Genomic DNA, 1,030,214 nt, shown 5'->3' on the forward strand with positions numbered 1-1,030,214 from the left:
TAAAAAATATTTTAAACTCAAAAAGATGTGGGGCACCTGGGTGAATCAGTGATTGAGCATCTACTTTTGGATCACGGTATGATTCCAGGGTCCTGGGATAGAGTCCTGCATGGGTCTCCCCACGAGGACCCTGCTTCTCCCTCTGCCTGTATCTCTGCCTCTCTCTCGGTGTCTCTCATGAATGAATAAATAAAATCTTAAAACACACACACACACACACACACCTCAAAAAAGATGTATGCTCCACTGATCCTGTAGAACTCTGGACACTCGAGGCCAACTTTCCTCAACCAGCTCTTGCGTCTAAGAGTTACTCAGCTGGGTGTGGTGACGCCACTGTCCCATAATATAAATGTATTCATGTATCACCACACTGCCTTTGGAGCCTATTTAAGACCACAGTCTAGCCTGTCAGATTATTGGCTTGATTCTCAAGTCTGTGCAGAACTGAAGCATCCAGATAAGGCATTATACAAGAGGGGTACTGACGTGCTTTAGAGCACCTTTAGTATAGATGCTAGTGAATAATGGGCTCTGCTTCCCTAAAATTTGGTTTCCAGCAGTGCCATTTACTTTACGGTAAATGCTACTTCCCCTTCTTTAAAACGGGTATAATGATATTTTCCTAGAGGATTTGTCGTGAAGATTAGAGTTGCATCTGTAAAGCCCTCAGGACACAGCCTGGCTACGCCCAGCACGCATGTGTCCATTAATAAAGACCAATGCTCCACGTACACTCACGGATTTAAATTTAATGCTCTTAAAACGCAAGAAACAAGACTGTCACACTTTCTCAATGGTCCTTGATTTTATTAATTTTTCGAGGTTTTCAGAGCATTTAGAACAAGACAGCTAGGAAGGTAACACGGTCCAAAGAAGAAAAGAAAGGGAGCCCCAAGTCGTTTGTTGGCAAGCTCCAGGTGCGCCTCCTTCGTTCAAAAATTCGAGTATGACTCTCCAGGATCATCCTTTGCGATGACACATATCCTTGAAAACACGGTTTTGTTTTGTTGAGTGAACGAATCTGTACAGAAACTAAGAAACTACAGGTCCAGGCCTGTGCCTGGGCCACCCTGAGATGTGGGTGGACGGCGGATGCTCAGACTCCGACGTCTCCAGAGGGCAGGCAAGCAGGGCCTCGCTGGGTCTTTAGGTCACTCGGACTTGGAAAACCGCGGGGGCGCCCTGAGGCCCAGCTCCAGGCCGCACTCGCCCTGGTCGCCCCCGAGGGCATCCAGGGCATCCAGGGCATCCTGGGCATCCTGGGCATCCTGGGGCAAGGCCGCGCCGCCCGGCGTCCGAGCCCACCGCGCCTCCCCGCGGAGAGCCAGAGGCGTGCTCCTCGCGCCTCCCCGGGGCCTTCAAGGCCTCGGAGTCACCGGGGGCCTGGGCGAGGCCGGCCCCGGCGAGGAGACGAGAGACGGAGCGGGTTCCCGGGGCAGACCCGGCTCCAGCGCCCGGCTCGCGCGCGGCTGCGGAAGCCAGCGGGGCGGGGGGGGGGGGGAGGGGGCGGGGCGTCGGGCGGGGGCGGGGCGTCGGGCGGCCCTGCGGGCGCGGCGCGCGTTTCCGGCGTGCGCGGCGGAGCGCTCGGGCGGGGGACCGCCGGCCCCTAATCGCGCACAATGAGACAGCGCTGAGCGCCGGAAGTGGGGCCGAAGGAAAACACGGAGAGGGAGCCCGGCCGGGACAGGAAGAGGCGGGGGACCGCGGCGGAGGTGGTGAGTGCTCCGGGGCGCCTTCTCCCCGCGTCCCTCCCGGACTCGCCTCCGCGGTGGGCCTCCGGGGGGTTCCCTGGTCTCCGGAGTAGAGGGCGGGCCCGGCCCGGGAGAAGCGTTGGCTCCGTCCCTCGCCGGCCTCCGCGCCCCGGTTGCGCGGACCCGGGAGCCCCCAGGCCGGCGGGCGCTGAGCTCTCGGTTCGAGTCCGCACCTTCACTTTGTGTCGGACCCTGCGGACGCCGGAGAAGGAGGGACTTGGGTGGAGGCGCTCGGGCCCGGCCCCTGGCCGGCCGGGGGGACCCCGGAACCCCATCGAGGACGCAGGTCACTTCCTGCTTCCTGATCCCCGAGGTGGTTTCGTGGCCGGGAGTGCGGGGACGCCGCCGCCTCCTCTGCCTCGGGTCGCGAAGGCTGGAGACTGAGGCAGATCGGGGCTGGGGCGATCAGGCCGGGGTCGGAGAGGGAGAAATGCTGTCCGCGACCAAACCGAACTTGTGTGGGGCTAGAGGATGAGGACGGCGGAGGGTGGCTGGAGTGGTCTCCCGGTGGGAAGCCCAGCCCTTAGCCGAGGGGGGAGCCCTGCTGGGGCGCGGGCCCCTGCCCTGTGGTGGGGCGCGGGCCCCTGCAGCCTGTGCCCTGCAGCCCTGGACGCTGGGGACGGGGCGCCGAGACCCTTCCCTGAAGGACGCAGAAGGGACAGAGAAGTGGGGCGGCGAGGAGATGAGCGACGTTCACAGAAAGTTTCGGTTACTTTGTACAACACGTAAAAGTAATTGCCAACTTTTTTTTTTTTTTTAAGACCGTTTCCGGAGTTTTCTAACACCATAGGCTTGGGATGAGGGTTTTTGGTTTTGTGTTGTGGAGAGGCGCTTTTGATTATAGGTAAAGCCAACCAACTTCATGGGAGTAACATTTTTTAATGCTGCAGTTCTCGAGACTGTAAGGAGCTTCCCTTAGTCACAGATGTAATCGTCATGCTAAGTAGTACGTACTGATTTTCATGGAATATTATAGGACTCGAGCCTCCCAACTTCTAGTATAACGCGCCGATGATTAGAATGGGATGGACATTAGGAAAGGAACAGTTTCCCGTAGGCTTTTGAACATCTACAATAAACGTGTGGTATTTCATGTGCTTGGTACGATATCTTGTTATAGTTTGATGATTTCCCAAAATGCCTTCTTTCAGGTGCAGAGTAAGAAAATTGAAGTCAAAGACCATGGGAGATGCTGCAAAACCTTATTTTGTGAAACGCACTAAAGACCGAGGGAGTATAGATGATGAGGATTTCAGAAGGGGTCACCCCCAACAAGATTATTTAATAATGGATGATTATGCTAAAGGCCATAGCAGTAAAATGGAAAAGGGCCTTCCAAAAAAAAAAATAACACCAGGGAACTATGGGAATACCCCCAGAAAAGGACCATATGCTGTTTCCAGCAATCCCTATGCGTTTAAAAACCCAATTTACAGTCAACCTGCTTGGATGAATGAGAACCACAAAGATCAGAGTAAGAGATGGCTCTCTGATGAACTTGCTGGTAATTCAGACACTTGGAGGGAATTCAAACCTGGACCTAGAATTCCTGTTATAAACCGACCAAGAAAAGACTCCTTTCAAGAAAGTGAGGATGGATATAGGTGGCAAGATGGAAGAGGCTGCAGAACTGTAAGACGGCTATTTCATAAAGACTTGACAAGCCTAGAAACCATGTCAGAAATGGAAGCGGGAAGCCCTGGTAATGTGTTCCAACTTGTCAAGTTACAACCCCAAAGTCGCAATGTCTTTTTCATCCAAATGAGGTTTATTATTTTCAGCATTCCAGTTCTGATCTTTCATAGTTCCTGCTTATTATTTAATGTGAATACTTTAAAAATTGTAATCATGGTATTTGGGCAACTTCAACACATTGTATGTATTGGTCCCTTTAAAAAGTTGCTATGAGGCTCATTTTATGTCAGTAAACGTTTCCCACTGATGCTTTTTACAGAAGAGGGTGATTATATTCCCCATGGGGACTATATCATATTTTCTGAGTGGTATGTTTGTATATTCTAAATTATGTATTGTAATTTTGTATTTGAATGGTGAATGTGTCCATAATATAAATGACAGAATATAAAGCTAAAAAAAATTTATTCAATGTAAATACACAATATAGATTGTATATATTTCCTGTCACAGAGGGTTATATGTCTTTTGGCTGGAGCATGAATCTCCCAGATTTTTTTTTTTTTTTCCTGAAAAGTGAGCATGGTAAAAGGGCTGGGACACATTAAGTTTTGAAAGTCAGAAATACAGATAAAAGTTTTGCCTTTTAGTTTCTGTAGCACCAAAACCCATTTCTAAGTGCCCTCTGTGCTTGATAATAATAGCTCCAAGGTGGTTATACCTTTTTCTAAAAGGTGAATAGATTTTTTTCATGTAGCAATGATTTCTATAAACAGGAAAATTATCTAATGGACAGTAATTACTGAAATGAAATAAACATAAATATGAAGGAAAAAAGTAAAACTAGTCTGAAAATGCAAATTATGCTTGGAAAAATGGGCTTTTAAATATATTGACTGCAAACCTTTTTTAGTGACCATATAGAATGGGTGGCAAATTGGCCATCACTTTAAGGCTTATAGAAGCCCTTTTCTTTTGCATTATCTCACAGTGCACAGTTTACATTTAAGCATGTTATTGGTAAGGCATTTGAACTCGTACCTGAACATTTAGAATACTTAGCAGAGAAAACGGCATTTGTTATCTTTAAGGGGTTTTATGATAGTATTAAATGAGAGAAAAAATGCTGTTTTATATTTTTTAAGATGGGAAAAGCAAGAGAAAATGCCTTGTATCAAATAGCAGAAACAGAATGAGGTGTTAAAAAGGAATTCCAGGAGAGAGAAAATCTTGGCTTCATCAATCTTAAAGCTAGAAAGTGAAGGAATTGTCTGATGTAGTGCTGTTGTGATCAGGGCAGAATCACAGTTTTGCAAAGCAGGCAGCTGTGGCTTGGTGAGGTTAAATTTATTGAGACTTGTTTTTGTGGGGTGGTGGATGAGGAAGTGGAACTGAAATTGAGTGCTATGCTTCTTTGGTCATTAACTCAGCCTCACTGGACCTTGAGTCTGACAGAGGGAACCCAACACATTTTGATAACTTCTCAGCTTTTGATTGATGTTTCTTTTTTTAAAGTTTGTGAATATTTAAATATTTCTATATTACTGTGTCCAGGTAGGACATGAATATCTTAATTCAGTTAACAATAGTCTTTTAAAAGAAAAAGTTGGTCTTGAGTAGCATTATAAAAACAAAGGCTTATAGAATAAAAGTTTGCAACCAGGCAGACATTAATAGGAACTGTTAACAGACCAAAGACTTCTTATGTATGTATTCTTGTTTAGTCTGAAAAGCAGCTTAAAAAGTTGCTTTTAAGTGGTTTTGAAAAGGAAGTACATACATTTTTACTGTCCTTTTAATTGAGGCAATCCAAAAACCCCTCTGTTCTTACTATATGAAAAATAAGTGTGTGCTTTCACAGTTGCTAGATGAAGGACTGTTCAGCTTCTAGCACTTGAAAAAAATCTTCATAAGGGAAATCTTAAACTTTGATATAAAATTACTTACTGTAGATAGAAATTCAATTTGAAATATAAACTTTGCACTGCACTCAGGATCCTGAAAGGATCTCATTAAAGGGACTGAAATTTTCCTTGAATTGGAATTCTGTCTTAATAAGGAAGAGTCTCATTAAATAATGTGAGAAAACATAGTAAAAATTATCTTAGAGTTGCTTTGTTCTTTAATACTTATTTTCTATTTTTCAGTTCTACGTTACCGCCCTGTACTTCATCCCTCAAATATCCTAGATTGCCAGTTTAATGTATTTGGGACAATGCCATTAGTGATCTTAGCTGGAAAATATCCACTCAAATACACATGTCCTTTGTGAATGGAATAATGGGCCATGTGCAAATAAAATATGGGAGACTTGGAATACTGTATATAGAGAATTCATGTTACAAGACACCTGCGATGAGCCAGGTAGTCTTCCTCTATGTAATTGTGGGAACTTTTTAGCAATACCCTGTGTTGTCTTTCAAGATTCCCTTCAATGAGATTATATTTGACTCTCTTTACCATGCAGTCCTATGAAACTCATGGTCCATTCTAGATGTGAATGGATATGCAACAAAGGGGAATTTCAGTAAGTTCTTTCCAGTTCCTATATTGTTAGATAAAAGGCTGAATTTCAGAATTCCGTCCATGTTTTTTTATCTTTATTTCAAAACCCATTACTTTGACTTAGTCATGTGTTTCTGAGCAAGTTCTTTCCCTGGGCCGGCATTTTCCCCATCTGTACGGTGGGAATAATCTGAGCATCTATGAGAGGATCACTATAGGTATTAACCAAGGCAATGCACATAAGGTACTTGGCATTGCACCTGTTGCATAAAAAATATTCAGTAATGACAGCTGCTGTCATTGCCATCACACAGAATTTCTGCAGTCATCCACTTCTCTTTATAAAAACAATAAGGAATGGGGCACCTGGTTGGCTCACTGGAGCGTGTGACTATTGATCTCTGGGGTTGTGAGAGTGAGCCCCGTGTTGTGTGTAGAGATTACTTAAGAATGAAATCTTTAAAAAGAAAAAGGAGTTAATCATGCTCTTTGGAGGGAAACTGAAGTCACTCAGGAAGACGACAGCAGACAGCTATATGAAAAGCTTTTGTGATTAGAGAGCAGTTAAAAAAGGGATTTGGTTCCACATCAGTTATTGTTTTGTGAACTAATATGGACTTTTCAATGGATATTGCACATATTAGTGTAAATCCTAATGATTATTTGCCAAAGTAAGAAACTTGCTATGAACACTGAAATCAGATATAACTATTTAGGGTAGAACTTGTAGAGATATGCAAATTAAATGAACACAGACACACCTCTTAAGTTCAAAGAAGTGCTTATCTCAGAAGTTGATGCCAGTGAAGAGTGCTGTCCTTAAAAGATCGTGATAATTTCATTGGGAATAGGAGAGTGTTAAAAAGCAAATATTAAAGTAGACTGATTTTTCTCTGCAAGGGACTACTTTACCTTTTAGTATTTTATTTGTTTGGTCCATTTTGATTGCTTAAAAAAAAACTATTTGACGTAATACTTTATTTTAATTACCACTTATAGAAGCTGTTTACAGAATTTCATTATATATTCATCTTATGGTACTTTGAGCACAATGCTTACTCCTTTCCCGTTGGAGGTGTTGGCAACAGCTTTTTGCAAATTAGAGATCTTATACCTATCTCCTTTTTCTGGCTTGGAATTTTTTTCAGTCAACTGATTCATTCTAACTGCTGTCCAAGAAATGAGTGAGTTCCACTGAAAACTTGACATGGGAATTGCCTCATGCAGGACTTTTCAGTAGGTTTATGTTTTGAAAGATTAACTTTTGATAAGCCATTTAAATATTATTCAAACCATTTATCACAATTTAATTGGGGAAATGAGATTTATTTTGACCATATGTATTACCGAAGGGGTAATTTTCAGAGCTTGATTGAAGTTATCAAAGCTATTTAAAACAATTTATTTTAATAGCTAGGTCCCACAGACATCTTCAGTTACACAGGTAGAAAAGTTGTAAGTTTAAAAGGGAAGAGATCCGTTTATTAGTTATAAAGATTGGAGAACTAACAGAATTTAATGAATTAGTCTGTACTTGTAGAAAACTTATTTCAACTAATGACCATTTTTCTTTGATATGTGCTTATTGAGCAGACTGTTCAAAGAAACTAAAATGAAAGTAAGGATAAGATGGGAACTAATTGTCCTCAGGAAATAAAATTTTGGCTTAGACTTCTTGTATCGGTGTTGGGGGAGGGGCCCGTTACCTGAAAGCTAAATTTACAACTAAATGATGAATATTCATTCCACATGAGAATGTAGTTGATTTCTTAGTCCTTTGAAGATCATATTGTCCATCTTGCTCTGTTCACTTAAAAAAAATGAAAGCAAATGTGGATAGTTTTCATTAGAATAACAGATATAGGTATACAAGAATATATTAGATACATTAACATAGTATATTATGACATATTAGGCATATTAGAATTACAGGTACACTTGCCTTCAGAGGATAATTTTTACTATTGTTTGAGTATATTCAGGAGTATACTGGGAAGAAATGATAAAATCACATTGTATGGTTGAAGCAAATTCTTTTCCAGTGTTCCCAAAAGAGGATTTCTATGGATTGATGTTTCCAGATTAGGTGGTTAATGAGGATTCACACATTTTATCCATGGAAGAGCTTTCCTTTTGCTGTGTTCAGATGTCATTCAGGTTATCACATTATTTAGTGAATAAATACATATGAATAAAATTGTACGGTCTGATTTTTTGTCAGAGTGGTATTGCTCAATATTGCCCATAATATTTTCCCCCTGACTTAAGAAAACAAGAAGCAGAGGTCCAGACCTCGGAAGCCACGTAGGACTAGAAATGAGGAAAATGAGCAGGACGGAGACTTGGAAGGCCCCGTGATAGACGAGTCTGTGCTTTCAACGAAGGAGCTCCTGGGCTTACAGCAGGCAGAGGAGCGATTAAAAAGAGACTTCATCGACAGGCTAAAAAGGGTAATGTCTTTTATTTGTTACTTAAAACCCTTGTGTTGGTTTAAACTATGCTAGTAATTGGGAACGTGTGCTTTGGTGAATTAGGTACTCTACCACAGATATCTTTTAAGCACCAAGTTAAAAGTGATACTCAGTTTGATTTAATAGAATCACTTCCAAAAAATGACTATTAGGATAGTGGTAAAAAGTGACAATAATATGTTAACAGTTTTTGAAGTGATGGGGAAATAATTTCTGGCTAATATCTGTTTGCCTGTATTTTGGAAGATACACGTATCTCTCTCTAAATCTCTTTAAATTATAGCGACCAAGAAACTACCCTACAGCTAAGTACACCTGCAAACTTTGTGATGTTTTAATTGAATCCATTGCATTTGCCCATAAGCATATCAAAGAGAAGAGACACAAGAAAAACATTAAGGTAAGTTTAATGTTACTCAAACAAATCTGTCAGTTGTTTTTACTTGCCATCTTTACGACTTTCCTTTCTTTAAGGCTATGATATTAATAACTTTAGTACTTATATTACTGAATTTATTTTAGCTAAAATACTTTACATTGGGGGATCCCTGGGTGGCGCAGCGGTTTGGCGCCTGCCTTTGGCCCAGGGCGCGATCCTGGAGACCCGGGATCGAATCCCACATCGGACTCCCGGTGCATGGAGCCTGCTTCTCCCTCTGCCTGTGTCTCTGCCTCTCTCTCTCTCTGTGTGACTATCATAAATAAATAAAAAATAAATAAAAATAAATAAAATACTTTACATTGGCCAGACATGTTTTGCCAGACAGTCTTGTGAATTTCTTTAAGAACAGTACCAGGGTGAATGAAGTCATTGATAGGACCTCGGTATATGCCCTTATGCCAATAATAATAAAGCAAGTGATTTGTCATTGCTGCTTTTAATGTTCTTTCCCTGCATTTTTTCCTTATCCCTGTCTTCTATTATCACTTTATGTGCATAAAGAAGTATATATGTTTGATGATCTGAAGACTAACATAGCTAAAGTGAGAGGGAGAGCTAAGAAAAATATTTCAGAATATTCTACAGGGTGTTGTCTCAGTGAATGGTAGAAGGTAAAAACTGTGTGAGTCATTTTTAATCTCAATATTGATCTTAAAAGGAGAAGCAAGAGGAAGAGTTGCTCACCACGTTACCCCCGCCTACACCCTCCCAGATAAATGCAATTGGTATTGCCATTGACAAAGTGGTACAGGAGTTTGGCTTACACAATGAGAACTTGGAACAGAGACTAGAAATTAAACGTATCATGGAAAATGTGTTCCAACACAAGTTACCAGGTATTTTCTAGATTTGTTTTTCTCTTTAGCTACCTAAAAGTGCCTCATGCATTTTTCTGACCAGTAGTAATTTTCATCGAATAGAAATTGATTTGCCATGTCCTGAAGTTCTTAATTTTTTGTGTGTTTTTGTTTCTTCTGGCTTTCCCCCAAGGTAACAAAGACTTTTACATGCACTGTCATTAAACCTGTCTTCATTATCAATTTCCCTGGACATGTACTTACTATGGGGGCACTGTGGGACCCTTGTCTATCTTCTTGTTTACCTTGCTACCAACTAAATTGACGCAATATTTTAAGTTAAAATAAAAAGTATATTCGAATCATTTCTAGGTTATCTGTCCAAAAAAGGTTCTGTTTAACCACTTTTAAAAGGAATTGTAACACCTAAAATGAGCTCTGAAAACTATTTATAATAGAGTTTGTGTCCTGTTGATTAATTTTCCAAGTTATGTCTGTGGAGCCACAGAAAACTATTTTTTAGGAAGCTCCACAAGTGATTCTAAGCTACAGTTAAGGTTAGAATCACTATTTATTGCCATATCTCCCATAGAACTCTTTGTTCTACTGGAAAAGCATTAATATAGCATGTATTCATATTTGTATACCTTTCATAAAAATAAAAGGCAAGAATCTTTTCATTTCATTTTATCTGTATCTCATCCTTTGTATTGTAGACAAGTTCCCAGAAAGACATTTTTCACATCAGTGATTTTTGCTGTAGATTTCCATTGTAAAATTGAATGTACTTTGTCATGGGAAACTGCTTAAACTCAAAGAAATCACTTGACTTAACAAACCTATAAAATCCCACAAAATCCCCTGACGGGAAGGAGATAATTTTTTGGCATAGTAGTAGGAAAACATTGAGGGGTAAATGCCATAAATAAATGTAGACAGTATACACACACACACGTATGTCTTCCTCTGAAGAATGAATTGCTTATTGCCTAGCATTTTAAGTTATATCAGTGAAATTTTGATTACTTTTCAAAAGTTTCCCTAAGAGTATATATTATGTTAAGGGTTATTTTGTTCATAATCATGCTGAAAAGTAACTTTATGCTGAAGGTCATTTTTATGATTATTTTATTGAAACATGATCTTTATAGTATATTATACCTGTGTATGTTTTCTAAAAGGTGAAATGTTTGTATTAACTCTTTAGTATACGATCAGGTTTATAAATATAAGGTAAAGTTAGGCATCTGTTTTTGACTTTCACATTGTAAAAATCCTTGCAAATAGAATTTTCTGCACAAAATATAAAATAATAAATTAGAATTATTTAAAACTGTGTTTTATAATTGACATGAAACAGTAGTTGTCAAGCTAAACTGCAGATAATACAGCCTTCCCTGTTACAGAGGATAAAATGAAGACAAGAGCAAAAAGTCAACCATTCCTTGTTCATTTGTTTATGCCAGACTTGAATTCTGTCTTACTTTCATGCGTAAATTTAATTGATGGTTCCATTTCTGAAATAGCAGTGTTTTGTTATGGCTTTGGAGAAATTTCATTTTATTTGTGACTTAATTTTTTTTCAGATTGTTCTCTCAGATTATATGGGTCATCCTGTAGCAGATTGGGTTTCAAAAATTCTGATGTAAACATCGACATTCAATTTCCAGCCATTGTAAGTACAAACTGTTGGAATTTTCAGAGCGCTGTCCTTACCTTTGATTTTAGAGCATTTCTTTTAATATTGTACAGATTTCTGTACTTCTTTTACTCTGCAGATCTTTCATACTTACTTCAAATACTGGTATTCTAACTATATGACTCTAATGAGGCTTTTTAGGTTCTGTTAACATGAGAAGATTAAATTATCTTGGTAAAGTCAACTTTCCAGTGTCAGAAAAGGATTTCAGGTTTTAAGCAGTCTGGACATGGAAACATTTGTGACCTGAAAGCTCAACTTGTTCCTAAATTTCCACTTTTATACACCTACTTTGTCAAAATAATTATGCTTTTGAAGAACCACACCTAGCCTGGATTTCTGGTTTAAATGTGATTGAAAAAGATGTGGATGAGTCAGAATTTTGAATTTGGAAGGTACTCTGGGAGATTGTTCAACCACTGGTGGTTTATACCCATTTACCTGGGTTGCTAGTTAAAAATAATAAAGAACATTCCTGGGCATCACCTCCAGGTGTCTGTTGTATAGCCTCTCATTCCTTGCCATCCCTGACTGCTGCAGCTCTGTGGCCAGCTGATCAGTAGAGTTTACACATCTTTTAACCTTAAATTCTGATTAGTAATTTATCAGCACAGCAGTCATTTTGGTGTTGTTATTCACTTGGCAAATACTGAGTCTATGTTGTATGCCAGGCACTATCCTAGATCCCAGAAGACAAAACAGCTAGGATTCCTCCCTCATCTAAATCATACTTAGTGGAAAAGATAAGTAATTACATGTATGTGATTAATTATAATGAGAGCTATGCAGGAAAACAAGGTTCTGTGACAGAAAAGAACAGGGGATGTATAGATCCAGCGGTCATGAAGCGATGACATTGACACTAGGCTCTAAACGATGAAAAGGAGTAGGGAAGTGAAAGGGTGAGTGTTTCAGGCAGAGGGAGCAGTGTTTGCAAACATACAAATCCCCTGTGGAGCTTGGCCTGTTCAAGGAGCTGAATGGATGATTATATAGCCATGATGGAGGGACCAAGAGAAAGAAGCAACATTAAGATTAGGACAGAGGGCCCAACATGCAGGATCTGTGGGCCTTGGGAAAGAGTTTTGCTGTGACCTAAGGGCAGTAGAAAGCCATTGAGGGTTTTAAGGAGGGTCATGACTAGGTCTGATTGATGAGGTTATATGGTTGTAGTTCCTACAGGGAGCAAGGATTGGAGAGAGGCAAGGCTGAAGTGGAGACCAGCAAGCAGTTTGTTGAAGTAGTCTTATAGAATGAGAGGAGACATTAACAGTTTCGCGTCTTGGAGATTTGCAGAGAGGCTGATGATTACCCCAGGAATTCATTAACCAGGAGCTAACTGTGTGACAGGTCTCTTGCCCTCATTTGGCACTCATCTCTGTCTCTGACTGATGTGTGCACATAGCATAATGATTAATTTATTTACTGGGGCGGCAGTGTGCCTTCTAATTTGGAAAGGACTTTGGATAATTTCAAATTACTGTATTATTACTGAATTACTATATTATTCTCTCATTGAAACAACAGTCCTTATGGATTAGTGATATATTTATTGATTTGTTTCCTAGATGTCTCAGCCAGATGTTCTCTTACTTGTTCAAGAATGTTTAAAGAATAGCGGTAAGGCCATATTCTTCCCACGTTTTTCTCTTAATTTTTTCTTTTGTCTATAATTTAGATATCTTAATTTGTCAAATGTTGAAAATAGAATGACATGTGTCTTTTAATTATTTCTGTGGGTAATATCCAAACAGAAACCATTCTGTGGTTTAAATTAATACCTTACAGTCAGTAAAGGGGTGTGACCCAACCCTGATTAATAAATCACCAATTGCTTGCTACTGGTTAGGGTCATCAGTTGTCCAAAGTAATGTTCAGCTTAGGACTCAAAAGACTTTTTATGTTCTCCATACACCTCATTAAACATTCTCATCCCAGGTATTAGTCTTTCACATCCTTCTTGTTTGGGTTGATTCAAATATTTCAAATTCAAATATTTCTTCTTACTTTGGTCAATATGTATTTTAAGCCCAGATATTTTAGTGGCTTTTGTAGCAGTTTTGTTTTTGAATATATCCTATTCACATTTCTAATTACCTTATCTACATAGCACTTAAATATTCTGATTCAATAATGTAGTCATTTCTAATCAAACATGAGTTATCCAAAATAAGGGTTTTAAATTCATGTGGTTACTTGATTATTGTACATAATACTGTTTCCCTTCTCAAGTCGTCTCAGAGTTTTATTTTGTAATCCTCTTTCAAAAAGGCCAGATTAAGTCACAACTTGTGCTTTATCTAGTTCTACTTTTAAACAGAAGTTTAATTAACCTACTTAATATTTTTTCTTCTCTTCTCAGAGTCTTTTATTGATGTTGATGCAGACTTCCATGCTAGGGTGCCAGTGGTGGTGTGCAAAGAAAAGCAAAGGTCTCCGATTCTTTAAGCTGTTTATATATTAAATAGAAACTTGCCAAGGGCACATGTACTTTATATTACATTCCAATGTCCACAATTTCTAGAATAACAAGCTCTTTATGTGGTTAATTTCACAGGTTCACTAGTAGCATTCTCTCTATGCTTTGGGCATTTGATGCAAGAGGAGAAAGTGTTTTATTTTAAAAAGAATCAAATTATTTGAAAGGAAAGAGCAGAGGAAGGAAGCATTTTGACCCATTTCATTCTAGCAAAAAACAACTTTATTGAATGGTTACTTGCTGTAGCCACCTTACTTTGCCATCCTTTTTAGCAGCATTTTTAGCAGTGCTGAATAACAATTAGTGTGACTTCCCCCATGTGTCTCTTCCTCCATCTGGAAGCATTATCATCACCACAGTAAATGGGTGGTTTGTAGGCTGTAATGATTCTTCATTAGGCAGATTCCTCCAACTCTTGGGAAAACACTCTTTTACAAAGATAAATTCTTACTCCCGTTTGATACTTTTTACAGTATTTTCCTAATTTTCATTCCCCCTCCAGAAATAGTTTTAATGTATGAAAATACAGAATTTTAGTTCTGAAAAACAAAGTTTGCTCAGAGAATAGCTACCGTCTTTTTCTTAGTGCAGTGACCTAAATAACCCATAAAGATTTAGTGAGTTTTTAATTTTCATTTTGAAGATACTTACTGTCAGTGCATAGTAGTTATTGTCAGTGTAAAAGGTACCTGATACCTGTCTAATGCTTCTTTTTCTTTTTCTTTTTCATCTTCACCCCTTACCATACCAGTGGTCTTCTTTGTAAAGTGAGTGCAGGAAATGAAAATGCTTGTTTGACGACAAACCATTTAACTGCCCTTGGCAAACTTGAATCAAAGCTGGTTCCTTTGGTGATTGCCTTTAGGTACTGGGCAAAGGTAAGTTTGAGTTCTTTAAGTGCATGAGCACATTCTACATATGCATAAACAATGTGCTCGATCTTTGCATGGTTAATCTTAAACGTTTGGATGCGTATTTATAGGCAGGAAGAGAGTAGGCATCTGAGTATTAGAACAGAAATTTTAATGTCTACAGAAAAGAAAATTTAGCGCTCTATTTCACTGGGACAGTATTGCTAAAAAGATCAAAGTCATTTATAGTGCTTATTAAAAATCAGATTTATGGGTCAAATGTAGGACATGCCCCAAGAATTTACATTCTAACTAGTTTCCCAAGTGCTTGTTAGGCACAGGAAAGTTTGAGATAAAGTTTCTCATACCATTTCCAACCATGTATGCAGAGACTCCAAAAATGGAAGCCAGTCTCTGGTCATGCTTACATTTCTATGTGCTTTAAATATATTTTAGTATTTGTTAGAGTGTTTAGTATTTCCTTAAAACTTAAGGTCCCATCATGATTATAAACTTGAGATTCTGCCTGAGTGCTTTATAGAGAAAAGCTAAAGCTTTACTGATTAAGAAATGGCAGTAACAATATGTGGTTCCTATTGCTCAGGCCTAGGATGAACAAAGGACTGCGCCTCTCTTTACTGAGTGAATTGATAATTACAATATACGGTCCTTTAAAAGTTGCTTCCTGCTTCATCATGAAGTAGGCTATGCTTTTTAAATTGTTATTCCGGTTAGTGCCAATGAGTTTGCCTACATTTTCTCCCCAGTCATGTTTCTGAGCAAAGCATGAATTTTCAAGGCAGTAGGTTCAGATGAGGGGACCATTAAACTGAGCAGAGCCAGTTAGTTTGCACTTGGGATTGAATCATTATTTCTATTTCACTAACAAACGTTTTTAACCAAGTGAGCAGATTTGACGTGGATATCAAAAAAGAAAAGAAAAGAAAAGAAAAGAAAGAAAGAAAAAAGAACAAATACTAGTTTAGTTAACAAGATGAAAACTTTGAAATTGAGGTTGCCACTCAGCATCACAAATATGTGGTTGCTCCAGAAGTTTAAGAAAGTCTTATTTTTGGTCACTGGTGTTTTACATTTTAGACCAAATTGTGTAAATGATAGGTTGGTACAAAATAATACTTACTTTTTTCTCTTATTTGTAGCTTTGCAGTATAGATCACCCTGAAGAAGGAGGCTTGCCACCTTATGTGTTTGCCCTGATGGCCATTTTCTTTCTTCAACAGAGGAAAGAACCCCTTCTGCCTGTTTACCTAGGATCATGGGTATAAAACCTTTTTTGCTTATATATCTGATATTGATTTTATTTCAGGGCCATAATTGTTTATGTGTAATTTCAAAATCTGGAAACCTAATCAGAATGGACATGAATTTATTTATCCTACTAATGTGAATATTCATGCCTCTCACTGCTGAAATATTAGTGTATTTGACTACAAAATGCTGGCATACACTTTTGGGATACTCTAGGGATAGGATTATTTTTCTAAACTGAAAAAGCTCTTAATTTGCAAAATTCCTATGATCCTGAGGGTTTAAAACAAGATGTGAACCTAAATTAAATGTATCCTTTGGTACATGCTTCCTTTTGGTATAACTAATACTTAAATTTACAGATCACCTCCAGATAGACTGCATTGGTTCTGTAACTTCCTGTTTCTAGTCTTTTAGCTCTCTGCATTCTCTATTCCCTGCAAAACCAAAGAAAATAGAAGTATTGAGATTGTTAGTTACACTGTATGATGCAGAATATTGTCATCGCCTCTTGAATATTTTGATGTTTAAGATGATTTAGAATTCAGTAATGTGACCACTATTTTTTTTCTGCATAAATTAAAGTTGGTTTAGTCAAATAGTAGGATTGAGGAAGTCTCCATCTCAAAGTCAAAATGATACTCTTCTCATCCTCTTGGAAACTTCACTTTTAAATCCTAGGTATTTATTTTGATAAAAATCTTATATGAACACTTACTGTATAAGTGTTGGTGAAAAGCTTATTTGGACATATTTGGTAACCTTACCTTTCTTATTACTGTATGTAGAATTCTCATTATTTAAGGAGGAGATGTTCTATAGCAGTAACTCTTAACTAGGGGTACATATCAAAAATATATGACTATAGGAAAAAATTTTTTCTTTGTACTTAGTATATTGAGAATTGATCAAAGACCTTTATCTACTGGGTCCTAGGAACAAAAACTAAAGGAGAATAAGCCCTTTGTGAACTCTGCCCTGGCAGAGGAATCATAGTCCACTGTACATCTCACTGGCCTGAAGGCCACTCTCTTTGTGCTTTTGGTACTGAAATGAAATAATGCAGGGTCCCAGCAGGTGTCTGCTAAACCTCTCCCCTCGCTCTGCTCTCCTCGTGGAGAGAAGAGAGAACAGAGTCAGCCCTTAGCTGATAACCCTTTCCATCAGACCCAAAGGGGAACTTGTGAAGATCTTTAAGGTTTTCCTTTCACTTTAATAAAGACAGGAGTTTAGGATAGAATCAAACCAGTAGACTCCTGCATCCAAGAGGGCCCTTAGACACATTGTATGTGTTCCCATACTCACTGTTGTGTTAGTGAGATCTGCCCTTTCTGAAGTCCTGGTCACCTCTGAGTAGTCACCTGTCACTATGTGAGGATACAGGAAAAGATGTTTCTATTCTGGTGAAGTGATTCTCCTCAGGATTCGCCTAAGAACAGTGATATGAATACCCTATTCTATGGCTGGTGTATTCTAGGCAGTGACACTGGTTATTCTCCAAAGTGACATTGAATTTGCTTTTGATTATACCATTTGTTCATTTAAGATTTAATGACAGAAACAGGTATGTGGTGGCCAAAAATATTCAATTCTGTGATCAAGAAGGTACATTCTACTGCCTTAACCAAAATGATCTAGTTTTTGCTGTTTTAAACTAATCAGGGATCAATGCTAAAATCTTACCAATGCTAGAGGATTCTGCTAGAGTCAGAAATGTAAAGCAAGTGCGGGAAAATAAATTAAATTCAGTACCTTATTGGTGCCAGAAATTTTATATCATTATTTCTATAGAAGACCCATTGAAGAGTTCAAAATTATGTTTATAAAAGTATACAAACTGTTAATTCCTTCAAAAATCTTTAAAGCGCTGGTGTATGTTTTCTCATTGTACTTTGGCAGGAGGGGAATACACAGATGAATAAAACAAAATTCCCAGGCAAGAAGTTTAGGATTTAATGCCTCTGTATCCTACCTAGTCTGTCTCTCCAGAAATTCCTGAGCCATTCTCTCCTAACCTACGCAGACCTATTCCATGTCAGAGGCTTGCCCTCACTGACCTTTTACTCTCATGAATTGTTACCAGACTTTTATTTGACTGAAAGTCAATCATATGAGTTGTGACTGATAAAGAGGTTTAACCCTGTCTTCTCAGCATCTTTTATCCCCTACAACAGTAGTTTACTAGTCTCCTAGTAGTTACTATTTGGAATCTGTATTATTTTGGATTATATAGATTTCTCTTTAGCAGTCATTTACCCATGAGGGACGCCAGGTAATACAGTAGAGAGAAGAGTAATTTAAGGTTTTCTAGCCCTACAGTTCCTCCAGATTTTTTCACTTAAACATATCCTTGTGACCTTCAGCAAGTTATTTATTTTGTCTGCACCTCGGAGTCCTCATCTGGGGAAAATTATGAAATGAGATCATGAATGTAGAGCTCCCGAACCAAGGTAGGAGAACAAATGTAGTTCTTTTCCCCCTTAATAGAGAGTCAAGTTCTACTTTTGATATTGAGGCACGACCTCCTAACCAGGTGATCCATAAACAACATGAAAGCTCTGGAGACTGAACGAGCACAAGCAGACTTTGGAGAGAAGTCCAACTTTGGAGCAAGTGGCCAACAGAGAGCAAGTTTCTGCTCTTCTGTGGTTTTTCCCCTGAAGGCACACCCCTCCGATAGTAAAGCCACCTCTCTCTCTGCCCAGAGGAACTAGGACCACCAGATAAAAGGGTCAAACCCAGGGAGGAAAGATATTGAGAAGTGGAACCCTTAACTCTGTGTGTATACTTAGCACATCTCTAACTCCTGAACCAGTCCAATTGTCATGGAAAAGGCTAGGAGATCATCACTCTGTCTTCACACAAAGAAGAAAAAAACTGAACAAACTGAAAATCAATGACTCTTCTTAGATCCATCAAAGAATTAAGGTCACAGGGAAAGCCACTGCCCCCAAAATTGGAGAGATAAGTGAATACAGCAGATTATAACTTGCTAGAGCAGAAGCCCAGGAACAGAGCCAATACCAGGGTAGGAGGGCTTAGACTGTGGTTCTGGAGACTCAGTCTGGACAAGCCTGCAAGTGAAAAATAGCAGGGGCCCCAGTCTTAGGGAACCTCCCAACAACTTCAAAGGTGCTAGCCCCAGGAAACCCACCCTCTACACCCCTGTGCTTTCAAGCAGGGTGAGAGAAAAAGACACCATTTTGAAGTATGCCCAGGGCATGCTGTTCTCCTAAACAAAAGCGTGCCTTCAAGGGAAACTTTTTTTTTTTTACCAGGGCCTAACTGGCCTGAGGAAAAGAAAAATACCCACTCCATCCCCTTTCCTGAGCCTTCCTGTCTTACCTCAAGTGGGGAGGATGGAAAAGCACTTTGCAAGCTCACAGCTTCATGCTGCAGGCTCACTAAAAGGCTGAGACCTGGTCATAACACTGTAGAGTATTTCCCCTCCCCCCAGAATTTACCACATTTTTAGGGCTCGTGCATAAAATGGGATTACAATGGAAAGACCTGATTTCAGAAGAAATCTCTTGGGAAACCCAAGGACAACAAGTAAAACAAAAACAAGGACATCACAGAAAGTGTTAGCCTCTTAACATCTACCACTACAACAATCCATAAACATGGCCTAACTCCTAGCACAATAAAACCTCACATTAGATGCTTGTCTGTCAGTTCCTTTTACTGAGTACAATACTCAGCTTTCAACAAGAAAATTACAAGTCATACTAAGAGGCAAAAAGAATGTAGCTTGGAGAGATCGAGCAAGCATTGGAATGATCAGACCTGGAAATTAAAACAACTAAGATTAATATGCTAAGGGCTTGAACAGAAAAAAATGGACAACCTGCAAGAACAGATGGGTAATACAAGTTGAGAGATGGAAGCTCCAAGAAAGAATCAAAAGGAAATAGAAATAAAATCTATAATATATATGAAGCATGCCTTTGACAGATTCATCAGTAGACTAGACACAGATGGGGAAAGGATCGTGCTTTCTCCAATAGAAACTTCCCAAACTGAAAAGTATAAAGGGGAGAAAAATGAAAAAAAAATACCTAAGAACTGCAGGACAATTACTAAGGTTTATAATTTATGAATTATGGGAGTATCAGAAGAAGAAAGAGAAAGAAACAGAAGAAATAATCTGGAATAATGACAGAATTTTCCAAAATTAATGACACATCCATAAGACATGTGAAGCAGACTAAAAACAGGCTTAAGGCTAAGGCTTAAAAAAAAAATGAACTGAGTTCAGAATTGCTATCTGGGAGATGAGATAGTGTGCAGCTTGTGTAGCCAAGTTAATTACCTACAAAAGTATCAACATGTTTTGGAATAACATAAAGAATCTAGAATTTTCGCAGTATGGTATCACAGTATGCAGAATGCAGTCTAAAATTACTCAATGTAGGAGGACTGGACCCACTCTCAAGGGAAAAGGGAAAAGAAATCCGGTTGCCAAACCCAAGATGACCTAGATGTGGGAACTCTGAAAGACTTTAAAGCAGTTATTATAAGTATACCCCATGAGATAAAAGAAATATACTTGCAATGAATGAAGAGATAGGAAGTATCAGCTAGAGAAACAGAAAATGTAGAGAAACAAGTGGAAATTTTAGAAGTGAAAAAATGTTATTTTTAAATAAAAAATTTACTGGGTGACATAACAATGGAGGTGACATTGGAGCCAGTGAAGGTGAAAACAGATGAGTAGAAATCTGAAGAAGAAAAAGAAAAATGTTTGAAAAAAATAACAACCTCAGGGACTTAGGTACAATTTCAAAAAAAAAAAAAGAAAGAAAAAATGTAACCTATAGGTAATTTGAGTCCCCGAAGGAGAGGAATAAGAATGGGACAGGAAAAAAAATAAAAAGTCAGAAACTTCCCATATTTGATAAAAGACAAATTTATAGAGTAAGGTGAAGAAACTTCAAACAAGATAAATTCAAAGAGAGGCATGGGGAGCACATGATAGTCAAAACCAAAAATAAAAAGAGCAAAACTTAAAAGCAGCCAGAAAAAACCTTCCATAAATGAACAATGATTTGAATGATGGCAAACTACTCAGCAGAAACCAGTAATTAATCATTTCACACAATGTATATAGATATCAAATCATCAGATTATATACCTTAAATATATATACATATAAAATATAGCAGTTTTTGTGAATTATGTCAACTGACTGAGCCACCCGGTGTCCCAAACCCAAAGAAAGTTCTTAAAGGGAATGATAAAGATAAGGGCAAAATCAACAAAGAGAAGATAGACTAACACAGAGAAAATTAACAAGGCCAACTGTTTGATCAGTAATATTGAAAAATCCCTGATAGATTCATGAGAAGAGAAGAGAGAACACAATATTAGGAATGAAGGAGGGTTATCCAGATCTTACAGACTAAAAGAGTAAGAGAATATTATAAACAACTTTATGTCAATAAATTAGAAAACCTTGATCAAAGAGACCTATACATATAAGAATAAATACAAAAAGAGCATTCAAGAAAAAAAAAAAAATAACCTGAGTGGCCCTTTTTTCACTGAAGAAATTGAGTTTGTAATTAAAGACCTTCCAGTGAAGGAAACACCAGGCCCAAATGGCTTTACTGGTGAATTCTATCAACATTTAAGGAAGAAATAATGCCAACTACATAAGCTCTTTCAGAAAATAGAAGGGAAATAAAAGGCCAGCATTATCCTGATATCAAAACTAGATACAGGCAAAAGAAAGCTATTATATATCAATATCCCTCATGAATGTGGACATTGAAGCCCTTAGCAAAATATTAACTAATCAACTTGGAAGTATACAAAAATAAAGGAAAAAAGCCATGTGATCATCAGTAGATGTAGGAAAAAAACTCACTTGATAAAATTCAACATTCATTTAATGATTTAAAACAAAACAAAACAAAAAATCTGTATAAACTAGGAATAGAAAGGAATTTCTCAATCTGAAAATGCGTGTCTGTGAAAAACGCCTATAGTTAACATCTTCCTTAATGTTGGAATCCGGACATTTTACCCGTACCATTGTGGACAAAAAAGGATGTACCCCCCCCCCCCCCCCCACACACACACACACTATTGCTTTCCAACATTTATAGGAAGTCCTGGTCATTACAATAAGGAAAGAAAAGAAAATGTCATAAAAACCTGAAAGGAAGAAGTAGAAGTTTCTCTATTGTGGGTGACATGATGGTTCATAGAAAATCCTCAGAAAACTATAAAACCACTCCTGGAGCTAACTAGTAAATTCAGTATGAGTGTAGAATATAAAGATTATATACCCCCAATATTATATTTTTATATATTAGCAACATTTAAAAATGGTTTTGAAAATTTCCATTAACAGTGCTGCTTGAAAATGTGTACTAATTAAGAACAAATTTAACAAAAGACGTGCAAGACCTCTAACCTGAAAACTAGAAACTGCTGGGAAAATTAAATAATATAAGTAAATGTAGAGACATACCAAGTCTGTGGGATGAAAGCATTGATATTGTTTTCAACAAAAGTGCCTAAGCATTTCATTGGGGGAATGTCTCTTCAGCAGTTGATTCTGGAAAAACTAGATACAAAGGAAAAAAATGAACCTCAATCCTTTACCTCACAACATACCCCAAAATTAACTCAAAACAGATCAAAGACTTAAATGTAGAAGTTAAAATTATCAAATTTCCAGAAGAAAACAGGAGAAAAATCTTTAAAGCCTGCAGGTAGCCGAAGATTTCTCAGAGCAGTAAAAGCACAAGCCAGCCAGGGAGTGTGGCTCCATGATTATTAGGAAAGGAGCCTTCAAAGCAGAGGGAGTAGCACTCTGGCCAGTAGGATGTATTGAGAAGATGGGACAGAGAAGTGGCAGAGGGCCAGATTACCTAGCTTCTTTCTAAGGCCCGGAAAGGACTTACTCAGAATTTTATCCTGAGTAAGGAGACCATTGTGAGCAGGGGAATGAATTGAATGCTTATGTTTTAGAAGGATTATTCTATGTACTAAACCAAAGAAGTATCCCATTTGATGTGGAGAAATAGGATACCATATCCACACCCCACACCATGATTCATTATGTACATTAACCAGTTTAAAGGCGGTGATCAAATTATTTTAAGATTTGTGTGGAATCAGAAAAGACCCCGAATAGCCAGGGGAATTTTAAAAAAGAAAACCATAGCTGGGGGCATCACAATGCCAGATTTCAGGTTGTACTACAAAGCTGTGGTCATCAAGACAGTGTGGTACTGGCACAAAAGCAGACACATAGATCAATGGAACAGAATAGAGAACCCAGAAGTGGACCGTGAACTTTATGGTCAACTAATATTCGATAAAGGAGGAAAGACTATCCATTGGAAGAAAGACAGCATCTTCAATAAATGGTGCTGGGAAAATTGGACATCCACATGTAGAAGAATGAAACTAGACCACTCTCTTTCACCATACACAAAGATAAACTCAAAATGGATGAAAGATCTAAATGTGAGACAAGATTCCATCAAAATCCTAGAGGAGAACACAGGCAACACGCTTTTTAAACTCAGCCACAGTAACTTCTTGCAAGATACATCCACTAAGGCAAAAGAAACAGAAGCAAAAATGAACTATTGGGACTTCATCAAGATAAGAAGCTTTTGCACAGCAAAGGATACAGTCAACAAAACTAAAAGACAACCTACAGAATGGGAGAAGATATTTGCAAATGACCTATCAGATAAAGGGCTAGTTTCCAAGATCTATAAATAACTTATTAAACTCAACAGCAAAGAAACAAACAATCCAGTCATGAAATGGGCAAAAGACATGAACAGAAATCTCACAGAGGAAGACATAGACATGGCCAACATGCATATGAGAAAATGCTCTGCATCACTTGCCATCAGGGAAATACAAATCAAAACCGCAATGAGATACCACCTCACACCAGTGAGAATGGGGAAAATTAACAAGGCAGGAAGCCACAAATGTTGGAGAGGATGTGGAGAAAAGGGAACCCTCTTGCACTGTTGATGGGAATGTGAACTGGTGCAGCCACTCTGGAAAACTGTGTGGAGGTTCCTCAAAGAGTTAAAAATAGACCTGCCCTACGACCCAGCAATGGCACTGCTGGGGATTTACCCCAAAGATTCAGATGCAATGGAACGCCGGGACACCTGCACCCCGATGTTTCCAGCAGCAATGTCCACAATAGCCAAACTGTGGAAGGAGCCTCGGTGTCCATCGAAAGATGAATGGATAAAGAAGATGTGGTTTATGTATACAATGGAATATTACTCAGCCATTAGAAACGACAAATACCCACCATTTGCATCAATGTGGATGGAACTGGAGGGTATTATGCTGAGTGAAGTAAGTCAATCGGAGAAGGACAAACATTATATGTTCTCATTCATTTGGGGAATATAAATAATAGTGAAACGGAATATAAGGGAAGGGAGAAGAAATGTGTGGGAAATATCAGAAAGGGAGACAACATAAAGACTCCTAACTCTGAGAAACGAACTAGGGGTGGTGGAAGGTGAGGAGGGCGGGCGGTGGGGGTGAATGGGTGACGGGCACTGAGGGGGGCACTTGACGGGATGAGCACTGGGTGTTATTCTGTATGTTAGTAAATTGAACACCAATAAAAAATAAATTTATTATATTAAAAAAAAGGGCGGTGATCAATCCCACTGCACAATAAAGAAACCTGTTCAACTTTGTTTCACATTTCTTAGACCTTTTGAGCCCAGACTGTATTCTAAGTAATTGGCATTTCAACAGTATCAATAGAAAGTTTCTTACATTGAGCATTCACCGTATGCCATATGCCATGTCAGTGGTTTATGTCCGTTGTTTCATGTCACAACTGTCTCCTAAAGGAAGTTCTAGTGTAACCTGTTCTTAGAGAAACCTGAGACCAGGAGAAAGTCTCACTGGAGTTTTACTCCAGAACTGGTGGCTTTGGGCTTAGGCTGTGTTACCTTCTCTTAGACTGTTTACTGAAGAATTATTTCACAGAATTACCATATCTTATGCAAACTAAAACCTTGTTTTTTACTTTAAAAAGTATTTTTAAATGAACAGATATATCAGTCCATGAACAATATACCTTTTTTTGTTTCCAATGATCTATGTTTTCATTTCTTCCAGGATTAATATGCTCTGGTTGATATAAAATCCTTTCTACCTCGTAATAATAGTATTTGTCTTAATTTTTCCTAGATTGAAGGATTCTCATTAAACAAACTAGGGAACTTCAATCTTAAAGACATTCAGAAAGACACTGTGGTCTGGGAATACACTGATAATGCCACCGGGGATGCAGACACAGCAAAAGAAGAGGCACCAAAAGAAGTGCCTGTTAAAAGGGGACAGGTCTGTTCTTGCTCATTTCTAATTTTGGTATTTATATCTGATTTCATTGTTAGTTGTGGTATCTGGTGAGTTAATCAGTCCTCTCATCCATCAACTATCTTTACTCTTTTGTGATGTTTCATTTCCTAGTCTGTTCAGTCCTTCAAATAGACAAGCAATGAGAAAAGGTAAAATTCAGGTTATTGAATCCAAGTTATTTATGTAGTTTCTTCTGTATATAGGGTCCTGTAAAAGATGCTGAGAATTCAAAGATAAATCCCTGTGTATCCTCATTATGTCTTAGATGGTATTATGAGTTTTAAATACAAGAAAATTGAACTCACCTCAAAGTACTAAAATAACAGTGAATAAGTATTCCATATAATGTATTTCAGAGTCCTCATCCATACCATTAGGGGTAGGCAGGGAAGCTTATGCACAAGGAAAGAATTGCCACTGAAATATCAAAAATCTGAGCTGTGTAATTATACTAGAAATGAGAATAGGAACCTGTCCCAGTTTGGTGGATGGTCCCTGACCCCACGACCTTCCCCATAATTCTCTGGGATGAAGTGGCAGCAATACCCACAAAATACTTCTGAGATCAGGATTCTAGTCCTAGCTGTATTCACACAAGTCCTGTCACTCCTCTGGTCTGTGCCTACAATGAGGGGATGGTGGTGAATCATAGATTCTCCAGTTGTGTTTTCAAGAATCCTTGAATGCTGGAGAGAGAAGGGAGGCAGTGCCAGTGCCTGCTGCCACCAGAACACCACCACTTTTTTCTGTTTTCTATTTGGGGTTCTAGTAGTGGAGAAGACTACAGACTTTGGAGCCAGAATATATGAATTCATATCCCAGTTCTCCCACCTCCTGGCTGTGTGTCCTTGGGCAAGTGACTTGATCTTCCTGGGCCCCAGTTTCCTCGCTTAAAAATGGAGATATTGGTACTCTCTCAGGGTCATTGACTTATAGAATGCTTATCTCAGTGCCAACCATATTGTAAACACATTAAATGTTAGTTGCCCTTCTTTTTTTTTTTTTTTAAAGAAAATGTTCTCTACTTTAAAAGAAAAACAGCTTAAGTGTACTATAAGTGTAGATATGTTGATCTCTTAAGTCCCATGTTATTGTATTAAGTTATTTCAGTGAGATGTTTAAAAAGCCCTTAGTGATACTGAGTAAGTCTTATGGATAAGAGGTGAAATTTAATGAGGCTTTCAATTTCTAGGGGTTTTCTTATGTCCTCAACTACAGTGTTTGGGACTTAGACCACTTCCATTTTCAGGCAGTTCTGCTTTGTAAATCTACCTGATGACTTTATCATATTTGACAGGATGTTTGTGGTCAGGATTTAGTGGTTAATAAAATACCATATCACCTGTTTTGAAGCTCAATATAATAAAGTGTGATCGGAAACAGATTTGTATACTTGAGAAGGAAAAGCTGTTGCTGTAAGCCCAAGTAAATATTTGATGTTTACATTTTTGTGCTATTTGGAGAGATTAGTCATGCCACTACTTTAGAAATGAAGACCTAGACAGGGTCGAGATTGGTTGCATGGCGTGGTGACAAGAGCACTGTACTGGGATCGAGAGACGTTGTTCTCATTCTGCCACTGACAAGCAGTGGCACCTTTGACAAGTCATATCAACTTTCTGGGCTTCAGTTTTCTCCTGTAACATATGGGAGTTGAAGGATTACCTCTCAAGAGCATCTTACAGTTGTGACATGTTTCAATGATAAATGGATTTCTTGTACTTAAAAGATTGTATCTAAGTGAAAGAATACACAGAGCAACCAGACCTGCTGGGTGCTTTCCCTTGTTTCTCATTTAATCCTCATAACTATCCTGTGTTATAGGTGGTATCATCCCTACTCTGCAGATAATGATAGCGACCATTTTTTGAACATGTGTGCCAGGCACTGTGCTAAGCTCTTTACAGACATTCTCTCACTCAGTCCTCCCAACAACCCTCTGAGGTGGGTACTGTAATCCCCATTGTTCAGATGAGGAAACTGAGGCTTAGACAATGTAGAGCTTGGCCAGGATTATACGCATCTAATCCATGGCAGAGATGGATTTCAAACCTAATGTCCCATTGCAAAACCAGTTCTCTCAGCCACTGTGCCATCATGCCAACTGAGAGTGAAGAGGCTAAGTCAGAGAGCAGTTAAAAGCTATGAAGTGGCAATCAGTATTTGGACTCTTTTGTTTCTATTCTAGGTCCTATGCACCTTCCAGTATATTCCATCACAGCATGTTCCAGTTTGTCGAGAGTCTGTGAACATAAAGCTGGCATTAATTTCCAATATCAAGAGTTATTTGACTTTGGGGCGCCTGGCTGGCTCAATTTTAACAGCATGAGACTCTTGATCTCAGGTTCATGCATTCAAGCCCCACGTTGGGCATAGAGATTCCTTAAATAAACCTTAAAAAAAAAAGAGAGAGAGTTGACTTTAAAATCAGTTGCCCATGGCAGATTCAGTGAGCTCATGTAGCTTCTCAGAGCAAATGAAAGGAGTGTTTTGCCCTTTGCTCTCCACCTCTGGCTGCTGCACATTTTCGTTTGTATAAAGTATAAAGGTACCCTCTCCGGTGGCAGTGCCAGGGAGAGCTCTGTGCTGAGAGTAGCAAATCCATGCACGGTTCTCTCCACCTGTCCTTAGGGCCTCAAAATGAAGAGTGCCACCTAGTTACCTCAAATTGCCTATCTGCTCCTATGATGATGGTTAGATTTTAACATGCTCTCATCCCAGGAGTGCAGGGTAGAAGTGTCATTTTTCCCACAAACAAAATACAACCTAGATGTGATTTACCTAGATGGATTGTCAAATTCCTGTCTCAGGGGTATTTTGTTAACTGGCTTGAATAATCTCTAGTTTTTCAGATCGTGCTGACATCTGAACTAACATGTATGTTTTCTCTTTTCTCTTAATAGGTGTCATTAATATTTGATCTCAGGCATGTGCCATCAGTACCAGTTGGGCAGCTCTGGGTGGAAATGCTTCGATTCTATGCTTTAGAATTTAATTTAGCTGATTTAGTGATAAGCATTCGTGTCAAAGAATCTGTATCTCGTGAATTGAAGGATTGGCCCAAAAAGCGCATTGCCATTGAAGGTATCTCAAAATGTTTATCTTTAATTCCCTTTCTTTTTAAGGTACCAGTCTAACTGCATGCTTTTTTACTTCTCCTTTCAGCCTCCACGTGTAATGTAGGCCTGACCCCAAAAGTTGAAATAGTTAGAATCTTGCATGTGTTACTGTGGTCATCCCAAGGGACCAAATTTGTTTATCCTGGGCTTTTTAAGCACTACAGTAAAACGTCTTAGTTAAACAGTTAAACAGTGGCTGGCAGAGTCCTTGCTTTCTCTGTAAATTGCTTAACAACTTAAAACGCTTATGTAGTCGTGCCCGCTTGCACCCCGCCCCATGATGTGTGAATCCCCCTTTCCTGTTTATTGTTCTGGTTGCTGGATTTTTAGATTCCGTCCTTTCCTCGCTTATTGCTGTTTAGTTTTACGAAGGTGAGAAAATACTTTTTCTCATGAAAAATAATTCTTTGTTGGATTCCTCTTCATAGAGAGAGGGGCTGGTTATTTTTGGAATATCTATGGTAGCATTTGAAACTGATTCATAAAAACACTTTTTCTAGCGAAGGCTCATTTAACTAAAACCATCGTATGAAACTTGCTGATGTGCCCTGTAGACTACCTTAAGTGGACTAGCTCTTCTCAGCTTTGCAAAGTCAGGAGGTTGAAACCCCTCTAAAAATCTTAATTCTCCTCCTTCAAATAACTTAACCTCCTAAATGGAATTCTTGTATTTTTTGCTTGATTTTTTTCAAGCTTTATATTGCATAAGAGGGTTTTTTTGTTTTTTGTTTTTTGTTTTTTTGCATTTTGCATAAATTCTGTGTGCAGTCATGGGGATCTCACATTTTTAAACCCTCCCCTGCAGTTTCTGTGGCTCAGCTCTTCTGGCCAATTGCCTAACCTGCTGGAGTTCTAGGGGAGGAGAAAAGATTGAGAGAAGTGGTGTCTCCTCCTCGTGCCTCCCTCTCGCCCCTGAATTCAGTCCAGCCAGTTCAGTGATGGGGCTTCCCAGGGCAGAAGAGTGGAGGTAAGCTCTACACACCACAGGGCCTGGCTGAGTGGGGAGGCAGAGCACTCAGCAGAGCCTGGTGGGAAGATCTCACTTCCCCATGGCACAAGAGCCACACTGATGACACCTTTTTTACCTCCACAGTCACAGAACAAAATAGGGAAGGGGTATTGGTTCTGAACTGAATGGGTTCTCTTCATAGAGCAGACGTTTAAGAAAGCATTTCTTTTTGTCCTTAAACTACATCTTTACTTCCCCATCCCCAGTTTTTAAAAAAGCATAAAAGATTCATGCTAAATTTTAGTATTGCTTGTTTGTTGTCTGTTTTGATCTATAGCAGGCTAATTTTTAAAACGTGAAATAGAAATGTATGAAGTGGTGGATTTTTTGTTGTTACAGATCCCTACTCTGTTAAGCGAAATGTGGCAAGGACTCTAAATAATCAACCCGTGTTTGAATATATACTTCATTGTTTAAGGACAACGTATAAGTATTTTGCTCTTCCACACAAAATTACAAAATCCAGCCTTCCAAAGTCTCTGAGTACTGTCACTTGTCTTTCCAAACATTCTAAAGAAGTAGCCAAGCATGACTCGGGTACACAGGCCAAAGATGATAAACTCAAAAGCACAGTTTTGGCTCAAGGGCCAAGTGCTGCCAGTTCAGCTGCAGACAATTGCATGGTACAGCCATGTACTCTTCAAGAGACTGCAGAAAGCTTTGGAAGCCCCCCAACAGAGGAAATAGGAAATGTACATGTCAGTGTCCACCTGGAAAACTCAGACTGTGTCAAGACAGGGGCCAGTTGTGATGAGTATGAGGATGTTAAAGTATACCATCAAGAAACTGGAAGTAAAATTGTGAGAGAGGGTAAGCATCCTTTGACTGCCAGTGATCTGGGTTTAAGGAGTAGCAAACATGGAGAGCTTGCCATCTGTGGCAGCACACAAAAAAATGAGACAGATAGCACTTTGGGTTTAGAAGGCTTCCAAAATCCTACAGCCAAAGAGTGTGATGGATTCACTACTTCAGAGGACAAGGCTGATGTTGATGAAGAAGGCATAGAAGGAGGTACTGATGACCTCGAAGATGCTCTAAGCCACTTCACCCCTTCTAGAGAGGGCCGTACATCAGGAATCCTTCATTCCGATGAAGAGGAGGAGGAAGAGGAAGAGGATGATGAAGAAGAGCCCAGGCTGTCCATTACCCAAAGGGAAGATGAGGATGACTTGGCTAATGAAGATGAATTAGAAAATACATATACAGGATCAGGGGATGAGGATGCCCTGTCTGAGGAAGAGGATGACCTAGGAGAGTCTGCTAAGTATAAAGACTTAAAAGAAAGTGGGAAACCTGCAGATGGGGCTCTACTAATGGAATTTAGCAAAATCAATCTTAAAGAAGAAAGTGCATTTGAGGATAGTTCAACTTCGGATCAGTCTGATTTCTTCTATGAATTCAGCAAACTCACCTTCACGAAAGGCAAGGTAATCAGTGCCCCTCTCAGAACTAAGAGAAGAGACATTAAACAGTTTTAACACCTGTAATTTTTGTGTACTATAACAGAGTTCTCCCCGTCTGGGTGGTGGTAGGGGTTGATCTTCCACTCCAATACAATTGCTCCATCTCCTTCCCTCCTTAGACCTATGCGAATTTGCCTTGAAGAAAGGGAATGCTCTTGGTAGTGGAAATTACTACCTTTTACTCCTGATATCCCATAAGATGTCCTCATCTCAAATAATTTGGAGTGACTGCACATTATTTTTATTCCTTTGGAAAGCAAGAGTAGACTATGGACTTTAAAAAAAAAAAAAAAAAGATTCAGGACCCCTTCATTTGGCACACAGGGTTGTATATTATGTCTTGTTTTGCTTTGACCCTTACTGCAGTCTCCTACGGTCGTGTGCAGTTTATGCAAACGAGAAGGTCATCTCAAGAAAGACTGTCCCGAAGACTTCAAAAGAATTCAGCTGGAACCTCTGCCACCACTGACACCCAAATTTTTAAATATCTTAGATCAAGTTTGCGTCCAATGTTACAGTAAGTTATTAACATTTCATTTGTCAGAATATTGCATTGACATTTGCTCAAGGTCCTCTGTCTGCATCACTGAGCTGTTAGCTCCATCACTGGGACCATGTCTGTTCCATTCTTCCCTGTGTCCACAGAGCTCTGTGTGTGTGTTTCAGCTGAGACAGAGTAAACCATTGTGGAAGGAAAGATAGGGAAGGAAGGAGAATCTTCTAAGTCTAACTGTTGAAGAAACTGTCTAAGTTTCTAAGAAACTTCTAAGTCTAACACCATTCCTAACTGGTGTTCCTTGAATTGTTTTCCTGAGTGCAGTTAATAGTATGTCATGGCAAGAAGTACTCCATAGGTCAAGTAGGGAAGGAGTGTAGCCACTGCTCCCGGCCCAAGAGTGTAGCCGCTACTCCCTGCCCATTATTACCCAAGGGCACGTTAGGGTAATAATGGCCTCTGAGAAATGTTAAGGTAAAGAACTGATGTAACTCTTTATCCCAGCATTTCTAAAATTTAATCATAAAATACTTTAACACTAATGAGTAGCCCCCTAACAGCCCTTTAAGGAATACCAGTGTGGGGAAGCAGTGGTATACAGAGAATTCAAGTTAAAGGAAACGCGTTTAAAGGAGAAGCAGGTAACTCTTTAGATGAGCTTGATGCACCATGGTGCCACCTCCTGAGGCAACTGTGTCAGAAGGCACTTCTTTGTTAACCAGTGATTTAGTCGTTTTTACACCTTTTTGGGAGTTATAAACTATGAAAGGAATCCAGAGTCCCCGAAGAAAACAATATGTTTGTGCATGCTTGCAAACTTTAGTGTTCACACTCTGGGGGAGCTCCCTGAAGGCCACCTTTATAGACCGCTTCGTTTCTGAAATCTAGTAGCAGAATGGCTGTGCAGATTTGTTTCTATTCCAGGAGCAGCTCCTAGGGACAGACTGTCTTCTTTGTTTTATTATTTTTTATTTTTAGGGTGGTATAATACATCATTAACTTTTGGGTTTTTTCCTTTTTAAATTTAAATTTAGTTAATTAACATTTAGTATATTATTAGTTTCAGAGGTAGAGTCAGTGATTCATCAATCTTATATAACACCCAGTGCTCATCACATCATGTGCCCTCCTTAATGCCCATCACCCTGTTACCCCCGTCCCCCCACAGCCCCTCCTCTCCAGCAACGCTGTTAATTTCCTATGGTTAAGGGTGTCTTATGGTTTGCATCCTCTCTGATTTTGTCTTATTTTTCTGTCCCTTCCCCTGTGATCCTGTTTTGTTTCTTAAATTCCACATATGAGTGAGGTCATATGATAATTGTCTTTCTCTGATTGACTTATTTCACTTAGCATAAAACCCTCTAGTTCTATCCACACCAGTACAAATGATTTCATTTTTTGATGGCTGAGTAATATTCCATTGTTATATATATATATATATATATACCACATCTTCTTTATCCATTCATCTGTTGATGGACATCTGGGCTCTTTCCATAGTCTGGCTATTGTGGACATTGCTGCTGTAAACACTGGGGTGCAGGTGTCCCTTCGGATCAATATATTTATATCTTTGGTGTAAATACCTAGTAGTGCAATTGCTGGATCATAGGGTAGCTTTATTTTCAACTTTTTGAAGAACCTCCAAAAACCTCCTGTTTTGCAGGGTAGCTACACCAGCTTGCATTCCCACCAACAGTGTAAAAGAGTGGGGATAGACTCTTTTCAAAGAGAGACATTTTCTATTTTATATTACTAATGCTGTCTACCAGGAAGACACAAAATTTAGAGTTTTCTTTTTAACTTTAATGTTAGATTTTGTTTTATAAAAAAAGGTTTTTTTTCCAGAGAGTGTGAACAATCTTTGTTTCTAAATTTTTTTTATTTTAAACAGAGGATTTTTCTCCAACTATTTCAGAAGATCAAGCTCGTGAACATATTCGGCAAAACCTAGAAAGTTTCATAAGACAGGAGTTTCCAGGTAAATAACTTTTTACCTTTAAGAAAAGAAAGGTAGTATGACCTTCCTTTAGAATGAGTACATGTGTTACAAGCACATTAACTTTGAGAATGAGAAGGTAATTTTGTGGTGATGGTGGGGACAGGGCTTCACTTACTTTGTGATATCCCGAGAATGGTCTTTGGTCTGCCGGATCCTAGTTAACCAACAGAAAAGACAGTAGCAGTGTGGGATTTCTGTTAGCAGACACCACAAGTGAAATTTCATTTCGTGTTTTTATTTTTATTTTTTTTAAGATTTTTGTAGATTTATTTATTCATGGGAGACACAGAGAAAGGCAGAGACACAGGCAGAGGAAGAAGCAGGCTCTCTGCTGGGAGCCTGATGCAGGACTCAATCCCAGGACCCCAGGATCACACCCTGGGCCAAAGGCCAGATGCTCAACCATTGAGCCACCCAGGCTTCCCTCATTTCGTGTTATCTTTAAAGTCAAAGTTCATCTCTAAAAAGTGGATATTTAAAAAGCAATAAAATTACATTATTAAATATATTAATATGATCCACATTTTCCTTGAAATATCCTTGCACATTTAAGAATAAAGTGGCACTTGGTAGTATTTCACATCTTATGCAGATTGAATTTATTTAAAGTAAATTTTGAAAAAAAATAAATTTTGAGAGAAAACAGCTTGTAATAAATGGTTAATAAAAGAAGATAATTATAATGAGATTCATATAGGATAGTTAATAGCTGGGTATATTTGATTCATTGAGAGGGCTATTTTGATCAGAAAATTAAATGTACTCAAGTAATTGATTATTACTTTTCATATATCCTTAACAGGAACTAAATTGAGCTTGTTTGGCTCCTCCAAAAATGGATTTGGGTTCAAACAGAGTGACCTTGACGTCTGTATGACAATTAATGGACTTGAAACTGCAGAGGTACCGTAACCACCTAAAACTTGAATTTGCTGTGGCAGTATGATTTGACAATCTTGACTGACCGTACAGCTTGGTATTTTCCAAATTTATCAGAACGTACCATATGGAGTATGCCATTTGGCATAGTCTCTCTGGTCAAATACTTAAGGTTAGAGGTAAATGCAAGGAGTACTTTCAACCTGTAGTACAGAGTGGATTTGAAAGCAGCCTGTGGGAACACTATAAAGGCAAACCAGCCCTTCTGGTGTCCTACTGGCATGGCCAGTAAGCTGACTTTGATGCACACACCCACATAAGGCTTTTTGAAAAGTGTTTTAAGAGGTGGGCATTGTGGTTCTCTGAGACATTTTTTAGAAGGCCAACAAATGTGGTACAATGATAAGAGGGCTAAACTCACAGTTCAGAGACCTAGATTCAAGACAAACTTGGTTTCATATGTCCCTAAACATGTGGTATTTGGTTGATAATTTATAAAAGGAAAGAGTACCTTCTGTTCCTCTTGCATCCGGAGATTGTGCACATCAGCTTGGATCATGTATGTCAAGTCAGCAGACTATGGCCCATAGGCTAAATCCAGCCTATGTACTGCCTGTTTTGTCAATTCAGGACACAAGTCACATCCTTCATTTGTGAAGTGTTTACAGCTTCTGCTTTCACTCAATAACCACAGAATTGAGTAGTTACAACAGGGTCATGTGGTTTGCAGAGCAGAAAGGTTTGCTAGCCTCTGACAAATAGGAAACATTTACAAAATACACTTCAGGGAAGTATAAAGTCTGAGAAGTGCCAAGAATCCTTTTTTCTTTTTGACAACAGTCCAGATACTGTAGAGCCAAATGAGTGATGTTGTTGTCACTCAAGATCTTTTTAGGTCTGTCCTTATTTTCAAGTCTTTTTCTTTTGAGGATGTATCTGATTTGGGAAAATAGCCAAAAGTTGTCTACCCTGAGTTTGATGAGTAAAGAGGACAAGCAGGAGTGGGTCCAGTATATGGAATTACCTTATTGTATGTCATCAATATCAAATTTTTACATGGCTTATAAACTAGCTTTATGGACATTTCTGAACAAAAGTTTCAAATACATTCTGAGATGTATGTAGCCATCAAAGGGTTTATGTTGTAAAAGGTGAGCCCAGTGTTTTGAAGTGTAATTTTTTTTTTAAACACTCGTATTTGCTGTATGACTTCAATTTGTGCGTTTACACAATCCTCTGGAGAGATCACCTGAGCTTAATCACTGTCCATAGCAGGTCATTAGCTCTTAACAGAAATATAATGAAAGTCCACCCAGAATGAATAATGTGGGGCACAAAAGCTCCCTCTTATTTATTCTGGCACAGAGTGCACTTATGAATAACACAACTACATAAAGAGGAAAAATGGAGGTCCTCATTTGGACAGTGATTCACACTTTTCTGGGGCATCTGATTTCAGCCTCTCTTGTACTTCCAAAAACCATTAGGAAGTAGGGTCTACGGGAGTTTTTATATCCATAGGATATTGCTTATGAATACTGACCAAGGCTTGCCTAAAAGGGAAAAATGTATGAATGAGCTGAAATTAATCGTTATTTCTAAAGGTAATGGATGCAGGTTAGGAACTTGTCTTCCTTTTTTGATTCAGTATATGCAATTTTTGTTGCAGGGGTTGGACTGTGTAAGAACTATTGAAGAATTGGCAAGAGTCCTCAAAAAACATTCAGGTACCTCTGCAAACTTTTTCTAAAAATATTTTTGTCTTTTTTACTAGTGTTTTGCATACTTAGAATTTATTAATACCAATAAAACAGTATAGTGGCTCATCTATAGCACATTTGCAATATTGATGTCTGTAAAAAATTTTGTATGAGGGGGATCCCCGGGTGGCTCAGCGGTTTAGCGCCTGCCTTTGGCCCAGGGCACAATCCTGGAGTCCCGGGATCGAGTCCCACGTCGGGCTCCCGGCATAGAGCCTGCTTCTCCCTCTGCCTGTGTCTCTCTGCCTCTCTCTCTCTCTCTCTCTGTGTCTATCATAAATAAATAAATCTTAAAAAAAATTTTGTATGAATAAGCATGAAGGACTAAAGAATTGGTAATCATTCGAATGCATATTGTTGCCTAGCTTAGTTTTATTTCAAAACAAAGCATATACAAAACAGGCAAGAAATTTTGGAAACCCATTTTGTCATAATGAGACTGTATCAATCAAAGTGTTGTTGACAGGTGTGAAGCATAATGGAAAGCACGGTGGGGTTATGGATTGTATTTGTAGCTATGCTGCTCAACAGTCGTATGTGACACTGAACAAGTCATTTAACTTAATCTCTTTTCCTCTCATCAATAAGTTGAGAAAACTGAACCAGGTCACTTTTTTACAACTATAAAACATATAGATGCTATAAATTGTGCACAGTGCTGACATACCATTAACAACATATTATTTTGCTGTCAGGGACAGCTATGAATGCTGTTAACAGTGAGACTCTTCTTTTAAAATGTGGTTCAAAATTTCTTGAAATTTCTTGCAAATTTCTGTGCTAGGAGCTGGGAATGAAGGTGAGCATGATATGGTTCATGACCCTACAAAACTTAAATGGTTTATGAGACTCTCTCTCTTATTATTCTCTCTCAGAAAGAATAGACGTAAGTTAATGTCACACACACAAACATACACATGGAGTGCTCCCTCTCTCCTTTTTTTGTATTTTTTTTATTTCCAAGCATTTAAATAAAAAGGATAGCACATTACTTAAATAACAAGAAAAAATATTAATTTCAGTTTATTCCCTCTGAAAATTAACATAGAACATCATTTTTTTTTTTAATTTGCATTGAATTTTTTTTTCTTTTTTTTGTCATTGAAATACACATTCCTTTCACTTGGGAATTTTACCTTTAAAGATCATGAGCTTTTTGGGCACCTGGGTGGCCCAGGCAGTTAAGCATTTGCTTTCAGCTCAGGTCATGATCCCTGAGTTTTGGGATTGAGTCCTGCATTGGACTTCCTGCTTGGCTGGGAGTCTGTTTCTCCCTTTGCCCCTCCCCCTGCTCCTGCTCTGTCTCTCTCTCATGCTATCTCTCTCAAATAAATAAATAGAATCTTTAAATAAAGATCATGAGCTTTTTAAATTTTTTTGAAATCATGCAAATAAACTAAATTGCTAAGTTGCCACAATTATTATTTAGTACTGAGCTAGATTTTTTACTTTTTGTTTGAAATAATTTGAAACTTACAGGAAAGCCCCAAAAATTGTATGACAAACTCTGTATATCTTTCATTTGGATCCACTAGCTATTAACATTTTATCACATTCGATTTATTATTCTCTCTCTTATTTGCTCAATTTTTTTCCTGCACCATTTGAGATTAAAAACTAGAGACCTCATGTTCCTTTCCCCTCAATACAAAAGTGTATCTATCCTAAGAATGAGCCATGCTTGTTAAAAACAGGTCATTATTAGACTGAAATGACTTCTACATACAGATAATAGTAATGGAACACAGATTGCATGGAACAAGAATTTAATAATAGCTAGAGGGCTATGACTGAAACCTGACATCTTTAAAAGCAGTCCCCAACTACCTTATTGGGTGCCTACTATGTGTTCAGTACAGTGTTGGGCACTTAGGGATGGTGGAAAAATAAAAAGTCTCTACAAGTCTTTTCCTCAGACAACTTTCAGATTTTATTTTATTTTATTTTATTTTTTAATATTTTATTTATTTATTCATGAGAGACACACAGAGAGAGAGGCAGAGACATAGGCAGAGGGAGAGGCAGGCTCCGTGCAGGGAGCCCGATGTGGGACTCGATCCCTGGTCTCCAGGATCACACCCTGGGCTGAAGGCAGATGTTCAACCGCTGAGCCACCCAGATGTCCTAACTTTCAGATTTTAAAAAAGGAAAGACACCATGTTACATGTTACAGGCCATGTAACAGTGTAAGGTAGTATTCATCTTTCAGAACAAGTCAGAAGCTATTATAAGTATTCAGTAAGCTCTGAAGATAGAGAGATTCTGGTAAAGAGTTGCATAGGGGGCGGCCCGGGTGGCTGAGCAGTTTAGCGCCGCCTTCAGCCCAGGGCCTGATCCTGGAGACCTGAGATCCGGTCCCACGTTGGGCTCCCTGCATGGAGCCTGCTTCTCCCTCCGCTTGGGTCTCTGCGCCTCTCTCTCTCTCTCTTTCTGTGTCTCTCATTAATGGATAAATAAGATCTTTTTTTTAAGAGTTGCATAGGGAAGATTCATGCAGGAGATGGGTTTATACTGATCTCAGGTGATGATGGATATGACTCGAAAGATAGAAGGAGAAGTCTTCCTAAGAGTGCATGCACATGAACATGAGAGTTACTGTAGTATATCTCGTAGGACAGTGGGAAGATCAGTACATTTAGGGAGGAATTTCAGGTGGTTCCTATCACTAGATAAGATAAAGCCTGCAGATATTTGAAAACCAGTGAAGTTTCTTCCAAGAGAGGAGCAACCCAATAAAAATAAAATTTAAGCTTTTTCAGCAGCTAGTAGAGTCTCTCAGGGAAGGTATAACCCAAGTGAATTCAGGGCAAAATTCATTAGTACCTTAACCAGATACTAATGATCCTAAAAGGAAAAGGAGAGGAGAGATTCCCAAGGGGAAATCTCCTAGCTTTGGTATCTACAAGTAAGAAATAAAAGTTCAGACTAATGTTTGGGTACTTGAGAAATGGGAATGTTTGCAGAAGACACCATGTAGAGATGTGTAGTTTACCATGAAGGTATAATCCCCAAGTGTTAAAAGTCCAGCAACCAATTAGAAATATGGAGTTGTCTGTCAGGATTGAAGAACAAAAGGAAAACAGTTTTGCATTGAAATCCTTGGAGAGAGAGAGCAAGAATAAAAAGAATTCTAAGGGATCCTTTGAGAGTAGTTAAGGACTAAGCCTTTAATTTCTGTGGGTAGAAATTAAAGGACATGGAAAAAGCCATTGGAATGACAAGAACTAGGACAATGTGCTGTGAATAAACTGTAGAGGACAGGCAGATAATGGGCAACAGTGTCAAATTCTAGAATGAGAAGGAAATAAAGTGAAAGGCTATCTAATTTAAATACAGTATAGCAAAGTAGTTGGTGGAAGTTCTGGAATCAGATTCCTGGTTTTAATTTTTTTTTTTTTTTTTTAAGATTTTTATCTATTTATTTGAGAGAGAGAGCATGAGTAGGAAGGAGAGGGAGAATCAGGCTGCCTGGGGAGCAGAGGGCCCGACATGGGGCCCTGGCATAATGGCCTGAGCCGAAGGCAGATGCTCAACCAACTGGGTCACCCAGGCACCCCAGTTCTCTGGTTTTAAATCTTGGCTTCCCACTTGTTGGCTGTGTATTCCCAGAAAGACACTCATTTCATCATAAGTGTTCAGTTCCTCATCTACAAAGTAGAATAAGGATCTAGCATATGCCAAGTATTCAGCAAATATGAATTACCTCTCCCCTCCCCCCCGCCCATCCAGTATAAGTTAGACCTCCTCTGTCTCTGCACAGACATTTTTTTTGGAAATTTCTTCTGTTGTCTACATAGTTTTCTCCTGAGTTCTGGATCACTATGTATCTGCCTGCCAGATACTGCTGTTTACCTCTTTGAGAAACTCCAACTCCATCTCAGAATGAACTCCTCTCTCTCTTTACTGCCTTCCTTCTGCCACAACCTCTACTACCTGCCCTTCCTTCTGAATCTAGTTTCTCAGTGGTTGGCATTGACATCCTTTGAATCACCAAAATGGGTGAAGCAGTAACTAATCTGTCCTGGAATGGGTTCAGTAGAGATTTGGAGTCGGTCACACCTACATGCAGATTTCAGCTCTGTGATTTACTAGCTCCATATTCCTAAGCACATTAGTATCTCTGGGTCTCTGTCTTCTATCTTTTGGGTGAGGGTGAACATTTTAGGAGGTAATGTTTGTGAAGGATTCTGGTGCGCGGGAACTGGTAGTTCTTAGTGTTACAATCCTCCTTCTTCTCCCCTATTCCCCCCTACCTCTGCTTCCCATCCCCCTGCCTCCACTTCCCTAGCGCATATAGGTATACATACTCTTAAGCATGTCTTCCTGCTTCTCTGCATCCCTGTGCCACCAAGATAGTTCAGGCCCAGATAGATCATTTTTGGTAATAGTCACACTGCCTCCCAGTGGGTGCCTCCAGTCTGTCCACTGCCAAGGGCATTGTCCAGATAGATGTGGTCAGTGATTCCCCCCAACTTATACAGTTCATTGGTGTCTCTTTGCCTCTAAGGATATATAGAGAGAAGCTCTTCCTGGTTTCTGCCACACCTCCTATCACTCATTATTCCTTTCCCTCAAGTCTACTCTGTAGCCTTCACAATTCCATGGAAGTTCTCAAACATGCCATCATCTGCCCTGTCCATGTGTACTTTCCTGGCCTTTCCTTTCCCTCCCCTCAGCCTCTTCTAACTTTACTGGTCACTCTCCTTCTTCAAAGTCCAGTTCAGGCAATTTCCTCCTCTCCTATTGAAGTTGATTCCTTTCTTTTACTGTCTTAACTTCTGGCTCTGTGATGAGTAGCTTTTGTTTTGAGGATTCAGATGATTACCCCAAAGGCTTTTCTCTGTATTAGATATAGTTGGGTAGAGAGAATAGGAAGGGCCCACATAGCCTAGGCTCTGTAATTGCTTCTTCCGTTCTGGTATTTAGCAGACTGACAGCCCTGTGCACACCCATAATCCAGTGAGTTCCTGGAGGTCAGTGTCTGCCTTGTTCATCCTTGAATTTCAGATATTGATGTGTTTAACTAATATAAACTTTGCCAGAAGAGTCTTTCCAGATATTTAGTAACAGAATTGAGTAGTTGTAGTGATTGCAGTGAAACATGTCAGAGTTAGGTTTATATCATTTTGTGTTAGAACCTTAACATAAGAGTAGCTGATGGCTCCGGCTGCTGTATTTAATGATACTATCTTATTTCCAATCTAGGTCTGCGAAATATCTTGCCTATTACAACAGCAAAGGTGCCAATTGTAAAGTTCTTCCATTTGAGAAGTGGTCTGGAAGTGGACATCAGTTTGTATAACACACTGGTGAGATTTTTCTCTAGGCTTTTTCTTTAGGGCAGTCGAGGGGAACAAATGTCTCTTAATTTACAAAATCTCAAGCAAAATTAAGCCATTTATTTTATCTTACTCATTCTTTTAATCATTATTTAGAAGTGCTTGCTGGGTGCCTGGCAGTGTTCTGAGACTGGGTATATAAAAAAGAGTTGTTAGTATTTATTTAAAATGAGGTCAGAGTGGCAGGTGCTTTTTGTTTGGCTTGAATTTTAATTTTGGAGTGTAGGTCTTTGATCTCACACTTGGATTATTACTTCAGGGCTTTATGGGCTTTCTCTGGACCATAGGTGCATTCAGTTTAAATAATGCCAGGGTGAGGTGGGGGACTTTTAACATCTACTTAGATGGAATTATCTTAATAACCTTATTTCTAGGAATGTTTAGACTAAGGACATATTAACATGCAAGTCACGAGCTCAGATGTCATTCATAATTCTTATTATCTAAGAAGTTAATGAAGCTCAGTTTGGGGGAAAAATATTAATTTTAGTCTAATTGTCTTCAACCTAAAATGAATTACAGTGTAAACCTTTTCAGAATATTCCAGCCTAAAACTTCTTCTTCTTATTGATAATTTGTAGTGTAATTGTCCTCTTAACAGGCTCTCCATAACACAAGGCTCTTATCTGCTTATTCAGCCATTGATCCCAGAGTGAAATACTTATGCTATACCATGAAAGTATTTACAAAGGTAAGTATGCTTCCTGTTGAGATTCATCAGGAAATTTCAGTCTGTCTTCAAATCTAGTTGAAAACATAAGTCTTTATTTTGTAAAGAACCACAGCCATGTTAAATGCTTCCTTTAGCTATTTTGGGAAGCTGGCCATGGAAGGCTAAAATTTTGTCGTCTTAAATTTACCTATGATAATCTGATCTTGCTTGTGGCTGATGGTTGGGATTTTTCTTTTGTTTGATTTCAACGTCCTTTTGTTTGGTCTTATTTGCTTTTGTTGGCATATTTTAGCATTTGAAGATGTAATTTTTATATTAAAGCTCTATAAAAGCACCTTTTTTTTTTAAGATTTTTTTTATTTTATTTATGAAGGGAGTGGGGGTGCAGAGACATAGGCAGAGGGAGAAGCAGGCTCCATGTAGGGAGCCGGATGCAGGACTTGATCCCGGGACTCCAGGATCACGCCCTGGGCTGAAGGCAGGCGCTAAACCACTGAGCCACCCAGGGATCCCCCAAAGCACCTTTTTTTTAGTAATAATAGAATAGCTGCAAATTTACCAGAAAACATTGGTGATCTTCTCTTTGTTCCTTGTTTTCTTTCCCTCTAGATGTGTGATATTGGTGATGCATCTAGAGGCAGCTTATCGTCATATGCATACACGCTTATGGTGCTATATTTTCTCCAGCAGAGGAATCCACCAGTCATTCCTGTCCTTCAAGAGGTATTAGTAAAAGAAATTGTGTTTCTCATCTGTAAAGCTGGGTTGCCTTTGAGCCCTCTTCTTTCTCTAATATTCTGTGGTTCTATAGTTAAATATTTAACTATTTTCCTACAAGTTTTTGTATCAATGCATTAAATTTGTAATCCATACTAATAGTTTAAAAATTAATTTCAGATATACAAAGGTGAAAAGAAACCTGAAATATTTGTTGATGGCTGGAATATTTATTTTTTTGATCAAATAGATGAACTGGTACGTATTTTAAGAGTAAAGATTTTTTTACATCCTTGACTAAAAGTTAGCTGTACTATGCTGTGGTGTAGTGGTCAACAACTATATTATCATTTGTTATATTTATTTATATTATGATAGTAAAAAACTAGCATATACAGATGTCCTTTGAAATTGAAAACATTTTTATTAAGCCAGGTGAGTTTCTAGGGACTGTATCTAGGATTCTTTAATGCCTGTCAATTTCAAATGTTATATAACTTTATTCCAAGTGAATGAATATTTGCAAAGTTTTTAGAGTTTGAAAAAACTTTGAGTTCAAAGATCTATAACCCAGGCATCATCAAGGCTCTTCAAATTTATTTCCAGATTCTTCCACAAACATACATTCTGGGGTTTGACATTTAAAACCCTGAGCTCTCACTATCTCCAACTCACAGGGTAGAGATTAATAAACTCATATAAATGGTATTTTTAAATGTGAAAGAAAAGTTACATAATTATATTTTTATGTATTTAAATTCCAGTTAATTAAAATAAGTCCAAATTTACTCCCTAAGATACAAATGAAGATAGCTATTAACACTTTACTATAGAGCATGATATCTCTTGTTCCCTTCTATTTCTAGCCCACCTATTGGCCAGAATATGGGAAAAATACAGAATCTGTTGGGCAGCTATGGTTGGGACTTCTTCGATTCTACACAGAGGAATTTGATTTTAAAGAACATGTTATTAGCATCAGGAGAAAAAGTCTGCTTACAACTTTTAAGAAACAGTGGACCTCAAAATACATTGTTATTGAAGGTACAAATAAAATGAAACTTAAAATCAAATAGAATTATAGAGTTTGAACTATGAGGGCATTGTTCTTCATCCCTGCAGAGCTCTTGCAGAACAGCAGGGAGCCACTGGTTGGGATGTGCCGCATAGCCATCTTGTTACTGTCCACATCAGGACACTTGTCTGTTTCCAGCATAACAGCATAAAGATTTATTTTTAAATGACCAGTGTCCTCCTGTGGGGCCTCTCCAATTCAAGTCTTTTGGCCAGGGCACATCTTTGACTTTTGTTGAACACATACTGGAGAATAAGTTTGCAATAGAGATAGGCAGCTTCAAAAGACTGGAAGTTGTTTTGTTTTGTTAAGATTTTGTTTATTTAGTCAGGAGAGATGCAGAAGAGAGAAGCAGAGACATAGGCAGAGGGAGAAGCAGGGTCCCTGTGGGAAGCCTGATGCGGAACTCGATCCCAGGACCCCGGGATCACACCCAGAGCTGAAGGCAAATGCTCAACAACTGAGCCACCCAGGTGTTCCAAAGACTGGAACTTTTATCACTTTCTGAATGGAGAGTTTGAAGAGGGGCCACTAAGAATGAATTTTCAGGATCCTTACTTGCTATTTATTCATGAAGAACTTTACCTATAAGTAATTATTTACAATTTTTTACATTTCTTTTGCCCATGCTGAAGCTTTTTCTTCCATTGAATGCAAGGATCCATGGGCCATATATGTTTGTAGTTGATTGTTTATTTTCAATTTGTGGGATTTTAATTTTAGGGACAAAATGGAGTTTAAGTGCTTAAAACTGAACTGAGAAATGGCTTAAAAAGTATTTTATTGACTTTAATCTTTTTATTTTTTAAAAAATATACTAGTTAAATAATGTGTGTTACTTTAGATTATATTTGCATCATTACTTCTGCCTGTTGGCAATATTAAAATACTCTTGAATATTTATACAATTAAATTCAGATCACTAAGGCTTTAGATAGGGTTTTAACTTTTTAGGATCGCATATGTCAAAAACCTATAACTTTGTCTCAAACCTTTCTATTATCATAGTGGGTTCTTAAGGTCTCCAGTTGTCCATATTTTGTTTTTAATTTTTGAAGTCTCTTTATCTTTTACTTCTCATTTTTACATTACTTTAAGATGAACCATTAGTAATAGGCTAAATTAGAAAGAAGACTTTAAACCAGCAATTCTAGAATGGAGGAGTTTCAGAGGTGGTGGCCCCAACAGTGTTTGTCCAGTAGCTAAATATTTGATATCTTTGCTGCATTAAGCAAACAACCAGAATTATTTCCACATATACACACATGAAAGACACCAGAAGAAAGCATAGTCAAACCTACCAGGAAGGTAACCTGATAGCAGTTACTAGTGTAGGGTCAAAACTGAGTGAAGGTTTCTGTAACCTGTTAGTGAGTCTGAATCTCAAATGATATGCCCCAGTTATTGTCCATGAAAAGCATAACAGGCAACCAGAAGGATGCCTCTTTTTACTTCTGTACTTCTTTTGTATGTACTGTATATAAGCAGTCTTCTACTTTCTTAATGATCCCCAAGAAAGGTTTTAAGTTTTTTTTTTCCTTTGCTTTTCTTCAGTGTTTTTAGGCATTATGGGAAATAATTAAATATCTACACATAATATTCAAAGTTTGAATTATTATGTATGTATATTAAATCATGTATAAAATAGTACTTTAATTTAGAAGTAGTACTTTACCTCCATTTATTTCATGAACAAGTTTTATTCATGAAATAAATTTATCTCGAATAATTCTGTGACATCAGCATTTTTTTCATTATTCCTACCACTTTCTGGGTCATCTAATACATAATAATCCAGAACACAACATATATATATATATATATATATATACACACACACACACACACACACACATATATATGTATATACATACTATATACACACACACTTATCTAAGACTTTGAGATGCGGACATTTAATATCATAATGAAGTCCTTTATGAAGCTTTCACTAAAAACAAGTAGGCATTGGCATGCCATTGGGACAGGTGTCTGTGTCTTAATTTGTCTTATAAGTGTGTTTTATGATCTCCAGGATGACTAAAGGGACCCCTTTTTTTTTTTTTTAAGATTTTATTTATTTATTCATGAGAGACACAGGAGAGAGAGAGAGAGAGAGAGAGAGAGGGCGAGACACAGGCAGAGGGAGAAGCAGGCTCCATTCAGGGAGCCTGACATGGGACTGGATCCCCAGTCTCCAGGATCACACCCTGGGCCAAAGGTGGTGCTAAACTGCTGAGCCACCCGGGCTGCCCTAAAGGGACCCTTAAAACACTTTAGTTAACAGGAACATCCAGTGCTAAAATGTTCTAAATCTATTTATGACCTCTTTATGCTTCCCAAACCAGCACCATTAGATAACACTCCACTAATATGTCTTCTCCAAACAATATTTTGTTGTTCAAAATGAAGCAACTGCTCATAATAGGAAGGAGTCTATATGGATTCAAACATAACACACTTTTTTTGATGGACACTTTGAAGAAAACATTTGACTTATATTTAGGAATATATATTACTTAGCTATATTACATATTTGAAACTCATTTTAAAAAAGCAGTCATTTAATATAGTTAACCCTTGAACAACAAAGGTTTGAACTGCACAGGTCCACTTACATGTGAATTTTTTTTTTTATAAATACAACACTGTAAATTTATTTTCTCTTAGTGATTTTCTTAACATTTTCTTTTCTTTAAGCTTACTTTATTGTAAAAAATGCAGTATATAATATATATACAAAATACATATCAACTATGTTATAGGTGAGGCTTCTGGTCAGTAGTATGCTGTTACTAGTTAAGTTTTGGGGAACTCAAAAAGCTATGGATGGATTTTTGACTGTGTGGGGATTTGGTGTTTCTATCCCCCACGTTGTTCAAGGGTCCTGTACTTTTATTAATGATAAAGTATATAACACTTTATTATATACTCAAATGGATGAATAGTGGCATTTCCTATTTCATTATCTTTTTTGTTCTCATTAATTTTCTTGACTTAGATCCCTTTGATTTGAATCATAATCTTGGAGCTGGATTATCAAGGAAAAGTAAGTTGCTTTGTTTATAAATGTTAATGTGATCCCTTTTCCTTTTAATCCATCTAATTGGGCACTTACTCTTTTCTTTCTAGTGACAAATTTTATAATGAAAGCATTTATTAATGGTAGAAGAGTATTTGGTATTCCAGTCAAAGGATTTCCAAAGGACTGCCCCTCAAAAATGGTAAGTGTCCATTAGAAATATCAAATATCCCCCCCAAAAAAAGGAACTTTATTAAACACCTTAATTTGTACATGTTATGTCAATAATAAATACTCTGAAAGTCTGGTGAGTCTAGCCAAATAAATAATCACAATACAGAGTAATTCCTAAAAACCTTTTTTTATATACATCCCAATTCTGAGGCCATTTTTATCAGTAGAAAAGGGAGAAACAGCCAGAAGTGGAGTTTGGGAAAATCAGTCATTTTGGTGCTGCTGCTTTGCCTTCATCACATCATGCATGCAGATGGCATTGCTGCTCTACCAACGTTCAGCTCTGTGCAGCCTCTACCAAATCCAGCTTGCATATAGCCATGGTTCCTCCACCCTCTTCATGTGAAGTCTAGGTTGTTCCCTCTGCTTGCAGAGTAATACATCTCTAAATGGGACTAGGAGAGATACTGCTCTGTGGAAGCAAGCTAACTGGTGTCATATAACCTAATACTCAAAATTTTTATGGAACTGGACTGATTAAAAACAAAACAAAATTGCACTATAAAAATTTCCTTTGGGGCACCTGGGTGGCTCAGTCCGTTAAGCCTCTGCCTTAGGCTCAGGTCATGATCCCAGGGTCCTAGGATCGAGCCCCATTTCTAGCTCCTTGCTCAGCAAGTAGCCTGCTTCTTCCCCCTCTGCCTGCTGCTCCCTCTGCTTGTGTGTTCTTTCTTTCTCTGTAAAATAAATAAATAAAATCTTTAAAAATAGAATGAATAAATAAATAAATGAAAATTCCCTCAGTGAGAGAAAAGGGGGGATTAGGAACTAGAGAGTTTTCTGTTAAAAAATAAAGTTATTTTTTTTCTACATTAAATTTCTTAATAAAGACTTTAAATGAACCTTAAGTGTATGGGGTGTATATTCAGCATTAGATCACATCTGTGCATCTAGTTTTTGCTGAATATGCAGTAGCTATCTTCTACACCAAGGCTTCTGAAACTTGTTCCAGCAAAATCCACCTTGGGGATTTTGTTAAAACGCAAATTCTGATCCAGGAGATCTGGGGTGAGGATAATTTCACTGACAAGGAGGCTTCAGTCCAGACATTATCTTTCCTTTCTTCTGGTATAATTTCTCCAGGAGCCACAACAAACAAAACAACACATAGCTTCTTTCATTTTCTCTGTGTAATCTGTGTAATGCAAATCACATTCCTCAGTTTACTGAGTTTTAGCCTTTTCATGTTATGAGAAAGCAAAGCCTTTATACCTGGCCTCTGCTTCCCCCAAATCCTGGGGAAGCTGACTCAGGGGTATGTGTGATGCTCTTGTGTAGAAGTGTCCTGGAAAAACAGGCTCTCTTTGTGGGTAGGGTTAAACTGTGGTGTGCATGATGACTAGGAATAAACCATCATGAATTTAGGTAAAACTATCCTGAAGTAAACCTCTTAATGGTTTTAGATTTTGGAATTAAACAGTATAATAATCATTATTAAGAAGAAGGTCTCTGATTGATACCTGGTTAGTTTTTGTGTTTTGATCTCACATTAATTGTTCATATTTTTCTATGTTTAAATTGTTCTGCTAGGAGTACTTTTTTGATCCAGAAGTGCTAACTGAAGGAGAGCTGGCCCCAAATGATAGATGTTGCCGAATTTGTGGTAAAATTGGACACTTCATGAAGGACTGTCCTATGAGGAGAAAGTAAGTCAGTGTTCAAAAGGGGTGGTTTTGTTTTTACTTTCTTACTGTACCAGTTTTTAAATGAGGTTCTATTGTAACAAAATAAACTTGTGTTAAATCCAGCAGTTCTCAGATAAATGATTTTTCACAACAAAAATGAAGTGATATGAAACATGCCTTTAAGTGCAGGTGACCAGACATCCCTCGGGTGTACAGCTAAAAGTCTTCCAGCCCTGGTCCCCTTTCCTCATTTTGGTCACTGCCCCACTTGCTACTCTACCATTTGGTCACCATCCTCCAACAGGGATGGAAGAAGAGAAAAGGAAAGTAAAATGGGCTCCTTAAGGACATCACTTCCACCCCCGTATGGAACTGGGCTGTGCCAGACTCATGTACAGCTTATTGCCAGATAGGAAGGAGCCTTCACTTGTATGCAGTTTAACCCTAAATATAGTTGCTGTGGCGACCCACTCACTTTGGTCACCATGCTTTCTTCTGGTGATGTTTTTGGCAGGCAGGGCTGGAGGGGCAGTTTGGGTTGCTTACTTGGGACATAATGTTGTTTTGGATGGTGTGGTGGTCTTAATTGGACAATAATACTCTCATCTTAAAACATGCTCTTAAAATAAGGCACCATCTGGAATTTGAGCCTCTTATTTTTAGTACTTTGGTTTTTTATTCAAGTAATAGTCACCGATCATATAGAGCAAAAAAGAAATGTTTTTAACATTTTAAGAATATAAATCTCCTTATAACCCCTGTTTCCTTGTGAACTGAAAGTTCCATGTTTCAAATTTCTAGTGCCTAGTACAGAATGGGCCACAAAGTTGCAAGAAATCACCCCAAAGATCATTGGAGTTTCATAACATCCATATCATAGTAGGTACTGGACCAAGAAGTTCCACACTGGTTTTGTGGCACTAGAATAGTCGTGAAAATCAAAAAGAAAAACTGTACCATCTCCCTGAGGTTGCTTCTTGAAAGAGGAGGCAGACTTAAGTTTGTTAAATTCTTGTTTTGCCCTCCGATATCTTCTAGCTCTGGTTATCTCCCAAACCTGGAATGCTCTTAATATCTTACCAGGTTTCTGTTTAGATCTTTCCTACCGGTGTTATATCATCTTCTAGAGTGAGGCGACGGCGTGATCAGGAAGATACCCCGAACCAAAGATACCCTGAGAACAAAGAGAAGAGAAGCAAAGAGGACAAAGAAATTCAGAACAAGTACACAGAGAGGGAGGTGTCGACAAAAGAAGATAAGCCCATGCACTGCACACCTCAGAAAGCCAAGCCAGTGAGGGCAGCTGTTGACCTGGGCAGAGAGAAAATTCTCAGGCCACCAATGGAAAAATGGAAGAGACAGGATGACAAAGACTTAAGAGAAAAACGTTGTTTTATTTGTGGAAGAGAAGGGCACATTAAAAAGGAATGCCCACAGTTTAAAGGCTCTCCAGGTATGGATACCGGTCATACCTCGATGTTTGCACTCACATCTCAAGGGAAATCTCTTTTTTAGAGTTTTAGAGTTCTTTACTACTTCAGTTATATTTATTTCTTTAACAAATCCACTTAAAAAGATTTTGAGAAAGTAAACCCACCCCCTTTAATTCAGACCCTCTTATATGTCTTAAACTTACTCCCAGTTCCATTGAGAGGCTCATGGAAGTCATTCGGTTGACTTTTCTAGGATTATCAATGAATGGAAAACCCAGTCATCCCCAGTGCCTATAAAATGTAGCCTAAGTGACCAGAAAACAAGCTGCCACTTGAGCTTCACTACTCAGTTTGTGCACTTTTGAAATTGAAGCACTGACTGGCCATGGGGGAGGCATAACTAAATTATCTCAGGACACAAAGCTTTGTATAGTGAGCCATTTGTACTTTTGTTTAAATATATATATATGCATATGCCTAGAAGAAGGACTAGAAGGAATGGTGTTACACAGTTATGGTGGTTCTAACTGCAGAAGAGAATTACGGAGTACGTCATCCTTTTAATAGTTTCCTGCAGCAAGCATGATTATTCTTACAATGAGGAAAAATACATTATCAGTCTATAGTCGAATATCATCCATACATCTCGTCCCTTTGAGTTGTTGGATCTGCACTGACCCCTTCTATTAAATGGATAAAGTGTCCAGTGCAGGCACCTTTTTAACAGACTGTTAAGAGTGAAGGTACTTTGTGTGTATATAAGAAGTTAGGATTTATAAAGCAGTTTATACACTCTGACTTTATTTCCCAGAACAAACCTGTGAGAGTGGATGGCATTTGATTGGCATAGAAAAGAAACCCAGGGAAGTCATTTTTTTTTTCAGATTAAAGTAGTAACCTCTGCTGTTCCTGTCCTCAACTGTATATGTGTGTGGACGGTGTAAAAGAGTCAGCACTGATGACAATTCCCTTAAAATACTCTACCGTTCATCATTCCTAGAATACTAGTACCTCTCTTCCATTTTATTATATCATAGCAGCAATAGTGTCTCTTTTTTTTAAAAACAAAATTTTTAGAGCACTTCTTTTTTTTTTAAAGGAGCTTTATATGGAATGAACTATATTTTTAAATTATTTAATTATTGGTTTTAAAATAGGACTTCAGTGTTTATGGAAGATACAGCTTGCCCTACTTCTAAGGAACTCAGACAAATTTAAATTCAAACTTTTTTTACCCTGACATGGGACATCTACCAGATCTTCTATGATTATAAGAGGAATATAAATTTAAGAGAAATTAAAATAATAGCTAGAGCCAACATTCATGGGATTGCTTCCTATGATTCAGGCACTATTTTAAGTACTTTACGTGGGCAGTCTCCTCGGATTTTCTCCCCAGCCCCAAGAGATGGTGGTATTGATCACCCCATTTACAGATGAGGAAACTGGAAACAGTATAGATAAGATGTAATGCAGTTTTACCAAAGTTATTTTTGTAGACCCTTCTGAAGAACTGGTGGTCCATGCTTACTGTAGCATGAAGCACATCATCATTGTGCTCCTCTTTGGTACAGTGCAGCAGTGAGGGGAGGCCCCTGTGTGCCCCCAGCTTGGATGGATTTCTTCCTCCTAGCTGGTAGCAAGTTTTAAGTTGTCTGCTAGTGAAGCTCTCAAAATAGAACAGTGCTGGCAGGCTGCAGGGGCAGCAACAAATCAAGAAAAGCCAGGGGTATCCTGGGATTGGAGGAGGTGGTGGGTATTTTCAAGCCTAAGGAAAAGCACTAGAATCTTGGATTCCTCAAAATGCAATATTTACACATTAAACAAGTAGTCACTGTATTCTAAAGGTAAAATAGGAAAGGGGGCAGTTAGAATGTGGTGTGTTTCCTCCAATAACAACTCAAGGAAATCCGTTGCTTCTTCCTATCTAAAAATTATGCTGCCCCATTCCGTTTCTTCAAATATGTGATTATTTTGTCCACCCAACATACTGAGTGGAGCTTCTGTTCTATCCACAGAAAAATTGTTCTGTGAAAGTTTGAAAACAGGGCTACTGCTTTCATTTTAAAGTGAGAAAACAAAAAGTGCTAATTTTTTTCTCAGGTATGTCTAAATCAGATTGTGTATATGGATCCCCTTCTTCACCTAGCCCCTTGAGACCAACTGGCACATTTGCTCAGGTAAACCTGGCTCACACCTGAGTAGGAAGCCCTTGGGTCATCTGTCTGCTCAGCGAAGCCTTCTGAGTGCTAGCAGCTGTGCGCCAGCACCCCTGTGCCCTGGTCGAGGTGCTGGGCCCCCTGGGCAAGATGCTGGGTGCCCGGTCCTGCCCTCCTTCCCGACTAACCTGCCTGGCTCCTTCCTCTGCCCTCACTGCAGCGTGGGGTGAGGCTTGCTATGCTCTGGATGCCAGGGCATGCTTTGAGGATTCCTCAGTCTCTGTCTTGCTTTTCAATTGACTTGCAAAGTTCTGCCTTCCACATGCCTAGTTTTGGCCTTCCTTGGATATGGTAACAGTTTAAGGCTGTTTTTTCAAATGCTATTCCTTTCAATTTTGTAAACTAGTCTATTTCATTTTTTAGGCAGTGCTTTTACATGAAGACAAAAAGAAACAAAAAACAACTATATTTTTGAGTCCCCAGTCAGGTATGTGGGTTTTTAAAAAAACGATGTGTGTTATTTTATTTACTGTATAGTTTACCACATGCCTTTTGAGATGTTTCTTTTGAGTAAGTGGTTTGAACAGGGACCAGAAGTCAGAATCACTCGGGGAACTTTTAAAAATATAGTTACCCTGTCCCCACCTCTACATCCCAAATCAGATTCTTCAGTGGTTAGGCTTGGGCCTGCATATCTTATAAATGTTCGAAGGTAATTCCTCTACCATCCCTGAGTAGGAACCATAGTCTGACTTTTGTTCCTCTTCCACACTTTTTCTTCCTGCTTTGAAATTGCCACTGTCAGTAGTGTATTCTCATGACACTATTTGCCACGTACCAAAGTAAGGAAAGAAATTGTTGGCCCGAACTCCACTCTCTCCCTCAGCTACATCATTTATTCATTCCTTCAACAAAATAATTATTATGCCCCCACCACCCCTGCCCAGCCCCCAAGTACAGGTTATGAGCCTAAACACTGACCATACAACAGTGAACCAGCAAAGCCCCTTCTCTCATTTACTCTACATTCTTGTCACAGAGATATATAAGTATATCCTATGGCAACAAGTGCTGAGAAAAACAAACCAGGAAAACACTGATAGGGTAACATTTATGCAAAGAAATCAAGGAAGGGATGAGTCAGGTAGAGTTAGATCATTACAATAGAATGAAAAACCACTTTTGTCCCCTGGCCTCACTGAGTGGCTTGAGCAGGAAAGAGGGTGGTAGGAGGCAAGGTCAGCGTAGAGGGTCTGGATCCTGAGGTGCCTTGAGCACTGGCGGGGACTGGTGGAGTTGGATTTCTTTCTGTCTGTGAGATGGATAGCTGTTGGAGGGTTTGGAGCAAAGGCAGTATAACCTGAACTCTGTTGCTAAAGCTTCCTTATGGCTGCTATGAGGTGGTGACAGTAGCAACAGACCTGTGAGGAGGCTCCAGCTAGAGTTCAGGGGAAAGCAGTGAGGAACCTGAGGACTGGTTGTGTTCTAGATATTTTGAAGGTGGCGCCAATGTGGTTTGTTGCTGGGTTAGATGATGACATAGGACAAAATATGAACTCAAGATGACACAACAATTTTGGTCTGAGCAACTGGAAGAATAGAAGTGGAATTTCCTGTGTTGATAAAGACTCAGGAAGAGCAGATTTCAGGGAGAAAAGGAGTCCAGTTTTAGCCATTTGGTTTAAGAGACTGCTGGATGTCCAGGTAGACATGCTGGGTAGCCAGTGGGATGTGTAGGCTGAGTGTTTAGAGCAGAGACCCAGGCTGAAGACAGAGATTTGAGTACTTTCAGTGTAAAGATAGTATGTGAAGGCCTGGGGTAGGAGATCACCTAGCAAGTAATGCAGAAACGAACAGAACAGTTAAAGACTCAAACAGAGGGGACAGACCGAATATGGTCAGTGAGGGAGCAGAGCGGCAAGAGAGCTGGCTCCCAGAGTCAAGTGGACAAGGGGCCTCAGAGAAAGGATTTGTGGGAATCACTGCTGCAAAGTCTGGTGCAGTGTAAACTGCACTTGAAGCATTGCATTTGGCAGTGCACAAGTCACTGGTGACTCTGGAAAGAGCCATCCCTCTGGAATGGAGAGGACAAAAACCTGACTGCAGGGGTTTCTGGTGAGAAGTGCTGGAAGAATGGTTGCAGACAGCCGAACCTCAAGCTATCCCCCCACTGGCCTGCAGGCCTGTGAACAGATGCTCAGAGGGAGGCAAAACCGGGAGGCTCTTCCTTTCTCTGGTGCTTCAAGAGTGCTTTCAAGTTGGGAAAGGGAAAGGAAACTTGAGAGGGAAAAGGAAAAACAAAGTAACTTTAACATACAGGTAACTTTAACATACAGAGGAACTTTTTCAGCTTTTTTTTTTTAGTAAGAAGGGATGAAACTCTAAACTCGGTAACAAATATTTTGAGTTCTGGCCTACAAACACCTTTTGTAACTTTGCTTAGTTTCTCTCTCTCTCCCTCTCTCTCTCTCATTCTATTCGATAAAGTAGGTTAAAGAAGGGAAATTATATAACCAAATAGAGCATGTGTAGTCTTTTTGATTGTACAGTTTATGTGAGAAAAGTTTCTGAAATTTTAAGACTTCATTGATACAACCAGACATTTTTTGTATGTAAAACAACCCACAGATTTTATGCTCAGCTTTTACATATTGTATATGTCATTGCTGATGTGAAAACACTGTTTCTAGCTTGGAGAGATGCTATTAGTTAGAATGTCAAGAGACAAAGCTGTCTGTGCCCTCCATTATTGAGAAATAGCACTCCCAGCCCTGTTTGAGATGAACCAGGGCGCTGTGATTGCACCCTGGGTAAGCTCTGAAAGCTCCAGGCAAGGGATGTCTGGTTCCCTCTACTCTGAATGTTGTTAACAAGAGAAAAATAAATGGAATTGTTAAATTATTTAGCTACTAACGTTTCTGTCAGTATGGAAGTAAAGTATCTCAACTATAATACAATAATCTAAATAGAAATAGGCATTTATTTTTATGCTACATGAATTTTAGGGTTTTTGTGTTTTTTTAAATGATTGGAGAAAACATTTAAAGTGGCATCAGATCTTCACAGTTACAATTTAAGATCCATAGGCATTAGTTTGGTATAGAGTGAGGTCATATGACTCGAAAGAGAAAGAACAAGGAATCTTCAGAGAAGTACCACCCTTCCCTAAAAAGGGAATGGTGGGCATAAAGGTAAAGATGCAGGAGGCTTGATGAGAAAATGCAGGAGCAGCTGTTTCCTGGCAAGATTTTGTAATTGTTCCTGGTAGGATGCATGGACGATGTAAAAATGAGAAAATTTCTAGTGGGAAACACCACCCCCTCCCCCAAATCAAACAGAAGTGAAATGGAACTGAGGCCTTGTGAGACAATTTGATGGACAGCAAGATCAACCAAGACAGAGGAGGCCGGCCAAGGCGCTGCCTCTTAAAGCCAAGTATGGGAAATCCACTGCAGAGCTCGAGGTTGCTTCCCATAGATCCTCTGAGAGTTTGAGGATCACAGAGTTACCATATATAAACAAGCCAAAAGAGTGTTGTTTTTACAAGCTTCAGCCTTGAACAGATATTTCCAGAATTTTACACAGAGGAAAAATACTGATCCTTGCTTAGTTGAGATGTTCCTTTTGCCAAGGGTAGGTGGTGAAGAAGAGCATGGCCTCTGCTGTCAGATTGCAGGATAGGATTTCTAGCTTTGTGGTCTTGAAAAACCTGCTTAGTCTCCACTTACTCAGTTTCCTCATCTGTTACAAGGGGATGATAATACCTGACTTGTAGGCATGTTGAGAAATCCATGTAAAAGCACTTAGAACAGCACCTGCGCGTAGCGGCCAACAGAGATTTGTAGGGGTGGTGATTGCATTGATACCCCTGCATGGCGTCCATCGGCATGGCTCCTGCTGAAGGTTTTACACATCTTGAAAGTAGAAGTTTATTATGATTTTATGCTTTTTTTCGTAAGGGGGGGAAGAATACAGATGTTGGGCATCTGAACAAATACCGGGAAATGGCATTATCAATTGACAATAAGGATTTCTGTAATTGTCTTCTGCATAAGAGACTTACATATTTAAAATATCTTAAGCAACTGTAAAACTTAAAACTTGAATTTACTACAGAAGAAGAATTATTACGATAAACATACCTACTTTATACAAGAAAAAAAACATTTTTGGGTGGTTAAAATCTATCTTAAACTCTTCAAGTAAGTATACAACAGCTGTTAAGACTTGTCACATTTATCCACAATAAATTTACCAAAATTGTCTATATTATAAATGTGAACTATGTCTCAACTGTAGGTAGTATTAAATTTCCCCAGACCTCCTCTTTTCCACAGTACTAGGTGACAGACAGGTGGTTTCCTATTGGTAGGATAGCCCCTCTTCTTTCCCATCATCCATATTGACCTCAGGCAAGAGACTAGGTTCTCTGAGCTTCAGGTGGCTCATCTAGAGAAGGGCTGTAGCCCCATTTATGTAATCAAATCTGAGGTTAAAGCACCCAGCCTAAAACAAGCCATGTTCTCTTTCCTTATGCCTCCTGCTCCATCCCTTTCCACTGCGCCACATCTAGTCCTTAGCTACCAAATGAGAGAGTAGTGAATAGAAGAGTCCATGAATTTCCTCGTTCCTCATGGACTCCCCTCCTCCTCATACACACAGCTGGCACAGTGCCCTAGATGTTCAGTGAGTTTTACTGATGAGAGGTGTATTCATTTTGAAAGAATAAAGAAGAATAAGTGGAAGAATGGTGAAGAATAAGAGCTTTCAAGTCAGACATACTTGAGTTTGAAATACAGCCCAACCATCTGCTGGCTTTTCACACTTCTCTGTGCCTCAGTTTCTTTAATAAATTGGGGCTGACACTTCACAGGGCAGTTGTGAGGATTAATTTCCTATCCCTAAAGCTCTTCTCACAGCACCTGGCACATATTATCCCTCAATAAGTTATCACTGCCTTGTTACTGTGTAAACAGTCTCCTGCCTCACTGTTCCTTCCCTCTTCTAACTAACAGAACAAATAGATCATCGAAATTTGTAACAAAACAGGACTATGTGGAGGTTGTAGGACCACAGTGATCAACTAATTTTCATGCATAAGGGAATTACTCTGGTTTACATATAATGATTTATTCAGTATGAGAATCTCAAAAAAAAACCCTGACATTTCTCTATTCCTTAATCCTCCCTCTTTTTGCAAAGAAAAATTACATTTCAAAAAAAACCATATTTGTCTCTTCATTTATTCCATTTTAATCTCATGGTTTGAAATCTTTATGACAGTAAATTTAAAATAACAGAAATAGGGGTGTCTGGCTGGCTCATTTGGTACAACATGCAACTCTTGATCTCAGGGTTGTGAGTGTGAGCCCCACGTGGCTCAGCGGTTTAGCGCCACCTTCGGTCCAGGGCCTGATCCTGGAGACCCAGGATCGAGTCCCATGTCAGACTCCCTGCATGGAGTCTGCCTCTCTCTCTGTCTGTGTCTCTCATGAATAAATAAAATCTTAAAAAAATAAAATCTTTAATGAAATAAAATAACAGAAGTACCTTTGCAAACAATATGGGGAGATCTTATTATCAGTGAGTACAGATCATTCTTATTGATACCCTTCTTGATATTGTATGAATAGTGTATGAATAGTGTATATATACCAGTGTATGAATATACCATTATTTATTAATCATTCCTTATTAATGGACTAGCTTTTTTCAAATAGTTGGTATGTCAGTGTCCTCCAAAACTATTTATGCTTTCATATTCTTTCCCCAAAATGTAGAAAGCCCATATATATCATATATTTTTAAGTTGATCTCTAAATTTTTCATTGAAATTGCAAAACATATAATTCCTAGGTTTTATTTTTTAAAATAAATGTTGACCTTTTTTTAAGATTTTAATTATTTATTCATGAGATACACACAGAGAAAGAGGTAGAGACACAGGCAGAGGGAGAAGCAGGCTCCATGCAAGGAGTCCGATGTGGGACTCAATCCCTGGTCTCCAGGATCACGCCCCAGGCTGAAGGCGGTGCGAAACTGCTGAGCCACTCGGGCTGCCCAAATGTTGACATTTTAAAATAAAACTTATCAATTAGCCTTAAACATATCAGATGAAATTAATATATATCACTGCTTTTTTATCTCTGCCACCCATTCATTTACAGCTCTTTAACAGGCAGAAATTTTATGTCATCTTACTTTCTTCCTTGAACTCCTTTTACTTCCATTAAGATGGTATATTTTTATCATATATATTTAAAGCATTTTAGGGGGGCCTGGCTGGCTCAGGGGATAGAGCATGAAACTCTTGATCTTGGGGTTGTAAGTTCAAGCCCCACTTTGGGCATAAAGATTACTTAAAAATGAAATTTAAAAAAAAGATTCAAGCATTTTATTGATCAGGATATCCTCCTTATCTGCAACAAAAATATTTATATAAATTGGATTTTTTAAAAAGATTTTATTTATTAGAGAGAAAGAGCATAAGCCAGGGGAAGAGGGAGAGGGAGAAGCAGAGTCAGTGCTAAACAGGGAGCCCCATGTAGGGCTTGATCCCAGGACCCCAAGATCATGACCTGAGCCAAAGGCAGATGCTTAACTGACTGAGGCACCCAGGTGCCCCTATAAATTGAATTTCTTAAGCTTTGTATCAGTCTGTAAAAATTTCTTCTGAATTGAGTTTTTGTGTTAGAATATATAATTGATCAAAACAAATGTTATAGTTTTTAAAAATTGCCTTTTTTATGGGTGAAAAAATTTTTATGTTTACATACTAAAAATGACTGCCGTTTAATGAGATAGATGGGATTTTCCCCAGGCATTCATGTATTTTTGGATCAATACTACTTACTACAGGAATTAAACAGTATCCCTTACATTTTTACTCCAAATCTTTTTTGTCTTTATAGTTGGCAAACATCAAGAAAGCCCATTAGTGTTTATGATAGCATATTAAAAATAATAAATATGCTTTCTTTGGGAATGGAAGTTGTATTACAACAGTGTCACTCTCAAAAAAAAAAAAAAAAAAAAAACAACAGTGTCACTCAGTTATTGCCATTCCTTTTTAACTAAGTGACCAAAAATTACATAGTAATGTATCATCAGGAATTTTTTGTCATGATCATCAGCTATCAATGTAATTTTACAAAAGTTAAAAATTTGGAACTTTTATTAGAGGCATTCACATTTACCACAGACACCAGCATTTCATTTGCCTTCCTGTCTGCTCAGGTTTTTTCCCAGAGCCATGTACCACATTAAGATTGAGATGAGTAGGAGACATGCCAAGGAACACTGGCGTGCCTCCTGAGAACCAGCTAACAGCCTTAGCCACAGAGGCATTCTCGGAAAGAACCCAGGTAGACATGAGTCACTGCAGTTAAGTCCCCTTAAAGCTCCCTGCCTGCTCATCTTATTCAGTTGGCTCAGGAATACATGTACCCAAGTTTAAAGAGCACTGTTTATATCAAACACTCCCAGGCATATTTGCCTAGTTACTTCCTCAGGATAAATTCCTAAGCAGTAGAATGATAGCTGAAAAAAGTACACACCTTCTGGCAATGACACCAGTGACGCCAAAATGGATCATTGACCATCCTAGAGAGCCCCTGACTGCCTGTCCCCCAGACCCTCACTTCACGGGAATAGCCTTTTTGTCCATCAGCTTGTATTCTCCATTGAAGTCTCCTGTTTTTCACATGTTTTCATCTGTATTCATGTTCCTGTCATTGTATATTTTAATTAGGTAATTTGTCTTTGTTTATAGCCCTTTCCACATGGAAATCCATTCATGCTTTGTCATATGTGTTCTATCCTTCACCCTGATCACTCCTATTATTCCTTCAGCCTCATTTTTTATTTGATTTGCTCTATAGGAGTTGGTTGCTTGTTGGTTTTAGTAGTTTCATCTAGCCAACTTTTAGGTGATTTCAAGTCAGGCTTATAGAGCTATAAATTTCATGTTCTTCCCCCTCAGATTACATACAAGTTCATCCATGTTTTATTTCTAGTGGTTTTAGTATTTTTACATGCACATTGTTTTTTAAGATTTTATTTATTCAGGAGAGAGATACAGAGAGGCAGAGACACAGGCAGAGGGAAAAGCAGGCTCCCTGCAGGGAGCCCGATGTGGGACTTGATCCCAGGACTCCAGGATCACACCCGGAGCCAAAGGCAGATGCTCAACCCTTGAGCCATCCAGGTGCCCCTACATGCACATTTTTATATGAAATTTCTTCAGGTATGATGAGATTTGTTTTTTGTTGTTGTTTTTTGTTTTTTACATATGGGATGTAGTAATAAGACTATTAGTACTATTCTTAGAAAAAAGTGGTCTCCTAACGTTTTGGGGAAAATATAAAGATACAAATATAACTCATCTCCCAGAGAATTGACCTTATTTTACTTCACATTTTCAATCTTTTTTCAATAAAAGATCATTAAGATGGTCGAAGTACCCTTTGACTACCATCCCAGACCCACTCCATTCTTCATGTCCCCTTCTACCCCAGAGGCATCAGTTATTGAGAGTTCAGATGTTCTCCAAGTTTAAACTTATGTATGTATCCTTTAACATCTATGGCCTTGGTGAATTTTTTAATTTAAATGGTGTATACTGTATAATAATGTTTTGTACTCTCCTTTTCCATATCAATTTAATGAAGTGATTTTGAAATTTATATATATTGCTGTATATAGTGTGAGTTTTATTTTCTTTCCAGTATTCCATGTATGAATATAGGATGTATTATCCATTACCTAGCACATGAGCATTTGGATTGCATTTGGGTTCTTGCCATTATAAACAGTGCTGTAGTGAACATTCTTGTCTGAGTCTCCTTCAGCAAGTATGAGATATTCTGTATAGCTTGTGTATCTAGAGAGCAGACTGTTAAGTCATAGCCTATGTGCATTTTCACCTTAGTTAAATATTATCAGGTTATTAGTTGAAATAATTGCCACTTCCACCAGCAGTGTTTATTTTCACAAATCTAATGGGTGAAAAATATTTTGGTGTTGTTCTAATGTATATTTTCTTGACTGGTGATGCTATTTATGTTTATTAGCCAATTAGAGTTATTCTTCTTAAATTCTCTGTTCCTATCATTGCCCCTTTTTATATGTTTGTTGACCAATTGGAGTTCTGTGAAATCCCTGTTCCTATCGTTTGCCTGTTTTCCTGTTACTTTATTATTTCCTTATTAATTTGTTAAATATTCTTCATTTATTCTGAATACTGCTCCTTTACATACATTCCAGATATCTTCCTCCAATTTATTTTGTTTTTCAACTTGTGTCTGTTGCCACTCCAAAGTTTTAAATTTTGAGATAATCATTGATGGATTTTTCCATAGTTAGTTTTCATGTTCATGTAGCTCAATGATTTTAAGGTCATCTTTAAGAAAATACTCCCTGAGAGATGCCTGGGTAGCTCAATGGTTGAGCATCTGCCTTCAGCTCAGGGTGTGATCCTGGGGTCCCATATCAGGCTCCCCGTGGGGAGTCTGCTTCTCCCTCTGCCTATGTCTCTGCCTCTCTGTGTCTCTCATGAATAAATACATAAAATCTTTATAAAAAAATTCTTCCCTGAGTTTCATAAACATATCCATCTATAATATCTTCTAATAGTTCTAAAATTTTATTTTTTCTGTTTGGATCTTTAACCCATCTGGATTGTGTGTAAAGTATGAGGTATAGTAAGCTAAATTTGTTGTCCCTTGAATGAAAAGTCTATCCTTGACACTTTGGGCAATTCAGAATATCAAGGATTTGTTGTCTATAGACCAGTCAATGCTCTAGAGTTAAATACCACAGGAGAGTGCTTTGCTTCTTGGTGATATCACTCATTTTTCACTGTGAGTTGACTGTCTGGATGCTCTGCTTTGAAAAGTTTGCTTCTGGAGGGCATAAGTTTCAATTTGCATACTTAATATGTTTGCTTTAGTCAATGTAGATAAGCAAAATGAATAAAATAAAATTTATGCTTCATTCTAGAGCATAATTACTATTTAGGTTTGGGAAATAAAGTCTTCCCATGTTTTCACATCAATGTACTAATAACAGCTAACATTTATTGAGTACTTTCCTATGTGCCAGGTACTGTTCAGTTGTTTTACCTGTATCAATTTATTTAATCTTCAGAATAGCTCCAAGGAGGTAGGTATAATGGCCCATTTTTTTTTTAAAGATTTTATTTATTTATTCATGAGAGAGACGGTGGAGGGCACAGGCAGAGGGAGAAGCAGGCTTCATGCAGGGAGCACGACCTGGGACTCAATCCCGGGTCTCCAGGATCACGCCCTGGGCCGAAGGCAGCGCTAAACCGCTGAGCCACCTGGGCTTCCCTAATGGCCGACATTTTGCAGATAAGGAAAATGAGGCACCAAACATTTGATTGATGGGTTTTTTGTTTGGTTTTAATTTTTAGTGGGTTTTGTGTGTGGTCTTTTTTTTTTTAAGTAGGCTCCATGCCTAGTGTGAAGCCCAATGCAGGACTTAACTCACAACCCTGAGATCAAGACCTAAACCAAAATCAAGAGTGAGACACTTAACCAACTGAGCCACCCAGGCATCCCTTTTAGTTTTTTGTTTGTTTGTTTGTTTTAATTTTTATTTATTTATGATAGTCACACAGAGAGAGAGAGAGAGAGGCAGAGACACAGGCAGAGGGAGAAGCAGGCTCCATGCACCGGGAGCCCGACGTGGGATTCGATCCCGGGTCTCCAGGATCGCACCCTGGGCCAAAGGCAGGCGCCAAACCGCTGCGCCACCCAGGGATCCCCTAATTTTTAGTTTTTATGAAAATACTATTCATGTGGTTTTATAACCTTTTGACATTATCATCCGTCTTTGCAAACCTAGTATTCCATTATGTCCATCATATATTCAGTCATATCACAAGTTTTGGACACATAAGTTATTGGCATACTTTTATAAGATTTCTATGATTATTCAGTTAGCAAAATTCCAACTCACCTCTCTTGTCCTTCTGATCTTTCAATTTGGTAATCAAAAGTTGTTTTAATTTGCATTTCTTTGATTACTCACTGATGCTTAATGTTTTTTATATATACTCATATACTTTTTCCCTTTTCCATATATTGCTTTTTATCTCCCCAGCTATATATTAGTGTTCCTCTTTCCCCTGTTGACTTGCTTGAGTACTGAGCATAGCAAGCCTTTCTCATAGGTGAAGGTGGTATGCTTAGGAAACCTCCTGACCCCAAAATTATATAAATATTCGCTACTCCTTATATTCTGATGCTCTTATATTTAATTCGGTAATTCACTTGGAATTGGGATGGAGAGGAAGGATATGTTGTGGGAAAGAAAACTCTCCCCTCCCTCCCAAAATGACTTCTTTGACATGGTACCAGCTATTGAACAATCCATACTTCACCTCATTGGTTAGAAATGCAACGTTTGTTATATACTCCTTTCTTAAATGTAATCACTTAAGAATTTCTGTTTTTCTTGTTTCATTGATCTATTTGCTTACACTCCAGAACAAAACTTATTAACTCTTCTGTAGTATGGTTTTAATTAGTAATCCACATTTCTGTCCTTTACCTGTAAATACAATAAATTTCCTTTTTTTTTCTAAGTTATTGCTAGAATGTCACCACTCACGGGTTCATATCTGCAAAGTAATGATGCAAGATATTTCTTTCTAACCAAAGAATTTGTTGCAATCTGTTCTGTGTGGTTGTAAATGAAGGCACTGATCTATGCAAAGTGGAGGTTTGAAAAGTCCACCTGGCCCTCTGAACCAACATGGAAGTAGTGAACATGCTAGTGTATTAGAATGATGTCACTCTAGCAACTTGCTTGCATTTAGAAAGAATTTTGACTAGGTTTGTGTTTAATAGATCATGTTCCATACATACCTTTTTTATATCTAGCCTGCTTACTCAATTCACAATAAGTGACCAATCCCAGTGGGAAAAGTTTCTGTAAATAATTAATAAGTAGTAATTTTATGGCTTTTTGATAAAGTAAGGCTTGTTTTATTTATGTTGGGTTTTGTTTTTTCCCCCCCTCTAGGTAGCCTTTCCAGTAAATATATGACTCAGGGAAAAGCCTCAGCGAAGAGGACCCAGCAGGAATCATGAGGGAAGGAAAAAATGCAGCACTCTAAATGGCCACTCAGGCATTCCCATTCACTTTGAAATTAGGTTCATTTCACAGGACACAGCAGCTTAGATCAGGCTTCAACTTAACATTTAAGGGAAATGTCAGATTTTTTTAAACTTAATGAAATTGTTAATGAGGAAAAAAATTAATATAGTCTCACCTACCACAAATCCCCATAGATGTAAGATTTTAAGAGAAAGCCATGATGTATTTATTTAAGCCAGGTTTTTTTTTTTTTAAGCCAGATTTAAAAAAAAAAAAATGGGTAACTGTGGGCCAGTATTCAGAGAATACAATTTCATGGTTTTTAATTCTTTCAAAGCACACTAAAAGTGATGTGCTGATAAACCCTGAGTAAATTAACCCCTTTTTTCACCTATAAATCCCTTTTTTGTTTCGAAGAGGGGAAATTATATTTATTGTTGTTTACTGAATCCTTGTGTGAAAGCATATCAAATATGTGTGAACTGCTACTACTGTATTTACGATTTACAAACCTTATTTTATTGGTATTTGTAGAAGTGACAATGAGAACTTGAGTACCTATTTATGCGAGCCTTCTGTGAGTCAGCAGCGCCACTGAGGGGCTCTGGGGTTTTTTCCCTCTCCAATTTTAAGAAAGTTGACATAGAATTACTATGCTCATAAAAATGAAGTAAGGAAAACAAGTAGTCCTGCTTGCTGCTAAAAACATTTTGAAAGGAAAAATGACAAAAGAGAAGTGCTTTTTACTTTTTATGATACTCAGAAATTAGAGTGGAGAACTTTTAAAAATCCCTGAGGATTAAAGAGGCCATCTCCACCAATCAATCACAAGTTTGGTTGGTGTCCTTTTCCGTCTGACTGGAACCCTCCTGGAACTGTTTCTCTAACTCCACAAGCCCTCCAGAAGTAGTATGTGGTCAGAACTATGCCTCGGTTTATTTATCATTTTGAAATAAAATCAAAATTTCAACCTGTAATTTTATCCACATTACTTTCTAGTGAGAGTCCTAAATTTCATAAGGAAACCAGATGGGAGTGAGTACAGATCTGCTCCTCTTTATCTCTTGCTCCCTATACTTGTGCTCAAGCAATCTACTGTTTGTTGACCCCACTGTGTGCCAAGCACTGGGAATGCCCACAGGAGAGGCACAGACTTGGCAGGATGAAGACAGCGAAGGATGGGGAGGGTGTTTGCTGGGCAAGCGTTCACAGTTAGAAGAGACCTTCCTTTCACCCACTTACAGACATGCTCCAGTTAAAGAAGAATCCTATCAAAATTACCTACAGAATTTGGGAAGTTGTGATAGAAGAGATTAGTTCCTTACTCATTTTGAATGAACCCAAAGTCCAGAATTAATCTCCTGAATTATGTACCCTGGGCAGAAGCTTGCTTTTCTGATTTCTCCTGCCTTCAGCATGAAAATGAGCTTGACTTGGCACACAATTCTTGTCACACTTTCTTTGGAAAGCCTATTTATTAATACTGTCTTCTGGCATACTAGTAGAAATCGGAAGCCAGCCTAATTTTTGTTCCTTTGTAGGTTTTATTTTTATGGTTGGGTGCTTCAGTGTTTATTTGTCCCTATAAGTTTTATGTTAGTCACTTTTGTCTAAAACAAAAAGCGAATCCCATGTATCTCCCTAGTCCAGTTTGGTTTTTTTGGTGGTTGGTTTTTTTCAACTTGGGAAGGTATGTTCTTAATTTTTTTTCTCAGAAAACTTTTTTCCTTTTTCAGTATTTCTTTATTATTCTTTTCCTTCATGCCAGGAAAACTTAATCTCTACATGACTGGCCGGATTTGGTGTTCATTCTGCTGTTTGCTCTCACATGAATTTTGTCATTTCACTTCTAATCATCCTCACTTAACTCCGCCACCTTCCCTTTTCCTCTCATTCAAGTTTATTATCTTCCTTTTTATGGAAACCATGAAGAATGTTTAAAAGCTTCCTACATTTTATTCTCATTCCTGTGTTAGATTTCAGTCCCTCACACTGGCCCAATGGGACAGTGACCAGTATTTACCAGGCCTGGAGAATGGATGGCGCCAGTCACAGTCCCTTCCCCAGCTAGGGGACAGGTGCATCTGCTCCATGCTGAGGCCTGCTCCCAGGGCATAGTTATCATTCGAATGCAGCTGGCCTGTCCCTCCACAAATTTCACAAATGCTCCACTAGCATGATTTCCTTTCTTCTTTCTCTCGAGTAAACAAGAAAATGAAATCTATTTTTACAGCCCCAGTCCACACTTTCTAATCCCTTGCTCAGTGGGTACTGTTATCAACAATCTGCACACAGAGATGTTACTAAAATGTTCTGACATCACTTCAGTTTACTTTTCATTTTCAAATGTGTTTCACAAATGATTCTATTTAATATTAAAAAAAAAAAAGTTTCCTAAGTGGAAAAAAAAAATCCTGGGTAGATAGGTCGATAGAGTTCATAGCAAAAAGAAAAAAAAAAAAAAAAACTGTGGAAAGCAATCAATTCAACAAAGTCCCATAAAACTGTAAAGATGTGCTCAGTATTTTTTTCTTCAAAAGCAGGTATGTTTAGACAACAGACAAGAATTTAGCATGCTTCCCTGGGTGGAATTCTAGACTTAATTAGGGTCTGGGTCTGCTGGTTTTCCAGCTGAGAGTGTGACAATCCCCCCTAACATCATGGCAGTTCAATTTCCTTGCCTATAAAAATAGAAGTCACACCTGCCCTTTCACAGAGAAGTGAGGCCTTAATAGGAAAAACACTTTTTGAAATGTCTAAAACTCTTGAAACTAAGGCCCAAAGTGCACCATTGAACATTTTCCCATATAAAGTTTTTAACCTATTGGTGGAAATCTAAAAGTGGTTGCCAACTCCATCTATAGTTACCATACCCTCCTCATGACACCCCAGGACAGCTGCTGCCCTGAGATAAGGGAGCCCACATATTTCTTAATATAGTCTTGAAAACCTTCTTTTAATGCCAGTTTATCTGAGGAAGCTGCAGCAGTTCAAATAACATTAGGTATGCCTGACCCCACTAACAAGTAGATTATGTGACTTACCACTCACATGCAAAACAGCCAACCAAGTTAAAAACTGAGTAGTGTGTATTAAATAGATGAAAGATTTAAACATACATGGGGATCCTAAATCCAAATTTAGTACTAGATTTTTAAAATCTTTTTCTAATGCATTATCCTAAAAGGCCGGAGTTTATGCATCATTTTTAAACTAGCCATCCTACTTAAACTAGCTCCTGCCTACTCAGCCTAAAATTGTGAGGCTACTATGAGACCGTGTGCCCAAGGGTGCTTTTGAAACCTATAAAATGCTACACAACTACCTTATGGTATTTCAACAAGAATGATACATGGCATCTTTTTTTTTTTAACATTTTATTAACACATTTTATTTTTTGAAGCAGCTTTTGGTTCACAACAAAACTGAATGGAGAGTGCAGAGTTTGAACATACCCGTCTGCCCCCCGCCCCCTCCCCGGCCCATTTGAGCCCAAATCCTCCACCATCGACAGCCTGCACCAGTGCGGGGTTATTTGTTACAACTGAGGAACCTATGTGGACACAACATTATCACCCAAAGTCCATTGTTTACATTAGGATGCATTCTTGGTCTGATATGTTCTATGGGTTTGGCCAAACGTATAACGGCATGTCTATCCACCATTGTATCAGTTTCACAATAGATGACCTCTTTAAATATCCACGAAAAACTAGCAACGTTTATTGAGTTGCTGGTACACCCTTCCAAGGGCCTTTCATTTCATCTTCACCGCGTCTGTAGGAAGGGCATGAGAAGTAAAACACCTGTGCCAAATCACCCACCCAGCTCGTCAGGTGAAGCCAAGACACTCCCAACATATTCCCATCCCCTAACCTCACGGTGAGGCAAAGAGGACCGTTCTCTTACCGTCATGCAGTCGTATTTCAGTAACGGAGATAGAACTACTTAAGGGGATTTTGAATCATCCAATCCTGTAGGCTTTAGGGGGGTGAAAGCTAAACTGGGCTCTAAAAACACACTTCACTGATTAGTTCTTTCCACGCCGCAACACTGAGCAAGAAGCTCTCCTCCCCAGCACCACCCCCGCCGCACCTCCTTTCCCCCTACAAGCGCCGCCACGAGAAAAGCCCCGCCCTCCTGTTCTCCTCCCGAGTCCTGTCTAGACCTCTCCTCCGTTCCTGGGCTCTCCACTTACCAGGCGTCCTCCGTGTACCTGGTGTCATGCAGAATTAAGAGGCAGAAGCCCTGGCGCGGCCACCAGGCCGGACAAACAACAGGTGTCCGCCACGCTCATTCAGTGGTTCTCGCCTGAGAGCTGCGGAGCGGCCCGATCACACCCTCGGGCTGGGCTGGGTTCCCCGTCCGCGGGCACCTAGAAGCCAAAGTTACAGGAGCACCGTCCTCCAGCAGCCCCTGCAGCACGGCCCTGGAGGAGGGGGTGGCTGGGCCGCTGGCTTCCCGCCTCGGCCGTGATTCTGTGCTCGGAAGCGCAGCCCAGCGGGACCAAAGGGAAGACAAACGCGAGTCCCCAGGCCTCGGAGAGCACGGCTCTCGTGCCCGGCGTCCTGAAGCAGTGACGCCGCACCTTGCCCGGGGGCAGTCACTCCACAGGCCCAAAGCCCACTCCCCCGCCGCGCCGAGGCCGACCCGGCGCAGACCCCTGGCCCGTCGCCCCCGCCCTCCCCGCCCTCCCCGCCCTCCCCGCCCCCCGGCCCGTGCGGCCCCCCGTCACGTGCCCACGGCCCAGGGCCGCGCCCCGCCCTCCGCCTGTCACTCACGCGGCCCGCCCAATGGCGGCGGCGGGGCGGGCCCGCGCGGGGCGGGACTTGCGGCGCCGTGCGCCGGAGCCTGTGGCGTCAATGCGGCCGCCGTGTCCATGGAGAGAGGCTGAGGTGGCCGAGCTCCCGTCCGAGGTACCCGGGCGCCGGGACAGCGACGATGTCGGCTTCGTTAGTCCGGGCCACCGTCCGGGCTGTGAGCAAGAGGAAGCTGCAGCCCACCCGGGCCGCCCTCACCCTGGTGAGTGGCCGGGGCGCGCGGTCGGACGGGTGACATTGGTTCACCTCGGCCCCCGCGAGGAGGTCACGGCGGCAGGGCGCCCGGCCCGCTCCGCGGCCGCCGCCTCGCCGCCCTGCTCTCCTCTCCCCGGCTTGCAGAGGTAAACAAGCCCGGGCGGGGCCGCTCCGCGGGAGCCGGGCGCCCGGGGAACTACGTTTCCCAACAGGCCGCGCGCCGCCGCGTGCGTGGGGTGGGGGGCGCCGCGTGTGCGTGAGTCCCCGGCCGGCGAGGCGGCCGCCGCGAACCCTGGGGCGCCGGCGTTGGGGGCCGGGGTTGGGGGCCGGGCCCCTCCCTCGGGGGGCGCCGGGAGGGCGGGAGCTCGCCGGGGGACGACGGGAGAGCGCAGCTTCCTCAGAGCCCACCCCTCGCGGAGATCAAGGCTGTGGCGCACAAAGGCTTCCTCCCTGGGGTCGGGGAGGGGAGGCGTTTTGAAACCCCCTCTGCCCCTCCGGCGGGCCTCGGCCCTGGGCGGCTCTCACAAAGGACAGAGAAGGATAAAAATCTCTACCCTGAGCGAGCCTTGGACGTTCTCCAGGTGAAAGGTCGAGCGCGCTGGGAGGGCCCGAGTCCGCACCGCAGATGGCATCCCTGGTGCGCCGCGCAGTTGTTTTTCTCTTTTTAACACAAGGAAAGCTCACGTAACGTGAAATTGACCACCTCGAAATGTCCCATTCCGTGGCATTTAAGTACATTCCCAGTGCTGTGCAGCCATCACCTTTATCTAATTTCAAGACATTTCACCCCAAGAAAACTCAGCATCTCTTAGGCAGCTGCTTGTTTTTGCCATCTTGAAAGAGTTGGGATTTCATAGGGAAGCTTATGATTAGTTCAACATTCTCGGTTAAGGAGAAGCCTTTGTGCAAGTATTGAGCACCTAGAGAGTGGGAGAGTACAGTGGATCTCGGATTCAGTGCTGTAGGAAAGCCGTTGTCAGAAAGTTAGTTGTAGCACAATAGAAGGAAGTGGTGATCAGGTGGGAGAATTCGTTTTTATAATGGATCAGTGTTCTCAGCCTGTGCAGAGGTTATCCTCGTTATTCTGAATTACTATTCTCTGTACCACCAAGCCTGCTTTCAAGTCTGGAATACAACATCACACTTGATCTTAGCCAAAAGGCCGAGAAGCGATGGAATACAACATCAGATCTTAGAATTCTCCAAGGTCTTGAAATCACAAGAACTAAAGGGCACGAATCATACTTTGTATCTTGTGGTCTCAGTTAAAAAAAAAAAAAAAAATTCGGAACTGAAAAGAATTCTACCACTGGTGATGGTAGAGCCAGGAAGAGGAGGTACAGAGATACTTTTTTTTTTTGCCTTTGTCCAACATTTAGCATGTCACCTTTTTGTTCAAAATCTCTGAGTCATTCCCTTCCTCTCCATTCCTCGTCATTCAGCTGACATTTAAGACCTGCTGTGTTTCAGGGCAAGAAATAAATGAGTTACAGAGTTCCCACTCTCCAGGGACAGGGATGTGGGCCAGGCGTTTGCCACCCCTAGAATTACTAGGGATAATAACACAGCTCGTATATTCTCAGACCTGCACTCTCTACCCTTGCTCCTGCTTCATGACTGTTGTTACCCTGCTAGTTCTGCTAGCAGGATTGTGTCAGTTCTTTATCCTGTCAATTCTTAGTTCACAAGTGCTCCGTGTTGCCTTTCTGATTAACTTGCCAAAGTCCATTGTCTGAATATAGCCTGTTTAACTGGCTAACTTTAGAAGTTCCTTTCCCCGTAGTCTTAGCTGGTGCCAAGAAAAACGCAAGTCCTTGCTGCTTTTCACCAATGGCCTGCAAGCAGGCTTGCAGTCATTTTAATCCTAGCATATGTTCCCTAGTCTTAGGACACTTTGGCATGCAATGAATTGCTGTCTCTTCTTGGTTTTTGAGTGTTTTTGCAAACATCTTAAATCCCAGCATGTTCTGTTGAGTGCAAAAGCAGGGAGGTGATCAAGGGGCTAATGAGTGAATACAGATGAAGGCAAATGAAACCAGAGAGGATTCAATAAAATGGGTAGGAAGAGATCAGTGTTATCCAGATACATAAACTTCGCATCAGGAATTTGACATGGTGAAAATTCGTCAGTGCTGTACCTGTGGAGCCTACCACAGGTCGTCAACAGGCTAGGAAAAGGAATTGGATGAAATGAAAACATGGTTCCCATGCTGTCAACCCCCACGTATCCACATTAACTGATGTTAATCCAGGAGAGGAGAGGACTGATGGTTTGCTAGAACAGAAGGCTTAGTCTGGTGACAGGCTGCCCTTAACACTTTTATGCAACCAGAGATGGTTCCTTGATTGTTTTAAGACTACCTCAACACATCAAAGTGAGTTCCTTTGGACACCTGCAGAGAACCTCCAAAGATGATGCTGTTCCTACTCTACCCAGGAATTGACAAGTGACATTGAATTTGTAGGAGCCAGAGTAAAATATGTTGAAAGAGTCTGAAGATTTAACACTGCCCTACTGGCAGAGGCTTTTATTTCCATCATTCTACAAATTAGAATTAGTGCAACTGTAATTTAGGATTAGGGACATACCTACAGCTGTGCATAAAGCACAAAGAGAATGATGGTACATAGCATCATCCTTCATGCACAGAGAGAAGCTAATTCATTATGTGTAGTGGATGACTTAGGACTTAACTTTCTAGTGGCACCTGGTTGAGGAGGACTAGGAAATAATACATTATTTGAGCCCCAATAAGGAGCTATTAATTCATTGAGGGAGAAGTACCAGAAGTCCTTAGGAACAATGACCTAGCAGGAATTTGTATATTTAGGCAATTTAGGGGTATTCTCTAGGAAACAATTGGAAATACCCTAAATGTGTAACAGTGAGAGAGGTTAAATAGAGTAGATCCAGTTGGTGAGTACATCCACTTGGTGAACTATTATGTAATCACTGTAAATAATGCTCTTTTTTTAAAGTTAAGGAGTCATAACTCTTCATTCTTCATAACTATCCTGTGCCAATTATGTAATCTTTAATACCTAAATCACAGAATTGTAAGAATTAGATGATGCGTATAAACCATTAAGCAACCTGGGAGGTACTCAGTAAATGGTTAATATATGTTTATTACTATGTATTATGTGGAAAACATGTTAAACTGTTTAAAACATAGGCTACAAAGCATACACAGATTAATAGGAAAAGACAAAAGGAAAAACACCATAATGCTGTCCATTGCTGTTAAAGAATGAGTTAATATATACTGTACTTTGTTCATTGGCTATCTACTATCTTTTAATCATTAAAATGCCACATTTATCATGAAGATTGATTGTAGTTGTTGACACTTGCTTAGTATACATAATTACGGAGTTACTCTGATTTTAATTTTGTTTTCTTGAACAGCAAACTATTAAAATTGTCTTGGGAGTTACTTAAGGATATAGAGTTGAGGATGAAAAGTTTCTACTGGGGATCCCTGGGTGGCTCAGCGGTTTAGCTCCTGCCTTTGGCCCAGGGCACGATCCTGGAGTCCCGGGATCCAGTCCCACGTCGGGCTCTCGGCATGGAGCCTGCTTCTCCCTCTGCCTGTGTCTCTGCCTCTCTCTCTCTCTGTCTATCATAAATAAATAAATAAATCTTTAAAAAAAAAGAAAAGTTTCTACTGTAAAAAGACTAAATCCTTTGCTGTTTTTAAGGGCCTTTGGTCTTGTTCTGTTATATACTTATGTGTAGATTAAAAACCATCATTACATTTTCATTGAGTTTCAGGAATCTTAAGTTTTAACTTAATTGGCCAAATCTCAGGTGAATAAATCATTAGTTACACATAAATTTCTTAGAAAAGTATAGGTGTCCCAGTTGTTTGGGGGGAGTACACGGAAATTGGAAGGCTACCAGGCCTGCAGCATGTTTAGTTGTAATGTTCTCAGGACTCTTTGCCAGATTGAGTGTACTTCAAAGTTGCCAGAGTATGCAAACAGATATAGAGCCCGGTAGGGTCCTCAGCTTCCGCCTGGTCCTGAGATACAGAAAGTACTTTTTGTAGCTAACTTTTTTTTAAGTGCCACGTGTTCCCTTTTAGTCATTTCTGACTTGTTCTGAAAATCAAATTCCTCACTTGGAAAGTTGTAAGATCCATATCTTTCCCCTTAAGTAACTGCTCAACTAGGTTGCCATTATTAATAATACTCCTCTCAATGGAGTATGTTTGGTTTTGACCTGACACAGGAATATTAAGAAAGACTCATTCTAAAAAAAAAAAAAAAAAAAAAAAAAAGACTCATTCTTGTTCCTATCATGACCATTCCCAAGCACACAGGTTGAAGTCAGCCACTTTGGAATTGAATTGGTTTTGTTTACACTGTGTAAGTGTTTCCTACTAAGAGTTGAGAAAAGAGGAAAATACATTATCTTGTAAAATCAAATTAGGTAAGGTAACTGAATAATCAGTTACCTAAGGTAAAAACATATTGGGCTATTGACAGAGAGTAGTGTGTACACCCTGTCCGCCTTGTTTTGGTCATGCAGCAATGAACCCTTCTCACCTTTGACTCCCCAGCATTACATGACAAGTACTTGGAATAAATATTTTCCCATGGCTGTGCCTTTTTTTTTTTTTTTTTTTTTTTTAACTTCTGGGAAATCCTTTGCTCTTTGACGGTAATTAGATTAATTTCTTTGGTACTCATTGTGGGGAAATAAGACCATGAAAATAACAGAAGCTAGTTTTTACTACAGTTGTTTAGAGGGTAAATGAATATTTTTAACCCCCTTTTTTTTGTCAGAAATATTTCTGTAAGTATTTGAGGTTGACATGGCTGTGATCTCAAAAGAAAAAAAAAAAAAAACACCATAATTCTGTTCTTCTCTGTTTCCTTCTTCCTCCCGCAGCATACTGTTCCCTGTTGTCCACTATTGTCACACTGGTTGGCTCCTGTTCTGGTAGAATGAATGGTGGGAAAAGGGCTTTAACCACCTACTGGTGGTGATAATTTTAACCTTTTTCTTTTTAAACATGGATACAAAATATATATGTGCACACTTACTGTATATAAATAATTGAAGTCAGAATTTCACTGAACATACCTCTTTATTAAATGTAATGCATTGTTTTCCCTTCTGGTTTATGTTTTTAAAAAATTCTAGTTTCAACTTTCTAAATTGGTTTCATGGCTTTTCAAATTGACTCCAGATTCTTCTTCAACATCCTCATCTGACCAAGTGCCCACTGGACAGGCCAGAGGAGCACACTTTGGGGCCATTCTCTGTCTGCTCCCTCAGCATAGGCTCGGGTTTGGGCTACAGTTACTTCCAAGCCATAGGTCATGATATCCAGTCTCTGGGATTTCATAAACTAATACAATACCAGTACAAAAACTGGAGAACTGCACAGCAGTACCGGCTAAGAAGCTGAAAACAAAGTAGGAAGGACCTGATCTCTTCACTAATATACTGTCATCATTGTGAAATAGCTGGTTTATATTGAGCTCTTTGTGCCTGGCACTGTTCTAGATGTATGGCACTGTTCTAGATGTACTTCATGAACTCATTGATTTAATCCTCACAAGAATCCTGAGGAGGAGAGTCTGTTCTCTGATTTAAGCCAAGCAACAGGCTTGGACATGGCTAGGAAGTAGGACAGGAATGCCCTGAAACAGACTTTGTCCACAACAGCACCATGAAAAAGCAGATAGGATCCAAGGGAAGAAATTCGATAGATGTTGGAAAATTGCCCTTTTCAAGAAAGTGGGGTCAGTGATGCTGACCCATACACATATAATCTGTTGTGGCATTTTCCCCATTTTGAGGACAAATGGACCGGATTATTAAACAGCAGTGCTCCTAAAAAATGCTTCCCTTCTTGTTTCTGTAGTTGACTAGCTCAGTTCTGTTCATCCCTGAGATGTTGTTTTAAGCCACATTTAGTATCTGTGTGAACATGTGATGGGACTGATACAAGAGGCACCCTCTGGGTTGATACTGGTATGTTGTTTCCTCTATGCATTTGATGGATTTGAAATAGACTTGGGGTAAACAAAACACACACACACACGAAAGAGTTAATAATCCAAAGAAAAAATACCTGAAGATTGGCTTCCCCAGTGATTACTTGATTGATTCATTGGCTGTTGAGCGCCTTGTGTATGTCAGGGATTGTGCTTGTTGCTGAGCACGCAGGAAGGGCATAAAATAGATGCTGCCTAGAAAAATTACATTTGTGATGCAAGTAGAGAGCACCAGAGAACTTAAGGCAGGGAGCTGACCTTGACTAGGGGGAACAAGATTCAAATGTTGCTAGAAAGTATTTTAAAAATGAAAATAGAATACTTTGATTTGAGGAGAGTTCATATGTTTGTGTATAAAAGCTCCAAGATGCTCAGGCAAGAATGGAATATATTTGTCACATGAACTTGCTAAAGATAGACTTTAATAGTCTTAAAAAGATGAGGGAACTATAAGGCTTTAAAGAAAGCAAGTTTCATAGCTAAAAACTTAATAACTTGTTCTCTTTTCAGACCCCTTCAGCAGTAAACAAGATAAAACAGCTACTTAAAGATAAGCCTGAACACGTAAGTAATACTAATCAGATGAATATTCAATAAAAAATTGAAGTTGTATTTTCACAGTGAATTTATCTGATAAACAGTGTGTCTTCATTGGTTAGAGATATTTATTTACTATTTTTAAAGATTGTATTTATTTATTTATTCGAGAGGGGGGGGGGGGGCAGAGACACAGGCAGAGGGAGAAGCAGGCTCCATGCAGGGAGCCTGATGCAGGACTTGATCCCGGGACTCCAGGATCATGCCCTGAGCCAATGTCAGGCACTAAACCACTGAGCCACCCAGGGATCCCCAGATTTTTACTTAAAAAGTAAAATATACTCATGATTTTCGAAATCCAGATAAAATATAATAGGATATTCACTGAAAAAGATGTCATTTTGTGACCACAAGCTCTTATCTTTCATTCTTCTAAGGGGCCACCTCTTAAGTGTCCTTCCTGAGACAATCTGTACATTTTTTTCTGCCTACACCAGGGTTTCTCAGCCTCTGCACTATTGATGTTTTGGGCTGCTAATTCTTTGTTGGAGGTGGATTGCAGAATGTTTAGTTGTATCTCTGGCCTCTGTGCGCACTAGATTCTGGTGCACCAACCCACTCCTTAGTTTTTACAACCAATCATAATTCCCTGAGGGGAACTACTGGCCTACTAGACCATGAGTGTTATGTTTGTATGTGTATCTCTTTTCCTACTTAGAGAAAAGCATTCCATACATGCTGTGGTTATGCTTTGTTTTTTGCCCCTAACGGTATAGCTTCAAGTTCTTTCCATATTATTACAGAAAGACCCACCTTCTTTTTTATGGCTGCATATATTTGTGTATTTTACTGAACAGGTTTTATTTATGTAGCCAGTCCCCCATATTAAAGGTCTTTGGGGTTGTTTACATCCAATGCTGCCACAAATCTCATTCAGCAAATATTTAGTGTCTATAGTGTGCCAGGCCCTTTGTTTTAGAGGACTAAGCCTTAGGCCTGGTCTAGTGCACTATGTAAGCTGGCCTCCTAGACACAGAATTGTTAAATAAGGGTGTGTGTATCGCCTTTACCTTAGTGCATTATTAGTTGCCTGTGGAATATTGTAAATTATATCCAGTACTAAACTCCTGATATTTAGTAATTAGACTAAGGAGTGGCTTCTAGGTTCTGTTGTACAACCTACACTACAATGTAATGTAGTTCTGGCACATTTCTCCTAAGAATTACTAAATGCTAAAATGTATCAATATGCCAACTCTGTTTGGATAAACTAATAAAAAGAGTATATATGTATCGACCAAGTGAAACACTGGTTTAGCTGTGTAGATTTGAGGGATGACAAAGACATGAAAAGGATGAAGCAAACACTTCATTAGGGTGTCATTGATGGCATAAGCAGTCCCTTTTCCAAACCCCAGCTACTAAAGCTGTGTTTTCCAAATTCGGTAAGTATCTGTTTTCATTCCTAGTAGTTGGACTTCCTGCTTTCTTGGGTCTTCTTGTTTACAAAGATAAAAGCTAAGTCAAGTCAATACTTAAGACATGTGCTCTAGAATTTCAGCTAAACAGTTTATTCTTGATCATGCCGAATATGTAACACATATTCTCAGCTTTCTCTGAGAATGAATAAAACCGCAGTTCTGTCTTCTTGTTCAGGACAGAAGAGACTACTGTGAGAATACTTCAGCTCATCAAAATTCCCAGGCTACTTAGCATTCTAACTCCTGCTCTCACCAAATGCCTTTCCACTCCAGGATTGCCTTCCTGAAACAATTCTCTTAAAGAGAATCAGAATCTGCTTGGTGAAATCATACTTTTTATGATTGGGGGCTAATACTTTTACTGTAGTATACTTCAAAAAAGCAGATAGAATCCAAGAGTAGAAGTTCAGTAGATATTGTTAGAAAATCACATTAAGATAGACATTGGTATTTAAAAGTGAAGTTTGGTCATTTTTTAAACTTCTTACATCTGTGTTGGTTGCAGTCTTTTGATTTCTGGTACTCGAGAATGTTTGCACAGTTCTGCGTTAAGATAAGGCCCTGTGTAGAGGCAGTATGATTACCAGGTGACAGCCTATGGACCTCAGTGAACCTAACCATGGGGAAACTTCCTGAGAACATCTCATGCAATGAAGTGGAGCACAGATGTTTTTGAGGAAGTGAGAATTTGTTAAGTAGTCATTTCTGCCACTGGATACTTTTCTTTTTCCTTAAAAAAAAATAATGATTATTCACATTTAGAATTAAAACTCTTCCTTTAAGGGGAGCCTGGCTGGGTCAGTAGGCAGAGCATATAACTCTTGATCTCTGGGTTGTGAGTTCAAGCACCCACATTGGGCAGAACAAACTTTAAACAACAAAAAAAAAAAAAACCCTTCTTCCTTTAAAAATGTTATTCCCAGCCTAAATGGCTATTAGCAAGGGTTAAGTAGTAGATACACATTGGTATAGTGGACTGCTAAGGCATTATATGCAAATGATAATTGTGATAGCTCATCACATGGAAAGATCACGTCTTAAGTGGCAAAAATAAAGCAGAGAATAAGGCTTATTCCTGCTATAATAAAGCCTGTGTTTAGATTATGTGTATGTATGACAAGGACTGGAATTAAAAAGGAAAGAAACATATAAGACGTTTTCTGTGAGAGGACCCTGTGGGAGTTAGCACCATGACTGTATCAAGACTGGCTCGGTTACTTGGCGGCGTCCCAGCCACCAAATGGAGAGCAGCAAGATTACCCCTTCTGTGTCATTCTCTGAGGAAAATGAGTTCTCAAGGAGAAAAATCCAAACCTGTCAAACAGTTTCTTATGAGGCTAAAGTTACCAGAATGTTGTTTTGATGCACCAGAAGATTCTAATTTAGGGAAAGACCCACTGACAAAATTTCCAGATGATATTAATCCTGTTACCAAAGAAAAAAGTAGACCCAGAGGCCCAGAACCTGCCCGATACGGGGATTGGGAATGAAAGGACACCGTATAGATTTTTAAGCCACATATTATTAACTTCATAACATGTTTCATGACAGCTGTCAAATCAAATATCTATATAGGTAAAATTTGGTGGCCTGAAAACAGTTTTGGTTTTTATATCCATCAAAAATTAACAAAAAAAAAAAAAAAAAAACTAAAGACTTCCAAAAGATGTTGTAGCAGCGATGGATATGCATCACTCAGATCTCCTCCTGGAGGAGGAGAGTTGACTGAAAACCCCAGCTGCTGCTCCATGGAATCCACCCCTGTGTTCCTGCTGAGGCTACACTTACTTCTCCCAGGCTGTTCCCAGTCAGTGAGTGAGTGTGATGGAGGACATTAGCCCACCCAGTACTTTCTTCAGACTGTACTGCTGTCTGAGACTCTTCCTACCCAATCCTCCTTTCCTTCTCTCTCTCCTTCATAGGTGTCAAACTCTGCCTACTTTTCCCTTTCATAATTCAAAATGTTTCCCCAGTAAATCTCTTTCACGTTTAATACCATTTTATCATTTGTTCCTCAGAGAACCCAAACCAACATGGATGGTTTTATGAGAACAGCTTATAGAAGAACAACTTATAGATAGGTTTTTAGAAAATGCCACAAAGCTTGTGGCTTTTTCTAGTATAATCATAGTCTAACCATTTAAATTTTACATTGGGGATTTCTGGGAAATTACAGGTTGTACATTATATAGAGGGCTCATACCATGGAACCTTGTACAGATTAGGTGTTTTGGTGGAATTATGTCCAACATTTTTTCTTATTTTGATGTCTGTTGCTGTGACCTACTATTAGTCAAAATGTACTGTACCTATTATTAAACTTGAAGAGCCAGCCTAAAGCCATATTCTGCAAATAGATAACAAATGTTCATTGGATGAATGGTATATATAGTTTAGTGACCAAACTTAGTTACAGTAATTGTTAATGATGTATCGGCAATTTTAATGATAATTTCAGGGCAGGACGGTAATTTTAGAAGTGCAGGATAAGAATGGCAGTGGAGTGTTAACCAATACTGAATGATCACTTAGGAAGGAAAGTTAAAAAAAAAAAAAAAAAAAAAAAAAGGTGGTTGGTAGTGACTGTGGTTTTTTGGCATTTTTCCCCCTCTTTTGTTTTGGGTTTTTTTTTTTCTTTGCATGTAGTTGTTTTTATTCTTTTAGGATCCCTATTAGTGTCGCAGGGATGTTTTTAAATAGTTAAAATTTTAAAATACTTGTTGAACTCCTTTCACTTATACTTCCTAAGGGAACATTTTATAGCTAGAAATCTAATATCTTTAAGCTTATGAAGAAACAAATAATGTCAAATAGCCAGGGTTTTTGTGAATGTTTAATACATACTACGTTAAAACTAAGTTTATATTTACACTGCTTTTTCAGGTAGGTCTCAAAGTTGGTGTCCGAACCAGGGGTTGTAATGGCCTTTCTTATACTCTAGAATATACAAAGACAAAAGGAGATTCTGATGAAGAAGTTGTTCAAGATGGTGAGTTTTAAGCATATATAGTGCTTGCTGTGAGGTAGGATGGTTTGATGGACTTTCATATATTAAGTGATTTATACACAGCAGCTAAGTGGGAACTGTACCATATTGTCCCCCTGATTTGCAGTTGAAAAGACCAAGGCACGGAGAGACAAAATAGCTTGCCTAAGGTCACTCAGCTAGTTCGGTGCCCTAGTGAAAAGTTGAACATAATCAAGTTCACTGCAGAGGCTGTGCTCTTATTATTTGTTTGCTGATTTTAATTACAAAAGATTCTTATTGTGTGCAGAAAGGTTTTAAAATGCTAGAACTTCAGACCATCCATTTTTGTGTGAAGCAGCATTTGACATCTATACCAAATAAGTAATGTCATCTCATGCTTTTTTGAGCAATCTGTATTTTTAATTTTTATTAAAAATGTCAAAAAATAAATAAAAATAAAAATGTCAGTGCTTTAATAATATCTTGCCCCCAACCCCTGCCCTACAATCTGATAAAACCTATTTAAAACAAAATAATACCTCAGCCTTGGGGGAACTTCAGGTGTGCACAGGTTTTATGGTGGTGGCTCTGTATCAGAGCTGTGCTGTTAGCTAGCTTTTATGTTCTTACTATTCATTTCATTAAACTGAAGTTAGTAACCAATAATGACATTTTTGTTAATATTGTTGTTTTTTAAATCACTTACATGAAATACCTTAAATAGTAAATTTTTCACTTTTCAGAATACAAGCTAATAATCATGTATAGTTTATATTTGAGTAATTAGTTTCTTTATAAGGAAGAAAGCTTTCTTAAGCTGATTATATTTGTGAATTTACTAACCTCTGCCTGTATAATTCTAGGGAGTTCCATTATTGCCAGTTTTCTGGCCCATAAGCAGAAGAACAAAACAGCCATGTTGCACTGATTGGCCTTCTGACACCAGCCCAGTATATCACAGTTCTTGTGTGTCTCTAGGCTTGCCAGTGTGTCATGCATATGGCTGTCATTACAGGCTTTTCATGCATTTATTGACTCTGTCTTTACAGAAATCTTACTAAGAACATACACATTTCTGTCATGTTGCAAATTTGAAAATGAGTGAAGTATAGTGAAAAGCAAATTCTAGTTTTGCATAGAATTGTCATGGAATTTGCTTCTATACAACTGTCTAGCCTAATACTGTGTTTGATATAGATTATTTGGTGGAAAAGAAGGGACAGACAGGAAAACTGAGCACTGATCTCTTAAAGGAAATAATGAGACAGATTCAGAAGCTTCCTGTTTGACTTTTGCCAGTGGTTACTATTTAAAAAGTTCACTTGTACTTTGAATCAGCAGGTTCCATAGACCTGCAGGCTTTATGTGACACATGTTTTCTTCTCCCCAAGGAGTCAGAGTGTTCATCGAAAAGAAAGCACAGCTAACACTTTTAGGAACAGAAATGGACTATGTTGAAGATAAATTATCCAGTGAGTTTGTTTTCAATAACCCAAACATCAAAGGAACGTGTGGCTGTGGAGAAAGCTTTAATATTTGACTACTCTGGCTGTAAGCTCCAGGAAAACTCATGGAAGTCCTTGGGCTTACTGAAGAAATCATGTGACTGTCACGTGCTTAAAGTTTATAATGTATGACTGCCTTATGAGGAAAATAAAATGATGCATTTTGAAAGTGAAGCCAGTGTGTTAGATTCCAGAAGAAGCGGTATTTGTATTCATTTTAGTGGGCAGAAAATGAGAATCCATTGCTCTCTTTGGGTCTTTTTCCTGATCTGTAAAGAAAAAAAAAATCCTACCCTGCACTTAATTGTCTTGCATCCTTTCTATTAGAACCAGTTTCATGAAAGCTGCCTTCCTGGAAGGATTTCAGGAAACATATTTTTAATACATGTGCACTCCATAGCTTGCTGTTGAATGGCGTGAATGTGTTTTCCTGTAAAATTCAGAGGCAGAGGATCCTGGCTGCTGGCGTGACATGGAAGTGCACGGGTTTTCTACCCAGCCTTGGCATGGCATTTCTACATCTTTGTTCAAAATTTCATTGTCAGATGCCTCATTTGCTTTACCCTTTAGCAGCACCAGCCTGTAGATGAAAGTATCGAACAAAGATTTCCTTGAACTGCAGTGCAGAACAGTTCTGAGCGATGGCATCAAAAGGTAAGAAATACTTCACCTGCTGTTTTTAATCCATTTCTTTTGCCGCCCAAAATGTCCCCTCAAAGGTGGAATCTCAAGCTGGCTTAGATCCTTTTGGTTGAAAGGTGTCTTAAAAGCCATCCAGCCCACCCCCTCAATTCTATACCTGGGGAAGCAACACCCAAGGAAGCTGAAGGACTTTTGTCCACCTTCATATTGTGGTCTAGGTGTAGCAGCAAAGTTGGGACTACTCTCATCTCCCCTTCCATTAGGGGACATTAGCTCTGCAGTCAGAGGTGGTCGGTGGAGGTTAGTGTGTGGTCTGGCTTCTTTATCTGGTTGGCATTTTGATAAGATTTCTTTGTAATTTGATGAAGATCATATTTAGTTTATTTTGAGTGAGAAGAATCTTCTTTTAAAACTCACTTATTATGTGAATTACCATCTTGTTTCTTTACAACTTTAAAACAGTGGTTTATACTAACAGAGAAGACATTTGTAGCAGCCCAGAAATACTCATTTTGAATATAGTAATTTTGAAGCAGAACGTGAGGATCTTTTCTTAAAATTCCCAATACATGTATACCTTCTGGATTTCAAGTTCAATGACTGAAATTCTTAACATTTTTATCAACAACCTCTCTTTGACAGCATTTTTTTCTGTCATTTAGTTATTGATTTTTCCTGGGTTTGACATAATAAGCATTCTATGAAGTGACACATAAGCTTTTTTGAAAGCTAACTGATTCTCCTGAAGTGAAGTAGCTGTCATATTTATGTTCATCATATTTACTGAAGTACCTAGCACAAAATGCACCAAAACCTAGAGCAGTTGCTGTATGTAAATGCTCCTAAGTTCATATTGTTAATATAATTGTCAATACACTTCTAAATTGTGCAATACTGTATGTATGTAGAGATTGAGTTGTGAATAAAAAATAATGTGGCCTCTTTGTGATCATAAAATTGCCTTTTCTTTATAAGGAAGAACGGTTTGGGAATAGTAGCTATTCAAGTTACTAATGAATGGTGGCTATCTTTCTCTAACCAGTCTTGTCACTAACAGAATTTTCTCTGCCAGATTCTGCTGAGTCTAGTCTTTTTGCTGCTTCGTTCACCATGCAGCTCTTTGACAGAACCATTTTGGATCACTCTTGGCCCCAGAGACCTCAGCATTCCCTTCCTTCTTCAGTCTTCAGCTTTGCTTCTTCCATGTTTCACCCAGATCCCTTCTTTACATTCTCGTGGCACTCTTCCTACCTGAAATGCTGTTTCCAAATCTGTCCTCCAACCTTTATGTTCATCTTCAAAAAGGTTCTTAACAGTTCACCTCAGTCATATTTGCAAGTACCTGCTATCCACTAGCCCTGAGGTTTCACAGGTGACCGGAGACACTACCCAACCTGAGAGATCTTAGAATTGACAAATGAGATGCCAATGAAGAGAACACTGTAAGTGTTGTAATAGGTAAACTTTATTGCATACTTGCTATATGCCAGGAACTGTTCTAATACAGTCTTCACAATAATCCGGTGAAGTATGTCTGACTGCTTTCATTTCATAGATGAACAAAAGGACAACATGAATAAAATAGTTGACCTAAGTAACACAGAAAGTGGCCAGGTCAGAGTGACAGCTCACACCATCTGGCACCAGCCTGTGCTCCTGGCAGTTGGGCCTTGCCACATGTTATAAGAACCAAGATGGAGGCACTTTCTAAGAAGTTACTTTCAGGTTATGGCACCTAGACCAAGTTTTAAAAGCCATAAGAGACTTCGGGAAGAGGGAAGAGAATGGATAAAACTAAAGAGGATTGAGAACCTGCAGGAAGCTAAGCACTCAAGTTAAGCAGGAAGAATGTGAAGGATAGAAGGGGCAAAGGACAGAACTTGAGGCTTTCACTGGCTGCTGCAGGTGCAGGGAGCCCCTCAGTCTTTACCAGGGTACCAGCAAAATACCTACATTCAGACGAGATCGGGCGCATTCAGGGTGGTATGGCCGTAGACTACATTCAGACGTATCAGGCTGGCTGCCTGTGGGAAAGCTGGTGGGAGTGGGGGGCAGGAGGAAGAACTGCAGAACCCCAAGTTGGGCCTGAGGGGGAACATGTGAGGCTTTGGAGGTGCCTTTGGCAACACTCCATTGAACAGACCAACCTCAGCGGGGCCATGGTATTGTGGCCCCTGGCTAACTAACAACATTTGACCAGATTTTGTTTTGTTTTGTTTTTTGTTTTGTTTTGTTTTTTGTCTCTTGCACAATATTGAATGATTTTTGAAGACAGGAGTTTTATCATTTTATTGGTATTCATTCAACACCAGGCATGTTGTAATTATTTTTGACAAAAAGACTCTCCACCAGCCATGTCCTATTCTCTCATTTCAGCCAAGCTCCACTTCAAACCCCAGGTGTCCTATGAGAGGTCACTTGATAAGTGCCCCACATCAGCTGCTGTGGTGGGAGCTTCACACAGAGACAGAGGTGATGGTATTTTAGTTAGAAGAGTGTGCTTAGAAGCTAACATATACCAGGAAGGATTTCAAGAGACAGAGGCTGCAGTGCTGTTCTAGTGTCTCCCTGCTCCTCTGCCTCTGCCCCACAAGAATGATTTTCTCTTTGGGAAAGAGGAAAGTAGGGAGGGGGTTGGAAAAATCTCTGCAAGATCAGACGTCCCTAAGATTTCCAGTCCTTCCTAGGTTTCATTCATCAGGAAATACCTTTAAGAAACAGCCTTTCTTGTCTCGTTTTGATGCCTGAGAGACCAGGAAATGCGAGTCTGTGATGTTAGGCTGTATGGTCATTCCCATGTCATTGAACAGCTGTGAGACCCTTGTAGCCTGCAGAGCTCTTTATAGGTGTCCAGTTTGTGCCTTGGTGCAAATGTGATATGGGGCCCTGAGACCGCATCAACTCGAGGGTGAATACAAACGTAACTGGCCTGATGCGGGGGTTCAGTTCAGCAGTTGGTGAGATGCTAGTGTGCAAAGCTATAAGGTCTGGAGGCAGATGGACCTGGATGTGAGTCATGGGCTCTTTTGTTTTGAAGCCTTGACCTGGCATCAGTTAGGGTCTTTCTCTGAGCCTGTTACCCCTTCTGTAGAACAGTCTCAGAATTTGGGGAAATTTGATGAGCTTACTGCATATAAATTAGCATCCACCTTGGAGGTGACTCTCAGTATGTTGTAGTATTAGTCTCTTTCACCCGTGATTATCAGTCAAAGCAAGAGTTTAGGGAAAGGAGCGTTTCCATACAATTAGGGAATTAAAATCTGGGTAAGATTTACTTATTCTTTTTTTTTTTTTTTTTTTTTTAGATTTACTTATTCTTATGTGACCACAACAACTTATTCGAAAAGAACTACATATATAATCATACAGAGAAATTGTATTCTCTTTGTAGCTGATTGGCTGTTAAGAGAATACCCGTGTCAGGGTGCCTGAGTGGCTTGCTCAGTTAAGGGTCTGCCTTCAACTCAGGTCATGATCTCAGGGTCCTAGGATCAAAACCTGCATCTCGCTCCCTGCTCAGTGGGGAGCCTGCTGCTCCCCCTGTCTGGGTGTGCTCTTCCCACCCTTTAAAAAAAAAAATTCCTCCCCCCCCCCAAAAAAAAATCCCACGTAGACAGATGTGTCTTAGAGGAGAAGTAGCTGAACCCCCACCTTGGGCTGGGGGGAGGAGCCACACCAGGCCTCCGGCAGAGAGCCAGGCTGAGGGCCGACCTCCCATCTCCTTCTGCGATGCAGAGCCCAAGTCAAAGGCTAAGTCACAGTAAGATGGGTGATGTCACGTGCCTCCCTCGCTGCCCACCAAAACATTTAATAAAGACTAGTGCTCATTAATGGCATAGAACAGAACCTTCCCCAAGGCAGGGGCTCTGTACCAGCGGTAGCCCCCAACGTAAAACTCCCCTATATCTTTGATAGGCCATGGATTGCATCATGGATTTACTTCCGTGAATGAGTAATACCTACTGTTCACTATAAAGTACATGTTTAGGGGCACATGGCTGGCTCAGAAGACCATGCAACTCTTGATCAGAGGGTCGTGAGTTCAAGCCCCACATTGGGTGTAGAAATTACTTAAAAAATAAACTTGGTATGTTTTGTTCTCCATGGAGTCCAGGTCTTGAAGCAGTCCTCACACTTCAAATCTTAAATAAATCTGGGTATCTTGTTAATAATGCAGACCTGATGCCAAAGGTCTGGGAGGCCTGGGGTTCTGCACGCTGAGCCCAGAGTCTTCTTGAAGAGACCAAGTTTGACATCTCAAGGAGGAGAAGTCTTACATGGCCCTTCTTTTCTCTGAGCAGCCACATAAGGTGGCGCAGGGTCTTGCCTTTCTCAGGAAATATGTCCTGTAAATCGCACATAACCGAATTTACCATTTAAACCACTTCTAAGGGTGTAGTTCAGTGGCCTAAAGTCTCTTCACGTTGCTGCACAATCGTCACCATCCATCTCTAAAGCTTTTTCAGCTTCCCAAGACAAAACTCTGTACCACTAAATTCCTTCCTCCCCACTGCCAGGCCCTGGTAACCACTGTCCTACTCTGTCTCTGGACTTGTCATTCCAGGCACCTCATAGCCCTGCAGTCCATATAGCATTTGTCCTGCTGTGTCTCGTTAGGGGACACATTTTTAATCTTCATCAGCAGGAGACGAGGCCTAAACAGTGACTACTGTTGCTCTTTAACCCACAATGATGGAGTCCTCAGTTTTTCAGCTATGAAATTGTCCTTTGATGATGTGACTGCTGATGGTTATTTATGAACAATGGAGGGTAGTTTTAAGAATCAAAAGGGGAAAAAGGCATCAAAAGATTGTACTCGACTGACCCAGATGAAATTCTTCATGAGGACCCTGGGGAGAAACATCAGGTAAAATGAAGTTAAAGATATAGCATGACCCTCACTCTTGTCAGTTAACAAAGTCTAATGACATCACTTGGTGCTACAGCAGATCTCTTCCTCCTCATTTTCTTTCCCATTAGCCCCATGCCACTGCGGGCCAGCCCATGTGGGCAGGTGTAGGATGCAGTCTGACTCCTAGTTACTGCCTCAATTTCTCTTCTGCATCCTGTCCATATCTATAAAAGGAAAAACTTGACAATTCAGCTATTTAATGTTTACCTTTTAAAATGTCTGTCCATCCACCTTCCACCCATTACCCTCATGTAGGAAGATAATCCCCTGACCCTTTGTGTCACACAGCTGTGTATGTGACCTTGGGGAGGTCCATATGTCACAATGCATAGGTATTAAGCATTAGCATTGTCAGATGCCAGGCTGGCCCAGGGGTTGCCAGATTAAGGAGACCCAGCTGTGCCCCCAGACCCACAGGTTCATGAACGAGATGGCTCCATAAGCATAAAGCAAGTGGTAGGTGCTGCCACTGACCCACTGCTAGGGCATAATGAGAGAAGAGAAGAGGGGAAATGAAGCCAGCCTGGGTGCCGCCAGGAGAGGAAGGGTGAGGTGGGCTGTGGAGAGAGAGGAGGGGCTGGAGAGTTGAAGTGGTGCCTGGGTTCGTGTCTACAAATCAGGGTTGGGAAACGGACCAAGAAGGTCACAGGAAACCACCTCATCTTCCCTCAGGGTCTCTCATCAGCGGCCTGCCTTCCCCACCATTCCCACCTGCCCTCAGCCCAGAGAGTGTACAGCCTCGGTAGAGGGGACAGTCTGAAAGCAGGAGACCAAAAAGTAGTGGAGAGCTTCCTCTCCCGGTTTCCAGACCCAGCCTGTGTAGACAAGCTGTCTCGGGCCCAAACTGAAGGGTGGGAATAAATGAACTCTTCAAACCGGCTTCCATCCAAAGCTGCCAAGTGTTACTTCGTCCCCCTTACCCAAGCAGTCCTGTCGGTCCTCAAGGCCACTGTCCATCCAACCAATGCCCTGAGCAGGTGTCCTTCCCTGGGACCATCTACAGAGAACAGTGTCGGTGCACGGCTGTTCCTTTGGATGGAATCACACTGTTCAGTCCATCTCAAGTCCTACTGCAGCTGCTCCCCACCTCGGGTCTCTTCCTCCTCCTTCCCTTCCATACATGCTACCTTACATTTCAGGTGATGGGGCACCCACAAGCACACCATGGTGTGGACAGCAGGCAGAGCGAAGCCTGGTGACTCAGCTGGTGCTTCTGGACTGGCCTAGGATCCTGTTCAGTATATTAGCCAGTTCCTGGAGAAGAGGTGGGGAAGTAAGCCCACTGTATGCAGCCACACAGCTTGACTTTCGTATCAAAGGAAGTGGGGCAGAAAAGGTTTAAGGTACGATGGGTGGGCACAGTTGGAATTGGCCATGGGAAACCCCAAGGACATCTGTTCTTTTAGGTTGCTAAGCAGAACAGTACCCCTCTTTGGTTTCTATCTCTGGGAGTCTGGCTCCTTCCTCTTGGGATTCCATCCTATAGGTCAAGCGCTGCTGCCGCCACCAAGCAAACCAGAATCAAGCAGAGATCTTCCCTGGAGTCTACACCAGGTACTTATTCCCATTTCTAAAAATACTGGCATCTTCCACTGTCCTCTCCTGAGGCCCCTGAGCTGACCCCACGTCCCCCACCCTGAGAGCCTGTGACATGGCAAACCGAACTGCTGACATCACCACAAGATGTTCGTTATCACTTTCTACTGGGCTCAGGGAGGATGGGGGCTGGTGCGTTTGGAGAGGCCTCCAAGGAAAGCGCCTCTTTCTACTCAGATCTGTCTTGCTGGTTTGTTTCAGGCTGGCTTTTTATGGGACCACAGGGCTCCAGCTGCTTCGTTAGCAAGTGTTTATGGAGCCCTTCCTTGCTGTCATGATGCCTTGTGCTGTGGAGAACACAAAGATGTCTCCCCCCACCCCCCCCCCAGAGGTGACCTGCAGGAGGAGGGGAGCAGGGAGGAGGAGGATCAGCATAGTAGTAGCAGCTAGTGGTGGTAGCAGGATTAAGCCCGTAGCACTTGTGAGAACACATACATCACGGCCAGGACCAGGCCGCCTTGCAAACACTGCAGGAGTTAGCGTGCTGAATCCTTATGCAGTTCTAGGTAGTTGACATCATACTTATCAGGCCTATTTTACATACGTGTATACTGAATACTGAGGTCATGGCTAGCAAGAAAGGCCTTGATTCTCTTAGCCACTGTTCAGCCAGGGGAGGTAAGACCAGTACAACTCAACAAGGTGGAAAACAATGCCATTGAAGAGATGTGTGCTCTTGGCTACAGACCTTTTCTCTCTCTGAGGTGCTCAATCTGATGGATCCACAGTTCTAATTCTGATTGTGTTACAATCAATAATAGCACATTGTGTTCTTTAATCAATTGTGTTATATGCAATTTATCCAACAACCCTAGCAGAAGATCTAATAATTGAGCACCTACGCTGTGCCAGCCACTATGCTGTGCAAGTAGATCGCATGGGCAGATGGAGTCCAAGGCTGAGGAATCCAGGGAAAGGAACCAGGAAAGCCCAGTAGGCATTTTAGTGAGCAATCATGCAGGAGCTAACAAAGTCCGGATGAATCCTCAGGTCCTTGTGGGATCTCACCTACTTCCCAAGGAGCCCTCTTTTCACTTAGACTAGCATTCCCAAAGCGTGGAATCCCATAACCTCTCCAGGGGGCCACAGGCATCTGGGTGTCAGAGGAAAAAGCAATGACACTGTGGTAGTCCCACATCTTCAATTGGAAATGTAAGATTATAGTAACTTCAAAACCCTATTTTGTTCTCCACAACCATTCCATATATATATATTTTTTACCATTCCATATTTAAATGTTGAGCATTTTCCATAAGGACAGCACCAATCAGATTGTCTTAAGTAACATTCAGTTGACAAGGTACATCCTGGTTAATGAATTTTTCACACAATAGGCTGGCTTATGGGTATCAAATTTGCAATCTTTATTATTGCAATTGGGTTATATTTTACTCCATTTCATTTTTAAAAAAAAGGGATTACCGGCCCCAAAGTATTCACTGAAGCATAAAATAGTGATGGAAACAGTATATATATATATATATATCTCCTACAAATCAGAAAAACCTTTTGAATACCCAAGGTAACTATGAGTCCAGAATGATGTAGAATGTCAGGATTTATTAAACAAATCTGCGGTGTGATTACACAAAGCAGCTGAAAATTACAGCTTCATAGGAGATACTTCTGGGTCTCAGCGTCGTGAGTTCAAGCCCCACAGTGGGTCTAGAGCTTACCTGGAAACTTAAAAGGGGGTGCCACAATGAATATCTGAAAACTGAATTTAACTAGATTGGGCCTTCCACTTGCTCAGGTCTTTGCCAGAAGAAAACCCGGTCAGGTGGTACAACCAAAGCTTTTGAGTTCTTCAATAATAAAAGGTGGTGATGGTACGGTACTTTTCCGGAAGAAGTACAAAAAATTGCTTTCCGGGACAAGATGATTCATGGCTTGAACACAGAGTAAAGACAAAAATGGCCAACCTATTATTCAAAACCTTAACTTAGGGATCCCTGGGTGGCGCAGCGGTTTGGCGCCTGCCTTTGGCCCAGGGCGCGATCCTGGAGACCTGGGATCGAGTCCCACATCAGGCTCCCGGTGCATGGAGCCCGCTTCTCCCTCTGCCTGTGTCTCTGCCTCTCTCTCTCTGTGACTATCATAAAAAAAATTAAAAAAAAAAAAACCTTAACTTATTGAAGCAAAGATAGTAGCCACATGTTACATTACCGTTATAATCCTATCTACAGAGTTACATATGTTCTGTTTTGTGAGAAATAAAATGAGCTAGTGGTCAAATAGTGTCATCAAAGATCTTATTTTTTAGAGATTTTAAAAATTTATTTTACAGTGTGTATATGAACCGGGGGCAGGGGGCAGAAGTAGAGGGAGAGAGAATCTCAAGCAGACTCTGAGCATGGAGCCCAACAGAACTCGAGATCGTGACCTGGGCCACAACCAAAAGTCGGACACTTAATCAACCGCCCCTTTAGAGATTTTTTTAATTTCATTTTTTTTAGTTTATTTACAGAAGTAATCTCCACACCTTATGTGAGGCTGAAACTCACAACCCTGAGATGAAGAGTCTCATGCTCTTCCACCTGAGCCCACCAGGCACCCTATCAAAGATCTTACTGTACAACTATTAATTACATACAATATGACAAAAGCATTTCCAGTTGCAGACATGAGCTGGTCATCAGCTATTGATGTATGTGCTGTGTGTAAACATGAGGCAGAAAACCACAGTGATGCTTTGTTCTGTGTCACTGAACATGCAGTTCACGGAGGGGTGAGTTGTAGATGGAAAAAGATGTCCAGGTGTTCTACCGCAAGAGCAGTGAGAGCAGTGGAGGAGGGCTATTGCTCCAGGAAGAAGGACCTCTCTGCCCACTCATACACCATCTCACTCCCAGGGAGCTACATTTTGAGTATGATGCCATTTGACAGATACCATGAACATGGCACACAGTCGAGTTGTGGTCACTGCATGTCTACCCTGCCCTATAAAGAACTGAGGTCAGAGGGAGACCACTGATGTACGTTAAGATGATGGATTGAAACCTCCGAGTAATTTCATGCCTCGACTTTGGAGCAAAACTATAACACAAGGGTGTTAAAAAGACATCACACAGATGAAATCTGGAGAGATGCTAACATCAGTAACATTTAGGAAGGCAGATGGAGGAGGGGTTACTAATGGTTCAGGAAACTGGAGGAAATGGAAAACTAGATGGCCCTATTATGCCCCCGAATTCTCAAAAGCCTCCTCTGCAAGTGACATTGGCTCTTCCTGGAGCTAAGAGCCATGGGAAAGGTGGACCAAGAAGATGGTTACTGATGGGGATCTCTGGGTGGCTCAGCAGTTTAGCGCCTGCCTTTGGCCCAGGGCGTGATCCTGGAGTTCCAGGATCGAATCCCACATTGGGCTCCCTGCATGGGGCCTGCTTCTCCCTCTGCCTGTCTCTCTGCCTCTCTCTCTGTGTGTGTCTCTCATGAATAAATAAAATATTTTTTAAAAAAAGATGGTTACTGAGCACTGTATGAGAAGGTGGACCCCTGAATGCCCTCCCCCTCTTCATTGCCTCTGCCTATAGCCTAAAGAATTTCTCCAAGGAAAGGCTAACACAGGGCCTGCAGACTGGGAGAGCCAGGCCCAGTAGAGTGCTAGTATTGTACTGGAAAACAACCAACAGTCACCCGAACAAAACATGGGATTTTGCAAACGTATGGTAATCGCCGGACACAAGGATTCCCAGCCCCACTCCTGCTCTGCATTTATCCTGTCACCGGGAGATACTTAACACCCTCCAGACCAGGGCATGGGGAATCTTACCAGCCCAGGAAAGGCCTAAAGATGCTCACATCAGGGGGATCCCTGGGTGGCTCAGCGGTTTAGCATCTGCCTTTGGCCCAGGGTGTGATCCTGGATTTCCAGGATCAAGCCCCACATCGGGCTCCCTGCATGGAGCCTGCTTCTCCCTCTGCCTGTGTCTCTGCCTCTCTCTCTCTCCCTCTCTCTCTCTCTCTGTCTCTCATGAACAAATAAAATGTTAAAAAATAAATAAATAAAGCTCACATCACAAGATCTCCCCTAACTGGTCCACCCAAAACCTACAAGCCCCATTAGTGTGCATAGAGTTTCCTGCCAGCTTTTTTGCACCCCATTTGTATTCATGAGCAGACAACCACAGCTCACCAGACATCTGAAGACTACCCCTATCATGGAAGTTAGGGGCCAAAACAGGAGAGACAGACTATCTTGAGAGAAGACAGCTTCAAAAGACCAACTATAGGGGGCGCCTGCATGGCTCAGTCAGTTGGGAGTCTGATTCTTGATTTTGGCTCAGGTCAAGATCTCAGGGTCCTGGGATCGGTCCTTCATCAGGCTCCATGCTTAGTGCAGAGTCTGCTTCTCCTTCTGCCCCTCCCCCTGCTCATACTTTCTCAAACAAAAATTTTTTTAAAGATTTTATTTACTCATTCATGAGAAAGAGAGAGAGGCAGAGGCAGAGGCAGAGGAAGAAGCAGGCCCCATGCAGGGAGCCTGACATGGGACTCAATCCCAGGACTCCAGGATCACGCCCTGGGCTGAATGTGGCGCTCAACCGCTGAGCCACAGGGGCTGCCCTCAAATAAATAAATCTTTAAAAAAAAAAAAAAAAAAAGACCAACTATGGTGTCTTCAGAGGCATGAAATGTTGCATCATGTAGCAAGAAAGAAGGACATGGAAAGAACACTCCGAACACAAGCAGCTCTTACAAACCCAAGTGCTTGCATAGTCACAAAACAGAAGGGTTGGAAGATAAAGTAGAGAGAGAGGCTCAAAAAGCAGAAGGAAAAGACAACCAGATAAAAAGCCAGAGAGAAAAGATGAACAACGGGTATTTATTGTACCCCAAATGGAACTTCTGTGTTGACCCACTCCTGGAATTTGGAGGTTGGCCATTCATTGTAAACAAACTGCAGAAAACACAAAAATTGAAGTGATGCCCGACCCTTGCTGGCTTCCCGCTCCAGCCCACTCTGTAGTCCTACCTGATGCCCCAACAGGGGTGAACTCCACATTAGCCAAGATACAGTCACAGTGCCACCTCTGACTCCCCCAAAGAGACCTGTGAAACTCGCAGGGACACAGAGGTCAGACAAGGGCCTGGGTGTCCTTGCAGGTTGTTTTCCACTTGCGCCTGCATGGGACTGGGCAACAGCATTTTCTCACTCATAGTTGCCATTCTTTTTAAAAAGGAAATCATTTTCCACCACACAAGATGAAGTTCTGGACAATAGTGGAAATATTCTTACGTGATTGAACTCTATGCTTAGAAATGGTTGTGAAAAAAAAAAAAAAAAGAAATGGTTGTGATGGTAAATTTTATTTGTATTTTGCTGTAAAAATTTTATTTTTTTTTAAGAGGGAAGCAAGCTGCAGGAGAAATCTGTAGGGAGACATACATACATAAGAAAACCAGCAGGGAGAAGAACAAAAGGAAGAGAATGCTAAACACAAAATTCAGGAGGGTGGTTATCTCTGGGTGTGGGAAGGGAAGGAGGTGGCACTGGATGGTACAGACGGCTTCAGGCTGTACCTGGCATTCAATCTCCTAGACTGGGTTTTGGGCACATGAAATTCCATGATCACTCCTTTCCATTTAAAATACGAACATGCTTTCAAGACCCCTGGGTGGTTCAGTCAGCTAAGCTTCCAGTTCTTGATGTCGGCTCAGGTCATGAGCTCAGCATCCTGGGATAGAGCCCCAAGTGGGGAGTCAGCTTGAGATTCTCTTTCTCCCTCTGCCCCTTGCCCTCTCTCTAAAATGAATGAATAAATAAATAAATAAATAAATAAATAAATAAATAAATAAATAAATACTAATTGGCTTTGCCATTATATTTTTTATTGTGTATGTACTCTCTATTAAAGAAAAAGAGCTCCTTAGACTATTTAGGCACTGGCTTTTATTCTATATACTCTGCTCCATGCAGTGCCTGCCTGTGATCACCGCTGAATCAGTGTTATTTTATAAACCAGCGCTGTCAAAAAGAGGAGGATGCAAGTCGGTTACATGATTTTAAATTTTCTAGTAGCCACATTCAAATAAAAGAAGTAGGCAAGAATAATTTTAACATATTTCACTTAACCCAGTGTATCTGAAATAGCATACTTTTGCATATAACCAATATACAAATCCTTATTGAGGTATTTTGATTTTTTTCATACCACAGCACATCTCAATTGACTAGTTACATATCAAGTGCTCAATGGCCACATGTAGCTAGTGGCTACCATACCGGACAGAGCAGACTGAGAAAAACACTACAAACAGTAACTTTAAAAATTTATTTATTTGAGAGAGAGCATGTGCGTGAGTGAGGAGAGGGGCAGAGGGAGAAACAGGCCCCTGCTGAGCAGAGAGCCCGATGTGGGGCCTGATCCCACGACCCCAAGATCATGACCTGAGCTGAAGGCAGACGATTAACCACTGAGCCACCCAGGTCCCAGGTGCTCTCAAACAGTAACTGAACACAACCTGTGCTACCATAATGCATATTATTTAGGGGAATGAACAACAGCTGTTCAACAGCATCATCAAGCTAAACAACATCAACAGCCCCATCCAATTTTTCACAAGCACGGGCCATGAGAAAAGTCTTTAGAGTCACTTGGCCAACACCAACTGTGAAGCCCCCACTAACTGTACCGTATGTCCTGCTTTTCAGAGATGTTAAAGTGTGAGGGGGATACGGTGCAGTAGTTATAATGCAAGGTGTGTGGTGTAAGGACTGGTTATTAGGATGATGTGGGAAGTTGGGGCTGGGTGTGTGGAAGAAACTGATTCCAGAACTTGAATGTTAGATTCAGGGGAAGAACCTTCCTGGAGGTGGTTTGTGACTTTGCCAGGCTGTTGGAGTAAAGTTCAGGGTCAAAGAGAAAGCATGTCCCCATGAGGAAGCCTGAGCGGGCACTCTCAGGAAACTCAGAACACCTAACTGCTCCTGTCACCCTCATTTAACCTGTACACATTTCACCCTGTGAGGTATGTGTGATGGAGAGCTGGTGTTTGCAAATCCAGATCCTCCTTCTGCAAGACCACTTCGTGGCTCCCCTCATAAGTATTTTCTTTGCTGTTTTGTTCTAGTACTAAATTTATACTCTAACAACTAATTCCTTTATTGTCATTATATATGATTTAAGAGGGAGAGAGAAAACTATGCCTAGTTTTTTTATATCAAAAATATTTTTGGGACACCTGGGTGGCTCAGTCGGTTGGGTGTCCGACTGTTGGTTTCCGCTCAGGTCATGATCTCAGGGTCATGCAACAGGCTCTGTGCTGGGGGTGGAACCTGCCTAAGATTCTCCCTCTCCCTCTGCCCACTCCTTGCTCCTGCACACACACACACACACACACACACACTCACTCTCTCTCTCTCATTCCCTCTCCTTAAAAAAAAAAAAAAAGTATTCTTGAGAGTAAGAACCATTTCAAATATTGTTTCCAGTATCCTTAAAAGGACCTATCGTGTGACTAAGTGCATAAGTACCTCCGTAGACACAAGACAAGTGGGGGTTATCTTTCTTTCCCATATGTGCTGCTTTCTCCTCAAAACAGGAAGTCAGCCATGTCCTAACGGAGCTGTTTTGACATTACAAAAGGAAGTTTTTATCGTATAAAAACTTCAAGCAAAATGCACATTATTAATGAAGAGAGCAAATCTCCCTTTCCATCCCCTTCCTATTACCTCTCTTCTTTTGAAACTGGTGTAAGTCCTTCCAGATGATTTGCTATGAATTGAAAACTGTGTTCATATATTCACTTTATATACAAAAAGATTTGTCTGCTACATGAAATACATATATGGCAAAAAAGAGAAATACATATATGGCTTTATTTTTATATATGTGGAATTGTTTTACAATTACCATTAACATTTACAGAACATATTTAACAATATGTTTCTGGACCCAGCAGCCAGGGCACTCCATTAAAATATATGCCAGGGAAAAAAATAAATAATAAAATAAAATAAAATAAAATAAAATAAAATAATAAATAAAATATAAGCCAGGGGACAGCTGGGTGGCTCAGTGGTTGAGCGTCTGCTTTCGGCTCAGGGCATGATCCCAGGTTCTGGGATCAAGTCCCTCATCGAGCTCCCCACACGGAGCCTGCTTCTCCCTCTGCCTGTGTCTCTGCCTCTCTCTATGTCATGAATAAATAAATAAAGTCTTTAAATAAATAAATATGTACATATATCCCAGCGCCTGTCACAGAGCCTGCAGTGGCTTCCCAGGTCCCTAGGAGGAGTGCCAAAGTCCATATCTGCCTGCAAGACCCCAGAGTGTCAGAACCCTCTTCCCCTCTGCCCTCTTCCCCTCACATCCCGTGTTCCATTCCCCTTGAAACCTGCTCTCTCTCCAGTCACCCAAGCACATGGCCCTGGCTGGTCTCTGCCTGGAAGGTACCACCCCCCCCCCCATTATTCTCAGGGCTCATACCTCCTACGAATCTTTGCTCAGATATCACCTTCCCATGAAGTCTACCCTAGCTACCCTATTTAAAGGTACATATGGCCCCCAGCACTCCCAATCTCCCTCGACCCTGCTATAGCTTACTTCCTTTAGAGCACTCTGGCTTTCAAACATCCATTTACTAGATATATGATTTTCTGTGGGCCTCCTCTGCTGGCATGTAGATGTCACAAGAGCAGAAATGTTTGTTCTGCATGTTGGTGTACCCCAGGGTCTAAGCTGGGCCTGGGTAAGAACAGGTGTTCAATGAATTCTTTGTAAATGTTTTAGAAATCTTTCCTTATTGTTTGCACTTCATTTGCCTTTGCATCCCTAAGACCAAGTCCAGTACCCAACAGGTTATGAATGCTATGTGTTGTTGGATCAATGCTGTCTTACAGCCAAAAATTCAGTCCAGAAGGAAGGAAGGATGAAGAAAGGTTGAGAAAGAAAAAGTAGGAAATAGGAAATAGTGGACGCAAGCTTCCAGTGAGCGCCGCCTGGTGGCACAACAGCACAATCAGGCTCCCCGGGCAAAAAAGAACATTTCGTTGTGTGAAAAAGATAAACTAATGCCTTTAATTTTTTTTAAGATTTTATTTATTTTTTAATTAGGGACAATGTGTGTATGTGAGTGGTGGGGGAAGAGGGGCAGAGGGAGAGGGAGAATCTTAAACCGACTCCATGCCCAGCACAGAGCTGGTCACAGGGCTCCATCTCACAACCCTGAGAGATCATGACCTGGGCTGAGATCAAGAGTCCCTCATCTAACCAACTGAGCCACTCAGGAACCCCAGATTTTATTTTTTTTTAAGATTTTATTTATTTATTCATGAGTGATACAGAGAGAGAGAGAGAGAAGCAGAGACACAGGCAGAGGGAGAAGCAGGCTCCATGCAGGGAGCCCGCCATGAGACTCGATCCCGGGTATCCAGGATCACATCCTGGGCTGAAGATGGCATTAAACCGCTGGGCCATGGGGGCTGCCCCAGATTTTATTTTTAAATAATCTCTACACAGGGCTCGAACTTACAACCCTGCAATCAAGAGTGGCATGCTCCACCAACTGAGCCCAGCAGGCGCCCCTTAAGTAAATATCATTAAAGGCACACCTTTGCACAGCCCTTATAAAGGGGTTGCATATGAATTATTTCTGGGTAGTACGTACTTGAGGACAGGGATGGAAAGTACATCCCTGGAGATTTGCTCCAAGTGTTTGTTAGTGACAAGTATGTAAATGCTTCTTTAGACAAAAAACAATAAGAACAACAAAAAATCCGCTGTTTTTCAAGGAAATCCAAGTCCTCAGTGCTCACTACTGAAGAAGATCATAGAAACAAATAATAGAAACAACAGTAATAATCCTTACAAAGGAGTTATTAGGTGGGTATTATTGCTCTTCCTAATTTGGTCCCTCTATTCATACTAAGTAGGGAAACGAATCATATCCCCATGGAAAGATAGCTCTGGCATAGGCTGCGTAGGACAAAAGATGCTACTGTATCAACCATGTCCTGTAGTTTCTGATGCTTTCCCATCTGAGGAGCTGGCCCTGGAGGGACTGGGTTAGCTAATTCCTTGGGATAGTAAACCACCTGTCTGAGTGTGTCTTTCAGATGCAAATCAACTGATCCCAACCTCAACCACCTCCTTAGGAAGCTCGGACTTTGAGCCCCCTACCCACCTGCCCTGTCACCCAGGGCTAGGTGTCAGACCATAGGGGACAGCCGCTAAGGCCCAGAGCCTGCTGAAATTATCCAAACTAGCCATCTCTAAACCTGCTGGGCCTGTGCCACCCAGTTCCCCCCTGCAGAAACCAGCAGAGGCTCTGGCTCACGTTTCCCACCCCCACCTGCCTCCTGATGGATCTGGTCCTTCAGGGTATGGTCCCCCCTGGCATGGGATGCACCCTCTTGGGAATGTAACTGTCTCTTCAATGGCAGCTGTCTCCTGGTCTGTTGGCCTTACTGAGCCTCAGATTTTCTAGTAAAACACAATGCAGTTGACCCTCAAACACCAAGGGTTTAAATTGTATGGGTCCCCCTTATACATAGATTTTTTAATTTTTTAATTTAAATTAGGTAACATAGTGTATTATTAGTTTCAGGGTTAGAATTTAGTGATTCATCAGTTGCATATAACACCCGGTGCTCATTACATCACGTGGCCTCCTTAGTGCCCATCACCCTGTTACCCCATCTCCCCACCCACCTCCCCTCCAGCGACTCTCAGATTGTTCTCTGTAGCTAAGAATCTCTCATGGTTTGTCTCCCTCTCTATTTGCATCTTATTTTACTTTTCCTTCCCTTCCCCTATGTTCATCTGTTTGTTTCTTAGGTTCCACATATGAGAAAATATGGTATATGTCTTTCTTTGACTTATTTCACTCAGCATAATACCCTCTAGTTCCAACTGCATCATTGCAAATGCAGATTTTTAAAATAAATACAGCACTGTAAATGTATTTTTCTCTTATGATTTTCTTCTTTCCAACTTGTATTGCAAGAATATAATCTGTAATACATATGACACACAAAATCTGTGTTAATCAACTGTTGTTGATAAGGATTTTGGTCAACAGTAGGCTCTTAGTAGTTAAGTTTTTCAAGAGTCACATGTTACACATGAATTTTCCACCATGGTCGGCAGCCCTAATCCCTGAGTTGTTCAAGGGTCAACTATATCTTGAAATAAGCCCTCATGGATGGCCCAAGGACCCCTGTCCCCATAGCAGCACAGCCACTGTTGTCTCCCTCCCACAACCAAAGCAGAGCCATACCTGCCACCCTGAAATAAACGGGGCTCCCCCACCTGGAGAAGAATGGAGAGATGCCCCCAGGCAGGCCAGCTCCAAGCAAAACCTAGAGCAAGGAGTCTCAGTTTTCTCATGGCCTCTTCCCCTTCCCCAGACAAGAGGGTCTGTAGTATGGCTGCCGGGGCTGAGGGATCATACATTGAATTATAGGGTTGAAGCAGAAAATTGTAAGAGAACAACCATAATGGCCAGAGGCATACTAGATGAGTTGGTGGACTTTTCATGAGAAATTGTTAGTGAAAGAACAAGATGTAGAATGTGATCTCAGTTCTATAAACAATTAGGACAAATCATTTATATGCATGAGTACGCATATATGTCACTATATGATATATAAACACAGATAAATTTAATTATATAGGTTACCCGATGAAAGAAAGTTAATGAAAGAAGGTTAATGAAAGAAGATAGGGGAAGGTGGAGGAAGCAAAAAGGAAAAGCAAATAAAATGCATGTATGACAAGATCATATTTATGTACAATAGCATAATATATAAAAATATGGGTTCTTGGGGGCACCTGGCTGGCTCAGTGGGCAGAGCATGCAACTCTTGATCTCAGTCGTGAGTTTGAACACCATGGTGGTAGTAGAGTTTACTTAATAATAAATTTTTAAAATATTTTGAAGTTCCTTTTTTTTTTAAGATTTTATTTATTTATTCATGAGAGACACAGAGAGAGAGGCATAGACATAGGCAGAGGGTGTAGGACTTTATCTCAGGACTCCGGGATTACAACCTGAGCCGAAGGCAGACGCTCAACCACTGAGCCACCCAGGTGCCCCTATCCAGAAGTCCTGAAGTAGGACTACTTGGTTTAGTCTCCAATTTACTACTTCTTAGCTCTGTTATGTTGCGCAAAGTGTTCCTCCTCTCTATACCTCAACTTCCTGATCTGCAAAATGGAGATTATAATTGTATTTATGTCTAAGAGCCGTTGAGGGGATTATATGGAATAATGCATTTAAGTTCTTAGAACAATGTGTGGCACACATAGTAAGTGTTCACAAAACACTTAGCTGGATCACAGCCATTACTAAAGATCAGTATCCCCAGTTTGTATGTGCTGGTGCCTCTGTTACCTCTAGGACACATCTCCGGGCTCTGAAATATTCCATCATCCTGTGTGCTGAGCCTGAAAACTGCCCTAAAATTGTAACTAGCCAGGTTCCCTTTTATAGGCACCATACAGACCTCCACCCATCTATTAATATAGTTCCTCTTCAAGCAGATCACAATATAATTGACCAACTTTTGGGGGTCTATCTTTTCATTTGTGTCCTTTCTAAAAACAGCTTTATTAGGGTATAATTTCCTTAGAGTAAAATGTATTCCTTTTAGTACACAAGTCAATGACTTTTAATACATTTACAATGTTGTTCAACCATTACTGGAATCTGATTTTAGAACTTTTCTTTGCATTTATTTACACATACATACATACAAGCCAGGAGCTTCATATTTTCAGGTCCATTTTAAAAACAATGAGATCCTTTGGAATCATCACTTTAGTCTTTTTATCAGAGATTTCCGTTGGTCCTTTTTTTGGTAATCCATTTATGCCTGCACCCTTCTACTTCGCCTTTTGTGGGGTTTGGTTTTGTTTTGAGAGAGAGGGAGAAGGGAGTGCGAACTCGGGGGAGAGGCAGAGGGAGAGCAGGGAGCCAGAGGTGGGGATGTGGGGCTGGATCCCAGGCTCCTTAGATCATGCCCTGAGCAGAAGGCAGATGCTTAGCCTGGCTGAGCCACCCAGGCGCCCCTTTGCCTTTGTTTTTACCACAGGATTCTCCTAGAGCTTTTCTGGGCCACATGCAACTAACAAAGAAGGAAATCAGAGGGTTTATGTAGCTCCAGGAATTTTTTCAATCCAGAGCAGAATCGGAATGAGGATACAAGGAATGCACCTGACCCCGCAGGCTGGAGCTCCCCAAGGGCGAGTGCAGAGCCTGCTCAGGACGCCCAGGCAAGCCAGCTGCACCCCCCCCATGGGGCTTGCTGAGCAGGGCGCCACAGCCCCTAGACCCCCAGGCCACAGTGCACCCCCCGTTGTGAACCCCCGGGGGGGGGAGCACCAGGAGAACTTTTCTGTAGTCCCCATAAGAAACCTGGTGCCCATCTGCATTCCCTCCCAGCTCCCACTTGCAGCCCTAGGTAACCACTGGTCCTTTGCTTGTGAGTTAGAGCCCATCCCTTCCAGCTGTTAGCTGAGCTGTCAGGGAGCTACAAGGAGCTGCCTCCCCGAAGTTCCTGGCCTCACTGCTCTGCCAGACATATGAGCAGTCCCCCATGACGTGCATCTCCCACAGGTAACTCCCTCCAGCCATTTCTTTAGCTTTCCTAATACTGACATTCAAATGTTCTTTTAATTGCAAAAAGAAATGCTTATTGTAAAACGCATAGAAGCACAAAGAATCCTAAGAAAGAACACAAATCACCCCAAATCAATCCTATATATGGATAGAGTTACTGTTAAGATTTTTAAGTGAATGGGGACCTAGGTGGCTTAGTGGATGAGCATCTGCCTTTGGCTCAGGACGTGATCCCAGGGGTCCTGGGATCCAGTCCCACATTGGACTCCCTATAGGAGCCATGGAGAGCCTGGGTGGCTCAGTCTGTGAAGCCTCTGACTCTTGATTTCCACCTGGGGAGTCTGCTCAAGACTCTTTCTCTCTCTTCCTCTGCCCCTCCCACCCTCTGCTCTCTCTCCCTCCCTCTCTCTCTCATATGTACACACACACTCACTCTCACTCTTTCTCTCTAAAATAAATCTTTAAAAAAAATTTTTAAAGATTTTTAGGTGAAGGGATCCCTGGGTGGTGCAGCGGTTTGGTGCCTGCCTTTGGCCCAGGGCGCGATCCTGGAGACCCGGGATCGAATCCCACGTCGGGCTCCCGGTGCATGGAGCCTGCTTCTCCCTCTGCCTGTGTCTCTGCCTCTCTCTCTCTCTCTGTGACTATCATTAAAAAAAAAAAAAAAAAAAAAAGATTTTTAGGTGAACCTAAATGAATGACTTTTTGATGAAATGGGGTCATTTCCTTTATAGAATACTTTTGTATAATAACTTTCCTGTTATTAAATATTTCTGTTCAATGTAATGATTTTCCCAAATCTGTTAGGTTATGAGCTCAGCATTGGACACTCAGATTGTTTCCCATTTGTCTTCTAGTCTGTATAACACTCTATTGAATGTCTTTGGAGATTCATTTCTACACACCTCTCTGTCATCTGTTGCATCACTGCCTGTCATCCAACTGTGAATGCTTTCATTTTGTAATATTCATGAAAGAAAAATTTTCAAATGAGAACAGTAAAAGCTACACTCTAACCCAAATTCCTAGGGACTCCCACTGTTGGGATATATCCTTTGAGATTTTACAATGAGTATTTAAGCTCCTATGAGATATATTTATTAGATAAAAACAAGATCATATTGTACAAATGGTTCTACTATTTCACGCTTTCATTTATTTTTATTATTTTTTAAAAGATTTTATTCATTTATTCATAAGAGAGAGAGGCAGAGACACTGCAGAGGGAGAAGCAGGTTCCATACAAGGAGCCTGACGTGGGACTCAATCTCAGGGCTCCAGGATCATGCCCTGGGCCGAAGGCAGGTGCCAAACCACTGAGCCACCCAGGGATCTCCTCACGTTTTCATTTAATGAGGAAAAACATCTTTAGTAGTTTCAGGTGTACGATATAGGGATGCAGCAATTCTATGTATTACTCAGTGCTCACCATGATAGGTGTACTCTTGATCCCCATCACCTATTTCATCCATTCCCCACCACCTCCCCTCTGGTAACTATCAGTTTGTTCTCTTTAAGAGTCTGTTTCTTGGTTTGTCTCTCTCTCTTTTTTCCCCCTTTGGTCTTTTATTTTGTTTCTTAAATTCCACATGTGAGTGAAATCATATGGTCTTTGTCTTTCTCTGACTCATTTCACTTTGCGTCATACCCTCTAGCTCCATCCATGTCGTTGCAAAAGACAGGATTTCATTCTTTTTTGTGGCTGAATAATATTCCATTGTATATGTACCACATCTTCTTTATCCATCCATCAATTGATGGACACTTGGTCTGCTTCCACCTCTTGGCTATTGTAAATAATTCCACTATCAACCTAGAGGTGCATGTATCCCTTTGAAATAGCGTTTTTGTGTTTTGGGGTCAATACCTAGTAGTGTAATTGATGGATCATAGGGCAGTTCTATTTTTAACTTCATGAAGAACCTCCATTCTGTTTTCCACCATGACCAGACCAGTTTACATTCCCACCAGCGGTGCAAGAGGATTCCTTTTTCTCCACATCCTTGTCACACATTGTTTCCTGTGTTGTTGATTTTGGCCATTCAGACAGGTATGAGGTGATAACTCATTGTAGTTTTGATTTGTATTTCCCTGATGATCAAATCAATGGTGATGAACATCTGGGATCCCTGGGTGGCTCAGCGGGATCCCTCTGCCTGTGTCTCTGCCTGTGTGTGTGTGTGTGTGTGTGTGTGTGTGTGTGTGTGTGATGAATAAATGAATGAAATCTTTTTAAAAATGATGATGAGCATCTTTTTAGGTGTCTGTTGGCTATCTGGACGTCTTCTTTAGAAGACTGTCTTTGCATGTCTTCTGCCCATTCTTAAATTAAATTATTTGTTCATTGGGTGTTGAGTTGCATAAGTTTGTTATATATTCTGGATTCTAATGCCTTATTGGGTATGTCATTTGCAAATATCTTCTCCCATTCCATAGGTTGCCTTTTAGTTTTGTTGATGGTTTCCTTTGCTGTGAATAAGCTTTTGATTTGATGTAGTCCTGGGCTCGCTTTGGCAGCACATAAACGAAAATTGGAATGATTTGATGTAGTCCCACTAGTTTATTCTTGCTTTTGTTTCTCTTGCCTCAGGAGACATATCTAGATAAAAAAAGTTGCTATGGCCAATGTCAGAGAATTTACTGCCTGTGCTTTTTCTCTAGGATATTTATGGTTTCAGTCCATATTTAGGTCTTTAATCTATTTTGAGTTTATTTTTGTGTCTGGTGTAAGAAAGTGGTCGTTTCCTTCCTCTTCACATGATTGTCCAGTTTTCCTTACACCATATATTGAAGAGACTGTCTCCATTGGATATTCTTTCCTGCTTTGTTGAAGATTAATTGACCATATAATTGTACATTTTTCTTGGGTTTTTTTATTCTGTTCTATTTATCTATGTGTCTATTTTTGTGCCAGTACCTTACTGTTTTGATGATCACAGCTTTGTAATACGACTTGAAGTCTGGAACTGTGATGCCTCCAGTTTTGCTTTCTTTTTTCAAGATTGCTTTGGGTATTTGGGGTCTTTTGTGGTTCCATGCAAATTTTATGATTGTTTGTTTGAGTCCTGTGAAGAATCCGGATGGTATTATGATAGGGATTGCATTAAATGTGTAGATTGCTTTGGGTAGTATAAACTTTTTTTTTTAAGGTTTATTTATGTGCATGTGAGAGAGAGCACAAGTAGGGAGAGGGGCAGAAGAAGAAGGAGAGGAGAGAGAATCTCAAGCACTGGAGAGAATCTCAAGCACTGGAGAGAATCAAGAGAGAATCTCATTGAGCACTGGAGCCCGATGTTGGGTGGGCTCAATCCCACCATTGTGAGATCATGACCTGAGCCAAAATCAACAGTCCAATGCTTAACCTACTGAGCCACCCTGGTGCTCCTGAGTAGTGTAGACATTTTAACAATATTTGTTCTTCCAATCCATGAGCATGGAATGTCTTTCTGTTTTTTGTGTGTGTCATTTTCAATTTCTTTCATCAGTGTTTTATAGTCTTCAGGGTACAGGTCTTTCACTTCTTTGGTTAGGTTTATTCCTAAGCATTTTTAAATTTTTGGTGTAATTGTAAATAGGATAGTTTTCTTAATTTCTCTTTCTGCTAGTTCATTATTGGTGTATAGAAATGGAACAAAAAAAAAGAAATGGAACAGATTTCTGTAGATTGATTTTGTATCCTACAACTTTACTGAATTTGTTAATTAGTTCTAGCAGTTTTTTGGTGGAGTCTTTGAGTTTTCTATATATAGTATCATATATTGCAAATAGTGAGTTTTACTTCTTCCTTACCAATTTGGATGCCTTTTATTTCTTTTTGTTATCTGATTACTGTAGCTAGGCCTTCCAGTACTATGTTGAATAAAAGTGGTGAGAGTGGACATCCTTGTCTTGTTCCTGAACTTAGGGGAAAGGCTCTCCATTTTTCCTCACTGAGGATGACATTAGCTGTGGGTTTTTCATATATGGCCTTTATTAATGTTGAGGTACGTTCCCTCTAAACTATTTTGTTAAGGATTTTTATCATGAATGGATGTTGTACTTTGTCAAATGCTTTTTCTGCATCTATTGAAATGATCATTTGGTTCTTATCCTCTTTCTTATTGATGTGATGTATCATGTTGATTGATTTATGAATATTGAAACATCTTTGCAACCAAAAATAAATCTCATTTGATCATGGTGAATGATTTTTTTTAATATGCTGTTGGATTCAGTTTTCTAGTATTTTGTTGAAGATTTTTGCATCTATATTCATCTAAGATATTGGCCTGTAGTTCTCTTTTTGGTGTTTTTTATCTGGTCTTGGTGCTTGGTGTCAGGATAATGCTGGTTTCTTTATTTTCTTTTTTCTTTTTTCTTTTTTCTTTTTTTTTCTGATAATGCTGGTTTCATAGAATGAATTAAGATTTTCTTCTTGGGGCACCTGGGTGGCTCAGTGGTTGAGTGTCTGCCTTTGGCTCAGGTTGTGATCCCGGGGTCCTGGGATAGAGTCCTGCATCGAGCTCCCCAGAGGGAGCTTGCTTCTCCCTCTGTGTATATCTCTGCTTCTCTCTGTGTCTCTCATAAATGAAAAAGTGAAATCTTAAAAAACAACCAGAAAATTTTAAAAAAGATTTCCTTCCTTTTCTATTTCTTTTGGAATAGTTTCAGAAGAGTAGGTATGAACTCTTCTTTAAATTTAGAATTCACCTGTGAAATCATCTGGTCCTTGACTTTTGTTTGTTGGGAGCTTTTTGATTACTCATTCAATTCCATTGCTGGTTATCAATCTGTTCAAGTTTCCTATTTCTTCCTATTTTGGTTTTTGTAGGTCGTATGTTTCTAGGAATTTATCTATTTCTTCTAGGTTGTCCAATTGTTCACATATAGTTTTTCATAATATTCCGTTATAATTGTTTTTCTGTGGTGTCTGTTGTTATTTCTCTGTCAATTGTGATTTTATTTATTTGGATCCTTTCCCTTTTTTGGTGGGGGTCGCCCTTTCTCCTTTTTTTCTTGATAAGTCTGGCCAGAGTTTTATCAGTTTTATTAATTTTTTTCAATGATCCATCTCCTGGTTTCATTGGTCTGTTCTATTGAGTTTTTTGTTTCTATTTCTGCTCTAACCTTTATTTCCTTCCTTCTGCTGGTTTTAGGTTTTGTTTGTTTTGTTCTAGCTTCTTTAAGTGTAAGGTAAGGTTGTTTACTTGAGATTTTTCTTGCTTAAGATAGGCCTCTATTTCTATGTACTTCCCTCTTCCCACTTTTGCTGTATCACAACGGTTTTAAGCCATCGTGTTTTCATTGTCATTTGTTTCCATGTACTTTTTATTTCTTGTTTTATTCCCTGGTTGACCTATTCATTGTTTAGTAGCATGTATTTGTCTATAGCATGTATTTGTGGTCTTCTCAAATTTTTTTCTTGTGGATGACTTTTAATTTTCATAGTGTTGTGGTCAGAAAAGATGCATAGTATGACTTCAATCTTTTTGAATTTGTTGAGGCTTGTTTGTGGCCTAACATTCTGGAGAATGTTCCATGTTCACTTGAAAAGAATGTGTATTCTGCTGTTTTAGGATGGAATATCCTGAATATATCTATTAAGTCCATCTGGTCCAGTGTGTCATTCAAAGCCATTTTTCTTTATTGATTTTCTGTTTGGATGATCTACCCATTGATGTAAGGGGGAATGTTAAAGTCCCCTACTATCATTATATTATTATTAATTAGTTCCTTTACGTTTGTTTCTAATTGTTTTATGTATTTGGGTGCTCCCAAGTTGGATGCATAAATATTTACAATTGTTATATCTTTGTTTTGGAGTGTTCCCTCTATTATTATATAGTGTCTTTCTTTGTCTCTAGTTACAGTCTTTGTTCTAACCTCTAGTTTGTCTGGTATAAGAACTGCTACTCCAGCTTTTTTAAATAGATTTTATTTATTTATTCATGAGAGACACAGAGAGGCAGAGACACAGATAGAGGGAGAAGGCTTCCCTGTGGGAAGCCTGATGTGGGACTCGATCCCAGGAACCCAGGATCACAACCTGAGTCAAAGACAGATGCTCAACCATTGAGCCACCCAGGCATCCCTCCAGCTTTCTTTTGACATCCATCCCCTTACTTTCAAGTCTCTTGTAGGCCGCATATAGATGGGTCTTGTTTTTTTTATCCATTCTGTCACCCTCTTTTGATGAGCATTTATTCCATTTACATTCAAAGTAAGTATTAATAGATATATATTTATTGTCATTTTATTACTTGTTTTGTGGTTTCTGATGATTTTCTCTGATTTTCTTTCTCTCTTTCATGGTGGGCCTGTTTTCTTCAGTGATATATTTGGATTTCTTTCTCTTCATTCTTTGCGTATTTATTTATTTATTTATTTGTTTATTTATTTTTAAAGATTTTATTTATTTATTCATGAGAGACACAGAGAGGGAGGGAGAGAGAGAGGCAGAAACACAGGCAGAGAGAGAAGCAGGCTCCATGCAGGAATCCTGACACGGGACTCAATCCCGGGTTTCCAGGATCAGGCCCCAGGCTGAAGGCAGCGCTAAACCACTGAGCAACCCAGGTTGCCCCATTCTTTGCATATTTATTAGTGGTTTTTGAACTGTGGCTACCATTCAGTTAATATATAACATCTTTTGCATATACTAGTCTATATTAAGTTTATGGTCGCTTAAGTTTTTTTTTTTTTTTTTTTTTTTACGATTTTAGTTATTTATTCATGAGAGACACAAAGAATCAGGCTCCCCACAAGGAGCCTTATGTGAGACTCAATCCCAGGACCCCAGGATCCAGCCCTGAGCCATGGGCAGATGCTTAACCACTGAACCACCCAGGCATCCCATGGTCTCTTAAGTTTGAACCCATTCTTTACTTTTCTCCTCCTGATGCTTTAGTTATATAGTATCATATTTTACATCCTTTTCCTTTATGACTTACTTGACTGATTTTTTTTACAGAATTATTTATTTTTACTGCTTTTATGTTTCCTCCCTTCATACTGTCATTTTTGGTCTTTCCATTCAAAAAGTCCCCTTTAGTCTTTCTTTCTTTCTTTCTTTCTTTCTTTCTTTCTTTCTTTCTTTCTTTCTTTCTTTTTCTTTCTTTCTTCTTTCTTTCTTTTTTTTTTTTGATTTTATTTATTTATTCATGAGAGACAGACAGAGAGAGGCAGAAACATAGGCAGAGGAGAGGAAGAAGCAGACTCCCTGCAGGGATCCTGATGCGGGACTCGATCCCAGGACCTTGGGATCATGACCTGAGCCAAAGGCAGATGCTCAACCACTGAGCCACCCAGATGCCCCCCTTTAGTATTTCTTGAGGGCTGGTTTAGTGGTCATGAACTACTTTAGTTTTTGTTTGTATGAGAAACTCTCTCTCCTTCTATCCTGAATTATAGCCTTGCTAGATAGAGTATTCTCGGCTGCAGGTTTTTCCCTTTCAGTACTTTGAATATATCACACCACTGCTTTGTGGCTTGGAAAGTTTTCCCTGAAAAATCCAGTGATGGCTTTATGAGGGTTCCTTTGTATGTAACTGTCTTCTTTTGTATTGCTGCTTTTAATATTTTTTGTATATCATTTTTTCTTTATTATTTTGCCATCTTAATTATAATATGTCTTGATGTGGGTCTGCTTTTGTTGATTTTCTTGGGGGTTCTCTGTGCCTCCTGGGTTTGGATGTCTGTTTCCTTTCCCAGATTAAGGAAGTTTTCAGATGTTATTTCTTCAAGTAAATTCTCTGCCCCCTTTTCTCTTTTCTTCTTCTACTGGGACTCCAGTAATATAAATGTTATTACATTTGATGGGGTCACTGAGTTTTCTTAGTCTATTTTTGTTTTGCATAATTCTATTTTCTCTCTTTTGTTCAGGTTGTTCAGTTTTCATTACTCTGTCTTCTAGATCATTAATTCATTCCTCCACTTCTTCCAGCCTGTTTCTCATTTTGTTTATTAAGCCCTTTATCTCTGCTATGTTATTCTCTATCTCTGTTAATGGTCTCACTGATGTTCTCCATTCTTTCCTCAAGTCCAGTGAGTGTCTTTATGGATAATTGTTTTAAATTCTCCATCAGGCATGTTACTTACATCTGTTTTGCTTAGATCTCTGGCCATGGCTTTCATCTATTCTTTCATTTAAGACAAATTTCTCTGTCTTCCCATTTTGTCTAAGTCTCTGTGCCTGTTAGGAATGTCAGCCACTTCTCATGTTCCTGAGGGTAACGGCCTTATGAAGACGAGGTCTTGTAGTGCCTGCTGTGTAGTATCTGTTGTTCCCCGGGGGCCAGGTGCTCAGGGAGTGTCTCCAGTGTGTCCTGCATGCACTGTGCTTTTGTATCCTGGCCACTTTATCCTTTATGCCAGTCATTGGCAGAAGCTCTCTTTGCCTGTTGTGGGCAGTGTTTGGTCCCTGGCCCAAATGTGGCATGTTTTAACTAAATGTGCTCTGGCCTGCTTGTGGAATGAGACTTGTTTCCACCATCACTGGAGCCAAGGCCTTGCAAATCACCTGGATGGTGGTACTGTCAAGGTTCAGTCTTCTGCCAGAGGGAGCCCACTGGGTTGGGACTACAGCAAGTATTAATGGAGTGGGGAGCATTCCCAATGTGGGATGGGCAGGGCTTGGTGTAAGCAAGTTAGGTAGTGAGTGTTGGTGCATTGTTGGTTCCTGAGGTGGCTCTGTGTTTATGCTGAGGGCTGGAGATGGGAAATGGTGCTGGCCAGTTCCTTTGTTCCCAGAGGGGTCTCCCTGTGAATGCTGTCTCTCTGGGATAGCTCTGAGATGAGCATGGAACCTCCCCGCTATGTGCCCCATGTGCTTTTCAAATTGCTGTTTCCATGTCGTGTGTTCATGGACTGTTTGCCCTACCTTCTCTCCCAAGAGCAGCCCCAATGTCCTTTGAGCTCTCCCAGAGCCAAGCACACTGACCTTTGAAACTCCAGTCTTTAAGCCCCGTTGGATATAAGAACTCCCGAAATTTAGGCCCTCTTGCTTTCCAAGACAATTGCTATGGAATTTTTTTAGCTCCCCTCTGAGGTCTCCTGTGTGCTGGTCTATCTCTTGAACTCATGAGCTCGGCTCCCCACCACGCAGCCACTGTCACTTGTCTCCCAAGCCTTGTCTTTGCACTTCCTACTTCCTTCCATGTGGCCCCTTCTCTACCTTCAGTGGTGGAGTTCTGTCAGTCTTCTGGTCCATTTCTGGGGTATTTAGGATGATTTGATAGTTATCTAGTTGTATTTGTGGGGATGAGGTGGACCTAGGGTCCTCCCACTCTGCTGCCATATTCCCCTCCAAGGAAAATAATTTTTAAATTACCTTTTTCTTTTTAATGGTTACATGGCATGGTAGTTTAAATGACTTTTAAAAAGTTAATGTCTTACTGATTTAATCCCCTACTTCAGCTTTTTAATATTATGGGCAATTGAAAATGATCATCCTTTGTACAATTTTCTGATTATTCTTTAGCACTATATCCCTAGAAATAGCACTATTAGTTCTAAGAGTCCTCATATTCTAGTGCACATTGCCAGGTTTTTCTCTAAAGTTTGGACTTTCACTTCCTCTAACATTGAATGAGAATGCCAGTTTTTCTCCATCCTCCCAATAAATGGACATTTTCAGTGTATTGATATTTCCCAACCTGATAATTTTTTAATCTCATTTTACATGTATTTGCATGTAATTTCCTGTGACTTGAGCATATCCTTATGTTTACTGGCTTTGTTCATCCTCAATTGTGAGAATTTCCTCTTCAAACCCTTTGAGTATTTTTCTATTATTTCTTTTTCTGATGAGCTGTTCATCTTTTTATTAATGATTTAAAAAAACCTCTTTATACATCAAATATATTTATCAGAATTCGGTTGGGGAGGACAGAACCCCAAATATAAATGATCATAAGCAAAGGGGAAATTTTTGGCAAACATAACTACAATGCAAGAGGTACATGATGGTGCCAGTTTCAGGAGTGATATGTACCAGGAAATCGAAATGCACCAGGACTTTCTCTGCATCTGTCTTCTCCCTGATTTTTTTCTGGATGTTATCTTGATTATAAGCTGTTCTATGAAGAACTTGGTTCATAATTTATACTTGGCCAACAGTTTCTGCAGGAAAAATTTCAAGAAATGCAACTGTAGAATCATAAAAGAACATTTTGAATGTTAACAGACATCGCCAGATTGCCAAGAAGGCCCTATTTCCAAATGTCCTAAAAACTTGCCTCTTTTCCCAGCAGCTCATCAACATGAAATAACTTTAATGTTTTTATCTTTGCCATCCTGGATTCTTAACTGTATTCTTAACCTACCTATGCCTCAGTTTCCCAGTTTGTTAAGATGGGCCTGATAATAGCATCTACTCATTTTTATGAAAATCAAGTTAGTTGATATATAAAAGAACTCAGAGCAGTGTCTGGCACATTATAAACACTATACATGTTTGCTGTTATTGTTTTCCTCAACAAAATCTGGCTCCATCTCCATCGTTCTTATTACTTTTTCAGTCATGATGAACTATTATGGCCTTTCATTTAGCAAAGTTAAAAAATTATACCTTTTAATATTTTTTCTGTTGCGTTCTTTAGTAAGACCAAATATATGTATGTTGGTTCTTTACTGTTTTTTGTAATTATCGTCTTATAGTTTTAATGCCTTTGTTCTTTTCTTCCCATTTTTAAAAAGATTTTATTTATTCATGAGACACACACACACAGAGAGAGAGAGAGAGAGAGAGAGAGAGGCAAAGACATAGGCAGAAGAAGGAGCAGGCTACCTACGGGGAGCCTAATGTGGGACTTGATCCCACAACCCCGGGACCACAACCTGAGCCAAAGGCAGAAGCTCAACCACTGAGCCACACAGGTGCCCTCTTCCAATATTCTATTGTCTTATCTCTTTGACTTCTTTTTCACAGAACCCATGTTTTCCTTTGTTTCAAAGCATGGAGAATTTTTTAAAGCTTTTTTTTATTATTATTAAACTTGTTATTTTCATTCCAGTATAGTTAACGTAGAGTTTTCTATTAGTTTCAGGTATATGATATAGTGATTCAACAATTCTGTACATTACTCAGAGCACGGAAGATTTTGATTATAAAATTACCTTGTTTCCTTGAGTAATTCTTCTATAAGCCAAGCATTTAAAAAATTATTTCTTATGACAAATTGCAAATGAAAGTAGAGAAATGCAAAAAAGTGGAGATAGAATATAACTTTAAAATTGCAAAAAAAGTAGAAAAATATAATGAATTTCAATGAAACTGTTACACAGTGATTATCAACCATAGTTCCTCATATTTTGTCATAGCACATCCTTAACCTAGATTTTGCTTGTTTTATACTTTTTCTCCAATGTGTTTTTCTCCTACTTTGTGACATCTATTTATCATACTGGATCCTTTCCACTATCATTCATCCTTCAATGTTGACAGTTATATCTAAGCCCATTGGTTGCCCAAAAACAGTATGAATGGATTTTTCTTGGCTTTCTTCCACTTTCCCTAGAAACTGTTTTTTCTCCACCTTATGTAAAGTTTTGTTGATATCTTTTTTTTTTTTTTTTAATTAAAGAGAGCACAAGCAGGTGGAGCAGCAAGCAGAGGGCAAGGGAGAGGCAGAAAGCTGGATGTGGGGCTCCATCCCAGGCCCCTGGGATTATGACCTGAGCTGAAGGCAGATGCTTAACTGACTGAGCCACCCAGGCACCTGTGTTGATATCTCTATAAAAAAAAAAAAAAAGTTTATTTATTTAAGTAATCTCCCTGCCCAAAGTGGGTTTGAACACATGACCCAAGATCAAGAGTCACATACTGTTCTGCCTGAGACAGCCAGGGGCCCTGATCTTTACTAATGAAAGTGTGCAGAGACTATAAAGATAAACCTCAGTGGAGTTCTATTAAGTTAAACACAGGTAGCATTCAGATCAAGTAAATAAAACTTTACCAGCTGTGGAATTCTCATGCTCCAGTGCTGACCCCTCCCAAGGTAAGAACTATCCCGGCTCCTAACCTTAAAGATTAAGTTTGCTCATATTTGAGTGTTACATACATTGTAACATAAAGTATAGAATCCTTTTCTGAAGATTGTTCTATTGTATGAAAAAGCACAACATACCCTTTATATTGTGGATGGGCATTGAGTTTGCTTGGAGCTCTCATCCTCTTAGAACCCTCAACTTGTTTTCAGTCTGTTGCTGTTATACAGTGTTGCAGTGAATAATCTCAGTTATGTTTCACTGTTACCTATGCAAACATGTTTTCAAATGTAAGAAAATATAATATTTAGAAGTGGGAGTTCTAGGTTCAGAGAGTATATGCATTTGCAGTTTTGCATAGCGGCCACCTTGCCCTACTGCTGAAAGATTCTTGACCTCTGAAGTCCCTTTCATCTCTTGGCTGCCTAAAGTCCATCGACTGGTAGTTCTCGCAAGAAGCACTCGGGAACAATATTTCCTGAGTTCTGGCAAGATCAAAATTTTTTCTTGAGCTTTTATTCTTTCAAACATAGCTTGGATAAATAGAAAAATTCCGGGCTCAAACTTTGTTTTTCTTTTTTGTCTTTTTGTCTGACTGTTGCCATAGATAAAACTGAGAATTCTTTTTTTCCTGAAATTCAATTACTTTATGAGAATATGTTTTAGTGCTAGCCATTGTAATATTTTAATATGTACATTCAAATATTTAATTCCAGGAAAATCTTCTTGAATTTTAATTTTAGATATTTTTCTATTCCATGATTTGGGGTTTTTTCCTTTGCAGTCACCAGTTAAATATGTTGTATCTCCTTAGTCTTTCATATTTATCATTTTCCTTCCAAACCATCTTTAATAGTTTTATTGATAAACAATTCATATACCATTACATTCTTCCAAAGTGCAGAGTTCAATAATTTTAAGTATATTCAGAGAGTGTGGAACCATCACACAATCAACTTTTGGAACATTTTTATCACTCCTAAAAGAAAGCTCATATTGATTGACAGTCACTCCCCATTCCTGCATGCCCCCCAGCCTTAGGCTACTTTCTGCTAATCTACTACCTGTCTCTATGGATTTGCTTATTTTATACATTTCATGTAAATGCAATCATACAATATGTGGCCTTTTGTGAATTACTTCTTTCACTTAATTTTTCAAAGTTTGTCATCTGGTTGAATGTATCAGAACTTTGTTCCTTTTTATCAATGAATAGTGTTCTATGGTATGGAAGTACCCCATTTTGTTTATCCTTTCATTAGGTGATGGGCATTTGGGTTTATACTTTTTGGCCATTATGAATAATAATGCTGTGAATATTCACAGTAAGCTTTTGTGTGGATTGTGTTTTTATTTCTCTTGGATATATACCTAGGAGTGAAACTACTGGGTCATATGGCTGCTTTATTTAACATTTGGAGGAATTGTCAAACTGTTTTTCAAAATGACGACACCATATTTTATTCCCACCAACAATGTATGATGGTTCCAATTTCTCTAAATCCTTGCCAACACTTATTATTATCTGTGTTTATTATAACCATCCTAGTGAGAGTGAAAGATGTCTTGTTATGGTTTAAATTTGCATTTTCCTGATGGTTCGTGGTGTATCTTTTCATGTGCTTATCAGTCATGTGTATGTCTTCTTTGCAGATCTCTATTCAAATCCCTGGCCCATTTATTTTTATTTTTTTTTAATTTTTATTTATTTATGATAGTCACACACAGAGAGAGAGAGAGAGGCAGAGACATAGGCAGAGGGAGAAGCAGGCTCCATGCACCGGGAGCCCAACGTGGGATTCGATCCCGGGTCTCCAGGATCGTGCCCTGGGCCAAAGGCAGGCGCTAAACTGCTGCGCCACCCAGGGATCCCCCTTGGCCCATTTTTAAATCAAGTTGTCTTTGTATTGTTGAATTGTAAATGTTCTTTGCACACTCTGAACACAAGTCACTTGTCAGATATATGATTTGCAAACATTTTCTCCCACTCTGTGAGTTGTCTTTTCACTTTCTTCAGGGTGTCTTTAGAAGCACAGAAATTTTAATTGATGAAGTTCTGATTTATCTATTTTATTATTCCTTTGCTTGTGCTTTTTGGTGTTTTGTCCAAGAAGCCATTGCCTAACCCAAGGTCATGAAAACTTACTCCCATGTTTTTATAGGAGTTTTATAGTTTTACCACTTAGATTCAGATCTATGATCCATTTTATGTTAATTTTATTGTATGGATTGGGGTAGGAGTCCCACTTCATTCTTCTGCCTGTAGATATCCGGTTGTCCCGGCACTGTTGAAAAGACTATTCTTTCCTCCACTGACTGGTCTTTGCCACTTTGTAAAAACATTGATCGATCATACTGCAGCCTTCTGAAAGAATTTTTAATTTTTTCTATCTTGATTTCTTATTCTACATTTTGCTTTTGTTTGCCACAATAGGTACTAAACATTATACTTCTTTGAATGTAATCTTTAATTCTATTATCTATAAATTTTTATTTAAATTTATATAGAAGAGAAGGAATGTTAGACCAACATCCTGGCTGATTAAATGGGAAACCAAAGTAAGCACAGGTTGCATGGAAACATAGAAGATGGTTTTAGGAAAAAGAAAAAAAAAATGAATTGGCCAGCTGGCTGAAATGGAGAGAACATTGTGGCATTGCAGTGGCACAGAAATATGATTTTTAAATGATGGGAAAATATTCAAAGCAAATTGTGGTTAGTTTGGTAAATCTAATCAGGAAATTTACATTTAATCCTAGCAGTAGCAAGGAATCAAGTTTGGAAAAAAGGGCTAATGAATGGCAGGATAAAGAGGCAATTTAGGATAGATTACAAAAGTAACAACAACAACAACATAAGGACAAGGAAATCAGAAGAACTACAGTACTTCAAATTTGAAGTCAATCAAGTTTCTTTCATTGCAATGAATTTGGATAGAATCGGTAAGATATTTTTTAAGAATCGGTTTTAAAATGAAGGAGTAGTTAAGAGTTGAGATGGAGGAGTGACTGGAAGGATCAGTAGGTTAAGTGTTAGACTCTTGAGTTACAGGGTCTTGAGATCATGCCCCACATGGGGCTTAGCACTAGACATGGAGCCTACTTAAACAAACAAACAAATAAATAAATGAGTTGAGATGGATAAAAATGAGGCCTGTAAAAACTACATTAGAATTAATGATTAGGAAGTCAATATTGCCTCCAAGGCTTCAATTTGGGGGGAGGGGGTGCCTGGCCAACTCAGTAGGAAGAGCATGGGACTCTTGATCTCAGGGTTATGAGTTTGAGCCCCATGTTGGGTGTAGAGATTACAAAAAAAAAAAAAGTTTTTTTTTTAATTCAATTTTGGTTCACCAAGCAGAGAGGAAGCTAAATGTCATTATACTGGAGATTCGGTCATGAGAATGTAAAAATAGCAAGTGCAGAAGGAAAAGAGATAAAGTTTAAGAGTTAGTGGTATGATAGGAGAAAAGAGAAGTTGTGTTTTTCTCCCAAATGAAAAGATTTTACATGTTTTATAAGAAAGGAAGAAGCTGGGCAGCCTGGGTGGCTCAGCAGTTTAGCATTGCCTTCAGCCCAGGGCCTGATCCTGGAGACCTGGGATCAAGTCCCACGTCAGGCTCCCTGTAGGGAGCCTGTTTATCCCTCTGCTTTTCCCTCTGCCTGTGTCTCTGCTTCTCTCTCTCTCTCTCTCTCAAATAAATAAATAAAATCTTTTTTAAAAATTTTAAAAATAAAAAAAAAAAAAGAAAGGAAGAAGCCGTTGGGGAACATGAGATTGAAGGTAAGGGGATGGTGGAGAAGCAAAGAGGAGAAAATTGTTTCCCCAGTGTCAGGGGAAATTTTCAACAAGAGTTAAGAGGAGGCTAGAATATACCATCCTGGGTAGGAGAGAGAGAGTGCTACCATTAGATGAGCAGGGCTCCTCTTCCTTCTGGGTCAGAGGGTAGGGTGAAGAATTGCATATGACTACAACTGGAGAAGAGGATGCCACCCAAGGGAGTCCCTGTTAGATGCCCTGGCTCTTCTCAGGAATACTAGAATTTATTGTGGGAATTTCTAGGAATAACAAAAGATGAATAGAAGTGCTAAAGAGCAGGAGCCTGGGCGGCTCAGTCAGCTAAGTGTCTGCCTTCACCTCAGGTCAGATTCCAGGGTTCTGGGATCAAGTCCCACATCGGGCTCCCTGCTCAGTGTAGAATCTGCCTTTCCCTCTACTCTTCCCCACTGCTCGTGATCTCCCTGCTCAAATAAATAAATTAAAATCTTTAAAAAAAAGTACTGAAGAGCTCCTGCAGGGGCTCCTTCAAGTTGCTATGAATCTATAACAGGCCCATTGGCTATATTTTCATGACTTCTCCAGGAACTTTCTCCATGAAAAGTTGGATTAAGGGGCTAATCTAAGTTTAGTCACTGGCTTGGCTGCAGCCAAGGGTCTTAAGAGAGAAATATGTTAGTGAAGTCAGCATTAGAGGGGATAAAATCATCTTTGGCTAGTGATCTATCATAGAGTTCTGAATCCTGATGCTTCAACAAGACAAAGGTGTCCTCCATAGTAATTCTGCAAAGAGAATCACCAGGAATCTGACCTTCCTTATGTCTGACTCCCCATTGTCAATCTCATTGTAATGAAATGAGTACAAATTCCTCAGCTATTGCTTTGAATATATGTTTATAGGGTTGCAGGATTGGCCACTGAAGTTGGAAATCATTTATCTGCATCAGTAATTCTGATTGAAGTTCAGCATATGTTTGTAGTGGAGGTTAAGTCAAGCCCTCTTTAGGGGGAAGAGAAGGGAGAAAAGTATGTTGTCCACTGGTCATGGGAAAAGGCAGCCCTCTCATGGTGAACGGCACCACTGAAAGGCAGAGGTAATGGCTGTCCAGGAGACAGTGAGAGGTTTGAGATGAAGCAAATTAGAGAAATATTTTCCTTTGAAGGAACTAAAAGGAAAGTACAGTTAAAAAAAAAAAAGAAAAAAAGCAAAGCACAATCAAATCTTATCTTAACTGGTCAACAATAGACATGTATGTGAAGCCACTGTGCAAATGTAGGAAAGGGAGTCATCATGCTGCATTATATTGCTTTTTTTGGGTCATATATATGACATAGTGTACTCACAAGTGACTGTAATATATTTGAATATATATATATATATATATATATATATATATATCCAAGTAATAGGTAGATATCCCAGAATGAATATATATTCAAATATAGTTTATTCCTTCTTCCCAAGCAAATTAGAAAAATCCAGAATGAATATAAATATATTCATATATAAAGAGGAAGAACCTAATTGTTTTACTTCATCCCCAACACCAAAAGAATACTTTTGGTTCATCTCTGATACTCATCTCAGTTACTGCAGCTACCAATCTGGACACAGTGGTACCCAGGAAGACATTTTCCCTCATACATTCCCTTATCTCCAACAGAAGTTTTACTGAAATAAATTAAACCGAGAATGTGAAGTATTGTGGGGTTTATCTGCTATTTATTGCTGTGTAACAGTACACTCAAACCTTAATGTCTTGAAACAACTATAATTCATTGTTTGGCATAATTTTGGAGTTGGCTGGCACAGATGGGTGACAGTTGTTCTCCATTCGGGATCATCTGGAGACACTCATGCAGCTGTTGCCATCTGGAGGCTCCAATGGGGCTGGACAATTCAAGATGGCCTCACGTGTCTAGCAGTTGGTGCTGGCTGGCTCTCAGCTCCACATGGGGTTCCCAGGAGGGTAGCTGGACCTCTTTGCATGGTGGCTTGGGATCCCAAGAGTGAGAAGTGAAGCTTACGATCTAGTCTGTGGCACTCACACAATGTCACTTACACCTCATGCTGTCAGTTAAAGACATAAAGCCAGCCCAGGGTCAGATGTTGGAGCAGATGGGGGCACCTGGGTGGCTCAGTTGGTTGAGCAACTGACTCCTGATTTTTGCTCAGGTCATGATCTCAGGGTTGTGGGATCAAGCCCACCTCAGGCTCTGTGCTCAGTGGTGGGTCTGCTTGAAATTCTCTGTCTCCCTCTCCCTCTGCTCCTTCCTCCACTCAATCTCTCTGTAAATAAATAAATAAAATCTTGAAAAAAAGGTTGGAGCAACTGAACTCCCACTTACTGATGAGACCAATTATAAAGATTCTATGGCCATTTCTAACTCTTCACAAAGGGATTAAACACTGTTCCATCTGTAAAATGCATACTAGCATAGCTTCCCCAAAGCAAATTATTTCAAAAATGTTAATTGTTGTTATTATTTTATTAGCCTTTTCCTCCTGAATATAAAGCACTTTTCCTGGGTAGGGAATAAGTGAGTTTTTCTTTAGATGGAACTGAAAGTTGATCAAAATATGTAAAACAAAAATATTAAACAACTCTTACAGGATTCTTTGAATCTGTGTTAAATGCCTGAGCATATATGTCATGTAAGAATTTGAGGTGTTTCAGAGAAAATATTTGATTAGCATGTGAGTAATTTGATAGACCTAGGATAAAAAGAACACTTAAAATGACATAAAATTTTAAGTGTCCCACTCACAAAGTTCTGGGGACATAAAAAGTATTACCCCCACCCCCACCACCCTGGCTTGTACTTTGCTAGATTGTTGATCTTTCACTTCATCTTCTCTTATATTGCCTTTTCAGGAATTAGAGAATAAAATCTCAGCATAATGTTCCTCAACAGGGACACCAATCCAAATGAAGAGGACGAGGTGGCGGAGTCTCCCAGATGGTCGGTACGTGCTTACAATTCTGTAATACTCTACATGGGAAACTTTACGTTCAAAAATTGTGAAGATTTCAATTACTGAATACCTGGTGACATACCTGGGGATATGTTACACTCTTTTGTCATAGTGAAATGTAGCACTTCCACGAGCAAGTAAGGGCGAGAGCTGTTTTCACGACAATGGCAGTCAATTGAAGAGGCCCTTCACTCACCTTAGCCCAATTCGTATTTCTTGCTCTTGCACCAAATTGCTAGTATTGAAGGGGAACTCTGCATTGAGCTAATGACTCAAATTTGGGCTCTCACTTTGGACTTTCTGACCTTCCAATCGAATGGCCTAAGAAGCTTCTTGGGAAGTTAGTAGGCCAGATGCTCTAGAAAATGAGATTTTATTCTTTCAATACAGGAGTTTAGATAAGGAGCGTACTCTGAGGAAGTATTTCTTGTCTTCTCTGCCAACAACTATTCCCAAACCCTCCACAAATATAATTATTTGTTTTGGTAAAATATCTTAGTGAATAAGGGCTATTATACTTTCCTTTGCACTTCATTCCTGAACATTCTGGACCCTTTGGACACCGGCATGAAACTTTGATATCTACATCATCTGGCTCTCTTTCTTCCTTAACAGAAAAGTAGCCTTACTCAAAACAAGGGTTGCAATCCTCCACAGCTCTTTCTCTCTCCATGGCAGCTCATCATACTTTATATTGGAAAGGTCTTACAGACTTTAGAATCCAAGTCTAATGGGTCCATTTCATGGCTTAAGTGATGCGTCTAAATAATATCCCTTTCTGGGAATGGCTGTGAGATTTGACATTGCCACTACTAACTCTGGTTAGTTAGAGATATCTTCCAAAAATAGGTGCCTCCCTGTTTCATGATTATTTGTTATCCTTTTTGTTCTAGTGTTGTGGGTCTACCAGATAATTACATTTGCATCCAATCTCATGTCTTCTCTTCCTTTATTCCCCCACAGCTGCCAGAATTTTATGCTTTGGTTGAACATTTTCGTAAGAAGAGCAATAAATTGAAACTCCTTAAAACTCACAGGATGTCACTTAGTGAAGCACAGGAAATGCTTAGTCAAAACCTCAGTGCCATGTCATTCTCCAGTGGAACTAATGTGAGGGAAGAAGTGTTCCAGCCGATTTTCATGTGCAAGGTGGTTAGAAAAGAAAAGGAGGAACCAGACTCGATGACTGAAGTCCTGTATCGCAGCTTGTTGACCAGCTCACTGTCTCCAGTGGAGAGACTCTCCAGATCCCAGCAGAGGCTCTTCCAGTGTGGGATTCCTCCTCCTACCCACACTTTTCCTTATGAGATTCTCATTGATCACTCCAAATCTTTGTCACCGGTCCCCATCCCCATAGAGGAGAAGACTCAGAGTGCCAACATATTACACGTGCTGGGCATTTCCAGGATCAGGCCACAAAATTTTATCTTTGGAGACAAAATTGCTAAGTACTTCTTAGTTAATCCAGGTAATCTGAACAGATGAGGCTCTGTAGGAGGAAATTAGTGGAAATCTTCCTGCAAAGTTTACTTGGGTTACAAGAGCCAAAACAGGCAAATAATGTCCCATGGGAATCCTGCCAACCCAGGGCTCATGGCTGATGTGCTTGCTGCCTATAGTGTCCATATGAGGTAGAGAGCAGAGACCTGAACATTCTAGGGGCAAATCTCAGGTCCAGTCTCAAAAAGAAGTTTTATAGATGTGGTACTTAAAGTCACCTTTATAAAATTAGCTAGTTAAACTTGGACTCTAAATCACTCCTAACTATTATGAACTTAGCCAAATATTTACCAAATAATGGCTTATTTTTCTTAAGTATCCTGGCTTTAATACAATGGAGAGGGTTTTATAAAGATATTTTTTCATGATCCTTTACTCTTTCTTTATTGCTACATCTCTATAAACAAGAAGAAGAAACTCCTCCCTTCATTTCTGATTCTTTAATAGGAAGATGTTCCTTAAAACCAAAGACCTAAATCAGAGAAAGTTAAAAATATATAAAATATATGGTAGTGAGTTTCAGTGAGAAAGGAGTGTCTCATAAGATCTTCATTTTCCCTAACTTGAGGGAGGTGATAATTTCTCATTCTACATCGCTGTAAAAAAATAGATGAAGTCAATCATATAAAATATTTGAACCTTCCTGAAGTAGATTCTCAACTCAAGATAAAACCATTTGCACAGAAAATATTTTGACAGCACCATTTTTGTACTAAAAGTAGTGGGAGAGAGAAGAGGAACAAATTCAAAGGAATAGATTGATTACTGTGCTCATATTTGATCCAAGATGCTGGAACAGTCTTTGCTGTAGTTACAGCACTGATGTCTTGACAGAGTCTAATGCAGGCTTCAGATCCCTTTGATAGAGTCATACTTGCTGTGTTCTGGAGCCCAGGCAGAAGTAGAAATCAGAGCAATTGTAGGAATGGCCTAGATAATCCACAGAAGTGCATAAATTAAAATCTGGGACCAGAGAGGAAAAAAACATAGAAAGTATCAGGAATCAGTAAGTACTGCCAAAGAGCTATTGAAAGAATACTGAAGGCTTTGGATGTTTGGTAGGATGTTCATGGTTTTGCCACCCACAGGAGCCAACAGGTCCTTTCTTCCCAATACGTAGCTTGTCTCCTGGCTACCTAACTTCTAGAGGTCTCCCATGTAGGCCTTCCAGACTCCATGTTGGAGTTTCTTCTCTGCCGTCATGACCTCATTTTCTCAGGTCCTATAGGCAGAATCTCAGATACACACCTTGTCTATCAAGGAATATGCATCAAGCCGGGTAGGCATCCATATGAAGAATATTCAGTAACTTCTTAGGTTTAATTGATATTGTAACAATTCATTTTTTACTTTCCTATTTTGTTCAGTATTACTATCATTTTATCAGCCAGCCAACCCCCAAAGTATTCTCGGCCCAGAAGAATTTTAGGACTCTTGGTATACCAAAATATATTATTGAACATATCCTTACTAGCACTGGGGAAGGAAAAAAGTAGGCACTACCATTTTGTTCTTCTGTCATATAGCTCCTCTTGCTCAGGCTAAATCCTTTGGGACCATGTAGATTACGAATGTGTTTGACCAAAACTGACAGAGAAACCAAATAAAGATTATTTTTCTTATATACTTAGAAGTCTGGAGGCAGGCAGACAAGTATTGGAGTAATGCTTTTTGATATTGTTAAGGACCCAGGCTCCACCATCCTTTTGTGTATGGCTTTTGTCTTCATGGCCAAAAGATGTCTCCTTCACCTCCAGGTATTATGGCCACATTCCAGGCAGGAAAGGGGGCTAAGATGAAGGGCCACACTGGCTACTTCTGTCCTCTTTTATTAGGGACACAAAAATTCCTCAGAACACTCCTCCTCCAGTATCTCATTTGTCTCCTCCCTACATCTCACTGGTCGGAATTGTGTCCAGCAGCCATCCCTGACTGTTGGGTGGTGAATAGAGATGTTAGTTCTTCACCCTTTACAGTAGAGGAAAGCAGAAGAGGATTGCAGTGGGTATGCAATGAGCCAGCTTATAGTGTCTACCACAGATCACAACATAAATAATCAAAATCATCAACTCTGTGGTCATATCAAGTACTCCTTTCCTTCCTTCTGTAACCAGTTCTTCCAGTGCCAAGCCTGCCAAGATCTTGTTGAACTCTTTGACATTTGGTAACTTGCCTTAGGGAGACACCATTGAACACCAGTGTTCAACACCAGTAGCATGATCCAGTATCTGTTCCACTAGGGAAGGTATGAACTCAAGGAACAGTCCCTGGCCCCAGTCTCCTACTTTAGGCATGTAGAAAATATATACAGAAACTCAGGCCCTTCTAGTACAAGGACAGAGGCCTGATTGGCAGAGGGGCCATATCTAGACCATCAGTGACCTGCTCAAACATCACCGTACAAGGAGAATGGTAAGAGAGAATTAGATCAGCCTTCCTGTTTGTTTGCTGTATCCACTATTCTCCTTATACTCCTCACATTCATCTCTTTGGCCTTTGGTTTTACACTTTTTTTGTTCTATTTTGTTGTTGTTGTTCTTTTGGGGGGGGGGTTACAATTTATTTAGTCATTAAAGGAACTGAAAGGAAGGGAAAGGGAAATGACTGCTGAGTAAGAGAATATGCAGTGTATCTTGGCCTAACTTTCCATGGTTCATTAGCTTCCTGAAGGGATTATAATTACTAGCGATGCCACAAATTGGTAGCTACTGAAAGAGAAGCTAGCCCCTGCCCTTTTATACCCAGGGCTGACACTAGCAATCTTGGAAAAAATGACAATAGCAACCAATGTAGTTCTGACTAATCTTTGTCCTTGTTTTAAGCCTTCATTAGGATCCTTTTCTCCTCCCTCTTGATCTCAGTACTCTGTAGATCTCTCCATTTGTCCATTATTATTACCCAAACACCAAATGGGAGCCCCTCCACCTGCTATGGCCTCGCAGTGTCCACTCCAGCCCAGTTAGCCAGGCCTACCCAGTTTCCCATTTGGAGGAGAGCTTTAGGCCAGATGAACACCACAGGTGCCCCCTAAAAATGTAAAGCTCCAGAAACAGCTTTCTACCAGAGGGAGAAGAAGATGCAAGTTCATCAAAGGTTCATTCTGTCCATGAAGCATCTCTGAATAACTGAAGGCTAAATAACACCATCATGTAATTCTTTGAAAATATGATTCTTTGCAGAAAAACAATTCATGGATCTAAGGGACCTTGAATGGCGATATTACAAGGGGATAGTGAAATGGAAGCACAGTGCTTTGGATTCATTCATAGACATAAAGCACGATGATGAGAAGAGATTTGTGGAGAGCCGGGAGATGCCTGGTGTCATTTGCCCCCCTATCCTTCATGGGTCTTTAGTCATTTACCCTCAAGTTGATTATCAAAAAAAAATGTAGCTTCTTCTTAAATAAAATATGTAGTTTATTACAATATTTTGGATGTAGATTTTGTTTTTGAGAGCATTGAACTTACACCTGAAAAGTAAAGAAGCAGATGGAATGTAGAAGTTGAGTCTATGCAATATTCATGTAGGGTCCAAAATTAAACCATTAATATGGAGAACAAGATACAGATTGATCTTCTTACATAAGACCAGGTTTGGATCAGTAATATCCATCTGGACAAGGGCTGAGACAAATCTAGATCATGTGAAAAGTAAGTGTACCTATGAAGGAGAACTACTGAGAAAGAATAGCTCTTTAAAACATTTTAAGCACATGAAGAAGTGTATTATCATTTAAAAAGTTGGTAAATTCAACAAATCAAATAACCCCTGAGGATGTAGAGAGCAATCTGAGAACTTAAAAAATAATATGTTAACTGCTTAAAGACACGAGGAAGGAAGTAGCATTTACAAAACAAGAACAGGAAGATTTGGAAAAAAAAAATTGGAAATCTTGAAATTGAAAAATATGATTATTTAAAGTAAAAGAATAATCCTAATAGCCCTCAATAAATTATCTCAGTGGTATACTGGATGTATCTTAAGAGAGAGGATTAATGACTTGAAAGATAGCACAGAGAGAAATTTCTCAATCATGGCACAGTAAGAGGAAAGGAGGAAATTCTGAAAGAAGTTAAGGGTCTCGGAGGGTAGAATGAGGAGTTCAGAAGTATATCCAGTGGAAGTTGCAGAAGAAAATAGAATGAACAGAAAAGAGGTGATGTTTGAAAATGAAAAGACTGATAATTTTCCAGAAATGAAATGAATGAAAACTTGAATGGAGAAACCTCACTGAATGATTAGCAAGAAAAAAAAGAAACAAAAACACTCTACCTAGAAACACCGAGCGTAACCACACAACAGTAAGCAAGAGAGGAAAATACAGCCTACGAAAGAGAGCAGAATGGTTTGGACACACAAACGTGACAGATCGACAGCAGAGCTTGCATTAACAATAGACGTCAGACAGCGATTGTGTTTCAAAATGCTGAAGGAAAACACCTAGAGACCTGAAATTCACCCACCCAACCAGACATCTTGAAAGAGCAGGGTTAAAATAAATACGTTTGAAAAAAATGCAAACGCTGAAATTCTTTACTGCCCATAATCCCTTGCTGAAAAAAGCACTAGCAAAGTATGTTCTCTTTTTTTTTTTTTGTAACTTTTTTTTTTTTTTTAGGATTGTATTTATTTATTCACGAGAGACAGAAAGAGAGAGAGAGAGAGAAAGGAGCAGGCTCCATGCAGGGAGCCCGACGTGGGACTCTATCCCAGGACTCCAGGATCAGGCCCTGGATGGAAGGCGGCAGCTAAACTGGGCTGCCTGCAGAGTATGTACTCTCACATACTCTGAGAGGGAGTGCAAGAAATCATGATCAAATATCAATGCAGATAAATGATTAATAAGAGATGTTTGTGATTGTGTAGCTACTAAAATATATTTCTGGATTCTAGTTCTTGATATTTTATTTAGAAAGTTTGCTTCCAAATGGGGTGCCTGGCTGGCTCAGAGGAGCATGGGACCCTGGATCTCGAGTTTGCAAGCTTGAGCCCCATGTTGGGTGGAGGGATTACTTAAAAAGAAAACCTTCTTTAAAAATTTTAATAAGAAAATCTGCCTCCATTTAAGTTGTTATTCTGTAATTTCCTTTTCTGGCACTATTTTTTTTTAAATCAGATTTTGCCTCCAGCACAGTGGATATCTTCAGCAGGAGATACTATCTAGAGATGGGCCTGAGGGGCAGCTTCTGGGGTGCTCATAATCTATTTTTTCATCTGTACAAATGGTTGAGCATGCAGACATTCCCCCAGCTAGTCACTCACAATTATAAACTTTTCTTCATTCATGTCATAGATTTTTTTTTTTAAGTTTTAAAAGTTGTGTGACCTTCATAAAATGAATTGGGGGGATTTTCATCTTATGTGTGAAGCCATAGCTATTTGTATATTGGAAATATTTATTTCTTTAAATCTAGCTAGAACTCGGCAGCCCTGGTGGCGCAATGGTTTGGTGCCGCCTGCAGCTCGGGGTGTGATCCTGGAGACCTGGGATCGAGTCCCACGTCAGGCTCCCTGTGTGGAGCCTGCTTCTCCCTCTGCCTCTCTCTCTCTCTCTCTGTCTATGAATAAATAAATAAGATCTTAAAAAAAAAAAAGAAATCTTTAAAAAATAAATAAATAAATCTAGCTAGAACTCAACTATAAAATCATCTAGTCCTGACCTCTTTCTTCCCATTTTTACTATGAAAATATTTAAACAGTCTTAAAAATAAAATTGTGTAATGAACCTACATATACTTATACTTAGATTCAACATTTATTATGATTTTCCCACACTTAGTTCATCTATTCCTTTTGTTATTGGGTCTGCTGTGTCAGCTGCAGTATCTTAAAGATTTTATTTTTTTAAGTAGTCTCTGCACTTAACATGGGGCTTGAACTCACAACCTCGAGATCAAGAGTCTCATGCTCCATCAGCTGAACCAGCCAGGTGCCCCTGCTGAAGTATTTTATTTTATTAAAAGATTTATTTAGGGGCACCTGGGTGGTTCAGTCAGTTAAGCATCTGCCTTTGACTAGGGTCATGATCTCAGGGTCCTGGGATGGAGTCCCGTCTCAGGCTCCCTGCTCAGTGGGGAGTGTGCTTCTCCCTGTCTCTCTGTCTCTCCTTCCTGCTTGTGCTTGAGCTCGCTCTCTCTCTCAGAGAGGCGGGGAGGGGCAGAGGGAGAGAGAGAATCCTGAAGTAGACTCCCTTCTGAGCACAGAGCCCAACACAGGCCTCCATCTCAGGACTCTGAAATAACAACCTGAGCCAAAATTAAGAGTTGACCACTTAACCAATTGAGCCATCCAGGTAGCCCTCTGCTGAAGTATTTTAAAGCAATTTCTTGGGCTTCATGTCTAAGATATCATTCTTGTACGCTTTGGTGTGAATCTCAGAAAAATATGGACATTTTCTTTCATAACCATGATGACATTATTATACCAAAAAAAAATCTTTAAGATTTTATTTATTCATGACAGACACACACACACACACACACACACAGAGAGAGAGAGAGAGAGAGAGAGGCAGAGACACAGGCAGAGGGAGAAGTAGCCTCCATGTAGGGAGCCTGACGTGGGACTCGATCCCAGGTCTCCAGGATCACACCCTGGGCTGAAGGCGGTGCTAAACCGCTTGGCCACCGGGGCTGCACTATACCAAGAAAAATTAATAGGAATTCCTTAGTACCATTTATTTATCTATATTAAAAATCCCCTTATTGTCTTAAAACTGCCTTTAAAAAAAAAAGATTTATTTACTCATGAGAGACACAGAGAGAGAGAGAGAGGCAGAGACCTAGGCAGAGGGAGAAGCAGGCTCCATGCAGGGAGCCCGATGTGGGACTCGATCCCAGGACTCCAGGACCATGCCCTGGGCCGAAGGCAGGAGCTAAACCGCTGAGCCACCCAGGGATCCCCTAAAACTGCCTTTTTTAGGAGGATCCAGGCCAGGTCTAAAGATTGCATTTGATTGTTTGGTTTCATAAAGTCTCTTTAAACTAAAGCAATTCCTCTTTTTTTTTTTCATGTAATTGACTTACTGAGGACCTAGGTATATTATGCTGTAGAAGTTCCCATAAACTAGATTTGTATTGTATCCTCATGATGTCATTTTAACTCTTCAATTATTCATATTTCTTGCAAATTGGATGTTTTCTAAAAGTTTTATTAGATTCAGGCTCAACTATTTTTCTTTTCTTTTTTTTTCTTAAGATTTTATTTATTTATTCATAGACACAGAGAGAGAGAGGCAGAGACACAGGCAGAGGGAGAAGCAGGCTCCATGCAGGGAGCCCGATGTGGGACTCAATCCCAGGTCTCCAGGATCACACCCCAGGCTGCAGGCGGTGCCAAACCGCTGCGCCACCGGGGCTGCCCCTCAACTATTTTTCAAAGAATACTTTATTAGGTGATGCTGTGTACATTCAGATGACTTCACAACAAAAGGTAAATAATATCTCTGTTCCTTTTTTAGTGATTATGGGATTGAGTAGTGCATTTAGCTGGTGACCCATCAGCCTTTCACCTAATGGCCTCCCTCTACTGATGATTACCATCAGCATCCTCTATGAAGCTTCCAGTGCTCTCTGCCTCCTGGTAGTTACACCCCATGTAATGTAATTCCCTCCCTTGAGTCTAGGCAAGACTTACAACTTGCTTCTATGAATGGAATGCAGCAGAGATGCTAGGATGTTGCTTCTAGATTAAGTTACAAAAAAAAAAACTAGATTCTATCTAGTAAGTTACAAAAAAAAAAAAAAAATGTGGTTCTATCTTGGAATCTCTCTCTTGCTCTCACTTACTAGCTCTTAGGGAAGCTAGCTGCCATCTTCTGATTTGTCCTGTGGAGAGGTCCATGTGGAAGTAACTGATGTATCTCTGACCAACAGCCAGCGAGCATCTAAGATCCGCTGCCCACAGCCACATGAGTGAGCCTGGAGATGTCCCTGTCAAGCCTTGAAATGCCTGTGGCCCTACTGACCACCTGCAACCTAGTGGGAGACCCAGAGCCAGGGGCGCTCAATTAAGCCAGGCCCAGATTTCTAAACCCCCAGAAATTGTGAAATAATATTTGTTGTAAGCTGCTACATTTTGGGGTAATCTGTTAGGCAGCCATAGGTAACAAATACAGTGATTTTTTTTTTCCTGGATTCATTATTTTCATTATGATCATTGATGATTTTCTTTTTTTTTTTTTTGTTTTCTTTTTTTTAAGATTTATTTATTTGAAAAAAAAAAGATTTATTTATTTGAGTGAGAGAGACAGAGATAACAACAGGATTAGTGAGAGATAGAGAGCACAAGTGGGTCAGAGAGGGAGAAGCAGGCTCCCCAATGAGCGGGGAGCCCCGCTTGGGGCTTGATTCCAGGACCCTGAGATAATAACCTGAGCCGAAGGCAAATGCTTAACTGATTGAGCCAACCAGACGCCCCCACTGATAATTTTTCTAAATCAGCTGTTAATTTCACATTGATTAACTGGGAATAATTTGTAAAGAAAACCTTTCCCTCATGAGGTAGGTCATATTTAACGACACTGAAATACAGTCTGTACAACAAAGGAAGTTTCCCTCTTGAGTTTCCAATGTGTAGATTAAGGCACTGATGTTCTAGTTACTTCCAAGGGTCACCAAAAAAGGTGTTTCTTTCTCTTTTTTTGAATAGCCTGGACTCACTGGTGTTTGTCTTTAATAAGCTTTTTTAAAAAATTATAATATCACACAGAAAATTGCAAGTTTGATGAATTATAGCCAACTGAACATAGCCATGGAACCATCCCCAGGTGATGACATAGAACACTGCCTGCAAGGCCTCTCCTAATCATGACTCCATCCCTCCCCTGCCAAGGAGACCAGTATGTACCTTAGATTCATTTTGTCTATTTTTGCACTGTTTTGTACATGTAGGCACATATTTGAACATGCACACAGCAAATTCTCTTGTATCTGGCTTCTTTCAGCACTGTCTGTAAGATGCATTTTGGTTCTGTATGTAGTTAGTAGTAATTTTCATTGCTGTTCAGTATTTAATCGTATGAATATAGCCTGATTTATTTATGCAATCTGTTGATGAACATTTGGATCATTTGCAGTCTAGGGTTATTACAAATAATGCTTTGCAATACCCGTGGCCATCAAGCAAGATTTGGTTGCTCAAGAAGACTTGCAGGACCCAAACAAAGTCTGAATACAGGTCTCCAGTTTATTGCACGTAAAGGATTTATTATGGCAAAGCATTCATGTAAGAATATGCCCCACAGATGACAGCAAGGGGTCCAGAGGGACCAGACCGAGGCTAGAATTGTCCTGCCTCTCTAAGGGGAAGACACACTCTTTTTTTCCAGTCAGGAACCAGTGTGTGTATGGAACACTTTAGAATCAGGGAGCATGAGCTGGAGTCTCAATTACTTTGTACATTTTGGGGATCAAGGAGGCATATTCCTGCTCCATCACCAGCATCTGCTAGTCTCATCAAGCCAGGTGAGAATCTTCAATGTCGTTTTATCAATAAACCACATTGATAAGGTGGTACAAACCAACCCCCAAACTTCTTACACCTATGGTAACAAAATGACCCTATAAATCAGTAGGTTTCATGCCTTGGCCAGAGGTCATTGTGATGCAGGACCTTTAGCACAACAGCTCAGGCTAATTCAAGGCCTGCTGGAATTAACCCTCCCAGCCCTGTTGTTATGCAGTCATTTTCCTGGCTTTGGATGCAGGTGCACACACTTCTCTTGGGTGGAATTGCTAGATTACTGAGTCTGAAGATATTCAACTTTAGTAGGTAATGCAAAACATTTTCCCAAAATCGGCAGTACCAATATACAGCTGTACCAGCAGAGTATAAGGATTCTCACTGCTCCCTAAAACTATACTGTTGTTCCTTAAAGTTTTAGTCATTCTGGTAGGTGTAGTGATATTTCATTGTATTTTTATTAGAATATCCCTGTTTATGTGTGAGGTGAGCCCCTTTCTGTGTGCTTACTGACCAGTTTTTTGCTCTCATGTTGCCTTTTTCTTTCTAATTGGTTTGTCAGAAATCTTCATTCTGATATGAAATCTTTTGTATATGTATTCCAAGTACCTTCTCCAATTCCCTATATTGCCCTTTAATGTTCTTAACAGTGTCTTTTGAGAAACAAATTCCTAATTCTAATGCACTCTAGTTTATCAGTCTCCTCCTTTGTGGCTAAAGCTTTGAGCATTCTGTTTAAGAATTCTTTACTTATCCCAAGATGGTGAAGCTCTTTACTTGTCAAAGTTTTATTGTTTTATATTTCATATTTAGGTCTACAATCCACCTGGATTGATTTCTTTTTTCTTTTTTAAAGATTTTATTTATTTATTCATGAGAGACACAGAAAGAGAGGCAGAGACATAGGCAGAGGGAGAAGTAGGCTCCTCGCAGGAAGCCCAATGTGGGACTCGATCCTGGCACTGTGGGATCATGCTCTGAGCCAAAGGCAGACGCTTAACCGCTGAGCCACACAGGCGTCCCTGGACTGATTTTCATATACCGTGAGGATAGAGGGCAAGATTGATTATTTCCCCATTCGGGTATCCAAAAAATTTGTGGAATACAGCTCAAAGATGTGCTTACAGGGAAAATTATAGACCTAAATGCATACATTGGAAAAGAAGAAAAGCTAAAAATCAATTATTTAATGTTCATCTTAAGAATTTAGGAAAAGAAAATAGTTTCCAATTTCCAGTGTGACATCATCTTTGAATTCTTTAAGATGACTTAAAATGTATTGTGTTTAAATAGCTAGCATATTTCTTAGTTGCTAAGTATATGGATATTTTCCCTTATCATTTTGTTTTTGATTTCCACTTAATTACACTGTGGTCAGAGAATATATTTTGTGTGAGTTCTGTGTTATGAAGTGTGTTTTAGGAGCCAGCATATATTTAATTTTGGTGAATGTTTCATGTGTACTTGAAAAGAACTTATATCCTTCAATCATTGGGCTTACATTTTTATTTATATCAATTATGTCAAGCTTGTTAGTCATGTCATTCAAATGTTCAGTAGATCTACTGATTTTTGTCAGTTACTGAGAAAAAGCATGTATTAACATCTGCCATGGTGATTCAAGGCGGCTTTGCTTTTATTTTCAGTTCTATAAATTTTTTGTTTCATCTGTAAGACTTACTCAAGGCATGCAATTTAGAAATATTGTGTCTTCTGGATGAACAAAACTTTTATCATTAAGAAGTAATCCTCTATCCTTTTAATGATGCTTATCTTAATATTGGCTTTGTCTGATATTAGTATATCTATACCAGATTTCTGGGTTTTTTTTTTTTTAGAGATTTTATTTAGTTGAGAGAGAGAGTGAGAGAGAGGGAAAGCACAAGTTGGGAAAGAAGCAGAAGGAGAGGGAGAAGCAGACTCCCCACTGAACAGGGAACCCGATTCAGGGCTCAATCCTGGGACTCTGGGATCATCACCTGAACCTAAGGCAGACACTTAACTGACTGAGCCACCCAGGTGCCCTGATATACCAACTTTCTATTAATGTTTAAATGATATATCTTTTCCAATCCTTTTCTTTTTAATCTTTTTGTATTTTCATACCTACGTCTCTTCCAGCATACTGCTGGAATTTTTTTCATCCAGACTGACAAGCTTTGCCCTTTCATAGAAGTATTTATTCCATTCACATTTAATTTAATCATTTGATATATCAATATCTAACATCTCATATTTGCTCTCTGTTTTTCCTACCTGGACTGTATTACTCTTTCTTGACTTTCTTGTCTACTTTTGGGTTGATTGAATACTTTTTATTATTCCTCTCCCCCTCCTCCATTTGCTTCTTAGTTATACATTATCTTCCTATTCTTGTAGTCGATACCCTAGATATTACAACAAACATCCTCAACTTCTTAAAAAACCAATATGTATTAGTTGTTTTACCACATTTCAATAATGCTGTTACCTTAGGACCCTCTAATTCCACTTATGCCCATTCCAGTGTATGTACTATTATTTTCATGTATTTTAATTCTGTATAGAGAGACCCACCCCCTAACATTTGTATTACTCAGAGGAGGAGTACAAATGGAGGCTCATACACAGTATAATATCTGAGTAATTTAAAGTATAAATCAAGTTAACAAATTATTGAATAAAAGATAAACTATTTCCCTATATTTTGCAATAATCCTTCATGACAGATTGGAAGGCCAAATTCAAATTTATAATTTCTAAATGCAAATTTAGAGCTCTTCTATGCTGTAATATTATGACCAGGCAGAGCTAGCCACTGGTTCTTGCTCCAGTCATCCTTCTGCTCTTCTGCCCAACTTTCTAAGATATGCAAAAGATCTGAGCAGACTACTTGCTAAAGATTTTTTTAAAAAGGAAATCTATCAGACGCTATGAGGTTTTGCTAAGATTTAGTTACTACTGCAGGCCTTGTGGTCAAACAACATGGATTGAAATCCTGCTCTTTGACCCAAGGCAAGCCACTTAAGCTCTCTATAACTCAATATCTTCATCTGTGAAATAATTAAACGATGTTCTGAGGCTTAAATGATTTAATGTATGCCAAGTGCTTAGAAGAGTACCTGACCCATTGTAAGCACATAAGAAATGTGAGCTATGCCTTAGTGTGTACCTTCAGCCTGTTACTAATATTAACAGTAGTACAAGTAGTAGTTGTATTGAGAAATCTCCTCTTGGTTTTGGCCTCTCTAATATTTGAGACCAAATTTCAGGGTGATATATAGCAATTGTGCAAGATTAGTTTTCCTTTATTTGGGGTTACCATTATTGCTGGATTTATTTTCACCAATGTTTTTCCTAGTTCCCTAGAGTACTGGTTTTTTTCCTATTCTGTGTTTATGATTTAGGATTGTGTTTGGTTACAAGTAAGAGAATGCCCAGATGCCAGCACCTAAAAGACATAAAATTTTGTTCACTGCATCCAACAAGATGTGCAGAGGTCTGTGGAACTGGGTGGTCCAATAGGTCCATGATATCACCATTAGTCTCACAGACTCCTGCCTTTCTCTTATTTCAATTCTTATTTGTGGTTTTCATTCAAATCATTTCAAGATGACTGCTATACGCATGGCATTGCATTAATATTTCAAGCAGGAAGAATGGAGAAGGATGAAAAGCCACTTTTGACAAAATTCTGTTTTTATTCTGGAAGGGAAGCTCTTTCCATCAGAATTCTAGATACACACTATTAGCAGAACCATGTAATGTGATGACCACTAGATTCAAGGAACTCTGGGGAATTAAGGGTTTTTAAATGGATACAATACAACCCCAAACACACTTGTAGTTAGGGAAGAAATGAGGATGGATGGTAACAGAGTAGGTAGGTACCTGGCAGTGTCAATGATGAGGGGTATAAGTGAAAGTCCACAAAACCCTCATCTTCTGATCCCTTCATACTCAGTGACCTCATCTTATACTTAGTGCCTCTCAGATCCTATCATTGAGCCACACAGCCTTCTTTTGGTTCTTTCAACTACTAAATTTGTTCTTGCCTTGGGACATTAACATTGAACTCTCTCCTGCCTAGAATGTGTGCCTTTGGATCTCACATGGCTGCTTCCTCTTTATCTGTCATATCCCAAATTATAACACTTCCCCTCAGAGCACACTCCCCGCCCATCTGGTTTAAAAAGGCCACCCGGGGCAGCCCAGGTGGGTGGCTCAGCGGTTTGGCGCCGCCTTCAGCCCAGGGCGTGTGATCCTGGAGACCAGGTATCGAGTCCCACGTCGGGCTCCCTGCATGGAGTCTGCTTCTCCCTCTGCCTGTGTCTCTGCCTCTCTCTATCTCTCTGTGTCTCTCATGAGTGAATAAATAAAATATTAAAAAAAATAAAAATAAAAAGGCCACCCCATCCGTCTCTCACACACAACCTTATTTTAATCCTGTGCTTAGTATTTATATGATTGTATAATCATACAACTATATCATTATTAAGATTATATTTTTTTTACTATATAATCATTAAAATTGTATCTGATTTATTTTCTTGTCTACTAATATTGGTCCATCTTTCCCGTTAGGAATCCTGTCCCTCTGTTTCTTGTCATATTTCCAGTACCTAGAACATTTCTTGGCATATGATCAATACTCATGATTATTTGTGGAGTGAGTAAATAAATGAATAAAATAACGCCAGATATCTACTGAATGAATGAGAACATCCCTATGGAACTATACCTCTTCCCTTCACTACACAACACATTTTCTTTCCAAATAATCATTTCCTCAGAAATTTGTGTGAGAAAATAAAATTTCTGCAGCTTTGGGAGTGCCCCCACACAGTTCCCAATATGGCTACTAAACCTATAGTGGCAGGTTCTGTGACACATATGCCAAAGTATTTTCCAAAGTAAAAATTTTAGAATCAATCCCTGAATAATCTGTAGGTTTCACTACTGAAAATTAAGTCCTTAAACTTAATCCTATTTGGGTAGGGAATAGATGAGTTATCTTGGCTCTAGATCTTAAAGATAAAATAATCCCTCTCCCTGGGCTCTCCGTATACTGTCATTGATGCCACTTGAACTTTTCTCACTTGTAATAAATTGCCTCCAAATTTAATGCATCATGAAATTGAGAGCCTGTTGTGTTGGTTTCTAATTTCCCTGTAATTTGTGTCTGTTTCTAGAATGGTAATAAAATCAACCTAAATCATATTTTAAAAAAATAAGATTACGGTCTGCAGAAACACACAGTGTTTCCTTAAAAGAGTAGGTAACATAATCAGGATTTTGAAATCATCAAAATTTAATCATCTGCAAAATTACTGTGGGAAAATTAATGCTTGAATGATACAATCATATGATGAAATAAGCACAATAACTCTCTACTAAAAAAATGATTATTAAGGGGGAAATGGGCCCAGTTAAAAGGGAACTGCTGAGGTCTCTTACCAGGTCCAGAAACAAAATCGATAATTGAATTACTGTCAAGTCTGAAAATAGATGTTGTGATCTTGAGAAAGGGAATTATTTTTTATGTCATTAGAGGCATAGGGTGATAATAAATCAGATATTTTGGTGACACTAATCAAAGCACATTTGGGATACACATGAATAGAAGGAAGAAATGGAGACAACCAAAATCTATCATGCTGAACTAAACCTTAAGCTTTTGAAACATAGAATCACCTGTACTTTGGGGTTTAGATTGAGGATATAATGTTTATCTAGATGCCCCCATCTCACCTCAAATAATACTTAAGCACTTACTTACTGATTGATTTATAGATTTTATTTTTAAGTAATCTCTAAAACCAACATGGGGCTCAAACTCACAACCCCAAAATCAATAGTCCAATGCTCTACCAACTGACCCAGCCAGGTGCCCTCTACTTGGGATTTATTTAGTCCCAGCTGACAACATACCCCCCTTTTTTTTTAAAGTAGGCTCAATGCCCAGCATGGAGCCCAACATAAGGCTTGAACCCATGGCCCTGAGATCAAGACCTGAGCCCAAATTGAGTCAGATGCTTAACGGACTGAGCCACCCAGGTGCCCCAGCATGCCCTTTTTTGATGTCCCTTCATGGTGTCTGAGCTGTAGAGAGGATGATGATTATTTGTTCAGAGTTTTACCCTCTATAAAGCAAAATGTCAATTTCTTATCTCACTTAAGATATGATATTAAGACAATTTTGTTATTTATTCAAACAAATACATCAAGAGATGAACATAGTCTTTTATTCACTTATATTTTCCACTCAGTATAACTAAGAGAGCACCATCACCACCAAATGACTCTCCCCAGAGCCAAAAAAAAAAAAAAAAAAAAAATCTAATCCAAGTTGAATTTTTTATTTCAACGAGCAGAGAAGCATCTGATAGATGGTTTCACTTTACAAAAAAAAAAAAAAAAAAAGAAGAAGAAATTTAAGTCTACAATACCAGATATTCCATTAAAATCAAAAAGTCTATTTTCATTTAAAAATATATAAATATGGTCTAAAGCCCTAGAAGTGGAAGTGTAATTTAACATAGTCTGATGGAGGACAACTTGGTATTTAGTGTAGAAGTTTCTCAGAATGCATGTACCCCAAAGATCTCTCTCCAACAGTAGGAAAATGCACATGTAAGTGCAGGAGTTGGGTGAAATACACATTACCTGGAGAAGTCACAGCTATAAAAAAGAATGTGGGAGATCTCTATGCAGTGATGTGTTGTAATTTCACCCAGATACTATGAACTATGAATTGAAAAGAGCAAAGTGCAAGAATGTATGTGGTAAGCTACGTTCTGTTTAAGGAGGAAAATAAGAAAACACAACAGGGACATGCTTATCTTGAGAAAGGAAAACAGCAGATCAACCTAGAAACGATGAAGCTGATTGCCTTCAAGGGGTGAGGAGGTGCAGGATTTGAGGGAGGAGGAAGAGAATGAGTGACCTTACAGTATAAAAGGGCATATAGTTCTGGCTTTTGGAAGCATCTTGTAAGTAATCATGAGAGCACAAAGGACAAAATGTTTAGTCATCGTCTTAACCCCTGGCTTAGCCTCTGACTATCATGTTTGACAGATGAATAGAATTTGAACTTATACCTCCTGACATCCAACTTGCTGTCCTGACTCTTCAGAACTGGCCCAGATGTGGCCCAACCCTCCCCTCTTAACAGATGAGAAGCCAAAACTCAGCAGGGTGAGCAAAGTCATGTGTCAAAACCAGTACTTCGTATCCAAGTTCTAGCACATTTTTTCCCTGAAACCACAGCTGCCTCTAACTTGAGTTGAACAAAGTGTATTTCATGTACCTCAACACATTTTTACTTATTAAAAATTTCAATCTCTTATTTAACAATAACTGATTGGACATTTTTGTTCTCTACTTCTTTTTCACTTTCCTTCCTTTCTTTTTTCTCTTTCATCCTTATGATCACTTTGACCCCAAAAGGATTTTAGGCTGAAATGCTACTATAAGAGAGGTATTCTACTGGGTGCAGGGGTGAAAAGTGCATCAGGGTGCCTGGGTGGCTCAGGTGGTTAAGTGTCCAACTCTTGATCTCAGTTCAGGTCTTGATCTCAGGGTCATAAGTTTAAGTCCTGCACTGGGCTCCGTGCTGGGTGTGGAAGCCTACTTTAAAAAAAAAAAAAAGTGCACACAGGAGACAGGTTCCCTTCCCTCAGTGGGAGACAGCTGGACACAAACAGGTACAGCCCCGTACAAATGCATTGATGTGGGGCCGGTATAAATGTAATCACTGAAGTCCTCTTGGTTTGAATGGCTCATGAGCAGTTTCCCAGTGGCAGAGATGGTTAAGCCTCATCTCCAAAAAAGTAAATGGGAGCTTTTCAAGTTACTTGGGGCCCCAGGAAGGAGGGTGTCCCCAGTGGAGGCACAGCTGGTGTGACAGAACAGAGGACTCTTTGGACTTAAAAAAATCTTTTCCTAACTTAATCAGTTCACCAGTTTTAATACCACATGTCACATTCTGGTGACTGCTTATGCTTTTTATTGATGCCCTTTCAAAAAGAGCAATTGATTTGGCTCCTTCTACATTGAATCCCCTCGTTTCACAAACTGGCTACAAGGTTTTAAAGACTTAGTGTTCCCAGTGATAACCCACACTCCCACACTGCTGCATCGCTTACTATGCGCTGGGCCCCAAGCCCGGTGTTGCTGCGGAATCACAGTTGAGAACACAGGGGACCCAGGGACTGGTCTGGGAAAGAGGCAGATTTCATCACTCACCCAACAGGAAAAGCCCCTGAGCAGACTAATTTCAGCCGTTGTTGCATTGGTTTGACTACTGCCAATTCCTTGAGGGCAGGAACTATGACAGTGCCTGGAAGTCACTCTTGACACATCCCCCATATCTGTCACCAGGTCCTGTCCATTTTACCCCATATGTGTTTTTCCAATCCATTCATTTCCCTCCATCTTTATCACCACCTCCATATTGTGAACCACCATTATCTTCCCTGTGGATTACCCAACTAGTCTCCTTGCATCATTGCTAATCCCTTTGTAATCCTCTCTAATCTACTGTCCACATGTCAGCCAGAATAATCTTCACAAAATGTAAGCCCAATCGTGTTCAGCTCTCACATTTGCCTGAGATCACTCAGTGCCTTCCAACTGTTCTTGGTACAAAGACATGGTCTATCTCATTGCATCCCCAGTGGGAGCAGAGACCCCAAGTCAAGCCTTGAGGATTCTGTGTCTCTGTTCTCAGCAGCAAGGTGGGGAAGGACAACCATGTCATCTGATGCCTCAAATGCTTAGTCTGCCACGAACTAATTCTTCACATACCATTAATTCTCTTAGCATCTAGAGATCTTTCCATGTTGGCAAACAAGGAGCTATTTCTTTTTTCTTAATGACCACATGATATTTCGTTGGGTTGATGTTTCATAACTTATATACCCAGGCCCGATCCCACTTAAGATGTGTCCAAGGCTATAGGTACACTCTTGTACATATATCTCTGGTTACTATTCTCTTTCAAAATTCTTTTTAGCTCTTCCTACACATTCTTCCTCTTCCTATATTTCCATATAAACTGTCGAATAAGTTTTTGAAGCTCCCAGGATCCCTGGGGTGGTGCAGCGGTTTAGCACCTGCCTTTTGCCCAGGACGCGATCCTGGAGACCAGGGATCAAGTCCCACATCGGGCTCCCTGCATGGAGCCTTCTTCTCCCTCTGCCTGTGTCTCTGCCTCTCTCTCTCTATCATGAATAAATAAAATCTTTTTTAAAAAAAAGTTTTTGAAGCTCCCTAAAAATATTCTCTTAGAATTTTGCTTATAATTGCAATATGTATGTGTATATAAATATATATATTTTGTGTGTGGATATATATACATATATATGTATATGTATGTATATATTCTTTGTATATATATATACACATATATATGTATATATATACACACATATATATGTTGTATGTAAAGAATGAACAATAAGTATATACGATATGATTCTCCACAGTCTGGCACAAGTGATTCTGGGTATTAATTTTGTGCAAGAACCCAAAAAAGAAATAGCAAATTAAAAGCATAGTTCAAACAAGAAAATAAAATAAAATGTAGTTTTATTGAATTGAGAGCCCATTCAATTATTTAATTATTAGAAAAATATCTACTGAGCAACTCCTAGGGGGTGGGCTCTGTCTCTATATTCTGGTGTGTAGACACAGCAACAAACATATAAGGATGCACATAGACACATATGCAAAGAGACTAGATAATGAGAGTTTCTAGTTAAGGGAATAAAGAGCAAGAGATGGGAACTCTGTGCTGCTTTTAATTGGGTGATCAGGGAAGCTGGCCCTAGGAAGACACATTCAAAGTGAGCTCTGAGTCATAAGAAGGTTCCAGTTCTGCAAAAACTCAAGGGGAGAGCATTTCAGGCAGAGGGAACAGTCAGTGCAAAAGGCCCAGGGCAGGCAGGAGATGGGCAGGCTGGAGGAGCCAAGAGAGAACGTGTAGGTGCTGAGGGGAAGGAGGGTGAAGGGGGAGCACGGAGACAGGCAAGCTAAGTGAGGTAAGTCTGAAAACAGAGAAAGACAAATACCATACGATGTCACTTATATGTGGAATTGAGAAACAAACAAAAAACAACAAAGATCAAGCTCAGATACAAAGAGGGAGGCAGTTGCCAGGGGGTAGGGGAAACAGGTGCAGGGAGTCAGAAGACACAAACTTCCAGGTTAAAACAAGTAGGTTCGGGGATGTAATAATTAGTACAGCAAGGGGACTATGGTTAATAATACTCTATTCCAGGTGTGCCTAATTGGCTCAGTCATAGAGTCATAACTCTCCATCTCAGGGTCATGACTTCAAGTCCCATGTTGGCCATGGAGCCTACTTAAAAAAAAATACTGTTTTGCATATTTGGAAGGTGCTAAGAGTGTGGATCTTAAAATTTCTCATCACAGGGGAAAAAACTGTAATTACAAGGTGATGGATGTTAACTAATTGTGATCCTTTCACAGCATGTATACGTGTATATATATCAAATCATCATGCTGTACACCCAAAACTTCTGCAATGTCATATGTCAATTATATTTCAATAAAACTGAGGGGGAGAGGGGGAGAATGAGGACACTGCAGACACTGAGCTTCTTTAGCAGGGCGGCCAGAAGCTGGCGAGCTGGGCCTCTAGGTCTCACTCCCTGGGAGGGACCACATGCACCCTGTGAGTACAGGGGTGCTTCCCAATGTCACCAATCACCTTGTTAGCAGTGAGTTGGACAGTTAGGTAGTCAGGGCCAGAGTCCCCAGCAAGAAGACATGGGGTCAGGACACCTCAAATAAAACAGCACTGACATCCTGTTTTGCAGGTTAGACAGACCATACTAGCAACCTGCTTTGCAGCCTTTGTAGAAATGACTTCTGTAAAATGTCCTAAAATAAAGCAATTAACCACAAAAGTATTTGTCAATATCATGGGCAAAGGGCAGTGAAGACCTAAGCCCCCAGATGTCTGTAAAACAAGACCTAATAGGTAGACAGATACAGGACCAAAGCCCTGATTGGCACAACTCAGCACACCCTGATTGCTTAAGAAAGTTCCACAAAAGGGATCCCTGGGTGGCTCAGCGGTTTGGCGCCTGCCTTTGGCCCAGGGCGCGATCCTGGAGCCCCGGGATCGAGTCCCACATCGGGCTTCCGGTGCATGGAGCCTGCTTCTCCCTCTGCCTGTGTCTCTGCCTCTCTCTCTTTCTCTCTGTGACTATCATAAATAAATAAAAATTAAAAAAAAAAAAAAAAAAAAAAGAAAGTTCCACAAAAGACCCCATAAAAACCCCAAACTTAGAAATTCCTAGGGCATTTCACTCGGGTCCCCCTCCCTCTCCAGGAGCTGTGTACCTGTGCTCAATAAACTCTGCTTTGCTGCCCACTACTGATCTGTGCTTCCTCTTTGTTCTTTAAAGCAGTGTGACCAAGAACCTGGGCACTGAGGGGACACAAATCCTGTAACAACTTTCCTCCTAATGATCACGATTACCCAGGACCTTTCTTCCCAGTTCACCTTTGCAACATTCAGGTTGAACAAAAAGCAAGAGACTGACCAGTGGGCACTCAAACAGGGCACTCCTTTGAGGACTGTGCTAGAAAGATTAAGAAATAAGGTCTCAGGTAGAGAAGAGTAGGTGGTCAAGTTTCTTTCTCTCACCCAGGGATCCCAGAAATGCAGTAACTGCCAGCTGAGGGAACCTATAATGGCTCCAGGCTGAGCTAGGCCTGTTAGGAAATGGAATTTTCACTCCCACTGCCCAGCCTGCTCCTATTCATCCTTCAAAACCCTGCTTACCTCCCTATATGGTTCCCATTGGCCATCTCTCTCCCCAGGCTAACACTGTGTGCCCCCCTTGCCTTATGGCTTTGTACCTCCTCCGACTAGTGTGGGCAGAGTATATTTCCCCACTCCAGGGATGCCGGGCTTGGCTGTGTTGAATTGTTCTGGCCAAAGACATGTGCGTGGAAGCCGTATTATGATGGTTCTAAGCCAAGTACCTTAGAAGTACTGCATGTTTCCACTTGTCTTCTTGCATCCTTGCCATTTGCCACGAGAACATGCCTGGAGCAGCCACTGGTCCAAAGTGGGTGAGACACCGTCGAGCAGACCTGACCCCTCCTGCCTACCAACTTGCAGACTGTGAGTGAAAAAAATAAATATTTGTTATTATAAGCTCTCGATTTTGGGGGTGGATTGTCATGCAAATTGTTGCCTCTGAGAACCCTTCTAGGCCTCCCACCCAACCACACACAGTAGCCCTCCCTCCTCTGAACCACTTTCTCATCTCCCACACACATATGAACACACACTCTTAGCCACTAGATGCAGCGACTGTACACACATCCATCTATTCTGCTAGCCAAGCACCTCTTAGAAGCACAGTGCAACCTGTGGCTTAGTAAACTTGTCTTTTTTCATTCTCTCTTTTTTTAAAGATGTTTTTTTATTTTTTATTTTAGAGAGAGAGAGAGATGAGAGAGAGAGAGCACCCACATGAGTAGAGGAAGGGGCAGAGGGGGAGGGAGAGAGAATCTCAAGCAGGATAAACTTTTCTTGAAATAAAATGAATCAAAAAAACCCCTTGAATCACACATTACATTGCAGCGTTCTCTTCTGAACTCTCTGCCCTCTCTCTTTCTGCCCAAAATCGGATCATAAAATTTCCCTTTGCAACAGTATCCCACTCTCTGTTCTTCTGTACCAGCAAGGGTAAGATGACTCTCTTACCCTTGCACAATTTACTCCTCCTGAAAGTCAAAACCTTTTTCTTTGTCTTGTCACTTCAGCACAATTTATTGCCCTTTGTTAAAATGGTATGAAAGCCCCCAGGCTTCACTACCTTTGAGGGTTTTCACTTCTTTTCTGTGAGGCTTCTCATGTGCTTATGAAATAAACCTTTTCTCCTGTTTATCTATCTTTGTCAGTTTAATTTGCAGGGCTCTGGTGCTCAACCTAAGAGGGAAAGAAAAGGTGTTTTTGTTTTGTTTTGTTTTGTTTTGTTTTGTTTTGTTTTGTTTTTTCCCTCCCCTACAGAATCCAATGCACCTTTAAGAAAAATCTTCTAGGGCAGCCCAGGTGGCTCAGCATTGCTAGCCTTCAGCGCAGGGCCTGATCCTGGAGACCCGGGATCGAGTCCCACATCAGGCTCCCTGCATGGAACCTGCTTCTCCCTCTGCCTGTGTCTCTGTGTCTCTCATTAATAAATAAATAAATCTGAAAAGCAAATCTTCTAAAACTCGCTGCTGATACAATTTGGTGACCATCATTAATTTCACACTATTATTTTGTAATTTCTCTAACCAGTAATTCACAAGCACCTGAAATAACTAAATCATATGAACAGTCGTAGAAAGTGTGATAAAGTAAAACTTACAAGTTTATTACCAGTAGGCAAATTCCAACTAAATAATAACTAAAAGGAAAAAAATGTAAGTTCATTGAGGCTTTGCTTTCAGCCTTATATTGAGGTAGTAATTGCTCTGCTATTTAAAAAAGAAAAAATCCTTTATTTGTGTATGTGTGTGTGTGGGGGGGGGGGGGTTCCACATAATATAAGGGCTTATATTCTTTTCTTTCCCAGGTGTGAGCATCTGAGAAGGGGGAGGACCTCTCCTCCCCCCACATGCAGCATCTGTAGGTCAAGGTAAGGAAATGCTGTTTTTATCCAAACCAGCGGTAAACATAAAGCACCTGTTCACAAACTTCAGCGTCCCAGGATCACTGGGAGGGCTTCTGAAAACACAATCTGCTGGCCCACCCCAGAGGTTCTGACCCAGTAGGACTGGGAGGGGGTCTGTCTACTCGGTTGTGGTGCCGCCGCCACCGCCGGCCCCAGCAGCCAGGGACCACACCTTGAGAACTGCCGGCAGAAGAAAGGATTCTGTGAGGATGAAGTCAGCTCCCCCGGGAGCTCCATGCCAGTCACTGACGCCTCCCAGGGGTCCCCCGCTTCTCCCCTCGTAGAAGCCTCTGGTCCTTTCAGTCCCCCGACGGTTGGCGCCCCGGGAAGGGTGCAGAAAGGAGCACTGCAAGCCAACTGCTCAGAAGCAAGGGCCACCCTTGCACTTTTTCAAGTTCCCTGAGAGCAAAGGCTTGGGAGCAGGCCTGTCTGGAGGTGATCCCCGGCCACAGGGGCGAGGTTGCAGGGAGGGCCAGGGAAGAGGACGCGCCAACCTGAAGCCGTGCTATTCAGGTCCCTCGAGTCTCCTGAGACCTCTAGGAAGCTCCCAGAATTGCCCACCGGAAGGATGGGAGACTGCGCATGACATACCTGCTACACCCACTGGTCGGTTAACTCTCCTCCACTTCCAAGCCAAGCCAGCTCCTGTGGCCTGGGACAAGGGCCTGGGACAGAAGGCAGGTGATTGAGTGGTGATACTGGAGAGACTGAGCTCTGACGACCTGTCCAGCACAGCCACGGGGGAGGTCAGAAATGGACCCATAGGGCACCAAGCGGACGCCGGGGATAGCTGCGCCCTGGCTGGCGGCGGGGAAGACCCGGGTGCAGGCAGGTCCTGCAGGCCCTCCTGGTAAGCCATTAGAAAGAGCTCTGGTTGGGCCCCCAGGTTCATAGCAGCACTGCTTCTAGCAGCCAGGAGGGGGAATCAAGCCCTCTTAGACACAGAGAACAAATTGGTGGTTGCTGGAGGGGAAAAGGGTGATGGGATGGGGGGAAAAAGGTGAGAGGGATTAAGCGGTACAGACTTCCAGTTACAAAATAAATAAGTCATGGATGTAAAAAGTACAAGACAGGGACGCCCGGGGGAGTGGGGGGCAGCGGTTGAGCATCTGCCCCTGACTCAGGGCGTGATCCCGGGGTCTTGGGATGGAGTCCTGCATCTGGCTCCCCACGAGCCTGCTTCTCCCTCTGCCTGTCTCTTTCTCTCTCTGTGTGTGTCTCTCAAGAATAAATAAATAAACTCTTTTTAAAAAAGAAAAAAAAAGTACAAGAGAGGGAATATGGTCAATAATATTATAATAATGTCATATGGTGACTGCATTTAACTGTGATGAGCGCTGCGTAATGTAAAGGATTATTGAGTCCCTGCATTGCGCATCTGAAACTAGTATAACATTGTCTGTCAATTATACTTCAATTAAACCCTGAAAATTATGAATTTAGAATATCACATAATTGCTTATTAGTTTTATTCCATATTACCTTGCAGGGAAAAGTCCCAGGATGGCCATACAACTATAATTCCCATAGTTTTAAAATATTTGTAGCAGTTTTTCCATAATTTCTTTAATCTACTCTCCTTCATGGTTGATGGTAGACTCTGCAAGATGTATGTGTGATGCACAAGAGTGGGAGAATAACACCCACGGGGAGAAGCTTTGACCAGAAAGTGGAGAGCCAGGGGATCTGTGCTTCTCTCCTCTGGATGGGATGTCCCCAGCATCCTTCCTGTGGGGGCTTCTCAGGAGCCAGTCCTGTGAGAATGAGCAACCAGTCGCAGTGCACACTCCAGATGGTCTCCCTGCAGCCCTGCTTACTCTGCTCCACTGTTGTTTCTGGGGATAAACAGGTGCTACATAAACCTTTGCCTCAGGTTCTGCTTTCTGGGAAATCCAAGCTATAATTTACGTCGAAGATGTGCATTCTAAAAAGCAATTCCATTTTATACTGTCATTTACCCAAGAGCCCAATTGTGACCAAAACTTATCTCTGTCAATCAGATAAATGTAAATAATCTCATTAACTTAATTGGCATTTCTTCTGTGATGAAAGAAATTGAGTACATTTTTATGTCTGTTGGCTATGTTTATATCTAATCTTTTATGCTTTTTCCTTCCAAAGTTTTCTTTAAATTCTAATTACTTAACATATAGTGTGATATTATTTGCACAGTAGAATTCAGTGATTCATCACTTACATATAACCCAGTGCTCATCATAACAAGTGCCCTCCTTAATACCCATCACCCAACTAGCCCATCCCCCACCCACCTCCCTACATCAACTCTCAGTTTGTTCTCTATCATTAAGAGTCTCCTATGGTTTGCCTCCCCCTTTCCCTTCTCTTTTTTCCCCCTTCTCATATATTTATCTGTTTTGTTTCCTAAATTCCACATGTGTGAAATTATCTGGTATTTGTCTTTCTCTGACTTATTTTGCTTAGTATAGTACACTCTAGCTCCATTCATGTCAATGCAAATGGAAAGATTTCATTCTTTTTGATGGCTGAGTAATATTCCATTATATATATACATATATATATGCTACATTTTTATTTCTTCATCAATCGATGAACACCTAGGCTTTTTCCATAATTTGACTATTGTTGGTAATGCCACTATTATAAACATTGGGGCACACGTATCCCTTCAAATCTGTATTTTTGTATCCTTTAGATAAATACCTAGTAGTGTGATTGCTGGATTGTAGGGTAGTGCTGTTTTTCACCTTTTGAGTTGCCCATACTATTTTCCAGAGTGGCTGCACGTGTTTGCATTCTCACCAACAGTGTAAGAAGGTTCCCTTCTTCTGTGTCCTTGCCAATACCTGTTGTTTCCTATGTTGTTAATTTCAGTCATTCTAACAGGTGTAAGGTGGTATCTCATTGTGGTTTTGATTGGTAGTTTACTGATGATGAGTGATGTGGAGCATCTTTACGTGTATCTGTTAGCTACCTGGGTGTCTTCTTTGGAAAAATATCTATTCATGTCTTTTGCTCATTTCTCTATCTCTTTTTTGTTTAAGATTTCATTTATTTGAGAGAGAGAGAAGGAGCACAAGTCAGGGGAGGGGCAGAAAGAGGGAGAGAGAAAGCAGACTCCCCACTGAGCAAAGAGCCTGATGCAGGGTTGGATCCCAGGACTCTGAGATCATGACCTGAGCCGAAGTCTGATGCTTAATTGACTCAGCCACCCAGGTACCACCTTCCCATTTCTTAAGTGGATCATTTGTTTTTTGGGTGTTGAGTTTGGTAAACTCTTTATATGTGTTGGATACTAACCCCTAATCAGATATGTCATTTGCAAATATCTTCTCCCATTCTGCAAGCTTTTAGTTTTATTGATTGTTTCCTTTGCTGTGTAGAAGTTTTATATCTTGGTGAAGTCCCAATAGTTCATTTTTGCTTTTGTTTCTCTTGCGTTCATAGATATGTCTAGTAAGAAGTTGCTATGTCTGGGGTCAAAGAGGTCACTGCCTGTGTTGTCTTCTATGATTTTGATGGTTTCCTGTCTCATGTTTAGGTCTTTCATCAATTTTGAATTTATTTTCATGTATGATGTAAGAAAGTGGTCTAGTTTCATTCTTCTGCATGTTGCTGTCCAGTTTTCCCAACACCATTTGCTAAAGAGACTTTTTTTTTCCACTGAATGTCCTTTCCAGCTTTGTCAAATATTATCTGACCATATAGTTGTAGGGTCTATTTCCAGGTTCTCTATCTCTTTCACTGATCTATGTGTCTGGTTTTGTGCCAGTACCATACTGCCTTGATGATCACAGCTTTTTTTTTTTTTTAATTATTTATTTATTTATTTATTTATTTATTTATTTATTTATTTATTTATGATAGTCACACAGAGAGAGAGAGAGAGGCAGAGACACAGGCAGAGGGAGAAGCAGGCTCCATGCACCGGGAGCCTGACGTGGGATTCGATCCCGGGTCTCCAGGATCGCGCCCTGGGCCAAAGGCAGGTGCTAAACCTCTGCACCACCCAGGGATCCCGATGATCACAGCTTTGTAACACAGCTTGAAAATTCAGAATTGTGATGACTTCAGTTTTGCTTTTCTTTTTCAGGGTTGCTTTGGCTTTTGTGATTCCATACAAATTTTAGGATTGTTTATTTCAATTCTGTGAAAAATGCTGGTGGTATTTTGATGGGGATTGAATTAAATATGTAGATTGCTTTAAATAATATAGACATTTTAACAATGTCTGTTCTTCCAGTCCATGAGCATGGAATTTTTTTCCCATTTCCTGTGTCCTCTTCAATTTCATAAGTATTCTATAGTTTTCAGAGTACAGATCTTTTAACCTCTTTGGTTAGGTTTATTCCTAGGTATCTTATTTTTTTTTAGTGGAATTATAACTGGGATTAATTCCTTGATTTCCTTTCCTGCTGCTTCATTATTGATGTGTAAAAATACAACAGATTTCTGTACATTGATTTTATATCCTGCGAGTTTGCTGAATTCATGTATTAGATCTGACAGTTTTTTTTTGTGGAGTCTTTCAGGTTTTTTACATAGAGTATCATGTCATCTGCAAATAGTGAGTTTGACTTCTTCCTTGCCGACGTGAAAGTCTTTCATTTCTTTTTGTTGTCTGATTGCTGAGACTAGGACTTCTGGTACTATGTTAAATAGCAATGATGAGAGTGGACATCCCTGTCATGTTCCTGACCATAGGGGAAAAGCTCTCAGGTTTTCCCCAAAGAGGATGGTATTAGCCATGGGCCTTTCATAGATGGATTTTATGATGTTGAGGTACATTCCCTCTATCTCTGCTTTATTGAGGGTTCATATCAAGAATGGATGCTGTATTTTGTCAAATGCTTTTTCTGCATCTATTGAGAGGCTCATATGGTTTTTATCCTTTCTTTCATTAATATGGTGTCTCACATTGATCAATATGCAGATATTGAACCACCTCTGTTTTTCTGGTCTTTTTGATGTGATGTGGGCCCGGAGTGAATGGTCAAGAAACAATTCTTGAGACATTTTTGGTGCAAAAAGGGGTTTTTATTAAAGCATGGGAACAGGGCTTTGGTCAGAAAATGCTACACTGAGCTTGTGAGGAGCGAATAATTATATATTTTTAAGTTAAGATAGAGAAAAAGGATGTTTCCAAAAGGATTCTCCTATGTTAAAGAAGATGTACAGGAGGTCTGCCTAAAGACTATCATGCTAAGGTTGCTTTTTGCTTCTAGCAAATCATGGACATTAAGGCAGTTGTGAACTCCTTGAGGATCGTCATACTCTGCCGGTCTCAAGTATTTGTCAATGGACTGCAAGTTGTAAGATTTAATTTTATCTACATTTCTTTTGCCTTTGTTCTCATCATCTTGCATGTTTTCCTATGGGACTATTCACCCATTTTTAATAATTTATGAGCACTCTGTGTACATTAGGCTACTGACTGTCATATGTGTTGCAAATATATTTTCTCAGCTTGCATTTTGTCCTCAGCTCTGTAGGGAATTTTAGTTTTCACTTATTAAACTTATTAGTTGGCTTATTTATTTGCCTTAGGCTTAATAACATCTTCCTGTTCAAGATTTCAGGAAACTGTATTTTCTGTTTACTTTTATTCCTTTTTTCTGCTTTTAGTGTTTACACTTGAACCATTGCTATATCTAGGAATTATTGATATGAAGCATTCTATAATTTTATCTAATGAGAGATAAAAAGTCCAAAATGTACTAAAGACAAATCTGCCTCAAGATAACACATAGTTCTGGTTATAAATGAATTTCTGGCCTATAGTAGCAGCAAAATTTAAAAGATCAGGGATCTTTTATCCAGAAATGTATTCAAAAGTAACATATTTTTTAAAAAGTGTAAAGCTACATATGTTAACACTTTAATATGCATTTTATTTATAAAATAGAAAAATAAAAACAAACTGTGTGTAATAATAATTGTATTAGGGCACCTGGATGGCTTAGTTGGTTAAGTATCCAACTCTTGATTTCAGTTTCAAGGTTGTGAGATGGAGCCCCACATCAGGCTCTGTGCTAGGTGTGGAGCTGCTTAAGGTTCTCTCTGCCTCCCTCCTGCCCCCAGCTTGGATGCATGAGCACTTGCTCTCTCCAAAAAATAAATAATAAATAAATAATAATTGTGTTATTTTATTTTTTTTAAGATTTATTTATTTATTTATGATAGACATAGAGAGAGAGAGAGGCAGAGACACAGGAGGAGGGAGAAGCAGGCTCCATGCCGGGAGCCCGACGTGGGATTTGATCCTGGGTCTCCAGGATCACGCCCTGGACCAAAGGCAGGCACTAAACCGCTGAGCCACCCAGGGATCCCCTAATTGTGTTATTTTAACTTGAAATATCTTTCCTCTAAAATTATAATTGTCAAAACTACATAAAAATATGAAAATACATATAATTATAAGGAATTATAATTATTACAAAGAAGATACAATGTTGTATTTCTACAATGATTACAACATATAAAAATAATGTGAAAAAGCAAAAGTGGGCAGTTTTTTTTTCCTGAGAGTCTGCATTTTTTCTGGTGTTGATCTGCATTACTGTTACAATGTTTGATACTTTTTAAAAGTCTTATCATATGTACACATACAATATTATAAATATATGTAAACCAGAATGGATAAGAAAGAATAAAAATGGCAAAAATAATCCGAAGTAGCCACAATGAGATTTTGGCTTAGAAAAAATGACAAATAAGATAGGCTATTTAAGGTAAACGAAGTCATGTTGATTTTAAGAAAAACAAAGAAAAAATACAAAATATATTTTAAATCTCATAAGTGTAGAATCAAACAACAAATTAAGTTGTTGCCTTTAATATTCAATTTGAAAAATGACTGGACAATAAAGATGGAGGAAAAATGTTCTGGAGTTTATGTTGTCCTTAACTGGGAAACTTGGTAGCCAAGCTTCTGATGGTGTTAAAAGATTATAGCTCTTAGGGCTCCTGATGGCTCAATTGTCTGACTCTGGATTTCAGCTCAGGTCATGATCGCAGAGTTGTGGGATTGAGCCCCGTGTAGGTCTTTGTGGTGGGCCTGGGACCTGCTTAGGATTCTTTCTCTCCCTTTCCTTCTCCCTGTGCCTCCCCACCCCCCCACCCCCCCCACCCCCCCCACCCCCCCGTGGGCAGGGACTCTCTCTCTCTCTCTCTCTCTCTCCCCACCCCCTCTAGGGAAAAAAAAAAAAGATCGTAGCTCTATTTTGCCCAATGCAAGCCAACACATTCCCTTATACTTCTCAAAAGAAACTAAATGAGTGTTTGCTTGGTTTGGTTTATAATAGGTTTTATTTTTAAAAGTAGTTTATTATTTACAGAAAAATTAAGTGGAAAGTACAGAGAGTTCCCATAATCCTCCCTCTCCTGGCCCTGCCCCCGGCCCCATTATTACCGTCTTATATAGTGTGCTACGTTTGTTACAACTGATGAGCCACTGTGGCTACATTATTAACTAAAATCCATAGTTAGATTTTAGTTCACTGTCAGTGCCGTATACTCTGTGGATTTTATGTAATGACATCTAACCACCATTAAAGCATCATGCAGAATATTTTCACTGCTCTAAAAACCTCCCTCCCTCCCTTGCTCCCTCCAAGCCCTTAGCAACCACTGATCCTTTATGGTCTCCATAGTTTCGTCTTCTCCAGAATGTCATGTAGCTAGAATCGCACAGTATGTAGCCCCTTCTGAATGGCTTCCGTCACTTAGCAATATGCATCTAAATTTCCTCCATGTCATTTCATGGCTTGATAGTGCATTCCTTTTTACGTTTGAATAATATTTTATTCCATATATCTAGCTATAACACAGCTTATTTGTCCATCCATCCCATTAAAGGAAAGTTTTGATTTTTAAATACAAGTTCAGTTTTAATAGGCTTTAAAAAAAAGATTTTATTTATTCATGAGAGAGAGAGATTGAAAGAGAGGGAGAGTACAGCAGGGGGAAGGGCAGAGGGAGAGGGAGAAGCAGACTCCCCACCAAGCAGGGAGCTCCATGCCAGGCTCCATCCCGGGATGTCGGGATCATGACCTGAGCTGAAGGCAAACACTTAACTGATTGAGCCACCCAGGGGCTGTAAGGGCTGTAAAAAAGGGCAGTAAGCCCTTTTTTTTTTTTTTTTTAAGATTTATTTATTTTAAAGAGACAGAGCAACAGGGAAGAGCAGAAGGAGAGGAACAGAGAAAATCTCAAGCAGACTCCCCGCTGAGTATGGAGCCTGACTCGGGGCTCAATCTCATGACTCTGAGATCATGACCTGAGCCAAAATCAAAAGTTGGATGCTTAACTGACTAAGTCCCCCAGGCACCCCAATTTCAATCAGCTTTAAGTAGCTAATGAGAAGCTTTCAGACATGCTCATTAAATGAAAACCTGGACTGAGGATAAAGGCAAGCAGCATCAAAATGAATTAAAAGTTGAAAGCAGCCTGCTAACCTGGAAGTTCATATTCTGGCTTAAGAAAAAAAGAAACTTCTTATTCTGTTATTCATTCATGCTTTATTATACTGTGAAAATGATCAAATACTTGAAGATGTTGAATGGATTTTTTGTGTGAAGATGCACCAAATCCATTTTAATATTTATAATTAAAGTAATACATTATGAAAAAATTAGAAAATGCAGGTAGCAAAAATAAGAAAATGGCAATGACTTTAACTCTATTCATTATCCTGAGATAATTACCATTTGTATGTCTGCATGGTCTTTCAGATTTTTCCACACACTTGTATACATCTATATGTCACATAAGATTTACTTAAATCGATATACAGTTAGCTTTCATTATTCACAGTAGTCATGTCCTTTAAAGTCACCACAAAAACACTGCTTAAAGAATATTTAACCATTGCCTCTACAGGATACAGGGTTAGGTTCCTAGGAACCTCTGATTGCAACATCTTCATCAACTGATCAATACATGATATTGTTTTATATATGTTTGTGTGTAAAGACCACTTATTTAATATACATTGTTGATTCACTAACAGCAAACTCATGGCTAACAGTGCTAGAGATCTGCCTGAACGAAGCTTGTCTAACATCCACATTTTCTCCGTTAGACACATCACAGCCTTCGTGCATTTAGGAGCATTACACTACTTCAACACTGTATGCAGAGGCCATTTAAACAGTGAAATCACCAACAAAGAACGCAAAAATGTGAAAAACATGGGACCAGATGGGCTGCAAAAAGGACCTGTTTACAGTATGATCTGAAACAAGGCCACTGGGGCTGGTGGCATCAGGCTCCTCCCATTTTCGGCCTCTCTGGGCATGACCACAAATGATTGTGAAATCACCATGAGTATTGATTTGGGGATTTCAAGTTAATTTTGGCAAGAAGGCAGATTCACAAATGTGGAATCTGCAAGTAAGGAGGATTGACTGTATATGTGCCAAGTCGATCATTCTAAAGCTATAGCTGGCATTTCTTTTTCTTAAGGATTTATTTATTTATTTTAGAGAGGGAGAGAGAGGGATCCCTGGGTGGCCCAGTGGTTTGGCGCCTACCTTTGGCCCAGGGAGCGATCCTGGAGACCCTGGATCGAGTCCCACGTGAGGCTCCCAGTGCATGGAGCCTGCTTCTCCCTCTACCTGTGTCTCTGCCTCTCTCTCTCTCACTGTGTGCCTATCATAAAAAAAAAAAAAAAAAAAAAATTTAGAGAGAGAGAGAGAGAGCACACACACACTCAGCACAGGGAGGGGCAGAGGGAAAGAATCTGGAGCAGACTCCCCGCTGAGCACAGAGCCCAGAGTGGGGCTGAGTCCTGGCCCTGAGATCATGACCTGAACCAAAAGCAAGAGTGGACACTTAACCGACTGAACCACCCATGTGCCCCATAGCAGGCACTTTCTTCTTAATATATGAGTTACCATCTTCCACATCACCAAGTGTACTTCTACATGATCATTTGCAGTGGGTTAATAAGTATTTTACTGAATGAATGCAAAGCATTGATTTATTTATTTTAAAAGATTTTATTTATTTATTTATTTATTTATTTATTTATTTATTTATTCATTCATTCATTCATTCATGAGAGACAGAGAGAGGCAGAGACATAGGCAGAAAGAGAAGCAACCTCCATGCAGGGAGCCTGATTTGGGACTTGATCCCAGGACCCTGGGATCACGCCCTTAGCCAAAGGCAGACACTCAACCATTGAGCCACTTAGGTGTCCCCAGAACATTGATTTAGACAATCTGTTTCACTTCCTGTGGCTGCTGTAACAATTTGCCATCACAAGCACCATAGCATAAGATGACAGAAATTTGTTGTCTCATAGTTCTGGGGACCAGAATTCCAAAATCAGTATCACTGGGCTAAAATCACAGTATTGGCAGGGCCATGCTCCTGCCTGGGACTCTAGGGGAAAATCCACTCCTTATTTCTTCCAGCTTCTGGGGGCTGCTGGCATTCCTTGACGTGTGGCCACATCATCCCAGTCTTCAAAGCTGGGATCTCCAAATCTCTCCCTGCTCCATCTTGACATGTCCATCTCTGTGTCAGTTCTCCCTCTTACCTTCCTCTGCGAAGAATACCACTGATTGCATTTAGGGCCCACGCTGATAATGCAGGACCCCAATAGGGAAAACCTCAGGCATAGAAATAGTATGCAAATTACATTTGCCTGCATCAAGCCTAAAAAGCTTTTAGCATGAAGGGAGCTCTGGGTGAGGTGGCTTCCAGGGTCTCCTCCTCAGAGGTAAGCTCAAGGTGGTGGTGGCAAGGGTCAGGAGATCTGGTGTAAAATACCCCACATCAAAAGAAGCCCCAGACCAGAGTGTTTTAAACTCTTATATTTCAAGCAAACCTTGGAACTGTAGCACAATTAATTTATATGGTTGCAAATATTCTCTTAGGGGAACTATGTCACCTAGTTATGACATCTATTTCTGGGTTCATGTTCTTACTATGCCACCAGGACCATATTCTGGTATCAGTCATAGATTATATAATAATCCACAACCACATAATGAGTTTATCATCATTTCATGCAGTTGTTTCTGTATACAAGGCCCGAGGTAGGGACAAGAGTATGGCAAGCCCAGCCAAGGCCAGCCAGTCTCCTGGCATTTCAGGACTCAGGCTGGGGCTACAGAGACAAGGCCTTGGGATGGTAGGAATGGAATGTAGAAGAGCGTAGCTGTGGGGCTGGACTGGAGATTACATTATATATACGACACATTTTATATACATAAAATATATAATAAATTGTAACAAATAATATTATACAATTAACTATTATAAAGATGTAATTCATATACTGATGGGGTTTCAGGACATGCTACCCCAAAATATGACACTTTGGCATTTTGAATATTTCAAAGTGAGAGAATCTGAGAAACAGCAGGTGCAGGAAGGGTTTTGTGGTGTTCCCCTGAAGCAGATCATAGGATCCTTATGTGAGAAGTTCCTTCTCTACTTGGAGAAATGGACCTTATTTCCAAGGATGAGGAAGGAAGAAAGAAATATGAACATTTTTTCAAAGAAGACATGCAAATGACCAGGAGACACAGGGAAAGATCACATGTGTCAACATCACTCATCATCAGGGAAATGCAAATCAAAACCACAGTAATTTATTACCTCCCACCAGTCAGAATGGTTAGTATCAGAAAGACAAGAAATAACAAGTGTTGGTAAAGATGTGGAGAACCTTTGTGTGCTGTTGGTAGGAATGTAAATCGGTGCAATCATTGTGGAAAACAGTATGGATCTTCCTCAAATTTAAAAAATAGAAATGCCATACAATCCAGTAATTCTACTACTGGGTATTTATCTAAAGAAAAAGAAAACACTAATTTGCAAAGATATAGGCACCCCTGTGTTTATTGTAGAACTATTCAAATGATATTTAAGAGTTTTAAATTTATTTTTTTTATCGAAAGAGAGAATGCAAGCTGGGGGAAGAAAGAGGGACAAGCAGACTCTGCTGAGTGCAGAACCTGACGTGGGGCTTGATCTCACAACCTGAGCTGAAATCAAGAGTCTGATGCTTAACTGACTGACCCACCCAGGCACCCCTGCAGGATTATTTAGAGTAGCCAAGCTATGGAAGCAACCCAAGTGCCCAGCAATAGATGAATGGACAAAGAAGAGGTAGTACAAATATACAGTGGAATATTACTTAGCCATAAAAAAGAATGAAATCTTGCCACTTGTGACAACATAAATAGACCTAAAGGGTCTTACCTAAAGCTAAGTGAAATAAGTCAGAGAAACACAAATACCATATGATTTCATGTATATGTGGAACCTAAAAAACAAAACAAATAAACAAACAAAAACAGACTCATAAATACTGAGAACTAACTAGTGGTTGTCAGAGGGAAGAAAAGTGAGTGGGGGGATGAGCAAAAGAGGTGCAGGGCATTAAGAGGTACAAACTCCCAGTTCTAAAATAAGTAAGTGAGGGAGATGAAAAATGCAGCATAGGGAATATATACTCAATAGTATTGTAATAACATTGTGATGGATGGTAACTACCTGTATAGAGGTGAGCATGGCTTAATGTATGTACAGAATTGTTGAATCACTGTTGTACACCTGGAACTAATATAACATTATATATCAACTATACTTCAACGATAAAATTTTAAAAATTTACCTAATCTCTTCTTTTTCCATAATACCCTGAGTCACTCCCTGTAATTGGGACACTATTTGGCTTTCTACCTAAATCTGTATACCCCCAAATCGCAATCCTTTCATCCCAAAAAAAACACTGCATTTTGGTTAGGTTTCTTGTTTTTATTTTTTTAAGATTTTATTTATCTTAATTTTTTATAGAGAAAGCACAAGAGGGGTGGAGGGGCAAGGGTGGAGGAGAGAGAGAGAATCTTAAGCAGGCTCTATGTTCAGTGTGGAGCCCAGTGTAGGGCTTGATCTTATGACTCTGAGATCATAGCCTGAGCTGAAGTCAAAAGTCGGACACTTAACGGACTGAGCCACCCAGGCATGCCAAGATTTTCTTTTTGTGTAATGTCTACATCCAACATTGGGCTCAAATTTACAACCCTGAGATCAAGAGTCACATGCTCTACCAACAGAACCAGCCAGGTACCTCATTAGAATGACAATATACATATAATATTAGATAAATAAGTAGTATAACATCAATGTCCTGTATTGTTATGTATCTTACCCAGATTGTGTGTATGTATCTGTCTCACTTTCTAGTTCTTTCACCAAATCAAAAAAGAGTAACCTTTTAATACCAAAAAATGTAAGAGAGGAATTATTTCAGAAAAAAAGAAGTGTCCATTTAACTCCATGAAAACTCAACCCATGCCTTTTTTTTTTTCCCATTTTGCAGCTGACAGGTAACTCTCCTGTTACCTGATCTCTCCTGGACGGGCTCAGAACCTGCATTGTTCTTTGAGAATCTCTGCTCTTCATTATGGAGAACATAGGATCTGATTTCACCATAAGTGTGGGCCACATAACCAGTAACAGAGAGGTCTATAATAAAACCGTTTTGGGAATTGGTGGAGAGAAAATCTTCCTGGAGATAAGTCATTCATTCATCCATTTACTGAACAATCATGAGTGGAATGCTTATCTGGGTCAGGATCTATGGTCCTTGGTGGGATCACAGAGAAGATAAAAGGGATACATTTTTGCCCTCCAGGAGCTCACATTCTCATTATTTACAATAGAGTGTGATATGTGTACAGGTTTTAGAATAGGTTACCAGGGGCAGCCCCGGTGGCACAGCGGTTTAGCGCTGCCTGAAGCCTGGGGTGTGATCCTGGAGTCCAGGGATCGAGTCCCAAGTCGGGCTTCCTGCGTGGGGCCTGCTTCTCCCTCTGCCTGTGTCTCTGCCTCTCTCTCACTCTTTCTGAATAAATAAATAAATAAATCTTTAAAAAAAAAAAAAAAGAATAGGATACCAGACGGGTCTGACTTAGCTTGGGAGACAGGGAGCTCTGAGACGAGGTGGTGAGGTGGAAGTGAGGGTGAGGGGCAGAGGGGCCATAGGTAGAGCACAGGCAGCCAGAGGAAGCAGCACATGCCTTACAGGCAGGAATACCGATCCCTACTGGGAACTCATAAATATTCTCTAATGGCTACACATGTTCACATTAGTAAGATTTTTGAACAATTTGTTCATTGCATAAGAGAAAAATGAAAAGGAGCTGTGGGTATTCTCCTTGCTGCTCTAAATTTATATTTTTTATTAAATTGCAAATGTCTCAATAAAACAAGCTTTCTAAAAACTAGGCATTATCTCCCACAATCAAGGCAAAATATGCAAAATGATTTGTCTTTAGCATAAAACCAATTTTCTCCCAAATACAAGACACGCTAAACTAAACAAGCTCACACAAAAGAGTCTCAAGAAAATGGGGATTTTTTTTCAGCGTTTGTTTTATAGATGGTGAAGGTTACTCCTGCAAACCAAACATTTTAAATTAGTTTTTACAGAATCTTGTCCCAAGTAACATAGGGTATCTTCAAATAAAGGTTTCTTCCTGAAGAAACCATGGGCAACAAAATTACATATTCATATTCAAGTGAGTCTTGCTGCATAGCAGGAAATCAGACAAACATGCATCTAAATAATTCATGGTTAGGACCTCTTACCAAAGACAGAAGGTGTCGGGATTTCAAGGCAAACCTGATTAGGAATCTGTAGTACCAATTTAATTTGTGTTTTACTCAATAAATGCAAGAAAGTTGTCAAGTGAGCATTTTTTTTTTGAAAGCTGTTGATTTTCAGGAAAGTTTTGAGAATATCCATTTGGACTCAGTCACATCTCTCCTGTGGGGATATGTTTACCATATTCACAAATCCACTCCACGTCTGGGAAGATGCACACACTCGGCTGCTTTTTAAACCAAGCCAAAGCCTGACCCATAGCTTTGACCTCACCCAGGGGCAACATGAGCCCAAGTGGGCTAGAACCAAGGCCCACCATATTCAATCAATATGTGAATCGGGAACTGTTGGGGGACAAGTGACAGATACCCATTTGAACTAGCTCAGATACAGAGAGGATTAAAGGAAAGGATTCACCACCAGACTCTCCGACATCTGAGGGGAAGGACCTAACGAGGCTGGTCGTCCAGGAGTAGAGCCTGTTCATATGGGCCACATGCCCATTTACTTCTTCCACCAGGGATCTGCTACCTTCTCCTGCGGACTTTTTTTTTTTTTTTAATAGCAGCTTTATTACGTTTATTCTTATACCATAGAATCCATCATTGTAGAAGAGAGAATATATTCATTTTTAGTATGTCCAAAGAATTACACAGCCATGACTAGAACATGGCTTTAGAACATCTCATCACTCCAAAAATAACCCATACTCATTAGCAATGACTCCTCATCATGCCTTGTCCCCTCAGCCCCTGGCAACCATGAATCTGAATGTCTCTATGGATTTACCTATTTTGCATATTTCATTTAAATGAAATCATACACTATGTGGGGTTGTTTTATGACTGGTTTATTTCACTTAGAATGTTTTCTTTTTTAAAATAAGGTTTTATTTTTTTAAGTGATCTCTATGCCAATGAGGGGCTAGTACTCACAATGCTGAGATCAAGAATCACATGCTCTACCCACTGAGCCAGCCCCATGCCCCTCACATAGCATGTTTTCAAGGTTCATCTATAGCGTATATCAAGATTTTGTTTCTATCTGTGGCTGAATAATATTCCATTGTGTGAATATGCCATGTGTTGTGTATCCATCCATCAGTGATCGGCATTTGGCTTGTTTCCACTTTTTGGCTATGACAAATGCTGCTGCTGTGAACATTTGTGTCTGAGTTTCTGTGTAAACATGTCTTAATTTCCCTTGAATTTATACCTGGGATATATTGCAGGATCATATACAGTAACTCTATGTTTAGCTTTTTGAGAAACTTCTAGACTCTTTTCCAAAGTGGCTGCACCATATGAGTCCCACCAACAGTGTATGAGGGTTTTTATTTCTCGGTATCCTTGACAATACTTGTTATTGTCTGTCCTTTTTATTTTAGCCATCCCATTGTGGTTTTGATTTGCATTTCCCTAGAGATTAGAGATTTTGATAATCTTTTCATGTATTTATTAGCTATCTGTACATATTCCTTGGAGAAATATATATGCAGATCTTTTGTCCATTTTTAATTGTGTTATTTGACTTTTTATTATTGGGTCATAAAATTTCTTTATATATCCAAGAGACAAGTCCATTATCATATGTGCATGATTTGCAAATATTTTCTCCTACTCCATAGTTTGTCTTTTCATTTCCTTTGAAGCACAAAAAGATATTTCACATTTTTAGGAAGTCCAATCTATTTTTTCCATTTATCACATGTTCTTTTGGTGTCATATCTAAGAAACCATTGCCTATTCCAAGGTCATGAAGACTTATTCTTCTTTTCTTCTATCCTATATTTTTTTTTTCTATCCTATATTTTTAACTCTTTCACATAATTATATGTTTATGGTGCAAAGTAGGGATCCAAATTCATTCTTTTGCATCTAATTGTCTCAGTACCATTTGTTGAAAAAACTATTCTTTCCTATTGAATTGTCTTGACCCTCTTGTAGAAATTAGCTATAGGGCTTCTACTTTTCTTCTTTTAAGATGAGCTCTCCCTGTCTCTCTGCCCCTTTATGATTTCAGCTCATGTTGCACACCATGGGACCACCTGGGTCCTGAAACTGTCTGGCCTTTTAGTGGAAAGGTCCATTATTCTCTAATTCCCTGTTTCTCTCCAATTATAAAAGTGAAATCTGATTGGCCCATCCCACTCTAGGGGTTGGCTTCTTTTTGGCCAGATATCTGATATTGTGCAATCATCTGTGGCTAGGGTGGAGAGCTGGGGCATGTAGCCCATATCTAGGGTGACCAACTCATCCTGGTTTGCCTCGAACTTTTCCGGTTTTAGCACTGAAATACTATTGCCAGCTGTAAAAAATGATCACTGAGGCATTGAAAACATTGGATTGATTAGTTATAACACCTCTTGGACATCACCAATATTCAAAGGGGAATCCCCAGGGAAGGTTCAAGTTGGCATAGAGGAAACAACTAGAAAAGTCACAACTCTGTGAAGATTTGGATATCCCTGGAAGCAAACCCTGAGGTGAGGATCTGAGTGGGAACAATTTAACGAGAGATGATCCCGGGCAACCCTGTAGAGAGTGAGAACCTGACTGGGGGCAGAGAGCCAATAAAAGCTACATCAGTGAGAAATCTGTGAGAAAGAGAAGATCAGATCCTCAGAGGCTTGCAAAGGTTTGGGTCAGAATTCTTTTTTCATATGCGGTCTGACCAATGTCCAATTGTATGTTCAGTCTGTCAGCCCCAAAGTCATATGCCTCTGCCACAGTCCTCTCCAGTCAGAATCCATGTGGTACCTGCTTCCTGTGTCACTGTCTTCTGAATGGACCTCCTGCTCTTGAGTGCAGAGCCCAGATCAGGGGCCTGAGCTTCAGGGGGATGCCTAGCTCTTCCCTAGGGTGGGCACTTGTGGGGGACATGCACACCCACAAGAGGAAGGGGGTTCAAAGATGCTGGACAGTCACACAACATAACCAGTGTCTACCACACAGGTACAGCTAGTGATGAAAGAGTCACAGAACTTTGCAGGTTAGATCTAGAATATTTTGTGAATCAATAGATAAAAAGAGAAATGATTTCTATGTACGTGTTTCTCCAGGGGATGAAACTTAAATGTATTTTTCCAGAGAAAGTACAGAAATTTTTTAAAAACACCAGGAAATCCTCGTGCTCTTTCCACAAAAAAAAAAAAAAAAATGACCATAGTTAATATTTAGACATAGTATGTTTCTTTGGTCCTTTTATGTTTTTTTTTTAAACTGTTGAGATCACAGTGTATACACAATTTCATATTCTGCTTTTTGGTATCACAAGCATTTCATCACATCACTAAAACTCTCTGTAAATATCATTTTATGACATCATCATGTTCCACTGTGTGGCTGTGTACACATAATTTGTGTAGCTATTCCCAGAATGGGCTATTCCAATTGTCTCTCATTTTTGTTGCTATCATGAGCATAAATCCTTGTCTTTATTTCTAAGCATGATGGAGTTTTAGAAGGGAATTACTAAGCATAGGGTGTGATGGCCTTTGCTTTTCTTGACGTGCTTTAATAATCTCTGTACTATCTGCTTTTTCTGTCTGAATGACCCTCACCAGTAGAGAGGGACGGGGTAAGTGAGGACAATATAAAGACATAAACATTCAGGAAGGAAAAGCTTTTTTTTTTTTTTAATTTTTATTTATTTATGATAGTCACAGAGAGAGAGAGAGAGAGAGAGAGAGAGAGGCAGAGACACAGGCAGAGGGAGAAGCAGGCTCCATGCAGGGAGCCTGACGTGGGACTCGATCCCAGGTCTCCAGGATCGCACCCTGGGCCAAAGGCAGGCGCTAAACCACTGCGCCACCCAGGGATCCCAGGAAAAGCTTTTTGAAGAACTGTCCTGAGATGCCTCCTGGCTTGGATTTATTATGAAATGGCTTATCATCTGCTGAGGCACCCTGTGAGTGTACATGAGAGATTTTTGACTAGCTAGTGGTTTGTAAAGAGAGCAGAGAAACTCGTCCTGATTCTGAATAAACGATGACACGTTTTGTGATAAATATAGTGGCAAGCAACATGTAATACTCTCATTTTTAATGGGGGTGAAGAAATTGGATGGGTTACTATCTTTAAAAATGCATATCCCAGGGCACCTGGCTGGCTCTGGTGGAGCATGTGACTCTTGATCTCAAGGTTGTGGGTTCAAACCCCTTGATGGGTGTGGAGATTACTTTAAAAAATGCATCTCCCAAATATCAACACATAGAGTGGAGCTTCACAAACGTTAGTGGCTCATGAGAGCCCCATGAAGGGCTTCTGGAGGCATGGGATTCTGATTTGCATTTCTAATCATTCGCTGATGCAGTTGCTTCTGGGGACCACAGAGGCTTTGTTAAATCTAGTAAAAAGAACTATAAAGAGGGAAATCATGGTACCTTCAAATAATATAATTCAAGAAAAGGAAATCTCTAGGCTCACTTTATGTCCAATCATGGATGATGGCTACTTGTGAAGCAAAATGCTTGAAGCCGAGGCCCAGGGCTCCCCCAAGTCTCCTTTGAAAAAATAAGATGGATAAAGCTGTGCGACTAAAGAGAAGCAAGCCTATGTTTGGGAGCTCTGGGCTTCACCAGGCTCCTCGAGTGAGAAAGCTCTTTTTTTTTTTTTTTTTTCATTTTCTTTTTCAATTTTTTTTCTATTGTGGTAAAGAAACACATAACATAGAACTTAACCATCTTAATTATTTCTCTTTTTTAAAAAAGATTTTATTTACTTATCTGAGTGAGAGATAGCACCTGAGCCACGGGGAGAGGGGCAAAGGGAGAGGGAGAAGAAAGCTTCCTGCTGAGCAGGGAGCCTGACCTGGGGCTCCATCCCAGGACCCTGAGATCATGACCTGTGCCAAAGGCAGATGCTTAACCAACTGAGCCACCCAAGGACCCCCCCCCCCCATCTTAACCATTTCTAAGTGTACAGTCCAGTAAGTGTTAAATATATCACATAATTGTGCAATCCATCTCCACAACATTTTCATCTTGCAAAACTAAACCTCTGTATCACTGAACAACAGCTCCCTGTCAGCCCCTGACGACCACCATTCTACTTCCTACCTCTATGAATTTGCTTACTCTAAGTACCTCCTATAAGTGAAATCATACATGCTCTGTCTTTTGGTAGCTTATTTCACTTAGCATAATGTCCCCAGGTTTCACTGGATTATCACATGTGACAGAACTTCCTTCTTTTTTAAGGCTGAAGAATATCCCATTGTCTGTATATGCTCCATTTTGTTTATCCACTCATCAGTTGAGGGGCAACTGTAAATGAGATTGTTTTCTTAATTCCTTTTTCTGCTACTTTGTTATTAGTATATGGAAATGCAACAAATTTCTGTTTTCTGCAGATTTACTAAATTCATTTACTAGTTCTTATAACTTTTAAGTGAATTCCTTAGGGTTTTCTATATATAATATCATGGCCTCTGTAGTGACAGTTTTCCTTCTTCCTTATCAATTTGGATGTTTTATTTATTTTCCTTGTCTGATTGTTGCAGCTAGCATTTTCAATATTATATTGAATAAAAGTAGTGAGAGTGGACATCTTTGTCTTTTTCCTGATCTTAGAGGAAAAATTCTCAACTTTACACCATTTAGGATGATGTTAACAGTGGGTTTTTCATATATGGCCTTTATTATGTACAAGTATATTCCCTCTAAACCTCTTTTGTTGAGAGTTTTATCATGAACAGATGTTGCAGTTTGTCAAATGCTTTTTCTGTATCTATTGAGATGATAATAACATTGTTTTTATCCTTCCTCTTGTTAATGTGATGATTGACCATTAATTAATTGATTTGGGAATATTGAGTCACCCTAGCATCCTGGGAATAAATCCTACTTGATCATGGTGAATGATCCTTTTAAAGTATAGTTAAATGTGATTTGCTAGTATTTTGTTGGAGATTTTTATATCTATATTCATCAGGGATATTGCCTATAGTTTTTTTCTTTTTTGTAGTATCTTTGTCTGGTTTTGATATCAGGATAATACTGTCCTTGTAGAATGTTGTAGAATGAATTCAGAAGTTTTCCCTCCTTTTCTATTGTTTGGAATAGTTTGATAAGAATAGGAATTAAGTCGCTAATCTTGTTTTAGACTTTTGTTTATTGTGAGTTTTTAAATTATTATTACTAATTCAATTTTATTACTAGTAATCAGATTTTCTATTTCTCCCTCCCTGATTCAGTTTTGGAAGATTTTATGTTCCAAGGAATTTATCCATTTCTTCTAGGTTGTCTAATTTGTTGGCATATAGGTTTTCATGGCCTTCTTTTATAATTCTTTCGATTTCTGTGGTTCAGTTGTTATTCCTCCACTGTCATTTCTGATTTTATTTATTTGGGTTCTCTCTTTTTCTTGATAGGTTTGACTAAAGGTTTATCAATTTTGTTTATTTTTTTTAAATCCGTTTCATCCATCTTTGAGGTTTTGTTTTGTTTTGTCTGTATTTTACTTATTTCTGCTCTAATCTTTATTTATTCCTTTGTTCTACTAACTTTGGGTTGTTTGTTCTTCTACTTCCTTTAGATGTAAGGTTAGATTGTTTATTTAAGGTCGTTATTTTTTTTAATTTCTCAAGTATTGCTACTAACTTCCTGTTAGAACTGCTTTTGCTGCATCCCAAAGGTTTAGGACTGTTGTGCTTTATTTTCATTTGTCTCCATGTATTTTTAAATTTCCTCTTTGATTTCTTCATTGATCCATTAGTTGCCTAGTAGCATATTGTTTAGCTTCCACGTTTGTGGAGTTTTTTTCAGTTTTTTTTTTCTTGTAATTGATTTATTGTTTCATATCATTCTGGTAAGAAATGATGCTTGATATGCTTTCAATCTTTTAATAATTTGTTGAGAGTTGTTTTGTGGCCTAATGTGTTCTATTCTGGAATGTTTCATATGCACTTGAAAAACGTGTATTCTGCTGTTTGGGGATGGAATGTTCTGTATATATCTGTTAGGTTCATCTGGTCTAATGTGTTGTTCAAAGACACTGTTTCCTTATTGGTTTTCTTTCTGTATAATCTATCTGTTTATGTGAGTGGAGTATTAAAGCCCCTTTTATTATTACATTGCTATCTATTTCTCCCTTTATGATTATTAATATTTATTTATTTAGGTGCTCCTATGTTGGGTGCATAGATGTTTACAATAGTTATATAGTTCTGTTGGATTTATTCTTTTATCATTATGTAGTATCCTTCTTTGTCTCTTGCTAGCCTTTGTTTTAAAGTCTATTTTGTCTGATATAAATGTCACTATTTGGCTTTTTTTCTTCTTCTTCTTCCCTTTGCATTAAATATCCTTTTGCATCCCTTCACTTTCAGTCTTATATGTCTTTAGGTCTGAAGTGAATCTGTTGTAAGCAGCATATATATGGCTCATGAATGCAGTCATCCTGTATCTTTTGATTGGAGCATTTAGACCATTTACATTTAAAATAATTATTTCTTTAAGATTTTATTTATTTATTCGTCAGAGACACAGAGAGATAGGCAGAGACACAGGCAGAGGGAGAAGCAGGCTCCATGCAAGAAGCCTGATGTGGGACTCGATTCCGGGACTCCAGAATCATGCCCTGAGCCAAAGGCAGATGCCCAACTGCTGAACCACCCAGGTATCCCTAAAATAATTATTGATAGGTATATACTTTATTGCCATTTGTTAATTATTTTTAGTTGTTTTTGTAGCTCTTCTCTCTTCCTTTCTTCTTCTCTTGCTCTCTTCCCTTGTGGTTTGATGGACTTCTTTAGTAAAGTGCTTAAATTTTTCTCTATTTTTTGTCTATCTATCATAGGATTTTGATTTGTGGTTACTTTTGAGTTAATATATAATATCCTATATGTATAGCAGTCTCTATTAAGTTGATGGTCACTTAAGTTTGAACACATTCTAAAAGCACTAAATTTCTACTTCCCACTCCATGTTTATGTTATACTATGATGTCATATTTTACATTTTTTAAATGTTGTGTATCCCTTGACTAATTTTTGTAGACATAATTGATTTTACTACTTTTGTGTTTTAACTTCCATACTGGGTTAATAAGTGAGTAATTTACTATCTTTATTGTATGTTTGCTTTTACCTTTCTTTTGCTTTTATCCTTTCACAATTTTCCTACTTCTAGTTCTGGTCTTTTCTTTCCAGTTAAAGAATTCCCTTTAACATTTCTTGTAAGGCCAGTTTAATCTTGACGAACTCCTTAATGTTTGTTTTTCTAGGTAACTCTTTATTTCTCTTTCAATTCTGAATGATAGTCTTGCTCAATAGAATATTCTTGACTGCAGGTTTTTTCCTTTCCACACTTCGAATATATCATGCCACTCTCTTCTTGCTTGCAAAGTTCCTGCTGAGAAATAAGCTGATAGCTTTATTGGGTTTTTCCTGTACATAATTGTTTTCTGTTCTCTTGCTGCTTTTAAATTTTCTTTTTAGAATTATTTTGCCATTTTAATTATTATGTGTCTTGATATGGACCGCCTTGGATTGATCTTGTTAGGGGCTGTCTATGCTTCCCTGACCTGGATGTCTATTTCCTTCTCCAGATTAGAGAAGTTTTCAGCTATTATTTCTTCAAGTAAGTTTTCTGCCCCCTTTCCTCTCTCATCTCCTTCTGGGATCCCTGTAATGTGATTATTATTTTGCTTGATGAGGTTCCAGAGTTCCCTTAACCTATTCTCTTTTTAAATTTTTTTTTTTTCCTGTTCAGCTTTGTTGCTTTCTGTTACCCTCCTTCCAGATCATTGCTCTGTTCTTCTGTATCCTCTAGTCTGCTTCCCTCTAGCCTATTCCTTATTTCAGGTATTATACTCTTTGGCTCTGATTGGTTCTTTTTTATATTTTCTCTCTATTGAAGTTGTCCCTGAGTTTATCCACTCTTTTCCCAAATCTGGGGAGTATCTTTATGACCATTACTTTGAACTCTTCTTTATCCATTCCTATGTCTTTTGAATGGAGCATTTAGGCCATTTGTATTTAAAGTAACTATTGATAGGTATGTACCCATTGCCATTTATTATTTGTTTTCTGGATATTTTTATAGTTCTTCTGTTCCCTTCTTCTCTTGCTCTCTTTCTTTGTCATTGATGAGTTTCCACAGCGTTATGTTTGGCTTTATTTCTCTTTGTTTTTTTTTTTTTTTCTCTTTGTTTTTCTTTTATCTATCATAGGTTTGTGTTTGTGTTTACCAGGAGGTACATATATAACATCCTAAGTAAATAGCATTTGATATTAATTTGATGATCTTTTAAGTTCAAACACATTATTTAAAAAAAGACAAGAAACAAAAAGAAAAAAAGCTTTCTTTGTCTTTCCCCTTCTATTCTTTTCTCTTTTACTTCTTTCTCCATGTTTCATGTATATGTTCTCATATTTTACATCTTTTGTTAGTCTGGGAAACTCTTATCTTACCTTCAATTCTGAACAGCTACAACTAGTTATGAAAGGTCTTTTCTGTCAGTCTTTATGTCATTTCCGGAGTCAACTGCATATAGTTATTGCCTCATCAAAAAGGCTTCCCCATTCTTGTGAAGATAGCTTTTACACATGTTCTCTGTACCTTTTCAAAGGCTATAGTCAAACTTGGTGATCTGAATCAACCAACTTTCGGCTCTTGCTATGTCAACAGATGGTTTTTGAAGTTTAGAAAGACATTTTATGGGGAGGCTGGATCTCAGTAAATTAAGCATCTGATTGTTGATCTCAGCTCAGGTTTTGATCTCAGAATTATGAGTTCGAGCCCTGCATGGACCCTACTTAAAAACAACAAAAAAAGACATTTTATCTCTTAACCAAGCCTTTCAACAACCATTGAATGGGTGAGAAACCGGAAGGTAACCCAAGATTTAAGGTCTGAGGAGAACACAGGGTTTATATCTTTAAGCCTGATATTCTTCATCCCCTGGCCCTGGTGGTCAATCTCAGTATCACTAAAAGTGGAACAACTAGACCTTGTGTGTCCCTGACAGAATGCAATATAAAGTGTACAGCACCACCCATGGAACAATCCTTACCTAACTTGAGTGTTGAGCCTGAATCTGAGATTTTAAATATAACTACCAATTGAGAGAAAATAGAGGGGTGGAATAAAAGTTAATGATACCATGAGAAACCAAACAGATCAATTATGGAACATTCTATAAGACATAAGCATGTGCAAAATAGGGAGGGATAGATGCTGTAGATGTAGAACCAAATATTTCATGTGGTCTTTTCCTGAATCTTGACTAAGACAAATTTGTTATAGAAATACCTTTTAATACATCCCTGATTTTTGTATGCAATCAGAATATTTTGACTATGGAATAGATATTATCTGATTTTTTAAAAGTAATCTCTGTACCCAATGTGGGGCTTGAACTCACAACCCTGAGATCAAGAGTCACATGTTGCACCAACTGAGCCACCCAGGCACCCCTAGAATGATATTATCTGAAATCAAAGATTCATCATTGATGATCTTTTGTTAGAAGTAATAATGACATTGTGCTTTTAATAGAAAAATGTTCTCATGTTTTAGAAATACATATTGAAGTACATAGGAGTAAATGACATGCTATCATGGACTTGCTTTAAAATAGTTTTCCAAATTCAATCTAGATATACCAACTTGAAAAAATGTCCAGGATATATTAAGTTGCAAAATGCAAGTTGCAAATCAAAATGCATAACATAATTATATTTCATCAGTATAAATAATTGTGATCAGATGATATGGAAATAAGTACAGAAATGATAAAGTAGAGGTTCCTGACTGGCTCAGTCTGCAGAGCATACAACTCTTAATCTCACGGTTGTGAGCTCAAGCCCCATGTTAGGTGTAGAGATTATTGTTTTTAAAATATTCTATTAAAAAAAAAGAAGTGACAATGTACATGTGGGTAAAATTTAGAAATAAAATGCACAAAATATAAATAATGGCTTTCGTGGGGAAGGTGTTACTTGGAAAGAAAGGGAATTTTGAAATATAACTTTTTATAATTGTTTTGAGTTTTGATATAATAGGTGATATTTAGTTTTTTGTTTTTTGGGGGTTTTGTCAAATAAAAATTAAAAAGGTTAAAATCACAAATTCCAAGTTTAAACTTGTGCTAATTGCATACATAAAAGAATGCATAGAGAATATCTGGAAGAGTCTAAATCAAGAGTTGATGGTGATTACCTCTGAGAACTGGCATTTGGGGAAGTGGACAACTAGAATTTCAAACTATAGATGTCAGTACTGATTGAAACTGTTTTTGTTTTTGTTTTTTTAAGATTTTATTTACTTATTCATGAGAGACACAGAGACACAGGCAGAGGGAGAAGCAAGTTCCGTGCAGGGAGCCGGACGTGAGACTCAATCTGGGGTCTCCAGGGTCACGCCCTGGGCCCAAGGCAGCGCTAAACCACTGAGGCACCCGGGCTGCCCTGATTGAAACTTTTATAACAAGCATTAAGTATATTCACCATTGAAATAAAAAGAGAAAAAATTGGGGTACCTAGGTGGTTCAGTTGGTCAAGCATCTGACTTCTGCTTAGATCATGATCCTGGGGTCCTAGTATCCAGCCCCAAGTCGGGCTCCCCCATCAGTGGGGAGTCTGCTTGTCCCTCTTCCTCTGCCCCTCTGCCCCTCTGCTCATTCTCCCTCTCTCTCACACACAAATAAATTAATTAAATCTTTTTTTAAAACAGAGGATAAAGTTAATACAGAAACTCAAAGCCTGGGAAGGAATTAACTAAACCAAAAATCTTTTTTATATACAACTGATCAGCTTCCTAAGAAATCATATTTTATCAAATATTTGTTTCTTTTAAAAAAGGAGAAGAAACACTAAAATGCCAGCAACTGAATAATGCAAACAAATATGATCACAATCAGCTTTGGGCTTCAAATCCTGAATTTGAGTCCCAGCTTTGTCACTACAGATCAAAGTGTTCATATATCTCAAAGAAAACCTGTTGTGTGTGGTCAAGAGTGCTCTGTCTGTTATATTTAATAAAGCTAGTGCTTAAAGAGATAAGACCCTGATTGTGGTTTATTACAGCGCAGATGGCATGCACATTTGAGACAAATGTCCCCAGGACCTCTGCTTGCCATTTCTGCCTGAGTCAAAATGCTAGCCAGTGACTGTCTCCCTGCATCTGAAGCCAGGTGCAGGGACCACGCTGCCATTTTGACAGACCATCTTGGGCACCTGTTAGCGACAGCACTTGAAAAGATGCCCTGGAGTCTTCAGCAGGAGCTGCACTGTACGCCTTTCTCATGGTTGCTGAGCGTTGTCTCTTCCTCATCCCCCTCCTCCCCTCTGCCCAACCGAGGAAGATGTTTCCTGCTTAAGCCTTCCTTGCTGCTTGCAGGAAGCACTTGCTGAGGTTGCATTTGCCCCAGTATCTGAGATTCCATCCATTTTGCCCAGATGTTCCTTCCGCAGTGCTCTACATGGTTCTTGCTCATGCACCTCCCTGTCTTATTATGATGGGTCTCACCAATCATCGGTCTTGGTTGTTTTCTTCTACATCCAAACACAAGACTGGTCACTTTGTCTGTTGATTTCATGTCTCTTGGCTAGTTCAGCTTTCTTCCTATTTGTTCTTTTTGGAGAGCCCATGCTGTCCCGAGTAACTGTAGAAGCATGCTCTTATGGTAGACATCCATATATTTGATGGCTAGAAATTATACCATACTAATATTTATAAACACTGATTCATGGAGGATGACATATGTTTTGAGGGGAAAACTTCCATCTGTTCATGGACAGATCACATTCATGAGCCCTTTTTTTTCTTGTCATGCCAATGTAAATAAGGTAATTTCCTACCCAAAAGCAGATGCTTCAGACTGAGATATTAACCATTTAATATAATTGATACTGTTTTGTTGTTTTTTGCTTTTTTTTTTTTTTTTTTTTTTTTTGAGAGAAAGAGCGTGGAGTAGGAGAGGGAAAGAGAGAATCCCAAGCAATCTCCATGCTCAGCCTGGAGCCCCATGCTGGGCTCCATCCCACCACCCTGGGATTATGACCTCAGCTGAGATCAAGAGTAGGGCCCTTAACAGATTGAGCCACCCAGGGGGCCCTATATAGCTTCTTTTTTTTTTTTTTAAGATTTTATTTATTTATTTATGAGAGATACAGAGAGAGAGAAGCAGAGACACAGGCAGAGGGAGAAGCAGGCTTCATTCAGGGAGCCTGATGTGGGACTCGATCCCGGGTCTCCAGGATCACGCCCTGGGCCAAAGGCAGGCGCTAAACCGCTGAAACAGCCAGGGATCCCCCCCTATATAGCTTTTTAAAGGCAGTCCTTGTTATGGGCAGCATATGGCTCTGCAGAAGTTATTAGAATGTTAAGTAATTTGGAGGGTGGCCCTGGAGGTAGAAGAAAGGAGAGGGCTTCCTGGGAGGAAGTCAGGGAGCCTACCCAGCACTGCAGCAGCAGGGAAGGGACAAGAAGGGCTGACCCCTGCAAAGAGATGTGCCCAATGGCTTTCCAGAGCTGAGATATCCACTAGCACGTGTGAAGTATTATTTTCCTGTATTTTTAGTTTGTGGCTGGACTTGGTATGATTGACAATCTTGTGTTCTGAGTGTCTTGTAGAAAAAAGAAAAATCAAGGCCCATGCCCATACTTTGGGATGAAGCAAAGTCACAGTATAAATAAGAATTAAATTCACTTGCAAGTGATAGAAATCTGAAAATGAGAAGTTTAAGCAAATAGAAATTATTTTCTCTCTCAAATAAACAAAATCCAAAGGTAACTAGTTCAGCACTGGAAGGGGATGCCATGATCAGCAGGAACCTGGGATCCTTCTACTTTGTTGCTCCATCACCTTGTGGCATTGACTTGTGATCTGAAGTGATTGCCTGAATGCCAGGTATCACGTTCACATGCCAGCTCCCAGGGAGGGAGAAGGAGATAAAGAAAGGTACTCCTCCACCCTCTAAAGACACTCCATTAAGTTCCACATGATCTTTGACTCACCTAGTTGACCAGAACATACTCATGTGACCACACCAAAAGGGACGCTGGGAAACAAAACTTTAATTTAGATGCACATGGATTCAGTTAAAAATCAGAAGTTCCATTAGACAGAAGGAGGGAAGAGTAATACCGGCATGTGATCGGCAAAACGGTGGCCTCCAAAGGTGTTCATGTCCTCATCCCTAGAACCTGGGAATGTCACCTTACACAGGGAGAGGGACTTCACAGATGTCTTTAAGGATCTTGAGACAAGGTGGTTATCCTGGATTATCTGGGCGTGTTCAAAGTCACCATTTGATTCCTTAAAAGCAGAGTCCCTTTCGTGGCCATCATCACAGGGAGCTGCTTCAAGTCCTACAGAAGCAGGACTTGAAGATAGAAGAGGCCATGAGCCAGCCCCTGTGGCTCAGTGGTTTAGCACCGCCTTCAGTCCAGGATGTGATCCTGGAGACCCGGGATCGAGTCCCACGTCGGGCTCCCTGCACGGAGCCTGCTTCTCCCTCTGCCTGTCTCTCTCTCTTTGTCTCTCATGAATAAATAAATAAAATATTTTTTTTAAAAAAGAAGAGGCCATAAGCCAAGGAATGTGGGGGCTTCTAGAAGCTGGAAAGGGCAAAAGAACAGATTTCCTAAAGAGCTTTCAGAAGGTTCCTGCTGGGACCTTGATTTTAGCCTAGTGAAACTCCCATCCGACTTCTGAAACCTACGAAACTGTAAGAAAATAAATTTGTATTGTTTTAAGCCACTAAATTCATGCTAAATTGTTATAGAAGGAATAGGAAACAAAAGGTATCCAGCCAAAAGTCTATGCAGCAACCATGCAGACATCAAAGTGGTCCAGACATGGTTAGAAGTGAGAGACACCCAGCAGGACGTGGCAAGCACCAACCAAGGGAGTCATACACACGCACTCACCCAGGGTCCTTAGCAGTAATCCCTGGGAGGGGGCTGGACTTTCTCCAAACATGCAGGATGAGGCCTATGCTGTTACTAAATATTGGAGGAAATGACTTCCCCTTCTTGGATGATGCAAAGCTAGTAATACTATCCCTCCCAGGCCTCACAAATCTGCGTTCCTGGGAAGAAAACCGTGGCAGGGAATAGACTTTCATGATCTGGAGAGGGTGGTGTTGCGGAAAGTCATCCCTCCATTCATGCAACATATATTCATGGAGTACCTACAGGATGTTTATAAAGTCTGGAAACATAAATCACCATTGGTCATTTACAAATGATGTCTCATTGTGCATATTTGCCTGTATTCCCAGACTCTGTGGACCCCAGCCCTGTGCTCTAGAAACCAGACAGACCTGGGCCTGCTCCTGTGGAACTTATGGTGGACCAGGAGGGCAAAGGACTCCACACGGATGACTCCAGGGAGGGAGGGGTGTTGAGATGGGTCTGTGCTCACCAGTTCACGTTGTGGTCCCATCACTTACCAGTCTGCCCCTGGACAACTTGGCCTCCATGTGCCTGGTTGCAGAAAACAATGGCTAGGTGGTTGCTAGGATTAAATGAGTTCACACATATACAAAGTACTTAGAACAATGCCTAGCACGTAATTGGCGCCCAATACATATGAGCTCCTGCTATCATTGTTACTAGCCTGGACCTCGTTCCCCTATCTTAATAACCTTCCACGCCCCACAGGGTCCATAGATTCAGACGAGAGAACAAATGCAAAAGATACTTATATTTTATTAAAGCACATGAAAAAGTATATAGTGTATTATGGGTTTACTGACTTTTTAAAGTAGATTGTATATATTTATTTATTTGAGAGAGAGAATGAGCATGAGTTGGGGGGGAGGGGAGCATGAGAGGGAGAGGGAGAAGCAGACTCCCTGCCCAACAGGGAGCCCACCCGGGAACCATCTGACAACCCTGAGATCAGGACCTGAGCCAAAATCAGGAGTCAGACATCTAACGGACTGAGCCACCCAGGCTCCCCAGCATAGCTAAGTCTTATGCACATACTGATCACCCGTGTGCAAATATGTCAGTTTTGTGTGAAGGACAAACACTGTGCATAATTCATAATTCTCAGGGCCCTTATCTCTGAAGTGGACATGTGCCTGGAGCCCACAAGTAAAACAAGGCTCTGGGTACTAAGTCAGTGGCCCCTGTTGTCTGATAGCTACTTAATGAGGCGCAACACAAATAAACATAAAAGCTAGACAACATATAAACCTTACCGCCCGGGAAATAAGTCAGGGACCGGACCGCCTGTTGCCCGGGGCTAGAGCTTACAGACGCACACAGCATCGATCCAGACCGTCTCCGGAGAGGCTTGGACAGCCACCCCATCTGGCTCACAGGTTCAACTAGCTTCAGGGTCCCAGTTCCAGCGCGGGCAAGGTGGCGGCCAGACCGGGAGGCTGGGGGCCACTCCGGGGTCCCAGCTGGGTCAGGGTCACAGTAGTCGTCACGGAGGCAGCGAGGGCCCTAAGTGAATGAACAGCCGTCCCTGCGCCCTGCCTGTGCCTGGGGCCCCAGCTGGCTCCTCACAAAGCCGCTGGCCGCCGCCACGGAGCAGAGGTGCCACGGAGCAGAGGTGCCACGGACAGAGGTGCCACGGACAGAGGTGCCACGGAGCAGAGGTGCTGGCCCTGCCTATTCTGCTCGAGCCCCTGCGGCCTCCCCTGCAACGCTGGGGCTGGCTGGACGCGCACTGCGCTGCGCCCTCTGTTTGCATCCGCTGTCTGCAGAGCAGACCACTGCTTTGGGGGCGGGGGCGGGGGCGGGGGGGGGGTGCAGCCTTGGAGACCCGAGCCCTGATCTTCGATCAATTCATAAATCCCTTGGGCCCACCAGTGAACGGTCAGAGAAAGTGGAACAGAAGTGGATAAGCCCAACTGATAGCGAGGCTACCGGGGGTAAGCTGTGTGACCGCAAACCTCGGAGCTGAGTAAACAAAGCAAGAATCGCTTTAAGGCGCGGAGGACAGGTCTACGCAGCCATGGAAAGGAACGAGACAGCCACAGGTGCTGAGAGAGAACAATCTCGGCGCCCACCGGACACTGGCAAAGTACGGAGCGGAGCAGTGTGTGCGTGTGTCCCGGCTGATGGAGACGCGAGGAGGATGGGACTGTGCAGACAAGAAGCCAGGAGCACTGCCAAGAATCCGGCCTCGGGGATCTCCCTTTAATTTTTTTTTTATTTTATTATTTATGATAGTCACACAGTGAGAGAGAGAGAGGCAGAGACACAGGCAGAGGGAGAAGCAGGCTCCATGCACCGGGAGCCCGACGTGGGATTCGATCCCGGGTCTCCAGGATCGCGCCCTGGGCCAAAGGCAGGCGCCAAACCGCTGCGCCACCCAGGGATCCCGGATCTCCCTTTAAGGACAGAAATTTCGAGACTGGGAGTTGGGCGCAGCTTACTCTTCGCTACGTGGTAAATTTACTACTGTGTGAATATATTCCCTTTTGATATCTTTTGAATTTAATTTAAAATTATTTCCAGGGCTTCTGAGTGACTCAGTTGGTCAAGTGTCTGACTCTTGATTTCTGCTCAGGTCATGATCCCAGGGTGGTGAGATCGAGCACCGTGGAGCTCCTTGCTCAGCACAGAGTCTGCTTGAGGATTCTCTCTCCCTCTTCTTCTGCCCCTCCCCCCACTCACTTTCTTTCTCTCTCTCTAAAATAAATAAAATCTTTTTTTAAAATAAAATAATGTCTAAGATACCTATATACAGCTTCTTTATTTGAGGTAAAGAGAAACAAAATTGTGTGTGTGTATTCAATGCAATCCCAACCCAAATCTCAGCATGCTTTATTTTGTAAAAATGGACAAGGTGATTCTAAAATTCAAATGGAAATACAAAAGACTTAGAAGAGCCAAAACAAGTCTGGAAAAGAACAAAGTTGAAGAGTTAACACAACTTGATTTTAAGAATTATTATAAAACTGTGCTGTTCAAAACACCATGGTATTGGTGTCATGGTAGATAGGAGTTCAACAAACAGAATAGCAGGCACGTACATAGAAAACTCTAGAAGGATATATAGGAAACTAATGACAGTGAATATCTTCTTTCAGGCTGGGAGCTGATTGGAGGAAAATCAGGAGGGAGCATTTTTCACTGAATTGTGATTGTATTACCTATTCAAAAAATGAAATTCAATGAGCATTTGTGTCACTTTCTAAAGTTCAGTTTATGCTAAATTTCCAGTTGGGAAATAAATTATCAGGAAGTATTGCATACCTTCCATTTTGTAGGCCAAAGAGAGAGAGAGAGAGAGAGAGAGAGAAATTGTCAAATTGTCCATCAGATCAATTCAAAACAAGGTTTGGATCCTGGGGCTCTTGGACTTTCCAAGACAGTAAGTTATATCTGAGAAGATTGGGGAAGTTTGCACCAGAGAAAAGTCTTCAACCTTTGCCTTGGTCACATCCAATCTTAAAGTCAAGAAACTATCAAGACAAAGTCTGGATTTCTGGTTCCCTCCCCTATATGAGGTCACAATCAACAAGGTTTTTTTTTTGTCTTCCTTTCCTTTTTAAAGTTTTTTTTCTTTTTTTTTTTTTCTTTTTCTTTTTTTAAAGTAATCTTGATGCCCAACATGGGGCTCAAACTCATGACCCTGGGATCGAGTTGTATGTTCTACTGACTGAGCCAAACAGGCACCACTGTCTTCCTTTCTTTCTTTCTTTTTTTTTTCAAAAGCAGCTTTATTGAGATAAAACAGCTTTATTGACAGATAATAAGCTATACACATTTAAGGTGTATAATTTGATCTTTGACACATGTGTTGAGAATTGCAAAAGTCTCAGCACAAAATACTCCGTCCACCACCCCCACACTAAGTGACTCTAGCATGGCACCCAGCAGCCTAAGGTATGTCCCTGGAATGACTAAGTCCTGTGCGGGGAAGCTCAGGCTGTCAAAAAAATTTATTATTTGTTCCAGCCAAGACCTGCTAAGTCCTGACCTCCTTTTTCTTAGAGTATTTACTTTAGAAAACTTGCGATTGTAAATCCTTTCTCCTGTCCTTTTGAAAAAAAAAAATATATGTATATAAAACTTATATATATAAGTTATAAAATATATATATTTATATAAAAACATATATATATATGTATATATATATATATAAGTTTCTACAACTCAAGCATGTCTTCTTCAAGAAGCTGGGAGTCTTTCCTTTGAAATCTGACCATAAGGAAGGATTTGGCCCCCTATCTCCTGTGGGAGGGAAGGAGCCTAACTTGGATGAGCATCAGTTAGCAGACCCAGATGGTCTTCATCACACCCCTGACCATCGTTCAGTGCTTTCCTTTAGCCCACCCCACTGATTAAAAGGCCTCCTACCTTTTGCTTCTGGGGAGTTGAGCTTAGGTCACGCTGAGGTCTTTTCACCACTGCAATAGCACTGAATAACATCTGTCCTATGGCCTTTACTAGTGTCTGGCTTTGTTTCTCTTTGACAGTATACAGCAGTGAAATGATCCTCCCAGTCAAGGTAGAGAACATATCCAACTCCTTCGGGAGTGTCCTTGGGCCCCAAGGAAAGCGTCCCTCCTGAGCCTCCCCACCCACTTCCCATCCCAGGCAACCGCTGCTCTGCCTTCTGCCCATTTAGATTAATTTGCATTTTCTAGACATTCATACATATGAAATCATACAATATTTATTCTTTTTTTATCTGGCTTCCCCACTTAGGAGAATTATTTTGAAATTCATCCATATTGTTGTGTGTGTCACACTTATTGCTAAGTAATATTCTGCATATACATATATCACATTTTATGTCTTTTATCTTTTTAATACTTTTTAATTTATTTATTCATGAGAGACACAGAGATAGGCAGAGACAAAGGCAGAGGAAGAAGCAGACTCCCTGTGGGGACCTTGATGTGAGACTCGATCCCAGGACCCTGGGATCACGACCTGAGCCAAAGGCAGACAGACACTCAACCACTGAGCCACCCAGGTGCCCCTCTATCACATTTTTAAAATCCATTTATTCATTGATGGAGGGAGTTCCTCAATTTTGGTTCTTAGAATGAAGCTGCTATGAACATAGGTGTACAAGTCTTTGTATGGATGAATATTTCCTTTCCCTTTGATTAATTATCTAGAAGTAGAGGAGTGCCTGGCTGGCTCAGTTGGAGGAGCATGTGACTCTTGGTCTCAGGGTCATGAGTTCGAGCCCCACGTTAGCTGTAGAAATTACTTAAATAAATAAACATTACTAAAAATAAAATGGAGCACCTGGGTGGCTCAGTCAGTAGTTATGCGACTGCCTTCAATGCAGGTCATGATCCTGGGGTCCTGGGATCAAACCCCGTGTTGGGCTCCCTGCTCAGCAGGGAGTCTGCTTCTCCCTCTGCCTTTGCCCTTCCCCACCCCCATTCGGGCTCTCTCTCTCTCATTCATGCTGTCTCTCAAATAAAATCTTTTCTAAAAATAAATTAAAATAAATATTTAGGAGCGGAATGGCTGGATCAGATGGTAGATGTGTGTTTAACCTTTGAAGAAATTGCCAAATTTTTGGTTCTAGCAATTTTGTTGTTGTTAGTTTGTTTTTTGCAGATTCCAAAATGATTTGATTTGATTGATGCTCATCTGTGCAAAAATAAGATAGTTTACACGTTCTTTTCCAGTCTGTTCTGCCTTTTCTTTATTTTTCTTGACCGCTGTACCCCTAGTACAGTGTTAAAGAACAGTGGTGAGAGAAAGCATTCCTGTCTTGTTCCTGATCTGAGGGGGAAGTATTCAGTCTTCTACCATGAAGTAGGATGTCAGGAATAGTATGTTTGTTTGTTTGCTTGTTTGTTTTTTAATTAATTAATTAATTTATTTATTTATTTTTTGTAGATGCCCAATGTCAAATTGAGGATGTTCCCTTTTATTATTAGTTTGTGGAAACTTTTTACTAGGAATAAATGTCAGATTTTGTCAAATACTTTTTCTCCATCTTGGGAGATGAGCATATGATTGGTGTGTTTGCTTTCAGTCTTTTAGTTAATACAGTGAATTATAGTAATTGATTATCAAATGTTAAACCAACTCTGCAATCCTGGCATAAACCCCATTAGTCATGTTGTATTATCATTTTAACATATGGTTGGATTTAACTTGCTAAAATTTTGTTAGAGTTTTTGTATCCAGGGGCGTCTGGGTGGCTCAGTTGGTTTAGGGTCTGCCTTTGGCTTAGGTCATGATCCCGGGGTCCTGGGACGGGGCCCCGCATAGGGCTCCCTGCTCAGAGGGGAGTTTGCTTCTCCCTCTCCCTCTGCCCCTCCCTCCCACTTGTGCTCTCTCTCTCTCTCTCTCTCATTTTCAAATAAGTAAATAAAATATTTTTTAAACAGAATTTCTTTATCCATATTCATGACAGATATTAGTGTGTAGTGTTCTTTTCTTGTGATATTTTTGGTTGGTGTCAGTATGAGGATGATGCTGACCTTGTAAAAGGAGTTGGAAATTCTTCCTCTTCTTCAGAATTTTGGGAAGAGTTTGTATAGAATGTTGTTATTTCTTCCTTAAAAGCTTTTTAACATTCCCCAGTAAAGCCCCTGGGGCTTTCGTCTTAGTGCAGCATTGAGGAGGCCATAACAACACAACATAGACTGGAGCCTCCAGTGTGGAGTTCTGGTTAAAAGCATTCTTCTGGGCTGCAGACTGCTGACCTCTCATTTTGTCATCAGCTGGTACAAAAGACAAAGGAGCTTTCTAGGGCCACTTTTATAAGGACATAAATCCAGTCCATGAGGACTCCATCTTCCTGATATAATCACCTTCCAAATGTCCCACCTCCTAATTCCATCCCCTTGGAAGAGGGGTATGTTTCAGACTGTGAATTGGGGGGTGACACATTCAGACTCTAGAAGCTTGGAGTTGTCTTTAAGGGATGGTTTTTAATCAGTAATTCAATTTCTTTAATAAACATAGGGCTACGTAAGTTTTTCGTTGGTGAGCAAGGGTAGTTTATGTCTCTCCAAGGATTTGTCCATTTCATCTAAGTTATTGAATTTATCAGCATTAAGTTGTTTATATAATACTCCCTTACTGTATTTTCAATATCTATAGCCATCACTACCCTCATTTTTTTTTTAAAGATTTATTGATTTATTTGAGAGAGAGAGAGAACACACACACGAGGGAGAATCTTAAAGCAGATTCCCTGCTGAGCGTGAAGCCCAATGTGGGGCTCGATCTCATGATCTGTGATCACGACCTGAACTGAAGCCAAGAGTCAGACACCTAGCCCACTGAGCCCCCAGGGGCCCCTCCCTCATTCTTGATATGAATAGCTGGTGTCTTCTTTCTCTTTCTCTCTTGATCAATCTGGCTAGAGGTATATCAATTTTACGGATCTTCTCAAAGACCAAGATTTGGGTTGCATTTATGTTGTCTATCGTTTTTGTTTTCTGTGTCACTGATTTCCACTTTGATATTTATGTCCTTTCTTCTGCTTCCTTTGGGTTTTAAATTGCTCTCTTTTTTCCAAGTTTCTTAAGGTGGAACCTGAGAGCTTTCTTCTTTTGAGACCTTTCTTCTTTTTTAATATAGGCCTTTAGTACTACAAATTTTCCCCTTTGTAGCCCTGCACAAATTCTGACACGCTTTTATTTTTATTTGTTTCAGAATACTTTCTAATTTCCTGTTTGGTTTCTTCTTTGGTTGGGTTGTTTAAAAGTGTTTTAATATTTAGTTTCTAACTGTTTGGTAATTTTCAATAGATCTTTCTGTTATGGATTTCCTTTTTCTTTCTCTAAGATTTGTTTATTTGTTCGAGAGAGAGAGCATGGAAGGGAGGGGCAGAGGGAGACAATCTCAAGCAGATTCACTGCTGAGCATGAAGCCCAACTCGGGGCTTGATCTCAGGACCCCAATATCATGACCTGAGCCGAAATCAAGCCTTGAACACTCAGTTAAGTGTCTGAGCAACCCAGGCGCCCCTCTGTTATGGATTTCTAATGTGATTCCTTTGTGGTCAGAGAATATATTTTGTATGACTTGAATCTTTTTAAGTTTATTGAGATTTGTTTAATGGTACAGAATGTGACCTATTTTGGTAAATATTCTTGGTGTACTTGAGAGCGTGTGTCTGCTTTTTTTTTTTGGTTCTTTCAGGCAAGAGAGTAAATATGTTCCCTGTTTCTCCATCTTGGCTTAAAGCAGAGCTGCCTACTGAAGGCATAGTCTTGCAAGAGCTAAGAAGCTGTTTGGTGCTCAGGCCCAATTGTAATACCAAGACACAGGATTTGAAATTGAACAAGCATAGCCAACGTGCTGCTTCAGGACAGGTGCCAGAGCTCTGCTCAGTGTCACGCGGGGGGGGGGGGGGGGGGGGCAGTGGGGGAGGGGCAGTACACCATCAACCACCTCAAATAAACACAAATAAACAGCTAAGCGGAAAACAGTGGGCTTGTTGTACAAACACAGGTTAAGACAAATCCCCAGTTGGGGAAATCTGAATTAGGACTGTACAGATGATATTAGGGAAATTATTATTAATTTTGTTAGGTATCTGAGTAAGTAATGGCTATGCAGAACAATGTGGGGTTTTTTTCTTCATATGCATACTCAAGTATCTGAAGTGAATTGGAACTGTAATGTATTTTATTTTGGGTTTGATCTTTTTTTTTTTTAAGTAGGCTCTACACCCTACACTGGGCTTGAACTCAAAACCCCAAGACCAAGAGAGCATGCAAATGACCAAACCAGCCAGGGGCCTCTGTAATTTATTTTTAAATACTTAAGCAAAACACAAAAAGTTCTATTTCCTTTTCTCTTTTTGAAACTAAGTTGTAGTCTCCATCAACAGAGCCCACAAAGATTCAGCACCACAGGAGCTTTGCAGTTGGTTGGAGGCTGGAGGAGGGAAAGCTCATACCCCTCCTTGCAGGGACACACCCCAGTGAAACCGCTTAAAAACATAACATAAAGTTGAACAAAAATCAAAATGGCTGCACTAATGCTTCAGCAAAGCTCAATTTTATTTTTTATTAATTTTTAAAGATTGTATTTATTAAAGAGAGAGCGCAAGCACAAGGAGGGGAAGGGGCATAGGGAGAGGGAGAAGCAGACTCTCCACTGAGCAGGGAGCCTGATGCGGGACTCAATCCCGCAGTCCCCTGCTCAGGTGCTCTCAGGGTTCCGCCATATCAGTATTGTGTCACATTTCATTTCCTCATTCCCAAGGCAGCATTCTTGAAGTACAGAGCAGTGACTTGGGATCTTCATTTAAAACCCAGAATATGGGCACCACTCTACCCATGGAATCAACATTCCTAAACACTGGGCCCCACACTAGCTCCATCAGGGTGACAGGCTCTGTAGCACTTTCCTTCATGTTCTCCAGGGTAGGCAGGCTCACCATGTGCTGAGGATTCAAGGCCGAGCTGCCTGAAAGCTGCCTCTCCACTTAAGGTCTGCTCTAAATTCCTACTGTCAAGACCTCAATCCTTCAGCTGAAGGGATAAAGGATCAAAAACCAGATGCCTTGGGGGGCCTGGCTGGCTCAGTCTGCAAAGCATGTGACTCGATCTCAGGACAGTGAGTTGAAGCCCCACGCAGAGCAGCATAGAGATTACTTAAGAAGAAGAAGCAGAAGAAGAAAGAAGAGGAGGAGGAGGAGGAAAGAGGAAGGAAGGAGGAGCCATTGCAATTGAGCCAGATGCTTTCAAGCTTTTCCCAGAGAGACACTTCCCTGCATTCATCCAACTTCCTATGTCTCTGTCTTAGATCGCTTAATGCAAATACAACTCAAGTCTTCGTCCAGAGAGATAAACAGCAGTACCTTGCTTGGACACTGGTCTGTGTTGGGACCTAGTTGGTGAGAATGTCCGGGTGAGGGGGTGGGGGAAGAGGGAGCATTATCAGTCATTTAGACTTCATTCTGGAAAGCGCAGCTGTGGGCGGGTAAGGAGTCCTGCCAAGCTGCTCACTGGCTGTGTGTACTTAAGCCATCTGAACCTGTTTCCTCTTCTGCAAAACGGGGAAGGTAACACCTGCCCCTCCTCCCTGGCAGGTCCTGTGTCTGCCCCAGAGCTACAGGGAGGGCAAGCTAGTAGTGGAGAGGGACATAGGCAGGGAGCTAGGACGGAGCTCACGGGCAGTCCTGGGCCAGGAGAAACAGCCTGCTTCTCTGTTTGCTCAAGCCTGCACTGTGGTGTTTTGGAAACTGTGATTAACAAACTGTGACTGACTTGGTTGGCTCTTCCTTTTTTTTTTTTTTTTTAAAGTTTTACTTAAGATTATTTAAGTAATCTCTACACCCATTGTGGGGCTAGAACACACAACCCCAAGATCAAGAGTCACAGGCTCTTCCAACTGAGCCAGCCAAGTCCCCTGGTTGGCTCTTCTTTTTAATTATTTGCTTGGAGGTGACTTTTATTCTATGTAAAATTACTTCAACAATTCAGAATAATTGGCTTCTGTGGATCTTTTAAAAAGCATTTAAACATGCAATTTTCCTCTCCTTTCTTTTTCCTTTAACCCCCAGCATCCACTGAATTTTGAGGGAGTTTGAGAACCATGTAGCAAATGCCTTACAGGACCATGGGAAACTTAAGTGCAAATAAGTCTTTAAAAAACTAGGAGCGCCTGGGTGACTCAGCATCTGCCTTTGACTCAGGTCATGATCTCAGGGCCCTGGAATCGAGCCCTGAGTGGGGCTCCCTGCTCAGTGGGGAGCTTACTTCTCCCTCTAACCCCTTCCCTCATCCCAGCACCCCCCACCCTGCCCATGTGCCCTCCCTGCCAAATAAATAAATAAATAAATAAATAAATAAATAAATAAATAAAATCTAAAAGAAAAAAAAACCCAACCCAAGTGGGAAAAAATTCAGAACTATGGTTCTTTCTGGTTGGGCAGGGATTAACTGGAAAGGATTTATGAGAGATTAGATGACGATAATATTCTATATCTTGATCGGGTTTTGTGGTTATGCAGGTAAATGCATTTGTCAAAACCCAGCCATTGTCCAAATGTCCATGTATTTCATTGTATCTAAATATTAAGTACAGCTAAGAAATAATGTACCAAAAAGTAGCTTTTGAAAGATCATTCTCCCTCCATGAAGACACCACCTTTGGCTTATGTGAAAAGAACACCAGGCTACCAAGGTGGTCCAGCCTTGTATTAGAAAGTAGAGCCTGACCTGAATCCATGTTTTCTGGCCACTAAGAGCCTTGGTCAGACAGGTTCCTGCAGGGGTTCCCGAACTTGGAACACCATCAGAATAGGAACTGTGTTCAGTACAGAAAAATGGTTACTAGTTGGGCTTCTGCAGCCTGATCCACCTGCTTTTCTTTCTTTCTTTCTTTCTTTCTTTCTTTCTTTCTTTCTTTCTTTCTTTCTTTCTTTCTTTTTAAGATTTCTTTTTTATTTATTTATTCATGGGAGACAGAGAAAGAGAGGCAGAGACACAGACAGAGGGAGAAGCAGACTCCATGCAGGGAGCCCGATGTGGGACTTGATCCCCTGACCGCGGGATCATGCCCTGAGCTGAAGGCAGATGCTCAAACCCTGAGCCACCCAGGTGTCCCCAGCCTGCTTTTCAACTCCCACCTCCTCCATCACTGCTTACTCTGGAACAAGTCACTTGACTTCCATGCCTATATTCACCTGTAAAATGACAATAAAAATGTATTTTTTCATATATTGCAGGGAGTAATGTAAATAAGAATTTAACACAATGCATAATAGATGGTGATCATTGGAGTTGGTTGGCTATTGTCATGGATATTTATGTTGGTTGGCTTTTATTTTTTATCTTTTTTTTTAAGATTTTAATTTTTTGGGATGCCTGGGTGGCTCAGTAGTTGAACATCTTTTGGCTCAGGTAGTGATCCCAGTGTCCTGGGATTGAGTCCCAGGTTGGGCTCCCTGCAAGGAGCTTGTTTCTTGTCTGCCTGTCTGCCTATGTCTGCCTCTTTCTCTGTGTCTCTCATAAATAAATAAATAAAATATTTTTTAAAAAAAGATTTTAATTTTTTAAGTAATCTCTGCATCCAATGTGGGGCTTGACCTCACAGCCCCCACTACCACCAGATTGAGTGTCACATGCTTACAGACTAAGCCAGCCAGGCACCCCTGTTTGTTTTTTTTATAAGTTCAGAGGTAGAGACTCCATGTTTTAGCATACAGTGAAGAAATATGTCTATTTAATTCTATATTGCCACAACCATTTTTGGAAAGGTGCTCATAAGTAACAAAACAGCCTTTACTTTACAAGCACATTATAAGCTCACTTGTGCTATCCCAAAGTTTGTATGTTGAAGCCCTGACCCCCAGCACCTTAGAATGTGACTGGAATTGGAGGTAGGGCCTTTAAAGAAATGATTACATTAAAATAAGGTCTCTGATTGATGTATTTCACTTGGCATAATATCCTCTAGTTCCATCCATGTCATTGCAAATGGCAGGATTTCATTTTTTGATGGCTGAGTAATATTCCAGTGAGATCTATCATCTATCTATCTATCATCTATCTATCTATCTATCATCTCTCTCTCACATCGTCTTTGTTCAATGAGTCAAGCAGAGAAAGACAATTATGATTTCACACATATGTGGAATTTAAGAAACAAAACAGAATCACAGGGAAGGAAGGAAAAAATAAAACAAGGCTAAATCAGAGAGGGAGACAAATCCTAAAAGACTCTTAACTCTAGGAAACAAACAGGGTCGATGGAGGGGAGATGGGTGGGCAGATGGGTGCCTGGGTAATGGGCATTAAGGAGGGCATGTGATGTGATGAACACTGGGTGTTATATGCAACTGATGAGTCACTGAACTCTATCTCTGAAACTAATAATACACTAGTTAATCAATTAAATTTAAATAAAATAAATTTTTAAAATTAAAGTAAGGTCATTAAGATGGGCCCTAATCCAGTAAGATTGGTGTCCTTATAAGAAGAAAAGATTAGGGCATAGACACACACACAGAGAATAGCACGGGAAGCCACAGAGAGAAAGATAGCCATCTACAAGCCAAGGGGAGAGGCTTCAGGAAAACCCAGCCCTGCTGACACCTTGACCCTGGACTTCCCAAGTCCAAAACTGTGAGAAACATTTAAGCCACCCAGTCTGTAGTACTTTGTCATGACAGCCCTTGCAAACTAGTACAAGCATATATTAATAAGTAATTTATAAAAAGAGAAAGCATGATTAAGCAACATTTTAACTATAGGAGTATGACTTGTCTTTTTTTAAATCTTTGTTTTTTTTTTTTTTTTTTTTTTTTTTTAAGAACACTTTTAGGTTTACAGCAAAACTGAGGGGAAGATACAGAGATTTCCCATCTATTTTATCCACCCCCACCCCTGCCTTCTCATGCATAGCCTCCCCCATTACTTTCCCTCATCAGTGCGATATGATTGTTACAACCTATGAACCTATCCTCATATATCACCAAAAGTCCATAGTTGACCTCCGGGTTCGCTCCAGCTGTGGCATATTGCACAGATTTGAAAAACATGTAACATGAAATGTATCTGTGATTGCAGTCTTTCCACGGCTCCAGAAATCCTCTCTGATCCACGCATTGATCCTGCTCCCACCAAAACCCCTGGTAACCATCATGTCCCCTGTCCTGCCTTTTGCAGAATGTCACGCAGTTGGAGTCATACAGTATGGAGCCTTTTTCAGGTTGGCTTCTTCCACGTAGTAACATACATTTAAAGTTCCTCCGCATCTTTTCATGGCTTGATAGCTCATTACTTTTTAGTCCTGAATAATACTCTACTGTCTGGATGGACTACAGTTATTTATCCATTCACCTGCTGAAGGTCATCTGGGTTGCTTCCAAGTTTGGGCCAGTATGAATATAGTTTCTGTAAACATCTGTGTGCAAGTTTTTGTGTGAAATTAAGTTTTCAGCGTCTTGGAGTAAATACCAAGGGGCACAATTGTTGGAACCCATGATAAGAGTGGATTTAGTTTTCTGGGAAACTGCCAAACTGTCCTCCAGAGTGACCGTAGCATTCTGCTTCCCACCAGCAATAAATGTGAGTTCTTATTGCTCTACATCCTCACCAGTATTTGGTGTTGTCAGTGTTCTGGATAATTTTTCCTGAACTCTAGGCCTGGGAATCTTGGGCAATTCAAAGGCCCATCTTCAGCAAACCCCTCTCAATTCTTCTCTCCTCTCCTTTCTTTGCTATCTGTGCCTCCTTCTGTCCCTTTTCCATTGGTGAACTGTGCTCTATTCTGGTACAGGGAAAGAAAAAAATATATCTTTTTAGAATTATCAAAAGTTGCAGTGCCTTGATATGTATTTCTGTCTCAGGAGGGTTTGTTTAGAAATACATATATGTATTAGGGAGAAGGCCAGGTCAGCAGACATGGAGACAGAGCACTCCTGGTACCTGTCAAGCATCCAGAACAGTTAGGCTTTTCCACGGAGACCACTTGGCGGGGAGGGGGGGGGGGCGGGGACAGGCTACAGCCAGGCTTCCCAAAGTGCCCCAGGGTTAAGCTGGCTTCAGTGCTGCCTTTCTTCCATCATTGATTCAAATTCTCACTCCTCTCTTCTCTGACTGGCGATTTCAAAACTGTGGTCCTGATTTGTCCTTTCTTTCTGAAGTTTGCTCCTCTTGGCCAGCTGGAAAAGCTTCCCTGGCTTATTACCATCGCAAGAGGAACACACTGCTGCAGTCAGCAGGTCAGCAGCCAAGGAGGGGGGTGGTGAACACTGGCACTCCCACACACCCATCTGGGGCCACAGCCACTCCAGGCCTGCTAGGGAAAAATCAGCGTTTCCGAGCTCAGAGACATTAAAAATATAGGAAATATTACCTCCTGGGCAAATTACTGCACACCTCTAGACTTCCTCCCTGTCCTGTGTGTAATATAGGAGTGAGTTTTTCTCTCCCCGAATGCAGAGAAAAATCTCCCGATGGTTCTTTCCAACATAGGAGTGATCCAGTATAGAGGTCAGGGCCTCTTGTTCTACCAAGCACCACCCCTCTAAGGGTCTAGGTCCACTCTGTAGCTCACGAGGCTCACATCCCAGGCTATGGCAAGAGACGGAAGTGGGTTGTTTGGGACTGAGCACAACTGGGCTGTGCTGGGGGCTTCTGGCTGCAGAGGAAGGTGACCCTCAGCCATCTCCCAGAAGCAAGCTGAGTTAAGATGGGTTGGTCACCTGGGCAAGTACAGCAGCCACTCAGATGGGGAGCAGGTGGGCTGTAGGCCTGGGAAAGCACCCCCAGGAGGGTATCAGGAAGAGGCTAATGGCCTCCAGAGGTGAAATCTACCCTCCATTTCTCCCTTAGCACTGGGGCTTTGGATATTCAAAAACCAATCGAACCTTTTTCGTTACTCTGGTTTTCCTGTGCTAGTCCCTGTCTTAGGCAATGAACACAGAGCACCTAGATTAGGAGTCTACAGACTTCTCAGAATAAAAATTTTAAACTCATGAAAAGAAAATAAAGAAACCAATCATACTGAAATACAGTTGTCAATATATATATTTTTAAAATGTGCAATATATGTGTAATATATGCACTTGCATATATTTATATACTTGTAGTATATAAATAAGATCAAGTACCTTGATTTCAATGTGTTGATGTGCATACATGTTCTTTGAACAAATATGTGCTATAAAAACATCTGCATTTTCTATTGGTTGCAAAGTCATAGGTACTTGAATACTATTAATGTTTTTAGGATTGCTCAATTTTCATTTCTAAAACATTGATAGTGAACCCACATGATCAAAACCTTTTTGGGGTTGTCAGTAATTTTTAAATGTGTTTACTTATGGGACACCTGTGTGGCTCAGCCGTTGAGTGTCTGCCTTTGGCTCAGGGCGTGATCCCAGGTCTGGGCATCGAGTCCTGCATTGGACTCCCCATGGGGAGCCTGCTTCTCCCTCTATGTCTCTACTTCTCTCTGTGTGTCTCAGGAATAAATCAATAAAATCTTTAAAATAAGTAAATGTGTTTACTTAAAAATTTGCAGTCCTAAAACCAAAAATTTGATGATCAAAGATCAGGAATGGCAGGGTAGGCAGGAGGCAGAAAGAAATGCTGGAAATAGAAAAGAATAAAAAATATTTAAAAAGAGGATATTGGCCTCGATGATCCTTAAGGTCCCAACATTAGGATTCTCTGACATGGGGGATAAAAGTCTCCTCAAGTCTCAACTCCATGTTTTCCTCTTTCCCTACTGAGTCAAGGCTAGACCACTGAAACCCAGCTTGACCAAAATACTAGGGCTTCACTCGTCATTGATGTAGGTAACCTGCCTTTCCAGGAATGGCAAAGACTGATCGCTGTCCCTAAAGATCTGTCTTCTTCCTTTCCTTTTTAGGAACAGTGCCCACGGTTGTTAGCTGGGCACATGGCAACCCAGTGAACGAGCCTCTGTTTCCCAGCTACCTTGCACCTGGGTGTGGATGGGTGCCTAAGTTCTGGCCAAGGAATGTAATTGGAAATGTCATAGGGAACTTCTAAGAGGTGTCCTTAAAGGGAAGGAGCAGGCACTACTTTTTCTCCTGTCATCTGGGAGGAACGTGGAAGTGACAGCTTCAGCAGAAACACGTGTCTTAGGCCTTGGGAATGAGGGTCCCATCTGGCGGCAGTGGGGCCTGGATCTCTGCTGACTTGGCAGACCTGCCACTTCAGCCCAAGACTGTCCACTTAGAGACTTACTCTGTGAGGGATTCAAACTTGGGGAGTTTAAGCCACTATTATTTAGGTTTATTGTCACTGGCAGCTGAGCCTCATCCTAAAATGATGTGCAAAGAAAAGCTCTCTTCCTGGGTTTGAGGTTTGAGTCCCCTAGAGTGCAACCTGACAGGGAACAAAGATCTTCCCAGGTCCTTCCATCTGGTGATTACCCTTGTACTTCCCCCTGGATCATTAGATTCTCTGTTGAGATCAGTGTTTGTCAACTGCGGAGGGTGGGGTGGGGTGGGGTGGGCACTATTGGCACTGGGGGCAGGAGCATGTTTTGTTTCACAGGATACTTAAATAAATAAAGGTCAACAGTAGAGTCTTCCTCCACCCTCATGAGCCATTGTTAAAAAACAGAAGTCTCTTATACAGCAATATTGTATTATATTCCTCAAACTTGCCAAGAGACCAGAACTTTATTATTTTAACCACTAAAAAGAAATGATAATCATGTAACCAGGTAGGGGTGCTGACATTGCTACAATGGCAGTCATATTACAATATAGTATTGAATTAATATCTTGTACGCCTGAAACCTATACAGTGTTATAGGTCAGTTTAAAAAAAAAGTCTCCTCTCATTTCCAGATGCTCCCTGGGTTCACCATACCCTCAGCTGAGAATCGCTACTCTGGACTCAGGAGACTGACCCTCTGCTGGCTCCCTTTAGAAGTTCTTTCTCCAGGCACCGGGCCAGCTCTGTCCATAGAGGGTGTAACTCCTGACCTCAGGGCTGTGACTTTAAGCCTCACGATGGGTGCAGAGATTACTTAAAAATAAAAAAATCTTGGGGCATCTGGATGGCTCAGTCAGTTAAGCATCTGACTTTGGCTCAGGTCATGACCTCGGGGTCTGAGGGTCAGTGCCCCCATTGGGTTCCCTGCTCTTGGGGAATCTGCTTGTCCCTCTGCCTCTGCCCCTCCCCTGACTCAACATGAGTCCCTCTCTCTCAAATAAATAAATAAATAAATAAATAAATAAATAAATAAATAAAATATTTTAAAAATTAAATAAAAAATAATAAATCTTACGAGGCATCTGGGTGGTTCTGTGGATTGAGCATCTGACTTTTTTTTTTTTTTTTTAAGATTTTCATGAGAGACACAGAGAGAGAGAGGCAGAGACACAGGCAGAGGGAGAAGCAAGCTCTATGTAGAAAGCCTGATGCGGGACTCAATCCCAGGACCCCAGTATCATGCCCTGAGCTAAAGGCGGGCACTTAACTGCTGAGCACCCAGGCGTCCCAAGCATCTAACTCTTGATTTCAGCTCAGGGTCATAGGATTGCCCCATGTTGGGCTCCACACTCAGTGGGAAGTCTGCCTGAGATTCCCTCTTCCCCTCCACTCTCACGCTCAAATAAATACATACGTCTTTAAAAATAAAAACAAAATAAATCTTTAAAAAAAAGTCCTTTCTCATGACCAAGCAAGGGCATGACCCATCCAGTACCCACCAGGTGTGGCCTCACTGTGTCACTCTAGGTGGACACAGTGGTTCTTTACTCAGGTTGTTGGAAGGTCTTGCTGGGTGTGGGGAACTTGCCAGACTCAGCAAGAGAGTAAGTCAGTGGGAACATGAGCTAGGAGAGGGCCAGAGGCACGGGCTCTACCCCACAGCACTTAGGTACATACTTGAATGAAAAAAAAGAATACACGTCAGAACAAAGGACAGAAGCCACCGAAATACAGCTGACATTTCAAACTGTGTTTTCAGGAAATAGCCTCTTTTCCAACATTGGAAAATCAGCTCTAGTGGAAAAGCCATGAGTCAGGGAGCTGATGTTCCTGAGTGTTCAAGTATTCTTAATATCGCTGCCAAGTTAAACTGAATCTGTCATTCTGCAGTCGTAAGTCTCAAGGTCAAAGCACTAACCCACTTCTGAAGCCTTTTCTGAGGAGGCCGAGGGAGCATATTTTGAGAACAAGAGAGATGCAAATGTCACTCAAGCCAACGAATCACCTTTTCTAGAACAACTTCATTTTTGGAACAAAATACAGACACACCTTCCCTACTCACCCTGGGCTAGGTAGGGTAGGATCGTGTAGACACAGAAGCTCATGTCGCCGGGTTGGTCCCTGGATTTCAGGATGTCCTCAGCTTGGCCTTTTTCTCCATCAGCCCAGGGAAGCTGACAGGCCCCTCACGCCCCCACCTTGGCCTCTCCAGCTGGTTCCTTCACGTCCTTTGCCACTGGACCATCCCTGACACACATGACACACCCGCCAGAGACAACTGTGAAAGAAGCTCAGCAAGGCTTTGGTTTTAAAGGCAGTTGTAGAGCTCACGATACACAAAGGCACCCTTTTTACTGCTTTGCTCAGTGGTAGGAGGCCTTTAAAATCTGACAGTACTTCTTTCTCAACCTCAAAACATGTCAAGGTTCACTGTTTTAAAACTCCAGTTAATACAGGACATTGAAGACAGTTGTCTGAATGTCTAAAATTAGAAGTATCTACTTTAGAAAGATTATTCTTACCATATTCTGTACTATAACAACCTGGCTTTTCAATGGTTTCAGATAATCAATTTAAAAAACTTCTTCCAACATAGGATTGCCCTACTTAGCAAAGGACAAAAACCAAAACACCAGGATGCCCAGTTAAATCTGAATTTCAGATAAATAACAATCTTTCTTTCTTTTTCTTTCTTTCTTTCTTTCTTTCTTTCTTTCTTTCTTTCTTTCTTTCTTTCTTTCTTTCTTTCCCTTTCTTTCTTTCTTTCTTTCTTTCTTTCTTTTTCTTTCTTTCTTTCTTTCTTTCTTTCTTTCTTTCTTTCTTTCTTTCTTTCTTTCTTCTTCCTTCCTTCCTTCCTTCCTTCCTTCCTTCCTTCCTTCCTTCCTTTTTCTTTCTTTCTTTCTTTTTTCTTAGTATCTGACCCATGCAATATTTGGAACATATTTACACTAAAAACTTATTTGTTGTTTATCTGAAGCTCACATGTAAGTGACAACCCTATACATAACAAAAGGACTATGAGTCAGAATTCTTTGTGACAGAAATCCAGTGCCAACTGGCTTGAGTAAAATGGGAAATTAATTGGCTAATATAATTGACAATCCAGGCTAGATTTGATTTCAGGTATAGCTGGATCCAGAAGATGAAATGACATCATCAATACTAGGCGTTTCTCTGTCTTTCTCAGCCTGTCACTGAGACCCAAAGCAGCTGTAGGATTATATTCTCCCAGGATGGGCTGCCTTCATGGAAAAAAGAGCCTCTGCTCTCCAGTACCTGCAGTGAAGGTGCCATATGGAGCTTCATTCCACTCATTGGGTCATGTGCCTGTGACCCAATCACTATAGACTCCAGGATGTATTAGTCTCCTGTGGCTGCCACTTGGGAATCATCAAAACTAGATGGCTCAAAGCAGCAAAAGTTTTATTCTCTCATGGTAGTAGGGGTAGGGCTGGGCTGTCTCCAAAGGCTCTAGGAGACAATCTGTGGCTTGCCTCTTCCCGTTCTTCCTCCAGGCCTTCCTTGGCTTGTGGCCCCATCTATATGGGCTCTGCTGCTGTGATCACATGGCATCTCCCCTGTCTGTCTAAAATCCACTCCACCATTCTCTTACAAGGGCCCTTATGATTGCATTTCTGACCCACCTGGGTCGCCCAAAATAAGTGCCTCAAGATCTTTGGTTTAATCACATCTTTTGCCCTATAAGAGTAATGTTCACAGGTTTGGGGATAGGACATGGAAATAGCTTCTTTTTTTTTTCTTTTTAACCATTCAGCTCGCTACAGACATTGAAGATTGAAAAGTCAGGGAGGGATGACTTGAAAACATAGTGATGCTGGTAACTGAAGAAGGGAAAAAAGAATTTTGGGGAGGAAGCAGAAGATGTCTGTGACAAAGACTGTGTATTCTATTCCCTTCCACTGCAATCAGGTATTTAATATTTAGAGCATGTCCACACTGCACTGCGCTCTGTGCCACCCACAGGAGCTCCAATCCAGTCTGAATTGTTCATCCATGCAAGTGTTGGGGAGGATACTGAGCCTCCCCTTCCTTTGGGAACTTTGCACACTTTACTTTGTGGGACAATGTGGTGGGTGCTTTGATGACTGGGGCTTTTGAGCTGAATTATAAGAAGGGAGCTAGGGAGGGAAGCTTCTAGGCAGGATAGCCGAGCAAAGCCGGGCTGTGGGGGGCACTGAGTAGTGACTGGTTGTGGTTTGAGGAAACTTGGACAGATAACCTAGAATGGCAAGGTAAGATTCCATGTCGGCAAGGAAAACCACTAAAAGTTTTGGGAGTGGGGGCGGGGTGATATGACCTGACTGGTATCTGGGGAAGATTATGCTGCTGTATGGAATTTTGTTTAGTCTAAGGTTGACTCATGAACCCTTGGCAACAGGGCTGCACTTCTAGCTTACCCTCCCATCTACGATGGTTCCCCAATACCAGCTAGTCCTCTTGTTGTTCTGTGTCATGCTTTTTGCCTTCTACGTCTGTCATCATGCTGGAGTATTTCTCCTTCATGTTTCTGTCTTTATAAAAATATACACACTTCTGGTTCCCACAGCACACACAGCTTCCTTGGCATCAAGTTTCTGAAATGCAGGGCAGCCAGTGGAAACCAACAGCAGAAAGTAATTTCTGGAAAGCTCTAGAGGGCAGCTTTCTACCAAGTTCTACTGGCACCACAGCAACTTCTCTGCCATTCAGGAAGCCATGGCCATGCTCTGTCCTGTGAGGTCTCGGTCTCCTTCCTTTTGAGTAGGTGGATAGATGGGGAGCTCTTACCTGGATGATCTATCTCTGCCCTAAAGGGTAGTGCCTGCCCCGTATATCTACTATTCTTACATTTTTTTTAGAGTTCTCTTTGCATCTTACCAGCCAGACCCTCATTAGTCCAATACCCTGCTATAATTAGCAATTTTTTAATATTCAACTTTCCCTGTTCAACTTACTGTTTTTTGAACATTGTTTTCCCAGACTGATATGCCATCCTTCTAGACCTGGACTGTCCAGTGTGGCAGCCCCTAGACTCATGTGGCTATTGGGTACCTGAGATGTGGTTGGTGCCACGGAAGAACTGAATTCTTTTTTAAGATTTTATTTATTTATTTTAGAGACATAGAAAGAGGGAGAGAAAGCAAGAGCCCACAAACATGCGAAAGAGGGGATGATGGGGAGAGAGTCTCAAGCAGAACCCACGCTGAGCTCAAGCTCCATGCAGGGCTCAGTCTCAGGACCCTGAGATCATGACCTGAGCTGAAACCAAGAGATGGACCCTTAACTGACTGAGCCACTCAGGATCCCCAAAAACTGGATTTTTAATTTAATTTTATTTAGATTAAAAAACTAAAACAGCGTAAGTTTTTCCATTAAATACTTTATTACATGTAAAATGTCTCATTAGCATTTTATTAATTACGTGTTTATATGATAATACATTGGATATAGTGGGTTAGATAAAATACATTAAAGTTATTTTCACTTGTTATCTTCTTTTTTTAATGCAGCTACCAGGAAATTGAAAATTATACATGTGGCAGGGTACCTGTCAGGCTCAGTCAGAAGGGCATGCAACTCTTGATCTCTGGGTTGTGAGTTCGAACCCCACATTGGATGTAGAGACTACTTAAATAAAAATAATAAAAATAATAAAGCTATATATGTGGCTTAATTCTATTTCTATAGTATAGCCCCACTCTACATCTACTTTCTGTATAGTCTCTCCTGATTTTCCAAGACAGATATGATTTCTCCCTCCCTCTTGCCCTTTGAATTTCTTTGGATATTTGCTAGTTTTTAAAAATTCTTTTTAATTTTAATTTTATTTTTTTATTTTATTCTGTTTTATTGATTTATTGATTGATTGATTGATTGATTGATTTTGCTGGCCAGCATTCTGTCTCTTCTTTTTATAGGGGTCTCAATCTCGTTTGTGGAGGATAATGTCCCAGAACATGTAGCCTTGCTGAGAATTAGTGGCCCCATCCCGGTGCAGAAAACAGCTGGGTGTCCCTGTTAGCCTGGGGAGGATGGGCTCCAAATCAAACACCTCCCATGAGAAGCCCCCTCCGGACACGATGTATCTTGAGCAAGTGTTCCAAGGACATGGGGTCAGTTGGGGTCCCATTTCTTAAAGATGCAGCAGTGCGGCACACCCTTTTTCTGCTGTGTCACTTTTGCAGTGATTTCTGCAGCCTCCAGGGTTTCCAAATTGATTGGAAATTGATCAATATGATTTCATTGATTCTCACCATTGATTCTGTAAGACCCTGACATTGGTCCAATTAATTTCCCTTTTCCAGAAGATTGATAGAGGCTGTTCCTGTTATTTGCAACCAGGAACTCTGGTACTGCACTGATGTATTACATGTAGGTCAGCAAATTCTAGGCCATGGGCACAGTTTTAGAATTAAAGGTAAACTGAAGGGTCAGGTTTTGGGATGCACAGGAACCAGCCCTACAGAATGATGTGCCAAGAAAGATGGGTGCTACCATTGAGATAGGCGCATATCAGTATTTTTCAGTCCTCGGGTCACCACTTTGTTCATTCCAGGAACACAGTAACGGACCAGCTGAGGTTAGGGCCTGTGGTAGGCAGAATGATGCCCGATCCCCCAAAGATGTCCATGTCTTCATCCCTGGAGTCTGTTAATATGACCTTACTTTGCAAAAGGGATTTTACAGATGTGATTAAGTTAAAGGCCTTGAGGTGGAAAGATTATCTTGCATTATTTGGGTGAGACCAGTATAATCATGAGGATCCTAAGAAGTCAGGCAATTTTCCCAACTGGATCTGAGAGATGTGACTATGGAAGTAGGATTAGAAAGATGTTACTAATAGTGAGATTGCTGGTTTTGAAGATGCAGACAGAGGGACCCTAGCCAAGGGATGCAGGGAGGCTTTAGGAGCAATAAAAGGCAAGAAAGGGATCTTCTCCAGAGTCTCCAGAAAGGAATGCAGGCCTGCTGGCACCTTGGTGAAAGTTTTGACCTACAGAGCTGTAAGATCTTAAATTTGTGTTGGTTTAAGTTGAATGATTTGTTAGGGCAGCAAATAGAAAACTATTATAAGGTCCATCCCTTGAGCTGGAGAGGACATTGCTTTGATTAACAATCTACCAAGGCTCTATCCCTTGGAGATGGGGGAGATTCCTGTATGAAAACAGTGTACTACTGTTGCCTACTGGCAAGTGAGGAAAAAGATGCTGCACTTGATCTTACCCCAAAAGCCAAGAAGCGATGGGAGAGGATGTCGAACAGGCAAAACATGGATGCCCACTGCAACAACTACCACAGCCCCTTGCACATTGGTTAACCAAAATCTACCCAATTGAATTTTTAGGGCTGGCAATTGATTAGTTTAAATATTTGGGGTGAGAAGCTCCGGAGAAATTGAAAAGAACTTTATAAAGAATGCAAATCCAATATTTATACGTATATATTGCTGCATCTTTATGATGCCAAATTTTGGGGCGCCTGAGTGGCTCAGTCAGTTGAGTGACCAACTGTTGGTGTTAGCTCAGGTCATGACCAGGTCCTGAGATCTATCCCCCAGTTGGGCTCCATGCTCAGCAGTAAATCTGCTTGAGATTCTCTCTCTCTCCCTCTCCCTTTGCTCCTCCCACCACTCACAGGCACAAGCTCTCTCTCTCTCTTAAATAAATAAATAAATATCTTTTTTTTAATGCCAAATTTCATCATAAGGAATCTCATGAAATTTGAAAAAGACTGCGTCCCCCTCAGCAAAGGTGTACTGATTCAAATAGCTGCCCTAGCACCTAAACATGTGGACCTGTTTCATAAAGTGTTTAAAAAACTTGGGCTGGGTGTGCCGGGGTGACTCAGTCAGTTAAGCATCCAACTCATGATATCTGCTCCGGTCTTGATCTCAGGGTCATGAGTTCAAGTCCCACCATGGTCTCTACACTGGGTGTGAAGCCTACTTAAAAAGAAAAAAAAGAATCATGGGTTTAACTATGGCAAACAGTATAGACGATCCTCCAAAATTAAAAATAAAACTACCATATAATCCAGCAATTCCACTTCTGGGTATTTATTCAAAGGAAATAAAAACATGAAGTCAGAAAGATATATGTACCCCCATATTCACAGCAGCATTATTTACAATAGCCATGATATGGAAACAACTTAAGTGTCCATCAATGGATAAATGGATAAAGATGTGGTACACACACACACACACACACACACACACACTAGAATATTATTTAGCCATAAGAAGACAGGAAATCCTATCATTTGTGACAACATGGATGGGCCTGGAGGGCATGCTGCTAAGTGCTAAGACGAATTCTGCTAAGTCAAACAAAGACGAATACTATACGATTTCACTTATATATGGAATCTTAAAAAAAAAAAAATCATAGTGAAAAAAGATCAGACTTGTGGTCACCAGAGGTGAGTTAGAAAAAAGTCAAAAGGTACAAACTTCCAGTTGTAAGATAAGTATCAAGGGATGTTCAAGGGATGTGCTGTACAGTGTGATGACTCGTGCTAAGGCTGCTGTAAGATATGTAAGAAAGTGGTTAGGAGAGTAAATCATAAGCCTTCTCATCACAAGGAGAAATTTTTTCTTCCTCTTTAACAATCTGTATCTTTAGGAGAAGATGAATGCTAGCTGAACCCACCATCGTAGTCATTTTACAATATATATAATTAAAGCATCATGCTGGACACCTTAAACTCATACAGCAAGATACGTCAGTTATTTCTCAATAAAACTGGGGGGAAAATCACTGGCTTAGTCACTGATTAGTTGTTGATAAACGAGGGATTCAGTGGAACCCTGCTTACAGGCAAATGAGGTAGAAGGTACGGCCCCCCAGCCTAAGAAGGCAAAACATGATGAGGGGAGGCAGAAGGAGCAATTTATTGTACCTATCCAAAAATACTGACTGTGGTCACTTAAGGTCACTGGACGATTAGAAAGAAGTGATACAAGTCATTGGAAAAGCCAGGGCTGACGCCCAACACACCCCCTAGCTCCTGTATTCTTGATCCCGACCGGCAACAGTCTAACAGCAGGTCACAAAAATTATCATTTTGGGCTATAGGAGAATATTACTCTAAATTCAATTAGGAGGTTTTGGCTCATAAAGAATCCTTTTCCTGAATTTAAGGAGACCATGCTCAGGTGCCAGGTCTCCTTTCTCAAGGTGAGTCTTTGTTCTGGTTGAAAACCATTTTGGCTGTGAGCATTCCTAAGGGAGTTTGTGTACTTATTGTTGTTGTTTTGTGATTGGGATTTGGGAAGGGCGAGAAGAGGTTCCTTTCCCAGAGACCAGAGCTAGATAGGTTCAAAAAGACATAAATCTAGAATTATTCCTAGTGCTGGCCATATGTTAGAATTAGCTGGAAAGCTTTATAATAAAAATACCCACGTTTGGGCTTAGAACTCTGGAGGTTGGGACCCTGGCATCCAAACCCTCCAAAAGCTCCCAGATAATTTGGCCAGTGCTGTCAGGGTTCAGAGCCCCCGTTTTAGAATTTTCTAGTAGGGATACGGCGTAGGTCATTAGCTTTGCCGCGTCCTCTCAGGGAGCTGTGGCCTAAGGTGCTATTCAAACCTCAGCGCGCTCGGGGCGCTGTTTAGAATTCAGACTCCCAGGCGACATCCTTAGAGCCTACTAGAAGACCACACTTGGCAGCGTCCAGGAATCTTCATTTTATCCACAAGTAGATCGGAGGGTCACGGTCCGAAAAATTAAACTTTGAGGGGTAACGGTCGTGGGGAGATTAGGAACCGGGTAGGGTTGGTGCAGAAAAAAGATTTGTGAGGACTGACCCCCCCCTAAATTCCTGTTATTCGTTGGCCCTTTACCCTGGGCGGTTTGGGGCCTGGACCACTGAAGGTCTGTGAGTGTGCCGTCTGTGAGTGTGCCAAGGTGGGTGGCGCTGGATATAGTTGGCCCCACATTCCAGAAAGTTCCCTCTGGACGGGGTGGGGGTGAGGCGAGGGGTCGCCCCTCTTCCCCCAGCCCCTTTGCTCCGCGCCGCCGCCCCCCTCCCGGCCCCTTCTTGGGAAGCGCGGGGACGCTCGGCCGCTGCCCGGGAGCCACGTCCCGAGGGGGGCGGGGAGGGGGCCGTGGGGAGGGGGCGCGCGGGGAGGGGGCGCGCGGGGAGGGGAGGGGGCGCGCGGGGAGGGGAGGGCGCCGCGGCGAGGGGGCGCGGGGAGGGGGCGCGCGGGGAGGGGGGCGGCCGAGGAGAAGGCGCGCGGGGAGGGGAGGGGGCGCGCGGGGAGGGGGCGCGCGGGGAGGGTGCCGCGGGGAGGAGGCGCGCGGGGAGGGGGCCGCGGGGAGGGGAGGGGCGCGCGGGGACGGGGCCGCGGGGAGGAGGCGCGCGGGGGGGGCGCGGGGAGGGGGCGCGCGGGGGGGGCCGCGGGGAGGGTGCCGCGGGGAGGGGCGCGAGGGGAAGGGGGCGGCCGGGGGGGGGGGGCGCGCGGGGAGGGGGCCGCGGGGAGGGGAGGGGGCGCGCGGGGAGGGGGCGCGCGGGGAGGGGGCCGCGGGGAGGGAGCGCGCGGGGAGGGGCGCGCGGGGAGGGGGGCGGCCGGGGAGGGGGCGCGCGGGGAGGGTGCCGCGGGGAGGAGGCGCGCGGGGAGGGGGCCGCGGGGAGGGGAGGGGGCGCGCGGGGACGGGGCCGCGGGGGGGGCGCGGGGAGGGAGCGCGCGGGGAGGGGCGCGAGGGGAAGGGGGGCGGCCGGCGGGGGGGCGCGCGGGGAGGGGGCCGCGGGGAGGGGAGGGGGCGCGCGGGGAGGGGGCCTCGGGGAGGGAGCGCGCGGGGAGGGGCGCGCGGGGAGGGGGGCGGCCGGGGAGGGGGCCGCGGGGAGGGGAGGGGGCGCGCGGGGAGGGGGAGCGGCCGAGGAGGGGCTCGCGGGGAGGGGACCGCGGGGAGGGGGGCGGCCGAGGAGGGGGCGCGCGGGGAGGGGGGCGCGCGGGGAGGGGGGCGTGCAGGCGGGCGCGGCCCCGGCCTCGCCTCCCGGCGCTCGCGGCGCCACCTCCTCCCCACGCCGCCGGCGCGGACCGGGGGCGGGGACTCGCGGCTGCGGAGGCCGAGACGCGGCGGTGCTGGGCGCGGCGCGGCGCGGGGCGGACGGGAGCGCGAGGCCGGCGGCGGGCGGCCTGGGAGCGGGTCCTGCGGCGCCGAGCGGCTCGAGCCGCGGCCGGAGGTGAGTGCGCGGCGCCCGGCCGCCTCCCCGCTCCCCCGCCCGCGCCGCCGCGGGTGTCCGGAGCCCGCGAGCCCGAGCCGCCCCGGCGCCGCCTGCCCCCCGGCCCCCGGCCCCCGGCCCCGGCCGCCGCGAGGGCAGCGCGTGTGCTCCGGGCCGGGGCCGCCGGTCGGGGCCGCGCGCGGCCTTGCTGTTCTGTTCTCCGCTGTGGCGCGGCGCCCGGGGTGGAGGCGGGCGGCCCCGAAGCGGCGCTCGTCCCCGGCGCCGGGGGAGGCGCGGCCGCGTGGGCAGGTGACCCGGGCCGCGAGCCGGTGGCGGGGCTGCTCCAGGCTCGCGCCCGAACGAGCGTTTCCAGCCTGGGACTGTGGGCAGCGTCCGCACAACTTTTGCTCCGCTGTAAAAATAGTCTCCTGGGTTTATACACAGTTTGTTTCACACTCCGTGTGCTGTTTGTGATGATTTCTCTTTTTAAGGTAAAGTAAGGCAATGCCTATTTTGATGGATGTTCTTTTTAGTATCATTTAAGGACCGTCGTGCCGGGGATGCCGTGACGTTGCTGGTCACTTTCAGGTATCTCTTCTCGAGATCTGCATGACCAAACTTGTGTGGCTTTCGCGAGTCTGAGATTTCCTTTGTCTGGTTTGGGTTCTCCAAAGCCCTATAGCTCGAAATCCCGCACATTCCTAGGGATGGATTATTAAGATGTCCCACAGTCTGATGAAATACTTAACAGCTTTCGAGTGACTCTCCTTGACTTATGGCCGTCATGTTGACTCAAATTTAGGCAGTTTCAGTATTTCTGTAATTTTTGGAGCATGAGACCAGGGGAGCGGTGGAATCTCTTGGCGGTCTGGCTCCTCCTGCTTACGCTATAGAAGATTAAGGTAAGCTCATGCACTTGGGAAGAATAATTTTATTTGTAAGTACAACCAGCAATATGGTAAGACATGCTGTCCTTAGGCCAGAACTCAATTTTTAAGATATCAGTGGTCAAAAAGACATTGAATCCCTACGATGTTTAAAGAAAACAGTCAGCTCTTCCAGACGTGTTTTGGTTTTTTTTTTTTTTTAAATTTTTATTTATTTATTTATGATAGTCACAGAGAGAGAGAGAGAGAGAGGCAGAGACACAGGCAGAGGGAGAAGCAGGCTCCATGCACCAGGAGCCCGATGTGGGATTTGATCCCGGGTCTCCAGGATCGCGCCCTGGGCCAAAGGCAGGCGCCAAACCGCTGTGCCACCCAGGGATCCCTGTTTTGGTTTTCTGTGCAGAGGTTATCACCCGCCCGCCCCCCCCCCCCATGGGTTTTGTTATAATGTAGGATCAAGAATGAGAGGAAGGAGTGGTTATGGGGACTAAAGGGGATCAGATGTGGACGACATTGCTCTGGGGAGCTAAGGATGCCGTCCCCTTTCTAATTGTTAGCAATGGGCCGGGTTATTGATGAGGGATGAAAAGATTTTTGTATTTATATTATTTTTTGAGGGGTAGGGCAGAAACAGAAGTGAGGATGGTTGAATGTGTCAGGGGCTATCTGTCTTCAGTTGGCTTTTGTGGCCACTTTCCCCCAGCAAGGAGGAAACTGCTGACCTTATTGAAAACCCTGTGAATGTGCAGACAGGCTTTCTGCGTCTGAAGCACAAGGTAGAAGGGCAGAGCCTGGGGAAACTGCCTCTCCAGGGAGGAGGCTTCTAGCCGGCTGTGCTGAGCAGTGTCCTGTGGCTGGTACAGTAGTGGAAAGGAGCTTGGAGGTGGCGTGGCCCCTAGAGAAGGCTAGCCCCAGAGAAGGGAGAGCAGGAGATGACGGATGAGAGGCCCCATGCCCTGGCTTTAATGTAGTTGTATTGCTTTATTACCTTTTATTTTCTTTTGAATGACCTAAGGTGAGAAAGAACATCCATCGTTTGGATAAGAGAAAAACACTTCTTTTTTTATTGTTTAAAAAACAAAAAAGCACTTTTTTTTTTTTTTCAAAAGTAGGAGAAATGGTCTTGATATGCTTTTGTCTTACCTTAGAAAAGCGTGAGTAGTATTTCATTTTCCTGCTCTCCATTTCCTCCTACAAAAAAACATTCTTAGGTTGTGGTCATTTTCTTTTCTCAACTTTTCCAGTTAATGATGACATCACATGAAAGGACTTGGCTTGAAGTTTCAGAAGTCCTTACCAAGTTCCCAGGGAGTCTGCTTTGTTTCGCACAGTGAATTTCCTACCCTTTGGGGGGGGGGGGGAATCATGCCTTCTCTGATTGTTACAATATTTTGATCTTATTTTTGTTTAAAACCCTTCAGGACTGTGTTAATAGCACTTTCCTTAGCTAAGATTTTGAAGATTAATTAGTCCCCAACAGGAGGAAAATGTACGTCAGAGTATGATAATGATTATACTGATACAGATGGTAACTTGCTATGGTTTCCAAACTTTTTTGATCATTCTCATTAATCTAAAAAACAAAAACTTAAAATTAATTCATTGTTATATATCTGCTATCTCAATTACACAGATGTTTAGCACTCCCCTGTGGTTTTGTTATTTATAAGTCAGGTGCACGTGCTATTACTGTCTTGTATCTCAAGGTCCATAATACTTCTTAGAGTTGGATTCATGCTTAGTGGCAGTAGAGGTAAAACCCTATTTCATATACTCCTTGAATTGTGAATATTTTTGGCCTGTTTCTTGCCAGATCTGATTATATCATCATAGGTTTTACTTTGGGACATGGTTCATGCAGAACTGAAGATGTGCCTTCCCAGCAGTGGGCCTGTGTTTGCCCATGCTTATGTTTATTAGAATGACTTTAATTTGTGCTTTTTATATGAATCTTAAAGCTTCTTAGCCTCTGGAAGGTTTAGTCTGGTTATAATTTGTCAGTCCACCTCTCTGTGCACAGTGCCGAGGTCAGAGGAGCTCCTCAGGCACCTCACAGGTTGGGGCCATGTGCCTTTCAACAGAGAGACTTAGCATGCAGGTCAGTTTCTACTTTTATTAGCACTGTTGATATTTAATGGTCGTGTAATAGAATTAGTAAAATGGAAGATGGTATAAGATCCTTAATATTATTAGTCTACATATAATATAGTTTCAAGTTTTTTTTTATGTAATAGTTATATCACTATGTTTCATGGATACAAATTAACATAACTTCTCAGATTTTCTTCTCCAGCCCTGTGGAGCATCTTCCATTACCCTTTGGGATGCATGTGCCCTGTTGGTGGACTCAATTCTTGTAACCTGACAGCCATAGACAAGGGATAAATGAGTGGGAGTGACTGTGTCCTTATAAAACTTTATTTATGGATTCCCACATTTTAATTGCATGTGCTATTCACGTGTCATGAAATATTCTTTTGATTTTTTTAACCATTAAAAACTGAAAAACTAGGCTTATAGGCAGTGTACAGAAACAGGTGGCTGGCAGGATTCAGCCTTTGGGCTACAGTTTGCCAACTCTTGAACTAGAGGAAAATTCGGGAGTTCCTGCCAAAATGTAGTCTTGGCATCCATGTAGGAGGTGGCCTTTCTTCAGAAAATTTCAAGTGCTGGAAAAAGCACAATGGAATTTGGTTCCTCTCATTCATTTTCAGTTGTCCATCTTGCTCTTTGGTATTTTCAGTATGTGATACTAAACATGCAAATGAATTTTTAAAATATGAGAGAGAGAGAGAGAGAGAGAATGAGCAGGGCTGGAGGGCTGGGGGAGGGGCGGAGGGAGTGGGGCAAGCAAGGAACCTGATGTGGAGCTCCATCCAAGGGCCTGGAGATCATGAGCTGAGCCAAAGGCAGCTGCTTAACTGATTGAGCCACCCAGGCACCCTGTCATGCACACGGATTTTAAAAGTTTTTTAAGAAAATTTTTTTGAGGTATAACTGACGTCACGCTAGTTTCAGGAGTACAATGTAGTGATTCAGCAGCCCTAACCCAAGTCAGTATGTATTGCAGAAATGACCACTACAATTAATCCAGTTAATGTCTGTCACCACAGTCACAAAATTCTTTTCTTGTGAGAACTTTTAAGATGTACCCTGGTAGCAACTTTCAAATATGCAGTACGGTATTACTAAGATCACCATAATGTTTAAGTTTTTCCTTTATAAACTGCCAGCTTCCAGAGCTGGGGAAACATGATGTTTGTAATTGGGGGTTGGGGAAGTAAGAAGAAATTCTCTGCACTTCCTGGTAAGCTTTTAGAGCAATTTCAGGAGAATGCTGTGGACCTGGTCATTCAATGCTAATGGCTTAGAGCAGGAGTTGAAAAACTTCTGTAAGGGGCCAGATAATAAGTATTTTAACCGGTTGAGTCCTCATAATAACCCTATGAGTGGATTTGGATCAGCTCATCAACTCTGTCTGGAACCAGAGACAGCTGTGGCCCTCAAGGGAGCTGGGGCGGCTGTGTTCACAAAACAGGGCTGGCATGGCATGCTCACCTCTGCTTGGGGACATTCTTGGGGCAGGGCAGAATGTTTTTAAACCCTCAGAAAATTGTTGGTGACCGAATCCTTCATCTGCCCTGAGCAGGGCGTCTCAGGTCTGTTTGCTCAGTGCAGAGGGACTTCTGGGCTTCCTGCTAAGCCTCCTGCAGAGTCTCCGAGATCCAGGTGAGGCCGTTTTGGAGAAGGAAGAAAGGTGGGGCTCTCTCACGGAGAAGCTGTATGGTTTCCGCGGCGGTCACGTTGGTCTAATGAGCTGTTCTGACTCGATTGCTCTTACATACAGTATCTGCCTATATGATTAAAAACCCCCATGTGGAGGGGCCCCCGGTCCGTAGAGCGTGTGACTCTTGATCTCAGGGTTGTAGGTTCAAGCCCCATGTTGGGTATAGAGATTACTTAAAAATAAATTCTTGGGGCACCTGGGTGGCTGGCTCATTTGGGTAAGCGTCCTGCTCTTGATTTCAGCTCAGGTCATGGTCTCAGGGTGGTGAGATTGAGCCCCACGTCAGGCTCTGCACTGAACGCAGAACCTGCTTAAACTTCTCTAGTTGTCTCCCTCTGCCCATCCTGCCCCTGCTTGAGTGCTCTCTCTTAAATCTTAAAAAAAGAAGAAAAAGACCTATGTGGAAATAAGTAAACAAGAGAAAAAAAAAAGTAAATCAAGGGGCCAGTGTATTTGGCAGGTTGCTCATTTTCAGGTGCTTTTCTTAAGTAATTAGAGGTTTTTCTTCTTTTACAAAAAGATTTTTTTTTTCTAAAGATTTTATTTATTTATTCATGAGAGAGAGAGAGAGAGTGAGGCAGAGACACAGGTAGAGGGAGAAGCGGGCTCCATGCAGGGAGCCTGACGAGGGACTCGATTCCGGGACTCCAGGATCACGCCCTGGGCCAAAAGCAGGTGCTAAACCACTGAGCCACCTGGGGATCCCCTACAAAAAGATCTTTATCTTACATGCAAATAATAATTTTAACCAGTAGGTTGAATTTTTAAAATGAAGCCAGTAGGAAAGAATGTGCAATTTTTTTTTTTTTACATTTCCTATTACCAAGAGACATTTAATGCAGAAACACATCACTTTATTTTTCTCCAGGGAAGCCTGGGGGTTCCACAGAGTTCAGCTGATTTAGGTTAACCATTTTTCAGTGTGTCAGATACAGTCAAATACGAGACAGAACCCATTCTGAAGCCCCAGTTACAGTGAATATTAACATACCTGATGCAATTGTCTCCCACCCCTGCCGTCACCCCCTCGGCCCAGAGAACTAAGGTTGGGGAAGGAGAGTGTTTGAAGTACCTGACACTTGTCAATGATGGCTCCGAGTTACCACCTTAGCCTTCATCATTTCCTACCTGTATCTGGCCTTTTGTTTTCAGCAGCAGAGGTTTCTACAGTCCTGAAAGTCAGTGCCAAAGTGCCCGGCTGCCCTCCCTCGTGCTCACCTCCATAGCCAAGTGGCCCTGTGTCCCTTAGGAGCCCCAGGCTCTCCTGTCTGTGCCCTCTGGGCAGTTGCGTGGCTTCCTGGCCAGCCAGGTGCTGGGTCATAGCAAGGGGCTTCTGAGACCAGGCTCATGTCGGGCTTCCCAGAACCTCTCTTTTTCATAATGGGGTCCTGGTCTGGGGTGTCTGGTGCCGTGGTGGCAGCGGGGAGTCTGCCTTAGGTGATGGCAGTTACTGCTGCTTTATTGACAGCAGAGTCAATAGGACGAATGCATAAAGCTGGTTCCTTATAAAGTAGAATGATGGTGGAAGGAAGACATTCATCACCTTTTCTTTATGAAATGGGGAAATGACTAGATCTAGAAATGATTTCTTATTCATCTTTCCATCTCTAATAGTCAAATTTATTGAGCAATTACTATGTGCCATGTGTGGTTCTAAGCACCTCTCATATCTTAACTCATTACATCCTCACAATAACCTTGTGAGGACAGTGATGCTCAGATAGGTCCTATGGCTCCTAAGAGGTGGAACTGGAGTCTGACACTGGACAATGGGTTCTAGAGTTTATTCTTTTAACACTGTCCTGAGTTGCTTAGTGCTAGCACAGCACCTGTCTCAGGATAGTTGGTCAGTACATTCTAATTGGCTCAAGGAAGAGTTTTGAATGATCATCAGAATACTTACCTTGAAGTGAGAATTGAGATTTTTTATTGTTTTCAGGCTTGTAGTATATCCATCCATTGACTTCTATCTGCTGGAATAAAATAAACACTCTTACATGGACTCCATCTAGAAGTATATTGTTAGGGAATTAAGTGTAGACGAAGATAGGCTTTCAAAGCCCTAGGTAAAAATATATTTTTTAGTAAAGGGTGCTGACAGAACTGGCTAGCCGTCTCTCTTTCTCTCTCTCTCAAACACACACACACACACACACACACACACCAAAACCCAATATTTTTTGGATTTTTTACTCTTTACACCAAAAGGAAACTCCAAGTAGATGGAAGATTTAAATAAATATATGAGGCCATGGGTATGTTGAGAGGAGATATGAGTAAATGTGCTTCTAAACTTAGAGTAGAAATGTCTTTTTAAGTGTAAGCAAAATCGGGATTGCTGGGTGGCTCAGCGGTTTAGCGTCTGCCTTCAGCCCAGGGCATGATCCTGGGGTCCTGGGATCGAGTCCCATGTCAGGCTCCCTGCGTGGAGCCTGCTTCTCCCTCTGCCTGTGTCTCTGCCTCTCTCTTTCTCTGTGTTTCTCATGAGTAAATAAATAAAATCTTAAAAAAAAAAAGTGTAAGCAAAATCCAGACATGATAAAAGATTGACAAGAGTAGGTTGTTTTAAAAACATCACCAACAACCCAAAACTATGGGCAAAAAATTCAAAGAAAAAGTGAAAAAGTCAAAGAACAAATGAAAAATTGAGAACAAAAGATATCCTCGTGAAATACCAAAGATTTAACATACAAAGAGCTCTTACAATTCAACAAGGTGAACACCCAAGTTTGAAAATGGGCAGAAAAGGGATGCCTGGGTGGCTCAGTGGTTGAGTGCCTTTGGCCCAGGGCTTGGTCCCGGTTCCAGGATCAAGTCCCACATCGGACTCCCCATGGGAAGCCTGCTTCTCCCTCTCTCTGTGTCTGCCTCTCTCTTTCTCTCTCTCATGAATAAATAAAATCTTTAAAAAAAAGGGCAGAAAGTATAAAAACACATTTCACTAAAATGAACCAATAGCCAATAAATGAAAAGATGCTCATTTATGCTAAGAAGTATATTTTTTAAAGTAGGCTCTTTGCCCAATGTGGGGCTCAAACCCATGACCCCAAGATCAAGAGTTACATCCTCTATGGATTGGGCCAGCCGGGCACCCCAAGAAATGTATTTTAAAACATCATTACTGATGAGCTTGCCAAACATCAGAAGTTTTATTTTGGTCTTATTGTGTGAGAAAACAGACATTTCTCTCTACTAGTGGGAGAGTAAATTATTGGAACTGCTTTGGAAGCCAATGGAATAAGATCTATCCAAAATTTTTTAGATGACTTGAATTTATGAAAGTTGCAAACATAGTAGATCCCTCACCCACCCATCCCTTTGTTTAGTTGTCACGTCTCTCTGACAGTTTCTCACTCTCCTTGTTTTCCATGATTTTAAATTAACACTTTTTGAATATAGAATGGCCCTCAATATAAGTTCCTCTGAACTTTCCTCCCCAGTGCATCCCGTTGGGTGGTCTGTGATGTCTGTCCCACTAGTAGTTGCATTCACTTTGATCACCTGGCTAAGGCAGTGTCGTCCAGGGTTTTCTACTCTTTGTGCTTTGTAATTTGCTAAATGTTTTGGAGGCAATAAGCTCTATCAGTTTTAAATACCTATGACCCAGCAGGACCACTTCTTGAAATTTTTCTACAGCTGTCTGTGATTTATTCCATCGCTTGCAAAATGGGGGCGATTAGTGCCCCTCAGAACTGCTGAGAGGCTTCAGGGACCGCTGTGTTGGAAACACTTGAGTGCCTCACATGGAGTAAGCTCCTTGCTGGTTCCTCCTCCCTTCCCAAACCCCTGGAAGCCAGAGGTATTTGGAATTCAGAATTTTGTCAGAATTCAGAAGATAATAAGATGGACTCATTATATATTATGTGACAACCCCAGCAGGATCTGTGGAGCACCCTGTACTTGAACACTAATCTTTCTGCAGCAAGACATATGAATATTCACACAAAGGGAGAAAGATAAAGACTTTAAGTAGTTTTGGGTAAGTTCTGATCAGACCTTGATCTGAGTTCAGGTCAGGTTTGGTTGCTATGGGTAAGTTTTTAAAACTACCTTTGGGCTCTTAGAACAATTTGGATTTTAGGATTGTGTGTTGGGGATCGCACACCTGGATAGGGGTTTGCAAACCCAGGTGTGGATGTGAAAGGGTGTTCGTGGCAGCATTGTTGGAAATAAGCCAAAAGGCCCTCTGTAGGAGGTTAAGTAAACCTTGCACACAGTGGTGCCCATTCAGAACTTTGAAAAGAAAAGAGCAAACTAATGTGCAACCAGGAAAAGTGCGATAAGATGTATGACTAAGTGACTCATGACATTACAGAACAGTGTGAATGATCTTGTTTGGATTTAAAAATATGTACGTCGATGCTTGTATAAATGTCAAGAAACATGCAGAATGATATCTAGGAGAGTAGCTGGATATTAGAATCGCCTGGGAGCACTGAAAACTACCAATACCTGGGCCCTTCTCTACCCATTGAATTGCAGGTGAAGGATTGGGCCGTGCCTCGGTTCCAGGTGATGCAGGAGTCCGTGAGGGTTGAGAGCAGCTGGAATAGAAGGATGCTGCCGTTAGAGGGGAGACTTCTCATTTCACACTTGACTGTGTGGTCTTTCTCCCCATTTGTATTTGTAGTTTTATACATATTTTTAAAGTTTAAAAAGAGTAAAAAAGACTTTTGTGAGCAAAATCAGATATGAGGGAGTGGAGACACGTTTTCAGCAGGTATATAGAATTTTCTAGAAGTTTAGTATTTCTGAGCATTACCTTTAATATATATAGTGCTTGCTGATTTCAACTGATATTTGATTTTTAAAGTTTCTTCCCCCTCTTTCATCTGGTGAGGAAGGCACCAGCAGAGGCTGAGGTCAGGTCTTGCTTCAGAATTCTGGTGGTGCTTTATTTCAGGCAATTCCAGAGATTGCTCATTTATCCCCATGTAGCCTCCCGCAGAGGTCTCCTGGTGACACACCTAGATAGGAACACCTTGGGGGGAGAGCTGGCCCTGTCAGCTCTTCCCTATTCTTGCTCGCAGGAATTGAACCTGGAAGCTGAGTCCCTGGGGTCTTCCCTCCCTGTCCCCTCCGGTGCCCCCCCCCACCCCCCGGGGCCACACCTGGCATTGAAGCGTACCTGTTCTCAGAGATGGCCTTTATTGTGCACGCTGCCCTCCCTCTGATCAGGTCCTGTTCTGTCTGGCTCAGCAAAGCCTTTTGGGAAGGTCGGCTTTCCATGCTCGGCGCACAGTGCTGGTACCCGGCCTCCCGGTCTCGGGTTGAAGCCCGAGACAAACCTTGTAAGCTGCGTCTGGGATTCTCTGGACAAGGGGCTGCTCTCTGCAGCTGTGTTGCTGCGGTGGCCGCGCTGCGCGCTGAGAGCAGCAGCCATTCTGAGGAGGCCTGGGCCAGCGCCTCTCCTGCGGGCAGCACCGTGCGTGTGTACAGCGTGTGTGTGTGCGCGTGCGTGTGCGGAGTGGAGGGGTCCACGGTGGGCCGTGACTTAGTGGGCATCTACACTCCCGGGTGCTTTCTGGCTTTGCTCAACAAATGCTTTGACTGGGTGTCATTAGTGATTCTGTCCAGGGGCGAAAACCCCTTCCTTGTTAGGTCTCAAATCAAAAAGAGCTCTTCGGGGAACAGTGAGAAATGGTTTTTCCCCCCTAAGGTGATGTGGAAGCATTTGATATTTGCCGTCTCTGTTCAAACAGGTGATTCACGTCAGCCTGTACTGGAGTGGTAAGTGCTACACTCGCCCTAACGTTTGACAGCGGAGGAAACTGACGCGCATGAGAGATTGTTACCTGCCCGAGGTCTCGGGCCACAGGTGCTGGGGCTGCAGGACACGCTCACTCCTGCGAGCCTGGCCTGGGGGGCTCAGGCTGTGCTACTTACACGGCTCTCTCCCGCGGGATCGTGTGTCCAGGCAAAGTGCCTTCGTGTCGGCTGTGCCGGCGCACGTGGTCTACTCCAGGCCCAGCGCTGCTGTACAGAGGCTCATGGGCTTGTTCTATTTGGCAGATTCTCAACCAGCCTTTGAGATGATGGGACTGGGAAACGGGCGCCGGAGCATGAAGTCGCCACCCCTTGTGCTGGCTGCCCTGGTGGCCTGCATCATCGTCCTGGGCTTCAACTACTGGATCGCCAGCTCGCGGAGTGTGGATCTGCAGGTGTTTTGCTTGTATTTGCATGGGTGTCAAAGTATTTAAAGTTGCCGGGTGCTGGGGTCAAGGGGTTTGCTGTTTGCCACCCCCTGAGGCATTCCGTCCAGCATGCGTGTACTTCCTTTCGTGAGTTTGGGGCTCTAGGTACCCTGCACTCAGCCACGGGCTAGACTCTCCACGCCAGCTCTGCTCTTGGCTGGGAGAGGACCTCTCTGTGATTTGGGATTGCTACCGGAACAGCCGCCTCTGCTTGTCCTGTGAGTGAATGATTTTTAGTCCAGCTGTGGGGGCCGTTTCTGGGAAGACGGCTTGCTTCGGTACACAGACCACAGCCCGTCGGGCCCCCCAGTCCACGCTAGACCTCAAAGAGTGGTATTGGAAATGCATTTGGGTGACAAGTGTGAGAAGTGTGTGCTTAGATGGGCCAGTTGTTAAAATCATCATGTAAGGAAGGGTAACTTTAGCTTTCCCATTATCACTGCCTATCATGGGTCCGGCAGTGCTGAGCAAGGACAGAGACTATGGTCAGGCAGTTCTGACCCCTCCTCTCCATGGGGCCTCCCTCCTGGCCTCCCATATCCCATCTGCAGCCTGCCCAGCCACTTAGCAAAGAATCCTGCTAAATCATCCCCTCCCCCAGCATCTGGTCAGGCACCTACTGCCTCTCCTGTGATGTCTGAGCTCTTCGCCTGCCTTTAGCCAGAAATCCCCCTGCTCTTGAGGTCTCCCCTTGATAGTCTTCCTCCAGTGACCCCTCCCTCTGCCATTGGCTGTAAACTCTTAGCTGTCTTGGCTGTGTTCGGAGTGGGGCCGGTTCTCTCCCCTACTGCATAGACGTGACCCCTATTGCAGGAGTCTTGAAGGAAGTTTTCCTTTCTGTTTTAACAAGTATCCAAATGATTTTTCTTCAACAACACATTGTATACACTATCTTCTGTACACAAACCTTGTAGGTTTGGGACTTCATTTTCCCCATTTCCCAGGTAGGCAGATCGAGACACAGAGAACGTACAAGAGGCCTGAGGATTTGAACCCAGTCTTTCTGAGGGCAGAGCTTGGGCTCTGAGCCATGAAGCCCCATCCCATGTGAGGTCATCTCAGGCTTACTCACCCCGGGGGGTGGTGCTTTCGTGTGAACTCCACGGGAGCCCGTCCTCTGGGCACAGGTGGACATGGTGTCCAGAGCAGGAGAAATGAATCTGTTGCTAGAAGTTCTGTCTGCCAAAGAGTTAAGTGCTTTGTCATCAGCAGGAGGGAAACAGAACTAAATATTTGAGCACCTGGTAAAGCATGAGGCACTTTATGTACTCACGTCATTTCAGCCACCCAGAGCCCCTGGGAGGGCTATGGTGGTATTTCCTTGAAGATTAGCAGTGGTGACAAAGAAGCCCAGACAAGTGACTTCCTCTACTTATAATACTGTGTCTCTGGGAAAAACTGTTGTAGCTTCTACACCATTGACTTCCAAGATGGTTCATAACACACAGAACTCTTTAAAGCACATCTTGGGAGGAAGTAGACTTTATCGTCTAGGAGGAAGGTTTGCAGAGCTTCCATCCGGCTCTGCAGGACCTGCAGAGGTGGTGTCTGGCAGCAGCCTGGGCCTGGTTAGGAAGGGGAGTGGGCTGGGAGCAGGGGTGTGTGGGGTTGGGGAGGGGCCCTGGGGGAGGGACCCGCAGGGCTGAGTGGGAGCACCCCCCCACCCCAGGTACTGTCTCCTGCTGGTGCTGAGCCCTGAACCCCCAAACTGGCTTCTCTGTCCCGGCCTGGTCCCGGGGTCAGCCTGGGTTCGCCCTCACCAGCCGTGTGTGGTGTCCCCCTAGACCAGGATCGTGGAGCTGGAGGGCAGGGTCCGCAGGGCGGCCGCCGAGAGGGGCGCCGTGGAGCTGAAGAAGAACGAGTTCCAGGGGGAGCTGGAAAAGCAGCGGGAGCAGCTCGACCGCATCCAGTCCAGCCACGACTCGCAGCTGGAGAGTGTCAACAAGATCTACCAGGACGAGAAGGCAAGGCCTGTGCCCTAACCCCGTAGCTCCGCTCCGGTGCCAGTCGAGACTCCATTGCACTCCCCTCGCTGGGAAGATGCAGGGCCGTGAGGGGTTCATGCGATAATGTGGTTCTGGCCTCTTCATCAGGCTGTTGCGTGTTAGTTCTCCCCTGGGTTGGACGTTGGGTCCCCGCATTATTTATTTTATGCTTGGCAGTTTGAACCTCTTAATCCCCCCACCTCGTATTTTACCCATCCCCCCCACCTCCAGACAGCTCTCCATCCATGACACATTTTGTTTCTTGTTTTTAGATTCCACATGTAAGTGAAATCACAAGGCATATTTGCCTCACAGATTTATTTCACTTACCGAAATGCTGTCTAGGTCCATCTGTGTTGTCACAAATGGCAAGGTTTCATTCTTTTTCATGACTGAGTAATATTCCCGTGTGTGTGTCTGTGTGTGTACACATGCGCATGTACCACATCTTTATCCATCTATTGGTGGGCGCGTGGGCTGCTTCCTTGTCTTGGCTGTGGTGAGTAATGCTGCAGTGAACATGGGGTACGTATCTCTATTTGAATTAGTGTTTTTTTCAGATAAATACCTAGCAGTAGAATTGCTGGATCATACGGTAGGTCTACTTTTAATTTTTGGAGGAACCTTTTCCTGCTTTCCACAATGGCTGCACCAATATACCTTCCTACCTATGGTGAAGGAGGGTTCCCTTTTGTCCACATCCTCAGCAACACTTGTTATTTCTTGTCTCTTTGATTTTAGCCCTTTTGACAGGTATAAGGTGATAGCTCTTGTGATTTTTCATTTAGAGAATACTCATTTGCTGAGTACTTTATCATATTCACAAATGTGTATTTCTTCTCTGGAAATTGTTCCAGTTTTAATGCTGTAGTAAAGTGCATCCTAATTTTTCTTCACTTTGTGGGTGACGCTATTTATACTCCATAAATCCCCCATAACGGATTTTAGAATAGGACCTAGACATTGCTCATAGCATGTACACAGACATAACTCCTTAAAGCACATTTCTGGGAAAAAGTAGAGTTTATTCTCCAGGAATAGAGTTGGTAGAAATTCCATCTGGGCTTTGGACGTGCAGAGAATGTGTCTGGCACCCGGCCCCTGCCCAGTTAGGAAAGGAGAGTGGGATGGGAACTGGGGAGTGTGGGGTGGGGAGGGGGCCCTGGGAGCAAGGGACCCGCAGGGCTGCCCACAGGGCCTGGGCGGAGATGGGCTCCCGCGCTGGGCAGTGTAGGGTAACAAGCCCATCCAGCCTGGTGGAGCGCTTCCTCTGTTCCTGGCTGTGGCCTGGAACAGGATTTTTACTCGGAACCTCTGGCTTTTCTGTGTTTTTACTTTAAAATTTTTTTCTTTTTGAAATAGTAGTGATAGAAGATAACATGAGTGTGTGGCCGTGAGTCATGTTTGCTTGTTGTGCTTAAGTGTTTTTGTTTTCTTAACTCCATCAGTCTACCAGATGCTTCTGAAATTCCACTGCCCTACGAAACCCAAAATTCTAGGAGTGATAATCTCTCTGTTCTCCCCTAAGCTTCTGGATCATTCTGTGTGTTGCATGAAAGTGTGGGTGTACCTTTTGGGTGGGGAGAAGGAAAAAAGATTGCTGGTTAATTTCAGCTCATGGGCATTCTGCTTTGGTGTAAGTTTGCGCTAGTTTGGCTCCAGACCCCATAAAATGGGCCGCAAACAACTGGGTTTCCTGTACAGGTGGGCAGACTCCTCAGAGAATATGCTGTGCACAGAACCGTTTGTTCTAGAGAATTCCTGGTAATGCGGTCCATGAAGCATCCTCCCACAGGCGAGTCCTTGAGATAGAGATGCTGGTTCACTGGAGTATAATCCGATGTGGAGATAAGAGCTCAAGCTTGGCATTCTTTGAAATATGGTTGACTGGCTGTTCCCTGAAAACCTCTCCCTATATAGGAAGAAACCGTTCTTAATGCTTGTTTTATGGTTTCTTTTCAAACGGGGGCACGATGCAAGGTCTCAGCTCTCCTGCCCCACCCATTCAGGAACTATTTGGGGATCCAGGGGGAGGAAGTCTCTTAGAGTTGCAATAAACAGATACTGAAAATCCAGGAGTCCAGGTAAAGAGGATAAAATATGCATTTGAAAGACAGACAGCCAGTCACTGGGGAAGAATGAGAGTCCCTTTTCATTTGGACTTTTTAACCCTTAGAATATGTGATAGAAAGTTCTTCTAATTTTGGGGTGGGACTGGGGGCGGGGGGCTAGTTTCTTAGCTTCAGGAAGATTTCTGCTATAGCTTGGTGTAGTGGTAAAAGGCACGGGGTGTCCAGTCAGGCAGAGCTAGGTTCAGATCTTGTTTTCCTTAGCTCCATGATTTTAGGCAAGTCACTTAAATTTCTTGGTCTGTTTTCTCAGCTCTTGAGTGAGAATAACAGTAGACTCCCCCTTGCAGTGTGAGGATTCAGTGAGATAATATTTATAGAGGGCTTCACACAATGCTTGGCATGGACTAGACACTCAAAAAACTGGTAGCTAGTGTCATTATAACTAGTCCTAGTAATTGTGGTACCAGTAAATGGCATAGAAATGGAGTAAACCACAGCATCTGTAGTGGTAATACTCTTCTTTTTGGTATGGGGTTTTTTTTTTTTTTTTTTTTTTTAAATTCCAAATCGAAAGCATGGAACAAAATTGCCCTACCTTTAGGAAAGAATTAAGAAGATGCTGGGTGTCCGTTAGAACCAAGAGTAAACAGTGTGGCTGAGCCACAGCAAGCAACCGTGACAGCCACCACAGCCGCGAGGAGAGCTCATGTCCCTGCGTCTCTCTTCAGCCAGACGCCAAGCTAAATGTCCACAGGGATCATTTCCTGTATTTGTCTCAACAACCCCGTGAGACTGGTGCGTAGGCTGAGTGTGGAGTCATTCCCCAGGATGAGGCCCAGATCCCTGCAGCCTGCAGGAGTGCCGCCCTCCGCTCTGTGCAGACGCAGGCCACGGTGAGGGGGTGTGCTCCAGAACCCTCCCTCCCTGCGTAACACTGGGGCTGTGCCAGGGGCCCCAGGTAACCAGGCCGGCCCAAGTCCCTAGTTGCTGAAGCCAGGTGATGAGATGCTGTGTTTATCTGCATGCTTCAGAAGACCAAGGGATTCCAGCTAGCTCTCTTTGAGCCCCAATTCCAAATTCCCAGGCAAAAAACCCCACCCGAATCTTTCAGTGTGGCTAGGCGGTTCTCAGAGAGGGAGGGTTGGCTGTTACATCAGGACGTTCATTCTCTCTCAGGTTAGCACTGGTAGTATGAATTGGAATCAGGCTCTTTTTCAGAATGTTAAAGAATCGTCTGATGGTCTGATGGAGCTTCTTGGCCATGAGATGACGGGGTGTCAGCATCTGGGGGGTGCGGTTTGCAAGTGTCACATGACTTAGAGATTTCTGACCTCCTGGAGTCTCCCCCACCCCCCCTTGGATGGCCACTGTTCTCTGCACAGTATTGTGGCCATCAGGTGGCACCTGGATAGGAGCTTGAAGGCCAGACCCCTCAGGAAAAATGTGGTCATGAAATCAGTGCTTCGGGACAGCTCGGTGTGATAGAATTCCCGAGGAGGGAAACAGCCATTCGTGGTGTTCTGCTGAACCACGTCCCCTGGCTCTGTATGGCTGTCGGACACCTGAAATGTGGCTGCTGGGCCTGAGGAACTGAATTGTGAACTTTGTTTAGTTTTGACTACATTTGGGTAGCCACGTTGGGCAGCACGGGTTTGAATGCTAAGGCAGAGAACTCTGGGGACAGGCTGGGCATGGCTGCTGATGGACTGTCCTGCTTGCCGGAGAGCACAGGGCCGAGCCGGGGCCTCCTTTGGGCTCTGGTATCTTTTCCCTTTTGCTGTTTGGTCCAGAATCGGGCTGTGAACGGTGTGTCGGGCACCTTGTAACGGGGGGCTGTGCTCCCTGGGAAAGCCTCTGTTCCTCGGTTGTGTTCAGTGATGTGGGCTTATCAGTCCAGCTTATTAAGTTGGCGTTTATGAACTTAGTTTTGTTAGGAAAGTTGTTTGAGAGAACTCAGGCCCTGCCAGGCAGCACGTCGCAATCGCCTGGGCACTTACGCAAATACAAATATTATTTTTTACTTGTAAAGATTTTATTTATTCATGAGAGACACACACACACACAGGCAGAGGGAGAAGCAGGCTCCATGCCAGGAGCCTGACGCGGGACTCGATCCTGGAACTCCGGGATCATGCCCTGAGCCAAAGGCAGGCGCTGAACCGCTGAGCCACCCAGGGATCCCACTGGGGATTTTAAATATACACTGGATCAGACTTTCTGGGTGTTGGGCCTTGGAGAATATTTAATTTTTCTTAAAAGATGATACACATAACATGTGCAGATGTACAATTTTTCCTACATGCCCAGATCTTTTCAACACAGATAGCTCATCCAGACACTGATGAGGAAATATTGGATGTTTTGCAGTATTACACTTTTGTTTTTTTATTTTTATATTTTTAAAGCTTTTATTTATTTATGAGAGACACAGTCAGAGGGAGAAGCAGGCAAAGAGCCTGATGCGGGACTCGATCCCTGGACTCTGGGATCACGACCTGAGCCAAAGACCGATGCTCAACCCCTGAGCCACCCAGGCACCCCAGTATTGTACTTTTAAAAATAAAATAGTCTTATCCGGATTTTCATTTTATTGACCCTTTCTCAATGAAATGATTTTAAAGTGGAGGGCATTATGATTAAGAGAGAATTCTCTGAAGGTAATCTGGCAGTGCTCTTACAAAGTAATTGACATTGATACTGTTTTTTTCTAAGCTATTTCTTACATCTTTACCCACGTTTACTGGAATCCCTGAAAATTTTTAGAAGATGTGCCAAGTTGCAAACCTCCTGCTCACCACTTTTTTCCCCCAACATTGCCAACTCCTGCCGACTTGGAATATGGGTGTGCCTGCAGGTCCTCAGCACTGAGACTGGCTTCTCAGGCGCCCCTTCAGATGTCCCCCAGAGTGGGCAGGCAGGTGTGAAACGTCACATGAGGTCTCGCCAGCTGGCTTTGCTTTGGTGCTGGAATGATCCCTGGAGCAGTTTTAGTATGAAAGAGCAGGACATGCAGAGAGGTCAGAGGAATGATAAGCTAATATCTCTCCCAGAAATTATTTAAAACAAAAACCATTATCAAGTTGAGGTTCTCTTTGTTCCCCTTCTCTGTTCCTTCCTCCTTTCCCTCCTGCCCAAAGATGGTTACTATTATGAATTTTTTAAAATTGTGATTTCGGCATAGTCGAGTGTTCTGCCAGCTTCAGGTGGACAATATGGTGATTCAGCGCTGCCATCCATCACCTGGTGCTCCTAACGACACCTGCCCTTCTTTGTCCCCAGCACCCGTTTCACCCATCCAGTCACTATTATGATGTTTGGTGGTTTTAGAGTTCATATTTCTGAACTTCTGCAGGTGTCCACTGTCTGGAGCATTGACATGTCAGTTGGCTTCTGTTTTGGTAATATGAACCAAATCCCACTGATTTTTTTTTTATGTGAACCAAAGCCTCAGATTTTTATGTGATAAACACTTCATATGAGACTTTAGCTGCTCCTTGAAGATGGACCTGTTGTTTTCATTTCCCTTCTTTTCTACTTCCCCTTCTGTTGCAGAAAGAGGTGTGGTTAAGATGATTTGACTGCATAATTGCAGCTCTGCAGGTTTCTGCATACTTCATCCTTCTAGGACTTCTGTCACTTGGTGGGAGCACTGGTATGGTCGCTTCCTGAGCTGTAGATGAGAAGGGATGTTCAGTTTTCTGAAACAAACAAAATGATTGTGTACAGCAGCCTTCAGTAACTTTCAAAACAGTTATCTTTTAAATTATTGAAATACTGTTATTGTTAGTTTTGAAAATACCAAAAAAAAAAATTTTAATCCCCTGTAATTCCATCCCTCCAGGGTTAACCACTGAGAACCCCTCACACCCTTTTTAAAACATTCAGATGATAGCTAAGCATTTATAAATCATCGTTATACTCAAGCTTTTATAAACGTACATGTGCTGTGAAGATGCTAGAACATAAGGGGGGCCTTTTAAATGAGAAACACTTTGGAACACATCTGGTTTTTGCACATCATTAAAAACCCAGAAACACCTGACTTAATATGTATGGTTATCTTAGGGGCACGGAGGGGCCAACTTCCAGGCAAGGATATAGTTCATAAGTGTTTGCTAAAGGGAACTTTTGCAGGTTACCTTGATGCCTCATTGGCACAGGTGCCTGTGTTTTGAACATGAAGATACACGCGTCATTTAGGGGAACGGGGTTATATAGACATGTGGTGGTCTGCTTATTTGCTGTATCACAAGTTACTCCAAAACATAGTGGTTTAAAGCCATGATGGCATTTATTTTGCGCACACACATCTGCAGTTGGGAGGGCTTAGTAGATACTGGTCTGTTCCATGTTCTATCTGGGTGCCAGAAGGCTCACCGTCACCTGCAGCTTCCCTCACTCAGGTGCTGGTGTCAGTGACCCCAGACCTCAGTGGGGTCGAGGCCCCCAGCACATAGGGTGGCTTTCCCGCCACGGCTTGCTGGGCCTCCTTGAAGCTTGCAGGCTGGAAGGTTCCTGAGGCGCCATCCCCACAGGAGGGAGGGAGTGCCCCTGTGGGAGGCTGTTACCTTTTGTAGGCATTTCCCAGGGCTGGCCTGTAACAAAGTACCACAAACCAGGTGGCTTAAAACAACAAAAGTTTATTCTTTCGTGGTTCTGGAGGCTAGAAGTTCCAGATCAAGGTGTCAGCCAGGGCTGTGCTCCCCAGAAGGCTCCGGGGGAGGCTCCTTCTAGAACCGGCTCTGGCCTCTGCTGTTTGCCTGCAGTCTCTGACCTGGTCTGCATAGGTCCTAGAAGTCTCGCTCCAGTCCCGGCCATCTCCCTGTGTGTCTGCCCCTCTACCCCGTAGTCCTACTGGCTTCCAGCCCACCCTCATGACTTCATGTCGCCTGGATTGTATCCGCATAGACCCTGTCTCTGAATAAGGTGCTTCTTAGATTCTGGGAAGACATGAAGTTTGGGGGCACACTGTCCAACTCACTAGGCCTTTCACTGAGTGGGTCACTTCTTCAGCATTCCTAGGAGCAGGTTACTGAGGCCAGCCCAAACTGAAAAGGGTGGGAGTTAGGCTTCACCAGTGGGAGCGGTGGCAGAGACTTGGGAGTCATGTTTTTAAGCCATCACATTTGTGGTGAAATTCTTTCTTTTTTTTTTTTTTTTAAGATTTTATTTGAAAGGTTGCATAAGCAGGGAGAGGAGTAGAATGAGGAGGAGAAGCAGGCTCCTCACCGAGCAAGGATCCCAACGTGAGGCTCGAGGCTCGGCTCGAGGCTCGATCCAAGGACCCTGGGTTCATGACCTCAATTGAAAGCAGACACCCAGGCGCCTCCCCCTTTTTTCCAAGTAAATATTTGTTTACATATCAAACTAGTCTTTAAAGGGCCTAAGTAAGAACAGATCCCCAGATTTTAGGTAGTTTTTGCCAAAAGCGAATGGAGAATTGCTTGTAAAGGTCTGCTTCTCTCCTGAAGCTGGCACAGAGTGCTTGAATTCAGTCTTTCATTTTGTTGTCAGAAGGCTGATTAATATTTTCAGGTCTGAAGACTTACCAGGGTCTCTGGTGCCCTCCCAGCCTCCAGGTGGCCCTAAAGGTGTGTGCAGGCAGGTTATGCTTATCTCTGAAGTGCTTGGAGGAGGAGCCTGAGAGACCCCAGTGACTCAGAGGCTCAGGGCTGTGATCACGGAGCTTCCTGCTATTGTGTTGGCTTTCTGGCTCTGTAGAATTAGTCAGAAATAGTCTCCTTCTCTGTATTTGTGTTTGTGACCTTCGTGCCAGGCTGCTTTCTTGCAGCCATTCATCCCCCCTAGAGCTTTGGACTTTTCACTTATTTGTTAAGTATGTAAATTAATGCTGCAGCAAGGCTGGAGAAAGGCTTGGGTCACAGTCGTTTATAAGGGGAAGGAGCTGATTGAGGAAAAGCCAGAGGGTTAGAGCCAGGCTGCAGGCTAGGAGACCAGATGTTGGCCAAGTGTTAACTGTTTGGAGTCCAGAAAGAGAAAAGCTTATAGGGAGGGGCAGCTAGGAAGGCGGAGGGGGAAGGGGCCTGCCTCACCTCTGCCTCCCACCTCTGTGACCCGGGCTCTCCACAGTAGTGGGGGCACGAGGTGGGGGCCATGTGTGGTCTGAACATCCCCCGCCCCCCGCCTTGCTGCTGTAAGGGGTCACTGAGCAGAGCAGACCTTTCCGTGGCCCCTGGGCAGTGAAAGCCAGAGGGCCAACCTGGTTTGGCTCGTGAGTGCTGGGTTTGAACCGGGGGGGGGGGGGGGGGGGGGGGGTAAGGGCCGCTCCCCGCAACTGTAGCTGCATTTGGCTCTGAAAGTAACTTTGTAAAGAGGAAGTGGCCATCCTTAAGAAGTCTGGTCATCTATCCTGCCCTAGAGTCTTCAGAGTGCTTTCACCCTAGCACCTCTCACTTCTGGAGGTGCCTGAGGGAGGCTGGCTGGTTAGTGCTGAGTGGGGGTGTAGACCAGTCCCCAGCCCACCCCGCCCCGGTCCCCCTGGCCCCACCGAAACATCTCCTGTGGCATTCAGAGTGTTCTGGCTTCATTGGAGAGCTTGGGGATTACCTTCTGGGGAGGTGGTTTTCCTGGGGGCCAGAGCTGACTTGTGCAGGTCAAAACAGTTTCTTTGATTTTTTTTTTTTTTAATCACCTCTTATCACTGTGATTGATTGAAGCCCAGAAGGGTTCTACAAGAGCTTTTCTGTTTTTAATCCCACTGATTTTCCAGACAGAAGTCTCCAGTATTTCCCCTGCTGGGTGCTGGGAGTGTGCTGGGGATGGGCCGGGCTGTGTCCCGCGTCCCCAGGGTGCCCTGAGTGGTGGAGAAAGGCGAGTCAACGGGTCTGTCGGGGCCAGGGGCAGACAGAGAAACCATTCCAGCTGTGTGAAGCAGCAAGGGCTTAGTGCAGGGATGTGGGTGCCTGCAGAAAGGTGAGAAGGGTCTGGAGAGCATCTCGTCCACAGGTGGCTCCCAGATGGCTGGAGGCTGCACCTGCGACCTGCATCTGGCCCCTCTGTACCCTGACCCCCTAACCGCTCAGTCTTTCAGTGTCAAGTGAGTGCATCTGATGGGAATCTAGATCCCACAGGCAGTAGGTATGCAAGATGTTCAGGGTAGCGCAGGAGCACTTGTGTCCCACAGACGGGGGCGGGGTTGGGGGCAGCCAGTCTGCCTCCAGCACCAGGCTGGGGCAGGTGTTCCTGTGCTGCCTCACCTGGGAGCGCCCCGAGACTGTGTCCGCCCGCCCCCCATGGCTGAGCGTGGGGAGTGGGCAGATTGTGCCCTGAGAGCAGACACAGCCCTTCAGGAAGGGTCTTCTAGCCACTCAGGAGTTTGGACTGAGTTTGGGGATGGGAGCGCTTAGGCTGTGGATGGAACCGAGCTGGCCAGGCCCTATCTGGGGCTTTGAAGGGCAGGCCCCGGTCTGGGGGGCAGTCTGGGGGGCATGCTAGGGAGGGAGTGGGCAGAGAGGAGGCGGGGTGGAGGCGGGAGGAGCTTGAGCCCGTGGAGTGAGCAGGCATGAGTGTCAGGAGGTGGGGCTGCAGGCATGACAGGCGCTGGGATGTGGCTTCACAGGGGTGGGAATGCGCAGAGGGCAGCTCCTCTGAGGTCTGGGTCCCTGAGGAAACAGGGTCTGTCAGGTTGGGAATTCTCTAGTCTGCTGACTACATCCTTCTGGCAGCTTCGCCATTGAACACAAGTTGCTTATGTGTGGGGAGCAACGGACCCCCTTTCCTGCACCGCCCCCCGCCCCACCCATGGGAAGGGGCCTGGGACCGACCCCCCCAGGTGTGATGGGGCGCGGGGCGGGGGTGGGTGGGTGGGGGCACTGGCAAGGCTGCTGGCAGGGCGGGGGCGGAGCAGGTGCATTGCTGTCTTGCCTAACTGGGAGGAGTGGCAGGTGCTTCTGGGGCTGCTTTTGTCTGATCTGGAGACGCCAACCCCCCCCCCACATCTGAACTTCCTCACCCCGCAGGACCAGCGTCTGCTGTGAAACTCGTACAGAACATCTGATCTACCTTGTCATTGATTTCCTCAGAGGGCTGAAGGAGGGGGGTTGGGGGCGGCGAACTGGGATTATTCTGAGTTATGTGATCTGATAGGCATCGGTTTTGTTTCCTTTTTCTTTTTTTTTTTGAACACTAAGAGATAATTTTATTTTATTTATTTATTTTTGTATATATATTTTTATTGGAGTTTGATTTGCCAACATATAGCATAACACCCAGCACTCATCCCGTCAAGTGCCCTCCATCACCCAGTCACCCCACCCCCCCGCCCACCTCCCTTTCCACTACTCCTTGTTCATTTTCCAGTTAGGAGTCTCTTGTGTTGTTTCCTCTTTCATCTTAGTATCCGTGCCCCCCACCCCCACCCCCAACCCCGTTTGCAGAGCTGTAGTCTTAACCACAGGTGCGGGTGGAGAAATTGTTCAAATCCTCATGTGGAAAGAGAAGACCTAATGCCCACAGTAGGCCCCCTGTGAAGAGGCCACCCTCGGTCCAGAGCTCCTTCCTCTGGGGCCTCATGCTTGTCCCCATGATGGAAGGCACCCCTCACGGACCTTGCTCTGCAGAGCTGTGGGTGCTGGCGACCTGCCCAGGCCACCCAACCTGAGCCCCCGGTCCCTCCAGCCATTGCAGGTGCTGCTTTCCCAGCCCTCCGGGGCCGGGGATGTTCCACCCTTCTGACATCTGGTGGGACCTTCTGGTGGGAGCTGTTGGGGTGCGGAGAGTAGCTATGCCCTGTGCGTAACGGGGTGGTGTCCTGGGTGGTTGGGTTTCTCTTTTCTAAGCTTCACCTAGAGGTTTGTTTACCCACCCCCCCCCCGCCCGCCCCTTACTACTCTGTGGCTTGAGCCCGTGGTCCCGTGTCCACAGCGCAGCCCCACCTTCCTGCCCACCCATAGCCCCTGTGGCCCCTCCGACCCGCCGCCCTCCTGCTCACTCTGCTGGCTGTGACCCCGGAGCATGCACTCTTGCCCCCTGCTCTCCTGTTCACTCCCAGCCCACTGCTGCGCTCTGGCCTCCATGTTCTCACACGCTCACTTGTCCACTGACCCACCTATCTCATGCTCTTTGTGGGGTTTGGCTATTGTTTTCATTGTGGTAAAAGGTGCATCATATAAAATGACCGTTTAAACCATATCTGAATGCACGGTTCAGTGGCATTAATTATGCTCACATTGCTGTGCACCTGCCATACCCTCCAGAGCTTTTCCGCCTTCCCCAGGGAAGCACCAGCCCCATTCCCTCTTCCCCCAGGTCCTGGCAACCACGGTGTCTCCTCCTATCTCCGAATCCGACTACCCTCCATGTCTCACATCAGTGGGATCTTGTGGTATGTGTCCTTTTGTGTCAGCTTCCTTTCACCCGGCAGAACGTCTTCCACACGCCAGCATCCTTGCACTGATGCTCTGTCCGTCTCCGTCTCCTCCTGCACGTGCACATACTCACTCCTGTGCCCTGCTGTGTGCTGGAGCTTTGAGGAGCTAGGCTGCAGGTTCCCACGCTTCCTGGAGTCCTGGGTCTCCAGCTCCCTGAGGAGACCTTGCATTTAGTGCCTAGGCCCAGCCTCTCTGGAGACCTTCTCTGCTGCGCCAGAGTGGCATGGACCTGGAGTCCCCCTGCACACCCCTCTGTTTGCCTTTTGGGGAGGTGAGCTGGGGGCAGTAGTGTGGGTGGCCCACCTTTGTGCCTCCAGGCCGAGGCTCGTGCTGGACCCCTGATACACATGCTGGGCAGGTTTGCTGAGTTCTGGAATCCTTCACCTGGGCCCTTGGCCTGAGGACAGCCGTGTCTCCTGGGCTTATTTTGGTGGTGGTGTGAGTGTGTAATCTTAGCACAACACCATAAATAAATAACTCCTTGGCACTTCTTTGCCAGCTGACTCTTCCCTCCCTTCCTATTCCTCAGGGTCTGTGCTGTCCCACGAGCAGGTGGCTAGTTGAACATTGACAATGTCCCATTTGAGATGTGCTGTAAAAATGTAAAAATATGCTAGATTTCGAAGGCTTGGTATGGAAAAAAAATACCCTCATTCATACTGTTCTGTGTTGATTACATTCTGAAATGATAATTTGGGTGTGCCAGATTAAATAAGGTATTTAATTTCACCTGTTTCTTTTTGTTAATTGGAACAAAAATCACAGGACCTATAAGCATTACCACTTTAGCCATTTTAAAGTGTATCATTTGGTAGGTTTGGTGGGTTTGGTATGTTCATGTTACGGTGCAGCCACCAGCACCGTGTCATCCAGAACATTTTCATCGCCCCCAAGAGAAATCCCACATGCATTAACCAGACAGTCCCCAGGTCTCCTTACCCCAGACCCCACCTCCCACTAATGTACTTGGGGGCTCTCCAGATTTCCCTGCTCTGGGCATTTCCTCTCTGTGGATCCTACATTTTGTGGCTTTTGTGTCTGGCTGTGTTTGTGTGTGTGTGTGTTTGTGTTTGTGTCTGGCTTCTTGCACTCAACCTAGTGTTTTCAGGCCTCACGGCACGTGTCAAAACTTCATTCTTTTTTATAGCTGCATAATACTCCACGCCGTGGCTATACCACATTTTGTCTATCGGGTTCCTCACTTGATAGATGTTTGAGGTGTTTCCACCTTTTGGCTGCTATGAATAATTCTGCTGTGAACGTCTGGGGACACATGTCGTACAGACACGTACTTGTGATTCTCTTGGGTATACCTAAGAAGAGGAGGGCTGGGTCGTGTGACAGCCGTTCAACTTCTTGGGAAACTGCCGAGCCTCTTTCTACAGCGACTGTGCCATCTCCCATTCTCCTCAGCCGTGTTTGAGGGTTCCAGTGTCTCTGCACTTTCTCCCATACTTGTCCATATTTATTTTCCTTTTTGCTGTTTATTCATTTTTAGCTTGAAGCCGTGCCAGTGTGTGTGACACGGTGCCCTCTCATCGGGGCGCGTGTTGCAGTGGCGACTGGCGACGGTGAGCGTCTCTCTGGTGCTGACTGGCCATTTGTGTATCATCTTTGGGGAAATGTTTGTGCTGATCCTCTACCCAATCTGTTTCTCTCCACTTTAATATGACTACTAGAAATTGTTAAGGGTCTGCCCGGGACTGACACTACCTTTCCCTTGGGTAGTGCTGCTCTGGGAGACTTTGAAATCGGTGAGGGGGATGGGAAGACTAATGAGTAGTTCATATTCTGCCTTCATTGTCGGCGTCCTTCACGGTCACCAGGACTGCTCTGTCTCCGAGGTCTCTCCCCGACACACTCACAGGAGTGTCCTTCCTTACACAGAGCTTCTCCAGGCCCCGCGGGGGACGGGGCTTAGTCTGACGGGCCTCTAAGTCAGGCTTACATGAGGGGGGTCTTGCCTTCAAAGCAGGTTATTTCAGTGAGCGAACCACGCAGAGCAGTGCCAGTGCGTGGGCCTTTTCTCCTCTGTCATGTGGTCTGCGCCGCACCTCCAGTGAGCTTTCCAGAAGGTCAGATTTTGAAAAGTTAGTCATTTACATCTTCTGGCGCTTTTAGAGCGGTCGGATTTATTGTCAAATTACTGTATTGAAAATTTACTACAACATGTTGAGCTGCTTTATCCAGGAGTCTGATACGGAAGTTGTTTGATCAAATATACGCGTGTCTCAGAATAGAACAGTGATAATAGATGTGTCCGTGGGTGGTTCATCCCGAGGTCTTCCGAGCCCAGTTTCAGTTACGTGCTGGTGGCAGTGACTGCCGCTGGGTGTCCCCGGGGGCCATCCACACGCGATGCCCTCCACTTCTCCCAGAGTCGCTCTGCACCAAAATGTGGAAAAACAGCGGGGTTGTTTAGAGTAGAATATAGAATTCATTTAAAAATAATACAGTTTAATGCAGATTTTTTTAATTGAATCTCCAAAAAGCTAGAAGCATTTTCATTATTCCCTGAAGATGATTTAACAAGATTTTCAATAAATATAAAACTCCATATAAAATATCCTGATGGCGTTCCAGGATCCTTTTCTCATTGACTTGGGTGCAATCTGTACTTTTCCATGCATAAATAAATAGATGGGGGAAGATAACTAAAATATCTTTAGAAGAATGGAGTTACATGGGAGACAGACATTTCTTTGGATACTTCCTCGACCCTCAGATAGTTGCAGACTCCGGGGTGGATTTCTTGGAGTGGGGCCAAGGGGAACACGTGGAGAAGGAACACGTGGGATATATCCTGGGGTGCCTGGGGACTCAGTTGGCTGAGCATCCAACTCCTGGTCACAGTTCAGGTCATGACCTCAGGATCGTGAGATTGAGCCCCGTATCAGGCTCTATGCTGGACATGAAGCCTGCTTGAGTTTCTTTCCCTCTACCCACTCCCCCACCCCTGCTCATGTGCAATTTCTCTTAAAAGAATACATGAGTGGAAGTGGAACCAGGCAGTAATTCTACTGGCCTCGCTCAGTGCACTCAAGGTACATCCGTGTTGTAACAGCACGTCGCCGTCACTTGTTTTAAAGGCCGCATGAGGGCAACCCCCGGTGGCTCAGCGGTTTAGCGCCGCCTTCCGCTTGGGGTGTGATCCTGGAGACCCGGGATCGAGTCCCACGTCGGGCTCCCTGCGTGGAGCCTGCTTCTCCCTCTGCCTGTGTCTCTGCCTCTCTCTCTCTGTCTCTCATGAATAAATAAATAAAATCTTAAAAAAAAAAAAAAAAGGCCACGTGATGTTCCGTTGAGGGGCACTGCCACAGCTTCCATCCCGGGCACCTGTTGAGGATGGGTTGCTCCTAGCGCCCAGCTGTCCTGAGCACAGGTGCAGATCTCTCTCCAAGATTCTACTCCGGGTCTTTTTGGCTCTAGATGGAACAGTGGGCATCCTGCCGTCCCTGAGCGGTGCTGGTCGCATCCGCGCCGTGCGGGGGCCCCGTCACTTAGGCTTCCCTTCTGTCCTCCACCCCCTAGGCCATCGACTAACACTCCCCTTGGTAATCTGTCCCTGAGACCCGTCACTGTGATTTACTTCCTCTTGTGCCAGGAAATGTTCCATGTCCTCAGATCTCCCAAAATAAACATGGTTTGTTTGGCCAGGTTTCATTTCTGGGAGCACACCCCTGTACTCCAGAAAACTCTGTCTGAGCCAAAGAGAAAGGAAGGTCTGGGCAGAGGCCTGGGAGGAAGTGAGAGGCATGGACACGGGCGGTGGCGCGGTTGTCACTACCCATCGTTAAGTGGGAACTGGGCAGAGGCGTGTCTCCGAGTTGCAGGCAGCGTGTCCAGGGTGTGGTGTTTGCAGGCTTTGTTGGTCATTACACAGTAGGAAATGTTCACGGCTCGGTGTGTGAACAAAGCAGCGCCTGCCTGTGTGAGGCGCTCAGATGTTTGGTATTCTAGTCACCTCTTCGTCGGATGTTTGCTTTTGGCACAGGGTCCAGCCCCCTAGCCTGGGCGCCTGCTGGGGGCTCAGAGCCCAATCTACCCGGATCAGACCTGCTGGGCTCAGGTTCAGGCTTTGTCTGTTTGCTGTGGAGAAAGCCTCATGGCCTTGAGTCTTTTCACCAGTCTGTGCCTCAGTTTCCTGTCCTGTAAAATGGGCTCATGTGCGGCCCACCTCTTAGAACCCGGTCTGAGGAGGGAGCCGACTGCAGAGGCCTGAGGGTCCCCTGGCCGGTGTGGGCATTTGTCACGTACACTTCACACCTTCTTTCCTTACTTTTCCCTTAGTTTTCACTGTTCTCCTGAGTCCTGTGTTGTCTCTTCCTCCTCCTCTGTTTTTGGTCTCCCCTGCTTGGTGTCACATCATGTGAACCCCTCCCCTGCCCTCCTGGGAAAATCCCCAGTTGCTGCTGCAGCTTTCGTGGAAGAAAGCACATCCTGGGGCCCAAACAGAGGCAGGATCCACTTAGCCCTTGCGGGTTACAGGCTGTCATTGGGAAAGCAAAGCTCTGACCCCGTGAGTTCCTTTCCGGCTGCAGCAGCATCTGCAACCCGTCGCTTCCCTGCCACAGACGCTGAGGCAAGGGGGGGGGTGGGGGAGGAGTGTTACTCCCTTTCCCCAGTTGGAACATCTTATCAAGACTCTTCGAAGTTGTTAGGTTGCCAGCATGTTTCATTTTGTGTTTATCTTCCTTGCAGGCAGTTTTAGTGAATAATATCACCACAGGTGAGAGGCTCATCAGAACCCTGCAAGGTGAGTTCTCATCCCCTCCTTGACAGCAGATGTTAGGCCTTTTAGGAAAGGGTCACCTTTCCTCTTGTCCTCTCTAGGGGTTCTTGTTCTAATCTAATGATGAGTAGGATCCTGAGTTACTGAGTAATCTTTACTGTATTTGTTTTGCCAAACTACAATTCCTTAAAGAGCTTTTTCCTTTTAAAAATGTTGCTGAAGACATTGTAAGGTACAGAATTCAGGTTCTCTTGTTTTCATAGGCTAAGAAGTATACAGAACAAATCACCTTATATATAGAACTGTAAAATATATGTGGTATATATAGGATGTTTTTAATTGAGTCACCTTGAATTTAGGTTTCCTTTATGAAAATTGTAAAAACTATCCAGCCCCAATCTAATTCCATTCTTTGCTGCCCTGCTTCAGTTGGCAGCCAGAGCTGGGTTTCCATCGGGCCTTGCAAAGCAGCAGTGGTCCAGAGGGCAGGACCAGGTCGGGGGCGGGGGTCAGCAGGCCCTGTGCTGCTCAGGGCCTGTGGGAAGGAGTGCTGCATCCCATGAGGCCGGTAGGAAACTTGCACTGGCTCCGGAGCCTCCCTCCTGCCTCTGGGACAGGAAGGTCTGTCTACAGCCACACTATCCAGAGTGGTGGCCACGAGCCGTGTGACCAGTGAACACTTGAAATGTGGCTATTGGGATGAAACTGGGTTTTAAATTTTTATGTCATTTTCAGTGATTTAGGATTGAGACTCCACTCTGTTATTGGTAGTGTCAAGTATCTACAACTTGAGTATATCCATCTACTTTTTAACTGTACATTTGATGAAACCTAAATTCAGATAAAGAATTCCTAGTGCAGACTTAACGTCTGGATTGAGATGTGCTCTGATTGTACGCACCAGATTTCAAAGACATAGTAGGAAAGAGAGAGTATAAAATATCTAATTCATAATTCTTTATGTTCATTATGTGTTGGCCTGATAATATCGTATAGCTGTTGGGCTAAATCAGATGTATTATTAAAATTAATAATACACCTGGTTTCGTTCTTGAAAATGTAGTTGCTAGAAAAATTACCTACGTGGCTTGCATTGTATTTGGACGGTGCTGGTCTAGATTCTCATTCTAAATCTGGCTCTAAGAATATGAGTAGGGGGATTTAGGGTCCTACAGAGTTAGGTGGGTCACTATTGCTGAGGCTCTGCAGAGCTCCCCTTTCCTTTGTGGCCTTGTGAGACTCATCTACATTGTGTCTACATTGTGAGTGTCAGTACTTCATCCCTTCTATTGCCAACTGTATTCCAGACCCATACTTGGTTTGATTATGGCGCTTTTTTTTTCTTTTAAAGATTTTATTTATTTATTTGAGAGCGAGTATGTGAGCTAGAGAGAAAGCACAAGCGGAGCAGGAGGGAGAGGGATGAGGGATAAGCAGGCCTCCCCTACCCCCTTCTGAGCAGGGAGCCTGATGCGGGGCTCCATCCCAGGACCCTGGGATCATGACCTGAGCTGAAGGCAAACACTTAACCCACTGAGCCACCCAGGCACCCTGGGACTTTAAGTGAGGTTTATTGAGGTGTAAGTTATACCTAATAAAGTGTGCCCTTTGTAGAGTTCTGTGTGTTTCAGCAAATGCACAGTCCCCTAGATGCCCACGTCATGACCAGACCCTGTCCCTCTAGGAAGTACCCCCCCCTCTCCAGCCTTTTGTCGCAGGTCCCCTGCCTTAGCCTCCAGCACCCACTGAGTGGTTCTGCATCCCTACAGTTTTAACCTTTTGAGTATATTCTAGAAATGCATGTGAGATGGAGCCGTGTTGCTGTGTGTTTTGGCATTTCATTGAGTCCTTCATTTTTATTTCATTTTATTTTCCCCCCAAGAGCCCTGTAGGCTTAGAGTTATGAGGGCAGACCTTGGGGTGCATGTTGAGAGCTGTGTCCCGGGCCCTGGTTGTGGCCTTCTGGCCCCTCTGCTGTCATCTCTTGGCAGCTTTTCTTTCCACCCAGCCTGACCCTTTGTCAGCAGCTGCTTTTTTCTGCAAGGCTTTTAGGACCTCAGAGGTCAGGGCAGCAGGACTGGGCTGATGAATCTCCTCCAGGGAAAACTGCTGTTTCCCAGCCTGGGGAATGGGGATTATTTAAGTGAGCACATCTGGGAATGCCTGGCATGGGTGGATGGGTGGTAGGAGGCGGCTGGCAGGTAGCCTGGTGGCCAGGGGTCTGCATGAGTGGCTGCTGCCCTGAGCAGGTGTGGAAATTGAATTGGTGTTTCACAAGCTGAAGGATAAGTCTGCTGAGGACCAGGGGACATGGTGGCTTGTGTGTCACCTTGTGGAACAGCTCGGGGTTCAAGATGTGTAAGAAACAGGTAATCAGAACCTTCTAAATCATTTTAAGGGTCAGAGGTCAAAAACGTGATTTAAGTGAGAGGTTTAGAGAAGAGTCAGGGTGCATATTCTGGTCAGATTGCTGATTTCCAGGGCTTCCCCTGCCCCAATTGTAGAATATTCTCATCCTTCTCTCCTTCCCTCCTTACTCGCCGGTGTGCCATTGCCCACTGTGTTCTGATGTGTCTGCTGTTGTCATGATGGCTATGCCCGCGACTTGCGTGATTCTGGGTCCTCCTCTTGGCTCAGACCAGTTAAAGGCCCTGCAGAAGAATTACGGCAAGCTGCAGCAGGATGTGTTCCAGTTCCAGAGGAACCAGACCAACCTGGAGCGGAAGTTCTCCTACGACCTGTAAGTGTGTCTTGGCCACCAGTGCACACCCCTCAGGGGCTGCTGTGTTCCAAGCCGTGGGAGCAGGCTGGTGGGGATGCGCTGTGCCCACCCCTCCCATCCTGGCATGTACAGGCTCTGCAGGAGGTGCAGTCTATCTAGGGGATGTGTCCTTTAGAAAAGTACACTTTATCATGTAAGTGTGAGCAGTGCCTCAGAAAGCCATGGAAAAGGACTAGCCAGTGGCTCATAATCCAGAATACACAGGAGGGTGGTGCTCTTCCCAGTAAATGACTTATCAACATCCTTTGTAAAGTTACCTTAAGTTTTAAAATGCAGGTGTGCTGGTTAAGTCAATAATCGAAAGCCTTTCCTAAAATGTCTCCTTGAAGTGCAACAGACCTGCCCCAAGTCCAGCTCCTGGACTGAAGGGCATTTTGGCATCATATCAGTGATTTATCTCTAGATGTTGGCACGTAGACACTGTTTCTTTGAGGCTTTTAGTGTCTTTCCAAATTTCTACAGTGAGAATGGAATGCTTTTATTTTTCAGCTTTATTGAAGTGTGATTGGTAAATCATTATATATGTTTAAGGTATAAAACACGAAGTTTTGATATGCATCTCCATTGTGGGATGACATCCCTGATCAAGCTAATTAACCATAATCTTTTTGCATGTGTGGTGAGAACACCTACAATCTCCCCTTCTAGCTCGGTCCCACATACAGAACGTTATTAGTAATTGAAGTCACCACGCCATTTGCTCCATCCTCAGCTAACAGTATGATTGTGTTCTTAGTGGATGACCCTACACATTTACTTTTGGGAATATTTTTATGACCAAAACAATAAACTCAAAAAGTTAGGTAAACCTAACTTTTTGGTAAGATAGTAAAAACTTTTAGGTAAGATAGTAAAAACCAACTTTTTTTTTTGAAGATTTTATTTACCTATTCATGAGAGACACAGAGAAAGAGAGAGGCAGAGTCACAGGCAGAGGGAGAAGCAGGCTCCATGAAAGAAGCCCAATGCAGGACTCTGTCCCAGGTCTCCAGGATCACATCCTGGGCTGAAGGTGGCACTAAACCGCTGGGCCACCGGGGCTGCCTGTAAAAACCAATTTAGAGAGTGGTGTAACTCGGGCACAGGGAGTCTGGGATTCAAAGGCAACCAGCCACCTATGAGCCCAGTCCTCCTTTCCATCTGCTGACTTCTTCCTCATCCGTGTCCAGGGTCGTACAAATTTTTCACATAATTGCCATCACTGGTAACATTTTTAAATCATTTTCCCCCACTTCCGTTATGTACGTAAAAGTCCATACTGTTCCAGAATGTTGTATCGTTAAAAATGGCTGGTTAATACTATGGAGGCACCACATTTAATTCATGATTTCCCTGTTTGGATATTGAGGTTACTTCTAAGTTTCAATTATTATAATTAGGCTGCTGTTAATTGTATGACTTTATGATTACTTTGGATTATTTTCTTCTAAAAAGGACTTAGGTTTAGTGTCATAAATCACCACGTTGCCTTCTACCTAAGTTTCCTCACCCCGCTGCCCTCCTTGGGATTCTGACGTCCTTCCAGAAAATTGTCTCTCTGTGACATCTTCCTGAACACTTTAAAAACAAATGCTACTAAAAACCAGGAAGCCCCAAATATATAAATATGCAGAGCACATGAACTAACAGTACGAGGGAAACATAATTAGAAAGTATGTATATGGAACCTTATTCAGCTCGGCCAGTGGTTCTCAATTTTGGGTGGTGATTTTGCTCCCAGGAGACCTTGGCTGCTGCTACCATCCTCCAGCGAGCAGGGCAGGCCCCATAATACAGCTGTATCTGCTCAAAGGCCAGTTGTGTTCAGTCGAGAACCCCTGAGCTAGGCTAGTAACCAGCGAGATGCATTCAGACAAAAATGAAGACCGCCTCAATCTCATTATCATTCTCCTTAGAAGATACTGTCACACTCATTTCCTTCCCATTCATTGAAATAGGATAAGCCATTAAGACCTCACTTGATAATGTTGCCCCAGAGATGATGACCTAGCTGGAAATCAACAGTCGGCCAGGCCCACTGATGGGAGAGCCGCTCTGCTCTCCGTGTTGGAGTGGACAGTGAACAGGATGGCCAGCTGTGCTGGACTCACTCTTCTCTTAGGAAGTTGATGGCTAGATTGAAACAACTTCCGGCTGACATCTGTACTGAAGTAATCCTGCCCAAAGTCTTGCATGTCTCCTGGGGATGAGGTTCATGAGATGTTGGAAGCTGGAAAGAGCTATTCTTACTTTGATTATAGACCCTTTTTGAGAATCTGACAAAAGATATGGACCCCTTGTTAGCAATATCTGCAGAATTGTGCATTCACATTGTGGGGAAAAGCATCTAAGGCATGTCCACACGTCCTCTGTTAAAGCACCCTGGCAGTCTAAACCTTTTATAGAAGGCAGCGCTGGGAGTGAAAGAGCTGACAGCAAGGCTAGGTTTCCTGATGCACAAGTTGGTGTTCGTTCTTCCTTATCAGCATCCTCACTTCTCACTCCGGCACCTGTGGCAGACAGCACTAAGCCACCACTCTAGCCCTGCCTTGCAGGCTTTCTCCAAAGCACTTAGGATTAGTTTCTCACCTGAACTGCTTGTCATCTCCATGCCATGAGAAAATAGTTTGCAAAAACTATTCCTGGAATAGAACACTCCTCTGATGATTAGCATCCTGGATGATTGGGTCACCCGCCTTCATAGATCCCTGTATGGCATACATTCCATTTATAGTATTCCAGCCATCAATTGCACCAGTTAGAATAACTCTGGCGCCTGTGTCCTGTGAGTGTCTATGCTTGAACTGAATGGTTACCATGTGCATGTAAACAGAAGCCCACCTGTGGCTCTTCAAGAAATCACACTGTCACTGTCCACATGATCTGTGTCCTGGAATTTGAGCTTCATTTTGAGGTGATTTCCGTACTGCTGTGGAGCTGGAATGTGGAAAGCTGTCCTTCACCCACAAGCCTGGGAAAGAGAGGCTCTTTGTACTTGATTTTGGCAGGGCTGAGAGCAGGTGAAAACAGTATACCTTACCTATTCGTAGGTTTGTGCAGGGTCAGGAATGGCTGTGCACCTGCCCATTTGCTAGTCCCGAGCTTCTGCAATACTGTCTGCTCACAGTTGGGCATGTCTGGTACTGTCAGGATATCCGCGTCTCTCATTTTCTCCTGTGGTTTAAGCTACTGTGTACGTGTCTACCCCCTGCGACTTGCATGTTCTTGACAGTTTTATTTAAATTAATTTTTTTTTGGTAAGTCTTCTCTTGATCTGAAAGCTGTCCAGGGTCTGAAGTCTGTCTGTTACTCTTTCTACAGTACCTGATGCCCTTCTCTGGGTGTGGTTCATTGAGACCCACTGAGTCCTTTGAACTGGAGGGCACATTATAGGAGTTACGGGCAGCAGGCACTCAGACCTGGTTCTGAAGGGCCTGTGACTCTGGGGAGGCAGCTGTGCTGTGGAGAGAGCCCCGTGCAAAGCCAGGAAACCCCAAGTCTGGCTTCCGGTTTCAGCCTGTCTCTCTCTCTGACCCGGGTCAGTGTTACACATACAGATCACCTCCAGCTTCATTATTTGCACAAGTGAGTGATTCTCCCAATTATTTTACAACCCTGACACACAAGATTTTAAGACTTTAAAATAAATTCTAGGCTGAAAGCTACGATGATGTCCCAGAATATCTTCGCTAAATGGGGGGCCCAGGCCTGATTAGATTCTCTGCTCCAGCAAAGGTTCTCTTAGACCAGCTGGGAGTCCTCCAGTTCATTTTTATTTTAGTTTTTTAAAATAAATCTTAAATTTTGGAAGAGTTTTAGGTTTACAAGAGTTCCTGTATACACGTTGATGTGTATTTACCTCACAGGTAATTCACTGATGTAGATACATCATTATTAACTAAGGTTCATGTTTTATCCATGTTTCCTCAGTTTTCCCTTAATGTCCTTTTTCTCTGCCAGGATCCCACATTACATCTGTTCATCAAGTTTTCTTAGAGTCCTCTTGGTTAAGACAGTTTCTCGGGCTTATTTTTTATGATCTTGATAGTTTCAAGGAGTATTGGTCAGGTGTTTTGTAGAATGGTTTCCAGTTGGGATTTATTGGGTGTTTTTTTCATGATTAAACTGGGGCAACACATTTCTGGGAGGAAGGCCACAGAGGTAAAGTGCAACTCTCATTACTTTGTGCCAAGGGTACATACTCTCTGAATGGGCGCTGTGGGTGTTAATCGTGATCGCCTTACTGAGGTAGGGTTTGTCCAGTTTTGTCACCATGAAGTTACTCTGTCATTTGTCCTCCATGCTGCAGTCTTAGGGAGGAAGTCCGTGTGTACAGCCTGCACCCAGAGACTGGGGAGTTGTGCTCCAATCCTGTAAGGGCAGAGTATCTGTATACACTGCTTGGAATTTCCCTGCACAGGAGAGCTGGGTCTTTGTACCTCTCTGTTTATATCAGTAGGGATTTAGGAATATTTATTCTATGCTTTGGGTTATAATCCAGTACTATTTAATTTTTTTTTTTGCTCCCGTTGCTCCAGCTTCTGTCCTATCCCCAGCTTTGTGCCCCCGCCCCCTTTTGAGCACTTTGTTATACATTCTGGCACTGGAAGATGCTCCAGGCTCTTCTGCATGTGCTCTTCCAATCCTAGGATCACCCAACCAACCATTTCTCTAAGGAGCTCTTTTTTAGATCTGGGTACTAGGTGTGTTTGTTGCTGCTGGGGTGTGGTGGTTTCTAGGTCTCGTCAGCTACAGAGGAAAGAGCCCTGTGTGTGCTAACCCGTGTGATATACAGACATTGATGACTATTTCTGTGTGTTTTCAGCTGTATTCGTACTAAACCAAGTGTAAGTTCATACTGGTGTCTCCAGTTCTAGTCGAAGTTAACATAACAGCATATACTTGCAGATGTTCTCAACTTGGGACAGTAGCAACTATTGATATTTTGTGGCTCAAAATATCTTTGAAACTGCTTGTGGCAAAGACTGGCCATTGCTTATCCAGATCCATCATTTTCTCCCCCCGTGTAATTCCTGCCTTTCCAACCCCTCCTAGCAGTTAATTATGGCCCAGTGACCAAGTTCTGGCCAGTGGGGAAAGGCAGTGGTAGTGCAGGACTGTAGGAAGGCTTCTGAAAGTGAAGACTGTTCACTGTACCCACTCTCCTTTACCTTTCCTCCTTGTTCTTTCCTGCTGCCTGGACTCACATAAGATGGCTGGACCACTGTAGCCATCTTGGATCATGAAGCTGGAAACCAGTGCTAGGATCATGAAACAGAAAGAAAACCTGTATCCCTGATGATTCAGAGCTGCTGCTGGATTGCCTACATCAGACGTTGATTTGTGGAAGAAGCAGACCGTTATCATTTGACCTTTGTTTTACCCAGCCAAACCTTATGCTAACTTACCATTTTTTGAAAGTGCCTTCAGCTACTACTTCTTAAACAGTCATTTTCATGAATCTTTTATTACCCAAAAAAAGACTTCTTAGGGAAGGTCATTTAAAATGGAATCCTAAAGAGTAGGAGGTAGAGAAGGGAGACTAGCACTTGTGAAAGAGAAACTCGGGGAGCTCAGAGTGGTCTGGTTGAGGCAGACTATCCTGAGGTCATGGAGGTGAGCGAACAAGAGCTGTATCTTGGGCATGGTTGTAAAGGTGATTGGTTATGTTGGCCCCACTGGGAACATCATCCTCTCCTTCCCAGATTCTGATGACATGGATGTTAGATATCTATCACAGTCATGGAGAATCCCCCAAGTGGGTTTGTTTTCTTTTTTTCCCCCAGTCTGTTTTCTCTGTTATTTTGATTGGGTAATGTTTGTGGTTCTGTTTTCTGGTTCAGAGTCTCGCCTCCCTTCTCTATTTGCACTCGTTCCTTAAGTTCTTTAATTTTGGTTATTGCATTTGTCAGTTTGAAAATTTACCCGTGGTTCTTCATGTTTTGTTTCTTTGCTGAGACATTTGTTTTAAGTGTGTTTGAATTGCTCACGGAAACATTTTTATGGTGGCTGTTTTGAAATGTTTTACCTTCTCTGTCATGTCGGTGTTGGAATTTACTGATGGTTTCTTTCCACTCAGTTTGAGATCTTCCCAGTGCTTGAGGTGACAGGTGATTTTCAGTTGAAACCTCTGGTTGGTGGTACAGGCTTATCTTCCTGTCAGGTGGGGGTGGAAACACAGGCTCCCCATGTGTTCTTGTGTCACACTGTGGTGGTCTATAGATCCCGGGCCCCTGGCCTCTTCAGATGATACCCACAAGTTCCAGGTGTTCTCATGGCACCTGTACTCTGTACCTGAACCCCTCGGGGTTGGTAATTCTCTAGGATGACTCACAGAACTCAGGGAAGTGCTATACTCACGACTACAGTTTTATTATAAAGGATGTATCTTGGTAGAGACTTGGTTTTAGGTCAGTTGTAGTTGACACAGCTCCTTTCCTGATGGAGTTGGGGTGCCACCTTTCTAGTACATTGATCTGTTCACCAACTGGGAAGCTTGCCAAGCCTCATCACCCAGAGGTTTTATCTGAGGTTTTATTACATAGGCACAATTGATTAAATCATTAGCCACATGATTGAACTCTATCTACTCTTCCCCTCCCCTGGAGGGTGGTGGTGGAGCTGAAAGTTCCAATCCTGTAATCATATGGGTTTGGTTCCTCTGGCCACCAGCCCCCATCCTAAGGCTTGGTGAGGCAGCGAGTAAACTCAGGTGTGGTCCCCAGGGCCTCCTTCCACTAACAGAAGACCCTCCCATTGCTCAGGAAATTCCAAGGACTTTAGGAGCTCTGTGCTAATTGCTGGGGACAAGAGCAAATGTGTGTGTGTGTGTGTGTGTGTGTGTATTATACTACAGGTTGTATTTTTAAAAATTATTTTTTCTAACCAATATTAAATTTACCTGTTTTAGAACAGTGTGGCAGTGTGGCATATTTGTAGTAAGTTTCAGTCAACTTTAGTTTTCTTGCCATTGAATAACTGAAACACATATTTTGCCCTACCTTAGGTGTCCATTTGAAATAAAGAGCTGGAACCAGGAAAAAGATGAGCTGTGTCTCATATTGACACAGTGGATTCCACAGTTACAGCAGGAAACACTTGCTATAGAAACGCATCCCTAAATATTTGTGTTTTCTTTTGCTTTCTTTCACCATAGGAGCCAGTGCATCAATCAGATGAAAGAGGTGAAGGAGCAGTGCGAGGAGCGAATAGAAGAAGTCACTAAAAAGGGAAACGAAGCTATTGCTTCCAGAAACCTAAGTGAAAAAAAGGACCAAAGCCAGCAGGTAATTCTGGGTTTTTGCTACCCAGGGTTCGAGAAGGCATCCCTCCTCTCTCTTCAGGCACTCTGTTCCCTTATCTGCTGATTTCCCTATCTCTGCTCTTGCTTATGGGTTTGGTTCCCTGAGACACAGCAGCCAGCCCAGGGGTGTTGCAGCTCTGACAGGGCCCTGTCCTTGAGTTCAGGGCTTTACCAGGGTTACTTCCTTTAAAGTCTGCAGCCACCCTGGGAGAGTATCACTGCTATTTTGAAGACCCTGACACCCATAAGGCCCCCGCCACCAGCTGGTCAGTGGTGGGGCTGATGAGCACCCACACTGGCAGAGTGTGTGACGCTTGGCCCATGAAGCTGCTGCTCAAAGCCTTCAGGAAATCTATGTGTTGGTTTTAAATATAGCAGTTTTATTGAGAGATAATTCACAGACCATACAGTTCGCCCATATAACAGTTACAATTCATTGGTTTTTAGTATATTCGCAAAGTTATGCTGCCATCATTACAATTTTAGAACATTTTCATTTCCCAAATAAACCCCATAACCGTTAGCTCTCCCATTCACTCCTAGAAAACCATTAATCTACTTTCTGTCTCTATAGATTTGCTTTGTCTGGACATTTCATATTAGTAGAATCATATACTATGTGGCCTTTTATGTCTGGATCCTTTTACTTAGTGTAATGCTTTCAGGGCTCATCCATGTGTTTGTATGTATAATTACTTCTTTCTTCTTTGTGGCTGGATAATGTGTGGATAGGCCACATTTTGTTGATTCATTTGTCAATTGATAGGTATTTGGGTTATTTCTAGTTTTAGGCTTATTATTATTATTTTAAAGGTTTTATTTATTTATTCATGAGAGACACAGAGAGAGAGAGAAGTAGAGACACAGGCAGAGGGAGAAGCAGGCTCCATGCCTGATGTGGGACTTGATCCCAGGTCTCTAGGATCAGGCCCTGGGCTGAAGGCGGCACTAAACTGCTGAGCCACTGGGGCTACCCTTAGGCTTATTATTAGTAATGCTGCTATGAACATTCATGTAGACATTTTTGTAGGGATGTAAGTTTTCATTTCTCTTAGGTATATACCTAAGAGTGGAATTGCTGGGCTCTATAGTAGCTCGATGTTTTATGAGAAACTGCCAGACCATTTTCAAAAAAGTGACCACACTCTTAGATTTTCGCCAGCAGTTTGAGGGTTCCAGTTTTTCCATGTCCTTGCCAACTCCTGTTATTATCTTTTTTCATTATAGCCATCCTCATGGATGTGGAGTCCTATCTCATTGTGGCTTGGATTTTCATTTCCATAATACTAATGTTGAGCATCTTTCCTGTGCTTTCTTGGCCATTTGTATATCTTTTCTGGAAAAACGTCTATTCAAATTCTTTGTCCACTTTTAAATTGGGTTATTTTATAATTGAGTTAGAGTTCTTTATATATTCATATGTATATGTAAAGTTAATAGATACATGATTTCTACATATTTTTTTCCCATTCTCTGAGTTGTTTTTTTACTTTCTTCATGGTGTTCATTGAAACATAGAAGTTTTTAATTTTGATGAAGTCCAGTTTGTTATTCTGTTATTTGTTCCTTTGGTATCATAATTTAAAACACTTTGCTTACTCCAAGGTTATGAAGATTTATATTTTCTTCTAAGAGTTTTCTATTTCTTAGCTCTTACAGTTAGTCCTATGATCCATTTTGAGTTCATTTTTTATATCTGGTGTGAAGTAAGTGTCCAAATTCATTCTTTTGCATGTGTATATCATCTCTTGGCACCTTTTTTTGAAAACAAAACGAAACAACGATTCTTTCTTCCACTGAATTATTTTGGCACCTATGTCAAAAATCAGTTTATTGTAAATATGAGGGTTTATGTGTGGACTCTCAGTTCTGTTCCATTGGTCTGTGTGTCCCTTATGTCACTACCATACATACAGCCTTGATTACTGTACCTGTAGCTTTGTAGTGAGCTTTGAATTCAGGGAGTGTAAATCCTCCAACATTGTTTTTTTGTTTGAAATTTAAGATTTATTTATCTTAGAGCATGCATGTGGGAGGGGCAGAGGGAGAGAGAATCTCAAGTAGGTTGCCCACTGAGCACAGAGCCAGAGGCAGGGCCATCTCCTGACCCTGAGATCATGACCTGAGCTGAAACCAGGAGGTAGACACTTAACTGACTAAGCCACCCAGGCATCTCTTCCCTTCTGTTCTTAATTGATGAGTGTTTTTATCAAGAGGTGTTGGATTTTTTTAAATTCTTTCTTTTTCTCCATCTACTGAGATGATCATGTAGTTTTTGTCCTATGCTATTTATACAGTATTACACTAACTGATTTTTGGATGTTTCACTTTGCATACATGGGATTTAGCCCACTTGGTCATGGCATAAAATACTTTTATATGTTGCTAGATTTGTTTTGCTATTATTTTGTTGGGGATTTTGGTGTCTATATTCATAACAGATACAGTCTGTAGTTTTCTTATAGTGTCTTTGGCTTTGATATCAGGTAATATTGGGCTCATACATAGAATGAGGCATAATCTTTTCTCGTTCTTTGGGAAAAGTTTGTGAATATCTGGTATTGATTCTTTAAATGTTTGGTGGGATTCATTAGTGAAGACATCTGGGCTTAGGCTTTTCTTTGGGGGAAGTTTTAAAATTAATAATTCAGTCTGTCTATTCACATTTTCTATTTTTTTAAAAAATTATTTATTTGAGATAGTGGAGGGGAGGGGCAGAGGGAGAGAATCTCCAAGTACATTCCTGGCTGAGCACAGAGCCCAATTCAGGGCTTGATCTCCTGGCCCATGAGATAATGACCTGAACTGAAACCAAGCATCAGACACAACCAACTAAGCCACCTAGGTGCCCCTCAGATTTTCTATTTCTTGAGTCAGTTTGGGTAATTTGTATTGTTCTGGGAACTTGCCCAGTGTCCTCTAGGTTATCAAAGTTGACATACAGTTATTCAGGGTATTTTTTATTTTATTTTATTTATTTGATAGAGGGAATGAGAGAAAGCAAAAGCAGAGGGAGCAGCAGGAGAGGGAGAAGCAGGCTTCCCAGTGAGCAGGAAGCCAGAAGAGGGATTGATCTTGTGACCCTGGGATCATGGGTCAAAGCAGATGCTTAACCAACTGAGCCACCCAGGTGCCCAGGTGGTATTTCTCTTTAATAGTTTTGTTTGTGTAAGGTCAGTGGTGGTCTGTTATTTTAGTAAGTTGATTTTTCTCTTTTTCTTGGTAATGGTTTGTCTTTTTAAGCTAGGTAATGGTTTGTCAATTTTGTTCAACTTTTCCAAGAACTCACTTTGATTTCATTGGTGTTTGCTGTTTTCTACTCTGTAGAAAACAGAATTAATTCCTGCTCCAGCATTTATTATGTCCTTTGCTTTAGGTTTAGTTTGCTCTTCTTTTTCCAGTATCTTAAGGTGGAAGATTGGTTACTGAATTGAGATCTTTCTATTTTCCTTAATACAGACCTGCAGATTTCCCACTAAGCGCTGCTCTAGCAGCCTCCCATAAGTTTGGTATGTTGTGTATTTGTTTCAGTTTTTCTCAGGATACTGTTATTTGCCTTGTGTGTTCTTTGACCCACTGGTTTATTAAGAGTGTGTTGCCTAATTTCCACGTTTGTGAATTTCTCAAATTTTATTGTCACTGATAACTTCATTCCATTGTGATTGACATCATACAAAGTATGTTCAATTCTTTCAGATTTTTTGGAGCTTGTTTCATTGCCTAGCATCTGTCCTGGAGGATGTTCTATGTGGATTTGAAGATTGTATTTTGCTCTTGTTGGGTTCACTGTTCCATAGAAGTAGTCTAGTCTGGTTGGTTTAGTGTTCAGGTCTTCCTTGTCCTTGTTGATCAGACAGTGGAAGCCTACTTGTTAATCAATTACTGAAAGTACTTTCTGAGAGATCTTAACCTTAGCACTTTGGATTTATGCCAGGTGGTCGGGCACAATTGGAGCATATCATGGCATTTCTCTGTGTTTGGGTGTTTTGTCAGAAGGACATCCATTGCATTGCTTCGGTTTACTGTGAGGTTTAAAGTCACAGAGCCCCTAGCTGTCGTGTGCTCCTGTTTTAGCTCCGAGCCCCCAGTGAGCCTCAGCCCAGGCCACAGGAAGCAGACCTGCCCCAGGCAGAGGTACCACAAGTGAAAGGAAATGTGCCCAGCGATGGGGAGCCCCAGACACCAGCCCCCAGTTTGGAGGTGGCTTTGGAGTTGAAGAGACAAGGTGAGAAAGGTAAGTGAAGCCTGGTAATTACACATTTAAGCCCTTGAAGACAAAGCTCATTCAAATAAATACATAGTGGCAGTTCGTGTCCAACATATGTGTATACAGCCTCATGCAAGAGTGTCCCTGCAGATGGCAGTTGGTGACTTGGGTTTGGGCTGCAGGAAGCAGGTCTCTCTGAGTACCTGGAATTGAGGCCCCAGGGCTTTTCCTTGTCTTACTGACATCTCATCCTTGTAAACCCAGTACCTTGTTCTTTGACAGCTGTGTAAAGAAAGATCCAGGCTATTCCATGTTGAGGACATCATTAGAAATGTGGGATTATGGGGATGTGGCTGAGACCTGAGCAGCTGTCATGGGAAGGGGTGGTGGTGGTGGTGGCTGCTGTGTCCCTGTGGAGTGACTCCTTGGTGGACTGGCATGCCCTGCTCCCAGGTACTTGTCTCAGAGTACCTGGTTAGATGATGGTTAAATTGATGATGGTTAGATGACTTCAGCTTGTAGTTTGTTGCTGTAATCAAGATAACTTGTCCAGGTTTTTTTCCTAAATTACTTCTGTCTTCTTCATGGCTCTGAAGATGAGCTGCAGGTAGAGAGAAGCCTGTAGTCTTTGCAGACTCATAGAATAAGTTTCGTAGTTGCTCCTCCATCCACAGCCCTTGGGAAGGTTCTGGGAGTTGAGTGGTAAGAGGGTTTTTGTTTTACATAAACTAAATGCCAGTGGTGTGTTCTCTGCACAGGGGAAACCAACGAGATTCAGGTCACCAGTGAGGAGGAGCCTCAGAGGGACAGCCTGGGGCTGCCCCCAGAGCCAGGCCGAGAGCAGGCTGTAGAGGAAGACAGACCTGTGGGTGGAAGAGGCATTGGAGAAGCTGGAGCAGTTGGCCAGACCCCACGGGTGCCAGCAGTGATACTGGCCAGCCAAGAAAATCAGGACACAGAGGACCTTGAGCGGGACCAGCTTGTCATCCCTGATGGGCAAGAGGAGGAAGAGCAGGATGTTGATGAGGAAGGTAGGTTAGCTGCTCCATGGGCTTCCGCTGACTCTGCCACTCTTCTCCCGATACTAGGAAATCCCATGAAGGGCCCAGTTTGCCATTTGGTGGTGGTGGTTTGTTGAATATCTGTTACTGAGTAGGAGGCAGGAGGGAAGAGCAGTGTGCTCACCAGCAGTTGGAGGTGTCAGAAATAATATTCACAGCAACTTGGTGGTTGGGTGGTGGGGCTTCAAGGTGGAAGGCCTTGAAGTGGGTGCTTAGCATCAAGTGAATGTAGCCCCTGCACTGGACCATGTGGCTTGCCTGTGTGTCTACATCCTTATATGGATGGTGTCACGACCAGTGCCCAGTGAAGGGAGGGATGGATGGATGATTGGGTAGATGGAGTTTCATGCATATTTGAGCATGGCAGAGAAGTGACATGTGAATCCTACCTTGCTGGTTTGGTGGACTTTTCTTTAAAGATACAGGAAAGTGGGGACACCAACATCAACACAATATTCGGGGATGTATCTGGGTCCCTAAAGGATGTGGAAGACTTTATTCCTAGCCAAGCCAGGAACGCTTAGGAAGGGAAGAAGATACCTGTGCTTTGGGACGAGCCATTAACAAGAGGGGGGAATGTACTTATTTGTGGAAATTACCCTGATTCCATATAGATCTCATTTGCACTCAAGCTTCTCTTCCTGAAGAATGTGTTCTTACAAGGTTCCATTTAAAGAATTAAAGAAAAAGAAAAGGCCAACTCAGGTGGCAGATCCAGTGGCGTGCAGGTTTTAGATTGGCCACAAAGGGTAACATCTGAATATTGGTTTGAGATCCCGCAGGATACACACCAACCTGGTGCAGCTGTAGTGACAGGATTTGCAGAATGAAGTGGCAGGGCACAGGGGCATGTGCTTTGCTTCCCTTCAGGCAGTGAGTGCAGAGAGGTGTAACTAGAGCCAAATCAAATCTCCCAGACATGCTTTTTAGAAAAAGATTTTTTTTAAAGATTTTATTTATTTATTCATGAAAGACACAGAGAGAGGCAGAGACATAGGCAGAGGGAGAAGCAGGGAGCCCGATGTGGGACTCGATTCCAGGTCCCCAGGATCACAACCTGAGCTGAAGGCAGATGCTCAACCACTGAGCCACCCAGGCATCCCAAGATTTTATCTATCTATATGAAACCGTATGTCTCTTGAATGCCTTTTGTCCTGATCTTCTTTTCTGCAGGGCTGAATGTGGTGGTGAATGATCTGATTCTGTAGGGATGATGGAAAATCCATTGGTACCCAGTAGCCGCTCTATTTCTTTCCATCAGAGCCACAAACCAACCATTCTGAGGAGGTGCCATCATTAACTAGAAACCTGTTGTTTCCAGCAGTAGTGGCACCTCCTTTTAACCTGGAGTTGGTCTCTTTTTAAAAACCCAGGAATTGGGTTTATTATTTTTTTAATATTTTATTTATTCATGAGAGATGCAGAGACACAGGCAGAGGGAGAAGCAGGCTCTCTGCGGGGAGCCCGATGCGGGACTCGATCCCAGAACACCAGGATCACAACCTGAGCTGAAGGCAGACGCTCAACCACTGAGCCACCCAGGTTCCCCGGAATTTGGGTTTAATTAGCTCATTTCCCGTTTCAGCCCAGAATACAGCCCTGTATTGAGGGCCATGGTTTCTATGGACTCAGAGTTGAAGTGGGGGGCAGACATAAGTGGAGAACTCACACCTGCTGTTCATTCTGGCAGCAGGCACACCAGTTCCTGCGGTTCCCCGAGATGCTGCAGGAGACCTGATTGTTAAGCCATGACTGGAAAAACCCCAGTTCCTGGGTTCTTTAACTCCTGTGGCCTCAAGAGAGTAATGTGGGCTGTGTTCTCTGTGTTCATTTTACAGGGAGACACCAACAAAAGCTGGGGGGAGAGGAGGACTACAACATGGATGAAAATGAGGCAGAATCGGAGACGGACAAGCAGGCAGCCCTTGCAGGGAACGACAGAAACCTCAATGGTAAGAGGTGTGCCGCAGGTGATGGGCTTGCCTTACTTTACACTTTGTGGTCTTTTGTTCACTTTAGCTAAATACTGAATCCCAACACTAACATTGTAAGTCATCCACCATTGGAGGGCATGTCCCCCATCCTGACCTTTCTCAGCAGCATTTTCTTGCTTTTCTTTATGGGCTTTTCACTCAGGTGGGCATCCCTGGACCCCAGAATTTAGTTTTGCCCATTTTCTTAAAACTGACTGCTCTTTAAGCTTCTCTTAATCAGCAGGTTCTCCTTCCATTCCTTTTCTCCATTACCCTGGAGTTTCCCACCATCTGTAGAGTGCTGCTTGTATATTTATACTGCTGTTTAGTATATTCTTCTTTCCCGTCTACTTCCCCCATATTGGCAGCCGATATCCAGATGCTTGGTAAGACAGCTTTGGGCTCAGGCCCTTGGTAAAGTGGGAGGTGGTGGTGTGTTCTTTCACCAGGAGGCAAGGAATGCCTTTCTTTTTGTGATATAAGTACCAATTGATGTTCAGTGCCTTTGTTATTCATTGGTGGTATTCTAGTTCAGCCTTTTGTATTCTGTTATTGAGATATTTTTTATAAATAGGCAAGTCAGTGGTTTTATCACATAACACAGGATAAAAATGCTTGATTCTCTTTACCCATCTTCATAATAACAGATTATTTCCCGGTCATTCTCTGAAGGTAGTATATAAAGTATAAACTCAGTGGATTTAAACTTATTTGATGGGTTTCACTCGATTGTACTTATTATCCTTTTTTGGAGTTCAAGTTATCCCATCTTCTTCAGCCAGTGGAGCCTTCCCCACTTTAATCTGAACCTTCAGTTCCTTTTCTCCTGGCCCTGTCCTCAGCCACGGCTCTTCTCCCTACTCAGCTGTTTTCCTTTGTTTTGTTCGGTGGGTCTGTCTGGGAAGGAGCTTCAGAAAGGAGCCTTGGTAGATGAGTTTCAGAAGTTCCTAGGGCTCAGCCTCCCGTGGCCCCTCAGTCCTTACCATAGCCACTTTGCACTCTGCAGTTTGTTCACTGGCCCAGGTACTTTCTGGTGTAAACCCACTGGCTGTTTGGAGTTTTTCTGTTCTAATCTTAGGCCCATTGGGTGCTCCATTGCTCCTGTTCTTTCTATATGCTGCTAGCATACAGGCACTGTCCATCGTTTTTGTGTCTGCTTCTGTTTCAGGGTCTGCAGGATTCCTTGTCATCTACTCTTGTGAAATGTCTCTGATATTTTTCAATGTAGTTGCCTTATGAAGGGACCCTGAAATTAAAAAACTATGCCACTGCTGCCACCACTTTTCCAGGACCATCAGGTTTTTATGATTTACATTTAGATATCTGATTCACCTGATTAATTTCAAATGTATTCAGGTAGTGTGGCACAAGGTTGGGTCCAATTTTCTTTTTCCTAAGGGCTGTCCAATTGCCCCAACACCAGCTCAGGGCCTCTGATTTGAGGTGCTACCGAATAGATTTCCGTACATACCTAGGTCTACTTTTGGTTTCCCTGCTGACTCACGCTGTACCACACTGTTCTAAGTATAACAGCTTTCCCTCACTGCTCTTTTTTCAATATCTGACAAGGCTACTCCTTCTGGATGATCTTGGCCAAGATCTGTTTGAATAATGCTTCTTCCCAATTTGATTCCTTCTTTAACTCAGATCAGAAATGTTAGATCTTACCATTCTCTTCAGGTCTCTTACCCTCTTTTTTATATTATTCATTTCTGCCTCCCTGATCTGCATTCAGAATGATTTCCTCAGACATAGCTTGTAGTTCACCAATTTTTCCTTTAGCTATGCCTTATCTGTTCTTTAATTCATGGTTTTAGTTTTTTCATTTCTAAACTTTGTACTTATTCTTTGCTCTTTGTTTACAAACATCTTTGAGTTCATTAACTGTATCAGACTTTTGCTTCTTTAAGTGTATCAGGCATTATTCCATGTCTTCCAATTCCAGTGCCTGGAAACCTTGGGGTATTTCATCAGATTGCCCTTAGGATACCTTCTTTCCTTGTGTTTTGTGCTTTTTAACTGTCTCCTAGAAGCCCCTAGGGGCATCAGAGTAGTACTGCACTAGAGAGATCCTTTGCTTCAGTCAGCCTCTCAAGGGCACTCACTACAACATCACCACCTCTTTAAGAACGTAAATTCTTTTTTCTTTTTTTTTTAATCACACAGGAAATGTGAGTTCAAACTGTATACTTGCACCTCCTCCCCAGTCTAACCACTAGGTGTTCATGCTGTCCCATCTTCCCTGCAGACTTTCCATTACCATTCATTCAGCTTTATATAGGAATCCCCTTCTGGACTTACCACCCAGAATGAAGCCTTGTCTTTAGCTTCTGTCCCTCTGCATCTTTGGAAGCTGTGAAAGAAGCTGTCTTTCTTGAAGAAGTGTCTTCAGGCTTCAGAAGTCCTTAGGGCAGAACTAGCCTTGATGCTTACTACCTTCAGGAGTTGGGACCTTTTACTTCACATTTGGTCGCTCAGATTCCTTCTTTTATTGCCATTATAAACAGTGCATTTTAATGTCTTTAAAATATTTTTTTTCAATTTGAAAATAGATTTTAATTTAAAATAAATAATTTCCATATAACCTTTACCCAAGTTCCCCAGGTTAACATCTTATGTAACCTTTGTCCAATTATTGAAATGAAGACATTACTACTGATAAATGCTATTATTCAAATTTAGTGAATTGTCCAACTAATATCCCTTTTCTGGTTCAAGATCTAGTCATCCAGGATTATACACTGCATTTATTGTCACACTTCCCTAGGGTCCTTTAACCTGAGATGTTGATGGTTCTTGAAATGTTCTGGCCGGTTATTTGGTAAAGTCCCTTAACTTGGGTTTGATTCAACAATGCATTCTTTATTTATTATTTAATGCATTCTTTAAAATCTTTTCAAAAAAATATCTTTTCATATTTTATCTAGCATGTCCGTTATTACAGTTGGCAGAGTTGAGGTTTCTAGAAATGGGAGTTTTTTGTTTTTTTTTTAAACATTTATTTGAGAGAGACCAAGTAAGCACAAGTGGGGAGGAGAGGGAGAAGCAAGCTCCCCACCAAGCAGGGAACACAATATGGGGCTCAATCACAGGGCCCTGGGATCATGACCTGAGCAGAAGGCAGACGCTTAACCAACTGAGCCACCCAAGTGCATCTAGAAATGAATTCTAATTTGTTTTTAAAATTATTTTCTTAGAAGGACACCTGAGTGGTCCAGTGGTTAAGTGTCTGCCTTTGGCTCAGGTTGTGATCCTGGGGTCTTGGGATCGAGTCCTGTGTTGGGCTCCCCACAGGGAGCCTGCTTCTCCCTCTTCTTCTCTGCCTCTCTGTCTCTCATGAATGAATAAATAAAATCTTTTAAAAATTTTTTCTTAGACTATTTATGTGATTTTTAAAATGCAAACCATGAACATATTAGCAAGTCAGTATTTTAAACAAATACAAAGTTTCTTACTCTGTTCTGTATCGATTCCAAATACCTGTGTACCTCAGTCCTTGACTATTTGCTGGTGTGGTTACTGTCCTACATATTTTGCCATCCTTTCAAATCAGTCTAGTGTCCTAAATGTTTGGCTTGCAGTGAAGCTCTAGGATCTTTCATCCCCTACATACAGGGGCCCCATGAATTTGACCTTGTTTGTATAAGGCTTCAACAAAGTGAGGACACAGAAAAGAAAAATGCTCTTTCAGCTCATTTAAGAGTTTTAAGTCAAAGAACTGCCATCACCATCATTTTAAGATTATATCATTAGATCATTAAAATAGTTTAAGGCCCTGCTTGCTCCAGGGAAATTAGAAGAAAAAGGCATTAGTTCCAACTTTATTAGAGAACCTTAAAAGACAATTATTAATTTAAGGCAGTCATTTAATTCATTTAATAAAATCATTAACCACTTAATGTGTTCTAGTTGTAAATCAGCGTGGTGGTTCTAGGTTTTGTGAGGTCTTTCTATGTCCTTTCTTTGTCAAAGGAGAGTAAGGATGATGGGAGCCACATAGACTTCAGCTCTATAAAGGAGCAGCTTTGTAGTAAGAGGTGACTGAAGCTGCAAGTAGTTCTTAGGGCACTGTGATGCCTGCTAGAGATATACCACCAGAGGTGCAATGCAGCACAGCAGAGTTGTGGTTGTAGAGGACATTGGGCATTATTCAATATTTTAAATAGGAAGTTTTTTCAATGTTTAGCTTTATTTTGTAGCACCATGTTGGTCATACATGTTGTCTCTTCAGTACCTATCCTTGATTAGGAAAGCAAATCCCCATTATGTTGCTGTGGAAGATAACTCTCCTCTTGAGGACTCTCCACACTTCAGTCAAATAGAACCTTCATGGCTGGTTTCCCTGAATGTTTTAATGTTTGATTATGGTTTTTTTTTTTTTTCTTAGTTCTTAATGCTGAAAATCAGAAAGGAGACATAATAAATTTACTTGCTCAGCGTGAAAAGAGGAATCACACACTCTGAATGAACTGGGATCATATACTGGTCAGGATCGAACAGAGATCACTACAAAAAATTTACGAAGGGTTGAATACTGTGAAATGTACTAAGTAAAATATACACCTTAAAGATTATTGTGGAGTTTTAATATGTACTGTATGTAGGAAAATGATTATCTTGTAGATGGTTTTTTTGGGGGTATTTTCAAAGTGTTTATGCTAAGGTGTCAAAATTTGTCAGCTAATAGGTATGAGATCAACACCGAAAATAGAACCCAAGTTTCTCCTTCAAATATGGTGACAGTGGCGCTTTTTAAGAAATTCTGGAATGTAACTTTAAAAAAAAAAAAAAAAAAAAGCCTGTAGGAAGAGGCTGCCTTCAAGACACCAAGAGACCCACCACACCTGAGAACTCTTCTCTGGTTCCTTTGGTGTCCCTCTTCACGTGCTGAGTGCCCGGTCCCAGCCCGATATTCTGTTCTCCAAAGTCAGTGCCGAAAGATTTACTAGCTTATGCTCTCAGTTCTGGTTTGGACAGTCAGTGGCCTGGAGCACAAAACTGTTAATACAGACATCACTAATAACAGTTTTAAACAAGTCTATATACAGAGGCATTTTTTGTATTTTAAACTACTTGTATAACCTTTGTCATTAATGTACAGAAATGCTTCTAAGTGACTTGTAATTTGAACATTTGTGACATTTTTACTTTGCTTGGTATGTATGGGCAAAGCAAAATATTCTGCAGTAAGACCATTTACCAAGAAGACACATGAGTAGATTAGACTTTTTACACAACCGGGGCCAAAGCAGAGCTGATCCTGGGGCCCATAGCAGAGCAGGGAGGGAAATAACAGCACTGTGGGGGCATGTTTGCTGTGGACAGAATGCCCACTTCACCATTACAGGAAGAGGAGAGAAAGATGATATTAAGGGGTATAGACAGTGTTAAATGGGGAAAGTTTAGAAAAGCAACAGTTTTCACATAGTCTGTACATTTGGCTTGTGATGACTATCAAAAGTGATTTAAAAATCAAAAGTTAATCTGAAAAAGACTAATCACAATTCACATTGATTTGCTTCAGTATTTCCAGTAAACTCTTGCCACTTACCAGTGACAGGCAAAGTCACAGTAGTGACTCTTAGGCCTTCTTCAGGGTAAGTGGGTGGTGATGCTTATTAAATACAAGTCTCGGGATTTGAGATGCAGGGGCCTCACATCACCTAGTATAACCCTTCACCTTTAGAGAGGAAATGGGGGCCCAGAGAAGTTAGAGCTACACAGGCCAGACACCTGGCAAGCCTTACCTGGTCTGGACTCATGGTGCCCCTGTCTGGCACTAAAGGCAAGACCTGGTTTGCATTCAGGTTAAGATCTCCAATGTGAATGTTCCTCACGTAGGTTATCTTTTTACTTAATTACTAAGATTAAACTTTTCCACCTGGAAAAGACAACTAAAGAAGGGTGTTAAAAATAGCTTTGTGAGATTTTTATATGTCTTTGTCCGACTTCCCTTTGTGTCTTAGCCTTAAGGGTTGATAGTCTCTCTTGCTTTTTCAATAAAGTGTCCATTCATTTCATGTTTAATCAGTGTGCATAGAGTTCTGAAAAACATGTTTAACTGCTTTATTTTCCCCTTTACTGCCTTATTGGATCCCTGAAGAATCAGCTTGTAATTGTGGATTAAGAATGGTGGTTTTGGGGGGGGAAAAAAAAAGGTGGTTTGCCTTAAGCCTTTTGTGGACTGATGGGATGTCATTGTAAATAATAACCACCTTTTTTCCATCTTTATGTACAGAGGCACCAGAGGCCATTTGTTCAGGAGGTGTGTACTGTGTGTGATTTCTCCAGTCATGCTTTTTTACCACTGGCTTTCCTTGGTATCACATAGTCTCTTATTCATTCCAAGGCAACAATTTATACAGGTGTCAGTTTTTGTTTTTTTTTTTTTTTTTAAAGCAAAACAAAAACCTGTGTAATACGTAAGTAGATAGCAAACCCCCCACTTTGGTCTTTTGGTTTCATCCAGAATTAATCAGCAGCTATTCCAATCTTTAATAGGTGGAACTATTTATTTCACACCTTCCTTGGGACTCTCCAAGGAAGAGAGTGTGGAGACAGGAGTGTGATAATTCAGATTCCCTGCACAAGACTCAGATTTCTTGAGTAATGTAAGCACTGCACATACTTCATGTATTTCTGTGTGATGAAATTTGAGAAATAAACCAATACCTGTTAAGTCAGTGTGTGGTCATTAAATAACTAGATCGGTAACTGTCATGATTGTTTTAATTGGTAAGTAACTGGTTTTCCATTCTTAGTGGAACCTGGAGTAGTAGAAGACACGTGTGAATTCAGGGTCCTTTAAGGTCCAAGGGGATTGGTCTACTCCCACTAAGAGATTATTAATTATAAATAATTGGTAGTTAATAGGATACTCTACAACTTCTAATCCTTGTCTCTGAATTTTCCAAAAAATACAAAAAGATTCCATTAAACGTAGGCGATGTTTTTTTCCCCCGTATCATTAGCTTAGACTTTGAAAATGTCTTATTAGTGTCAGAGCTGGAGAAATAGCTTGTGTATTTAAATGTTTATGTGTGTACTATTTCTCCACACAGAGAGCAATACTTTCTTAAAGTGTACAAAACACTGTCCCTTAAAAACTGCCTTATAAAATTCTGATGATGCATACATTGAAGAATTACTCAAAGTTGCTATCATCACATGCACTTTTTTAAAAGCTAAAATAAAATGCTTCCAGCCTTGTTGGTGTGCCTATGAAACACATCTTTGGGAAAGTTAAAGGACTTGAAGTATTATCTTCTTTAAATTATGCATAAACTTCACATGAGTTTTATAAACCAAGGCCCTAACCAATTGAGACAAATGCTTATTTTCTATCCTTAGTCCTTAGAATAAAATGATACAATATAACACAAAATAAAACTCCACAGCAGCATGAGACAGGAATTAGAATAAGCAGCAAAGGATAGGGTAGGGCCTCTGGCACCGGGCACTTAAATCCAACTGTACCTTTAAGTCTGTTTTCGAAGCTAGCAGATACTGGAAAGAACCCCAGTGAAAACATTTCAAGGGTTAAATTGAGTATGTAGTAGTAAACAAAAAGGAGTATGCCATATTGAAACCTTACCCTAAAAATTAATTTACACATTCTTACCTCTTAAATAATGTCAGTAGCAAACATTATGCATAATGTTTTAAAAGTGCCAAAAGGAACAGTTAAAGGATGTTAAAAAAAAAAAATACTTCTATATCCTTATAGGTATATAATTTAAGACATCATGACACAAAATCACAATCCCCATGTAATTTAGTCTCCCTAGGTAGGTTAGAGGTTCCCCCACCCTGCATATTTCCCTTTTAAATGTATTCTGCCAAAACCCCATTCACATGTTTGATCAATCCCTTGTTTTGAAACTTCTTTTGAATATTGTTTGAACTAGTCAAGAGTAAACACCTTCAATTCCTAACATGCATCAACAAAGTGCTGTTGTTTTTCATTTCCAGTAGTGCATTTTTTTTTGTCAAGAAATTTATTAACCTTTACAAACACTATTTTCACTCATTCATTAAAAAATGATTTATGATTAAATCTGTAATAAAACCATGTAACGTTCATCACCGCATTCAGTAAGCCCCGTTTCATCCATGGAACATAAACCACTTTAAAACAGCAGTTTTCATTCACATCGTATAAGGCTGTCAAATTAAAAGTATTTCTTATAATAGGCTGTTATCCAAGAAATCCATTTCACTTCATGTTATGTGCTGAGATTGACGGATGGATCCCCTTAGAATCTGAAGGTATATTCTGCCCCTTGGTGGTCCCCATTCAGTGTCTCTCAAACAAGTTTCACAACAGGAAAGTATTTGTGAGCAGAGAAATCAAATTCAGGAGGAACCTGTAAAGAAAGACAGGAAGAAAATGAATGTATTTACCAATATTGACAGCTCAGTATTTTAGAGTTTCTCACAATTTTAGAGGTAAAGCAGCAGGAAGAGAGGAAAACCTGGTTCAATGACAAAGAAGTCAAGGTACTAACTAACCTGGAGGGAAAACGATCTGCTTATCTCTGAGTTTAAGAAAAAACAGTTAACAAAGGCAAATAGACTTAAAAGATAGGGAAGGGTCATGAGTCAGCACACTTTTTAGTTCCTGGGTCACAAACAGTACTAAGCAAAGAAAATGATCTAGTAAAGCAAAGCAGAAGATAAGGAAGGCAGATAACAAGCAGCAACGGGAGTCAACAGAGGTACACACAGCGCAAATGTTCAGCAGTGCACATGTAGACCTAATAGCACTGCCGATACACCAGCCAGGTAAGCTTAAAGAATTTACCATCCCTTGAGCCATTAAACAGTCTTTAATTACTGAAGCATTCACTTTTCTACAGGCAGATAACTTTTTAATATCTCTCCCATAATAAATTTGTTTTCACACATTCTGTTTTACTTCAAGTCATTCACAGTAATTTATACAATGGAGGGAGGGGAATGGAAGGGCAGACTTCAGATATTTTAAGTCAATAAAATCTCTAAGTTTCAAAGCAAAATGGCAAGCTCTAGTTATTTCCTGCCACTGAGCCTCTTTTAAAGGGATGATTTTTGAAAGTTTTACCTTTTTGTAATATTTATGCATCTTATTTTTTTAAAAAGTTCTGCAATAACTTAACACCCAATTATTTTCCCCACAATGCACTTACCTTAGATTCCTTTTTGTGTCCTCCTGCTAATAACTTCATGACCACAAAGTTGGGTTTGGCAACCTTTAAAATTCTATTCACCTAAACAATGAGCAACATTAAGCTATCAAAACAAAATTCAGAGTCAAAATATCTTTATATTATTGATAGTTATAGGAACTTTGCACAAGGTAAATGTTGATATTTTATTAAATAAAATAAAGGCAATGTAATAACAGGAACAGATATACTTTTTCGTTACCACAGAGCTCTATTTCAGTTCAGCTGTGCTGCCCTGGAGGGGCCCCTGGGTCATCAGGTTGCAGAGGTAGCAGCGGAGCACTTGGGGCACAGACTATGTAGCTGGAGTGTTTGCAAACCCCACCTCTGCCAGGCACTAGCTTTCATAGCTAGGGGCAAGTTCTTCAGCCTCTCTGTTTCTCAGTTTCTTCATCTCTAAGCATGGGACAATGATTTGACTACCTGCCCCCTGCCATAGACCTTCTGGGAGGATTACTATATGAGCTACATACTATACTACAAGCTGAGAACCACACCTGGCAGACAAGAAGTGTCCTGTGTTTACTGTCACTCCTGACTACCCCCAAGCCTGAAAGGTTTCACATGAACACATGAACAGCAGAGGACTGGAATGCTACATTCCTCCCAAGAGGGAGTGATGTGCAACTTGAAGAAAGAAGTTCCCATTGCTCCTTGTTGCTAGCTGACCTCTCTGTAGAAACACCTCATCACAAGTTTGGAACGGCTTCTCCTCAGCCCCAGATAACACATCCACCCATCCAGACAACAGCTCCATCTGGGCCTCCCAACCAGCATGTCCCAACCTGAGCTCCTGACATCTCAGCCCTGTCTCCCACCTGTTCCTGCTCCACCTGCCCTTCCACTGGCTCTATCCACCTGGGGGCTCAGGTCCAAACCCTGAAGTCCTCCTTGACTCCTCTTCCTCACTCATATCCAGTCCATCTTGCTTTGGATCACCTCCACGGTCCACACCATCTCTCACCAGATACTGCTGTGGCCCCTACTGGCTCCCCAGCTCCCACCTTTGCTCCTACCACAGTCTGTTTTCAGCACAGGGGAGCCAGAGTGAACCTTTAAAACAAAAATCCAATCTCGTCACTCTGCTCAAAACTTTCCAACAGCTCACCCCTTGCTCATCCCACTCCAGCCACACCAGTCCACGGCCTTGGGGCCTTCACATGTGCAGATCCCTCTGCCCACTGGACTCCATCCCCAGTGGCCATGTGACTTGCTTTTTCACCTTCTCAGGAGATTTGCTCACAGGTCACTTTAATTTAAAAATGCATAATCCTTCCTACCTCCCTACTCATAGTGTTTGCTAATCCCAACCCCAGCTTAATTTTTCTTTGTAGTCCTTATGATCTTCTAATATACTACATAATTTATTTACTGTCTGCAACATACGACCTTCCACTGCCATCAGGAGGGCCAAGATTGGTCTAGTGTTTTGCACTAATTTTTCCCACAAGGCTGGGGACATAGTAGGCACTCAACAAATATTTACTGAGTAAACGAATTAAGGTACTTTCCTCTAATTTTTACATTCCTTGTATTTTTTTAATTACATGATTAAATAGGACAAAAGTCATCTCCTATCCCTGTTTCCCAAGGCACCAGCTCCCCTCCCAAGAAGCAAACAGTATTATCGATTCTCACACAATTCCTACATCTCTTTCTGGAGATGTACTCCTGTAATATCTCTGCACACATACAGACTTCCTGGGCCCCTTTTAATTGAAATGGCAGCACAGTTTTGTACTCTGCTCTTTAAACCTCTTATATTCTGAAGAACATTCCATTACAGTATATAATGACCTTCTGTATCCTTTTCAAGACCTCAAGTATTACAGTATATGGTATATCATCATTCATTTGACAGTCTCTGTTGAGGGACAGTGAAGTTTCCTTACTTTTTTGCTAGGAGAATCCTGCTGCAATGATGACTCCTGTGTATTAGCCACTTGCTTGCCTCACTGCCCACACATGCACATATATGTGTTACATAAATCCCAAACAGCAGAACTGCTTGGTCTATTTTAACAGGTAACTGCTATTAACTTCCCTTTCACAGGAATTGTATGAAGATATACCCCCTAAACAGTCAGTGTTACAGGCAAAGCATTCTCATTTGCAGAATACATGCATGTAAATATAATTAGGCATACAGCAAAAAGAGACTGCAATTTAGTATTCTGTAGATTCAAAGATCTGTAGAATAATATCTCAAAATAAAGTCTTTGAACAGTAGGCTCTATTTTAAATGGTCAGGTGGAATAAGGTTTTTACTTCCTGTGATAACTGACCAGATCATTTTTCGTATTTTTAAGATTCAGCATAATAAAACTATATGTTAAAATAAAAAAATATTTTAAGTGCTACCATTTTTGAACTATGGATCACTCTGGATCCTATTTCTGTTCTTCCTACTCACTTTATGGTTCTATGACTTAATTTCTCTTTGCACTGATTTCTAAATTTACAGAGAAGCTATTTGCTTTCATCGGAAAATTTTAAGTCTTATGGTTGGGTTAGCAAAGCCACTTAAAATCCTTGCCAGAAACATGACAGGCTTCACTATTAGTACTGTAAGGTTCATTTTTATAAACTGTCATTCAGTACTAAGATACGTATTTCCTGCCAAGCTTTTCCTTTAAAATTATTGTGACTATAGTCTTACCTCATGGTCTGGGTTTGGGATATTTTCCAGGATCATTTTTGCCTGTTGAAAGTGCTTACTAGCTGCCACATACAGTTCTGGAGACTGAGGAGGAGGGCTGTATTTATTGAGGTCAGACATTTCCTAAAAGGGGAGAAATACAATATTATCCAAAACATGTTTCATATGAAAAACTCTAAAATGCCTTTTGTAATTAAAGAATTCTGCCCTAACTCATGATTCATATATATAGACAACATATAGACACTAAAGCAAACACCCAGCATAGGTCCCTATTTTTCCCCTATGTAAATATTCAATTCCCAACCTTTGTATGTTACCTCTTGTTATCCTCATACTTTTAAAATAACTCAATGTGATGAGTATATCCAAAAAGAGCCAAATAATTTTCATACTAATTAAAACTGATCTTTTATCATCTTGTCACTGGTCCAGTAATAGTCTGATTTGGCTATTTTAATGAAACAGCTAGGTACAAACAGCGTATCTCTAAGAAAGTCTAAGACTGAATAAGTATTCTGCAGTTGTTTTCATGAGCAGAGTCACCTTGAACTGCAGATAGTGCACTGGGGGTGGGGTCATTACACTGTTGAATGGAGCAAATCTGTGCTCATATCGAACTTGTTCACTATCCAGCTCAAACTTGGGTTTTCGTACTTTGCCATCCATGTCAAATGCTACCATGGTCTAAAGGAAAAAAAAATGAAAGAAGAGATGGTATCAATATGAAAAAATGAACTTCTCATTAATACAGGACAGAAAATAAGAAACATATATTTACATGGACTTAAAATTTTAAGGTTCAGAAATCAGAAATAGGAAGAGAAAAACTGGCTTACTATTCATTTTTCTGTTACGTGCCATATTCATATAAAAAATTTTCAAGTTCCAGTGTTTAATATATTAGTTTTCCCCAGTGAAATTATACCACATGCATATTATTCTGACTCATGCTCTTACAATAGCTTTGAGACCTTCAAGTAAAAGCTTCTAAAGAAAATAGTCATATATAGTAAGAAAAGCATAGATCCTGTTTCTCAAACAGAAGTCCATGTTGTTTTATATATTTTAATATAGGTTGTCTCACATAATTTCTTGAATTGCCAGGTACAACTGAAGAGTTAGCACTTGCTACCTCCTGAAAATGTCCGCTTTTGCTTCAGCCAATCATTGTGGAGCTTATCCCTTTTCTAATATGCTCCTAAAGAAATACAAACCCCATCTCTTCCAAGAAACCTTTTCTGATCATGAATCAGAAATAAACTCTGCTTTCTCTTATTATGTCACACAGGTCACCTGACCCATCATTACCTAAACACTCGAAACCAGGATAACATCTCATTAGACTCGGTATCCTTAAATGTACTCAGTTGAAGATATCTGACACATGGCATGGGTGTTAAATCAACATTTATCTACAAATACTTGCTAAACAAATTAATGAAGAGTAGACTTGGAAGAAAGGTAATTCTTAAACAGATGGTTAGTAAACACAAAAGTGAAATTAGAATTTGGGAAGCACAGAAAAGAGTCCATTTTAATTAAACTATATAACAGCAATGTAGTTAAAAAGCAAAAAGAACTTCATTTGTGACAACTTACTTTAAACATTCCAGCACACATGTTCTGATATGCCTGGCTCATTGTGATCTCTCGGCTCAATGGGCGAACTGTAATTAAAAAGAAAATCACCCATACCCTTTTCTACCTCCTCTTGTATTACTGCAGGAGAAAACCTAATTAAAAAAAAAAAATCTTCCATCTTTACTAAAATTAAAAATTCAAAGTTATTCCTACAGTTTAAATTTTAAGGCCCAAATTTAAAATAATATAAGTGAAATGAAAAGTTTTTTAAAAAGCTATGTCCACTAAATAATACCATAAAATTCTAGTATGAAGTAATTTTAACTTCTTTTGAATTCACCATAGAGATTTAATTTCTGAAATAGGATACCCATCAATATAGTCATTTAAAAACCCACTCAAACTGTTGAAATCCTAATGAAATACAAAGTAATATTTTGTAACCTTTGTACCAATATCCATACCCTTCCACTAGTGAAACATTTCTTTCTCCTCTCAGCCTTGGGTGTTGCACCCAGGCCTCTGTGATCATCTCTCTGTGCCATTATAGTGGTCAGCCTTCTGTCAAAACATCAAGGGTCTCCTGCTGCCTTGTCCTTAATTTACCCTGCTCACACACTCCAGGTGGCTGCTACTTCTTGTCCTAAGGTCCTCTAACACAGAGAATAGCATAGAAATAAAAGCCAGGGAAGGCACCAGAGGCTGGCGTCACGAACACTGGGACTCAGTTTCTCCCTTATATTTTCTGAAGAAAAGATGGGCAAGAACTGAGATGTAATGACTGATTCACCTATAAGGCATAGGTAGCTCTCCATCTATTTGTACAAATTTTTTTTTAAATTTTTATTTATTTTGAGAGAGAGAGAACATATGAAACGGGCAGAGGGAGAGGGAGAAGCAGACTTCCCTGAGCAGGGAGCCCAACATGGGGCTCAATCCCAGGACCCTGGGATCATGACCTGAGCCCTCAGGTGTAAAAGATACACCTGAGGATAAATATCAGTCCTTTTCGTTGCAGCAAAACAAAAGCTCCACACGGCCTAAATCAAGGACCTGTCCTTAACCTACTGAGCCACATGGCACCCCTATTTGTAGAAATAAAAATATATTCCAATGCTAGTTATTCTTGAATTTAAAAACAATCCACAGTACCTTTCTTCTTTTTCTTTGTTTTTTTACTGCTCCGGCCTTTCTGCTGCTCTTCCATGATCCTTTCCTCTGCCATCTGAGAGCCATCAGCACGACTTAATGTCGACATTAACCACGCGTAAAGGAATTCTGATAGATACCTTCAAGGGTACCAAATATTAAGTTAATGGAAGATGTCTACATGAAATAACTTTATCACCATAGGTACTGGTATTAATAAAGACATATTTTTAATACTGCTTTAAAAGTTAAAAAAAAACCCAGATTATCTAATTAGATAACTGATTAGATCTTACAAGAAACTGGCTTTACAAATGCTTTTCCTTTCTTATAGCCTTATAATGTTGCTGGACAATGCTGGAAAATGCTTAATTTCCTACATGCATTTTACAACTTTTCAAAAGACTTCTTAATTACATTTATATATATAAATCAAATGAATGCCCATTAAACTGTTTTTTTTTCCCCCTTTTTATTTTATCAGGACACACTTCACCTCAGCCTGTTAGTAAGTCAGTATTTTATTCTCCCGTTAACTGCAAAATAAAGCAAATTAATTTAGGAAAAAAAAGTAAAGTTGTAGGCACTATCCCAAAGCATTCTAAAAAATTAAGGACATTTAGGCTTATAATTATTTGAGTTTATTCAGCAAATGAAATGCAAAACAGATTATTCCAGCTGATACTAAATTTTCAGAAGTTTAACCAACATTACATTCTTCTATGCCCAAAGTGGTTCAAATCTAGGATATGAATATATATACTTTATAATATAATCCATAATAAAATTAAGGACCAGTACTATATTAAGCTAAAATCAAAGATTTAGAAGAAATCTTATTATGATCAAGGATGAGCATGTGATGCCTATTTCCAAAATTCTCCCAAAAATTGTAAAGCAGGTTACAATACTAAAATATAAAATAAATAAAATAAAATAAAAAAAATAAAATAAAATATAAAATAAATAAATAATAAAGGAAAATAGTAACTTGCCAAAAGATACACCTGAGGATAAATATCAGTCCTTTTTGTTGCAGCAAAACAAAAGTTCCACACAGCCTAAATCAAAGCTGTACTGGCAAAAAACAAAACAAAAACTCCCAAATGCCTGGAATGGCTTAGGTGCTGTTGTTTTATTTTTTATTTATTTATTTTTAAAGATTTTATGTATTTATTCATGAGACACAGAGAGAGAGGCAGAGACATAGGCAGAGGGAGAAGCAGGCTCCCCGTGGGGACCCTGATGCAGAACTCGATCCCAGGACCGGATCCGAAAGCAGATGCTCAACCACTGAGCCACCCAGGCGTCGCCAAGTGCCGTGTTTTAAAGTGAAACTAAGTACTATACTTCCTGGCAACTAAGGCAAACTGGGAAATGTATTATTATTTCATAAAAAATAGTGCATATAGTTTCAAATGAAGAGAAAAGAATTCCTGACAATGAATTTAAGAAAAGCATTTAGAATATCCTTTTACAGTATACAAGTGAATTTTCCCCCCATCATACTACAAGATCTCAGGGTCTGGATTTTAACTCAATGTGAGGATTTCTACAGGGAATTAATGTTGCTGCCTTCTACCTTCTAAACATCAAAAATAAGGACAGATGAGTGAAGGATATAGTTGGCAGAAGTTAGGCTTTTCTTATCAATTATCAGGCATCTCAGTGAGCTTTTATTAAATGCATTATCAAAAATCAATGCACAATTTTATCTAAGGAGGGTCAGAGTACCAATATTCTAGACCAGTAATTCTCAAACTGTGATCTCTGGACAAGCAGCAACACAAGAACTAGTTTGAAATGCAAGCGATTGGGTCCTATCTCAGACTTATTAAACGAGGAACTCAAGGGACCAAGCCCAGCAAGTGACCAGGATGCACTCTAAAGAATCAGTGTTTTCTACTATTGATTCTTAAAGGGCCACATGCTTTAGGAATGATTATATTCAACAGGCTTATCTTGTTTAAATTCTGAAGCCTAATCAAGAATTTTGATATTGAGAAGCAATTAAAACATGAAAGTAGACCACAGGGGTATTTATAGGCAAAACTAAAATTCTTTCGTTAAATGGAAATGAATCTGCTCAAACATGCAGATACATTTCTAATGGAGTGTTTACGTATCATTTATTTGCTGAATTAAGAGCCCCATTCCTTGTGCCAAAAAGCATATAAAATTTTTATTTTGAGGAATCAAGAGCACAAAAGCTTCCTGTTAGCTGCCTCAAACTTCAGAGAAAGAAACTGAGCATGTTCTCCTACAAAATGTCTGGTTTGACTACTGTGTCTACTGTGAATTAATAACAAAACATATGCCAAACAGCTATCTATTGGTAAGAATTGTTATCTACATAATATTGTAGAGTATATCAAACAATATTATTCTATTACTTAAATTCATGTTCAAATTCAAGTTTCACAGCCAAGAGTTACATATGAGGAGCCCAAGCAGCCATGATAACAAAATCATGTCAGTGTGGAAGAGAATTACTCTCCTTCATAGTGGTGACACCAAGGAATATATAATATCTTAATTTACTGTGTTAAATAATCCAAACAGGAGTTAAAAAGATGAACTATAATATTGAGATCTAATGTACTAAGCTGTTTGTCATGAGCAACTGGTTATTCTTATTTTAATAAATTACCACCATACTTGGCCAGACTAAGAAAAAGATCCAATAGCTCTTAATTTATTTTCTTTCTATGGCAGCTTTCCGATGCCTAAGTATTTCTAAACATCCTCTTACTAGATTTCTTCATTTCATCTTCAAGTGAAAGTGAAGAACTATTGGTTGAGGATGGTGATCTCTTACAATTCCTTCAAAGCTCCTAAAATAAATCCCCAGGGTGGCAGTTTCCACCAGTTATGCCCCCAGTGATAATCTTAGCCACGATTTCTTCTCAGAGGAAAGATCTGGCTCAGATTTTGAACTCTAATTCAGTTAAGTACACTCCATAGCTAGCACCTAGTGTCACTGATTCAGGACCAAATGTATCTTAAGTTTTCTCTCTAGAAACAGACAAAAGCTCTTCAACTAATCCATTTACTTTGCAGCCACTTTCATTAATCTTTAAAAATTCAATGGCTGGAAAAAGCGTATTTGTATGATGTTATGGCACTTAAAGATGTTCAAGACGATCTGGCTCTAGTTTTTAAATAGATATTTTTCAACTGTCCCACAAGTAAAGTTAAAATACATTAAGTGAAAAAGTATTCTGAAATTATATTCTGTTCTAAAGATGCTCTCTCAGATCTTATCTACTCTACCCACTGCTAATTTTAACTCACGTTGTACTCTTACCAATATATGTAGTAGTACTCATGCATGCTGTAGAGTTCCAATTCAAAGCCACTCAGAAGATACTGGATCATAATTCGAAGGTTATGATAAAGGACCCAGGTACCTAAACAGGCCAAATGTTGCCTCTGAGGTTCCTGTTTCAACAGCATAGTGTGAAGGGCTGCATCAACCTTCTCTGCCTATTAGAATAAAATGTCATAACATTGACATTTTTTTCAAGGTAATGAGAGAATTTAAAAAAAAAAAAAACAGCTGAAAATAGCATTTAAGCAGAAAATGTAAAGCTTGTCACCTAAAGAAGTCATACTTTCAAAACATTTTTGGTTAGGTTTAAAGTTCTCATTTCATGATGGGTAACGTTTATGTAACACTCCTTAAACTAAAAAGACATTTTATAAAACAAAAATACAAAATATTGACTTCAGGTCTTTAGTTATGTTATCAATACTGCTGCTTACAAATTAAGATTTTTATTAGAATGTGAACTTGCTGTAAAACTATAGCTCTGCCCATATTTTATAATTCATTTTGATTATCAAAGACATAATTTATTTCTGTTTGGATTATTGTTCTCTTTTTGTAAACTCTTTCTTTGATAAGTGAAACTATTAAAGTTAAAAATAAATTCATCACACTGAAAAATTAGTCAAAATATCATCTAAAGAATTGTTTTAAAAAATCTGATCAAGATATAAGAATATCTTAATTTTTAGAAGGGAAGGAAACTTATTGGCTCTTACCTCATCCTGCAAGGTAGCAAATTCCTCAAGAATATGCCCAAGCTTATCTCTCTGTCGAGCCCTATTATGTCCATGGATCTGAATAAGACTACAGAAGGGCTGCAATACACATACAATTTGTTAACAGTCAGTGTAAAATTACTTGACACTAAAGAATATTAACATTCCAAGTTTTCAAAATCTAGTTTAAGGGGGAAAAATATTGTGGATGTAAGAATAAGGACTATGCATATTTCTTACATAGGTATTTCTTTTAAAGGAAACTCAACATGAGAATTTATCAGTAGCCAAAAGAAAGTGGCTGTTACATATGAAACTTGTTTTCAAATGGCAAAAATATCTTACTTCAATCTTTAGATATTCCCACAATTTCAAGAGAATAGTTTCTTTTCTGCTTATCTCAAGCTATTAGCCAATGTTCAAAGGTGACACTTCTATGCCGCTTACATTCACCAGAATAATTACAAGGCTTAAATAACAGCTAATACGATTGACCCATGAATAACACAAGGGATAGAGGTACCTATACCCCAAATAGTCAAAACTTCATGTATAACTTTTCATTCTCCAAAAACTATTAATAGCCTATTGCTGACTGGAAGCCTTACTGATAATATACATAATTAACTCCTATTTTGTATGTTGTATGTTTTATATACTTACAATAAATAAAATAGAGAAAAGAAAATATTAAGAAAATGTTAAGAAAGAGAAAATACATTTATAGTACAGCATTATATCTAAGAAAAACTGTGTATAAGTGGACCTATACAGTTTAAACATCATTCTTTAGAAACTGCAAGGTTTCTATTCAACATCATAAAATATTGTAATACTTCATTAATCAGACAATACACAATGAATGGTAGGATGCTCTGATTTAAGAAATATGAATTAGAAGAATAATTTTAAATTTACAGTTTGACAGATATTATCTCACTTGATCAATACCCTCTAAGAAGTAACGGTGCAGTATTAACACCTCATTTTTCAAAGACTGAGAAGTTTATAGAAACTATAAGTGATCTGCCTGACAATCATAAAATATTAATGATAAATTTGGAATCTGGCCCTTTAGTTCTCCTCCTTTCACCATCCCAAGCTGCCTTCATATATATCTACATCTATATCTCCACATTTCCAATATATATATATTTCCTATATATATATAAAATATGTATTTATTTAGTAACTGGAATTAGGCCCCCAAACTGACTGCTTCAGTTCTCTAAGAGAAATGTTTATATAATTAAATAAGAATGATTTATGATTAATTTAATTCACTACAAGATTTGTACTTTTTCCTAATTACCTGAGATTTGAAAAAAAAATTGTGATCTCTTTGACATTAACAATTTTAATTTTACTATAATTCTATTCATTAAAGTCGTACAAAGATAAGGTATCTGGGAATGTTAAGTTTTTTATTTATTCAATGAAAATAAGTAAGAAATGTTAGATGGAAAAAGAAAAAAACAAATTAATGCTACGGAAGGAATTACACCCCATAAATTTTAAAGTATCCATCACAATGATCCAAACTGTATTTCTTACCCGAACACAGTGAGTAACAAAGGAGTCAATACAGTCCTTAGCCTGGTGATTATTATATAGGCAGCACCTGTAAGATAATACTCATTAAAATCAAACTATTTGGACTACAAAAAGCAGCAGTGATTACCACAGGTACTACGTATAGACAAGGTGGGAAAAAGAAAATGGAAATCAAATACATTACTGAATTAAAAACTAGCATTAGATTAAGAAACATTTCACTATTACACTATTAGTTACACAAATGTATAAGATTTCCAATTTTTCAGTTCTATATTTGGAACTGAAGAGTTGCATCCAAGATCAAATTAACAAGAGAAAAATACTCCAAAGTGCCACTTTTTCATGACCCTACTACAATGTTACTTATTTTTCTACAACTGACACCCTCATGGACTGTGCTCATAATAGTCACTACAAAGAAAATACTATACAGAATCATTCTATTTTTTTCCAAGATGTATCCACATTTCCAACCACTGGCCAAAATGATCCCCTTTACATTTCTGGTACCTCATCTTCTATCCTTATGAAGTGGTTCCTGTGGTGTTCCTTATCTCAGTTAATAACATCATTTCTTGACTGAAGCCCTCTTTGAGCAGTCTGGGAGGATGTGCTTACCCCTGGAGGAACTACAGGGGCTGAAGAAATGGAAGATTGTTTTTATCTATCCCTGACATGTAAGGTCTGTAGGCCTTTGCAGCTAAGATGGGAAAAAGCAAAGACTTTCCCCTGGAGCACTGACAGAGGCAGACAACTTGCTACTCCTCAGTGTTTGCCATAACTGAACAATCTGACCAGAGCCTCAAAAATAAAGAGAGCCATAATCATGCAACATAAAATGACAGTGCACACAGCATCCAGGAGAAAGAAAGAGCAGAACACCTGGAACAGATGGTGGCAAAAGAGAAGTGCTGGAAGGTCTATTATATCTTTAACTCCAAGATAAAAATATGATTTAAGGTCATTAAAATAAAGCTCTTAAAAAAGACTTTCTGGACCCAAAAGTTAGGACTTCCAAATTTAAAAGTTCAATGGATGAAAGACACTCACTAATAGCCTTGAAGGTCAAGAGGAAGAACTTTCTCACATCACGGCAAAAATAACAAGAGATAAATATTAAATACATATAAATATAAATGATAAATATCATAAAGAATATGGAGAAGAGATCTAGAAGACTTAGTATATGAGGGGTTCTAAAAAAAAAAGAGGTGAAACAGGAATTAAATGAAAAATAATAAAGAATAAAAGATAATTATTGATTGCAAGACCTGAGGCTTTAATGACTGAGTTTCTAACAGGATTGCTGAAAATCACACATGTACATTCTGATAAAGCTCTTAAACTCCAAAAAAAAAAAAAAAGAGAGAGAAAAGAAAAGAAAAAGGAAAAGAAAGAAAGAAAAGAGATTTTACAATCTTCTAGAAGAAAGTCCCAAATCACTTAAAAAGGAAAAAAAGAATCAGATCAGGATCACATTTCTTCCCCTCCCCCCCCAGGATCCCATTTCTTATCTGTAATACCAGATTTTTTTTTTAAAGATTTTATTTATTTATTCATGAGAAAGACACACACAGAGAGAAAGAAGCAGAGACACAGGCAGAGGGAGAAACAGGCTCCACGTAGGGAGCCCAATGTGGGACTTGATCCCGGGTCTCTAGGATCAGGCCCTGGGCTGAAGGCAGCACTAAACCACTGAGCCACCTAGGCTGCCCCTGTAATACCAGAATTTTAAAAACAGTTGTAGTAACAGGGGCACTTGGGTGGCTCAGTTGGTTAAGCATCCAACTCTTGGTTTCAGCTTCAGGTCATGATCTCAGGGTTGTGAGACTGAGCCCTGCTCTGGGCTTCAGGCATGTAGGAGTTTACTTGAAATTCTTTCCCTCTCCCTTTGCCCCTCCCAATGCTCTTGCACTCTCTCTCTCTCTCTAAAATAAAATAAATAAAAACTTAAACAAAAAAAGTGGAATAACATTTAGAGACTATCATGCAATGAACTTTGTTATACATGCAGCCAATTCTCCATATTCACGATACTTGTTCTTTAAAGCTGCTACAGACACTGAATTAGACGATATGTTAACACTGCCGCTAAAGTGAAATACAGGGTTAGGTTCCTGCCAGCTTCTGGTGACACCATTTTCATCAACTGATCACTACGTAAGTGTTTTAAGATGCCTCATGTAGGGACGCTTGGGTGGCTCAGTGGCTGAGCATCTGCCTTCAGCTCAGGTTGTGATCCCAGGGTCCAGGGATCAAGTCTCACATCTGGCTCCCTGTGAGGAGCCTGCTTCTCTCTCTGCCTATGTCTCTGTCTCCTTCCGTGTCTCTCATGAATTAAGAAAAAAAAAAGATGCCTTATGTAATGTCTATTGATGATTCATTAATAAACTCAGGTCTGAGTTAACTTATCTAACATACATATTCTCTCTGAAAGGCATGCCACAGTCTTCTTGTGCTGAGGAATCCTAGACAGCACATCATTCATTATACATGGAGGCCATCTGAAACTATGAAATAGTTTCAAAAGCACAAAAGTGTGAAGAACATGGCACCTAAGGGAGCTGTTTACAGTGTACCAACTGAAAAAAAGAAAGTAGAGTTGCCTTGTTCAACACTGGGTGACTCAAAAATTTTTTGCTGCTCTGCACACATCTGAGAATTCTGCGAGAATGGAACAAATACTGATTGGAGGATTACAAATACATTTTACCAAGTAAGCAAGATTTGCAAATATGGAATCCTAAAACAGTGTAAGTTGAACTATAATTAAAGCTAAATGGGAGGGATCCCTGGGTGGCGCAGCGGTTTAGCGCCTGTCTTTGGCCCAGGGCGTGATCCTGGAGACCCGGGATCGAATCCCACATTGGGCTCCCGGTGCATGGAGCCTGCTTCTCCCTCTGTCTGTGTCTCTGCCTCTCTCTCTGTGTGTGACTATCATAAATAAATAAAAAATAAAAAAAAATAGCTAAATGGGTAATAATAAAAGTACTAAAGAAAGATTGTTAAATACAAAAGGAAAAAAATGCAAATTAGATATAAACACTATTTCACATACATCATTGTCAAAAATTCCAAAGTGTGATAATGACAAAGCCCAAACAAAGTCTGGGAAAACTAAAATTCTTATACACGTTTTCTGGCATACAAACTGGTTTAATTATTTTAGAAAGCAATTCGGCAAAACTAGTAAAGTTGAAGATGCACATGCTGTATGATCAGCAATTAATTTCAGTTCTAAGTATATACAGCCTATGTGCACAAGGAGACATATTCAAAGAAGTTCACTATAGCACCACTGTGTTTTTTTGAGAGAGAAAAGAGAGTGCACAAGCAGGGGTGGGGGGAAGGGCAGAGAGAGAGAGAGAGGGAGAGTGAATCCCAAGCAGGCCCCACCTGAGGAGAAATTAAACAGATGCCCAACCAACTGAGCGATCCAGGCACCCTCAGCACTGTTTCAACAGTAATAAATTAGAAACAAATTAAATGTCCAACTATAGAGAAACAACAAAACATGTTCAAAGTGTGAATTTTAATGAATGAAGTAAGTCTGCATGGATCAAATTAGGTGATTTCAAAACCCTAAAGTTGAATGAAAAAATCATGTTGAAAAGGATACATACAGTGGGACAACATTTATGTGAAGTCTAATAAATGAATGTATTATTTTCAGAAACATATTTGGGTGAAGTATAAAAGCATTTATAAAAGTGAGACAACTGTGGTACTGTGGTCACCTCTAGGACCAGCGTGAGAGAAAAGGATGAGGTGGGGGAGGATGATTTGAAATTGCAGGCTGCTGTTCTCCAAATGTGGCCCAGGTTCCCCTGGTGGAGATGATGACCTTGGGATGCTTCCCGGGGAGCACCAGGTCAAAACTATTTTCACAATCATATTAAGATGTTATTTGCTTTTCGCACTCATTCTCTCACAAGTGTCTAGTGGTTGTTTCCAGAGTACATGCTGTGTGATATTACAACGGATTGAAAGCAGGTCAAAATAATCCAGTTATCTTCTATTAAGACAGAAAACAGATTTGCAAAAATGTAAAACTGCCACTTATATCACTAATTTTTCTTAAAAACAGTTATTTTCCATAAAAATGTTATTATGGGTCTGTAACTTTAAAACAATTAGTAATTTTTTTAAAGTATTGTTTTAATTTCCAAAACAGTAGGTGGCAATACCCATGACCCTATATAAACAAAACCCATCTAGGTCTTTAATAACTTTTAAAATATAAAGAGGTCTCAAGACAAAAAAGCTTCACTGCTGATTTAGATGTTACCTCTAATAATTTAATTCATTAAAATTAGCTGTTCCTTGATACTTAAGTTCAACGCTACTTGGGACTTTCAGATGTTGCTGTTAGGAAGCAACCCCGCCCCGGATTCTGTGTGGCTCACTCCCTCAGTTCACTCACATGTATCACCACTTGCAATAGGCCTTCCAACTATCACAGCTAAGAGAACCATCTATCTTTTTATCTTTTTACAAAGCACTTATGACCTTGTATTATGTATTTGTCTACTGCTCAGTCTCTCCCACTAGATGGGAAGCTCCTTGTTAGCAGGTGTGTCCTCCTTTTCCCTAGAACCCAGAAAGGTGCCTAGCAATAACAGGTACTAATTTACTATAATTTACTATATTTATTACATAAGGAACTGATAAAATTTTATCAATTCTCCAAAAGGGGAATTTATAAAAAACAAATAAAAATATTGCTTAAAGTGGATGGTAGTATAGGTAGCTGTCAGTTTATACATCTGAGTATTTGATATATTATAAATTTATTTTTTTAAAGATTTTATTTATTCATTCATGAGAGACAGAAAGAGAGAGAGAGAGAGAGAGAGAGAGGCAGAGACGCAGGCAGAGGGAGAAGTCGGCTCCATGCAGGGAGCCCGACGTGGGATTCGATCCCAGGTCTCCAGGATCACGCCCCGGGCCGAAGCCGGGCTAAACCGCTGAGCCGCCCGGGCTGCCCTTTAATTATAAATTTTAAAATAACTTTTAACTTTCTCCATTTGCAGATTACATCTGTAAAAAACCTAAAGATTTCACAAAAAAACTGTCAGAACTAATAAATTTCGTAAAGTTGCAGGGTACAAAAATCTATTGCACTTCTATACAACAATAGTAACTATCAGAGAAATTAAGAAAACAATGTCATTTATAATAGCACGAAAAAGAATAAAATACTTAGGAATAATTTAAGCAAGGAGGTGAAAGATCTATAAATGAAAAACTGTAAGACACTGACTAAAGAAACTGAAGACATAAATAAATGGAAAGATATTCTGTGCTTATGGGTTGGAAGAATATTATTAAAATGTCCATGTTACCCAAAGTTATCTATGGAGTCAATGCAATCCTTAATGAAATTCAAATAGCACATTTTACACATATAGAGAAAAGAATCCTAAAGTTTATATGGAACCACAGAACACCCTGAATACCCAAAGCATCTGGAGAAAGAACAAAGGAGTGTATCGCACTCCCTGATTTCAAACTATCCTACAAAAGCTCCAGTAATCAAAACAGTATGGTATTGGCATAAAAAGAGACAGAGATCAATAAAACAGAATAGAGAGCCTAGGGGGGAAAAAGCATGCACAATCATTTGATTTTTGACAAAAAAGCCAAAAATACACAATGGAGAAAAAAAGACAGTCTCTTCAATAAATAATACTGGTAATGATAGCCACATGTCAAAGAATTACACTGGACCCTTTTCTTACACCATACACAGAAATGGACTCAAATGTATTAAGAACATAACACTTCTGTATGTAAAACCTGAAACTGTGTATCAGAATAAAGTGTAGGTGATAAGCTTCTTCACACTGATGCTAGCAGCACTGATTTTTTGGTTTTGGACCAAAAGCAAAGGCAATGAGTGCAAAAATAAACAGTGGGATTACGTCAAAGGGAAAAGCTTCTGCTCACCATGAAAAGGCAACCTACAGAAGAAAATACTTGCAAACCACACATCCGATAAAGGGTTAACCAGGGAAGAGCCAATAAAATCCTGAAAAAGAATGCTGCCAGAGGACATGTCTTAACATATTAAAATTTAAGACAAAGCCACAATAAAAAACATCATTATTAGATCTGAAATAAATCCCAAAACACAAAGGATTTTCAAGTAAAATAAAGATGGTCTTTTAATCCAGTAGGAAACGACAGTTTATATTGTAAGTGATGTTCACCCAACTGGCTATCTACCTAAAAGGAAATCAAGTTGAACTTCTATCTTCATACCATTTATAGGAAAAGAATTCAGAAGACAAATCTTAAATGAACAAGAATAAAATAAAAATCTTTGGAAAAATATATATGTGACTAAAGGCATAACCTGTGGACTGGGGAGATTTACCTTAAACAAGAAACCTACAAGTTATATAGGACAGAATAAAGTAGAAAAAACTACCTTACAGAAAGCAAAAATTTTGATGCAAAAGAAAGCTTAAGGGAAAAAAAAGCTGCAATGCTGATCATAGATAAAGGAATTGAAAAATAATATAATTTTGTAAGTTCCTGTATATTATCAAGAGCAATACTATATAGCAATGTGTATTATATACTCATAATGTTAAAGGAATTCATATAAATTCTTCAAAAAAAGTGAACCACTTACCAAAAGTCAATAGGCAAAAGATAAAAACAATTCATAGAAAAGTACTTCTAAATGTACAATAAATATTGTATTAAATGTTTACATTAAAGTAACAATGAAATATTGCTCCCCGCCAACCACAATGGAAAAAATTCAAAACAATGATAACACCTACTGCTGGTCAGGATATAGGGAATGTACACTCTCATGTATTGTTAATAGGAATAAAAATTGCTATAATCTTTCTGAATGTAATCTGATAATATCTATTAAAAATACACATACCTCCACCCAGTAACCTCAATCCATAGAATACATTCATATTATATTTGGCAGCTATTTAAAAAGAGTTAATTAGATCTACATCAGGAAATCTGAAACATAAATTCATGATTTATTTATCTTTGAGTGGAAAATTTTTTTTAAGATTTTATTTATTCATGAGAGACACAGAGAGAGAGGCAGAGACACAGGCAGAGGGAGAGAAAGCAGGCTCCTTGTAGGGAGCCTGATGCGGGACCTGATCTCCGGATCAGGATCACACCCTCAGCTAAAGGCGTCCGCCTTTAAAGGCTCAACCGCTGAGCCACCCAGGCATTCTGATAAAATTTTTAAACAAGACTAAAATTTTTATTTTTTAAAAATCTGATTTATTTATTTGAGAAAGAGAAGAAAGAACACAAGCATGGGGCAGGGGCAGAGGGAGAAGGAAGAACAGGCTCCCCGTTGAGCAGGGAGCCTGACCTGAGACCAAGACCTGAGCCAAAGGCTTAACAAACTGACCCACCTAGATACCCCAAAACTTTTATTTTAAACAAGCAATCCACAAAAAATAACTAAAAGTTCATGATAAAAACAGCCTTTTTAATGTAATCACATTTATTTAAAGTCATAGGTGTATCATATAGCTGTGTATCATAAAGACATTTACAGTGATTGTCATCAAAATGCAGTTATCTCAGAGGTAAGATTTCACTAGAATTTTATTCTTTTTTGTATTTTATGTGGTCTAAATTTTCAGACATGACCATATATTATTTATATAACCAACTTCTGGGTTTATTTTTAAAGCAACTTAGTTACCTTCTTATTCCTCTCCTTCCTCTGCTGAATCAGTTGCCACATCCTATTAATTTTACCTCTGCAATGCTCCTCCAATCTGTCCTCTCCTTTATATTCTCAAGGTTTAATCCTTCATCATTTCTTGCCTATAGTGCCGAATTAACCTAGCTCACCACTTTGTCCCCATTATCACTACCAGTTTGTTTCCTATGAAAAAATGCATACTATACTATGCCAATTCCCTCCTAAAAACCTGGGCACTTCCACAGACTATAAAGACCAAATTTTACCAGACCACTCAAAATTCTCCAGCCTAACTCCAAACTATTGTAACCATCCAACTCCCATTTACTTATTCTCTCATTCAACAAAGATTTATAGTGTGCTGGACTAGCTCATATTGTAGACACTGTTCTAAGCACCTATGGTACGTTAGTGAACAAAAAGCTAGATCTACCTGCCCTGACCTTCTGGAGTTTATATTCTAATGGGAATGGGAGGAGAAGGTAGAGAGGGAAATAAGAAATAAATATAATGAAGACTTGTATGGTACATACAGACATAAACACAGTGAAGTAAATTATGCAGTATAGTATGTAAGGAGACAGTCATTACAGGAGAGAGAAAGGCAGTGATGGGCTGAGGCAGCATGGAGGCTGCACTCTTTAAATAGTTTAACCAAAGCAGTCCTCACTGAGGTGAAGTTAACAGACTTGAAGGTGGTGAGAGGGGTCAGTCCTGGGTACTTCCAAGTAAAATGCCCTCCACCCCAGACTCTATGTAAAGGCTGTAGGATGAGAGCCGGCCTGGCCTGCATGTTCCCAGAATAGTAAGGAGGACAAAGTGGCTGAAGCAGAGATAAGCAGAGAGGGGTAAGAGATGATGAAGCCAGAGAGGTATCAGGACAAGAGTCTAGACCAGAGCATATGGGGCCTCCTAGGATCAATCATAAGAACTTTGGCTTTTACTGTGAATGAAATAGGGAATATAACAAACACTGAATGCCTGGGAGTTTACCTCCTCCCAGGGGTAGTCCTTAACTGATTTGTTTGTGGATAAATTCTCAGGCCTTCCTTGTTTTGTCTCTGACAAGGACAACTCTGAGTACAACCCACACTGTCTCCACAGCTCCCTGGCAGGACCCAACCAAAGTTACTTTCCATGAAGTATATCTCTGTGTGGTTTTCTTCCTTTTCATGTCCCACTTGCCCACAACCCTGCTGCTTTTTCCTGGAACACTTTCTAAGGTTATATGAATGGTCACAGGATCTGCTTCTGAGAAACTCAAGAGAGGAAAAAGTTTTATGTGAGATGTGGCATGATTTATTCAACAAATTGAATGCCGAACCATTAACTCTTCTTAAAACATATAATTCATATGCCCATGTCTTCAGACATGCTGGGGTTTTTTTTTGCTGAGGAATAATAACACCTTTCTTTCCTCCCCTTTGGAAAAGCTCTACTCATTTTCCAAAATGCAAACACAGATGATGATTTCTTGCTGCATAAAATCCTTTCCAGCCTCTTATGGCAGTATGTTTCTAGTGGTGCCACTGCTCTGTTAATTTAAGGATCAATTTTTTGCATTTTTAATTTTTATCCAGCCTCATATCATTGAAAAGAGACCTTATTTTGCTTTTTTTAGAATTATTCCCAAAGTGCTTACTTGACACACTGCTTTGCACGCAGTAAGAATCAATGCAACTTACTGAATTTGAGAATTCTTTCCAAGGTTTTCTTCTCATACTGGGCCTAATGTCAACCTCACAAAAACCTTAGTTTATTTTTTTTATTATTTTTTTTTATTTTTAAACATTTTTTTTTTATTTATTTATGATAGTCATACAGAGAGAGAGAGAGGCAGAGACACAACAGGCAGAGGGAGAAGCAGGCTCCATGCACCAGGAGCCCGACGTGGGATTCGATCCCGGGTCTCCAGGATCGCGCCCTGGGCCAAAGGCAGGCGCCAAACCGCTGCGCCACCCAGGGATCCCAAAACCTTAGTTTAAATCTAAATAATATGCAGCAGAAATAAATTAATTTTAATATGACTGAGTTTTTTGGTTTTTATATGAGGATTTGATTACAGCAGTTTTTATGCTTTGGCTATAAAGGAGCACAGAGAATTGGAGCTTTTAAGAAATACATATGCCATAAAAAAGTCTTATAGTACTTACTTTGGGGAGAGCACCGGAGGACTGACAAAAGACCGAAGTGCATCCTTCACCATGTCTTGCATGAGATGGGTTCCAAAAACTTTTTTGTTATCCACCAAGAAAGTGGTCTTAAAATAAATTATGTATTAGTAATGCTGTCACAACTTGACATACTGTACATATATAACTGTCATTACTGTGACATGAACACACTTCTTATAAATACTGGAGAATACAGAAGAGATTAAAATATAAAAACCTGATGGAAATCAATCAATAAATAAATCACTATTTCTAACATGGGTATTACTTATTAACCCATATTTAAGATATATTCTGATGAAGGAAAATAAACAAATGTCCAAGAAAAAATATTTCCCAAGTCAAGGGTAGTGATAGTAAACTAGTCAAAATGAACTGACCAGTCTGAATATGTCAAATAAGCTAATACATAAGAAAGAGGGTGATTCATAAATTATGAAACAGGAAATAGCTATCAGTATTAATTGATCATCTTTCTCTAATGAACATCTGGGAATACATACACACTTTCTGAAACTGGAAAAATAGACTTCATAATTAAATTTAAAGTATTATTTAATAATAATTTACATTTAATTTTCTCCATGAACAAGGGAGAAAATTACCATATTATGCCTTTCTTGATTTCCTAACACATTTGGATTGTTTCCAGTTTTGGGTGATCATGAACCAAACAGGTATAAACATTTACATACAAGTTTCCAGGAGATCATAGGATTTCACTTGTTAGGCAAACATCAAGCAGGAGTAGGATCTGTATATTTAATTTTATAAGAATCTGACAAATTGTTTTACAAAGTGGCTGTAGCAGTTCACATTCCTATCAGTAAATACATCCTTACCACCAGCACTTAGTATTGTCAGTTTTTCTTCTTAAAAGATATCACAAAAAGTGGGTAGTGTTATTTTACTGTGGTTTAATTTGCATATCCCTAATCCAATTATGTTCAGTATGTTTTCATACTGAAGTGTTCAAATTTGCTGCCCATTAAAAACTGGGTTGTCTGTTCTTACTGCTGTGTTCACAGAGTTCTTTGTGTAATACAAGTCTTTTGCCTCACATGGATTTGCAAATATTTTCTCCCACTCTGTAGTCTCTTTTCATTTTCTTAACAAGGTCTTCCACAGAATTAGTTTTAAATTGGTCAATTTATCATTTTTACGAATTGTTTTTAATGTCATACCTAAGTATTCTGTTTTCTAAAGTCACAAAGATTTTCTCCTATCCTTTCTTGTAAAAGTTTTATAGTATTATATTTTAGATTTATGATGCATTCTGAGTCAACTTTTTTTGCCTATGTCTGTCCAAATGTTCTTGGACCACTGTTGAAAAGGATACCATTTCTCCACTGATTTGCCTTTGTGTTTTGACAAAAATAACTGATCATTTAATAAGTGATCAGTTGATCATGTTAACTAATAAAGAAATATATAACACAGTACTATATAATAAAGGACTGATTAAAGAATAAGACTTATTGGCTTTCCTCTTGGTTCCACAGATCCATTTTGCCAACACCATACCTCTCCTGCAGTCATGTAGTTGAGTTCCCCAACTTTGCTCTTTTTTGCACCACTGTTTTGGCTATTCTAGTTCCTCTGCCTTTCCTTATAAATTTTAGAATCAGTCTTTGACATCTACAAAAATCCTGCTATGATTTTGATTGAGACTGCTCTGTATCTGTAGATCAATTTTGGGAAGAACTAACTTTTTAGAAATATTAAGTCTTCCAATCCATAAACCAGATATATCTTTTCATTTATTTAGGTTTTTGTTTTCTTTAACCAGTACTTCATAGTTTTTTAGCATACAGGTTCTATAAATAGGTGTTAGTTTCTACCTAAGTATTTAGTTTTTTGTGTTGTACATAGTACTGTTTTTAAATTTTTGATTTCCCATTGTTCATTACAAATATATAGAAATACAACTGCTTTTCGTATATTGATCTCATCTCCTGTGTTCTTCTTAAATGCACCCATCTGGTCTAGGAACATCTTTGTAGATTCCTTGACATTTTATATAGAAAATAATGTCTGTAAAAAAAGTATTTTTTCCTTTTTCAACTGTATGGTTTTTTTCCTGCCTTTTTTCACTGGCTAAAATTGCCAATACAGCTCTCCCTCAACTATGTCCCAATAAACCCAGTGTAAGTTGAAAATAATCTACGTTGCAATGAATTTATTTAATACATCTAACATATTGAATATCATACCTAGCCTAGCCTACTTTAAACATGCTCAGGGCACTTAAATTGGCCTACTGGGGGCAAAATCATCTGACACATAGCTTATTTGATAATGAAGTGTGAATATCTTCTGTAATTTATTGAATAATATAGTGAAAGTGAAAAGCAGAATGGTTATATCTGTTTACCCTTGTGATCATGTAGCTGAGTGGGAGTTGTGGCTCGCTAGTCATGACCAGCATCATAACAGAGTATTACACTGCATAATGGTAGCCCAGGAAAACATCAAAATTCAAAATATGGGGCATGGTTTCTACTAAATGTATAGTGCTTTCATATCATCCATAAAGTTTATAATCATAAGTTGAACCCTCTTAAGTCATGAACTATCTGTACAATGTTGAATAAGAGTGGGACTCTTTACTCCCCATCTTAGGAGAAAAGGATTTAATCTTTCATCATTAAGTATGATGTTAGCTACAGACTTTTTGTACATACCCTTTATCAGGTTAAGGAAGTTTTTTTCTATTCCTAGTTTTGCTGAGAGTTTTTATCATGAATGGGTGTTGAATTATGTCAAATGCTTTTCTTCAATCTGCTGAGACTTTAGATTGTTTTTTTTTTTTTTTTTTTTTTTTGAGACTTTAGATTGTATGGTGGATTACACCAACTGATTTTTGAATGTTGAACCAGGCTTGCATTCTTGGGATAAAACCAACTTGGTCATGATATATTATCTTTTTTTATATACTGCTGAATTTGAATATGATAATACTTTAAGGTTGTTCTATCTATGCTCATAATATGTCTACAATTTTCCATGCTTTAATGTCTTTGTTGGGTTTTGCTACTGAGATATTGCTGGCTTTATAAGTATTGTTGTTTCTTCTATTTTCCGGAAGAGATTGTATAGAATTGACCTGGAATTTTCTTTGTTGGAAAGTTTTAAGCTATGAATTCTGAATTCAATTTCTTTAATAGATACAAGATCATTCAAGTTATATCTTTGTGAGTTTTGGTAGTGTCCTTCAAGAAACTGGTCCATTTCATCTCTGTTTTTGAATTTATGGACATAAGAGTTGTTTAGAATATTTCCCATATATCCTTTTGGGGACTGTAGTAATAATACTCTTTTTCATTTCTGATACTGCTCATCTGTACCTTCTTTATTTCTTGTTCTATCTGGTTAGAGGTTCTTCAATTTTATTGATTTTTTTTTTTTGTTTTTTAAAGGCTCAGTTATTTTTAAAGTATTGTTTATTTAAGTAGTCTCTACACCCAGCAGGGGGCTTGAATTCAACGGGAGATCAAGAGTCACATGCTCTTCTAACTGAGCCAGTCAGGAGCCCCTTTACTGATATTTTCAAAAGAACTAAGTTTTTGGTTACATCAATTTTCTTTACTGTTTATCAATGTTTCCTATTTTACTGATTTCTGCTTTTATCTTTGGTATTTCCTTTCTTCTGCTTGCTTTGAGTTTCATTTGTTTTTGTTTTTGTTTTTTTTTAAGTAGAAGCTTAAATTATTCAGGCTTTTCTTTTAAAATTTTAACTCAAGTATAGCTAACATACAGTATTATAATTAGTTTCAGGTGTATAACACAGTGATTCAATAATTTTATACACTGTAAAATTCTCACCATGGTAAGTGTAGTTAACCATCGTCACCAAATTCATTACAATATTTTTGACTATAGTCCCATGAGGTACTCTTCATCCCTGTGACTTATTTATTTTATAACTGGAAGTCTGTACCTCTTAATCCCCTTCACCTATGTCACCCATCCTCCCCAAACTCCAATCCCACTGGTGACCACCTTCTTTTTCTCATATAAACATTTAATTTTGTAAATTTTCCTCAAAGCACTTCCTCAATTATATCCCAAAGATTCTGTAGGTTATATTTTCATTTTCATTCAGTTCAAAATATTTTGTAATTATCCTCAAGATCTCCTCTTTGGCTCACGAGTTTTGCTTAGAAATGTGTTAATTTCCAAATATACTGAAAATTCCAAAAATCTTTGTTATTGATTTACCAGTTTAAGTCCAAAATAGAGAGCATACTTTGTATGATTTTAATCATTTTAAATTAAGGTTTGTTTTACAGCCCAGGATATGATCTTGATGAATGCCTACAATACTTCTAATCACAAAAATGTAACATTAACTGTTGAATATCCTTTAAAAGCATCTACTTTTGTTCCAGCAATCAATAAAACAATGTTAACATATAAAATTTGATGTTTAAAAAAGTATTACAATACTAAATAGAACTCACTTGCAATAGAGATCTTGAAAGAACACAAGGTGATTGTTCACTAAATTCACAGAAAAAATCCTGATACACAGAGAAAAAATAATGTCATTAACAGATTTAATAAAAGCTGGAAATGTTTGTATATAGCACGTCATTTTTGTCAGAATTCTGAAAATCATATACTACCAGAGTTAAAATAGGACAAAGCGCTAAGGATCATTTCTATAGGAATTGTCTTAATTGTATCAATGGGACAATGGATGATTTTTGAGACTTTTTATTAATTGACCAAAAGTACAACTGTGTGGATACCAATATTAAATTTGTACACTATGAAAATAATAGCATTAATAATAATTTGCTGACAGCAGAGGTTTACTTCCTACTTCACAGAAATAAATACCAAGTAACCAGGCCAAGTGGATTTATGTAACTGTTCCTGATTCTTCTGACATCCAAGATATGCTTAGAAAACTATATATGGGTTTATACATAGATAAAAGAAAAAAGGTAAGAAAATATACTACAATGTTAACTTCTGTAGATTATAGTAGTTATTATTTTCATATTTTTCTGTATTTTCCAGACTCATGATCCTCAATTTAAATGAGGGCTCTTCTAAAACTTATCAAATTTCTCTAGTCAATTCACTTTTTCACAATTAACTTTTATACTCTGCTCACACTTCTCAAAGTAAATGTTCTCTAGTATAGATGTCCTCCCACTTAACATTGCAAAAAAAATTAAGTCATCTACCAACAGGAAATCCCTCCACTTCTGGCTCTAAACGTTATCTAACATTTGTACTCCGCTTCTTTCCTTGCCCACTTCAACAACGGAAGCCCTCTATTTGTATTACAGACTCCATTCCTTCTATTCTTTTCAGGAACATTACACATTGTCAATAATCCATCCTTATCTAGATATTTAAGTTCTCCCTTTATTCCAGATCCTCCCATTTATATTTATGTAGTCAATTTCCTCCAGTTTGAAAAAGAAACTGTTACATGCTCCACATTTCTCTCTCCACTGCTCCCTTCTCAGCCAGACTTTCTGAAAGAGTTGACTGAACCGTCGTCTCTATCCAAAGGCCCCTCCGTCATCAACACATGCTAGTCTAGTTTTTTGCTCTAGGCATCATGGTCCTCTAATACCACATCAAACCAACATTTGTTGTGGACCTTATTCACTTCTTTCATCTGACCTCTCAGCAGTATTTGACAGGACTTCATTCTGGTAAAATAAAACCTTTCATGAGTTTCTTCCTTTGTGGCCACTTCTCGGGTCTGCTCTGGGGTTCAAAGTTTAGTTCCAGATTATTTTCTTTTCTCAAGCTATATGCTTTTTCCCTTACAATCTTCTCCACACTCATGCTTTGATATATCCAAATTACATATCTAGCACAGATTTCTAAACTCTATCCATATAGTATCTATTCAATATCTCTGCATATCTCAAAGGCACCTCAAATTCAGCTTCACTACGACTCTCAGCTGACTAAAGGTCTTTGAGAGTTTCCCCGTTTGAACAGCATCACAACGTATCAAGATTTGCCAGTTGGAAATTCAGAGACCTTCCTGAGAGCTCTCTCATGCCCCATATTTAATTCAACAACAACAAGCTATCAATTTTTGTTCATACACAGTTTGAACTCTGACAAGCCACATCATCTCCCTGCCATCCTTCTAACTCAAGTTACCATCCTCTCTCCCTTGGACTGCAGTATGGTTTCTTAATTTATCTCCCTATGTCTACTGTGGTCCCTTACACCATGTCGTCTCTATATGGCTGCAAATTGTTAATTCAGTTTCTTTTTTTTTTTTTTCCTTAAGATTTATTTATTTATTTATTTATTTATTTATGATAGACACAGAGAGAGAGAGAGAGAGAGGCAGAGACACAGGCAGAGGGAGAAGCAGGCTCCATGCCGGGAGCCCGATGCGGGACTGGATCCCGGGACTCCAGGATCGCGCCCCGGGCCAAAGGCAGGCGCCAAACCGCTGAGCCACCCAGGGATCCCCTAATTCAGTTTCTTAATTGCCCCACCCATATTGATCTTGCATAAAGTTTGAACGTGAAAATGCATAAACATGCAGAGCATAAACTATAGAGTCATAACTGACATTTTGGTATTTGTTATTCCAATCTTTTTAAAATTGAATTTGCCTGTTTCTGATAAATACTTCTCTGTGTGACAATGTATAAAACAGATAATATATTCTGAAACATAATTTGACATCCATAAACATTTCCCTGTGTCAGTATTTTCCTCTAACATGCTTTGTAATGTCAGTATGGCATATATTCTACACATACTATATATAGGATGGTAGTGTCAGTAGTGGGCATTTAAACTGTTTTCAGTTTTTCTTTTTTTTTTTTTTTTTTTAAGATTTTATTTATTCATGAGAGACACAGAAAGAGAGAGGCAGAGACATAGGCAGAGGGAAAAGCAGGCTCCATGCAGGGAGCCCAATGTGGGACTCAATCCCGTAACTCCAAGATCACACCCGGAGCCGAAGGCAGACGCTCAACTGCTGAGCCACCCAGGCGTTCCTGTTTTTAGTTTTTCAAGATTACAAATGATGATGAACCAAATACCTCTTTAGTTCATCTTTGCATATATCTTAGATGATTTTCTTAACGCTAAATCTCTAGAATGGGAGTTGCTGGATCAGGCTATATACATTTTTAAGACTTTTGAGAGGCACAGCCACAGAAGTACAGTAGAACAACTATTTCCCTCCAAGATTAAGTATTACTGTACTTTTCAATCAAGTTGTTATAAATTGTATTTCTTCAATTACTAGTAAGATTGTACATTTTTCCTGTTTACTTCTTTTTCAGTGTGTGTGCTCATGTCCATTCCCAATTTTCCAGAGATGATTTATCTTGGATATAAGCACACCTTATAATCTGGCACTTTATCCTAATCGTAACAGGTTTCTTATACAAAACCATCAAATATTTGGTCCCCTCTCTTCTCTAACTTTAATCTTCTCAATTCTTGGCCTTAGCCACATTCCCCCACTACCACCACCTATTCCTGTCCCAACTGTTCCAGGGATCCAGACTCTTCCCCTTCTATGCCCTCTTTATGTTCAGTGCTGGCAGTCCAGGCCAGGCTCTCCCAGCCCCCTCTATTTATTGTGTGTGTCATTCAGCATTCACCTCCCTGACAAGGCAATCCATAACCCTCTGCCAAAAGAGAAAATTCCAACTGTTGCATTATTTTTTCTTATTCCAATTCACACTGATGGTCTTCTAAAATCCTACAATTAATCTGAATACAAATATATATTCATGTAACAATTAAGAATCCAAAAAGAATGTGACATAAGATTAAAAGCTCTATTCTAATTCCACATATGCCACTAACCAATCATCTAAATTTGGTAACAAGCCCTCTAATTCTTACTTTGTTTAGCTGTACAATGAACTGCAAAATGAACTAGGTTATGTCTATGATCTTTCCTATCTTTAAGATTCTATGGTTCTTAAGACAGAATAAGAACAAAACTACTAAAAAGAAAGCAAACAGAAATGAGGTAATAAAGATACAATCATGAAAGTTTCACTAAGGAATGAAGACTTAAGCTGGGCTTAAATGACAAAGAATTAGAAGGCAAAATAAAGTTATTACAAGAAAGAGCACAAACAAAAGCACAAATCTTTGTTGACCATCTACATCTCAGTCTGATGCTCAAATTCTAGGAATGTAAGCAAGGTATTTCATCAGCTCAAGGAATCCAGGTACAGAAGCAACCTGGAACCAGCAAGGAAAACCTCACATAGAAAATGACATGGGCTGGGAATTATCTGCCGCTATGCAAAATTGTATGAAATAAATTAGTGTAATTATGTCTAAATAACAACACTATTATTTTGCATATCTTCTACCTTCGTAACCTTTATAGACATTGCTTTTTTGTACTTTAATCTATGCAGAAGAGTAACCAAAAATATGTAAAAATGGCAAATTGAATTTAAATAAAATATATTAAAACATATGTAAAAATGTATATACTCTTTCACCCAGCAACTTCATGGTTTGGGAATTTACCTTAAGGAAGAAGGAAGCAGACAATATGAAGGTTCACCTACAGAGATGCTCATTTTAGTAGTTTATAACAGTAAAACACTGAAAATGACCTAAACGTAATTCCATATGAATGGACTAGAAAAAAACTGTGATATATGCTTACAATTGAATATCATGTAGCTATTTAAATAATGTAGAAAAATGTGTACTCATTGACATAAAAAGAAAGATATTCATGATACAGAGATTAGTGATAGAAGCAGGCTACAAACAACATGATCTATTTTTTTGTATAAAAGTATACATTTATGTGTTTATGTATATATGGATATGCCTATATATGTGTACACACCCACACACACCCACACGCATATTTATGTATAAAAAGTTTTGAAGACAGAATCCAGGGTTTAAATCCCCATTCTTAAAACTTGGGTGAATTATCTAAACTTTAGTTTTTTTAATCTCTAAGATGGATAATATACAATCCTTAAGAAGATTAAATAGAAACAAATAGACAACACACATACAACACTTAATTCCCGGCTATCAAGGAAAATAAGTAAGCAATATTATTTACCTGAGACAGCTTCTAAAAAGTGATAAACTATTCTGTTGTTCAATCAAAATCATATTCCAGAAGAGAGATTTGTACTTACCAGGATACAATGCAAATTTGTTAAATTGACCACTTCACAAACAGTTTTTATTCTATCTATCAATCTTGCAAAATAGTTGACCATTTCTTCCCTTTTAATTATTTTTGCATATCGAGGGAAGGTAGGTGGAAGTAGCCTCTGGTTAACAAGGGGCTCAAAACCCATCATAATTGGATGATCTAAAAAGGAAAAATAAGGAAGATTTTCAATGCTTCACTGCATCTTAAATTTCAAATACTAAGAAATATAAAAAGAGAAACGCCAATTTCAAAAGCATCTTCAAATTCTTGTCACAGTATTGTCTAAATGAATTTTATAGTTTACAAACATCTATACATGTGCATTTTAAAAACGAGATAAACAGATTTAATAGCCTAAAAATTGTACTTCCCACCTACATGGAACTGATAACAGTGACAGAAAGGGGTTGCTAAAATTAACCATAAGCTAAAAGTGGGACAGAAAGGGGTTGCTCAAAATTAACCATAAGCTAAAAGTGGGACCAAAAAAGTGAATATATTTCTTTAAAAAAAAAAAAAAGCAATGCTGTAACCATGAGATTAACCATCTCATGAGAAAACCATGAGATTGCAGAGAAAAAGGTAAAATGGGATGTCTTCCCTTCAATCACTTAACAGTATAATCAACTCAAACTCAGTTACATAATAACATAAAACAGAGAACAGTCCATGCCCCAACCTCATGAGTCTGGAATACATTTGGTACTGACATTAATTATAGAAGAGTGCTTTAAAATATAAATAACCTTTTATAAGAGACCTAAAGGTGATCTCCTCTTTCCCACACTCTGTCCACTGTGACCTCACTTTTCACACTAGTGCAAGACTCCAAAGTAAGTTTCTCTCAATTTGAAATCTAAAATGAACAAGTATATGAAATGAGAAGTGATTAAGAATCTGGGAATTGAGGTTCTCTTGTTATACTACAAAGAGGCTATAAACCAAAAATAAATAAAATGGCTTCAGATGTTACTGAAAGATAAAATTAAGCTAAGTATGGGGTGCCTGAATGGCTCAGTCTGTTAAGCATTCAAACTCCTGATTTCAGCTCACGTCATGGTATCAGGGTTGTCAGAGTGAACCCTGCCTCAGGCTCCACTCTGGGTGTGGGGCCTGCTTAAGATTCTCTCCCTTAGATCCTCCCCCCCTAAAAAAAGTTAAGTTAAGCAGGTGTCATTATTAAGAATGAAAAGACTGGTATTTAACCAAATTATAATAATGCTCTTGTGACATATGTAATTATTCCTAAAGATCAAACAAATAAAGATGCCCCCTAAGCTTCTTGGTCTTCTTCTTCTTCTCTGTACTTAAGTCCTCCCTGGTTGAAGTTATGTATTCTTATACAAATTCCAACTTAACTCATGCTTTCCAGGCTAAAATCATTAGCCCAGAATCCTCCTTCTGGGCTCCAAACCGGAATTCTAACTGCATAATGGACATTTCTACCTTGGTACCCTATATCATCTCAAAAGGCACATGTCTAAAAACTACCATTATCTTGTCCCAAACACTGCTACTCCTTATATTCCTTATATTCCCTTTCTCAATAAAATGACCGACAGCCCTTGCAATTGCTTAGGCCAGAAACCTCCTTGTCTGATTTATTCAGTGCATAAGTCTTAAAAGTATTCTACATCCTAACATCCACTGACCACCCCCCCTTCGCTTATACTGTCATTGCAAAAGCCTAACTCATTCCCCTAAGCTGAATACTCCCTCCTTAATTCTGTACACTGCCATCTCAATTGTTTTATCTAAATGACAATGTGATTTCATTCCACTAATCCAAAAATTTGTTGGTTCCCTATTTTATACAGTACAAGATCACTGCTAAGGCACTGGATGGTACTTTAAAATTCCTGCCACTCCTATAGAAAAAAAAAAATCTGTACTCCAATGAAAAACTATGCACTGTCAGATTGATTCAAGGCAGCTATTTTACAAATCTATAAACTTTAGGTAACTAACAGAAGACATGCAAATTCTGTCCTGGCAGAGATTCACCTGACTTCCTCCCAACTCTACAGAAGAGTTTTGCCTCCACGTATACTTTCAATATTCCAATGCTCCAGGTAAATTTGAAAAATTTTAAAAGATTTTTATTTATTTGAGAGAGAGTGTGAGAGAATGAAAGACAAAGAGAGAGAAAAAGAGAGAGAACATACACAAGCGAGGGGGAGGGGCAGAACAAGAAGCAGGCTCCCCAACAACCAAAGAGCCTGACATGAGGTCTGATCCCAGGACCCTTGGATCATGACCTGAGCCAAAGCAGATGCTTAACTGACTGAGCCACCCAAGCTCCCCTAACTTTGAATGTTTTAAAACTTCATGTCTAGTTATTTCACTGACTTCAACAAAATCCTTAACACATATTCATTTTTATATCTGTATGAGAGTCACAGTTTTAACTTTTTTCTGAGTCACCTTTAAACATGCTCCATTTCCTAAGCACCTAAGCTATAACCAAGCCCACTGACTTACAAGTATCATGATCTCTTATGCCTCTTTATTTATTCACTATTTGCTCTGCCTATAAAATCTACACCTATTCTTAGCCTGAGAGACCTACTATAGCTTGGATTCCCTCTTATGCTTGGAACCCCCTGAGTACTGTGTATATATACTGCTACACTATCCATGTGAGATTACATGAATTCTCCCTCAGCTCTTTTGAAAGAGAAGAACTGGGTTGTGTCCTGAACACCTAAATGCCTGGCTCATAAAAGACACTGGATACATGTTTTGTGAATGACAAGATTTCATACTCAAAATAAAATGAAAGACTGTTACCAGTATAACAAAACAGTCTGAATTTCTGATTTATAACCTTTCATTTAAGGTAAGTGTTGCAATGAGGATTCTGTAAGAAGTTTCTTTACCATACCAATATGAATACATTTTGGGCTTTAATGATAAATGCACAGAATCTAAATACTCAAATACTATATTATCTTTATTTTCCCTGAAAGCACTCTAATTTTCATCTAAAAGTATTACCCAGAAATATTCTCTTATTCTTAATAGACATATCTTAAGGCTTTAAACCATAAATAGGGATCCCTGGGTGGCGCAGCGGTTTGGCGCCTGCCTTTGGCCCAGGGCGCGATCCTGGAGACCCGGGATCGAATCCCACGTCGGGCTCCCGGTGCATGGAGCCTGCTTCTCCCTCTGCCTGTGTCTCTGCCTCTCTCTCTCTCTCTCTCTCTCTGTGACTATCATAAATAAATAAAGAAAAAAAATTAAAAAATAAATAAATAAATAAACCATAAATAGAAGATACAGCTACTCATGAAAATCTATATTACCATGAAAAGTAAATATTAATGGGAAATGGGCATCAAATATATTCTACATTTTTGTACGAATTTAAACATGCAACATAAAAGGTTGCCTGATTGGTTATGCCTCTCTTGATTTTGGCTCAGGTCATGATCAGGGTTGTGGGAATGAGCCCCAAGTTGGGCTCCATGCTTAGCACAGAATCTGCTTGAGATTCTCTCTCTCCTTCTTCTTCTCCCCCTTCCCCTGCTCACACAGGCACTCTCTCTGAAATAAATTAAAAAAAGAAAGCAACATAAAACAGCATTAACATGTAAAACGAATTCAGCTGTCCTACAGACTACAGGGGTTTATAAGCAGCATTCTTGACCTACACCCGCTAGATGCCAGTAGCATCCCCTTAACTATGAAAACCAAAAATGGGTCCAGACATTACCAAATGTCCCTGGGAGGCCCCAGTTGAGAAACACTAGTCTAGACAAATACAACAAGCAACTTTAATTCACTGTGGATAAGCTCAGGATGTAACATGACCATCTAATCCATGGAAAAATTAGATGAAAGACTGATAAGTGAAATCTAAGGAAAGACTCAAATGATAAGTTAGCAAAACACTGGTCAGGAAAAATATTCTAAGCATATCTAAGGCCTAGAGGACAGAATATGGTCCCTTTGCTTTTTTCCATGAGGAGCTCCAATTTTCCAAATTATAATTTCTCCAAACTTAGGAAGTAAAAATATATGCATATAAACAGAATGGGGACAAAGTCCCTCTGCATAAAGTTAGAAGGTATCTGTATGTTTCTCTCCATTCTCCACATATACTTAAATCACCCCCCTACAAACACCTCTCTGGACCTAATCCTTGTTAATGGTTAAAGTTATTCCTAGTAACTATTTTTAAGTCTCAGCTGTTGCTGAATCTCATACATAAGAACACTGTAACTGTCCTGTACAAGACATAATAACCTGCCTGAGCAGAGACAAACAGAAAAACTGAGATAAGAGAGACTGAAGAAGTTGCTCAGAACAGAGAATAATTGTACAGGAAAGGGGCTAAAAACCAGGCAGGAGTTTGTATCTGGTTTCATGACAACATAAACTATGAAACCTTACAAGAAGTTTTACCACACTCACATGCCTCCTGGAATAAACTGCTCTAACATTTCCCCACCCTACATTTATCTTCTCTACCACACAATTTACCTCGCCTGGCTTCTATTAAAATAACCCGAAGGGCAGTGGTTTAGGGCCACCTTCAGCCCGGGGCATGATCCTGGAGACCCGGGATCGAGTCCCACGTTGGGCTCCCTGCATGGAGCCTGCTTCTCTCTGCCTGTGTCTCTGCCTCTCTCTCCTTCTGTGTCTCTCATGAATAAATAAATAAATAATCTTTAAAATAACCCAAAGAGCCCTTACAAAATGAGTCTGAAAAGAAGAAAATTCATATCACTTTCTACCCAGAGTGAGCTTTGCTTAATCAGGTTTTCATGAATTGGACACACAGTTCAAACAAGATAACTTCTAGACTTTCTTTTGTTTTTTTATTTTTATTTTTTAAAGATTTTATTTATTTATTCATAGAGATGTAGAGAGAGAGGCAGAGAGAGAAGCAGGCTCCATGCAGAGAGCCTGACGTGGGATTTGATCCAGGGTCTCCAGGATCACGCCCTGGGCTGCAGGCTGCGCTAAACCGCTGCACCACCAGGGCTGCCCTAGAATTTCTTTTGAAGTTCCAACTATGCCGAAGCATAAAAAAATTATCTTGGTTTTCCAGTTAAAATACTTCAAACATACTCCTTAGTAAGAATGCCAAATAAGGATTTTCCCCTCCCACTAGCACTCTTCAAAAAATAAAATAATAGGGATCCCTGGGTGGCACAGTGGTTTGGCGCCTGCCTTTGGCCCAGGGCGCGATCCTGGAGACCCAGGATCGAATCCCACGTCAGGCTCCCGGTGCATGGAGCCTGCTTCTCCCTCTGCCTGTGTCTCTGCCTCTCTCTCTCTCTGTGTGACTATCATAAATAAATAAAAATTAAAAAAATAATAAATTAAAAAATAAAATAATAAACTATATAATTATTTGAAATTTCAAAACATTTTAAACAGCACACTGGTTTAGAGTGTTAAACAACTGGTCATTATTAACAGCAAAAAAGTTCTACAAAAGTACAAGGTTCTTGGGATATAAGATGTATAGTAACAATGTACTATAACTCAGCAAACTAAGTTATTAAAATTGATTAGATGCCAAAATAAAGATCCAGAAATGGGGGATCCCTGGGTGGCTCAGCTGTTTAGCACTTGCCTTCGGCCCAAGGTGGATCCTAGAGTCCCAGGGTTGAGTCCCATGTCAGACTCCCTGCATGGAGCCTGCTTCTCCCTCTGCCTGGGTCTCGGCTTCTCTATCTCTCTCTGTGTCTCTCGTGAATAAATAAATAAAATCTTTTTTTTTTTTTTTTTTTTAAAGGGAGAAGCAGCCACCCAGGGATCCCCTAAATAAATAAAATCTTAAAAGAAAAAAAAAACATCCAGAAATGTATATCAAGAGATAGAGATGACATATCATCTTCAGACATCTCTCCCCAAGGTTACATAGGAAATTTACAGTTACATTTATTGAAAGTTTTGGATGTTCTGAAATTGGAAGGAATTCTGGAAAACAATGAAGCTGCGAAGAATTTGTTAAGTGATTTTGCACTTCTTGACTACATTATTTCCTTTTATAAAATGTTTAACATTATTTTATGTGAAATAAGGCAGACAAAAAGGAGATATTACATGATCCCACTTATATGACGTACCAGGAATAGCCCAATTCATAGACAAAAAGTACAACAGTGGTTACTAGGAATAAGGGGGAAACGGGAAGTTATTGTTTAACTAGTATGAAGTTTCAGTTCAGGAAGATGAAAAGTTCTAGAGCTGAATAATACTGAGAGTTACATGATAATGTGAATGTACTTGATGCCACTCAATTGTACACTTAAAAATGGTTAATATAGTAAATTTTATGTCATATATATTTCACAATAAAAAACACTTACCAAAAAAAAAAAAAAAACACTTACAAAAAGGCATTAAATCAAAACTGTTCAATGCAAAACGCATGGCTTCAATGAATATTCTTTCATAATCACCAATGAGAATTTGCTGTACAATATTATGTGCATATCTACATATATTGATTGTAAGATGTTTAAAGTGTACAATGTGATAATCTGATATATGTATACATCATGAAAACATAACACTCCCATCAAGTTGATTAATATATTTATCACCTCACATATTCACTGTTCTTTTCCTTTGGTGAGAACATTTAAGTTCTAGTTTCTCAGCAAATTTCAATTACACATGCAGTAGGTTTTTGGAGGTTTTTGTTTTTAAAAGATTTACTTATTTGAGAGAGCAAGCAAGCATGTGAACACAAGCAGTAGGTGGGGACAGAGGGAAAGGGAGAAGCAGCTCCTTGCTGAGCAGTGAGCCCGATGTGGGGCTGCATCCCAGGACCCTGAGATCATGACCTGAGCTGATGGCAGATGCTTAATCAACTGAGCCACAGTGCAGTGTTATAACCTATAATTACCATGTTCATACATTTTAAGGTTCAAACCTCATAACTGAAAGTTTATACTCTTTTACCAACCTCTTCTTATTTCCCCAAGCCTCCAGCAACCATCTTTTTATTGTTCCTATGAATTCAAGTTTCTGGTTTGACTGCACTTATATGTTATATATACCATGCAGCATTTGGGTTTCTTGGGTTTATTTAACTTTGTATAATGCTCTCCAGGTTTATCCACATTGTCACAAATAACATCTTTTATTTTTTTTAAACCATATGGTATAGTAGAATTTTATAAGTATTATATATATAATATACACATTTTCTGTATCTATTCATCTATGGACAGACAGGTCATTCCTATACACTGGCTATTGTAAATAATGCTAAAAAAAGGTTTAAGCATGTGAAGAGAGACCAAAAGAAAGCAAGGATAGTTATATCACACAAAATAGACTTTAAGCCAAAGACTATAATAAAAAACAAAGACTGTCGATATATAAAAAAGGGATCAATTCATCAAGAAAATAATTATTTATGCACCAAACATAGGAACACCTAAATATATAAAACAAGTATTAACAGATCTAAACAGAGAAACAGACAACACATTAACAACAGGGGACTTTAATACCTACCTTCAACAATGGATAGATGATCCAGGCCAAAAAAAAAAAAGTCAGTAAGGAAACTGTATAGGTGAGCTATAAATAGACCCTAACAAGAAATACACAAAACATTTCATACAACAGCAGCAGAATGCACATTCTTCTTAAGTGAGTATGAAGCATTCTCCATGACAGATCAAATAATAGGTCACCAAACAAATCTTAGCACATTTAGGAAGACAAACCACACCAACTATCTTTTCTGACCACAACAGTATGAACTAAAAATCAATAGGAAGAAAGCTGGAAATTTACAAATATGTGGAAACTAAACAACCAATAGGTCAAATAAAAAAATACCTGGAAACAAATGAAAATAGAAACACAATATACCAAAACCTACAAGATACTGCAAAAGCATTTCTGAGAGAGAAATTTATAAGGAAAAATTCATATATTAAATCAGAAAGATCTCAAATACACAACCTAACTTTACACACCTCAAGGAACTAGAAAAAGAACAAACTAAGCCTAAAGTTAGCAGAAAGAAAGAAATAATAAAGATCAGAGTGGAAATAAACAGAGACCCTCCTCCCTCCCAAAAGGAAAGATCAATGAAGAGCTGGTTTTTGAAAAGATAAATAAAATGGACAAATGTTTAACTATAATCTATTTTTTAAATTAGAGATTTTAATCCATTTATATTTAAAGTAATAATTGATAGGTATAGGCTTATTACTATTTTGGTTTTTCTTTTTACTGTTTGTTTTTGTTTTTTTTTTAGAGAGAGGGGAGGGGCAGAAGGAGAGGAGGAAAGATAATCTTAACAGGCTCCATGCCCAGCAGGGCTTGATCTCACTACCAAGATCATGAACTGAGCCAAAATCATAATGGACTGAGCCACCAAGACACTGACCAACTCCCTTTAATTTTGTTAATTTTGTACTGATCATTTTGTAAATTCCTTTTTCCTTCTCTTGTTCTCTTTCATTGCTATTTGGCAATTTTCTATAGCAGTATGCTCTGAATTACTTTCTCTTTACATTCTGTATTTGTACTGTTTTTCTTTTGTGATTACAAGACTTGCATTAAAACATACTAAGTATTTTAAGCTGATAACTTCAAACACATAAAAAAGCTTCCTCCCCCCCCCCCATATTTTGCTCACGATGTCATAATCTCCATCTTTAAAAAAAAAAAAAAAGATTTACTCATTTGACAGAAAGAGAGACGGAGCATAAGCAGGGGGAGATGGAGAGGGAGAAGAAGACTCCAACTGAGCAGGGAGCCTGATATGAGGCTCGATCCTGGGATCATGACCTGAGCCAAAGGCAGATGCTCAAGTGACTGAGCCACCCAGGTGCCCCTTTTATCTTTTAATTTTCATACTAGAGTCATAATTGATTTATTCACCACCATTATAACACTAGAGTTTTCTGAATGTATTTACTTTTACCAATATTATATACTTTTACACATTTTCCTGCCACTAATTAGCAACCTTTCATTTCATCTTAACTCCCCTTAACATTTCTTGTGAGGGTGGGTCTGGTGATGATGAACTCCCTCAGCTTCTGCTTTTCTAGAAAACTCTCTCCTTCAATCCTGAATAACTTGGCTGGGTAAAGTGTACTTGGTTGGCATGTTTTTTGCTTATCACTTTGAATATATGAATATATGTGGCAAACGAGGTTTCTGCTCAAAAATCTACTGACAGCCTCAGGGGGGTTCACTTTCACATAACAAGTTGCTTTTCTTTTGCTGCTTTCCAGATGCTTTGTCTTTAACTTTTGACAATTTAATCATAGTATGTCTTGGTGTGGGTCTCTTTGAGTTTATCTTGTCTGTACTTCCTAGGCTTCCTGGATCGGATGTCTGTTTCTTTCCCCAGCTTAGGAAAGTTTTCAGTCAGCTATTATTTTTGTGAGCAAGCTTTCTGCTTTCTCTCTTTCTCTTCTCTGGGATCCCTAGAATGTATACACTGGTCTGCTTTTATGATGGCGCCCCATAGTCCCATAAGCTATCTTTACTTTTTGAATTTTTTCTTTTCTTTCTGCTCCTCTGGATGAATTCCACTGACCTATCAAGTTTGTTTATCTTTTCTTCCACTTGATCTAGTCTGTCTGGAACGCCTCTACTGAGTTTTTCATTTCAGTTATTGTATTCTTCAGCTCTGTGATTTCTTTTTGGTATTTGATCTATTTTCTATGTCCTTGTTGAAATTCTTACTTTAGTCATGCATTGCATCCTCACTATGATGAAAATCTTTATGACTGTTATTTTAACCTATCAATTAGGTAAATCACTTTTCTCTGTACCAAGACCCATCAGTGTCCCAAAGAGAAGAATCAGTCAGTACCTAGATGCAAACTGGTTAGAAGCTGGATCCCCACACAGTAGATGGGAATGTCTGTAGTTAGGTGCCTTCAGGGAAAAAACTGAAAGATAGGCATATCTGCCTAATCCCTTTATGGCTAAGCCTGGGTGTATAGTTGCTACAACGATTAAAAACTTTATCTTTGGGACAGCTGGGTGGCTCAGTGGTGGAGTGTCTGCCTTCCACTCAGGGTGTGATCCCGGAGTCCCAGGATTGAGTCCCACATCAGGCTCCCTGTAGAGAGCCTGCTTCTCCCTCTGCCAATGTCTCTGCCTCTGTCTCTCTCATGAATAAATAAATAAAATCTTTAAAAAACTGTATCTTTGCTACATTACTGTGGGACATGTGGATACAACCTCATTGACATTAGAGACAGGCTTGTCCCCCAAGTGGCAGCTGCAGAAGCCTGGGCACCAGATATGTGTACAAGTGCCATCCCAGGAGATACTGGTAACTGGTTTTTATTACTGAAGCAGGCTAGAGGGAGAAGGTGGCAGAAGAGGTGCCTGCTGGTTTCCCCAGTCTTTGGGGAAGAACTCAGCCAGCCTCTGGATGCCTGCTAAATTGTTAAGACAGCAGCTTTAAAGTACCTAGATAAACCTATTTCAGGGATAGACTAATTCTGTGCTGAGCCCTGTAGCGATAGTCCATTAAGAATTGTTTTGTTTGCTAGACTCATGAATGGAAGCTCCTTTAACTAACAGACCTAGGCAATCTGGGTCTCGTCCCTCAGGTGGTATCTGCAAAAGCTAGGATGCAGATATGCATACAATCTCCTTCTAGGGAAATACTGGTGACTTGGAGTGGGTTGGAGGGAGTAGGTGGGCAAGGTATTCTCTAGCTTCCATGGTCTCTGGGGAGGATCCTAGCCAGCCCCTCATGCCTACTAAATTAGAAGCTTGGCCCTCAGGTAGCAACTTTTAAAGAGTACAAATAAATCTCACAAACCTATTAAGAATTGCTTCTTTGTTCGCTATAGTCTTGTGGGTCTTGTCAACACAAGACCTGTTGGCTTTCAGAGGTAGGTATTTTAGGTGGTTGTCCCTCTAGAGGGAGTCCTAAAAGTTGGGGTGCTAGATGTGATGTCCAAATTTTTTATTTTTCAGGTACAGGCTGGGAGTTGGGGTTTCTGTTCCAATTGTATTATGCTGTTTTGGGGGTGGGAGTCATGATGAGACTATGTCTCAGCCTTCCCTACCTTTTTTTTTTGTTCTAAGATTTATTTATTTACGAGAGAGAGAGAGAGAGAGAGAAAGAGCACATTCATGCAACTGCAGGGGAGAGGGGCAGAAGGAGAGAATTTAAAGCAGATTCCTCACTGAGCACTGAGCCCACACAGGGCTCAATTTCACAACCTTTGAGATCACAACTTGAGCCAAGACCAAGAGTTGAACGTTCAACAGACTCAGCCACCCAGGCGCCCCCCTTTCCTGTTTTAATGTATTTTCCCATCTGTCTGATGTATAGCACTTGTTCAGCTAATTTTCAGATCTCATTCAGAGAGAAGTATTGTGTGTAGCTGCACATTTATTTAGTAGTGTGTCCATGGGAGGAAAGGAGCCTCCAACATCACCATCTTGGTCAACTCCCACTCCCTAGTCATTTTAGTGGACAGTGATTTTAGGAAGTAAGGTCTGGATGTTACGTGTTTTCACTACTATTGGTGTATCACTGCTCCCAGGTTCTCTAGATGACAGAACCAAAAAATGTTATGACACATTTCTGTATCAATCTATGCATATTAAAAACTGAATTTATTCCCATACCTTTAATTTCAATTCAATACTGTAGAGTTCAATCTACTTTTCTCCCTTTCTAGAAATTAGCATAACTCCCTGAGAAACATTGGCACACATGGTTCTCAACACATTTTTAAATATGATCAATTCCACTGTATGTAATCAATGTTTGTAATAGTTTCTAAGGCTGTTGTAACAAATTATCGCAAATTGGATGAAAACAATAGACATTTATTACAATTTTGAAAGCCCGAAGTTTAGGTATCAGTTTCATGGGCTGAAATCAAGGGCAACACTCCACTCAAAGGCTCTAAGAGAAAGTTTGTTCATTGTTTCTTCCAGTTTCTGTGGCTATTGGTATTCCTTGGCCTGCTCATGCCAATCTCTACCTTGGTCTTCACATCATCTTCTCCTCTTACCTGTGACCAATCTCTCCCTCTCTTTTGAGGATACCTAAATAGCACTTGGAGCCCACCCAGATAATCTAAGATTATCTCATCAAAATATCCTTACTTACTCACATATAAGGTTAGGACCTTGATGCTTAGGGCTATTACTCAGCCCATTACAATCTCCTACCAGTGACATCTACCTCCCTTACATAGATGTGCTCTCACCTTATTTAGGTTCTGACATGCCAAGTCATCATAATGCCTACCTTGTTTGGGCTCTTACACTTCATGCCAGGCCACTCTTCTAGAGATGCCTCCTTACCCCATTTGAGCTCTGAAACTCCACACCAGATCACTTTTATGTACAGATACCTTTCCTCAACCTGTTTCCGCTCAGGTTGAAAAAAGGTTCTCCTTTTTTCGCCAGAGCCATCTTTCCTTTCTGACACCTTCATTTTGCTGCTTAAGCAGATATTCAATTCTGGGCTATCCTCCTGTGCAGATGGCTCTCTTCACCCCACTTCTATTCTGACATCCTACACTTGAGCACCCCTCCAAAGAAACACTTTCCTCACTAGGCATAAGCTCTGAAACTCCCTCCATACAGATGCCATTGTTCCCTTGCATGGTCTCCAACAGCCAGACACATAGCTACCTCGATAGGTATACATACCTCTATCTGCCTCAGGTTCTAGCACTCCAGGTCAGGTCACATTCACATGCCCTCCTCACCCTGTCTGGGCTCCCACACGCCTTTTAAGCTATAAAACTCTGCAGTAGGCTGCTCTCCCACAGACTGCCTCCTATCCTATTTAGGCTTTTGACACACAGCACCAAGTTGCTCTGAGGAGGTCACCCTCCTGATATTGCTTAGGCTAAGGCATCCAAGGTCAGCTACTCTCTTGTAAAGACTCCTTTCTCACCTCACTTGAGAAGCACTGAATCTAGCCATTCATGATGAGGCCCTCCTCAAGCCACTTTACCTTCAAAACCTTGTTCCAGGCCCACCTCTTTGCAGATGCCCTCCCCATTCCACTACCAGTCTAAAAATGGACATACACTCACCCCACACAGGCTTTAATGGCCCTGAGGAATGTCCTGTTATGACAACATCCTTCCTATCCACAAGGTTGCAACACACTGTGTCAAGCCACCTCTATTCCGTTTGTGGATACCATTCTATTCCTGGGTCAAGCTCCAACATCCTGCTCTAGTAAAGATGCCCAGCTTGCTCAGGCCAACTTCATGGCTTCAGGACTGAATTTTTTTAAGAGCCGAAGGGAAGAACAACAAGAAGATTGTACTTTTGTCCCCACTTCACAGAGAATACGTGTTTTCTCCTTTGCAATGCTTGTGACTTTTTCTTTCACTACAGTTTACTCTGGTTACATTTTCTTTCTGATAATTAATATGTTTTCTTAATTTTATAGCTATAAGTTTCTGAGTATCTCCAAGGTTCATTCAGGTATCTATTAATTTCTTCACCCATAAAATCAATGATTTTCACCTCCCTTGACCCACCAAATTTAAATTATCTCCATCATCATCAGTTACTTTTGTATGTTTTTATCTAATATTTCTGATAGATTTATTGCCTCTTAACTAGGGTCTTTGGACACAAGCAATATGAAAAGTCTTCTTCCTCCCCTTTATCTCTTGACTTTTGTTAAATGGTTACTTTTATGTTGTGAAGGTTCAAGATACTTAAGTTATATTTAGTTAAATCAATTTCCATAGCTGTTTTTGGTACAGTTCTACAATGAAATGGATTTAATGCTTACTGCTCATTCTTTACGTCATAACTTTTCCAGTTATACCTTGGGAAGCTGAATTTTCTTTCTTTTTCCCCAGAAGATTTTATGTATTTATTCATGAGACACACAGAAAAAGAGAGTCAGAAACAGAAGCAAAATCCATGCAGGGTGCCCAATGTGGGACTCGATCCTGGGACCATGGGATCACGCCCTTAGCTGAAGGCAGACGTTCAACTGCTGAGCCACCCAGGTGCCCAGTAAGATGAATTTCATTCTTTATTCCAATCTTTTTTTTGCCAGGAAAGTCATAGAAAGATTATTTCCAGAGTTCTTACAAGTGTAAAAATACTGGTCACTTAAGAGATACAAAATTCTTAGATCACTTAAGAATTACAAAGTTCTTTACTCAAGAACTTTTAGGTACCATTCTACTTTATGTGTTCAATGCTGACGTGAAGGACTCTGAAGTCAGGATGTACACATAATTGTGGCTTTATATCTAAAGTAAAACTTACTAGGACATACCTAACAATTAACACTTCTTTATCAATTTTGCATTGGACACATTATAGCCTTCAAATTAAACCTGTAGATTTAATTGTTTGCTTCTTTCTAGAAGTGTTAAACATTTTTTTTCCTGTTCTGTTATTTGGTTATCCTCTTAAGTAATACCAATTACGAGTATATTGAATCCTCTTTGGCTATTATTTTCTAATACTTCAGATATCTTTATTCACTTTCATTTTGCTAGTTTTTTCCTCAGTCCTGATCTCCATGTCCTTTACAACTTTTCAGCATTGTGTAGCATACTTTTTACTATTTTCAGTGAGGTGTTTCACTTTTTTTTTTCCCCAAAGATTTTATTTATTTGACAGAGACAGGGAGCAAGCAAGTGCACAGCAGGGGAAACAGCAGAGGGAGAGGGCAGAGGCTCCCCACTGAGCAGGGAGCCTGATGTGGGGCTCCATTCCAGGACCCTGGGATCAAGAACAGAGCTAAAGGCAGACACTTTAACCAAATGAGCCACCCAGACGCCCGAGCTGTTCAGTTTCAGGATTTTTTTTCTTTTCCTTACCTAAACCCTTCCTGCTCACAGGTACTTTGTTATTATTTCTTACTTTACTCTTAATATTTCCGCTTGTGGTCGTTTTATAGAAGTTCCTTAATTTTTAAAAAATATATTCTTTGAAATTGTGCAGAAAAAATGTCTCTGGTGTTTTTCATCTGCCTTTTGTTTTTGTTTGCTCACTAATTTTCTAGAATATCTGTGTATAAATACTGTGCAGTTGCTTTTTAAATATTATATTGAGTGAGTGCTTCCTAAGTCAATTTGCCTGAGGTGTTAGAATAGTATTCTAGACTAACAGGAAGGCTCACTGACTTGCAGTTAAGCCCCATATGATGTGCCTGTGTGAGCAAGCAAAAGAGGTTACCTACTTTTCTATCTCCTTTACTGAACAAAGATTACCAGTTGATAGACTGTTAATTAGCATCCTCTCTATCTTGCAGGAGTAACATCTTTAGCACATTTGCATGGTCTCTGTTGCAGCCCTAATCAGACAGGTTCCCACAACTGATTTCAATACCCCACTCTTACCTATTATTCCAAAAGAATCCCTGATTTTGTCCTTCAGATTACACTTACTACTTTGGAAAACATGTGCTTTACTGGTCTGCTCTAATGTTTACACCCAAAAAATCTTGGAATCCATTCTTAATGTTCTCCTTCATCTGGGAGGCTCCTACTGTGTTTGCCAGCACTTTTTATTTTATTGTCATTATTTTTTAGTCATTCTATTTTCTTCTAGATTATAAGGGTTTCCTATTTTTTAGCAAGTTGGGAGGATTCTGTTTTTCGTGTTCTTTATAGTTTTCATTTGGTTGTAGAGAGGAGAAGCAGCAAAACCGGTTTCCCACCTAAAAACCAGAAGTCTTCTGGATTATACCCACACATGACACATGTGGACTGTGTGTGTACGGATTTTTAAGAAGAAAAGTGTTTTAATTAAGAGTAATATGAATATGAAATCATTATGATATACCACTGGAACTGTTACACGACAACTGTATCTCAATTAAAAAAAGTAAACTCAAGTTTCTGTCACAAGTACATCCACAATAGGCCTCTCTGTATATGTATACGATAAGTATGTATGAATTATATGTACATAGACACTTCTGTCCCCTTGTCTCTATTGCAGTTAAATCATAATTTTATTATGATTAATATTCAGGCATGTGCACCATTATGTAAATGATATTCTTATCTGGGCTATGGAAAACTTTGCAAATCTGGAAATAACTTAGATTTATTCTGAAGTTAATCACGGTCTTCAACCTCAAATCCTTTGCCCATTCTCTAAACTTTTTACTATATCAAACACAATAGCTATTGCATTCATTTTACTGGTGACAGCAAGTTTTGTATCTAGTTTGAGACATCTCCCCTAGAGCCGTGTGACTTTTTCCAAGCTGGATTTGTACTTGATGTAGTGCTGAGTTACTATCTGGTGATTTCACTGGATAATCACCCTGGAGATATTCATTATGCTCTCATGCTGGATGCTCATTCCCCAAATCCATTGCTTTTCTTTTTCTTTACTATTTTTAATTCCAGTAAAATTAACATAGTGTTGTATTAATTTCAGATGCACAATATAGTGATTCAAAAATGTGGTGCACTAATCAGCGCTAATCACAATAAGTGTATTCTTTATCCCTTTCACCTATTTCACCCATTCCTCCTGCCCCACCTCCTCCCTAGTAACCATAGGTTTTTCTTCTATATTTATAAGCCTGATTTTTGTCTCTTTTTTTCCTTTGTTCATTTGTTTCTTAAATTCCACCTCTGAGGGGTGCCTGGGTGGCTTAGTTGGTTAAGTGTCCAACTCTTGATTTCAACTCAAGTCATGATGATCTTAGGGTGATGAGACTGAGCCCCATGTTGGGCTCTGTGCTCAGCAGAGTCTCCCTCTGTTCCTCTTGCTGGTTGCTCTCTCTCAAATAAATAAAATCTTTTTAAAAATTCCACATTTTAGTTAAATCCTATGGTATATGTCTACCTTGACAGACTGACTTCACTTAGCTTATACCCTTTAGATCCATGTTCCTGCAAATGGGAAGGGCCTATTCCTTTTTTATGGCAATGTAATATTCCAGTGTGTGAATACATGCGTGTGTATAAAAAACCTCTTTATCCATTTCATCTCTCAATGGACACAGGCTGCTTCCATAGTTTGGCTACTGTAAATAATACCACAATAAACACAGGTGTGAATATATCTTTTTGAATTAGTGTTTTCGGGACGCCTGGGTGGGTCAGCGGTTAAGAATCTGCCTTTGGCATGATTCTTCCAGGGCGTGATCCTGGAATCCTGGGATCAAGTCCCACATCAGGCTCCCTGCATGAAGCCTGCATCTCCTTCTGCCTATGTCCCTGCCTCTGTGTCTCTCATGAATAAATAAATAAAATCTTAAAAAAAAAAAATTAGTGTTTTTCTTTTCTTTAGGTAAATACCTAGTAGTGTAATTACTACATTATATGGTAACTGTATTTTTAATTTTTTGAGGAACAGCCATACTGCTTTCCACAGTGGCTGCACCAGTTTGTACTCCTGCTCATTATGTACGAGTTCCTTTTTCTCTACATCCTCACCAACATTTGTTGTTGTTTCATGTGTTTTTGATTTTAGCCATTCTGACAGGTGTGAGGTGGCATATCATTGTGGTTTTGATTTGTATTTCCCTAATGATGAGTGATGCTGAGCATCTTTCCAAGTGTCGGCCATCTGGATGTCTTCTTTGGAGAAATGTCCACGTCTTCTGCCCAATTTTAATTGGATTATTTTTTTAAGTGTTGAGCTGTATATGTTCTTTATATATTTGGGATACTAACTCCTTATCAGATAATGTCATTTGCAAATATCTTCTCCCATTCAGAAAATTGTTAATTATTTCCCTTGCTGTGCAGAATTTTTTAATTTTATGTAGTGCCAATAGTTTATTTTTGCTTTTGTTTCCCTTGCCTCTGGAGACCTATCCAAAAAAATGTTGCTACAGCTGATGTCAAGAAAATACTGCCTGTACTCTCTTCTAAGACTTTTTATAGTTTCAGGTCTCACAGTAAAATCATTAATCCATGTTGAGCTTATTTTTGTGTATGATGTAAGAAAGTGGTCCGGTATCATTCTTTTACATGTAGCTATCTACTTTTCCCAATACCATTTGTTGAAGAGACTTTTTCCCATTGCATATTCTTGCCTACTTTGTCAAAGACTAATTCACCACATAATTGTGAGTTTATTTCTGGGCTCCCTTTTCTGTTCCACTGATCTATGTATCATTATATTTAGATAAGTTCTCCCTAAACCTTTTTTGAGTTTTTATCATGAATGGATGTTGTACTTTGTCAAATGTTTTTTCTGCATCTTTTGAAATGATGCTATAGTTTTTATCTCTTCTCTTGTTTATATGATATATCATATTAACTGATTTGGGAACCTGAACCACCCTTTCATTATAGGAATAAACTCCATTTGATCATGGTGAAAGTATTTTTGTCTTTTTACATATTGTTGAAGGCACTTTGCTATAACTTTGTTGAAGATTTCTGCATCTATGTTCATCAGAGAGATTGGCCTGTAATTCTCTCTTTTTTTTTTTTTCTTGTAGTGTGTTTATCTGGTTTTGGTATCAGGATAACGTTTACCTCATAGAATGAATTCAGAAGTTTTCCTTCCTCTTCTGTTTTTTTAAAACAGTTTGAGAAGAATAGGTATTAACGCTTCTTTAAATATTTGGTAGAATCCAACAATGAAGGCATCTGGTCGTAGATTTTTCTTTGTTGGGAACTTTTTGATGACTGATTCAGTTTTGTTGCTGGTAATTATTCTGTTCAGATATTTTTGATAGTTTTGATAGTTTGTATGTTTCTAGGAATGTATTCATTTCTTCTAGATTTTTCCAATCTCGTGGCATGTAATTTTACATAACACTTGCTTATAATCCTTTTTTATTTCTGTGGCGCTATTTCTCCCTTTCATTTGATTTTGTTTGAGTCCTTTCTCCTTTTTTGATGAGTCTGGCTCATATGAGGCACCTAGGTGGCACAGTTGGTTAAATGTCACCCTTTGGCTCAGGTCATGATCTCAAGGTCCGGGGAGCAAGCCCCATGTCAGGCTCCCTGCTCAGCCCAGGAGCCTGCTCATCCCTCTCCCTCTGCCCCTCCTCCCTGCTTAATCACTCTCTTGCTCTCTTTCAAATAAATTATAAAAGTAAATAAATAAATAGGAAAAGAATGTGCATTCTGCTCATTTGCAGTGGAATGTTCCAAATATATCTGTTAGATCCATGTAGTCCAAATTGTCAATTCAAAGCCACTGTTTCCTTATTCATTTCCTATTTGGATTATCTATCCATTGATGTAAGTGAAGCGTTAAAAGTCCCGTACTATTATTGTTTTTCTATTGATTACTTCAGGTTTGTTAATAGCTGCTTCATGTTTTTGGGTGCTCCCATTTTGGGTGCATAAATAAATAAAATTATTTTATTCTTGTTCAATTGTTCCCTTTATGATTCTGTAGTATCCTTCTTTGTCTCTTGTTATAGTCTCTTTTTTTAAAGTCTATTTGGTTCCATTTAAGTATTGCTATACACTGGCATCATTTTCTCTTCTATTTGCTTCATAAGTGTTTTTCCATCCCTTCACTTTCAATCTGCATGTGTCTTTAGGTCTGAAATGAGTCTCTTGTAGGCAGTATGCACATGGATCTTGGTTTTTATCCATTCTATCATCCTATATCTTTTGAATGGTCTGTGTAGTCCATTTACATTCCAAGTAACTTTTGATAGGTATGTACTTATTGTCATTGTCACTTGCTTTATGGTTGGTTTTATAGTTCTCTATTCTCTTGCTCCCTTCTTTCATAGTTTGTTTTCCTTAGTGAAGTGTTCTTTTCTCTATTATTCTTAAATAGTTTGATATATTTGGATACTTTTCTCTTTATTTTTTGTGTATCTATCACTGGTTTTTGGTTTATGGTTAACCTTAGATTTACATATAGCAACCTATGTATGTAGCAATCTATATTAATTTGATGGCTACTTAAATTTGAAGCCATTCTAAAAGCACTAAATTTTCACTCCTATTCCCACATTTTAGGTATGTAGTGTCCTACTTTACATCCTTTTTTGGTGAATCCCTTGATCATTTCTAAAGATATACTTATTTTACAACTCTTATGCTTCCTACTTTTCTTACTCCTGCTTATGGGTCTTTGCCTTTCTACCCAGAGACTCCCTCTTAAGATTTCTTATAGAGCAATCGAGAGGCGGGGCGAGCTGGCGGAAGAGTAGGGTCCCCAAGTCACCTGGCCCCACCAACTTACTTAGATAACTTTCAAATCATCCTGAAAACTTACGAATTCAGCCTGAGATTTAAAGAGAGTACAGCAGGAATGCTACAGTGAGAAGAGTTCGTGCTTCTATCAAGATAGGAAGACAGAAAAAAAGAAATAAAAAAGCATCCAAGGGGGATGCTTAGCCCGTGCCAGGCTAAGGCCCGGAGGCGAGTGCCCCCAGGACAGAAAAGCCAAGTCGCGGAGAAGCAGAAACTTTAACAATATTCCCGGACGGAACTCGGGCAGGATCCCAGGAGGGGCAGGGATATCCTCAGGCTCCCAGGGGCACTAAGAGAGGAACTGCGCCCCGGGGGAGAGCGTGCCACACACTGCAGGCCGAGCTCCCTAAAGGGCGGGAGAGTGCCCCAGCTCAGGCAGCAGCTCCATGGGGAGAGGGCTGCGCGGCCCCGGGAGCGCGATTTCAGCGGTGCAAGCCCTGGAGCCCAGGGCGCTGGGGGACACAGCCCAAGATCTGGCGTTCCCCCCCTGGGGCAGGCAGAGGCCAGGAGGCCACCGGGCAGCAAGGACACTCCTGCCGCCGGTCGGTGCAGATTGGCGCCCCCCGTCCCCGGGGCATCCAGGCCCCTGCGGACTGGAGCAGCGGTAGTTACTGCGGGAGCGGACTCCAGAGCTGGAGAGCTGGCTGCTGCCACTGTTGTTGTTCCTCCTGGTGTCACCTTGTACCTGGGACTGAGCAGGGGCCTCACAGGATAAATAGCTCCCACTGAGCCATGCACCTGGCAAGGGGCTGGACAGCAACCCCAGGTGCACACACCTGAGAATCAGCACAGCAGGCCCCTCCCTCGGAAGACCAGATAGAAGGACAAGGGAAAAGCAAGTTATTGACCAAGTAGCACTGGAAACTTCGAGGGGAAGTCGAGGGATTTACAGTATATAGAATCAGAGGATAGTCCCCCTTGTTTTTTGTTGACTGTTTGTTTCCCCGCCCCCCCCCCCTTTTTTCTATTTCTCCTTTATTCCAGTACAACTTGTTTTTGGCCACTCTGCACTGAGCAAAATGACTAGAAGGAAAAACTCACCACAAAACAAAGAATCTGAAACAGTACTCTCTCTCACAGAGTTACAAAATTTGGATTACAATTCAATGTCAGAATGCCAATTCAGAAGCACAATTATAAAGCTACTGGTGGCTCTAGAAAAAAGCGTAAAGGATTCAAGAGACTTCATGACTACAGAATTTAGATCTAATCAGGCCAAAATTAAAAATCAATTAAATGAGATGCAATCCAAACTGGAGGTCCTAATGATGGTTAAATAAGGTAGAATAATGAGTGAATGACATAGAAGACAAGTTGATGGCAAGGAAGGAAGCTGAGGAAAAACAATAAAAACAATTAAAAGATCACGAAGATAGGTTAAGGGAAATATAAATGACAACCTTAGAGGAAAAATCTACATTTAATTGGGGTTCCAAGGACGTCGAAAGAGACAGAGGACCAGAAAGTGTATTTGAAGAAATCATAGCTGAGAACTTCCCTAACTTGGGGAGGGAAACAGGCATTCAGATCCAGGAGATAGAGAGACACCACCCCCCCCAAATCAATAAAAACCGTTCCACACCTTGACATTTAATAGTGAAGCTTGCAAATTCCAAAGATAAAGAGAGGATCCTTAAAGCAGCAAGAGACAAGAGATCCCTAACCTTTATGGGGAGATGTATTAGGTTAACAGCAGACCTCTCCAGAGACCTGGCAGGCCAGAAGGGGCTGGCAGGATATATTCAGGGTCCTAAATGAGAAGAACAGGCAGCCAAGAATACTCTATCCAGCAAGGCTTTCATTCAGAATAGAAGGAGAGATAAAGAGCTTCCAAGATAGGCAGAATCTGAAAGAATTATGTGACCACCAAAACAGCTCTGCAAGAAATATTAAGGGGGACTCTGTAAAAGAAAGAGGAAGTCTAAGGAAACAATCCACAAAAACAGGGACTGAAGAGGTATCATGATGACACTAAATTCATATCTTTAAATAGTAACTCTGAATGTGAATGGGTTGAATGACCCCATCAAAAGGTGCAGGGTTTCAGACTGGATAAAAAAGCAAGACCCATCTATTTTCTGCCTACAAGAGACTTGTTTTAGAAGTAAGGACTCTTACAGCCTGAAAACAAAAGGTTGGAGGACCATTTACCATTCAAATGGTCCTCAAAAGAAAGCAGGGGTAGCCATCCTTATATCAGATAAATTAAAGTTTATCCTAAAAACTGTAGTAAGAGATGAAGAAGGACACTATATCACACTTAAAGGATCTATCCAACAAGAGGACCAAAGGATCATGAATATTTATGCCCCTAATGTGGAAGCTGCCAAGTATATCAATTAATAACCAAAGTTAGGACAATACTTAGATAATAATACACTTATAGTTGGTGACTTGAACACAGTGAATACAATCAACAGGTATTCTAAGCACAACATCTTCAAAGAAACAAGAGCTTGAAATGATACACTGGACCAGATGGATTTCAGATATTTACAGAACTTTATATCCAAACGCAACTGAATACACATTCTTCTCAAGTGCACATGGAACTTTCTCCAGAATGGACCACATACTGGGTCACAAATCAGGTCTTAACCGATACCAAAAGATTGGGATCAGACCCTGCATATTTTCAGACCATAATGCTTTGAAACTAGAACTCAATCACAAGAAGAAGTTTGGAAGGATTACAAACACGTGGAGGTTAAGGACCATCCTTCTAAAAGATGAAAGAGTCAACCAGGAAATTAGAGAAGAATTAAAAGATTTATGGAAACTAATGAGAAGGAAGATACAACCGTTCAAAATCTTTGGGATGCAGCAAAAGCAGTCCTGAGGGAAAAATACATCACAATACAAGCATCCATCCAAAAACTGGAAAGAACTCAAATACAAAAGCTAACCTTGCACCTAAAGGAGCTGGAGAAATAACAGCAAATAGATCCTACACCCAGCAGAAGAAGAGAATTAATAAAGATTCGAGCAGAACTCAATGAAATAGAGACCAGAAGAACTGTAGAACAGATCAATAAAACCAGGAGTTGGTTCTTTGAAAGAATAAGATAGATAAACCAATAGCCAGCCTTATTAAAAAGAAGAGAGAAAAGACTCAAATTAAGACAATCATGAATGAGAAAGGAGAGATCACAACCAGTACCAAAGAAACACAAACGATTTTAAAAACGTATTATGAGCAGCTATACACCAATAAATTAGGCAATCTAGAAGAAATGGACGTATTTCTGGAAAACCACAAACTACCAAAACTGGAAGAAGAAATAGAAAACCTGAACACGCCGATAACCAGGGAGGAAATTGAAGCAGTCATCAAAAACCTCCCAAGACACAAAAGTCCAGGGCCAGATGGCTTCCCAGGGGAATTATATCAAACATTTAATGAAGAAACCATACCTATTCTACTAAAGCTGTTCAGATAGAGATGGAGTACTTCCAAACTCGTTCTATGAGGCCAGCATCACCTTAATTCCAAAACCAAAGACCCCACCAAAAAGGAGAATTATAGACCAATATCTCTGATGAACATGGATGCAAAAATTCTCAACAAGATACTAGCCAATAGGATCCAACAGTACATTAAGAAGATTATTCACCATGACCAAGTGGGATTTATCCCCAGGATGCAAGGCTGATTCGACACTAATAAAGCAATCAATGTGACTGATCATATCAGCAAGAGAAAAAAATAAGGACCTATTGATACTCTCAATAGATGCAGTGAAAGCATTTGACAAAATACAGCATCCATTCCTGATCAAAACTCTTCAGAGTGTAGGGATAGAGGGAACATTCCTCAACATCTTAAAAGCCATCTACGAAAAGCCCACAGCAAATATCATTCTCAATGGGGAAACACTGGGAGCCTTTCCTCTAAGATGAGGAACACGAGAGGGATGTCCACTCTCACCACTGCTATTCAACATAGTATTACCACTGCTATTCAACATAGTATTAGAAGTCCTAGCCTCAGCAATCAGGCAACAAAAAGAAATAAAAGGCATTCAAATTGGCAAAGAAGAAGTCAAACTCTCCCTCTTTGCAGATAATATGACACTGTACATACAAAACCCAAAAGCCTCCACCCCAAGATTGCTAGAACTCATACAGCAATTTAAGAGTGTGGCAGGATACAAAATCAATGCCCAGAAACAAGTGGCATTTCTAGACACTAACAATGAGACTGAAGAAAGAAATTAAGGAGTCAATCCCATTTACAATTGCACCCAAAAGCCTAAGATACCTAGGAACACACCTAACCAAAGAGGTAAAAGATCTATACCCCAAAAACTACAGAAGTGTTCTGAAAGAAATTGAGGAAGACACAAAAGATGGAAAAATATTTCATGCTCATGGACTGGAAGAATTAATATTGTGAAAATGTCAATGTTACCCAGGGCAATGTACACATTTAATGCAATCCCTATCAAAATACTATGGATTTCTTCAGAGAGTTGGAACAAATCATCTTAAGATTTGTGTGGTATCAGAAAAGACCTTGAACAGCCAGGGGAGTATTAAAAAAGAAAACCACAGCTGGAGGCATCACAATGCCAGATTTCAGGTTGTACTACAAAGCTGTGGTCATCAAGACAGTGTGGTACTGGCACAAAAACAGACACAGAGATCAATGGAACAGAATAGAGAATCCAGAAGTGGACCCTCAATTCTATGGTCAACTAATACTTGACAAAGCAGGAAAGACTATCCACTGGAAAAAGGACAGTCTCTTCAATAAACAGTGCTGGAAAAACTGGACATCCACGTGCAGAAGAATGAAACTAGACCATTCTCTTACACCATACACAAAGATAAATTCATAATGGATGAAAGATCTAAATGTGAGACAAGATTCCATCAAAATCCTAGAGAAGAACACAGGCCACACCCTTTTTGAACTTGGCCACAGCAACTTCTTGCAAAATACATCCATGAAGGCAAGAGAAACAAAAGCAAAAATGAATTGAGACTTCATCAAGAAAGAAGCTACTGCACAGCAAAAGAAACAATCAACAAAACTAAAAGACAACCTACAGAATGGGAGAAGATATTTGCAAATGACGTTATCAGATAAAGGGCTAGTAGCCAAGATCTATAAAACTCAACAGCAAAGAAACAAACAATCCAATCATGAAATGGGCAAAAGACATGAACAGAAATCTCACAGAGGAAGACATAGACATGGCCAACATGCACTTGAGAAAATGCTCTGCATCACTTGCCATCAGGGAAATACAAATCAAAGCCACAATGAGATACCACCTCACACCACTGAGAATGGGGAAAATTAACAAGGCAGGAAACCACAAATGTTGGAGAGGATGCGGAGAAAAGGGAAGTCTCTTACACTGTTGGTGGGAATGTGAACTGGTGCAGCCACTCTGAAGAACTGTGTGGAGGTTCCTCAAAGAGGTAAAAATAGACCTGCCCTACGACCCAGCAATTGCACTGCTGGGGATTTACCCCAAAGATACAGATGCAGTGAAACGCCGGAACACCTGCACCCTAATGTTTATAGCAGCAATGTCCACAAGAGCCAAACGATGGAAGGAGCCTCGGTCCATCAAATGATGAATGGATAAAGAAGATGTGGTATATGTATACAATGGAATATTACTCAGCCATTAGAAATGACAAATACCCACCATTTGCTTCTATGTGAAGGGACCTGGAGGGTATTATGCTGAGTGAAATAAGTCAATCGGAAAAGGACAAACATTATATGGTCTCATTCTTTTGGGGAATATAAAAATTAGTGAAAAAGAATAAAGGGAAAGGAGAGAAAATGAGTGAAAATATCAGTGAGGGTGACAGAACATGAGAGACACCTAACTCTGGGAAATGAACAAGGGATAGTGGAAGGGGAGGTGGGCGGGGGGATAGGGGTGGCTGGGTGATGGGCGCTGAGGGGAGCACTTGGTGGGATAAGCACCCCACTTTATGTTATGCTTTATGTTGGCAAATTGAACTCCAATAAAAAAAAATTTTTTTAAATATTTCTTATAAAGCTGGCTTAGTGGTGAGGAATTCTTTTAACTTTTGTCTACAAAACTCTTCATCTCTCCTTCAATTCTGAATGGTAGCCTTGTGGGACAGACTCAGTTGCAGGTTTTTGTTTTCTGTTAGCACTTTGAATATATCATGCCACTCCCTTTGGCCTGCAATGTTTCTGCTGAAAAATCAGCTGACAGCCTTATCGGATTTCCATGGTATATAACTGTCTTTTGTCTTGCTGCTTCATAAATTCTCTTTATCCCTACTTTTTGTCATTTTAATTAGGATATGTCTTTGGTGAATATTTCCTTGGGTTGATTTTGTTGGGGAAATTTTGTGTTTCGTGGGTCTGGATTTGCTTCCTTCCCTAGATTCAGGAAGTTTTCCACACTATTTCTTCAATAATTTTCTTCCCCCTTTTTGCTCTCTTCTTCTAGGATCCCTATAATGTGAATATTGTTATACCTGACAATATTGCTAAATTCCCTTAATCTATTCTCATTTTTCATTATTCTTTTTTCTTTCTCTGTTTGGCTTGATGCCTTCCATTATTCTGATCTCCAGGTCATTAATCTGTTCTCTTGCTTCCTCTAGTCTACTATTCATTCCCTCTAGCGTATTTTTAATTTCAGTTACTGAGCTCTTTATCTCTGATGGCTTCTTTTCTCTATTACATCTCTTTGTTGAGGATTTCGCTGAGATATACCACTCTTTTCTCAAGTCCAGTGACTATCTTTATGATCATCACTTTGAATTTCCTATCAGGCATATTACATATCTGTTTCACTTAGGTCTCTTGCTGTGATTCCATCCATTTCTTTCATTTAGGACATATTCATCCATCTCTTCATTTTGTCTAACCTTTGTGTCTGTTTCTATGTGTTAGAAAAGTCAGCTGTCTCCTACTCTGGAAAGTAGTGGCCTTATGAGAAATACCTGTGTGGCAGTCAGTTGGGTGTCCAATTCTTAGTTTCGTCTAGGTCGTGATCTTGGGGACATGAGATGGAGCCCGACAGCGCTCGATCTGTGAAGGCCTGTGTCAGGCTCCATCTCAGTGCAGAGTCTGCTTAAGACTCTCTCTCCCTCTACCCTCTCACCAAAATAAATAAATCCTAAAAAAAAAAAAAAAAAAAAAAAAAAAAAAAAAAAAAAAAAGAAGTAGTGGCCTTATGAAGAGGCCCTGTGGTGCCCTGCAGTACAATGTCCTCTGTTCACCAGAACCTGGTGCTTCAGGGTCTACTATGTGTGTTGTGTGCGCCCTACTGTTGTGACTGTGCCATGTTTACCTTCAATCGTCTAAATTGGCTCTCTCTGTCTGCTGTGGGCAGGGTTTGGTCCCTGTGTTATTTATGGGCCAGTCTGCTGCCTTGGGCTTGATTTGGGTCAGACTAGGCATTTGCCAGAGCTGTGGTCACATAGTACTCAGACCACTTTACCTGTGTCATCCCCTTAGCATCTTGTTGGTGGGTTGGGGCCTGCTTTCAGATGCTATGTATGTCCCCAACCCACTGTGGGGCTACAGTTGGATCAATGTGTGTGATTTCTTGCCTTCTCCCCAGGGCAGGAGTCACTCTGAGGGGTGCTAAACCCCGTTGGGGATGCTTGTACACTGCCATGCTTGTGTTGCCACTTTAAATGAACTTCAATTGAGGATGTATTAGATGGGGGTGGGTATGCAAGTGAATGCAAGGAACAGCATGCAGTGTTAGCAACGTTTGTGCCAGTCTGATGTGGTGATGTAGTAGCTTTGGGAAAACTGTAAGGGGTGTGTTGGAGGGGTCTGAAGAGCATGAGGGTGGGATGTGCTCTTAACAAGTTAGGTGGAGAGTGCACCACTGGTTCCCATTGGTGTGCTTCTCGGCTGGGTAGGTGGAAAGGGAAATGGCACCCATCTGTTCTTCTGTTCTTAGAGAAATCTCCTAAGGATTCCTGTCCCTGCAGCACACTTCCAAGCCCAGAAAATAAATTTCATTTCAAGATTAGAAACCATCCCCTTACCCAAATAAATTCTCAAACTGCTGCTTCTATGCTTTATCTCAGTGGGATTGTCATGTGGTCTCTTGAAAGGCAAAGACTCAGTTTCCTATTGCCCTCTACCTTAGAGCTGAGCCTGATGGCTTTTAAAGTTTCAGGCCTTAAGCACCACTGATTTTAAAAATGCAAGAAGTTGAGCCCTTCTGGATTTCAAAGCCAAATATTATGGCAATTCATCTTTCCAGTGTAGGTCCCTCATGCCTCCATGTGGGGTCTACTCCTCTTCCCTCTCTGCTACCTTCAGTGTTCCTCACTCCTGGAGATAGCTCTGGGAGTCAGGTTCAGTTTCTGACCGTGTCTTTGCCCCTCCTACCCTCTTCCATGTGGCTTCTTCTCTATATTTAGCTGTGGAGAGTCTTTTCTGCCAGTCTTCAGGTTGTTTTCTGGGTTATTTACACTGATACGGGTGTTATAAAGTGTATCTCTAAAATAAGGTAAGCCTAGGATCCTTCTACTCTGCCACCTTTCCCGGAATCCCCTTAGTCCCTTGTTTTAATGGAACACATATACCAGTAATACCTTCAAAAACTTCTGGGAGATTAATTTTGAGACTTTAAATCCTAGCATTATTTTTCTTCACAATTAAATGACAGTTTCGAACTAGGATTCAAGATTAAAAACCATTCTTCCAGTCAAATTCTGAAAATATTGCTCCATCCTCTTTTAATCACAACTCTGAGATATAATTAACGTATATCTTATTAGAAGTGTACAATTTAAAATATAAATATCTCTTTATAATGAATTTTAAGAATCAAAATTGCTATATATTATCTAAAATGTTAACTCCGCTGCAACTTATACAACAAAGGTACATTATTCTTTCATTTTAAGAAATATTTCATAAATACAATCTACCACCAATGTGCCAACTCTGTAGAGAAACACAAATAGGACAGTTCCTGACCTGAAATATTGTCATGAAAGGACAAACAGGTAAACAATTATAATATGATGTACTAAAAAAATGTTATACAGAGGTATGTATGAGTGCAAGGAGACCACAGAGGGTATAGGCCAACTATTCAGGAAATACTATGTAACTGAAGAGATGATGTCTCAATGGAGTAAAGGAAGAGGTGATTAAAAAAAAAGAATGTATTGCTTACATTACAGAATGATCATCAGATATTAAATATTCACAGCCCAAACCATAATAAACAGGAGACAGTCAAGTTTTATAGTCCAATTTCTGGTCTATAATAAATTTTAAAGGAAAGCATAAACACTTTATATAAAAGTCTATGGACTTAAACATTCCGAGGTCCAAACAGATGGACTTAAAAGAAATTTTAGAATAAACCAAACTCTATACATTCTAGATGGGTAAGGAAAAAAAAGGAAGAGTAAAACAATTACCTCCTTTTGTAGTATCATTCTGAGCCTGGATGCCATGATGCAATGAATTGTGAATGGCAGAAAGAAGATCTGCTGCTTGAACCATCAATTTTTGAGCTTCTGCAACAGCACTGGTCTAGCAAATAAATCACCAAAAACATTCTTACATATTCTTTCACTGAAAGATATACATTAAATAGGAAAATCCTATAAACAATAATGAAATTAAATGTTATAATGACATCGGTTTTCACAAACTATTCACTTATTACAGGATGCTCAGATCCTGTTAGGATAGAAATTTTTTTTTTCCCCATTTCTGTTCTGGTAGGAGCCATTTAAAAATAATAGGAAACATCTTTGGCTTATTCTTTGTCTTATATTTTAAAAAAAGAAAGGAAAAAAACTGAGTTGCAGTCAAATGGAAAATTGCAACGTTTCTACTATGCCATTCATTAAGGTGAAATTTAAAAAGCAGGAAAAAAGAGACTTAGAAGTTAGATCAATTGTAAAAGGTTGGATCTCTACTCACCACTTCCTAATTATCTACAAATTAGTCTATAATTGATTTAATGCAAATACACATGAAGAAAAAATATTCACCATCTAGAGCTTTTTTGGTTCTACACAAATCCAACAGTTAATTATTGAACTGAATGAAAGAAGTCTACCTAAAATTCTGATTTTTGCTTTCTCCTTTTCAATTCACAAAGTAGGACTATACACAAGCAATTGCAGTTTCTATTATTGTACCACTAATATGTAATATAAAACACATTTTTAGATATCAACAGATATGGATATGTTTAGAGTAGAATGTAAATTCCTGTGACTTTTTGAGAAAATTATCTAATATCTCTAAAATATATATGAAATATATATATATATATATATATAAACTATATATGAAATATACCAAACACCGTATATGTGTGATTGGAGGTGTTTCAATGGAAAAGTTTCAGAACTACTTGAATAATGCACCATTCATTGTCAGTGGCTCAGCAACTGAGCATCTGCCTTTGGCTCAGGGCATGATCCCAGGTCTGGGGATTGAGTCCCACATCAGGCTCCCTGCATGGAGCCTGCTTCTCCCTCTGCCTAGGTCTCTGCCTCTATCTGTGTCTCTCATGAATAAATTAAAAAAAAAAAAAAAAGCACCATGTCCTGCTTTCTCTCCTGCCTCCACAAAAAGTTCACTGAAATAGATTACAGTAAATGTTCTTACCTCTTTCTTAGTAAAGGCTATAAGCACTGTCAATAACACTCGAGTGAATTTCACCCTGCTGAATACTGCTAAACACTGCTGGTGCTAAAAAATAAGAAAGGACTAGAAGTTAAAAGATGCAAAGTCTCTTAAAGGAATTTCATTTTAAAATATAGTGTTATAAGTCCTAAATTTCAAAGCTAATAACTTACTATATTACAAACACCTTCACTAACAGTATTTTAAATGCCTGAAAAATGAGCTGCAGAAAATAAAAAGTTTGTTCTATTGAAATAGAAACATAAAGCTCTGTATCAATGGGATGGACTTTTCCTTAAAAAGTTAGACTATTATCTCAAAAACTAATTTAATTAGCATTTTAAATAGAACTGATAAAAAGATTCTTTAAGCAGCATCAGAAAATTACAGATCTCAACAAAGATTCAGTACTTTTCATACTGTCCAAGTTCTTGAGTTTTGCCAAGTTTTGACATATCATCTGTAAAAAATCATTTTCTTCCTACCTCACAGGAATACTGAAGAGCTTTGAAATAATGAATTTGAAAGAGTTGTATTATCTTTCTATCAAAAAAAGTACAAGGGAAATAAAATCCCTTGCAATGTCCAATTTTTAAAGAAATACCTTAAAAAGGGCTTCCATAAATTATAACGCAGTTCATAAAACTACAACATTAAGAGGTAGACTTCTCTCATATTATCTACCAGAAAATAAGTTCAATTACTTCCAGTTCAACTTCTGGATCTCTTTCTTCTCCTTGTCGACTTCGAGTACTCTAAAATTTTAAAAAATGTGAATTAAAATAAACACAAATATGTAAAAATACAAGGTAAAGTGCTAAACCTAATTTATTGAGTACACACAAGAATCTATTTTTAAGAAAAATATTTGGGAGAAAAAAGCTGTATCTAGTATTTATTTTCCTCCTATTAATACTATATACAGAAAGTTCATTTTGATATAAATTATAAAGATCACACAGAAGAGTAAGGTATTAAAAACATCAAAAGCAAAAGAATGAAATAAGTACATGACACATCATATTGTTTTCTTTTTAAAAGGACGTATTAATTGAAAGTCTTGATATTCTCAATACTAACCCTGTTTGAAAAAAACAGTAACCTTTACAAAAATCACATCATAAAAATAAAATCATGTGGTAAATGCTGACTGTTCCACACTAACATGCAAAACCTCTTGTAAAGCATAACTGTGACTGGCTACTTTGACAACTGTAGGGCAGCAGTACAGGAAGATATGGCAGAAGATTCGGGAGCGAGCCCTGCGCTGCCACTCCCTAGTGGCAAGCCCTTCAGGAGACTCAGTTTACTTAACTCTTTTAAGCTGTATTTTTCTCACCTAAAAATAGGACACTATATGCATTTTATTGCCTAATTCACTGCTTAATTATAAACATCAACTATTTATGGTAACAATAAGGTGGTAATATAAAATTGCTTTGATAACCATGGTTTTCAGCAGATTTGGGACACGACCATTTACTGAGGTCTTCTACTGTGCTGCAGACCTTGTAATAGCTATTGAAGAAGACAGTCCTTAACTTTGAGGAACTTAAAATTCTAGAATATTATGCTATTCTTAAAAGAGCATACTATAATTCTAAAACACTGGCAAAAAAAATGGTTAAAATTTTAATACCTGAAAGAGACATTAATTCACCAGAAACAACTTCCTGTAGCTGTCCTCAAATTAATTGCAAAAAAGGCACAGCATATAGAAAGGAAGCTGTTGGTCCTCCTTACACTTGGTATTTGTAATTAGCTAAGGTAACTTGACATTCAGAAGAATACAAAAATCCTATACCAAAACAAAGAGAAAAGAAATATACCTTTACTCTTCTTTGCAGGTCATCCTCCACATCTTTTAGCATGCCTAAAAAGAGAGATGATGAGTTTAAAGAGGAAATATAAATCCAAATACAAAACTTGTGAATCATCGTATAAATTGTTTTACCTGTAACTCGAAGGTCTGTCACACTGTTAGCCATTTTAAATCCATATGTCATTGACTGAAAATCTTCCTGTACAGGAAAGGAATAATTAGGCCCTTGAGTAGTAGCAAACTTTTCATTATATTTCTCTTACAAAATCACTATTTGCTAACACGAACACAGTAATGAAATGTCATCTGCTTGTCTAAATACTGCTATCATATATCCATGCTTTCCCCAGAGTATCCTTAAAAACACCATATTCTAATGCTATCTCTACCTTTAATCATCTGTTCTTAAGGCAATTTAAATATACTTGGATGTAGTATGCTAACTTGCAAAATAAGGTTAATGCTAATAATATCAGAAAACAAAAATTCCCACTTACAAAGTATTCTCACTTTCCCAAGTGAACAGTAAATACACAGTAATTACTGCTAGATAAGGTTGCAAGATTTAAACAAGACTTTTGCTTCAAAAATTATCATATGCTTATTTACACACTGTTAGGCCACAAAAGTTAAGCCTTCTCAAATAGAATTACTCAGTGATAGCAAAAGCATACTTCCACTTCGGCCCCACTGTAAAGAGAAAATTATTCATACATGGATTCCCACCTACAAAGTCATTTAAAATTTACTGCTGAGACATTAACAAATTAAGTAGTTTGCTAGACTCACTTTAAAAACTAAGTATCATTTGGCTGATTTGATTAAGTCACAAGAGTCTATTAAAGGAATGTTTCTGTTATAATTCTTATAAAAATGTATACAGAAGCCTTATAATGGAATAATAGGCATATATCTATAGCAATGGCCAAAACTATGGCAACATTTCTGTGGGTTCTTAATAAAAACATCAGTGAGAACATAATCCAGATCATATACTATAATACATGTTACAAACAGAAAAGGAGAAAAAAAAAAAAAAAAACAATGTCCGTGGGTTCAAAGAACTGATGTTAGTTGTATTACAGGACTCATAGGATTGAGTCTTTAAAAATCTCAGGTTGTGTTACAGAGCTATAAGCTTATCCTCTAGGTAAAGTTTATACTCTATCTCTACTAGGCCACCAAATAGGACTCTCACATTTTACACATCTAAAAAGGAACTCTCCCAGCGTTTACCATGTTGCTAAATGGCACCTCCAACCACCCAGTTACTCTGACTGAAAACCTGCCCCACAATTCCACTCGTTTTTTTTTTTTTTTAAGGATTTTATTCATTTATTCTATTCATGAGAGAGAGAGAGAGAGAGGCAGAGACACAGGCAGAGGGAGAAGCAGGCTCCATGCAAGGAGCCTGACATGGGACTCGATCCCAGGACTCCGGGATCACGCCCCAGGCTGAAGGCAGGCGCTAAACCGCTAAGCCACCCAAGGATCCCATTTTTTTTTTTTTTAAGAGAAAGAGAGAAGGCGCACATGTGCAGGGGAGAGGGAGAAAGAGAATCTCAAAAAGAGAGAGAGAGAGAGAGAGAGAGAGAATCTCAAGTAGACTCCACACCCAGTGTGGAGCCTGATGCAGGGCTCCATCTTAAGACCCTCATCATGACCCGAGCCAAAATCAAGTTGGACACTTAACGAACTGAGCCACCCAGGCACCCCTCTCGTTTTTCCATGCCTTGTATCCAACCATCAGAAAACCCAAAAGGCTCGACCTTCAATTTCTCACCTAAGCATAACTCTCACTTTTCACAATTCTCTCTACTGAAGTCATCACCCTCTCTCACTTCTATAGCTGCTTCCACACAAGTCCCTCCCTTCCATGCTTATCCCTGCTATAATTTATTCACTGCCAGAAGCCAAAGAGATTGCTTTAAAATAAATGATTTCACATCATGTCTTACTCAGAACCTTTCAACTGTTTCCCTGCTCACAGGAAAATCCAGAAACCCACATGGACTGAGGCCTATCACCAATCACCATGCAGCCCTGGCCTCCCTTCTCCAACCTCATTCCCTTCCACCTACAATTCTTCACCTTCAATGCATTGTCACACAGGCCTTCTTGTCATCCCTTGGACACATCAAACAGATTCTCTTCTCAGGACCTCTATACTTGCTACCTCTCCCCACAAAGAGTTTCCTCCTAACGTTTTCAGGGCCCCATCCCTCCCTATATTATAGCCTCTGTTCCAATGTCAATTCCTCATACAGAGGTTTGCCCTATGCATTCTCTTTAAAACAGCACCCTCCACCATTTTACATGTGCTGTCTCTGCTTTACTTTTCTTCACAGAACTTAACAACACTTGACATTATATATTTGCTTACTGACACATTATCTGTCCCAAGGAATGCAAAATCAATGATATTAAGTCTCTGTTGTAGTCACTGCTTTATATCCAGGGCTTAGAATTGTACTTGCCACAAAGTACCATTAACAAAAAAAGTCAAATGAATGATGACCTACTGTATGGCAGAGGTCATCTTCCTAAGTAGATCAGGTTGGCTACAAGATACCTGGGGGAGTGGTAAAGACTGTGGCCGACTAGAGAATGCACACGTAAAGGAAGCCAGCTGCTACTTACCTTATTAAGTAATGAATGCAAGGCTAACGTTTTTCAGAATATCTAATTTAATGTAAAATTCTCCAATTTTTAAATGTTACTAAATTTTTACAAATCAAATAGACCAACACTGTGAAAACAAAACACTTACCTTATTAAGTAATGAATGCAAGGCTAATGTTTTTCAGAATATCTAATTTAATGTAAAATTCTCCAATTTTTAAATGTTACTAAATTTTTACAAATCAAATAGACCAACACTGTGAAAACAAAACACACCAGTATGCCCTACTTAAGCACTGCTGTCCAAGAGGAGTCTAAGGAAAAGCATTTACGTCACAGAGTATCATAGGTCTGTGAAATAAATAGTATTCTCAGTAACAAGAACTTAATCCAAGTCATTGGAGGACTGAAGCAGAGGAGTTCTATAAACAGATGCTACCATTAAAAGAGTACTCTTGAAACCCTGTAGATTCAACAAGGACAAAAGTCAACATAAAACCAGGGAGACCAGATACTGGACACCACCCAACAATGCAAGCAGGAGCTGATGGTGATGTGATGAGATTATAAGTGATGAGAAGTTGCTGAAATCAGGATATATTGAAAAGGTAAAGCCAACATGATGTGCCAATGAAGTGAATGTGGGGTATGAGGTAAACCGTGCAATCAAGGATTATTTTTAGGTATTTGGTCTGAGGAACTGGTATATGATGGTACAATTTATTGAGATAGGGCAGATTTTCAGAGGAAGAGGTTTAAAGGCAGAGATGGAGTACAATTTTAGTATATTACGTTTATAATTTTTTAGGTATCCAAGTGAAGATTTCAGGCAGGCACTTGTGTGAGTCTGAAAATCAGGGGAGGAATCAGGACTAGAGGACACTGACTGAAGCAGAAGATACAGAGGAGCCCAGGAATAAGTCCCAGCATCCAGAGAAGCAAGCACAGGAAATAGGTTAACCAGTAAGGAAGATAGAAACCAAGAGACAGCTGTACCAGGAAGACGAGGAGAGGTCAACTGTGTAAAATGAGGCTGATGGCTGGAGAGGGAGAGGGGTGAGAACAATGGATTTAGCAAGACAGTTATCATTAAGGAGCTTGTTAAGACTAGCTTCTGTGCAGTTGTAGAAAAAGAATGACCAATAGAAGAGGGTGAGAAGAGATAAAAAAAAAATAAGTAAATATTTATAGCTCATTCAAGAAGTTTTTTTTGCATAGGGTAGCAGAGAAATGACACTAGATAAGGAGCCATGGGATCCAGGTGATTTTTGTTTTAAATTGAACGATATTTAAGCATGTTTATATGCCAAAAGAATAACATAGTAGGGAAGGAGACACTAATAATGCATAACAAAGAATGGTTAATGACTGCAGCAGGCCAGAGACAGAATCTAGAACACAAGTAGAAGATGAGCTTAGATGGTCAGGGGAACTGCATTTTCACAAGATAGAAAGAAGGCAGATGATGTGGGTACCAACACAGGTTAGCAACATGTGATTGTGAGAAGATAGGGCACTTCAACCTACATCTGATTCCATCTAATATTTCATTAAGGTACAAAGAAAACACAGAAAAGAGGGTTGTCAATAGAGGTTTTGTGAAGTAAAATATGTGGAGAAGTCACTGAGAGGCTGTTAAAGAAAGTTTACCACAGAAGTGTTGTAGGATAGGACTGTCTCTAGTGCTGAGTGCCCATCTGAGATTTGCAGTCCTAAAATTAAAGTGAGAATAGACACACAGATGTGGGTTTTTTCTAGCAGCCTTCTGCTGTTTGGGTGCAAGCAGCAAGCAGGCAGATGGTTGGGATTTTGCCATATAAGTGACACATTATGAGACAAGAGGGGCAAGGGAATCAAGGGTGTTTGAGAAAGAATGATTTTACCACTGGACCATGGACACAACAGAAGTAATAGAGAAAACTAAAGGAGCAGCATCTGGAAACTGGAGGTCTCTGTGGAACTGAAGGATAGCAAGAGTAGGGGAATCAGAGTAAGGCAGCCAGAAAGTAAGTGGCAGCGAGCAAAGGGTAGTATTTTTTTTTTAAATAAAGATTTTTATTTATTAGAGTGAGAGAAAGTGAGAGAGTACAAGCAGGGAGAGCGGCAGGCAGAGGGAGAGGGAGAAGCAGGGAGCCCAATGTGGGGTTCAATCCCAGGACCCTGGTTTCATGACTTGAGCTGGAGGCAGACAGTTAACTGAAAAGGGTAGCAGTTCTGAAATCAAGAATTTGGAGGTGTGGATGAGTAAGGAAAATGTTCTCCTTATTCATTTCTGAACCATTTTCAGAACACAGAATGTACCCAGGGGTACAATGGCAAAATACAATCACAGCCACTATAGAGCCTATTATCCACTGAGAGGATGAGGATGTCCTGAGAAATAAAGCCCCACGTTCTTTATTGTACTTTACAATGTCTTTACAATACTTCCAAAATGTAACTGCAGAAAGTTATCAGGGGTATTCAGGGTCCTATAAAACATAGCATTTAAAACAATGCATCTCCACAAGGAAATCTGTAATAGTAAAACATTTATAATCATAACTGTAGCAGAACACTCAATATCAGCATTAAATGTGATTCCAACCAAACCAGTGATCTTGATTGTACTAATGTAATATTCTAAGAAAATAAAATTTTTTCAATCCCTTCTAAAACAAAAATTACAATATATCAGTTATCATTCATTACTACTTTAAAAATTTATTTCACTGATAAAATACTTGCATAAAGATTTCAGGTGCTCCTGAAATGACTTGATCCATTCACCCAAATCTGAGTGCATTCAACAGACCAGATACTGAGTAACACAGTAAAGCTACAAGTAAGGGTAAAACATGCCCACAGATGATTCAGATTAAGACTTCAAACAATTTAAAATGTCCATTAGTAAGTGGCTTATACTTTACTGAATATACACTGGAATACAAATGATAGTAACAACTAACATTAAGTACTTACTATGTGCCAGACACTGTTCTAAACGTCTTACTTGTATTAACTTCATTAATCCTCACAATAATGCTCTGAGGTAAGGACTATTACAAACTACATTTTATAAATGAGGACACTGAGGTGTAGAAACTTAAATTCCCAAACACCACAAGCATATAAGTGACAGAGGAAGAACACAAACATAGGTGGTAGCAATCCCCAGAGACTGTACTTTTTAAACTTTTATTTTGAAAAAATTTCAGAAGACAAAAATAGTATAGAGAGGTCCTAAATTCCTTCCCCATAATCATCAAATGATAACATTTTACCATATTGCATTATCATTCTCTATACTTCTTAAACATTTGAGACTAAGTTATAGATTGTGATGTTCCTTCACCTCCAAATACTCAGTGTGATTTCCCAAAACCATAAATCATTCTCTTACATACCCATGGTACAATGATCAAATTTGGTAATTCATGTCACTTTAATGTGGAGCATTTCCTTGGTCCTTATCTTTCATGCCCTGACATTTTGGAATAGTATAGGCCAAAGTTATTTTTAACAACTACATCCCTCAATATAAGTTTGCTTTATGTTTCTCCAAAATAAAATCCAATTTATGCTATATTTAATAGGAATATCACAGACGTGATGCTGTGTTCTTCATGGAGCATTCTCTCTGAATGCTGAAGGATGTTGAATTGTCCCATTATTGGTGATATTAAGTCTGGCCATTTAGCTGAGGTGTTATTTGCCATGTTTCTTCCCTATAAATGAATCATCTTCCCTTTGTAATTAGTATCTTATGGGAAGATACTTGGAGGGTAGGTACAAATCCAGTGCTCATTATACTTTTGCTTACTAGTTTTAGTATCCTTTAACAATTCTTGTCAGAAATAACTATTCAAAACCTATACTCTTAACATGATGCTATGCAGGCCAATAAAAAACAATGAGGTAGCTCTCTACCTACAATATACTGGTACATACAGAAATCTATTTTCTATTGTCTGTGGAAAAAAGTTGCAAGTATTTTACATAATTCCATGATGTTTAGTGAAATACACATATATACATATTACAGAAAATATCTGGAGAAATACATGCCAAATGGGTAACTGTTTACTCCTTGCCAGGCAAACCAGAACCTTTATAGTTTTATTTATTACCTTAAAAATATGCTTGGTTGCAAAAAAGAGGAAAATTCAACTACAGTGACTTAAGTGATGCATACTTACTTATGTCATGCCAAACAACAGGAATATCAGAAATAATCTTTCTTCTTCACCATCCTAAGCTCTAAGGCGGTCTTAGATTTACATGTTTACAAAAAGAAGCAGGACCTACCTCCAAACATCACATTCACGTTCAAAATAAATGACAAGTGCTCGCTTCGGCAGCACATATACAAAATAAATGACAAAAGAAGGGGTGGGCCATACCATTATTACTCCAAGTGGCATACTACTGAGAGTAGAAGGGGATGCTATTAATAACTACATCAGGATAAAAGATGCCAAGTAGGACTGTTCCATGTAAGCCAGTATGTAGGCACCAGCTGTAACAGAAGAATGTGCTAAGAAGGGCAAAGAAGAAAACTGAAGTCTGTATGGGCAATTCAGGAGGTGGAGATCCACATTTGAAGATAAGTAGGACTTTATCCTAAAAAGGAGAAAAAGCATAAGAGCTAGAAAGAGCATCCTGTGCAAAAGCATGGGATAATGAAAGAGAATAGTGTACTCAGGAGCAGCTGAACAACAATAAGCCACAGGGAGAAAAAAGATGAGTAAAAACACCCAATGATATCTGTACCATGTATCACAATGAGATGTTGGCTCACACCTCTAAGTGTGATCATCAACAAGGTAAGAGATGACAAATGTTGATCCAGATGTGGAGAAAAGGGAGTCTTTGTACACTGTTGGTGGGAATGCAAACTGTTTCAGCCGCTATGGAGAACAGTACGGAAGTTCCTCAAAAAATTTAAAATATAACTACCATATATATGATCCAGCAAACCCAATTCTAGGTATATAGCAAAAAGAAATGAAAGCAGGTAATGAAGAGACCTATACAACTCCCATATTATTGTAGCATTGTTCACAATAGCCAAGACATGAAAACAACCTAAGTGTCCTCCAATGGATAAATGGATAAAGATGTGGTGTATATATATGCATATGGAGTAGAATACTATTCAGCCATGAGAAAAAAGGAAATTCTGTCATTTGCAACAACATAAATAGACCCTGAGGATAACATGCTAAGTCAGAGAAAGACAAATACTGTATGTTATCTTTTACATGTAGAATCTAAAAAAAAACCCAAAATTATAGAAGCTAGTAAAATGGTGAGTAAAAGCAAATAAAATGGTGAGTGGAGAGTGGAGGAACGGGAGAGATGTTTAGGGTACATATCTGCAACTAGTAGGTAAGTAAGTCCTAGAGACCTCATACACATATAGGGATTGTAAACAACAAAACTGTATTATAAACATTAGCTTGCTAAGAGACTAGATTTTAACTATTCCCAGCACTAAGAAGTAATGATCATTATGTGATACAACAGGTGTTAGTTATGGCTACTACTGCAATTATATAGCAATATAAATGCATCATATCAATATGTTGCACACCCCAAACTTACACAGTGGTGTATCTCTAACATAACTCAATAAACGAACAACAAAAAAGATGAGCAATAAAGTTAGAACCAGCTCACGGGAAGTGTTACTCTAAGGGTTTTAACTTTTATCATGTAGGCAGCAAAAATGTTCAACTTCTGGTTAAAAACAGTACTTCCATTACACCTCTTAAAATCATACTAAAGATGACACTAGAGGAATTAAAAAGTTTGAATCCCAAAGGACAGAGAATGGAGTACAACAAACAAAATACGTAAGGCAATTTTTGGAAAATACAAAGTAAATGGACAAAAAGTAACTGACTTAGGTGAGTGGAAAAAGCTAAACCGATGCCCTTGGAAAGCAAGGATGAAGAAAGCTTTCAAGAATTAGAGGTATTAGGGGCACCTGGTGGCTCCAATTAAGCGTCTGCCTTTGGCTCAGGTCGTGATTCCCGGATCCTGAGATAGAGCCCTGCACTGAAGCTCCCTGCTCAGTGGGGAGCCTGCTTCATCCTTTCCCTCTCCCTCTCCTTGTGTTCTGTCAAATAAATAAATAAATAAAATCTTAAAAAAAAAAAAGGATTAGAGGTATCAGACACCTTTGAAGGATGAGGTGTGGCTCTAGTAGCTGGATGTTTAAGGAAGGAGCTCTTACTCTCCCCTCCCACCCGCAGCCTGAACAGCAAAGCAATACATGCCTGTCATTACAGGTGCAGAATACCCAGCAGCACCTGCCCCAATGCCTGGCACATGCTAATTAAACAAATAACAGTATCAGTAAGGATAGGCAAACTTTTCTTTAAAGAGCCGTATAATATATATTTCATGCTTTGCAAGCCATGTGGTAAAATAGAGAATATTATGTAAGTACTTATATGACTATTTAAATGTAACCATTTAAAACACACATAAATGGGGGCCATATCGGGGGCTCAGTTGGTTAAGTGTCTTCCTTCTGCTCAGGTCATGATCCCAGGATCCTGAGATGGAGCCCTGTGTTGGATTCAGTGGGGAGTCTGCTTCTTCCTCTCCTTCTGCCCTTTACCCCCCTGGCTCATGACTGTGCTCTCTCTCTCTCTCTCTCTGAAATGAATAAGTAAAAAAAAAATTTAAAAAAAATCTTAAATAAAAATTCAAAAAACATTCTTTGCTTAACGGCCATAATAAAAACACAGGAGCAGGCTGGATAGGCCTATAGGCTGTAGACTGCCAACCTTTGTTTCCTAGGACTTCCTGAGGGTTTAGATGTAGGGTATGAGAGAAAGAGAAGAGTCAAAGATGACTCCAAGGTTTTTATTCTGCACAACTAGAAGAACAAAGCTCTGTTTGCTGAAATTGAGAAGACTACAGAAGGAAGAAATTAGGAGGCAAGGGGAAAATCAGCAGCTCTATTTTGGAAATGTGAAGTCTGAGATAGACGTCCAAGTGGAAAATGCAGAACAGGCAGTAGCATATGTGAGTCTGAGATTTAGGGAAATCTATAAAGTCTCAGCTGAGGATACAAACTTAACATTCAATAGCAGAGACAGAATTTAAGACTATGAAACTGCATGAGATCATCAGTGGAATGAGTATGGAGAGATGAGGTATAAAGAGAGGACCTGAGCCACACCAATGTTTAGAATTGTGCTGACCAATATGGTCATTACACAGCCAATTAAGTAGAGAGCATTTGAATCAAACTGAGACGTGCTGTAGGTGTAACATAGAGACCACACTTAGAATATTTGCTACAAAAAAATATAATTTTACATCTCATTAATTTTTATTTTAGTTAACATACAGTGTATTATTAGTTTCAGGATAGAGTTTAGTGATTCTTCAGTTGCATATAATACCCAGTGCGTATTTACATCAAGTGTGTCCTTAATGCCCATCACTCAGTTATTCCATCCTCCTATTCATCTCCCCTCCAGCAACCCTCAGTTTGTTCCCTGTAGTTAAGAATCTCTTGGGGTGCCTGGGCAGCTCACTGGGTTAAACATCCAATTCTTGATCTCAGCTCAGGTCATGATCTCAGTCATGAGATCAACCCGCACACTGCATTCTCCATTCAGCACAGCTGTCTGCTTCTTGTCCTCTCTCTTCCGCTACCCCTGCTTGTGCATGCTCTCTCTCTCTCTCTCTAAATAAATCCTTTAAAAAAGTCTCTTATGGTTTGCCTCTGTTTTTACCTTATTTTATTTTTCCTTCCATTCCCCTATGTTCATCTGTTTTGTTTCTTAAATTCAACATGAGTGAAATCATATGGTATTTTTTTTAAGATTTTATTTATTTATTCATGATAGACACAGAGAGAGAGACAGAGACACAGGCAGAGGGAGAAGCAGGCTCCATGCAGGGAGCCCGATGTGGGACTCGATCCTGGGTCTCCAGGATCACGCCCTGGGCCGAAGACAGGCGCTTAAACCGCTGAGCCACCCAGGCTGCCCAATCATATGGTATTTATATGGTATTTGTCTTTCTCTTTCAGAGAAATTGTATTTCACAATACACACTAGTTCCATCCACATCGCTGCAAATGGCAAGACTCGATTCTTCTTGACGGTGGAATGATATTCCAGTGTCTGTGTGTGTGTGTGTATATATGCACAGGTATATGTTTATACATATACATACATATGTGTATATACACACACATATCTTCTTTATCCATTCATCTATCAATGGACACCTGGGCTCTTTCCATATTTTGGCAATTCTCAATATTTTATAAATGATTATATATCAAAATATTATTTTAGATACACTGGACTACATAAAATGTTAACAAAAATTTCACCCACAGACTACTAGAACATTTTAAATGAGTTAAATGGCTTGCATTCTATATCTATTGGACAGTGTTGGTTTAGAAAATGAGATGACAAACAAGAACAACCAGTGAGGCAGGGAACCAGGGGAAAAAAACCATCTTAAAAAGAGAAAATAATTTGTTTCAAGGATGGATCTCATGTCAAAAATCCGATGCCTGATTAAGTTTAAGACAAAACATTAATCAATGGGTTTAGCATCACTGAGGTCTTAGATGACCAAGATGATGAAGTTTTGGTGGAACACCATTCAAAGTCTGACTGGAGAGGATTCAAGAGAGAATGGACATCTCTTAAGGATTCTGGCTAAAAAGAACTGAGATATGGGAGAGAAGCTGAAGTTATGTTATGTGAAGAAATGGTAACATACTAATGGGAATGATCCAGCAGAGGGGCAAATTCATTACGCAAGGGAGAGAGGGTAGAATTGCTAGAGGAATATTTGTTAATATAAGACAGGTTATGGGATCTAATGTACAAGCAGAAGAGATTGCCCTCATATAGGTTCATCTAGACAAAGAGAAGGGTCAAAGAACACAGGGCACATGTGCAGGTAGGTGAGATGACTTTCACTTATTTAGTACAGTAGAAAGGTAGGTTGGCTTCAAGTAATGATGGTACAACTGTTAGAATTCTGAGATGGAGTGTGAATGACCCAGGGAAGGGCACTTAAGGCCCACTTGGAAGTACGTGGTGGTGAAATGAAAGTAGACCAATCAGAGTGCAATCAACTGAGGTGTGCAAGTGTAAAGGCACAGCAGATAGAGGGCTGGACTTAACTAGAATTGAGGTACAATAGGCAAGAGAGGAAGAGAGCTGCAAGTATAGGTAAGGGAGTAGCTGTAATGAAGGAAGATAGTTTTAAAGTTAGAAAAGAGAGTCAAAAAGGTAACGACAATAAGAAGGTAATATAAACTGGAGTCCATGTAGGGGTGAATTGTAGGAGTCAGAACACAAGCAACATAGAAACAGGTGGTGGTCTGTGAACAAAATACTTCAAACTGAAATTAGTAAAGGGTTGCAATGACCAAGTCTAAGGTATAGTCATTAAAAAGAAAAATCCGGGGATCCCTGGGTGGCGCAGCGGTTTGGCACCTGCCTTTGGCCCAGGGCGCGATCCTGGAGACCCGGGATCGAATCCCACATCAGGCTCCCAGTGCATGGAGCCTGCTTCTCCCTCTGCCTATGTCTATGCCTCTCTCGCTTTCTCTCTCTGTGACTATCATAAATAAATAAATAAATAAATAAATAAATAAATAAATAAATAAATTTAAAAAGAAAAATCCTAAAAGCTTCCACAGAGAAAATATGGGTCCATATAAAGGATCGGGACAGCAACACTGAAATTAAGAGTCAGTGGAGTAATGTCTAAAAAATTTGGAAGAAAATAGTTTTCCATTCTAGAAATCTATCACGACCAAACTTTTAAACAAGTGTGAGGGTAGGGAAGACATTTTCAGACATGCAAGTTCAAAAAACAATTCCCTCCTGGTCTCCCCATCGAACTGGAGATGCTGTACCAAGCAAAGTAATAAACTAAGAACAATAAGGGTATGAAATCCAGATAACTAGAAATCTAACAAAAAAGAAAGGGGAATGGAATTCCCAGGAGAATAGTGAAGAGACCCTGGGATCACAGCTGTACAGTGGATGTAAAAGGAAACTGATCCAGTCTGAAGCTAAAGAACAAAGGAGCTAAGGTGAAGAATTTCAAAAAATATATAAACGGACAGACTAACTGATATATTTCATAATAATGGGAAGAGAAGAATATGGGAGAAGCTCACAGAAAACTAATCAAATTAAAAAAAGAGGAGGCAGTTATCACCTTCAAGAAAAATAAAAATTTTTGAGAAAGAAATGTACACTTACACCACTTTGGTTCATCTGTCATTAGTATTTATACAATCATAGTAATGTCAACACTGAATAATGATTTAACTAAAACAAAATTACTATTTGGGTAAAACAGGGAGTAAAATGTGAATGCTGGTTAAATGCTAAAAATGTGCTGACATATCCTACCTAAAAATTGCTAAAACTGTATAAAATTGTTTATATTAAAACAATTATATAAAATTTTTTTATATCTAGAAATGTGGAGATAGTGGGAAAAAGCTAAATATAATTTCATATTATGGAATGTATAAGAACATAATTTTTCATTTTACATCCTATGGCCTATTTGATTTTGCATAGTATGTAAAAGTATTACTTTTATTAAAACACACACCCCAAGAAAAATTTTCAAAGAGCAAAACCGAGTATGACCAGATTATCTACTTTTAAGAAGGTAACAGGTAGTCAAGTGGAAAGTGGCCTAAAGGGAAAAAATGGCCCAAAAGAAATGTGCAGACACTCTCATAGGAACCTAAATCTGAAGCTGACAAAAGCTCAAACTAAAACAGGAACAAGGGGCAACCTGGGTGGCCCAGCAGTTTAGCACTGCCTTCAGCCCAGGGCGTGATCCTGGAGACCCAGGATCAAGTCCCACATTGGGCTCCCTGCATGGAGCCTGCTTCTCCCTCTTCCTGTGTCTCTGCCTCTCTCTGTCTCTGTGTCTCTCATGAATAAATAAATAAAATCTTTTTAAAAATTAAAAAAATAAAACAGGAACAATGAGAAAAGGAAAAGCAGTGCCCAGATTCAAAACACTTGCAAGGTAAAAACAAAAGAATTCAATCAGATAACCCTGTAGATACCATTCTGTAAGATGCAGAATGCAAGACGACCAGTGGTTTGAGGGGGGAAACTGTGGTTTCCATTTTGCACATGTATACAGGATATTAAGAAAGACACCTGTCTCCAGTTCAGGAGTAAAAACAAAACAGAGACACATCTGAGGGCAAAATATACCAGCACGTAGGAACTTCAGAAGCAGCCAGTTCAAACAAGTGATTTATTACAGTTCATTCTTCCTTACTCATTACCAAGTCTCTTAAGGACTTTCAACAGGTAATTCTTTTTCTAATTATAAAACCAAAACAAACTTATCTGGAGAAATCTGAAAAGTTTACAGAAACAAGAAAGCATAATCGTTCCAGCCCAGGAGTTTTTATTTATATTTCTTTCCAATCTTTATTTTTACATAGTTGGTTATACTATTTTCCTAACCCTTTAAAGTATACACTCTCTCATGATTTTTTATACATTTTATTTATTTGAGAGAGAATGAGTGCACACACCAGAGCGCACAAGCAGAGGAGAGGGGAAGAGGGAGAAGGCAAACCAGACTCCCCGCTGAGCAAGGACCCCCCCCCCATCATGACCTAAGCCAGGATCATAAGGATCATAACCTACACTGAAGGCACTGAGCCATCCAGGCACCCCTACTCTCCCATGATTTTAAACACCTTTCTCTATCACTCTGTATAATAAATTATCCATAATTTACTTCATGTAAACCCTAATGGTGGCATTTTAGTTGATGCCAACTTTCACTATTAAAAACTGATTAAAGTGTTTGGGCATAATGTATCCTCATTTAAGGCTGAGTTCTAAACATGCATTAATTAGTTTCAGCTGTGCTAATGCATATTCCCACTAATAAAAATCAAATGACAACTTATTGCATCCTTACCAAAACTGAATATTTTTATTTAAAAATATATTTGGCAGAGAAAAGGTGAACTAATTATTTTATTTCTTGGATGACATGGAGACTAAATTTTTAACTGTTTCGTCATTTATTACCCTCCTCCATGAGTAAGCTATTGGTTTTATAGCCCAGTTATTCATTTGGGCTTCAGTGTTATACTTTATTTGAACAAGATCTTAACACATTAATATTGATCATTTTTGTTATTTAGATTTTTCCAAAAAACTTTCTATCAGCTTTTTCCTATTGGTTTTCCTTTATGATTTCTCCCATTTGGAAGTTCTTTATCCAGAGAATATGCAGAATTTCAATTATAATTATAAAAAATTTATTTTCATTTACTTTTAAAACAAACTCATCTAGGCACGTAATAAAAATTCCAACAGCACCAACAAGTATATATCCCATCCTTCAAGATTCCAGTTATCTTATGTATGAAGATTTAACTACTTCCCATTAAAAAAAAATTGATAGTAACTTATACAACTTTTCTACACCTGACTTATTTTACTTTATTTTGGAGATCTAATCTTACTTGTACACATAAACCTACCTCTTTCTTTGTAAAGGGCACACAATACTCTACTGTATGTATGCATCATTAAACTAGTCTATTGATAGATATTAAGGTAGTTTCTAGACTTTTGTTACTATAAACGAAACTACAATTAATGTCCTTATACATAAATCTTTGTGCACAGCACAGATTTGTATAATAAATTCCTAAAAGTGAATTTGCTAGGTTGTCATATATATTGTAACTCATGATACTACCAACTGCTCTTTAAAACAGTTGTGAGGGATCTCTGGGTAGCTCAGTGGTTTAGCACTTGCCTTTGGCCCAGGGCATGATCTTGGAGTCCTGGGATCGAGTCCCACATCAGGCTCCCTGTGTGGAGCCTGCTTCTCCCTCTGCCTGTGTCTCTGCCTCTCTCCGTCTCTCTCTCTCTCTCTCTCATGAATAAATTTTTACAATCTTAAAAAATAAAAATAAAACAGTTGTGAATTTATAATACCATAAAAATGTATGAGTCCTGCTTACAGTAGAAACCTGAGCCCTGACTAATAAATTTGTATCTGTGTGGGGGTGCTAGAGTGAGAAAATCATAATTTTGCAGCCATCACAGTGAATTTTAGCCCAAGCAAGCATCCAGTGATGCTAAGGGAAAGACTTTAATGAGCAGGATATTTGTATAATCTTAAAGAGTTTCCCTATGGAAGGCTTATTATATGCCAGGGTAGAAAACAGTAACCATACAGTGATCAGAAAACACCTTGGAACAAAGTAACATGACCACCAAGGGGGCAGATGGGCATTGTATGCCTCACGTGCAATACCAGAACGAGGACACAGTGTCACTTATGTTGTAATCCTGCCAGGACTGTATAATCTTTTTTTTTTTAAGATTTTATTTATTTATTCATAGAGACAGAGAGAGGGAGAGGCAGAGACACAGGCAGAGGAAGAAGCAGGCATCATACAGAGAGCCTGACGTGGGACTCGATCCAGGGTCTCCAGGATCACGCCCTGGTCTGCAGGCGGCTCTAAACCGCTGCACCACTGGGGCTGCCCAGGACTGTATAATCTAAATGTAATCACAAGACAAAATACACAAACCCCAAATGAGGAATATTCTATTAAAAAAGACAAACCAGAAGAGGCCTATGTTCTCCAAAAATATCAATGACATGGAAACAAAGGCCGAGGAACTGCTGTAGATTAACAATACTAAAGAGGCAAAAAAAAAAAAAAAAAAAATACTAAAGAGGCAACTAAATGCAGGATATGATCCTAGGCTGGATTCTGAACTGTAGGGGAAAAAAATGCTAGGAAGGGCATTACTGGGTCACCTCATGGGAACAGAATATGAAGAGTGGACTGTTAATACAGATTCACTAAGGTTGGTAATTATACTATAGTTGTATATGAAAATATCTTTTCTCTTAGAAGATGCACACTGAGAGGTGTCTGCAGGGAAAAGGTCATAATTGTATACAATTTAGTTTCTTATGGTTCAAGAAAAAAAACATACATACATGAGAGAAATTGAGATAGTAAAGGGCACAATGGATTAATAGCTGAAATCAAGGTGAGGGACATACGCTGTTTTTTGTGCTGTCACTATAATTTGTTAACTTGAAATTAAAAATTAAAAAGGAAGCAGTGACTACTCGTTTCACACACACAGCACATGTGAGTGCCTATTTCTCACTCTCATCAACATGGTATATTATACAAGATTTCTAAGCTTTGCCAATAATGGGTACAAAATAGTATCTCAGTTTTAATCTGCATGTCTCTGAAGTTACACATCTTTTCTCATGTTTAAAGGTTCATTTTCTATAAACAATCTTTTGACTTTTTAACAACTTAAAAAAAATATTTCATCTATCTGCATTTTGGAAGGCAGCTATGCTCACCACTATACCACCAACGCCGGCTCTATCTGCATTTTGATGTTGTCATAAAGACTGTATCCCTCCAAAATTCATATGTTAAGTCCTAACACCCAATGTGATAGTATTTGGAGGTGGGGCTTTTGGGAGGTGATTGGGCTATGAGAGTACAGCCTTCATGAATGGAATCAGTACCCTTACAAAAGAGAAATAGAGAGCTCCTGTGCACCTTCTGCCATGTGAGGACACAGTGCAAAGATGGCCACCTATAAACCAGAAGGCAGACAGACACTGGAGCTGCTGATGCCTTGATCCTGGGCTTTTTAGTCTCTGGAAGTGTGAGATATAAACTTCTGTTGTTTACAAGCCACTCCATCTATGGTATTCTGCTATAATAGCCCAACAGATTAAGGCAGATATAAAATGATGGTAAATTAATTTTCAAGGGTGTTAACCAATTATCCTAGCACTGTTTGCTAAATGAATCCTTTCTTTGCCCTGCGATTAGGACTTTTGATGTCTTTTTGGGTGTACTTTGAGAACGTAAGTATTTAATAACTTGTATATCTCTTCTCACTTATTAACTCGAACTAATCTTTTTAAAATTTTCACTCAAATGGGTAAGATTTTTCATAATGATACCCATAGGAATTAAAATTGGTAGCTAAAAAAACCAGTAAGTATGTAAAAAGCAGACAGTATTTCATACAAAACTCACAAGTCATGTGTTTAAATGTGAACAGTCATATTAGCTGTATTATTCTCACATTATTAATATAAATTTATAAAAACTACATATACTATACACTGAACCACCGTAGGGGACTAATATATTTATTTTGGATCAGTAACAGCATTAAAAAGAAAAGTAGGTTTCAACAAAAGGAGAATTGAGAGACTTGGGAGAAGAAGCTGTGTCTTCTCTTTGTGAATCCCCACAATACCCAGAACAAAATACTCTGCACATAATGGATACTCCATGAATGGTCCCAACAGAAAGAACATATACGGAGATCGAAGTTTTCTTAGAACAGGATTACTTCAGCCAATACATCTGTAAACACCACAGCATCACTTTTAAAAACTGTTAACTATATATATTGACAAAAATATGTATCATATAATCATTTAGATATATCACAATAAAGTGGTCAGTGAGCTTCAGGAATTCTCTTAATACAAAATCTTACCTCTTCAAAAACAGCAGCTTTATTTACTTTTTCTCTTGCAATATCACAGATTTTTAGGATTCCCAGAGCAAAAGCTTTCATGGCAGGATCTTCTATAAAGTCTGGATTATGAATGTAAAGGCACGTAAATACAGTCTGTGCCAAGGAATGGCCTTCTAACCATGTTATCTACAAGGAAAAGAACGTTTATGTTTAAGATGACACAGAGTCTGCAAAGTCTAAATTGACCCAGCAGCCAAGGTCTGGACTGCCACAGACCCAAATAAATGTATGATTAATCATGGTATTTCAAAGATGATTAAAGGGAAGGTCAGAAGAGACAAAAGAATTACAATTCACTTTTACAGACTAAAATTCTTCAAAAATCATATGCCATAAATAAGATTAGCTATCTAAGGAAAGCATTCTCACACAGAATTCAGTTTGCAATATATTTGGACACTAATGAAATTAGAATGCTGCCTTACATACTATCCAAAAGCAATCGATTCCACAATGGAGTCAATAAAAATCCATAAAGTAGGGAATTCACAATTTTAGAACTAACCAGGTACTTAGCCACTCATCTAACTTTTCTTTTTCATCCTTATTACTACTGATCTAGTCAACAGTATCACATCCCAATCTAGAGTACTGCAAGAAACTGCACAAGTTTTCCTGCCTCCCACCTCTAATTTGATAACCCCCAACCAGAGGAACTTTCTGGGAGGTCACAGTTTTTAGATTAGCCAAGTGTATTTTAACTCTTACCAAACAGCAAAAACAAGTATCCATTATCCCTATCAATTCAGGCAAGGTGAGGTCTTTAATTTTAATGGTGCCATCCTAAAAAGGAGGAAAAATATGACATGAGCAAAAGTTTTTATAAATTTATGGTTTCTATGTTTAGTAGCAATTTTTGCCTTCCAAAAATCAAATATTTTAGAAAATAACAATTCTAGAACTGTATCATCATCTGTTAAAAACTAAGATACCGGGGTACCTGGGTGGCTCAGTTGGTTAAACGTCAGCTTTCGGCTCAAGTCATAATCTCTGAGTCTTGGGATTGTACCCTGCATTGGGCTCCCTGCTCAGTAGGGAGAGGGTGCTTCTCCCTCTGCCCCTCATCCCACTCATGCTCCCTTTCTCTCTCAAGTAAATAAAATCTTAAAAAAAAAAAAAAAAAAAAAACTAAGACACCAACTCTGTATTCTTAAAATATATTTTAAATAGATATTCAATAAGAAAAATCAAACCCTCTTAATTATAACAGAATAAAGGCCTATATAAAGCAGTCAAACCAACAAGTATTTAAAAACACAGTTCAGGGATCCCTGGGTGGCGCAGCGGTTTGGCGCCTGCCTTTGGCCCAGGGCGTGATCCCGGAGACCCGGGATCGAATCCCACATCGGGCTCCTGGTGCATGGAGCCTGCTTCTCCCTCTGCCTGTGTCTCTGCCTCCCTCTCTCTCTCTCTCTGTAACTATCATAAATAAATAAAAATTAAAAAAAAAAAAAAAAACACAGTTCAAATTAGTTTTAAGCATTAATAAATATGAATCACTTCAATGGATCAAAACTACTTAAAAAGAGAAAAGTAAACATTTTTTAAAAAGATTTATTATTTTAAAGAGAGTGTGCATGCACATGTACTGAGTGAGGAAGGAGAAGCAGAGAGAGGGGGAGAGAGAGTGCCTCAAGTGGACTCCCCCTTGAGTGCAGAGACCAACCTGGGGCTCAATCTCATGACCCTGAGATAAGCTGACCCAAATGAGCCAGCCAGCAGACTCGAGAAAAGTAAACATTTTTAAAAACCCTTCCCGCATTTTGATTAAGTTGTTCAGCAAATCTTTCTTCATTAAATATGCAAAATTAAACTCTGTGGCAATTATAAATGAATCTGTAAGTCAATCCTCACAGAGTGAATTTCAAATTCAAAACCACAAGTATTTTGCCTAATATATTAATACATAAAATTTAATACCATAACCAACTACCCTGGTACTTGAACATACACGGAAATCCTTTAAAAAATTAATAAACAAAAAATAAAAATAAAAAATAAAAAATAAAAAAAATTAATAAACACACACGCAGAAATTTAGAGCAAGCTTATAATGAAGACCTTGAACAATTTACAGATTTCAAAAGAGATCAATAACTAAAGGTTATAGCTAATTTTTATTTACATATCTGAGATGTTCTTAAAATAATTATACTTTAATACACCAAGTTTGATCTTCATTGTTTTAACATATGAAATAACAAATGATAAAACACAAAAAAGCACAACGGTAACTACCTTAATAGCTTGTTCAAAATTGAGAACTTTTCGATTAACTTGGTTTCCAATCATGCCAGCGTCCATCTTGGGATCCATCATTTCAATGGCAGACATGGCTTCAAAAAGACCAAACCTGCAAATAAAAAATATTAACCCCACAAATTGTTTTTGAACCAGTAAGTTTACCCAGACTTTCACAATGATATAAAAATTATTGGGATCCCTGGGTGGTGCAGCGGTTTGGCGCCTGCCTTTGGCCCAGGGCGTGATCCTGGAGACCCGGGATCGAATCCCACATCGGGCTCCCGGTGCATGGAGCCTGCTTCTCCCTCTGCCTATGTCTCTGCCTCTCTCTCTCTCTCTCTCTCTCTCTCTCTGTGTGTGACTATCATAAATAAATAAAGAAAAAAATATTTTAAAAAAATAAAATAAAATAAAAAATAAAAAAATAAAAATTATTATAGTGCTTTAAATAACTACAGTATTCTACATATTTAGTCTTCCCAATTTGCCACCACTTGTTTCAATTAAATAATCCTCCTTTAACATAAAAATTGTTTCAAGTATTTGCCACTCAAATTATTTTACATGTACTGTGGGGGAGAAAAGAAAACAAAAGATTTTCTTTGTGTTTCCTTCCCAAATGCTGCACATTGGAAATTTTGGAAAAAAGACCAACTGGTCTATAATGGATTTCACTTTGCCTTCTTTAAATAATTTTCTCTACTTAATATTCAGAAAGCTGTGTTGGGAACAATCATCAAATGTAACTTTAAGATTTCTTCATTTTCTTTATATCATGAATAACAGAAATATCTGGCACATAACTGTCTATAATGCCCAAAGTTCTGACAATTAACATAATGAAAAATAATCCAACAATCTACTTATCGTGTCTGATATTTACGGCTTGTTAGCCATAAAAGCAGATAGTTAGGATGCACTGTGGTTAATAAGTATATCGTTAACTGAGATATGCCTCAAAAAAATGGGAAAGGAACAAAGAAAGCTTAAAAGAAAATCTGACAGGTGATCAAGCTACTGACTTCATATTTCACTCAGTCCAAGCTATTAGATTACCAGGAAAATAAAGATATGTACCTTGTTACATAAATCATTTCTCTCAGAAGAGCAGCACCAAGATACCACTACCAGCTTTAAATTAGAAGACACTCTTCCCTGCAATCTCTCAAATATCTAAATGCTTCAAGATAATCTGACAAGATGAATGTGATATTATTGAAGACAACTCTAGTCTATGCTAATCAAAACCCAAATGGTATTTTTCAAAGAGGTTGTCAAGCCAGAAGAGTAAATATGCAAAAATGAAGAGAATTTTTTCAACAAAAACAACAGAGATTCATCAAATATCGAAGACATGATAATTAAAAGCATTTTAGAATACAAAGATCAATAGAAAACTGCTTAAACTCACATTTCTGTAGAAATTATATATGATAAAGGTAGAATTTCAAAGTAGTGAAAAATAATGGGTTAATCAATAAATACTATTGAAACAAGTGGCTAAACATCTGGAAAAAGTGAAATCTCTCACACAATTTCACAAAAAGTAAACTTGGAACAAGTTACAAGACAGCTAAGGGAGATAAGAATCACAAGAATATAACTTTAATAGATGGTCAGGGAGGCTGCTGGCAATGTAGTTCCCTGGGCTGAGCCTAAAACCTTGGGGAAATGAAGAAGGCTTGGTTAATCCAGCTATCTTCCCTCAAATCTTGTTGCATAGTCAGGCCCACACTCCTGCATTAGCTTGTGATATGATTATACCTTTCCTAGAATTGCCTGCAACACCAAAATGATGCCCCAGAATGGTTCTTAATGTGGTTGTCCCTAGATCAGCAGCATCAACTCCACCAGGAAACTTTTGAGAAATGCAATTTCTGTGGTCCCACACGCCAGCTCTAAAGAAGGAACTTGGGGGGGGGGGGGCAACATGTGTTTCAACATGTGGGATGATCCGGATTCACACTAGAGTCTGAGAAGAACTACATTTCAGAGTCTACCCCCTTCTTCCCAAATGTCTAATCTTGGCCACTAATTTAACACTTCGTATTCCTAACCTTGAAACTGAGTCTGGCCAGCAGTAGGAGAACTATCTATGGGAGGTAAACAACCAAGCACCTCTCTTTTTTCACCTTTCTGGGGGATTCTCAATCTGCTTTCATCCAGCCATTAAATCACTCATCTCTGGCCATCAACCAGCCTATCACAGATAACATACAGCCTGTACCTTTTCTTCAAGAAATTCCATGCCCTATATATAAACTCTCAGGGAAAGGACCACGAGTCACAGTTGCATTAAGTACAGCCATTTCATATCACAACTAGGATCAGCTGTACCAAAATTACTCACTAAGGTTAAAAATATAATTATTTTATTTTTTACAACTTTGAAATGTAATATTACCCAGGTCTCAAGGAATATACTGCACACAAAAAACAGGTGTAAATATTACACTACACTATTTCAAAAGACACAAATACTTACAGCTTATCATGAAGCAGTTCTCCCAACTTTAATTCTAAAAGAAAAAAAGAGAAAAATTCTTTGAATAATTACAACTTTATATTTAAATTTTAATTGTAAGGAAAAAAATCCAAAAGTTTAGCTCAAAAATGGGCTAGATTACATTAAACTTCTTTTTCTAAGAAATTACTATGTTATTTGTACTCAGTTACTAATATAACGCCTTCTACACAGTGAATATTTAAACCCTATAACTTGAACTTCTGAGAATTAGCCAGTGACCCACAACAGGCCAAAATAATCCAATCAGAATTACCAATCTCATTTTAAAGTATCACTAGTAAAATTTCCCCATATATACTTTTTCATAAAACTGACTACTAAAATTTCTTAAATTGCTTTTAAACCACTTGGTGTCATAATCTAGCCTCTAGTGTCCCAGTAACAGTGCCAAAGCTACTTTTTAAATTTTCATTTTACTCAATCTGGAGGGGCAAGATGGAGGAAGAGTAGGGTCCCCAAATCACCTACCCCACCAAATTACCTAGATAACCTTCAAATCATCCTGAAAATCTACGAATTCAGCCTGAGATTTAAAGAGAGAACAGCTGGAATGCTACAGTGAGAAGAGTTCGCGGTTCTATATGGGTAGGAAGACTGGGGGGGAGGGGGGAATTAATAAAAGGCATCCAAGGGGGAGGGGCCCGCGAGGAACCGGGCTAAGGCCAGGGCTAGCGCCCCCGGGACAGGAAAGCTCCATCCCAGAGAAGCAGGAGCATCAGCAATCTTCTCAGGTGGAAAGGCACTCAAAGGGAGTTAGAGCAGGACCCCAGGAAGGGCGGGGATGCCCTCAGGCTCCCTGGGAAACTAACACAGCAACTGCGCCCCGGGGAGAGTGCGCCCAGCTCCCTAAAGGGCTGCAGCACGCTCACGGCTGGACCCGGGAGCAGCTCGGAGGGGCTCGAGCGGCGAGCGGTGGGTCCGCCGAGAGGTGGCTGCGCTCCCGGGAGCGCGAATCCAACGGCCTGGGAGCACAGTGCGCCGGGGATACAGCCCAGGATCCGGCCTCCCCGCCAGGGACAGGCAGAGGCCAGGAGGGCCCAGGACAGCAAGGACGCTTCTGCTCAGAGCTGAGCAGATCAGCGGCCCCGCTCCCGGAGGATCCAGGCCCTGCAGACGGAGAGCTCCGGAGTTACTGCGGGGGCTGAATCCAGGGCTCCAGAGCTGGCCACTGCCACTGCGGTTGTTCCTCCTGGGGCCTCACAGGGTAAACAACCCCCACTGAGCTCTGCACCAGGCAGGGGGCAGAGCAGCTCCCCCAAGTGCTAACACCTGAAAATCAGCACAACAGGCCCCTCCCCCAGAAGACCAATTAGACGGACAAGTCCAGGGGAAGTCAAGGGACTTAAAGTATACAGAATCAGAAGATACTCCCCCGTGTTTTTTTTGTTGTTTTGTTTTGTTTTTTGCTTTTTGATTTCTGTTTGATTCCCCCACCCTTTTTTTTCTTTCTTTTTCTCTTTTTCTTCTCTTTTTTTCTTCCTTTTTTCTTTTTTCTCTATTTTCTTTCCTTCTTTCCCTCCTCTCTTTTTCTCCTTTTCCCAATACAACTTGTTTTTGGCCACTCTGCACTGAGCAAAATGACTAGAAGGAAAATCTCACATCAAAAGAATCAGAAACAGTCCTCTCTCCCAGAGAGTTACAAAATCTGGATTACAATTCAATGTCAGAAAGCCAATTCAGAAGCACTATTATACAGCTACTGGTGGCTCTAGTAAAAAGCATAAAGGACTCAAGAGACTTCATGACTGCAGAATTTAGATCTAATCAGGCAGAAATTAAAAATCAATTGAATGAGATGCAATCCAAACTAGAAGTCCTAATGACGAGGGTTAACGAGGTGGAAGAACCAGTGAGTGACATAGTAGACAAGTTGATGGCAAAGAGGGAAACTGAGGAAAAAAGAGACAATTAAAAGACCATGAAGATAGATTAAGGGAAATAAACGACAGCCTGAGGAAGAAAAACCTACGTTTAATTGGGGTTCCCGAGGGCGCTGAAAGGGACAGAGGTACAGAATATGTATTTGAACAAATCATAGCTGAAAACTTTCCTAATCTGGGAAGGGAAACAGGCATTCAGATCCAGGAGATAGAGAGATCCCCCCCTAAAATCAATAAAAACCGTTCAACACCTTGACACTTAATACTTAAGCTTGCAAATTCCAAAGATAAAGAGAAGATCCTTAAAGCAGCAAGAGACAAGAAATCCCTGACTTTTATGGGGAGGAGTATTAGGGTAACAGCAGACCTCTCCACAGAGACCTGGCAGGCCAGAAAGGGCTGGCAGGATTTATTCAGGGTCCTAAATGAGAAGAACATGCAACCAAGAATACTTTCCAGCAAGGCTCTCATTCAAAATGGAAGGAGAGATAAAGAGCTTCCAAGACAGGCAGGAGCTGAAAGAATATGTGACCTCCAAACCAGCTCTGCAAGAAATTTTAAGGGGGACTCTTAAAATTCCCCCTTAAGAAGTAGTCCAGTGGAACAATCCACAAAAACAAGGACTGAATAGATATCATGATGACACTAAACTCATATCTTTATATAGTAACTCTGAACATGGACGGGCTTAATGACCCCATCAAAAGGTGCAGGGTTTCAGACTGGATAAAAAAGCAGGACCCATCTATTTGCTGTCTACAAGAGACTCATTTTAGACAGAAGGACACCTACGGCCTGAAAATAAAAGGTTGGAGAACCATTTACCATTCAAATGGTCCTCAAAAGAAAGCAGGGGTAGCCATCCCTATATCAGATAAACTAAAATTTACCCCAAAGACCGTAGAGAGAGATGAAGAGGGACACTATATCCTACTTAAAGGATCTATCCAACAAGAGGACTTAACAATCCTCAATATATATGCCCCGAATGTGGGAGCTGCCAAATATATCAATTAATAACCAAAGTGAAGAAATACTTAGATAATAATACACTTATACTTGGTGACTTCAATCTAGCACTTTCTACACTCAATAGGTCTTCTAAACACAACATCTCCAAAGAAACGAGAGCTTTAAATGATACATTGGACCAGATGGATTTCACAGATATCTACAGAACTTTACATCCAAACTCAACTGAATACACATTCTTCTCAAGTGCACATGGAACTTTCTCCAGAATAGACCACATACTGGGTCACAAATCAGGTCTGAACCGATACCAAAAGACTGGGATCGTCCCCTGCATATTCTCAAACCATAATGCCTTGAAATTAGAACTAAATCACAACAAGAAGTTTGGAAGGCCTTCAAACATGTGGAGGTTAAGGACCATCCTGCTAAAAGATGAAAGGGTCAACAGGGAAATTAAGGAAGAATTAAAAAGATTCATGGAAACTAATGAGAATGAAGATAAAACCGTTCAAAATCTTTGGGATGCAGCAAAAGCAGTCCTAAGGGGCAAATACATCGCAATACAAGCATCCATTCAAAAACTGGAAAGAACTCAAATACAAAAGCTAACCTTACACATAAAGGAGCTAGAGAAAAAACAGCAAATAGATCCGACACTCAGCAGAAGAACAGAGTTAAGATTCGAGCAGAACTCAACGAAATCGAGACCAGAAGAACTGTGGAACAGATCAACAGAACCAGGAGTTGGTTCTTTGAAAGAATGAATAAGATAGATAAACCATTAGCCAGCGTTATTAAAAAGAAGAGAGAGAAGACTCAAATTAATAAAATCATGAATGACAAAGGAGAGATTGCTACCAACACCAAGGAAATACAAACGATTTTAAAAACATATTATGAACAGCTATACGCCAATAAATTAGGCAATCTAGAAGAAATGGAATCATTCCTGGAAAGCCACAAACTACCAAAACTAGAACAGGAAGAAATAGAAAACCTGAACAGGCGAATAACCAGGAGGGAATTGAAGCAGTCATCTAAAACCTCCCAAGAGGGATCCCTGGGGGGCGCAGCGGTTTAGCACCTGCCTTTAGCCCAGGGTGCGATCCTGGAGACCCGGGATCGAATCCCACGTCGGGCTCCCGGTGCGTGGAGCCTGCTTCTCCCTCTGCCTGTGTCTCTGCCTCTCTCTCTCTTTCTCTGTGTGACTATCATAAATAAATTTAAAAAATAAAAAAATAAAAAATAAGACCTCCCAAGACACCAAAGTCCAGGGCCAGATGGCTTCCCAGGGGGATTCTATCAAAAGTTTAAAGAAGAAACCATACCTATTCTACTAAAGCTGTTTGTAAAGATAGAAAGATGGAGTACTTCCAAATTCGTTCTATGAGGCCAGCATCACCTTAATTCCAAAACCAGACAAGGACCCCACCAAAAAGGAGAATTATAGACCAATATCCCTGATGAACATGGATGCAAAAATTCTCAACAAGATACTAGCCAATAGGATCATCCAACAGTACATTAAGAAAATTATTCACCATGACCAAGTGGGATTCATCCCCGGGACACAAGGCTGGTTCAACACTTGTAAAACAATCAATGTGGTTCATCATATCAGCAAGAGAAAAACCAAGAACCATATGATCCCCTCATTAGATGCAGAGAAAGCATTTGACAAAATACAGCATCCATTCCTGATCAAAACTCTTCAGAGTGTAGGGATAGAGGGAACATTCCTCAACATCTTAAAAGCCATCTGTGAAAAGCCCACAGCAAATATAATTCTCAATGGGGAAGCACTGGGAGCCTTTCCTTTAAGATCAGGAACACGACAGGGATGTCCATTCTCACCACTGCTCTTCAACATAGTACTGGAAGTCCTAGTCTCAGCAATCAGACAACAAAAAGACATTAAAGGCATTCAAATTGGCAAAGAAGAAGTCAAACTCTCCCTCTTCGCCGATGACATGATACTCTACATAGAAAACCCAAAAGCCTCCACCCCAAGATTGCTAGAACTCATACAGGAATTTAAGAGTGTGGCAGTATACAAAATTAATGCCCAGAAATCAGTGGCATTTCTATACACTAACAATGAGACTGAAGAAAGAGAAATTAAGGAGTCAATCCCATTTACAATTATACCCAAAAGCCTAAGATACCTAGGAATAAACCTAACCAAAGAGGTAAAGGAACTATACCCTAAAAACTGTAGAATACTTCTGAAAGAAATTGAGGAAGACACAAAGAGATGGAAAAATATTCCATGCTCATGGATTGGCAGAATATTGTGAAAACGTCAATGTTACCCAGGGCAATTTACATGTTTAATGCAATCCCTATCAAAATACCATGGACTTTCTTCAGAGAGTTAGAACAAATGATTTTAAGATTTGTGTGGAATCAGAAAAGACCCCGAATAGCCAGGGGAATTTTAGGAAAGAAAACCATAGCTGGGGGCATCACAATGCCAGATTTCAGGTTGTACCACAAAGCTGTGATCATCAAGACAGTGTGGTACTGGCACAAAAACAGACACATAGATCAATGGAACAGAATAGAGACCCAGAAGTAGACCCTGAACTTTATGGTCAACTAATATTCGATAAAGGAGGAAAGACTATCCATTGGAAGAAAGACAGTCTCTTCAATAAATGGTGCTGGGAAAATTGGACATCCACATGCAGAAAAATGAAACTAGACCACTCTCTTGCACCACACACAGAGATAAACTCAAAATGGATGAAAGATCTAAATGTGAGACAAGATTCCATCAAAATCCTAGAGGAGAACACAGCCAACACCCTTTTTTTTTTTTTTTTAATTTATTTATGATAGACACAGAGAGAGAGAGGCAGGCAGAGACACAGGCAGAGGGAGAAGCAGGCTCCATGCCAGGAGCCTGATGTGGGACTCGATCCCGGGTCTCCAGGATCGCACCCTGGGCCAAAGGCAGGTGCCAAACGGCGGAGCCACCCAGGGATCCCAAAGCAACACCCTTTTTGAAGTTGGCCACAGTAACTTCTTGCAAGATACATCCACCAAGGCAAAAGAAACAAAAGCAAAAATGAACTATTGGGACTTCATCAAGATAAGAAGCTTTTGCACAGCAAAGGATACAGTCAACAAAACTAAAAGACAACCTACAGAATGGGAGAAGATATTTGCAAATGACGTATCAGATAAAGGGCTAGTTTCCAAGATCTATAAAGAACTTATTAAACTCAACACCAAAGAAACAATCCAATCATGAAATGGGCAAAAGAAATGAAAAGAAATCTCACAGAGGAAGACATAGACATGGCCAACATGCACATGAGAAGATGCTCCGCATCACTTGCCATCAGGGAAATACAAATCAAAACTACAATGAGATACCACCTCACACCACTGAGAATGGGGAAAATTAACAAGGCAGGAAACCACAAATGTTGGAGAGGATGTGGAGAAAGGGGAACCCTCTTACACTGTTGGTGGGAATGTGAAATGGTGCAGCCACTCTGGAAAACTGTGTGGAGGTTCCTCAAAAAGTTAAAAATAGACCTGCCCTAGGAGCCAGCAATTGCACTGTTGGGGATTTACCCCAAAGATACAGATGCAATGAAACACTGGGACACCTGCACCCTGATGTTTCTAGCAGCAGTGTCCACAATAGCCAATCTGTGGAAGGAGCCTCGGTGTCCATTGAAAGATGAATGGATAAAGAAGATGTGGTTTATGTATACAATGGAATATTACTCAGCCATTAGAAATGACAAATACCCACCATTTGCTTCAACGTGGACGGAACTGGAGGGTATTATGCTGAGTGAATTAAGTCAATCACAGAAGGACAAACACTATATGTTCTCATTCATGTGGGGAATATAAATACTAGTGAAAGGGAATATAAGGGAAGGGAGAAGAAGTGTGTGGGAAATATGGGAAAGGGAGATAAAACATAGACTCCTAACTCTTGGAAACAAACTAGGGGTGGTGGGAGGGGGGGGAGGGCCGAGGGGGGGGGTGAATGGGTGACAGGCACTGAGGTGGGCACTTGACGGGATGAGCACTGGGTGTTATTCTGTATGTTGGCAAATTGAACACCAATGAAAAATAAATTTATTATAAAAAAAATAAATAAATAAAATTTCATTGTATTTCAAGGTAGAAAAGACACTTGAGTAAACAGCTAATCAAAAAACAGTATTCATCCCCTATGAAATAGGTCTCAACCTTGACTGCATACTGGTATCAACTCCAGAGTTTGTGGCAATCTCAACGTTCATCGGTACCCTAAAACAATTAAATTCTAGGGGTGTGGCCTCTGCAGCGGTTTTAAAGCAATACAGGCAACTTCAATGTACAGAAAGGTGAGAACCACTACCATAACATTTTAAGTAGCTTAAAAACTAATGGACAAATCTTTTTTTATTAAATTTTTTTTTTTAATTTATTTATGATAGGCACACAGTGAGAGAGAGAGAGGCAGAGACACAGGCAGAGGGAGAAGCAGGCTCCATGCACCGGGAGCCCGATGTGGGATTCGATCCCGGGTCTCCAGGATCGCGCCCTGGGCCAAAGGCAGGCGCCAAACCGCTGCGCCACCCAGGGATCCCACTAATGGACAAATCTTACAGAAGGTGCAAAGCACTAGTTTTCAGCAGTTCTCAAAGATGGTTTCGGAACTGAGGTGTCTGTGATATTAAAATTACTTTCATAGTAATATTGGGGCACCTGGGTGGCTTAGTTTGTTAAGCATCCAACTCTTGATTTCAGTTCAGTTCACGATCTCAGGGTTTTAAGATTGAGCCCCGTGTCAGGCTCCAATCTCCGTATGGACCCTGCTTAAGATTCTTTCTCTCTTCCCTCTGCCCCTCTACCTCTGCTTGCTACTTCATGCACTTGTATGCTCTCCCTAAGAAATAAATAAAATTTAGAAATTTTTTTCACAGAATAAAACATTGTCTTTTTCACTTTGTTGACAATTGTAATGAAGATGTAAAAGCAATGGCATAAAGAGAAAAAATAAAAAGTGGAGGCTACATTGCTCTAGTTTTAGTACAAATTAAGAGTGTCCACAAGCTAGTGTATTCTTTACTTCCATGCACTTGCAGTTAAAAAAGACAACTTTTTTTTTATTTTATTTTACCTAAGGAATCCTTGATAAAGCAGTAAAATCATTAACCTCAGGGCCAGGACCAGAGTGCAGCAAGTGAAGCACCTCCCATGCAAAATTTAAGGAGGCACTTGCCTTCACAGGTAGCAAATCCTTAAATGTTGCACTCGAGGTGCCTCAACTGCTTCATCCTAATGCTGACCCTGATATTTCTGATTATATCTCAATCTCTGAGTACATCTTTTAAATATTCTATTTGACAAAATGGGAAGTATAAACAAACACTTCTGCTGCATACCAATACAAGACGTTGTTTTAAGGAAAAGCACCTGCACAATTATCATGAAACACCATTTTTACTTGAAAGAACAATGGACAAAAACTATACTTATCTCGGAGAATACGCCATTTTCTTGAAACTAAATGAGTTTATTGCTTTAAGAAAAACAACTGACATTGTGTGTTGCTAATGATAACATTTGGGGAAAAAATGATAAACATTTGAGCTTTTAAAGCAAAAATTAAGAATTTGGAGAAACATCTGACACTGTGAACCTGATAGCTTCCAAATACTTAAAAGAGACTTTTCTGATGGTTTTGGTGGTGATACTAACAAATGTGCCTTTCAGTATTATATAGTTTTATCTGCATTTGGAAGATCTGTACTCAATGAACCAGTATTTTCCAAATGGCAACACATGTTCCAAAATTAGGCACAGATAAAAGATCCATTCAAAGTTCAGACCAGTGAATTTTAATGTAACAGAGAATGCAAAGTCCACTAAATATGTCTTCAGATTCCTTATCACAACTAATCTTTAACAAACTACCACCTGTCAAGTTTCACTGTAATATCAAAGAAGAATATCCACAATTATCTGAAAAGGTTCCATTTCAGCTACATACTAAATGAGGCCAGATTTACCCCATACAGTTCAAACAGACACACAGATAAAGAATTCAGGTGCTCTCCGTTATGCTGACACTAAAGAGATTTTCAAAAGTATAAAACAACTCCACTCCTGTAAGTTACTCTGTTTTGAAAAATAAATATTGCACTTATTTTTCATTAAAAAACATCATGTTAGGGCAGCCCGGGTGGCTCAGTGGTTTAGCACCGCCTTCAACCCAGGGCCTGATCCTGGAGACCCCGGATGGAGTCCCACGTCGGGCTCCTTGCATGGAGCCTGCTTCTCTGCCTGTGTCTCTAGGTCTCTCATGAATAAATAAACAAAATTTAAAAAAAAAAAAAAAATCATGTTAACATGCAATGGGTTTGTAATTGTTTTTAAATGAATTGATAATTATTTTTTAAATTTCTCAGTCTTCAATTTTAATACAGTGAACATCTATATATGTTAACACACAATTTTTAAGAGTTTAAACTGTAATTTTTAAGAGTATAATAGGGTCCTGAGACCAAAATATTTGAGAACTGCTGTAATAATTTATCAAATATTTAAGGTAGATTTGGATAGCTTCACCAAACTTAAAAATAAAACACTCCACAGACCTAGAAGCAAGTCAATCAGGGGACTTGGTTTCCTAACTGTAAAATAAAGGGTTAAACTAGCTGACTCTCATAAGGTCCCTCAGAAAACCAGTAATCCTGTGCCTGGGTGGTTCAGTAGATTAAGCGACCAACTCTTGATTTTGGCTCAGGTCATGATCTCAGAGTCCTTAGATCCAGTCCTACCCCTGGCTCCATACTCAGTGGGTCTACTTGTCCCTCTGCTTCTCTTCCCTTACACACACGCACATGTGTGTTCTCTCTCTCAAATAAATAAAATCTTAAACACACACACACACACACACACACACACACACCAATAATCAGATCACAGTCAACTGTAGGCAGGAAACTTAAAATTTACTCGACTAAGCAAAGTGCAAGCACTCTCACTGCGTGATCAACAACTGGACACTGAATCATAATATTCTACAGCATTACAGACGTAAGTAGTTTGGGTCTTATTCAACTAGGAAGCAATTCTCAAAAATTTAAGTGAGAAGGATGTTTTACATTTATCATTAACAGAGCAATGACATCATCACACATCATATACTCTTTGGAAAATTCCACAGTACTAATAAGAGAATGAGAGTAAAAAGACAAGTTAACAACTGAGTTGTTTTTTTTTTTTTTAAGATTTTATTTATTTATTCACGAGAGAGAGAGAGAGGCAGAGACACAGGCAGAGGGAGAAGCAGGCTCCATGCAGGCAGCCCGACGTGGGACTCGATCCCAGGTCTCCAGGATCAGGCCCTGGGCTGAAGGTGGCACTAAACTGCTTAGCCACCCGGGCTGCCCAACATCTCAGCATTTTTTTTTTTTAAAGATTTATTTATTTATTCATGATAGATATAGAGAGAGGAAGAGAGAGGCAGAGACACAGGAGGAGGGAGAAGCAGTCTCCATGCCGGGAGCCCGACGCGGGACTCGATCCCGGGACTCCAGGATCGCGCCCTGGGCCAGAGGCAGGTGCCAAACCACTGAGCCACCTGGGGATCCCCACATCTCAGCTTTATATGGAAATAGTTTTACCACGGAAATTGTTTTGACCTTGCATACCCTTTAAAAGGTATTGACGCTCCCAAGGATCACAGACACACCAAACTGCTGAACTAAGTTAACACAATGATAAGTTACTTCTACTTTTAAGTTAAAGCCTTAAGTAGGTCCAGTAGTACATAGCTTAAAACACACAAAGAGCAATGGAAAAAATTAGATACAAGGAAAAGTTTATCAGTCAAAAAAAATTTTTTCTGCCACCTTGACAATAAACCACCTTTTTCTTTTATCCTCACTTTCATATAAGGCATGAATAGATCTGTGAGAGATCAATTTAACTCTTGTGAGAGAGCTGTGAGAGAAAATTTAACTCAATTTTGTGGATCACAGAATTTCCTAACATCTTACTGGACGTCCTTCCTTTTGCCTTGGAAATGAACGATGAATCATAACTTGTGGTAGAGTCTGGATATGCAGCAGTGCTAATAAGCACTTGTAGCATATGATCATTCTCCTGAGAAAAAGTTCTTAGAAGACAGAGAAAAGCATGTACCTATGTGACAAGACAAACACATATTATCATGTTATAAGCGAGCAGATCATGTGTAAACTGATGTTATAGATCTTTCAATATATTTCTACCCTTAACTTTATAAATGATGGTTAAGTTCCCAGGTAGGGTCCCTAGGAACACCCTACTTGAATCTATGACATTGTTGAAATCCAATGCGATTGTAATTGTGATATTCAAACAAACCAATTGAGGTTTACCACGGGGTAAAGGTGGCTAACTGAACACAGGCAACTACCTTTAATTCTCTCCTGAAATCTCATTAAAATAACCAGAGGAAGAGTGTGTGTGTATGTGTGTGTGTGTGTGTGTGTGTGTGTATAAGAAAGGTATACACTCCAAAAAAGAAAACCAAGTGCAGAAGTAGTACAACAAAATTGGGGAAACCTGGAAATAAAATACAAGTAGTTTCTTAGCAAATTCAAGAAAACAGAATCCTAAAACCAGGAATGGAGAAAGCCAAAACCAACCTGACTTACCACTTGCTTCTAAAAGAGCAGAAAAAGGAAAGCTAAAACATGGAAGACTGAGCAGACAATGCAGAATCCTGTCCTAATTTACAGAGCAGGATAACTGCCCCTCCCTAACACTGAAGACTTTCTTTGAAGAAGGTAAAAACATCTCCAGAGACATAAGGTTACTGGAAGGCTAGGGTATATAGTACTGGAAAGAGGGAACATTAAGTGAGTATGTGAATACCCCAGATCTCTTCCTCCCCTTCACTATTTAATCATAGGCAGTCAAGTCAGAGCTTCAACTTCAAGGCAAAAGATTAAATTTTCTCTACTAAACATAATCTTTCCAAGTAGAAAGAGCTAAATAACTTTTATCAGAGGTTCTCTAACACAAAAGCAAAGTCAGATCATCTGATAGTGGCAGTCAGTGTAAATAAGTCCCACTCATAAATTTAGAGCTTCCAATTGGTTTTTTGGTCTCCCACCCCTAGACAGGCATCAAAGAATTTTTAGATATCTGAAGTAATGCCCAAATATGAAAGATAAAAAGGAAGTATCTTCCTAAAGGAAACAAACAAACAAAAAAACAAACCAAAAAACCAAAAAAGGAACATTGGAGAAAAAAGGCACTATGTAAAGGAACATTCAAAAGAACTATTATCCTTAGATAAACCATTGCAACCCTGAAACAAAAACGGGACATTTTACTTTCTTAAAAAAGGGAGGAGAAATACTAAGAGAAAAGAAATGTTAGAAATTAAGAACATAAAAAAAAAAATTAAGAACATTAGAAGCAGATAAGAAAAATTCAGTAGGTTTGGAAGATAGAGTCTTAGTCCATTCAAGATTCTACAACAAAAAAATATCATAAGCTGGACAGCCTATAAACAACAAATGTTTATTTCTCACAGTTCTAGAAGCTGGTAAGTCCAAGATCAAGGCACCAGCGGATGTTTGGTGAGGGCCTACTCGCTAGATGGCCGTCTTTCTGCAATAACCTCAAATATCAGAAGGGACTGACTAATCCCATTCATGTGGGCTCCTCTCTCATGATCTAAGCACCTCCCAAAGGGTCAGTATACAAAAAAAAAAAAAAAAAACTCTCTGTAAGAATACAAAAAAACAAAACAAAACAAAACAAAAAAAAAGAGGAAATAGAGTACTTAAAGAAAGTTTCCTAGAACTGAAGAATCAGACAAGATGAGAGGACCTCAGAGTTGTCAACCAGACAAATCACTGTGAAAGGGATGTACACGGGGTCATACAGAAGATCTTAAAGGTTACCTATGAAAACTCAGTTATCAAAATGTCATCAAACTTAATAGCAACGTCAGAGCAAACACATCAATGGGTCACGCCCTCGAAATTCTCAAAGGTATCCAAACATGTTATTATCAATAAAGTGGGAGAATAAAGACATATTCAGACAACCAGAACCTCAAAAAATTGTATCTTCCATGCATTCTACTCAGGAGGTGACTAAAGACGTCTAATTTATATTAAAGTAAGAAACCCCGCTGCTAATGATCTCAGGATCACATGATGTACAAAGGCAAGAAGCCCAGATTGGAGCAATAAGAGGCTGGAGGAGAAATTTCTTCAAAGAGATGAAAACAATAGATGTCTGAGGTGTCTGAATGTCTTAAGGAGATTTAGACAAGTAGTAAAGAGTCTAAGGTAGAATTAATGACAACCACATAGATTTTTGGATTAAAAAGTTTTGTGTAAGAATTATACAGGAAAGAAAAAGAAAAACTTTACTCTTTAGCTCAGCTATGGATAATATTTGCATATCCGTAATGTAGTTATAACTATAGATAGAACTCCACAGGGTAGCCTGGGTGGCTCAGTGATTTAGCGCCACCTTCAGCCCAGGGCTTGATCCTGGGGACCCGGGATCGAATTCCGCGTCAGGCTCCCTGCATGGAGCCTGCTTCTCTCTCTGCATCTCTCATGAATAAATAAAATCTTAAAAAAAAAAAGAAGTCCACAGATAATGCCAAATCGTGAATGCAAGGAATCCAGAAGTAACAATAAAAGCATGCTATCTAGAATTATGGATATTAAAATAACCAGCTAAAAGAGGGAAGGCGTTGACTTCTGAGGACAACCTTTCTGTTAACCAAAAATTCCCAACAAAAAGGAGGCTACACAATACCTAATTAATGAGAAAACCTGTTAAGATGTATTCAACAATGCAGAAAAGACCTCAAAGTGCATCAAAGCTCCCATTCTCTTCCCACTGCTTATTCTATGTTAATGCTAGTTGTTAGAGGTGTTAGGACATCCAATATCCATATGTTCCCTTCCCCAAGAATCCAGGGTCAGAAAGATTAAATGATAGTCGAATATTATTGAAAGTAACCTAAATAGAGTGAACTACACAGCACTGTTGGCATTTTGTGCAAAACAATTACTTCTTTGTGGGGGCTATCCAGTGCAGTATCCTTGGTGTGTATCCACTAGACACCAGCAGCCGCCCGCCTCCTACTGTGACGACCAAAAATGTTGCAAGACATTGGCAAATGTTCCTTAAGAAGCAAAATCAACCCTGGCAGATAATCGCTGATCTAAAGTGACCCACAATTACTAGTACAGCCCACCCCACCCATGCCCCACCACTGAAAACATTGAGAAGATGTAACAAGGAAAACATAAATTTCCAAAATCAGAATCACTTAAAATTTTCTTTACAGATCTTTGCCCAATATACTTACTTAGATTTGCCCAGATCTTTCACCAAGCCATTTCCATCTTTTTCTTCTTGAATAAAGTAATACAAACAGCAAATTCCTAGAACAAGGACTCTCAGATTGGGGTTTATAAATTCAGCAGAGGAGTCCATGAAAGTTTTATCAAGAATCTATGTTTTGTTTAAGATAATTGTTAAATGCCATGTAATCAGTTTGGTGATAATTTGTTAAGAAGATTACAGATTACCAAATGGATACTAACATTATAATCAAGTATTGCTATAATTTCAGTTCCCAATCTTGTGTTCGTAATTACATTGGTTTCAGGCAATCACCCAAAATGATAGCATTTAATGTAATCCAGTGGTTCTCAAACCTCTGAAGTACAATATCCAGATACTCTAATATGAAGAAACATGGCCTTAAAATATTTTTTTTTTTTTTTAAGATTTTATTTATCTGAGGAACCCTGGGTGGCTCAGCTGTTTAGCGCCGCCTTCAGTCCAGGGCCTGATCCTGGAGACCAAGGATTGAGTCCCACATCGGGAACCCTGCATGGAGCCTGCTTCTCCCTCTGCCTGTGTTCTCTGCCTCTTTCTCTGTGTCTCTCATAAATAAATAAATAAATAAATAAATAAATAAATAAATAAATAAATAAATATCTAAAAATATATATATATATATTTTATTTGAGAGAAAAAGCGCCTGCACGAGAGTGGGCACGTGCAGCAGAAGAGGCAGAGGGAGAGTGAGAAGCAGACTCCTCGCTAAGCAGGGAGCCCAATGCTGGGCTTCATTCCAGGACCCTGGGATCATAACCTGAGCCAAAGGAGACGCTAACCAATTGAGACACCCAGGCACCTTTCATTCACTCTTTAAACAAATATATCTTAGGATCTACAAACATTCTAAATGAGAGAAGACAACACAAAAAGGAAAAGGAACAAGAAACTTAAGAATCCTAGGTTTTAAAAGAGGAAGAGAAATCAATAAAAGTTTTCCAAAAGTACTGGGCAAGAGTGGGACAAACTGGATAAGTGATGGGGCCTTAAAACATGGGGTGAGAAAGACAGAGGAGGAATGAGTAAAACCATCAAAGAGAGAAGGATATGAAATGACAGGATAGGCCCATTTCATTCTAGACTAAAGCTCAAAAAGAATGGAAGTAATGACAGCCAACCTTGGATTACCTCTGAGTTCTAGATACCTGACAGTGTCATCAATCTAGGATAAACAGTGTGGAAGAAAAGAATCTGATAGGTAGAAGAATGAGCAATATATATTTTATGATCATTTAAGTTGTAGGTTTGTACTTCAGAAAGCACCTAATTTTAGACAACCAAATGAAATATGAAGATCAAAGACTTTTTATAGGAGGCAATGAGATGGTTTGAATTAGGCAGTTTCCTAGAGAAGCAAAGCTCAGAAGTGTTAGATAAATGACATGTTACATACCAGGCACAGTAACAGTAATAGCACCATATATTCAAAATAATTTAAGGGGGGAAAAAAAGCCCTCCTACCCCCCAAAAAAGGCCAAGGGCCTCAATGTTGAAAATAGGAAATGTGGAGGGAATGTGTGCCATCTGCCTAACAGGAAATAAAAGAAGTGATGAAATTAGAATTTGGTCCAGAAGACTTCAAAGAGTCACTAAAAGAACAGATAGAAATGTACATGAAAAACACTGTCATCACTACGCAGATTGCTTTCTCGGTACCAAAATAAATAATCCCCAAGGTCTAGTCAAATACCATCGCACTGTTACTGAAGAGGAAAGACCACTGCAACAGTTACAGGGTATAATATTTGTTTTAAATTTAGCCCTCAGAAAGCTGCTGGAGTCTAAGCTAAATTAATGCTATGAATCTGATTTCAAGAAAACAAATTATTAATAATATAGGCTCAAGAGCTCCCAAAAGACTTTAGTCCTAAATCTATATGTAAAGGAAGATCACTTCTACATCAACTTTTTCATTTCAAATATACCTCACATCTGTGCCACTTCAGACCAAGCAAGAGCTAATTATTGAAAAGTTAACAGGATGGTTTGAGGTTGGCAACAAAATGACATGCTCCCCCTCCTCAATCCCCACTGAGACAGGAATAAAACCATATTGCCTATTTAAGGTTCTGCTCATGAGGAAGCAAAATTACTCACTCTCCCTCAAATATCCAACTCTCATGAACTCTGGTGAGAGTAACAGTTCATCTGAGTCTAGAATAATTCCCTCACATTCACTTACAGAAACTCCACCACTCCTCTAAGGCCCAACTCAAGCCATATGAACTTCATAAAGCCTTTTCCATTTAGGTTCAGAACAACAACCCTCTAATATAGATCACTTAAAAATCAGTGCAGGATGACGGGCATAATCCATCAACAGTTTAAGATCTCTGGGCACAAAAATTACACTGTAACTTACACTTCTTTCTCTCTCCCTTGGATAGATGGATATGGGCAATCCCCCAATTTCCAGTCTAATATTTTTTCCACAATTTCACTTTTGCTTTCTTTAAATGGACACGTTTCATAACAAAGAGTCAGTGCACGTGTTATCATTTTGCTTATGCCCAGCTGACTCCCTTACCACCTGCAGCTACTCCGAGTCTCTACTCCTCCTTCTAAGGGCACTATTCTAAACACTCCATCTCATCAACAACGAAGACTTAACCTTCAGTTTAGTAAAAACAGAGAAGCCATCGGGGTGTGTATCCCTCTACCATTCCTCCCCACTCGTTTAGAAATCTACCTGTTTCTTCACCAATCCTAACCTCAGTTCCTCCTGTCTCAGTAATTCCTCATTCTGGTCCCCTAAGTTAATTTCTCTACCATGTTCTTTATCCCATCCTCTCTTCAAATTCAATCTCTCACTCTACCATTTTTTTTTTCCAAAAAAATTTTATTTATTTATTTGAGAGCATGAGCAAGAGAGCACAGTGGGGAGGGAGGCACATGGGGAGGGCAGAGGGAAAGGAAGAGGTAGGTTCCTGAAGTGGGGCTTGATCACAGGAACTGAGCAGGAGGCAGCTGCTTAAACAACTGAGCCCCCCAGGCACCCCTCCCACTCTACCATTTGTCTCTTTCCTGTCTCTCCCTAAGACCCATTCTCCTCAGACAACAAATATGCTCACTTCTCTAATCATTTATGCCTTTGCATTTGTTAAACCATTACTATGTTCCAGGCAATGTTCTCTGTGTTAGGCTTACAGACAAGATGTCTGCACTCACAGAGCTTTATGTTCCAGTGGGTAGGGCTGACAGTAAACAAGAAATAACTGAAAGGACAGCTTCTGATAGTATATAAGTATTATAATAAAAAATAAATAAAACAGAGTGATTCAGGTGAGGTAGAGTCGGACAGAAGAGAACAGGGCTAAATCTACTAAATCTACTTAGATTAATTGTTTGGAGACATCCTCCCTGGGGAGCTAGCATTTAACTGGCCAGGAAGGAGCCAGCTATGTGAAGGTAAAGACCTGGAGGCAAAGCAGTTTAAGATACAGAAAAAGAAATATGCAGAGGCCCAAGGGGAAAATGCCCTGGTGAGCTTAATGGCATAGAAAGGACATTGTGACTAACATAATGAGCCTAGTTGGGCAGTGGTACAGAAATGAAGTCAGTGGTAGACAGGCATCAGACCACACAGGCCACGGGGATGGAATATGGATTTTATTCTATATTGAACAGGAAGCCACTACAGGCTCTTAGACAGGAAATAATGTGATCTGATTATTTACAAATCTCAAACATATAATAGTCCACCATCTTTAGGTCAAGACAATTCATGTTTGCACAGTCTGAAATTATTGCCATGTACTCTCTCATCTGTTAAGGCTAGAAAAACTGAAGCAACTGCTTCAACATCTGTATTTCATGCACTATCAAATACTGGCTTTAAATGAAAGTTAAAATTATTAAGAGGGTAAGGAATGAATAAGTGTGGTTAACAAACTTGATAAACCACACTTACCTGTTGCTTACGTTTGAGTCTACAAATCACAAGATTTTATTTTACCTTTTCCCAGGTTGTTAATTTCTAACCCAAGAATTCAAACTCACCTCGACAAGCTTCTTCAAAATCTTGGGTTATGTCCACCCAGCTTGTATTGCTTTTTTCCATCTTTTCTGGTATACTGAGCTCCCATCCTGAATCATCATCTTCTACAGAAGCTTTCATGACCATAATGCCTATAAAATTAACACTGGTGTAAAAGAGATTGTGGCTTTCAGGGCAAGACTATTTGCAAGCCATGTGTGTTCACTCAAGTCCTGGATGGAAGTCTTACTAAACTGCCAGACTTCATCGGAGTTTGATAGTGGCAACTGGGAAATAAAAAAAATAAAAATAAAAAATAAAAAAACCTTAACGCAATTAAACCTTACGTTAAAAGCACTGCTGCTTATTTACTAATAGCCGAGCACCTACAAGGGCTTTTAAGAGCTTGCCTTCCCACCATCCAAGGAAAAAAATCAGAAGCCACCCCCCCACCACTGGCCCAAGCAGGATGAACTCCAGAGCTTTCAACTTTGCACACCGGACACAAATGAGTAAGGCACTCTTCAGAGCCGCCTCTCGCAGCCCGGGGGCCCACGAGGCAACTATTGAGTCAGGGTGGTCCCTCACGTGCCCCGGCAGGACCCCGCACAGCCTCGCACGGCGGGCACCGAGGGCGGGAGCGCCCCGCAGGGCACCTACTCGCCCGGCCCAGAGCGGCTGCGCACCTGAGGCGGGACCCGCCCCACGACCACCTTCCCCGGGTCAGCCCGGCCGGGCCCGGCGCCGGCCCCGGCCCCACAGGGCGCGGAAGCAAGGACAGAGCTGTCGTCGCGCGGGAGGGCGGGCACGCCCGGTGCCGGGTCGTCGCCCGGGCAACACCGGGCAAGGCCGGGGCCTCGGCGGGCGGCGGGCAGCGGACACCGGAGAGCCTGCAGCTCCTACCTGAAGCGCGGCGGGAGGCCGGGGCCGCAGGGTGACCTGGCGTCCCCAGGGTCCGCCACACGCGCGGGGGGCTGCGGCTCTAGGACGCAGGAGGAAGGGAGAGTCAATGGCTCTGCACCGGCAGTCCCTACCTACTTCTCCCGTGGCCACCCGCGCCGCCACGCACCGTCCAGACCGCGGAAATAACGACGCCGCCTCAGCCGCCTCAGCCGCCTCAGCCGCCGCCGCCGCCGCCCCCTCCCCTCTCAGCCCAGCCCGGCCGCCCCGTGCGCGCATGCGTACGCCCGGTGCGCGCGACCCGCCCCCTCTCCCTCACTCCTGGGGACTTCGCGCGCCCCGGCCACACCCCCTCCCTCACCATTGCCACCGATGGCTGCCGTCTTCTCTTCTCGCGGGATTAGAGCCAATCGCGAGACCGGAAGCTACCTTCCTTCCCCTGCCTCAAGCCGACTCCCGGGTGGTGGGCGGGTCCCGGGGAGGGGTGGAGCTTGGGGGGGTCTGAGCCCCGCCCCTCCCCGCGCGGCTCTCTGGGAAATTATTAGAAAGGTGACGGTAAGGCGGAAAAGACCCGGGAAAGTCCTTGTAGACCTTGGCAGTTGTGTCCGTGCAAGAAAAGCCTGAGTGTGAGTTTCACCGAGCTAGTGCGGCCTGACACAGGATTCAGGCGTCCTAGAGAGCCTGGAGGATTCTTGAGGGAAAATAGAAACAAAATATATGCAGTCAACCAAGCCATTTTCTTTCAGACTTGTAAACGTTTTAAGTTTTTCTTAAAATGTATTCATGATCCATTTTAGAGTGGTATTATGTAAGTAGAATGGCAGGAATAAGAAAACACCTTTACTACTACATTTCCATTGAAATGGCCAAAATTTAAAAGACGACACCAAATGTTGACAAGGACTTAGAGCAACTGGACCTCTCATCTGTTGCTGGTAAGAATGTAAAATAGTGCAGTCACTTTGATTGAGTTTGTATTTTACCAGAAAATCGATCATACACTATCACTTGATCTAGCAATTTCACTCCCAGGTATTTTCTTAGAAATATGAAAATGTTTCTTTTTTTTTAAGATTTTATTTATTCATCAGAGACGTACACAGAGAGAGAAGCAGAGGCACGGGCAGAGGGAGAAGCAGGCTCCATGCAGGGAGCCCGACGTGGGACTTGATCCCCGGTCTCCAGGATCACACCCCGGGGCTGAAGGCAGGCACTAACCGCTGCACCACTGGGACTGTCCTATGAAAACGTTTCTGAAGTCGGAATGAGTTAGGGGCAGATGAAGCTAGGCAGGGAAAAATAAGGGAAAGGCCCAAAGTCAGGCTCCTACCCATCCCAAGGAAATAGATTAAGACAGTAAAAATAGAAAAAAAAAAAAAAATCAGGCTCCCTAGATCTAAAATGTAGGGAGTCTCTCCCTTTGATGGTTACCAAGCAATCACAGAAACTCACCAGACCCAAAAACAGCCATATGACATTCACTCAAGAAAGCATGAAGAAACCCAAAGCCATAGGCTCCCTGGTTAGGTTCTCAGTAAAAAAAACAGCCAAAAAACCCTTCAGTGGCAACCTTGTTGGATCCCTTCTCACTTCTGAGAGCTTTGTCTGTATCTTTGCTTAATAAACTTCTATCACTTTACTCACACTCCGTTGTCAGCAAGATTCATTCTTTGACCCCATGAGACAAGAACCTCGCTCTCCCATATCATTTCCACTTGTACATTACTTTTCATAGCTTCATTTTTAGTAATCCAAAACAGGAAACAACCTAAATATTCATCAGCTGGTGAATGGATAAACAATCTGTGGCTTTTCTGTACAATGTAATAATAATTACCAAAACACGGGTGTGAACTACTTGACATGCAAAAACATGAATCTGAAAAAACATTATGTTGAGCAAATGAAATCAAGAGTATAAGCAAATGACTATGTTTCCATTTATATGAAACTCTAAAAAAGAAAAATGTGGGGCACCTGGATGGCTCAGTGGATGAGCATCTGCCTTTGGCTCAGGTCATGATCCCGGGGTCCTAGGATCAAATCCCACATCAGGCTCCCTGCAGGGAGCCTGCTTCTCCCTCTGCTGCCTGTGTCTCTGCCTCTCTCTGTGTCTCTCATGAGTAAAAGAAATAAAATCTTATTAAAAAATGTTCTGGGGATCCCTGGGTGGCGCAGCGGTTTGGCGCCTGCCTTTGACCCAGGGCACGATCCTGGAGACCCGGGATCGAATCCCACATCGGGCTCCCGGTGCATGGAGCCTGCTTCTCCCTCTGCCTGTGTCTCTGCCTCTCTCTCTCTCTCTCTGTGACTATCATAAATAAATAAAAATTTTTTAAAAAAAATAAAAATAAAAAAAAAATAAAAAATAAAAAATGTTCTGGATCTTGATTATGGTAGTAATTAGATGAGTGCATACATTTCTAAAAATTCATTCACTTATGATGTGTCCATTTTACTGCCTGCAATTTAAACCTAAATATAGTTGCTTATTTATTTGAGAGACAGTGAACACACAAGAGAAAGAGCATGAGAAGAGGGGCAGAGGGAGAAGGACAAGTGGATTCCCCTTTGAGCAAGGAGCCTGGGGAGTGGGACTTGATCCCAGGACCTCAGGATCATGACCCGAGCTGAAGGCAGATGCTTAACCTACTGAGTCATCCAGGCACCCCTAGAATTGCTTTTTAAAAAGCAAAAAATACATCTGTATGTCTCTTACAGAATAATAGGTTTTATAAAAGCAGGAGCTTTGCCAATTTTGATCACAGCTACCTCACTCAGGGTGGTGGTTGGAGTATAGTAGGTGCTCACTAAGTGCACTGAGGATGAAAATGTAGGGAAGAATTACAATAAAGCAATTCTATATTGTTTCTCCAAAATTATTTGATGAACTTTTGCAGAAGCCATTAGAAATCTAGAAAAGGATGAACTGACTGCATCTGAGTTATTCAGTATTGTATGTAGATTGTAACAAAAACTGATACAGCAAGAAAACAAAAACAACAAAAACCCCCAAATTTTTGGAAATAAGATTACTTCAGAACTCAAAAAACAAAAACACCAGCCAAGTGAAACAGAGTTTTCTTAATTTCTTTACTAAAATTGTAATTTTTCTGAAATTCAAGTTTATTTTTACAAGTTCTAATTACCTCTCCACTTTGAAACCATATTTCTTGAGAAAGAGAGGTTAAATCTATGACATCTCCTATGCTTCATAGTGTTAAAAAATGATTGGTGTTTTAGATATTAGGCTACATGATGAATAAATTAATGCAAAGGACCTGACGGACAAATAGTTGTTCTACATAAACATGCCTACAGATAGGGAGGAGGTGGGCATTTTGACCAGCTGGAGAAGAATCTTATGAGTCTAAATTTTGACTCATAAAATCCTAAGTATTCTATGCCTAAACACTAATGTTAAGAGGAAATTTAGCTTGATGTCATCATTTGGCACTGATACCAGGAATCGGTGGAGCATCGGTTTGATAAAAGCAGAGCTACTGAAGTGAACTTTAAGTCTGACTATATTCAGTTTTACCACAACGTAAGAGAAATTGAAAGCCTGTGGACAGTTCAGAAAAATGCTTTCAAAAAAGGAAATAGAGTAAAAATATACTACTGTGCCACAAGACAAAAAGAAGCATGGAGCTGTTTAATTAAGTATAGATAATATCAGTTTATAATATATATTATATTATAATATATATATAATATCAGTTCTACTATATTTTATTACCCTTTTTAAAAGTCTTACATTTATGCCTCTTCAGAATACACAGTAGAATAGCCAAGATACGAAAGCAACTCAAGTATCCATCTACAGATGAATGGATAAAGATGTGACACACACGCACACATACATATACACAAAGGAATATTACTCAGCCATAAAAAATGAGAGCTTGACATTTGTGACAACATGGATGGACCCAGAGGATGTTATAGTAAGGGAAATAAGTCAGACAGAGAAAGACAAATACCATATGATTTCACTTACATGTGTAATCTAAAAACAAAACAAACCAATAAACCAACAAAAAGCAGAAACAGACACATAAATACAAAGAACAAACTGACAATTACCAGAGGGGAGAGAGCTGGGGGATGGGCAAAATGAGTAAAGGGAAGTGGGAGACACAGGCTTATAGTTATGGAGTGAGTAAGTCATGGGAATAAAAGGTATAGCACAAGGAACACAATCAATAGTATTGGAATAGCATTATATGGTGACAGGTAGTAGCTACACTTGTGGTGAGCATAGCATAATATATAGGCTTGTCAAATCATTGCGCTGTACACCTGAAATTAACATAACATTAGGTCTCAACTATAGTTCAATTAAAAAAAGGAAAAAATAAGAATACAGAGTAATCTAATAAGAAGTTTTGTTTTTTTTTTAATTTTTATTTATTTATGATAGTCACACACAGAGAGAGAGAGAGAGAGAGAGAGAGAGGCAGAGACATAGGCAGAGGGAGAAGCAGGCTCCATGCACCGAGAGCCCGACATGGGACTCGATCCCGGGTCTCCAGGATCGTGCCCTGGGCCAAAGGCAGGCGCCAAACCTCTGCACCACCCAGGGATCCCAGAAGTTTTTTTTTTTTTTTTAAGTTAAACTTTAGGGCCTCGGTTTGGCACTGCCTGCAGCCTGGGGTGTGATCCTGGAGACCCGGGATCCAGTCCCACATCAGGCTCCCTGCATGGAGCCTGCCTCTCCCTCTGCCTCTCTCTCTCTCTCTCTCTCTCTCTCTCTCTCTCTCTGTGTCTATGAGTAAATAAATAAAATCTTTTAAAAAAAAGTTAAACTTTAGTATTAGGAGATAATGTATAATTATCCTCTGTATAATGTTTATAATGTATAAATATTATAAATATATTTTTCTCACATAGTTTTTGTATTAATCACTACTAATTGCCACTTTTAACTAGTTCTATAGTTTTGTTTAAATAATAGCACTTAAGTAACAGAAAATTAGGGGTACCTGGGTGGCTCAGTCAGGTAAGCATCTGCCTAGAGCTCAGGTCATGATCCCAGGGTCCTGGGATGGAGTCCCATATTGGGATCCCTATCCCTGTCCCTCTCACTTCGTGTGTGCACATGTGCTCTCTCTCTGTCAAATAAATAAAAATAAAATATTTTTTCAGAAAGACTTTTAAAAAGTAACAGAAAATTAATACAGAACAGTTTCAAATAAACATCCACTTCTCATAATTTCATGTTAAAGTGGTAACACATGTCTGTTTATCGCTTTTTTCCTAATATGGCTGTGTCCTGGATTGATAGTCTAAAAAGATAGTCCTCCTACCTCACTAAGTGAATATACCATAATTTATTCAACCAGTTCTCTATTGATGGACATTTAGGTTGTTTCCAAGGTTTTGCCATTATAAATAGTGCTACCATGAATAGCTCAGTGCCTATGCCTTTTCACAATTTTGCCTGTGTATCTTAGGGCTAAATTCCTATAAATAGAATTTGGGGTCTAAGTATGCATACATACGTAATTTTCACATTGCCAGATACCCCTCTACTCAGTGTGTTCCTTTTTTTGTTTATTTATTCCTTTTTTTATTGTCCACCAGCAGCATGTAAGAGTGCTCACGTTCCCATAGCCTCATCAATATAGTATGTGGTCAAAGTTTTAGAATTTTGCCAGACTGCTAAGTGATAAAAATGGCATCTCAGTGTAATTTTAATTTGCATTCTCTTATCACGAGTGAGGTAGAATATCTTTTTATCTTTTTAAGTGAATTCTACATCTTTTTCTGTGATCTGTCTGCTTTTACCTCTAACATATTTTTCTGTAGGATTACTGGTTATTTTCTTTTCTGCTTTTAAGAAGCTATGTTAACTCTCTATGATTTAAGTTGTAATTTTTTAAGCCAGGGCTTCATTTGTCTTTTGCTACTTTGTTTTTGGTTGTTTAAACTCGCTACAGGAAAATATTTTTTGGTGAAATTTATCAACAAAGATGTCACTTAGTACCATGGGTTATTATTGAGATCTCATAAGAAGACAGTGTCAAGAGGGAAGTAAACTCAACATTGAGTCCTGAGGAAGCCAAACATTTCAAGATCAAATGGAAGAAGAGCACCTAGTGAAATGCTCTGAAAATAAAGATCAAAGCTAGAGAAAAGCTGAGAGTGGTTCACTGAATCTGAGAGAGATGTCAACTCTCAATTATCCTTTTAATAACACACATATAATGTAATTTATAATATCATTTTCTTTGTAAAGAAAATCTTCCACAATTCCTTTTTATTATTGATTTTCAAACAGTTCCTTCACACTTTATCAGGTGATTTTTTTTTTACTTAAAAAATATTGACCAAAAAAATTAACTAAAACTGTAAATTTCTTACATTCGCTTAATGAGTTGTCTAATCCATAGATACTGAAACTCTTAAACTCCTATCAAAAAGGAAATGAGCAAAGCAAACACCAATCAATTGCAGTCAAAATATGAAATTAATGAATTGGGAAAGAAATTCAAAGAATCAAGAAATACTGAAAAAAAGAACCCTTATGAATTAGATAAACAGGTCTTAATTGAAATACATTGTAAAGAATTTGAAATTACTGAGCAAACTTGAACACTGACTGGATACTTGATATCCAGAAATTAGTATTTTTTTAGGATAGTGACATTGTAATAATCTTTAAAAAAAATTTTTAAAAGATATCCATACTGAACTATAAAATATAGCAAAAGATAAGCGAAAAGGTATAATGCTTACTATTTGTTTGAAAATCATCCAGTGGGTTCGGGATAAATGGATAGAGAGAATAATACACATTGATAATTGCAGAAGATGGCGATAGATATGAGTTCATTGTATTATTCTATTTTTGTATAGTTAATGTTTTCACAATAAAGTTTTCCTTTAATAAAGAAATTAAGAGCCAACTGTTCATCCCTAATGGCTTTCTTTAGCTCATCAAAGAAGAAAATGATCTTTACTGTGCTGTATTACCATAGTCCCAGTGTGTAGGAGTGCTAACAATACTGACTCCATCTTTGGCCCTCTCTCTTGTTCATGTTCCCTTCTCTTGGGGCTACATACCAGGCCCCTGGGAGATAAACATACATACCTTAGTAATGCCTCCTAAAGCGAGGAAAGGGGAGAGGCTTGCTTTGGCTTCCCAGGACTCTGTTAGAGACAACCGAGTCTTTCCCCTTCCTGATGCAGCCAGATGGTGCCGCTGGATCTGATTGAAAGTTAGCTGTCAGGTAGGTACTTCTGAACACTTTGATCTCACTCCAATGCCCTTCTGTGTGTCTTCTCCCTCTATAAAATCTGTGGACTCAGGTCTGGACTTTTTGGAGAACAATTCTGCAGCTGCCATGGATCATCCTCCGCCCCATACCCCCTCTTAGTAAGTTACCCTGGGTAGAATTTGTGTACACTGAATGGAGTCGCCTGCTTCATTTTCCAGTCTCAAAGCAACTCTCAGTTTGGGGAATACTTTACTCCTCCTCCCCCACCTTGTAACACCCTGCCATTTAAATTACATGAAACACTGCAACAAGTCGGTTGCTACAAAATAAAACATGTTTATGTGGAAACCACAAAGTAAAATTGGGACATTTAAAATTATCTTCCCCTCAATGTTACATGAAACAGTTACTGTTCAGTGACCTAAATTTTTTTAAATGTCTGTTAAAATATTCGTAAAATAACCAGTAGGTTTATTTCTTATTATAAAACTAATAGAAAATCACCCATAATCCCAGGCCAAGAGATGGCCTTTTATCGTACTGTTTCTTCATTTTGCCCATGCATATATTTTGTCTTATTTTGTGTATTGAAAGTGAGTTCTCACTGTACCTTTTTTTTTAACTTCAAGATGGATTGTGAATGTCTTTCACTTTAATGAAAATTATTACAGAACACTCAGACATACAAGTATTTTTCCACTCACGAGTCTTTTAAATCTCAATTCATATCTGTGGTTATTTCTCCTTTGTGATTTCTGACCTTGTTGTTGATTTTTTTCCCTCATCATGCTTTTAAGAAGTTTAACTCATACAATTTTTTCCATGTGCTTTTTTTTTCCAAGACCACTTTTTTTTTTTAAGTTGACCTTTTTGTATGTTTTCTAATTAATTTCTTTTTTTTATTTTTTTATTTTTTTTTTAATTTTTATTTATTTATGATAGTCACAGAGAGAGAGAGAGGCACAGAGACACAGGCAGAGGGAGAAGCAGGCTCCATGCACGGGGAGCCCGACGTGGGATTCGATCCCGGGTCTCCAGGATCGCGCCCTGGGCCAAAGGCAGGCGCCAAACCGCTGCGCCACCCAGGGATCCCTCTAATTAATTTCTTATTTCATTCTTATTAATGCCTTCTCAGCCTCTTTTGGTAGTCCTTTCCTAATTTTGTATTTGATTAGTTTCCATTGTTTGTATTTAATAATGAGGACATTTGAGATGATACAATTTCCTCCTCTGGGTTTTATCACATATTCCTATTTCTGTAGATTTCTCAATTCCATCTCTTTTAAATTCCCCCTTGATCCAACTTCATTCCAGAGTGTTTAAATTTTCGAGGTGTCACCAATGTATTATGTATTTAACTTTACTGGCTAATAATCAGATAGTATCCCAAAGGACTGAAATTTCAGGATGATGTACTAAGGCATAAATCTATCTAATTCTCATATATTTTTCCAGGCATTAAGTGGACCCTTTGAAGTAAAAATACACATTTTTCATCTCTAGGGAATTTTCTTAAAATTGTGTTTTATTATATCCTGCCCTTTTCCCTCTGTCCTCAACTTCTAGAAATATTCTTCAGATGTCAGATTTCTTGCACTCATTAATTTTTTAAGAGAATTCTATATTCATAAAGGGATGAGAAAAATTTTAAATTTGTTTTTGCTTTATTTACAGTTTTCAGCTTTATCTCTCAAATTTTCTGTTAAGTTTTCATTTTTGCTATCACATTTTTTAAAAAGATTAGAGAGGGGGGTGAGGGGGAGGGGTAAAGGGAGAGAGAGAATCCTCAAGCAGACTCCCCGCTGAGCATAGACCCTGATGCAAGGCTTGATCCTACCACCCTGAGGTCATGACCTGAGCTGAAACCAAGAATCAGACACTTAATGGACTGAGCCACCCAAGTGACTATCATTCTTTGCTATCATTTTAATTTTCAAGGTCTCTTTTGTTTCTTATCATAACAGAATACTGTTTTCTATATATGTATTATTTTCTCATATCTCTGATAACATTAATGGTAATTGTCTTCTACCTGCATATATTATTTTTTCTAAGTTTTTTTTCCTAATTATTTCAGTCTGTCATTCATATCAGAGGTTTCTTCAATATGGTGATTCCTGGCTAGAGGTTCATTATTGAAGCACAGGATCTCAAAGAGCAGATCGAAGGCTCTACGTTCCCAGGAGGGGTTGAAAAAGCTTGTCTTCACTAATAGGAGAACTGGCTGGCCCATTTTGTTGGTGGATTTCTGACATGATTATTTTGGGGTGTGTGTCTTGGGCTGGTTTGATTTCTTCACAAAGGTGCTCCTGATCCAGGGCCTTCATGCACATCTCCAGGAGTATCATTCACATAAACTGTCTATGAAAGGCTTCCCCAGAACTGTGGAACCTAGTAACTCTTCTTCAAAGAACTGCTAACTGAACAGCCATTTAGTGGAGGAAGGAGATAAAGGAGGGAGAATCTCAACATCTATTATAACATTTTCATTTAATCTTTGTTTTTCATAAATTATCCACCGCCCCCCGCCCCAACCCCATCTGTTCCAGGATCCCTTCTCTACTCTGTGATAGCCTCTATTTGCCGAAAGTTCTCCCCTTTACCCTTTCTAATCCTCTACAGGAATGGAGGAGAGGTCATCAGAAACATACAGAATTGAGATGTCAGGTCCTAGTGCTTCTGAAACACAGTTCCCTGTCTTTAGCTTCACCCTAGTTTCTATCTCTGAAGGCATCTAGACTTTCTAGGTATTTCTGTGGTACAAAATGGGTGGATTTTTGGCTTTCCCTGCCACTAGCTCATGATCCAACTTTCTTAGGTCTGCCAAGTCAGTGCCCCCATTCATGTGCTTTCTGTCTCCAAGGATATGGCTTTTCCTCCATTCATTCCTTTTGTTCTTGTGAGTGTGTGCCTATTCATGTTCATTTTATGGAAGTTAATACTTCCTGTTAAAATGAAAAGATTGGAGGGCAGCCCAGGTGGGTCAGCAGTTTAACGCCGCCTTCAGCCCAGGGCCTGATCCTGGAGACCCAGGATTGAGTCCCGCGTTGGGCTCCCTGCATGGAGCCAGCTTCTCCCTCTGCCTGTGTCTTTGCCTCTCTCTCTGTCTCTCATGAATAAATAAATAAAATCTTTTTTAAAAAATGAAAGATTAGATAAATGTATGACTAAGAGATCTGAAGCAAGTCTCCTAAACATGTTAAATTCCAGTGTCCTCATTTGTAAGACAATGGCTTTACATTATTTATAGGTTGTTGAGAACCCATTCTAGTGTATTGTAAAATTGCATAACATAAATTTTCTCCATTTTTCTGATATTTTTGTTATTCAGTACCACTTAACTAGGTTGTCTAGAAGACTCCTTCATACTGAAAGTGAAGTTCCACTACTTCACTTTGTCACACTCAGATTCATGGCCACTTATCCCATTTTAAACAATTGTGAGGAAAAGTACCTTTATTTTATACTCCCATCTCTTTAAAAATCCATTTCACTGAGTTGAGTTTATAAAACTATTAAGGAACTAATGCTTCAGCCTCTGAACTTTACAAGTACTCAATGTAGCTGAAAAAAATTAATTTCAATTGTCTAAAGAACAGCTTTCAGGTGCTCGAAGATTTATAGTAAGCCTCTTATGATTGTCGGCCCAAAATAAAACATAAAACCACTTTTATTCTAAGCTAAATTGAACCAAAATATAGATGCTTACATGAGACACGATCTTGCAAATTTCTCTTTATCCTTTGGACATGACTTTTACAGAGCTATAAATGATCATGTTTACCTTTCCGAAAATATGAAATGCTACATTAATCTGCACAGTCCCTAAGTATTTGAAGTCCTTGGAGAACTCTGCCAAAGTTAAAAAAGTCTGGGCAACTCAAATGCAGAGAATCATCAGGAGAATTTTGTTATTTATAGAATGGTATATTTTCATCTTTCTGTGCCAGTTATTCTTAAAATATGCTTGGACAAAGGAAAAGAACATTTGTTGGTATTAAGTGAAAATATATAATGTGAAGTTAAAACTAAGAACAGGATTTATTCAAAACTGAATGCAGTTATTAAAGTATGCAAAATGAAAACTAACAACCTTTCTTACCAAATGATTACCAAAATAATTTGAAAATAACCCAGATAAAATATACTGGCAAGTGTGGAGGGGGAAGAAATAGCTTATCTGGTACAAACCGTGATTAATAACTTTTTCAAGTATTGCTCTAGCCTTTTGCACTTTAGGGACATTCAAGAATTAGGATTTCTGTAGGTATACCAACATATGAAATCTGAAATTCATGTTATAATATAATGCCAGCACATAAGTATTGAAAAATCTTCACTTATAGTAAATAATTTGAAGCAGCATAACTTCTAGTTTTCAGAAGAGTCTAAGCTATGAGATCCATTTTTACACACACACATATTTCAGTAGAAGAGGCAATTTAAGAAATCTGCAAGGTATTTGGAACCCTATTCTTTAATTATTTGCTCATCTTTTCTGGAAATTAAAGTAGATGGGGCAAGGCAAAAAAAAAAAAGCCTATTTCTTAGGGATTTTGTATAGAACTTTCGTTTCTGCACACCCTTTTTGTTCTAATGGCAGAGTACATTCATGTTTTGCAGTCTTTCCATACAACATAGACTTGTGGAAACTGTAGGATTCCTTGAATCTTCACATGGTAATGGCTTCTCTTTATTCCACATGAGACAAATATAAAGAAAAATTACTTCGTTATCAAGTCCTGCATTCCCAACTCTACTTTTCAGTTCTGAAACTTTTATTGATTACTTCTATAGCTCAGCAAGTATTTATTAAGCGCCTTTTTTGTGCCAAGTACTCTCCTATGCAGGGGCAACATCTCAGCAGTATACAAGACCAACAAATCCTGACTCTCACAGAAGTTACAATTCAGGAGGATAAATTATGCTGGTGTTTTATTATAAAAGTAAATATAATTAGAGATTATTCAGAAGAAATGAAAGGAGGAAAATGAACTCTACTCCAACATGATTATTAGCATTTTTGGGTTTTTTGGTTTTTTAAAGACTTTATTTGACAGAAAAGCAAGAGAGTGAGTGAAAGAGTGAGCAAGCACAAGCAGCGTGAGCTGCAGCAGGAGGTTGAGAAGCAGGCTCCCCACTGAGCAGGGAGCTTGAGGTGGGCTCAATCCCAGGACCCTGGGATTATAACCTGAGCTGAAAGCAGATGCTTAACTGGCTGAACCAACCAGGTGCCCTATTATTAGCATTTTGGTCTCTTTACTTCTAGTTATTTTTCCTTCCTCTTTCAGAATTTGTAGTTGTTTCCCTTTGTTAGGGGGGCTATGTATGATAGGGTATTAACATACCATATCCTAGGTTTTTCTCCTTATAAGCATGTGCCCTGTAACTGCATAATCTTCAAGATCATTTTTACAGTTGATACTGTTCAAATGTTCAGTTTCTTGAGACTGGTATTTGAGTGGAATCTTAAATTCCAGTTCATATATTCCATACTTAGGAAAAACTAATCTTTACTGTGGTTTGTGAGAGATGTTCCTTATATTCCAAATCCTGTTTTAACTTCAGGCTTGCTAATCAGGGGTCTCTGGGTCTGTAATGGGTTTACACAGACAGATGTGTTTATGATGCTGCCCAATGCTGTGATATACTTTCCCATAGAAATAACGTGATGAATGGTGCTTCAATTCCCAGGCCAATCCAGATCAAGGGTTTCGTGGGCCTATGATGTACTTAGTATACTCTTAGCATTAAGCTTCTTCAAAAATTCGAATGGCTTTTGATCCCAGAATTGTAAACTGAACCATCGCTATCATGTTGGTTCTAGAATATGTTTGGCAATACAAATGGGTTTTTAGGACTTTAGAAATTTGGACTGTTATATCAATGCTATTTTTCAGTTAAAGAGAATAATTGTCAATGGATAGAATTAATTGTGTTCATTCATTTATCTGGATATGAAGTGGCTGGGTTACCTTTACTTGGAAAACAAAATCTCTGGCTTTAGGATTGTCATTTGAAGTTCTTCAGCTAATAGAACCTATAATTCAGACCTCAATTCTCAAGGATACTTTGTATATGTGCAAAGAACAATCTAGGTTTCTGAGAATATACTAAAAGATATGACCATCAAAAAGAAAAAAAAAAGATATGACCATCAATTGATTTCTAATTTCAAGGAAGACAGTTACAAGCTAACAACTATAAAAGGAGCCAGAATGAAGTAAAGTGCCACAGTAGTGGCAGAGGCTTTGAAGAAAGTAAAAAGACAACCCAAAGAATGGAAGAAAATTTTTGTAAGTCATTTATCTGACATAGGATTTGTATATAGAGCATCTAAAGGACTATTACAACTCAATAAAAAGAAACAATTTAAAAATAGATCAGGATACCTGGTGGCTCAGTGGTTGAGTGTCTGCCTTTGGCTCAGGCCGTGATCCCGGGGTCCTGACATGGAGTCCCACATTACACTCCCCACAGGAAGGCTGCCTATGTCTCTGCCTCTCTCTGTCTCTCATGAATAATTAAAATCTTTTTAAAAAATAAAAATAGACCAAAGATCCAAGAAAGGTACAGAAAGGGCCAATAAGCACACCAAAAAACACTCAACATCTTTAGCCATCAGGAAAATGCAAATCAAATGAGATACTACTTCACGCCAGTAAAAGTGAATGATAATAACAAATGTTGGCAAGGATGTAGAGAAACTGGAACCCTCCTATATTACTGAGAGGAATGTAAAGTGGTACAGCTGCTTTGGAAACAGTCTAGAAATTCCTCAAAAGGCTAAACATAAAGAGACCATTCTTCTCCTAGAATTGCTCCTACCAAAAGAAATAAAAATTTATATGCACATAAAAACATGGTCTTGGATGTTCATAGCAGCATTATTCATAATAGCCAAAAGGTAGAAACAACCCACATGCCCACCAACTGAAGAATTGATAAACTGAATGTAGTATACCCACACCATGGAGTCTTATAAATAGAAATGAGGTACTCATAGATGCTATAAGATGAATGAGGCTTGAAAACATTAGGCTGAGTGAAATAAGCCAAATACAAAAGATCACGTAGTGTTCCATTAACACAGAATATCCAGAGTAGGCAAATCTATAGAGGTAGAAAGTAGATCAGTGGTTGCCTGGGGCCGGGGGAGAGAGAGGGTTGCGGGAGATAGAGGGCTGCAGGTGATTGCTAAGGGGTACAGGGTTTCTCAGAGGTAATTAAAATGTTTTAAAATTGATTATAGTGATAATCACAACAACTCTGGACGTACTAAAAGCCAAGGACTTGTATGCTTTAAATGGATGGATTGTATGGTTTGTGGGTTATATCTCAATAAAGCTATTTTTTACAAAATTGGGGGTAATGTGGTGGGAATGAAGACTGACTTGCAAGGGTTCATGAGGGATCATGTGGAGGTGATGAAAATGTTTGATTGTGGTGATGGTTTCCCAACTAAAAGTTTTTTTAATGATTATTGAAGTATACCCCTAAAATCAATAAAATTTATGATATATAAAAATTTTTTGTAATTTAAGTAAACTGTCAGAGAACTTAAGATTGGTCAGAACCCACATTTCTGGAATAGTTACACTCCTTGAAGCAGAAGTACTGTAAGGTAGCATAATTTGTGGCCAACCACAAGATCCAGAAACATTGCTGTTAGCAATAGTATTTCATTAATTCCAGGTAACTAGCCATATACTGATTTTCAATCGTCAGGTGGTAAAGAAAAGGCAACTTGTAAAGCTGAGCACTTCTTCATGGCCCCACGTGAACCTCCAGAGCTCATGACCATGTACAGCAGGCTTTCCAGTACAGCATAATCATCTATGGTGTCTTCTTACACTGGAGCTGTTCTTGGGACAGAAGTTATCTGAGCTCACTGGATTGGTTGGTTTCCTGGAAGATGAAATGGCCTAGCCTAATACCTCAGAGGATGCCAAGGTTCAGATAGGTGGGGGGCAGCGGGGAGTGTTCATCGATACAGTGCCAGAGGTCAGAATTCAGAGTTTTTATAAGGGGGGAAAAATGAAGTACAGTTGTACCTGGCTGGTGCCTCTGCTCTCTCTCATGCCTGGTGGGCCAGAACATGCCCATATGGCTGGCCATCAATGTAGGCAAAACTGTATCGGTGATCCAGAAACAGACCTTGAATGTCTGTGAAAGAATTTATCTGATTACCTGGTTTCTCTGCCAGTCAGGCCCATTGGGATTCCACTGAGACCATGGAGCAGGTAGAAAACAGGAACCTAGGGGCACCTGGGTCGTTCAATCAGTTGAGCATCTGCCTTCAGCTCAGGTCATGATCTAAGCGTCCCGGGACAGAGCCCCATGTTGGGCTCTCTGCTTAGCAGGGAGTCTGCTTCTCCCTCTCACTTTCCCTCTGCTCTCACTCTCTTAAATAAAGTCTTAAAAATAAATAAATAAAAACAGGTACCTAGTTTCTGGTCAAGTATGTAACACTGGTCACTATAGCTTAGCTACTTACTGTGATAATCATGACAACTAACTCCAGAGGAGCCCCATAAAACCCTTCAAGTAGCACCTTGTAAAATCCTGTAGTATCTATGTCAGCCTTGGTCTTAGGCTAATGTCACCCACCATATGGTATCTCATCCAAGATTAGTACCATACCTGGCAGTAAGAAACAAAAAAACATTGATAGAGAAATTAAGTCAAAGGATTACATACTAGTACAACCCATCTAATCTGTGCGGATTGAAGCACTCAGGCTGAGTTAGAGGCAAGTCCTGAAGACAATAGGATCTGAAAGTCAGATAGGATCAGAGAAAAATCAGGAGAGTTGGAAATGTAGGTTTGGGGATCATCTTGAATGGTAAGCAGTGGTGATAGCATGGTCCTTAGGACTGACTGCATGAGTCTGGACTTGAGTTCTTGTTCTGCCATTACCAGCTAAATATCTAAGTAGTAAAATCCCTTTTCCTGTCCAAACCTCAAGTTCATCCTCTGTAAAATTACTTCTTAGGTTTATCAAATATCAAATGAGAACATTTTTTCTATACCCTTGAAGCCACAGTAATAAGTGAGATACTCTTCCCCCAGTCCCAGGAAAGGCTCAGAATAAGAGAGAAAGAGCAGAAAGAGCTAATGATAATAAAAAGATGGTAAATATATAAGGACTGATTTTGTATTTGCTGACAATCAAGAGCCAAGCAGAATGAAAATATAGATTATCAAGATAGGGAAGGCAATTTCTGTTTAAAATGATGCCTGGGTGGCTGAATGTCTGTATCATAAAACATAGAGTCAAATTTTTAAAAAAGGGAGCATATTCAGGGCACCTGGGTGGCTCTGTCAGTTAAGTGTCTGCCTTCAGTTCAGGTCATGATCCCAGGGTCCTTGCATTGGGCTCCCTGCTCAGCAGAGAGCCTGCTTCTCTCTCCCTCTGCTATTCCCTCTGCTTGTGCTCTTTCTGTCAAATAAATCTTAAAATATATATATGATGTGACACCTACATGACAAATTCTCGAGAAAGAAAAAGTCTGAAAATTGGCAGCAATTGAATGTTTTACAAATGTAGTATTTCAATGAGTATTTTGAACATGCCTATTTTAAGAAATTTCATTTAAGTTACTTTAAATTGAGGTTTAGGTTACTAACTTGCAAATAACCCATTAATTCTGAGGATTGCCATATATTACATTACCTATTATGGGACTCCCAGTAGGCATCCACAGTTTAGTGCAAAGTGAAAACCGTGATTTGTCAGGTCACAGAGGAACATACTGTTTTTCTATATTGATAGGTGGGTCAGGAGGTAGGCATGAATCTGAATTTGGATCCACCAACACCTGAGTTCTAATTCTGACTTCACCACTTACTAGCTCTATGAACTTCAAGTCACACTATATACAGGCTTCAGTATTAGAAGTGGTCATAATACTACCCATCTCTTAGATTCAGGTTAATAATTAAATGAGGTATCATCAAGGTACTTATAAACTTTATTCTACAAAATGGCATAGCGTTCTGTCAGGAAGAATCAGTCATTAAACATGTATTGTTTTTCTGAGCCCATTTTGTCAGGTGTATATATATACTACAACCAAAGGAACACTGGGACTCATAACTGTAATTTAGATAATATTTCATTTCTAGCAAAGTTTGGGGTGTTCTGGATTCAGAGACTCAACCTGGGCTGCACATTGGAATCACCGAGTGGACTTTAAATATGGATATCCAAGCCCTCCCATCAGAGATTGTTTTACTTGTTCTGAGTATCATTAGGGTAATGAGACTTCTAGAAACCCTCCAGGTGGTTCTGATGGGCAGTCAAGCTTGAGATCCACTGCTCTAGAAAAAAAAATTGTCACATACAAGTTGGGGGAACCAAACCAATGAATTCTTCTGTAAATTTAGCTAATCTAGCCTAGGTCTAACCTAAAGTACAGATTAGCCTAGATAATCATGAATATACTGAAGAGAAAGCTCAGCTTTTTGTTTCAAGACCAGTTCATTAGCAGAAATCACTGAGCTCAAAGCACCTTCTTCTTGCTGGCCTCCTCACCAGGTGCCCTCAGAAAAGTGGCTATGGCCAGGCTGTGTTGTGGTTGGACCATCTGCAGTTAGTCAGGGTGTTCTAGAGAAACAGAACCAGTAGGATATAGGATGTAGGGTGTGTATGTATATAAATTATAAGAAAATGGCTGGTGCAATCACGGAGGCTAACAGTTCCAACACCTGCAATTGACCAGCTGGAGACCCAGGAGAGCCAATGGTGTCATCCCATCAGCTCTGAGATTCAGGAAGAGCCAATATTTCAATTAGAGTCCGAAGGCAATGAAATTGATATTCCAGCTAGAAGGCAGTCAGGTGGAAAGAGTTTCCCCTTACGTGTAGGGGGTCAGCCTTTTTGTTCTATTCCTTCACCTGGTTGGATGACACCCACCCACATTTGGGAAGGAAATCCCCTTTATTCAGTCTACTGATTCAAATGTTAATCTTATCCAGAAATACTCTCACAAACACACCAGGATAATGTTTGATCAAATGTCTGGGCACCTTGTGGCCAAGTTGACACATAAAATTAGTGATCATAGTGATATTTGATCCTTAAGCTCCATCTGCTTTTCCTTTAGGAAACACCAAAAGGCACCCAGGAGCAGGAGTAAGGAGACTTGGAGACAGTTGTCTGGCTGTCTACAGTATAGTCTCTTGGCAATTTAGGGGAAAGAATGAGAAATTAACAAATTGTTATGTTATTTACTTCCATATCCATGTTTCTAGATTATTTAATAGCAATGGCTTTAAGAACTGCTACACCCAATTCTGTTTCCTTTGCAAACACTTGGGTCATTGAAAGGAGAAAACAAGTCACAGGCAAAACATGAATGAGTTCTCTTTCTTGGCCTAGAGAAGTTCACTCAATATTTTAAACATTACTGAGACACAGCAGTCTTAAATATTCTATTTTACCTAAAGCATTAGGGCTACTTAATAATCTTCACCACTAGATAATTCATACACATACACACACACACTTTGCTTATCTTCTTAAAGTTTTGCATTAATTTTTTTTCCTTCCTATATACTCCACCTGTGTCACTGGAGCTTACTCCTCACTCTACATGCTAAACTCTACTTGTGAAATAGAAGCTTCCTCTGCACTTTCAGTTTTCTCAAACTTCTACCATTTGGAAGTGAAACCCACCCTTTGAAAGCTCAATTTTCTTAGAGAAAGCCAAAGTTGGCTGAAGCCTGATTATTTGCTAGAGCAGAGCCAGAAATAGGCTAATGGGAGGTAAAGGGTGGTGGTGGAGAAGCTATCACAAGAGGGAAGAAGAAGAAGAAGAAAAAAAGCCAATGTTGCATATTAATGTCCAGACCTAAAAGAAAAACAATTGCCCTAAGTATCCATAAGTTTATGCACCTCTCCTCTAGGAGGCGCTCTCTCACCCCTCCACCCAACTCCTGCCTCTTGTCTAAGTGTATCATCAGTGATTCTCAGAGTGTGCTTCCCAGACCAGAAGCCTGAGCTTCATCTGGGAACTTGTTAGAAACACAAGTTCTCAGACACCACCCCAGACCTACTCAATTGAAAACTCTGGGAGTGGAGCCCAGCAATCTGTTTTAACAAGCCTTCCAGGTGAGGCTGATGCCTATCTTTGGGAAGTTTCACGCTAATGAAAGCATACTTTGCTTCCTCAGGGCTATACTGACACCTCTGCAAATGAATGTTCCTTTTTCTTCCAACCCATTAGGTGGGAAAGACAGTTTCCTATTCCTGTCTGTGGGCTCAATGTTGCACGCAAATGAGCAAAACATCAGTTGACTCCTACCTGGACTTCTGAACAGCACATTCATAAAAAGGGAAGGGATGAAGAGGCACGAAGCAAGAGAAGGAGAAAAATCAAAGTTGTGAGGTGAACCAACACCTCTTTTATTCTAACAGGAAACATTAATATGGCTTTTAGCAGGTTTTGATTCTGAGTATTTGTTTTTACATGATTTTCACATTAGTCTACCAGACTGAAAGCCCCTGAAGCAGAGCTTTTCAAACCCAAGAGTCTATCAGAACTCCCTGGGGTGAGGGGTGGGGAGAGGAAGCTTGTCAGCATGAGGAGTCCTAGTCCTTCTCCCAGAGATCCTGATTCAGTTGGTCTTATTGTGTCCAAGATTGCGAATCCGAGAAACCACCAAGGAGCCCACACTGATGCAAACACACGAGGGTTTATTAACAAGCTCGAGCTTGGGTCCAAGTATACCCGACACAGCAGAGCAGGGACTTGGACCCCGAGGCGGGTTACAGCTGGGTTTTTATGGGCTGATCTAGGGGATTTCCAGAAGGGGTGAAGGAATTTTTTTTTTTTTTTTCATTCCAAAATGGGGGAAAGGGTGGGGGAGTTTCTTAAGCTCTGTTTTCATTCTGATATGGGACTTTCTGTCAAGGACGTTATGCGGTCTTTCTTGGAACTGACTTGGGCTACAGGCCGCAGCTGTTTACTTTTACTTATCTAGGGGCTTAAGATGGTAGCCAGAGGTCTTTTTCAGCCTCCACAGTCTAGGGTGAGGCCCATGACTACATTTCCAACAAGTTTCCAGGCAATACCAAGTTACTGGTCTTTCAACCACACCTTAGCACTGCACTGAAGGACAGATCTGTGCCTCAAGAATTTAAATAGATTGTTTTCAATAGGTTCATAGTCTTGTAGGAGCAAAAAGATAAAATATTTTGTTTCATAAACTTTAAATTTATTAAAGAGAAAGTTCCCCCAACATAGTGATAATAATAGTAGTATTCGCTTCATAACATGATTGAGAAGATTAAAAAAGATCATACATGGAAAGCATTGGCTGTAAAGAATTTTTCAGCAATTACTGGTACATAGTAGATGCCTATGTCTTGGTCCTTAGAGGTGTTTGTATAGGAAAGAGGAAGTGAGGAGCCATAGCCAATGGTGAGATTTTGAAGAGTCAGCCAAGCAAAGGGGAGCAGGAGTCATTCACCTGAGGCTGTGGGGGCACTCACTGATGTCCATAGTAGGCAGTTGATGAGAAACCAACTGTTTTATACCCTGATTCAAACAGGGTATAAAAGTTTCTCCAAACCAAATGGCAGGGAGCACATCTTAAAAATTCAGCAACAAAATTAAGCAGACAGAAGGAATAAAACAATCAAAAGAAAGCAAAATACATACTCTGGGAAACTCCCAGAAACAGCATTGACTGCAGTCTGTCTGTCCTTCTGAACTAACTGCAACATGGAATGGAACTGGATTGCCTGCCTTAAAAGGCATGTGCTAGATGAACTGAATAAATCCTAGGTCAATAGGAAGCTGGTGGAAATTATGTTGAATCAGCCAAAGTAATTCTGCTTCCTCTTTCAAAGCCTCTGTTTATACAGAAGTAGTGGTTCTCAGCTTTGATTGCACATTGGAATCACCTAGAGAGCTTACAAAACTACTGATGTTTGGATCTCACCTCCAGATACTCTGACATAAGTGGTCAGGGTTTAGCCAGGGCACAAGGATATTTAAAGTCTTCTCTATTGACTCCAACATCCAGCCAAGATTGAGAATCATTCTCAAAGTTTTCATGACTCTTCTATGCTCAATTATGAAACATAAAAGATTTTATCCATCCAATATGCAAGAATTTCTAAGTGTCAAAACTGATTAAGGCTACAAAAGATCAAAAGAGAATTTATTAGGAAGGTTTATTGGGAGAGCATTGTTCTGTAATGTCAATCTTCAGGGTGGAAGCGTAAGGGGTGCCTTCCTCTTCACCTTGGCTAAGAAAGAGGGGGTTCATCAGGATTACTTAGAGTTTTCTATTCATCCAATATAGCTAAGGAAACAGAGTGGCCTGGTACCTGACCACTGGAAAAATTTAAAGGCAGAGAGACTTGCTAATTGCTCCAATGTTGAAAGGTAAAGTGTTTTGTCAGGACAAAGCATGCCTAAGCAGACCGCTCAGGAGGTACAAATTTGCATGGTCCTGAAGGTTCATTCCCTCTATCCTTTCAGTAGATCAGCAAAGAGCTGGCCTGCTGAGTTCATTTAAAGGGAAAACAGACTAATACAGACAGCTGATCTCACAAGGCTTCATCCTTCTATTCTATATTTTAATTTATATCTTTCTTTTTTTATTTTCTAAAAGTAAGAGAAATGTCATGCACATGCCTACAGTTTCAAATAGAAGCAGGGAAAATAACTTCCCACTGAATAATTTAAGGGGAGAATGGAAGTCAAAAAAGATTTCAGCAAAATGGCATATTAGAAGGCTCAACCCCCAGCCCTGACTCTCCTAAAAAAGCCCCCAGAAAATAAGCTAACATGAATCACTACATTGTATACCTGAAACTAATATAATACTGCACGTTAACTATACTAGAATTTTTTAAATTAACAAAACAATAATTTAACAACTATCCATGAATGAAAATAACCTGGGAATGTTCCAAATTATAATTAAGAAGCTACAGCAATGCATGGAACATAAAAACCAAGGATGGCCACACAGAGAAGTTAGGAATCATTTTACCTGCTCCCTGTTCCCCATCCCCCCATGCTAAGAGGAGTCCCCTACACTGTGAGTTCCTCTAAGGAGGATAAGGAGAGCAAAAAGACCCCAGCAGCTTTTACTATTAAGGATTCCAGCAGTCCACACTGCTTCCTTGGATCCCTACAGCCTTCCCCACTGAGGACCTGAACAGTCTTAGCCAATGGAGACTTCAGGCCACTGGGAGCCCAAGCAATGTACTCCTTGCCCTTGAAGCCCCACTATGGCCCACCTCCCTTCCACAGCCCTCTTACCACCATTCACACACCCATCCAGTCAAGGTCTGGAGGTGCTATATACCCACCAGACCCAGTGAAGTGACCCCATGGACTCATTGGAACTCAGAAAGTATTCACAGAATGGGCATCACCATGTGTCCCTAGAAGCAGCGCCAGACCTAACACCACCACATACACGCCCAGCTAGCCCCTTTGTGCCCACCTATAGATGAAAGTCTCTCCCTACTGATGGCAGTTCTTTTTTTTTTTTTTTTTTTTTTTATGATAGTCACAGAGAGAGAGAGAGAGAGAGAGAGGCAGAGACATAGGCAGAGGGAGAAGCAGGCTCCATGCACCGGGAGCCTGATGTGGAATTCGATCCCGGGTCTCCAGGATCGCGCCCTGGGCCAAAGGCAGGCGCCAAACCACTGCGCCACCCAGGGATCCCTGATGGCAGTTCTTAAAGTCTGAAAGAGGTGACTGCTTCTTCAAATCTGCTGGTAGAAACACAAGGGTACAAGGAACACAAAAAAAATCAGGCAAATATGACACCGCCAATGGAACACAACTAATTTCCGGTCACTAGCCCCAAAGAAATGGATACCTATAAATTACCTGACAAAGAATTTTAAAATAATTGTTTTAAAGAAGCTCCGTGAGCTCAGTTGAGCTCAGGTAGACAACTCAACAAAATCAAGAAAGCAAAACATGAACAAAACAACAAGCTCAACAAAGAGACAGAAGTCATTAAAAATGCACCAAACAGAAGTTCTGGAGCTGAAGAATATAATGAATGAAATTTTAAAAAATGCAACAGAGAGCTTTGACAACAGACCTGATCTAGCAGAAAAGAGAATGAGCAAACTCAAACACGTATCATTGGAAAATATCCAGTTGAAGGAGAAAAAGGAAGAAAAAAAAAAAGAAAAAGAAACACAGTGAAGAAGCCTACAGGATAATAGGACACCATGGAGTAAATCTTGTGGGAGTCCGAGAAGAAGAAAGAGAAGAGAAGGGGTGGGCAGAGAGATTATTTAAACAAATAATGTCTGAAAACTTCCTAAAACTGGGGAAGGAAATAGATATCCACATCCAGGCAGCTCAAAGAACCCCAAATAGGCTGAATATAAAGAGGTCCACATAGAAACACTTAATTAAATTACCTAAGGACAAGCCAAAGAGGGAATTTTGAAAATAGAGAAGAGTGACTCGTCACATGGAAGGGATTTCTCCTATGAGGCCATCAGTGGATTTCTCAGCAGAAACCTTGCAGGCCAGAAGAGACTGGGATGATAGAGTCAAAGATATATTCAATGACTATGATATGTTCTTCTGTTCAACTAAATGGAAGAAAATTGCCAACCAAGAATACTATGTCTGGCAAAAGAATCCTTTAGAAATAATGTAGAGATAAGCTTTCCCAGACAAAAACTAAGGGAGTTTGACATCATTAGACCTCCCTTATGATAAATGCTTAAGGGAGTTCTTCAACTTGAATTGAAAACATGCTAAACAGGAGGAGGAGGCAGAAAAAAAAAAAAGAAAAAAGAAAAGAAAACATGCTAAACAATAGGAAGGCATTGGGACGCCTGGGTGGCTCAGCGGTTGAGCATCTGCCTTTGGCTCAAGGCGTGATCCCGGAATCCCGGGGATCAGGTCACAAATCGAGCTCCCTGTGAGGAGCCTGCCTCTCTCTCTGCCTATGTCTCTGCCTCCTTCTCTCTCTCTGTGTTTCTTGTGAGTAAATGAATAAAATCTTTTTAAAAAAATAGGAAGGCATAAATCTCAAAACAGTTATTAAAATTGGCTCTAGAGATAAAGAAGGTTATTCTATGATAAGAGGGCCAATTCAGCAGGAAGATTTGACAATTGGGAATATATACACACCCAACATCAGAGAACCTAAATATACAAGGCAAACATTGACAGATCTGAAGGGAGAAATTTACAGCAATATAATAATAGTGGGAGTCAATACCCCCACTTTCTCTTTTTTTTTTTATTTTATTTATTTATTAACAAGAGACACAGAAAGAGAGAGAGCACGCGCGCGAGAGAGCGGCAGAGAGAGAAGCAGGCTCCATGCAGGGAGCCGGACGCGGGACTGGATCCCAGGTCTCCAGGATCAGGCCCTGGGCCGAAGGTGGCGCCAAACCGCTGAGCACCCCCCCCCCCCCCCCCCCCCGGGCTGCCTGATACTTTCAATAATGGATAGAATATCCAGACAGAAAGTCAATAAGGAAATACCCGACTTAAAAAAGCACTACATAAAAAAGAACCTTCAAAATGCTGAATTCAGGGGCACCTGGTTGGCTCAGCTAGTTAAGTGACCAACTCTTGGTTTGGGCTCAGGTCATGATCTTGCAGTTGTGGGATCCAGCCCCCGTCAGGCTCTGCACTGAGTGCCGAACAGCTTCAAATTCTCTCTCTCCCTCTCTCTGCCTGCCCCCTCACTTCCCGCTCACAATGTGAGTGCTCTTGCTCTCTCTCAAATAAATAAATAAATCTAAACACAAAACAAATAAAAACAAAAGACCAAAAAAGCTGATCTCATAGCAACAGAGTAGAATGGTGCTTACCAGGAGTTGGAGGGAGGGGGAAGGGGGAAAACGAGGAGCTGCTGGGCAAAGGGTACAAACTTTCACTTATAAAATGGGGGCATTTTACAAAATCTGGGGATTTCATGTGTAATGACTACAGTTAACAATACAGTTGACCCTTGAATGCTGACCCCCCCCAGCAGTCGAAAATCCATGTATAATTTTTGACTTCCCCAAAACTTAACTATAGTCTACTGTTGGCTGTTAGCCCTACCGATAACGTAAACCGTCATTTAACACATATTTTGTATGCCATGTTTTGTATACCCTATTCTTATAATAAAGCAAACTAGGGAAAAAATGTTATCAAGAAAATCATGGAAAGACATTTATGATACTGTACTGTCTCTATCAGAAAAAATCCATGCAGTTCAAAACCTGTGTTGTTCAAGGATCCACTGTACTGTACTGAGTCCTTGCACTCTGTGAAGAGAGTAGGTCTTAAGTGCTCTTGTCAGCAAAAATAAAAAAGAAAGAAAAGAGAAAAAAGAACAAAAGAGATAAAATGGTTACTATGTGAGGTGATTGATATGTGCATTAGCTTGATTGGGGTGATCATTTCACAATGTGTATATGTATCAAAACATCAAGTTGTAAACCCCTTAAAGAAAAACCAAAACAGAGACTACAGTTTGAATATATCCTTAGATTAATATTAATAGTCATATCAGTGATATATATATAATAGTCACACAATATTAATTATAGTTAATAGTCATATAAGCATTAATAGTCACACAAGCAAAATTAATAGTCACATAAGCAAAATATAAAATTGTCCTGATTTCCCTGAAATGCTGACCCAAGAGGCTGAAAAGGAAAAAGAGAGAAAGATAGGAAGGTGTTTCCTAATTACTTTCCTTGAATCAAGTCCAGCTTATTCAATGTATGGTTATGTTACTTTTAACCTATCAGAGGGGAAAAGCTTGGAATATCTGATAGCACCAAATGCTGGTGAGAATGTAGGAAAATGGAACCCTCATACTTTCTGGGAGTGTCATTCAGTCACAATAAATCTAATAATAACTATTGTAGGACCATAGGTGAAAATTAGGACGGACTGAGATGAACTGACATAATGGTCAGCCTATGTGTGATTAACCAGAAATCATCTAGTGGTGGGACCACTCTTGAGCATATTGAGAACAACATGAATCCGATATTAATTTTTTAAAATTTATTTATGATAGTCACACATAGAGAGAGGCAGAGACATAGGCAGAGGGAGAAGCAGGCTCCATTCACCGGGAGCCCGACGTGGGATTCGATCCCGGGTCTCCAGGATTGCACCCTGGGCCAAAGGCAGGCGCTAAAACCACTGTGCCACCCAGGGATCCCATGAATCCAATATTAGATCGTCTACTATTTCCTACTTGGTTCTGAAATAATAATAGAATTAAGGACAGTTGATTTACTCTGAGGACCCTTCCCCCACTTAAAGATAGAGAATGAAGTGGCTGCTTTGTGCTTTATTTTATTTAGCTTTGTGATTTTAAAGTAGTAAATATTGTTTTTCCTTTGATGAATAGTTTTTCTAGAAAATGCAAATTTCCAAATTTCAGAAATAAAAATCAAAGCATACCAAAAACCAATATACCCGTACTAGGTTTTTAAAAGGCAGTGATAGTTAAAAAGAGAAGGAAAGAAAAGAAAAGAAAAGAAAGGAAGAAAGAAAACAAAAACAATAAAATCTCCAGCTCCTCTGCCCTGACATAAAAGCCCAGGCACTGATTTTTTAAATTAAATAAAAGGTTCAGTTTTATTTAAATATTTTTCCTTAAAAACTTGATATATATTAGTTATAATTTATATTTTGCCTGGGTCATGGATGGGGTGGTCTCTAATGGAGGCTGCTTCCAATCCTTTGGTGGACTCCTCACAGGTTGGGAGGGGATGTTTTCCACCCTACATCATGGCAGCCTACCCCCATGGGGGTGGAGGCTGAAACCACAATGCAAATGGATTATAACGAGCCTAGGGGTTACCCTAGGGCAGAAGTAGAAGAAGATAGCCCACGTTCTGCACCTGTGGCTCTCGGTCTGTTAGCCAGAGGGTCCTGGCAGCCAGAAGGCCAGGATGTTAAAGGGTCTTGGAAGCATACAAAGTCAGGATGTTGTGCCCTCAGGCTTCTAATGTGGGATGTTGTGCTCCTGGGCTTCTAATATGTAACCTATTTATCACCATCCTTGCTTCCAGCTCCTGTCAAACTGTCTACTCTATCATTTGACCAATGCGTATGCATGTATAACCTCCTGTGCAACCCACACCATAGGACCCAGAACATTTCTATCCCAGCAGGGGGTTTTCTTGTGCCCCTCTCAGTTGATTCCTACTCAACCCCAGGAGTCGAAGATCTTGATTTCCATCACAATAGATAACATTCGCTGCTGCTAGAACTTTGTATCAGAGAAATCATATAATATGTACTTTTTTGTGTTTGTCTTTGACATGGATCCATGTTGCTGCATGTATGAGAACCAGTAGTTCTCAATCCTTTCTTCTTAGTGGTATTCAGTGTATGGCCACACCACTAGGTCTTGATCCTCTCTCGTGTTGGTGAACATCTGGGTTGTTTCTAGTTTTTGCTATTGTGAATAAGGTTACTACAAACATTACAGCATACATTTATTTGCAGACATACATTTTTCATTTCTCTTAAATAAATACCTAAGAATGGGATTGATGTATTTATGAAAATATGGTCTAGTAATAGTTCTGGTGCATTTTTGAAAATCTGCTATGTTCATCTTTACTTTTTAATTGGAATACTTATGTTTCACATTCAGTGCCAATAATCACAATATAACTATTGTGGTTGGTTTTCTGTTTGTTTCCCATGTTTTCTTTTTTCCTGCCTTTTTTTAAAGTTTATTTATTTATTTACTTAAGCAATCTCTATGCCCAGGGTGGGGCTTGAACTCATTACCCTGAGACCAAGAGTCACATGCTCTTCTGACTGAGCCAGCCAGGCACCCCTTTCCTGCCTTGTTTTGGGTTAATCAAATTTGGTTTTCTTGTTTAGAATTCCACTTTATCCTTCTATTTATATAATTCTTTGAGTTATTTCTCTGTTGTCCTAGAAATCGTAACACTTACCTTTAATATGTCTACCTTCTCACATCAAACAGCTTCACAATATAAGAATCATACAATGTATAATCCAGTTCACTCCCTCTTACCCTATAGCTTCTTATCCTCTTATTATGTATTATAATAATGCTATAAATCCTATAATACATTGTTATTATTTTTGCTTTAAACATCAGTAGTATTTTCTAGAAATTAACAAATATGTGACACAAATAAATAGATAAAAGGCATTATTTATTTATGATAGTCACAGAGAGAGAGAGGCAGAGACACAGGCAGAAGGAGAAACAGGCTCCATGCAACGGGAGCCCGACGTGGGATTCAATCCCGGGTCTCCAGGATCGTACTCTGGGCCAAAGGCAGGCACTAAACCTCTGCGCCACCCAGGGATCCCAATAAAAAGTATTTTAAAATGTTTATACACGTTTATTCTTTCTTTCCTTTTCTTTTTTTACATTTTTATTTAAATTACACATTTACTCTTTCTGATACTCTTCATTTCTTCCTCCAGATTTGAGCTTCCCTCTGGTGTCATATCCCTTCACGCTTAAATTACTTCTAGTATTTCTTATAGCACCGGTTGGACACAAATTATTTTTTTTTAAGATTTTATTTATTTATTCCTGAGAGACACAGAAAGAGAGGCAGAGACACAGGCAGAGGGAGAAGCAGGCTCATGCAGGGAGCCTGATGTGGCTGGAACCCTGGGATCACGTCTTGAGCCAAATGAAGGAAGAGGCTCAAGCGCTGAGCAAACCAGGCATCCCTCTTTTAAGACAATTTCAAAGATATTGTTTTATTGTCTTCCAGCTTCCATTCCTTCTGAGAAGTCAGCAAGAGTTCTGGTCTTTATCCCCCTATTCAAGATTCTGAATCTGTGAATTGCTCCCCAACCCCCACCAATTTGTGAGAGTCTTGGCCATCTCCACATATTTATTCTGCTCCATTGTTCCTGTCTTCCTCTTGGACTTCAATTACACGTGTATTAGATGATTTGATTATGACTCACAGGTCTCAGAGGATTTGCTCAGTGTTTACACTGGTTTTTCTCAGTACATTTCAGTTTGGATAAATTTGTATTCCTATTCACTGATCTTACCTCTGCTCTGTCAAGTCTGCCATGAAGCCCATCTAATGAAATCTTTGTTTCTAATATTGTCTTTTGGTCCTCGCATTGCGTTTTGCATCTTTTCTATAGTTTCCATTTCTGAGGTGGAATTCCCTGCCCACATGTTATCCATCTTTTCCAGCCAATCCTTTAACATATATGTCACTTATTTTAAATTTTTTGTCTGCTCATTCTAACACAGTGTCCATTTGTGAGTCTGCTTTTATTGACTGTCACTTTTTTTCTAAAGATTTTATTTATTTGCTCATGAGAGACAGAGAGCGAGATGCAGAGACACAGGCAGAGGGAGAAGCAGGCTCCATGCAGGGAGCCTGATGCAGAACTTGATTCCAGGACTCTGGGATCATGACCTGAGCTAAAGGCAGACGTTCAACTGCTGAGCCACCTGGGCGTCCCGATTGACTGTCACTTTTATTTCCTGCTTTTTTTCATTAAAAATCTTTTCTTTCTATTTAAGATAAAGATATTTTATTTAAAAATTTTTTAAAAATTAAGTTTCTAGCAGCACCTGGGTGGCTCAGTGGTCGAGCATCTGCCTTTGGCTCAGGGCGTGATCCCAGGGACCTGGGATAGAGTCCTACATCAGGCTCCCTGCATGGAGCCTGGTTCTTCCTCTGCCTATGTCTCTGCCTCTCTCTGTGTGTCTCTCATGAATAAATAAATAAAATCTTCTTTTTAAATTTAAAAATAAAAAGAATAAATTAAGTTTCTGTTTTAGTTTCCATATAATTAACATGTAGTGTTATACTAGTTTCAGATATACAGTATGGTGAGTCAACAATTCTATACAGCACAAGGTGCTCACATGACAAGTGCCCTCCTTCATCCCCATCACCTATTTAACCCATTCCCCACTGTTAACCGTCAGTTTGTTCTCTGTAGTTAAGAGTCTGTTTCTTGGTTTGCCTCTCTCTTTTTCCTTTTGCTTCTTTGTTTCTTAAATTCCACATATGAGTCAAATTATATATTTGTCTTCCTTTGACTGATTTATTTTGCTTAGCATTATACTCTTTAGCTCCGGCCATGTTGTTGCAAATGGCAAGATTTCATTCTTTTTTTTTTTATGACTGAGTAATATTCCATTATATGTATACCACATCTTCTTTATCTGTTCATCTACCGATGAATACTTGGGCTGATTCCATAATTTGGGTATTATAAAAAATGCTATAAATATGTCCTGCTTCTTTATGTCTTATAATTATAGCACAGCCCTAGCAAATTAATATATAGCCTATCTATTTCTTAATTGATGTGGAATGCTGGAGCCTGGAAAGTATGTTATTTATTAAGTGCCCTAAAATTCTCCAATTATGTAGCAAGTAAAAGCATTCAATAAATATTTATAGAACAGGAACTTTAACATCTTCTTAATAAAAGAAACCTAAAAATACAAATTGTTTTTCTGATATTTGTTTGCTCAATATTTAACATCTTTAGAGGGATGTAGATTGGCATTAACAATATCTGTAGCTACTTCAGTGATTGACAGTGATGGCTTCAGGAGAGTGGTTTATGTTACCTTGATTAGAGTAAACACAGCTCACAAAGCATTGTGATCTTGATTACTATTTATCTTCTTTGGTGAAGGTTTGTCTTTTATATAAAGCAATAGGCCTGAGTTAGGGTTGGTTCAGTCCTGCTCTTCTGTAGGTATATAAATACACCATCTAGAGGCACCTGGGTGGCTCAGGCAGTTAAGTGTCTACGGTTGTCTCAGGTCATGATCCCAGTATCCTGGGATCAAGCCCCAAGTCAGGCTTTTTGCTCAGTGGGGAACCCACTTCTCTCCTCCTTCTGCTTGCTACTCCACCTCTTCATGCTCTCTCTCTCATTCTCTGTCAAATAAATAAGTAAATAAAAAACAAATAGATAAATAAAATCTTTAAAGAAACAAATACGCCAACTATTTACCCAAAAATGTCTTAAATTAGAGGCAGGATAATCAAAAGAAAGTAGAGATTAGAAGTTAAGAGCAAAGGCTCTGGAGTCTGAAACTCTGAGTTCAAATTCTAACTATGCCAATTAACTTGGTCTGTAGATGTTTCTACACCTAAAAAGTGCAGGTGATAACAAGAGTACCTACCCTATTTGGCAGTTTTGAGGATTAAATGAGTCAAAGTAAGCATGTGGCTGGTGTTACATGTGTTTGTTAAATTAGGAGAAAACAAAAGATAACAAGGAAATTAACAATATGGGAAGAAGTTGTGTTTCTTATCCTCCATCTAAACCTATGAAACAGAGATGCTCGCCTTAAAGACAGGGAAAGGGCACTTTCCTAAGGTTAATGTGCAAATTCCCCTTCTGATATGTGGGGGCCAGCCCCTGACACCACGAGCAATCACTGGGAGACAGTGGCTGTGTTGAAATTTATTAGGATGTAACAGAACATAAAGAATGACAGCTTTATGTGACAGATCTGTTAGTTACTTTCTAATAGGACAGAGCCAAGGCTGCAGGTCTGAATGAGAACTTGGTTATGGCGTCAGATTCTCTGTAAGAAGCATAAGTATTCAGTAATCAAGGATAACTAGTATTAGAAAAAGGTCTCTAAAGTGAGATAAGTTTGAATGGGGGAAAATTTCATAGAAATCATGAAAAAAAAAGCTTAGTTGGAAATTTATCCTGAAAGATAAAAATAAACAGTGTAAAAACTTTATCTTACGTTGAACAAATTTAGATTATAATTTCAGCTAAGCATTGAATAATGGGATGAAGAAGAAGAATTCTAGCATTGATTTTTATAGGATAGTGGAGATACCATTCTTCATACTGGACTTTCACAGCCTGAGTATTTTTGCAAAAATATTTAAGGGTGTAATCAGATTTTCATGAGGTCTTTCCTGATCATTTGATGGTTAACCTATTCTCTTTTGAAGTGCCTCTCATGTCCAAATCATCCTCATTAATATTTTCCCTTCCTTTATTAACTGTCCTAGATAAAAGACATATTTCGTCTCTCTCTCTCTCTCTTTTAGATTTAGATTTAGATTTTTATTTATTTATTTGAGCGAGAGAGAACACATAAGCAAGGGGAGGGGCAGAGGGAGAGAGACAAGCAGACTCCCTGCTGAACAGGGAGCCCAATGCAGGATTCCAGGAGATCATGACCTGAACTGAAGGCAGATGCTTAACTGACTGAGCCACCCAGGTGCCCTGTATTTTCTCTCTTTTATGTGAATTTTGCTTCCCTTTACAATCTTGTAGCTGCAAGAGTTAAGTCATGAACTTTCAGAAAACAAAATCCTCTTAGAATAACTCTCATCTTTTGAAGTGATATAAATAATGTGTTGAAAATTAGCTATTTCATACTTTTTTTGAAACATTATAAACATTCATAAAAACATGCTATTTCCTGAAATTCCTTTAAGGTTTTGATTAGAGAAAGGTTTAGGAGCAGGAATGCATCTTGGTGTATACATATTTTTTAAAGATTTATTTATTTATCTGAGAGAGAGCACCAGTGGGAGAAGGGACAGTGGGGAAGGGAGAGAAATCCTCAACAGACTCCCCACTGAGTGCAGAGCTGAGGTAGCACGGCTCAATCCCAGAATCCTGAGGTCATGACCTGAGCTGTAATCAAAAGTTGGACGCTTAACCCATTGAGCTACCCAGGTGCCCCTTGGCATATACATGTTTGTGAAAGGTTGCCAACTGCCATATTTTGGACAACAGCATGTTGCACTTCTGTGTTTGACTATATCTACCATTTTACTGTTTCAGTGAGAACACATAGATTTAAGGAAGATGTGTGTCAGGCCTGTGAAAGCAACCGTCCACTTTTTTGTGTTGTTAAATAACCTATATTACAACTTTTCTTTTTAAGATTTTGTTTTATTTATTCATGAGAGACACACAGAGAGAGGCAGAGGCACAGAGAGGGAGAAGCGGGCTCCACACAGGGAGCCCAATGCGGGACTTGATCCCAGGGCTCCAAGATCATGCCCTGAGCCAAAGGCAGACACGCAACCACTGAGCCACCCAGGCATCCCCTTATATCCCAACTTAAAATCAAATAACAAGAAAGCAGCCAAAGATACGTTTACACTAAGAACATTTCATGAGGGTAGAGTAATTGAAACTGAGGTAAAACTGGGAATAGAAGCTAGCAGGTTATATTTCTTCCTTTGGTCCTCAGTGACTCCCAGTCCAGACATCAGACAGACTATAGCATCTTGAGGCATGCGCTAAACTCATTAGTGTTTTGCTTAATAAATCAATATCTACAATTGTATTATTAGAAATGTGACAGTTTTTCAATGAAACAAGTTTTTGAGTACCTTCTCAGTGGTAAGGAATAAGGCATGGTGCAAATGTGGCAGTACTCCTTTATCTTGTTCATATTGGATGAATAAAGACTTTGTGCACATGGAAGCCTCTTGGACCATTTCTGTCTCAGCTCAAAGATCACCTCTGCAAAGGCTATGTCTGACCTGCTCATGTTATATTCCCACATCACTCTCTTATCATCCTGTCCCATTTTCTTATTACTATTTGAAATTATCTTGCTCACTCATCTTCTTAGCTATGGCCTACCTCCCCCCATGAATGTAATCTCCTCAAGATCAAGGACTGTACCCATCTTTTTTGCTATATCCTCAGTGCCTAGAGCAGTGTTATTTGGCACATATCAAATATGTTGAACTAATTTATGGATTATGAAGTTGCAAAGGGTTAGTCTGCTAAATTTATATACAGGCTGAGTAAGTCTCAAAGTTTCATTGAAATATTCACATTAAAATATTAATATGCAAAAAATTGACTTGCAATTATTTGCAAGCATCAGATACATGGTCTTTTTAAGCTTTGAAGTTTTCAGGCTTCCATTATTCAAATATGTTTTGTCAGCTTCTGAGATAGCTTTCCTGCATTGGATAGCTAAATTTATATGCAAATCTGGCACTCTGTCTATTTCTTAGAAATTTATATTCTACCCAAAGGTAGAACTAGACAGAAAATATGTGTCTTGAATAAGGTTTGCTTTAATTCAAGACAGTTTTTATTCTTAGTCAACAGAAGTTACGCACATATCTTACTCTAGAAATGAAATTCTTTTTTTTCAATCCTCTTCTCTTTGAAAGAGCAATCCACATGACTGAGATAAATGTTGAAATCATTCCATGGTGACATCGGGTCATTTTCAGTAATTCATCTAATAATTTCTCTTTCTTGTGTAATTGTAAATTTTAGTATGTGTAAGTTGGATTATCAAAAATATTTCCCTGTTTAAAAAACCACCAAAATAGGTAAGAAATAAATCAAGGAAAATATTGTTGCCCATATTATGTAGTTAGCTCTTATGTATTCATGATTAAATGCAAGGATAGCACACATTAATGAAATCAACACCCCATTTCTTAGTTTATTCATTAGTCCCAGATTCTCTTCACTAAATCTATTACTAAATGACCAATAAAATATCGAATCAAAGGCTTATTATGTTTTACCATTTGTTAAAACTAGGCTAGGTTGATTAAAATTAGCCAAAGCATCCTTCTCTTCTGGTAGATTCTCCACCACTAGCTTCCAAAAGAAACAAAAGGCTTCTTCTCAAACATCATATCTGTGGTGCTCTCCCACCACACCTTACCGCAGGTCTCTGTTAGAATTCAAGAACTGTGTTATTGTTGTGTTGGAGAATCTCTGTAGGATCGTATGTAGGCATGTAGCTGAGGTAAAATTATGTCCTGTTAGATGTTTTCAGGTCAGCCAATTTTCACCCTTAATTTCAATTTTATTGCTGTAATTTAAAAGTCAGGAGATTTTGACTTAGAACTAGAAGTTCTAGTCTCCATTCAGAAGTCAATAGGTAGGGGATGGGCAAAAAGGGGTGAAGGTGAGTGGGAGATACAGGCTTCTATCTAGTTAAGGAATGAATAAGTCACAGGTATGAAAGGCATAGCATAGGGGCACCTTGGTGGCTCAGTCAGTTGAGCATCTGACTTTGGCTCAGGTCATGATCTTGGGGTTCTCTGATTAAGTCCCATGTTGGACTCCCTGCTTGTCCCTCTCCCTCTGCCGCTCCTTCCCCACTACTTGTGCTCTCTCTCTCAAATAAATAAAATCTGAAAGAAAGAAAGAAAGAAAGAAAGAAAGAAAGAAAGAAAGAAAGAAAGAAAGAAAGAAAAGAAAGTTACAGCAGAGGGAATATAGAAAAAAAAAATATTCAAAAACCCTGTGATGGACACTGGCTGATTCACCCACATACATTTAACTTCAGATAAGCAATAGTCTAGTCAATCGTAGTAATTCTATTTCTCTTCCAAAATGGAGTGATGAAAATATTCTTGGATTGCCGATGACAGGAATCCACTGGCTCTTAAGGCTGCTGTGCGTTTTGGAGTTTGGTTTAGTGAAATAAAGAATTTCTTTATTGTTTAAGCCAGCTTGAGTCAGGATTTTTGTTATGTACAGCAGAACACAGATCCCCTATGAAAGGAGTCCATTGCTGTGATTCCAATTCACTAAGAAGGACCTCAGAGTTTGGGTATCACTATAAATCAAATGCCCCAGCGAGCTTCTTCACCTAGATTCTGAGACCAGTGCCCTCTGAGCCTCAGATAGACCTTTTTTAACTTTCTGGAGTCTAGAAGAATTTTGTCTAGCTTGACATTCTTCTCAATGGCCTTTGAAGGTCTCTGAAGACTAACACCAGTTTTATCCATTTATCGTGCATGCTTTTGGAACCACTTGGGATTCTCCAGAGGTAAAAGATCCAGTACATTCCAATGAGGCATCTTCTTAGAAAAGTAGTGCTCAGCAGTTTCAGTGCCTGTAGAAGGATGAGGGGCTGGGTTATTGCACTAAAATAACCTAAATCTGTAGGTTTACATTTTATGGTTGCCTCTCTGTATAAACAAATAGAAATGGTATTTACTATCACCACTGAGATTGTTAGGTCTAGTCTGATAAGTAGACCCAGGGTGTCTGAAGCTCCACAAGATGTTCATGCTTTGTACACAAATTGGACAAATGTGAGCTGGCTATCGATTTATACTTGTTATTGTTACTATTGATTTATATTTGTCATTAATGTTTAAATGCTCAGACCTTCAGGATGCTGATTAATGGATCAAGGTCAACTTCAAGAAAGTTCTCCAGTACCTGCTTTGAAGCACTATCATCAGATGTGCTCTACTCAGTATTTTTTTTCCCAATATTTTTCTCAGTGAACAAAATGAAAAGACAAAAAGCGTCTTTCTGGATCATCTCCCAATGATACAAAATTGAAGAAAGTGTCAATCTGATGGATACCAACAGCAGGACCCCAAAATAATTTCACAAGCCAAATCAATGAGTCAAATCTAAAGAAGGCTTTTTTCATAAATAATATAAAAAGATGGTCAAGATCATATAAAACATTGCTGAAAAGAACTTGGAATATGTAAAAGGAAAAAAGGAGGTAGCCATATTCATATATTTTGAGGATTGTCATGTGGAATTAGAGACAGATGTCTATTAACTCCATGAAGTACAACTAGTATGAACTTCCTGGCTCAATAAGGAAAGAACTCTAATATTGGAGGCAAAGGATCTGTATTAGAAAAGAATGGTCTTGAGGAGGACATAGAAATTTAGTGAGGTTCCTATGGTTTAAAAGTTCAAACCAAACCTGAGTGGCTATATGCAGTTGGTTTCATGTCATAGATAATTTGGAGAAGAGGAATTCTAAGCTCTCTTCCCTGGGGTTTATCTTTTAAATTAACCTGTCATTTTTAGTGTTTGAATTGGAGCATTTCATTGCTTTGTATTGACTGTAATCAATGATATATCTGATTATGTGATTATATATTTGTGATTACTACATGATTTATATTTGCTCTACTCTCTGTTCCTTTTTCTCTCTATTTTGACCTCTTTCGGACTGACTGATTTTTTTTTTAAATTCTACTTTTTTAAAAAAAAATTCTACTTTTAATCTCTATTCACTGAGAAGTTATACATTTCACTGTTCTTTTGGGGGTTGCCTTAAGAATTAGAATATGCAGTTTTAATCTTGTCAAATTTTAATAGTAATGGCACTTTTAGTTGTTCCCAGTAAAATGGGAGGTTTCTGAAAACTCATATATACTTCTGTCCCAAATCATGTACCATCATGGTCTTATATTTAACTCTATAAATATGTTAAGCTGAATAAGACATTATTATTTTTTGTTTTATATCATAAATACACATTTAGATTTACTAATACCATTATTTTTATTAATTCTCATTTCTTTCTGTATCTCTGACCTTCTACATTGACTCTTTTTTTTTTCTTTTTTTGCCTGAGGTGCACCCTTTAATTTTTTTTAAATTTATTTATGATAGTCACACAGAGAGAGAGAGAGAGGTAGAGACACAGGAGGAGAGAGAAGCAGGCTCCATGCACCGGGAGCCCGACGTGGGATTTGATCCCGGGTCTCCGGGATCACGCCCTGGGCCAAAGGCAGGCGCTAAACCGCTGCGCCACTCAGGGATCCCTGAGGTGCACCCTTTAATACTCATAGTACAGGCTTGCTGGCAATGACCTTTCACTTAATTTTTTCTTGAGAATGTCTTCATTTCTATTTCATTTCAAAAGAACATTTTCACTATTGATAGATTTTGCTAAGTAGCTATGGCAGTTAATTCCTTTTTTTTTTTTTTTTTTAGAATTTTATTTAAATTCCAGTTGGTCAACATACAGTGTAATATTAGTCTCAGGTGTAGAATTTAGTGATTCACCAGTTCCATACAATACCCAATGCTATCAGGACACGTGCCCTCCTTAATCCCTATCACCTGTTTCACCCAACCCCCCACCCTCCCTCCCTTAGTAACCATCAGTTTGTTCTCTATAGTTAACAGCTGTTTCTTTTTTTTTTTTTTTAAGATATTTATTTATTTATGTATTCAGAAAGTGCATGTGAGTGGTGGGGGAGGGGAGAAGGGCAGAGAGAGAGAATCTCAAGCAGACACTGCACCAAGCATGGAGCCCAAGGCAGGGCTCCATCACAACCCTAAGATCATGACCTGAGCCAAAATAAAGTCAGATGTTTAACTGGCTGAGCCACCCAGATACCCTGACAGTCTGTTTCTTGGTTTGCCTCTCTCTTTTTCCCTTTGCTCATTTATTTCTTAAACTCCACATAAGAGTGAAATCATATAGTATTTTTATTTCTCTAACTCATTTCACTTAGTATTATACACTCTACCTCCATCTGTGTCATTGCAAATGGTATGATTTTATTCTTTGTTGTGGCTAAGTAATATTCCATTGTATACATGTGCCACATCTTCTTTTTCCATCTATTCATCATGGACAACTGGGCTTTTTCCATCATTTGGCCATTGTAGATAATGCTGCTAAAAGCATTGGGGTGCATGTATCCCTTTGGATTAGGATTTTTGTATCCTTTGGGTAAATAGCTAGTAGTGCAATTGCTGGGTATACAGTTATTTTCTTTCAGTAAGTTGAAGGTGCCATGTCATTGCCTTCCGGCTTCATTATGTCTATTGAAAAGTAGACTATCATTTTAGTTGTTCATTTTTTCAGATGATCTGCCTTCTTTTTCTGACTGTTTTTAAGATTTTCTCTTTTTCTTGGTTATGGCAGTTTTACTCCAATATGCCTAGGTGGTCTTTCTTTTTCTTTCCTTTTATAATCCTGCTTGGGCTTCTCAGGGCTTCTTGAATTGGTTGGCTGATGTCTGTACAAGAGTTATTGTGTCACTCTGATCCATGCACTAACATTTCCACAGATTCAGGTCAGAGCCCCAAGTCCCATCTGCATCCCTGCCCTCTGTAGTGACCATTCCCAGCCCTTTGTGACCCTTGAGCACAGTCTGCCAGCATCTCAGCACATGCACTCCCTATGTCCTTTCATCTCCTGCCCTGGGGCTCCCTAGTGTGGCTGAGGCATGAGATACCATGGTACTCACGTGGCCCTCACACAGACATAACCTTAAAGTTCAAGAGTTTTCACCTGAGTGAGGGACTTTATCCAATGCAAGAGGAAAACTGGTGGATAATTTTCTTTCCCTTTCTCCTCCTAACCAGATTGCTGGAATAACAGTTGCTTATATGCAGGCTCTGTTGTCTAAGTGATCTGGGCTATGCCAATGTCTTCAATCAGCTTAGAAAATTCTCGGCCATAATCCCTATATACTTCTTGACCCACTTCCTTTTTCCTCTTCTTCTGGAACTTCAATGAAATGCATGTTAGATTTGTTTTTTCTACCAAGTCCTCTGGTTTTTATCCTCTCTTCTGTAATTTTTATCAACTTATCTCTCCCTGCTTCACTCTGGATATTTTCTTCTATCTTAACAGTAATTCTCTCTTTGGCTTTGTCAAATCTGATGTTAAACCCACTGAATTCTTAATTTCAGTTACTGTACTTTTTCATTTCTAAAATTTCTGGATACTTCTTTTAAAAATCTCCTGTGTCATTTCTGTATAGTTTTAAGTTTTCTGCTGAATTTTTTAAAAGATTTTATTTATTTATTTGAGAAAAAGAGAGAACCCATGAACACACAAGTTGAGGGGGAAGAAGCCAAGAGTGAGAAGCAGGCTCCCCACTGAGCAGGGAGCCTGACTCCAGGCTCAATCCCAGGATCCTGGGATCATGACTAGAGCTGAAGGCAGATGCTCAACCAACCAAGCCACCCAGTTGCCCCTCTGCTGAATTTTCTATCTTAAATTTTATTTATTTGCTTATAGTGAGTATATCTATTAGTTCCAATATCCAGAATCTCTACAGATCTAATCTTATTGCTTATGATTTCTAACTGGTTTTCATTCATGTTGTCTTATCCCTTGATGTACCTGGTTATCTATGAGTGTGTGCTGGACATTTTATTTGAGCAGGTCCTAGGATGTTCTTTTCCCAGAAAAGATTTGCATTTGTTTTGATCAGGCGTCTCTGAGCACTACCATCTTGGATCACCTTAGTCAATTTCAGAGACTAAGGTTTTCATGGGCTACCTAGGTAACTGGGAGTGGGGTTGCAGTTTGAATAAGGGCTGCTGTACTTTAGTTTCCCCTTATTCCTAGGGAATCATCCCTTAGTGTACTGTCCCAAAGTGGGTGTTTATCAGGACCTCTCCCTTAATGGGGCCTGGACTCCAACACTTGTCCCCCTCTCAAATCAAAGCTGTCAAAAAGCACCACTTTGTCTTTTAGCTGACAAATGTCCCAAAGGGAAATAACCCCAGATGCCAAGATTTCTGTCTTCTCTTGGATTTTAGCAATTCTTCTCCACCTTGTTAGCTTTCTTTTGCTTTCAAGTAGATGCTTTCTATATTTTGTCTAGCTTTTCTGATCATTATCAGTGACAGTATTGGCCAAGCAGAAGAATTCTATGTCTGGCCTAGGGATGCACTGAACATCTTCACTTCTGGACTAAAATCAATATTTTTATTTAGTATTTTAACTTGGAGGTATTTTGGTTGATAGAGCAACAGCCTATTGATCTATCTATAGGATATATACATGCTATGTTAAAAGTTTCATGAATAATAAAATGGCAATAAGTGTACTTTATGATAATAATAGGGTACTTAGACTTCTTAATTTCTAAGACCTTAAAAAATTCCATTTTAATTTAAATTTTCAGTGTAGACATAAAGTTCAAAATTTTGATTTTGCCAAGTACATTCAAAATAATAAAAATTCACATCAACCATCATCATTATTTCACAAAAGAGAGAGAATTTTAATGCCAAAAAATCAGTCAGGACATAATCTCATAAAATATCACCCTTCAAAATTGGATAAATTAGTGTTATGTAAAGCTTGCTACCTTGTTATTTTTTCTCCTTTCATGGATCAGTGAAAATTTGGTTATCTGGAAGGAGTAGTGTACAGATTAGTGTTTAAGAGTAATTGCTTTATATTATTTAGTTTATTTTCTACAGTGGTATTTAAAAGATAATATAAAATATAGATATAAAACTTATTATTGAATAAAATTCATGTAAGTTTCCAATGAAAATCTCTCTAAATTATCACTCTGATGCTAAATTAAGACAGATTCTCAAATTATGTGCCAGCAGAGTCAAGCTTGCAATGATCCTCTTCTGTGTTGATAAAGAAAATTGACAAGTCTTTATACTTTAGGAATACAGAGACATTCCTAAAAAAAAGTGATCAAATGGCATCTCCAAGTCCTTCATAATGACTTGGAGATGTCCAGAGTTGTGATTTATCAAGTATGAAGAGTAATAAACTGTCCTCTTCTGCCACAAGACTGTCCATATAGAAAATCCTAAAGGATATACAAAAGTGCTCCTAAAACTGCTAAGTTAAGGTCATAGGATACAAGATAAATATACAAAAATCAACTGTGTTTCTATATGTTAGCAATAGATATAGACACCAAAATTTAAAATATGATATCATTTACAATTGCTCAAAAAAGGGAGAAATGTTTAGGTGTTAATCTAACAAAAATGTACAGGATTTGGATGCTGAAAATGATATAATGAAAGAAATCAAAAGTGATCTGGATAAATTGAGAGACATACTTTGGTCATGGCTTGGAAGAGTCAACCTAGCAAATATACAAACTCTTCCCAAACTGATATGGGTTTGATATGATTTTTATCAAGAGCCAAGTAAAAATTGTGTATATAGGCAAATTATTTTCAAATGTATATAGAAAGAGAAAGGAAGTGAACTAGCTAAAACAATTTTGAAAAAAAGAGGATAAAATGGGAGGAATCAATCTACTTAGTTTCAAAACTTATTGTAGAGGTACAGTAATAAAGACTATGTATGATACTGGGAAGGGATAGACACATAGATCAACAGAAGAGAACAGAGGACTCAGTAATAGACCCACAAAAAAATATTCAAGTGATTTTTGACAAAAGTACAAAAGCAATTTGTGATAAATGATAAATGATTTTGGATTTTGATAAATGATTCTGGAGCAGTTGGATACCCACTAGCAAAAAAATGAACTTTGACTTCAGTCTCACACCCTATACATAAACATGATCTTAAGTGGATTGCAGACTTACACATGAAATGTAAGATTATAAAGCTTTTAGAAAAAAGCATGGCTGAAAAATCTTTGGGATCTATGGCTAGGCCAAGAATTCTAAGACAATGCTAAAAGCATGATCCAAAAAGGGAAAAATCAATAAATTGCTCTTCACCAAAATTAAAAACTTTTGCTGTGTGGAAGAGTCTGAGAAGAGGATGAAAGACAAGTTATACACTGGGAAAAAACACTTGTGAACTATATAACTAAAAAGAATAGTATTCAGAGTATAAAACAACTCCCGAAACTCAGCAATAGAAAAGTGAACAGTCCAAATAAAATATGGGGGAAAAGTATAAAGAGACAATGCACTGAAGAAGATATACAGAAGAAAATAAACAGTTGAAGAGATGTTCAACATCATTACCTATTAGGGAAATGAAAATTAAAACCACAATGAGATTTCACCACATATCTACGAGAATGGTTAAAATAAAAAATAGTAACAACACCAAATGCTGTTGAGGATGCGAGAAACTGGATCATTCACATATTACTGGTGGGAATGTGAAATGGTACAGCCACTCTGGGAAACTGGCAGTTTCTTAAAATGTAACATGCAACTTGCCTACGACTTAGCATTTACACTTCTGGACATCTGTTCCATAGAAATGAAAACTTATGTTCACACATAAACGTGTATGGGACTACTTATAGTAGCTATATTCATAATAGCCCTGAACTAAAAACAACTCAGGGGCCCTTCAACCGGTGAATGGTTAAACAAACTGTGGTACATCTAGACCACGGGATACTACTCAGCAATAAAAAGGAATGAAATGTTGATACATACATTAACCTGGATGAAGCTCTAGAGAATTGTGCTGAATGAAAAAGCCAATCCAGAAAGGTTACATGCTGTATGGCTCCAATTTTGTAACAACCTTGAAATGACAAAATTATCAAAAGGGAGAACAGAGTAGTGGTTGCTTGGGGATAAGGACAGAGTGGGGCTGGGGGGAAGCTGATGTGACTAAAAGGTACAACATGGGGGCACCTGGGTGGCTCAGTGGTTGAGCATCTACCTTTGGTTTGGGTCATGATCCCGGGGTCCCACACTGGGCTCCCCACAGGGAGCCTACTTCTCCCTCTACCTATGTCTCTGCCTCTCTCTGTGTCTCTCATGAATAAATAAAATCTTTTTAAAAAATAATAAAAGGTACAACATGGTGATGGAACTGCCCTATATCTTGACTATATCAACATCAATATCCTGGTCAATATCCAAAAATAATAAAATTTTTATTAACATACACACATATATAATTTATCTTCTATCTTTCAAAATGTGAACTTCTTTAGATTTCCTGACAACCTATGATTCTTTATTAATTATTCCAAGGTGTCAAAATCTCTTAGAACGTATAACTGTAGTTGACACTAAATCACTAAATCACTGTTAATAATAAGAAGGCATCAGAAAAATAAAACATCCTAGGGTAGTGTAATTGGAGAATCTCTGCAAGTCCACACAATTTTTAGTAATGTCAGAAATTTACAAAAGCCAATTATATAACAATAGTTTTAAAAATTCAATTTAACAAAATCCATTTCCTTCTGTATGCTTTTAAATAACGGTGTAAGGAATGAGGATAACAAATTTAGGAGGTCACAGTTAATTAAACTTTTTGCCAAAAAAACAAATTCAAATTTGGCACAATTGACAGATTCATGTTTGCACTTAATTTTTGTACTGTGTTATAAATCAAAGAGAAGACTTGCAACTATCCTTTAACTCCAATTCATGAAATAAAGTTAAGGATTTTTCAGCATTATAAGTATTAAGTAAACTTAGCTAATGCTTAAAATAGAATTCTTCAAATTAATTTTATGTTCTAGTATTAAAACCCTCTAAAAACCTTAGTAAAATATCTTAGCACAGAAAAAATCCTTAGATTTCTTACAATTACTAATTGTTGGCCCAATGCCAACGGTGCCAATGCATGTCTCTTAGGTCCTAATCTTATGATTCAGAAGCAAAGATCATGAAGAATACTTTAATAAGCCAAAGTTATATTTTCATCTGGTAGAGATATTTACCCTTAAGCAACGGTCTCATAACTCAATTGAGTAATTGATTTTTACTTGAAATAGAACAAGGATCTTCTCCAGGTAGAAAACCATTATAAGATTTAGTTGCCTAAAGACTGATCTCTTTAATCTATTTTAAAGTATTTGTACATGTTATAGAATATATCATATTGCTTGGCAGTTTCATAAAGTTCACACTTTTATTTCTTCCATCCTGGAAAGATTTTTCTCAGGGAGCATAGCTCATATAAAGCCTTAAAGGTTTTATTTCACTTCTTTTTTTTTCTTTCTTTTTTCCCTGGAAATCTTTGACACTTGTTATTTTAGATTTGTGTGAGTCCTTGATAATATCTACAAATCAATCAAAATAGAAGCACAATTGAGTTTGGGACTTTGGAATTTTATTTGCTAATTCTCTATGGAGGTGGGCCATCCTCCTTGTTCAAGGGTAGCTTCCAAGGGAAGTGTGTGTCCTTTACCAGCAGCAGTGTAACCATGCCAGCTTTGAAGGAACAGGCTGCCTACCCAACTGGGAAAAAAGATGTACTTACATCCTATGAGGCATCCTATCAAAATCTGACTTGAATGAGGCCCTCCTTTGAGGTTAGGAGTCCCTATCTCTAAGTCTGGCAGAATGATTCTTGGGTGGAGATCTTAACAGGATGATATTAAAAATGTTTGACTGTGGATATAGGAGGTTCCTGAAAGTTCAGATGGATGCCCTGACAGCATATAAGAGCTGCACATCAGCTGGATCCTTGTCCAGATAAAGATCTTTGACTTTGGGCTGCCTGGGGGGCTCAGTCAGTTAAACGTCTGCCTTTGGCTCAGGTCATGATCCCAGGACCCTGGGATCCAGGCATCGGCATCTGGCATCGGGCTCCCTGCTCAGTGGGGAGCCTGCTTCTCCCTCTCCCTCTGCTGCTCCCCCTGCTTGTATGCTCTCTCTCTCTCTGTCAAATAAATAATATCTTTAAAAAAAAAAGATCTCTGACTTTGGGCATTCTTATACAGCAGAAGTTGTTTCTTCCTATTTCATTATGTATCTAAAGAAAGAAAAATTTAACCAATTAAATTGTGAGAGAGCCAGGTCTCAATGCAATGATCTCAAAACCCCACAGCAAAGCCTTGCTACTAGCACTCAGAGCTTTTCCCCACAGGTCGACTTGACTCATCCTTATATTTCTATGAAATATATCTATTTTGGGGGGCATTTGGGTGGTTCAGTGGTTGAGCCTCTGCCTTTGGCTCAAGTTGTGATCCCGGGGTCAAGTCCTGCATCAGGCTCCCCACAGGGAGACTATCTATTTCTCCTTCTGCCTATGTCTCTGCCTCTCTTTCTCTGTGTCTCTCATGAATAAATAAAATCATAAAAAAAGAAATATATCTATTTTTTTCTGAGGGTGAAAACAGAGATGCTTGGGTAGAGTTTAAGAAGGAAAAGTCTTTGTGCCAATGTACCATTCTACCTGCAGATGAAATTTTAAGAAGGGAGAGAGAATGTATTCGCAGGGATGTTGGGAGCTTCCCAGGAACGGGATTTTCTCTCTGGTCTTTACCCTCCAGGCAGCAGCAGTCCCTGTTATTGAAGAAAGGTCATCTTGTCAGCTCTGGTTTTGCATTGAGGTGTCTCTCTATGATAAATCCCCTGGTTCACCAAGACTGGAAGTAAACTACCCTTCCAAACTCAAATCTTACAAATTAAATTCTAACCTGAACAACTAGCAAACCTAGAAAATAGCTTCCCAAATAACTGTAATCATGCATAGCTGTTGGACCTCATGTGGCAGGAGTGGCCGGGGGTTCATAGATAACGCGTTTCCACTTCCTAATGGTACAGCTAGGCTACCTTTCCCAGCCTTTCCTGGCAGTTAAATGTGATTACCTCACTAAGTTTAGCTGATGGCTTATAGTGGAAGTGACTTTACAGAAACTAGTATATGCCTTCTGAGCCCTTTTTCCCGTCCTACCGTGTGGTTGCGGATGAGACTGTAAACTAGAGCCCCAAGATGAAAGAAGTCTGGGTTCCTGAGACACCTCCTGGAGAACGGACGCTGGATCCCACTGACCAAGAGGGTTATCCAAGTGCGAAGCCTAGTTCTTTTGTATTTGAGCCATTACATTTCTTGGCTTCTTTTTCTTTATTCTTTTTCTTTCTTTTTCCTTCCTTCCTTCCTTCCTTCCTTCCTTCCTTCCTTCCTTCCTTCCTTCCTTCTTTCGAGTCATTTATTTATTTGAGATAGAGAGAAGGCAGGGGGCGGGGCAGAGGGAGAGGGAGAGAGAGAATCCTGAAGGAGTCTCCCCATTGAGTGCAGAGCCCCATACAGGGCTCCATCCCAGGACCCTGAGATCACCATCTGAACCAAAATCAAGAGATGGCTGTTCATGAGACTGAGCCACCCAGGTGCCCCTCTTGGTTTCCTTGTTATAGCAGTTTAAGCTACCCTAACACTATACTTGATAAAATATTCTGCATCATAACATCATTCAAATAACATCATTCTGCAGATGATGTTAAAATTGACATTTCTGAATTTTTTGTCTTCATATAAAAATGTAATCAATATGGATATCTATTGGACATTTCAAATCATTTTTTAAAAGATTTTATTTACTTATTTGAGAGAGAGCGAGGATGAGAAGGGGGAGGGGCAGAGGGAGAGGGAGAAACCACTCTCCACTGAGCTTAGAGCCTGAGGGTGGGGCACTAGATCCCAGGATCATGACTGAACCGAAGTCAGCCACTTAACCTACTGAGCCACCCAAGCACCCCTGGGATATTTCAAATCTTTTTTCTTTTTTTTTTTAGATTTTATTTATTTATTCATGAAAGACACAGAGAGAGAAAGAGGCAGAGACCCAAGCAGAGGGAGAAGCAGGCTCCATGCAGGGAGCCCAATGTGGGACTTGATCCTGGTCCCCAGGATCATATCCCAGGCCAAAGGCGGCACTAAACCGCTGAGCCACCCGGGCTGCCCTGGATATTTCAAATCTTGAGTAAATTCAGACATTGACTTAAATCTCTCTTTATAAAGTAATATTTATTTTAAAATTTAGTTAATACTTGTTTCCAAGGTATGCATAATATTTGTTTCAAAAAATTATAAAACTTACGTTTCTGCATTGTATGCCCTCAATTTTATAAGGGTGATTCCCAAAAGTTGTCAAAGAATATTCTACAATGTATATTTTTTATAAGAAAAAAAGAACATTCATGCATTTATTATAAGGCATAGTATAGGACCCTACCTCTCAGTTTGCTTATAATCTAACACAGAAGAAATTAGATATATGCACAAGTAACTTTAGCACACTAATTAGTGATAGGTTCTAAGAATTGGTTTCGAAATTATTAAATATGAGAACAGTCAATACCAACAAAGTATGTATGTTTCTGAGTGACTCATAATTGTCTGGCAAAAGCTAATGCCAAATGCCAAAGCTAATAACTATAATAAAGCAGTCACTAAAGAACAAAGTTGAAATCATTTCTACTTCTAGTTTTGGGGGTGGAAAGATAGGAATTTTTTAAAAAGTGTACAGATGTTTCTAGTGCTCAAAGACTTCGAGTACCACTAAAAGGAATAGCTATTTTAAGACCTGTGGGAAAGAGAAACAAGACAAAACCACTGGTCATGAAAGTAATCAGGGATATTTTAGAAAGCCTCTGAGAGTAGTATTAAAAAGTTGGAGCTGACATTGTTCTAGTGGAAGAAAGCCTCTTTCTCTTTTCAGTCAACTCAGGATCTCAGAGGTAAGCGTTTGACTCGATTATGTCAGCTACACACCTGCATATACTCTAAAGCCAAGTAAAACTGGTTTTACTAACCATTCAAAATCAGATCACTCTATCCAGTCTCTAGGCTGTGGTCTAATAGGTGCAGCCATTCAGTAACAGTTGCAGGCCACATAGCATTTCCAAAAGCTCACGCCTGGACAACATGAAATCCTAAAGGCAGAAAAGAATTTCATTCTTGAGTTTGATAAGGCTATATTAAGCCATGAAATGTATATTATAAGGAGTGTGATAATTACGGCAGGATTTCATGGTCAACAAAGCAGGTTCCAGGTTTTCAGTGATCATTTCATAGCTTGTGTCTTCGCCCCTCCTCTGTGAGAGCATGTATACGTGTACAACATTACTGCGAACTCAGATCCCTTGAGGCCTTCCCAATTCCTGCCCCAGTGCACACGATCTTAATCTCAGGAAATGGAGGCATGTTTCTCTAACCCAGAGGACCTTTTCTTCTTTGTTGTGTATGCTAGACTTACTTACCAAACGAATAACAGCTATCTGCAAATCGAACAAAACCAGTATAAATTATGAATAGATACTAATGAAATGTATTTTTAGCATTCTTATTTGCCCAGTGCTATATAGTGGAGGTCTAGCATATCTCATGACTTTAAAATTATATGGATTCAACCACATGTACTTGACAAGAAAACTGATCACTAATATATACACTCTATTTTTTCTGTGTTTTGAGGAATTTTAAGGAGGAATGTTGAGTAACTCAATTTTTGTCTTAGATTAGAACCTAACATCCATGTATGAAATAATTCTACTGCATCTATTTTTTTAAATGCCATTACCAAAAGAAAATGAATCTTGGCAGCTTTCTGTCTGGTATAAGCTAACTTTGATAATATTTTTTAAAGTTTGCATGTGATAACTATTATTAGCTCTACTGTCTTTACAATGTAATTTTATTTTATTTGAAAACATTTTTATTGAGGTATAATCAACATATAACATTATGTTAGTTTCAAGTATACAACACAATGATTTGGTATTTGCATATATTATTAAATGACCATCATAAGTCTAGTTAACACCTATCTTTGTGCATAGTTTTAATTTTTTTCTTGTGGTGAGAATTTTTAAGATTTACTCTCTTAGCAACTTTCACATATGGAATACAGTATTCTTAACTATAGTCACCATGCTGTACATTACATTACCTTGACTTATTTATTTTATAACTGGAAATTTGTGCCTTTTGACACCTTCCACCCATTTTTGTCCACCCCCCTGCCCCATTGGCAACCACCAATCTGTCCTCTGTATCTATGGTCTTAGGTTTTATTTATTTATTTTTTCAGTTTCTACATATAAGTGAGATCATATGGTATTTATTCTCTGTCTGGCTTATTTCACTTAGCATAATGCCCTCCGGTTTCACTCATTTTGTTGCAAATAGCAAGATTTCATTGCTTTTTATGGCCAAATAATACTCCTTTAAAAAAAGATGTATTTATTTATTTGAGAGAGAGAGTGCACAGTGACAGGAAGGGCAAAGGGAAGCAGAGACAGAGAAGCAGACTCCCCACTGAGCGCAAAGTCCGACACAGGGCTTGATCTCATGACCCTGAGATCATGACCTGAGCTGAAACCAAGAGTTGACTATTTAACCAGCTGAACCACCCAGGCACCCCAGCCAAAATATAGCACATTTTCTTTATCCATTCGGTTGTTGATGGACACTTGGGTTGTTTCCATATCTTGGCTGTTGTAAATAATGCTGTGATGAAAAGGGGGTTGCATATATCTTTTTACTTAAAAAAGTAAGTGTTTTCATTTTCATTGGATAAATACCCAGAAGTAGAATTACTGGATCATGTGGTAGTTCTATTTTTTAAACATTTTTAGGATCGTCCATACTGTTTTCTGGTGGCTGCATCTATTTACATTCCTACCAACAGTGCATAAGGGCTCGTTTTCCTCCACATCCTGTTGATCTTTGATCTTCAGTAAATCTAAAATTAGGTTGTTCAAGACTTTTAGCTGTCTTAGAGAGTAAATAAACACTTAATCCCCTAAAATCCCGTGGGCTTATTTCACCTACATTATCCTTATTCCCCCAATTTCTATTGCTTTGAGAAGTTCCCATCCAACAGTCACTGTTCTCATTTTTGTCTTTCCAAATGCTTTTTATTTTTAAGATTTTTTGTATTCATTTTAGAAAGAGATAAAGACTGCAAGCTCAGGGAGACGCAGACAGGGAGCATCTCAAGCAGACTCCCTGCTGATCGGGGAGCCCGACATGGAGTTCAATCCCACAACCCTGAGATCATGACCTGAGTCAAACTCAAGAGCAGATGCTTAACTGAGTGAGCCACCCAGTCGCCCTCAAATGCTTTTTAATTAAGTGCTTGATTTTATGATGTATTTAATTCCTGAGATGCTATTCTCATTCTACTGCCAGTCTATTTTAAACCAATATTTTCAATTCAAAGAGTAATCACCAAGTACTTTCCTATGAATCACTGTATATAGGAGAAAAAAGAGGAGATAATGACACTCTTGTCTTTTTGTAAATAACTGTGATGCATGAAGTATGTGGGATATATGCTAAAATGAGTTTTACAAGTCGCATGATGTCTTATTTTGGGTTGCTATAACAAAATATCATAAACTTGATGGCTTCTCAACAACAGGAATTTATTTCTTACAGCTCAGGAGGTTGAAAGGCCCAGATTAGGGTGCCAGCATGTTTGAATTCTGATGAGGATCATATGCTGACTTTTCATTATGTCTTTACATGGCTGATAAAGGAGTGAGCTGTCTCTTTATCCTCTTCTTATCAGGGTACTAATCCCATTATTGAAGGCTCTACCTTTATAAGTTGTCTCCTAGAGGCCCATCTCCCAAACCATCACTTCACATTTCAACATGTGGATTTGAGGAGGATGTAAATATTCAGTCTATAACACATGAGTGTTGGGTTCTCAAGGCTAGTTAATTCCAACCTGAGAAATAATCTGGAAAGACTTCAGAGAGGAGAGTGTATTTGAAGTGCATACTGAAGGATAATAGTGGTAGTAAGCCTGGATTTCTCATAGCATCAGGTGTATAAAAATGTACCTTTTTAGTTTTCCTAAAATTTTCCTAAAACTGAACTTGATTTCTATCTCAGCTTTTCATTTCTGCCTAATACTAGAAAATTTTATTGCTGAATCTGCTGTAGGTTGCCAACCAGTCTGCCTCTCAGAGGGCTGAGCCCTCCACTGTGGCTAGCTTCAGCTATTATGAAAGCTTGTGTCCATCTGATCTCTGGTCTTACCTTCCCTCCTGTATGGTGGCTTTCTTTTGTCCTGGCTGCAAGACCTTTGAGGATCTTCCACATCTCACTCTTTCTCTTTACTAATCTCACATTTCTTGGCTTTTTGAAATTTTCTCCATTTTTTCTCAAAAACTTTTTGGCTTGCTTAGTCTTTATGGGATCTCGTGAGTCCAGACATCTATCTGATGGTAGTTAATTACCACGGGTACAGTGCTGACTTTGGGGTAGGGGACAAGATGTACAGGCTGTGTTTGACTGTACATTGCTGAGTTCATAATAAATAATAAATACTGAGTGGAAGTAAAATGTGAAAGGTACTGAATAGGGAGGCATAAATGCTTTGGTAGTTAGCTTATTAATTCAGACTCCACTGATTTAAAATATGTGGTAGTCCAGACAAGGTCTGGGATGATGGTTATTTGTCTAAAAGATGCCCTAACTACAACAAAAGTTCTTTCTAACTTCAAGAGCATCCATGACTCCTCCTAATGAACATTTGCTGAGTGGCCAGTATATATAAGACTTTGAGCTAAGAATTAGCTTTGAAAAGAGTATAGTTCCTGCTTCAAGGAAATTGGGGGAAATATTGAACATAAGTTATGTGTAAGAAAAATAATGGAAGTAGACTATAGGCACACAGGTTACCTTATGGGTGGTAGGGAAGAGAAGGGGCAAGCTTATTATCCTAATAAAAGTGTAAAGAATGTCAGGCAGATATTAGTGAACAAATTGCTTTCACACAATTTTCAAATCTAGTTATATATATTGAACTACATTTGATAATTCTTATCTGTTAGTGAAAAACTTTTTCTTTATTAGTAAATAAGAACTTTATTAATCAGTGCAAACTTGACCATTGATTTCCTAACTCTAAATATATGAAGGTAGTAAAATTATATTTTTAAAAAAGATTTATTTGTGGGATCCCTGGGTGGCGCAGCGGTTTGGCGCCTGCCTTTGGCCCAGGGCGCGATCCTGGAGACCCGGGATCAAATCCCACATCAGGCTCCCGGTGCATGGAGCCTGCTTCTCCCTCTGCCTGTGTCTCTGCCTCTCTCTCTCTCTGTGACTATCATAAATAAATAAAAATTAAAAAAAAAAGATTTATTTGTTTATTTTAGTGTGTGTGGGGGAACCGATGGTGGAGGAGAGACAATCTCAAGCAGACTCTGCACTGAGTGTGGAACCTGATGTGGGGCTTGATCTCATGACCCTGATCATGACCCAGACCAAAACCAACAGTCGAACCCTGAACGAACTGTGCCACCCAAGCACCCCAGTAGTAAAATTATTTTTAAAAATTATCTAATTCAGAGTTTTTCAATAAATGACATGGAGAATAAGGACATAGAAAAGACAATCAGATGCTAAAACATAATGGATTCTCCCATCTAAAAGACTAAGGCTGGGGCACCTGGGTGACTCAGTCAGTCGGGCGTCTGCTCCTGATTTTGACTCCTGATTTTGGCTCCTGAGGGCATGACTCTCAGGGTCCTGAGTTCAACTCCTGATTCAGGCTCTGTGCTCAGCGTGGAGTCTGCTTGTCCCTCTCCCTCTGCTCCTCCCTCCTCTACTGCCCCACCAATCAATCAATCAATCAATCAAACCTTTTTTAAAAAAAAGAGTAAAGATATCCCTGAAATGCTTGTTTTCTAGAATAAGTGTCTTTAAATATCCTTGCTATCCTCAAACTAAATCTAGTTTTATCAAACGATTCAGTAATTGCACTGCTAGGTATTTAACTGTTTGTGTTAAAAAATCAATGAGGTCACAACACAACCATACCATATCCATATAATGAAATGTTATTCTGGAATAAAAAGAAATGAGCTACTTAGCCACAGCAAGACATGGAGGAACCCGAAATGCATGTTGCATTTCAATGAAAGTGAAAGAAGCCAGGGATTTGAGGTAGGTATCTTGTTTTGAAGAGGGAGGAGGAGGCACATTTTTGGCTCACCACACACAGATTAATATACACAAATATTTCTTGTCTTGGCAGCTTAGAGGGCCTAAGAGAAATAACACCTTGGTCGTTACAAGTATATCCATTGCTCAGATGTTGGTTTCTAATACTACTATCCAGTAGAAGAAACCAAAAATCCTGGTGCAATAGCTGATTTTAGGACTGGGACACGAGCTATACAAGATGATCCAGAACATTTTGTAGAGCCATAAACTAAGAAAGTTTTAACAACAACAAAACACATTTATGAGAGTGTTTTAAAGGGATACAGGATTCAACTGAAAGAGTTCTATGGCCAAAATCGGAAAAATTTGAGCAAAAAAATAAAGTAGTGTTGGATTATGACCCAAAGTTTAAAATAAATATCCGAGAGTCCATACTGATATAAATAAATGATTGAGTAAATCACTAAAGAGGAGAAGAGACAAATATCTTGTAAAGAATTCCAAATAGTTTATGTAGATACTCCATTCTAAAAGAGAGCAGGACTCCTTATCCCTTAAGTAGGGGCTGTGCATAATGACTTCCCTCCAAAGTATGGAAAGGTGGTGAGGGAGGGAGGGATAACTTTACAGTGGTGAAACCTGACAAATACTACTGTCAGCCAGGTGATGAAAGTCAACACCAACAGCTAAAAATCACCTTGATAGTCTAGATCTTTTATGTGATGGAAATGACACTTACCTTTGTGGTTATCCCTGCCCAAACCCATAATCCTAGTTACCATTACAAAAAGAACAGGCAAATTGAAACTGAGGCAGATTCCACAAAACACTTCACCAATACTCCTCAAAATAGTCATCAAAACCAAGGAAAGTTTGAGAAACTGTCATAACTAAGAGGACCCTAAAGAGGCATGACAACTGGATGTAATGTGACATCCTGGATGGGATGCTGGGCAAAACATGGACATAAGGGAAAAAGTAAGGAAATGTGAATAAAGTGTGAGCTATAGTTAATAATACATCAATATTGGCTCATTCATCTTAACAAATGTAGCACATTAATGTAAAAGGTTACTAATAGGGCAACAGTGTGCAGAGGTGGGGCAGTATTTTGTTTTTTTTAAAGATTTTATTTATTTATTCATGAGAGGTACAGAGAGAGAGAGAGAGAGAGAGGCAGAGAAACAGGCAGGCTCCATGTTGGGAACCCAACATGGGACTCGATTCCGGGTCTCCAGGATCACACCCTGGGCCAAAGGCAGCGCTAAACCGCTGAGCCACACGAGCTGCCTGGGGCAGTATTTTGATACTGTCTGTAGTATAGGTTCAATTTTTCTGTGAATCTAGAACAGTCCAAAAACAAGTCCATTGATAGGATAATATCTTCATTACTATTCTACTGTCTTCATAGTCAGTTGTTTGGGATTTTTTTAAAGATTTTATTTGTTTACTCATAAGAGACATACAGAGAGAGGCAGAGGGAGAGAAGGAGGCTCCCTGCAGGGAGCTCGATGCAGGGCTCTATCCTGGGACTCCAGGATCACACCCTGGGCTGAAGGCAGGTCCTCAACCACTGAGCCACCCAGGTGTCCCAGGTTGGTTTTTTTTTTTTTTTTTTTTTTCAATTTAAAGATTATAACTTAGTCGCCATCCCACTTGGATGGGAAGACATGTCCTGGGGTCTAGAGTGAGCTGCAGAGTCCTCCTCCCTCACGGATCCATGTGGATTTTGACAAGATTCTTAACCTCTCTGCACCTCAGTTGCCTTGTGAGCAGAATAACAACATGTCTCAGACACTTCATGGAGATAATAATATTATACCTCCTTTCTTAGATTTGTGAGGTTTAAATGAGACAGTATCTTGATGGTAAGTTCCATGGGGCCCTGGTCTACTTGGTACAGGGGTCGGTAACCTTATATATAAAAAGCCAAATAGAAAATAAGCCTTATGAACTATATGGTCTCTGTTACTCCATCTCAGTTCTGTAGTGGGAGAAGAAGCAGACTTAGACAATATGTAAATGAATGGGCATGTTAAGATGCCACTTAAACTTTATTTATGGAAGCTGAAATTTAAATTGCATATATAATTTTCATGTGCCAGGAAACATTACTCTTCCTTTGATATTTTTTCCCCAACCATTTCAAAATGCAAAATCACTCTTAGGCAGGAACTAAAGCTCACTCTGGACCCCATACATCAAAGTTAGCTAGCCAGAAAGTCAAGCTCTTTCAATTATTAAAAAAAAAAAAAAAAAAGAAAAGAAAAGAAAAAAGAAATTAGCACATTAAGAAGAAGCTGAAATAGAAATGAAGGTAGGATTTTTTTAGGATCCTAAATCCAGACAGTGGGCTGGAGTTAGCCTACCAACCATACTTTGTTGATCCCCGGTCTAATACTAGGTAAGTATTCACTAAATTCAAAAGCTATTCAGTAGTATAGTAATAGCATTAGTATTATCACCTATTTCATTCATAACTGTAGCAGCTAGAAAGTGAATATGTACAAGATCATGAGATTTGGATTTATAATTTCAGTTGTATCTTTGCAATTTAAAAGCAGCGAATAAAATAAAATAAAATAATAAAATAAAATAAAATAAAATAAAATAAAATAAAATAAAATAAAATAAAAGCAGCGAGACAATACCTTCCTATCCGCAGACCCCAAGCTTTATAATGATAGACCTTTGCACTCTTAACTTCCTAAAGGAAGTTAAAAAGGTTGACAACATCAGAAAAAAAAATCAAAATCATTTTGCCTTTTTTTTTTTACTTTCTTTTACTTTCTTTCCTAAATATGAGGTTTTTAGAAATAAGATATGAAGTAAAAAAATTTTCAGTCTATACATTTGTTTGTAGATCCTTCACGATACTGTTTCAATCAGTTCTGGAGGTTCTAATTCAAAACCTTAGAGAGAGGGGTACCCGGGTGGCTCAGTCGATTAACTGTCTGTAGCTCAGGTCATGATCTTGGGGTCCTGGGATTGAGCCCCGTGTTGTGGGGGTTGGGGAGGTGTCCCTGCTCAGCAGGGAGTCTGCTTCTCCTTCTCCCTCTGCTCCTCTCCCAGCTTATGCTCTCTCTTGCTCCATCTCAAATAAATAAATAAAATCTTTAAAACTGCTAGCCCCCCACACAGAAATGTTGAAGACCCAGGGGTATGGTTTTAGAGAACCACGGGTTAGACCCTGAAGTCACAAGGCAGTTGTTCCACAATCAATCTCACAAGAAAAACGAAGCAGAAGCTACTCAATTTATTTCTAAACTCTGGTTCGAAGTCTTATGCTTGGTGATGCTTCCTAGATAATATAAATTCTAGGTGAAGTAGGACTGTTTTCAATGACAAAAATGCTGGGAGGTTGTTGAAATGGTTTTAAAAATCCACTTGATTCCTAGCTTCTGGAGTCAAGCACTTCTATCCTCCGCAGCACCTAGCAACCATGTTTCAAATCATATGTGCTGCACTGTGGAAGTGAATTATAAATTCTTATTCATTTAATTTAGCTGTTGGAGTGGAACCAGAAAAGAATAGAGAAGCCTGAGCCAACAGCCAGAAGAAAGCATTAGTTAACCTATGGCACGTCCTTCGTTCTTCGAAAAGACTCTTTAATATGCTGGTATGCATACCCCAGTGTGATGACTTGGATGTAAAAAGCACAGATTGGCAATATACCTTTTTCATTTTAAAGAGCGGAGAATGTGTGTCTTTAAAATCAGACTTCACTTGAGATTAGGTCTGTCAAGAGGATTAGTGGTACTTTTTCCTCTTACACAATGCAATCGTGGATTAAAGAAGACTTCTGTAAACTGTGATGTTCTAGACAAATGTAAGGCTTAACAAAATTATTCTAATCACCAAACAAAGTAGTTTGTTTATTTAAAAGTATGTAATAAAGTGATTAAAATTAATAAAAAAATGGAAGGGGGCCCCTGGGTGGCTCAGTTGGTTGAGCATCTGACTCTTGGTTTCAGCTCAGGTCGTGATCTCAGGGTCGTAAGATCAAGCCCAACATTGGGCTCTGAGCTCAGTAAGGAGTCTGCTAAAGTTCCTTTCTCCCTCAACCCATCCCCTCTCTCTCCTTCTCTCTGTCTCTCTCTAATAAATAAATAAATCTTTAAAAAAATATATATATATATAATGGAAGGACAAACCATTACATTTAAAAATTAAGTTGCCTATAGGGAGGGAGAGAATGAGGGGAAAGATTTCTTCAAATATATTTTGTTCATATATTTGATTTTGGAACCATGTATATGTTTCACCTAATCATATAAAATAGATGGAAAATTAAAATATAATCAAAGGAACTTAAAAATAGATCCTGTTGGTGTCATAACTACAGAGAGAGACATTAGTCTAAATGTCTCTGAAATATAGTAATTCAATTGCATATAACTAGAGGTGTATACCCAAAAAACTAAGAATCATAAAAATAATCTTCAACCGGGGCACCTGGGTGGCTCAGTCGGTTAAGCATCTGCCTTCAGCTTAGGTCATGATCCCAGGATCCTGGGGTGAGCCCTACATCAGGCTCCCTGCTCTGCTCTTCCCCACCACTTGTGCTCTCACTCTCGTTCTCTCAAATAAATAAATAAAATAAAATAAAAATAATCTTCAACTATTTTTCAATAACCATATTAATGGAGTTCATGGTAAACATGGGTGGAGTCTGCCTAATTCTGCTCCACAGCCTCACCCTTCTCATGTTGTATCCTAACTCTATCTCAATGTCTGCTTCCAGAAAACCCAACCTGTGACAGAGGTAGTATTTGTACTATTAATCTGCAACTTTTATATGTGTAGTTTGAGATAAAACAAATGAGTCATGTCCAGTTTGTTTAAAATCAGAATTTTTGAGGACACCTGGGTGGCTCAGTGGTTGAGCATCGCCTTTGGCACAGGTTGTGATCCCAGGGTTGGGGATCGAGTCCCGCATCAGGCATCTTGCTAGGAGCCTGCTTCTCCCTCTGCCTATGTCTCTGCCTTTCTCTCTTCCTGTGTCTTCATGAGTAAATAAATAAATATTTTTTTAAAAATCAGAATTTTTAGAGTAGGAGAAAGGAGTTTAAGTAAAGATCAAGGCCTATGTAAAAACTCCGTAGAGTTGGATTTTAACATAAGTTTTTAATGTGAACTCATGATATACTTTATCTTTATTTTTTATTTTTTTAATTTTATTTTTTTAAAGATTTTATTTATTTTGAGGTCATAATCTGGTCACTACAGGTACTCCTTGCTGCTATCCAGTTGTTTATGTTCAAATGAATTGGAATGAGCACCAGAACTCTTTGGAGAAATGGCTGATTCCAGTTCTGGAGCAAGCAAAATAAAAGGTCAGGCTGAAGTATCTTAAAATACCAAACAATAAGAAAACTACCAGGACTAGAAAGGTTTGTATGAAAGGGACTTGGAATATGGAAACAACATAAGTGTCCATCATTGACAAATGAATGGATAAAGATGTGAGATGCTTATAATGGAATATTATTCAGCCATGAAAAAGAATGAAATCTTTGCATTTACAAAAACATGTATGGACCTTGAGGGCGTTAGGCTAAGTGCAATAAGTCAGACAATGACAAATACCATATGATTTCACTTATGTGTAAAATCTAAACAACCAAAAACAAAACAAAAAGCTCATAGGTGCAGAGAACAGATTGATGGTTGCCAGAGGCAGGAGGTGGGGAGTGGGCAAAATGGGTGAAGATTGTCAAAAGGTACAAACTTCCAGTTATAAAATAAATAAGTCATGGAGATGTAATGTATAGTATGGTGACTATAGTTAATAATATTTATTGCATATTGAAAGCTGCCATCTTAAACTTGTTACAGGAAAAACATTCTATAATTATGAATAGTGATGGATATTAACTAGACTGGTTTGGTGACTATTTTGCAAGATATACAATATTGAATCATTATGTTACACACCTGCACACATATAATGTTGCATGTCAATTTTACCTTAATAAAAAAACACCTCATAATACATATAAGGATATATACTATATTATGAAACACTGCACCTAGTAAAAAAAAGAGGAGGAGGACTTGGAACCAACTTACATAGATTTCCATTGGCTAAAGATGGAGAAATTTGAGCATTAATTATTATAATAATAACTACAAGATATTAAAAAACTTCAAATATGTTCAAAATTTGTGAGTTCATAATGACACTAAAGAAAAAAATATCATTGGTCATCTTTGGAGGATGACAGGGAACTAACTCATTATTTTAAAAACTGGTTAAGAACAAAGAATCAAGCATTTACTTTGTTGTTCCTATATTAGTTGTACCACAAAGCAATCCAATAATTGAAAAATGGAAAACTTCTTTTTATAGAAGTACAACAGCTAGTGGTATCTGGGTGGCTCAGTGGGTTAAGCGTCTGCCTTTGGCTCAGGTCATGATCCCAGGGGCCTGGGATTGAGCCCTACTTCAGGCTCCCAGCTAAGCAGGGAGCCTGCTTCTCTCTCTCCCTCGGCCCCCTCCCTGCTTGTGCTCTTTCTCTCTCTCTCTCTCTCTCTCTCAAATAAATAAATAAAATCTTGAAAAAGAAATATACTAGCCAACAGTCAAGAATAATAATAGAAATAGAGTATCTCCATTTTTCAGTTCCTAGTAAATTAGGAATCTAGCCAACTGTCATCATCAACTGCTAACACACACACACACACACACACACACACACACACAGTCAAAGATAACTAGCCAACATGGGCTTCCTAAGGGAAGAATATAGCACTACCTGTGAAATTGTCTTGCCCTCCCCACCCCAAATATCAAATCTGAATGTGGTCAACACTCTAAATTGAAGCATCAGTGTAGACTAGGTCAGAGGAATGTTTTAAATGACACCCCTAGGGACAAAATCAGAAAATCTAGCCTTGTGGGAAACAACTAACCTTTTTTTTATCTTTAACAAAAAGTTGCAAGGTATTTAAAAAAGAAGAACCCCATAGATCAAGAGAAGACATCAAATTATTGCAATGTATAAACTGAATGTGTCCCCTCAAAATTCATATGTTGAACCCTAGCCCCTAGTGCGATGGGATTTGAAGAACAGGGCCTTTACGATGTGATCAGATCTCAGGGATAGGTGCTCATCAAAGGCATTAGTGCCCTTATAAAAAACATCCCAGAGAGATCCTTTCCCACTTCCTCCATAGGAGGACACAGCAAGAAGATGGCTCCCTATGAATCAGAAAGTCCATCCTCAACACTGAATCTGCTTTGACCATGGACTTCCCAGCTTCCAGAACTGTGAACAACACATGTTTGTTGTTTAGGCCACCCAGTCTATGGTATTTTTGTTACAGCAGCTCAAATGAACCAAGATCTTACTGGGATTCTTATCCAAAAAACAAAGTATAATAAATTTTTGTAAGGCAATCAGGGAACTGTGAAATCTGATTGTGTATTTGCTGGTATTTAGATGCTAACTAAGGCTAATTTTTTAGGTGTGATAATGATATTGTACTTATGTTTTAAAGAATCCTTGTCTTTAATGATATGCCTGAAATATGTATGTATGATGTCTGGGATTTGCTTTAAAATAATTTGGGTATGGGTAATGGTTGGTATTATAGAGGAGGAAAGATTGTCCACGGCATTTTTTTAAAGTTTTATTTATTTAAGTAACCTCTACACCAATGAGGGGCTCAAACTCATTACCCCAAGACCACGGGTTGCACACAATTTTGACTGAGACAGCCAGGTGCCCCTGCCCAAGAGTTTTAATTGTTGAAGCTGGGTGGTATACTGGTATATTATATTATTCTCTCTCCTTTCATAGATGCTTGAGAATTTCTGTAATAGTTAAAATTTTGATATATAAAAACAATGTTTAGGAAGATAAGGCCAATAATTAGGCTCAACTGGAAAAAATAAAGACAAATATACCTACTACAAGGAGAAAAAATATGAGAGTAAACTGCAGTAGCATTGACACTTGATGTGAAGGTTTCTGCCATATTGGACTTCCTTCCTCATTTATGTGGTCTATTTTCTTTACTATCTCAAGAAAATCTTCTTTTATACTTGTGGCAGTTGTTCTTCATTTGACCACCCATGATCCACTTTCTTGCCTTTCTTTGCCTCCTTCCTGGAGGCCATCTCTAGGGATTGTGTCATCCAGGCTCCTTTATAGACTGATTGATTTCTGGTGGTTGGGTTTTGCCAGGGTTGTAGGGAGAAGGTAGAGGTCAGTGTATTAATTTCACCATTTCCTACCTCCTGGGGGAATGTGGTTTTAACACTGGTAGCTTCCTTCCTTAGCTGCAGCTCTCCCAGGATGGTTCCTTCTCCCCAAGCTCTGAAGACATTGTTTTCTCCCCTTGTTCTTTTAGCCCTGGCATAGTAATGGATTCCCACTGCTGCATGCTCTACATGCACCAACATCTCTTGCTTGGTCTTGCATGAAGGACCAATAATCCCTTCATTAAATAGTCTATTCCTTAAAGCCTCCTCAGTTGAGACATCTGAGCCTAATTTCCTGTCAGATCTCCACTTTACTTACATTCTACTTTCGACAGTAGAATTTTCTTCGTTATTTTATTTTACCCTGCTCAAAGGTAAGGTTGAATTAAGCCAACAAACATGGAGCACCTAACTACCTGCTGGGCACTGTGCAAATATCTGCTTATAAAACAGTGAATGAGTCAGAGGTCTCTGCCCTCTTGGGACACACAGTCTACTGAGGGAGTAAGTCAATATAACAAGATCCATAGAGTTGCAAGTGATGGAAAAGCTGAACCCAAACTGGTTTATGGAAAAAGGATAATTTTTTGCTCATAAAAAATAAATTCCAGAAATAGAGCTTGGTTCCTATGAAGTGTTAGCTAGGACCTCAAGTTATGTTGCAGAACCCAAGCTCTCTTTCTCTAGGGCTTCTGGTTCTGCTTTCTGTGTATGGGCTCCATGCTTAAACAAGCTCGCCCCTAGATGGGCAAAGACGTTGCCACGGTTTGGGGAAGAGCAAGTCCCAGGAGACATCTCATTATTTCTCACTGGCTGATGGGGAGCGAGATGCTCCCATTGGCCCGCAGGATCCTCCTGCCCATTGTTAGAACCAGGGGCGAAGACGGCTTCGAAGTGCGGGTTAGGAGAATAAGTAGCAAAGGAGGTGTTCCCAGAGGGAAAGAATTTCCCAAAGCATTAGCTGTTCATAAACAAAGAGCAACAATAATGTACCTACATCAGTAAGTAAAAGATGATCTATATTTGTTACCCAAGATGATGGAAGGGCTCCCTGCTTTCGCAAAGCCTCTGCAGGGCTTAACTCCCCTCTCACTGTTCCTCCAGGGATCAGATACCCTGTGTGTGGACAGCACCCCACCTGCAATTCTGCCTCAGAGCTTTCTTGGTAGCTTTGGGTACCACATAACAGGGCAAACTGGAAGTGTGCCCCAGGAGCAACCCTTAGACAAGAGAGGAGACAAGTTGGTGGTTAAAAGCCCTAGCCTCGAATCCTTTACGGACAATTCTGTAGCTCTGTCTATGTGGCTCACAGAGGGTTCCTGGGGTGGGGTTTGAGGGAAGCTTCAGTTGCCCCTAGCCATAACCAGCCACTTTTGGGTTCGGTTTTCCTCCTTTCCTGATTCTCTCCTCTCTGTTCCTCACTGCTGTGTCCAAGAATCCCTTCCTAATAAGTACTTATCTCAGTCTCTGCCCTGGAGAGGTTTCTCTGGAACCCAGTTGAACCCAGAAGCCTGCAAAGGAGCTAGCTGAGGAGAAAGCAAGAGGAAGACCGCAGTTCTGAAAAGGAGAGTAGAATTCTCCCATCAAATAGGAAAAATAAATTAAATCAATTTCAGGTCATAAGGGAGAGCTATGAAAGGTAAAGAGGAAAGTGCATTTAATGAAGGTAAGACTGAATTGGGTGTACAGTTCACTATTAAGCATTCTTATAATTTTCATATTAATAAACATAATTTATCATGTTAATCAATGTGTATAGTTATTAAAGTTGATTAGCCTGTTGTCCTGTCCAATGCATTGCAAATTTTTTTGAAAACAGGAAGTGCTCCAAACTGATATCTCTAAATTAAATTAAACTGAGCAAATTAGCATTGAGTGGTAGTATATTCAAAGCACTTTTCGAAGTGTTGTAAAACAAATTTTACTTGCTGAAGAGGCCCTCAGAGTCTAGTGGAGGCAACAGATATATATAAATGGCTAATTTAAGACGTACCCACGGAACTATGGGGTTATATGTATAATCCTAGTACCCCGTGGCCATATAGTAAAGGTCATATTCATTCATCTTATACTAAGCATATTTTTATGCCAGATCCATATGAGGCACTTTTCATTTTTATCATTATTATTCAGGTGCAGAAAATATTAATGTGTCTCCAAAGGCCAACTCTTCTTACACCTACCTGCAAATTGTCTACCTTTGCTATGAACACCTTTCCTGTCTTTCTGAGATTCCCCAAAGAAAGCCAATTTGTAGACTCCTGGGTGGCTAAGCAGCTAAGTGTCTGCCTTTGGCTCAGGTCATGATCCTGGGATCCTGGGATCCTGGGATCGAGCCCTGCATTGGGCTCCCTGCTCAGCGGGGAGACTGCTTCTTCCTCTGCCTCTGCCTCTCTCTCTCTCCTGTCTCTCATAAATAAATAAATATTTACAAAATCTTTTTTAAAAAAGAAAGAAAACTAATTTTTCTTTTTCATGGCTTCCTATACATATTCTTTGAGGGCGGGGGGTTGTGGAATCTCTCCCTTGGGAAAATGCAAATGCTACTCTCACAGATTCACAGAATGTTAATTCTGAAAGGGATCTTAATCTCTTCTAGTGTTTCTCATGAACACTGGCGTATAGACTGTACACCAAGAAAAATGGATCAGGAGATTTGTGGCTGGAAGTCGCAGACATCGGGGTTCCAGCAGATGCATAACCAGAGGTGATCTTCACACCGTTAACCACCATTACTGTGCAGGCATTGACCAATTGGAATGCACACTGGACACCAGCGTGACTGCTCTGGGGCAACCAGATGACTATCAGCTTACCCATAAAGCTGTCCCCATCACATTAATATTGCTTGGCATTCATGGTTGGAAATACTACGTTAGAGATTGTTTAGTCCAGCCCCTTGGTTTTCTAGTTTATTTTCCAGCCCTTCAGTTTTTTCTAAAAAGAGACCCAAGGCCCAAAGGGGTGGTGTGGCTTACCAGAGGGCACATACCGAACTGGAATTTCTCCAAATAGCTCTATTTAAAGGTGACTCCTCTTTACCACTATTGGGTCCTCTCAGGATGCTTTAGTCCAGGCTCACCAGCTTCCTGTTCCTTTTCATGTCTAATGAAGGCAGTAGACTTACATAAAAGTACCATTGCATTTTCCCACTCTCGTTCCTTCCCTCTTGGTAACCTCCTATTCTCCTTCAAAACCCAGTTAGATTATTTGCTTCCTTTGTCTAATCTTCCTTAGCCATTCTGGGCAATGAGTTACTCCCTCTTCTTTTACTCATTTTTTCATCTTTTACCAGTGATTTTTTAATCAGCTTCAATATGATATCATTTACACACAGTGAAATGAACCCATGTTTTAGTGTACAGCTCAGTGAATTTTTAAAAAATATTTTATTTTTATTCATTTGAGAGAGAGAAAGAGAGAGCACCCGAGCAGGGCAGAGTGGCAGAAGGAGAAGCAGACTCCCTGCTAAGCAGGGAGCCTGACGTGGGACCTAATCCCAGGACCCCAGGATCATGACCTGAAATGAAGGCAGACACTTAACCACCTGAATCCCCCAGGTGCCCCAGTTCAGTGAATTTTGACCAATGAAGATACCTGTGTATCCACCACCACAATTGGTATATGTTACATTTCTGTCACTGCCAAGAGTTCCATCACAACCAGAAGTTAATCCTCCCACACCCCCTACCCCAACTGCAGGAAATCTCTGATCTGTTTTCTGTCACTAAAGATTTCTATTTTCCGGAATTTGGGGTAAGTGGACTTAAGCAATATGACTGTCCTGCCTCTGGCTTCTTTCGCTCAGGAAAATATTTTTGAGGTTTGCCTATGTTGTTGTGTGTATCAGTAGTTTTTTCCTTTTGTGTCTGAGTATCCAGTGTATGGACCAAAAATTTGTTTAACTGTTCACCTGTTGATGGACATTTAGGTTGTTTCAAGTAAATTGGCTATCATGAATAAATCTGGTGTGCATCCCCAGAGTCACTTACATTGGTTCATATTAGCATTTTTATATTAATTTTAATTATAGAATAGATATAGTAGAAAGAGCACTAAAGCCAGAGCCAAACCCTAGGTTTTTGATTCTAAGATAATGTATGTAAATTGCTCAGCACAGTTTCAGCACATATATAGTAAATGCTTAATAAATAATAGCTATTATGACTGCTGTTCTTTTTAGCTGTGTGATCACGAGTAAGTTACTTAACCTCTCTGAGTCTCAGTTTCTTCATATGTGAGAAATTCCCAGGGTCTTGCCCATACCCACAATGCCAACATTCACTGTGAGGGGAATCTAGCCATGGTGTAGGGCATTGGTGGGGGATGCTTTCCCTGTGCTGACCAGAGTGGAAGGTGTAACTAAGACTTGTCATTGGGGAGGGAGATAGGCCCACTGATTCAGGAAAAGGGGAGTTTATGGAAGATGCAGAAACAGACTAGATTATGCCTGTGAAATGGGTACTCGGTAGAAAGGCAGTGGAAGCCAGAAGAGGAGTGGGTGTAGGAAGTGGTAGCAAAGTTCACGTAAGGTTACGTTTGGAAATACAGAGCATTTTTTTTGAGTTTTAGGGAGCATATCCAGGATGGGCTGAGATGCTGAAGCAAGTGAATTATGATGATTCTCCCAAAATAACTTTGCTTTAGAGCTAAGGATCTCCAGCCAGGCTCAAGGTTGCACAGAACTTTCCCCATAGCTCTCTGCTAATTGAATTAAGCCCTTCTTGGCAATAAGGGAGCCTCCCAAAGACTGACTGAAAGGATTGATTTTGCACGTAGTATGATTCAGCATTCCAGTCGCTTTCAGGCTGCATACCTTGACTCAAATTCTTCTTTAGCTATCATCCCCTTTCATCTCCCTGTCATGGTTGGCAGTACCTGATTACATGACATGCTGGCAGCCTCCCAGTAATCTGTTGACTAATATTCACAATTACTGCTGATTCCTGGGGGAGAGGGCTCTGTACTGGGCTGGTGTGTCTTCATAGGATCCTCATCCACTTGTCAGCTTCAGCTGCAATGTCAAAGAAGATCAAAACACTTCAGTTAGAAGTGTTTTGTTTCCCAGAATCACATATGTGCTGGATTCAAAGCCAGCAGAGAAACAAAGAAAAGTCACAGAGGTGGTCTATCTTCCACTCCCTTGTATTTCATTACTGTGAGTTTGTACTCACTTTAAAAGCTCCCTGTGGGGCAGCCCGGGTGGCTCAGTGATTTAGCGCCGCCTTCCGCCCAGGGTGTGATCCTGGAGACCTGGGATCGAGTCCCGTGTCAGGCTCCCTGCATGGAGCCTGCTTCTCCCTCTGCCTGTGTCTCTGCCTCTCTCTTTCTCTCTGTGTCTCTCATGAATAAATAAATAAAATCTTTAACAAAAATAAATAAAAATAAAAGCTCACTGTGTCTTGCTCTGCCCCAAGCCTGCACCCAGCATTTTGACAAGCTCTGCACTTTCCTCCCCTTCATTCGTGATAATCTGTTTGGCTGCCTATTTCCTTTTCATTAAGTTAATAAATATGTAAAAATTGTGTTTCTAACTGCTAAGGCATCTCCCTCATAGGTTAAATATGTCATAGCTGTAAATTCCTTTGGAGAATTATAATTGATCTGAAATCAATGACTCCTAGGCCAGGAATTCCAAGTCACTCGATGTACCTGCAATTGGAGATATTTTGGAGTAGGCAGTTATTTTAGACTTTCTTTCCTTCATATCAGCCACTAACTCTAGGTAACATTGTCTAGGAGAAGAACAGAAACATTTTACAGTGTTTGTGATTCTGTGCAAGATGGTAATCTTACATGATTGTGCAAAAAGCTGAACCAGGAGCTACTTTATCATGGAAATCAGAACTGGTCATCCAGGTCCTCAGTATGGAACTAAAATAAATGAATAAGACACGGTAAAAAGGGAACTTACCCAATTATTTGTTTTGGTCCAATTCCTCCATGGTCATGTGAACAAAGCATATATTAAAAATTGTCCATCTCCCTTCCAGAAATAAACAGTAGCATGATTCATAAGGGAGGGAAAGGCCTGTATGGTATGAAATTGTCACCAGGCCAAAGAGATGTCTATAATTTGCTAGGATCACTGCAGTCAATAAAGAGTGTGGCTATCAGAATTTGGGTGCTCTCTGACCAATGGCAGTAAGGATTAATATGTGACCAATAGATCTGCCTTTTACAAAAACCATCATGTAGAGATGCTTCATTAGAGGTTCAGGGAACCCTTACATTTGATAAAGATGCTCTGGGGAGATCATCAAGATAGGAACATCACCAGAGAGAGCCGTGGCCTAATTAACTGTATTTTAACCCAAATGTATGAACAAATGAAGACACAACAGGTTGTGTTCTGCATGGAGCACACAGAGAGTAGTGTTGTGTTGGAGTCAGCAGTGCAGGTTTACAGGAGCCAGTTGTGAACTACTTGGGAATTTTGCCAGCAGATGTGAAATTCTGTTGGTAGTTTGAAGTCAACCATGGTGGAAATGTTTGTATCACAGAAATTGACAATTGCTAAAGATGAGGGCTTTTCCTTGATTAGTTTTGTTTTGCTTTGCATTCAGAGAGCTAGTTTATCAGTCCACCACAGTCTGGTGATACTGAAGGCAGAGACTGTCTGACAGGATAGATGCATTTTCATCTCTCCGAGGGGTGTGTGTGTCATTGTGGGGCTGGACTAGCTCATCAGACATTTCCCAGAACCTGGACTTAGCATTCCTCCAATTCTCTTTGCTCACTGAGCAACTGGCTGCTTATTATCATTTTTTTTTTTTTGGTACCAGTAGATGAATTGGTGCTCAATGCTATTCTCCAAAGTCCTGGGGATCCTAAGGAGCTTCCCTAGGGTGCATCGAGGGAAGGGAGGAGAAGAATTACATGAAGCTGAGCAGGTCTTCATCTATCTGCAACTGGAACAGCTTCATTTTCTTTGTTTTACATACTCGTGCCCTACCAAACAAAAACAAACAAATAAACAATAACAACAACAAGAAAAAACCAAAAAACCAACCAACCAAAACTTTGCTTGAAGAAAGCAGACCATTCTTTAAAAAAAACTTTTAAGAATAGTAGGCTAGAGCTCTTCACTCCCTCGAAAATCACATATACTTAACGTCAGTTAGTTTCCTACCAATTGATAAAGTTGGGAAGCACCAACTGAAAATTCGAATTTCTTAACTAACCATGTTGAAGACCAGACTCTTCGATGAGGAGCTGTCCTTCTGAGACTTTGACTGGGGTGGTCAGCACACCATCCTGATAGTTTCCTGTCTTACATGTAGCAACCAGGAAACGCTCTTTGCTACATGAAAACTGGAAAATGAGTCAGTCAGGTGAACTGGGTTCAAGTCATGGGAGGTTTTTACCTTTTAAAATGGCTCCTCTTTGGGGCAGCTGGGTGGCTCAGTGGGTTAAGCATCTGCCTTCAGTGCAGGTGGTGATCCCAAGGTCCTGGGATTGAGTCCTACATCAGGCTCCCTGCTTGGTGGGGAGCCTGCTACTCCCTCTCCCTCTGCCTGCCACTCCCTCTGCTTGTGCACTCTCTCTCTCTCAGATAGATAAATAAAATCTTTAAAAATAAATAAATAAAATTGTTCCTCTTCTCATTACAAAAGCAACCTGGATATCCCTTATAAAATTTTAGGCAATTAAAAGGCAAAAAGATCAAAATGAAAATCACTTTATTCATCATCCAAAGACAGTAGCTCTTTATACAAACACACATATACAACCACATATACATGACTTTATCTTTAGAGGAGTTTTTCAACTTTGAGTTCATAACATAATGTCACTTGACTGGTTCTTATCAGTTTGATCATCTGTTATACATGGGTGCAGCTTGATCTATACATGAAAGACCTCTTTTCTATATAAAAATTTAAATAAAAGCTCATGTAAAAACCTCAAAAATTTAAAAAATTCAAATCATTATTTTGGTGGGCACTACATGCATATAGTATAATCTACTAGTACAATATTGTATTCAATAAATTGCAACCTACCAGTTCTCCCCAGAGGAAACATTGTCATCAATTCTTCCGTGTTTTGTTTTGTTTTGTTTTTCTGAGATCGTCTGAGTATATGTAAGGGTATCTGTAAATTGTAATAGTTAACGTAAATGATTTCTGGTTTATGTGTGAAGGTGGAACTCAAACATTTGTAAATATATTAGAATCTTTTTAAAAAGGTTTTTGTTTTTGTTTTGTTTCTGTGCTGTATTCTTTTTCTTTTTTTAAGATTTTATTTATTTATTTTACAGAGAGAGCACGCACAAGCAAGGCGAGTGACAGGCAGAGGGAAAGGGAGAAGCAGACTGCCCACCCAATAGGGACCCCTATGCGGGGCTCCATCCCAGGATCCTGGGATCATGACTTGAGCTGAAGGCAGACACTTAACCAACTGAGCCACCTAGGCTGCCACTCTGTGTTTTAACTTTTATGGTTAGAGAAAGCTCTCATCTATGGTCACTACTACTGTCATAATTATCAGTAAACAGAATGCAGGGGCACCTGGGTGGCTCAGTTGGTTAAGAATCTGACTTTGATCTAGTTCTTTTTTTTTAAGATTTTAATTTTTTTTTCATGAGAGACACACAGAGAGAGGCAGAGACATAGGCAGAGGGAGAAGCAGGCTCCCTGAGGGGAGCCCGATGTAGGACTTGATCCCAGGACCCCAGGATCACGACCTGAGCTGAAGGCAGACACTCAACCACTGAGCCACCCAGGCATCCCTGACTCTTGATCTCAACTCAGATCTTGATCATGAGTCATGAGCTGAAGTCATGAGTTGAAGCCTGTGTTTGAAATAAAGACCCTAAAAACATTTTGCCTAGAAAGCAAAAAGAAAAATATCCTAGCATAATCACATTTAGAAGTGAGTAGGTATGTGTGTTTAGGAAGTCAGAACAGATATGATAGTTCTCATTACTTATGTATAGCCAACCCTGAGGTGGTATTCATTTTTTATAGCTCCTGTAACAAATTACCACAACCTTAAAGGCTTGGAATAACAAAAATTTATTATAGTATAGTTCTGTAGATTAGAAGTCTGACATAGGTCTGATTGGGCTAAAATTAAGATTTTGATAGGCCTGCATTCCTTTCTGGAGGTTCTGGGGAGAATCCCTTTTGTTGCCTTTTTCAGCTTCTAGAGACCACCATATTTCCCAGCTCATGACCTCTTCTCTTTTTTCAAAGCCAGCAATGTTGCATCTTTCTGAGCCATCTTCTGTAACCACATCTTTCTCTAAGCACAACCGGAAAGGCTTTCTGTTTTTAAGATATCATGTGATTGTATTGGGACAAGATAATTCAGAATAATCCTAATAATCCAGAATAATCTTCCTATCTCAAGGCCCTTAATTTAATCAAATCTGCAAAGTCTCTTTGCCATGTAATGTGATATATTCACAGGTTCTGGGGATTAGAATGTGGACATCTTTGGGGGATCATTATTCTGCCTACCAGGGAGATCAAGAGAAATGAATTCTGAAAAGAAAGAAGCATTCCTTCTATGCTCTCCTGTGTTGTGAGGGATTCTCAGGAAAATCCCCAAATAGGACCTGAGATGTCTGACCCTACCTAAGGCACAATTTTTCATTTCTTATAAAAACAATACATTAGCATATCGTGACCATTGTTCACAAGCAAGGCAAGCCAAAGTCAACTGAGTATTTTCCTGTAAGAGATTTTCAGGTCTCACTGAGAAACATCTAGTAATCCTTTGGTTAAAATCCCTCTTATTTATGAATCCTGTTTCTTTACTTTTTTTGACATGTATTTCTTTATAAATAATCAAGGTATAAGCTTATCATTTAGAATCTCAAACCACACAGAAAGTTTATTTTTACCAGTGTCCCAGAATTATAGTTTGTTTTCACAGTAACCTCCATGAGAAACCTTCAATTTCTCAGGGAGAAATTATAGGTCTGGAATCTTTTGGAAAATTGATGATTTCCATGATAGGAGGAAGACTGAAAACATTACAGATAATACCTAGATATTTTGGGGACATTGTATATATGACTAGTTGTCTGAAGAAGAAAAAATAATCAAACCTGGCTTGCAGTCGGTCTGTACAATGTGCTAGCATCATCCAGAGTAGACAGCTACAACATCACAGCCTTACTTAGTGGTGATGCCAAAGGACAGGGTGAAGACAAACCCTTATAATGGGTAGAACTTTGAGCAATAGATTTTGTTGCCCATGTCTGGAGTGAGAGATGGCCAGCAGTATGGGTCTACACTGATTCATAAGCAGTTGCCAATTGGTGGGCTAGTGGGTCAGGGATTTGGAAGAAACAGGAATGAAAGATTGATGACAAGGAAGAGTAATCTCTTTGGGGAGAGGTGTGTGGATGAGCCTCTTTAAAAAGGAACCAACTGGGCAGCTCCAGTGGCTTAGCAGTTTAGCACTGCCTTCAGCTCAGGGCATGATCCTGGAGACCCAGGATCGAGTCCCGAATCAGGTTCCCTGCATGGAGCCTGCTTCTCTCTCTGCCTCTCTCTCTCTCTCTCTCTCTCTCTCTCTCTCTCTCTCTGTGTCTCATTAATAAATAAATGAAATCTTTAAAAAAAAATAAAAAGGAACCAACTGTGAAAATATGTGTGCTCCACGTGAAAGTCCACCAAAGGGCATCCACTGCAGAGAAGGCTCTTAATTATCAAATGGACAAAATGATGCTCTCTGAGACATCAGTTTCTCTAGCCACCCCAGTGTTTGTTTAATGGATCCTGGAACAAAGTGACTGTGATGGAGGCTGAGCAACATGGACTTATCTTAACTGAGGGTGACTTGGCTAATACTACTGCTGAGTGCCTCATTTGCCAACAGCAAGGACCAACATTATGTCCCCTTGGGTGCCTTCTCCAACACACAGCTTCTGTAGCACATGGGTAATCACCTATGACCACAAACAGATGACCACCAGCACTCAATAGCCAGTAGCTGGCACCCTTTCAGTGAGTCTCACAGTGGAGTGTCTCCAGTGAGACACCCCCATGAATAGCTTTTCTCAGCACCCTACATAATAGATTTCCAGCCATCTTTGTAAGCACATACCACAGCGACTTCTCTGTCATCCAGTTAGTAGTCACTGCTGGATTCTCTCCAAGATCTGAGTCTCCAACCAACATGCAGACTGATGCAAATAGAGAATATATAAGCCCTTTCATTGATTTGATTGATTATCATCCTGAAATTTCCATCTCAACATGATGAGTCAAAGGAATCAAAGTGACGAATCAGGAATCAAAGTCCTAAGAGGGGATCCCTGGGTGACTCAGTGGTTTGGCGCCTGCCTTTGGCCCAGGGAGTGATCCTGGAGTCCCGGGATCAAGTCTCACGTCGGGCTCCCAGCATGGAGCCTGCTTCGCCCTCCTCCTGTGTCTCTGCCTCTCTCTCTCTTTCTCCTCACTGTGTCTATCATAAATAAATAAATAAATCTTAAAAAAAAAAAGATTCTCAGAACCACTAAAAAAAAAAAGTCCTAAGAGGATGAAGGTATCCCCAAATTTCACATATCCTAAAATGGTAAATAATATTTCTTCAAGAAATCATGAAAATGTCTGTCTTATGTTTAAACCTGAAGCTAAATGTATTAAGATAATTCTGGATGAGTTTTCTTTTTTATTATTATTATTTTTTAGTTTTTGGATGAGTTTTCTTTCTAATTAAAAAAAAATCCAAATTCTTCAAATTCAAATAAACTCGTTTTAAATGGTGTTTATCCACAAGGTTCGTGTGACAGAAGAGATTAATGTATGAATGAAACTTTCCAAAGCTCACCTTCGGTTTCAGGCTAATGTAATCTATTGTGTTCTGTGCCTGCTTTAAAGCTTGAAGAAACATAATTAATATTTGTAAGTGCCTTATGATTTACTGGCTGCTTTGACATACACTTTACCTTTTAATCTACTCACAAATCTCAAAGTTAGTTATGACAACAATTAAATTATGTAACATTTTAGCATTTATTGGAAAATATATTTTATTGGAGAAAATTTAATAAACTGATAAATAAACAGAATAAATTTGAAACAATTTGAAATCCAACTATCAAGTGATAACTATTGTTAGAACTTCAATGTATCTTCTTCCATTCTTGTTATTATAATATAGATAGGCATTTTTTTAAAGATTTTATTTATTTATTCATGAGAGAGGCAGAGAGAGAGAGAGAGAGGCAGAGACATAGGCAGAGGGAGAAGAGGGACTCGATCCCATGATCCTGGGATCACAACCCGAGCCAAAGGCAGATGCTCAACCACTGAGCCACCCAGGTGCCCCAGATAGGCATATTTTTATAAAAATGAAATCATGTCACACGGGTTCTGCTAGTTTACATAACAACATATCATGAATATGTTATGTTCCTAAGTGTATTCCTTTTATACTGTGCTCCTAATCCTTTTGAATTAGGAAGTCTGTAATAACCTAATGGAAAGTACATTCTCTAATGCCCAGACAAGTAGGTATGCAAACGTGCAATTGAAATGTGTCAATAAATGAACATAGGAGGGTCTAGGAATTGTGGGATTTGAAGCCTATATAATTTTGGAGACTTTCTTTTATTTTTTACTTACAAGTTTATTTTATTTTTTGTTACATTACATGCTTACTTTAAAAATAATTAAACAAGGGGGCGGGGCAAGATGGCAGAGTAGGGTCCGCAAGTCACCTGGCTACACCAGCTTACCTGGATAACTTTCAAATCATCCTGAAAACCTACGAATTCGACCTGAGATTTAAAGAGAGAACAGCAAAAATAAATAAATAAATAAATAAATAAATAAATAAATAAATAAATAAATAACAGCTAGAACATTAAAGAGAAGAGTTTGTGCTTCTAACAACGTAGGAAGGCAGGGGGGAAGAATCCAGTGGGGGAAGGGCCCGCGAGGAGCCCGGCTAAGTGGGGTGGGGAAAGCCTGCCTCCAGGACAGGCAAGCCCAGCCCCGGAGAAGCAGGAACTTAAAAAATCCACACAGGATTCTTCCCGGAGGGAAACGCGCTCAGCAGGGAAATTGGGCAGAACCGCAGGAGGGGCAGTGGGGCCTCCAGGCTCCGGAGTCACTAACAGAGGAGGGGCGCCCCGGGGAGAGCGCGCCACACACTGCGGGACACACTGCGGGCCAAGCACGGTAAAGGGCCGGATTGCGCCCAGAGGGGCCTCGGGAGAAGCCGGTGGGGGCGCGGGGGCTCCGGGCGGAGGGGGCTGCACCTTGCTGCCTTCGGGAGCCGTGGCCTTGGGACTGCGATTCCAGCAGCACAGGCCCTGGGTCCCAGGGCACCAGGGGACTCAACCCAGGACCCTGCATTCCCCGGGGACAGGCGGAGGCTGCGAGGGCATAGAACAATGTGCAGATTAGCACCCCTCGCCCCGGAGCATCCATGCCAGTGTGGCCTGGGAGCTGCCGAGTTGCTGAGGGAGCTGACTCCAGGGCAGGAGAGCTGGCTGCTACCAGTGTCGTTGTTCCTCCTGGTGTCACTCTGTGCCTGGGACAGAGCAGAGCTGCCAGGGAACAGGGGCCTCACAGGATAAACAGCTCCCACTGAGCCCTGCACCTGGCAGGGGGCGGGGCAGCCCCCCAAGTGTCCACACCTGAGAATCAGCACAGCAGGCCCCTCTCCAGAAGACCAGCTGGAAGGACAGGGGAAGAGCAAGTTCTTGACCAAGCAGCGCTGGAAAGCTCCAGGGGAAGTCGAGGGACTTACAGTTTATAGAATCAGAGGATACCCCTCCTTTTTTTTTTTTCCTTCCTTTTTCCAGTACAACTCGTTTTTAGCCACTCTGCCCTGAGCAAAATGACTAGAAAGAAGAACTCACCACAAAAGAACCAGAAATAGTACTCTCTGCCACAGAGTTACAGAATTTGGATTAAAATTCGATGTCAGAAAGCCAAAACAGAAGCACAATTATAAAGCTACCCATGGCTCTGGATAAAAGGATAAAGGATTCAAGAGACTTCATGACCGCAGATTTTTTAAAAAAAATTTATTTATTCAGAGAGAAAGAGACTGAGAGGCAGAGACACGGGCAGAGGGAGAAGCGGGCTCCATGCAGGGAGCCTGACGCGGGACTCGATCCTGGGTCTCCAGGATCAGACCCCGGGCTGCAGGCGGCGCTAAATCGCTGCGCCACCGGGGGTGCCCATGACCGCAGATTTTGATCTAATTAGGCCGAAATTAAAAATCAATTAAATGAGATGTAATCCGAACTGGAGGTCCTAATGAGGAGGGTTAATGAGGTAGAAGAGTGAGTGACATAGAAGACAAGTTGATGGCAAGGAAGGAAGCTGAGGAAAAAAGAGAAAAACAATTAAAAGATCACGAGGAAAGGTTAAGGGAAATAAATGACAGCCTCAGAAGGAAAAATACGTTTAATTGGGGTTCCAGAGGGTGCCAAGAGGGACAGAGGACCAGAAAGTGTATTTGAACAAATCATAGCTGAGAACTTCCTTAACTTGGGGAGGGAAACAGGCATTCAGATCCAGGAGATAGAGAGATCCCCCCCTAAAATCAATAAAAACCTTTCAACACCCCAACATTTAATAGTGGAACTTGCAAATTCCAAAGATAAAGAGAAAATCCTTAAAGTAGCAAGAGACAAGAAATCCCTAACTTATATGGGGAGAAATATTAGATTAACAGCAGACCTCTCCACAAAGACCTGGCAGGCCAGAAAGGACTGGCAGGTAATAATATTCAGGGTCCTAAATGAGAAGAACATGCAACCAAGAATACTTTACTCAGCAAGGCTCTCATTCAGAATAGAAGGAGAGAGGGCAGCCCCGGTGGTGCAGCGGTTTAGCGCCGCCTGCAGCCGGGGGTGTGATCCTGGAGACACAGGATCAAGTCCCATATCGGGCTTCCTACAGGGAGCCTGTTTCTCCCTCTGCCTGTGTCTCTGCCTCTCTCTTTGCTCTCTCTGAATGAATAAATAAATAAATATTAAAAAAAAAAAAAGAATAGAAGGAGAGATAAAGAGCTTCCAAGATAGGCAGAAACTGAAAGAATATGTGACCACCAAACCAGTTCTGCAAGAAATATTAAGGGGGACTCTATAAAAGAAAAAGGATGCCCAAAGAAATAATCCACAAAAACAGGGACTGAATAGGTATTATGATGACACTAAATTCATATCTTTCAATAGTAACTCTGAACGTGAATGGGCTTCATGATCCCATCAAAAGATGCAGGGTTTCAGACTGAATAAAAAAGCAAGACCATCTATTTGCTATCTACAAGAGACTCATTTGAGACCTAAAGACACCAACAGCCTGAAAATGAAAGGTTGGAGACCCATTTACCATTCAAATGGTCTTCAAAAGAAAGCGGGGGTAGCAATCCTCATGTCAGATAATTTCTTTTTTTTTAGAATTTATTCATGAGTGACAGAGAGAGAGAGAGAGAGAAAGAAAGGCAGAGACAGAGGCAGAGGCTGAATCAGGCTCCATGCAGGGAGCCCAATGTGGGACTCCATCACAGGTCTCCAGGATCAGGCCCTGGGTTGAAGGTGGTGCTAAACTACTGAGCCACCCGGGCTGCTCACAGATAAATGACAGTTTATCCCAAAGACTGTAGTAAGAGATGAAGAGGGACACTATATCATACTTAAAGGATCTATCCAACAAGAGGACCTAACAATCATGAATATTTGTGCCCCTAATGTGGGAGCTGCCAAGTATATCAATCAATTAATAACGAAAGTTAAGACATACTCAGATAATAATACACTAATACTGGGAGACTTCTCACCGCACTTTCTGCAAATGACACATATTCTAAGCACAACATCACCAAAGAAACAAGAGCTTTATTTTTTATTTTTTTTGAAACAAGAGCTTTAAATGATACACTGGACCAGATGGATTTCACAGATATTTACAGAACTTTACATCTAAACGCAACTGAATACACATTCTTCTCAAGTGCACATGGAACTTTCTCCAGAATAGATCACTTACTGGGTCACAAATCGGGTCTTAACTGATACCAAAAGATTGGGATTGTCCCCTGCATATTTTCAAATCATAATGCTTTGAAACTAGAACTCAATCGCGAGAAGAAATTTGGGAGAAACTCAAACACACGGAGATTAAAGAGCATCCTGCTAAAAGATGAAAGGGTCAACCAGGAAATTAAGGAAAAATTAAAAAGATTCGTGGAAACTAATGAGAATGAAGATACAACCATTCAAAATCTTTGGGATACAGCAAAAGCAGTTCTAAGAGGGAAATACATCACAATACAAGCATCTAGAAAAAACTCAAATACACAAGCTAATGCTGCACCTCAAGGAACTGGAGAAAGAACAGCAAATAAAACCAACACCAAGCAGAAGAAGAAAGTTAATAATGATTCGAGCGGAACTCAATGAAATACAGACCAGAAGAACTGTAGAACAGATCAACAAAACCAGGAGTTTGTTCTTTGAAATAATTAATAAGATAGATAAACCATTAACCAGCCTTATTAAAATCAAAAGAGAAAAGACTCAAATTAATAAAATCACGAATGAAAAGGGAGAGATCACCACCAATACCAAGGAAATACAATTTTATTTATTTATTTATTTATTTTTTTAAATATTTATTTATTTATGATAGTCACAGAGAGAGAGAGAGAGAGAGAGGCAGAGACACAGGCAGAGGGAGAAGCAGGCTCCATGCACTGGGAGCCCGACGTGGGATTCGATCCCGGGTCTCCAGGATCGCGCCCTGGGCCAAAAGCAGGCGCCAAACCCCTGCGCCACCCAGGGATCCCACAAACTATTTTAAAAGCATATTATGAGCAGCTATATGCCAATAAATTAGGCAATCTAGAAGAAATGGATGTATTTCTGGAAAATCACAAACTACCAAAACTGGAACAGGAAGAAATAGAAAACCTGAACAGGCCGATAACCAGGGAGGAAATTGAAGCAGTTATCAAAAACCTCCCAAGACACAAAAGTCCAGGGCCAGATGGCTTCCCAGGGGAATTCTATCAAACATTTATAGAAGAAACAATACCTATTCTACTAAAGCTGTTCTGAAGGATAGAAAGGGATGGAATACTTCCAAACTCATTTTATGAGGCCAGCATCACCTTAATTCCAAAACCAGACAAAGACCCCACCAAAAAGGAGAATTATAGACCAATATCCCTGATGAACATGGATGCAAAAATTCTCAACAAGATACTAGCCAATAGTACTCAACAGTACATTAAGAAGATTATTCATCATGACCAAGCTCAGGGTGTGATCCTGGAGACCCAGGTCTCGAGTCCCATGTTGGGCTCCCTGCATCTTAGTGAAGGTGACAAGGAAAGGAACAAGAGGTGGTGGAAAGGGAGGTGGGCGGGGGCCATGGGGTGACTGAGTGGCGGGCACTGAGGGGGCATTTGATGGGATGAGCACTGGGTGTTATGCTATATGTTGGCAAATCGAACCCCAATTTAAAAATATACAAAAAAATACTTAAACAGTGCAAAATATATAAAGTAGTAGCACCTACCTCAACCTGTCCCCAAATAATTCTAGTAAATAGAATGGTCTCTTTCTTGGAAAGAGCTTTGTTTTAAATACATACCTTTGTTTATTAAAGTGTAAATGCATAGTATTTTCTATAGTATTGATTTTTAAAAAGTACAAACGTACTCATATAATTTCTACAGTTCAACAACTTGCTTTTGTCACTTAATCATATATTAAATATTGAAAGGTATCTTAAATGTGAAAAGTGAGTTTAGTTGTGTTTTTAAGTTTCAGTCTAATTAATAGTTAGTGTTGGGGAAGATGACTGAGAGGATATGAACCCTGTGAGCTGGATGCCTGTGATCACAGCCTCCTTACCCCCTTCCCTGTCTTTGGAATGTGCATTCTCCAGTCCCAGAGGCTACCTCAAGGGCATAGCCTTCTGGATGGATACCTTCTGGATGGTATCTGTGAAGGTCTCTAAAGAAACTCTTTTTTTTTTTTTTTTTTTTTTTTAAGGTTTTATTTATTTATTTGAGAGAGAGAGAAAGAAAGAGAGCACAAGCAGGGGGAGCAGGAGAAGCAGGCTCCCTACTGAGCAGGGAGCCCAAATGGAGGTTTGATCCCAGGATCCTGAGATCATGTCCTGAGCTGAAGGCAGACACTTAACCAACTGAGCCACCCAGGTGCCCCAAGGGCTTTAAAGAAATTTTTAAGGTTGAGAGTCTGCCTTCTGCTCAGAGTGTGATCTCCTGGGAGGAGTCCTGCATCAGGCTCCCCACAGAGAGTCTGCCTCTGTCTCTGCCTTTCTCTCAAGAATAAATAAATACAATCTTTTTTTTTTTTTTTTTTTTTTTTAAAGAAAAACTTTTAAGAATTGTTGGATGGTTCCAGAGAACTCATGTCCTGGTTGCTCAAGATAAGCCTCATATATAAATTCTCTTGCCAGTAAACCCACCACCTACGAATCAGGAATGGGATGGTCTCTTTCTTTGGTTTCTTAGTGACATCCACCTTGGGGGGGGAGGGATGCTGAGGGGGCTGGTTTCAGATTACATCTGGGAAGCTCTGGAGAGCAGACATGAATAAATCCTTTAATGTTCTTAAATCAGTTAATTATTAATTAGGAAGTCTTTTGGAAATGCTGAACAGTTTTATTAAGTAGGAAAAAATAGTACTTCTAGTGTTTGAGTTTTGTTTAAACAAAAGTTTATTTTATTTTGGTTATTAAAAACAAAACAAAGAGATTAAGGAGTGCACTTGTGATGACCACTGGATGTTGTATGAAGTGTTGAATCACTATATGGTAAACCTGAAGCTAATAATACACTGTGTGGTAACTTATTGGAATTTATATTAAAACTTAAAACAGAGGGCACCTGGGTGGCTCAGTTGGTTAAGCGTCTGCCTTTGGCTCAGGTCATGAACCCAAGGTCCTGCGTTCGAGCCCCATGTTGGGCTCCCTGCTCAGCAGGGAGTCTGCTTCTCCCTCTCCCTCTGCCTGCCATTCTCTCTCTCTCTTTCTGTCAAATAAATATTTAAAATCCTTAAAAAACAAAAAAATATAAAAGAATTGTCTGAACTGTAGGACTGAGAAACTGGCCTGAAAATTGCAATATGTTCCTGGAGACTTGGAGATTCTGGTCCTTTTTATTTTCTATTTTAAAACATATTTATATTTATTAATTTGTTAACATTTTAGTATAGTTGATACACAATGTTACATTAGTTTCAGGTGTACAAGTTAATGATTTGACAAGTTTATACATTATGCTATGTTCACCACAAGTGAAGTTACCATCCATCCCATTACATCACTATTACAATATCAGTGACTGTATTCCTTATGCTCTGCCTTTCATTCCCATGGCTTATTCATTCCATAACTGGAAGCCTGTATCACACTCTCTCCTTCACTCATTTGGCCCATTCCATGTCACCCCTCCCCTGGCAACCATCAATTTATTCTCTATATTTATAGGTTTGATTATGCTTTTTTTTAATTTTTATTTTTGATTATGCTTTTTGTTTGTTTGTTTTTTTAAGATTCCACTTATGAGTGGGATCATATGGTATTTGTCTTCCTCAGTCTGACTTAATTCACTTAGCATAATGTTTATTAGGTGCATACATGTTTCTCAAATGGCCATCTCATCCTTTTTATGGATAAATGATATTCTTTTCTGTGTGTGTGTGTGTGTGTGTGTGTGTGTGTGTGTGTGTGACATTTTCCTTATCTACCTATGTATTAATGAATACTTAGGCTGGTTCCATAACTTGGCTATTGTAAATAATGCTGCAACAAACATATGGCTGCATATAACTCTTTGAATTAATGTTTTTGTTTTCTTTGGGTAAATCCCCAATAGTGAAATTATTGGATCCAATGGTATTTCTATTTTTAATTTTTTGAGTAACCTCTGTACTGTTTTCCACAGTGACTATACCAATTTATATTCCCACCAACAGTGCATGAGGGTTCCTTTTTCTCCAAATCCTTGCCAACACTTGCCATTTCTTGTCATTTTGATTTTAACCATTCTAACTGATGGAAGGTAATATCTCTTTGTGGTTTTGGTTTGCATTTTCCTAATGATTAGTGAGATTAAGTATCTTTTCATATGTCTGTTGGCCATCTGGATGTCTTCTTCAGAAAAATGTATATTCAGGTGCTCTGTCCATTTTTTATTAGATTGCCTTTTTTTTTTGATGTTGCGCTTATAGCTCTTCTTAAAAAAATATTTTATTTATTTATTTGAGAGAGAGAGGGAGCACAAGCATGAGAGCAGGAGGGAGAGGGAGAGAGAATCTGAAGCAGGCTCCCCACTGAGTACAGAGCCAAACATGGGGCTTGATCCCACCATTGAGAAATCACAACCTATGCCAAAACCAAGAGTCAGAGGCTCAACCAACTGAGCCATCTAAGTTCTTTATATATTTTGGATATTACCCTCTTATTGGATATATCATTTGCAAATATTTTCTCCCATTCAGTAGATTATCTTTTAGTTTTGTTAGTGGTTTCCTTTGCTGTGCAGATACTTTTTATTTTGATGTACCTTATTTTTGCTTTTATTTTCCTTGCCTTAGGAGACATATCTAGAAAAATGTGGGTATGGCTGATGTCAGAGAAATTATTGCCTATGTTCTTTAATAGGAATTTCATGGTTTCAGGATTAGGTCTTTAATCCATTTTGTGTATAGTGTTAGAAAGTGGTCCAGCTTCAGGTTTCACAATTAGATCTTTAATCCATTTTGAGTTTATTTTTGTGTATGGTGTTAGAAAGTCATCCAGTCTCCCTGGCACCATTTATTGAAGAGACTGTCTTTTCCCCATAGCATATTCTTGCCTCCTTTGTCATAGATTAACTCACTATAATCATGAGTTTATTTCTGTGGTCTCTATCCTGTTCCATTGATCTATGTGTCTATTTTTGTGCTTGTACCTTATTGCTTTCATTATTACAGATTTCTAATATCTGTCGCAATCTGAAATTGTGATACCTTCAGCTTTGTCCTTGTTTCTCAGGATTGCTTTGGTTATTCGACATCTTTTGTGGTTCTATACAAATTTATTATTATTTGTGCTAGTTTTGTGGAAAATGCTATTAGTATTTTGATAGAGATTGCATTGAATCTGTACATTACTCGGGGTAATATGGGAATTTTGACAATATTAATTCTTCCAATCCATAAGCATGGAATTATCTTTCCATTTGTGCCATCTTCAGTTTCTTTCATCAGTGTTATATAGCTTTCAGAGTATAGGTCTTTCACTTATTTGGTTAAGTCTATTCCTAGGTATTTTATTAATTTAGGTACAATTGTAAATGGTGTTGTTTTTTAAATTTCGTTTTCTGAGACTATCTTTTTTGGGTATAGAAATACTACTGAGGGGTACATAGATGACGCAGGTTGTTAAGAGGCTGCCTTTGGGGACTCCTGGGTGGCTCAGCGGTTGAGCATATGTCTTTGGCTCAGGGTGTGATCCTGGAGTCCCAGGATCGAGTCCCACATCAGGCTCCTTGAATGGAGCCTGCCTCTCTCTCTCTCTCTCTCAAATAAATAAATAAAATCTTAAAAAAAATAAAAAAGAGTCTGCCTTCGGCTCATATCATAATCCTAGGGTCCTGGGATCGAGCTCCTTGTTGGGTTTCCTGCTCAGCAGGGAGAACCTGCTTTTCCCTCTGCCCTTCCCCATCTCCCCCTGGCTCGTTCTTAACTCTCCGTCTCTCTCAAATAAATAAATAAAACCTTAAAAACAAAGAAACACTACCAATTTCTAGGTATTAATTTTGTATTCTACCACTTTACTAAATTCATTTATTTTTTCCCATAGTTTTTTTTTTAATGGAATCTTTTGAATTTTTTGTGTATAGTATTATGTTGTTTGCAAATAGTGACAATTTAACTTCTTCTTTACCAGTCTGGATGCCTTTTATTTCTTTTTCTTATCTGATTGCTGTGGCTAGGACCTCTAGTACTATGTTGAATAAAAGTGGTGAGAGTGGACATGTTTGTTTTGTTCCTGACCTTAGAGGGAAAGCTCTCAGTTTTTCACCATTGAGGATGATACTAGCTGTGGGTTTCTCATAGATGGCATTTATTATGTTGTGTTATGTTCATTTAACTCCATTTGGAGAGTTTTATCATGAATGGATGCTGTTGAATCTGGTCAAATGCATTTTTGCATCTATTGAGATGATCAAATGGTTTTTATCCTTTGTTTTGTTGATGTGGTGTATGATGTTGATTGATTTATGAATATTGAACCATCCTTTTAGAATGGGAATAAATTCCAGCTGATCATGGTGAATGATCTTTTTAATGTATTGTTGTATGAGGTTTACTAAAATTTTGTCAAGGATTTTCACCTCTATGTTCATCAGGGATATTAGCCTGCAGTTTTGTTATTTTGTGTTGTCTTTGATTTCATATCAGGTAGTGCTGACCTCATAGAATGTTTTTGGAAGCTTCCCTTCTTCTATTTTTTGGAATACTTTGAGAATAGATATTAACTCTTATTTAAATGTCTGGTAGAATTCCACTGACTGTTCATCTGGTTCTGGAGTATTTTTGGTAGTTTTTTGATCACTGATTCAATTTTGCTACTTATAATCAGTCTGTTCAGATTTTTTATTTCTTCCTGGTCCAGTGTTGGGAGGCTATATGTTTATAGGAATTTATCCATTTCTTCTAGGTTGTCCAGTTTGTTGACATATAATTTTTTACAGAATTTTCTTATAATCCTTTGTATTTCTGTGGGGTCAGTTGTTTCTTCTCTCTCTTGTTTCTGATTGTATTTATTTGGATCCTTTCTGCCTTGATGAGTCTGGCTCAAGGTTTGTCAATTTTGTTCATCTTTTCAAAGAACCAGCTCTTGTTTTCACTGATTTTCTCTATTGTTTTTTCAATCTCTATGATACTTGTTTCTGCTATGATCTGTATTATTTCCTCTCTTCTACCCACTTTGGGCTTTGTTCTCTTTTTCTAGATCCTTTAGGTGTAAGGTTAGATTGTTTATTTGAGCCTTTTCTTGTTTCCTGACTTAGGCCTGTATTACTAAATACTTCCCTCCTAGAACTATTTTGGCTGTGTCCCAAAGATTTTGGACTGTTGTATTTTCATTTTCATTTGTCTCTATGTAATTTTAAAATTTCTTTTTTGAGTTGTTGAGTTGGTGTTTAGTCTCTATGTGTTTGTATTTTTAACCTTTTTTTTTCTTGTGATGTATTTCTAGTTTCATATCATTGTGCAAATCAATGAGTCACTTGTAGATCCTCATCTGAAAACCCTCCCAAGTCTTTGAACCTTCACCACAAGGAGTTTTTCTTGTAGTGATTCTGGGTCTTGGTTGGTATCTGAACTGGTCCTTCCACTTTGAGTTCCTTTCCTTTGTGCCTCTGAGCAAATCAGCATATACCTTCTCCAGAGATTTTATGCTGCAGCTGATTTGAGTAATTCTATTTTTTTTAATTTTTATTTATTTACTTATGATAGTCACAGAGAGAGAGAGAGAGGCAGAGACACAGGCAGAGGGAGAAGCGGGCTCCATGCACCGGGAGCCCGATATGGGATTCGATCCCAGGTCTCCAGGATCGCGCCCTGGGCCAAAGGCAGGCGCCAAACCGCTGCGCCACCCAGGGATCCCTGATTTGAGTAATTCTAATTTAGTGAATCACCACCTCTGGTTCCATGGGTGTCTTCTTGGTGTCATTAGAAGCCAAAGCTGCAGGATAGCTTCCTGACTGATTTATTCCTTGGAGAGAGCAAGTGGGGAGTCAGGACCTAGAGTGGGTTGCCCAGAGATCCACTGTAGCCACAACTGCATCTCTCTCAAAATGTCAATCTTCTCAAATTTATTGAGGTTTGTTTTATGGCCCCATATGTGATCTATCCAATTCAGATCCTTTTAAAATGAGATCTATTTAGGGTATTTACCAGAAATGCTTATGTAGAAATGCTTCTGGATTGTAATCTGGCTTCTCCTTCATATCTAGAAAATTCTTTAATTCTCAGCAACTCAACATTCAGAGGGGCTTGCATCACCTTCAAGGTAAATCCATGGCTGTTCATGAATTAAGCCTGTTGCACCCACTCAGGTTGGGAACTCCTGCTCTATCATAGCATCTTTTTTTAAAAAAAAGATTTATTTATTTATTTATTTATTTATTTATTTATTTATTTATTTATTTATTTATTTATGAGAGAGCACTAGTGGGAGGGGCAGAGGGAGAGGAAAAGAGAATCCCAAGCAGATTCTGCGCTGAGTGCCAGATACAGGGCTTGATCTCAACAACTCTGGGATTCTGACCAGAGCCAGAACCAAGATTTGGTCCTTTAACCAACTGCACCACCCAGGCGCCCCTCTACCACATCATTTTTAATGGCTTTCTAATGATTTATTGTATGGATATACAATAATGTGTTTAATCCAGTGTCTTCTGTTGAGCATTTAAGATGATATATAATATCACTCTGCAATAAACATCCTTATAGTTAAATCTGTGCACATTTTCCTGGTTATTTCCTTAGGATAAATTCCTATAATCGGGCTAAGGATATGCCACATTTAAAAACTTTAAATTTGGCAGGAATTTTTAAGTTCTGTTTTACAAATAAAGTAAGGGTGTAGTGGTTTACAGATATGGATATTTATGTATGTATGTAGGCTGAGGTATAGTTTACATGTTATTTATTTATTTAAGATGTTATTTTAGTTTCAGATGTGCAACATGGTGATTTGGCAATTATGAGAAGTTTAATTACCATGTCCCCATATATGATAAGTGTAGTTTTCAGCTGTCCCCAGATAAAGTTATTAAAGTATTATTGACTAGGTTCCCTATGCTGTATTTTTCATCCTCATGACTTATTTATTTTGCAACTGGAAGTTTGTACTTCTTAATATCCTTTACCTATTTTGCTCATCCTCCTCACCAACCTCCTCTCTGGCAGCTACCAGTTTTTTCTCTGTATTTAAGAATCTTTTTTTGGGGGTTGCCTGGGTGGCTCAGTTGGTTAAGCATCTGCTTTCAGCTCAGGTCATGATCTTCAGGTCCTGGGATCGAGCCCCACATTGGACTCTCTGCTAGGTAGGGAGCCCATTTCTCCCTCTCTCTCTCTCTAGGCTCTCTTTCCCTCTCTCCCTCTCGATCTCTCTCAAAGAAAATCTTTTAAAAAAAGAATCCTTTTTTTTGGTTATTGTTTGTTCACTTGTTTTGTATTTTAAATTCCACATGTAAGTGAAATCATATGGTATTTGTCTTTCTCTTGTCTTAGCATAATATCCCCAGGTCCATCCATGTTGTTTCAAGTAGCAAGATTTCATTTATTTTTTTAATGGCTGAATAATGTTCCATTATGTATCTATCACCCCCCCCCCCTTTTAAAGGTTTATTTATTTTAAAGAGAGAGAGAGAGAGAGAGAGAGAGAAGGCAACAGAGAGGTAGGGGGAGAAGGAGAGATAATCTTAAGCAGACTCTGCCCTGATGTGGAACAAGGGACTCGGTCCCACAGCTTGAGCCAAAAGCAAAAGACAGATACTTAGCCAACTGAACCACCCAGGTACTCCTTGCATCTTCTTTATACCACACCTTCTTTGTCCATCCATCTATGGATATATCAAACCTTTTAATTTCATACAGGGCAGTTGTTAGATATTTGAGTGTTATCATTTGCTTGCCTCCTCAGAAGATTTCTGGGTTGGTCTGGCACATGAGGTACTCAATAAACCGATGACTGTTGGATGATATTGAATAGTAATAACAATCCTAGAACTTCAGAGGACTATATAGGTTTCAGAAACTTCATGACTGAGATTGTGCTCCTAATATTTATGGTTCTAGATAGAAATGGCTGTAGACCTCTGAGAAGATCCATGGCTTTTCTAAACCTTATGGCTATATAATTGTTAAAATGTTTGTTGCATTTTGTATGTGACTTTTTTTTTTTTTTTTTTTTTTTTTTTGAGAGGGAGCATCAAGGAGAGAGGAGAGGAAGAGAGAGAATCTTAAGGAGGCACCACGCCCAGAGCAGAGTCTGATGTGGGACTGGACCTCGCAGAGTCTGATGTGGGACTGGACCTCACAACACAGGGATCATGACCTGAACCAAAATCAAGAGTCAGATGGAGGCAGGGAAACCAGCAAAAGAGGAGAAAGAGACAGCTGGGCTCCACTGTTGATCTTTCTTTGTCTGACTCGTCCAGAGTTAAAATAAGCAAACATTTTTTGAATACCTACAAGGCACTGGTTAGACTGACTTGAGGAATTGGAGTTAAATGAATACTATTATATGATCAGACTCTGATTTACATCACACAAATATTTATATTTAGTTTTATATATCATAACAAGCTGTGCTGAGGGTTCTGTATAAAATAGTGGAAAAGAGTGACAGACAGGGTGTGGCTCTGCTTTTTCCCTAGCTGCCTGGTTTAATCTTCTAGGTCTGTGTCCTGACCATCAATCCACACTAACAATGCTTTGCTAAAGTGGAATTCAGATTCTATGTACACATACATTCACATTTTATATCTATCTTTATTGCGGGTTGATTCATTAAGGAAGATACGTGAATAAAGTTTTATGTATATTATGTATATTTAATTTCTGTAACAGGTTGAATATTCTTAGGTACCTAGGTGTTGTCAGATATGCTTTTCAGATTAAGTGGTTTGGGGTGGTCCTTTTTTTTGAAAATTACTTAAAATACTGTAATCTACCTTTTGGTATTCACAGCCAGGGAAATTACGGCATTTATGAAATGGCAGTCCCTTATTTTTCCTAGTAAAGACATCGGCCAAGAGCAAGCCGCAAGAAGCATGTGTGATGCACCTCGGATTACCTTTTGAATTGCCTTCACATCTGTTTAATTTCGTTTAAACACGGTGATAAGAAAACAAAACAAAAATCTCACAGCTCTCAATTTATTTCTCTATCTGGTAATAATTTTACACTCCGTAGCAGCTAGATTAAACAGTAGCAAACATGATCCATGATCTTGGAAAAAAGTAAATGTTGAGTATTTATTAAGAATCTATTATAGTGTCTTTGCGTGCAATCAAAACAGAAGGGGGTGTTATCAGTATTCAATCTGACACAATACTTAGGCTCTGATTAAAAAAAAGGGTCTTTGCCCTCAGTGGCTAAACATTACCATTCTCGTGACTGTACGTAGGCACGTTGCGAAAAAGCAGGAAATAAATCAGCATGCTATTTTCTTTCTCCGCAGCTCTAGGCATCTAACTTATTGAGGTCTGGCCATAAGGTGCAGTTTCCTTGTGTTCTGGGAGCCCAGCTGTGCTAACTGCCGGTCTTCCAGCTTCTTCTTGTGGACGCTCCTTGAGGTCAGGAAAAGGCTGAAATTTCCGCGGTCCCCAGGGACTGAGGCGACCCCGGTGTCACGCGGAAGAATTAAGAGCCGCCCCTCCGGGGGGGCTGGCAGCGTCCCGAGAGCGGGGGGACTGCTGGCAGCGGGGGTGCGCGCCCGCCCAGTGCCGGGAAACTGGGACCGTACGGGAAGGTGAAGCGCAGAGACTGGGGAGCCGCCCGCGAACCGCTTCGGTTCCGTCTGACGCCCAGGGGAGGAACGCGGCCTGCGGCGCGGGCCACCCACCGCCCTCGACTCCCGCCGCCGCCCCGCGCCCCCTCCGACCCCCAGCGCCTAACGCCTGCGCACGCTCCCCGAGTCCCATCCCCGCGCAGGCCCGCGCGCGCCCCGCCCTCCCCCCAGCGCGTGCCCACACGGCCCACGCGCACGCGCGCTCCGCCCTGCCTGCTGCCCGGCGCGCGCCGGCTGGCTGGCCCGGGCGTGCGGTGGGCGGGGCGCCGCGTTGACGTTGCCGGGATGCGGGCAGGTTCCGCCGCCGCCGCCGCCGCCGCCGCCGCCGCCTGCTCCACCGCCTCCTCTGCCGCCGCCGTCGTCGCCGTCGCCGTCGCCTCAGCCTCGCCTGCCGCCGGGGTTTGTATGAAAACACCGGGCGGTGGGCGGCGCGGAATCCGCTGTGCCTCCAGAAAGCAGCCGGTGGCGCTGCCGTCGCCGCGTCGGGTGCTGCGGCTCTGCCCAGTCCCTGCCAGCGCCCGGTCCTGACCCGGTGAGCGCCCCGCCGCCGCCTGCGCGTCCCGGCCGGCCGCCCCTCGGCTGCGGCTTTCCCGCCGCCCGCCGCCCCCCGCCCCCCGCCCCCGGCCGCGGCGTCCCGGCGACCGGAGAGGCCGGAAGGAGCGACCCCGGGCCCGCCGCGGTCTGCGTCCTGGGACCCTCCCGCCCGGCACCTGACAGGTTGTGTAACGCGTGTCTGGGGGGGAGGGAGTGGACCGGAGCTGGAGGGAGACCCCCGATGGTGTGGGGCTTTGGCTGGTTTCTGGAAAACGCCCCGCCCCGCCCCCACCCGCGGCCCCGCGGCGGCCCCCGCCTCAGCCCCGGCCGAGGGTCCCCGACGCAGTTTTCCGGCAGAGGCGGCCCCTGTGCCCTGCCCTTTCTGTGGGGCGGGCAGCGCTGGTGGCCGCGGTGCAGCGCGGACGGGGCGGAGGGGCGGCGGGCCGGGTCCTGGCCACCCGCCCCCCCCAGGTGCGCCCTGCTTTGCCGGGGGCTGCTGGGGTGTGACAGCGACGCTGGCCAGCTAGGTCTGCTTCATTTCAGGGGGCCGTTTGGCCTGAAGTGTGTTCTCTATTTACAACTTGTCGCCTTTTGGGTTTGATTAGAGCCTGAATCAGATCGCCCTAGATGACAGTGCAGAGTTTCCGTATAGCCTGCCTTTCTGAGTTGCGGGTTCCTAATTGCAAGTATTTCAAGGACTCCTGCAATCCCAACGCAAAGGCTTGCTCTTCTCTACGGTTCTTGTTTCTCCCTTGTGCCGGCGAAGGCTCTCTTGTCCAGTGCAATTTTGAATCGGTTAATTTCTGGGCGTTTTACCCATTGTAGAATGGAGTTGTTATACACCTTAGCATAATCGATGTGAATGTTGATAATTTAAAGGCCATTTCTTGTTTTGATATAGCTTGCTCAGTTCAGTGCTTGAAGGTCCAGCACTGCTGATGACTTAATGCGTTGTAACACTTAGCGGGATTTTTTTTTGGGGGGGGCAGTGTTAATTCTTTGTGAGTGTTTTGCTTTTTTTCAGGTGTTGAAAATTGTAGCAGTGTTTAATTATAATGCATGACAATTTGCAGTGAGAAAGGACATGATGCCTGTGTTGTGATCTTTATGTAAATCGAGTTATCACTTTCTTTAGTAACCTCTGAATTCTTTTTTTTTTTTTTTTTAAGATTTTATTTACTTATTCATGAGACACACACAGAGAAAGAGGCAGAGACACTGGCAGAGGGAGAAGCAGGCTCTACGCAGGGAGCCCAGTGTGGGACTGGATCCTGGGTCTCCAGGATCACGCCCTGGGCCGAAGGCAGGCGCCAAACCGCTGAGCCACCCAGGCGTCCCGTAACCTCTGAGTTCCTATAACTTGTCTTTTCCTGAGAAATCTCGGAAGTTATTTTTGTAGTTGTGTAATGGAATATTTTCAATTCAATAGGCTAAAAGCCAGTTTATTTAAGGCTCTTTAAAGGGTACCTATTTCAAAACATGTGCCAAATACTAATCAAAACCAAACAAAACCCTGGGAGATGTATTAGCATTTCCTATAATTGTCGTGATTGGTCCTGTAATTTCTGTGAGAGAGCGATGTCTTATCTACTCCTTATTTTCTTGTTGTAATATGACTTGTTCCGTTTCCCACTCCACCTCGCTTGACTTAGGTTCTACGATAAAGTTATAGGTTCATTTTTAATAACCTCAATTTCTGCCTTGAATTAATTGCTTCTACACTTAGAACTGCAGTCTCACTCCGAACTTTTAAAGAAAGGGAACTTACGAGTTCCTCTTGTTATTAGTCAACATTGCAAAACATTTAAGTGTTTAATGTAACGTAAGCTTTTGTAGAAGCAGTTTTTATAAAGCTTTGCCCATCGATTTGAGGCATTATTTTTCTCTTTGGAACAGTTTAGCTAGACTCCTATATAATCATGGTTTTTATCTTCAACAGCAGAGGGAAAAGAGACCTGAGACTTTTGAAATTACCTAATTTGTATTCGGTTCTACTTTTTGGAGTTTTCAATAAATCTCCACAGTATTCACCTTCCAAAATGTACTACTCTTGCTTGAGGTCGCTCAGTACCTGGAAGTTGAACAGTGTATCATTAGTAATGGATGAAGCTGTCAGAGGCCTCTCTGGAAGTTGGGAGCTTCCCTTAGGGAATGTTTTTTTTTTTTTTTTTTTATTTAAAGATTTATTTACTCATGAGAGACACAGAGAGAGAGAGAGAGAGAGAGAGAGGCAGAGACACAGGCAGAGGGAGAGGGAGAAGCAGGCTCCATGCAGGGAGCCCACGGGGGACTCGATCCCTGGACTCCAGGATCACGCCCCGGGCTGAAGGCGGGCGCTAAACCGCTGAGCCACCCAGGCTGCCCAGGGAATGGGTTTTGATGTGAACAACAGAAGTTGTTTGGATGAGGAATTTTAAATTTTATATATTATTATTGGTTACTGTGCCTGTGTTCTATAATGTAGTGGCTAGGGAGTTGGGCTTCAGAGCCAGCCCAGCTGGATTTGAATCCTGACTTTGCTTGAGGCAAGTTTTTTTATCTTCTTTGTGCTTCAGTTTTCTCAATTCCAAAAATGGGAGTAAGAATGGTTGTACCCTTAAGATCTTGAATATTAAAAGAGTTAATACACATAAAGTACTTAGCCCACAGTGCCTGGCATATAGTAATCAATCATTCAGTAAATATTGCTACTACTGCTCCTCCTCACTCTTCCAAGGGATCTAGCAAGCTGAAGAAGGACGTTAGGTCGATCGAGGATTATTACTGCAGAATAATTCCCCTGTGACCCATTCGCTCCTTTGGGGCTAAATGAGAGCTTAGTCTCACTATCCTGCCTTGGAAGCATGTAATTTAGTTTTAAATAGAACAGCTAGACCCTGAGCTGGGTGCCCTGAGATGCTGCTGGCAAAGTGCTGAAGTATCCCTGTTTGTCCCTTATGACAGAACCTTGGATTGTCTCCCTCATGGTGGTGGTGACTGCTATTTTAATCACCTGTTTTTGACTTTGTGATTGCATGTTTCTTTGTCATGTGCTGCTTTCAAAAATATTATCTATCAAACTATTAATAGGTTTAAGTTTATCTAATCAAGATATTGCATGATGTTTTCAGGACAGACAAAATCACTTTCATCTGTGCATTCTTTTGTTTTTTCTTTATTGGTGTTAGAGTGAGGATGGTTTTGATTTGACATTGTATTCCTTTTCAGCTCCTGTAATTTTTCTAGGAAAGATTTTTTTAAATTAATGATCTTTTTTTTTTATTTATTTTTTTTAAGTTTTTTATTTATTTATGATAGTCACAGAGAGAGAGAGGCAGAGGCATAGGCAGAGGGAGAAGCAGGCTCCATGCACCGGGAGCCCGATGTGGGATTCGATCCCGGGTCTCCAGGATCGCGCCCTGGGCCAAAGGCAGGCGCCAAACCGCTCCGCCACCCAGGGATCCCCTTAAATTAATGATCTTATGTACATTTTTGTACTTCTTGGTTTGCAGGGATCTGATATTAATTCTCCTTTAAATCAGTTATTTTCAAGCTTTTGATTTCAGGACTCTTTCACATTTTTATTGAAAAATAAGTATTTTTCAAAATGAATAAGGCAATGAGAAGAGTAGTTTTGTTTTACATTTTTGTAAATCTCTAATGTCTGGTTTAATAGAAATATCTGGATTCTTCTGTCTGCTGCTGCATTCAGTCTGTTGCAATGTTTTTTGGTTTGAAGTCTATAGAGGGAGAAATCCTGCCATACATAGCTAATGGCTGGAAAAGGGTGGGGGGTATTTTAATAGTCTCTTCATATGATAATGGATTTTCTTGTTTGGTGCTACATCACAGCTCAACATGTGTTGTTTTTTTTTAGTCATTTGCAGTATGGAATCTGAAATCATATCAGTGGGCTTTTTTCATAGTGTTATATTAAAATCCATTGGTCTGAACTTTGAATGGATCCTACATAACTGGATCCATTCCAGTTATGGAATAGATAAAATTCATAACTTGAATTTGTAACATCATGTTGCCGTCATTTATAAATATTGGTTCAGTTACTGCAGATCTTCCAAATGTTGACACATTTCATATGGTATTAAAAAATTACGTTTGTTAATATCACCAGTTATCCTATCAGAAACAAATTATTGGGGAGCTGTCCAGTTCCTGACATGATGGTACTTATGAGTTTTTCAGAAATCTGATTTTTGCTTTTGAAAGCTCAAATTTTATCATTGGCAAGAAATATGACTGTCAGTTGTTTCCTAGAAGTGCCAAGCAGATTTTGTTCTCTGAACGAACCTGTGCCAGAACACCTAAGTCTGAATAACCATAGTCGTTCTTTCAAGAAAAATGGTGTTTCATGAAAAAAAAGACTAGTGTAAACCCTCAGTTCAATCACACAAGTACTTTACCTTGAGACAGCCATCAATTATTGTCGTTTTATGTGGCCAGAAATGCTTCCTGTGTACTCACCATTTTGTCACATAGAATATTTATTTATTTATTTATTTATTTAAATTTTTTTTTTTAAAGATTTTATTTATTTATTCATGATAGTCACAGAGAGAGAGAGAGAGAGGCAGAGACACAGGCAGAGGGAGAAGCGGGCTCCATGCACCGGGAGCCCGACGTGGGATTCGATCCCGAGTCTCCAGGATCGCGCCCTGGGCCAAAGGCAGGCGCCAAACCGCTGCGCCACCCAGGGATCCCCACATAGAATATTTAAAAAGATGTATACTCAGGGACTGAGATTCAATAAAATTAATTTTTACTATTTGAAGGACATTCTTAAGTGAAAAAGGCTTTTTTTTTTTTTTTTTCAAATAGCTACTGGTACTTGATGGTGAAAAATATAATGATTAATGTTTGGTGCCAGTACCATAAGTTGTTCTAAGAGCCAGAAATGTTATACATCACTGCTTTTGTACCATTAGTATAAATGCTGATAAAGTTAAAAAGGTTAATGATATTTTAGTGTTATTATGAAAATAGTTTTGACCTTGTGGACCCCCTAAAAAGGTGTCAGGACCCCATGGACCACATTTAAGGGACTTTTGGTATAAGTCAGCAGATTCCTACCAGACTTTGGTAAGGAATGGACATGGTTGTGACAGTCATTAGTCTGTTTTTGCTTCAGACTTTTGGGTCCCAGTAAAGGCCCCCATTTTTTTTAAAGCACAATAAAGGTTATTCACAGAAAATTGAGCTTTTTAAGGGCTTTAGTCAGGTGCTAATACAGGGGAACTACAGTATTAGTAATCTGTAATAATTACACTATCTAAACAAGATATGGGAGTACATTTCCACACAAATGTTTAAGACTAATTTTGGGGGTTTTACATATTAGACAAAAATATTGAAGACATAGTGTGAAAAGCTCAATTGATACCCAGCTCTTAAGCTAAAATAAACATTTTAGCTTTCCTTCTTAATCTCTATTCATTTCTCACCGAATTCATGCTGAGGATCAACCATCCTAAGGAGAGGTACCCAGCACTTGCTATCTTTGCCTCACATCCTACCTTAGGAGGAAAATGATTTAAGACTATGAAGATTATAAGGGTGTACATGGGGAATAAAGATAATAAGGTTTATGAATGATTTTAGATAGAATGCTGGTAATAAAAATGTGAACACTACCTACATGTGATGCGTTTAATGAATTGAAAAGGATACTATATTTGACAAGAATTCTCCAGATTAATTTGTTACGGGCACTTTCTAGTTGCATGTAGATAGAAGTGATGACGGATAATGTAAGACAGCAAACCTCCTTGGTGAGGTTCTATTAATTACAAAGTGAGAGAATTTGACTCCCAGGGGATCTTGGAAGCTTCCTACAACTCAAGGGTTCTGGGTTTTTTTCTTTGCCTATTGAGAATGACCTTTTCATTTGTTAATTCCATCTTATTAATTTGAATTCATGTTTTCATTTGAAACTTATTTTTCCTAATTCTTAACATATTGATTTATATTCATGTATTTGGTTTGTATTTTGATTTAAAAAATTAACTTTTAAAATTATGGCTATATATATAATATAAAAATTACCATTTTAAACATTTTTAAGTTATAGGTTATCAGAATTAAGTACATTCACATTGTTGTGTGGCCATTACAACGTCCATCTTTAGATTTTTTTTTTTCTTGCAAAACCGAAACTTTGTACTGTTTAAACAGCTCATTTCCTTCTTCCCTGTAGCCCTTGGCGACCACCGTTCTACTTTCTCTCTGAATTTGACTGCTTTAAGTACCTTTTATGAATAGAATCATCAGGTATTGCCCTTTTGTGAGTGGCTATTTCATTTAGCATCGTCTTCAAGATTCATCCACGTAGCATGTGTCAGAATTTCCTTCTTTTAGGGCTGAATAATGTTCTATTTGTATATACCACATTTGTATAGTCATCTGTCAGTGGACCCTTGGGGTGCTTCTACCTTTTGGCCATTGTGAAAATGCTATGTACATGGGTGTACAAATCCTTTTTTGAGACCCTGCTTTCAGTTCTTTCGGATACATAATCAGAAGTGGAATTGTTGGGTCATATGGTAATTCTATTTTTAAGTTCTTGAGTCACAACCCTACTGTTTCTATAGCAGCTGCACCATTTTACATTCCCACCAACAGGGTATGAGGGTTCCAATATCTCCACATCCTTGTAAACACTTGTTTTCTGTGATAATTGGTCTTTTTTTTGGGCAGGGGTAGAATCATTCTAATGGGTGTGAGGTGGTAGGTATCACATTATGGTCTTGATTTGCATTCATGCTGCTGAATTTGGTTTGCTGCTATTTTGTTGATGATTTGGGAGTCAGTACGTTCATAAAGGATATTGTTCTGTAGTTTTTCTTGTCTTTGGTTTTGATATAAGGGCAGTGCTGGCCTTAGAATTAGTTAGGAAGTGTTCCCTTCAGTTGTTTGGAATAATTTGAGAAGGATTGATGTTTAAATGTTTTGTACAGTTCACTAGTGGGACAGTGAAATCTGGGACTTTGTTGGGAAGTTTTTGATTACTTCTCCAATCTCCTTAATAGTTACGAATCTATTCAGATTTTCTGTTTCTTTTTTTTTTGTTTTGTTTAGTTTTGCTATGTTTTGTGTTTTTTAGGAATTTGTCAATTTCATGTAGTTTACCCACTTTGTTGGTGCACATTTGTTCATAGTATTCATTTAAATCCTTTGTATTTCTGTAAAATCAGTAGTAAGGTCTTCCATTGCTTTCCTGATTTTAATAATTTGAATCTTTGTTTTTTCTTAAGCTTACGAAGGTTTATTAATTTCATTAATCTTTTTAAAGAGCCATTTTTTTAAAAAAGATTTTATTTATTCATGAGAGACACACAGAGAGAGAGAGAGAGAGGGGCAGAGACACAGGCATAGGGAGGAGCAGGCTCCCCACAGGGAGCCCTATGTGTACTCCATCCGGGGTCTCCAGGATCAGGCCCTGGGCCGAAGGCGGTGCTAAACTGCTTTGCCACCCTGGCTGCCTGTTGAAGAACCATTTTTTTGATTTGTGATTTTCTCTGTTATTTTTCTATTCTTTATCTCTGCTTTAATCATTATTTTCTTCTTTCTGCTAGCTTTGTGTCCTCCTTTTTCTAGTTCCTAAATTTGTAAAGTTGTTGATTTGAGATTATTATTATTATTATTTTTAGACTTTATTTTTATTTATTCATGAGAGACACAAGAGACAGAGAGGCAGAGGCAGAGATCTAGGTAGAGGGAGAAGCAGGCTCCTTGGGGAACCCAGTGCAGGACTCTCTTCTGGGACTCTGGGATCATGCCTTGAGCTGAAGGAAGACAGGAAGACGCTCAATCACTGAGCCACCCAGATATCCCAAGATCTCTATTTTCTAAATGTATTTATAGCTGTAAACTTCCCTCCTAGCACCACTTTCTCTGCATCCCATAAATTTTGGTATGTTTTATTTTCATTTGTCTCATTTCCCTTGTGATCTTTTCTTTGACCTATTGTTTGTTAAGGAGTATGTTAATTTCCACAAATATGTGAATTTTCCAGTTTTATTTGTTTATTTGTTTGTTTATTTATTTATTTATTTATGAGAGAGAGAGAGGCAGAGGCAGAGACACAGGAGGAGGGAGAAGCAGGCTCCATGCCGGGAGTGGGACGGGACTCAATCCTGGAACTCCAGGATCACGCCCTGGGCCAAAGGCAGGCGCCAAACCGCTGAGCCACCCACGGATCCCCCAGTTTTCCTTTTCACATTTATTTCTAACTTCATTCTGTTGTGAAGATACTTTGTATAATATCTTTTAAAATCTGTTGAGACCCAATTTGTGGCCTAAAAAATGGAAAATGTCTCATGTGCACTTGAGAAGAACATATATATTGCTGTTAGGTAATGTTTTATATTTGTCTGTTATCTCTGATTGGTTTATAGTGTTGTTCAAATCCTCTATTTCCTTATTAACTTATGTCTGGTTGTTCTATCCATTACTGACACTGGGTATTAAAGTCTCCAACAATTATTGTAGAAGTATTTTTCCCTTTAATTCTGTCAGTATTTGCTTACTATATTTGGTGGTCTGTTATTAGGTATGTGAATGTTTATAATTGTTATATCTTCATGCTCTCTTGAACCTTTTATTAATAAATGGTGTCCTTTGTCTCTTGTAATCTTTTCCAATTTAAAGTCTATTTGTCTGATGTTAGTATAGCCATCCCTATCGCTTTTGGTTACTATTTGCAAGGAATATCTTTTCCTATCTTTTTACTTTCAGCCTATTTGTGCCTTTATATCTAAATGAATCTCTTGTACAGAGTATGTTATTGATTATGTTTTTTAAAACCATTCTGCCAATCGCTGCCTTTTGAGTGGAGGTTTTAAGCCATTTACATTTAAAGTAATTACTGATAAGGAGGAACTTTTGTTATTTTGCTGTTTATTTTTTATATGCCTTATGACTTTTTGAGTCCCTCATATCTTCTATATTCTGATTTTTATTCGAGCTGACTTTGACTATGATACTTAAAACACAAAAGAAACCATTTTAATTGGTCAGTCATAAGTTAGAGGCAATGAAAATATGTGTTTCAGGGTAAGAATTTTAATTTCAAATATCACCTATATAGACAGGAATTTTGGCATTTGTTTAAGTTTAAAAATAGTTGGAATCTGAGTTGAGGGAAGCATTGTATTAAAGAAATTATTATTATTTAGTTAGATCGAAGTGTGGTGCGATTCTGTTCCCCCAACAGTAAAACCTTATTATTTGAAGTATAAATAAAGCATCACATAGCAAAACAAATTGGACCTTGTGTAAGTGGAGAAACATCTTTGTGCAGTAGCGTGTGAACTATTCAAACTTGTGTTTTTAATGAGGATGCCTGCTAAAGGAAGGTAACAGGTATAATAATCTTTAGGTTTAGTCTTACCCACAGTTTTTTTGATAAAATTAATCACAATAATGTAGGTGGAATAAATTTGCCTGTTTGCAGATTGGGCTAGACATAAAGTACAGTTGACCCCTGAACAACATGGGTTTGAAAGGTGTGGGTCCACTTATCTGCATATTTTGTTTTGATAAATACAGTACAGTTCTATAAGTGTATTTTCTGTTCCTTATGATTTTAATGTTTTTTTCTTTAGCTTCTGTGTTATAAGAATACAGTATTTAATAAAAATAACACAAAATATGTGTAACTTTATTGTAAGAATATGGTATATAATACATATAACAGAGTGTATGTTGGCTGTTTACATTATTGGTAAGATTTCTGGTCAATAGTAGGCTATTTATAGTTCAATTTTGGGGGAGTTAAAAAGTTTTATGTGGATTTTTGAGTGCATAAGGGTCTGTGTTTGCTGTAACCCCGTGTTGTTTTCATTCATCTATAATCATTGAATGTTATTTGAATAAGGTAACTGGATGAAAATGCATACCTTAATAATAGTAATTTAGAGTAGGTTAATGTTTATGGATGTATAGATTAGTATATGCAGACTGTGTCCAACATATATATTTTTCCTCTTAATTTAAATGAAAATCATCTTTATACACTTTTTGCTGGGAATGTTATTCCTCTGTCTTAGACAGCAGGTATTATATACCTCTTTTTCTTAAAGTTTCTCACTTTTCCTTCAGGGTTGCTAAGGGTATGGTCATATTATTTGGGATGTTTCTTATTCAGTAATCAAAACTTAAATTTTCCATCACATTGACATGACTGGTGGGGGGCAATAGTAGCTTCTTTATGTTCTTAAGAAGTGATTTCTTCTTTTCAGATCTTGAAACAATTAGAGAAAGCTGACCAAAGATGATGCCTCTTCAATGTACTTGTTTCCCAATTCCCCACAGTAGAACCAACTACTCAGTTCTTCTTTAATTGTAGTCTTTCCTTAGTTGTCCACATTCACTCCAACAAGACGTCTAATTTTTAACAGCAGAGGTAATCGTTGTTGACTAGAGCAATGTTTCCCCGAAGTTTTTAAACAGTAGAAGCTTTTTGCCTAATGATACCTTGTAGGGAGGCCCAATTGTGAACAGATTAAAGTACAATAGTGAAAAGTTTTGGTTGAATGGGAACAGGACCAAGTTGTTTAAACAAAGCAAGTCAGAAGGGAATTGCTTCCTCAGATTGTATTTAAAAGATTCAGGTTGGACTTTAGGGTATGAATAGTGTATATTTCTTTGCATTTTTCTTTTTCTTTTTTTTTTCTTTTAAGCAGCTTTGAAATAAACTAAAAACCGTGTATATTTGAAGTATTTATATATTTAGAATTTGCAATCTTAATTTTAGGGTGTTTGTGAATTTCTTTCATGCCTCATGTGGGGAATGAAAATTAGGACCGCTTACATTATGAAGTTTAATGCCTTGTGTGTGTATGCATGCTTACTGAGTTGGCTGATGAGCTTTATTTTAGGCTTACACCAGTGAGAGCTGAGTTTTAGTTTTGATTACCTGGGCTCTAGATGTAGCACTGGTTGAGAGGAAAAGATCAGGAGAATCCAAAAAAATCCAGAAAACCCAACATTTTTACTTTTCTTGAGCTAGAAATTACTTGGTTTTCTTTATGTGTGGGCTAGGTTGACCAGGTTGATATTGCTTGCATGATTTCCTGCTAAGGTCAAATTCCCACGTTTAATTCTAGTTCAGGTAATCTTTAAATATATAAAGGTCAAATATAAGTACCTTTCCTCACTTCGGGAAATGTGTACTGTGGATTTTTATGTACAGCACAGCAGGGTTATTATTATTATTTTTAAGCCTCTGTTTGATAAATAACTTAGAATAAATTTCCTAAAGACCCAGGTTGGGGGCAGCCCTGGTGGCACGGTGGTTTAGCGTCGCCTGCAGCCCAGGGTGTGATCCTGGAGACCCGGGATCAAGTCCCACTTCGGGCTCCCTGCATGGAGCCTGCTTCTCCCTCTGCCTGTGTCTCTGTCTCTCTCTCTCTGAATAAATAAATAAATAAATAAATAAATAAATAAATAAATAAAAGACCCAGGTCGGTCAGTAGTTTCACTTTTGTGTAAAAGAATATTATATTCTATCATGGGAATCAGGTGCTGAACTACAGAGGGTGTAAGCCCCTGACCCTAATTTAAGGATGGATTGAATTAGAAAGTTCTGGTGTAAACTAGTTTTTTTTTGTTTTTTTTTTTAACAGCTTTATTGATATATAACTCACATACTGTACAATTTTCATTTTACAATATTGCAATTCAGTGCCCTTTAGTAAATTCAGAGTTGTGCAACTGATGTAGTTTTTGGAATGTTGGTGTTGGTGGGGTCTGGAGATGATGGCCAAGAAAGAATTCTTCATGCAAAATGGTGGTTTTATTAAAGCACGGGGATCCTAGGCAGAAAGAGCTGTTGACGCTTCTACCTGCTTCTACCTGCTGCTCTGGGGAACTGCTTATATACTTTGGGATTAGGGGAAATAAAGATAAGGGAAATTCTGAAAGGACTTTCATATGCTAAAGTAGACTCACAGAATCCTGGAGGAATGTTACAATCAGCCTATCTCAAGTATTTGGCAATGGGCTACATGACATTTAATTTCATCTACATTTCCTTCTGCCTTTGTTTCCCACATAACAAGGATAACCACAGTGAATTTTAGAACATTTTTATAGCTCTAAAAAGAAACCCCACATTCTTTTAGTGTGTCTCCCCTTCCCCATCCATTCTCTTCTAGTCCTAGATAACCATTAATCTGCTCTCTGTCTCTGTAGAATCTGGATGTTTCCTATAAATGGAATCATATAATGATGTGGTTTTTCATGATTGAAAACTTCTAGCACATATCAGTACTCTATTTTTTTTTTATCACTGAATAATATTCCATTATATGGCTATACCACATTTTATTTATCCATTCTTCTGTTGGTAGACATTTGGGTTATTTCCAGTTTTTGGTTATGAATAATGCTGTTACAAACATTTGTGTACAAATTTTTGTGTGGATATAAGTTTTCATTTCTTTGGGTATATACTTAGAAATGGGATAGCTGAATCACATGGTCACTTTATGTTTAACCTTTTGAGGAACTGCTAGATTGTTTTCAAGGCAGCTGTACCATTTTATATTCCCATCAGCAATGTGTAAGAGTTCTAGTTTCTCACATCCTTGCTAACACTTATTATTGTCTGTATTTTTTAAATTATAGCCATTCTAGTGGGTGTGAAGTGGTATCTCCTTGCAGACTAAATTTTTAAATAGTGATTAAGCATAACAGGAATGATAGTACTCTGAGGTGGAGTTAATATTACAATTAAAGTATTTAATATCTTGATCTAGGAATTCAATCATCAGAAGCCATTCTTAACCCTGGCTGTGCATAATTACTATCACTGATTTAAAAACTGATGTCATAGATTTATCTAATCTCTGAATATATTGTATAATTTTTTCCCACAAAATTCTTTAATTTTAAAGTCTGAGTTGCAGAGAACAGATTTCACTCTAGATACCTTATTTAGGGTATTAAATAGTTTAAAGAATTGTTGGGATGTGTCTGTCTGGGTCCAATCAGGAAATAGAAACCACACGGTAACTTAACAGGGAAAAATTAATGTAAAAATCCATTGACTGTAAGAGGCTTTATCAGCAAGAAATAAAGATAACTCTGAAGAATAGAGGAATAGCTGATACGAAAACCAGTCACTACTTCTAGGGCTGAGTTAGAAGGGCTTCTCCCCTCGTTGAAGAGTTGTTGGATAGGGCAAGGTCAAAGTTGGCAGGGGCAGGGTCAAGGTGAGTAGGTGTGGTATGACAGTAGTGGAATTTGCTGAATGTTTGCCCTCTAGGGTACCAGAGAAAGCTGTTCATAGGCAGAGGTCTCACCAGAAGTACCCTGCTACAAAACAACTTAGACTCCTGTTGGGGAAGCTGCATGCACAGCAGGAGCCTGGTGCTATTGAAGCCATCCTTGTTGCAGGAATGGGTCCCAGAGAAGCCTTGCCTGCCGAAGCCAAGTGAATACACTGGAAGTAAAATCTTTTTCCTTTGCACTGTCTTTCCAGTGCCCTCTTGATAAAGCTTAGTATCTTGCCAGCTGGCAAAGAAATTAGTATTTTAAGGGCACAAATTCATTTTCACAGAGCAGGCAAAATGGGTGAATTTGAAGATGAGGGGCAACATTATCTGGCACAGATTTTAAGTGGTTTACAGAATTGTTTGGAGATTTAAAGAAAGAGAGTCTAGGTTGAGCCTTAAGCAACAACTCCCAAACCTCTACATAAAATTGAGAAACCAAGGGAGATATTGTCTCTTTTATGATGAAGAGACCTCTGTTCTGTGAAATTGCTTCTAGACCTTCATTGCTAGAACTGCACTGATCTTTTAAAATCATGCAACACAACTGGGGATGCTTGCAACTCTCGGCATCTGGCTCGGCTTCTTTCAAAATGTCTGTTCGTGAAATTCTCTGCAAAATCTACTTAGAGGGTAATCACTGCACACCTCTCAGTGTGTACAGGTTGGTCAAAACGTGCACCAATTTTGATGCTGAGTGTGATGCTTTGAACACTGAAATAGCCATCAAGACCAAATGCATGGATGAGGTCACTACTGTTATTTTGACCAACTGCAGCAATGAAAAGAGACTGGAATTACAACAGAAAATATGTACGGTTACAGGTCAGGCCATTCTAGCCCTAAGTACCAAGCCAGTGACCAAGGTGCATATATATATTTCAAGAAATGTACTTTTTCTTTGTGATACATGAAGACTTCTAAAGGGCAGGGTCCAGAGCAGAGGCCCTTCTTGCTCAGTTGGAGGTAGTGCCCCTATGTTGTTTCCTGTCCTTAACTACAAACAAAATTATGATAAATGTTCTCATTTTCATCTCTTTAAGGGTCTGTGAAGAGTATCTCTGAAATACAAACTCAGGAGTCAAATTGTTGGGATATAAAGTATTAAACTTTTTAAAAAAAGATTTTATTTATTTATTCATGAGACACACACACACACACACACACACACACACACTAAGGGAGAGGCAGAGAGAGAAGCAGGCTCCATACAGGGAGCCTGATGTGGGACTCGATCCCGGGTCTCCAGGATCACGCCCTGGGCCGAAGGCGGCGCTAAACCACTGAGCCACCCAGGCTGCCCAGTATTAAACATTTTTAATTTCACTGGAATATTGTTTACTCTCTAGAACAAGCTATATTAGCTTATACTCCCTTCTGAAATAAAGATTTTCCCTCTTATTCCATGCAAATATGTCATTTTCAAAACCAAAATGATTCTTTTACTTATTGTTTCACAGTTTGAACTCCTCATTTGTCTAGTTTGATACTGATCCATTAGGCAAGATCTTTTAGGCAAGATCGTCTAACCATTAACCACACTGTTGTACCAGCATCTGAGTCATATTTCTGCATTGTTCATTCAGTTAATATATTTGTCCAGAGCACAGACTTTATTTATTTTTAAAAAGATTTTATTTATTTATTCATGAGAGACACAGGTAGAGGGAGCAACAGTCTCCATGCAGGGAGCCCGATGTGGGAGAATCTGGGACCACGGGATAACGCCCTGAGCCTAAGGCAGGTGCTCAACCGCTGAGCCACCCAGGTGCCCCAGAGCACAGATTTTAACAAAATGTTTAAGAACTGTTCCAAGCATTGGGGGACCCCGAGACAAATGAGGCTTAATGCTTTACATTCAAGGACCTTAGAGTCTGAAGATGTTATATGAAAACTATTCTAAAAGTTCTCAGAAGTCAAGATTTACTGTCATTTTCACTTGTTCTTTTACAAATTAATTCATTCTATCAAAAGAAAGCAAGCTAGGAAAATCTGAAAATACATGTCCCTAGCGAACTCTTCTAATAATGTGTTTACTTGGTAAGAGCACATAAATGAGACTTTGAATAACCCTTTCCTGAATTCTTATTGACATGCTGGAGAGCATCAAGAAGGAGGTCAAAGACCTGGAAAATGCTTCCTGAACCTGGTCCAGTACATTCAGAACTAGCCCCTGTATTTTGCTGACCAATTGTAAGACTCCACGAAGGGCAAAGGGACTCATGATAAAGTCCTGATTAAATCTAAAAAAAAGTTTTTAAGTAATCTCTGCACCCAACATGGAGCTCAAACTTACTATCCTAAGATCAAGAGTCATGCTCTACTGACTGACTGAGCCAACCAGGTGCCCCCATAAAGTCCTGATTAGAGTCATGGTCTCTTACAGTGAAGTGGACGTAGTGAAAATTAGGCCCAAGTTCAAGAGAAAGTATGGCAAGCCCCTGTAGGACTGCTTCCACCAAGACTCCAAAGGCTACTACCTGCAAGTGCTGCTGTCTTACGTGGTGGGGATGACGGAGGCCCACCATGGCACGAGCCTCCAGGAGTGGTGCCCCTTTGTTTCCACCTAACAGTTCCAGAAAATAGTTCATGACCAACAGTCCCCTTGTGCTCATCCCTGCGAGGATGGTGTCAGCATTGCTCCCTTATCTAATTTCAGTTGCCTAAGCATGGCTGGCCTCTCATGTCTAGTCTCTCCTGTTAGCCAAAGAAACGAAAATTCCAAGGAGTTGAAAGTGTAATCTGTGATGTGAAACAACTCATCTCTTGTGTACTGTGTCATAAACAGATGAATTCACTGCATTTTTACTTATTAAAAATAAAATCAGGAAACTAGTGGTCAGGCGGCTGTGGTGGTCAGGAATGTTCTGCTATATTTACTAGCTATAGCGCCACAGTGGATCAGGACCTGCTATGGTCTGCACCAGCCCTGCCTACTGGCCTTTCTCTTTCTTTTTGCCCTGAAGGTTCATGAAATAATTTTCAGGTCTCAGGGAATTCCGGAAAATAAAAATTAGAACATTTGTAGCTATGATATTAGTGTGAAGAGAAAGTTTAGATATGATTGTTTTTTGATCACCAATTCATTGGTGAAGGAGTGATCTGTCTTAAATAGTATGAGATGTCTCCTACCAGACATTGCCCAGATGATATTAACAACAGTTTATTAGTAATATATTCACAACTGTGGAGAGGTTGCACTTGGGAATAGAGTGAACCAGTCCCTGTGGCCATGGCAGGCAGGCTTTGTAATAACAAGGGGATGAAGTAACAAAAGGACTGCCCTCATGGGAGGATGTGATTAGTTTGAATCATTCTCAGGGCTGGCAGTGTACTGACAGCTTGAGGACTGAGAGTAGCTGATAAAGCTGATGGTGGAACTAGCTGGGTGAAGAGTCTTTTCTGCTAGATGGGAGTACATGTGATGAGACATTAGGCCTTTGGGGCCCTGTGAGTCTTCAAAGCTGGTGGGGCAGCACTTGAAATTTTAGGTCTATGTAATAATACTCCAGTAGTGATTGCTAATGCTCTTCTGAAAGAGAGTATTTTCCTGTGCATTTTTAAATTTTTGACATTTAATTAGTCTGCTGTTGCATGTCGATCTCTATCCCCATAAAGGATATAAACTTGAATATGAGGGCACCTGGGTGACTCAGTCCGTTAAGTGTCTGCCTTCAGCTCAGTCATGATCCCTGCGTCCTGGGATTGATCCCACATAGGGCTCTCTGCTCAGTGGGAAGTCTGCTTTTCCCTCTCCATCTGCCTCTCCCCTGTGTGCATGCACATTCTCTCTCTCTCTCTCACTCTCCCTCTCTGTCTCAAAAAAACAACCCTCTAATGTGAGCAATGCGGGTAGGAAAAACAGGTTTTCCATTTCTTAAATTTTCCACTTTATTTTTTTACTTTATGTAAGTACACTTAGTCTTAACCACAGGTTTTTATTGCACAAAATATTAGTAAATTATGGCTTGTGGTATATGATATGTATAGGGTTAGTTTTATTTTTCTTTATTTAAAATACACAATAGACTTTAATGAACCTTACTTGAGTAGCAAACAGGTGGTTAAACTTAGCTTACCATTCTGGAAACTAATCTTTTTCCTTTTCATGATTTTAAAAATCTCATATTGTGAAGATTATAAATTTCTACTAAGTAACTGACTTAAGCTAAAATGGGATTCAATATTTTTAAAGATAGAATGGATAGATTTTGATTTAAGTAAATAATGTAAACTAATTTCTAAAAATCATTTATTGGAGGGGCAAGATGGCGGAAGAGTAGGGTCCCCAAATCCCCTGTCCCCACCAAATTACCTAGATAACCTTCCAATCATCTTGAAAATCTACGAATTCGGCCTGAGATTTAAAGAGAGAACAGCTGGAATGCTACAGTGAGAAGAGTTCGCGCTTCTGTCAAGGTAGGAAGAGGGGGAGGAGCCGGGCTGAGGCCGGGGCGATTGTCCCCAGGACAGGAGAGCCCCGTCCCGGAGAAGCAGGAGCTGCACCAACCTTCCCAGGCGGAAAGGCCTCGCAGGGAGTTAGAGCAGAACCTCAGGAGGGCGGGGATGCCCTCAGGCTCCCTGGGACACTAATAGGCACCTGCACCCTGGGAGAGTGCACCGAGCTCCCTAAAGAGCTGCAGCGCGCAAGGCTGGACCCGGAGCAGCTCGGAGGGCTCGGGCGGCGGCTCCTCGGAGGGCGCTGCACCAGGGAGTGCGAATCCAACAGTGCAGGCAGGCCCCGGAGCACAGGGCGCCGGGACACAGCTCAGGATCCGGCCTCCCCCCGGGATAGGCAGAGGCCAGGAGGGCCCAGGACAGCAAGGACGCTCCTGCCCCGATCTGAGCAGATCAGCGGCCCCGCCCCCGGAGCTTCCAGGCCCTGCAGACCGAGAGCTCTGTAGTTCCTGCGGGAACTGAATCCAGGGCTCCAGAGCTGGCCCGGTCACTGCGGTTGTTCCTCCTGGGGCCTCACGGGGTAAACAACCCCCACTGAGCCCTGCACCAGGCAGGGGGCAGAGCAGCTCCCCCAAGTGCTAACACCTGAAAATCAGCACAACAGGCCCCTCCCCCAGAAGACCAACTAGACGGACAAGTTCCAGGGGAAGTCAAGGGACTTAAAGTATACAGGAACAGAAGATACTCCCCCGTGTTCTTTTTTTTTTTTTCCTTTTGATTTCTGTTTGCTTCCTCCACCTTTTTTTCCCTTTCTTTCTTTTTCTTTCTCTTTTTCTTCCTTTATTTCTTTTTCTCTTTTCTTTCCTTCTTTCTCTCCTCTCTTTTTCTCCTTTTCCCAGTACAACTTGTTTTTGGCCACTCTGCACTGAGCAAAATGACTAGAAGGAAAACCTCACCTCAAAAGAAAGAATCAGAAAAACATTGTGTCCTCTCTCCCACAGAGTTACAAAATCTGGATTACAATTCAATGTCAGAAAGCCAATTCAGAAGCACTATTATACAGCTACTGGTGGCTCTAGAAAAAAGCATAAAGGACTCCAGAGACTTTATGACTGCAGAATTTAGATCCAACCAGGCAGAAATTAAAAATCAATTGAATGAGGGATCCCTGGGTGGCGCAGCGGTTTGGCACCTGTCTTTGGCCCAGGGCGCGATCCTGGAGATCCGGGATCAAATCCCACGTCAGGCTCCCGGTGCATGGAGCCTGCTTCTCCCTCTGCCTGTGTCTCTGCCTCTCTCTCTCTCACTGTGTGCCTATCATGAATAAATAAAAATTAAAAAAAAAAATCAATTGAATGAGATGCAATCCAAACTAGAAGACCTAACGACGAGGGTTAACGAGGTGGAAGAACCAGTGAGTGACATAGAAGACAAGTTGATGGCAAAGAGGGAAACTGAGGAAAAAAGAGACAATTAGAAGACCATGAAGATAGATTAAGGGAAATAAACGACAGCCTGAGGAAGAAAAACCTACGTTTAATTGGGGTTCCCAGGGGCGCCGAAAGGGACAGAGGTGCAGAATATGTATTTGAACAAATCATAGCTGAAAACTTTCCTAATCTGGGAAGGGAAACAGGCATTCAGATCCAGGAGATAGAGAGATCCCCCCGTAAAATCAATAAAAACCGTTCAACACCTGGGAAATACACTCTGGGTGTATACCTTGTTTCCAGTGGAAGGGGAGGAGGGCAGGGGGTGGGGGTGAATGGGTGCAGGGCACTGAGGGGGGCACTTGACGGGATGATCACTGGGTGTTATTCTGTATGTTGGTAAATTGAACACCAATAAAAAATAGATTTATTAAAAAAAAAATAAAAATCATTTATTGTGGTAAAACATACCTAACATAAAACTTGTCCTTTTAACCATTTTTATGCTTTTGATTCAGTGACATTAATTACATTCACAAAGTTGTATAGTCATCACCAGTATTTCCAAAATTTTTTGTCACTGCAAACAGACACTTTGTAATTTTTTAAAAAATTATTTATTTATTTATTTATTTATTTATTTATTTATTTATTTATGAATGATAGTCACACAGTGAGAGAGAGAGGCAGAGACACAGGCAGAGGGAGAAGCAGGCTCCATGCACCGGGAGCCCGATGTGGGATTCGATCCTGGGTCTCCAGGACCGTGCCCTGGGCCAAAGGCAGGCGCCAAACCGCTGCGCCACCCAGGGATCCCAGACACTTTGTAATTATTAATAGACTATGACTATTTCCTTTTGCCCTCCAGCCCCTGGTAATTTCTAATCTACTTTTATCTCTATGAATTTGCCTATTCTAGATATTTCATATAGGTAGAAGCATATAATATTTGTTACTTTGTTTCAGGCTTATTTCACTTAACAATGTTTTCATGGTTCATGTTAATAGCATGTATCAGAACTTCATTCCTTTTTATGGCTGAATAATATTCCATTGTATGTATTACATACCACATTTTGTCTGTTCATCTGTTATAGACGCTTGGATTGTTTCTACATTTGGCTTTTGTGGTTAATGCTTCTGTGAATATTAATGTAAAATTAGCTGTTCAAGTCCCTGTTTTAAATTCTTTTGGGTGTATACTTAGCAGTAGAATTGCTAGGTATTCTGTATTTAGGTTTTTGAGAAGCTGCCAAACTGTTTTCTACAGTGGTTGCACCATTTTATGTTCCCACCATCAGTGAATGACAGTTTCAGTTTACATTTTCAACTCTTGTTTGAAAACTCATTTTAAAAATTATAGGCATCCTAGTTGGTATTAAGTAATACTGTGATTTTGATTTGCCTTTGTCTAATGACTAATTGATGTTGAGCGTCTTTTCATGTTCTTGTAGATCATTTGAGTATTTTCTTTGAAGAACTATTCAAGTCTTTTACTCAGTTTTTATTTTTATTTTTATTTTTATTTTTTTTATTAATTTTTATTTATTTATGATAGTCTCATCAGAGAGAGAGAGAGAGGCAGAGACACAGGCAGAGGGAGAAGCAGGCTCCATGCACCGGGAGCCCGACGTGGGACTCGATCCTGGGTCTCCAGGATCGCGCCCTGGGCCAAAGGCAGGCGCCAAACCGCTGCGCCACCCAGGGATCCCTTACTCAGTTTTTAAAAGAATATTTATTTTTAAGTAATCTCTGTACTCAGCATGGGCTTGAATTCACAACCCCAAGATCTAGAGTTGTGTGCTCCACTGACTGAGGCAGCCAGGTACCCCTCAAGTCCTTTGTTAATTTTTATTTATTTATTTATTTATTTATTTATTTATTATTATTATTATTATTATTAAAGCCTGTGCTCTTATTTTTTTTTAAAGATTTTATTTATTTATTTTAGAGATAGAGATAAGGGGGAGAGAGGAGCAGAGGGAGAAGGAGGGGAAAGAATCTTAAGCAGACTCCATGCTGAGCCTGGTGCAGGGCTCTGTCTCATGACTGTGGTATCATGACCTGAGCTGGAATACACCCAGAGTGTATTTCCTCCATGCAGGGAGCCTGACGTGGGACTCGATCCCAGGTCTCCAGGATCAGGCCCTGGGCTGAAGGCAGCGCTAAACTGCTGAGCCACCTGGGCTGCCCTCTTTTGTTGCTTTATGCTTTTGTTGCTGTCACTGTGAATCTGTTGCCAAATCCAAGGTCATGCAGATTTGCCTACATTTTTCTAATAAGTTTTAGCAGTTATATTTGGGTCATTGATCCATTTTGAGTTAATTTTTATAATATTGTTTGAGTACCAACTATATTCTTTTACATGTGGAAGTCCAGTTGTGTCAGCAATAGAAGGGGCTACAGGCATACCTCATTTTATTGTGCTTCACTTTATTACATTTTGTAGATACTGTGTTTTTTATAAGTTAAAGGTTTGTGGCAGTGCTGTACCTTACAATACTATAAGCACCATTTTTCCAACAGCATTTGCTCACTTTGTCATGTGAGTTTTGGTAATTCTCACATTATTTCAGACTTTTTCATTATTTGTTTTGGTGATCTTTGATCAGTGATTATGACTTGATGAAAACTTAGGTGATGGTTAGCACTTTTTAGTAATAAAGTACTTTTTAATTAAGGTATACACATTGTTTTTTTAGACATTTGCTAATACACATGTAATAGACTATCTGTATAGTGTAGACACAACTTTTATATGCACTGGAAACTAAAAAACTTGTTTGACTTGCCTTATTGTAGTATATGCTACAATTGCTACAGACTATTACAGTGGTCTGTAACTGAACCTGCAATATCTCTGAGGTATGCTGCAATTTTTTCTTCATTGAGTGGATTTGGTCCCTTGCCAAAAATTAGCTGATCATAGATGTGTGCATTTATATATAGACTTCAGTGTATATTCTGTTGGTCTGTTTTTCTGTCTTTTTGCTAGTTAATGTTATTTACAATGTAAACATAAACTGTCAAATTGGGCCACCTGGGTGGCTTAGTGGTTGAGTGCCTCCCTTCGGCCCAGGGCGTGATCCTGGAGTCCCGGGATTGAGTCCCACATCAGGCTCCCTACATGGAGCCTGCTTCTCCCTCTGCCTCTCCCTGTGTCTCTCATTAATTAAAAAAAAAAAAAAAAATAGTGTCAAATAGCAAAGCTACTAAAAAGCATAGGTCAAAATAATATTAATAAAAATAGAGCCTAAAACATAATTTATACCAGAATTTGGTCTAAACCTTTTTTTTTTTTTTACTGATGAACTTGATCAGGCTCGAATATAGGTCTGGGAGTTACAAATGATTCAGAAGTTTATTTACTAAAAGAAGTTTATTTCTCTTATGAAAGTTGGTTTTAGTTTCTTTTCTATGTTGAACTTGAAATAACCACAAATTTCATTTTCAACTGACATAAGGTGATTTCTTCCTTGCTCTTGATGCTTCTTAAAAAACAAAAATATTTCTTACGTGAGAAATTGAAAACCTGCAGCCAAGTGTTTGTTACTTTCCTCTGATTTTTCAGGACAGTACTCTTTTTTAGATATCCACAACTTTTAGGGACAGATCAGTAAGTCTCATCTTGAGATGTAAGATTCTTCTTCCTCAAAGTCAGGTTCTCATCCTGCATAGAAGATTCAGAGAAAGGGTCCTTCATTCAGTCTTACATGTGTTTCAAAATAAGGAGAAAATTCTGTTTTTTGCTTTTTAATTTTGTTCTTCTAGGTCAGCAAGACTTGAGATTTGAAGATACCATTTTTCACTCTCAAACCCAAGCAGCAGTACGAGCAATTTTATGATTTTCTTTGTCACATAATTTTCCCCCAAGAATCTTGTCCCTTGAAGCCAAAATATTTTATCTAAGGTCTTGCAGAGAGTTGTTCATTTGTTTCACGTGACAAGTGTTTGCTAAGTTGTCTAGTTTCAGGAACCATTCTTCCTTCTCCAAGCACGTAGCATACTGTATTTGTGAAAGTACTCTGCACTTTACCTTTCAGCTCAGCCTATTGGGAACTCTTCATCCACTAAGCCACTGGACTTCGGCATATAGTGGGAGATTTATATGTTCTTTCTTCAGGTTGTAACAGTTCCTTAAACATTTTGAGTGAATGGGTTTTTGTGTAATAAAGTTAATCATTTTTTTGTGGTTTCAAATGGAACTTTTTTCATCTCCCAGAGCTTTTGACTGTAGCACCTCTTTGTGAAGAAAACACTGTATTGTCAAGTCAGCCTTTTTTTTTTTTTAAACAAGAGTGGTGAATCTTCACATGGAGCCAGCTTTGGATGGGACATTATCAGAACAGTTGTCAACAGTGTTCTTAAAGACAGAGCTTTGTTTCTAGATAGGAGGACAAAACATAAAATATCCTGTCCTTTGCTGGCTTTGGGCAGCACTCTAGCAAAAAAAGTTTTCTTGATTTCACCATTTTCAAATCTTACAATATTCATAAATACCTAGTATATATGGAATATGACCTTAATATTATAGTTGGTGATCTCTATTGACTCTTCAGTTTATTTTTTTTATTTTTATTTTTATTTTTTTTATTTTTTTAACTTTTATTTATTTATGATAGTCATACAGAGAGAGAGAGAGAGAGGCAGAAACATAGGCAGAGGGAAAGCAGGCTCCATGCACTGGGAGCCCGACGTGGGATTCGATCCCGGGTCTCCAGGATCGCGCCCTGGGCCAAAGGCAGGCGCTAAACCGCTGCGCCACCCAGGGATCCCGACTCTTCAGTTTAGATAGAGAAACTTATTTTTCTCTTTATTATGTGGGTATTTAAAACATGTCAGTGTGTTATTGTTAGTTACTGTTAGTGTACTGTAGAACTTTAAACATGTCTCTTAAGATATCTCGTACAAGCGTTTTACTTCAGCATACTTTTACTTAGGCATACTTTTACATTCTGGCCTCATTAGGGTCTCAGTGGGTGGCTTTCCCTTTTCTGGTCAGTAAGTTCTTCTACTACCTTAGTTGTTACCTCAGCCTTTTCATTGTATGTAAATTTTTTAAAACTAAAGGTTTATCATGTTTGAGATTCCAGTAGTATCTTTAACTTGTCAGATGACCATACTTTATAGTTCCATACCTTCTGAATATTGCTGGAGCCATGTTGCACAGTTGTTTTCCACAGCCCACGTAAGATAGAGTACAACAACTAGGATTACCAGCTCCTGTATCGGCCTACTGATAAGGAGTTTTGTTTTGTTTTGTTTTCTTTTCTTTTCTTTTCCTTTCTTTCTTTTCTTTTTTCTTTTCTCTTCTTTTTTAAGATTTTATTTATTTATTTTAGATCTATTTGAGATCACGCGTGCATGCACACGAGCGGTGGAGGGCAGGGAGAGGGAGAAACAGGCTTCCCTGCCTGATGTGGGGCTCAGTCCTGGGACCCCAGTATCATGACCTGAGCCAAAAGCAGATGCTTAACCGACTGAGCCACCCAGACGCCTCTGATAAGTAGTAAAGATGGGGTTTTGTGTGTATGTCTCCAGTTGTGCTCCTTTAGTGAAATGATTCACAAGATACAATTCTTTGTTACTAATCATACCGGATTAGGAGAGGTAACTTGAAAAGCAGAAGCTAGAGTTCATCAGCCTACCATCCTCCCCCGTGCCATGCAGCCTCAACCTATGAAGGCACACTCTGACCAAGTGAACATGGTTCTACTGTACACTGTCAACGTATGGCTAATGTCTAACACAGTCTCATTAGTTACTGTGAATGCTGCCATTGCTTGTGCACAAAAGTAAAAAAGAAAAAAAACATTCACCCCAGTCGTGAGCTCTTAAAGAATTCTAGCATCAGCTTCTGAGAAACCCTGGACTAGATTCTGGGACCTCTGATTGCATTGGTTTCCAGGAACTGAATGTGTCTGTGCTTGCCGGTGGAATCCGGCAGCCTTTTAGTCTTTTAAATCTCTCCCAAATGATGAGATTGAAATTGGTGGATTTAAGTCACAGCTGGAACTATAGCTGCAGGGGTGTCTGGGAAATTTTCTTTTTTTTCTCGTAGTACAGGACAGCACACTAAATGGAAATTGGGATAGGTATTGTGTACCAGTATACTATATCTAGCGTATTGTTAGAATTTTAAAAATGAAGACTTTTTTTGCTCATTTGTGTAATAAAAGTTTCTCAAAGCAAGTCTTTGAAACATTGGTTGGGGATGCCTGGGTGGCTCAGTGGTTGAGCGTCTGCCTTCGGCCCAGGGTGTGATCCTGGAGTCCTGGGATCAAGTCCTGCATCAGGATCCCCACGAGGAGCCTGCTTCTCCCTCTGCCTGTGTCTCTGCCTCTCTCTCTCTCTCTCTCTCTCTCTCTGTTTATTTATGAATAAATAAATAAAATCTTTAAAAAAATAAAACATTGGTTCACTCATTTAAAAGATTTTTTAGCACCTGCCATGTTCTGGCTTTGTTCTAGATAATTGGGAGGCATTTGGTAAGCAAAGCAAATTTTTGCCCTCATGGATCTTTAATTCTAGCAGGGAGATATAGATAATAAGCAATACACAGAGTTTATTAATCAGTTGTCTAGTTTACAAAGTGATTAAGACTAGTGAAATATTGGCCAGTGAGATATTAGGTATTAAACCTTGTGATTTCTTATTTGTATATATCAAGAACCTTGGGTTGCTACCACTTTGTCCTCAAAACCTTGAGGAAATGAAGGAACTCATTTTGGTTGCTTTTGTCATCATCAGTGGTGATAAGCTGGTAAGGGACTGGGATGAATTTGATTACAGGACTGATATATATGATTTAATGATGCATCTATTGAACATTCAGAAGCTTATAGAACTAAACTGTTCCCTTAAAAGTTGTTTTGACACATGTTCATATGTAATCAGTTATTGATTAGTACAGTTTTCAGTGTTCAATTATTTTTGAATCATCCTGTATTAGAAGGTGATAAGAGCTCTGGAAAGACAGTAGATTCAAGCAAGGGGCAATGGATATATTGGAGTCTGAAGGTAATTTACAGAATTAAATAGATTGGTTGAAGTAGGCTTTATTGAAAAGGTGATACTCAAGCAAAGGAAGTTTGGAAATTGGTCAGTCATTACGATTTCTAGCAGAACATTTCAGGTGGAGAAAATAGCTTGGTCAAGGTGAGAATTGGAGGAAAGCAAGGAAGCACAGCCAGTGTGTCTAGAGCAGAGTGAGTGAGGAGAGTTGTAGGTAGAAGATGAGCTCAGGGAAGGGAAGGGGTGGGGGTATTCCCCTAGGGCCCTTAATGCCACTGAAATGGGCATCATCTCAGGACTTTGAGCAGAGTGGTGACAAGATTTACCTGAGGATGGCTTTTTTTTTTTTCTTTTGGATGCATGTTTTCTTTCTTATAGTTGAGTTAATGAGAAATGGCTTTTTTTGTCTCTTTTCCCCAAGGGTTTAAAAGGATTAGTCAGGATGTTCTGCTGAGAATAGACTGTAGACGGGTGAAGACAGAAAGGAGACTAATTAGGATGATTGGTTTGTCCATGGTAATAGATATGGTGAAGTGATCAGATTCTGGATATATTTTGAAAGTAGAATTATTAGGTCTTGCTGATGGATTGGGTGTGGGATGTAAGGCAGGAGTCAAGAAGGATGTTAAGGTTTTGGACTGAGATTTAGAGGATTGTCTTTACAGTTAGAAAAGCTGAGGTGAGAGCACATTTAGGAGGGAAGAGCAAGTCAGATCAGTTTTGGTTATGTTGAGTTTGTGATATTATTAGAGATCTAAGTGGAGATGTTGGGTAGTTATGACACTGGATGAGGTCACCAAGGAAGACACTGCAGTTCTAAAAGGACGAGGAAGAGCTAAGCTTACTTAGGTCATTCAGTGAAGGAAACAGTATGGCCAAATGAGGAAAGTATTTCCAAGAAAAGGGAGTGACCAGTTCTATCAAATGCTGCTGATAGGACAAGTAAGATGAGGACTGAGAATTGATAGTTGAATTTAGGGACATGGAGGTCACTGGGACTGACATGTGTTGGGGACAACCTGACTGGAGTGTGCTTAGGAGGGGAAGAGAGGACTTGTTTACAGTGTGTACAAACAACTCTTTGCTTTCGGGAGGGATGAGAAATGGGACAGTAGCTGGATTGAGGAAATAGGAGCAAAGAGTTTATTTTTTTCTTCAAGACATGGAAATAACAACATGATTTTATGGGGATGAGAATGACCCAATAAAGAGGAATGAGTAGATTATACCTAAACTTAATGGTCAGTTTTTATAGTTAGGCCCTTGTACATAGTCTCAGTTTCTTTGCCTCTTTCTTGCTTTGTCACACTTGGTTGGCAAATCCACAGACTTGCTGAAATGCAGTACTTCTGCCTCTAAAGTGCCTGTTTGTGTTACATGATACAATGATGAACACAAACTTTTAAAATACAGAGTTTTCATGTTCTCTGGAGGGCACTCTAGCTTTAGGCTATAAAAAGGGACCATAAGGGACATAGTGGCTTAGTTCTAAGATGATGGGGTCGAGTGCTGGCCTTTTTCCTGGGAGACTCTTTAGTCCCAGAAAGCAGAATTCTTTGAGGTTGTTTCTTTGGTGAAGATTATTTGTCAGGAATTCTGTGACTGGCTGTTGAACATTTTCCACAGTGGTGAGGTATGGGATATTGAAGAGGTAAGAAGTTACTTAGAATTACAGAATTTTCATTAGCTGTTGAGCAGTCTCTTCCTCTGTTGTGCTTGGCATCTCCATGTCCCTGGGTTCCAAGTTCCCTGAGTTCTTCTGGACAGGATACCTACCCTCTGGACCCCCCGAACCCCCCGCCCTGACTTTAGTTTTCCTTTTATCACTGTGGGCTTAAACATAACTTAATTTCTCTTTATTACTTTGCTGTCTACTTTATTCTAGTCCTCAGAGGGAGAGGACATGAATGCCTGTTGTCCAACTATTACTTTATTGTGAGTTGGAAGTTCAAATCATTTCTTTAACTGTTGACGTGGTTGTGACGTAAGGTAAAACATTAACCTTTCCAACTATCAGCTCTAATAATAAGAGTCACAGTAAACTTTTCATGAGATGTGCTATTAATGCACTTTTAGAGAAGCTCCTACCACTCAACAAGTAGAAGTAACTTAATTAACCTTATGTTATGGCAGCAGTAATGCTTTTGAAATCACATAGGATTTTTCCCCCTCCTTTGGATTTTTGATTCTTAATTTATTTGGAAAGGGGAAAAATTACTTTTTTGTAGTTTTTTTTTTTTTTAAAGTCAATTTATTTAAGATTTTTTTCTTTTTTCTTTTTTTAAGATTTTATTTATTTATTCATGAAAGACAGAGAGAGAGGCAGAAGCATAGGCAAAGGGAGAAGCAGGTTCCATGCAGGAAGCCCGATGTGGGACTTGATCCTGGGACTCCAGGATCATGCCCTGAGCCAAAGGCAGATGCTCAACTGCTGAGCCACCTAGGTGTCCCTAAAAAGTCCATTAAAAGAAAGAATTGTCAGCAGTTTTAAATTTCTTGCCGACATGAAGAAGTCCATAGGTGAAATGCATGTTTTCTTTCTTATAATTGAGTTAATGAGAAAACTGAAAAAAAAAAATCATGTGTTTTATTGAAGTGAAAGTTAATTGAAGAAAAACATTCAGAATACCTGTAGCTTCTAAATCTACTACATTCTTTTGCATATTTGTTTCCCTTTAAATATCATTATACTAAATATTGTATAAATATGTGAGAAACTTGTTGAATTAGCATTTTTTTTTTACGTCTAGTGATGCACCAAAATTCTGCTTCAGTAAGCGTTTATATATAAAATTAAAAGACATCTCAGAGTTTTGTTTTGTTTTTTTTCTCTTTTTTGGGGGGTGAATAGTTACAAAATAAATCTGAAAAGTTGTAAAGATTCTATGAAATGAGATTTAAAGTTTTAAAGTGTATAATGTGTACTTTTTTAATGATAAAACTTGTATTGACTGAAGTAAAATATAAAGTATATTAAATGAGATGATTTATAGGTAGTTTTTACTGTCTAAACAACTTGTTATTAATAAGTGTTCTTACATATCTACCAGTATTTGATCACTGTGTGAGTAGTGGACAATAAGTACACTGCTGTGGTTGTTTATTCTAAGGAGGAATATAAAATTGGAAAAAGATAATTTGAACTGTCTTAAAAGAAGTCTTAACACTAGAGCATATACTATTTTAGTTTTTTTATTTTTTTTTATTTTTGTAGCTCCAGGATTTTGATAACAGTTTACTGGCTGGTTTTAGATCATGTAATTGTCACACATTTTTGCATATTGAGGTAACTTGCCAGAAACACATAAAAATCAAATACTCTCCTTTGGTTTCCAGTGTTATCTTGTGTTGCTCATAATAAAAACTTTCAATGGCATGGCTTTTATGATATCTAATATATAGAAACAGTTGTGTGTTTAATATCATTAACATTTTTTCTTTTAGATTATCTGCAATGATGAAATGAAGTAAGTCAAGATGAGCAAGTTAAAAGTGGTATCAGAAAAAAGGTACTGTAGTGCTAAATACCAATATGTGTCAATTATGGAAATAATACATGAAGTGGTTATTTGAAACTCCTTATTTGAAAGTATTATTTGTGTTTAAATAATTGCATGTTGTATTTACATATTTAAACTAATATTTATTAATGCTTTAATTTTCAATTAAAGCAGGAGTCAGCAAACTATGACCCATGGGCCAGACCCCATGACCTCTTGTTTTTGTATGGCCCATGAGCTAAGAATAGTTTTTAACGTTTCTAAATTTGGGGGGGAAATAAGAATATTTATGACACATGAAGTTTATATGAAATTGAAATTTCTGTGTACATAAATTAAGTTTTCTGGAACACAGCTGTGCTCCTTCATTTATTTATTGTCTGGACACTTGCTCTACTGTGGCAAAGTTGGCTAATTATTGACAGAGACTGTATGGTCCATTGTGCCTAAAATATATACTGTCTGGTACTTTCCAGAAAAACTTTAACTAATCCCTGAGTTAAAGCATTATCTCTATTAAAGCTCTTATGTACCAAGAAATTGTCCTTATTAGCAAGGTTTTACTGTGGATTCTTTCAGTTAAAAGTTAGACAAACTGATTCTGTTTTGGAATTTATTTTTTAGCTAGATTGCTTAACACTGTTAAGTCTCAGTTTTCCCATCTATGTAATGAGTATAATAATAATGCTATATTATGAAGTTGTGAAGATAGTGTGTAGCAGGCTAGTAAATGACAACTTATTAATATTGGTAATCAGTTTTGCTTTGTAGCAGTGTTGTAGGTTATATTTACATTTTTACAACTTTGCATTTACAAGTATGGTTTGACTCTTAAAATAAGTAGATACAGTTTAGATAAGATTTGTTCCTTATTTACATCAAGTTTTCCAGTTATTAACTATATAATACATTATAACAAATTTCATTGTTTAAGTATTTTTATAATTTGTATAGGAAAGGAATTAGGGACTGATTGTGTTTTATTTATTTTAAAATTTGTCTTTTGAAGATTTTATTTATTTTGAGAGAGAGAGAGAGCAAGGGGGTGTTGGTTTGTGTGGGGGAGGGGCAGAGGGAGAGGGAGAAGCGTGTTCCTGGCTTAGCAAGCAGGGAGCCCAATGTGAGGCTTTGTTCCAGGACCCTGGGATCGTGACTTGAGTCTAAGGCAGATGCTTAACTGACTGAGCCACCCAGGCGCTCCCAAATTTTAAAATCTTTATTTATTTTTAAAAAAGTTTATTTATTTATTTATTTTAGAGAGCAAGTGTGTGCGAGCGAGTGGAGGGAAGTGCAGAGGGAGAGAATCCTGAAGCAGACTCCCTGCTGAGGGCAGAGCTGCACATGAGGGTGGGGAGGAAGGGGTGGGCTCCATCTCATGACCCATGAAATCATGACTTGAGCTCAGTAGTTTATCTCAGACTTGGTTTTTGCTCAGCTCATGATTTCAGGGTTCTGGGAAGCCTGCTTGAAAATTCTTTCCCCCTGCCTCCCCCCCCCCCCCCCAATGCACTTGTGCCTGCTTTCTCTCTCTGAAAAATAAATAAATAAACCTTAAGAAAACAAAACAAAAAGAAGGAGCACCAGCCAGCCACTTTTGGGATTAGGTCAAATAAGTAATGGTAGTTCTGTTGATTAGCTAAACTATCTAAAATTACTAGATTGTTGTTCCACATGAATAGGAAATTACAGTTTGACAACTTCTGGCTCCTAGTATTGGTTTTCACTTTTTTCTCCTGAGATAGATTTTACTGGGTATTTATTGTTATTTTTGTCGCTGTTTTAGTCTAACTAAATTGAGGTCACTGCAAGTGGCCTTCATCTAAGAGAAATGATAAGTTCTTTTTTTTTTTTAAATTTTTATTTATATATGATAGTCACACACAGAGAGAGAGAGAGAGAGAGAGGCAGAGACACAGGCAGAAGGAGAAGCAGGCTCCATGCACCGGGAGCCCGATGTGGGATTTGATCCCGGGTCTCCAGGATCGTGCCCTGGGCCAAAGACAGGCGCTAAACCGCTGCGCCACCCAGGGATCCCGAGAAATGATAAGTTCTACTAGTACTTGTCATATTGCTCTGTGAAGAAAGCTGGATGCAGAAAGATGAATTGAAATAGAAAAGGGTCAAAATCTCTCTTTTGACCTAATCTTTTGACTTTATTTTCTCTCAGTAGAATCCACTATCTGTCATTACACTCTTGAAAAGACCTGAGATATCTTTCACCTGACTTTGTATTTTTCCCTTACATCCATCTGATGAAGCCCTCTGGATAAACCTTTATTGAGCAGCTAAATGATGTTGGGAGGATGAACTAACTTGAAAGATAACACTAAAAATTACTGCTCATTGGCTTGAACTGAGCCCAGAAATCTTGCAACTATGGTTTTCTGGAAAAGTTTATTTTCTCAATTTTTGTAATGATTATTTTATACTTTCTTTTTACCCTTTAAGCCTTTGAAATCCTCAGATGTCTCAAATACAGACCCTCAACAAATGGCTTTCCCTCATGGTATCACAGAGATAATACAATCTATTATCCTCATGTATCTTACACCTTAAATTTATGTATTCCCCTTTATTTGATCCCATCCTCTGCTTACCCTCCTGCTATTTATACTCCAGCAGAGAATGTGTCTCTTTTCTTGTCAGGTATTAATACTGACACCAGTGTTCATTGATTTCACCTCCCTCCTTTTTTTCTTAGGCTCTTTTAATCATTTATTTTTCTGTCTTGAATCATTAACCGCTTTATTCCTTACTATTTAAACAAGATCTGGGCTTCCCAGTATACAGACTCTGCTCTTCTGATATATATCTGATTCCCTTAAAAACCAAAAAATTTGAGATAGTCTGTAAATGCAATCTACATCTCATTTCAGACACTCCAACCACTCCTGTGTAGTTTCTGCCTTTACGTGGTATACCAGGAGTATTTACTAAGGCCACCTATAATTTTTAAACAAATTTACTGAGATATAGTCATCATGCAACAAACTGCACATAGTATAGTTTGGTAAGTTTGGCTTATGTATATCTGCAGAATCATCCTTTCAATCAGTTGGTTTTGTATCTTTGTCAAAAATCAGTTGTTCATGTATGTGTGGGCCTATTTTTGGACTCTGTTTTATTCTACTGATTTAGATGTTTATCTTATAGTGCTAATACTTCTCTGCCTTGGTGACTTTATAGTGAGTCTCAAAATTAGTGTTGATCTACCAGTTTTGTTCTTTTTTTTTTTTTAATTTTTATTTATTTATGATAGTCACAGAGAGAGAGAGAGAGAGGCAGAGACATAGGCAGAGGGAGAAGCAGGCTCCATGCACCGGGAGCCTGATGTGGGATTCGATCCTGGGTCTCCAGGATCGCGCCCTGGGCCAAAGGCAGGCGCCAAACCGCTGCGCCACCCAGGGATCCAGTTTTGTTCTTTTATTTCAAAAATTGGGTCTATTTTAGGTTTCTGTGCATTTTCATATGAATTTAGCATCAGTTTTATAATTTCTACACATTAGCCTGTTGGGATTTTTACTGGATTGCCTTGATTCTATAGATCAGTTAGGGGAGAATTGAGTGTTTTTTTCCCCAAGACTCTATTTATCTGAAAGATAGCACAAACAGAGGAAGCAGCAGAGCAGCAGAGGGACAGGGAGAAGCAGACTCCCCACTGAGCAGAGAGCCTGCTATGGGGTCGATCTCAGCACCCTGGGATGAAGGCAGCTGCTTAACTGACTGAGCCCCCAGGTGCCCCAGGGAGACTGTTGATACCTTAACAACACTGGGTCTTATTACTCTTGAGCATAGTATGTTCCTTTTTTTATAGTCATCTTTAATTTTTTAAAGCAATGTTCTGTAGTTTTCAGTGTACTAGTTTTTCAGGTTGTTTGTCAGATTTGTGTTTTCAGTGAAAATAACAGTTCTTTGGGGGGGTCCCCAATAATTTTTTAGTGTAAAGGTATCATGAGACCAGCCCCCCCAGTTCCTCCCCACAAAGCTCCAAACATGATTGAGAACCTCTGACCTAGCCTATACTAACTTTTACATTAAGCTAAAAATGAGAAATGTGATACACCAGAGTGGCCATATATCAGGGCAAAGCAGTTAGCCACAAACATGTACTTAAAATCCCAGTGGAACATGACCAGAGAAATTTTAAAAATAATGACTATAAAATAATTAGCATTTAATTAGCTTTGGTGAAGGAATTTAAAGGATAACTTGACTAATTATTGCTGATGGTACTTTAATTTAGACAGTTTAAAATTTTAACAGGCTTTTACTGGTTGTCCGTAACAAGTCACTTGGTAGTGTTAAACTAGAATTTTTGTTGAAGAAGCCTTTTCTGCATTTAATTATAAGAAGTAGTCAGAGAAGTAGTTATTCTTCTTTTTCAGTTAGAAGATTATTGTTTTCCAAACTTTACATATTTAAATATTTAACACTTTTTACAAAAGAATGATAATGAAGTTTCTATTTTTCATTGTCCTTTGATTCGTGATGGAAGAAAATAAAGTTGTATGTTTAGTATTTGGGGAGAAATAGTAAAAATGTAAATAAAGCAAAAGTAATAAAAGCAGGTTCAAAAAGACCTCTAAATGAGGAACCGATATTTCTGAAAGATAATATGCATTTTGGAATTAAAACCTTACTGTTTGAAATTAAATCTTAATTTCTGAGTGTCATCTTTAAGTCTAAAACTTTAGTGTATTTCTATAGATTTTTTCTGCTGTGAGATGTTTTTACCTTTTTTTTTTAATGAGGATAGCTCTGTTACCTGCATTTTAAGGTAAAAAAGGTAATAACGATATGAAGATAGGTTCTATAGTGCTTACAGTTGCTTGGGAAATTATTTATTGCAAAGGTAGTATCTGTACATCATTGAGACTTTTGTAATATCCAAGAACATTTATGCTAGACTCACTTTGTTCATTTCCAAATTTTCCATTATTTAAGTATTTTATTTATTTATTCATGAGAGAGAGAGAGAAACAGAGAGAGAGAGAGAGAGAGAGAGAGAGAGGCAGAGGGAGAAGCAGGCTACATGCAGGGACCCTGACGTGGGACTCCATCTCGGGACTCCAGGATCAGGTCCTGGGCCGAAGGCAGGTGCTAAACTGCTGAGCCACCCAGGGATCCCCACATTTATGCTTTTAGAAAAATAGTTCTGAGAGTAAATTGAAACAAAGCAGTAGGAGACCACTACAATGAAACAAATATTTGATTGATACTGTCTTGTTTTTTAGAGATTTCATTTAGAGAGAGAAAGAGAGAGCGAAAGAGTGAGCGCACAAGCAGGGGGAGCTACAGGCAGAGGGAGAGGGAGAAGCAGGTTCCTAATCCCAGACCTGAGCCTAAGGCAAATACTTAACTGACTGAGCTATGCAGGCACCCCCTGAGTGATACTGTTCTTAAAATATCCATTTGAAAGTTAACTGGATTTGATGTATTTCATATGGATTATATTTTCAATTCCATGATTTTTTCACTACTTCATAATTAACAGTCATAAATCGAATATCTGAAGTTTGGTCTTAGCTTCATTTTGATTCATCTAAAAGTAGGGTAGGCAAGGGATATACATCCTTTTCTGAGCCTTGTTATTTAAACATTTTCTCAGTGTAGTTGAGATTGTCCATTTAATAGTTAGATAGCTTATCCCCCCTCCCCAGATTTTCCAAAGTCTAAAAATTATTCAGAAGTGGTACAGCTGCCCTCTGCTGTTCACCCTATGATTCTTTCAACATTACTGTCACAGCCTTCAGCAGCTTTATATTTTAAGAGCTGAGTTGGGGTGGCTTAAAATATTTTGTTAAGTTTTCATTCTGTAGATGAGAAAAGTAGAAATAGAGAGGGAAATTGATTTGCCTATGTTCTCAATTTCTGTTTATTTGCCTCCCTTCAAAAGATTCATTCCTCTGTTCAGCCATCCATCATTTGAAGAAGCATGATTCTCAGAAAGGAATCACTTAGATGAAAGGTTTTCTTTTACTTTTTTAAAATGTGGTGTAATTAAAAATTTTTGGAGTTACTGATAAAACAAATTTTTAGTTGGGAATAGAATTGAATGTGTGTTATGCTCAGTGTGTGTTTTGTATGTTTATGAATTTTTTGAATAGTTAGATGTTTTATTAACTACTGCAAAATGATGAGATGACTTTTTTTCCTGAGATGACCATTAAGAAAAATATTAATTGGAGAAAATTTAAGAAACACTCAGTTATTAAATATCAGGATTTGGTTTCCTTAATGCAAAATTCTCTTAACTCTGCATTATGGAACTGTTTTTAAAGATGTATTTTGCTCCTTAGTTCTCAAACTGTGGTCTCTTAATATCATTTATCACCAAAAGGAACCAGGACTTTTTGGAGAAAGGGCTGATTCTAGGTCAGGAGCATAAAATGTGCAGGATAAGCCTAGAGGAGTGGTTCTCAGATTTTTTTAGCTCAAAACCTCTTTATGCTGTCTTAAATTGATGAAGACTCCAAAACGTTTTTGTTGATGAGTTATTTTATCCATTGATATTTACATTATTATACATTAAAACTGAGAACTTAAAATTATTCATTTATTTTTAAAAAAGGGTTTATTTCTTTTTTAGAGAGTGCACATACATGTAGTGAGGGTGGGGTAGTGGGAGAGGGGGAGAGAAGCTTAAGCAGACTCTGTGCTGAGTGTGGAGCCCCATGAGGGGATTCATCTCATGACCCTGAGATCACAACCTGATTTGAAACCAAGAGTCTGATAATTAACCAACTGTGCCACCCAAGTGCCCCTATTTAATTCATTTAAAAATGGCAATAAACCAATTGTATAATAACATAACATTTTGTTTTAGAAATAACTGTGTTTTCCAAAAAAATGAAGACTAGCATTATTTTACTAAATTTTTGCAAATCTGATGTGTGGCTTAATGGAAGATAGATAGATTCTTTTATCCACTTCTGAGTTCAGTCTGTCATGTAAGCATGTATTACATGTAATATGTGCAGATATTATACATGCATATATAGTTTGTGCATGTGTGGTGTTCTTGTTATAGAATATGAAGAATATCTGGGCTCACATAGATATATAATTAGAAAAAGGAGTACAGAATAAAAGGCCATTTTAGATCATTGTATATAATGTTCCTTTGATTTATGATAGAGGAAAATAAAGTTGTGTTTTCAGTATTTGTAGAGAAACAGTAAAGATATGATTAAAGCAAGAGTAATAATTATAAATGAGGAATAAACACAAATGATAGTGTACTTTGGAAATAAAGCTGTATTGTTTGAAATTCAAATTGAAATGGATATTCTTGCTAAGTAATAGTTTTCTTAAAGGTTAATTGCAATGTGGAATCTGAAACTATATTAGTGAACTTTTTGTTCTCTGTTACATTAAATTCCATTGGCTCTTTTGCACTTTGAATAAATTTTTTCCCATATTTAAATTTGTAACATCCAGCAGTGGTCATTTGGAAATATTGGTTCCATAACTAATGCAGATCTTCTACATAGTGGTACATTTTATTACACAGTATTAAAAAATTGCATATATTAATATCACCAATGATTTTTATCAGAAGAGACTTAGGCAGAGGGAGAAGCAAGGTCCTCATAGGGAACCAAACCTATAGGGACTCGATCCTGAATCCTGGGATCACACCCTGAGGTGAAGGCAGACGTTCAACTGCTGAGCCACCCAGGCATCCTGAAAATTTTTTTTAAAGTGGTCTCCACACCCAGCATGGAGCCCAATGTGGGGCTTGAATTTATAAACCTGAGATCAGGAACTAAGGTGAGATTAAAAGTTGGATGTTTAACCAATTGAGCTACCCAGGCACCTAGAAAAAAAATTTTTTTTGAAGATTTATTTATTTATTCATGAGACAGAGAGAGAGAAAGAGAGAGAGAGGCAGAGACATAGGCAGAGGGAGAAGCAGGCTCCATGCCGGGAGCCCGACGCGGGACTTGATCCTGGGACTCCAGGATTGCGCCCTGGGCCAAAGGCAGGCGCCAGACAGCTGAGCCACCCAGGGATCCCCTAGAAAATTTTTTAATTAGTGGGAATCTCTCAAGGCTTTGATGGTAGATCCACATTTTTTGAAATTCTAAGTTTAGCTCAAAAGCTAAATTTTATCATTGGCAACAATCTGTCAGTTGTTCCTTGAAATGATAGACTCACTTTGTTCATTTCCAAAAAAAAAAAAAAAAAATGTATGCTCCAGTTCCCCAGTCTGAATAATCTTTGTCATTTGTTTTTTAAAATGTCTTTATTATTATTTGACTTGTTATTTGAAGTAAAAATGATGTTCTATGAAAAAAGTGGCTAGTTTAGCTTGCATGACTTGTTATAGAAGGTTATAGTACCACTTATTTATAAAGAGTTCACATTTCCAAGTCAAGCTTCATCAGGTTAGGCCTTTAAATTCAACTACCAGTTTACAGAAAATATGGAGGATGGACAAACAATTAATTATGCTGTGGATGTATAATTGGCAAAGTCTGGAATGTGGGGAACTATAGGATAATCGAACTGCTTCAACAAATTGTGAGGAGAAAAAAGTAATAGGAAATTTGTTGATATAAAAACAAATGTTGGGACGCTTGGGTGGCTCAGTGGTTGAGCGTCTGCCTTTGGCTCAGGGCATGGTCCCAGAGTCCTGGGATCAAGTCCCACATTGAGCTTCTGACATGGAGCCTGCTTCTCTCTCTGCCTGTGTCTCTGCCTCTCTCCCTTTCTCTCTCTGTGTCTTTGATAAAAAAAAAAAAAAAAAAAGACAAATGCAATACATAGACCTCATTTGGTTTCTCATTTGTACAAAGAAAATGTGTGAGAGATGAACTAATTAAGAAAATTGAAGTTAGACTAATTTTGATATTAAAGGATTATTGTTACTATTTTTGGTATGGTAGCGATAGTGTAGTTATATAAGGAATCATTCCTTCCTCCTGCAACATTGGAAGAAAAAAATATGTACAATGTTAAACATGTAACATAGATTTAATCTCTACAGAATATTTTTAAAAAGATTTTTAAAAAATTTATTTATTCATAGAGACACAGAATGAGAGAGAAGAGGCAGAGACCCAGGGCAGAGTGAGAAGCAGGCTCCATGCAGGGAGCCGGACGTGGGACTTGATCCTGAGTCTCCAGGATCACACCCTGGGCCGCAGGTGGCGTTAAACCACCGCGCCACCAGGGCTGCCCCCAGAATTTTTTTATTTAAAAAAATTATGAAATGTTTCTGAAAACCAAAAATGATAGAGAATAATACAATGAACACCTGTGTACTGGCCACCCCCTTAAGAAATAAAAAAAATTACAAATGCATTGTGTACTATTGCCTGAAAACATTTTTCTCCCTTATCTGGAGATAATTACTATGCTGAATTTGATGGTCATAATTTCCATGCGTGTCTTTATGTGTAAGAGAGTATGTGTGTGTATAATGTTTTCTTATATATTATGTATATACACTAAAAATATATTGTATTGAATTTATGTATCTTAAAACTTGATATTACACTGAACATATTCTTTTTTTTTATTTTATTTTTATTTTATTTTTTTTTACACTGAACATATTCTTAAGGTTTTTTTTGGGTTTTTATGATGTTTAAAGATTTATATATATCGATATGTATCTTTATATCTATGCTATACTGGCTCTGATAAATGGGAAATATTATTTTAAATGGTTAGGTACATTTAAAAATGTATGCTTAATGTGTATTTTCAAATTTCAGATACCTTTCAATTAAAGTAGCTCCAAATTTAAAGCATTTGGCATAGTTAACCTGAAAACATACTGGTTTTCATATGTTTCTAAATATGTATTGTCTGTGCTATTCCAGCCAATGTTTGAAGTACTGAATTTGTAGAGTAAGACAAGCAGGGTGTTTTACCTTTGTGGAGCTTACATAATTTCAAATAGGGATAAATTCTTTATAGGTACATTTTAATATCAGAAGTGGAGGAGCTGGTGAGGAAATGGTCACATGATTGAGTTGCAGCCTGAAGTGAGAAGTTGCCAGCTTTAAATAGAGCTGAGTGAAATCACCCTCCAGATTGAGAGGACAGCAACCTTGTGGTTGGGGAAAAACGTGCTGTATTCAGAGAACTGATAGCCATTGCAGCTGGATCCCAGTGCATAAGGGGAATGTTGTGAGAGATAAAATCTGAGAGGTAGACAGAAGCCATAGACAAAGGGCCTGTCTAGTAGGCTGTGGTAAGTAAGTAAGATTTTTCCTAAAGTTCTGATTTTTCCTGAAGTCTGACTTCAAAGTCAAGAAGCCATTGAAGGGATTCTTTTTAAGCTGGATAGCAACTTGATTAGATTAGTGGTTCTACAAATCTGTGCATGTGATCCACTGGCCTAGAACTATATACTTAACCACTGTCAATTTCCTGGTTTTTGCCATTGCTGTGTAGTAAATGTAACCATTGGGGAAACTAGATGAAAGGTAGTAGGGACCACTCTACTATTTTTGCAACTTCCTATGAGTATTTATAAGTATTTTGAAATAAAAAGATTTAAAAAATTACCGAGAAAATGGATTATTGGCAAGCAATAATGAAAGCAGACTAGTGATAAGGCTATGATTTCCAAGTGAGAGATGATGATTGCTCGGACTTGAGGAGTAATAGTAGATACGGAGACAAGTGGATGAAGTTAATATGTTTCAGAGATGGAGCTGATACTGGTTTGGTGTGAGGAAGGCAGTTCAGATTTTTTCCTGAGCAATTGGTGGTTTCATGTGGGTTTGAGAGCAGTTAAGATTGGAAGAGGAATAGGTTGAGAGGAGGAACTAGAAAATGCTTTATATTGGGCTTGTTAGGTTGAGTAAGCTATCAGGGTGAAGCTGGAGTTGAGTGTAGGAGCCAGGTAGTATTTAGATCATAATTACGGTGGTGGGATTACATGAGATCACATTGGCAGAAGAATGGAGAGAATGAAAAGAAGAGGGCTGGGGATAGAGCTGTCGATAAATCAGTATCTAGAAATGTATTACAAGAGGAGGAGCCAATAGAGGGGATCTCAGAGAGGTGGTGATAGGAAGAATATAAAATAAAGAGAGAGTGGAGTCATTGAAGCCCAAAGAAGGAAGTGGAGGAAGAGAAAGCTATCTGATTTGGATAGTGCTGAGGTACTGAATATGATGAGTAAGGAAGTGACTACAGGAGATTGGGAGACCTCAGGGTGCAGAAGGCAAGCTTGAAAAGTGAACAGAACATGAGAAAATGGAGAGAGCAAGTACAGGTGCCTCATTCAAGGAGTAGCAGAGAAGTGGGGTGGTTGGTTGCTAGTGGGAGCTCTCCTACATCATATTAGTGTGCCATTGAGTATGATCTAGTTGAAAGGGAGAGAGGGGTGATGAATCAGGGAAAGATTAATCTAAGGAGCAAATACATTGAGAATGCAGGAAGGGCTAGTGGGTCAAGTATATAGGGGAGGGGTTGTTCTTTTTTGAGTCTCAACGTACTAGCCAGAGAGCCTTTAAAAACATCAGAGCATATCACTCTTCTGCTCAGAAACTTTCCATCCCACTTAGTGTAAAAGTCAAAATCTTACATTGGCCTGCAAAGCTTTAAATGGTGGCACCCCCACCTCTGACCTCATCTCTCACTGTTACTCTCTTTGTCTACTCCAGCCACACTGGCTGCCTCACTTTTAACTCAGTACAGTGACCCCTGCCTTGGGGTTTTGGTTGGTTGTGACTCCTTCCTGAATAGCTCTTTCTGCAGGTTTCTTCATGGCTACTTCTTTCAGGGCTTTCCCTCAGTGGTACTCGATCAGTGAGGTGTTCTCTGACCACTAAAATTGCATCCCTCGCCCTCCACCTTTTATTTCGTCTAACCTGCTTTTCTTTTTCTTTTTCTTTTTTTCCTGCTTTTCTTTGTAGCACTGCCCACCACCTTAAATATTGTATGATTATTTACATGTTTATCTCTCACCATTAGAATGTTCAGTCTGTAGGGAGAGGAATTTTGTTTTGTTTACTATTGGTAATACCTAGAACAGTTTCAGATGTGCAAATGTATAATGAGAACAAGGAAGAAAGAATGTGGGTAGAGAATCAGATAGATTTAAGGATGTGGTAGTGGGAAGAAAAGTGTGTTCCTGTTCGGGCTTGTAATACAAAGCAGGGCACTGAGAGTGGACTAAGATGGGAGGGATGATTAGAGTTTTGAGGTAAGCATAGGAAATGTAAGAAGTATTCTTGAAGAGTCGAAAGGTGAACTTTGAAGGTGTGATGTAAGATTGCTGGATGGGTTGACATTTGTGGTTTTCTGAAATGAAATGTGATTTATTTATTTATTTATTTATTTATTTATTTATTTTCTCTCTTTTAAATTAATAGAATTTTAGCTATTTTTTTTTAAAAAGGTTTTATTCATTTGAGAAAGAGAGAGGGCATAAACAAGGGGGGAGAAGTAGAGAAGGGGAAACAGACTCCCCATCGAACCAGGAGCCCCATGTGGGGCTCAAACCCAGGACTCAGAGATCACAACCTGAACCGAAAACCATCTGAGCTACCCAGGCACCCCAAATTTTAGCAATGTTAAGCTGTAAAACAGAATAAGGAAATGTGGCATAAATCCTTAATGTTTTTAGAAGGTTTTTTTTTTAGAGATCTTTATAGTTTTGAATTTACAATTGGTGTAGAATGTACCCTAATATAAAGTAACATTCTTTTTAGCCTTACCAATAATTCTCGGATTGTGGGACTCCTGGCTCAGCTGGAGAAGATCAATACTGAATCTACAGAATCAGATACTGCTAGATATGTTACATCAAAAATTCTTCATCTGGCTCAAAGTCAAGGTAAACTTTAATCTTTTGTTTTTGAAATCTTTATCAATTCTTCAAAAGTAGGTGCTAAGAATGTTCAAACTTTTGATAAATAGATGATTTTCTGTAAAAACTGAACTTTCTCAAGTAGACTCAAGAAGTAGAAAACTGAATGACTGTGGATGGAATTGCTATTCAAAGCATTGTTTCTAAAAATGATAATGATTAAGTGTCCCCCTCCCCCATTCTCAAACAATACTTAATTCCAGTGCTTCTTGTTCTAGAATTTTGACAAAAAGATGTCAAGCAGCACAGAACACTGGTTACTAGTGTGATCCCCACTTGAGTGCAAGCTCTGTCATTCAGTGGTGGGGTGATCTTAGGAAAATTTTGAGTCCGTAGGATTCAGCTGTACCAGCTCTGAAGTAGAGATAAAAGATATCAGTGATTATCATGAATTTTAATGAGAAACATGTAAAAAGAATTTTAAAATGTTCAATAACTGGTATCTGTAATTAGGCATCATTTTTCTATTTTATGAAGTTAATACTACTGAATTGGTATCAAAACCTTGAGAGAGTACAAGAGAAGAAAGGTACTGACTTTGTACTTAGAAACATAAATATGAACAAAATTTCAAATAAAATGTTAGTGAAGTAAATCCAAATGAATTAAAATACATTAAAAATGAATATCACATTGCTAATGAGCACTTCAGGAGTTCTAAAATGGTTTAATATCAGGAAATATAACATTATTTGAACAGGTCAAATAAAATCTATGTAATCATTTCAATAGATACTAAAAAAAGGAAATTAAGATTCTAGAACTTGTGGTTGATTAAAAAAAAAACAAACCTGATTTTTCTTTTTTGAAATAAGGGTAAACCAGCAGCTACCTTAATATTTAATAGTATATTGAAGGCATTCTGTTAAAATTAAAGTTCAGACATTTTATAATTAGTTTTTAATTTTTAAAATTATTTCATTATTCTGGAGTTTCAGGTCCTTTAGTAGGCATTTTCCATATTCAGGAACTCAGTATGTATTAACTCCTCTTCATGGTCATAGAGCATTTTGATAACTACCTCCTATGCAGTCTATGTTTTTAAAGGGTAGTTGACAGCACTCCAAAACCCAGAAGAGGTCTTTAATAGATAACATTTGTTTTTAGCAAAATCGAAGATACCTGTCTGTACTTTTAATTTTTTTATTTTTTAAAAAATTAAAAAAAATTTTTTTTAAGATTTTATTTCTTTATTCATGAGAGAGAGACAGAGAGAGAGGCAGAGATACAGGCAGAGGGATAAGCAGGCTCCATGCAGGGAGCCTGACGTGGGACTCGATCCCGGGTCTCCAGGATCACGCCCTGGGCCGAAGGCAGGTGCTAAACCGCTGGGCCACCCAGGGATCCCAAAAATTTTAAAAAGATTTTAAAAAGATTTTATTTATTTATTCATGAGAGACACACACAGAGAGAAGCAGAGACACAGGCAGAGAGAGAGAAGCAGGCTCTATGCAGGGAGCCTGATGCGGGACTTGATCCTGGGACTCCAGGATCACACTATGGGCTGAGGGCAGGCGCTTAACTGCTGAGCCACCCAGGCATTCTATGTGTCTGTACTTTTTAATTCAAGAACTTGCTATATTGGAGTCTAGCCTTTGGAAGTAATTGTGCTTATCATCTAAGGTAGACGTACAAGGATGTATAACTGTATTAGTGCAAAGTTATATGTACCAAGTATATTCACTGTGTTCTAATATGAAACCTCCTCAAAACCAACACAAACAATAGAAAACAAATTCTTCAGACCCATAGATAACACTTGTGTACACTGCCCCCACCACTGCAGACATTTCCCACAGCCTGGAAGCCCCAACTCTCTCGCATCACCTCTGAAAAATGACCCAGCCATACTACTACCAGAGACTGCCCCTATACCCTGCTACTCCCCACTGGGGGTCCAGGCCCTGAATGCTGTCCCCTAGGTTGTGTAATACTGTGATTTCATTTATAGTACATTGGATTAGCCAATGAGAACAGTGTAACTTAGTAGTGGAAGACTGTCCCATCATCATTTATAGGATAATTCAGTTGGATGTCCATTTGAGAGAGAAAGATTAGAAATTATAGTTAAAGAAGAAATGCAAATAGCCAGTAAACCTGTGAAAAGATTCTTTAACTCCTTGAAAGTTGGGAATTGCTAATGAAAACAACAAAGATACTTCTCACTAGTTAGATTGGCAGAAATTAGAGAATAACAGTATCCAGCATTGGGGACATGGAAAATAGGGTGTTCTCATGCACTGTTGATGGTGCAATAATTATTACTAACTTTGGAGAGAAGAATCTAGCAATGCTTATTTAAAGTGCACTTGCTTGCTGACTCTCAGGAATGTATTTGACTAAAATAAAAATGCTAGTATGTAAAACAATGTTTGAGGATATTTTGCAGCATTGTTTGTAATACCAGAGATACTCCCTAACTATCCATTAATGAGAGAATGGTTGAATTAATTTTGATAAAGCCAAATTGTGGAACATTAAAAGTATAATAACTTCATGCAGTTATAAAGAAGTTACTTGTGATACATCTGACAGATACTTCCTATGTGGAGCTGTATGAATTGCTTGGAGTCCCTAAGTTTGATCTGTTATGTAAAAGAGCAAGTTTCTTTGGTTCATATAACTATATGTATAGCCTCATTTTTGTACAAAGTAAGTGTTATATACATATGTAACACTTATATGAACAAGGCAAAACCCACAAAAACAGAAGTATGCATACCATATTTTTAGCAGTAGTTATCAGTGGGATAGCAAATGGAGGGGAATGAGGTAAGTTCCTGATTTACTTAAAGTACTTTTCTACTGTTAGAATTGTTGTAATAAGCACATACTACTTATGTATTTAAGTGATTTTAAAAAAACCACAAATACTTGTTTATGTAGTGGAGGTATATACATTTCCACAATTTGACGTTAGTTTTTCTTGAGTGCATTACATTTTCTGTCTTTAAGAATATATTACTTATTTGCAGTATGCATGGTACTTTTTGTAATTTACCCTTAATTTTTTCCCTAGAAACATAATTATTATCCATTTCGTGTAGATGGTCTAATTTGTTGGCATGCATCTCTTGGTAGTAATTCCTTTATAATCCTCAGTTTCTGTCATTCTTAATTTTTGCCATTTGTGTCATCTTTCTCTTTTCTTGATCTGTCCAGATCAGTGGTTCTGGGCCAGGGGTGATTTTCCTCTTCACTTGCCCCAAGACACTGGCAATGTTTGGAGGTGTTTTTGGTTGTGAAATTTGAGAAGGTGATTGTTACTGGCATCTAATGGATAGAGGCCAGGGTTGCTGCTGAGCATTACAAACACATAGCATAACCCCTTTTAAGAAAAAATTATTTGGCCGAAACTGACAACAGTGCTGAGATTGAGAGACCCAGGTCTAGCTAAACATTCGTCAATTTTGTCGATCTTTTGAAAGAACCAGCTTCTGGTTTCATTAATTTCCTCTATTTTCCTTTTTTTCTATTTCATTGATCCTCCATCTTTATTGCTTTCCTCCTTCTGCTTGTTTCAACTTTGATTTTCCATTTTCTTAAAGTGGAGCTTTGATAATGGATTTTGAGACCTTTCTTTTATAATGTGGTCATTAAAGCCATAAATTTCTCTGTAAACACTGCTTTAACTGCGTTCTACAACTATTAATATATTTTTATTTTCATTCAGTTCACATGCTCTAATTTCTTTTGTGATTTCTTCTTTGGCCCATGGATTATTTAGCAGTGTGTTGTTTAACTTCTCATTATTTTAGAATTTCCCAGTTTCTTTCTGTTGTTTTCTAATTTAATTCCACTGTGGTTGGAGATTTGTATGATTTTAGTCCTTTTGAATTTATTGAGACATATTTTATGGCTTACTATATGGTCATTCCTTGGGAATGTTCCATGTGCACGTGAATGTTCCATCTGCTGTTGTTGGGTGGAGTGTCCTATTAATGTTGGTTAGGTCACGTTGTTTGATAGTGTTGTTCAAAACTTGTATACCTTATTGATTTTCTCGTTAGCTGTTCTATTAAGACTTGGGTATTGAATTCTCTACCTATTGTTGATCTGTATATTTCTCTTTTCAATTTTGGCAGTTTTGGTTTATATATATTTAAGGCTGAGCCACCCAGGCACCCTCCTTCTAGCCAATTTGTATTTTTGAATGTAAAGTAGATAGCAGTTTGTAGATAGCAGTTTGATGTACTCTACCTATTAATTTGAGCATTTAGTTTGATAACATTTAATATAACATTAATTGGACTTAAGTCTACAGTTAATTTTCTGTTTGTCCTTGCTGTTTTCATTTCTTGTTTTTTATTGCCCTACCCTCTTTTGTATTATTAGAACAGTTTTTAGAATTCCATTTTAATTTACCTATTGACTTACCAGTTATACCTATTTGTAATTTTTAAAACTCATTCCTCTGGAAATCAAAATAAGCAATCATTAACTTTTTGCACTGTGCTTGGAATTAAGAATGTAACCACATATGAAATTTAGAAACCTTGGAACCTCAAGTACCCATTTATATTTATCATTCTTCAGCTCTAGTTATGATAGGTATCTTATCTATATACATTAGAAGTCCTGAAAGACAATTTTTGCTTTTGGCAGTCTTGTGTATTTTAAAGATATTAAGAAAAATGTAGTTTTTTATGTTTACTCACATATTTACCATTTCTGAAGCTCTTTTTTCTTTCCTAAAGATATGAGGTTGATCTGGCAGAATTTCCCTTTGGCCTACAGAATTTCCTTTGGCATTTCTAGTGGACAGGTCTGCTGTGGAAGAATTTTTTGTATCTGACAGTAGATTTATTTTACCAAATTCTTGAGGGATATTTTTACTGGGTATAGAATTCTGAGTTGATGGTTTTTGTCTCTCAGCACTATAAAGTGCATGTAAAACAGTGCTTCCACTATTTTGTGGCCTCTATGATTTCAAAGGAGATGTCTACTATTTTTGATAATTTGCTTTCTGAAAGTTATGTGTCATTTTTCTATGATTGAGTTCATAATTTTCTACTAGTTTTGGTTTTCAGAGGTTTGCATATAGTTTTCTTTGTATTTATCCTGCTTGGAATTTGCTGAGCTTCTCAAATCTGTAAATTTGTGTTTTTATAAATTTTAGGAAATTTTTACTGATCAAAATTTGTCTCTTTCATTTTTTTCTCTTGGGATATAATAATGCATATGCTGGGCTTTTGGAGATTGCTCCAGAGATCCTTGAGGCCCTGTTTTTCACTTTTAATCCTCTCTGTTAGATTGGATGATACATCGTTTTTCTATGTTCAGGTTCACTGCCTTTTTCCTCTGCATTCTGCCATTATGTTTATCTGATATTTATTTCACATATTATATTTTTCTTTTCTAAAATGTACATTTGGTTCTTTTTTTGTGCTTTTTCTCTGTGATTTCTTTTTGTTCATGGTGAGATTATTTTCCATAATATGATTGAATGTAATTATAATAGCTGCTTTAAAATTATTGCCTGTTAAGTATAACATTTAGATTATTGCAGGTGTTGAAGACAGTATGTAGTGGTATAAGAACTGAGAGGAGAAGGACTGTTGTAGAAAAGCCAGCAGAGGAAGTGTTACTAGCAATGTTAAGTAACGTAGAGGGGTTAGTTAAAATAACATCTTTTTCATTTGACAATAAATTATTGGCCACAACAAGAGCACTTTCATGTAATGTGAATGGCAAATGAAATAAAAGGCAGGAGTGTAGACTTTCTGTTATGGGGGGAGTTTCACTGAGAAACCAGAAGGAAATAGAGGAGGCAGCAAGTTAAAATAAGGTTTGTTAAGTAGGTGGGAAAACAGAAAATAGTATGTGGGTAGAAGCTGAAGCTGTAGGTTTATAAGTAGGTAGAAAGGATGGGATTCAGAACATAGTAGAAACAATATATGCCTCTTTCCCTCCCTGGATTGGAAAAAGGAATTCAGAATCATCAAGGACTGGATACATAAGTGTATGGAGCTTGGTTATTGTTTATAGGATTTCATCTGTCATTGACTAATAACTTTGTCTCAATTCATTGAGGGAAATGTAGATTCTGAGAGTTGGGAATAGAGGTCCAGAGACTGAGAGGCAAGGTTGAGAACTGGCACACATTTTGGAATAGCTGTGGCTATGGCAGGGCAGATGGTAATGGCTGTGAGTTGAGGTAAGTCAAAACAGTAGTTTCAGGGTTTTGGTACTAAGAATCTTAAACTAGGAGAAATTCTTGTGGCCTTATTTTTACTGTGATGTAGGAATAGAGAGTGCACATTTTAGTATTTACTTAATTATAAGGGTTTGCAGTGGTACAATTAAGGGGTGGACCTTGGAATCCAAGTGGGGTATGTCAAGAATTGATTTTGTGGGAAAAGAGCACTGGCATTGATGAGTTAGAAATTTCAGTGGAAGTGACAGTGAGGCTTCCCTAATTTTTCGAAAGCAAGGAGGACGAGTAGTATCAGGAGGCTGTGGTCTTGCAAGTGGGAGATTGGAGGTTAAGATTTCAGAAGTAGGGGAGTTTGAGGTCTGAGAATTGAAAGCGTTCATAAATTGGAGCCCAGGAGAAAGGGTTTGTTGTTACACGCTCAAGAAGCTAGGCAGCTAGGTATTTGAGTGAATTATCCACATTGACATTGAAGTCTCCTTAGATGATAACAAGAGTCTAGAGTAGAGTAGAAAACTATAGCACCTAGTTTTCATTTAGTGTGAGTAGTAAACTACATGATTGTGGATATTACAATAAGGGGAGTTTTTGGTTTGTTCCGTGAAGGTGAAAAAGTAATGGTTAGTAGAGGAGATCTCAATCTTCTGACTATTCTATGTGATTAATACTGAAAAATCATTTGGCTTTAACATTTTTTTTCTTTTTAAAAATATTTTTAAAGTTTATTCATGAGAGAAACAGAGAGAAAGGCAGAGACGTAGGCAGAGAGAGAAGCAGGCTCCTCATAGGGATCCCAATGGGGGACTTGATCCTAGAACTCCAGGATCATGCCCTGAGCCAAAGACAGATGCTCAGTCACTGAGCTACCCAGGCGTCCCAATTTGGCTTTAACATTAAATTGATTGTCTTATTTAAAATGTTATGTCAGAGGTGCATTGTGGATGTTTAAGCAGTATTTATTTAAAACTTAATACTTATGGATGGAGGCAGCTGGGCCAGGGAAATGATGAAGGGTCAGCAGAGGAATCACATACTTGTAAAAAAGGATTTGGGTTCTACAAATATTAATGAGTTTTTCCGTTTTTTATAGATAAAGAAATTTGTCATTTGTTTAAGCATTAGAAATTATGGCAATAGGATATAGAAACGAACAGTGTTTTAGATCTTCATATCACTTATGCAGGTTTTTTGTTAATTTTTAAAAATTTTTAAAAGATTTTATTTATTCGTGAGAGACAGAGAGAGGCAGAGACATAGGCAGAGGGAAAAGCAGGCTGCTCACAGGGAGCCCAATGTGGGACTTGATCCCAGAACCCCTGGGGGGTCACGCCCTGAGCCAAAGACAGACGCTCAACTGCTAAGCCACCCAGGAGTCCCTCACTTATACAGGTTTATATTTAGAAAGATTGTAAGGCTTTTGTCAGTTTTACAGAGTTCATTATCTGGACCCAGGATGATGCATGATAGCATGAGATTATTGTTTTAAAGAAAAACATGATTTCTAATTTCCATATTTATTTTGTAGGTAGTTACTGATAGTTGTCATAAATAGTACTGTATTCTAACTTCTTTGTAGCACATTTGTCCCTTTCTTTAATAATTTCTCATTTAGAATAACCAAATTTTCAGATGGATATCAGACTAATGAGTTTTTTCTTGAGATTTTGTAACTTGTATTCTGTATCTTACATACTTCATGTTCTTGTGAAGTTGTAAATATATAATTTGTATGTGTCAAAACTATACCACATAATGGCATTTTTGTTCATTTAAAATAGAAATTGAACAGGATTTTCTCTGGGCAGAAGTGTGGTGTTCTAAAGGCCTAGCCTGATTTTTTCTCCGTCTCTTTATCAGGGCTTCAGGGCTCATTCTGCTCTTAGACTGCTTAATTATCACTGTGTAGAACAAATTTGGTACTACCAGTCTCTTGAACTTTATTGTGTAATATGTGCAGTATTGAGAATGGATTATTTGTATTGTTTTTAAAATCTCAAAATGTGAAAGGAATGGTATTGTCATCCTATATTAGAAGAACTTCTAGCCCTAATATTCAAGTGTGAAACAGTTGAAGAAGGTCATTAAGTCTCTTGTATAATAGTCCTGCCTAAAGAATGATTCCTGTGGCTCTTTTAGAAGTACGCTAAATCAGTGAAAGACTGTAAGCTTTAGTTTCAGAAACACTTGGGTCACCTGGTCTGTTTCACTTACCTGCTCAGTGCCTTTGTGCGGGTTTCTTTTCCTCTCTGAACTCAAATTTCTGGTCTATGAAAAGAGTAATTTTCTCCTGGAGGATTAAAGTGAGTCATAAATGAGATAATATAGGTCAAGGACCTATAATTTGTATGTGATCTACCTAAGTGTTGGCCTACGATCTACCTTTCTTGTCTTGTTAATCAAAGGAAAAGAACTGTGGAGAAGCTCAAAAACTTTTAAATAGTAGAAAGATTTGTGCTGGGGGTCCCTCCCATCTCAGATAAAAGGGATTCTTTGGGTGATCTGGTCTTCAGATTTTTGCAGAAGCAAGTTTTGTTTGTTCCTTAGTTTTATTTTTGTGTAAATCAGAATTTTAAAATAATATTAATTCAGTAAAAACACTTGAAAATGGTACTAGGCTTTTGTTTTCACCAATTTTGATTAAATATTTTCTAGTTCTAGTAAAGATAATAAAGAGGCCTGCCATTAAACAACTTCCTACCTCATCTCTCATTCTGGTACTGACACTCTGCTGTTGACTTTAAGATTATAGATGGATTGACTGGGATTCATCTTGTTAATGATGGGAGATGTGATTAAATGTAAGGAGGGACTTATAAACTGAGATCTGGAAGTTCCCACCCAGTAGAATTAGCAACATCAGAGGGAGGATCATCGAAGAACAAATTTAGAATGCTTTACTAGGCCAATGGAGTAATGTCAGTTCTACATTTTCTTTCATGTTTTAGAAGAAAACTTTTTTATACCTTTCAGAAAAGACAAGAAGAGAAATGACAGCCAAAGGTTCTACAGGAATGGAAGTTCTACTATCAACTCTAGAGGTAAATCACTGACAGGCTTTAATTATGTAACCATTAATACCAACCAGTACTGAAGAAAAATTCCATTTAATAACTTCAATGTATATAGGAAGTATAAAGTTTTTATCCTAGAGGTAAAGCCAATGAATGGAAGTTAGTTTTATGTTTTAAATTATCACTTGCAATGGTGGCAGAAACATTCTAATATATGTTAGGTAAACCTCTAAGTATATTTCCCTATGATTATGATAACCATATTTTAAATATTACATACCATTCCAATTAGTAATAAAAAATAAAGCATTAGCTAGAAATAAATCCTTAATCCAAAATAAATGATTGATATTGGAAATTCTCATTGTGTTAGGTGATACATATTTGTGATTTAGTTTACTAATGTATTGATTGAATAACTATATTATGTTGGTAACAATTAAATTTCTATCCCACTGTGATACTTTTGGGTGGATCAGCAGAATATATTCAGAATTAGGATTTTAATTTTTTTTAAAGACTTTATTTATTCATGAGAGACAGAGAGAGAGAGAGAGGCAGAGACACAGGCAGAGGGAGAAGCAGGCTCCATGCAGGGAGCCTGACATGGGACTCAATCCCAGGTCTCCAGGATCACACCCTGGGCTGCAGGCGGCATTAAACCGCTGTGCCACTGAGTCTGCCTGTGGATTTTAAATTTTATTCAGTGCTGTGTTAAGAACAGGGAGTAAGTATGTTGTATACATTAAATTTACACAGTATTGTATGTAAAATTATATTTCAATAGAACTGGAAAAAACAGGGAATTGAATTCATATATTTTTTATAGAAAGTGCTATCAAAATAGGAATTACTTCCTATTAAAAATGATACAAGATGTCATTTCCCCTTAAATTGATCTGTCAGTTTAATGTAATCTCAGTAAAAATACCAGTGGTTTTGTTTCTAAAGTTCAATGGGAAAATAATAAGCATGAGTAGAAAGGATGTTTCTGAAAAGAAAAGACAAAGGACTAGCTGCCCTAAATATCAGAGAACATTATAAAATTTTAGTAATTCAAATAGTTTAGAAATTGTATGTAATAGACATCAGTGTTAACAGAATGGAAAGTCCAAAAGTAAATTAAGATCATCTGGGAATTTAAAACCACTTTAGAATGGTAGCATTTCAGATCAGTGAAAAGTGGATTGTTTACTAAATGGAGCTGGGATAGATTGGTATCCACTTAAAAAAGAATGGTGGATCCTTACTTCCTATACCAAAGAAATTCTCTATCAGTAGCAAAGATTTAAGCATGGAAAATAAAATCAAAATATAGAGGAAGTAATGGGAGAATTTTTAAAATAATCTTAAAACAGGGAAGGCTTTTCTAGTATAAGCAAAGACCCAGTAGCTATAAAGGATTGATAAATTCAACTGTAGTAACAAAAATACATGGGAAAAAAAAAAAACACTGTAGACACTTGGCAAAATGAAAAAAAAATGTTTCAACTTAAATAATGTCTTTAACATATAAAGAACTTTTACAAATGAGTAAGGAAAAATTAAATCAGTAGACATTGATTTAAATGTGTAGACATTATGGACAGATCCCAGGAAAAGAAATGCAAATGGCACTTGAGATTGAACACCATTTGTTTGTTTGTTTGCTTTATCATAATTTGTTGAGGTCAGCAGGGATGGGAGGCAGTGAATTATATATGGAAGACGTGTCTGGGTAAGACTTAGTGATAACAGTGCAACTTCCATTCAGGTTCCAATGGCCTGAGCTCAGTCACAGGGCCAAACGTAATTACAAAAGGGCTGGAAAATGTGGTTTGGCTGTGTATCCAGGAAGAAGATGAGATGTGTTTGCCAAACACAAGCAATATTCTGCCACAGTCCATTCTTCTCTTTAGCAAATGTCTGTCCCTCTCATTCTTCCAAAGTCCTCACTAATGAGTTGGTGGTCCATTTAATATAATGCTGAGACAAGCGTTTCTGGTTTAATGCATAATCCTCTAACTGGTCTGGATGTGGCTTTTTGGTTTCATTAGTCTCTGAGCTAAAATGGTGAAGCAGAGACAACAACACCTTTTGGAAGGGAGAAGAATAAGAGTTTTGTGCCACTTACCGATACACAACAATTTTCAAATTCTTCTGTATAAACATTTAAAATTCCTCTATTTTGAGGATGAGTCAGTTCCTTAAATAGGCCATAATTTTCCTTTCTCCTTTTCTCCTTAAATAGGCCATAATACCTCTTTATCCAAGCATCTCTTTTAATAAGAGAAATGTAACCAATGTAGTGTTTTAACATTTTTTTCTCATTAGATTGCTATTTAATGAGACTTTGGGAAATAGTTACTCTTCTACATTGTTGGTAGGAGTGTAAATTATACCATGAAGAGCAATTTAGTAAATGTTCATCAAAGTAAATGACCATAATCTTTGACCCAGAAATTCTAGGAATTTATCCCATATGGAGATGTACTAGATTCTGTATAAGCATGTTAGTTTTTTGTTGGCAGTTTTTAGTAGCAAAAGATTAAAAAAATAAATATTTCACTAGTAGGTGACTGGTTTCATAAATAATGGTATAGCCATATGATGGATATATCCTGTAACCCTTAAAAAAGAATGAAGAAATGATGTATTGATATATAAAGATATCAATATATAAAATAGTATCCATAGGGCAATATCATTTGGAGAAATAAATCTGTATATACACACATATTTACACGGATTTCTTTCATCTGTGCACATTATCTTTGGCTGAATACACAAGCAACTGATAATGCAGTTGCTTTCTGAGAGGGGAGCTAGGTAACTGGATAGTGACCATATATACATTGTAGTGGCTTTTACATTTTGATTCATTTATTTGGGTTATCTGTTTGGTAGAAGATGATGAATTCAAATGACAATTCCTCTTGTAATAATGTTGCTAAGAAAACAGTAGCTCAGAGGACTTGCAAATATTGTCAAGGGCAAGAAGAAACTACTGAAATGATAAGTAAGAATAGTGGAAGCCCAAATACGTTTGTTCTTAGGGAAATTTGAAGGGTCATTTAAAAAAATATAGGTAGTTCACAACAGGAACAGAAAAGGTTTGGGAATCACAGATTTACAATGGTTTAATACAGCAAATAAACTATTTATTTCAGAACACGAAAGATCTTCAAACTACACTTAATATCTTAAGCATTCTTGTTGAGCTGGTGTCAGCTGGTAAGTTTTTGTTTCCTTTGGTCTAATTTCTGTTTGTAAACAGTCATCAGCAATGTATCATGTGTACTTTATTTGGAATTTTCTGATACTCCAATAGAAGCTGTTCTGAGTATCAGAATTTGGAATCGGAAATGTCATACTCTTATTGTTGCTTTCTTTGTTTTTGATTTGAGGGATCTTCCAGTATCCCTCAAACCACTCCAGAAACCATTTTCAGAGCCTTGAATGTAGAATTTTGGCATCACTTGTATTTACCCACTTTGCTATTTTCTAACTAAAACACTAAATGAAATAAAATTTAATTTTGAGGTGTTTGATTTCAGAAGTCATCACTTGAAATATTTCTTGAATGCTAACAAGTTGTGCTGTCTGATATGTTATGAGAGGATTTGCTGTTTACACAATTCTAATTTTTTTTTTTTAGGTGGAGGTCGAAGAGCGAGTTTCTTGGTTGCTAAAGGTGGTTCACAAATATTGTTGCAGTTACTTATGAATGCCAGTAAAGAATCTCCCCTGAATGAGGAGTTGATGGTGCAAATTCATTCTATTCTTGCAAAGATTGGACCTAAAGGTAAGGGTTCCATTTCTGTGTTCATCATAGAACTGTTTGTGACATTGATTCTGTATGCTTTGAAACTTGGTAACTTTTGAAAATCTAAAATGGTACTACTTTTTTTTGGTGTTAGTCATGGACTACTTTTTATAATCAACTAGTGACCTGCAAAAAATTGAAGATTTAAAATTCATGAGGAATTCTATTGCATAGATTGGAAAAAGGAAGAAAAATATCAGATTCATAAGCTCGTCTCAGTGCGTGTGTGCTTGTATGTGTATGTGTGTAAGGGATATAACACAGATGCTGTTGAAGCTGGAAGGACGGAGTTTGGCTGGGAATGCTTTGAGGAACATGGAGATAAAATGTGTTTGCTTTTCATTAATAGTCATATTTGCACAGTCTCAATGCTTAAAAAGCTTAGATCTAGTCAAAAGTAAAAGATATAAAAGACTGTAAGACAAATTATTACAATAGTAAAACATGTAAAATATTTAAAAATACAGATTGAGAAAACATGGGATTTGAAACAAGGAGAAAGATGATTTAGGTTAACAGAGAAAGGTATCCTTGGAATAAAACCTAAGTTCAGTTTATAGTTGTCTAGTACACAGTTTAAAATGATTCTCTGAGGGCAACCCCGGTGGCGCAGCAGTTTAGCGCCACCTGCAGCCCAGGTGTCACCCTGGAGACCCGGGATCTAGTCCCACGTCGGGCTCCCTGCATGAAGCCTGGTTCTCCCTCTGCCTGTGTCTCTGCCTCTCTCTCTCTGTGTATCTCTCGTGAATAAATAAAATCTTAAAAAAAAAAAAAAGATTCTCTGAACTCTTAGAATAGTGATTAAGAGTTCTGCTGTTGCTTGATGGCGTATAATGAGTTTTAAACTTTGAAGTATTTGATTAAATTGCTTATTCTAAAAGTGTGTACATGTGTATACAGTTTATGTGTTTGATTTCATACATAGCTTTATTGTATAAATATGCTAAAAACATATTTAACATTAAAAAATGTTAAAAGTATTAACAGTTGTTGTCTTAAAGAAAGCATCCCTGAGATGACTTTAATTTTCCAGTTGCCTTAGGGGCCTTAACACTTAAACACATACTCAGCTGATGTAAGAAAATATGTAAGTTGTCTTTTAGTTTTCTTTAAATCTTATTTTTGAGATTTAGTGGCTCCCTTCTGAGATTCAGTGGCTCCCTTCTGAAAATGAAAAATAAAATGAGTAAACCTTATTTAATAATGAATATTGTTATCTCATGCTTTCTTCTTTATTTAGGACCAGATTATCTTTGCTTTTCATGAAGTTAAGACATTCATGAAATTGTATTTCTTTTTTTATTTTTAATTTTTTACATTTTAAAAATTTAAATTCATTTTGCCAACATGTAGTATAACACCCAGAACTCATCAAGTGCCCTCCTCAGTGCCTGTCACCCAGGTACCTCTTCCCTCCTCCCCTCCAGCAACCCTTTGTTTCCCAGAGTTAGGAGTCTCTCATGGTTTATCTCCCTCTCTAATTTTTCCCACTCAGTTCCCCTCCTTTCCCTTAGAGCCCTTTCACTATTTCTTATATTCCACATATGAGTGAAACCATATGATTGTCCTTCTCCGATTGACTGATTTCACTCAGCATAATATCCTCCAGTTTATATTTGTGTTTCTTTAAGGTCTCTTCTAAGTTGTAGCACATTTCTTATAGACTTTTAAATTTGAGCTATCTCCTTTATTATTTGTCCTAGTTTTCCATTTTCATTATTCAAAGACATTATGCAGTAATTCCTTCGTGATTTTCTGTCCCTTTTCTCTTGTGAGATGGGAATAATTTTTCTTCAGAAATACTCAGTTCTTTTTTATTTAAAATTCTTGTTCTTAATGAACTAACTCTGCTTGCAGGTCCTGCTTATTTTCTTTGTTTAAATTTTAACATTGTTCTTGTTATCCAGATTGTTTCTTAGACTGCTTTAATCTCCTCAAAAGAATAAAAGTCAAGAACTTCTTTTCCTTTTCTATGTTGAATTAGATCCTTTAGAAATTTATTTGATAATATTTGCTAGATTATTTTCTACTTACGCTATTTATATTTTCATTAATTTGTATTTTTGTGTAAATCTGAAAACGAATATGGCTAATACTAAGTAAATAAAATTGGTAATGGACATTTAGATTCTTTATAGTTCTTCTTAACTCTGTGATGGTGTTCCTTTGAATAATATGTGTAGTGGGTCAGTTAAATTATTCCTTTCATGATAGTCAGGTGACTTCAGCTTCTGTTCCCTTACCCTGTCCTCCCCACATGCTCCTTGGTACTTTCTTTTAAGACATATTTTAAAAGTATAAACGTTATTTTAAAAATAATACCAGAAAATAATTACAATTTTAGTTATCTTGGGTCAGTTATACATGTGGTAATATAAATTCATAATAAAAGTTTTTAAATTCCATTGCTTATGACATTTTCATTTCTTTGAAAAGTTATACATGAATAAATTGTGTTTGTTCATTTTTTTTAAACAGACAAAAAATTTGGAGTGAAAGCTAGAATTAATGGAGCTCTGAATATAACCCTGAATTTGGTCAAACAGAATTTGCAGAATCCTCGCTTGGTTTTACCTTGTCTTCAGCTTTTACGAGTATATTCTGCCAACTGTAAGTATTTTAGAGCACCATTTAGTTAACTCACTGTTGTCGAGTTACACAAAATGTAAAAGCACCTGAACTCCATAAACCTCTAAAAATTGTAGACAAGAGAAGAGAATATATAATATGACTCTTTGTAATGCCTAATCCGTCACCACAAAAGTGATGTGGAGTAGGAAGGTGATTGGACGAATCTTGAGAATTCTCGTTTGCTGCAGTTTGTAAAAGCTTATAGTGAAGGGGATGAGTAGACCGCCTGTGGAAAGATGTGCAAGAATAGGAGGGTATTGGCAGGTGGGAAACCTAGGAGCTTATTTGGATTTTCACAGATGAGAAGCAAGCTGAGAAGGAAGAGGTGTGGAAGCATAGTCACCTGAGCTGATTACCTTCCACGATCAGTAGGAAAGTAGTGGAACAGAAGAAAGTAGTACAGCAGCCTCTGAGGAAGGCGGAGGGAAGAGAGATCACAGAGATAGCTTTTCCAGCACCCACACATACTCTCACTAATACTAGGTCCCAAACCTAGGAGGTATGGATTTTTTTTCTATTCCCTGACTATGGGATTGGAGTGGTTAGCAGGACACCTGAAATTGAAATTGTGGGGAGTACATGATATTATAGAATAATGGTATACAAAGTGGTGGAGATGTGGGTATAAATATATATATACACACGTGTGTGTATGTGTATGATTATTTATTTATCTATATTTATACTTTGACCGTATGGCTAAAAGTGAGCTTATAGGAAAATAGCTTTGACCACTTAAATAATTAACACTTATGTAATTAAAAAGAATAGAGGAAATGAGTGTATTAGTTATCTAACCAAAGAAGTTAGGAAGGGAGTAATAAACACAAGCAAAGCAGAGGAATATACAGGAAAAAAGAATGCATTAGAAAAAAAACCCTAGTTGATTTAAGAAATAAAATGATTGTATTAAAAATAAAATAATGTTGGGACGTCTGGGTGGCACAGTGGTTGAGGGTCTGCCTTCTTCTCAGGGCATAATTTTGGAGTCCTGGGATTGAGTCCCACATTGGGCTGCCAGGGGTGGGGGTGGGGTTGCTTCTCCCTCTGCCTGTGTCTCTGCCTCTCTCTCTGTTTTTCTCATGAATAAATAAATAAAATCTTAAAAAAATAATGCTCTACTAGCAATGTTAACAGGATGTATAGTAGCTATGCTTGTGGTGAACATAGTATACTGTATAATAAACTTGCCAAATTACTAAGTTGTACACCTGAAACTGTTGGAACATTGTGTGTCAACTATACTCAAATAAAATTAAAAAATAAATAAAACAGATAAACCATTGAATACCCCAACTAAGGAAAAAGGAAGACCACACAGAGATAATTAGAAGGGATAATGGAAAAAAGATATAGAAGAAATTAAAATTATCATACGAAACTTTAGCTTAGATTTTTGCAGGTATCTTACTCAATTTAACACGAGGTGGCTAGTAAATGGTTCATAATTTTTTTTAAGATTTTATTTATTTATTCATGATGAACAGAGAGAGAGAGAAGCAGAGACACAGGCAGAGGGGAAAAGCAGGCTCCATGCAGGGAGCCTGACGTGGGACTCGATCCCAGGTTTCCAGGATCAGGCCCTGGGCATAAGGCAGTGCTAAACCGCTGAGCCACCCAGGCAGTCTATGGTTCATGATTTTTAAAATATATTTGTTCAGAGTTGAAAATGTTAGGTATACTTTTCTGGTTAGTAATTGTTTGCATGTTTTGTGTGAAACTCTCTAGTAGTTACTTCCTTTTCCCTACCACAGCTGATTTAGCTAAGTCCTCATCATCTCTCACCAGGACCACAGCCTGCTAATGTGTCTCTCAAATCTATCTTCCCCACAATGCTGTGTGTGACATCTGACCTTTATTAAAATGCATGTCTGATTGGTTGTTTCTATTGGGCAATTCCCTGCAGTTGAAAGAATGAACAACTTCTAGGGCTCTTTATAATTTGTTTACCTTCTTTTCCCATCTCATCTTCCACTTGATACTGTCTGATTGCTTTGTCTGATACTGTATTTTTTTTTTTAATTTATTTATTCATGAGAGATACAGAGAGAGTGGTAGAGACATAGTCAGAGGAAGAAGTAGGCTCCCTGCAGGGAGCCTGATGCAGGACTTGATCTCATGACCTGAGCCAAAGGCAGATGCTCAACCACTGAGCCACCCAGGTGCCCCTGATACTGTATGTTTTAATGTGTAACTCTATACCTGTGGTGCTCACTGACTCTGTTCTATTTGCTGAGTTATCCCTGTCTCAAGAGACATTTCCTTATTGCAACTCCTGCTAGTTCATCTTTATTGGTAAAGACTGAGCTCAGGCATCAATTTCTCCAGAGATACCTTCAGTTTCATTATGGATTTGGGGCTCCTCACCCCTGTAACCTACATAGCCTGCAACTCTTAATCTGTTTGAAAGTAATTTAGTAATTATTTGTTTATTGTTTTTGTCACTCCTCTCTATACTGTGTTCTCTCAGGACCCACACTATTTGTTTTTATCTTTGAATCTCCATGCCCTGGTATTTAAAAGTTCACTAAGTTTATTGAAGAAACAAACAGAGCAACTTAAAACTTTTTTTTTTTTTGTAGTAACATTTTGTTGTTTTTATATAACTTCTAACTTCTTTCATAATTTCCCTGCAAGGTAGTAAATAAAGCCCTCCCCTCCCCTCCCTGAAAATCTTCCCTTCAAGTAATTGGCTAAGGTGGACTTCATGAAAGCCTTGGATCTACTAAAAGAATTTGTGAATGTCTTTAGCTCTGTATCACCAAGAATACACATAGCTACTTGTTGAGGTTTTAAAATCATTTCACATCCTTTCCTCTGCCTCCTAGCTGTGAATTCAGTATCCTTAGGGAAAAATGGAGTTGTGGAGCTGCTGTTTAAAATCATTGGACCATTTAGTAAGAAGAATTCGGGTCTCATGAAGTGAGTAAATGCTTTGAGTATAAATAGAGGTGTATCTTTTTGTTATTATGGGCTTCATATCTTATCTGTGCAACCAGAGGTTGACTTGTATCTAGGGTCCTTTCTTAGTTCTTAAATAGTGATTTTATTACAATGAAGATTTCCTTGAATATAAAGTTTAATTTTCAAAGGTGTATTAAAATTAGCTTTAAATTCACTGAATTATTATGTTATGGAAATTTAAATGTTGAACATTCCTAGATAATATAAGACAAAAATAGTATTGATAGAGTAGCATTCATTCAGAAACATTTATTGAATGCCTACTATATTCCCTACCCAGGTCTGCAATCTTTTAATGACTGCATCCTTCATTCGCCACACAATTATCTGAATATATTTTAGATATATACATTTCCTTTTTGTGAAAATAATGTCATTCTTTTTCTTTTTTCTTAATTTAAATTATGTATACATATTACAAGATATATATTCATTTGTAGATCTTTCAGCCTAAGAAGATGAAAGCAGTTTCTAGTTTTTAGTTATTTGGTTATATTTAGTATTTTTTTCTTAAGCCATATGAAAAGTTATTCTTAAAAGAATATTGTGGAGTTATTCAACAATACCTAGAGTTTATATATTATTAGGATGATTATTTTGAGTTGGGTTTATTAATCACTTATTTGCTTCAATAGTTATTAACATTCTGCTGTGTTTGTTTCATTTATTTCCCCTGTATTATTTTTACTTAGGTCGTTTTAAGCAAATCCCGATGTCATTTATACATACGTATGTGAATTTCTGTAAAAAAAAAAAATCCAAGGTATTTTATCATTTTTTCCCTGAATACTTCAGTATATAAACTACTAAGTAGGGACCTAAAAAATAACCGTAATACCAAAGTCATACTCAACCAAATTATTAATTCCTTACCATAACCTAAAATCTAGCCTGTGTTCAATTTTCTCCTGTTGTCTCAAAGTGCTCTTTTATAATGGGCTTATTTGAATCAGAATCAGAATCCAACCAAGGTACACACATTATGCTTCATCACATTTAGGAAATTTCCAAACCTACACAAAAATAGACTAGAATAATTACAGACCTGCACAAAACTAGAATAGAACCCTGACATACCCACCACTCAGTTTCAGTAGTAACCAGCATTGTGTCACTTTGCTCTCAGCTTTCCCTTTCCTGTCCTTTCTTTTTTTTTCTGGAGTATTTTGAAGCAGATATTGGCCATTACATTTGTTCTGTGAATTCTTTAGTCTGATCATATCAGACACAACTTTTTAAATGTTTCTGGAATATTATTTCTGGAATATTTTCTGGTTGTCTAAGAAATGTCTTTTTTATAGTTGGCTTTTTTATAGTTCCAATCACATTACAAATAAGATCTGTACATTTTATTTGATTACTGTGTCTTATAATCTTTAAAAATCAGTAACAGTTCCTCTGTTTTTTGGTTCTGTTTTATTTATTTGTTGAAGGACCTGGGTGATGTCTTGTAGATTGTCCCAACATTCTGGATTAAGATGACTGTATCCTGGGGTCCTTTCACATGTAGGTATGTCCCTCAAATTTCCTGTAGCTGATAGAGCTGGAGGCTTGATTAGATTTGGGTTCCTTTTTTCTGGTCAAAATATTTCATATGTGGTGCTAGTATTCAGTTTCGTACCACTTAAGATCACTGAATTGAAGTGATTCCTCTACTTCTTACCTAATAATTTAGCAGTATTTCATGACATCGTCTAGATCCATTATTTCTTTAGGGGTTGCAAAATAGTGACTTTTCTAATTTTCTCATTCTTTCTATTTTTATTAGTTGTGATTCTTTTGAGAGGAAGAACTTGTCCACATCAACTATTTGGTTAAATTTTACAAATAAGTTCAGAACATTTCCAGTCTTTTCATTCTTTTTGAACTAAAGGTCAGGGTGAAAAATAAAAAGCCAAATATTTTAGCTTGTGCCCTTGAAAATGGGAGCTTACTTGCTCATGCAATTATTCATTAAATATTATTTGGTGGGATGTCTCAACTTTTACTTATAAAAAGATCATACACACAGCCAAACCTAAAATATCTGATGAAATGTAATAAAACAAAAAATGATTTATCACAATTAAGTAAAACCAATTACAGAATCGGAGTGGGCTTTGGAGACAGGGAGAGCTGGATTTGTATGTTAGCTCTGTCATTTACTGACTCCAGGATACGTAGTAGGTTTCCTAACGTATGCGTGGTTTCAAATCTATAAATGATAATATTAACTCTTACGTCAGAAGGTTGATGTGGGGATTTAATGAGATGATTCTTCTAATTAACACAGTGCCTATGAATGCAATGTAATTACTTTAGGTAAGTAATGTAGTGTGGATATGAACTAACTGTAGTTAGTACTAAAAGTATATTCATTATTTTTAAATTTATAATACTATTTCTCCTCTTGACCAATAAAATACTTTTAAATTTATTTTTTATCTAGTGGTTATGATCTTATTCTTAAGGTCTATGTTAGTCTATTCTAGCCAGGTACCAAATCTAGCATAAAATATTCCTAGGAGAAATGGAACATTTCATGAGTGTCATTATAATATACAATAGGGAGATATATCCAAAATTATGTAGAAATCAGTAGGTCCAAACTTCTGAGAAAAGAATAGAGCTATTTAAATTATCTCTTCATTCTTCCCTGTGTTTATATTTAAAGAAGAAACACAAATTTTTTACTTTATTTTTACTTTAAAAAGAATAAACTATTCATTGACCATATATCTCTATATTGATCTCTTTATCATTTTTAATAATCTTAGGGTCTTCCCCCTAATTAAAAATTCTTGATATCTAGAACATTTGTTTTGCCATTCTTCTCCCCTGAAACAGTGCCCTATGTTTAGTGGAATAAGATTAGGGTTATTATTTATATTTGAGGGGTGATGCTGCCTTTGAGAATTTCCTTTCCTTTTCCAATTTTAGGTTTTGGATTTAAACAATATAAATCCAGATGGAGGCAGCCCAGGAAGTAACAGGTTCTTCTTGTATGTTCCCATAAGGATTGATCCCCCCAATTTAAAGGAGCTGTGTATTCATGAGTACAGAGATTTGAAGCTTTTCTTCCTTCATTGCTCCTAAATGAATAAGCCACAGGCTGTTTTTTAAGCCATTGTTGGTTGTATTATTCTGTGTGGGACATAGGAAGATTGGAAAAATATATAAGGAAGTGTAAAATAGTCAAACTGAAAAATTCTAATCACTTAATATAATACAAACTGCATTTTGATAAATTTGTTATTCTAAAATTCTTTTGTAACTTTTATAAATTCGTAGTGGCTTATAAGTGTCAGAGAATTTCAGAAATTTTTTTGTTCTGAAGTTTTAAAAATACCTTTTAAATAACATTTTGGTAAAAATATCAAGGTGATTTTGCACCAAACTTTATAATTTATTTTAGTCTAGTGCAGCTGTGAAACAAGCATGATGGGCTTTGGAGTCAGAAAGAACTGGTTTCATTTCATATCCCAGATTTGCCAGTGTTGAATGAATTATCAACCCAGAAACATGTAGTTTAAGGATTAGAAACTGTCAGAAGCCCTTTTATGTGGTTCAAATGTATTATAAAGTACAGCAAACAAGGGAGAAAGACTTTCTAAAAGTATTCTAAGATTATTATAATTTTGAATAAAAGCTTAGATGAGAAAATCCTGTAAGATCATTGCAAATGATTGCATCCAAGTGATTATATTTGTTCCCTAGGGCTTTCGTAACAAAGTACCTAGTACAAATTCAGTGCCTTGAAATTACAGATATTTATCATCTCACAGTTCTGGAGGCTAGAGGTCCAAAATCAACCCATCACCAAGGCCAGTGCTCCTTCTGAAACCTTTATGGAGATTCCTTCCTCGCTTCTTTTCTAGCTGGTGGTTTGCTGGCAATCTTTGGTGTTTTCTTGGCTTATAGCTGCAGCATTTCCATCTCTGCCTCTCCTTACATGGTGTTCTCTCCTTGTGGGTCTGTCTTCACATAATCTCCTGTTTTCTTATAAGGGCACCAATCATGACGGATTAAGGGCCATCTACTCCAGTATGACCTAATTTTAATTAATTACATCTGCAGTGACCCTATTTCCAAATAAGGCCACATTCTGAGATACTGAAGGTTAGGACTTAAACATCTATTTTGGAGGAGACTGACATTTCTGATTTCTTTCTCAACAGGGGGCTTATATTATTCACTTTCCATAGCACCTTGTTTTTTATGGAACCCTAGGCACGTTATATTCTGAAATCTTTCATTTCTTTATCCATAAAATGTGCCAGTTTGATGGATCAGGATTATTTTAAGAATTAAACTAGAAAACATATCTAAGGCACCTACAACAATTTCTGACATTTATCAGATCTTGCTTCTTTTCTAGTTCATATTTTATATTGCTGTTTCACTTGGGAGTTCCCTTAAGTTCTGTGTTTACTTTTGACCAATTTCAAAGCCATCCTCATGCTGGTAGCTGTATACAATTTAAGTACATTTTATTGCATAATTGTAAGGTTATAGAAAGTTTCTTACTAATGATTTAGTGCTATGAAAAGTCAGTATTAATTTCATAGTTTTCATTTACTTTTAAGTGACCATTGTCAAAACTTCACATTGTTTTGAGAAAGTTCCAGGTCTGAATTTGTAATATTTTTTAAAGGATATATTTTTGTTTTTCTTTTTGTGAATGTTATCTTAAATAAAGGTTATATGGTTGCTTTATTTGGTCAGTAGACCAAAGTGTAGCTGTTAATGACTTGGTTTGGTGGGTAGCATTAATGAGCATTTATTATAAATGAGCACTTACTCTGTGCCTAGTCCTAGATAACTGTTGCAGGTTTTACTCTGAACCAGTACCCATCTTCAGTCTTTTAGTTGATTGTGCTCTTTGCCTTTACATACTCGGTCATGCTGGGTCTCCTTTACACTATTGTATGCAGCTTTTATTTTATTGCTTTGTTTTTGGTTTTAATTTCTTGAGTAATTTTTTCATTGTTGTGTACATTTTATCCCATTATCTAGATTGTAAAATTGTGGAAGAGATAAGTTTGCTAATTTTATACTAACGAAGAACCTGCTACTGTGGGTGTCTAGTAGGCATTCAACAAATGCTTAATGATGAGTGACATGCTTAAGTTTCACAAAGTGCATATTTTTATGCAAATTAATTATAGTTGTTGAAATCTTGCTAAGAAGTACTGTAGTATGTAGCCTTATATTTTTAAAGTTACTGAAATTAAGTCCCATTTCTTCAGTAACTTATTTTTTAAAAAATATTTGAATTACACGTTTTCCACAGTGATGTTCTGTGCTTTTTTCAGACTAATTAATGGCAGTTGATTTCACTGTACATATTTGAATATTTATGTTCAAAGAAAATATAAGTGCATTTTATAAGAAAATATAAGTTTTTGGGCAAATCCTTTGTCCTTTAATGGACAATAAGGGTTTTTGAGATATTAGGTTCATTATTCTCTTCGGTGCCTTATAGCACCGAAAAAATGTTAAGAGCTCATACTTCTCTCCAAACTTCCTAGTTCCAAAATATTTTACATTTGTTATCACCTTAAATATTAGGATTATTGTTTGATAGAGCTAAAACACTTGAAAGTCAGATAGCTATGAATACCTATAGAATTTTGTAGTTAAGAATTTTGTCTTAAAACTTGTTTTTAATTTTTTGTGAATCAGGGCCTTTGATTCTTTATACTGTTATTTTGTGAACTCTGTCCGGGTCAGATACAAGTATAATAATTGACTCTATTTATCTAATCTCCATTATATAGACTTAAATATTGTCTTTTTTTTCTTCCTTAAAATTTTTTTTTATGATTGCCTGTTAATATTTCTATCTTTCTCATATCCAATTTTAACCTGAAGGGAGAGGTGCATTCAGAGAAACACCATATGTAATTGACTATAACAGGAATGACTTTTGGAATAGATAATAATAACTTATCTGAAAAGATTGTATGAATTTACTATTGTAGATTAATTTTACTAGTTTTGTTGTTGTTTGTGTTTTCTCATGTTGACAGGGTTGCTTTAGACACTCTTGCTGCATTGCTAAAATCAAGTAAGTTTTTAAATACTAGAAATACTAGATACTATTTTTCCAAGTATTCTATCAACTGTGTTAAAGAAACTGGAAATGTAGATTTAGTCTGTAGTTGTAAAGGTAGTTTGTTAAATTTATTTATTTATTTATTTATTATTTTTTTTTTAGTTAAATTTAATATCAAAGTTGATTCTGTTTTTTCCATATGGTTGATCGATATACGTCTTACGTAATGTCATTTCTGTTTATTGAGCTACAATTTAGTACCTTTATGTAATTTGTTCAAGTACATTGACTTCCTTTTTTATAAGTTCATTATATAAAGTCCTGTTAATAGAGGCAGGTAATATGTAAATATAAGTATCATCTTTTCAAAAGTGAAGTGATAACATGATATTGAGGATATTTACTATGAAGAATATTGTGAACAACTACTATATGTCAAACACACGTGATTTTAGTTTAGAAACCTCTTATTAGAAATTTTATTTCTATCAAGTTCAAGTAACATTAAAAAATGACTATTGTAAATTTACAGTTTATTAATATTAAGTTCATTTATAAACTAAAGCAACTGTTTTATTTTCAAAATTGAAGAATTGGAGTAACTGTGTTTTATGATATGATTCCTTTGGAGAGTGACTTATCTACATTATGTTTTTTCTCTCTAAGGTACTCAGTATCTGTGTTTTGTTTTTATTTAATTTAATTTTTTGTGTCTGTGTTTTAAATATTAACTTTTGTTAGCACTTCCATTCTTGTTGGTTGATTAAATTAACATCTTAAGCATAATAACAATCATAAGGATATGATGGCTTTATATATATATATTTTTTTTTTTATTGAAGTTTGATTTATGATGGCTTTCTATGTTATTTTTCCCCAAAACTGTAAGACCAACTTGCTCTTAAATTTGAATGACCAGAATTGTTCATTTGAACAGTAGAAAATAATTAATTGATTGAAAATCTGGCATTTGGTAAGGTAATTATTTATTAAATTTAAAAAATCACTTTAGGTATCAGTATTATATACCAGAGCATATAAAATTCAGTTAACAGTTTTATCTTTGAAATGAAATGTGTGGTACTCAATTAGATGAGCCGTGTAGTCTTATTTTCATATCTGGTGTGATAAACCTTAGACCAAAATCAGAATACTTGGGTTAATTTTAAAAGATATTTGTAGCTTGGCTTTGTTGTGCCCTGACTTTGTGGTTCAAATTGTTATTTAAAGATTAATATTTAAATTAATATAGGCGAGCATATATTTTTGATTTAGAGAAGATTGAAATAGCTATTGAAACTGAAGCTTATTAATTTTCAGAATCACTGATGACAAAATCACTGATAAATAAGTCATTAAAAACTAAAACCCTCATAAGTTTCAGCTATTTATTGAAATTGATGAATCTAAGATGACAAATCTAGTATCTTCTGTTTTAAATAGTAATCTTTCTTTTACTGCCTCCTCCTTCAAAGGAGGATGGTGGGCAAGCATACCTGTTTTACTCCATCAGGTAAAAAAAAAAAAGGTAACTGACCAGCAAGATGAGTCTACTTTTATATCTGGTATGTTTTCATAGGGCACACGACACTAGGATAAAAATTTAATGCAAGATAATGTTTAGTAGCACACTGCATATTTTTAAATGCACTGTGGCATTTTGGAACATTTACATTCCTTGTTTTTTTTCTTTTTTTTTTTTAACTGTTTTTTGGGAGGGGGCAGTTATTTACTTAAGGTAAAAGAGACTACTGTGATAACCTGAGCAAATGTAAAGCAAAGAACACGTACACACACAGTGCAGAAGGACAGGTAGCCTAGGTACCTTCGCTAGTATATAGATGAGATACTGCAGTCTAAAGGGGAATCTGAGTTGTCTTTTAACAAGAGAAGGAAGAAGAGACCTAGACTGATTATGCGTTAGGTGTCCTGAACACATTGACAAAAGCCCCTTTACTACACTTTTTAGTTGTACTCGGTTAAGATTACAGACAGCTTTGTTCCCTTCTCTTCATTCAGCGCCTGTGTTGGAGTTATGGGCAAGTCTCTTATTTGATCTTAATAAGAATTTAAATATTTCACATAAATACCATTTAGGCTCCTGATATCTTTTTTTTTTTTTTTTTTGGATGTCTTTTAAGAAAATCATATACGCAGCTAGTGAACCAAAGGTTTATATACTCCAGGTGGTGTAAACAAAGTGTATATTCCTTTAAAATAAAATAATAAATAATAAAATTCCAATAAAATACTATTGACCTGATTGTGTAAATAGCCACAGCCTTGGCCAACTAGCTCTTGAAGACACAGAAGAGGTTTTAAAGTTTTTACATAAGAAAGCCGCTATTCCTGCCACATGAATTTCTTCTAGCTCTCCAAAGTCAGAACAGGGTTTCAGAGAGAGCCTTAGTAGTTTGTTGATCTCAGTATCTTTGTGTTCTAGGTATGTACTAGGAATTTGGATACTGTAGTAATTTTTTCAGGTAACTAAAAGCAGCAGAGCCTTACCTTATTGTTACATTATCTTAGTGCCTATGCCATGAGGCAGGGTAAACTTGGGTGAGGGAGAGATTGGAATTTCTTTGCAACTAAACAAGCTCAGATAAATTGGTATTCCACATTAATTTGTGCTCTTCATCATGGATCACCTATGTGGTGCTGGGTGGCGCAGGATGTTGCTAATGATAGGGTTCCCCTACTGCCATTTTAGTGAAATGTACCCTTTTGGCTAATAATCTAAAATATTAACACTTTAAAAATAATAAAGTAGACCAAATTTGTGGATTTCTGTTAATTCTACCCCAGTAAAATAAACCATTTACAAAAAAACTTCTTTAATGTAGTTTTCATTACAGTAGATAATTAATGACCAGAAAGCAGTAGAGTGTTCCTTACGTTTCATTTACTAAAAGTTGTATAAGTAGTTTTAATTTAGTCTTGTTATGGCATGGATATTTATGTACTTGTGGGGGTAATTAAAACAGTTGCTTTCAGTGGAAACATAGTTTGTAATAGAAGCTACAATCCAGTGGAGTTCATTTCATGGGATCAAGATTTATAAGAGAAGTTACCATAATGACAGTGTCTTTTAACAAAATCATATTCACAGCTAGTAAGGTAAAGACATATATTCTATTTGGTATATTAAAGTCAGTATATGTGCAAGTTTTAAACTACATGAAACTTTAGTACTAACATTTAAAAAGATATAGCCCTCATTGTATTAAAGATATTTTGATATCTTTTAACCACAAAACAGTATATGGGCAGATTCCTGGAAAATACTGTATCTTGCCATTTGAGACTTTTCATTTGTTAGAGAAAAAAATATTCAAATATGTGGCTGGTATATATATATATTTTTTTTGAACAGAAATTTTAAGAACTCATTACAATATTGTGATATTTTTAATTTAGTTTATTCTACCATTTTCTCTTACCATTTAAAAAATGTTCTTTCTCAATTTTCTTTTGTTAAAGAAACAAATGCCAGAAGAGCTGTAGACAGAGGATATGTCCAAGTCCTTTTAACAATTTATGTAGATTGGCACCGCCATGATAACCGACACAGAAACATGCTCATTCGAAAAGGAATTTTACAGAGTTTAAAAAGTGTTACAAACATCAAGTTGGGAAGAAAAGCATTTATAGATGCCAATGGAATGAAAATTCTGTATAATACTTCACAAGTAAGTTTTTTATTTTCTCTCAAATACTGTGATTATGTGTTAATGGTAGTATTTGATTCTTAAGAAAACTTAATATTTGTATAAATACTAAAAGAAGTATGATAAGTATGTTTAAGAAAAAAAAATCTGGAAACCAAAAGGCATAATCATTTCTCACGTGACCTCCTCGGACTGAGTTAGAGAAGGTACTCTATGCATATCTCTGCAATATGAGATTTTAGGTAAAAGGAAGATAGATAAATCCATCCACCAGGCAGGAAGGGAATCCATATAACCGTGTTTTCTAAAATGTGCAGTTGCTTATACTCAGTTTTGCCTGTTCCCCTCATAAGATATTATGGATCCTTTATAGCTGGTAAGGCAGTTCTGTTGTCTGTGAATGTTGTCAGTGACTTCCTTCTGGATAGACCTTCCTTTTACATAGAGAATGTAAAGAAGTGAAACCTGGGGTTAAGAATCCTAGTTCTGCTGCCATCTTAACCATAAACCTTCTTGACACTATCTTTAGCAAGAAGACTCTCAGCTCTGGGCAATGGGGATGTTACAATGCAACCATTTTGTTTTTAGAAGGCCAAAATTATTAGAAAGAAATCTGTCTTTTTAAAATTGCGGTAAATTATCTTGGCTGTGCCCTCTTGGTCTTAGACACAACAAATGGTCTCTTTCTACATGGCACTAGTTAAGATATCTGAACACACTTTATGTTGGCCCTACGCTTTTTCTTTTCTAGATCAATCAGATGCACTTGTTTTTACTATTCTTAATGTAGACAATGATGGCTAATTGATATATTATGAAGAGATGGGTGACTTTGTTCATGCTACTAAACATTTCTGAGCCTTATTTTCTCATCTGTTCTGGCGGGTCAGACGTGAAAATTTGTATTGAAGATTTTTTTTTTTTAATTGGACTTCAGTTTGCCAACATATAGCATAACACCCAGTGCTCATCCCGTCAAGTGCCCCCCTCAGTGCCCATCACAAAATCACCCCAACCCCCGGCCCACCTCCCCTTCCACTACCCCTTGATCAATTCCCAGAGTTAGGAGTCTCTCATGTTTTGTCACCCTCTCTGATATTTTCACTCATTTTCTCTCCTTTCCCTTTATTCCCTTTCACTATTTTTTATATCCCCCAAATGAATAAGACCATACAATGTATATCCTTCTCCTATTGATTTATTTCACTCGCAGTTTCATCCACATTGAAGCAAGTGGTGGGCATTTGTCATTTCTAATGGCTGAGTAATATTCCATTGTATACATGGACCAATCTCTTTATCCATTCATCATTCGATGGACACTGAGGCTCCTTCCACAGGTGGCTATTGTGGACATTGCTGCTATAAACATCAGGGTGCAGGTGTCCTGGCATTTCACTGCATCTGTATCTTTGGGGTAAATCCCCAGCAGTGCAATTGCTGGATTGTAGGGCAGCTCTGTTTTTAACTCTTTGAGGAACCTCCACACAGTTCTTCAGAGTGGCTGCACCAGTTCACATTCCCACCAACAGTGCAAGAGGGTTCCCCTTTCTCCACATCCTCTCCAACATTTGTTGTTTCATCTCTTGTTAATTTTCACCATTCTCACTGGTGTAGGGTGGTATCTCATTGTGGTTTAGTTTTGTATTTCCCTGATGGCCAGGGATGCGCGGAGCATTTTCACCTGTGTTTGTTGGCCATGTCTATGTCTTCCTCTGTGAGATTTCTCTTCATGTCTTTTGCCCATTTCATGATTGGATTGTTTGTTTCTTTGGTGTTGAGTTTAATAAATTCTTTATAGATCTTCAGATACTAGCCCTCTATCTGATACGTCACTTGCAAATATCTTCTCCCATTCTGTAAGTTGTCTTTTAGTTTTGTTGACTGTTTCTCTTGCTGTGCAGAAGCTTTTTTATCTTGATGAAGTCCCAATAATTCATTTTTGCTTTTGTTTCCCTTGCCTTCGTGGATGTATCTTGCAAGAAGTTGCTGTGGCCAAGGTCAAAAAGGGTGTGGCCTGTGTTTTCCTCTAGGATTTTGATGGATTCTTGTCTCACATTTAGATCTTTCATCCATTTTGAATTTATCTTTGTGTATGGTGTAAGAGAATGGTCTAGTTTCATTCTTTTGCACATGGCTGTCCAATTTTCCCAGCACCATTTATTGAAGAGACTGTCCTTTTTCCAGTGGATAGTCTTTCCTGCTTTGTTGAATATTAGTTGACCATAAAGTTGAGGGTCCACTTCTGGATTCTCTATTCTGTTCCATTGATCTCTGTGTCTGTTTTTGTGCCAGTACCACACTGTCTTGATGATCACAGCTTTATAGTACAACCTGAAATCTGGCATTGTGATGCCTCCAGCTCTGTTTTTTTGTTTTTTGTTTTTTGTTTTTTTAATATTCCCCTGGCTATTCGGGGTCTTTTCTGATTCCACACAAATCCTTTTTTTTATTATTTTTTTATTTTTTTTTATTTTTTATTTATGATAGGCACACAGTGAGAGAGAGAGAGAGAGAGGCAGAGACACAGGCAGAGGGAGAAGCAGGCTCCATGCACCGGGAGCCCGACGTGGGACTTGATCCCGGGTCGCCAGGATCACGCCCTGGGCCAAAGGCAGGCGCAAAACTGCTGCGCCACCCAGGGATCCCCAGATTCCATACAAATCTTAAGATGATTTGTTCCAACTCTTGGAAGAAAGCCCATGGTATTTTGATAGGGATTGCATTAAATGTGTACATTGCCCTGGGTAGCATCAACATTTTCACAATATTCTTCCAATCCATGAGCATGGAATATTTTTCCATCTTTTGTGTCTTCCTCAATTTCTTTCAGAAGCGTTCTATAGTTTTTAGGGTATAGATCCTTTACCTCTTTGGTTAGGTTTATTCCTAGGTATCTTATGCTTTTGGGTGCAATTGTAAATGGGATTGACTCATTTCTCTTTCTTCAGTCTCATTGTTAGTGTCTAGAAATGCCACTGGTTTCTGGGCATTGATTTTGTATCCTGCCACACTCTTAAATTGCTGTATGAGTTCTAGCAATCTTGGGGTGGAGTCTTTTGGGTTTTCTATGCACAGTATCATGTCATCTGCAAAGAGGGAGAGTTTGACTTCTTCTTTGCCAATTTGAATGCCTCTTATTTCTTTTTGTTGTCTGATTGCTGAGGCTAGGACTTCTAGTACTATGTTGAATAGCAGTGGTGAGAGTGGACATCGCTGTCGTGTTCCTGATCTTAGGGGAAAGGCTCCCAGTGCTTCCCCATTGAGAATGATATTTGCTGTGGGCTTTCCATAGATGGCTTTTAAGATGCTGAGGAATGTTCCCTCTGTCCCTACACTCTGAAGAGTCAGGAATGGATGCTGTATTTTGTCAAATGCTTTCTCTGCATCTATTGAGAGGATCATGTGGTTCTTGTTTTTTCTCATGTTGATATGGTCTATCACATTGATTGCTTTATGAGTGTTGAACCAGCCTTGCATCCCAGGGATAAATCCCACTTTGTCATGGTGAATAATCTTCTTAATATACTGTTGGATCCAATTGGCTAATATCTTGTTGAGAATTTTTGCATCTGTATTCATCAGGGATATTGGTCTATAATTCTCCTTTTTGGTGGGGTCTTTGTCTGGTTTTGGAATTAAGGTGATGCTGGCCTCCTAGAACGAGTTTGGAAGTATTCCATCTCTATCTTTCTGAACAGCTTTAGTAGAAAAGGTATGGTTTCTTCTATAAACGTTTGATAGAATTCCCCTGGGAAGCCATCTGGCCCTGGACTTCTGTGTCTTGGGAGGTTTTTGATGACTGCTTCAATTTCCTTCCTGGTTATCGGCCTGTTCAGGTTTTCTATTTCTTCCTGTTCCAGTTTTGGTAGTTTGTGGTTTTCCAGAAATGCGTCCATTTCTTCTGATTGCCTAATTTATTGGCGTATAGCTGCTCATAATATGTTTTTAAGTCGTTTGTATTTCCTTGGTATTGGTGGTGATCTCTCCTTTTTCATTCGTGATTTTATTAATTTGAGTCTTTTCTTGTTTGTTTTTAGTAAGGCTGGCTAATGGTTTATCTATCTTATTAATTCTTTCAAAGAACCAACTCCTGGTTCTGTTGATCTGTTCCACAGTTATTCTGGTCTCTATTTCATTGAAAATAGAGATTTTTGCTTGAGTCTTTATTAACTGTCTTCTTTTGCTGGGTGTAGGTTTTATTTGCTGTTCTTTCTCCAGCTCCTTTGGGTGCAAGGTTAAGTTTTGTATTTGAGTTCTTTCCAGTTTTTTTTTTTTAAATTTTTATTTATTTATGATAGTCATACACAGAGATAGCGAGAGAGGCAGAGACATAGGCAGAGGGAGAAGCAGGCTCCATACACCGGGAGCCTGACGTGGGATTCGATCCCAGGTCTCCAGGATCGCGCCCTGGGCCAAAGGCAGGCGCTAAACCGCTGCGCCACCCAGGGATCCCTCTTTCCAGTTTTTGAATGGATATTTGTATTGCAATGTATTTCTCCCTCAGGACTGCTTTTGCTGTGTCCCAAAGATTTTGAACGGTTGTATCTTCATTCCCATTAGTTTCCATGAATCTTTTTAATTCTTCTCTAATTTCCTGGTTGACCCTTTCATCTTTTAGCAGGATGCTCTTTAACCTCCACGTGTTTGAGTTTCTTCCAAATTTCTTCTTGTGATTGAGTTCTAGTTTCAAAGTATTATGGTGTGAAAATATGCAGGAGACAATCCCAATCTTTTGGTATTGGTTGAGACCTGATTTGTGCCCCAGGATGTGAGAAGGTTTCTCTCTATTCTGGAGAAAGTTCCATGTGCACTTGAGAAGAATATGTATTCAGTTGCGTTTGGATGTAAAGTTCTGTAGATATCTGTGAAATCCATCTGGTCCAATGTATCATTTAAAGCTCTTGTTTCTTTGGTGATGTTGTGCTTAGAATATCTGTCAATTACAGAAAGCACCGTGTTCAAGTCTCCCAGTATAAGTGTATTATTATCTAAGTATGTCTTAACTTTGGTTATTAATTGATTGATCTACTTGGCAGCTCCCACATTAGGGGCACAAATATTCATGATTGTTAGGTCCTCTTGTTGGATAGATCCTTTAAGTATGATATAGTGTCCCTCTTCATTTCTTACTACAGTCTTTGGGATAAACTGTCATTTATCTGATATGAGGATGGCTACCCCTGCTTTCTTTTGAGGACCATTTGAATGGTAAATGGTTCTCCAACCTTTCATTTTCAGGCTTAGGTCTAAAATGAGTCTCTTGTAGACAGCAAATAGGTGGGTCTTGCTTTTTTATCCAGTCTGAAACCCTGCACCTTTTGATGGGATCATTAAGCCCATTCTCGTTCAGAGTTACTATTGAAAGATATGGATTTAGTTTCATAATACTTATTCAGTCCCTGTTTTTGTGGATTGTTTCCTTGGACTTCCTCTTTGTTTTACAGAGTCTCCCTGAATATTTCTTGCAGAGCTGGTTTGGTAGTCACATATTCTTTCAGTTTCTGCCTGTCTTGGAAGCTCTTTATCTCTCCTTGTATTCTGAATGAGAGCCTTGCTGGGTAAAGTATTCTTGGTTGCATGTTCTTCTCATTTAGGACCCTGAAAATTATTACCTGTCAGCCCTTTCTGGCCTGCCAGGTCTCTGTGGAGAGGTCTGCTGTTAACCTAATGCTTCCCCCCACAAAGATTAGGGATTTCTTGTCTCCTGCTGCTTTAAGGATTTTTTCTTTATCTTTGAAATTCCCAAGATTCACTATTAAATGTTGAGGTGTTGAACACTTTTTATTGATTTTAGAGGGGGGATCTCTCTATCTCCTGGATCTGAATGCCTCTTTCACTCCCCAAATTAAGGAAGTTCTCAGCTATGATTTGTTCAAATACATTTTCTGGTCCTCTGTCCCTCTCGGCGCTCCAATTAAATGTAGATTTTTTCTTCTGAGGCTGTCATTTATTTCCCTCAACCTTTCCTCATGATCTTTTTTTTTTTTTTAAGATTTTATTTATTTATTCATGAGACAGAGAGAGAGAGAGAGAGAGAGAGAGAGAGGCAGAGACATAGGCAGAGGGAGAAGGAGGCTCCATGCAGGGAGCTTGATGTGGGACTTGATCCTGAGTCTCCAGGATCAAGCCCTGGGCTGAAGGCGGTGCTAAACCACTGAGCCACCTGGGCTGTCCTCCTCATGATCTTTTAATTGTTTTTCTTTTTTATCCTCAGCTTCCTTCCTTGCCATCAACTTGTCTTCTCTGTCACTGACTCGTTCTTCTACCTCATTAACCCTCGTTGTTAGGACCTCCAGTTTGGATTGCATCTCATTTAATTGATTTTTAATTTCGGCCTGATTTGATCTAAATTCTGCAGTCATGAAGTCTCTTGAATCCTTTATGCTTTTTCAGAGCCACCCGTAGCTTTATAATTGTGCTTCTGAATTGCTTTCTGACATCGAATTGTAATCCAACTTCTGTAACTGTGGGAGAGAGTACTGTTTCTGATTTTTTTTTTTTTTTTTTTGTGGTGAGTTCTTCCTTCTAGTCATTTTGCTCAGTGCAGAGTGGCTAAAAACAAGTTGTACTGGAAAAAGGAAGGAAAGAGAGAGAAAGGGAAAACAAACAAAAAACAAGGAGGGGTATCGTCTGATTCTATATACTGTAAGTCCTCGACTTCCCCTGGAGCTTTCCAGCACTGCTTGGTCAAGAACTTCTTCTTCCCCTGTCCTTCCAGCCGGTCTTCTGGGGAAAGGGCCTTCTCTGCTTATTTTCAGGTGTGTGCACCTGTGGGAGCTGCCCCACCCCCTGCCAGGTGCACTGCTCAGTGGGAGCCGTTTATCCTTTGAGGCCCCTGCTCCCTGACACCCAGGCTCAGTCCCAGGCACAAGGTGACACCAGGAGGAACAACAACTGTGGCGGTGGCCAGCTCTTCAGCTCAGGAGTCAGCTCCAGCAATAACTACCACAGTCTCCCAGTCCGCAGAGGCCTGGATGCTCCAGGGGCAGGGAGAGCTGATCTGCATAGCTTGGGGGCGCTCAGTGGCTGGAGTGTCCCTGCTCTCCTGTGTCCTCCCAGACTCCGCCTCTCCCAAGGGGAGTGCCGGATCCTGGGCTGTGTCTCCCGGCACCTTGGGCTCCGGGGCCTGCACCACTGGAATCGTGCTCCTGGAGCTGTGCAGTCCCCTCCGTGCGGAGCTGCTTTCTGAGCTGCTCCCGGGCCCCGCTGGGCACATGCGGGGCATGCACTGGAGTCTTTTAGGGAGCTTGGCCCGCGGTGTGTGGCACGCTCTCCCCTGGGGCACACTTCCTCTGTTAGTGACCTTGGGAACCTCGGGGCTTCATTGCCCCTCCTGGGATCCTGTCCGAGTTCCTGTGAGCACCTTTCTGTCTGGGAAGATTGGTAAAGTTCCTGCTTCTCTGGGACTGGGCTTTCCTGTCCTGGAGGCTCTCACCGCCTGGCTTTAGCCAGGCTCCTTGTGGGGGCCCCTCCCCGACTGGATGCTTTATTTATTTATTTACTACCCCCCTCCCTCTTTCTACCTTATAGAAGTGCGAAATCTTCCCACTGTAGCATTCCAGCTGTTCTCTCTTTAAATCTCAGGCCGAATTCATGGGTTTTCAGGATGATTTGAAAGTTATCTAGGTAATTTGGTGGGGGCAGGTGACTTGGGGACCCTATTCTTCTGCCATCTTGCCCCGCTCTGTATTGAAGATTTTATGGGATGTGAAAGTGCTATCTAAATGCCAGTTGTCAATAATAATAATAATAGTGTTGTATGTTATATGTTCAAATACTCTGTCCATTAGCCCTTTTCAAGATTAGATACCAGGATAACGCATTAAACTCTTAAAACTTAAAATCATGGTATTTCAGGCTATTTTTGTAGTAAGTTGAAGAGCTGACTGATTAGAGGTATTATTGTATAATAATTGATAGAGTTCTGAGAAAGACCCAGTCAACGCATGTTCCTTTTTATTTCTTATACCTTTCTTAGTGTCTTTTTTGCTTAATGTTTTTTTTTTCCTTTGTCCCTTAAAAAGAATTTTTCTTTTATGACCTAGGCTTGCTAAATGCCTTGTAGGTCACTCAGATATTACTTAGCACAGTAATTCATCCTTATCTGTTAGGGATCCAGTCCAAGATCCCCTGGATCTTAGATGCCTGAAACCTTGGATGGTACTCTACCTTATTTATACAATATATGTTTTCCTATACATACATACCTGTGATAAAGTTTGATTTATTACTTAAGCCCAGTAAGAGATTAACAACTAATAAAATAGAACAGCTATAACAATATAATAAAAGTTAAGTGAATATGGTCCCTCTCAAAATATCTTCTTGTACTGTACTCATCCTTCTTATGATAATGTGAGATGCCCCTGTGATGTGATGAAGTAAGATGAAATAATGTAGGTATGTTGTCTTATAGCATTAGGGCTAATATTGATCTTTTGACAGTTGATCGTAGGTCCAAAGGAAGATCATTTGTGCTTGGCCACAGTTGACCATGGATAACTTAAATCAGGGATAAAAGGGGACTAATATACTTTGGTGACTTTTGGTGCCAAAGATGGTACTGATTTCTGCTTGGTTAAGGTATTTTAGGAAAACTTTACCAAATTTGCCACATGAAGTTCTTACTTATGAAGAGATACTTCTGAATAGCCAAAGCTATTCATATTACATTTAAATATTGGTTTTTGTGATATTTGTCTCTTGAAAATTATTGATGTATTTATGAAGTAATGTAAAACTGATTCAATTATTCACGAAAGGCATATTACCTTTTTCTTAAAAAACAGGAATGTTTGGCAGTCAGGACCCTTGATCCTCTTGTCAACACCTCCAGTCTGATCATGAGGAAGTGTTTTCCTAAAAATCGCCTGCCACTCCCAACGATTAAAAGTTCTTTCCATTTCCAGTTGCCAGTTATTCCTGTGACGGGGCCTGTGGCCCAGCTCTACAGTTTACCCCCTGAAGGTAAGACTGCACGTTTACTGCTGGCTTTCCATGGTTCTTGGAATTGTGTGACTGTTGACTTTTTTTGCTCGTTTCCAGTTTGTAGCAAAAGGAGACCTTAATGAACACAGTACACTTTCACATATTTTAGTTATTTCTTCAAATATAAGAAATTGGGGTCTGATAATTAAGGGAAGTGGTGTGGAATGTGTTACATATATATGTAAATTTGAATTTGAAAAAATTTAAACATTACATAGGAACATTATTTCATAGGTTACATAAATTTTCAAAGGATAAGAATGTTTAGGTAACAAATTATTTGGACTTATATTTATAACTTTTTGATAAACTTCATTTTTTTTAAGTTAAGAATACCTAATCACCAAAAATTTTATAGTTTATGCTTAACAAAACTTGCATATGACTTACTTGAATGAAAATAATGAAATTATCAGAAGTTGGCTGTTTGCCATCTTCATTAGTACTGGGAACATAGAAGTAGGAGTTGAAATTTCTTAATGTGGGGAAAAAGTAGAATTTTTGGAGTAAGATCTAGCAAAACGAGAAAGAGAATATAGTCTAGATAGACTATTATTAGAATTTCTAAAGTATTTCCTCATCAGTTGATCACTATTTTGTGAGAAAAATTTTATAAAATTTATATTTATATTTAAAAGCAATTACTTGAAGTGACTTCAGAGAATTTTCAGGTGATTATAATTATATGTTTTATTATCCTTGATAGAGATTTGTTAATGGTATATATTGCAGAGTCCACCATTATGATTTTATTTTAAAAATATTTTAGTATAAAAGTACAAGTTTATGCAAAATACCAAAGTATTTAGTCTATGCAAAATACCAAAATGGATTATTCAGAAACTTCCTTTAAAAAATAAAAAGTCTGCAAGTCAGTCTGGGACTTGAGTAAGATAGCAAAGTGAAAAAGTGATCTAATTTCTCTTTCCCATTGCCTTTAAAATTACTAGCAGACTTTAAAAATAGGGGAAAATCTGAGCAAAAGTGAAAACGAGGTAAAAGAAGCATTCTCCTGAAACACAGAACATGCAGCAAACATGCTGGAGGTAGGGATATACTAATGAACAACATCGACTTTCTGCTTACCCTTCTGTGAATTCAGTCTGACTGAGTCCTGAGTGGAGATGCCAGTAACACTTAACTTGGAGGGACGATCAAGGAGCAGTGGGAGTGCCTTTCTTTCCTGTATCTCAGTGTAGGATGATGGGGGCTGAAGTGGTGTTTGTAACTGGTAGGAAGCTTGGGGAGACTTCTGTATGATACAGCAGGTGGTAAGACTGGGAGTGATATAGGACACAGGATATACCCCATTCATACTGTCTCTAGGTAGAGAAAGCTGACTTCTAGTGCAGTGAATTCATCAGACCTGGGGAGAAATTGACAGTGATGATATTTTTCTGAGGGCTCCTTTCCTGTCTCATCTCAGACTAATGGATTAAATTAGAAATGGAGATTTACACTGACCAACAGGTCTTCATGATTAAGATGTGAGAGGAGGGTTTTGACAGAACTGTGCAGGCATAAGAAAAATACCCTCTTTCTGGTCACCATTACTTTTTCATATATCAGACTTCATTACATAGGTCACAATTTTCATTATTTTTTACCTCAGCTAGGATATAAGTTCCATGAGGATAGACCTGTTGTATTTTTTCCCCTTCATTTTATCCTGAGCATCTATTGGACACAGTGTATACTTAACATTTGTTGATGAAGGAATCGAGCTGACCTGAAGGCTTTGTCTCTAGAATATTAAATGCCCAAAGATAATGAAGCAGCATCTATAGAGATTTGGAGGAAAAAGTCCTCATTCAAGATTTCTGAACACTTATGAGTTGCCATCCCTATGTGAAGGTGACATATTCTTAGGTATATAAAGGTGTGGAAATAGATTATCAGAAACCCTTTCTGAATTAATTACATGAAATATTACTCCAGGCGGGCTGGTGATGAATAAAAATGACAAGAATAGAGACAACATGGTAGCAGAATCATTGTATTAAACATTACAAATTGTTAATTACATAATACTAAATAATTGTCATACTATCTGGAATACATCAACCAACTCTTGGCCAAGGATACATATTTCATAGCTCTAACAAAGTGGGTCTTTTACACAAATAAACTAGAATATACATTTATGTTAAATATAATTTATATTGTTTATATTGGTTGGGTTCCTATTCTTAGGAATATTACACTATTCTGGCTTTTTTTAAAATTTTTTATTTATTAATGATAGTCACAGAGAGAGAAAGAGAGGCAGAGACACAGGCAGAGAGAAGCAGGCTCCATGCACCGGGAGCCCGACGTGGGAATCGATCCCGGGTCTCCAGGATCGCGCCCTAGGCCAAAGGCAGGCGCCAAACCGCTGCGCCACCCAGGGATCCCTATTCTGGCATTTTTAAAATAATTACAGAAATAGTGGTTCAGATATGGATTTTAAAATGTAAAAGTAACATCTGAAACAGAGATCCTTAGTTTGGGATCTGTTGAATCATAGGAATCCATGGATGGACTGAGACTATGAACATTTTGAAATTTTATGTAAAGCGATATATTTTATTTATTTTTGGGGGGAGAAAAGTCTTGAGGAGGCTCATTTATTATTGCTATAGAAAAGCAAGGAAACTTCAGAGATGCACAAAAATCCTGAGAGTGCAAAATACAAAGCAAGAAGAAGCAAATCGGTTTTAGTAATAAGATATCTAAATGAATTGGGGATCCTGGGTGGCTCAATTGGTTAAGCATCTGCCTTTATGATCTCAGGGTCCTGGGATCAAGCTACATGTCAGGTCCTCAGTGGGGAGTGTGTTTCTCCCTCTGCCTGCTGCTCCCCCTGCTTGTGTGCTCTCATACTGTCTCTCTCTCTATCAAATAAATAAATAATCTTTATTTATTTCTCTCTCTGTCAATATTTATTTCTCTCTCTCTGTCAAATAATCTTAAAAAAAAATAAATGGATCAAAGGAAAGAATCTGTGGTTGGGTTAAAAACCAAAATCTAGGGCAGCCCGGGTAGCTCAGTGGTTTAGCACTGCCTTTGGCCCAGGGCGTGATCTTGGAGACCCAGGATCAAGTCCCACGTCGGGCTCCCTTCATGGAGCCTGCTTCTCTGCCTGTGTCTCTCACAAAAAAAATAAATAAAACCTTAAAAAAACAAAACAAAACAACCCAGAATCTAAGTAGCTGATATGTACTGGAGACTCTTAATAGCAAGATGAAAGTTTGAAAGTATGAAAGTATGAAGTTTGAAAGTATTAAAAAATGGGCAGATGTGTAGGTATTATTCCCTTAAAAGAGATGAGGAAGGCAATATTACACAGAACAAGTGTTTAATTTAAAACGGCAGGGGTTATTTTATACAAGTTAGATAATAACAGATAGCCATAAATACTAGGGCAAAGATAGGTGAAACTACAATCACTGAATAAAAAGAAGTTCACAGAAACACAATCTTATGGGTTTGTATTACTATAACTCTCAGTTCTTGCAAATTAAATAGAGGAGGTTTAGCCAACACAAGTGGGTGCAGAAGATAACTCCTGTTAATACATTTGAAAATATAATTAAAATGGACATTATTTTAGACAAATATGAGTAACTAGAATCGACTTAAATAGTAGAAAACCTGCAACTGAATATGCTGTCATGTCAGGTTGCCTTCCGTGAAGACACCAAATGCTGTTGATGTGATAGTTTCAAGAAACTATCAACTTTCAAGAAAGTTTTCTCTGCTTTGTTTTCCAGAGCATAGAAAAAAAGGAAAGTTTAGAAGCAGCTCAATGTTGAAATCAAAACTAGTAGGAATAACCTAAAACCTGAGGTCATTGTCACTCATGAAAATAAATATAAAAATCCTAAAATATTAGCAAATTGGATTGAATCGTATTTTTAATGTATACGGCACCTTGACAAAGTAAGGATTATTTTTTAAAAAGTAAGTTCATTGTAATATTAAGATATAATTAATAAAATTATCAGTAGATCAAACAAAAAAAAGAAAGCAAATGATTACCTTGGTAAATGCTGTGAAGAGATTTAATAAAATTCTTAGTTCCAGATAATTTTTTTTTAATTTTTAAAAAGATTTTATTTATTTATTCATGAGAGACACACAGAGAAATAGGCAGAGGGAGGAGAAGCAGGCTCCATGCAGGGAGCCTGATGTTGGACGCAATCCTGGAACTCTGGGATCACACCCTGAGCCGAAGGCAGACGTTCAACTGCTGAGCCACCCAGGCGGACGTCCCCAGATAAAATTTCTTAAGGAATCCAGGAATATTTCCCAAACAAGCTGGATATTCTCCAACTCCTATCAGTAGCCATTGTCACAAATGGTAGCAAAATGTTAGAGAATTTCAACCATTGTTAACATCATTTTGAAAGCTCTAGACAAATTCATAAGACAGAGAAAGGGAAAGTCTTAGTCATTAAATGGATGAGATAAAGTTAGTAGTATCTGTGGAGAATATTATTGTCTGTGTAGAAAATCCAAGCAAATCAACTTTAAAAACTTGATCTAGATGAAATAAAAGTTCAATAAAGTACTGTTTACAAGGGAAATATATAAAAGTTAGTAGGTTTCCTGTGTATGTGTTATATATGTAGATACATGAACAAAACCATATAGAAAACATAAGAGGAAAGTAGATCACATTTACAGGAGCAGTAGCAAAAACAAAATAAACTCCTTGGAATATACTTTCCAAAACCTTACAGAAAGTACTGACTCATTCCTTTTAATTGTTATGTCATATAGATTTAGTATAATTTATCTAATTAGCTTCTTGTTGATAGGCATTTAAGTTTTTCCCTGTATTTTAGTTTTTACTTAATGAGCCAAGGACATTTTGAAAACCACGACAAGGATTGATTTATAGTCCTTTATTTTAATTGTATAATTAAGCTGTAATGGTTGATATTATTCATTGGAAGAGAAGAAAAAGGCTCAGACACCCTAAGCTATATGGCATTTGACATCTGGACCAAAGGGAAAAACCATGTAAAGGAAAATACTTTGGAAGATTTGGTTAAAAATTAAAAACATTTTCTCTCAGACACTAAACTGTATTTTCCCTTCTTCCTGTCCAAGCAGTCATCTTTCTTGTTTGCATTAGGCTTTTCTTAATTCAGTCCCTTTCTTTTTTTCTTGTGGTTCATTCTCTGAATGTCAGCTCTTCCCTTGTTTGTCCATGACTGACTGAGGTTCGTACATTCGCATACATAGACCCAAGTTACTGTGCAGTATCAATATTTAACCCTTGCTATTTCCAAAAGAATTGAATTCCAAAAGAGTTGAAAGTGATATTAATTAGGATGAACTGAGCTGATGTTACATAGTGACCTATGGAAGTACCACAGTCGCTCAAGCAACAGAAGTAGTAACAGACATTTTTGTAGTGCATACTTTTTGCCCGGAGACTGTGTTGCTGTGCCTTTTCAGGAAAAAAGTTGTGGGATACAAAATCAAATTTATAAAAACCAGTTGCATTTCTATACAATTACAATAAACTATCTGAAAGAGAAATTAAAATAGCAGTCCCCTATACAATAACAAAAAGGAAAAAATTTGCCAAGGAGTTGAAAGACCTGTACATTGAAAACTGTAAGACATTGATGAAGGACATTGAAGAAGACACAAAGAACCTCCCCAACCTGTGTGCTCATGTTTGTTTTCAGATGAGAGTCTTTCCCCGTCCAAGCCAATCAGTCCTAAAAGTCTGGAAGAAGCAACTGTATCCTCAAATGCATCCTCCAGACTTAAGAGGGCACTTTGAGACCGAAAACTCCCCAAATCTCTCCATACCATTTAGAGTTTTATTCAGGGTAACTTACTGATGAGAGTGCGCAATCCAGGTGCTGCTGCTACACAGCAGTTCTTTGGCCAGTCTAGACCAGAATCCACAGCTTTTCTAGAGCGAGGGACATTTGTGGTGAGGTAAAAGGGTAGTTCTTAAAAGTGGTGCCATATGTGTGCCAGAGGATCTTTACTAGGTATCCAAAGTAGTGCACCACTTTAGCGAAGATCAGAACAAGCCTTTCTGCTTCCTGGTCAGGGCATAACTGTGCCCTGAGAGGTCATTGTGTGGACACGAACAAGACGGAGGGCCAAAGGAGTCCGCGTTATCAGCACTCCTACACTGATCAGTATCTCTGGTGATCATAGGTGCAGAAATCCATAGCGAAGTAACAGCAAACTGACTTTAACAACAAATGAAAAGGATCATATACCATGATCAGGTAGAATTTGTCTCTGGGATGCAAGGATGTTTCAACATCCACAAATCAAAATGTGATAAACCACATTAATAATGAAGGATAAAAATCATATCATCTCAATAGATACAGAAAACACATTTGATAAAATTCAAGATCCTTTCATGGTAAATCCTTAACAAGTTAGTTAAAAAAGAGATATTCCTCTTCATAATAAAGACCATGTATGACAAGCCTATAGCTAATATTGTGCTCCATGGTAAAAAGTTAAAAGCCTTTCCTATAAGATCAAGAATGAAGTGCAAGAGCTAGGTTATTGTCTCATGGAGTCAAAGAATGAATCTTGTGGACAAAGGAGAGTGAGTAAAGTGATAGAAGTTTATTAAGCAAGAATACAGGAAAAGCTCTCAGAAGTGAGAGGGTATCCAACATGGTTGCCAGTGTGAGCCTCTCTGACAGTCTTTTATTTAGAACTGACCAGGGAGCTTATGGCCTTATCATTCTTCTGAAGTCTTAGTTTGAGTAAGGACTGGTGATAACATCTTTAATGGCTTACTTCTTCTTTGGGGTCTGGTTGCTCTTTGTTAGTCACAGATGACTGTCATAAAAAAGATACCTTGCCTACCCACACCTAGGGTGGGGTGGTCGGTGGTCTGATTTGTTCCTTTATCTCTGGTTTCCTTATACCTCAGCATGTTTGGGATTTCTATGAGCTTGATCCCATAGCCCCCTATCTGTCTTTCCCAACTAGCCCTTTCTTTCCTGTCCCTTACTCAGGAAGAAAACAAAGATGTACTCTCACCATTTCTATTCAACACAGTACTAGATATTCTAGTATGTTGGGTGCCAGCAATGAGGGGAGTGATAAATGGGGTGATAGGGTCAAAGGGTTTGATTTAAACTGAAAATAGATTTTCGGTTTAAGAAGATCAAGTTCTGATGATCTAATGAATAGCTTGGTGTGACTATAGTTAATAATACGATATTGTGTACTTAGACGTTTCCAAGAGGAGCTCTTAAGTATTCACGACACACACAGTTAGCAATGTTAATTGTATAGATGATGGATGTGTTAATTATCTTCATCTTGGTAATCATTTTACCATGTATATTTGTATCAAATGATCACATTGCACACTTAAACATATACAATTAATATGTGTCAGTTCTTCCTCAATAGAATTAAATATTTTAGAAAAATGTCCTTTTAAAATATTCTCTAGTTTGTTTTAAAGCACTCACTTACCTCTCTGAATACTCTTCCACTCATCTTGCCTTGTCTTCCTCACAGTCATGGTCCTCTTGTCCCTTCATAATGTGTTCTCTGAGTTTGAATATGAGTATCATCCCCGTTCCTGCTGCATTGATCCAGAAAGTCACTGTCTCCTTTTAATTTGATCCCCTCCACATATGTGCTCCCTCTCTCACCTTTAGAGTGGTCTTTTGAGCATTGTTAAGTTGAATTAAGCCATTCACCTCTCAAGCACTGAAAATTCTCAGTGCTTGTCTTCCATAGGTTAAGAATCTAAACTGCTTGGCCTACTGTACCTTTCTTTCATTTCCTCATTCTTACTTGCCTTTCTTAGTACTTTCCCAAGCATACGAGTTTAGTCACACTTGCTGTTTTCCAAGAATATCATCTCAACTCTTTACTTATTTTCATCTTTTTCTTAAAAGCCATACTCACCCACTCCTTTGCTCGCCTAGAAAGCTACTGTATTTTCTTCAGGATACTGCTTAATAACTACCTGTTTTGTGGAGTGATCACTCTTAGTCTCTTGACTCCAGGCAGATTGCAGTTAGTTATTTCATCCTTTGTTTTCCCAAACATTGCCTTCATTAACTTATACTTTTGTATTGTAGTTACCTGTTTACTCTTTTCTGCTCTTTAACCACTCAAGCTTTCTGAGGACAGGGGCTATACACATATTTTAAAAAGTTCTCAAAAAAAAAAAAAACAAAACCAAAAAAAATAAAAAGTTCTCAGCATACAATATGGCACACATGACACAGGGTAGCTATTGAAACAAATGAGAAGTCAGTTGTTAAAGGAATGAAACCAGTTCTTGAAATTTATCACTTACAGGAAGTAAGATGTTTCATTCAGGCTGTTGCAACAGAGGACGTTCATTTTAAAAACAGAGAACATGGGTAAAAAACACCCATACATTTTTAAAGTACTTTTTCAAATTTTAAAGTACTTTCACTTTATCTCATAGATTTTCAACACCTAGCACAGCCTTAGAGACATTTTTTAATAAGGAGTTTCATTAACTTTTTCTTTGGTGATGGAAATACCAATGTTGTTTGTATATAGCATCCTGTCTTTGGATGTGCATGTTATAGAATGCTTACCTCTGACCTACTTATAGCACGTTTTATGTCACAGTGGATGACGTAGTAGATGAAAGTGATGACAACGACGATATTGACTTAGAAGCCGAAAACGAAACTGAAAATGAAGATGACGTAGATCAGAATTTTAAGGTTAGTATAAATATCTGTCTTCAGTCAACCTTATAAGTTGTGTACCCAGTTGTAAAACAAAGATTGGGGAAATAGATGTGGCTTAATAGTAGATTAATTTGTTTTGTTCATATGTTTTTATTGTGATGACTTGTGACACTAAACTCATGAAAGGGAAAATAATGTTGCTTTGAGTGCATTGGTCTGAAAAAGGCATTAAAATAACTTATTTTCACTCTTTTTGACCAGAATGATCTCAGGAACCCATCTGACTTAGGTTTCAAAGTCTAAGGAAATTTGAGTTTGAAGGAAAGTGGTTTGAGGTTCTCAGTGGCAACCTGTTCCCCTTTCAGCAGTCTTTTGGGGATATAAAAATAGTAGGAAAATAATCTGTAACTGCTGGCTTTTTGGTAAGAACTAGAGTTTACATAATGATTCTTAGGTTTCCGTTAAATGAATAAGAAAATGGACAAAAATATTAATTGAATTGAGACAAGATAAGATTATTGTCATGTTATGTGTGATGTTAAGTAAAGAGGCAGGGGAGTTTTTAGAATTTTACGGCACTCCTGGAGGTGTAGAGACTATATTTGCTTTATTTAGTGTTGACAAGGGGTCATTTTAATATCTGTGGAAAAATACCTGCTTAACTCCTTCAGTTTTCAACTGTTTAGCTTAGTGCTTTTTTGGCGAGTGGAGAGGGATCCATTGACCCTTGCCTGCTTGGCCCTTTTTGTCTTGAATGCCACATGAAAATTGGGTACACTGAGTATTTGACCCTCTCTAGAGATAGAATCTAATATACTGGAAGGAGATTTCCATCTTAATAGTAGATGTAGAACCAGTTTCATTATCGATAAATGCGATCACCAAGGCAAGCTTTGGCAGAATTGTCAAGGTAGCCAATCTGGGCAGCATGATGGTCTGCATCCTTGCTTCAAGAAGCTAGAAAGAAGAGAAACAGTGCAGGCTCTGATGGTCAAGGCAGAAAAATCTGGATTGACTGTATGATTATGGTTCTGGACTTGATGTAAGGAAAGAACCATGGGATCCAAGCTATGAGAATTTAAATTCTGTTATGTAAAGTTTTCTTTAGATATAGGAGCTATATTAAAAAATCATTTTTGGGGGGTTCTTTGGGAACTGAATGTTTAGAGATAGTAAAATTTCAGATTGACATTAAATTTATTATGCCTTAAAGAATTATATTTTGATAGAAACCTTTCTTTTATGTGCTGTATGTTTCCATGTTCTTAAAAACCTAGTATGTTGAGTATAATTTATTTTTTATGGCTCAGAGTCATCATTATAAATATTTGTTGTGATCACTACAGATGTAAAGATAAAGGTTGGTGGGGAAATAGAACTCAGGAGGAATTATAATAATTATTCTAATTTTGCTGCTTGGAGATTGTCAGTGTATATGCATGAATACATACTTAAAATTTTTTAAAAAAATCATATGAGTGTAAGTTACATATATTATGTATCATGGTCCTTTACCCCTAAGTATGTCAGCGAATATTCCCTAAGAATAGTTGTATTCTTTATTTTATTTTATTTTTTAATTAAGAAAATATTTTTATGTATTCTTTTACATAACCATAACGTAGTTATCAACTTCTTAAATTTATAGTGGTATAACTTTTTTTTTTTGGTATAACTTTTTATCTAATCTGTTATCTATATTCCACTTTGTCAGTTGATCTCATAAATGACCTTTATGAGATATTTTTTCCTTCTCTCTAGAATAGGAACTAGTAGCGGTTATTGCTTTTAGTTATTTTGTCCCTTACATCTCCTTTAATGTAGAATATTTCCACTTTTTTTTTTGTCTTTTGTGACATTGACATCTTTGAAAAATACAGTTGTTTTTTCAAATATTAGTTGTTTTAATGTTAGTAAATATATTACTCACTGGAGTAGCTGCGATTGCTTACATTTTCCCCCACTTTATTTTAACACACCAGTTACAATAATAAGAAAAAATAATAGATTGGATTTATTAAACATCTGATCCTATGCTAGTCCATGCTCTTTTTTTAAAATTGAAATATAGTTGACATATAATATTTTATTTCAGGTATATAGCAGTGATTTGGCATTATGAAATGTCTAATTAAACCATTTGAATTTACCGTCTATGCTAGTCTGTGCTCTTTACATATAATAACTATTAAAACCTCATCTCAGTCTTATAAGGTACATGATATTATTACCTCTGCTTTATAGGGCTAATAATTAGAAGAAGGAGGCACAGAAGGATTATTAACGTAGCTTATAAGAGATGGGGCCAGGATTCAGAATAAAGCAATCTGATGTGAATGTCCACTCTCTCTACCACCATACTATACCAAAATGTTGTTTTTTTTAAAGGACTACAGAATTGTTGGCTGTTTGAGACAGCTGAGCTATCTTATTTTTCTTCTTCACTACAGTTTACCTATTCCTGTCATTGGTGGTTACATTTGGACTAATTTTTCCTTTTTAACTAAGTCCCTTATTTCTTTCCTGTGTGTCAGGTGAATCTGTTAGTTTGGGTTTAATATTTGTTTGTGATTGATTGTGGTTGTAGTTTTAGAGACTGTTTTTCCCTCACTGTATGATTCCATTCCCTTTACCACAGATTTGTCAGTTTGGAGCATTTATAGAAACTTGGAAGTTTAGAAGTCTCCTCTCCAGGTAGCCAGGACTTGTCAGTATATAAGCTTCAATGCATTGTTTTCCCCTCCTTTATTTTAGAAGAACTTTAAGGAATGGTGGAAAGTGGATTTTTTTTTTCTCTTCTAAGGCTGTCAGTAGCTCTTCATCTTTGTTTTCCCCTGAACCAAAACAAGAATTTCCTGCTTCCAACTTCTCCAAGTAATAGTTTTCCCCCACAATGCTTGCTTTACAGATAAATTCCTTTTTTTGTTTTGAAAGCTATATATATAAGGCTCTATTGTCACAAAATAATATTGAATGTTGAATTTGAGTATGGTTAGAAAGAGAATATTTCTATAAACTTTTTGTTATTTTGAAAGCATTGTATACTTTATTAGGTGCCAGTAAAGGAAATTATATATTTTGGTTCATCAGTGCATAATTTAAAGATCTATGAAATTACATATTCATGTACTAATAATTATACACTAATGATCCACTAACATGATACTCTTTAAATACAACCAGTGTGATTTATTTATGGCAACGGAGAAAATCTTTTTATTGGTTATACAAATAATAGCTAAGTTCCTGAATATGAAGTATGAGAAATACAAAGTATGTTTTTCCTTTTAAATTACTTGGTAATGTGAAATGTCTACATTTAGTCAGATATACGTATATAAAACATTTTAAGGATTGAAGCATGATAAATTTAAGGCTAAAAGTATGTTTACTCTGATGATAATTGCAAAATTAAAACCCATTGAAAATTAAATGGTCTTATATCTCTCTTTAGCAATGAAGATAATTAAATGATGAGTTTGTATTTGTGAGGCCTGATTTGTTGAAGGTTGTAGAGAATAACTTGGATAGTAGGTAAACTGATAGTTGTCTTTCTGGCACAGTATGTGTAGGTCTTTGAACAGATAGAGATCAAATTAATCCCAGATACATATCCTGTTTTTCTGAGGTCATACCTCTCCTTTAAATTTACCCTCTTCTTTCCTAAAGGGGCATGGAAATAATTTCCTGGTGTTGTTCAGCTTTTTACTTTTTTTCCCCTGAGAAACAATATATAGTGACACTGAGCTTTCCTAAGGGAACTTTATTGACCATGGAATACGAGAGTATGGGGTAATTGTTGGTTTGTCTTGAGGCAGTGCATTGACTAACAGAGTATGCTCTGAAATCAGTGATTAGTTTTCATCCTGGCTCTTTGCACACTGTGTAATTTTGAGCAAGCCCCTTAGCCTCCCTGTACCTCGGTTTCCTCTTCAGTCAAATGGAAGTAATGATGCTAACTACTTCATAGTGTTTTTTTGCAGATTAAATTATGTAAAATGCTTAGCATAGTGCTTCTCACATTTTCAGTGCTAAGTAAATGTTAGTTATTTTGATTATCACCACTACCATCATATATTTGTATTTTTCAATTTAATTTTCTTAAGTTCATCTTCCCTTTAATATGAATAAAACTATGGCACTTAAGAAGATTGTGGGGAACATCCTTAGTCTGGATCTTGACACTAGGTTTTCTGTCTTCAGGAGCCCAAATACTGTGTTCTATTAGAATGACCTTTGACAAAAACAAAACACAATGAAATAACCAAAACAACAACAAAAAAATGACCCAAAATACAAGCAATTTCAATCTATGGTAAAATTAATACAACCTTTATTCAGTGATTTGATTATTCTCTATATATAATTAATAATTTGGAAAACTTTATCTGAAATGTATTCTGTAATTTTACCTTTTTTTTTTCTTAACTGGTTGCATTTTTATTATTTCAGAATGATGATATTGAAACGGATATTAACAAACTAAAACCTCAGCAGGAGCCTGGACGAACGATAGAAGAACTTAAAATGTATGAACACCTTTTCCCTGAGCTTGTTGATGATTTTCAGGTATAAATATAGAAAATACAGCATCTTAATTGATTTTAAGAAAAAGTTCCTTTATTCTTTCCCCTTCCTAAGGCATGTAATCACAGTTTTCCTTCTTCTCTTTATTTCTAAAATATGAAAGTAGTGTTGCCTTTCTGGGTGACATTAGGTAGTTATTTCAGCATTCTGAGCTACAGACTGCTCATCTGTAAAATGAGGGGACTAGCTCATTAAATTTTTGGACTAGCTTTTACATTTTTTTTTATCACTTGGGCTCATTATTTTAATTGGCATAGTTTTTTTTTTTTTTACTCTTTTTAACAAGTAATCTTTAAAATGGCATTTTAAAATCTTATATTGAAGTTGTCTTTATCTTCATTCCATCCAACTAAGGAGGGGGGTGAGAGCTGAAAAAGTGCTAGATTAAAACTGTAGTCTCTGCTTGTTGGATTGTTTTTCCTGACAGTCACTATATAACCAGGGAATGGCGGGGAGGGGAGGAGAACTTGAAGTCTTTATATCTGAGTTGATTCACAGGGAGGGTGACTTCTTGTTGACATTTCTTCTCCTCATTACTGGAATGTACTTATTTAGCATGGGTTACACAGCAAGTAAACCTTGATGGAATTGGTGGCAATTAGTAGATATAGTTTTTTATTCTCACCCAGCTGATAAGATAAGATTACTTATCTAGGTAAGTTGGTGGGGACAGGTGATTTGGGGACCCTGCTCTTCCACCATCTTGCCCCCATCAAAGAAAAAGATTTTAATATGACTTTTATTTTAGAAATAAAAAGAGAAATACAATTGACCCTTGAAAAATGAGGGGTTTAGGGGTGCTACCCTCCCAATGGAGTAAAAAATGTACGTATAACTTTTGACTCCCTGCAGGTTAATCACTTAATAACCTACTGTTTACTAGAATCCTTACCAATAATATAAGCAGTTGATTAACACATTTTGTATGCTATATGTACTACATACTGTATACAGTAAAGTGAGCTAAGGAAAAGAAAACATTACTAAGAAAATCATAAGGAAGAGAACTGTACTGCATTTGTCAGAAAAAAATCTATGTGTGACTTGGACCCTCACAGTTCAACCATGTTGCCCAAGGGTGGGCTGGGCTGTGGTTGCTAGCTAATGTTCATGCTTTAGAGTTCTCATTTTTCAGGGTTCTCTTTGGGAACTTAGGATCTTTGGATGCAATAGGAGCAGCAGCAGGTTGCTCTCACTCCCCCTTCCCCAGTTCCTTGGTACTCTCAGGGATTTGGAGGATATTGGAAGGTGCTTTGAAATCAGGGGAACTAGGAGGAAGGCAGGAATAAAGGAGAGTGATATTTGTCAAAAAGAGAAAAAGAAGGTAGGAAGAGGCATTCAGGAAAGGATGCAGGATGATTTTCTCCCACTGAACCTACCAAAACTATCTGGCTACTATTTTAATGCCTTTGTGCCTAGCTGAGAATTCAGAATAAACTAGAGATGATAAATAGTGCTAACTCAAAGCAAAAAAATGTGTGGAAGGGATTTGGAGAAGGGATTGATTATTATGTGAAGAAGTCACCTACTTCTGTCTTCTTGTGTATAAGAACTATATAACATGATTAAAAAATGGTGTTTTGATGTGGGAATAAAAAAATAATTTTTTTAATGGGTGTCAAGGCTGCGATTTTGATTCTCATTCTTTAGCAGGCCACTTCTTTCTTGTAAGCTATGGTGATGAGTTCTTAGATGTCTTGCCTGTTAATTCATCACCTGGCCTAGGCTACCCTTGATGGTTTCCTGCTTGGCACCTAACAGCTGGCCAGCTTGTCCTTTAGTTTGGCTGCTCATAGAAGAGCCCGTTACTACTTTTGGTCTGACTTGGCCAGGGTCAGATGGTAAAGACAGGTTTGTCAGAATGTAAGTGCTCTGAAAAGTCTCCCCAAGTGAGTCACTCTTTTTTATTATGTTTAAGCAAAAGAAGCTACTTCAGGTATTCCAGATAATGTAAATTTATTGATATGTCCTCTGTTTTGCCATAAAGTTTAATGGAAAACAGCTATATTTCTGTAGCATATGTTATGGGGAATAGCACATTCTTTTTTATTTACATAACTGGAAAATCATTTCTAAAATAGTTGTGTTGGCACTGTAATATATTTTTTTTAATTTCAGAGGAATGCATTAATCAAATACTTTAATCTCTATTTTTTCAAGTGTGTGTTGGAACTATAAGCAGCAGTATTTAATTGATGTATTTTTGAGAATTAAAAATATTGGTTCTAGATAAGTGTTTGGAAGAATTTTTTTCAGAAGAAGATGATTCTTAGATACTGGCAAGTCATGACATATTAAAGATAAAAGAAATTAATTTCAATTTTGACTTTTTCCACTTGGATTTGCATGTCATTTTCAGTATCAGCCATTGGAGCTTAAAATTACTTGATGTGTTTGTTGGAATCCTGAATACTACCCACTTTGTTTCCAGATGTGTTAAGGCCAGATGGAGGCAAATTGAATGCATTTAAAGGCAACATATAGAATTGTTGAAGTAATTATTAGCAGACTTTTTGGACCACCATACATGTTTTTAAAACTATTATTATTTATTCATAGTGACAATTACAGTTTTATTTGCTTTTGTTTTTTAATGGCAGAATATTGGAAGTGTCAAAATTCTGTATTTTCACAGCTCTTTTTTCATATATCTGTGGTAGCATTATGACAGTTACCATATGGGCTTCTGTTACATTTTGTTTTTAATTTTTTAGTCTTTTAAATTTGGTTTTAAATTTTTATTAAAGTTAATAATATATGGACAGTTTAAAGAGTCACATAGTTTTACATAGTTTAATCAGGAAAAACTGGTTCCCTTTCCACTTGCTGTTTCCTAGAATCACTTTTAGCATGTCTTTGAAGTTGAAATCCCCATATTTTCTTTTTTTTTTTTAATTTTGTTTATTTATTCATGAGAGACACAGAGAGAGGCAAAGACACAGGCAGAGGGAGAAGCAGCCTCCCTGCAAGCAGCCTAATGTGGGATTCCGTCCCAGATGCTAGGATCAGGAACTGAGCCGAAGGCAGACACTTAACTGCTGAGCCATCCAGGCATCCCCAAATCCCCATATTAACAGTGGCTTACAGTGCCATCTCTTAACCTTCCTGCTTTTCTTTCTTCTTCTTTTTTTCTTTTTAGGATTGTCATTTTCCTTTTTTTTTTTTTTTTAATATATTGTCACTTTAAGATAGGCATCCAGTAATTTTCAGTCTTTTCCAGGATATGTATTTTTAAGTTATAAGTGTCATTCTAATTACTGCTTCAGCTGCATTATATACGTTTTGATACTTAGTATTTTCATTATCTTTGTTTTAAAACTTTATTTCCATTATGATTTTTACTTTGATTCATTAGTCATGTCAGAGTTGGCTTTTTAATTTCCAATTTTGTATTTATTTTATTATTGATTTCTCGCGTTTTGTAGCAACAGAAGAGGACATTCTTTATGGTTAGAATCTTTTGAAATTTTGGGCGTTTATTTTATGGCTTTGAATTAGGTCACCTTTTGTTATTATTTCTTATATCCTTGGAATGAACTGTTCCACAGCTGTCCAGCACAGTTGTATGTTTCCCCATTGGGATAAGATTGGTTATCATGTTGTGAAGATCTTTCTGTCCTTCTCAATTTTTATTCCAGTGCTATCAATTACTGTGAAAAATGTGTTAAAAGTCTCTCACTGTGATTGCAAATGTGTCTTCTTTTTGTAGGTCAGTTTTTGTTACTTATTTTTTGAGGCTTATTATTTATTGCATATAAATGTGAATTGATTTCTGTTCTTTCTGAGATGAAATTTTTTTAAGATTATTTTATTAGAGAGAGAAAGAGAATAGAGGGCAGGGAAGAGGGGAAGAGAGAAATCTGGAGCAGACTCCATGCTGAGCATGGAGCCCAACACAGGGCTCCATCCCAGAACCCTGAGATAATGACCTGAGCCAAAATCAAGAATCAGACAGACTTTTTTTTTTTTTTTAATTTATTTTTTATTGGTGTTCAATTTACTAACATACAGAATAACACCCAGTGCCCGTCACCCATTCACTCCCACCCCCCGCCCTCCTCCCCTTCTACCACCCCTAGTTCGTTTCCCAGAGTTAGCAGTCTTTACGTTCTGTCTCCCTTTCTGATATTTCCCACACATTTCTTCTCCCTTCCCTTATATTCCCTTTCACTATTATTTATATTCCCCAAATGAATGAGAACATATAATGTTTGTCCTTCTCCGACTGACTTACTTCACTCAGCATAATACCCTCCAGTTCCATCCACGTTGAAGCAAATGGTGGGTATTTGTCATTTCTAGTAGCTGAGTAATATTCCATTGTATACATAAACCACATCTTCTTTATCCATTCATCTTTTGTTGGACACCGAGGCTCCTTCCACAGTTTGGCTATCGTGGCCATTGCTGCTATAAACATCGGGGTGCAGGTGTCCCGGCGTTTCATTGCATTTGTATCTTTGGGGTAAATCCCCAACAGTGCAATTGCTGGGTCGTAGGGCAGGTCTATTTTTAACTGTTTGAGGAACCTCCACACAGTTTTCCAGAGTGGCTGCACCAGTTCACATTCCCACCAACAGTGTAAGAGGGTTCCCTTTTCTCTGCATCCTCTCCAACATTTGTTGTTTCCTGCCTTGTTAATTTTCCCCATTCTCACTGGTGTGAGGTGGTATCTCATTGTAGTTTTGATTTGTATTTCCCTGATGGCAAGTGATGCAGAACATTTTCTCATATGCATGTTGGCCATGGAATCAGACAGACTTTTAACCGAATGAGCCACGCAGGTGCCCCTGCAATGAACTTTTAATAGTTATGAAATTACTGATGCTGTAAAGTTGCTTATTCCTAAGAATTTAAGGCAAAAAATTTAAAAAGATATTAATGTAGCTAAATTAATTTTGGTGACTTGCCTGGTATCTTTTATTTTTACTTTAATTTTGAGAGATGTCAAGCATGTGAGTTAGGGGGGCAGGAGGGGAAGAGGGAGAGAGAATCTTGAACAGGCTCCACGTTCAGCTGGGGCTCAATCCCACAAATGTGAGATGACGACATAAGCCAAAATCAGGAGTCAGATGCTCAACCCACTGAATCACTCAGGTGCCCTTGCCTGATATCTTTTTAAATCTTTTTACTTTCAACTTTTTGCTATCCTTAGATATTTATCTTTTATTTTTATTTATTTTTAAAGATTTTATTTATTATTCATGAGAGATACAGAGAGAGAGGCAGACACACAGCCAGAGGGAGAAGCAGGCTCCATGCAGGGAGCCTGATGTGAGACTCGATCCTGGGATTCCAATATCATGTCCTGTGATGAAGGCATGCACTAAATCTGAGCCACCTAGGGATCCTGATGTTTAATTTTTTAAACAGTATACAGTTATAATTTTAAAAAATCAAGTTGGAGTCTTTGCCATTTAACTGGAGCGTTTAGTTCATTTACACATAATTATTACTATATTTGGATTTATGAGATCATATTTTGTGTTTTCATTTGTTTCATCTGTATCTTTTTCTTTTTGGTCTTCATTTGAATTGACTACTTTTTTGTTTCACTGTTTCACCCTTGTTCGTTTGAAAGCTATATAGTCCTTTTTAAAAATTTTAATCACCTTTGTGGAGGTACAATTTACATTCAGTAAACGACATTCCTTTAAAGTATAAGTTTGAGTATTGACATATATGCAGAAATTCTAGCTACTCTTGATGTTGTAACATACATTTTTACTTTCTGAAGTTAATTAGGACCTTCTTTCTTAATTATTAAAGGAAACTTTGGAATACATTATAATCACCTCACAAACCAACGTACACACTTTTAATTTATGTTTTAACAGCTTTAAAAAAAGTCCGTATGATAGTACTGCTTTATCCACATTTTTACTACTTTTTTGTTTTCCAAAACTTTTGTTTCTCAGACCTTTAGACTGATTTACTTTCCTTCTACTTGAAATATCTCTTTTATTATCTGTCTCTATTTTGGTCTGAAAGTAAAAGTGTCTTTACTTTGTAATCATTCTTTAAAAAAAAAAAAAGATTTATTTATTCACAAGAGACACAGAGAGAGAGAGAAAGAGAGGCAGAGACACAGGCAGAGGGAGAAGCAGGCTCCATGCAGGGAGCCTGACGTGGGACTCAATCTTGGGTCTCCAGGATCAGGCCCTGGACTGAAGGTGGCACTAAACCTCTGAGCCACCACGGCTGCCCTACTTTGTAATCATTCTTGAAAGTTAGTTTCTCTTGCTAATTTTTAAGAATCAGCTTTATTAAAGTATAATTTACATGCATAAATTACTCATCTTGAAGTTCATTGAGCTTTGACAAATTTATGCAAGTCTGCAACTATCAACCCAGCCAAGATACAGAATTATTTTTGTCACCCCAGGCGTCCCCCTATGTCCCTGTGTCTGTGGCCATTCTCTTCACCTCCTGCCTAGGTAATGCCAGTCTGTTCCCTGTCACTGTAGCTTAATTTTGGCTGTTCTGTCACTTCTCATAATTGGAATCTTGTGTGAATATACCATGGTGCAAGGCTTCTGTGTTCATCTTACAGTTTCGAGATTCACGCATGTATCAGTGGCTCCTTCCTGATTGCTGAGTAGTATTTCATTGTATAGCTGTACCACATCACTTGATGAGTACTGGAATGCTTGCAGTTTGGGGCTACTGTGAATAAAATTGATACTAGCATCTATGTAAAAAGCTTTTTGTGGAATTTGCCTCCATTTCTCTTGGGTAACTACCTATGAGTGAAATTGTTGGGTAGTATGTATGGGAAGTGTATGTTTTTGCTTTATAAACACATTGTTTCTGGTGCATTTCAAGATAATTTCTTTAGCTTTATGCTCCATAGATTCCCAGTAGTGTTGACGAAGGGGGAGGTATTCTTTTTTTTTTTTTAAGATTTTATTTATTTATTCATGAGAGACAGAGAGAGAGAGGCAGAGACACAAGCAGAGGGAGAAGCAGGCTCCATGCAGGGAGCCCAGTGTGGGACTCGATCCCAGGTCTCCAGGATCAGGCCCTGGGATGAAGGTGGTGCTAAACCGCTGAGCCACCGGAGTATTCTTTTTTTAAATCTTGTTTATGGGGGATCCCTGGGTGGCGCAGCGGTTTAGCACCTGCCTTTGGCCCAGGGCACGATCCTGGAGACCCGGGATCGAATCCCACGTCGGGCTCCCGGTGCATGGAGCCTGCTTCTCCCTCTGCCTGTGTCTCTGCCTCTCTCTCTCTCTCTCTCTCTCTCTCACTGTGTGCCTATCATAAATAAATAAAAAATTAAAAAAATAAATCTTGTTTAGGATTCACTGTGTTTTGGAATCTGTGAGTTGTTTTCTCTTAGGGTTTGGAAAAACTCATCTCTCCTCCAGATATTGCCTCTTTCTTTTTTCTTTTGGCATTACTAATTGGATGTATACTTTTTTGCTCTCTCCATATATTTTAACTCTTTATTGTGTTTTCCTTCTCTTTTTCTGTGCTGCGTTCAACTAAATTCATTCAAGCAGTTTCATAATTTTGTTTTTGGCTCTGTCTGATCAGTCATTACAAACATCTATTAGGCATTCAGATTTATTTTTGGTTTTAGAAGGTTTTAAAAAAATCTGTTTCATCATCCTCTCTCTCTCTTTTTTAAAAATACATTTTATTTAATTTATTTGAGAGAGAATAAGGGCAGGAGCTAGGGAGGGGAGGGGCAGAGGGAGAAGCAGACTCCCCTCTGAGCAAGGAACCTGACCTGGGGCTCCATCCCAGGACCCTGAGATCATGATCTGAGCCAAAGGCAGACGCTTAACCAACTGAGCCACCCTGGCACCCCTGTTTCATCATTCTTAAACTTCTGTTTCTTGCCTTTTATTTCTTTAAACATATTAAATATACTGATTTAATTAGTCTTACAGTTTTAATGTCTGAAGTTCTTGCAGGTCTTTTTCTACATCTGTTTGTTTTAGTTCCTTTTTTTCTACTTGCTTAGTTTTTCATTTAGTTTTTTTTTCCCCTATGAGATGGTCATTTTCTTTATATTTGTGGAGCTTAATGTGGAAACTCCAGAAGTTTTTGTTGTTACTCCTTTTGACAGACTCTCTTAAAGGTTACCTTCCTCCATGAGGGTTTTTGGATCATTCAGATAATGAGTTCAGGATGAAGTCTATGTGATGTGACGGCAGGCTTTGGTACCATTTTATGAGTAGTGATTTTTTTTTTACCCTTTTACTGCTAAGGTTTGAAACAGCTGTTCCTTGCTATTTGCTTTGTGGTGGAGGTATTTCTAGGGTCTTTATATCAAAGGTTTTGTACTCTAGGATTTCATCTTCATGGGAGGAGTATCTTTTAGTAGACACCCCATGTCATGCAGGTTCTGGAATAGTTTCCTATTCTTCATAGTCTGAGATGAAAAAACCTAAACTCCAGGTTGCCTGGTGTAGCAAATGTTTTCCAAGTGAAAGCCATCTTCAGTCTTAACACTTTGGGATCCCATCTTCATTACTGTCTGCTCTTCATTTTTGGTGTCTTTATACACTTGTACTCAAAATATTTTATTTTATTTTGTATTTAAAATATTTTAGTATCTTAGCCAACAATTATAGAAGTTTCTGTGGGTGGATACCTAGCTTTCCATGTTTCTTACAACAGAACTCTTTTTTTTTGTTTGTTTTTTAGAATTACAGGGTCACATTTTAATTCCTAAATTTTATAGTTCACCACAGATATACAAATGGTGTAAAACAAGTACAGTGGTCGTTTTAATAAAAAATAAACATCTGTTTTATGAAAAAACTATTCTTCGTATCTACACAGGCAGCCCATCTTTTCCAAACAATAACCAAAGTTAAAATTAAATTCAAAATTCTCCAAAACAGTGGAAACTGCTTTAGTTTAAGCTCTTCCAGGAAAAATGGACCCATAACACATTACTAGGGTGATCTGAAAATTATAGCTGGAATTACCTTTTTTTTTAAATTACTGTATCTGTATTTATTTATTCATCTATCTATTTATTTAGAAATTACTATTTTTATATTTTTCCCCAATGCATTAAATTGTAGTTTAAGGGATATTTTTCTCCATTTAGCATGATCTCAGATTATAGATGTAACATCAAAATATTTACAGTTAACTTGCTGTTCTAAAAATAAAACCTCTTAACGGTTTGCCTCAACTTGTTTTAAATTTATTTATGTATGCAGAATGTGCTTTTACTTTTTTTTAAAAAAAAAGCAGCTTTCATATTACACCCTTGTTTATGGGAAAACTTCATCTGCTGCATGTTGACTTTGATACTGAAGTATCTTCTTAGATCACAGTGGCATCGAGATATTAAATGCCACTTAATTCAGCACTATTCTTTGTATGCTAGTCTTTAAAAATCAACAGAGTTTTTATATGCATGTGTAATGCAGAGCCACCTAGCTACTACCTCCTTTGTGCCTCTACTATCTCCTTGGAGTAGATGTGGTACAGGGGCTGAGAGAAGTGAACCATCTTGAATCCCTGGTTTTTATGAAGTGGGTATTTAAGAAGTGTATCACAAAGGAAAAGATTCTTAATTTTCACCACATTAAGTGTGTAAAAAAGTTAAAGAAAATTAAACGATGAAATATAAATTCAGAAAAATATTTGCAAAACATGGGTTTCAGAGGATTTAGGATATGTATTTATGTGTGTGTGTGTATGTATATATATATATATTTTTAATGTAAGAATTTATACAATAAGAAAAATCCTATATTCCAGGAACAAATAAGTTACCTATGAAGAATCAAACCAGTTAACAAATGTATAGAAATTTTTTGCTTTTCTCATAGAGAAGTTCAGATTAAAATAGCATTAGATGATACCTCTTATCTACTGCTTTTGAAAAAAGTATTTAAAGTTATAGTACCTAATGTTGGCAAGGAAGAGGAGCAGTTGAAATAGATAATCTCATACAAAGTTACTGGGAATATGCATTAATATAACTATTGTTGGAGAGTATTTGGACAATTTGTATTAAACATTAAAATTGATTATGGTATCTGACCCTGTAATTCCATGTCAGTGCTTAGGAAATCATCCTAAACAAAGAAAAAATTTAGGCAAAAAGATATTCATTACAGAATTCTTTATAATAGCAAAATCTTGGAAATGGCTTAAATATACACTTTTTTTTTTCATGTGTTTAAATCCTTCTCTGTTGTATAAAGGATTTAATGCTCAACTGTGGAATAAAGGTTAAATGAATTACGGTATTTCTTTGGTAGAGTCTTATTTAGACCAAAAAAATTTTGTATAAGTATAAAAAGAGAGAAGCCTACTTGACCTGTCAGCAGCATCCTTTTTTTAAAACTTGGCTTCCAGGGCACTTTTTTTTTCCTGGTGTTTGTCTTTCCGGACTGGCTTTTCCTTCTCCATCTCCTCTTCTGTTTTATCTTTGTCTCCTCAAGTTCTGTAGGTTGTAGTGCCCCAGCGTCTAGTCTTTTATCTTCTCCTCTTTAGTTCTTTCCATTGATGATTTCCGGTCTCATGGTTTGGAATAATATTTGTATGCTCATGACTCCCAGATTTATATCTTTTGGGTGGACATTTCTTCTGAATTTTAGACTCCTATGTCTAACTGCCTACTTTACATCCTTGACTATATGTGAATAGTTCACATTTAACAGAGGTAAATTCCTGATGCTTTTCATTTATTCAGGCAAGCACTTTGGTAGCATATGTGACCACTCTCTGTACCTTCCGTCCTGCATCTGATCTTTTACAGTATCATGGAAGTTCTGGCTCATGGCACATTTACAAACCAACCATTTCTTACCAACTTGCCTAGACTCTCAGTTGATCCCCTGCTTCTACTCTCCTCTCCTGAGTCCTCAGAAGGACGTTAGAGTAGTGGTTCTCAACTGGGATGATTTTTGTCTCCAGGGGATATTTGACAATGTCTTGGACTAATTTTTGGTGTTCACAAATGGGTGGAGATGCTACTGGCATCTAGTGTATACAGAGGACAGCAGTTAGGGATGCTGCCAAAATATCCTACAATGCACAGACAGTGCTGCCCATCTTGCTACCCCTAACCCCTGAAGTATAGAATCAAAATCAAACAGAAAGGAAAAAAAAAAAATATATATATATATACACACACACACACACATATATATATTTCAAGTTTTTATTAAATTCTAGCTAGTTAACATACATGGTAAAATTGGTTTCATGCTTAGAATTTAGCAATTTATGACTTACATATAATACCCAGTGCTCATCAGAAGTGCCCTCCTTAATGTCCATCACCCTTTTCACTCGTTCCCTGCCTACCTCCCTCCATTAATCCTTAGTTTGTTCTCTGTAGTTGAGCCTCTTATGATTTGCTTCTGTCTCTTTAAAAAAGAATTATTTAGATCAATTGTCTCACCCCTGTGGCTAAGAAACCCTGTACTCCAGGTGGCTAAATCCTGTGCTTATAGGTTCTATTTTGTTTTGTTTTGTTTCTGAATTTAAGCCATGTCATGGCAGTCCTTTTCCCCAGACCTTCCATTGACTCCCAGTGTCATTCAAAGTAAAACCTAAAATTTTAAGATAGCCTGCAAAGCCCTACAATATCTGGTTCTCTTTTACATCTTGGAATTCATCTTGCTCATTCTGTGCCAGCCATCCTAACCTCCTTCCTGTTCTCTGCATATAGCAGGCATTCTCCTGTTCTGGGTCCTATGCATGGCAGTCCTTTTTGCCTTTGCTTATATGTCATCTTAGTGAGGTTTTCCTAATCCATGGCATTTAAAATCACAGCCCACTTTTCCTCCCCTTGGCACTCTCAATCTACACGAAAGTAGATCCCCTCTTTAACATTTTAGCCTACTTTCATTCCATAAAATACATTTATGTCATTTAAAAAAAAAAAAAGATTGTTTTATAGAGGGATGAGAGAGAGAGCACCCAAGCAGGGGAAAGGGCAGAGGGAAACAGAGGGAATCCTCAAGCAGACTCCCTACTGAGCCCAGAGCATGATGGAGTAAGGGGCTTGATCCCAGTACCCTGAGATCCTGACCTGAGCCAAAATCAAGAGTGGATGCTTAACCTGCTGAGCCGCCCAAACATCCCTATGTCATGTTTATTACTTGTGTTGACAGTCGTCTGCCTTCCTTACATAGAAGAATGTAAGCTGCAAGAAGGAAGAGGTATTTTTTGTTTGTGTCTGTTTTTAAGGTGATGGGGCTTGAGTGCCTGAAACATTGCTTGGCACAAAAGATACTCTAATTGTTGAATTAATGAATAACAGGTTGTTGTGTTTCCTTTAATAAGGATCTGGATGCTTTTGATATCTTTGTGCTTTGGTAAAATTCCACATATTTCTCTTACATGTAGGTATTATTTTTATAATAGAAAAAGTAAAATAAGTAATGAATTTTGTGGCTAAATACTTTTTATTAGTGAAATTAAAACATACCGTTTTTTATCCATTTTTATGACTTTCAGATGTTAGTTTTCTGAAGCAGCATGTACAAGAATATAGTCTTAGTTTTGTTGATACATTTAAATATTTACAGATAAAAGATTAAACATATCTTTTATTTTCAAAGGACTATGATTTAATCTCCAAAGAACCAAAGCCATTTGTATTTGAGGGAAAAGTACGCGGGCCTATTGTTGTTCCTACTGCGGGAGAGGAAGCATCAGGCAATCCAGGCAATTTAAGAAAAGGAATTGTAAGGACGAATGTGTCTCCTAAAGCAGATGAAAGTGATAAGAAACCTACCTGTGTGGATCTGGCAAAAGAAGATATTAAAGATAATGACAGAACATCACAACAGCAGCTAGGTGATCAGAACAGAACTATATCTTCAGCCCAGGGCTTAAACAATGATATTGTAAAGGCCTTGGACCGAATTACTTTGCAGAATATCCCTCCTCAGACAGCCCCAGGTTTTACTGCAGGAGCGAAGAAGGACTACAGTCTCCCTCTTACTGTCCTCACGTGCACTAAAGCTTGTCCACACATGGCCACTTGTGGAAATGTTCTGTTTGAGGGCAGAACAGTTCAGCTAGGGAAGCTTTGTTGTACTGGAGTTGAAACTGAGGATGATGAAGATACAGAGTCTACTTCATCAGTGGAACAAGCATCAGTAGAAGTCTCTGATGGACCCACACTCCACGACTCAGATCTCTATATTGAGATTGTGAAAAATACAAAGTCTGTCCCAGAATATTCAGAGGTGGCTTATCCTGATTATTTTGGTCACATTCCACCCCCATTCAAAGAGCCTATTTTAGAAAGACCTTATGGTGTACAAAGGTGAGTTACAAGTTTCTTCTTTCTTTTAAACAAGACCATTGTCAAAATATGGGTATTTAGAAAGAAGAGTACTCTGAATTAAAGTTATTGGTAATTTTTTACCTTCTTTGGACATATTGCACTTACTTGCAATTTATCCTTATGGGTTAACTTTATTTTCTAAACTCATTACTTATTCAAATGAAGCAGGCATAATAAACCTGACCATTGGACAATTTAGAAATTTTTTATTTAGATGGGATCTGAAAATACAGATTATTTACTAATTTTTGAATAAATATTAGTAATATATTAAATTGTAATTTTATTATAATTTGAGCTTGATTTATATATGATTTTTTAAAATGTGGACAGTATTCTTTTGTTGTAAAAATTGAAAGTGGAACTACTCAGTATGAAAATTTGGGATTCATAAAAACTGACTAAAGTTATTCAATCTTGCCAATTAATTTTAGAAATTACAAATAGTTTTAAGTATTACCATCTAGTAATATTTGGCATATAAATACATTTGAAGTGCAACTTGACTATTTTCAGTGATTATGTTTAGGGTTTTGTGATGATGGTTTACTTGTGTCTAAAAACATCATGATGCTCTTGTTGTATAGTATAATATGTAATGATAAAGGAAGACACTGCTGTGGGCATTTGATTATCCTTGGACTGTAGGCTTTTATAAAGCAACAACTGTATCTTATTAATTTTTTAATATTTAATGTTTAGTATAAATTAATCATTTTTACTTAGCAACTTGGTATATGTTTAATGCTACCAATTGGCTCCTTGACCCACAGGTATGGAATCACATACAACATAGCATCAGAACAAGGGACCCACTTTGCTGGGAAGGCTTTGTGGGAGTGGACATGTGCCCTGGCATGCACTGGTTGCATCACACACTGCATTGTCCAGAGACAGCTGGCCTCTTGAGTGCTAGAATGGCCTTCAGAAGGCACAGGTGAAGGAAGCTCCAAGTAGGAGGAAATACTCTGCAGTGATGGGTTGCCATCTTTCAAAATGAAGTACATGCACTAAAGTATATCCATACAGTTCTGTATCCTCAAAACAAAGAATACATAGGTCTCATATTGGGAGGTGAGGACAGGAAGTGGTCCTACCTACTTGTAGTTTGCAGTGTCCTACTGGGGCTTGGTGCTTTCTGTCTGGGTACCTCTGAGTTCTGCAGGGTTAGTTCTGGTGCTCAGAGTGGATGCAGTCTTCCCATGGGGGACATAGTAAGGGTGCAACTTAACTACAAGCTGTGGTTGTCAACAAGTTACTTAAGACTCTTCTGTCTAGGACCAGCAGGCAGAAATTGGCTCTATTCTCTTGACCCAGATCAGCTAAAGGTGGTAAGATTGCTTGTACACAATGGCAGCAGGTTGAATGTGTGGAACTCATGTGATCCACTCATTTTAAGTGTGAGTGGGCATGTCATAGCCACTCTGGAATGATATGATAGGATTGCCAGGGGCTTAGACTTCTCTAAGTTTGGGTTACTTAAGCCAAGACTTACAGGGTGATAGCTGAGGGAAAGGGGGATTTAGATTGATGTCAGAGGATAGAGAAGTTGTAGCCCTGAGAACAGTTGCAATGATGGGGACAAAGTTCATCCTGTTTAACCTTTGTCTTCTCAGTTTGTCGTCAGGAGATAAACCCAGGAACTGTAAGGGACCTGCATTTATTCTTTCAAGTGACATTAATTTGAGACTGGAAGAACAAACTCATGTAGCAAACATACTTGAACCAGTGGATTTGACTTGATACGAGTGATGAGTCAGTGTGGTGTGTCCTGGCAGCCACAGTACTCTGAGAAGCAAGTCAAAATGTTTGGATTTTAGACTTGACTCTTCCACTGATAGTGTGTATGTGTGTTTCAGCAAAATAATTTAATTTCTCTAGATAACCAATTTTCTTCTCAAACTGTGGATTGATGCCCATTAGAAACCAGTATTAAAAGAGAAGGTAACAGTGTGTCGCATGTAGTACAGCAAAGTATTATGTCATAAACCTTTGTTTCAGGTATATGTGTGAGCATGTGCATGCGCATTCAGGGCAGTATTTTTTTTTTAAAGATTTATCTATGTATTTTATAGAGAGAAAGTGCAGAAGCATATGCAGGGGTGGGGAGGAGAGAGGGGTAGAGAGAGAATCTCCAGCAAATGCCCCGCTGAGTGCAGGAACCCAAAATGGGGCTTGATTCCATGCCCTGAGATCATGACCTGAGCAGAAATCAGGAGTCAGATACTTAACCTGAGCCACCCAGACACCTGACCAGGGCATTGGTTTTTAAAATGTATTTCTTGTAGGTCATGATCAGAAAAGTTTGTTATTCACCTCAACATGATTAGCAAACTACAGCCCTTTGTGTCAAATGCAGCTCACTACTACTTGTTTCTGTTCAGCCCGTAAGCTAAGAATGCTTTTTACACATTTAAATGGTTCAAAAAAAATCCAAAGAAAAGTAACATTTTGTGACACATGAAAATTATATGACATTCATATTTGTGTTTATAAATAAAGGTTTTTTGGAAGACAGCTATTTGCTTACGTGTGATCTGTGGCTGTTTTGGTGCCACAGTGGCAGAGTTGAATGGTTGTCATAGAGAGCATGTGGCTTTGCAAAGACTAAAATATTTACTATTTAGTCCTTAAGGGAAAAGGTTTGTTTGACCCCAGTAGCTAGCTAGACTGTCTGAGGCTTTCTGGTTCTGTATTTGTGATAAGGTATCCAATAGAGGCCAGGTAATAAGATTTTCTAAGTACTCAGAAATGCTTCCTTTTTTGAAATACTACATTGAGGATGTTTCTACTTTGCTTATCTTATCTGCCTAGTCTTCTGCAATTTAGTTTTTGAGCAAATGATAAACATTTTGTAAATTATTTTCCGACTTTTTCGCCCAGCCCATATGTGAATGGAGTAGAATTGTAAATGAATAATGTCAAGATTAATAAGGATTTACTATTTTATCATTTTTAGAAAAGAAAGCATTAGACTTCTTAAAATTACTCATTGAAAATCTTTTTGTTATTTTGAATTTCTGTTGTATGGTTATCACTGATCTTTTAATCATTAATTTTTTTAAAGATTTCATTTATTTATTCATGAGAGACAGAGAAGAGAGAGGCAGAGACATAGGCAGAGGGAGAAGCAGGCTCCCTGTAGGGAGCCTGATTTGGGGCTTGATCCCGGACCCTGGGACACGACCTGAGCTGAAGCTGAGCCACCCACGCATCCCCATTAATCTTTTAAAAATAATGCAGCAAATGAATAAAACTTCATTAAAAATTTCTCCATCTCATTTGGAAGGAGAAAAACCTATTACAAGCTTCATATCTCAATGTAGATACTGTGTGTTAACCCTTAAAAAATTTTTTTTATTGTAATCACCTACTGATAATTACTTGAATCCATATGTTTGATTTAGTTGGCTAACAAATTAAAGTGAAACTTATCTCTTGATGTTTAAAGAATGCTTAGCATTTTGGGATGCATTTTTCCTGTTTTCATAAAATTAGCGCATGAGAAAAAGTAGAAGAAAGGTCGCTCTTTGCCCCATTCCCTAGAGGTAGTAACTTTTAGCATTTTGATTTTACTTTCCATTATTTTTTGTGTGTTTTAGAAAAATTGCCTAGCTGTATTTTATAATAAAATATATTTCATATTGCCTTGTTTTAAAAAGTATTTAAGATACTGTACAAAAATACTTTTATAAAAAAATGAAAAATGTGGCAAGGAAATACAGTGACTCTTATTCACAGAAATATGTTCAACAACTCTCAAAATAAAAGAAATGCAAATTAAAATATATTGAGATACCATGTCCCACATAGCAAATTGTCAAAATCTAGAAGTTTGCTGGCACGTTCTATTGATGAGGCTGTGGAGAAACTGGCTCTCTTATACATCAATAATGGGATTGTAAAATGATAGTACTTCTTGTGGAGGGCAGTCTGACAAGATCTATCAAGATTAACAGTACATATTTCCTTGGACACATTAATCCCATATCTGGAAATTCAGAATTTATATGCATGGCATATAGACCTATGCATACGATTTGCACATCTGTGAAATGGTGTTCAAAGTCACTTGTTATGGTGTTGTGCACATCAATCAACTAGTTAGATACATTATCGTGTATCTTTTCTGTGAATACAGTGCAGTGATTAAAAACCAAAAAGATATCTAGGCACTGATGGAAAGATGCTGTAAACTCCTTGTGGAAGGAAAGTAATGAAAGTAGTTACTGGATGAGTGGAGGATATGGGTTGTGTTGGAAGTGTATAAGTGTATAAGAGTCTCCATCTTATACTTTTATGTAGCATGTGATTTTTGCTCTATGTCATTATATTATCTGTTCAGAAGTTTAAAATTAAAAAGTAGAATAATTGTGGCCAAAGCAAAATAAATAAAACAAAATCTTGGATTTCTTTTTAGTAAGTTCAGAGTGGCTCGGGAAATATGAGTACTTCTGGAATGGCAACAATAGTAGAAATCTTAGTAGGAGCAACAGCAGCACATAACTTTTACTGAGTGTTTTTTTATGGGCCAGACAACTAAGTAATCAGCACTTTACATGCAGTGTATATTTGTATATAAAGTATGCCATTTCATTGTATAATGGCTCTGTAAAGAAATTGCTCTTCTTATTTTATAGAAGACTGTGTGGAGGTTAGAGTTTTTGAGCAGCTTATCCAAGGTTATGCTGCTAGTACATGGCAGAGTAGGAGTCTAACTCTGGCCTAGATCATAAGCCTGTTCATTTATATATAGTGATCATAAACCATACTCTCTATAAAGATTATTTTTTCTGGATCCTCTGGGAGTATCTATGTAATGAACAACAACATTCCCCATAATATCCTCATAGTAAATATAGCAAGGAGATATATTAAATTGTTTCTTGTAAGGCTGCTCTGTATTGGTTGAAACCTAACTTAAGGTTGTGTTTATACTTGTGTTTATAAATAAAGCCCCTCTTCTGGGCCAGATCTTTGATAGATACTGAATGTTAGTAAGTTTAAGATTATAGTCCCTGAGGGTACCTGGAACATATTTATTGTTTCGTTTTGACTGGAGAACTATATATTTTAATAGGCAGGTGAAGTAAAGGAAGGAAGGAATTGACATTCTTTTATGCAAGTTGGTTGCTTAACACTAATCCATGTCTGAATAAAGGACTGGTTTTCCTCTTTATTAATGAGGGTTGGTGGCAGGGTAGGTATTTACTTCAGGTGTTATGTTAGGTCTAGTGTAATATACATGGGCCACTATGTCCCCTAAAATACAATCAAAGGTTGAAAACCACTGCACATTAACTTGTACATGATGTTGGGCTTCACTTGCAGACTGGTTTTGTTTTTTGTTTGTTTTTATTGATTGCAAACATTTAAAATGTGGAATATTCTGCATAGAAATCCGACTTTCTGATGTTTCTTGAAAAACTGGGGGATCCCTGGGTGGCGCAGCGGTTTGGTGCCTGCCTTTGGCCCAGGGCGCGATGCTGGAGACCTGGGATCAAATCCCACGTCCGGCTCCCGGTACATGGAGCCTGCGTCTCCCTCTGCCTATGTCTCTGCCGCGCTCTCTCTCTCTCTGTGACTATCATGAATAAATAAATTTAAAAAGAAAAAAATTTAAAAAGAAAAACTGGTGTGACAAACTTAATCTGTGGTTCCTGTCTGGCAGCAGTCAGTTTGTTTTTTAGATGGAGCCTGTGCTTTATAATCCCCACAGCACCACTGGGTCAGCTCACACACTTAGACCTGACCCTGCCCTATGGCTGTCTGTGCTATTCTGACACTCTTAGACATTCTTATACTATGGAACTTTGCTATAGAACTGGGCTGTTTATCAGGCTGTTAATACTATTTTCCATTAAACCCCCAAACTTTTGTTAAGTATCTGTTTTTGTTTTGGAGAGGATGTGGAGAAAGGGGAACCCTCTTGCACTGTTGGTGGGAATGTGAACTGGTACAGCCACTCTGGAAAACTGTGTGGAGTTTCCTTAAAAAGTTAAAACTAGAGCTACCCTACGACCCAGCAATTGCACTGCTGGGGATTTACCCCAAAGATACAGATGCAGTGAAACGCCCAGACATCTGCACCCCAATGTTTATAGCAGCAATGTCCACAATAGCCAAACTGTGGAAAGAGCCTCGGTGTCCATCGAAAGATGAATGGATAAAGAAGATGTGGTTTATGTATACAATGGAATATTCCTCAGCTATTAGAAACGACAAATACCCACCATTTATTCAACATGGATGGAACTGGAGGGTATTATGCTGAGTGAAGTAAGTCAATCAGAGAAGGACAAATGTATGGTTTCACTATATGGGGAATATAAAAAATAGTGAAAGGGATTAAAGGGGAAAGGAGAAAAAATGAATGGGAAATATCAGAGAGGGTGACAGAACATGAGAGACTCCTTACTCTGGCAAATAGATATATTTAGTCATTCACCTATACTTAAATATTCACTTTTTTTATTGGTATGGTATATCTGAATATATATGAGTGCCATCTCTTTTATTGTTGAAGGTCTGGGAGATAGATGTTTTGGACTTGTTTGTTATTGTAATAGCTTTTTAAAAGGTTATTTCTTTATAAAGAACTTGCCATTTGAAAGTTATGACAATGAACTTAAACAAGGATTTATATCATAATCCTCTGATATGAGGATTTTTTTTTTAAATAAACTGCTTGTCAGTGATGTTATTTTTTGTAGAATAAAACTAAAAATATGGGCAGCCTGGGTGGCTCAGCGGTTTAGTGCCGCCTTCAGTCCAGGGCGTGATCCTGGAGACCCAGGATCGAGTCCCATATTGGGCTCCCTGCATGGAGCCTGCTTCTCCTTCTGCCTGTGTCTCTGCCTCTCTCTCTCGATCTGTCTCTGATGAATAAATAAATAAAATCTTTAAAAAAAATAACTAAAAATAAATTTAGAGTTGTACATTCTTAAAATTTTTTCCTGTAACTATCATACCTTTTAATGTTTTCTTGATAATTTTGAGTTCTTCATCAGAATAAGGTCTTAGCTTATTCTGAAGTTATTATTATTAGATATATTTCTAAACTGTGTGAGAGCTAATACTCCATAGTCACAAAGAAACATTTTTGTGCAGGAGACTAGTTTTACATCTTCCTGAAGTTCGGGAGACTTTCAGTGTTCAGTGTATTCTTAAGATTTTATTATAACCATTTTGGCAGATTTTCTCATTCTGCTATATCAATAAATCAATAGAACACAGTTCTAATCTGCATTACCAATTTTTAGCTGAAACAGAGAAACTTGAAATTTAAATCAGTTAGTATAATTGGCTTCTTCTTTTAGAGTAGTGATAATATGGCAGGTGATACTGTGTCAGGCAACTTCTTACCATGATCTTTGTGGCCAGTGTACCTGGGGTCCCAGGCACCTGGCTTTATGTTCCAAATTTGTTCTGATTTGGTTACAGTTTGGTGCTATTTGCAGCAATTGTATTCCTTCATTTAATTACTGACAGGGAAGATTGTGGGATCTGTGTGTGGCTCACTCTTCTAGGTGAGTGGCAGGGATTTTAGGAATCTTCCTGTTGGTTGGTGTCTATTTTGTTGGACTGATTCAGGGGGAGATCAGGCCCTGAGAATCCTAGAGATTCAGGGTTCACTCTCTGTTTCCCGACACAAGTGTTCCCCTCCCCTCCACATTTCCTCTCCAGCTACAGAAGAGAGCACAGATTCTGCAGAATGTGCGAGTCCGTTGCCAGTTGCATTTTAGCTAAATTCCAGCAAGAGTGGATTTAAAAAATCTCCCTTGTACACAATTTCTGGCTTTTTAGATCTTTACTGCTGTTATTATGTTTATAAAATTATTTGCTTGAGGGCTAGAGAGTGACTTGATATCTTTTCTATATTGGAAGTCATAATATACATTCAGGATTTTTTTAAGTTTATTGGACTTGCAGCTGAATTCTACACAGTTATTTTCTGGAATTCGGACTTAAGAAATAGTAATTTTTGTTTTCTTATGTATTGGTAATTTTTTCTGTGTACAAAATATAGAGGAATGATTACTTTTATTTTAAGAAAGTTTTACCATTTTATACTTTTTTTCATCCAAAACTTATTTTGGAGAAAGTTGTGCCTTGGCATATAATAATGAATTTTGGTGGTCACATAATGAATTTTGGTGGTCACACTTCTCTTTTATGATTTCAGGACAAAAATTGCTCAAGATATTGAGAGGCTAATACATCAGAGTGATATCATAGATCGAGTGGTGTATGACTTAGATAACCCAAAGTAAGTCTGTTGTTGCTTTTACTTTTATTAGTTGTATTTATACTCTATAAAGTTTCATTGTTATTTGTAAAATTTAAAAAAATAGCTAATTCCCTCCTAGCTTGCCCATGTTAAATTGGATATATTACAGGCTTTGTTTGTACTTAGGTAGACTTTTAATGGGCTTATAGTAAGAGAAAGATTACAAAGTGATGCTGTGTTTTAAAAAAAAATCTAAAATTACCTTCATTGGAGAGGGTGGAAATTTCACATGAAATGCTGCCTTGTCCTGTAATAGTGAGCCTTCATTTCCTTGGGACAGCAAATTACCATCTCTTTTAGAAGGAGCATATGCTTGCTAACTTCTCCATAGTTCCCACTACTCTCCTTGTCTCTTACCGCTTATGATGTGCATCGGTCCTTTTTATTACTTTCTTGACTTGTGAAGCCATTTGTTTATGATGCTTCATGCATTGGTGTTATTTACAATTTAGGGTTATCACTGATATCATCACATTTTAGGGTTTAAATATAAGTAAATACACAAAAATTGGAAATGATGATTGTGACTATTATCTCCTTAGATGAGAAATTTAATTAGCCCTCAATGGCTGACCCTCTCTCTCAATATTCTAATATTTTGGGGAGAATTTCACATCTTAACTGGTCTTTTTGGAGGAAATAAAACACTTTTTAAAGATCTTTGTCAGAGAAATAAGGGTAAAAGCTGTATCAAAGCTAATGATTGAATTTCGAATAATCTTAAAGATGAAAGCCAAATCTACCTTATTCAAAAATCTTAGTTATTTCATTCCTTTAATTATGTATCATACAGATCATGCAGATGTGATAAAAAGAGAAACTCAGAAACCCCGAGTATGGCATGCATACCAGTGCTATTTCTAACTCAAGTGCCTTTTGACAAAATCATTGATCTTCTTGGGGTCTTAGTTAACCCCTATTGAAATGTAAGCTCCAGAAGAGGAAGAATTGGTATTTAATCAGGGAAATGGGCAGACATACAACTAAAACCAGATATAGTACCTTATAGGCACTCAGTAAATACTTAACTAAAGTAGTGACTATGTAAAGTGCAGACAAAACCTTTACCTTTTTGGCACTAATAGATAATATCTGTTATTTAAAAGGTGAAAGATTTATATGATCTGAAGAGAAACCGGAGTATATAATATCTATTATGTAATAGAGCTCTATAAACTTAAAATATTTTCACCTGAGAACTACATAGTTTAATTAGAATTATTGTTACTCAGTAATATGAATTTTAAAAAATATATCTGGTCTTTGTATATGATTAGTATTTAGGAATGACATTTCTTCAGTGAGGCAAAATTTCTTGTGATTAACATTCACTCTAAATGTGGGAATAAATCTCCACCTATAATTATAATTTTTATTTTTATTTTTATTTTTTTAATTATAATTTTTAAATCTATAAATGTTAGCCAGAGTTTGTGTTTTGCTTGTGTTGGTTATAATTTTTGGTTTATAATGGTATTTCATAATAATGAGATGGGTGGCCATGAGGTGGTATATTTTTAATTTGTAGCGTAGTTTTATTTATCTTTTGTTCACATTTTTACATGCAATGTATTTTATTATACTCACTTTAAAAATTCTGTTTAGTTACGCCATTCCAGAAGAAGGAGATATTTTGAAGTTTAACTCCAAATTCGAATCTGGGAATCTGCGCAAAGTAATTCAAATTAGAAAGTAAGTCATTTAAAATTTTCTCATTTTGTCTAAGCACAAATATTTTCCTAATTTTCATCAGATTTCTTTATTTTCTGTTTTCAGAAATGAATATGATCTTATTTTGAACTCAGATATAAATAGCAATCATTATCACCAGTGGTTTTACTTTGAGGTCAGCGGAATGCGACCGGGTGTTGCTTACCGGTTTAACATCATTAACTGTGAAAAGTCCAACAGTCAATTTAATTATGGTAAGAAATATTTTATTCCCCAAATTTAGAAGGTATGCAGGCATCATAACCGAAAGACATAAGTTTTTTTTTTTTAATTACTGACCATGTTTAAAAAATGTTCAGTGTTCCTTTGATTTTCTCTAGTTCTCAAAATTCACATATTTATTATGCAAAATCTGAAATAAGCTGAGCTTTGCTTTGTTGGTGAAAACCCTTTAAAATGTAATGAATATCTTCGACTTCATCCAAATTAAATATAACTAAAGGTTTGTTACTTATGCCGCATAAAATCTAGGTTTTAATGTTAGTTCATCTAGAAGAGAATCTTTTTAACTTTGAATAGTCTCATAAAAATGTGATAGAAATTTCAGGAAGGTCTCATGTTCTCTTCACTGGGTTTCCTCCAGTGGCTACATCTTCCATAACCGTAGTAGCATCACAGAGTGAGGATTTGACATTGGTGCAGTGTGGGCGCAGAGTTTCGTGCCATTTGATTACATTTGTAGATTCTTAAACCAGTCACCACAATCAAGATACAGAATACTTCATCACCACAAAGCCTTGTACCTTTCCTTGTCACCTTGACTAAGATGTTAGCTGTAGTTTTCTGCAAATTTTAAAAGATTAATGGTCTAGTTGAAGACATTTCCTTCTATTGCTATATGCTGAGGTTTTTTTTTTTTTTTGACATGAATGGATGCTGAATTTTGTCATATGCTTTGCATCATTTGGTCTGATCATGTGACTTTCTTCTTCTTTAGACTGTTGTTATGACATATTACATGGATTGAGTTTTGAATGTTGAAACAGCCTTTTTTTTTTTGTAATCCATAAAAAATAAAACCCACTTGGCTATGGTGGATATTGAGCTATAGTTGTCTTTTTCTTTTTGTATTCTGTTTTTTTTTTTTTCCATTGGAGTTCAATTTGCTAACATATAGCATAACACCCAGTGCTCATCCCGTCAACTGCCCCCCTCAGCCTGTCACCCAATCACCCCAACCCCCCCCACCTCCCTTTCCACTCCCCCTTGTTTGTTTCCCAGAGGTAGGAGTCTCTCATGTTCTGTCATCCTCACTGATACTTCCCACTCATTTTCTCTCCTTTCCTCTTTATTCCCTTTCACTATTTTTTATATTCCCCAAAAGAATGAGACCATAATAATGTTTTTCCTTCTCCAACTGACTTGCTAAACTCAGCATGATACCCTTCAGTTCCATCCACGTTGAAGCAAATGGTGGGTATTTGTCGTTTCTAATGGCTGAGGAATATTCCATTGTAAATATAGACCACATCTTCTTTATCCATTCATCTTTCGATGGACACCGAGGCTCTTTCCACAGTTTGGCTATTGTGGACATTGCTGCTATAAACATTGGGGTGCAGGTGTCCTGATGTTTCACTGCATCTATATCTTTGGGGTAAATCTTCAGCAGTGCAATTGCTGGGTTGTAGGGCAGCTCTATTTTTAACTCTTTGAAGAACCTCCACACAGTTTTCCAGAGTGGCTGTACCAGTTCACATTCCCACCAACAGTGCAAGAGGGTTCCCCTTTCTCCACATCCTCTCCAACATTTGTTGTTTCCTCTCTTGTTTATTTTCACTATTCTCACTGGTGTGAGATGGTATCTCATTGTGGTTTTGATTTCTATTTCCCTGATGGCAAGGGAAGTGGAGCATTCCACTTCATGATTGAATTGTTTGTTTCTTTGCTGTTGAGTTTCATAAGTTCTTTATAGATCTTGGATACTAGCCCTCTATCTGATAGGTCACTTGCAAATATCCTCTCCCATTCTGTAGGTCGTCTTTTAGTTTTGTTGAGTGTTTCTCTCTCTCTTTTTTTTTTTTTTTGTTGACTGTTTCTCTTGCTGTGCAGAAGCTTTTTTATCTTGATGAAGTCCCAATAATTCATTTTTGCTTTTGTTTCCCTTGCTGTCGTGGATGTATCTAGCAAGAAGTTGCTGTGGCCAAGTTCAAAAAGGGTGTGGCCTGTGTTTTCCTCTAGGATTTTGATGGATTCTTGTCTCACATTTAGATCTTTCATCCATTTTGAATTTATCTTTGTGTATGGTGTAAGAGAATGGTCTAGTTTCATTTTTTGGGCACGTGGCTGACCAATTTTCCCAGCACCATTTATTGAAGAGACTGTCTTTTCCAGTGGATAGTCTTTCCTGCTTTGTCGAATATTAGTTGACCATAAAGTTGAGGGTCCACTTCTGGATTCTCTATTCTGTTCCATTGATCTCTGTGTCTGTTTTTGTGCCAGTACCACACTGTCTTGATGATCACAGCTTTATAGTACAACCTGAAATCTTGCATTGTGATGCCCCCAGCTCTGTTTTTTTTTGTTTTTTGTTTTTTGTTTTTTTAATATTCCCCTGGCTATTCGGGGTCTTTTCTGATTCCACACAAATCTTAAGATGATTTGTTCCAACTCTCGGAAGAAAGCCCATGGTATTTTGATAGGGATTGCATTAAATGTGTACATTGCCCTGGGTAGCATCGACATTTTCACAATATTCTTCCAATCCATGAGCATGGAATATTTTTCCATCTTTTGTGTCTTCCTCAATTTCTTTCAGAAGCGTTCTATAGTTTTTAGGGTATAGATCCTTTACCTCTTTGGTTAGGTTTATTCCTAGGTATCTTATGCTTTTGGGTGCAATTGTAAATGGGATTGACTCATTTCTCTTTCTTCAGTCTCATTGTTAGTGTCTAGAAATGCCACTGGTTTCTGGGCATTGATTTTGTATCCTGCCACACTCTTAAATTGCTGTATGAGTTCTAGCAATCTTGGGGTGGAGTCTTTTGGGTTTTCTATGCACAGTATCATGTCATCTGCAAAGAGGGAGAGTTTGACTTCTTCTTTGCCAATTTGAATGCCTTTTATTTCTTTTTGTTGCCTGATTGCTGAGGCTAGGACTTCTAGTACTATGTTGAATAGCAGTGGTGAGAGTGGACATCCCTGTCGTGTTCCTGATCTTAGGGGAAAGGCTCCCAGTGCTTCCCCATTGAGAATGATATTTGCTGTGGGCTTTCCATAGATGGCTTTTAAGATGCTGAGGAATGTTCCCTCTATCCCTACACTCTGAAGAGTCAGGAATGGATGCTGTATTTTGTCAAATGCTTTCTCTGCATCTATTGAGAGGATCATGTGGTTCTTGTTTTTTCTCATGTTGATATGGTCTATCACATTGATTGCTTTATGAGTGTTGAACCAGCCTTGCATCCCGGGGATAAATCCCACTTTGTCATGGTGAATAACCTTCTTAATATACTGTTGGATCCAATTGGCTAATATCTTGTTGAGAATTTTTGCATCTGTATTCATCAGGGATATTGGTCTATAATTCTCCTTTTTGGTGGGGTCTTTGTCTGGTTTTGGAATTAAGGTGAAGCAGGCCTCCTAGAATGAGTTTGGAAGTATTCCATCTCTATCTTTCTGAACAGCTTTAGTAGAAAAGGTATGGTTTCTTCTATAAACGTTTGATAGAATTCCCCTGGGAAGCCATCTGGCCCTGGACTTCTGTGTCTTGGGAGGTTTTTGATGACTGCTTCAATTTCCCCCCTGGTTATCGGCCTGTTCAGGTTTTCTATTTCTTCCTGTTCCAGTTTTGGTAGTTTGTGGTTTTCCAGAAATGCGTCCATTTCTTCTGATTGCCTAATTTATTGGCGTATAGCTGCTCATAATATGTTTTTAAGTCGTTTGTATTTCCTTGGTATTGGTGGTGATCTCTCCTTTTTCATTCGTGATTTTATTAATTTGAGTCTTTTCTTGTTTGTTTTTAGTAAGGCTGGCTAATGGTTCATCTATCTTATTAATTCTTTCAAAGAACCAACTCCTGGTTCTGTTGATCTGTTCCACAGTTCTTCTGGTCTCTATTTCATTGAAAATAGAGATTTTTGCTTGAGTCTTTATTAACTGTCTTCTTCTGCTGGGTGTAGGTTTTATTTGCTGTTCTTTCTCCAGCTCCTTTGGGTGCAAGGTTAAGTTTTGTATTTGAGTTCTTTCCAGTTTTTGGATGGATATTTGTATTGCAATGTATTTCTCCCTCAGGATTGCTTTTGCTGTGTCCCAAAGATTTTGAACGGTTGTATCTTCATTCCCATTAGTTTCCATGAATCTTTTTAATTCTTCTCTAATTTCCTGGTTGACCCTTTTATCTTTTAGCAGGATGCTCTTTAACCTCCACGTGTTTGAGTTTCTTCCAAATTTCTTCTTGTGATTGAGTTCTAGTTTCAAAGTATTATGGTGTGAAAATATGCAGGAGACAATCCCAATCTTTTGGTATTGGTTGAGACCTGATTTGTGCCCCAGGATGTGAGAAGGTTTCTCTCTATTCTGGAGAAAGTTCCATGTGCACTTGAGAAGAATATGTATTCAGTTGCGTTTGGATGTAAAGTTCTGTAAATATCTGTGAAATCCATCTGGTCCAGTGTATCATTTAAAGCTCTTGTTTCTTTGGTGATGTTGTGCTTAGAATACCTGTCAATTACAGAAAGCACCGTGTTCAAGTCTCCCAGTATAAGTGTATTATTATCTAAGTATGTCTTAACTTTGGTTATTAATTGATTGATCTACTTGGCAGCTCCCACATTAGGGGCACAAATATTCATGATTGTTAGGTCCTCTTGTTGGATAGATCCTTTAAGTATGATATAGTGTCCCTCTTCATTTCTTACTACAGTCTTTGGGATAAACTGTCATTTATCTGATATGAGGATGGCTACCCCTGCTTTCTTTTGAGGACCCTTTGAATGGTAAATGGTTCTCCAACCTTTCATTTTCAGGCTTAGGTCTAAAATGAGTCTCTTGTAGACAGCAAATAGGTGGGTCTTGCTTTTTTATCCAGTCTGAAACCCTGCACCTTTTGATGGGATCATTAAGCCCATTCTCGTTCAGAGTTACTATTGAAAGATATGGATTTAGTTTCATAATATTTATTCAGTCCCTGTTTTTGTGGATTGTTTCCTTGGACTTCCTCTTTGTTTTACAGAGACTCCCTGAATATTTCTTGCAGAGCTGGTTTGGTAGTCACATATTCTTTCAGTTTCTGCCTGTCTTGGAAGCTCTTTATCTCTCCTTGTATTCTGAATGAGAGCCTTGCTGGGTAAAGTATTCTTGGTTGCATGTTCTTCTCATTTAGGACCCTGAAAATTATTACCTGTCAGCCCTTTCTGGCCTGCCAGGTCTCTGTGGAGAGGTCTGCTGTTAACCTAATGCTTCCCCCCACAAAGATTAGGGATTTCTTGTCTCTTGCTGCTTTAAGGATTTTCTCTTTATCTTTGAAATTCCCAGGTTTCACTATTAAATGTTGAGGTGTTGAACAGTTTTTATTGATTTTAGGGGGGAATCTCTCTATCTCCTGGATCTGAATGCCGGTTTCACTCCCCAAGTTAAGGAAGTTCTCAGCTATGATTTGTTCAAATACATTTTCTGGTCCTCTGTCCCTCTCGGCGACGTCTGGAACCCCAATTAAATGTAGATTTTTTCTTCTGAGGCTGTCATTTATTTCGCTTATCCTTTCCTCATGATCTTTTTTTTTTTTAAGATTTTATTTATTTAAAAAAAACCGATTTTATTTATTTATTCATGAGACAGAGAGAGAGAGAGAGAGAGAGAGAGAGAGAGGCAGAGACATAGGCAGAGGGAGAAGCAGGCTCCATGCAGGGAGCCTGATGTGGGACTTGATCCTGGGTCTCCAGGATCAAGCCCTGGGCTGAAGGCGGTGCTAAACCACTGAGCCACCTGAGCCACCTCATGATCTTTTAATTGTTTTTCTTTTTTATCCTCAGCTTCCTTCCTTGCCATCAACTTGTCTTCTCTGTCACTCACTCATTCTTCTACCTCATTTAGCCTCGTTGTTAGGACCTCCAGTTTGGATTGCATCTCATTTAATTGATTTTTAATTTCGGCCTGATTTGATCTAAATTCTGCAGTCATGAAGTCTCTTGAATCCTTTATGCTTTTTTCCAGAGCCACCAGTAGCTTTATAATTGTGTTTCTGAATTGGCTTTCTGACATCGAATTGTAATCCAAATTCTGTAACTCTTTGGCAGAGAGTACTGTTTCTGATTTTTTTGTGGTGAGTTCTTCTTTCTTTGCTCTGTGTAGAGTGGCTAAAAGTGAGTTGTACTTGGTAGAATTGCACTCTTCTGTCTGTGGGGTTCCAGCTGTTCTCTCTTTAAGTCTCAGGCCGAATTCATAGGTTTTCAGGATGGTTGGAAAGTTATCGAGGTAAGTTGGTGGGGACAGGTGACTTGGGGACCTTACTCTTCCTCCATCTTGCCCTGTCTTTCCCCTCCCCCTCTCTTTCGTCATGATGTCATGGTAATATTGACCTTCTAAAATGGGTTGGTAAATGTTCCCTCCTCTTGTTTTTTGGAAAAGCTTGTGTATATTTGGTGTTAATTCTTAAACATTTGGTTGAAGTCTTCAGTGAAACCATGGGTCTGGAAGGATTTCCTTTTTGATAGTCTTTGAATTCCAAACTAAATTTCTTTTAATAGTTTTAGGGCTTTTCAATAGCTTCAGTGAGTCATGGTATGTGGTAGTTTGTGCTTTTTTTAGGAGTTGATCCGTTTTTTCTGAATGGTCAAGTGTGTTTGTAGATTTGATCATAGTATTCCCTTATTACTTTTGACGTCTGCAGGGTCTGTAGTGACACCCCCTTGTAGATTCCTGATAATAGTAATTTGTGTTTTCTTTTGTTAGTCCTGCTAGAGATTTGTCAATTTTATTGACCTTTTCAATGAACCAACTTTTGATTTCATTGGGTTTTCCCCGTGAGACACTTTTTAAAAACTCTAGTGTTGTACCAGCAAAAATATTAAAGTTATTAAAAGTGTGAATATGATGATGCTTTTTAAGGAGCATTTATGAAAAGTATAGCTTTCACAAATTGAAGAGGTTGTACTCAGTTGTCATTATTTTTGTGGAAGATAGGAAATTGTATACTCTGGATGATTTCATGTGTGGGATAAAAGCTTTAGTCAGATTCACTGATTTAATGCAATAATTATAGGAAGGTAAGGTAGACAAGATTAATGTCTGGTTAAGTTATAAACTTTTTTTAAAGTTTTTAAATGTTTTAAGTAATCTAATTTTAAATAATTATTTTAAATAGGTATATTTTGACTTAGGGGTCAGTGGTTATATTTTGCATGAAAAGTCATATGAATATTCTTGATACAAATTTATTTCACATTCTTTATTTTTAGGGTTTTGGGGCATACCTAATAATCATTAAATGTTATATTTCTTAGAAAAATTTATTTTTGACCTTAAATCTTCATATAATTTTTAAAAATTACCTTATTTAAAACTCATTTAGAATATTACAACAATTAAAGAACCTCATGTTTTCCCTATTTAACTTGTAAGTATAATGCTAACATCATATTTTAGAGGAGAAAAGGACAATTAAATTGAATTATGTTTGTATTTTGGGTTCTCCTTAAGAGTATATAAGTATTAAAAAAGCTTTCTATTCCTGAAATGATAGTCAATATAATTTTCAAATTGTAGAGCTATAGGTAGATGACATCTTTATTAACTAGTTATTTATTCACTTTTATAAAATAGTACTCTCACTACTTTAAACTTTATTAAAGATTTTAATTTTTAAAATTAAAAGCTTAACAGAGGTGCCTGGGAGGCTCAGTCAGTTAAGGGATGGAGTCTTGATTATGGCTCAGGTCATGATCTCAGAGCTCCATGTGGGGCTTGATCTCACAACCTCCAGATCATGGTTTGAGCTGAAATCAAGAGTGAGACACTTAACTGAGTGAGCCACCCAGGTGCCCTAAGCCAAGGGTCTTTAATTTGGGAAATCTGGTAAATTAAAAACTGTTAGGGGTGCTTGGATACTTGCCTTCGGCTCAAGTCATGATCCCAGGGTTCTTGGGTGGAGTCCTGAGTCTGTTTCTCCCTCTCATACTTGCTCTCTCTTTCTTCCTGAAATAAATTAATTAAAATCTTAAAAAACAAAAGAAAAAAAAACAAAAAAAACAAAAAAACGGACATTTAGAGAAGAATCTGTAGGAAGAGGAGAAAATCCACTGGTTAGCATTTTGTTACCTATCCTCAAACTTATTCACATAATTTAAAATTTAAATTGTATCTTTTTATAGATTGAGATTACAGTATGAAAACTCACTCAGAACTATTTTTACTGTACAACATTTTGTAAAAAATCCTTCCATGCCTTTCAGTGACATCACTACTAATGTTAATATAATATTCTATTGAGTATTGTACAATGATTATTTTGATAGCAGTTTGGGAATTTAAATTTTCAGCATTTTGGAATTGAAAACTGTGCTGCAGCTGATACCCTTAATTATTTTTGTGTGTGTATGTTTTTGATTATTGCTTTGCCATAAAGTCCTCCAAGTAGAATTTCTCAAAGAAAATGATGAACTAGGGAAAAGGGGTACTTTTTGTGCTGGTAGGAGTATTAAATTAGTTCAGCCTTTTTCAAGTGCATTTGATAATGTGCTTTCACTGTTTATATTTTACTTAATCTATCTAGGATTTATTTTGGTATATTCTGTGCATTTGGGATCTAACTTAATCCTTTCATAAGTAGTTAAGCAGCTACAACTGAACCCATTCTTTCTCCAAAGGGTTTTAAAAATGTCAATAAATTGTTTTTTTTCTCAAATATTTACATTTATAACTCATTTGCAACTCTGTTCCTGACCCTCTAGTAAAAGAAGGGCAGGAAATACTGCTTAGAAGACATTGTATGTGGTTGCTCTGTGGTAGCTCTTAAAGAAAACCGGTCTGATAAGTAAAAACAGATTGGAAACTAGTTGTAAAAGATATCACTCTTACTTGTGCCTGCTTCTTGACTTTTTGAATCTAGCTTGAATTGTTTTGACCTCCGAGTCATTATTATTATTATTTATCCCCTCTGGTTTGAAACACCTCAATTTTCAAAAGCTATGGACTAGCATTTGTTTGGGGGCTCTTTGTTGCTTTAGTACCACTTGATTGTTATTATCCTGACTTTTCTGTCTAGTGTAATATTTTTGTTGCTCTAGTATCACTTTGTTGTGTAACTTGACCATATAAAACAGCTAACATAGTCTTTTTTAAAAACAGTTTTAAGAATTTTTTCTGCCTATTTTCCCAGAATAGTTTATTCTAAGTATTATTCAAATAGTTTCATCAAGTGCTAAAAAGTTTCCATTGCACGAAACTTGTATAATAATCTGAGAGAAACTGATTTTCTTTTGAGAAACTGAATTTTTTTATATTAAGTCTCATTGCTTAAGAAGATGGGATAGTTTTGTTTATTAATTTTTTTATGTTCTCACTTTTTAGTTTTCTTGCTGTAAGTTCTGTTCATTTCTATTTACCTTTAAGTACTTTATGTGGTTTTTTTGTTTGTTTCTCTTATGAAAGAGTACTCCTTGTTTTCAGAGTTGTTACTACTTATAGTTAAGAAAGCTATCAAGTTTTAATATGTTCATTTGAAAATCAGCCTCCTTATCGGACTTTCTTAACTAGTTTTCATAGTTTCTCAGTTGATACCGTAGATTTTCTTGGTAGGGGCCTAGAATTTTTCCTTATAATGTGTATCTTTCATTGTTTCATAGGTTTTAGATAGAAAATTGAGAATGTTTAAAATAAAAAGGAGACATTGGGCATCCTTGTTTTATTTTGACTTTAATATGAATGTTGCCAGTATTTACAGTAAACACACTAGCTCTTGTTTTGAGTATAGATTCTTTCTCACAGTAAAGAATTTCTATTTTTACTAACTTTTAAAAAACAGAAGTATTTTATTTTTGCATTTATTAATATATTTGACCATATAATACTATGAGCTGTTAGCGTGTTATATTAATGCTCCTACTATCAAATCATTTTTCAGTTTCAGAAATAAATTCACTTTCCCATGTAAATTAATCTTTTAATATACAACTAATTTTGATAGAATTTTGTTTAAAGGCTTTTTTAAGTTAGGCAAGTCAGTTTCCTTTTTGGAGGGCTTTGTCCAGTTTTGGAAGCAAGCTAATGCTAACTTTGAACACTTAAATGGAAAGGCTTTTATTTCCCCACCCTGTGTTCTGGAGCAGTTTAATTAGCATTTAAATGTCTTCATGAAATTTGGAAAGAATGTACCTCTAGAACTATCTGATTGTGTGTCCCTTTTTGGGTGGGAGGAGTAGTGTCTGGATAACGTTTTCAGATATCTGTGACTTAGTTCATTCTATCTTTTAAGATTTTATTTATTTATTTGAGAGAGAACTCACACATGTGCTCTCTGTGGGGAGGGGCAGAGGTAGAGGGAAAAGCAGTCTCCCCACTGAGCAGGGATTCTGACATGGGGCTCGATCCCAGGACCCCAGGATCATGACCTGACCTGAAGGCAGATGCTTAACCTACTGAGCCACCCAGGTGTCCCTAGTTTTCTATTTCGTATTATGGCAGACTTGGTAATTGACATTTATGTCTTACATATATAGTCTTATATATATGACATTTACATTTTCAAAATTCACTAGCAGAGATTTCTATATGATGTGTGCAGTATGTGTGCTTGCTTGTTACTCTTATTTCCCTTTTTTGTGTGTGCTCAAAACCCAATCTGTTATTTTAAAAACCTAAGTCTTGGTTTTATTTATTATTTCCTTTTTTAAAGTTTTTTATTTATTAATTTTTCCCTTTTCCTCTCTGCTGTTTGACTTTTTCTTCTTTTTAACTTTATCCAAATTTAGTTTTGTATTATGATCCTTCATTTACAGTTTGAATTTGCTCTTCATTACAACTTATTTATGTATCCCTTTCCCCTCTAGATTTAATATTAAGGCTCTTTGTTATTTTGTAGATTGCCTCTCATTGTATATAGTGTTGGTATCCTTTTTGATCCAAGGATTATTTAGGAAAACATATTTGTAGTTGGTTAGATTTTTTTAATTAAAATTCTTCTCATTACTTTAAAGTTTTAATGCATTTTGTTCACATATAAAATTTATGTTTATGGAATAGTTTTTTATGGCTTAATATCTATCCAGTTTTTTATTTCATGGGCACTTGGAGACTAATATATATTCTCTACTGGCAATATAATTTAATATACTTAGTGTTATAAGTCCCATTTATTCAGTGTTCTGTGTCCTTATTTTTACCTTCTCTTTCTTGCCTAAGAACTAAAAAAATTGTCTTTCAGTTCTGTTGTGTTTCTGTCAGTTCCTCATTTACAAAAACATTTTTTCCCACCTAATCAGTATTATTTGGCATGTAGTTTATGACTTTTCCATATTCCTTTTGTATATACCATTTAATGGCATAAAATAATAGCCATACTTCAGCATCATTAGCCTTGAATTGTTTTTATACTGTTTTGGTTTGAATTTGCTTGATATATCTTTGCCTATTGTTTCTTAGAAATAGAGGTTGATTCTGTTTTTTGACCCTGTCTTAACATGATTTTATTGAAAATTCTTTTTATCATTGACATGTTTGGTTTATCCTACTTTTTTGCTTCTTTATTGTTTTATCTGTTATTCTTTAAGGGACTTCAAGGTTTAGTCCAACTCTTTTTTAGCTGTGGTAATCCAAAATATGTTTATAAAAAAATAGAGTGTGAGGCATATTGTGCTTTGGATTTTTCTCAGTCCTACTCCATCTACCTTGAGTTTGGTAGAGATTCTTCCCAAATTCTGACAAGTGGTCACTTGTAAATTCTCTTTATTTCCATATATTAGTAAGTAATTAGAAAGTTGGTTATAGCTGTGAAATGAGCTCTTAGGCAGATACAGTTTTTTAAGTGAAACTCCTATCATTAGTTTTGTTAGTACAACATAAAGGAAATCTTGGTTTGTCTTAACATCAATAGAAGAAGGAAGGGGCTGATATTTTAGTAAACTGAAATTCAACATTTTAAGAAATTGCAACTAGCTGTGTAATATTATTGTCATCAGATTTATTTTAATTTCACTTCAGGGATGGTACTGATGACTGAAAATATTTGCTCTGGAAACTTGTTCAATCCAGAAGGATTTGTTTAATTGCCATACAGGATTGAAATCAGGAAATAATACTAATTGGTTTTAATTAATTAATTTTTTTCTTTTTTGTTTAAGACTTTATTTATTTGACAGAGAAGGAGAGCATTTGCACAAATGGGGAGCAGGCGAGGGAGAAGCAGGCTCCCTGCAGAACAGGGAGCCCGATATGGGGCTCGATCCCAGGAGCCTGGGATTGTGACCTGAGCCAAAGGCAGATGCTTAAGTGACTGAGCCACCCAGGTGTCCCATTTTTTCTTTTTCTTTTTCTTTTTTCTTTTCTTTTCTTTCTTTTCTTTTCTTTTCTTTTCTTTTCTTTTCTTTTCTTTTCTTTTCTTTTTTTATGGGGATGGTCTGGTTGTAGGAGTATTTAAGTGTTGGATTCTAGCAAATATGAACAAAGATGTATTATTCTTTGGCAATACCTCCCAAAGGGGCAGAATTACTCTAGCTTTTGTTTCTCAAATTGCCCTCTTCTTGGGGCTTTTTGAGGTGGCAACCCCAGTGGTGCAGCGGTTTAGTGCCGCCTGCAGCCCAGGGCGTGATCCTGGAGACCTGGGATTGAGTCCTATGCCAGGCTCCCTGCATGGAGCTTGCTTCTCCCTCAGCCTCACTCTCTGTGTCTCTATGAATAAAAAAAAAAAAAAAAAAGAAAAAGAAAAAAGAGGTGATTGTATTAAATACTTAATGGTGAATGATCTTTTTTTTTTTTTTTTTTTTTTTTTAATGGTGAATGATCTTATTTATGAATTTCATTTGAGAATTTCTGTCAGCCCCGGTGGCTCAGCGGTTTGGCGCTGCCTGCAGCCCAGGGCGTGATCCTGGAGACCCGGGATCGAGTCCCACATCAGGCTCCCTGCATGGAGCCTGCTCCTCCCTCTGCCTGTGTCTCTGCCTCTCTCTCTCTCTGTTTCTATGAATAAATAAAATAATAAAATAAAATAAAATAAAATAAAATAAAAATCTTTTAAAAAAAGAGGTGATTATAGTAAATACTTAATGGTGAGTGATCTTATTCATGAATTTCATTTGAGAATTTCTGTCACTATATAATAATGCTGTATCTGTTGTGATCTATTTCTCACTCAACCCCCCAGTATTTGAAAGGGGTTTGCTCAAATTACCACTAGATGGCAGTCTTATATTTAATAACTTAAAGCTTTCACTGCCAGCTCTCTCCGTGGTGCTTTTACACTGGATTTCTCTACCCACCCCCCCACCCCCACTACCTTTCCTTACCCCCTCTTCCCCTTAGCCACATCTGCCAGATAACACGAGTGTTTTTAACCACGTCATATAAATTGAGCGTGTGTGGAACCAGGTGACGGAACAGAATTTTGGAGTCTAGTCTGTAGCATTCCCACCTAGCCCACATTAATTAGTTCCATACTTGGAAGTTGAGCTGAGCCATCTCTTGACCAAGGAAGGCTTCCCTGGCTTCTCAGGCCAGATTAGTCCCTGGTAAGTTTTCCTTTGGGGTGCTCATAACTGTTATGTTGTTTACATGTGTAGCTGATTAGTCCCTTTACTGCCTACCCCTGACTTGTCTGTAAATTCCACATAATCAGGGACAGTGTCACTTGCTGACCATTTACAAGCGTGGCATTTAGTGGATGATTTGTTAAATGAATGAGGCAATGGGTGAATGAACTATGAAGGAGATCTCACTAGGAACATAAAATGAACATACACGAAGCATATGTCAAGAAGATTCTAGTTTGGGGCACTTGGGGCTCAGTTGGTTCAACAGCTGACTCTTGATTTTGGCTCAGGTCATGATCACAGGGTCCTGGAGTTGACCCCTGCATGAGGCTCCATGCTCAGGGTGGAGTTGGCTTGAGGGTTCTCTATCTCCCTCTCCTTCTTCCCTTCCCCCCACTCATGTACTCTTTTTCTCTCTCTTTCTAAAATAAATAAATCTTCAAACGAGAAGATTCTAATTCAGTTTGTGATCAACTTTTCTATTTTGCTTTGAAATAATTTCAAATTTACAGAAAAGTTGCAACTCTTAATACAGATATTGAGGATCTGAAAGGGATGCATCACCCTAGAATACTTCTTGTATATTTTCTATGAACAGTGACATTTTTTATGTAACCACCAACATTAGGAAATTATAATTGATATGTGAATCTGCTCTAATCCATAGGCCCCCTCATTTGAGTTTCATCTGTTTTCTCAATAATGTGCTTAATAGCAAGAGGATTCAGCTAAAACCATGTGTGTTTAGTTGTCAAGTATCTAAATTCTTCTAGTCAGGGGCAGTTTTTCAGGCTTTAATATTCATGACCTTACATTTTTTAAAATTCTAGAACTCTTATTCTATAGAGTGTTTTTCAATTTGGAGTTGTCTCATGTTCCTTGTCACTGAGTTCTAAGTTAGTATCTTTGGCAGGAATATTACAGAAGTGATGTACTCTGGTGGCACAGGGTTTTGTTTGTACCATTACTGATAATCATTTTATCACATGATTATGTTTGAGTCTGTCAGGCTTTTTCTATTGTAAAGTTACCCTTTTTCTTTTTGTAATTAATAAGTATTTTAGGTGGAAGTACTTTGAAACTATGCAAATATCTTGTTCCTCATCAAACTTTGAATTTGTTAATATCCAGAATTGGTTTCCTGTTATACTAGGTGGGTTGTAATTTGTTTCTGTCATTATTTATTTTTGATGTTAAAATGCACAAGATTTGACAATCTTGGGGTACTGGGGTCTGTATCCTTTTGACCTATCCCTGTCATTCTTGATGGGCATCCTTGCTTTTTGGCACACAGTGCTCAAGCTCATCTTGCCTTTCCCTGCCCCAACCTGGTATGGATCATTTCTTGGAAGAGTTCTGGTTTTAGTGGCGAATGGTATTTAAAAACCAAGATCTGTGTGCATAGTATGCACGTGGTTATTGGACTTCTCCATAGATAGAGTTGAGAACTGTATGTTTGTATATACAAATATTTATACAGAAATTTTTGTTTGTAGTAGTTTCTCCGTATGTATCCATTTATGTTTCTATCTGTGTATGTGTTATGTGCACATGCCCCCCTCCACACACACAATCTTCATGAGGTCACACTGATACCTTCAATTCCACAGACTCCATTCTGATTTTTTCCTGTTATTTACAATGTCCTTCTCCGACATGAGAATTTGGACTTCCATTATCCTTAATATATTTTCTTACTGATCAATTCTAGTGTATATTACAATCTTTCTGATGCCTTTTTGGGCAGAAGCCTTCCTCACCTCATTCAAGGTCTGTCACCCAAATCAAGCCTTTTTTCCCACCCCTTTATGAGTGAGGCCTCCCTGTTTGTGTTCATTTTGTTTTTAATTTCTAGTTTACTACATGGCGATCAGACAGTTTTTTTTGTAGTGTTTTTCTTTTATGGAACTTCTGACATTTCCTTTTGATTTAACGTGATCAATTTTTGTGACTATTTCATATACTCTTATAAGAAGGTGTATGAAATCTGTATTCTCAGGATACTGTGTTCAACATCTGTATATAAGATTTGCCTTATTGATTATGTTCTTTAAGTCTTCTATATACATATTCTTCATTTTTATTCATTTGGGCTATCACATACTGAGAATGATGTGTCCATCTACTATCAATAGTATGTGTCTGTCTTCTCTGTATCATCTGTAGTTTCTTCTTTACATAGGTTGGTCTTACCTGGTGCATAAGTACTGGTTAGGTACATAATAGGTACACAGTGAAGTATTATAAAGTTTATAAAGTTCCTTCTTTGTCTCATTTAATATTTTTTGGCCTAAAGTCTACTTTGATCTCAGGATGTCAACCCCTACTTTGTTTCTGTTTGCCTAGTGTATCTTTGCCCATTTTTATACCCACAGGTAATTTAATTTAAAAAAATTTGTATATTCTGTCCTCTAGTAATGCAAACATAGGGTATGTGTGGTTTCATTTGTGCTGCTTGTTGAATGTATTTATTTTTTGGTGGTGAGGATATATGTAGAGATTCAGATTCAGGTGGCTCCTATTATCGCTCCAGACCAACAATCTGATCTTCCTGCTTTTAGTATAAATCTCTGCTGAAATCCTAGCCATATTTAGAAGTGTGTATTTTTTTCTCTATAGAGTCATCAAGTCCAGATAATATATGCAGCTTGTGATAGGTGCTTTTAGATTATTTGAGCTCCATTTAAAACTTTATTAGCCGCCCCTTCTGCCACCACCGCAGTTAAATGAGGGCATTGGCTTCAATTTGAAAATTTCATGAATCTGTGATTCTTAGTACATTTGATGATTAGGGCCTAAGACACGTTGTCTTTCTTTGTATCTGTACTTGTTATTGAGCATCTATGCCATACAACTTTGGCCTTTACTTAGCTATTATTAGAGGTCAATGCATTGGATGTTGGCATTATTGTGGCAATTTAATGTTTTGATAGTCTGTGTTCACATGACAAGATTGATAGTTCTTAACATGTTTTTATGCATGTAAAAGTTTATCCTGTGGCTAATGACAACAATTTCTCAGTGTAACCAAAATATCAGTTGAGTAGATTGGTTTATTCAATCTGAGGTACCTCATTTGATTGATTCTTATTAGGGCTACCTCTTTGGTTCAGGTGGTTTTTATTATAGTCAAAATTTTCAAATGTCACTTCTGCTGTGATTATAATTAACTATCACTTAAAAAGTACTATAAGAATACACTATCTTTTATAAAATTAGAGCACTTCAGATAAATGTGCTCAGACTTCAGCTGGAACCTTACCATAGTTAGTTGTTATTATGAGTTTTGTGTGTCTGGAGGAGTTTGAAGTTTCTGATTGAAATAGCTCAATGAATCCTAGGAAGGAATAAAGAAGATAGGAATCTGTTATACATACTATGGAATACTTAAGTTTCTTAAGTATAAAGAGAGAATCTTAACATACTCCTATTTTAAAAGAACTGGTTACATAAATAATAATAACAGTAGCTAACATTTATTGAATATTTACCATGTGCCAGATCTTGTTCTACATGTGACACTCTGCATCCATACAATAGAATACATTTTATGGAAGAGAAAAAGGGGGCATCAGTATTTTAGTAATCTGCCCAAGATCATGCATCCGGTAGGTGGTGAAGTTAGAATTCAAACCCAGGTAGTCTGGTTCCAAATTATATGCTTTTAATCACTGTGTTGTCTTGCATGTGAAAAAATGGGATTAGTGTTGGCCTTCTAGTCTCTGGCACTGGAAGCTAGAGGACAGCCAAATGTCTTTTTTGAAATCTGTCATTTGTTTGTTACTTCGAACCAACTACATCTATGTGTGTGTAGAATTCAGAAAATATGTTACCTCTGAACCCTCTGTGAGAAAAGTAAATGAGGAAAAAGATCTCAAGATAGAACACTTGAAATTTATATAATGTGTTAAAAGTAAAAATGTTTTAACGAGGCTGACACGGGAGAAGGGAAAGTTAACTCCTCTTGATGGGATTACTTAGTATCAGAGAAATACCAGTTAACCATAACTATGAGGAAGGGAAGTAGAATTGATGAGCACAATAGAAAGCTTCAAAATAATGGAAAAAGAAAATGTGGAGAAATGCAACCAAGCCAGTAAAGAAAAAGAAAAAAACATTAAATAATAGATAATTGGATGAAAGGAATGAGATGAAATATTTATCTGTCATCACTATGAACTGAAATGTCCTCAAAAATCAAATATTCAAACTTATACAGTAGGAGGGAGGATGGTGTTAATTAAATGACAAAGAAAAGTTGAAAGTGAGTGATTAGGCAGATATAAACCAGCCAAATGCACATAAAATATAGCAAAAGTGGTAATATTTTTGCCGGAAGTGGAATTGCTGGATCATACGGTATTTCCATTCTTAATCTTTTGAAGAACCTCCATAGTGGTGGTGCCAATTTACATTCCCATTCAGACCAAGAAAAATTCAGTCAAAAGCACTCTATTTACAAGTTGCAGTTCAAATGTATCGTAATCACAGACATTTTTTAAATTGAGATATAATTGACATAAAACCTTGTTTAGTTTCAGATGTATAACATAATGCTTCAATATTTGTACGTTTCTGCCACCAGTTATAAAGTTTTTTTCTTGTGATGAGAACTTTGAAGATCTACTATCTTAGCAACTTTCAGATGTGCAATATAGTGTTGTATATGAACTATAGTCATCATGCTGTACATTACATCCCTGGCCTTACTTATTTCATAACTGGCAGTTTGTATCTTTTGACCACTTCTACCCATTTTGCCCACCCCTGCTTCTACTCCCTGTCCTACCAATCTCTTCTTTGTTTCTATGAGATTTTTTTTTTTAATTTTACACATGAGATCATATGGTATTTTTCTTTCTCTGCTTGACTTCAAACAACATTCATTTTGTTTGAGATAGCAATATTTTCTCCTTTTTTATGGCTGCTCATTTTTAAATCAGATTTTTTTTCTGTTGTGTGAATTCTTTATATATTTTAGATATATTAACCCCTTATCATATACATGATTTGCAAATACTTTCTCCCCCTTGGTAAGCTGCCTTTTCATTTTGTCGATGATTTCCTTTGCTATACAGAACACAAACCTTTTACAACAACCATAACCACAGGGCATCCATATAGATTGAACAAAAGCTCCAAGAAATACAACTTGATTAGGAGACAGTTATTTAAGAATTTAAAATACCCCTTTCAGAATTTAACATATCAAAAAGACAAAACATAAATGATACAGAAAGTTTGAATAACATAGTCAACAAGCTTGATTTTTGGATTCATTAGGATTCCATTTTGAGGATATATTTGAAAATGTCTTCCAGCTGACTGAGAGTGAGATGTAAATGGGAGATGGGAGAAATGCTGGAACTAATCTGGGATTCCAGTGTGAACAGGATGAACGCTGAGGAGCATTTCTAGAAAGCAACTCACTCAAATTAGAATTGGAAGTTAGCAGGATCTTGGAATTATGCCTTAAAAAAATTGAAATGGATCCCAAGAAATGGTATGATATAATATGATTATGAAACTGAGAAATGTTAGGGACATGGGGCAGAAGTCCTATATATTTTCTCCCATGGAAGGATAAAACAGAAGAACTGTAAAACAGTCATGCTACAAATGTGAATGAAACAAAATGTCACATGAATTGGAGCATTTGATGAAGTGTATCAAAGAATCCATTGGAACTAGACCCTGGAAATATTTTATTTGCAAGCAGGGACCATGCAGTGAACTATACTTATAGAATCGTAATATGAGTACTGTTTTCACCTTTTGATTCTGCTTTATAGAAGGAGCATAAGAAGGTATCTTCCTTTTGTTCATGAAACAGCTCTTAATATATTTTGTTATAGGTACAACTTATTGGTAATTAAAAAAAAAAAAAAAAACCCTCAGATTTGGGTAGGCCCGGTGGCTCGGTGGTTTAGCGCCGCCTTCATCCCAGGGCCTGATCTTAGACACCCGGGTTCGAGTCCCACGTCGGGCTCCTTGCATGGAGCCTGCTTCTCCCTCTGCCTGTGTCTCTACCTCTCTCTCTCTCTCTCTCTCTCTCTCTCTCTCTCTGTGTGTGTTTCTCATTAATAAACAAATAAAATCTTTTAAAAAAAAAACAGAAAAATCAGATTTTATAGATTTCATTGTGGTTCAGAATATTAGTGGAAATCAACAAAAAGCTGAACAGAAAGTGAGTACTTGGAAAATATAAAGTTCTTCCTAAAAAAAAAAAATCTGAAAATTTAAAATTGGTGTTTCATATCATCTAGAACCATGCTGTCCAGCACATACATATGGCTATTTAAACTTAATTTAACGTTAAAAGTTTTGTTATTTTAGTGGCTCTGGGTCCATCTCCTATCCTTGATAGCTGCAAGTTGCTGCCACCTTGGGCATTATAGATACAGACCATTTCTGTTCTGGTAGAGCATGCAGCTGAACAGCTCTGATGTAGAAAGTACTTCAAAAGAGGACAGTGCCGGGGGATGCCTGGGTGGCTCAGAAATTTAGTGCCTGCCCTCGACCCAGGGTCTGATCCTGGAGTCCCAGGATCAAGTCCCACATCAGGCTCCCTGCATGGAGTCTGCTTCTCCCTCTGCCTGTCTCTGCCCCGCCCCCCTCTCTCTCTTTCTCTCTCTGTCTCTCTGTCATGAATGAATAAATAAATAAAATCCTAAAAAAAAAAAGAAAAGGAAAAAAAGGACACTTCATAGACTTATGGGACTTAACTGATAGCTGGAAAAAAATTGAAAACCATTAATAACTTGCATTATTTAAAATAAAAAAGACAAAGTAAGTGAACTAAGTACTTAAGACAGTAGAAAAACAAAACAAAAGGAAGAGAATGTTTTTTTAAATCCTGAAAATGATAGAAATAAAACAAAACATGCCAGAATTGATTAATAGAAAGTAGAGATTTTGAACAGACTACAGTTTTTGAAGAAGTTAAAAATATATTTAGGGGTACCTGTGTGGCTCATTCAGTTAAGCATCTGCCTTTGGCCTAAGTCATGATCCCAGGGTCCTGGGATCAGGCCCTGTATCTTGTTCCCTGCTCAGCAGGGAGTCTGCTTCTCCCTTTCCCCCTGCCTCTCACTGTGCTGTTTGAGCTTCTGTGTGTGCTCCCTCTCTCAAATAAATAAATAAAATCTTTAAAAAAATATATTTATCAATCACCTTATTTAGATGGATTTCAGCTGAATTCATTTACCTTTTAAAAAATAAGTTATACTTTTATTTATTCCAATAAATAATGAATAGGTTCCCATATATTTTTCTGAAGCTAGTGTAATTTTATACTGATACTTGGTAATTTTTTTAAAAGGGCCAATTTTTAGATGCAGAAGTTCTAAATGAGATTTTTAGCTAATAAAATCATACACTAGTGAAAGAATAACGTTTTTCTTGGAATATAAGGATAGTTCACACTAGGAAACATCACCATAATTTACTGATCAGCAGATTAAATGAGAAAGGCCATGTGATTCTATTAGTGGATACTAAAGGGACATTTGATAAAATAATTAAAATACTTAAGTGTAGTAAGAATTATGAAAGAACCTACTTCAGTTATGAGAGTGATCATAGCACCTGCCACAGAAGGTTGTTGTGAGGATTTAATTAATTAACACATGTAATAATACTAAGAGTATTGTCTGGCACATAGGAATTATTCCATTTTAGCTCTTTTTATTAAAAATGATACAGTTCATATACAAAAAAAATGGCCAATGTTGCATGGAATGGCAAAACATTCATGTTCTTACCCCTATATATTCAGAATCACTTTTGGGGTTTTTTTCATTTCTCTGTTACAACAAAAGGAAATGAAATAACTGATATAAATACTAAAAGAGGAAGTGAAATACTTTGAATTACAAATTATATGATTTACATACGTAGAAAACTCAAGAGATTACTAAAGACTAATAAAAATACTCAGAAGGCTTTTTTGTTTGTTTGTTTTAGTGAGTGCTTTCTATTATTTATTATGAGCAGAACAGAGAGAAGTTTAACAAAATGGTTCTGTAGCAAGAAAATGAAAATGATCTTTAGGAAAGTCAAACTAGATCTCAATAAAAATTGTTAATATTTCTAAAAGTAACATGAATTTAATTAATTCTAGTTAGAAGCCTTGAATAGTATTTTATGAAATTGGATAATATTAAAGTTCATATGTAGAGTGTATTTCTGAAACTACCTAAGAAAATGTGCTATATAGGGGCTCCTGAGTGACTCAGTCAGTTAAGCATCTGCCTTCTGCTCAGGTCATGATCCCAGAGTCCTGGGATTGAGCCCCACATAGGCCTCCCTGCTCAGCAGGGAGCCTGCTTCTCCCTTTCCCATTCCCCCTACTCCTGCTCTCTCTTGCTGTCTCTGTTGCTCTCTCTCAAATAAATAAATAAATAAAATACTTTTAAAAGATCTTTTAAAACCCACACTCTCTGTTTAATTCTGTTTTTGTTAATTAGTCCCTCTACCTTCTCCCCACTATGAACACGTATTTGTATGGAGAAATTTGAAGAAGAAAACAGTCTTGACATTTTCGTGACATTTTCTTCCTTAACCTCATTATAGATGGGAATCAATGGAGAGTTAGACGTGTAATCATATACCATTTTTTAAATATAGTTTTTCACTGTCACGTGTTCCAAGGAATATACTTTAGTTATTATTTTTAATTTATCTCATATAAAAGGGTAGTAGGAAAAAGTTTAATAACTTTTCATTCATTGAAGTTGTAATCCCATTTTAGGTAAACTGGTATTAAAAGCATATCATGGATTGACTTAGAGGAGATTTTAAAGAAATATCTCCTTGTTTTATACATATTAAAAATGGAAATGTATTTTCTTTTAGCTTTCCTGAACATATGGTGCTTTCTGTAATAGCATGATTAATTTTTAACTCAAACTCTGAAAAGATTTTTTTTTTCCTTTTTTTTCTATTTCTCTGTCAAAGGTATGCAACCCCTCATGTATTCGGTTCAGGAAGCATTAAATGCCAGACCATGGTGGATTCGTGTGGGAACTGACATTTGTTACTATAAGTAAGTATTCTAAGAATAGTGGGTCATAAGCTGACAGAAGGGGATCTTCATTCTGTTTCAGTTTGAAGATTAGAAAGTAGGGTCATTATTGCATTATTTGAAGTGTGGTGGTCTGCTTTATTGTTACCTCTAACAGAGTCCTGTAGAATTTGAGATTTATTGAGGTGGTATGTTTAGTGGAAATAAAATGTGCCTTATAGACAGATTTAGCCCATATCTCATCTTCACCACTTTGATAGCTAGACTCTGGAAACGTTTTTAAATAAAACTATTAAATAAAAATGAAATTAGGAATTCTAGGAAATAGCAGTGACTTTTTGTTCTGATGATATTAAAAACAATTTTTATCTTTTTTCTTTTGCATAGAAATATTTACTTTATTTGAATTTCCAGAATATTTTACCTCGAGATGTATTCCATAGTTACTTTATAGCAGCCTATACAGTTCAATTTGGCCTCAAATAGGTTATCTACCATTAAGTCAGACATAAGTGCTCAGAATCATTTATTGCTTCAGTGGAATGATTGGATTATTCTTCAACTTCATGTCTAAATAATCTGGGATGATCATATACCTTCCTTCCTGTTTTTACTCTGTTTCTGTAATACATTTCTAGAAAACTTCCTCCGCTGAATGCATTTGACATCCCCGTCTTTTTTCTGTTAATAATCTTAATCCTGATATTTTTGTTCAATAGATTTTGGGTTTTTATATTGTGCTTAACTAGCATCAATGTTCCTTCTTTTTTTTAATCAGAAGACTTCTGAAATTAAACTTTTTATTGGTTTAAGACATGGCTTTGGAAAAACAGCTCTTAAGTGCTATTACTTTGTGAGAAAGACAGTGTTCCCTAGAATTCACCTCAGTAGGGTTTTCCCCCTACTTTTATTAGCAAAATAAGTAGTAAATGAGGAATAGAAATACAAGATCGTATGCAATTCCTCTGTACCTGAATGTATTTCATATTTCTTTCAGTGGTAGACCAACATAAAAATACTCTTAATTATCTCTTTCTCATAAAGTTGGAATAGAAATAATCAATGAATACTTTTCTTTTTCACATTATAAAGTGAATGGTTCTAACATGACAGATGGTGGTTCTGTTTTGTGTGAAGGGTGATGGCAAGGATTTTCATTTGTTTAATTTTTGTTTCTTCTTTTGGCTACTTCCAGATCTGGAACTGGAATTCAGGTCAATTCAACAGACATTTATTAACTATTTTCTCTGTAACAAGCACTATCCTGGTTGCTTTCCTGAAGCCTAAAATCCAGATAGGATGAAATCTACCATCTTTGCATGTGTCTTAACTTTTCCTGTCAGCCAAGTCCTCTGATGCTTGTTGGTCTCATCTATATAATGAGAATAAAACTACTTCCACCAGTGTATGAGAGAATATAATCTACAGACTACCATATAGTTATAATGTGGTGTTACCAGTACCTCTCCAGTTAGATGTTAAACTTTGAAATGTGGGAAAAAGAATTGGCAAGGAGTAGTTCTGGAACATATTTTGTGTTATTCCTCAACCCATAGCACCTTGTCATTGAGTATTCAAGATACAGTGGCTACGTTAATGAAGATTATACCAGGTTGAAAGTACCATGCATGTGTATGTGTGTACAAGTAAATAATCTGTTGGTCATGGATTTTCTTCAGTTCATGACTTAAAGAATATAAGGTGATTTGAAGTTTTAGAAATTAGCTTAATAGACAAATAATTGTTAGACCATCAAATGTCACTTTTATTTAAAGTCTGGAAATTGTGTAGTTTTAAAAACTTTATTAAGGAAATCTTCAAACATTTACAAAAGCAGGTAATGGGATAATGAGCCCCCATGTATTCATCACCCAGTTTCAACAATTATCAACATATATTTAGCTTTGTTTTAGGAATACTTTCACCCCTACCTCCACACTGAATTTTAAAAAGCATTTCCAGATAATCATATTTACCCATAAATACTTAAAGATCTTTGTCTTTTAGAGATTTTTAAAGACAGTTTAACCATAATGCTATTATCACACCTAAGAAAAATCCTTAATATGATAATGTATTTGGTCATTGTTCAGACTTCCTTAGCTGTCTCATAAAGGTTGTTTTATAGTTGGTTTGTTTTAATCCGACCAAGGTCACACATTGCATTTGATTTTTGTTAATATGTCCCTTAAGTCTCCTTTAAAATGTAGATTTCCCTTTTTTACCCGCTCCTATTTCTTCTTTATGTTTTGGAGAAACTAGGTCATTTGTCATGCAAGATTTTCCACATTTTGGGTTTGGCTGGTTGCATCCCCATGGTGATAATTAATTTTTCTATCTCACTGATTTTCTGTAAACTAATAGTTAGATCTAGAAGCTTAACTTCAGGTTTGATTTTTGGCAAGAATACTTCATAGATGGTGCAGTGAATTCCTATCACATTACATTAGGAAAGACATCACATTTGGTTATTTCTTTTTTTTATAATTTTAAGATTGGTAGTGAATTTAGGTATTGTCTCCTGATCCATCCACTTGAAAGGCCTTCGATCTAGTAGTAGTAGCAGCGGGTGATGATAATTGCTGAGATCCAGTAATGTGTGTGGCTAACAAGGTATTAAGTTCTAAACTTTGTATTGATTTCTAGAGTCTCAACTTCATTTTAACAGTAAATCCAGAGGTGAAAACTAATGTCAGCAGATGGTAATTAACTGCTTCATTAGTATCACGTTTAATTTTTATAGAATATTTAAGCTCAACTTTTTAAACTGTGTGGTATTTTTTTTCTCCTGAAGTTCTATTTTAAAAAGTAGTAAGGAAAATTAGAAATTTTATGTGGAAGAAATAAACATGTTTTGTGCTTTTCAATTGCAGAAATCACTTCTCAAGAAGTTCAGTTGCTGCAGGTGGGCAAAAAGGAAAATCGTACTATACAATTACATTCACTGTCAATTTTCCCCATAAAGATGATGTTTGCTACTTTGCTTATCATTATCCATACACATATTCAACTTTACAGGTGAGAACTCATTACGTTGTATTATGGCTGTTAGTGTGCTATATGCATGTGTCAGATAATTGAAAAAAATGTTTTTAATATCTTACTAAGATAGGAAAAAAAACAGTGCTGAATATTTTAGAAAATACTATAACACTTTGAAAACATTAAAAGGAGTAAAATGGGAATGTAGTCTTTATTTTTACTTAGTAGAAATACTAAAGAAATTTGAAAAGATTTTTACTCTCCATCTTTGTGTAGAAATCTATATAGATCTTGAAGATTCCATGATTCATGCATTTGACATTTCTGCTTGTTTTAATGAGAGGCATTGGATCTCATAGAAAATCTATCAGTAGAAAATATGTAAGTTTTCTTGTAGGGGATTCATTTCTTTTAGGGGTTTCTAGATCCAGATTCTTCAGGATTTAGAATATAAGAGTTGTTTCATGTGGGTTCTCTTGAGAGATTTGAGTATTTGCCCTGTAAAACAAAACTGAAAAATAAATTCAAGTAATTACTGTGGTAGATTTTTTTTCTCAGTACAGAATGTCTATCCTAATGATCAAGGATCATAAAGGTATAACCAATTTACCCAGAAAGAAATTGGAATCCTGTGATTTAGAAACAAGCTTCCAAATTATTAAGGAAAAAGGAGAGGAAAACATACTCTTCTGAACAGAAGAGAGCAAGGCTGAGAACACTCAGTGTGGCTGACTTTATTTTAATAAAGGTCACAACTTAAAGGTATTACCAGTTATCTTTCTGTGCCAAATAACAGCATCAGAATCTGTGGTGCTATTCACAGGGTTATATAATATTGTTCTTTACTGATGTTACCTTTTTTATATAGTTTGAATTCCTCTTTTTTCTGATTCCACTACCATGACCTTTGCAGGCATTGCTGCTCCCTCTCCTCTGGACTTCGGCCACCTCTTCTCACTGGTGTTCTAGAATTCACTTCTATCTCCTTTCCTCTTCATCCCTCTTTCCCCCACATTGTAGCACGATGGCTCCTTGATAGGAGGGTTTAATCCCATAAATTTCCTGCTTAAAGCTCCTTAGTGATTTCTCTTGTTATTTTTATGAAGTCTGATATTCTTACCATGGTTCATTCATATCATCATTTCTCTACTATTTTTCACAATTTTTTGCCATATCCACATACTGTTTGAACTATTATATACTTAATATTTATCTTTAAATGGACTTTAAAATAACTCTTTAAACTTTATCATCATCCTAGGTTAATATTTTTGGTATTAATTCACAGTAAAATATATGCCTGTTCATTTTGTTTTAAGGTTATTCACATATCACTTTCTTGTCTATTACCAGCCATACATATATATGCTGTACCTTGTGAAGGAATGGCCCATGAGGCCCTTTGCTCTGTGTTAATTCTCTCTTTCTCACCCTTTCTGGTCTGGCTGCAGTGATTCTTGGTCAGTTCTTTAAGATGCCCTTCCTCTTACTGACATCTGGTCTTCCCATATGCCTTCCTTCTGCCAGCAGCACTCCCTTCTGCCCTCCTCACTCATCCTTTGCATCTTGGTTTCAATGTAACTTCTTGTAAGAGACCTTTCCTCACTGTACAGATTCAGCTAGGCTCTCTGCCCCGGATTATAGGCTCTCTCCCAGCACTCTGTATTTTCCCAAAGATAGATCTATTCACTCACTGTTACATCCCCAATGCCTGGCACAGTTTCCCGCACAGAAATAGTGGCCACATAGTAAATCGTGATTATGTGAACAAACATAGGCAAAAGTTTGGAAACCAACCTAAGTATCTTAAAATAAGGGATTGAACAACGTGTGTGTGGTATAACCATATACTAAAAGCATTAAAACTTGTGTTTTCAAAGGACACACATTTCACATGTTGAATGATATGATATAGTGTTCATAATTATGAATGTGTGTGTGTAAATTGCTAAGTGATAAAAGCAGGTTATATTGGCATTTGTTAGTAATCTAGGTGATGCAGTTATGGGTGTTTTAAATTTTTTCTTTGTACATTCTGTGTCTTCTAGACATTTTGCAGTGAATCTGTATTAATCCTGAAATCAGGAAAAGTTATTAAAAATTTTGTACTACCTATTTCATTCTGCATATCTATAGTTACTTGTCATTTCAAAATTTAGAAAGCTTTGAAAACCAAAAGCTTTCTCATAACCCATTTAGCAGCAAAGCCTGGCCTGAATTGATGTGAGCTTATTTAGAATATTGATTCCACTTTGAGTGACTTCTTATATGTTTTGCTGCAGAAATAATAATGTGCTTATTACAAGCTGCTGCCGCTGGCCCTACTGGAGTCTTGCAGAATTAATGGTATATGCACTGTATCCATCCCTTTTTTCGGCTGTCCAAGTAACTGATGTTTGAACTGTATCTGGCTCCCTGAGGGTTTTAGAGAAGGAATTAGGAATCTGATTCACTTTTCCTTATGTGGAGATGTGGATGCATTTATTTCTATTTTTCTGAGGGAGTTTTTAAATGATTGTGTACTTTGTTTTTAAATTTTTATCAAGATGCATCTTCAAAAATTGGAATCAGCACACAATCCTCAGCAAATCTATTTTCGAAAAGATGTGTTATGTGAAACCCTGTCTGGAAACACCTGTCCGTTGGTGACTATAACCGCAATGCCAGAGTCTAATTATTATGAACATATCTGTCAATTCAGTAAGTCTGTCATCTCCACTCAAAATACCAATCCTTTCTTTTTTTTTTTTTTTAAGATTTATTTATTTATTCATGAAAGACACACGGGGGGGGGGGGCAGAGACAAAGGCAGAGGGAGAAGACAAAGGCACAGGGAGCCCAATGCAGGACTCTATCTCGGACCCCAGGATAATGCCTTGAGTTGAAGGCAGATACTCAACCACTGAGCTCCCCAGGCATCCCCAAAATACCAATTATTCTTATTTTCCTTTGCTTCATATATATTTTGTAAGGGCAGCAATACTAGGAATAGACATCAGAAATCTTCAGTTCTAGTCTTTGTCCTATTACTGCCTAGCCCTTTGGCCCACTTCTGGGTCTCATTTTTCTCATCTCAAAAATGGGGGAGCTGCGTGAGATTATCTCAGAGGTTTCTCTTGATACAAATATTCTGTAGTTCTTCCCTTAGAAGTCCTACCCAAACTATAATACAATACAATGTTTTAAGAGTTCATGTATTATTTTACAATTAAATTTATTATAAATTAATGTAAATTTATAATAAATTTAATTTAATTGTAAATTTAATTTACAATTATAATTTTACAATTTTATAATAAACTAATAAAATAATTTTATTTATAAATAAAACCACCAAGAACCTATCAAATGCACTGACTAGCTACTTTTTTCCCCTACCATTTATATTTTTAATGTTACCTCAGATATACAAGTGTGATAGAAAAAATAAGAAAGCTGCTCTAATTTTGGTAAGAAGGTGAAGTATTTTCAGGAAAGAGAAAGAGCTTGCTAAGCATGAAAATATGAGCAGGTGGGCTAAGTGGTTATATTGTAGACCTGTATATCTAAATGTATAGTGAAAAAATTTTCTTTGTAAATCTCTGAACAGATATACCTTATTTTAACTATGCTTATCACAGCAACTATGAAACGTGAAATATTTCCCTTTTATTCCCACGACTTTATGAAAACTAAGTTTACATTTAAAACTTTCCCAAATACTTGTTCTTTATAAAAAACAAGATTATATAAAAGAACTAGTTTTATATGTCGGATTAATTATTTGAAAATAAGCAACTCAAATACTATTTATTGTGTTATGTTCACACTATGAACTCCTTTAAGACATCACTTACTTATATGGATTTTACCTGTTTTTTCTATAGGCCCTAGTGGCATGCTTTTATATAGTAGGTGCACAATGAGTGTTACTATGAATTTGTATCAGAATTCACAGTTGAATAGAAATATTTCTAAATCCCCAAAGCCAGACATGGTATAAATTCTTAGTAGCTGTTCATTTTAATTTGAGACTTTTTTGTGTACTTTAGGAAACCGCCCTTATGTTTTCTTATCTGCTCGGGTACATCCTGGAGAAACTAATGCGAGTTGGGTAATGAAGGGAACGTTGGAGTACCTCATGAGTAATAATCCGACAGCCCAGAGCTTACGAGAATCCTATATTTTTAAAATTGTCCCTATGCTAAATCCAGATGGTGTCATCAATGGAAAGTAAGTGAAGCAATTGCTTTAGAAATGCTGTAGATGATGTGGTCATCCTGTATAAACTTGTCAAAATAAGATCATTCAGGTTAATTTGGAAAACAAATTGAGTGAGTTTTCTAGAACAAAGAAATTGTTGGTGGGGAGTTCATCTAAGATAAATTTTTAAAGGAATATACATTTTGTGTATCTATGCTATTTTGAGAAATTCTGTATTTATTCCATGAGAATATGATTTCATAAAATGTATGCCTTGGTTGAATTGTTTTAGAAAAATCACAGTGGCAGGGAGTGAGAAAATTTTTATTTTAAAAATTTCTTAAAATATTTTATTTATTTATGAAAGACACACAGAGAGAGGCAAAGACACAGAGGGAGAAGTAGGCTCCCCACAAGGAGCCCCATGCAGGACTCAATCCCAAGACCCAGGTATCATACCCTGAGCCAAAGACAGATGCTCAACCACTGAGCCACCCAGGTCCCCCTAGAAGGAAGAAATGAGAAAATTTTTAGCATAGCCTCTTACATTCCTTTTTTGTTTGCTTGTCGTCATGATCTTGAGTTGTTCAAAGATTTAGAATCTTCTGGGATCTTTCTGCACTGATATGGAGTATTGGCTGTATCTGCTGACCTCTTCCTGATGGGAAGAGGTATAATTTTGACAGAAATTATAATTATATAATTATAATTATAATTATATAATTATATAAATTATATATTATATAAATATATTATATAAATTATATAATTATATAATTATAATTATATAATTATATAATTTTATAATTATAATTCTTTAGACTGAAAATATATATATATTTTTTAATTTATTCATGATAGGCACACAGTGAGAGAGAGAGAGGCAGAGACACAGGCAGAGGGAGAAGCAGGCTCCATGCACCGGGAGCCCGATGTGGGATTCGATCCTGGGTCTCCAGGATCGCGCCCTGGGCCAAAGGCAGGCGCCAAACCGCTGCGCCACCCAGGGATCCCTAGACTGAAAATATTGTAAGATAATTGGAAATGGCTTACAATTAGTGCAGTTTTCTTTTTGTGGGAATTAGAAATGGTCTCTGTTTCTGAACAACGGTAATTTGGTTTTGCTGTCATGAATATCTGCAAATCTGAGGATACCAAATTTTATTCAATAAAGGTAGCATGGATATTTCTCACATTTTAGGAACTTTTTTAATGAAAAAGCTAGAATAATTTCTTTTTAGGAAGTGTGTTATGGAATTAAAATGAGATTTTTATGTCTTGTTTTAATTCACGAACATACTCACCAGTTGGAATTCTGTTTATATTTCCTTTACCACCTTCTGATAGTTTGTTTACACTTTTGCTCAGTTGCTTTTAATACTTAATACTTGCAATTAAATGAAAATATATTTGATTTTTGCAAGAATGTAGATTTTTCTTATGCTTCTCTTTCTTAAGAGGGCCCAGCCCAGATAGCACTTTTTCTTTTCTTTTTTTTTTTAAAGTAGGCTCCAGTGCAGCCTGGAGCCCAACGCTGAGCCCGAACTCACAACCCTGAGATGAAGACCCAAACTAAGATCAAGAGTCAGACACTTAACCGACTGTGCCATCCAGGCACCTCCCAGATACCACATTTACATAACTAATACAGTCAAAGTACAGGATGTTAATATATAACAAATGATTATTACATAGTCGGAATAAAAAATGTGACCATTAATAAATTTTATAGAGCCTGGAATAAGACTCCAGAATTGAGAATTAATTTTTTTCTTTTTTTTAAATTTTATTTATTTATTTGAGAGAAAACAAATGTGTGTGCCTGTATGAGCAGAGAGAGGGGCAGAAGGAGAGGGAGAGAGTATCCCTGCTGATGCCTGACTCGATCTTATGACCCTGAGATCATGACCCGAACTGAAATCAACAAGAGTGAGAGGCTCAACAGACTGAGCCACCCAGGCACTCCAATTTTTTTTTTTCTGTAGCTTGAAAATGTTGACCTAAATATCTGAAAGTCTATTAGCACAGTTAAATGCATGAAACACAAAATCTACATAAAGCAAATAATAAGTTTTTATTTAATGACTAATATATTTACTGTTAAGTAGTTCTCAACTGAAAATCATAAAATTAAGTCAAATATATGTAAGAGTTTATTGTTGTGGTTGTGTTTTACATATGTGTAGTCACCGCTGTTCTTTAAGTGGAGAGGATTTGAATAGACAATGGCAAAGTCCAAATCCAGATTTACATCCTACAATTTACCATGCTAAGGGGCTGCTACAATACCTGGCTGCTGTGAAACATTTACCACTGGTAAGTATTTGTACTTTGTCTAGTTAAAGAAATGATTTTGTTAATTAAGACTAAGTATTTTAATTAAGACTCAGTATCATTTAAAGAAATGATTTTGTTAAGTCTATTAATTTTTTAATTTTATGGTTATAAAAGTGTTCGTTTTAAAGGCAATTTCTTTAAAATATCTTCTGTTATCAATTACGTAATATCAGTATATAATGATGTCAAATTAATACAATGTATCCATATTCTTATTTCATCAGGTTTAATTTTTATAGTTGCCAGGAGCCCTTTACTTAACTTTCTTATGCATATTGTGTATATATGCTGCTTCTGTATTCAGCAGCTTTTGTGTATAATGTTCCCATTATATTATTGTTTAAATGAGGTAATCTTCCTTTGGGAAAGATAGGAAAACTTTAGAGAAGGAACAACATTGATATATAAGCCTGTTCTTCATTATTCATTTTAAAAATAATGCTCTTAAAAATTAAATTGAAACCATATCTTTTTTTAGATAGTGTTTTTGAGAGCATTTTCATGTTCTTTCAAATTAAGTAAATGTTTTAATAATCCTTGGATCAGTGATGATTGCTGCTGTAAATTTGACCTATAATTGAATTTTATTTTTTTAAGTGGTGAATAGTAGATACATAAGAAAGGAGGAGCTCGTGGTGGGTTGATGCAGGCTCTAGAAAGGATTTAGCCATTCTGGAATTAATCATAGATCCTTTTCAGAACTAGATATTATTACTTTTATTAGTTCTACTTGTTAAATGGTGGCTCAGTTACAATATAAAGGACAAAGAAACACAGACCTCTACTAATTGTCTTGATATTAACTAGCTTTATTTGGAAATATGTGAATTTGAAATTTTTTAATTTTTAAAATATATTTTCAAGGTTTATTGTGATTATCATGGCCATTCCCGAAAGAAGAATGTATTTATGTATGGCTGCAGCATCAAAGAGACAGTATGGCATACCAACGATAATGCCACTTCATGTGATGTTGTGGAAGATGGAGGATACAGGGTAATTATTACCCACAAGTCTGGAGTTTTTGGATTTCAAACATGCAAAGCTCTATAGAAAAATAACATGCACGAACTTGTCAGATTCAGCAAGTGTTGCCATTTTGCCATTTTTTTGTTTCAGATTTTTTCATGTTAAACATTCTAAAATTTTTGCTTTTCATATTTAGATTTTTAATCTATTGGGAATTTATTTTTGTACAAGGGCTTGGGATCTAATTTTAGCTTCCCCATATATAGCCGGTTGTCTCAGCACCATTTATTCAACAGTACCTCCTTCCTGTGCTGATTTATGAAGCCATCTGTTACATACCATGTTTCCATGCATCTGGGTGTATTTTGAGGCATGCCCAGGACTGAAAGGAGATCTTGCTGTCTCACATCCTGGGTGTTTTCTGTTCAGGCACAGTGGTTTTCCTACTGTATTTGTGCTTCAACAAAGCACCTCAGGTTATTTTCCCAAAAAAGTTTTAGTAGCATACCACTGCTATGAGCAGAAACTCAAGGGCCATTTTCTTTCTGGTGTCCTCTCTCTTCTTCCCCTTTCCCAAGTAAATAAAATGATTAGAGTTCTATAAAAAATGGGAACTCCAAAAAAAAAAAAAAAATGGGAACTCCAAAAACAAAACACAGTAAGTGAAAGGCATCATCTCTCAGTCACTAATCATTTATTTCTACCATATTTTTTGTGAGACTTGGCTCTAAGCACATTTGTTCTTAAGTATATATACATGTAGCGTATGAAGTTCTGTTTTTTTTTTTTTTAATTTTTATTTATTTATGATAGTCACACAGAGAGAGAAAGAGAGGCAGAGACATAGGCAGAAGGAGAAGCAGGCTCCATGCACCGGGAGCCCGACGTGGGATTCGATCCCGGGTCTCCAGGATCGCGCCCTGGGCCAAAGGCAGGCGCCAAACCGCTGCGCCACCCAGGGATCCCTGAAGTTCTGTTTTTAATCTGCCACCACAGCCAGTGTGCATTGCTGTTCATTTTTATCACTGTACAGATGTACCAAAATGTATTTATTTAGTCGTCTGACCTGTTAGTGGTTGTTTTTTTTTTTTTTTTTTTTTTTTTTTTTCTGTTAGTGGTTGTTTAATTAGTATTGCCAGTTTGCCCTACATAAAGATTGTATACTGCCCTATGTAATGACTGGCAGTGCTGTTTCCCATCCTTAGGACATCATGCTGCCACCTGGGGCAGGTAACTGTCTGTTTTAATTTGCATATCTGTAATTATAAATGAGGTTGAGTATTTCTTCATATGTTTGCCCAATTATGACCCCTCCCTCTCTTTTAAGAGCATTTTCTTTTCTTTTTTTTTTTTTTTTTTTAGAAAGGAGCATTTTCTCCTATTCTCTGTTTACTTTTATACTGGTCCTCTAATTATTACTGTTTTTAAGACAACAAATACATTAAAAAATGTTTTTGTTTGTGTATGGTAATTTAAAACTTGTATCAAAAAAAACCCAACAACCTTGCATCATATTTGTTAATTTCTTTTTCTTTTTCTTTTTTTTTTTTTTAATGACTTTTGGGTTTGAGGTTTAGGAAGACTTCTCATCCCAGGATTTAAAAAATGAAGTTCCATGTTTACTGTTTTTAATTTCATTTTGAAATTTTACTCCTTATGAGTTTAAATTCTCAGTCCAATTAGAATTGAACTTAACTAAAGAGTGTGGCTTATTTCTCTCAGTGGCTCTGCAGTGATGCCAGCAGTGAGAGAGTGATCAGTTTTCTCCCCACTAATAATTCTAATTTTAACATCTGCCTTTGGTTCTAATTCTGAATTCTTTCTGGAAATGTATCTACTCCTACACAGTATTACAATTTAACTTCCCCTACATATATAATTAGGTTAATATCTGTTGGATTCTTTTCTCTAGTCAAAGCTTCTCTCAAAGTGCCCCTGGCTGTGTCCTCATGCTTACACATTCCAGGTGAACCTGAGAATGATAGGAAGTTGAAAAAAATGTCATGGGCATGTTGATTGTGATTATCTTAGGTCTATTGGTTAATTAGAGGTTATTGATATTTATAATGTTAAATCTCTTAACAGGTCCTCTTTCATGACTAAAGTTGCTTTGTTTTTTAAACATGGGTTTTATTTTCATCTTTTTAAACATTTTTTAGAATAGGTTTTGTTCATTTATTGGTTGCTACTGTGAAAGTGATCCTTTTTTCCATTCTAACTGATTACTGTTCGTCTTGGAAAATAGAAAATTCTAAATTAGTAAAGAATTATTTTAATGCTTAGAATAGGCGGGGACAAAGCAAGAAGATCCACATGGCCCTGCTCTAATCACTGTGCTTTCATGAAAATTTTTTAAAATGAAAAAAAATTATTATTTAAAAAAAACCTTCTTGAAATATTTTATCATTCTTATCTTTGCAGACTTTACCTAAGATACTGAGCCATATTGCCCCAGCATTTTGCATGAGCAGCTGTAGCTTTGTAGTAGAAAAATCTAAGGAATCCACAGCACGTGTTGTAGTTTGGAGGGAGATAGGAGTACAAAGAAGCTATACCATGGAAAGTACTTTATGTGGCTGCGATCAGGGAAAATATAAGGTAAAACATTACAGGATTTCAAGTAGTAAAAATTATTTAATGGACTTCCCTTTCATATAGTATACTGGGGGTTTTCAAATATATATCAAATGATACATTTGTTATACTGAGTTATATATAGTTTGCAAGAATGGAATTGAATCATACACAATTATTTTTTACTTCTCTGTACTTAAATAGCTTGCTTTGGGCCTTTATGAAATCTTGGATGAGCCCATCTAAATTCATAATTTTTAAGAAGGCATGTTGTGGTACATATTTAAATATTGATAATTTATAAATGAGCTGTACAAGTAGTACATTATTAATAAAAATTTTCTATAATTTTAATTTGTTGGATGTATTTTTGTACATTTAGAAATACATTTATAAAGTTTTGTATATTTAGATTTGTGTGTTTAACTTTTTTTTTTTTTTTTAAGATTTTATTTATTTATTCATGATAGTCATCAGAGAGAGAGAGAGAGGCAGAGACACAGGCAGAGGGAGAAGCAGGCTCCATGCACCGGGAGCCCGATGTGGGATTCGATCCCGGGTCTCCAGGATCGCGCCCTGGGCCAAAGGCAGGCGCCAAACTGCTGTGCCACCCAGGGATCCCTATGTTTAACTTTTAAATGCATATCCCTTCACTAAAATTTTTCTTTACTAAGATTGCTTTTCTCTGGTGTCATAGACTTAAAAAAAAAAAAAAGTATTTATTTCTTTTAGAGTGAGAGTGAGAGAACATAAATGGGGAGGAGGGGGCTGAGGGAAAGAGAGAATTCTGCACTTAGGGCACGAAGCCTGCTGTGAGGCTCAATCTCATGACTCTGAGATCACGACCTGAGCTGAAACCAAGAGTCAGATGCTTAATTGACTGTGCCACCCAGGTGAGACTAATAAAATATTAGGTGACTTTGAATTTTTTAATTTGGAAGATTGAGAACTTAATGGGCAGTTGGAGCTTTAGATAATCAACAGCAAACAAATAAATAGTACAAATACTTTTCTTGCCACAGAAAGATTTTCAGGTGTCATGCTAATTATTCCTCATTGTGTTTGATTTGGTTTGGTTTGGCATGGGGCAAGAGGAAGCTGAATGTAATAATGATTTTCATATACCTCTCAAAGATGGTTGTAACTTTCTTTGGAAAGAGTTAAAAATCTTCCAAATGGCGAGTATTAAAAATGTCAACATATTATAGTTGACAAAAAGCTTAATTGGAGAGCCTAAATCATGACTTTTTCAGTCTATACCAGATGGAAGAAAATTTAAGTTCTTGCAAATAACAACATTCAAACTTTTGGGGCCTAGTAGAGTAGAACTTCATGAAATTGCAGTACTTTCTTTTGAGTGACTTCCCTAAATTTTAGGTTGACCACAGTATATTATTTTTCTAAAATGTAATATGCTTTGAATTCTCTTCAAATACTATAAAAAAAAACCCAAATACTGTAAAATAATGACTTCTCATCTACTAAGGACGTGATGGTGATAAGAGATAAGGTGTCCTAGAGCACTACTGTAGCTCCCAGCCCCTGTTTCCTAATCATTGCTGTAGTGGACAGCTTTGCCAAGAGTCTCATATTCTATAAGTGTGTAGGATGGGCAAAAAGCTTGAGAATCACTTTTGTATAAGACCCTAGGTGTCTCCAAGGAGAAAACCCTTAGGCTGTATGATTTATGGAAACAGACTGTAAAATACTTCTTAAAGAGATCCTTTACTCAGACTGGAGGAGACAACTTAAAGCATCAGTGTCTTTGAAACTAGCCCTTCGGGGCAGGAAGAGAAGAAAGAGAAACAGGTTTGCATGCCCCTTGAAATCAACTATAGGATATGGCAGTCATGCTTTCTTATTATATTTGGATTCTACTGATAGACTTTCATTGGATTTTTATTTTTTATTTTTACTTATTTATTTTTTCATTGGATTTTTAAAAACATTGTATTTGCATTTTGATAAATTTCTTTGGTCATTAGAAAAAACCACAGTTTAAAATAGCTAAAACTTTGAAACAAAATGTTAGACCATTTTTCTAAAAAGTTATTTAAAAAAATATAGACTTTAAAAAAGTGGGTACCTAGTAAATATTAATTTTTTAAAAAGATTTTATTTATTCATGACACACACACACACACACACACAGGCAGAGACACAGGCAGAGGGAGAAGCAGGCTCCATGCAGGGAGCCTGACACGGGACTCGATCCTGGATTTCCAGGATCATGCCCTGGGCTTTGGAGGTGCTAAACCTGGGCTTGAGCCACCCAGGCTGCCCTAATTTCTTTTTTATACGATTAGTTAATAGAGTTAATGTTGATTTAAAACTCTTATGCAGAGAAGTGTCTCTTACTAAGCCAAATTCAGTGCTGTGTTCATATAACATTTACTTTTTAGCTATTAATAAAGCTTGTTTTTTAGAGCAGTTTTAGATTCATAGCAAAGTTGAATAGAAAGTACAGAATTCCCATATACTCCCATCTGCCCCTACATTGTATACTTTTCAGATTTGTTAGTTAATAAGTTGTGTGAGCTTAATGTTTTAAGAAATAGTTCTTTTCTTATATTAAAAAACAATGTTCAACCTCAAGAATGTTCTTATATTACTGAATCTTAGGCTGTAAATGATCTTTATTTTCTGTGAACTAATTAAGAGTCATAGCTTTTCTAAAGCCTTTAAATTAAGAAGGCAAGTAAATGTTCTCATAAAGTCAGGTTACATTTCCTAGAATATTTGGAGATGGATAACTATTTAAACGTTCAGTCTATCGAGGCGCCTAGGTGGCTCAGTCGTTTGAGCGTCCAGCTCTTGGTTTCGGCTCAGGTCATCATCTCATGAGTCATGGGATCAAGCCCTGACTCAGGCTCCTTGCTTAGTGGGGAATCTGCTTAAAGATTCTCTCCATTTGTCCCTCCCTCTCCCTCTCAAATAAAATAAAAAAATAAATCTTAAAAAAAAAGTCAATCATTTTATAAAGGCATGTGCTTTGTGTAAGGTAAGTAACAGTTTTAACAATTTATTTTCTTCAGTTACTGTGTGCTTTTAGTCTGGTCATTGAAAAGCTGTTTTAAAGTACCTTCTCTTGGGGATCCCTGAGTGGCTCAGCGGTTCAGCGCCTGCCTTTGGCCCAGGGCGTGATTCTGGAGTCCCGGGATCGAGTCCCGCATCGGGCTCCCGGCATGGAGCCTGCTTCTCCCTCTGCCTGTGTCTCTGCCTCTCTCTCTGTCTATCATGAATAAATAAATAAAATCTTAAAAAAAAAAAACACATATAAAGTACCTTCTTTCTAAATGATGTGTGCTCTCATTTTCACCTGCATCTTTTGTTGGTGTTAGAATTTCACTTATATTAGAGATTCATTTTTATCTAAAAATTAAACAATAGGGATCCCTGGGTGGCTCAGTGGTTTAGCACCTGCCTTTGGCCCGGGGTGCGAACCTGGAGTCCCGGGAGCAAGTCCTGCGTTGGGCTCCTGGCATGGAGCCTGCTTCTCCCTCTGTCTGTGTCTCTGCCTCTCTCTCTATGTCTATCATGAATAAATTAATTAATTAATTAATTTAAAAAATTAAACAATAAACAATGTCCCAATTTATAGGCCATTTTTTATCATTTCATGTGGTAATGTTTAACTTTTGATAAACCTTACATTGTTTATTAGGAAACTATCAGTTGGCATGGTAATGAGTTGTGGTAAAATATTTTTTTTGCTGCAGTAGAACAAATTTGAAATGAGCATTCCTAATTGGCAAGGCATCAATGGCCTTGATCTGTTTGATTTCTTTTTGTTTTTAACATAGTTAGCTTTCTTTTGTTTTTTATTTGCCAGTTTCTTTTATCATACAGTAAAAATATATCTATATATTAATGCTAAGATATACAAATCAGGACCTTGATTTTGACAGTAGTGGATTACGAGAAATACTAGCAATGTCTTGCAAAAATATAATTTCACACATGAACTCCAAGAGTAATATAACCACAAAATGTTTATTTTTTTCCCAGTGTGTTAGTGAAAATAGTTTGCGTGTAATGAATGAGAATAAACATTTTAGAAATGTTTTTTTGACACTGAAAATGATCTTATATTGTTAAGACATTGTGCTTATTGGGTTTGTAGGCCCAAAGTACCTTTTAATTTTATTAATATAATTATAAATTTCGTTTATGTAATTATGAGACACAGCCAGAAGATAGCAAATACCCTAATTATAATATGAAATTATTTGGAATTGCTTTATTTCTAGGGTTTACAGATTGGTACCCGAGAGTTGGAAGAAATGGGAGCAAAATTTTGTGTCGGTCTGTTGCGTTTGAAAAGACTAACATCCCCATTGGAATATAATCTGCCTTCCGGCCTGCTTGACTTTGAAAATGACTTGATTGAATCAAACTGCAAAGTAACTAGGTAAGACATTTATTTCATTCTTTTATTATATTACAGTATACTGTTAGACTTCATTAAATTAAATAGTGGAAAGGTACAGAGATTTTGATGGTTAAGAGCAGTTTTGGAATTAATACAAGTTTAAAATCTAGGCTACATATTTATTCCAAATTGTGGTTATATTCTTCATTCTTTAAACATTGATATTTGGATGAGATTGTAATGAAATATCCTTATATTTTGAATGCTATTTTTAGTGATCTTAATGGTTTACCTTTAACCCAAAAATAAGCAACGTGGTAAACAGTACTTAGATAATATCTAAATTAAGAGGACTTGGAATCAGGATTCATACTTGAGAAGAAATTTTATTTTGTTGATATCTACATACATCAAATGGCTTTCCAGTAACCTTCTGGTTGCATATATTAAGAACAGCTAATTAATTGAGTATCCCTTTAAAAATATATAAAATTTAATTATATCTGTCAAATATTATTCCCAATAATTTGCTCCCTAAATTCAGTATATAAAAAATTTGATCAGTTACAGGCTCAGATATAACTCAGTATTATAATTCATTTTTTTAAAGATTTTATTTATTCATGAGAGAGAGAGAGAGAGAGAGGCAGAGACACAGGCAGAGGGAGAAGCAGGCTCCATGCAGGGAGCCTGATGTGAGACTCAATCCCGGGACTCCAGGATCATGCCCTGGGGCCAAAGGCAGGCGCTAAACCGCTGAGCCACCCAAGAATCCCAAAATCAGTATTATAATTCTTAATCATAATACCAGGCCTTAGCATTTTATAGTTTGATGTATATGGGCAAGAATATGCTCATTTTATAGAATCTTCATGATTTTTCTTGTTAGATACTGACTTGTCATTTGTCAGTTTATATTGCTGTCTTCTGTTGGCAATTAGCTTAGGAGTGTTTTTGTTTTGTTTTAGCTTGGGAGTTTTAAATGTGGTAAAACGTTAATTAGAGCTCTATTCTTTTTAATGTAAAAGTTGAGAGAGTAATCACCTGAATTCTCTACCCCTTAATAATGGAAGTAAATATATAAAGATTGTCAGTTGTTCTGACTGGTATTTTGAAGCCTTTCTTTAAGTTATTTCATGTATTCTTTTTTCTCCCAGCTTTATTGGATTATAATTCACAAATAAAATTGTAGTATCTTGATGCTTTGAAATACACACACACACGCACACATACATATATACATACACAGACGTTTGTAGAAAGATTGCCCCCAGTGTGTGTGTGTGAATGAATATGATCATTTCAGTTCTGCTCTTCAAATTTCAGTCGTACAGTCTAGTATTATCAGCTGTAGTCACCATGTTATATACATTATTTCCTCAGACCTTATTCATCTCAAGGCTGAAAGTTTGTACCCTTTTACCAATCTCCATTTTTCCCTATACCCCTGGCAGCCACTTTGCTACTCTCTTCAATCTACCATCATATAGTATAACACCCAGTGCTCATCCCATCAAGTGCCCTCCTCACTGCCCATCACCCAGCCACCCTATCTCCCTCACCCTTCTCCCCTTCTGCAACCCTTTGTTTCACAGAGTTAGGAGTCTCTCGTGGTTTGTCTTCTTCTCTAATTTTTTCCCACTCAGTTTCTCTCCTTTCCCTTTATAGTCCACTTCACTATTTCTTATATAAAGGATTTTCTTTTTAAAGGCTGAATGATATTTCCTTGTATATTTGTATATTACATTTTCTTTATTCATCCATTGATGGACACTTTACTTAGGTTGTTTTGATACTTTGACTATTACAACTAATACTGCTTTGAACATGGGAGTGCAGATATTTCTTTAATAGCTAATGATTTCATTTCCTTTGGATATATATCCAGAAATGGCATTGCTGGATCATATGGCAGTTCTATTTTTAATTTCTTGAGGAACCTCCATACTGTTTTCCATAGTGACTGTACTAATCTACGTGGCAAGCAGCAGTGTATAATTGAGCACTTTTTCATATACCTATTGGTCATTTGTATGTTTTCTCGGAAAAAAAGGCATGTATTTAGGTCTTTTTCCCATTTTTAAAAGTTGGGTTATTTGGGGTTTTGTTTTTGGTTTTTTTTTTTTATTTTTATTTTTATTTTTATTTTTTTTTTGCTTTTGACTTCTTATGTATGTTTTCTATTAACCCCTTATCAGATATGTGGTTTGCAAATATTTTCTCCCATTCCATAGGCTGTCTTTTTATTTTATTGATGGTTTTCTTTGCTGTACAAACACTTTTAGTTTGATATGGACTTGATTTTGCTTTTATTGCCTTTGGTTTTAGTGTCAAAAAAGAAATGATTGCTAAGCCCAGTGTCAAAAGAGTTTACTCTCTGTGTTTTCTTCTAGGAGTTTTGTGATATCGTATCTTACTTTCTAGTCATTAATATGTTTTGAGTTGCTATTTGTATATGGTATAAGATTCCAGGAGTCTAGTTTTACTCTTTTGCATGTGTCTGTCAAGTTTTCCCAGCACCATTTAATGAAGAGGTTGTCCTTTCTCAATGCATATTCTTGATCCCTTTGTCAAAAATTAATTGGCCATATATGCAGGGGTTTATTTCTGGGCTGTATTCTGTTCATTGATCTATGTATCTGTTTTTATGCCAGCACCATGCTGTTTTGATCACTATAGCTTGCAGGAAGTGTGATACCTCCACCTTTGTTGTTCTTTTTCAAGATTGCTTTGGCTATTCAGGGTCTTTTGTAGTTTGCTTCTTTGAAAAATGCCATTGACATTTGGAATCCCTATTCCATTAAATCTGTACATTGCTCTTGGTAGTTTGGGCATTTTAACAACATTAGTTCTTCTAATTCTTGAGCACAGACTATTTTTCTATTTATTTGTATCTTTTTTAGTTTCTTTTATCACTGTCTTACAGTATAGATCTTCCACCTCCTTGGATAACTTATTCTTGTTTTACTTATTTATTTTGCTGCTGTAGTAAATGGGGTTGTTTTAATTTCTATTTTCATAGTTCATTGTGGATGTATAGAAATGCAAATTTTTTGTTTATTTTGTTTCTTGCATCATTACTGAAATTGCTCATTATATCTAACACCTTTTAAATGACATTTTTATGGTATCTATATACAATGTCATCTGCACCTAGAGAAAATTTTACTTCTTTCTTTCTGATTTTGATGCCCTTTATAATCCTTATTCTTGCCTAGTTGCTCTGGCTTGGGTTACCAGTACTAGGTTAAATAAAAGTGGTGAGAATGGGCATTCTTGTGTTTCTGATCTTAAAGGAGCTTAAGCATTTTGTCACTGGGTATGATGTTAGCTATGGGCTTGTAACATACCAACTTTATTATGTGGAACTGTGTGTCCTTTTTACCTAGTTTGTTGAGAGTTTTTATCATGAATGGATGTTGAATTTTGTCAGATATTTTTTCTGCCTCTATTGAGATGAATGCATGATTTTTATTCTTCATTTTGTCAATGTGGTGTATCACATGGATTGGTTTGCAAATGTTGAACCATCCTTGCATGCCAGAGATGAATCCCCCTTGACTATGGTATGTGTTTGATCCTTTTGTCGTATTGTTGAATTCAATTTCCTAATATTTTATTGGGGATTTTTGCATCTAAATTCGTCAAGGATATTGGCCTGTAATTTGCTTTTTTTGAGTGCCCTTGTCTGGCGTTTGTATCAGGGTAATGCTGGCTTTGTAAAATGAGTTTGGAAGTGAAGTGTTCCTTCTTATGTTTTGAAGAATAAGACTTTGAAAAGGATTGATATATTATTATTCTTTAAATGTTTTGTAGAATTCATCAGTGAAGCTATCTGGTCATGGACTTTTCTTTGTTGGGAGATTTTTGATTACTGATTCCATCTGGTCTAACATGTAGTTTAATTCTAATGTTTTCTTATTGATTTTCTGTCTGGATGATCTATCCATGTTGGAAGTGGGTATTTGAAGTCTCCTGCTAGTATTGCATTTCTCTGTATTTCCTTCTTTAAATTTTCTATATTTGCTTTATATAATATGTGCTTTTATGTTAAGTGCATAGGTATTTTATAACTATTATAGCCTCTTGATTAATTGACACTTTTATCATTATATAATGACCTTCTTTTTCTTTCTTTTTTTCCCCTGATGTAAGTACAGCTGCCCCCTGCTGTCTTTTGGTTTCTATTTTATTGATTATCTTTTTCTATAACTTCACTTTTAGCCTATGTGTGTCCTTAAAGCTGAGGTGTATTTCTTAGAGGGAACATACAGTTGGGTGTTATTTGGTTTTTTTCTTAAATCCATTCAGCCACTCTGTTTTTTGATTGACGAATTTAGGCCATTTATATGTAAAGCAATTATTGATAGGTATAAGCCTACTGTTGGCATTTTGTTCATTGTTTTCTGGTTGTTTTGTAATATTTTTGTTCCTTCCTTTTTTGCTTGCTTCCTTTGTGATTTTATGATTTTCTGTAATGGTATGCTTTGATTTCTTTATCTTTTGTGTGTCTAATAGAGGTTTTTGTGTTGTGGTTACCATGAGGTTTACATAAGATATATTTATAACAGCTTATTTTAAGCTGATAATTACTTAACTTCAAATACATACCATAGCTCCCCTTTTCCCACATTTTGTTTTTGATGTCACAATTTGCATCTTTTTACATTGTATATTCATTAACAAATTACTACAGTTATTTTTAATACTTTTGTCTCTTAACTTTCATACTATATTTATAAATGATCTGCCCATTCCGTGGAAACATTATAGTACTTTGAATTAAATTTAAATTTGCCTTAGCAGTGAGTTTTATATTTTCACTTGTTTTTGTTATTATCATTCTTTCATTTGAGCTTGAAAAACTCCCTTTAACATTTTTTTTAAGGTAAGGTGATGAACTCCTTAGCTTTTTTTGTCTGGAAAATTCTTTATTTCTCCTTTAGTTCTGAACGACAACTTTGCTGGGTAAAGTATTCTTAGTTGACCATGTGTTTATTTTTTATCCCTTTGAAGGTATCTTCTCACTCCCTTCTAGCCTGCAAGATTTCTGCTGAAAAAAATCTGATAATAGTCTTATGTGGGTTCTTATGTATGTAACAAGTTGTCTTCTCTTGCTACTTTAAAGATTTTCCTTCTCTTTAACTTTGGCACTTTAATTATAATGTGTCTTGGTGTGAGTCTCTTTGGGTCTTCGTAAATCTGGATGTCTGATGTCTTTTTTCCCCAGGTTAGGGAAATTTTCAGCCATTATTTCTTTGAATAAGCTTTTGGTCCCTTTATCTGTCCTTCTGGGACTTCTATAATGAATAAATTGATTTGTTCCTTTGTGTCCCATAAGTCCCTTAAGTAATTTTCACTCTTTATTCTTTCTTTTGCTCCTCTGTTGGATGAGTTCCACTGCCCTTTTGGAGTTCACTGATTCTTTCTTCCATTTGATGTAGTGTGCTGTTGAACCCTCTATTGAGTTTTTAAGTTCAGTTATTGTATTCTTCAGTTCTACGATTTCTATTCAGTCTTTTAAAAATATTTTGTCTCTTTGTTGAAATTCTCACTTTGTTCATGCATTGCTATCCTGACTTTGTTGAAAATCTTTATGACTATTATTTTGAATTCTGTATCGTGTAAATCACTTGCCTGCATTCTTTTGAGATCTATTTCTAGATATCTATTTTGTTCTTTTGTTTGGAATATAGTCCTTTGTTTCTTCATTTTCCATGATTCTCTGTTTTAGTTTCTGCACATTAGATGAAATAGCCATCTCTCCCAACCTTGGCAGAATGCTCTTATGTAAGAGAGAAATCTCATTGATCAGCCTGGCTTGAGGTCCTAGTTGTGTGTCAGACTTTTGTGATTGCCCAAGCCTATTTCTTTGTTCTTAGTGGCTCCTAGTAGTTGAGGGTGCCAGATCACAGTAGTATCCCAAAAAGGAGGATCATAGTCAGCACCTAGATGGAGGGTATTTAGAAGCTGGATCCTCTAGCAGCAGCTGGAAAAGTATATAGTTAAGCCCCTTCCAGGGAAAAGCTGAAAGATGGATGTTTTTGCCTATTTCTTCTGTGCTAGCCTGAGTATAAGCTGTAGGAGATGCTTCTGTGGCTAAGAGCTGTTTCTTTCTTTTTTTTTTTTTTTTAATTTATTTATGATAGTCACAGAGAGAGAGAGAGAGAGAGAGGCAGAGACACAGGCAGAGGGAGAAGCAGGCTCCATGCACTGGGAGCCCGACGTGGGATTTGATCCCGGGTCTTCAGGATCGCGCCCTGGGCCAAAGGCAGGCGCCAAACCGCTGCGCCACCCAGGGATCCCGAGCTGTTTCATTCTTTGTTACAGTACAATGGGACTCATGAATGCAAGACCTTCGTGCTGCTAGAGCCAGGCTATTTGTAGGTCCATCTCTTCATGGCAGCCATGAAAGCTGAGGTGCCAGATGTGTATACAGTCTCCTTTCAGGGTGATATGAGTAACTTTGGTTATTGGAGCACCCTGCAGGGAGAAGGTAGGATATGTATCTGCTGGCTTCCCTACTCTTTGAAGAGGATGGCAGCCCACAGTGCCTGCTAAATTAGAAGTGTGGCCCTCGGACTGCAGCTTTTAAAATATGCAGATAAAACTCTTTCATGGAAAGACTGAGTGATGAGCAGTTTTGCCTGTTTCCCTGGGTGGTGGGAAGTATTGGCTTCTACATACCAGTTAAGACTTGCTTCTTTGTTTATTATAGCTTTGTGGATTCCAGGGACACAAGTCCTGTTGACTGTCAGAGCTAAGTGTATTTTTTCTAACCAACCTTTCATTCACCCATGCTTTCTTTAGCTGGGTCTAATCTGATGTGAAATTTATCTTTTTACTTCTTAATTGTAGTTAATTAGGGGGATTTGGGGAAAAAAGCTCTTGAGGGGCACTGGGGGATGATTTTTTAAAAATTTGATAAATGTTGCCTTGGGGCATAAAGTCCAGTAGCTAGCATTCTGGAGGCCCAGTAGACTTATTTTTGAGCAGATTTTCACTTACTCCCCTGACACCCATTTCTGTCTTTTGGCCCCAACTGAATAGCCTCTCTGATAATAGTCTTTAGAAAGCCATCTTTCCATCTCTCTGAACTAGGGAATAACCTAAGGAAGATGATCTGAAGGTCTAACTGCTCTTTATAAAATCTTTTAATTAATTACTCTCTTTTTAATTGCACCTTGATAATCACTATCTCCAATTCTTAGCTTTCCCCTGACTTCATAACGCAAATCAGTGTTTTCCCCCGTGGCTTCCACTGTTGTAAATACTTGAGCAAAGTGGAGGTTGGCACTCAGGCCTGTTCATTTTTCATCCATCTGCCTCCATCTTCTAACATTTTGTTGATATCTCTCCTTTGCTATTATTTCCTCTTTCAGTTTTCTTTTTCCTGTGGATTATTCTTTAAAAAAAAAAAAAGGTAATTATTTTACAGTCATCTTCATCCCTCTTGAGATTCAGTGTGTATTTTCTGTACTTTCTTCATGCGAAGCTACTGTTTATTTGTAAAAATGTAGGAACATTTTCTTCTGAGAAAATTAAATTAATATTGTTAGAGAGAAAATGATTTGTGACACTGTTACAGGTTAGGAAGGTAGACTGTCCAGGAGGACTGCTACAAGGGGTGAATATGGTGAGGCAAGGTGGGGTTTTATAGCCTGGGAGTAGAGGGAGGGATCAGTGGATGGAAAATTGCTAAGAGAAACCATCAGTGGAAGGGAGATTCTGACTAAACCGACCTGATGGAGTCTTTGCTGAAAGCAGGCCAGGCTGATGAGATAGAGTAGGGGATTTTGATAAACCAACTCAGCAAGATTCTTGCTACAGCTAGACTAAGCAGGCAGAGCCCCTGACCAAGGACAGAGCCCAAGGTCAAGCCCTAGTTTATGAAAGAAGACTCAGAAAAGCCTGGCTCAAGTTTGGTCAAGGAGAGTCTGACAGTATAGATCATTGTGGCCAGATGTTAATGGGAATATGTATAGCAATGCAGTAAAGCTTACTGGTATTAATGTGCTTTTTTTAAATGTATAGTTTACCATTTAATTAAGCTAATCCTTAAAAACATCATTTTTGATGGCTGTGATGCCCATGCTTGAGTCTGGTGTGCATTTGTGAGTCATTTATTGCAACCATGTAGGAAATTCTTACAGCCATAATTAGATTAGAATATTTTCTAGGTAGATAAACCATGCCATGTAATTGAAGATCGTATTACCACTTCTAGTCCACTGGAAATCATAGTTGCTCATAACTGAAAATGAAGCATTTGTATTTTTGTGCTAAGTCAATGAAATATTGTTGTACCCACAAATCTAGAAGAGATTAAAATTATCTAGAAAAATAAGTTGGAAACTTAATATGAAAGCTTCAGGACCCCAGGCCAGATTTAATTATAATGGATGCTTTGAGGCTTATCATGAGAGAAATAAATGATCCTTATCATTGAGATTCAGGTAGGTAGGTATGAAGTTAGTAATTGTTCATCTCTAAGACAGCTGTACAAGGAATTTGATGATTGTAGATATTTATTATTTATAAGCTGTATTCTCAGTAGCCTCTTAGAAGAATGAAGTTATTCCTCCGAGTGCCTATTTGAGAGTTCAAAGTAAGAATATAGTATATCAGAATAAAGACGAATACATATTCCTTTGAAGAAGATTCATTCTGTCCTCTGGCAGGCAGGCTGTACAGTAGGCAGGTGGTCCTAGGTTGGCAAGGGACTGAGCTGGCTAGAGGTGAGTTTGTAAAACTTGAGAAACTTGTTTACCCTTGGTTCACCCATCCCCTCACTAAGTAGTAGCCCTCCAGAGGTCACTGTAGAAGGCCTAGGGCTTTTCCTTTCCAGCACCACAAGACTGCCTCCAGTTCCATTGTTTATTTTCTGGTTTGTTTGTTTTGCTGCTTCCTGCTTTGCTTTCAGCTGCTTGCACTGTGTATTTTAAGAATTTGTCACATGCTTCCAGAGGAGGACTGTTGGGGTCATATCTCTGCAACTCCCTTCTTTCAGGAAACTTGGCAGCTCTGAACTCCAAATTTTGCCTCCAATCCTTTGAAATTGCTGAAAGCTCTGATGACTTCTCTGCCTCTTAGCAGCTGCCCTTGCCTGGCCTTGGGTTCCTCTGGACTTTGCCCCATGCACCTTTTCTCTTGGTTGATTTTGCTTTGTATCCTTTCACTGTAATATACATCATAGCTGTTAATACAACTGTGTGCTGAATCCTGTACATCTTGCTAGTGCATCATTAAACCAGGGGTGGCCCTGGGATCCCAAACATGCACATGCATTTTGAGTTTCTGTTAAGTTCCATTATCTCTGAGATTTTCATGTTCTATTGAGAATGATCAGAGATAGATGATACTGAAGGCTGAAAGATGAATTGACCCAAGGTCTTCTATCTGGTAATTCCCAACAGAACCAGGAATTGTGTCCAGATTGACTCCAGAATTCCCCTGTAGTTTTGCTGTATCATGTATCTTCCAAGTGATGAAGCAAAATTACCACTGAGGATTGATTTCAGCTTTTGAGGCTGTCCAGCATTATTGGGAAACTTAACTATTTAGCCTTTTCATTATGTATAAGGAATGTTTTTAGATCAATAGTAAAATAAAGTCAGTTAGAGTTTAGTGACTTTTTTGAAGGCAGGTTAGTTATATTTTTGATCCAAAAAAGTATCAGTAAATTAATAACTTTCTTTCCTTTTTTAACCTCCAATAGAAATCCTCTTGTTAGAGATTCTGTACTCTGTTTGTGGGTATGTACGTGTATAGGAATGTGCAAATACTTACGTATACACTGTGGACAATTAAGACTGACAAAAATCATTACTTGTATTTTCTATAGATAATTTTGTTTGCTTTGATATTTAGTAGGTATGACATCTCTTATGAACTGGGAATCAAATTATATAAATAAAACATTTAAAAATATTTAGGCAGATAGAGATTTTTCTTTCACTTGAGACCTGATATTTCAATATAAAAAAGACATAATCAGCAAGTCACAAATTGCTGCTTATTTGAGCAATGGAATTTTTTTGTTTGTGTATCAATTTCAGAATTTCTCCCTCAGGATATCTTTATTGTGCTGTCTGAAAACAGGTAGGTTAAGCCTCAAAATTGTTGAAGAGTACAAGATTAAAGGATGGTTCTGAGTTACAAAAGTAAGGCCGTATTTTTAGTCCTGTTAGCTTGGGGCAGCCCATTGCATATTTTTTTATTATTATTATTTAAAAAAAATTTATTGGAGTTCAGTTTGCCAACATATAGCATAACACACCCAGTGCTCATCCCACCAAGTGCCCCCTTCATTGCCCATCACCCAGTCACCCCAATCCCCCATTGCGTATTTTTAGCCCTGTTAGCTTGGGGGCAGCAGCCCATTGCCTGGCCTCTTTAGGAATTGACAAAGATTAACATTTTTCTTTAACAAGGTAGGTTTTATTAATTTCATAGTAGCATTTTATATTGATACAGCTTAAGAATTTACAAATGCTTTCACTTACTACCTAAATGGAGCCAAACAACTTGTGAGGTAGTGAAGCTGACATGGTTATCTTTCCTTTAAACTTGAGAAAAGCTGGTGTTTGGAGAAAGTGGGTGACTTGCTCAAGATCATGCAGCTGGCTAGTGGGAGAGGAGAGGCACAGACACAATTTCTGACTCCGTATGCAGTGTTTTGCTTTTTTCATGCTTGTGGAGGTGACAGAGCTGAAGGTCTTACACCCTGGTGTCTCGGGCATCAAGTCAGCGCTGTCGCAGGTAGTCGGGCATACACTGAGGGAGACAGTGGACTTCGTAGGTTTAATTTTGCGTCGCTTACTAGTTTAACAAAATGATAGCCAGATCACTTTCTGAATCTGCGTGAAGCAGAGTTTTTTGTCATCTTTAGAAAATCAGTTGGAATTTTAAACCTTTTCTGTATCATAATGACTCCATACAGCAGAGAATTTCAACAAATTCATCCTGTGAGGAAGCGGTTTGGGCAAAGGTTTTGATATTTTTCCTGAAGCAGCCTGAGGACTAAAATGCTATTCTCGTTTAGAATAAAATGTTTCTTAGTGATTAAAACCCATAAGAGAAGGATGTGAGGGCAGGTATACATAGGCTAGCTGTTGGAGAATGAAGCAAACACAGGGCAGCAGGAGTAAACTTCTATGAAGAAAATTAGGGGGGTTAGGAAGTTGTGGGAGGAAAACAATAGTGATAGGAAATAATTAAGTGCTGATTAGAGTTTCTTTTTTTGTGATTGAATTATACATCAAAAGAAAACTTATTTTATAACTCTGGGGACAAATTACCTTAAAGTCTTTCTCTTACCTGGGGGTTACTGTGAGATAATGTATATGAAGGCCTTTTGTAAGTTGTACATTGTTCAAAACAGATGTTGGAATTATTAATGAAAGTAAAGCTGAATAGCTCTGATTGGTCTTGTGCCTTAAGTTTTTTTTACATTAAGTATAACCAATGCGTTGAGGTAATACAAAAATCAATGATCTCATTGTCCCTGTGGCTTCTCATAAAGAGTTCAGCAAAGTTTGTTTAGGACCTACAATGTGTTGAGCACTCTTGGGAGATGATAGGAGGTACTGATACGGTCAGTCACAGTTCCTGACCGCAAGGTGCTTATGAGAAGACAGACCCACAAATAGATGTTTCACCTGCATGGGAGAAGTGGTCAGTCATGATGTGTGGGGCCTAAAGGGAATGCAGAGAAAGAGGTCATTTAGCCCAAGATGGGCTTTCATAAAGGAAGAACACCTGAAGATGAGACTGAGCTGCAGTTTGAAGGAAATGTTAGTCATTGGGAGGAAAAAAGGTGGGAAATCTGCCCTGACCAGAGGAAGCAATGTCAGTGAAGGTTTATGATGTAAAATGTGAGCCAGGAAGTAATTCAGAGATTGATTGGCCAGACTCACTTACTGAGAAATGTGGTTTTCTGACTCACTGAATGGATGATGTTGGATGAGGATGAGTGGATGAGCAGAGCAGGCTCGCTGGGGAGACTGGTGAGTTGCATTGCAAACATGCATTTGGGGAATCTGAGAGATTGCCATGTGAGTCTGTTAGCAAGTGCTTGTGTACACAGTGGAACTTCAAGGGCGAAGTCAGGTTAGTATTTGGATTTGGAAGTAATTAGTATGTGAGCTTACTCAGAGAGAGCTTGTGTATAAGAGTGGGCCAGGAGAGCATTTTTCTAAGCACCTATTTTTGAGGCATACAATGGAGGATGAAGAGCATGTAATCAGCAGTGGGGAAGGACAGAGGGGAATGAAGCACACCAGAAGACAGAAGTATTGGAATTTCCACCAGTTAAGTGCAACAACAGAGAGATCTGGAAGCAATGGGCTGGAGAGTGGCACCTGTAAAACCAGTCAGAAGGTTGCTTTCAGTGGAGTGATGAGGGTTGTGATCTTCTGTTCCCATGGTCTCGGGATTCCTGCAACTTTTTGGCCCTAGGCCTACTCACCACTCTTCCCTGCCCCCAAACACACACAGGTTAGCACTGCCTGCTCCTTTGTCCTTGCTGGATGGGCTTGCTGCATTTGAGCCAGAGAGTAGACCTTCATGAGCTGAGGCTGAGAACATGACTTTGATAGGACCTGCAGAAACAGGCATCAAATATCAGGGTCAGTGTGGGTGCCAGGAACGGAATAGAGTGTGAAACCCTTCCACTCCTGGGCATCAGGATGGATGATGCCAGAACATGGATGAAGTTTGTGTCACAGTCAACATGTGAAGGAGCCAAGATCGGAAATTGACAGGCTCAGATTATTTTCTGAACATTTCTTATTATGAGATTTCTTTTAATTTCCAGGAGCTTTGCCTTCCAGGTTGTGCTTTTCGACTTAAAAAAAAAAAAAAAAAAAAGTGCTTATCAGTATCTGATCCTAGCATTGCTCCAAGCCTCCTTAATGTCTAGGAGCTTTTTTGGCTTGATCCTGGGCAGTTTTGTTGCTTCCAAATCATACTACTCCTGTTTCCTCAGCTTATAAGACTGTTTCCTAGCCTATAAGACTAAGCTTTTTCTTTAAACCCTTTCTCTTAGTTGATGTTGATTAATGTTCTAGTATTCAGCTGCCCATGTAACACTAGGTCCTGCTCTGACCTCAGTACACTGGCTGGGCTTCCTGTAACTGATCTCCTTTATACCAGACTATTTTCGTTGTTGGTGGTGTGGGGTGGGGTGCAGGAGTGGGTTGAAATCCTGCTGTCCATAGATCTGAACGAAGCTTGCCCACCGACCCACTGCATGGATTTTTTTGTGTGTGTGTTCGTTCTCCTACCTGTTGGGAGACTCTGAGATGTTGTGAGCATACTGCTCTGGTCGTGGTGCCTTCTCGCTGTGGAGTGAACCTCTGCAGTCCTGGCTGGTTTCTCCCATCCCTGTACCAGCAGGATGCATGGCTTTTGAGCAAATCTGCCCTCTTCCTTGCATTTCCATGATCATTTCTTCTTGGTGAGACAGTCTCCAGGAAGAAAGTAAGCAAGTTTCTCCCCCTCACTTCTGTCCTTCCCCTTCCTTTGTTTTAGCTGAAGGCTACATCTAGTCTAAGAGTGTGTTCTAATAGTACTTTATGTGTGCTGCGATTCACTGTTCAGATAGGTAATAAACTCTCACATAGTCCTTCAAGCCACTTAGCTGGCTAATCGGGACTACTCCATCACAGCACAAGCTCTGAACTTTTAAAGAAGTTTGCTATATAAGGTCAAGGTGGTTTTGCAATATATTTTTAATAAGCAAGATAAAAACAATTCTAGGAAAAAAGATAATCTCACTTAATGAGTTTTGCTTTCTCTTTTCAGAAAATGAGAACTGTATAACCCATTAACTTGTCTTTCCTGCCTAAACTTTTGGTTATTTAAACCAAGCTTCATATTCAACTCCTTTCATTCTAGATGCCTAATGACATTTGTTTCTCTGCTCATTTTAACAGATTATTGTTCCCTTTTTATTGTCTGATTTTATAGCTTTTAATTGCATTCATGATGGGAAATCCTTTTGGAAGCAGGTGGAATATAAACACACATACATCTGTGTGAAATTAAGATAGTTTTGGCCACAAAATGGGGACACTGAAATGTTTCCGTAGTGTTTCACTGATAATGCTGTGTTGGGTGCACGGGTGCACACGTGTGTGTGTATAAAATCTCCCAAATGGAGAGAAATCAGAATACTGTGATTTTTCTTTTTAAGAGGAAAGAATATGTTACCCTGTAGTGGAAAAGTTGTCTTTATCCCAAACAACATACCTAATGAAATATTCAGAAGCACTTACAGCTTTTAAGCAAATATCTTATTCTGTGTCCCAAGGGCAAGTAATGAATCGGGTGTGGAGTGTTCACTTGTTTTTCATTTTTTTTCTTGACCAGTGGAAACTAAGAGGAAGAGTATATGGGCTGTTTTATGGCAAATAATCATTATATAGACTTAGAACAAGTGGTCTTAGTGTTTAAATACCACCAGTTTCTTATGACAGATGGATTAATAAGATAAATAAAAATAAAGCTTATTAAAATGGTCTGTTCCTTTTCAGTGATTAAGATAGAACTTTTAACCCTGAAAATTGATGAAGCCCTTCAAAAAAGCAACCTAATAGGGGAGTTTCTTGTATTTTATAGCTATCTAATTGTAGGGTGTATGTTGACAGTCTTGTCATATAATTAATGCTTAGCATCTCACCCTTTATGGTCTCAAGTGTTAAAAATCTCCTAACGTGTTCATTTGGATAACATTTCCTTAAAGGTAATGTAAACTACTTACTTTATTTTGAAATCAGAGTTAACCCAATGTGGTCACATGACCTTATATTAGAACCTTAGGATCTAATGAAGTCTCGTGTGCTCTATATGCTCTGGCCACAGCCCTACCACTTATGTTTTGGATGAAGATGAGCCTCGATTCCTTGAAGAAGTGGATTACAGTGCAGAAAGTAATGACGACTTAGATACTGAATTGGCGGAAAACGCAGGAGATTATGAACCTTCTGCTCAGGAAGAAGTACTTTCTGACTCTGAATTATCAAGAACATACCTACCTTAAGCCTTCTGCCATCTCTTGTTAAGTGCAAAAAAGAAAGGAAATATCTCGATTTTCTTACACAGGAAGTTTGAGAGAAATGAGTTAATAGCTGACTCAAAAAAGAAATAAAGTAACTTAGGCCTGTTTGGTTTCAACACAATAAATATATTATTAATTCATGATAAAATTGGCACTTGTTTTATTTTAGATATTCAGTGCACTTGATACAGCATTGAATGATCAAATATTGGATTTACTTTTTTTTAAAAAAAGAAGCTGAGTATCATTGCATGAATTTTTATCTTCTTATGGTTATATCCTGCATCAAATGGATACATTTTGACGTGTGTCAGAATATAAAATCTGAATTCTAGAGTTGTCGGAAATCCCAAGTTGTTGAAAACGAATACATATGTACATGGATTTCTCTAGCTGTGTGACTATGTAGGGTGGGTAGATATTGAAGATAAGACTGTCCTTCAGAATCATGTTAACTGTGGACTTGTGACTGAAATAACCCAGAGTTTGCTTTGAAAGCATTACATTCTCTACTTACAAATTAAATAAAAGCTATATTAAATGTTGAATTCATTTTGTCATCCTTTTTAACCAGCACAGATTATTTGGTTTATAGAGTCTTTGTGAGAATATTATAAAAATCCAACATCTGAACACATTGATAAAAATTTAAAAAAAACAAAAAAAACCTTAATTTACTAGTGTTACGTTTTTTTCTGGTGTGGGTATACCTCTACTTGTCATAAAAGATAGCTCTTTTCTCTATAACTATGTCGCTTGGATGCACCTGAAGTGTTTACTACTATAGTCAGTTTGTTAAGCTTGAAAAATGCAGTGAGGTTACAATCCAGTGTTAAGTGTGTATCTGTATATTATGCGTATTTAGCATTTCCTGAACTGTGTGATGCTGTTAGACTTGCTGATGGGATGTCACCTAGGGCGTGCTGACCCTGGCGTTTGTGTCTAGGTGACTGCGATAATTGTAAGCCACTTCTTGCAGTGGCACCTTTCTGGTTTAAACTGGCCTGCTGCAAGAATGACTTTGTCTTATATGGAATAAAACTAGTTCAGTGACTTTGGATAAGTGCCCTATGAACTAAGTTTCTGTTGTAATAAAATAAATCCAAAAGAAATACCTCATTAACAGATTCTTGCCAGGACTCTGGTGCTTCAGTTTGGGTACATTATCTTCGCTTATTCCTGATTAGAATTTTTTTAATCTTTTTTTTTAAACCTACAGTAATGGAAAAGACAAAAGTGTATTTCAAGTTTTTGCATTTTCCAAATCAGTGGCTTTCACACTATCATTTGAAGCATTTTATCCATCGTGTAACTTCTTTTTGATGTCCTAGGAGCTATGTTTGAAAACATGTATGGGGCAATTGATAGAGTTCTTTTTTGCTTAGTAGCCTAATTCTTATTAATCTCAGAAAACAAAGACTAGATTGTGAGGCTTGCCAGTCCTCTTAGTGTTTGGTGAGCTAATTTGGGAAAGATCAGGATACTTTAGCAAGGTAAAATATTACTTATTTAATAATTTATCTAATTCATAAAGTTATTTATTTGTATTTGTATATTTCATATATAAAATAATTGCATATTTAATTGTGACTTTTTCAGAGAGTGGATTATGGAATCACCATGTCTGGATGTAAATTTTTCTTGATTCTTATAAAACTCGAAATTAAAACCCAAGGTATCCATGTATGAGAAGCAATTATAGTTACTATAATGTGCAGATAACTGAGAGCTTCAATTTATTATGTTGCAGTGTAAAAATCCCTTACCATGTACTTCTGTAATATTTCATGTTGATGAAGTACATCTTTTAGTATGTTACAAACCCGAATATGCCTTTTATTATATAATTATTCACAAGGTTGAAGAGAAAGTCTTTATAGTTAGGAAATGATTTTTTCCTTAATAAATAGCTTTGGAAAAATAATTTAAAATCCTAAGTTTCCTAATTAGCGGACAAAAGTGTCATTGGCTATTAAAAGCTACATTGCCCCCCAGTTTTTCTCTCTATGGCTTTTTCTTTTCAGGATTTTTTTTTCTTTTTAAAGATTTTTATTTTATTTATTCATAGAGACAGAGAGAGAGAGGCAGAGACACAGGCAGAGGGAGAAGCAGGCACCACACAGAGAGCCCGACGTGGGACTCAATCCCGGGTCTCCAGGATCACGCCCCGGGCTGCAGGCGGCGCTAAACCGCTGCACCACCGGGGCTGCCCTCTTTTAGGATTTTCAAAGAATGATTGAGATACCTTCAAGGCCATAATCCTGAAAAAGTAACGTGTAGCTGATAGACTGAGTCTAACGATAGAGTTTAGATTTATTTAATTTGCCTTGTATTTGGAACTGTAAATTTCTTAAATGTGATTTTGATCTGATCCAGTGGTTCTCATATGGTGTTGTATGCATCAGATTCACCTGGAGGACTTGCTTCTCAAAACAGAGATAGCTGATAACCATGTGGACCTGGGGAGGCCCCAGATGTGCATTTCTTAAAAATCCTCAGGTGGTAACGCAGCAGGAGCCATGCTAGGAGAACCACTGTATGATCTTATGTGCTTTTCCAGCCCCTGGATTCCTAGGAATCCCGGGACCTGTGAACTGGAAATTGGCACTGGGGATGGTTTAGATCAAACTGAGGTGTAGAATCAAGAAAATAGACACACGGAGGTGGAGCGAGGTCCCTAGGGTTTCAGCCCAGGTCTGCAGAACCTAGCCTCATGTTCTTGCCATAAAAGGAGATGCCGTCCTTGGCTTTTTCCTGAACAGTAAGCAATATAAAAAGCTTAAGCGATCTCTGGAGTTTGTGGATAAATTCCACATTGAGTTCAGGCAAGGCAGAATGCAAAAACCTGTGGTTCACATCGGCTTTCTCTGTGTTGCCGTCCTCGTGTTGTTTGAAGACCGGCTTTTGTCCTGCCCTAAGTATCTTTCTTACTCAGCTCCTGCCACGTCTGCCAGTGCTGTGTGGTGCTTAGAAACACGGACGGTTGTTTGATTCCTGATTACAAATGAGTAACCTGGAGTTCCGCTTCAGATAGCACACTAACAGCAATGAATATGTACTTCTACAAATATCCAAGTGAAGATGACCATATTATTATAAGCACTGAAATGGATAATATAATAAATGTACTAATGGAATTGTCTTTGTGCATGATCCAGAAATAAATGACACTAATGAAACCATAAGTGTATCTTTAAAATCCTTTGGTTTTCCTATCCATATTTTGTTATAGAACATTAATTGAAAATCCATGAATTCAAAAAAAAAAAGAAAAGAAAGAAAATCCATGAATTCAGTGAATCAACTGCATACAAACCCTAAAGTGTCTCCATTCAGAAGAACCTGGTGAAGCAGTATTTCAACTGAAAGACCATTCTACTTTATCCAATAGAATGTTCTTATTAATACTAAGTATTTCTCTGGCTAAGGCACATTTGAATTCCTGCACAGAAAAAGGGAAACTTGGAAGAAAGTCTCCTTTTCTTCATGAGAATTCGCATTTTGAGGGTTGAGTTCCTGGAATGTCAAATTTCAGTAGTTTTCCACTTAACTCTTAACTCTGTGGGGCTGACCATTACCTGACCAGTAACTGAGACCTGTCTCCCCTCCTTCCACCTCATAGCCTCCTCATACCTCAAGCCCTTTTAATCTCATGGCACCCTCTATCAGCTCTTAGGCTTCAGAGCGAGGCTGGTTATTGGGGCCATTGAGTAATTAAACTTCTCGTTTTGAGGTTGATGGAGAGGCAGGACCTAAATCCAAATGAACGAGCCCCCTGTACTGGTGCTTGGGGCCTTGTGTAGGCCAGCCAGGGTAACATTCTGGCATCTGGGACGCAGCTGACGCTGCCGAGAACCGAAGTGACCCGGTGACCTGTGGCTGTGGGGTTGCACGCAGGCCTCCTCACAAGCCCCTGCTGAGTGGAAGTGGACTCGTGGGGCCCTCCTAACTGTAGACCCACACAACACGGAAGCGCTGACAAGACTTAGCTCCAGGTACTCAGGAAAGTTCACCTTTGTAGTAAGTAACTAATGTGAGCCTGTCCCTTTCCAAGATGTCATGAGAGGATGCCACACGAGAGTGAGGTGAGCAGTAACAAAAATCTGGTCAGCGGAGTCATGATGCTGGTAAAGAGCTTCGATAAATGGCAGGTGGGGAGAAACTGGGAGACACGGATGCTTGTTGAAAATTAAAATAGAAAAGGCTAGCGTTTAACAATTACAAGTCAAGTCTGCACTTTTGACAGTAGATGGGCTTCTTTGTAGTGTTTCCTCTGACAGTGAATGTAATGAGGGAATTTTAAGTCGGGAAACTTCTCTTCATGTTCAGTGCTAAATACTGAACCAAAGCTACATACTCTCTACAGTGTCAGGACTCTTACCATTTATATTTTCTTCCATGTCTGTAGGATTGCTTTTTCTCCTGTTTTCCTCATATTAATGCCTAGAAATGTTTGACATTTTATCTATTTTTCTTTTCAAATGTGGGCACTTGAAACACAGTGAACGAATTGTAGGATTTCATATAAAAAGATAAATTTAAAAATCTGAAAATAACCCGTTTAAAGCCTTATAATTTGTATTTAATGTAGAGAGAGGAGTGTCTAGTGCATAGCTACCCTTCTCAGCCTTTATTTCTCCTCCTGAATGGCTGCAGAAGATTAAAAAATAGCAGAAACTAAACCACCATTCTCACACTTGTGAAAATCCAGATCTGCTTACAGGATGAAGTGGACACATACATGTTTGCTTCCTGGTGACCCGTTCTCCCCTTGTCCTAACCCGTGTTCTGAGGTCAGTATCTTTCACCGAAACTTCAGGAGCGCGGCACATGACCCGAACCCAAACAGCAAATGTCAGGACTTGGGATGGTAGTGCTAGAACAGGGGCCCTTCCTTGAGAAGGAAAGATATATATAGCTGGCCGCTGCTGGCCTCCACGCAACCCCGAGAGGAGACCACTCCCAAGACAAGCCAGTGTTGAAGGAACAGAGCCAGAACATTGAGAGGAACTGGGTCTTTTTTATCATTTGAGCCCTGTATCAAGCTTTATGTGAAACCTTGAATTGGGCAATTATATTTGTTCAAGCTATTTAAACTGAATTTTACTGGTAAAAGTACGTCTTACACAGGTCTCCGAAACCTGTGTGAAAAACCAGCAACCTTTAGTGTCCATCCTCGAAGGGTGGCTCAGAGCACACATCCTGAGTGAGTTAAAAGGAAGAAATGAATTATTTTACCCAAATGGACACTCCGGACAGGCAAAAACAGCTGTCCTCTCACACATGTCAAACTGTCTTTTATATCTACTGGGCCAGAAGTGAGCCGTTCTGTCATCCTGCTCTAAACTCAGGAATTTTTTCCTCCAATTAGGAAACTTGGTTTGTTCAGAAGCAGTATTATTCTAAGAGCTGACTTTTCAGCATCTTGAAAGTTCTCTGTTATAGTAATGGAGAACACAAATGTGAGACACTGATATTGAGAGGGAGCATCTCTGTAATGGTGCATCACAAGAACAAGACAGACCCAGAGTGCAAGCTGAGAGGGATCAGAGATCCCTTTGTTGAATTTTATCAGTTAGACCAATGAGCAAATATAATGGGCTGAGGTTTAAGTATTATTTAGTTCTCAGTCTCAAAGCTATTTTCATCCCCCCACTGATTGGAACTACAAATCCCTGCCTTACATGCACACAGGATTCACATATAAAGAACATGTATATATAATAGCCCTTGAAAGTTTATGAAGTGCTTTCCTGAGCATCGCAAAAACACTACTAATAAGCAGGAATCATTAGTATTTCCACTGCCTGCGTGCAGCTTAGAAGGCGTACGCCCCACCCAGACCAGCGGGCCTGTGGCAGAGCAAGGACTCCCGCCCGAGCCTTGGGCCCCTCTGCTGGCGGCCCTGTGCTCCTTCTCACGTGCAGCCAACCCATGGCGTGTGCTGTCTCTGCAAGTGACTTAGATAAACTCCTTGATGATTTTGAAAACATGCAACGATTTTATCACTACACGCCACAGGCCCCTACGGAGGGCAGGCACGGTTAATCCTGACAGTATCTAATGTGTGTTGAGCACTCTCCTGGGTGCCTATGAAAATGATCTTGATAGAAACATTTTCTCATATTTTCCAAATCACTCTTTTTATGGATGGTTAGATAGAAGATGGTACATCCAGTTTTTGTGTCTAACCATTTTATTTAATTTTTTAGAACATTTTATGTTTAACAAAATAGGTAATGGTTTAGTACAAGCTTTTCTCTGTCTTTTCTGGTTTTTCTGAAGGCTTGGGAAGGCTGCTTTTATAGATGGGAAGGGAAAAGTACATTTTGTCTGATTGACTTAACCTAAAATAAATTTTGCTTCACTTTCTTTAAAGGATTTCCATTTTTATTGGGAAGAGAGTTTATTCCATAGCTTCATTATCACTTTAACTGGCGAGCCAAGAAATAAGTTTTAGAAATAAGCCCACAATGATCTGTTTTCCAGATTCAATGTTATTTAGAGGAATACAATCTTTTTTATAATACAGAACAAGAATAAGATGACCTAGACACCCCGACTTTGGATCTGTACTCCTGTCTCATCAACTTGTTGGCAGAATTTTTATGGAGACTTTTTTTTATTCGTTGTTGATTGAATAAGCTAAGCAAGCTTATTTAATTGTCCTCAAAGTTGTGCAGTTCTAAGGGTGTGAGTGCAGCTGGGAAACTGAGTAACAGCCTCTGTGGCCTTTCTGACAAGGCACAGCCTTGCCTGCTTATAGCAGACATCCATCCATCCATTTTGGGTAAGTCTTAGGGTGTGTATACCAAACCCAAAAGCACAAGTGCCCTGAACAAGGAAGAGGGCTCTAGGATCCTCCATGGCTAGTTAATGTGATCCTCACTGTGTCTTTACAGGTAAACCCATCAAACTTAAAAACCTTTCAGTAAGACCAAAGCACGCCAATCTGTCTTATACTTAGAGTTAACCAAATGATGACTTTTTGCTTTGATGACAGTCAAGGCTGGCATTACGGAGTGCCTGCTAAGCCATAGATACTGATTGGTGTGCCTTATTTAATACCTATTTAATCCTCACAATGAATGGGTGATGGCTGTTATTACCCCCATTTTACAGATGTGGAAACTAATTTTGTAAAGATCCACAGCCAATAAATATTGAAAAACCAGTTGATTCCTACTCAAGTGAGAAGGTGGCAACTGAAAACCACCACTAGGGGTTTTACAGCTGTCATCCCAGATCCACAGTATCTGACTAGGCAGCACATTTCATGGCCGATGTGGTTCAAGAAAGGCTTATGGACATGGGCCTGCCATTTTGCTTTTTACCCCCAAGGAGCAGGTGCAGTGGACCCACTTAAGTCCAAGCTTAGGATGCTTGCAGACTCCGGAACTGGAGCCAGATGGCCTCTGTTCCATCACACTTCACTTCTCAAGAGTAGCTCTGTACATGGTGGTGTCCCCATCACGTGCCTCCCTGTAGGAATTCAGATAGTTGGTCCACTGCCATACAGCCCAGTCGCCCAGTTATGGCCACCATAAACCTTTGTTGTTAGAAGAGAAAACAGAAGCAGGACTGTCCTGTTGTCTTGAATGGAAAAAAGAGAACATGGTTGAGACCCAGAGAAAAAAATAACAATTATGTACATGATTCTACAATAAATATCTCCCATGCGACTTGTTTATACATCTAGAGAATCGATAAAGTGAGAAACCGCGATTCACAAGGTTGGGTTGTGAGTATTCCCTCTTGGGGGAAGAGCCACACTTTATTTACAGCCTGCCCTTCCCCGTGAGGCCCCTGCCTGGGGTGCGCTAAGCAGGTAGTGCAGGGGCCAAGTGGCCCTGTATGAGACCAGCCGTGGACCCTAGACCTGTTTCCTACGCACACACCCTCGGTGGGGAGCCTGGGGTGGAGGGAATGTTGAAATAACTTCTAGGCCCACAAGGGAACAGTCCCTGCCCAGGGTGCCACGTCAGCACATGAAGCTTAGATCATCCTCTTTCCCTGTCAGTGCTCTGCTTGACCAGAAATGTGGTATATCTGGGCAGCCACGCCACCAACGCCAAGCCAGCCCTGGGCTCTGTACCTACTAACCTATTCCCTCTCACCCTAAACAAATTTGACGTGTGGCTCCTGCCAATCACATATTTGCTGGGTTGAGTTTTTTTTCTTCCCTCTTCTTTATTCTTTGTCCTATAAGAGCTTTCTGCCTTCAGCCTTATTTTTGCAGTTCACCAAAGGGAGACTGCCCGCTTCACCAAGTGTTTATCACCTAAATTGCCTTCTTGAGTCCCACACAGGTGGGAAGGTTCAGAGGGCTCGTAGGGAGAATCAGTGGGTGAATCGGTGGCAGGGACAGGAGCCAGCCCCACGCCCACACAACTGACGTGTTTGCACCGTATACTAATGCCAACTTGTATGGGAACAATGAAACGTTTTTATAGGACTAGAGAGGTGGAGAGCTGTTTCAAAAATTATGTCATTTTATAGGTCCACTCAGGAAGGAAGACGACAGGTGAAAACTAGATATGATAAGACTGCACTTTCCTGGTGCATTAATAATTAAATGGTGCCCACCATGAGTCAGAGCTACCTGCCTTGGCACCGACAAGGGCAGGATGAACCCCCAGAGGTGAAAACCCACCGTGGGTCTTTAGAATGGTTGTTTTCATTTTTGACCTCTGCCTTACCAGCACCACCCACATGTTCTCCTGCACTCCCCAGTAGGCTTATTTTAGGGTCCCAGCTGGAGAGCGCTGGAATCTCAGCATGGATTCTTTCAAATTACCTGATTGTGTTCAAAGGGACAGAGGATGTCCTTTCATAGTTCAACCTTTCTAATTTGCAATTGGTTTACAGGAGGTAAAAGATTTAATGTTCATTTAATTAATGCACCGAATATTATGGTCACAGCTTGTGATGTTCTACAGACCCAAAGTGATAGCAGCAACCAATTGGCTGAAGGGAAGTAGTTCACCTCAGGAGTTTGGTCTGCTGGATTCCCATGAGATAATGGTACACATTTTTAAGGGAGGGAGGGAAGGAAAGCAAAAGGTATTCCATAGTCTTCGTATGTTACTTAAAACTGCCTCCTCACTTGGGGTCAAAAACATTTCTAGACTTCTTGGAAACTGGGGACACTGTAGTCCATGAACCACTAGAAGGCCAAACCCCAAGATCCTCGCACCTAATTCAGCCTTTGCATCTCTGTCAGGCTTGTGTCCCTAGTTTATTGTCTTAATTGATGAAACTGATTCCAGAGTCCCCGGGAGAAGGAGTGTCTTCCTGCATCAGGTTCTCACTGGGAGGGGTAAAGAGCCTGGTGTGGGCTTGGGGGGTCACTCATATTGTGAAAGTGGAACCTGAAGTAAATGAACTGTGGACAGAATAGCCTTTGATGGGTCGGCTTTTCTAATTTGAAATTAGTTTGCAGTGGGTGGAGGATTTAATGTCTGTTTAATTAATCCACCATAGATTAATTACTGTCACAGCTTGTGAGGTTAGAGAGACCCAGACTTGTGGGGTGTCAGGCACAGAGCCCGGCACAAAATAACAGCTCAGGAAATAAGCTAGCTCTGTGGGTGGTGGCCCATTTGACTCCATTTCATTTACTCTACTTCGCATTTCAGAATTTTTTCGTCTCAGCCCTCGTGGGTTATCCAGTCCCACTCTTCTTTAGATGAAGAAACTCATCCAGGAAAGGCTGTGACTTGTCTGAGGCCACCCAGCTTTCTGACTCTCTGTTTCTTGAACCCCCCCCCACCACCACCAATCTTATTCTGTTGACAATTACATCGCCCATCTTGCCATTTATAGCTTTGACTTTATAGCTTTGGGAAGCACCTTAAAATATTATTGCAAATGCTCTACCCATCCAAATGTGCACGCTCCATGACTAATAATGAGGCTCTTAAGTGGCGGCATAGGAGAGCCGCAAGATGATAGCTCATGTGAAATGAGGAATCTGAGCAAATGGGATTTGGTAATGGACTTTTCAGGGACACCAGTTTAATGACCATTGGTCCGCGGTTACGTTGGCATGTTCTGTATTTTGAAAGGCACAAAATGTCAGGCCATTGCCCAAATACTGGTTGAGATTTTGATTATTTTGCAGAATTGTAGCAAAGTATCTCAGGACTGACGTTTTTTCCCCTTCTTTAAAGCTTTCTATTTGATGTTTCTGTCCTTTGTTTACGAGTGGTACTTACTAGTGTTTGTAGATCTAGCAAAAAAAAACCCACAAATTTTTCTCTCCTGTTGCTCAGTGGTTTAATTGCTCTGTTCTTGGAGTAGTAGTAGCTGCCCTTGGATTTGAGAGCATTCATTCACTCATTCATTCATCAGACTTTTTGCAAGTACTGTTATGCACAGCGGCAGAGGGGGGATGAAAGGAACGCAAAAGAGATTAGATGTGGTCCTCACCCCAGGGAGCACAGTCTCAGCACAGTCTCAGGGAGGAGAAAGGCCTGATTTCAATAAACAGCAATGATGCAAGGCAGAACATGAGGCCAGGTCAAGGGACAGCATGCCGAGGTCACAAGGGACTGAGTCATCCCCAGGTGCCCCTCTGGGAAAGGGGTCATGATGTGAGTCCCAGCTGGACCTCAAGGAATGCTGGGAATTATGAGAAGTGGTGATGGGAATTGGCAGCAGGGGCAGGTGGAGAGCAGTGGCAGGGCAGGCATTCCAGAGATGAAAGAGGGTGGAGAGGTTGGTTGGCAGGTGAGGACAGGTGAGCAGGGGTCTGGCGTTGGAAGCTCTGCTATGGAATCTGTGCCCGCAGGTCAGTGGGAAGCTACAGATGGATCTTGAGCAAGGAAGCAAGGGGGGTAGCTTTAAATTTTAGAAAGATAAGAAATGATCAGAAGGATATAACCCCCTGATTTTACCTTTCCATCCAACAACCAATCCAGTTGGGTTTCTTAGGTTTGCTTGTCAACTCCCTTCTTTGGGGATGATTTGTCTCTGACCCCTCCCGCCCCCCCAGCTCCCTCTGGCCATGGCTCCGCTCTGGAGCAAGCCCTCAAGAGCCCTCAGAGATGCGCCCCAGCCTCCCTCTGAGCCAGGCCTGCTGCACCTGCTCCTGTTGCCCAGAAGGAACCTGGACAATGATAATCACACTGGAGTCACTCGTGTTCTTCGAGTTTCATGAGCTCAAGCAAACGGGGGATCTTGAGATTTCAACTAAGGACTCCAGGCTAGATCAGTGTCAGCACAGAGTGCAGTGCCCGAAGGCGAGCGGGTCTTACAGAAATTGCCAAATAATTCTCCTTCCTACCTGAGCTGCAAGCAAGTTCCTGATGAATGACTTTGCCGAGCCAGTCCCTAAGGGGGGCCAACTCTGGGAAGGGGACAGAACTGAATCGGGGGGAGCCAGCTGGTCTGCTCAGTGTGCCTTGGTCAAACCTTCAGCAAACAGTACATTTCCTTGAAATTCAGCTTCTTTGTCTATAACGTCAAAGCACTGAGAGATCCTAAGGTTCCTTCGGCTCTGTGACTCGATGATTCGGCCCAGCTTCATCTGTTAAAACATGTTAGATCAGTTTCTCTGGTTTTCGTTACCCTACAACGGAAAGCATTTTAAGCAATCACATTAACTCAATTCACGGGGCTTACGGGACACTTCCTACCAGCCTACCAGCCGCCCCCAGCCTCTGGGGCAGGTGGGGTCACTGCACACATTTGCACCCTCTGCCTCCCACCCCAGGTGACCCAGTGGCTTCCCAGGCTTCCCTGAGCCACTGACATTGGTCTCCTGGGATTGCTTTGGTCTCTGGCACAAAATCGGAGGTGAGCCGAGGACTCAAACATGCTTGTGCAGCTCAGCGGGTCTTTCACTGTTGGGTGATCCACCAGAGGAATGGTGCCCTGGGCGAGCCTGGGCGGGGAGCAGAGGGCCCCCCGGAGCCCAGAGGGCTGCCTGGAGCAGAGACGGAGCCGGGCCTGGGCAGGGGAGCGGAGGAGGGGGAAGGGGGGTGGTGCTCGCTGTCACAGGCCCCGGGTTTGGGGGTGATGTGTCCTGCCGCACTGCTGAGGGCACAGCCGCCTAGAGGCACCCTGGTGGAGGACTGGGTGCCCCCTTACCCTGTGGGGCTGAGCACTAAGTGCAGGAACGGGAGTCGAGCGTTGTAAGCAGTACAGCCACTTGTTACTGTTACCAGAGTCCTACACTGAAGGAGAAGCCCTCTTAGGGGGACCGGGAGGGAGATGCTGGGCTGACATCTGTGGGTTGGCCTGGCAGGACGGCTGGGGTCTCCCGCTCCTTTTGGATGAGGGGGAAGACAGAGGGGGGAGGGGGGAGGGGGAGGGAGGAGGAGTCAATCAGGTTCAGGGGCGTGTATCCATCCGTCCCAGGCTCCGCTGGCCCGGAAAATCCGGGAGGGGAATCTAGGAGGCGGGCGGCCTCCTCTGTGTCCCGCCAGGAGGACAGCTGGGGACTTGGTCCCTGCCGGCCCATGGGGCACCCGGGGAGCCCTTGCTGAGGCTTCGGGAGAGCGCGCGAAGGCCCCGCAGGTGCCGAGGAGGAGGGGGGCGGGGAAGGGCCGCGAGCCCCCGGCCCACGTGCCCCGCGGCCTGGGCCGAGCCCGGGGCGGCCCTCCCGGGTGGTGCTTCCGAGGGCGCGCGTGGGGCAGTGGCGGCCCTTCCTCGAGCCCCGGGGCTCCTCGCGCTCCCCGCGCCGGGCCCTGCTCCCCGGCCCCGGCGGCGCCCCAGGTCCTCTTGCGCCTTCTCGGTGCTCGGCCTTGGCGCGCACGTGGGGCTCGGCCCGGCCAGGCGTGGGGGCGGCCCGCGGACAGCAGGGCCTCAGCTCCGGGGTCTGGGGTTGGCGCTCACCCCGAGACCCAAGGCCGCCGGCTTCGCGCTGAGCGCACCCGCGCCGCTAGGAGGCCTGCTTCCTCCGCTTAGGGCCGCCTCGGCCTTCCCCCCCCCCCCCCCCCCCCCCCCCCCCCCGAGAACAATTACTGTCTTTAGAAATAATTTCCTTATTAATCATGTTATTTGAATAAATGTGCCATTTTAACGTATTTTTTTCCTCATCTGAAGGTTTCCTATTAAGGAGTGTGTGTGAGTGTGTGTGAGTGTGAGTGAGTGTGAGTGTGTGCGAGTGTGTGCTGACGGAGGAAGTTGAGCGAGAAGCGAGCAGCTGGGGTCCAAAGTACTCACCCCTCAGCTCGGGCGGAGGCAGAGAAGCTCCACTTGTCTTGCACGTTGGAGATTCTCTCTTTAAAGAAAAAAAGATTTTATTTATTTATTCATTCATTCCCGAGAGACACACAGGGAGAGGCCGAGACCCAGGCAGAGGGAGGAGCAGGCTCGGTGCGGGGAGCCGGGTGCGGGCCTCGATCCTCGATCCGGGACCCCGGGGTCACGCCCCCAGCCAGGGGCAGACGCTCCACCGCTGAGCCAGCGGCGTCCCACACGTCGGAGATTCTTTGCAAGATTTTGCTTGTTTTTTCCTGAAACCAGGTGGCACCCGCTGGTTGCTGGGGGCCCGCGGGAGGCGCAGCGCCGCCGGGCAGTGCCCTGCCCTGCTCTGCTCTGCGCCGCGGGGGTCCCCGACTTTCCTCGGGGCGGCGCCTGCACCGCGGAGCTCCCCTCGAGGCTGGGACACCCCGACACCGGCGAGGCCGACCCCGTGCACTTCCCGCGTGTCCGGCCGTTGCACACATGCGCAGACACTTCAGCCGTGAGGCGTCTCCAGACACGCTCGGCCCTTAACCGGTCGGAGCCGCCGTGTGCGGGGTGGGTCGTCGCCCCCTTCGCGACCGACCCTCGGGCGCCCCTGGGGTCAGAGCAGCAGGGGGGTGACGCGCGGCAAATGTGCTTGCGCCTCCCTGCGTGCGGAGAATTCACCGCGGCTCACAGCGCGGCAGCGGGCGGAGGAGGGGCCGCCGGGCAGGTCCCGGGACCCTCTGCCCTCCCGGTTCCTCGCGGGTCTGATAATCTCGCTGATGTGAGAAAGATTAACAGGAGAAAGTGGACGCCGCGACCGAGCCTCCAAGGCGGGCCAGACAGCGGCTTGTCTGCCTTCCAGACGAAGAGGCACTTATTTGTGAAGATCTGACAAAACGGGGGGGGGGGGGGGGGGTTGGAGCTTCAGAAGCAGCGACAGAGCCGGTTCATGCAGAGTCCGCAGCCTGGGCTCCCGTCTCTGCCACTAGGCTGCCTTCTGTGCCCCACGCAGGGAGGGCGCCTTCACAAGGGAGATTCACCTGCTGCCGTCAGGGGGACACATGGGGTCAGGGTGTCCTTCCAGCCCTGCTGCTTAAGCAGCTTTAATTCGAAATAATCAACCGGCCAAAGTGGTGTGTTTTGGGGTGGCCTGCTCAGGCCCCGCAGAGCCTGTTCTCGGGTTCCTCAAGAGACACAGATCCCAGTACTGCTGGGGGGGGGGGGGTTCGCACATGTAAGTGAGGTCACCAACCAGCTGATCTTAAAGTAGGGGCCCCCCGGTTGTCCAGGTGGCCCCCGTGTAACCCCACAAGCCCTTAAAAGCAGCCGAGCAAGGCGGAACATCCAGTTGGAGAACTAAGGCAGAAAGAGAGGCCAGAGAGGTTTGAAGCACCATCGGGGTCTTGGGGATGGAGGGGAGGCCCAGCCCCGAATGCAGGGTCGTGAGGTTCCTAGACCTGGGAATGACCCTGGCCCAAATCAGGGGCTGGGGGGGGGGGATCTTCAGTCTTACTGGGGGGGATTCTGCCGACAACTTGAGTGAACTCAGAAGTGGGTTCATCCTCGTGACCCCACGACACCTTGATTCCTGGGTTGTGTGGTTCCAGCCGCCGCAGAGAACCAGCTAGGCCCAGACTTGTGACGAGAGAAAGTGGCAGTACATTTATTTGTGCTGTTTTAATCTGCTGCCTTTGTAGTAATTTTTATCCGATAAATTTGCAGCGATAGGAAACGCATCCAAAGGGGGATACAGGCAAGGAGGCGAGGAGGGAAAAGAGCCCGAAGCCGGCCACCCAGCTAGCACGGGACCGTCCTGTAGGTCTTAGTGAGGTGGCAACACAATTCCTTGACAAACAACACTAACCACTGTTCATGTTGCTTGAGCTCCAAGTTGCACGTTTGGCCTCAACTTCGTGACGCTCCTTTTTTTTGTTTGTTTGCCAGGGTACGAGCGGTTATTTTAACCCCCTTCTGAGCTATGAGAAAATATGCTTTTCCTCATTTAAAAAAGATCGTTCCAAATGCGTTGAAGTTTCAGGTGTTCCAGGGGATTAATACTCAGTGTGGAGTAATCATTGGGTTGACGTGTTGGGGGTAAAGATGAGAATGTAGCAGAGGAGATCACAGAGCAGCCCGGTGCTGTCCTCTGCCTGCCAGGAGGTCTGGGAGTTGCCTCCCGTTGGGCCCACGTAGCTCAGCCAGGTGGGGTGTGCATAGTGTGTGAAGCTATCAGTGACGTCCCAAGAATTGCACAACTCCATAGGACTCTTGGCCACATTCGCCGTTTCCCTTGCTTTTCAAATCCACTACAATGTTCTACTTTGTCAGAACGATTGTGGCCATTTCAACCGATTAATTTTGGAAAGGTGGAATTTCCAGCTGTTTGTGCCAGGTGTGCTCACACCTGTGTGCCCAGTGCATACGGGATTGCAGTGAACAAAATTTCCTGAGCCAACTGGCCACATAGAAAAGGTGAGATAGGGGTACATGCATGTCCATGTCGGTGGCCCAGGAAGGGGGAGCTGTGGAAGCAGCAGGGCTTCAGGTGCTTCTCCAGTGTCCCAACGGCCAGAAGCTGGGCCACACAGAGGCCCTTACAGGCTCCCCTGAAGGACTCAGAACACAGCCCCCTGAAAACACCTACCCCCATAGGGCACCAAGAGCAGCTAGGAGTGAGTCAGAATTCTGCACCAGCCAATGGGGAGGTTTACAGCTGGGCCCAGTCTTGTCCCAAACCCTTAGTCCAAGAAGCAGAGGCAATCGATAGGAAAGGGATGACATGGGGCCCAATGAGCTAAAGAGGCACTGGCCCTCTTCCCTCTCCGTGCTCCATACCCAACACACCAGAGGAGCATTGCCCCGAAGATTCAGAGCTGAGCCCCAAGCGCCCCCTACATACAGTCAGCCCTCGAAGACGGGAGAGGAGGAGGCTAAAATTGAATTTAATATTAGGTCTGTGGTATGAACTCAAAATGTCACCAAGGGATGGAAATGGGAAAGTTGACACAGTATCAGCGAAAATAATGCTGGATGTTACACTCAGTGAAGTAAATCAGACAGAGAAAGACCAACACTGTATGATCTCACTTATGTGCATAATAATAATAATAATAATAATAATAATGATAGATGGGCCAAATGGGTGGAGGGGGTCAAGATGTACAGATTTCCAGCTATAAAATAAATAAGTCCTGGGAATGTAATGTTCGGCATGATGACTATAGTTACTAATACTGTATTATTGCATATTTGAAAGTTGCTGAGAGAGTAGATCTTAAAAGTTCTCATCACAGAAGAAACAATTACGTGACTATGTGTGATGAGGGATGTTAACTAGACCTTACTGTGGTGATCATTATATAATATATACAAACACTGAATCATGTTCACCTGAAACTAAGCTAAAGTTCTATGTCAGGGGCGCCTGGACGGCTCAGCTGGAGGAGCATGTGACTCTTGATCTCAGGTCATGAGTTCAAGCCCCATGTTGGGTGTAGAATTACTAAAAAAAGCAAAATAAATTTTAAGGTTCTATGTCAATTACACTTCAATAAAAATCAATCATTGGAGGGACGCCTGGGTGGCTCAGTAGTTGAATGTCTGTCTTTAGCTCAGGTTATGATCCCGGGGTCCTGGAATCGAGTCCCACATCAGGCTCCCAGCATGAAGCCTGCTTCTCCCTCTGCCTATGTCTCTGCCTCTCTCTCTCTCTCTCTGTATCTCTTATTAATAAATAAATAAAATCTTAAACAAATAACAATCACTGGAGAAAAATAAACCGGTTTCATGCTTCTATCCCCCCAGAGATGCGAACTGCCCAGGTACAGGTGACATATAGTAGAGGGGTTACACAGGCTCCAGGTGGCCCCAGGTTCTGGGTGAAGGTGTGGGAGCCAACAGGTTTGGACTGAATGTTAGGAATGACTGGAGGAAGAATAAGCCAACTATGAAGGAATGAATTCCCATGTCTGCAGGGATGCAGGCTGACGTGGGAGATTGGAGCAGATAGGTGCTCCCTAAAGTCACTTCAAACCTGGAGCTTCTCTTCCTCCCTTGGGACCCTGGGAGAGGTGAGTAGTGGGGGTGGCTCAGGGGGAGAGGGCAGGCAGGGGGCCATCTGCAACTGCGAATGGCCCTGGGTGGCTCAGGGCCTGGAGGTCCGTGGCACACTGAGCTGGACACCCCAGTCTGGGATCTCCAGTTGCCTCTGCCTGGCCTCAGACAGGCTCCTCTGCTGGCCACCGCTGCCTGCTGGCTGTGGGCATGGCGATACCACTGCACTGGCTGGTGCCCCGGGTCTGCCCCACGGCCTCCCTACAAGGGTACGGCAGTGACAGCTACTCACAGGGCCCTTGGCCCCAGGGCACCTGGCCTCTGCTCTCGCAGGAGGGCCAGCCACTGCGCCCCATGTGGTCATCTCTGCTGTGATATGAGCCGGGCATGAACATTTGCAAGTGGGAAAGGCCTGGCTGTGGAGCCATCGCCGGGGGCCGTTAGCAGGTGACTGTAGAGCTTGGTTGTGGGACTCCGCCACCCTGGTTACTGACGATTTAAGATTTGGGGGAAGAAATATAGAAACAAACAAACAAAAAATAACATGAGATCATGAAGTCCCCACAGGGCTCAGCAGGGTCCAAAGAACAGTGGGGTTCCGAGTCCAAAGATTCTGTGGGCCCTGGTCCTCCAGTCTCTTTCCCCAGGCATCAATCCTTTTATATTCTCCCCGTCTTGACTGATTAAAAATCATTCCTATTCCCCACCCTCATTCTTGCTTGGCCCACCTCCTCTGGTTCACCGGAAGAAGGCAGAGGGCTCCATGCCTTCACAGGAAGAGGCCCACAGCTGACTGCAAGGAGGCCAGGGTTGCAAGATTTAGCAAACAAAAAGCACACATCCTGGGATCCCTGGGTGGCGCAGCGGTTTGGCGCCTGCCTTTGGCCCAGGGCGGGATCCTGGAGACCCGGGATCGAATCCTACATTGGGCTCCCAGTGCATGGAGCCTGCTTCTCCCTCTGCCTGTGTCTCTGCCTCTCTCTCTCTCTCTCTCTCTCTCTCTGTGTGTGTGACTATCATAAATAAAAAAAATTTTAAAAAAAGCACACATCCATTGAACTTGAATTTCAGATAAACAACAGTCTGATGTTTGGGACAGACTTGCAGTAAGACCTTATTTGTTGTTTATCAGAAATTTTTTAAAAAGATTTTATGTATTTATTCATGAGAGAAACAGAGAGAGGCAGAGACACAGGCAGGGGGAGAAGCAGCCTCCCTGCAAGGAGTGCACGTGGGACTTGATCCCAGGACCCCTGGATCATGCCCTGAGCTAAAGGTAGATGCTCAACCGCTGAGCCACCAGGCGCCCCTGTTTATCAGAAATTCCAGTTTAACTGGGTGGGCAACCTGCAGTATCCTGCCACCTGGAGTTTGTGCAACTTAAAAGGATCAGTTGTGTTCTCAAATGTCAGGCCTCCTTCACCACCCCCCACGCCCCCAAAAAAGAACTAGCGGGATCCACTTCCTCGGCTTGGCGCCCACTGTATCATGTTGTTGCTAACAACTACCCTTCAGGGTTTGGTGCGCCTTTGCCCAGTGCTGTGACAGGCCCTTCACCCAGATGGCTGGCAAGCCTCTGTGCTTCTCTGGGGGGAGCCACTTACCCACTCGCGGGCTTTGCGTCAGGGCGCCTGGGGTGGGAGGGCTGCCCGGCGGGCTGGATCTGGGTTGCGCTCGGCCTTCCAGGCAAACGCCCGTTTCCCGTGGGGGTGCTTGCTCTCGGCCTGCCAGCTGACCGCAGTAGAAGGTTCCAGTCCAGCCCCGAGGCTCTAGTATCCTGAGCCTCCACGACTCAGGTCGGGTCCGCATCCCTGCAGCCCGCTCCACCGCGCATCACCTGGTTCCCGAGGAGCGGCCCCCGCTGGGGCGCCAGGCGCGCCGGCTGCTGCCTCGCCTCCCGGAGGCCAGAACGTGCCCCGAGGGACAGTGTGTCGCGCCCGTCCCTGCAGGACTAGTGGTTAGGAATAGACGGCAGCGGCCTCCCGGTCTGCGCGATCGCCCTTTGATGTCCCTGAATGCGAGGCAGAGCCCGGGCGGCGCTGAGCGCTGGTCAGCTCGCGCCTTGTTCTAGGGCGCACGGGGGCGGCTCTGGGGTGGGGGCCCCGCGGTCCGCCCGGCGCTCTCCTGTCACAGAGCGTTTCTTCAAAGCAATGAACATACATTTGATCCATCTTGCGTTTTAAGGAGACAATGGTTCAAAGGGTTTGCAGGGCTGACCTGCAAAGTCAGGAAGTCTGGAAGTCTGGAAGGAAAATGATGTCACGATGCTGGGAAGAATGTCCAGATATTCCAGAAGAAGTCTGGAAGGAAAATGGAAGTCGAAGTCTGGAAGGAAAATGATGTCACGATGCTGGGAAGAATGTCCAGATATTCCAGAAGACCGTGGCTGAAGAACTCAGGTTTTTGTTTCTCGCAGACTTGGGATCATTCAAAAAAGATGCCTTTAACTGTTCGTTCCAAAGAGCTTCGGAGCTTGAGCTGCGGCACCTGGAGCAGCTTTCCTTCCTGTGGTTTGTCAGACACCAGCCTGGCTGGGCCTGCGTGAGCCCGTGCACCGAGGCAGGGCAGGAGGGGAGGGATGCGGTTGCATTCCAGAGCAGCAGAAGGCCAGCAGCCGGGTTAGAGTGACGAGAAGACCCTAATAACAACAAGAAGGTGATCCTATTAGGTTTTCCTGCCTCTGCTGTGTGATCTTGGGCCAACTGCTGAACCTCTCTGATTTTTAGTTATCTCACTTGTAACATGTGGCAAAAACGGCCTCTGAAGACTGTTGCGCGTATTGATGAGATAATGAATGAGCAGCTGTTTTAGTGGGTGGTACGTGCTGGGTTACACAAGTGTTAACTCTGTCTCCCCTTTCCTTTGACTTGGTTCTATCACTATGTTTTACTCTTCCCCGCACCCCATTTAGTAGGGCATACATGTTACAGAGATCTCCTCCAAACGACTCTGGCCCCCCCGTCTCTAAGTGAGGAAGAAAACACAGGAGAAATAGTCATGGGGGGGGTAGAAGGAGAAAGCGTGGTTGTGATTTGTTCCATTCTCTCTGGGAGTGGGGGGTTCTCTTGTCTTCTGGAAGTGGGGGTTGTCCTTGCAGATGCCTGTGGTCCTGACACAGGCCGTGCTGTGGCCGGGGACTTTGGGGGCTGGGAATCGTCTGATGGAGGACGGTGGCCCTCTGGGTCTGAGCTCCCAGGACGGCCCAGGCCCGCTGTGGTATTTGGGCGCAAGGCAACCGGCATTCGGGAGGCTCTGTCAGTTGGCTGCTTGGGGAGAATTGTGTTCTTTACCATCTCATTTCACTTTTGCCTCATTGTCTGGGTTTCTTTATTTGTCTGTGATGAGGAGACTAGAGACAGTTGATTATCACTCGGGGCCACCCTCAGCGCAGAAGTGAGAGAGGCAGGCCCTGAGGGGGAGAGTCGAGACCTTTCAGAGCCAGGCCTGGAAGGTCAGGCCTGCTCAGACCCCGAAGGGAGGGCATGTGCATCAGCTGTGGGCTGGGTGCCTGGTAATCTCTCTACTATTGTGCAAAACCTGGAAACTGACCCAGCTTCCTCCCCTCTTCCACCTACTGCTCAGATGGTCCCTCATCCCACTGACTCCTTTTTATGGAAGAAAAAGTCTCACAAATGACCCATCTGGTGATCATGGTGTGGGGGTCAGTTGTCAGTTTCCCTGGTGAGAAGGGTTCCCTCGTAGAAGGAGGAGGCTCCTGCCTACTGTTGCTGTTGGCTGACCTGCTGCTTTGTGTGCTGATCAAACTCTAGTCTTGGGTCAGTGGCCTAGAGGATGAGGGGACGAGCACCATAGAACAATGGCCAAGCAGGCTGGGGAGACCCGGGGAGTCTGCACCGAGGGCACTCGAGGGTAGGTATCTCACCTGGACTGGAATGGTTAGGCCAGTCTTTTTAGAGCAAATGATGTTTAAGCTGAGACCCACAGAATGAACTTCAGACCCGGAAGCCAGAGCAGAGCATTCTGAGCAGCAGGAACAGGATATGCAGAAGGCTGGAGACAGGCAAAGAGCACTGGAGAAGCCGCCAACGCCCATTATGGTCAGCATACCCCGTGGGAGGAGAGAATGAGAAAGCTGGAGGGGTCAGCGGGGGCCGGCTGTGTGGGGCCTCCTCTCAGACAACTCTGCTTGCTGGGCTGAAGATGCTCACCCTGTCGCACCATGCACAGAAGCTCCTCCTCAGGCTCAGGATAGACATGGACACCTGGGGGGGTGGGGTGCGCTGGCATCCTCCACAGAATCTTGTTCTTACCACCTCAGTGCTCACAGGTCCAACCTGCAACAATGCCATCACCTTCCCCGCTTCACTGGAGGGCTTTCTCTTTCTCCTGCCCCGACTCTTCTGCCAATACGTTGGGCTGGAAGTGCTGAAACACTAATGTCCCAGGAGCCTACACAACCAGCGACTCTCAGTGGTTGGTGGATATGCACCCCAGCTCCCTCACTACTGTGGGTAGGATAACTGGAGTGTTTGACTTTGGCTTTCAGACTTTCCCTTAATGGGATTCAACTCCATTGGTCCAAACTCGGACATGCAGTTATGATTGGGACTCAAACTTCAGCTTCCTGGTGCTCCCCCAACACCATCCTCTGCCTTTTGACCTCCAGGGGCTGAGTGCCTTCCAAATTTGGATTTATCATAGAGAATTATATTAGTAAATAAATGGTTTGGTTGCCAAACTAATAGTGCCATGAAAAAAGACAAGATTTTTTTCTCTTACAGTGCAAGCAGCACAGGAGCGATGGTGGTACTGTGAGTTCAAGGACCCAAGATCCCTCTGTCTTGTTGGCTGGGGTATTCAGGAGAGGCTAGGTTATGCCACAGTAACAAACACTCCTGGCATCTTACTGGTGTTAAGCAACAGTTTTATTTCCCTGTTATGCTACCTGCCTACTGAGGGTGGACAAAGGGGTGTTGTTCTCATCTGGGGCTCAGGCTGACAAACAGCCACCATGGGAGCTGGTGGTCAAAGGTGGTCAAGGTAGAGGCCTCATACCAGCAGGTGAAATGCTCACACACACTCACTGGGCAGAGATTGTCCCACAGGTGTGCCAGGACACAGATGAGCACTAATGGCAGCCTCACGCTGCCATTCACAGCGGCTTCCAACTCATAGGTGTAAGGATGCTGCTCCGGCTCCTACAGGGCACCTGATTCGATCAGCAGAGAGGGGCGGGAGGTACAGGGCATGCCCCACCCCTTTCAGGTAACGATCTAGACAGGGCCCATCCCACTGGTCCAAATGTGGTCACATGGTCAACAGAGCTGCAGGAGCAGCTGGAGTTGCAGTTCTTACGTGACTGGCCACATTGGAGACTCGATTTGGGGAAATCATTCGAAGATCAAAAATTCCTAATACTTTCAGTTAATACTGGAGTATCTGAGAAAGACGTGGTGAGGGAGGTGTTTAGGATAGTTCACTTTTTTTTTTTTTTAACAGATTTTATTTATTTGAGAGAGAGAGAGAGAGCACAAGTGAGGACTAGTGGCAGAGGGAGAGGGAGAAGCAGACTCCCTGCTGTGAAGGGAGCATGATGTGGGGCTCAATCCCAGGCCCCTGGGATCATGCCCTGAGCTGAAGGCAGACACTAAACCGACTGAGCCCTCCGGGTGCCCTGATAATTTGCATTCAAAGACAATTTACTCATTCAGTTTCTGGCCTTAGAATATAACCTCCCACAGGTAGACATCTTTATAGTCAATTTTAAAAAATACTCAGTAAATAGAAAGACTCAGTAAATACTTGTCACAAATACTTTGAGGATTTCCTCAGGATCTAGTTCTGAATTGAGTGGCCACAAGAGGTAACTGCTGTTTCTTTATTACAAGTGAGTGTTGTTCTCCACGGACGGCCGCGCCTTTCTACCGTATTGGAAATAGGGAGAGATGCTGTGACATTTTGTGAAGAAGTCTGTATTCAATGAATATTCCCTAGAGCAAAGCCTGGAAGCTTTACCTAAAGAGTCTTCCCCTCCTCTAATTAGGATAATGTTGTTTCTCGACAAAAACCACTGTGTCCCTTGATCCGCAGTGGAAATGGCTGGGCTGCAGCGGGATGGCTGGAAGGAGGCGTCAGCTCAGAGTCCGCCATTACCGGGAGGAGCTTCGGATAAACCCTCCCTGGCCCTCGGCTTCCTTGGTGATGAAACAAGGCATGGGGGATTGAAGATGGTCACATTTGCTTTGCTTCTCTCCCCTTTGAGGGGTGGCCTCCGGTCCCACTCCTCCCGAATCTGAGCGGGCCTCAGTAACCTGCTCGAGCAGGGCGGTGCGGCTGGCACTTCCGGCAGGGCCCTGCGGAGCCTGGCGGTTTCTGTGTGGGCCACTGGGGATGCTTGATCTCAACAGACTTTGTCTTGTAACCCTGCACCCTGCTGGGACAAAGCCCGAGCCACACGGAGAAGCTGTGTGCACACGCTCCAGTGTCCAGCCCCGGCTGAGCTTTCAGCTGACAGCCAGCCGAGCACCTGCCCCAGGACTTTGCCCTGTGCATACCGAGGCCAGCGGAGATGCAGTCCGGCCAGCATCTGAATGCGACTGCCTGGGAGCCTCCGTGAGCACCTCTGCTGAGGTCTGTAAACCCACCGGACGATGGCAGGTGATGTTGCCTCAAGCCAAGTTTGGAGGTGATTGGTTGGGCAGCCATGCTTGACTGGAACACAGGGGTTTGTAGGGACATCCTGTCCAGGCTTTCAGGCTCTCCTAAGTGCTGCAAGTACAAGGACAAACTGTCCCATAAGAGCAGTTAAGAGCCTCGAGTCCAGCAAAGCCCAGCCACAAGGGGTTCGAGGGTGCCGTGAGGTGTCACATGCTCAGCCTCTTGGCACAGAGAGATTGCTGGTGATGTGGGTAGTTCCCAAACATAGAAAGTATGCTCGTGAGCAAAAAGGCCCTCTTCTGAGGATAGAGATGTCCTTGTACTACCAGAGGTGAGGTACCCAGGGAGGGAGTGTCCCCCCAAGATGAGAGAAGACAGGGTCCACAGAGGGGGTGACTTCCTCCTGCCCTTAGCACCAAAGGTGATCAGGGACCAACTGGGTTCCACCGTGGGAAGCTGATGACTCCAGGAGCCTTGGATCTGCCCGTGTGCAGATGGTGGACCAGTTCCCCTTAGTCTTTTTGTGACAGGGGTGGAGAGAGGAGGGATGAACGAGAAACCCAAAACGACAGCAGAGGGACACCTGGGTGGCTCAGTGGTTGAGTGTCTGCCTTTGGCTCAGGTTGTGATCCCAGAGTCCTGGGATCGAGTCCTACGTGGGGCTCCCTGAGAGGAGCCTGATTCTCCCTCTGCCCGTGTCTCTGCCTCTCTCTTTCTGTCATGAATAAATAAATAAAATCTTTAAAAAAAACAAAAACCAAAAACCAAAATGACAGTAGCAGGCATTCCCCAGGTCACTACTCAGCAGCCTTCTTTCCCTTCTTCCACCCTGACAGAACCCTTGCTTACTGAGGACGTGTGTGTATGTGTCCCAGTGAAATGGCCCCAACCAAAAAGCTACATTGACCTCTCCCTTGAAGTGAGTAACATTCACACGACACAGTTTTGACCAAAGAGACACAGTCCAACTTATTGGGTAAACCTTCTGCAAAGTCTATAAGCAAAAAAAAAAAAAAAAAAAAAAAAAAAAGTCTATAAGCAGGTGCAGATTCACTTGGCATGTGTTCCTTGCCCTCTGCCCACCTCCTCCATGAGGCCCACAGGCTTGGATTTGGTACCAGCACCTGCCAGTGTAGACACTGCTGGTCTGGGGACCGTGCTTGCAGCACCACTGCTCGGCCATCCTAAGAAATGGGTTGGAGAAACACAAGTGAGTGGTTCTTGATTCTTTCCAGTCCCAGAGAAGCCGGGGGAAGCCGGCGGGGACAGACGAACCTGCATGTCAAGAGTCGTGACTAGGAGCTTGGAGGGAACTGGACGCCACCACTGTGGCCATTGGCATAAACGACATGTGCCTTTTGTTCTTCAGGAAAGGCAGGGGCGACAGCCAAAGGCGTAGGCCCCGGAGGCATGTCCGCACGCGGCTCCCACATGCTTCCCGGCCCGAGCCTGCTCCCTGTCACCCGCTGGCCGGGCCCCACCTGCCTGCAGCCTGCCGCCTGGGCTGTGCGAGTGGCTGTGCACTGCAGGCATGTTGTATCCATCATGACTTGGTTGTTACCATACACGGTGTTTATTTTTCTTCATAAAAAGATGCAAGCTGTGTGCCTCCAAATGCTGGAAGCTCAGAATATTCCATTTGTTTGTGGAGACACAGACTGGATGGCAGAATTTCAATCCAACTATGAAATGCAGCCTGGCAGGCCTGGAGAGAGCGAGGGAGAGAATAACACCGTGTGCTCTTCTTTCTGAGAAGCCTGAGAACTGCACACTCGATTAACTCATTAGGCCCCGGGAGGGGTCCTGGTGGACAGAGCCGGTCCATGACAGGTGACCAGGGACCTCTGGCCAGAATGTTCTTTCTTCTCACTGGAGACAGGAGGGCCCGAGTGGCTCACACTGTGCCCCACTGACTCACTCTGGGTAACTAGGCATGTGTCTTGTTGGTTCCCAAATGGAATCTGACCATTCCCCGCCCCCTTCCATTACAAAAATAATACATGACCATTTATTTATTTAAGATTTTATTTATTTATTCATGAGAGACACAAAGAGAGAGAAGCAGAGACACAGGCAGAGGGAGAAGCAGGCTCCCTGTGGGGAACCCGATATGGGACTCGATCCCAGGATGCCGGGATCACACCCTGAGCCAAAGACAGATGCTCAACCACTGAGCCACCCAGGCTTCCCATAAATGATCATTTAAAACCTTTTGGGAAATAAAAGTAAAGACCAAAAAAAAAGAAAAGAGTTATCATGTCTCCCTGTCATTACCTAAGGTGCCTTTTTCAATTACGGACATATTTCAGGGGCAACGTATATGATCTATATCCTAAGTGGTGATGGCTGAGTATCCTTCCACCATGTGGCTTTATCAACCCCCAAGTGAGAGGCAGTTGGTCCGTTGCCAGTTGTTTTCCTTTATAAACTGCTGCATTGAACATCCTTAGACAGACGTCTCCCCGCCTTCGTCTTCCTCTCGGCCTCTGCTCGCCCCACACAGTGGTGAAGAACGGTCCTGCCCTGCCCTCCCTGAGGGCTGTGAGGCCAGCCAGGCCCCGACCCCCGCAGAGCACAGCTGTCACTTCCTGCCAGCATCTTCTCTTAGATTTCTCAATGATTAGGTTATCCTGACGTGAGACATCTTCACGTAATAGTTTATTTTTTTCTAACTATAAATTATGGTTATAAAAAGCATTAGATCATTAAAATAATAGTATTTATTTGGCTGTTTGCTAATTGCAGTTTTTTTCTTATGAATATGTTCAAAGTAGGGCACACCTTGGTGGCTCAGCGGGTGCAGCGTCATGATCCCGGAGCCCTGGGCTCAGAGCCCCACATGGCACGGGCCTTCCTGTTCAGTGGGGGTCTGCTTCTTCCTAGGCCTCTGCCACTCCCCCCACTTGTGGTTTCTCACTTGCTCTCAAGTAAATAAAGAAAATCTTTTTTTTTTAAAGAAAATGTTCAAATCGTGAGAAAGCTGGAATAACAGTGTAACGAACAGCCATACACTTCATCTAGATTCAATATTTATATTTTGCTACGTAGAACTTACCCATCTCCACCTACAGGAGTGTGTATTTAGATTTTCCTAACTACTGTAGCACTATTATCACACCTAAGAAAATCATCAATAATTTCATAATGTCGTCTGATGTCTACTCCGTATTCAAACTAACGCATTTATGCGACGGATTATTTCACTACATAACATTCAGGGTTCTCCATTCTGGCTTATGTATCACAAACCCAGGCTTATGATTTGGCTAAAATGGGAAGCTGTTCTACCAGTTGGCACAAGTATTGGAAGGAGGTGCGGAGGGGCCCCTGGCGCAGGGGCAGGGCAGGGCAGCAGAAGAAAGTGACCCCCCGGGTGGAGCCAGTAAGTGCCTTTGGGGTGCCCCAGCCACCATGAGCACCCCGGGGAGAAAACCAGCAGTGACGGGATGTGGGTGTTGGTTGCCGGAGCCGCTGACCCTGGTGGCAGCGCAAGGGATCAGCTCCTGATGAAGCCTTGTCCGTTGTACAGGAGGGTTGTGGTTCTGTACCGGGGGGCTGGGCTTTTTGGCTGCCCGGTGTCGGCTACCTGTGCTCTGTCGCCCCGTTTCTGTTGCCTGTGGGGAGAAAACCAAACAAAGGTCTAGCTTGGTTTCCCGAGACTCCCATTGCCAGGAGAGTCCACTGCATTTGGAACTGGGGACCACCAGGCCGTTCAGCAGTGACGCTTAATGAACTGAGGCCTGAGACACGAGCAATAAACTTCCTGGCCTGCTTAATGGGATACCGCGTCTCTTGTGCTGACTGCAGTAATGTGTTTTATTTCCCCACTTTTTATTAGCTCCCAGCTAAAGGCTGTGCTACATGAGCCCCTGTGGCCTTCTTTTTGGGAGCAGTGGAAAGCTCAGCCTCACATTCACCTTCTGAGCATCTCAAATGTCTTCCAGTGCTTTTGCGGTGGTAAACTGATGCCACTGAAAATGAGATTAAAAAAGAAAGAAAGAAGAAAGAAAGAAAGAAAGAAAGAAAGAAAGAAAGAAAGAAAGAAAGAAAGAAAGAAAGGAGAAAGAGAGAGAGAGAGAGAAAGAAAGAGAGAGAGAGAAAGAAAGAAAGAAAAAGAAAGAAAGAAAGAAAGAAAGAAAGAAAGAAAGAAAGAAAGAAAGAAAAAGAAAATAAAGAAAACGAGACTTTAGTCATACAGTAGTTTGCCATCTTTGAGTTTATAAATGTAATCTTTTTCCTTTTGTATTTGTTTGGATTTATATTAACTTGGATAGTGTAAACTGGCAGGGTGTTTGTTTATGAGACTGGTGATGTCAATATTAAAAAAAGTTAAAATCTTATAATCACATAAAACAGATCTAAGTGGGGGATGCACCACAGGGATATTTTCGAATGTTGGTTTTTTGCTCTGTTTCCAGAGTGTGGCTTTCTTTTGAAACATCTCTGCATTGGGTTTAAAATCATCAGTGACTTTTTAATTGGTGGCAAAAATTTGGTATTTACAGTGGGAAAAGGAGAGGGCGCAGATAGAGATGGAGGGGGAGAGAGGCAGGCAAAGAGCGAGGAGAGAGGGAGGAGGTTGGCTATCAGGCATCATCGGGGATGTGGCTGTTAGCCTCAGCGTAGCCATTTCCAAAGCCACCGAACCACACTGAGCCTTGGCCTCCTCAAAGCATCTTTATCTCTGGCCTTGAACATCTTAATCCAGGTCTGGACTCTATCAGCACCAAGGAGCTCTTCAAAAGTGGGATGTTATAGTCTTTAACGCATTTCATGGTATCTTCCTTCACCCTCCAATTAAAACCATAATATGAATTTTATATTTAACCATAATTAGAAGGAAACATTGTGAGTTAATGGTATCTGTAAAATATCTCTATCATAATCGGGCTATGAAAGAAAACTGTTGTTATTTCTCAGGTTTTTTGAGCATTGCTTTAGGGAGAAATCCTAATTCTCCCATATTTGAAATATGCAAAAATAAAAATACCTCAGTGGTTTCTCTACCTGAGACTAATAGCAAGTGAACTATCCGTTTACCCATCTACATACCTCTCTATGCACCTGTCCAGCCATTTACTCACCTATGCACCTACCCATCCATGTATACATCTATTTACCCATCCATCCATTTACCTCCCAACCCATAAATATGCACCATCTACCTATCTAACCACCCATCCCCCATCCATGCACCCATCTATCTACTCATCCATCCCCCCACCCATCCATGCACCCATCTATCCACCCATTCCCCACCCATCCATGCACCCATCTGTCTACCCATCCATCCCCCCACCCATCCAACTACTCATCTATCCATCATCCTCCCACCCATCCATGCACCCATCTACCTATCCACCCATCCATGCACCCGTCTACCTATCCACCCGTCCCCCCACCCATCCATGCACCCGTCTATCTACCCATCCATCCATGCACCCATCTATCTACTGATCCATCTCCCACCCATCCATGCACCCATCTACCTATCCACCTATCCCCCCACCCATCCATGCACCCATATATCTACCCATCCATCCTCCCACCCATCCAGGCATCCATCTATCTATCCATCCATCCCCCACCCATCCATGCACCCATCTATCTACCCATCCATGTCCCACCCATCCATGCACCCATCTATCTACCCATCCATCCCCTCACCCATCCGTGCACCCATCTATCTATCCACCCATCCATCCATTTACCCACCCATTCATCCACACATCTTTGCACCCATCTATCTATCCACCTATATATCTACCCACCCAACCATTTACCCATTTCATCATTATTTCAACTACTTTTAAGCACCTACCATATTAACCTTGTCTCTAGCTTCTGTCAACTTGAGAATTTCACATCTGCCCTGCATGCATATGCCAGACACACATTGTTCTCGACCACTTGATGATATACCTGAATCACCTTGCCTCTGTGTCTGTCTCTCTTGATGTCTTCCACATCCTTGTGAGGAGTCCTCCTTCCAGCAGTGTGATTTTCAAATACAAAGAAGCCCAGCCAGAGTCTGCACACCCAGAAACCTCCCTTACTGGACTCTCACACTTGGGGCCACTATCTACCTGCCCTAGTACTGCAGGGCCAGATGCCAGGTTTCTGGGAAAAGCTCCTATATTCCCTCCCTTGTCTTCTGAAATGACTCAAACAAGCCAACCCTAAATCTGCTCACCCAGTGCACTTATTCTTCCCATGGAAACCACAATAAAAGCTCTTACTCGTGTTCTCTCCTTACTCCCTCTGCCTCCCGACCAACTCTGGTGCTTCCCCATATGGCCTACCATGGCATGGTGGCATGGTGTGCCCCCTTCTCTTGGGAACTGTGAGTAGCATACTATCTTTCCAATGGCAGTCCTCTCCTGGTCTGTTGGCTTTGGCATACCTGAATAATATTAAAACCTATTAAAATGTGCTTGGTACTGCAATGTGAATGTGAGCAAAGCAGAGTCCTTGTTTTAAGGATCCTTACAATTTGGAGGGAGACATGGACAAGCAAACACTGATTGACAACACATTGCAGGACGCACTAGATTCACCAATGTGCCATGAACACCAAGGGAAGGAGGCCAGAATGGCTGGTCTGGAGTCATCTTAACAGATAAGAAGGGGAAAAGCCTATGTAGGGGCACAAAGTAGGGACACACATGGTGGGGGTAGGAAGAGGCCCTAGTTTGGTGTGGCTGGAATGCAGGGCAGGGGGTGGGGGCAGGAGGGCTTAGGATGGTGAATTAGAGGGTCTCAAATGTTGTGCCAAGGATTGTGGACATTGATTTCTGAATGATGAGGAGCCAGTGAGGGCTTATCAGCAGGAGAGGTGATGAAATGTCATTGGCACCTGAGACTGGAGTTGGTGAGAGGGGGAGCAGTCTCTCTCACATGGCCCATCAGGGACTTGGGGAGGGAACGAAGTGCTGGTGGGAAGTTTCAAGAATTGCTCTGGAGCCTAGGAAGCCAGTCCTTGGAGACTGAATAGGGGAAGCCTTGAGCGTCTATGTGTGGGCCATGGGTGGGTGATGTGATGCTGTTAAGGGAGGCGGGCCTGGAGGGGGCATGGAATGGAAAGGGCAGGACAAGGGAAGTGCAGATTTTTACCTGCTTGTAGAAGCTTCAGGGGAAAACTGAGTTAGGGGTGGCCTGGGAGTGTGGGGTAGCTCCTCACTGAGCCTTAGCTGGAAATGAGATTGCCTGTAGACAAAGAGGAACACAGAGGCCTGGGGAAGCCAGTGGTAATCCCTTCTGGGTCATTCCCAATCTATTCGCTCCCTTTCCTTACCTCCTCCCTGACTCCTACCTTTCCCATGAGCATGCACCTGGCTGGGATCAAGGCGGGGTCATCTGGAGTTTGCTGGGAGGTGAGATAAGGAATACAGGGAGAGAGGTTGAAGCATTAGGGGAAATGCTGGATACTTGATGAAACTGGAAGTGGGGAAACGTGGAAGAGAGGCCTTAGCTTTATTTATTTATTTTTAAGAAGTTTTATTTATTTGACAGAGAGAAAGCAAGAGAAAGCACAAGCGGGGAGGGGCAGAGGAAGAAGCAGACATCCCACTGAGCAGGGACTCCAATCCCAGGACTCTGGGATCATGACCTGAGCTAAAGGCAGAAATTTAACCAACTAAGCCACCCAGGTACTCTGAGAGGCCTTAGCTTTAAAGAGAGGAAGGGGGTCTTCTCGACCCAAAGGGAGCAGATGAGAACTGGTAGTGGGGAATGGTTTGGGGGTGGAAGGAGTGTTAGCTCTGAATGTTTCTCCTTTCTCTGAGAGTCTGGAGGGGGAGAGGAGGCTGACATGTAGGCATTATGGGCATGTTGGTGGCCCTTGAAGAGTAGGAGAGATTCTGTGTAGCCAGTGGCATGTGGTGGGTGAGCTGCACTGCACACCTGCTGGACCTTGGGGCCTGGTGGCTGTGCAAAGGCCCAGAGATGTGTGCCCCAGGCTTGGTACTCATGGGGCAGATGGCCTGGTGGCAGAACCCACAGCCTCACCCCAGGAGCTCAACAAAGCACAATGGAGGAAGTACTCCAACTGTCACAAGCCTGAGCCCCAGGGGGACCAAGACCAGCTTCTCAGATGTGGCATTTGAGGTTGTCTTAAAGGATGTGTAAAAGGTCAACAAGCTGAGAAAGGAGACCAATCCTTAGGTTGCAAATATGGCAAGCAGAAACCTCAAACCCTCTCAAGAGAAAGAGAAAAGTGAACCTAAGTAGTGGGGGTTGGGAAGGAGGACAGTTTTAAAATAGTGCCTGTGGCTGTTTCTCCATTTTGGAGAATGGAGATTTTCCCAGCGTGTGAACAGTGATGAGCATGTTTCTAATTATCACATCGAGTCTTTGATCTGTTTTAATTATTTGTTTCTCCTGCAAACACAAATTTGACTCACTAGTGCTGTGCTTAGCCAGCTGCTCCACTTGGAGGTGCCTTGAAAGTGGGTCATGAATGTTTCAATGGAATACAAACAACCTGCCTTTCTCTATGGCTTCATGAATATGGAGGTCCTACTAAGTGCTAAGTGATGGGGAGTGTAGCAAGGAATAGGACCCCCATCTGGAATTGCACCAAATGCTTTTGATGGTCTGACTCTCTTTCCCCAGGAAAAGATTCTGGAGGAAGGAAGATGGAAAAATAATAAAAACTCTGATTAATTTAGAATCCAATTTACAGAAATATGGATAACTTACAGGTGTGTTGAAGCCAGAGACTTGTTAATAAGAAAAGCTTTCTGGGAGGTCTTGTGGGATTCAGGACGTGAGCTCTGTATTCGGAGCTTCTGCACTTTTAGTGTAAAATCTTCAGCAATAATTAGATGAAAATGTAGTATGGTTCACTCTACAGATTGACTGAGGCTGGGAGGTAGAGTCACACAAAAAGTATTTTAAAATACAGGCTTGTGAATTTTAGAATTAAAAAAAATTTCATTGAGGCATATTGTACATATTGTATAATCTATCCATTTCAAGTACACAATTCAATGATTTTTCTTTTAGTAAATTTACCAAGTTGTGTGATCATCACCATAAATCACACTTTGAACATTTGAACATTTACTGCTAATCCCCATTTCTCCCTCCCCACTCTCCCAGCAACCAGTAATCTGCTTTGTCTAGATTTGCCTTTTTCTGGACATTTTTCATTTTTATAAACAATTTCATACAATGTGCAGTCTGTTGTGTCTGGCTTCTTTCACATGGCAAAACATTTTTGAGGTCCATCCATGTCTCATCGTGCATCTGCAGTTTGCTTGCTTTCATTGCTGAAAAACATTGCATTGTATGGACATACCACATTCTTTTTACCCATTCACAGGTTGTTGCACATTTGAATTTTTTCCAGTTTGGGTCTGTTATGAACAATGCAGTTCTGGCCACTCTTGTGCCAAGTCTTTGTGTGGGAAGAAGACTGAAATAAAAATATCTGTCTGAATTCTCAGTTATCCAGAATGCTACTGCAGCTCAAGAGAAAGGTTTTATGTGCTGGCCCAGGTTTTAGGGTTCCATGAGGTGAGTACAAAAGCCCAGTCTGCAGAGAAATGCAGCTGAGTCCTGGAGGCAGAATCTGGCTGTTAAGATGAGGTTGAGCTGGCAGGCACTCTGGAGTGTAAGGCATTAAGTTCCTGGGTATCTGAGTCCACCACTAAAACAAGTGAAAAATGAAGTACAACTGACATGCTAAGAAAGGAAAGTAAATAAAACCATACAAAGTGATCAGTTTAAACCATGCAAGGCAGAGGGGCCTGGGTTAGTGCAGTTGGTTAGGTGTCAGATTCTTGGTTTCAGTTCGGGTTGTGATCTCAAGGTCATGAGATCAAGACTCCTGTGGGGCTCCATGCTCAGTGTGGAGTCTGCTTTGGATCCTCTCTCCCTCTGCCCCTCCTGCTCATTCTCCCTTCTCTCTCAAATAAATGAGTCTTTAAAAAAAATAAATAAAACCACACGAGGCAAAAAAAAAAAAAAAAAGGTGGAAGAAGTGGAAGACAAGAATGGTAACATAGAATGAGGGCAGCCACTAGACAACAGTAACACACATGGTAGACATTACTCTGTGTCAGTAACCACTCTGAACATCAGTGGTCTAGATGCACCAGTTTAAAGGCAGAGATTGCCAGAGTGGATCAAAACATGAGACTCAACAATGTGTTTCCTACAAGAAACTCACTTTAAACACACATAGATTAGAAGTAAAGGAATGAAGACAGGTACACCACCCCAACACAACCCAAAAGCAACAGAAGTAGTTATATTTATTTCTGCAGAACAGTCTTCAAAACAAGGAAGGGTGCCAGAGATCAAGAAGGATCTTTTTTTTTTTTAATTTAAATTCAATTTGCTAACATATAGTATAACACCCAGTGTGCATCCCATCAAGTGCCCTCCTCATTGCCCGTCACCCAGTTACACCATCCCTCCACCCACCTCCCCTTCCGCAACCCTTTGTTTGTTTCCCAGAGTTAGGAGTCTCTCATGGTTTGTTTCCCTCTCTAATTTTGCATAATGATAAAAGTCTCAATTCTCCCAAGAGTACCTAAGAACCCAAACGCTTTTCCTCAAGTGTTACGACCTATAAGAGGGCCAGACATAAGAGAATTTAGTCCAAATGGAGATGTGGAAACTGAGACTCACGGAGGTCAAACGACTCTCTGAATGTCACACAGAGTATCTGTGGGCAAAGCAACAACTTAAACTCTAGTCTTTAGCCACTTGGTTCAAGCATTTAAAAAATTTTATTTAATCACTTCCTTATGCAAACCAGGTGCACATATATATGTTTATTGGGCATTAATAAATTTGGCTGCATACGTAGGGGCTAATTTTAGTCTGAGGGAAGAAAGGAAGCAGGAATGTAGGGCTGTCTTGCCAAATTTCATATTTTGGTATAATTAACTAAATATAATTTACAAGTGTATTTTTTATTCTTTATTGCCTTGAGAATGGAATAAAAAGGGAAAGAAATTTCTATGGGGATAAATGAGGATAAATTGAATGAAATAGGACAAAAGGAGAAAAGAAGCATAATCCCAAGAGGTACAGTGAACAAACTTCCCCTGCCATAGAGCTGTCATTATTCCCTTTTGTTTAAAGCCCTCATTCATCCTTTGCACTGGTCATCTAGTGAGGGCCTCATATATGTCATTTAACCATATGAGTTTGGCAGTGTTATACCATTTTTAGAAGATTAAAAGGAGACTTGGGAGATTTAAACAATTTGCTTGCAAAGCTGGCAAGGGACAGATTCATTCTTGGAACCCATTATTTGAAAGCCTTATGGAATAGAATTCTGCAAGCTTCCCTCAAGGAAAAGTCTACAAGTTGGTCACCTGACAAGGAAAGCATCTGAGCCTTCCCTGGGCTGTGTAGCATCTTCATCTCTCTCCTGCAGATGGGTGACAACAGAGGTAACCCTTTGTAAAGAGTCACCTGGTGGGTGTTTCACTGCTGAACCAGAATGGGTCTACTAGTCCCATCTGAGGGGTCCTGGGACCATGGTTCCAGCTGTGAATGGAGATGAAAAAGAACCCCAGACAACCAGGACCTGGTGTGGTAGACCTGAATCTTATGCTGGGGACCCAAGTTTTGCTGCCAGTTGGCTACTGCTCTCCAGCCTGGCTAAGGGGGGCTGTGGGCTCCAAGTCTGGGGGTAGTTCTCACTGAGCTGATTGGAGCTGGACGCTGAATTTTTGATATTACCCCAGTTTTTTGTTTGTTTGTTTGTTTGTTTCTCTGGGTTTTCTCTTAATAATATTTCAATCCCAGCTCTTAGCTGAGGCAGGTAAAAAGATCTTTCCTGTCTCAATAGGGGGAGATGGGAGAAGTAGAGGCTGGGTGGCCTGGTGGTTCTAGGAGTCTGTTTCTTGTTATGCCTTTGATCTTATACAATGTGAGGCTCTGTCTTGTGGACTTTCTGGAAACTTTCCTCCCTTGCTTGAACTTGTGGGCCAAGTCACAGGTTGGATGTGCCAACTGGGGCTCTTCCTCCCTAGTGAGGGATGGTGAGGTCATCTACAAGTGTTTAGCGCTGTGGTCAGCAGATTTTTTCTGTAAATGGCCAGAGAGTAAATATTTTAGGCTTTGCATGTCATACAGTCTCTGTCCTACTCAACCCTGCCACTGGAGTGGGAAAGCAGACACAGATGATATGCAACAAATTAGCATGGCTACGTTCCAATAAAAGTTTATTTATGAAAACAAGTGACAGGCCAGATTAGGCTCCCAGGTGTGTAGTTTGCCAACCTTGGTGGAGAAAGTGGACTGGATGGAAGAATCCTTCCACAATGTATGCATGTATCAAATCATCATCATGTACACTTTAAATATCCTACAATTTTATTTATCAATTATACCTCGATAAGTCTGGAAAAAATTTAAAAAAAAGAAGACGGAGTGGCCATAGTCTTCACATGAGTACCACTGCACAGATGGAAAAGACATCTTAGACTGGCTCAGGACTCTAGGGGACCCCAGCATTTGTGAAGCCCAGAGCTTTCTGTGCCAGCCTGCTCCATGCAGCCCTGGAGGCACGTCTGTCTAGCTCAGAAGGCTAGGGAGCCTCGTTTCAGAGCATCAAATTTCAGGAGCCATGAGCAGGAGCATGGGCCTGGATACTATAAATGACGATGTCCAGCCTGTCCAGCTTATTCTTCAGAGCTTACCAGCTGGTGTGGGACCAGGGCTGGGGCTGCATTCACAGGGTGATAAACTTTCCAGAGACATGTTTTGCCAACAGACACATCCCCAACCCATGTTGTTCCCATGTTACACTGGCCTCTCATGGTGTGGTCTTGGAAGACTTCTGGGGTTTAAATCTACTGTGGTTCAGGCCAATTCATAGACACAGGGGGGCTGTAAAGAGGTGCGGGGCATGAGCCCTGATGACCGAGGGAGCCAGGCAGGCCCAGATACCTAGCACACAAGGTAGAAGTGGGTAGGCACCCAAGAGCAGCTACGGTGTGGGCAGAGTGGAGGAGGAAGAGCTGACTTTGGCTGGGGCACTAGATTCATGGAGGACCCTAAAGGATAGGCCATATTTAGACACAGGGGGCCAAGGGGTGGTAGAGTGGGCATACTTGGCTAATAGCTAATAGGTTTCATTTGGCTTTGAGGTATTAGGGCAGATTGTATTTTCCAAAGATGATCCCGACAACATCTCCCATGCCTCATGTTCTTCTCTCCTTTCTTTGAAGTATGTGGCTGATGCCCTGTATGTAACCACTGGAATGCTGCATAAATGACGATGCCAGATTTCCAAGGCTAAGCCATAAACAGAGTTACAGTTCCCACCCTGTGAGTGGGAACACTCCCACATGGAGCCCAGAATCCCCATTAAGAAGTCTTACCCCTCCCCTGCAGAATGAAGCAGCCACTGCACATGGAGCAGCGGCACGTACACAGTCTGGCAGGCAGTCCTGCCATCCTCCAGCCCATTCAGATGAGTCCCATCTCATGGGGAAGATGATGGACATGGTGGAGTAGATGGAGGCCATCCTTGTGTGCCTCTCCTGGTTCCTGACCCACAGAGTCTGTGGCCATGCTGAAGGATTGCTGTTTCTCCCCACTGAGGTGAGGGCGGTGGTTCCAGGGACTCTGTCCCACTCTCTGGGACGTGAGTGTGGGAAAGCTGTTTGGCAAGGTTCTTCTATGACCTCGAAGCCAAGTTTAGTCTCAGGGCTGGAACATAGAACAGACAGCAGGAACTCATTGGAAGGTCAGCTGGAAGGAAGAGCTTACCTCAGGCTGTGCTTTTCCAAGAAAGGTCTGCAGCAAAATCTGCAGGACAGAGTGGTGGGCAGAGGCTGGAAAGAGTGGAGAAACTCACCGAGGCCTTTTCTGACTCATTTAGGAGACAAAGTCTCAGGCGACCATGGCTGTGGGAACTGTAAGGAGGGGCCCATGCAAGGGTCGCTGCTGCGCAAGGTTAGAGTTCCTCCCCCTCCTCCTCCTCCATGGCTCCTGGCCCCATCCGGGATAACAGAACCCAGGCAGGTGTGCTTTGGAACCTGGCTGGTACAGTTGCACGAAAGCAGGGTTTCCGTTTCCAATAGATGCAACATTCTTCACTGAACAACGGAGTAATAAAGCACAGAGTTGGTTTCTGGTGAGATGCTGCTCTATGTGGTTGGGTGGGGGACCATGAAAGAGCTGAGGTGGTGTCCTAGGTGGTCATCAGGCTTTGATGCATGAGGGACACAAGGGCCAACAGCTGTGACAGATCTGGAAAGACAGGCCACAGGCTCCCTCAGAATGCTAAAGGAAGATTGGCCTGCTTTACAGCCTACCCTCATGGGATGCTGCTATGGGGTTACTGTAGGGCAGACTCGTCCCGTTGTGGATGTGTCTTTCATGGAGGTTTTGCCTGTTTTTTCCTCCACAGTCAAGACGAAGTTCATCATTCAGATGCTTTAGTATTTAAATTCATACTATGGTATAAATGATTGACACATGAGCATTTCCTGAGTGAGAATTCTGAAGCAAAGCACTGGGCCACATGAAGATATCAGACTGCTGAAAGAGGTAGAATGGGAGGCAGAGAAAAGGATGCAGGAAGTGGAGGCTGACAGTCAGAGCTCACTAAGTGCAAGCTTATGTTTAGGTCTGGGTTTGCCTACAGCTAAGGCTCTTCCCCTGACACAACCTGTTGTTAAAGGCCATTGTTGGTTCTGACTGGTTGGCTGTCAGTTCTAACTTGTCAGGCATCTATTCTGATTGGTTCAATGTCCATCCAATCAGACATGTTTTGGGCATTTCTTCTGATTGGCCGTTGTGAAGGTCACTGAAGGAGGCCAGACTCCAGCCCCAGGAATAGTTCCTGGGATCCTGGGATGGAAGAGGAACACAGGGTGGCCATTCTAGTCTTATACCTCTGGGGCTCACAGCTTTGGTTCCTGGCCACCCTCCATGTGCAACCTGTGAGTTCTCTATGACCCATTTGTTCCCAGGAGCTCCCTTCCTCACCCCTGTGGTCCTCAAAGGCACTCACCTCTCTCTCTCTCCCCTTAGTATAACCCCTATGGCAGAGCCTGTGGTATCTTACCCAAGTCCCCCGGCCTTTCATCATGCTCACATGTTCTGGAAGCTCACTTCCAGCTGCGAGTGCATGTGGACTTTGTCTTCCTCTGGCCACCACAGCCCCTGGGCCTGCTCTGGGGACAGACTGAAGTACTTGACTGTTAATGACCCCCCGGGAGCAGCCCCCAACAATGATGGAATGGATGTGGTGGGTAAATGCTCAGAATGCATTGCCTCTTGGTTGGGATATCTCAGAGGTGTGGCCTACACTGTTTCCCAAAGCTCCCTTGTAGGCATGAACCCCAGTTGCCCGCACTGATAACCTGCCAATTCCCTCCCCTACTTCACTTCTCTGCACTCCTATAGTGCCTCCTGACATCACCTCCCAAATAACTATGTGCCCTGACATCCTTACCTCAGGGTCTGTTTTAGAGGCTCCCAGATTCAGACATCCTCTCAAGGACACCATGTTTCAGGGAAACAAAAGGGAAATGATGTATAGGCAATGTCTGCTGTTTTCTGTGTGACACAACGAATTCCCATTTCCCCTCTGTATTCTCTGAAGGCAGGAGCGACCAAGGCATGGCTGCCTTCTTAGCTCTGAGGGAAAAACAGTGAAAGCCAAACACAAACTAATAACACAATAAATTAGCCTGTCCCAAAGTCAGGCCCGAAGTCAGCCAACCCTAGACATCCTCATTAGGCAAGCCGCTAAATCCTTTTGGTGTGTGTGAGTGCTTCTTACTTGGAGTTGGGATTCTAAGACCTGCAAAGTTCTGCTTCACTGAAGATCTCAGCTTAGCCACCTCAGAGGCACCTTCCCTGGTCATGTTATGCAGTGATCTGAATGTCTGTGTCACCCCCAAACTTCATATGTTGAAATCCTCACCCCACAATGTAATTAGGAGGTAAGGCCATGAAGGTGGAGCCCTCACAAATGGAATTGGTGGCCTTATAAAAGGGACCCCAGAGAACTTCCTCACCCCTTCCACTGAATGAGGACACAGTGAGAAGGTGGCCATGTGCAACCGGAAAGAGAGATCTCACAAAAACCTGACCATACTGGCACCCTAATCTTGGACTCCCAGCCTTTAAACAATTAGGAATAAATGTCTGTTGTTTATAAGCACCCTGCCCGCCCCCAAGTATGTCCTGCCTATTATTTCAGAATCTCTAATGCAAAGTTAAAAAAAAAAATCCTCCTTTCTCAGCACTAACACTTCCCTGTGGTCACGGATTTATCCCATCTTTGAAGACATTGCTTTCTCAGCTGCTAGTGTGAGGTGCTCACCCCTTCGCATCCTCAGACAGAATCTCTTTCAAGCTCTGCTCCCTCTAATGATGGGATGACATTAAAGCAAGTGCTAAGCATCTGCTGTGAACACACCTTGGCAGGTTCCTCAGGTCCCCAGCGCGGACCCTTTTCCGGCTGACATGCTGTTAACCGTGGACACAGAGCAATCACAGGCTCTGCAGAGAGGGCTGCTGCTTTGTGGAATCTTCTTTTGATGGAGACAAAGGAGATTGTCTTCAATTTGCTTCTTTAAATCTCCTGGGGGCTTTGAAGTCAGAACTAGAAGCAGTGAGGGCGGGGAAAACATAGATCTCCAAGGCTAGGGAAAACGTGCAGATCTAAACCATTCCTCCATGAATTTGGAAACCCACCTGAAAAACAGAATTGGCTTGTTTAGTAGGAATTCGGTATGTTTTCCTTTTGATGCCTCCCTTTGAGGGCATCACGTCACATCAAGGGCTCAGGAGACAGTAAAGCCAAGGTCACCCTTGTTAGGATCCAGCAGGTACTTTGGAGGGATGAGAATGTGTGCATAGAGCTCATGTCTATGCACAGCATATTATTATTATTATTTTTGCACAGCATATTATAGAAGGTTCCTTGTTGATGGTTAAGAGAGTGTTCCTCAAAGTTTTGCTCATTGCTCTTCCTTTGATTCACGAGGCAAGCTTCTCCCTCAACCCAGTTGAGACCCATTCTCTGCTTTTCCCTTTCCTTCCTCTTCTTTCTCTGTTCTTTTTCCATTTCCCCTCTGTATTCCTTTTCCAGGGCTGTCATAACAAAGGATCATAGGCTGGGTGGCTTAAACAACAGAAATTTATTTCTTATGGTTCTGGATGCTGGAAGTCCAGGATCAAGGTGTCAGCAGGGTTGATTTCTCTTGAGAGAATCCTATTGGATTAGGGTGTACCCTTGTGCCCTCATTTAACCTGAATTACCTTTAAAAATGTCTCATCTCCAAATTCGTTCTGAGGCACTGGGGATTAGGGCTTCAATATATAAATTTTGAGGAGGCACAATTCAGCCCATAATGCCCTCTTCTGTACCTCTATCCTCAGAAATGGTCTTGCTGAGTCAAGTGGCATGGGTTCAAATCTTGGTTTTACTGTTTATAAGCTAAATGATCCTGATGACTTGCTTGACCCCTTTGAGCTTCAGATTTATTATCTGTAAAATGGGAACAGTAACACTTCATGGGGGTGGTGTCAGGGTCAGAGGGGATGGTGTGTGTAGGGAGCCTGGTCCCACTAACACTGGTGGCCTCTTTTCTCCACCCTCCTCCTACTCCCTGTGCTAGGCTTAGCCAGGGTAACTGACCACCTCTGCAGAAGATGTCCCTAAATGCTTTTTGTAGGCCTTGGGCTGCAGGGTCCCCAGAAGGATCAGAAACCTAGGGTTCCTGATGAAAACCCAGCCCCACTCCCAGAGATCAGAGGTGGGACCTGGAAATCGGACTCCTCAGGTGTTTGGGATATATAACCAGGTTTTCGGACTGCTGCCCTGATGGTTACTGTTCTTTTAGATTTTACACTCAATTCCCTTTACAGGTTAGGTATATTGGTTTGAAAATTCTCAACATTAGCTTCTTCTTCTTCTTTTTTTTAAACAGATCGTTAAATCAAAGATGCTTTTCCCTACTGCATATACATGTATCTTTTTGGTGGAGTCGGCTACCTGAGTTTTCCCTGGAAACTGAGAATGGACCAGGATGAGGGATCTAGATTGAATCAAGGTCTATTTGAATTGCCTTGGGACTCAGTGCTGCCCTTCCCTAGGTGCAGCTGTGTCCCCCCTCCTCGTGTCCCACGCTGTGCTGTGCAACCTTTTCTCAGCAACCCAGAGGCCTGACTCCCCACACTTGTCTCCATGCTCTTGGTCCTCTGGGCAAGCTCTGCTTGTGGCTTATGGTAGTGGTTTTCAGAGCAGAGTCAACAGGTGCAGTTTGATAACTCTGGGCCAGAAGATCCAAGTTGAAGACTATCTAAAAACATAAAGGCAAACTGAGAAGAACTAGAAGATCATACAGCAAAAATCAAGAGGTTTAGGGTGGGGATGCAGCAGGCAATTGAAGGGCAACAGCTTCCCATCTTTCATGGTGGGAATGTCAATAGGTATGTTTAAGGCTGATAACACATGAAGGTAAAGTAGCCTGTGTTATCTGAGTGTTCATTATGCCGGTCTCTGTAGTTATGAGGCTGTAGAGAGAATCAAGTGTTGTCAAAGTATGTGTATACTTAAAGATTATATAAATGTAGACACATTAGTTTCCACCAACATCCTTCCTTCTTGATGCTTGTGGTTATTCTCCACTTATCACAATAATTCAGTCCATCGAAACCTTAAAGAAGATGTAGGGGTTTGTGTAAACTCTAAAGTAAGGAGCACAGCTGCATGAATCACACTCAAAGCCAAGGGCACATGAGGGCCTGGCAGAAAGAGGCAGGTTAGTAACTGTGAAGGGAAAACCTGACCAGAATGGCAATAGTCACTTGGAAGTGAATTTTAACATCTCAGGATAAAGAGAAGTCCTTGGGAGAATTTATGAAATCTTCGAATTCTCTTATCCAACGTGACCATCCTATGACTGAACTGTGGAAGTCGAATATGAAACAAAGGATGTCGTATCCTGCTATTGTACAGTTCTGTCTGAAAAATGATTCCACAAACCCTTTATTTTTTTCACAAACCCTTTAATACTTGATTTATTCTTTACTCTTTCTAAGAACTAGTGCCCAGCTGCCATTATAACATTAAGTTTTATTAAATAAAAACTTTTATTTTATAAATTTAGTTTCAGTTTTCAAGATAATCTCCTAATCACCATTTACTGTGAAATTTTGATCTCTGTTTTAAATGGATTCACTTTAAGTGGCTTTTTTTTTGGTGCCAATTGTACTCAGATAATGACCTTCTGTCTAAGCATATGATGGAGAGGGATGATTGTAACCAACCATTTGGTTAAGATACTGGACACCTCTGTAGAATGGAGTACAGGAACAAAGACATGAGAGGGACTTTTATTTTTGATTGCATACGTTTCTGTAATGTTCTGACTCATTTCAGGATATTTTGTTTCACTGAGACACAGATGCTGTTCAAATTTTGCTTTTCTTTCATATTTGGTTAAAAAAAAAAAAAACCCTCAGCGGTGTAAATGGTGAAAACAACCATGATGGGAGGTCTAACGTAGGTCCCTGGATATGAGTTTCTGGTAGATCCAATGGGTGTCCTGCCCTCATCCCCTTGACACCATTCCTGCCCTGCACGTGCTGGCAGCTTCCTACCACGGGCACCTGTGCTCTGCCTGGCCCTGCTCTGGCTGCTAGGCCCATGCGGGGGGCAGGCCTGATATGCAGGGGAATTGTCCTGAGAAAGTCCTTATCATGATGGATGGCACTGGAAGGTAAATATCCTGGCTCCCACCTTGTGGAGGAGGCCACTTTGAGGTGCACTCTACAGCAGCCCCAGAGGTCCCCAGCAAGAACGAGCTTCCATGGCCCACAGTGGCAATCTGCTCATTAACATGCCATCTTTGGGCTCTCCTTCCTTTCCCCACTGCACTTCTGGTGCTTTCTGGGATCACCTCCCATGTTAACTTCTTATGCTTGCATCCTAGTCTGAGAGTCTGTTTTGCGGGAAGCCAGCCCAAGACAAAAGTTCTGGTGTGTATACTGGGAAGATTAACTGCCTTTCTCCTTAGAGTAGGCAAAGTCAGGTGAGGATGTTCAGAGGAAGTGAGCGTTTTTGAAAATAGAGAGAAGAATCCCTCTGGAGACAGATTCTACCCCCCACCTGCCCAGCCCTCAGGGAGTAGAGAGGCTGGCACAGTGCTTGCCTGTCCCCCTCACTCCTTTGTTGGTGGGGGCTAGTAGAATAACAGCACCAGTAGGGAAGGGCCAGAAGGTGGGTCCCTTCATTCTTTCCACCCCAGAGACAGTGTGGACCCGCTGCTGCTGGTAGCCGCCAAGAGCACAGAGCCCATGCTCCAAGACGCTGGGTCTGGGCATGATCCCTAGGCTCAGTCCTCTGGTGCGAATCTATGGTAGGATTGAGTACAGGCTACTACCCACCTTCCAGATCCAGTACTGTCCCACACAGGTGTCAAGTGTTGCTCACGTTCTTGGAAAGCCCTTCTCAAACATAATGCACAAAGGATAACATGCAAACCCAGCTACTCAGACCCTCTTTTCCTGAAGAAGCAGCAGGATTTTAGAAATTAATAGACTGTTTTGGCCTGTGACTTTTTGGACCAATAGAGTGCAGCGGAAGTACCTCTGTGCCTGTTTCTGGGCACAGTCCTTGCAAGCTCCCATTTTCTCTTAGAACGCTGTTTGGGTGCTTCTAGGTGCCTTGCTTGGTCTAGCCCAAGTTCCGAACCCACAAATCTGTGAAATCTAACAAAATGGTTGTTTAAGCCATAGGTTTGGGGCTATTTTGCAATAGATACCTGAAATCAGTATGTTAGAGCCATGACATTTAGAATCCACTCTTACTAATATTCTACAAATAGTATTCTGTAAAACAAAAAATATATTTGGAACTATAATCTCTTAAAACACAGTTTTAAAATCATTATACTTCCCAGTTGAAAATCTGCAGACTTCTAATCACTTAATGCATCTAAATCAAAATTCTCAGTTCATATGGTACATTGATTACATTAAAGGTCTCACATTTTCTTCCCTTTTTTAAAAAAAAGATTTATTATTTTAAGTGAGCAGAGGGAGAGGGAGACAAGCAGACTCCCCACTGAGCAGGGAGTCTGATGTGGGGATTGATCTCAGGATCCTGAGATCATGACCTGAGCCCAAATCAAGAGTTGGATGCTTAACTGACTGAGCCACCCAGGCACCCCTAAGGGTCCCACATTTTCATGCTTCCCAGAGTCCCTGGCCTTGATACTTCCCTCTCACAATGACTCTGGATTTGGCCACATGTCATGGACTTAATTGTGACTGCCTTCCCTCCCCTCCAATTCCTATGTTGAAGTCTTAACCCCTAGTACCTCAGAATGTGATTGTATTTAAAGACATGGCCTTTAAAAAGGTAAGTTAAAAATGAGGTCATTATGGTGGGCCCTAATCCGATAGCCTGGTGTCCTTATGAGAAGAATAAATTAGGACCTCGACATGTATGGAGGGAAGATCATGTGAAGATACAGGGTGAAGACAGCCATCCACAAGCCAAGGAGAGAGGATTCAGAAGAAACAACTGTGCCAACACCGTGATCTTAGACGTCTAGTGTCCCGAATAATGAGGAAATCTATTTCTGCTGTTTAAATCACCCAGTCTGTGGTACTCTGTTCTGGTAGCCCTAGCACACTAATACACCATGTGACTTGCTTTCACCAATTAGATAGTGGCAATCTACATGCAAGCAGAATACTGAAAAAATTGTGAGTTTCTGCTTCTCTTTTGACCCTGGATATTGCTAAGAGAACATACCGAGGCTAGCCCCCTGGAAGGATGTGAGAGACACATGGAGGAGCCAAGACCTCCCAGTTGCAGCCAATCTGGACCAACCAGCCCACAGCCAACCTGTCTGCACACACATGAGGCAAGTCCAGCTAAAACAACCTTGTCTGCTCAGATCAGTAGAATCACCCAGATGACCCAATGATTTGTGAGAAATGATAAGTGGATGGTGTTTGGAAGCACAGTGTTGGGGTGGTTTGTTACACAGCCTGACTGTGGCCATAGGTAATTGACAGGCCCTATTCAAGGCCTTCCACAGTGTGGTTATGTCCCCTCACCACCCCTCCACTGCCTTTACCATCAGAACACAATTTAAAGCAAAGCAAAGCCTTGTTAGTATGTATGTACTTTTACAGTGTCACCCATTGCTGAGATGGTTCTCTGACTGGCCAACCCAACGTGTCACCCCTGTGTTGGCTTCTAGAAACATCTTACTTAGTATTCAAACCTAAATCTGCTTTCCTCTAGGCATCCCCTCCTATCCTTCTGCATTAGTTTCCTATTGCTGCTGTGACCAGTTACCACAAATGTAGTGGCTTAAAACCACACAAACTCATTCTCTCTCAGTTCTAGAGGCCCAAAGTCTAAACTCAAGATGCTAGCAAGGCTGTGTTCTTTTGAGAGGTTTTGGGAGGCTAGTCCATTCCCTGGTTTTTCCAGCTTCTTAAGGCCACCACATCCCTCAGTCTGTGGCCCCTACTTGTGTGTCCTAACACATTCCTCTACCTTCTGCTTCAGTCCTCACCTTTTTCTGATTCTCTTGCCACCCTCTTTTAAGGATCCTTGTAATGACACTGGGCTCACTTGGATAATCCAGGATAATCTCCCCACATCCAAGATCCTTAATCCCACCTTCAAAGTCCCTTTTGCCATATAAAGTAACATAGCTATAGGTGTCAGGGTTAGGATGTGGATATATTTGGGGGCCTTTACCCAGCCTACCTATTTTTCTGCCAGAGAGCAATGCTCTGTCCTCCGAACATTCTCTAAATCTGAAAATAATTCCTAATGTTGTACTTGATAAGGAGATTGTTTAGAAGTCTGTATCTACTACTAGACAGTGAACTCCACAAGAAAAGATTATTTTGTGCGTTGTTTTTGAATCAGTAATACTTAGCCTAGACTCTGACACAGGGTAGGACTTCAGAAAAGATTTCTAGATATTTAATAGTCATGTAACCTATAGCCTCCTTGTAATTGCGTATCAGAAGCAAGTGTAGGAGTGTCTGTAAATAGATGTACATAGACACACACAATATATTTGAATATAGTATTTTTGAGGGAATGAGTAGGAGAAGCTTGTATTGAGTGAATAATATGGATTTATTTTTAATCACCAAGTAGGATCAAAGAAGATTTTGCTAATGCATTTATTTTATACTTCCATTTTTTTCCATCTTAGAGCAACTCAGACCACACACCCACACACAGTGAATTCTCCCATGCACTTCCCATAGCATCCCTGGGGAGGAAACAAATGCTTTCATCCTCTTTACTGGAAGCGTGGGAAATGAGGCCCAAGGCCGCTGGAAGGCTGGACAAGTTGTGGAGGTGTGAATAAAGAGCAGGTGGCTGCCTGCCAGCCTGAGCTTGCCCTGTTGGCCAACAACAAGAGTGCATGCAGGTGTACATCATTACCACCACCCCATCCTCATTTGCATCATAGCTTTGGGAGGAATTATGCCTTTAACTGGAAATTTGCCATGCTTGGTCCTCATTCACCCGGTGAGGGGATGAAAAATCAAAGAGAAGATGTTCTATGTCTTGCAGCTAGATGGGAAGAAGGGTGTGTGTGCGTGCGTGTGTGTGCGCGTGTGCTCATGCACACACAGAGCATGCAAAGAAAATAAGAATTTGTTTTCCTCAAATTTATTAGAATTTGTTATCTAACAGAAGAACATCTGGCAATTACAAAATGAAAGCTTCCATATGTTAAATTCTCCATGAAGAAGAATATGCCTATAAAGTTTGAGAAAAGGAAGCACTGGCTTCACTCAAACTTCTCAGGCCAACTGCCCAATGGTTCCGGAGTATCTCAACATCATGGCGGGCCCTGTTGTGCTACATATTTCAGCACGATGATGGTGGGTGTCACGAAACAAGGGCAGGATGGGGAAGAAGATGGGCTCATTTTTAGCTGTTCTGGGGTCACTGAAATGAAGCTAAGGCTCAGAGAAACCAGCTGGTCCCTGAGGGAGGGGTGAGGCCACTGCAGCACCCCTTCCAATTTCTTTAGTTTTGGAGGGCTTTTCCACATTGGACAATCCTTATCAGCCATCTTACCTAAGAAGGTGGTTTACAACTCAGTGATGATCCCTGCCATTGCAGCAGAGATCTGCCCTCACGTCATTCACTCCTAGTGAAGACCATCTTTAAGGTAGACCAGGCAGGAAGCGTTGCTCCAACTTTCTAAACAAGGGCCCAGAGTTCCTTTCTTCTCTATATTCACTTCCTGGCTGATCCAGTAAAGTGACCAGTCCACAGGGCAAAAGGCTAGTTCACCTGCTTACTTCTCATAGTCATTTAGATTTCTAAGTGGCATCTTATATGGCCAAAATAGAATTCTTGATTTCCAGCTTCCAATCTGCCTCTCCTAGGCTCCCCGCCTCAGTTAATGGCCTCACCGCCCACCTGATTCAAGTTCTTTCTTTCCTATATCCCTACCCCACTCCCAGTAGTCACAGACTCAATTTATTAGCAAATAGATTCAATGCTATGTGTAAAATACATGTCAAAATGGTCCACTTGCCTGCATCTTTACTGCTTTTGCCTTGATCACCATCAGCTCACTCAGAAAGTACTATAATGGCCCTCTAACTGGTCTTAGTGCTCTCATTCCATTCTCCACACAGAAGTCAGAGAAGTTATTTAAAAATATGAATCAGATGGTGTACCTTCCCCAATAAAAACCCTGTAGTGGCTTCCCACCATACTTTAGAGCATGATCCAACCATGGCCCATGAGGTGGTGGCTGATCAGACCTTGCTCCCCTCCTGTCCTCTCTTATGCCTCTCTCCTTCTTCCTTCTGCTTCAGCCATACTTAGCATTCTCTTGATTCTCTCCTTGTTCACCCCCTCACCTTTCCCAGTGCATCTGCAGTTTGTGCTTTTCTGCCTGGACCTCTCCACCTTCAGATCCTTACAGGGTCACCTCTTCCAGATTTCATTTCAAATGCAGTCCCCTTGGATTTTGTGGCTTCCCCATCCTAAATGCCTCCCTCATCACATTTCCAGTTCCCCGGAGGCTGACTCCCCAGCTGAAACAGAAGTCCATGTATGCAACAGGGGCTTTGGCTCCTTGACCTCTGCATTCCAAGAAAGTACCATGGTGCCCGCACACACAAGATGCTCAATTAGTATCTGATGAAAGATGAATGTAGACAGGTCACCACCCTCTCTGCAACACCACACCACAGCTTGTAGTGTCAGTTGATTCGGAGATGGAATCAGGCGCATCACTGAGGTGGCATGGTGGAAGAAAGATCCTAGATGGGTCTCAAGAGTCAGAAGACATAGGTTCAAATTATGGGCCTACCTTTGGCTGCCATGTAGAAGCCACTTATTTGCTCTGAGCTGCAGATTCCTCATCTATGCAATGGAGTTAATGCTTTATTTCAGGTTGTTGCTGGGTAGATTAAATAAGGTCATACATGTGACAGTCCTGGATACACAACAAATGGTCTTGATGCATTTTCTATCTCCTTGACTTATCTGTTCAGAACATAAAGCTAACAAAGTGAGAGCATCATGAATTTAATGTCTCACAAGCTGGTTGCAACCGACTTCTTGGCCTCAGACCTAAACTGGTCATCTTTCATGTTTAAAAGCCATCTGAAAGTGTATGGTCACATGGCACCAGGTCTACCTGGCAACACAGGTAACCATGATCTCCACTGAGTGGCTGTGCATACGTGAGACCTAGCAAAAGGGACATGGGTGATGAACAAGATGGAGTTTTATCAGAGGAAAGGGGAAAATGAAGTGGTGTTTACTGAGCAACTATTCCTTACAGTTGATCCAAACACAGAATTTCAACTGTCACAGCAATTTGAGGAGGGGGCATCACTGTCCTCACTTTACAGTGAGAGGACTGAGGTTGAGGGCAATTGTGCAAAGAATATGCATGCTTTTAAGGTTTTTGCTGCAAAATTTGTTCTAAATTACATTATGACCAGTGGTGAATCTTACCACACTCTTGCAGAATTCATTGGGGGTAAGGAGGTACAGTTTATATGTACTTCTGATTGATTTAATTAATTTAATGTGGCATTAGCAGTAGGTTAATATAGCAAGTAGTTATAAAATCTCCTGTTCTTCCAAGTTTAAACTATGTTGTCTTGAGCAATCTCTAGCAACCCTAACCCATGAGAACATGTGTAAGTGGCTGAAGCACTTGCCTGTAACAACTGTGGCAAGCTTATTAGCAATGTGCTAAGCAAGTCCTCCAGTGTGAAGTACACCTAATCTGTGACCTTTGTGATCATATCTGGCCTTGTTCACCTATAAATGATTGTGACTAAAAATAAAGTAAGTAAAACTGAGCAAGTATACCCTGACACCTCCCTAGCTACCTTTGCTGCTTTGATGCTGTCTATCTAGATAACCTTGCATCTGGCTTAACTGGATCCCAATTGCAGTCTGCCATCAAGGCATGTGGTGGCTGTCCTTCAGCCCTGTGCAGCATAGACAGCTTTGGACATAACTGGCTTCAGTTTCACACTGATGCAGGCAGACATAGGGGTCAACAGCACTAATAGGCTTGGAAATCTGTCCTGTTCCTCTCTCAACCTCCCATTTTAGCCCTACAAAGTGTAGCCTGCCAGTATGGGAGGAGACCATAAACTTTTTCAGTTCTACACAACCATCAAATTTGGTAGTGCCTTTGGTTGCTCTTCTTGGCTCCAAGTTACAGAGGGTTTTTCTATTTCTTCCTCAAGCCCAACTGGAAAAAAGTTTGATAGATATGGAGCCTGGAAAGAACATGTCCAAACTGTCTATTTTGCCTTCTTACTGGTCACAGGAGACCATTTTCACAAGTGGAGGGCTGGTTTTCCTCTGCTTCAATGGCAGTCTCCAGAACCAGTGACACCTCTGAGTTGGTAACTTTCAATGGTTCTTAAGTGGAATGACAGATCTGCTTTCCTCATCAGTCTCTAGGTTGATTTTCCATTCTTAGACAGTCTCTAGTTCCTTGGTTGATCTTGCCAAAGAAAGCATATTGCCTGCTAACCACTGTTATCTAGCAATTCCTCAGATGTGATTCTGGGAGCAAGATTCACTTTTATAAGTTGTTTGGAAATGCTTTTAAGCACTGTCACTTACAGAATCCCAAAGTGAATCTTCAAAATGTAGTTCTTTTATTAATTCAAAAATTTCTCTTCTGAGCTTGCCACAAAGGGTAGGTTCCACATAAGAATGTGTCCTCATGCACCTATGCCCCGATGTCACACTGCTGGTGATGGCCATGGGCATTGACAGCCTCAGGGTTCCCACAGTGAGGCACAGCATGGCTTCCCCACATCTAAGTGTAAATTACCTTTATGTTGAAGTTGTTAGCATCATAAAGCTGCTTTAAACCATTGTGCCCTCCTGTTTCAGATCTCAGTGTACCCTGTTGTGAAGGTACGTGCAAGCTGGCATGAGCAAGGCTTTGGATGATCTACCTTGACGCATTCTCAGAAAGAGTTCTCCCTCCTCACAAAGCCTCACCACATGGATGACTCACTTAAGTGTCTCAAACGCTTGCTTCAGACACACAACGTGTTCAGGTTTTACAGTTTTTGTGATGCTCACCTCCATCTAAGTAACTTCACGGGGGAGCTTCCAGCCTCTCTCTTTGCCCACTCAGTTTCCATTTCCTTGTCTGGAGCCTCAGGGACCACTTCAAATTTCCCTTGTCCCAATAATCTTCCAAAGTTACAGATTTGCTGAAGAGCAGCTCCATCACCCATCTTCATCTGAGCATTTTCCTTCTGTCAATTTCCCCTGAAACTACTGTTGAGATGTCTTTCTCCCTGCATTGGAGGTTCTTGAGAGCACTTCTGTGAGAAAGAATGTTGTTTTCATGCTTGGGAGGGCAATTACCTGACAAGGCCCCTCAGGGTGGGATTAGGGGAGAGCATGTCAAATTATGCTGAGATTAGAATCTTAAATATTTACTAAATTTTTCCCAGAGGCAATCTCTTTGGTCATTTTTCCTCTCTCTTTGTTTATTTCTTCCTTTTTATTCTTTGTCTCTGGTGAAACTATAAATTCTGAACCACCAATGCTGGATGTATCTAATGTTTCCACTCCCAAAATGGGAGAAACCTTTGTTTTACAAAAACATCTACAAAGCGCTATTTACAGATCAGTTATCTTAACATTATCATTTTTGCGACAGTTTTTCTGTTTGTTGCTTCTAAGTTTACTAATTAATAGTGAGAATACTGATGTTATGTGCTGATGAATTTTTGCTGGAAAATTTTTTGAGGAAAATGCACACAAGGACTGGATCTAGAACTTGAACTGGAAAAGTGGCAAAGACTGAACAGTACCCAGAATTCAGTTACTCCATCTCATGAGCTCCCACCATCTCCTCTCAAGATCCTTGTAGCTTTCTGTGTGTTCTGCTTTATTACACTGCATTTGTGGACAGATTTGCTCCCTCAATTACTTTAATTTTCAGGTGACTATCATTATCTCTGATTTTCCCAATTTGAATTACAGAGAAAGAAAGTAGGCTCAGTCCAGTTCCTCTTAGGGTAGGCCATGTCATATTTGCTGGCAAGTTAATGCATTGGGTGCTCTTGGGTTAACTGTTTATTTCTAATCCAATCTGCAAAGACTAGATGGTAAAGGGGCCAAGTGCTGTAAAATTAGGTTGAAGGGGCTGTGGATAGAGGAGTTTTCCATACAAAGGCTCTAGGTGGATAGAAATTTAATAACATGGAATAACAGTTTCATCAAGAGCCTGGATCAATGAGGAAAGGAAAAAAAAGTATGTATTATGTATACATTTATAAAGATAAAAGGTAAATTACGCTTTAAGAAATCAAAAACATGAAAATCATGTCTTAAAATGTATAACTGCTAGTCTTCAGGGAGAACTATTGAAAGAATAATGTAATTTCTAATTTCTTATCTTAGGCCTGGAGCAAACATTTCAAGAAACATAACAGTTAACACAGAGCAGGGCTAATAGAACGTGTTGCAAACAGAGCTTTGTTTTAGTTTATTGCTTAACTAAAAACCAATCCTCTTTTTACCAGTACAAGTGGACTTACTAATGCCTTTAAATCTAATTAGACCAGAGAACTAAAGATCAGAAACCCTAGAATCTTTGACATCAGTTTTGGCTATGATTTTTAGGATTTGACATTAAAAGCAAAGGCAACAAGCGCAAAAACAAGCAAGTGAGACTACACTAAAAAAAAACAAAACAAACTAACAAAAACTTTTGCACAGTAAAGGAAATAATCAACACATTGAAAAGGCAACCTAAAGAATGGGAAAAAATATTTGCAAGTCATATCTGATAAGAAGTTAATATCTAAAATATATAAAAAAGACATACAACTCAATAGAAAAGAAACAGATTTAAAGATGGGAAGCAGTGTTGAATATACATTTTTCCAAAGAAGACATACAAAGAGCCAACAGGTACATGGAAAGGCGTTCAACATCACTAATCATTAGGGAAATGCAAATCAGAACCACAACGAGATAGCACCTCACACTCTTTAGAATTGCTATTAAGAAAAAGATGAGAAATAGTAAATGTTGGCAAAGATATGGAGAAAAGTCAATCCTTGGGGGCTGCTGGTGGGGATATAAAATGGTGCAGCCACTACAGAAAATGGTATGGAGGTTCCCTCCAAAATTAAAAATAGAATTCCTATTATGATCCAGCAATTCTTTTTTTTTTAATTTTTTTAAATGTATTTATGATAGTCACACACACACACACACACACACACACACAGAGGCAGAGACATAGGCAAAGGGAGAAGCAGGCTCCATGCACCGGGAGCCTGATGTGGGACTCCATCCCGGGTTTCCAGGATCGCGCCCTGGGCCAAAGGCAGGCGCTAAACCGCTGCACCACCCAGGGATCCCCATGATCCAGCAATTCTATTTTTGAGTGTTTATCTGAAAGAAACTGAATCACTAGCTCAAAAAGACATCTGCACTCTCATGTTTACTGCAGCATTGTTTACAATACCCAAGACTGGAAACAACCTAAGTGTCCATTGACTTATGAATAGATAAAGATGCGGTATATATACACAATGGAGTATTATTCAGTCATAAAAGGAAGGCAATCCCACCATTTGCAACAGCACGGATGGAATTATGCTAACTGAAATGAATCAGACAGAGAAAGGCAAATATTGTGTGATCTTCCTTAGATACAGAGAACAGATTGGTGGTTGTGGGGGGGCTGGGGAGAGGGTGGGTGAAAGGTACAGACTTCCAGTTATAAGATGAGTAAGTCCAGGGATATAATGTTCAGCATGGTGGCTACAGTTAACACTGCTATATGGCATATTTGAAAGTTGCGAAGGAAAACTTAAAAGTTCTCATCACAAGGGAAGAAAAATTGTAATTGGATGCTAAGTAGACTTATTGTGGTGAACATACCAAACCATTACGTAATACACCTAGGACGAATACCTGTTATATGCCAATTGTATTTCAATTAAGAAAATTAAAATAATAATAGTTATAAAAAGAACCCCCCCCCCAAAAAAAAAAAAAAAAAAAAAAAAAGAAAACCCAGAACAAACTCAAGGAACCCAACCTTACGGTTCTGCTCCTCTGTTCTAAATTCTGGGGAACAAGAAGAGTCAGGGATCCCCCAGGGCAGGACAGGTGTCCGTGGAGTATTTGAGGCCCTGTGCAGGCAAGACGGCTCCGGGGTGTGACGCCGGGGCCTGCAGTGCCGCAGACACAGTGTCACGAAGACAACGCCGAGCGCAGAGCGGGAGAAGGGCAAGGCTGCCTTCATCCCGGAACCGCCCATGGGACACGCGGGGCCCGTCCCTTCTGGTACCTTTGACGTCGGTGGCGTGGGCCCCTCGTCAGGTGGCTAAACACACCCGCGGCCCCAGAGTCAGAGACGCCGAAGGAGGCTGGGTGGGAGGAGCAGCCGCGCTAGGCCGGCCGTGGCCTGCGGGCGGCGAGGTTATAAGCCGGCACGAGGGTGTCGGCAACACGCGCGTAGTCTCTCCCTCCCTCCCTCCCTCCAAATCTCCCACAAACCTCTGGTCTTCCGCTCTGACCGGAAGTGCGTGAGGACGGGGATTCTGGGAATTCTGGGACTCAGCCGGCGCCGGCCCCCGGCGTGGATTCCCTTCGCAGATTCTTGTCACGATAGTTACAGTACCTCGAGGAACTGATGACTGCTAATTTTCCCGCTGGAAGCTGGTAGAAGCAGGTAGGTTCCCTAATGGGTTCCCTCTGATTCTGGACAATTTCCCCTTGCCCGCTTTTTCACTGAGCCACTTCAGGCGTCCTGGCTTTCGGCAAGGGTCTCTTTCAGGACTCCAGGCCTTGTTCCCTTGCATGTGGCTGTGATTCCCTGAGGCTCTGTGTCCCTGACATCAGCATTTACCTCCATTCCAGTGTAGCCTCACCTATGAAATTTGCTCTATTTGAAGCTTACAGGTGTTTTTTATTGGGGGGGGGGGGTGGCTGGAGGGGGGACGTTGGTGGAGACAGGATGGAGATGTCCTTTACTCTCTTGTGAGCACAACAGGGCATTTAAAATTGTGTTTGATGAATTCATCCAGTATTTGGGTGTTGGATGATGGGCCAGTATTTCAGAATATCTGTTCCAGCTGCTGGCAGTCCCTTAGATGATGTAGATAAAGCATCCAGTGTAGTAAATGCCACATGATAGAACATTTATTTATTATTTACATAGCTATTGCAGTGTGTTGGGTAGCAGGGATATCATGATAAACGAACAGGTATACTCTTTGCCCTTCTGGAGACTCTATTCCAGTCTGGTATGGAGGGAGAGTAAATAAATTGGCAGGCAAGTGAAATAATTGCTAATGGGATATGCGTCATAAAGGAATTGAATGAGAGATTCAGAGATACATAAATATATAAATACTTATAGCAACATAGATGAAGATATAAAAAATAGAAATATATAGCAATCCTTCCCTCACTCCTAACAACGGGGCAAAAGTGCAAAGAAAAGTAACACAGGAGAGAAATTATAGATGAGAACAGCCTGGAAGACTAGGTGAGGTCACTCTTGTCTATCTGGTTCTGAAGAGTCTGAGTCCTAACCCATTAGTTTGGCAGGAAGTTTAGTCTTTTCTTGAGGCCATTTCTCCCCTGATTTTCTCAGAATCTCACATCATGTCCCTGTCTCCTAATTTTTTAAGAATCACATTTGCTGGTGGATCAGGTGCACCATGTTCCTCTGGAGGCCTGAGTCTTTTTGCTGTGGCTGGCATGAATGAGGATTGGCAGGCCCAGAGGTGGTGGGATTAAGAAGTTGTAGCTCCTCCCTAGTTCTGCTGTGACAAAGTAAAGAGAATATGTCACCTCCTGTGGTTCATTCAGTCTTTAAACTGTGTGTGTGTGTGTGTGTGTGTGTGTGTGAGAGAGAGAGACAGAGAGAGAGAGAGCGAGAATGGGAAGAGAGGGCCAGGGAGAGTGAGCGAGCTGGGTGCTCAGTGTTGCTGGTGATTTGCTTGTCTCCACGGCTGTGCTCAGCAGATTGGGAGGCTGGGCTTGGTGCTGGGGTCAATGATACCCTGACAGGGCTGCTGGTCTGAGCCTCCCACTGACCATCCCTCTCTCAGTGAACTAGCAGAGTTCACTAGTGTGAGGCTGGTGTCCTGACCAGCTCCAGTCCTTCCTTAGAAAGTGGAAGAATATTCCTTCCCTCTGCATTATGTTTAAGGGCAAGTGGTCTAGATCCCAAGGATTTCAGCTCCTTGGTCTAATGACTGATGTTCTCCACAAGTGATACATGCACATTATAAAAAATTAACACGATGTTTTAAAACTACAAAATGAAGGTGATAAACCACACTAAATCCAGCTATCCCCAGCACACCTGTATTAATATTTCCTGAACACCAAAAATAGATACATTTCTGTGCATCTGCATGGGTGTGCACACACATACATACAGAAGCAATTTCAGAAGAGTGGAATTATACCACACATAGTATTTTTTTTTAATTTTATTTATTTATTCATGACAGACAGACAGAGAGAGACACAGGCAGAGGGAGAAGCAGGCTCCGTGCTGGGAGCCCGACGTGGGACTCCATCCCGGGTCTCCAGGATCACACCCCAGGCTGAAGGCGGTGCCAAACCGCTGGGCCACCGGGGCTACCCAGACACACATAGTATTTTTAAAAACAAGATTTGTTAAATTTAATATTATTGAAGTTACTATAAAAGGCAGCCGAAATGAAACTGAGGGAAATGCTCAGATAAATGTTTTTCTATCACAGGAGTTCTTTAAAACTTTTAAACAATTCTTTTAAAGTTGCAGTTCTCTTTTAAAAGATTTTATTTATTTATTTAAGATAAAGAGTGAGAGAGAGTGAGCAGGAGCGGGGATGGGGTGGAGGGAGAGAGAAGCAGACTCCCTGCCGAGAAGGGAGCCCCACGTGGGACTCGATCCCAGGACCCTGAGATCGTGACAGGAGCCGAAGGCAGACTTAACTGACTGAGCCACCCAGGTGCCCCTTGAGTTGCAGTTCTTTAAAAATGATGAGGTATTTACACGTGCAAGAAGTATAAATAATATAACCAAAACTCTTTCCACTGCCACCACTCAGCTAGAAAGGGGGAATTTTACAGTGGTTTAAATTCACCCACTGCTCACTGGCTGGACTCCATGGGCTGCAAAAGGTTCTGGCATCAGCTGGTTTGCGGACCTGGAGGTCCCTCCAAAGGTCCCCAGTGTGGGTCTCAGAGCCTCAGCCCTCACGGTGCCCGGCCTTCTTTCAGCCAGGTGCATGGCCAGCCAGGTGTGCTACTGACTTGTCTTCTGGGTTCCCAGGGCACTGCCTGTTCCTTATAAATGTCAGCTTTGCTGGCCCCACCAACCACCGTTGGTTGCTGCCGCATCAGAGGTGCATTTGCAGAGAGCTAGAGCCAATGATCAGATTTTAGCTTCCAAACAGCTCCTTCTCCAGGCCCTTTTTGCTGACTTGGGTTTATTCAGAGGTTCTGAATAGTGATCCTATTATCAGATGCCCCTCCCTGTTGGCTTTGGGTTTATGAGCTTCTCAGGTCCATTGAGTGGCATCTGCTGTTTCCCTTCTGCTTCATCTCTATATTTGTCATTGTCTGGTCTTCTGGTGGCACTGCCCTGGCTTATGGGAATTGCTATGGATTTATTTTAATTATTACTATTTTATTATTTTCATGGGACTTGGTTGACAGAAAAGGTAAATACTTGTATTTGGTTGTTTATTTTGAATGTAAGGTCTTATTTTATTATTTTAGAATAAGTATCTATAGATCTAGATGGAACAATATAGATTATGTAGAACAATGAGAAGAAGTAGCAGAAGCTTTTTAGGTTTTTACTGGTGCTCCTCCATTTACTAATCATGTTTCTGACCCTGCATCTTAAATATATTTATTAAAATGTGACCAGTACTTTTATCTTTTCAGGTCCCTAAGTATTATTTTTTTGTATTTTTCTCAAAAAATTTATTATTTCTTTCAGCTTTATTATGGCATACTTAGACAAATTGTAAGATATTTTAAGTGTACAGCATAATGATTTGATAGACATATATATGTGTTGTGAAAGATTTTCCTGCATGGAGTTAATGAACACATTCAGGTGATTTATTAAGGATGTCCATTGGCATTTGATGATACATGGCTAGAAAAAGTGCAGGGTGGGTCGGAAGGATGGTCCAGTTTGGACTGAAGATTTGCTATACCTGTTTTCTAATCACTTGGGTGGACTGAGTTAATTTTAAAGTTGTTTGGGGAAATATTGGGAGCTGACTGTCTCTTGCAGACCTTGGGTTCTGGGCCAGACATTTTCTTTGCTCATCCACATCTACTCTACCCCGCTCTCCTCCTCTTGGTGATAATCCTGATGGAACCAGTGGGCTTCCTTGCCCTCCAGGTCCACTTGGGGAGAAAAGAGAGGCTGGGGTCTCTGTTCTCCTGGGTCTCTGCTTCCCCTCCCACTTTGAGTCCCAAGGGTCTATCTGGTACCAATTCCACTAGTCCAGGGGACTGTACTCTTCTTTGTGGCTTCCCTACATAACTTAAAATTGCTCTTTTATTTAATTTTTTTTGAAGTATTCTCACTTGAATGTGTCATGTCTTTTCTGCTAGAATCCTAACTGATGTAGGACCTATGAAGAATTATGATTAATGAAGCATTATAATAATGACCCAAATCTACGAGGACTTAGAAGGCTTGATGCTATAATAGGTAATATAACATTTTCACATTTCAGTGTGTGTAGTCTTGATTTTACACTTGCTCTGATTTCTTACAAACCTTGTAATCCTGGACGGGCAAGGAAAACCGTGATTACAGCTTCAGAAGAGACAGAGCGGCATTGAGTTTTCCAATTTGGGACAGAATCCTTCCATACATTACTCCTAAAGCATTCCTAATGTCTAGTATAATTAAGGGTATTTCTAGGACATTAAAAAAAAAAACTCTTTACTCCCATGCTGGCTGGCTAATAGAGAACCAAGGGGTCTTCTCAGGGAGGGCCCCAATTCCAGGTGTTCACTGATTTGGGGTAAATTACAGCTATACTTATATCAGCAGGTGAGTCTGAAAGATGCTCAGATCAGCAGCAATATAGTTTAAGGGCGTGACTTCCCCTTATCTGTGGGACAAACTGAGCTGTTTCAGGATTGTGTAAGCTGGGGCCCACTGGCAGATCGCGAGCTCCTTAGGGCAAGGATTTTAGATGATTCACTCTACTCCTCATCTCATCAGTGTCTGGCAAATAGAAACACCCAATTAATGTTTGTTGAACAAGCCGTGTAGACTCGGGGCTCCAGAGAGCTCAGGAGGCCATCTCTCCATCCCCCTGCCTCCAGTGGGTTTACAAAAAAGCAAAAAGCTCTCATGTGTGAATGAGGAGGGTCTTCCAGAATTTATCCATCCATGTTTAAAATCTTTGTCTAATTGAATACTGTATTATTACAACTTACGCTAATTTTATTGGACATGAGTAAAAACGAATGGTAGGATGCTTACAATAACTGTTTTTATATCTGAAGGTATTCATACCTTCCCTGGCTTCTATTTTTTTTTTTTCCTTTCTAGACTAAACTAACCCAAATTCTTAAAATTTCCCCAGAACTCAAACTCAGTAAATGATGATGAAATTGGCTGAAGACATTTGAATTTATACTGCACCTGTGTAGAGACAGTATTTCCTACAGTGCAGCATGTTTAAGAATCAGAATAATTTAGAAGCTAGTCATTGAAATTGGGTTGCCTGCTTGAAGGCACCTCATTTCCTTTTACTACTGTTAGGGGAGATGGATGTCAAGAAAGGGATTCATTGAAGATATATCTTTTAATCCAACCTGGGATTATAGGTTTTACAAAGTAATACAGAGAATTGGTGGCGTCAATGCCACCAATCCATGCACACAGGTAAAAGGGATTGGTCCACTCTACATTCTCAAATCATAGGCCGGTTCATTCAACTTCTCACAAAGTGGAAGAGGGGAGTTAGGGCTGGAAAGAATGAAGTATGTTTTTTTCTGCAGATGTGTATCAGCCAATCCCTTGAGTAATCCAGAAAGGCAGAGGAAAATAAGTAAGGCTTCCCTTTTAATCACCTGAGCTGGATCAGGCAGGGGCTCCATGTAAACATCAACGAAACCTAGATTAGCCTAGATTCCTAAGAGAAGTAAAGAAAGCAACTGCTTGCTCTTCTGGCCCCTGGTTGAGGTGAGCCCTTGAGGGTGACACCAGGGGGTGTGGCAGATACTCACTTCCAAACAAGCTGTTTTTCTGGTCCTGGGGTGGAGCCTGGAGAGCCTCAGGGCAAGATTCTGCTATGGGCCCTCCTGCTCCAGACCTCTTACACCTGGTGCACAGGGTGAAAGACATACTGAATTGTGGCCTACATCTATATTGAGGTAGAAAATAATTTATTTTATTAATAACAGGGTCTGGATTTACATCTTAGTTTTGGATGGAGCTCTGGTTAGAAGGGGTTGTTCAGCGAAACCGAAGCCTTTGCTCTGCAAAAGAAGGGAGTGGTAGGTTGGAGGAGAGAGGCTGTCTTCAACAAGAGGCCAGGGAGAAAGAAAAGGAGGGAAAGGAGAAGGGGAAAGAGGGATCCCTGGGTGGCGCAGCGGTTTGGCACCTGCCTTTGGCCCAGGGTGGGATCCTGGAGACCCGGGATCAAATCCCACGTCAGGCTCCTGGTGCATGGAGCCTGCTTCTCCCTCTGCCTATGTCTCTGCCTCTCTCTCTCTCTCTCTCTCTCTCTCTGTGACTATCATAAATAAATAAAACTTAAAAAAAAATAAAATAAAAAAAAGAGAAGGGGAAAGAGAGGAGCTAGGAATTGGATCAATTGAGGGGCCAGGGTCTACAAATCCTGGGGCAGTCAACAGATATTTTAGGAATGACGACGATACCCAAAGCATGAGTTGTACAGGTTGCGCATGGACCAAACCACAGATCTAAGGAGGGCAATTCACTTTGCAGGTGAGTATTTGAACTTGAGTATTTATTATGGTGTTTATCCACCAGGTGTCAGTAAAGTGTCTCATTCTAACAACATGAGCATGTTTGAGGCAATTTTCCAACAGATGAAAGTATCACGAGGAAGAGTTACTTTAAAAAAAATTTGCACAACGGAAAGTGTGTGCTAGCAAAACCCTGATTTTTGGCTTTCTTCCAGTTATTATTTAAAATATCTTCAGCTCTTACATGCCTCCCTCCCCCCAAAAAAAGAATGAAAAGAGAAAGAAAATCTTGCCAAGTTTTTTTACCCTCTGTGAAGCTATCATACCCCAAATCTACAACAAAATAACCTAACTGAATTGAACACTTTTATTGCACTCAAGTGTGTCTGATTCATTTTAAGAACTTTTTCTGTGATTACTCATAACACATCATGCTTCGCTTTGGGTATTTATAGTATGTACTTACTGTCTACTTCTAGAAATGTCTGTTTCTTGATTTATCAGATTTTTCATTGTCTCCTATTACAGTGGTTGAGAATATTAGTCAGGCTATGTGATCAACAATCTCCCCATCATGCTGGCTTGACATAATTAAGATTTCTTTCTTTTCCAGGGTAGGCCATCAGGAAGGTAAAAGGTTGTTATCCACAGGAACTCAGGCTCCTTCCATCTCTCGATGCTACTGTCTTCAACATGTAGACTCCAGGCTCCCCCTGGAACAAGATGAGAGAATAGAGGGTTAATGGGAGGGCTGTGACCAGTAAGGTGGGAAAGTCAGAAAAGTGTGTTATTAGAGAGGGTGAGGGAGAGAGGGAGTTGGAGGGAGTGATAAATTGTACCAGGTCAGGAAAGGAGAGAGTTGACCGTTGGAATAAATAATGTGGACATCATAAGGAGGCACACTAAGATTGTGGGGTGGGAAACTTGATTGGGGTGGGCCAAGAAAAGGAAAAGAATTGGAGTAAAATAGTGTGTAAGATGGCTTTACAGACCTTTTGTGTGGAGAGATATGGAGGGAGTTGAAGGATGAATTCCAGCTGGTTTGTACACAGACGGGGTGGCCCAAGAGAGAGAGGACACGGTGGTGTGGGGAGCACCCTGGAGTGGTTCCCTGAACTAGCTGGCAGCATGGGAACCACTCCAAGGCACCTTACCACTGCAAGGCAGCTGTAAGCGCTCATGCTCAGCTCATTTTCAGGAACAGGAAGGAAGAACACATGGGTGCAGATGCTGTGGCAGCTGGAGGGAGGTAGATGTGATGGGAGTTGGGGGAGTTTTTTTCTGATTGCTTCAGGTTTTTCATGGAACATGAGGTGAGGTCATTGGCTGAGAGTGAGGATGAGAGGGTGAGCTTAAACTTTATTTCTTCTTTTTGAGACATTCTGTTAGTCATTTTAGAGGGATTTGGGGAGGGAGCACAGGTGTTCAACCTGCCATGTTTAATAGGAAGCCCAATTATAAGCTGCTTAAAATTCTAGTCCCACACTCCTTTGCATCTGCCAGGGCCTGAGCAAGTAGACTCTCAATAGACTCTCAATAAATATTTGCTCAGCTGAAGTGAATTTTCTTTGTGGTCACAGTTTTCTGAATGCTTTTTTTGATGTTTCTTCCTTAACCCCCTCACAAACCTGAGAAAATTAAAGTTTAGCATGTTAAATATAAACTGCTCCAGCCTTTCATGCTAGATTGTTTTGTTTTTGGATTGGTCATGTTTTCAGGCATGTGCTCTGTTGATGCACATCTTCACAGAATATGGAAGGATATGAAGCAATTAGGAAGCCAGTGGTTTCAGGACCAGCTAGCACATCCTTTCAGGTCTGTGCCCTGCAGCATCCAGCCTGTACTTGAGAGCTAGACCTCTGGGCTCCGTGGCTTCCTGCAGTGTGTAAAAGTAAGAGGCATGGAATGCCAGTGTGGGTGCACATTCTATGATTTGGATGCAGTGGATTGAAGTTTCACTCACATTGCTGCTTTTGAATTGAGACTTAAAAGCATTTAACAGGATAATAAATTCAGAGGGTGGAGGAAGCTGGTTATTGCCATTAGAGAAAACAAGCATCCACTCAATGAGCTTATGAAATTTACTTTAAAAACAGGAATGACATACATTTTTTAAAAAGATTTTATTTATTTGAGGGAGGGAGGGAGAGAGAGGTGAGAGAGAGAATGAGAGAGAGAAGAGTGAGGGGAAGGGAGAGAGAATCTGAAGCAGACTGCACTGAGCACAGAGCCCCAACTCATGACCCTGAGATCATGACCTGAACCAAAACCAAGAGTCAGACATTTAACCACCTGAGCCATCCAGGTGCCCCTAGAAATAACATACATTTTTTTGAGGCTTATTTAATCATTACAGGTTCTGTTTGAGGATTATTGTCCCCATTAATGGATAAAAACACAGGCACAGAGAAGCCCAGGAGCTTGATAGGTCACAGAGAAGGGAGAGGCAGGATTTCAATTGAAGCACATTGATCTGGAAGTCTGAGCTCCTCCTAATCCTGTGCTAACTCCCTGAGACTTTATTTTCCTATCTTTCATATGGGAATAAGAGCATATACTTTGCAGGGTCCCACTGAGAATTAAATGATATAAGGTATATAAAGTACTTGGCATATCAAATTCAGAGTATTCTTAGTGCTTAATTTTTAAAATTTTTTTAACACGAGAAATACATTGTTCACATTATTTGAGCCATTTAGTAAGCAATACATGAAAAAGCCCACTGATCCACATAGTGACTGTTCTTATCATTCTTTACATTTTATCAAGAACTGATTTTTGGAGCAGAAAGTATAATTTTAATTTATCTTGTTCATTTTATTATTTGGATGAAAGCTCACAATGCAATGGTTTTTTTTTTAATTTTTAAAAATTTTTATTTATTTATGATAGTCACAGAGAGAGAGAGAGAGAGAGGCAGAGACATAGGCAGAGGGAGAAGCAGGCTCCATGCACCGGGAGCCCGATGTGGGATTCGATCCCGGGTCTCCAGGATCATGCCCCGGGCCAAAGGCAGGTGCTAAACCGCTGCGCCACCCAGGGATCCCAATGCAATGGTTTTTAAAGGAAAGAAAAACTAATCATATTCAGAGTAAAATACCCCTTCATTTCTTTTATAGTTCTTATAAGAAATTTATTTCCCTATTATAAGTCCTTTATTTTTTTCATTAATAATTGACAAGACTATGGACAAGACTAGACTCATTTTCAGCTGAAAAATCACAAAACAAGATTACAAAACAAGGAGAATGTATTTTAAATGAAAATTGATAGGTTTCTTCTTAACTGGGCTTCCTAATTTATTAATCATCAAGTGAGTAATGGAGAAATTGTCAAGGGAAGACCATAAATGTGGGTCAGAAGACTGGGCACCTATTCTAGCTCTGCCTCTTACTGCTATGAAATCTTGGACAGGTTATCCAACTTCTCCATGCTCCATTTCATTATTGGAAACAGAAGGTAAAGCTTCTCTAGAGTACTCCCAGGACCACTAGTTCCATTAGATATTAGTAGGTGGCAAATAAACAAACAAAAAGGGTTTCATGGTCAAATACATTTGGGAAATTCTACGTTAGGCAATTTTATTTTAGGCAAAATATTTACCTTGAACCTTCTCAGAAACTTTGACATGTTAAGGACATTGTGAATTTCCAAGAAAGATGTAGTATTTCCTAAACTTATTTCATCACAGAACTGCTTTCTCGAAGAGTATCTCTCATGCTTTTATTTTATTATTATTAGTTTTTCAATTTTTAAAATTCTAGTATAATTAATGGATAGTGTTATATTAGTTTCAGGTGTGCAATATAGTGATTCAGCAATTCTATACATTACTCAGCGCTCATCACAGTAAGTGTACTCTTAATCCCCTTCACCTTCACCTATTTCCTCCATCCCCCTACCCACTTCCCTTCTAGTAACTATGAGTTTGTTCTCTGTATTTAGGAGTCTGCTTTTTTGTTTGTCTCTTTTTTATTTTGTTCATTTGTTTTGTTTCTTAAATTCTACATATGAGTAAAATTATGTGATATTTGTCATTTACTGACTTATCTCAGCATTATACTCTTTAGATCCATCCATGTTGTTACAAATGGCAAGAGTTCATTCTTTTTTATTGGTAAGTAATATTCCATGTGCATGTATACATTTTCTTTATCCATTCATCTATTGATGGCCACTGGGGCTGCTTCCATAGTTTGGCCATTGTAAATAATGCTACAGTAAACACAGAGGTGCATATATCTTTTTGAATTAGTATTTTCATTTTCTTAGGTAAATACCCAGTAGTGGAATTACTACATCACATGGTAACTATATTTTTAATTTTTTGAGGAACTGCCATACTGCTTTCCGCAGTGGCTGCACCAGTTTGCATTCCACTAGCAGTGCACAAGGGTTCCTTTTTTCTCATCATCATCAACACTTATTGTTTCTTGTGTGTTTGATTTCAGCCATTCTGACAGGTAGCCATTCTGATAGCTCACTGTGGTTTTGATTTGCATTTCCCTGATGATGAGTGATGTTGAATATCTTTTCATGTGTCTGTTGGCCATCTGTATGTCTTTGGAGAAATGTCTTCTGCCCATTTTGAATTAAACTCTTTGGTTTTTGGGTATTGATTTGTGTAAGTTCTTTATATATATTTGGATACTAATCCTTTATTGGCTATATTGTTTGAAACTATCTTTTCCCATTCCATAGGTTGCCTTCTTGTTCTGTTGATGGTTTCCTTTGATGTGGTTTAAAAGCTTTTTATTTTGAGGTAGTCCCAGTAATTTATTTATTTTTTTGCTTTTGTTTTCTTTGCCTTAGGAAAATGTTGCTCCAGCCTATGTCAGAGAAATTATTGCCTGTGCTTTCTTCTAGGAGTTTTATGCAAGCCTCACATTTAGGTTCTTAATCCATTTCAAGTTTATTTTTTGTGTATGGTGTGAGAAAATAGTCCAGCTTCATTATTTTGCATGTAGCTTGCCGGGTTTCTCAGCACCATTTGTTGAAGAGACTGTCTTTTTCTACTTGCAGAGTTTTCCCTCTTTTGTTATAGGTTACTTGATCTTATAATTGTGGGTTTGTTTATGGGCTCTCTATCTTATCCCATTGATTGCGTCTATTTTTGTTGCCTGTACCATACTGTTTTGTTTACTATAGCTTTATGGTATATCTTGAAATCTAGGATTGTGATACTTCCAGTTTTGTTCCTTTGCAGGATTGCTTTGGCTATTCCAGGTCTTTTGTGGTTCCAACAAAATTTTATGATTATTTGTTCTAGTTCTGTGAAAAGTGCTGTTGATATTTTGACAGAGATTGTGTTAAATCTGTTGCTTTGGATAGTATGGATATTTTAACAATATTTGTTCTTTCAATTCATGAGCATGGAATATCTTTCTGTTTTTTTGTGTCATCTTCAATTTCTTTCATTAATGTTTGTGGTTTTCAGAGTCAGATCTTTCACCTCCTTGGTTAAGTTTATTCTTTGGTATTTTATTATTTTTAGTACAATTGTAAATGGGATTGTTTTCTTATTTTCTCTTTCTGTTACTCCATTATTAGTATACAGAAATGCAACAGATTTCTGTATATTGATTTTGTATCCCCTGACTTTACTAAATTCATTTCTGTATTCTAGTAGTTTTTAGGTGGAATATTTAGAGTTTTCTATATATAGTATGTCATCTGCAAATAGTGAAAGTTTTACTTCCTTCTTACCAATTTGGATGCCTTTTGTTTTTCTTGTCTGATTACTGTAGCTAGGACTGCCAGTACTATATGGAATAAAAGTGGTGAGAGAGGACATTCTTGTCTTTTTCCTGATCTTAGGGGAGAAGTTTTCAGTTTTTTGCTATTGAATATGATGTTATGTATAGGTTTTTCTTCTATGGCCTTTATTATATTGAGGTGTATTCCCTCTAAATCTACCTTTTTGAGTTTTTATTATGAATGGATGCTGTACTGTGTCAAATGCTTTTTTTTTTTTTTTTTTGCATCTATTGAACTGATCATATGTTTTTTATCCTTTCTCTTACTGTTGTGATGTATCACATTGATTGATTTGTGAATATTGAAGCATCCTTGCATTCCAGGAATAAATTTCACTTGATCATGATGAATGATTTCTTTGATGTAATGTTAGATTTTGTTTGCCAATATTTTGTTGAAGGTTTTTACGTCTGTGTTCATTAGAGATATTGGCTTGTAGTTCTCTTTTTTTTGTAGTGTCTTTATCTGGGGTTTTGTAATCAGGATAATGCTGCCTTTATGGAATGAACTTGGAAGTTTTCCTTCCTCTTCTGTTTTTTTTTTCTTTTTGGAAAAGTTTGAGAAGAATAGGTATTTACTGTTTTTTAAATGTCTGGTAGAATTCACCTATGAAACCATCTGGTCCTGGACTTTTGTCTGTTGGGAATTTTTTGATTACTGGTTCAATTTTCATAGGAGGTAGAGAGGCTAACAGGTAAAGAAATGCTTCATTATGTATCAAAATGTCTGATTTAATCATCTGATACTGTTAGACTAAGGATACAGTTTGTTTTTCTGATCTCTTATAAGATTGCTGAGAGACTCATAAGGTGACATAAATTAACTACTGACCAGGTGTTGTTTTCTAATACTTGTCTCTTTTTAATAGGGAAATTCTCCATAAAAATGTGAATAAAATGATTCTCTGAATTTATCTTGTATTTTAATAAAGTGTTCAATAATAACAGTGAATAAAGAACACAGATATTAATTTGCTGAATTCTGAACCAAATCAATGCACAAGATGATCCATTTATGGTGTAAGACAAATATTTCAAACTCTAATTCTTCAAAAATTATATTTTTATGTATGTTTCTCTGTAAGTATGGTAGTGCAATATTAAACTATTAAAGTAAATATTTGTTGTGCATTCAAAATAATTCTAAAACTCCTTGGTCTAACATTTGTAACTCTGTTCATTTCTATGAAATTTTATAACTCGAGGTTTTTTTTTTTTTTAAGATTTTATTTATTTATTCATGAGAGACACAGAGAGAAGGCAGAGAGAGAAGCAGGCTCCTCGCAGGGAGCCCAATGGGACTCAATCTCAGAACTCTGGGATCATGCCCTGAGCAGAAGGCAGATGCTCAACCACTGAGCCACCCAGGCATCCCAACTCAAGGTTTTTTAATAGAGAGGTGTTACATAGAAAAGTTCTTAATGAATTGACTCATATTCTGGACATGGATAAGGATTGTTTCAATTCACTGTTGCCCTCAAGTCTATAGGATTCTACGTCCTGTGACTAAACAGTGCTGGATTATGATAATGCCTACTATTTTTTATTTTCTTTTCTCTCACTTTTACATTAATTGCTATGTCTTTTGACAACTGCATTCTTCTGCCTGCCTCCATCATTATTTGTAATTTATTTCAGGCAAGGAAATAAGATGAGCAGGTGTAATAGGACTGCATTTAAATGAACACAACAGACTCCAAATAACAGGCTATCCTTCAGTTACAGTGAGTACAGGGCTGCAAAGCAAGGCCTGGGGCATCTTCTGTGCTTCTTTGTAGAATTAGCATTTTGTTTTGGTGTGGATGTTTGGCTTCTGGATTAAGTGACTGACTGCAGTGATTTAAAAAGTGACTTTCTAAAAATTACAGAATATGTAATACTCATTTTACAGAATTTAGAAAATGCGGAAAGTATATAAAGACAATTAAAAATAACAATTTCATAGTTAGGAATAACCATTATAAACATTTGCATGTATTTCTTCCTTTTTTATTTGCATATATATTTCATATATTAATTTTATGCATATTTTACAAAATTTGGTTTATACTACATTTAGAGTTTTGTATTGCACATTTTCATTTGACAGTGTTCATAAGCATCTCCTGTGTCATCACATTTTCTTCAAAATCCACACCATGGTAGTGGTTACATTCATTGTATAAATGTACAGTAATTTATCTAACTATTCCTATGTTATAGGAAGTGTTTGATATTTTACAAAACATTATGATAAAAACTTTATAAATAAATATATGTATCTCTTAATTATTTGTAGGCTAAATTCTCAGAAAATACTGTGTAGAAGATATGAATGTGATGAGTATTCTAATAGCTAATTTGTATGCATCCTTAGATATTTCTGTACACAAATTCTGTGAAGCACAATTGCTGTTCAAAACATATGCAGGTTTTATGTGCATGTGTTTGCAAAGTAACAGGTCTTTCTGTCTTTTTCTTCTGATTTTAAAGAATTAGTGTGCTCATTGTAAAAAATCTTCAGACAGAAATGCATAAAGAAGAAACTGAAAGTTACCTGTCTTTTGATCATTCCTGTTGATTCTTAGATTCTGTGCCTACATTCACAAATATGCGTACAAATGGGAGAAGACATACGCACCTGCACCCAGTTTAAAAAATGGTATCCATACTATATAGACTGTGTTATATGCTGGTATTTCAAGAAAACTTATATGAAAACATGGCACACTTAGTGAAATGTGCACAAAACATAAGTGTACAGATGGATAAATGTTCACAAATAAATACCTAGATTGAGAAATAGACTGTGGAATGCTTTATGAGGTTGCATGTTGCCCTTATGCAGGTGCTATACTAACTCTGGATCATTCTAATTTTAGAATGTGTGCTGCTGAAAGGAAAACTTACAATGTACCAAGTATATATTCCATGCTAACAAAGAAACTATATTTCATTGAATGTAACATATCATTGTTAGTGTCTTGTTTTATGTACTGCTGAGAAAGAAAGAAAAAAAATCGCCAATTAAACTATGAGACAGTGCTTCCTTGACAGTCCTGTGTCATAACCAGCTTTTTCTTTTTTAAAAAACTGAGGTGTAATTGACATATAACATTATATTAATTTCAGGTGTACAATATAATGAGTCAATATTTGTATATATTGTGAGACAATCATCATGATGTCTGGTTAACGTTCATCAGCACACGTAGTTACATAGGTTTTTTCTGGTGATGAGAACTTTGAAGATCTAATCTTTTAGTAACTTTCAAATATATAATACTGTATATTATTTGCTATAGTCATCACGCTGAACATTATATTCCCAGGACTTATTTTATAACTAGAAATCTGTACCTTTTGACCATGTTCACCCATTTTGCCTACTCCCTAGCTCCCTCCACTGACAACAACCTATCTGTTCTCTATATTCATGAGTTTGGTTTTCTGGTTTGTCTTTTTAAATTGCACATATAAGTGAGATCAATATGGCATTTGTCTTTCTCTGTCTGATAGAGCCAGCTTCTTGATGCTTTAAAATTTCCTTCATCTATTCTGAGTTTTGCCGGTTTCTCTACCCTTGCCAGTTTCACTACCCTGCATAGTGTGTGAAGGCAATCTTTTTGTATTTTCTTATTTTCAGCCACTGCTGTATATTTTCTTTCTTTAGTCCCATTAAACATTTGGTTGTTTATCCTCCAGAAAAAAATATGATATTGTATTCATTCTTCCAATGAAATTATTTGCTTCAGTAATATTATGCAAGCAATTTGTTCCTTGCTTTTTTGTTTCCTTATATTTCTCTATACATTATGTAAGTTTGTTCCAATGCTGATTATGGTGAAATCTTTTTTTTTTTTTTAAAGGTTTTATTTATTTATTCACGAGAGACACAGAGAGAGGCAGAGACACAGGTGGAGGGAGAAGCAGGCTCCATGCAGGGAGCCCGATGTGGGACTCGATCCCGGGACTCCAGGCTCATGCCCTGGGCCGAAGGCAGGTGCTAAACTACTGAGCCACCAGGGATCTCTATGGTGAAATCTTTTGAAAGATATTTTAAATAACTAAACTTGGTGGCTCTACTACCAATAAAGTGCATAACTCAATTTGAAATGATAACTATATGGAAGCTTTGCTGGAGTTTGTGCACACCCAAGCAGTTAGGACAACAGCTGTCCAATAGTCCATCCTGTGATGCTTTATCTTAGTGGGTTTGGGCAGATGATGGACATTAAAGCTTTTTCTAAATTTTCACTTTTCATAAAGGTCAAGATGATCATTCTTTTGCTAGGATAATTATATCTTTGTATAACTATTTCCATGGAATAAATTCCTGAAAGAAATACTATTAAGTCAAATGTTATACACATTTTATGGATTTTATGTTTACTGCCAAAGCATTTTTTAAGTTATACAGGTTTATACCCACTAATGGTAAATGAGAATGTGCAATTCCTGAATCTTTAAGAATATTAAAAAAAAAGATCTTTGCCTAGTGATAAAGGATAATTATCGTTTTTTAAGAACGCTTGCATTCTTTGGTTACTATTGATGTTGGACAGTACTTCATATTTTTATTGGCCATTTGTCACCTGTCCATGTTCTTCACTTGTTTCTTTATTTCTAGTTACTTAATGGTTTATTGATAAAATACCTCTTCCAAATTACGTCAACTTTTTTTTGTTTTATATGTTGTAAATTTAACTTGTCATTTGCCTTTTCATTTTTTTACTTTTTCATAGCTTTTTTTCATGAAGAAATACTAAATTTTTATGCGTGTAGTCTATTGAGGGAGTTTCTAGATGGCTTTTAGATTTTATTCTATGCTTCTGAGGCCTTCTTCACTACAAGATAATGCACATCTTTTATTATTCTATTTATTTTTATTGTTTAAAATAAAAAAACACAATTGAGAATTTGATTGGAATTTCATTCCATTAGATGCTCATTTGGCAATAATTGTCATCATTACAATTTAGAAGCTCATAATCTGGACCACAGTATATCCCACTACTTTTTTGTAGCTTTTGGGTACCTTTAGTAAAGGTTTCCAATTCTTTTTATATAAATCCTGAATATTTTCTGATGGTTTGTCTTCAGGTTATTTTATCTTAGTTGCTATGTTGAAAGGAAAGTTTTTCCTTAATATTTTCTAACAAATTAATGCTGATATGTAGAAAGAATTGATGTTTTTGTATGTAAATGAGGTGAAGACTGTTTTAGCATTTCAGCTGCTGATGTTAACTTTTGTTTATATGTAGGGCTAGATTTTACTGTAGAAAGACTCTAAGAAGATTGAAGGTAAAAATGATCATGTGGTTGGTTTTTGGATTTCGTAATATAAATATAAAGAAGCTCTTTTGAGTATAATAAAAAAAATAAAGGAAGGGAAGAAAGGTTGCTCAGACAAAAAAGAGGAGAGAGAGTAGATGAGGGTCAAAAAAGAAGAGAGGGAGTAGATGAGGGACAGTTTGAGGACATTGGCTCTTGAGAGCACAGCTTTTTGCTCTGTAGACCCCAAGTCATGAGCAAGGAAGAAGCCAGAATTGGGCCTCTTAATTCTGGGGTCAAGGACTGGGGTTCTGGTTGCCCTGATGGAAATAACATACACTATATGATGTCAGCTTTTTAATTTTACAACATAATTAGCAAATTCTATTTTTTAGTTAACAAAATTTATTTTTTTTTGTATCAAGCTCAGTATATAAAGCAAAAGCAGAATCTGAAACTGGGCACAACTGGATATTAAGGTTTTATTTATAGTGATGTTAGATTATATATGCATTTGAAGTATGTGAATTCAAATGTCTGCTCTGTCAGAAAAAAATAGAGGAAGGAAGAGAGGAAAGAGATAATGATATAAATGTTAGTTCCATTTGCTCTTCCATCCAATAAAGTTATGTCCGAGAGTCAGTACAAGAAAGGAGAGGTGAGGGCAGCCCCGGTGGCCCAGCAGTTTAGCGCCATCTTCAGCCCAGGGTGTGATCCTGGAGGAGATCAAGTCCCATGTCAGGCTCCCTGCATAGAGCCTGCTTCTGTCTCTGCCTCTCTCTCTCTCTCTCTCTCTGTGTCTGTCATGAATAAATAAGTAAAATCTTTTTTTTAAAAAAAAAGAAAGGAGAGGTGGACTGGCTGTTTCTTCTAATGATATGACTATTTTCTTGTGATGCCTGTGTCACTACTTAACATTTTTCATACAACATAGATCATTAATGCCAGTATTCTACTTAATCTGTTGCTCTACTAAAAAGATTGTGCGAATACTGTAGGACAAATTGTATACAGGACACACAATGATATGTTTATCTGTCTCTATTATGGTGAAATTTTTTAATGGTAATTTTTACAATACAAAATTTTTAAACATGTGTTTTCTAGATGAAAAATCACTTGCAAATCATATATCATCTCTGAATAATAAGTTTTCTCCTTTTTAATTTTTGTCCCCTTTATATGTATACTTCACTGTCTCTTAATACATAGACTAGAAATTTTAGTTTGAATAATGGATGTGAAAGCAAGCATTCTATATCTTTGTTCCTAATTTAATGTGGATATTTTTCATCATTTTAGGAATCTCTATCTAATATTGATTCATAAGGAATTTTTTTAAAAGAGATTCTGAATATTATCAAATATCCTTTTAATATTGATTGAGATTATCATATACTTTCATGTTTTATAGCTTGACTCATTTGATAAATTATATGAATTTTTCATAATTAGTCATGCATGCATTTCTGGAATAAAGTCAACTTGATATATTATTATTATGTACTTTTACATTTGAATTGCTTATATTTTACTTAGGATTTTCACATCTATATTCATAAGTGAGATTTGTCTGTTTCTTTCCTAACTTTGTCAGATGTTTTGAATCATTAACTGAATTGGTGGGGGTTTTTTTGTGTTTTTTTTTTAGATTTTATTTATTTATTCATGAGAGACACACCCAGAGAGAGAGGCAGAGACAGGCAGAGGGAGAAGCAGCTCCCTGTGGGGAGCCTGTGGGACTCGATCCCAGGACCCTGGGAATCACAACCTGAGCTGAAGGCAGACACTCAAATGCTGAGCCACCTACGTGCCCCTACATTGGTTTTTTTTTTTTTTTTTTTTTTTTATCTCGTCTGTCTTGGTTCATTGAGTCTGTGATTTGACATCTAAAAAGTTCCTCTTAATTCTATTATCTATGTATTTAAAATATACTTTCATAAAGTTGAACATAAATGCAACCTATAATTCAGCAATTCTCCTGTTAGGTAGAAACTCTATTTCAATGCTAAACCTATTGTAATTCAGGTTTTTATAGTTCTAAAATAATGTCCATATGTATTAAGAGACGTATATGAGAATGTTAATGGTAATGTTGTTTATAATAACAAAATATTAGGAAATCACTGAAGTGTTATTTGTAACAAAATGAATAGATTGTATATGAAATATTATACATCATCATGAATTACTTTTAAAAACAAAATTGTTTAAAGAACATATAAAGAAGAATATATAAAAAAAAAAAAAAAAAAGAAGAATATATAAGGTATGGCTCAATTTTTACAAAAGCTCAAAACAGGCAAGACTAAATACTATGTTGTTTGAGGGATATATTTATAAATGTATGCATAAAGAAATTATAAAGAAAATGAAAGGAATGCTTAACACAGAATTTCGGATAGTAGAGACACGGGTGGGACAGTGATCCATGAAGGGCACTCTGGATGGGCTTCAAAAGTAGGTTACAGATAAAGGGTGTTTATTTTATTATTACTGATTTTGAACTGTCCATTTCCATCAAATATACTTTTTTGTGTATTTCACTGTATTAGTTTCCTAGGGCTGCTATAACAAATTGGCACACAGTAGGTGCCTTAAAGCAGCAGAAATTAATCCTCACATATCTGGCAGCTAATAGCAGTGTGAGCAGGGCCGTGCTCCTTCTGAAGGCTCTGTGAGAGAACCCTAGGAGAGTACTATAGGGCTGTAATAACTTTTCTGCTTATTTGAGTGTTTGTCATTCTTTTAAAAGAATAAACCTAGTGAATTTTCCTCAGTAGCCTGAGTGTAGTTTCTTTTTTGTCTGGGCCTACCTTGTTTGCACGGTGCTCTGTTGCTCTTTTCTGCTCACTTGACATTGGAGCCTCGGAGGGCTAGTCAGACCTGGCTCATGGGCTCCGGGTATGAGTTAGCCTTCACCCCCCAACTGTGCATGGTGCTGGCAGCATCCTCCTCCTGGATTTTAAGAGAGGAGGATGAGTATCTGTGCATCTCACTGGGTTCAGTGTTTGATGGGAGCCCCGGGAATCTTTTCTTCTCCAAAGGACTGTAGAGTAACTGGATAGGATTTTATTTCTTGGCCACTTGAAACAATCTATCCCTGCCTGCATCAGAAACATAAATAAAAAACTGCAGTCTTTGCAAGGAACCTCTCGGAAGGCCATTCCGGACTCTGTCTCTCTGTCCTCCAGATCTCATACTGTAGAAGCAAGCATTCCCTGCCTTGATTACTTTACCTCCTAGCCAGGTGATTGTGATCTCAGAACTGTGCTGGAGGGAACAGTCTGTGCAGCTAGGGAAGGGATGCCAGGGCCCAGAATGGAGTCAGATAGCTTGGTGTTTCTGCTTTTTGTTTATTCAGTAAAATATATTTTTAAAAAAGCTATGTAAGTATTTGTCTTAATCATTTGAAATTTTCTTGGCCTCAGTTTTCAGAAGACTTCATGGATAAAGCTGGAACACAATGCAATTCTCAAATGGCTAAAAACATGTTTTCTATATTTCTAAGTATGTAAAAGTGTCCTTTTGCATCTGTTTTTTGTCGTTGTTTATATATATTCAAATATACGCCTAACTTTTTTAAGCTACTGGATTTTAAAAATTAAAAATCTGTGTTGTCTTCATTTTCATTGATTTATATGATTCTATTATAGGAATATATGGCAATTTATCAATTCTAATGTTAATTTTTTTATTGTGGTAAAATATAAATAACATAAAACTCACCATTTTAATCATTTTTAAGTGTACCTTTCAGTGGCATTAAGGATGTGTACAGTGTTGTGCAACCCTCACAACTATCTATCTCCAGGGATCTTTTGTCATCCCAACTCAAATCTATAGGCATTAAACAGTCACTCCTCATTTCTCCTTCTCTCATCCCCTTGCCACCATCATTCTACTTTCCACCTCTAAGAGCCTGGCTATACTAGGTACCTCATATAAGTGGTATCATATCATATTGGTGCTTTTGCATCTGGCTTACTTCATTAGTGTAATTAATGTCTTCAAGTTTCATCATCTGTGTTGTAGCATGAGTCAGATTTTCTTTTCTTTCTAAGGCTAAATAATATTACATTGTATGGAATATTTTTGTTTTCCATTCATTTTATTTTCTCTGTGTTTATCCATTTACTTGTTGAGGGGCACTTGGGTCGCTTCCACCTTTTAACTATTGTGAATAATACTAGTAGAAACATAGGTGTACAGCTATCCATTCAGATCTCTGCTTTCTGCTCTTTTGAGTATATGCCCAGAAGTGGAATTGCTCAACCATATGATTAATTTTTTGAGGAATCACCATACCATTTCCACCCATTTCCACCCTTCACCACCCATTTCCAGTGGATGTATCATTTACATTTCTGCTCCTCCATTCTACTCTGGCTGGACATCTGGGTTGTTTAAAGTTCTGGCTGTTACAAATAATACCCAAACCATTCTTATAGATGTCTCTTGGTCCACTAATGTACACATTTCCATTGAGGATATGCCAGGAATGGAATTACTGGACAGATGTATGCAGGTGTTTACCTCTAACAGAGAATGCCAGAGTTCTGTAAAGTTCCTGTGCCAAGTGATGCTACTGCCAACTTTGTGACAGACCAGACCTCCCTATTCTTGCCAACTTAGGTTGTCAGTGAGAATGTTAGCCATTCTGATGAGTATGTAGTATCTCATTTTGCCCAATGATGTTAAATATTTTTCATAGGCTTTTTTAATCATTTGGGTAGCCTCTTTTATAGAGTGTGTGGTTTAAGTCTTTTACCTTTTTTTTTTTTTAATGGACTGGCTGTCTTTTCTTACTGATTTGAAAGAATTTTAAAATATATATTCTGGGGGCACTTGTGTGGCTCAGCCGGTTAAGCATCTGACTCTTAAGCTCAGCTTAGGTCTTGACCTCAGGGTCATGAGTGTAAGCTCGGCATAGTGCTCATGCTGGGCATGGAGCCTACTTAAAAAAAAATTCAGTTTATATGTTCTTTTGTTGAATATATGCTTTGTGAATATCTTTTCCTACTGTATGGCTTGCCCTTTCACTTAGGTCCTGTAACTTTAAAAAAAAAACGCACTTGTTCTTATGTGTTATATAGTTTTGATCACAATCTTGATTTTTTTCACATATATTTTCAATTGATTATTGTTGTTAATCTGGATAAAAGATGTTAATTTTATGTATTTATTTTGTATTTAGCCCCATTGCCAAATTAATTGTCTTCTATTAAATCTTAAATTTTCTGGGAATCCAATCGTCATCAAGAAGGAAAGATATTTCTTTTTCATATTCTGTTTGTCTTAGTGCATGAACTAAAACTTTCTAAACATCATTGGAAATTAAGGGTCATAGTAGACATTTCTATCTTGGTCCTGATTTTAATGGCAATGCCTTCAATAATTACTTTGTTTTATATACTATTTATTGTGGTCTTTCCATGTTTACATGATGTCTTTCGATTTTACCTTATATGTAGGTATAATCCCAGAATGTTGCAGGAAGTAAAGTGCCTATTGCAGTTTGGAGAAGAGTCAGGTATTGAACTGGAACTAAGTATTTGATGCCTTCAATTCCACTAATATAAAACTTCCTTTAAGACATTGGTTCCCAGTTGTTTTTGTTTTGACTTTTTTCACATTTCAGTCTTTCTTTTTCTCCCATATATTTGTAAAACAATATTTACCTGTTTATGAGTGATATAATCTGATGTTTTCTAATCTGCTTTTTATTTAAAATATCTTGGTTAAGATGTACTTAATCAGTTTGGTGATCCATTGATGGTTTGCAATCCATAGCTGGCATCATTACTTCTTAGGTGGCATCATTACTTCTTAGGTTAAGAGGGGTCTCTTTTCTAGCCCTTGGACTGAGAAAAGGTCCTACAGGTAGTGATTCAGTGAAACTTATGGAATAATAAAGGACACATCTGTTAGTATTTCAAAATACCACCATGCTGCACCATTTAAAAATTTGGAAAGTTAAAAAGTTTTTGAAAGTGAGTTCCATGAAGTTATTAGGCTTAGTCACACTTGATATCTGGGTTTATTAAGAGAGTTGAGACATTTTTACTAAACCGATGACAGTTTATTTACAAACCATGATTTTTTGTATGACAATGTAAAAAATATTTTCTGATTAAGCAAGAACAATTAGTAAATAATACAAAATAGATAATATCAAGTGGCAAATAATATGATAAGTAATAGCTGTATTAGTCAGCTTTAATGTGATAACACTGCAGAACAACAACTCCAGAATCTCAATGGCATATAACAACAAGCATTAATTTTGTCACCCACAGATCTGTAGATTGATTGGAGTGGTTCTGCTTTGGGCTAAGAGTTGGGTTTAAGTGCATATTCAAATCTGTTCCACATGTTCTACATTATAGGTAACAACTGCAAAGGGCCATCTTTCCCCATGGAAGATGGCAGATGGCTCTTGGCAGAGCGCAAGAGGGAAAAACAAACTTGTGAGACATCGTTAAAAGCTTCTGCTCTGAAATGCCACACTATTAATTCTGTTGACACTCCATTGGCCAAAACAAGTCACTCGGCTGAGCACAACATCAGTGGGACGGGGGAGGTGAACTTCAGAGAATATGGGTAAGGATTAGGGAAGAAGAAAGAACTCTGAGCCAATAATATACTCTACTGCAATAGCAAGTAGTTCCAGACCCTTGTCTGTATTTTATTCACTCATTCCTATATTTATTTATTTACTGCTCAAATAAGTAAATTGGCCTTTTCTTTCATTTTGTGAAAATTCAATTCCTTGATAAAAATAATTGCTTTTTAAGAAAAGAGTTACATTTGCATTGTATAAGCAATTGTTTTCCAGTGTATTTGGTAGAAAATTTTACCAAAAGAAGCTTTAAATATTTATGCAAGGTACCTAGGAAATGTGTCCTGTGAGTAATTTTTTATATTGTATTTTTGTGGCTTCAGCACATGCTGCATTTCTTGTAGTAAATATTTGATCATGATGAAATCAGAAAAATTTAATGGCTCTCACTTAGGAAAAAAAGATCTCTTTCCTAATTCCCTTTATGGTGAAGTTCTGTCTTTAACTATACCATGTTTCTCCCTGTGGGGCCAGCACAGTTACTTAATTAACAGATGCTCTAATATTTTTGAAATTAATTCATTTTCAGGCTTTGATTCCTGTCCTGAACGCAGCTGTAGAAAGATTTTTCAGTGTAATGAACAATATGTAAGCTGATAAATGAAGCCAAATAGTGGGGGAAGTCAGTACAAAGTTGATTCTGTAATCTCTTCAGTGATCTCTCTCAGGAGTTGGCAAATCGTGCTATGTGGGCCAAGTGTGGCCCACCATTTATTTATTTATTTTTTTCCACCATTTATTTTTGTAAATAAAGTTTGTTGAAACACAGCCACGGATGTTCCCTTATACATTGTCTATGACTGCTTTTGTGGTACAACAGCAGGGTTGGGGCACCTGGGTGGCTCATTCGGTTTAGGTGTCTGATTCTTGGCTTTGGTCAGGTTGTGATCTTATGGGTCATGAGATGGAGCCCCCTGTTGGGCTCTTTGCTCAGCGGGGAGTCTGGTTGAAGATTCTCTCCCTCCTACCCTCTCACCACTCACACACTCGTGCTCTCACTAAGATAAATCTTAAAAGAAAAAAAAAAACAATCCACACTACAGGGTTGAGTATTTGCAATAAAGACTGTATGTATGACCCACAAAGCCTAAGATATTTACTGTCTGGTCTCTCATAGAAAAATTTGCCAACACCTGATCTATCTAATTATTATGAACCTAAAAAAAAGTTTTGAAAATGCAAATATTATAAAATGTCAATGCTTCTGGTTACTTAAAAAATTAAATGCATGTTTTTCACTCTTACATCCACTAGGGTTCTGATATTTCGTGAGGTGTATCTGGCAACCTAAGATATAGGAGTTGAAGTCAGCATGGGCTGGGTCGTGCTTCATTAATAAACAGCCCCGAACCCTCAGTGCCTTGAAATAATATGTTTGTTTCTCACTCCTAGATCCAGGTTGTTAGAGCAGCCACTATCTGGAGAGCTTCTTGTCCCCTTGGCAGAGGCCAAAGGAGTGTGGCTAATGTGCACTGGGTGTTAAAGCTTCCATCCAGAAGTAACACATCACTTTTTTCAGGCAAAAGGGAGTCATGTGTCTATATCTATCTAATCAAAGGATCAAGGAGGTGCAATCCTAGCATCTATGAAGGGAGAGAAAAATCCTTGTAGGCAGCACTAATGACTTCAGTATAAAACCAACAATAGTCATTTCAGAAGGTGGTTTCATTACAGTAGGGCAGTGGCTACCTGCTATCTGGGCAACAAAGGCCTGACATCTCTGAGTTAGAGTTTTTCAGTCAAAAGAGGATTGCATTTTTACTTCCTTTCTCTGCTCCTCTATTCCAGGGCTTCATCTGTGCTTTGGTTAGTGTATATTTCTCCCAGAGAACATTGGATTATTAATTTCCTTTGTTTCTGGTGTTATTGCGATTTTGCATCTTTCATAAGTGTTTGATGTTGTGCTTGGGAACATTTGGATCTAGAGTCACTTAGCTGGCCTCCAACTTAAAAGCTCTGCTATTCTTTTAAAACTCTACATGTGCTTAATGAATAACATTGTAAAGTTTATGAAAAAGCAAATCAACAAAACCCACGACCCAGTGGCTTATTTTCAAACTGATAGCAGAAGTGAAGTGCTTATTTTTTAACTTCGAACTCTTGTTCAGGAACAAAGATAGAGCATCAGGTTTGCTAGGAATTGAACACAAGTAAATTTGGTCTTTTAATTACTTAGAACTCTTGCTTTAAAGAAGGTTTTTTATTCCCTTTCTTTTGCCCTCTAAATGGTTCCAGAGAGGCAGCCCCATGAGACGTAATGGACACATCCAAGATAATTTTAGACAGAAAGGGACCCAGGTGGCATATCCATCTAGAAGAGGCGAGCCAAAGGAGCGAAGGTTACCTTGGCCATTTTCTATTGAGAATTCCTTACAGGAGGCTGTGGAAACTGAAATGCTTATATTTTTTGGATTTGTATGCCCTATTGTAGTTTATTTGGTGTTAGTGAGCGTGGTTTTGGGACGCCTGGGTGGTTCAGTGGTTGAGCGTCTGCCTTTGGTTCAGGTTGTGATTATGGGATCCTGGGATAGAGTCCCGTGTAGGGCTCCTCGCAGGGAACCTGCTTCTCCCTTTGTCTGTGTCTCTGCCTCTCTCTGTGTCTCTCATGAATAAATAAATAAAGAAAAACCTAGTGAGCCTGGTTTCTAGAAAATCCCATGTGCCATTTAGTTCAAGTCCTCCCTCCCTCCCTCCCTTCCTTCCTTCCTTTCTCTCTCTTTCTCTCTCTCTCTCTCTCTCCCTTTCTTTCTTTTCTTTTCTTTTCTTTTCTTTCTTTCTTTCTTTCTTTCTTTCTTTCTTTCTTTCTTTCTTTCTTTCTTTCTTTCTTTTTCTTTTTGATTTTAGTTATTTACTTGAGAGAGAGGGAGTGAGAGTGTGAGCATGAGCAGGGTGAGACACAGAGGGAGAAACAGACTCCCTGATGAGCAGAGAGCCCTATGTGGGGCTGGTCCCCACATGTCAGAACCCATTTGAGGAAACCAAGATTCTGACCTTAGGAATCAGGAGTAAGCTAGACCATGAACTCCAGGGAGCCATGGGTTTTTAATGTTTTTGTTCACTGTGAACAAATAGTGCCTGGCACAGAGCAGGCACTCAGTGTTTTCTGAATAAACAAATCTAAAATAAAGTCCAAGGGAAGATTGCAGTTGGAATTGAAGAGCCAGGAGATCACTGACAGGTGAAGATGAGATTCTGAGGAGAAAGTGGATGAGAGACACTCTGAGCATTTGCTGTGGATGAATGGGGGTGTCTGCAGCTAACCTGTGTGCCCTGTGACCTTGGCTCAGAGCTCTGGCAGGTGCTTTCAAAGGCTGAAGACAAGGCAGATAAAATGGATTTTTAAAAATGGCAGTGAAATGGATTTTATTTTGAGAATTTATATTTGAGGAGTAAGCAACACTGATATAAAGTGAAAGGGGGCTCTTTTATTTGTTTTTAATCAGGAATAATGCAAGTTTAATTCATAAATGAAGATTGATGCACTCTTGCTGGAACTCCATGATGTACCTTCCCCAGGAAGAGAATGAAGAAGAAGAGATTTGGGGCTCTGACCCCAGCCCCATTTCTGATAGCTGATCTGTAGTTTTTACTCTCAGTAGCAACTAGAAAACCCATATAAATGATCACTTCTTCCAGAGGTCTGCTGGTATGAATGTCTTCATTTCAGTAGCTCTGTCTTTAATACACGCTAATGATGCCAACACCCTTCATTTTACTTGTGGTTAAAAGCTTACAGTTTCAGAATACTTTTATAGACCCACATCTAATCCCTGAAGTTGGTATTATTCTATTTTGGCAGTTATCAAGGATAAGAAGGGTTACATGACTTGAGGTCTCCTGGAAACTAATGGAGCTGTGGCTTGAACTCTAATTTAGTATTGTTTCTACAATGCTAACTGCCCTGGTGCTCCTGTGGGGAGGCGGTCTCCCCATTTAGCTCCTGAATACCATACAGTGCAGCCTGGGTAAGACATCCATGCAGGGCTAAGTTCCTCGCTGCTCTGTCAGCAGGCCAGGTGGCTCTTCTGTGATTTGAGGCATAACAACAAAGTTTTTCTTAAGGGAGCCCCTTATGGGAAAGCAGGGATATTCTAGAGATCACTGATTATGGCTTAATAATGAATAATGACAGTGGCTTCATAATGACTTGGGTGACTGAGCTGATATGTCTAGTCTTCTTGTTTTTCTCACTCTTGAGAGAAAAATGATGGAGATGAGATTCTAGGTGCTGAGAACAGATCTGAAAATGATCTTGGCCAGCAGGGCCTCAGCAGGGGTGGAGGTGGGAGGCCGTTTAATGCAGTATACAGAGACAGTAGCTACAAGGTCGGTCTTTTCTGGCAGGGGATACATTTTTTATGTTTTCATGAGTGATTACTTTGACCTGCTTTTCGTATTCTTCATTGTTGGATGGTGCGGTGGAAATGCAGAGGATTTTCCAAATATCATCAGGGGGTTAATCATCCTGAGACATGGGGGTGTTTAGGTACCACTCTCTCCTGAGCCTTTGTGTGATTGGGCTCACTTTTTTTTTTAAAAGTCCTTTTTCCTGCATCTGTTTTAACCTTTATGGTGGGGGAAAAGAAAAGCTAGTCTGATACTTTCCTGGGTATTTGATGCCCTGCTGATTCAGAGGTCTTGATTTGGGCAAGGCCAGCATTTCCTGGAGGGCACACATATCTGCCTTTTGGACCTGTGGCTGGAGCCTGTTTCCACAGGGGGAACATAAGCATTTAAATAGAGGGACCTTGGGGCCCTGAAAATTGTGTGGACAAAGGTACACAAGTGAGTACTCAGTGACAACTGCTCTGTTGCTGTTTCCCAAGGAATTTTGACCTGTTTTGAAAATCTATCACTGGAGCTTAGAAAATGACTTGCCATGAATACCTGTTGGCTTACCCTGTCTGACGAGCTCCCTGTTTGTAGAACTGCCCTTTTCCTGCTCTGTCTTTGGGGTTCAGCTGGCCATGCCCACCTGACTTAACCCAGGGTTAGCACCTGACTAAGCTGGACTCTTTTCCTGGGTGTCTCCTGACTTTGAAACAGAGAGAACATCCGGTCACTCTCTCAAGCGGCTGAAGTTATAGGATGGAAAACTCAGAAGCCGTTGGCAGCTCCCTTTCCCCTCCATGGAAGAAGCAACCCATCGGCAAGAAAGATACCCATGCAGACAAAGAACAAGAGCCTGCATGGCTTTGCAGTGCCTGATTCCAGTCCTCCTTAGACCCACAGTCTTCTGCCTTAGTCTTCAGTCAGAGAACATCATCTTTCTAGTAATTTCGCTCTTTTTGCTTAGACCAGATTGGGTTAAGTTTCTGGCTATTGTCAACCTTGGGCTTTGAGGTTACCACAGGAGAAGGTAAGCTCCTTGAGGATAGGAGGGTAGGAGTGAGGTTCAAAGTATACCTTCATTCCTGTGGCATGGCCGTGCATCCACAACTGTGAGATGCTGTTTATTTGGAGCTTAGTCCAAGGGTTAGCTCCTGGCTCCATAAAATTGAACCTGTAGTTGAGGATGACTTCAGGTGGTGTCACCTGGCAAAAAAATGATGTGGAAGCAGAGTCAAAATGTGACAGGCACGCGTGAAGATTGCTGGTTGGCCCTCATATGCACCCTCCTGCCTTCAAGCCAGTGGTATGTGTATGTGAGAAAATTGCTGGATGGAAGTTCCTAAGAACCTTCCTCAAAGGGCAGGCAGCTCACACTGTCTCTCCCTTGTGTGTTTTTTTTTTTTTTTTTTTTTGTCCGTCCTCTAGCTCTCTGGAATACATTCATGAAGGCCAGCCCTAGCTGCCACGCTGGACCATAGAGTTCCCGGGGATAGAGCTCACCACTTGGTGACCTGGGGGAACGTCATGGGCCAAGCCCCTATATCAGCCCTGTGGAGCTTTACTGGAAAGAGAAGGAAATTGTTACCTAATTTGAACCATTGCTCATTAGGGATTTTATTACTTGGAACCATATGTAATCCCAAATGACGGCAGACGTGGAACAGTGGACACCATCCTCCTTCCAGAAGAGATGGGCAGTCCACGGGAGGCATAAGTAGTAGGGGAAGCAATGTAATAGTGATATTTCCACCCCTCTCCCCAAATGTCTCTGTCTTGTGAAGAATATTAATGTGGGACAACGGGCTGACTTTGGTCTTGAATAGAATGAAGTATTCCCTATTCTTCTCACTCATTTCCTGCTTTTAGAGGGCAATTGGATGAACTCTTTAGAGTTTGAATAGCTTTAGAAAACAGCTTCTGGTGATTTTATTGACTCAGTGCCCTTAACATACACAGCCATACTTGATGCTGCTAGGCTTCAGATTTTAATGACCATGACCCATTTTTTTTTTTTTTAAAGAAGGCCTTTTAGAAAAGAAGCTTTCCAAATTGCTTGGGCTTATAAATGAATCAACACAGCACTCAATCCAGTCAGGCAATATACAACCACAATAAAATATGGTGAAGACACTTTTAGGCTGTAAAATGCTATACAATTGAGAAGTATTGATTATTATTATTATTATCGTAAGGGGTATTTCTGTTCTCTTTAACATCTACTGTGGAATTATTGGTAAAATCATTCAACTGGAAAATAGGGGGTTTAATTTTTAAATGAAGGGTGATTTGCTCCCAAAGCAAGTTGGCTGGGTTCTTCAGAGAATCCAGCTGTGTGCGACAAAGTTTCCAGTTTGCCTAACATGTTCCCTTCATCTTGTAATCCTCTGAAGAGTTTTTAATCATAAAAGGACGGAGGTTCAGAGAGCTTAAGAAATTTGCTCAAGCTCAAGCCCCAGGGTAGGGGAGTGGCTGTAATTCCACCCAGAGTTGAAATTTGGCAATGAGGGGATAGGCTTGGGGAGGAAACAAGGAGACCCACTCCGTAGACTGCCCTGGGGCTGGGGGCCAGAGCAGCCCACCCTCACATGGAGGGTGCAATCCATCCCAGCAAACCAGTGCAGCCATTTCAGCCTGAAGCCATGATTGCATGTGGTTGGCCGGGACACACCTTCCGCCTTTCCAGGCACCGGCAAGTTGAGTCCTGAGCGACCCATGGCATTCTGGGAGCATCTGCAGAGCTTGCAGGAAGAGCCTCTCCAGGCAGCTGAAGTGCAGACGCCTTTTAGCAGATGGTAGTTAATAACAGGCTTTGTTCTCCAGGTTCTTCTATTTTCAGCCACCGAATACAATTTATAGAGGAAAAAAAAAATACACACCACCCGCCCCCCCCCCCCAACCTCAGCTCTTATCAGATCTCTTATAATTATAGAATAAGGTGCCTGCAACTCCCGGGGAGCTGGTTTCCATGGCAATGACAAGCTATTATATTCTAAAGGCCAAGCTAGAACTCCGCCCCCTCGTCCTCACCACTGCTGTGTGTCTTGTTACCGCAGTGTTCCAAAATAAACTTGCTGCCTAATCGTAAATCCCATATAATTAGAGATGAGCTAACCGTTACCCCGCTACCTTTGTGCAGCCCACTCATCATGCTAACAGTTTCTGGAACAGCGATGCTGACGGACTGTTTGATGTCAGAACAGACCTTCCTCCCCCAGGAACTGGGTGCAGCATAAATCCATGTATGGCTGGGGACTCTCCAACCGGAAAGGCTCTCTGAGCTCGGTGACCTGCCCCAGGAGCTTCAGCCAATAAGAAGGACCATTCGGGCAGTGGCTTGGCCACCGGATTGCTGGCTCTCTCCAGCTCTGGATTGAGGAGGGGCAGCGAAATCCCCTTGGAGGTGGCAGAGAGCTTAAAGGGTCATACTTTTTGGCCACCTGCTGTGACCAGGGCAGGACATGGGACCTTCAGAAGGAAGGGCATTTCTCCCTCTCCTTCCTGTTTCTTGTCCTGCTCTCTAGCTCCGTTATAGACTGGAGGTTGCTTTTAGCACAGTTTGTGTCTCAGGCTTGTATGTTTTGTTCTCATCCGTGAGTGATCACTGTCTAAGAATTCACCAGGTGAGGACCCCAGGAGGCAGGGTTCTCAGTGCTGAGGGAATGATGACAAATGAGGGGTTCTTGGGGGAGACTTGCACTCTCCCCAGAACAGGAGTGGAACTGTTGCAGATGATGCTGTGAGGGAAATAAACTGGAGTTGATGGGTTAGACTGTGTTTGGGCTTGGGGGGCTCACTGAATATTTGAGCAGAGACTTGGAGGACAGGAGGGCTGATTGTGGTTCACCTGTTCGGGGGGCCTCACCAACTACATTTCCCCTAAATGTCCCTCACCTCCAGCCAGCATTGCTACGGGACTTTAATAGCACTGCTGTGTCGGGGTGATGGGTCTGCTGATTTGCACCCCTTTGTCCCTTTGATGCCCTTTCTGCCCTTTTCCATGCAGGTGTCCGGCCTTTCCAGTATGGCCACTAGTGGTTCTCTGCTCTCTGCTTGACCTTAGTCGTGGGAGGCACCAGTGCAAGATTGGTGCACGGTGGCAGGTAGGAGTGGGTCAGGTTGGGCATCCCTTGGCTCCTTCCCTGCAGGCTCTCTGGTGGTGGGGGGCAGGGATTGGAGGGGTGGGATTGCTTTTCTTTACAAGGCCCAGATTCTTGCAGTTGGCCTCCTGTGGAGAGCTGGCATGTCCGGGTCATTGTACTCCCTCCTTCCCCTTGTCCCCTTAGGATCATGGCTACAACAGTTCCCTACTGAAGAGGAGACCTCAACCCCTGTCTGGTTTCTTACACCTGTCTTCACCTCTGCAGACAGCGTGGTTGTTAAACCTTATTCTCTACGGTGTGTTTGAATGGCTTGCTTTTTCCTTCTGGGCCTCTGATTCTGCTCCACCCTGTCACAGCCTCCTTTCTACCTTTCCTACAATTGCTCACCCACACCGAAAATGCTTTCCTGGGTCCCCTCTGCCTCTTTTAATCCTGCCCATTCAGTGCCTGGTCTCTTCCAGAAGCTTCCTCTGACTCACCTTCATTTCCCCAAAATCCTAGTTTTCTAAAAATTAGCACCGTCCGGCCCCGTAGGTTTGTGCTCACTCCTTGTTCTCTCATTGTTTCCCAAAAGTTGATATTACTTCTCCAGTACGCTTTCACCTTCTACGAGGGCAGACCATGTCACGGTGTTCTGCATGACTCACAGAGTGCTAGGTGCGTCTCACCTGCCTCAGAAATCCTCTGTGGAGACTGTATTCATCTGTGGCTTCCTGGGCCCTGCCTCGGGGATGGCAGGTTGTCTGATGGCCAGTGTCAGGGCAGGGAGATGCAGTGAGTTGTTTCACCTGGTGTCCTGATAGATCTTGGTGAGCAGCACCGTGTGGGGGTGGTGCTTTCTTCTCCTTCCCTGAGACATGGTAGGTAATTCCAAAGAGCTCATCTGGTTTCCTTCTCAAAACAGTAATTGAAACAAAAGAATAAAAGCTCTTTAGGAAAATGCATTGCAAACCCTGTCCACACAGAAAGGAGCAATTAAGAGGGTGAAGAATGGGAGGACTGGAAATCCCTAGCATGAAAGTGGGCATAGGAGCTAGGTGGTAAGTACAAGGAAGTACAGATGGAGCAATACTTCCAAGAGGTCATAATACCCAGCAGCAGGATCACAGGTAGGGCTGACAGCCGATATTTTTAGAGTCTTTAGAATCCCAGGAGACATAAATGAAATCAACAGATTTTGTTGCTTCTTTTGACTGAGGGGAAAAAAAAAAAAAGGAGGCTGATTTTTTTTAAAGTGCTGCTAGAGAACAATCCATTGAAAAGGCAAGACTCAGAGGGCTGCCCAGGATTAGAATCAGGGGAGAAAAAAACAAGGCAGACCCCCAAACCACCCATCAAGGAGTATAGTTTCACAGGATGCCAATACATTGATTTTTTCTAGAAAATTGATTGGCGCAATTATCTGTTCATTGTCTTTGGAGAATACCCTTGCAGTTTTGTTATGGGCTTTCCTAAACAAGATCCTGTTAGTAGGGAGCTCTGCGGCATTCTCAGCCACTCAAATCTCTGTCTTGTGCTAGGGTTATCTAAAACAATGTCGGATTAATTTCTCTGGCCTCTGGGAGTAATTTGAGGCTTCTCCGGAGTGGGACAGGTCACGGCAGGTTGAGCTATAAAAGCTGACTGCACTGTGATTGTGCTCTGGGTAACATACTGCAAAGTGCTTGGTTGGCTTGTCCATCAAGATGAAAAATGGCCCTTTGGTGATGTTTCTATTTATCGAAGAAAGACAGCGTGCTTGGTGGTCATTTCAGGTAGAAGATCTTGTTCAGATAATATCCCCAGATTTAATTCTGGATTTCCTTCCATGGGGTATAGGGAGGAAGGCAGGACTGATTTGGGACCTCCCTAACAGTATAGCACATGAAAGAGGAAGAGAACTCTCCCACTTCAACGTAGAACACAGTGTAGTTCTGGCCCTTGGGCTCTCCCGTGTACTGATACAGGTCCTGGGGTGGCCTGCTGTGTCCAGGGGACATACAGGTACCCAGGAGCAGAGAGCTGGCTGGCAAAGGGAGGGCACGGTGTGAGCTGGGGTTCATGGCTAAAGGGTGAAGTGGAGGAGGTTGGAGTAGGAGAGAAAGATAAAAATGTCAGATGCATGTCACAGGCATGTATGATCTGAGAACTGATGGGACCTAGTCTTTGGGGTTCCCCAGAAGTACTTGGAATTCGGAGACTTTTTGAGGGGTGGAGTCCTATGTTAGCAGGTGGGAAGGGAAACATGGCCCACAAGCAGGCTTAGGGAAGTTGGAAAGGCAGGCAGTCTGACCTGGGGGGTAATTGGTGGTATGATTATAATTGGCTTAGGTGTTGCTTGTTGGTTTTGAAGTCACTTGGACATCCAACTGAAGTGGTCTGTTATGTTCTTGGGCAGAAAGGGGAGGATTGAATATTTGGAGTTTTAAAATTATGTATTTTCTTTAGAAGAGAGACCCTTTATACACAAATCAGTCATTTACACTTTAGTATGAACAAAGGTCTGCAAATAGGTTTTGGTAGAAGGGAAAAACAAGGAGCCACATGTTTCCCATATGATGGGAAAGTGGTTGTCTCTCAGGAGAGAAATTCAGCCACAGAGGGAGGCTGACCTTGCCGAGGTCTGTCTTCATGATAAAGTCCTGAGCCTGTTCTGCAGTGGTAGTTATCTCTCCATCAACTCTACCCTTAATTTTGTCCCCAGGTTTAATGGGGAAGTAAATCTTTTTCCCCTAGGCTCATATATCACATCATTATCATCATTTTACTTTTGGTTTCAATATATTATTCTTTTTTTTAATATTACATTTATCTTTGCTTTATTGAGATATAATTTGCATATCAGAAACTTTGCCCATTTTAAGTATACAAATTTAAGTATACAAATTCAGTGATTTTTAGTAAGTTTACTGAGTTGTACAGCTATCACCACAATCCAGTTTTAGAATATTTTCATTAGCTCGGTGAGAAACTCTTGCTTGGTTAATGTGAATCCGTTCTTCCAGTATTATTTTATTGTGCAAAATGGGCGTTCAAGACATGTTCCAGGTTCTTCAGAGAAGTGAGTATCAGAGATTAGCCTTGAGTTCTGGAGTCAGGAAGCCTTGGAACCTAATCCTGGCTTTTCCTCTTAGTATTTGGGAGCTGATTTAACTACTCAGACTGTCAGTTGTTCATCTGAAAAATATGATTAGTAATATCTACCTACACAATTGCTCAGATGATTAGAGACAATGTTTGTGAAGGGTCAGACACATAGTAGATGTTCAGTGAAATTATGAAATTATCACAAACCTGCAGGTGCTTGCAAAAGATAGGGATTGACTGGGCCTAGGGGCTGAATTCTGAGATTCATTATTTTTCTGTTTGTAATTTAATTCATGGGATCAGGTAGGAAGGGGAAAACATAATTTAGTTGTACTAGTTATTGGCTGCTTTTAAAAAATCAAATGCATTTTAAGAATCTTAATTTCTTTTGATTTATGTTGCTCAAATTTTTCCCTCTTAAAGCTACAGAGATTTTCTTTCCAAATGGCTTGACTCCCCCTGACCTCCCCCGAACTCAGCTCTTTGTTCCACAGTTTTGCCTTGCTTTCTTCTGAAATGGATTTGAAAAAAAAAAAAAAAAAAAAAAAAGACTCTGGCTTCAGCTTTTCAGAGCCCGGTAGTGATTTTCTCTGCTGCTATGAAATTTAAGAACCATAAAATGCTGTTGCCATTTCCTGTGGATGTTCTGCTTCTGTGTTTCGATTTCATATTTATTGCCATATGAGTCAAGATCACAATAAGTTGCTTCATTGCTCTGCGTTACTGATATAGTGCCATCCATTTATGCGGGGGCCATGCAGCTACTGGCCGGGTGCCTGTTGCTAGGTACCTGGAAAACTAAACACTGCCACTGGGGGTGCCTTTCTCTCAGAGTCTGTTCAGGGTCCTGATTTGGGAAGGGTAAGGGAAGTCCAGGGGGAGGCTGCTTCTGCCTTGCTCCTCTTCCGTCTGGAGGGACACTGTAGATGGAAAGCCCACTATTGTCCAAGCTCTCCTACTTTGGCCAATTCCACACTGGGACAGCTTTCCAGATGGACTGGGGACGAATGGGAACTCCATGCCACTTTGAATTTTGGGACCCCTCTGTGGATGCTTCTGGGGGACAGTTTTTCTGTCTGTTTCTGTCTGTTTCACCTTGAACATGCTTGCCCAAGATGGAGGTTCTTGGGCTTCATTCTCTGGACAGCGTGACTCAGAATATCTGAGGATAGAGTTCTGACATGTTTGTTTTCTGGATGGTTGTAATGCACACCAAAGTTAGGGCCTTGAAAAGGTAAGTTGTTCTTTGAACCACACCTCCTTCTTTTTTTAATCATCCTTTTCCCTTCAAAACTCAAATCCAAACCAAAACAGAAGTCTTCAGAGAATACGCCTTCACGCTGGGGGTTCCACGTTTGTCTGAATCTGCTCTGTGGGGAGAATCATGTCCCATCTCTGCCAGTATTTGAGGGACCGTTGGGGACTCCTCTGAATTTCAGAAGTGAGACTTAAGAAAAACAATGTTGAAATAATTATCAATTAGGAGATGTTGCTACCTTTCTAAAATAAAAAATATAGCCATGGTATTTGTTTCATGTGGCTGCTGAAACTAGGTGGTTTCAGACAAAAGAAATTTATTCCTTCAGTGTTTTGGAGGCTGCAAGTCTGAAGTCAAGATGTCAGCAGTGCCACACTTGGCCCCTGGGGCCTCCCTCTCAGACTCTAGGGGAGAATCTGTTTCATGCCTTTCTCTTAGCTTCTGGCGTTCCTGGCAATCCATGGTGTTCTTGGCTTTCAGCTACATAGTTTCAGACTCTGCCCCCATTGCCACATGGCCTTCTCCTGTGTGTCTCTGTCTTCTCCTCTGCTTATAAGGACACCGGACATCGGACTAGGGCCCAACCTAATGACCTTATCTTAATGTATTACATCCACGAAGACCCTACTTCTGAATAAGGTCACGTTCTTAGGTTCTGGTGCTAGGATTGCAACCTGTTTTTTGGGGGACATAATTCATCTCCTAACAGTCTTATTTCTTATGACTGATCTGTCTTCTTTTTAAGTTTCCAACCCACTGAGTAGCAAGGAAAAACTAAATTTAGTCCAATCCAGTAAACTCAGTCCAATTGAATGACTTAAATGGTCTATTCATTCTCCATGGGCATGACTCAGATAGATTCTCAGTCTTTCTTACTTCCTTTTTCTTTTCCTTATATCTCCATGGAATCTAGAGTTTAGAAGGCTGGGTTGACATGACTTCATGGTCATAGAGGAAGAGGCAGATTTACTGCAACCCTGCTTCCTCCTTGCTGGTCTCTGCTGCAGGATGACAGTTCTCTCTGGTCTTGCTTCAGCAATGGTTTCCACTGACGTAGACTGGTTTTTGCTGACTTTTTGGGATTAAGTGCTGGCAGCCTCCTCTGTAATTCCATAATCTTGACCAGTAGTCCCTGAAATTTGGAAATCTTTCTCATCGTAAAGATGGGATTTCAGGCTACAGTTTTATTAAGGGAACTGAGAAAATCAGCTCTGAGACTCAGAGTTGATCAGTGGCTTTTTTTATTTTTACAGCACCCATCCTCTTCATCCCAAAGGCAGGAACCCTCATGGTTTAGTCTCTGTTTGCAAGGGAATAAGATCTAAGAACAAACAAAAACCATATGGTATATTAGCTAGCTATCACTGTATAACAAACCATCTGAAAGCACAGTGGCTTAAGATAGGTGGATAACTATTTGTTATTTATTAACTATTGGGCCAAATTTGGCCCACAGCGTGTTTTTATTAGACTCACAGGCAAACGGTGGTTTTATATTTTTAAAGTGTTTAAAGACCAAAATTAAGAATATGTCACAGAGACCATACATGGCCTGTAAAGACTAAAATATTTACTGTCTGACCCTTTATGTAGAAAGTTTGCTGATGCTGCCTTAAAACAATAAACATTTATGATTTGCCCACAAGTCTGTGGGTTAGTCAGCTCTTGGATGGCCTCCTTCATGCATCTGAAGTCAGCTGTAGGTAATTCAGGCAGCTCTGCTAATCTTGGCTGGTCTTTCTCACATGTTTGCTGGCTGGCTGGCTGTAGGTAGATCTAGAATGCCCTTGTCTGGGACATATGGGCTTTTATCCATGAGATAGATCTCTTATCCTCTGGCATGTTAGTCTGGTCTTGTTTACATAGCAGTGGTAATGTTCTGAAAGAGAGCAGAAATAAACAAGTTCTCTTGAGACCCAGACTTAGAATTGACCAACCATTGTCACTTCTGTCGTGTTCTATTGGCAAAAGGTTGTGGCCCAGATTCCAGGGTAGAGAGCTAGACTTCACCTCTCGATGGTAGGAGCTATAGAATCACATGATGAAGGCTGTGGGTACAGGAAGTAGTGAATAATTGAGGCTGTTTCTATAATCAATCTACCACATATGGGTAATTACTTTCTAAATATTTCTACAAAAGCAAAAAAAGTTGTATTTCTCTATATTTCCCAAATACTCCTTGTGATTTTAAGACTCACTCTGTAGAAGCAGATTTGACTTAGTTTAAAGCATGTTAGGATCTGGAAGCACATTAGAAAGATTTGAGCTAGAGTACATTAAGAACTTGTATACCTTCCTCGTAGATCTTTTGGGTTCTAAAATTCAAAAGACTTAAGATTTTATTTTTTATTTTTAAAGATTTATTTATTTATTTATTTATTTGAGAGATATATAGAGAGAGGCAGAGACACAGGCAGAGAGAGAAGCAGGCTCCCTGAAAGGAGCCTAATGTGGGACTCGATCCTGGACCCCAGGATCATGCCCTGGGCTGAAGGCAGATGCTCAACTGCTGAGCCACCCAGGCATCCCAAGGCTTAAGATTTTAAAAATTTCATTCCAGGGCTGTTTTTTTCTGCCTTCAATAATCTTTTCTCTTCCCATTCCCAGATTCCCTGCTTAGAGGAGAGGAAAGGTTACTTTTATTTTGATAGTTTTATCATTAACAATAGTCACCATATTTTCCTATCCCTTCAATTCATAACTTCTGAAATACCAGCTGGGTTGGGGTGTCTTCAAGAGGCAACTGCCAGATACCAACCCATCATCCTCATGAAATTGCTATGGGGTACCTTTTCTCAGGAGATTAAAAAACAAAAAACAAACTTCTAAATTAGTGTCCAGGAGAACCATCTAGAATTCCATCCCAGACAACCACAAGGCAGGCTTACCACTAAGCTTCCCTTAACCCAATTTTTAAACTCTGTGACTCATCTTTCCCTTTGTTGGGAGCCTTACAACCTTTTTTAAAATTCTGTTTTAAGAGGAAACTAAAATAAGCCACAAAGATCCAAACTATTGACTTTTGGAGTCAGAAAGAATGTCTGTCCCTTCTCTGATACCTACTCTACTGCCTTTAGGAAATAGCTGGCCAGCCTCTTGGCTGTCTCTCATATCAAGGAACTCACTACAACAAAGACAGCTTTAATGAGGTTGCATTAATGTAGACTCAGCTTATAGCTCTAAGATAAAGAAATATCTGGATCATCATAGCCACTTTATCTTTACAGTATGTTTTAGGGACCAGCATTTAGTTTGGCAGAATAAGAAAAGCATGCAAATCCAGGGACCTGCCTCCGGGAATGGTGGCCCCCACCACTGTGCTCTTGAGCATTCTTTCCAAATTTCAGTTGTGAAAATCAGGCCCTTGCTGGAGCTCTACAAATGAGGCCAGGGTTATAAATTCCTTGGTGGTTTCCCCAAAAGTCAGATGACTGGTGGAGAAAATGAGGTGTGTGTGCAGAAAATGGAGACCTGTGTTTGTTTAGCACACTGTTGTATATATGGGGGATGGGCAGGAGGAAGAGGCTAGGGCCAGATGGAAGGAGTTTTGTTTGCTGGGAAGAGGCCCATGTGTATAAAGCAAGCTGCCTAAAATTGTGTGGGGCCTGGTGGGTTTGAAAACTATTTTGAAGGTTGCCATATGTGTTAGAAATTGCAGATTACTTGCCCATTTACCTCTATCTGATTGTCCCTTCTTTCTTACCAACAGAACCCCATTGTGTTTGGGGCATTGTGCTGAGCTAAGAACTCTGACTTTCCCAGATTCTCTTGCAGCTAATGGTGACTGTGTGATGTAGCTAGAGCCAATGAGATGTGAGAGGGTGTCTGCTGGGAATTTGGGGTAAAGTCTTTGCTTCCTGTTATGGTTTTGCCCCCTTTTCCCTTGCCCCTCCATCTTTCTGCTTGTCTTGTGGATGGGACCCCAGGAGGTGCAGCATCTCTATGGCAACCACAAGACAACAAGCATGGAGAGAGTTAGCATCTCAGGATTCACCACACGGCAGTTGCACCAGCTCAGGACTACATCGCTGAACTTCTGCTGTGTGAAAATAAACCCCTGCATGTTGAAGCAAACATTAGCCAGGTTTTCTTGTTGCTTACAGCCCTGTTATTACTGATGTAGATAGAACTTAGACAACACAGCAGAACTCTTTGAATATTCTCATCTCTTAGTGGGACACCCAGGAGTCAAGAGTTGACATCAGATCTGGATGACCTCAGAGTTGGTCTTCTTCTCACAGTATTGTTTTCTGGAAACTCCAGGGGTGGGACAAATGGTGATTGTCACATCTGTGAGATCGCTGATAGTGGAGACTTCATGTGGGTGAGGGGAGCTGTGAGTGGGCATGCAGGCCCTGAGCCTGTAGTATGAAGGTGGTTCAGAGATTGGTGGGGGACCAAGGTGTTCTGTTTCTCTGTCAAGTGACTCCCACACACCTCAACTCCTGTCCTTGGCCATCATGCATGTGTCCCATGTGGGTGAGGAGGTAGAAGAAGCTGTGCCCTTGGGTGGTGGCTGGGCCTCCAGAAGAGCTAAAAATGCTGCTCCTGTATCCCTGGTCTATATCCTTCCATAAAACTGGGGAAACATGGTACCAGATTAAATCCTCTCTGTCTTGTTACTCTGACTACCAACCCAGACCCATAACCGCTGCTGTGCCAGACCAAGACCCAACTGATTTTGTTAAGACAAATCAGCAACATCTTGTTCCCCAATTAATAATTATTTTATTGACCTCTCTATGATCTTTTGTGTTGCCTCAAATATTTCTTTGGATAGGTTGGACTGTAAATGATTTTAATAGGTAAAAAGCTTTCCTAATCAGTAGCAATCATTCTATTAGAACTGAATGTGTCAGCTCTTAGGAAGAGCTGATTTGAGCCTGTGTGGCATGGGGCTGTTCCACTTGCATTGGGCCTGGACATAGGAATGAAAAGGGCATGGGCTTGGGAGTCAGGAAGATATGAAATGAAGCCCAGATGCTACCATGATAGCTGCAAAGTCTTGAGGGATTTATTTAGACCTCCTGAGTCCCTATGACTTCATCTGTATGTGGGAATAGGCCTCTGTGTAGAGGAAATGAAGCAACATAGGTAAAATGTCAGTCCCAGTTCTGACCCAGGCAGACACAGGCTTCCCACCAATGTTAGTTCCCTCCCCTCTTTTGAATCTGTGACACAACAAGAAGAGCGACAATAAGGATGAGAGCAAGAACAACATCATCTATGTCATGCATTCCGCTGACAGTACAGTGGGGTCAGTACCTAGACTCTGGAGTCAGGCTGCTAGCTCTGAATCCACAGTCTGCCACTTGGTAGCTAAATAATTTTGAGCAAAATATTTCACTTCTTTGTGGCTTACTTGTTTCATTTTTAAAAGGGGGTAATAATAGTACTTACTTCACAGGGTTGTTGTGAAGAGTACAGAAGATGAACGTAGTGTGTTTGGCACAGTGTCTGGCACATAGTGAGTACTCAGTAAACAGTTATGAGAAGGAGATATTTGCAAGGGCTCAGGTTTTGTCCCTTGGTTAGTACCACCTGCATATGGTTGACAGAGCTTGGGCTCAAAGCCAGGCCCCTGACATTGAGCTCATTCTGGGCCCAGCACTGTGCTTGGCACAAGGGAAGCACATGATAAAGGAGACATCACTTCAGCTTCTGTTTTCCAAGAGCTCAGGGTCCAGAGACAATATTTGTTCAGGAAATGAGTATATTAAGGCTCCCAGGCTCTTACTACCCTAAACTGTTTGGATGTCACTCTCCCCAGGAGCAGGGAAGATGGTTGCCTATGAAAAGATGGTAGTAGCTGGAAGCAAATCTGTGAGATCCAGCTCATTGTTTTCCCATCTTGGCTGTATCTGTGTGCTCTGGTGAGGTTCTTTCTGTCACAGATTTATGTAACTTATCATCACAGTCACATCTGCGTGTTTTGTTGATGCCATTTAAATTCTCTTACTATTTAATACCAAGAACATCTAAAAAGAACATTTTGAGGGACTTGAAAAATCCAATTGGTCTCTTGGTAATTTGATTTGTAGGAAATAGGAGAAGATCGTATTCTGAATAGAGTGCTTTTAAATGAATCATCATTGCTTTCTTGTACAGGCACTAGATGGGCTCAGATGGGGGGAGCCCTGCTAAGTCTCTCATTAGGTGGGAGATGCAGCCTGTGTTGGTTAGGAAAGGCTTAGTTCTATGTGGCAGAAAATCCAAAATAATGATGGCTTAAACAAGATGGATGCTATTTGTTGTTTGTGAAAAAGAAATATGGAGGAGACAGTTTGTGGCTAACCAGTAGTACCTTCACTGAGTCCCCAGAGAGCCAGGCTTCACCTCCCCATTCTGTCATCCTTAGAACATGGCTTCCTCCTGATGGACAGAGAAGTCATCCAGATCCAACCCCTCCCTCATCACCACTGTGGAGGAGGGAGAGATAGGAAGGGAGTGCACACCTCCTTTAAGGCATTTCCCAAGAGCCACACAGTGCACTTCTGCTCACACACTATTGATCAGTACTGAGTCACATGCCCACATCTAGCTGCTAGGAAGGCTAGTGTCTTAGTTCAGGCTATTATAACAAAATACCTAGACTGTGTGGCTTATTAACAACAGAAATTTATTTCTAACAGTTCTGGAGGCTGGAAATCCAAGGTCAGTGTACCAGGTTCTGGTAAGCACCCTCTTCCAGGGTGCTAACTTCTTATTGTGTCCTCCCACAGAGGAGAGCAGAGAAGGGAAACAAGATTCCTTATGACTCTTACAAGGGCACTAATTCCATTTATCAAATTCTACTTACTTCCCAAAGATTGCACCTCCTCAAATGATCACATTGAGGGGTAGGGTTTCAACATATGACTTTGGGGAGGACACAAATATTCAGTCCATATCAGCTGGGACACTTATTCATAATAAAGATTCCTAGGCACTCAGCTAAAGTAGAATTATTTTACTAGGGAAGGAGAGGAGAATGGATACTGGGACTTAGCTAACAGACTTTTTGACACATATTTAAGACTTGGAGACTTGACAACGCTGTCTTCTCTGTCAGCCAGAGTTCATTTATTTGAGAGTAATAACACGGACCAAAAACAGAGAAATCCTTAGTGCAGATGGGATAACAAATAAGACCCAAGGGACTAGAAAAGAAGCACAGATGTGAAGTGAGGTTTAAAACAGCATTTAGGAATGCTTGGAAATCATGCAGAGCTTGGTCAACTCCCTCACTTAATATCTGAAACTACTGAAGGCAGAAGGGGTGAGTTGACTTGTGTTGCAGGGTCACTTAAGTCTACACTCTGGCTTGATAGTTTGCTAGAAGGACTCACAGGACTCAGGAAAAACTGGTGTACTCACAGTTACGGTTTATTACATTGGATGGGTACAGGTTAAAATCGTAGGGTGGAGTTTGGGAAAAACTATATGTGAACCTTGGGTGTCCATGTCCCCACATACTCAACGGGCAGTGCTTAATTTGTCCAACTACAAGCTGTGACAAAATACATGGAGTTTTGCTAACCAGGGAAGTTCCCTGGAGCTTTGGTATCCAGGGCTCTTACTGGAGAGTCAGTCACATAGGCACACAGCACCTGAGTGACTGACCCTAGTTACTCAGTCCCCAACCTGTCACTCGGAGGTCAAGCTATAGAGCGTGGCCCAAGACCCCTACCACAAATCTTATTGTTAGCAAAAAATATGTGGTGCAGCCCAAAGCTCCAGGTAGACAGTGACCCTTTGTCCAACAGGGTATTCCAACGGCTCAGAGGTGGTCTCCCAAGAACTGCTCAAGGTTCAGTTCAAAAGGCCTTTAGAATACGCAGACTTTGTGCAGCCTGGGCATGCCCAATTGACTCCTTACTGCACAGTTGCCCAAAGTCACACATCTGTGTGGACCTTTACCCAAAACGTTCACCTCATTGGAAGTCATCATGGACACCCAGAATGAGTGGGCTTGCCTGTGGCAGAGGCAGGTCTAGCATGCTCACCTCTTGACCCCCATCCAGGGCATCAGCAGGAATTCAGCACATGGTCTGAGAGACTCTTGCATTCACATTGGCTCTGACACTTAGGGGCTGTATGACTTGAAGAGATCATATAAGCTCTCAATTCCTCAGGCTGCTCATCTGTAAATATGAAGATTAGATGAGGGGGCTTCTGTGAGGGGTAACAGTGCCTTACAGGGTATGTGCTCAGTAAATGAAAGCCAGTATTGCTGTCACCATCCAATGTCACATTGCTATGCTCCAGAATCTCTTCTTATATCTGCAGAGGCCCTCAGCGCCGCCTAGAACTTGGTGTTTGACACACACACACATGCTCAGCCAAGGTAGAGTCTCTTCTGGGAAGGTCAGTCACCCAACAGTAAGCTGCCCAAGAAATTCTGAGGCCTCTGCATCATTGAAAATGAAAATCTCATCTGTACTTACTGCCCACGTTACAAGGATTCCCTCAACCATTCATTCATTCTAATCTGGCCCATATGCATTTTTTTAAAAAAATTGTTTTTAAATAGGTGATCTCTGATATTTCTGTATTTCCCAAATCCTATCAGACAAACCTTTTGTTTGCCATGCTTCAGTATTCTCTGTATTTCTCTTAGATAAAAGGCTCCCAGTTAGTTTTTGTTGTTTGGTCAGACTGGGCCCCCAAAGGCAAGAGCAGAAGATTCTGGGATCTCTTCCCCTATTTGTTAACAACAAACTATGTAATTAGAAAAGTCACTTGACTTGTCTGGGCTTCAGTTTCCTGAGGGAAAAGGGAGAGATGGATGCTAAGATTCTTCTCATGTCTGAGCTTGGATGCTGAACACAAATGTGCTTAATCTGTGTCTTGGGCTATTTAGTTAACACAAGAACACATACATTATGTGTTTGTGTGTGTGTGTGTGTGTGTGTGTGTGTGTGTGTGTATGTGGGGTGTGTGTGTGTGTGTGTGTGAGAGAGAGAGAGAGAGAGAGAGAGAGAGATTGAGATCGAGATCCTGGGCAGGGGCCAAGGTAAACTGGAGACAGGGAAGCAGCAGGGATTCAGCTAGTGCTGTTTCTCCTCCAGATTTGATGTTGCTGAGCTATCCTGAATCACAGGCCCATCAGAGGGGAGACTGTGTTTGGGGTATGAAACCCTCACCCCCCACACCCTGCCCTCTCTCCACGCTGTAGGTATCAGAGGAGATAATCTCCCAATATTTTGGAAGCTTTGAAGTTGCCTTGGGACAAAGACCCTCCTGAGAAGGCAAGACTGAGTTTTACCCCAGGGCTGCAGTGCTGGACTTAGAAGAAGCACGCGCTGGGTGGTTGAGAAGAGGACAACCCTAGGGAGGAGAAACTGGGACTCCTGTTGGTACCTCCATTGCTCCCTCCCAAGGCTGCTGTTTTTGGAACCAGGCCCTCCTCCCCCACTGGTTTCCTAAATTCTAGAGGAAGTGCCACCCCCCAGCAGGTGCTGAGCCTGCCTGCCTGCCTCAGCATCCTGCACTGTCCCGAGCATCAGGCGCCTTGCTCAGGCTTCTTTTTAAAGCGATTTTAAAAAGGAAACAGATGCTCCCCATGAAGCCTGAATTTCTATCATCGGTTGTCATGACATGGGCTGACATGGGAGCAGCCCCGGCAACGGGGCTGACAGCTTGATGAGTTTAATTTTGGTGCAGATTTCTGCAAAGAGGCAGCTGCCACGAATGTGCCACTGGTGACTGGGAAGGATGAGGGGGAAACGGGTCTAACGCTGTAGCCTGGGGGAACAGCAGCCACCCAGCAGGTGCCGCCAGGGCTTTGCCCATTACCAGCATCCCTGGTGGCTGACTTGGTGCTCTCAGGGGACTGACAGCGTTCGTCCAGCTCTGGAGGGGGCACCTCTTTGGTGTCTATCTGAGGAATAGAGGAGATGAAGAAGTTGGTCAAGGTGGCAGAGGAGCCTGCAGTCCCTATTCTTGGCCTTGGGTGCATGTCTCTCTGAAGCAGAGAGCTTCATTTCCCCTCCACTCTTAACCCTCCTTGGTATTCTGATGTGAAGTCCCAGTGCAGGTGACAGAAGATTTAATGATAAGAGAAACAAAAAGTAGGATTCCTCCTTCCAGGTTCTGTGCTTTTGTTCCCCTGTATCTTTTCCCCATGTGGTCTGTGAGATCTCACTTGGCAAGAGATGGGATGGGTCAGCCTTCGCTGCCCTTCTCTTTTCCACCCCTGGATTCCTGTTTTGTTCCCTTCTGAGCCTTGTGGATTAGGGAGCCCATGAACTGGCATCATTCACTCCACCACCATTAGTTGGTCTTGTGTGCTGGAAAGGGCCAGGTGCAGAGGCCACAAAACTGAATTGCGCAGCCTTCATGCTTTTCAGGATCTGAATATCTGGTAGTGAAGACTGACATGGAGAAAAGTTCTCATTGGAAATGCAAATTAAGGACCAGCTTGGAATGCCATTTTACATATGCAAGATGGGTAACCAATAGAAAGTCTGAAGATATCAAGTGTTGTTGAGGATGTAAAGGAGCCAGATCTCCTATACACAGCTGGGGAGAGGGTAGGCTGATACACACACCTGGAGAATAATTTCATATTTAACTAAAGGGAAGATGTGCATAAGTGGGGCCTGGGGAGTCTATGAGTAAGTATGTACTCAGGAGAAGTTCTTGTGCATGCGCTCACAGTAATATTTGAAACATGATACACTGGAAATGATATGAAGAGCCATTAAGATTAGGTGAATAAAAAAATTTTGGAATACTATACAGCTGTGAAATGAATGTACTGCTACTACTACTACTACTACTACTGCCACCACTACACACATTACCATTCTTGAATATTACTAAAAAATTGTAGAAGAACAGCAAGTCATGGAAGAATATGCTGAACATGACTTTTTTTATCTAAAGGTCAAAACCTAATAGAATTAAACTGTATCTATAGTAAACATATTTTTGAAAACAAAGGAATACTAACCACAGAATACAGGATAGCACTTACCACTCGGGGTGAGTGGACTTGGGAGGGGCATTGTCCTAAAAAATCTCATGGACAGGCCTTTGCATAGGCAGGCGATGTCTGGAGTGTTCATGATATCTAAATGTTGTTTTCTCTCATTAAAAATAAAAGTTTGGGATCCCTGGGTGGCTCAGAGGTTTGGCGCCTGCCTTTCACCCAGGGCATGATCCTGGGGTCCCGGGATCGAGTCCTACGTCGGGCTCCTGGCATGGAGCCTGCTTCTCCCTCTGCCTGTGTCTCCGCTTCTCTCTCTCTCTCTCTCTCTTTGTGTCTATCATGAATAAATAAATAAATAAATAAGTAAAAATCTTTAAAATCACTTTAAAAAATAAATAAAAGTTTAATGAGAAATAGTTAAAACAAGTAACACATATTTTAGAAGCACTATACAATTTGATAATTTTGGCTATACTTTTCAAACTTGTTTTGGCTATTCTAAGTTCTTTGCATTTCTCTGTGGATTGTAGCTTTAATTGCTTGAGGGTTTCATGTCAAAGTTTCTTTTTTGTTGGCTTTCTAATTGTATCAATTAGTTAGTAAAGGGCAGTGGTGGAAACAAATTTCCAAAGCTAAGTAGATATTAGGACCTGTGGCAGCCTGACACCATCAACTCTCGATAATCAGAGGAGGGTCAAATCCACTACCAGCTTAGGCCAACATAGCCAGTGGTATTTACCCATGAAATGTTGGGAAGTTCCCCATGTGACCCATGACCTACGCAGTGCATTTCACCCTTGTCCTAAACATTGTCCGGAACATTTTCTCTGTTGGCCTCTTGGTGAATGTGGTGGTGACAATACACTGAGAGTCAGGTAGAGCCAGTTAAGCAATCTCAATCTAGACTTCCAGGCTCCCGAGTAAATGCTTCATGGCTGTGTCTCATGGGAGAATGCCAGGAAAAATGAAACAAAGTGATCTGCCCACTAATGTGAGAGACCCCCTTGGATTTAAATTCTTCCTGCCTAAGCCACAATCATTTAGAGAGCTGGGTGAAGGTTATGGGTCCTTTCTTTCCCCAAGATGCCTATGTGCATATACATGTCAGAGAGCTCACGAGGCAGATATGGAGGACATGTGTCATCCAACATTCAACTTCCCTTCTTCCTTTGAGTACTCTGATTTCCTACTAGGGCAGTTTGCTACTTGTGTCATATTGGTTGGTGGGCAATTCCTAGTGACAGCCACTTCCTGCTGCCTGCCTCCATGAAAATTGACAGAGGTCGGATTCTTCTCTATTTTTTTGGAGAGCCTGGGGACACACACGACCTAAGCTTGCCCTGGTGGACGCTGGCTCCTGAGACATTGAATCTGGAGCAATTGGAGCCTAGATGAAGAGAAGTATAGAGGTGAGAATCTGAGCTGTGGCAAAGGCTGGGGCAGGCCTATCTGCTTATGCATGGTGACACTTGGTATCCCTTACACAGTGCTTGCTACATAGAAGATGCTTAGTAATTGCTAAATGAATTAATCCATGGGTAATAATACTGTTAGCAGATCCTATGTCTCCTAAACAAAAACACCTTCTATAATCACAGACTTGTCAAGCTGGAACAGAGCTTGGTTTTTCTTTCCCATCTAATTCAAACACTTCATTTTGCTGATAAGTAAACAGAGACCCAGGAAGTCCAAGGACTGTGGCCCAAATTGCTCCCTGCTGCCTGCCACTTGTCAGATGTAGACAGGGCAGGGTTCTAATGTTCTAAATGTTCAGACTCCTGATCCATTTTTCTTCTGGCTATTCCATCTCCCAAGCCAAACTGAATGCTACATGGACACAAACATATTTATAGCAGAACCACTGAAAATGCTGACAGTGGAGGGCAGCCTTGATACCAGCTAAGATTCAGAGAAGAATGGTTCAAAATACTACCAATAGGATTATGGCTGGTTATAGGTGGGTAACATCTAGCATGGCTTTCAGGATCTCAAAGAATCTTTCACTTTAAAAAATTCTGCAGACTAGCATTTTCTGTAAGTCACTTAGGTGACCTCTTGCAAGCTGGCCAACACCTCAGCTCTTTTGATGAGCCTATTGGATTAGTAGACTCTGGTTGGTCTTCTAGAATGTAGGACACGAGTATGGCAGTTTTCTGAAGATATATGTGCTGAATGTGTATTCACTTCAGTGAATGGAACCTGCGCAAAAAGGGCTTTGTAGGTAGTTGTTAAACAGCCTGATCGCTGGTGTCTGTATTTGTTATGAGGCACATAGGAGAGCAGCTTCCAAAATGACCAAGACTGTATTTAACTGAGGGTGTTGTCATCTGTCTTAAATAAATGAATTGTGTGTTATATTTCCATGAAATTTGTAGCAGATTAATTTTTTAAATTAAGTTTTAATATTGATTAAGGAAAGTAAAACATCAGTTGTTAGAGACAAGGCACTGTGGTATGCATTCAGATATCCTCAGTGTGAACATCTGGATTTGGGTCCTTCTAAAAGCAGACCTGAGGTAAGGAGTTCAAGTGGTTTACTGGGAGATGGAATGAGGTGGAGGGGAGAGAGAGGCTGGAAAGAAGGAAAAGCCTATAAAAGGCATCGTCATAAGCAGATTAGTGCTGTGGGAAACAGATTTCTTTCTGCTAGGGACCCTTTGAGAAATGGTATAGATGACACCTCAGGTCCAAACCACTGCAGGGGAGTAAGATGTTGGTGTTATTTAGCAACTCTTGTTTTTCTCCCCTCTCTGTCTTCCCTTCCCTGAAGTGTCCACTTCCTGGTGTTACTATCTGCAAGTGACCGCTGAGGCTGGCCACACCATGTGGGTGGGGGAACCCAGATGTAGGCTATACTCAGAAGATCTTCTAGCTCGTTGGAGAAAGTAGGATCTTTGTATAGTACTTTATGGTTCTCCCCTTCTTTAAACATCACCATGACAACCACCACAAAGTAGAACACCCAAAGTTAGGAGTGATTTAAAATTTCAGGGAATGTGGACTATAGGACAGACTTGCATTTCTATTCAATAGGAAAACCTTCCAGGAAAAAATACAATTCTGTAAGTTGATTCTAGTTCTTTATTGTCCACATATGTGCTGTCAGCATCTCTCTCTCTCTCGCCATCTTGCATAATCAATATCACAGGAAATTGATATTGATGAAATTGATACAACCCAGCAATCTTATTTAGATTTCACTAGTTTTGCATGTACTCATTTGTGTGTATTCAGTTCTGTGTAATTTTGTCACCTGTATAGGTTTGATTACCATCACATTGAAGATACAGGACAGTTTCTTTGCAAAGATCCCTCATGCTACCCTTTCTAGCTATATAGCTGCATCCTTCCCTGCTCCTTCCCTCCAGCCCTGGCAACCATCAGTCTTGATCTATCTCTATAATTTTGTCATTTCAAGAATGCTATGTCAATGAAATCATATAGGTGTAATCTTTAGATTTTTTTTCATGCAGCTTAACTCTCTTGAAATCCATCCAAGTTGTCTTGTCTATCAGTTGTTACTGTTTATTGCGGAGTGGTGTTTCTTGGTTTTGATATATCCATGTTTCTTTGGCCAGTCATCCATTGAAGGACATTTCAGTTGGTTCCTGTCTTGGGATATTGTGAATAAAGCTTCTGTGAACATCTGCATATAGGTTTTTGTGTGAACAGAGGTTTCCATTTGTCTGGCATAAATGCCCACATATGGACTCATTAGGCCATATGGTAAGTGCGTATGTAGTTGTATGAGACATGGGGTCACTCTTTTACAGAGTGACTGTCCATTGTACATTCCCACCAGTAATGTACGAGTGATCCCATTTCTCCACACCCTTGTCAGCATTTGGAGTCAGTATTGATCTATTTTGTCTTGGGTCAGGGAGTCAGGGAAATTGTCTTTGTTTTGGTTTGAGAACAGTATTGGTGTGTGTCAGCTTTATAAGAAGTTAGTGCCATTCTTGGGCCACCTGAGTGATACTTCTTACAATCCCTGCCCTTCTGTTTTTTGACTACCTCTCTTTTAACCTTGAAAGAACAACATCCATAATAGGTTGTACTAGATTAAAGCCTTTCAAATGACTAACTGCCCTCAGGTTAAAAAAATAAAGAGCTGATTCCCCATCTATGGAGATAAAAAAGTGACTCACATGTAGTCCGAATCAATGAGGGAAGATGGAATGGGGAGAAAATGAAGCATGGAGAAACCAGAAAGAAGTGACCAAAGCAATCTGTTGTCATAAGATGTGATGAACCCTGGAATTGTGAAGTAGGCTAAGTATTTCCCATATCCACAGTAAGGAAGAGAAATGGATCTGTAATGATCCCAGGTTGTGAGATCTTTAAGGGGGATTTTGTGATTATAGAGAGTTAAGTGACTTGCTAGAGAAAAGGACATAAATGTCCATCAGTTTCATGGTCACCTTAGAAATAATACCATAGTTTTGGAAAGGATGTAACTGAGGCCCAGAACAGGTCAACTGCTTGTCCAAAATCACACAAGTTGCCACCTGTGGACAGAGGCCAGAGCCCCGTGACGACCTCTTTTTTTTTTTTTTTTTTTTTAGCCCCGTGTCTTCTACACTACTATGTAGGGTGATGCATTTTAAGAAGGATTTTTGCCTTGACCCATGTCTGGTATTTTCATGTCACACCAGCCATGTACTGCTTTCCTTGGCATGCCACCCAATGTAGGTTAGAAGCTTCTAAGTTGTTCTGTTTTGCTTTACACACCTATTAGACTCTAGGGAATGGGGGCCTGGGGGGTTGTTGAAGTGGCTGTACAGAACAACAGAGTGACTTGTCTACAAACATTCTTTTGTCTTTGGATATTTTTGAAGGCTCAGAAGTTAGAAAGAAGAGCTGATCATTTAAAAAAAACAGATTAGCCAGAGCAGGTTTTAAAATAGCAAGACTTAAAGTGATTCAATTTTAATTGAATATTGAGTAAGGAAGAGGTAGGGAGTTAATTGAATGAGTGAGCTTGGGGTTTTGTATAATTTTTTCATGATGTGAAGGAAATTATTAGAGTTGGATGCAGATCAGGGAAGAAAGAGAGGCAGCATGATCTTTGGAAGCAGTAAGTGAAAGCCATTTAGTTTGGTGGGAGAAACATAAGCCTGTTGTACTGTTGGTTTTCCTTTAAAATTCTGTTTAAAAATGGTTTTTTAATTGTTATAAAAAGTTACCTTTTTATAACAATTATCTGTTATCTGAAGAAAATTTAGGGCCTATGGAAAAGTAAAAAGCAAAATAAATATCATCTATGATCTCATTATAGATAGCCACTACTGACATTTACTTCTGTTCTTTTAGTCTTTTTCTGTGAGTATATACTATTTATATATTTATGCATGTATATTGTATAAGTATAAGATCATATTGCTCAAAAACCAGCCTTAAAACTTAACACCTTCCCAATGCAATTTTAAATCACTGCTCCATCTTCATTGTATGTTCCTCAGTTAATGTACCCAATATTATTTCTTTCTTACAAACAACACTGGTATGGATGTTGTAGCTTCATTTTTGTGCTTATCCACAATTACTTCCTTAGGTTAAGTTTGCAATTCCAATGTCAAATGAAATGCAAATTTTAGGATTTTGATTCCTTGTGCCAAATTATCAACCTGGAAAAAGTTGCATCAACTGTCATTCCCACCTGGTTTATGGGATTCCCTACATTTTTTCCAAAAATGGGTTTTGCTGGGTTTTTTTGAATGACCAATTTGATAAATGAAAAATTATGCATATTTACATTTTTCATTTTTTTCATTATGGACATTATATTTTTAAGAAATAGTTGGGTTTCTGTGTTTGTAAATTGCCTGATTATGTTCTCTATTCTTTTTTCTTTTTTAAAAAATATTTATTTTAGAGAAAAAGATCACAAGCGGAAGGGAAGGGCAGAGGGGGGAGAGAGAAAGAGAGAGAGAATCTCAAGCAGATTCTTTGCTGAGTATGAAGCCTGACTTGGGGCTCAATCCCACAACCCTGAGATCATGACCTGAGCCAAAACCAGGAGTTAGATGTGCCCCTGAACCATCATTTTTTCAGTTGAGGTGCTCATCTTTTTCTCATTGATTTTTAAAATTCTTTAAAAAACTAAGTTTATTTCACACATATATTTTTATAGTCTCTCCACCATTTCCATTTGTCTGACCACGATGACAAATGTTCTGTCAAAGCATTCCACATGTATTTAAAACCAAGCAAAAGGTGGAGTTCTGCCTTTGAAAACTAAGCAGGCATTTGGGACAACATGTTGGCATTGCAACCTGGACCACATTTATCAGACACAGTAAAGAAGGTTCTCACTCTACATTATAAAAAGGACAACCAGAGATCACCTATTACAGAAATAAAATGAGATGGAAAATTTTAATAAGCTGTTTAAGCTGTTTACTTAAAGAGATTTCCTCCACTGCCAGAGATCTTGAATATCTTCTGGGTCAGTTATCCAAAAACCGTGCTTCATATAATTGACGAGCTTGGCTTTCTCTTTGGAAAGAGAATCACCTTTTTCTATACTTTCTTCCATTTTTGCTTTAATGTCTTCTATAGAATTAGGACCATTTGATGTTTTAGGAGTTTTTCTCTTTTTTTTTAAATGAGGATTCTTGATCTTTTGATCTTGGTGTTCATGATTTTGAATCTTTCATTCTGGTTTTATTTGTGTGCATTTTTGGCTGGAGTATCTCATATCAATTTCTTTACTGGAGCATTTTCTCCTCTCATGCTCTTCCTCCTCTTCCTCTTTTTCGTCTTTCTTCTTCAGCAGCAAGTTTGATTTTCTTGCATGGATCCTTGCCTCCACTTCCAAGGGCTGCTTGCTCTCCAGATATACTGAGGAATTTCATTTCTCCTCTTCATCATCTGATTCTACGTCTTCCTCCAGCATTATATGCTGTCCATTAGTATGTATGGGCTCCCAACTACCCTTCACCCACAAGCCACAGGTGTTGTTATTTCAAAGCCCAAAGGAATTCATGGCCTGTATAGACATTTTCAAAGTTCCTAATGTTATTGGACTGCCCTCTTAATTCCTTGTCTCTGCTCCAGTGATGCACAGCTCATCTTTTGCACCAGCCCTTAATCTATTCTTAGAGATAACTGGTACTCATTTTATTAGATATCTGCCTTAAAATAAAAATCTGTGTCCATCTTAATTTACAACAAAAAAGATAGTTCTAAGATAGTTCTGGGGCCTCAGGGGGCCCATGTCCATCTCCCATCAAATCATCAATGGGGTGGTGCAGAAGAAATAAGCGACTGCTGAGCAAGAGAACTGTTGTGCATGACAGTCATACCAGGGTTCTTCTTACTGACTTTTAATTACTTTATATACATTAAGCATACTTTGTCTGTTTTCTGTGTTAACGTTTTCATTGGTTATTGGCTTTCAGTTTTGTTTCAATTTTATTGATGTACTGTTATTGTAGTGACTTTGGTGGCAGTTCCTGTTTTTGTGTGTGTGTGTATGTGTGTGTGTTCCTTTTATTTGTTTGCTTCTCTGAAGCAGTCACCTCTGTTACTGTTATGATTTCTGTCATTGGTATCATACTTCGAAATACCACCCTGATCATTAGGTCATATAATGCTTGTCCATATTTCTTTTAGTCCATTATCACTTATCTTAAATCTGCAATTTATTTTATTTTATTTTAAATCTGTGGTTTGTTTTGATGAAAGGTCTAATTTCAGGATACAACTTCAAAATACTCCATTCTCATTTTGGTTTGTAAAGCAGCCAGTAGGATGGTTATTGACCATGACTTACTTTTCTATAGTGAATGCATTTGCATGCATTGTGTCTATGTTGCTAAATATCGTTATACCTGTAACTGAGCCCAAGTTCATTCCACTGGTCACATGACAGGCCAGTAAGTTGAGGGGCAAGAAGTTGGGCTAGGAAAGTGACTTTTTTGGGAAGTCAGAAAACTGAGATGATGGACTTTTGTCTTAAAGAACCATCATTCCTCAGCATCAACTTTGAGCTTCTTTTGTTAGGAAGAGGGGGAGGTGGGAAGGAGTTGGAATCAAGAGGTGACAGATATGTGTAGGCATTCTAGTGCTCATAATGGTCTGAGGAAGGTTATTGAAACTTTTCTGTCCTTTATCAGTTGATCTTTGAGTACAGGAATATTGTCTTGCCATTCCTGTAAATCTTAAACATAGCATTGCTGTTTCTGTAAGTACTTACTTATCTCTTCAGGTGAGGTGGGTTTTGAGTAAAGAGTGGTTTTTGCAAATCTTAGCTTTAAGCAAAGTTCCTTCAATGATTAACATGCCTACAGGCAGGGCTAAGCAGGACTTCCCTAGCTACGGGTCAGAGCAGTAGGGCAATAGAAGCAATATGCAGTCAAACATGCTAAATTTCTCCCTGTTACATCCATACGTGGGCCTAAGCCTCACTGTGAGCATCACCATAAAAGTCAGGATGTGGCCTTGACCATACTGACCTGGAAGAAGTAAGAAGGCCATCAGTGTAATGCTTGCTGGCACATTCAAATTTCTGTATTGGGCTTCTCAGAGACTCAAAATTATGGTCATGTTGAGACCTCTGAGAATAATATGTGTATTTCAGTCATTGGTCAGAGTGTCCATAGTTTATGAGAAGCTCCTGAGAGGGATGAAGAAGAGGAAGGAGGAGACCGGTGGTTTAGCCTCCATTCCCAGAGCTCCCAGCTGGGCAGATTGCAGAGTCCTAGACACCTGTGCACACAAATAGCATTTCTTCCGTGTTGCCCGACTCTGAATGCCACCAGCTGCAGAACAGATTGTTTCCTACTTTTAGACTCAAACTTTCTCTTTCCTTTTTTCTTTCTTTTGCAGAGCTTCCAACATGAGAACACATTCCAGTTGTAGACTCAGAGGACTCTTCCTAGATCACACAAACATATGCAGCTATACCAGATTTGCAAATAGACAAAAGGGGGCACATCTTGTTGTTCCTGGTTTTGATGTTCCTAAGTTAATGTCTCATAAAGAAAAAATTCTGGTTGTCAGTAGACTGGGGTATTTGGCAGGTAGGTGACCCAGGTGAGGGGAAATGAGTGGGCAAAGAGAGGTACAAGGAATTCTACCCATTTAGGAAGTGCTTCCACTCATGTTTTTTATTTGTGTTTTAAATTATGGGAGTGACTCACAGGCACTTAGTGAAAGCAACTGATTAAATTAACCTTATCAGTAATGAGGTTGCCTGGCCTCTATGCTAGCAGACAGCTTGGTAGCTGGTTGGTATTTAATTAGCTGCCTGGTGACTGGTGAAAACAATGTGGGTTGAGTTCCACTTAAACAAGTATATAGTACATCAATCTTGCTATATTATATCTAGACATTATTAAAATTAAGAAATGAAAAAAAATTAAGAAATGACATAATGAATTATTTGTTTTCCTTATTCACACAAAGCAGATGCTCAGGACTCACTTTAGTTAGATATAGTAAATTGGGATTGGATGTGTTGTGTGAAGTGAATACTCTTGCCTGTTATAGGATAAATGTTGTAGCAATTGTCCTGCTCTGGCTGTATTGGAAACAATAAATTATATTCTTAATGCAATTTGCTGTTCTTCAAATGCCTAGTTGAAATTCGAAGGTTATAAAATCAGATACTGGAGTAGTAGGATGCAAAGTGCTATGGACTGAATTGTGTCTCCCCAAAATGCATACAGGGAAGTCCTAACCCCCAGTGTGATTGTAATTATCTCTTAAGAGATAATTAGGATTAAATGAGGTCTTAAGGTTGTGTCCTAATCTGGTAGGTTTGGGAGCCTTATAACAAGAGGGAGGAAAGGTCTCTCTCTCCCTACATGCATGAACAACAGAGACAAGGCCTTCTGAGAAGGTGGCTGAGTGCAAACCTTAAGGAGCGAGCCCTCACAAGACATCAACCCTGCTGGCTTCTTGATCTGGGAATTCTAGCCTCCAGAACTGTAGGCAAATACATTTATATTGCTTATGCCTCTCAGTCTATGATTTTTTTAATGGCAGTCCAAGCAGACTGAGACAGAAAGAAAGGAGATGAGGTGTGAAATTTGGCTCTGAAGGGAACCTGCAGAAGCTAGAGATCAAAAGCAGTGAGCATTTCTCTGGGAGTGACCCTTTACAGCCATAGCTCGGTGGACCTAGCATAGTCCACTGGAGAAGGGACTTATTGGAAACATGAGACTGGGTTTACCTCTCAGCATTTCTCCTAGCTCGCTATGTGACTGTTCTGGGGCTCAGCTTCCTCACCTGCATGAGGAGGTGATTGGGTTAGTTCTTCTTGATATCCACTCTAGCACTTTGAAAAGTCCAAGTGGTATTGTACTTTAATTATTGGAGTGTTCAGTAGACCTCAGATGCTCTGGAGTTCTCTCATGAGTGGATTATGGGCTCCTTTTCCAAGAGAGTGATGCTAGCCAGCAAGAAGATATTGTTTGATCTCTCAACCTCAAACTGAAAGTTAATTTTGGGATGGGACATGGCAAGGTTAGGAAAGATCCTCCCACTTCCACACCTCTGAATTAGGCGTCTTCTTAATCAATACAAATGATCAAATAGTGAGATTTCTGGGCATCAACACGTGTGACTTGTGGCAATTGGGTAATCAAAACACAACTCTCTTTCTCCATGGTCCCTTCATAGTTTTTTCACTGGGGCTCTCCAATAATTAATATTGGTACTGTCCTTTCTTCAGGGTGAGAAGTTGAACATTTTGCAAAAGATAGCTAATTCCAATAAAATTTCTCGACAAACTGCAAACATTTGAATACATCACACATATGCCTGTGCGTATGCATGTGTCCCTGTGTTCACACACACATGCACACCCCCCTTACTGTAGGGTCAGAGCCCCATACAGATTCATTTTTTTTATCACCTTGTGGGAAAATGTGGGTAGTTTCAACACATCCATGAGTTAGTTACCTGGTTGTTGTTGATGAGGATTTGGGTCTGTCTCCACATGGGATGTCATGTGACAACTGTAGTGGCTGCATCTTTCTCTGGGATTGGGATCCTCAATCACGGATTTGCACACAAGATGCCCTGATCCCCTGCTCAAAGAAAGCCACTAATATATCTCTCTCATAGCCACAATCAGCTTTGTGTGAAAACTTCTGGAGATTGTATCATAAACAGCTAGTGCCTGTGAGTAGAAATTGCAATTTACTTCTCAGGGTGGGGGCTTAGTCTAAAGCCTTCTTGTGCCACAAGATACCACTGAATAAATAGGGTCAGGGAAGAACAGTTCTACAAGGAGCTTGAGGGAATGTCCTATGAAAGAGGGAGGGAGCCAATACAGAGAGTATGGAGTTTTGGAAAAGCTGGCCAGTGTTCAAGGTGTGGCCCTTTGAAGGATTATCTTCCTTCATCAGATGTGAATAAACGCATACTTCTATGGTGGCTAAATACAGTAAAGAGAAGTGCTAAAGAGAATCACAGTAAGCTGAATAAGGAATTTTTTATCTAAAAAATTTCAATATTCATAATTACTGTAATATATTTATAATCAACTTGATTTTAATTACAGACAAATAAAGTAATTTAACTTGAAAAAATGCAGTAAAGAGAGTTTGGGGAATGAGAAGTCCAATTAAATTAGCTAGTGAGGATATAAGCTTTGCAAAACATAAATGGCTTTCACAAACATGGTATCATTGATTCTGGGCGCAATTCTGTGTTGGATTCCATCTTTATTTACCAGTTGGGTTCCACCAACTATTTGCCAATGAAACAAATGTGTATCAGAGAGTAAAGCCACATCACAAAGCTTGTTTGTGGCAGATTAGAGGCTTAAATCCATGGCTTCTGACCCGTAAAGTTTGTTCCTACAAAGAATAGAATAAAATTGAGTTTGGTGGGTTTTGGGGGAGGTGAAAGGAGATATTACATGCCATGCCATTCATCCTGTTTTTATCCACTCCTTTCTGACCACCGTAATAGGGTCACTACATAAAAGTCTTGTCTAGATTCTAGGCACCTCCCAGGAATCCGTTTATTCTCTCACTCCCACAAAACATAGCCCATCTCCACACTCCCTGCTTCTTTTGGTTGTGTTACACAATTAGATGTGAAGTGGGAACATATATATCTTGGTGATCCAATGGCCTAGAGAACCATTAAAGAAGAAGAGCTCTTCCTGTTTGAGGAAAAGCTTGAACTTTTCAAAACTGAGACCCTCCAGACCAAGATAATTTTTCTGCTTTTCTGTCAATTTTTTCCCTCTTTTCAATTTTCCCATTTACCCTTTTTAAAGTCATCTGGTAAGGGGTGTTCTGAACTAGGAGGTCAAGTTCCCATGCAGCCTCTTAGTGGTTTGAGAACCACATCCCATGTTTAGGGATACTTCAGATGGACAGTTATTTGGGGGTAAAGGAGAAAAGCCTCTCCCAGAGTTTCTCTCTCCAATTAGAACATATTTGCAACACAACCTGTGAATCTAGATTAGATCCTTGTCAGGGCCACCATTATCATAGCATGGCCTCGGCTGTCCAGAGCATGTACCCAGTCCATACCATACTATCTAACCTAGTCCTCCCATGCATCAGAGGACATGGTGCCTGACACAAGACGATTAGTGAGATGGCAAAATTTGGTGATTCATCAGATATTTACGGTCCTATGAAGCTCTGTGTTTTTTTGGTATTATATTAATAATATTTTTAGTTACATTTTTATTTAGATAATATAATGTTAATCAGTTATTTAGGGGATGATTTTTTTTGTTCTTTTTAAAAATTTTTTTAAAGATTTTATTTATTCATGACAGACAGAGAGAGAGAGAGGGGCAGAGACACAGGCAGAGGGAGAAGCAGGCTCCACACAGGGAGCCCGACGCGGGACTTGATCTCGGGTCCCCAGGATCACACCCTGGGCCGAAGGTGGTGCCAAACCGCTGGGCCATCAGGGCTGCCCAACATGTTCTTTTTTTTTTTTTCTTTTTTTTTATAAATTTATTTTTTATTGGTGTTCAATTTGCCAACATATAGCATAACACCCAGTGCTCATCCTGTCAAGTGCCCCCCCTCAGTGCCCGTCACCCAGTCACCCCAACCCCCACCCACCACCCCTTCCATGACCCCTAGTTTGTTTCCCAGAGTTAGGAGTCTCTCATGTTCTGTCTCCCCTTGTGATATTTCCCACTCATTTTTTTCTCCTTTCCCCTTTATTCCCTTTCACTATTTTTTATATTCCCCAAATGAATGAGACCATAAAATGTTTGTCCTTCTCTGATTGACTTATTTCACTCAGCATAATACCCTCCAGTTCCATCCATGTTGAAGCAAATGATGGGTATTTGTTATTTCTAATGGTTGAGTAATATTCCATTGTATACATAGACCACATCTTCTTTATCCATTCATCTTTCGATGGACACTGAGGCTCCTTCCACAGTTGGGCTATTGTGGACATTGCTGCTATAAACATCGGGGTGCAGGTGTCCCGGCGTTTCATTGCATTTGTATCTTTGGGGTAAATCCCCAGCAGTGCAATTGGTGGGTCATAGGGCAGATCTATTTTTAACTCTTTGAGGAACCTCCACACAGTTTTCCAGAGTGGCTGCACCAGTTCACATTCCCACCAACAGTGCAGGAGGGTTCTATTTAGGGGATGATTTACTGACTGGGCTATATGGCTTTCTTCCATTCAATCCTTGTTGAGTAAGTTTTTATTGAGCGTCTACTATGTGCTAGGCATCATGTTAGGCAGGGAGAATGCCTAAAGATAAAATGGAAAATCAGACAGAGATCCTTTTCTCAAGGATTTACCATCAAGTAACTAATCCCACTAGGATGCATAATTACAACTAGAGAATCTGCAAAAGGGAAGGTGGTCTGTGGCATCGTTAAACAAAGGATCTTTAACTCTTGCACTGGGTTAGAGAAGAGTTCTCTGAGGTTGAGAAGCCAGGACTGTGTTCTGAATGGAGAATTTTCCAGAAGTCAAATAGTAAAAGGTAGAAACAAAAAAGAATTTTCCATCCAGTGGAAAAAAGTCTGTGCAAAGACTTTGTGGAGGCAGGGAGTAGGGCATTTTCTTAGAAATAATGGTTAGGAAGCTGAAACTCAGAGGAAGGCTGGCAGAAGCTGGGGCTGAAGATAATCCCCAAAGGGCCTTTTAAGCCATGTTAAGTATTTATATCTTGATCACAGGATGTATGGCAAGCCACTGAAGGCTTTTAAGCAAGAGTGTGTATCTGTGAGTGTGTGTGTGTGTGTGTGTGTGAGAGAGAGAGAGAGAGAGAGAGAGAGAGAGAATGTGTACAAATGATTAGATTTGTATTTTGAAAATGAAATGATACAGTGAGACCTTCACATGGCCAGGGAGATAAGCAGGGAGGCTGTCACAGTCACTCTGGGGAGGGACAGTGGTATCTCGAACTAGCAGTTAAGATGGTGACGAGGGGTGAGACATTCAGATAGTGATGGATTGGATATGGGGCTGAAGGAGGGAACAGTGTCAAGGATAATGCCTAGATTTTTGTCCTATAGGCTCTGTAGGAGGGCCATGTCACATTACTGTGATAAGGACGCTGGAGGAAGGGCCAGGTGAGGGGGTTTCATGAGGTCAGTCTCTATCTTTATATTGATGATCAGCTGCATAGAACAGAAAGCCCTCCTGAATTGGCTAAAACGGCTAGGGCTGTGTCTTAGTCACAAGACAGAGGTCCAAGGCTATGCAACCTAAGCTTTGTGAGGCAGCTCAGCAATTCAGGGATGGTAAGGCTCTTTTCAACTTTCTGGTCTACCTACCTACCTTGGCAGGTAGCCTTTTACCTTTTGATTACTTCTTTATGGTTCAAGATGGCTGCTGTGACCTTGCCCTTGTACCTGCATACCAAGTAGAAAATTACATGGAGGGCCACAAGGTGAAGGGGCTTATCCTAGCAAAGATTTTCCTTTTTATTTAGCAAGGAATCTTTACCTAGGAATTTGGCCTACATCATACTAGCCTGAATTAAGTTTTGTGGCCACCCTTAGCTAAATGGAAATTTGAAAATACAGTATTAGGCTTTCTGGCCTCTATAGGTAGACAAAGGCTAAGGAATAGGGGCATGTGATAGTTTTTAGGACTAGCATATGTCTCCCACATCCAAGTAGAGATTTCAAGGAGAGAGTTAGATATACTGACCCAGACCTATTCTTTCTTCTCCTCTTCTTCCTCCTGAGGGGAAAAGGTTACTTGATGACAGTTTCAAAATATGGTAATTAAGGCATATATTCCATTTCCCCCCCATCTCCTCAAAACAAAAGGAAAGCAGGAAAGTTTTGGCCAAGAAATGTCATCAGCCAAAAAGATGACTTTTTAATATTAACTACTAGGTTATTGTAGGTAGATAACTAAAGGGCCTTTAAAATAAGGACTCCAAAAGTCTGTGTAGTCATGCTTGAAAATGGCAGGGAATGGGCTTCCTGACCTTGCATGAGCCAGCCAGCTTCTCTGATGGTACAGGAATCTGTAACATTAGCTCTTAATAATATGGTCACTCTGGACCACATCATAAACTTTAATGCGCCAATTATAAGGATGGTAATAACCTTCTTGCTTCATGGAGCAAATTGCATTTTCCCCCATCCATCCTTTCCCTGAGAGGAGATGATGAGGGCCAGGGTAGCACTTATTACATAGGGGATTGTCATTGAGGGGTGACAATTGAGTGGACACTGAAGGAAGGAAGAGGGTGCCACGAGGAACTCAGGCAGAGGCAGAAGCAGGCCTATGGCTCCAAGTTTTGGTAAGCAGTTTGACACTGCATGTAAGAGGAGTATCCCAGGAGAGAAATGGAATATTAACACTAGACTCTTTCATTATAAAATGTTGAGTGAACAGTAAATACGGGATTTTCTCTTTCTCTTTCTCATTCCACTGCCACATTGGAGTCTTGTTGCCTGCAAACCATTCCTCTTCATTAAGCTGGCTCCTAGAATTGCATCTGTATCAATCAGGGTGAATTGGGTGTAGGTAACAGAGATCTTAGCTAACATTTATCTTACATAAAGGAAGTCTGGAGGTAGGTGGTTCTGAGGTTGGATTAGCAACTCAATAACATTTCTCTCATGGGTTTAAGATGACTGCAGTTACTCCAAGCATAACCCTGTGGCACTCCAAACACGAAGGAAGGTGAAGGCAAAAAAGGAGAGAGAGAGAGATTGAGAGAGAGAGAGAGAGAGAGAGAGAAGAAACCTTTTACTTTTCCAGATCTCTGTTTATAGGAGGAAAAAGAGTTCCTCAGTTCCTGCTTATGTTTCATGAGCTGGCATTCAGTCAACTGTCCTCCCCTAAAGATTATCAGCAAATAGGAATGGGATGGTCATGTTTGACCTACACTGACCTTGGATCATCCTCATGGGTCAAGGAAGGGGCTTAGTTTCTCTGAGCTTGTTTGGCCAAACCAAATTGGTTTCTGTTGACGATAGAGGGAGGAACCACTACTGTCGGGGATAGGTGACTGGCAGTGTTTGTCCCATGAGCATTTCTATGAATCCTCTCAAATTTAATCATAGAAGAGATGCCTATTTTCCTCTTTTTATGCTGTCACTGATGTGTTTCCTGAACACATATAAAAGATGGACTCACTTTGTCCTAATTTAGGTTCCCTTCAGAAGCTCACCTCAGGCAAACATTCAAGTACAAAGAATCTCTTCAGGAGCTGCAGGAAGCATTGGCAGGGACATGGAAATTGATGTAGGGATGGGAAGGCAGTAAATAAAGAGTGAATTAGTAAACTAGTTATCAAGGTGAGCAACTGGAGCTTAATTCTGTAAGGGAAACTCTGGGAAATAGTAGAAAACACAAGCCTCAGAATTATACCACTTGATAGATGAGGGAACTGAGGTATTGATCCTCCAACTGCCATTAGTCATTGGTTGAGGATAGTTTCTGAGATGTGCGAATTCCCCAGCATTCTTGACCTGCACATGTGAGCTGAGTGGTCTTCTGTGGCTCTAGAAAAACTCTTCGAGTCTAGAGAATTCAGGTAATTGTTAGTGGAGGGCATCCAAAACATAAAGAGAAGGTAGGGTCTAAGGGACACAGAAGAGTCACTGATAGCATTTGCCACATACCCTCCTCAGTGTGCAGTAATCCCTTCCTTAATACGCACTAAAATGCTTTGGTGTAATGCTTCTAACTTAGACCTGTAACTTTATCAGTGTTCGCCAGAAATTGTGTGCTCTTCAAAGTAAGGATGGACCAGATTTACACAATTTTAGACACAGCATCTTGCACTGTACTGTATATAAGTAACTTCTCCCTCACATGTATTTTGACAGTGTCATATTGAGAATATGAATGATCATCCATGCCACAACATTTGGGACAATAGTTATTGTCATCATGACTAGTTTATATGTTGGTACAAATTTCTCTAGTTGAGCAAATAGTTCAAATGGTGAAGTCCTTAAGCAGCACAGCTTGTGTAACTCAGAGTGGACCAAAGACGTGGAGGAAGTGGAGATTTGGTGGATGTCTATTAATTTGATTAGAGTAGTCAGCCCAGTGAAAAAATTCAGTACTCCAAATTATAGAACCATAATCACATTTAAGGCCTAGAGATTTCCTTCTGTCTCCTTTGAATCCAAACGAAAAGAAGCATAATGATTTTTAAAGTCTTTATATGGAGCATAAGCTGTTTTTATAAATGTGGAATAATTCATTGAGGATATAAGTTATGTTGAAGAGGCATCCTGAGAAAACCTTGCTTTTGATGTAATCTAGTCAAATGGATGATTTTCTTCCTCCTGCTCCCTGTTACCTCCCCTCGTTCATTTTTGCCAAAGTGAGTTTCCATATGTTTCATCTAAATGACTCACATTCAGAGAAATCATTCAAATTATTTGTGGGCACAGATACTTTTCTTTCATTTGTGGCTTAAAGGTGGGTGGTTATAAGGAGTAGAAACGATGGTGGGCTCTTCTCCAAACCCCAAATCCTTTGGCTTGCTCTCATTCTCTGAGCTCCCTGCATCTCCAACTTTATTCTATACCAGAGGGAAATAGCCATCATAAATTGCAAAGATTATTCAATTTCAGTCCAATTTAAGTGCCCTTAAAGGGAGCCTTGCACTTATGACTTCTCAGGGGATAGGCAATGCATCTTGCCATGGATAAAGTGCTGGCTGAGAGGTTTTAAATCACATTTGTAGCTTGGGAGACTAATACTGGAGGCAGTCCTTTCCTAAAAAGTAATGGCATCTATGTTACTGACTGTACAGAGCACACAGGGATTAGGGGAGACCAGAGATAACTTGTTTAAAGGATGATGGAACTGTTCAAAGGATGTCTTTCAAGGGACATAAACACCTTACCCCCATTAATAAAGACTGTCATTGCATTTCACACTTCTAGCCTGAGGGATGCAGCTGTCCTCTGAGTCTACCTATGCCACCTTATACTGGTTAACCTGATATATACATAAATCTGAATTCACATGAGGCCATGCATTTGACTATGCTTGTAAAAGAGATCCTCTTTGTTAACTGAGTGTAATGCTGTATTTGATTTTCACCCTTCTAATCAAAGGTCAAACTTTATGAGTGAACATTTACAGAGTACTCCTCTCTGAATGGCCTAGATATGGAAGGTTTATTCTTGCCTCCCTCCTCCCCATATTTTGTTGACATTTTCAAATGAATGGGTACACTGTCAAATGTTTTTGGATCTCACTGCTATTTGGGCTCAATAATCTCTAAGGTCTTCTGGAAAAGACTCCATTCAATTCCACATACTCTGTTGAGCACTGACTTTGTGCCTGATGCTGGAATATTAAGCTGGCCAGCCTGTGTGGAATTCTGCATGCCTGCTAGGCTCTCATATAGACCACCCACAGTTTCTTCTCACTGATATTTGGCTCTGTCCCAGGAAAGAGAGAGAAGAGACAGGGAAGGAAGGGAGAGAGAGAAGGAGGAAGGAAGGAAACGAGGGAGGAAGGAAGGGAGGGAAGGAGGGGAGGGGGCAGAGGAAAGGAGGAAGGGGGAAAAGAAGGAAGGAAGAGATAAAGGAAAGAATCAGGGCTCTAAAAATTTCAGATCATTCCAAGCAGAAATCACATCTGTGATAGGAATGCAGTTGAAGTAGAGACAAACCTCCTGTCTTTCCCTAATGCATCTATGAACATCACTCTGTTGGACATCATCCACACTGTGGGCCGTGTGATACATCCAGACTCTTCAACTTCAGCTTTTTAAATGTTTCTAAAATTGGTGAATCTGAAGTCCTTCTATGCAGATGAGGTGGCTCATGTCCAACTCTGGCTGTTCCTTTCTGCTTCAACAGCCACATTGGCTTGGGTGGAAATCTGCGTCTCTCTCTCCCTTCCTTCTCGTTCATTTCCCTCGCTGCTGGGCAGGATTCCTACAGCAACCACCCAGCTAGCCTTGTGAGGTTGATTTACTTCATGGGCCCCGGTGTATAGAAGCTGACTGTGAGCTGCATGAACATCAGAGCTGGGAAGCAAGTCGGGGTCATTGTGTTTTCCCTAGATGGTCATTATTATTTTTAATGCATTCATTATTTAGACCCTACCTACTTCTAAAGTATCTTTGAGATGACTTACAATAAAAGAAAGAAACCATGGATAAAAAAATGAAAACTTATATAATATATGAAATGATAAATGTAGGCTAATAATAGCTATTATTATTACAGCACTAATTTTAGTAGTGGGTTCCTAGGCAGTTGAAATTTTAAAATATAGTGAAGGACTGAACTTTAATTATCTGATGAGAAAAGGATACATACTAATTCACCAGGAGGTGAGTTTTCTCCTTAAAGCACTGACTCTTAATTGAAATTTATTGCATGGATCCTTGTAGACAGGCAAGGAGTAACTAATAGACGCTTTCCTTTCTCTTTTTTTATTGAGTGTTCTGTAGGAACGCTTATATGGTAGATAGTTTTTAAGTTGTAGATATATCCTTAATGTGTCTCTTTCTCCTGGAGTGACAAAAGGTCATACAGGAAGATGAGGATACTTTCTAGCTTTTCAGTTTTTCTTCATCCAAGTTACATCTTATTCATGCCAGAAACATGGACATGAGCTCTTTGGCAGGAAGCATGACCATTGGTTTGCTTTGTCTTGTGCCATGGTGATTTACATCCATTATGCTTTCCTGCAAGGGGATCTTGCCTTAGTTACATAGTTACTTGTTTATATGGTACAGTCTTTAGGAATTCTTTCATTTTTTTCCCCAAAGGAAGTTTATCTTTCTTCTTTCCCCCTTTTTGTTTTTTTTTTTTTTTTTTTCTCCCCAGCTTTTTCGATCTATAGTTGCCATATAACACTGTGTAAATTTCGGGTGTATGACATACTTATTTGATGCACTTTATGCATTGAGGAATGATTACTGCAGTAAGGTTAGTTAACATCTCCATCATCTCCTACAATTTCCTTTTGTGTTTTTGTTTTTGTTTTTTGTTTTGTTTTGGTGGTAGTGAAAATATATAAGATTCACTCTCTCAGCAACTTTCAAGTATATAATACAGTATTGTTAACTACAGTTACTATACTGAACTTGTTTATCTTATAACTGGAAGTTTATTGTGGAAGTTTACCTTTGACTGACATCTCCCCATTTCTCCCACTCCCCAGCCTTTGGTAACCACCCACTCTATTCTCTGTTTCTGTCATGTTCAGAGTTTTTAGACACCACATGTAAGGTGAAGTCATACAGTATTTGTCTTTCTCTGTCTGACTTACTTCACTCAGCGTAATGCCCTCAAATCCATGTTGTTGCACATGTCAAGATTTCTTTCTTTTCTAGGGCCAAATGATATTTTGAGTATGTATACGACTTTTTCTTTATCCATTCATCTGTTGATGGACACTTTGGTTGTTTCTATGTCTCGGCCATTATGAATAATACTTCAATGAACATGCAAATGTAGGTATATCTTTGAGGCAGTGGTTTTATTTATTTATTTTTATTTATTTTTTATTTTTTAATTTTATGATAGTCACAGAGAGAGAGAGAGAGGCAGAGACATAGGCAGAGGGAGAAGCAGGCTCCATGCACCGGGAGCCCTATGTGGGATCCGATCCCGGGTCTCCAGGATCGCGCCCTGGGCCAAAGGCAGGCGCCAAACCGCTGCGCCACCTAGGGATCCCCGAGGCAGTGGTATTAATTAGAGATTCTTGAAATTGCCTCTTTTGGCTTACCCTCAGAGGTCTTTGGAATAAGAATCAGTGATTCCCTTTAGTGCTTATGTCTGTCCCTAAAAGTCTTTGATTATTGTCAGAGAAAACTGCAAGGCTGCTTAAGATCTTTTGCATTCTGATAAGAGCATGGCATTTTGTTACCTGAGAGATCATTTCTGTTGCCTGCTAATGAGGAGCACCGGTGCTCCAGTATCTTGGGAAAAGAGAACCAAGCTTGTGGACAGACCTTCAGAATTAGGGATCATTTCATTTCAGCAGTGACTGCCACAACTAATTTTGGCAATTTTGGGGATTTGACAAAAAATATTCTTCATCATGAATATTTAGAGTATTTAATTTCTCAAATTCTGCCTAGCGCAGTGACATCACAAATGAGTCATACTGTATGTCCCAACTTCAAAGGCTGACAAATAGTTTGATGAAAGCAGCAAATTGAGTCTGGCTCAGAGCCATTTATGCAGCAGACATAGGACTCAGATGTCAAATGTCAAATATCATTTAAGAACAGAAGAGCACTAAAGCAACAGAACATTTTACCTGGAGAGGTAATACTGGCCCAGTCAGCAGGGAACACAAGACAGAAATGATGTCAGGTGAAAACACATGAAAAACATTTAATAACTCTCAGAACATATGGAAATTAATGATATTCAGAGCTTGCAGAATAGCAAGATTTTTTTCAGCTTAAAATAATCTTCCTGCTGATGCGCAGTTACTGGAAGTTTCCCAAAATGCCACAGAGAAAATTAGATTCAAGCAGAAAAAGCAAACCCCTGAGAAACAGAGAACAGGGTAGAAGAAAAGTAGAAGTATTTGTGACAAATTGAAGAGACAGTGATGGCGAAAGAGCAGCAAGTTGGAGTTCTGGTTCATGCCCTGGTTTTCTCCTTAACCATTCTGATTGGTCTTAGACAATATTCTTGTCCTTAATTTCTTTATTTTTGAGGGGGATTTTATTTGATTATGTTTTAAGATACTTTACATCTTTAAAAAACTGCTAGTTTAGACCCAATAGCCAGAATGACTTCAGAAGAATCTGCACTGAGGTGGTTAGAGTTCCACACCAGACCACCTAAGTGTTAGGAGATCCAACAAGAATTCACAGCAGAAGAGGCACTGCTCAGCTTTCAGCTACACTGCATGTCACTGTCACAACATCTTACTGTCGCAACAACTGAGCGTCTCGTGGGGGAAAAGATGGGTGAAGAAAATGACCAGCTAATCCACTGGAAGCCTGTAATTAACCACATTACCCACTCATTCTCACCTATTCTGCTTGAATTAGGGGTTAGATTGAGTAAAAGGATTTAGTGCAACCCCAGATCCCAGGAGCAAGATTTCTCCAATAGCAGAGTTCTCTAGCTTATTAAAAAAAAAAAAAAAAAAAGACCTCGAGGTTGGGTGAATGCACTCAACAGTGACATATCTGATTCCCTTACACTCATTTACTATAATTGAATCAGAGCTTCAAAATCCTTGAACTCTTGTCTTCCATTTAACCCCAAGACCTATTGGCAAGCAGGATGCCTTCCAGAGAAAGGACATAACTAGAAAGCTTTTAGCTGACTCTGGATTCCAGAGTGACAGATCTTCTTCAAAGAGCTCTGAGACCTGCAAAAATCACAGGAGTGTTGGGAGGTTATCGGTAGATTTTGAATTATTAATAAATGTTTAACAATTAAAGAAAGGCATATTGATAGGCTATCAAGGCAATTGATTATTTAGTTGTACAAAGTAAAAAGTGGAAAACAAGATGAAATACAATGGGTATGAATCAGAGGCTCCAAAGACATGCATGAAATAAATGCCTGTCATGAAACTTGACTTACCTGAAATCAGATCACATCCAACTCAAGTGCCCATTCCACTGGGCTAGTGCAAAATTCAGTCTCAGGGGTTATTAGAATTCTTTCCCACCCTCTTCCAGAACCATGCAAAGTCTTTATGGAGAAAGGGTAGGTCTTACATGAAACTAGTGCTCTAGATGTCTCTCTGATGTGTGGAGTCCAAGCCCACACAAGCGTGTCTAGCTTCCAGGGCTTGTGCTAAGTCTGAGGTATGCTTGGGGTAGGAAAAACTTCACCTAAGGCTTGGATTTCTGAGGTACCCCTCCCTTCAATTTGCCTTTCAAGGCACTCAAGGAAGCCAGCTGTGGATGGAAACCCAGTGTCCCTCCACCACTTTGAGCAACTCAGGGCCAGCTCATTTCTTCTTTGCTGCCTTTCTTTTCTGCAAGAGCATTAACTTCTTTCCAGTTGCCTTTGGAATGCCTGTGACTATCCCTTCTGAGCTGCCTACCTCAATTTCATCAATGACTCAGGCTTTCATAAAGGAATGAAAGATAAGCTGTCTTCCAGAAGCAGCAGCTACTGCTGCTGCTTCTTCTTCTTCTTCTTCATTCTTCTTCTTCATTCTTCTTCTTCATTCTTCTTTTTTTCCTGCCCATCTATACAAATTCCTCTCAATTCTGGAAGCACAAAAGTCTAGCTACTACATGGAAAGGAGGCCGGAGACAGATGTGAATGAAAAGATACTGTCCCCCAAGCAAATTGTTGGGTTCTAACTGTAGCCCAGATGTCCAGGGCTCTTTCCTAATTAAGTCGCATAAAGCTGGCTGGGTAGGTGAGATTTCCCCAGTCTTTTCAAGGTCTGAGTATGGGATCCCATGTACAGGGCAGTGCCTTTGCCTTTTGGAGTGAAAAGGCAGCTCTGTGTAACAGTTAGAAGCAGATGTATTAATAGGGTTTTAGGACAACTAGTTACTAATTATGTACAAGATTGTGGTTTCAACTCTCCTTGATAAGGAGGAATCTTCATAACAGAGTTTGTAAGTCAGGACTAGCTGATGCAGAATGTTGGGAGGTGACCAACGGCTCCTTGGCTATGATGTGACCAAACGGCATGAGGAGAGGTGTCACCTGCCCATGTCATTATGACAGCTGAGGTACCAGAAAAACTACTAAGCTCAGTCCCTAAGCTAAGAATGGCCTCTCTTTTCATCCTTCTAAATTTCCTCTGACTTGGAGGGTTTTGTTCTTTTCTTTTGAGCCTTTAGCAAAATAGCAATTCAATATTTTTTACACTTATTTAAGGTTTGCCTTTTTTTCTAGCTCCATGAGTGCAATGCCCAATATTCGATTTGTTCATCTCCATATCCTTGGCACTGAGCACAGAGCCCGGTGCATAGTAGGTGCTCAATAAATAGTTGGGCTGAATGAAGGATCCTGGCAGAGTGCATTTTTATTCTGAAGGTGTCCCTAGCCATGTAGCCTAGAGAGCACCCTCTTTTTCCCTTTGCATACCCAGAGCACTAATCATGTGTACCACACAGTTGTCACAGCATAAGATGCTTGTATCACTCATTTACCCAGCACAGGGACTCTGCAAGTTTTCACTGGCAGTTCTTAACGGTTCTGGGGAGTAGAGCTGATAACTCGTGCTCCTCTGATACTTTCTGGCAGTGGCCTGAGCTTTGATCTTAATGCAAACCTGATATTTAGTGTTTGTTGATAGTTGTTTTAAGAAATAAATGTTTGATACTCAGCCTTTTCTTGCAAATGGTACTGTTTACTAAATAAAAAATCCTTTTGCTGGAAATTAGTAGTACACTGTAAAGTAACGTATGCATTTCCATAAAAAATGCATTTCACAAAGCTGTACATTAAACATAATCAGATATAAGGAGATATTAAGGTTAGGGGCAAGCCATTCAAAACCTCTGCAGACTCCAACCATAGCCCTTGTGAAAACAAGAATGGTTGTCTTGAGAGAGAACTTAGAAGGAATGAGGGTAGCTGGGGAGGGCCCAGTAAATATTAAAATGCACAAAACCAATAGAGAGCAGATGCTGGCTTGTGGGCATGGAGATGATGCAGACAGAATCAGTGCACCTGTCCCCGTGCTAAAGGCAGGGGGTGGGGTTGGGGAGCCCTTGCCATAGGCACTTCCTTTAATTTTTCTTAAAATTGAGCTAAAAGGGCTCAGCAGCCAAACTCAGCACTTTCCTTTGCTGCTGGAGGTTCTTTTCTGTCTCCCTCCCCTAGGTAAACTCACCATTGAGCCGACAGAATTTGCTCATTATACAGACACCAGCCCCTCATTTAACAACTGTGTGTGAGCTACTTGTCACATGTGTGGTAGCAGGAGAGATGGTACTTGTCTCTGGTCTCAATCTGCTTATCTTCCAATGTTCTAGAATGTAGTTTCACGGAATTCCTGGTTTAAATGTTGTACCTTTACATCTTTTACTAAAAATAATGACTATGACAACAACCATTTTTTTTTTCACACCTACAACCACTGCGGGAAGCCTTTTGTGGCTCAGAATGAGGCCCATCTTGGTGAATGTTCCACATGAGCTTGAGAAGAATGTGTGTTCTGCTGTTGTTGGGTGACATAGTCTAGGGACGTCCATTATGTCCCCTTGGCTAATGGTGTTGAGTTCAACTGTGTCCTTCTTGATCTTCTACCTGCTGGATCTGTCCATTTCTGACAGGGTTGTTGAAGTCTTCAGCTACAATAGTGGATTCATCTGTTTCTCCTTGCAGTTCTATCAGTTTTTGTCTTATGTATGTTTTTTTTTTTTTTGAATTTTATTTAAATTCAGTTTGTGTCTCATGTTTTTTGGCACTCTGTTGTTAGGCACACACACATTAAGGACTGTGATGTCTTCTTGAAAAATGGATCCATTTATTGCACAATGCCCCTCTTTATCTCTGATCATTTTCCTTGCTTTGAAGTCTGCTCTGTTTGAAATTAATGCAACCACTCCTTTATTTTGATCAGTGTTAGTATAGTATATCTTTATCCATCCCTTTACTGTTTTAAATCTGTAAGTATCTTTATATTAAGTGGGGTTCTTGTAGACAACAAATATTTGGGTCTTGTTTGTTGATCTACATTGACAATCTTTGTCTTTTAATTGGCGCATACAGAACAATGACATTCAGTATGATTATTGATACAGTCAGGCTAATATCTACCATATTTGTTACTTTTTAAAAAATTTGTCTTCCACACTTATTCTGCCTTTTGTAGTTTTAACTGAGCATTTTATGGTTCCATTTTCTCTCCTTTCTTAGCATATCAAATATACTTAAAAAAATCTGTTAAATGGTTTCCTTAGAATATATTCCCTCATAATAATATATGTGAACAACTAATCTATGCCCACTTTCATTTTTTTAAAGATTTTATTAGTTTATTCATGAGAGACACACAGAGGCAGAGACATAGGCAGAGGGAGAAGCAGGCTCCATGCAGGGAGCCCGATGTGGGATTCGATCCCAGGACCCCAGGATCACACCCTGAGCCAAAGGCAGATGCTCAACCACTGAGACACTCAGAGGTCCCATCTATGTCCACTTTCAAACAACACTGTACCACAAGTGTTTTGATATAAGCATGTATGGTTGAATACATTGTTGCTGTTATTATTTTGTTTTGTTTTTTAAAGATTGTATTTATTTATTCATGAGAGACACACAGAGAGAGGCAGAAACATAGAGGGAGAAGCAGGCTCCATGCAGGAAGCCTGATGAGGGACTCGATCCCAGGACCTGAGCCAAAGGCAGATGTTGAACCACTGAACCACCCAGGCGTCCATGTTGCTATTATTATTTTGAACAAACTGTTACCTGTTAGATCAATTAAGAGAAAGGAAAATAAGTTTTTATTTTACCTTCACTTATTCATTCTTTAGTGCTCTTCTCTTCTTTAGGTAGACTCTAGTTTCTTTTTTTTTTTTTTTTTTTATTTTTTAATGACTCTAGTTTCTGATGTATATTAGTTCCCTTTTCTCAAAAGAACCTCTTTTAACTTTTTTTTTTTTTTTAAGAGAGAGAGAGTAAGGGAGGAGGGGCAGACAGAAAGGGAGGGAGAGATCTTAAGCAGGCTCCACATCCAGCATGGAGCCAAATGTGGGACTTGATGTCATAACTCTGAGATCATGACTCTGAAATCATGACCTGAGCCGAAATCAAGAGTCAAACACTTCACTGACTAAGCCACTTGGGCACCCCTCTTTTAACATTTCTTGAAAAGCAGGTCTAGGGACACCTGGGTGGCTCAGCTGTTGAGCATCTGCCTTTGGCTCAGGTCGTGATCCTGAGATCCTGGGATCAAGTCCCACATCAGGCTCCCCACAGGGAGCCTGCTTCTCCCTCTGCCTATGTCTCTATCTCTCTCTGTGTGTCTCATGAATAAATGAGTGAAATCTTTAAAAGAAAAAAAGAAAAAGGAAAAACAGTTCTACTGGCTATAGTTCCCTAAGTTTTTGTTTGTTTGAGGTCTTTGTTTCTCTTTCACTTTTGAAGAACAATTTCAAAGGATACAGAATTTGAGGTTGGTGGTTTTTCCCTCTCAATACTTAGTTTTTTTTATTTTTAAGATTTTATTTATTTATTCATGAGAGACACAGAGAATGAGGGAGAGACACATGCAAGGCAGAAGCAGGCTCCATGCAGGGAGCTTGACGTGAGACTCAATCCCAGGACCCTGGAATCATGACCTGAGCCAAAGACAGACGCTCAACCACTGAGCCACCCAGGCATCTCCCTCTCAATACTTTAAATACTAGATTCTACACTTTTCTTGCTTGCATGGTTTCTGAGGAGAAGTCAGATGCAATTCTTATGCTCGTTCCTGTATGCCTGATGTGCTTTTTTTTTTTTTTTTTTTTTTTTGCTTTGCTTTGGTTTCTTTCAGAATTTTTTCTTTACATTTGTTTTTCTGTAGTTTGAATATAGTGTATCTAAGGGTAGTATTTTTGTTTTGTTTGGATTTATTTTTTGCATTTATCATACTTGGTGTCCTTGAAGCTTCCTGGTTCTGTGGTCTGACATCTGACATTAATTTTGGGGAAATTCTCAGTTATTATTGCTTCAGATCTTTCTTTTATTCTTTTCTCTCTTTCTTCTCCATCTGGTATTTCCATTACATGTATTTTGCACCTTTTGTTTTCCCACATTTTTGGATATTTTGTTCTGCCCACACACATATGCCCCCTACCCCTGCCCCAGGTTTTATTCTTTTCTTTTTTTGGTTTTGGAGGATTCTATTGATATATCTGAAAGCACAGAGATTCTTTCCTCAGCTGCATCTAGTCTACTACTAAGTCCATCAAAAGAATTCTCCCTTTTGATTATAGTGTTTTAATTTCTAGCATTTCTTTTTGGCTCTTTCTTAGGATTTCCAACTCTCTGCTTACATTGCCCATCTGTTCTTGCATGCTGTCCACTTTATCTATTAGAGTCTTTAGCATATTCATCAGAGTTGTTTTAAATTTGGTCAGATAATTCCAATGTCCTTGCCATGTCTGGTTCTGATGCTTGTTCTGTCTCTTCAAATTGTCATATCTTTTGATGTGCCTCCTAATCTTTTCTTGGTAGCTGGACATGATGTTTTGGGCAAAAGAAACGATCATCAGTAGGCGTTTAGTCATGTGGTGGTGAGATGTGGGCAAAGGGGAAGCATTCTATACTCCTATGATTAAGCTCTGTCTTTCAGTGAACTCATGTTTCTGGACCTTGAACTTCACAAGTGCCTCTGAGTTTTTTCTGCCCTTTAGGTGGCACAGGATGGATGAAGTGGGCTGCAGTTGACTGTGTCCCTTCCCCCAGGTATCTTAGGCTCTCACAAGACCCCAGCAGGTTAAGCTCTGGTTAAATAGTTTCTCTCACAGCGAAACCTTTCAAGAAGAACAGAGGACTCTGGCATATTTGAATATGGTTCCTTTACTTCTCCTCCTATGAGAAGCACGAGGGAATTTTTCTCTGATACTTAGCATAAGAACCTGATAGAGCTCCAGTCAGTAATACTCATAAAAGTGACTGGGTCCCCCTGGAGTTTCTATCTCTCCAGTTTCTCCACACCAATCCTATAGCAGCTCATCAGTTGCAGCTCTGGTGTTCCTGCCCAGCATGGGTTCCCCTGGAGCTGTCAACCATGAGTTTCTGCTCTAGTAAGTTGTGACCGTCTGTATTCATCTGTCCGTCTTTCCAGTTTGGGGGAGACAGTGAGTGGCCCTGTGACATTACTTCTTTTGCAGATCTGAGAAGAGTTGTTGATTTTTTAGTTTCCTTAGTTTTTTACTTATTAGGATGGCGTGGCAACTTCCATACTTCTTGCATGCAGAGCCAGAAATCAGAACTGCCTGATAAGTATTCTACAGATTTTATCTGTTTAATATTCAAAACCACCCTCCATCGGAGATATGCTTCTGCTTTTGTTATGGATGAGTAAACTTCCCCTTGGAGCTCACCATGGTCTCATGGGGGCTCAGTGATGGTGCTTGGACATCAAGCCAGCCCACTGGTCCTCAAGCCAAGCTGGATAGTGAGGAAGGTCTGGAAAAACTTTTCCCTGTTCTGGCCTCAGTGAGGTTACTCTAACTTTCAAAGAGAAGAGTGGCCGGCCATTTCTTTCTGTTCATCATCCATAGGTAACTGATGAGCACAAAATTTTGCTTAACAAGCAGTCAGTAAAAGTCTTTTTAGTTTGGCAAGGTGAATCATCTGCTTCCAAGCTGGTATTTCCTATCCTTGAAGTGTCTCCACCCTTTATTTCATAGTCGGTTAATTCGGTTGAGAATTTTCAAGAAAGACTTCTTCCTTTATTTCTTCTGGAAATATTCTATCAGTCTTTTCCCCAGGCACTTCTGAGCTCACTAGGGGCTGAGAAAAATTAAACTTCTGGAAAGCAAAAGTTAATTACATTTCTCCTCTAATGCCAAAAATTTAATTGAAGATTTTAGGCAATGACTTAGGTTTTTTCTTTTCAGTTAACCTATAACATCTTTAGGAACATAGCTTGTTTTTAATTGGATTATCATGTGATGCCAACCATATCTAATACTTTAATGGGAAGACACTGTAGATTAATATGTTTAAGATTGTCAGCTCTTCTGGTATTTACTGAAAAGTGTATTGATAGAATAAATGTATTCAGTCAATACCATCAACCAGAAGTATGAAATAGCAATTTGTAAAAATCTAATGGCATTATTATGTACAAATTCATCAAGTGTTGGAGGGAAGATCTCCACAAAAGAGCTCTCAAAATTACTAAAGATCAGTCCTATGCCAATAAACTATATCAAAGTGTAGTGGGGAAAGAAAAAGTTGAGTTCAAGTGTCAATCAATTGCTTCCAAAATCCCAAGCCTGTGAAAAGATACTGTTAGTTTCTCATACCATATAAAAGGGAAATTGTAGATACAGCAGGAATGAGCGATGTGACCATGGTAGAAGAGTGAGGTAGGAGACCAGGAACACAGGTGTGGCCGTCTCCTGAACTGAGCAGCCAACACATGAATGTGCTAGTGAAACCCCCTGAAATGTGTGTGGTGCACACTGGGGATCCATGTCTCTTGCTCTGTCTTCTGAGTTCCAATCAAGATGCTAATGCAAGATGTAGTGTTGGTTTAAACTTGAAGCTGTAGTCTTTCTCTGAGTCTTACTGTAAAATAATTCTTATGGACAAAGAAAACTTACAAGTAACCCTTCAAAAGCTCACTATTTCATCTATCCTTTTCCTGATCAAATTTGACTCCTATGCTCTTTTTCCATGGGTATGTTTTTTTTTTTTTTTAAGATTTTATTTACTTATGCATGAAAGACATAGAGAGAGAGAGAGAGAGAGAGAGAGAGGCAGAGACACAGGCAGAAGGAGAAGCAGGCTCCATGCAGGGAGCCTGACATGGGACTCGATCCTGGGTCTCCAGGATCCCATACTGGGCTGAAGGCGGTGCTAAACTGCTGAGCCACCAGGGCTCAGCAGAACATATTGCCTTTTGGGCTATCACGTTGGAACTGAGATGTATATTGCGCTAGAGGCAGGAAGATAAATATATATTTTATGGTGGAAGTATGATGCCCTTTTGGTCTGGCTGTTGGGACATATCAGGGCACATATATGTGGCTCTATCTCTGAAAGACACCTTAAATTAGTTATATAGGTTGATAAATTATTATTTTAACTTACAACATGAACCAACTACTATCAGTTTTTATGGCCAAGTAAGATGCTTTGGAGTGACATATGTCTCAAGTCTGAAAAACTAGACATCATTAACGGGCAGCCTGAAGACTGTAAAGATGTGTTCTCAGACCCAAGAGAGCCTTAATGCAATAGAAGGTGCAACTTTCCTTTCCTTTCCTCAGTATTTGGTGTGGCCAAGGAAAATGACACACATAATTCATGCAGCGCTATGAAAATTCCCACCTTATTATTTATTCTTGTTATTTTTAAGAAGGGCACATTTCAAGGCAGTTTTCTCTTGGACTGAAAAAGTGGTCAGTACACCATTTCTCTTTTACAACTGAGTAAAATATGTTAAGATTTATTCCACTTGCCCTGAGAGACAAGGTAGAATAATGGTGGAGAACATGGATTCTGGGATCAGCCAACTAGGGTTCAAATTCCATCTTCACCAATAACTGACTATGTGACTTTGGGCAAGTTACTTCTCTGTGCCTCAGGTTAAATGAGTTTATATATATTTAAACTATATATGTATGTACATATATTGTGCAAAAATATATCTATATATACACAGAATATTTAGAACAATATCTGGCACATGTTAAATACTGTGTGTTTGCCATATATTTGAGAAGTAGAAGTACAGTTTTATGTATTTACCCAAAAGATTTTAGAGACTGACTTTGAGTCATTGTTAACAAGCTTGTGAGCAACATTAATATAAAACATAAACGACTCCTTTCCTGGATGCTAAATAATCTGTGCAGATAAAATTCCAATGTCTTATTAGGTTGGCAATTCACTTCTGGATCCCTTGAACAGATTTGTTCATTTCTGATATATTTCTCTTCAAAGGAGCTAAATCTTTTCTAAATGTGTGTTCATTAAAGTTAATGTATAATGTCATTAAAACTTTGTTATAATTAACAAGTTTTTCTTTCTTCCTTCCAATGTTACTGGTATTTCTTCCTCCACATCAGGATATTAACAGATGTTAATTTCATTGTGTTTCTCTCATGTTGCTTATCTTTGCAAACCAAGAGTCACTAAAAACAAACAAAAAAGCACCACCACAAGACAAAAACAAACCTAAGTTCTTTTCTCTCCTGTTTTCCATTCATACATCTCTGCATTTTTTTCTCTCTCCTAGCATTTCCCTTGGTGTGTTAAATGCTTCACGCATTGCAGATGTTGACCAAGGAGACACTACAAATGTTTCCTAGTAGCCTTCTAATTTAGCTCTCAAGTTATGAGATTACTTTAGGAAAAGAAATCTGGGATTTGATTTCCACAAGAAGTCACCGTTCCCAGAGCATATGGTAAGATACAAAATAAACAACCAAACAGAAAGCACCTGAAAAAGCAAAGCAATGTCCAGGAATGTTAAGTTTTGGTTTCATCTTAAAATGTAACACACAAAAGCCAGTGCTTTTATTGTGGTAGGAATTTGGGATTAAGTAAAATCCTATAAGAAATGAGTGATGAATATATTAAAAATAGTTTTTAAGATTATTCCTTAACATATGTCCAAACCTGCTCATGAGGTAATGATAAACTGGTGGGATTTCACACAGGATGACCAGCAAAGATGGACATTTGGAATCTCATCACGGGGTGGGGTTGGGGGGGTTGAGAGGGAATTAGCGATGTTTAGCCTGATAAAGAGGAGGGGAAGTCATAGCTGTTGGGCTATATTGGAAGTTATGACTTGGAAAAGGGGAAGTAAAATTGTTCTGTGTTACTTTAAAGAGCATAATTAGCATACAGGTGGAAGATCTGGCAATTAAATTTCAACTCAGTGTAAGAAAGAACCAAGTGACAATTAGAGATATCCAGGAGGTAGATTGGGTTTGCTTTAAGACATAGTTAAAGCTTTTGTCAGATTAGCTTCTCTGACCAACACCATTTAATCATGTATCTGGGATTCCTTAAAAGATCATGTTGAATGGAAGGGGGATCTTGCTAATCTCTCAAGTCACTTGCAACGTTCTGTGAATTTAAAAAATCACACTAAAAACAAATCAAGAAAGGCACTAGAAGTAATGAGCACTGGGTGTTATATGCAACTGATGAATCACTGAATTCTACCTCTGAAACTAATAGTACAGTGTATGTTAGTTAAATTGAATTTATTTATTTATTTATTTATTTATTTATTTATTTATTTTTAGTTAAATTGAATTTAAATAAAACATTTAACAAACCAACTAACAAAACAAATCAAGATTTGGTTTCAGGAACAAATGATGCCAGCCCACTTTGTACAGAGGAAAAGAATGTGTGGCTATCCAAAATCAAAGAGAAAAAAAAAATCAAATGTATTCTCCCAGTCTTCGATGGGAATGTCTAGACTGAGCATTTATTACATGTGTAGTACTATGCTGGACTATACACAAAATGTCCAACAGAAGGCACGGTCAGGCTTTTGGAGGGACCTAGGATTTGAACTCCTTTCCTAGTTTCTGGGAATTGCTTCACCTTACAAGCCTACCTAGTAAGAGGTAGGTCCCACTTTATTTTATAGAAATTGTTCTTGAATTTCTAAGATAATTTCTAATTTCTTTAGCTGCAGCAAAATCATAGATATGGAGTCTGAGTTCCACAAATTACAGGCATCTATTGGAGATTTGTTAGGGTTGTGAGGATTCTCTTTTAGGGGAGTTAGGGTTTTGAGAAGAGTTCCTGGAGCAGCAGAAGTTGTGGTGCTCATGGTAGCATCCAGGATACAGGCTGAAGATCTGTGGTACATGATGTAGTAGCATTGATTGCCTGGTGGCCTTGGCCAGAGGCATCCTCACTAGAAGTACTGCAACATGCTTTTAGGCATTGTTCCTCATTGCATCCCCTAAACTTTGTTCTCCAGTCTTCTTAAAAATTCTACAAGATATGCAATATCTTTTAATAACTTTCTTTTGAGCCTACATGAGTCAGGTTGATACTTGGCTTTCATGTGAGAACCCTCAAATGATACCTAAATTGGTACCAGAAATAGTTGCAAGCACCTGACTTTCAAGGAAATAGAGGAGTTTGGAATTTTTTTAAAGATTTCATTTATTTATTTGAGACAGCAGGGAGCACAAGAGGGAGTGGTGGGGGAGAGGGGCAGAGGGAGAGAGAGAATCAGATGTGGAGCTCATTCCCAGGACCCAAGAATCATGACCTGAGCCTAAGGCAGACACTTAACCAACTGAGCCATCCAGGTGCCTGAGGGGTATGGAATTTTTTATATGCCCTGGTTGGGGCTGAAGATTGTGAAAATCTAAGTATTAAGGCCCAGACCACTGTAGCTAATGACACAGTGTTGCACAGTGTTGCAAAAACAGTTATGAATCAGGTGTAAATCAAGTAATATTGGGGGAAAGCACTGAAAGACTTCTTCCTTCATGAAGTCTGAGAATTAGCATAGGAGTGCATTTTCAGCTGGCTAGATAAATGAAGAAAGAAGATAGTATTAAATAAAGTTGAACCTATTAACACAGGTATTCTTAGTAAATATCCTGGATTTCATGTGTTAGACCATGTAATAGAGAGTGGTTCTAAATGCTTATTTTAGTGTCTGAAATCTGGATTCAGTGGTGGCTGTACTAAATGAAGTTGAGATGCCAGGATTCCCTTGGTATTATATAGAGATAGCAATCCCAACTCTTTGAAGATGAGAATGTAGAGGGGATTTATCACTTTTAATCTGGGTGTATTAACTCTATCCCATTGATAAATATATTGGAGAAGCAGCAGCAACACTTTTGTAAAATCCTGTAGTGTCAATTCTCCATAGGCTGAGGATTTAGTGCAGGATGTGAAAGTGTAAATGTGTTTTCTATTTTGAGTGTGGAAATCAGAGGGTGGAGATATATATATATATATATATATATATATATATATATATATATACACACACACACACACACACACACACACATACATACATACACACACACACATATATATGATTTTATTTATTTATTTAACACAGAGAGTACAAGCAGGGGAGCAGCAGGCAGAGGGAGAGGGAGAGGCAGAAGTCAGGCCCCCCCATGGAGCAGAGAGCCCTCTGCAGGGCTCGATGTGGGGCTTGATCCCAGGACCCCAGGATCATGACCTGAGCTGAAGGCAGACATTTAACTGTCTGAGCCACCCCGGCACCCTAGAGGGTGGTTATGTAGATACTACACTAGATACCAAAGCTGGAATCTGAACCAGAATAATCTGATCCATAGGAATTTTTGATGATGGTCAATTAATCACAGGGTAGTAGGATAGAAATGGATGGGCTGCCCATTACAATATAATTTGATTTGTAAGACTGATAAAACAGTAAAGCTGGTTAATAGAGGCCTGCCTTGAGCTACCAGAATAGAGACATGGCTCTGTTTTGTGCCTGGGTCTTAATTTATAAAGCTGACTAATGACACAGAGAAACCAATGCTATTTGAAAGAATTTTATGATTTATATTTCCTGAGAGAAAGGGTCATGACACACACGGCCACAGGGGGAACATGGAATTTTTGGTCAGGAGGCAGAAGTAGGAGTGAGGGGGAATCCTAAGCCATGGCCTTTATTGGGGTTTCTGTGGGAAAAGCAGGGCAGGGTAAATGGTTTAGGATTGGCTAATTTGAATAATGTTGGTGGACTCTGGGCTATACAGGTGGCCTCTAGCCGTCTGGTAACTGGCTCTGGAGTGATTTAGGGCAGGAGAAATATTGGTTTGATGTGACAGATTTAGATAAAGGGGTGAGGGGGATAAATAGATTCCAGATTGGTTGTTTGCATATGAAAGATGTGGTTCTGGTTGAGCCTTGTGCTATTTCTAACAATTAGCTAGCCCTGAGAAGGGCAGTCTTCCCTGCCAGTATGATTTTTAAGATCTCAAAACATTATAAGATACAGAAAATAAAAAACATGATTAATCCAAGACCCTCGTCCAATTTTCAGGCTTGAGTCTGTCTGTACACCAGTATAGAGAGATTAGGGACCCTGTTTACAGTTTGTATTGTGACTCTTCCTCTTAGATTTCACTGAGGGTACCAGTAGACATTCATCACAATAAATGGATTGTGGAAAGGAAAATACCTGAACATTTGGGGGGTTATAGGACATCGGATGAATAAAGTCAACGCTAATTACTGGAGACCTAAGAAAGCCATTGTCACAATAGGGCTCACAGGGGTTGGAAAATACATAGAGTTTCTATTCTAGGTCTTCCCTGCAATAGGGGTCATAGAGACTTTAAACACATTTTCTGGTTCAGTCCCCAGTTATGAGAGTATATCTGTAATACATATATCACTTGGCAAAACCCATATATTGGCCTTTTGTCCTGGAGTAGTGGCTAGTGCCGTAGGACGAGCCAAATGGAAGTCCTTAGAACTTTCTCTCCTTGCAAATAAACCAAGAGCAGTGCCTCACTGCTGGAGGAAATCTCGAAGTTAAAGGTCCCCACCAAAACCCTGAACGATGCAGGCCTGGGTATGCAGGCGTGACATACCCATCTAACTCACTAGTTTGACTTATACTGAGCCTGATTTGCTTGATCAGAAAGACTATCTACGTGCAGCTTCTACTCCAAATGTGTTCTTCTAATACAATCAATACATCTTCTAATTATAGGTATGCAGCTATTAACACAGTGAACTCCTTTTTCTCTAGGGGCAAGCAAGCTTTTGTTTTAAAGGACTATATACTAAATATTTTAGGTGTGTGGAGTCACATGATGTGTATTGCAACTACTTGACTCTGACACTGTAGTGCAAAAGCAGATGTAGACAATACAGCAGTGAATAGAGCCATGTTCCAGTAAAACTTTACTTACAAATACAGATAGCCAGCCCTTAGGCTTAGTTTGCCAACCATTGGTATATCTCAACAACCAGAAAACACCAAAAATAATTTGCTTTAACCAGGATGAGACAATGATACATCTTGACCAGTGACGCCATGTCAAAGGGTGTTCCAAGAATATATAGGTCGAGTCTGGAACAAGTCTCCTCCAGGATAATTTTGGCTCTAAGATTTTATGGCTCTGCGGCAAATGCTCCCACCTCTTTTTAATTGTATTCCAGGGGTACAGAAAGAAACACTACAATACCTCATTTGTCTATGAAGCATCTCAAACTTCCACCACAAACTAAAAAATCCACTTACACACTTCTCTCAGGATAGTGGGTGAAATTTATGTTGCGTCCATATAATTAAAAGGTTCCATTTCAGTGACTTTCCCAAACAAAAAATCAGTCTGATTTAAGTAGAGTCAGTAAACTCTCCACTAGAAAGCTTCCAGCAACCTATCCTCCTCCAAGGAAAATAATAAAGTTCTGCACCATCTAGCACTGTACCATGCCTATGATTCTTTTTCTGTGCTTTTCAATGGTATGTAAAGGCAGAGCGTGGTCTTTCAATCTGGTATTTTCTCAGAGGACCTCAGGTATGCTGCCTTCTCAGCAAACCTTGAGATTCAGGTTTGAACAAGGGCAGAGTTGAATTTTTATTTAGCAATGCATTTCTAAGTGTCAGATGTGAAAGCTCTGTTTTGGAAAGTATGTCCAGGCTGTCCCCACCTTCCTAATAGCTTTGGCCCTGGTGAAATCCAATCCCTCCCCTGTAGAGATAGGCCACGGGTTCTGAATTACTATGTGGCAATCCTATTAGTCACCATAAAACTGCTAATGTGCCCCATTTAAACAGGCACTTTGGAATTCAGACCAGCACAGTGATAGAAAGTGGAGCTGACAGCTGCTCTGTCAATCATTTCTCTAGGCTATGCCCTGCAGCTGTTTAGCATTATCACTTATTTACAGTTTAAAATAGACACTTTATAATAATAACTCAGAAGCCAACCTGGCCACACAGGGGAAAAAATTGGCCCTTGAAGTCTGAGGGAACTTTGTGGCCAAATATATATATAATTATATATATATTTAAGCTTATGTTGTTTGAGTACATCTCATGACTCCCTGTGAGTGACCCTTCGTCTGTCACATGAGGGATCAAGCTCCCTGCAGTGTGCCTAACTAAATGGAAACATACAGCCCATTTTGCCTTTCAACTCTCCTCTGGAAATGAAAGTGCTTAAATACCTAAGAGAGATTTCCCTGATTCAGGAACTCAAGGGCTGTAGCTTGACTGGCTTCGCTTTGCTTCTGGGTTCCTCTATCCTAATTCAGTTTGCTGCATGCTGGATCTGTCCGTAAGAAAAAGTGTTGTGTCCACCCAGTAGGTTTTTCTCTTAAGCCAGTTTTTGGCGAGATGCAGCAAGCACATTGTAAGAGACGGGGGTGGGGGTGGGGGGGGTGGGGGGGGTGGGGGGTGTTGAATGCCAAAGATGACAACGATTTGGACTTGGTTTAGAGATAAGCTGGCCTAGGAAATCTGAGCACTTCAGTCATTGTCATGACTGCCATAAATCAACAGGGGTGAGTAGGCTGTGACCATATCCATTTTGCTCATTAAAATGGCTATGTTGTAGTCTTAGCATTTGGTGAATATAAACTGGACTTCAGATATGAATCACTTAAAACACTGTTTTATTGATATATAATTTAAATTACAATATTATATTAGTTTCAGGTGTCCAATACAGTGATCTGTATTTTTGTACCTTGTGAAATGATGACCTGGATAGGTCTAGTTGCTATCTGTTGCTACACAATGATGTTATTACAACATCATTGACTATATTCCCTATGCTGTACATTACATCCCTGTGACTTGTTTATTTTGCAAGTGGAGTTTGTACCTCCTAATCTCCTTCACCTCTTTCTCCTCTTGCCCTACCCACCTCCTCCCTGGGAAGGTGTGTTCTTTCTGAATCCACTGGTCTGTTTCTGTTTCTGTTTTGTTTTGTTTGATTCCACATAGAAGTGTGAAAGCAGTTCTCCCTCTAACTTCTCTCACTTAGTGTAATTGCTTTTGAAGACAGACTCCTTAAAAACCTAAACTGCAACTAAGCCAGGGAACCTCAAGGAAGATCGTGGAAAGATAGCCTCTCATTTATTAACCAAGGTAGAGCAAAGAGAACATCACGGGAGAAAAATAGAGAGGAGAGCTTCTTTTAATGTTTGCTCTGGAGCCAAAGAGTGTTTCCTGATTTCTCTCAATGTCAGTACTAGAGATTAAAGGGCACAAAATTAAGAGAAATCCCTCTGGCACCATCAGGGAGTCTACCTTGATTAATCTATGTGAACTATGAGAATAAAATAGGAATTCGAGGTTTTATGTATAAAGATTAGCCATTTGTTATCTGAAAAATTATTTGTTTAAGGGGCCAGACGGGAATTGATGGTATCTATTATCTGTGAAATAGGGTTTAAATTGACTTCTGTTTACATTTGACTGAGATATGTTTTTTTTTCCAGTGGATTTTGTTTCCATCAGATGGTTTTCTTTTTCACTCTGTGAGACTTGAACTGAAAAAAAATTGAAGGATGCTCAAGAACTCTTTTGAAAGTTGAATATTTTTTAAATTAAATCTATGAATTATTTTCAGAAAGAGGAATTTTTTTTTAGAGTTCAAATGAAATAAACATGTTTAGATATCTAGAGTCCTAAAGCATCCTCTCATTCAGTGATAGTCTGACATGCAATTAAATACTCAAGCTCTTTTGCCTGGAGATGTTGAGAAGCTGTGGATGAGGGGTATTGAGGGTGGGGAGGGTTTCTGCCTGGCTTCCCCAAGCCTTGCACCATCAGCTCTCGTACTTCCTGTTGTGTCAGGAGTAGAACCATCAGTGGGTGGGGGAGGAGTGCATGCTTGGAACCCTGCACTGAATATTCTGTGAAGTATGGTGAGGGGATTAAAGCTCTCAAAGGTGGGAGAGGATAGCAAGATGAAAGAGTAGTGAAGCCACATAAAAGGGGACACTTCTGTCCCCAAATTCAGCCTCTCTGTGGGCCAGGGCCCTCATACATCAGAAATGTGGGTTTAGTGCTCCAGTTAGGACTGAAATGATCACATGGCATGTTCAGAACACATGGACTCCATGGCCCTGGGATCCATGAACTCTGTGTACACAGGGCCATCGTGAGGCTGTTGGTCTGCCTCTGCACAGAGAGATTCTTGGTTAGGGTTGCCAACCCTACGAATCAACCTACGAATACTTTATCTTTGAGCACCTGGGGAAGGTGGTAGGACCATGGCTGTTCACAGACAAGAAAACTAAGGCTCAGAAAAATGATGCACCCCAACCTGACCAAAAGAGGATGGAGAGGACCATTTGGGGAGCCCGAGTCCCAAGCTCATTCCAAAGAAGGATGGATAGGGGGCAGGGGCATTTGGGCTGGCCCAGGTTGTCTGTTGTTCCTGGACTGGCCAAGACGCTTCCTCTCCATGAACTTCAGTTTCCCTCTCTGCAGGTGGTTGATGATGCTGGGGGCTTTCCAGAAGCTTGTCATTCCAAGAGGCATGGAGGAAATAGTCTCAGAAAAGGCCTTGAGTTGAGGATGGGGAAGACCAGAACTGGGTTCAAATCATCTGGCATTTTATCTCCACATCCAACCCCTCTCTCTCTGCTTCTGAAAATACTTTCAGGGCAACTGGACCCTGTGAGGTGCAAGAAGGTATGCAGTTTCCTATAGGTTATGGCTGAGGTTCCAGGCCACTCCTAATATTTGTGGGGTACCAGGCAAGAGAACAAATAGCAGCCCAGTAACCAAATGCCTGCATGGTGACAATGTAAGTGCCAAGCTACTAATCTTTAAGTGAAAGACTGAAAATAAAATGAGTCAGAGGAAGATTGACTGTGATCTATCTCACTGTGCTGTGCTCCTGGAAAGGACATATTATTGCCCTTCATCTCTGCAGTTTGCATATTATAGCATCGCCACCCCGATTGCAAATATGAATGAACTGGGGCCACTGAAAAGTGAAAAGTACTGTTGCCTGGGCCCCAATTCAGAACAAACACAAATATTGTGGGTTCACTTTATGTCAGGTAAGAATGATGACCTCTGACCCATGAAAGAAGGGAATTTATTCTCTTGGAGCCCTTTTGGCTTTTCATATATCAGATTCTATGAAAATTTCACTTCACTGTTCCAAAGTTTGATTTGTTCATATACTTCTCCCAATAGCTAAATCATTCTGTCTTTCTGGGCCACTTTCGTACTTTACAACCTTGCAACTCTTTTGGAAGAATATAATGTATTTTATAATTTTCCTGTCAAAATTCACTACATCTACTTAACGTCAAGCCACTCTAAAGTCACTTAATAGAGGGTTTTTTCTCTCAGTGTTATATCTCATTCTGCCCTAAAATTCATCCTTTACTCCTGTCTGGCCAGGCTCCACCTTGTAAAACTATTAGTCAATAAGATTAATTTATTTATGTATTCATTTGTTGAACAGATATGTATATTGGGCCCCATCGATGTTCATGGTTGTCTCTTCAAACCATGAAGGTGATTTGAAATGCTTGCTATATAGATATATATGTCTATATATATATATTTCATGCTTGTAGCCTAGGATGCTAGCCCACTGACTGCTATATACAGGAAAATGGCTGGTATTTCCAGCCTAGAATTGTAGGGGTGGCATTTTGGTAAAAGAATAAGAGCAGGGCAGCCTGGGTGGCTCAGCGGTTTAGCGCCGCCTTCAGCCCAGGGCCTGATCCTGGACACCTGGGATTGAGTTCCACATCGGGCTCCCTGCATGGAGCTTGCTTCTCCCTCTGCCTGTGTCTCTGCTTCTCTCTCCCTCTCTCTCTCTCTCGAATAAATAAATAAAATCTTAAAAAAAAAAAAAAAGAATAAGAGCAGAGATGTTATTCATCTGGATTCTTCTATGTTTTGGGTTAATGACAGTTAACTTTCTAACTTCCATTCCCCTCTTGATTTCTAAGAGTCGGAGGAACAATTCGTTATGGGCCCACGCAGATTAATAAATCAGTCTGAGTGTCTTTGGAATGGCAGCCTTCTGGTCCTCCTGAAATCACAGAAACTGCTTAATCAAAAGAAATGGTTGTAGTCATCAAAGTTACAGGCCAGTCTCTGAACTCCTCTCCCCATTTCAGCACTCCATTCTAAGACCCTCATTTGGCTGTGCTCTGTGGGATGGGTCCTGGCTTTCAGCGATTGTACAACTAAATCAAGAAGCAAAAGGAGCTTCGAGGGACAGGGAACCTGAAAAAAGCCACTAAATGGGGGACCCACTTTGCCGATGCATAGTATTCCTGTTGGAGCAATAGTATTTCTGGTTAAAGACAATACTTTTTTTTTTTTTTCTTAAGCGGCAGTTTGTTGGCATTGTTCCTTTTGATTTCGGCAAATTCATAGGAAGAAAAGCAAACCCACATGGTCTGAAGAAGAGAGACTTCACTTTACCACTCATATTGAGATGGAGAAACTTGGAAGGTCCACAGGAATTAGGAAGTGAATACAACACCTCCTCCCACGAACATAACGAACATAACGTAGCAATCATGTACAGAGACGATGCAAGCCAGTAAGACATAGTTCCCAGCTAGTGGAGACTTTAAATGTGCAGTGGGTGGAAGAAAAAAACAACAAGACCTCCAACTATCAGCTGATCACCTGAGGACATGGGAAGGGAGAAAATGAGGTACACAGAGTACTTAGAGATGAAAGAAGTGAGTCCTCAGTCTGTTGGGAGTCTTGAGGATTCAGCAGATAGGATAAGGGGAGGGGTGAGGGCAGGGTAAGAGGAAGGGCGCTCACTGCTACTGTGCTTGTTGCCTCTGGGGCCTCTCAGCCACAGAGCAAGGCCATGGATGTGTGTATATACACTCACCTACGAGTGTTCCTGTATGTGAGCATTTGTTTCTGTATTAAACCAAACATGAGTTCATACTTATGTCTCCAGCTTTGGTAGCTTGCCACATGGATCAGTCTAATCTTGTTTGTGTGTAACATCCCACTCCAGCAGGGAGAAACCTGGCTCCCACCATCTGCCAATCATTTACTTAATTGCTTGACTCCAGTGTACACATACAGTACTCTCAAGGATCGTTGACTCCTATCCCCATGGGAAACAACCTTACCAGAGTGCAGTGCTGGTTGTGTAGTTCTTTTTGCCTTTAGGCTTAGACACCACTCATTTCCAGAGTGACTTAGGTCAGCACCTTTGCTCCCCACCCTTTTGAGTGAAGTCGTTTCATATGTTTTTGAGTCAGTTATTTTGTCACATTTTGTAATCCATTCTCATATCCTCTGACCACCTAAATGATTTTTTTTACATGTTTATATATTAAGGCTCGCTCTTGATACTGTAAAGTTCTGTAGGTTTTAACAAATGCCTAGTGTCGTGTATCTTTCACTGTAGTAGCATATGGAATAGTTTCCCTACCCTAAAATATGCTTTCTATTTTACCAATTCAATGACTCTTCTTCACCACCCTCCACCCCCCTGAAACCTGACAATCTCTGATCTGGTTACTGGCTCACTAATTTTGTCTTTTCCAGAATGACCTAGAAATAGAATCAGAAAATAAATAGCATTTTCAGACCATCTCTTTTCACTTAGCAATGTGCATTTAAGATTCATCTAGGTCTTTGCTTGGTTCAATAGCTTATTGCTTTTGATTGCTGAATAGTCGTTCATCATATTGATATACCACTTTGTTTATCCATTCATATTACAGGACATCTTGGTTGTCTCCAATTTTTGGAAAGTATGAAAAATGCTGCTTATAAACATTTACATGCTGGCTTTCATACGGATCTGAGTTTTCAAATCAGATGAGTGAATACCTAGCAGTGTGATTGCTGAATTTTATGGTTAAATTATGTTTATCTTTGAGAGAAACTGCCAAGCTGTCTTCCAAAGCAGCTGTACCATTTTGCAGTCCCAACCACAGTGAATGAGAGTTCCTGTTACTTTACATCCTTGTCAGCAATTGGTATTATAAGTTTTTTGGATTTTAACCATTTTAATATGTGTACAGTGGATCTCCCTGTGGTTTTGGGTTGCAATTTTCTAATTACAAATGATGTCAAGCATCTCTCTATATGCTTTATTTGCCACCTGTATGTTTTCTTTGATGAAGTGTCTGTTCAGATCTTTTGGCCATTTCAGTTGTACTGTTTATTCTCTTATCATCGAGTTTCAAAATTCTTTGATTATGATGGATATGAGTTCTTATCAGATATGTGTTTGCAAATATTTTCTCATAGTCTGTGGCTTGTCCTTTCATTCTTGAAACTATGTCTTTCCTGGTGTAAAAGTTATTAATTTTAATAAAACTACTTATTTTTTCTTTTATGGATTGTGCTTTTGGTGTTGCACATAAAAATTCATCATCAAATTCAAAGTTGTATATATTTTTTTCATCTTTTCTTCTAGAAGTTTTACAGTTTTGCATTTTACATTTAGATCAATGATGTAGGATGAGTTAATTTTGTGAAAGATGTAAACTATCTAAGTTTACAGGTCTCACCTACAGACTTTTGATATTAACTCCAAACATGTAAGCCACAGAGCTACCCTCTTGGCTTGAAATCTTATCATATCACAGAAGTCCACTATGAAATATATTTTCATGAATCCTATTGGTTGTGATTTTCATAATTATATTTTATTGTGATTTTTAATGACAAATTATTAGTATTAATAGTGTTAATTTGCTAAGTGACAACATAAAAAATATTCCACAGTTTTGTAACCTATTTTGGAATTTAAAAATCTTGAATATGACAGGAACTTAAAAAAATGGAAATGGATATCTCTTGACCACTGAGAGAAGTTGTGGTATAAGATGATGTCTCTGATGTTAAGAACTGGCCACGTGGTTGGGTTTTAAGTAGTAAGTGACAAGAATCCCTTTGCATCTTTGCTGCATTAGGATTTGGCATGCCAACCAGTTTCTCAAATGCCACTTGGAAAAATAAACCAAATCTGAGCTTAACATGTTTCTATTCCTCAGGATAAATGAGGCTTTTATGCTTTGTTGTTTTAACTCAGTTGTGTTCATTCCTTTTCTGTAACATACTGGACTCGTTTTCTAGCAACACTGTTAGCCAAACAATGAAGATTGTTAATTTACCACCACTAGAGAAGAGAGGAGACACTGTGTGCATGCCCAGGAAATGGTAGCTACAGACAACCACATTGCTGGGGACTTGGTTTCTGCATTTTTTACTTCAAAGGCCTTAAACGCAGATGAACAGATGGGAGGGGAACTTGTAGTTTGTGGTTTCAGGGAAAGAAATTAACTTGTAGTTGCACACTATCTACTCATTTACCCTAGATTTTTCTCTTCCTTTTGCCTTGGTATTTTTCTATTTTTTATTTTTGTAGAAGTGCTGAGAAATACTAGAGCATAAATAAGCAGATATGGGTGGAAGAAGTCTTGTGTCAATCAAATCTTTTGAAATCCTCTGGATTTTATGATAGAAAATACACAGCGATCTATTATCAAAAATTTTTTTATTGTCAGCAATTGATTGGTCTTCAGTCAATTTACTGAAACAAATAAATGAAACCCTATGATTTGCAAAATAAAGTTTTACTTTTGTCACTGGACTCATTCACTTTCTCAACCTCAATACCCATATTATGAATTATTCTTTTGTTTATTATCACTGAGGTTTTTTTTCTCTTTTCCTTTTTTTTTTTTTTTAAATCAAGGTGATATAATTTCTATACGATGTAATACACAGATCTTAAGCACACTGCTTCATGAGCTTTGACAAATATATACACCTGTGTACACAGCTATGTCAACTTATGGGAACTCACCCCAAAGTTCCTTTGTATCCTTTCCCTCTCAATCCCCACACCTTGTATTAGGCAGCTATTGCTCTGATTTTTATCACCTTTGATTAGTTTTGTCTCTTAGAATTTCTAATAATTGGAGACATACAGTAAGAACACTTGTTTCTGGATTGTTTTGCTCAGCATAATGCTTTTGAGATTCAGCCATGTAGTAGATTATATCAATAGTTCATTCTTTTACTGTTGAACAGTATTCCATTGTTATAATAAACTACAGTTTATTTATCTGTACTCCTGTGGCTGAAGATGTGGATTGTTTCTAGTTGAGTAAAGCTGCTATGAAAAGTTCTTATACATAGGTTTGGTGGACATATGTATACATTTCTCTTCTGTAATAACCTAGCAGTGGAACTGTTGTGTCATAACGTAGAGGTTACATACAACTTTTAAAAAAATCACTCACGTATTTCTAAAGTGGGTGTACAATGGTGATTCCCAACAGCAATGTATGAAAGTTCTCAAAAGAAATGTATGAAGTCCAAGTCCCTGCTCCGCTGTGTCGGGTATACTTGGACCCAAGCTCGAGCTTGTAAGTAAACCCTCGTTTGCATCGGTGTCGGCTCCTTGGTGGTTTCTCGGATTCGCGATCTTGGGCACAACATCTGGGGGCTCCTCCGGGATCCGAGAGACCCCCAGGACCCTATCCGGAGGGTTTCACGTGTGGTGAGTGCACTCAACTTTTTCCACCTTTTGCGCGCATATTTCTGAGAGCTCTAACCTGAAGGAATTCCAATCTGTATTAGGTTGGCATTGGCTTAGGCGGACGCGCTGGCGGGCTGTCGACCAGGGGGTCTTGAGGAGACGTCCCTTGCCTCCACCGGGAGGACGGGGTCTCATCTGTAAGGAGGGCCAGGTGCCAGACCTTTGGGTTGCTTTCTGTTTTGTCTCTGCGGCCACACTGGAACATTTGTCTGTGTTACTATGTCCTTGTTAACTGTTTGTGCATTTGTCTGTGTTACTGTGTCTTTGTTAACTGTCATAACTGTTTACATAAGGAGATGGAGATTTCAAATCTATTGCATATCAGAATGGCCAACCTTTGGCGTGGGATGGCCCTGAGAAGGAACTTTCTACCTACCTATTATCTTACAGGTTAAGGCCGTGATCTTCAGGGACAAACCGGACGGCCACCCTGACCAGGTGCCCAACATCCTGATCTTGCAGGACATGATCGAGAATCCCCCTCCTTGGCTAAAACCATTTTTACCCCCTAAAGCAGGACCTACCAAGATTCTAGCCCTGCGGAAAGCCGAGAAGGAGACCGACTCTACGCCCCAAGCTCCCCTTCATCCAGTCTTCCAGGGTTCCTCCCCGGAGGACCTGATTCTCCCGCCGCCTTACCGGGCACCCCCCCCTTCCACCCCTCCATTGGAGACACCGGGGGCTGCAGAAGGGGCACCACCCCTCCCTGACAAGGGAGTCCCTGTGCGCGGGCCAGCAGCGGGGACACGCGGTCCGACCCACTGGTCGGCCCCACCTCTGAATGTGGGGCCAGCCGACTCCACCACCCTTCCTCTCTGCGCCATGGGGACCCCCGACGAGACTGGCGAACAGCTAATGTTATATTCGCCACTCTCCACCAGTGATTTATATAATTGGAAAACCCAAAATGCAAAGTTCTCTGATAATCCGAGAGATCTAATCGGGCTTTTAGATACTGTTCTCTTTACCCACCAGCCTACTTGGGATGACTGCCAACAGCTCTTGCAGGTTCTCTTCACCACCGAGGAGAGAGAACGAATTCAGGTGGAAGCCTGGAAGTCTGTCCTGGGAGAGGACAGACAGCAGACTCAAAACCCAGACCTCATAAATGCTGCCTTCCCTTTATCCCCCCCCACCTGGGACTACAACTCAGCTGAAGGTAAAGAGAGACTCCAGGTCTACCGCCAGACTCTAATGGCAGGTCTCAAGGCTGCCGCGTGCAAGCCTACCAATCTGGCCAAGGTCTATGATGTGAGACAGGGTAAGGATGAGAGTCCAGCAGCCTTCTTAGAGTCATAGAGGCTTTTAGGCAGTACACCCCTATAAACCCAGAAGCCCTGGAAACAAAGGCCACAATTATCATGGCTTTTGTTAACCAGGCCGCTCCGGACATTAAAAAGAAATTGCAGAGCGTAGAGAGACTGGGAGAGAAGAGCTTGCAGGACTTAGTGATAGTAGCAGAACAAGTCTATAATAATAGAGAACGTCCGGAAGAACAACAAACCAAACTAAGTGACCGGCAGACCCGAAACGTGGCCAAGATCCTGCTGGCCACAACCATGGACGACCCACAGGAAAGACGGAGGCACCTCAAGAAGCTGGCTTCAGGGACAGGTAAGGAGGATGGCCCTGGTCCCCCTCGGGAGTGCCCTAAGCTGAACAAAAACCAATGTGCTTATTGCAAAGAAGAGGGCCACTGGGTGAAAAGCTGCCCTAACAAAAGATCTAAGGCCCCTGCCAAGATCTTGAAAATGGATGATTAGGGGAGTCGGGGTTTGGCACCCCTCCCCGAGCCCAGGGTAACTCTTAAAGTAGAGGGGCAACCTGTTGAATTCCTAGTGGACACTGGGGCACAACATTCGGTTTTATTACAACCCCAAGGGAAATTGGCAAACAAAACTTCATGGGTGCAAGGGGCCACGGGTACCAAACAATACTCATGGACTACCCGAAGAACTGTGGATTTTAGCACAGGCCGGGTATCCCACTCCTTCATGGTCATCCCTGAGTGTCCCTACCAGTTGTTAGGTAGGGATTTGCTCACCAAGATGGGGGCACAAATTTGCTTCCACCCCGAAGGGGCAAAAGTCCTAAACAAGAAGGGGCACTCTATTCAGGTGCTTGTCCTGAGTTTAGAAGACGAATATCATCTCTATCGTCTCCACCAAACGCCCTCAGCCCCAATGACTGACATTGACCCTTGGCTGCAGGAATTCCCCAAGCGTGGGCAGAAACTGGGCTGGTACCGACTGACCATATACATAGAACTAAAGCCGGGGGGCAGACCCTGTCAGGGTCCACCAATACCCCATGCCTCTCGACTCCCTAACCCAGACTGGGACCCGCCTCTGCATGACTGTCAAGAAATTTTGGCACAGGTGCACGGAATCAGAGCTGATCTCCAGGACCAGCCACTGGCGAATGGGGACGCCACCCGGTACACGGACGGCAGCAGTTTTGTCCGAGAAGCAGTCAGATATGCGGGGGCAGCTGTAACCACGGAGACGAAGACCGTCTGGGCAGAGCCACTGGCAGCTGGAACATCAGCTCAAGGGGCAGAACTGATTGCACTGGCCAAGGCGCTGACCATGGGGGAAGGTAAACGAATCAACATCTACACCAACAGCAGGTACGCCTTCACCACCGCTCACATCCACGGAGCCCTTTACAGAGAGAGAGAGGGCTTCTGACAGCAGAGGGAAAGACTGTTAAAAACCAAACGGAGATTCTTGAACTCCTGAGGGCCCTCTGACTGCCCAAGGCCCTAGCCATCATCCACTGTCCGGGGCACCAAAAGGCAGACATGCCAGTAGCCAGGGGAAACTGGCTGGCCGATTTAAAAGCAAAGGAGGCAGCCCTTTTGGTGACCCAGGTCTTAGCTACCACGCTACCCGATCCGGGGGCACCGACCCTGCGTGACACCCCCAACTATACTGATGCTGACTTACATTGGATCAAATGCTTGCCTATGACCCAGTGCTTGCATGGCTGGTGGAGGGCCGCAGACTCCAGCATCATCCTGCCAGAGGAACTGGGACGGTGAGTCCTATCCAAAATGCATCGGAGTACTCACATGGGAACAAGGAAGATGGAAGACCTCATACGACATGCAAAGATCACTATTAAAGACTCTTGAGCAAAGATCGAGCAGATTGTGGCGAGCTGCCATGCATGCCAGTTAACTAATGCCACCGCCCATGGATCTAACCCGGGCACCCAGCTCCGGGGGGACCACCCAGGAGCCTACTGGGAAGTGGACTTCACTGAGGTAAAACCTGGAAAATACGGATACAGGTATTTATTAGTGTTTGTAGATACTTTTTCAGGATGGACAGAGGCCCACCAAACATGAAATGGCACAGACCGTGACCAAGAAACTGCTGGAAGACATCTTACCGAGGTATGGTTTTCCTGTTAGAATTGGGTCAGACAACGGCCCAGGATTCATCTCTAAGGTAACACAGGGAGTGGCACTAGTACTTGGGGCAGATTGGAAATTACATTGTACATATAGGCCCCAGAGCTCAGGACAGGTAGAGAGGATGAACAGAACATTAAAGGAGACCTTAACTAAATTAGCCCTGGAGACTGGTGGGCCTGGGTGACTCTCCTCCCCTTCGCCCTATATAGGGTGAGGAACTCCCCATATAAGATGGGACTGACTCCCTACAAGATCATGTTTGGTCTTCCTCCACCTATTATCCCCAATTTAAAACCTGAGGTGCTTGCTGAATTTGATGATCACCAACTTCCTTTCTCCCTCCAGATGTTACAACGAACTCATGAGAAGGTGTGGCCTAAGCTGGGGGCCCTCTATGAGACTGGGCCACTCCCGGATCCCCATCGATATCGGCCAGGTGACTGGGTGTACGTGCGGAGATACCAACACCGGACACTTCAGCCTCGCTGGAAGGGACCTTACATCGTGATCCTGACCACTCCCACCGCTCTCAAGGTCGACGGGATTACTCCCTGGGTCCACTACACCCACATCCGGCCAGCTGACCCACAAGCCGTTCTCAAGGACTTTGTTCCAGAAAGGAAAAGCCAACCGAACAAGGACAATCCCCTAAAGCTAAGACTGCGCTGTTCTCACTTATTTCCCACCTGCGAGACTCCCTAGTCTGAGGTTGTCTTTCAAAATAGAAGGGGATTAGACTTCGTCTTCTTACAACAAAGGGTGGGGTGGGGATGGTTATGTGCTGCCTTAAACTAAGATGTTGCTTCTTCCCTGGAATGTAAATGGGAGCGAGAATAGCAACAAGGTTGGTTAGAATCCTGGTTTAATCATTCCCCCCGGCTCACTCTGAGAGCAACCTGGACCCATGATTGGGTCCTTCCTTAGGTTCCTCTGAGAGGGGGAAATGTGGAGGCCCAGAAAATTAAGGCCATTCCACTTTAAGTTCAGCGTTATCACAAGTACAGCCATCCCAGGCCCCTGTGAATAAGAGCTGAAGGTTACCTTACTTCAGTTACAGGAAGAAAACAATTTACAGCTTAAAGTCCTAGGAAGCCCCTATTAGAATGAGAACAGAGCCCAAGCCAGGGCAGGAAGCCCCTATTAGAATAAGAACAGAGCTCAATGCCCTTGAAGTCCCCATATCAAAATGTAAACAGAACTTGAGAAATTCCTCCACCCCTTCTGAAGATCCCCTAGACCAGCCTATAAAAAACTAAGCTGAAACCCACCTCGGGGTCCAAGTCCCTGCTCCGCTGTGTCGGGTATACTTGGACCCAAGCTCGAGCTTGTAAATAAACCCTTGTGTGTTTGAAAAAAAAAAAAAAAAAGTATGAAAGTTCCAATTACTCAACAGCCTTTTTTGGTGGTGTTGTTTTTTAATTTTAACAATTCTAGTGGGTATGTAATGGGATTTCATTATGGATATCCTTTGCATTTACCTGATGACATAAGACATTGAACATTTTTTTCTTGTATTTATTAACCATTTGTGGATCTTCCTTTTGAAATGTCTAAGTCTTTGTGCACTCAAAAAATTGGGTTGTCTTATTGTTATTGAGTTATAAGAGTTCTGTATAACATATATAAGGAAGTCATTTGTCTTATACAATTATGTGTATACATACACATATATACAAATATGTATACATGCACATACATACACATACACGCATGAATATTTACATGTATATTTTTTCTTCCAAAATATTGTTTGCCTGATTTTTTCCTTGATGGTGTCTTTTGTAAAGCAAAATATCTTAGTTTTGATGAATCTAATTTATCAATTTTTCTTACAATTACTACAATGTGTGTTCTAAAATTTTTTCCCTACCCCAAAATTGAAAAATATTCTCCACTGATTTTTTTCTAGAATCTATAGTTTTAGCTTTTACTCTGTCTCACAAATCCCAGCAACCTAAGCAGCCATGAGATTCTGTTTTCTGTGCATCATGAGACTTCTGCTCTTTATTTAGTCTTTACTTCTCTGTTCTATGATTTGGAAAGTGCCACCAAATTGAAAGCTAGGGAGAATGTGAAGTTTACCTCGTGCATTTCACCTCTTCCAAGCTGTCTGATGCCTACAGTCCAAAATATTTGCTCCACATTGTTTCCTCATGAGGGCAAATATAATACCTATAATTCTTTTGTGGCTGGAAGCAGAAGCCAATCTTTCCTTTTATTTCTTATTTTTTTAAGGAGTTATTTTATTTATTTTCAAAAGAGGGAGCAAGTGTGTGAGGAGGGGGGACAGAGGGAGAGGATCATCCCTGAGGGTGGATCTTGCTGTGGGGCTGGATGGAGCTGGATCTCCTGATGCTGAGATCATGACCTGAGCTGATAAATCAAGAGTCAGTAACTTAATGGGTTAACTCACGGTTAAGTGACTAACTGACCAAGTGCCCCTCCTTTTATTTTAAAAACACTTTTCAATTGATCTTTCAGTTGATCTTTATATACTCTCCATTTAATTTTGATACTCTAACTGTACTTGTATTTTTGTGAGTATCTTCATGGTTTCCCTTTGCCTCATGATAGGGGGATTGAGACGGCTGTACATAGTAATAGGAGGGCTCATTAAGACACACATTAATGGAAGAACTCACTGCTCCCTCCATATTGTTAATGTTTTTCCTTCATAATGCAAAAGGAATTGCTGGAACTTGGATTTCTATTAGAACTCCAAGTGAGAGTTGAAAGTGCTGGCCAAAAATATCAACTTGACAAATGTTAGCATATCCCCTGGGAGATTTGGAATCACTCATCCTCTTACCTTGTCCTTATTACTGCATGTTGACAATATTATTGTATAGATCATAGAATCAGCTCTGTTCCTCTACCCCTTCCCACCTGAATATCTTTGCCTCTCCACTGAGCCTTAAAATTCTCTGTGCTGCTACAAAAGCCTGCACAGGTAAAGACAGGATTTATAACACTAGAAAAGGTATATTGCATTGAATAGAAATCTCACTGAGGTATAAAAAAAACCCCAGATGATTTTAGGAGGGCAAGTTGCTGTGGAAAGGTTGGCCATGGGCTGAGGGTATTGTAGGGAGGTGGTGAAAGAGAAAAAGCAGAAAGTAAAGGGAGAGATGCTGTGATTAGCCAGGAAGAGCTTTGAGGATGTTATAGATTGGGTCCCTAGAGTTTGTTTTCTAGTGGTAAAGGAAGGAGTAGAAATAATTTGACAAACAGTCTTTCATATTGACCACTCATTTTTGGTGAATATGCTCAGACAACTGAACAAGGCTTGAGAGAGTATCAGTTACTTCTAAAAGTTGTGCTCTTGTTTGGCTAATATGGATTAAAAAAAATGTTATCAAAAGAAGTGATGCTCTGACTTACTACAGCAGATGGTGACAGTCCTGGGTCTCCTAGGACCCACCACCCTGTCAAGTCTGCCTGGAGTCTTTTTAAAAATCTGTGAATGACCAGGGCTCCGGGATGGCTCAGTTGGTTATGCATCTGACTCTTGGTTTTGGCTCAGATCATGTCTCAGGGTGGTGAGATTGAGCCTCATGTCGACCTCTGCCTCAGTGTGGAGTCTACTTTAGATTCTTTCTCCCTCTGCCTATATCCCTCCTTGCTCACTCTCTCACTCTCTCAAATAAATAAATAAAACCTTAAGAAAAAAAGATCTGTGAATGACCTCTAGCAAGTCAGCAGCAATAACTTTCAGAGTTAAACAAGGTGTACCCTGATTTAACTCATAAAGATAAATATATTTATTTTATTAATAATATCATATTAATACTAGATTAGTATATTTATTTTATTTATTTATCTATACTAAATCTTTACATTTATCAAGTTGTTTTCTCCTTAACAATATCTTTTTACCCTCCAGGCCTTTCCTCTTCAAACTAGACCTCAAAGCATCTTGAGTACACTTTAGTACAAGCAAAAGGAGAAAACAAAAGAGCTAATTTATTGGTTCTTGAGGTTCAAAGCTTGATCTGATTTTTTTTATAAATTTATTTTTTATTGGTGTTCAATTTGCCAACATATAGAATAACACTCAGTGCTCATCCCGTCAAGTGCCCACCTCAGTGCCCGTCACCCAGTCACCCCCACCCCCCACTCACCTCCCCTTCCACCACCCCTAGTTCGTTTCCCAGAGTTAGGAGTCACTCATGTTCTGTCTCCCTTTCTGATATTTCCCACTCATCTTTTCTCCTTTCCCCTTTATTCCCTTTCACTATTTTTTATATTCCCCAAATGAATGAGACCATATAATGTTTTTCCTTCTCTGATTGACTTATTTCACTCAGCATAATACCCTCCAGTTCCATCCACATCCAAGCAAATGGTGGGTATTTGTCGTTTCTAATGGCTGTGTAATATTCCATTGTATACATAGACCACATCTTCTTTATCCATTCATCTTTCGATGGACGCTGAGGCTCCTTCCACAGTTTGGCTATCGTGGACATTGCTGCTAGAAACATCGGGGTGCAGGTGTCCCGGCGTTTCATTGCATCTGTATCTTTGGGGTAAATCCCCAGCAGTGCAATTGGTGGGTCGTAGGGCAGATCTATTTTTAACTCTTTGAGGAACCTCCACACAGTTTTCCAGAGTGGCTGCACCTGTTCACATTCCCACCAACAGTGCAAGAGGGTTCCCCTTTCTCCAAATCCTCTCCAACATTTGTGGTTTCCTGTCTGGTTAATTTTCCCCATTCTCACTGGTGTGAGGTGGTATCTCATTGTGGTTTTGATGTGTATTTCCCTGATGGCCAGTGATGCAGAACATCTTCTCATGTGCTTGTTGGCCATGTCTATGTCTTCCTCTGTGAGATTTCTGTTCATGTCTTTTGCCCATTTCATGATTGGATTGTTTGTTTCTTTGCTGTTGAGTTTAATAAGTTCTTTATAGATCTTGGAAACTAGCCCTTTATCTGATAACATCATTTGCAAATATCTTCTCCCATTCTGTAGGTTGTCTTTGAGTTTTGTTGACTGTATCTTTTGCTGTGCAAAAGCTTCTTACCTTGATGAAGTCCCAATAGTTCATTTTTGCTTTTGTTTCTCTTGCCTTCATGGACGTATCTTGCAAGAAGTTACTGTGGCCAAGTTCAAAAACGGTGTTGCCTGTGTTCTCCTCTAGGATTTTGATGGAATCTTGTCTCACACTTAGATCTTTCATCCATTTTGAGTTTATCTTTGTGTATGGTGCAAGAGAGTAGTCTAGTTTCATTCTTCTGTATGTGGATGTCCAATTTTCCCAGCACCATTTATTGAAGAGACTGTCTTTTTTCCAGTGGGTAGTTTTTCCTCCTTTGTCGAATATTAGTTGACCATAAAGTTGAGGGTCCACTTCTGGATTCTCTATTCTGTTCCATTGATCTATGTGTCTGTTTTTGTGCCAGTACCACACTGTCTTGATGACCACAGCTTTGTAGTACAACCTGAAATCTGGCATTGTGATGCCCCCAGCTATGGTTTTCTTTTTTATTTTTATTTTTATTTTTTTTTATTTATTTTTATTTTTTTGGTTTTTTTTGGTTTTCTTTTTTAAAATTCCTCTGGCTATTCGGGGTCTTTTCTGATTCCACACAAATCTTAAAATAATTTGTTCCAACTCTCTGAAGAAAGTCCATGGTATTTTGATAGGGATTGCATTAAACGTGTAAATTGCCCTGAGTAGCATCGACATTTTCACAATATTAATTCTTCCAATCCAAAAGCATAGAGTATTTTTCCATCTCTTTGTGTCTTCCTCAATTTCTTTCAGAAGTGTCCTGTAGTTTTTAGGGTATAGATCCTTTACCTCTTTGGTTAGGTTTATTCCTAGGTATCTTATGCTTTTGGGTGCAATTGTAAATGGGATTGACTCCTTAATTTCTCTTTCTTCAGTCTCATTGTTAGTGTATAGAATGCCACTGACTTCTGGGCATTGATTTTGTATCCTGCCACACTGCCAATTGCTGTATGAGTTCTAGCAATCTTGGGGTGGAGTCTTTTGGGTTTTCTATGTAGATTATCATATCATCGGCAAAGAGGGAGAGTTTGACTTCTTCTTTGCCAATTTGAATGTCTTTTCTTTTTGTTGTCTGATTGCGAGGCTAGGACTTCTAGTACTATGTTGAATAGCAGTGGTGAGAGTGGACATCCCTGTCATGTTCCTGATCTTAGGGGAAAGGCTGCCAGTGCTTCCCCATTGAGAATGATATTTGCTGTGGACTTTTTGTAGATGGCTTTTAAGATGTTGAGGAATGTTTCCTCTATCCCTACACTCTGAAAATCAGATCAAGACAACATATAGATGGGACCTCAAAAAAAGCAGGACCCATCTATATGCTGTCTTGATCTGATTTTTGAGATCCTGAGTTTTTGAGCCATGAAGTCTAAGTTCTGAATGAGTCTTGGAAACATTTTTCTTTCTGGGGAAAGTCACTTACCCTCTGTATCCCCAGCCTTCTATAAGAAGATAAAGATTATCAGGGATGGGGATGGAGAAGGTCAGAGAAAGAATAATGAGAGTTAGATGCCCATAGGATCCCCCACAAATGAGCCCCAGGTTCTGCTCCACCCTGTCTGGGTCCTGATGAGTTGGGGACCAGAGAGATCTGAGAACAGAGAGGACCTATGTTATCATCTTTGTTGGTAGTTTCTAGTTTCTTAAAATGGCAAAGGTCAATATTTAGTTTTCACCAAGTAACAACATGACTGTAATATAAATATATAGTGAGCATATGAGAAAAAATGAATTTTTAACTTTTAGTGAAGGAACCAGTTGGATAGTAAATAAAGCTAGTTCAAGGAAAGTATAAGAATGTGATCTGTAAATGAATAATGCGATCTTATAGGGCAAAACAGTTGTAAGTTTTGGGGTTACTTGATTTGTGAATAGAAATAATTTGCAAGTTTATTGGACAGAGATAATATGGAACTTAACAATTTCCTGTAAGAGTCAGGCCCTTCCTTAATAGTAAGTAGTGAGACAAAGTTACTTCTCTTTAAATGATGAATTCTCAAAAAAAAAAAAAAAAAAGGTGAATTCTCAATTGAGGGGTGGTATTTACTGCATTTTGGAAGGTGAAAATTGGTTCTTGGTGGGTGAAAAAAAATACTTAGGTATTACAGTGATATATGACCCTCCAAAGCTCAATCCTACCTGGAAAATCTTATTCCTGATTATTTACTTTTTCTTATTAGGGGTAAATTACACCAATTAGTCAACTAATTGATTATTAATTAAATTAAATTAGCTTATATTAATTAATTAAAATTAAACTGGAATGTAAGTAACTTTTTCTCTTTGGGGAAGGGATGACGATAAAAGGTGAGAGCATCAGATGACCCTATAAGAGGGCTTCACAATTAATTTTAAGGAACACTAATTAAGCCATGTTTTCATCTTATTTTCAAGTTGTGGATAATTTTTCTTGAACTAAGAGAGCCATAGAGTAGAAATAGCTGTGTGGGACATCTAGACAGAGTGGGCCAGTAGTATCTAGCTTCAGAATCTCTGGAAAGATATGAGAACAGAACTGTATCTTCTGGGAGATCCAGAGACCCCAGGATTGAGCTGATTGTCAGCCAAGGTGGAGTGGGAGCTGGAAGTGAGGGATGTAGTGACAGCAACCACATTCAGGTGCTAGAGGAGACAGAGCATGTTGGTGACATACACAGTGCCCCAGCATTCTCACATCCTTTTGAACTATTCTGCACCCAAGTACAGTGGCTCTGAGTTGAACCTGATTGTGTTTCCATCAGCCAGCACAACAGAAATAAAGCTCAGGTGAAGGAAAACATATCACATGTCTTATACTCCCACATTTGTGGCATGAGATTTTGTTTACCATATGTGCTTGTGAAGAAAAGGAGGAGAGGAAAACCCAGTAATGTGGTGGGGACAGAGGGCTGGATTCCTTTATACCTCTTGAGAACCCAAAATAGCCACTGAGTAGAGCAATAGAAGAGCCTACACAAGATTTTCCCGTGATAATTCTTATATGTGCTGTGGCTGTAGGTGCATAGGGATTGTTAATTTCTCCAATCAAAAGAAAAAAATTTCAGTATTGAATTAACAGAAATGGTGGTCTTTCTCCAGAAAGTTCTACTGGCTGACTTCCCTTTTGCCTGTTTTGGTATCTTTCCAGGTGGTAAAAATCTGGTTGGAATTTAACTGTTCAGCATTTTCCTCCCTGAGCTGCTTATATCTCAGAATAAGAGCCCTGAGCACTGTGAAGTGAAGCTCCCATGAATAATTCTGGCAAAATTTTACTGCCAAATAGGATAGTCAACCAACTCTGCATAGACAAGAATAATGGCCCAGCCTGTGTCAGTCTTGCTTGCCCCCAGGATGTTCTCTTGGAGCCTTTGTAGTGTCGCATTATAACTTTCAGAAAGTTGAAAATCTCTCATAGAAATACAGATTGAGCTTGTGTCATAGATTTCTTCCACTCATTAATAAGGAAGCCAGTAAAGTTGGCTCACGGAAGATTTGAAGGACTGAGTATTTATTTACAAACATTTAAACAAATGTTAGAATAAATTGCTAGGTTAGATATAAAATGCATTGATGCTCTATAGGGCAAATAAAGGCCATTGTTTTATGGGTTATGTTATGTACTAGAAAGAAATCATTAGTGTTTCTCCTGGATAGAAGTCTCCGTTATGAAACTTCACAGAATCAAATTAGTGGACAGCAAAGTCAAACACAGGTATGTTCTCCTAGATAATTGAATAATCTTTTGGTGGGCTTGTTAAGGCATGCCTCAGTATGACATTGAAAGGACATGACTCCTCTTGGCTTTATCTTTAAATTTTGGCTGATATATCTGATTAGCAGCTCTTTGAAGTACTAGTGACAGTTTCTAGAAGTTACTCCTGAGCTCTAAGTGCTGTTAAATCAGTGCTTTGGACATGAAACTATGTATATACACACACATATATATACACACACTGTAATTATATACATTACTATATTTCATACCATATATATACACCATAATTATATATACCATACATATATATATACATACCATATATATATCATATACACAATATCATACATATATATATCATGTATATCATAATTGAACAAAATCAACAGTATGTTGCAGGAGGGCTCTGGCTTAGGGAAGAGGAGGGGACCAATTGGGAGGTGCAGGGAATTAATGCTATTTTGTGTCATTGAGCTTCATGTAATTATTTACTTTAGGCTCAAAAAGAATTTTGGATCAGTTCAGGTTAAAAAAGGAAAGCAAAGTGAAGAAACTGGTTGCTTGAATTCTCGTTCAGCCACTGAGTAAATGCATGACTTGGGCAAGTCACATCAGATTGCCAGAGGTGGCAGCTGTCTCCAAGGATGGCCCCCAGTGAACTCTGCCTCTATTTTAACACCCTTGTGTAGTCTCCTTGCAGCCTGACGGGGACTGACCCCATGCCTCCATTTTAACCTGTAGAATGTGGGAGAAGTGACACTGTCTAAAGCCTTGACAGAAAATCTCACCATCTCTGCTTTTGTGGTTTGGAAGCCAGTCTGCATGTAAGAAGTCTGTCCTGCTGGAGTGAGTGAGAGGGTGGTGGGTGAGGGGTCACATGAAGAGTGAGGTGTCATGGAGGAGCTCTGAGGTACTGGACATGGGAGTGCTGACAACATCTTGGACACTAGAGCCCATTCAAGTCTCAGAGGACCCCAGGCTCATTCATCATATGACAGCAACCACATGAGAGAACCCAAGTGAGTTCCACAGAAGTGCCCAGCTGAGTGCCTCAACCCACAGAATTGTGAGAGATATTAAATTGTCATAATTCACTAAGTTTTCAGTTGTCTTGTTTCATAGCAGTAGATAAGCAAGGTACTCTTCCCCCACAAAGGACTTGTAATATTCCCTTTCAGCTCAACTATTTCTTGATTCTTCCTTTGATGGACAAGGGCGTATGGTGTCTGAACCCCATGATCACAGGCACTCAACGTTCATTTGAGTAGTGGAAGTATTTAGTTAAACTTGAAAGAAGTGGTAACACTAGTTTGTGGAAAACAAAATGAGGAATTTTACTAAGTTTCGCTTTACCCAAAAGGAAAATTGCAGCCCAGCTACATTTACCATGTGTGCTAAATACCATATTACATTTTTCTCATGTTTCCTGGCTTGAGTTTTTTGTGTCACTCAAGCCTTTGTTCAAACACCATCTCCTCACAGAGCTCTTCTCTCACTCCCCCATCTGAAGTAGCACCCCACCACTCCGTATGCCCTTACTGTGCTTTATTTTGCTTCATAGCTGTTTTCTACCCAACATGACAGAACAATTCAAAATTTTTTGTTGTTTATCTCTCCCTAGCATGTTAGTTTCCTGAGGACAAGGACTTGGTCTCTCCTGCTCATGTGGTATCTTCAGCACCTGCCAGTCAAAGAATATTTGTTGGAAAAGAAAGGCTGCAAATATGAAGGACCCTGAGGTGTCCCAAGTGGAAAATCTGGTGATGTCCTGAAAGCAAGATAGAGGGATCCCTGGGTGGCGCAGCGGTTTGGCGCCTGCCTTTGGCCCAGGGCGTGATCCTGGAGATCCGGGATCGAATCCCACGTCAGGCTCCCGGTGCATGGAGCCTGCTTCTCCCTCTGCCTGTGTCTCTGCCTCTCTCTCTCTCACTGTGTGCCTATCATGAATAAATAAAAATTAAAAAAAAAAAAAAAAAAAAAAAAAAAGCAAGATAGAGCCGGTATTTGGCTGCACTAACTGAGGTGCCAGGAGAGAAAAAAATCTTTTTTTCTGCCCAGAACAAATACAACAGGGAAGAAATGCCAAGATGCTAGGGACATGCAGAAGAATTTGGGGATAAGTGTCAATGATGGTGCTAAATGCCTTGCAAACAAGCAGACAGCCATTTAAAAAAATCTAGATGTCATTGCCAAGCAAAGACAGACATCAGGATGGAGTTGAGCGTCATGAGAAAAGTGAGGTAAGTTTAATTGTAATGATGGAAATTCATTTAAAAGAAGCCATGGACGCACAATTTCTTGAGCTATTGTAAAGTTGCACAAATCACTGGAGAAGATGCCTCAGGGGAGAATTTTGAGCAATACTTGGTGACAGAAGGGACACCCCAGATGACCAGATAGGTCTTTTCCCTGAAGGTCTGTGTGGATGGTTTTATGGCCACATAGCTGGGAACTCAGAACAAATCTGAAAATGGAAGAATCCTTTGAGGTTGAGATTTATGAGAGCAACAAAAATATTTGTCTTCTAAGGAAACCTGGTAGAAAAACGAGGTTTACAGGATTTTAAACAGAAGTGTGCTTTATTTTAAAAAATTACAATAATCTCATGATTGTTTTAAAATATTTTGCCAATCTTAAAATAAAACATACCTCCATAAGTCTTGTCTGCAGAGTAATTTCTGGATTTAGAAGAACTAACCTTTGAAAATATGTAATTCAATGTAAAATAAAACTAAGCTGTCTTTCCTTTGAATTATTTAGAATAGTGAATTTTAGTATTTACTGGTGTTGTATATACTGCAGATTTTCAAGCCCCCCAACCTTATATCAATAAAGAAACATCAGTATCAAATGCAGCCTGAGGTGTGGCTCTTGGATTTTCTTAGAAAATTCTAAAACATCTAACCTCAAGCTGTTTCTCTCTGTCCTCTGCTTGTTCTGTGTTTGTGATTCAGTTTATGTTTTATGAGCCATCTGCAGATCCCATGGTGCCTGGTTGTGTTTCTTTTTAGACTTTGCTTGAAATCCAGGAGAGAGGAAGGAGAGGATTTCATCAGACACTGAAATTGAGACTGCTTCGTATCACAGGGATCTAAGAAATGAGAATGGAAGGTCACACAACTGCACACAAGCAGAATAGCTGTTGCAAAAGAGACACAAATACAAGAATCATCTGCTCAGTGTGCAACATTTTAAATCTGAGAGTGGCTTCAAAAATCATCCAGTCTCCATTCTGATAGCTAGTTACAAAGACAGAAATAATAATAACAGGTTTTGGAAGGAAGCTTTTTAAATGGATCTAACATTATAAATAAGGACTTTAAGTCTCATAGAAGTGGAGCAGCTTGTCTAATGATCCAGAATGAATTCATGGTAGAATTTGGACAAAGGACTGAATAACATCCAGGTAACACTTAAGAAAATATTTTGGCACAAGGAAATCCTGGGCAATCTTTATGTCATGGTCTTACATGTTTCTGTAGGTTGTTTTGCCTAACTGCAAAATGTTTTGTTTTGTTTTAGAGGGAGGAGGGGAGGGGCTGAGGGAGAGGGATAAAGAATCTTAAGTAGGCATCACACCCAGCACAGAACCCAGTACACAGGGCTTTATCTCAGTCCTGAGATCATGACCTGAGCTGAAATCAGGAGCAGGACACTTACCCTACTCAGCCACCTAAGCGCCCTTGCAAAATGTTTTATACAAAGAAACATTTAGGGCTTTCAACCTATTAGAATTTTTTTACTCTGAGACCAGATAATAGATATAAAGGAACCTCTGTGCATATGGAAATGACACTATTTTGTGACAACAACAAAAAAATCAGTTCTCTATCTTATGTGATCAGCATATCGCTTTTCTTCCTATAGGAACTACTTTTCATCTATTTTTTCTGGTCCTTATACCCATATTTCCATATAATATGGTATTTTATAGAAATAACAGGCTAATTCTCATTAATTTTGGACATTATTTATTAACTTCCAATTGGCAATTGAGGACTTAACTCATTCAAATGTTACTTATGCTAGATTCATCAATTGCATTTCTCAACCCCTGGTGAGTGGGAGGACTTGGCATCAGATTTACCAAATTTGAAAAATCAGCAAAATTCTTAAAACCATATCTGCCCCACTGCCATGTGCACAGATCGGAATCCTTTACAGATGTAAAAGTCATTTATAACCCAAATCTTTTGAGTTATGCATTATTATTCTTATTTTCCAAAGTCCTGTAATGAGGCTTAATGAACTAAGTTCAAGGTTATATTACATGTAATTGCCAAAGCCAGGATTCAAACTCCGATCTTTTTGATTCCAGAGCCCAACCTTTTCTGAGTGTTTCATACTGTTCCTGAAAGAAAGTTTCCCTGAAACAAAACTCCCTTGGTATTTGTTGAGCATCACCAGGTGCTATGGTTGTTGCTACCCTCTTGCATGGGAAACTTTGGGAAAGAGAAGAGACATCTGCAGGGTTTGAGGAGAAATAGTGTCATCTTAATAATTCATTGCAAGAACAGGCGTGAGTAAACTAGAGATAGGCACCTGGCATTGGATGATAGGAAAAAGAGGCCAGATTTCCAAGTTAATTTTGTGAGAAAAAAGGACAAAGCTGAGTCAGGGAGATAGCAAATCTCAAGCACTTGTACCCAGGCTGGTTGATTCTCTCTGAAAGATCCTTTGATCTCCTGGGCTTGGGCTACTAAGAGAGGTCTCGTCAACATAGGCTTGTATTGTATCTGTGGTTGGCTTCTATCTTCAGTACCAAGTAGGAGAGGTGCTATGGTGTGCTGCAATACTGCTGAATGTAATTGGAAAAATGAAAGTGATTTTGACTCTTCCCTTCTTTCCTAGACTGGGGAGGAAGATGGCTCTTGCCTAAGAACATGATTGCATTTTTTTTGTTTTGTTTTGTTTTGTTTTGTTTTGTTTTAGATCAATAGCCACGTGAGTATCAGCCTGAACAGAACCACCGTGCTAAGCCACGCCCAATGACCCACAGAGACTGTGAAATAATAATGTTTATTGTCTTAATGTGGTAAGTTTTGGAATAATTTGTCACAGAGCAATAGATTAAGATACTCTATATCAACTTCCTCTGTATCAGGAGAGGTTTTTCTTATTCTTTGTTTTTTTTTATAAATTTATTTTTTATTGGTGTTCAATTTGCCAACATATAGAATAACATCCAGTGCTCATCCCCTCAGTGCCCGTCACCCAGTCACCCCCACCCCCCACTCACCTCCCCTTCCACCACCCCTAGTTCGTTTCCCAGAGTTAGGAGTCACTCATGTTCTGTCTCCCTTTCTGATATTTCCCACTCATCTTTTCTCCTTTCCCCTTTATTCCCTTTCACTATTTTTTATATTCCCCAAATGAATGAGACCATATAATGTTTGTCCTTCTCTGATTGACTTATTTCACTCAGCATAATACCCTCCCTCCAGTTCCATCCACGTCGAAGCAAATGGTCGGTATTTGTCATTTCTTTTTTTTTTTTTTAATTTTTATTTATTTATGATAGGCACACAGTGAGAGAGAGAGAGGCAGAGACACAGGCAGAGGGAGAAGCAGGCTCCATGCACCGGGAGCCCGACGTGGTATTTGATCCTGGGTCTCCAGGATCGCGCCCTGGGCCAAAGGCATGCGTTAAACCTCTGCGCCACCCAGGGATCCCGGTATTTGTCATTTCTAATGGCTGAGTAATATTCCATTGTGTACATAGACCACATCTTCTTTATCCATTCATCTTTCGATGGACACCGAGGCTCCTTCCACAGTTTGGCTATCGTGGACATTGCTGCTATAAACATCGGGGTGCAGGTGTCCCGGCATTTCATTGCATCTGTATCTTTGGGGTAAATCCCCAGCAGTGCAATTGGTGGGTCGTAGGGCAGATCTATTTTTAACTCTTTGAGGAACCTCCACACAGTTTTCCAGAGTGGCTGCACCTGTTCACATTCCCACCAACAGTGCAAGAGGGTTCCCCTTTCTCCAAATCCTCTCCAACATTTGTGGTTTCCTGTCTGGTTAATTTTCCCCATTCTCACTGGTGTGAAGTGGTATCTCATTGTGGTTTTGATGTGTATTTCCCTGATGGCCAGTGATGCAGAACATCTTCTCATGTGCTTGTTGGCCATGTCTATGTCTTCCTCTGTGAGATTTCTGTTCATGTCTTTTGCCCATTTCATGATTGGATTGTTTGTTTCTTTGCTGTTGAGTTTAATAAGTTCTTTATAGATCTTGGAAACTAGCCCTTTATCTGATAACATCATTTGCAAATATCTTCTCCCATTCTGTAGGTTGTCTTTGAGTTTTGTTGACTGTATCTTTTGCTGTGCAAAAGCTTCTTACCTTGATGAAGTCCCAATAGTTCATTTTTGCTTTTGTTTCTCTTGCCTTCATGGACGTATCTTGCAAGAAGTTACTGTGGCCAAGTTCAAAAACGGTGTTGCCTGTGTTCTCCTCTAGGATTTTGATGGAATCTTGTCTCACATTTAGATCTTTCATCCATTTTGAGTTTATCTTTGTGTATGGTGCAAGAGAGTAGTCTAGTTTCATTCTTCTGCATGTGGATGTCCAATTTTCCCAGCACCATTTATTGAAGAGACTGTCTTTTTTCCAGTGGGTAGTTTTTCCTCCTTTGTCGAATATTAGTTGACCATAAAGTTGAGGGTCCACTTCTGGATTCTCTATTCTGTTCCATTGATCTATGTGTCTGTTTTTGTGCCAGTACCACACTGTCTTGATGACCACAGCTTTGTAGTACAACCTGAAATCTGGCATTGTGATGCCCCCAGCTATGGTTTTCTTTTTTAAAATTACTCTGGCTATTCGGGGTCTTTTCTGATTCCACACAAATCTTAAAATAATTTGTTCTAACTCTCTGAAGAAAGTCCATGGTATTTTGATAGGGATTGCATTAAACGTGTAAATTGCCCTGGGTATCATCGACATTTTCACAATATTAATTCTTCCAATCCACGAGCATAGAGTATTTTTCCATCTCTTTGTGTCTTCCTCAATTTCTTTCAGAAGTGTCCTGTAGTTTTTAGGGTATAGATCCTTTACCTCTTTGGTTAGGTTTATTCCTAGGTATCTTATGCTTTGGGGTGCAATTGTAAATGGGATTGACTCCTTAATTTCTCTTTCTTCAGTCTCATTGTTAGTGTATAGAATGCCACTGACTTCTGGGCATTGATTTTGTATCCTGCCACATTGCCAATTGCTGTATGAGTTCTAGCAATCTTGGGGTGGAGCCTTTTGGGTTTTCTATGTGGAGTATCATATCATCGGCAAAGAGGGAGAGTTTGACTTCTTCTTTGCCAATTTGAATGTCTTTTCTTTTTGTTGTCTGATTGCGAGGCTAGGACTTCTAGTACTATGTTGAATAGCAGTGGTGAGAGTGGATATCCCTGTCATGTTCCTGATCTTAGGGGAAAGGCTGCCAGTGCTTCCCCATTGAGAATGATATATGCTGTGGGCTTTTCGTAGATGGCTTTTAAGATGTTGAGGAATGTTCCCTCTATCTCTACACTCTGAGGAGTTTTGATCAGGAATGGATGCTGTATTTTGTCAAATGCTTTCTCTGCATCTATTGAGAGGATGCATTTCTGGGCAGCCACAAACTACCAAAACTGGAACTGGAAGAAATAGAAAACCTGAACAGGCCAATAACCAGGGAGGAAATTGAAGCAGTCATCAAAAACCTCCCAAGACACAAAAGTCCAGGGCCAGATGGCTTCCCTGGGGAATTCTATCAAACGTTTAAAGAAGAAACCATACCTATTCTACTAAAGCTGTTCAGAAAGATAGAAAGAGATGGAGTACTTCCAAACTCGTTCTATGAGGCCAGCATCACCTTAATTCCAAAACCAGACAAAGACCCCACCAAAAAGGAGAATTATAGACCAATATCCCTGATGAACATCGATGCAAAAATTCTCAACAAGATACTAGCCAATAGGATACAACCAAACATTAAGAAGATTATTCATCATGACCAAGTAGGATTTATCCCCAGGATGCAAGGCTGGTTCAACACTCGTAAAACAATCAATGTGATTCATCATATCAGCAAGAGAAAAAACAAGAACCATATGATCTTTTCTTGTTCTTTGATTGCATGGGCTCTTGTTTGTAGGCCTGCCTTTGGGCTAGTGGCATGATTTCTGTTAGCTTTAAAATGGGCTGGGTAAGACTTCTGTGAATACTCAGGATATAACTGGCATTTGCAACCATATTCATGACTGCATTCTTAAAAGGAGTAAATTCTACATTTTGGCAGCATCTCTGGTCAGCTCAGTGAATGACCATTGTGAGGTGTGTCTCTCTCAGTGACAGGCTGTTTCCAGCACCAGCAGGTGTGAAAGTATGTGGGTATAGGGGCCTGGGTCATGGAGGAGGGGCCAAAGCACCCCAGAATCCTGGGCATAGCAAAGTAAAGAGGAAACCCCATTGTGGCAGAGGTGGCATGACAAATCATGGCTTGGTAGAACAATGTTTGTATTCTCTCTGATGGTTTTAAACTTTACTGCCTCTGAGAATTAGTATTATTTTTGGAAGAGATGTGTGTCTGTGCATGTATGTGTGCTTTGGTCTATTTGAATAACTTAACAGTTACTTTTGGGGCAGTGAGAAGAACAGAGAAGCAAAGCTGCAGTTCACACTGGTGGAGAGATCTCAAAGAGAACAGGGTTTAGGGCACCTCTACCCACCAAAGACTGAATATAAATTTGATCTCTGTTCTGCTATAACCTTCAGAACTTACTCTAATATAAACATTTGAGCATTGAAGAAATGCAGCACCATGAAGCCACTACAAGGAAAGATTACTCTGGGTATGGCATGAGGTTTTCTAGAAAGTTGGTGGAAATTCACATGAGAGTAAGGATTAGAAGAAAGTATTTTTGTAAAAAGTACAGAAGAGCAAAAAATTAGGAACTGGGAGTATCCATGAAGGCTCTTTGTGAAGTTGTGACTTCTTGGACTCCTCCCTTCCTTCCTTCCTTCCTTCCTTCCTTCCTTCCTTCCTTCCTTCCTCCCTCCCTCCCTCCCTCCCTCCCTCCCTCCCTCCCTCCCTCCCTTCCTTCCTTCTTTCCTTCCTTTCTTTCTTTTTGCCATTTCTTTTGGACCAACAGAAGAGCCTTGATTGGGATACAGAAAGACACAAATCATTCCCACTTCCTGCTTCCCACCCCCACCCTGTTCTGTAATTCCCTTGTTAGTTCAATTTTTCAGTAAAACCTTGTGTGTGATATGGTGGGGGAAAAGAGGGCCAAGCAGTGGTGGGTATGTCTTGTTCCTTATCCTGTGCACAGGCAGAAGGCATTCTGGAAATTGAACAGCCATGTAGTTGGAGCGAGCCTGGTAAGAGACGGTAAGGACCCAGGTCTGAGTGAACAACTCGGGAGGGAGTCACATGAATCTTCTTCTGCTTCTTCTGCTTGCCTACACTGTGTTGAAGGTGCATGTCGAAGATGGGAGGCCGACACTTGGGTTACTACCTACCTTATTTGAGGAGCAGCTTAATTCTACAACAAAACTGTCTGGACCATGAAAACCAGAGCTTATTTATCTTGGAAAACTCAGTATCTTCCTCATTTGTTCATTTTACTTATCTGTACTTTTAAGTTATTGAAGGAACAACTAATGTGAAGATGCTGTCTGTGATTCTGAACAGTAGATTAAAATACATGCTCTTGGAACATGGTGGCAGAGGCATCAGCATTGTTTTTTAGAATTTTTCAGTGGTTCACAAAAAGAAGTCATGCAACGAGATCACAAAACCAAAAGTCTATGGGTGGCATTAACAAAGTTAAGCCAACAAGGTATACCCAGGAATCTCAAAATAGGAGGCCAATGCCATATCTGTTAGGACACCGGGGAAGGAATCTCAAAATATAGATAGGTGTAGACCAGCCACCAACAGCACAAGAGCTGTGTGCTTCCATGTGAGAGAAGGTGGGGGGACCAACGGGGACGTCAGTATGTTTGAGCTGAGAACAGGAGAATCCCCATGTGGCTGGCAGGTGTACCCTGGGAAGTGAGGTGAATGAAGCTAGGAGCAGTGGGTGAAGCTGCAAAAGCTCCCCCACTCCCATCTCAGCCAAGTGCAAGGGGATTGGGGAAGGTCTGGGAGCCCATCTCCCATGAGCTCTCAGGCCTGAGCAAGCATAGCTTCCTTCCAGGACCAGGCCCATACTAGGGAGACACCTCTCTCTGGTCGGGAGTGAGTTAGCAGGGGGAGGGTAAGGGAGAGGAAGAGAAAAGACGAAGACACAAGTTGGGGAGGGGACAGGGCAAGGACATCTCAGGAAGCAAGATGCCTTACATCATAATACAACATGGGGCCTATAGAAGAGGGAGCTTTGTGAAGTTAGACAACCTGTGAGTACCAAGTCTTCTAACAGTTCAGGAAAATGAAATTCATATGAAAATGAGTGGCAAGACAAGTAGGGCAAACCCCATACACAGTTATTAAAGGATAAAAGAGAATAGGGAACAGAATAATCTTTCTTACGGATGATGAAAGCATGCTAGAAAGACATTCTGTGTTCTGCTGTTTAACCTCTTCATATCGAAGGTGAGAAAAGTGGGACCTAGAGAAGTTTGGTAAGTGACCACATTTCCAGGAAATGAAACAGAGTGACAGAGCTGGGATGCCTGGGCTCTAAACATTTAGACCTTATAGAGTTTAAATATGATCCTTTTAAATATCATGGATATGTTTGAACACTTTAAAGTTTTTTGCCTTATTATTCCTATGATATGTTAAGTGTGAAGCTCAGAATGGAGTAAAAATTCTCCTTTGAAGTGCTGCTAGGCACCAAATATTAGTCAAGGAAACTTTAATACAATTTGTGACTTTTCAGGTTGCTTTGTCTGCTGGAACTGAGAGGGGGAGGAAGTACATTTTAAAACAAGGTATCTTTTATGAAGGGAACCCATAATCTTATAGAGACAATTTTAAGAAAATGTATTTATTTATTCAGAGAGAGAGAGAGAGAGAGAGAGGGGGGCAAAGACCTAGGCAGAGGGAGAAGCAGGCTCCATGCAGGGAGCCTGATGTGGGACTCGATCCTCAGTCTCCAGGATCAGGCCCTGGGCTGAAGGTGGCGCTAAACCACTGAGCCACCCGGGCTGCCCTTATAGAGACAAATTAATGACTACGCATATCTGTGCATATTGATATTTAACCTTGATCCTCTTAAAGGTAGATAGATTTGGGAAGTTAAATGGGATGGAAGGAAAAGAGGTCAAGATAAATGGAACATTATCTATTCTGAGAATTTTTTGTGTGAGAGAGTGAGGGAAGAGAAAAGAGAAGGGAGAGGAGAGAAGGATAGGGAGGGAGAGGAGAGAAGAGGAGAGGAGAGAGAAGACGATGAAAATAAGTTAGTAATGAGCTGTGAATTCCCCCAGAAAGCTAGCATTAGGCAAATGCCCTCTTCTATGGATTTGTTAATGTTGAAAAGAATGTGTGTTCCCTCTTAGCTCAGTCTTCAAACTGCTTCCTTATGGTGCTGACTTGGTAAGATAGTGTTCCCTTCATGTCACCATCACCCCTGTGATCCCTACTCTGGCAGTTACACTCACAAGACAGGAGAGGGTCATACCTGGGCAGGTATTCTTAAGGCTCAATCTTCACTTCCAACTGGACCCTCAGTGGGGACAGATGGGTGGCCCTGTGTGGACAGCTATGAGAGGGTCAATTCACGACTGAGTATGCTTCCACTTAGCCCCTTACTATGCTCCAGGACATTATTTCCCTTGAGAATTCAAGTTTCCTGATTTCTGCCTTCTCTGTTGGTGTTCTGCCCACTTCTCCTTTCTCCTTTATCCATCTTTGATGTTTTTGTAGTTTCTGTGAGCAGAAAACTAATTGTGGACTTTTCCTGTCTCTCATGTAATTCCCGACCATTGTTTGTGTTTTCCCAATAGATGACTCACATCTGTTTAGTTATAGGGAGGAAAGAATTGCTCAGGGTATAATTGAAAGAATTTGGTGGGTTTAGAATGGAATAGAAACACAGATTAATATTGAGAAACTTTACTCCACTGTCTGACATTACATAGGTTCTTTGGCCATAACTTCCTTTTTTTTTTTTTTTTTTTTAAGATTTTATTTATTCATGAGAGACACAGAGAGGCAGAGACACAGGCAGAGGGAGAAGCAGGCTCCATGCAGAGAGCCTGATGTGGGTCTCAATCCTGGGACTCTGGGATCACTCCCTGAGCCAAAGGCAGACGCTCAACCTCTGAGCCACCCAGATGTCCCATGGCCATCACTTCTTTACAAGTGGGTGCCATATACAATTCTCGGTATTCATCTCTCTGAAGAAAGTGACTGCATCACCTTGATAGAACTGGGAATGGATCTAGAAAAATAAGGGAAGCCAAAAAATATATAACAAGGAGGCAGATCTGGGCAAATTCCCCATATATGTGCAATGAATTTGCTATGTGTGCATAAGAGATCCAAATTTACAATGTTAACAGAACCCACGTCATGACCTCTGATGCTAACCTGTTTGGGTTACTACAGAGTTTGCAAATCTAAGTCATTGGTATGCTCTGGCTGTTAGCCAACTTGCATTCTGAAGTCCAGACCTCCCAGTGACTGAGTACAGAAAACTGTTAGTGCTTTGGAAGTGTTTCAAATCTTTCAGGCCATTAGAGGACCATTTGGTATTCTAAGAAAGATAATTCACTAAAACAAATTGTAATAGTATGAAATAGCTGATGCAACTCTCCAAGTCAGTTATTTCTTATTCCTAGCAGGTTAAGGGCACCCCAGTTGGCATTCATCTCTTCCCACCAATGCTTACATTGCCCTTTGAGTGTTACTCTGTTATAACACTGGGACCAATCTGCCTTGTATTAAAGTTGTTTGTTATTAAACTAAAATAAGTCTGTGTCATATGAAGCAGGCTAAGTTGGAGGACCAGGTGGGTCTAGGACTCATGTAGGAGCCAGTGGGACAAGAAACACTCCCTGGTCTAGGCAGGAAGAGCAGTAGAGAGAAGTTAGATGGTACCTGATACTTAATATTTTGGCTCCTTTTTTTTACTCACATTTGACTGCATTTGGCATCCTGTGTGCACTAGTTAGCAAATAGCTAAGGCAAGCAATAGCTAATACCTGCACTGGGATTTTAGGAAGGAGGGTGAAGAGGAAGCCACAGTCATAGCAAATGGGGGAGAGATGGTAGTTTGGCTTGGCTTGGATTAAGAAAGAACTCCTAGGAGTTTTAAGACTCATGGCACAGAGTAGAGTCCCCTTAAAGCTGAGACTATAACTGAGAATACATACCAGTGTTTACCATGTTCCTTCTAGAAAACCATGAAGAGGATTTCCTTGCATAATTATAGACATAGAAGAACCATGAAGATGTTTCTGGATTGATTTATGGCAGATTTCTGATCCTGTTGCTATCTACATTTTGGGTCAAAAATTTATTTGTTGAGGGCTGATCTGAGCACCGTAAGATGTTGAGCAGCATCTCTGGCCTCTACCCACCAGATGCCATGGGCACCTCCCCATTGGGCTGGGCAACTTTCTGCTTTCTCCTCCTTCAGAGCCCTTGAGGTGTTCAAGTGAGGTGAGGATGCTGGGATTTTACACTTGGAAGCCACAGTGCTCTGGGCAGGAGGGGAGAGGCTACTCCCCCTTTTTGAAACCTTGTCATCTGAGGATAAAACACATTGTGGCATCCCTAAAATTTTCATAAATTTTCAAAAAATACTGCAGAGAGTCCAGTAATTTCACTTTCCCTTCTTGATCTGGAATACAATTTGAACCAATTGGGGCTGCCCCCTATGACTGTTTCCAGTGACAGATGCCACCTTGTTCTTTGAAACCCATTTCTCTCTGAAGATCTTTTTTTTTAAAGATTTTATTTATTTATTCATGAGAGACACACAGAGAGAGGCAGAGACATAGGCAGAGGGAGAAGCAGGCCCCCTGTGGGGAGTCCAATGCGGGACTCGATCCTGGGATCCCGTGGTCACACCCTGAGCTGAAGGCAGACACTCAACCACTGAGTCACCCAGGCGTCTCTCCCTCTGAAGATCTTGTATTGGACAGTTGTCTTTCTGTTCTTCCCCACTTCTCCATCTCAAGAAATCAGACCTTGGTGTTCTCGGGTTTTGAGGTTGCCAGCCAGGAAGAGAAGCTTCCCAAGAACAAACTTTTTTCCTGGTTTTTGTTCCCCAAAGTCTCAAATCATGGAGGCGACTATGCTGGGTCCTCTTGAAGGAAGGGAGAAATACTTCCTAAGTCAGAAGGTCAGTAGAGACCTCAGATTTCCAGAGGCATTCTTCTCCCTGGTAGTACTCCCAGGAAGGCCAGAGAACCTCGGAAAGATGTACCAGGTGTCCCTAAGGATTTTTAGATTCTCACACCAGGACTCTGGCCTCAGCAATGATTTTTAATGCCCATGCTTGACCCAGGAATATAAAGTCACTTGTATCCAGAGCTCTGACTGTATGACTCTCAGGCACAGATTATTATATTCCAAAGATGGTCACAATGATATCTTCCATTGTACCTTCTAGTTTACAGTGGAACTTTTCCTATCCGCTATCAAATGATGGGGTCTCCTTCTTCTCTCCTTGAATCCTGGCTGGCCATATGACTCTCTTCAGAATAACAGAATGTGGTAGAAGTGATGCTGCCTGTCATCCAAAATTAGGTCAGAGGAGGTTATATAGCTTCTAACTGGCTTTCCTGGGACACTCACTTAGTGGGAAGCCAAATACAGGAAGTCCAGTTACTCTGAGATTTTTCAAACTGCAGAAAGCACACAGTAGATGTTCCAGTCAACAGGCCCACTGAGGTCCCAGCCAACAGCCATCCACAGCTCCCAGCCATGTGCTGTAGCATCTTAGACATCCAGCCCAGGGGAATTGTCATGTGCCTGAAGCCCAATTCAACATGTGAGAGAAGGGAACAAGAATGGCCCAGCATAACCTTTCCCAAATTAATGAACCACAGAATCATGAGCAGAAGTTTTAGGATAATTTGTTACACAGCAATTTCAACTGTTATAAGTCCTTAAATTTCCAGCTCTCTTCAACAACTCTAGGACTTCCTCATGGCCCTGAGAAGGACAGGAACCTCATTATAGCTCCAGAGGCGACAGGCATGTCTGAAATCTAGGGTCAATGCCACTGGACTCAAGCTGGAACTTCAGCTGCCCTCTACAGTTAAGGGTTACTGCAAGATCACTGATAGAGTTAGTCCAGCTTGGGACACCACCAGAACCTGAGTGTCCTTTGGATCACTGAAAGAGACCACATCACTTTGTTCACAGCTGCATACCCTACCCACGGTACGATGACAAACACATAGTACCTGCTTCAGTAAATAGTTGAATGCCTCAACTAATATTGAGGAAAAGGGCAGAAAACATGGAATAAGGAATTTAGGTTAAATGTTGAATTTAGAAGTGAGGGCAAGAGAGTTGACAAATGCTCTCTTTTTTACTTGTAATTGCTTTAGCACAAGAGAAGCTTTTAATCTCTGTGCTTCAATCTAGGGGACCCCCAGTCTTTGTCCAAAAGGGAACAATGAATGCAGCCTCCAGGATTAGTCATCAGTTGAATGATTTGGACATAACTTCAGATTTTGATTTTCATTTCAATTTCTTCCTCTGTAAAAATGATTGTTTTACTGGTCCTTTGAACTGAAAGATCACATTTCCCTTTAGAAGTTGCTCAAGGACTTTTTATTTATTATTGCATTTAATTAAAAAAATAACACCTCAGGCTTCTCTGATTCCTACTCACATGAAGTTTAAATGAAATATTTAATTTTTCTCTCTGTAATGTTGCTGCTTAGCTAATAATTCTGGGCCAGCCATATGCTGCATTTGGATCAGATTCCTTTCAAAGAGTATTGGTTCAAGGTCAGAGTGACTCTCTATAAAAATGAATATTCACATGAAATGGAATATTATCAACCCAATTGTCCAGGTAATTCTGTATGGACTTTTCAGTCATGGCTTTCATCGCTTCTGTTCTTGTCAAAAATAGTTCAGTTTGAATTCCTATGACTGCCTCTTTATTTTTAATTTAAAAGTAAATTAGGTAAGTCAAAGGCAGGTTTAAGATCATCTCTAGAGGGATACACTCTGGGTAGTATTTGCATTAGAGTATTTGCATTCTTGATATTTTGGGTATATTCTGTCAAGAATGGGAATAATAATACCTCCTTCATAAGATTGTGACAGGTGTGCATAGAAGTTCATTTCTTGATATTCTCTTGCCAATGTGCCAGATGAATCATATTTTTGTCCTTTGAGTTCCCTGCATGCTCTTGTCCTCATTGGCCTTACTCTATGCATAAATAGCCAGTATCACATAATTGTGCACCTCATTACATATTTTTCTGTACTGTTTGTTATATTTTGAATCATTCATCTTGGTTTTATAACTATATTTTAAAGTTTTAGTGTACAGAGGGCATTTCTGTATTCTCAGGATGCCTGGCACAGTGATGAACAATGTCAGGCCTCAATAAAGACTTGCTGTTTTGTTCTACCATCTCATCTTATTTTCAAATCTGTGGTCTTAGAATCAAAAGATATTCCTGAATCAACTGATGACTGGCTTATTCTGACCCTCCTTTAGTTTGGAAAGCCTGGAAGAGGGTGTGCCTTTTCTCAGAGCTCTTAGACACATGTTACAGACAGAACATTTTCCATTGGAGCCATGGATATGCTTCACAAAACAGAATTTTTAAAAAATTTTTAAAAAGATTTTATTTATTTACTCATGAGAGAGAGAGAGAGAGAGAGAGAGAGAGAGAGATACAGGCAGAGGGAGAAGCACGCTCCATGCAGGGAGCCTGACATGGGACTCGATCCCGGGTCTCCAGGATCAGGCCCTGGGCTGAAGGCAGCGCTAAACTGCTGAGCCACCTGGGCTTCCCACAAAACAGAATTTTCATCAGGAGGGTATTTATTAAATGAGCATGTCCCTATATTTTGAAGAAAGCTGGGAAGACCTATGAGCTAGTTCTCTTCATTAGTAATGGAACCTGTGATCCCTCTCAGAAGGATCCAGAGTCATCTGCCTGCCAAGAAGTGCTGAAAGTCAGCTCTGGAGTAAGAAGTTAGGAAAGCAATGTGTGAACATTGCAGCCAGACCCATCTCCAGATAATGAGCCTTCTGAGGAAGACATGTGTGGGGAATTTAAGCACATCCTGGAATAACCAGTTTCATAAAATGGATTTTTCACTTGCTGTCTGATGGCAGGGACTGCCTCAGGAGGCACGGATTTGGGGACCTATTGGTAATGGCATGTACTGCAATCGGAGTCTTTGCACTGCTTCTTCTCATGGGCTCTCTCTTTTGGGAGCCTTAGTGCTGGAAGCAATCCCCACTTCCTACCTGTATGAATTTGGGAACTTTATTTAATCCCTGTACATCTTAGTTTCCTCATGTATCAAATTGGGTTGATAATACCTACTTCAGAGAACTGTTGGAACAATTAATCAGACTCATGTGCATAAAACCTTTCTGGATGGTTATTGGCAATATCAGATCGTATCAGAATCCTTATGACTTCTTTGAGACCTGCTCCCATGGGACAACTGAGTTTTCTCATGCAGTGTCTCCAGACGGAAAGGACCCTGTGTAGAAACTGAAAAAGCCATCAGTGCAGACGCTGTTCAGAGCTGGCTATTGTGATCAAAGAGGAGCCTGGGAAGTAGAGACCTGCTGAGACCAAATAAAACAAGTTGTTTCTCTGGGGAGCAGAGAGATTTTCTCCCTTTGTAGCAAAAAGTGACTCTCCGAACCTCCCCAAATAAACCATGGAACAAAGAGGCTTCAGATAAAGGGACGTTGTTCAGCTCCTGTTCCTATTTTCCTTGAGGGATGGCTGATGCTCTCTGGGAAGAATTGAAAAAGGTTCTATTTATAATGGCAAATATGCTCAGAGAGCATGCATTTATTTCCATTTCTCATTCCAGACTTTACTAGGGCATGTGTATGGGAATAAGCATTTGGGTTTTAGAAGATGAATTTGTTTAGCCATTGAAGTATTTGGCCAGTCCCACTCAGCCTCCATGGAACCACAGATATGACTCCTTGGAGGGAAATTCCATCTCTTTTTTCCCCACCTCCCAAGGCAGTTTAGCAGGACAAGGTAACATCATCCTTCTCTTTGGGTTTCAAGCATAAGCTCTCTGTTTCCCTCTTCATGTGACTACAGAGTACATGGGCATGCAGCATGCCAGGCACACTTTCCAAGGCACTAGTGCAGGTTTGTGCAGACTAAACCCAACAGGGGTCAGGCAGTTTCTGTGGGGTGATGCAGAACACTGGGAGAAAGAAAAACAGAGTCTTCCTGTCTATGCTTCTTTTGAAATGAAGAGTATGCCATTAAAGCAGATGACTTCAGAATAAGCCAATGTGGGGAGAGAAATGGCACCAGTGGAGGCTGTGGGTCATTCCGTGTGCTCTGGATGCTCTCTCAAAGCATTCTGGAAAATGTTTTATTATGTTCCATGAAAGCATCATCAGTTATTGATTGGTGCTTTCTCTTGGGTGGAGAAAACACCCCTGGCTTGACTTATATTATTCTGTTTTCAGCCTTTGTTCAAGTGCAAAGTGGCCTGGCTGACTCTTCATTCTTCTGTCTCCTTACTCACTCCACAAGTCTGTGAGGCTCTTTATGCTTCATTGCCAGATACTCAGGGGTCTGTATGAAGCATTGATTGGAGGAGCGCATTTATGAAGGAAGCCAAATCTCCTCAGGACTAAGGAGCAGGAACCTGGAGCTGCTATGACAGAAACAGGGTGTAGAGCATCTTTCTTCTTTTGACCAGCCAAAGCTGCTCTTCTATCTAAAACCTAAGCAATGACCTATTGATTGCTGAGATACACTTTAAAAAGCATCTGGAATTAGGCAATTGGTTCCTGCTTAATGCAGAATGTCAAATCAGGGCCACTGATTCTCTAATTGATCAATTGATTCATTATTTCCCTTGCATGGCTAGATGTGGACTTAGGCCAATTGGAGAAACAAAATGGAAGGAAAAGTTGAGAAAGTGGAGTCAAATATTTATTATCTCCCCAAAGAAATACATTGTTTATTCATTTATTTCCCAGTAATTGCTTGTTTAATAAGGTGGCCACTTAAAGAGAGCACCAATGTCACGCTACAGAGGGTCTATGTGTTTACTGTAAGTAGATGGTCATGTGCTTCAGATATTAAAGCTTGTAGATCATAAAGAAGTACAGTGGGCATGTGCCTAGGCTATACAACTAAATATGGGCTGTTGTCCATTATGAAAGGGAACTTCACTAGGCCTAGGTGCTTTCACTGAAAGCTGCTCTGGGTAAGACAAGTTACTGGATGGGATAAGGTTTCTCCTTGGAGCTGTGCCCTTGGGAAATAGCATGCTACATTGTAACGAGTGCAGGCTTTTAGGTCAGTTAATCATGGTTTCAAACACAAGTTTATCATATATGAACAGCATCAATAACTGTGTAACCTTGGGCTTGTTTCTTAGTATCTTTGATTATCCTTATCTGACAGCTAAAATGGCTTCACAGTTAAGAATGTGGACTTTGCAGCTAGGAGGCTGGGTAGGAATCTCGCTCTACCACTTTAAAGATATGGGACCTTGAGTAATTTAACTTCTCTGTGCCTCTGTTTCCCCCTCTGCCCAGTATGTAGCAGAACTGGTTGATAACCAGACCTACATTGCACTGGGCCACCTGAATTTAACTACATTGTCCATTCCCTTTCTTCCCAAAACTTATCACTGTTCTTCCTCATCTGAATTCCTTACCCATAAATATTCAGATATATTATTAACAATATAGTATATATTAGATATAATATAATAAAATGGTGGTAGTTTTAAGCTGCTATGTTACTATGTTAATTTCTAATCAAGTCTTTGTGTGGACATATTTCCCCCTTTTTCTTGGGTAAATAGTAATAGAATGGCTAGATCATATGATACTGTGTATTTTACACTTGTAAGAAATTATGAAACTATTTTTTCCAAGTTTAGGTGTTTTTGAGAGTTCTAGTTTATCCACTTTTAGCCAACATTTGATATGTTCATTTTTTTCAGTCCTAGCCATTCTAATAGGTGAGTACTAGAATCCCATTATGGTTTTAATTTGCATTTTCCTAATTACTAATGATGCTAAGCATATTTATAGGTGATTATTTACCATCCATGTATACTCTTTGAAATGTCTGTTCAAAAACTTTGTCCAATGTCCTGAAAAGAAGATGCAGGAAAAAGAAACGGAAACATTCTAAGCAACTCAGAGTTCGTAGGACCATCAGAGAGTTCTGCAACCCATCAAGCAATTGGGAAAACAAGTCATTATCTGACTATCCCTGTGCCATCTCCACATGTCCATGTGTGGCCTTATGCTGGGATGCTTAGGAGGTGACTGTGCTTCTCTGGGGCCATTCTGAACCAGCACTGACAGGGGCAGGAACACGTGGCCATGGATGAGTGAGGACGGGCAGGGCACCAGCTCCGGGAAATCAAAAGAACGAAGGTAAGGGCGGAAGGAGCAAGTCCACAGGAGTCCACATGGTTTAGTGCAAAACAAAGGAGGTGTCAGTGGGCACTCGGAGTCCTCTCCTATGTGAAGAGGCTGAAAAGGAACCATTAGAGACTCACTTGGTTCAGAGCTTCTTTTCTAACCACAGAAAATTAAATAGATCACTTCTGAAAATACCCAGGATGCGTATTTCACCAGCACAATTTTTGTATTTGTCTAATTGGTGAAGCATGAAAACTTCGTGATGCACAGCTGCCGTTTTACTTAAAGACCCTAAAATCCCACCAGACAGCTCACAAAGAGGTCCTCGCTGGGCTTGAGTTGGTCTGGATTTGAGTTCTGGCGCTGTCATTTCCTACCATGGAACTTTAGACAAGTGTCCTAACTCACTGAGCCCCGGTCTCCTTAGACCTGCTCCAGAGGGGTGTCATGAGGTTTGAATGGGAGAATACATGTAAAGCCCTCGCCGAGGGACAGCACAGAGAGGCAGCCTCATAGACGTTCCCTTGCTCATTCACTGATGGGGCGACGCTGCCATCAGGGAGGCCACCAGTATGGACTGCATTCCCCACCCTGGATTTCCAGCCCCTCATGTTAGTAAGTGTAATGCAAAAATAGTGTTCCCTGGTCAAACAGTATGGGAGACAATGGTTTCTACATTGTTCAGCCAACTTCTCAGAGCCATTAAATATGCTAACATGCACTGAGATCTTCCGAGGATACTCAGGACAGTGAATAAAATACGCAGCAGTTCTAAAAAAAAAAAAAAAAGAAAAAGAAAAAGCTTTGTCCATTTCTAATTGATATGGCTGCTTTCTTATTATTGAATTTTGAATATTTGTTACATATTTTACATACAAATTCTTTATAAGATGTGTAATTTACAAATAATTTTTCCCAGTTTGCAGCTTGTGTTTTATTATATTAATGGGATATCTTTTGAAGAGCAGAGGTTATTTTTTTATTTTTATTTTATTTTATTTTAAGATTTTATTTATTTACTCATAAGAGACAGAGAGAGAGGCAGAGACACAGGCAGATGGAGAAGTAGGCTCCCTGTGGCCCATGCGGATCTCGGGAGCCCAGGACCCCGGGATCACGCCCTGAGCCAAAGGCAGGTGCTCAACCATTGAGCCACCCAGGTGTCTCTGAAGAGCAGAATTTTAATTTTGATGGAATCAGATTCATCATTTTTTTCTTTCATGGCTCATGCATTTGGTGTTGTATCCAAGGAAAAATCACAATAATAATTTGTGACTATTTTCTCCCATTTAATAGGTTGACTTCAAGTTCATTTTTTAAATGGTTTTCTTTGTTGTACAGAAGGTTTTTAGTTTGGTGTAGTCGCACTTGTTTATTTTTGCTTTTGTTGCCTTTATTTTTGGGTGCCAAATTCAAAAAAGTCATCACCAAACCTATGTCAGGTTCCTTACCATGCCTATGTTGTCTTCTAAAAATTTTATGGTTTTGCATCTTGCCTACAAGCCCTTAATTCATTTTGAGTTAATTTCTGTGTGATATAAAGTGGTCCTGTTTCATTCTTTTGCATATGACTGTCCAATTTCCTCAACACCATGTATTGAAGAGACTGTCTTTTCTCCATTGTATGTTCTTGGGTCCTTTGTCATGTAGTCATATATACATGGATCACATATACAATTGATCATATGCATACATGGCTTTATTTCTGGGCCTTTAATTCTGTTTCATTGATTTATATGTCTGTTTTTATGCTGATTCCATACTGTTTTAATTACTGTAGCTTTGTAATATAGTTTGAAATCAGGGAGTGTGATGCCTCCAGTTTCGTTCTTCTTTCTCAAGATTCCTGTGGTTTGGGTGCCTGGCTAGCTCGGTTGGTAGAGTGTGCATTCGAATAGAGTTGTGAACTCAAGCCTCACGTTGGGTGTAGAGATTACTTAAAAATACAATCTTAAAAAAAATTCCTATGGCTTTTCAGGGTCGTAATTATATGACTCTGTACAAATTTTAGGATTGTTTTATTTCTGTGTAAAATGTCACTGGCATTTTGATAGGGATTACATTGACTCTGTATATTGCTCTGGGTACTAGGGACATTTTAACAATATTCATTTTTCTAATCCATGAACACAAAATATCTATTTATTTGTATCTTCTTCAATTTCATTAATGTCTTGTAGCTTTCAATATATAGATCTTTTACCTCCTTAGTTAAATTTATTCCTAGGTATTTTATTCTTTTTGATGCAAGTATAAATAATAGTTTTTTCTTAATTTCTCTTTATGTAGCTCATTATTAGTGTATAAAGACATGACAGATTTTGTGTATTGGTTTTGTACTGTGCAACTTTATTATTTTATTAGTTTTAATAGTTTTTATGGTCTTTAGTATTTTCTATATATAATACTATGTCATCTGCAAATAGTGACTGCTTTACTTCTTCCTTTCCAATTTGGATGCGTTTTATTTCTTTTTCTTGCCTAATTGCTCTGTTGTTCCAATGGTGTGTTGAAAAAGTAGTGAGAGTGGGTATCCTTGTCTTGTTCCTATGTTAGAGGAAAAGTTTTCAGCTATTCCCTGTTGAGTATAATGTTAGCCATGGGCTTCTCATATATGGATTTTATTATGTTGAGTACAGTCCTTCTATATCTGCTTTGCTGAAAGTTTTTTTTCATAAATGGACATTACATTTTATCAAATGTTTTGTCTACATCCATTTAGATTATTTGTATGACTTTTACCCTTCATTAATGTGCTATGTCACCTTGACTGATTGCATATGTTGAATCATCCTTGCCTCCTTGAATAAATCCCACTTTATTGCAGTATATCAACTTTTAATGCATTGTTGAATTCAGTTTGCTAGTATTTTGTTGAGGATATTTGCATCTATGTTCATCAGGAATTTTGGTCTGTAGTTTTCTTGTGGTATCATTGGTTTTGGTATCAGGATAATTCTGGCCTCATAGAATGAATTTGGAAGAGTTCCCTCCTCTTCTATTTTTGTAATAGTTTGAGAAGGATTGATAGAACTCACAAGTGAAATCATCTTGAACTTTTCTATTGGAAGGTTTTTTGTTTTTTAAGATTTTATTTATTTATTCATGAGAGACACAGCGAGAGAGAGAGAGAGAGAGACAGAGAGAGAGAGAGAGAGAGAGGCAGAGACACAGGCAGAGGGAGAAGCAGGCCCCATGCAGGGAGCCTGCCACAGGACTCGATCCACATATTTGGATATGTGTTCCAATTTTCCTTCTGTTATTAATTTCTAGTTTCATACCACTGTAGTCATAAAAGATATTTGGTATGAATTCAATCTCCTTAAATTTGCCAAGGTTTGTTATTTGACCTATCATATGATCTATCCTGGAGAATGTTCCATGTGTACTTGAAAAGAATGTACATTCTGCTGCTGTTAGATGGAATGGTCTGCTTATGTCTGTTAGATCCACTTGGTCTAATTATAGTTCGAACTCAAATTTCCCTATTGTTTTTATTACTGGATGATCTATCCATTGTTAAAAGTGGAATATTGAAGTCCCCTTCTGTCGTAGTATGTTTCTCCCTTTAGATTTATTAGCATTTGCTTAATATACTTAGGTTCCCCAGTGTTGAGTGTTTACATATTTATGGTTGTTATATCCTCTTGATGAGTGACCCCTTTTTCATTACATAATGGTCTATTTTTTTATCTTTTGTTACAATTTTTGACTTGAAGTCTGTTTTTTCTTATATGAGTACACCAATGCCTGCTCTCTTTTGGTTTTTACTTGCATAGGATATCTTTTGCCATCCCTTCACTTCGAGCCTATGTAATTTTGTAAAACTGAAATGCGTTTCCTGTAGGCATCATATAGTTGGATTCTGTTCTTCCATTCATTCAGCTACTCTGTGCCTTTTTTAAAAAAGATTCAACGTGGATGGAACTGGAGGGTATTATGCTGAGTGAAGTAAGTCAGTCGGAGAAGGACAAACATTATATGTTCTCATTCATTTGGGGAATATAAATAATAGTGAAAGGGAAAATAAGGGAAGGGAGAAGAAATGTGTGGGAAATATCAGAAAGGGAGACAGAACGTAAAGACTGCTAACTCTGGGAAACGAACTAGGGGTGGTAGAAGGGGAGGAGGGCGGGGGGTGGGAGTGAATGGGTGACGGGCACTGGGTGTTATTCTGTATGTTAGTAAATTGAACACCAATAAAAAAAAAATAAAAAAAAAGATTTTATTTATTTATGACAAACAGAGAAAGAGAGAGAGAGAGAGAGAGAGGCAGAGAGAGAGAGGCAGACACAGGCAGAGGGAGAAGCAGGCTCCACGCAGGGAGCCCGACAGGGGACTCTTCCCGGGACTCCGGGATCATGCCCTGGGCCAAAGGCAGGCACCAAACCGCTGAGCCATCCAGGGATCCCCCTACTCTGTGCCCTTTGAGTAGAAAATTTAAATCCATTTACATTTAGAGTAATTATTGATTGTCGAGGATTTATAAATGTTATTGTTTTCCATCTGTTTGGTAGTTCCCTTGTTCTTTTTTTTTTTACTTAAGATTTATTTATTTATGATAGAGAGAGAGAGAGACAGAGGCAGAGACACAGGAGGAGGGTGAAGCAGGCTCCATGCTGGGAGCCTGACGCGAGACTAGTTCCCAGGACTCCAGGATCCTGTCCTGGGCCAAAGGCAGGGGCTAAACCGCTGAGCCACCCAGGGATCCCCAGTAGTTCCCTTGTTCTAAGGAGATATTTTGCGTTCCTTTTTTCATACTATTTTTTTGAAAGTTGTTAAGTACTTTACACTACAGTGCACTTCAGTTCAGACTTGCTACATTTCACATATTCAATGGCACATGTGGCTGGTAATACTGTGCTGCACATTGCAGGTCTCTACTTTATGCATGCTGTTCCCCTCTCTAGTAATACCTGGCCCCTCTATGTCTGCTAAATGAGCTTCTTTTCTTTCTCAAGAGAAAATTCAATCTTTTCCTCTTGAATTCATTCATTAATTCACTTATTAGAAAGGATCAAGATGTGTTCTCTGGTACCAGATCACCAGAGTCCAATACCTTCGCTAATTACATTAGTGTCTCTGTGCTTTATCTGCAAAATGTAGATGAAGTGACATCCACTTAAATAAGTGAGATATGTAAAGTCCTGAGGACAGCACATGTAAATAAATGCTTGCTAAGCACAAGCAGTTGTTTTCATGGTTGTTATTTTTTTATTTTTATTTTCTAAATATTTTATTTATTTATTCATGAGACACACACACACACAGCAAGAGAGAGAGAGAGAGAGAGAATGAAAGAGGAAGAGACACAGGCAAAGGGAGAAATAGGTTCCATGCAGGGAGCCCGACATGGGACTCTATCCTGGGTCTTTTTTTTTTAATTTATTTTTTATTGGTGTTCAATTTACCAACATCCAGAATAACCCCCAGTGCCCGTCACCCATTCACTCCCACCCCCCCTTCTACCACCCCTAGTTCGTTTCCCAGAGTTAGCAGTCTTTACGTTCTGTCTCCCTTTCTGATATTTCCCACACATTTCTTCTCCCTTCCCTTATATTCCCTTTCACTATTATTTATATTCCCCAAATGAATGAGAACATATAATGTTTGTCCTTCTCTGATTAACTTACTTCACTCAGCATAATACCCTCCAGTTCCATCCATGTTGAAGCAAATGGTGGGTATTTGTCATTTCTAATAGCTGAGTAATATTCCATTGTATACATAAACCACATCTTCTTTATCCACTCATCTTTCAATGGACACCGAGGCTCCTTCCACAGTTTGGCTATTGTGGCCATTGCTGCTATAAACATCAGGGTGCAGGTGTCCCGGCGTTTCATTGCATCTGTATCTTTGGGGTAAATCCCCAACTGTGCAATTGCTGGGTCGTAGGGCAGGTCTATTTTTAACTCTTTGAGGAACCTCCACACAGTTTTCCAGAGTGGCTGCACCAGTTCACATTCCCACCAACAGTGTAAGAGGGTTCCCTTTTCTCTGCATCCTCTCCAACATTTGTGGTTTCCTGCCTTGTTAATGTTCCCCATTCTCACTGGTGTGAGGTGGTATCTCATTGTGGTTTTGATTTGTATTTCCCTGATGGCAAGTGATGCAGAGCATTTTCTCATGTGCATGTTGGCCATGCCTATGTCTTCCTCTGTGAGATTTCTCTTCATGTCTTTTGCCCATTTCATGATTGGATTGTTTGTTTCTTTGCTGTTGAGTTTAATAAGTTCTTTATAGATCTTGGAAACTAGCCCTTTATCTGATACATCATTTGCAAATATCTTCTCCCATTCTGTAGGTTGTCTTTGAGTTTTGTTGACTGTATCCTTTGCTGTGCAAAAGCTTCTTATCTTGATGAAGTCCCAATAGCTCATTTTTGCTTTTGTTTCTTTTGCCTTCGTGGATGTATCTTGCAAGAAGTTACTATGGCCGAGTTCAAAAAGGGTGTTGCCTGTGTTCTTCTCTAGGATTTTGATGGAATCTTGTCTCACATTTAGATCTTTCATCCATTTTGAGTATATCTTTGTGTATGGTGCAAGAGAGTAGTCTAGTTTCATTCTTCTGCATGTGGATGTCCAATTTTCCCAGCACCATTTATTGAAGAGACTGTCTTTCTTCCAATGGATAGTCTTTCCTCCTTTATCGGATATTAGTTGACCATAAAGTTCAGGGTCCACCTCTGGGTTCTCTATTCTGTTCCATTGATCTATGTGTCTGTTTTTGTGCCAGTACCACACTGTCTTGATGACCACAGCTTTGTAGTACAACCTGAAATCTGGCATTGTGATGCCCCCAGATATGGTTTTCTTTTTTAAAATTCCTCTGGCTATTCGGGGTCTTTTCTGATTCCACACAAATCTTAAAATAATTTGTTCTAACTCTCTGAAGAAAGTCCATGGTATTTTGATAGGGATTGCATTAAACGTGTAAATTGCCCTGGGTAACATTGACATTTTCACAATATTAATTCTGCCAGTCCATGAGCATGGAATATTTTTCCATCTCTTTGTGTCTTCCTCAATTTCTTTCAGAAGTGTTCTATAGTTTTTAGGGTATAAATCTTTTACATCTTTGGTTAGGTTTATTCCTAGGTATCTTATGCTTTTGGGTGCAATTGTAAATGGGATTGACTCCTTAATTTCTTTCTTCAGTCTCATTGTTAGTGTATAGAAATGCCATTGATTTCTGGACATTGATTTTGTATCCTGCCATGCTACCAAATTGCTGTATGAGTTCTAGCAATCTTGGGGTGGATCTGTCCTGGGTCTTAAGGATCACACCCTGGGCTGACGGCGGCACTAAACGGCTGAGCCACCTGGGCTGCCCTCTGGGTTAGGCACTACACTGACAAGGAATAATAAGACCTGTGACCCTCACTTAATGAGCTTTGATCTAATTAAAGGAATATGGCAGGAAAAGAAATGTGAGGAAGTTTGTAAGTGATTTGGTTATTTTTTTAGTTATTCCCTCCATCCAACATTGTGTCTAGTGCATGGTGAACATTCAATATATATTTGGAGGAATTAGTGGGTCCACTAAACAAAACATTTTTAACATGAAAAATAGGTTTTCTTTGTCACTCATTCCCTTTCCTTTCTAGGAAAAATAAACAAATTCAGATATCAGAAAGCATGTTTAACTTCATTTTGTACTCTTGGCCAAAATATCTCTGCCTTTGGATTTGCACATGTATACATGTACTTCACAGGGGTTTTTATAATAGAGAGCTGTGATGCATTTGCTAATAGAAAGCATATCTCTAATAATTAATAGAGAGTTCCTACTATTCCAAAAAGAAATTTTTAAACAGTAAAAAATACCATGTCTAGTTATTTATTGCAGGTTTGTTTGTTCTAAGGCTAAGTAACTGTCCAATATATATATTTTTTATTTCTGTTTTAAACATACTTCAGTTGTAGCAGCTTGTTCCCAACAGAGCAAATGGCCATGCTGTTAGGTATGTAGCTAACAGGTAACAGTCAGAGGATAAATATACACACACACCTCTGTGTGTGTTTGAAGAGAGCTGATGAAGAATAAGAGGAACTGGCTTAAGACAATTGTAGAGAAAAATACTTCATCAGTTCAGAGACACCTCTGCTCATAGCTGTTTGATCCTCAGTGATACTTCTGCCTCCATTTCCTTTCCAGAACAGCCTGTGTGAATCTGAGGAGGAGATTAGGAACAAGGATTGTTCATAATCATGAAAATATTTCTGGAAGCCACACCTGCTACATAGTAATGCTTTACTCTTACTAGCTTGTAGTATAGGTGGTTTCCTGGCTGTTGTCAGAGATGACTAACGTGGTTTTAGTAGACTTCACCCTGGACATCTGTCTCATGTTCCTTCTAAGGAAGCTATTTAACATATGGAAACACTTCCCCACCCCTTTGCCACTTTGTAAGTTGTTGAGTTCAGTTATCTTGAAGACAAACAACTCCAAATATGGGGTAAAGGAACCCATCATACCTCATTTAGTAGCTTGTGAGATGCTTAATTCTTTAATAGTGTGGAATCTTTTTCAGCATGAATACTTGCAAAATAATCCCGAATATTGTGATTTAACTATAGGTGACTATGAAAATACTATTTTTTTGTCTTTTTTTTTTTATGATTTTATTTATTCACTCATGAGAGACACAAAGAGAGAGAGAGAGAGGCAGAGACACAGGCAGAGGGAGAAGCAGGCTCCATGCAGGGAGCCCGACACAGGACTTGATCCCGGGACTCCAGAATCACGCCCTGGGCCGAAGGCAGGTACTTAACCGCTGAGCCACTCAGGGATCCCCTCAAAATACTATTTTTAAAGGAATGAGTTTGTATGATAGATAATAGATCGTAATTATTAAAGAGAAGAAAGCTCTTTTTTTCTTTCTGTGTAGCTGGTTATAATTTATTGCATTTAGGTTGACATAATCAGCTCTTCAGACTCAGTTTACATCTTCACAATGGATTCCATCGAACAGCAGCTATTCAGACATTTACAAGCAAGCTTTGTGCTCCAGGTTATGTCTATGGTGTACCACAGAAGTCTGACAATGAACCATAATATGAATCAAAATGTTATTTTTTCCCCATGTAGTATGTCTTATAAGGGCGCACATATAATTCCACCGGTGCTTTTCCCTTTCATTGGAAATTGGGTATGGATAAGCAAAGTAAGTCAATGAGGTCTTTTGTTTCCTTATTATTTTGATTCTGTGGATATATGGTATCGTCAAAATTATTTGAGAATCATGACTCCACGGTAGCATTTCCAAACCAAAACCAGGTATAAGTCTGGGAATGCTGCATCTTGTGTCTTTACTCAGAGACACATGATCCATTGAGCACAGTGAAGACTCCCAAGTGGTTGAGGCAAGTGTTTACCATTGTTTGACGCTTTTCTCCCAACATAAAGAGGGAGGAAACAAAGCCACTTTTGTTACTTGCTCATGCAGTATCTAATAATATCTTAAAGATTACCAAGGTTCCAAGGAAAACAGTTTGGAAACTACAGGCTTAGGGGCAATGAAGAACACACAACCTACATCTGTGTGCAATCACAACCAGTCACAGACCCACAAATGTGGCTACATTAATTCTCAGATGTGACCTCTCTCTTTCATTTTGTTGTTTGGCTATTTTAAACTGTGATTATTTTGACCGTGGTTATGGAAGGATGTGTATTGAAACCTCAATATTATCAATGGGAGACCTACAAATGGCTGTAATACACTTGGAGATTTACACACACACACAAGCGTGCACACGCGCACGCGCTCACAGACACACACTTTCCCAGGGGAATGCTTCACGGTATTCTATGTGAAAGGCACCCCCTTGAGCCTTGAGTAAGTCGTATATGTGCCCCTGTACACCAGTAGACATGCGCGTGCACACATACACAGAATTAGGAAATACAAGTGAATCCAATGACATGTTTGACCAAAATTGGGGTTGAAACAGAAGTATAGCTTTATCTTACCCCAACGGGTGGGGGCTTAGGGAAAACTATTTGTCTCTGTCTCCTCCCACTTCAAACCTGTTTTCCATGTGAATAACCTCTTGTGTGTGGTGCTGTTTAATTTAGTAAATATTCTCTCTTATCTTTGGGAAATATACCTTTAAGATCCACTCTGTTACTGAGGCAGAAGAGCTTCTGATGGTGGTAGCCAAGGATTTTAAGATAGATTTATAAAAGATCACTTAGTAGAGGATTTTTGAACTTGAAGTGATCTAAAGTATTCTTTTCACCCAGAGGTAACCAATGCCCTGACTTTCATGTAATTTCTTTCTTGCTTTACTTTTGCCTCTTATTTATGCTTGAAAAATATAGAGTAGTTTTGCTTGATTTTGACCTTAATATGCTGGATTAATGCTGTATGATTTATTTATTGCATATTATATTCTACATTATTTGTAAGATTCATCTATAATGCTGCATGTAGTTCTAATCTGTTCTTTTCCATTGCCAAGCATGATTCCAAAGCATGAATATACTATAATTTATTTATCCATTTTACCACTGATGCATATTTTTGTTTTTTTGTTTTGTTTTTGTTTACTTTTTGGAAGAAGCCTGCCTTCACTTGAGTGGTAACTTGGAGAAGAGCTGCCAAAAAAAGATCCACCCAATCAAGTGTGATGTAAGGGAGAAATAAGTCTTTGTTATCCTACACCACTGAGACTTTGGGTGCATTTGTTACTCAGAATAACCTATCTTGTCCTGAATAATATGACTAGGAATAAAAAAAAAAAATCCTTTCATTAAGAAAGTTCCTCGCCCATGTGTTTTTGTTACAAATTTTATCAAACATTCAAGGAAGTAAAAAATTTCAATTCAACATAAACAGTTTCAAAGACTAGAATAAGATAGTGAGCTTCTTGGTTTCTGGTTGTAGTAAGCAGAAGAATGGCTCCCCAAGGATGCTGATGGCCTAGTCCTCAGAATCTGTGAATGGATTACTTTACTCTGGCAAAAGGGATTTTGTAGATATGCTTATGTTAGGGTCCTTCAGCTGGCAGATTATTCTAGATAATCCAAGCTGGCTAAATCTAATCACGTGACTTTAAAAAGCAACATCTTTCCTGGCTGCTGTCAGAGCAAGATGTGTCTAGGAAGAAGGATGAGATTGATGTACAAGAGAATTCTGACTGGCTGTTGCTGCCTTTGAAGATGGAGGATGAGGGTTTCCCTACAAACTATACAGAAACTTCTAGAAGCTGGGAACAAACCTCCATTTACAGCCAGTAAGAAAATAGGAATCTTGGTCCTATAATCTCAAGGAATTGCACTCTGCCAACAGCCTGAAGGAGTAGAAACCAGATTATTCTCCATAGCCTTCAAAAAGGAATGCAGCTCTGTTGACATCTTGATTTGATCTTAGCCCAGTGAGAACTGCATCAGATTTCTGACTTACAAAACTGTAAAATAATAAATTTGTGTTGTTTAAGCCACTAAGTCTGTGGCAATTTGTTATGGCAGCAATAGAAAACTAGTACATTGTATAAGTTTGATTCTAAAACCTGGCAAGGATATTATAAGAAAGAAAAATCTCAGGAGAGACTCATTTATGAACATAAATGCCCTTCTAAACAAAATATTATTAGCAAATTAAACCTAACAATATATAAAAAAGAAAATACATTGTGACCAAGTTGTGCTTATACCAAGAATTTCAGGTTGCTTGAAAAATCAATTAATATAATTCACCACATTGAAAGATTTCAGGGATATATCATGTGGTGGGCTCAGTGAATGCAAAACAGCATCTGATGGAATTCAGTGACCATTTATAATTAACAAAGAGACATGTAGAAAATGAAGAATGGGAGAAAACTTCCTAAGCTTGGTAAAAATTATGTATAAAACCATACATCAAACATTATACTAAATTAGGCCACGCTGAAAATTTTCTTTGTAATTGAGAATAAAATAAGGATATTTGTGATTGCCACTTGCATTCAATACTGTACTGGAATCCATAGCCAATCCTGAAACCTAAATTTTAAGTCTTAGAAAGGAAAAAAATCATTTTATTTACAGATGATTGTTTGTATATGTAGAAAATCCAAAAAAAAAAAAAAAACCCACACAAATTATTAGCATTTTTAAAAAATATAGCAAGTTCATTACATTAGCAAGTAAAAATAAGTGTATTTTTATGTATAAGAAACAAGTAACTAGAAACATATTGTAAAACTTTATTGAGAGACAATAAAGATATACTATATTCATTGATTGGAAAACCCAATTAAAGATGGGTTCCAATTCCCTAAATTGATTTATAGTTCCAAGACCATCTCAGTCAAAGTCCAAATGAAAATATTTTTGATGTGGGGCACTTGAGTGGCTCAGTCGGTTGAGCATCCGACTTGGTTTTGGCTCAGGTCATGATCTCATGGGTCATGATCTCATGGATCATGAGACTGAGACTTGCATCAGGCTCTGTGCTCAACAGAGTCTCTGAAAGAGTCTCTCCCTCTGCCCCTCCACCTCCCACTGCTTTCTCTCTCTCTCTCAGTCTCTCTGTAAAAATAAATCTTTAAAAATATTTTTGATGAAACTTGACAAACTGATTTTAAAATTCATATAGAAATACAAAAGACCAGTAATTAAAAATATACTCTTGCAGAAAAAATAAGAGGGCTTGCCCTACCTGAAGAAAACCCTACTATTTATTATAAAACAATAATAATGCAAAAAAAGAGTATACTATTCACATTGGAATAGAAAAAAGTGGACCACTGAAACAGAATAGAGAATCGAGAAACACACATACAATTGACTTAAGACAATGCAGCATTACAGAGCCATGGGGATGCAATCGGTTTTTTCAAGTTCCATAAGGAGAACTTGCAATTTTATCTCTACCTCACTTCATATATTAAAAGTAATTTCAGGTGGATCGTTGACTTTATGAAAAGTTGGAAGTTTTACAGCCTGTAGAACATAACATGGAAAACTATATTGATGTTCTCAAAATAGGAAAAGGATTTTAAAGACCCAAAAGACATTTCGAGGATTTGTCATTTGATAGTTTGCTCTTGTGTCTATTTTCTATCCTTCTGCTCTTTCCAATTTGGTAAGAGGGCTGTTTCCTGTGCATTGATGCCTAGCTACCTCGCCAGCTGGCTTCTGGCTAGGTTGAACCAATAGAATTCACTGGAAGGAGCTTGGTGGGAGGGTGGAAGAGGGAAACCCCCTTTCCTCTTCAAGGAAGCAAGCGACTTCATCACATTTCTGATTTCTGCCCCCAGCAATCCCTTCCAGGGTCCCAGCTCCTGCCAGGCAGCCCCAGCTACATTCGGCTCCTACCAGTGGGGCCAGCTCCTTAGCTCTGGCTAACTGGTTCTTGCCTTTGTCCCTCTAGCTCTTGGGGTGATAGCCACTTCCTGCTGTACTTCATCTCTGAAAGCTTCAGCATTCCCTGCTTGGCTTTTCAGTGATCCCCAATACTTTCGTGACTAGTTCTTCATGGAAAATCCTCTCTACTGAATTAAGTGAGGTGGTTCTTTTTCCTGTTTGGGTTTTTGTTGTTTATTTTTTTTAACTGCTCGTTTTCCTGACTCATCTCTGACCAATACAGAAAAAGATAGATAAATTCAAACTTAAGAATTTCTGTCTACCGAAGAACCCAAGAAACCAAACCGAACAGACAAATAAAACAATCCAATGTATAAGCCAGGAAGATATTAAATATCTTTAATCAGATTATATAATGCAATCCAGAGAATAATTGTTTTAAGACTCAGATAAATCAACAGAAAATGTGCAGAGTTGGCATCTGCAATCAGTAAGTTCTTTTGTAACCTAATACAATTTTATCAAACTTTCCAATAAAAAATAAACTCCTTTCCTTTTTTCCCCCTCTGCTACAGATATTGGCTGGCAATCAGTTTCTAGCTTAACATTTATTTTCTGTTTAATCCACAGTGTGCTTTTGCCATGTCACATATAATGCTGCCCCTTGATAAAGGTATTCCTGGGGACAATTCACTTACTTCTAGGTAGATAACCACTGTTCAGTTTACTATGTTTTCTTTCAATCTTTTTCATACAAGTATATATATGTATATATATTTGTATATTTATGTATATGCATATACATATATATTTAAAAATAAATACATGTTTTTATATGTGTGTGTGTGAGAGAATAAGTTATTTTAAATGAAGAGCAGATTTTCCTAAATTTTTCTTTCAAAAATCTTAAATCTTAAGTGAGCTGCCTAATATTTTATTAAATATAATTTAATCATTTTCTACTCTTGATAATTAAGGCTTGTAAAACATGTGTGACACCACAATAGCTATATTTGTGCATAAATCATTGTCACATTCTTGGGGATACTTAATGTTGCTGATTCAGGGACCACACTTCGAATACCTGGGCCCCAGCAGGTGTGGGAGTAGAAGTGTCTTCCCCTCTTTCCCCAAGGGGTGCTTGGCCACCTCTTTGGTTTCCCACAACCTATCCACCACTTGCAAGTGGATGTCCATTACCTCATTTGCATGGGCACATGGTCCTGCCGGGCCCCTGCCTGATCCTGCACCCTTAAAGAAGTTTAGATACATCCACTGAGAAACTCTTCAAATTTAACACCTTATGCCACTTAAAAAAGAAAAAATAAAAAGGAGGGAAAGTAAAAGCAAACAGCTCATTTTTCTAATTCTGGGTGACCAAGGCCAACAAGAAGCACCCTGACAAAGCACCAAGTATGGCCCATGGGTAGAGCCCCAGGAGAGACCAGGTGGGCAGACATCCTCCCTGGTCCCTGGCCTCTGATTCTTCCAATGAATCCATCTCTTTTATAACAAAAGACCCCAAAGGCATTCCCCACAGCAAACCAGCCTAGATTTCTGCACAGATGGTTTTGGGTGACAGGTAGACCTTGCTCACTCAGAGACTACACCATATCAGTGGCTCTCCCAGGCTCACCAACCACCCCACCTCCCCTGGCCACTGCCTGAACTGTCTGCAAGGGAGAAACAATAAGATTTTGATTTCTGATGGATTGCAACCTGCCTCTTCCCATATAACCCTTAATTCGAATAATAAAGTTCAGATCCCTTCTTGGGAAAATGTTTGCAGAGAGCTGAATATGGGGATGCCAGCTATAAAAGAGGAAAGGTTTATCAGAAGGAAAGCCTGTGAATTTAGATTTGAGGCCTCTATTCCCTTGCCACAAATTCTCCAGTGGGGGTCCAGCTTTAAGAGGCTCCCCTGCCCCATCCAGCAGATGGAAAGCTCTGGTCATCGAGTGACTGGTAGTCAGATGACAGACAGTATCTCAAGAGCATGGAAGTAAAAGTTGCCTGTTATCTCCATAGTTGTTTGGAGTTTGTTGCTTGACCATGAAAAAATGTCCCCATGTGATGACTGAATGCAAAGACTCCCAATTCATTCTGTGACTTTCTCTGTTTTTAGGGCACACATCCTATTTCAAAAAAGATTTTATTGAAAAACACATGCTTAATTCTTCTCAGAGAGCTCAGCTTTCAGACACAGAGAAAACATTCCTGCAGAATGGAGGTGCGCTAAATATACCCCTTGGATGTTTGATTATCTACATGTGGAAATGCATGCAACATCCTAAGGCACAGCTTCCTACCCAATGAAAATGACAAAACACACATTTTATTCTCTGGCCCAACTAGATGCTTTCTATGTCATAAACACAGGCATTCCAACTAGACTCTTAGGTAAACTAAGCAATTCACACGAAATATTCAGCTACTCTGAAAGTAATAGTGGAGTCTGGAATTCATGCTTGGCTTTTCTGTTTAAGGCCTTGGAGCACTACCTTTTCATATCCAGCACAGGATGCACCAGAAGCACATTAATCCTCTGTATGTAGGTTTTTCCTCTCTTTTTGCTAATTTTCCCTCTCAGGGAACCTGTTTCTCCTCTAAGAGTGGGTCCTTAACAGAGAATCGGAACTTCTGAAGTATAAATGATGTAGTCTCCTTTTAAAATTGCCACATTGCTGAAATAGGAGATAGAAGAATGGAGTGATTTTGGAAGGTGAGGAATTCTTACTGTGGATGCCCTCGGAGCCTTATATATCAATGACCTAGATCGACATACATCATCACACATTTTGAGAATCAGGATTAGTACAAACCTCTTTGTGCTCCATTGTCAAACCCCCTTGTGTTTGAATACCTGGGACAGATGGGAACTCCTTTTACCAGGGCAATATGTTGACACCTGCAGCTGCCCAGATTCTACATTTCTTGTGCCTTTATTTTTTTATTTTTCATTTTTAAAAGGTTTTATTTTTTCATGAGAGACACAGAGAGGCAGAGACTTAGGCAGAGGGAGAAGCAGGCTCCCTACAAGGAACCCGATGTGGGACTGGATCCCAGGACCCCTGAGCCAAAGGCAGACCCTCAACCACTGAGCCACCCAGGTGCCCCACCTCTTGTGACTTTAATTCTTCCAGAAGCCTGGAAAGCCGGCTTCCAACTGGGAGTTTTTGACTTAGTCATTGTGGAGCCAACAGTACAATTGGGAAGAGTGTCAGAACACTTCACTCAAAGGCCTCACTTGCTTGCATTGCTCAAAAAAAAAAAAAAAAAAAAAAAAAGCCAAACAAAACAAAAAAACAAAACAAAAACAAAAAACCCCAACAACCCATCCCTGACCTTTCATCTTGTGCAGTGCCTCTTTCTGACCTATTTACATGAGACTTGTGACATCTGTTCTCTCTTTAAAGGGCATCACTATTTCTTTAAGGATGGAGATGCAAGCAGTTGGCCGTTGACTTTCTTTCTTTCTTTTTTTTTTTTTAAACTTTTATTTATTTATGATAGGCACACAGTGAGAGAGAGAGAGAGGCAGAGACACAGGCAGAGGGAGAAGCAGGCTCCATGCACCGGGAGCCCGACGTGGGATTCGATCCCGGATATCCAGGACCGCGCCCTGGGCCAAAAGCAGGCGCCAAACCGCTGCGCCACCCAGGGATCCCAGCCATTGACTTTCTACTCATATGCTGAGTTTTGTACCTCTTAGGGAGAAAAACACTGCCTTGAGGCTTATATTTTTTATTCTTTACTTTTAAGGGAATTGAAGGTTTCCAATTTCTAATTCATTTTTCTCCTTGTTTTTTTTATTACTTTTTATTTTCATTTAAATTTAATTAGCCAACATAAAATACATCATTAGTTTCAGAGGTAGAGTTCGGTAATTCATTAGTTACACACAACACCCAGTGCTCATCGCACCACGTGCCCTCCTTGATACCCATCACCCAGGTACTCACCCCCTCACCCCTCCAGCCAACCCTCAGTTTATTTGCTATAGTTAAGAGTCTCCCTCTCTGATTTCTTCCAATTCAGTTCATTTCCATCCTTGTTAATCACATTGGTTTCTTATTCAAATTCTTAACCAATGAGTTCTTAGGATATTCAGAATTAATTCCATCTATTTGTTTTGGAAACCCATAACATTTTGTAAAACTTTCTGCCTCTAGGTGTTTTCAGTCTTTCTTGTCCTAAAGTTACGTATTTCTTGTGTTCTTCTCTTTTTGATAAAAATATATGGTACTGGGGCACCTGGGTGGCTCAGTCGGTTAAGTGTCTGCCTTTAGCTCAGGTAGTGGTCCTAGGATTGAGTCCCACATCGGGCTCCCTGCTCAGTGGAGAATCTGCTTCTTCCTCTCTCTCTGCCTACCGCTCTGCCTACTTGTGTGCTTGCTTGCTCTCTCTGTAAGAAAAAAAAAATATATATATATGTTTATATATATAAATGAAAATAAAAAATAATAAAAAAACAAGGAGAAAAATGAATTAGAAATTGGAAACCTTCAATTCCCTTAAAAGTAAAGAAGATAAATATATATATATATATATATATATATATATATATATATATATATATATCTGGTGCTGGCAGAAAGGGGCAGAGGGAGGCTGGGAGGGAATGGCTATTATGCCCTACTTTGTCTTGATTTGGCTTTGATATTTCCTATGGTCACTGGAACCCTAGTTGCTTCCTCCTGCATGGAAAGGCAGTGTGACTGAATGTCCTGTCCGTGGTGCTGGTTTTGGAGCACACGGTCTGCGTATGTTCAATTCCAGATCTTCAGTTTCCTACCTTTGCCACCTTGGGCAAGCATTTCAGCTCTCTGATCTCCAGTTACATCATCTGTCTGTCAGAGAACAAGAATTCTTGTCCCCTCAAAGGTCTTTCTACCTGGACTAAGAATCAGATTGACATGGGACAGATTAACAGGAGAAAATCAAATTTAATAAAGTACATACAGGAAGTCCCAAATAGACATGGAAATTCCAAAGATAGGCAAAATGAGGTATAGATGTCATTCTGAACTGAGGAGAAAGGGGTAGAGGTCTGGTACTTCAGAGGAAAGGAAAGCACTTCGCAGGGCACTAAGGAGAAGAGCAGGTGTTTGGTAAATAGATGTTTGCCCTGCCATATAGATGGGTCACTCAGATAGCATTTATCTCTGCTAATAACCCTTATTCTGGGAAAGGCCCTCAATTTAGATTCTTCTATGTTGTGAAAGGAGGGGAAGAAAAAAAAAAAGGAGGGGAAGATGTTTCTCTTAGGTCTGCAAGGTCTTGATTGCCTTCAGCTCAAGATCATCCTCCTGTCAGAGTGGTGCATCTTGGGGGTGGCCTGCCCTTGGCCCCTACCTGTCAAATGTATCTTAAAGGAAAGCTATGAGGAATATATCTATGTGGCACCCTGGGCCTAGCATCTAGCCAAGTCTGGTCTCCAAAGCAAAAACAGTCACTCTGATCCCTTCTAGCTTCTGTCTCAGGACAGGAAGAGCAGACACCTGAACTTTAGTCCTGGGGGACTCACCATGAGCCCTGGCTTGCCCTCGAAAATCACTGTACTTCTCTGAACCTGTGTTTCTTCCTGGAGTAAATGAAAAGCAGGACCATAGTAGTGTCTGAAGGCCACTTCCATCCTCAGGGCTGGGGAACTTGAACCCCAGGCCAGTCCTCATTTCCTGCCCTTTGAGTCCATGATCTGAGACCCCGCCATGTCCCCCACCTAGCAAAGCTACATGTAGACCTTCTTTCCTCCCTGGTCAGCTTTCCCTATCCTTTCTCCCTCCAACTGAGCCAGCCCCACCCCCTTCAACTCCAGTTCCACCCCTTCAAGAGCTCTCTTTCTCCTGGATTTCTTTCTTTGGTTGACTCCTATGTGCTGGGCATGATTAATGGGATGGATGAATCCAATTCCCTGCTCCCCTTCCCACCCCTGCCTGGCTCCCCAGCAGCTCCCACTGACAAGGAGTAGCTTTCTTTCTTTCCTTTTTTAAAAAAATATTTTATTTAAACTCAGTTTGCATCATGTAGTATAACACCCAGTGCTCATCCCATCCAGTGCCCATCCTCAGTGCCCATCACCCAGCCACCCCATTCCTCCCCATCCACCTCCCCTTCTCCAACACTTTGTTCATTTCCCAGAGTTAGGAATCTCTCATGGTTTGTCTCCTTCTCTAATTTTTCCCCACTCAGTTCCCTTCCTTTCCCTTATAATCCCTTTCACTATTTCTTATATTCTCCATATGAGTGAAATCATATGATGATTGTCTTTCTCTGCTGGACTTATTTCACTCAGCACAATACCCTCTAGTTCCAGTTTTCATGGGATGGGGCTGAGTGGAACTAACAGTTCTCCATTCTTGCCCACCTCTGCATGCCAGTACTTCCCCTCCAGGTGGGTTCATCCTTGGCTTTTTGTGCTCAAGAATAGTGATCAACTTCTAATGACTGCCTCTGATATAGGGTCTGGCAGCTAAGCAAACAAACTCGAGTTTCTGTTAAAGTTCTGGTAAGAAGTTTTCATTTTGGCTTCTCTGATTTTAAGATAAGATCTCCAAATACTTTTCCCCAGTGTTGTGTGTTTTGGCATTTTACCTTCCCATCTGCTAGCCAATTATAGTTCCTTCTCTCCAAAGGGTGCTGGAAGAGGCCTCCTGTCTCATTGCCAATCATCTTTTTTCTTCTTTCTTTCTTTCTTTCTTTCTTTCTTTCTTTCTTTCTTTCTTTCTTTCTTTCTTTCTTTCTTTCTTCTTTCTTTCTTTCTTTTTCTTTCTTTCTTTCTTTCTTCTTTCTTTCTTTCTTTCTTTCTTTCTTTCTTTCTTTCTTTCTCTTGCTTAGATTTATGGAAATTATCTTTGTGCATTTTATTTTTAAAAATCACAACTAGGTCAAAGACAGATGGGGAGGAGTTTGTCAAGTGAACAAAAGAGGTAGTTATTCCAGATTGAGGGATCCCAGTGAGAATTTGGGATCCATTTATGCTGTTCTTTAATGGTGATTTGATCCTACCCAAGTTCCTTGACCCTTGGAGCTTCTACATCCTCACCTGTGAAATCTTTCTCATATCTATCTCAGGAAGAATACATGGGATAACATAAAAACTTAATTTGATAAACTTTGAATATGTACTTGAATGTGGACTATTATAATTGTCACAAAGGAAATTCGAGATAGGCTGTTTCCACAATGGAATAGACTCTAAGGATTTCACTTCTCACACCAAAGTCTGATGACTACAAAATTCTCCTTGCCTAAGAGCTTTATTCTGACTGCTGGACCATACTCCACTGGTGAACAGGGAAAACTGGAGACAGATCAGCAGAACCATTGGGTCGACCCACAGACTCATGAACTGCACTGTTGCTCTTTGAAGGCATTAAATTTTAAACCACCAAATATTATGCAGCCACAGATAACATCTTTAGTTTCTTGCTCCCTCAGCCAGCCACCATATTAAGGGCTGTCAAGGGCCCCCAGGTCTGTATTTTCCCTTTGAAGGGCTACAAAGCTCCCCAGAGACAATGCTAATTATGTATATTAGGGAGGGAAATGTATAGTAGGGAGGGAGATGATAAATAAAATATTATTACTTTTCCTTTTGGAGTAAGCTCAGACAGAAAATTATCATGCATCTGAGGGGCAAGGGGTAATGGAAATATTAAAATCTACCAGACTTGCTATAAATTTGCTTTCCATCACTCCAAAATGTTTTAAATAGGAAAATTTGGAAATTAAGTGAATTGTGGAGCCAAACAATATTAATGGAACTGCTGGAAATTTAATTTTGTATCCAACTAGAAACAATTAATAGTTATATTTGAGGATAGTTGCAAAATCATAACCACTCACAAAATTATAACTAGAAGAGGTTCAGTGTAAAGAAAACCTACTGTTTTGGAGCCTTGGTCATGTCTGAATGTGTTGGGCCACTCACCTCCTCCCCATAAGACAAGCGTTGGGAGTGGGGGCAGCAAAATATAAATGACCTCTTGGGACATGTGCATTGGAAAAAAAAATGGTCGTGGTTAGTGAAGCAAGCCTTCTTCCAGCAGCGACCATTTCATCTTCCTTTCTGCGATCTCTCCACTTCAGGCATAAACCAATATAGAATTTGTAGGAAGAAGTCAAATTTTCTAAGTGTGAATCAGTTATCCAGCACTCAGCTTTACTGTCCCCATGGGATGGGAGGCCGTATATCTACTTGTTGCTTTCTCAAGTTGTGTCACAGCCTCTAATTCTACAACAGAAAATGTTGTATCAGGTTGTTTCATCCCTGTTCATTGGTATGCCAAAAACCAGCTCAAAGAGATGGAGACATCTTGCTCTATTAGACCTAATCAAATACATGTTTCAGAGGTTAATACTTTCATGAACCTTATGATTCTTTTTATTATTGTGATGTAATCCAGAAGTATTCTAGTTATTCTAATTTCTGAACAAGTTAGTGCCTTTAGTAGTTCCAATAATGGTTTTCTTAAAGCTATAGAAAAAAGTCAAATTGGACAAAATATTAAAAAAAATATTTACAGGCAAAAGCTGAAATAGCTTTTGACAGATGAGCAATAAACAACTTCTGTTTCTCAGGTTTCCCAATTGTGTTTTACTAATCTTTGGTAATTGTTCCAAAATATTTAAGAAAGAGAGGATAATGGTAAAAGAATTGTACTATTTTTAGATTCTTATCTACATTGGTTTGTAGTTTTTATTTGTGAAGAAATGCTCACGATAATCATAGAATCATGGATGCTGAGCAGTGGAAAAGAAGTCAAAAGATTGTATAGATCAAGATCAACCACCTAATGTTTAAATCCCTTTTGCAATGTCCAATGAAATAGTCATTCAATTTCTGCTTGCATACCATGCACACCACCTTGCATGAATCCCATTGCTTCTTTTGACATTCCCTGATCATTTGGGGGCCTTCTATACATTGAGCTGAAATAAGTTTCTAGGAAACTTCCAAGAACCAGTTATTGTTCACAGAATTACCAAACATCAGAATTGTGGAGGACTTTCTAGACGGCCTATTACAATGTTTTCCAAACTGCAGAAACCACTAGCGAGTTATAAAAACCCATCTAGTAGGGTACAGCCAGCATTTTATAAAAATGAAATAGAATAGGATATCAGAGTACATTACCTGGAGCAAGGATACGTTTTATTTTGTAAAACTTTGTCTTCCTATAAATAGATGCATGTGTCTGTTGGGTCATAATGCAAAACTTGTTTACCATTGGTAATTTTTAAAGGCTTTAAAAGACACTGATACAGTTACCCTCATTTTGTAGACAGGATAAATTAGACCCAGAAAAATACAAATGACCTATCCAAGATCCCACAACTGGCCAGAGGAAGAGTCCAACTGGAATTCTCTTGACCTACATACACCATTGTTTCTGCTACAACACCAAATGTCCACCTCGCTGAACAGATCAAATTGCTTTTCCATGTATTGTGTTTCAAATATTAGATAGCCTTCTCACCTCCCCACTGAGTTTTTTCTTTTCATGAGAAACATACCTTTTAAAAATAATAATGCCTCAAATGAAATGATTTTGAAGAACTTAATCCTCATTTGCCCTCTTATAACCATGCTTTAAATTGTTTCTACCCTCATGGCACCTGCTTGGCTCAGTTGTGTCTGACTCCTGATTTCGGCTCAGGTCCTGATGTCAGGATTGTGAGAGTGAGCCCCATGTTGGGCTGTCGGGCTCCATGCTCAGTGTGGAGTCTGCTTGGGATTCTTTCCCTCTGCACCACCCCCTCAAAGAAATAAATCTCTAAAAAAGTAAAAATATATTGTTTCTTCCCCCCTTTTAACTGTTGTGCTCAGAATTTAAAACAATATATCAAATTAGATGTGTTAGTTTGGTCATTGTCTCCATAATTCCAGATACCCTGCTTTTATAGAGCAATCTAAGTTTGCATTATCTTTTGGGAAGCCATATCCTATTATTGATTCTTAGTTTATTTTCGGTTCAACCAACTAATTCCTTTTACTCATGATGGAAAGAAAAGAAGGGAGCCAGGATATCAGGAAGGAAGAAAAGAAACTTGCATTTGTCTTCTATCCTGTGGGTACTTTCACGAGTATAAATTTCCTTCTCAGAATAATTTTGTGAGACATGTGTTAGAATCATTTGATACATGAATAAACTGAAGTTAAGAATGGGATGTCAGGAAACTTGCTGAGATCACTCAGGATGGCAGAACCAGGGACTGAGAGTGGATTTGAATGTGGTCTGTTAACTCTGCTAATGTGATCTTAATCCTCTCCATTGTGAACTTAAAAGGTTGGTTGACAGGAACAAACATAGTATCTTATATAGTATCTTATTTTTCTTCAAGCTGAGTGGGCTGCAGACACATCCCCTACTTGGCATTCTGGTCATCACTGGGTAGAGTTCTCATTCCATAGCCTGGCACTGTCCCGATGACTTCTTAGGAGTTCTTTGCTTTCGCAGACCTGGCTTACTCATGCTTTCTCCTGCTACTGTATTCTTAAACTGTGTAAACTATTACACTCTACCTGGGCCTTCCAGAACACATAAATCATACTGTTCACTGCTTTCAATAAGAAATTCACATACACATTAATGCTTGAATGCATAATAAAATCCCATATGAGAATGGAGAGGGTATATATAGTCTCCCCCATTTCACTGGCCTTATTTCAGGTTCCTCCCTCCCTAGCACAATTTTTAAAAATTATCTGCTTTGCCATGTAAGGAGGTTCTACCCACAATCAGGTCCCTTGGGGGACCTCAGCTTCTCTCTCATGGAATTTATTCCAAACAAATACAGCATTCCCCTTTCAAGAATTCCTAGTGAATATAATTTTCTCTCTCTCATTATGCTATTATTAAATTTCATATTCTTATGCAGTATATAAAAGGAGATCTATTCTGTCTCAGTTTTGGCTGAGTCTACAAAAGCTGTGAATAATAAAGTAGGCACCAAATACCCAAAAGTCCTAGGGAGAGGGATTGGAGTACGTATGCAGAATGCAGACTACTTTAGGAAATTATAGAAGTCTGGCCAGTGCTAGTATATTGCCTGTCATGAGGCTATCAAAGAGGCAAATTAGAGGAGGGTTGTTGCAGTTCTCAGGCATTGATTTCTTGCCCCACAGGGAATGGAGTGGGTTTCTCTCTCACACAGTTAAACTGTGTAAGAGGAGCTTTTAGGCACCCCATAGAATTTGGAGACTTAGAGATTGGTGTTAGATCTTACCAGGAAAAGTCTAAAGGTAGGACAGCATGCGCAGATAAGTGGGAGACTACAAGGCTATATCTGGAAAGAACTTCTCATCCATTGAATAAGGACAAAGGCCAGGCTTCCCATGGCCCCCATGTAGACTCTGCAGAGGGAACTTGGTCTGGTGATTTTAAAAAGTATCTTATCCAAGTGAAGTCCTGGAGGGCGGAGAGAGGGGCTAATACCAGAGTGATCTAGGGATGAGAAAGAGTCCTAGGTGATCATCTGTGACAAAGGCACCTCCCATGGAGGGACTGGCAGGTGAAGGTGCCCAGTAAAGGATCTCTGAGGAACCCACAAAAGTAGCCCACAAAAGAGAATTAGCTTTGGACTTCTCTTGTGCTCAGAGAGCACTGATGATAGTGACCAAGCAGCAGTTGAGATAGAACTCTTCAGGCTCCGTTCCTCTTTTCAGTCCACCTCCTCTCATCCCAGAGGAATATAAGCTACAATGACTAGCTTTCTTTCTTTCCTTTTTAAAAGCTAGTGAGTGAGAATGGAGCTAGGCGACAGTGAAGAAGCTGACCCTCTGCCGCCCCTCATACCTGGCTACTAACCCTGGATCAGGCCTGAGCTGGGTAGGAGTAGGGAGGAGTTTAACTGGATAAGAGATCAAAGTTGTGATCATCCCCGTGTACTGGGCTGAAAGATGTGGGATTATTAGGTGGTCTAGACATTTGCATGCCCTAGTGAAGGAACTATTTGATTACTGTCTGAGAGTGACCTCAAATGCTATAGGACAGGTCCAAGATTTCATCTAAAGAAAGTACAGAACGGATCAATGGAGCAAGTGTAGAAGGGAGTGATGAGAAACAGTTCAAATAAAGTTTGGTTTTGTTATGGGTATCAATGTCAGTCACGCAGTCGGTAACAAACAAAATAGGAACATTATGATAGCCAGGAAAGATCTTTTGGAGTTTGGTTTTGCTCTCCCATCCAGTTTCTTATCATTCAGATTTGATGAGCCATTTTCACTAGACTTGCAAGAAGTTATTTCACGAGGCTGACCACTGGCATTGCTACAATACGGTATTTTGGTGGGGTTGTCAGGTCAGGTGACAATTAGCAGATTCCACTGGAGGGATCCTGTGTTTCTGTTACATACTGATCACCTACAGAGGTCTTTATAAGTAACGAAATGCTCTAACAAATGTCAGTACTAATGTGATTTCTTGTCATTGCTGCCGCCATCTGAATATAATTTGCAAATATATAATGATTATAAACCAGGTATTTTAGGCCTTTCAGGCAGCTATAACAAAATACCAGAGACTAGGTGGCTTGTAAACAACGGAAATATAGATCTCACAGTTCTGGAGGCTGGAAGTCTGAGATAAGGGTGCCAGCATGATTGGGTGAGTGATTTCTTTCAGGTCACAGACCTCTCTTTGTATCCTCATTTGGAGGAGGGCTCTGGGAGCTCTGTAGTTATCTCTTTTCTAGGGGTGCTAAGTCCTTTCATGAGGGCTTCACTCTCATGACCTAAGCATCTCCCAAAGGTCCCACCTCCTAGTACCTTCACATTGGGCATTAGGATTTCAACATATGAATTTGAGGGAAACACAGATTTTCAGACCTTAGCACAAGGACACATGGAAACAAACTCTCCATTCCTTTTTGGGAAGCAATGGTAATAAAGTGACTAAAATATACAATATTGACTATTATTTTAACTGAAAGTAAGTATTACTGTAGGAGGATTAAGTGGCTATTTTATATATATTTTAGTATTATATGTCTATTTTGTGGACTATAAAATCTATTGTGGGCAAGGATCACAGCTTTTATTCAGCTACACTCAATTACATGGAGAGCATTTCCAGGGATGCCCTGAGGTATTAATAGGAATTTTTCACTTGAATTAAATGGGGTACTGAGGTGGCACAGTCAGTTAAGGCTCTGACTCTTGGTTTCAGCTCAGGTTATGATGTTGGGATCATGGGATCGAGCCCTGAGTCAGGCTCCACACTCAGTGCGGAGTCTGGTTGAGATTCTCTCTCCCTCTCCCTCTGCCCTCCCACTCATGCTCTCTCTTTCTTTCTCTAAAACACACAAATACATCTTTAAAAAAATAAATTAAACCCTTAGATCCCAGCCCTGTTCTGCTTTATCCAAAGATCACTCAAGCTGGGTGCCTGTTTTCTTTAAGACATCTGTATCTCATACTGGACAAATTACAACATTTAATACTATTGAAAGTCCCAAGATGAAGGGGTAAAAGTTCTTCTTTAAGAGAAATTATAATGGAACTTCTCGCAGAGGCTGCTGCAGGGGCACTAATCCTCTGGACTTCTGGCCTGGGTCAGCTGTGGGGACTCCCATAGTCAGAATAAGAGAGCCCACCATTGGTCACAGGTCTTTGCAGACTTCAGATCTGTCAATCAGGGAGGGAAATGGCCAGGGGACAAAGCCAGACACTGACAGTATCTGCTACACTTGGGCTAATATGAAACTAAAAGTCACTGCGGACCTGGGGGGGCCTGTGGGAAATCACAAAACCGTGTTAGTTTCAACTCACTATCGTATTTCTTCAGGTGAACAGAATGGGCAAAGGTTATGTTTAGAAGCTGATACAGTTGGAAGAGTGGAAGTCATTGAAATCAGATGACACTTTGTGAAGGACGTTAAATCTGCACAGTGAAATGTCACATGTCATCAGATAAGGGAATAAAGGGCACCAGGCCAGAGCTAGGGCTGTAAGCATGAGCCACAGGGAGGGAGGAAAGTCTGTGAATGCCTGAGAGGTTGTATGAAGGGGAAAGTGTGTGGTGAATGAAGGAATTCACCAAGCACTGATGAGGAATCCATCCTTAATTAACACTGTACTCAAAAGAGTTTGAGACATCAGAAAGATTTTCCATCCTCTTGTGAAGAAATTGGTGAGAATAGTTTTCATTCTGAATATATATTTAAGAGTAGGATGGGCAGCCCAGGTGGCTCAGCAGTTTAGCGCCGCCTTCATCCCAGGGCGTCATCCTGGAGACCTGGGATCGAGTCCCATGTCAGGCTCCCTGCATGGAGCCTGCTTCTCCCTCTGCCTGTGTCTCTGCCTCTCTCTCTCTCTCTCTCTCTCTCTCGCTCCTTCTCTGTGTCTCTCATGAATAAATAAATAAAATCTTTTCTTTTTTTTTTAAAAAAGAGTAGGACAAATTATAAAAATGTGGGAAATTTTTCTCTTTCATTATGACCTGTGACTTTGAATCTTGGCTACCTTTACAAGCTGACAAACGCCCACCAGCGTTTATATTATATTATATTTGCTCTATTTATTTCCAGATAACATCTAGAAATCTTTGTTCTGTCCTCTCAACAATCATAGCAACCCAAGAATCTAATTTGGTGCCTCATAAATGATTGTGTTCCATCACTTGACATTTATTTTTAAATTCTACGAAAACGCCAGCTCACAGGATGTTTTGTCTTTTTTTTTTTCCTACAGTATTTCTGCTGTTCCCCAGCTGTTTGAAACATGTTGTGACTTAGAGTTCTTCAAACTACCTCCTGTGATGAAGATTACCTTAATTACTTGTTTATAGTACATTCAGAGACAGAATATGCTGAAACAATTACCAATAGGTAAAGGCTGACATTTTACGTTCTTTGTTATATCATTAGCTGTTTCTTATGACTTCTTGTTTGGCTTCTTAAAATTATTTTATTTTATTTTATTTTATTTTACTTATCAGACTATCCAGTTCCATTTTTTTTTTCCCCTAAAGGGCCATATTGTAGTCAGAGAACAGGCTTGTTTCCTTTCAAACAACATTCCATAACCATTTACTGAACGCCTCTTACGTGCCAAACACTAGTTTAGATGTAAGGGGTACGGATGTGAATTTACCACACATCTAGGTGCACATTAAATTTTGGAGACACTTTTTACAAAGCTACGACAGTAGATCTATATCCCACGATAAAAACAAACAAACCGCACAATGTATGGAAGTGCAGACTCACACCAATAAATAAAACAGGTAGTTAACCTGACTGTACAAGAGGATAATTCACTTCCCTGAATCATTCATCTTATCATTAAAAATTATGCCCTTCCATGTGAGGCCACCAGCTCACGCTTCTGAGCAGCTATCAGTTCACTTGGAATCTGGTGCAGCAGGGAGCTGTTCCTCCAGAGGCCCTCGCAGGGCCATTCCTGTTCACTTCCAAGCACTCACCACATTGGCAGGATATACCTCTGATAAGGGCAAAGTGGGCAGGATCAAGGGGAATTCCTGGCCACCTCAGCCTGGGAATATCTATTTACCTCCTGTGAGGCTTTGAGCTCTAGATCCCTTCTCTGGCTTGTCCCTGGAAGCCTGCTGGTATGTGTTATTCTCCAGAATATTACAGAATATGCTCACGTCTGTTCTTAAGAGTTCCTCAGGACACACCCTCCTAGTGTTTGTGCCTCCTCCCTTTCTTCGGTGTGCTCCTCAAAGAGCAAGCCCTTAGCTTTGGGTTTAAGTAAGAAGAGTCTTAGAACCACCTCACCTCTTCTCTGCACTTCTTGACACTCTTGTCCTGGGAAAGGCTGAAGAAGTAAAAGGAATTTCCAAATTCCAGTGAGTCAATGAACATTCCAATTTTCCTGAACCTTACGTTACCAACCAAGCAACACATTTGTGGATTGTGTTTGAGTTTCACAATATTTCCAGAAATATACCTGTTGTAAAATATGTACAGCTGTGGATAGTAACAGATAATATTTATTGATCACTTGTAATGTGCTAAGTACTATTCTGGTGCTTTACAAGTATGAACTCAATCTTCTTGGCTATTTTCTATGTGTTTAAAGGGCAGTAGTTAATTAACCACTGTTTTCATCCAGCCTACTTATCCAGATAGTCTCTTTCGGTCACTGTGACTCTTCTGTCCTGGGGAATCCATCCCATTTCTGATTTCTGGCTCACGGGGTTTACTCATCTGGCCTCTCACCAAACCAGATTGTGACAATTAATTATGGTTATTTTGATTCTCTGTCTGCAATGCTGCCACATTCCCACACACCCCCTTCCCTCCTACACATCTTTTCCCTCAGGTGTAATAAAAGTTTATACCACATACAGGATTTGGGTATTTGTAGAATAATTTTTAATATCATAGAATCATAAGCTTTTGGGAGAAAAAAGAACCCCATAAACTGATTTGCTTTTTTAAAAGTTCAGTTAATTAACATATAGTGTATTATTAGTTTTAGAGTGATTTAGTGATTCATCAGTTGCATATAACACCCAGTGCTCATCACATCATGTGCCTTCCTTGATGCCCATCACCCAGTTAACCCACCCCCCCATCCACCTCCCTTCCAGCAACCCTCAGTTTGTTTCCTGTAGTCAAGTCTCTTATGGTTTGTCTCCCTCTCTGATTTCACCTTATTTTATTTTTCCCTCCCTTCCCTATGATCCTCTATTTTGTTTCTTAAATTCCACATATGAGTGAGATCATATAATTGCTTGTTATACTTGTTTTGCTTAGCATAATACCCTCTAGTTCCATCCACAGTTTGCAAATGGCAAGATTTCATTCTTTTGATGGCTGAGTAGTATTCCATTGTATATTTACCGCATCTTCTTTATCCATTCATCTGTCAGTGGACACCTGGGCTCTTTTCATAGTTTGGCTATTGTGGTTATTGCTGCTATAAACATTGGGGTGCAAGTACTCTGTTGAATCACTATATTTGTATCCTTTGGGATAAATACCTAGTAGTGCAATTTCTGGGTCATAGGGTAGTTTTATTTTTAACTTTTTGAGGAACCTCCATACTGTTTTCCAGAGTGGCTGTACCAATTTGCATTCCTGTTTTGCTTTTTGTGGACATGGAAACTGGACCAGAGAGATAAGGTTACTTGCTCAAGATTATATTATATTTGGTTTAATTGCTCAGCTGGTATTCTTCAGAAAGGCTGCTTTCATATCCCTTCTCATCACTCTATGCTCAGTACAGAGAAAAGGGATTTCATCCTAAAACTCATTTCAAATCATGAAGATAAAAGGAAAGTCAGTCTCTTTCTCTCTGTCTCTTTCTCTCTCTCTCAACCTATCTATTGTTCCATCAACTAGATTGCCTAGGTAAGTTTTTTCAAAGTGCAGCCAGGCATAACTTTGGCATGATCATACTTGTCACATTGCCAATTAATGTGGAGGGCTCTGTTGATCATGTGATCAACTTATAGACTTCTATTTATAGATGTTACAAATGTTGAAAAATGCAGTGACTATTTGCAAAAATTGCATGCATTACTGGGCATGTTGCTGTTGAATCACAGAGTTTTATGATTTTTTGGCATTTATGTCCCTTTTTGAAGGTTAGACATTTTAAGGTGTGTGCAAATGATTAAGTAACGTACAAGAACTCTGAGAAGCCATAGAAGAAATGCTAATGAGGAAAGATGAAATGGACTATTAAACTGAATGGAGACTTGTGTTGATGCTGATGAAGATGGATAGGAAACTTGAATAATGGGAAAAATAGGAACATTAAGAAGAATAAAATACAGTGAGTGATCAAGCAGTATACAAGCTTCAGAGCATTATGTAGAAAATTTATTAAAGCCAAGAGCTTGCAAATAAAAGATTTAGGGAACAACCTTTAAATATATTGAATAAAATCTCTTAAGAAAAAGATTTCTCTGGGTCCACTGTCTGAGGCATACGAAATGCAATCATTGTGTATGTACATGAAGAAAATAACCCACAAAGTATACACTAAACAGCACAAGTCAGCAATGACTTTTCTCTTGTAGGATGCCAAGATGAAGTCACCACCTGAAAATGGTCCCGGTTATTTTCAGATATTTGGCCAGAAAAACAAATGCATCAATATTTTATTAATAGCTATTAAGTTCTTAATGCATATGTTATACAGTGTATGGCTGAGTTATTATTAATTCCCATACAGAGAAACAAAAACTCCAGTGAGCGTTTGGCAGAGTCACCAACCTATTAGGATCGCACATGCTGGAATTCTGACTAATTCCAAAGTGACCTCAGAGTGAAGAGAATTGAAGGAGGGATAGTTGGATAGTTAGATTTCTTTCTTAAGGCTTTTCCCTCCTCCTGTTGACCTCAGGATAAAGACAGAGTTCATGAGTCAGGTTGTAGGTGGAATACTGGTAAACTTGAGGATATATGGGGCTGTGGTGGGGGAACAAGTAGGATCATGAGTGATCTAGTGACCAAGTCATAGGAGGCAAGATTGAAGAAGCTGGATACACCATTCAACAGAGAATAATAGTGTTACTGCAGAGTACTAGCTACTGAATTGCACTCTAGGGATCCAGCAATGAGCAAGGCCAGTAGAATGCCCTTCTTCATGGAGCTTCATTTTAGTGGTCGAGACAGACAAGTGAATAGATGATTTTAATGTAATGCATTAATATTTATAGTATGGATTAAGAACAGAGTGCATGGGAGGGATGCCTGATTTAGCTTTGTGAGGGGGATGGTGGGGAATGAGTCTGAAAAGATGAGCAGGGATTATCCAGTTGATGGGCATGGTAGGAAGAGGGCGTGGATTGGAGTCCACTTGAGAAAGCAAGATGGGCCTGGTAACTCAAGTAAATCAGAGTTTGACAGGTACTATGTAAAAGGGAAGGGATGATGATGATGATGAGCTTGGAGGAAAAAAGCAAAGAACAGATAACAGGATTTAAATATTGAGATTTATCTTGAAGACAGTAAGAAGCTTTGAGAGTTTTTTAAAAAGATGTTTATAGGGCAGCCCCAGTGGCGCAGCCTGCAGCCCAGGGTGTGATTCTGGAGACCCAGGATCGAGTCCCGCATCAGGCTCCCTGCATGGGGCCTGCTTCTCCCTCTGCCTGTGTCTCTGCCTGCCTCTCTCTCTCTCTCTCTCTGAATGAATAAATAAATAAATCTTTAAAAAAATAAAAAAAATAAAAAGATGTTTATATTATTATATAGTGAATATATATATATAGGAATACTTCCAGCATAATACGCACTGTATATATTCACTACATAATAATATTATGTATTAAAAATGGATTGGAGGAGATAAGACTGGGGGCAAGAATGTCTCCTAGGACACCAGGAATAACTCAAGGGAGAGGATGGAAGTGAGAATGGAGAAGAATGGGCAGGTACTAGAAATATTAAGGAAGTGGATTTGACGCTTAATGAGATGACAGACATATATCTTCCTTTTTTTTTTTTTTGCTTTTTAGAAAACAGCTTTATTGAGATGTAGTTCATATACCATACAATTCACCTATTTAAAGTGTATACCTCGATGGTTTTTAGCATATTCACAGATATACACAACCATCATCACAGTCAATTTTAGAATATATATTACCACTAAAAGAAATTCTGTAACTTTTAGCTGCTAGCCCCTTATTTGCCTCCTTCAACTCTACCCTTCCCCAAAGCAACCATTGTCTCTATGGATTTACCTATTCTGGACATTGTCTATAAATAAACATACAATATATGTCCTTTTGTGCCTGGCTTCTTTCACTTTGCATACTGCTTCCAAAGTTCATCACATAGCATGTGTCACAGCTTCAGTCCTTTTTATGGTGGGATAATATTCTATCTATATTATAGGTGGACCATATTTTGTTTATCTGTTCATCCATTGATGGACATTTGGGTTGTTTCTACCTTTTAGCTATTATGAGAAACACGATTATATCCTGTAGCTTTTATTCTGATGAAGTTTATTGTATACAGAAACTAGTAACATAGAATAAAATAGAAGTAAATAGATGGGCTTTCTTCATCAAAAATTGTGAAACTAAATTGTTCTCAATAATGCTCTATGACTTACTGTTATAGATTATTTTTAATTAACATATAGTGTATTATTAGTTTTAGGGGTAGAGTTTTTTTTTTAATTTTTAAATATTTATTCAAGTATAGTCGACACACAATATTACATTAGTTTCAGGGCTAAAACTTAGTGATTCAACAATTCTGTACATTACAGCTCTCCCCACAAGAAGTATAATCACCATCTGTCCCCATACAAAGGTATTACAATAGTACTGACTCTATTCCTTAGGCTGTATTATTTAAATTTCTGTGACTTATTTATTTATTTTTTGTATATTTTTTATTGGAGTTCAATTTGCAGACATATAGCATAACACCCAGTGCTCATCCCATCAAGTGCCCCCCTCAGTGCCCATCACCCAGTCACCCCAACCCCCGCCCACCTCCCTTTCCATCACCCCTTGTTCATTTCCCAGAGTTAGGAGTCTCTCATGTTCTGTCTCCCTCTCTGATATTTCCCACTCATTTTCTCTCCTTCCCCTTTATTCCCTTTCACTATTTTTTTATATTCCCCAAATGAATGAGAACATATAATGTTTGTCCTTCTCTGATTAACTTACTTCACTCAGCATAATACCCTCCAGTTCCATCCACATTGAAGCAAATGGTGGGTATTTGTCGTTTCTAATGGCTGAGGAATATTCCATTGTATACATAGACCACATCTTCTTTATCCATTCATCTTTCGATGGACACCGAGGCTCCTTTCACAGTTTGGCTATTGTGGACATTGCTGTTATAAACATTGTGGTGCAGGTGTCTCCGTTTTTCACTGCATCTGTATATTTGGGGTAAATCCCCAGCAATGCAATTGCTGGGTCGTAGGGCAGGTCTATTTTTACCTCTTTGAGGAACCTCCACACAGTTTTCCAGAGTGGCTGCACTGGTTCACATTCCCACCAACAGTGTGAGAGGGTTCCGTTTCTCCACATCCTCTCCAACATTTACTGTTTCCTGTCTTGTTGATTTTCACCACTCTCACTGGGGTGAGGTGGTATCTCATTGTTTTGATTTGTATTTCCCAGATGGCAAGTGATGCGGAGCATTTTCTCATGTGCTTGTTGGCCATGTGTATGTCTTCTTTGGTGAAATTTGTGTTCATGTCTTTTGCCCATTTCATGATTGGATTGTTTGTTTCTTTGCTGTTGAGTTTAATAACTTCTTTATAGATCTTGGATACTAGCCCTTTATCTGATACGTCATTTACAAATATTTCTCCCATTCTGTAGGTTGTCTTTGAGTTTTGTTGACTGTTTCTTTTGCTGTGCAGAAGCTTTTTATCTTGATGAAGTCCCAATAGTTCATTTTGCTTTTGTTTCCCTTGCCTTCATAGATGTATCTTTTTTTTAGCCTCATATTAATTAATTTATGTTTTTAAATACATTTATTTTTTATTGGTGTATGTTGGTAAATTCATAGATGTATCTTGCAAGAAGTTAAGGTGGCCAAGATCAAAAAGGGTCTGTGTTCTCCTCTAGGATTTTGATGACTTCTTGTCTTATATTTAGATCTTTTATCCCTATTGAGTTTATCTTTGTGTATGATCTTTGTGTATGATCTAAGAGTGTATCTTTGTGTATGGTCTAGTTTCATTCTTATGCACATGGCTGTCCAATTTTTCCAGCACCATTTATTGAAGAGAATGGATAGTGGATAGTCTTTCCTGTTTTGTCGAATATTAGTTGACCATCGAGTTGAATGCCCATTTCTGGGTTCTCTATTCTGTTCCATTGATCTGTGTGTCTGTTTTTGTGCCAGTACCACACTGTCTTGACGATCACAGCTTTGTAGTACAACCTGAAATCCGGCATTGTGATGCCCCCAGCTATGGTTTTCTTTTTCAATATTCCCCTGGCTATTTGAGGTCTTTTCTGATTCCACACACATCTTAAGATGATTTGTTCCAAATCTTTGAAGAAAGTCCTTGGTATTTTGATAGGGATTGCATTAAATGTGTAAATTGCCCTAGATAGCATTGACATTTTCACAGTATTAATTCTTCTAATCCATGAGCATGGAATATTTTTCCATCTCTTTGTGTCTTCTTCAATTTCTTTCAGACGTGTTCTGTAGTTTTTAGGGTATAGACCCTTCACCACTTTGGTTAGGATTATTCCTAGGTATCTTATGCTTTTGGGTGCAATTGTAAATGGGATTGATTTCTTAATTTCTCATTGTTAGTGTATAGAAATGCCACTGATTTCTGGCCATTGATTTTGTATCCTGCCACATTGCCGAATTGCTGTATGAGTTCTAGCAATCTTGGGGTGGAGTCTTTTGGGTTTTCTATGTACAGTATCATGTCATCTTCGAAGAGGGAGAATTTGACTTCTTCTTTGCCAATTTGAATGCCTTTTATTTCTTTTTGTTGTCTGACTGCTGAGGCTAGGACTTCTACTACTATGTTGAATAGCAGTGGTGAGAGTGGACATCCCTGTTGTGTTCCTGATCATAGGGGAAAGGCTCCCACTGTTTCCCCATTGAGAATGATATTTGCTGTGGGATGTTCTTAGATGGTTTTTAAAATGCTGAGGAATGTTCCCTCTATCCCTACACTCTGAAGAGTTTTTTCTTTTTTTATATATAATGAAATTTTATTTTATTTATTTATTTTTTATTGGAGTTCAATTATGCTAACATTTAGCATAAGACCTAGTGCTCATCCCGCCAGTGCTCCCCTCAGTGCCCATCACTCAGTCACCTCAACCCCCCGCCCACCTCCCTTTCCACTACCTCTTGTTCATTTCCCAGAGTTAGGGGTGTTTCATGTTTTGTCATCATTACTGATATTTTCACTCATTTTCTCTCCTTTCCCTTTCACTAATTTTTATACTCCCCAAATGAATGAGACCATATAATGTTTGTCCTTTTCCTTTTTTTTTTTGTTTGTCCTTTTCCGATTGACCTATTTCATTCAGCATAATACCCTCCAGTTCCATCCACGTCGAAGCAAATGGTGGGTATTTGTCGTTTCTAATGGCTGAGTAATCTGAAGATCAGCAATGGATGTTATATTTTGTCAAATGCTTTCTCTGCATCTATTGAGAGGATCATATGGTTCTTGTTTTTTCTCCTGTTGATATGATCTATCATGTTGATTGTTTTACGAGTGTTGAACCAGCCTTACAACCCAGGGATAAATCCCACGTGGTCATGGTGAATAGTCTTCTTAATGTACTGTTGAATCTATTGGCTAGTATGCTGTTGAGAATTTTTGCATGTGTTCATCAGGGATATTGGTCTATAATTCTCCTTTTTGGTGGGGTCTTTGTCTGGTTTTGGAATTAAGGTGATGTTGGCCTCATAAAACAGGTTTGGAAGTATTCCATCCCTTTCTATCTTTCAGAATATCTTTAATAGAATAGGTATTGTTTCTTATTTAAACGTTTGATAGAATTCCCCAGGGAAGCCATCTGGCCCTGGACTTTTGTGTCTTGGGAGGTTTTTGATGACTGCTTCAATTCCTCCCTGGTGATTGGCCAGTTCAGGTTTCCTATTTCTTCTTGTTTCAGCTTTGGTCATTTGTGGTTTTCCAGAAATGCGTCCATTTCTTCTAGATTGTCTAATTTATTGGCGTATAGCTGCTCATAATACGTTTTTAAAGTCGTTTGTATTTCCTTGGTATTGGTTGTGATCTCTCCTTTTTCATTGGTGATTTTATTAGCTTGAGTCTTTTCTCTTTGCTTAATATGGCTGGGTAATGGTTTATCTATATTATTAATTCTTTCAAAGAACCAACTCTTGGTTTTGTTGATCTGTTCTACAGTTCTTCTGGTCTCTATTTCATTGAGTTCTGCTTGAATCTTTATTAACTATCTTCTTCTACTTGGTGTAGGTTTTATTTGCTGTTCTTTCTCCAGTTCCATAAGGTGCGAGGTTAGCTTGTGTATTTGAATTTTTTCCAATTTTTTGAGCGATGCTTGTATTGCAATGTATTTCCCTCTTAGAACTGCTTTTGCTATATCCCAAAGATTTTGAATGGTTGTATCTTCATTTTCATTAGTTTCCATGAATCTTTTTAATTCTTCTCTAATTTCCTGGTTGACCCTTTCATCTTTTGAGCAGGATGCTCTTAACCTCCACGTGTTTGAGTTTCTTCCAAATTTCTTCTATTGAGTTCTGGTTTCAATGCATTATGGTCTGAAAATATGCAGGGGACAATCCCAATCTTTTGGTATTGGTCGAGACAGATTTGTGACCCAGGATGTGGTCTATTCTGGAGAAAGTTCCATGTGTACTTGAGAAGAATGTGTATTCAGCTGCATTTGGATGTAAAGTTCTGTAAATATCTGTGAAATCCATCTGATCCAGTGTATTATTTAAAGCTCTTGTTTCTTTGGAGATGTTGTGCTTAGAATATCTGTCATTTGTAGAAAGCACCATGTTAAAGTCTCCCAATATAAGTGTACTATTATCTAAGTATGTCTTAACTTTGGTTATTAATTGATTGATATACTTGGCAGTTCCCATATTAGGGGCACAAATATTCATGATTGTTAGGTCCTCTTGTGGAATAGATCCTTCAAGTATGATATAGTGTCCCTCTTCATCTCTTACTACAGTCTTTGGGATAAACTTTAATTAATCTGATATGAGGATTGCTACCCCTGCTTCCTTTTGAGGACCATTTAAATGGTAAATGGTTCTCCAACCTTTCATTTTCAGGCTGTTGGTGTCCTTAGGTCTCAAATGAGTCTCTTGTAGATAGCAAATAGATGGGTCTTGCTTTTTTATCCAGTCTGAAAGCCTGCGCCTTTTGATAGGATCATTAAGCTCAGTCACGTTCAGAGTTACTATTGAAAGATATGAATTTAGTGTCATCATAATACCTATTCAGTCCCTGTTTTTGTGGATTGTTTCCTTGGAACTTCCTCTTTCTTTTACAGAGTCCCCTTTAATATTTCTTGCAGAGCTCGTTTGGTGGTCACATATTTTTTCAGTTTCTGCCTATCTTGGAAGCTCTTTATCTCTCCTTCTATTCTGAATGAGAGCTTTGCTGGGTAAAGTATTCTTGGCTGCATATTCTTCTCATTTAGGACCCTGAATATATACTTATAGCCTTTTCTGGCCTGCCAGGTCTCTGTGGAGAGGTCTGTTGTTAATCTAATATTTCTCCCCATATAAGTTAGGGATCTCTTGTCTCTAGCTGCTTTAAGGATTTTCTCTTTATCTTTGGAATTTGGAAGTTTCACTATTAGATGTCCAGGTGTTGAACGGTTTTTATTGATTTTATGGGGGAATCTCTCTATCTCCTGGATCTTAATGCCTGTTTCCCTCCAGGTTAGGGAAGTTCTCAGCTATGATTTGTTCAAATACACTTTCTGGACCTCTGTTCAATTTGGCACTCTCTGGAACGCCAATGAAACGTAGATTTTTCCTTCTGAGGCTGTCATTTATTTCCCTTAACCTTTCCTCATGGTCTCTTAATTGTTTTTCTCTTTTTTCCTCATCTTCCTTCCTTGCCATCAGCTTGTCTTCTATGTCACTCACTCGTTCTTCTACCTCATTAATAACCCTTGTCATTAGGACCTCCAGTTTGGATTGCATCTCATTTAATTGATTTTTAATTTTGGCCTGATTAGATCTAAATTCTGCAGTCATGAAGTCTCTTGAATCCTTTATGCTTTTTTTGCAGAGCCCCCAGTAGCTTTATAATTGTGCTTCTGAATTGGCTTTCTGACATCAAAATTGTAATCCAAATTTTGTGACTCTGTGCCAGACAGTACTGTTTCTGATTCTTTCTTTTGTGGTGAGTTCTTCTTTCTAGTCATTTTGCTCAGGGCAGAGTGGCTAAAACGAGTTGTACTGGAAAAAGGAAGAAAACAAGAGAAAAAAAAAACAAAAACAAGGAGGGGTATCCTCTGGTTCTATATACTGTAAATCTCTCGACTTCTCCTGGAGCTTTCTAGTGCTGCTTGGTCAAGCACTTGCTCTTCCCCTGTCCTTCCAGCTGGTCTCCTGGGGGAGGGGCCGGCTGTGCTGATTATCAAGTGTGTGCACCTGGGGGAGCTGTCCGGCCCCCTGCCGGGTGCCGGTTCCGCGCTCAGTGAGAGCTGTTATCTGTGAGGCCCCTGCTCCCTGGTGGCCCGCCCTTCCTAAGCACAGGGTGACACCAGGAGAAACAACAGTGGCAGCGGCCAGCTCCCCAGCCCTGGAGTCAGCTCCCGCAGTAACTACCGCAGCTCCCAGTCTGCACGGGCCTGGATGCTCTGGGGAGCGGTGGGGGGCACTGACCTGCACGGCTCCGGGCACCCGGTGGCAGGAGAGTCCTCGCTGTCCTGGGCCCTACCCCCTCCGCCTGTCCTGGGCTGTGTCCCCGGCGCCCTGGGATCCGGGGCCTGTGCGGCTGGAATCAGGATCCCGGGCCGTGCAGCCCCCTCCGCCCGGGGCCCCCGCCCGACCCACCGGCTTCTCCCGAGGCCCCGCGGGCCGCTCCAGCCCGTTACCGCGCCTTTCCCCGGGCGCACTTCCTCTGTTAGTGACTCTGGGAGACCGCAGGCTTCCTGTCCCTCCTGCGGTTCTGCCCGGTTTCCCTGCTGAGCGCCTTTCTGTCCGGGAAGAATCCGGTGTGGATTTTTAAAGTTCTCGCTTCTCCAGAGCTGGGCTCTCCTGTCTTGGGGGCTCTCACTCCGTTTAGCCCGGCTCCTTCCGGGGGCCCTTCCCCACTGGATTCTTCTTTATTTTTTTTTCTGCCTTCCTACATTGTTAGAAGCAAAAACCCTTCTCACTGTAGCGTTCCAGCTGTTCTCTCTTTAAATCTCTGGTCGAATTCGTAGGTTTTCAGGATGATTTGAAATTTATTGTGTTGCCTGGTGGCTCAGCGGTTTAGCATGTCTTTGGCCCAGGGCGTGATCCCACGGTCCTGGTGTCGAGTCCCACTTCAGGCTCCCAGCATGGAGCCTGCTTCTCCTTCTGCCTGTGTCTCTGCCTGCCTCTCTCTCTGTGTCTCTCATGAATAAATAAATAAAATCTTAAAAAAAAAGAAAAAAAAGAAAATCTTAAGAAAAAGAAAGTTATCAAGGTAAGTTGGTGGGACCAGGTGAGTTGAGGATCCTACTCCTCTGCCATCTTGCCCTGCCCCTAGGGATAGAGTTTAATGATTCATCAGTTACATCTAACACCCAGTACTCATTACATCAAGTGCCCTCCTTAATGCCCATCACCCAGTTACCCCATCTCTCCACCCAACTCCCCTCTGGCAACCCTCAGTTTGTTTCCTATGATTATGAGTCTCTTATGGTTCATCTCTGTCTCTGATTTTGTCTTGTTTTATTTTTTCCTTTCTACCCCTATGATCCTTTGTTTTGTTTCTTAAATTCCACATATGAATGAGATCATATGATGATTGTCTTTCTCTGATTCAATTATTTCACTTAGTACAGTACCCTTGAGTCCCATCCACATTGTTGCAAATTGTAAGTTTCATTCTTTTTGATGGCTGAGTATATTCCATGGTGTATGTATGTATCACATCTTCTTTTTACATTCATTTATCGATGGACACCTGGGCACTTTGGCTATTGTGGACATTGTTGCTATGAACATTGGGGTACAGTTGCCCCTTTGGATCACTACCTTTGTATCTTCAGGGTAAATACCCAGTAGTGAAATTGCTGGGTCATAACGTAGTTTTATTTTTAACTTTTTGAAGAACCTCCATACTATTTTCCAGAGTGGCTGCACCAGCTTGCATTCCCACCAACGGTGTAAGAGGGTTCCCCTTTCTCAGGATTCTCACCAACATTTGTTTCCTGACTTGTTAATTTTAGCCATTCTGTCTGGTGTGAGGTGGTATCTCATTGTGGTTTTTATTTGTATTTCCCTGATGCTGAGTGATGTTTGCATTTTTTTCATGTGTCTGTTGGCCATGTGTATGTATTCTTTAGAGAAATGTTGGTTCATATCTCCTGCACATTTCTTGATTGAATTATTTGTTTTTGTGGTTATTAAGTTTAAGAAGTTCTTTATAGATTTTGGATACTAGCCCTTTATTTAATAAGACCTTTGCAAATATCTTCTCCTATTCTGTTGGTTGTCTTTTGGTTTTGCCAGCTGCTTCCTTAGCTTTTTATCTTGATGAAGTCCCAATAGTTCTAGTGTCCTTCCTCATTTTTTATTACAATCTTTGGCTTAAAACCTAATTTGTCTGATATAAGGATTGCCACCCCAGCTTTTTTTTTTTTATGTCCATTAGCATGATAAATTGTTTTTCACCCCCTCACTTTAAATCTGGATGTGTGTTTGGGTCTAATATGAGTCTCTTGCAGACATCATATAGATGGATCTTGCTTTTTTATTCAATCTGATACCCTGTGTCTTTTCACTGGGGCATTTAGCCATTTACATTAAAAGTAACTATTGAAAGACATGAATTTAGTGCCATTATATTACCTGTATATTACTGTGAAGTCACTGTTTCTGTATATTGTCTCTGTTCTTTTCTGGTCTATGTTACTTTTGGGCTCTCTCATGTAAAGGATCCCCTTTTAATATTTCTTGCTGGGCTGGTTTAGTGATCACAAATTCTTTTAGTTTCTGTTTATCCTGGAATCTTTTTATCTCTCCTTCTATTCTGAATGACATCCTAGCTGGATAAAGTATTCCTGGCTGCATATTTTTCTCATTTAGCACCCTGAACATATATCATGCCAGTCCTTTCTGTCCTATCAGGTCTCTGGATAGGTCTTCTGCCAGTCTAATGTTTCTACCCATGTAGTTTATGGACTTCTTGTCCTGAGCTGCTTTCAGGATTTTCTCTTTGTCTCTGAGATTTGCAAATTTCACTATTATATGGTGGAGTATTGATCTATTTTTATTGATTTTGAGCCTCCTGGAAATTTTCATTGATTGCCTCCTGGATTTGAATGCCTGTTTCCTTCCCCAGATTAGGGAAATTCTCTGCTATAATTTGCTCCAGTATACTTTCTTCCCCCCTCTCTCTTTCATCTTCTGGGATCCCAATCATTCTAATGTTGTTTGACTTTATAGTATCACTTACCTCTAGAATTCTCCTCTTATGATCAGTAGTTTTTTATTTTTCCTTTTCTCAGCTTCTTTATTCTCCATCATTTTCTCCTCTGTCACTAATTCTCTCTTCTGCCTCATTTATCCTAGTAGTTAGAGCCTCCATTTTTCATGCATCTCATTAATAGCCATTTTTATTTCAACTTGATTGATTTTAGTTCTTTTACTTCTCCAAAAAGGGATTCTTCTATGCTTTTTTCAAGCCCCAGTAATTTCTTTATAATCGTCATTTTGAACTCTAGCTCTGACAACTTACATATGTCCATACTGATTAGGTCCCTGGCAGTCAGTACTGCCTCTTGTTCTCTTTTTTGAGGTGAGTTTTTCCTTTTTGTCATTTTTGCAGAAAGTGGTTGCTTTTCTATTTGTAGAGTTGCAGCTATTCTTAGATTGAGTTCACAGGTGTTCAGGATGATTTGATAGCTATCTAGCTGAATTCCTGGGACCAGATGAAACTAAGACTTCTTTGCCATCTTGGACTATGTCTTCAAATATTTGAAAGACTGTCATCTGGAGGCCCTTAGGGCTCCATGGCAAAAGTGAGACTATTGGGTGGAATAGAGTTTTATAAGCAGACAGAACTTCCAAACAATGAGAATAGTTTAAAAATAGGATGGGCTGATTTAGGAGGCCGTGAAGTCCCAGTAATCACTGGACTCCATGGAGATTTCAAGTAGAAGTTTGGAAAAATGCCTGTCAGGGATGCTGTGGAGGATATTCCTATATAGTGCTTGGCATAAGTGATTTTGAATGTCTACTCAAATTCTGAGCTTCTGTCATGGTTGACATGACTACATGTGGCATCCTCCAAGACTGTCTCTAGGCAAGTAATAATGTCCTGAAATTCACCTAGCAATCTTAGCTTGTTGGATCTACACTTCTTGTTCTGAAATGGAGGTATTTAAGGAAACAGTGAAGAATAGAGAGGGAATTAAAGTATTAAAACTCCCAGGCACATGAGGAAATGCTCCGCATCACTTGCCATCAGGGAAATACACATCAAAATCACAATGAGATACCACCTCACATCAGTGAGAATGGTGAAAATGAACAAGACAGGAAACAACAAAGTTGGAGAGGATGTGGAGAAAGGGGAACCCTCTTACACTGTTGGTGGGAATGTGAACTGGTGCAGCCACTCTGGAAAACTGTGTGGAGGTTCCTCAAAGAGTTAAAAATAAATCTGCCCTACGACCCAGCAATTGCATTGCTGGGGATTTACCCCAAAGATACAGATGCAGTGAAAAATGGAGACACCTGCACCCCAATGTTTCTGGCAGCAATGTCCACAATAGCCAAACTGTGGAAGGAGCCTCGGTGTCCATCGAAAGATGAATGGATAAAGAAGATGTGGTTTATGTATACAATGGAATATTACTCAGCCATTAGAAACGACAAATACCCACCATTTGCTTCAATGTGGATGGAACTGGAGGGTATTATGTTGAGTGAAGCAAGTTAATCGGAGAAGGACAAACATATCGTCTCATTCATATGGGGAATATAAAAAATAGTGAAAGGGAATAAAGGGGAAGGAGAGAAAATGAGTGGGAAATATCAGAGAGGGAGACAGAACATGAGAGACTCCTAACTGGGAAATGAACAAGGGGTAGTGGAAAGGGAGGGGCAGGGGGTTGGGGTGATTGGGTGACAGGTACTGAGGGGGGCACTAGATGGGATGAGCACCAGGTGATATGCTATATGTTGGCAAATTGAACTCCAATAAAAAATTAAAAAAATAAAGTATTAAAACTTTCTTTTCTCTACCAAACCCATTTCAAACTTGCATTCCATGTATGCCCACCATGGTGATTCTAGGATGCAATGATGAGGTCAGAATTGAACCCAAATCTCTTAGCTTCTAATTCACTGTTCTTTCCCCACTGGATTTATTGATTCCAGGTGTTAAGCTCTGATTGGGGAAGTCTTTAATAGCATATAATCCATGAAGCATCTTAACTCTGGTATCCTCCAGATATTGCTAAAACAACATAACCCAAACCAGAGAAAATACTGAGGGAAATTCCACAACAATCAAACCACAGTGTGGATACATCAGTTTAGGCAATGAATTCTGACCTGGAGAAAAGCGAGTGCATTCATCCCTAGACTTAACTCGCATGCTCTTCCCCTAAATATCTTTAAGTCTCTTACACATCAATTCATGTTGGGGTTTCTTCACTATTAGAATTAGGTCATATGCCTTCCCTTCCCTCTGTCCTAATTCATAACAGTTGCCTTGCCCAGTGGAAGCTATCTGAAGGTATAAACCTCTATATTTAAACTTGGGTATAAATACACCCAGATTTTTTGTTGTATTAATATCTTCACTAAAATGGACATATTTGGGGGCAGATGGGTGGCTTAATGGTTTAAGTGTCCAGCTCTTGATTTTGGCTCAGATCATGATCTCAGAGTCTTGAGACTGAGTGCTGCATCAGGCTCTGTGCTGAGCATGGAACCTACATAAGATTCTCTAACTCCTTCTCCCTCTGCTCCTATCCCTTTTCACACATGTGTGCACACATGTGAACCCTTAGTCTCTCTAAAAAAAATTAAAAAATAATATGGGCATATTTCATGGCAGACATCTAAACTTTGGAGAATAAAATCTTTAACAATTTCTAGGAAACTGTCAGTATCTTCACTTTGTGAGTCTTCATTAGAAGCAGAATTTGCCTTTCATAACAGGCACCAAAATTCCTCTGTCAGCCCCCTTTGCTGCTACTTTATAGGCAACAGGATCAAGTCTGCTGGTAGAAAGTGCCCCAAACTTTGAAATAGGAACTAGTGAAGACCAAGCAACACGCATTTTGGAGCAGTGGCAGAGCAGTAGGACTGAATTTCCGAGGAAATGCTGGCAGTGAGGGTCATGTTGGTCTCTAGTACCTCCTACCAACAGGCTGGTGGTACAAACTGTGGTATCTAGAGCTTGAAGGTATTGACCACAGAGATTTCACCAGTTCCTTGACCTGATTTGGGGTGTTCTTACTGTCTGCATTGTTTGTGAATCTGGTTATCATTATTTTTTGGTGATTATGTGAGCTACCCAACATGCTTATAATACACACAATTTCTGCTTTAGATGAACCAGAATTGATTTCTGTGTCTGCATTGAATAAATCTAATCAAAAGAGAACAATGCAAAGGAATTTAGTGCTGTAATGATCTAACTTTAGAACAGTAAAGATGAAAAAAGTTACATTGACAAATACTTTCTCTGTTAACTGTTAAATTCTCTCTAATATAATTTTTCATATCTCATATAGGGAAAAGGATAAGGAGAGTTGAGTAGAACCAAGGAGCTTATTATTCTGTTACTCTGGGCGAAAGATTCAGGGGGAAAAAAAAGCCTGGCATGGAAACTAATTCACACTAAAGTGTAATTATTTGACTCTATGACTAATTTTGCTTCTGAAAATAGAAATTTATATTTCAACCAAATATTTAAGTAAGGCACAGTGAAAAGACTTTTGCAAGGTAATTGGGCAGATTATTTCATTCCACTTCAAATATCCTATCTATCCAGAGAAGAATTCTATTTAGGAACAGATATGAAGAAAGAGGCAGTACTATAGGGAGGTGCCTCTCACTTTTCCCAGAAGTGCTTCCTTCACCACAGCTTCCTCCAGAGAATAGAGCCCTTTGGTCTACTTTGGATTATGGTATCAGAGTCAGGTTACTAAATATTTAAATATCTTGGCATACAACCCTAAATCTCCCTGCCATAAGGGTATACTGGGAGCTTTGACCTAATGCTGTTGACACCTTGGCTGCTTAGAGTGAGTTGTAGAGTTAAGGAACCAGCATGATCACCATTCCTTTTCTGAGTAAGGTGTTTGTTTTCATTTGGTTTTATTTGTTTAATAAGCATTGACAGTGTTTACTAAAAAATAACGTGAGAATTACTGTCATGTGTTCTAGTTCTTCTTCTTGGCATAGGTCCATCGTCTGTTTAAATAGGCAGTTTAACTTTTATGGGAGCTGTTAATATGTGAAAAGATACTGGCAGGACAGGGCTTGTGGGATGAGGCAAACACATTTTCAGGGATTAATGGTAAGGACACAGATAGGATCAGATACAACCCTGTATCTTCAGGAGCTCAAGGCCCAATTCAAGAGAGATGTTTAGCTTCACATGTGTGATGGAGTAGTTGGTATTTTTCAGCTACATGCACTAGAATAGCTTTAAATTCTTGCTACCACTTTAGAAAGGCATTGGAAGGACTTCAGGGGTTGTGTTCACTGTGGGGGAATTACTCATGTAATTCTCATTAGTACAAATAGGAAAGAGGTGTAAATCCACAGTGATCTAGCTGAGAAAACAAACACTCCTTCTTTGACTTCTGTTGTTTGTTTCTCTTTGTTCCGCATTGAGTCAGGGAAATAATCAGGAAAATTATATGTGTTCAATTGCCCGGTTGCTCCAGAACCCTTGGAGTATCTAATCACAGTTAATAATTAAAACAAAGCAAGGAGACTCAAATGCTGAATTTAAGTACTATCAGGAGGGAAAGTATTTGAAGGGGAAAATATGAAGAGTGCTTTGTGGTAGATTTTTACAGACAGAAACAGGGGCCATAAAGAGAGAATGTTCTTTTAAAATGAAAGTGGATTATGACAGATCAACCAATACATATATATTAAACTCCTACTGTGTCCCCAACTGTGTGTTAGACAATGGGGAGGGACAAAGGATAAATTTCACAGTCCATCAGGGGGAATAGAACCAACAAATTATATGTGATTGAAACAAAAACTGGGACTGGTTGTTTAAAAGTGGCACCGGATATTTGAAATAAGAGCACTGACAGAAATTATAGAACCTGTGGTCATAATTCCAAGTCCTGTCAGTTAACCTGATACCAGTTATTCAGGTAATATAAGCTATGCCACAGGCACAATTAACCAACTAATGTTAGTGGCTTATAACAACAAAAGGTGAGGACCTTTTTCACATCTCCTTGCTCTGGGATCCAGACTGATGGAGCAGTCACTATCTTGAAGGTTACTATAAAGGAAAAGAGGAAGGTCTGGAGGATCAAGCACTGACAGTCAAATGCTCCCTTATGGTCCCATTCAACCACAAGGGGGCCAGGAAACATAATGCTGCTATAGGCTCAAAAAGCAGATAGCTGGAAATAGTAGGTGAACAGCACTAATGTGTTTGACCTTACCAGGCAGTGTTCAAATTGAGGTCGCATTAAAAGTTAAATTCAGTGGGATGTTCTTCACCTGTGTGAGATTTTACTGAAAGCTTAGTGTTCCATGTACTTAGGTATGCATTGGAATTACCTGGAGGGCTTGTTAAACTGTAAATCTCTGAGCCCCTACCTTCAGAGTTCTGGGTTCAATAAGTGTGAGATGAGACCCCCAAATCTGCCTTCTTAACAAGTTCCTGGGGGATACTGATGCTGCTCATCTGGGAATTGCACTTTGAGAAAATCCAGTGGAAACTTCCTCCCTCTTGTCTATTCAAGCCTTTGGTAAAATTCTATTAAATGTTTGAGCCTGATTTGTGCTGCAGGTAATGGTGAGAAGGTCTATATGTCTCAATCAGAGGGATGGCTGATTTCAGAACTCACAGGATCTGACTCAGCTTCATCAGATGACTTTAGGGTCTGCCTCTCTCCTTTTTCCCTTGAGTGCCTTCTTAGGGAAGAGGCTCTCTTTTTCTCCCTGGTTGGAAGATTTCAGAAATGTGTCTTCAGATTCCAAAGCCAAGAAAATAAGACCCAGATTGCAGAATTTGGTCCTCTTCTTCCTTCTAAGGGTGGATTTCTGAGTTTTCATTTCCTCCCTGGGAACCCTTCTTTTCCCAGGATCATTGACAGTTGAAAAATATCTATGTCCTTGTTGGGACACCCTGACCCAAACTCACAAGTGTGTGACTGCCATAGCACAATCACATCAGAAGACAATAATACTATACACTTAAAAATGTTAAAAGTAAGTAGGGAAGGGATGGGAAGCTATTTCCACTGCATCTCTCCCTCCATATTTACAAAGAAAGCATGGCTCCTCAAATTTTCAATATTTTCTTGAATCTAGATTGTTTAGACTTAAGTAAAACCATATGTGGGTCATTAACCCTTCAGGCCAGGTCAAACTCTACCAAGCCCACTCAAGTTTCTTTCTGTTGTCTTTCCTCCAGGTCATCCTCCTTGTCCTTCCTGCACTCTTCTGATTCCCAAAGTTCTGCTTTTCTGTGAGCATCAGCTCAAATGAGAGCTGAGAGCACGTATAACTGCTGGTGAACAAGCAAGGGCATGGCATGAAGCCATCCAACAGAGACATCAGAGAGCCTGTGGAAATGTAACTACAGTACACACCCTCTGCATTATCCTATAGAGTACTTGGCTCTGCAGAGTCACTATTTGGCCTCTGCTTGGCATTTGCATGGATGCCTGACCCACTGGAGTTGACTTCTAGAAAAGGGAATACCTTTAGTGGAGGTGTGTTCAAAGCTCTGCCTCTTGCAATTCAGGAAACTGTAGTTTTGAAGTGGCTGTTTTCCCAGCTTCTATCATCCTTGCTAAGGTTTCAAGCCAGAGCTCAGGCTCAAGGCACTATGTGCTACCCTCTATCAATAATCTTTTCAAATATAATAAAATTAAATTTAAAGAAACCCAGCTTTTATTCTAAGCGTAACTTAGAAATGGTAGCTCAGGGATCCCTGGGTGGCGCAGCGGTTTGGCGCCTGCCTTTGGCCCAGGGCGCGATCCTGGAGACCCGGGATCGAATCCCACATCAGGCTCCCAGTGCATGGAGCCTGCTTCTCCCTCTGCCTGTGTCTCTGCCTCTCTCTCTCTCTCTCTCTCTGTGACTATCATAAATAAAAAAAAAAAAAGAAATGGTAGCTCATTTCTATGATGTCAGCAGGAAAAGGACCACTTTTACTTTCTATCATTTATTCTTTCTCCCAGTATCCCCATCAGAGTCTACATTTGTTAGAATTGATGGATCTACATTTACACATCATTATCACCCAGAGTCCATAGTTTACATTAGGGTTCATTCTTGGTGTTGTACATTCCATGGATTTGGACAAATGTATAATGACATGTATCCATTATTATAGTATCATACAGAATAGTTTCAATTGCTCTAAAAATCCTTTGTGTTATGCCTATTCATCTCTCCCTACCATCCAACCTGTGAAAACTGCTGATCTATTTACTGTCTCCATAGTTTTGTCTTTTTCAGAATATCATATAGTTAGAATCATACAGTATAGAACCTTTTCAAGATTGGTTTCTTCTGCTTAGTAATATACATTTAAGTTTCCTCCATGTCTTTTCATGGCTTGATAGCTCATTTCTTTTTAGTACTTAACAATAATCCATTGTCTGGATGTACCACAGATTATTTATGCATTCACCTACTGAAGGGTATGTTTGTTGTTTCCAGTTTTTGGAAGTTATTAATAAAGCTGTAAACTCTGTGTACATGTTTTTGTGTAGTCATAGTTTCCACTCCTTTGGGTAAAAACCAAGGAGCAGGATTGCTGGAGCACGATTGTATGGTAAAAGTATGCTAAGCTTTCTAAGCTGCCGTATAATTTTTCACAATGGCTGCACCAGTTTTCATTCCCAGCAGTAGTGAATGAGAGTGCGTGTGGCCCCACATCTTCACCAGTATTTGGTGTTGTAGATGTTTTGCATATTCACCATTCTAATAAGTGTATCAACTGTGTTCTACACATGATTATTTTAATTCTTAAAATTTGTGCTTCTCTAATGACATATAATATGGAGCGATATGGAGCATCTTTTCATATGCTTATTTCTCATCTGTACATCTTCTTTAGTGAGATGTCTGTTAAGGTCTTTGGTACCTTTCTAATTTTTGAAATTAGATATTCTAATTGCTGTTGATGTATAGAAATGTAATTGTCTTTCATATATTAAACTTACATTTTGCTAAAGTCTCTAGTTAATCCTATTTTTATATTTCTCTGTAGCCTCTCTTGAGTTTTGAGGTAGACAATTATACATAAATAGTGACAGTTTTATCTATTCCTTCCCAATTAGTATATGTTTATATTTCTCTCTTTTGCCGCTGTGCTGGCTAGAGCCTCCAAGAAAATATTGAAGAGAAGCAGTTATCCTGATCTTATTTCTCATAGAAAAGAGAATGATCTTAATATTTCACTATTTAATGTAATATTTGTGGGAGATACACTCTTTCAGATTAGGGAAGTTTCTTTCTCTTCCCACTTTCATATTTATTTCACGAATGAGTGTTAATTTTTGACTGCTTTTTCTGTGTCTATTGAGATTATACTTCTTAAAAAAGACAAACTTTTAATGTGGTACATTACAATAATGATTTGTATAATGTCAATTCTAACCAAATTTCTGGAATAAATAAATTTAGTCACAGTGTATATGATCTCATTTATAAATGGTGCAATTCAGATTGATAATATTTTTGGTTAGAATTTTGTGTTGCTGTTCATGTAGTTTCTATGTCTTGTTCTGATATCAAGTGTTAAAATTCAAGAATATATATGTTTATGAAAGGTACACATTGACTGTTGACAGTGATTATGAAATTTATTTAAATCAAAGATGATTCTTGTCTTCTTTGCAATTTTCTGCAATTTCTACTTTTCTACAATTAGAAAAGATTACATATGATCACAAATCATGAAAACACAAACGTAATCACCATTACACACATATAGCCTAACCCAGAATTTGACTGTTGATTCTAAGACACTGGATTGTCCTCACTTTGTCCTGGATTTTAAGGTACTCCTTGATGTGGAGGATAAGGAGTGGCAAAGTCCTTTGAGAATCCTCAAAAGTATCATGGAATGTTAAGATATACTGCAGTGAAATGCAGGAGATGGGCGGCCCTGGGTGGCTCAGCAGTTTAGCGCCACCTTCAGTCCAGGGCCTGACCCTGGAGATCCAGGATCGAGTCCCACGTTGGGCTCCCTGCATGGAGCCTTGCTTCTCCCTCTGCCTGTGTCTCTGCCTCTCTCTCTGTGTGTCTCTCATGAATAAATAAATAAAATATTAAAAAAAAAAGAAATGCAGGAGACTTAGCAGCCCAGGTTTGAATATATAGTAACAAGTTGTGTGACTTTGAGCCAACCCATCTAACTCCTCTGAACTTTAATTTGCTCACTTATAGAATGAAGAAAATAATTCATACCCATATTCACCTCATAAAGTGGTTGGTATTGTGTAAGTATAATGAATATGAAAGTGCTTTATAACTTAATTTGTTTTCCCACACATTATATGGATATGTCCACATACATATTGTATGTATAGATAAAGTCAAAAGAAAATGATTTTAAGGGGCTCAAATAAAAATTGGTAAGGCTTTGTCCAGTGGATTCCTTATTTCAGGGAGCACCTGAATGAATACCTGGTGACTCCCTAGTGGAAGTAGGGGCAAGTTTCACAGGATTAGTGAAGTCAAGTCCCTATCTTTGCCATTTTGGCTTAGGCAGCAATTTGCAACTTTACCAAAACTCAGAGCTGGGAATCATCCCTATTTTGTGCTCCTTCTTAATAACCACCAAAAATAATATTTCCTAAGAACTGTTTATACAAGTCTTACAGTTTATTGGCTAGTCAAAAGTCATAAGGTGGAAGTGGTAGCTGGCAAAAACAAAGAAAAAGTGAAAGTAGAAGGCAAGAGGAAACAAGAAACCCTCTACTTCTGTTCATTTTCGTCCTTTTCTGAGAGACAGATAGATACAGGTAATTATATGTTGATAGATAGAGTAAAGCAAGAGCAGAATTGTTACAGTATTTAAGTATTTAAGTCAGTATTCACGACATTTATCACTCCATACATTACATCCTCCCCCTTTCCCAGCACACACATATCTCACCATGGCTCCTAGAGGGAAGAATAGATGCTTCTGGATAGGGTTTGTTGTAGAGATTACATGCAATGGAAAAAAGAACAACAACAAAAGACCTAAAGATGATAAATAGTCTTAGTAGATTGTACCCTAAAAAAGGGCAGGAGTTGGGGGAGAGACACAAGTCATGGGGATTGAAAGTAGAAGAATTTTAAGGGGTAGAAAGTGATGAGTGGGGAAAAAATTGGGGGAATAGCTATGGTTCCTGAAAACAATACTGAGAAGACAGAGAGATGGGGAGAGAAGATTGTAAAAAATGGTTTTCTGTGCATAAAGTCTCAATAGACTAGATAAAGATTTCAAGTGTTTGAGTTACCTTTTGTCTGGTGATAGGAACCAACTGTTTCTTTTAATAAGATGCCATCACAAGACTGGCCCACATGGGGGCCCAGTTCAATTTAAGTTATTCATGAAAAAATTTGCTTTGGGAGTAGAAGGCTTAAGCAAAACACAGCATATAAATTTACTGATTTTTCTTTTCTTACCTGGGACATTAGGCAAATATTGGTCTGTAGTATAAGGAGACAAGAAGAAACAAGTCTCAATGTATCATTCCCATTAGTCATTATTGTTAATAAAAGCAATTATTTAGTACAAATACAAGACAAGAATTTTCCCCCGAAGTCCCATCCATTCCGTAGGAGCCCTCCCCTGTAACCTAAATCTCATCAAAATAATTCTTATTCAGATTTTTTAATATCACTACATGCTCAACTGTTCTTTTACTCACCACCTACTGTACACTTTTCCCCCTACAGAAGAAAAGACATCTAACTTTAAAATGCTGGGAGAAGGAGAGAAAGACATGGAGAGAACAGAATTTGGAATGCTGAGCAAATAAAAAAATGAGATGGTGCAGTGGATTCTGTCTGTATCCTGCCCATATAACCTTGGCACTATTTCTAGGGCATTCCCACAACCTCCTACTATAAACTAGCAACTCTCCATGTGAGGGCTTTCTCTTGGCCTCAAATAGGGAGTCCAAAAAAGCTAGGCAGTTATTGCCTCTGGGAACAGCCCAGTCCATGATGGATGGCAGTTAGCAGGTGAATGAGAAGTTCTATACTCTTTATAAGGATCCTTGCTGGGTTGAGCCTTGGTTGTCCTAGTGCTAATTTGCTTGATAATATTTCCTTTCTGGTTGCCCTATTCCTTTAAGAGAGCTTTTCACCTCCTAAATAAACTACTTGTACTGTACTCTGGTCTCAAGGTCTGCTTTTGGGGGCACCCATCTTGAGACAGGTAGGTATGGAAGGCATTGGAAAGGACAAAAAGGACACCAAAGGCGAGTTGTTCCTACTGTTTCATTGTGCCTCAGTTCAGCTCTTCTTGTTCTCCCGTATTCTTTTTCCATGGTGAGGTTTTACAAGCACAGCACAGCTGTCCTGTTCAGGAATGTTGAAATAAAAAGAATGACAACAAGGTGAGCATCTAATGGAGGAGATGTCATGTCTAAAAAGACAAAGGACTAGAGGGATGTTCGTGCTTTCTATAGTACTCTGAGAACAAAAATCTGTTTCTAATTGATTTCTTTCTCAACATTCCATCCTCTCCCCACTTCCGTACCTCCCACTTGAATAATAAGGTAGATAACCTTGGGTTTCAGGCAATGTGCCTTTGACCTGGATTGTCTTCCAGAAAACCTTGACAAGAGATGCATTTTTAAAGATTTTGTGCCATGTCAGCACCATATTTGGTGTACCAATCATCTGTCAGAGATTCTTTTAGGGTATTAAAGATAGCAGTCATAAAAAAAAAAAAAAGATAGCAGTCAGAAAGTGAAGAATTCAAAGGCTTCATATGACAGTGTCCAGTACTTTCAGACTCCAGAGATAGTAAAGAATGATTCTTCATGATTACTGGAAATTGATAGATTATCTTCATATGTATCATGAAAATTGGTATCCTTTTAAATTTTATTTTGTTATTTTTTTTTAAGTGAAGTGAAGTTTTTTTTAAGTGAAGTATTTTTTTTAAGTGAAGTGCACACAAAGTTACATTGGTTTCAGGTGCACAATATAATGATTCAGCAAGTCTACATTATACGTCACCCTAAGTGTAGCTACTATCTGTCACCATGCAACACTATTACGATACCATTGACTATATTCCTTATGCTGTAAAAAAATGATATCCTTTTGAATATGGCTGATTTGGGGTGTGTGATTTTTTTCAAGTATCACTATTTTTAAAAAATATTTTATTTAAATTCAATTTGCCAACATATAGTACAACACCCAGTGCTCATCCCATCAAGTGCCTTCCTTAGTGCCTGTCACCCATTTATGGGGTGTGTGATTTTTTTTTAAGAGTTACCTTGGCCCTAAATTTGCCTTCCCTGCATTTTCTAAAAATATTTAAAAAGGAATATGCATAGTCAGATTTCAGGATGAACAATCTACAATAAACTCTGTGCCCAGGTGAGATTTAACAATGGTACCATAATAATCATTTTCTGAGGATATGTACAGGTGCCCCTCTAGCACTGCTCTCTCTCAACCAGCTCCCATAGTCATTCCCTTGTACTCTTCATTTCTGTATCAGTCTCCTTCTTTGAACAGTGGACTCTTCTAAGGCCATGGCTCTATCATGGTCATCTCACATTTCAGACAACAATGAATACATGGTCTGTGCTCAATAAATGATTGAATTTATTTTCAAGACTTTCATGCACCCATGTGAATACAAATAATTGATATGCTAATTTCAAATGACTTTGACCTTTTCATGAAAGCAACTGGCTGTATCATTCTTGGGTTTTCCAAATTTTGTTAATTTTTTGTTTGCATAGTTTGTATAAAGAAGTGCAGTCCTTCAGTTCATGGTAATTATTTTATAATTTGGACTAGTCATTATTTCATGTTGTCCTTTATCTTTTCTCATATTTAATGATATTTTACTGTATTTAAAAAATGTTTGGAAGGCCAAAAGGAATTAAAATGAGGGATAAAGTGATGAATAAAGGCACAAAAAAGAGGATTTTAAGGACAACATAATGTATGTTTGTGAGAGTCTGTATGAATTCAGTTCCATTTAGTCAACATGAATTTGACACTTAATGTTTGCCAAGAACAAGTATTCTAATGGATTGAAAGTTAATATTTCTCAAGAAGCAACTGAAAACTAAAAGGTGGCCATCTTTGCACAGTGATTGATGGGGGCAGATAAGACAGGCCTTTAGGAATATAATATTAAAAATGATATTTGGAAAAATATAATTTACATGTATGTATATGATGTAAAAAGGAGACAGGCAAAGAGAAACTTAAGAAGAACCCAGAAGTGGGAGGTGGGATTAGGAAGGAAGTTTACTTTTTATTTTATAACCTTTCCTTTGATACCATTATAGTTGGTAAGAATTTTTTCTGTTCATGTATTATTTTCACAGTAAAAGTTTTAAAAATTTCAATAAATCTCTTGTCCTCAGAAAACTTAAAATGACCTAAAAGAATATTAATGCATGATACATACTGTGGTAGATCACTTCCAAAAGTGACTGCTATTAATTTTTTCTCTTCATGTAAGTCCATGCCATCAAGAGATGGATCAAGAGAATACATCTGAAAACTTCTCCTCGCAAGAAAAAAAGTTGTAACTATATGTGGTGATGGATGTTAACTAGACTTATTATAGTGATCATTTGACAATATATACAAATAATTATGTTATACACCTGAAACCAATATATCACATTGTATGTCAAAAAAAAAAAAAAAAGAAGGAAAGAAAAGAAAAAGGAAAATAAAAATGGAACTGATATTTCCTACACTTGGGACTTGCAATAAACATCATGCTGTGCCAGATGCCCAGCACTAGCCGGGTCTTAGTAAATATTAATTCTCATTCTCTCCTTGGCTCCTGTGTTATTGGGAACAGAGTAGCCTTCCTACTCATGCCAAGAAACAGTATTACTGGAAAGAAGAAAGAGAACTAACTGGTAAGAGAGGAGACTTAGGTGGGCTTGGAAAATCTCAAACCAGACAACAAACCAGTGAAATCTGGGCCCTGTGTAAGAACATAGAAATGCTGGTCCCCTTAGAATCTTAGCATATTCTGGGGTGCCTAGGTGACTCAGTTAAGCAGCTGACTCCAGATCTCAGCCCAAGTCATGAGTTCAAATCTTACATTGGGCTCCATGCCGGGAGTGGAGCTTACTTGGAAAAAAAAAAAAATTGGCTATAGTCTTCCATACTTCTGCTCAGGATCTTATTATTCTGAGAGTACAGGTATTTAGTATCCCCCTAGCTCACTACCCCTCTCTTATATCTCTCCTTCTTTGATTCATTGCTTATCTATTCCCAGCCACCCAAAATATGAAGGAAAATGAGAAGCAGCCCACTGCATGAATCTATGCATGTGCCTGCATTCTAGAGCCTGTGACTGGAGGCTCAAATACTTTATTTATTTTTTGGGGGGGATGAGAGGAGATTCTCATATAAGAAATGTTGATTTTTTTTTCCAGGGTACGCTGAAAAACACAAGGATCTGTGAATTTTCAGACACTTGCCCTTTGATGGAGAGACCTTGTGCATTATTTCCACTGAGACATGATCCAGAGAATTTGTGCACATGAGGACAATTTATTATTCAGACCAGACATGCAGTACATCACCATGTATTTGTAGAGATATTGTTCAGGGACCAAAGCAAAAAATTATAATCCCTCTTGGCATGTGACACACTGCAACAGCTCATTTAGAATCCTGGGTCAACCCTTTTGAAGCTGTACAACAATCCCATTCAAAATATTTGATTTTTGAACTTTAGTTTTCTCATCTGCGAAATGGGGATAATATCAACCACACAGTGCTGCTGTGAGTATTAAATTTGAGAAAATGTATGGAAAGTGTCTGGCACAAGATAAGTGCTCTACAAATATTTGTAAGATAAGGAATGGCATATGGGTAGTACTCAGTAAATACTGTCCCCCGCCTGCTTCGAGGGAGAGCAGAGAGAGCAGGGACAGGAAGGGAAGAGGAAGATGTGTTTTTATCAATGATTCATTCAGGCCCCAGGGGTGGAGGTGGGATCTACAAAACAGATCAAGTAAGTGAGACTTAAGTTCTCTGGCACATCTCACAGTGAGAGGTGGAGTCTGTTTCCCTCCAACATGAATCTGGATGAGCTTATGAATGTTTCAGCCAACAGAATGATTCTGAGACTAGGTTGTAAGACCATGCTGCTCTGCCTGGTTCTCTAGGACTCATTGCCGGGGAAGAGGCCAGTATGTGAGAAGTCTCTTCTCCCTCCCTTCAGTCGCCGTGCTAAAGAGGCTACCTATTGGTACTCCAATCTACAGTCCTCCAGGCACCATCACCTGCATCCACTGGAGCCCTGGAAATGGCAATCTTGGATCTCCAGCCCAATCAAACTTTCAGATTACCACAGCCTGGCCAACCCCTACCTGTAACTACAAAATTAGGAGCAAAATTAAATGATTGTTTTAAACAACTGACTTTTGGGAGGCAATCTGTCACTCAGCAATAGATACCTCCAGAACAGCCTAGCACCTGGCACCTTGTTGAAATGGAGACCATGCCTTAATTAAAGGTGCAGTCATTACTCAGCTCAGACAAATGCTGCGAGGAGGGATTCAGGTCTTGGCTGGCCAATTGTGTCACAAAGGGATGTTAGATCTAGATTTTTGTGAAACCTCCAAATGTTGGAGGGATCAGTTACTAATTAAAAATTTTTAAAAATATCCTGTGCATCACATCAAAGCTATCTCTGTGTCAGTAAGGCCTGGAAGCTGCAGGTTTATAAAAGTGAGGAGAGTCCGCTTACCCTACCCTATCCATTGCCTTCTTGAAAACTGGGTCTACCCTGAGTCAGTGGCCTCCCGCCCAGCAGGAATGCTTCCCTATAATGTATTAGCATATGAAAACTCGTAGTTAGACAAGCAGTTTGTACATTCCCAGATCTAAGCCAAACACACTGCCTTTTGTTTCACTAGTGATTGGAGTCTTGACCCATTTAGGCCTGACAGCAAAATAGCGATTAGCAGGGGGTGTTATTAGTGGTGTTTTGATTGGGAAGGAATGAAAGAAGTTGGAGGGAGAAGGACAAGGAGGTAGGACAATAAAGAAAAACTTCCTGGAGGACAAAAGTTCACCAGTTTTCCCTTGAAATTAATTTAAGTGTAGTAGAATGATACCAACAAAAATCTCAGTGAATTGTTAAGTGTTTTTAAGAATACAGCTCTTGTTATTGTTTTTGGCTTTTGCTGAGTATATTTTGTTTAGGGTGCTTAAGGAATTCACCTTTAACTGTGGAGAAAAGAATTGCATATTATTCCTTGTTAACTTCTTGTGTACTTTCTTCAGGATGTGAATGAGGCAGAAGACAGAGCCACTGAGCTCACACAGACACGCCCAGTGCCAAGGACCAGAGGGCCTTTGTGGCCTATGGGTAGGGGACCTAATTGGTGGGAACAGGTGCAAAGCCAGAGCATGTGCAGCCATGGAGACTGAAGAGCAGCACCAAGCTAAGGACAGCTTTACAAAGAGTGTCAGAAGTGTCACTCCTCACAGGTGAGGCATGAGGGGTGTCGGTGGCCTCCGTCTTCATCAACCAAATGAATAAATATGTGAATATTTCCTGAGATATACCTATATCAAAAAACTGTTCTGTAGTGTATGAAAAGACTATTAATGTTTTAATCTTTTATACTGAACTTATTTTAGAAATAGTACAAAGAGCAAATATTGAAATACCACTTTTCCATCCCAGTACTTTCAAATTACCTCATACTGGCACCTAATCAGTAAAATCTAGTGTTTGCATATTTTTCTAGAGATATTTGTGCATATACACAGGATATAAATTCTTTTATTCACTCAAGGGAAGGCTTGTTATATACAGCATCCTATGCTCATCCATTTTCACTTTTCAAAAATGCTAAAGAGCATTCCATTTTTTCCATAGCTGTTTGTGTATATGTCCTCATTATTTCCTAGAGCTGTACAGTATTTTATTTTATCCTAGAAGTATACCATAATTTATTTAACTATTGATGGACAAGTGTATTGTCTCCATGGTAATTTTCTTTTGAAACAATTTAGAGTCAATATATGCAGTGTTGAGTGAAATCTGGTCTGTGACTTGGAAGACTAGCCACCATTAGAAGTAGCCAAACAACACTTTAGGGGTGGTTAGCATTTTAAATATCCTTATTGAAATCTGCACCAGAGGGTGTATTAATTGGTATAAGAAATGAATAGAGTTCAAAATAGGTGATTAGTTAGGAAGATTAGATATTCCACATGGACTGTTGCCTGTCTGATGTACTGATAGGCTGAATGACTGACTGAATGAATGTGTGACTGAATGTCTGACTGACTGGCCCTCTGCATACCTGACTTAATGATGGGATGGCTGACTGGTCTGGGTAACCAGAGAGGGAATAGGATGCAGGGAGAGGTGAGGCATCTGGTAGGGGTTGGAGTCTCCCTTCCAGTACCTATGCTATCAGTCTATTAGTAGCTTTTTATTTTCCATAAGAAGACAACTAGTGCTGTGAACAATAAATATCACCAAAGGAAAAGTAGTTCATAAATCTTTGCAACAGATTTATGGTACCTGCAGAGCCTGACTAAACCAAGCCAAAACAAATCCCTAACCCCACAATATCCCTAAACCAACCTTGGAGCTTGGTCAGCTTCTATTACCCCCACCCGGCTGCCATCAGCCTTCTCTCAGACAAAACTGTGACATAAAACTTCTTTTCCATGAGCTTTTCCTCTGGTAATATGACCTTTTATCTCCTTTTAGCTGACCAGCGTCTTGCTCCCTTCACCTCTTTCCTCTTTCACAGCAAAAAAAGATCTGATAACCAGTCACTGACACTTGCTGATTGGTTGATTATATTTTGACTGGAACTCCTATTCATCAACACCTTGTCTGAAATAAGCTTGTGAAATTTAAGCCTTTTAGCTGTAATTATGGGATGAAAAGTATTCCACTCAAGTTTAAAAGAATTCCATCAGCAAACAGGAAGGGAGAGTTGAAGGTCAACTCAGTTGCCTTGGAATGTAGTTGTCTTTCTGGAGGGATTCCCCCCTCCAGAAACCTTTGGCAACACTGTGCATTTAATAATCCAGAGGCTGGCAGACATAAAGCTGCTGGAGGCCTAGCCCAAGGATTGTTTTGGTTTAGAACTGTCAGTGGCTTCTTCTAGAACCTTCTAGATCTTGCTCCTACCTTCCCTACTTGACTATATACAGATCTCTTTCCCTACCACCTCAACCAAATTCCTAACCTTAGTCCATCTGTTCCAGGTCTCTAAGACACACAATTTTCCTGTTCTGGGGCAGTTAGATAGTTTAGTGACTGTTTGATGTTTTATTTTCCTACTTAAGCCCTGTGTCTGCCAGTTTGGAAGCATTTGACCAGTAGTATCTCTACCTCAGTTTAGGAAGCTTCTCACAGCAGAAAATGTGTCATTAATATATAGTTAATTTATTAGTTAAAGTTTAAGGGTGTGGATAACAAAGAAACTTGGGTTTCAGTGTCTCTTCATGATTTGTATGGAAGGAAGGGGTATCTTGAATCCTATTTTTTTTTTTTTTTTAGTATATGTGCTGCCGAAGCGAGCACAGGTATCTTGAATCCTAATAACAAAGGTACATATTTTCTCATCTTACCTATTACAAAATTCATACTCAACTCTGTCTAGTAATATTCCCAAGAACATCCAGCTTGGAAGTTGTGGAGCTAGTATTTGAACCTAGTCTGACTTCCAAGTCATGCTCTTTTCTTAGGACACAACAGTAAGAGATAGCTTTATTTCCAGAGACCTCAGTGTCTTCAGCTATACATATAGAGAGCTATCATCTCTAACATGGGACTGAAATCTACAGAACTTGTATGAAGGTAGAATATCACAATTTTTAATGTCTCACTATTGTCTTCCAATTTTTTCATAATGCTTTTTCTTAGAGGAGGATTTTCAATGACTTCCTGATGATAATGATCCTTACTCTTATCAGAGGCTCACAAAAATAAATGCAAAGTGGACAGGGTGGATTGTGTTAATTTTAAAGCAGTAATTATTAATATAAAAACAAATGAGGGAGAAGCCTTTATGAAACAAAAATCATGAACTCTTGTCTCTGCCTTGGTGGACATATGTCTTAGAGAGTAGGTTAAAAGTTTACCATAATACACTTGGGTTATCTGTTCAATTTCAAATCCAGGATCGATAAGGCTTATCAAGGCATTTTTATGACTTCAGGGAGGTTATCACTATCTTAATATAGTGATGAAGACAAAAGCCAGACCTCACTTGAGGTCAGAACTGAGCAATCAAATTAACATCTGTTAGGAATGACTTGGTCCAATCTTCAAGGTCAACATATTCACAGATGTCAAAGTGTCTGAATGGAGAGATGATAATCATTGACCCTGAAACCCTCTGGGGCTTGGCAGGCAGCTGAGGGGGAGATAAGGAGCTTTCTGTTGAGATACCAAATACATGTTCAAATATATACTTCCTTATTTTATTGTTGTGAAATAAGAGGAAATGCCAAAAACCATGTCTCAGTTAACTATGGTCCTGTTGGGTGGAGGAGTACATTGAGGTCTTCCTTTCCCACAACCACTTTATTCAGAATTATAACTCAGAGTTCTTGACAGATAGTAGTTCATGCTTTCTTTCACTTACTAACCCTGAATAGGAAGTGGAAAGAGGTGGGCAGCCAGTAAAAGAAAGAGGAAAGAGGAGAGATTAAATGTGGTTAATTAATAGAGAGATAGGTCCAATTTGCGTGGAAAAAGCTCTAAATTTCATATAGCATTAGTGTGCCATCATTAACTAGGTAAGCTCTTAACAAGGTTTGTATTAAATGATTTTCCCACTACAGATAAAAAATTGAGTTCCTAACTGTAAATATAGACCTGATTTATTAAACAAACAAAACAACAAACCTTAATAGAATTAATAACTGGGTCCTTTACAGTCTATAATTGTGAAGCCTAAATGAACATTATCTACTGATAGTATAAACTCTTGCAGAAAGGAAATATATCTGTTTTATTCCTCAGTAGCTTCCCAATGCCTAGAGAGATGGAAAGGAGTACCATCACTGTGGCCATCTTAAGATCTCCTGGTGCATGTTTTTTCTCACAAAATGAAGCAAACCAGTCAACTGGAATGGGATAAATCTTTGGATGGTGAGCATGCTATGGCAAATGATATAAACTGGACTAGAGGTTCTGATCTTCATGGTGGCTCTCTTAAAGAAGTTCTGATTTATTGGATATGAAAGTCAGAGCCCTATGCAAGAGTTTTTTTGTAGAAGAATCAACGAATACTTGACTCATTTGTGAAATGTTGGTGCCAGTCAAGACAGACTTGTAAGTTGATTTTGTGCCAGTTAAGACTGATTAGACTTTTTAACTGTGATGGATGGTCAATGGTCACGTAATGATGGCCCCATCTACACACTGGCCACAAAATGATGAGAATTGTGGAATACAATTAGATAGAACACATAGCTCAGCTATGTGGCTGATAACAAAAAGTCTCACTGCTGCCTAGGTATTAAACAGTAAAGCAGAAAAAATGTAAACAGTAGTTGGTTGTGCCTGTGAGACTTGGTCAGAGTCTTGGTGGTCTACCTGGGAGAAACAGGGAATAGTAGAAAGAGCACTAGGATTGGTTCTGATGGGGGGTTCAGACTAACTCCATCACTTTCTGTGTTATTTTGGGCAATTTAATGCTTAGAATCTCTAGTTATGTATCTCTAAAACATAATCATCAGGCATCTTATAGGGATTCTTCTGAGGGAAGTGTTGTCATTCAAAATAAGACTCTCAAGAAAGATACCTGGGTCATCTCTCAGTTATTATCCTATAAATTATTCATAAGGCAGATTTTCTACTATACTTTTTAATCCTAAATTGGCTTCTCCTTTTGCTACTGGGACACTTCCAAGAAAGCTCCCCCTGCCAAACAGCCAGTATGTTTATGGGAATAAATGGCTGACTTCTCAGGCTCTCACCCTTTAAGAAGAAAAAATACACCTTCTAAACTATATAGGAAGAAACCCATCCAGAGGCTCTTATCTTATCCTGAACTTAGGCATTCCTGGTCCTACAAAAATCCATTAAAAACCTCCTCCTGCCAATGTATATCCTCAGTCTCCAATAATAATGAAGATAATGATAGCAGTGTTAATAATAACATTGTCATTAGTGTGACATGGCCTCTGGCCCTTCAGCAAACCCAGAGTTTTTACTTTATAGGGACATACTGGTTTCTGTTTACCCATTTTTCAAGATTGCATAAAAAGCATTGGCTGTCATATTGATGAGATGTATGCCTGTTTCATGAGGGGGTTAGGAGCTAGCTTAAGTTTAGATAAAAAGTGAGTAATGTCTTTAGAAAACATTCTTATCAAGAAAAGTCTCTGTAAACTTTCACTTAAAAAATACCACAATTCTTGATATACATGCCTCTTGTTAATTAGAAACCTAAGATCTTTATTAAATGGTTGAATCAAAAATAAAAATTGGATTAAAAAAATAAGATTGGTCTCATACTCAAGAAATGGTAGTGTTTGATTATATTTTCCTCTCTACTCTGCTTTTCCCATCATGCGTTTCACCATTTATATTTCATTAGACATTAAGAGAGAGTGACTTCATTTGTGCAGATTTTCCTTCTACTGTGCTGTGTGAAATAGCAGAGTAAGAAAGACTAATCTATTGAATATTGACCATATGCCAGGATCTTTGGTGTCAGGATTGATTTCCTCATCTGCAAAATACCTCAGGATAATAATAGTTCATGCATTTTAGAGTTATTGTGAACATTAATTAAGATCTTATAATGAATCTACTAGATTCATAAGTCAAAATCATTATAAGGGTGAACCTTGTCTTCCTAAACCATTCCCAGTATTCTGAGTTGCCCCATGCTCCTGAGGCCTTTTCTTTTGTTTAAGGTCAAAGTCTGCTGTTAAGAAGGAGCTACATAAATTCTTTCTCACTATCTGGTAGAGGACTCATAATTCTTGAAAGTTAATTGTCTTAGGCAAATTCATAATTAGCTGGGATGGAAGATTTAAGAATGATACTTAAACATGGTGATTTCAGGACTGAGACACCTGCTAAGGATAGGTTCCTTTCTTGGAGGGAATAGAGGAGTGAGCAAGGTCAGCTTCTTTTGACACCCCACCATGATCTTCCTCTTCTGTGGAGAAGGAGGACAGTGGCTGAGAGTCTTGGAGAAAAGTAGGCTGTGCATGTTCCCTTGAAGATGCTTCACAGCTCATCCATGAGAGGGCACTGGTGCTCCAGATAGCCCACACTTAGAGTCTTGTCTGAAGAGAGGCATTCATCCCATAACTTCAGAATGAGTGGTTAACCACTTGTACCACATCTGCGGCTATATTTGATAGAAGATGTGTATATATATACATATATACACACTTAGAACCTTAGGAGTTCTGTCCTCTTGCCCAGCTCAGTAGTCTTTAGACACTGGCTGCCAACTACCAAACGTATTGCCCATGTGTGGAAGAGCTGATCACTGGGTGCAATGGGTATCTTTAAAAATGGAAGTGACAAGTGTATAATTCAGGTTATACCAGAGAGAGGCACCAGGACCACCTGGAAGGCCCTCCAAAGGAAGAAGAAAACGATCTCTCTCAGTGGAAGGAAAGTAAGAAAAGAAGGAAAAAAGGAAGGAAGGACTATGGGGAAAAAAAGAGGAGAGAGCAGGTAATTTCTAATAAAATGGATAATGTCCTCCACCCCTTACCCTGACATGAGAAAGGTTTTGTTGAAAGAGGCAAAGAAAAGATAAGCAAAGCCCATACATACATAGATTTTCAGATGCGAGCAAACAGCATATCACAATTCGAAACTGATCACCTAGTGACATTTCCCTCATTCCTCCCAGCCATTCTTTTTTCATATATCCTGTTTTATTCTATTCAAAATGCTTAACCCTATTTGAAACAATCTTAATCATTTACTTGTGTGTTTATATATTGCCTGTCATGTTTATGAGAATATAAATGCTCTGAGGGCTGGAACTTTGACTATTTTGTTCACTGTTGTAACCTCATGACAAGGTAGGCACCAATGAACATCAGTTGAGTGAATGATAATGCCCAAAGGTGTAAAAATTTCACAAAGAGGTTATATTCAGCCAGAGTGATTATATTCAGCAAGAACTGCGGCTTCAGAAGAACTGAAAAATGATTAATAATACACCATACCCCAGTGGATTTTGAGTGGGAGCAAAGTGAATGGGTTGCTTTTCTGACCAAGCTGACCATGTAGTCACCTCAGTGGCTAGATAGTATGTATACACATATATGTATACACATACACATTTTATATATTTTTATTAACTTTTTCATATGTAATTATGGAAAGAGTATCTGCATGTTGACTAGTCTTAGGATTTGGAGGAAATATATTATTTAACAGGGCAACCTTCCATGAAGTAAATTACCTGGGAAAATCCATAAAGATTTGTATGTATAACTGCCCCACCTGTGGAAAGAAGTGACTATATGACTAGAATTGTATAAGATATTCCCATATGTCTTTATTTTGGAGTTCAGGGGATTTGACCACAAATACATATAAAGAAAATACTGATTTCAAAGTAGAAATATAGTCTTTTAAGTCAATCTTCATTTGGATTGTGAATTCTGAATAACTAGGTAATGAGGTAGTGGTGACCAGCTTTAGGCAGGGTGTCAAATTTGAAGCCAGTGCCCTACTTGGGGAGCATCAGACTTCCTGGAATCAGAAAGTGGGTTCCCCATTGCCATAATGAATTTATGCTTCCTTTCTAGTTTCAGTATCAAATGAAATAGAACAATTCAGAAAATTAATGAAGCGAGACATTTTTTAGTGACTACCACATATTTTGTATTAAACTAAGGCTATGAGGGGGGCGGCACTCAGCATGATCCTCTCTTGGAAAAGGTGAAATTGTACTGATGAAACATGGCACACTTGTATCACTTAGAATTGTTTTACTTCCTTAGTCAAGGTTCTCCAGAGAGAACAGAACCAATGGGATATATCTCTAACTCTGTTGCTAGCTTGCTCTCTCTGTTCTTTACCTATCTCTTTATCTCTCTAACCTATCTTACCTATCTATCCATATATACACATACATATATACACGAGATTTATTATAGGAATTGGCTCTCATAATTATAGAGGCCCATTATCTGCCTTCTGCAAGCTGCAGAACCAGGTAAGCTGGTGAGTAATTCAGTCTGAGTATGGAGGCTGATGGTGTAAGTCTTGGTCTGGGTCTGAAGGCCTGAGAACGAGGATATTCAACATCCAAGGGTAGAAGATGGACATCCTAGCTCAAACAAAAAGAGCAAATTCACCCTCCATCCACCTTTTCTTGTTCTCTGCTGGTCTTCAATGGATTGGGATTAGATAATGCCTACCTGCATTTCTTTACCCAGTCTGACAGTTCAAATGCTAATCTCTTCTGGAAACATCCTCACCAACACACATAGAAAAAAATGTTCTTACCATTTATCTGAGGATCTCTTAGCCTAGTCAAGCTGACACATAAAATTAAGTATCACAAGTCCCATCTAAAGAAAATTCAACTCAAATTGGCTTAGGTTAAAAAAAAAAGAATTTATTGTCTAATATAACTGGAAAGTTTTAGGCTGACTTTGGGCATTAAAAGATTTAAGACTCAACATAAGACACAAGGTCCAAGTGTTTCTCTGTCTCTCAGCTGGGCTCTACTATCTCCCTGTGTTAGCTTCATCCTCAGGCTTCCCAGGTCATTTCTCCAGGGCTCAAGTCTAGCAGAACCAGCCAACACCCCTTTCCCTTCTCTCAAGCCAAAGCTTCCTATCAGGAAGTCCCTCATCCTATCAGGAGTGACTATAGCTTGTCAAAGTGAGGTCTGGGGGCTCTTCCTTGGGGGCTCTGGGTGACTAGAAATCTACTGTTGACCCCAGTATGAAGCAGTAAATAGTGAACATCATGCAAATGATTCAGATTGGAGATGATTTGAGGGTTCAGAGGAAGGAGAGGTCTGTGGGATTGGAGCCATAAAGATATATTCCACAGGTAAAGATCAGCTTGGTAAGGGCCTTGATGGGCAGTTTTGGAGCATTTTCTATGTCTACACACTTCCTGAAGAGTTCAGTATGTATAAAATAATGAATAAGCTCTGTGAACAAGTCAATGACAGCTAATGTCTAACATACAACTTGCCACCGACAAAGGGCAGAGGAGAAATCTGTCTTCTATAAATGCCATTAACCGAACCCCAAAGTGCCTACTTGACAAGTTTTTGTTTCACGTTGATGAGACAGGTTCCATTTCAGCTTTCAGTACAGCTATTTGTTTCAAGCCTTGCCTGAGCAGATGATCTGCTATCCCACCAAGCCTATTGCCCACACAGGTCTTGAAAGTGTTGGATACAGGAAGCATTCTATCATTGCAGGACTCAGCTCCCCTGCCAGATGGAAACTGCTCACTCAGTGTGATCCAGCCCTGGTCTGAGTGGTAGGCGTGAAACCTTTTGTGGAATATTATCTCTGAAAGGAGGACCTCATATCCTTAGCTATCTTATTTTTATACTACCTTTTATTGCTATATGATAAAACACTGATAAGAATAAAAGCATTCATTAGTAAACAAGACTTCTCTGTATCATGGTGGTTCTTGTTTTATAAATTGCCCCTAGGAAAAAATATATGGTTTATTGTGTTGTCAGACTTAGATATAAACTATCTTTATCTTGTCTATCAGAGATCAGCAACAGCATATGTCAACACTGACCTGGGGTCTAAGGCTCTTAGGTTTATCTTGAAACTATGAAATTTGGTTTCTCACTGAGAATACACTTAAATACACTTAAAATGTGTTTCTGCACAACGTTTAGAAGAAAGATAATCAGAAAACATGGGATATATATATATATGTATATATATATATATTCCTAAGGCTGGAAAGACTGATTAATTGGACTCCATGAACTAGTGCAAGGTCTAAATACACGTGGACTACTTTATGCTTCCTCTTCCTGAGTATTCAGTGTATTATTTAAACCTCAGAGTAGTTCTCAAGAAGATCTGAATATCATTTTTTAGAAAGCTTTCTTTTCTTCCCATATTTTAGAATATATTTTTATTTGCACATATTAAGGTTTTAGGATATTTTACTTATGATTAACATATTGTTGATCACACTAAAAGTCCAGTGAATAAATGCAAGGTAAATATTTAGAGATTAAAATTCTATTTTTTAATCAGAGAGAATGCTTAACAAATAATTCATTCATCCAAATAATACTTATTGAGACTATTTACAGGTCAAACACTCTGATTAAATATTACCTATATCATTACAGTGTAAGACATGTCTTTGTCTGAATTTAAAGACATTTATGTTTGACAGTATTGACTAATTCTCTATTCCAGATGTGAAAATTCTAAGGACATATGCATATGGGTATATATGCATACATAAACACACATATGCATACACATAAACAGAAATTTATGGTTAGAAAAAATCAAATCCATTATAACTAGCTGAAGAAACCCTGTTGATTTTATTTTAATTTTATTCAAATTCAATTATCAATATAATATTGTTTTCAGAGGTAGAGGTCAGTGGTTCATCAATCTTATATAACATCCAGTGCTCGTTACATCACATGCCCTCCTTAATCTTCATCACTCAGTTACCTCGTCCCCTCATCCCCTTCTCTTCCAGTGACCCTCAGTTTGTTTCCTATGATTATGAGTCTCTTATGGTTTACCTCCCTCTCTCATTTTGTCTTGTTTTATTTCTTCTCTATCTTCCCCTTTGATCCTCTGTTTTATTTCTTAAATTACACATATAAGTGAGATCATATGATAATTGTCTTTCTCTGATTGACTGATTTCATTTAGCATAATATCCTCAATTTCCATCCACGTCATTGCAAATGATAAGATTTCATTTTTTCTTTTGATGGCTGAGTAGTAGTCTATTGTATACATAGATAATATCTTTTTTATCCATTCATCTGTCAATGGACATCTGGGCTCTTCCCATAGTTTGCATAGTTTGGCTATTGTGGACATTGCTGCTATAAACTTGAGGTGCAGGTGCCCCTTCAGATCATTACATTTGTATCTTTGCAAATGACACATCAGATAAAGGGCTAGTATCCAAAATCTATAAAGAACTTATTGAAATCAATACCCAAAGAACAAATAATCTAATCAAGAAATGAGCAGAAGACATGAACAGACATTTCTCCAAAGAAGACATACAAATGGCCAACAGATACTTGAAAAAATGCTCAACATCACTTGGCATCAGAGAAATATAAATCAAAACCACAATGAGATATCACTTCACACCAGTTGGAATGGCTAAAATTAATGTCAGGAAATAACAGATGTTGGTGAGGATGCCAAGAAAGGGGAACCCTCTTGCACTATTGGTGGGAATGCAAGCTGGTGCAACCACTCTGGAAGACAGTATGGAGTTTCCCCCAAAAGTTGAAAATAGAGCTATCCTACAACCTAGCAATTGCACTACTGGGTATTTACCCCAAAGATACAAATATTGTGCTCCTACTGATTTTAAAGAAGGTTGATGATCTTAGCTAATGAACTTGTCACAAGAAAGGAAGAATACTGGAAATAAATGACTGTGAAATATTAATTACTAAGGGAAAACTAAAAGATAACAAAGATTTTTATTTTTTAAAGAGTTTTTGATTGCTGCCAACTTTTATGCTTATTTCACATCCCAACTGACCTTCTTCTGGCTTTAGGTCTTTTTCTCTTAAGTGAAATAAGGAGAAAATGTGAGTGGGAAATATCAGAGAGGGTGACAGAACATGAGAGACACCTAACTCTGGGAAATGAACAAGGGGTAATGGAAGGGGAGGTGGGTGGCAGGGGGGGAATGGGGTGACTGGGTGATGGGGGGGCACTTGATGGGATGAGCACTGGGTGTTATACTAATCTTGGCAAATCAAACTCCAATTAAAAAAATTTAAAAAAAAGTGAAATCAGGTGACAGTTTAGGGGTCTAGGGGGGAGTGTGCTGTGAAAGTCCTGAACTGTTATACTTTGCCGACCCCTATTTCATCTTAGCTAGTTCAAATCTTATTTGCAAAGCAAAGATTACATGGTTCTGATGATCTTCTGGGTTCTAGTAGGTTTTAAGATGCAAACCCAAAATGCCACTTGACTTCAGACCTGGTTCAAGTTGCATTACTTACTTACTAGGTCTGTTTTTTTGTTTTTTGTTTTTTGTTTTTTAATTTCAGAGAGAGAGAGAGCATGAGGAGGGGCAGAAAGAGGAAAATGCAGACTCCCCATTGAGGAGGAAGCTCGACTTGGGGCTTGATTCCAGGACTCTAGGATCATGACCTGAGCTGAAGGCAGATCTTAACTGACTAAGCCACCCAGGCACCCCTACTAGCTCTGCAACCTTGAACATGCTACTTCTTAAAGCTGACTTTCCTCCTCTTCACAGTGGGGTTAATGATAGCACTAGGTGGACTACCTCTGTAACTTAGGGCATGTTCTTTCATCTCCATTCTTGGTTTTCTTACTGTCAAGTGGTGGTAATAACAGTGTTTAACTTATTGAGGTAGGAATGGTGGGCAGATTAAATTAGCACAGGGAGGTAATTAACATAGTGTGAGTGGATGGGATATAACTGAACTGATGGAAGTAACTCATGGTAGTCAAATGATGGATAGTCAACCAACGGAAGGACGGTGACATTAGTTTGTTCTCTGCTCTCCAATTTAGGAAAGTTGAATAAATAAGGATAACAAAGACTCAGAGAAATGGACGAAATGGTGACAGAAGACAGACTGGACTTGTGCCTCCTGTCTTCACTGTTCCTCAGTACAACCCAGGATCACCCTGGGGGGACTAGCTTGCTATTTATGGCCGTTAAACATTCGAGTACCCTGAAGGGACATTGGCTGAGCAGTCTACACAGCTTAAAAAGCACTTAGAGGAATGCAGATCCATTAGACCAGTCATAATGGACCCACTCAGGGCCCTGCTTTGTAAATACACGGCTAATGTCATTCTGATGTGTTTACAGGCCAGGACACGCTTCACACAGGTCAGGACCCTGGGGTGAATCTGCGGGCTCTCAGGAGCCAGGTCCCTTACCTCGCACACCCGAGGGCACCATCCCTTATTATTTGAACATAAAAAATTTTAAAAACTGGCAGCAAACAAATTACTCTTTCAAAAGACTGTGGAATGACCTTGAAGGTACATGTGTCAGACCAGCACAAGGCAATTGCCCAGAGGTGAAGAAAAGCCATTAGCATACTTTGTAGCTGGTTAATTAAAGACTATTTTTGTCATCTTCCATTCTGCGGAAGCCACGAGACCTACAAACTTCTGCAAGAGAAATTCCTGAAATAATAGGGTAGAAAGGGCTAAACAATCATTGGCTTTCTCTCCTTCAAATAAGAGTTAAGCTTTCGTCCTTCTCACATTCTCCAGATTTTGCTTGGTGCAGTGTAAACCAAGATTTCAGGACTTTTCTTTGAAGCTTCCTGGAGTCTAAGTTACCTGGAGATGATCCTACAGGAGGATCCTACTGTTGTGGTTTATCTGATGCCTTTTTCCGTTTTGCAAGGTCACTGGCATTACTGATGATAGAATGTAAGAGGTCTTAATACTGTGTGTTCAAAGCTCAGGGAGATATTTCTTAGACTTTCTTTCTTTAAATTCTTCTTTTTAAATATTATGCATTAAAAGCTCATGGAAATATTTCTTAGAATCTTTCCCTTTAAATTCTGAAGACAAATTACTTTGTTTTTTGAAATATACCAGTATCTCCTAACTCGGACAATTCTGAATTGATATCTAGTATTTTAAAGCTAGCAGGCTTCTGAAAAGCCATTTTATGGATCAGTACATTTTTGGCACTCATTTGCAAGGTCAAAATAATTTAATTACAATAAAAATACATAGAATGCAAAATTCCACGGCAGAGGAAAAATAAGCTCAAACCAATGATGGCTATGTTTACAGAGCACCTCTGATTTTAGGAAGCCTGGGTAAATCTTTTCCATTAAAACACTGCATCTTCTTAGCAATTAGAGGGGTGGTACATTGTCCTTACTCTTTGCCTCTCTTCCCATTGACAGAAAATAGGCTTATGCACTTCAAAATAAATAATTAATTTTCAGGTCAAGTTAAACTAGTTTACATATCAGATATTTACACTGAGTTTCTACGTAGTAGATATTTTAAAATCTATCTAATTGTAGAATTGACCAGTGGAAATGACTTATGACTTTTATATCTAAGACTCTAGGAATGGAGCAGCCCTGCCAATGAAACTGTGGGGATTTCCCACTGGTGCATATCAGAGGAGTTGGCAGCCAAGAAAAGAACGAAGGTTTCTTGATTCCTAATCCCCTGAGCCCCTTGACCTTATGATCCCACGTTAGTCACAGGTCCTGGTCCATGGATCATGGAATGATTTTCCAACAGGATTATGGCAATCTTTCCCACTTCAGAAGAAACTGGCATATATGATGTTCATGAGGACCATAAGACCAGTATAAAATACATCTGCACACTTCTGGGTCTTTATGCCTCTTACTCTCTCTGATTCTTCTTCTTCTTCTTTTTTTTTTTTTTTTACAATATAATATGATTTTATTAAATACTTTGAATTTAGAAACACTCAACTCTAGCTTCCTAGAATCAGTAAAATACTGACCTCATTTTAAGGATAGATTATATTACAACATTACACATACTGTATGACCCATACTGTATGACCCAACCATGTATGACTCCTAGGTATATAGACAATACATTTTATGTTATGTTTATCAAACCATATACTTAAACATTTACAGCAACACTATTCATAATAGCCCCAAACCAAAAAATACCTAAATTCCTACTAATGATTGAATGAATAAGTAGTGGTGTGCTCATACAAGGAAGATTATCTGGCAATGAAAAGAATCTCAATCTACAAACAACAATATGGATGTATCTCATAAGCACAATGTTGAACAAAGGGAGCCAAACACAAAAATCATATGTAATTCATGATTCCAGTTATATAAAGCATAAAAACAGGCAAACTTAGTCAGAAGGGTGAGTAACTTCAATAGGGAGTAGTGACTAAAAGGGGACTGACAGGAACTTTAGGGGCTCTATCTGATTCTTAAACATCCTTTGAGGACCAGCTCTGATGGCATTTCTTCTCTGTTAGCCAACAGGCTAGGCAGATTTGACCTTCCCTTTCTCTTTTTCTTCTTTTTGTTACATCTTAAACAATCTCTATTGCAGCCCTAAAAAATCAGAATCACATGTGTTCCCTGATTTATCCTCAGCATCTTCCCCAGAGCTAGGCAATAGAAAAAGGTCTTCGAATGGTGGACAGAGACCCCAGAATCTCAGCTTTCTGCTTTCCCCTTCACTTCCCTGCCTGCCCTTCTTTCCACCTCTTCCCCTTCATGGCACTCCACCTCCATGCTTGAGTCCCCAGGTTCCCCATGTTGGCACCGTGATACTCTCTGAGAGGTAGTCCAGGGGATTGGGTTTCCTGCTCAGAGCACACTATCAATGCTAACTAAATCACGTGACTCTGTATGCGATTCATCGTCCTAGCTGCAGGTCAGTGTCCAGGGTGCAGCAAGGATCCTTATGCATAAAAGTCATTAATCCGGATGTTCATGTTTGATGGATCTGGGAGTTAGCAGTGACTAAGAAGCTGGGTTTGTGCATTTTGGAAAAGCCCTCTGCTTGTAATGATTAACAGATCATGTTTATTTTCTTCCTCAGTCTCTGATTGAGACTCCCCAATTTTCACAGCATAAGGGTTATGTCTAGTTGGCTACATTTCATGTAATTTACAATTTACTTCTAAATCTAGACCTGTTTCCTATGTCAATATAATGGGACACCTGGACTGGGCCAATCCACCAGCATGGTTCTTCTCTATCTTGGAGCACAGGCCTTGTCAGCATAGAATGCTGTAGACAATTCATTGGGCTGGTTCTTTTGAAACCATTGCCCCTTTGGGCAGCTAATGGTTGGATAATGTTGACAAGCCTGTAATGTTTAAACCAAGAGATTTTTAAAAAATATTTATTGCTTGTCTTGAAATGTTCTATATATTTGTTAATATGCCAGTTGGTGTTAAATTAATTTCTATTTAACACTGAATCATGTTGTTGTTTTCCAAATACAGTTCAGTCCTTATGGTTTTACATCTGGCTCATGTTCCCTCTGCTTAGATGCACCTTCTTTATTGCTTTCTCCTCCCCAATGAATACCTCTCCTTGGCCACAGCTTTTCCCTGGCATGGTAAACTTCTCTGCATCTTTGACACTCAAATGTCACCTCCTGGGATTGCGATAACTAGAATGAGTTCCTACTCCATGCTTGTAGCAAGGCTTTTATCACACTGCATGTAGCTAGTAGCTCAATCTCCTCCTGTGTGCAAGCTTCTGGAGGGGACCCTCATATATGATTCCCTTCTCCCCAAATTACAACCCAGGGACTGATGAACAGTAACATTTCTTAAGAACTTCGGATGTGCCTCTTTGGTGAGGAGTTTGTCTGCCTCATGTTATTCAATCCTCCCTGCTAGGCTGAAAGCTAGGGACTATTGTTACCCTCTTGTCTCTGAGCAGTAACTGATTTGCCCAATGCTTACAGCTTGTGAGAGAGGGACCCAGAATTTGAATCCAGTCGGTCTGGTTTCTGAATCCTGGCTCTTCATCACCACTGCTTTTCCAAAAAGTGTGGTAAACAGTGTCCCAACAAACAGAGGAGAAGGAAGACACCAGTGGGGCAAAATCCACTTACATGTGTCCTGTGGTCTTCATGGCCTTTACATGGGTCAAGCTCTAATTTTAGGTGTCCCTCACTTCTTTTCTGTTTCTATGTTCTAAGTCATATTTCCACAACCACCTTATAACCCTTGCGTTTTCCAAAAATCTTAGCAAAGTCTCTTGTACATAGAAGGCATTCACTAAAGGAATAATTATTTTTATTGATGTAGTTCATAAATTGTTATTGACTGATGGCCCTCATACATAAAAATGCACAGATCATAAGCATACAGCTCAATACATTTTTGCAAGGAGAACACACCCATTTAACCAGCACCCAAGAAACTTCCCCTGTGATGTCTCCCAGAAATCACCACCCCAAACATAAGCACTAGTGTGACTTTTATCACATAGATTTATTTTGCCTTTTTTTGGAACTTTATACAAATGGAATCATAGACTATGTGCTTTCTCTGTATGGCTTCTTTTATTCAGCTTTGTGTGTGTGTGTGTGACATTCGCCCAGGTAGAATTGGGTGGTTTATTTGCATAGTTGTAGAATAGTTTGTTGTATCAAAGTACTACCATGTATTTATCTGTGCTACTGTTGATAGACAAACAGGCTGTTTGCAGATTTTAACTATTACAAGTAATACTTTTAAGGGCTTTGGTATACAAAGTTTTGTGGGGGATTGGTGGAGAAGGATGCACATGTGTGCATTTCTGTTGAGTATATATTTAGGAGTAGAATTGCTGATCACTGGGCCTGAATATATCCAGTTTTGCAAAGTAGCTGTACAAAGTTACAGTCCCACAATAGTATATGAAAATTCCTGCTGTTTCATATAAATGCTAACATTATTTTGCATACTCATTTCTGTCCATTTCAGCAATTCTCATGGGTATGTAGCAGTATTTCATTGTGATTTTAATATACATTCCACAACTGATTTTTGTCTAGTGACCTGGTATCCAATAAACTTAGTAAGTGCACTAAATTCACTGTGGATTCTTTTCTTACCCCTACGTATACAATCATATCATCTGAAAATAATGATAGTTTTGCTTCTTCCTTTCAATACCATATGCCTTTTACTTATTTTTCTTGCTAGAACCATCAGCACAATGTGGGATGAAAGTGACGATAGCTGACATCCTTGTCTCTTTCCCAATCACAAAAGAAAAGCCTTCAATATTTCAATACCAAGTGTCACATGCCCTGTGGGCTTTTTTGTTGATATTTTTGTTGAGATTAGGAGGTTTCATTTTATTCCTAGTTTCCAATTGTTTGTTTTAAATCATGAATAAGTGTTATATTTTTTCAAATTGTGCTTTTTTTTTTTACATCTATGAGATGATATATGATTTTTTTCTCCTCTTTCTCCCCTTTCTATTAATGTGGGAATTGCATTGTATGATTTTTTCTAGTATTAGCTTACATAGTATTTAGTATATGTAAGTATCCTTATATTCCTGGATAAAACTCATTTAGGTATGATGTATTACCCTCTATATGCATTGCTGGATATGCTAGTATTTTATTAAGCCTTTTTGCATTTACATTCATGGGAAAATTGATCATAATTTTTCTTTCTTGTAATAATCTTACAGGTTTTGGTATCAATTTTGTGCTGGCTTCTGTTTTCATTTTGTTCTATTTTTTCCTTTTTATTAACTTTTTATTTATATATACTTTTACTGTTCTTTAGTGGTTACCCTAGAGATTACAAAATCTATCCTTGATTTATTATCATGTTGCCCTTTTCAAAATAATGCTATGAACTTCTAATACTTTGCCTTCATTTCCTCCCCTCTTTTGCATTATTATAGTCATATAAAATGACAAAAAGTATGCATTATAAACAACATATGCACTATTATGTTATATATATAATATAATTATTATATATAATATATACAAATGATATAATACATATATTTTTTAACTCCACAAGACAGTTTAGTGTTGATTTTACTGTCTGTACTCATTTTTATTTTCCTAAGTTTTCACCTTTTCTGATGCTCTTTATTCTTGTACTATGTCTTTGTTTCCACCTGGGATCATTTTTCCTTCTGCCTGAAGAATTCCCTTTATTGTCTTTAATGCAGGTCTACTAGTGATTAATGCTCTCAACTTTTGCTTGTCTGAAATATCCTTTATTTCATCTTTATTTGGAAGGATGTTTTTGTTGCATATGGCTGCCTAGATTGGCAGTTATTTCTTTTAGTGCTGGAAAGGCAGTATTCCATCATCCTTTGGCTTCCATATTTTTCTACTAAAAACTCAACTGACAGCCTTATTGTTCCTCCTTTGAAGATAATGTGTCTTTTTCTCTGGCTCCTTTCCTCATTTTTTTCTTTGCTTTTAAAAGTTCTTTGTCAGTTTTATTCTGACGTGCCTAGTTATGAATTTCCTGTATTGATCCTGGTCGGTGAAATGTTGGCTGTTTCAGAAGTTCTGGAACATTCTCAGCCATCATCTATTCACATTTATTTTCTGTCTCACTCAATCACTCCTTTCTGGGGCTCAGTTCTAGATCTGTCAGAACTTCTCAGAGTTTGCTAATAATGATCTTTTCTGTATTTTCCATGTATTTTGCTCTCTGTGATTCAGCCTGGATGTTTCGTACTCATTGTCTTTTAGCTCCTCGATTCTCTTATTGTGTCCAATCTATTGTGAAACCTATCAATTATTACAGTTTTTTAGTTCCAGAATTTCTATTTGATGCTTTTCAAAGAGTGTATTAAAGTTTCTGGTGAAATTTTCATACCGTCCAATATTTTAAAAAACATATTAATAAAAAAAACATATTAATCATAGACCTTTTAAAATTTGTCTGAATAGCTCCAATAACTGGGCCATGTGTACATTTGTTTCCGTTGTCTGTTTTTATTCTTTTGTTTCTATTTTTTGGTATGCCTGGTGTTTGTTTTTTTGTTTTTTTGTTTTTTTTTTTTTAATGCCTGGTGGTTTTTGATTGAATGCCAGGCATTGTGAATGAAAACTCTGGGGACTCAGGGTAATGTTAGCTCCTTCTAGAGGGGGTTTACCATCCCCCTTGGTAAGCAGCTTGAAATGGGGGCAGATTCTAATTAGACACAGTGCTGACCCAAGGCTGAGTTTTGAATTTGATAAAGCTCCATCTACTTTCTTCTTTATGTCTGTTAATAGGAATGAAAGCCTGGGATGTTCACTGCTGTCTCTTTTCTTGAGAGGTCCTTCCTAGACTAATCAGAATATCAGATTGTTGAAAACTCTGTTATGTCTTCAGGAGTTTTCTGTTGGATTTTTCAGGCTTTTGCTCTGAGCAGCTTGAGATGAGTATTTGTCCCTGTTCCTTTCTCTCTAGATTCCTGGTCACTCTAATACCACTTCCAGGCAGTATCAAACTCTAGTTTTTTCCTCTCTTTGTGAGATTTCCAAAAGTTATGTTGGCTTCTTCATCTGTTAGTCATAGTTTTCTGCCCAATTTCTCAGATTCTAATTCCTCATAAAGACATGACTCAGTAAATGTTCTGAAGGTAAAAGCAGCACACAGAAGGGCAGCTCAGGTGACCTGAGCTGCCCTTCTGTCTAGCTCTTGCGCACTCAAATTCTGGTTACCTTAGCAGCTTTCCAATACCTTCAAGTAAATGTTGTCATATTTTTTTTCAATTTCCTAGTTAGTTTTGGAACTGTTACCATCATAATCTAAAGCAGATGCGGGTATGTTTGTTATTTTTTCAAAGCCTGCAACTAGCACATGGATTATATATTTTTTGTGGGCATTAAAACATCTTTTGGTAAAGAAAGATGTGAAGACACTTGTAAAGGCAAGTGAAAAAATGGGCTTTGGAAATTGATTTATGATGGGCACACTATATTTAATCCAAAGCAAATTAGAGAACAGAGTGTTTTGGGTAGCCTAATAGTGCTCGTGTTCTATTCTTTGACCATGAAATATATAAATGCCTTTAAAATGTATTTTGTGAAAATAAATAAATAAAATAAAATAAAAATAAAATGTATTTTGTGGAGTGAAATAGTTATGGCTGCAGCAAGTACTAGATTAAAGTATATTTAGCATAAGCTCAAACATTCGGAGATAGGCAATAAGGAGATCAAGAGCAAAAATTCTGATCTAAGCTACTGACCTTGAAATATATTCAATAGTTGTAAGTTGCCAAGAGTTATAATTTTTCTAATTTTGCCTAGGGGCAAATTACATAGTGTTAACACCTCTTTTTGCATACTGCAAAATATGTTTAAAGTGACATCTCTCCTTGGAGATAAGTTATTTTTGCAAAAGATATGGGTTAGAAAAGTTGGATTTTTTTTTTCTAGTTTTGAACCCAGGATGGCCCAGTGGGAGAATTCACCCAGTTGTTAAGTTCTTTTCTGATTCAGGAAACTACTTTCCATGCTTTGTGTCATGTAATGGAATGAGGAGTTGATCAGATACATGATGTAGCTTTTCTTTCTAGCATATTAAAAAGCACTCTGGGGATCCCTGGGTGGCGCAGCGGTTTAGCGCCTGCCTTTGGCCCAGGGCGTGATCCTGGAGACCCGGGATCGAGTCCCACGTCAGGCTCCCTGCATGGAGCCTGCTTCTCCCTCTGTCTGTGTCTCTGCCTCTCTCTCTCTCTCTCTCTCTCTTTCTCACTGTGTGCCTATCATAAATAAAGTAATAAATAAATAAATAAATAAATAAATAAATAGCACTCTGTCTTCTGTAGATCTAGCACTGAAGGTTGGATAATCAGCCATGGATGAGTATTGGGAATAATAATAGATATATTGGACAGTTCACTCAAATTCCTTTTAACTGCTTGCTTTTCTGCATGTGTGTGGACAGAGGAAGCCAAGAAATCAAGATTCTAAAAGCAGTGCAGTGATCTATCTTTGCAACAAAAATTTGGAAGACTTGCAACTGAATTCAGCAGTAGTCAACCACTACTTCAGAACTGAAAGTGTGGGACAAATGGCATTAGACTCCTCATGTCCAGGAAGCATTTCTAGTAAAGTTCAGCAGTAGAAGTTATGTCTGGGAAGGTGAACTTCCAGAAATGTGGCCTCTGGGGAGTAGGGACATTATTTTTGATGTTGATAGAGGTAAGGGAATGGGAAGGGTTTTTGTGTCCTTTGACTTCTTTTTAACTTTGGATGGTAAGCAATCAGAAAGTGTCCCTAAACATTTATATAACAGAAGGCCCTAGAAGATGGAAAAATCCTGTTCCTAAAAGTCTTTTTTAAAAGAGTAAGAAACCCTCAGAGGCCTTAGTTGTGGTCTAGACAGTGCTTGTTCTGTGTCTCTGTTCTCTGCTCATGGTCATCTTTCACCTCTAGTACTCCTTTCTCAACTCCTATTTGACTATTTGAATCCTCCAACCTTCAAACCCAGTTCATATCCTACCTTCTTCGCAAAGCCATTCCAGACCTGGACTTGATGCTCTGGAAGAGAACGAGGTTTGCCATGTGGCTCTGGGAATATTCTCCATAGCATTGATGATTGGGGAAGGGGTAGATGCGTTCCTCGAGAAATAGGGTAGAAAGGCTGGCATTTTGAGGGAAACTGTACATTTAGGAGGCAAAAGCAGGATGAAAGAAGTTTGAGCAGATGAGGAAAGTCTCCAACCCAAGGAGGAAATGAGCACCAGCAGGGATGGCAGCAAGTCCTTAGAGGTCCAGAGAAGTAGCCATTACATGTGGTCACTGTAAGTCTCTCAAGACTTTCTAGATATTTTACTTGTGTATTTGTGGTAAAAGTGGGGTACAAAGCAGTATTTTGAAAATTAAAAGATTAAAAAATTGCTCTGCTGAGTGCAGTTATAAAGTCATCATCATTATTATTGTATAGAATGTTCTACATCATTTCCTTCTACCCTCATGATTTCTTTGGTTCAGAGAGGATTTCTGTGCTTCCAAGAGGACTTTGGATAAACATTTCTCGACTTTCTTCTCTGTCTCTCTTTCTCATTAGTTGCCTCCAAAAACATCACACATGGGAGGCTGCATTCTTGAACTGTTTCCTTTCCCACCTAATTGTCATTTTCTCTCATATTGAAAACAAACTCCATCTTTTCTGCTTAAACGACATTGTATTTGGAGACTGTCAAGCTTAATTAAAGCTGAATATTTTTCCAGGTGGTGTATTAAGGACCAATGTAATAGACTGCGTTCAGGGACTCAGCCCAGCCATTTAAGAGGTTCTCTGAGCAGGGGGGTAAAGTTTTACTTGAGAGTAATGTATCGAGATAAACCTTCTCCGACTGATTCAGAGAAAACAACTCCCTCTCCTTCCCCACTGGTCCATTAGGATTGAACATGCTTCCAGTTAGCTTTCTCAAGGAAGAGAAAGAAAAATAGATCAATAATATTTATGATTTCTTGAAAAGATGTTTCCTTGCTGCAACGTTGCCCCATTAAGACTCCTTGCTATTAATAGAGTTGTGTTGGTTGCACTGGGGGATATTAGCTGGGATTCATTATATGAAGAGGGCTGTAAAAATTGCCTTTGCTCTGTCCAGCTGAAAATGTTCAGAAGCTTCATATTAACTTTGATGATGGTTTGACATGCTAAGAATAATAATTTTGTGATGGCATTCCCTTGTGATAAAATGATAATAATTAAAAAATAATAAAGCCAGTAATAATACATACCTTTTATTGACTGCTTTCCAAGTAGGACCTGTGCTAAGTGCTTTGCATATATAATACCATTTAATCTTCAAAGTAATCTTTTGAAGGTGGCAGTCTCAGGCCATTTTCAAATGAAGAATGTGAAGCATCGGCAGGTTTAAGTAACTTCCTCAAGGTCACATAGAAGAAAGAATTCTGAACCCCGATCTTCCCAACTCTATAGCTCAATTTCTCTTAACCAGATTACTCTGCCTTTAATATAGTCAGTGATTTATGAATCTGTAACATATAATATTAATTCTACAGCATAAATTTCCCATTTAAGAATATGTAATAGTCTGCTTTTTGAAAAGTCACAAATATGATTCATTTAATATGCATGCTTAAGTATTCTATTAAGCAATTCTAACTCATATCTTTTCATGGTTTAATATGTCAGACAAAATTACTCAAAACATCTATTTTCAAGAAACTTTTCATGTTGATCTTTATAACCGCAACATTAAATCTACAAATTTATTCCACTGATAAATTAGGTTATTAATAATATTGCCTATAGCTTTTAATCTACTTTAGAACATCATAAAAATCAGTATGATACCATCAGTAATACATATTCATCTGTGCTGGTTAAACGGTTTGAAAAACGAGCTACAGATGGCTTCATGTTTATGGATGTCCACATGCATTTTGCAGTAGTTAATGAGGATCGGTTTTGGGTGCTTGAATATATCTGACAGGTAGATGAAAAGCAGAACAGGTATGGAAATCTATTCTTCAGTTCTCATATGTCCCTTAGCTCTGATCCATTATTGATCACTTAATAAATGGTATCACTTAGTAACTCTGAGTTACTCAGGAGTAGACACAGTTCTGACCTTCAAGGGTTTTACAGTAGAGTTGGACAGACAAGAATAAGTTGTGACAAGTTCATTCCCTAGGCCATATGGTAAAGACGATCATTGTTGGAGGAATTTGAAGAGGTCATGGAGGGCAGGGGAAGTCAGGAGAGGTGTAATGGGCTCAGAGGGTGGACAGGATTTGGAGATGGAGGAAGAGAAAACTCCATCTGCTTATGTGAAGAGATCGAGGTGGGAGCTAGCAGTGAGAGAGATGGCTGATGGAAGAGATGAGAATGGCCTTGCAGCAGCAGGTGCCATTTAGGATGTGATGGGGTATAAGCTTGTCTGGGTTATGTGGGACCATGATGCAGAATATATATAACAGGTCTGCACAATAGAAAACAGGATGGTTGGAGTTAAATAAAGAATGTTTCCTACCTTAAAGTTGGTCCTGTGGAGAGGTGATATGAGAAGGATGGGCAAATATATCATTAAGGCGAATACATTGAAAGAAATATTTTGTGGGGTTACTGGTGGGGAATTAGGATTGCTTCATGTTGGACTTCCTAGGACTTCTGTCATATCTTTTATAGACATTACTTACATGTTATTAAAAAGAGTATACCAACATGAAAAGATTTTTGTTAAAGTCTGTATTTTCACCATTGTGATGTAAGAGAGGAAAACTAGTCTATTTTTGCATATTCTTTTCCAATCTGGAATCACATAATTGTACTAAGAGGATAATAGAATTTGGTGCTCTATTCTTCTCACATAGTGCCTAGTTTGCCATGTTTCCACATCAGGTTTATGAGTTTTTTAATGAGCACATAGTATTCCATTGAATCATCTAAACAGAGTTTGCTTTAGCATTAGAGTACTGTTGGACACTTTCACTATTTTCTACTTTTTGTCATTATAGATGACACTATGGAGAACATTTTTTGGCTTCTGTTGAATTACTTCCTAAGCACTTATTCCCAGGAGGGTTTATATGACTAAGAACTCATGTGGTACTTTCTATATGATAGATATAATATCAGGTGGCACTTCAAAGGCCCATCCTGATGGAAGGTGCTACCTACAGGAAATAAGGGGCCATTATCACTTCAAATTTACAGTAGGAAAAAAGTACTGTCGTGGATGGTAATATATCATTGCATTCATTAGAATTTCTGTGTAACTATGAATTTATAACATTTACTTTTTCAAGATTATTTATTTGAAGGGGGGGGAGCAAGTGAGCTCACATGAGTTGTGGGGAGGGGCAGAGGGAGAGAGAGAAATGGGTTTCTTGCTGAGCAGGGAGCCCAACGTGGGGCTCAATTCCAGGACGCTGGGATCATAACCTGAGCAGAAGGCAGACACTTCACTGACTGAGCCACCCAGGTGCCCCGACAACATTTACTTTCTAAATACTAAGGAGAGAAAGGCTGAAGTGGGTCAGAAAGAGAAGTAATTGTTAGGTGATGGACAAGAAAAAAGGGAATGAGAAGAATGAGAGAGACAGCAGTGGACAGGAGTGATGAAAAGATGAGAAAAAGGAGACACATGGGACAACTGCACAATTGTAGTTCAGCACTGAAGATGCCTATTGGAACTCCTTGGTTTCTGGATGCTGTCAGCCTATTCTCTCCTAAGGGCCTGAGAATGTCTGGGAGGGTCAGGTCTGAAGATTCCCATTCCATCTCCTCAGCACTAGGCCATTTGAGGTTCTGTGTTTTTCTTAGCCTCATTATACTAGGGCCTTCTGATATTCCTCCCGGCTCCTATCTTTCTGCAAGTGGTGCTAATGGCCTAGCTGGGTGGACATGGAGGTGGGAATTCATAGGCGGGCCAGCTCATAGGCAGGCCAGCTCTATATCCAAGGGCTTCCTCCCTCCTCTCTTGCTCTCGTTTTTGGCCTTTTCTTGGGCAGGCGTGTGGGAGGGGCCTTGATTGTTGAGATTGGTCTCTGGGTTTGCCCTCCCATTATCTCAGATCCCCATAGATCACAGCTGTGGAGGCAGTACACAAATATGGTTTTGATTCTTCCTCTCTCTCTCTTTGAGTTTCAAACACATTTATCCATGCAGGACTACAAGTAGGACCTTGTCTATACTGGCTGGGAAACATTTAGAACAAGAATGTGCCAGGGTAGCAAGCCCTGCCTTGATAACTCACACATTTTCTAGCCTTGTCATATTTTTGTCAATGTATAAACCTCAGGCAGTTTTCATATAATTTTAACCATCGTGAAATGTTTGAAGAGCAGAAGAAATATGTGCTACAAAAAATAACTTTTTCTCTCTTGAGTTTCTGCAGGTCCTAAGCAACAGAGACATTTCTTCCCCCTGGAATTCTTGCCCCCAGAGAGTCACAAGAGTTGCTCTCTCATTTCCTTTAGGTCTTTGTTCAAAAGGCACTTCCTCAGAGAAGCTTCTCCAACAACCCTAGCTACGAGTCTCCCTGCCTCACAATCTATTTGCATATCTGCTTTTTCTTTCCTTCCTTCCTCCTTTCTCTGTCTTCCTTTCTTTTTCTTTCCTCCTTTCTTTTTTTTTTTTTTAAGATTTTATTTATTTTATTCATGAGAGACACACACAGAGAGAGGCAGAGATATAGGCAGAGGGAGAAGCAGGCTCCCCGTGGGAAGCCCGATGTAGAACTTGATTCCAGGACTCTGAGATCATGCCCTGAGCCAAAGGCAGATATTCAACCACAGGCATCCCCTGCTTTGTTTTTCTTTAGAGCAGTTATCTGATACCGTTGCTATTAACTTGCCTACCACTGCTAACCACTGTATCCCTAACTCCTAGAAGACTGTCTCATGCATAGTAGGTGCTCAGAAAATATTTGTGGAATGAATAAGTGAATGAGACAAAGGTATTGAATCTTTTGACTTAAAATAGAAAAAAAATTCTAAAAACAATCACACTTGGGACAATACTCAGGTATTTAGAAGAAATGTCTAGGTCACAACGGAGATGGGATATGGAATGAAGATGGCTCAGAGGACACAGCATCCTTGATCCTAGAAATTCAAATGCTCATTCAGCTGACAATCTCACCATCATGTGTGGAATGGAGCCTCATATCCTCATGCATGGCTATGGGAGCCTGCACAAAGGAGAATGGCAATTACATGGAAGCTCTGGTTCCCAGGGGTCAATGATGCAGAGGGTGATAATGGTTCACTGCTCAGAGTCTGAGAAGAGTCAGGACAAATTGTACCACCAGACAGGGTGGATCAGGATTGGAGTTAGAACAAATAGGAAGCAGATCTCTCCTGTCCTCTCTTCTTTCCTTCTCACATGGTCATGCCATTTCCTTTTCCCAGAAAGTATCTGAGGTGGAAGTAGAAAGGGGTGTAGGTTGATGATTGCCCCTTTTTCCATAAGTCATAGTGACCTCAGCCACCCATGGGAACCTAATGAAACACAGTGCCCCAGGGCCTAGATGAGGACATGGTGGAGTGGTAGTGGCTTTAGGAATGTGCATAATTGTCCATGGTTCTTTCTTCTCCTCCCAGCTAATGTGGCACCCTTTTTCCCACCCAGAAGTACTTGGCACCACAGGATAGATAACAGGTCTTAATTATGGTTTACCATCTTTTCTGAAAGTTACTAGTATTTGCTTTAACTAATAAGGATTCCCTGAATGAAATTGTGCTCATTCATGTAACGACAAATGGGGTCAGGTCTTAAGAGAGACAGAAAGTTTCCTCTTTACTTGGGAAATCTTAGATGCCTAGTAGAAAAATAAGAATACCTCTCCTTTATATGTCTGCCCTTTAATATGGCTGGCAGCTCTTCCTTTAGCAGGGTGTGGTCCATTTCCCCCTGAGTGCAGCCAAAAGCACTGTGTCCCAGCCGCAAGCCTAGGTCTCAGGAAGCTTTCAAGAGAAAACAAAATGTGTGGTCTGAGGGAAAGGAAAAGAGAAAATGTACCAGGAGCTTCTATTCCTTACCTTATCATTAAATCTGCTAGAAACAAAAGATGGTGGCAGAGAAGAAATATATTGATGAGGAAAAAAAATTCTTTTATTTTTCTTAATATGGTTGGAAATAGGAGTGTAGATCTCTGTGTTTGATTACTACACAAGAAACTAACCCAGAACTTTCATTTGGAATCTTGTCACTGACATATGAACAAGCTTAGCCTAGCCTGTTGAGTGACATGGGGCATGTGACTCAGTCACCACTGTCACTCCAGCTATTAGTCAATGGTGATGTCATCCCAGGCCAGTCAGCCCCCAGGCAACCCACCAGGTGACTGCAGGTACATGAGCAAATCTGGCCAAGATGAGTAGAGTCTGGTCCAGTCTGGCTCAGATCATGTAGCTAACTCATGCACTTACAGGCAAAAACAAATGGTTATCCTAAGCCACTGAGTTGTGGGGAATTTGTAACACTGCAATAGATAACAGATACACCTAGACTCAGGGGAAGCAGATTGGAGGATGTCCAACATTTGGCTGAGTTAGGGAGACCTTACCCACTGGGGCATCCAGAGGGGGAGATGTCAGTGTGGGTATCCGTACTGTAATATTCATACAACCAAAGAGCTGAAGCAGCTAACCTCCAGATATTTTGATGGAGTTCCTTATGGGAGAGCATGTCAAAGCTCTGGGTTCCATCATGAGGATAAAGCAACCAGCACTGGCCCTTTTGGACACTGCCTAATCTTGCAATTAACAGAGATAGAGAGGGGCAATCTTCTTGAGGAGCATTAGATCTCTTGAAAATTCACACAGAAGGTATTCTCAAGCTGGAGATGTTCTCTAAGACATGGGAGTCTCCAGTTATATGGATAAATTGATTATATTCATCTGTTGGTCGTGGCAATTTTTCATCTTGTGTAAACTACACCCACACCCTGCCAAGGATCTTCCAAATCCATGCAGTCTCAGATCATGAGGGAGGGTGTCCATGTCATTAAGATGCAGGAGTGACACATCCAATAGGGAAAAGGATGAGTAAAATGGTGTAAGCCCAGAGTGTGATGGTAATTGATGGTGAGGTCATAGGAAAAAAATTGGGATGAGCTTCTAACCTGCAATCACCAAACTCAGTTTAGAGGCACCTTCCACCCCACAGCCCCTACGTCTGCTCTCCACACTACTCTCATTTCTGCTTATAACCTGTGTCAAGAAATCCAGGGCTTTAGTTTAGCAGTAGAACTTCTCGTAGATAAATGCTGGAATAATTTTTTTTTAGGGATAAAGGGTTAGGACTAAGAACTCCACCCTCCCTGTGGCAAAGTGGTTCTCTGGTCCAATTCAAAAGAAGTTCCCTTTTGGCCTGGGATGGAAGTTGCCAGAAGGTGACGTATCCGTCAATGTACCTTTCATGTTCCATAGAATGTAGCAACTCTAGTGACTGGCTGATCCTTGGAAAATGGAAAAAACTCCCAGATTTTTGAAGATGACTGTATGGGCTCGGTGGAGCCATCTGACGATGGTTGTTTACAGCCTTGCTTGTTGGTTTTGGTTGTGATGTGGAAGGCTCAGGGGGTGTGGCTATGAGCACTTTGCCATGTGTGTAAAGTGTTCTTAATCGACCCAGCAGAGCTTATGATGTCCATTCTCAGCTGTACCCTTGCCTCATCCTTTCTACTTCTAGAAGCTTTAGTCATATCTTATTTCCTCTGTGGTTTGAGTTTCAGATGAATTTTTTTTGAAATACGGCATAACAAAACAATCAGTTTCTAATATTTAAAATTTAGACTGTGGTTTCTTTTAAACTATTAATGTTTTCTCACTCAGGCTAAGTCACTGCACATTTACCTCTATATATTTGCTCTGGTTCTTAGTCAGAAGTTTCAAACATGGTTTTGTCTGACTCCAAATATCAAGGAAATGAGGAAAAATTAATGTAAGAGGCATACCCTTCCCAGGTTAAGGGGTAAACAACTCCAACCCCAATCCTTCCTTGAGTGTGTTGCCTGAACAGCCACCCCAGAACGAAGTAGAAATGCTGATTCCCTTGAGGCTCCTGGGGTACCCTTGCCTGGCTGGGGTTCAGTGAGCATCTACAGGGAGAAGCCTGGTCTTCTTTGGTTCTATATCATTATGCCAACTGTAATGTAGGGCTGCAGCTACTTAGCTGACAGAGGCGTCTGTGAGATGTATCCAAAGTGTAGCCAAAGTCCTTGACTTCCCAAAGGGTCCAGGTGCTCAGATATGTCCCCCTCATGGTAATTAATCCTCATTGATCTCCTGTTCCAGAGTTCCCCTGTGGAAGAGTTCCTGGTTGTATTGTCTGGACTCTTAGGCTTAAGATCTTCTAAACCTCTGTTCCTTGTTGGCTTGAGACTGTGGAGATCCAGCTGCCAGGCCAGGGCCTGGAAAGAACCTACATCCTGGAAGAATATGAGGCATCCAAGGAATATTCTGAGGAGAAGCATCTGTCTAGGGGTAGGCCAGAAACTTTGCTGTAATATGATGGCAGTCAAGTCTCTTCAAGAGAGGACTAGAAAAAAAAAAAAAAAAAAGAGAGAGGACAACTGGCTCCTCAGGTAGCCAAATAGTGCTATTTATTTTATGTATTGCACACCCACTGCTAAACCCCCAAATCACTTAGTCATCATCTCTCTCAGTTCTCCTGTATAGATTAGGTCTCAATGAGCAAGTGCACATGAGGAGTGTGGGGTTAAGGGCAGTTCTGGAATCCAGCCATTGGAACCAGTGCCGTGTCTCAGCCAACACTACGTCTCTGGGAGGAGCCATCCCTTCTCCTGGGTCATCAGGCCCTGATGTGTTGCACTTAACCTTCTGTCCTAATCTGAATTCCTCCCCCCAGGCAGATCATGAGATAATGAGTGAGATAAGAAAGTGGTTTATTTGGGAGAGGATTCTAGGAAACATAGTTGGGAAGGGAGCTGGAGAAGAGAGGAAAGATATTAAAAGATGTGTTAATAAAAAGGTAACCAGTAAGGGCAATTGGGGCTCAAGCTGACTGAGTACTGTCTGAGAAACTGTGCAGAGCCACCTCAGGACTATTGTGCTCAGGCATGACGAAACAGGGATACCAATCCCCCAACTAACATCCCTTAATTCTGGCCAGCCCTGCCTATGGCAGAGGGCTCACTGGCAGTGAGAGAACACCTTCACACAGAGAGAGGCAAAGAGCCCTTGGTGTGTGAGACTGTTTTCAGGTGTATTCTGGAAGGGCTGAGGGGGTTTGGGTGGGACACAGATTGTCCACTACTCCTTGCAAGGCAGACCACACCCAGTGTCTGCAGGTTATGTACCGTCCCTGCCTACTCTGTGGAGGGGCTGGCAATTTATCTTATCAAAAAGAAGAAAACAATGACACACACATGCATCCCTTGAATCCCTCCCAGAGAAGCCTACCATGTTCAGAACTGGAATCTGTGCAAACAGGCTATAGAGGCATACAATGGAAAACCAAGGAGCTGGTCTCCCTTGAGGCACAGGGTCAGCATTCTGTAAACCCTTTCCAATGAGTCTCTGACTGAGCAGGTGGGGTGGGGGGCAGTAGTGGTTGCTCATGGCAGCTGGAAGATGGTGCAGTGGCACGTAAGGGGGAAAGGAGCGGAAAATGACAACATCCATGATACTCTCTCCTTTTTTATCACCATTCTAGTGGTTAATAGCCACTTAAAATTTTTGTCTCTGATTGTGGGTTAACGCCTTGAAGGCACATCTAATGTAATGTTGGGACTATCTGACGATGATCCTTTCCATCCTCACCCTTTCTTTCAACGTGTTTGCAATTAAGCCGACCTTGCAAGTCAGAGATGAAACATTTCAGGTGGCTACGTCGCCTATGGTGACGCTAATCTGTTCACGTGCAGTGTGGCATTTTTTTCCCTGCCCTGATGTGTTGCAATGAAATAAAACTGTCTTTACCTTGTCCTCTGAGGGTTTCATGATCTGTTCCCAAGTGGGTGATAGCTGCTTTATATGAGACGCCACAGGGAGAATCTGAATAACCTTTTGGGCATCAAATAGTGGAGGATGTAGAAATAGATCCAGAATTTTGGATAGAATAAATAACCATGAGAAGTTATTACCTCCTGGTGAGCAGGGGCAAACCTTCCCACCCAGAAGAACAATCTTCTAATGGCTGGGGAAGACGTTCTTGGGTTCTTGGGACAGAAACTAAGGTTTTCATGATTGGGGGCGAGGGGATGGGGGAGTTGGTGGGATTTGCAATCTGCCTTCCCCAGAAACAGAATTTACTATGTGCTTCTGCTTGACCTTCAGGCTGACACAAATTGAAATGGCAGAATTGATCTTCTTAATTTATGACAAAGAGGGACAGCAAACTCTTGTTTTCCTGCCTTTCAGAGAAATCTTGCCTCTGTTCTCCTTAGAGAGGCATTTTTATACCTTGAAGACGATTCCCTTGAACTGTGGCATTGACACCAGAGATCTTGCTTATCTTTCTGAAAGTATTACTACTTTTGTTAATTTGCAGAAGAAAAAAGCAAAGCTCATCGCAAAATGAAAAATCTGTCGTCTTATTCCTTGGATTTATAACGGTCATGGGAGGGATTAGGAGCTTCAGGGGGCAAGAATTTTTCCACAATGACCTTTGAGTCACCTTTCCTGAAGTTAGAAAGAACACATGAGGTAGTTATAAGAGATGCCTAAGTTAACTGTTGGCAGCCAGCGACGCTGACTTCATGCTCAGAAACCTTTCACTCCTCACCAACGACACAAGCCCAGAAACCCAAACCTCGGTTCCTTCTGTATTTGTTACTTTTGGCATAAAGGGAGTGAAGTGAGGAAGGGTTTATTTTATGAATGTACTAATACACCAAGAAAATGTTTATTTTGGAAGTCAAGAATGTGAAATACTTGTAAAACTGAAAATCACTGTACCAATAAGAAGCATCATTATGCTTATTGGAGACAGACTTGGACCATGCAGAGGTTGGAATGTGTCATCAGAGAGCTGGTCCCTGCAGAGACCTTGCAACTCTTTGAACATCTGCTCTCACTGGCTCATTCAGAGTCGGGGGGGGATTGTAGGACAGGAACTAGCCCTGGTTGGACTCTATTCTATAAAGAAGGCTTCCAGATAATCTCCCCATCCAGACTCAGACTCAATCACACATTCAGTCAGATTCATCTGATAGAATAACCTTCCTAGATACATTAAATATATATATATATTCTGATATATATATATTATATATGTGTGTGTGTGTATGTGTATATATATATATATATATATCAGAAGAAAAAGTTGGTAATGGCTGGGTATAATAAACTCATACCATGCACACATTTAACTAGTATAAAATCAACCCCTCCAATTAAGCAACATGGGAAAATATTTCCATTGTTTGCTCTGAAAGAATTATCTGCAAATTACATCTTGGTCTTCATCTTTCTAGAGGAAGGGAAGCCACCACCAAAAGGCAAAGAGAAACAGTGTAACTTCTTAGTTTTTGGGAACACCAATGGGTCTATGTCCTGGTGAATTAAAATCTGTTGAATGGGTTTTCAAGGATAATTGGGGCCACAGTTAATTTCTAGAGTGAGACCCCTATGTGAAATGCACATTGTGGGAAAAACTAGGGCTTATCTAAGCAGAAATGTGTGCCTAACAGCTACCAACTCTGTAGCTATGTCACTGTATCTAGTTACACCTGCAGCTCAACTCCTTGAGTAAACCTCAGGGAATATGTTTCCCTGCGTTTTACCAGGCAAGGAACAAGGAATTAACCACTGACCACTCCTCACAGGACCTTGGGGAACCCCCAGCAGGTCCTGGTATGGTCTGATTACTCCTCTTTGGTTTTCTTGTTGGTTCTGTGTTGGCTGAAGCAGTCAATGCCTCACAGTCTAACACTGCTTCCTCCTGCTTCTGTGAATTCTAAAACATTCTTGGTCTTGAATCTGCAGTGACTCAACATTCAGCCTTAAAATGCAGCCTTCATCTTTCATAGCTCTTTCATGTTAGTTATTTTGGTTTCCAATTTTGCCATGCGTAAATCCATAAAGCGCTTGAAAGGTGACACTTCTCAGATGGAATCTTCTCTGCAAATGCCTCCAATGCCTGCAGTGAATGCTGGCCTGAAGTTTTAGTCTTTACTGACTCTTCGTGGAAAGATAGTAACTCTTGTGCTGAGTGATACCTGAGGACTTCCATCCCTTATTGGGGAGAAGCCTTCTACTTCTTGGTAGTTTCCTATTTGTTCTGTCATCTCTCTGGCAGCTATGTGTTGATAAAAATGAATCTATTTATATTACTCTGGGGGCAGGAGGGTTCTGTTTAATTGTGGTAGGCAAAAGAATGTCCCCCACCCTCATCCAAATGTCCACAATCACTAAAGGCTGTGAATGTGTTCTGTGATATGACAAAGGGAAATAAAGCTTACAGATGGAAGTAAGGTTGCCAATCACCTGACCTTAAAATAGGGAGATTGTCCTGGATTATTTAGATGAGCCCAATGTAACCGCAGAGATCTTCAAAAGTGGAAGAGGGAGCAGGAAGGAGGTCAGAGTGAAGCCATGTGAGGAAGTCTCAACCCTCTGTTGATAGCTTGGAGATGGAGGAAGGGATCTCAGAACCAAGGAACATGGGCAGCTTCTAGAAGTAGGAAAAATGCAAAGAAATGAATTCTCCCCTAGAGTCTTCAGCAAGAAACATGGTTGATCTTATCCAGTAAGACCCACATTAGATTTCTAAACCCAAAGAATTGTAAGATAATCAGTTTTTTTTTAAATTTTTTTAACTTTTATTTATTTATGATAGTCACAGAGAGAGAGAGAGAGGCAGAGACACAGGCAGAGGGAGAAGCAGGCTCCATGCACTGGGAGCCCGACGTGGGATTCGATCTCGGGTCTCCAGGATCGTGCCCCGGGCCAAAGGCAGGCGCCAAACCGCTGCGCCACCCAGGGATCCCAAGATAATCAGTTTTTATTGTTTCAAGCACTTAGTTTGTAAACATTTGTTATGGTGGCAATAGAAAATGAAGACAATGTGTAATTTCAAATTTATGTGGGGTTCCTTGGATTTGGACAATTTGTACTACAATTTTGTTGTTGTTCTTGGGGATGGCTACTGTTCATTGAGTACTTACACAGACATAGGCACCACTCTATGTGTCTCACAAAGAGTAGTAGTTTACTTAACCCATACAGCAAGTCTGTGGTGGGAGTACAATCAACACCCTTGTTTTCTGGAGAGAAAACTGAGATTCAGAGCAGTTAAGTAAGGTGCCCAAGTTCTGACCAATTGTTCTTGGTGAAATTGTGATTTCGCACAGGCAGATTCCTCAAGCAGGTCAGGTTCTCTTCTATGCTATACTGTCACCTTGCTTTGCCACAGGGGAAAGCCTGTTTTATAGGTGGTAAGCCTTAAGCCCTGAACTGTCTGATGAGAAGTTGCTAAAGCCAGAGGAAACGCCCTCTGGGCATGTGGTCCCCAGGGTTGGGCTTTTTAGTCAATCACGGTGCTTGTTGAGAAACACAAATTGCTCCGGCACCTGGCTGCAGACAACTGTTTAGTTTGTATGTTAAAGGAGGGGCAGCACTGAGAAGTGCAGAGGGCTGGGAAGAGGAGACGGGTGGGATGTCAGAACAGAAGTTGTAGGCACCCAAGAGTAAATGGGCTGTGGTCTCTTGTTCTACAGCCTCTTTTAACAAGGTGATGTCTTCATCTTCTGGGGCCATAGTGTGGCTTGAGAGTTCATCAAAACTAAAGAATGTGGAACGAAAGCAGAGCAACAACACTAAAGTGTAGTTTCTATGACCATAGTTCTACTTCGTGGGCCATAGAGCGTTCATAGGGCACAGCAACCCCTTAATCCATCTGTTTCCACTTGGCCAACTAATTTAAAGAAATCAAATCACCACACTGCAATCAGCGCAACAAATCTTACTGATCTTGATGGGAGAGCGTGAGGGGGTTTTCCTGGCTTTTATTTAAGACTGCAAAGGAAAATTATTCAATCATACCCTGGACCTCAACATAACCATTGTCACAGAAAGATAAAAATACAGGAGCTTCCAGCCCCACAGTAACCCTTCCACCACACTTTAAGAGTCTTGCTATGGGACCTCTGTATATCGCCACTTCATGGAATGAGTGTGTGGGAGTATGAAAATATGTTCTCCATTGTCTCAGGTCATATAATGTTTATTTTTCAGCATGCCGAGCTGACTTTTTTTTTTTTTTTTTACCTCTGTAGTCGTTCCGTGCTTTAGTATTGTCCAACCAAATTAAAATTCATCTCAATAATTTAGATTAATGTTAGTCTTTTTAATGGAGAAGTTGCATAAAAAATGAGACCATTAAAAGACTCCTCTGGCAGCATTACATAGAAACACAAGCATGCAATATAATAGTAATATTAATAATATATTGTTTTATGTGGTTTTCATCCCAAAGGATTTCAAAGAGCTTTACCAACTTTGCAAATGTTTGTATATACAAGTAATGCATGTGTGCATTAACCTTGTAGATGTTCCCTAATATTATTAGCTCCTCCCCCATTTGAGCCTTAATATTATTAGTATTCTCCATATTTACATATTATACACTTTCTTCTCTTATTTTTTTAAGCACAGTGAGCACCAAACTTTTTTGCTTGTGTACTCCCATCAATAAAAATGTTGAGGTCTCCACCCTCATTACACATGTATGTAGTTATATATTAATCACTCCCCTGTACTACAGTATTGACATATAGTGTGTATTACAAAACATACCTAGAAATATAGAAATTAAACATGATGATATAAAGATGAAATACACAAAATGTGGAAGGGTTACTACTTCTGAGGTTTTCATACTTTCATTAGCTTATCTCCCAAGACCCAATAAACGCTTAGAGGAAAATTTACTGTTAATGATACTGCACGTGAGTGTATATTTCAAATAACGTTCTTGATCGTTTCTTCCTCCCTTTAGCCAATGTAAAATTTTTTTAAATGTTTCATTATGAAAAAATGTTTAAATATATAATAGTAGAAAGAATAGTATAATGAAACCTCACATTTTATCATTTTATCATTCACCTTCAACAATTATTAACATTTCTGATCATCATAATTAGATCATTTTAACTGGTACTATAGCTAATAAACACTTCATAATGGAAGTGAGGTCTCAGCTCTGCCATTTTATCTTTGTTCATTGTGCTTGCATTTTTAATAAAGATACGGGAATTTAGCAAACCAATTTGCTAAATTGGTGTGGATGTGTATGCGTGCACGTGTGTGTGTGTGTGTGTGCGCATGTGTGTATGCATGAGTGTATGTGTGGACTGCTTAACTTTACCTCGATCACTGTCACAGGGTAGGTGTCACACGAATAAACTCTAAATACTCTCTTGGTACAAGAAGAAGTAAATGCTGGTGGATAAAGAGTCCATGCAAAAAAGCAGCCAGCAGCTGTAGTAAATTCTGGAAAGAGCAAAATCTCTGCAATTGATTCTCAGAGAGTGAGGGCAGAAAAATTTTTTCATATGCCACAGGGTCATTTTCAAAAATTTAAAGACATAACTCATTCAAATATAGAATGAACAAGTGTCAAAATGCATAAACTCATTACTAAGGGAACCAGTAAGATGATAAAGCTGCAAAGGACATTTAAGCAACTGGAGTTTACGAAGTCCATTAGGGAAGACACACATGGAAATGTGCCTGTGTGACGTGACGTGCTTGTGTGTGTGTGTGTGTGTGTGTGTGTGTGTAAGTTAGAGACAAATCTGGTTACTATCCTACAGGACAATATAACAGTAACCTTGGGGCGTCTCTTCTACTGAACAGAAGTAATTTGCATCTCTAGCAGACACAAATCCACAAGTTAACATTTAACTTCACAGTGTCTGGGCTCTAATCAATAGTAAACAGAAATGTCAACAGAGGTTCAGTCTCCTAGAGAATTGAATAACTCCCTCCAGGGCCAGAGGAACAATGTTTCAGTATGGCATTAAAAGTGTGCAGTCATCCTCTTGGCCTTGTAGTCAAATTTGGATACATTTTCTTATCACAAGGATTGCTCTAATAGGATTTCCCAATGTAGGGGAACTCCTTCAGAACCAAATACCTGGCACACAGACTGCTTAAGGAGTTGAAGACTACAGCAGCAACATGACCAAGGCTGGGGTTTTCATCAGAATGGTTGTCAGTCAGTCCTTCCAAAGCAATGCGTATGCTGGAGATTGTTCTAGTCAAGTCCTCATGAGGATGCTGAAGCCTGAGAGGCAAAGTGACTTGCCTGGCATACCTTTCTTGCTTTATCTTTTTTTTTTTTTTAAAGATTTTACTTATTTATTTATGAGAGACACAGAGAGAGAGGCAGAGACATAGGCAGAGGGAGAAGCAGGCTCCCTGCGGGAAGCCTGACGTGGGACTTGATCCCAGGACCCCAGGATCATTACCTGAGCCAAAGGCAGATGCTCAACCACTGAGCCACCTAGGTGCCTCTTGCTTTGTCTTTTGAGGCCCAACTCCAAAGCTATCTTTTGTCTGATGCCCAAATTCTACCCATGTTGATAGATGTGTCTTCCTCATTACTGTGATCTCATGGTATTTTGTTCATATATTTACTATAATGTGTGCCACACTGTTTGATACCCATTTGTTTATTTGCTTGTCTCGTTGGATAGGCTTTGGGTTATTCAGATGTAGGAATAATAACAAATTCATCTTCATATGTTAGTGTGGAACTCTGTGCTTGATGTATAATAAGCACCCAAATGATGTTTATTGACTTGAGTTGAAACTGTCTGAGATCCAGCAAGTTTAGTGGCAGAGCTGGGAACAGGACTCACCTCTCCTAGATCTAGACAACTACTCTTTCTATAAGAACCCAGTGCCCTTCAAAACTTCACTCCTGTATTATAAATGGTAGCCTAGTGTCATGAATAATGTGTACAGCCAATGGTATACACAGGAGTTCAGACACATGGAATCTTTCCTTCCTTAGACTTCCCTTTAGTTTCAGTACTTAGGCAAGCAGCATAAAAAGGACAGAAAGACCCTCCTCCATTTCTCCCTGTCTTGGAGTGAGAGGCCCTCCTGCCTTGCTAGTCTCACAGTCATGCAAATACACGTAATCTCCCGGCTCTGGCTATAGATACAGCTAACAATCTTCATAGACTGATGACATTTCATTTTCTCCTAAAATTTCCTATTTCTATAAGAGTGTTACATATTATAGTTATTTGATAAACATGTAGATAGCTTTTATCAGATAATATGTAAAAAATAGTAAAGAAGAAAATGAAAATTTTAAATTACTTAGTTTCATCTGTCAAAGATAGCTACTCATAACAAATTTGTGTATATCCTTCCAGACATTTTTCTGCATGTTTATATCTGAATATACATAACTTATTTAATTGAATTGTGATCATACTGCCTATACTTTTTATAATTTGTACTTTTGAAGTTACCAATAAATATAGTTTGAATGTCCTGCCCTGTCTATTTACCCTAAAGATACAGATGTAGTGAAACAATGGGACACATGCACCCCAATGTTCATAGCAACAATGTCCACACTAGCCAAATGTGGAAGGAGCCACAATATCCTTTGACAGATGAATGGATAAAGATGATGTGGTCTATGTATACAATGGAATATTACTCAGCCATCAGAAAGGACGAATACCCACCATTTGCTTTGACCTGGATGGAATTGGAGGATATTATGCTGAATGAAGTAAGTCAGTCAGAGAAGGACAATTATCATATGGTTTCACTCATATATGGAATATAAGAAATAGTGAAAGGGACCATAAGAGACAAGAGGGAAACTGAATGGGGAAAAATTAGAGGGGAAGACAAACCAAGAGAGACTTCTAACTCTGGGGAAAAAACAAAGGGTTGCAGAAGGGGAGGAGGATGGGGTGATGGGGGTAACTGGGTGATGGGCACTAAGGAGGGTACTTGATGGGATGAGCACTGGGTGTTATACTATATGTTGGTAAATTGAATTTAAATAAAATATAGAAAAATAAAATTCAAAAATCTAAAAAAAGTCCTACCTTGTCAATAACTGTATTTGTATGTATAATTTGTAATAACTACATATCATGTCATTGTTTTGATGACCAAAGTTTATTTAACCATTTAAAAATATTTTTTTTGGCCACTTCAGTTCTTTCTAATTTGTTGTAATTATAAACAATTGCAAGATAAATATCATTGAGGCTAAATCTCAGTGCATATTGTTTCAAAATAATGCTTATTTTGTGAAGGTTTTTTTCTATTAATAAAATTTAGGTTCTTTATTGGTGATAATTTTCTAAACCTTCTTTCGTGCTTCAATTCTTTCTACTCCAGTGTCTCGTTTTCTTTCCCTGGATGCTTTGAGCCAGTATTGTGGCTGTGTCTGCCTTTTCTCCTCCTCTAATAAAAATTCTTTTTATTGACAAGAGGCAACAGCAAAATGAATGAGGAGAGAGAGAGTCTCTGCCACTGTTATTTGTTCTTTCTTATTTATTTATTTTTAAAAGATTTTATTTATTTATTTATGAGAGAGAGAGAGAGAGGAAGAGAGAGAAGCAGGCTCCATGCAGGGAGCCTGACGTGGGACTCGATCCCAGGTCTCCAGGATCACACCCCAGGCTGAAGGTGGCATTAAACCACTAAGCTACCAGGGCTGCCCTCTTATTTTTTGAATATTCTCTTCCTCTCCTTGCCTTTTCTTCAATATAGGTCAGAGTTACTCTTTCTCATGGCCAGTCACTTGCAGGACCAGCTAAATAATATGGTGACCATGGCCAGTAGACGGACCATCACAATGCCACTGATCACTATCACCAAGATATTTCATCTCCATCAATGTCATCTGTGCTTCTTAAATGAAAAAAAAAAAAAAGAAGGTTAAACAGTCCAATTTCCTAAGAAAGAGCCATATGCTTTTGACTATTAATGAATCATTGAAAATTATTATTTCAACAATCTTCTGGGAGTGAAATGTTTTCCACGTGTGGGATTGCCCAGTTGTCTTGGTAGCACCTGCCATCTGGAAGAGTTGTCTGGTGTCTCTGGCTGCATGAGTTTTCCAACTCTTTCCTAACATTTCCAGAAGACATTCAAGTCTTGAAATGCTTATTTTTTCTGAAGTGTGGCAGGAGAGGATACAGTTGGTTGGAGAGGTGATTGGAGAAAAGTTCTGTCCTGTCTGGATGCCCCGGAGTCAAGCATGATTGCAAAGTTGCCTTCTTGCCTCATTCTCAGTCTCTCTTTCTCTTTCTCTCTCTCTCTCTCTCTCGTCCTTTGTCTTGCATGAGACCCTCTTCCTTTCAGAAAGCATTGTTCTTCCATCATGTATGGGGACAGCAACAGGAAGTTAATGCGACTGGGAAAGATTCTGAGAGAATGGGGGGATGGGAGGAAGTGGGGAGACCATCACACATGGTTAATAGTTGCCTCTTTAATATTTCAGTAAATCATGAGATGATGGTCTTCCCTGTTTTCCCTTTCTGCTGACCTTACTCAGAAGATGAAAAAGTGTGTGTGTGTGTGTGTGTGTGTGTGAGAGAGAGAGAGAGAGAGAGAGAGAGAGAGAGAAGATGCTGTGAGGATTCTGTCTTAGACTTGGCTAAAGTCTCACAATAACTGGTATCAACTCTCACATTCCAGAGTCAGGTGTGGTCTCAGTCTCCTCAGCTGACATGTAAGTACAGATTTAGAGACCATAGTAGACCACCCACTCCAGGTTTACAAAGAGGTTAAGAGGCCACAGAAGAAGCTGAAGATTAGGTCGAGGATTTCTTTGGAAGATCTATGCTCTCGGTCCTACTCCCACCTCTCATAGAGGGGGAATATGGGTGTTTCTTTCTTTGCTGATAACTGAGCTTTGAGAGGTCGCTGGAATCCTTGAACTGTGACCCCTTGAGTCTGAGGGATGGCGTCCCATCCCAATGGGATCTGAAGGATTTCAAGCTGGCTGAGGTAGCCTGTGTTACAGAATCAAAGGAAACCTGGAGTTAGGAACCAGGGCCTGGGAGAGAGGGTGGGGGGAGCCTGGCAGGGAAGACATGTCATCACTGTGCCAGAAGCCCTGCAGGTGGCGGAGGCCTACAGAACTGTATCTGCCAAGACTCCAGCGAAGCATGCCACGAAAGGTCTTCTCTCACAACCAGAAAACACCACTGTAAGATCCACATCAGTGAAGTAAGAGTTTTCTAGTCTACCTCTCTCCTTCTTTGGGTTCTCTCCTGGAGAAATTGCCAGTGAGGGAAGTAAAGAAGCTAATCACACCTCTCTTCCTCACTGTGACATTCCTGCCTGAAATGGGCTTGGACTGGCAGACTGGGAAGCTTAACTTCTAGATGAAGTTTAGGCTTTGATTACTACCTTGGACTGGATACACCGATAATACTGAAATGAGATAAATTGAGAGATTAAAGAGAATAGAGGTGGTTTTATTACCTGAGGCTTAACAAATAAGCTTCAGTGCCTCCTGAGGATTTTCTCCAGGGCAGAAGAGCCAGAGCAGGTTTGATCACACAGTGGGCAAAACAGAGTCGCCTGTGATTTGCTAATGCGAACATTACTCTTTCAACATACAAGGTAACTTATTCAAAAGCAAACTTGAACCTTAAATGCACATTAAAATGCTGCTTTTTTTTTAAATTATGAGAGTTGTAATTCTATACCTACCTGTAAGTCAGACTCAATTCTACAGTCTATAATAAATATAGTACATCTTGCCAAAGTATTATATCAGTCATGGCACCATATAAGCATAAGAAGATACTGGTTTTAATTACTGAGGAAATCCTGCCCCCCTTATAAATCTGGAGTCCACTCACCACTGAGTGGTTGTTCTGGGCCTAAGTGTTCTTTCCCTCTGTGAGGAAATGACCCAAAGCAATCATTGTTGTGTGTGTCAGTGGATCAGGTAATTACTCAGCGACATACAATAACCTTTTGTTATCACTCTTGAAACAAGGGGGGCGGGGGCTCAGTCGGGGGTCAGTGGATCTAGCCTGGACTTGACCAGGCAGCTGGCTCATCTGCCCTGGGCCGGCTCATAGATCTGTGGGTCGGTAAGGGGTCAGCTCTGTCCTATTGCTTTGTCTTCTTCCTGGGACCAGCAAGCTGGCTGGGATGTGTTCTCACAGTGACAACAAAGGCCCAAGAGGACAAGGGGAAATGTGTGAGGCTTCTTCAAACCTAACAAGGCTTGAAACTGGCACATGGTCACGTCTGGCTACATGCCTGTGGCCACATGTCCAAGTCCAAAGTCAAGGGGCAGAGACGAACACTTCATCTGTAATGGGGTCCGAGCAGGAGTACAAAGGCAGGAAGTGATAAAGAATTGGAGCACCCAGTAAAATCTACCACAGATGGACCCCTAGGACTAAACATCTCATACAGGAGCAAGTGGGTACCTATTGTTTCTGCAATTTGTGCCTCCAGATCTGTCTTGGGTGCAGTAGGTCATACAAGGAACCAGGAGGGAGAATTTGTGGAGTCTACCCAGGGTGGAAAGTTCAGTGCTCTTTCTTTTGCCATTTCAGAAGGCAGCTAGGACCAACTTTTGTAATTCCACTCAAAATGCCTTAACATTTGCTATTTTGAAAGCCTCTCCTTATTATAACTATTAGAGAATCCCTGAGATCATGGTCCTAGAACTCACCTGGAGCTATGTTGTAGCAGGGAGCCGAGCAAACTATCCTGCCTTCCAATCCATCTTCAGAGGAGAAGCAGCGCAGCAGATTGAGCAGATGGTGGTCGCTTCTCAGGGGCAAGAAACGCTGACTGAGTCCTGGGCTCTCCTCTAAGGAAGCAAAGCAAGGAAACTATTATTTACTGAATACCAGCTCCATTCCAGGAACTGTACTAGATGATTTTGTGGAGTATCTGATTTAATCTTCACCAAAGGAATGCTGTATGGTAGTCAATAACGCCCCGCATTTAATACATGTGGCAACTGACATAGAAAGCAGTGAGTTGCCTGTCCCCAGCTGCCATCCCAGTACCCGGATGTGGTTAGTGGATGAGCTGCTCCATTTTGCATTCACCACGGCAATCAAGCCTGAGGTGCGGGATCTGCTGCAGAGAGGGTTCCTCAGAGTCCCCACAGCTCTGGGCTCACATACTTCTACTTTCCACACTTTCACTGAGACTCAGGAAAGTGCCCAGTGGGGGCAGCAGAGAGGGTGCCTTCTTCCCACAGGCACATGTTGGGGGTGATTGGACTGTGTGACTGAGCCTCATGTGGAAGACTTCCAGAAACACCTAGCTTCCCAATCATTATGAAATCTTGCCTTGTCTTCTAAACTGAGGCTCTGTGTCTCCCAGAATGAAAAAGTTGAATTCATATCTGGTTTATTTCTCAGCAAGAGAGTACCTCAGCCTTTCTAAGGTCCCGGGCAATCTTTCCACGTGATTCCTGCCCCTGGCAGGCCCTGAGGTATGCTCCCTGTGGGCCCCAGCCTTCATTAGCTTCCAAGAAATAAAAACACAAGCTCTGCATCTCGCTGTCATCTTTTCCTGGGCCAAATGCAGGAGAGTGTTGTCATGGCAACTGCGGCAGAATTTAGGACACAGAGGATATTTTGGCCCTGCTGCATCTTTGGCCAAAAGTTATGCCATGTCACTGTGACATCACGACCACCCATTTGGGCTGTGGATGCACTCCTCTGTCTCAAAGTTATGAGCATTTCGGTTAATTATATTCTCTTCTCATATGCTCACTCTTGGGGCCCTGCTTCCCATCCAGCTCTCCAGTCAGGATAGTTGTGGTCTGTATTCAGATGTCCGACTGCCAGACAGGCGCTGGAGGAAAGCATGTGTGTGGGCTCTGCTGGGCCGAGTCTCTGTGCTGTACCCTCCTCTCCAACACACTGAGATATCAGGCCCACAGGAACTTCCGATGTCAGTGACCGAGTTGGAGGATTTCGCAAAATCATTCTTAAAATTCATGTTACTCTTCTCTTTTGGGGCAACTGGGGGAAGTTTGAATGTGGAATGACTATTTGACATGGTGAAAATTAATTGACAAGGGGAAGTGGCAGACGTTAACAGATCTGGTATTTCCACGAAGATGTTAGTAAGATTCATCTCTAATTTAAGGGAATATGATGTATTTGCTTTCTTGTTTTGCTTAATTTTTTTACAGTGCACATACACTTGCTTTTGTGACAATGAAAATTTGTCTTAAATTATAAAATGGGAATCCAATGTCCTTCTCTAATACTATCGAGGTTCCAAAAGTGGTTAAAGTTTGTGACTAAAAACAAACGAAAACAGAAGACATAGTTTCTGTTTTCTTTTCATACCTCACACACAACCCCAAAATTCTGATTTGCAACCCCTGCAGAATCACTTTTGAATATGTAAAAGTGAAAATGAATGAGATTATGGAAATAAGTGCTTCTTAACCAATTATTATCATTTCCTCCACCCAAGAGCCTAAAATACTTGAAGTCCATGATGAGAAATTTGACAGTGAATCTTCTCTTTCTCTAAAGCACCATACCTGGGGTGCCTGGTTGGCTCAGTCAGTTAGGAGGCTGCTTTCAGCTCAAGTCGTGATCTGAAGGGTCCTGAGATGGGGCCATGCATTGTGCTTCCTGCTCAGTGAGAAGTCTGCTTCTCCCTCTCCCTCTGCCCTTCCCCCAACTTGTATGCACATGCATACAAGTCTCACTCTCTCTCTCAAATAAAGAAATAAAATCTTAAAAAAAAAAAAAAGCATCATACCTCCCACCAATCTGTCTTATCACACAGCCAGGACACTTTATAAAGGGAAATGTCCTACCACCTTGCCCCTGATGGTGTCATCTGGGAACCAGCAGCATCAGCATCACCTGGGAGCTTGTTAGGAAAGCAGAAGCTCAGACCCCATTCTAGTCCTATGGAATCAGAACTTGCATTTTAGTGAGATCATCATGAGATTCAAATAATATTAAAATTTGAGAAACTGCCCTCTATGTCACCTTTTGGCCTGAGAGGGTTTCTTACCTTTCCAACAATGGGAACCCAGTTATTCTTGGTTGCAGCTCTTACTCCTATCAGGTACATGGCACACCCTGTGAATGGGTCATTTTTCAACCAAATCCAGAACATGAAAAAACAGATGTGGACCAACATTTGGCTCTGCTCTACTATAACCAGCACTTGTTCCTCTTTGGCTCTTCCTTGTCCTGTTACTTCTGTTACAAATGCCCCTTTGTGTTACTTATCTCTGCAGCAGACCAAAACATAGTGTTTGAAAGCAAGTACCTGTTGTCTCCTAGTTTCTGTGGGTCAGGAAAAGCCAGTATAGCATGGCTAGCTGCTGTCTTCCCATCAAGTTCTATATCATCAGACTTAGCAAATAGAAAACACAAGGTGCTCAGTTAAATCCCAGTTAAAGTGGAATTTCAGATGAACAATGGATTATTTTTTAGTACCAGTCCCATTCATTGTTTGGGACACACATTAAATAAAAAAGTTATTTTTTGCAACATTGTCTAGGCCTCTTGGGAGGTTGCAATCAAGCTATTGACCAGGACTGTTATCATCCTGGTTGACGGGGTGATTAGTTTTCTGTGTCATCTTGTCTGGGCCAGGGGCTCACACGGCTTGGTATGTGCAAGCAGTATCCTGGATATTATTATTGGTACTTGCAAGTAGTATCCCGGATATTATTATTATTTAATTATTATCCTAGATGTGCCTGTGAAAGTGTTTTTAGATGAGATTAACATCTGAATAGGTAGACTGAGTAGTCTAATGTGGGTGGGCCTCATCCAATCAGTTAGAGGCCTGAATAGAACAAAAAAGACTGACCCTCCCGGTAGTAAAGTGAAACTCTTCCTGCCTGACCTGCCTTGAGCTGGTTCTGTTGTCTTTTACTGTCTTTAGACTTGAATGGAAACATTGGTTCATTTCAGCGCAATCTGCCAGATTTTAGACTAGTACTCAACATCATCAACTCTCTTGTTCTCAGGTCCTTGGACTTGGACTAGAACCACACCATTGGCTTTCCTGGGTCTTCAGCTTGCTAACAGCAGATCTTGGGACTTCTCACCCCCCATAATCCTGTCAGCTAATTCCTTATCATAAATCACTTCATCCACATGTGTATATATACACATATGTGTACACACACATACACGCACACACACACCCATCCTATTCCTTCTGTGTTTCTGGAGACCCCTAATACATTCTGCTTCTAAGCACTCTCACACGGTTGTTTGATTGTGGGAAGGCTTTGGGCCCTCACCATGTGTGTCTGTCTACAGGGCTGCCTCATGACATGGCTCCTGGGTGAGCCATCCATGAAAGAATAAGAGAATACAACCAGTGTGGGAGCCAGTCTTCTCATAACCTAATCATGAAAGTGGTATTCACATTCTAATACTTCTGCCACACTGTATTTGTGAATCACTAAGTCCAGCCCACATGCAAAAGGGGGACTTCCATAAAGATGTGAAAACCAGGAGGCAGGAATTATTGTGGCTCATGTTAGAGGCTGCCTACCATGTTCTTGCTTCTTCCCACCCACCTGGGAATATGAGTTAGAAGGGGACATAGATATTAACTTGCAGTTTGTATCCTGGAAGCCCATAACAGTTACAAGAAGGTAGTGATGTCTGAACCTTACTCATAAAGACATCTGATGATCATTCCAAAGATATGAAGATGGTGCAAAGAACCCTGGGAAAATGGATCCAGAAATTAAAGTGGCAGGAAGGCCCTGTAGGGTCTGAAGTCCCTGCCTGGGGATCTGCTGCAGGGTAGCTCAGCTCTTGCCTCCACCCAGGAGTTTCTGTTAAGTTTTACTTGAAGAACCATACATAGACTCCCTCATTTTCTCAAATTTTCCCAAAATTCCTTATTAGGATTGAAAGAGAAATGTCCCAAGAATACTTTTAACATTTTAAACACAAAGTGTCTTTAGAAGACTGAGAAAATAGGACTGGGGATGAGAGGAGGGTGTATTCTAGAAAAATCATCCAGAAAGGATTGTTTGAAATTGCATTCCAAGAGCTCATTGCTGCAGACAGAAAAGTGACACCTTTGTGTTCATTCTGCTTTTCCCCTCCCTGCTCACAGAGGAGTCACAGATGTGACTGCACTTTAGGCCAGCCCACCTCTGAATCAGATCATGCTCAGAGCATTTTATGGTCGGGGAAAATGGGATCAAATATAAAGGGAAATAAAATGGTAGTGATGAAGGGCTTTGAGCCAGAAATGCCATTAAAATAAGAATATGAAATAAAATATGTTTAACCATCTTAAGGTCCTTTTGTTTTTGTTGTTGGTAGGGTTTTTATTTTTTGTAAAATATGCTATGCAAACATTAAGAAAATTATTTTCGCAGAACTCAGCTTCATTTGAGGCAGCCATGTAGAGTCGTTCCTAATAATTATAAGGCAATCTCCAAAAATAAAGTTAATTCCCTGGCAGCCTATCAATTTAAATTCTCACAAAACAAAACATCTTTCCAAAGTTTCCATTAAGCAAGGGCTGGCCTTGGAAGCATATATGTATTTGGTAAAAAAACAAAAACAAAAACAAAACAACAACAACAAAAAACACAGGATAGAAACAAAATAAGTGGTTTTTACAATTGAATTCTCAGAGCATTTTGTACATCATATAATATCATCTGTATCCCAAAAGTAGTTGATTTATTTAAGTTTAATAGGATAAAATTGAAAACAGGTTCAATATGGAGATATCCCCAGTGACCTGAGAATTTTCCTTTTACTTATGTCATGAAATTTGGATAAATCCCTTGTTTAAATTTATTGCAGAAACAAGGTTTGTTGTAGCCTTCTCTTCAAATTCCTTCCAATTCCTTCAGAAAGAAGGAATTTCTTGGGGGGCCTAAGGGCTGTTGTAGAATTGGTTAGGCTCAGCATATTAGCATTGATATTTTCAAAAGGGGATTTGGTCTTGAAAGGCAAGAAAAAAAGTGGATTAGTTTTTCTCACAAAATGTGCAGCTTATCATGTTTTCTCTGTATCTCTTTCAGGCCTCTGTCAATTCAGCAGTTTTTTTTTTTTTTTAAATTGTATTTATTTATTCATGAGACAGAGAGAGAGAGAGAGAGAGAAGCAGAGACACAGGCAGAGGGAGAAGCAAGCTCCATGCAGGGAGCCTGATGTGGGACTTGATCCCGGGTCTCCAGGATCACGCCCTGGGCTGAAGGCAGCACTAAACCACCAAGCCACCCACGGATCCCCAATTCAGCAGTTTTTTAAAAAAAATCATTAAGTGTTCAATTCAAAATACATTTATTCTGTTAAAGGCAATGTCCTAAATGGCAGAAGAAAAAGGTGGTTATGAAGCAATTACTGCCGTCTAGAAACTTTCCATCTGGTAGTGGGGTCTGGGCAAATGTGCCATGCATGGTCCTTGTTAGCTTTGTCGATGTGCACATTTATGTTCTAGGCATTGTTCCTGGGGCTTTATGGGAATTAACTCATTTAATTCTTACAACAGCCACATAAAAGTAGTTCCATTATCATCCTCCTCATATTGTGGATGAGGTAACCAAGACTATAATGGAGACATCAAGAACTTTTTCCAAGGTAAATCAGCTGGGCTGTAGTGTAGACAGCATATGAGATGGATTGTGGTCCCTCCAAAATTCGTATGTTGAAGCCTTGACCTTCAGTACCTCAGAATGTGACTGTGCTTGGAGCTGGGGTCTTTTAACACGTAATTAAGTTAAAATGAGGTCATTAGGGTGGGCCCTAATCTCATATTACTTACAAGAAGAAGAAATGTGGACATAGGTAGAAAGGAAAGACCGTGTGATGCCATAGCAAAGTGGCCATCTAGAAGCCAAGGAGAAAGGCCTCAGAAGAATTCAATATAGCCAACACCTTGATCTTCAATTTCTAGCCTCCAGGACTCTGAGTAAACACCTTCCCTTCCCTTCCCTTCCCTTCCCTTCCCTTCCCTTCCCTTCCCTTCCCTTCCCTTTCCTTTCCTTTCTTTCCTTTCCTTTCCTTTCTCCTTCCTTCCTTCCTTCCTTCCTTCCTTCCTTCCTTCCTTCCTTCCTTCCTTCCTTTCTTCTTCTTCTTCTTCTTTCTTTCTTTCTTTCTTTCTTTCTTTCTTTCTTTCTTTTTTTCTTTTCTTTTCTTTTCTTTTTTTAAAGATTTCATTTATTTATTCATGAAAGACACAGAGAGGGGCAGAGACATAGGCAGACGGAGAAGCAGACTCAGGGACTCTGGGATCACACCCAGAGCTGAAGGCAGATGTTCAACCACTGAGCCATCTAGGCATCCCGGGAAACATTTCTGTTGTCTGAGCCACCTACTCTATGGTACTTTGTTAGGGCAGTTCTAGCAAACAAATACAGATAGGATTCAGACTCAGACTGGCTGATGTTAAGTGTTTAACATGCACAGCTTGGTTGTCACCTCCTTTAATTTATAAACCACATACGAGAGGTGCAAGCATGTGGCTCCATCAAAGGATGTAGCAATCAACTCTGATAATTGGGAGAGGATAAAAGCTCCTATATAAAGAGGTACTTGAGATGGTCCTTGAAGGTGGGAAGGATTTGGACAAATTCTGACAGTGGGTGAGAGGGCATTTCCAATGGAACAAACAGATGGAACAAGGGTGCTGTGAGTCAGAAATTGTAGGGTAAATTTGTCAAACTAGAAGCTGACCCACCCTGGATGGAATGGCCGGGTATGATACATTTGAATAGGGGGCAGAGAGCTCTTAATCTTTTATTACTTTTTTGGGGAGTATCATGTGCTTCTTTATACCATGGCCAAATCTGTGAATGTCTTTGCAGATTAATGTTTTAATTCCATAAAAATACAAAAAAATGTTTAAAAACAGCCATCAAAATAAATATTAAGAAGTCGGTAATTAAAAATCACATGTGCTTCTTTATGAATGCATCTGATAAGTTGATCCAGCAGCATGTCTAACCACCATAATTTTGAAGTAAGGATGCACATGTGTGGCATTTTGAAATGTCTGCTACATAGGCAGCATGATAGGCAAAGATTTGTAATGTCTGCCGAGAAAAACACAGAAGCCACAGTTACTTATGTGCTTTGTGGTCTCGTTCACAATCAAAAGAAATGCTAGATTTCAGTTAGAAATTAGTAAAAATAAAGATGTACTATTTTTCCATCCAAATTCATATGCCCCTGGCCTCGAGCAATGGTTTTTAATCTCTCTGGTTTTCTTCACTCCTTCTAGAATCTGATGCAAGTTACAGATCTTCCCGTCTCCCACTTCTGCAAAATAATAATAAAAAGCACATATACATGAAACCCAATTCTGTATGCAATTTGAGAAGATAAGTGGACTGCTAGCCTAGGAAGATACCAGACTGGAAAGACAGGTTCAGACTATATTATAGAGGATCATGAATAATAATAAGACTTTCTACTGAAATTGATAGCTGATGATAGAGAATTGGAAGGTTTTTAGTATCAAAATAATGCAATTGGAGATGTGCTCTCAGAAGACTTTCCCTTATCATAAACTATTTCTTGAAAAGTCAAATAATCTCATCTTGATTGTCCCTTCATTCGGTTTTTACAAATGTATGCATCACTACTCTTAAATACCTGCACAATTCTAATAATGCTTTTTTTTTTCTTTTTTTTTTTGTGGAATTTCTTAGTAATGCAGGGTTTTTGCTTACTAACATTGTGGAGAATCAATAGTATAAGAAGCTGCAGCAGAGTCTGCATTACTTCTGCATTGAAGGCATTGGTGACCACCATATCTCAGGTGTTGTGTTCATGGTCATGGAAGAGTACTGAGCCATTGATCACCTGCCAAGTATTCAATCCAATTTATTTGTTAAAGTGGCTGGGACAACTAGACAAGTACCACTACAGATGCTTAACCACAGAGCTGGCTTAACCACTCATCCATCAATTGATTTTTTTAGCCCATATGTCAGCCAAGAAACCTAAGAATAATCTCCTAACAGTTCATTCATTGGAATTCCACAGACTCAGCTGCTCAGGTGAGAGAGTGCCCTTCCTCTTCTCCTGGTGCCATCTGCAGCAGTTCCGCAGGATCTATCACAACACTCCTGGAGGAGGGAGTGGGTCACAGTCTCTAAGACAGAGTGGTGGTCTGCAAGAACCTTTCAAAACTCAGCGCCCTGGGGCTCAGCCTTAGAGAGAACTCTTGGTCAAAGAATACAGTCCTGTGGAAGTCAGCCAAATCCTTGACTCCACTTTGCAAAGCCACATGTGGATCCATAGCAACAATTGCAGGAAGCCTCTGACTTCTGTTTACTTCTATCACACCCTGTGGGGATCCTGGAGTAGTGCCCCCATAATCCTTGGCCAAACCTCTCTCAACTCCTAGGCTGTCCTCCCTTGTCAGCTCCAGCTTCCCATTATAGTTCCTTCACTTCTTTATTATGTAGATTAACCAAGACTTTCTTTAGCTGGGAGGAATCCTTCCTCTTTTAGAGGAGGGTGGAAGGAGGGTAGACAGAATCTGTGCTAATAGTTGCAGGATTGTCTTTGAAGGGTTGGATCATGGTGGGGGGGGTGTCGTGAACAATCCACATTAATCATTTTTGTCTTTGCATTGCGAGGTCTGAAGGCTACTCAAAGTGAAGGCAGTCTTGGAAGCCATGAATTTCCTGATGAAGAGAGAGAGTTTCAGAGAGGTGAAGTCACTTCCCTTACTCTTGGTTGTAAGTGACAGAAAAACTTAAACTGGCTTGAGTCAGAAAAGGGAATGTGTTGGCTTCCATAACTGAAGAGCCCTGGACTAGTAGACTCTTCAGGAGTAGCTGGATCCAGGTGTTAATGTGAATTTACCAAAATATCATTTCATCTTTCTGTTCTCTGTTGAACTTGTTCCTGAGTAGCTATTTCCTAAGTGGTAAAAGAGTTGGTCTGCAACAGCTCCATGTTACAATCTCAACAGAAGGAATATGCTTACTTCCTCGTGGTTCCAGGAAAAGTTCCAGGTTAGAAACTTTAGTCCAGAGTAGGCCATGTGGCCATCCCTGAAGCAGCTTCTTTAATTGTGATTGGCTGTGCCTAATTCTTGTTCTTGTAGCTGAATCTGGGATCCACTGAGCATGTGTACCTTGGGGAGAGATAGATGTTTGACCAAAGAAAACAAAATGCTATTAGTAAACAAAGGGTTGAAAGGATATTTGGCAGTGAAAAAAATAAAAAATGCCCACAGCCCTGCAGGCTACTTTCTGGCAGAAGTTTGCTGCCTGAACAAGATGTTGCAGGTACCCTGTGGTACAGTTTTCCTGTGAGAGCTCCTGGCAAAATGGCTGAAATCCTGAAGATTTCAGTAGAATTCCTAGCACTAATGCTTCCAAATGCCGAACCTCCGCGTGGTTCAGCTTGCCAGCCTGACCTCTTTACTCTTGTTTAGTTGGGGACCTGGGTTCCTCTATCCCCACCTGGCAGGACATGGCTAGATCATCTGCCTGGGACTTATTTCCTGTCTTATTCTTTCCAGGTTAGTTTCCCATGTACTGGGTTTCACTTTGCTGTTTCCTTGGACATGATGCTCACTCTATTTGGCACTCCACTTACCTCATGGTGTGCTTCCAAAAACAGTATCACCAGTTCTGCTTGATTGGTTTGGTTCTCTTTGTATTTCAATATCTGCTTGAAATTGAGCTAGTTTTGTTGCACCTTAGCTTGGATTTTGATGTAGTTGTTCAAGATCTCATTGTGGTTGCCGTTTCTTTTCTTTTTTTTTTTTTTTTTAATTTTTATTTATTTATGATAGAGAGAGAGAGAGAGAGAGAGAGGCAGAGACACAGGCAGAGGGAGAAGCAGCACCAGGAGCCCGATGTGGGATTCGATCCCGGGTCTCCAGGATCGCGCCCTGGGCCAAAGGCAGGCGCCAAACCGCTGTGCCACCCAGGGATCCCCGTGGTTGCCGTTTCTGCACCCATATGTGCCTACATACAACTCTGTACCCCTAGACCTTGAATACCATGCACCTTACATGTTTGATAGAATTCACTGATGAACCCATATGGGCCTACTCCTTTCTGTTTTATTTTTTTTTTTATTTTTAATTTTTTTTAATTTTTATTTATTTATGATAGTCACATACAGAGAGAGAGAGAGAGAGAGAGAGGCAGAGACACAGGCAGAGGGAGAAGCAGGCTCCATGCACCAGGAGCCTGACGTGGGATTCGATCCCGGGTCTCCAGGATCGCGCCCTGGGCCAAAGGCAGGCGCCAAACCACTGCGCCACCCAGGGATCCCTCCTTTCTGTTTTAGAAGGTGATTAATTATTGATTCAATTTCTTTAGTGGATAGCTGACTATTTAGATGGTCTATTCAAATCATATTTCTTTTTTTCTTTCATTTTAAACATTTTATTTAAATTCTATTAACCAACATACAGTGTAACACCCAGTGATCATTCCATCATGCACCCTCCTTAATGCCCAACACCCAGTTACCCCATCCCCCTACCACACCCTTTGTTTCCCAGAGTTTGGAGTCTCTCTTTGTTTGTCTTCCTCTCTAATTTTTTCCTACTCAGTTTCCCCCTCTTTCCTTATGGCCCCTTTCACTATTTCTTATATTCCACTTATGAGTGAAACCATATGATGATTGTCTTTCTTCGATTGACTTATCAAATACTATTTTTTAATTAAAGAATTCCATTCAATCCAAATCACATTAGGGAATCTCATACTATAAGACAGTTGCTGCTCTGTGCCAGACACTGTGCTAAGCACCATGGATACAGCAGTGAACAAGGAAGATCACAGTACCTGAACCAGGAATTTTAAAGTATGTTGAAAAAAATGTGTAAGAAAATACTTATAATTAATTATAGCTCTGACAGTACAATAGCACAACAGAAGAGCACACAGTGCCACAAGAAGAGGATTTAAATTAGACCACATTAAATAAAGGCTTTCAGAAGAATTTTCCACCTGCTTGATGGGCTCTGTTCACTTAGCCAGGCTTATGCCAGAAATCCTGAGCACCTAGCACCATGGGTTCCCAAAGTACCTGTGAAATGTAGCACTTGATAGCACTTCCTTTCTCTTATTCATTTTTGCATTTCTAGAATAAAGTACTTGACATATGTCCAGACTTCTCTACTCTGCTTTGTAACCTTGAGTTGGGGAGAAAGAATGGCCTTTCTTCCAGCTTCTTCGTTTTGAACATCCCATCCCCTTTCTTTTGTCCTCTCAATTCTAGGGGTGATAAATCTTTCTTGATGTTTCTAATATCTGACTAGCCCACCAACGTCTTTCTGTCTTTTGTTCTTTTAACAATTGTGCAATCTATTCTTTGTATTAAATCTGCTCTCTTTGAAATACCCAACATGGTTTCTGTTTTTCTAATTTGATCCTGACTGATACAAAAGTCAAAATATACATGTTTCAATCTTAACTGAACTTGATCTCTCTATGTGAAGCAGCTGTTGGGTAAAGATGTTGTTTTAGGGGGGAGAAATGGGTTCTAGTTTACAGCTTAGCCAATATTTCACAGTTTAACCTTAGGCCAACCATTTATGCCTGTGGGTCTCCATTTATTCATCCACAAAATGAAGGGTTGAACTTCATCACCTGTAGGATTTCCTCCACCTTAACATTTTATGATTCTGCGGTTTAATCTTAGCTTTATCTCAAATTTCTTGTGAGCAGTTTGCTAGATCTTCCAATTCTCTTTTTAGTGTATCTCTTTATACCTCCTAATGATTTTAGAAAGTTCTTCACTTTTACAGGCATTTTTCCTACTGAGAGCAACCTCCCTAGCCTAATTGCAGTTAAGTCCTCTTTGGGCTAGACTGGGTTTCTTAAGGAGAATTTAGCCATCCTAAATAACATTACTCCTTTTCTCACTAAGACAGCGTAAGGATGGCTTTGCTTCACATCTTGGTTCAATGAACTCTTAAACTCTTCTCACCCCTCTGAATTTTGTGCTAAACCACTTTCTCATTTAGTATGAAGCTACACGTCTCAGTAATTATTGCTGGCAAGTCAGTATTCTGTCTACACACTCTTCTTGACATGGAGCAATAATAGCAATCATAAAAAGAGTAGACCAAATGTGTAACAGATGCCAAGTGCAAATTGAGGTGAATGATTGTGGATAAAGAACTGTCATCACCTACATCACAAACATAACCAGCTGGTATCTGAGACATAATTTATATGGAAATGTGGAATACACCCTCAACCTTGAGCACTAAAGTAAAATAAATATTGTATTATAATGTTGATGAAACCAACAATACACTCAGGATATCCCCCACCAGTTTCAAACACGTATGCCTTTTAGAACTTGGTTCATCTCTCTGCCAAATTGGCCCAATTCTTACTTATGCTTGTGTAGCAAAACAAGAATCTTGGGCCAAAATGGCTGAGACAGATCTGGAGTCCTCATCAGTGGACAGCATCCTTCAGTGAGGCAACATGTGCCTTTCCCTGGTGCCATAGCAACTGCTAAGTTAGAGATTGAAGTTATTGTCAAGGGGATAGTAAAGAAAAGAAACAGAACACAGCTTTAGATAACATGAGTGATTTTTTTTTTTCTATTTCCAGGCATTCTGTAGTCATTCATTTTCATGGATTAATAACTCTGATTTCCAGGAAATAACAAGAGAAGAATGTTAATTTTTCAGTGTCTAGTTTAGGTATCTCAAACTATGTTTTGGATGGGCTTTATCCATTGTCCCAAGAGACAGTAGATGAGGAAATGCACATACCCACTGAGAAGGCGAACCTTTCTCATCTCTGGGTTGAGTACCAACATCCCCACTAGTCACTTAGGGGATTCTTTAAGAGCCACTTAACCACTTTGACAGCTTACCATAGATTGGGGAGAGGGTCAAAAGGAAGAGGGACTTGAGTTGGGATGTCAAATACTGAGGGATCTTTTCTAGCTTTAGAGCCATGAAGAGAGAATGCCTCATGTTATAATGTTTACTATCATTTTGGAGTCAGGGATCTAGATTCCTTCAATTCACATTTCATCTTCCAATTATTTTTCCTTTTAAGCCTCTCAGAGACTCTTCTATCTACCCAACAAGTCCTTCCACAAGACACTCTATTGGGAAAGAGTTTATAGAGTTTATTGACACCAAATACCATGAATATCATTAATGGTATCAGTATCTTCAGTCTTATTAAATGGTGCTCATTTGAATGATTGACTGGTGATATGTAGGGGTCATAGTACCCCTCAGGAAGAAAGAGACACAGTGGTATTAAGTACTGGATCCCATTCTCTGGTCCAGACAATGTTGTTCAGCAAATAAAGTTTACTTCTGTCTATTGTTCTATTGTTCTTTCCCCCGCCTTTTCCCTTAAGGGATCTCTTATCTCCTTTCCTTTTCTCTCAAGCTGGTATCCTCATTTTCATTCTCCCTTTAAAAATCTTTCAATAATGGATCTAATAAACTCATTTACATTGAGTTATGTAGGGCAGATGGGACTTAATGTGTCCATTATCATAATCGGTTGAGATAAAAGATAAGAAAGCATGATGGGGGAAGTACCCAGAGTAGTTCACATTTAAAAGGAAATAAACTCATAAATGGAAGAAGTAAGTGTCTAATTACAAGATGGATGACATCAGTGAGTTGGTAGGAATGTTTTAAAACTCCAGAATCATTCTACCTCCATGACCATCCCTTCATGGGTAATCTTTCCTAACACTAGTAGCCTCAACTACAGACATTAAAACTGACATATCCAATTCTAGAATTTGGATTTTGGGGTGTTCTTCACTCTGAACTGACATCATGAAGATTTGCATTTCTTGTGGGGTGGAGATGGTCCAATTTTACATGGGAAAGTCACTGATCTCATTATATATGTAACTTACATGCTAAAAAAGCATGTAATCAAACACATTTGATTTTTTCTTCCACTCCACTTTTATTTTATTTATATCATTTTTAAAGATTTTACTTATTTATTCCAGAGAGAGAGAGAAAGAGCATAAGCAGGGGAAGGGACAAACGGAGAGGGAAAAGGAGAAGTGGGCTCCCTGCTAAGCATGGGCCCAAAATCATGACCTGAGCTGGTCAGATGCTTAAGCCACCCAGGTGCCCCTCCACCTTTAAAGTATATCATATGGAGAAATCTTTTATAAAGCCTCTGGATGAAAACTATTTAGGTCCCTGGACTTTTCTAGTCATTCTTATGGAATAGACATCCTTACAATAACTTTACATCATGGAGATGATCTCTATGAATAATCAGAATGTCTAGAAGATATCAATCAAAATTACAGAGCTCATTTAAAATGAAATTATCTCTGCATTTTCAACTCTTGAGAAAAGGTGGTTTTCTGAAGCTCTCAAAGTGGTCCCATGAAACCCCCCTCACTGGGCTTTAGGTAAAGAAGGTGATACCCCTTCCCTTACTTTCTTGGGGAATTAGAGACTCAGAATAGCAACACCTCTTTTTAAGGAAACATCCCCATTCTCTTCACATTATGTCCAATTTTTCTAGCCTTGGCATTGCTGAAGGATCAAGAGTACGGAGCTAGTTCTCCAACATTTCCTTGAAAATTATATATTTGTGTATTTGTCTCGCACTCATTTTGATTAATTGATTTTATCTTAGGATATTTTAGTTGAAATTAAGAGAGGAATAGTCCCATTCTAACATCCTCCTTTATCAGTTAATTGGTCTTTCCTGTAGTGGTTTCTGTTTGTAAGTTGGAGTTGGGTAGGGTCCCACTGATCAGAAACATTTGGGTACTCTCTATTCTGTAGCTGCAAGCACAGAATTGGTATTTTATGTCCAAACAATGGCTACATGGATTCAGAAAGGCAGTCATTGATTAGACATCTGTTAGATATCAGAGAGACTTAACTTTGCTAATTTAAATTTTCCTTTCTGCATTTAAGTTCCATGGGACAGTCTGTAAAGTCTTTATAATCATGGATCATGTTTCTCTAAGTGTTGTTCTTGCTCCCTGGAAAACCAAATATAAGAACTATTTTAGTTATGATTTTACAGATGGAAAGTTGAATCAGAGATATTCTTTCCAATGTGCATGCCAATGAAAAACATACTAAAATCAATCCTTGGTCTCATTTCACCAGTGCATTGTTTCCCCAGCTATACATCATTACATTCTATGTCAACATAGGGACATCACTGTTCTACCACCCGGGGTAGTAGTGTTGGTTAAGGGTGATACAATCATCACAGCTTATGGTAAATGCAAAAATGTAACATAGGAGCATAACTGTCATACTCCATCCTAGCAGGTCATTGGTCAACATTAGTGTTTCTCTTTCATTTCCATCTTATCTTTTGTTTTTGCAAAGGGCCATTTTCTAAAATTCTGCAAATATGTGGCATGACTTTCTGGATGCCCTAAAGTTTATTACAACTTTTTTGTGTTATTTCACACATCTGGTGATAAATCTTTTATTAAACTTAGCTTAGAGAGAATGGCAAGTTCAGTTATCTGCCCAAAAGGCTGGGCTTGATTATAAATAAACCAGCATTTATACTCTTTTTTGGCAGAGCACTTGGTAAAGTCCTTTGTTGATAAAAATATTCAGCTTTATCATTGGTAAATATAGCCCCCCCTTAATATGGCTCTATTTTTATACTTTGCTTTTATGTGCCTTCTCATTATGAAAGATATTCCTCTAGTAATGACCAAAGCTCACCACGGGTGGTGGTGAGGTGATTGGCATGAAACCAATGCAATCAGTTGGAATTCAGAGGTAAAAAAAAAAAATAATTAACTTACTTATGAGACAGTAAATCTTTTGATTTAATGGATGTGTGAATATTGAATCCATGATGGCTTTAAACCATGTCCACCAATTCTATGACACTCTTCCCTACAAGAAGTGGAATTTAATTCCCCTGCCCTTGAGAGTGGGGACATAGTGATTCATTTCCAGTAAACAGCATATATTGGACATGATTTTATATTAAGTTTGTAAAAGGCAAGGCAACTTCAGCCTTGTTGTCTGGGGTCTCTCACCCTGGAGGAAGATAGCATGATGGCATGAGATGCATCAGCAGCCCATGGAGGAGCTATGTGGCAGAGAACTGAACCTTCCTGTCAACAGCCATGTGAGTGAGTCGTCTTGGATACAGATCCTCCAGGTCCACTCAAGCCTTCTGATTATTGCAGTTCCCCACTGATATCTTGACTATAATGTCATGAGAGATTCAGAGTCAGAATGACTTAACTAAATCTTTTTTGAATTTCCTTTTTTTTTTTTAAACTTCCTGACCCATAGAATCTCTGAGGTGATAATTGTTAAAAGCCTCTAAGTTTTGAAGGTAATTTGTTATGTAGCAATAGATACTAATACACCTCTGAGCCAAGCAGTACTTTTTCAATGTCTCTGAAATGGAGATTCATTGAAGTTAAATTGAGTTGAAGAGTCAGGAAGGTCCTGGTGATAAGATGGAGGAAAAGATGTTCACTAAGTGTTAGATGGTTTGATCATATTAGGAAGAGAACTGGTGGGCATAAAAGTAGAGTCTTTGGGAAAGTTGCAAAAACAGCAGCAAAAACTATTGGAGGATTTTCCAGTAAAGATCACTGAAATTATTGAAGATGGCAACTGGTAAAAGAGGATTTTGATATTGATAGAAAAGGAGAAAATGGAACACATTTTCTTTTTTTTCCAATTTGTTAAGATTTTATTTGTTTATTCATTAGAGTCACAGAGAGGCAGAGACACAGGCAGAGGGAGAAGCAGACTCCCTGTGGGGAGCCCGATGTGGGACTCGATCCCAGGATCCCAGGATCATGACTTGAGCCAGAGGAAGACACTCAACCACTGAGCTACCCAGGTGCCCTAAACACATTTTCAAGGGCATTTTCATTTACCAAAAATAGAATCTTCGGGACAGTCACACACTAGATTTGGCAGTGAATATATTCAAAATAGAAAAACTTAATTCAAATCCAATTTGAATATCCCAGCAGAACTGAGGAATCCCTATTCTTGCTGTAAGAAAATTATTTTTCCAATGCCCCAGGGTCTTGCAGTATCCCTTGCAATTTCCTTACACCCTGCCTATACCTAAATGATAATGAGGGACCTAAATAGAGCCTTTATTAGTCTCTCTTTGAGCTTCTTATTTTGAGAGCATCATCTCTTTCTTGCTGGTAGAGTCCTTGGAGATTCTTGTGAAACCCAGTGTTGTTCCTTTGTCTACACCAGGGATTGAGCCTTATCAGTGGCAGGGTCACATTATTTTTATTTATGGTCCAGCAGAGTGTCCAGCCCACAGTAACTAGTTAATACAAGTTTAATAAATATATAAACAAACTCAGAGTAGGTAGAATCAAAACATATAACAAGCAAGGGAGGGAGAGAAAACATATTTGTCAAAGGAGTGTACTCTGTGTGAATCTAAGAAGTAATACACTCCATCCCCAATATTATGGAACATGGGAATAATATAGGAAGCTGTATATCTTTCAATTCTTTTCAGATAAAACTTGACCTGTAAGGGTAAGAGCCCTGTTTAGAGCCTTCTTTTATCTTTTCAGTTTTCTCTTTCAGTTTTATTAACTTAAGAAGGCATTTAAACTTTTATATCCTTATTTCCTTCATCTACAAAACAGGGGTAACAATACCTATATCTAAGTGTTGTTATAGGGGTTTAATGAAATTATGTTTCTAAAGTATTTAGTGTAGGGTCAGACACTGGGACAGAACCCAGTAAATGAATGCTTTTCTGTTTTGTGAGGTTTTTTTTCTCAAGGCATAATGATTTCCCAAAAGACATACTAAGTTGAAAATTAAGTCAATATAAAAGCTTAAGCCAATGTATGCTATGGATAATCTTTCCTCCTTTATTCAATATTATAAATCTTGTAGTCCAAACATGTTAGTCCCATCTGAGTCCCATACACTTGGACAATTACTCAATCAATAATTATATGTTGGACATTCCCATCCTTTCCTCCTTCCTTCGTCAGCTAGGCTTCTGCCTCAGGGCCTTTGCACTTCCTGTTTCTCTGTCTCAAAAGCTCTTCTCTCAGTTTTCAATTAGCAATAATCGTGCCTTGGATAAACCTCATTGGCTATGATACTGCCACTGCGCAAAGCTAAAAGCTCTTCTCCCAGATATTAACGTCTCCATGACTTGCTTTGCTCAGATTACTATGCAAGAGGTCTTCCCGTTTACTCACCTTTACTTTCCTTCATAAGCCTTATCACAATCTGGTATGTAGCATACCTACTCCTTGGTGTATTATCTGTCTTCCTAATCCCAATGTAAGATCCAGGAGTGTAGAGATTTGGTGTGTTCACTGCTGAGGCCCACTTTATAGAACAGTGCCTAGCCCTTGATGGGCACACAATAAATACTTGAAGAATGAATGGTTGAATAAAATTCTAGGAGTTGCAAGGATAGCAGTATGACATCACATCTTAATGACAGCATACAGCCTTCCTACATGCATTTGTCCATTTGTTTCTTCCCACCTACTGGAATATCCTAACTCCAATTATCAGATCCATATTGTTAAACTCCATGTTTTTAAAGTTAATCTTCAACTCCCAGCCCCAACTGTCAACTTTTCCCAGAAAGACTTGTTCATTCAGTGCAATTTTACATCAATATATCCCTTCTCTGACATCCCTTAGGATAAATAATTGAACGAGAGAAGCTATGTGATGGATTGCCTATGTTTAGGAAGGATAGTCCGTGCTTTGGTGGAGGCAATCTCTTTTAAATTGCTTCAGTCTCTAGTTTTGTAAGAACAAATACCTATAAACTCACCTGATGTTTGAAGCTGTGTCCTCCTTTTAGAGCCTCTTAGGCTGGCCCCATAGGTGAGGAGGGGCAAGTACACTGCATGACTCAATTTCAAATATATTCACTTTCTGATTAGATAAGGGAAAGAGTATATATAATGTCATAATTCTATTCCAGACCCAGGAGACGTAAAAGATGACTCAGTCATCATGCAGAGGTGACAGGAACATGAGGCATTTCCCAAGAGCCAGGGAATGAACAGAAATTTGGCTGTAGGATCAGATGGTTTGGGTTCAAATTCTCCTTCTCCTTCTCAACGAGCTCTGTGTTCTTGAGAAATTTGTTTAATTTTTCCAAAATTCGGTTTTCTTCTCTGAAAAATGGTAATATTTGGCCAACTTGCCACATAAGGATGATCTAGTGATTTGCTGTCTGTGAAATGGCTTCATGAGATATTAAGAGTTTTATATTAAGTAAAATTTACCTTTTATGTATTTTATGCCCAGATGCTGTGGTTTGAGTAAATAGCTCCTGCATATCATAGCTAGGCAAACACCTAGGTAAGGGCTTTGATAGAACTAGAAGCTACTAAGCTTATTTGCCAGGGCTGCCATGACAAAATACCACAGATTTGGTGGCTTAAATGACAGAAATTTATTGTCTCATGGGGCTGAAGGCCAGAAGTTCTAGGTCAAGGTGTCTGCAGTGTTGGTTCCCTCTGGGGACTGTGAGGGAGAATCCATGCCTCTCTCCAAGATTCTGGTGTTTTCCCAGAAAACATCTTTGGCTTCAGAAACATCACCCTGATTTCTGTCTTCTTCATGGGGCATTTTTTCTACATGCATATGACTGTCTTCAGATTTTCCCTTTTTGATAAGGACACTAGTCATAACGGATTAGGGGCCACCCTAATAACGTCATCTGAATTTAACTAGTTATATCTGTAACAAAGGGGTTAGGACTTCAACATATGAATCTTGGGGAGACACAATTCTACCCATAACAATTCTGTACCCAGAACCCCCTGCCTGATCAGATTCTTGAGAGGCAAAACTTTGTTTCTGAATTAATCTAATGTATCTTCCCTTAGGATATGTACTCTTTCCTCCAGCCAATAGACTTCTGTGATAATTTTCCTGGACAGCAGTGGTGAAAGGAAGAAAGAAGAGCAGCCTGCCTCCTGGGAAATAACACTCTATCACTCCCACTGTTTAGAATCACCGGCATAAGGTGACTATGCAGAGTAACTTTTAGTTGGTTTTATTGTTGTTGTTAAACCCTCTATAGACAATGCTTCCCTTTATTGCCAGCATCTAGGGCCTATTGCTCTCACTTTCCTGCTCTTGATAAACCATCACCAGACCTGCCCAGATAATCAGCTCATAGCAGGAACTGCATTAATAATTTCCCAGGAGGCTTCTCAGTGGCGATGCAAATAGTTTTACCAAGACTCATCCACAAGTGAGCACACATGCCCAGATATGCTTGTTAAGAAAAATAATCCAGAACTTGTACAAGAGAGTACACATAGTCTTTCAAAGACATACTGGGGTATAGTTTAACAAGCCCATCCAAAGACTATTTAACTGTCTGTGGGAATGTACCTTTTATGGCTCTGCTCTTCTACTATTAATTAAAGACCCAGACTCCGTGAAGTTACATGTTAACTTGCAGGTTTTGTCTAGCTGAGATGCAAATAATTCATGTCCAGTAGAAAAGATAACCACTTTAAGGCATATACTTAGCAGTATTATTATAACTTTCCTTCTTAAATGCCTATAAATACCCAGTTCCTCAAAATATTCTTTTAATCAAATTTATCATCTTAGTGGGGTCATAATTAATGAGTTAATACAACTTTGACACCAGTCAAAATGCACCAATCTGCAATAGAAGAATGTGCTGCAGTCACATCCCAATTTTTATAGTGTGTGGCTCATGTCCACTAGAACTGCTCAATGTTCTGAAGTTTGATAGATGAAGACACAGATATTTCTTCTGTTGAAGATATTTCTACTTCTTCTCTCCTTCTCACTCCAGCCCTTGTCAATGCCTCTTCAGATCAATGTTCCCCGGTCAGGGCAGGAAAGAGCAACAGAAGAGGGAAAGGGCAAGTTTTGTTCAATACCTGCACAAAAAAATTTAAAATAACATTTTTGAGGATGTGAGGATGATCTGGCTGCAATGTCTGTCACCTCGTTGATCACTAGGGTTGATTTGTGTGATCTGCCTGGCTAGGTGGGTGTTCCCTTCCTTTCTCTTCATTCCATGTGCATCCCTTGAGAAGCTGCATGCTTGGTCAAGGAGGATGACCCTCCTGGATAGAGGAAGACCATTCTTCAGTCAAGGGTTTAATAGTAGCTGTACACCCCTGCTGGAATCTCCAAACAAGCTCTCAAGGTCCATTTGTAGGAGAATGTAGGGTAGTCAAGCTTCTAAGACTCCAGACACATCCCAATGAGATGCTGCATGTGGCAGTCTGCCTTTCTTTTAAAATAAATAAAATAAGTAAGTAAAAGAAGTAAAAGAAAAAAAAGTAGTAAGTAAAAGAAGAAAACTTTTGAGTAGAAAGTATAGGTTTTCCCTGCTGTCTGAAAGTAGAGTGTCAGGATGCCTGGGTGGCTCAGTGGTTTAGCTCCTGCCTTCAGCCCAGGGCATGATCCTGGGGTCCCAGGATCGAGTCCCACGTCAGGCTCCCTGCATGGAGCCTGCTTCTCCCTCTGCCTATGTCTCTGCCTCTCTCTGTGTGTGTCTTTCATGAATAAATAAATAAAATCTTAAAAAAATGAAAGTAGAGTATCCTATGAACCCTTTCATAAGTCCAAATAGTGTAAAGCAAAGAAGCAATTACCATAACTTATCTGGAATTTTTTGGAGTTCTTCTAGACCCCCAAAATAACCTCTCCTGAGGCTTTTCTGATACCCTAAGACACATCTTGCTAACGGATGCACAAAATAAATTGAGATAAAGCACTGATGATCACAGACATATTCAAAGCTCTGGCAGTATGATGCTAAGTGATGAGTGTGGTTCCCAGGAAGGAATGGGTAGGGCTGCTCTTGCTCGCTGCTTGGGGTGCATGCTGTCTCTCTACTGTTTCACTGCGAAGCAAAAGCTACATGCTATTTTTGCTTTTCACTTTTTCCACAAAAGCAAACATCCTCTTGGGATTTCTTTCAGTTAGCAAAAGCAGGTACTAACGTAGATCTTTTGTAAAAGTGAAATGGCATTAACATGAACATTGAAAAGCTGGGGTGTGGGGGGGGGACCAGTAGAGTGAAACATCTTCTAGTTGTACTGTATTCTTGCTGCATGATGAATGTTAATTTCTGGGCAATAGGTGCCTGAATGGAGAGAGGGGATGAACTCTTATTGGTGGAAACCCAGAAAAGTGACTAACTGGGAGGGCTGTCATTGGAAAATCATTTCCTCTAGAACTTTTTCCAGGATACCTGAGTATGTAGCTTCCTGTTTTTCCAAAAACCTAACCGAAGGAGATTGATCATGAAAAGAGGACAAATTCTACATTTCATTGAAATTAAAGCTTCTTTTTCAAGTTCCCAAATTGGTCATTGCTGTGTGCATTGCCAAGTTTTGGTTGTATAAGAGGATTGTTAAAATGGAAGCTTTGGTAGAGACCCTTATGCACTAAATATCAGATCTCAAAGTGAGTTGCAGCACATCACCCTGTAGGACTTCAAAGAAGAGAATCAAAACTCAATTACTCCCCTAACCTTGTCAGGACTATAAAAGGGTCTAGATAGGAGGAGATAAGGGGAAGATTTGTGCTGAGCCCTACCTACCATCCCTTCCCTAAGAGAAGAGAAGCCCTACCCACCATCCCTTCCCTAAGGGATGCTTCCTCTTTAGAGAGGCTGTACCAAAACTACGCTGAGAGCTTGTCTTGTGTCCCCTGAGCTCAGAGCACACAGTGATTCTTCGATGTGGAATTTTAGCTTATCAGTAAAAAGTAGTTCTTCCATCTTCATCTCCATGGGTGGAGTATACCTCCCCTGCCCGGATTTATCAGATTTATCACTCTACCATGTGACTCAATTTGTAATGGGATGTTAACAGATGTGATTCGAGCAGGGGCTTGGAATACACTTGCTTGGTTGGGCATGCCTTCCTAATGCCTCTGCCTTTGACACAAGAGAAACATGCCTGGCTAGCCCCCTGGTCCAAGGAAAATGAAAGACATGTGGAACAGATATGCTCCAATCAATCTAGGTGTAAGCACAAACTATTGTTCTTTTAAATCACCAGGGTCTGGAGTAGTTCATTATGCAGCATCATCGCAGTCAATGCTGACTAATATTTTGGCTAATTGCTTTGATGGTAGAGAAAAGGGGGGTTGCTGCTTGCTACATTGGAATCAGTCCCCACTCTCTGTTTGTCTGGAGAGATGCCCCATTGTTTTCTGTGGATTGAATGTGTGCTGTGTGCTGGAAAGAGACTGTGCATAGGGATTGTGTCAGGCAAGGCTGAGGGATTTGGCTGATAAAGAAATGATGATCCCTTATTGGATTCAAACTGTTTATTACTCACATAGCAAAAGCCAGAGTAGCAAATGGGCTAGTTTCCTGTGTCCCTTGTTCCACTGGATGACACCAGAGCAAAAAAGGTGCTAGATGATTACATGAATGATAAAGCATCCCTAGTGCTACCAAGCCTGTGCCCGGCTGTAGCTAAGCGGTTTTATAGCTTGCAGCTGTACCCTAAGCAGGAGCACAACAGAAATCCTCATACCTTGTCGGAATCCGGGAGGGAATGAGAAGCTGTCTCATGACAGCCTCCTGGGAAGATTGGGAGGCAAGTGAAAGATGGTTCTCCCAGCCGTTCCTTCCACTCCGTATATTATCATTAGTCTTTCAGCTCGAAAAAGTGTTTGAATGGACTGCTACCAGAAGTATTTTCAGATTCTGAAACTGCAAGCACATTTTCAAGTGCCAAGATGAAATCTACTGTAATAATAAAAACTAGCTCCATTTATAATTACAGAGATTATCAGAGATCTTTTTAAGGCACAGCCATGGATAGAAGTAATCACAATGCAGAAAAATGTCTCCCTTTGCTTGTGCAGTATGTATATTTCTCTCACAAAAAGACTTGCTTATAGACTACTGTGAATAAAATCTCTTCTGGATAAAAGTTCACAAATAATAGTGAATTTTGGCAGAGGCTCCATGGTTGAGTTGGACTTTGTGAAAAAAATTTTTTCTACTTTTAGGGGAGATAATACAAATACAAATTTTAGTAAACGCTTGCATAAAGGTGCAGGCAGTATTTATTCAGGGTTGAAGCAAAGCACAGGCAATTCTATGGAAAATTTGACTGTCCTGTCCATATTTTGCAAAAATGCTATTCAAACGGCATGTGATGTCTTTTCTATTGACATCAAAGTAATTGTCAGGAAATTTTTCTTGTATTTCAGGCATTTATATTGTTTGAACTGAGCAATTAAAGGATTTTTGTTATTTTGATGGTATTTAGTCTTCAAATACTCTCACATTCAAAAAGCCCATCTTCAGTTTTATTTGAAGCATTGAAATCATATTTTAATTCTGAAGGAAAGGTCCTCCAAATTCTTGTTGACTTTTTAAGTAATCTATTGAATGAAGTCTACTTATTTTTTCTTACAGTTTTCAGTATCTTTAGCAATAGGATTATGCAAATGGGAGGAAAAGCAAATAGCGTTATTAAAGACTCCATTGCTTACAGAAACTCATTGAATGTGTTAAAGAAATGACAGAAAAATTTATCTCTTTAAGTGTCAAAGCTGCTCTTAAAAAGACAAACTTCCTTATGAACAGGAACAGAAATTCTGACTTGAAATGGATAATTATCACTGCCATGACTTACCATGACTATCTTTTGAAATGGATTTTATCCCCTGGAGAATTCAATTATGTTGTGTGGATGTTACTAAATACTCTTACAGCATGTGTAGTGTTGAAGAAAGGTGGATTAAAAATTGATGATCATGCTCTTTTTTTACTTTTGCTTTTGGTCAGTGGACATTTAAAAAATTATTGAAGAGATTCAGTGCAACTGTGAAGAATGGAAAATCAAGTTACATCATGAAAGATAGCATTATGCATTGCAGGAAACCAAATTTGAGGGGCAATGCCTAGAGTTGTCAGTTTTCTGTAAGCACGTGGTTAGTATCACCGCCCGTAATGCTACTGTTGTGCGTTAATGAATGTTCAGTAGACAAAAGAGCAAAGTAAGTCAGATGGGACCACTGAAATGGCACATAGTAGAAGCTATGTCATGGGCACAGAGTCTATAATAGCAAGAAATTTTATAAGCCAATTCTGCAAAACAAGTAACTGGTCAGGCTAGCCAAATCATCAGAGAAATATAATTAAAAAAAGAAGTATGCAATCTAGATACTCATCAGCTTTGTCAGATAAACAACAAGTAATGTTTAAGTATAATGTATCCCAGACAATATTTTTTTATTACAATTTACAATGCATGGGCAATTCAAAACAATTAAAACGTACCTGGGTATTACAGATTTTTATTTGCTTTATCTGACAGCCTCAGGGAGGAGTCAAATGGAGGGTGACTCAGGGCTCTCCTAAGCTGTCCAATTTACTTAGGAGCCAATCTTTAGCAGAAGCAAAACATGAAATAAAAATATACGTGCTGGGGATCCCTGGGTGGCGCAGCGGTTTGGCGCCTGCCTTTGGCCCAGGGTGCGATCCTGGAGACCCGGGATCGAATCCCACATCAGGCTCCCGGTGCATGGAGCCTGCTTCTCCCTCTGCCTGTGTCTCTGCCTCTCTCTCTCTCTCTGTGACTATCATTAAAAAAAAAAAAAAATATATATATATATATACGTGCTAGGGTAGCCTAGGTGGCTCAGTTGGTAAGCATCTGACCTTGGCTCAGGTCATGATCTCAGGGTCTGGGGATTGAGCCTGGCTTTAGGCTCCAAACTCTGTAGAGGGAGTCTGCTTGTCCTTCTTCCCATCCCCTTGATTTTGCTCTTTCTCTCAAATCAAGAAATAAAATCTTTAAAAAAAATAGGTAGGGGCTAGAATGCTGGAGGTTGCCTAGTCCAACAGAAGAAATCTCATCACTCTGGATTGCCTGTTATAGCCATCTCAATAGCCTAACCCCAGAAAGGTCCCAGTAGACGGTCAATGCACTTGTTGCATAATCTCTCACTACCTTGTAGACATTTTTTTAAAGTCACAGTTTCCATAAAACTCCTTTTTGGCTCTTGATGACTGTAGACAAAGTTAACCTCACGCTCTGGAAAATGCTTCCCTTGAAGGAGTTTGCTTTGAGCACCGAGGAGGAGTGTGGAATCCATATGCCTGAAGCTTGCCCATCCCTGGGGGCAGTTAAAGACAGAGTTGCATTTTTAGTGTTTCTTAAGTAGCAGCAGCATTTCCAATAACATATTCTCTAGTTAGAAGGGGTAAACTTCATTCAGAGAAATGTTCTCTAGGGCTTCCTGTCTTTCTAAAATGCTTCTTCTAATGGTCTCTCAAAAAATTACGTTTTCTGGTCCTGTTTTAATTTTACACCAAAACGCATGTTGCTGTATGTATCCTTGCATGATGTGGGGTTTAGCCAGATCCTTAGACCATTGTTTTGGCTGCCAGTTACCATTAGGAGAAGTGATAAGGAAATCAAGAACAGCAGGTGAGAGTCACAGCAGAAATAGGACAGCCCTTCAGGCAGCAGGGATTCTTTTACAACGGGATGCTCTCTAAGGGAGGATACACAGTGCGTCTAACCAGGAGCCTAGAGGTGCCTTGGATGCAATTTGAGTGGAGTCTTAAGTGGAAGTAAAATTCCTGATACACTGGTGTTAGAGAGAGAGAGAGAGAGAAAGAAAGAAAGAAAGAAAGAAAGAAAGAAAGAAAGAAAGAAAAAAGAAAGGAAGGAAGAAAGAAAGAAGGCAGGCAGGCTTTGGTAGAGAGAACAGTGGATTGATGCTCTTATAAACTTGTGTTATGACAGATCTGAGTTCAGGTTTTGGCCAAAAAAAAAAAAAACAAAAAACATAGCCCCTTCAAATGTATTTCTTCTTCTTCTTCTCTCTCTCTCTCTCTCTTAGAGAGAAGCAGGGAAGGGGCAGATGGAGAGGGAAAGAGAATCTTAAGCAGACTCCCTGCTGAGCAGGGAACCCAAGGAGGCCAGGATCAATCTCATGACTCTGAGATCATGACATGCCTGGAAATCAAGAGTCAGACACTTAACAGACTGAGCCACCCAGATGCCCCAAATGTGTTTCTTCTTTTGGAAACGAGGTGAGAGGGATGCCTTTTTCACAAAACTACATGAGGACTAAACACACAGCCCTCAGTAAGTGCTATTTGTTTTTCCTTCTGTTTAATCATGTCTCTGTAAAGTCATGTAATCTACAAATATTTATTGAGCACCAACCTTTGTTGGCTAAAGAAAGACAAAAATGCAAGCTGTGAAATAAAATACATGTGTTTATTTGGGGTCTTAGAGGTTGCAATCTGGGAGACACAGATTCGACATAATCAGAAAGGGAGCTCCAGAGAGACAAAGGAGGTTGATTTTTTATAGAGGAACATGGAATCTATGTAAGTTGTTTTGAACAAAATGTCCGGTGTAGCTGCAGTTCCACTAACCTCTGAGTGATTGTGTGCTAGGTGTGGCGTTAGGTGCAAAGTCCATTTATGCCCATTTTAACATAGCACCCATATCCTGGCTTTTTAATTTAATTTAACTTTTATTTATTTTATTTCTTTTTAGAGAGGGAAAGAAGGAGAGAGAGAGAGAGAGAGAGCATGAGGGCAGAGAGAGGCAGAGGGAGAGGGAGAGAAAAAATCTTACATTGGCTCCACGCACAGCACTGAGCCTGATGTGAGGCTCGATCTCACAACCCTGAGATCATGACTCGAGCTGAAACCAAGCTGCTGGCACTTACCTGACTGAGACACTCAGGCGCCCCTTTTAAAAATTATTTTTTTAGAGGGTGGGAGAGCCCATGTCTTGGGTTTTGGGGGAGGTCAGCAAAGATGCCAAGAATTTGAGACAGAAGATGTGCATGAGCCTCACTTCTTCAATGTCCTCCTGGCTGCATTTTAAATAACCCTCTTAGCAACACTTCCTGTATTCTCCTCTTTGTCACATGTGATGGCACTCTTGTAGGTGCCAGATGTACAATGAGGACCAAACTCCATACCTCCCAAATCAAAACCTCTGAATCCCATGATTCTCACCTTTTATTGCATTTACACTGGCAGATGAGACAGACATGCATTAGACCTGAGACCTAGAGTATAGCTGGGATGCTTGACAGGAGAGAAGAGTATGATGCTGTCAGAATATTAGGGCACTCAGGTAAACTTTCCCTGAGAAAGTTAAGACTGAGTGTAGATTCAGTATGAGTAGGAGACAGCTATGCCAGCGGGAACTGGTGTTGCAAAGTCAGGAGGGAGCAGGAGGCCTCCCCAGGAAAGGAGGAAGGCCGTCAAAGATGAAGCATATTGGAAAATAGAACGCAAAGTGGGAAGGGTTAGCAGATGGGTTGGTCTTATTGGCAAAGCTGAAGTAGCTGGTATCAGAACACTCCTATCAGCCCTAAAATTCAGCACACACAACTCCATGTTCCACCGCTGACCCTTTGTGGACTGACTCAGTGCATAGCAATGGATTAGATTTTCCTTAATGGTCACTCAATTCAATTATTCATTGACCAAAGTAACCAGATCATAAACAATTATTTCAGTCTTCTTAAGAACACATTAGCTTGATTACAGCAATAATTGCGAAAGATGACCCAGTTAATTTGTTTAGGAGAAAATGGGTTTTCCCATATATGTAAGACTTAATGTAACCTAATATGGTTTGGTTAGAATCTAGTTGGAAATGGAAATACATGTTCATGACAAGCTAGTTTAGGTTTTAAAATTATGTCTTTGTTTATGATCTTGTAGTACTGATCTCATATTGACCTGACATGACCTGATATATTATGCATGGCTTCCAGGGTCCGAGGATATGTCCATATATCTATCAGAGAGTCTTTAGCAGCGCTGCAAACCCTGAGTGTTTAACAGAACAAGCTAAGGTACTATGGTGTGAGAAGGCTAAGATCATTGCTATGCTGTTTATCTCCAGCTATAGTTTGATAGATCAAGACTGGGATTTGGAATCATCCAAACTGGAATTTGAATCGTGGCCAAGGGGCCATGAGGGGTGTGACTTTGGACAAATGGCCTAGGTTGAATAGAGCCTTAGGTTCCTCATCAGCAAAATGGGGATCAGAATTCCTATTTCCTATTCCTATTTAATCTTGAGATTAAATGAGATTAGATACACAGAAGCAGACAGCTAACGAGTATTTACCACTTTATCTTCTTCCTCTGTAAGTTTACCTGAGGAGCCCGGCCAGGCACAGTGAAGAAGCAGATGACCCAAAATGTCAGTTCCTGGGTACAGAGAAGAGTGCCTCAGGAAATAATAGCAGGGTCTAGTGGAGAGGGTGTCAAGGCAGGACTCAAGGAGAGGGGACAATCTCAGGCTCAGAGGATTACATCACCCAGAGATGGGGATATCCAACGTGGTGGCCACCCTACCCATTGGGCCTGTCTGCCAAGGGGCTGGTGTGCTTGAGAATCAGTGAATAACTTAATGTATGTGGCTAAAAGACCACACAGCTGCCCTTTGCTCTGAACAAAAGCATGGCTCTGAACGTTTTTGTGTCTTCAACTCCCAAGACGCCGGACTCAAAGAGACTGGGGACACTGGTTTACCGGAACTGGTGTGAAGTTATTCTTGTGCTAACAGAGCCTACCCAGGGGAACTGGTTATCCTTTGTACAGTCATCTGAGCAAGAACAGAGCTCACATTCTGAGGAGGCCAGTTTGGGTTTTGTAAGATCTTATGGACACAAGAGAATTCTGTCTGCGCTCCCTCGGAGCTGGCTGTGGTCTCGTGCTAAAATCATGATCCCATTAGCCGTGGAACTATTAATCTTCTTATAGACTGTTAGACAGAAAACCACAGGCAGTGGAATAACAGCTGGTCGGGGGTGCTGAAATTTTGAAAGGGCACAGTTGCAAGGCCTGGAGCGAAACCACACCAAAGCCCAGCCTTCAAGCAACAACCCGATCACTACCCCCCACAGACTGGCCGAAACACGTCCAGGGCTGGAAAGATCCACAAGGTGGGTGTGAGAAGCCTGAAATGCCCCGTTACTCATGTCACTCACTGCTTACGCCCTGGAAGAGTCAGCCAAGAAATAAAATCTCCGAGTTCACAAAAATTCTGACCAGCTTACAATACATTTCTCTCCCTCCACTTCCCACACTTATCCTTGTCAGTTATGGCAACAGCAGTGGCAAGGTGCCTGGAGAGAGGTCTGGGTGCAGGGTGGAGTGTTTCTTTTCTATCAGGACTCATATTTGCTCTTGGAGCAATTTTCTCTGCATCTAGTCTGGGCTTAAGCTGCATGCTAGCGTAAAGGGCTGCATTATTGAAGCAGAATTTAGTCTTGTGACTCCCAGCACTTAAAATGAGGATAACAGTATCCAATCAGATCAGTCACACTGTCCTTGAAGGACAGGACCACTGCCAAATTTCAGAGCTCCTAATGGCTCCCAGAAGTCTCTAGGCCTGGATATGTAGGTAGGATTTGAGGCAGATGTAAAATTACCCAGCCTTGTTCCACGAGCCAGGAAGAGTATCAATGAGAAAAAGCAAATTCTAATATTTAGCTGCAAATTGTGACACATGGGGCCACAGAGTATAGGCAAGAGTACTCCTTGAGAAAGAGCCAGTAGAGCCCAATGTCTTTGGTGTAGGACAGCATTTTCATAGGTGACCTGTGAATTGTGTCTCATGGTAACTACTCAAGAATTACCATATCTACTGTCCAGTGCTTTGCTTTCTTCAGGCATTTTCTTTTGTGATTTGCCAAAAAAAATATCCTGCATGAGGATGTGAAGCAATTGGAAGCCTCCTACGTTGCTGTTAGGATAAACACTTTGCAAAAATGTCTGGTAGTTCTTCAAAAAGTTAAACACAGAATTACCATATGACCCAACAATTTCACTCCGAGGTATATAAACAAGAGAACTAAAGCAAATCCACCAAAAAACCTGCATCTGAATCCTTGTTACAACATTATGCATAGTAGCCCCCAAATGAAAACAACCTAAAGGTCCACCAACAGATAAATAGGTAAACAAAATCTTGCATATCCATATAATGGAATATTATTCAGCCATAAAAAGGAACAGAGTATTGATACATACCACAACATGGATGAGGCTTTTTTTGTTAACATGGATGAATCTTGAAAACATGCTAAGTGATAGAAGTTAAACGCAAAAGGCTACATATTGCATGGATTCCATTTAGAAGGAAGGTCTGGATGAAGCAAATACATAGAGGCAGAAAGTAGATTAGTGGTTGCCTGGACCTGGGCGTAGGTGGGATAAGGAGTGACTGCTAATGGATATGGGGTTTCTTTTTGGGGTAAAAACATTGACCTGGAATTATTGGTGATGATTGCACATATTAAAAAAACATTAAATTGCAAGCTTTAAAATGGTGAACTTTCTAGTGTGTGAATAATATCTCAATTAAAAAAAAAAGAAATCTCCAAAAGGAACTGACACTCTAGGAATTTATAGCTGAGAAACAGATTCTAGATTTGTGTTTGGAGATTCATATGCTTATTTTGACTCTGGATAGACATGTTTTATTTTGAGCACTTTATGATGTCTGTAAGAGGCATTTCTTAAAAAAGGGTAAAATCATGAATCTCATACCAGTGTAAAATAAACCCAAAGCAGAGACTTTATTTCATTCATGAATTAATGAGAGAATTAGTAAGATTAACAACAGGTTCAAAGGAGAATTTGAAGAATGAAAAATATATGGGCAGTAAGGAATAATGGAATGAACTTTCAAATAATTATAAAACTGGTCCGCCCACAAGGCAATAATCAATTGTGTTCCACAAGGCATAATTCATTTTCGTTTCTATAAACAAGAATCATTTGAATTATTGTCTATTTCCCTCAACTTACAAAATTTTGAGATAGCTCAAATCAATAAGGAAGGCAGAGGAAGAGCCCCAGAAGGATGTGCTAGAGAGGAAATCTAGTAACCAAAACTTTTTGCCCATTTCCAAGTTCATAGTTTTTCTTGGCTTGTCTAAGATATTGTAGACAATATCTAGTGCTTTGTTGGTTGAACAGAAGATGAATGAATACTATTGCTTTCATCATGAGTAGTCAGACTTATAGATTCCATAATAAATGACAGCCAGTCAATCACCATCCATTTGATAAATATATATCTAGTAGCTCCTATGTTCCAGGCCAAGAGGTTATAATGTAGCTGGGGAGAGCTGAGCAGGAGGCACAAAGAGCGTTGACTATGAAAGTTATTAGCCTCTTAATGAGAAGCACGGCAGTGCAAGAGGGAGTCCAGAGGAAGGAGAAATCACTGTGGCTGGAGCAATCTTTGAAAAAAGGTGGTACTTGGAGCTGAAACTTCAGCACAACAAATGTTTAATAATCTGTTACTAAAGGCAACAAACTAACCTATGCGCTGTGGTTCAGGAGACAAGCATCCTGGACTGAATCCTAACTTTACTATCCGTGTAATCTTGGGCAACTTCCATGACCTTCCAGCACCCGAGTTTTCTCATTTTCAAAACAGAGCTGATGAATGGAACCTATCTCACGGATTTCTAGTGAGGATTAATGAGATAGGAAATGTAACTTGCTTCAAACAGCACCTTGCCCATAGTAAACCCTCCGTAAGTAGTATGTATGTCCATCCAACTGCTACTGAGGGCCATTCCTTGCCCTGTAATAGTTCAAAGTCAACAGGGATGATAGTTTATGCATAGGAAAAAGGCACTTGACTTCTTAACATGTCTATAAAATGAAGACCCCACCTAACACTTTTATATACAACATCTTCCCTAATTCTTACAACAAACTTGTGAGTTAAGTAGCATCATACCCTTCTTACAGGTTAGGAAAAGCAAGCCCACTTTGGGTCAGGAGTCAGGGTTTGGCATATGTAGGTGATGTGCTCAGAACAGGGGTATATGTGCATTGTGCTGAGAGAGCACAGAGGAGGAATCTTTTCCTCTCAGGAGTAACACTGTGGCAGGGGGACATTCTTCCATGTTGAGAAACGCCTGGACAGAGGGTCAAAAGCAAAAGGAAAATGAGAATCGGGAGGAGGGGTTCTAGGGACTGATAATGAACGCATGCAACAATGACAAGACAAATGGAAAGACTAATATTATCTTTGTATTTGGATGCAAATGCACAAGGAGAAGGGTGGACACCTAAGAATGGTTCTGTCAGAAGGAAGGGGTAGGGTACTTTCAACTCCTTTCTGCCTTCCTATTTTCCCTGGGTCAGCATTATCAAGTACTTCATGGTAGCATCAGGGTCCTTGTGTTAAAAAATAACCTAAAATTGGTCTATAATGGAGGCTGAAACTGGATGCAGTCATGGAGTCTTGCCCACCTGGATTTCTTTACCTCCAAGAAAAGAATTTGAGGAAAATCACTGGGGCCACAGGGTTTCCCAGTGCTCCCTGGTTCATGGAACATTGTGCAATAAACAACTGAATTGGATAGAAATGACAGTCAGTCAAAGCAACCTGGAATTCTATAAGCACAGGGCGGTGGTCTGAGGTCAGAGACAGGTGGTGATGATAGATATGGGTCTCTGAGGAGAGAGCGAGGTGACTCAAAAGAATCCAAAGTCTGGATCAGATCCACAAAACCAAGGTAGTGGACGGGAACTCTATCATGTACGGTCCAGGTCACAGGGTGGAAGTCCCTAAGGGGAAGACAGCACTTGAAATACAACAGCTATTTCTGGATTTCTGGTGATTTTTTATACCATGAGAGCTTGAACTTGTGGCTGAGTGACTTTCTGTAGCATGTCCATCTGAACATATACTCCACTGTCATGTCAAAGACAGAGTCACATCTTGAGTTGGCCACATCTTGGGGATGTAGCAGGAATTTTATTAACCCTAAGGCCTTTATCATCTCCAGCTAAAAGGATGGTTGAAGCTTAAGGATTTGGGTCAAGCCTCCTCATCATTTGAACCATTCTGTGTTCTGAGGTTCTTGGAGGTCTCTGAACTCGAAGACCTTGATGGGGGACACTCTTGGCTAAAAGTCACTAGGTGTCTGAGGGCTTCAACTTACACTAACCAGTAAAAAGTTATCACTACAGTTGATGGGTCTTGTCTTGGACCTAAGTCCAGATGATTTCAGGGTCATACTCCTCCTGTTTTTAAGTTCAAATTCTCCTTATTGAAGAACCTTTAGAAAATCAATTAAAAAAACATTCTAGCCAGACTGCTGATGAGAGAAATGGTCTTTCACCTATAAAAGGAAAATACATATTTGACTTCCCCATGGCAAAGTAGAGACTAAGTTATGGAATTTTCTTTGCAAATTGTGAACGTCTTTGTGTACTGTAGTTTGTAGTTTGTATAATATTTGCTAAGGGTTATTGGCATCTGATAAGCTTCTTTGTTGCTTACGAACAGACCATGCATACTGAGAGTAACAATCTAATTATCCAACCTGCTGGTATCCAAGATACTGTCTCTCAAGATGAATGTGTTTGCGTTATGAGTTTGCCTCTGAGTGAGAGACAGTGGTCCTAAATAAATTGCACAGAATCACTGTAACAAACAATAAAAATAAATCAACTTCTTGTGTCAATTCTAGACAAGGGTGATTTCCACCGGGGGTAGACAAAGGCCAGTCTTGTGTGCTAGAATTAAAACAAAGTAATTTTGTGGACCATGAAAAACCATGGACATCCTTCTTGGCTAACGAACTTGCTTGCTGCTCTTCTAGAAGCACTCTCACCACAATTGTTTTTTTATTATTCCTACCCATGGATGTTTATTTTGCCTTGTGGTTTTTGACCCTGCTCAGCATTTACCTAGTCCTGGAGGCTGTCCTGCTTGTGGCGGAGATGTCCCAAACATTGGGTTTGGCACTAATATAGTGATTAAAAAGTGACCCCAGAGCCACATTGCTCAGGTTCAAATTCCACTTCTCCAGGTACCATGCACCCTTGCAAAGTGCTGAACTCTTGTGCTTTGGTTTCATTGTCTGTAAATGAGGACAATAGACCAAACGTATTTTATTCTACTTTTTTTTTTTAAAGATTGTATTTACTTATTCATGAGAGACAGAGAGAGAAAGAGAGAGAGAGAGAGAGAGGCAGAAACACAGGCAGAGGGAGAAGCAGACTCCCTGCGGGGAGCCCGACGTGGGACTTGATCCTGGGTCTCCAGGATCCCCAGCTAGGCTGAAGGCTGCGCTAAACTGCTAAGCCACCCAGGCTGCCCTTATTCCACTTTTTAATGAGGCTAAAATGAGGTCTGCACGTAGGTCTTTAATAATGCTGATTATCTTTGCTGTTACTTCGTAGTGTGATGGACAGAGTTGTGGATGTGGGGTCAAATTGGCTGGATCCAAATGTTAGTTCCACTGCTGGAGTTCCAGATCGATAAATTTGGGAAATGTTAGTTCAACTCTGCAGTCCATTTGCCATCTATAAAGGGCAGTAACGTCTACCTTTTAGGGTTTCAGAGAGGGTGAAGCAGGGAAGCACGTGGAAGCAGGGGTGGAATTGTATAGTAGCTTAGGGCTAGACCTAGATCTAGAGCTACAGTGACCTGGGCACAAATATCAGCCAGCTCTGGGGCCCCAGGTAAGTTATGTTTTCTTTTCTGAACCTTAGATTGACTGTCTGTAAAATGGGAACAGTGACGTTATTTATTGCTGTGAGGATTGAACAGTTTAGCACAGTTTTTGGCCTGTGTTCCACTGAGCAATCAATGAACAGTGGTGAGCCATGTTGTCGATAAAATACTCAGCCAACACCTGGCTCCCAGAGGGTACTTGGTGCCCTCATTTTCCACCCCTTCTCTCTCTTCCTCCACCTACTCCTTAGGAGCAGCCAGCAGCCTCCTCCCCGTGTACCTAGTTAGGACCTGCTGCTGAGGGTGGTCACTGTTCTCAGATCCCTTTTACCCAGGATAAGTCATACCTCTCCCCAGGGGGATGTGACCATGAGGGACGAGCAAATAGCACCCTGTCCTGGATCTCCTGGAAGTGATGGGCCAGAGCAAGGCAGGGAGAGATGTCTTCCCTCCTGGGTCTGACCCTAGTCTCGGTTTTTTTCTGTAGCTGCTATTCTCTTCCTGGCAAGTCAGCAGATGTTCTTCTAAACGGCCCTCAGCACGAGTTATTTCTCAGTGGCTTTGGTGGGATAAAGCTTACCAAACACTGATGTGGATTTTTATTTCAAAGGTGTCAGCTCCTGAAAGTTACTATTTCTTCTCCGACTCATACCAACTCAGGGAATAACACTTCACACTTTTTGTAATGCTCTGTGCTTTCCAAAGAGTTTGTCTGACAATACAATTCTATGGGATACAGGTGTTTCTTAGCATTAGATCAAGGGAGTATGGGCAATAAGTCACATTTACTGAGGGTCTAGGATGTGTCAGGTGCTCATGAAATAGATTTCACATCCCAGTTTTGCGGTTGAGGAAGCTGAAGCATGGAGAGACTAATGGGCTTGCTCACCATAACACAGATCCAGATCCATGGGTGACTTTCAGCCCAGGGTCTGTTTGATTTCCAAACCTTGAGGCTTAAACACAAATTGCAGAAAGAATTGGGGACTTGCCATAGGTGTACTATTAGTAAAATTTGGCAGAGAGGGGATTATTCGAAGGCACTGTTTGTTTTTGGCTTTCTTGATTAAAAAAAAGAGTGAGATGACTGGAATAATTCAAGAATCTGCCCCTAAGAAACTCATAGTCCATGAAATTCATTTGCATAACAGAAGGAAGTGTCCACATGACTCTAGCATGCAACAGTTGTGAAATAAACTTTTAGTAAAACTTTTAGTAAATCTGCCTTGCACAATATGGTAGCTACTAGCCATATTTGAATATTTATATTTAAGCTTAAATCAACTGAAATTAGATATAGTTAATGCAATTAGTGCTATGCTGTCTGAGTCTCCTGCCTTTGTGTCCTGGTCAAGAGCTGGGGAGAGCTGTGCCCTGTAGGCACCTCACCTGTAGAAGCTGCACTGGCCTAGAAGTGAAGGCAAAAGGAAGCTCTCTCAGACACTAAAGAGAAACTACCCTAGAAGCAGAAAGGGAAGACTTTTGTCTTCCAGCACCTTTTCTAGAAAACTCAGAAGCTGCATGAGGTTGCTTTTGGGATATGGAAATATTCTCTGTGTTTATTGTGGCAGTGGCTGTATGGGTGCATACATCTGTCAAAGCTCATTGAATTATATAATTTATGTGGGTAGAGTTTTTCATATGTAAATTATGCCTTGATGAAATTGTTTTAAAAAGAAACACATGATAAACACTAAACACTACACACACACACCTGACCTCAGGCTGGCTAAAATGCAAAAGAAAATGCCATTTTGGTAAAGATATGAAACAAGCAGAGCTTTCCTGGTCCTATTGCTGCAAAGATAAGATGCACAACATTGAAAATGATTCCTTGTTTGCAGGAACTATTGAAATTGAACTGAACTTATGTATGTCTTTGAGCCAACAATTCCAGTAATTAAGAAAGACACAAACATAGTTCACTAGAATATTCAGGTTAGCACTGAAATATTCATGGTTTCAAACTGAAAAATATCTAGATGTTCATAATAGAATGGATTAATCAATTGTCATATATTAATGCAGTAGAATATTAAATATCGATAGAAATGAACAAACTTTAACCACATAACAATATGAATATCACAAATACCATGTTGAATGTAAGAAGACAACCATAAAAGAGTAGAGTATGATTCCTTTTATTTAAAAATTTTAGAGGCAAAAAATTATAGTTAGAAGTCAAGGGCAGTGGTTATTCTTTGGGAGATAGTGACAAGAAAGGAGACTATGAAGAAATTCTGGGGTGTTGGTACGGCTTTCCTTCTTCGTATGGTTGATGGTCACGTGGGTATGTTCAGTTTGTGAAGATTCACTGTGCTGTGCCTTATGGTTGATGCCCTTTCTTCTATGTGTGTCATACTTCAATTAAAAATTGATGGGCATTATGCTATATGTTGGCAAATTGAACTCCAATGAAAAATATATACCAAAAAATTGACTTTGAGAAACAAAACAGATGAACATAGGGGAAGGGAAGGAAAAATAAAGTAAGATGAAAACAGATAGGGAGACAAACCATAAGAGACTCTTAACTCTAGGAAACAAACGGAGAATTGCTGGAAGGGAGATGGGTGGTAGATGGGGTAACTGAGTGACAGGCATTAAGGAAGGCATGTAATGAGCACTGGGTGTTATATGTCACTGATGAATTCCTAAACTCTACCTCTGAAACTAATAATATACTATATGTTAATTAAACTGAATTTAAATAAAAAAATTTTAAATTTACTTTGAAAAATCTCAGCACTGCTTGGTACACTCAGAACTCACAACCAGTTTGGTTTGAATCTTAGGGGAGGTTGTACATCTTCAGAAGGAATGAACTGTTCCCATTTTAGTGTTTTGTGAATCTTTGCACCTTGAGCATACTCCAGGTACCATTTGCAAGAACATATGAGGCAAGCAGGACAATTAAGGTGCTCTTCTACTCTGTTGCTAGGTGAAAGGTGCCAGGCTCTGCAGAAAGGGCCTTCTGGTCCAAGGCTGTGAGGCCCTGGGATTGAAGCAGGTGAGCCTCTTTCACTTTGTGGAAGTTTAAAAGAAAAGTCTTGAGGTTTTTGATTTTGGGAATTTTTTGTTTGTTTTTATTTTACTTCGTTAGTTGGCTGTTTTTCTAGGCAAGAAGAGAATTGAAGATATTCCAATACCATTGGTGTGAATCTAGATGCTGAATGATAGAAAGGTGTCCTGTGTAACAGAGGGAGCCTGGGGCTTGCGGACAGACAGACCTTGGACTTGAGGTCTGAGTCACCACTTGGTATATCAGGACAAACTTGGAGAAAGTTATGAAACCATCTAAAACAGAATAGATATACATCCTGCATTTGGGGCAAATATTAGCATTAAGGGTCAGAGTTTTAAATACTTAATTTTGACCATGATCTTCATTAGGATAAACATTTTATATCAGGATCCAGTATGAGCTTACATACACACACACATACACATACTTTACAAAATAATACTCTTATTAAATGGGATAAACTGATATTTTCAATTTAGTTTTATTTTAATTTAGTTTTTAAAGATTTATTTACTTATCTGAGAGAGAGTGAGCACACATGAGCAGTGGGAGGAGGAGAGGGAGAGAGAATCTTAAGCAGACTCCCCACTGAACATGGAGCCCAACTTGGGGCTTCATCTCCCGACCCTGAGATCATGACCTGAGCTGAAATCAAGAGTTAGATGCTTAACTGACTGAGCCACCCAGGCACCCTCAATTTTATTTTTTAAATAAATGGTTCCAGTCATAACCATTTAAGTCTATTTCATCATCTACTAATAAGCCACTGCCCAATAGTCTGGAAGACACAAGTGTGCAACCCCTAATGCAAATGTGCATGCCCACATTTGTCAGGCATGAATGAGACTGCTATAAAGCCTGGATCAAATCACCTCTTTAAAGTTCCATCAGACTTATGTCTGCTGTTCACTAGCAAAACTGGGTCTTTCCAAAGCAAAAATGCCTGAAAAGAGCAGTTCCTGGTAGGACTCCTGACTTTAGCAAATGATTCTCCACTTTGCTCTATATTGGAATCACCTTTTGTGCTCTAAAACTCTTCAGGCCCAGATCACACCCCAGACCAATTAAATCAGAATTCCTGAAGGTGAGTTCCCTGTACCGATGATTCCCGCAGCTCCCCTATTCATGCCAATGTGCAACCAAAGCTGTGAACCAATGGTCTAATGGGCCACATGGACTGTCCCTATTCCAACCCACTCTTCTTCTTTCTCAGGGGTCAGAGACAACTGGATACTCAGGCCTTAAATGGCCATCAGGAGCATTACCAATGCCCCAGTGATAATATCTTGAGATCCATCCTTGGGAGATGGGTAGAGGACAGCTTACTTTCTCTGGCCCTGAAGCAGTGACTAAGTCTGCAGTTATACGTGAATTCCCCAAAAATGACATAAATGGGAGCCTGCCAATCTCCTTGGGCTCCTGTTGGGATTAGCAGACTAACACTGGTAAAGCAAATTGAGGTCCCTGGACCAAATGACTGAGAGATTATACAAATAAAGCTATGACATTTACTTTTTACTATTGAGCAGATAGAAAAATAAGTTAGTATCTCCCTTTGGGATATGCCCGAATCATACACTCTGCTGTTTTATATCAGCTTGAAAAAATGTCTTAGCATGGGATGGGCAGATATTTAGCTAAATGGGAGACCAGAATTTTACCTTTTTACCTGCATTCTGAAAGATGCTTCGGACAAAACCATGTAATGGTCCATATGATGCTTTTTGAATCACATCAGAATATAACTGTAAAGATGCCCTAAATTTCTAACCTGATTGTAGCACTTTGTCTTGCCCGAAATCTCCCCCTTCTAAAGAAAATGTGGCTAAAAAGTGACACAACAGAAATGCTCGGTGAGCTTTCCTCTTTTGAATTTTACAGGGTATCAGGGTTTAACCTTTTGCAAATAAACATTTAAAAACAAAGACTTATTTGCATGTTTACTTCTTGTATAAAGATACATTTCCACATAACTTTTTTTTTTTTTTTTTTTTTTTTTTTTTTTTTTTTTGCAGCGCTAAACCACAAGGGAGGAGGGAAAGAGGATTGAGAGAGAACACAGAATATCCATCTCCCGGGTGCAGTTCTGATCAATCCCTGCATTTATCACATGATACCAGACACATGGGTTATTGCATTATGGGGCTTATCGAGCTCAGATCTCTGAGACCCCATTTACTCTTCCAGAAGTATGTGCTCTGATTAATAATAGATGGTTAGCCACATAGTTAAGTAGAATGACTGGCACCTTTTATTGGTTGTCTTTAAAACTAATTTAATGAAGCAGGCTGACCAGAAAGCAGAGGTTTGCTGCTGAGCTAACAAATGCCCTGCCTGTTTATAAACTAAGAGAGCCCTCTTTTCAAAAATCAAGCTACTGGTTCCCTCTGAACCTTTGCTTCATTGCATGGGGTGCTCAAAGCCTTTTGGAGACTATGGCCCGTGGGACTTCCCTTTTTTTGATATTAAGGAGATTTCACCCTTTTAGTAATTGGCAAAAGTTGGTTCTGACACATGTATCCCTTCCAGCAGGTGACATAATTGGCAAGTTAACCCACCAATTTGGTGCAGACCAAAGTGTGATCACGAGCCTGGTAAAATTTGTAAGGACAGGCTGAAGTTTGGTGGCTAAAAACTCCATGAAAGAATGTTGCAGTGCAGCCAAAACCTAAAAATCAAAAACTCGAAAATAGTAAGCTTGAAGTGCTGTGAGCATTATGTGTGTGTGTGTGTGTGTGTGTGTGTGTGCGAGTGTGTATGTTGAGGTCACTGTTGAGCATGGGGCAGGGCCTGGGACTGCAGAGCTGTGTTTCTCTGTGAGGCTGGTGGGTAGAAGTGCACTGCTCTCCTATCATGTGCCAGGTAGTGACAGGGATTTTACAAACTGACTTGTTCTGTGCTCATACTGAGTTTCTTGGGTTTCTTCTGCTCTACCTCCTACCACCCAACCCAGACACATTCTTACCTTGTTCTGCGCCTTTGGGAAGCTGGTGTATTATCAAGTGTATCAAAGGCTCTGTTTTAGTGCTTCCCCTTGAATGTGACCAATAGCTTAGTACTGACAGGAAAGGAAGCAGTAGAAAAGCAGTTAATTTACTCATCTGGTCCATTCCTATGAAGTTGCCAAGGGTTGGCTTCATCTCTCAACCAAAGGACACAGCACTTGTCAGACAAGCTTGCCTGCCAAGTTTGCCCTCTGGGTTCTGACTACCATTCCTTTCTTGGCCTTCCAGATCTAAGACTGCTAATGGCCCTTCACTGCTCATGCAGTCACTCTATCAGCCCTTGCTGGCTTCCCCAAACCCTGCCTGTACTCTGTAAATAATCCCTTTATTGAAATTGCCCCCAGTCGCCCATCTTGAGTAGACCATCTGATCCTTGTCTGAGCCCTGACTGAGACAGCCTCCCCAGCGCTGTTGGTAGAGATGAGGCATTGGAAGCTCAGCTTGCATACATAACCTGATTGAAGTCTTACAAAGAATAATTGATGAAACTTTGTTGTTTTTTATGAACAGAAAGCAAAGTATCCTCAGATATGGCAGTTATGGAGACCACGGCTGGAGCTGAGGTTTTTCTTTATTTTTTAAAAAAGATTTTATTTACTTATTTATCAGAGAGAGAGAGAGAGAGAGAGAGAGAGAGAGAGGCAGAGACAGAAGCAGGCTCCATGCAAGGAGCCTGACATGGGACACGATCCCAGGTCTTGAGGATCAGGCCCTGGGCTGAAGGCGGCGCTAAACCGCTGAGCCACCCCAGCTGCCCTGGAGCTGAGCTTTTTCAAAGGAGGTTGGATGGTGAGTCAGGTGGGCATATGAAACCAGGTAAGAAGGGGGAGGGGCGGCATGTCAGCTGGCTCTTCTGATGCTTCCCAGTGTCAGTCACCCCTTGGGCCGCAACAGGATGATAAGCAGGGGAATGCAGGCCTCAGCACCTCTTTGCATGATAGGGTAATGTGGACACCAACATCATCTAGAGTCCAAATGGAACTCCTCAGGGACAGGAAACCACTGCCTTTGTTTGTTTGCCTTTATTCTGTCAGCTACCTGGCAACTCACCAAAGGATTCTGATTTTCCTCTAGCACTTTCTTAAACTTTTGCAGTCCAATGGGAATTAAAGATTAACAGGAATGCTGGATAGCAAATCCAGCAAATAGTCTCTTAGTTCATTAAAAAATAGTAATACAATTAATATTTACTGAGTGGCTACAGTGCACTAGACACCGATCATAACTGTGTACACTAAAGCACTCAATTCTTCCAAAAACCCATGAGGTAGGTTCCAATAATGTTTCTGTCTTATACATGAGGACTCTGGGCTGTAGAGAGACTCAGAAACTTGCCTGAGGCCTGATAGCTGGTCAATGGTAGAACAAGCACTTAAATCCATGTCTGTCTGATATCAATATTCTTGCTTTGAACAATATGCTATATGGGTATTTAGGTAGTTATTGAGGGATCCTTCTTTTCCACGTTATTTCTTCTCTAAAATTGGAAATACAATGGCAATTATCTACTGAATATGATGTACCTGTCTATGTCCTCTTTAATACACATTTCTTAGTTCTTTCCAAGCACCCAAAAATTGTCCTCTCCATGATCAGAGAGCATCTTTCTCCTTGTTTAGTCAAGACACCAACTTTAATCTTCTATAGCTTTGAAATCATTGAATCTAGATATTATCCAAACTCTCATCCATTCTTTGAGTGGAGAGAGCAAGTTTGTACTAAATGTTAAAAGTAATGGACCAATATTTAAAAAGCACTAAAAGGTCTTCCACTCAATGTTTTCCCAGAACATAGAAGTATTTCCAATTACACTGCTTTTCTTCAAAGCTAGAATCAACAAATGAATAACAGATGTCAACTTCCATGGGAGGAATACTCAATGAATGCTGGCTGTTCTTGCTTATTAGAAACCCTTTAGCCTGGGTTCTTTGTGTTTCTGTTACCATGACAATATTTGGCCCCTTCTCATGTTTTCTTTTTCCAGATCTGAGGCACACTTCACAAGAGCAAACTTATCATTACAAGCATTATTTGCCACATATGATGACAGTCTTAAGTAGAAATTATTTATTGTCTTTTATCAGGTTCATATTGTACATATGATTACTTCAGTTCGTCAAGTTCTGGCATTTAGCACAATTGATATTTCTACCATTTATGCTTCAGAGTTTAGCTCAAAGGTCACTTGCTATGAACTGCTTTCCTAACTCTGCCAAACTGTGCTAGACTGTTACGTTCCCTGCATGATGTTGCTTATTGCATTTCTCACAATCGGTGTAGTTTTACTTTTTTTTAAAAAAAGATAATTTTTTAGAACGATTTCAAGTTCACAGAAAAATTGAACAGAAAACAGAATTTCTATATACCTGCTGCCCAGACATGTTTACAACCTCCCCCACTATCACATCTAGTACTATAGTGATACATTTGTTATTTTTAAAAAAAAAAGATTTTATTTATTTATTCATGAGGGGGGGGGGGGAGCAGAGACACAGGCAGAGGGAGAAGCAGGCTCCATGCAGGGAGCCTGATGTGGGACTTGATCCTGGGTCTCCAGGATCACACCCTGGGCTGAAGGCGGCGCTAAACCACTGAGCCACTGGGGGCTGCCCTGATACATTTGTTATAATTGATGAACCTACATTGATTGGCACATTGCTCTGCCCCTGAGCCCATAGTTTACAATAGGGTTTGCTCTCAGTGTTGTACACTCTATGGGTTTGGACAAATGTATAATGACATGTATCTGCCATTACAGTATCACACAGAACAGTTTCACTGGCCTAAAGTTCCTCTGTGCCCTGCCTTGTTCATCTCTCCCTCCCACCAATCCCTGGAAACCCCTGATACTTTCACTGTCTCTATGGTTTTGCCTTTCCCCAAATGTCACATAGTTGGAATAATACACTATGTAGCCTTTTCAAATTGGCCTCTTTGGCTTATTAATATTCATGTAAATTTCCTTCACATCTTTCATGGCCTAATAGCTTATTCCTTTTTAGTGCTAAGTAATATTCCATTGGATGGGTGTAACAGTTTATTTATCCACCCACCTAATGAAGGACATCTTGATTGCTTCCAAGTTTTGGCATTTGTGAATAAAAAGTGTTATAAACATCATGACATGACTTTTTGTGGTTGATATACGTTTTCAGTTTATTTGAGTAAATACAAAGGAGCACAATTGTTCAACCATATGGTGAGAGTATGTGCATTCTTGTAGGAAATCACCAAACTCTCTTTAAAGTGGCTGTACCATTTCATATTCCACAAGCCTCAGAAAGTTCCTGTTCCTTCATATCCTTACCAGAGTTTGCTGCTGTCAGTATTTTGGATTTTAGCCATTCTAATAGGTATATTGTGTTGTAATTTGCAATTCCTTAATGACATATGATGTTGAACACCTTTTCATGTGTTTATTTGTCGTCTGTTAATCTTCTTTGGTGAGGTGTCTGTTGAATTCCTTTGTCCATTTTGCAAAATAAGGCTGCTCAATTTCCAGTGTGATTGTTTAATGCCTATGTTCCCTGAAGGAAGATGAAACCCTTGCAGACAGGGCCTGTGACTTTTTTCTTATAGCTGTATTCTTAACACCTAGTCCAGGGCCTGTAGGGGTCCAATAAATGTTAGTTTAAGTAAAGAGTGAGGGTGTGCATGAACTTGAACTCTGTTCCAGTAATAAACAAAGCAGTCAGTCGGGCATCATGGATCCCTATATTTGTCAATGGACTTTGTGGCCATGAGTCATTTAGTCTGTTTCCTCATCTTGAAAGCAAGGATAATCGTGAAACCAAACTTTCTGACAGTTGCGAAAATTATATGGGATAATAAATATGAAAACACTTTGTGAGCTTATTTTTTATATTTACAAAATATTACATGATAAAGTCAAGCAAACGGGCCTTAAATAGCTTACTTTTTATGTTTATAAGATAGCCATAGGATATTACAATAGAGTCAAGCGAACAGGGCCTTATATAAACATTTCAGGAGAATTCGAGGCATGGGGTCATTGTTATCAAGGTTGAGACTTACAGTCTTGTTAAAGAAGAGCTGAATTATAGCTCCTGTTAAATGAGCATGCTTTATATGCCAAGTATTTGCTACACATGACTTTGAATCATTACAGCCACTCTGCTCTGAAGGTGTCATTTTCTTTCACAGATGACAAATCCAAATCTCAAAGAATTTAAAGAACTTGTGCAGGATCACAGTGATGAAGCACGAACCCGAACCCAAGGGGTGGGGGGGAGGTTGACAGAAAACACAAAATACTTTCTCCCTACCCTGAATGGTCTCTGGCAATAAAATGAAATCAGCCTGAATAAAAATGTTTAGTCTGCATATATTTAGAATTTTCTGGAAAAGTAACTCAGTCCATGCAAAAGAAAATTGAGAAACTAGAGAATTTCATGGCTTACTTTGGATGGTTGTTGTGCAAGTGTCCTATCATGTTCCCTTCCTGTGAGTTGTGTGTGTTGGGTCAGTGGGAGACTGAGGCTCTAAGGCCCCCATGTGTAGATAGGAAACAGGGGCTCAAGAAAAGACTGTGGTAAGCTTTGCCTTGGCCTTGCTGTGAAGCCAGCTTCTTCAGGCCAGAAAGCCAGCGGTGCTTTCCCAAATGGAGTTGCATGTTTGAGCCCAAGGCCCAGATGTGAAGGCATGAATATATTTATTCCTTACGCATGGGCCCAACATAAATCTGAAGATCAGACTTAACTTGATGAAATACTCTTTATTACCTATAGCAGGATTGTCCATTCATATGTTTCTAGTGACTAAGATATTGGATTCTCTAAGATACAGTGATTCTTCTCACCATCTTGCTACAACCATAAAACTCTGGCAGAGAAAGATCAGGGGTTACCTGGAAACAGAACACCTCAAGAAGGGAGTTTGGAGCCACATCTATTCCTGGATGCTCACGCCACAACACAACAGATGTAGATCTAAAGGCATCTGTTAGAACCAGTCCTGGGCACATTTTAAGAGCTTGACAATTGGATTTCTATTTCAGTCCAGAGTCTGAATTTGTGTTTAGTGCTAATTCTACTGCCTAGGTACGGTATTCTCCCAAAGAATGCTGCTTCTTTCCCTAGTTATTCTTTTCTAAAACACTTTCCAAGGCAGAAATATTTCTCTTCTCTATGTTGCTATAGATTTCCTCTTCTCTCACTTCATCTATGATAAAACTAGAAGATGGTAAGTGCTCTGTCATTATCAAAGGGTCACAAACAGACATGACCTTTCTTTCTCACTCTCTGCCCCTTGTCTGGTCATCATCCCCATCTGAAGACATTTGACAAGGTCTTTCAGGACCGCTAGTGTGAAAGGGTGTCCCCACCACCAAGTCTGACTTCTGCCCTGCATCAGTGCATTTTATTACCCTTATCTGCTTATGGGATTACCATTAGCTACTTATCTTGACAAATGCACAACCATAAATATAATTTACTGGATTTTGAAACTGCAAGCCATGGCTTGTTTATATCATTCTTTGTTTCCAGGCAGGAGTTAGTAGAACATACATTTTATTAAGGAATCTTTCCTCTGCTCTACTCTTAAGTAAGAGACTATATTTCCCAGCTCCTTTGTTTCCCTGCCAAAGAGGCCCAAATAGAAACTGCTGCTTGGTTTATATCCTTTAAAATTTCTTTTTCCTGGAATAGAAGAATATGGCGTTTGAGCAAAATATGGCACTTCCTTCACAGAAAGTTGTATGTTCGTGATGATCATGAGCCAAAGAAGAATTCAAAAATATTCCTGACACCTATGTCTCATATATGTGCCAGTGAAGTTTTAGACAGGAATTCATGAAGCAAAGAATCTTTTCATATTTTATCCTTAATGAGTGCATGTCTTTCTTCATCTGAGCAGCGTATATCTTACTGAGCCCTCCAAGATAAAGGGCCTACAAACTGGGTCCCAGCTGCCAGACACGGAATCTGTGATTGCTGAAACACTATCCTGCCTCAGCGTTGGATCTGGAAATTCTTTGAAATGACTCTTTCACTTGTTCTAAAACCACTGATAACACCTTACCCTTTGCCCATGCATGCTTTCCCCCTAGTTAACTGATATTTCTATCTGAAACACTTTCCTGGAATCTGGCATGGAAAACTCTGGGCCAGGGCATGAACACGTGGGTTGAAAATTTTTACTTGGAGTTGAAGGCAAATCCAGAAATAGATTTCAGTGGTTTGGGCATGGAAAAATTTCAAGAGTCTGCAGACTCTGCTAATGGACTCAGCAGCCATTGCTTTTTAGGCCTCTTATCAAGCTACCCATACCCATAAATAAGCAAGGAAGATCTGCCCTTTGCCTATGCACGAAACAGATGCTCTCCTTACCTCAGGTCTCAGAGCCCCCAAAGGGATCTCAAGGCTGTCTTTTGGCCTCTGAAGCTCCTGGGTTGTCACAATATACCCTTCAGAGTTGGGAGCAAATATAACTCATTCACTTACACAGGCAGAGGCAGATGTAAGTGACTCTAATGATTTTTATCAAGTGCATTTGTGAAAACAAAATACTCTCTTCAAAAGACCCCAGAACTTGCTATCCAAATGTTTCAAACTTCTGAGGGTGGCTCTTTATTGTAACATAGCTCAATAAGAGAACTCAATCCTTGTCCCACCCTCCATGGGATGCTCCTCCTAAGATCCCAGATTTGTTGGAGGCTCTTGGTCTTCTGGTAAGTAGACAGAGCATCCAGTTTGGTAATGTAGCTTTAGTTTTTGTCTTATTGGTTTCCTTCATGCCATGCTGGAAGTTACTTCAAAAGCTTTCTTCTTTCAATGTACTACTAAGTCTTCTATGTACAGTAAAATTTCCAGAAAGTTTGAACTAACAAAAGATTACTCAGGCAACTTCACCCTAGCTATTAGACATCATTCTCCAAAGATTCTGACAGCCATTCCTCACCAAGGCAAGTTACCAGTAGCCAAGCTCTCTTGACCTTTTGGCCTCCTCTTTCAATAGCATCTTTTCCTCCTTGCTTCCTATCTCCAAAACATAAGTTCCTTATGTTTCAGTCCAGCATTTGACTTTCTACCTCACTTTAATTTACAAGGCTACCTCTGCATAGCCAAAAACCTACTAAGGTCTTCTCAAAAACAAATAATGATCTACTCCATCCAGTTATCCCATTTTATTGGCACAAAACCAGGGAGAATATTAAAATATTCAGCAACTGGTAGGGCATGGCCACTGTCAATCAAGTGCCAATCATAGACTTCCATGTGGCCATACTATGTGTACCATTAAAAAAATTCAACTGTGGGGCAAAAAACATGAGTAGAAGCTATGAAATTATGGCTTTCCTAATCAGGAGATCCTCCCTCATCAAAATCTGCAAGCACAAAAGAAATAGTTTAAAGGTGTCCTCTCCCGCTGGCCAGGGAAAGTCTCTTGTTTTCTTTTCTCCTTCCAATTGTCCTGATATTATTTATTAGTGCATAGAATATCTAGAAAAGTGAAGTGAACATTTATTAGGTTCCTGCTGTGGGCTAGGGGCCAGACATATATTATTTAAACCTCATACACTGATGCTTGGAGACAGGTAACATAATCCATATTTAATGAGGGAAGAATGGAAGTTTCAGAGACTTGAAGACACTAGGTAACTTGCTTAAGGTCAAGGTAAGTGGTGGAGATGAGATTTGATCCAAGGTCTGGCTGATTTTTTGGTCCATGCCTTTCCCTGCACACACACGAGTGAGTTTCCCAGAGAAGCTTCTTCTTTGGGTAGAAAGGGAACTTAATCCTGGCAGTCAAAGAACCTAGGAAGCTTCAGCTCCTGCCTTCTAAACATACATTGAATGCCTTAGAAAAAAAACGCTTATATTCCCCAAACCTTCGTGGATGTGTGGAGCACACTCCACCCCCCTCCATAAGCCTTGAAATGGAACATTCACTTTGCAGAAAGGCTAGGGCTTCATTTGCAAATATCCGTTGTGTTTATCTCAAAGACTCATTGACACAAGTCATTAATATACCTCACTGTTGTTAATATTAAAGTTAAATTATAATAAATAAAATGACCTAGAATGTAAAAAAATGTTCTCATTTCTCCACTCAAGTAGAAGCTTAGGAATGTCTTTTCTCATGTTCTACCATTTCCTACACTGACCCCTTGGGTCAGTGTGTTGTCCACTTGTTTGGGATAATGACAATGTTATGGGGAAATGGAGTTAAGAGATGATTCTGAGTGGCTTCTCCTTGCTCCTGGCTCTTCAGATTACACTGTATCTGCTGATGGATGCAGATCTGCTGGCTCATGCCAACAGAGAAACAAGAAATCTTCCTATTTTTTCTTAGCATCTTAGAATAATCAAGTTTCTTAAGAACTTCTTCCCTGGGGGAAATGCAGAAAGGATTCAGTGACAGATGAGATTAGAATTAGCCATTTAATAAAGACAGCCTGGATTATGTCAATTGCCATTAATGAAAGATATCTTTCCCCTGCCAATGAGCTTCAAAAGTTTCAACAGAAATCCCCCCGGATATTGCTGGGAAAAAATCATGATGGACAAGCCACCATCACCTCTCACATGGTTTAATGTACTCACCTCACCTGGTCTCAACTGCTCCCACCATGTGTTGGGGGCCCCATGACCACTCTCAGTTTCAGTGATTTGCCAGAAGTATTACAGGATTTAGAAAAGCTGGTATATCATGGTTTATTAAGAAAAGGTGTGCAGATGGAAATCAGCACAGGGAAGAGGCAATGGGAGAGTTTGGGAGAAACCAGGCACAAGCTTCTAGGTGTGTCCTCCCAATGGAGCTGCAGAGGACATACTTATTTCTGTTGGCAATGATGTGAGACAATACGTGTGAAGCGTTTCAGTCAGGCATGTCTTGGTGTCCAGGGTTTTTACTGGGACTCTGTTATGTAGGCATCTGGTATCTGTGCAACTGACCCCAGTTACTCAGACTCCAGCCCTCTTACCTGGATTCAAGGCCTATGGGCAGCAATGCTGTTATCAAGTGGAGTATTCCAAGGGCTTAAAGAGTAAGGGTCTGTCCTGAACCCAGGCCCCCCTTTTTTTGTTGAATGTGCAGGGTTTGAACAACCTAGACCTGCCAAGTTAACCTTTTTCTGCCCATACCCTTATTTCCCTTGAGTCTATTCTCTGAACAGCCAGAGAGATTTTGTTTCAAACTCTTCCCTTGATGATAACCTTCAGGACTCTACATGATTTGGATCCCCATTATTACTTGGTTCACCTCACTCCACTCACTGGCCTCCTCCCTGCGCCTTGTAACCACAGGCACATTCTTACCTTTAGGTATTAGTTCCCTCTGCCCAGAATGCTCTTCCTTCAGATATACATGATTTATTTTCCTGGTCTATCATTTGGCCCCACCCCCAGAATATTATATATCTTTATTCTCGCTTATTTTTTTCTCCTTATCATGTATCACTATCATGCACTCTAACTTCTTTGCTGTTCATTGCTGGTATCTGTCCTAGAATGTAAACTCCTTCAATGTTTTATCAGCTTGTTTGCTGCAGTATCAGTGCCTGGCATACTCAGTAAAATTGTTGAATGAGTATATAAACAAGGCAAAGGTGGTTGCATCTATCCCTATCCTCAGTAGGTCAGAAACAAGCATCTTTGTCACCAAAATCAATGAAGCCTTACTCTTTTTTGGTAATTTACAGATTACAAAGACTTTTCATATCCATTAACCACCTGAGCCTCTCCACTCTGTGAGATCAGTATAGTAATTGAAGAAGAAGCGCATATCTCTTCTGTTCTAATGTAGGCTGTGGGTGAAAGTAAGTGGAAGAAAAGGAGGGAGATGCAGAGAAAAAAATGTTGGATTCAGTGTCTTCCACACTTTGGGTCTCCACAGATTTTCATTCTAAGATGGGGCTTGCATGAGTCAGTTTATCATTTACAGATCATTTCACTTTGTTTGTAAACTGGAGAAGTTGAACTTGTATCTGATCATTTTAAATCATTCACTTTGCAGAAGCTGGTTGTAAAATTCCAGTTTTTTGAGCTCCAGTGGTTTTTTTTTTAACTAATACAATCCACCTCTCTTTCTGAGAAGTGACAGCTTGGGCCAATAGTTTTCTTAAGCTACCATGATTGTAGATGGGGCTATAAACCTGTCCAGAGATTCACCTAAAGCTTTCTCTGGCAATCCTTGCTATTGCAACCATGATGGTCTACCTCTTTGTTCTCTGCTTTCAAATATTTAATAATATCCTGGAAAAATGTTTATGCTATCTTACTAAGTGTAAAAAGCAGCATATAAAGGTAAATCTTTTTGATGATCTTTTTTAAAAAAATTGTTATTGATTTATTTGAGAGAGAGAGAGAGAGTGTGAGAGAAATAGCACAAGCAGGGTGAGGGGCAGAAGAAGAAGCAGATTCCCCTCTGAGCAGGGAACCCAATGCAGGGCTTGATCCCAGGATTCCAGGATCATGACTTGAGTTGAAGGTAGACCCTCAACTGAGTCACCCAGGCACCTCTAAAATATGATCTTAATTACAGAAAAACTTGTATAACAAGAACCTTGCATGGAAATATGCAAAATGTCGACTGTAGTTTCCCTCAAGTAGTTAACTTATGGTTTTCCTCACCTAGGTATTTGATAATTTCTGTATTTTTGAATATTCTAAAATAAATGTTTTATTGACTATATTTATTTAATTAGAAATTTTAAGACAAAACCAAAACATAATAAAGCATGAAGTATAGAAAGATATAACTTATAGAGATGATTTTTATTTTCCAAGATAATATTGTGAGATTCTCAACATTGCTGACAAAACTTTAAAGTTTGTATTTCCTCTGCTTGAGTTTCATGTCAGCACTCAAGCAATCCTAACTGGTAGCCATATTCTCCTTTTGGGGATGTAAAGTACAAAATCAGAAATTTATTTGAGGAAGGTAGACATTGGAATCACAAGTCTTAATGCAACTGAAATTGCTTTCAGAGTTATCTTTTGCTCCTGCCTAAATGAGTTTCTACTCACCACAGTTCACTGAGAAGTAACCCAGAACCAAAAGACTTTGCTGTTTATCAGTTCTGAGACAGATAGACCTGAGCAGAAGCAAGTTCTTGTTCAAAATGGACCAATCCAATGATATGGACAGTGCTTCAAACTAATGCAGGACAGCTCCAGGGCAAAAGTGTGTGCCTGTGTGTGTGTGTGCCTCTGTGTGTGTAGAGAGAGAGAGAGAGAGAGAGAGAGAGAGAGAGAGAGAGAGAGAGAGAAAAGAGGGAGAGAGACATTCTTGCATTCTCTTAAACTGAGTCGTGTTTCAATATACCCTCATTGCCCGTGCGTGACTGTCCCTCATTGTGGAAAACCACCATATACAGTAACTACAAAAACAAAACCCTAAGTGAGCCATTTCCATGCTTTATTTATACACCATCATTTACATCCTGAGGTACTTGAATTTACATCTCCTCTCTAAGTGTGCCAACACTGATTGTGGATTCTTTTATGTGAAAAGTCAATTCTGTTTTCCCAGGCATTGGCTGTTATAGGAGGCTGTCCCATGGATATATTTATGTGTGTTTTGGGTAAACATTTCGACTTCTATTATGGATGGTAATTTATCCAGCTTATACCTCTGCCAGCCAGTCTCTGCCTAAATATCCAAGGAATTGAGACTCAACTGAACTTTGGATAACACTAATTGCCTAATTGTGTTCTGTATCCATGTATGTCATCTTCCCTATAAAATATTACAAGCTCTTAAAGATTAGGGCTGAATCTACTTTAAAAAAATTCCCGTATCCCATCACATAGTGTCTTTGTAACAAGAGGTGACAGGTTGTCACTGAGACTACCTACATCTAGGCACTAAGTGGCCCGTGGTTAATGGAGGAGTGGGGGTGAGAGAAGGCAGGGAACAAAATGCACTGAGCACCAGATCTTGACAATCACTGGGACTAAGTACATTATAAAAGCTCATTTCATCCCCATAATATATTTAAGGTACGTGTTATTAGGCTCACTTTATAGATGAGGAACAGGAGACAAGAGAGCCACAGGATTTATAAGTGGAAGCATTAGGGTTCAAAATCAGTTCACTCCAAGACTTCAAGTCTAAGTCTTGTGGATCGCCTGTTCCATGACCCCACAATGCCCTTGGCTTTCAAATTTCCTCTGATTATCTGACAGCCATGGAAATACCATTCAGGACAGCAAGAACTGTAATACCCCTCTCTTGCATTTCTATAGTGTCCACTTCCCTATTTGTGAGGGGCATCCAGAGCCTGGGGAGAACTTGCGTTTCTTTTGAAACTTGGCTTTGAGTATTAGATCCACTTATTGAAAGAGTCTGCAGGGGCTGATAGCTCTAGCATTTGCAGGTTGATTCCTGTCCAAATAGAGATCACCTTTCATGAAGTAACAGTTCAACGCAATGGTCTGTCTTTATCTATGCTTTCTTGTGTTGTTCATGGCAGATAACTCAGCCATCAACAGTATGTCAATCAAATCTTAATTATTAATTATTTAAACCTCAGGAGGGACATTTTAAAGATGGACACATAGTGTGGCACATTCCTGAATGTGTCTGCTCATGCACAAGATAGCCTATAGATGAATCATATGCATTCAGTCCAATCTTCACTGACTCCAGAAATGGAACATGCTGGTACAGTTTAAAAGAAAGTGTGCATGCTGTGCTTTATTGATCACTTTGGTAAGCCAGCCTCCCTCCCTCCTGCTCACACCATTATAGGCAGCCAGTGATCTTGGGGATACATTTTACGTATTTAGGGAAAGTGGGACTGGGAAGTTGTTGGAAGTTATAGGAATACTCTGCGAGCTACATGCTGCCAAATTCTGCTCATGTGGGTGAAGGTGAGGTTGGAAATTTAGAGGGGAAGATGAAGTAATAAACAAAATGACCACCTCATTAGGAACCCCCTGAGGGAATGTGGGACTCTTTTCCAACCTTTCCTCACCCCCAGCTTCCACCAAAATTGCCTGTGCTTGCAGAGAGCTTGGTAAAACCTTTGTTCATTCAAATGTTTACACCAAACCCGTGCATTAAGAGCTCACCCTGAAATTTCATAAAACCCTTGACGTTACCTAAAAAGAACATTGGGGAACAGGGCAAGCATGAGTGTGTCTGCCCAGTGCCATGGAGACCTTAGCAAAAGAGCCAACCTAGACATACACAGATAGCCCAGTGCAGTGAACTCTGCGCTTTTCCCAAACAGGAACTGACCATAGAACTCTGTGCTCATGGTTTCTGTCGAGTTTTTTCCTCTGAAGACTTTATTTTCCCTATGTTTTCTTGGGAGAAAGCTGGGTTTGACACATGATGGGTTGTTCATCAAAAACACAACGCACACCACTATTCACTTATAATTAGACTCTCATCTTTAATATGAGTGATCACATGAAATAAAACACCCTTGTGTATACAAGGCACAGGGCTTGCATAACCCTGGCTGCCTGCTTCTCTTTTTCCTAATGCAATAGCATTGTCTCTGGCTCTGCATCCACAGCTGGAGTGTGGGAAAAGCTCATAGTTGTGGTGCTCCTGAAGGAAGACGCTGGTAAAATCCCTTGCTGTGACTGATTCTCTTTCCCTCACTCTCCCTCCCAAGTTTTTTCTTCATCACTTGGCAAAGAAGGAACTGATTTGGTGTAGAAATAAACTACAAATGAAGTCTCTGACTCTGTCCTTTACCTTTGGAACTTCTTCCCATTTGAATTTCTATGTGTAACACATCTGTTTTCCTATACTGTTTTATTTATTTTTTATTTTTTTGATAATAAATTTATTTTTTATTGGTGTTCGATTTGCCAACATACAGAATAACACCCAGTGCTCATCCTGTCAAGTGCCCCCCTCAGTGCCCGCCAACCAGTCACCCCCACCCCCCTCCATCCTCCCCTTCCACCACCCCTAGTTCGTTTCCCAGAGTTAGGAGTCTTCCATGTTCTGTCCAAGAAACAAACAATCCAATCATGAAATGGGCAAAAGACATGAACAGAAATCTCACAGAGGAAGACATAGACATGGCCAACACGCACATGAGAAAATGCTCCGCATCACTTGCCATCAGGGAAATACAAATCAAAACCACAATGAGATACCACCTCACACCAGTGAGAATGGGGAAAATTAACAAGGCAGGAAACCACAAATGTTGGAGAGGATGCGGAGAAAAGGGAACCTTCTTACACTGTTGGTGGGAATGTGAACTGGTGCAGCCACTCTGGAAAACTGTGTGGAGGTTCCTCAAAGAGTTAAAAATAGACCTGCCCTACGACCCAGCAATTGCACTGCTGGGGATTTACCCCAAAGATACAGATGCAATGAAACGCCGGGACACCTGCACCCCGATGTTTCTAGCAGCAATGTCCACAATAGCCAAACTGTGGAAGGAGCCTCAGCGTCCATCGAAAGATGAATGGATAAAGAAGATGTGGTCTATGTATACAATGGAATATTCCTCAGCCATTAGAAACGACAAATATCCACCATTTGCTTCGATGTGGATGGAACTGGAGGGTATTATGCTGAGTGAAGTAAGTCAATCGGAGAAGGACAAACATTATATGGTCTCATTCATTTGGGGAATATAAAAAATAGTGAAAGGGAATAGAGGGGAAGGGAGAAGAAATGGGTGGGAAATATCCTATACTGTTTTAGATGTTCACCTACTTTCACAAGCAGACAGCCTCAAACATGTCATGACTATGTTCCTAAGTCACTTACCAGTTTGTGTTAGAACCCAGAATGGGTTGTGTTTGGAGAGTGGGTTCCAAGACCAGCTCACCAGGGTCTGAGGTTCACTGTGGTCATAATCAACCCTAACTGTCGAGGCTGAGTGTTGATATGGGAATCAACATTCTGATTCTAGCTTGCTAAGGCAAGAAGAATACAGCTGAAGTTTTGTAGGAAGAAGGGGAATATCCCTCCCAGCGAGGTCAGGGAAAGTTGTGTGTTGGGGATGGAGGAGGGGTCAAAATGCCGAGGGTCTGGACTGAGGAGTTGAGGTGGGGCAGAGAGACATAGGACCCAAGGTCTTTCTTTCTATCTGTCCTTTACTGAATGCTGAAAAGAAGAAGCAAACATAAAATGAATCAATTCATCTTTGCTCTTCTGGACAGGTGGACGTTTAAGTGACTTTCTCCTTTAAATTTTATTTTCTCCTCATGTCTAATACTCTCATAGGCTGGTGTAAGGTGTAAATCTCTGCTACCCAGCTTTAGGCAATGTGGCTGTCAAGGGACAATCACATCAGTTCACATCAAGGTACCTCCTGACTGTCCATGTGAAGGCCAGCTTAGCCAGCCTGCACCAACCCTGAGGTGAGTCAGCCACTCTGGAGGACAGGTGCTACATTAGCAAGGCAGGGGTATCATTAGAGAGGAAACCATAAAGAGAAGGATTTCCTTTTACAGTGGGCATTCACACCCCACTTCCCCAGCTGCTTGCTCCCTGGAATAGCATCCTGGTATCCCAAGCCTTGGTGCTAGCCCATCATGCCCTGGAGCTATACTTTGAAATGTCTTGGCATCCTTTCAGTGTGCACATCTGGGATGTGCAGCTGGATTCAGAACTTTCCAGTGGACTCTGGCACTTGGCAGTGTTAGGTCTGTTAGCATTGACTCAGCTTAGAGGGGTTACAGTACATCTTTCTTTGGAAGGCCCTTCTGGCTCCATCAACACCTGCAGCCCAAGGTGGGAAAAGGAGCCATAGCTCCACTCTGGCAAAAAAGAGTGAGTGTGTGATAAAGTTCAAGGAACGAGCACAGCACAGCAAGTCCAGATGTCTGTCATCCACGGAATGATGTTTTCTGTCCAGAGGAGAGTGGTGAGTGGCAGAATGTGATGAGAGGTTCACAGAACTAACTGGCTGCTTCCCATCTCCTCAGCAGTCCTTGGCCACCTCACGGCACTCACAAGTCACGAGGTTGCCATTCTCATCTTTTCTCCTGCCATCCTACTTTAGTGTGTCTGACTCCTGAATGATAACAAGAACTATTTTTTGAATATTTATTGGGTGTTGAGAACTTTATATACTTTAGCTCACTTAACCTCTATAATAATCCAATGTTGTATTATTCTTACTCAAATTTGAAGCCAAGGAAACTAAACTCAGTGATATTATCAGCTAGGAAGTGGCCACATGAAATTCTGGGTGATTTCTATGTGACTTTAAAATCCATGTTCTTTGTGGCTATGTCATCCTACTTCCCAAACCCTTTTAACTCTACTTCCTAAAAGTTTTGACAGGAATTGCAGCTGTAGACATAACACTGGAATGTCCAAACTACCTAGATTACACTGTGAATGCGGTGACAAAGGCCCGTGCATGATAACTTCTACAACTTAGAAGTTTAATTTCTCTTAGGCCAAACAAAAGCAATCCAATGCTGTTATGACAGCTCCACAGCGTCAGGGAGATACTATAGTGATGTCGTCCAATATGGTTCTTCACCATGTCTGCTTCTGACTGGCAAGATGAAGAAAAACAAAGCAAGACAGGGAACACCCCCAAAATGGCAACATCCAATCAGCCAAAACTTAGTCATAGAGCCATGCACAGTGATAAGGATAACTTGAAAAAAAGCCTTTATTCTGAACATTTGTGTGGATCACTAAAGTCTATTAACAAAGAAGCACAGAAGAAAGCAAGAATGGATATTAAGGCACAACTTGCAGCCTTTGCCATATATCTTAATGGTCAGTCTGAATTTCAGAAGAGAAAAAATAAGCATTATATTTCTGATGTGAAGGTGCCTGTGACATCCTGGAGGGAACTGATCAAGCATTATGACAATCTGAGGTATAGTCAGGTCGTTCTCCTGGAAAGAAAAACAAACAGAGGAGAGAGAGAGAGAGAGAGAGAGAGAGAGAGAGAGAGAAAGAGAGAGAAAGAAAGATAGATATTTGTAAAATCACTGTGGTTAAAGATTATTTCTGTTTACAGACCACTGGACAAAATTGGTCACATGGCTCTAACCAAACTGCAAAGGAGGCTGGAAAAGTATAGAGGAGCTCATGGTTTGGGGTAAGCACCAGCTATCTCTACCATGGAGATTTTCACATAATAACAAGAATTTCCAACTTTTCTTGGAAAATCAGACGTAGCAGAGTCAGTTCCAGTGGAGCTCCTTAACTGCCCTTTTAACTAGAAAAATTGGTTTCTTATTTATTTATTTAGAAAAATTGGTTTCTTATATGTCTTACTAACCATTTTACACCCCACCATATGGACTGATATCGTCAGAACACATTTTCTAATGATTTCAGGAACGTTTTCATAAGTTGGTCAGTCCTGACAAGCCAGGGCAATCTGTCTTACAGCCAGAGTTAGAATCATTTCTCTTTAAATTCATCACCTTATATTTTCCTCAATAACTCTCTATACTTCCTCACATTTTGCCTTGTGAGAATTACCTTAATGTTTCCTTCTGGGGTTGATATTTTATCGCTCAAAGATCTTGGGAACCATTTAGTATGAGCTTTATAAATAAATACAAAAATATCATTTTGCACTTGTTTTGAGAGCATTTGAGTGGGAAGGAGAGGTGAAGGGAGAGAGAATCTTAAGCAGGCTCTACTCTCAGCATGGAGCCTGACACAGGGCTCCATCTCACAACACCAAGATCATGACTGGAGCCAAAATCAAGAGTAGGTTACCTAATTGAATGAGTCACCCAGAGGCCCCTTATTTGGCACACTTTAATCAAAGCTTCATGGATAGCCGTGCTTCCTCTTTTAATTCTATTCATGGATATTAGATGGAATTTGCAATCTAAAGACATAGGTTGAAGTTGTGGTCCTATGACTTGCTAGCTATCTGACCATGGATATACCTTTGAATCTCTTAAAGCCTTCATGAAATATTCAGTACAAAGTCAGTTATGAGGGTTAAGTGAGGTTGAGAGTGTGAAGGCATTGTAAAGTGTAACAACAATGCAGTTTCCAATATAGTTATTTTCCAAGTTTGTTGCTTTCCATTTTTTCTCCACTTTCAGTATTCATTCTCCTCTATATTTTACTTTTTATTTTATTTTATATTTTATTTTACTTTAAGAAAAAGAATGCAAGAACTGACAAACATAGAAGGGACATTCTACATTTGTGAATATGCCTGGTGCCCAAAATGTATTAGTAATTTCAAAATCAGTACTCCTGGAACTTAGCTATTGTTTGCAGACATGTGCAGAGTGGTGAAAAATTTGAGTTACCCAACATGCATGTTCTTAGCTGAGCTTGAAAAAGAGGATGCTGCTATAAATAAGTGTCATACTATAAATTATAAACAAATGTCATACTATGAGAATATAAAATATACTATATTCATCCTACAAACAAGTGTCTTTTTTTGCATTTTTTTTTTTTTTTTTTGCTTTTTGATGGTGCTGTCTCTTAAAGTGGCTCCCAAACACAGTTATCTAGTGTTCCTAAGCACAAAACTGTGACATGCCTTATGGAGGAAGAAGTGTGTTAGATAAGCTTTCTTCAAGCATGAGTTATATTGCTGTTTGCCATGAATTCAGTATTAATGAATCATACGTGTATATGCTAAAGAATCATATATATCTCATGTATACATATACACATACACACATACATGTATGTTGTCTTTAAATAGAAACACATAAAATGTGATCATGTATTGACTGGTGGACAAAAATATTGTGACCATAGTCTCACAGGAACTTAACTCTATATTCCTGTTAGGAGTGATGATTCAGTATTAGCTAATTTTGTGTTTAAGGCAACTTTATAGAATATAATTACTCTGGTTATTGAAAATCAACTGTACATTGTCAAGGGCAAACCCTTCAACATAATTTAAAAGTCTTAAAAAATATTGCTTTCATTTCAAGCTCCCTTCAAGATGCAAGCAGTGCAGAGCTTTGTATCTTGGTATGCAACCCTCACATATCATTGACATTATCAGCTAACTTTGGAAATACATGGTCCAGCATAGGTGGCCTCGGGTTCCGTAGGAGTGGCGGCATGATCCTAAACTCAGGATTTAGGTTCTAAATTCAGAAATGAATGTACTTCATTCTTCTTGACTTCACAATCAAAATGAGCTAAAAGTTGAGTAATTGGTGGGTTTGGTTAGCGTGACAATAAATGAAACATTCAGTTTGTCATTTCCTCTTGAAATAAAATACATAATTCAATTTTTCTGCCTTTCTTCTCTCCTTGTCTTCCTCCTTTTCTTTCTTTCTTCTTTATTTTAGCCCATTTTTCCTCTTACTCCTCCCTCATTTCTCCTTTCTGATGCCTTACTTTTTCCCATAGACTTGACAATTATTCATTTTACAATTACAGAGAGCCCACACATCAAGTCCACCTTGAGAATTCACAAAATGCAAAGGCCAAAAGGCAATCTGAAAGGTGCTATTTTGAGATAACCTTTACAATTCCAGTTTGTTTTTCTCATAGCTCAAACCAAAGGAATGAAAAATAATGGGAATCCATTTTAAAGAAATCCATAAAAGTAACTTAGATACCAAAAGTGACTTTAAAAAACAGAATTAGATGTTAACTGCGTGGAACAAAAACTTGGCAAAGAAATGAAAAAGTGATTCCACTTGGAGATTAGGTTAGGAATTAGGTAAAGTTGGGACCTTTGTTGCCCTTCATGAAATATTGGCTTGGTTTGAGTTTTGAGACATCGTTGTACTAGCCAGCCTGCCTTTGTAAAGATGTGTACACATTAGAAGTAACGTGCTTAAGCTAAATTAGACTTGCTTGGGTTCTGTCTCTTTTCTCTCTTAGATACAGAAGTTTCAGTCTTGAATCTTCATCCCAAGAGAAGAACCAGAGAGCTTTTAGTGGAAGAGGAGCCATTTAGTGCATCTGAAGGAAGTCTCAGGGCCGCTTCTCTGTTTGCCCGGAGTCACTTTAATGATGCAAGGGAGCACATAATGCACTTTACCCTGACATTTCATTACTTTAGGCACTAACCCATTGTCAGATCCACCATCAATATCTTATTAAATTTGTCATTATGTCCTTGACATTATTTTAATAGCACTGGCAACTGCGTGATAGAAATAAATAAATCAAGAGCCTAAATTTCTATTATGTGACTTCCTGACTCAATCCACCACTCAGTTTCCCTTAGCTCTAAAATTACTTAGACAATCAGTCACTCTTTTTCATTTGGTGGAGCCCAAAGATGGGAGCTTCTCATGGTTGCTTTCTGTAGCATTGGCTTTAACACTGCAGATTCATACATGGAATCAAACTCTAGAACATCAAAGACAAAATGTGTTTGGTCGATCGTGGTAAAGTAAGACTTTAGCCATAGAATTCTCCAATTTAGACACCAATTCTAGGTACCTGGTAAAAGGGTGTTCTCATGATTCCTTTATGGAGGGAAGGTGTGTACTGAAATGCTTCCTTCAATCCTTGCTACATGGGAGCAGCGTTACTATTTTGAGTTTAACAAGCAGTCTGGATTTCTGGATTTCACAACTTGAATAAAAAAAAAATCTCATTCTGAGAAGTTCTCTGCCCTTTTCTTTCTTTCTTGTTTTTTTTTTTTTTTTCTAGCAACATATGAGCCTTTACACCATTTACTGATGCTAACTGTGGACTTTTTTTTTTTTTTTTTAGAACTATGCTGTGGCTAGCTTCTTTAGGTTATAAATAATCTAGCTTGACTGTTTTAGAGACAGATAAATTATGAATTTTGTGGAAAACCAGGGAAGATCAGGATCCCATTAGATAATATTATGGCTGGCAGGACACAATTCCCCAAATCACACCTCTAGAGCACTCACCCTTCCATGGAATGTGTCTGAGAAGCAGATGTAACCACAGAATGATAAACTGCAAATAGAAGACAAAGTAACACTATTTTTAGCTCATCTCACATTCCCCATCCCAATGAAAAACTAGAGTGGGGTAGATTGGGTCATAGGAAAGCAACTTCTCCTTCAAGTTAGACCCATGGTTCTCAAAGTTGAGCATGCATCAGAATCACCTGGAATCCTGGTTAGAATACAGATCACTGAGCCCTGCCCCCAGAGTTTCTGATGTGATAAATCTAGGTGGGGCCTAAGAATTTGCATTTCTCACACTTCCAGGTGATATTACTGCTATTGCTCTGAGAATCTCACTTTGAGAACCACTGAGTTAGACCTTCATTTCCTCAAAAAATAATAAAATTAAATTAAATTAAAAAAAGCAAAACATGTGGTGTGCATTAGTGACCCCCACCCCCCCTAAAGCTTATACCCAAGTTTTTGGTCTTACCCCTCACAGTGCTGGGAAAGCCCTCTCAGTTCCTGACACTGAGTGGCCCCAGATCAGTACCCTGGGCATCTAATGCCATTTCTGGTTCTTGGACTGTCCAATAGGTGAGAGAAACTCACTACTGGGTCCTGTAGGCTGAAAGGAGGGAAAGAAGACAGTGTTCCTTCCTTATCCACTACCCTGATCAATTCTGAAAAGCCTTGCCTCCACACTATGCCACTAATCTGTGTGTTGGGAATGGACCATTCAGCTCAATCGCCCTCCCTGTGTACCCAGAATCATTAGAAGAAGGAACCGTATCTCTGTTTCTTTCTCCAGTGGTGAGCTTCTTTTGATAAACCACAGCTTGTGGTAACTTATGATTCTCATTGCCCACTCGTACCAATGAATCTTTGTATGTGTGCTTCTATTGGGACAGTGGAGATATGTCGTAAAATTGCTCAAGTATGTTTGAAACAGATTCAAATTCTAAATGGATTAGCAGAAAATATCACCAAACATAATCCTTTGGTAAGTATTTCTATAAATTATGTCCTTTCTCCTTAAATTATTCATTTTATATATTCCTTCTCTCATGTATATGATCTGCTCTAAGTGAGGCATGCACACTGGCACCAATTTGCCTACCGCTTATTGTTAACATTTTGTTGTGGAAATGTTCATTTATGCTTCATTTTTTTAGGTAAAAGAAAGTCTTCACTTTAAGATAATGTTTTACCCAACTTTTCTGTTGTGCTAACTGTATCTGGTGCTGAGAGAACATAACTATGAAACTCTCTAAGGAATTTAAAGACAGTATACTTGTTGTCACATAGTATTTCCTTCAGGACCCCGCAGTGCTGGGAAAATCTTTGCTTTCCTTGAGGAACTGGCACATCTGTATTGTACAAACAACGTGAATCTTGCTCTGATCATGCTTCCCTTAATTTCAGCTTGAGGATACTAAATGTGCAATCAACATCTAGCAGTTGTGCAGAACCTTTGGGCACTCATTTGAGAATGCTAAAGTTGCCCTTTCTTTCCTTGTCTCTTTTTAAATTCTCTCTTATTTAAAACATTTCTGTAATCATTATTGATAAAAGAGGGTAAAAAAAAGTTTTTTTTTTTCATAGAATGACATTGTCTTCCTATTCTGAATATACACCACAGCATGGGATCTGGGTGTTTATATAGGAAGAGTGTATGATCTCAAGGGAGAAGTTGTGCTCAGAAGCCAATTGACAAACTAATCTCATGTATACCAACGGCCATTGTAAGAATGAATTCTTGTGGCCAGCTTTCATGCCTTTATTCATTGGGGATGGTATAAAGCTTCCATTACGGTCATGTGGAGCTCATTTACTTGACTGAACTCCAGTGAATAAATGGCCTTTCCAATTTGGTCCTTTCCAACCTTCAATAGGCTGTGATTCCTTCAAGTTCTACTATGTTTTGGTCATAGAAATACTTTTTATTAAGGTAAAATGCATGGAAAAGGTAATTTATGATGTGTAAATAGCTCCTGCAAATCCATACCAAAGAGACAAACAACTCATTAGAAAAATGGCATTGGGTCAAACAAACAAATCACAGAACTGTCACATATGGCTGAGAAAATTCTTGGCAACTTCATTCATAATGGAGGACAGGGAAATTACATAACCTATAAAATAGTGTCTTTGGCCCATGAGATTTGTGGTATTTTAAGAAAAGTAAGAACAAGCATGAGAAATAACTACTGTTGATTATATTATACATATATATAATATATATATATATATTATATAATATATATATAATTTTGTTTTTACTAGTGGGTAAGCTGCAAAGAGTCATCAAAAGTTTAAATGCAGGGGCGCCTGGGTGGTGAAGCATCCAACTCTTGGTTTGGCTCAGGTCATGATCTCGGGGTCCTGGGATTGAGCCCCATGTCAGGGTCTGTGCTCAGTGGGGAGCCTGCTTGCAGATTCTCTCTCCCTCTCTCTCTGTCCCTCCCCAACTTCTGCTCTCGCACATGGTCTCTCTCTGTCTCAAATAAATAAACAAATCTTAAAAAACCAAAAGTTTATTTATTTTTTAAAAATACCTGTAATATATAATAACAATATTTATTTACTTGTCAGAGAAAGAGAGCACAAGTAGGGGAAGTGGTAGGCAGAGGAAGAATCAGGCTTCCTGTTGAGCAAGGAGCCCGATGTGGGACTTGATCCTGAGCTGAAGGTAGATGCTTAATCAAGTGAGCCACTCAGGTATCCCTTAAAAAAGCAAAAGTTTAAATGCAGAGACTGAACCAGGAATGCTTTTAGGAATCTATCCTACACAAATATTGGCACGTGTGCACAGAGACATGCATATGCATGTCATTGCCATATATTAATTATAATATTGGAAAAGAGGATAGTTACACTACCTATCAATAGTTTATATATATATATATAAATTATATAATTACATAAACAGTGATGTAAGCATACAGTGGCATACTATACAGAATTTTAGAGGGTGAGAGCTCTCCAAGTGCCAGCATGGGAAAACTCTTCAAAGCATATGGTTAAAAGGATGAAAGCAAAATACAGAACAATATGAAGAGGGTATGAGTCCACATATGTAGTGAACAAACTACCACAGACAATATGTTTGTGTATGTATCTATATAAGAACGCAAACACATAGAGAAAGGACTATTTTTTATAGCTCTCCTTGGTTACAGAGTAGGATGGAGATGGGGGTGGAGAATGAGAGTAAAGAATGATTTCTATGGTTCTGTCCTGTACACCCTATCCTATCTAGTTCTATCCTATCTAGTTTGTCCTATGTAGCCTATCCTATATAGTTTATCCTAAATAATATATCTATATACTTCTATCCTATAAAGTCTGTCCTCTATAGTTTATCCTATACCCTATCCTCTAGTTTATCCTGTATAGTCCTACCCCGTATAGTTTATCCCCTATAGCCTATCTTATACAGTTTGAACTTTTGTATGTTTGCATCCTTCTATGCAATTACCAAAAAACCCTTTAAAATAATGTGAAGAAATAAATGACAACATAGTTACACACTAAAATATAATTTAGGTAATGGTATTGTGGATAAGTTTTATTTTCTTTGAGCAGTTGTTTCCAGTTTTCATGTTGTAAGCAGACAAAATTGTTTTCAGCTTGGTAACAGTTCACCTCTCTCGCTCCCAACACATCGGGAAGGGATATGGCAGATGATGTTTGAATCTCTATGATTTTTCCTTCAACCACCCACTTCATTAGAGAGCATATCTGACTTCCTCCCACGACTGGACTTCTCTGCTCTATGGCAGAGGTGCCTGGGTCAGGCTCTCCATGACCACGTGGAACACCAGGAATAAGGTTGGGCTGGGCCAGCATTGTGTTCATAGAAATGCCTGTCAAATTCCCCTCCCTCCAGGAGGTTGTTAGGGGAAGATGCTGAACGTTTTCAAATTTGTCCTTTCTGTCAGTACAGCATTATGTACCCCAAGTCTCCATATCCTGTAGATTTACCTGGATACCTGGAAATTTCTTTTTTAAAGGAAACATATTTTCTTCCAGCTGTGCCCTCCTGGGCAACTCCCATCTCCATTTGGTCTGGAGCTTTCACAAGCTGAATTCCTGCCAGTCTCCCTTGGATAGGCTCAAAGTCTTATTTTCTCCTGAATATGCCATATGGACTACTTGTGGATGATTTCTCATGGCCTACCCACCTTTCGTTACATGTGCAACATGTGTTTTTGAGAGGTAAAGAGTATTTCACAGAAAAAGATACTTGAAGGGGCTTCCCTTCCCCCTGCCACCTTGCTTTATCCCCTCAAAGGTATGTCTTAAGCATACAAAATGTCTCCCTAGGGCAGACTTCTCAATCAGTAACACACTTGTAAATCATCTGTGGATCTTGCCGAAATGCAGATTTTGATTCAGTAGGTCTGGGAGGGAGGTGAGTCCCAAGACTTGGCATTTCCATCAAACTCCCAGGTGTGGCTGATTCTTCTGATCTGCAGGCCCTGGTTTGAGTGGGAATGTTCTCAGGGACATTAGAACAAGTAAGTCCCATCAAAGCCTTGCAAGGGTGAGATGGGGTTTGTAGTTGCAAAAAAGGAAACAGTCCATACAAGAGTGAACGAGAAATCAGAGATGTGGCTGATCATATGTGTATAGTTTTCATTCAAATGTATATATATATATATATATATATATATATATATATATATATATATGCCCTTCTTCAGGACAAACCAAGAGACCTACAGTTTTACAGAAAAATGTGGCTGTGAAACAGGGAATCCTGGAATCACAGCAGTGGAAAGCCCAGAAGGTTTGTATCGGGGGCTTTTGAAAGTGGTGTGCTGAGCAGCTGCTGTTTCCTGGGGGCTAAGGGAGAGTAGTCTGCAGTGCACTGGGTTGTGAATTGTAGGGGGTGAAGGGGGAAAGACAGAGAAGTTGCATTGGTAAAATGATTTCTAGTTTACTCTGAAGTGGAGCCTTGGGATGTTTGCTGGGAGCTCTTTCCATTTTTTGTATCTTTTCTAATTGCATGGTCTGCTGCTAATACAGTGAAAAATGTGATTGGTGACAATGAGTGTGACAATTAGTTATTGCCATAATAATTCTACAGAATGAATTCCCTCAAAATTTACTGGCTTAAAATAGGAACTATTTATACATGAGCACAAGGCTACAAGCTGGCTGAGCAGTTACTTTCGTCTCATCTGGGCTCCCTTAGGCATCTATAGCTTATTGTGGTTTGACTGGCTCTCAGATGGTCTAAGATAGCCTCGTCTGGGAGAGGATAGATAACTCAGATATTTTTGTGCTCACTCTTCCTCCAGCAGGCTATCCTGAGCTTCTCTTCTTGGACGGCAAGAGATCCAAGAAAATAGAGGCATTTCTTGAGGGCTTAGCAGAGCTGATAATTGACATAGTATTACTTTGATCACATTCTGTTGGCCAAAGCAAGCCATAGGTAGCATAGGAAATTTACATTGAGAAAGGTGTGCATAGGAAGGAGGATGAACCAGTGTAACACAGAGGATATTCTTGTCTTATTTCTGACTTCAGGAATTCAGTAAGAATGCTTTCAATATTGTCCCATTAAGAATGATGTTAGTTGGGTGTTGAATGAACAATTTTAGGGTCATTTCAAAGAAGTACTCATTGATTATCTCTTTATTTATTCATTATGTTGGATACTGTTAAATGCCTTTCTAGTTGGTATGGCAAACTGTGTGTGTGTGTTTTCCCTTAGACCTATTGATGTCCTGAATTTTGTTAATTGATTTCTTAATGTCAAACCATCTTTTAAATATTGAAATAATTCCCCTGTGATCATCTATATATTCTTTTGTCATGCTACTGCTTCTGTTTGTGAATATTTTCTTCTTGTTTTTTTTTTTTTTTTGGTTGAAATTCACTTTTGATTGATTATGTTCCATCTTGTCAGTTTTGAAATTAGAATTTGTTTGCTTCATAAAAGCAAACATTTATATGCTCTGGGTTATCTTAAATACTACTAAATTATTTGCTTTTTACAGATTTGGCTGGGTTTGTTGTGAAACTGTTTGGAATAAGGCCTTTATTATTCTTTTTTTTTTTTTTTTACAGTTTATGTTATTTTGTGAAAATAACTGTGTTTAGATTATTCTGTCTCTTCTGAGGTCAATTTTGTTAAAAGATTTTCCTTTAAAAAGCCCACTTACCCAGGTATTAATATACTACACAAAGTTGAGCAGAATTGTCTCAGTATATTCTTTAATTGCCCAGTTTATGTGCTTCTTTCCTCTTTTCTTATTTTGTGTGTTTGTAATTTTTTACTCCGTATTTGAATCATCTTATTATTTATTGGTTCTAGATTTTTTTTTTCAAAATACTAGCTTTAAAATCTTAAAATTAATTTAATATGTTTGTTTCAATGTAACATACTTTTATCTTTACTAATTCTCCTATTTTCTTTCGGCTTATACTTTTTGTTTTTCAAAATTTTTGAGCCAATCATTTCATTCTTGTCTATTGATATCATTTTTTAAGGGTATGAATGTTGGGATGCATGGGTGGCTCAGTGGTTGAGCACCTGCCTTCGACTCAGGTCATGATCCTGGGGTGCTGGGATCAAGTCCCACATCAGGCTGCCCGCAGGGAGTCTGTTTCTCCCTCTGCCTATGTCTCTGCCTCTCTCTGTGTCTCTCATGGATAGATAAATAAAACCTTAAGGCTATGAATGTTTTTTTTTTTTTCTGAGCAGATTTAGCCATATCTAATTATTCCAAAAAATTATGTTTGATTTATAAAACATTTGGTTGGCATTCCCATTTTGTAATTTCTAGGAGGAAAAAAATTTGTCATGATGCTGTTAATTTTTAGTTTTATTGCATTATAATCAGAGACTATGATCTGTGCTATTTCACATTTTGGGATATATTGATGTTTTTTCCTATGGTCTCATTTTCTATGGTCAATTGTTAAAGCTGCACTGTAGGCACTAGGAAACAAGTTTTATCTCTATTTTTAGAGTACAGTATTTGAAATATGGCAGTCTAATTGTATTATTCAGTTCTTCTGTATGTTTAGTTTTGTTGTTGTTGTTGTTGTTGTTGTTGTTGTTGTTCTTAATCCTCATCACCTGGCAGAGGTGGATTAAAGTCTCAAACTACATGTGCATTCATTTTCTTTTGGTGTCTTTTGTATTTTCTTAAAAAAATAATTTTTTATTTTATTTGGATTCATAATTATCATGGCTAAATTATGAGATGCCCCTTTCAGCATAATAGAATGTCCCTTTTTGTGACCTGAATTCCACTGTCTCTAATTCTGAGTTTTTTGGTATCACCTTAAATTGGCACTTGAAGAGAGTACCTACTCACCTAATCCCTGCTTATTGTTTATTTGTTCCTGCAGACTAGCTTGGCCTCATATTTGCTAACAAAACCAGGTTGGAAACTAGAAGAAAGGAACAAAAAACCAAGATGATTCCTGAAAGCAAATTAAATTGAGTTAAAAATTTAGTGCGTGTCTTGAAATATAAAGTCAGGGAAAATTCGAGAAGATAAATCCCAAGCCAATGACATAAAAATATGGGAGAAAAATTTAAAAAATTATACAAATAGATCAGAAAATTTAATATCAGACTATTGGGAATTACAGAAATGTTTGGGTTTGTTGTTGTTGTTTTTAAAGCAGCAATAGAGGTGAAGTATTTTTTTTTTAAGATTTTATTTACTTATTCATGAAAGACATAGAGAGAGAAAGGCAGAGACATAGGCAGAGGGAGAAGCAGGCTCCAGGCAGGGAAACTGATGTGGGACTCGATCCTGAGACTGTGGATCACGCCCTGAGCCAGGGGCAGGTGCTCAACCGCTGAGCCACCCAGGCGTCCTGAGGGGAAGTATTTATTAAATAAAGCATACTAGAAAATTTCCCTGACCTCAAAGACATATGTGTCCCTGTTGGAAAGGCTCAACAAATACCTGCCCCAATGAATGACAGAAGATTCAAACTCTGTAACATCATTGTGAAATTTCAGCATACCAACGCTAAAAGCATACAGGAGGAAGAAAAAGAAAAATAAATAGCAAATGAAGGAATGAGTATCACATTGGCATCAAGTTCTTGACAGAACACTTTAAGCATGGGCTGAGCAGAGCTTGTTTGCCCCTCCAAGATACTCTGCTCCATGCTGGCTGCCTGGCAGGCGTCACGGTGGAGAACTGCAGTATGTCTGAAAAGAAAAATACAACAGGATTAAATGAGATAAACATTACAGAAATAAATCTGAACCAGGTGGTCCCCAATTACAACTGCAAATAAGAGTGAAATATCCAGAGGAGATAGAAGGTGAGCAGCCATCCTTAGAATGGAGTGTCCATTTGTCCATGTGGCACATTGTACAGTTATACTGCAATATAACTCTGCAGGAGTTGGGACCTGCTCTATCTGTTCATGAAAGCACCTGCGGCATCTGAAATTCTATGTGGCATAAAGAGGTCCTCCATAACAATGTATTCGATAAATAAATGAATGGGCATGTTATCTTTGAAGCTCATTACTTACTGCCCTGTGAGAAAGGCAGATGTCATGTGAAAAAAAAAAAAAAGTATACATAGGTAAGCTGGAAGCAAGACAATCTTGGCGTGGCATGAGTCAGAATTGGTAAGGAGCACAGAGGGATCCAATCTTTTCAGGTATGTATTGAGAATTTGGGTGTTCCTCTTTGGCCTACTTCATGGTACACACTTAGCTTTAATTAATAACAGAGACTTTAATCAAGCATTTGGAAGCGGAGAGCTATTTAAGAATAACACAAAAATGCTTGTTATTAGAATCCCTAGTTTCTAACACATGCCCCCTTATTACTTTTAAGCTTGCTTTTATGTTTTCCAACAGTTTAAAATACATGTTTCTTAGAGAAGTCGGCACATCTATTTTCAGAGTTGGAATGAAACATATTTTTGGCATTGATATAGTGTCTGTCTTATTTGGTGGTCTAGTTTTTCTTTTCTGGTATTTGTTTTTTCTCCTTATTTCTAATCCCTGTAATGAATTTAATCTCTTCTCATGTACATGCCCAATACAGTGTTATGAACCCTGGAAGATCTCTGCTAAATACTTTTTAGTTTACCCACTGCTGTTTCTATCTGATTTCATTCAGACCAAAAAAAAAAAAATAAATAAAAAAAAGTCCTCTTGTCTTGAGCAGATGTCTCAGGTGCTAGCACTGTGCTGCGACAGACTTCAGCAGACTTGTCACAAAGCCTGAAGTCTCCTCCCTTTGACCTTTAAGAAAAGTCCCAACTTAAAAATTACTCCCAGACACATCTTCTCCCCACCCCCAGAAAGAGGGAGCAAGGAAAGCTGTGTCATGTTTCACCTTAAAATCTTGTTAATCTGATTTTCAATTATTTTTTAAAAGTTTTCCTCTGCTAAACGTACCAGATAAGTGCATGAGATTTACTTTGGAGACCAAGGCAATCCTGCACCAGAAACAGGTCAATCCTGTGAGTGATTAGAAAGTCTCCTACAGGACTAGTCCATGCAAATTGGACTTAGCACAAGATCTGACTTCAAAGGACAAACCTGATGGTTAAGTGGAGAAAAATTATGCCCTTATGATTAAAAAGAAACCGGCCTATTTCGTGCAGCCCAGCGGCATGGTTGCGCCGCTAAAACGTTCTCCCGTCTTGTCTGTCTTGTCTCTGCCCTGTGTGAGGAAGCAGGGAAAGAGAAGCCAATCGCACCCTCCGAGTTCTCTCTCCTTGGGGGAGCTCTGGGCCAGCGCTACTCTGAGCGAGGTCTGCGGCCAGGCCATGGCCATCCTTCATGCTGCTGGTTACCCTTAGCAAGACAAAGGACTTGCAAGGGAATATAAATCCGTTCCCCCACGAAGCACACTTCCTGGTTCAGCTTAAGTCACCATGAGCCTTTCCCGAGGAAGCCGGGTGGAGTCACATTCTGCCTTAAGCTTCTGGTCTCGGTGGGCCTGGGGTAACCCGACTGCACTGCACAGCAGGAGGAAGGCTGCTGGGCTGATTCGGGGGGAGCCAGGGAGTTACTCCCGGTTGCTGACAGCAGCCACACATTAGAGGCAGCCCGAGGAAAGCGTATATTTTAGGGAGACAGAAATAATGAACCTCGTGGAAGCCCGAGAGCTGAGATCATAGAGCTGAAAATAGCGCCAGGGGTGCCAGGGGCCAGTTCCGGAGCCGAGGGTCTCCAGGGAAGGCACCAGCCAGACTAGCGCACCCACAGACCTGCACCGTGAAAGGGACAGGTTTTGCCTACAGCTTCTCCTTCCTCCTGACCAGGTATGTCATGATATCCTGCACTTCAATCGAATCCAAAGACAGTATGTGAGGTCACTCTTCTCTCAATGAATGCATCAAACGTAAAGAAAATCCGGAGTTATTAAGCCTTTGCATGGGGATTTGGGGAAATACAAGGCATTAAGTAATGCTTTGGTGAAATCTTTTACCTTCCATCGGCAGTGATTTAAAAATATATTAGATGGGGCAGCCCGGGTGGCTCAGCGGTATAGCGCCGCCTTCAGCCCAGGGTGGGATCCTGGAGACGGGGGTGGGGGGGTGGGGGTGGGAGTGGGTGGGGGGTGGGAGGGGAATGAGTCCCATGTCTGGCTCCCTGCATGGAGCCTGCTTCTCCCTCTGCCTGTGTCTCTGCCTCTCTCTCTATCTCTGTGTCTCTCATGAATAAATAAATAAAATCTTAAAAAATATGCATATTAGATGAAGGAGTAGCACACGGTGCCAGTTACCATAGATAAGAGAAAGATTAGTAGTGAACTGTTTAAAACAGACACAAACTAATTGTCTGAGGGACAGATCTATCCTGCAGATGTACTTTAATTGGCCTGCATGTTGCTTTTATATATAAATGCACATGAACCCCCGCATGTATATACATATACATATATGTGTGTATGTGTATATATTTGAATTAATTCATGTCTATTTAGCCATATGCATTGGTTTCCTATGGCTGCTGTAACAAATTGCCATAAACTTGGTAGCTTAAAACAGCACACATTTATTCTCTTACAGTTCTGGAGGCCAGAAGTTCAAAATCAATTTCTCTGGGCTAAAATTAAGATGTTGGCAAGGCTATGCTCCTGACAGGGGCTCTAGGAGAAGGCTTGTCTCTTGAATGTTTCAGTTTCTGGTGGCTACCAGCAATCCTTGACTTGTGGCCACATCACCCAATCTCTGTTCATATTGCCTTCTCCCCTTCTGTGTAAAATTACTTTCTCCTCACTCATAAGAACATTTGTGATGGCATTTAGGGCCCACCCAGATAATCCAGGATAATGTCCCATCTCAAGGTCCTTAACTCAATTACATTTGCAAACACACTTTTTCCATATAAGGAAGCACTTATTGGTCCTAGGTTAGTCTTGGGGACCTATATTCAGTATGCCATACCACATGAAATTATTATTTGGCTCATTTTAATCTGTAAAAGTGATTTTCATATGGTAAAATCTAATAGTTGCCAACAAGTAAATCAGATTTCATATAAATACAGATCTCTCTCTCTCTCTCTCTTCTTTTAATGCGACAATCTGGATATGCCAGAGCCAAATCCTGAATAGTAACATGTCTGGATGTCAGTAGCATCTGCCCCCAGTCAGACTCACCTGTAAGCTTCGACTCACTGTTGCACCCAGATATCTACACTACTTACTTGGACTCTGAATGGCTTTGAGTTTATTACCTATGACTTTAAATCACATACAAAACTCACATACATAAATCACACACATACACACTGTTAATACAATGGCCAAGCTGCCCATTCTACAAGGCCCTGGCAGATAACTTGCACACACAAATGACATACAAAATGGAAAGTAATAACACTTACTGATAATGAAAAGAAAAAGTAGTTTCAATAGCTTTCATCACGTTTCTTAAAATGCTTTATGATGGGGTATTTTTAGCTAGTTTGTTTTTTGTCACCCAATCATAATAATGTTAAATTCTATTATTTTTTGAAATTGGGAATTATACCTTCCTAAAAATCTCTGGAGGACTAAATGTATTTCATTATGAAGAATTAATATACTTTACAAATGTGTACTTTGCATCAATCACTAAAAAGTGAGTTGGGCCGACATCAGGTTGACATTTTTTGTAGCTCTTTTTAATTGAATCAAAGGGAGGAGGGTGGGAGCAGAGATGTGTGGTTGGTACTCCCAGGTGAGTTGGTGTTTTTGAGAAAAGTAAAGGTTTGTAAATTCCTTCTTTCTTTCTCCTCTCTCCTCCCTTTCCTTCCTGCTATGCTTTTTCTCTTCTCATGTCTGAAACAAGTCTACTGTATGATTTGGGGGTGGGGGAGGGGAGAAGTAAAGGGAGACAAAAGCTTGATGTTTTGAATTAAACTATAATAATTGAGTTTTGAGTAGTCAAAGCTCTGATGAGACAAGATGAGCATCTCCTCCAACTCAGGATTCTGGGCAGGAGACTCAGCAGCTAAAGGTCCTGGCTACAATATAGTTAACTGTTTTCTCCATAACAATAATGTGAGTGCTAAGAGTCAAGTTTGTAGGTTCTTCTCCAGGGAAGAGTAAGTGATGAGTTAAAATGTACCATTTGTCAAAATCCTGATCATGAAAACATGTGGTTTTTGTATTCATTTTCTTCTCCAGCACATTTTTAATTAGTATCTTTTAACTTTTTTGTTCATTAATTCATCAGATATTTCGTGAGTATCTATACATGCTTGGCATTGTATAAGATGATGGGAATATTTCAGTGGAAAGAATAAACAAAATCCCTGAATCTTGAAGACCACACTCTAGTGGGAGGAGCAAATAACAATAAACCCAATAAATAAGGGAATGATCTCCTACAATAGAAGTTGATAAGATGCCTTGGGGACCAAAAGTAGGATAATAAAGAGCTTGGTGGCTGGGGTGTGAGTTTTATTTTATAAATCTTTTTTTTTTTATTTAATTTTTTTTTTTTATGATAGTCACACACACACACACAGAGGCAGAGACACAGGCAGAGGGAGAAGCAGGCTCCATGCACCGGGAGCCCGACGTGGGATTCGATCCCGGGTATCCAGGATCGCGCCCTGTGCCAAAGGCAGGCGCCAAACCGCTGCGCCACCCAGGGATCCCTATTTTATTTTATTTTATTTTATTTTTTTTATATAATAAATTTATTTTTTATTGGTGTTCAATTTACCAACATACAGAATAACACCCAGTGATCATCCCGTCAAGTGCCCCCCTCAGTGCCCGTCACCCATTCACCCCCACCCCCCGCCCTCCTCCCCTTCCACCACCCCTAGTTTGTTTCCCAGAGTTAGGAGTCTTTGTGTTCTGCCTCCCTTTCTGATATTTCCCACACATTTCTTCTCCCTTCCCTTATATTCCCTTTCACTATTATTTATATTCCCCAAATGAATGAGAACATATAATGTTTGTCCTTCTCCGATTGACTTACTTCACTCAGCATAATACCCTCCAGTTCCATCCACGTTGAAGCAAATGGTGGGTATTTGTTGTTTCCAATGGCTGATTAATATTCCATTTTATACATAGACCACATCTTCTTTATCCATTCATCTTTCGATGGACACCGAGGCTCCTTCCACAGTTTGGCTATTGTGGACATTGCTGCTATAAACATGTGTGGAATCAGAAAAGACCCCAAATAGCCAGGGGAATTTTAAAAAAGAAAACCATATCTGGGGGCATCACAATGCCAGATTTCAGGTTGTACTACAAAGCTGTGGTCATCAAGACAGTGTGGTACTGGCACAAAAACAGACACATAGATCAGTGGAACAGAATAGAGAACCCAGAAGTGGACCCTGAACTTTATGGGCAACTAATATTCGATAAAGGAGGAAAGACTATCCATTGGAAGAAAGACAGTCTCTTCAATAAATGGTGCTGGGAAAATTGGACATCCACATGCAGAAGAATGAAACTAGACCACTCTCTTACACCATACACAAAGATAAACTCAAAATGGATGAAAGATCTAAATGTGAGACAAGATTCCATCAAAATCCTAGAGGAGAACACAGGCAACACACTTTTTGAACTCGGCCACAGTAACTTCCTGCAAGATACATCCACGAAGGCAAAAGAAACAAAAGCAAAAATGAACTATTGGGACTTCATCAAGATAAGAAGCTTTTGCACAGCAAAGGATACAGTCAACAAAACTCAAAGACAACCTACAGAATGGGAGAAGGTATTTGCAGATGACGTATCACATAATGGGCTAGTTTCCAAGATCTATAAAGAACTTATTAAACTCAACAGCAATGAGTTGCAGTTTTTTTTTTCTTTTTCTTTTCTTTTTTTAATGAGTTGCAGTTTTAAATGGGCTGGCAAGATGGGCTTCGTTAAGAAGGTAACATTTGCTCAAAGACTTGGAGGAGAGAGGCGGAGCCATGGGAATATTTCGAGAATGAGGATGAGTGTATCATTCTGGGAGGACAGCCAGGACAAAGGCCCTGAGGTGGGACACACCTGGTGTGTTCTGGGAGCAGTTAGGAGGCCAGTGTGCCTGGACCGAAGAGAGTACAGTAGGAAATAAGGTGAATGAGAGAGTCTTAACAAACTATGAAGGGATTCTGATTTTTACTCTGAGATGGGATAATACTGCGGGATTTTGAGCTGAGGAGTACTATGATCTGATTTGTGTTTACCAGGCTCACTCTGGCTGGTCTCTGGGAGTTAGATTATAGCTAGTCCAGAGTGACAGCAGGGGATCAGAGAGGAAGCTTCTGCAAAGAGCCACACAAGAGAAGATAATGACAGTGCTGGTTGCAGGAGTGGGTAGATGAATTTTTGAAGGTTGAGTCACAAGAATGTCCTCACAAAGACAGTATGCTGATTAGAGCCAAGACCATTGAAATATCATTGGGCCCCAACAAAATATAATGTAAGAAGACTTCAGGGAAAGGACTATAACACAGAACAACAATAAAACTACACAGCATGCCTAAAATGTAAAATGATCAAAACATAAGTTTAAAAAAATGAGAAAGGATGAAGAACAGTACTGAAACTGCAGAGCTCCCACTCAGTGGCCTCATCGTTCGCAGGGTCTGCACCATGATGTGCTATGTGAACTATTCTCATCCTCCTCCAAATAAATAAAAGTTATAGTGCCATCTGCATTAGTAAATTTTTCTGAAAATTCCATAGGAAAACAGGAAACAGTATTTATATCACATGCAAAAGTACTAAGAAATGTCTTAAGACATTTTTGTTCTTTATTATTGATTAGTCCTCAGATACAAGCTTCTCCACCCTCATACTCTATCCTTGCCTCTACTACGACTCCTCTGTGGAGTTTCTTTACTGTCTAAAGGCATTAAACGCTGGCTCTCGGCTTTGAGTCCCCTCCATGATACACAAACCAAATAGTGGGCTCTTCCCCTCTCCTCGCTGCAGCAACTGGCTGTGCTGTTGGGAGGCAAGCATGCCTGTTAAGTTCTAATGCTCTTCTCCAAGCCTTGATTAAAATATTAGCCCCCAAAATACAGATCTTTGATTGGATTAGGGATGCTGCTGCCCCCCCTCCCCAATAATTTTCCTATGCGTTGTTACAAAAAGAAATTTGAAATTCCTATCATAGGCTTAGAACATCCACCCCTTTGGAGGGTTTCTTCCAGAAACAGAGAAAAGAGGAGCACGCAAGACTGCACGCAGCTGGTGGTGTCCTGGAACCAGCTCATGAAGGTTCACAGGAGCCATCTGTGCATGCTCTTTCCAACTTCCACATTCAGCAACCTCATGTTGTAGCTTGAGCTCAACTGTGATGGTAATACTTCTACCACAGGAATTCTCTGACTGCAAGTCAAAGCTTTTAGGTTTTCCTATAGAACTGATTTGCCATATATCTCTGCAGACAGGTCTTACTAGAAGAGATGGTAGCAAAAATGATAGTTTAGTTGCCAACTTGGAACAAAGCCGATTGAGAAGTCTAAATTAAAAGGTTTCATAGAAATAGAATAGAAATCAAATATGAAAAAGCTAGCTTTTATTCTATCTAAATACAGAATGAAAATTGAACAACGTGGGACTTACTGGTACAGTAACCCATTCTTCCCTGATCCTTCCCCTTGTAACTAAAAACTCTGGACATAATACAATAAACAAGGATACAAAGTGTCTGAGAGGTGGAGAGAAGGAGGCAGGCTGCTCAGGATCCTTGGGATTTCAGGAACAATGTGGTGGTGAATTCCCTGGGTTTCCATATTGTATCCCGCGTATGCCTGCTAGGACACAGCAGAAGCCACCAGCCCAGCACCTCCAACAGACATACACAAAAACATGTTTCCCCCAGCCAAAGGCCTGGGGAAAGGATAGCCTGTCAGAAGAAGACCTTTTTGACAATACCCTCTACACTCTAGCAAAACACAAACCTGCAGCCCTCTCTGAAGTTTCTAGTAGGTTTATCTTGCACAACCCCACTCTGCACTGAAGCAGATGTCTTGCTCTGATTTCCCCTGCCAGGTTGTGTCTGCAGGGCTGAGCATGAAGTAATCTTCCATCCCTCACCTGGCAGAAGGAGTTAGTGGCAATATGGTTGGACTGCTGGGTAGTGTTGGGGGAACCAAGCAGGCAGTCCCTGCTTGATGGAAGTAGGCAGTGCTCTAAATCCCCCATCCAGATAGTGTTCGTGGGGTCCTGTGAAGAGCAGAGTCTCCACCCCACCCTGTGGCAATGGGATATGATGAAGAGGTGGTAGGCAGGAAGAGTCACCATTTGGTTTCACCTCTGGTGTCAGGAAGGTCCAGTGATGAGGCTTTACCCCACCTTAGAAGAGAACTAAACAAGGTATGCAAAGCAGGGCTAGTCAGAACGCCTGCTCATTCCCTTAAATAATCCTCTTCCGTATGAGTGGAGCCCAGTATGGAGAGCCTCCATCCCACCCAACATCAACAAGTCGGAACAATGTGGAACGAGGCAGAGGAGTCAAGACACTGTTTCTGCAACCTCCCTACTCCCACCCCATGTCAGCATGGCCCAGTGGGGAACTGAGACTCTACCTCCCCACCTGGAATCAACAAGGCTGAATGAGCTTGTCAAAGGCAGGGCTAGCAGGCACTCTGCCCACCCTCTCTCTCCTCTGGTGCCAACAGGGAGCTGAGATTCTACACTCATTCTTCAGTCACAAAGCAGTGTGAGCCAGCCTTTTGCTGTTGCCCTCCCTGGATATCAATGAATCCTGGTGGAGAGCTGATCTTATCCTCCATTTGAAGATAATGAGGCAGTGGAAGGTGGTGTCCACTTTTCCTGAGAAAGTGTTGGGGGACTGAATTCTGACATGTCTTCATTGAGGCAATGTGAGTCAGGGTCCCACCTTTTCAGGGGTGGTGTCAGCACTGCCCCGAAGAAAGCTGAACATGCTTACCTACACCTCAAGAGGGGCCTACCCGCTAAATAAGATTATATGGAATTCCGAGTGTCGAATTATCATATTCAAAATGTCCAGGATACAATAAAAAGTTACTAGTCATACCAAGAACAAGAAAAATCACAAAAAAGAATGAGAAAATACAGATGTCAATGATGAGGTGAATCCAATGTTTGAATTATCTAAAAAGGATTTTAAAGAGCTTATGGTAGAAATGCTACAAAAAACAATTATAAGTTATCTTGAACTAATGAAAAATAGAAACTTTCAGCAAAGAAACAGAAGCTATAAAAACAAAAAAGAACCCAAGTCAGTTATAAAACTGAGGAATAAAAGAACTGAACAGGTCCAGTGGGTGGGTTTGTTATAGAATGGAGATGACAGGATAGAATTAGTGAACTTAAGGACAAATCAGTAGAATTCCTTAACCTGAACATACAGAGAAAACAGATGGATAAAAAAGGGACAGAACCTTAGGTACCTGTAGGACAGTAACAAAAGAGCTAGTATTTGTCTCATTGGAGTTCCCAAAGGAGAGAAAGAGAGAGCAGAGCTGAAAAAGTTTTCAGAGAAATATGATTGGAAACACTCCAAAGTTTGTGACACAAACCTACAGGTTCAAGAAGCTATAAGAATCACACATATGATAAACCCAAATAAGTTCACATCAAGATGCATCAAAATTAAACTTTGGAAAACTTAGGTAAAGATAAGGAAAAAAACTTGAAAGCAGCCAGAGAAGAAGGACACATCATTTCTAGAGAAACATGGATCTGAATGATAGCAGGTTACTCATCTGAAACTATTGAGACCAAAGTCTTACAGTAAACATCCCAATTAAAAGTACTATTAAAAACTTGGCTTCTGAATTGGGAATGAGACAAAGATGTGGCTTCACAGCTTCTATTCAACTTATCTCTGAGATTCTAGCAAGTACAATAAAGCAAGAAAATTAAGTAAAATGCTTAATAATTGAGAAGGGAAAAATATTTATTTGAAGATACTTATTGTGTACATGGAAAATTCATAAGATCTACAAACAATTAGAATCAAGAATTGGACTTAGCAAGATGACTGGATACAAGGTCAATATGAAAAATCAATTTCCACATGCCAGACACAAATAGAAAATTAAGTTCAAAGAATCCCTACACACTATTACAATCAATACTTGAATTTAGTAAGATAACAAATAGATAATTATGATATAGGAAATTAAGAAAGCATGAAAATGCTTAGGAATACATGTAACAAAATTAGTGAAGACTTCTACACTGAAAACTACAAAACATTATTGAGGGAAATTAAAGAAGATCTAAATAAATAGAACTATATGCCATGATCATGGATTGGAAAGCTTAGAATTGTCAACATGCCTTTTTCCCCAAATTTATCTATAGATTGAATGCAATCTTATTAAAAATCCCAGTGGGTTTTTTTTTTTTGTGTGTGTATGTGTGTGTGTAAAATTAAAAAGCCGACTTAAAAGTGAATATGGAGATGCAAGGGGGCAAAAATAATAAGGTGCATTTGAAGAGGAGGAACAACAAGGCTGGGGACCTATACTACTAGACACCGAGACCCACCAAGAAATGACAGTAAGTAGGATGGTGTGATGCTGACCCAAGAATAGACACACTGGCCAGTATAACAGAAGAAAGAATTCATAAACAGGCCTGCACATATATGATCGCCTGACTTGTGACAGTAGTACACTGCAGTACATTGGAGAAAGGACAGTCTTTTTAAATAAATGGTACTGGGTCAATTGAATATCCATATGGAAAAAAATCTTGGCTTCTATTCCACCCCCACACAAAAATCAATTCCCGATAGACTGCAGATGAAAATATGAATGGTATGACAATAAAGATTTTAGAAAAATGTCTGTATGAGTATAGGTAAAGATTTCTTAACTGTGGTGCAAAAACCACTAGTCGTAAAGGAAAAAATTAATATAGTGCATCACATTAATATTAAGAATTTCCAGGTATGGAAAGATACCATGAAAGGAGCAGAAAGGCAAGCTATGGAGTGGAGTTATATTATTTGCAATACATGTATCCAATAAGGGATTCATACACATAATAGAATATATATAGAATAGATATATAATTAATATAATAGAATATATAATAGAATATATATAGAATAGATACATAATTAATTAAATTATATATATAGATATATATTAATATATCTATAATATATAGATATATATTAATTAATTATATATAGAATAGATATATAATTAATTATTATAATTAATATAATAGAATATATATAGAATAGATATATAATTAATATAATAGAATATATAATTGTATAGTATGCAATTTATGTGTATTCATATATTATAATACTATAAATTTTATATAACATATACATATAAAGAGGGCAGCCCCGGTGGCGCAGCGGTTTAGCGCCACCTATAACCCGGGGTGTGATCCTGAAGACCCGGGATCAAGTCCCGCGTCGGGCTCCCTGCGTGGAGCCTGCTTCTCCCTCTGCCTGTCTCTGCCTCTCTCTCTCTCTTTATGAATAAATAAATAAAATCTTTAAAAAAGGAAAACATATACATAAAGATATAATGTATAAGTACTGTATGCATATATGAATTCTACTGATCAATAAAAAAGCAAGAAAACCAATAGAAGAATAAAAGACTTGAACAGACACTTCCAGAAGAAAGTATCAATATGGTGAATAAACCTATGTACAGAGGTTCAACTCCATCAGCAGGGAATTGCAAAAATAAAACCACAATGCATCGCTTCAGCACACCCACCAGAATGCCTACAATGAAAAAGTAAAAAACATCTAGTGTTGATGGGACAATCATGATCTCTTGTGTGCTGTTGGTGGAAGTGTAAATTGGTAAACCTCAGTGGAAAACAGTGTGGCAATATCTGCTAAATCTGAACATATGCAGACCCTGGTTTCACTTTTAGGTATATTCCCAACAGAAGGGCAAGCATATGTTCACCAGGAGCACGAATGAGAATGTTCATAGAAGTACTTCTTGTGGGACTCCTGGGTGCTCAGCTGTTGAGCGTCTGCCTTCGGCTCAGGGCCTGATCCCAGCATCAGGATCAAGTCCCGCATTGGGCTCCTTGCATGGAGCCTGCTTCTCCCTCTGTCTGTGTCTCTGCCTGTGTCTCTCTGTGTCTCTCATGAATAAATAAATAAAATCTTTTTTTTTTAAAAAAGAAGTACTTCTTGTAATACCTCAGTATTGGAAGCCACCAGAGCTTTCATCAAAGCCAGCTGACTGGGGAGTCTGGGTGGCTGAGTAAGTTAAGCATCTGATTTTTCATCTCAGCTCAGGTCTTGATCTCAGGGTCATGAGTTCAAGCCCCGTGTTAGGCTCCATGCTGGGCTTGAAGCTGACTGACCTGAAGGGGGGTCATGGTCACAAGTAGGAGTCCTATAGCAGAAACTGGCAAAGACCTTCTAGCAGGGGACTGCAGGGGTCTGAGAGTCTGGAGGGGCAGGGTCACTGGATGCCTGAAGAGATGCCACAGGCATTGCCTCCTCTATTCCCCCATGATGTCAAGTGAGACCACAGAAGCTATTGCCTGAGTTTAAATCTAAGAAGCCCGAGAATAACATGTAAGTAACTGAATTTCTTTGGAATATTTTAGATCAACCTTTTTAAAAATCACTTTCTTGCTTCTCGCTTCTTTTGTAAAAAAACTATAATATTTTCCATCTCAACCATTTTTAAATGTACAGCTCAGTGGCATTAAATACAGGTGTGGTGTGCTACCATCATCAAAAGGACTCTTCTCATCTTGTGAAACTGAAACTCTGTCCTCATTCAACACTAAATTCTATTTTCTGTTTTCAGGAATTTCACTACTCTAGAAACCTCATAAAAGTCACACAGTAGTTGTCCTGCGTCTGGCTCATTTCATGAAGCATAATGTCATCAAAGTTCATCCATGTTGTAGCATGTGTCAGGATTTTCTTCCTTTTTAAGGCATTATAATATACTATGGTATGAATATACCATATTTTGTTTATTCATTCGTCTGTTGATGGACACTTGGGTTTCTTCTGCCTTTTTGGATATTGTGGATAATGTTGCTCTAAGCATGGGGTAAACTATCTCTTTGAGCTTCTGCTTTCAATTCCCTGGGCTGTCTATCTGAAAGTGAAATTGCTGGGTCACATGATGATTTTGTTTCATTTTTAAATTAATTATGGAGAAACCACATATTGCTTTCCATAGCAGCTACACCATATTACATGGAATGTTTTGGATGAGCTTGTAAGTGAAAGGGAAATCCAAGACAGAAGCAAAATTCATTGTAGGAAAACAAAGAAAATTACATTTATTTTCCACACCAGTGTTTGCAGACTAAAGAAATGTATAGTTTGAGTGAAGTATTCTGCTTTCTACCTGCTGAAGTTTGAGTTCAATAACTTGCTCCTTTTTTTTTTTTTTTTGAGTTTGCATACTGCCCAAAAAAGATGAGTTGAGTAAAGTTTTGCCTTTGCATTCTGTGTCTCAGTATCATGGAAGCATAGCCTTTCCCTTATGTTTTGTGGGATGAGAATTAATCAAAAGCTTTAACTATGGAACAGTTTTCCCTCCAGATGTCATCCCCCTTGACATCTGTATTGGATTGGATGTTGTGGACCAGCCTGCTTTAAACGTTGTCAGTCCTTTGTTTCTGTTCCTGTGTTCTTCCTACTCCTCTGATTGCTCTCTACCTCCCCCTGTTCCCAAAATGTCAACAAGGGTGTGCCCGTGGCCTTCCTCTCCCCATGGCAGCCTCAGTGAGCCCTATGGCCTGTGATCTGGGGGGGCCCTCGGAAAGCAGAGCAGAGGCAGAAGCCTCTTGACACTGCCTTTGCTCTCTGTGGCCAAGTTCCTGGTGTGGCTGAGGGATCGGGGAAAGCTGGGGCTGAGATGACTCAGAAGTTCCTGCCCAGGCAATTGGATGGTTTCTCCATTTGCGAGGAAAAGCAGGAGGAAGGATAGACTCTAGAAGGGCGATAAGAACTTCAGTTCTAGACATGTTGAGTTTGAGCTGCCTGCAGGACACTCACGTGGCATATGCTGCTATCCTATCTCTCACATCTACTACCCCAGGCACTGTCCCTCCTGCCAGCACCCTCACCACCTCTCACCTGGCCCAATCAAACAGCCTCCAACTGGCCTCTTTGTCTCCTGGTGTCTACTTCCTCTTCCAAACCACCCTGTGCTGCTGGATTAATCTTCCTAGAACACAACTCATGCCATTATGTTTGTGAGTCATGCAGTACATGCTACCACATGGTCACATCACCACTACCACACACCAGGTATCACACAATACACACCAGCATGGTCACATCATATACCACCCTAGACCATGTGTCACACAAGACACACTACACACAGTCACATCATATACTCTGCTCACACACTACATGCCACACGGTACACACTATCATATCACATGCTATCATATATCACACATTGCATGCTACACACTACCACAAGTCACATTCCATGCTTTCATACATCACACCACTTTACAGAGTTATACACTATGACATAATCATATCTCATATAAAAACTGTTATCCCTCAACAACCTCCAAGACACAGCCTGTCCTCCTATATTAAGTTTAAATTTCCCACCCTAGAATTCCAAATAAATTAGGATGTTTTGGGTTGAGAGACACAAGTTTTGACTTCAGATGTCTTAAACAACAAGGATACTTAATATTTTTTATGCCCAGTTAGATGGGTAACATTAACTCCAGTTTGCAGAAGAGGGAAGCAGAGACCCCAAATTCTTACCAGACTCATCCAGCACAAAACAGTTAATGCATATTTGAGTCAAGAATTAGCCCCACCTTCTCCGTCCTCCAAGCCCCTACTCTATGCCCTCCTTACACAGCCTGGTTAGTTTATCTTTGCGTATCCATTCCTTTCTCTAAGAGATTAGCTTGAAGGAGATGTTGGCAGATGTCAGGATGAACATGTTTTTCAATTTTGAGCCAGTGAACCCGCTCAGAACCAGAAACTTGGGCCTTGCTCTCAATATCTCCTACCTCTCACCCTGCCATAGCCAGTCTCTCATGGATTCTGTCAAACACATGTCTCTCCAACCCTTCTCACCATCCCTCCTGCAACCACACTGCTAGGCCCACCACATCTCCCTCACTTGGGTAACTGGTGTAACCTCCTGACAGAGCTCCCCACTTTCAACCTTCCTCGCTTATGGGTTGATCTTAGCATGGTAGCCCAAACTAACTTCCTGCAATTCAAATGTGGCCATGCCACAGCCTTCCTCAAAACTTTTTAATGGCCCTTAGGCTGTTGCTTGTCACTTTGGGTGATCTGGCTTACCTTTCCTACCTCACTTATCACCAAATTCCCCTCTCCTTCTGAGCCCTGTCTGGAACTTCTTTTGTTTCCTTGAATGTGCCATTCTCTCTTCTGCCTCTGGGTCTTTGTAGATGCTGCTCCCCTTTGCCTGCAACAATCCCAGCTCTGCTTCCCAAAGGCTTTCCTTGATGTTGGAGACTGGGAGAAGTGCTCCCCCAACTTTTCCACAGCACCCTCTGCTTCCCTCTCATGGTATGTATCTTACAATTATTTACCTGTCTGACTTGGGCTAGACCATGAGCAACATGAGGAAAAGGACTGTGACTAACTTAGTCGCTGAGTCCCGGGGTCTAGCACTGTGCTTGGCACACAGCAGACAGTCAACTTTCTGCTAAATCAAGAAAACAATTGTATGAAGTGACTCTGACAGATTCACTGTCTTTCTGGGTGAGGTGACAGGAAAAGAGAACCAAAGATGGTAAGTTGACAGAATAAGAAGATACAACCAAGAGAAGGCATCAGTATGAAGAAACAGCTAGGCTTGGAGTTCCAGCTTAGACCTGAAAAGTTTCCAACAGTGTCAGAGAATTTGCAGAAAGTTTGGGCTGAAAAGGCCATCAGCTGTCAGCATGGCTCAGCCCCTCACTTCACAGATGAGGAAATGGACGTTTATCTTATCTAAATCTACAGTGGAACTAATCGAGAACCAAACTCTTTGGTGCTTGGTGGTGGTTATATGCTGAAGCCACATGGTTTCTCAAGATTTCTTGGCTCTTCCTACAGCTGTGGCAGGCATCGGCTCCAGTTCCAGACAGGAAGTTGGCCCGGACACACACCAGCCACATCTGTGCTGTGGTTCCTACAGCCTCCACCACCGACTGCATCTCACTTCCCTCCATAGGCCTGCCCTGGACTCAGAGCACCTAGAAGGCTGCCCTGCTTGGAAGCAGCCTTTGTGCAACCCAGGTAAAATAAATTAACCTCCCTCCCAATTTTCTGTCCTCCATTGCCACGATGACAACATGCTCATCCCTCAGACCTGGGAGTCTCCCGTCTTTTTGTGCCAGAGGCTCACATCAGAATCCTTCCTCCCCTAATCTGATGCTGCTGCCAGGTTTTTTTTTTTTTTTTTTGAAAGTGTTCTTTACTGGTGCCTGTTTATCATTATCAGATATTTCTTCCACAGAATGCTATGTCACACATTTCTCTCCTGGGCACTATTCAAAGCATTTAGGGCAAGCAGTCAATGCTGCTTTAGGAACAGAACTTCTAGAACTCACATGAAAACTAGCCTACTAGAAGCCAGATGCTCACAGGGATGGTCTGCTGAGGCTGGAGCCAGGACTAGGAGATTTTGGTTGACCTTTCCAGCAGACACTAAGTTCTGGAGGGTTGATAAGGAAAGGAAGAGAGAGCTCGAAGCTACTCAGAGGGAGGGATGAAGTCAGTGATTCTGTCTGCCTCTTATAAGTGACAGAGAGGGGAGACTTCACCCAGAAGGTAGAGGTAGACTGTTTGTGGGGGTGAGCTGGGTGGAGTGAGAGATGGCAGACAGAGGGCCTGGGAAGTACTTTCACAAGAGGTTTGAGAACTCAGACCCCGACTTAAGATTCCACCTCCTGTACAAGGAGTGTAGCAGGTGGGAGGAGCAGAGCGAAGCACATGCCCTGAGGCATCCAACTGTGGGGGCCCAGATAGTCCGCTCACTGCAGATGGGAGGGAAGTCACAAACCCATCATCTTGCTGTAGAGCGCCTGGCACATGGCTGTCTGCTGCCCACTGTGAGCTGGCATAGAACAGAAGCCGGCAAACTAGGCAGCCTAAAGCATTTACTTTCTGGCCCTTTAGAGAAAGTTTACTGACGCTGGCATAGAGGGGCTGGCTGCATGGATGCCTCAGAAAAGTATTGCATTGAAGGTATTTCCATTTATGGAATGGCCTTCACGGACCCAGGTTCAGGTTCCCGAATGACCAATGAGGGACCAGACCCTTCTCTTTGAGGTTGTGGGGGGCAGACCCCTGTTGTGAGAATCTACCTCCCAGCATCATCTCATGGGAACTCAGAGGCATTCTAGTGTTTACAACTGGGCTTACAAATACTCTGCATATCCAGGATTTTATTTTTATTTTTTAAAAGATTTTATTTATTTATTTGAGAGAGAGAGAGAGACAGAACATGAGCAGGGGGAGAAGGAGAAGCAGGCTACCCACTGAGCAGGGAGTCTGAGTGAGGGCTCCATCCTGGGACCCCAGGATCATGACCTGAGCTGAAGACAGACAGTTAATCAACTGAGCGCCCCCCAGACGCCCCTCAGGGCTTTTTAAAAAATTAAATAGTATTTTTCAGCTGAAAGACTAATACATAACATGTGATTTTTTTAAAAGAAGTTATGCAATGAGAAGAGCCTTCCTTCCACCCAAACTTCCAATTCAAAATAACTACTCTTGAGAGTTTCTCTTGGTATCCTTGTGTGCGTGTATGTCTGTATCTTTTTACTTTGTACAAATGGAGGCTCTTGCTGTCTTGCTTTTTTTTTTTTTTAACTTAATAACATAATGAGAAGTTCTTTCTACATCAGCAAATACAAATCTGGCTCCTTTCTACTGTCAGCATTGCATTCCTTTGATGGAATCTACCTCATATGAATGAACTACTCCCTTATTAAAAAAAGTTGTTTCCTGGGGCGCCACAGTGGCTCCAGCAGTTGAGCATCTGACTCCTGATTTCAGCTCAGGTCTTAATCTTGGGGTCGTGTGTTTGAGCCCCATGTTGGGCTCCATGCTGGGTGTGGAGCCTACTTAAAATAAAGTTGTCTCCAGTGTTTGTCTGTTGCAAACAGTTCATTCTTTGTATAATGAATGAATGTAACTGGGGCATGAATTCCTGGCTGTGGAATTGCCAAGGAAAAGGGCAAATGAATTTTGGATTTTTATACATACTGACAAACAGCCCCCGTGAAAAGTCATGAATTGGTATTCATGTTCTCACCAACAATAAATAGGAAATCTTTTCCCCTAACATCTTCCTTAACATTAAGCCTATCATTACCAATTTGGTAGGTGAAAATGACATTCCACTGTACATCATTGAATACCATTGTATAAACTATCAACTTTTATACTTATTTATTGGATCTATCAGTTCATGCATATGTTCATTGAGATGTTAGAGTTTCTCTTTTTAACACCTCCCACAACTCATTACACACACACTCCAGATTATAGGGACTTTATCTATCTCATATGCCCACTGTGTATCCCCAGAGCAAAGCCTAACTATACCTGACATATAGTAGATGGTTAATAAGTATTTGTTAAATGAATGAACTTAAAAAATAATTACATATTAAGACAATTAAGTCCTTTACTTGTCACTATGTGTTGCAAATAATTTTTTTCACTGTCATATTTCCTTGGTTTTGTTATTTATATTTTTTTGCTGTGTAAAGGGTTCACAAAACTTTACATGATTAAGGATATTATTCTTCAATTTCTTTAAAATATATTTTGCCATAAGGTATGTGGAATGGCTCAAACTTAAATTTTTCTGCTTTGGTGTGTTTTTAAAGACACTTAAATGACTGGGTGAGAGGGGCACTTGGTGTTATACTATATGTTGGCAAATCACACTCCAATAAAAAATATACACACAAAAAAGACACTTAAATGGAACTCTTCTAGAATGCCTCTGCATGCTGGTTGACCCATTAAACCTCGTTGTAAGCACATCATGCCTCTATGTCAAGGCGCTGGTTCACATTCCTGAGAGGTAATCTTAACATTGCAGGCTCTTACACTTGGACACAAACAAATTCATAAACTATTCCTATAGTAGGTTTTGTGACAATGGAATGATGAGGCATTGTGATCAATCTGGAACATTGGTTGTTGTAGAGAGAGAAGGTTGGTGTAGAGAGCCAAAGGTGCACAGAGAGAACATTGAAAATTCCAAAGATGACTTTGCTTATTTCATAACAATTCTGGCACTGGCTTGGTTCAGATGTCTTACTTTTAAAATATGTGCAGTTTTGTTTTGGATTTTGCTCATGTAACACATAGATACCAATCCTGATCCGCCTTGCCCCTTGAGATCTGTGGAGGATTGGTCATTGTGAAGCCCACTCAAACGTTTTTGAGAATTCTTGCAAGTATTAAGTTCTCCTGCTTCCTCAACCTCTTCTGCTCCAGCTTATGCATCATTTTCTGTAGGATGCCTCACATGAACCCCAGTGGAAACACAGATCCTTCTCCACTGTCACTGTCCAATCATCAACAGAAATCTTCATGCAAATCTTTGTGTATTTTTAGAAAGATTTTATTTATTTATTCATGAGAGACACACAGAGAGAGGCAGAGACATAGGTAGAGGGAGAAGCAGGCTCTCCATAGGGAGCCCGATGTGGGACTCAATCCCAGGGCCCAGGGATCATGCCCTGAGCCAAGGGCAGATGCTCAGCCACTGAGCCACCCAGGTGTCCCTCCTTGTGCATTTGGTAGAATTTACTGAAGACATTTTGGGTAAGACTTTCTACCATCATGGAGGGACCATCCTTCTATCCACCCTAACCCTATGTCTCTGCATGTCATCCTCCCCACAGGAGTGGCTTAAGAGCTTGCAATTTTTCTCCATCTTTTAAGACAAGTAGCACACCTCTACCTGCTGAAATTTTGTCTAGCAGTAAAAGGAGAGCATGGGTCACCTTTAACACAAAATTTAACACAGAATACCTTTAGTGCCAAATTTTTCCAACAAAGACAGTTTTACAGTTTTGTCCCCAAATAGAAACTTGGTGCTGTTAAGAACATAAAATGTTCTCCACTTGTTGCATTTATGATACATTTTGACAAGCCCACTCTTACTTTCTCCCATTAAACTCCAACTATCATCACATATAACCATCCATGTGCACCCACTTCTCTCCTTGCTTCTCACTATTTCTTGCTATCCATTCTAAAACAACTCATCAACCAATACGAAAGTCAAGTGAATCAAAATGATTGATAGTCTTTGGGGCATGGCTATTTTTTCTTGTTTATTGCAGTGCAGTGATTACAGATGAGGTCTAGAACCACTCCCCTAGTGGAACAGACACTTAATGGGCTTAATGGTTCCTTGACTATTTGAGGTCTTAGGAGAAAGTCCAGACCGGTAGAGAAAAGGCAACAGGTTGAAGGGGATAGTCTAATAATTCCTCTGACATTGGGGGAGTCTACGTAGTCTCAGGCATATAGAGTCCATGCAGTGGACAAGTGAACCGATGACAGCGAATCTAGTAGCTAATCACACAAGGGAGGATTTACCTGGTGCCCTGGATTATAGGTACTTGTGTATCTACATTGCCAGTGGGGGAGCATCAGTGAAATCTGATGACAGGGAGCAGACTCTTGCCATATTCTGAAAGGCAGAATTGCTGACCCTGGAAGAAGGGTGAAGGAGTCTGAAAAAAAAAAAATGAATAGGATGTATAGTCTCCTAAAACTGAAAGTGGAAAAAACCCAAAGGGAAGCTAAACTTAATCAATGAAGTCTCTGGAAGAGGGACCAGCAGACTATAGCCTGTTGGCCAATCCAACCCACCACCTATTCTGTAAAGTTATAGTGAAACACAGCCACATCCATTCATTTGTATATTGTCCAGGTCTGCTAGGTCAACTACAATAGTAGTTGAAGCAGAAGTCACATGGCTTATGAACCCTGAAATATTTACTATCTGTTTCTTCACAGAAGGAAGTTTGCCTATCCCTGCTTTAGAATATGAGCTCCTGAGAACAGAGAGTTTAGTTCATCCTGTCTATATCCCCATTTCCAGCATTTACAAAATGCCTGGCACATATTAGGTACTCAGTCAGTATTTGCTAAATGAATGAATAAGCAAATAAATAAATGAAGACCTGAATGTTCAGAATCTCATACTTTCCAAGCTCCTTTCTTCAAAGAGCAGGACTGGCCATGGAGACCACAGTGGGGTCTATGGAGAACATAGCAGAACCTTGAAGAGCATCCCATAGCAAAGGGAGATTTTTAGACATCCCTAACTGCTTTACCAGCAGAAACCTCCCCTATGTGTCTATTTCTAGAAATTAAGCTTAATTTTAAATCTACAGAAGTAGCTAAGCACCCTGATAGTCACTAATGAATTCTAATGGTTAATTATGCTTAGTCTCTTAATGGTTTTCTCCCTCCAGCAGGGCCCTCTGTTCTGGCTCTGCTCAGAGGACACAAAATATTACCTACTGATAGTATTTCTTGAAAAAAAAAAAAAAAAAGGCTTTGAGTTCACTGCAGATTTATTTTCTTTTTCTTATTGATCCTCCTTGTTTTTCCTGATAACTAATACCTAACAGGAAGGAAAATATAAGAATGGCAACCAGCTAGTCAGGTTCAATTTTCAGTTTTTAAATGACTGCAGCTGACTTTTCTGACCTTGGGTGAAGGTTGGTGTTAAGTGATCACCCCACTTCCTCAACCACCAAAATTTCTAAAGAAGTAAAGCAAAGGCCTCATTTTAAGATCAGAACTTGACAAGGATATCAAATCCCACCAAAGGCCCAAAAACTGCTAAACAAGAGGTACCCCACTTTGTTAAGCCTCCTGGAGAGCATGTATCAAAGGACACCATGATCTTTTTCTTGGTCATTTCTATGAGGTTTCTCTTTCTTAAGGAAGAAGGGAGATTATGCTATGACTGACGAATCTTTAAACTCTGTGTGATCAGCCTTTGTCTTAGTCTATTTGGGTTATAACAGTACCACAGATGGGGCAGGTTAAATAACAGAAATGGGGACACCTGTGTGGCTCAGTGGTTGAGCATCTGCCTTAGACTCAGGGTGTGATCTCTGGGTCCTGGGATGGAGGCCCACATTGGGCTCCCTGTAGGGAGCCTGCTTCTCCCTCTGCCTATGTCTCTGCCTCTCTCTGTGTCTCTCATGAATAAATAAAAATAAAATCTTAAAAAAAAAAAAAAAAAAACAGAAATATATTCTCACAGTTCTGGAAGCTGAGAATTTCAAGATTAAGGTGCCAGCAGATTTGGTGACAGGTGAGGGCCCACTTCCTGGTTTGCCGACCGCCATTTTCTTGCTGGGTCCTCACATGGCAAAGAGAGAGAGAGATCATTTCTCTTGTGTCTCTTGTGAGGGCGCAGATCCCGTTCATGAAAGATCTTCCCTCAGACCTAATCAGCTCCCAAAGGCCTCACCTCCAGATGCAATCAGACTTCAACCTATGCATTTTGGGAGTCCATAGCATCTGTCCTTCATTGTTAAAGCACTAACATTAGTAAGTGAAACACATGCTTTCCTGGCTTTTCTGCCATTGTGATTGCTTTATATCCTCTGAGGTTTTCCGTAAGGAGGTAGGATGTTGGTTCTAGTCATCACACCCGCCCTTCTCTCATTTGCATTCAATGTGCACTGTTTACCGTGGAAAACAAGGTGCCATCGTTACCAGAAACCAGTTGTAAAATTTGGGGGAAAGAAAGGGAAGATCTTGGGAGCAAGCAAGAGATGGGCAATCAGATCCTCTGTATCTGTGAATCTGCACATCCATTTGACAGTTGGGTTTCAATGCATTCAGATCTGGAGTGACAGGAACTTGGAGAGGCTTTGGTCAGTGGCTTTCCTGGAATCACATTAGAAAGCATCCAAAGTGTTAGTGTCCCTTCCAAAGGAGATCGCAGAGAAAGTGTTAACATAAATTAAAATTAGATCAGGTAATATCTTGGAGGAGTTCCTCTGTCCCCTTGCTCAATTTACCTCTCTGTGATGATATATATTGATGACCAGACTTGTAGGTACTCAGTAATTATGCACCTAATCCCCTTTGTACACATTTTATGCATGTGTGACGAATAACCTCACTATGCAGCCAGCACCACTCTGCTGCAAAGTAGAGTTTGAAGAGTAGAACCCCCTTTTGTGGTTAAGGTATGTTTGGGATATGTGTTGGCATATGCAAAATGATTTTAGCTTGTAAAATATTTAAGAATAACCCCTACCACCACCACCAACAAAACAAAGTAGAAACCAAAACCAAAACCAAAACCAGAAACCTACCATAGTAATACACACAATTTAGTCAGCCTTGGGTCTTGGAGCACAGAGAGATGGCCTCCCTTGACTTTGGGACTGTCCATGGCATCAGAAGGATTTGGAAGTTGCCGAGGGACAGCCTGAGGGTCAGAGTCCTTGGTAGGTAGAGGAAGGAAGAGAGAGAGCACAAGGACTTGATGCTTAAGGCTATAGTGTCACCCTGTCACCTTTGAAGATGCAGAATGCTGAGCTGGTACCCAGGACAAGTCAGGGCAGGGCTACTGAGTGCCAGAGTCCCCCATCTGGATGCTACAAACTTTCTAGCAGAAGCTACTGTGCTAAAGAGTCTTTACACTCAGATGTCCCCTGGGAGAACTAAGAGAGCGAGGAGGATTCCAAATTAACTAGGGATTCACCCAAAGGGAACTCATTGAACCTAAAAGCTACTGCATTTAATCCAGAAGTGACTGAATGTCAAGGTTCTGTTCCTTTTTTTTTTTTTTTTTTTTTTGCCATTAAGCCAAACCAGGGATTTGTAGCTACTTAGGCCATGGCAGACAAATAGGCACCATTCTGTTTTTGCACACTGAGTTACTCTGTCCCTGTCTGACAACAGTAATGTCCACCCTGGGAATGGCTAAGAGCAGAGGCTGAGAATGAACCTGGGGCTTCGTTTCTCAGCACCTCTCGCCCCACCCTTTACTAATCATGAGAACTTACTGTGCCTCGTGGTTTTTTGATTGGGAAACTCTGGGTAAAAATAGCGCCTCACTTGTCACCATGATGATTCCGTGAGCTCCTCTGTGCTGCGCACTGGGCAGTCAGGGAAGGCCACCACCTCACCAGGTGGCACTTTTACCTTGTGTTCTGCATGATATCCCCTGCTCTGGTGGTCCTGATGTGGTGGTTGGCAGACAGCTGCAATAATGTCTGATATTATTATTCTAAGTGAGACTACTGAGTTCGTATTTCATTACCTGCTCTGGAAAGTCCTCCCTGCCATACCTCCATCCTTCCCCCCACCTTGGGTAAAGGTTTTGTGAACCTCTAGGTTCCCCAACAGCCCTGCCTTTTGTCCATCTGTCTCACCTCCTAAACTGAACTCCCTGAAGGTCAATATCATCCCTCTTGTTCATTTGTCCTGGGGCCAGCTATAACTTAGGGAATTTGTACAAGTAGCGAGTGTACCCGGCTGTTACATGAGGAGTGGGCAGATGAGGCCAGGGCTTCTGATAGTAGATCTAGTGACCTTCTGATCACATGTTTTGGGGCTTCCAAAATAATAGAGAAGTAAGTGCAGAGATTGGGCAGCCAACTAGGAGAAGGACCACGATGTAGTGTATTCATGTCCTATTGCTGCTGTAACAAATTACCACATACTCAATGCCTTGAAACAACAGAAATTTATTTTCTCACAGTTCTAGAAGCTGCAGTCCAAAATCAGTATCACCAGATTGAAATCAGGGTGATGGCAGGCCACGTTCCCTCTGGAGACTATGAGAGAATCCATCCCTGTTTCTTCTAGCTCTGGTGGTGGGAGGGCTGGTGGTGGTATTCCTTGGCTCGAGGCCTCCTCCTTCCAGTTTTCCAGGCCAGCATCTTCAGATCTCTCCATCTTCATATGGCCTTCTCCTCCTCATGTGTCAAAGTCCCCTTTGTTTTTCTAAGGACAGTTATGACTGCATTTAGGGCACACCTGTAATCCAGGATAATTTCCCCATCTCAAAACCCTTTAATTTAATTTCATTTGCAAAGACCCTTTTCTGAAAAAAGATAACACAGATTTCAGAGATTAGGACCTGGATATCTTCTGAGTCACTATTCACCCTACTACAGGTAGTTTTTTCCATAGAATTTTCCATAGAAATATCTTCACTTACTTTTTCTTGTTTTTGTGTGGGGGAAAGCAGTAATGGCCTGAATTCCCAGGAAATTGACTGGTATTGTGGCACCCTGGGGCCCTGGAGGGGGAAAGCCCATGACTGTCATATTCTTCCCCGAGAAGCAGAGCCACTTAACTGAAGTCTGTTCTGTAACCAGAATTTATTGTGCGTCTTGCATGTATATAACATTCATGCAGATATGTGTTGGAGATGGAAGGATGTTAAAACCAGATCAGGGCACATTTTGAAGAAAAGTGAAGAAGATAAAATTCAGAGGCACACATGTAGTCACTAGTCAACAGGTGCTTGATTAAAACCCCAGGGTTATCTTAAAGACCAACCAAATAGGGATTTAATTGAAACTTGGTTCAATTACCAATACTACCCATGTGTTCCGACTCTCCCAGACGAGGCCACTGAGTACTGTTGACAAGGCAGTGAAAAGTGCCATCGGTGACCCTCTGCAGAAAATGCAGATGACAGATCCCATTGCCTGTAGATGCTGTTTGTTTGTTTTTGTTTTTTGTGGTTTTGGCTAACCTACAACTCAAAGTAATACCTATAATATTTGTATAGGACTGTGAGACACATCAGTTTCTGAATTCTCTGGACATTTGTCAGGATTGGTGCTGAATTTAAAAAGACCAATAACTGATTTGGGGTGGGTATTTATATTTTTTCAGTGTCTTGTTTGTAACCTGCAATTTTCCTGTAATCTATTTTCAAAGTGAATTTAGAATTGGTTTCAAAAATTAATGATGCATATGAAAAGCATGCTAGCATAAGTTTTGCAGATTTAATGGAACTCCAGAAAATGATGAATATTACATGGAGGTTTCAAACATAAAAGCACACTCCCATATGAGCCCCTAATAGTATTCACTGAGGAGATTTTAGTATTGGATGGGTGTGTTTGGGTCAAAATCACAGAATTTTAGTTCCTAAAAATAACACTTTGAGATAATCTATTATATAAAAATCTCTATCTATCCCTGCTTCTCCTTATTGAATTGCATTACTCAAGCACTGTGCCAAAAGAAGCTACCTTCACTCTATACCGCCTCTTCATGCTTCTCCAATAGCATTTCCTGATAAATCCCCTGTCCAAGCAAGGAGCACAGCAGTGCTTTTAAATGAAAAAAATATGCCTTCTGAGTCTTCAGTTCATTATTAAACAGATATCAACTGTGCAAGACTATTTTTCAGTTTGGAGTTTGATCTAAACTGACTGCTATTTGTGGAGGTAAAGGCCAAACCTTAGAATGCCACTGGCAGGGAGAGGGTTAAATGGGCTATTTGCAGGGGCCTCCCAGGTGCAAAGAACCACCTGTCCCAGAGGTACAGGGATAGGACTGAAGGCAGATATCAGTCAAAGGGCTTCGAACTTGCATCCTGCTAGGAACAATGATCCCCGTCTTGGAAACAAGGCAAAAGGATGGAGTGCGCTCTTCAATGTCATCTCTAGGGGGATGTAACTTGGTTTGCACAACTGATGTAGGGCCAGACATTTCCAGTTCTGTGACACTGATAGATGTGATTAATTTCTTTTCTGATTCTGAAATAAGATAGCCAAAGGTTATGATTTCATGACAATGGGAACATATTCACTACTAGGATCTAATTTAGTACTTATGTTAGCACTTCTGTATCTCTCACAAAAATCCCAAGTTTTCATACTCTTCTCGTGAACTGGTGCTGCCATCCTTCTATTTCCCCATTAATGAGTTGAATAAAACTTTGGTATGTGTGTTCACTATATATTGTCAAAACCATTTTAAGGTTTTTTAAAATTATATTTTCACACCTGTTACCAGACCACACTGCCTCTACTGACCTATGACATAGTACTGTTTATAAATCCCTCAATACCCTCTGAATGGCTCATTCATATATGTGTTGTTAAAAGCATTAGATTCTTCAATGTAAACATTTAAAATATGGCACAATTTTTGTATCTCTGTTTTGGCATTATATTTTTAATATATTGGGAGTCTTAAAACATGAAAGAGGGCTTGCTTGACTTCTGAGAAGCCTTGGTTGATCATCACCTTCTGAAATGTGCCAAAAGATGTAAGGAAGTTTCTCCTTGTTGCCAAATTGTCAATGGAATTTTAAGACTTATTGGGCATTGAGAAACATTAACACATATCTCCTTCTGCCCCTTTCTTTCCTGAAATAAGAACTTAAGGATGTCCCAAAGGGAAAGAAAACTTTCCCTTTGATTTGGTTTTTTATGTCTCCCTCACAGTCTGGGTACCATTAACACCTGACATCAAAGTCATAGGCTAAAAGCATGACCTTCCACAAAGGAATTCTAGAGAAAATTTCTTTTCAAAAATGGCCAGTTAGGATCATGGAATTTTGGGAACCCAAAGATAGAGGCTAGAGATTAGGGACTGCATTCTAGGGCTGCCCTTGACAATTCTGAACTGTGTGCTGTTAGCAGGGACCCCTGGATCTGTGCAGTGCATTACTTGAACATAGCAGCTCTGGATGGGTGCCCATGGGAATTTAAAATTAAGCATGTCCAAAGCTGCATTCTGATGCCTTCTTTCTTGTTTTCCCCATCTCAATAAATAGTACTTATTTTCTCTTGATAAACCTTGGAACCAATCTTAAAATCCCTTCTCTTCTGAGGCAAGCCAATCAAGTCCCAATAAGGCTACCATCTACCAATCTCTTGAATTCATTCACAACTCTCCATGTCCTTTGCCTTCAGCTAATGTAAGCAGGGTCTTTTACATACTGTTTCCTCTGCTGAGAACACTCTCTTTCCTCCTTGCCCCCTTAGCAATGACTTCCTGACTCCTTAGGCCGGGTCAGAACCCCCTGTTACAAGTTCTCATCTTTTATTTCTGTTTCAAACCATCTACCACCATAGAAATTGTAGAGATAAGTGTTTGAGTATTCGATGTATCACTGATATGTAGAAATATTTTTTTCCTGTGGCACAATCAGTTGGGTATCCAACTCTTGATTTTGGCTCAGGTCATGATGTTGGGTTGCGAGATTGAGCCCAGTGTCAGGCTCTGTGCTCAGCATGGAATCTGCTTGGGACTCTTTCCCTCTCCCTTTTCCCTTTCCTTCCACATGTGCTCTCTCTCTCTCTAAAATAAATAAATCTTTAAAAAAATATATATATTTTTCTTTCTTCCTCTTTTTGTGTGTTTGTTGCAAATGCCTTTTACCCAACCTTGATACAAGGGCAATTCTTTTTCCAGGTCACAATGAAAATGTACTTCCTTCCCTCTATTTTCTCCACTGCATGCAGACCAGGCAAATCTTTCTAAAGACCAAGGACATTCTACCCTTGAGAGAGGGGAGACATGTTGTCTGTTGCAAATGATTTGGGAGTAGGTCTCATAGGGACTGAAACTTTTCCTGATGGGTGAAGTTCTATTGGAAGAGATGCAGGGATTTTGAGTTAAAACAGGCTGACAGGGGGGATCTAGGTCAGCAGGGTCAGATGCAGATTTATGATAAGGAGAGGCTTCTGGATCTGGGGACTCCACATGCATTCCTCGTGTGGGGCTTGATCCAGACCAGTTCTCTGTGAGTGGATCTGCTGGGTGATGAGAGCTAATCACGTGTTGTAGGAGAACACAGCCTAGGAGTCATTTGGATAGTGGACAGACAGGAAAGGTCACTGGGACAGCAGCAAGCCACCCAGCAGTCCTCATGCAAGTGGCAAATTCCAAGTCACCTGCACTTGAGATACTCTCCATTTCCCACCTGAAGATAGCTCCAGAGCATCTGTAAACCTAAGGGGATCTCTAGAACCCTAACAGAGACTAAGGTAGAGTTAGACTTCTAGAGAGCTTTGGAGCATTTCCAGCTGCTCTAGAGTTCAATCTAGTGTACAGTTCAGTAATACTGGCTTTAATATCTGTATATCTTCCACTTCTACCCCAGGGGAATGTAACTTCCAAGAGAGCAAGACTATTTACATCCTGATCTCTATGTATACCTGTACCGGACACAGCAATAGCATGCAACCCTTGTTGAATGGTCTTACCATGAAAATGAGGAGACTGGGTCACATGTGGTTCTTAAGGTGATGTTAGCTTCAGGAGTATCCCTGATTTTAAAAACAGATCTTAGAACCCCAATATGAACATCAGTTAAATGAGGGTGCTCTGGCTGAGTCAGGAATGGGGATTTGGATCTTAGCATCTCAGAAAACCCTTACTTTCCCTGTTCCTTCTTTGAGGCATCCCCACCTGGGCTCCTTGGGACATCATCCAACACCCCCAGGACTGGATCAATCTATTAATGAGCCTGCTTTTCAGTTGCATAAAGTTTTCCAGTTACAACATGCTTTCCAATGCATTATTCTTACTAAATTGGTAACCTCAAAATACATCCTTCTAAGACTCTGGAATGAGTGTGGCATGACAGTGAGCTAAGAAACTTGTAAGCTCTAAGATTTTTAAGGATGAGACTACTTTCTTGATGCCTGGGGCTGGAATTCCTGGCTCCCAGAACAGCTTCCTTAGCACACTGTGATGAGCTGATTGTGGTATTTCAATGGAGTAAGGAAAGGTTGCCCATGGCTGTGGCTTATCTCACACCAGGTGGTCAGAAAAAGTTGACTTAGCCAATTCCTGCTTTGGACAGGGAAGTCTGACTGGCTTCTTTGATGAGCATTTGACATCCTAGCCACATCTTAATTCCCCACTCCTCTCTTACTTACATCTCAGGAATGGGTGTGGGAACCCCATTCTGCCAAGTCTGGGCTCTGTCTGCATTTTTCTCCACAGTCTTAATCACACCCACTGTCTGTCACATGTTTACAGATTCCCAAGCAAATCCCCCTGCATGCCAACAAGATCAAGACTGCTCTGCTCTCCTGTTCTTTTACTTATTCTTCATCAGTAGCCTTCAGACTTAGAGCACTGTCCCCACCATGTAAAGATGACATTGTTTAGATTGCGTTTCCTAACATGCTGGGACCAGATTTTTAGCAGCATGCCAGGCCCTTATGACAGATATGTGAATTAGCTTAGATCCAAGGGCTCATGATCTGTAAGAAATTAAAGGTGATGAGAGCTAATCATGTGTTGTAGGAGAACGCATTTTATGTTGAAAATATGATTCCTGGCTCTAGAGTGGGCAAGTTAGCCAACACCTTCTCCCTCTATCACAACTGATTGAGAGCAGTGCCCGGACCCTGCAGTTCTAAAATATGTAGAGGCTTAGAAAGAGGCCTAAATTCTCCAAACTGTAAGAAAAACCAGCACCCACGTCTTCACAGGCAAAGATGGTTATGATTTTAGACCTCAATTTAATATCTGATAGACCCTGAAAAATATCACCTGTGCTTTCATAATGAAAACCATTTACGTTGCTCTCTGTACTCTGAAACTATGTCTGTCTGACAACAGATATAATGTGATTGATGTTCATGAGAACAATTTCTATAGGCCCTAATTGCCCTGATGGAAAACAATGACTTTCAAATTCTTTTAGCAAGGGAAATATTGTCTCAATCACCACCAGAGCCTTTCCCTGACATATTGCCTGCCCCTTTCTTCCCCACTCATACTTTTCTCCAGATGAATTACCCCATTACACCAATGGGAAATTCAGGCTTATGGCTGGCAAGTTGTGAAACCAGCAACTGAACTCACATCTGCCGGTTTCCAAAGGATACGGTTTTTTGCAATCTCCTGGAATGGATTATCTGTATAATCCTTTTTCCACCAAGCTTCCACCCAGGTTCATTTTTTTCTTCTCCGTTTATTTCAGCCTACCCACTTATTTCCCAAACCTGCTCCCCATATCACCTCCAGATTAAGCCACCCTTTTTTCTCCTTTGTTCTGATTTTTCAATGGCAGGAAAATTGATCAGAGAGGGTTGGGACGTAAACAAAACTGTCTTTAGTCTCCATCAACTGCGCTACATATTCAGTGATACCAGGAGCTTTCCAAATAAGTTCCCTCATCTAAATTTGTTCATCATAAAACAGTTTCCTAATTTCCTGAGGGAACATTACCCTTTGGGTACTAATACTCCATGTTAGGTTTCTTTTACAATAAAATCTCATTAAATTTGGCTCAGGCCATTGGGGAAGTGTCATAATGTTCCTGCATTGGGAAAAATGGAGAAATGACTTTTTAAAAGCATCAATGAAGAACTAATATGCTAAGCAAGTAATAGTGTAAACAAGGGACATGTTTGACCTACTTTAAGGAAAAAATATTTAAAGAACCATGGTATGTACATCGTTTAGGTGTTAACATAATGCTTCTCAGGAAGGTATCATTCAAATAAGACTTCAAAATGTTGCTGTATCTTGAACCACATATATTGCTTCATTAATATTTTTCTTTATATCTACCCTTTCATTTTTACACAAATAAATATATTTCTAAAAGAAACTTCATATCACCAGATAAATAGAAAACAAGACTCAGTGTATAAGCAAAAGCTACCAGTAAACATCAACTCAAAGGAGACTACAAATTATCAAATTTTGTCTTCATATTGCTTGCAGAGGCTCCCAGACTGTGACTAAGGAAGGTTACACAGTGTAATAAAATCCTGCATTGGGTCTTCCTCTTTAGGGAATCAGAATATATAAAGGGAATTGCAAATGGAATAACTTTTTGCTATGTAATTTTATACTATTTAATACACTATGCCCTTCTGACCTTAAATAATCTTTTATGCCATGAGTGGTATGCTCCTCTCACCCTGAGAAATCCGGTAAGTCTCACTCCTGCATTTATTCTTCCCATTCTCTCTATAAGCAGGACCATCAAGTCTTCATGTAAATACTTTCTATCTAGTGAATTTCTAAATTTGAATGGCACAAAATTGCATTCCTTTAAAGTACTCTATAATTCAGATTCTTACTACTTTGCGGTGACCCTCTGAGACTTCTCCCTTCTAATCAGCCCATTCCTTCTGTGTTACAATAAAAACAACCTGAAGCTAAAATGTTTTGGGGGCTTTCCAGACACAAGTCTGAATTGTGCTGCCCCACTCAAGCAAAGTGGGTGAGCTTACCGTGCAACTGCTCTGCACTGTCACTCAGTACATAAATCCTCAATCACTGGGATAATTGAAATAACAACCCAAATCTTGAGTGATTTCCTCCTTCTGGAAACCTCTTACTCATTTTAAAGGAGCCCAGGACCCTTCCTGTTAGTGAGGTTGGATTTCTTTTGCACCCACTTACTCCTGCAAATGATGAAAAGGACAGGAACTGGTTGCTGGGAAGGATCTCCAGGGTGACACGGAGAACAATGAGTGACAGTTTAGGGAGCAAGGTGCATGGGGAGGATTTCATTTTCACAAAGCAAAACCAAAAATCAGTCTTCACATATATGTGACATAATGGAAAACTTTTAGGTAGTTATTTAGATGTGGTTATTTCTTTATGTAACTGAATCTTCCTCCTGAATCTTTAAATGTTTACAGTGAGAAACTCACACGTTCCAATTAATGGATTTTCTTGATGTCTCACTCTCTTCCTGGGTATAAAGCACCCCTCTACCCCAATTTAGTATGGTCTCTTTGGAGGTAACTAGACTGTGAATTCAGTCTGTCTTCCTCCTCATTTCTTTCTACACACCAGATGGTGTCTGGTGAAGTTCCCGCTGGAGGCTCTGGCTGACAGTGGGACAAGGAGCAAAGGTAGCCTGTCCAGGTGCTGTCCTCCACTGGGCTCTGGGTGAGAAGCTTTGCCCCACTTGTTACTGGACACAAGCTTGCTCCCTGCCCAAGGCCCTGCTTTAAGGGAAGCTCCGTGATGGCAGGGATTTTGGTCTGATTGGCTCATTTCTTCCCCAGTACCTGGAGCTGTGTCAGGCATGCTACTGGAGCATGACAATCATTTCTTGAATGAAGTAGAGGGTTTAATTGGTTCCTCCAGCCCTTCTGACCCTGAGCTAGCCCACAGTATGTCCCATCACCTGTGGGTCCCACACAGAAATTTTCCTCTTTCAGAATACACAGACCCAGAACAATGTACAAAAAGGGACTGTGAAGAATGTATTTTCTAGCTCTTTCTAGAAGGCAGAGAAGAACTCAGAAGTGCTGAGGGGTAATAAGCAAAATGCAGCAAACCTTGCTTAAACATTTAGGAAAATGTTTCTCTCTTGCTAAAGACTATTGCCTTTCTGCAGGCCCAGAGATCTTATTTTTATATGTCAGAAGAGAACACTGGTCTGGCTCTTCTAGTTCTTCCTGTAGGGAACATAATTCTCCCCAAGGCAAAGGGATGCCTCTAACAGAAAAGGAGATTGGTTGTGTTCAAGGCAATGCAAGAAAGAAAAACATTATGTTTCCAAATGAATTAGCTAACAACTTGTATATATATGGACATATAATTTTCATGAATATGGAGAAAGGTTTGAGAGAATACATACCGCATTATTAACATTGTTCTTGCGCTGGGGGAGGGGGCGAATGGTGGGCTTAGCATAGAGAGATGCTATTATTGATATGCACATCTTTATTGCTTAAATGTCTACAATGAACACTGTTACTTTCAAAATTAAAATCTTGATACATGGAAAGCATTATGAGCAAAAATGATAAAATAAGCTGCTTGAATTTTCAGAGTTTTATGTGTCTGTGGGTTTAGGGGTTGGCTCTGAGGCAGGATTTAGAGCCCTGATATGCATGAAGATCACTGGGGAACTGAAAACAAAACAAAACAAAACAAAACAAAACAAAAAACAAACCCTAGAGCCTGGGCCCCATCCCAGTAGTACTGACAATGATTGTCTTGGGGTGGGGCCTGGTATAATCCTTATGCATTGTGGACATGAGAATCACACTCCAGCATGGATGTCAGTCACAATGATGTCCTGTCAAGAAGTCCTCCTGTGGAGGCAAACTTGAGGGAGAGACTCTGAGGCTTGTGACTTTATCTCTCCCATTTCCACCCTCAAAGTGGGGCTGCAGACATACCCACTGGGCCAACAATAAGCTACACATTGCCAGCACTACCCACCTTCAGTCATTAACCACTCCCTTCACAAACATTTATTAGATACCTACTTGGTGTGTGAGCATAACCATGGTGTGGGAATTCCTGTGGGTTTTCCAAGGCAGAGTATAGCTGGCTATGGGGGAGTGAGAGCATGAGCTGAGGTCTTTGAAGCACTGGAGTAATTTGCAAAAAGTCCCCAAGGAGTCTCCCAGGATGAGTTCTGAGGCACACAAATTTGGAGCATGAACTAGAGAGTTGGGGTGATCACAACACAATTCTGTCACTCCATGTGTCCTGTAGCCCATGTAGTGGGGGGTATGCAAAGAAAAGTGAGCCCAAAATTAAGATGCTAATATTGCAGGATCTCAGTAATGCCAACGCCAGCATCTTCAGTGGTATAAGGAAATAGGGACTGTAGCTCTGAAATTGTAAACACACCAGCTCGTGATAGCTTATGCAGCAAGAGCTTTTGGGGACTGTCCCTTGGAGGAAACCAGTGGCTGTGCTGTTGGGGATGAGTGATTTGGTGGTGGGTCAACTTTCATCCATGCATCAGCAATATCTGGCACATCAAGGACAGGGAGCTTGGGCATGCTAACCTGCAGCCAGAAGAGCTGGTCCATGGAGTCCATGTGAGACACTACCAGGAAAGCATCTAGAAGTGATTGTTGGGGATTTGAGGTGAGAACAGAGCTAGAAAAATAGTGTTTGTTGCATCATCAGTCTGATTTAGTCTTGGCCACCCCCCTCCAAAAATGACACGAAATGCCAATCACCTTTGCCCACTCAGCAGAGTGCTCTAAGCACTAAAGTAGACATAGCTTGAGGACATAACTGAGCAGGCCTAGCAGGCTGAGTGGCAGGCAAGGCCTCATTGAGGACTTGGTGGGACAGTTTGCCCCCAGGGGGGCCTACAGGACGCAGGGTTTTGTCACTGTCACAGCCCACCATTCCCCAAGGATATCAAGGAACCTCAGACAGAGCCTGATCTCTTGGAATTCACCAGTTAGTCTGCATATCTGCTTGCTTCTTGGTGAGGAGGGGAATCTCTGGTTAGCATGTTGTCGGAAAATGTGTTTATGGTTTCATCTGAGTGGGATTTCCAGTTACCAACTTGCACCAACAGGAAAGGAATTTGTCACCAGCTACACTCCAAACATGAGGTTCAGAGCCCCAAATATTTATGAAAGAAATCTGATATTTCTTCTATCTTGGTTCTCTCTCTCTCTCTCTCTCTCACCGTGTGTGTGTGTTTTTCCCACTGTCACTGTTTGGTCCTTGGAATTTTCTTATTTGTGATGGACCATTACCCTTTGGCTGTGTGTCTTCTGTCAGCAAGGCCCAGGGCAGTTTATGGGCTTTATGTTGTAGCTTCTTTTTTTATTGAAAAACAAAAGAAGTGTGATTATGCTCAGAAGACCAAAGAATCACTCCACTGCCTCTTATTTGTGAATTTTTTAAAATGTTTTTTATGTTTCAACAGCTTGGGAAAGAAAATTAGGAGCTAAAAGTAAAAACCAAAGATATCAACTTACCTTTTGTCTTGGCTTCTACACATTCAGTGATCCTTACAGCTAGAAAGAAACCAGGGCACCATTTGCCAAAACATGTCTTTAAATTATAAATATATTTCAATAAAATTTAAGTATAATTAAAACATGTAAAGTATATATTGTTGAGGCTTATTTGAAAGTGAATAAATAAGGGTGTCTGGATGGCTCAGTCAGTTGAGTGCCTGCCTTCAGCTCAAGGTCATGATTCCCAGGGTCCTGGGATGGAGCCCCACATCGGGCTCCCTGCCTGGTGGGGAATCTGCTTCTCCCTCTGACTCTGCTCCAACTCTCTTTCTCTATCTCTTTCAAATAAATAAATAAAATCTTTTTTAAAAACGTGAGTAAATAATAATCCAAAGTTGTAAAATTATTATATGTGCTGCTGAAATGAGCACCCAAAGTTGTAAAATTAAAATCTATTTTACACATTCCATTTAAGATAAAAGTTTTAGTGTGATAATTATGTAATTATGCTATTCACAAAAACTTTCCAGAATTTACCAAAGCATTAATTTATCCTGAAAAGAGAAATGAGGTCTGGGAATTAAGACCTAAGATCAGACTTGTATGATGAGCATCCTCTTTTATTCTTTTTATGCTTCTTTGGGGCTTGTGGTATAATTCCATTTGAAGCTTCTTGTGGGCATGAAACATCATCCAAATGGCCCTTTGGACCCCCATTGGAGCTTTGCTCCTAGTTAGCCTAGCCTTGCTCTGCCACTGGGGCCAGTTTTGTGCTTGTGGCAATGGCCAAAAGAAAAGATCTCTGCTTTCCACTCAGCTTGCTTTCCCTTCTTGCAATGGCTTAGGTGTGGCTGGACCATGAACCCTGCCCATGGCACAAGAAGTCCTGCTTTCCTCATTCTGGCCTCCTGCCTGTGGAGCCCAGTGGGCCTTACTCACGCTGTCTGCAGATTATACTCATTTTCTCTTATACTGAATAAGCTCTTCTCCTCTAGAATCTGTACAAAATGGCAAAGAGAAGCAAGACACATAGACTTACCCTGTCATAGAAAAATGGTACAATTGGCATGGGGCCCCAGCCTGAAAAAAACAAAGAAACAAAACAAAACAAAACAAAAAAAACCCAAACAAACAAACAAACAAAAAACAGAATGGGAAGACATAAATTTTACCTGAGGTAAAAAAAAAAAACTACCTCCAGCACTCCCTGACCTACAGCTTCATCAGATACGGACCTGTGGTGGCCCTTGAAGACATGGTAATATTTTTGCAGGTTGATAGGAATGTATGTAGATTAATACATGGACCCCAAAACTGTGCCCTATTCACGTAATTTTCTTTAGTAAAACTCTAATAGAAATGAATCTCTTCTGGAGAAGTTTCTGATGAACTTTTAATATGGACATCCTTTCACTTGGGAATATTTATTGAAGGAGAAGATGGAACAGAGGGAAGGAGAAGGACCAAGTCTGGACAATGTAGAGATTTTTCAAGGAAGTATGAAGAGAGAAAAGGGAAGGTGAGCTCAGGGTGCCTTGGCCGTCAGCTGTATGGCCACTGTAGTTGGGGGAGGGAAGAATGGTGTGGAGCTGGTCAGAGGGGCGGTGACAGGCAATTGCCCTGCCAGAGCAACAGCTGCATCCATTATGCATTAGAGAAGGGGAGGTGAGAGCAGCATCCTCAAGATAGGTGAGGGATTGGTACAATAGAGAAACCTCAACTTTTCCATGCAGGAGCCAAGTTCCTCTATGCCTCTAGGGTACATATGCAACAGAGACATATGCATTAAAAACTTCAGGTTAAGAAACCAGAAAGGCATCAAAACATAAAAAGGAAAAACAGACATTAATACCCCTATGAATTATCATCGGTAAAAAAGCAAACTGAACTTTCCAGGTCGGCTTTGAAACTTATGGGAGGGAGAACTTGAGAGCATGGGGTGGAAATTCATTGTACAGCACCCATGAGTATTGCAGTAAGACACGTGGTATGGCGTTCATGTTGCCTTTATTCAGGGTGTCATTTTTGTTGTTTTATATGCTTTCCCTTCTTGGCTTAGGTGTGACACGGAAATAATACACATGGAAGCTTCATTTGTCTGTTGATAAACTTCTTGCCATAATCCTGCCAGTTCCTCAGATTCCTGCAATTTTTAACTGTGTTCTCCTACTTTGAGAATCCTAAGGACATAAACCTTTAACATTTCCTTACAAGTCTGTATGTCATGATGGTGAAACCCAGATTTGCCACCGCTGGTCCTAGTTTTCTGGGGTTGGGAGTCAAAATGTGAGCAAGTTCAGATGACCTTGCCTATGAATCCCCCAGGATCTCTCTAGGCCAAGAAAACAAAAGCCTTTCCGGTACTGCTGATGCGGTGCTTCAGGAGCATCCTGTCTGCCTGGACTCATTCAGAAGCCCTTCTTCTCTGTGTGGCTCAACTATGGGACATCTGATGGTGGCTCGGCTCACATGTATGTTTGATTTCCTCCGTGGAAAACGAAAAAGGAACCAGACCAAATGCAATTTTAAAAAGTAGTGTAACACTTCTGGCATGGACCTGGAAAATCTAGAATCCAATCTTAGCTCTGCTGCCACCTGACTGCGCACCTCTCGGCAAATTACTTCGCTTCTCTGGGCCCAAGTTTGCTTATCTTTAGAGTGGAGAGGTGGGGCGGTGCTATAGGATTCCTCTAGCTCTCACATGTCAAGATCCTTTTTAAACATACATTTTCGTTTTTTACAACAGAGGAAAAGAAGATACATCTAACACTTTTCTGTTCACCACAAAGTCTAAAGCATCAGAACTCACCAATATTCCTTTGTATAAAATTTCTCTGTGTTGATTGTCTAACCTGGTTTCAATCCTCTTTCCCCCTCACAGGGGGAACAGCTATTCTAAGTATAGTGTTTATTATTCTTTGCATTTCTTTATACTTTCATGATAGACATTTGTACTGGTAAGCAATATATGGTACTGTCATGCCTCTTTTAACTAGAGGTATATAGACCGTACTTTAGTCTATGTATAGAGTCTATGTATATTCTTTTGCACATGGGATTTTTTTTGTTTGAAATTATGTACATGAGAGTCTTATATGCTGGCAGAATTTTATTAATTTTTCTGTGTTATAAGATAGCTTATTAAGAATATGCTGAATATATGTATGGATTATCCAGCTTTCCTTTGATTTGTTATTGTAAACATCAATATTTTGGTATATGTGGCTTTATATACAAAGCTATATTCTTAGGGGTATATACCTGGGAATGGAATTCTGGTCTCAAGGTGCATGCATGTCCAACTTTAGTAGACCACCTTTCCGAATCATTCTCTAAACTGGTTGTGTCCTTTACAGTCCCACCAGGAAGATACTAGAGTACAAGAATCTAGAATGTCAGGTCCCGCTGTGTTCTCCTGATAAGGCAATGTGGTCCTCCCTTCATGGGAGGTGAATATCTTGTTTGATGTATAGGGTGGCAGTGATGGGAAAGGGGAAAGAATGAATATGATTAATTGTTTCCACAAATCTGTTTGAGTGTCTACTATGTACCAGGCATGAGGAAGTGCTGGGGATCAAGAGACACCTGCCTTTGTGCAAAAGGTGCACATAACTAAGAGTCAGAATGGATTAGATCCCAGGCATAACTGCAAATGTCCTATTGATTCTCCTATTTGACCCCTCCCCACCAACGTTGGTCCTTAAGCCAGTCTGCATGCTAGACTCACAATGGAATCCAGTGAGGATGGGAAATGCAAAGCAGTGTACCTGCCTTTCAGATTGAAAAGGCCTTAAATCCCTGAGGAGGAAATTGTTCTTTAAAGCTCTCCTATCTGGAAAAACTTTTAAATTCTTGGGAAGAGTTCTTATGTCTACTCCCCTTTCTTTTTGTGTCTTTCAAGAGAATTCATGTTTGATTATGGACGTCTGGGTTCTGGTCTCTGAGAAACAATAGATATCCTAACACACAGAGATACGAAACTATGCAGGTGCTGAGTAATATTGAGTTCTAAAGAGCTGGAGTCTTGTGTGTTTTTTCCCCCCCATAACATCTTGAAAGTATTTTCTCTGTGTCAACTACAAATTCTAATCCCAAAAGAAAGATCTTGATATTTGGAATATACAATGTGCCTTTTTTCTCACAGCAAGGTGTGCAATTAATTCCTTATGTTCTCGAATAAAATGGTGGAGCAGAAAGTGTCTCCAGGATCCCCAGAGCCTCCAGGCACACAATAAACATCTTTTCGTTTTCAGAAGTGATCACTGCATACCTCAGCCTGCAGGAGGATGAGTAGCTAGGATTTCTTTCAATTTTTTTTCCCAAAGAGAGAGTAAATGAAGTCATCAAGCCATCTGGTCGACTTTTAGCAATCATTCACTATATTCATTTATCATATCTATGGGTAAACTGTTATAACACGTAAAGGAATAAGAATCCTTGGAAGAATTTTAAGGGTTAAACGCTAAAATTTATAAAAGGAGGGAATGGGAAAAGATAATATAGCTTCCTCCTGCCTTTTGCTCTCCCCAGTTCTCCTGTGCTTCTGCATCTGTCCTGTAGTCCTGGATGTGAGTTCTGACTCTTTATGGTGACACTTGTTTTTCACACCTTTCCATCCTGGGAAAAGGGGCAAAGAGGGAATCAAATTTGGGGGACTTCCTGAGATTTCAGAGGCTGAACAGCTGCCCCAAATAATAGAATTTTAGACTGATACTTGGAATTCAAAACACTGGGCTGCCAGGCTCCTAAACTGCTACCCCTTCCCATCAACTTTCTATTCTGCAGACCTAACTGATTAATTAAGGACACGAATCTTCATCAGACTGGAGCAGAACACACAAAGCCAATAAACTAATTCATGGGAACCAGGGCAGATATTTGTAAAAGTGACCCAGAATAAAATCACTCCTTCCCAGTGTGTCTTTATCTCCTTTGAAGGTGTACAGGGTCCACATAGTCAAAGGAAATCTTATGTGTAGGCAATTAGGTCAGAAATGACCTGTGATTAGGTGGTGCCACAGTAATTCTGGATGTGGACCTCTTCAGCATTCTACAAAGTGATTCTCATGTCCTCAGGGGAAGGACAGAAAGATCCAAGAACCAGGCCCAGGTCTTATTCTCCAGAATGTCCAGCTCCAGAGCAGAATAACCTCCCAACCCACACACTGGATAGATAGTTATGGAGATACAGGAATAGAACACAGCATGTTCATGGGTTAAAAGAGATGAGTGGCTAACAAGGATATTCCCAATTTGTAATACTGAGGATGAATAACAAGAAGTAACATCTCATCACATTTTCCATAATCTATTGGTTACAAACAAGTCACAAGTCCTGCTCACACTCAAGGGGAAGAGATTATATAGAGCATTAATATGGGCCACCTTAGGGTCTATCTCCCCCACTGTGTGATCTGAAAAGCTGCTAGCTCTCAGTATCCACAACAGGAAAAGGCTTTGCAGTAGGTCTGTGGTAAGTACAAATAGCCATTTGGACATAGGGCCTGGGACACCCTATGGTATTAGAGTATAAGTGCTGGGAAGAAAGGTCATGTGGAGTTAATTAATTAATTAATTAATTAATGCTTAGGTGTCACAATTTTATATAATACAATAAATAGTAATACTTTATTAATGTGCTATCTTGATTAGTAGTAAGATTTTTCTGGCCCGCTTTTCTACAAAGTCATCAAAACGCAGCAAGTTCATTTTCAATAGTATAATTGAAAGCAACGTTGTTGCTTTGGCAAATGTAAGAATAACAACAAATTTTTAATTTTTAGAAGGATCTTTCTGCTAATTCAACCATAACTTGCGTTGAGTATGTTACAGGTTGTTATAACATCAGGACAAATTTCTGATGTTTCAAAATAAGTTTTTAGTACATTTAGACCAGAATTCAAATCCTTTTTCTTAAAGACTTAACCCTTTATACAAATCATTTTTAAGTCTGAGTTTAATTTTAAACATAAATTTATACAATGACATTTTAACATTTCCTCTGACATTTCCTGTAACTTGTGGAGTTTGTACAAGAAACCAAAAGAGACTTCATGATTTGTATATAATTCAAAATGCACATTCAATTGTTATATCTTCAATGACAAGAAAGCACTAATTCAAAAATTGCCTTTCTTATTAGTAGGAATTAGTTCATTGAAAAAATCATATGAAACTACTGTTCTTTTTGAATGTATGCAACAATTTTTATTTTTATTTATTTATTTATTTATTTATTTATTTATTTTAATTTATTTTTTATTGGTGTTCAATTTACTAACATACAGAATAACCCCCAGTGCCCGTCACCCATTCACTCCCACCCCCCGCCCTCCTCCCCTTCCACCACCCCTAGTTCGTTTCCCAGAGTTAGGAGTCTTTACGTTCTGTCTCCCTTTCTAATATTTCCCACACATTTCTTCTCCCTTCTCTTATATTCCCTTTCACTATTATTTATATTCCCCAAATGAATGAGAACATATAATGTTTGTCCTTCTCCGACTGGCTTACTTCACTCAGCATAATACCCTCCAGTTCCATCCACGTTGAAGCAAATGGTGGGTATTTGTCATTTCTAATAGCTGAGTAATATTCCATTGTATACATAGACCACATCTTCTTTATCCATTCATCTTTCGTTGGACACCGAGGGTCCTTCCACAGTTTGGCTATCGTGGCCATTGCTGCTATAAACATCGGGGTGCAGGTGTCCCGGCGTTTCATTGAATTTGTATCTTTGGGGTAAATCCCCAACAGTGCAATTGCTGGGTCGTAGGGCAGGTCTATTTTTAACTCTTTGAGGAACCTCCACACAGTTTTCCAGAGTGGCTGCACCAGTTCACATTCCCACCAACAGTGTAAGAGGGTTCCCTTTTCTCTGCATCCTCTCCAACATTTGTTGTTTCCTGCCTTGTTAATTTTCCCCATTCTCACTGGTGTGAGGTGGTATCTCATTGTGGTTTTGATTTGTATTTCCCTGATGGCAAGTGATGCAGAGCATTTTCTCATGTGCATGTTGGCCATGCCTATGTCTTCCTCTGTGAGATTTCTGTTCATGTCTTTTGCCCATTTCATGATTGGATTGCTTGTTTCTTTGCTGTTGAGTTTAATAAGTTCTTTATAGATCTTGGAAACTAGCCCTTTATCTGATATGTCATTTGCAAATATCTTCTCCCATTCTGTAGGTTGTCTTTGAGTTTTGTTGACTGTATCCTTTGCTGTGCAAAAGCTTCTTATCTTGATGAAGTCCCAATAGTTCATTTTTGCTTTTGTTTCTTTTGCCTTCGTGGATGTATCTTGCAAGAAGTTACTATGGCCGAGTTCAAAAAGGGTGTTGCCTGTGTTCTTCTCTAGGATTTTGATGGAATCTTGTCTCACATTTAGATCTTTCATCCATTTTGAGTTTATCTTTGTGTATGGTGAAAGAGAGTGGTCTAGTTTCATTCTTCTGCATGTGGATGTCCAATTTTCCCAGCACCATTTATTGAAGAGACTGTCTTTCTTCCAATGGATAGTCTTTCCTCCTTTCTCGAATATTAGTTGCCCATAAAGTTCAGGGTCCATTTCTGGATTCTCTATTCTGTTCCACTGATCTATGTGTCTGTTTTTGTGCCAGTACCACACTGTCTTGATGACCACAGCTTTGTAGTACAACCTGAAATCTGGCATTGTGATGCCCCCAGATATGGTTTTCTTTTTTAAAATTCCCCTGGCTATTCGGGGTCTTTTCTGATTCCACACAAATCTTAAAATAATTTGTTCTAACTCTCTGAAGAAAGTCCATGGTATTTTGATAGGGATTGCATTAAAAGTGTATATTGCCCTGGGTAACATTGACATTTTCACAATATTAATTCTGCCAATCCATGAGCAGGGAATATTTTTCCATCTCTTTGTGTCTTCCTCAATTTCTTTCAGAAGTGTTCTATAGTTTTGAGGGTATAGATCCTTTACATCTTTGGTTAGGTTTATTCCTAGGTATCTTATGCTTTTGGGTGAACAATTTTTAATACAATTTCTATTTCTAAATTTGCTTTTAGTCTTGTTGCAAATTTCAAAACCAGAGAATATAAATTATTTGAAGAATTCTAGTAACTCCCTGATATGCTTTATTGCAATGTCTATGAGTATGCTTTCTTAGGAGCTTTGGTCTTGACTTCAATGTGTGTGTGGTGGTCAGGGGAGTGGTTTCCCCATGGATTCAAGCAATGTTGGGAGAGCAGCTGTGTGTCCACAATTCAATTCAGTTCTGACACTATCTACCTAGAGACAGTGTCAGATTCCACAGGTTGAGGGTTTAGTCCTATGTGACTGTCCCCGCCATCCAAACACACACAGTTCAGATGCCACTTACAAGTCCTAGTCATCACCTGTGCTTCTAAAGACTAGCTATAGATTGGAGGGTCCAATGACCCATCTTTGGGCTCGATTAATTTGCTAGAGTGGCTCACAGACTGAGAAACATTTACTTACTAGGTTACCAGTTTATTTATTTTTTTATAAATTTATTTTTTATTGGTGTTCAATTTGCCAACATATAGAGTAACACCCAGTGCTCATCCCGTCAAGTGCCCACCTCAGTGCCTGTCACCCAGTCACCCCCACCCCCCACCCACCTCCCCTCCCACCACCCCTAGTTCGTTTCCCAGAGTTAGGAGTCTTCATGTTCTGTCTCCCTTTTTGATATTTCCCACTCATTTTTTCTCCTTTCCCCTTTATTCCCTTTCACTATTTTTTATATTCCCCATGTGAATGAGACCATATAATGTTTGTCCTTCTCCGATTGACTTATTTCATTCAGCATAATACCCTCCAGTTCCATCCACGTCGAAGCAAATGGTGGGTATTTGTCATTTCTAATAGCTGAGTAATATTCCATTGTATACATAAACCACATCTTCTTTATCCATTCATCTTTCAGTGGACACTGAGGCTCCTTCCACAGTTTGGCTATTGTGGATATTGCTGCTAGAAACATCGGGGTGCAGGTGTCCCGGTGTTTCACTGAATCTGTATCTTTGGGGTAAATACCCAGCAGTGCAATTGCTGGGTCACAGGGCATATCTATTTTTAACTCTTTGAGGAACCTCCACACAGTTTTCCAGAGTGGCTGCACCAGTTCACATTCCTACCAACAGTGCAAGAGAGTTCCCCTTTCTCCACATCCTCTCCAACATTTGTGGTTTCCTGCCTTGTTAATTTTCCCCATTCTCACAGAGGAAGACATAGACATGGCCAACAAGCACATGAGAAAATGCTCCGCATCACTTGCCATCAGGGAAATACAAATCAAAACCACAATGAGATACCACCTCACGCCAGTGAGAATGGGGAAAATTAACAAGGTTACCAGTTTATTATAAAAGGATACAAGTAGGAATGGCCAGATGGAAGTGATGCATAGGACAAGGGGTGAGGAAAAGGGCACAGAGCTTCCATGTCCCCTCTAAATATGCCATTTTCCCTGAACCTTCATGTTTGTGTCAACAGTATGCTCTCTGAACCATCTCCTGCCACAGACACTTTTTTTGGATTCTTATGGAGGCTTCATTACATAGACCTGATTGTTTTAATCACTGGACATTGGCATTGATTCAACCTCCAGCCCCCTTCTCTTCCTGGAGGTCAGCTGGGTAGGACTGAAATCATGTGGTTGGTTTTCATGACAACCAGCCTCCACCCTTAGGTGCTTTCCAAAGGTCACCTCATTGATGTTTATTGCTCTCATTGCTTAGGAAATTCCAAGGTATTTTGGAGCTCTGTGCCTGAAATGAGTATGAAGACCAAATATATATATTTCTTATTATAAGTCACAGTATTATAGTTGCATTTTGTAATAATTTACTGAAATGTCTACTGGCTAAACACAGGCTGTTCCCACTATGATGCTCAGAATAGAAAGTTTGTGTTTGTGCCAGGAGGACAGGATCCAGCGACAAATGGGAAACTGGTCTCTCTCCACAGGTCCCATCATTGAACCCTTGAGATGTCTCTCCTTTGCTCCAGGGTTGTGGCAGCCACCATTGCTGTTTATGCTGCTGCTCTGTCATCCCAGCCCAGGCCAGACCCCTTTTGGGGTCTTTAAGGCTCCTATATGCCCCAAATATGCTTGTGTGCACTGTTTGCTGTGCCTGTGGACTTGAGCCCATGTGTGTGGCTATTAACTGGTTATCTCCCCTGCGCACACACATGCTCTGTTGTCCCATTGGACTTCACATAAGTCCCAAGATAAAATCATTAGGAATTTCAAGAAAGTATCAATAGAGCATTAAGCCAAGGATGCAGCTTATGAGAGTGGGGTCTGGAGAGACTATACTGCTTATATTTCCATGCAGTGAGCCCTGTTGACAGAACCTGCTGGAAAATTGAGTGTCTTGGATATCCTACATGCTGCTGGTTGCTATTCTGTCACAGGAGTAAGAAGGGAAGAGCACACAGAACCATCAAGAAAAGCCCCTTCCTCTTTTCATGCTCCTTCAGTGTCCCTCTACTAACAAAGATTAATCACACCAGTTGGCAAAGGGAAAATGTTTATAGGGCCCAGCTTCAGTATTAGTGCAGGATAAAAAAATGGACTTAGAGGAAAAATGCATTGACCTAAGCCACTTTGTGAACAAGTAAGAGTCTGTAAAACTAAAGGCAAAGAAACTGTACCTAAGCACTATACTCTAGTTAATAGGTTTTCTTCCATGAGAGTATGGGTTAGCAATTCTGAAACCACGATACATGTAAACTTAGATTGATTTACTTGAATTGAGTAAATGATGGGAACTGGGTTTCATACTGTGGGTGGGGGAAGTTACAGGTAAGTAAGGGGAGGATACTGGAAGTTTCCAATTGGTAATAGATCAAAACTGGAGACACCAGTACAAACCCCTGTGTGGCCCAATATAGATATACATGGTTACATATGGAAATATTTATAAATACACATAGAGGCACTGGTTTGTATACACACATATATCTCCTTGATCTGTCATCTGAGAGAGAGGGCCCAGAAGCCAACACACCCCAGTTGCAACAAGGATACCCAGAACACAGATCTTGGTTCTCCAACACTATTCTCTAATAAAAGGAACTGGGGTTCCTTGGGGGAAGTGGCTGATTCAGGACTGGGGTAGGAAATATACAAGATGAGCTTGGAATATCTCCAGTGCCTGAAAGTGAGAATGTGCTCAAAAATAAAAGCAAAACACACCAGAGTGAGGGGGGTTTATGTCAAAGGGATCCAGATGCCAACAAAAGAGTTCCAAATAGCTGGAGCTGGAATATGTGAGCAACAAAATAAATAATGTAGTTTTGGATTATGGCTCAAAGTATAATATAAATATCTACAAGTCCATCCTGATATAAATAAATGATTGAATAAATGAATAAGTGGGAGAAAATAGACAAATCTCCCATGCCAAAGAACTATAAATGATTTATGTAGCTACTGCTCCTCCCCCCCTCTAGGTGATGAAGAATAGCAAATGAAGGGGCAAAAAAGAGTAATTTTACAATGGAGAATCTGACAAACCTTATACCAAGCCAAGTTATCAGAATTAGCATAAATGGTGACAAGTCACACTAATAACATGAACTCTTTCTTTCTTTCTTTTTTTTTTTTAATTTTATTTATTTATGATAGTCACAGAGAGAGAGAGAGAGAGGCAGAGACACAGGCAGAGGGAGAAGCAGGCTCCATGCACCGGGAGCCTGATGTGGGATTCGATCCCGGGTCTCCAGGATCGCGCCCTGGGCCAAAGGCAGGCGCCAAACCACTGCGCCACCCAGGGATCCCAACATGAACTCTTTCAATGATGGGATGAGAATGGCCCATAGCTCTGTGGTCTTCCTTCCAAAAGCACATTACTACATGATAAAAACCTCAGACAAACCCCAACTGAGGAATATTCTATATGATAACTGACCTCAAAACCGTCTCAATCAGCAAAACTGGGGAAGTCCAAGAAACTGTCACAACCAGAGGAGCCTAAGGAGAGATGACTAGTAAATGGAATGTGGGGTCCTGAATGGGATCCTGGGACAGACAAGGACACTGGGGAAAAATTGAGAACATCTGAGTAAACAATGCTGATAATCTATCAAAATTGGGGGGGTGTCTGAGAGGAGCGTTTGGTTAAGTGTCTGACTTGGTTTTGGCCCAAGTTGTGATCTCAGGATCCTGGGATCGAGCCCCATGTTGGGCTCCATGCTCAGCAGGGACTCTGCTTGAGATTCTTTCCTTTCCTCATCGGCCCCTCTCCTCACTCTCTCTCTCTTTCTCTTTCTGTCTCTAAAATAAATAAATAAATAAATAAATAAATAAATAAATAAATAAATAAATAAATCTTTTAAAAAATAATCTGTCAACATTGATTTACTAACTGTGATGAATGTACTCTATGAATGTAGAATGTTAATAATAAGGAAAACTGGGTGAGGAATGTGTAGGACTTGAGACTCTGGACTCTCTTCACACTCATTCTATAAATCTGAAACTGCTCTAAAGCCAGTTATTTAGAAAAGAATGGATTTGAAACTAAGAGGCTGAACCTAGGTAAGTGGCACAACATGCTAATCACCTTTAGAGTATTCTCCCCTGTAAGAGGCACAAACCAAATAGGCAATGTGGTTGGATCTACTCACCTCCTACAGCCTCTGTCCACAGCCATCCCAGAAAAGACACAAAAGGCACATAAATGAAATGGTCATGGTGCCAAATGTGAAGACTACACGTAGGCCATCAGTATATACTTGAATTTAGCAAGGCTGATCCAGCTCTCACCACTGATGAATGTCCAGTCTGCCCATTATGGGGGCCAATGAGTCCTTGACTCAGCACCATCCCTTAAGCAGGCAAAGTGGCCATTTGCTGTCAACTTGTCAAGTGGACAGCCTTAGACCTTTTCACATTCCCATTCCTGCTTCTTTTCTGTGTCCTGTTCATCCCCAGGGCACTCCTTAGTAAACGTCTTATCAGCTGACCTTTATCTCAGTGCCTGGCTCCCAGGGAACATTACCTGTGACAATTTCTACAAAGTGTCAGGATCTATGCCAGGTGACTTGTATTTGTCATCTCTGTTATTCTAAACACACTGAGATGTTCTCAATGGTGGTTAGCTTTGAGAGTCAGGGCAGGGAGCCTCAGAGGTTTATTAACTTTCCCAGGGTCTTGTCACTTTTAGGTCTGACTGGCTCCCAAGGCTGTGTCTGGAAAGTCTACCATGCTAGCCACAGCTATTATGGTAAAAAAGAACAAGACATAATCATTTTCCATCATAGACCAGACATTGCTCTAGGCTCTCCTACCTACACATCATTCAGTTTTCACAGCAACTCAGTTGAAGTAGAGAGTGATATCCCCACTTTTACATATCTATAAAACCCAAGCTAAGTGACTTTCACAAACTAAAAGACAACATTGATTCTGGAATCCAGGCCTGATTCCAAAGGCAGTGACTTCTCTTGCCAGTAAGATTCCTTACTCCAAGTCAGAGAGCCATCCAGGGAGAGTACTAGATCCTGGAGGCCTTGAGACATGCATTTACCTACAAATAGCTCAAATTATACAATATCTATCAAACATATCTACCGCAAAGATGAGCATCTTTTTTCCAGAGTGAGCCTTGGAAATTTTTTCAAAGTGTCTCTCATCAACCTGGTTACCTGCAATAAGAGTGCTCATATAAGTTTTCATCCAAAGAATGACACTTGAGGATGTTGTGGGACAACAGGAGCAAACCAAGGTGGCCATGGGAAAACAGAGAGGAATGCTTACCCCACCATTGGGAAAAATGGTATGCTTCTTAGGTGACACACTTACAGTTTGTACTTAACTAGTACCTCCAAACAAACCACACCATAGGTTGGATTTGGGAGAGAGTGTTTCAGAGATCTGAATGCCTTAATGCCTTAATGCAGCCTTAATGCATTAAGTTTCCCCTAGCAAATGCAACCGTCATCCAGGCCTCTTAATCACACAGCCACTCAGTTCTGCTCTGAAATAAACACCGTGCATTTCTGATTTGTGGAATTGTTTTCCTCTAATTAAATGAAGGGGGGAGGTGTAGTTATTTTCAACTCTGTACAAATAACTACCCCTAGAAACGAATAATGTATTGTAAGTAGTACTTATTCTATTTATTGTACCGTCTATTGATATGTGTTGGACTTGTTCTATTTTGGAGGCACTGCCATGGTAACTGGGCTCTTGACAAAGCCCTGTGTCAGAGCAGAACTTGAACATGCAGAACTTCAGATAAGTGATGAAAATAAAGAATCAACCTCGACAGGCTCAGAAATAACAATTTGGGGGACTGTGCTTTGCTCCTGGGTATATCTGTACATAAACTTGGGAAGTTCCCAAGAGATAAGAGAGGCAGCCAATGGGATTTATTGGACTGCGACCTGGTCCTGAGCAAAATGGTAGAAGAAAGTCTATTTCACAGTCTCTTAGCACCCTTGACAATATGTGTTTTGGCCTTTGGGTCAGATCCCTGGTTTTTAGGAAAGTACAAGCTGGTGTTGAGTCTTCAGAGTCAGGGTGGTGTAGAAGATTGGCCTTGAGTCCACAGATCTGAGATGCCCTTACCTAGTTGAGGGGCTTCCCCAAACTGAAATTCTGTTTCCCACCTATGCACTTGGATGCCCTTGAAAGCCTAAAAGCTCTAGCCTCATGTTCCTCTTGACACCAATATGAAGGGGAGACAGGGAAGAGTCTGACGGATTCACCCTTCTCTGTAGACCTAGCAGGTTTCAGTGTTCCTGCAGGGAATAGGTACCTAAGCTATGCTGACTTTCCATAGTCCATCTCTGCAGGGAATGAGGACACCAAAGAAGCCACAAGAGCAAAATTCTTTTGTTCAAAAAGATTTCCCTTTGCAATACACTTAGGAACAGCAGTCTTGTCACATCTACGCAACTTCTCATTTCTAGGCAATAACCGATAAACCCAAGCAGTGAGCAGGTTCTGCGCTGCCTTCTTCATCTCTCCCTGGACTTTCCATCCCTTTCTCAGAATCCCTCAGCTCATCAGCTGAGGCTTGGTTCAGCTTCTGAGCTAGCCCAGGAAAGGAAAGGAG

The 1,030,214-nt window shown here is 39.9% G+C and overlaps 6 protein-coding genes, 10 long non-coding RNA genes and 3 pseudogenes across 75 annotated transcripts; 9 read left to right on the forward strand and 10 right to left on the reverse strand.

Moving 5' to 3' along the window:
* Nucleotides 1-1,560: 1,560 nt before the first annotated feature.
* TUT7 (terminal uridylyl transferase 7) lies at nt 1,561-65,382 on the forward strand. 6 transcript variants are annotated; one of them, XM_077904745.1, is made up of 29 exons: nt 1,561-1,718; nt 2,906-3,456; nt 8,163-8,344; nt 8,649-8,765; nt 9,466-9,643; nt 11,191-11,279; nt 12,872-12,923; nt 13,666-13,735; nt 14,534-14,660; nt 15,794-15,913; nt 25,107-25,259; nt 28,181-28,361; nt 29,745-30,832; nt 31,235-31,385; nt 33,259-33,345; nt 34,169-34,269; nt 35,915-35,972; nt 41,211-41,314; nt 41,946-42,035; nt 42,627-42,740; nt 42,915-42,992; nt 43,601-43,778; nt 46,811-46,858; nt 46,942-47,033; nt 48,596-48,711; nt 49,818-50,143; nt 52,227-52,303; nt 52,706-52,769; nt 64,331-65,382. In XM_077904745.1, exons 2-29 carry the CDS (start codon nt 2,937-2,939, stop codon nt 64,396-64,398), a joined length of 4,629 nt encoding a protein of 1,542 aa, XP_077760871.1. In that variant the 5' UTR covers nt 1,561-1,718; nt 2,906-2,936; the 3' UTR covers nt 64,399-65,382. The 6 variants fall into 6 exon arrangements, with proteins under 6 accessions (XP_077760871.1, XP_077760902.1, XP_077760893.1 ...); XM_077904758.1 differs by having other exon boundaries at nt 1,563-1,771; XM_077904748.1 differs by lacking the exon at nt 1,561-1,718 and adding an exon at nt 1,795-2,485.
* Nucleotides 65,383-68,106: 2,724 nt separating this feature from the next.
* LOC144318042 (uncharacterized) lies at nt 68,107-69,723 on the reverse strand. 2 transcript variants are annotated; one of them, XR_013383911.1, is made up of 2 exons: nt 69,187-69,723; nt 68,107-68,780 (listed from the first exon to the last, which is right to left on the reverse strand). It is a non-coding gene; the product is annotated as an uncharacterized LOC144318042 (long non-coding RNA). The 2 variants fall into 2 exon arrangements; XR_013383904.1 differs by lacking the exon at nt 69,187-69,723 and adding an exon at nt 68,994-69,084.
* Nucleotides 69,231-133,705, forward strand: ISCA1 (iron-sulfur cluster assembly 1). 13 transcript variants are annotated; one of them, XM_077904895.1, is made up of 6 exons: nt 69,342-69,427; nt 75,943-75,996; nt 82,494-82,577; nt 121,298-121,349; nt 122,322-122,826; nt 126,038-126,288. In XM_077904895.1, exons 3-6 carry the CDS (start codon nt 82,510-82,512, stop codon nt 126,250-126,252), a joined length of 840 nt encoding a protein of 279 aa, XP_077761021.1. In that variant the 5' UTR covers nt 69,342-69,427; nt 75,943-75,996; nt 82,494-82,509; the 3' UTR covers nt 126,253-126,288. The 13 variants fall into 13 exon arrangements, with proteins under 13 accessions (XP_077761033.1, XP_077761021.1, XP_077761028.1 ...); XM_077904894.1 differs by lacking the exon at nt 69,342-69,427 and adding an exon at nt 69,749-70,001; XM_077904896.1 differs by lacking the exon at nt 69,342-69,427 and adding an exon at nt 70,009-70,757.
* On the forward strand, nt 76,148-79,115 carry LOC144318030 (succinate dehydrogenase assembly factor 4, mitochondrial pseudogene; annotated as a pseudogene).
* On the reverse strand, nt 86,487-89,988 carry LOC144318055 (uncharacterized). Its single transcript, XR_013383916.1, has 2 exons — nt 87,685-89,988; nt 86,487-87,415 (listed from the first exon to the last, which is right to left on the reverse strand). It is a non-coding gene; the product is annotated as an uncharacterized LOC144318055 (long non-coding RNA).
* On the reverse strand, nt 120,093-147,170 carry LOC144318073 (uncharacterized). 2 transcript variants are annotated; one of them, XR_013383932.1, is made up of 3 exons: nt 146,597-147,170; nt 144,324-144,463; nt 120,093-120,376 (listed from the first exon to the last, which is right to left on the reverse strand). It is a non-coding gene; the product is annotated as an uncharacterized LOC144318073 (long non-coding RNA). The 2 variants fall into 2 exon arrangements; XR_013383935.1 differs by lacking the exon at nt 146,597-147,170 and adding an exon at nt 145,166-145,299.
* Nucleotides 147,171-203,233: 56,063 nt separating this feature from the next.
* GOLM1 (golgi membrane protein 1) lies at nt 203,234-272,382 on the forward strand. Of its 7 annotated transcripts, none has more exons than XM_077904884.1 (11): nt 203,268-203,363; nt 213,719-213,746; nt 214,029-214,177; nt 215,995-216,174; nt 232,358-232,412; nt 235,026-235,128; nt 242,306-242,435; nt 246,527-246,686; nt 247,418-247,690; nt 249,559-249,672; nt 254,081-256,372. In XM_077904884.1, exons 3-11 carry the CDS (start codon nt 214,049-214,051, stop codon nt 254,155-254,157), a joined length of 1,221 nt encoding a protein of 406 aa, XP_077761010.1. In that variant the 5' UTR covers nt 203,268-203,363; nt 213,719-213,746; nt 214,029-214,048; the 3' UTR covers nt 254,158-256,372. The 7 variants fall into 7 exon arrangements, with proteins under 7 accessions (XP_077761008.1, XP_077761010.1, XP_077761017.1 ...); XM_077904883.1 differs by lacking the exon at nt 203,268-203,363 and adding an exon at nt 211,887-211,995; XM_077904882.1 differs by lacking the exon at nt 213,719-213,746 and having other exon boundaries at nt 203,234-203,363.
* On the reverse strand, nt 256,066-364,103 carry NAA35 (N-alpha-acetyltransferase 35, NatC auxiliary subunit). 8 transcript variants are annotated; one of them, XM_077904834.1, is made up of 23 exons: nt 363,988-364,103; nt 362,750-362,878; nt 344,460-344,493; nt 341,969-342,083; nt 340,439-340,513; nt 339,689-339,856; nt 321,636-321,702; nt 321,511-321,554; nt 320,386-320,436; nt 319,664-319,747; nt 318,457-318,571; nt 288,918-289,096; nt 284,238-284,297; nt 279,754-279,860; nt 269,893-269,959; nt 268,339-268,437; nt 267,599-267,777; nt 264,295-264,431; nt 263,161-263,228; nt 262,105-262,245; nt 261,559-261,681; nt 258,861-258,941; nt 256,066-258,059 (listed from the first exon to the last, which is right to left on the reverse strand). In XM_077904834.1, exons 2-23 carry the CDS (start codon nt 362,871-362,873, stop codon nt 258,000-258,002), a joined length of 2,178 nt encoding a protein of 725 aa, XP_077760960.1. In that variant the 5' UTR covers nt 362,874-362,878; nt 363,988-364,103; the 3' UTR covers nt 256,066-257,999. The 8 variants fall into 8 exon arrangements, with proteins under 8 accessions (XP_077760960.1, XP_077760921.1, XP_077760940.1 ...); XM_077904795.1 differs by lacking the exon at nt 363,988-364,103 and adding an exon at nt 363,761-363,918; XM_077904814.1 differs by lacking the exon at nt 363,988-364,103 and adding an exon at nt 363,796-363,911.
* LOC144318064 (uncharacterized) lies at nt 363,605-365,271 on the forward strand. Its single transcript, XR_013383922.1, has 2 exons — nt 363,605-364,561; nt 364,700-365,271. It is a non-coding gene; the product is annotated as an uncharacterized LOC144318064 (long non-coding RNA).
* Nucleotides 365,272-368,549: 3,278 nt separating this feature from the next.
* On the reverse strand, nt 368,550-452,759 carry LOC144318086 (uncharacterized). Of its 5 annotated transcripts, XR_013383942.1 has the most exons (8): nt 452,267-452,759; nt 437,842-437,883; nt 433,148-433,238; nt 432,021-432,092; nt 430,794-430,876; nt 430,020-430,155; nt 411,784-411,903; nt 409,364-409,533 (listed from the first exon to the last, which is right to left on the reverse strand). It is a non-coding gene; the product is annotated as an uncharacterized LOC144318086 (long non-coding RNA). The 5 variants fall into 5 exon arrangements; XR_013383947.1 differs by lacking the exons at nt 409,364-409,533; nt 411,784-411,903 and adding an exon at nt 368,550-368,740; XR_013383944.1 differs by lacking the exons at nt 409,364-409,533; nt 411,784-411,903 and adding an exon at nt 396,915-399,688.
* A 241-nt stretch (nt 452,760-453,000) lies between these two features.
* AGTPBP1 (ATP/GTP binding carboxypeptidase 1) lies at nt 453,001-627,851 on the forward strand. Of its 7 annotated transcripts, none has more exons than XM_077904934.1 (26): nt 453,001-453,203; nt 482,763-482,827; nt 495,499-495,623; nt 504,781-504,848; nt 507,971-508,034; nt 508,459-508,605; nt 511,105-511,236; nt 514,086-514,179; nt 520,233-520,270; nt 523,739-523,947; nt 532,719-532,896; nt 541,528-541,625; nt 546,045-546,161; nt 558,731-559,443; nt 567,650-567,733; nt 569,360-569,446; nt 569,531-569,679; nt 592,123-592,210; nt 595,063-595,207; nt 597,718-597,871; nt 599,203-599,383; nt 601,540-601,669; nt 602,555-602,686; nt 605,081-605,257; nt 609,484-609,644; nt 626,735-627,851. In XM_077904934.1, exons 2-26 carry the CDS (start codon nt 482,796-482,798, stop codon nt 626,904-626,906), a joined length of 3,675 nt encoding a protein of 1,224 aa, XP_077761060.1. In that variant the 5' UTR covers nt 453,001-453,203; nt 482,763-482,795; the 3' UTR covers nt 626,907-627,851. The 7 variants fall into 7 exon arrangements, with proteins under 7 accessions (XP_077761060.1, XP_077761054.1, XP_077761062.1 ...); XM_077904928.1 differs by lacking the exon at nt 626,735-627,851 and adding an exon at nt 624,471-625,214; XM_077904936.1 differs by lacking the exon at nt 626,735-627,851 and adding an exon at nt 618,616-622,496.
* A 3,063-nt stretch (nt 627,852-630,914) lies between these two features.
* LOC144288061 (uncharacterized) lies at nt 630,915-638,196 on the reverse strand. The gene is made up of 3 exons (XR_013356027.1): nt 637,837-638,196; nt 635,954-636,196; nt 630,915-632,259 (listed from the first exon to the last, which is right to left on the reverse strand). It is a non-coding gene; the product is annotated as an uncharacterized LOC144288061 (long non-coding RNA).
* Nucleotides 638,197-660,285: 22,089 nt separating this feature from the next.
* Nucleotides 660,286-679,522, reverse strand: LOC144318253 (uncharacterized). Its single transcript, XR_013384058.1, has 4 exons — nt 679,338-679,522; nt 664,922-665,199; nt 663,950-664,134; nt 660,286-663,342 (listed from the first exon to the last, which is right to left on the reverse strand). It is a non-coding gene; the product is annotated as an uncharacterized LOC144318253 (long non-coding RNA).
* On the forward strand, nt 679,113-790,985 carry LOC144318164 (uncharacterized). Of its 17 annotated transcripts, XM_077904966.1 has the most exons (13): nt 679,113-679,721; nt 683,630-683,729; nt 689,761-689,818; nt 690,025-690,086; nt 693,364-693,449; nt 700,410-700,488; nt 702,453-702,511; nt 703,368-703,581; nt 711,936-712,032; nt 767,742-767,945; nt 787,570-788,188; nt 788,960-789,354; nt 790,881-790,985. In XM_077904966.1, the coding sequence occupies exons 7-11, from the start codon at nt 702,466-702,468 to the stop codon at nt 787,684-787,686; spliced, it is 678 nt and encodes a 225-aa protein (XP_077761092.1). In that variant the 5' UTR covers nt 679,113-679,721; nt 683,630-683,729; nt 689,761-689,818; nt 690,025-690,086; nt 693,364-693,449; nt 700,410-700,488; nt 702,453-702,465; the 3' UTR covers nt 787,687-788,188; nt 788,960-789,354; nt 790,881-790,985. The 17 variants fall into 17 exon arrangements, 11 of the variants coding, with proteins under 11 accessions (XP_077761092.1, XP_077761101.1, XP_077761094.1 ...); XM_077904975.1 differs by lacking the exon at nt 690,025-690,086; XM_077904968.1 differs by lacking the exon at nt 700,410-700,488 and having other exon boundaries at nt 679,115-679,721; nt 690,040-690,086.
* On the reverse strand, nt 715,628-720,267 carry LOC144318255 (uncharacterized). Its single transcript, XR_013384060.1, has 2 exons — nt 720,032-720,267; nt 715,628-718,235 (listed from the first exon to the last, which is right to left on the reverse strand). It is a non-coding gene; the product is annotated as an uncharacterized LOC144318255 (long non-coding RNA).
* On the reverse strand, nt 733,675-735,752 carry LOC144295248 (nucleophosmin pseudogene; annotated as a pseudogene).
* A 72,020-nt stretch (nt 790,986-863,005) lies between the features above and the next one.
* Nucleotides 863,006-929,694, forward strand: LOC144288096 (uncharacterized). Of its 2 annotated transcripts, XR_013356055.1 has the most exons (4): nt 863,006-863,548; nt 865,058-865,264; nt 928,675-928,814; nt 929,625-929,694. It is a non-coding gene; the product is annotated as an uncharacterized LOC144288096 (long non-coding RNA). The 2 variants fall into 2 exon arrangements; XR_013356114.1 differs by lacking the exons at nt 928,675-928,814; nt 929,625-929,694 and adding an exon at nt 868,776-870,179.
* On the reverse strand, nt 926,860-926,933 carry LOC144289609 (U4 spliceosomal RNA; annotated as a pseudogene).
* A 51,290-nt stretch (nt 929,695-980,984) lies between the features above and the next one.
* LOC144288147 (uncharacterized) lies at nt 980,985-996,882 on the forward strand. The gene is made up of 3 exons (XR_013356160.1): nt 980,985-981,349; nt 994,906-995,026; nt 995,558-996,882. It is a non-coding gene; the product is annotated as an uncharacterized LOC144288147 (long non-coding RNA).
* The last annotated feature ends 33,332 nt before the right edge of the window (nt 996,883-1,030,214 follow it).

This window comes from Canis aureus, chromosome 1 (assembly GCF_053574225.1).
Source record: "Canis aureus isolate CA01 chromosome 1, VMU_Caureus_v.1.0, whole genome shotgun sequence".
NCBI lineage: Eukaryota > Metazoa > Chordata > Mammalia > Carnivora > Canidae > Canis > Canis aureus.

Bases quoted from the DNA above. Each gene is read 5' to 3' on its own strand.
- NAA35 (XM_077904795.1), bottom strand. From the start codon at position 363,905: ATGCGCGCACGGGGCGGCCGGGCTGGGCTGAGAGGGGAGGGGGCGGCG. The intron at 339,857-340,438 runs GTAAGAGTTAAA...TTTTCCTTGTAG, and splicing joins ATACTTGTTTTTGCTGTTTG to ATAACATGGTTAGAAGGCCA. The intron at 319,748-320,385 runs GTAATTGAACTT...CTTATTTTTTAG, and splicing joins ATCCAGAAGTTGAACTGGAA to CACCAGCAGTGTTTAGCAGT.
- LOC144318164 (XM_077904947.1), top strand. From the start codon at position 774,286: ATGATCGAGAATCCCCCTCCTTGGCTAAAACCATTTTTACCCCCTAAA.
- ISCA1 (XM_077904893.1), top strand. From the start codon at position 88,764: ATGCAGCCACACAGCTTGACTTTCGTATCAAAGGAAGTGGGGCAGAAA. The intron at 88,821-88,963 runs GTACGATGGGTG...TCCATCCTATAG, and splicing joins TGGGGCAGAAAAGGTTTAAG to GTCAAGCGCTGCTGCCGCCA. The intron at 89,032-121,297 runs GTACTTATTCCC...GTTCCTCAACAG, and splicing joins TTCCCTGGAGTCTACACCAG to GGACACCAATCCAAATGAAG.
- GOLM1 (XM_077904882.1), top strand. From the start codon at position 214,049: ATGATGGGACTGGGAAACGGGCGCCGGAGCATGAAGTCGCCACCCCTT. The intron at 216,175-232,357 runs GCAAGGCCTGTG...TCTTCCTTGCAG, and splicing joins AGATCTACCAGGACGAGAAG to GCAGTTTTAGTGAATAATAT. The intron at 249,673-254,080 runs GTAAGAGGTGTG...TTTTTTTCTTAG, and splicing joins GAACGACAGAAACCTCAATG to TTCTTAATGCTGAAAATCAG.
- AGTPBP1 (XM_077904928.1), top strand. From the start codon at position 482,796: ATGAGCAAGTTAAAAGTGGTATCAGAAAAAAG. The intron at 559,444-567,649 runs GTGAGTTACAAG...TTATGATTTCAG, and splicing joins AGACCTTATGGTGTACAAAG to GACAAAAATTGCTCAAGATA. The intron at 567,734-569,359 runs GTAAGTCTGTTG...AATTCTGTTTAG, and splicing joins TATGACTTAGATAACCCAAA to TTACGCCATTCCAGAAGAAG.
- TUT7 (XM_077904745.1), top strand. From the start codon at position 2,937: ATGGGAGATGCTGCAAAACCTTATTTTGTGAAACGCACTAAAGACCGA. The intron at 3,457-8,162 runs GTAATGTGTTCC...CCCTGACTTAAG, and splicing joins AATGGAAGCGGGAAGCCCTG to AAAACAAGAAGCAGAGGTCC. The intron at 14,661-15,793 runs GTAAGTTTGAGT...TCTTATTTGTAG, and splicing joins CCTTTAGGTACTGGGCAAAG to CTTTGCAGTATAGATCACCC.